The 1,153,433-nt window shown below is 43.4% G+C and overlaps 5 protein-coding genes across 15 annotated transcripts; 2 read left to right on the top strand and 3 right to left on the bottom strand.

Annotated features, from left to right (window-relative positions):
- The first annotated feature begins 309,803 nt into the window (after positions 1-309,803).
- FBXL7 (F-box and leucine rich repeat protein 7) lies at positions 309,804-709,064 on the top strand. 6 transcript variants are annotated; one of them, XR_008844092.1, is made up of 7 exons: positions 309,804-310,076; positions 387,947-388,036; positions 594,779-595,390; positions 608,786-610,821; positions 610,964-611,553; positions 691,100-691,227; positions 708,931-709,064. XR_008844092.1 is itself a non-coding variant. In XM_056520938.1 (4 exons), the coding sequence occupies exons 1-4, from the start codon at positions 310,043-310,045 to the stop codon at positions 609,520-609,522; spliced, it is 1,473 nt and encodes a 490-aa protein (XP_056376913.1). In that variant the 5' UTR covers positions 309,804-310,042; the 3' UTR covers positions 609,523-610,869. The 6 variants fall into 6 exon arrangements, 1 of the variants encoding a protein (XP_056376913.1); XR_008844093.1 differs by lacking the exon at positions 691,100-691,227 and having other exon boundaries at positions 708,931-709,056; XR_008844091.1 differs by lacking the exon at positions 708,931-709,064 and having other exon boundaries at positions 691,100-691,520.
- On the top strand, positions 657,825-682,889 carry LOC130274550 (uncharacterized). The gene is made up of 5 exons (XM_056522990.1): positions 657,825-658,727; positions 662,769-662,836; positions 679,595-679,798; positions 680,880-681,314; positions 682,878-682,889. Exons 1-5 carry the CDS (start codon positions 657,851-657,853, stop codon positions 682,887-682,889), a joined length of 1,596 nt encoding a protein of 531 aa, XP_056378965.1. The 5' UTR covers positions 657,825-657,850.
- Positions 703,810-826,837, bottom strand: MARCHF11 (membrane associated ring-CH-type finger 11). Of its 4 annotated transcripts, none has more exons than XM_056520945.1 (5): positions 826,655-826,837; positions 826,082-826,371; positions 733,660-733,815; positions 725,098-725,290; positions 703,810-704,160 (listed from the first exon to the last, which is right to left on the bottom strand). In XM_056520945.1, the coding sequence occupies exons 2-5, from the start codon at positions 826,256-826,258 to the stop codon at positions 703,835-703,837; spliced, it is 852 nt and encodes a 283-aa protein (XP_056376920.1). In that variant the 5' UTR covers positions 826,259-826,371; positions 826,655-826,837; the 3' UTR covers positions 703,810-703,834. The 4 variants fall into 4 exon arrangements, with proteins under 4 accessions (XP_056376920.1, XP_056376921.1, XP_056376922.1 ...); XM_056520946.1 differs by having other exon boundaries at positions 826,082-826,368; XM_056520947.1 differs by lacking the exon at positions 826,655-826,837 and adding an exon at positions 826,505-826,648 and having other exon boundaries at positions 826,082-826,368.
- An 89,750-nt stretch (positions 826,838-916,587) lies between these two features.
- Positions 916,588-938,218, bottom strand: ZNF622 (zinc finger protein 622). Its single transcript, XM_056520942.1, has 7 exons — positions 938,079-938,218; positions 933,634-934,250; positions 932,383-932,649; positions 927,042-927,204; positions 926,037-926,146; positions 919,472-919,615; positions 916,588-917,238 (listed from the first exon to the last, which is right to left on the bottom strand). The coding sequence occupies exons 2-7, from the start codon at positions 934,229-934,231 to the stop codon at positions 917,114-917,116; spliced, it is 1,407 nt and encodes a 468-aa protein (XP_056376917.1). The 5' UTR covers positions 934,232-934,250; positions 938,079-938,218; the 3' UTR covers positions 916,588-917,113.
- Positions 938,219-947,346: 9,128 nt separating this feature from the next.
- RETREG1 (reticulophagy regulator 1) lies at positions 947,347-1,120,568 on the bottom strand. Of its 3 annotated transcripts, XM_056520939.1 has the most exons (10): positions 1,120,176-1,120,568; positions 1,091,775-1,091,881; positions 1,071,300-1,071,330; positions 1,026,436-1,026,549; positions 983,891-984,017; positions 975,897-975,981; positions 973,708-973,845; positions 963,714-963,781; positions 957,314-957,440; positions 947,347-955,670 (listed from the first exon to the last, which is right to left on the bottom strand). In XM_056520939.1, the coding sequence occupies exons 1-10, from the start codon at positions 1,120,337-1,120,339 to the stop codon at positions 955,192-955,194; spliced, it is 1,440 nt and encodes a 479-aa protein (XP_056376914.1). In that variant the 5' UTR covers positions 1,120,340-1,120,568; the 3' UTR covers positions 947,347-955,191. The 3 variants fall into 3 exon arrangements, with proteins under 3 accessions (XP_056376914.1, XP_056376915.1, XP_056376916.1); XM_056520940.1 differs by lacking the exon at positions 1,026,436-1,026,549 and having other exon boundaries at positions 1,120,176-1,120,566; XM_056520941.1 differs by lacking the exons at positions 1,026,436-1,026,549; positions 1,071,300-1,071,330; positions 1,091,775-1,091,881; positions 1,120,176-1,120,568 and adding an exon at positions 998,214-998,372.
- Positions 1,120,569-1,153,433: the final 32,865 nt, after the last annotated feature.

The following is a 1,153,433-nucleotide window of genomic DNA, read 5'->3' as shown; positions in this document are numbered from 1 at the left end:
GTGCCAACTTAAATATGTAGGTTCCACCTCCAGGAAACTTAGGGTTAAAGCGCTGGAACATCTCAATGCCATTTATGCAAATTCGCATATTAGTGTATTGTTTTTAGCATTTTGTACTTTTACTGACATCCCTCCCATGTTTTGTATTAGTATTTTCCTCTGTACCGTAGTCAGCGGTTTCAGTGTAGTGTAATTGGTGGCTAATTCTCCACCCACTACCTGTCCGGTATTTAACTGACACCTGTGCAGATGGATGACATCACTGAGGAAGGGCGCATGTGCCTGAAATGCGTCTGATCTGCTGGTTGCTTGTACTGCTTTTACTGTGAGTTCTAATAACGTCTGGATTTCTACTGACCCACGCTGGATCATTTCTTCTTCTTGTTTGGGCTGAAAGTTCACCTTCCAACAAAACAATTACCCTAAGCACACAGCTAAGACAACACATGGGTGGCTTAGGGACAAATCTGTAAATGGCACAGGCCCCACTAGAAGGGGTGTGGGGTCGGGCCCAAAAGTCCATCTATCAGGCTTGCCATCTCATGGCTCCCTATAAGCAGAGGCTGGCTTGGCAGAGGGCATACGTTCCCAGGACCTGTCCACATGTAGGTTGGCAGGGCCAGACTGTGGACTGCTCTTCTAGGTCGAAGTTACACAACACCTACAAATTACAATACTGGAGCAGACAAAAGGTTTTTATGAAAATACAAAGCCTTTATTATTCTATGGCATAAATACAAATAAAATACATTAAAACAGAGATGTTATTAATGATTTTAATGTATTTTATGTGTATTTATGCCATGGAATAATAAAGGCTTTGTATTTTTATAAAAACCTTTTGTCTCCTGCAGTATTGTAATTTGTAGGTGTTTAGAGAACCCGGGAATGGACAGAATGGAAATGAAAGGGTGCATGACAGGGGGCATTTCAGTAGCACGTAGGGAGAAGGGTCAAGTACAGGTCAGTAGAGGGGGAGGGGATGGGGTTAAGTTAGTTTATAAAATGGTCAGCTAGGAGGGGAGGGGGATCAGTTGTGAGGAGAACCCAGTCAGGAAAGTTGCCCGCCCGCCCTGTACTTAAAGGGTTGAGTGGTTGGAAATTTTGGGAGGGAAATAGTTGGTCACTTGTCGCAATGGCAGGAGCTAGAGGGGGACTTGGAGTCAGGTGGAGAGAAGTTGGCGGAAATGGAATGGTGAGGCTGGGGGCGGAACCCAGCCTCGGGTGGTGAACCCCTGTGGGAGAGGCCCAAAGGGGTGGGTCTCTGAAGGTGCCCTGGGGTTAGGTGGGGGAAGGCTCAGGGCAAAGTAGGAGACCCCATGAGAATCAGTAAGCCTCCAAGTCCCTCTCCGGCTAGGTGGGGAGAGTTACATTGGGAGTTAAAGAAGAAGTTATTGCACTATTTTGATAAATGTTGTAAATGGTTGTGTGGTGTCCCGGTACCGTATCTTATACGGTACCTATGTATGTGTGGGTCCCCATAGCCAGAGTCCCTAGGACGTAGGGATCCCTGTTGTGTAGCCTACCCCTTGTTGCCTCTATTCCAACTAATAGCCTAGTAATTTTTGTAAAGGTGATGTAAATATAGTAATATATGTAAATAAATGGTTAATTACCGGTTCCGTAGCGTTGCAGGACCTGCGGGGAAGCTGATTTCATTTTAGGCATGAATATTATGAGGCACTGTTTTGATGATATTGTCTGTGCACTGCATGCATCTCTCCCTCACATGTCACCCCCAGGCCGGCAAGCTGCACAACACCACCTCAAAATCCTCCAAGCAGAACAGAAGTTCGTAAATCATCAAGTAGAAATCTGTCGAGTAAGGATTCAAGATATTCGAGCCGTTAGTCTACAGCCACAGACAGAGACAGTTATTTGGTGCCGTGCCCTACCCAGGGTGAAAAATCAAGATTACCAAGCACTTTTGGAACCCCTTTTACTGGAAGATTGTCCCTTGGTGCGAGCTGCTAGAAGTCTGGTAACCATATGGAATGGGAAGGTCCCAGTGAGACTTATAAATCTCTCTCAAGTTGCGGTCCAACTACCCAAGTATACCCCAGTGGCTACTCTACACCATCTAGACGTCCGAGATGTAGTCTCGAAGTCAAAGGTGGTCCAACGAGGACCTGACCAGAATCCTGCGGAACCTTGGTGGAGCCAACTACAGATAGGAGACGAAGATACCCCCAAGGAACAGGTGGAATGAGTCATCCAGGTGGCTAAGAAACATCAAGAAACTTTCAGCAAATTCCCCTCAGACTTTGGCAGGACCACCATGATCAAACATAGGATTCTCACCGGAGATAATCCACCCATTAAAGAGAGACATCGTCCTGTGGCTCCTGGGATGTATAAGACCATAAAGAAAATGCTCGTGGAGATGAAAGAGGCCGATGTCATCCAGGAAAGCCAGAGTCCGTGGGCTGCACCTTTGGTCCTGGTGAAGAAAAAAGATGGAACTATCCGCTATTGCGTGGATTACCGGAAATTTTACAACATAACTCATAAGGATGCCTATCCTCTCCCACGCATCGAAGAATCCTTGACTGCGTTGGGGGTCTGCCGCCTACTTTTCCACACTGGATCTGACGAGCGGCTACTGGCAGGTGCCATTGGCATAAGAGGACAGAGAGAAGACTGCATTTGTGACCCCATGGGTCTCTTCGAGTTTAAAAGTATGCCCTTTGGACTGTGCAATGCACCAGCTACTTTCCAACGCCTAATGGAGCGATACTTGGGGCACCTTAACTTCCAGAGTCTTTTGTTGCCAGGGCGTGGTTTGCCTATGTAACCACCCGAAGGTAATCCCGTTAGACCTAGGTCAGGGAGGGGTAAATAATAGTCCAAGGCCAGGTAAAGGTTAACGGTAGCTTTACAGAAGTTGAACAGATATAACAGTCTTTACAGGGCAGTAAGGTTCCCAGAGAGGTGACCAGTAACACGAGGGACCTCGCAGCTTGCAGGGACTTCCAGTGACTTGACAGACTCAAGCACAGCCACACTGACTATAACTGACTTGACTTGACCTAAGATAGTGACAGCAGACAAAGATGATGACTTACAGATCTGTGGCTGCAATTTAGGCTTGAGGCCTCCAGATGTATTGGTCACTGGCACTGAGACATCTGGATTGGACTTGACCTCAGCAGAAAGTGAAGCACAAGAGCAAAAGAGGCGGATTGCAGCACCTCCCTTCCTTATCAATGGGGGCAGAGCAAGGAGCCCATAGGCTAGCTGTGGGTCATCTGGTCACCTGGTGCTCTCTGGGTAACAAAACATATGACTTAAACATGTGACAACCCTTATCATGTGATTAACAATCATGTGACCATATCAAAGGTCCTATACACTTAATATACAATTTATACACATTATGGGGAAACACTGCAGGTGAGCCCTAAGGACGTACAGGGACTCAACCAGATAGGACTGTAGGCACATATCCCGTACTGGTATATCACACTGTTGTTTCCCCTTTTGAGCGAGCCAGTCAAAATGTATAAAAGTAGTCTAGATCGAGACTTAGGGAATGCAGCTGGAAAGAGATTCAGAAGATATGTTTCTGGTCGTAAGAGTATGAAAAGTCCAACGACCTTCCTAATTAAGGATTGCACTTCTAGCCAGAAGTGTCTTATGGATGGGCAATCCCAAAGAATGTGGGTGAGGGAGCCTGCATCCATGCCAAACCTCCAGTAATTGGGTGGCACATGAGGGAGAAAACGATGTAGGATTTCGGATGTGTAATACCAATGCATTAGTATTTTATATTTGTTTTCTCTATAAGTTATGCATAAGGAGGATTTCAAAGCTTATGCCCAAATAGTCCTCCACTAGAGGGGGGTTAGTTTCCTACCAAGATAGGACTCCCATTTCCCCATATATGGATGTTTATGTGTAAAAGTCTTTGTTGACGACGTAAGAATATCATAGATTCTTGATATCAGACCTTTACTGGATAAATTGCCCTTAAACAGTAATTCAAAGGGAGTTGGCTGGCAAAGTCTCATGGGGATAAGTTTTTGGAGATTTTTGGTGGGGTTTGAGGCCAAATAAGGGAACTTGGGTGGGCAGGGGCTATCCATATTTTCTCCAACTCAGTGCACTTAGTTTAGGCTAGGAATGATAAGCCTGATTTTATAAGCCATGATTTCTATAAAAAGAAAAGAACATTTTATGAAGTATATTAGAAAGGTTAACTTACATCATATAAACATTTTTGTATCTGACAGTGCCCATTTAACAGTGTTTTTTTTATTGAAGGGAACATTTTAAAAATGTATTACATACCGTATTTATCGGGGTATACCACGCACCGGCCTATAACACGCACCCTCATTTTACCAAGGATATTTGGGTAAAAAAAGTTTTTTACCCAAATATCCATGGTAAAATGAGGGTGCGTGTGTGCGCGTGTATACCCCGATACACCCCCAGGAAAGGCAGGGGGAGAGAGGCCGTCGCTGCCCGCTTCTCTCCCCCTGCCTTTCCTGGGGTCTAGAGCCCTGCTGCCGGCCCTTCTCACCCCCTGGCTATCGGCGCCGCTGCCTGTTCTGTCCCCCTGACTATCGGTGCCGGCGCCCCACTGCCGGCGCCGATAGCCAGGGGGAGAGAAGCGGCGCCGACAGCCAGGGGGAGAGAAGGGGCAGCGGCACCCATTGCCGGCGCCGCTGCCCCGTTGCCTCCCCCCATCCCCGGTGGCATAATTACCTGAGTCGGGTCCGCGCTGCTGCAGGCCTCCGGCGTACATCCCCTGCGTCGTTGCTATGCACGGCGCGGCGTACTGACGTCATGCGCTGCGCCGTGCAGCACATAGCAACGACAAAGGGAACGCACGCCGGAGGCCTGCAGCAGCGCGGACCCGACTCAGGTAATTATGCCACCGGGGATGGGGGGAGGCAACGGGGCAGCGGCGCCGGCAATGGGTGCCGCTGCCCCTTCTCTCCCCCTGGCAGTGGGGCGCCGGTACCGATAGTCAGGGGGACAGAACGGGCAGCGGCGCCGATAGCCAGGGGGTGAGAAGGGCCGGCAGCAGGCCTCTAGACCCCAGGAAAGGCAGGGGGAGAGAAGCGGGCAGCGACGGCCTCTCTCCCCCTGCCTTTCCTGGGGATGTATCGGGGTATAACACGCACATAGACTTTAGGCTAAAAAATTTAGCCTAAAAAGTGCGTGTTATACGCCGATAAATACGGTACATTATTTTACCAATTTTAATTTTATGAATCATTGCTATTTCCAGAAGATAGATACATAGATAAATATACAGTGAATGTATTCCCCCCCCCCCCCCCCCCAATATTCCATTTGGTTGTTTACATTTATAATTCATGGCTTATTGTCTTGTATTACTGTGTTGTTCCTTGCAAACTCCAAAAATACAGTATACTGCTGAGCTAACAGGCTTCCTATAAAATTGTCCCTGACATAGGAAGAATAGGTTCTGAGACCCACTGGGGACAAGGGCTGATGTGAATGGAGTCACTGCTGCTATAGAAACTACTGTGAATAAAAGGTTCTGTTACTATTCATTACTATACAGTAAATTATTTAATACTTCATTTGTGCCATCTAGTGGTTAATCGATGTATAATATTTTATTTGGTAAAGATAGTGAAACTAGAGGAGAATGTACATTTTTAGCAATTTTGCACCTTGACGGCATCAAGTTTTTTTTGTCCTTTTTAAGAAATCACTGAAACCTTTTATACAACTTTGATTAAAAGATTGTTTTTGTGTTGAATAAGTTTTTTTGCTAACACAGTGTTAAAATGGGAAGAAAAAAAAAATTCCATTTGGACGATTCGCTGAATTTTCCCCCAAAATTTGGTTTGATCCGAATTTATTTGCGGCGAATCGCTATGAAAAATGGCTATTTCTGGCCTACAGAGAGCCTCAATAGGGGTGTGGAACACTTTGCCTTGCTTTAACACGCATAAGGTGTGTGCTGGGTCAGTGAAATAATGCTGTTATTCAGTATGACATGCAGATCAGAGGCGTCGCTAATAGAATCACTGTCACAGAGCGGCACAATGACAGAGCCTGGATGTGACATCAGTACGAGGAGACCATATAGTGGCTGAATGACACAGCGTGCAGGTGGTGGCAGCATGAGGAGACCATATAGTGGCTGAATGACACAGCTTGAAGTTGGCGGCAGCATATAGTCGCTGAATGACATAGCGTGGAGTTTGCGGCAGCATGAGGAGAACATATAGTGGCTGAATGACACAGCCTGGAGGTGGCTGAAGCATGAGGAGACCACATAGTGGCTGAATGACACAGCGTGGAGGTGGCAGCAGCATGAGGAGACTATATATTGGTTGAACGACACAGCCTGGAGGTGGCGGAAGCATGAGGAGACAATATAGTGGCTTAATGACACAGCATGGAGGTGGCGGCAGCATGAGGAGAACATATAGTGGCTGAATGACACAGCCTGGAGGTGGCAGCAGCATGAGGAGACCATATGGTAGCAGTATGAGACAGCTTGGAGCTGGCATCAGCATGAAGAGAACATATGGTGGCAGAATGAGACAGCCTGGAGCTGGCATCAGCATGAGGAGAACATATTGTCGCAGAATGAGACAGCCTGGAGGTGGCATCAGCATGAGGATAACATATGGTGGCTGAATGAGACAGCCTGGCGGTGGCAGCACCAGCATCAGGAGTCCTAAAAATGACCAGGTGACAGAGTGGTGCGGTGGGTTGCAATACCAGTACCCGGTGACGAAGGTGGGTGAAAAAAGGAGAACTTGGCATATCATATGTGTGGCATCAGGTGGGTGGCAGGATCAGAATAGTAGCTGAGGCAGGTAGGCAAAAGAAAATGGTCTCCTTTGTAGAAATGTTAGTGTGCTCAAGTAAGTATAGAGGATATGCATTACATAAAACTTAACTTTTAATAATATGCTTAGGATAAAATATATGGACCAATTTTTTTTTTAAATCAAACAAAAGAAAAGGTGTGCAAAAAACACCATGTACCACCTACACCACCAAGTATTGATGTGATGCAAAGACCTCTAAAAGGTGGAAGGGAACAGCTTATGGTCCATTGTAACCAGTGGGGGTAAAAACTTCCCCTGTACAGCCCTACTCTCGCATTACTAATTCCCTTCTTGTCAAGTTTTACGCGCCCTAAAAAGGGCGGCCCCACACAGATACCTCTCCTTGTTTCCACCTAAAAACACTGCCATTTCCCTGGGTTTTTAGGTGGAAATAGGGATTGGTTCCTGTGTGGGGCCGCCTTTTTTAAGACGAGTAAAACTTTCCTCGAAAAGGTGGAATTGAACAACATATTGTCCATTGTAGCAGGTAGGGGTAAAAACTTCCCCTGTAAGGCCCTACTCTCGCCCTATTAATTCCCTTCTTGGCAAGTGTTCCTCACCCTTAAAAAGGGCAGCCCCACACAGGAAACTCTATTTCCACCTTAAAACACTGGGAAATGGCATTGTCTGTGTCACGGTGAGCGCTCTGGACCAGCGCTCCGATAGTGAGCGCCCACCGTTCCGTTCCCCCGGCTGGATCACGATTCGCATTGCGGGACGTGCCCACATGCAAATTGTGGCCTGCTCCTTACCTGCTTCTTCCCGGCCCTCTGGTTCCTGGAGTGCGCGCCCCCACCTCCTAGCGCCGGCTTCTCTAGATTTAAAGGGCCAACGCACCGCTGCTTGGTGCCTGTTCCTTCCCTTATGTTATTTAAGGCAGCTCCTCCCCCTCTACCCTGCCGGATCTTCAGTGCCCATTGCCTGAGTTTAAGCGTACTTTTGTCTGTTTGCCTTGCCCGTGTTCCAGACCCTACTGCTACGTTTTTTACTACACACGCTTGCCGCCTGCCTTGACCTTTCTTGCCATCGTATCTTCAAGAGTTTGCTGATGTCTTCAGTGAGAAACAAGCTGAAGTTTTACCACCTCATCGTCCATATGATTGTCCTATAGAATTTCCTATAGAATGTCCTATAGAAGGCAGAATTTACCCTTTGTCTATTCCCGATACTCAGGCCATGTCTAAATACATCCAGGAAAATCTTCGAAAAGGCTTTATCAGGAAGTCTTCTTCCCCTGTCGGAGCCGGATTCTTCTTTGTAGAAAAAATAGACGGTTCTTTGCGACCTTGCATTGACTATCGCGGCCTGAATAAGATCACTATCAAGAATCGTTATCCACTTCCGTTGATCTCGGAATTATTTGATCGCCTGTGTGAAGCTAGGATCTTCTCCAAACTAGACCTTCATGGCGCCGATAACTTGATTCACATACGAGAAGGTGACGAATGGAAGACTGCGTTTAATACTTGTAATTGACAATTTGAGTATCTTGTGATGCCGTTCGGACTCTGTAATGCTCCTGCAGTCTTCCAGGAGTTTGTCAATGATATTTTTCCTGATCTATGTCCTGATCGCCAAATTTTCCCGGAAAGTTTGTTTCGATCCAAATTTGTTTGCGGCGAATCGATATTAAAAAAGGCTATTTCTAGCCTACATACAGCCTCTATAGGGGTATAGAACACTTTGCTGTGTCCTAAAACGCATATGGAGTGTGCTGGGGTAGTGAAATAATACTGTTATTCAGAATAGCATGCAGATTACCGCCATCGCTCTTAGAATCACTGCCGCACAGCAGCACAATGACAGAGCCTGGTGGTGGCATCAGTGTCAGGAGACCATATAGTGACTGTATGACATAGCGTGGAGGTGTTGGCAGCATGAGGACACCATATAGTGGCTGAATGGCACAGTGTGGAGGTGTTGGCAGCATGGCGACACCATATAGTGGCTGAATGGCACAGCGTGGAGGTGTTGGCAGCATGAGGACACCATATAGTGGCTGAATGGCACAGCATGGAGGTGTTGGCAGCATGAGGACACCATATAGTGGCTGAATGGCACAGCGTGGAGGTGTTGGCAGCATGAGGACATCATATAATGGCTGAATGGCACAGCGTGGAGGTGTTAGCAGCATGAGAACACCATATAGTGGCTGAATGGCACAGCATTGAGGTGTTGGCAGCATCAAGACACCATGTAATGGCTAAATGGCACAGCGTGGAGGTGTTGGCAGCATGAGGACACCATATAGTGGCTGAGTGGCACAGCGTGGAGGTGTTGGCAGCATGAGGACACCATATAGTGGCTGAATGACACAGCGTGGACATGTTGGCAGCAAGAGGAGACCATTTAGTGGCTGAATGGCACAGCATGGAGTTGGCTGATGCACTAGTACACTACACACCAGGGCTTCACAATATATGACATTTTTGACAAAGATTTCTCATAGGTAGCACCCGCTATCCAAAAATGAGAAATTTCCAGACCCAGGCCCCACCTCTGCGGCATCAGGAACCCATATATTGCCTGAAGGACACAGCCTGGAGTTGGCTGATGCACCAGTACACACCCGGGCTTCACAATCCCCTCAAAAAAACAACATTATAGAAATTTTTTAAAGAAATACCTTTGTGTAAGAACAAGCGCGTATCCAACAGTTCACAAGACTCTATAATGCAGGACGGTGGACCACCCAAAGACATTCTTCTCAAAAATAATAAACCACACAATGTTTGAATTTTTTTTACAAAAACTAATTCAATATGTGTGTAAGCGCATCTGTCTCCAAAAGATCAGATCACCAAAGGACTTTTTTCGCCCAAAATGATGAAGCAAATAATGAAGTCCCTGCCCTTTGTACACACCGCCCGTCGCTATAAGCGATTGGATTAGTTAGTGAGTTGGTTAGTGAGGTCCTCGGATCGGCCCAGGCAGGGTAGAAGGCCCTGGCAGAGCGCCGAGAATTCTACGATCATTGTTGAAATTTGCATTAAGCATGTATTTAGCTACTGCTAAACATCCAAAAATTTAAGGCCTAAGGCCAGAGGCACCAGGGAGGCAAGTAGTTCCTGAAAGACACAGAATGAGTCTGGATCATGCATTTGCAGTACCCAAGAGGTTTTCATATCCCCTTACATTTAAAGATCAATGTTGACATTTGCATTGAGCATGTATTTAGCTACTGCTAAACTTCAAAAAATTATAGGCCCAAGGCCTGAGGCACCACATATGCAAGTAGTTTGTGAAAGACACAGAATGAGTCTGGAGCAGTCATTCGCAGTACCCAAGAGGGTTTCATAACCCCTTACATTTAAAGATCAATGTTGACATTTGCATTAAGCATGTATTTAGCTACTGCTAAACTTCAAAAAATTATAGGCCCAAGGCCAGAAGCATCAGTTTTCCCCATATTAGAAGCATAGATGTCCCCCAGATTAGGCAGCATAGATGTCACCCAGATTAGGCAGCATACATGTCCCCCAGATTAGGAGCATAGTTGTCCCCCAGATAAGGAGCATAGTTGTCCCCCAGATTAGGCAGCATAGATGTCCCCCAGATTAGGAGCATACTTGTCCCCCAGAGTAGGCAGCATAGATGACCACCAGATCAGGAGTTTAGTTGTCCCCCAGATTAGGAGCATAGTTGTCCCCCAGATAAGGAGCATAGTTGTCCCCCAGATTAGGCAGCATAGATGTCATCCAGATCAGGCAGCATAGATGTCCCCCAGATTAGGCAGCATAGATGTCCCCCAGATTAGGCAGCATAGATGTCCCCCAGATTAGGAGCATAGTTGTCTCCCAGATTAGGCAGCATAGATGTCACCCAGATTAGGCAGCATAGATGTCCCCCAGATTAGGAGCATACTTGTCCCCCAGAGTAGGCAGCATAGATGTCCCCCAGATTAGGAGCATACTTGTCCCCCAGATTAGGCATCATAGATGTCCACCAGATTAGGATCTTAGTTGTCCCCCAGATTAGGAGCATAGTTGTCCCCCAGATAAGGAGCATAGTTGTGCCCCAGATTAGGCAGCGTAGATGTCACCCAGATTAGGCAGCATAGATGTCACCCAGATTAGGCAGCATAGATGTCCCCCAGATTAGGCAGCATAGATGTCCCCCAGATTAGGAGCATAGTTGTCCCCCAGATTAGGCAGCATAGTTGTCCCCCAATCAGCACGGGACAGTCAGAGTAAATCAAAGGGCCGTATGTGGCAAGCGGGCCGTACAATGCCCAGGTCTGCCCCAGAGGGTTTCATAACCAACCACAATAGAGAAAATGTTGTTGTAGGAGCATGGTCAATCAACTCAGACCCATCTGTCATTGGTGGCTGGAAATCCTGGCTGATCCACCCCTGATTCATCTTGACAAACGTCAGTCTCTCCCCATTTTTAGTGGACAGACGAGTTCGCCTTGGGGTGACTATGGCCCCGGCCGCGGCCCCGGCCGCACTAAACACCCGCTCTGATGGCACACTACTGGCCGGGCAGGACAGCTTTTCCAGGGCAAACTCCGCTAGTTGCGGCCATAAATCGAGTTTGGCTGCCCAGAAGTCGAGCGGATCTTCAACGGTTGTTGGCAGGGTCATGTCGAGGTAAGCCACCACCTGCTGGTTCAGGTCCTGCTCCATGTCCACCTGCTGCTGATGGGTAGCTTCACTATGCGGATGAAGGAAGCTACTCATCAGCGACTGTAGACTCAGGCTGCTGCTGATTGAGCCGGTACTGCTCCTGCCACCCCTCCCCTCCCCAGCAGTCGTGGCAGTGGAAGGTGAGCGCAGAGGGCCCCCCAAGTCAGACTTGCGAGTGGATGGACCATGTGGCCGATAGGCATCGGACAACCGACTATGTAGAAGCTCCCTGAAGTAGGTGAGTTTGTCCTCCCTCTCAGTGGGTGTAAAAAAGGCCCCCATTCTGGGCCGGTAGCGAGGGTCTAATAAGGTGGAGATCCAGAAGTCATCGCGCTGACGAATTTTGACAATTCGGGGGTCACTAAACAAGCAACTCAGCATGCATCGTGCCATTTGTGACAGTGACTCGCTGGGACTACCTGCCTCCATCTCCACTGCATACTGCCACGGTGTGTCTGGGTCCTCTGTCTCGCCTCCCTCGTAATAACCCTCCAGCTCCTCTGGCTGCTCCTGCTCCTCCTCTCCTGTCCAATGACCAGAAACATCGGCCATCTCATCCACCGTAAACTGCTCCGCTCTGCCCCTCATCATCCTCCTCCAGTTCATCCCCCACAGGACTCATGCAGCCTTCTGATGTAGGCGCAACGTCTCCATTGCCGTGACCAGCCATGTTTTCATTCATTTTTTGGAGTAAATGTAGGAGTGGAATTACGTCGTTCATGGCATAATTCGAGCGACTAACAAAAAATGTGGCTTCCTCAAAGGGCCTCAGCAAACGGCAGGTGTCACGTAAGAGCTGCCACTCATTCACTTTGAAGTTACACAGGGGAGTACTCCTATCTGCTTGTATCATCGAAAAATCCGTGATGGCTTTTCTTTGTTCGTATAGTCTGTCCAACATATGGAGGGTGGAATTCCAACGTGTGGCAACGTCACAAATGAGACTATGTTGTGGGATACCGTTCTGACGCTGCAGCTCAAGCAAAGTGTGCTTGGCGGTGTACGAGTGGCTGAAGTGCATGCACAGTTTCCTTGCCATTGTCAGGACGTCTTGCAAATGGGGTGAAGACTTGATGAACTTCTTGACAACCAGATTCAACACGTGTGTCATGTAGGGCGAATGGTTCACACTTCCTTGTCGCAGCGCGGCCACAATGTTCTTCTCATTGTCGGTCACCATGGTTCCCATTTCCAGATTTTGTGGAGTAAGCCATACTCGGATTTCTTCCCTAATTAACTTTAGCAGTTCCTCCCCTGTGTGACTCCGTTCGCCAAGGCACGATGAAAGGCCACCGAGATTTGGACGTGCAGTGGAGGCCGAGGACACAGGGGAGGGGGAGGAGGAGGCGCACACTGTAAAAGGACCAACTGCCTGGGAGCGAGAGCGTGGAGGAGGAAGCGGTGTGACCTGTCCAAGTTGTTGTTGTGGCTGTGCAGGAACAACATTTACCCAGTGGACCGTAAAAGACATGTATTGTCCCTGCCCGTAGTTACAGCTCCACACGTCGGCCCTGCAGTGCACTTTTGAACACACCAACAAGCTCAAGGACTGGCCCACCTTCTCTTGTACAAACTTATGCAGGGCTGGTACTGCCTTCTTCGCAAATAAATGACGGCTTGGGGCTCTCCACCTCGGCTCGGCACAAGCCATCAATTCCCTCAAAGCTGCAGAGTCCACCAGTTGGAAAGGGAGGGACTGCAACACCAGCAACTTGGACAGGAGCATATTCAACTTCTGCGCAGTTGGCTGAGTGGGCGCATACTGTTGTCTCTTGGACATGGCTTCGCCGATCGATTGTTGGCGGAATGGCTGACTACGAGCAGAAGAAGCAGGAGCGCAAGAAGGAGGGTTTGACACAATGTTCCCTTCGGCTGAGGTGGTGGAGCCTTGGCTGGATGTCGGAGGGAGCGAATGGCCACTGGGTGATGTGGCAGGCTGGACCACTACATCGGAACCACGGTTATCCCAGGCCGCTTTATGGTGGCGAATCATATGTTGATGCAGGGCCGTGGTGCCGAGATTGGAGATTGGGACCTTGGCCACGCTTCACTTTCTGCCGACAGATTTTGCATGTGACTACGCTAAGGTCCTCCTGATTCTTTATGAAGAACAACCACACCGCAGAGTAGCTGATTTTCCCACCCGCAGTCCGCACTATTTCACTGCTATTGGCGCCGTCTCCAGGAACCCCTGTTCCACTACCTCCCTGAATGGTAGCTTGCCGTGAAGCAGGTGGTCTCCCCCTGGCATGTTTGGCTCATGAATTTCCACTACTGCCACCACCACGCTGATTGCCAACCGTGCTACCGCCTTGCTGCCTCATATACAAAGAGCAAATCTCTTCTCCTGATGATGATGAAGCCCCGGCTTCTGCACTCGGCTCCCAATTGCGATCGGCATCATCATCAAAAGATGTGTGCACGTCACTGATGTCCTCCTCGTGTTCCACAACAGTGTCTGCCTCAGGACCCTGAGCAATTGAAACACCGCCTCCCACGTCACTCTCCGCATCACTACTTGCCCGCCTTGCGGAGCAAGCGATGCATGTCTCCTCACATTCTTGGCTGCCCATTAGCTGCTGACTGTCCTCTATTGGACCGTCCTCAGTAAATAGTGGAGCTGAACCCAAAGCATGAGATACTTCTTTAGGAGAGGGAACCGCATAGGACAAAGGCAATGGGATTACAGTCCCGGGCCATGCCAACTGAGGGTTGTGTCTGAGGAACCCACCGACTCTTGACTGGGGTTGTCACATGTCGCTTGTGATGATGGGGATGAGTGTGCAAACCAATTGACGAGGAGAGATGGGTCGACGACACGACCGATGGGTGTTAACGGGAGCTCAGGCCTATTGCTGCGACTCCTGCTGCCACTCGCCCCAAGTCTGCTGCCAACTCTGCCTGACATATGTAGGCCTCTGCCCCTTCTCTGTGCACGTCCTGGCACTTCCCTGCCTGACATACTTAGTGCGTTTATGAGGGTATAGAACAGCAGGCTGTCCTTTCAAAGTATATAGGCCCTAGACAGAATAACAGCTACTAAATTGTACACTCCTTTGTTGTATGTATGCCCTTTGCAATGATGAGCGCACTGGTATGCGTATTTCTACGCAGAAAAAACACTTTTTTTTTTAAATACACCAGCAGCTGTATACTAATGTGTGGAATAGCACTGAATTTAGCACAGAGACAGAATAACAGGTAGTAAATAGTACACTACTTGGTTCTATGTATGCCCTTTGCAATGATGAGCGCACTGCTAAGCGTATTTGTACGCAGGAAAAACTTTATTTTTTCTTTAATACAGTGGCAGGTGTATAACGTGTGGTATAACGCTGAATTTAGCACAGAGACAGAAAAAAGGTAGTATATGGCAGGCTATTTGCTTGTATGTAGGCCCTTTGCACGATAAGGCCACTGTTAAGCATATTTGTACGCAGGAAAAACTTTTTTTTTCTTTAATACACCGGCAGGTGTATAACATGTGGTATAACACTAAATTTAGCACAGAGACAGAAAAAAAGGTGGTATATGGTACGCTATTTGCTTGTATGTAGGCCCTTTGCAATGATAAGGCCACTGAAAAAGCATATTTGTACGCAGGAAAAACTTTTTTTTTCTTTAATACACCGGCAGGTGTATAACATGTGGTATAACACTGAATTTAGCACAGAGACAGAAAAAAGGTGGTATATGGTACGCTATTTGCTTGTATGTAGGCCCTTTGCAATGAAAAGGGCACTATTAAGCGTATTTGTACGCAGGAAAAACTTTTTTTTTCTTTAATACACCGGCAGGTGTATAACATGTGGTATAACACTGAATTTAGGACAGAGACGGAAAAAAAGGTGGTATATGGTACGCTATTTGCTTGTATGTAGGCCCTTTGCAATGAAAAGGGCACTATTAAGCGTATTTGTACGCAAGAAAAACTTTTTTTTTCTTTAATACACCGGCAGGTGTATAACGTGTGGTATAACACTGAATTTAGCACAGAGACAGAAAAAAAGGTGGTATATGGTACGCTATTTGCTTGTATGTAGGCCCTTTGCAATGATAAGGCCACTGTTAAGTGTATTTGTACGCAGGAAAAACGTTTTTTTTCTTTAATACACCAGCAGGTGTATAACGTGTGGTATAACACTGAATTTAGCTCAGAGACAGAAAAAAAGGTGGTATATGGTACGCTATTTGCTTGTATGTAGGCCCTTTGCAATGAAAAGGGCACTATTAAGCGTATTTGTACGCAGGAAAAAAAAAATTTTCTTTAATACACCGGCAGGTGTATAACGTGTGGTATAACACTGAATTTAGCACAGAGACAGAAAAAAAGGTAGTATATGGTACGCTATTTGCTTGTATGTAGGCCCTTTGCAATGATAAGGCCACTGTTAAGTGTATTTGTACACAGGAAAAACTTTTTTTTTCTTTAATACACCAGCAGGTGTATAACGTGTGGTATGACACTTAATTTAGCACAGAGAAAGAAAAAAAAGGTGGTATATGGTACGCTATTTGCTTGTGTGTAGGCCCTTTGAAATGATAAGGGCACTGTTAAGCGTATTTTTTTTTTTTCTTTCATACACCGGCAGGTGTATAAAGTGTGGTATAACACTGAATTTAGCACAGAGACAGAGTAACAGGTGAAAAATGGTAAAAAGGCACTAAAGTCCACACTAATATGACTTATTTCTGAACAGCAGCAGGACCCAACAGTGCAGCACAACCAAAAAAAAAATCCAGGGATTAAACCCTAAATTGCACTCTGTCACACAATTCTGAGCAGCAGAAGATTTGTTGAGCAAATAAAATTAAACTCAATTGGGCTGAAAAATGAGGAGATAAGATGCTTCAGAAAGTTCAGGCAGCTTGGAGATCTGTATGAGGCAGCTGACAGCTATCTGCCCCTCTCTGCTGCAATGCTCAATAACGTGAATAGGAGGTTTAGCAATCAATGATCCTTCTCAGTGTAGCAGCACAGCACTCTGCACTCCTGCCTTTTCCTAATGCTGAATTGACTAGCAGTTGCAGTGTAACGCTGTGGTATGAGCTATTCACACACACGCAGTCCCGTCCTCTCCATCTGAGTGCATAGATGAAATGAAGAGAGGCAATATGGCCACCGATTATATAGGGGCTGTGACATCACAGGGGTCAGTGAACACTGATAGGCTGCATCTCACATGTGATTCAGGGTCAGCCTGCCTACCTTCATTCCCGCCGCTGTTTCCCGCCCTCCCATAATCCCCTGCCCCATGTACTCACATGTGAATCCACCATCTTAGGTCTCCAATAGCCTGGAACACTGTAAAATGGAGTTTAATGAAGCGATTAGCGCGATAGAATCGCGGCGATATTCGTATTTGTTGCAAATCGAATTTTTCATGAAATTCGTAACGAATTCGGGTTCGTCAACTTCGATTCGCTCATCTCTAGTTATATTGTAACGAGTCAAGGTCTACAAATGGATCCTAACAAGTTGCTTGCCGTACTGGACTGGCCTCGACCTTCCAGCTTAAGAGCTATTCAATGCTTTCTCGTCTTTGCCAATTAATATCGGCAATTTATTCCTCATTACTTACCTTGGTAGCACCCATTGTTTCTCTGACCAATAAGACTTCTAATCCCAAGGTCTGGACTCCTGAGGCTGAAGAAGCTTTCAAACAGTCTGCCTTCGCTTTGGCTCCGGTTTTGTCTAGACCTGACCTAGGTAAGCCTTTTCTTTTGGAGGTGGATGCTGCTTCAGTCGGAGCTGGTGCTGTCCCAATGCAAATGTCTTCTAAAGGCAGAATTCTTACCTGCATTTTTTTCTCTAAAACCTTCTCTCCTGCGGAGAAAAATTATACTATTGGAGATTGCAAACTTTTGGCTTGAGAAGAATGGCGTCATCTCTTGGAGGGTTCTGTACATTCATTACTGACCTTCTCCCGGTGGCAATACAGTCATCTGGGTTGTAGTGGACCGATTTTCTAACATAGCTCATTTTGTGCCGCTGCCTGGACTTCCATCTGCACCGCAGCTTGCTAAGCTTTTCCTCTGCCACATCTTCCGTTTACATGGATTGCCTTCTCATATTGTATCTGACTGTGGAGTCCAATTTGTCTCTAAGTTCTGGTGAGCCTTCTGCTCATGTCTCCAAGTTAAGCTGTTTTTTCTTCTTCAGCATACCACCCTCATTCCAATGGACAGGTTGAAAGGGTGAATCAGATCTTAGGAGACTATCTGCGTCATTTCACTTTGGCTTGTCAAGACGACTGGGTCGATTTACTTCCTTGGGCAGAATTCTCATACAATCATAAGGATTCTGAATCTACCGGAACTCTGCCTTTCTTTGTGTTTTATGGACTTCATCCTCGTCCACCTGTTCCCTTATCTTCTTCCTCCGGAGTTCCTGCGGTTGATGAACAAGTGCGGAATTTTTCCACCATCTGGCAGAAGACACATTGCTCTCTTTTGCATGCCACATCTCGTATGAAGTTTCAAGCGGACAAGAAAAGGGGCCTCCTCCCGAGTTCTCTCCTGGTGACAAAGTCTAGTTATCTACCAAATATATCCACTTCAAAGTACCCAGTTGTAAACTGTGTCCTCGCTATCTGGGTCCCTATAAAATCAAGAAACATATAAATCCTGTGGCCTATTCTCTCCATCTGCCGTCCTCTCTCCGGATCCCAAATTCCTTCCATGTCTCCCACATGAAACATGTCATTCACAATCGTTTTTCTAAAAAAAACATCTCACCTACTCCCATCTCTGGTACCTCTGATGTTTATCCAAATATATCAGAGGGTTGGGAAGGATTCGGTCCGGAGGAGAGGTCTTGGGAGCCGCAGGACAACATCTTGGACCATAGCATCATTCTGAAATTTTTGTCCTCCAAAAAGAGGGGGAGACCAAAAGGGGGAGGGGGTACTGTAACGGCGCTCTGACTGTGAGCGCTCACTGCCCCGTTCCCCGGTAGGACCGCGTTTCGCATTGCAGGGCGTACCCGCATGCGAATTGCGGCCCGCTCCTTACCTACTTCAGCCTGGCTCTCTGGCTCCCGGCACACGCGCCCCTGCCTCCTGGGGCGCGCGCGCGCTGGCTTCTCTAGATTTAAAGGGCCAGCGCACTGCGGATTGCTGCCTGATCCTTCCCTTATGTTATTTAAGGTAGCTCCTCCCCCTCTTCCCTGCCATATTTTCAGTGCCCATTGGCTGAGATTAAGCATCTTTTGTCTGTTTGCCTTGGCCGTGTTCCAGACCCTTCCGCTACGTTTTTTGACTACGCACCCTTGCCGCCTGCCTTGATCTTTCCGCTAAGTCCGACTACACGTTTGCCTCATCCTTCTGTACCTCGCCTTGCCCAGCTACCAGTGTGGTCGAGGCAAATCGGGGGTAGTGACCTGGGTGTCACCTTCCGCAGCAAGCCCATCTTGCCTTGAGGTGGGCTCTGGTGAAGACCAGCGGCACCTTAGACTCCGTTCCCCGATACGGCCACACAAGTCAGTGAATCCACATCCAGTACTGTTACAGCTTGTAGGGGGAAATAGGGAGAGGTTCCTGTGTAAGGCTGCCCTCTTTAGGGCAAGTAACACTTGCCACTAAGGGAATTAATAATGCGAGAGTAGGGTCTTCCATGGGAAGTGTTTACCCCTACCGGTTACAATGTACCTTCCACCTTTTAGAGGTCTTTGCATAACATCAATAATTGGTGGTGTAGGTGGCACATGGTGTTTTTTGCACACCTTTTCTTTTGTTTGATTTAAAAAACAACATTGAGGTACATATATTTAATCCTAAGAAAAGTTAAATTTCAGCTAATGTGGTCTGATGCCGAGGAATGTCTGTAACTGGGGAGCAGCACCTTAAATATGTTAAGCACTATCCATATTTGTGAAGTGTTGGTGTTTCACCATGGTCAATTCACACTGATGCATCAGGCATTGGTGGGTGGAAATCGTGGCTGATACATTTTTCGTGGACAGACGAGTTCTCCAGGGGGTTACTATGGCCCCTGCCACACTAAACACCCACTCTGATGGCACACTACTGGCTGGGCAGGACAGCTTTTCAGTGCAAACTCTGCTAGTTGTGGCCACAAATCAAGTTTGGCTGCCCAGAAGTTCAGCAGATCTTCATGGTGTTACGTCAAGGTATACCACCACCTCCTGGTTCAGGTCCTGCTCCAGGTCTACCTGCTGCTGATGAGTTGCTTCACTATGCGGGTGAAGAAAGCTACTCATCAGCAACTATAAACTCAGGCTGCTGCTGATGGAGCTGGTACTGCTCCAGCCACCCCACCCCTCCCCAGCAGCCATGGCAGTGGAACATGAGCACAGAGGCCCCCCTGTGTCAGACCTGCGAGAGGATGGACGATGGCGCAGATAGACATCGGCCAACTGACTATGTAGGATATCTCTGTAGTAGGTTAGTTTGTCCTCCCTCTCAGTGGGTATAAAAAAGGCCCCCATTTTGGTCCGGTAACGAGGGTCCAATAAGGTGGAGAGCCAGAAGTCATCTCGCTGCCCAATAGTGATGGCAGTCACTACGCAAGCAAGTGAGCATGCATCCTGACATTTGTGCAAGTGACTCAGAGGGATTCCATGCCTCCATCTCCACTGCATACTGCCACGGTATGTCTGGGTCCTCTGTCTCGCCTTCCTCATAACCCTCTAGCTCCTCTAGCTGCTCCTGCTCCTCCTCTCCTGTCAGATGACTAATCTCGCAAAACATAAACTGTGCTCCACTGTTCCCCCTCCTCCCCCTCCTCCTCCAGTTCAGCCCCCACAGGGCTCATGTTGCTGTGAGTTGTTGGTGCCATGTCTCCAATGCCCTGACCAGCCATCATTTCCAACACGGGTTGTAGTAGATGAAGTAGTGGAATGATATTGTTCATCCCGTAATCCTGGCGACTGACTAATAACGTGGCTTCCTCAAAGGGCCTGAGCAAACGGCAGGTGTCACATATGAGCTCCCACTGGTTGACATTGAAGTTACACAGGGGAGTCCCCCTATCTGCTTGGATCATCAAGAAATCGGTGACGGCTTTTCTCTGTTTGTATGCTGCAGCTCAAGGAGGGTGTACACTGCGGTGTACGAGTGGCTGAAGTGCATGCAAAGTTTCCTTCCCATTGTTAGGATTTCCTGCAAATGGGGGGAACACTTCAGGAACCACTTGACAACAAGATTGAACATATGTACCATAAAGGGCGCATGTCTCAGCCTTCCTTGTCGCAGCGCAGACAAGATGTTCTTCCCATTGTCAGTCACTGTGGTTCCAATTTCCAGTTTTTGGGGAGTAAGCCATGATTCGATTCCTTGATGAGCAGTTCCTCCCCTGTGTGACTCCGTTTGCCAAGGCAAACCATGTGAAGAACAGCGTGACACCGCCGTGCCCTGCACACATGGTATGCTGGAGGGGCACTGAAACTTGTACGTGCAGTGGAGGCTAAGGACACGGTGGAGGATGAGGAGGCGGAGTTGCACACTGTCACAGGACCAATGGCCTGAGAGCGTGGAGGCAGAAGCGGCGTGAAGTTGCTGTTGTGGCGGTGCAGGAACCACATTCACCCAGTGGCCCGTAAAGGATATGTATTGTCCCTGACCATAGTTACAGATCCAGATGTCGGCGCTGCCGTGCCATTTGGTACACACCGACAGGCTCAAGGACTGGCCCACCGTCTCTTCCACAAAATTGTGCAGGGCTGGTACTGCCTTTTTCGCAAAGAAATGACGGCTTGGGACTCTGCACCTTGGCTCGGCACAAGCCATCAGTTCTCTGAAAGGTGCAGAGTCCACCACTTGAAATGGGAGAGATTGCAACACCAGCAACTTGGAACGGAGCACATTCAGCTTCTGCACCGTTGGATGAATGGCCTTATACTGTTGTCTCTTGGACAAGGCTTCACCGATGGATTGCTGGCAGAATGATTGACTCGAAGTCGGAGGAGCAGGAGAATCTGGAGCGACAGAAGATGGGTATGACACACAGCTTTCTTTGGCTGAGGTGGTGGAGCCTTGGCTAGCTAAAACAGGAAGCGGCGTGCCACTGGGTAATGCAGCAGGTTGGATCACCACATGGGAGCCACGGTTCTCCCAGGTTGCTTTATGGTGAGGCTGCATATGTTGACGCAGGGCCATGGTGCCAAAATTGGGGTCCTGGCCAAGCTTCACCTTCTGCCGACATATCTTGCATGTGGCCAGGTTAACATCCTCCGGATGCTTGATGAAAAACTGCCACACCGCCAAGTAGCTGATTTTCCCACCAACAGTCCGCACTGATTGAATGCTACTGCGGCCAACTCCAGCAACCCCTGTTCCACTACCTCCCAGAAAGGTAGACTGCCGCAAAGCAGGTGGTTTACCCAGGGCACGTTTGGCTCCAGACTTTTCACTTCTGCTACCATGCTGACTGCCAACCATGCTATCACCTTGCTGGCTCAGCTGCTGCCTCATGGACAACCTGAAACCCTTCTCCCTTCTGCACCCGGCTCCCAAGTGTGATCAGCTTCATCATCATCGAGTTGTGTCTGCACGTTACTGATGTCCTCCTCAGGGTTCCTCAACAGTTTCTGCTTCAGGAGCCTGAACGCTCGCAACACCACCTACCACACCACTCTCCTCATCACTACTTGCCCACCTAGCGGAGGTAGATCGTCCTCACTAAATAGTGGAGCTGAACCCACAGCATAGGACAGAGGCAAGGGGAGGACAGGGACTTCTCCTGCCCCATGCCAACTGAGGGTTGGGTCTGAGGAACCCACCGACTGTTGACTGTCGGTGTCAGATGTCACTTATGATGAAGTGGATGTGCGTGTTAAACAATTGATGACAGCAGATGGGTTACTGGTCGAGACACGACTGCTAGCTGATACCGGGAGCTCAGGCCTCTTGCTGCGACTCCTGCTGCCACTTGCCTCAAGTCTTCTGCGACCTCTGCCTGATGAATTTAGGCCTCTGTCACTCCTCTGTGCACGTCCTGGCACTTCTCTGCCTTACATACTTAGTGCGTATATGAGGGGAGGACAATGCGCTCAACTATACTTAAAACAGTATTTGTCTACAACACCAGCAGGTGTGTACTTTTGGCTGGTCTTTCACAGTATCTAGGCCCTTAAGACTTTAACAGGAATAAAATAGTATACCGCTTAGATTTACGTATGTGGTATGTACTTATGAGGGGAGTACAATGAGCTCCAGTACGTTTAAAAATGTATTTGTCTACAACACCAGCAGGTGTGTACTTTTGGCTAGCCTTCCACAGTATCTAGGCCCGTAAAGGAAAACTGTCTGATATTTTCTCCCGCACTATCCACACTACTGGTGAATAGTGCGGGAGACGCTGATTAAAACGAGCCCTACCTTACCCAGATCCGCCCTGCCGTTCGCCCGCAATTGTAGTTTTAATCTATGTGTATATCTTGCTGTAACTGGCACGGGCGGGGTTTCTGCAGGTTAACTGGCACTGACATCAGCGCCGCTTATGAATATTCATCCCCCCTCCCTCCAGTTCTCCCTCTTCGCCGCTCCTAACTGAAGGGAGGGTGGATGAATATTCATAAGCGGCGCTGATGTCAGTGCCAGTTAACCTGCAGAAGCCCCGCCCTTGTCAGTTACACCAAGATATACACATAGAATAAAACTACAATTCCGGCCGAACGTACGGGCAGATCCGGACAAGGTAGGGCTCGTTTTAATCAACGTCTCCCGCATTATCAATCAGTAGTGTGGATAGTGCGAGAGAAAATATCTGACAGTTTTCCTTTAAGACTTTAACAGGAACAAAATAGTACACCACTTAGATGTTTTCAGGTTTCTCTGATTAGTTGCCAATGCTGAAAGTTACACTGGCTCCAAATATTGTCTGCTGCATTAGGAAGTCTGCCACCACTTTGTGCTTCTGATACAGGCGGTCCAACATGTGTAATGTTGAGTTCCTCCACATTAGAATGAGGTGATGTTGAAGAAGACCCTTTAGTGCTATAGATCAAGGAGGGCAAATTTAAAAGCATGAGAATGGCTAACCTGAATGCTAACTTTCCTGCATATGGCCAACACATCCATGAGACCGCCACACTTTCTGCCGAAATGTTTGACGACAAGATTTAGCACGTGCCATACAGGGAAAGTGAATCATGCAGCACTTTTATGATTTTTAAGTCAGCAACAGTGATACTTTTCCCAATATCAGATTATGAATAGAGAGCCAGTGTGAAACTTCCTGTTGCAGACAGGGCAGCAACATCTCAGCTGTGTGACTTTGCCTGCCCAGGCTTAGCAGATGTAATACAGCATGGTAGCACTTAACTTTGCACCCATGAAAGGAGGGGCAAGGAGGAGGAGAGTAAGCTACGCTCTTCCCTGTGGGGGAAATGCAAGATATTCTTGAAGGAAGGCAAAGGATAGGTGGCAGATGGCAGAGGTTGAACTCAATTGGCCCAACCGTGAAGGTGTCACTAGTATTTTCTGGCCTGGGTTGTGCTGGAGCCTCGTTCTGCAACATGCTGACCCAGTGGACAGTAAAAGACATGTAATGGCCCTGGCCGTAGCTGTTACTCCAGGTATCTGCATGCACTGTGCTACACACCAACAACTGCATGGCGTGGCCCACCCTCTCCACAACATGATTGTAGAAAGTGGAGATGGCTTTTTTTTTTTGTGCAAAATTATGGCGACTAGGTATGTGCCACCTGGACTGGGCACACCCCATTAGTTGCCTAAAGCTGTAGGGTCAACATTGTAGCAAAAAGTGCATTACTGTATATGCTGTATAAGGACCAAATATACCCTGATAATTTTGCTCTTCATTTACCATGTCATATAATACAACATTTTAGGTCTCCAAATTTCACGTAATGTGTGCGAAAAAACAGAAGCTAGTGAAGGTCAGTATAAGCTATGGTCAGTAGAGGGAGCCAGAGGATTTTCAATTGAGCAGAAACCATTTTAACATTATGTGTGATTTATATTTTTTATTGTATGCCACATTCAACAGATTTATTATGCATACAAAATAAGAAGATAGTCCCATAACTTTCAGTACTGTTACTGGGAGCAATATTAATGTTGCTTCATAGAACAGTATTGCTAATACCCTTCTCTTCAAGAATCTCTAGTTTTTATTTTATTTTCTCAGTGTACAGTAAACTATTCAGACCATTGTTTTCTTAACTAGCTTCTATTAGCCATGTGCCACAATATTCGTTTTGTGCTAATATGACTAATAATCCAAATTTGATGGCAGTGTAAAGATGGTGGGTGCACACTTCTCCAACCCTGACTTCAGTGTGAAGTCAAAACGTAGCTACCGCATATGGGTGAATAATTATAATATTCGTTTATATAGCCCCAATGACATCTGCAGCACTTTACAGATCTGGTGGTACAAATAACGACGAATATCAGACATTTCACACTTAATATCCAGACTAGAGAATTAGGGCCCTGCTTGCCAGAGCTTAAAGGGGTATTCCAGGAAAAAAAAAAAAAAAAAAAAAAAATATATATATATATATATATATATATATATATATATTAACTGGCTCCAGAAAGTTAAACAGATTTGTAAATTACTTCTATTAAAAAATCTTAATCCTTCCAATAATTATCAGCTGCTGAAGTTGAGTTGTTCTTTTCTGTCTGGTAACAGTGCTCCCTGCTGACATCTCTGCTTGTCTCGGGAACTGCACAGAGTAGAAGAGGTTTTCTATGGGGATTTGCTTCTTCTTTGGACAGTTCCCGAGACAGGTGTCATCAGAGAGCACTTGAATCATCAAGAAATCGGTGATGGCTTTTCTCTGAAAAGAACAACTCAACTTCAGCAGCTCATAAGTACTGAAAGGATTAACATTTTTTAATAGAAGTAATTTACAAATCTGTTTAACTTTCTGGAGCCAGCTTGCCGATAAGCCGATAATGCCCCGCCCCCGCACCGCCCCCACCGCACCACGACCGCCCCCCCCACCCGCCGCACCGCACCGCGACCGCCCCCCCGCCCACCGCACCGTGTCGCACCCCCCACCGTAGTGCTGGGCGGTATAACGGTATGGATTTTTGCCCATACCGCTATACCGGTCGGGCCCCTCCCCCACCCTCCGAGTCAATAAAAAAAATTAAACTTACCCGTAATGGGGGTGGTCCGGGCCATCCATCCTTCCTGTAGTGTCCAGCGGCATTCCGGGTGGAGGGTGAACCCGTCCAGGCTGTCCTCTCCGGGGGTCATCTTCTGCTCCTGCCTAGTACGGTGCATAGACGCCGCTACGCTGTGACGTCAGGTGCATTGCTGTGCACGGGCATCACTGCGCAGCAGCGTTTATGCTGCGTTACTAGGCTGGAGCCTGCCTGGAGTGGAGAAGATGACCCCCGGAGATGGACAGCCCGGACCGGTTCACCCTCCACCCGGAATGCCGCCGGACACTACAGGAAGGAAGGATGGCCCGGACCACCCTGACAGGTAGGGGGAGAGAAGCGGGTGGTGGCGGCGGCGGCCTATGGCACCGCAAAAGCCACTGCAGTGCATTGATTTAAAGCGCCCGCTTTAAATCAATGATCTGCAGCTGTGTCGCGGGGGGATAAATAGCCGATAACTTATACCGGAATATCGGTATAAGTTATCGGCTATCGGCCCTAAACTCCACTGATTATCGGTATCGGCCCTAAAAAACCCATATCGGTCGATCCCTAAAGGAGAGTGAACCAGTCACTAGCAATCTCTGAATGTTTAAAGTTCATAAAGTGTAGCGGGATGCTGCTGAATGATAGTGGGAGGACATATTGATAGTAGGGGATGACATAAGCCTGCTTATAGAGATGTGTCCTAAGAGCACGTTAAAAACTGTGGATGTTGGGTAAAGGTCTGAGTGTTCAGGGTATTAAATAAACATTATGGTAATTGGATTAACTTGAAGATCATCTTCTATCTTCGGTTATCACATGATCTGAGGACAGTAGGTTTATCTCTTTACAATGTAATCCATTAACAGAGCAGTATAGTCTGATCAAGGATCTACTATAATTAAAAAAATAATAAAAAAAATTCCCCCAGAAATGAATAAGAAGAGAATCTGTTAACATTCATTACAAGTTTTCTTTATTCAAGGAAGTGGTGCGTTCCACAGAGTACGTTAAGGGAGCAACAACGTTTTGCGCTAACCGCTTCTTCCGGGACGATTTTTTCCCTCTATTGTAAGCACTAAATGTATGGGAAAATTTCTCACGTAATTTGTATGACAAATTAAAACTGTTAAAAATGTTAAAACTGACAACATTTTTAGGAGTGAATGTCCACTTTGTGTTATTCCAATACCCATCATTCCTTTGTCACGCATATGGTATATCGATTCATGACCCCACAGTCCCAACCAATCTCAATGGCAACGCCACAGTGCTCACTAGCAAATTACACTATGGGGGAGATTTATCAAAACCTGTCCAGAGAAAAGTTGCTGAGTTGCCCATAGCAACCAATCAGATCGCTTCTTTCATATTTAACAAGGCCTCTGGAAAATGAAAGAAGCAATCTGATTGGTTGCTATGGGCAACTCAGCAACTTCTCCTCTGGACAGGTTTTGATAAATCTCCCCCTATGAGTATATTCTACAAACCCTTAATTATAAGAGCTAAAACTATACACTGTACAGTTGTGGCAAAATGTTTTGAGACCGGCGCAATTTTGATTGTCACAAAGTTTTCTGCTTTAATATTTTTAGATCTTTTAGTCAGCTGTTTCTATGATATACTGAATTACAATTACCATATTTATCGGCATATAACACGCACTTTTTAGGCTACAATTTTTAGCCTAAAGTCTATGTGCGTGTTATACGCCGATAAGCCGCTGCAGTTCAATGATTTAAAGCGGGCGCTTTAAATCAATGAACTGCAGCGGCTTTGCAGGTGCAGAGACCTGCCGTTGCTGCCGACTTCTCTCCCCCTGCCTGTCCTGGGGTCCAGAGCCCTGCTGCCGGCGCCGGTGCCGCTGCCCCATTGCCGGCGCTGATAGCCAGGGGGAGAGAAGCGGCACCGGCAATGGGGCAGCGGCGCCGACAGACAGGGGGAGAGAAGGGGCAGCGGCACCCATTGCCGGCGCTGCTGCCCCGTTGCCTCCCCCATCCCCGGTTGTATAATTACCTGTTGCCGGGGTCGGGTCCGCGCTGCTTCAGGCCACCGGTGTGCGTCCCCTGCGTCGTTGCTATGCGCTGCGAGACGCATGCACTCGTCATTGTGCCACGCCGTGCAGCGCATAGCAGCGATGCAGGGGACGCACACTGGATGCCTGAAGCAGCGCGGACCCGACCCGGCAACAGGTAATTAGACAACCGGGGATGGGGGAGGCAACGGGGCAGCGGCGCCGGCAATGGGTGCCGCTGCCCCTTCTGTCCCCCTGGCTATCGGCACCGGCAATGGGGCAGCGGCACCGATAGCCAGGGGGAGAGAACAGGCAGCGGTGCAGAAAGCCAGAGGGAGAGAAGCGGCGGCAGCAGGGCTCTAGACTCCAGGGAAGGCAGGGGGAGAGAAGCGGGCAGCGACGCCCTCTCTCCCCCTGCCTTTCCTGGGGGCTTCTGCGGGGTCAGAAACAGTGTATCGGGGTATACACATGCACACACACGCACCCTCAAAAACTTTTTTTACCCAAATATCCTTGGTAAAATGAGGGTGCATGTTATAGGCCGGTGCGTGGTATACCCCGATAAATACGGTATAGTTATACAAAAGTACTATTAAAGTTTAAAAACGTATGAAATGCATATATTTGTATTTCAGTACAAAATAAAAACTTAACTAAAACATCTAAGCACACTAAAGCAGCCAACTATGTGAAAATATAAATTTGTGTCAGTATCAAATCTTTTGGTCACAACTGTACTTCATGATAACTAAATCTATTCGGTACTAGTGTTGCTCGCGAATATTCGAAATTTTATTCGCGAATATTGCATATTTGCGAATATTCACGAATATAGTACTAAATATTCGCAATTACAAATATTCGTTTTTGTTTTTTTTCACAGTACACATCACAGTGATCATCCCTCTCTGCTTCCAGCTTGTGTGGTGTAAAGAAGGCTCTAATACTACTCTGTGAAACTGGCGTGCAAATTTTCGCATATACGAAAATGTGCATATGCAAATTTTCACATATACGAATTTTCGCATATGCTAATTTTTGTATATGCTAATTTTCACATACGCGAATTTTCGTATATGCAAAAATAATACGCGAATATGCGAATTTAGGGAATATATGACGAATATTTGTCCATATATTTGCGAAATATCGCAAATTCGAATATGGCCTATACCGCTCAACACTGTTCGGTACACACAAGCCTGTTTCTCAGTTTACTGCATAGGCTATGTTCACATCGGTTAGGGAGCTCCGGGACTGGGACAGAGATTGTGACATCGGGCTTAAAAGAAACCTGACATGCAGGGTCTAGATTGATCAACCTGTCTGAAATCAAAATTGGTTTTGCCAATAACAACACATTATAGCTCAGCTTTCATTATACCAGAGCTTGTTAAGATATGAAAGCTGTGCTGTGATTGGTTGCTATGGGCAAAACCAATTTTGGTTTTAGGCAGAGTAATAAATTGTGTCATTGTGTTTGTGTGGTCATCCAGTGATCAGGATGTAAATGAAACCTTGGTGTGTTGAATTAGTTAAATTATCATTGGTTTAATTAAAAAAAAAGATTCTACAAGCCTCTGGGAGTAAAATAATCTTTATACAGTGACCCCCCAACCTACGATGGCCCCAACATACCATAATTTCAACATGCGATGGCCTCTCAGAGGCAGTGGCGGATCCAGGGGGGGGGGGCAACGGGGCAATTGCCCCCCCCAAGATTTCTGCCCCCGATTTCTAACATGGTGGAGCTGGAGCTGTCACTCCCGCTCCACCATTCACTTATTAATTTACCTTTCTCGCCGCTGGCGATCAACGGCAGGCCGGCGCGATGACGTCACATTATCGCGACGGCGCCTGAAGATCCCGTCGCCGCGGCTCGCCACTCACCAGTCTGCACAGTCTGTGCAAGTAAGAAGAGAGCTGCTCAGCGCGGGAACGTAATATAAGTGTATGTATTTTTTTTAATTATTTTTTTTTACTGGTTGGCACATCTATATGGCACTGGGTGGGCTCAGGGGGCAATTAAAAAAAGTAGGGGGCACAAAAAAGGATACATTTGATGTGAGGTGCCCTTGACAGGGGGGCATTATATATGAAGAGAACATGACAGGGGGTCCCCTGTCATGTGCTCTTCACATATAATGCCCCCTGTGCTGTGCCCCTCACATATAATGCCCCCATCATCATCATGTGCCCTTCAGATATAATGCTCCAGTCATGTGCTCCTCACATATGATGCCCCCTGTGGGGCAGGACAGGGGGCATCATATGTGAGGGGCACGTCACATGGGCATTATATGTGAGGGGCACGTCACAGGGGGCATTATATGTTAGGGGCACAGGACAGGGGGCATTATATGTGAGGGGCACAGGACAGAGGACAGTATATGTGAGGGGCACATGAGAGCATTATATGAGGGACATAGCACAGGGGGCATTAAATGTTAGGGGAGCATGACGGGGGTATTATATTTAAGGGACACAGCACAGGGGGCATTATATGTAAGGGGCACAAGACAGGAGGCATTATATGTGAGGGGCACAGGACAGAGGGCATTTTTATTATGTGGGGGGGGGACAGGACGGACATTATTAATATGTGGGGGGCGCAGGAGGGGCCATAATTATTATATGTGGGGGCACAGGATGGGGCATTATTACTATATGTGAAGGCACAGAGTGTTTTGCATTTTAGAGGTATGGGGGGAGATTTATCAAAACCTGTGCAGAGGAAAAGTTACCCAGTTGCCCATAGCAACCAATCAGATCGCTGATTGAAAGCAGTGAGATGATTGGTTGCTATGGGCAACTGGGCAACTTTTCTTCTGGACAGGTTTTGATAAATCTCCCCCATGGTGTATATTATAAAGGAATTTCAGGGTTGGTACGATTTTTATGGGCCACAATACATTACAGTATTGTATTCAGAGGGTGCACTGCATGGCAAGGTTATATTCAGATTGTACAGTATGTGGTAGTATTATAGTCAGAGAACGCAGTATGTGGCAGTATTATATTCAGGGAGCGCAGTATGTGGTAGTATTATATTCAGAGAGTGCAGTGTGGTAGTATTATATTCAGAGAGTGCAGTGTGGTAGTATTATATTCAGAGAGTGCAGTGTGGTAGTATTATATTCAGATGGTGTAGTGTGTGGTAGTATTATATTCAGAGAGCGCAGTGTGGTAGTATTATATTCAGAGAGCGCAGTGTGGTAGTATTATATTCAGATGGTGCAGTGTGTGGTAGTATTATATTCAGAGAGCGCAGTGTGGTAGTATTATATTCAGAGAGTGCAGTGTGTGGTAGTATTATATTCAGAGAGTGCAGTGTGTGGTAGTATTATATTCAGAGAGCGCAGTATGTGGCAGTATTATATTCAGAGGGTACAGTGTGTGATAGTATTATATTCAGAGAGCGCAGTATGTGGCAGTATTATATTCAGAGAGCGCAGTATGTGGCAGTATTATATTCAGAGAGCGCAGTATGTGGTAGTATTATATTCAAAGAGCGCAGTATGTGGTAGTATTATATTCAGAGAGCGCAGTTTGTGGTAGTATTATATTCAGAGAGCGCAGTATGTGGCAGTATTATATTCAGAGAGTGCAGTATGTGGCAGTATTATATTCAGAGAGCGCAGTATGTGGTAGTATTATATTCAAAGAGCGCAGTATGTGGTAGTATTATATTCAGAGAGCGCAGTATGTGGCAGTATTATATTCAGAGAGCGCAGTATGTGGCAGTATTATATTCAGAGAGCGCAGTGTGGTAGTATTATATTCAGAGAGCGCAGTGTGAGGTAGTTTTATATTCAGAGAGTGCAGTGTGTGGTAGTATTATATTCAGAGAGCGCAGTATGTGGCAGTATTATATTCAGAGAGCGCAGTATGTGGCAGTATTATATTCAGAGAGCACAGTATGTGGTAGTATTATATTCAAAGAGCGCAGTATGTGGTAGTATTATATTCAGTGAGCGCAGTATGTGGTAGTATTATATTCAGAGAGCGCATTATGTGGTAGTATTATATTCAAAGAGTGCAGTATGTGGTAGTATTATATTCAGAGAGCGCAGTTTGTCGTAGTATTATATTCAGAGAGCGCAGTATGTGGCAGTATTATATTCAGAGAGTGCAGTATGTGGCAGTATTATATTCAGAGAGCGCAGTATGTGGTAGTATTATATTCAAAGAGCGCAGTATGTGGTAGTATTATAATCAGAGAGCGCAGTATGTGGTAGTATTATATTCAGAGAGCGCAGTATGTGGCAGTATTATATTCAGAGAGCGCAGTGTGGTAGTATTATATTCAGAGAGCGCAGTGTGTGGTAGTTTTATATTCAGAGAGTGCAGTGTGTGGTAGTATTATATTCAGAGAGCGCAGTATGTGGCAGTATTATATTCAGAGAGCACAGTATGTGGCAGTATTATATTCAGAGAGCACAGTATGTGGTAGTATTATATTCAAAGAGCACAGTATGTGGTAGTATTATATTCAGTGAGCGCAGTATGTGGTAGTATTATATTCAGAGAGCGCAGTATGTGGCAGTATTATATTCAGAGAGCGCAGTATGTGGCAGTATTATATTCAGAGAGCGCAGTATGTGGTAGTATTATATTCAAAGAGCGCAGTATGTGGTAGTATTATATTCAGAGAGCGCAGTATGGGGTAGTATTATATTCAGAGAGCGCAGTATGTGGCAGTATTATATTCAGAGAGCGCAGTATGTGGCAGTATTATATTCAGAGAGTGCAGTGTGGTAGTATTATATTCAGAGAGCGCAGTGTGTGGTAGTTTTATATTCAGAGAGTGCAGTGTGTGGTAGTATTATATTCAGAGAGCGCAGTGTGTGTGGTAGTATTATATTCAGAGGGTACAGTGTGTGGTAGTATTATATTTAGAGGGTGCAGTGTGGGGTATTCAGAGGATATGGTGTTTAGCAATATTATAATAATTATTGTTTTCATATAGAGGATCAGAATCCGCTGACAAATTAAGGAGCCATCTGGGTGTCATTTTCTGCAGAGAGAAGATTTAGCTGACAAAGTCACAGCGGTATGTACCATCAAAGCTGTCACCTGTAGTCACTGATATCATTGTGTATTCTCCTCACTATAGAGAAGATGTCACCTGTAATCACTGATATCATTGTGTACTCTCCTCACTATAGAGAAAATGTCACCTGTAATCACTGATATCATTGTGTATTCTCCTCACTATAGAGAAGATGTCACCTGTAATCACTGATATCATTGTGTATTCTCCTCACTATAGAGAAGACGTCACCTGTAGTCACTGATATCATTTTGTATTCTCCTCACTATAGAGAAGACGTCACCCGTAGTCACTGATATCATTGTGTATTCTCCTCACTATAGAGAAGACGTCACCTGTAATCACTGATATCATTGTGCATTCTCCTCACTATGTCCCTTCAGAGCTGTAGTCACTTTTAAGTTTTGCAGTTTTCATGGGTGAAACAACAACTCCCAGCATCCCCTTACCACTACTTAGGTCATACTGGGAGCTGTAGTTTTAAATGGTAAAAACTTATTTAGCACTTTCCCATTCTGTGACAATTGGTATATTTGATTAATATGCTGGAAATTATTTTCTGCAACCTGCTACACTGTGGGCATCACAACTATACTGCCAACCTAATGTGGGGGAACTACAACCTAAAGTGCCTAATGTGGGGGGAACTATACTGCCAACCTAATGTGGGGGAACTATACTGCAAACTAAATGTGGGGGAACTATACTGCCAACCTAATGTAGGAGGACTATACTGCCAACCTAATGGGGGGGGGGGGGGACTACAACCTAATGTGGGGGAACTACAACCTAATGTGGGGGAACTATACTGCCAACCTAATGTGGGGGAACTACAACCTAATGTGGGGGAACTATACTGCCAACCTAATGTGGGGGAACTATACTGCAAACTAAATGCAAACTGACGATCACTTACCTGTCCTCGGGGCTCCGGCGTGTCCTCTTCGGGATCCCCTGCATCATCGGCGCTCTCCATCGTCGTCATCACGTCGTTATCCAATAGAAGCGGCATGCGTAGCGAAGTGATGGCGGCCATGGAGAGCAAGGATCCTGGGGAAGCAGAGGCCTTGCCGGAGCGGCGGGGACACCCCAGGGACGCGGCAACAGTGATGGAAGGCGACATCCAGGGCAGCAGTGATGGTCCAGAGCGGCGGGGACACGTGAGTATAACCTTCAATATCAGTGGTCTTCAACCTGCGGACCTCCAGATGTGGCAAAACTACAACTCCCAGCATGCCCGGACAGCCAACGGGTATTGTAGTTTTGCTACATCTGGAGGTCCGCAGGTTGTAGACCACTGTCCTATACTTTGCATTGCATGGTACCCCTTAACATACGATGATTTCAACAAACAATGGTCCATTTGGAACAGATTACCATCGTATGTTGAGGGACCACTGTATTCACCTCTCCCAGAACAGCACCTCCACTCCACTCCACTCTGCTTTGGGGCATCTGTTTACCTCCCCTGGTGATGCACTCTCCCTGCTCTGCTAATGATGTTCTGAACCCACTGCAGCCTCAGTGAGTTTTCTCCTGTTTGGTAGATTCCATTCCTTCTAAATGCCATAATTTTGAGTGTTTTTAACAGGTTAACGTCCATGGACATGTATACACGTCCAGGGAGGATGACAGTTCCCGCACCTGGACATGTGTACTGGTCCATGGCCCTTTTTGGTACTGCCCCGTGTATTACACAGCCGGGAACCTGCCACCCTGGCAGTTTAACCCTTACAACCACGGTCAGATGCAACTGCAATCTGTAAGTGGTTCGACATGACAAAGGGAGGGAGCTCCCTCTCTCTCACCAGCAGTACCCCGTAACGCAATTGCGGCATGCTGTGTCTGATCTCCGGGAGATGGAGGCCTGCCGCACTGCCGGGACCAAAGTAAAAAAAAATAATAATTAAATAAAGAAAGTGTAAACAAATACAGTGTAAAAAAAGTGTAAAAATAATAAATTTTTAGTAAATTTTTTTACACTTTTTATTATTTTTACTTATTTATATATTTAATAAATAAATATATTTTATTTTTACACTTTTTTCAAAATGTAAAAAAACGTAAAAAGTGTATATATATATATATATATATATATATATATATATATATATACACATAAAAAGAGAAGGCCTGACTCACTGACTCATCAACGCCCAGCCTAAACCCTTGGATCTAGAAAGCTGAATTTTTTCACAGGTTTTGTTTTTAAGACGTAGACGAGGAATAAGAAAGGATTTTTTGAAATTCAATCCTTAAAGGGGGTGAAAAAGGGAATTTTTATGATTGGCAAAACATTAACAGAGTTATTTTCTAATAAAGTCATACATCCTTGATTTGAAAAAAAAACATGCTTGGTCTTAAAGGGGCATACATGCTTAATAGTATTGGTCCTTACGGGGTTGAAGACATTGTCTGTTTCCTATGTCATAATTATTTGAGTGTCAACATCAACAGTCTTGTGATCAGCTGTCTGAAATTTATTCTGCTACTAGCTGAGTACCCGGCGTTGCCCAGTTTTTCTTTCCTTATCCTTGTTGTGGAGGAAAATCAACGGAAGCTTTTTTTTTTTTTTGAATCAGGTGTTTTTATTAAACTTTTACAGTTTTTTAACAAACATAAAAAAGTAACAACTTACATGCACACAGCCCACCACCCCTCCTCCCACCCCTCAAACCAACAAACAGTCCGCCTCCCTCTCCCACCCACACAGCATAGACTAACACATAAATGTAGGTCGTGCCAGGCCCCCCCCCAGAGCAGGAATCAGGTAATCAAGTAAAAGACAGAATACGGGACAGCACAAAGAACAGCAGCACATAACCATCATTCAATCCATCCTGAACCAGACCAAGACATTAGCCACAAAAGCCCACCCGTTTCACACTCCCACACACCTCCAGAAGGTACCAGAACCGTCTATCACTGCTCATCATTAGGGGGGTTGAAGTGTCTCACCCACGGGCCCCACACTCCATCAAACTTCCTTTCCACTTGCCTTTTTAGGTAGATCCCTTTTTCCAAGCGAACAATATAATGAACTCTAGCTATCAGGTCCGCCACTACAGGAGGAGTCGGTCTAATCCAGAACTGCGCAATAATTTTCCTAGCCTGATATAAGACATGTAATATCCCCGTCTCAATCAGTGATGGTTCCTGGTCGCACCCTATCAGACCCAGCACACATACTTTAGGAAGGAAGTCAAGGGTCACACCATATGCCGTTCGGATTAGACCGAGAACCTCTCTCCAGTATATTTCCAACTGAGGACATTCCCAAATCATATGCAACAAGTGTGCCTCCAGTGCACCACACCGTGGGCACGTGGAGTCAGGTCTCACCCCTATCTTGTGAAGGAAAACTGGAGTTTTATAAACTCTATGTAAGAGAAAAAGCTGAGAAAGCCTATTATATTCAGACAAAGATATACAAGGGGTAAGCGCCAGAACAGTAGACCACTCTTCGTCTGTCAACTCCCCAAGATCTCTCTCCCACCTACCTCGAACAGTCAGGGGAAAGTGTTCAAGATGAAAGCTTAACAATTCACTATATATCCAGGAAATGACCTCAGCCGAATCTCTTTTCAAAACAACCGAGTCTAAGACATTATTAGAGTGAATCACCATGGAGCGGGATCTACCTTGTGTTTCATAGACATGTCTGAGTAGTAGATACCTATAAAATGCAGAGTGCGGCAAAGAAAACTCCTCCTGTAGGTCCCCAAAAGATCTAACCCCTTCCTGAGTAACCAAATGGTCCAGACTACACAATCCCTTCCTCTCCCAAAAACTGGCGTCCGAAAAAGAGAAAAATACAGACAAGCCAGGGTTATGCCACAACGGGGTATATTTAGTGCATCCAGTAATGCCAAGCAATTTACGCGTGCAGCCCCAAAGCTTGCACAATAAGACAGTAGTGGGAGAGGAGTCAGGAGGTCTAGTCAGGGCTCCAATCTCCAGCAAATGTATAGGAACTCGCCCCCCATGTTTGGCCATAAATAGTCGCCCAGTAGGTCCCAGCGAATCCAAACCCGCCCATCCCCTAATTTGATGCAATTGAGAAGCTATACAACCACGGATTAGGCAGAGCCAATCCACCTGAAGTTTTACCTCTCTGTAGTGTCTCCAGCCTAATCCTAGCCGAACTCCCTCCCCACACTAGCCGCCTAAATAATCTCTGAATACGTATGAAGTATGACATCGGAATCCACACGGGGGAGTTTTGCAAAATATAAAGTAACTGCGGCATCAGTATCATCTTAGCCAGATTAGTTCTACCGACCACTGAAACCGGTAACTTACACCAAATGGTTACCTTCTGAGAGCTCCTGTCCAGAATAGGGATCAGGTTCCTAGGAATATAATCATGCAGAAACGGAGTAATATATATACCAAGATATTTTAAACTAGTCACTACCTGCAACTGAGAGATAGATATCTGCGGGATATCCGGCAAAGGGTCCAGGGGCATTAAGACAGATTTATCCCAATTAATTAGCAAACCCGAGTGAGAGCCAAATTGAGAAATAATAGACATAACCGGGGCCAATGATGGGGCAGTATCACCCAAAAATAGCAACATGTCATCCGCATACAAGGCTATCTGCTCCTTCATAGAGCCATACCTAAATCCATTCACATTTGATGCAGTTCGGATGAGACAAACTAAGGGCTCGATAGCCAATGCAAGGAGCAGTGGCGACAAGGGGCACCCCTGTCGCGTACCCCGCTGCAGTGGGAAGGAGTCAGACAAGTGACCATTGACTCTCAATCTAGCAACTGGACATCAATATAACAATTTAACATAAGACAGGAATCTTGGACCAAATCCCATCCTCTCCATGACTGTCCACAAGTAATCCCATTTCACACTGTCAAATGCTTTGGCAGCGTCCAATGAGACCAGTGACCTAGCCCCAGTCCCCTACTGCGTCATCTGTAGATTAAGGTAGAACCGTCGTATATTATCCACAGTAGACTTACCCAGCATGAAGCCCGTCTGATCCCCGTGTATTAGTGATAAAACCACCCCAGCCAATCTGTTAGCAAGCACCCGGGCCAGCAGTTTCACATCAGTACATAAAAGAGATATAGGTCTATAAGACCCGGCATTCAATAGGTCCTTTCCAGGTTTAGGAAAGAGCACAACAATTGCCTCCATCATGGAGCTGGGCAAAGCACCCTCCTCCACCGCTGACTCGAATACCCGCAACAGCTGAGGTAGAAGTGCACCCTGGAAATGTTTGTACACCTCACTCGGCAGACCATCAGGGCCCGGGGATTTCTCATTAGCCGCATCTTTCAATGCGAGTTCCAGTTCCTCCAGAGAGAGGGGCGAATCTAATCCGTCCCTCTGCTCCGGAGAAAGTGAGGGCAGTCGTACCTGGCTAACATATTCCCCCAAGGCCATCGCGGAGCAAGTAGTCCTGGACGAATATGCATCCTTATAAAAATCCACCATTACCCGCAATATGTCCCTATCTTCCGTGACCTCCCTCCCCCGACCGTCTCTCAGGCATCCAATAAATGTAGCACCTTGCTGCGCACGAGCTATAGATGCCAGCAGTTTACCTGTTCCCTCACCACATTCAAAGTACCTCTGTTTAGTAAAGAATCTTTTATGCTCTGCAGTCTCCACTAAATAGTCATTGTAAGCAGTCTGAGCCTGTAACCAATCCTCCTGAAGTTCCAGAGTAGGGGTCAAGATATAAGGAGCTTCGGCAGTAACAACCGTTGCACCCAACTTATTTCCCTTATCTCTAGTAAAGTACTTGTGAGTACTAATATCTCTGATAAAAAGCCCCCGTAAGAACGCCTTAAGGGAGTCCCATACTATGGAGACCGCGGCCGTTCCGGAATTGAGTTCAATAAAACTCCATAATTCTGCACATATAATCTCCTCCGTAGTTAACACTTGTAACCAGAAAGGATTCAGCCTCCACAGTGGGCGCTCACCTTCCAACCCTCCATGCATCAGTAATTGTAATCTAATAGGAGAATGATCCGACAAACCCCTCGCCAGGTATTCCACCTCTCCCACCATACCCACTATGTCCTCACTGCCAATAGCCATATCTATTCTAGAAAGAGTCCCGTGGGTAGCTGAATAACAAGAGTACTGGTGAACACTAGGATTCCGATGCCTCCACAAATCTAACAGGGAAACTTCACTTAGCATTCTAGCTAGACTAGTTGGCCTAGACTGAGGGGAAGGACTCGCACCCCAAAATCTGTCTAAGGAGACATCCATTACTTGATTAAAATCCCCACACATCAATATGGAGGCCACAGGGAACCCTGACACTATTGATAAAATACGCTGCAAAACAGCACCATCATACGGTGGGGGAATATATACACATACTATAATTAACATGTGATGGGACATCTCACAAACCAAACATACAAACCGCCCATCCGGATCCACAACTGATGAAACCTCCCGGAAGGGAAGCGATCTGTGAATCAGAACACTGACCCCCCTAGCATGGGAAGAATATGTAGAATGCAGAGAGTGACCGACCCAAGCTCTATGGAGGACCGCAGTAGTGCCTGTAGTCAGATGGGTCTCAGTAAGGCACAATATGGCAGGCTGAAACCGTCTCACTGTATTGAAAACAGCACACCTTTTAGTCACATCACCAAGGCCACGTACATTCCAACATATAACATTAACCACAGCCATCACATCAGAAACAGAATATCAGAACATAGGGAATCAAAAAGGCCCAGAGGAGGCCGACACACACCCATCACAAAGTAAAGTAAAAAATGCAGCAAATGGGAAGAAGAGACGGACAACAAACAAAACAAACACCCAGAACCATACAACAAAACAGCGCAAACACACACAACACCGCGGCATGCGGCATCAGGGGGCGCTAATACATCCACTCCAGTCGGCAACACACTCCCGACCACGCCACAGCAACTCACAACCCATGGTACACTGACATCATGTATACAGACTAGAGTGAGAATATACAGCAAGAAAGCCAACTGCCCGCCAAACATAACCCAGTAACAGTGGGAGCAATCCTGCAATAAAACAGTAAAAAGACAATCTTAATATAAGCAACAGGGGGTTGAACCCCCCAAGGATAACAGGTACCCCCCCACCCCCCAATGTAATAGCACCCATATTAGGAAGAACAAGCATCATAACCCACATAACCCACAGTTCAGTGCTCTACCTAAATAGAAAAATTAAGTATCAAATTTGCAAATAGAACAATGAACAATCAACAGTGATCCAATTCAGGTAGGAAAGAACAGTTCAGAGGAGGTCATGCAGTTCAATCAGGAGCAGGCCCCGGTGAGCCTCTACTGGCCCGTTAGTGCAACTGTGACTCATGGGAGTCGAGCCAGCGAACAGCCATCTCCACACTCTCAAAGAAATGGGTGGAGCCCATATCCACCACTCGTAGCCTTGCCGGATACAGCATAGAGTATTGAACATCCAACACACGCAGCCGTTTTTTAACATCTAGAAAGGAGGCACGCTGTTTTTGCACCTCCGCTGAGAAGTCGGGAAAAAATGAGATGACACATCCATCCACAGTGATAGGTTGCCTTTCCCTGGCAAGTCTCAAGATAATGTCACGGTCTCTATAATGTAGCAGCTTCACCAGCATAGATCTAGGCGGACCTCCCGGCGGGAAGGGTCTAGTAGGAACTCGGTGGGCACGTTCCACTGCAAACAGCGGGGTCAAACCATCTGCCCCAAAAACTTCCTTTAGCCAAGATTCCACATACTCAGTAGGAGAACGGCCCTCACATTTTTCAGGAAGTCCCACAATTCTCACGTTATTTCTGCACAGCCTATTCTCCAAGTCATCAGTCTTAGCTTTTAGAAATGTAATGTCCTGATCATGTCTAGTGGAGTCTCGCACTAAGGGGACCACCGCATCCTCCACATCACTTACACGGCCCTCCACTGCGGAAGTGTGATCCGCCACCTTCTGCAAATCATGACGGATGAGTGAAATGTCCGATTGTACCATTCCCACCTGTGTAGTTAACTTGACCAGCGTTAAATTGCACCTTTGAATCTCAGCCAGAACAACAGCCAGAGTAGGCTCAGCAGGGGGAGTAGGCGAAGCGGCAGCCGCCGCAACTGTCAGGGCAGGGGGAGTCCGGGGCAAGGAAACCCGCAAGGCCGGCCCAGAGTTATGTAAAAGAGCATCATAGTCCTCCAGGTGATCTGAGGGGGTCCCCATCACTTCCATGGGGAGTGGAGAACTCCTCTTGTCAGGAGAATCAGGCGAGGGAGGCCGCAGTGCGAATTTCTCTAATTTAGCCGCTACTTCCTGCTTTAGTGCCAAGTTATTCCTTTGGCCGACAGACACTTTGGGTCCCTGCTGAGAAGGGCCAGACCCGTCTTTATATTTACTTTTCCATTTATTAGTAGCCATGTGTTCCAGTAGACAGGGAGCCCAACAGAATATGGTGAATAGAAGAAAGTATGCAGCCACACAGTCCCACAGTATCTAGCAGGGTATGAAGTCAAATATGCTCAGTCCATACAGCCTGGTATGAGGTTTATAGCAGGCACACAGCAGATGTAATAGGATTCACACAGGAGGTCCCACAGAGGTAGTCAGCAGAGGGTTAATGTTCCCCAGCCACAGTGCAGGCAAGGCTCCAGCAAGTTAGGGAAGTTTCAAAGCCAGGGGCCCCAGGAACAAGCAATCTCCCCAGGCACCTCTTATTCCCCAGCAGTCTCCTCAACGGCAAGGACCACCCACAACCAGGCACTCCAGGTGGGGACAGCACAGTACCGTTTCAAGGCAGCCTCCGTTACCCCCGTACCGCGGCTCACTCTCACCGCCACTCCAGCTCCCTCATGCACCGGCGGTCAGACAGGATCGTGTCCCAGGCGTCCCGCGACACGCCAACTGCTCAACGCCCCACAGAGAGGTGGAACACAGGCTCCGTGCGCTCAAGATGGCGGACGCACACTACAGGCCACAGCAGCTATGTTCTCCGCGCCACACTGCTGCAACACGGGCGGGCGGCGTAGTCCTCACCACCAGCGGCGGTATGCAGGGATCCGGTCCTCCAGCAGCGTCCTTCAGCAACAGACCTCCAGCAGCGTCCACGGATCTCCTCCCCCGGTCAGCAGCAGCCAGGTAAGCATGCGGCCTTGCGGCCTACTCCCCGCAGGATCCACTACCCTCTATTTGCAGAGAGGGGAGGAAAGGATGCTCCCGTCAGGTGTCCCCAGGTGCAGGGGGGTGCGAGAGAGGGGCCAGATCCCCTATTGCAGCAGGATATTGAAGAAATTTAAGGATATTAATCCAGGATGGCAGGAGCTCCCTCAAGGCATGTCCGCTCAGGCAGCCATGCAGACCACGCCCCTCCAGAGGAAGCTTTTGACTTCATATCCCGTCCTCATATATTGTTGTCATATCCCAAACCCATATCCCGTCCTCATATCCTGTCCTCCTATCCCGACCTCCTATCCTGTCCTCCTATCCCGACCTCCTATCCCGTCCTCCTATCTCGACCTCCTATCCCGTCCTATCTCGACCTCCTATCTCGACCTCCTATCCTGTCCTCCTATCCCATCCTCCTATCCCGTCCTCCTATCTTGACCTCCTATGCCGTCCTCCGTTCCCGTCCTCACATCTCGACCTCCTATCTCGACCTCCTATCTTGACCTCCTATCCCGACCTCCTATCTCAACCTCCTATCCCGTCCTCTTATCTCGCCTCATATCCCGTCCTCATATCCCGTCCTCCTATCCCGTCCTCCTATCTCGACCTCCTATCCAGTCCTTCTATTCCATCCTCATATCCCATCCTCATATCTCGTCCTCCTATCCCGTCCTCATATCTCGACCTCCTATCCCGACCTCCTATCTTGACCTCCTATCCCAACCTCCTATCCCAACCTCATATCCCGTACTCCTATCTCGACCTCCTATCCGACCTCCTATTCTGACCTCCTATCCCGTCCTCATATCCCGACCCCTAATATGTGTACCAGGTATTGAAATATCTCCAGCCGTACGGAAGTTATGTGGGAACATACATTTCCCATTGATTTGCATGGGACTTTAAACAAAAACCCCGACCCTCACAAATGGGGATAGTTAAGGGTTAAATTAACTATCCTATATTTTAAGTGGACATATAAGTAACATGTGACCAAGTATTATCGAAATATCTCCAGCCGTTTGGAAGTTATGCAGTAACATATATTTCCCATAGACTTGTATGGGACTGACAAATCGGGGTGGGTAAGGGTTAAATCACCTATCATATGTTTGTTGTTGACATATAAGTAACATGTGTGCCAAGTTTCATGTTAATATCTTTAGCCGTTTGGACATGATGCTGGAACATACACACACATTGGGGGACATTTACTAATCTAGTCTATTCTGGGTATGCTTATAGACCAGCATATGTGGTAGTCTCCTGTCTATTGTGCTCCTAATTTATCAAAGGTCTCACAGCCCTTGATAAATTCTGTGCTCAGACTTCAGGGTCTACAGCTTAAACTGCATTTAGACCTGCTCCAACATGGTCTGACATTTCAGTGTATTTTGGGAAGATGCGACTTGTCGCACAAAAGTCGCACTTGATAAATTCAGCACCAATGCATTTTCCAATGCATTTCCGTCTAAAATAGACTTGCATGCATCATGTTCTAAAAATCCTCTACAGCAAAAGTCACAGGAAAAACCAGTCTAAATCCTTTGATAAATCTCCCCCATTGAGTTTTATATATGTAGATTCAGAAAGAAGCTAAGGTTAAAATCACAGCTTATACATTTTATGACCCTATTTCAGCCCAAACATAGATGAAGGAATATCTAAAACATAAAAGGGAATTTCAGGGCATGGTCCTAAGATCTTAAAACTGTGTCCGCGTCTGGGTAATTTATATATATATATATATATATATATATATATATATATATATATATAGTTTCCAAATAAAAGCAGCACATCCAGTAAGAAAAGGCAAAAATGTTGGGGTGCCAGCCTGTCCGGGACCTTAGTCCTCCGGTCCCACAGTCCAAATACAGCAAAATAGATGCAGCACACCTCATCATAGAATAAACAGTGGATTTATTCCAAAATGTAAAAAAACCATAGACTCCTATCTGACTCCAGTCAGCGCATTTAAATAAATGACATTCAACGCTTCTCCGGCTGGGATATGGTAGCAGCCGGTTTTGAAATTTCCCAGCCGGATCCGGCAGCTGGATCTTGGAAACATGGTGTGAATGCACCCTTACCCTTTCTATAAAGATCTCAGAATAGCAATTGGGACCCCTTGATAAAGGTTAACACCGACGCCACGTTGGGGTGGTGTCACGCTGGTCCCTGGCTCCCGCAGGTCTTATTCCTTCAAGCTTTATTGTGTATGTACTTAGCTTATTGTATATCCATGGATGTTGATCCCCATATGTAGCATGCATATTGTGTGCACTTTGCCAATAGCTTGTAGTTTACATTGTATTGCATTTTTGCACATTCTTTACTTAGTCTGTGCGGCATTAAGCCAGGGTTCCATGTGACACCTATTGCTTCTCTTTCCTCCCCCATTTTTGTTGCATCCCCCTATTTGTGTTTTTAAATATTGTGTATTAATAAAGCATCTCATTCAATTTTAAGTAAATGACTCCAAATTTCTATGTTTTTTGAGTATTAGGTGGGAGGTCATGTCAGCATTTATTTGATTTATTTGGGTTGAATTTTTTGTATAATGATATATATATACTTTTAGGATTATTATCCTTTATATTTAAGTAAAAGAATATACGTTTTCTCAAAATACAACCCTGAACGTGTCTGAAATTTATGTTATTCCAAAATGTGCAGACTACATTCCACCAGTCTCACACTGACTTTCCCACTTGAGAAAGCCAGTGTTAGACTGGTGAAACGTAGCCTGCACATTTTGGAATAAATCCACTGTTTATTCTATCCTGTGGTGTGCTGCATCTATTTTGCTGTATATATATATATATATATATATATATATATATATATAGCAACAAAAATGTTCCAGCCAAAGGTATCTCAAAATGAATCAAATGTTGTGAAATTGTCCAAAATGAGAAACTTCTCGATCAGGGGTAGTTTTTAGATCTAATCACTTGAGTGTGATTTTCCCCCCTAATCTTGTAGTTTGTGTCTTGATATGAGTTGATTGTTTTGGACTATGATATCATAAAGAATGTTGCTATTCTGAGATCTTTATAGAAATGGTAAGGGTGCATTCACACCATGTTTCCAAGATCCAGCTGCCAGATCCGGCTGGGAAATTTCAAAACCGGCTGCTACCATATCCCAGCCGGAGAAGCGTTGAATGTCATTTATTTAAATGCACTAACTGGAGTCAGATAGTGACTCTGGTCGGCTCAGTTTTGCCCCATATCCAGTTTTGTGGCCGGACTGAAAAGCGTGGCATGCCATGGTTTCCAGTCCTGCCACAAAACCGGATATGGGGCAAAAATAAGCCAAGCGGAATCAATATCTGACTCCGGTTGGCACATTTAAATGAATGAGATACGGCAGCGGACGGTTTTGCAATTTCCCCGCCGCATCCGGCAGCCAGATCTCGGAAACATGGTGTGCATGCACCCTAAGGTAGGTTATCCTGTAAGAGGCTCCTATGACTTTGGATTACTATAAATGTACCTTCTACTTGAAAGGGGACCTCATGTCTTATTAATTGTATTGTATGGTAGATTATTTATTATATGAACAAATTAGTTACTGTCCAAACTTAAAGGACATGTCCGGTGCTCACTTTTCTTATTGTATCTGTTCCGGGCTGCAAAAAAAAGAAAATAAGCTTTCTCTTGTCTGCCTACGCTCCCCCGGTGCTCCAGTACAGGCGTTCGGTCCCCGGGCTGTATTCTTCTTACTTCCTGTTAGCCCGACACGTCACACGGAGCTTCAGCCTATCACTGGCCAAGGCGGGACATCGCTGCGGCCGGTGATAGGTTGAAGCTCCGTGTGACGTGCCGGGCTAACAGGAAGTAAGAAGAATACAGCCCGGGGACTGAACACCTGTACTGAAGCACCAGGGGAGCCTAGGCAGGTAAGAGAAAATTTGTTTTCTTTTATTTTTCAGCCCGGAATGGATAAAATAAGAAAAGTGAGCACTGGACATCTCCTTTAAAATAAGTTGTTATAATAATGTGTCTTCTATCTCTTTCTCTGCGATGCCCAGGATACTGGTTGGGCTGGTGGAGGGGGATGGCAAACATATATTCATATACATATGGTTTTCATTTGTTTTAAATCTCCCTATTTAAAACACCTGTTTGTGTGTGATGCTGTGCTTGGGAGATATCTTGTGGTTCGGAACAGTTGAGTAATGATAGCAGTCTTGATGTTTGGGGCATACTAGCTTACAGCAGCAAGAAAAGGACAACACTCTATATTTCACCTACTATAATGATTAATGTTGGAAATTAACATGAGAGGGAAAGTGTTACTTAGAGATAAGCTGGGTGCTTTATCAAGAACAGGATAGTGTGACTCACTCCTACTCCAACTATGACGTTTACAACAAAAATAACATTGGAAGTGCCTGGGAAATTAGGAAGCTTAGAAATACAAAGACTTTACATAGGAATAACCTGAAATGGAGCCTTTCTCCACTGGTTCACTGGCATCAGTTAAACTATATAGAAATGTGAACATATAGCTAAGTATAAATTCTAATGGCCCAATGCATGTAATAAATCCTGACTTTATTTAATTTGGAGAATATAGACTTTATGGTCCATTAAAGTATGGCTTCAAAATACACTTGAATAAACTAATGAATGAATTAAATTAGCTCTGTTGCTCTGCGACCATACTATAGCCAGATAAAATATACTATAAGTGTAATATTGAGGTCCTGTCTCAATAAAGGATAAAACCAGTACATTTTAATCCACCATGACTTGTCTTTCTCTGCCAAGTACTTACAACTTTTATTCATCCAACACATACGTTTCTCGATGACTGAATGATAAACCTGCCTAGTTGTGCAGCAGTGCATTCTCACTCATAATCAAACAAATGTCATGTTCAGTACTTAAAGGGGTAATCCAGGAAAAAGCTTTTCTTATATATATATATATATATATATATATATATATATATATATATATACACAGCAACAGGAGAATACAGCAGCACACTGCTAGCACAAATATATAGATAAAACATGAGTATATAGATGAAACATGAGTATATAGATAAAACATGAAAAGCTATACAGCTGAAGTGCAAGAAATGAAAATATGAAATTATGAAATTATGAAACAGTGAGGTACTTAGCTTGCAAATTTGGTGTCCATATAGCTTGGACCGTCCCACCACGGTAAGGTGACCTCATTTTGGGACGGACCCTACACTATGAATATGCCTCTGTGTGAACAGTTCAGCAGGCATTGCAGGATCTGAAACATCCAAGGCACCTTATATACACCTGATAGAGGTGGGTGGGGTGCAAGAGCCAACATGGAGGTAGCCACTCCCCCGTATGTGTAATACAACCAAAGAATAAGTTGGCAAGCACTATTGATTCCAAACTATTATATGGACCTGGCTTACAGGTGCAAGCTGCTGGGCTAAATATACAGCAACAGGAGAATACAGCAGCACACTGCTAGCACAAAGATATAGATAAAACATGAGTATATAGATGAAACATGAGTATATAGATAAAACATGAAAAGCTATACAGCTGTAGTGCAACAAATGAAAATATGAAAGGCTATTTGGCCGCCAAATTTGCAAGCTAAGTACCTCACTGTTTCATAATTTCATATTTTCATTTATTGCACTACAGCTGTATAGCTTTTCATGTTTTATCTATATACTCATGTTTCATCTATATACTCATGTTTTATCTATATCTTTGTGCTAGCAGTGTGCTGCTGTATTTTCCTGTTGCTGTATATTTAGCCCAGCAGCCTGCACCTGTAAGCCAGGTCCATATAATTATTTGTATATATTATATATATATATATATATATATATATATATATATATATATATATATATATAATATATAATATATATCAACTAGCTCCAGATGCTTACAGATTTGTAAATTACTTCTATTAATAAATCTTAATCCTTTCAGTACTTATGAGTTGCTGAAGTTGAGTTGTTCTTTCCCATCTAAGTGCTTTCTGATGACACCAGTCTCGGCAACTGTCCAGAGTAGAAGCAAATCCCCATAGAAAACCTCTTCTACTCTGTGCAGCTCGCAAGACAAGCAGAGATGTCAGCAGAGAGCTCTGTTACCAGACAGAAAAGAAGAACTCAACTTCAGGAGCTGATAATTATTGGAAGGATTAAGATTTTGCAATAGAAGTAATTTTTTTCCTGGAATACCCCTTTAAAGACAGTCATATAAAAAGTGGAGTGGAGAATATAATGGTGAGAAATTGACTCAGAGGACATCAGTCATCAAATAAAACTAAAACAATCTATTGTGCTTAATTTTAAATGTAGGGGGAAATATTTTTATTTTTTTATTAACACTTTTAGAAAACATTAGAAAGACAGGTCGTAGTCTGACGACTCCAGAACATAGGTGAAATATTATATGCAGAGAGTTGAATTCTGAAAAAGGAATACATAAAGATACAGTATAAGTGAGAATTCAAGCCAAGAGAATAGGGAAAAGGAAGAAAAGAGTTTGAAAAGATGGAGAAGAGGGGGAGAGAAAAAAAAAAAAGAAAAACCCAGCCCATCCAATAAGAGGTAAAGACCAGTCCCCCATCCACTACAACAGTGGATACAGAAACCCAGATAACCCTATTAAGAACATCAACTTGTACGAAACAGGTGGCCAGTGCAAGGCCATCTTTAAAATCACACCATCCTGCCCATGTCCCATAAGCCCTTGGGCCACCAAAACATAAGTTCCAACGGGTTTCGGCCTATGATTGTCCATGATTAAGGCCTTAGCATAGGCCCAAATGCTGTGGACTTACGTTTTTATCTGCATTGTCTTGATTGAGTTATTGCACAATAGCAATAACAAGAAGCAACTTATTTTTACTAACCAGCTGCTGGAGATCACTGTTTTTTGCAAACAACAAGCCCTCATATGGGTCTGTAAATAGAAAAAATGGAACCGCAAAAATGTAATTGGCTGTGTCTTTAAAGGGGTTCTCCGGTGCTTAAACATCTTATCCCCTATCTGAAGGATAGGGGATAAGATGCCTGATCGCGGGAGTTCCGCAGCTATCACGCCCCCTCCCGTAGGCTTGCATTGAGGGGCGGAGCGTGATGTCGCACGTGGGCGCAGGCGTGACGTCACACCCCGCCCGCCCTGTGGTCGCCGGTAATCAGTCCCGGAGCGAATACGCCACCGGGAATGATTACAAACGCGGTGCCGTGTGCATGATCCTGGGGGTCCCCAATCAGGCATCTTATCCCCTATCCTTTGGATAGGGGATAAGATGTTTAAGCACCGGAGTACCCCTTTAAGGCTGAAATGGGCTGTGTCCTACATGGGCTAAATAGGAGAGAGATTTTGTATACTGGAATATATCTTTAAATAGGGGGCTGCTTATCATCATTGTGGTAAACAGGCTGAGCTTTTGATTTGCCAGTCAACTCATCATGTCCTACGTAGCAAGTCAGAACAATCCTTGACTTTTGTCTGACTAACTGTATCCAGAGGTTAATGTCTATAGATCTGTGTCTTTCGTTAATTTATCCAGTTTCAAGTCTCTTATGTAACCTACCTCAGTACAATATGTGCTACTAGTAAAGAAGATGATATCAAACAAAAACTAAGCATTATGGACTAAAAAGTGTCAGACACTCATTACTACTCAACTGGTGATCAGGAAATAGACAGGATTTAGTTCCTGATAGCTTTGGCCCTGACTACTTCCTAACTAAGCACTGGTCATAAGAATGAACGTGGCATTGCATTCCATATTTTATATACAATGCACATTTTATTGTGGTTGGCAATATATCTGACAGTTGTCAAAAAATCCCATTAAACTTTTATAAATATTGTCATGAAAGGAGGACAGGGAGAAGTTAGCCCTAAGATGTCCCTAAGACCACATTCCCTGCCTACTTTATTTTTTGGGAATCGTTATTAAAAACAGCTATTTCCAGGCTACAGAGAGCCTCAGTAGGGGTGTAGAACACTTTGCCTTGTCGTAACATGCATAGGGAGTGTGCTGTGTTAGTGAAATAATACTTTGATTTGCCATAGCCATATGATTATGGCTTTTAGTGCTCACCCTAACTGGCCTCTATTTGCTTTAGAGTTGTAGAACACCCCAGTGCAGCAGTACAGAGTTGCTGTGTAGTACAGCCCAGTACAGTATTATTAGGCACTAAAAGCAGGGGACTATGGCTTTTAGTGCTCACTCTAACTGTTAGTGTGCTGTGTTAGTGAAATAATACTGTTATTTGCCATAGCCATATGACTATGGCTTTAAGTGCTCACCCTAACTGGCCTCTATTAGCTTTAGAGTTGTTGTACACCCCAGTGCAGCAGTACAGTGTTGCTGTGTAGTACACCCAAAAGTGTACTTTCTCTCTCTCTCCCTTCCCTATCACTGCTTTTCTGCAGTGATTTGAGCTTGTGGTGAATCGCTTCTGTAAAACAGTTTTTCTGTGGAACACACACACACACTACTCTCTCTCTCTGTAATAAAATGCTTAAATGACTTGCTGCAGCAATGGCAATGATTATATAGGGCTTTGACATCACAGGGCTGGCTGGCTGCTGACAGGCGCCATGCTGCATGTGATTCAGGGTGATCCCGCCTATCCGCCTTCCCAGAGTTCCTTGCCCCATGTCTTCACGCATGGAGCTGCCATTTTTGATGCCCTGGAGCCTGGACTGCAGTAAATGGAATTTAATGAAGCAATTGTTTTATCAAATTGCGGCGATATTCGGATTCCTTACTAATCAAATTTTTCGTAATGAATTTGGATTCGTCATATTCGATTCGCTCATCTCTAATAATAAGAGCATATATACAGATGTGTCCTTTCTCAATTTATTTCTAAACTCAACTCACTCTGCGATGTTTGGTTTGAGATTAACAGCTTTACACCAGCTTTTCACAAAAAGACACAGTTTTGTGGGATCTATACAAAAAAAATAAAAGGTTTACAGTGGATTCATCTGTAGGTCTGCTCAGCCGGAAAGTGCTGTACAGCATCACTATGAAACTTTATCATCAGTAGCTGATGAGCGTGAAACTGTTTGATAGTATTTGCTAAAGAGCAACTTCACAAGTACCGTATTTATCGGCGTATAACACGCACTTTTTAGGCTAAAATTTTTTGCCTAAAGTCTGTGTGCGTGTTATACGCCGATACACCCCCAGGAAAGGCAGGGGGAGAGAGGCCGTCGCTGCCCGCTTCTCTCCCCCTGCCTTTCCTGGGGTCTAGAGCGCTGCTGTCGGCCCTTCTCACCCCCTGGCTATCGGCACCGCTGCCCGTTCTGTCCCCCTGACTATCGGTGCCGGCGCCAATAGCCAGGGGGAGAGAAGCGGCGCCGACAGCCAGGGGGAGAGAAGGGGCAGCGGCACCCATTGCCGGCGCCGCTGCCCCGTTGCCTCCCCCCATTCCCGGTGGCATAATTACCTGAGTCGGGTCCGCGCTGCTGCAGGCCTCCGGCGTGCGTCCCCGGCGTCGTTGCTATGCGCTGAACGGCCGCTGCGCCGACACCGATAGTCAGGGGGACAGAACGGGCAGCGGCGCCGATAGCCAGGGGGTGAGAAGGGCCGACAGCAGCGCTCTAGACCCCAGGAAAGGCAGGGGGAGAGAAGCGGGCAGCGACGGCCTCTCTCCCCCTGCCTTTCGTGGGGGTATATCGGGGTATACACGTGCACACACGCGCACACACGCACCCTCATTTTACCATGGATATTTGGGTAAAAACTTTTTTTTGCGTGTTATAGGCGGGTGCGTGGTATACCCCGATAAATACGGTACTTAAAAAAGAAAAGTATTCTTATCATGATAAAAAAAAATAGTAGCTTGGACATAAGAGTAAACAAAAGTAGCAAACACTTCAGGAATATCAGTTCCACTGTTATGAAATTTGGCAATCAGTTTAGTTTAAGGAACACTTTACCTTAAAAAAAACAAAACGTACATACTAAGTGTCCTATACTTAGTATGTACGTTTTTTTTATTTATTTATTTATTTTTTTTTTTAGCCTTATCTTGGCTCTAGCTGCTGTATATTATGTTAAGTCAGCTATCATATTTCTTCTCAATGCAAATTATATGGGATAGTTTACTTTCTACTGTAAATTCTAAGATGGTTAGAAGTCTCAGAGGAGTGTCATGAGTATGTGAAATCTAAAGCTTGTGTAATTTTATGCAATTCACAGAACTCAGAGTTGATTATAGAATATGAATGGTATTCATGTTATCAGCGCTCATGCTGTAAACAAAGGTAGGCATGACTCTTAACCTATTAAGGACAAAGGGCGTACAGGTACACCCTGACTCCTTAAAGGGGTTCTCCGGTGCTTACACATCTTTAACCCTATGCAAAGGATAGGGGATAAGATGCCTGATCGCGGGAGTCCCGCCGCTGGGGACCCCCAGGATCATGCACGCGGCACCCTGTTTGTAATCAGTCCTCAGAGCGTGTTCGCTCCGGGACTGATTACAGGCGACCACCAGACCAGAGGCGTGTGACATCACGCCTCCGCCCCCGTGTGACATCACGCTCCGCCACTCAATGCAAGCCTATAGGAGGGGGCGTGATAGTGAGTGTCGGCTTCTATCCCGCCACTACCTGGCATTTAACCCTTTAGAAGCCATGATCAATGTCAATAATGGCATCTAAAGTGAAAGATGTTGGCAGCTCAGTGGAGCTCACGGAATCCCCGCAACATGATTGCGGGGGTTCTGTGAGCCAAAATGGCGGAGGAGGGTCCCCTTACCCACCTCCTGCTGCCCGTTTGTTGATCTTGATCCAATAATGTAGTCCGGTTTAGCCAGGCTATATCAGTGGATTGCCGATCTTACTGTGTAATACTATGCCAAACACCAGTCCGCCACACTTGCTTCTGCTACTACTAGCCAGGCCTACACATTCAGAACCCATGATCCCAAAAAAGGAAACATATTTTTTTTTGCTGGCTTTCATATATAAGCAATTTATTCTTCACCATTTTATTACTCTTGCAACTATTGTAAAGGTTTAATTTTGGACAACCCGTAAAAAGGAATACTTTTTTTTTTGGCTTTTCATCCAAAAGATATTTCTTCTTCACCAATTCGGGACACCAATCCTGTTGCAATTCTTAAAAGGGAGATTTTTTTTTTTTTTAAATGCTTAGAAATAGGCCATTGCATCTTCTTCACTTGCCAGCCACAAAACCTGTTACTACTACCAAGAGAGGAAATTTTACCCATTTTTTTTGACTTTTCAATATTTACAAAAGCTTTTTCTTTATCTACAAGTTTTTCACTATTTTGAGGCACCATCATTAATTCTGTTGCAACTCCCAAAAAGGGAGAACCCTTTAAGGACCGGGTTTTTTCCATTTTTGCATTATCATTTTTTGCTCCTTGCCTTTAAAAAATCATAACTCTTTCAATTTTGCACCTAAAAATCCATATGATTGCTTATTTTTTGCGCCACCAATTCTACTTTGTAATGACGTCAGTCATTTTGCCCAAAAATCGACGGTGAAATGGAAAATAATAATCATTGGGAGAAAAAAAAAACGCTGTTTTGTAAATTTTGGGGGCTTCCGTTTCTACGTAGTACATTTTTCGATAAAAATGACACCTTATCTTTATTCTGTAGGTTCATATGATTAAAATGATACCCTACTTATATAGTTTAGATTTTGTCGTATTTCTGGAAAAAATCATAACTTCATGCAGGAAAATTAATATGTTTAAAATTGTCATTTCTGACCCCTATAACTGTTTTATTTCTCTGCGTATGGGGCGGTATGAGGGCAAATTTTTTGCGCCGTGATCTGAAGTTTTTAACGGTACCATTTTTGCATTGATAGGACTTATTGATCGCTTTTTATTCATTTGTTTATTTTATTAAAAAGTTACCAAAAATTCACTATTTTGGTCTTTGGAATTTTTTTGCGCGTACGCCATTGACCGTACGGTTTAATTAACGATATATTTTTATAATTCAGACATTTCCGCACGTGGCGATACCATATATGTTTATTTTTATTTACACTGTGTTTTTTTTTTATGGGAAAAGGGGGGTGATTCAAACTTTTAATAGGGGAGGGGTTAAATGATCTTTATAAACTTTTTTTTTTTTTGCAGTGTTATAGCTCCCATAGGGACCTATAACACTGCACACACTGATCTTTTACATTGATCACTGGTTTCTCATAAGAAACCAGTGATCGATGATTCTGCCGCTTGACTGCTCATGCCTGGATCTCAGGCACTGAGCATTCATTCGGCGATCGGATGCCGAGGAGGCAGGTAGGGGCCCTCCCGCTGTCCTGTAAGCTGTTCGGGATGCCGCGATTTCACCGCGGCTATCCCAAACAGCCCACTGAGCTAACCGGCATGGTTTCAGTTTCACTTTAGATGCAGCGTTCAACTTTGAACGCTGCGTCTAAAGGGTTAATAGCGCGCGGCACCGTGATCAATGCCTTGCACTATTAGCCCGACCTGCCGTGGCCCCGCGTTATAGATCGGGTGTGGACACATGACGTTCCAGTACGCCATGTGTCCTTAAGGGGTTAAAAAGCTGTTTGTTACCAAGGGTTACTGCATGTCACCATAGCTTTTACATTAGCTTAGCCTTAAAACTACTTTAAAACTTAAAAACATTCCTAGGTGACCCTAGAAGTGTTATACAGAACTTAAGAGATTTTACACAGCGTTATACATGTGTTTTACAGCTTATTTAATTGACTTTTAGTTTAGAATCTGTTCAATGTGAACCAAACTTTTTCAAAAAGTTAGGCAACCCTGCCGAGCCGAACTTTTGAAAAGTTCGCTCAACTCTACTTAGGACCTAGGAAAGGAAACTGCTGAAGGTGAAGTCTGGTTCTGCAGTCTAGAAACCAGTCAGCTTTGTTACACTACCTCAAGGAAGAGTAAAACAAATAATAATGTTTTTAAAGTTCTCTAAAGAAAAATTTTAATCACCCCCTTTTCCCATTTCTAATTTAAAAACTTAAAGAGTGTCTGTCATGATCTTGTAAACTTTTATAATCCTCCCTCCCAGTTCACTGCCCCCATCATGATAACCCCCCCCCCCTGCCTTTATTTTTATTATTTTTTAGTTTTCTACCTTGATATTGCTCTGTATTTTCTGCTCAGTCTCAGTCAGATTCACAGACTGGGAAGGGGCGTTCCCCAGCAAGTGTGACATCATCTGAAGCCATACAGGGGAGAACTTCCTCCCTCACTCTGCTACACACAGCCCAGAGCAGTTCAGTGTGAGGTGAGCTATGATTGGCTAAGGCTGCACTCCAGCATGTTTTTCCTGATTTTGGACTTCTGCCAGGCCAGCAGGAGTCCAAAGTCTGTGCAAGAGATGGGGGGAAAATGTGCTCTGGACAAGTAGGGAGACAAGAAGTGGCAGCTTTTGTAAACACAAATAACATAGAAAACTTCATTTTTTAAATCTATTTCATCATTCTATCATTATGTCCAATATCCTCTGGAGTACTCTCCTATATACAGTACATCATGGCCCAGATGTATAACTGTGTGAGAGAAAAAGTGGAGTGATTTTCCCACAACAACCAATCACAGTTCAGCTTTCACTTTACCAGAGCTCATTAGCTGAGCAGTGATTGGTCGCTGTGGGAAAATCACTAAATTTTTTTTCTCTCACACAGTTTGATAAATCTGGGCCTATATACCTAAAAGAAAACCATAGAACTACATAACTCCAATTAAAATATAAATGAGGAAGGAGCGAAAAAGCATCTGTTGGGGTACCAGAGTAGGATGGGACCTACCTATTACAATGGGTGAGATTATTAAAAAATAATTTGCAGTGTATGCGGAAGAGTGTTGGTGGTATACCTAGTGTTACAAGTGGCACCTCCTATTGTATGCATTTTGGGTTCCATTATGGGAATCAGAAGATAACTTTAAATAATGAATTAGGTGCTGTATTCACACAATTTACTGAGACATCACAGTATTATGCAAATGTGCATGTAATATTATTTTAAATCATGGATAACGTTCTGTTTGATAACGTTCTGTCCTACCCTGTGTTCATGCTGGAACACTTGTTTGATATACCTTACATAAATAGTTTTTATTGAAGAATATTAATAAAAATGTACACCGTATTTATTTGCATATAATACGCATTGGTGTAGAACATGCAACTTTATTTTATATTTATTTTTTCCCCCTCAAATTTCCCTTTGAAAATGAATGACTTGGAAGCTCTGCACTATATGCCTCATCATCCCCCCAACTTTGATTCCCCATGCTCCTCAGTCTAGTCAACCCCCAATACCACATCATTCCTCCCCTTTTATGAGCCCCTGTGCCACATTTACACAAACACACCCCTAATCCCCTGTGTGCCCCCTTTCCTCTGTGATTTCCCTTGCCTAATCATTCCCTTTGCTTAATAGTTCCCCCTGCTCGTTATCCCCCCCCCCCCCCCGCTCATCATTTCCCCCTGCTCGTTATCCCCCCTCTGCTCATCATTTCCCCCTGCTCGTTATCCTCACGGCTTATTATGCCCCCCTCTGCTCGTTATCCCCCTGCTCATTATGCCTCCCCCCTGCTTGTTATCCTCTCTCTGCTCGTTATCCCCCCCCCCTTACTTTTAATATTTTTTATACTCCACTACCTGGCCGCGCTCCGGCAGAATCTGGTCAGCGGTTGCTCTTGCGAGGCTGTGCGGCAGGTATGTTGAGCACGAGTGACGCCTCCTGCTGGCTCCTCTGCATGGCTTCAGGGACATCACTCCTCATTCGCTGCATTCACCGCTGGTCAGTGTGGCCGCAGCGTTAGCTGCTTGTTAACCCCTTAAGGACGCAAGGTTTTTCCGTATTTGCATTTTCATTTTTTCCTCATCACCTTCTAAAAATCATAACACTTTCAATTTTGCTAATAAAATTCCATATGATGACTTATTTTTTGTGCCACCAATTCTAATTTGTAGTGACATTAGTCATTTTACCACAAAATCCACAGCGAAACAGAAAAAAATTCATTGTGCGACAAAATTGAAGAAATAATGTCATTTTGTAACTTTTGGGGGCTTTCCTTTTTTTCGCAGTGCATTTTTCGGTAAAAATAACACCTTATCTTTATTCTGTAGGTCCATACAGTTAAAATGATACCCTACTTATATAGGTTTGATTTTGTTGTACTTCTGAAATGCAAGAAAATTTATACGTTAGAAATTCTCACCTTCTGACCCCTATAACTTTTTTATTTTTCCGCATATGGGCCTTAATCTGAAGTTTTTATCTGTACCATTTTTGTATTGATCTGACTTTTTGGTCGCTTTTCATAAATTTTTTCATGATATAAAAAGTGATCAAAAATATGCTATTTTGGACTTTGAAAGTTTTTTTGCGCATACGTCATTGACCATGCGGTTTAATTAATGATATATTTTTATAATTCGGACATTTTTGCACACGGCAATACCACATATGTTTATTTTTACTTACACTGTTTGTTTGTTTTTATGGGAAAAGGGGGGGGGGGATTCCAACTTTTATTAGGGAAGGGGTTAAATGACCTTTATTAACTTTTTTTTTCACTTTTTTTTGCAGTGTTATAGCTCCCATAGGTGGCTATAACACTGCACACACTGATCTTTTACACTGATCCCTGCAATGCCATAGCATGGATCAGTGTTATAGGTGGTCGATTGCTTAAGCTTGAATCTCAGGCTTGGAGCAATCAAACGCTGATCGAACGCGACAGAGCAAGGTAAGGGGACCTCCGCTCTTTTATCGCGATAGCCCCGATCAGCCCGACGGAGGTGCCTGGAATCTTTCACTTTCATTTTAGATGCGGCGATCAACTTTGATCGCCGCGTCTAAAGGGTTAATAGCGCAGCACAATGATCGGTGCAGCACGCTATTAGCCCAGGGTCCCCGCTATCATTGGCCGCTGGGACCGACCCGGTATGACGCGGGGTCACGGCGTGACCCGCTCTAAATACCGGGACCGGGCGCAGGAAGTACAGGTACACCCTACGTCCTTAAGAAGTTAAAGTTCAGCAGCCCGGCCACGGCCAAGTTAGAACAGCCGCCAGCGGCGGCTGCAGGGAATGAGACTGGATCAGACTGAAAATAAATTAAAAAAGAAAAGAACTTCCTCTGTATTATACAGCAGCTGATAAGTATTGGAAGGATTAAGGTTTTTTAATAGAGGTAATTTAGAAATCTGTTTAAAGGGGTACTCCGGCGCTAAGACATCTTATCCCCTATCCAAAGGATAGGGCATAAGATGCCTGATTGTGGGGGTCCTTCCGATGGGGACCCCGGGATCTTCCACGCCGCACCCCGTTAGAATCAGCCCCCGAGCGCGCAGGACCTCCGCGATCAGGCATCTTATCCCCTATCCTTTGGATAGGGGATAAGATCTGTTAGTGCGAGAGTACCCCTTTAACTTTCTGGCACCAGTTGATTAAAAAGTTGATTAAAAAAAAAAAAAAGTAAGGTGTGTGTGCCTGCATTCACTATTCTGCATTTTACACAATGTCTTATACTTCAGTCATCCTCAAAGCTCCACTACCTATTCTGCAGTTACACCATGTCTTATCCTCCTGTTACCTCAAAAGCTACACTCCCTATTTTGCTGTTACACCAAGTCTTATCCTCCAGCCACCTCCAGAGCTGCACTCAGTGTTCTGCTATTACACCATGCCTTATCCTCCTATCACCTCCAGAGCTTCAGCCACTATTCTGCTCTTACACAATGTCTTATCCTCCAGCCACCTCCAGAGCTGCAGCCACCAATCTGCTGTTATAGCATGCCTTATCCTTCAGTCACCCACAGAGCTGCACTCACTGTTCTGCTGTTACATCATGCCTGATCCTCCTGTCATCTCGAGAGCTGCAGCCTCAATACTACTGTTACATCATGTCTTATTCTTTAGTCAAGTCCAGTGCTGCACTCCCTATTCTGCTCTTGCATCATATCTTAAAGGGGTACTCCGGTGAAAAACTTTTTTTTTTTTTTAATCAACTGGTGCCAGAAAGTTAAACATATTTGTAAATTACTTCTATGAAAAAATCTTAATTCCTGCTGTACGTATTACCTGCTGAATACTACAGTGGAAATTCTTTTCTTTTTGAAACACCGAGCTGTCTGCTGACATCACGGGAACAGTGCTCTCTGCTGACATCTCTGTCCATTTTAGGAACTGTCCAGAACAGCATATGTTTGCTATTTCCTTTTACTCTGGACAGTTCCTAAAATGGACAGAGATGTCAGCAGAGAACACTGTGCTCATGATGTCAGCAGACAGCTCTGTGTTTCAAACGGAAAGAATTTCCACTGTAGTATTCAGCAGCTAATAAGTACAGGAAGGATTAAGATTTTTTAATAGAAGTAATTTGCAAATCTGTTTAACTTTCTGTCACCAGTTCGTTTTAAAAAAAAAGTTTTTCACCGGAGTACCCCTTTAACCTCTTCAGGACATAGGGCGTATGGATACGCCCTGAATCCCGAGTCCTTAAGGACCGAGGGCATATCCATACGCCCGTGGGAATTCCGGCCCCCACCGCTAGCCGGTTGGGGACCGGAGCCGGATGCCTGCTGAAATCGTTCAGCAGGCATCCCAGCATATCGCCCAGGGGGGTCATTATGCCCCCCCATGTTGGCGATCGCCACAGATCGCTGGACAATTCAGTCCAGCGATCTGCGGCGATTCCGGGTCAGTCGGGTCTCCAGTGACCCGATGACCCGGAATTACTGGCTGTTCGGGGCCGTCTCTGACGGCCCCGAACAGCCAGAGCCTGCAGGGGTGAGGTGGCACTGGTGCCACCTCACGATCGCCCTGATTCGTCGGCCGGATTACCGGCCGACCAATCAGGGCGCCTGCTGCGGGTGTCACTCCCGCACCCGCTCCGCCCCTCTTCTGGAGGACGTGAGCGGGTGCGGGACGTGCACCCCGGGTGCTGGGGACCCCGATCCCCGGCGCCCCTGTTGGGATCGGGGCCCCAGGAGCAGCTGCGGCGGCGGGACTGACCTGCAGCGTCTGGATCGTTGGAGGTGAGTGACAGCCTCCTGCTGTTGCTTAGCAACAGCTCCCAGCATGCAAAAAGGGCATGCTGAGAGCTGTAGTTATGCAACAGCAGGAGGCAGACCACCACAACTCCCAGCATTCCCTTATGGGCATGCTGGGACTTATGGTTTTGCAACAGCTGGAGGCACATTCTTTCTATGGAAAAGTGTACCTTCAGCTGTTGTATAACTACAACTCCCAGCTTGCACAAACAGCTAAAGTGCATGCTGGGAGTTGTAGTGGTGCATCTGCTGGTTGCATAACTACAACTCCCAGCATGCCCGTTGGCTGTCGGTGACTGCTGAGAGTTGTAGTTTTGCAACAGCTGAAGGCACACTGGTTGTGAAACTCAGAGTTTTTTTTTACCTAACTCAGTGTTTCACGACCGGTGTGCCTCCAGCTGTTGCAAACTACAACTCTCAGCAGTCACCGTACACCATGCACCGTACATGCTGGGAGTTGTAGTTTTGCAACAGCTGGAGGCACACTGGTTGTGAAACACTGAGTTAGGTCACAAACTCAGTGATACATAACCAGTGTGCCTACAGTTGTTGCAAAACTGCAACTCTCAGCAGTCACCGACAGCCAACGGGCATGCTGGGAGTTGTAGTTATGCAACAGCTGGATGTCCCCCCCAATGTGAACGTACAGGGTACACTCACATGGGCGGAGGATTACAGTAAGTATCTGGCTGCAAATTTGAGCTGCTGCAAACTTTCTGCTGCAGCTCAAATTGCCAGCGAGAAACTACTGTGAACCCCCGCCCGTGCGACTGTACCCTAAAAACACTACACTACACTAACAAAAAATAAAATAAAAAGTAAAAAACACTACACATACACATACCCCTACACAGCCCCCCTCCTTCCCCAATAAAAATGAAAAACGTCTGGTACGCCACTGTTTCCAGAACGGAGCCTCCAACTGTTGCAAAACAACTCCCAGTATTGTCGGACAGCCGTTGACTGTCCAGGCATGCTGGGAGTTTTGCAACAGCTGGAGGCACCCTGTTTGGGAATCACTGGCGTAGAATACCCCTATGTCCACCCCTATGCAATCCCTAATTTAGGCCTCAAATGCGCATGGCGCTCTCACTTTGGAGCCCTGTCGTATTTCAAGGCAACAGTTTAGGGTCACATATGGGGTATCGCCGTACTCGGGAGAAATTGTGTTACAAATTTTGGGGGGTATTTTCTGCTTTTACCCTTTTTAAAAATGTAACATTTTTGGGAAAACAAGCATTTTAGGTAAAAAAAAAATTTTTTTTTTTACATATGCAAAAGTCGTGAAACACCTGTGGGGTATAAAGGTTCACTTAACCCCTTGTTACGTTCCCCGAGGGGTCTAGTTTCCAAAATGGTATGCCATGTGGTTTTTTTTTTTTGCTGTCCTGGCACCATAGGGGCTTCCTAAATGCGGCATGCCCCCAGAGCAAAATTTGCGTTCAAAAAGCCAAATGTGACTCCTTCCCTTCCGAGACCTGTAGTGCGCCAGCAGAGCACTTTTCACCCCCATATGGGGTGTTTTCTGAATCGGGAGAAATTGGGCTTCAAATTTTTAGGGGTATTTTCTGCTATTACCCTTTTTAAAAATAAAAAATTTTTTGGGAAAACAAGCATTTTAGGTAAAATGTTTTTTTTTTTTTTTTTTACATTTGCAAAAGTCGTGAAACACCTGTGGGGTATTAAGGTTCACTTTATCCCATGTTACATTCCCCGAGGGGTCTAGTTTCCAAAATGGTATGCCATGTGTTTTTTTTCTGTTCTGGCACCATAAGGGCTTCCTAAAGGTAACATGCCCCCCAAAAACCCTTTCAGAAAAACTCACTCTCCAAAATCCCCTTGTCGCTTCTTCCCTTCTGAGCCCTCTACTGCGCTCGCCGAACACTTTACATAGACATATGAGGTATGTGCTTACTCAAGAGAAATTGGGCTACAAAAACAAGTAAAAATTTTGTCCTTTTACCCCTTGTAAAAATTCAAAAATTGGGTCTACAAGAACATGCGAGTGTAAAAAATGAAGATTGTGAATTTTCTCCTTCACTTTGCTGCTATTCGTGTGAAACACCTAAAGGGTTAAAACACTGACTGAATGTCATTTTGAATACTTTGGGGGGTGTAGTTTTTATAATGGGGTCATTTATGGGGTATTTCTAATATGAAGACCCTTCAAATCCACTTCAAACCTGAACTGGTCCCTGAAAAATACTGAGTTTGAAAATTTTGTGAAAAATCGGAAAATTGCTGCTGACCGTTGAAGCCCTCTGGTGTCTTCCAAAAGTAAAAACACGTCAATTTTATGATGCAAACATAAAGTAGACATATTGTATATGTGAACAAAAAAAAATGTATTCGTAATATCCATTTTCCTTACAAGCAGAGAGCTTCAAAGTTAGAAAAATGCTAAATTTTCAAATTTTTCATCATATTTACGGAATTTTCACCAAGAAAGGATGCAAGTATCGACAAAAATTTACCACTATGTTAAAGTAGAATATGTCACGAAAAAACAATCTCGGAATCAGAATGATAACTAAAAGCATTCCAGAGTTATTAATGTTTAAAGTGACAGTGGTCAGATGTGCAAAAAACGCTCCGGTCCTTAAGGCCAAAATGGGCTCCGTCCTGAAGGGGTTAAACTCTAGTCACCTTCAGAGCTGAACTTACTATTCTGCTGCTTTATGTTGCAATTACCTCCAGAACTGCATCAGCTATCTGGGGGTGATAGGAGTGTGGTTGCTGTAATCCCACTCCTATAACTCTCAGGCCGGGCTGTCCACGCCGATGTACACTTACATCCTGTACTCACTGCTGTGCTGCCTACACTTACTGGGGGAAGCCTGCCTCTCTAGTGCCTGAAGCCTGGCTGCGCTGACTCCACCTTCCCCATTAGTGTACGTCGGTGAGGCAGTGTCAGCATTGCAACTCCCTTCTGGCTGTCAAATTTCGGAGCGATGATTCTATCCCAACGGGAACATGGTGGTCACATTCCAGTCACTGTGAGATCTCAGCATGTACAGGCTTCCTAAGAGTGACGGGAGTGTGATGGACGGGAGATGGTTCTGTAAAAGAAAAAAAAAAACATCAAGCAGCTTTATCCTAAGGGTGCGTTCACACGGAGTAATTCAAGAGGAATTTACACGAGTAATTCCTCTTGAATTCTCCGCTCCAAATTAATGCACATCTCCTCTGCCCATTGACTTTAATGTTTTTTCCGCTGTCCTGTTCACACTGCGGAAATTCTGCTAGTGGAATTCCGACGCTGAATTCCGTGCCGCTTGAAGAAAGAACATGTTTATTCTTCAAGCGGAATCCGCGAGCAGAAATCAATATGTCAATGGTAAAAAAAAATTCCACCCGACATCATTTTCGCGCAGAATTCGCACGCAATTTGCGCGGAAATGGCTGAAAAACTCTTCACTTCTTTTTCCACCATGTCTGCGTGCAATTCCGTGTGCAATTCCACACGAATTGCGTGCAAATTTCCTGCGAATTTTGCGCAAAAATTAAATAATTTTTTCAGCGTGAATTACTCTTTATTTATTCCGTGTGAACACACCCTTAATGAAAATGTTATGGTCTTCAAAGGCAAAGAGGAAAAAAAGAAAATCAGCCAATCTTTAAGGGATTAAACATCATTTTTCATTATGTAAAATATTATTGTGATACACTTGTTCTTACAAACCAAATATGGTTGTCCTCTGACCCTACATTTATTATTATCAGCTTATAACTCATAACTATAATTTATAGCTCATAACTATTTATATTTATAGATGCCTATTATCTTATAACATATCTAATTTACAAGTACAGTTTATTTTTCTATTCATTTTTTTAATTTTACAGTAAAAGTCTACCTTTTAACATGTAGATTTGGTACAGTAGCAATTTTTTTTAGAGCCGCAATGTAGGACAAAAGGCTTTGGCTCAAATACAATGTTCTGGATTGAATTTAAAATTACAAAATGACAGTACTTGCATTATTGTGCATAACCAGCACTTCTATATTCTCTATGGTCTGTCTGAAAAATTCCAAATGTGCTTTAGGCAGGTGTTTACTTTGAACAGTGCATTATATGAGCTTCAGTGATTCGAGTAGTCAGTGATTTTACATGTGACACAATCCTGGCAAATTGGCAATTATGTGAGCTTGCTTTGCTTGATTTCCCATTGCCATCAATGGGAATAACAGAAAAATGATGTTTCACAGTAACATGATTTTGGTGAGTGTGTTATCTGAGGATTGCTACCTTTTTCATGAGTGACCTTTTATTTTGCCTATCTATAAAAATGGTTTTAATCCCTTCCCGACCCATGACAAACCGTTACATCATGGGTTGGTTGTGCATGTATGGCACAAGCTCAGAAGTTGACACCCACCGTTAATGACCGGTATAGAGAAAGCTGTACTCAACTTTTTTAGGCAGCTCCATAAAGGATGAAATCCTGTGGATAGCGGATAAGTTTACATTAAGTTTTAAATATATTTAATATATATATAGATGTCACAATCAATAGTGATCACAGCATCTATTTAGCAATAGGCTGCATCATTAGTGGTTCAGGAGGTCTGATTGACACCCTGCAATGCAATCAACTGTCATGGCAGCCAGAGGTCTTTTTTAGGCTTCCATGCCTGCAGTGACAAACCGGCTAGTACAGCATTCCATACTACCTGCCACTACTGGCAACAGCACTGATCTGATGATTCAATATCACTACTGGCAGAGCACTGATCTGATGATTCAATGCCACTACTGGCAGAGCACTGATCTGATGATTCAATATCACTACTGGCAGAGCACTGATCTGATGATTCAATGCCACTACTGGCAACAGCACTGATCTGATGATTCAATATAACTACTGGCAGAGCACTGATCTGATGATTCAATATCACTACTGACAGAGCACTGATCTGATGATTCAATATCACTACTGGCAACAGCACTGATCTGATGATTCAATGCCACTACTGGCAGAGCACTGATCTGATGATTCAATATCACTACTGGCAGAGCACTGATCTGATGATTCAATGCCACTACTGGCAGAGCACTGATCTGATGATTCAATGCCACTACTGGCAGAGCACTGATCTGATGATTCAATGCCACTACTGGCAGAGCACTGATCTGATGATTCAATATCACTACTGGCAACAGCACTGATCTGATGATTCAATGCCACTACTGGCAGAGCACTGATCTGATGATTCAATATCACTACTGGCAGAGCACTGATTTGATGATTCAATATCACTACTGGCAACAGCACTGATCTGATGATTCAATATCACTACTGGCAGAGCACTGATCTGATGATTCAATATCACTACTGGCAGAGCACTGATCTGATGATTCAATATCACTACTGGCAGAGCACTGATCTGATGATTCAATGCCACTACTGGCAGAGCACTGATCTGATGATTCAATATCACTACTGGCAGAGCACTGATCTGATGATTCAATGCCACTACTGGCAGAGCACTGATCTGATGATTCAATATCACTACTGGCAACAGCACTCATCTGATGATTCAATGCCACTACTGGCAGAGCACTGATCTGATGATTCAATATCACTACTGGCAGAGCACTGATTTGATGATTCAATATCACTACTGGCAACAGCACTGATCTGATGATTCAATATCACTACTGGCAGAGCACTGATCTGATGATTCAATATCACTACTGGCAGAGCACTGATCTGATGATTCAATATCACTACTGGCAGAGCACTGATCTGATGATTCAATGCCACTACTGGCAAATCACTGATCTGATGATTCAATATCACTACTGGCAGAGCACTGATCTGATGATTCAATATCACTACTGGCAGAGCACTGATCTGATGATTCAATGCCACTACTGGCAGAGCACTGATCTGATGATTCAATATCACTACTGGCAACAGCACTGATCTGATGATTCAATGCCACTACTGGCAGAGCACTGATCTGATGATTCAATATCACTACTGGCAACAGCACTGATCTGATGATTCAATATCACTACTGGCAACAGCACTGATCTGATGATTCAATGCCACTACTGGCAGAGCACTGATCTGATGATTCAATATCACTACTGGCAGAGCACTGATCTGATGATTCAATATCACTACTGGCAACAGCACTGATCTGATGATTCAATGCCACTACTGGCAGAGCACTGATCTGATGATTCAATATCACTACTGGCAGAGCACTGATCTGATGATTCAATATCACTACTGGCAACAGCACTGATCTGATGATTCAATGCCACTACTGGCAGAGCACTGATCTGATGATTCAATATCACTACTGGCAGAGCACTGATCTGATGATTCAATATCACTACTGGCAGAGCACTGATCTGATGATTCAATATCACTACTGGCAGAGCACTGATCTGATGATTCAATGCCACTACTGGCAGAGCACTGATCTGATGATTCAATGCCACTACTGGCAGAGCACTGATCTGATGATTCAATATCACTACTGGCAGAGCACTGATCTGATGATTCAATGTAATTAAACTGAATGATTGCTTAGGAAAGTGCCCTAGGAGGAGTTAAAAAGTGTAGTAAAAAGAGGAAAACTCAAATCAGCCCCCCTTGTCCCTTTTCAATTAAAAAGGTATAAGGGTTAAAGGTATGTATGAGATAGGAAAACAAGGGCAGCTATTTTATTTTCCAGAACTAATGGTACTCTTGGGCTGTGTCTGAAATTGCTGCGCTACAATACTAAGCAAACCCAGAGGATAAGAGAGTCACTGGGGGATATTTATCAAAGCTGTCTATGTCCCGCATCAATATAGACCAAACTGCAGAGGGTTAGGCTCGTCTATTGTGCGCCTAATTTATCAAAAGGCGCATGGCTCTTGACCAATTCTGTGCACAGACTTCGGGATCTATGCTTTAGACTGTATTTAAACCTGCTCCAGCATAGTCTGACATTTCAGCGTACTTTCAGCCGATGCGACTTGTCGCTGAAAAGTCGCTTTTGATAAATTCAGAACCAATGCATTTTCCAATGCATTTTTCTGTCTAAAATAGACTTGCATGCATCATGTTCTAAAAATCCTCTAGAGCAAAAGTCGCAAAAAAGTAGCACATGTTTAGACTGCGACAAATTTAGACAAAACTGTCTAAATCCTTTGATAAATATCCCCCACTGTGTATGGAGAAAAAGCTATCTTTTTCTTTTTTTTAAATCTCTTATAATCTCAAGATGCAGGAAAAGATAAACATAGATAAGGTTGGTGTAATGAAATATATTACAAAAATCTGTTTTTATCCTTAACTTTACATATATTTTAAAGGGGTATTCCATGAACTGACTCCAGAAAGAGATTAGTAAATTACTTCTATTAAAAAATCTTAATCCAGTACTACTAGTACTTATCAGCTGCTGAAGTTGAGTTGTCCTTTTTTGTCTGACAACAGTGCTCTCTGCTGACACCTCTGTCTGTCTCAGGAACTGTCAAGAGCAGGAGAGGTTTGCTATGGGGATTTACTGCTACTCTGGACAGTTTCTGAGACAAACAGGTGTCAGCAGAGAGCACTGTTGTTAGACAGAAAAGAACAACTTTCTGGAGCCAGTTAATATGAAAAAAATAGTTTTTACTTGAATACCCCTTTAGGGTCTATTCACGCATACAGTATTCTGCGCAGATTTGATGCACAGGATTTCAAGTCATTCAGTTTACATTGAAATCTGCAGCAGAAAATCCTGCGCATCAATCAAATCTGCGCAGGATCCTGTACGTGTGAATAGACCCTTAAGGATTCATAGAAAGTGCCATGTCTACCAATGTTAAATGATTTGTGGTTAAAATGGGTTCATGGGTATAAACTATATTTAATAAAATGAATATCATTGTCACTATATAAATGGTAGACTATTTGTCTGCCTTAATTTTGATCAAGTTTCATTCCTGATTTTTTTCGTTAGTAGTCAGTCATTTCATCACGTTCTTTTCTTTTGTTTAGAAATTCATTTTTGGTTTTTGATTGCTTTAGCATTGGGCCAAATTAGCTGTGATGAAGCTTTGCCAAAACTTAATGCATGCACCCTAGTTCCAGAAAGCAATAAAGGACCTTACGAGTTTTATTGCTTGACTCGTTGTCTTTGGGTAGCTTCCAAACTCAGGAAGTTTTTCTGTAAACTATTAGGGGTTCCTGGTGTTAGATTGTTTACTCTGGACCAACCAAAAGAGTCCATCCAGTGCCAAACCTGAAGTATCATACAGGTTTATTGTCAAACATCGATGATTGACCCGGCAAGTGTGGTCTTAATACTACATAAATTCTTAGTCTATTTTTTATGTATAATTTCTTTGTCTGGGATCCATTTCAAAACTGTAATTTATAAGATCAAAAAACTCTAAAGACAGCATGAACATCTGGGTTCTAAGTCTGGAGCTTTTAATGTCATGGACCTCATTTGGAAAACACTCTCAGTGTTAAAGTAGTTTTTCGTTGCATACAAGTATTAGTGTGGTTTTTGTTGTTTTTTTTTTTTAAACCAAATCTAACTAGTGTATACCACACACAGATAGTAATTGTGTTTGAAGTTTGACCTGTTCATTTATAAAAATAATTCATACAAATACAATCTTTCCTTAAAAAAATATGTGCAACGTGTCTTCAATACAGTGTTGTGCAAAAGTTTAGGCACCCCTGACAATATCCATGATTTTTATGCATAAATAATTGGGTGTTTGGATTAGCAATTGAATTTTGAGCTACTAAATATCTGAAAGACACAGTAATATTTTAGTAGTGAAATTAGGTTTATTAGATTAACAGAAAATGTGCAATCTGCATCAAAGCAAAAGTAGACAGGTACATCATTTTGGGCACCCCAAGAAATATCACATTAATATTTAGTTGAGCCTCCTTTAGCAGAAATAACGGCCTCTTGATGCTTCCTATAGCCTGTAATAAGTGTCTGGATTCTGGGTGAATGTATTTTTTGAGTAGATTTTTAGCAGTGTTTTGGATCGTTGCCTCTTTGAAATATCCAGCCCTGGTGTAATTTCAACATTGTGACTGATTCCTCTACATTATTCTCAAGTATCTGATGATATTGAGCTGAATCCATGCGAACCTCAACTTTAACAAGAATCCCACTAGCCACACAGCCCCACAGCATGATGGAACGTCCACCAAATTCTACTAAGGGTACCAAGTGTTCGTCTTGAAACGCTGTGTTCATAACACCACTTGTTGTGACCAAATAACTCCAACTTTGTTTTATCAGTCCACGGCTCCTTCTTTAAAAATGACACTGGCTTGTCCAAATGTTCCATTGCATTCCTCAAGCTACTCTGTTTGCGGGGGGTGTGGCTTCTTCTGCATCGCAGCCCTATACAGCTTTTCCTTGTGCAAAGTGCGCTGAATTGTTGAAGGATACACAGTGACACCATCTGTCTTTGGAGGTGGTCTGTGGGCTACTTTTAACCATTCTCACCATCCTTCGCCTTTGTCTCACCAATATGGTACTTGGCCTGCCACTTCTGGCATAACAAGAACTGTGTCTGTGATCTTCCATTTCCTCATTATGTTCCTCACAGTGGACACTGACATCTGAAATCTCTGCGATAGCTTTTATGTAGCCATCCTCTAAACCATAATGTTTAACAATCTTTGTTTTCAGGTCATTTGAGAATTGTTTTGAGGCCCCCATTTTGCCACTCCTCATAGGAGACTCAGAGAGAACAACAACTTGCAATTGGCCACCTTAAATCCCTTTTCTCATGATTGGATGGACCTGTCTATGAAGTTCAAGGCTTCATGAGCCACCAAACTAATTGTCTGTTCCAAGGAATCAGTGCTCAGTAGTTACAGGTATAAACATCAACAAAATGACAAGGGGGCTCAAATGTATGCTGCTGTCTACTTTCCTTTTAATGCATGTTGCACATTTTCTGTTGATCCAGTAAACTTCATTTCACTACTGAAATATTACTGTGTATCAGATATTTTACAGATTAAAATTTAATTGCTGATCCAAACACCCAATTATTTATAAATGAGAATCATGAAAATTGTCAGGGAAGCCTAAACTTTTACGACTGTATCTTTAAGTTTATAAATCAGCTTTTAAAGACTATAAAATATGTATTTATGTCATACAAGCTACATATGTGTGGTGTCCCGGTACCGTATTTCATACGTTACCTTGTGGTGAGGTCCCCAAAGTCAGAGTGCCTAGGAACAGTGGGGGTCCTCTACCTTGGCTAGCCCCTCGTCAGCCCTTAATTAGTTAATATTTATGTAAATAAACATGTAAATATGTCTATTAAAGTTTCTTACCTTGCTCGCATCGCAGGACCTGCGGGTCATGTGACCGAGTTGCAGAACTCTATGGTTTGCTGAAGGACCTTTGGTGGTTCTCATGACATGTGATCACCCACAATCCATGACAGCTGATTGGACCAATCCAAAACGGCCAGCCCCTGCCCATATAAGAGAGCTGCGAAACGCTGTTGATTCCAGAGTCAGCAACCCAAGAGAGTGATCAAGATGGCGCAGTTCCCTTATATGGGCAGGGGCTGGCCATTTTGGATTGGTCCAATCAGCGTTGCATCTAATAAATCCATTGATTTTACCTTGCCTCCTGATGGTTCCTCTCTGAGCCGGACTAACTCCTGAATTTACGGTCACCCTATCCTGGTTCTACTTCTATTAAGGAGGGCTGCAGTGGACCACCACATATTTATCCTATGCTTTACCTTGTTGTTTGTGGGGGCGCACAACCAACTTTGGTAAGCGGTTTGGGAATTACTTTCCCCTTCCCCCACTAACAAGACCTGCTGATCCCGCACATGAGGCGCCTTCCTCCCTCTATCTAGATGCTACCTCAGCAAGATCTCTGGACCTAATCAAACACCTAAATCCGGCAGATCTATGCAAATACAATCCTCTAAAGCTAAAGAGAACTTTCTGGTCCTAAGCATCTGTCAATCACTGCTGTGCTGTTTTAATAGACTCTGTTATCTGGACTGTTGCCGTTATTGCAAATACAGAAAATCTTCAATAAAGATTCCGCAAGTTTTAAGTTCAGCACTGCTGTGGACAATCTATTTATTTCGCACTTACCTATCGCTCTTGGGAAGGGTGGCGATAGGCCCAGCATCAATACAGAGTTTTAACCCTCACCCTGGCGTCACGAGTGACAAGGGTTAACAGCGCCCTTTCAGTATCTAGAACAGCAACACCCCAACTAACCTACACCCCACAAGGCTTTTCCACACAGTTCCTCACCACATATGCATAATAGGGAATGCTCTAGCAATGTTTTATAGCATAAAACATTGCTAGGTCGTTCCCTATTATGCATATGTAGCTTGTATGATATGAAAACATATTTTATAATGAGATTTAATGTTATGACAGTCCCTCTCTCTAGCAGTCCCTCTCTATAATGATGTCCACAATCTGAATTGGTTGGATTTAAACCCAGGACACCAGTACTAGAAAGTGACAGTGTTAGTCTTTAAACCATCATGTTGCCCATGCTAAGAATAATCTCATATGTATTCCACATTTTTTTTAAACTGCACAGTAGGTATATGTAAATGTATGTAAAAAAATAAAATATATATATATATATATATATATATATATGTTTGTTTCTGCAAGATCAGCTATACCTACTGCAAATGAGGCATATATAACCCACACTCCTGTAAGGGGCCCGTAGCTTCTTCAGAATGCTGAAGCGCGCCTCTGCAGTGGCCAGTGGGAGGTCAGACCCCCTTGCGCCATATCGCTCGCCCACTGCTCCTACCCGGCTTCCCCCCGGCGCCGTTCTGAGCTGTACGCATGCACGTATACAGTTCAGAGCAGGCCGTGACCTCTGCCCCGACACAAGTACCGATTACGTCACTCATCAGCGCCTGCCCTGTGGAGAAGATAGGACGTCACCCAGCTGTTGAAGATCACTGCATGGGACATGGTATTTTTTTTGTTATATTTTTTACGCGGGCGCAGGGTGTGTGTGTGTGTGTGTATGTATGTATAGGAAAAACAGACATCATGTTACACCAGTGTATACAAACCAGTGTGACTCCAGCTGTTGTAAAACTACAACTCTCAGCATGCCCTGACAGCCTTTGGACATGCTGGGAGTCAGCTGGAGGCACCCTTGTTGAGAAAAACTGTATTACCCATGCTACTTTCTGAAAGTTTTATTCCACCACCTGCTGCCTACCTAAATGACTGTATTCCCAACTCTGTATCTACCTGTCTTCCTGTCTACCAGCCTTACTGTCTTCCTCCCTAGCTACCTACCTGAGTGCATTCCCACCTATGTAGCTACCGAACTGTCTCACTGTCTTCCTACCTAGCTACCTACCTACCTTGCAAACTAGTATGCTAACTGGCTACCTACCTAGCTGGCAACCTAGCTACCTACCTACATGTCTTCATACCTACCTGGCAATCTATCTACCTACCTGGCTATACCTTCTTCTTTTCATACCTGAACACCTTCCTGGCAATCAAACCTAGCTATCTACCTATTTGGCTACCTGGCAACCTAACTGCGTACGTAACTGTCTGTCTTCCTTCCTACCTACCTTACTGGCTAGCTACCTGCCAAGCTACCAAGCTACCCAGGGAAATTTTTTGCATTGGGGCCCTGTGATTTCAAGCTATGCCCCTGGGGAGCAACATGAAGGGGATAACATAGAAAGGGGAGCAATATCAGGGGGTAATATAGAAAGGGGAGCAATATGAGCAGCATAATATACAATGGGGACAAAATGAGAGGGGATAATATACAATGGGAAATATGAGGGGATAATATACAATTGGGGGCAATGTAAGAGGCATAATATACTATGGGGCAATGTGAGGGGCATAATGTACTATGTGGGCAATGTTTCTGGCATAATACCCTATGGGGGCAATGTTTGGGCTTGCTAATCTATAGGTAAAATGTTGGGGCCTAATACTATACAGCTGCACAGAGGGATCTAATACTTTATGCGGCAGAGTAATACATATAGGGGGTTTTGCTCTAGCGAGAAGCCTAAAATATTTGTCTGGCAGATTCGGTTCTGTCTCAGCATCGGTTGTACCTGCCACAAGCTTCTTGTAGACCCAGTCTGTAAGGATGTGTGCAGCAGGTTGAATGATCACTTTAACAGATAGCTTACTCAATGAATAAAGACTCCAGAGGTGTTTTCCAATGCTTCTTCATGCTTCAAGTTGGCAAAGGCATAAACAAAATTCTGATTGCACCTTCTGTGTAGTGTCTTCCTTGATGTCTGACTCTCTCATGGTAATGCCAGATAATCAATGTTCCCAAATTGTGGTTTCTTGGTACTATCAAGGGGTTCTGTTCTTTTCCTAGCAGGTTTGACTTACTTAGCCGTCCACTGACACGAAGCATGCCCTGATTGTTGATTATTGGCTTCAGTTTAAATAGTGGGCTACACTTTGAGACTGGTCTATTGCCTCTTCTGCAAAGACTTCTTTTTGCACAAGACGTATGATGAATAACTTTGCCTTCTCATACTCTAACGCATTGGGTGACTCCTTGCAGGTGTGCCATCCATGACAAGACGAAGTATGATTGGACTTGTGGAAAGTCTGTACAATATGACTCAATCTTGCTATAGTCTTCACCAACCCTTTCCAAGAAGAGAAATGTTCAAAACGCCTCACCTCCAAGTTCCTTCTTGAGCAGATGTTGGAACTCAATGCTACGACTTTAGGCTGGATTTCCGGATCAGTATCTTGATCCTCCAGGTGAAAATTGATATCTTCTTCTGAGTTTGTAGAAGACTGGTCCGTAAAAACTTGGGTCCTGAAAACCAAAGGGTTTGTGTGAGGACATCTGCTGGCACTGACCTTGTGGCAATGTTTGCGGGATTCAAACCAGTCGGGACATAGTTCCATTGTTCAGGTCTACTGATTTTCCTTATTCGTTCTACTCTGTTAGCCACATTATACATAGAACCTTCTCACACTGTTGCATATATAACCAAGCACGACCTTGCTGTCAGTGTAGTACTTAATCTGATTGATTTCAATGTCCATTTCATTTTGCAGGAATTCTGTGATTTCAACAGCTAGGGTTGCGCCACACAATTCTAATCTTGGGATAGTGTGAGCAGGTTTTGGAGCTAACTTGGCTCTTCCTAGTAAAAACTCGACATGGGGTCTCCCGGAGGGATCTATGATCTTGAGATAAGCCACAGCCACTATGGCTTTGGTAGATGCATCACAAAAGATGTGAATCTCTTTCCTCAGACTTCTTGAAACTGAAGTGGGTGAATAGCAACGTGGGATATTAAGTTCTTCCAGTAACTTCAAGGAGTTTCTCCATTTCTCCCATTTAGGCAGTAGGTCTACTGGCAGAGGGGCTTCCCAATCAGTCACTCTCTTAGCAACCTGACAAAGTATGGATCTCCCTTGGACGGTAACTGGAGTCACAAAGCCTAGGGGATCGTAAAGGCTATTAACAGTTGACAAGACTGCATGTCTGGTGAATTTTTTTTTCAGCATCAGAGACCTGAAAGGTGAATGCGTCTGAAGTTACGTTCCAGAGAAGACGGAGACTTCTTTGCATGGGTACGGAATCTACTCCCAAGTCCAAATCCTTAGCATGATCTTCTGGATTGAAAGCCCTCATTACTTCGCTGCTATTAGGTGCAATCTTATGAAGCCTCAAGTTAACAGTCAACAAGAGCTGTTGGGTTCTTTTTATCAGATTGACGGCTTCTTCAGGTGTTGAGAAGGATTTCAGGCCATCGTCTACATAACAATCTCTCTCAATAAATTTCCTGGTGTCAGATCCGAATTCCTTTTCCCCTTCCTGTGCTGTTCTTCTCAGTCCATAAGTTGCCACGGCAGGAGATGGACTATTTCCAAAGACATGGACTCTCATGCGATAATCCATCACCTGATCATTAATGTCATTGTTGCGGTGCCACAAGAATATGAGATAATTTCTGTGACTATGAAACAGTGGTACATCTGTTGGACATCAGCTGTCACAGCAATGGACTCCTCCCTGAACCGCGTTAACACTCCTACAAGGTTGTTTGTTACATTTGGACCAGTTAGAAGAACATTGTTTAAAGAGGTTCCCTTGAACTGAGTGCTTTAGTCAAAGACGAATCTGATTTGCCCTGGTTTAAGGGGATGGTAGACTCCAAAAGATGGAAAGTACCAGCATTCTACACCTTCCTTAAGGTCAGGAGCTGGCTCAGCATGATGGTTATCTAGAATCTTCTGCATGAATACTATAAAGTGCTCTTGCATCTCAGGTTTGTTACGAAGAGTTCTCCTAAGTGCAGCAAATCTGGTTAAGGCTTGTTCTCGATTGTTAGGGAGAGTAAGCCTTGGTACTCGGAAGGGTAATGGAGCTACCCAACTGTTGGAATTGTCCTTGAAGAACTCTTCATCCATAATCTTGATGAACTCCTTGTCTTCGACTGAAGGGGCAATTTTGTTGTGATCACAAGTAATCTGGCACGCTGAATAACCAAGGTCCTTCTGAGAAGTGAGCTTGCAGTTAATACCTTGGAGTGCTGGATATGGAACTTCGTTTTTAAAATCAAGTCTTTCCTTCACATAATAGTGCAATGGACATTTCATTGATCGATGATTACCTGATGCCTCCACACTAGTTTTGTAGGAAGCTACATCCAAGAGCTTGTGAGATTGCTCTAAACAGACTTCTCCTATTATCACCCATCCAAGATCAAGTTTCTGGGCTTGAGGAGCATCATCTGGACCATTACATAACTCTCTTGTATTATGAACTCTAGGAATGTCTCTCCCTAGAAGAATCAAGATCTTTGCATCCTTGTTAAGTGGCGGAATCTAGTCAGCAATGTGGCTCAAATGAGGGTGATGACAAGCAACCTCAGGTGAGGGGATTTATTTTCTGTTGTTCGGTAGCTGATCACATTTGATTAGAGTTGGAAGAGGAAACTCTATGTTCTCATATTCTGATGCCACTATGAAGCCATAGGCTCTTCTTCCAGATGTACTGACCTTACCTGAGCATGTCTGAAAGGTATAGGACCAGGTCTCTCCATGAATGTTGAATAAGTCAAAGAATTCTGTACTTGCCAAGAGCGATTGCTCTGATCGTCGAGTATGGCATATATTTTTATGGCATTTTGTGGACATCCTTCAGGAAAAACTCTTACAAGACATATCTTGCTACAAGACTTGCTATGAAACCCTTCTCCACACACCTCTGTACACCTTGTAGTTACAGGGTTGATATATTGCTCAGTTCTCTCCCCGCCATCATCTGATGTAATTTTGGGGTTGCTACAGGGTAAGGGTTTCCTTTTGAACAGGTCTGAAAGAAGAGCGTCCACATGCTTGGCACTGTTACACAGTGAACATCTGGTGGCAAGCTTTCAGTCTCTAGCTAAATTATTGGAGGATGCGCAACACTTGAAATAGATATTATGTTCCTTGAGAAATGTCTTGCGTTCCTCGATAGACTGGCCCTTAAATGCACGACATTTGGAGAGAGAATTATGAATGGGACATTGTTGATCAAAATTACTTGCCTTGGTAACTTGTAATTCAACCATCTAGCCAGAAACAGCAGGGGTGCAATGATGATACCAATAACATAGCATAACATGTAATAACAACTGCTAGACAGTTAAAGCTGAGTGGCAGCACAGATTCGGTGAAGAAAAGTGGTGGTCGGGAGAAATGCTCATGATGACCCAGCACAGATGGAGAGAAAAGTGAACGACTGATCAGAGAAGATGACCCGTGAGTATGTAACTATAATGACTGTTATGGTCTGCAGCACCTGTGTACAGCTCAAATCTACTTCTGTATAGGGGTTATTGATCTTTTGTATAGTGGTTTTATTCACTAACAATATAGGAGTATTAGTCAGTGGCAATGGTAGTGGTCATAATGTGTCCCTTGTATTGTGGTGTTATTAGTGATACTGGTCAGTGTATAGTGGCTTTTCCTTACAGTATGGTGGTATTATTTAGTCACTGCAGAATTAATATGGACTAGCGATATTATTTTATGTTTCTAAGCCTGATACTATGATAAAATTTAGCGTGTGCCACAGTGAGGAGTGGGGCCCAGACTACAAGCTGTGTAAGGGGCCCCAAAATTCCCTGTTAAAGCCACAACAGTCTTTTTCTCTGTTACTGATAAAATGTAGTCTACAGGTGACTTCATTTGGTACTCTTTCTGATCCTCTGTACATTTGGAAACAGACTAAGGATCCATTCACACGGGCGGAATCGGTGTGGAATTTGTGCGGAAATTCTGCATGAAGAAATTCAGAAGTGTGGTATCCCATAGAAGTCTATTGGACTTTCATTTGAGGCTGAACTCTACAAGTGGTATTCCGCAATCTGAAATTCTGCCGTATTAATAGACCCTAAATGTTGTCACTTATCGACTTAAATTGGTCCGTTAAAGAGTACCTCTAAAAATGTTATAATCCTCCCAGTTCACTGCCTCATCATAATAAACCACCACCTGCCTTTATTTTTATAATTTTTTAGTTTTCTACCTAGTTATTGCTCTGTATTTTCTGCTCAGTCAGATTCACAGACTGGGACGGGGTGTTACCAAGCAGGTGTGACATAATCTGAAGCCATACAGGGGAGAACTTCCTCCCTCGTTCTGCTACACACAGCCCAGAGCAGTTCAGTGTGTGAGATGAGCTTTAATTGGATAAGGCTGCATACACCCCCTCAGCATTTTCTTATTTTGGACATCTGCCAGGCCAGAAGGAGTCCAAAATTTTGTGCAAAAGATAGGGGAAAAAATGTCCTCTGGACAAGTAGGGATACACTTAGTGGCCGATTTTTTAAACACAAATAAAACAGAAAACTTCAGAAAGATTTTTTATTTACCATAAGTGCAATAGCAAAAAATTGTTTTAATGAGAGTGCCCATTTAAAGTACTGCAGGTATGCTGCAGTACGTGTTAGCATACATATCTGCCTGTATCCCAACATACTGTATGCCACAGCCATACTCCACATTTTTAGTTTGAATGTGAATACAGCCTTACTTTGTGCAATACTTTGTGGTATACATTGCACTTGTTCATGACAAAGGGATTATTTAAAAAAAGGAAAAAACGCCCCAATTGATGAATTCCAGTACTGATGCATTTACCCATAGTGTTAAAATGATATATACTTTCCTCTCCATTATCACAAAATAAAAATAATAATAAAGTGTATTCATTTTAATTTACATATGATAAAAAAAAGTTTTACAGCTACAGTATAAGTGAACAAATTAACTTATTTTCAGGTTTTATGTTCACACGGTAAAAAAAAAAAAACTTAAAGAGGTACTCCACCACTAGACATCTTATCTCCTTTCCAAAGGATAAAGGATAAAATGTCTGATTGCAGGGGGTCTGGCCGCTGGGACTTGTGGCTTCCGTGTTTGTGATGTCACACCACGCCCCCTCCATTCATGTCTATGGAAGGCATCATGATGGCTAGTCCACAGCCGTCACACCCCCTCCCGTAGACATGAATAGAGGGGGCATGCCGTGACATCGCAAACAAGGAAGCCCCAAGCTTCCTTGTTCAGAACACTGTGGTGCTGGCCCGGGGATAAGATGTCTAGGGGGGGAGTACCCCTTTAACCTTGTGTGGTGGTGGATTTGGGATCAAGCCTTGTGGGGGTATAGGGTAACTAGGGTGTTACTGTTCAGGATAGTTAAGGGTGCTGTTAACCCTTGTCACTCGTGACACCAGGGTGAGGGTTAAATTCTGTAATTCCTAATAGGCCTATTGCCACCCTTCCCAAGAGCAATAGGTGATGCAGAAATAAAGGATTGTCCACAACCACTTTTAACTGAAAACTTGCAGGAACTTTTACTGAAGAATTTCTGTACATGCAGCAATAGTAACATTCCAGATAACAGAGTCTCTATGCATATAGCTGAGCAGTGATTGACAGTTGGTTGGGATCAGATAAGCTCAATTTAGCTTCTTAGGGATTGTATAGCAGAGATCCGCTGGATTTAAGGGTGCGTTTAGGTCCAGTGATCTTACGGTGAGTAGCGGGGAATTGTTTAGTCTATCCGCTATGATAGAGGCCGCAAGGTTTTGGCCTAGTAAATCATCATGTAAGCTGCGGAGATCCTACCTCTTCCAGAGTCAGCAACCCAAGGGAGGGATCAAGATGGCGCAGGTCCCTTATATGGGCAGGGGCTGGCCATTTTGGATTGTTCCATAACAACTGTCACTCACCGTTACAGTGCATTGTGGGTGAACACATCATGGGAACCTCCAAAGGTCCTGTAGCAAAACCATAGAGTTCTAATCTAATCACGTGACCCGCAGGTCCTGCTATGCTTGAACAGGTAGGCAATTACATATATACATATATCTATACTTATACTTATTTGAACTTCTATATAGTAATTGATTAACTGAGGGGTGACAAGGGGATAACTACAGAAGAGGGACCCCAACGTCCTAGGGACTCTGACTATGGGGACCTCTACAAAGGTAACGTATAAAATACGGTACCGGGACACCCACTTGCATGGAAGGAAAGTTTGATTATTTCTGAAAAAAAGATTTCTTTTGTGGGTTTAATAATAAAAAAACTAATTTGTTATAAGGTAAGACATTAAACTTCCCTTCTAGAACTAAAAAGTAAAGAAAAGGTTTAAATCCCTAGGCTCTAAATTCCAAGTATTCCAGAGAATATTAAATATTCTGAAAATATTATTAAACTTTAGAGGGGTATTCCACCCCTAGAAATATTATCCCCTATCCAAGGATAGGGCATAAGATGTCTGACCGCAGGGGTCCCGCTGCTGGGACCCCCCCCCCATCTCTCCTGCAGCCCCCCGAGTCATCAGCTCTCCAGAGCTACGTTTGCTCCATGGCTGATGACTCACGATACAGGGACCGGAGGTCAGTGATGTCATGATGCCGCCCCTCATGACTGTTGCCACGCCCCCTCCCAGAGACTTGCATTAAGGGGGTGGGGCACAATGTCATGAGGGGCGGAGCCATGCTGTCCCGAACCGCCGGCCCCTGTCTTCAGCCATGGAGCAAACTTAGCTCCGGAGAGCTGATGACTTGGGGTGCTGCAGGAGAGATCGGGGGGGGGGGGAGGTCCCCAGCAGCGGGACCCCTGCGATCAGACATTTTATGCCCTATCCTTGGAGGGAAGAAGAGGAGGGAGTCTCCCACCTAGGAAGGGCCAAGGGAAGTTAGGTATCCTGAAACTGAGTGGGTGAACAGAGCTGCCCTCTGGAGGCTGAGTGACTAAGAGTCAGCAAGGAGAGTGCGACTGCGGGGACATGCGAATATAACTAGACAGGCCACTTAGTAGAGGCAATAACATCACCCTGTAGTAGATAGGTCCCTCTTGGAGGCTGAAACCCCCAGTAACACATAATAACATAATAGTAGGCGAAAGAGGCATACTTGTGAAAACACCTAATCATAAAACTAAAAGAAATATAGTAGCTAGATCTTGTGTGAACAAAAGTCAGAGCCATTATGGTCAGGGGATCCATAGGCTCAAACCTCAAAGCTCATCCTTCAAAGTAAAATTCTCATAAACACATACTAAAGCTCTGTTAAAAAGCATTATCAACACAGAAAGCCATTTTGGACTTTGCAAATACGTGCAGGAAGAAAACACATTTTTCTGAGCATAAGGTGTTTTATTGCATGCCACAGCCATACAGCCATAATAAAACAAGCCAGAACCATGAGGTTTCACTTATTAACAGACATAACTGTGTGTTAGGCACTTAGATATAGTTGGTGCTTTTAGTATTTGTAACAGTCCACATGGAATGTAGTAAAGGGAAGCTTTTTAAAGAGGAATGCTTTTCCTTTTAATAAAACGATATGTGAAAGTGTAAAGCAGATAAAGAAACATACAGTGGTCCCTCAACATACGATGGTAATTGGTTTCAAATGAACCATTGTTACTTGAATTTATTGTATGTTGAGGGATCCGTGCAATAATAAAAGACAAAGTTATACTCCCGTGTCCCCGCCGCTCCGGACCGTCACCGTTGCCCTTGATTGTCGCTCTCCATCGCCTTCATCACGTCGCCACGCACGCCACCCCTATTGGATGACGGGAAGGTGTGCGCGGTGAAGTGACGATGAGGAGAGCGACGTCCATGCAGCGGAGCATTAAGAGGACAGTCCGGAGCAGCGAGGACAGATAAGAGACACTCACAGGGGCACAAGGGGCACATTAAAAGGCTATCCGGCAGCAGCTGAAGCAGTCTGCGCCATTTATGCAATGGCCCCGACATACAAAAGCATTGTATGTTGATGCTGCCTTCAACATATGATATCCTCTGAGAAATGATCGTATGTCGGGGCATCGTAAGTTGGGGGATCACTGTACATGTGGTTTTTCATCTGTTACCATCATTGATACAGACATTTGTTTTTTAAAGGGGTGTTCCAGGAAGAAACTTTTTTTAAATATTAACTAGCTCCAGAAAATTAATAAGATTTGTAAATGACTTCTATTAAAAAATCTTAATCCTTCCAGTAGTTATAAGCTGCTGAAGTTGAGTTGTTCTTTTCTGTCTGACAACAGTGCTCTCTGCTGACATCTCTGTCTGTCTCAGGATCTGTCCAAAGTAGGAGCAAATAGGAAACCATTTCTGCTCTGGACAGTTCCCAAGACAAAAAAGTTCACACAGTATTCACACAGTATTCCATTAACAGGGTTAGCCAGACCGTACCCACATAAGAATGCCATTCAAGCAATCGCTTCCCAATAGTTCCAGTATGCCAGACACCTAGTAACCTCTAAAAAAATTGCTGGAAACAATGCCTTATATTAGTATCTATCATTAGTACCATTGTGAGCATTTAGGTTATGTTTTCACATGCTGCTAAAGTTAGACATATAGAATGGGACATTCATTGGAGTTTTTTAAATGTACAGAAAGAGCCATATGGGAAACAAGCAACAATTCCTATAATTCACATAAACTGTAAAGGAGAGAAGCAGCCACCTCTCTGACCTATAGGGAGTATGAGAAGCCTAGATCAATAAACAGGTTCACAGGCGTGATATGCCATAAATGTTTATGAAATACTCCTTTGAATTTTTCAACTTTAGCAGTAGCAAGCATAAAGAGTCACCTGAGTGTATGGGTCACACCAGGGCCTATTCTGTCCTGCTGCCTGATGCATAAACCCATAAGTAAGATTTGTTTGCATAAAATCTTCAGCATGTAACAATATCAGCAAAGTGTACCATAGACTTCTACAATGCTCAAAAAAAAGGGAACACTAAGATAGCACGTCCTAGATTTCAATGAATGAACTAATCATATGAAATACTTTCGTCTTTACATAGTTGAATGTGCTGACAACAAAATCACACAAAAATTATCAATGGAAATCAAATTTATCAACCCATGGAGGTCTGGATATGTAGTCACACTCAAAAGGGAAAACCACACTACAGGCTGATCCAACTTTGATGTAATGTCCTTAAAACAAGTCAAAATGAGGCTCAGTAGTGTGAGTGGCCTCCACGTGCCCGTATGACCTCCCTACAATGCCTGGGCATGCTCCTGATGAGGTGGTGGATGGTCTCCTGAGGGATGTCCTCCCAGACCTGGACTAAAGCATCCGCCAACTCCTGGACAGTCTGTGGCGTTGGTGGATATAGTGAGACATGATGTCCCAGATGTGTCCAATCGGATTCAGGTCTGGGGAACGGGTGGGCTAGTCCATAGCATCAATGCCTTCCTCTTGCAGGAACTGCTGACATACTTCAGCCACATGAGGTCTAGTATATGGTCTCACAAGGGGTCTGAGGATCTCATCTCGGTACCTAATGGCAGTCAGGCTAACTCTGGCAAGCACATGGAGGGCTGTGTGGCACCCCAAAGAAATGCCACCCCACACCATTACTGACCCACCACCAAATCGGTCATGCTGGAGGATGTTGCAGGCAGCAGAACATTCTCCATGGCATATCCAGACTCTGTCACATGTGCTCAGCGTGAACCTGCTTTCATCTGTGAAGAGCATAGGGCGCCAGTGGTGAATTTGCCAATCTTGGTGTTCTCTGGCAAATACCAAACATCCTGCATGGTGTTGGGCTGTAAGCACAACCCCCACCTGTGGACATCGGGCCCTCATACCACCCTCATGGAGTCTGTTTCTGACCGTTTGAGTGGACGCATGCACATTTGTGGCGTGCTGGAAGTCATTTTGAAGGGCTCTGGCAGTGCTCCTCCTGCTCCTCCTTGCACAATGGCAGAGGTAGCGGTCCTGCTGCGCGTTTGTTGCCCTCCTATGGCCTCCTCAACGTCTCCTGATGTACTGGCCTGTCTCCTGGTAGCACCGCATTGATGTGGCCTGTCTCCTCGTAGCACTGCATTGATGTGCCATCATGGATGAGCTGCACTACCCGAGCCACGTGTGTGGGTTGTAGACTCCGTATCATGCTACCACTAGAGTGAAAGCACTGCCAGCATTCAAAAGTGACCAAAACATCAGCCAGGAAGCATAGGAACTGAGAAGTGGTCTGTGGCCAACACATGCAGAATCACTCCTTTATTGGGAGTGTATTGCAAATTGCCTATAATTTCCACCTGTTGTTTGTTCCATTTGCACAACAGCATGTGAAATTGATTGTCAATCAGTTTTCCTTCCTGAGTGGACAGTGTGATTTCACAGAAGTGTGATTGACTTGGAGTTACATTGTGTTGTTTAAGTGTTCCCTTTATTTTTTTGAGGAGAGTAGTTTTTCTGTATCAGCTCCACTCTTGGTGTTGGATAAATCACAACCAAATACTGGCCAAAATACAGCATGTGAACTCAGCCTTACACTGGATCTTTTGAGGTGCATGAAATCATTTTTTCAAAGAACAGCTAGCTACATCTAGAACTGTGTCTTATTTTGTATTTTATCTGTGTCCCTGGAAACTGATGCTGTATTTCACATCTAGTTTATGGATTCAAAATAAACTTATGTGAAAACACATGTCTGCTGGAGGATACTGGCATAAAGACTGAACATTGCTGTTCTCTACACATAGAACACATGTATTACTAGTCAGTGCTTTTTCACTTTTAATGTCTTGTACAAAATACGCTGCATGATTCTGCGAAAGGACAATTTACTAAATTGCTTCCTTATGAGTACAATACAAACACTTTAGAACTGCTGACAAGGCAAAACGCCTAGCAACAGTCAAGATCAACATATCGTTCAGGAGTGGAGTAAGCACACACTGTTTTTATTTTCTTTGTTTTTTTTGGAGAGGATTATTTTTTAATTACAATTGCTTGGATTATTTAAAAAAGTTTTAATTCTTGGAATTAATAATTATAATTATTACTTACAGTATATGCTAGACATAATTAATAAACAGCAACGATCGCTTACTGTATGGATCCCCTCCCCCCTTTTATTTCTAGATATGTGTAGGTTTGGCCTACACAGAGACATTATATAGCGCTACTAATTGATTTGAACAATCAGGTGACCGCTGTAGGCCAGGGGCGTAGCAGGGTTCCCCGAAGCCCCTGTAGAACTCGGAGTATATTTGCAAAAATGGTACAGTTGCAAGTCCAGGACTGAACTGATGAGGGTCTATTTCCCATACACCATTAGGAATTTATGAGCTTGGTGATACATACAGTATATGCTTCATTGCTCACCAGGGGCACACACAGGATTTTCTCAAGGGTTGAGGGTTTAAAAAACAATAAAATAATACTTCCACACCAGGACAAAATATAACTACTGTAGAAAAGTAGAATGGAGACCAGGCCAGTGAAGAATGGCCAAAACAAGAGCCCCTCTCAGCTCAGCTGAGAAGAGAAGCATGTAAGGAGCAAGGATGCTGGGAGTTCCCAGGTGGTAAGGGTAGTCCAGTGTCCTGCACTTGAGGCCATCTTATTAAGACCCTGGGTAGGTTGAACGAGATGAGGAGATGAGAAGGATGCATAATGAGAAGAAAGGGCTATCTACTCAAGTTCTTCCCATTATGAAAGTTTGGATGAGGAAAAAAGGAGATGGCTGGAGAAACATTAAGTCTGATATGACTAGATTTGAAGCCTTTGATCTTCTCAGACACATTGATGCCATTTTCTTTTTCAGAAGACTAGGTTGTCAGATGCCTTTCTAATAAAAGCAAAGAGAGAGTTAAGGCGAGGGTCCTCACACTAGTCTTCCTGGTGGTAGTTTTGAGTTCCACCAGTTGAATGTAAATGTGTTATTGAGTAAAAAATGGGGATCTGCCTTATCTTGTATGTCCTCGTGAGGGGGCAAGAGCTCTGACTTATTAACAACTATTCCCCACAAAATAAGTGGGACATTTTGGCTCCCCACTTGATCAAGGTCTTCACTGAGTGTCTTTCCTCCAGCACTCTGCCGAGATCAATGAGGAGGTGTTCCCTGGTTCTTGTCTCGAAGGGTAAAGATCTAAATTGTTCTGAGAATAAAAAAAAAACATAGCTCTTCTCAACGGGGACAGGAAGCTTCTGGCTAAAATGCTGTTTACTAGTTTGGTGCAGTTTGCACCATGGCTCCTTTCGGAAGCTTGGCATTACTTGTTAAAAATAAATGTATGACCACATATCACTAAGTAGAAAATTAAAGACGTGAAAAAAATATTAAGGGGCTCACGCAGATCCCGATACAATTAGGAGATTCCCGTGCGGGACCGCCCTTTTTAGGGCGGCCACCCCGCCTAGGTATAGGGTTGTTAGTGTAGGGCCAACCAGGGCTATGATAGGCTCCTTAGGGCCCTGTTATTGTCCCTCCCGTTTCCCTATAGGGCCCCCCCGCTATTAATTGCCACCTCATAGAATCCATACTGATTGTTATTATAATATTCCATACTAGACCTTGGAGTCCTTTTCCCTATTTATACAATCCCTATATGTGCCGCGTGTCCTGTGGAACATCATTAGGTGCGTCTGAGGTATTGACCAACATATATCCTCAGTACTGATTACTACATTTTAATCTAATATATCCCTTTAGAGGACATGAAAAAGATCACCAATGGGATCTACCATCCATTTGTGTTCTTTTTCTCCCATACATATAACCGGTGCTTACTATATTATACTTGTTTAATACTTCTTAACTATTGGCCAGCGTTAGTATTTTGTCAGAGCTTATCTGTCAGATGACCGCGATAGCTTATTGATACTCGTTACCCCGCCCGCGTGCTGTTTGTTGTGACAGAGCGGAGAGGCAGAGCCGGGCCGTGCCTCCCAGATCGCGTCATGGGAGGTGCGGCGCTTCGCGCTGTATAAAGGCAGAGCGGGCGGACGTGACATCAGACGCAAACTCACTGCACTAGGTGAGAGATGCCGATACAGGCGTCCTGCTGACTAGCAAGACAGCGTCGTATGCTGCTGTGACACTTCAAAACCGTGAGTAGGACTGGACCTGTCTATGTACAGCTCTAGTGCTTTATTCACAGGATCAATTAGTAAATATAAACTATCTTTCTTACAGGGAGAAGACCGGAACAGAGACCATTAATAGGGATAGATTCCCCCCCCCCCCATTTTTATGGGTATGACCACATATCAGTGTGTTTTTATGAGGGATCGGTCCTGTCAAACTAACCTGAACAGCTTTTAAGAGGAGGTGAGCTCCAGACTGAACCAGAGGAATCGCTGGATGTCGTATATCTGGATTTTTCCAAAGCATTTGATACGGTGCCACATAAAAGATTCGTGCATAAAATGAGAATGCTTGGACTGGGGGAAAAATGTGTGCAAGTTGGTAAGTAACTGGCTCAGTGATAGGAAACAGAGGATGGTTATTAATGGTAATTATTCTGATTGGGTGACTGTTACTAGTGGGGTATCACAGTCAGTCTTGGGTCCTATTCCATTTAATAGATTCATTAAGGACCTTGTGGAGGGGTTGGATAGTAAAGTAGCAAGTCTTAGTTAACAGTATATTTAGCTGTAGTGACCAGTGTCGGGAAGCTGGTGCCAAGGCAAATAAAATCATGGGGTGCATCAATAGGCCATAGATGCCCACGACAAGGAAATAATTCTACCGCTGTACAAATCACTAGTCAGACCACACATAGAATACTGTGTACAGTACTGGGCACCAGTGTACAAGAAAGATATAGGGGAGCTGGGGAGGGTTCAAAGACGGGAAACCAGAGTAAAACGGGGAATGGGAGGACTACAGTACCCAGAAAGATAACCAGAATTGGGGTTATTTAGTTCATAAAAAGGAAAGCTTAGGGACGACCTAATAACTATGTATAATTATATCAGGGGACAGTACAGAGATCTCTCCCATGATCTATTTATACCCAGGACTGTATCTATAACAAGGGGGCATCCTGCACGTCTAGAGGAAAGAAGGTTTCTACACCAGCACAGACGGGAATTCTTTACTGTAAGAGCAGTGAGGAACTGTGGAACTCTCTCCTGAAGGAGGTGGTCATGGTGAACTCAGTAATAGAGTTCAAAAGGGGCCTGTATGAATTTTTGGAGAGTAATAACATAATAGGTTATGGATACTAGATTTATAGGTACAGAACGTGATCAAGGGATTTATTCTGACTGCCATATTTGGAGTCGGGAAGGAATTTTTAACTCTAGTATGAGTTTTTTTTTTATCAACTCAGTAGGGACTCATTAGGGTTATAGGTTGAACTAGATGGACTCTGGTCTTTTTTCAGTCTTATGAACTATGTTACTATGTTACTCTGTTCCAGGCTGAAGCAGTGCTTTATCAGGGAGGCAGTGGAGTGGAATAGTGTGGGTCTTTGGAAGAGGTACATGTTGTCAGTGGATCAGGCAAAAGCATTTGATCAGGTGAACCATGAGTATATTTGGTCTGTTCTTCTGAGGTATGACCTGCCAATTAGGTTTGTAGATTGTCTAAAGACCTTGTATGCTGGGGCAGAGAGTTTCCCATTGGTGAAAGGTTAGTATGGCTGCAGTGGCGTTGCTAGGGTTGGTGTCACCTGGTGCGGTAGAAAATGGTGTCACCCCCCATACCTACCCCCCCCCCCCCTCAGTAAGTTTTTAGCCTGTTGTGACAGACACCACTGTTGTAGCGCATTGTGAGAAATTCCAGTATAATAATCAGATATACCAGTTGCCACAGAATGGGAAAGTGTTAAAGAAGTTTTCACCATTTAAATATACAGCTCCCAGAATTACTTAAAGGGGTACTCCACTGGAAAACATTTACTTTTATATCAACTGGTGCCAGAAAGTTAAACAGATTTTTAAATTAGTTCTATTTAAAATCTTAATCCTTACAGTACTTATATAAGCTGTTGTATTCTCCACAGGAAGTTGTGTAGTTCTTTCCAGTCTGTCCACAGTGCTCTGTCTGTCCATGTTAGGAACTGTCCAGAGCAGGAGAGGTTTGCAATGGGGATTTGCTCCTACTATGGACAGTTCTTGACATGGACAGAGGTGTCAGCACAGAGCACTGTGGTCAGACAGAAAATAAATTAAAAAGGAAAAGAACTTCCTGTGAATCACTTATACAGCAGCTAATAAGTACTGGAAGGATTAAGATTTTTAAGTAGAAGTAATTTATAAATCTGTTTAACTTTGTAGCACCAGTTGATAAAAAAATGTTTTTTCCAGTAGAGTACCCCTTTATGCAGTGGTGAGGTTATGCTGGGAGCTGTAGTTTCACTCATCATAACTGTAGAACTGACAAGTGACTACAGCTCTGATAGGACATAGTGAGGAGAATGTACAATGACATCAGTGACTACAGGTGACGTCTTCTCTATAGTCTTCCCTTATCTAATTCAGATGGTACATACCGCCTGGTCCAGCTAAAACTTCTGTCTGTAGAATTTGACGCCCAGACGTCTCCTCACTATGTCAGCGCATTCTCATCCTCTATATGAAAACAATAATTATTAGAAACCTGCCAGACACTGTATCCTCTAAATATAATATTACTATACACTATACTCTTTGATTATAAACCTTCCATACACCATACCCACTGAATATAATACTACCACACACTGTACATTCTGAATACCAACACATACTGTACACTCTGAATATAAATCTGCCACATACGGTACCCTCTGAATATACCGCCACACACTGTACCCTCTGAATATACCGCCACACACTGTACCCTCTTAATATAAATATGCCACATACTGTACCCTCTGAATATACCGCCACACACTGTGCTCTCTGAATATAAATCTGCCACATACTGTACCCTCTGAATATAAATCTGGTGGTGTTGCTAGTTGATGATGGGGGTGCTAGTACTGGGGAGGTGTTGCTGGAGGATGATGAGGGTGCTACTGGCCATCCCCCCTGGCAGTATCACCCCCATCGTCCATCGGCAGGATCATCCTCCTGGCAGGAGCACCCCCATCATCCACCATCAGGATCTGCTGATGTAGGTGCTGCTGCTGGGGGGGGGGGGGGGGGGGTTGCTGGTGGATGATGAGGGTGCTACTGCCAGGGGGGGGGAGCATTAGGTAGGCAGCAGTTCCCCCACTTAAGGTAGGTAGCAGTTCCCCCACATTAGGTAGGTAGCAGTTCTCCACATTAGGTAGGTAGCAGTTCCCCACATTAGGTGGCATAGATTCCCCACATTTGGTACCAGTTACCCCACATTAGGTAGTAATTTCCCCACATTAAGTAGCACCCTGATGGGGTGACACCAGGTACGCCGCTGGTCCTCAGTTGCGCTGCCTGTCTCCATACTAGCAGCCCCCCACTTGCGCTGCCTCTGTAAGAGCATTCCCCCCCCCCCCCCCCGTCCTCACTTGTTGCGTCTCCGTACTAGCACCCCCCCCCCCGTCACCTGCACAGTGAACCGGCCTGCGCCACCACGTCTTCTGTTGCGCCGGTCCGACGTCCCTCCGCAGGGCCAGCGCAGGAGGACGTGACGTCACTCGCAGAGCGACCGGAGAGAAGGAGCGCTGCGCTGGATGAGTGAGTGAGTGTTTGTCTCTCTCTGTTTGTGTGTCTCTGTCTGTGTGTGTGTGTGACTGTGAGTGTGTGTCTCTCCAGTGGCGTTGCTAGGGTTGGTGTCACCTGGTGCGGTAGAAAATGGTGTCACCCCCCATACCTACCCCCCCCCCCTCAGTAAGATTCCCCACATTAGGTAGCATAGACTCCCCACATTAGGTAGCATAGACTCCGCACATTTGGTAGTAGTTTCCCCACATTAGGCCGCAGGTTCCCTTGCAGGTTCCCCACAATGGGTCAAAGTCTCCCCACAATAGATCACTGGTTATACCCCCCCCCCCCCCCACACACACAAAAAAAAAAAAAAACACATACAACACAGAGAGACAAACACACACACACACACAGTCAGAGAGACACACTCACAGTCACGCACGCACACAGAGTCGCACAAACACACACACACAGAGTCACACACACACACACACACACAGAGTCACACACACACACACACACAGAGTCACACACACACACTCAGAGAGTCACACAAACACACACAGTCACATACACACAGTCACACACAAGCATAGATAGAGACAGACAGACAGAGAGACAGACATACACACTCACCCATCCAGCGCAGCGATCCTTCTCACCGGGCGCCGTGCGAGTGACGTAACTCACGTCCTCCTGCGCGGCCATGCGGTGTGACGTCAGGCCGGCGCAGACGTGGGAGCGGAGGACAGGCACAGTGCTGGTGAAGGTGAGGGGGGGTGTGATGACGGTCGGGCGCACAGTGAAGTTGAAAAAGGGGGTTTGCTGACGGACGGACGCATTGCACACACAGCGCGGGGGGGGGGGGGGGGGGGGGGGCTTGGGTGCTGACGGATGGGAGGCCGGTCTGACACAGATTTGGGGGGGGGGGGGGGGGTGCTGCGGAGCGTCTTGGTGTCACCCCATTAGGTTGGTGTCACCCGGTGCGGGCCGCACCCCCCGCACCCGGGTCGCGACGCCACTGTATGGCTGCTCTTTTGAGGTCTGGTCTGGTGTTTGCCAAGGCTGTCATTTAAGCTGGCTGCTATGTATTTGCAATTGACCTTTTCCAATTGGGCCATTGGCGGGAGTCTGGATGAGCCTGGGGGAGTCGGAAGACATCCTGAAAGGGGAAGTACATACTGACTACATCTCCATCTGTATGTTCTAGGAGAGGAGGCAAACATAGTGATACCAGAGATGGAGCACTACTCAGAGGTATCTGGGTCCAAGATCAACCCAGATAAGTGTGAATGTCTCTTCAAAAATCTTAGGTATTACATTCGGGCAGGGTGAGTATCCCACTAAAAACTGGGATAGATGTGTGTTCATGCATATATATGTTAATGCATGTTTTGGTATGTATGTGTATGTATATTATATATGTGTTTATATATGTATTTGAAGTGTATCTTTCATGTGTAATACTATTAGGCTGGGTTCACACTGTGGAATTTCTGAGCAGAAATTCTGACGGAGATCAAGCCGGCGGCACTAGGACCATGTGAACTGCATTGCTGTCCCCATAGATGACAATGCATTTCTGAGCAGATCTCCCTATAGATCCACCCAGAAGTGCATTGCCGTCTATGGGGATAGGGGATAAGATGTCTGATCACAGGGGTCCGGCCGCTGAGACTTGGGGCTTCTGTGTTTGTGATGTCACGCCATGCCCCCTCCATTCATGTCTATGGGAGGGGGTGTGACAGCTAGTGCAGTATCTGGCATTCTGGATATTATGTTCAGAACGCTTGGTGTGGGCAGCCGTGGTCGTGACGTCACACAACGCCCCCTCTTGACGGATAGGGGATAAGATGTCTAGGGGCGGTGTAACCCTTTAAGAACTGTCATAGGAAACACAAATCATGACCCCAAAAGGATGGGGGAGTAACTGTTACGTACCTATCCAACACTGTTCCTCCTCATCTTGTTGATGTGCACAATATTGCTATAAGATCCAGAAGGGGAATTTATCAACGTGTGTGCTATGTGCATGCCTTTTGGCACTCTTTTTAGTTGCAGTGAATTTGCCGTACTTGCACCAAATTTATAAAAAAGTTACACTATGTATGATAAATTTTGGAGCATACACCAGTCCTCAGTCAACTTATGTTCGTTACCTCAGCTTCAGTGTTGTCTGCAATTATTTTATTTCTCTATTTGTAACAGTTTAAAACCCTCTAGCACTTACCCATGCCAAAAATTTTAACATAACCGGAAACAATTTCAACTAGGTAGTTAGTAAGATTAGTAAGATTTAAAACCATTTTACTTTACTGAAGGAGTACTTCAACTTACAACTTTTTTTGTTCCCTCATTCCTGGGCTGTCAGCATATAAAACAACAAACTGGACTTACCTACCGCAGATTTCTTGGTGCCCCGCTATGGCTGCTCCAGTCCTCTGGTGCTGTCTTCTTCCTGGTTGTCGGTGATTGATGCCTTACATCACTCAGCAATGCGATGCATAGAGACCTGCACCAGGAAAAAGACCAGTGCTGGGGCTCAATGCATCACACAGCTGCTCAGCCTATAGCAGGCTTAGGTGGGCCTATTTGTTAATGTGGTGGCCCAGTACAGGAGTTATACCCCTGTACCCTTGCTGCCTTGTCAGGCAGCCTCCCTGCAGTGTCCCCCCGGGCACCCAACACCTGTCCCCTTATGTAAATATATTTTCTGCTATGTGTTATACTGTAAAATGTATATAAGAGTGTTATTGCTTTAAGAAATGTTAACATGTGATCACCAGTTGTCATGTAAGTTGTCATGTGAGTGTAACCCCGTGAGGTATCAGTGACCATGTGACCTAAGGGTGACCTATGGTACCCCTCCTAGTCTCCCCCATATAAGCCCTGGGTAGAGCTAGTTCGCTCTCTTATGCTCTTGATTTCCAGTTAAGTCTTTGTTGAGGTCCAGTGCAGTCAAGTCCTAGAGTGTGTCTGGAATACATTGGAGGCCTCAAGTCCGTCCTGCCGCCACAAGCCTTTAAGTCTACAAGTAAGCTCCAGGCACAGCTTAGTCAGTCTCAAGTCAAGTCAGTTACAGTCATCTACGTATTGTCAAGTCAGAGTGGCCTGCACTAAAATTGTCCAAATCTTCTGCAAGTCCCAGCAAGCCCTTGAGGTCTCTGAAGTCACTGATTACCTCTGTGGTCCTGGCTGAACTGAATTTCAACTGTCTCTCAGTAAAGCTACCGTTGTCCATAACTTGGCGTCGGAGTCATTATTGCCCCATGCCTTTGATCCAGCGGTATACCTTCCAGTGGTAATGAGGATAAACCTCGCCCTGTCGTCACAAATACAAGGGGTTATGCCATTTGCCCCTAGGGTAATTCCATCTGCCCTGCATCACACCCTCTACCACATTAACCAAGAAGACGGCACTGGAGGACTGGAGCATTGATACCAGAGCAATGTGAGAGTGGCAGCAGGTATGTCCAGTTTGATGTTTTAAAAGAATTGCAGTTGATAAATCAATGTCCACTGCATTTACTAAAAAAGAAAGAAAACAAAAGTATAACTACAAGTAGACACAAAGGCCGGCAATTATCATTGTAGGTGTAAGTGAAGCTTTTTTCTACACCTTTTTGTGTGCTGGTAATGTGTAGGAGTGCCACATTTATTAAATGGTCACAGAGCATTTGATACATTTTGTGCAGGTCACATATTTTCACATACACCAAAAAGCTAATCTAAGTCTGGGCTGGTGTAGTTTTAGAGACTTTCAGTGGCTTTGCGCCTTTTTTGCACCTTTTCACAAAAAGGAGCAGTTCATAAAATCCTTCCATATCATGCGTATTGCCAAAATCAGTGGATTGCAACTCAAAATCTGCAGAAATGTGTAAACCAAAAGGCACAAAAAAGGTGCAAATAAACCCTGCTTGCGCCTTTTTTGAGCCTTTTCTAGACACAAAAAACTGTCTAAAGACAATGATAAATGTCAGCCAAACTGTGAAAGTGTGGAGGTTAATAAAAGTGGCACAAAAATACCTAAAACCCCACCTGTGGCAAAGCCAGTGATAAATTCGCCCCAGGTGCTTTGCTTTTGATGTGAACTACCTGAGTGTGTGGATGCCATGGCAACTGGACACAAACCAATTCTAGCTGGCTATTTAAATGGGAGAACAGGAAAAATACCTTAATCAGCAATAAGACTGGTTGCAGCCTCAATGTTTCAGACCTCAAGATTAATTTAGACAAAAGGCAAGATCTCAATTCACCAGACCAGACACCTAAATTAATTCATAACCCGGAGAGGACCACTAACATAAATCAGACCTTATACCATATCCATGAATAAATTTAAACACCAGACCCCAAATTTAATCTAGATCAGAGATCCCTTAAATGGGCACTGTCAGATCCAAAAACTTTTTCCATGTTGTCACTGATGAAAATTACCGACCTTTTGGAAAATGGTTGTTTAAAAAATTTAAAGGGGGTATTCCAGGATCTTTTTTATTTGACTATGCTGCAGGGGCTGTAAAGTTAGTGTAGTTCATGATATAGTGTCTGTACCTGTGTGTGACGGTGGTCTTACAATTCTTCTGTGATTATCACCCCAATATTTATTTTAAACAGCATACAAAATTACTCAGGTCTCTACATTTCCCAGGTTGCAGTGCGTCAAGACCTGATATTACAAGTCAGGTGATCAGAGGGAGTACTGCTTCAATGGGTGTTCTTTTTTTCTTTAATGGGAGTTCATTTTGCAACAGCTATAGGCACCCTGATCAGGAAATAGTGGTGTATTGTATTGAAGGGATCACAAGTGTGTTTAAATGGGTGAGGTGGCTGATGTGTGGAAGGGAGGAAAGTGACCTCATACTTACAAGCATGGAACTAATGAATGTGTAGTTTAGAGAACGAAATTCAACAGGAACTACCCAGTTCTGGCAGTTACATATTACTAAAATTACCTTATGGTGGATAATCCCTTTAATAAAGAAAATTGCTCTTGAAAATCCCACCACTAGGGGTCTCCATACCTACTGAGAGGATTTCTGAGAGGATTTCTAATACTGTGAGCTAATGAGGTATTTTTATTTAAAAAATAAATATATATATATTTGTGATATAGACATATAAATTAGATGTGCATGGTAAGGATAAGGTACTGAGTAACATATGATTTTTTTTTTTTTTTTTGTGGGATCTGACAGATACGCTTTAGGAAATTCACACCTCAGACAAGACTTCTAAAATATTTTAGACCCCTATACACTTATATGAACTCAGACTCCAGACCAGATCTCAAAGTGAGTTTAGACCTAGAATAAATACAAACCTAAATAAATTTAGACCCTAGACCAGATGTCTAAATTTAGATCCCCAGATCAAGAAAAACCTTCAGATCCTAGACTATAAATGCATTGTGACCACAGATCAGACTCCCATTCTTACCTCCCTTGCGCTCAGGTTCCTTTCAGCTCATAATGCTGCTGCACACAGGGGATGGGGAGGTTTATCACAACCTGTCCAGAGGAAAGGTTACTAAATTGTCCATTGAAGCCAATCAGATCGTTTTTTTCATTTTCCAAAGGCTTTTTAAAAAATGAAAGAAGCAATCTGATTGGTTGCTATGGGCAACTCAGCAATTCCGTACAGGTTTTGATAAATCTCCCCCATTATGCCCTCTACTACACAAATCTGCAAGTATTGCACTGAAGAGAAACTTTAAAGCACAGATGATAGTTGTTGCCAGTCATTTTTCAATAAGTGTTTTAGGTAATAGGCTTCTATTGCCTACCCTTCATTTACCCATCAAAGGACAATGAAATGTGTGAGAAGGTGAAGGGCATTGTGGTTGATGGGCAGTATGTGTCACCAAGGCTCCTGGCCTTGGTGAAGTAAGAGCCGATAATTATCCAGTGTCTGTGCTGCGATGCAGACTGACACTCTTGCTGTAGTATGGCTGGAAAGCCAATCCGGGATGGCTCTTACTGGAAATGGCCAAGTGTTGGGTGGGGGCCATTCCCACAATCCAGGCTGCCTTTTGTTGGCCTTAACCCCTTAAGGACCGGGCGTTTTTCAGTTTTTGCTCTTTCGTTTTTTCCTCTTTACCTTTAAAAAATCATAACTCTTCAAATTTTGGATCTAAAAATCTGTATTATGGCTTATTTTTTTGCGCTACCAATTCTACTTTGTAATTATATCAGTAATTTTACCCAAAAATCTACGGCAAAACGGGAAAAAAAATCATTGTGCGACAAAATTGAAAAAATACAGCCATTTTGTAACTTTTGGGGGCTTCCGTTTCTACGTAGTAAATTTTTCGGTATAAATGACACCTTATCTTTATTATCTAGGTACATATGGTTAAAATGATACCCTAATTGTATAGGTTTGATATTGTATTACTTCAGAAAAAAATCATAACTACATGCAGGAAAATTTATGTGTTTAAAATTGTCATCTTCTGACTCCTATAACTTTTTTATTTTTCCGTGTTCAGGGTGCTGTGAGGGTTCATTTTTTGCGCCGTGATCTGAAGTTTTTGTCGGTACCATTTTTGCATTGATCTGACTTTTTGATCGCTTTTTATTCATCTTTTCATGATATAAAAAGGACCCAAAATACGCCATTTTGGACTTTTGAATTTTTTTGCGCGTATGCCATTGACCGTGCGGTTTAATTAGCGGTATATTTTTTTCCGGACATTTCCACACGCGGTGATACCACATATGTTTATTTTTGTTTTTATTTACACAGTTTTTTTTTTATTATTGGAAAGGCCGGGTGATTCAAACTTTTATTAGGGGAAGGGATAATTCAAAGGGTTAATGATTTTTTTACACTTTTCTATTGCAATATTATAGCCCCCATAGGGGGCTATAACATTTCATTTACTGATCTTTAACAGTATTCAATGCATCTCCATAGGGATGCAATGATCAGTGTTTTCGGCGATTGATTGCTCAAGCCTGGATCTCAGGCTTGAAGGATTCAATCGGCGATCGGACTGCAGGAAGGAAGGTAAGAGACCTTCCTCCTGTAGTACAGCTGTTCGGGATGCCGCGATTATACCGCGGCGATCCCGAACAGCTCCCTGAGCTAACCGGCACTTTTTACTTTCACTTTTAGCTGCGTGGCTCAGCTTTGAGCGTGCGGCTAAAGGGTTAATAGCGCGTGGCACCGCGATCAGTGCCGCGTGCTATTAGCGGCGGGTTCCGGCTTCACTATGATGCGACCTATTGCAAAAGTGCCCCAGGCTTTTACTGGATTCTCGCCAAATGAACTGCAATACGGCAGACATCCACGGGGTCTGTTAGACATAGCTAAAGAGGCATGGCAACAACAGCCCACGCTGCACAAAAGTGTAGTTGAGTATGTCACTCAGTTGCAAGAGTGTTGACCTTGGTTAGGGAACATTTGGAGGCAGCTCAGCGAGTCCAGAGTAGAGACTATAATCACCAGGCTCGTGTTTGGAATTTTAAACTGGGGAATCGGGTTTTGGTTCTGATACCAACGGTCGACAGTAAGTTTCTGGCTAGGTGGCAAGGTCCCTACGAAGTGATCGAAAAGGTAGGGGAGGTGACGTACAGGGTACACCAGCCCGGGTGAAGGAAGCCAGAGCAAGTGTACCATGTAAACTTGTTGAAACCTTGGAAAGATAGGGAGACTAGTGTCAGGTTTGTTAGGGGTGGAGTTTCCCGTTCCTCAGCCTGGTGCGAGGGAAGCAGTTGCCACAGTGAAAATTGCTGACAGCCTTTCCTCTGCACAGACTCAGGAGGCCAGGGAGTTCGTCAGTAGGAACACCGATGTGTTCTCAGACCTTCCTGGACGTACTTCTGTCATTCGCCATTACATTGTCACTCAACCCCAGGTAAAAATACGGTTGAAACCATACCGGGTACCTGAGTCGCAGCAACAAGCGACAACAGCAGATGTTAAAATTGGATGTCATTGAGAAGTCAAAGAGTGAGTGTTCCAGTCTGATAGTCTTAATACCCAAGCCAGATGGTACATTGCGGGTCTATAACGATTTTGGCAAACTTAATGAGGTTTCCAAGTTTGATGCATATCCCATGCCCCGAGTTGATGAGCTTATTGAAAGGTTAGGACAGGCTAGGTATTTATCTATTTTGGACCTCACAAAAGGGTACTGGCAGGTACCCTTGACGGAGGCTGCCAAAGAGAAAACAGGTAAACAAAATAGAGGGCATCCGGAATTGGCCCCGACCTGTCACTACCCGACAGGTGAAGTCATTTCTAGGAATGGTTTGTTACTATATGAGATTCATCCCCCATTTTGCTACGGTGGCTGCACCCTCCTGAAGGGACGCAAGTCCGTAATGGTGCATTGGAATGAACAGGCAGAGCAGGCATTTTCCGCTTTCAAAAGGGAATTTGTGGCACAGACCAATGCCTCTGAGGTAGTTCTCAGTGCTGTACTCTCCCAGGAAGTCAACGGGAAAGAGCATACCGTTGTCTTTCTCAGCCGCAAACTGACCCTGGCCAAGACCCGGTATAGTATAGTGGAGAGAGAGTGCCTGACCATTAAGTGGGCACTCGAGTCTCTCCGCAATTATCTGTTGGGAAGGAAGTTTCGTCTCATCACGGATCATTCCCCCCTTAAGTGGATGTGCCAAGCCAAGGGAAAAAAATGCCAGGGTCACCAGTTAGTTTTTGTCCTTGCAGAATTTCAAATTTAGGGTTGAACACACGGTGGGTCATTTGCTAGGCAACGCTAATGCCCTATCCCGAGTCCTCTGTTGCACAAGTGTTCACCCACTCAGGTTTGAACAAAGAGGGGAAGGGGGGTATGTGAGGAGGTGAAGGGCATTGTGGTTGATGGTGGGTATGTGTCACCAAGGCTCCTGGCCTTGGTGAAGTAAGAGTCTATAATTGTCCAGTGTCTGTGCTGTGATGCAGACTGTTGATGTAGTATGGCTGGAAAGCCAAATCAGGACGGCTCTTACTGGGAATGGTCAAGTGTTGGGTGGGGGCCATTTCCCACAATCCAGGCCACCTTTTGTTGGCCTTAAAGCTAGGCTGCCTCACCAGCTGAGGGGGATTTGCATGTTGCAGCTCACACTGCCAGAGAGAGCTAAGTGTGGAGATCTTCCTTGTGGAGTGTGGAAGCTGGTGAGCAGAGTGCTTGGAGACTTGGAAAAGACTTGCTTGATGCCGCATGGCATGGACTCAGGTGGGAACAAACACATAAGGAACGCAGGTGGACTTTTGTTACTTTTTCCTTTGTTCTGCATTTAAGACTGTTTGCTGTTTGCCAAGTGTGAATAAAACTCTGAACTTGGATTTGAAAAGTCCTGTTTCCGTGCCTCTATACTGCAACTGCACCTGTTTACAAGAGCGAGTCATCACAAATGGTAGAATTGGAAACTGAAAACAGCCCCATTTCAAAGTATTTCTATAAAGCTCTATTTTCTTTTAGGCTTGATAAATCTGGTACATCTTACCTGTAACAGCGGCCACCACATATGAGTTATGTGTGCATGCACTATGTGCAATGTTGAACCCTGGATAACTTGAAGATGGAGTCACAGCACCCAAAAAGTTGACTAAGTGGGTTTGGGGGTTGTCCTGAATTGTTCAATGTATATGAGCCATCACGCTCCCTCCCATAGACATGAATGTCACCAGGGGGGCATGGCGTGATGTCACGTCTCCAGTCCTGGAAACAAAGAGGTTTCCAAGACTGAAGACGCAGTCCCGCATAGAATGAGGGTGCTGCACGGAAATCGCAGGGGGTCCCATGGTCACATCTTATCCGCTATTCTTTGGATAGGAAATAAGATGTATTTGGCCAGAATACCCCTTTAAGGACACAGCCCATTATGGCCTTGAGGACACAGGAAATTTCCATTTTTGCGTTTTCGCTTTTTCCTCCTCGCCTTCTAAGAGCCATAACTTTTTCCATTTTCCCCTACAGACCCATATGTGGACTGGTTTTTGCATGACCAAATGTACTTTGTAATGACTTCTTTAATTTTACCATAAAATGTACAGCAAAACCTAAATTTATAGCTTTTTATTCATTTTTTTCAGATATATGATGTGTTAAAAAATTGATATTTTTGTACGTTTACCTTGTTCACCATACGTGATCATTAACATAATATTTTAATAGATGAGACACTTCCACATGCAGTGACTTTTTTTTTTTTTGTTTCAAAAAAGAAGGGAAAAGACGTGAATTTTTATAGGGGAGGGGCTTGTTCACTTTTATTAAAACTTTTTAAACTTTTTTTTTTTTTTACACTTTCTTAGTCTCCACAAGGGACTATATATTGCAATATTTAGATTGCAGATAATGGCCAGTGATAGGTATAGCACTGATCAGTCTTATCTGTGATCTACTTCTCTGCTCTGTTCGACGGCAGACCAGAGAAGAAGATGCCATAATGGCAGGTGAGTAGACCTTTCGGCCGCCATCTTAGCTGATCTCATCCACGCAGACATGCAGCGGGCGATGAGATCACAACTGAAACCACTGCATAGCCGCAGATGCCGTGATTTATATTGATTACAGCATCTGAGGGGTTAATGGCAGACATCAGTGCGTTCGCTGTTGTCCGCCATTACCGGCAGGTCCCTGGCTGCTGATAGCAGCCTGGACCCGCGGTCTATGATGCGATCGCAGCTCCTGCACTCACTTCTCAATCATGACGGGATGCAGGAGGTACATGTCCCAGGTGCCAAGTGGTTACAGGGCCCCGAGAGGCAGAAAATGCTTTTTATATTGTTTGCTTTTTCTTAACTTTACTCCTATCAGTGTAAGGGTGCATTTACACTACGGAATTACTGCGTAATTCCACGAGTGGAATTCTGCAAGCGTAATTCCGCAGTGTGAACTTAACATTAGTGTGAACGGGTTTCTGCGAGACCTGTTCACACTGCAGGATTTCAGCGGTGGATTTCCGCCGCTGAAAATGTTCCGCCCAAAGAAAGAACATGTTAATTATTTGCGCGGATTCCGCGAGCACTGCACAGCTGTCAATGGCAGCAGCCACCAGAAGGAATACCCGCAGAATTGGGAACATACCCTAAGAGAAATTCAAACCTATAGTAAGTTAAACTGTCTAAAACATTCAGACAAAACAAGAATCCATTGGGTATTTAGTGTCTAAGTTCCAAGTAATGGTAAGAGTTAATGTGCACAGAGTTCTAGGACGTTATGCCATATTCCTCATTTTGCAGACTGATTGCGTTGGCATTATCTAACTATACATGCTGCAGATTAAATATGCCTCATTTTAATTTCATTTTAAGGCTTTTCTTGGCCAGACAAGCCGTACACGATAATTGTAATGTAAAAAGATATTGCCAGAGGTGCTTATTTTTCCCTCCCAAAGAGATGATCACTCTACTATAAAATATAGAAGGTATTATTGTGGTTTTAAAAATGTGTAGGCAGAATGGTGCCATGAAAAGAAAGTTTACATGATGGATGGAAGTTTGGTGCCTGCTAAGGAAGATTACTAAAGAAGTTAGTGGGAGAAGAATTTATGTTCAACTGAAACCAGAGCCTTGTTTTTCATTTGAAAGTGACTGCATTCATTCTGTTTCATCAGACAGTTGTTTTGTGGTTTTCTGCAGTATATCACCACAAATTATGTATGTTTCATGACATGCTATTATCATTGTTAAGATGTTTACTAATAAAAGTGATGGGCCTATATATGAAATTGAATTTACTAAAAATATTAAATCCGTATGCTGATCAGAGTCATTTCTGCCACTGTCTAGTGTATGAAACCAAGATCTTACCTTGTGGGTAATAGTCAGTTAGTCTTATAAGTGTCATTGGATATTCTTACCCATTCATTTATTACAGATGATCCACACCCAAAACAAAACATAGGAAGTGCTCTGGTGCCAGTCCGGCATAAAAAAAGTAAATTAAATAAAAATGAAAAAAAATAAATAAAAGACGACTGTCAAAGTTAAGTCATTATGGAAAAACTTCATCATTCTTTGATGAAAAGGGACTATAATGAGAAAAATAACTATATGAAAGTAACAGTCATTTTTATTTAGCTGTAGTATCTATTTGCTCATGCATACATTAAAGGGGTTATCTGGCGTTTTTCAAAAATTCCTATACTCCTAGGGCCAGGAAATAAAAAAAAACTATACTTACCAGGTCCCACCATAGCTCAATCTGGTACCCACTCTTCTATCTTTTCACTTCCTCTGTGACAAGCGCTAGGAGCAGAACCTGCCCGCTAAACCATTCACTGGCCAAGATGGGACACTGCTGCTACCAGTGATGGGCTGATGGGCAATAGTGTTGCTCGCGAATATTTGCAATGCTAATTTTATTCGCGAATATAGCACTATATATTCGTTATTACAAATATTCGTATTATTTTTTTTTTTTCACAGTACACATCACAGCGATCATCCCTCTCTGCTTCCAGCTTGTGTGGTGTAAAGAAGGCTCTAATACTACTGTGTGAGACAGGTGTGCGAATTTTCACATATGCTAATTTTTGTATGTGCAAATTTTCGCATATGTTAATTTTCGCATATGTTAATTTTCGCATATGTTAATTTTCGCATACGCGAATTTTCACATATGCGAAAATAAAATTAGAATATTACGAATATGCGAATATTCGCGAATATATGACGAATATTCGTCCATATATTCGCAAATATTCGCGAATTCGAATATGGCCTATGCCGCTCAACACTAATGGGCAAGTCCTTCACCAAACTCTTGTCTCTGACGCAGGAAAAAGACAGAAGGTCAGGGCGGGCACTGGACAGAGCCCAACAGGAGCTGTGGAGGACCAGCGGTGTATTACTACATGAACATGATGGCCAATGAAATGAATGTCTATCCATGTTAGGCCTGTTAGGCTGGGTTCACATATGTCCGGCATTCGGTGAACTCAGCCTAGATCTTGACGCAACTGATGCCGTAACTGATGACAACGTTCAGTTGTATGGCATCCAGTGTCCATTGTTTATGGATGCCAGACAGGGTAACACAGAAAGCTGCGTTCCCCTGTCTAGTGCCGTCCAACCATCCGGCACCAAAATTGAGACGCTGGATAGTTGTGAATGGTCTCATTTAAATGAATGGGATCTATTCTAGGATCAGTTTCCCTCCAGTGCACGCCAGAGGGAAACTTTGACGGATGCCTGATATATGTGAACCCAGCCAAAGGATGGAAGACACTAATACAATGTGGGACTTAAGATAACGGCTTCTATCTATGCTCAATGTCCCTGACGTGGGGCCTTCCCCGGATACTCACAGAGCCGACCTGAGAAAATCTGGACTTTACAACATCTTGACAGCCGGATCTATGCAGATTACCATATTGTAACCTGATCTTGTTTATTATTCTACGTACTTATATTTTCTTTACTGTCAAATATCTGTTTTAAAGAAAAATTCTTAAATAAAAAATAGTTGAACAATGTGGGACTTAGCCCTAAGGGCTCTCCAATATAAGCATTGATCTTCTAGGATAGCAGGGCTACATGAATGTTTGCTGGATCGTTCGTGCGACGCTCACCATTCATTGGCCACACAACTCTATTACACAAGGTGATATGCAGATGACAAATTAGGTTTCCACAGATTAAAACCATAAGGTCAGTCGATGAACAAGTATTTCCTTGTTAGTCAGCCGATTGCTAGCCCAATTAACCCCTTAAGGACCAATGCAAATAAACCTGTACGCCCCTGAAAGACCAGGCCTGTTTTTTTCAAATCGGGGATGTCTGTCTTGATTAGAGAATAACTCTGGTAACGTTTTGCCAATCACGATAATTCTGACATTGTTTTTTTGTCACAAGTTGTCCTTCATGTACATAGTAAAAGTAAGCCGATATCTGTAGTTTTTTTTTACAATGCAAAAAATCATGAAATTTTTACAAAAAATTACGATTTTTTGCTATTTTAACACTAATTGGTTGCATATATTTATACATACTGACCAAATAGTTTATGAAACTTATACTTTCAGATGTCTACTTTATTTTGACGTCATTTTTTAGTTTTTAATTAACATTTTAAATTAGTTAGAAGCCTAACAATTTAACTTGAAATTTTGAAAATTTTGAAAATTTGAAAAGTACATCTTTTTTTATGTGCTATGCAAGGTTTGCAGAAATGAAAAGGTAGTAGAACATAGGAACACCCCCCCCCCCAAATGACCCCATTTTAAAAACTAGACCCCTCAAGGTATTCGCTAGGGGGTACAGTGAGTTTTAACACCATAGTTTTTTGGCAGGAATTATTACAAAGTCAGTGTTAAAAATTCGAAAATTGCAATTTTTCACAAATGCATCATTTGGCTTTCAGGGCAGAACAGTACCCCCACCCCCACAAGTGACCCCATTTATATACCGCACCCCTACAAGTTATTGGCTGGACCAGGGACCTCTCTGATTGGTTCTTGGTCGGCTGGCAGTATAACGCGTCTGTCTGTGACAGTTAAGGCTCCTGATGGATATATCCGCCATGTTGTGGGAATAAGCACCCGCTCATGGCGAATATATCCATCACTGCTGCGGCTGGGTAGCTCAGTGTGTCCGCTCATGACTGCTGGCGGGAAATCCGCCGCTATGAGTGGACGCACAAAGCTACCCAGCCGCAGCAGCGAGCTCATTACCGTGACTGCTGCATAATGTGTTGGATCACGTGGCGGACATCCGCAGCATATTACATGCAGGGTCCCGGCTGTGTGATACAGCCGAGTCCCTGCCGCGATCTCGTGGGTGCACTGGGCAGCACCCACGAGAAGAATGGACGAGTATAGACGTCAAGGTGCGGGAACGGCCGCCAACCTGGATGTCTATACTCGTCCGTGGTCATTATCGGGTTAAACAGACAATTATTGGCTTTATTGCCTAATAATTACCCAATGTAATAAGGCCCCATTCTATAGAGGAAGGTATTGAGCAGGTGTCCCTCTTCATGATGCCTGTATGTCATAATAGCTTGAAGGCGTTATCCAGCATTAGAAAAACAGAGCTGGTTCTTTCTCCAAACATCACCACATTTGTCTGCAGGCTGTGTGTGGTTTTGCCGCTCAGTTTTATTGAAGTGAATGGAGCCAAGTTGTAATACCACACACAACCTGCAGGCAGGAGTGTTGCCATTTTAGAAATAAATTAGCTTTGTTTTTATTTTAATGGATAATCCCTTTAATAGGGCACTTTATACAAATCGGGTATTGAATAAGCCTACCTGAATATTGGTGTAGAAAATATTTTTTTTTTCTGAAACAAATATACCCATTTTTGTGCCTAGTTCTAGCATAATAACTAGACATGGGCAAAGTTTCATTTTGGATTTGGATCCAAATTCAGACATTAAAGAGCCCCTGTCAAGTGGTTTTATTGTGTAAAAATAAAAAATAAAAATAAGAAAAACAAAACCATTGACCTTCCCCTTGCCCCAAACAAGTAAAAGCAAATCAATAGACTATTGGTACCCCCCAAAATAGTACAAATAAAAACTGCAAACACATATTCAACATTCCTGCATTTAAAACAGCCCAAAGAACAAAGATAACTTTTCATTTTTAACGCATGGGCAAAGGGAAAAAAATGAAAAAATGGCAGATTTGCTGTTTTCCTTTTCTTTTTTTCACTTATGAATACATTGTACTTGCCCCAAAATGGTGTCATTGAAAATTACAGTGTTTGTTTATACAGTGTTACAAATGATATTTCGCTTTCTCCCACATGTTTAACTTATTTAATATACATTCACTCTTCAGTTCAGCTACTGACCTCATAAACCTATTTTCTATTTATATACTGAAAGCTCAGATTGTTTTAAGTTGTTACCTCATCTATCCTCCCAACCTACACTGAGAAATATAGCGCAATAGGTTTTCCTTTTGGCCTCTGGCAAAGTAAATAAATGACCGTCTCAAACTTTGGCCAGTACAACAAAAGTAAAGGCCTCAGACCATCTACGCTATTGTGATGCGAGGGTTCGGCTTCCACAGCTTGGATGAGACCTCTTCCAGTTTGCTATATCATCCTTCTATAGTTATACGGTACTGTGCACCGCGAGGCGGTCATACAGCTGGCCTGACAAATCCTTATTAACCACATGTGTTGATAATTCAGGACGAGCCAAAATACATTTTGCTGAAGCTGCTATTACTTATTCCTGTGATGGGCTAAAGAAAAAGTCTGCAGACTTCTGTCTGAGATTTTCTGTGTGCTCCATGCTGTGCATCTAACTCCCACCCAAATCTCTAATAATTGGATAAAGGAAAGAACATGTTTTCCTCTGCTCATAAGCCAAAATACTTGGTTAACCCTGTGCTTTGAGTTTTAGGTTATGTTTTCAGCCTAAAAAGGTTGTAATGAGGTGAATTACTGATAAATTTACTGCTGTTTCTAGACTTACATATACATTGTAGCAAAGAAATCTAGAGAGTAGGAAAATATGAAAGGAAATTAGACTTGGGGTTTCAAATATGTAATACTATATATCAGTCTAGTTACTTCTTAGACCACACAATATATTTAAAAATCCCATTAGGGATTACTTTTTCTGTTTATGACTTTACTATTTTTGTCTCAGGGTCATAAATTGAAAATTTCATTTATTTTCCAAACAGCACTGAAATGAAGGAAACACCATAAAAGAAATGTATGTATACTTTAGCCTTTTCTACACAAATTCTTGACCTCCAAGCATGCGTGTATGTGTGTAGCATATACATGTATAATATATTAAAAGTCAATTTAAAATAGATTTAACTCACAGTCTCTTTTCACTGATGCCCAACAAACCTTGATCAGTGATTTTAGTACAGTATGTTCATAATTCAGATGTACCATGTAAGTCTGCCAGAGTATACTGACCATAGTCTAGACCGACACTACTTAAGATTTTCCTTCTAGGGCCTCCACAGTCAAATTATAGTAAGACCAGAGACCAACGGCACTTAACATCCATGCCAAAAGAATAGCATGTAAACATGGTGTGGATAGAATGCTGTGAAAAATTCTTTAAGTCCCACAGTACAATAATAACAGTGCTCAGTTGCCCCAACTTTACTGCTCTAGTAAAAAAAGGGGAAAAAAATAGGCAGGTCCCACTGTACCAACAAAAAATGTGTGTAAATATAAATGCTTTAATAGCTATTATTGCAACAACTTGTAAAAACAGAGACCCTAGAGAGGTTTGATAATGATAAACCCTGAGCCCTATGGTAAATACACATAAAATAAAGACACATTAAAATCAATGACATGTGAAGCCATTACAGTAAAAAATTAAGACTTTGAGTTGGAAGGTATTAAAGTCAGCATCTGATGCAGATAGACAAGAAGTTCCATATCCAAGTGGGCGGGGCTTGACACAGAGGGAATATGGTTATGAGATAAAGGGTGTGGCCACCCTCTGTGCCAAACTTACTACAATTTAGTATTTAGGAATAAATTGTACTCGAAATCTACAATCAATTTCTGAGGCTGGCACATGGCAATGCACCTCTTGATAAATCCAGCATGATTGTACACTGCCGGGGGTCTACTTAAGACTAGCATGTGAAACACCGGTCTAAATGAATTCCATATATGCGAGTGTGGAAAAAAATCCAAACAAAGAAATATGTGACATTCAAGAGAAAATGGAAAGGAAACACTGGGTCATTGGGATTTTCTTATTATAAATTGGGGGCTCTTCCCCAGTGGGGACCAGTTCAGTAAATTAAGAGTTCTTATTTGGGCATCCAGAAAAACATTCTTTGTAAAAGCAAAGTTTTTACTAAGACACTATACTTCAAACTTAAAATTGAAGAAAAATATTTCAAATATACCGAATGGAGCAACATAAATGTTTTGAGGGGTACACTGAGCAGATCACAGCCCCTGAGGGATTCTATACTATGAGAGCCCTCCTACTTATTTTCCCTTGCCTTAACACCTTCCTTTCCCCATCCTTTAGAAGTCACTGGTTCGATACTAAAGACATATTCCAAGATAAGCAGGTAAAATGCGTTAACCTAATACACGTTTATTGCACTTATGCACTATATTGAATTTCCAAGACCTCTTGTTTTTTGCCTATATCGGTAGAACAATTTAATTTGGCCTATACCATTTCACCTACTGATACACTGCGAACAGTTGCACACTGTTGCAGTGTACCAGTTGGTGAAATGGGATATGCCAAATAAAAATTGTTCTACTGAAATATGTTCCAATGAACAAGATTGACAACAAGATCCAAAATATTGGTTCATTAATTGTGAAAATAATTATGTTGTCTATTATGTTCAGTGTACTATGTGCATATAATCTTGTGTAGGCTATACCCAAACAAAGTTCAGAAACATAAATCAAAACTTAAATCAACTGGTTCCAGAAAGTAAAAACAGATTTGTAAATTACTTCTATTTATAAATATTAATCCTTCCAGTACTTATCAGCTTCTGTATGCTTTAGAGGAAGTTGTATAGTTATTTTCTGTCTGACCACAGTGCTCTCTGTTGACACCTCTGTCTGTGTCAGGAACTGTCCAGAGTAGGAGCAAATCCCCATAGCAAACCTCTCCTGCTTCGTACAGTTCCTGACACAGACAGAGGTGTCAGCAGAGAGCACTGTGGTCAGACAGAAAAGAACTATACAACTTCCTGTGGAAAATACAGCAGCTGATAAGTATTGGAAGGATTAGGATTTTTTTATAGAAGTAATTTACAGATCTGTTTTACTTTCTGGCACCAGGAAATACCCCTTTAAATTCTGTAAATGTATCTTCTGTTTTCAGACATTTTCAGGTTTGTCATGGGGAAGATTTGAAGAGCTTTCATTTTTATGGATTGTAAAAGGTTAATAGACTGGTTATAGTAGGAGAATGGAGGAAAACACTCCCTAATACTGAATCTTTCTGGATCTACTGGACATGTTACAGCTAAAAGGCTTTAATTCAAGGTCTAATTTAAATCCGTATTATCAATATATTACATTTCTTCTCCAATTCCTGTTATGTCTTTTTGCATATTTTTTTTCATAGTTGTTTTTAGCTGCACGGACATCTGCTTACTTGTTAATTATGTAACAACTGTGTGATGGTGGGAGCCTGTGAGCTTATAAACCCTCTAGTTTTTTTTTTATATGTATTCAGATCATGACTAAGGGCTAATGTAGCTAGAAACGCACCAATCTCCTTCTATATCTGTCCAAGACTTCCTTTCACTATTGGACATTTTTTTAAATTTATGTTCTACAAAAAATGTGAAGTTTTACCCCACATGCTGGAGAGTACAGTGTTGGACACTGTTTCACTCTATTAGATATAGTTGAACTGTGGGCCAGCTAGAGATGCAGGACATCCAGGATATAGAAGAAAATATATTATCTAATAGTAACCATACCTAGATATAGAAAGCGCTTGTCCTTGAAAAATCTCCTATATAAAAAATATCAAAACACACAAAAAAACACTCTGGAGAGCCCTTTACATTTCATACACACACTGGAACTTATATTTGGCTGAGGTAAATGCAACAACCATAAAGACTACAAATCACTGAGCAGCAAATAAACAATTTTCTCACACAAAATGTTTATTTGATTAGGTTTTTTCTGAATTCAAGTCCTCTGTGAAGTGTAAAGATTTCCTTCTCATTGAAACCTGTAGCTAATTGAGCTGGATGGCCTCCAGCCTCTGCTTGCTTTTATCTTTACATTCACATTAATTGCTTTGGCAATGCTTGGTGTTGTGGATGCAAAGACTGCAGAGCTTCAGAGAACCTTTAAGAAGATGTCATTCTTTGATTAAAACAAAAAAGGTCTAGGAAAGGCTATTAAGGAATTACAACATAAAAGGTAGGAAAGAAGCGATCATTGATTGCAAGTTGGAATAGAAGCCTTTCAGATAAAACAAGTTTGTTTCTCACTCACATACAGTATGCATGGCATAGCACAAAGAAGCCTGCTGTATTATACATTCTGCTGTATATTATCAGGTGATATGATTATTTTATTATTCTATTTATTTTAGATTGAACAGTTGTGGCAAAATAAAGGAAGTTCTCATGATTTTTCCATCACTTGTGCAAATGTCACCTACTGTCTCTGTCGTATTTATCTGCTTAAATGACTTTCTCTTCTATTAGAAAATAGTGATAATAGTACATACGTAGATCAGTAAGGAAGGAGATGTATACATCCTTCCTTTATATTTTTTTTATTCCTTTTGAATACACTTCTAGATTTGGTTCAAAAACTGAAGTGGCAGTTAAAAAATAAATAAATACCAAGTGGAAGGCCAGCCATTGCCTTTCCTGAAACCTGACATCAGGTTTTTTTTTTTAGAAAAAATAAATAGTGGCACCCCTCTGTGAATCGCTTCTTATTTTATTTAAAAATTGCTGGAAAATACATGCAGCAGGAAGACACAACATCTGACAGCGGGAGTGATACCTTTGGCTACAGCTGTTTCATGCTTCAGCACGCACTTCTTTTTTTTCTACAGACCTTCAATGTGTGGGCTATATTGACTGTTGAGCAGCCCCACATTTGGGGATTTTTTTTTTATTTGACTATGCTGCAGGGGTTGCTCAAAATCAAAATCTAAGTGGAAAACCACACTACAGACTGAACCAACTTTGAGGTAATGTCCTTAAAACAAGTAAAATGAGGCTCAGTAGTGTGTGTGGCCTCCACGTGCCCGTATGACCTCACTACAATGCTTGGGCATGCTCCTGATACGAGACATTATGCCCCAGATGTGCTCAATCGTATTCAGGTCTGGGGAACGGGCGGGACAGTCCATAGTATCAATGTCTTCCTCTTGCAGGAACTGTTGACACACTCCAGCCACATGAGATCTAGCATTGTCTTGCATTAGGAGGAACCCAGGGCCAACCGCACCAGCATATGGTCTCACATAGGATCTGAAGATCTCATCTCGGCACCTAATGGCAGTCAGACTACCTCTGGCAAGCACATGGAGGGCTGCCCGGCCCCCCAAAAGAAATGCCACCCCACACTAATTACTGACTCACCACCAAAACGGTCATGCTGGAGGATGTTGCAGGCAGCAGAACGTTCTCCATGGCGTCTCCAGACTCTTTCATGTCTTTCACATGTGCTCAGTGTGAACCTACTTTCATCTGTGAAGAGCACAGGGTGCCAGTGGTGAATTTGCCAATCTTGGCATTCTCTGGCAAATGCCAAACATCCTGCACAGTGTTTGGCTGTAAGCACAATCCCCACCTGTGGATGTCGGGCCCTCATGGAGTCTGTTTCTGACCATTTGAGTGCACACATGCACATTTGTGGCCTGCTGGAGGTCATTTTGCAGGGCTCTGGCAGTGCTCCTCCTATTCCTCCTTGCACAAAGGCGGAGGTATCGGTTCTGCTGCGCGGTTGTTGCCCTCCTACGGCCTCCTCCACGTCTTGTGATGTACTAGCCTGTCTGCTGGTAGTGTCTCCATGCTCTGGACTCTACACTGACAGACACAACAAACCCACTTGCCACAGCTTGCATTGATGTACCATCCTGGATGAGCTGCACTACCTGAGTAACTTGTGTGGGTTGTAGACTCTGTCTCATGTTACCACTAGAGTGAAAGCACCGCCAGCATTCAAAAGTGACCAAAACATCAGCCAGGAAGCATAGGAACTGAGAAGTGGTCTGTGGTCACCACCTGCAGAACCACTCCTTTATTGGGAGTGTCTTGCTAATTACCTATAATTTCCACCTGTTGTCTGTTCCATTTGCACAACAGCTTGTGAAATTGATTGTCAATCAGTGTTGCTTCCTGAGTGGACAGTGTGATTTCACAGACGTGTGATTGACTTGGAGTTACTTTGTGTTGTTTAAGCGTTCCCTTTTATTTTTTTTGAGCAGTGTACATAATATAATAAACCTGTGTTTAATGGTGATCTCGCAATTGGTATCTGTTCTTTGCCACTATGTTTATTTTTAACAGCATACGACTGTTGTCTCGCTTCAGAACAGTGAGTGTTGGTTACCATCAGTATCCAGACACTCACTGCTTATGCTAGGCAGCGTTGATCCTGCCGCTGCCTGAAATTTAACCCTGTAGACGCAGTGATCAATGTCAATCACATTGCCTAAAAAGAAAGTAAAAATCTGCGGTAGCTCAGAGGAGTTTACTCAACCCCTGCAACGTGATCGCGAGAGGTCGGTAAGCTAAAATGGCGGAGGAGGTTCCCCTTACCTGCCTCTTGCCACGGATCACTGATTCACTGATGTAGCCTGGCATAGCCAGGCTATATCGGTAGATAGCCGATCACACTGTGTGATGCTATGCCATAGGCATAGCATTATACAGTGAATGCAGTCTAATGATTGCATAAAAAGGTCCCCCATGGGGACTTAAAAAGTGTGAAAAAGAAAAAAAAAAGTATCTAAAATTATATAAAACCCCTTCCTCTAATAAAAAAAAAATACCCTTATTTTCCCATTTTACAACAAAAAAGAAATAAAATTAACTAAAATATGTTTATGATCCTGCACAGTAAACAGTGTAAATGTAAAAAAAATATCAAACACCAAAAATACTGATTTTTAATTGTATCATTTATCAGAAAAAATTAATAAAAAAGCGATCAAAAAAGTCCCATCAAAACAAAAATATTGTACCAATAGTACCAATAAAAACTACTGATCATTGCACAAAAAATGGCCCCTATACATCCCATAAAAAAGTTATAGGAGTCAGAAAAGGACAATTTTATGCATACCAATTTGTTAACCCCTTCACTCCCCAGGACTTATGGGTATGTCCTGGGAAGGAGGGAGCAGCTAAAAAGCAACATTGTGACGTCATCCGGCTCCATACCTTGCGGCCCCCACCTGGAATCAACAGCTAGGGGCCGCAGCTAATAGCCTTCAGCTGATCGTGGGACCTTAAGCCAGCAACTCAATGTTGCCGACGGTTGGTAAGGCTGATCGGGACCCCAGTGGGGTAATCGTGGGGACCCTAAATGAGGGCCAGAAGATCTCTACCATCCTCTGTGCCGTCTGTTCTTCATTCTATGGCTCCAGCCTGCTTTGGCAGGCTAGAGCAACAGAGCACAGATAACACTGATCAATGCTGTGTAATAGCACAGCATTGATCTGTGTTAGGAATTGAAAGATTCCACGTTATAGTCTCCTATGGGGACATAAATTTTTTTTTAAAATAATGAAAAAAGTCATAAATGTGTATGCCCCTCCCCCTAATAAAAGTTGGAATCACCCCCTTTTCTCATTTTATAAATAAAACAATGTAAAAAAAAGAAAATAAACATGTGGTATCGCCACATTCATAAATCTCTGAATTATTAAAATATAGGGGGAGATTCTCAAAAAATTTTGCACCCAAAAAATCCATTTATGCTATTGGCAATTGCTTCACTTTTCCTATAAACAAGTTTTGAGGACACCCGCCCAAGTATTGTGCAAAGCAGACTTTTAGACCACACTGATATTGTAGCCCAAGGGTAGACAACCACAGAGATGTGGAGACTGTTGTAACTTTTTAGGGTCTTATAATGTGCCTGTTTATGGCTAAAACTTATGTATCCGTTTAACATAGCTGAAAAACTTTATGCGCCATATACAGTAAGCCTGTTATAGCAGCCAAAAAATAGGATTTATTAAAACGAATAATAGATTTTATGAAGCAGGGAAGGGTGGAAAGGGGGACATAACATGCAGTGTGCTGGATGCACCACAACAATTTTCTACCTATAAGCCACACCTCAAATTCTAGTCCTAAAGGGTTTACAAGATTTTGGGAAAATGTAACTCCCAGCATACCATGAAGATCTGCAGATGTAGATGTGTGCTGGAAGATTAGTTGTTGGAAACACAGAAACAGAGGGCAACAGGTACTTGAGCTAGACAGGAAACAAACAAGAGGCATTAGCTGTGTGTGACAGCGGCATACCCCTTTAAGCTTTTGAGAGTAGAGCAATCTTTCATGGGCTCCCCACAGCAATCCTGCATAGCATAAAAAAAAAAAAAAAACGAATACATTCAAAACCTGCCTCAGGAAATCTGTCTAGGAGAAAATAACTTATAATCAAATTGATTATATTAAATACAGTGACCCCTCGACCTACGATGGCCCCGACATACGATAATTTCAACATACAATGGCCTCTCAGAGGCAGCATCAACATACGATGCTTTTGTATGTCGTGGCCATTGCATAAACGGCTATCCTGCAGCGCAAACTGCTTCAACTGCCGCCTGATAGCCATTTAAGGTGCCCCGTGTGGTCCGGTGATGATCACTCACCTGTCCTCGGCGCTCCAGACCATCCACTTCAGGATCAACTGCATCGCCAGCGCTTTCCTTCGTCGTCATCATGTCGCCGCACACGCCGTCCCGCCATTCAATAGGAGGGGCGTGCGCATCAGCGTGATGACGGCGATGAAGAACGACGATCCCAGGCAGCAGACACCCCGGGGACACTCCGGGGAGATGGCAACAGTGATGGAGGGCGACATCCAGGGCAGTGGTGACGTTCCAGAGCGGCGGGGACAGGTGAGTATAACGTCCTATTCTTTTCATTGCACAGATCCCTCAACATACAATGGTTTCAACTAACGATGGTTCATTTGGAAGGAATTACCATCGTACGTTGAGGGACCACTGTATGAGGAATCCATAGTGTTTATCCCTAAGAATATGAAAGAAGTCAACCAGGTAGAGAGGGGTAGATGACCTATCCCTAGAAGCATCCATGCCTGCTTCTATAGGGAAATCTAAGTCTATTTTAATTCCAGTCTTTGCCAGAATAATTTATTGGAAAAGAGATAACTTTGGAATTATATATATAAAATTGCCATCAATTGTATACATAGACAGTTTGAGTGTGACAGAGCAAGTTCTGCATATTGTTATTAGCTCTCTATGCTGGCTCATAGTGGGGACCCTATTCTATGATAGTGATAATAAGATAGTGTATATGGCTGCATCTGGCAATCTCTGGTCAGCTGCATATTTATGACCTGTTTGTATACGAACTACATGCAAATGTATACCAATGATGCATATACAGTGTATTGATCTCAATAATGTTTTTTTCCTCATTCTTTCCTAAGGAAAATTAAAATGTTTGGATTTAAGCTGTTCTTTAATAAGTAACAGTACTCGTACATGATAGTAAACACTTTCCATGTTCCCGTAAACACCGAGGCTGAAGAGTATTTTGCTTTCATTAATGCCATAACATGAACAATTTATTGCCAGACGATTTAATTGAAGTCAGCCATTGCCATACAACATTGTTCTTTTTACATAAGAACAGTGCCAGTAAAAACACAACTCATAACAGATGCAATGTTAAACTAAAAGCCGTGGGAGGAACGATTGTATAAAAATAGCATAGACTTAATGCATATTCCAAATATAAATGTGTATAGTCTAAGGGACATTTTATTTGCAGAAACTGCCTTATGAGGAATAAGACAATTTCATAATTTACTGACTGAGAAAAGGTTCACTATTTTAATGAATGGGATCATAGAAAGTAATTTAACTCTTTCTATCCAGAAGCAGAACATCCATATTAAAAGGTTGTATGCTTTGGGCAACTTATTTTTGTTCACAATGTGTCCCAACTGGGACCTCAGCGAGCAGATGTAATCTACTAGGGACGTCTACCTAACAGCTGGAAGCAAAAAACGGGTGCAGGCAGCGTTATCCGGTGACGCTATCAATAGACACAGACTTATACAATATTACCCCAAATAGTAGCCACCTACTGGAAGCACTAGATAGGCTCAATAGACTGTATAAGTGATTAGACTGTAGTTATTTGCAGTGAGTCATGTATGGTTACAAATTCTCCTGGCCCACCCCACCATAATGACTTCATGTCAGCACTAGTGATGAGTGGCATATGCCATATTCGAATTAGCGATATTTCGTGAATATGAGGACGAATATTCGTCTCATATTCGTGGAATTCAAATATTCGTGATATTCGTGATGTTTTTTTTCCATTGCGAAATTTCACTATTGCAAAATTTCGCTCGTCTGCGCATGCGCGCTATGACATAATGCGAGAATGGAGATCATGTCCTGGATCTTTGCCAGTTGCTTTTCGCATCGCGATTTTCTGCTGCCCTGCGAAGCGAAGATGGTGGGGAATAACTTTTCACCAAGTGAGGAAAAACTGCTGATTTGTGTAAGTAATGTCACCACTGTTATTTCATTATATTTAACTGCATTTTAGACTAGTTTAAAAGTTATGATATAAGATCAGATGGCAGTGTTTCCCAAACAGTGTGTCTCCAGCTGTTCCAAAACTACAACTCCCAGCATGCACTGACAGACCATCCCTGCTGGGAGTTGTAGTTTTGCAACAGCTGAAGGCACACTGGTTGTGAAACACTGAGTTAGGTAACAAACTCTCAGTGTTTCGCAACCATTGTGCCTCCAGCTGTTGCAAAACTACAACTCCCTGCATGCAACTCGCTGAATCCCCCCCCCCTCTCCCCCAATGTGAATGTACAGGGTACATTCACATGGGCAGGGGCTTACAGTGTGTTTGTAGCTGAAGCAAATTTTGCACTGTAGCTCGAACTCTCAGGGGAAACTACTGTGAACCCCCGCGCGTGTGACTGTACCCTAAAAACACTACATTACACTACACTAACACAAAATAAAAAGTAAAAAAAACACTATATACACATACCCCTACACAGCCCCCCTCCCCAATAAAAATGAAAAATGTCTGGTACGGCACTGTTTCCTAATCGGAGCCTCCAGCTATTGCAAAACAACTCCCCAGTATTACCGGACAGGCATTGACTGTCCAGGCATGCTGGGAGTTTAGCAACAGCTGGAGGCACCCTGTTTGGGAATCACTAGCGTACAATACCCCTATGTCCACCCCTATGCAATTCCCTAATTTAGTCCTCAAATGCGCATGGCGCTCTCACTTTGGAGCACTGTGTTATCTGTGGTATTACATAGGACTGCAGGTCACATCCACTACATTATCTGTACTCAGAGAGTTATCACTGTGTTATCTGTAGTGTTACATAGGACTGCAGGTCACATCTACTACATTATCTGTACTCAGAGAGTTATCACTGTGTTATATGTGGTGTTACATAGGACTGCAGGTCACATCTACTACATTATCTGTACTCAGAGAGTTATCACTGTGTTATCTTCTTCTGTTGTGCTTCTTCTGTTTAAAAAAAAACAATTGGGTTCTCTTCTGCTTTTAAAAAAGCAATTGGTTGTCACAGGATACAAGGCACAAAGGACACAAGCAAAAACACAGAAACACTCTCCTCTCTAAACCACCATGTGAATCTGCAAAGGAATGCTGGTGGGGAGTGATGTTATATACTGGTTGTGCCAGCAAGTTTCTATTGGTTGCTTGGGACGTTGCTAAGCTCTGACAACTGTGCTTGCAGAACTCTCATTGGCTCACAGGCATAAGTAGGGCGGAATTTCAAAGAATATTCGCATTGCGAAAATTCGTATTGCGATTATTCGCAATGCGAATATTCGCATGCATAAACCCTTCGCCTCACAGTCTCATCCCTGGGTCTTTAATGATACAAGCATTGCATTTATCAGTCGAAGGAGATCCCTACAATGTGTTCAGTTTTTAAAATAGTTGGAAAAAAAGATGAATATTCGAAATTTTTGCGCAAAATTCGTAATATTTGCAAATTCGCGAATATACGATATTTGCTGCGAATATTCATGAGCAACACTAGTCAGCACTACTTTCCTGGTCATCTTATGATCCAGAGAGTAAGGGCATATAAAGTTCTGTTTAGTAGTACCGTCATCTGCAATCTGAGGAACAGACACAGCTCACACAGAGTGCAACCTGCATTGTGTGTGAGCTGTGTCTTTCATATTCCAGATGACAGGCGATGGTGCTACTGAACCGATCTCATATAAAGTAACTATAGCAGTAATACAGTTCGAATAATTCTATATTTTCAGTGCTCATATATATTAGCAAAACAGAGTGTTGCTGTAATGTCATTTTATGTGTTTTTGTATTTTTCTGTTTTGAGGTCTGTTCAGACACTACGTTTGTGTCTGAACAGTTTCTGTGCTATTCTTCCTGGTTGGGATGAGTTAATGCTCTTAGCCTATTGCAGCTCGGGTGGGGTTATTTAAACCGGACCTCTGCTGGTACCTACTGCAGGTAATTGAATTCTACTCTGACAATGTCTGGGTTATCTTGCACCTTGCTTTTGTCTGTTTATGTATTTATCCAATTTTTAACCATGGTTATGAGTCCTGTTCATTATATACATTTTATCCTGCTTGGTTTTAGTAAATTTGTCGGGTTTTAGTATTGTGTATGTTTGTTCTGCATTTTCCGTATATATCCTAGTCTGTGTTCACATTGTGCGTAATATCAGTCCTGTATAGTTCTTGTTCTCAGCCCATTGTTTAGTATTTAGTATTCCTCTTTAGTATCTAGACCCCTTTTCCTCCATGTTATGGAGTTTGGTTTTGTAGTATTCCTGTTTAGCATCTTGACCCGTATTCCTACATGTTATTGTTACGCCGAGCGCTCCGGGTCCCTGCTCCTCCCCGGAGCACTCGCGGCGTCTCTCTCTCTGCAGCACCCCGGTCAGACCCGCTGACCGGGAGCGCTGCACTGACATTGCCGGCGGGGATACGATTCGCATAGCGGGACGCGCCCGCTCGCGAATCGCATCCCAAGTCACTCACCTGTCCGTCCCCCGGCTGTCATGTCCTGGCTCGCGCGGCTCTGCTCCTTAGGGCGCGCGCGCGCCAGCTCTCTAAGATTTAAAGGGCCAGTGCACCAATGATTGGTGCCTGGCCCAATCAGCCTAATTAGCTTCCACCTGCTCCCTGGCTATATTACCTCACTTCCCCTGCACTTCCTTGCCGGATCTTGTTGCCTTGTGCCAGTGAAAGTGTTTAGTGTTGTCCAAAGCCTGTGTTTCCAGATCTTCTGCTATCCATATTGACTACGAACCTTGCCGCCTGCCCCGACCTTCTGCTACGTCTGACTTGCCTCTGCCTAGTCCTTCTGTCCCACGCCTTCTCAGCAGTCAGCGAGGTTGAGCCGTTGCCGGTGGATACGACCTGGTTGCTACCGCCGCAGCAAGACCATCCCGTTTTGCGGCGGGCTGTGGTGAATACCAGTAGCATCTTAGAACCGGTCCACCGACACGGTCCACGCCAATCCCTCGCTGACACAGAGGATCCACATCCAGCTAGCCAAATCGTGACAGTAGATCCGGCCATGGATCCCGCTGAGGTGCCGCTGCCGAGTCTCGCTGACCTCACCACGGTGGTCGCTCAGCAATCGCAGCAAATTGCCCAACAAGGACAGCAGCTGTCGCAGTTGACCGCCACGTTACAGCAACTTCTGCCACTGCTACAGCAGCAACCATCTCCTCCGCCAGCTCCTGCACCTCCTCCGCAGCGAGTGGCCGCTCCTAGCCTCCGCTTGTCCCTGCCGGACAAATTTGATGGGGACTCTAGACTCTGCCGTGGATTCTTATCTCAATGTTCCCTACATATGGAGATGTTGTCGGACCAATTTCCTACAGAACGGTCTAAGGTGGCGTTCGTAGTGAGCCTTCTTTCTGGAAAGGCCTTGTCTTGGGCCACACCACTCTGGGACCGCAATGATCCTGCCACAGCCACAGTCCAGTCCTTCTTCGCTGAAGTCCGTAGTGTCTTCGAGGAACCAGCCCGAGCTTCTTCTGCCGAGACTGCCCTGCTGAACCTGGTCCAGGGTAATTCTTCAGTAGGCGAGTATGCCATCCGATTTCGTACTCTCGCTTCCGAATTATCTTGGAATAACGAGGCTCTCTGCGCGACCTTTAAAAAAGGCCTATCCAGTAACATCAAGGATGTGCTGGCCGCACGAGAGATTCCTGCCAACCTGCAAGAACTTATCCATTTGGCCACCCGCATTGACATGCGTTTTTCTGAGAGACACCAGGAGCTCCGCCAGGAAAAAGACCTTGATCTCTGGGCACCTCTCTCACAGTATCCTCTGCAATCTACCCCTGTGCCTCCCGCCAAGGAGGCTATGCAAGTGGATCAGTCTCGCCTGACCCACGAAGAAAGGACTCGCTGTAGGGATAACAATTTATGTCTGTACTGTGCCAGTACCGATCACTTCTTGGTGGATTGCCCTATTCGCCCTCCACGTCTGGGAAACACACGCACGCACCCAGCTCACGTGGGTGTGGCGTCTCTTGGTACGAAATCTGCTTCTCCACGTCTCACTGTGCCTGTGCGGATTTCTCTTTCTGCCAACTCCTCCCTCTCAGCTGTGGCCTGCTTGGACTCTGGTGCTTCTGGAAATTTTATTCTGGACTCTTTGGTGAATAAGTTCTGCATCCCGGTGACCCGTCTCGTCAAGCCGCTCTACATTTCTTCCGTCAACGGAGTGAAGTTGGACTGTACTGTGCGTTACCGCACAGAACCTCTCTTAATGTGCATTGGACCCCATCATGAAAAGATCGAATTGTTCGTCCTTCCCAACTGTACCTCCTGAAGTCCTCCTCAGTCTGCCATGGCTCCAGCATCATTCTCCCACCCTTGACTGGACCACCGGGGAGATCAAGAATTGGGGCCCTGCTTGCCGTAAGAAATGCCTCACCTCTGCTCCCAGTCCCGTCTGTCGGGCCTCAGTGTCTCCTCCTGTGCCTGGTCTCCCCAAGGCCTATCAGGACTGTGCCGTTCCTCCTCATAGCCCCCGTCCTGGTGACACCCTGCCCCGTGCCAAGCTTCACCCTCTGCCCTCCCTCCCCATTCCCACTCCTGCTGTACTGCCTGCCTTTGAGGAAACCCTACAATCGCTCCCAGTGTCCTCGTCCCATGTGAAGCAACTACCGGACAAAAAAAGGGGGAGACCTAAGGGGGGGGGGTACTGTTACGCCGAGCGCTCCGGGTCCCTGCTCCTCCCCGGAGCGCTCGCGGCGTCTCTCTCTCTGCAGCGCCCCGGTCAGACCCGCTGACCGGGAGCGCTGCACTGACATTGCCGGCGGGGATGCGATTCGCATAGCGGGACGCGCCCGCTCGCGAATCGCATCCCAAGTCACTCACCTGTCCCGGCCCCCGGCTGTCATGTCCTGGCGCGCGCGGCTCCGCTCCTTAGGGCGCGCGCGTGCCAGCTCTCTAAGATTTAAAGGGCCAGTGCACCAATGATTGGTGCCTGGCCCAATCAGCCTAATTAGCTTCCACCTGCTCCCTGGCTATATTACCTCACTTACCCTGCACTTCCTTGCCGGATCTTGTTGCCTTGTGCCAGTGAAAGCGTTTAGTGTTGTCCAAAGCCTGTGTTTCCAGATCTTCTGCTATCCATATTGACTACGAACCTTGCCGCCTGCCCAGACCTTCTGCTACGTCTGACCTTGCCTCTGCCTAGTCCTTCTGTCCCACGCCTTCTCAGCAGTCAGCGAGGTTGAGCCGTTGCTGGTGGATACGACCTGGTTGCTACCGCGGCAGCAAGACCATCCCGCTTTGCGGCGGGCTCTAGTGAATACCAGTAGCATCTTAGAACCGGTCCACAGACACGGTCCACGCCAATCCCTCGCTGACACAGAGGATCCACATCCAGCTAGCCGAATCGTGACAGTTATGGAGTTTGGTCTTGTGGCTCCTGTATTCCTCTATGTAATTGAGTTTGGCTTTTGACATTTTTCTTGTTTCTATCTGTGAGTTCATGATTTCTGATCATAGTGTTTTTAGTACATGATCACTGATCATAGTGTACATGATTACTGATCTTGAGTGTCCTCTGTACATTACCATTACTCTATAGGGTCCTCTGTACTTTAACACTGATCTGTGTCCCCTGAACTTTTATCTGTTTGTGTAGAGTGTTCTTTGTTCTGTGTCCAGTGTGAACAGTGTTCTATATTTCCTGACCGGTTTTGTGTTCTGACATGCAGTTCATCTGTTCATCCACTACATCTCCTGGTTTTGTCTGCTGTATATTTATTCCATATCTAGTCTTGTTCATTTATTCATACTTGACGTTAATCTTGATCCCGGTTTCTGAACTGTATGTTAGTATGCTTTATCCTGCTTTGTTAGTATTTATATCCTGCCTGGTTTATCGGTTTGTTCCTGACCTGTTCCCCGACTAAGTTTTGTTTTGTTGACCTTTACGCCATTGTACTTTAGCGCAGGAAGGGACCGGCTCCAAGTTGTTGATCTGCCATATAAATACTAACAAAGCGGATGGGCAAGTAGGCAGGGAGAGATGTCTTAGGGACAGCTTAGGGCGGCACTCTCTTCCTGCCCCTCATTCATGATGAGCATTTGCTTTGCAGCCATAGCAGCTTGCATCTGTGCACATTCTGTTTGGAGGTGCTGACCATTTTTGTTAGTTTATTTTGTATTAAAAACAAGATATTATTCCATCAGTGGATAGATTTTCCAACTTTATTTTAGGCTAGTTTCATGCAAAGCTTTTTTGCACCACTCTTACATTACATAGAATTTGATAAATCTCCATTAAAGGGGTTATCCAGAAAAAAAACTTATTTTTTTTTTTATGTATCAACTGGTTCTAGAAAGTTAAACAGATTTGTAAATTATTTAAAAACATTAATCCTTTCAATACTTATGAGCTGCTGAAGTTGAGTTGTTCTTTTCTGTCTAAGTGCTCTCTGATGACACCTGTCTCGGGAACTGTCCAGAGTAGAAGCAAATCCCCATAGCAAACCTCTTCTACTCTGTGCAGTTCCGAAGACAAGCAGAGATGTCAGCAGAGAGCACTGTTTCCAGACAGAAAAGAACAACTCAACTTCAGCAGCTGATTATTATTGGAAGGATTGAGATTTTTTTTAATAGAAGTTATTCACAAATCTAACGTAAGGAGAGAGGAAGGAAGAGAGCACGCTAAAGGGTTACTGCACCTGTAATGGAGATACTGCGTGATATGGGTAGTCCGTGATAGGTCTCCTGCAGGGTGCACATACGAAATGTGTGAAGTATCAATACGAGTAAAGGAAAGGGCACATACGTGCACTCACCGCTCAATGGAGACAGCTCGGTATATAGAGGCTTCCGAGCCTCCGAGCGCCCACCTACCTGCACCGATGCTGTGACCCAGCCTTCCGTGGACCAGACTCCTATAACGAGCTGTCTCCATTGAGCGGTGAGTGCATGTACGTGCCCTTTCCTTTACTCTTATTTACAAATCTGTTTAACTTTCTTGAGCCAGTTGATCCAAAAAAAGTTTTTTCCTGGAATACCCCTTAAAGTTCTTTCCTGATATTTCCCATTTCTTTTGAATCTATTTCTGATTTCAACTCAAAAACTGAAAAACTGCCCAAAAAACTTGGTTTCACAAACAGTACATTTGCGAAAAACAGCAAATTTTTGCTTTTACATATGATTTTTTACAAGTCTAAACGATATATATATATATAATATAATTTGTTCTGTAGTCAGGAGCCTTTTACGTGTACAGGATCTGCTACAGATTTTGACACCAGATTTGATGCAGATCCTGTAGAGGTGAAAGTAGCCTTAGACCATGTTCACACGTCGGAATTTCAGTGCCGAATTCTGCATTGGAATCCGACATGAAGATTCTGCTGCAGCAGGTCCCTGTAAATTCAACAGGATTCTGCTGCACTGTGCACACAGTGGAATTCCCCTGCCGGATGTTTCCAGCAGAAAAATTTGGATTTCCGCATCCGCAGAAAGAATAAACACGTTCATTCTTTCTGCGGACGTTCATTCTTTCTGCACACGGAATGCATAGCCGAAGACACAGTGCTTTCCTGTGCAGTTCTAGTGCTGGCCTATTATGAGGACACCTGCAGACTGTGTAATGTCTACACAGAGACTTTCCATGCGGACATTCCTTTGTGTGAACATAGCCTTACAGTATAAGGAGAGTATTAACAAACTAAGAGATTGTTTTGGAACCCTTCGATATTTTGTTATTTGTGCTCGTCCTTGAAGGTGGGTGCCAGAGCACACTGAGCACAGGTAAATAGATGGACCCCCGTAAAGGAGATCGCAGGGGATCCCAGTGGTGGAACTCCCCACAATAATACACTTATCCCCTATACTGTGGATAGGGAATATGTGTCTGATAAGTTTAGATCCCTGGACTACCCCTTTAATAGGGACCAGTGCAATACTTTACAGATACTAATACTATAGCACTTAATTCAGTACAGTTTATTTTGACTACAATTACCTCACTGGATAAACATGTCTAAAATAAGAATTCAGACAATCACAGACATATTACACACAGATTAACTAGGTGTGAGTCACAGCCTAACAAACAGTAGTGGTAAGAGCCACATTGCTACATTCTCCCTGATCGAAATGTACAATAGATAAAACATCTGGAAAGGATTGTTCTAATTTTAATTTGTCCAAAAATCAAAAAGGATTTTCTCAATATTTATAGATATTTATATTTATGGAAACTACACCCCTCAATGAACCTAACAAGGGGTAAATGAAGTCATTATACCCCACAGGTGATTGATGAACTTTCGTTAAAGTCGGACGTGAAAATGAAAAATTAAATTTTTAACACTAAAATGCTGGTGTTATGCCAAACTTTTCACTTTCACAAGGAGTAATAGGAGAAATGCCCCCCAAAATTTGTAACCCCATTTTTCTCGAGTAAGGAAATAATTCATATGTGGATGTAAAGTGCTCTGCGGGTGCACTAGAGGGCTCAGAAGGGAAGGAGCAACATTTGGCTTTAGGAGAGTGAATTTTGCTGAAATGGTTTTTGGGGGGCATGTCGCATTTAGGAAGCCCCCATGATGCCAGAACAGTAAAAAAATACACATGGCAACTACACCCCTCAAGGAAGGTAACAAGGGGTAAAGTGAGCCTTAACACCCCACAGGTGATTGACAAACTTTCAATAAAATGGGACGTAAAAATAAAAAATAAAAACATTTTCAATAAAATGCTGGTGTTATCCCCAATTTTTCATTTTCACAAGGGGTAATAGGAGAAAAAGCCCCCAAAATGTGTATCCCCATTTCTTCTGAGTATGGAAATACCCCATATGTGGTTGTAAAGTGCTCTGCAGGCACACTACAATGCTAAGAAGAAAAGGAGCTTTTGAAGAGAGAATTTGGTTGGAATGGAAGTCGGGGGCTATGTGCGTTTACAAAGCCCCCCATGGTGCCAGAACAGTGGAACCCCCCACATGTGACCCCATTTTGGAAACTACACCCCTCACAGAATGTAATAAGGGGTGCAGTGAGCATTTACACCCCACTGGCGTTTGACAGATCTTTGGAACAGTGGGCTGTGCAAATGAAAAATAAAATTTTTAATTTTCACAGACCACTGTTCCAAAAATCTGTCAGACACCTGCGGGGTTTAAATGTTCACTGCACTGCTTATTAAATTACATAGGGGTGTATTTTCCAAAATGGGGTCACATGTGGGGGTGGTCCACTGTTCTGGCAGCATGGGGGCTTTGTAAACACATATGGCCTTCAATTCCAGCCTTATTCTCTCTTCAAAAGCCCAATGGTGCTCATTCTCTTCTGAGCCTTGTAGTTCACCAGCAGAGCACTTTACATCCACAATACTCCTATTACACCATGTGAAAATGAAAAATTTGGGGTAACACCAGCATTTCAGTGGAAATTTTTTTTTTTATTATTTTCACGTCCAACTTTAACGGAAATTCGTCAAACACCTGTGGGGTGTTAAAGGGGTATTCCAGGAATTTTTTTTATTTGACTATGCTTCAGGGGTTATAAAGTTAGTGTAGTTCATAATATAGTGTCTGTACCTGTGTGTGATGGTTTTCTCACAATTCACCCCACCCCACAATTTCACCCCACTATTTATTTTTAACAGCATACAAAATGACAGCTGTAGGCACCCTGATTGAAAACCACATGGCTTTTGTTTCAATGGGTGGGGTGGCTGATGTGTGGGAGGGAGGAAGATGGAATTGTGGAATTTGTAGTCAAAAAAAGAAAAGTCAAATAGGAAATACAAGTTCACAAAAAACTAGCCACAGTGTCATGGCAATCTCATAACATTTAGCCCCAAGACAAGCGCAGATCCTTCCTAAGCATGTTCATTACTACCTGCCAGGAACATACTAAAATCACCTTATGGTGGAGAACCCATTTAAGGCTCACTATACCCTTTGTTACATTTCGTGAGGGGTATAGTTTCGAAAATGGGGTCACACGTGGGTATTTTTTTTTTTGTGTTTGGCAGCCACCCCTGTGCAAATCACCAATTTAGATCTCAAGTGTACATGGCGCTCTCTCACTCCTGAGCCTTGTTGTGCGTCCGCAGAGCACTTTGCGTCCACATAAGGGGGAGAAATTGCGTTACGAATTTTGGGGGTCTTTTTCTCCTTTTACCTCTTGTGAAAATGAAAATTATGGGGAAACACCAGCATGTTAGTGTAAAAATTTCTATTTTTTACACTAACATGCTGGTGTAGCCCCTAACTTTTCCTTTTCATAAGGTGTAAAAGGAGAAGAATCTCCTCCCCCCCAAAATTGTAGCACAATTTCTCCTGAGTACGGAAATACCCCATATGTGGCCCTAAACTGTTGCCTTGAAATACGACAGGGCTCTGGAGTGATTGAGAGCCATGCACATTTGAGGCCTATATTAGGACTTTGCAATAGGGGCAGACCCGGATACAAGGATGGGGCTGGTCTCCACCAAATCCCTACAGCAGTGTTTCCCATACAGGGTGCCTCCAGCTGTTGCAAGTCTATGGCTGTCCAGCAATACTGGGAGTTGCTGTTTTGCAACAGCTGGATGCTCCCTTTAGGAAACACTCCCGTATGAGACGTTTTTCATTTTTATTGGGGGGGGGGGGGGGCGTGTAATGGGGTGTATATGTAGTGTTTTACTTTTTATTATTTGTTAGTGTACTGTAGTGTTTAGGGTACATTCACACAGGCGGGGGTTCACAGTGAGTTTTCTGCTGGAAGTTTGAGCTGCGGGGAAAATTTGCCACAGCTCAAACTTGTAGAAGGAAACCCACTGTAAACCCACCCGTGTGAATGTACCCTGTACATTCACATGGGAGGGGGGCCCCAAACCTTCAGCTGTTGCAAAACTACAACTCCCAGAATGCACTGACAGACCGTACATGCTGGGAGTTGTAGTTTTGCAACAGCTTTAGGCAAACTGGTGGGGAACCACTGAGTTAAGAAACAGACTCTAGCTCAGTGATTCCAACCCGTGTACCTCCAGCTGTTGCAAAACTACAACTCCCAGCATGTACAGTCTGTCAGTGCATTCTGGAAGTTGTAGTTTTGCAACAGCTGGAGGCACACGGGTTGGAATCATTGAGTTAGGAAACAGAGAAGCCTCTACACAACTTGGGATCACCTTCATATGTCGTGGGAAGGGATAAATGAAGCTGGGATCCGAAGGAGCTGCAGGAACAGGTGGAGAAACAGGAGCAGGTTGTGGCTGCAATTGCTGTTGTTGCTGCTGTACAGCAAGAAGCTGTTACATCAAGAAAGACAATTGATTCAGGTGTTTCACCTGATAGGCTAACTGCTGCGACTGTTAAGCAACAACGGAGGAAAGATCCGAAACTCCTGGCAGAGGTACCTCAGCGGAATCAATAAGCGGATCTTACTGTATGACTCACGGCAGTAGGCTGTAGCACTCAGGGTAGTAGTTGATCCGCTGGTAGATGACGTGGGCCGTTCCAGTGAGTGGAGTCTAAGGTGCTGGTTTTCATCAGAGCCTGCCACAAAGTGGGATGGTCTTGCTGCGACAGGAGGCACCCAGGTTGACACCCCTGGCAATACTTGACCATACAGGCGGCTGAGGAGGTATGAGGCACAGGAGGGATATGGCAAGTCGTGGTCAGGAAAGCAGTAAGTCAGGGCTGGTGGCACAGGTCAGGAACATGGCAGGAGGTCAAAAGGCAGGTGGCACAGGAGCAGGGTAAGGTCACGGAACAAAGGGGTCTGGAACACTGCAAGGCAAGGACAAAACGCTTTCGCTAAGGCACAATTGGCAAACAAAGATCCCGCAGGGGTTAGTAGGAGGTGCAGGTACTGAAAGAAAAAATCTATTTCATAATTTTGTATGTCATAATTATGGGCGCACTGGCCCTTTAACCCCTTAAGGACTCAGGGTTTTTCCGTTTTTGCACTTTCGTTTTTTCCTCCTTACCTTTTAAAAATCATAACCCTTTCAATTTTCCACCTAAAAATCCATATTATGGCTTATTTTTTGCGTCACCAATTCTACTTTGCAGTGACATCAGTCATTTTACCCAAAAATTCACGACGAAACGGAAGAAAAAATCATTGTGCGACAAAATCGAAGAAAAAACGCCATTTTGTAACTTTTGGGGGCTTCCTTTTCTACGAAGTGCATATTTGGGTAAAAATGACACCTTATCATTATTCTGTAGGTCCATACGGTTAAAATTATACCCGACTTATATAGGTTTGATTTTGTCGTACTTCTGGAAAAAATCATAACTACATGCAGGAAAATTTATATGTTTAAAAATGCCCTCTTCTGACCCCTATAACTTTTTTATTTTTCCACGTACAGCGTATGAGGGCACCGTGATCTGAAGTTTTTATCGGTACAATTTTTGTTTTGATCGGACTTTTTGATAACTTTTTATTCATTTTTTTAATGGTATAAAAGTGACCAAAATACGCTTTTTTGGACTTTGGATTTTTTTTGCGCGTACGCCATTGACCGTGCGGTTTAATTAATGATATATTTTTATAGTTCGGACATTTACGCACGCGGTGATACCACATATGTTTATTTTTATCTACACTGTTTTATTTTTTTTATGGGAAAAGGGGGGTGATTCAAACTTTTATTAGGGAAGGGGTTAAATGACCTTTATTAACACTTTTTTAAACTTTTTTTTTGCAGTGTTATAGGTCCCATAGGGACCTACAACACTGCACACACTGATCTCCTATGCTGATCACAGACGTGTATTAACACGCCTGTGATCAGCCTTATCGGCGCTTGACTGCTCCTGCCTGGATCTCAGGCACGGAGCAGTCATTCGTCGATCAGACACCGAGGAGGCAGGTAAGGGCCCTCCCGGTGTCCTGCAAGCTGTTCGGGACGCCGCGATTTCACCGCGGCAGTCCCGAACAGCCCGACTGACTAGCCGGGATACTTTCACTTTCGCTTTAGAAGCTGCGGTCAGCTTTGACCGCCGCTTCTAAAGGGTTAATACCGCACATCGCCGCGATCGGCGATGTGTGGTATTAGCCGCGGGTCCCGGCCGTTGATGGACTGACGCGATGTGATGCGGAGTTGTTAAAGGGTTAAATCTGAGAGCTACGGCACGCACACACCCTAGGAGGTGGGAGCACACGCGCTGGGGCTGCGAGAGGACGGAAGGGACCGCAGTGAGTGAAGGTGAGTGATGAGCTGGGATTCGCATGCGGGCGCATCCTGCAATGCGAAGCCAGGCCCGCTGGCTGAGAAGGGCATAGATGAAAGCGCTTGCGGCCAGCATGTCTGGCCGGAGCGCTGGACGTAACAGGCTTAGTCCCATAGCTAGATCTCTGCTTCATAGTTAGCATGGTAAAAAAAAAAAGATATACGTCTATCAAGTTCAACCAAGTAATTGAAGGAAAGGGGTACTCATTGGTTTGACAGTTTAGAGTGAACAGGATTCATAATTTTTGATTAAAGACTGGAATGATCGGTAATTTAAGGCCCCTTTCACACTATAAAGTTGCTCTGTTGAAAGACCAGCTTTAAAAATGGATGTTAAACGGCCGTTACAAAATCCCATTAAAGTCTAAGGAATTTTTTGATCTTCCGTTATGACCCGTTATAGCCCGTCATGAATAACAAACTTTATTTGTGACGGAAGAAAAAACGGCACATGCACAAATCTTTCCTCCGTCACAAGAAACGAGTAAATTAACGGCCGTTATTTTTTGAAGTCTATGGCAAACAGATGAGCCTTTATGTCAACCATTTGCACCTGGTTTATAACATCCGTTATTACTTCTGAGCATGCTCAGAAGAGGTGACATCAGCAGACTCCTGGAGTGCTGAGGGACTACTACTACTCCCATAATGGAACAGACTTTTTTCCATGATGGGAGTAGTAATTACCCAGCTGAGGCAGTCTGCCGGTGAATGGGGAAGCTACATTAGTTTTTGTACTACTGCCCCCATCATGGAACAGACTCTGTTTCATGATGGGAGTTGTAGTAGAGGGGCTGAGGGTTTCATCGCACCAGGACTCACTTCAGAGACCCAAAGCGGGCGGCATTTACTTTCATTTTTAAATTCCCCACCGGGAGCCCTGAATGGCCGGTACTGAGGAGCCATTCAGGGCTCCCAGCGGGGTTTTACAGATAGAAGCACTGCGGTGGGGAAAGATATATAGAATCGCTGGGGGGTGGGGTATATGTCAGGCCCCCCGCAGCACTTCTATATATCTTGACACCTGTTGCGCTAAATAAGTCTTGCCCCCGCAGCGCATTTATATAGGTATTGTCCCCCGCAGCACATATATATATTTCCCCCCAGCAGCGCATATATATATATTTCCTCCCCACAGTGCATATATATATTGTTCAGCGCAGCACATGTAGACCGAAGGGATCTGCGTCCCAATCTTCGGAGGAGAAATAGGCGAATGGGATCTGGGTAGGATTCTTGGCTCTGGTGACTGCAGCTGCCCATTCCCCTCCCAAGCTTTTTACTGGAGTGTATTCAACAATCTCCCCACTCTTTAGAGAATGCTTTTCTGGGGGGGGGGGAGATAGTCCCCCGTACCGCTCTCCTGTTGACTAGAAGGAACTGGGGGTAGGGGCTTCCCGGGCAAGGGAAGTAGGTGCTCCTGCATGTATCGGATGAGACTTGGCTCGTCGCCGAACAGCCACTTAGGGAGCGGTGGTGACTGCGGACGTGCTGAGGGCTGTGGGGCCTGGGGTTTTGGCTCAGGGCTGGAAGTGGAGGAGGGAGTAGAAAAATCGGCTTCAGCCGGGTACTCACATCAGACTTCTCTGTCGGGATCTCAGCCAAGGAACCCCAGCTACGGTGGTGAAGCGACAATCTCACGGGCGACGACCCTCTGGAATCTTCCGGTGTCTCCTCCGCTGGAGTTGCAGCCCATTCGCCATCATCCTCGGGTAGCGGTTCCTTCATGCAGGCGTCATCGGCCCCAAGGGACAATTGATGCAGATGCTCCAATAACTCGTGGAACATCTTCGCCGCCGCAGCAATCATCCGATCCTCCGACTCCCTCTTGGGACCCCCGGTGCACGTGGATCGCTGTGACTCTGCCATGTTACTTCTCACTGCCAGCACTTCCTGTAAACTGAAGAGGTTGGGCTCCGCTTCTCCTTTTATAATGGTCTCCGACAAGATGGCCGCCAGCCAGAAGGACATCATCAGCGGGGCCTGGGACTAAGTGAGTCAGCGGTGCATCCTCTTCATCCGCCCCCCTGGCAACAAGGGGCAGACCTTTCAGGTTCCATTTTAGGCTGGACACCATGACATGATCTCAACGTCTGGGGGCGGGACTCTGGCGGGAACCTTTGGAATGATTCTCGACCAGCAAGTTATCCCTTCGAGGTACTGTAGACATATTTGCGCGCAACATGGCCTCGGGACTGACTGATGCACATTGTGAATCCAACTTTTGCAGACTTCTTTACCACCGACAATACTGTAATTTTTACCTCCCCCTCTACTTTTTCAGCGCCAGCACAGAAACATATTTCAATGACACAGTCCTGTACACTTTGCTGGCGCACACTTTTTTGCAACGGCATGCAATTTTCACTTGGACACAGTTCAGACTTGGGAGGAAGACTTGCTGCAACTTGCATATGGCACACCCGTATCCTGTTAATGCGTGGCCTGACTTGACTTGGCTTGGTGGTTAAGGCACACACCCGTATCCTGTTCGTGACACCAAGATTGTGGTGACCCACGGTGATGGCGGGACCAGGGGGTGTAGCGCTGTAGGTGGAGGGGGCAAGATGATATTAACCCCAGGGGAAGGTGTTGTTAACCCCTAATGTTCGTGATGCCAGAGTGGTTTTTGGGTACCGGAACCACACGAACGGTGTCTTCGATATCCCAATGGCTAGGCAGTGAAAGGAGAGTCCACAACCAAGTTATGGTTTTACGGAGGCTTTACTGAGTGAAGACAGGTGTTATTATCTTCACAGCTAGGCCAGAATCCCAGAGAGTCGACCAGTAACCCTGAAAGGGCCCTGCAGCTTGCTGGGACTTGTAGTTATTGTAATAGACTTTAGTTTAGCCACGCATACTAGAATAGACTTGGTCAGTGTCTTGACTTTAGTAGAGACAGCAGACATAGATGAGATGACTTACTGACAATGTGGCTGGTGTGCAGGCTTTGTGGCCTCCAGGTGTATTGGACACAGGATCTGTGATGTCTGTGCTTTGCTGTCCTCAGCAGAAAGAGTCTGAGAGAATTGTAATGGCTGCCCCCTTATATAGAGGGGGGCTGAGCCAAAGCCCATTGGTCAAGCTGCGGGTCAAGTGTTAAACTGGTGCCCCCTGGGTAACATCATGTGACAACATAACATGTGACATTCCACAGGACCTTTACACAACTGCTGGAGTCCTTCAAAGGTCCTTTATACTGAGTATACATTAATACACTGACTATAATCCTATGACAATAAATGACACTTATAATAACAGCAGGGGAGACACTGCAGGAGAGCCCCAGGTCACTGAGGGACTCAACCTGACAGGGCCTAAGTATAGTGCATGACCATGTCCTGTACTGGGACATTACATTTGTCTTTCCTACAACCCTTCCCATTTTCATCTCTTAAGAATATGTCAATGGGCCAGAGCGAACATCCAAAGTTAAGAATGACAGCATCCTTTATCTCTACTTATTTGGCTGCGTTCACACTGTGGAATTTTTGAGCAGAATTTCTGCCAGAGATTAAGCCGGCGGCACTAGGACCGCGCGGACTGCATTGCCATCCCCATAGATGTCACCGCATTTCTGAGCAGATTTCCCAAAAGATCCACCCAGAAATGCATTGCCATCTATGGGGACAGCAATGCATTCCGTGCGGTCTTAGTGCTGCCGGATAACTCTCCGGCAGAAATTCTGGCCAGAAATTACGTAGTGTGAACCTAGCCTTAGGGTCTATTCATATGGCAGAATTCCCACTTGAAAAATTCCAGCTCAAATTAAAGCCCATAGACTTCTATGAGATTCTGCACTCCCATTCACACTACTGAATTTCTGCTTGTGGAATTCTGATAGCGGAATTCCGCAGGTGGAAATTCAGAAGTGTGAATGGAAGTACATAATTCCATAGAAGTCTATGGGCTTTAATTTAAGGCAGAATTCTGCCAGCGGAAATTCTGCTATGTGAATAGACCCTAAGGCTAGGTTCACACTACGAAATCTCCGGGCAGAAAATTTCCGCCAGGAGATTCCGAGTGTGGCCAGCGCCGGCTGAATCAGTCGACACTAGGACCACGCGGACACTGCAGTCTGCAATGGACTGCAATGTGTTCCGCGAGTATTTCCGCCTGAAGAATGAGCAACGCCATTCTTCTGGCGGAAATTTTCAAGCAGATTTTCCGTTCACAAATTCCGCTTCACAAATTCCGAAGTATGAATTTGTGAATGGAAACCCATTCACTATACGGTACATTTTAGCAAATGGAATTTCTGCCTGCAATTTCAAAGAGGAATTACATGTGGAAATTCCGTAGTGTGAACTTAACCTTAGGTTAGGTTCACACTACAGAATTTCTGGGCAGAATTTCTGCCAGAGATTGAGCCGACAGCACTAGGACCACGCGGACTGCATTACCGTCCCCATATACGACAATGCATTTTTGAGTGGATCTTTTCAGAAATCTGCTCAGAAATGCAGTGACATCTATGGGGACGGCAATGCAGTCCGTGCAGTCCTAGTCCTAGTCCGTGCAGTCCTGCCCAGAGATTCCATAGTGTGAACCCAGCCTTAGGCTTGGAAAGCTGGAATGTAAAGTAAGAAGGGTCTAAAATGTCAGCTACCAGATGGAAAGGAGACTGATAATGTTAGGATCCTGACCCTAGCACATTTTAGCAGCAGCTTTAAAGGAGACTGAAGTAAAAGATGAAACACTACAGATTACTTTAAACAGCTAGTAACAGCATTTCAGGACTTTTCTTATGAAAATGATTTATGGATAACTACTTTAATAGTATGAGAGGCCCAGAGTCACATTAAGCTCGGGTGGATGGATTGCACAAAAATACCAGAATAAATGTCCACAGAAGTATTTGAAACTTGCAGGTTAATGTACAGCTTTTATGAAGTTTTCTGATAATAACAGTGAACAGCACAAATCCAACTTCTTTTTTTTTAAATCAACTGGTGCCAGAAAGTTTTACAGATTTGTAAATGACTTCTATTTAAAAATTCTAATCCTTCCAGTACTTATTAGCTGCTATATGCTCCACAGGAAGTTATTTTCTTTTTGAATTTCCTTTTTGTCTGACCACAGTGCTCTCTGCTGACACCTCTGTCCATTTTATGAACTGTCCAGAGCAGGATAGGTTTGCTATGGGGATTTGCTCCTACTCTAAACAAAGGTGTCAGCAGAGAGCACTGTGGTCAGACAGAAAGGAAATTCAAAAAGAAAAGCACTTCCTCTGGAGCATAAATCAGTTGATAAGTACTGGAAGGATTAAGATTTTTAAATAGAAAAAATTTACAAATCTGTTTAACTTTCTAGCACCAGTTGATTTAAAAAATTTTTTTTTTCCAGTGGAGTACCCCTTTAAGCTTTGTGTTTATTCCTTAGTAACTATCTGTATGCACTATGCAGCGATGATTCACTACTGAAATGCCTTCTATAATAGATCATAGGCAGCTTCTAAGAAAGCATTACATCTAGTGAATCTGCAGCTTTGCTTAGTCAGTCACACATATTTTTGATTTTCTGAATCACTGTTTTTCCATTTTTGTTCTGATCTCATGATAGTGTTCCCTGTCTGGAATCATTTTACATAACGTTATCTTTTAGAAATTCCAACAACGTGTTTGAGGTTTTAAGTGAATATACATATGCGCTCCACTTTGTATACAATGTAACAAAGAGCTGTTTCCGTTAGCTTTATACTGTACACACCTGTTTTTATTTCTATGGGTAGATGGGGCACACAACATCTTTAATAAGCATTGCCCATATGTGTCTTTCCTACAACCTTTCCCATTTTCCTCTCTGGGGAATATGTCAATGGGCCGGTGCGGAGATCCAAAGTTAAGAAGGCCAGCATGCTTGTGGTCCAACAATAATCCCAGAAGGATGTCGGTAATCCAGGAGGACTATTTATTTTTATATAAGTTGAGCACACAACAAACTGTAGGTTATCAGAGAAGACCTGTAGGAACAAAATTTATGTGACTTTCTGGAAAATTGGGTTAAGAAGAACGTGGAAACCAATAACATATCAAAATTATTCGGAATTGAGAGAGCCCACCGTGTCCCGTTTAGAAAGCTGATTCCTGGAGCCCCGGCAAGGACTATACTAGCAAATATCCTTTTGCTCCAAAGACCGTGATACAATCCTACGCATCGCCAAGGAAAAAGGGGGAAATCTTTTGTATAATAATGTTAAAATCAGTCTTTTCCCAGACTTCTCCTGGGACACTCAGAAAGAGAGAGCTGCCTATAAGGGAGTAAAGAAAAGACTGGCTGCTGCAGAAATTAAATGTTTGCTATTGTTTCCATCTAAGTTCTGGGTAGTACACAATGACGTAGTTAGTTTTTTTTTCAACAGCAGGAGAAACATCAGCCTGATTAGATGGGAAGGGGTATTAGCTGGTAAATTAAAAAATAAGGAGGTATCTGGAGGGGTAGTGGTAGAGGGGGGAAGGAGTAGAGAGCCAGGGGAACCTGGAAGAGTCTCATGTCAAATATGGAACACGACTGAGGGAAAGGGGCTTTTTTTTTTTTTTTTTATAATGGTTAAAATTGTGATGACTGGCTCTGCCAGAACCCATAGGGTTAATGATTTCTAGCTCTGTTTGTTTTGGTTGCTGGGATGATGCCTCTGTGCTCCTGGCTGTGGTTTAGCTTGCTGAGCCAATTAGAGTCATCCTGGTTGCAGCTCAGGCATATATAAGTAGGCCCTTTTCAGTCTTTCTTTGCTTGTGATAGTTCTTAGAAACTTACCTAGCTATCTCTGTGCTCATTCTGTTTATTCTGGTTTTGTGACTTTTGGCTTGGCTTTTGACTTCCCTTTGATACTCCGTTACTGTACTTCGTGTTCTCCAGGTTAAGACTCGGCCCTCTGACTACATATTTTTGCATGTGCATGTTTAGGTTTGTTTTAGCCTTTCCCGACCTTTTGTCAGTTTTGTAGTTTGTTGTTTTGACTTTTTGACTGTCCCTCACTTATTTAGGAAGGGACTATCAGACGTGACAAAAATATTAATATGGAACATCCAGGGTCTAAAAGATAAGTCTAAACAATGTGTTGTTTTCGACTGCGTTAGGAGACACCTGCCAGCCGTTGTGTGCTTGCTTGAGACACACTTGATGGCCGACACAGTGTCTCTGATCCAGAGGAAGTGGGCCAATAAAGAATATCACTCATCTGGGTCGAATTGTTCGGCAGGTGTCTCTGTGCTTATCCATTCTGGAGTTAATCTCACATTAATAGCAAAAGAGATTGACCAAAATGGTAGGTACATATTCCTACAAGGCAACTTGGAAGGAATGCGGGTAGTTTTGTCTTTTATATACATTCCTCCACCTTTCTCAAACTCTGTGTTATTATCCCTTGTTGATTATTTTTAAAAGAAAGATAAAGATCAGTGTGCCCTCTATGTCTGTGGAGACTTTAACTGTATCATACAAAAGCATGAAGATAGAATATCAGAAAATGGTGGGAAACTGGTCATCTCCCTTGAAGAAATTTATGAATGAAATAGGATGGTTGGATGTGTGGAGAGAATTGTATGGAAAAAAAATAGTTTTTTTGGTTCTATGTAACATACCCACATTAGATCAAATTGGTAAATTCAAACATGAATCCAGAGCTATCTCTGATCATGCCCTTATGGAACTAGAGATAGCCCTGAAGGAAAAAGCGGGGACTGCGGGAACATGGAAAATAAACCCTCATTGGTTACGTGTTTTGGGAGACATGGAAAAGATAAAAACAGAGATAGATGAATTTTGGGAAAATAACAGAGGCACTGCTGAACTAGGGGTGGTATGGGACACACTAAAGCCTTTTCTAAGAGGGATTCTGTACAAGGATATTAACAGGAAAAAGAAGGAATATAGAGAAAAAGAAAATACTCTGAAAAAAGAGATTGAAGTTCTAGTAGACAGGTTGGCATAAGATCCATCGATTAGAAGGCTGGAGGAACTAGAGAAAAGGGAACATCAAAGTTTTATGGAGGATGATAAAGGATATAGGGAAATGATATAAAATGGTTATATACCAAAGGGTATCCTAATGATAAAGGATATCGCCAATGATAAAGGGAATGTATAAATATATTATACTATTCCTCCTTCCTTCCTTCCTTCCTTTTCCAAGTGTTAACAACTTACTATTGTTTCCCTTTGTAGATGTACGGTTTAAGTAATTCCCAACACAGGGTTAATAATACAAAGGTTTATTCACTAACACACTATATAACTTTAGCTAACATATATACATATCCGTATAATATCAATGTATCTCAGTGTATACAACAATGGCAACTTCAATACATTAACATTATACTAGTCACATTACAATTTAACCCAATACAATATCTTACCCACCCACCTAATTACACACCAATACACTCACACAGGCGCTCAATCCACAACAGCTTTCTGTCCCTAAGGCTATAGGAGTTAGTGATAGTAATGAGAGGGTCAGTGCTTGAACAGGGAGAGAAGAGGTTTGTGAGTCTTGGGGTAGGAAGGATAGGGTTAGACTGTGGAGGGGAGGTTACTAAGAGAGGGAAGTTGGGGCAAAGGTAGAGGAGGAAAGAGGGTGCCCAGGATTATACTTAGCAGATTATCGGAGTGTTGGGAGATGAGGCAGGACAGCAGTCTATATTTCTTGGGCCTGGATCCTCAGTGCCTCATGGAGTTGTTCCCGTGTTGGTGGCTGCCTCTCAGGATGCCTCCTTCCCTCCCATTCAGCTTGGTATATATATCTAGCGTTATACAATATCCTAAGACCCTCCTATCTGGCCAGATATCCCCAGGCACCAACACAGGTTTGGTGGGCCCATACCAGAAACAATGCCACCTGTGCTTTGGCCTCTCTATGAACTGGCCAGATATCCCAAGGCTACCATGATACATATAGGAGACAGGTTAGGCCAGAATGTTTTACAACACATCCCAAAATATGCCCCTGGTCTAATGACCATTATATTGCATTTTATGACATGCCCCAAGTCATGTAAGAAAGGTCATTTATAGGGCATAGGCTGATGTGCGATAGATTGATATAAATATGATGATATGACGCTTCCCTTCACAGAGGATAAAGTACAGAACATGTTGTTCTTTAAGAACCAAAAATAACATTGTGAGGGGGGTCGATCTAACAAACTACTAGCACAATTAATTAGGCACCAACAAAAACATAATTTTATTGAATCTATTAAAGATCAGGAGGGTATACTAAGAGACAAAGAGGAGGAGATTGAAGATAGTTTCCAATTTTCTTTTTAGAAATCTATGTAAGTCAGATACAAAAGGAATTTTTAGATAGGATAAAGTTGACGGAATTGAGTAATGGCCAAAGGGATGCTTTCAATACAGAGATTAACTACCAGGAAGTTGAAATAGCACTTAAGTCGTTTTCAGGTAATACATCGCCAGGTATGGATAGACTACCTTTTGTAGTGTACTGTGAATTGGGGCCGACACTGTTAAGAAAACTGCAATACAGGAATATGGGTGCACTACTGTGGTAGATGTATACAATGACATTGGCTATCCCTCAACACTGATGTTAAAATTGAGACATTCGCCAGTGTATCCTTATATGAAGGACACACCAGAGCCCGCACACCAACGCCAAGGTTTCTCAAGATGGTGCGAGACCTAACGCTAATCCTACCTGTGCTTGATAAGCAAAACAGGGGCCAGTGGGCAATTACGGCAGCATTCGGTCAACTCACAACTTCCTCCCAGATACCCTCCAGCGTGACTGAGCACACATGCAATGGGAGGAGGGAGGCAAGCTGCAAGTCCCACCTGAGTTGGCTAATATGGGTGCCTGGCCTCACAGGTGCTACCTTAATGCTGCCTTGAAGATATTCAAGGCGCATTAATTTTGGAGTTTACACACCTCCAAGTATAAAATTTAAACAAACAACAAGAAACGTGGTCTCAAATGGCTGGAGGTGCTCAACCCCAAATGCAGTTGTGCATTTATACTGGGGGAGCAGATCCTGCCCTTGTAGTCCGTTGCTAAGGGCGATCCCTAGCATAAAAATGCATACAATGGAGGATGCCTGCAGCGGACTACAAGTGCCACAATAGAATCCTACACCAGATAAACGGTGTGGATGTGTAACAATTAGAATAACTGTTAAGAAAACTGCACAAGGTTTTTCATGAATCCTGTAAAAAGGGGCAGCTTCCATCTTCAATGGGTGAAGCATTGATAGTTCTGATTCCCAAAAAGAACAAAGACCCAAAAGAAATAGAGTCTTATAGGCTTGCAAAATTGTTAACCCTGCAAATAAAATCTTGTATGAATAAGATAATTAAACAAGACCAGGCAGGATTCATGAAAAACAGGAAGGGCCTTGAGAATAGGTAGGGGAGGGTTCGGCCAGCTCCATCTTGTCGCTTGACACAGCAAAGGCGTTCGACAGGGTGGAGTGGACCTTCCTCTTGAAAACTATGGATCGGTTCGGGTTTGGGGAAAAGTTTATTAATCTAGTTAGGATCTTATATTGTGATCCTAAGGCGAGAATGAAAATAAATGATGGAGTAACCGAACAATTTGTGCTTACAAGGGGCATCCATCACGGCTGCCCCCTTTCTCCTTTTTTGTTCTTATTATTTATAGAACCTCTTGTGGTTTTTATCAGGGAACTGCTTAATTTTGAGGGTTTTTGACCTAACAGTCCGAGTGATAAAGTTATTCTATACGCAGACGATATTTTACTTTTTATTAATAACCCCTAGTTTCATATTCAAGAGATTATAGCAGTTATACAATCCTTTGGATCTTTCTCAGGACTGAGTATAAATTGTAACAAATACTCTCTCCTGCTACTGGACGAACAATGTAAAGGCGATTTTGGAGATTTCAAAATAATTAGATATCCAGAGATTAGAATACCTGGGGATAACGGTGAGTAGCAGGATAGAGGAAAATACTAAATTATATATTGTACTGATCTTGGAGAAATTGCGCAAGAAGATAGAAGTATGGCTTTGGTTGCCTCTGGGAATGGCAGATCGAGTAGCATTAATAAGAATGATAGTACTTCCGCAACTACTATACTTTTTGACCACATCACCAATTTTGGTAGGAGATATCTGGTTTAAAAAGATAGACAGTTTGGTAAATGAATTAATATGGTCGAAAAAGAGAGTGAGGATTAGAATGGATGTTTCACTGCACCTAATGACAAAGGGGGTATGGGGGTCCCCAATTTCAGGATCTATTATTTGGCGGCAAAAATTGCACAACTCACAGGGATAAATGGGCAACTGCTCCACAAATTTTTAAAGTTTAAATATAAATATAACACTAGACACATTTTTGAAATACTGGAGATGGGGGGCGGGGGGTGGTAACAGAAAGATAAGGGAAGAAAGGAAACAAGCATGTTTGATTTGGGGGAAGGTTAGGAGAATGTCACGATCACACCCTATCGGTTCAGCCAAGACATTAGAGAGCGTGTGATGGTGCAAAGGTTAAAGCCGCCAGACCTCTGGGTATCCACTACTAGTCCCAGCAAGTCACCAAATTAATCCTTAGATAAACGTGTTTTACCAGAGCTGCCTTCAGAAGGGTGAGCTCATATATTTAGAGATCAAAGACCAGAGCTGATTAATGAAACATTTAATCTGATAAAAGGTATCACAGTGATGACTATATAAAAATATAGAAACAAATGACATACAGTTGCAAAAATATATAAAAGAGTTTAGCAAGGCAAGTTCAGAAAACAAAAGATGAAGTTCTTACAGCATGATGATATCAGTCCATGAGTGAGTTCCAGCTGTTCTTAGGATGGTCTTTTCAGCTTGTGGCCCAGCTTTTTAACACACTGAGTCTAGCATTGTTTTTAAATATCATCTGCTTTCTTGGGAGGGAGACTCCATTCCCCCCTCCCCTCTGATCCCACCAGGGGTCTTCTCTCTTCCTGGCCCCTTATCTGTTTGATTATATGATGGGACCAGAGTGCATGACTTCAAAAGAGCCTTTGACTTCAAAGGAGAAGTAAACAAGCAGCCAGACCCCCCAATAAAATGTTATACACAAAACACAGTCTGAATGACCTCTCACCCCTGGCTTGGATAATACATCACACAGTTATAATTATAATACACATATAGGATTTTAATAATCAGACATTGGGCCTGACAGAGAATATTGGGAATATGGGCATAAATAGGTGTGTATGTTTTTCACCAATGGGGAGTAGTAAAAACTTAATAGAAGTAAATAAGATTGAAGATTATAGTTACTGGGTTACAAATGGCATTCTTTATGTGTCCCAATATTTCTCAAAAGGTACACTGAGTGGATTTAGAATTATGCAAGACACATATCAAGTGGAATTGACACAAATTTTTAGGTTTAAGCAGGTTGAGCACGCGGTGAGCTGCACTAGAGAGAAAGATGTGTTCCGGATTAACAATCACCCCCTGATGAGTCAAACTGATATAAAAAGGAAGAAGAAAATTTCATTTTTATACAAGACTATTTTACTAGAAAGGATAAATAAAATGGTGTTTATTAGTAAGGAGAAGTGGTCAAGAGATTTAGGAGGTATGGATGAATCTAAATGTAAAAAGCCCAATAGTGTAGTCGGACAATGAAAGACATAGAACATCGCAATTTATGCTAATACACAGATTATATTATGTGCCAAATAAATTGGTTAGAAGACCACATGCAAAATGCCCCAAATGTGGACTACATGGAGCAGAGCGAATACATATGGTTTGGTCCTGTGAAAAGATCAGTAGCTATTGGAGAGAATTACAGGAGAAAATGGAATCCAGGATAAATATAAGATTACATTTTCAACCTGAAACCTTCTTGTTTGGAGTGTTGATGTCACGATTCGGCTGGCTGGAGGTGGATCCTCTGTACCAGAGAGGGATTGGCGTGGACCGTGCTGGTGGACCGGTTCTAAGTTGCTACTGGTATTCACCAGAGCCCGCCGCAAAGCGGGATGGTCTTGCAGTAGCAGCGGTAGCAACCAGGTCTGGAGAGCACAGGGGCAGAAGAAAAGGCAGACTTGAGATGTTTAAATGCGTCTTCCGCTTGGGGAGACCAGGACTTGGGATTGGCATTTTTCTTGGTTAAAGCCACGATAGGAGCCACAATAGTGGAAAAGTGTGGAATAAATTGTCTGTAATAATTGGCGAACCCCAAAAAACGTTGGATAGCACGGAGTCCGGAGGGGCGTGGCCAATCTAATACAGCAGCTAGCTTATCTGGGTCCATTTGTAGTCCCTGCCAGAAACCAAGTATCCTAGGAAAGGAAGAGATTGACATTCAAAGAGACATTTCTCCATTTTGGCATAAAGTTGATTGTCTCGAAGTCTCTGAAGAACCATGCGGACATGCTGGCGGTGTTCTTCTAAGTTGGCAGAAAAAATCAGAATATCGTCCAGATAAACCACAACACAGGAATATAAGAGATCATGAAAAATTTCATTAACAAAGTCTTGGAAGACGGCAGGGGCGTTGCACAGGCCAAAGGGCATGACCAGATACTCAAAGTGTCCATCTCTGGTGTTAAATGCAGTCTTCCATTCGTCCCCCTCCCTGATGCGGATGAGATTATAAGCACCTCTTAAGTCCAGTTTGGTAAAGATGTGAGCACCTTGTAGGCGATCAAAGAGTTCCGAGATAAGAGGTAGGGGGTTATGGGGGGGAATATGGGAACCCTAGGGACAAGAGTAAAAAATTACTTTTTTTCCCCCCTCTGTCGAGCTTAGGGTGGGGGGAGTGTTGGGGTGGGTTAAAAAGAGTATTGTGTAAAAATGATTGTGTATAGGGATGTGTTTTCATATTATGTATCTTTTGTAAATGGAAAATAAAAATTATAAATAAAACTATAGGTTATTTTTGGTGTACAATAAAAACAAAGGAGTGTATTTTAGGATGTGTTCAAACAATGTAAATCTATAGAAAAAGCTTTTTCAAACAATATGTACACTGACCACATTTCTATAGACTTTCATTGTGCACATATTTAGATAAAAAAAATATATATTTTAATATAATTTAAATATGGTGCAGTTTATATTTATGTTTACAATGTTTCAAAAGTATAACATTGTCTGGAAAAAATAGACAAAGTATGATGTATAATAATCTAAATCGGGGAGGGTAAAAAGGGAAAAAAAAGCCAACTCTAGGTTGAGTTTTACAGTCACAAATGTAGTATAGCAAAATTGACATTGTTTGTCACAAGAAATATTAGTTAACAATCACTGATATTGAAGGCTTATATACCTTAAAGGGGCTATCCAGGTTTTATTAACTTTGCATTATCATGCCTATGATGTTAAGTTATGTCTTAAATGCTTTACTTGCCAAAAATGTGTGGGGTGGATAGACCCCTTTTTTTGTGATTTCTTGGCCCCCCAGGTTCAGCATTCCTCTGGACTTTGGAGGACCGCTGTCTCAAGCCTTTACCGGGATTCCATTCTGCTCGAGACAACTGATCACAGGGGCGACTGCATGTACAGATGGACCACACACACATCATTAGGGGGCTGGCTTATCAGGAAAGACAAGAAGAAGCCAAACCCTGTGATCATCTGTTGTCTCAAGCCAAACAGGATCCTGGAAAAAGCTTGAGACAATAGTCATCCAGAGTCCAGAGGAATGTTAAATCTGGGGAGACGATGAAATCGCAAAAAGGGGTTGATCCACCCCACACATGTAAGGCAGGTAAGGCATTTAAGATATAACTGGGCATTACACGGACGATAGTAAAAAGTTAATAAAACCTGACTAACCCCTTTAACCCCTTAAAGGGGTTCTCCGGTGCTTAAACATCTTATCCCCTATCCAAAGGATAGGGGATAAGATGCCTGATTGCGGGAGTCCCGCAGCTGGGGATGCCCGTGATCATGCACGCGGCAACCCGTTTATAATCAGTCCCCGGGGCGAACACGGGCGACTACAGGGCGGGCGGCGTGTGACGTCACGCCTGCGCTGGCGTGTGATGTCACGCTCCGCCCCTCAATGCAAGCCTACGGGAGGGGGCGGGATAGCTATCACGCCCCCTCCCGTAGGCTTGCATTGAGGGGCGGAGCGTGACGTCGCACGGGGGTGCAGGCGTGACGTCACACGCCGCCTGCCCTGTAGTCGCCCATAATCAGACCCGGAGCGAACACGCTCCGGGGACTGATTATAAACGGGGTGCCGCGTGTATGATCTCGGGCATCCCCAGCTGCTGGACTCCTGCACTCGATCAGGCATCTTATCCCCTATCCTTTGGATAGGGGATAAGATGTTTAAGCACCAGAGAACCCCTTTAAGGACCATATGTTTTTTTTTTTTTGCACTTTCATATTTTCAACCTCACCTTCTTAAAATCATTAAATGCTTAAAATTTTGCCCCTACAGACCCATATGAGGGCTTGTTTTTTGTGCCACCAACTGTACTTTGTAAAGACATCAATCATTTCACCACAAAATCTACGGTAAAGTTGACACCTTATTTTTATCTGTAGCTCCACACGATTACAATGATACCCAACTTATATAAGTTTTATTTTGTTTTACTTCTTTTAAAAAAGTATAACTTTTTGGATTAAAATTAGCATGTTTAAAAATGTCCTCTTCTATATAGGGGGCTGTATGAGGGCTAATTTTTCGCACTGTGATCTGATGTTTTCAATGGTGCCATTATTTTTTTTTGTTGTTACTTTTTAATGGTTTTTTTATACTTTTATTTTTACGGTATACAAAGTGACCAAAAATACTAAATTTTGGACTTTGGAATTTTTTTTACATGTACGCCCTTGACCGTGCGGTTTAATTAACATTATGCTTTTATAGTTTGGACATTTACACGCGGGACAGTACCACATATGATTATGTTTATTATTGTTTACATATTTTTTTTTTAATGGGAAAAGGGGGTGATTCAAACTTTTATTAGGGAAGGGGTTAAATCATATTTATTAACTTTTTTTAACTTTTTTACACTTTTTTAAGCCCCATAGGGGACCATTACATGCAATCCTTCGATTACATACACTGAACAATGCTATTCCATAGCGTAGCATTGATCAGTGTTATCTGTGCACAATTGCTCCAGCCTGCAGAGCCTGGATGGAGCATTCAGGGACAGATTGAATGGCAAGGAGGTAGGTAAGGGCCCTCCCGCCATCCTCTCAGCTGTTCAGGATGCCACGATTTTAATGCGATGGTCCCGAACAGTCCACTGAGCTGGCTGCGATGCGTTTTCTCCCATTTTAGACGCCATCTAAAGTGTTAATACAGGACATCAGCTTGATCAGCGATGTCCGGTATTAGCCGCAGGTGCTGGTTGCTGATAGCGACGGGGACACACCGGGTATAAAGGGCACTAAGGAGCTGAGCGCGCTTCAAATAACGGGAGCATAACATGGATATTAATATATTATATTTATGTCCATTGTCCTTAAGAGGTTAACTTCACACAATATTGAAGGTTCTATCAGAAAAAAATACAGTATTAGAAAAGAAAAACACATATTTGCTCTTCGCCCAGTGTCATGTTGACATCCAGTTATTTTCTATTTGGTAAAGTTTTCTAGGTCACTTGTCCTTGTTAAGTCTACAGGTCAGTATTTTAATGAAACATACTCAAAATGTACAGCATGAAGCATGTACTCAGGCTTCAGTAGTTTTACCACTATGTCTTTATGAAAAAAAACTAGGGGGGTATTTATCAAAGTATTTATGTGGTTTTTTTTTTCACGTAACTTTGGTGCAATACTTTGGCGCAGTGTCTTTTTGCACCAAAGTTTGGCGCATCTTCTCCACTGTCATTTTTACACCTTTTTTCAAAATCACACGGTCCTGTGTGTGATTTTAACTTTAGTCAGTAATTCATCATTTGCGTCAATCGATCTTTGGCGCAATTTTGTGCCTTTAGGGGTTTTTTTTTGGTGCAAATCACTGCCAAGAAATTTTGCACATGGAAAACACACATAGCAATGTCAGAAAATGTAAAGGTGTCAAAATACATAAAAAAAATGTTTGTGAAAGCAGCGACGCCTCCGGGGCTGCTCAATACTATCCTGCGACATAGTTGTCTCTGAGGAACCTTCACCCTCCATTGAGCCAGCATTGGACATGGCCACACAGGTTCAGGAAAGGTAAGCACTAAAGCAGTGGTCTCCAACCTGCAGACCTCCAGATGTTGCAAAACTACAACTCCCAGCATGCTGGGAATTGTAGTTTTGCAACATCTGGAGGTCCGCAGGTTGAAGACCACTGCACTAAAGTAACCAAAAATAAATAAAAATAAATACTCAAGTTGCAAATAAAATCCATTTCACATGGTGGCTATAAACCCCACAAAAGAAAATAACTCATGTCGCTTGCTGATATACTGCAGGAGGGACTCCGAAATGGCTGCTCTACAGGGTAAAATACGCGTCCTCTGTGGTGGTAAGTTCGGTGTAAACGGCGCTGTGAACAGCTGATTTCAGCATTTGAGCCAAAATAACTAACAACTTGCACCAAATGATAAATTTGGTGCATGTCCACGAAAACCAAAGTGAGAAAAAAAAGGGTAAAAAGAAACTTTCAACAGACACAATTTATAAATACCCCCCCCCCCCCCCATCCCTACATACTATATACTATATAATGTGTTCCCACTACAACCCTGAAATATGGCAGAGAAACCCTATGAACAATATATATATATGTGTATGGGCAGTGTACTGTGCATATACTGTACATGCACATTATGGTTAACCCAGCATCCTTGCTTCATATGAACTGCTCGAAGAATGTATAGATTTTATAATTAAACAGGAAAAATGGCTTTCTCAGCCAAATGACAAGGAAAATATTGACACAAATGTTCTTTAAACCAAATCATAGCATAAAACTATAAATATACATGAAGGAATTATATATCCAATAATCTACATGGACTTTGCTTTTAAAGTGGATTTTCAGCACATTAAAACACTCAACTAAAGGGAAGTGAAATTCCCTATTGCCTAGCAGCACAAACCATTCTGTCCATCATGCCTATGTTAATAAACTGCAGTTATGTATCTCATAGGAATGAACAACAAAGGAACGGATGGATTTGGCTTCAATTTACTTACTGCGCACCAAGTCTCTCTTTAATTAAAAGTAAAATTTGGAGTGGTGTGCTTTAGTCAAGTTCACCATTCACAGTGTTTCTATTGGCTCGTTACTATTACACTTTTTACTTTTTGCAATATGATTTTAAGTCACAGGATCCGAGTATTACATTATTTTAGCACCTGTTATTCTAGCTACTTTTAGTATTTCTTTTTCTATACTTTTAAAGGCACATAGTTTTAGAATGTTTTTGTTACACTATCTATATTAATAGTTAAATACCAGTGCATATTTTATGTAGGCAAAAAGTTATTGAACTCCTAATACAGAACTGCAGCCATATTTATCCATTGTCATTAAAGTGCCTCTGTGATGTTTTGTTAGCCTTGTTAAGCTAGTGACACATTTCAGTAGGTGATAACAACCTTATACCAGGCATATTTTTGGGGGTAATTTTGTTGCTGTCTATTCATAAAGAAATATTATATTTAATAACGTGACTGAGTGTCAGAAAGTTGTGAACAAGGGTCCGCTATACCCTGGGCCCTTAATGCCTCTCTCCGCTGATTAATTAAACGGATTCCTCCAAGGAACAAACCAGGATAGAGGCAGCGCACAGGACTTCAAAGGTAAAATGGTTTATTTACCCGGCATGCAATGTGTTTCGCTGGATAACCAGCTTCATCAGATGCCTGATGAAGCTGGTTATCCAGCGAAACGCGTTGCATGCCGGGTAAATAAACCATTTTACCTTTGAAGTCCTGTGCGCTGCCTCTATCCTGGTTTGTTCCTTGGAGGAATCCGTTTAATTACTTCGCCTGTGTGTCCAGGAGCAGCTGCCGTTCTTCGCCCGTTGCAGGGTCACTTCACACCTTCCCCATAGTTGTACTTGGTCACAGTACAACTATACTTGGTGAGCAAGTTTTCTTGTCTGTTTACATTATCTTTGCATTACGGTATCACACTAGGAGCGCTCTCCTTGTCTGTACATCTCTCCGCTGATGTCACATTTTGTTGATTGACCCACAGAGTTTGTCTGCCCACTACAGCCATGGGTAGTTAGCCAGCACATGTTCCCTCGATGGGTATTACAGCACATGTGCAGTGAGTCTGCCAGTGATTCTGAATTTCTCTGACTCACTTCAGAATTACTGGCAGACTCATCATGCATGCCCTGTGATACACATTGATGGTGCATGCACTGGCTTACTACACAAGCGCACCACGGGCAGACAAGCCCCATATGTCAATCAACAGTTCAGAAGGCTTCTATTCTTCCATTTTTTTGCATCAGCGGTCAGAGCCTGGATCAGAGCCCTATACAACACATAAAAAAACAAGGAAACTGAAACATTTCCATCAAGTTCAGAAAGTGAAAAAATTCTTTGAGCACCAGTTATGTGGGTGAAAATGCCTCATTTATGTCAGAGGTCAGAGGTGAATGGGCAGATTGGATTGAAATGGCAGAGAGGCAACAGTAACTCAAATAATGACTCATTACAACCAAGGTATGCAGAACACCATCTCTGAATGCACAACACAGCCAACCTTAAAGCAGATGGGCTACAGCAGCAGAAGATCACAGCAGGTGAAACACCAGTCAGCTAATTGAAGCTACAATTCGCACAGGCTCACCAATTTTGGACAATAGAAAACTGGAAGAACATAGCTTGGTCTGAGGAATCTCAATTCCAGATGCAGCATTCAGATACCAAGGGCAGAATTTGTTGTAAACACCATAAATGCATGGAACAATCCTGCCTTGTATCAACAGCTTAGGCTGGTGGTGGTGTAATTGTGTGGTGGGGCCTTTTCTTGGTGCACTTTGGGCCCCTTAGTACCAATTGAGCATGGCTTAAATGTTATAGTCTACCAAAGTATTGTTGCTTATTCATATCCCTTTATGTCCACAATGTACCAGTCTTCATATTGCAACTTCCAGCTGGATAATCCACCATGTCACAAAGTTACATCAAACTGGTTTCTTGAAAATGACAATAAATTCACTGTACTTCAATGGCCTCCATGGTCACTAGACCTCAATGTTATAGATCACTTTTGGGATGTTTTTGGAGCAGGAGATTTGCATCATGCATGTGCAGCCGACCAATCTGCAGCAACTGCGTGATGCCATCATGTCCATATGTGGCACAATCTCTTAGGAATGGTTCCAGCAGCTTGTAGGAAGCATGCTATGAAAAATGAAGGTTATTCTGAAACCAACAGGGGGTCCAAAATGATACTAGCAAGAGGTACCTAATAAAGTGGCCAGAATGTGTATGTCCATGCATAAAATGCAACATACACTGGTACAGTAATTGCAGAAGAAATCCTTTTATCCACTTACAAGTTTTGACCAATACTGTAAAAAGCACTTTTCATTTTGGTAAGTTTGGTGCTATATTTATTATAGGCTAAAACACTTAAAGGGTACTCCACTGGAAAACCTTATTTTATTTCATTTTATTTTTTTTAAATCAACCGGTGCCAGAAAGTTAAACAGATTTTTAAATTACTTCTATTACAAAATCTTAATCCTTCCAGTACTTATCAGCTGCTGTATGCTCCACAGGAAGTTCTTTTCTTTTTGAATTTTCTTTCTGTCTGACCACAGTGCGCTCTGCTGACACCTCTGTCCATTTTAGGAACTGTCCAGAGCAGGATATGTTTGCTATGGGGATTTGCTCCTTCTCTAGACAGTTCCTAAAATGGACAGAGGTGTCAGCAGAGAGCACTGTGGTCGGACAAAAAGGAAATCCCAAAAAACTTCCTCTGGAGCATACAGCAGTCGATTGAGTACTGGAAGGATTAAGATTTTTAATAGAAGTAATTTACAAATCTGTTTACCTTTCTGGCACCAGTTGATTTAAAAAAAAAAAAAAAGGCTTTTGAGTAGAGTACCCCTTTAACTCACATGTGTACGCTTTAGTGTGTATGGTTATGTCTTTTTCCATTGTACAGTATTTTCCATTGCTTTATTATTTTTTTATTTAACTCATCGTTCTTTATTTTCTTGTACCTCATTTTCTGTCCTGATATTACAATAAGAAGTGTGTCTCCTGATTTATTAACTTTAGTGTATTTATAAATATATTAAAGATTGTTTCCAGTTTTCATTCAGTTATAATTAAGATGCAAAACAAGTTAAATCTTTACGACTAATTCTTCAAGTATTATATTTTCCAGTGTCTGCGTCACTGTTGTAGTAACCGAGTGAAACATAGTTACACATACACAGTAGTAGCCTTTTATCTTAGAAAAGACTATCGCTAAGCAGCACTTTATCTTATGGAATCACATAAGCACTTAGATCCTCAGCCAGTAAAGTAATGACTTGGCACATTTAGCTCTTAAAAACCAGGATTGTATATTTCCTAAAACTTCACATGATAAGGTATCCTGCGGAGGGGGTTTCTTCTACCATTAATATAGATCTGGTATATAACTGATAACAATAGTCTCTAGTAAGGTTGAACGCCTTAATCCTTGACAAATGGTAATGTTCAGATAAAGCTGCGTTATTGCTGTGCACAAATACATATATCACATTACCTCTAGATCAATTAACAATGCCAACACACCCAGTAAGAGACACAGTTAGGCTATGTTCACACGACGGAATTTCTAAGCGGAAAAATTCCACTTGGAAATTCTGCTACAGTAGAGTCCCATTGATTTCATGGACATTCTGCATTATGCATGTGGCATCTGATGTGGAAATCCCTTTTTCAATGTTCGCAGAAACAATGAACAGGTTCATTGTTTTTGCAGATTCCACTCAAAATGCATTGCCGTCTACTGAGACGGTGCACCTCTGAGTGGTCCCAGTGTCGGCGGAACATGCAAATGTGTGGAATGTCGCCCGATGTTTTCCAGGCAGACATTCCCCACATTTTCCGCCATGTGAACATAGCCTTAGAGGGAAAATTCTAATGAGGTGTTTTTTTTTTTTGCTTTATAATACTTATAAATGATCAGTATATAATTGTAATACCAAATCAACAATACATTCTAGAAAAATACATTCAAAATAAGTTATAAATTGCATTTTACATAGTGAAATACAGTAAGTATTTGATCCCAATTAGCAAGATTTCTGGCTATCAGGTGTTTTACATACAGGTAATGAGCTAAGATCAGTGGCACTCTATTATAGGGATACTTTACCATTATACATCTTATCCCCTATCCAAATGATGTCTGATCACAGGGATCTCTGCGCAGCACCCGGTGTTCTGAACAAATGGAGGGGCGTGGCGTGACGCCATGACCACTGCCACTGGAACCCAGCATTTGTTCAGAACTCTGGGTGCTGCGCGGAGATTGTGGGGGTCCCAGCAGCAGGACCCACGTGATCAGACATCTTATCCCCTATCGTTTTGATAGGGGATATGATGCCTAGCAGTAAAGTACCCCTGTCAGGGATGAGATTGTAGATCTATACAAGGTTGGAATGGGCTACAAGACCAAGCAGCTTGTGAGAAGTTTACGCTTGTTGGTGTGATTATTTGCAAAACCAACAAAAAAAAAGGGAAAAAAAGGATGCAGTAGGGAAAAAATTTATTTAAAATTAATTTTTAATAGTGTGTGTTTACTTTTTTTTCTCTTTTTTTAAATTTTTTTTAGGTAGTATTACTACTTCCAGCATTGAACAGATTGTTTCATGATGGGAGTAGTAGTACCTGTACTAATAGACATATCGCCCAATGCGATCGTCCATAATATAGCAAAGTTAGTATGTTAAAATGTGTCCTATTCTGACACCTATAACTTTTTATTTTTCTATATACAGGGCCGTATGAGTGCTCATTTTTTGCGCGGTGATCCACAATTATTATTGGTATTGTTTTTGTTTAGATGGAACTTGTTGATATTTTATTTTATTTTATTTTTTTCAGACATATGATGTGACCATTGCATTTTTTGGCATTTATTATTTTTTTCCTCCAAAAAAAAGAAAGAAAATAAAAAAGAAACACTCCATAATGGTGCACACAAAAAAAATTATAATAATAATTCAATACTTTGTTAATTAAACATGATATAGAATACACTAAAACCCTCTAAAATCAATTAAAACATTTTATTTCTATGGCAAAAGGGGGGTGATTTTTCCCTCCACATGTATCAATGATACACAATTAGTACCAATCACCTGTTGCCCTCCCTTGCACCATTATTGATAAGTATTGGAAAGTGCTGAGACGTGCTCAAAGACATGACATTTTAAAGGGGTACTCCAGGGAACTAAACCCATAGCCCATCCTTTCCCTCTCACCAACCTATTCATTTGACTAAATATGATTCATTAGCTATATAGAGCAGTTTCCCTCTTTTAGCTGTCACTTACATGCAGGGAGTGAGAGAAAAATTTAATTTTCAGATCCTGCTTGTCTTGGTGTAAACCCCTAACTGAGATCTAGCCCCCACCCTCTCAAGACAAATACATGATTTCTGGCTTCACAGGCACACCTCCCCCTCCCTCTCCCTGTGTGCCAGCAGAGAAGCAATGTGAAGTTTCTGTCACAAATCAGCACATAACGCTGCTCTTTTCCTGTTGCAGATCGAATCACTGACTGCTGCCATTCAGAGCATGGCATGATTTATTGATGGCTAGAAGGATAGTCGAAAGAAAAGACCTGTACAGTGTGTGCTACTGACTGAAAACACAGCATTCACACAGAGAGTAAAAGCAATTGGCTGGCAGCCATTACACAGAGCTGCACTGACTTCTGGGAGTTGTAATCTGGGCTGAAAGCAAGGAAAATGAATATTAAGGAGACAACAGGGGTCACAAGAGCTGCCAAAACCACATGGATAACTGCAGGGGACAAAGAATAGGTATTGTGGTGGCTTTGGGGCATTTTTATTTTTCTTAACTTCCCCGGAGCACCCCTTTAAAGCAGTAACCCAGGAGGAGTGTAAGGTAGTCCAGTGGTATGGGCACTATCAGATACAAAAACTTTTTATATGTTGTACATCTTGGCAAAACATTAACCTTTCTAATATACTTCATAAGAAATTGTTATTTCCTTTTTATAGAAAGCATGGCTTATAAAATCGTGGCTTTATCCAAGCAGAAGCACAGACATGGACAAAGTCCAGTAAGTGAGGGTGGGCTAGCACTCGTCTGTGCTCTCCCATCAGATAGGACAGGAGAGAGCACAGAGGAATACTATCAGACAGGAGAGAGCACAGAGGAGTTCTAGCCCACCCTCACTTAAAGGAAATAACATTTTCTAATTAAGTCTATTTTAAAGGTTAATGTTTTGCCAAGATGTACAACATATAAAAAGTTTTCGTATCTGACAGTGCCCATTTAACTGAGTCATATTTTTTTCAAAGTAGTAAAATTAAATAAAACCTACATAAATTGGGCATCTTTGTAATTGTATGGGCCTAGAGAATAAAGATAAGGTGTTATTTTTACTGAAAAGTGAACTGCGTAGAAACGGAAGCCCCCAAAATTAACAAATTGGAGGTTTTTTTATATGTCTATAGGTGCAAAACTGAAACGTTATGATTTTTAGAAAGGGAGGAGAAAAAAACGAAAGTGCAAGAACGAAAATTGGGCTAGTCCTTAAAATGGACTTGGTCCTTAAAGGGGTACTATGCTGAAAACATCTTATCCCTTCTGCTGAGAATAGGGGATAAAATGTCTAATCACGGGGGGTCCGGCAGCAGTGGCATACAAAACACAGAAGCTTGGAGCTTCCGCGTTCGTGATGTCACACCACACCCCCTCCCTTCATGTCTATGGAAGGGGGCATAACAGCTAGTACGTAGCCATCACGCCTCCTCCCATAAATATGAATGGCGGGGGTGTGGCGGCTGTGTTCACCAATCATCGGCACGGAGCTTCGGATTCGTGATGTCACATAATTTCTTTGTGAAAAATTTTTACATTTCATGATAAATAAATAAATTAGCATTTTTCAAAATGTGAAACTCTCTGCTTTTAAGGAAAACAGTCATGCCCAAAAAATGACATATTGTTTCACATATACAATGGCCTTCATTTACTATTGCAAACCCGACATGTTTTGTCGGGTTGTGTACCAGATTCTGTCGCATTGCGCTAGAAATTCTGTCTGTGCCAGAATTTGCGCCAGAATTGAAAAAACCCGACTAACACTCCATTTTGCTAAAAAAAAAAAAAAAGAAAAGGGCATGGTCTCAGAAAAGGGCCGTGTTCCCGACATTTTCACAAAAACCCAACATATTTACTAAGGTTTCCACATAAAATGTGGTGGATTTGAGCTGAGGAAAACCCTACAGGTCAGAGCATGTGTAAAAAAAGCAAAGTGTAGGAAAGTGGAAAATGTAGAGTAACCTTAGTAAATACTGTGGAAAATAAATTGTAGGGAATAAAAACCCACAAAGAAACCTTCACAACACTCTTAGTAAATAAGGGCCAATATGTCTACTTTATGTTGTCATCATAAAATAGACATATTTTTACTTTTTGAAGACAATAGAGGGCTTCAAAGTTTAGCAGCAATTTTCCAAATTTTCACTAAATTGTCAAAATCTTAATTTTTCAGGGCCCAGTTCAATTTGAAGTAGATTTGAGGGGGCTATTTGTTATAAATTCCCAATAAATTGCCCCATTATAAAAACTGCACCCTAAAAGTATTCAAAAATTCAGAACGTTTGTTTACTCTTTAGGTGCTTCACAGGAATAGCAGCAAAAATTTTTTGCTCAAAAATGGTCATGTAGCCCCTAATTTGCCATCTTTACAAAGGGTTAACAGAAAAAAAAGCACCACAAAATTTGTGAACCTATTTCTCCAAATTCTGGAAATACCCCACATGTGGATGTAAAGTGCCATGCGGGTGCACTACAGGGCTCAGGAGGGAAGGAGCAACTTGGGATTTTGGAGAGAGGATTTGGCTGGAATGGAAGTCAGGGGTCATGTCACCCTTACAAAACTGCCCACATGTGACACTATTTGGGAAACTACACCCCTCCAAAAATGTAACAAAGGGTATGGTGAGGATAAACACCCCAAGGTGTTTGCAAATTTTTTGTTACAGTGCGTTGGAAAAATAAAAAATTAGAATTTTTACACTAAAATGATGGTGTAACCCCTCATTTTTCATTTTAACAATGGGTTAACAGAGAAAAGCACCACAAAATTTGTGTATCAATTTTTCCCGATTCTGAAAAATACCCCATATGTGGACGTATATTGTTGTGCAGGGGTGCACAACAGGGCTCAGGAGGGAAAAAGCAACTTTGGGATTTTGGAGAGAGGATTTGGCTGGAATGGAAGTCAGGGGGCCATGTCGCCTTTACAAAGTCCCCCAATGGTGACAGAACAGTGGATTCCCCCCCCCCCCCCCACACACATGTCACCCCATTTTGGAAACTAAACCCTTTAAGGAATGTACCAAGTGATGTAGTGAGCATTTACACCCCACAGATGTCTGACGGACTTTTGGAACATTTTTTATTTTCATGGCACACTGTTCAGAACCTCTGCAACTACCAGCCACTCCAATGCAAATCACCAACTTAGGCCTCAAATGTACATGCGCTCTCTCACTTCTGAGCGCTGTTGTCTGCCTGCAGAGCACTTCATGTCCACATATAGGGTATTGTCGTACTCGTGAGAAAATGAGTTACACCTTTTGTTTTTGGTTTTTCTCCTTTTATGAATAATTAAAATGAAAAATATTGTGCAACACCAGCATGTTAGTGTAAACAATTTAATTTCTTTCCACTAACATGCTGGTGTAGCCCCCAAGTTCTCCTTTTTATAAGTATGAAAATACCCCATATGTGGCCCTAATCTGTTGCCTTAAAATATGACAGGGCTCAAGAGGGAGAAAGCGCCATGTGCATTTGAGACAAAAAATGTGTAATTTGCACAGGGTAATTTGCACAGGGATGGCGGAAAGTTGCAGAGATTGTGAGGATTTCGCATGGAGGGGGTGTGCCGGCGGCGCGTCCTCCTTACATGTGACTTTAGGGAAGACTTGCAACACATAAAGTAGCAGAAATATACACCTCCTCTATAGGTGGTGAACATTTCTGTGACCGGTGCAAGGGCGTCCACGAAGCCACTGGACATACTTAAAAGTAAGCCCTTTTGATGGCCATTGCTTGTAAAGTATTGCCTAATATTATTTTTTTATTTTTTTTTTACTATGCCCATATACAGAACAAGCCCCCAATATGTCCTCATCTTGGCTGCATTGATGGGGGCCCATCTATTGGGTCTAGCCAAAAAAAAGCATCTGGGTGCTGGACAAACTGTGCGACGTCCTCACTGAAAAGAAAAGAAAAAGTAAAAAAAAAAAAATCCATTTCAGTGAGGACCGTGCAGTCAATTTGGATTCCTGGGGGGTTAACAAACCCAGGAATATGTGGCTCATAATCATCCAGAACTAAGGTCCAGATGAGGCACCTATATGGAGGACAGGGTCACTATTATGGGGTAAATTTGAGCAGGGGACATGGTTACTAGTATAGGTGACAGGAAAACTTGTACAGGGGGTGAAGGGTACAAGAGTCTTGATAGAATAATACAGATCTGTAATGTTGTATGATGTGTATCTTAATTCTGTAATCTTGTATGATATATCTTAATTCTGCCGTTTGTAACCGCAAGGCTCGTACCGTACTTCTCGTTTTCTCAACTGCTGATTCCTAACTGTTGTGCACGTACATCCTGTTCTTGTGTTCTGCTGACTTGTAACTATTAAGCAACATGGTATATATATATGAACGTTGGCAAATAGTAAAACAGAGCGTACTTAGACGGTATCCTGTGTGCATGTATTTTGTTCCACACCTGACAAGACGCTCTCCTGGCCAGTACAAGCCTTAAGCCAAATTGGACCTAGTACCAGGGGTACGGAAAAGACAGAGAACCAGTACCAGGGGTACTGAGTAGATTATAGAGAACCTTTCAGCTGGGGGCTCAGTCCGGGGTCGAGAGGGTCATCCTCCGGACCGGTAAGAACCATATTCTTGTGTGGTATTGTCGATCCGGGGGGCACTGGCCACCTCTCGATTCCAGTAAGTATAACAGTTACTTTAATTTCGTGTCTGGGACACAGTATTTGACTTCTGTTCAGGGAACAGGGGAAATGAGGAACTAAGAGTAATTTGACAATCCAGGGGGGTTGTCTTGTTTCAATTTGGCTTAACGCTTACAAAAACTTCTTGTATTTGTGTTTAGTTCTGTTTAGTGTTTTACTTGTAACTTCCTTTTTTCCTTTAAGCTTAAGAAGACACGTGAGTATACTAACATTGCTTTAATGTATAGAGTAAGGTGCATATAACTGTTATAATAATAATAATAATAATAGTAATAATCTGCTGGTTCTCAAAACATCTGTAAGACGCCCCACCCTCCCGGCTAGAGGAAACTTGTTGACCCGGGATGTGGTGAAAGCAAGTGACAGTTTGTTCAGAGATACCGTGCATGCTCAGTGATTGGTGCAATTAAATCAGAGAATCCCTAATCTGTTGAGAGGAATCCAAATCCAGAGATTGTGGTTTTGCACCAATTACTGAACATGGGTTCCAAATCATCTAAGTCATATCCTCCTCCCCTTCCCGGTGAAACATGTAAGGCTTATGTGGCCCGAGTTAGCCCTACAGGATGGGACTTAGTGAATCCGTGGGTAGATGATATAGTTGGTTGGTCAGAATTCATGAAGGACTCCAGCCCATTCCCAAGGGAGGGGGCCAATGATAAATACCACCTGACCCCCACTCTAACAACTACATTTGTAATCTCGAGAAGGGTAGAGAGCGTATATGGAGAGAATTAGAAGAGGAACCAAGTTTTCAAACAAAAATCATCACTGCCTATTGCTGTGGCATGCAAACAAAAAAACTAGGTGAAACTGTTACTGAATTTTTGGAAAAGGTTCACAGCATGTTGGCGTTATGATGCAGGGCTGTGTAAATTGTTTGATAGGATTAGAGATTGTTGTCAGAAATAGAGACTCAACGTTTTGGTGGAGAAGCAGGTGATTTGTGAAGGAGAAAGCATGTGAAGCAGTGTGAGGAATGTAGGATGAGCAGAGCTGACACTGCTGGAATAAATGAAGTGAAGATGAGTGTTCAATGCTATGGAATGGAGTGATGTGGTAAATCGCTAGGAAAGCCCTGTGTATGTGGTCATATGATGGCGTTTATAGGATGGTTCTTATGATATAAAGTATGTTATATATCTGTGAGGTGTATAGAATCAGGAGTGTATAGCAAATGACCAGTGAATGTTTTCCCTGTGAAGCTGTTTTTGTTGTAATGAAAATGGTGTTAAAAGAAAAATATATTCACGTGGTATTAAATTGAACTATTTGATGATATTTCATTAATTTCTTGCCTTCACAGTAACACAGGCTTGATGCCAAAAAAAATGAAATGTATCAGGAAATGCGATTAATTGTCTGATTATATTACAGGAGTAATAAGAGAAGAAATTTGGCAAAGAAGATAAAATAAATAAAAAAGTGATCACTATTTAATTGATAAACATTACTTTAGGCGTTTAAAATCAAGCTAATGGTTTACTGGATTATAAACAATGCGCATTGGAGATAATTATTTTTCAAATTTTTGAGAGAGCTGTGTACACTTTTATATCTTTGGTGAGAATGTGGGCCCTGTGTGTTGTACGATAAGTATTTGTAAATGTCGGTATTGTTACATGTTACATGTTTCTTGTATGTCTCTTGATGTAAAGTAACACTGTCAGTAACACCTGTGATAAGAGATGTTTCATGGTGACTAACCAGATTAGGGAAAGACAAGAAGCCAGACTCAAAGGGGAGGTGACTGGTGACAGAGGTTTGGGAGGAGTAAGGCGGGGTTTACAGGGAGCATGACAGTCTCTTCCTCTTCTTCGGATCTGGAGTAGTTTTGTTTTTCAGGGGATATGTATGTATGTGCATGTATATATATATGTGCGTATATATATATGTCTACTGTTTGAAATTGAGTATGTTCATAGTACCTGTATATACAATGTCCCGAGGGTGACCATTTAACCTTCTATTCCTTTCGCATCATACCTGAATGCCCTGTAAACCTCCTGAGAAGAGACCTCACATGTAAACTCAAATTACATATCACTGCATCCCCATCCAGGTTACATGTCACGTCTGACCTCGCACCCATAGTCACACCTGCAGGGTACTAACATTATCCTGTTATGTCCCCGACCCAAGTCCCACCTGAGGTAGACCCCATTGTCTGATCACATGGAGACCATGATGTGGGACACATTGACAGTACATCATACAAGGCAAGACTCAAACCAGACATTCTCCCGGTCTACCATAAACAGCACCACTTGTCACAGGAAACAAATCAAAGGTATCCGCCCTATAATCAAACATTTCCTACAAACTTGAGTTTTAGAACATACTGTCTCCAAACCCGATGGTACTGTCTGTTTTGTACAAGACCTGAGAGCCATCAACAGACTAATTGTGCCTATTGCCCCTATAGTTCCTGATGTCACCCAACTGTTGTCATCAATCCCAGCACAGGCAACTCATTTTTCTGTCCTCGATCTGAAGAATGCTTTCTTCTCGATCCCAGTGGACAAAGAGACCAGACTCCTTTTTGCTTTTTCCTTTGAGGGACTACAGTTAACCTGGTGTACAATGCCCCAGGGGTATGCTGATTCACCAGTTTTGTTCAGCATTGTCCTCCAAGCCTTTATAAAATCATGGCACGCCCCCCAGGGTTCTGTTCTCCTCCAATATGTTGATGATTTGTTAATGTGTAGTTTCTCTGAGGAGGCCTGCCTTGAGGATGGTGTTGTGAACAGGTTGAATATCTGGGTTTTGTTCTGCCAAAAGGGAAAAGGGAGTTGAGCAAGTCTAGAGTCCAGTCTGTAGCGGGCCTGGTCACCCCGCACGCCCAGAAGGAAATGCTATCTTTTCTGGGTATGATTAACTACTGCAGACAGTGGATTCCCGACTGCTCATAGAGATGCTACCCTATCAGGCAAACCAGATCTAATCAAATGGTCCTCATAAATGTACAAAGCTTTTAATGACAAGTCCAGGGCTAGGTCTCCCAGATTACAATTTGCCTTTCCACATGTATGCACGAGACAATTGTAAAACCATGGTGGGTGTGCGGATACAGTTTCATGGAGGTAAACTACGTCCTTGTGCCTTTTTTCTCAAAGGTGATGCCCGTCTCCGTACAGGGGATGCCGGCATGTCTGCGAGCTCTTGCTGCCTGTGCTAGGATTGTTGAACAAGCTATCACCCTTACTTTAGGACATGACACTACCTTGTACACTCCTCATGATGTTATCTCTCTCCTTAAAGGCCTACATACACAACACATGTAAACACAACGGCTCTCTGGAAATGAGGCAATTCTCCTCAGTAATCCATCCTTGAAAATGGTGTATGCCTCCCCTACATCTGGCCCTGCGCACTAGTTGGCCTGAAAATTCATATTGATGTGATGCCGGACATACATGACTGCTTGCAAGTCATCCACACTGACGCCTCACCCAGACCCGACCTCTCTTCAGTGCCCATACCTGATGCTCCAGAAGTCTTTGTAGATGGGTCATGTACACGCCCCAATGACAATGTTTACCATGCCAGTTATGCTATTGTCCAATTACCTGACATTGTCCTCAAGGCCCAGTCCATCCCCTATAAGTCTGCACAAGCTGCAGAACTCATCGCCCTCACAAGAGCCTGTACACTTTTTGCTAAGAAACCTGTCACCATTTACATGCATCATTCACTGCAGGACACACACACGTAGGACTGATCATATTTCAAAGGGCAATGCTCTAGCAGACCACACCGCCAAACTGGCTGCTACACAACAACCTACCTGTCTCACTGATGTTACCAGTTCTTACACCTCCTTCACTCGTAGACACACAACTTCTTCTCTCTCTTCAGTCCTCTGTTCCCAAACAAGAGGACTATGATTGGTGTTATCCGGTATTGCAGAAAAATCCTGTAACAGGATTGATCTGCAAAGAGGGGACACCATGCATACCCCAACACAGTGCCACAGTTTTATTGCTCATTTCCACGGAGTAGGCCACAGGGAGCACCTTTGAGAAGTGGAAACCAGTCCTTCCCATCATACTCTCAGAAATTAGAATGACCCCCCATAAGACTTTAAAACTCTCCCCTTTTGAGATTCTCATGGGTAGGCCTTTCCCGACTCCATGGGCCCAACGACCACTTATAACAGAAGAAGGGGACCTCGACCAGATAAGGGAACAATATGTCACAGACCTCATCCAAACCCTTGATAAAGTAGAACAAAATGTTGTCTGTAATTCTCCTTCTCTCCCACAGGAACCAACACACCAGTTCCAGGAAGGCGATACTGTCCTGGTTAAGACTCTGTCGAAAGGAAAGAAGCCCGGAGACTTCACCTTTGGACCCCCAACCACAGTTGTTGCCGTGACGAGGACGGCGGTTCTCACGGAAGACAGCCCTTCTTGGATCCACGCCTCTCGGATCAAACTCGTCCAACATCACCCAAAGGAGGTAATAACGGGGGCAGACAGCCCTGACCTTGAAAGCCTACCGAAAGATGTACTCGCTGATGCCCTGGCCTTGTTCTGGCAGATGGTTGAAGAAACTAAGTCTCATGATGTTTGCATTAATGACTTTATTGACTTTGATTCACCCCACGGTGACTCTGCAGAATGAATTAGAGAGACACCCAAACAATAAGTTCCTGAAACACCATATAATGTTAGCACAAAACCTCACTGCGAAGGATTGTTAAATATGCACCCATGCCCCTGTGTCTGCCCAAAGCATGCCCTACTTTGCTATCCCTGTGCCCTCATATGAATTATTTCAGGGAGACTGTTTTGACATGCTTGCTGACAATGAGGCACGATATGCAAAGAGCTGGAACACCTCAGTGGGAATTCCTATAGTAGGATGGGTGGGGCAGCCATGGTGGCAGGGAAACTTAAGCAGCCCAGGCCCAGGACCACACCAAATGTTGGTTTTCAAAGGGGGTTCCTGGGTAACTCGAGTAGTCACACATATACTAGACCTAGGAGCGATCCCCACGGAAGGGATAAAAGTTAGTTTCCACAGGACATCCACAAGTACTGATCTTCTTAAGCCCAGCCAGATAGAAAGGTACTTACATGACCCAAAATGGCCAAATAACACCCTCTTTACTCAGGCTACTCAAGACGTAGACTGCTATAATATAACAGGACACCAACCATGCAATGACACGTTAGAATACCAACTTACTGATCCAACATGTAATAACCCAGATGTGGGCTACTGCGGTAGATTAGGGCAGATACCTTCCTGGTGTTACTTAACAAATGCCTCTAGACTTATTGACATAGTTAATAAACTTATCAATCAACATTCCTCTTTCTGGGAGCTCCCACGAGACATCTATTGGGTATGTGGTAGGGAAGCCTACAAGTGGTTGCCGGTAGGGGTCAAAGGCACATGGACCCTAGCTAGACTTATCCCCTCCACCTTTGTCATATCCAACGACGACATTGACATGAGAGCAGCTCCTAAACATATGTTATACCGAAGAGCAGCAGATAACAAAGAAAGGGAAAACGGTAGGCCACATGTTGTACAAATGGAAATAACCAACAAGCTTTTTAGCACCATTTTTATATATCCAATGGTGATGCGAATATGGGATAAGTTAGTCGAAGCCACTAACTACCTCGACGACCAAATATATGACATTTTAGAAATTTCTTATACCTCTGTGTCCGTGCAAAATCAACTGATGATAGTGACTAACCAACACGCAATAGTCTTGGACTATCTCACAGCAGCTCAAGGAGGGATGTGTCAAATCATAGGTCCTACTTGTTGCCATTACATAGACACTTCAGGAACAATTCAGATGCACCACCAGCTTGAGAACATACAAAAATTGAGGGACAAATATGCCAAAGACAATGAAATCAACAGGGATAAGTGGTGGGGGGATACCTTTTCAATATTGAATCCCGCTACCTGGCTCAAGGGCGTAGGAGGATGGATAGGGGGCGTTCTGCAGCTCATAATACACATTACTGTCATTGCCCTTATAGTTTTCTTATGTATGAAACGCTGCAAGCCAAGACCTGCTGCAGATACTAAAATCCTCCTCTCCACCTCAACAGACACCCAAGTCCCTCTACTTCACCGTCACTTGGCAGAAGGCTATACTGCCTACATATACTGCCTACATAAAGACTTTTCAAAAGAAAATAGAATACAAGAAAAACCAAGTTGTCTAAAGTGACAACTGGTTTTAAGAGGGGATTGAAGGGTACAAGAGTCTTGATAGAATAATACAGATCTGTAATGTTGTATGATGTGTATCTTAATTCTGTAATGTTGTATGATATATCTTAATTCTGCCGTTTGTAACCGCAAGGCTCGTACCGTACTTCTCGTTTTCTCAACTGCTGATTCCTAACTGTTGTGCACGTACATCCTGTTCTTGTGTTCTGCTGACTTGTAACTATTAAGCAACATGGTATATATATATGAACGTTGGCAAATAGTAAAACAGAGCGTACTTAGACGGTATCCTGTGTGCATGTATTTTGTTCCACACCTGACAAGACGCTCTCCTGGCCAGTACAAGCCTTAAGCCAAATTGGACCTAGTACCAGGGGTACGGAAAAGACAGAGAACCAGTACCAGGGGTACTGAGTAGATTATAGAGAACCTTTCAGGGGGTCTCTTCTGGCAATGACCTGCAGCACTGCCTTACAGTGGGCTCATCATTGCTGGATAATAATGAGAGGGAGGAGGAAAAAAAGTGGGGTCTTCCTCTTCTCCCTCACTGGCTTACTCGGGGTCAGAGGCAAGCATGGCGTTTGCCGCTTTTACTGAAAATACCTTACGGCAGTGTCTCCCAAACAGGGAGCTCAAGCTGTTGCAAAACTACAAGTCCCAGCATGCCTGGACAATCAAAAGAGTTGGGAGTTGTAGTTTTGCAACAGTTGGAGGCTACCTGTTTAGGAAATGCTGCCCTATGGGCCATTTTTTTTTTTGTTGGGGGGGGGGGGAGGGGGAGAGTAACAGTGTGTGTGTGTGGGGGGGGGATGTAGTGTTTTCCTCTTTATTTACTGTAGGTATACTCTAGTGTAGTGTAGGTGTATGGCGGCCACTGGGTGTTGGTAGATGTACCTTGTTCACTTTGTGACGCCAGGGCACTGTTTATCCAATCCACGGTCCAAAGGATGGGAAGCAGTCTTCCTGGGCCAGACACGATGAGCCAATAAACACACCAACGTCAGGTTAAGGTTAACTGCTTTTACTGAGCTTGTGAAGTTGGTATATTAGAAACAGCTGGCCTCAGTGTGAGAGTGCAGTGTACCCCTTGCGAGCCTTGTTGCCATTCTGAGACTTGTGGTGCTTTTCACCGAACAGAATTGTAGAATTTGAGGTTCCGGTAGCTAGGGTCCTTCCAATGCACTGTAGACTATTCTGCAGGGGCCTGCAATCCTCCCGCGAGTGACACTTGTAGGATGACCAGTTGTGAATTGAAGTAGGCTTCTGCTTAAGACACACGACTCAGCCCACCTGAGCTTTGTTGTTGCTCGGGAGCACACAATCTGCGTGAACTAACTGTGTACAGACACCAGAGTGTACTAATTCCTCCTCTGCTCCACACTATACAGAGGGAGACTTTTGGGTTCTCATTGGCTCACATGGTCACATGGGGTTCACTGCACACAATTTTAAAGGCACAGTAACATTAAACTTTTATACATGGAACAATAACGACATTCATTTAAAGAAAATATATTACTCTTATTTTATAAAGTCCAAATAATTAATATACAAAAGAACATTAGTGGGCTCAATACTCTGTGCTGCCAGGCTGCACAAGTCAGTCCTCAACTACGAGACAGCCACTTGTGCTGGGACACCACAGGTGTAGTGCAGTGCTTTAAGAATACGGTCATGCGGCGGGATTACAGTCAGTTTCCTGCTACAAGTTCGAGCTGCAAAAAATCCACAGCAGATTCCATTTGACTTCAATGGTGTCTCCTGCGAAAAATGCGCAATAGAAAACCTAAATTGCAGCGGTGGGTTTTCTATGGCGCATTTTCCTAAAATAAATGTAACTTATTTTTCTGCATTGTTCCTAAATTTATATCAAAATAGTCTGTTTTGAAAACATATCTACTGTAGCAATACATGTATTCTGAAAATAAACCAGCAGATGTCACTACTACAGAGAAAAGCCATACAAAGAATATTTCAAGCTAAAAACATGGATTCTTAGACATAAAGGAATTTACCAGTAAAAACTTATTGGTGGCATATGCTCAGGTTATACCATCAATATCTGATCAGCGGGTGTTCGAACAACTGGCACCCCCAGCTGTCAGCTGTTCAGCAAAGCCATGGTGCCTACCTGCCTCAGGCTGGGTTCACACTACGTTTTGTCCCATACGGGAGCGCATACGGCAGGGGGGAGCTAAAAGCTCGCGCTCCCCTATGTCACCGTATGCGCTCCCGTATGTCATTCATTTCAATGAGCCGACCGGAGTGAAACGTTCGGTCCGGTCGGCTCATTTTTGCGCCGTATGCGCTTTTACAACCGGACCTAAAACTGTGGTGAACCACGGTTTTAGGTCCGGTTGTAAAAGCGCATACGGCGCAAAAATGAGCCGACTGGACCGAACGTTTCACTCCGGTCGGCTCATTGAAATGAATGACATACGGGAGCGCATACGGTGACATATGGGAGCGCGAGCTTTTGGCTCCCCCCTGCCGTATGCGCTCCCGTACGGGACAAAACGTAGTGTGAACCCAGCCTTACACAGTTAATGGATTTGGAATCAAAAGGTTCTGTACATTGTGCAGTGGCTGTTCTGGGTTACTGCAGCTCTCACTGAAATGTATTGAAGCTGAGGTGCATTAACCCTTCGCGGTCGCTACATGGTCCTGTTCACTGTAAATGCAGCAGACATGGGTTAGCCAAACACATCTTGATGTTATAATGTTTTCATTTGTAATTTTCCATTAGACTGTGTTTAAAGGGGTACTCCCATGGAAAACTTTTTTTTTTTTTTTTTTCTGTAAATCAATTGGTGCCAGAAAGTTAAACAGATTTGTAAATTATTTCTATAAAAAAAATCTTAATCCTTCCAGTACTTTTTAGGGGCTGTATACTAAAGAGAAATCCAAAAAGAAATGCATTTCCTGTGATGTCATGACCACAGTGCTCTCTGCTGACCTCTGCTGTCCATTTTAGGAACTGTCCAGAGAAGCATATGTTTGCTATGGGGATTTTCCTAAAGTGGACAGCAGAGGTCAGCAGAGAGCACTGTGGTCAGGCCATCACAGGAAATGCATTTCTTTTTTGGATTTCTCTATAGTATTCAGCCCCTAAAAAGTACTGGAAGGATTAAGATTTTTTAATAGAAGTGATTTACAAATCTGTTTAACTTTCTGGAACCAGTTGATTTAAAAAAAAAAATAAAAAAAAAAGGAGTACCCCTTTAACCCCTTAAGGACGCAGGACGTAAATGTACGTCCTGGTGAGGTGGTACTTAACGCACCAGGACGTACATTTACGTCCTAAGCATAACCGCGGGCATCGGAGCGATGCCCGTGTCATGCGCGGCTGATCCCGGCTGCTGATCGCAGCCAGGGACCCGCCGGCAATGGCCGACGCCCGCGATCTCGCGGGCGTCCGCCATTAACCCCTCAGGTGCCAGGATCAATACAGATCCCGGCATCTGCGGCAGTTCGCGATTAAAATGAACGATCGGATCGCCCGCAGCGCTGCTGCGGGGATCCGATCATTCATAACGCCGCACAGAGGTCCCCTCACCTTCCTCCGTGCGGCTCCCGGCGTCTCCTGCTCTGGTCTGTGATCGAGCAGACCAGAGCAGGAGATGACCGATAATACTGATCTGTTCTATGTCCTATACATAGAACAGATCAGTATTAGCAATCATGGTATTGCTATGAATAGTCCCCTATGGGGACTATTCAAGTGTAAAAAAAAATGTAAAAAAATGTAAAAGTAAAAGTAAAAAAAAAGTGAAAAATCCCCTCCCCCAATAAAAAAGTAAAACGTCCGTTTTTTCCTATTTTACCCCCAAAAAGCGTAAAAAACATTTTTTATAGACATATTTGGTATCGCCGCGTGCGTAAATGTCCGAACTATTAAAATAAAATGTTAATGATCCCGTACGGTGAACGGCGTGAACGAAAAAAAATTTAAAAAGTCCAAAATTCCTACTTTTTTAATACATTTTATTAAAAAAAAAATTATAAAAAATGTATTAAAAGTTTTTTATATGCAAATGTGGTATCAAAAAAAAGTACAGATCATGGCGCAAAAAATGAGCCCCCATATCGCCGCTTATACGGAAAAATAAAAAAGTTATAGGTCATCAAAATAAAGGGATTATAAACGTACTAATTTGGTTAAAAAGTTTGTGATTTTTTTTAAGCGTAACAATAATATAAAAGTATATAATAATGGGTATCATTTTAATCGTATTGACCCTCAGAATAAAGAACACACGTCATTTTTACCAGAAATTGTACGGCGTGAAAACAAAACCTTCCAAAATTAGCAAAATTGCGTTTTTCGTTTTAATTTCCCCACAAAAATAGTGTTTTTTGGTTGCGCCATACATTTTATGATATAATGAGTGATGTCATTACAAAGGACAACTGGTCGCGCAAAAAACAAGCCCTCATACTAGTCTGTGGATGAAAATATAAAAGAGTTATGATTTTTAGAAGGCGAGGAGGAAAAAATGAAAACGTAAAAATTAAATTGTCTGAGTCCTTAAGGCCAAAATGGGCTGAGTCCTTAAGGGGTTAAGCTGACTGCATTAACCTCTTCAGGACATAGGGCGTATGGATACGCCCTGCATCCCGAGTCCTTAAGGACCGAGGGCGTATCCATACGCCCGTGGGAATTCCGGCCCCCACCGCTAGCCGGTTGGGGACCGGAGCCGGATGCCTGCTGAAATCGTTCAGCAGGCATCCCGGCATATCGCCCAGGGGGGTCATTATGCCCCCCCATGTCGGCGATCGCCGCAGATCGCTGGACAATTCAGTCCAGCAATCTGCAGCGATTCCGGGTCAATCGGGTCTCCAGTGACCCGGTGACCCGCAATTACTGGCTGTTCGGGGCCGTCAGAGACAGCCAGAGCCTGCAGGGGTGAGGTGGCACTGGTGCCACCTCACGATCGCCCTGATTCGTCGGCCGGATTACCGGCCGACCAATCAGGGCGCCTGCTGCGGGTGTCACTCCCGCACCCGCTCCGCCCCTCTTCCGGAGGACGTGAGTGGGTGCGGGACGTGCACCCCGGGTGCTGGGGACCCCGATCCCCGGCGTCAATGTTGGGATCGGGGCCCCAGGAGCAGCGGCGGCGGTGACGACGAGGGACTGACTCTCCGGCGTGGATCATTGGAGGTGAGTGACAGCCTCCTGCTGTTGCTTAGCAACAGCTCCCAGCATGCAAAAAGGGCATGCTGGGAGCTGTAGTTATGCAACAGCAGGAGGCAGACCACCACAACTCCCAGCATTCCCTTATGGGCATGCTGGGACTTATGGTTTTGCAACAGCTGGAGGCACATTTTTTCTATGGAAAAGTGTACCTTCAGCTGTTGTATAACTACAACTCCCAGCTTGCACAAACAGCTAAAGTGCATGCTGGGAGTTGTAGTGGTGCATCTGCTGGTTGCATAACTACAACTCCCAGCATGCCCGTTGGCTGTCGGTGTTGGCTGTTACTGTAATCTTCCGCCCATGTGAGTGTACCCTGTACGTTCACATTGGGGGGGGGGGCATCCAGCTGTTGCATAACTACAACTCCCAGCATGCCCGTTGGCTGTCGGTGACTGCTGAGAGTTGTAGTTTTGCAACAGCTGAAGGCACACTGGTTGTGAAACTCAGAGTTTTTTTTATACCTAACTCAGTGTTTCACGACCGGTGTGCCTCCAGCTGTTGCAAACTACAACTCTCAGCAGTCACCGTACACCATGCACCGTACATGCTGGGAGTTGTAGTTTTGCAACAGCTGGAGGCACACTGGTTGTGAAACACTGAGTTAGCTCACAAACTCAGTGATACATAACCAGTGTGCCTACAGTTGTTGCAAAACTACAACTCTCAGCAGTCACCGACAGCCAACGGGCATGCTGGGAGTTGTAGTTATGCAACAGCTGGATGCCCCCCCCCAATGTGAACGTACAGGGTACACTCACATGGGCGGAGGATTACAGTAAGTATCTGGCTGCAAGTTTGAACTGCCGCAAACTTTCTGCTGCAGCTCAAACTGCCAGCGAGAAACTACTGTGAACCCCCGCCCGTGCGACTGTACCCTAAAAACACTACACTACACTAACACAAAAAATAAAATAAAAAGTAAAAAAACACTACGTATACACATACCCCTACACAGCCCCCCTCCCCTCCCCAATAAAAATGAAAAACGTCTGGTACGCCACTGTTTCCAGAACGGAGCCTCCAGCTGTTGCAAAACAACTCCCAGTATTGTCGGACAGCCGTTGACTGTCCAGGCATGCTGGGAGTTTTGCAACAGCTGGAGGCACCCTGTTTGGGAATCACTGGCGTAGAATTCCCCTATGTCCACCCCTATGCAAGTCCCTAATTTAGGCCTCAAATGCGCATGGCGCTCTCACTTTGGAGCCCTGTCGTATTTCAAGGCAACAGTTTAGGGCCACATATGGGGTATCGCCGTACTCGGGAGAAATTGTGTTACAAATTTTGGGGGGTATTTTCTGCTTTTACCCTTTTTACAAATGTAAAATATTTGGGAAAACAAGCATTTTAGGTAAAAAAAAATTTTTTTTTTTACATATGCAAAAGTCGTGAAACACCTGTGGGGTATAAAGGTTCACTTAACCCCTTGTTATGTTCCCCGAGGGGTCTAGTTTCCAAAATGATATGCCATGTGGTTTTTTTTTTGCTGTCCTGGCACCATAGGGGCTTCCTAAATGCGGCATGCCCCCAGAGCAAAATTTGCTTTCAAAAAGCCAAATGTGACTCCTTCTCTTCCGAGACCTGTAGTGCGCCAGCAGAGCACTCTTCACCCCCATATGGGGTGTTTTCTGAATCAGGAGAAATTGGGCTTCAAATTTTTAGGGGTATTTTCTGCTATTACCCTTTTAAAAAATAAAAAATTTTTGGGAAAACAAGCATTTTTTTTTAACATTTGCAAAAGTCGTGAAACACCTGTGGGGTATTAAGGTTCACTTTATCCCATGTTACATTCCCCGAGGGGTCTAGTTTCCAAAATGGTATGCCATGTGGTTTTTTTTTGCTGTTCTGGCACCATAAGGGCTTCCTAAAGGTGACATGCCCCCCAAAAACCATTTCAGAAAAACGTACTCTCCAAAATCCCCTTGTCGCTTCTTCTCTTCTGAGCCCTCCACTGCGCCCGCCGAACACTTTACATAGACATATGAGGTATGTGCTTACTCGAGAGAAATTGGGCTACAAATACAAGTAAAAATTTTGTCCTTTTACCCCTTGTAAAAATTCAAAAATTGGGTCTACAAGAACATGTAAGCACTTTGCTGCTATTCGTGTGAAACACCTAAAGGGTTAAAACACTTACTGAATGTCATTTTGAATACTTTGGGGGGTGTAGTTTTTATAATGGGGTCATTTATGGGGTATTTCTAATATGAAGACCCTTCAAATCCACTTCAAACCTGAACTGGTCCCTGAAAAATACTGAGTTTGAAAATTTTGTGAAAAATCGGAAAATTGCTGCTGAACTTTGAAGCCCTCTGGTGTCTTTCAAAAGTAAAAACTTGTCAATTTTATGATGCAAACATAAAGTAGACATATTGTATATGTGAACCAAAAAAAATGTATTCGTAATATCCATTTTCCTTACAAGCAGAGAGCTTCAAAGTTAGAAAAATGCAAAATTTTCAAATTTTTCATCAAATTTACGGATTTTTCACCAAGAAAGGATGCAAGTATCGACAAAAATTTACCACTATGTTAAAGTAGAATATGTCACGAAAAAACAATCTCGGAATCAGAATGATAACTAAAAGCATTCCAGAGTTATTAATGTTTAAAGTGACAGTGGTCAGATGTGCAAAAAACGCTCCGGTCCTTAAGGCCAAAATGGGCTCCATCCTGAAGGGGTTAAAACAAGTTGCATAGTAAATAAAGCCACAGGGTGCTCATAATTCATTTTTCACATTAAAGGGACAATGACAGCTGGTTCACCAGCACTAAACCCAATACACGGGTTTATAGTGCAGGAGAACCTGATAAAGATGATGTATAAATTACCCAGATCAGTGCCACCGTTTTGCAGATACAGGGTGTATTGTTGCGAATATCTAAATGTCATTCTTTCAGCAATGGAGGCAGGACCCAGAATACTCGGCATCCCTGCCTTCATCTGTTCAGCTCTGATATATCCGCACACCTCGTTAATATTCATGGGCCCCTTCTCCCATGTGAGCGTGAGGTGAGTGGGCATGTGGGAGCAAAAGAAGCGGAGGCAGGAAAGTTATATTCATCATTTTAATCCAGTTAATTCGCTCTATATACTTGTGTATTGGGTTTTGTAGGAGTAAATCAGCTGTCATTTCTCTTAAAAGAGTTAACCCAAAATTAAAAGTTATAACTAGGTGATAGGTGGTGGTCCAACCACTGGGGCCCGCATCGGTCATGAGATCAGTCGTAGCTGTACGTGTTGATCTTTAAAAGTCCCAGCTTCTTTTGGTGGGGGGTCCAACAATCTTCTTCTATCCTGTGGACACTTCACTTTTCACTTTTGCTTTCCATCTACTGTATCCCTATGCACTGGAAAGAACAACAGACTATGCTTTCCTCCAAAGTGAAAAAAGGTATGCCAATACATACCAGTAAGGGGTATATATAAAATAGGTCTGTAAGGTTTACCTTCTTTTTCAAAATACAGAATGGAACAGAGGCTATGGAAACCTGTAATGGAGTCAGAACACCATTGTGAACAGCTTAGCATTTCACCAAGGCAGGAGCTTTGAGGTTGATGTTGAGTATCTTCTCATTAGACTTAGTATATGCAAATATTTTTTTCTATACATACATGTAGTTCATGTAGTAATATGTAGTTTATATACTTAGATTTATAAATATTTATTACTACATACCCTGGAGCAGTGTTTTAAAGTATATTAGCATTTAATAAATTGTCAAGTCCTCTTGTGAAGCTATAAATAAAATGCTGCTATGAGCAGGGCAAAGTACAAAACAGTATATATATTGCAGGGGATCGGAGCGTGCCACCCATTCCCCTGGTTAATAGCTTATGATCTCATCAGGTCTCAGAAGTGTTACAATTATGTGCAAATTGATGAAAAAACTAAATAACTATCAATCTCCCTCTGTTGGGGGCTCCACATAACATTCTCACCTTGCAGCGTTCCAATGATCAGAGAACAGTAAGGAATCAGCCCAGAACTATATGGAAGGATCTTGTCAATCATCTCAAGGCAGCTAGGACTAAAGTCACTAAGAAAACAATTGGTAACACACTACACCATGAAGGACTGAAATCATGCAGTGCCCACAAAGTCCCCCTGCTAAAAAATAGTACATGGAGCACAAGGCCACAGAGGCCTCCAACAGACTCACAGCTGAAATGACAATTGATTGCTACCCCATAGGGGGTGTTAAAAGACATTTGCCTGCAGCATCCAGGTGGTAAATGGTTGCGATCACAGTTCTGTGATGCTGGCCACTGACAGTAGATGTCATCAGCATATAGCAGAACTAACCATTACAGCACTACCACAGACATCAGCCCCTGAAAATCCCACCACTAGGGGTCCTCATACCTACTGGGCCACTAACCAGTCCTGTAGCAGCTTTAGGCTTGTCCATGAGTCATGGACAAGAGATGACTCATGGACAAGAGCAGACACACCAATCGCCTCCCACTACCACAAGGGAGGGACACTTTCCCTTCTCCTGGGAGGATTCCTAACACTGTGAGCTAATGAAAAAGATGTATTTTTGTAATACATAGGTGATAGAGGCATAAAAATTTGACATATATGGTCAGGATTAAGTACTGAGTAACATACATATATTTTTTTGTTGCATCTGCAAGGTACTCTTTAACAACAGTGAAAACAGCAGGTCTTAACACTATTTACCCGGGTCATTACTTTTCAATCTCCGAATTTTATTAGACAAGAGAAAGAGATGGAACGTGGCAGCAGGCACTGGCTGCCAGGTTTAAACTCCCCCCTCCCCCCCTGAAATTTCCTGTATTTGCCCCTGAAGACAATGTGCTTCATTAAATTCTGAATTACTTTGTTGGCTTCTATGCAATTCATAACAAGTATTGCTGTGTTATGAAAAAAAATCTGTTTGCCAATGAAACCAAAAAAATTTAGCCTTGTTGGATATTTTAGCAATTTGGGTGGTCTATAGTTCTATCTAATAGGTCCAGTTAGTTTAACGTCAATTTATAAATGTACCCTACTTGGATTTCATCCAGGGCTATCTAGCGGAGCACACAACACTTTATAAAATTAAACTCATAGTATTCATATGTTCTCTGGAGCATAAACTATTGACTTAAGGACAAGGATACCAATAAACACACTTTCTGTGTGAGTCGCTTTTGGGTTTCTCATTTTATAGAACAGAAAAAATTGACCAATATCACCATAATTGTCTGCAAGGAGAAACTTATCATTACTATATAGATGAAGTCCACTAGTATTTATATGATACAATGACTTCACTAGGGTTTGTATTTCACCTGATGTGTAAGTAATTTATCCCTGTATAACACGAAATAACTATCTGACTACAGTAATTGAATTATACCACCATGTGATGACTGGATAGCACTGCCATACCAGGACTTAATAATAATACCATGCCATAAGTAGCACAACAAGAATACCAACATTTTTACCATACGAAGTCAGTACTATGGTCAGTACTATGGTAATATACCACACAGCAGAATATCACTACACTGCAGACAGGAGAAATGATTAACACCTTCCAAATTCAGCACATTCTAAGAACTATAAGAACCCTGAACAATAATCATTGGGAAGTGCACTATAACTGTTGTGGCAGTGTGGCAAGGAAAGGGTGTATTTCCTTGGCTCACCCTGCAGAAGCTCTCACCTGCTTCTTAAGTAATGAGGCAGGAGGGAAGGGAGGTGTATATGAGATGGAGACTCAGTCTAATGTGGGTTCTTCCTAGGAGACAGCATGTGGGCTGTAGGGAAGAGACGGAGCCTGCTGAGGAGTACACAGCCCGAGCCATGAGTGGCTCAAAGAGAGTGACATGAATTGTGAGTACAAGGTTGCAGGGGACATATGTTTAACCGGCTGATGGAAGCTCAGCGGTTGTTAGTCAGGACAAGCTGATCTGTTTAGTCAGTGACCAGACGGTCTAGGATTTTGTTTTGTTCCTGCTTTTTGTTTATTTCTTTCCCTGCAACCTGTCTAATAAAACTGGCAAGGTGCCAGATTTGCATTATAAGCGTTTGATTGCTGGGTTGTTGAGAAGAAACGCATCCTGTGGCGTGGTCCAGGACGATCCCAGAGCTAATCCCCAAGACGGATCGTCACACTGTCTAAGGAAAAGCATGCTTCATTGCACACACTGTTTCACAAATTTAAAGATTATGATAATGTACATTAAGAAATAAAAAATATTTCCGTTTTAATACTGATTTTGCAGCCATATTTTAGTTTTAATTTTATGGTGCATGAACCCAGTCCTTCATGTTGTAGTGTGTTACCAATAGTTTTTTTTAGTGACCATAGTCCCAGCTGTCTTGAGATCATCGACAAGATCCTCCCGTGTAGTTCTGGGCTGATTCTTCACCATTCTTATGATCATTGAAACTCTGTAAGTTAGAATCTTGTCTGGAGCCCCCAACCGTGGGAGATTGACAGTTATCTTGTTGCTTCCTCTATTTGCCAATGAACACACCAACTGTTGTAATTTCTTATCAAGCTGCTTAGCAATGGTCTTGTAGCCAATTCCAGCCTTGTGTAGGTCTAAAATCCTGACATCCTTTGACAGCTCTTTGGTCTTGCCCATGGTGGAGAGTTTGGAATCTTATTGATTGCTTCCATGGACAGGTGTCTTTTCTACAGGTAACAAGCTGAGAGTAGGAGCACTCACTTTAAGAGAGTGCTCCTAATCTTAGATCATTACCTTCATAAAAGACACCTGGTCAAATAGTTAAAATACAAATAAATTCTTAACTTATTTGAAATGCATTTTTCTGTGCATGAAACAGAGAGAGCGAGTGCTATCCACTGCCTATGGCCAGACCGCACTTCCTGAGTTTGGTGTCCTGCCAGTCCAGCAGGAGACCAAAGTCTGTACTTTTGAGCAGACAGAATGCGGTCTGGACCAGAAGGAAGACCCCTAGTGGCCAGATTTATAAGGCCATGAAAGTGACATAAAAAGAAATTTTTATAAATTAATAATTTTAATGACAGTGCCCCTTTAAGTATATTATCTATTTATTTACTAACCACAAGCACTAGTTTTTGGTTTATAGTGTATATAATCTCCATTGTATTGCAATAAAATAAAACTCTATAAAGAGGAATAAAACTTTAGTTATCTCATACTTTCAAATATTCTTTCTGAATCAGAATTTTGAGTTAAAATTTCTTATGACTGAATATGCATAATTAGAAGTTGGAACTAAATGTAGCTTTTCTAGCCCAAATGGTAAATCTAATCCTCATTTGCTATCAGATAGTGGAAATCTGTACAATTTTGGCACACCTGACAGTGATATTGAATCAACAAAATACTATAGTATAACTTGGCCAGGCTGCTACAAAAACTTGTTACTGACCAAAAAACAACAAATTTGTCTTAACCTCCTTACTACATATCCCAAGATCTGCTCAGGCAACTGGAAAAAGTACAATAATGCTTAATCCTAAGAATTGCTCATAAAGGTTCTAACATGGGCCTTTGTTCCCTTCATTCACTCTTTTTCCCTCTCTACTGCCTGACTGTTCTAAAGAAACTTGCATCATATTGCACTTTCCTCAACATGCATGTATTTTGAAAGGGGAGAGGGTATTAAGCTGCTGCCAGACATATCTGGTGACAATATATGTCCCCTGAACAGCAAAAATCATCACGTATGTTGAAATTCAACTCCCTGATCATTTTCTACCCTATTATCTGTAGATGGATCTTAAAATATGGTTCATATTGTTACAGTGGAATGGAATAAAAAAAAACACCCAGAAAAATAAGTTGAATGAGGCAATTAAGGGGACACATGATCTGTCACAGGATGCAGAACCACCAAGAAAGCAACTTGACCACCAAGGAGCTCTCCAACCAGCAAAGAGACAGAGATGTGGAGAAGAACATATCAGGGTTGGGTTATAAGACATATCCAAAACTTTGAACATCCAACGAAGCACCAATAGTTCCATTAAAACAACTACAAAAAAAATGGCGCAACTACAAACCTCATAGAAAAGGTAAGGAAGTCATTAATCTGAGATTCAGCAAAGACACCAATGAGACCACTATAGATCCATAGCAAAGAGAAGTATCTATCCTTAGGATGAATGTAAACCATATACTCCACAGACAGGAGCTTTATGGAAGGAGCTTTATGGAAGAGAAAAAAAAAATTGGTTAGAGAATAATATAAGAAAGCATGATTGAAGTTTGTCGAAAAGCATTTGCCAGACTGCCAAAACACATGAAACAAGGTTCCCTGGTCAAATGAGAAAAAAAAATGTTTTGGGTCATTATAGGAAACTTATGTGTGGCACAAATCTAACATTTTCCATTACCCCAAGAAATTGGTAGTTGCAGCATAATGCTGTGGGGATATACACTGCTCAAAAAATTAAGGAAACACTTAAACAACACAGTGTAACTCCAAGTCAATCACACATCTGTGAAATCACACTGTCCACTCAGGAAGCAACACTGATTGACAATCAATTTCACATGCTGTTGTACAAATAGAACAGACAACAGGTGGAAATTATAGGCAATTAGTAAGACACCACCAATGGAGTGGTTCTGCAGGTGGTCACCACAGACCACTTCTTAATTCCTATGCTTCCTGGCTGATGTTTTGGTCACTTTTGAATGTTGACAGTGCTTTCACTCTAGTGGTAGCATGAGACGGAGTCTACAACCCACACAAGTGGCTCAGGTAGTGCAGCTCATCCAGGATGGCACATCAACGCGAACTGTGGCAAGAAGGTTTGCTGTGTCTGTCAGCGTAGTGTCCAGAGCATGAAGGTGCTACCAGGAGATTTTGCCACAGCCCTGCAAAATGACCTCCAGCAGGCCACAAATGTGCATTTGTCCACTCAAGCAGTCAGAAACAGACTTCATGAGGGTGGTATGAGGGCCCGATGTCCACAGGTGAGGGTTGAGCTTACAGCCCAACACTGTGCAGGAATTGGAATTTGGAATTTGCCAGAGAACACCAAGATAGGCAAATTCGCCTCTGGCGCCCTGTGCTCTTCAAAGATGAAAGCAGGTTCACACGGAGCACATGTGACAGATGTGACAGAGTCTAGAGACGCCTTGGAGAACGTTCGGCTGCCTGCAACACATCCTCCAGCATGACCGGTTTGGCGGTGGGTCAGTAATGATGTGGGGTGGCATTTCTTTGGGGGGGCCACACAGCCCTCCATGTGCTTCCCAAAGGTAGCCTGACTGCCATAAGGTACCGAGATGAGCTCCTCAGACCCCTTGTGTGACCATATGCTGGTGCGGTTGGCCTTGGGTTCCTCCTAATGCAAGACAATGCTAGATCTCATGTGGCTGGAGTGTGTCAGCAGGAGGAAGGCATTGATGCTATGGACTGGCCCGCCCATTCCCCAGACCTGAATCCGATTTAGCACATCTGGGTCATCATGTCTCGCTCCATCCACCAACGCCACGTTGCACCACAGACTGTCCAGGAGTTGGCAGATGATTTTGTCCAGGTCTGGGAGGACATCCCTCAGGAGACCATCAGCCACCTCATCAGGAGCATGCCCAGGCATTGTAGGGAGGTCATACGGGCATGTGGAGGCCACACATACTACTGAGCCTCATTTTGACTTGTTTTAAGGAGATTACATCAAAGTTGGATCAGCCTGTAGTGTGGTTTTCCACTTTGAATTTGAGTGTGACTCCATATCCAGACCTCCATGGGTTGATAAATTTGATTTACATTGATCATTTTTGTATGATTTTGTTGTCAGCACATTCAACTATGTAAATACAAAAGTATTTCATATGATTAGTTCATTCATTCATTCAGATATAGGATGTGTTATCTCAGTGTTCCCTTTATGTTTTTGAACAGTGTATTTTGTACCGTCAAACTGTTGACATGCTGTGTAAATGAAAAGGTTCAAAATCCTCAAAAATCTATATTTTTTTCCAGGTTGTAATGTGGCAAATCAGGAAGTACACCAAGGGGGTGATAACTTTAATAAAGCATGGTATGTTTCTTGATCAACAGAGAACATTCAACAAAAGAAAGATTTCTAGCAATGGCCTAGTTTGGAGTTGTCAGTACTGTACAATTTATTTATTGATACTTTTGACCTATTTTACTACTTCACACCTTTATAAGAGTGCAGCTATTGTGGCAGTAAGAACACATGCTGAATTGAATTAAAACGAAAATAAGCTACTTTATTATTGACCAGCAAAGTACAATAAAATCATGTTTGAGGATTTAGAAATTTTCATATTTGTGCATAATATTAACCAACCCCACTTCTATAATATATATCCTTCACAGTAAAATATCTCTTATTTGCTTTCTCAAACACATTCTTACAGTAAAGGATTTAAAAGTTTTATATGGCTTTAGCCCTTAGCATTGTTTTTTCCCTGTGCTTGTTCCAAATATACTAAAAATAATAAGTACAAAAAAAAGCTACAAATAAAAAAAAAATTATAACAGAGACATGTAGCTGACTAGAGTAATGTACTACATTAATGTAGCTCAAATTATGCATTTAACCTGTTCAGGACCCAGGGCGTAATTTTACGCCCCGGCGCCCTGGTACTTAAGGACCCAGGGCGTAAACTTACGCCCTGGCGGTTTCCGGTCCCTGCCGCGCGCCGGGCAGAGATCGGAAGCGGATGCCTGCTGAAATGCTTCAGCAGGCATCCAGGGCAAACGCCGAGGGGGGCCATGTAGGCCCCCCATGTCGGTGATCGCCGCAAATCGCAAGGGAAATCACCCTTGCGATCTGCGGCGATACCGGGCTGATCGGGTCTCTGGGACCCGACCGCCCGGTAATTTCGCATGATTCCGGCTGTCACAGACAGCCAGGACCATGCTGAAGTATCGGAGCGAGCTGGCAAGCCGGTCACCTCCTCCTATTCCCTGCGATCCGTCGGTTAGTTAACCGACCAATCGCAGGGGGGGCGGTTACTTCCTCCCGCCCTGCCCGGCCCCTGAAAGTCCGGAGAGGACGGGAGGAAGACCGGAGGACGCGGCGGGGGACGGGGGAGTGCTGGGGACCGGCCCCGGTACTTACCTCGTCCCTGAAGACCCAGATCCCTGCGATAAAGATGGCGGCGGCGACAGGTGAGTAGATCTTCAGCCGCGGTCGGGCCCTTTACAGCAATGCACGTCGCCGTAAAGCGACATGCATTGCTGTAATGGGACCCTGTATACTACAACTCCCAGCATGCCCAGACAGCCCTTGGCGTCTGGGCATGCTGGGAGTTGCAGTTTTGCAACATCTGGAGGTCCACAGTTTGGAGACCACTGTGCCCTTCCAGATGTTGCAAAACTACACATCCTCAGCATGCCCTTACTGTCCAGGCATGCTGGGAGTTGTAGTTCTGTATAACATCTGGCCCTTCAGATGTTGCAGAACTACAACTCCAAGCATGCCTTGACAATTTTGGCATACTGGGAGTTGTAGTTTTGCAACATCTGGAAGGGCACAGATTGGGAACCACTGTATTAGTGGTCTGCAAACTGTAGTCCTCCAGATGTTGCAAAACTACAACTACAAGCATGCTGGGAGTTGTAGTTCGGCAACATCTGTCTCTAAAGATGTTGCCGAACTACTACTCCCAGCATGCCTGAGAATGCTGGGAGTTGTGGTTTTGCAACAACTGGAGGCACACTGGTTGGGAAACATTGTCTGTTTCCTAACTCAGTGTTTCCCAACCCGTGTGCCTCCAGCTGTTGCAAAACTATAACTACCAGCATGCACTGATAGACTGTGCATTCTGGGAGTTGTAGTTTTGCAACAGCTGGAGGTCCCCCCCTGTGAATGTACAGGATACATTCACATGGGCAGGGGGCTTACAGTGATTATCAGGCTGCAAGTTTGCGATGCAGCAAATTTTGCGCGGCAGCGGAAACTCGCTGTAATCCCCCGCCCGTGTGACTGTACCCTAAAAACACTACACTACACTAACACAAAATAAAATAAAAAGTAAAAAAACACTGCATATACACATACCCCTACACAGCCCCTCTCCCCTCCCCAATAAAAATGAAAAAAGTCTGGTACGCCACTGTTTCCAAAATGGAGCCTCCAGCTGTTGCAAAACAACAACTCCCAGTATTGCCGGACAGCCGTTGACTGTCCAAGCATGCTGGGAGTTTTGCAACAGCTGGAGGCACCCTGTTTGGGAATCACTGGCGTAGAATACCCCTATGTCCACCCCTATGCAAGTCCCTAATTCAGGCCTCAAATGCGCATGGCGCACTCTCACTTCGGAGCCCTGTCGTATTTCAAGGCAACAGTTTAGGGTCACATATGGGGTATAGCTGTACTCGGGAGAAATTGCCTAACAAATTTTGGGGGGCTTTTTCTCCTTTTACCCCTTATGAAAATGTGAAGTTGGGGTCTACACCAGCATGTTAGTGTAAAAAAATAAATTTTTTACACTAACATGCTGGTGTTGCCCTATACTTTTCATTTTGACAAGAGGTAAAAGGGAAAAAAGACCCCCAAAATTTGTAACACAATTTCTCCCGAGTACGGAGATACCCCATATGCGGGCGCAAAGTGCTCTGGGGGGCGCACAACAAGGCCCAGAAGGGAGAGTGCACCATGTACATTTGAGGGGATTTGCACAGGGGTGGCTGATTGTTACAGCGGTTTTGACAAACGCAAAAAAAAAAACCACATGTGACCCCATTTTGGAAACTACACCCCTCACGGAATGTAATGAGGGGTGCAGTGAGAATTTACACCCCACTGGTGTCTGACAGATCTTTGGAACAGTGGGCTGTGCAAATAAAACATTTTGTACAGCCCACTGTTTCAAAGATCTGACAGACACCAGTGGGTTGTACATGCTCACTGTACCCCTTGTTACGTTCCTCAAGGGGTCTAGTTTCCAAAATGGTATGCCATGTGGGGGTTATTTTTCTGTCCTGGCACCATAGGGGCTTCCTAAATGCGACATGCCCCCGAGCAAAATTTGCTCTCAAAAAGCCAAATATGACTCCTTCTCTTCTGAGCATTGTAGTTCGCCCGTAGTGCACTTCAGGTCAACTTATGGGGTACCTCCAAACTCAGAAGAGATGGGGTTACAAATTTTCGGGGGTATTTTCTGCTATTAACCCTTGCAAAAATGTGAAATTTGGGGGGGAAACACACATTTTAGTGAAAAAAATTATATATTTTTTTACATATGCAAAAGTCGTGAAACACCTGTAGGGTATTAAGGCTCACTTTATTCCTTGTTACGTTCCTCAAGGGGTCTAGTTTCCAAAATGGTATGCCATGTGGAGGGGTTTTGCTGTTCTGGCACCATAGGGGCTTCCTAAATGCAACATGCCCCCCAAAAACCATTTCAGAAAAACGTACACTCAAAATCCCCTTGTCGCTCCTTTGCTTCTGAGCCCTCTACTGCGCCCGCCGAACACTTTACATAGACATATGAGGTATGCGCTTACTCGAGAGAAATTGGGCTACAAAAATAACAATCCATTTTCTCCTTTTACCCCTTGTAAAAATTCAAAAATTTGGTCTACAAGAACATGCGAGTGTAAAAAATGAAGATTGGGAATTTTCTCCTTCACTTTGCTGCTATTCCTGTGAAACACCTAAAGGGTTAAAATGCTGACTGAATGTAATTTTGAATACTTTGGGTGGTGCAGTTTTTATAATGGGGTCATTTGTGGGGTATTTCTAAGATGAAGATCCTTCAAATCCACTTCAAACCTGAACTGGTCCCTGAAAAATTGTGATTTTGGAAATTTTGCGAAAAATTGGAAAATTGCTGCTGAACTTTGAAGCCCTCTGGTGTCTTCCAAAAGTAAAAACATATCAATTTTATGATGCAAACTTGAAGTAGACATATTGTATATGTGAATTAAAAAATATAATTATTTGGAATATCCATTTTCCTTACAAGCAGAGAGCTTCAAAGTTAGAAAAATGCTAAATTTTCTAATTTTTCATCAAATTTTGGGATTTTTCACCAAGACAGGATGCAAGTTACCACAAAATGTTACCACTATGTTAAAGTAGAATATGTCACGAAAAAACAATCTCGGAATCAGAATGATAACTAAAAGCATTCCAGAGTTATTAATGTTTAAAGTGACAGTGGTCAGATGTTCAAAAAATGGCCGGGTCCTAAGGTGTAAAATGGCTGGGTCCTTAAGGGGTTAATTTACAGTACATGGCTCCTGACTATGTACATAATTCTGTGAAATAAACATTTGCACTTTCAAATCTCCCCTATTTTTAGATTTCTCACATAAAACCTAATGTTAGATATTGGAATATGAGAATAAACTCAATAGTTTTAAAATGATTATGGTACAACATTCTACAAATACTGATTAATCACTTCCCAGGAAAATTACAGCATTTCCTCTCAGATGAAGTAGTAGCGCTGGAGTGAGCAGCAGTAAAGGATCACTTTCTTGACAGTACTGTAAGACTTTCTGCTTCCCGTTTAGGGTGGATCCTCCACATAGGTATGTACAGTGGTTGGGGAGAGCATTAATCTGCAATGATCTGCACTGATCCCTGCACTGATCACATGACACCTGCTGTATTTTATAGACTTAATAACATGCAAAACAGGCGGCTCTACTTTGCCATTGAGATGCCATGTACAATACCCCCCCCCCCCACACACACACACAGCTGGCACTAAGTAAAATCTGTTTTAAGGTGTCCCCACACAGTAAATAGTCTAATTTGCCCTAAATTAATTAAGAGAAAAAACAAACCTATCTTTCCTTGCTCCCACAATGTCCACGGCTGTAGCTGTTCCCTTTTACGCTGTAGGGCTAAAGCTGTCTGCAACCTCAACCTAGAAAGGAGAGTGCTGTCAAGTGACTCTGTCACTTGACAGCAGCACTGACCTGAGAATTTGGGGCAAGTAGCCCTGGAGTAGCCGCATGAAAAATTTTCATTTTGCTAGTTCATAGACCCTTGGGTGCCATGGACCACAGACATATGCCCTAACTGCTATATGATGTTATAATCTGCCACTCGTGGATAAACAATAGTGGATGGTGAGTTTACCACTAGCTTAAATGGGAACTCCTCTTGAAAACATTTTTTTTTAAACAACTGGTGCCAGAAAGTTAAACAGATTTGTAAATTACTTCTATTAAAAAATCGTAATCCTCCCAGTACTTATCAGCTGCTGTATGCTCCACAGGAAGTTCTTTTCTTTTTGAATTTCCTTTCTGTCTGACCATGGTGCTCTCTGCTTGACACCTCTGTCCGTGTCAGGAACTGTCCAGAGCAGGATAGGTTTGCTATGGTGATTTGCTCCTACTCTGGACAGTTCCTAAAATGGACAGAGGGGTCAGAAGAGTGCATTGTGGTCAGACAGAAAGGAAATTCAAAAAGAGAGGAACTTCCTCTGGAACATACAGCAGCTGATAAGTACTGGAAGAGTTAAGATTTTTAAATAGAAGTAATTTACAAATCCGTTTAACTTTCTGGCACCAGTTGATAAAAAAAAAATGTTTTCAAGTGGAGTATCCCTTTAAAGAGCACCTGTCACTAAATAAACTTTTCTAAACTAACTAAGGCTATGTTCCCTAACTGCTAATAACACTCCTCCCACCCTTAAAAAAAAATTCTGAGCTTTAAAAAGCTGTGTATATTACCTTTCTTTTTGCTCACATAGTGAAATCTTCCAGCAGAAGAAGATGGGTGTTTCCCAGCAGGCAAGACATCACTGAAGCCTGCTGATGGACCACTTCCGCCATCACATTGTTGCAGCGCTGTGATGAATAGAAGACCTTAATCTCTGTGCAGCAGCTTTCAATCTGTGCTTTTTTCAGTGAGGCTCTTTGCAGCTTTTAGTCTGTGCAGCTTAGGCCCCTTTCACACTACCATTATGCCCTGTCAATAACAACCATCAAACTCTTTTTTCTTTTTTTTAATTGGAGTTTGACGGCCGTCATTTTGATTGGTCGTAACTAGGGATGAGTGAATCGAATCTGTAAAGTCCGAATTTGTTGAGAATTTCAGGAAAAATTTGATTTGCAACAAATCCGAATATCGCCGTGATTCGATAGCACGAATCGCTTCATTAAACTCCATTTAGTGTGGTCCAGGCTCCAGGGCATCTAAGATGGCAGCTCCACATGTCAGGACAAGGGGCAAGGAAATCTGGGAAGGCGGCAAGCCGGGTAGGCGGGATGACCCTGGATCACATGCAGCATGCAGCCAGCCAGCCACCCCTGTCATGTCACAGCCCTATATAATGGGCAGCCAGCTTGCGGCCAGTCACTTCAGCATTTTATTGCAGAGAGCGACAGACAGAGAGCAGTGTGAGTTGCACAGAAAAGCATTTTTACAGCAGCGATTCACCTCAAGCCCAAATCCAGCGTAGAAGTACTGATAGGCAAGGGAGAGAGATTGAGAGAGAAAATGCAATTTTGGGTGTACCACACAGCGACTGTGTGCTGCAGCACCGGTGTGTACAACAACTGGAAAGCTAATAGTAGCCAGCCAGTTAGGGCGAGCAGAGCACTAAAAGCCATTATCACCTGCTATTAGTGCGTAATACAGGTTGCATAGCAGAGCGTATTGTCCTCTATTAAGTGTAACCTGTGCGTACATAGGTGGTGTACGGTCCCTGTTAAAGTCTTAAGGGCCTAGTTACTGTGAAAGGCCAGCGAAAAGTACACACCTGCTGCTATTCTAGACAAATACTGTTTTAAATGTAGTGAAGCATATTGTCCTCCCCTCATAAGTACATACCACGTATGTTCATCTACGTGGTGTACCATTTTGTTCCTGTTATAGTCCTAAGGGCCTAGTTACTGTGAAGGGCCAGCCAAAAGTACACACCTGCTGCTGCTCTAGACAAATACTGTTTTAAGTGCACTGGAGTATATTGTACTCTTTTCATAAGTGCATACCACGTACGTACATCTACGTGGTGTACCATTTTGCTCCTGTTATAGTCCTAATTGGTCTAGTTACTGTGAAAGGCCAGCCAAAAGTACACACCTGCTGCTGTTCTAGACAAATACTGTTTTAAGTGTAGTGGAGTATATTGAACTCTTTTCATAAGTGCATACCACGTACGTACATCTACGTGGTGTAGCATTTTGTTCCTGTTATAGTCCTAAGGGCCTAGTTACTGTGAAAGGCCAGCCAAAAGTACACATCTGCTGCTGTTCTAGACAAATACTGTTTTAAGCTTAGTGCAGCGTATTGTCCTCCCCTCATAAGTGCATACCACGTGTGTACATCTACCTGGTGTACCATTTTGTTGCTGTTATAGTCCTAAGGGCCTAGTTACTATGAAATTAATTTTGAAAGAGAATTAATAGGGTGAGAGTAGGGCCTTACAGGGGAAGCTTTTACCCCACCTGCTACAATGGACAATACATTGTTCCCTTCCACCTTTTCGAGGAAAGTGTTACTTGTCTTAAAAAGGGCAGCCCCAAACAGGAACCTCTCCCTATTTCCACATAAAAACCCTGGGAAATGACAGTGTTTGTAGGTGGAAATAGGGAGAGGTTCCTGTGTGGGGTCACCCTTTTAGGGCGAGTAACACTTGCCAAGTTGGGAATTAATACTGTGAGAGTAGGGCCTTACAGGGGAAGTTTTTACCCCCACCAGTTACAATGGACCATACGGTGTTCCCTTCCACCTTTTAGAGGTCTTTGCATCACATCAATACTTGGTGGTGTAGGTGGCACATGGTGTTGTTTGCACACCTTTCCTTTTGTTAAATAAATAAAAAAAATTGGGTACATATATTTTATCCTAAGAATATTATTAAAAGTTAAGTTTTATGTAATGCATATCCACAATACTTACTTGTGCACACTAACACTTTTACAAAAGAGACCAATTCTTCTGCCTACCTGCCTCAGCTACTATTCTAATCCTGCCACCCGCCTGATGCCACACATCTGATGCCAAGTTCTCCTTTTTTCACCCTCCTTCGTCACCGGGTACTGGTATTGCCACCCACCGCCCCACTCTGTCATCTGGTCACTTTCAGGACTCCTGATGCTGCTGATACCACCTCGAGGCTGTCTCATACTGCCACCATATGTTCTCATGCTGATCCCAGCTCCAGACTGTCTCATACTGCCACCATATGCTCTCTTCATGCTGATGCCAGCTCCAGGCTGTCTCATACTGCCACCATATGTTCTCCTCATGCTGATGCCAGCTCCAGGCTGTCTCATTCTGACACCATATGTTCTCCTCATGCTGATGCCAGCTCCAGGCTGTGTCATTCAGCCACTATATGGTCTCCTCTTGCTGCCGCCAACTCCAGGCTGTGTCATTCAGCCAATGTATGATCTACTCATGCTTCCGCCATCTCCAGGCTGTGTCATTCAGCCACTATATGGTCTCCTCATGCTGCCGCCAACTCCAGGCTGTGTCATTCAGCCACTATATGGTCTCCTCATGCTTCCGCCACCTTCAGGCTTAGTCGTTCTGCCACTATATGGTCTCTTCAGGCTGCTTCCACCTCCAGGCTAAGTCATTCAGCCACTATATGGTCTGCTCTTGCACCCGCCAACTCCAGGCTGTCATTCAGCCACTTTATGGTCTCCTCTGGCTGCCGCTAACTCCAGGCTGTGTAATTCAGCCACTATATGGTCTCCTCATGCTTCCGCCACCTTCAGGCTTAGTCGTTCTGCCACTATATGGTCTCTTCAGGCTGCTTCCACCTCCAGGCTAAGTCATTCAGCCACTATATGGTCTGCTCTTGCACCCGCCAACTCCAGGCTGTCATTCAGCCACTTTATGGTCTCCTCTGGCTGCCGCTAACTCCAGGCTGTGTAATTCTGCAAGATTATGGTCTCCTCATGCTGCTGCCACCTCCAGGCTGTGTCACTGTGCCGCCATGTGGTCTCCTCATGCTGCTGGCACATTCAATAAAACTTTTTAGGTTCATCAATTTGAAATCTTCAATTTAAATGTTAAAAAATATCTTTAATCTTTTCAATTGTGAGGCCCTATGGTCTTGTCAGGCTGTTACTACCTCAAAGCTGGGTCATCCAGCCACAATATGGTCTCCTTATGCTGTCGCCACCTCCACGCTGTGTCATTTAGCCACTATATGGTCCCCTCATGCTGCCGCCACCTCCATGTTGCGTCATTCAGCCACAATATGGTCTCCTCATACTGATGCCACCTCCAGACTCTGTCATTGTGCCACTCTGTGACAGTGATTCTAATAGCGATGCCTCTAATCTGCATGTCATACTGAATAACAGTATTATTTCACTAAAACAGCACACTCCCTATGCGTGCTACCGCAAGGCAAACCCCTATTGAGACTCTCTGTAGCCCAGAAATAGGCATTTTTAATAGCGATTCTCTGCAAATAAATTCGGACTGAACCAAATGTTTTCGGATTTGGCGAATCGGCTTAATCGAATTTTGAAAAAATTTGCTCATCTCTAGTTATAACGGCCAATAATGGGTCCTGATGGGCCCCATTATAGTCAATGAGGGTCCGACGGGCACCACTAATTCCAGAGAGAATAACCAGAGAAAAAGACAGTGGAAGCACTATTTTTTCTCCCGCTATTCGTGATTCGAAAATAATGGCCTTCACACTGCCAGAGACAAACAGCAGTGTGAATGTAGCCTTAGTCTGTGCAGCTTCTTTCAGTGAGGCTCTGTACAGCTGTCATTGAGACTCTTTGCAGCTGTCAATCAAGCTCAGTGCAGAGAAACACTTCCTGAGTTTGGTCTCCTGGCTTTACAAGCAGGAGACCAAAATCTGAGATTTTGACCCGACAGAATGTGTTCTGGCCAAAAAGGGAGACTCCTGGTGGCCAGAAGTATACAGCCAAAAAACTAGCATAAAACATTTTTCTTTTATGGAAGCCAATTACAAAAGTTATTTATTTGGCATAAGGAATCAGATATTAAAAATCATGTTTAATGACAGTACCCATATAAAGGGGTTATCCAGGAATAGAAAAAATAGCTACTTTCTTTCAAAAACTGCTCCACATCTGTCTCCAGGTTGGGTGTGGTTTTACAACTTGGCTCAACTTACTTTAATGGAACTCAGCTGCAGAACCACACCCAACCTGGAGACAGAAGGGAAGCATTTTTTGATAGAAAGTAGCTGTGTTTTTCTATTCCTGTTTGTTCCAAATGCTGAGCAGCGGAGTACCCCTTTAGGTAAAGAGTTTTGATGTCATAAATTTTGCCATAGTGGACTGTTAAGTTTGTTAACTGGGATTGATGTTTTGAAGGAGGTTTAACAGTACCAATGTTAAGATGTCTAAAACACTGTACATAAAACTGCAGAAAATTTTGCATGCTGAAAAACAGTTTGATCAAGTTTGTTCACTTATATTATACATTTCTAACTTTATCATTCCTACTTTAAATTCCAATGTGACAATATTTGTTGTAATTGAGAAAAATTTAATGAAAACAGAGAAATAATTAATCCATATGCTTCGAAGGCCTCTTAACTCATGCCCCTTAAAGGGGTACTCCGGCCCTAATACATCTTATCCCCTATCCAAAGGATAGGGGATAAGATGTATGATTGCAGGGGTCCTGCCGCTGGGGACCTCCCCCCACAATCTGTCATCCCGCATCCACCATTGTGAGCTCTCCGCAGCGCTGGAGGCTCCGAGTGTGAAGCGTGATGACTACGGGGCCGGAGTATCATGATGCTATGACTACGTCCCCGAGTGACATCACACCCCGCCCCCTCAATGCAAGTCTATGGGAGGGGGTAAAATGTATTAGGGCCGGAGTACCCCTTTAACTCATATAAAAAATTATTTACATTTTTTATAAATATTTTGTTATATATTATCAAGTGACAACACTAAGGAAATAACACTCTGCTACAATGTCAAGTAAGTGCACAGCCTGTATAATAATGTTAATGTTGCTGTCCCCTCAAATTTCCAAATTGGGCTTAATACAAGGTCTCAGGTGTGAATGGGGAGCAGGTTTCTTAATTTTGCTTAACGTTGCACATCATGGCAAAAAACTCTCTGAGGATCTGAAAAAAATAATCGTTGCTCTACATAAAGATTACCTAGGTTATAAGAAGATTGCCAAGACCCTGAAACTGTGCTGCAGCATGGTGGGCAATGTCATACAGTGTTTCACAGGACAAGTTTCACCCAGACCAGGCCTCCCCATGGTCAACGAAAGAAGTTGAGGGCACATGCTCAGCTTCATTTCTAGCGATTGCCTTTGTGAAATAGACATGTGAGTGCTGCCAATAGGAATAAGGGTTAAAAAAGAAGAAAATATAAACTATAAAGAATAGTGTGTATTTTATTTATAGGAGCACTTGACTGTTGTAAGCTACCATTGAGTTTTCTAAGTGACCAGAGTAAATTTTCATTTTATAATACCAAACAAAAAGTATCCATAGCCAAAAGTAGTTCAAATTCAGTTTTACCATGGTATTTCACAACATATTAGATTGCTAACAACCTAAGGGTGAAAACAGATGATCTGGTTGCATTGCATTTTCATAATAATGGAAGAATTTCATTGCGGTATCAGAAACTGCAATGCAACTGCAACACAACCTGATGGTGTGTTTTCACCCTTAGTTTTAAGCTGAAGCTTTATATGGTTAGATAATGTGTCTGCCTAGAAGCATAGTGCTCCCACTTGTTGGTCCTGGCTCAGTTTTCCATGCATCAGCACTTGGCATTTTGGTTACTCAGCCTATAGTGTTATTCTCTTCCATTTCCACAAAATTGTATCCTTGAGCTACTTCATTTTTCATTGCCTCATCAGGTAGATTTCAGCTAAAATTCAGGTTTTTATAGATTACAATTATTCTTTATTGAATGACATCGTCTGATAAATCATCCTTTCCCCCCGAGACACTCCATATAAGTTTGAAAAGTCAAGCTTAAATGTTTTCTGTTTTAACCCCTTAAAGGAGTAGTCCGGCACGCACTTTTCTTATTTTATCCGGTCCGGCCTGCAAAAAAAAAAGAAAACAAGGTCTGTATGCCCCTTAAAGGGCCTATTTTTTCAATCGGGGATGTCTGACTTTATTAGAGAATAACTCTGGTAACGTTTTGCCAATCACGATAATTCTGACATTGTTCTTTTTGTCACAAGTTGTCCTTCATGTACATAGTAAAAGTAAATTCTTTATTTGGGGATACCATTTTGGTAAGTCGCTTTTGAAATGGAGGAAATGCTGTTCATCCCAGGCTGGGCAGTACCCCCTTAAGTCCTATCTGGTTGCCTGGCTGCCCGGTAGGACCAAAAAGGAGGGGAGCCCGCTTTGGCTTTCAGGGCATAGTTATATGAATTATAGACCCTACTCCATGCCTGCAAAGGATCGGAGCTGTCAGAACAATACCGCACCCCTACAAGTGTATTGGCTACACCAGGGACCACTCTGATCGGTCCTTGGTCGGTTAGCAGTGGCGGATGGCTGTCTGTGACAGTTAAAGTTCCTGATGGATATATCCATCATGTTGTGGGAATAAGCACCCGCTAATGGCAAATATATCCATCACTGGGCATTAGAAAAGAAAAATTTGGATTTTTTTTAAATTTTGTTGGAGGGGAGTGGGGGTTGGGTGATAGTCCCCATTCATACTGTATTTCTGCAGTATTGGTGTCCGTTGGAGTCATGTCAAAAAAGGGATGCCAATGTATACTGTAACAGTCTCATTCAGAAATGAATGGAGCTGCTACAGTATACGTCAACAACACTTTTTTGACGTGATGCTGACAGATACCTCTAACATACTGCTGAAATGCAGTATGAACGGGACGCAGTGTAGGATCACATAAAGTGCATCCACAGCATATTTCACACCGCGGATGCCCCCCAGCAGTAACAAGGGTGATATCACTGCTGCAGCTGGGTAGCTCAGTATGTCCGTACATGGCTGCCGGTGAGAAATCCGCCGCTAGACGCCGCTAGAGTGGAAACACAAAGATACCGAGCCACAGCAGGGAGCTAATTACTGTGACTGCTGGCGGGCATGTGCTGTGTGATCCTACACATTATGCATTTTTATTATATTTATTTAATAAATGTATTTTTATTTAATTTCTTTACCCTTTTTTTTTTACACTTATTGTTTTTACACTTTTTTTTTTTTTAATGCTTTGGAATACTTAGTATTCCAAAGCATTGCTGTTATATGCTGCCTGCCTGTTTTACACTGGCAGGCAATATATCATGACGTGCCTCAGGCACGTCCTGACAGGTAATAACCGGGGAAGACCCGACTGCCCAGGTAACTAGCAGCACCCTGTGATCGTTGCGGGGTGCTACAGGAGAGAGACAGAGGGAGCCCCCTCCCTCTGACAAAATCCTTACAGCTCACGGTCGCTTCCGACTGTAAGGGTTAACCCCTTAATGACATTGCCTTCTTTGGCCTTTAGAGTGCAGCCCCCTTTTTGTATCTATCATGTGCCACTTTATGTAGGGAATAATTTAATAATTTAGTGAAGATTTTACTTATTTGATACTTGACTAATGACACACTACTTAATTGTGTGATCATTTTTTGGTATTTTGTGTTTAACCAGCAGAGGATGAAGGGCGTACAGGTATGTCCTTGCGTCCTGGTACTTAAGGACCGAGGGTGTACCTGTACACCCCGGTCCCTTTAACAGGGTTTAAACCATTCTCACAAGTGGAGAACGCTTTAAAACCGGTGGGTCCCGATTGCTATGGTCAGCCAGGACCCAGGGTTAATGCCGGGCACCGCCGATCGGGCCGATGCCTGACATTAAAGGGGTACTCCGACGCTAAGACATCTTATCGACAGCTGGTGCAAGGTTTTTTTCCACCCTGGGCCAAACCCCATTTTGCTGCCCATTGGCTCTGCCCTTTTGGTCCCGGCCCTTTGGTGCATCTTTTTTGCGCTATAATTACTATACAGAGATCAATATTCCCACATACAGTGACAATATATAAATCGACCGTATAAGTGCGTATGGTTACATGTAGGGACCCACAGGTGACGATTGGAGTCACTTTTCTATTTCTTCCTGGCCAAGGCATCATAAAGAGTTCTCCAGCCACGACTCCTCTTCACAGAATCTGCCGAACAAACATTTTAGACTCCTCATTCCAGCATACTTCTCACCTCCATGCAAACTATCCATGTGCATTACTCTACACAATAATAGTGCCCACTTTCTTTCCCCAGATAGCAAGCCCCCTTATATTGCCTCCATGCCCCTCCCACATTGCCCCTCTCACATTGCCCCCAGACACTGTGGGCACAGGAAGCGCTGCCTGACTGCACAGGATGGAGTCGCGAGGCTCCGCCCTGTTCCGGCAAACAGACATGATCGCCTAGGAGCCCCATCACTGCAGACTTTAGCTGGGGGCTGTTTGGAGGTGCGCAATGTTAGGATGCAGGACCTGACCTGAGTGATGCGCCTGTCTGCCTCGGAGGAAGGTAGGGGCTGCTGGGGTGAGCAATGGTGGAGTCAGTTAGTGATAATATAACTTTCTTGTGGTGTGCAGAGTGGCGCCCCATCAAGAGGGCGCTCTAGGCAACTGCCTATTTTGTCTAGCCAGCCTTGAGTAGCCAGCTCAAGGCTGGCTAGACAAAAGAAGGTACAAAAAGTTGTAACATGAAATTAAAGTTCTAAAATATTGTGGCATACAAGTCAGAACAAAAATTTGTGGAAAACTATTTTGGAAAAATTGTGAAACAAAATGCATTCTAAAATTGTGTACTAACAGTAATCTTCCTACAGAAACAAACTGGTAGTAAGTTGATTGCACACAAAAGACCTGAGAAAGAAAGCAAGAAAAAAAAAACAGTTTTCCTCGTATAAATGCTGTGACTGGTCAGTTAGCATGGACTAACAAAACAAAGTGATAGCCAGAAATAGGCTGCTCTGATCCCCCGACACAGAAGAATTTACATACTGTTATTAATGGAAGCCATCAATATGTTGTCACTCTGAACACAAATGTAAGGTATTTATGTGAAAGTTGTACTCCAGTGGAAAACATTATTTTTTAAATCAACTGGTGCCAGAAAGTTAAACAGATTTGTAAATTACTCCTATTAAAAATCTTTACCCTTCCAGTACTTTTTAGCAGCAGTATGCTACAGAGGAAATTCTTTTCTTTTTGAATTTCCTTTTTTGTCTTGTCCACAGTGCTCTCTGCTGTCCAGAGCAGGAGAAAATCCCCATAGCAAACCTATGCTGCTCTGGACAGTTCCTGACACGGAAAGAGGTGTCAGCAGAGAGCACTGTGGACAAGACAAACAAGAAATTCGAAAAGAAAATAATTTCCTCTGTAGCATGCAGCTGCTAAAAAGTACTGGAAGGGTAAATATTTTTTAATAGAAGTAATTTACAAATCTAAAGAAAAAGAATAAGTGCAGCTCACAATTAATACACTAATCCGAGGTTAAATTGGGTAGGCACCTATACCCTAGGTGCAGAAAAGAGGATTCTATAGCAAAAATATTTACCCAGAACCTCAAGGAAGGTGTATATTGAATAATAAATGGAATAGACCGTGCTTCAATTATCAGTAATATTTAATATAATATCATATCAATTATAAAAAGAGATTAAGATGATCCCCTCACAGGACCCTATGGGGGGATTGAACAAATGAAATAAAATACAGTAAAATAATTCCTGATGCTTCTGGTGTGCATTCATATAACAGATAAAATATATCTTAACAATAGATGATACTGTGTGAAAAAATGAGTATGATAAATCGTGGAGTTGGCGTGTGACGTCACTGGGAGCTCTGCTGGAACAACGGCCTCACCGGAGTAGAGGTGGAGGTGGAACAGGAGCCGCAGATGTTCGACTGCAAAGATTCTTTGCAAGGTCTATTAGGTAAAACTGCAACTGCCAGGTATAAAATTGCACACAAGGGTGGCATCTGCTTCCTATTAGGAAGCAGATGCCATCCTTGTGTGCGATTTTATACCTGGCAGTTGCAGTTTTACCTAATACACCTTGCAGAGAATCTTTGCGGTCGAACATCTGCGGCTCCTGTTCTACCTCCACCTCTACTCCGGTGAGGCCGTTGTTCCAGCAGAGCTCCCAGTGACGTCACACGCCAACTCCATGAGGCTGACTACTGGAGTACATCAGAGAACCGGCAAACAGCCTTGCCCCTGATCGGATCTCAACGTGGACTGCCTAAACATCAGATACCGGTGAGCGCATTATTTCTACCCTTAAAGCGCTTTTACAATCCTGTACATACAGACGGGCAGCTTAATACAACGGGTCCGGTGCTGTCCGGACCAGCTGCCACTACCACCGGCAATATCGCTAGTCAGCGCCTGCCAGCGCAGACCAACATCGGCATTATAGTCCACAGACTTTTTATTGAATTTAATACTGCTGGAACTTTTAACATCTGAACTTTTAAACATCTCTGCTTTTAGCGGAATTACCGCAATTCTGATATCTTTATACCAAAAGGATAACACTGCAACACCGTTCCATAATAACTGCCATTAATATTCATTACCATCCATCCTTTTTGAAAGTACAGTTTTTTGTGATTTATCATACTCATTTTTTCACAAGGTATCATCTATTGTTAAGATATATTTTATCTGTTATATGAACGCACACCAGAAGCATCAGGAATTATTTTACTGTATTTTATTTCATTTGTTCGATCCCCCCATAGGGCCCTGTGAGGGGATCATCTTAATCTCTTTTTATAATTGATATGATATTATATTAAATATTACTGATAATTGAAGCACGGTCTATTCCATTTATTATTCAATATACACCTTCCTTGAGGTTCTGGGTAAATATTTTTGCTATATAATTTACAAATCTGTTTAAAGGAGTACTCCGGCGTGCACTTTTTTCCTTTTATCCCGTCCGGGCTGCAAAATAAAAGAAAACAAACTTTCTCTTACCTGCCAACGAGCCCCCGAAGCTCCGGTACAGGTGTTCGGTCCCCGGCCTGTATTCTTCTTACTTCCTGTTAGCCCGGCACGTCACACGGAGCTTCAGCCTATCACTGGCCGAGGCGGGACATCGCTGCGGCCAGTGATAGGCTGAAGCTCCGTGTGACGTAAGGAAGTAAGAAGAATACAGCCCGGGGACCGAACACCTGTACCAGAGCTCCGGGGGCTCGTTGGCAGGTAAGAGAAAGTGTGTTTTCTTTAATTTTGCAGCCCGGACGGAATAAAAGGAAAAAAGTGTGCGCCGGAGTACTCCTTTAACTTTCTGGTATCAGTTCATTAAAAAAAAAAAAAGTTTTCCCCCGGAGTACCCCTTTAACTATAGTCCCACTGTGCTGTACAGCGCAAGGTGGGAATGGGTTAAAATTTTGTGTAAAAGTGTGAACAAATGCTATTTTCTCATCTTTGAGCAGCAAAACTGTTGACAAGTCACATGCAGAATATGTTTGTTGGCTGTGTTATACTGTATATGGGATATTTGTGTTATATATAGGATCTTTGCAATTGATAAAGGCTACTGTAACACATCTGCTCTGTAGTCACAGGACTACAAAACTGCTGTTAAAAGGGTTCTTATTTTAAAACTTGGTGGCATATTGCTGTGATACACCTTAAATTTCTGACTCCTGATCAAGCGTTGGGACCCAAAATGATCACTAGAAAGCAGTGGCAGCAGTACTAAAGATAGTGCGATGCCCCTCTATTCCTACAGGTTTTACGCCGATTGTTTTAGTTAACCACACGTATGCCCCTTACAGCTAAGAGCCATCCATACACCCACTTTAAGTAGAGTGGACCTAGCAGATGAACTGTCTCAAACCTTTCCTACTGCTGCTGCGACTTTGATCTAACAATGAACAGGGTGCACAGTGGTTGGACCGACTAACTGGACACTGGTGGAATATCTGTTATAAATGTTTGATAAGAGAAAAATCTCTTTAAAGGGGTATTCCAGGAAAAAACTGTTTTTAATATATCAACTGGCTCCAGAAAGTTAAACAGATTTGTAAATTACTTCTATTTAAAAATCTTAATCCTTTCAGTACTTATTAGCTTCTGAAGTTAAGGTTGTTCTTTTCTGTCTAAGTGCTCTCTGATGACACGTGTCTCGGGAACCGCCCAGTTTAGAAGAGGTTTGCTATGGGGATTTGCTTCTAAACTGGGTGGTTCCCAAGACATGTGTCATTAGAGAGCACTTAGACAGAAAAGAACAACCTTAACTTCAGAAGCTCATAAGTACTGAAAGGATTAAGATTTTTTAATCTGTTTAACTTTCTGGAGCCAGTTGATATATATATAAAAGTTTTTTCCTGGATAACCCCTTTAAGGTCCTGGAGACAGAACATGAGACAAAATATATGGGGTCATACCCTTTGGTTCCTTACATATTTACTCTCACACCTCCCTCCTCTTTCTATGCTAAAGCCCCAGGGAGAATCAGGGTTGCTGTCAAAAAGAATCTAAGAACAACACTGGTGATGGTTCATCAATGAGACAAATGTGTTAAAGAAGGCTGGCTAGAGGAGTCCTCACCTTCCCTCATGGTCCCGACTCCCCAATTACTAACCCTACTTGTCAATGTCAATATCAAGGACATTTTGATCATAGGAGACGAGGACTGACAAGCACATTTTATAGTTAGAACACTGATCACTGCTTTTTAAACAGTCATTCTACATCGCATTATACACTAAGAAGAAAACATTTAGGTTAAATGACACTCTAACAAGCTATAGATATTGCTAACATGGTATTTATTGCTATTGTTTGCCAAATAATTAACAAAGTACCGTAAGTCACCCATATTTACATGACCTATTTTAGTGTATGGAAGATAATACAGCAGGCCTCCAATAAGGACCATCTATATTTGCCAGTTCAGTACGTCACTGCAAAAAATAGTAGTAGCAGCCGATTGTCCCCAGCAGCCGGATTCCTTCCAATCAGTTACTATAGGGAAACCTGCTAGTTCAAAGTGGTATTCATTTTATTGTACTTCATTCCATTGTGTAAGGCCATGTTCAAACCACGGAACTTCCATGCGGAATTCCGCATTGGAATTCTGCACGGAGATTCTGCTGCAGCAAAGTCCCATTCACTTCAATGGGATTCTGCTGCACTGTGCACACATTATCTGCGCTGTGCCAAATGTTTCTGGCATGGAAATTCCCATTTCCATGTCTGCAGAAAGAATGAACATGTTCATTCTTTCTGCAGACTCCGCACGGAATACGTAGCCGTCTAATTCAACAGGATTCTGCTACGCTGTGCACACGGTGGAATTTCTGCGCCAGATGTTTCTGGAACAGAGATTCCGATTTCCATGTCTGCAGAAAGAATAAACATGCTCATGTTGTGATGGTGCATTCCCGTGTAGTCCTAGCGTGGGCATATTATGCCGGCACCCACAGGTTGCAAAATGTCCGCATGGAGATTTTCCGTGCGGACATTCTGAGGTGTGAACATAGCCTAATTGTTTACTTACTAAACAACCTTGGGGTTAGATAACACTGGATATTCAAGTAATTTGTCCAGCTGTCAATTGCTGATCACTAGTAAAGTATCATCTATATCACTTAAGGCTCCTTTCACACTATGAGTATTCATCCGTTATTAAACATCCATTTTCTGTGTAAAAGACTCCCACAGCCGAGACTACTACTACTCCCATCATGGAACATACTTGTTTCCATGATGGGAATAGTAGTTCCCCGGCTGCGGGAGTCTGCCGGGGGCTGGGGAGGCTGCATTAGTGTTTGTACTACTACCCCCATCATGGAGGTTGTAGTACAGGGGCTGAGGGATTGCTCGCACTGGATCTCACTTCTGAAGTCTGATGCGATTATAAGGTATTAAACAGGGGAGCGGGCGGTATGCTCCACTCCCCTGCGATGTACAATGTATTTTACTTTCATTTTAAATTCCCCGCTGGGAACCGGCAGGGTTTTCAAATAGAAGCACTGCGGTGAGGAAAGATACATAGAATTGCTGGTGGGGGGTATATGTCTGGCCCCCGCAGCGCTTCTATATATTTTGCCCCCCGCAACGCATTTATATATTTCCCCCTGCAGGACATTATTATATTCCCCCCTCCCCACCTGCAGCGCTATCATAAGCCCCCGAAAGTGCTTTGAATGAATGAATCCAGCTGGCCCAATGCGCTGCTGAAAGAATACTTGTTTTTCATAGCACTGCGGTGGCATATGTACATAGAAGCACTGTGGGGGCCAGATAACGCTACATGTCTGGCCCCCACAGCACTTCTATAATCATATGCCTTCGCCAGATGTGCTGTTGTTAGAATACTTTTCATTCATAGCGCTGCAGAGGCATATGATTATAGAAGCGCTGTGGGGCCAGACATATGGACATATGTCTGACCTCTGCAGCGCATCTATATACAGATGCCGCTGCAGCGCTATGAATGACAAGTATTCTTTCAGCAGCGCATCAGGCCGGCCAGATGCGCTGCTGTTAGAATACTTTTCATTCATAGCGCTGCAGAGGCATATGATTATAAAGTGCTGTGGGGGCCAGACATATAGCATTATCTGGCCCCCACAGTGCTTCTATGTACATATGCTGCCGTAGGCCTATGAAAAACAAGTATTCTTTCAGCAGCGCATCCGGCCAGCTGGCTTCCGGGCCCGATGCGCTACTAATAAAATACTTTTCATTAATAGCACTGCTGGCAGCTTATGATAGCGCTGTGGGGGGAAAATATAATATTGCACAGAAGGGGGCAAGATAGATAGAAGCGCTGCGGGGCCAGACATATACCCCCCCCCCCCCCACTAGCGATTCTATATATATTTCCCTACTGCAGTGCTTCTATTTGAAACCCTGTTTGGAGCCCAGTACTGGCCATTCAGGGCTCCTGGTGGGGAATTTAAAAATGAAAATAAAATACATCATACATCGCAGGGAAGTGGAGCATGCCACCCGCTCCCCTGTTTAATAACTTCTAAGTGGGATCCTTCAGGCCTCCGGTGTGCGTCCCCTGCGTCGTTGCTATGCACGTCATTGCGCCTCGCCGTGCAGTGCATAGCAATGACCCATGGGACGCACACCGAAGGCCTGAAGCAGCGCGGACCCGACCCCGGCAACAGGTAATTATACAACCGGGGATGGGGGAGGCAACGGGGCAGCAGCGCCGGCAATGGGTGCCGCTGCCCCTTCTCTCCCCCTGTCTGTTGGCGCCGGCAATGGGGCAGCGGCACCAATAGCCAGGGGGAGAGAACAGGCAGCGGCACCGATAGCCAGGGGGAGAGAAGGGCCGGAAGCAGGGCTCTAGACCCCAGGACAGGCAAGGGCAGAGAAGCCGGCAGCGACGGCAGGTCTCTACACCTGCAAAGCCGCTGCAGTTCATTGATTTAAAGTGCCCGCTTTAAATTATTGAACTGCAGCGGCTTATCGGCGTATAACACGCAGGTAGACTTTAGGCTAAAAATTTTAGCCTAAAAAGTGTGTGTTATACGCCGATAAATGCGGTATTTATTTATTTGTTCATTTTTTTCTGTCAGGCTGTTTGAGGTTTTATCATATGCTTCTTGATCTGTATTTTTGGTTTTGGAACCATTTTGATTTAGATGGAACTTTTTGATTACTTTTAATACATTTTTTTCCTGATATATGAAGTGGCCAAAAATCATCAATTCTGTTTTTTTTGTTTTTTTTCCGGTTTATGCTGTTCACTTTACAGAATCAATAATATATTTTAATAGGACAGACAATTCCACAATTCCGCAATACCAAAGATGTTTACTTTTCTTGTATTTTTATTTTTTTTAATACAAAAAAATGGGGAGTGTTCTTTTTTTTATTGTGGAATTTGAATTTTTATATTTAAAAAATATTGATTTTATTTCTTTATAATACTTTTAAGGTTTTAGATAGATCAACGTTCCGCTAGAGTTTGATTTTGTCTGAGGCAGATTCTATCAGGAAATTGACTCGGGACCAGCATGGAGGTATCCAGGAGGACTCCGGCTGGCATGTAAACCAATCAAATTGATGCAGGGGAGCCAATTAGGCACCCCGACCCATCATTAAGGCTCTTTAGTGCCATTAGAGGTATTGATCACAGCACTGAAGAGGTTAATGGAGAACATGAGCGCTCCCCAATGTCCGTCATTGACTGTGAGTTTCTGCTGCTGATAGCTGACAGCTCCTGCTCTTGCTTCATAGACTTGTGGTGTGCCAGCACCAAAGGCTGCCCTGTGGGCTGCGGATTTCCTCAGGCAGGTCTGCTGCTCCTGTGATGGGCCCACTGTTCCATTGTTTACTGTGCTTATGCACTTAGCTGAATTTACTGTATTCTTGTATTGTTTATGTACTGTACCCTTAAGAAGGAGATGGAGAGTGACCAGGTGACCCCTGTTAGCCAATGTTAATCCACAAATTGTCCTGTATATAATGTAGGGCGGGAGGAGTTGACCCAGTTGGCATTTGAGTTAGTAGCTGCTGTGTGCAGAGCTCCATGTGAGCTACAGTGTGGAAAGTAGTTGGAAGAATAATGAAGTGATTCCAAGGGAGACCTAAAGAAAAGCTCTTAATCAAATCAGTCCGCCATTCTGAAAGTGTTCCCCACACAGGAGTTGTTGGTGAGTCATACCCTGGCAGTGTCAGAAATTGGACCTTAGTAGAACCCTAGTCAGTGTGGGATATCTCTTAATCTCCAGGGTGATCAAGTGGGTGAAAAGCACCATAAGTCCCAGCAAGGAAACAGGGCTTCCAAGGGTTACACTGCATCCCTTCTACTCTGCTCTGTACTGTGAGTGTTGTGCCATCTCCTCCTGCCTCAGTAAAATATAGTTATCCATAATTTGGCGTTGGTGTGTTTATTGCCCCGTGCCTGGCCCAGGAGAGGCTGTCTCCACCTCGGACCGTCTATCGGCTAACGGTGCTGTAATACTCACGTTTCTGAAGAAAGGAACTCCAGTGTATGTGGATCCGCTGGACCTGTGTGGCAGATGACTCGGACCGTGCCAGGGAGAAGAGTCTAAGGTGCCGCTGGTCTTCACCAGAGCCGCAAAGCAGGATGGGCTTGCAGCTGCAGGCGACACCCAGGTCGCAACCCCCGTCAACGGCTCGACCCTACAGGCGGCTGAGGAGATGCGAAGCACAGAAGGGATGAGACAACTCGTAGTCAGGATAGCTGTAGGTCAGGGCAGGCAGCACAGTAGCGTAGTCGGGACATAGCAGAAGTTCAGTAGGCAGGCAGCAGAGAAGCAAGCTCAAGGTCACAAGAGCAGGAGATCTGGTACACGGCAAGGCAATACAAAGGAACGCTTTCTCTAGGGCACAAGGCAACAAAGATCCAGCAGAGAACTGAGGAGGGTGGTGGAATTTATCAACAAGACACAGGTGGTTACACTAATGAGCGTACTGGCCCTTTAAATCTTAAAGCTCCAGCGCACGCCCTAAGGGACGGGGACACACGTGCCGGAGAAGAGAGGCGGAGGCAGAGGCAGGGGAAACACCCGGAGAGTGACGGACTGGGGCTCGCATGCGGGTGCATCCCGCAATGCGAGTCCCAGCCCCGTCGGCAGCAGAAGGTAAGGGCACCATGCGCTCACGGCCAGCGTGTGAGGCAGGAGCGCATAGCGTAACAGTACCCCCCCCCCCCCTTTGGTCTCCCCCTCCTTTTACGAGAGAGGAAACTCCTGAGAAGGTCACGGTCCAGGATATTCTCCTCAGGTTCCCAAGATCTCTCCTCAGGACTGTTACCCTCCCAGTCGACCAAAAAAAAGTTTACCTCTCACAGTTTTTGCAGAAAGGATCTGTTTAACTTTGTAGACATCAGAGGAGCAAGAGACAAGTGTTGGAAGAGGATTCTTCTGAGAAAACCGGTTTACAACAAGAGGCTTGAGGAGAGAGATGTCGAAGGAATTGGGAATACGTAATGTAGCAGGTAGACAGAGTTTGTAGGAGACAGGATTGATCTTTTGTAGAATCTGGAAGGGACCAAAGTAGCGGACACCGAGCTTGTAACAGGGGATCATGAAGCGGATGTATTTGGATGAAAGCCACACCATGCCACCAGGAGAGAAGGACGGAGGAGGTCTTCTACCTTTATCCGCTTGCGCCTTCATGCGTGAAGAAGCCTGGGACAATGATTGTCGGGTCTGTTGCCAGATGGTGGAGAAGTCACGGACCAGCTCATCAACAGCAGGCACACCAGAGGAGACTGGGAGAGGAAAAGGAGGACAGAGATGGAGTCCGTAGACAACAAAAAAGGGAGACAACCTCGTGGACTCGGAATCCTTAACATTATATGAGAATTCAGACCAGGGGAGAAGGTCAACCCAATCATCTTGGCGAGCTGAAACAAAATGCTGAAGATAAGTCTCAAGGATTTGATTGACCCTTTCCACCTGACTGTTGGACTGAGGGTGGTAGGCCGAGGAGAAGTCCAGATTGATGTCCAGACGGTTACAAAGGGCTCGCCAGAACTTAGAAATAAACTGCACACCTCGATCCGAAACTATATGCTGTGGAAGACCATGTAAACGAAAGACATGCGACAAGAAGTACTTCGCCAGCTGCGGAGCAGAAGGAAGACCTGGTAGAGGAATGAAGTGAGCCATCTTTGAAAACCGATCTACCACGACCCAGATGATGGTGTTATTATGAGAAGGTGGCAGATCGGTGATGAAATCCATGGCGTAATGGGACCAGGGAGTCTCTGGAATGGGTAAAGGCTGTAAGAGGCCTTCAGGTCTTTGCCGAGGAGTTTTGGCATAAATTACACAGGACCGAACAAAATCAGAAACATCCCGTTCAAGATGGGGCCACCAGTAGTGCCGGGAAATAAGAAGTAGGGTCTTGCGTATTCCAGGATGTCCTGTTGTCAAAGAAGAATGACCCCATTTCAAGACCTTGAGTCTCAATCTGGTGGGCACAAAGGATTTTCCAGGAGGAACTTGCTGAATCTCGGCAGGAGCGGCAGGAATCAAACGGTCAGGAGGAATAATGTGCCTAGGCGTGGAGTCCAAACCAATGACGTCAGAGGACCTGGAGAGTGCATCAGCCCTGATGTTCTTGTCTGCAGGACGGAAGTGAATGAAGAAGTTGAAACGGGAAAAGAACAGTGATCATCTTGCCTGGCGGGGTTCAAACGCTGAACAGACTGAAGGTATAGAAGATTCTTATGATCGGAGTAGATGCTGACCGGATGAGAAGAACCTTCCAGTAAATGTCGCCATTCCTCCAAAGCTAGCTTCACCCCTTAAGGACCCAGCCCAAATATACCTTAAGGACCCGGCAATTTTTTTAACATCTGACCACTGTCACTTCAAGCATTAATAACTCTGGGATACTTTTACCTTTCATTCTGATTCCGAGAATGTTTTTTCGTGACATATTCTACTTTATGTTAGCGGTAACATTTTGTCGATACTTGTATCATTTCTTTCGAAAGTTGATGAAAAAAATGAAAATGTTGCATTTTTTTTTACTTTGAAGCTCTCTGCTTATAAGGAAAATAAATATTCCAAATAAATTATATATTGATTCACATATACAATATGTCTACTTTATGTTTGCATCATAAAGTTGACATGTTTTTACTTTTGAAAGACATCAGAGGGCTTCAAAGTTCAGCAGCAATTTTCCAATTTTTCACAAAATTTTCAAAATCGGATTTTTTCAGGGACCAGTTCTGTTTAGAAGTGGATTTGAGGGGCCTTCTTATTAGAAATACCCCATAAATGACACCATTATAAAAACTTCACCCCTCAAAGTATTCAAAATGACGTTCAAAAGGTTTGTTAACCCTTTTGGTGTTTCACAGGAATAGCCGAAAGTTGAAGGAGAAAATTCAAAATCTTCATTTTTTAAACTCGCATGTCCTTGTGAACCCAGTTTTTGCATTTTTACAAGGGGTAAAAAGAGAGAAATTTTCTTAAAATGTGTAACCCAATTTCTGTCGAGTAAGGAAATACCTCATATGTGTATGTCAAGTGTTCGGCGGGCGCAGTAGAGGGCTCATAAGGGAAGGAGCGACAGTGGGATTTTGGAGAGAGAGAGTTTTTCTGAAATGGTTTTTGGGGGGCATGTCACATTTAGGAAGCCCCTATTGTGCCAAAACAGCAAAAAAAAAAAAAAACACATGGCATACCATTTTGGAAACTAGATCCCTTGAGGAACGTAACAAGGAATAAAGTGAGCCTTAATACCGCACAGGGGTTTTACGACTTTTGCATATGTAAAAAAAAAATATATTTTTTTTTTTCACTAAAATGTGTGTTTCCCCCCAAATTTAAATTTTTTGCAAGGGTTAATAGCAGAAAATACCCCCCAAAATTTGTAACCCCATCTCTTCTGAGTATGGAGGTAACCCATAAGTTGACCTGAAGTGCACTACGGGCAAACTACAATGCTCAGAAGAGAAGGAGTCATATTTGGCTTTGTGAGAGCAAATTTTGCTCGGGGGGCATGTCGCATTTAGGAAGCCCCTATGGTGCCAGAACAGCAAGAAAAAAACACATGGCATACCATTTTGGAAACTAGACCCCTTGAGGAACGTAACAAGGAATAAAGTGAGCCTTAATACCCCACAGGGGTTTCACGACTTTTGCATATGTAAAAAAATATATATATATTTTTCACTAAAATGTGTGTTTCCCCTCCAAATTTCACATTTTTGCAAGAGTTAATAGCAGAAAATACCCCCCAAAATTTGTAACCCCATCTCTTCTGAGTATGGAGGTACCCCATAAGTTGACCTGAAGTGCACTACGGGCGAACTACAATGCTCAGAAGAGAAGGAGTCACATTTGGCTTTTTGAGAGCAAATTTTGCTCGGGGAGCATGTCGCATTTAGGAAGCCCCTATGGTGCCAGAACAGCAAAAAAAAACACATGGCATACCATTTTGGAAACTAGACTCCTTGAGGAACGTAACAAGGAATAAAGTGAGCCTTAATACCCCACAGGGGTTTCACGACTTTTGCATATGTAAAAAAAAGATATATTTTTTTCACTAAAATGTGTGTTTCCCCCAAAATTTCACATTTTTGCAAGGGTTAATAGCAGAAAATACCCCCCAAAATTTGTAACCCCATCTCTTCTGAGTATGGAGGTACCCCATAAGTGGACGTCAAATGCACTGCAGGAGCGCTACAATGCTCAGAAGAGAAGGAGTCACATTTGCTAATTTTGCTGAAATGGGGGGGGCGGCCGCATGTATGTCGCATTTACTGCCAGAAAAGCAAATAAAAATTTAATTTGTAAATACATTTCTTTGGAAAAAGGACATACCTCATATCTGGGCGTAAAACGGATCTCCGGGTGCACACTGGTCACGGAGAAACAGGAGGGCAGTCAGGGGCCTTGAGCTTCTGCCTATGGAGCCAGAACAGTGGGACCCCCCCCCCCCTCAAGGGGCATTATATGGGGTACACTAATAACTAACAAGGGGTACAGTGGGACATAAAAGGATAAAACAGGTTATGTTCCCAGAATGATGACCCAGAGCATAGCCAAAACTATAAAATATGCCCACCCCAAACCCTATTGTCACGATGCCGGCTGGCAGGTAGTGGATCCTCTGTGCCAGAGAGGGATTGGCGTGGACCGTGCTAGTGGATCGGTTCTAAGTCACTACTGGTTTTCACCAGAGCCCGCCGCAAAGAGGGATGGTCTTGCTGCGGCGGTAGTGACCAGGTCGTATCCACTAGCAACGGCTCAACCTCTCTGACTGCTGAAGATAGGCGCGGTACAAGGGAGTAGACAGAAGCAAGGTCGGACGTAGCAGAAGGTCGGGGCAGGCAGCAAGGATCGTAGTCAGGGGCAACGGCAGCAGGTCTGGAACACAGGCTAGGAACACACAAGGAAACGCTTTCACTGGCACAATGGCAACAAGATCCGGCGAGGGAGTGAAGGGGAAGTGAGGTATAAATAGGGAGTGCACAGGTGAACACACTAATTGGAACCACTGCGCCAATCAGCGGCGCAGTGGCCCTTTAAATCGCAGAGACCCGGCGCGCGCGCGCCCTAGGGAGCGGGTCCGCGCGCGACGGGACAGGACAGACGGAGAGCGAGTCAGGTACGGGAGCCGGGATGCGCATCGCGAACGGGCGCTACCCGCATCGCGAATCGCATCCCGGCTGGAGACGGTATCGCAGCGCACCGGGTCAGTGGAGCTGCCCGGAGCGCTGCGGTAGCGAGAGAGAAGCGAGCGCTCCGGGGAGGAGCGGGGACCCGGAGCGCTCGGCGTAACAGTACCCCCCCCCTTGGGTCTCCCCCTCTTCTTAGAGCCTGAGAACCTGAGGAGCAGACTTTTGTCTAGGATGTTGTCCTCAGGTTCCCAGGATCTCTCTTCAGGTCCACAGCCCTCCCAATCCACTAAAAAGAACCTTTTTCCTCTGACCGTCTTGGAGGCCAGTATCTCTTTCACTGAGAAGACGTCAGAAGAACCGGAGACAGGAGTGGGAGAAACTAATTTGGGAGAGAAACGGTTGATGATGAGTGGTTTAAGAAGAGAGACATGAAAGGCATTAGGAATACGGAGAGAAGGAGGAAGAAGAAGTTTGTAAGAGACAGGATTAATTTGGCACAAGACTTTGAAAGGACCAAGATAGCGTGGACCCAGTTTGTAACTGGGGACACGAAAGCGGACATATTTAGCGGAGAGCCATACCTTGTCTCCGGGAGCAAAAATGGGGGGAGCTCTTCTTTTCTTATCGGCAAACTTTTTCATGCGAGATGAAGCCTGTAAAAGAGAATCTTGGGTCTCTTTCCATATGGTGGAAAGATCACGAGTCACTTCATCTACAGCGGGCAAACCAGAGGGCAAGGGAGTAGGGAGGGGGGGAAGAGGGTGACGGCCGTACACCACGAAAAATGGGGATTTGGAGGAAGATTCAGAGACTCTAAAGTTATACGAGAATTCGGCCCATGGTAGAAGATCTGCCCAATCATCCTGGCGGGAGGAAACAAAATGTCGTAAATAATCACCCAAGACCTGGTTAATTCTTTCTACTTGTCCATTGGATTGAGGATGATATGCAGAAGAAAAGTTTAATTTAATCTTGAGTTGTTTACAGAGAGCCCTCCAGAATTTTGACACAAATTGGACGCCTCTATCCGAGACTATCTGTGTGGGCAACCCGTGAAGACGAAAAATGTGTACAAAAAATTGTTTAGCCAACTGAGGCGCTGAAGGAAGACCAGGAAGAGGGATGAAATGTGCCATCTTGGAGAATCGATCAACGACCACCCAAACAACAGTGTTGCCACGGGATGGGGGTAGGTCTGTAATAAAATCCATACCAATCAGAGACCAAGGCTGTTCGGGGACAGGCAGAGGATGAAGAAAACCAGCGGGCTTCTGGCGAGGAGTCTTATCCCGGGCACAGACAGTGCAGGCTCGCACAAAGTCCACGACATCCGTCTCCAGAGTCGGCCACCAATAGAAGCGAGAGATGAGTTGCACAGATTTCTTGATGCCTGCATGGCCTGCGAGATGGGAGGAGTGACCCCATTTGAGGATTCCGAGGCGTTGGCGTGGAGTGACGAAGGTCTTCCCTGGAGGAGTTTGCCTGATGGAGGCTGGAGAAGTGGAAATCAGGCAGTCAGGAGGAATGATGTGTTGCGGAGAGAGTTCAACTTCCGAGGCATCCGAGGAACGAGAGAGAGCATCGGCCCTAATGTTCTTATCGGCAGGCCGAAAGTGAATTTCAAAATTAAATCGGGCAAAGAACAGAGACCACCTGGCCTGGCGAGGATTCAGCCGTTGGGCAGACTGGAGATAGGAGAGGTTCTTGTGATCGGTGTAAATAATAACTGGAAATCTTGATCCCTCCATCAGATGCCTCCATTCCTCAAGTGCTAATTTAATGGCTAGAAGCTCTCGATCCCCGATGGAGTAGTTCCTCTCCGCCGGAGAGAAGGTCCTAGAAAAAAAACCACAAGTAACAGCATGCCCGGAAGAATTTTTTTGTAGAAGGACCGCTCCAGCTCCTACAGAGGAGGCATCAACCTCCAATAGGAAGGGTTTAGATGGGTCAGGTCTGGAGAGCACAGGAGCCGAAGAAAAGGCAGACTTGAGCCGTTTAAAGGCGTCTTCCGCTTGAGGAGGCCAAGACTTGGGATTGGCATTTTTTTTGGTTAAAGCCACGATAGGGGCCACAACGGTAGAAAAATGTGGAATAAATTGCCTGTAATAATTGGCGAACCCCAAAAAACGTTGGATAGCACGGAGTCCGGAGGGGCGTGGCCAATCTAAGACAGCAGAGAGTTTGTCTGGATCCATTTGTAGTCCCTGGCCAGAGACCAAGTATCCTAGGAAAGGAAGAGATTGGCATTCAAACAGACATTTCTCTATCTTGGCATAAAGTTGATTGTCACGAAGTCTCTGAAGAACCATACGGACATGCTGGCGGTGTTCTTCTAGATTGGCAGAAAAAATCAGGATATCGTCCAGATATACAACAACACAGGAGTATAAGAGATCACGAAAAATTTCATTAACAAAGTCTTGGAAGACGGCAGGGGCGTTGCACAGGCCAAAGGGCATGACCAGATACTCAAAGTGTCCATCTCTAGTGTTAAATGCCGTTTTCCATTCATCCCCCTCTCTGATGCGGATGAGATTATAAGCACCTCTTAAGTCCAGTTTGGTAAAGATGTGGGCACCTTGGAGGCGATCAAAGAGTTCAGAGATGAGGGGTAGGGGGTAGCGGTTCTTTACCGTGATTTTATTAAGACCGCGGTAGTCAATGCAAGGACGTAGAGAGCCATCTTTTTTGGACACAAAGAAAAATCCGGCTCCGGCAGGAGAGGAGGATTTACGGATAAAGCCTTTTTTTAAATTTTCCTGGATGTACTCCGACATAGCAAGAGTCTCTGGGGCGGACAGAGGATAGATTCTGCCCCGGGGTGGAGTAGTGCCCGGGAGGAGGTCAATAGGACAATCATAAGGCCTGTGAGGAGGTAGAGTCTCAGCTTGTTTTTTGCAAAAAACATCCGCAAAGTCCATATAGGCCTTAGGGAGACCGGTTACAGGGGGAACCACAGAGTCACGGCAAGGGGTACTGGGAACCGGTTTTAGGCAGTCCTTGAAACAAGAGGGCCCCCAACTCTTGATCTCCCCAGTGGACCAATCCAGGGTTGGGGAATGGAGTTGAAGCCAGGGTAGTCCAAGGAGGATTTCGGAAGTGCAATTGGGGAGGACCAAAAATTCAATCTTCTCGTGATGAGGTCCGATGCACATTAGAAGGGGCTCCGTGCGGAGACGTATGGTACAGTCCAATCTTTCATTGTTTACACAATTGATGTAGAGGGGTCTGGCGAGACTGGTCACTGGGATGTTGAACCTGTTGACGAGAGAGGCCAAAATAAAATTTCCTGCAGATCCGGAATCCAAGAAGGCCATAGTAGAGAAGGAGAAGGCAGAGGCAGATATCCGCACAGGCACAGTAAGACGTGGAGAAGCAGAGTAGACATCAAGGACTGTCTCACCTTTGTGCGGAGTCAGCGTACGTCTTTCCAGGCGGGGAGGACGGATAGGACAATCCTTCAGGAAGTGTTCGGTACTGGCACAGTACAAGCAGAGATTCTCCATGCGGCGTCGTGTCCTCTCTTGAGGTGTCAGGCGAGACCGGTCGACCTGCATAGCCTCCACGGCGGGAGGCACAGGAACGGATTGCAGGGGACCAGAGGAGAGAGGAGCCGGGGAGAAAAAACCCCTTGTTGCGCTATCTGTTGTGACTGCTGGGCGACCACCGTGGTGAGGTCGGCGACAACTGGCAGAGGAACTTCAGCGGGATCCATGGCCGGATCTACTGTCACGATGCCGGCTGGCAGGTAGTGGATCCTCTGTGCCAGAGAGGGATTGGCGTGGACCGTGCTAGTGGATCGGTTCTAAGTCACTACTGGTTTTCACCAGAGCCCGCCGCAAAGCGGGATGGTCTTGCTGCGGCGGTAGTGACCAGGTCGTATCCACTAGCAACGGCTCAACCTCTCTGACTGCTGAAGATAGGCGCGGTACAAGGGAGTAGACAGAAGCAAGGTCGGACGTAGCAGAAGGTCGGGGCAGGCAGCAAGGATCGTAGTCAGGGGCAACGGCAGGAGGTCTGGAACACAGGCTAGGAACACACAAGGAAACGCTTTCACTGGCACAATGGCAACAAGATCCGGCGAGGGAGTGAAGGGGAAGTGAGGTATAAATAGGGAGTGCACAGGTGAACACACTAATTGGAACCACTGCGCCAATCAGCGGCGCAGTGGCCCTTTAAATCGCAGAGACCCGGCGCGCGCGCGCCCTAGGGAGCGGGGCCGCGCGCGCCGGGACAGGACAGACGGAGAGCGAGACAGGTACGGGAGCCGGGATGCGCATCGCGAGCGGGCGCTACCCGCATCGCGAATCGCATCCCGGCTGGAGACTGTATCGCAGCGCAGCGGGTCAGTGGAGCTGCCCGGAGCGCTGCGGTAGCGAGAGAGAAGCGAGCGCTCCGGGGAGGAGCGGGGACCCGGAGCGCTCGGCGTAACACCTATGCTCTGAATCATCATTCTGGTAATGTGATGTGTGTGGCCGTCCCTAACTTGTTGCCTCAAATGCGCACCCCGCTCAGGTGGAGAGAGAGCGCTGCGCATTTGAGGCAACATAAAAAGTCCTCGATGATAGTGACTCAGTGACCCATGACCCAGAGAAAAAAAATACCCCCAGAGGTCTTATCAGTTTTATTTTTTTTTATGAGAGTTTTTTGGGCAATTTAGTGGTTTTATGGGGTTAAAACTTGGAATGTACTCTGGACTTGGTACATTGGGGTCAAATTATGGAAAATTAAAATGAAAAGGGAAAATTTAGTACTGCATGGAAGTGTGATACTCCCTGAAGCAGTTTTTAATGCAGAGGCCCGGATGATCAGGGCAAGTGTCACATTGATAGGTGGTGTCCTTCCGAATCCCCCTCCTGTTACACACTCTGCATTTTTTCTGGGATCGTCCCTTCTTTGCAGTGTGGGGGACCTCACCTGGAAAGTGTTGGCCTGGGACGATCCTGGCACCTATAACTTCAGTTCCTTGGGAAGTCCGGCCTGCTCTTTCCCGGTCAGCAAAGATCAGGACCTTTAGGACTTCTTCTTGGAACTGAAGGTATGTCCCTGTGTTGCCAGCGTTCTGGTACAGTACAAAAGAGTTGTACATGGCAACCTGTACCAAGTAGACCGCAACTTTCTTGTACCATACACGTGTTTTCCGCATGGCATTATATGGCTTCAGGATTTAATCAGAAAGATCAACTCCCCCCATATACCGATTGTAGTCCAGAATACAATCGGGCTTGAGGACCGTTGTTGTGGTACCTCGCACAGGGACAGGTGACCATGAATAGTGGTCAGCATAAGGACATCCCTCTTATCCTTATACTTGACCAGCAACAGGTTTTCATGGGTAAGGGCAGGGGACTCACCCTTGGGCATAGGTGTCTGAACAAAATTTTAAGGGAGGCCTCTCTGATTCTTCCGCACGGTCCCACAAGCGGACGTCGATCTGTCAGCAAGGGATGTGAAGAGAGGGATGCTGGTATAAAAGTTGTCCACGTACACGTGGTAACCCTTATCCAGCAATGGGTACATAAGGTCCCAAACGATTTTCCCGTTAACACCCAGAGTGGGTGAACAATCTGGGGGTTCAATACGGGAATCTCGTCCCTCATACACCCTAAACTTGAGAGTGTACCCGGAGGTACTCTCACAAAGTTTATATAGCTTCACGCCATATCGCGCCCGCTTCGAGGGAATATACTGGCGGAAGATGAGTCTCCCCTTAAAACTGATGAGAGACTCATCTACAGAGAGCTCCCTAAGCGGTACATAGGCCTCCAAAAATTTGGCCCCAAAGTGATCGATGACCGGCCTCACTTTGTAAAGCCGGTCATAGGTGGGATCATTTCGGGGTGGACATGCCGCATTATCTGCATAATGCAGGCATTTCCAAATGGCCTCGAACCGCTTCCGTGCCATGGCCGTACTGTACAGCGGGGTCTGGTATAGGACGTCCCCGCTCCAGTACTGCCTGACACTTGGCTTTTTGACCAGGCCCATGTTCAGCACGAGGCCCCAAAATGTCCTCATTTCGGCTGCACTGACGGCGTACCATTCATTGGACCTGGCCAAAAAAGAATCAAGGTGGTGGGCGATGAACTGCCTGGCGTACAGATTCGTCTGCTCCACCATGTGATTGACCAGGCTGTCACTGAAAAAATAACTGAAAAAGTCAAATTCAATGAACCCAGCCGTGTCAATCCGGATTCCAGAGTCGCCAACAAACTCCGGAATCCGTGGCTGATAACCCTCTGGGGGTCTCCAGACAGGTTCACCGGAAGGGAGCTCCGGTAAAATCGCCTGGGAGGTCGGACTCCTAGTACGAGCGGCATCACCACTCGCACTAGTGCCAGCCACTGGGGCACTTTCATGGGGGGTGCGTGGCCTCGCCTGGCGGCGTCTCCGCCACCGTGCAGGGGGCTCATCATCAGTACTAGATGATGAGGAGGACTATGAAGAACACAGGAATGTTGGATCTTCATCGTCCTCACTGACAGATTCGGAGTCGGAGGCAAGAAAAGCGTATGCCTCCCCTACCGAAAATGCCCGGCGAGCCATCGCCTTTTCTACGGTGGCAGGGGGCGGTGGCGGGGGGGAGGGGGTGTGTGTGGGGGGTGGCGGGGATGTATGTAGTGTGTGTGCTTGGTGTATACTATATATGACGGTGTGTCAGTAGAAATCACACACCGTTATATGAACCAAAATAAAAAGCTGCGGCCAAAAAAAAATGGGGGGCCAAATGCAGTGCCCTGAACCCCTAATAGGGCCCGGGTCAAGCTAAAAAATCTCAGGCAGACCCTTGGGGACCTATTAGGGGGTCAGGGGGGGGGGATTTATTTTTTTACTTTTACTTTACTGTTTTACACTATTTTTTCCTACCTTTCCCTGGGGGGGGTTCTGTCCCTGCTCTATGGGGGATCGTCGGTCCTGAGGGGGCTCCAATCCTCACAGGGGGGGTCCCTGGCACCTTCGGGCAGCTTTGCCCGCTGACTGAACTCAGCTAACGGGCAGAGCTGCAAGAAGATGCAGTTTACCCCTCCCCCGCCGGCTGCTATTGGCTGGACGATCGTCCAGCCAATTGCAGCGCTCCTGGGGGGGTGACGAAATCGCCACCTCCCCATAGATACAGTGGGTGATAGGGGGTGTATTGTACACCCCCGATCACCTTGTATCTTCGGGTCAGCGGGTCACACGTGACCCATATGACCCGAATCGCGGTAGATCGTTAGTGTGAATTCACCAACGATCTGCCGCGATCGCCGACATGGGGGGGTCTGATAACCCCCCTGGGCATTTGCGCGGGATGCCTGCTGAATGATAAATTCCCACAGGCGTATGGATACGCCCTGGGTCCTTAAGTACCAGGACGTCAATGCGTATCCATACGCCCTAGGTCCTTAAGTGGTTAATAGCGAGGAGTTCACGATCTCCAATGGAGTCATTCCTCTCAGCAGGAAAGAAAGTCTTGGAGAAGAACCCACAAGTTACACTCTTGCCCTTGGCGTTTTTCTGTGTGAGGACGACACTCGCTCCAATAGATGAGGCATCAACCTCCAACGCAAAGGGCCTCTCTGGATCAGGTCTTGTAAGCACGGGAGCAGAGGCAAACGCAGACTTTAAACGGGAGAAGGTCTCTTCAGCCTCTCTAGATCAAGACTTAGGATTGGATGCTTTTTTTTTTTTTTTTTGCAATATATTTTTATTCAACATTTTCAGAATAACACAAAAACATATCAGAAATATCACGATCCCCATCTGGGAAAATAACGGACCGCGATCCAACATACAATACAATAACTGTCTTAAAAATGACAAATACTGAGGTGCTGTAGTGAAGTGATGCAGGATTCCCTCTCTCCCCAAGGATTCAACAAGCTTAATCCTTACAGTCTAAACTGAATCAGGAAGCTGTAATGCCCCCAACGTCCCTTTCAATGATTCCGTAAGGTACCATGTGGTGTGTCTAAAAGGATATACAATGTCGGCTACCTCCCGGGGATTATAGTGTGTAATAATGAACGGTGTCCACTTTTCGAAGAAACGTGCTGTGCCAGAGTTGCAATGGCGTTCAGCATCCAATCTGTCTACCCCTAAAAAGAACTTCAATTGAGTTATCAATAATTGCAGGTCCGGTACCCGGTCCTCCAACCACCGGAGAAACAAGCATCGGAGAGCAACCAGCCAGACCACATGTATTATTTTAGGGATCCTCTGGATCCCCGTCCGATCCTCCTCCGGAGGACGAAGCTGGTGAAATATAAGGGTCTGAACCTTAAAAGGAAGACTTACCCGCCAGTGGTCTCTGATGTAGGAGCAGATCGAGCGCCAGTAGCCAGCCGAGTGAGCACAGTCCCAGATCCCGTGAAAAAGATTTGTCATAGGTGTAAGACATTTGGGGCAGTGTGTTATACGCTCAGGGAAACAAGGCGACGGTGGGATATTAAAGCCGTACAAGGCTGCGTGGGAAACTTTAAAATAGGTCTCCCTCCATCGTTCATTGATAACCTGTTTACAAACCGCTTCCCATCCCGTAAGTATAGTCTCATGAATGTCTGGGTCCCCAGTCCATCTCTCCCATGTGGTAAACAGGAGTTTTGGGTCGAATTTTAAAAGTCTCCCCCGTAAAGCTAGGTATAATTGGGAAATGGAAGTCTTCCTCGGACCATCCCCTACTATGTCATCAAAAGAGTGGATAGGGGCTTCCACTGTCAGGTTCCTAAGTCGGGTCGAACAAAAGGAGTATAATTGATTTGCATAGATCAATTGAGTTTGGGGTAAAGAGAATTTTGTTACCATCTCTGCAGGTGAAAGCCATGACCTTCGATCCTCGTCCCACAAATCACTAGCCCTCAAAACCCCCTCCCTCTCCCAAAGAGCAAGCCAGGTAGATGAAGTCCCTTGAGAGAATTCAGGGTGTCCTCTGAGTGGCATTCGCTTGGATAACAAGTGCGATAGGCCAAAAGTCTTACGGAGTTCCTTCCATGTAATAATGGTATCCCTAAGGACCTGCGAGCTCTTGACCTGCGGGGGTAGCTTAGTGTAGGAAGTATGTAGTAGGGCTGTCAATGACCACGGTGCCGCCAGCTCTCGCTCAATCAATAGGTTAGAGAAGTATGATGAATCATGCAACCAATCCATCACATTGCGGAACAAGCATACCAAGTTGTAACCCCTCACATTGGGAAGGTTGACCCCCCCTTCCATCCTACACAGCATCAACTTTTTAAGCGCAATTCTGGGTCTCTTCCTATGCCATATGAATTTAGTGAATGCTGCGTTGAGTGTCCTGACATCTACGTGCTTCAGCAATATTGGGAGTGTCTGCAGAGGGTAAAGTAGCCTGGGAAAACTTATCATCTTCACCAGATGACAACGTCCCATAAAGGACAGCGGAAGGTCTTTCCACCGTGCCAACTCGTCCACTATCTTCTTAATCACCGGGGTAAAATTCAACGCATATAGTGTATCCGCGGTTCTCCCTATCCTAATCCCCAGGTAGAGAATGGAAGAAGTGCTATAAGTGATCCCTAAATCCCCAGCCATCCGCTCCCAGTGAGGCGGGCCCTTCCCCAAAGGAAGGAGCACACTTTTGGATGCGTTCACTTTATAGCCCATGAAACCTTCCACCCCGGCTAGAAAAGACAATACCTTGGGAACATCCCGCCCTGGGTCATCCAAGAACATTAGCACATCATCTGCAAACAAGGATATTTTGAGTTCTCTGGAACCCACCGCTATACCCTTGTACGTGTCCGAAGCGAGCAAAAAGCGCGCCAAGGGTTCAATTGCTAAATCAAACAAAAGGGGCGATAGAGGACACCCCTGTCGTGTCCCTCTATGCAGTTGGATATATGGAGACAAAAAGCCCGGGGTATACACCCTGGCTGCCAGGCCAGAATAGAGGTTTTCCAGGAAACCACTGAACCTCCCTGTGATACCAAAGCGTTCTAGAACCAAATGCAACCAATCCCACCGGACATTATCGAACGCTTTTTCCGCATCTAGAGCGAGCAGTGCAGGGTGGGGCATAACCGCAGGCCTTCTGCCTACACTATCCATGACCGCTAGAACCTTCCGTATGTTCGTGACAGCTGAACGCGTTTTTACAAAACCCACTTGATGATCCCCTATCAACTCGGGCAACAGTTTCGCTAACCGGTCCGCTAATATTTTGGTAAGTAATTTAACATCCTGATTAATAAGTGATATTGGACGATAGGAGCCAGGATCCAGCGGATCCTTGCCCGGCTTGGGGAGAACCTTAATGAAGGCTAGTTTTGCTCCCGCCGACAAGTTTCCACCAGACAGGACACCATTAAAGTAAGCCGTCAGGGCAGGAGTGACCTGATCAACTAGGGGTTTATAAAATTCCCCCGGATAACCGTCCGGTCCCGGGGCCTTCCCATTGGCTAGAGATCTGATAGCCCCCCTAACCTCTTCTACTGTGATGGCTATGTTCAGCTCTCGTCGTTGGTCCTCAGACAACTTTGGGAGACTCACTTTGTCCAAAAAGTCCCGGCCCTCTGTACCTGCGTCAGGTGGAGCGGAGTACAAGTCCGCATAGTAAGCACCCAATAGAGCACTTACAGCCTTCGGGTCTCTACTAATTTGGCCCTGGGTGTCCTTCAGAGCAAGCACATACGCTGATGAATGTGGGCCCTTCGCTAGTCTAGCCAGCAAGCGACCTGCCTTGTTTCCCTGTTTAAACAGCTGGAGATCGTAATGTGAGCGATAAACTCGCTCCCTCCTGTCTAACCATAGTTCATAGTCGGCACGCGCTGTCTGCCACGCCAGTTTATTGGGGGGGGTCGAGGAAGATACAAACTTGGAATATGCTGCGGCTAAGCGAGAACTGGCGGCCGCATGTCCCTCTTGCGACTTACGCTTTAACGTGGAATGATAGGCCATTATTTTACCTCTCAGGACTACCTTGGCTGTCTCCCAGAAAAGGGCAGGGTCCCCTTCATGTTGGGCATTGTCAGTTTGAAATTCCAGCCACCACCCCCGAAGAAGATCTTGAAAAGACTCATCCTTCGCTAAATAAGAAGGGAAGCGCCACAAAAAGTCAGTCCCCTTCGGGTGTGATTGCCGAAACTCCAACACTACAGGGGAGTGGTCAGAAATGATCAGGTCAGAGATGTCCGTTACAGTCACCCTAGGGCAAAGGGAAGGACTAATCATGAGGTAATCAATTCGGGACCAGGAATTGTGTGTGTGGGAGTAGTGCGTATACTCACGACCATCGGGATGAAAATGTCTCCAGGCATCCACCAAGCCTGTACTGGACAGAAACGGTTGCAGGACCCTGTCACTCTGTCGGATGGCCACTGGCGTCGATGTCGCCCCTCTCCTGTCCACCAGAGGATCCACCACCGAGTTCAGGTCACCTCCAACCACTACCTGCAGACCTGCTGAACTAGTTAACTCATCTGTTAGGGAACGAAAGAAAGAGGCGTTATCTCCATTCGGTGCATATACATTATAAATAGCATAAGATTGCTCGCCATGTATTAAGGAAATATGGGAAAGACGTCCCGCATCATCATGTGTATGGGAGATCAAATGGTGTTGGAAAGCCTTGTGTATCAGAATCAATACACCCGCCTTTCGGTCCACCGCCGGGGAACCATACACACTACCCACCCACAACTTCCTCATTCTAGGGAAATCGGTTGCGGTCAGATGTGTCTCCTGCAAAAGAACCACATCCGGCCTCAAGCGCTTGAGATATCGAAGGATGGACATTCTCTTCTGAGGTGATCTTAGACCCTTCACATTCCACGAAACAATTCTACACATCGTGAATACAGTGAGGAAGGGTAACAGTAATGCACAGGGAGACGTAGGGACACAACACAAAAACCCACCCAAGGGAAACTCCCAGGACTATGGGCAGACAGGGGAAGAGCAGGGATCGCCAGCGCAAGTTATCGAAGTACCTCAGCACATGACAAGAGCTCGCAGAAGGGGAGCGCCACAGTAATCCTGAACCTTTCAACGTAGAGTGTGCCCCTGCCTGCGCAGCTCGTAAGAAAAAAACATTTAAATTATAAAAAAAACATGAAAAAACCATATCTGTAACTCCAACAGTGAGGGAAGCCCTGTGTGGAAAAATGGCAACCCCCTGACTGGATGTGGACTTCACTTTTTTCAGACATGAGAGGAGACAGGAACACCCCTCCCCACACCCACCCGTACACATGACCCCGCCCCACTCCCGAAACATAACCATTAACGATATACAAAGAGCCGCCATGGTCCAATCTGTAATAATGGAACAGTCCCCTCAAAATAATATGGCCAATAACTCAAAATCTCAAGTCCCAAGAGTCAAGCACGGGGGATAAGGATGAACAATACCCGTTATACAGTGCAGTCCTATATTCTCAGCCGTGGTAGAAATGAGAGTAGCTTCTATGATGTCATCCTGGATCAGCTGCTCTGCAAGACCGCATGTCCGTGTACTTTATCGGAAGCTGGGGGAAAAGAAAGAAAAAAGAGAGGGGGGGTGCGTGGAAACAATAGCCGGAAGACCGGGATTCAGTCCGGTGACGAGGATCTGCTACTACGGCTTCTGCTCCTCCGTTTTGGAGACTTCTTTCTCTTCCTTCCCTCTGCAGGTGATCGGTCCCTCCCCTCCTTACGACGGGCGGGTCTCTGTGCCAGGGGACCTTGATCTCTTGAGGGGTCCTGGCGGGCAGGTGAATGTCTTGGGTGTCTCTGGTGGTCCGCTAGCACATCTCGCAGTTCCGCCTCGGCTGCTGACGGAGTCTGGTAGGAGCGAAAAGATCCATCCGGCATGTGCACTTTTAATGTGGCTGGGTATTGCAGTTGAAAGCGGCGTTTGGCATTGTATAAGGCAGTGCAAACATTGCTGAAAGCTTTCCTTCTCTTCGCTACATCAGCCGAAAAATCTTCAAATATCAGCATCTTCTTGTTACGGAATGTCAGAGGTGTTGTGCGCTTTCGAAACGCTCTCAGGATGCTAACCTTGTCGTTGTAGTCGAGCAGTTTAAATATGACTTGACGCGGACGGCTATCTACACCCGCCTTGGAAGCAACATTACGGTCAGGCAATTTGCCTATACGGTGTGCCCTCTCCACCCTGCATTTGTGTGGCAGACCCAGCGCCTTAGGTAGATCACTCTCGCAAAAGTCTTGAAGGTCCGCAGGAAGGAGCGACTCAGTAACGCCTACCAAACGCAGATTGCTGCGCCGTGAACGGTTCTCTAAATCTTCCAGCTTTCCGCTAACATAGCATAAATCTGTGTTCATTTGGCGCAATTTAGTAGCCAGGCCGCTGTTCTCATCCTCAAGCGCAACAATTCTATGCTCCATCTCGCCAATGCGGCCCTCCTGAGCGCCCAAATCCGTGCGTATCTGCGTTAGGGTGTCACGTATGGTATTTTCTAAAGTTCTCTGTATCGTGGGGGTGATGAGAGAAACTAGCGCTGCGGCCAGTGCCTGTAGATCAGGGTGGGCCGGTAAACCCCCCACAGAGGGTCCTGCGGCCATGGCATCTGCGAGCTGGACCCCCAGACCAGGGGACTCTGCAAGTTGAGAGAACAGGAGTTGGCTACCAGTCACTTCCATTGCAGCAGAAATAGAGGCGCCGTTTGTGGTCTCGTGCTGAGGGGTAGGGGGGCGGGGGGGCCCAGAGGGCGCAGGAGATGCGTGCAATCCAGAGACCGCCGGGCCCTGAGGTCCCTTGTGGACAAATTTATCCATGACTTGGCTGTTATGTCCGTTATGTAGTCACTCCCTATAGCCAGTGTGGGAATGCCCTGTTGCAATAGCAGCTCAGCAGGGGACAGGGAAGAATAGTCAGTGGTGGCTCAGAGGGGCCAAGATGGCGCTGAGTGGCGCTGTGTAGGTAACCAGCTGAGTGCACCCGATGAGGGCCCCCTCTACCCGCCCCGGGGCTTGTCCTGACTGCGGGCACCAGTTTTTGTGCTCACCGGGTTTTCCGCAGTCTTCTTCAGGCCGCCCAGCTGTAATCCCGGCGCCCACTATCGCATTCAGCTTCCGGAACTCCGAGATCGCTGCGCTGTCCGGTAAAGCACGGGGAGTGAGATCTCCGCTGCTGGCTGGTCTCCGGAGCCCTCACGGGGGAGCAGGTCCGTGCAGGGACCGCGAGCGGGGCAAAGTCGCCCGGTACTGTGCCGTTCTGGGGTGTGGGGTACAGGAGCTCCGTCCCTCCGCTCCTCACATGGCCGCGCCGGAACCGGAAGTCGGATTGGATGCTTTTTTAGTGAGAGTCAAAAATAGGAGCAACCAAGGATGAAAAATGTGGGATAAACTGACGATAATAGTTAGCGAATCCCAGAAAGCGTTGAATTGCACGTAGACCCGAGGGACGAGGCCAATCCAAAACTGCAGATAACTTATCTGGATCCATCTGCAGGCTCTGATGAGAGACAATGTAGCCCAGAAATGGAAGGCTAGACTTTTCGAACAGGCATTTCTCCAATTTGGCGTAGAGATGATTCTTCCGTAGTCTCTGAAGAACCAGACGAACATGAGCACAATGCTCCTCTAAGTTGGAAGAGAAGATCAGGATGTCATCAAGGTATACGACAACACAGGTGTAAAGAAGATCACGAAATATCATTAACGAACTCCTGGAAAACGTCTGGAGCATTGCAGAGACCAAAAGGCATAACAAGATACTCAAAATGTCAGTCACGAGTATTGAAGGCCGTTTTCCATTCATCTCCCTTGCGGATACGAATGAGGTTATACGCACCGCGTAAGTCCAGCTTGGAGAAGACCCTGGCACCACATAAACGGTCAAAAAGTTCTGAGATAAGAGGTAGAGGATAACAGTTCTTGACCGTGATTTTGTTAAGTCCCATCTATTCAATGCATGGACGGAGTGAGCCATCCTTCTTCCCTACAAAAAAGAAACCTGCTCCAGCAGGAGAAGAGGACTTACGGATAAATCCCTTTTGGAGATTCTCCTGTATATACTCAGCCATGGCTTTGTCTCAGGAACTGAAAAAGCATATATCCTCCCACGAGGAGGAGTGGTACCAGGCAAAAGATCAATAGGGCAGTCGTAAGGACAATGTGGAGGCAGAGATTCAGCCTGTTTCTTGCAGAAGACATCCGAGAAATCTTGGTAAGGTGGCGGCAGTCCAAAAATGCTGCAGTGCTGAAGGAAGACTTGGCTGAAGCGAAGACGTGTACAGGAATAGTTAAGCGTGGAGAGGTAGTATTCACACCCAGGGATGCCTCTCCCACATACCCTAGGTGCGGACGAACGGTACAGTCCTTGAGAAAGTGCTCCGGGCTAGCACAGTACAAACAAATTTTCATTGCGTCGTCATGACCTCTCCTGCTGCGTAAGATGAGGATGATCTCCTTGTATAACCTCTTTGGCAAGAGGCGCAAGAAACAGAAGAGGAGAACGTTGGGACACAGGTGTTAGACGGGCAGATTCCCTCTCAAAGCGCAATTCCTCCTGCCTTTTGGCAAAATGCACATCAATGCGTGTGGCCAAATGGATAAGTTCAGACAAAGAAGATGGAGAATCTCGTGCTGCAAGGGCATCTTTAATCCTGCTTGAAAGTCCTTTTTTAAATGTGGCACACAAGGCCTCATCATTCCAGGCAAGTTCAGAGGCTGGAATGCGGAACTGAACCGCGTAGTCACCAACGGTAGAATCTCCTTGACATAGATTCAGCAACGCCATCTCAGCTGAAGAGGCATGTGCGGGTTCCTCAAAGACACTGCAAAATTCGGCCAAGAATGCCAACAAATTAGAGGATACTGGATCACCACGGTGCCAAAGGGGTGTAGCTCAAGCCAGGGCTTTTCCAGAAAGTAGACTAATGACAAATGCCACCTTACTACGTTCAGTCGGAAACAGTTCAGATATGAGCTCCAAATGCATGGAGCACTGTGTAACAAAGCCTCTGCATGACTTGGAATCCCCATCATACTTGGAAGGCAAAGGCAGGTGCAGCTGGGAGCCAGGAGAGACTGCAGGAGCTGGAGGAGGGCGTGGGCCAGATTGTGGTACCTGCTGCTGTTGCAAGGCCAAAAGCTGTTGCATCATGGCTGCAAGTTGAGAAAATTGCTGCGCCTGTCGGGACAACTGCTGTGAGTGACGTATCACAACAGAGGAAAGATCCGCAACTTCGGCAGGGGTTCCTCAGCGGGGAAACACCTGGAGAGTGACGGACTGGGGCTCGCATGAGGGTGCGTTCCGCAATGCAAGTCCCAGCCCGTCGGCAGCAGAAGGTAAGGGGACCATGCGTTCATGGCCAGCGTGTGCGGCAGGAGCGCATAGCGTAACAGGTGCCCTGGCGTCACAACCTGACAGATGTATCTTGCACCCTATGTCACCACAGACTTACTGCAGTGCATATCGTAAATGTTTTTCAAGGAGCACCAGGTACCTGGCGGCCATTCTGTACATTTACATCTTGAGTCTCCTATGGGTTAAGGAATGTCTACATTTCAATTTTGTGTCTGCACTTGTCCGATTCACCACTGGCATTTCAAGAACCTTAAAATATTGCATCAAGTCAATAAGTATCCTCAAACACTTTCTAAAGTGACAATACACCATATGTCTTCAGTTAACGTGTGTTTTTCTTTTAGTTTAATAATGGAAGAATTAATTGATTTGGCTTCTAGCTGTAACATCATCACAAACCAGATTGCTTCTTTATTCGTAATGCCTTTCTATTTTCTAAGGAGAAATGTATTTTCGCCAAATGCACCAGACATCACAACATAGACTAGGCTCTTTAAACTGATCTGTCTGCAGTCGCCGGAAAAGGAGATTCAGATAAATCTATTTTCTCAGTATTTTATAGTGAAAAACAACAGCAGATATAGGTATATAAATCTTACTGTATGGAAGCACGGGCCTAAGGATTGTCAGCTCTCCTCCCCTGACGTGTTTGTGTAGTCTGGCTCTGTGGTAACTGCGGAGATGGCAAGATGTCCGAAAATTCCTCACTATGCTCTTGCTTGTGGTTTTATTAGGATATGCAATACCTTCAGGAAAAAGAATTTAACAAAACACCAAAACAGATACACACCTCGGAAAAGAGTGCTATACTCATAAAAGGAAATATAGTATATTTAACCCCTTAATGACACAGCCCATTTTTGCTTAAAAGACACAGACAATTTCATTTTTGCATTTTCATTTTTTTTTTCTCCTTCAGGGTATGTTCACACTGAAGGTTTGGAGAGGAATTTCCGCGAGTAATTCTGCTCGCTTATTCCTCTCCAATTCATTCAGCAGTGAAAAACCCCATAGTATGTAATTACATTTCTGCTCCTCAGTTCACACAGAGGAATTACCCCTAGCGGAATTCTGTCACTGAATTCCGTTCCGTATGAAGAATGAACATGTTCATGAGGAATTCGCTTCCTAACCCAATAGAACTCAATGTAAAAAAAAATGTCAGTCCGCCACACTTTTGCGCGGACTTTGTGCGGAATTCACGCAGAATTTGTGCAAATTTTGTGCGGAATTCCCGCAGAATTCGTGCAACCTTTTTTTTTAATAATGTCTCCTATGCCGTGCTGAATTCCGCACTGATTTCTGTGCGGAATTCTGCACACATTCCGCGCAGATTCCGCACGGAAAAAAACGGTCATTTCTGAGCAGATTTTTTCAGTGAGAATTCCGTGCAAATATTAATCAGTGTGAACATACCCTCAGACCCATATGAGGGCTTGTTTTTTGCATGACCAATTGTACTTTGTGATGTCACCTTTCATTTTGTATGTACGGCACAAACGAAAAAAAATATTATGTGTGTGTGGGAAAATTGAAAAGAAAACTGCAACTTTCCTAATTTTGGGTTTTTTTTTTTCATGCTGTACATTTTACTGTAAAACTGACATGTTCACTATATTCTGTGGGTCAATGTGACTAACACGAAACCCATGTTTACATGCTTTTCTATTATTGTTCTGCTTTTAAAAATAGAATTAGTATGTTTAAAATTGCCCTTATCGGACCCTATAACTTTCTTACAGCCCTGTAGATAGGGGATATGTTACTTTTCACTGCATGACCCCTTTAAACTCCAACTACATTGTACATTACTGCTACTGAATATTATATCTAAGATTTTTCATTGTCTTCTAAATTTTGAATAAAGGGAATGTGTCACCATTTTTGTTTTTAAATAAAACGGTGTATTTATAGCATTTTATTACTTTTTTAGTATTTGGCTACTGTATTAACAATAATATCAGTTAATAATGTGTGCACAGGGGGCTGCGATTACCATAGCTTCTGTGTATGATGCCACTTTTCAGTGCTTACACAAATGCTTCACGGTGGGCACAGGGCATATGAGAATGAAGTTGGCTGGGGTCTGATGGATTTACATTAGTGATTATAGGCTTTGTACTGAGGATGTGCAAAACACAGCGAAAAGAAAAACTTGGGGGAGCTGGCTGCCATTTTACTGAGGTCTGGAAGCCACCACTCTGATCAGAGCAGTGGTTTCCAGGAACAGAGCAGCGAGAAAGCTAAGTTTTCACTTGTTTTTTTTTCTGGCAGTTTTTGGATATCTGCCACTGCAGTTTTTGAGCCAAAGCCAGAAGTGTATTCAGAAGGAATAGGACATATAAAGGAAGAACTTACACTTCTCCTCCCTTATGGATCCACTTCTGACTTTGGCTCAAAAACTGCAGTGGCAGATATCCAAATACTGCCAGAAAAAAAACCAAGTGGAAACAGCCTTAGGATGCACCTCACTGACTGTTTCAGGGCGGCACCCCAATGGGACCGGTATGAGAGAAGACGGGAAACAACAGCAGGCTGTAAAAAAAGGAACGGACCAAGAGAGTCCAAGGACCAAGAGGACAAAATAAAGTTGTACTAGGTTTTTTCTTTGCTGGCAGTAATTGAAGACTCTGGACCAGCATACACCCTCATCTCTGCAATGTTTATTTAACTATACAGTGGTCCCTCAACATACGATGGTAATCCGTTCCAAATGGACCATCGTTTGTTGAAACCATTGTATGTTGAGGGATCCGTGCAATGTAAAGTATAGGACAGTGGTCTACAACCTGCGGACCTCCAGATGTTGGCCGTACTCACCTGTCCCCGTCGCTCCGGACCGTCACCGCTCGTCACCGCTGCCCTGGATGTTGCCTTACATTGCTGTCACCGCGTCCCCGACGCTCCGGCAAGGCCTCTGCTTCCCCAGCATCCTCGCTCTCCGTCGCCGCTCTCCGTCGCCGCCATCACGTCGCTACGCACGCCGCTCCTATTGGATGACGGGACGGCGTACGCAGCGACGTGATGATGACGATGGAGAGTGCCGACGATGGAGGGGATCCCGAAGAGGACGCGCCGGAGCCCCGAGGACAGGTAAGTGATCATCAGCGGACCAGACGGGGCACCGTAAACGGCTATCCGGTGGCAGCTGAAGCAGTCTGCGCTGCCGGATAGCCGTTTATGCGATGGCCCCGACATACAAAAGCTTTGTATGTTGATGCTACCTTCAACATGCGATGGCCTCTGAGAGGCCATCGCATGTTGAAATTATCGTATGTCGGGGCCATCGTAGGTCGGGGGGTGACTGTACTGCTCTGCTGATTTCAAATCATATAAATGCATACAGAGCAGATTCCAGTCCACCCTGCTCTCCTTCCTGTTGGACATTACTAGCTCTTCCTTGATTTTTACACAGCCACTTCTGCAGCAAGGAGCAGGTGAGGAATCCTGGTGGTTAGGACTGCCTATAGTCAGGTGATAGTGGAGTTGCTGACAGCTGGGAGGTCGGTGCTGTGTTTATGTGGCCTCTGCTGGTGTGGAGAAGTGCATCACAGGGGGAGTTGTGTGCAGCAGTCATTGACAGTGAGTCTGTGTACACACAGGAGAAGATCTGTTGTGTAGATATAGGTCAACTTCTATGCCCCTCTGCCCACACATGCATTGCCCCCTCTGCCCACACCATGCAGTGTCCCCTCTACTCACACCATGGAGTGCCCCCTCTGCCTACACCATGCAGTGCCCTCTCCTGTTCCCCCTCTGTCCACACCAGGCAGTGCCCCCTCTACCCACACCATGCAGTGCCCCCTTTTGCTCACACCATGCAGTGCCCCTTTCTGTTGCCTGCAACCCCGGGATAACTTTCCCAACCATCAGTTCCTGTCTCCTCTTTGCCCTGGAGGGAGGAAGGAAAAGACAGACATGTGCAACACTGGGAGTTGTAGTCTGCTGAAGGGGATACTTCACTTCAAGTGGCAGTGGGATGTGTGACTGTGACACATGAAGGGAAGATGTCTATAAGGCTAGGTTTCCACTTGTTTTTTTTGTCTATACTGACAGGAGTCCCTGCTCCTAGCGGGGCTGAGCTGTGCCTACAAGTATACAGTCACTGGTACAGATCATCCTAGGCAGAGGTATACATTGTATATCTCCTGCCCAGGAAGAATATACAGTAAACCATTGATTTGTATAGATGGTTGTTTTACTGTAAGCCCCTACAGGGCTGAGCGCTGACCCAGCATTTAAAGAGTTCGGTTGAGCTGCTAAGAAGCGCTTGTTAACGCCTTGGGGGGGGGGGGGGCATACAGTATACATCCATCTGTGGTGTCCTGGTACCGTATTTCATACGTTACCTTTGTAGAGGTCCCCATAGTCAGAGTCCCTAGGAACGTCGGGGTCCCTCTCCTATAGTTATCCCCTTGTCACCCCTCAGTTAGTCTATGACTGTATAGAAGTTCTTATAAATATAAGTATAAATGTGTATATATTTAATTGCCTACCTGTTCAGCGTAGCAGGACCTGTGGGTCAAGTGATTAGGTTAAAACTCTATGGTTTTGCTACAGGACCTTTGGAGGTTCCCATGACGTGTTCACCCACAATGCCATGTAACGGTGAGTGACAGTTGTTATGGACCAATCCAAAACGGCCAGCCCCTGCCCATATAAGGAAGCTGCGCCATCTTGATCGCTCTCTTGGGTTGCTGATTCTGGAAGAGGTAGGACCTCCCCAGCTTACAAGACGATTTACTAGGCCAAAGCCTTGCGGCCTCGACCTCTAACATTGCAGATATACTAAGCAATTTCCCGCTACTCACCGCAAGATCACTGGACCTAAACCCACCCTTAAATCCAGCGGATCTATGCTACAAAATCCCTAAGAAGCTAAATTGAGCTTATCTGATCCCAACCAACTGTCAATCGCTGCTCAGCTATGTCTATAGATACTCTGTTATCTGGACTGTTACTATTGCTGCATGTACAGAAATTCTTCAGTAAAAGTTCCTGCAAGTTTTCAGATAGCAGTGGTTGTGGACAATCCTTTATTTCTGCATCACCTATTGCTCTTGGGAAGGGTGGCAATAGGCCTATCAAGATTACAGAATTTAACCCTCACCCTGGTGTCACAAGTGACAAGGGTTAACAGCGCCCTTTACTATACTGAACAGCAACACCCTAACTACCCTACACCCCACAAGGCTTTATCCCCTAATGCTACCACAATGCCTTTTTGGCATCATGAACAGGATTCGGGTGTGTGCCTACTGCCGTTGCCACTAGTGAAAGTGTACTCCCCCCAGAAAGTAACGGACTTTATTCATGTGTTGCAGACCGCATTACAGTCTACAAGAGCGGTGCGTGTGGTGCAAGTTGCAAGGGTGCCACGTGAAAAGTAAGGGGGGAGGCGAAGATTTATTTGCTGCAATGTGTAAACTGCGAAATGAATTTATGCTACGATCCTCTGGTCTGGTCGGCACAGGAAGAGTTAACCTGCTACCAGAGAAGCGCGCGAAAAAGGCCCATGCTGCGCCACATCCAGCCCCTGGGCGTGGCTATCAAGTTGCTGTGTCGCAGCCGAAAGGGAACTTGGAAACAGAGGAGTCGTTTCTGGGAGGACAGGAAGTCGGGGCTGCACCGATGACGTCCTTTCTGCCAGCCGCCATTTTGGGGAAGCCCACAATAAAAGACATCACGCACAGCGACCTCTTCATTCTGCACAGAGAGCCGTAGCGTACAGACATGGGGGAGAGCAGCGTTCCACATGGTGAAGAAAGCAAAATGGCGCCGGAATAGCGGAAAGTTGTGGCAGTTGCAGCCTGACTTTTCCAAGAAATTGCTGACCGTCTGCAGCGGTTGTCATTAGACGAAGAGGGGGCCTGCAATCTTCCCCCACTGCCTGATGATGACGACGATTGGCCAGACACACCTCCAGCAGCGAGCGCAGGGACACCTGGAGGTGCATCACCGGTGAGATTGTCCCCTCACCACAGAACTTGGGGCTCGTGGGCCGAAATCCCATCGGAGGAGTCTGTAGTGAGTACACCGCCAGAGGCAGCCTTTTCTTCCTCCCCCAGCCCTGAAGCTAAAATACCCCTATCTACTTTGCCAAGTGCACGACCGTGCTCACCAGATTTGCCCCAGTGGATCTTTAGGGACGAGCCAGGACTCATCGAGTATATGCACACGGTTCTACAACCTATACCTGGGAAGCCACTCCCACCAATTCCAGCTGCACAAAGGGAAATGGCCCGTCAAGAAGCCAAGCTGGCTGAACTGATGGATAAATAAAAGGCCCGACAAAGAGAACTGTACGCCCCTAAGCATGTGCATTTGCCTCCTGAGGAAAGAATTTGTTACCAGGAAATGGAAGAATTATTCATCCGCAAATGGGACCATCCCTGAGAAGGGGAGGAGCCTCTAGAACGACGAAGAGCAACTGTGGCCAAGTTCGACAAGTTCTGCACAGGTACCAACATATGTACCAAGGCCCTCTTCCGACGTGGAGAGTTTGCCTGCTTCCAGGGTACCGACGAAAGTGTTTTGGCCCACTCCTGGCATGGAGATGGTGTTAAAACCTTATGCACCCACTTTGATCCCGACCAGTAAGCCTCTGGTCACTTTGAGTCCTACTGTTACCCATTCTAATGAATACCAAAGTCCTAAAAAAATGCACCATACACTCCCATGTGCCCCAATGACACCCATAGGGGAGTGTGTACTAATCCTGTCAAGGACAGGGGAACTCCATAAATGAATGTATACAGAGAAATTGGAGTTATAACACCACCTTAAGTATAAACGTATAAATCTTTATTGAAAATGTTTTACATAAAAAACATATAGATGCAAAAAAGTGAAGTATTGCAATGGAAATCCAACACAGAAATATCTGGCGCAGAGTAAGAATAGTACATACAAATGAGTACATAAAAATTGTCCACACACTATATATAGTAATCTATGGAATAACACAGTTTAGCCACTATGGGCTATCCATACAAATGGTGCATAATAATGTATCAAGATTAGCTAGTAATATAGCCTAGAACTGGTGTATAGCCAGGTCTGAGAGTGCATAGTGAAATACAATGATATTGAGGACAACATATCTAAGTACTCAGTAAAAATCAATGTGTAACCTACCCATGTGGGATAGCGAACTCTGCGACCGACTCCTACGATCGTTTCGGTTTCCCTTTTTCAAGAGGTACTGACTATGTGAGTGGTGTGGTGGTTTATATGTGTTGCCATAATGATATAAATTACCAACAGCGGTGTGGAGATTCCATCGGCGCCTGCGCCATGTCCCGCCGGAACAAAGGCTGGCCCCACTTCCGGTGTCTACGTCCATCTGCGCAGGACCGAGAAACAGTGTTCCCAGGCATGCGCACCGGACTCCAGTCGCTTCGGAGGGCCGCGTCACTGGCGAAGAACACGGCGCAGGCGCACTTGACATCGCACCGCTGAGAAGAATGTCCTGAGTAATCACTGCATTCACTATACACTCGCTTACATACCTGGAGGATCATAAAAATATACAAGTGAGAAAAAGACATAAAATAACATGATCACAAAATCATATTAGTGTGACAAAATACAAAATACAAGAAAAACTGGTTATAACCAATCAAGTGCAAAAATTATATAAAAAAGATAAAAATAAAAATAAAAAATAATAAAATAAGATGTATATTATAATGTGTGATGGTGAATATTAAATGTGATACACATGAAGATCCAAACTGTGATCATATAATAATATAAGTGTCTCAACCACTAAAATATATGTAGCTGACTAATGAAAAATATACTATAATAAATAGTGAAATTAATGTGTACCGTGAATACACCAAGCTGCAAGCGAAAAAGAGAGTGAATGCAAGGAATATAATATTTTCATATCCACTGATGGTTCCTTATGGACCAAATGGGTAATACAGTATTGCCAACATCTAAACCAACCAAGCCACCATGTAGAACCATGTAAGATGGGTCCTAGAAAATAAACTCAAAAATGTTCTGTTAACAAACAAACTGTTAAAAATGGACACACATGGTAAAAGATATATTAAAAACAAATTGGAGACAGACGGATATAGTTTGCCTATATATTTAACCCCTTAAGGACCCGGGCTTTTTCCGTTTTTTCATTTTCAATTTTTCCTCCTTAACTTTAAAAAATCATAACTCTTAAAAATTTTCACCTAAAATTATATATAATGGCTTAATGTTTGCGTCACTAATTCTACTTTGTAATGACATTAGTCATTTTACCCAAAAATCTATGGTGAAACGGGAAAAAAAATCAATGTGCGACAAAATTGATGAAAAAACACTATTTTGTAAGTTTTGGGGGCTTCTATTTTTACGCAGTACATTTTTTGTCAAAAATGATACCTTATCTTTATTCTGTAGGTCCATACGATTAAAATGATACCCTACTTATATAGGTTTGAATTTGTATCACTTCCGAAAAAAATCATGAATACATGCAGGAAAATTTATATGTTTAAAATGGTCATCTTTTGACCCCTATAACTTTTTATTTTTCTGTGTTCAGGGCGCTTTGAGGACTCATTTTTTGCGCCGTCATCTGAAGTTTTTAGCGGTACCATTTTTGTTCTGATCAGACTTTTTGATCACTTTTTATTCACTTTTTTGTGGTATAAAAAGTGATCAAAAATGCGCTATTTTGGACTTTGGAATTTTTTTGCGCGTACGCCATTGAACGATCGGTTTAAAAAGCAGTATATTTTTATAAATCGGACATTTCCGCACGCGGCGATACCACATATGTTTATTTTTATTATTATTTACATAATGTTTTTTTTATTTTTGGAAATGCCGGGTGATTTAAACTTTTATTAGGGGAAGGGATAATTGAAAGGGTTAATGATTTTTTTACACTTTTCTTATGCAACATTATAGCTCCCATAAGGGGCTATAACATTGCATTTACTGATCTTTTACACTGATTGATCCATCTCCATAGGAATGGATCAATCAGTGTTTTCGGCGATTGAATGCTCAAGCCTGGATCTCAGGCTTGAAGCATTCATTCGGCGATCGGACAGCACAAGAGAAGGTAAGAAGACCTCCTCCTGTGCTACAGCTGTTCGGGATGCCGCGATTATACCGCGGCGATCCCGAACAGCTCCCTGAGCTAGCCGGGCACTTTTACTTTCGTTTTTAGCCGCGCGGCTCAGCTTTGAGCGCGCGGCTAAAGGGTTAATAGCGCGCGGCACAGCGATCAGTGCCGTGCGCTATTAGAGGCGGGTCCCGGCTTCACTATGACGCCGGGCCCGCCGCGATATGATGCGGGGTCACCGTGTGACCCCGCGTTATATCGTAGGACCGGGACCCATGACGTATGCATACGTCATGGGTCCTTAAGAGGTTAAATAAGGGACGCTGCACAATATATCCTATGCTAATATACATGACACCCCGAATATATCCTGGGGTATACAAAGTATGGAGTTGAATCAAAAAGATTAAATTAATTGAGTATACCCTATCTGGGGAATTAAATCGGCCATAAATTTACTATGACTAATAGATATGGAGGTTTTAAGCTGCAAGCCAAGAGAGTACAAACAAAACCATCTACCACTGGGAGAGAGATGCCACTATAGAGACTCTATATCTAAGAATAATAATAATGATAATCCCTATCCTATAAAAAGGGGGAAAAGCTCAATTGCTCATTGAGTCCATTAGGGACCATCGTATCCAGCATAATGATCCAGCGGCACTCCTTTTGCGCCAAAGTTTTTTTCAAATTACCACCACGAATATTACCTTGAATTTTTTCTATACCTCTAAACCCGTTTGGGTCACAATTATATTTTTCTTTAAAGTGTCTTGGTATCGTTACCCTCACCAATGTGGTGTGGGAGAGTTACATTAACTCCTCGCCTGCTGCAGATATTGGGAGGTATAGAGGATCTACAAGAGGCACAAGAAGATTCCGGAGAAATGTCTTTTGAAGGACTGTAAAGTAATGTTTATTGCTTTTCTATGCTAACCACTTTTGTTTTTCAGTAACCAAGTTCAAGACATGTGCCTCGCAGGACTGTGCTAAGATTGTTCCAGTTTCAAGTTCAGCAACGTAACCATCAAGCTTTGTGCCTGACCATCAGGTCAAGAGACTCCTAGCCAGTAGGAGATTTGTAAGTTTTGTGCATGGTTGATTTGGGGCAACCGTGAAATATAGACTCCTAGTATAGGTGGACTGCAGATCCTTACACGTCCGTTCTATGTACATAACCCTATATTTATAGGACTCTCTTGCTAAAATTTGCACTTATCAGGTGTATGGGCCTGAACCTTGTTGGAGTGTTAATAAATGTGTAAGCTTGTATAATAAAAATGTATATGGTTCCTGTACACAGAAAAATAGCTTTGTGTCTGTGTACATAAAAAGTAAGTAAAGATTGTACAAGTAAAATTGTCCGTTAGATGCACGTGTACACCAAAAACAAAAAACGTAAATAATTCTTGTATACATGTACTGTAGCATTACAGTCACCAATCGCTAGCACCTGTCTCAACAAAAATAATAGTGTAAACTACCCTTAAGGTACCAAGACTCACATTCAGTACCTGCACACATAGTGCCTTCAATAACTCACTTCAATGTACTACCTATATCTTTTCAGTACACCAAATTACTCACTTAAAGGAAAACTGTAGTGGTACCGTTTTACATATGCCCGTGCCCGGGCCTCAAAAATAAACAAAATGAACTCATGCATACCTTCTTACGAGTCCGCGTTGGTCCGGCACAGGCCTCACGGTCCGGCAGTGCTGACGTCATTCCACTTCCTGGGGACGGGGACGCCGCAGAGCCATCGGCGTACCACCAGCCGTAGCGATGTCCCGCCCTGGCTGGTGATAGGCTGAGCCGACTGTCATGTAAGGAGCTCTAGCCGGCTTCTTACATGACAGTCGGCTCAGCCTATCACCAGCCGGGCGGGACATCGCTGCGGCCAGTGATACGCCGACGGCTCTGCGGCTTCCCTGTCCCCAGGAAGTGGAATGACGTCAGCACTGCCAGATCGTGAGGCCTGTGCCGGACCAACGGGGGCTCGTAGGAAGGTATGTATGAGTTCATTTTGTTTATTTTTGAGGCCCGGGCACGGGCATATGTAAAACGATACCACAACAGTTGTCCTTTAAATGTACTACCTCAATCTTCTTCAGTACATAAACAAAAATATATCTCACATTCAAGAAACACTTAGGAATTGTAGCCTATTGATATCCAATTCCTGCCACTGTTAGGTACACTCATATTTCTCTTCTCTGTATTACGTGTGTGAGATGCTCTACCTGGCCAGTAAGTGCTCTTGCGAGCTTGACATTAAACTTGTATTTCTAAAGGTAACCTAGGTAGGTTATACTGTTGTGTTCTAGGGGTAAGTAGCATGTAGCCGATAGACCGTAGTAGCTAACCTTATTGGTAGAGAGCCTCGGGCAAGCCAAGATACCCTTCTGTGTACTCACAGGTGACTCATCGTAGCAAAAAGAAAAAATGTGGTTAGATTTCAGAAATGTTTAGTCAGCTTGAAACTAAATGTATAGAGAGCTGTACTAATGTATAGTTAGCCTCATAAATGTTATAGAGAGCTATAAAAAATTGATTGCTGTAAACAGTAATCAGAAGTCTGCATCTTCTCACCAAGCCTGACTTTTAAGATCACTGGTAGCAATGATTTAATGGGCTGTTACCATTAGATTGCTGCTACCTTTCACAGCTAACCTTTGCTGCCAAAATACAGTGAAAATGTGTGAAAAAATAAAAAAATGAAGCTGGTGTCTCTTCAAGCGTACATGTGTACCTGACTGTACTGAGTGTGTGTACCTGATTGTATTAAGCATGCATCTGTGTGTTTGTCTCTGTACTGCGCGTACGTCTGTACCTGACTGAACTGAGCATGCTTGTGTCTCTGTACTCGTGAACCTAACTGTACAGAGTGTGTGTGTGTCCCTGAAGCATGCATGTGCATGTGTCTCTGTACTGAGCATACGTGTGTGTACCTGGTTGTATTGAACATGCATGTGCATGTGTCCCTGTACTGAGCATACGTGTGTGTACCTGGTTGTTTTGAACATGCATATGCATGTGTCTCTGTACTGAGCATACGTGTGTGTACATGATTGTACTAAAAGTGCATGTACGTGTGTCTCTGTACTGAGTGTGTACGTGACTGTACTAAGCGTGCGTGTGTTTCTATACTGAATGTACGCATGTAACTTACTGGACTGAGCGTGCATGTGCTAGTGTCTCTATACTGCACATACGGGTATCGCTGACTGTATTGAGCATGCACATGCATATGTCTCTGTACTAAGCATGCATGTGTCTCTGTACTGAGCGTGCATGTGCATGTGTCTCTGTACTGAGCATACCTGACTGTACTGAGTGTACGTGTGTTCCTGACTGAACAGAGCGTATGTGAGTACCTGACTGTACTGAGTGTGCATGTGTGTCTCTCTATTGAGCATACATGTGTACTTTACCGTGCTGAGCGTGCACGAGCATGTCTCTGTACTGAGCACACATGTGCACCTGACTGTACTAAGCATGCATGTACCTTTGTACTAAGCATACATCTACTGTGTCTCTGTACTGAGCATACGTGTGTACCTGAGTGCAGTGAACATGCGTGTGTCTCTGTAATAAATCTCCCCCCAATGACCCTAGGCACACAGCCAAGACAACACAGGATTGGCTATGGGCAATTCTATGTTCTTGAGTGGGCCAGCCAGAGCCCTGACTTGAACCCCATTTAACATCTCTGGAAAAACCTGAAAATGGCTGTCCACTGAAGGTCCCCATCTGATATCATGGAGAGGATCTGCAGAGAAAAACTGCAGAAAATCCCCAAATCCAGATGTGCAATCCTTGTGGCATCATACAATAGAAGACTAGAGGCTGTAATCGCTGCCACAGGAAAGGGTCTGAATTTTAATGTAATATTTTAATAATACAATTTTTTTTTTTCAATAAATTAGCTAAGATTTTTAACATTCTGTTTGACTTTGTCTTTATGAGGTATTGACTGATGGGAAAACCTTTATTTCTTTAAATGTTTTACTTTCATCACAAAGCCGCAACATAACAAAAAAGTGAAAGGGTCTGAAGGCACCTGGGAAAGCAACAGAGAGCTGTAGGACTGCAATGGATGCCACATTGAGTGTAAACCAACAGTTACACTGATTCTTTATAGCATACACACATATAGGTACATACAAGTGTTAGGTATTCTAAATAGCCTCTTCTGCCCTGGCATTGACCACATGGGTATTGAAGTGAATGGGCACCTGGTTTTCTTGAGTTTCAGGATTTGACATTGAGCTCACACTCATGAACATAGAGAGACATCAGCCAGTCCCCAGCCAATGATGGAATAAATGATGTATATTTTTGCTTGCAATATTCTTGGTAAATATCTTAATGTAATAAATTCCATGAAGTCTTGAACTTTTATTATACTTGTTTTTCCATCTATTCTCTGTATTTTTCAATTTTTTAGCGTCCCTTTAATCAAACGATGAGTGGAAACTTGCAGGAGTTGTGCTGTCCTCCGCACCACCCTGTTTGCCAGAGTGGAAGTACCCTCTGGGGCAAACATGCATACTTATGGCATATGTTGTGGTCCTGTGTTGCAGGCATATGTCTTCCTTGATGGCATTAACCCCTTAAGGACTGGGGGGTTTTCCGTTTTTGCATTTTCGTTTTTTGCTCCTTGCCTTTAAAAAATCATAACTCTTTAAATTTTGCACCTAAAAATCCATATGATGGCTTATTTTTTGCGCCACCAATTCTACTTTGTAATGACGTCAGTCATTTTGCCCAAAAATCTACGGTGAAATGGGAAAAAAAATCATTGTGCGACAAAATTGAAAAAAAAACGCTGTTTTGTAAATTTTGGGGGCTTCCATTTCTACGTAGTACATTTTTCGGTAAAAATGACACCTGATATTTATTCTGTAGGTCCATACGATTAAAATGATACCCTCCTTATATAGGTTTGATTTTGTCGGACTTCTGGAAAAAATCATAACTACATGCAGGAAAATTTATACGTTTAAAATTGTCATCTTCTGACCCCTATAACTTTTTATTTTTCCGTGTATGGGGCGGTATGAGGGCTCATTTTTTGCGCCGTGATCTGAAGTTTTTAACGGTACCATTTTTGCATTGATAGGACTTATTGATCTTTTTATTCATTTTTAAATTATATAAAAAGTGACCAAAAATGCACTATTTTGGAATTTGGAATTTTTTTGCGCGCACGCCATTGACCGAGCGGTTTAATTAATGATATATTTTTATAATTCGGACATTTCCACACACGGTGATACCATATATGTTTATTTTTATTTTTATTTACACTGTGTTTTTTTTTTATTGGAAAAGGGGGGTGATTCAAACTTTTAATAGGGGAGGAGTTAAATGATCTTTATTCACTTTTTTTTTCCACTTTTTTTTGCAGTGTTATAGGTCCCATAGGGACCTATAACACTGCACACACTGATCTCCTATGCTGATCACTGGTTTCTCATAAGAAACCAGTGATTAGCGATTCTGCCGCATGACTGCTCATGCCTGGATCTCAGGCACTGAGCAGTCATTCGGCGATCGGACAGTGAGGAGGCAGGTAGGGGCCCTCCCGCTGTCCTGTCAGCTGTTTGGGATGCCGCGATTAGCCGCGGCTATCCCGAACAGCCCGACTGAGCTAGCCGGCAACTTTCACTTTCACTTTTAAATTAACTAAAGGGTTAATAGCGCACGGCGCACGGCGCTGCGATCGGTGCTGCGCACTATTAGAGGCGGGTCCCGGCTTCACTATGACGCCGGGCCCACCGTGATATGACGCGGGGTTACTGTGTAACCCCGTGTTATATCAGGAGAGCAGGACCAAGGACGTACCGGTACGTCCTTAATCCTTAAGGGGTTAAATTTGTCATGAGCCCCCATCTCCCAAACAAAATAAATGAAACCAAAGAACGCAAAATAAACACACAACACATTGTAATCAGGTGTCAAATCGTCACAATTTTCTTTAAAATGACATGACACTGAAAATGGCAAACCCTCGATTCATGAAGAGTCACCCTCAAGTACTTCTGTGGAGGAGGAAATCTTGAAGGAGCCATGATTGGAGAGTTGCCCCTCCCTTGGGCTTAGAGGCAGGGGCGGACATATCGCCTGTGCAGCCGGTTCAGCTGCACAGGGGCCCAGCGTGAGAGGGGGCCCGCTGCCCTCTCCAGGTCCGGCCCCAGAGGCGACCATTAGGCCACATACCACCGCATACTCCCCGACCACAGCAAGTTTGACAGCACCCGGATGGATGCTGCGTTCAACCACCCCTTAGTGGGGCCAGAGGGGGCCACGGCCCCCCCTACATCATGATTGCCCCCCCCCTTGTGCCCCCCCTAGCACCAGTAGGTCACTAGCAGCTCTCATGGCCACCAGTAAGGGGCCCGAGCCCCCGCTGCACCCCCCACCCCCCGGAGCCATCTACTCCGCCATCCTTTTTTTAAATAAACCTTCAGCCAGCTGCCCTGTCACCACGCAGGGGCCGCACTATGCAGACTGGGAAGAGCAGACAGGAAGCTCCTCCCCCTCTCTCACTCCCCTGTATACTGGACCTTGTGGAGCAGGCCCGCTGTGTGTATACAAGCCCGGACACCACCAGTATGGAAGACTTACCTGCCCAGTACCCACTGCTCATGCTGCCCTTTTAAAGTAAGTAACTTGCTTGGGTGAGAGGGGGAAAGTTGTAGGAGACAGTGGGAGGTAGTTCAGTGTTTCCCAACCAGGGGTCCTCCAGCTGTTGCAAAACTACAACTCCCAGCATTCCTTTGGCTTTATGAGCATACTGGGAGTTGTAGTTTTGCAACAGCTGGAGGCCCCCAGGTTGGGAAACACTGATCTATCTATCTATCAATCTATTATATATATATCTCCTATCTATCTATCTATCTATCTATCTATCTCATATCTATCCATCCATCCATCTATCTATATCCATCTATTTATGCATCTATCTATCTATCTTTCTCATATCTATCTATCTATCCTCATATCTATCTCATATCTATCTATCTATCTATCTCATATCTATCTATCTCATATCTATCTATCTATCTCATATCTATCTATCTCATATCTATCTATCTATCTCATATCTATCTATCTCATATCTATCTATCTTTCTCATATCTATCTATGTTTCTATCTATCTATCTATCCTCATATCTATCTCATATCTATCTATCTAATATCTATCTATCTCATATCTATCTATCTCAAATCTATCTATCTATCTATCTATCTCATATCTATCTATCTCATATCTATCTATCTATCTATCTATCTATCTATCTAACTCAGATAGATGAGAGATAGATAGATAAATAGACATGAGAGATAGATAGGTAGATGGATGATATATAGATAGATAGTTATATATATATATATATAGATAGATAGATAGATAGATAGATAGATAGATAGATAGCAAAAAGATAAAGGCAGCACCTCAGTCGTCCAGAGTAGGAGAAGAAAATGAAAAAGAAGATGGGGTGCCCGCATTCCTGGAACCTGGGTCACTTGAGAAAGCCAGTGAGAGACTGGTGAAACGTTGTCTTTGCACATGCTGGAATAAATACCACCTTATGCATAATTGTGGAGTGCTGCATCATTTTTACTTTTCTAGATAGATAGATAGATAGATAGATATGAGATAGATAGAAAGATAGATAAATAGATTGTTACGCCGAGCGCTCCGGGTCCCCGCTCCTCCCCGGAGCGCTCGCTTCTCTCTCGCTACCGCAGCGCTCCGGGCAGCTCCACTGACCCGGTGCGCTGCGATACCGTCTCCAGCCGGGATGCGATTCGCGATGCGGGTAGCGCCCGCTCGCGATGCGCATCCCGGCTCCCGTACCTGACTCGCTCTCCGTCTGTCCTGTCCCGGCGCGCGCGCCCTAGGCGCGCCGGGTCTCTGCGATTTAAAGGGCCACTGCGCCGCTGATTGGCGCAGTGGTTCCAATTAGTGTGTTCACCTGTGCACTCCCTATTTATACCTCACTTCCCCTTCACTCCCTCGCCGGATCTTGTTGCCATTGTGCCAGTGAAAGCGTTTCCTTGTGTGTTCCTAGCCTGTGTTCCAGACCTCCTGCCGTTGCCCCCGACTACGATCCTTGCTGCCTGCCCCGACCTTCTGCTACGTCCGACCTTGCTTCTGTCTACTCCCTTGTACCGCGCCTATCTTCAGCAGTCAGAGAGGTTGAGCCGTTGCTAGTGGATACGACCTGGTCACTACCGCCGCAGCAAGACCATCCCGCTTTGCGGCGGGCTCTGGTGAAAACCAGTAGTGACTTAGAACCGATCCACTAGCACGGTCCACGCCAATCCCTCTCTGGCACAGAGGATCCACTACCTGCCAGCCGGCATCGTGACAGTAGATCCGGCCATGGATCCCGCTGAAGTTCCTCTGCCAGTTGTCGCCGACCTCACCACGGTGGTCGCCCAGCAGTCACAACAGATAGCGCAACAAGGCCAACAGCTGTCTCAACTGACCGTGATGCTACAGCAGCTACTACCACAGCTTCAGCAATCATCTCCTCCGCCAGCTCCTGCACCTCCTCCGCAGCGAGTGGCCGCTTCTGGGCTACGACTATCCTTGCCGGATAAATTTGATGGGGACTCTAAATTCTGCCGTGGCTTTCTTTCCCAATGTTCCCTGCACTTGTAGATGATGTCGGACCAGTTCCCTACTGAAAGGTCTAAGGTGGCTTTCGTAGTCAGCCTTTTGTCTGGAAAAGCTCTGTCATGGGCCACACCGCTCTGGGACCGCAATGACCCCGTCACTGCCTCTATACACTCCTTCTTCTCGGAAATTCAAAGTGTCTTTGAGGAACCTGCCCGAGCCTCTTCTGCTGAGACTGCCCTGTTGAACCTGGTCCAGGGTAATTCTTCCGTTGGCGAGTACGCCGTACAATTCCGTACTCTTGCTTCCCTGGAATAATGAGGCCCTCTGCGCGACCTTTAAAAAAGGCCTATCCAGCAACATTAAAGATGTTCTGGCCGCACGAGAAATCCCTGCTAACCTACATGAACTCATCCATCTTGCCACTCGCATTGACATGCGTTTTTCCGAAAGGCGTCAGGAGCTCCGCCAGGATATGGACTTTGTTCGCACAAGGCGTTTTTTCTCCCCGGCTCCTCTCTCCTCTGGTCCCCTGCAATCCGTTCCTGTGCCTCCCGCCGTGGAGGCTATGCAGGTCGACCGGTCTCGCCTGACACCTCAAGAGAGGACACGACGCCGCATGGAGAATCTCTGCCTGTACTGTGCCAGTACCGAACACTTCCTGAAGGATTGTCCTATCCGTCCTCCCCGCCTGGAAAGACGTACGCTGACTCCGCACAAAGGTGAGACAGTCCTTGATGTCTACTCTGCTTCTCCACGTCTTACTGTGCCTGTGCGGATATCTGCCTCTGCCTTCTCCTTCTCTACTATGGCCTTCTTGGATTCCGGATCTGCAGGAAATTTTATTTTGGCCTCTCTCGTCAACAGGTTCAACATCCCAGTGACCAGTCTCGCCAGACCCCTCTACATCAATTGTGTAAACAATGAAAGATTGGACTGTACCATACGTTTCCGCACGGAGCCCCTTCTAATGTGCATCGGACCTCATCACGAGAAGATTGAATTTTTGGTCCTCCCCAATTGCACTTCCGAAATCCTCCTTGGACTACCCTGGCTTCAACTCCATTCCCCAACCCTGGATTGGTCCACTGGAGAGATCAAGAGTTGGGGGCCCTCTTGTTTCAAGGACTGCCTAAAACCGGTTCCCAGTACCCCTTGCCGTGACTCTGTGGTTCCCCCTGTAACCGGTCTCCCTAAGGCCTATATGGACTTTGCGGATGTTTTTTGCAAAAAACAAGCTGAGACTCTACCTCCTCACAGGCCTTATGATTGTCCTATTGACCTCCTCCCGGGCACTACTCCACCCCGGGGCAGAATCTATCCTCTGTCCGCCCCAGAGACTCTTGCTATGTCGGAGTACATCCAGGAAAATTTAAAAAAAAGGCTTTATCCGTAAATCCTCCTCTCCTGCCGGAGCCGGATTTTTCTTTGTGTCCAAAAAAGATGGCTCTCTACGTCCTTGCATTGACTACCGCGGTCTTAATAAAATCACGATAAAGAACCGCTACCCCCTACCCCTCATCTCTGAACTCTTTGATCGCCTCCAAGGTGCCCACATCTTTACCAAACTGGACTTAAGAGGTGCTTATAATCTCATCCGCATCAGAGAGGGGGATGAATGGAAAACGGCATTTAACACTAGAGATGGACACTTTGAGTATCTGGTCATGCCCTTTGGCCTGTGCAACGCCCCTGCCGTCTTCCAAGACTTTGTTAATGAAATTTTTCGTGATCTCTTATACTCCTGTGTTGTTGTATATCTGGACGATATCCTGATTTTTTTCTGCCAATCTAGAAGAACACCGCCAGCATGTCCGTATGGTTCTTCAGAGACTTCGTGACAATCAACTTTATGCCAAGATAGAGAAATGTCTGTTTGAATGCCAATCTCTTCCTTTCCTAGGATACTTGGTCTCTGGCCAGGGACTACAAATGGATCCAGACAAACTCTCTGCCGTCTTAGATTGGCCACGCCCCTCCGGACTCCGTGCTATCCAACGTTTTTTGGGGTTCGCCAATTATTACAGGCAATTTATTCCACATTTTTCTACCGTTGTGGCCCCTATCGTGGCTTTAACCAAAAAAAATGCCAATCCCAAGTCTTGGCCTCCTCAAGCGGAAGACGCCTTTAAACGGCTCAAGTCTGCCTTTTCTTCGGCTCCCGTGCTCTCCAGACCTGACCCATCTAAACCCTTCCTATTGGAGGTTGATGCCTCCTCTGTAGGAGCTGGAGCGGTCCTTCTACAAAAAAATTCTTCCGGGCATGCTGTTACTTGTGGTTTTTTTTCTAGGACCTTCTCTCCGGCGGAGAGGAACTACTCCATCGGGGATCGAGAGCTTCTAGCCATTAAATTAGCACTTGAGGAATGGAGGCATCTGCTGGAGGGATCAAGATTTCCTGTTATTATTTACACCGATCACAAGAACCTCTCCTATCTCCAGTCTGCCCAACGGCTGAATCCTCGCCAGGCCAGGTGGTCTCTGTTCTTTGCCCGATTTAATTTTGAAATTCACTTTCGGCCTGCCGATAAGAACATTAGGGCCGATGCTCTCTCTCGTTCCTCGGATGCCTCGGAAGTTGAACTCTCTCCGCAACACATCATTCCTCCTGACTGCCTGATTTCCACTTCTCCAGCCTCCATCAGGCAAACTCCTCCAGGAAAGACCTTCGTCTCTCCACGCCAACGCCTCGGAATCCTCAAATGGGGTCACTCCTCCCATCTCGCAGGTCATACAGGCATCAAGAAATCTGTGCAACTCATCTCTCGCTTCTATTGGTGGCCGACTCTGGAGACGGATGTCGTGGACTTTGTGCGAGCCTGCACTATCTGTGCCCGGGATAAGACTCCTCGCCAGAAGCCCGCTGGTTTTCTTCATCCTCTGCCTGTCCCCGAACAGCCTTGGTCTCTGATTGGTATGGATTTTATTACAGACCTACCCCCATCCCGTGGCAACACTGTTGTTTGGGTGGTCGTTGATCGATTCTCCAAGATGGCACATTTCATCCCTCTTCCTGGTCTTCCTTCAGCGCCTCAGTTGGCTAAACAATTTTTTGTACACATTTTTCGTCTTCACGGGTTGCCCACACAGATAGTCTCGGATAGAGGCGTCCAATTCGTGTCAAAATTCTGGAGGGCTCTCTGTAAACAACTCAAGATTAAATTAAACTTTTCTTCTGCATATCATCCTCAATCCAATGGACAAGTAGAAAGAATTAACCAGGTCTTGGGTGATTATTTACGACATTTTGTTTCCTCCCGCCAGGATGATTGGGCAGATCTTCTACCATGGGCCGAATTCTCGTATAACTTTAGAGTCTCTGAATCTTCCTCCAAATCCCCATTTTTCGTGGTGTACGGCCGTCACCCTCTTCCCCCCCTCCCTACTCCCTTGCCCTCTGGTTTGCCCGCTGTAGATGAAGTGACTCGTGATCTTTCCACCATATGGAAAGAGACCCAAGATTCTCTTTTACAGGCTTCATCTCGCATGAAAAAGTTTGCCGATAAGAAAAGAAGAGCTCCCCCCATTTTTGCTCCCGGAGACAAGGTATGGCTCTCCGCTAAATATGTCCGCTTTCGTGTCCCCAGTTACAAACTGGGTCCACGCTATCTTGGTCCCTTCAAAGTCTTGTGCCAAATTAATCCTGTCTCTTACAAACTTCTTCTTCCTCCTTCTCTCCGTATTCCTAATGCCTTTCATGTCTCTCTTCTTAAACCACTCATCATCAACCGTTTCTCTCCCAAATTAGTTTCTCCCACTCCTGTCTCCGGTTCTTCTGACGTCTTCTCAGTGAAAGAGATACTGGCCTCCAAGACGGTCAGAGGAAAAAAGTTCTTTTTGGTGGATTGGGAGGGCTGTGGACCTGAAGAGAGATCCTGGGAACCTGAGGACAACATCCTAGACAAAAGTCTGCTCCTCAGGTTCTCAGGCTCTAAGAAGAGGGGGAGACCCAAGGGGGGGGTACTGTTACGCCGAGCGCTCCGGGTCCCCGCTCCTCCCCGGAGCGCTCGCTTCTCTCTCGCTACCGCAGCGCTCCGGGCAGCTCCACTGACCCGGTGCGCTGCGATACCGTCTCCAGCCGGGATGCGATTCGCGATGCGGGTAGCGCCCGCTCGCGATGCGCATCCCGGCTCCCGTACCTGACTCGCTCTCCGTCTGTCCTGTCCCGGCGCGCGCGGCCCCGCTCCCTAGGGCGCGCGCGCGCCGGGTCTCTGCGATTTAAAGGGCCACTGCGCCGCTGATTGGCGCAGTGGTTCCAATTAGTGTGTTCACCTGTGCACTCCCTATTTATACCTCACTTCCCCTTCACTCCCTCGCCGGATCTTGTTGCCATTGTGCCAGTGAAAGCGTTTCCTTGTGTGTTCCTAGCCTGTGTTCCAGACCTCCTGCCGTTGCCCCCGACTACGATCCTTGCTGCCTGCCCCGACCTTCTGCTACGTCCGACCTTGCTTCTGTCTACTCCCTTGTACCGCGCCTATCTTCAGCAGTCAGAGAGGTTGAGCCGTTGCTAGTGGATACGACCTGGTCACTACCGCCGCAGCAAGACCATCCCGCTTTGCGGCGGGCTCTGGTGAAAACCAGTAGTGACTTAGAACCGATCCACTAGCACGGTCCACGCCAATCCCTCTCTGGCACAGAGGATCCACTACCTGCCAGCCGGCATCGTGACATAGATGATATATAGATAGAGAGATGATATATAGAAAGATACATAAATAGATGGATAGATAGATTATAGATACATAGATATGATATAGATAGATAGATGATAGATAGATATGAGATAGACAGATAGATAGATAGATAGATAGATAGATAGGAGATAGATGGATATGATATAGATAGATGGATATGATATAGATAAATGTATATGATATAGATAGATAGATCAGTTTCCCAACCAGGGGGCCTCCAGCTGTTGCAAAACTACAACTCCCAGCATTCCTTTGGCTTTATGAGCATACTGGGAGTTGTAGTTTTGCAACAGCTGGAGGCCCCCCTAGTTGGGAAACACTGATCTATATCAATCATCTATCTATTATCTATCTATCTATGCAAAAAATAAAATAAAAATCAAGAGACCAGCAGCACACAGAAAAATTAGTGCAAAAAAGGTGGAGATTTATTGCATTATCCCAGTGTACAAAAGAAGCGACGTTTCAGCAACCTCTTGTCGCCGTTCTCAAGTTCCTTGAGAACGGCGACGAGAGGTCGCTGAAACGATAGATGAAAGATAGATAGATATGAGAGATAGATAGAAAGATAGATTAATAGATGATAGATAGATAGCTGATAGATATGATATAGATAGATAGATAGATAGATAGGAGATAGATGGATAGATAGATGATTGATAGATAGATAGAGAAGTGTTTCCCAACCAGGGGGCCTCCAGCTGTTGCAAAACTACAACTCCCAGTATGCTCATAAAGCCAAAGACATGCTGGGAGTTGTCGTTTTAGAATAGCTAGAGGCCCCCTGGTTGGGATACACTGATCTATCTATCTATCTCATATCTATCTATCTATCTCATATCTATTATCTATCTATCTATATATCATCTATCTATCTACAAAACTAAAGATCCAGCGGCACTCCCAGACAAGGTGCAAAAACAAAGTGTTTTATTCCCCCATGTATGTGTGATGTTTCGATAGCATCCCGACATTTTCATCATACGTACAGTTGTACATTCTGTAGTCTCTGTGACATCACTGTGCTTCATAATAAACTGTGACATCACTGTGCTTCATAATAAACTGTGACATCACTGCGCTTCATAATAAACTGTGACATCACTGTGCTTCATAATAAACTGACATCACTGTGCTTCATAATAAACTGTGACATCACTGTGCTTCATCATAAACTGTGACATCACTGTGCTTCATAATAAACTGTGACATCACTGTGCTTCATAATAAACTGACATCACTGTGCTTCATAATAAACTGTGACATCACTGTGCTTCATAATAAACTGTGACATCACTGTGCTTCATAATAAACTGTGACATCACTGTGCTTCATAATAAACTGTGACATCACTGTGCTTCATAATAAACTGTGACATCACTGTGCTTCATAATAAACTGTGACATCACTGTGCTTCATAATAAACTGTGACATCACTGTGCTTCATAATAAACTGTGACATCACTGTGCTTCATAATAAACTGTGACATCACTGTGCTTCATAATAAACTGTGACATCACTGTGCTTCATAATAAACTGTGACATCACTGCTTCATAATAAACTGTGACATCACTTTGCTTCATAATAAACTGTGACATCACTGTGCTCCATAATAAACTGTGACATCACTGTGCTTCATAATAAACTGTGACATCACTGTGCTCCGTAATAAACTGTGACATCACTGTGCTTCATAATAAACTGTGACATCACTGTGCTTCATAATAAACTGTGACATCACTGTGCTTCATAATAAACTGTGACATCACTGTGCTTCATAATAAACTGTGACATCGCTGTGCTTCATAATAAACTGTGACATCGCTGTGTTTCATAATAAACTGTGACATCACTGTGCTTCATAATAATCTGTGACATCACTGTGCTTCATAATAAACTTTGACATCACTGTGCTTCATAATAAACTGTGACATCACTGCTTCATAATAAACTGTGACATCACTGTGCTTCATAATAAACTGTGACATCACTGTGCTTTATAATAAACTGTGACATCACTGTGCTTCATAATAAACTGTGACATCACTGTGCTTCATAATAAACTGTGACATCACTGTGCTTCATAATAAACTGTGACATCACTGTGCTCCATAATAAACTGTGACATCACTGCTTCATAATAAACTGTGACATCACTGCTTCATAATAAACTGTAACATCACTGTGCTTCATAATAAACTGTGACATCACTGTGCTTCATAATAAACTGTGACATCACTGTGCTTCATAATAAACTGTGACATCACTGTGCTTCATAATAAACTGTGACATCACTGTGCTTCATAATAAACTGTGACATCACTGTGCTCCATAATAAACTGTGACATCACTGCTTCATAATAAACTGTGACATCACTGTGCTCCATAATAAACTGTGACATCACTGTGCATCATAATAAACTGTGACATCACTGTGCTTCATAATAAACTGTGACTTCACTGTGCTTCATAATAAACTGTGACATCACTGTGCTACATAATAAACTGTGACATCACTGTGCTTCATAATAAACGGTGACATCACTGTGCTTCATAATAAACTGTGACATCACTTTGCTTCATAATAAACTGTGACATCACTGTGCTTCATAATAAACTGTGACATCACTGTGCTCCATAATAAACTGTGACATCACTGTGCTTCATAATAAACTGTGACATCACTGTGCTTCATAATAAACTGTGACATCACTGTGCTTCATAATAAACTGTGACATCACTGTGCTTCATAATAAGCTGTGACATCACTGTGCTTCATAATAAACTGTGACATCACTGTGCTTCATAATAAACTGTGACATCACTGTGCTTCATAACAAACTGTGACATCACTGTGCTCCATAATAAACTGACATCACTGTGCTTCATAATAAACTGTGACATCACTGTGCTTCATAATAAACTGTGACATCACTGTGCTTCATAATAAACTGTGACATCACTGTGCTTCATAATAAACTGTGACATCACTGTGCGTCATAATAAACTGTGACATCACTGTGCTTCATAATAAACTGTGACATCACTGTGCTTCATAATAAACTGTGACATCACTGTGCTTCATAATAAACTGTGACATCACTGTGCTCCATAATAAACTGTGACATCACTGTGCTTCATAATAAACTGTGACATCACTGTGCTTCATAATAAACTGTGACATCACTGTGCTTCATAATAAGCTGTGACATCACTGTGCTTCATAATAAACTGTGACATCACTGTGCTTCATAATAAACTGTGACATCACTGTGCTTCATAATAAACTGTGACATCACTGTGCTCCATAATAAACTGACATCACTGTGCTTCATAATAAACTGTGACATCACTGTGCTTCATAATAAACTGTGACATCACTGTGCTTCATAATAAACTGTGACATCACTGTGCTTCATAATAAACTGTGACATCACTGTGCGTCATAATAAACTGTGACATCACTGTGCTTCATAATAAACTGTGACATCACTGTGCTTCATAATAAACTGTGACATCACTGTGCTTCATAATAAACTGTGACATCACTGTGCTTCATAATAAACTGTGACATCACTGTGCTTCATAATAAACTGTGACATCACTGTGCTTCATAATAACCTGTGACATCACTGTGCTCCATAATAAACTGACATCACTGTGCTTCATAATAAACTGTGACATCACTGCTTCATCCTGTAATTTGATGTCACTGTGTATACCAACCCTGTAGTGACATCACAGTTTATTATTCTTGAATGCTGACTTCACTGTGTATATTTTCCCGGTACAATGACATCACTGTATAGTTACCCTCTACTGTGACAACACTGCATTTATTAACCCTGTAGTGGCAAAACTGTTTATTGTCCCTGTACAAAGACATTACTGTTTATATTAACTCTGAACTGTGATGTCACTGTGCATATTTACCCTGTATTGTCACTCGCAGTGCAAGGTAAATATGTACAGTGGCATTAGGGTATACAGGCTTAATATATACAGTGATGTCACAGTGCAGTGTAAGTATCAACAGTGATGTTGCAGTATAGAGATAACACACAGTGATATTATAGTTCAGAGATAATATACACAGTAATGTCACAGTACAGGGATAATACACACAGTGATGTCACAGTACAGGGATAATACACACAGTGATGTCACAGTACAGGGATAATATACACAGTGATGTCACAGTACAGGGATAATACACAGTCATGTCACAGTACAGGGATAATACACAGTGATGTCACAGTACAGGGATAATACACACAGTGATGTCACAGTACAGAGATAATACACACAATGATGTCACAGTACAGAGATAATACACACAGTGATGTCACAGTACAGGGATAATACACAGTGATGTCACAGTACAGAGATAATACACACAGTGATGTCACAGTACAGGGAGGGATAATATACACATTGATGTCATAGTACAGGGATAATACACAGTGACGTCACAGTACAGGGATAATACACAGTGATGTCACAGTACAGGGATAATACACAGTGATGTGACAGTACAAAGATAATACACACAGTGATGTCACAGTACAGGAATAATACACAGTGATGTCACAGTACAGGAAAAATACACAGTGATGTCACAGTACAGGAATAATACACAGTGATGTCACAGTACAGGGATAATATACAGAGTGATGTCACAGTACAGGGATAATATACAGAGTGATGTCACAGTACAGAGATAATACACAGTGATGTCACAGTACAGGGATAATACACACAGTGATGTCACAGTACAGAGATAACACAAAAGGGGTGTCACAGTACAGGGATAATACACACAGTGAGGTCACAGTACAGGGATAATATACACAGTGATGTCACAGTACAGGGATAATACACACAGTGATGTCACAGTACAGGGGTAATATACACAGTGATGTCACAGTACAGGGATAATACACACACTGATGTCACAGTACAGGGATAATATACACAGTGATGTCACAGTACAGGGATAATATACACAGTGATGTCACAGTACAGGGATAATACACAGTGATGTCACAGTACAGGCATAATACACAGTGATGTCACAGTACAGGGATAATACACAGTGATGTCACAGTACAGGGATAATATACACAGTGATGTTACAGTACAGGGGTAATACACAGTGATGTCACAGTACAGGGATAATACACAGTGATGTCACAGTACAGGGATAATACACACAGTGATGTTACAGTACAGAGATAATACACACAGTGATGTCACAGTACAGAGATAATACACACAGTGATGTCACAGTACAGGGATAATATACAGTGATGTCACAATACAGAGATAATACACACAGCGATGTCACAGTACAGGGATGATACACAGTGATGTCACAGTACAGAGATAATACACACAGTGATGTCACAGTACAGGGAGGGATAATATACACAGTGATGTCATAGTACAGGGATAATACACAGTGACGTCACAGTACAGGGATAATACACAGTGACGTCACAGTACAGGGATAATATACAGTGATGTCACAGTACAGAGATAATACACACAGTGATGTCACAGTACAGGAATAATACACAGTGATGTCACAGTACAGGGATAATATACAGAGTGATATCACAGTACAGGGATGATACACAGTGATGTCACAGTACAGAGATAATACACAGTGATGTCACAGTACAGGGATAATACACAGTGATGTCACAGTACAGGGATAATACACACAGTGATGTCACAGTACAGGGATAATATACACAGTGATGTCACAGTACAGGGATAATATACAGAGTGATGTCACAGTGCAGGGATAATACACAGTGATGTCACATTACAGGGATAATACACACAGTGATGTCACAGTACAGGGACAATACACAGTGATGTCACAGTACAGAGATAATACACAGTGATGTCACAGTACAGGGAAAATACACAGTGATGTCACAGTACAGGGATAATACACAGTGATGTCACAGTACAGGGATAATACACACAGTGATGTCACAGTACAGAGATAATACACACAGTGATGTCACAGTACAGGGATAATACACACAGTGAGGTCACAGTACAGGGATAATATACACAGTGATGTCACAGTACAGGGATAATACACACAGTGATGTCACAGTACAGGGATAATATACACAGTGATGTCACAGTACAGCGATAATACACACACTGATGTCACAGTACAGGGATAATATACACAGTGATGTCACAGTACAGGGATAATATACACAGTGATGTCACAGTACAGGGATAATACACAGTGATGTCACAGTACAGGCATAATACACAGTGATGTCACAGTACAGGGATAATACACAGTGATGTCACAGTACAGGGATAATATACACAGTGATGTTACAGTACAGGGGTAATACACAGTGATGTCACAGTACAGGGATAATACACAGTGATGTCACAGTACAGGGATAATACACAGTCATGTCACAGTACATGGATAATACACAGTGATGTCACAGTGCAGAGATAATACACACAGTGATGTCACAGTACAGGGATAATACACAGTGATGTCACAGTACAGAGATAATACACGCAGCGATGTCACAGTACAGGGATGATACACAGTGATGTCACAGTACAGAGATAATACACACAGTGATGTCACAGTACAGGGAGGGATAATATACACAGTGATGTCATAGTACAGGGATAATATACAGTGACGTCACAGTACAGGGATAATACACAGTGATGTCACAGTACAGGGATAATATACAGTGATGTCACAGTACAGAGATAATACACACAGTGATTTCACAGTACAGGAATAATACACAGTGATGTCACAGTACAGGAATAATACACAGTGATGTCACAGTACAGGAATAATACACAGTGATGTCACAGTACAGGGATAATATACAGAGTGATATCACAGTACAGGGATAATGCACAGTGATATCACAGTACAGAGATAATACACACTGATGTCACAGTACAGGGATAATACACAGTGATGTCACAGTACAGGGATAATACACACAGTGATGTCACAGTACAGGGATAATATACACAGTGATGTCACAGTACAGGGATAATATACAGAGTGATGTCACAGTGCAGGGATAATACACAGTGATGTCACATTACAGAGATAATACACACAGTGATGTCACAGTACAGGGACAATACACAGTGATGTCACAGTACAGAGATAATACACAGTGATGTCACAGTACAGGGATAGTACACAGTGATGTCACAGTACAGGGATAATACACACAGTGATGTCACAGTACAAGGATAATACACAGAGTGATGGCACAGTACAGAGATAATACACAGTGACGTCACAGTACAGGGATAATACACAGTGATGGCACAGTACAGAGTTAATACACAGTGATGTCACATTACAGGGATAATACACAGAGTGATGGCACAGTACAGAGATAATACAGAGTGATGTCACAGTACAGGGATAATACACACAGTGATGTCACAGTACAGGGATAATACACAGTGATGTCACAGTACAGGGATAATACACACAGTGATGTCACAGTACAGGGATAATACACAGAGTGATGGCACAGTACAGAGATAATAAACAGTGACGTCACAATACAGGGATAATACACAGTGATGGCACAGTACAGAGTTAATACACAGTGATGTCACATTACAGGGATAATACACAGAGTGATGGCACAGTACAGAGATAATACATAGTGATGTCACAGTACAGGGATAATACACAGTGATGTCACAGTATAACCATCTCACAGCCGGACCACCATGTAATTTCAGCAGAAAATAAAGCAGGGCCTCATGTTCAAGTTTCGCCTAAGGCCTCACAAAGTCTAGAGCCGCCTCTGGTCGGCCCTACCATGGGACCCGGTGGGACCATAAGTCCCAGGTGGCACTTTTCAGGGGCGGCATTTTGCTGCCCGCTTTTTTTTGTGTGCCTAGTAGGTTCATGGTAGGGTTGGCGCCGCCGCTGCTCACTGTTCTAAAGCAGCTGCGGGGTATAATAGCGCAGCGGGCACTTTAGACAGTTAGTCTACCTCCGGCCGACCGGGGTCTGATGAGGGACGTCGCACAAGTGACGTACTTCTGCAGAACCGCTCAGGAGGACGTCAGTGACGTCACTCGTCAGGCCGCTGCCGGAGAGGAGAAGCGCTGTGCAGGGCAGGTAAGTGTGTCTCTGTGTGTGTCTGTGTCTGTCTGTGTGTTTGGGGGGGGCTATGGCTACCTAATGTGAGGAATCTATGCTACCTAATGTGGGGAAACTATGTTACCTAATGTGGGGAATCTGTGCTACCTAATGTGGGGAAACTATGCTACCTAATGTGGGGAAAGTATGCTTCCTTATGTGGGGAAGCTATGCTACCTAATGTGGGGAAACTATGTTACCTAATGTGGGGAATCTGTGCTACCTAATGTGGGGAAACTATGCTACCTAATGTGGGGAAACTATGTTACCTAATGTGGGGAATCTGTGCTACCTAATGTGGGCAAACTATGCTACCTAATGTGGGGAAACTATGTTACCTAATGTGGGGAAACTATGTTACCTGATGTGGGGAATCTGTGCTACCTAATGTGGGGAACTATGCTACCTAATGTGGGGAAACTATGTTACCTAATGTGGGGAATCTGTGCTACCTAATGTGGGGAAACTATGCTACCTAATGTGGGGAAACTATGTTACCTAATGTGGGGAATCTGTGCTACCTATTGTGGGGAAACTATGCTACCTAATGTGGGCAAACTATGCTACCTAATGTGGGCAAACTATGCTACCTAATGTGGGGAAACTGCTACCTAATGTAGGGAATCTATGCTACCTAATGTGGGGAAACTATGCTACCTAATGTGAGGAAACTATGCTACCTAATGTGGGGAATCTATGCTACCTAATGTTGGGAATCTATGCTACGTAATGTGGGGGGCTTGAATGAGCTGCGGCATATGGGGGCCTTAATAAATAATTAGAAACTTATACAGCAAGTAACATATGGGGGTCCACCTGAGTAAGTGACACATGGAGGGGGGGTGCTGAACAATTGATGTTTTGGGGGGGGGCACAGAGACATTCTTTGCACAAGGGCCCTCTGCTGTCTGTGTCCGCCCCTGGGTAGAGAATAAGGGGTAAAGTGGAACATAGAACAAATGCAGTTATTTTTTTCTTAATTTTTTTTTTATGAAGTAAACGAGATAAAGGTAAGCAATGACTTTTCCTCAGTCTGAAGCGCGGTCCTCATCGGCAGGAAGCAGTGAGGAGGAGGAGGATGACGGAGGTTCTGATTCCATCTTTGCATCTTTTTCGTCCCTCTCTATATATAGGGCCGTGGCCATGAAGAAGGCCCCTCCGATGACTGCCATTATGGTGCAGGTCATGAGGGCATACTCCAGGCTGCGGTATTTCAGAAGAGGGGATTTGGCATATCCTCGTTCGTAGGTGTCAGATATCAGGCCGATGAGGTACGGGCTGCCGGCGTCACCTAGGAGGTGATAGATTGTCATCTGCACGGCCAGGGCTGAAGATCTCCTCCACGGAGTTACTACTTTTAGTATAATGTCAGATATGAGGGTGAAATTTACTGACAGAAGCGTCTCTCCGATGAAGATGAAGATGTTGGTGGCAACGAGGCTGATGTTGCCAAAAGTCAATGCCAACAGAAGAAAAGGGGCGGAGAGCATCATCGCGCATCCACACACAAGTGGGTCCGCCCGTGGGTTGGATTTGCGATATCTTTTACTTATCTCCGTCCCTGCTACAACTCCCAGAATGCCGGAAACGACTGTAACCACACCAAATATTAGGATGTCGTGATAGTCACACGGTTCAGCACGGCAAGGGTCCTTCTCTTGTAGGAGTGTTCGTGCGTGGGTCAGGTATGACGGACCCCATACACCTATGGCTCCCACTATGAAGGATACAGCCGTCGATCCCATGGTGGTTAACATGAAGCTTCGATTTTTAAATAGTTTTTTCAGATCTGTCGCCCATTTGGCAAACTTCTGGGATTTGTTGTTCTTCTTCCCGTTTGTAGTCGTTCTTGGAAGCTCCTTTGTGACCAAAATCATCAAAGCCACAGCTATGAGGCCCAGGCCAGGGGTGACCCGAAATGCCCAGTGCCAATCGCCCCTTGCTGCATCAGTCACTTTGGGCCCGATGATGTATCCTAGTCCGCAGCCTACAGGTATGACGGAGTAAAACACGTTCAGCATGCGGGTCCGCTGGTCACTTGTAAAAAGGTCTGCAATGATGGAGGGGGCGATGGTGCAGAAAGTCGCCTCTCCGGCTCCAACCAGTCCACTCATCAGCAGGAAGAGCAGGAAGTACCCGTCAGGGATGAATGACAGGGTAAGTGTCATGCTCAGCCAAACGATGACTCCTGCGCAAACAGTATATTTCTTATTACAGTGATCGCCCAAATATCCGGCAATTGGTGCGACCAGCACGTAGCTTCCAATGAACAATGTATTCAATAAGCCGGACAGACTAGCATTGGTGTCATATGCTTTCTGTATATAAGGCAGCACCCCCGCCACGCTGGAGCGATTTGCATAGATGAGCAAATTAACAAAGGCGAGGATCACTACGGTGATGATGGAACGTGCGGTGGACATCACGCTTAGAGATGGCAGGTTCTGCCTCTCAGGGATATCGCCCTTTTCTACATCCATATCACTATGGTCCTCCATTGCTTCTTCCTCCTCCTTCAGCAATGGGTCTTGTGGAGAGGCCATGGTCACAGGTCAGAGCCTGAAAACACTAGAGAGAGAGAGAGATAAGTGAACACATTAGACAACATGTCATCATTCCTGTCATTATACAAAAGATCCTTCATACAGAGCAGAAATGTCCAGCACAGAACCACAAGATAACACTAAGACCATCGCAGCCTCAGAAGAAGACGCTTCTCTACAAGTGTTTTATATGGAGACATCTTCCCTGAGGTTACCAATGTCTGATAACCCTGAACCTGTCCGGTCCTAGTAATATCTGATAACCCTAAACCTGTCCAGTCCTAGTAATATCTGATAACCCTGAACCTGTCCAGTCCTAGTAATATCTGATAACCCTGAACCTGTCCGGTCCTAGTAATATCTGATAACCCTGAACCTGTCCAGTCCTAGTAATATCTATTAACCCTGAACCTGTCCGGTCCTAGTAATATCTGATAACCCTGATCCTGTCCGGTCCTAGTAATATCTGATAACCCTGAACCTGTCCGGTCCTAGTAATATCTGATAACCCCGAACCTGTCCGGTACTAGTAATATCTGATAACCCTGAACCTGTCCGGTCCTAGTAATATCTGATAACCCTGAACCTGTCCGGTCCTAGTAATATCTGATAACCCTGAACCTGTCCGGTCCTAGTAATATCTGATAACTCTGAACCTGTCTGTTCCTAGTAATATCTGATAACCCTGAACCTGTCCGGTCCTAGTAATATCTGACAACCCTGATTCTGTCCGGTCCTAGTAATATCTGATAACCCTGAACCTGTCCGGTCCTAGTAATATCTGATAACCCTGAACCTGTCCAGTCCTAGTAATATCTGATAACCCTGAACCTGTCCAGTCCTAGTAATATCTATTAACCCTGAACCTGTCCGGTCCTAGTAATATCTGATAACCCTGATCCTGTCCGGTCCTAGTAATATCTGATAACCCTGAACCTTTCCGGTCCTAGTAATATCTGATAAACCTGAACCTGTCCGGTCCAAGTAATATCTGATAACCCTGAACTTGTCCAGTCCTAGTAATATCTGACAACCCTGAATCTGTCCTAGTAATGGCGGATTATAAGGGCTTGGCTGTATGGTCACTGGGCAATGTGAACTTCATACTGTAGATACAATTGGGCTATCCTGCTATATACATTTACTAATAATGAACCTACCCCACCTCATTGGGATCTATCCGTACCCTATATGACTTTCTGCCACTAGTCGATTTGAAAATTTTCCCTTTCGGAGTACCCAGAGTATTTCTATTGTTAGTACACACAGAATTCTATTATATAATGTTATATTTCTGCCCTAATCTTTCTGTTATTCTTTTACTACACCACCAAAACTTTCTCATAGACTTATATGTTTTAGAACTTCATGAATTAGGACTCTTTTTTTGGGGGGCTTTTTGGGGCATAATTGCATTTTAGCAGTTTTGCAAGAAAAAGCTCTGGTCATGATACTATCTGCGTTTTATTATGTTTAATGCCTAAGCCAAGTATTTTCACAATGCTATGAGGAATATAACTTTTGTTATTTCTTTTGGAAATTAATTTCTTGGTTTTTTTTGCTAAAAAAAAAAGCAACAGCAATAGAAAAAAACCCTGACAAACAAAAAGCCCTGTGTATGTATGAATAGAAGAGGCTGAGACTTACCTTGTGGTTCTCTCTTCAGACAAGGAACTGTCAAAATCTTGAATTCTCTATCGCAAATAGAAACTCTCTAACAAACACTTTGCACCACAGGTTGTGAATGCAAAACACACTGAAGAGACTGCAGCCGGCGCGCACCTCCTTGTACAGCTTACGGTGACATCATCACAAGCATGTGTGACATCACAGGGTTCTAAACCATCTTCAGGTATGTGTATATCTGTATAGTAAATTTGAGTAGCTGTATTAGTCCAGCGATGTAGATTGTAATACCTTTTTTATTGGACTAACTTAGAATTTTGTAGAGACAAACTTTTGGGATTCCTCCCTGATAATTTATAAAGTCCTTTGATCATTAGTCCTTGACTATTGGACTTAATAAAGGGAGGAATCCTGAAAGCTTGTCTCTACAAAATTCTATTAGTCCAATAAAAGAGGTATTACAAGAGACTGCAACATATTTTTTGATTTGTGTGTGTATATATATATATATATATATATATATATATATATATATACATATATATATAGTTCCAAGCGTGAGTAGGTGCCTCCAGCTAGGGTCCGTGTCCAGGATTCTGCATACGTAGTTCCAAGGAAAATGCTGTGGCACTCAAGGTATGGTGAAAAAATGAAAACTATTTATTCATCCGAAATGTACAAAGAGCAACGTTTTGATGGTCTCACACCATCATTATGAAGCCACTTTCATTTCATTTCATTCATTTTTTCGTTTTCATTTTTTCACCATACCTTGAGTGCCACAGCATTTTCCTTGGAACTACGTATGCAGGATCCTGGACCCGGATCCTAGCTGGAGGCACCTACTCACGCTTTAGGAGTGCTGCTTTCTTCTTTGACATATATATATATATATATATATATATATATATATATATATATATATATTAATATACACCTACAAATACATCAAGTACATAAAAACATCTTTTAGAAAAATATTTCTCCAGGCCTGCCGAGTATATCCCCGTACTTCACAGTGTCTTCTTAGTTTATATATTTTAATCTTTTGACCTTTTAACCCCACTAGGACCAAGGACATCCTGGGACTTAAAGGGGTATTCCAGGCCAAAACTTTTTTTTATATATATATATTAACTGGCTCCAGAAAGTTAAACAGATTTGTAAATTACTTCTATTAAAAAATCTTAATCTTTTCAGTAGTTATGACCTTCTGAAGTTAAGGTTGTTTTTTTCTGTCTAAGTGCTCTCTGATGACACCTGTCTCGGGCAACGCCCAGTTTAGAAGCAAATCCCCATAGCAAACCTCTTCTAAACTGGGCGTTTCCCGAGACAGGTGTCATCAGAGAGCACTTAGACAGAAAATAACAACCTTAACTTCAGAAGCTCATAAGTACTGAAAGGGTTAAGATTTTTTAATAGAAGTAATTTACAAATCTGTTTAACTTTCTGGAGCCAGTTGATATATATAAAAAAAAGTTTTTGCCTGGAATACCCCTTTAAGATTGAACCGATTATTATTGATATATGTCATGAATGCATCAATGGTCAGATGGTCGGACGACCAAATGATGACCACATCGTCTACATACCTCCCATACCATGCGAGGCATGTGGAAAATGGATTGGTGTCAGAAAAAATAAACTGCTCCTCCGACCAAAAAACAAAAAGGTTAGCCCGAGCTGGTGATGACTTTGCTTCCATTGAAGCACCCGTGCGCTGCAAATAAAAATTGTTACCAAACATAAAATAATTGTGTTTTAACACAAAATCTACCACCTCACCTCCGCTCGGCGCTGGTCCGGTGCTGCAGGACTGTCCGGTGGGGAGGTCTTCCGGTGGGATAGTGGTTCCGGGCTGCCATCTTCACCGGGGAGGCCTCTTCTCCGCGCTTCGGGCCCAGAATAGAGGCGTTGCCTTGACGATGACGCAGAGGGACGTTGGTAATGAAAGTACCTCTGCGTCGTCGTCAAGGCAACGTGACTACTCCGGGGCCGGTCCCGAAGCGCGGAGAAGAGGCCTCCCCGGTGAAGATGGCAGCCCGGAACCACTATCCCACCGGAAGACCTCCCCACCAGACAGTCCTGCAGCACCGGACCAGCGCCGAGCGGAGGTGAGTACAGAACTAAAGGGGGTGAGAGGGGGCTGGATGATGTCGAAGGCCGCAGTGGTCTTCAACCTGCGGACCTCCAGAGGTTTCATAACTACAACTCACAGCAAGCCCGGACAGCCGATGGCTGCCCGGGCTTGCTGGGAGTTGTAGTTTTGAAACCTCTGGAGGTCCGCAGGTTGAAGACCACTGAGCGCGGAGAGTTCACTCGAGTATAAGCCGAGGGGGGTGTTTTCAGCACGAAAAATCGTGCTGAAAAACTCGGCTTATACTCGAGTATATACGGTATACGTTTGTTAGGTAGGCAGGAAAAGCATTTGCTAGGTAGGTAATATGTTTGGTTGGTAGGTAGGCAAGTATATGTTTAGTTGGTAGGTGGGTGGCCACGTTACATTTGGTAGGGAGGCCCTTAGTCCAGTGTTTTCCAAACAGGCTTTGGCTGTTTGGGCATGCTGGGAGTTGTAGTTTTGCAACAGCTGGAGGCACTCAGGTTGGGAAACAATGGACTAAGGGCCCAACTACCCACCAAAATGCCACCTTCTGCTGCAAAACTCTAACTTCCAGCTTAAGACTGTCCGAGCATGCTGGGAGGTGTAGTTTTTCAACAGATGGAGAGACAATGTTTCGAAAACACTGCCGTAGTTAGTGTTTCCCAACCTGGGGGCCTCCAGCTGTTGCAAAACTACAACTCCCAGCATGCCCGGACAGTCTTAAGCTGGGAGTTAGAGTTTTTCAACCGCTGGAGGCACCCAGGTTGGAAAACAATGGACTAAGGACCTACCTACCAAACCTGAGTGTCTCCAGCTGTTGCAGAACTATAACTCCCAGCATGCCTGGACAGCTAAAGACTGTCAGGGGAATGCTGGGAGTTGTAGTTTTGCAACAGCTGGAAGTCCCCAGGTTGGAAAATACTGACTAAGACAGTGTTTTCAAAACAGTGTCTCTCCAGGTGGTCCAAAACTACAACTCCCAGCATTCCCGGACAGTCTCTAGCTGTCAAGGCATGCTGGAAGTTAGTTTTGCAACAGCTGGAGGCACACTTATTTGTAAACACTGGTGTAACACTGGAGGCACACTGATTTGTAAAACTGGTGCTGAAACAATGATGACACTGAGCGCACCGTGATTCACTGACCTGCAGGAAAAGCAGAAGGCGGCGAACAGAGAACGGGACACCAATATTGGTGCAACAGGGGAGCATAGACAGTTGAGTTAGTTTCTTTTGGAATAATTTTCATCCCTGGCACAGTGGATAGAACTAAAATAAAATACTGAAAAAGCCAGCAAGTAGAAGTAAAACGTCCGTCTTTATTCAGGGTTCTTCCTTAAAAACCTTCACGTGGCAGACAAACCGTGAACATATCAAAAATATGAAATATTGCACAAACAGAGGGGGGTCCCAAGCATGGCTGACGCGTTTCTCATCTATCGATCCTTACTCATAGCCTGTAGATCCTCAAATGAGGCACCCTTATATACTCCAGGGCATATTCCCCATTCCCACAGGAAGGGGAGGGACAGGTCCACATCACATGTGCGCGTGATTAAAACAAAAACATGGGACCAAACACAGATAAATTATTCGGAGACATATCAGTAATGTAATATTAAATCTGTTTTGCTATTTAGACCATGGGGTTGAATGCAATTCAAAAGATAAATACACATGATTTCCCTATTGTGGAGGGATCGAATATGGTCCCCTCCCCTCTTATTTAGGTTCACCTTCTCAATGCCTGAGAACCTGAGGGAAGTGGTGTCTGAATTATGACATATTAGAAAATGTTTAGATATGTTAGAAATGTTCGAGCTTAAAGGGCAAGCAGCATCGGCTGTCCGGGCTTGCTGGGAGTTGTAGTTTTGAAACCTCTGGAGGTCCGCAGGTTGAAGACCACTGCGGCCTTCGACATCATCCAGCCCCTCTCACCCCCTTTGGGATAGTGGTTCCGGGCTGCCATCTTCATCGGGGGGGCCTCTTCTCCGCGCTTCGGAATAGTCACGTTGCCTTGACGACGACGCAGAGGTACGTTCATTACCAACATCCCTCTGCGTCATCGTCAAGGCAACGCCTCTATTCCGGGCCCGAAGCGCGGAGAAGAGGCCCCCCGGTGAAGATGGCAGCCCGGAACCACTATCCCACCGGACGACCTCCCCACCGGACAGTCCTGCAGCACCGGCCTAGTGCCGAGCGGAGGTGAGTACAGAACTAAAGGGGGTGAGAGGGGGCTGGATGATGTCGAATGCCGCAGTGGTTTTCAACCTGCGGGCCTCCAGAGGTTTCAAAACTACAACTCCCAGCAAGCCCGGACAGCCGATGGCTGCCCGGGCTTGCTGGGAGTTGTAGTTTTGAAACATCTGGAGGTCCGCAGGTTGAAGACCACTGTATCAGACATTGACAAGCGTTGATGGTGATGACATGTGATGATGATGACAAGGGGATGATGAAGGGGGGGTGTGGGATTATGACAAGGGGATGATGAAGGGGGGGGTGTGGGATAATGACAAGGGGATGATGAAGGGGGGGGTGTGGGATTATGACAAGGGGATGATGAAGGGGGGGTGTGTGGGATGATGACAGGGGGATGATGAAGGGGGGGGTGTGTGGGATGATGACAGGGGGATGATGAAGGGGGGGTGTGGGATAATGACAAGAGGATGATGACAAGAGGATGATGAAGGGGGTGGGGATGATGACAAGGGGATAATGACAAGGGAATGATGAAGGGGGTGTGTGGGATGATGACAAGGGGATGATGAAGGGGGGTGGGGATTATGACAAGGGGATGATGAAGGGGGGGTGTGGGATGATGACAAGGGGATGATGAAGGGGGGTGGGGATGATGACAAGGGGATAATGACAAGGGGATGATGAAGGGGGTGTGTGGGATGATGACAAGGGGATGATGAAGGGGGGTGGGGATTATGACAAGGGGATGATGAAGGGGGGGTGTGGGATGATGACAAGGGGATGATGAAGGGGGGGTGTGGGATGATGAAGGGGGGATGATGACAGGCGGTGATGATGAAGGGGGGATGATGACAGGGTGATGATGATGAGGGTGTTAATGACGGGGGTCTGGATGATGACAGGGGGGGATGATGTATTTCCCACCCTAGTCTTATACTCGAGTCAATAACTTTTCCTGGGATTTTGGGGTGAAATTAGGGGCCTCGGCTTATATTCGGGTCGGCTTATACTCGAGTATATATGGTAACCTACCTACCTAGCGGCAAACCTTTTACTTACCTTCCTACCAACTGAACTTACTACCTGCCTAAATAACTTGCAAACTTACTACTACTTACCTACTTAGAGAATGTTCTACTTACCTAATTTACTACTTGCAAACGTACTACCTGCTTACCTAGCAAACATATTACCTGGGTGGGGGTGGGGGGGCAGGCATATTCTTTGCACAGGGGCCCTCTGTTGTCTGTGTCCGCCCCTGCTTAGAGGGTAATGCCAATATGTAACATAGCACAGTTTAAGAATTTGCACATTTTATACAAATTGCAGACAACAGAATAACAAAAACAGACAACATGACAAAAACAGACAACACATATACTAAACCAGATGTGAAAGAAATCTAGTTGCGATATCCCTCTCCATATGGATGGCTAGGCGGGGTTTGCTTTTCTCTCTTACGTATACAGGTACAATTCTTGAGGAAAGTATTAACTCTTTGATGTGTGGGCCTGACTATACTGAGCGTGCAGTTATTTTTGACTGTACTGAGCGTGTGTGCGCATGTGTCTCTTTACTGAGCATACGTTTGTACTGAGCGTGCATATTCATGTGTTTGTGCACTAAGCTTATGTGTGTACCTGAGTGTACTGAATGTGTATGTTTGTCTCTGTATTAAGCGTATATATGTACCTGGCTGTACTAAGCGTGCATGTTCGTGTCTTTGTACTGAGCGTACATGTGTACCTGACTGTATGTCTATCCCTAACTGGCTATAGGGGGAGATGTTTACACTAGACTGTGAACCATGGATTAGATATGTTAAATTGTCATCCACTTTGCTGGTATTGTAATATGCATTTTTTTTACCTGCAAAATCCAGATGGAAATACTACAGCAGATTTATTCCTATGTGAATATACCCATAGTCTATAGCAGCTGTACTTTACCACAGTGCAGACACCAACAAAATGGTGCTTCTGCCCCTCCTCTTGAACAGACCCAAAGGAAGGGAGGTGTGAGGTCACCAGAAGGGAGAGGGACGATGACAAATTTGCAGCTGCCAAGTGTCAAATTACTTGCTCTTCACATTCTCATTTTAGCTCCCTCTGCTGTGGGAAAAATAAAAAATGTAATAATTATTTTTCCTGACAAGTAAAAATAACATACCTTTTCCTGATTAGTGATAGTTATCTTATCTTACATAAAGAAATATATCAAAAGAAAATGAAGGGTTGGGCTACAATCATTTCACATTTTCTCCATACATTCAGGGCATACTTTGGCAACCAGCCAAAAAGGATTGCTGATGTACACCATAGCATGTTAGAAGCTGGCTCATTAAAGGAGTACTCCGAAGCAAACTTTTTTTATCCCATTGTAAAGCCAGCAATAAGTTATATAATAAACTCAATTACCTCAGTTGCCTTACCTGAAAGCATCCCTGACTTTTCCCAACTCCGGAAGTACAGGTTGTCTGCGATGATTATGAATTTCGTACCCCATGCATGCTGTGGGCCGGGGCCATCTTGGTAACGAAACGTCACCATGTTCAAGATCCTCCCCACTGTATGCCGGCCTCCCAGCCACAATTAGTTCACTCCCACTATTGCACAGCCCAGCAAAAGATGGCTGTGCAAATGCCTCACAGTGCCTCCAGCCTATCAGCGCAAGCCGAACGCGCTTGCGCAGTCCTCCTATTCCGAGATCGGACATGTGATCTGTTTAGGCCGATGATATCCCTGATAGTTACGCTGCCGTAACTACCAGGGATATTCTCAAAACCACTAAGGAAGTCTGCAAAGAAGATGTAGGTACGAGCCGTGTCCTCCACTGTCAGCTGTGTACAGAAGCGGGGAAGCGAGGCTGCGAGGGGGGTTGGGGTGGCGGGTTTATTACAATTACTATGGCGGGGAAGGGTGAGGTAGGGGAGGGGGTGAGTAGATGTGAGGCACGGAGGGACAGGAAGCTGGAGCATAGCAGCATGGGGGATGACGATTTTTACGTCATCCTCCACACCACCATAACCCGGAAGTACCGGGAACTTCATGGCCCTGCAGTTGGAAAACGGCTGGACCGATTTTTGAAAGAAGGACATGGATAGAAAGGTACAGCCGTGGGGAACATATTGGGTTAATGACATAGTGCGCCACAGTACTCCTTTAAGTTTAAATAGGTATTCTGGCAGGTACTTATGTTCAGAATTGTGCTCAGCCTGGTCGAATAAAATAAAAACATATGCTCACCTTCCTCACTCTCCTGACATACATACAATAAGTACCTGTAGCATGGTCGGAAATACCATTGGCGCAACCTATTACTCAGCTTTCTATTGTCTATTAAAATGCAGGTAAATGCCTGAGATTAGGAAATTCATAACTAGCAATGATGGGTGAGACATAAGGTGATGAATTTGATGTTGGCAAGTGATGGGCTTATATACCGTTCTTACATAGGGACCGTCAGCAGTCAGTATCCGCCTCTTCTGTACAATAAATATGGTAGAATTTAGTGTTTTTTATTTATTTTTATTTTTTTTGTTCTGACCTGATGCTATGCTATGTTTTAATCACAGTCAGTTTGGTTTATAAAATAATTTTACAAAGCTGTGTTTCAGAATACCATTTCTATTTTGTATCCCCCTGAGGCATTTGTTTCCAAGCATGTTTTCATTTTTGTGGATGAGAACTAGCCAGAGACTGCTTGTCATTCTGCTCAGCAGGGGATGTTAATTGTCTGGTTTCTCAATTCTAAGCTGAATGTCTCCTATGCTAAAAGGCTTAAATTAGCCATCGTATTATGGTCCACACTAACTGTATGTAACAATGAGACATGAAGTGTAACAAGCAGTGTAGAACCCAGATCAGGCACACATCACAAAGAGTGGCGGGACTGAATTGTCTGAGAAGTAAGGTTACAAATTATGTGGCTACTTTACATGCATTTGGCAGCTTCATTAGTACAAAATATGCTGGGTGAATTTGTATTCTGGATGCTAGTTGCTTGCTACTTTGTTACGCCACAAAGTGTTGTTTTGTCTAAGTTTTTTTTTTTTTACATTAAATTCCTTATGATAATATCATTTAACTACATATAAAAAGAATACTGGTAACGTCCATCAACCCATCTGTAATAGTAATGGAAATCCTCTCGATGTATTGTTGATAGATTTGCAGCATAACTGATATTGGATGAGCCTAATAAACCAATTACAAAAGTAGCAATTAATAAAAAGAAATGGAGGAAACTGATAAAGATTTAAATGATACTCTTCCCTCCTGTAGGCTCCACAACCACATAACTAACTTTATTTAAAATCTGTTATTGCATTATACAAAGTATGAGGTCTTTACAGGTTTGCAGACAAACAGATCTTGGAAAAGAGAGTTATATTATGTATAGTGTCATTGATACAAAGGGGGGGGGGTGTTAAGGCACACGGGGGCCAGGACAAAAGAAGGGGGGGTGGCAATTATAAAATGCTACATACTATATATGCCCCCAAGATAAAATAGTGCCACACACTGTGCCACCAGGATATTAGAAACAAAGGATGAAGCGGCACTCCAGAGGATTACAATCCAAAAAAGTGAATTTATTCACCCATCAGTACAGATGCAACGTACAGATCAGTACAGATGCAACGTTCCACAGTCAGGAACTTTCTCAAGCATGTTCCTGTGGAACGAAACGTTGCATCTGTACTGATGGGTGAATAAATTCACTTTTTTGGATTGTAATCCTCTGGAGTGCCGCTTCATCCTTTGTTTCTATTGTACGCCTGGGATTGTGAGTCGGATCCCTGAAGCTGTGCACCCACCTAGGACTTTAAGCCCTTCACTGTGCCTTACCTCACCTCTTGTGCCATCAGGATATAATAGTGAAAGGCAAATTAGAAGACGTAGGAAAAAAGCTGCACTCACCCACTCTGAGATAGATGCCAAGAATGTCTTTATTTTCAGTGTCCAAACAGCAAAGGCAGCATAAGCTGGAAGTGCGGGGAGCGAGAGCCGCAGCTCTCAGTGGTACGCTTTTTTCCTACGTCTTCTAATTTGCCTTTTGCTGTATTGCTTCTTCTAAGCTTGCACCCCCACTTTTGTCAACCGGGATTTCCTTGCTGCTGTGGTTCTCTATGGTTGCAGTGCCTCATTGCCGTCACCTGTCTTCCAATATCTTTGTCAGGATATAATAGTGCCCCACACTGTGCCTCCTAGATACAATACTGCCCCACACTGTGCCATCAGGATATAATGGTGCCACACATTGTGCCATCAGGATATAATGGTGCATCACATTGTTTTGCCAGGACATAATAGTGCCAAACACACGCATACAGTGCTGCCTGTATATAATGATGTCACACACTGTGCTTCCTAGATATAATAATGCCACACAATGTGCTGCCAGGATCAGAGGTCAGACAGAAAAGAACTATACAACTTCCACTTTAGCAGCTGATAAGTACTTTAGAAATCTATTTAACTTTCTGTCACCAGTTGACTTTGGTATTTTTTTACATGTATACCATCAAACTTTTTAATAGTATTTAATAGTTCGGGCATTTACACACGCAGCGGTACCACATATGATTATTTTTATTTTATTATTTTATTTTTTAAAAATGGGAAGGGGTGGGATTCAAACTTTTGTTAGGAAGGCGTTAAATCACTTTTATTAACTTTTTTTTTATTAATCTTTCGATTGCATATACTGATCAATGCTATGCCATAGCATAGCATTGATCAGTGTAATCGGTGATCTGCTGCTCCAGCCTGCAGATCCTGGCTGGAGCATTAGGGGACCGACTGGATGGTGAGGAAGCAGGTAAGGGCCTCCAGCCATCCTCTCAGCTGATTGGGACATTGGGGTTTCACCACCATGGTCCTGATAAGCTCCACGGAGCTGCCGGGGTACATTTACTTTTGTTTTAGATGCCGCCATCAAGTTTAATCACAGCGTCTATAGGGTTAATGCCGGGCATCGGCCTGATCAGCGGTGCCCGGCATTAACCCTGGGTCCTGGCTGCTGATAACAGTCGGGGCCCACCGGCTTAGCTCATAAGAATGCTTCAAACCCTGGTAACGGGACCAGGGAATACAGGTACGTCCATGGTCAAGTACCGGGACGCTAAGGTGTACCTGTACGACCTTGGTCCCACCTTGGTCCCCAAGAGGTTAAGGAGTGGATCAAGATTCTGAAACTGTTCATGACTAGTAGAGACTTGTACTAAGAGAAAGCTTGAAAGAGTACTGTGAATGGAGATAAAACAAAGCAAAAAGTCAAGCTCTATAAAAAAAAAGGCCCAACAAGAAAACCAGAGAAAGAGCAATGTTTCTTTCTCTGTCTCTCTCTCTCTTTCTCTCTCTCTCTCTCTCTCTCTCTCTCTCTCTAAGTAGGGAAATCCTCTATTCCTTCCTCCCCATTTAGGTAGATGCTCTCATAGACCCCCTCCCCTTTCTGTAGTTAGATAGATATTGAATTCCACCCCCCCCAAAAAAAATAGCACCCCCCAGAAAAAAATTATAAAAGTCTAACTGACCTTACCTCTGCTAAGTTATTTTGCTTCTTCAGTTGTGGGCTCTGGCGCAGGACTCTTCTTGCAAGCTGCACGCAGCAGGATGACATAGATGCGTGCAGCTTAAAGCGTAGCCCACAGATCCAACAAAAAAAAACATTTTTTTAAATATATCACTCAGTACCTAATCCTGACCATGTACATCTATTTTTTTTTTAGTCTAGAACCTTCATTTATTTTTTTTATTACACTTTTAATTTAGATCACTAGTCTGAACTCCATTCAAAGGGAGGGGGTGTGGCCTCACTGTGCAACACTCCGCCCCCTCCCTCAGTATGCTGTCTACTCACATGTCCTATAGCATTAGCAAAACAACAACTCCCAGCTTGTCCTCACTGACAGTAGCGGGACACAAACTGACAGTGGGAGGATTTTTCCTCCAGCTGTAAGCCCTGTGCTCACAGCTGTCAATCAAGGAAGTGTGTCCATGACATAGGTGATGATGCATGGACACAGCAGGACTAGTATGTGTCCAAGCAGGCAGGGGGGGCAGTTGTTTGACTGGCTATTTCAGTATGAAATACTTAAAAATTTCTAACGCAAGCAATTGTAAAACGTTTTGGCTTTGCATACCTTACAACAAATCAAAAGCTTTTGTATTTGACAGTGCCCATTTAAGCACTGCGCTTCTGTGAAAAACAGGAACAGGAATTTCTGATCTCTGCTCCTGTACAATACTGTGAGTAGGAATGTGTATGCATTACCACTCATTTCACTTTCCTAGCAGGGCACCTCTATTCCGAATCCCTTGCCAGCGGCTGGGGATCTTGATTTTTCTAAGCTTAAGTTACAATATATGTAGCTTCTTTTCTGTGTGCTTTCTTTGATAGTGAAGGGAAAGTGCAATCTGTCCCCTCAAGACCAATATAGAGGATCAGATCTAGTGGGTGCTACAGGTCTCACAATGTAGTAGTGGGGGTCAAGTGATGGGCACAGCAGGGTGTGCAAACTATTACCTGAGGGAAGAAGAGAGTCTAGTACGGCCAGGGTGAAGGAAACCGGTCCACCCAGGGCTGGTGCTACCAGAAGGCAGCTTAGGATCTGAGTCACAGAACCATCTTGGCTGTCCCGCACTACTGACTCTCATAGAGACTTCCGAGACTCACAGGCCGTGGCACGGCACTCTGAATACATCTGCACTTTCTGGCTCCTCACCTCACTCCTCACAGTACATAGACTGCGCTACCCCTAACAGCATTGAATTATTGCTGAGTGGAATTGAATATTAGTGAAATTCTTCTTGGGATGAAAGGAATGATGGAATCTATGTCCAGATGAATGTTTAAAGGGAACCAATCATCAGATTTTACCCTATATAACGCTTGGTAAAGCGTTATATAGGGTAAAATCTTTATTTTCACCATTCCTGGGGGACGCTCCTGCCCCCAGGGATGGTGAAGATATGAAGTTATAAACTAGTCACCGCTGCCGCCGTAAGTAGTCACCTGGGCGGGGAGCTCTTCTCATCTACTCCTGTTCTTCGGCCGGCAGCGACACCCCCTCCGCTTGATTGATGGGCAGCGTCATCACTCTGCTCTGTCTGTTCAGTGAGCGGAACGATGACGTGGCCCATCAATCAAGCAGAGGGGGCGTCGCTGCCGGCCGAAGAACGGGAGTAGATGAGAAGAGCTCCCCGCCCAGGTGACTACTTACGGCGGCGGCGGTGACTAGTTTATAACTTCATATCTTCACCATCCCTGGGGGCAGGAGCGTCCCCCGGGAATGGTGAAAATAAAAATTTTACCCTATATAACGCTTTGCCAAGCGTTATATAGGGTAAAATCTGATGATTGGTTCCCTTTAAGAAAGTTAAACAGGAGGTTCTTCAGATACCTGCAATTTAGGCATGCTCAGTAAAAAATCCGTTCAGGTCTTGCAACTCAAAGAGACATGAGAGGTATTTTTTAACAGTCTTTTATACAGTTGTATTAACAGAATGTCTGTCTCAATTATTTGTTCTGCAAAAGAGTTTATCAGACACCACGTTTCCTTTGCAAGATTGGTGTCAGGCTTAAAGTGAAATGTCCTAGGTGCCATCTTGCTACTGCAATTCACTTCCATATTTTCTGGATATACACTCTTTTGAAGGATTTCTGGAAGAAAGTGTTAGCTCACATCCATAACGTGTTCAGTATCCTTGTTGTTGCTAATCCGTTAGGGTGTGTTGAAGATGTTCTGGGGGACTACTATCAAAACTAGGAAGTCCATAGAAGCTCATTAATCTGGATGCTCACCCTCCTGTATTTACTGAGTTTCTGGTTGGTATGCATACCATTGTTAAACTGTAAGGTAGGCCTATAAGAAATGGAATGTCATGCTTAAAGGGGTACTCCAGTGGAAAACAATGCTTTTAAAATCAACTGGTGCCAGAAAGTTAAACAGATTTGTAAATTACTTCTATTTAAAAATCTTAACCCTTCCAGTACTTATCAGCTGCTGTATGTTGCAGAGGAATTTATTTTCTTTTTGAATTTATTTTGCGTCCCGGTACTTAAGGATGGAGGGCATACCTGTACTCCCTGAGTCCCGTTACGAAAGTTTGAAGTGCGCTCACGAGCTGAGCACACGTCAAATCCGGTGGGTCTCGACTGCTCTCAGCAGCCAGGACCCAGGGTAATGCCGGGCACCGCTGATCGGACCAATACCCGGCATTAACCCCTTAGACGCCTTGATCAAAGTTGATTGCGGCCTCTAAAAACAAAAGTAATATGTCCCTGCAGCTCAGCGGAGCTGATCAGGACTATCGCGACAAAATTGTGATATCTTGGTCAGCTGAGAGGACAGCGGGAGGGTACTCACATGCCTCCTCGCTGTCCAATCGGTGTTCTGCTGCTCCATGCCTTCTCAGCAGGCTGGAGCAGCAGAGCAATGAAAACACTGATCAGTGCTATGCTATGGCATAGCATTGATCAGTATATGCAATCAACAGATTGTATGTTGTAGCCCCCTATGGGGGCTAAAAAATAAAGTGTTCAAAAAGTTCATAAAAGTTAATTAACCCCTTCCTAATAAAAGTTTCAATCCCGTTTACCCCAGCTAATTACTAACAATTGTACGGGGTCTCAGGAGTGAGACCCAGTGCAATCAACAACGTTTGACATGTCAAACGTTGTTTTTAATGGCAGTAACACTTTAAGTACAGGGCAAGTGTGGAGGTGTGTCCAAGAATTCCCATAGCGTACAGGAGGTGGTAGACAGAAGGTTAACCTCTATTATCTGACAGCTCCCAAAGTAAATTACGTGGTACTGTCAATTGGGAGACCTTATTTATAAATCTTTAAAGGGGTACTCCAGTGGAAAACATTTTATTTTTTTTTTTAAATCAACTGGCACCAGAAAGTTAAACAGATTTGTAAATGACTTATATATAAAAATCACAATCCTTCCAGTACTTATCAGCTGCTGTATGCTACAGAGGAAGTTCTTTTCTTTTTTAATTTCTTTTCTGTCTGACCACAGTGCTCTCTGTTGACACCCCTGTCCATGTCAGGAACTGTCCAGAGCAGGAGAGGTTTGCTATGGGATTTGCTCCTGTTCTGGGCAGTTCCTGACATGGACAGAGGTGTCAGCAGAGAGCATTGTGGTCAGACAGAAAATAAATTCAAAAAGAAAAGAACTTCCTGTGGAGCATACAGTAGCTGATAAGTACTGAAAGGATAAAAGGGGTACTCCAGTGGAGAACAATGTTTTTGTTTTTGTTTTTTTTAAATAAACTGGCTCCAGAAAGTTAAACAGATTTGTAAATTACTTTTATTAAAAAATCTTAACCCTTCCAGTACTTATCAGCTGCTGTATACTACTGAGGAAGTTGTATAGTTATTTTCTGTCTGATCACAATGCTTTCTGCTAACACCTCTGTCTGTGTCAGGAACTGTCCAGAGTAGGCACAAATCCCCATAGCAAACTTCTCCTGTTCCGGATAGTTCCTGATACAGATAGAGGTGTCAGCAGGAAGCACTGGGGTCAGACAGACAAGAAATTCAAAAAGAAAAGAACTTCCTCTGGAGCATACAGCAGCTGATAAGTACTGGAAGGGTTAAGATTTTTTTGTAGAAATAATTTACAAATCTGCTTAACTTTCTGGCAACAGTTGATTTGAAAAAAATTGTTTTCCACCAGAGTACCCCTTTAAGATTTTTAATGGTCCATATAGTGCTATGCATTCTGACAAATAGTGTAGTGGTGCACAATAATATAGATAGATAGATAGATAGATAGATAGATAGACACACACATATAGCCTTAAAACACAGAGGGATCCCATTTTGGTAGATTCAATGGTAGTAAGCATGGCAATTTCTTTTATGAAAAGAGGCCGTATTTCAGAATAGGATTAGTCAAATTTATGGTGGATTTTGTTCTATAGGTTTAGAAGAAAAATAGCTGTAATTGAAATTGTGTATTTCTTGGGTGACATTACGGCAATATTTGTTAAGGCGGTTGCATAGGTCCTGAATGGTTCTGCTTATATTTGTATTTTATAATCCACAGGTACAGTCTAATAGATAGACTACATTATTAGAATTGCAATCCAAATGAGGAAATGTGAAATAACTCATTGGTGACACTGATTTGAAAGTTTTTTGTTTCATTGGCAATACTGTCACAGCACAGATTTTTTGGATGGCACTTGTAAGCACCATCTTTCATAGTAGTGATATGAATAAATCTGTGTCATTCCTTTTGGCCTTTTTCAATGTGCTGGGTGCATGGATGATCTTTAGAGAGCAGGCCGACTGTAGGTAATGGAAGGTTTGCAAGAGATGTGGGGTAGAACACAAGGATCCTGACAGAGAAAATTCCATTATCTTTCCATGTGTGGTGTGCCTCTGTGGTAAGTGTCAGTGCCACGGGTGCTGCGGTGAGAGTGGTGGGATCAGATGTTATTAACCCCCGGGTCGGATGGTATTAACCCCTATGTGTTCGTGACACCAGTGTGGTTTTCGGGTTCCAGAACACCACACGCCCAGATTCTCCGATATCCCATGGGCTAGTAGTGAACAAAGAGTCCACAACCAGTTATGGATAAACGGAGGCTTTACTGAGTAGAAGACAGGTGTAATTATCTTTACAGCTATTGCCAGAATTCCCAGAGATGTGACTAGTACCCAGAGGACCTCGCTGCTTGCTGGACCAATGCTTGTAATAAACTTGACTTTGACTTGTAATTTAGACTTGACTTGTACTATGTGCGGGACATGACTAACTTCAGTGACAGTAGTTATAGACTTGTAGACTTACTGGAGAGTTGCAGCTTTGTGGAACTCCAGATGCTGAACACTTGTCCTGAGATTCTCTGGTAGCTGCTTATGCAAAGACTTAGATGTTGTAGCTATGAGCACTTACCGTAACTCAAAGAGACAGAATTAAGATGTCTGCCCCATTATATAGTGGGGGGCTAGACTAAAGCCCATTTGTCAAGCTGTGGGTCATAGGTTAAAGCTGGTGCTCTCTGGGAGTACATGTTGTAACAAATCATATAACTGAATAACATAACATGTGACAGAATTACTCACACAGGTCCTTGAGTTCTCCAAAGGTCCTGTATACTATCTAGACACAAGGATCCTGTCTATGCTCTTAAAGATACACACACCACATTTAATGAATTAACAAGAGAACAAGGGGAGTCCCTGCAGGGGAGCCCCCAGGTCACTGAGGGACTCAACCTGACAGGGCCTACAGGTAGTATAGGAACGTGTACCTGTACTGGGAGATCACACATGATGGTTTTGACTTTTTATGGGAAGCATTGTACTGTATGTAGTGATAAAATTATGGCAGTAAATGGGGTTATTGGTGGAGTTTGCTCTGGCCTGTTTGCGAAGAATGGCAGGGTAAGACGTGAGATCTTTTTGAAAAGCGGTTTTAATGATGTTCTTAACATATCCTTTTTTCTTAATCTTTTTTAGGTACTTTGCTGAATGTTGTTTAAAACTTTTCACAATTTCTTCATTGGTGTTTGAATTGCCCATAGGGAATGTTCAATTTCCATTTAAGTTAGTAAGAACCTTTCGAAGTCCAGCAACCTACTGCTGTCAATGGACTTAAAGTATGTATTAGTAAGGATTTTACTACCACCAGAAGACAGAATTAGGTTGAGGTATTCAATTTCTTTATCCAAGATCTTGCTGGAGAAGGGCAAATTCCAGAGGTTATTATTAATTTGCAGGGAGAGTGCAAGGATTTTGTCTACATAGGTAAAAGTGCATTTTGGCACCATTAACAGCTCTGGTTGGAGCCAAGGTGTCTCAGCATAGCCTGGGTTGGCAGAACTCAGAATTGTTCTCTTTCCTTTTGTTATCTATCTTGCTAAGACCATCATGAAGTCTTCTTTCAATCTTGACTCGTCTCCACAGAGTCTGCCAGAAAAACATGTTAGGCTCCCCACTTTTCCAGAACATTTCCTACCTTTTCCCACCCATAGTGCCCCAAATAATGCCTCTTTTGGTGCTTTGCAGTATGAAGGTGTAGGTAAGTGTGTTGCGGGGAAGGGTAGGGGATTTCCTGATGGGTAGGTAATTCCTCCCTCTAGATTTCCCCAGTAAGTAAGTAATTTAACCCATATTAGGTAGATACTCCTAGTAAGTAGGGAATCCCCCCAGTGGCTAGGCGGGTAGATAACTCTCCCCCCACTTGATAGAGGCCCCCAAGTAGTTAGATTGGTAGGCAATCCCTCAGGAAAAATACGTAGGGAATTGCTCAGGTAAATAGGTAACAAATGTCTCATGTAGATAGGTAGATAAGTAGGAAATCTCCCAGTAGGTAGGTAGATGATATGTAGGGAACCTCCACAGTAGGTAGATAATTCTCCCACCACTTGGTAGATGCCCCCAGTAGTTAGATTAGTAGGCAGTACCTCTGGTAGATAGGAAGGCAATTGCTATGTTAAATAGGGGGTAATTCCTCTTTTAGATGGATAGGGAATACCCCAGGTAGATAGGTAAGGCAACCCCCCCCCCCAACTTGTAGGTAAGGATGCCCTTAGATAGGAGGGGAATCCTCTATCTAGATAGGGAAGCCTCCCAGTGTACACAATGTGACTATTTATTCATTTAACAGTTTCAAGAGGGGCATGGATGCCTTTCTTGAAAAATAGAATATTACAATTGGCTTTGGCCACATAAGGTTTTTGCTTTAGGCATCAGGCAGCGGGAACGCAGGGTCAATCAGGAATGGCATGGAGCTGGCCTTCTATGCTGTATGACAAAGCCAAATATAAATGGTAGCTGCTGGCCACAGTTGTCCATGATTGAAGTTGTATGCTGTCAATAGCCCCACTAAAGTTCTACTGCTGTTTGCCTAGATTCTGACATGCCTGTTTCCCTAACTCCTGCCTTTGTATTCTAATTTGAACTAGACAAAACCTCTGACCTGGCTTGTTTTCTGTGTTGGATTAAGACTTGGCACATGTGTAACTTAAGACTCATATGCACCAGGGCAAAATATGTTCCAGGGCCCCCACCTGCCATGTGCCTGTTTTAAGACAATAATTTTCTTATGTGGCAGATATCTTTTGGGCCACTTAGGATCATGTGCTCAGGTACAACTGCTACCTTTTAACCCCATCAAGTTACGCCCCTGTGACTTAGTTCTGACCCCTAGGTAGTTTCTGTTGTCAACTCTGGACTTTGATTCTGACAAAGGCATGCTCGCTTGGTTTTGACCCAGTCCGTTTGACTACACTTTATAGTTTCTGCGCTGTGCACTTAATGTAGCGACTAGTTCCCAGTTGGGGGCCGCCTGATATGGAAGGTCATCCAAGTAGGTTGAGGCAGTTGGTTGGCTTTAGCTCAGGCATACACTGCCCCCTCCCCCCCTCTACTTATAGCAAGAATATGAAAAGGTTACAAAATAACAGAGATTGATTTTTCTAGACAATTTTTATTTTTGGTTAAAGTCTCTTTAGTATTCAACACCTAAAACATTCTTATTATTTAATACTTTAGACTTCTTTTGCTTTTCTTAGGGACAAAATGTCATAAACATAAATATCCCTTACATGGAATCTCTAAATGATGTTAGTGTGTGCCTCCTAAAATGTTTTACAATCTGATATTATATTTTCCGATTATTAAAGATTTAATTTCCAGTTGAACGCGAAGATACTACTATGCCAAGTTTTCTTAAGACCACTAGTAATTTGAGAAATGCTGGCACAGTGAGAGGCCTATAGGAAAAGTACAAGCTGAAGGATCACAATAATCTGCGCCATTTCTATCATAGTAGTAGCCTGCTACTAACAACCTCACTAGGGTAACAGGAAGCGGCTGATTAATTATAGCAATTAATTCAGAAAAGAATATTTTGGCCATAAATTTCCTTGTGCTTCAACTGCTAATGTGGTCAGAGAGACATTGTACATTTGTTCACCATGAATATACCCTTTTATTAAATTACAGTAATTTTTCACTACTTTGTACTAATCGTGTTTAAAAGAATAGCTGGGCAATGCTGAAAGTGAATGAATGTAGCCAGAGTACAGTAGGATTTTTAATGCTAAAAGTTATATATATGTGACACAAAAACATTATTGAATGAAAGACAAATATGGCTAAACAGAAGGAATGCACAACACCTATATATCTGTTCACTATGTAGGTTACGTTGCTGGTATATGTAGTGACTCACATGTGGTGTTTTCTTTTAATCAGAGTCATTCACTTTCCCTTTTCTTCTCCAACTGACCAAGACCGTCATGACGATTTCTTGCCCTTTATAGGTAGTTTTCCCCTTTAGGTAGGTAGTTTGTCATTGAAAAATCTCTCCCAATGCCTCCAGACTCCACCCCCAATACATGCAATACCTCCAGGCTCCCCTCCACACACACACACACACACACACAATAGCTCCAGACTCACTAAATGCCTCGAGACCCCCCACAAATGTCTCCAGCTTCCCACAAATGCCTCCAACATCCCCATCTCCACAAATGCCTTCAGAGTCCCATAAATTCCTCAAGTCTGAATGCTGTAGGGTCTTGGGGTGTGGGGGGATGAATGCTGCAGGGGTCTTGGGGTGTGGGGGGGATGAATGCTGCAGGGGTCTTGGGGTGGGGGGAAGATGAATGCGTCAGGGGTATTGGGGTAGGGGAGATGAATGCTGCAGGGGTCTTGGGGTGGGGGAGTTGAATGCTGCAGAGGTCTTGGGGTGGGGGAGATGAATGCTACAGGGGTCTTGGGGTGGGGGGAGATGAATGCTGCAGGGATCTTGGGGTGGGGGGAGATGAATGCTGCAGGGATCTTTGGGTGCGGGAAATGAATGCTGCAGGGGTATTGGGGTAGGGGGGAGATGAATGCTGCAGGGGTCTTGGGGTGGGGGGAAATGAATGCTGTAGGGGTCTTGGGGTGGGGGGAGATTAATGCTGCAGAGGTCTTGTGATGGGGGAAATGAATGCTACAGGGGTCTTGGGGTGGGGGAGATGAATGCTGCAGGGGTCTTGGGGTGGGGGGGAAATGAATGCTGCAGGGGTCTTGGGGTGGAGGGGGAGATGAATGCTGCAGGCGTCTTGGGGTGGGGGTAGATGAATGCTGCAGGGGTCTTGGGGTGGGGGGGATGAATGCTGCAGGGGTCTTGGGGTGAGGGGGAAATGAATGCTGCAGGGGTCTTCGGGTGGGGGAGATGAATGCTGCAGTGGTATTGGGGTGGGGGGAAGATGAATGATGCAGGGGTCTTGGGTGGGAGATGAATGATGCAAGGGTTTTGTGGGGGAGATGAATGATGCAGGGGTCTTGGGGAGGGGGAGATGAATGATGCAGGGGTCTTGGGGCGGGATGAATGATGCAGGGGTCTGGTCTTGGGGGGGAATTAATGATGCAGGGATCTGGCCTTGTGGGGAGATGAATGATGCAGGGGTCTTGGGGGGGGAGAAGATGAATGATGCAGGGGTCTTGGGGGAGATGAATGATGCGGGCGGGGAGTGTTAAGGCAGAAGGGGACAGAGGGGTCTAGGGGAGAAAGAAAATTGTAAAGATAAATGCTGCAGGGGTCTTGGGGGGCAGAGAAGTCTGCAGGACCACTACGAGGGCCCATCTACATTGAGGACATTCCTCCGGCGGAAATCTGCTTACAGCAGTCCAATTGTTTTTAATGGTTTTCTGCTGCTCTGTGCACATTTTGGAATCACCACAGTGAAATTCCCCCAGCAGAATGGACGTACACCCAAAGAACGAACATGTTCGTTCTTTAGGTGGACGTCCATTTAGCAGGTGGAATTCCACCGGACTGCATTGTCATCTATAGAGATGGCGCGCATCCGTGCAGTCCTACCGCCAATGGCTTCGGTGGCGCCTGCAGCAAGCAGACATTCTTCCAACCAAATGTCCACAGTATGAAGAAGCCCTTAGTGGTCTGCAGGAGGAGGGGAAAATGGGTATGGGGGGGGAGTACAGGGGTGGGATTCTGACAAACAGAGGAAACAGTATCTGGCAGTATTATTTTTAGGGGTCATGTCTTGCCGGGTTATAATGATTATTGTTGTCATACAGAAGATGAGGATCTACTAACAAAGTAACCAATGATGTTCGGGTGTCAGACTCTGCAAAGAAGATGGAGCTGAAAGAAGACAATGACCAGATGAAGAAAAAAAAGTAAAGACAACAGAGAAGACGTCTCCTGTGAGTCATTATACAATTGTGTATTCTCCTGACGGTCCCTTCATTGTAATTTCTTGTAATTTCTGCAGTGATGATGGGTGACACTGTACCCCAATCTGTGGCTGTCCAACTGTTACAAAACAACAACTCCCATAATGCCTGAATCTTTGCATGCATGATGGGAGTTGTAGCTTTGTAACAGCTGGAGAGCCACTTAAACCAAGGTGATTCTACAGTATGCAGCCCATTTTATTTTAATGGGTGTCTGACTGCTGCGACCCCCACTGTAAAAAAAATGGGCTGCATATTCTAATATCCCCGGGCCCATTTTTGCTCCCAGTCTGGAAGTGTTTTACAGGTATTTCCCAACCTTTAACACTACAGTTGTTTCACAACTACAGCTCCCCCCATACTCTTCTGTATGGGAGTTGTAGTTGGGAGTTGTAGTTTTGCAACAGCTGGAGAGTTCACATGGGGGGCAGGCATAGTGGCATAGTTTATATGGGGGGCAGGCATAGTGGCATGGTTTATATGCGAGGGCAGGCATCCTGGCACAAGTTCATATGGGGGAAGAAGGCATTTTAGCACAGTTCATCTAGGGGGCTGGCTTAAATGGCAGTATTATACTCAGAAACAGGGTGTATGGCAGTGTTATATCAGAGGCATGGTGTTATTATATTTAGGTACACAGCATGTGGTAGTATTATATTCAGGGGCACAGTGTGTGACCGTATTATACCAGGGGCACAGTGTGTGGCAGTTGGAGAATGATTATGACTTAATAAATAATGTTTTACTATAGACAGCACCTATTTCTGGCATGGCACTGTGGCCACTAGGTGTGAACCAGGTCTTAGCATTTAGCTCGGACCTTCACCGAATGGCAGACCTGGATAAGCGGACCCCTACTAAAAGTAGTTGAGTACCCCTGCTCTAGAGCATATAGCAGCTAATAATTACTGGAAGGATTAAGATTTTTACATTTCCGAATCCAAAATCTTAACTTTTTGGCACCAGTTGATTTAAAAAAAAAAAATTCCACCAGGGTACCACTTTAACCCCTTAAGGACTCAGCCCATTTTGGCCTTAAGGACTCAGACAATAAAATTTTTACGTTTTCATTTTTTCCTCCTCGCCTTCTAAAAATCATAACTCTTTTATATTTTCATCCACAGACTAGTATGAGGGCTTGTTTTTTGCGCGACCAGTTGTCCTTTGTAATGACATAACTCAATATATCATAAAATGTATGGCGCAACCAAAAAACACTATTTTTGTGGGGAAATTAAAAAGAAAAACGCAATTTTGCTAATTTTGGAAGGTTTCATTTTCACACCGTACAATTTATGGTAAAAATGATGTGTGTTCTTTATTCTGAGGGTCAATACGATTAAAATGATACCCACTATTACATATTTTATATTATTGTTGTGCTTAAAAAAAATCACAAACTTTTTAACCAAATTAGTACGTTTATAATCCCTTTATTTTGATGACCTATAACTTTTTTATTTTTCCGTATAAGCGGCGGTGTGAGGGCTCATTTTTTGCGCCATGATCTGCACTTTTTTTTGATACCACATTTGCATATAAAAAACTTTTAATACATTTTTTATAATTTTTTTTTATAAAATGTATTAAAAAGTAGCAATTTTGGACTTTTTTTTTACGTTCACGCCGTTCACCGTACGGGATCATTAACATTTTATTTTAATAGTTCGGACATTTACACATGCGGCGATACCAAATATGTCTATAAAATTTATTTTTTACGCTTTTTGGGGGTAAAATAGGAAAAACGGACGTTTTACTTTTTTATTGGGGGAGGGGATTTTTCACATTTTTTTTTACTTTTACATTTTTTTTTACACTTGAATAGTCCCCATAGGGGACTATTCATAGCAATACCATGATTGCTAATACTGATCTGTTCTATGTATAGGACATAGAACAGATCAGTATTATCGGTCATCTTCTGCTCTGGTCTGCTCGATCACAGAACAGAGCAGGAGACGCCAGGAGCCGGACGGAGGAAGGTGAGGGGACCTCCGTGCGGCGTTCTGAATGATCGGATCCCCGCAGCAGCGCTGCAGGCGATCCGATCGTTCATTTAAATCGCGCACTGCCGCAGATGCCGGGATCTGTATTGATCCCGGCACCTGAGGGGTTAATTCGGCCATTGCCGGCGCGTCCCTGGATGCGATCAGCAGCCGGGATCAGTCGCGCATGACAAGGGCATCGCTCCGATGCCCGCGGTTATGCACAGGACGTAAATGTACGTCCTGGTGCGTTAAGTACCACCACACCAGGACGTCCTGCGTCCTTAAGGGGTTAAGGATAATTATACACTTTCCTTCTGGGTATAAAGTTTATGTTCCCAAAGTTTCATGTGTACAGCTACAAGATTTTGACTAGAAGGCAGAGGGTAAAATCTCAGGCAGAGGTAAAATTGCAGCTGATATGAAAGACAGAAAAGAACTTCTTGTTATTTACTTCTTGGGGAAAAGTATGCATAAGTCCAGAGTACAAATGTATGAGCTTTTAATAGAAACAGTAGCCCATCACTGCCTATAAGCACTGTGAACGTTAAAAAAAAAAAAAGTCCAAAATAGCTGTTTTTTTATAACATTTTATTCCCAAAAAATTAATAAAAAATGGATTAAAAGTTTTATATAAGCAAATATGGTATCTATAAAAAGTACAGATCATGGCGCAAAAAATGAGCCCTCATACCGCCACTTATACGAAAAATTAAAAAGTTATAGGTCTCCAAAATAGGGGGATTTTACTACTTGGTTAATTTGGTTAAAAAGTATGTGTTTTTTTTAAGCACAACAGTAATAGAAAAGTATGTTATCATGGGTGTCATTTTTATCGTATTGACCCAAATAATAAAGAACACATGTCATTTTTACCATAAATTGTACGGCGTGAAAACGAAACCTTCCAAAATTAGCAAAATTGCGGTTTTCATTTTAATTTCCCCACACAAATAGTATTTTTTTGGTGGCTCCATACATTTTATGGTAAAGTGAGTGATGGCATTACAACGGACAACTGGTCGCGCAAAAAAACAGCTCTCATACTAGTCTGTGGATGAAAATATAAAAGAGTCCTTAAGGCCCAAATGGGCTGAGTCCTTAAGGGGTTAAATACAGACATAATTGTGGATAGCAGAGTTTAAGTGTAAGGCTAGGATTGCACTCCAACTATTTGATTACTTGATTGGTTGTAACTATTGAGTGGCAGCTGCAGTCCATAATATTGCTCTTGCACCCGCCCTTGCAAACGTAAAGTGAACAGCAATGCATACAGTACAAAGAGCTGGGGTATATGATTTTTGTTTGTATTTTTTGTTAATCTTGGCAATGGGAACCTACCTAAGGGTCTATCTACAGAGGATAATTACCTTCTGGAGTGAGACCTTAAGGGGTCAATAATTAACTTTATTTATTGGAAAAAAAGCTATTTGGATTTTAAATCATGTTTTGAATTCCCTATACATTGCCAAAGTCTGTTACAAGCAGATACAAAATGTGAAAGTTGTGTAATGTCTAAACAAACACTTTATTCAATACTTTGTTTAATTTTTTATTCTTTTTTTTTTTTTTTTTTGTTAGAAACAAAGTCAAAGGGTCAGAAATATTTTGAAAACTAACACTGCAATTTCTTAAGGTTCAGAATGAAAGTAGAGATACAAATATATAATTTGACTTTAATTTGATGGATGAAATAAAATATCACAGAATTATAATAATGGCATAGGCACTCGCTTTAATTACAGCATGTACATGCATGAAACACAACCTTTTATTATAGATAAATAGATTCCTAGACCCTAACCTAAAATTATACAGAGCAATATTGTATGTTAGTAAACCTTTTCATTTAACTGTAAACCTCAATGTATTATTTCAATTTCTGTCCAGAGCATGTCAACCCTCTAATGATTTCCTGTTTGGGTTTTTTCCTTAAAGTTTTTAGCCAGATCATGAACTAATAACTTACTAAATACTGTTTTTAATATAACCGAAGTCAAAAGGACAAATATGTAAAATAGGCCTTGTTTTTCGAATACTGTAAATAACAACACTTTTCATCTTATTGTTTTGTGTGTGTTAAATTTGGTGCTGCCTCGCTAGAAAATAGTTTTGGACTTAGACTTCTTGCAGACTACTACTGAAAAGCATCACCACAGCATCATGCTTTCATTGTCATTTCTGAATATGTGTATTTTTTGGCTAATATTAACATTTTATAGTTTAGGGACCCTAAATATGCTTTGCTCTTAGGTACTGATCAAGCCCTAAAATGACAAATGTATTGCCACCACAAAGGAATCAGATAGAGCACCCCCATAGTAATGCCAACAAAAGTTTTCCCATCAATATTGTTAGCCAATGTCCCCATGGCCCTAAATAGAACCTTCAAGGTATATATGAGCCAAACATAAAATTGCAAAACACAGAAACCAGTAAAGTCCATATATATATATAGATTTTGTATGTTCTACTTTGGGTCCTGTTCAGACATTAGGTTTGTGTTTGAATACTAATTCTCCCTGGGATGGGAAGCATTAACCTTCCTGACTTCAGCATTGGGAGGCTATTCAATATATTTAATGCCTCTTCAGATGCTGTTCTTTGCTGGTTATTAGATCTATTAGATATGTTGCTCTGACCATGTTTGCTATGTCGATCTGAGCACATATCCTGAGTTTTAACCATTGTTATCTGTCCTGTTGATATATAGATTTTAGCAGGCCTTGTTTTAGTACATTTGTCAGGTTTTAGTATTCTGGTATTGTTCGTTCTGCATATGCTTTGTGCTGCCAGGTCCTTATTCACACTGTGTGTTTGTCAGTCCTGTTTTGACCTGGTTTGATCCTGAATCTCCTAAAAAAGAATCTTGTTCTGAGCCTTGTGCTAATCTGTCTATCTAGGAGTGAGTTAGTCTTGTGTCTGTACCAGTGTTTGCTATTTAGGATTTTTGTTTCCTCCTAGGCTAGTATTCTTATCACTCGGTGGAGAGTGCCAGCTAGTTAGGAGCTTATTTGGCTTTGGTATTGATGTCCCTCCGTGGTTGGAGTGGGGTGTCTAGTGTGTTCCTTGTTCAGAGTCCATTGTGAACAGTGTTCTTGATTTCCTCTTCTGACATTCCGTTAACCTGGTCATCCCCTGCATTTCCTGTTTTGAACAAAAGAAATCCTTTTGACCAAAGGAGGAAACCAGCACTGGAGCCAATGCTTGAAAAATGAAGTTCAGTTTGGTCATAATTTTTGGCCATAACCAGGAGTGGGTCCAAAACACAGAAAATGTGTCTCTATAGTTTTTCTCTTGGTCAGTTCCACACACTGTTTTGGCTAAAATATGGAATAAAATGAACTGCGAAGTGAGGGCCAAGTACTGACCAAAATACTATGTGTGATTCCAGCATACAAGTGCCAGGAAACATACCCTCACTAATGTCAGTCAACAGTTTAAATTAAAACAACACTATTGTCTCCTAGGTAGTCATATGTGGACAGCCAGAGATCATTTCTGGATCATGCTTTTGAACTTTTTGACGCACACTAATGGGGCTGCACTTCCTGTTCTCAGGTTCGCAAATATGGTTGGCACAACAAAACAGGAAACTGCCAAAAATGCAGTGATTTCTGATAAAATATCTGTAAAAATAAAAATAAAAGATTTGTTCTACTGTTACATAGTTAGTACGGTCGAAGAAAGACATATGTCCATCAAGTTCAACCAGGGAATTGAAGGGTAGGGGTGTGGCGCGATATTGGGAAAGGGATGGGATTTTATATTTCTTCATAAGCATTAATGTTATTTTGTTCCAGGAATGTATCTAATCCTGTTTTAAAGCTGTTAATTTTTCCTGCTGTGACCAGTTCCTGAGGTAGACTGTTCCATAAGTTCACAGTTCTCATGGTAAAGAAGGCGTGTCGCCCCTTGAGACTAAACTTTTTCTTCTCCAGACGGAGGGAGGGGCCCCTCGTCCTTTGGGGGGGGGTTTAACCTGGAACAGTTTTTCTCCATATTTTTTGTATGGGCCATTTATATACTTATATACGTTTATCATATCCCCCTTAAACGTCTCTTCTCAAGACTAAATAATTGTAACTCCTTTAATCGCTCCTCATAGCTAAGATGTTCCATGCCCCATATTAGTTTAGTCGCGCGTCTCTGCACCCTTTCCAGCTCCACAGTGTCCCTTTTATGGACAGGTGACCAAAACTGAACAGCATATTCCAGGTGAGGCCGTACCAATGCTTTATAAAGGGGGAGTATGATGTCCCTGTCCCTTGAGTCCATGCCTCTTTTGATACATGACAATATCATGCTGGCTTTGGAAACAGCAGCCTGACATTGCATGCTATTCTGTAGTCTGTGATCCACAGGTACACCCAGATCCTTCTCTACCAGTGACTCTGCCAGTTTAATCCCCCCTAAGACATACGACGCATGCAGGTTATTAGTACCCAGATGCATAACTTTACATTTATCCACATTGAACCTCATTTGCCAAGTGGATGCCTAGACACTTAGTCTATCCAAGTCATCTTGTAACTTATGCACATCCTCTATAGACTGTACCGTGCTACAAAGCTTGGTGTCATCTGCAAAGATAGAAACAGAGCTGTTAATACCATCCTCTATATCATTGATAAATAAATTAAACAACAGCGGGCCCAGTACTGAACCTTGGGGTACACCACTAATAACCGGGAACCAATCAGAGTACGAATCATTGACCACCACTCTCTGGGTACGATTCATGAGCCAGTGTTCAATCCAGTTACAAACTAAAATTTCCAAACCCAAAGACCTTAACTTACCTGTCAGATGTCTATGAGGGACAGTATCAAATGCTTTAGCAAAATCCAGAAACACTATGAGGGGCATTTACTAAGGAATTAAGTCATTTTTTTCTGACTTTTTTTGGCGCAAAATTGTCGCAATTGCGCCTACCCTATTTTTTGTGCGACTTTCTCTAGCAAGAGCTAGAAAGTGAAATTTTTTCCCCCGCTTAATTTACGCAAGTTTTCAGTTTTTACTTGCAGTGGTCAGGTATTTATTAACTGAGACAGTCGCAGTTGCGCAATAAACTGTCACAACGGCCATAAAAATTGACTAAATTTACTCCAGCTCCAACATGAAGCAGGAAAAGCTACTGCCGCCCGGGCTCCGACATACTTTCTCCGCGCTACCTTCACTGCGCTACCGGGACACTGCAGTGATTTACATCCCCCCCCCCCCCCTCTCACCTGCCAGCGCCACACAACTCCCATCTGTCTGCTGTTGCAAGACTACAAGTCCCAGCATGCCCTTACAGTGAGGACATGCTGGGAGTTGTAGTCTTGTAGCAGCGGGAGCTGAGCGGCATGGGCGGGAGACAAGGGGGGGTAGCGGGGAGGCCGTATGAGGAGCCCGGGCGGCTGCACTGTAATGTCAGCCCGGGCTCCTGCCCTGAGAGCCAAAAGCTTTGGCTGTCAGGGCATGCTGTGTGTTGTAATTTTGCAACAGCTGGAGGGCCACAGTTTGCAGACCACTGGTTTGTGGTCTGTAAACTGTAGTCCTCCAGCTGTTGCAAAACTAAACAGCTGAAGGGGACCGGCGAAGACGTTCACTTACCCTTCCGAGGCTCCAGCGACGATCGGTGACGGAGATCTTCGGGCGGCACTGTCGCGCGGCAGTGTCGTGCAGCGCTGGATCCTACGGAAGCCGGTAAGTTGCCCAAGCCCTAAAACTGTTTCCCAACCAGGGTGCCTCCAGATGTTGCAAGACTACAACTCCCAGCATGCCTGGACACCCTTTGGCTGTCCAGGCATGCTGGGAGTTGTAGTTTTGCAACATCTGGAGGCACCCTTGTTGGGAAACACTGGCCTAAAACAGTTTTTCCCAACCAGGGTGCCTCCAGATGTTGCAAGACTACAACTCCCAGCATGCCTGGACAGCCTTTGGCTGTCCAGGCATGCTGGGAGTTGTAGTTTTGCAACAGCTGGAGGGCCACAATTTGCAGACCACTGGTTTGTGGTCTGTAAACTGTAGTCCTCCAGCTGTTGCAAAACCAAACAGCTGAAGGGGACCGGCGAAGACGTTCACTTACCCTTCCGAGGCTCCAGCGACGATCGGTGACGGAGATCGTCGGGGTGCACTGTCGCGCAGCACTGTCATGCGGCGCTGGATCCTACGGAAGCCGGTAAGTTGCCCAAGCTTCCCAACCAGGGTGCCTCCAGATTTTGCAAGACTACAACGTCCAGGCATGCTGGGAGTTGTAGTTTTGCAACATCTGGAGGCACCCTGGTTGGGAAACACTGTTTTATGCCAGTGTTTCCCAACCAGGGTGCCTCCAGATGTTGCAAGACTACAACTCCCAGCATGCCTAGACAGCCTTTGGCTATCCAGGCATGCTGGGAGTTGTAGTTTTGCAACATCTGGAGGCACCCTGGTTGGGAAACACTGGCCTAAAACAGTGTTTCCCAACCAGGGTGCCTACAGATGTTGCAAGACTACAACTCCCAGCATGCCTAGACAGCCTTTGGCTGTCCAGGCATGCTCAGAGTTGTAGTTTTGCAACATCTGGAGGCACCCTGGTTGGGAAACACTGTTTTTGGCCAGTGTTTCCCAACCAGGGTGCCTCCAGATGTTGCAAGACTACAACTCCCAGCATGTCTAGACAACCTTTGGCTGTCCAGGCATGCTGGGAGTTGTAGTTTTGCAACATCTGGAGGCACCCTGGTTGGGAAACACTGGCCTAAAACAGTGTTTCCCAACCAGGGTGCCTCCAGATGTTGCAAAACTACAAGTCACAGGTTGGGAAACACTGTGCCCGGCCTCCGCCCCACCTTACTGTAAGGGCATGTTGGGAGTTGTAGTCCTGCAGCTGGGGGCCGGGGACAAGCTTGTCACTTGCCCACACATCTTCTGCACCACACAACTACAACTCCCAGCATGTCCTTATTGTAAGGGCATGCTGGCAGTTGTAGTCGTGCGGGGCGGGAGATGTGTGAGCAGGTGATAATAAATGTACTAACCCATTTTAATTTTTTTTCTTCTCATTTCAGATCCGTGTATCCTGTGGACTCCTTCGGATTCGGTAGACTACTTCGATGACCAGCGTTTTTCTTTGTTTGATTTTAATAAAATGGTTAACGAGGGCTTGTGGGGGAGTGTTTTTTGTAATGAAAAATTTTTTAAAACCTGTTGTGTTTTTTCCTTACTTTACTAGACAGGCTTAGTAGTGGAAGCTGTCTTATAGACGGAGTCCATTACTAAGCTGGGCTTAGCGTTAGCCACAAAAACAGCTAGCGCTAACCCCCCATTATTACCCCGGTACCCAACGCCACAGGAGTGCCGGGAAGAGCCGGTACCAACAGGCCTGGAGCATCAAAAATGGCGTTCCTGGGCCTAGGCGGTAACAGGCTGGCGTTATTTAGGCTGGGGAGGGCCAGTGCCAATGGTCCTCGCCCACCCTGGTAACGTCAGGCTGTTACTGTTTGGTTGGTATTTGGCTGAGAATGAAAATAGGGGGGACCCTATGCGTTTTTTTTTTTTAAATAAATAATTAAATATTTTATAAAAACACATAGGGTCCCCCCTATTTTTATTCTCAGCCAAATACCAACCAAACAGTAACAGCCTGACGTTACCAAGGTGGGCGAGGACCATTGTTCCTGGCCCTCCACAGCCTAAATAATGCAAGCCTGTTACCGCCTAGGCCCAGGAGCGCCTTTTTTGACGCTCCGGGCCTGTTGGTACCGGCTCTTCCCGGCACCCCTGTGGTGTTGGGTACCGGGGTAATAATTGGGGGTTATCGCTAGCTGTTTTTGTGGCTAACGCTAAGCCCGGCTTAGTAATGGACTCCGTCTATAAGACAGCTTCCACTACTAAGCCTGTCTAGTAAAGTAAAAAAAAAAAAAAACACAACAGGTTAAAAAAAAAAGTTATTCCAAAAAAACACTCCCCCACAAGCCCTCGTTAACCATTTTAATAACATCAAGCAAAGAAAAACGCTGGTCGTTGAAGTAGTCCACAGAATCCGACGGAGTCCACAGGATACACGGATCTGTAGAAGAAGTAACAAAAAAAAAGTGTAAGTACATTTAGGGAGAAAAAAACTGTGTTAAAAAAATGTAATAAACACACACACACACACACACACACATACTAAACACCGTTTACCACTATTCTGAGCCATGACTACAATTTAGTTATTGAATTATTTAGATGTGGTGAAAAAGCTAAAAAAAAAAAACTCAAAAACAAAAGATCCAGAAGGAAACCTAGCAGCCAAACCTATTCAGGCAGCAGGAAAGAGGAACAGACTATTTTTTCTACTACATGAAGTAAATTTCCCACTTTTGCCTATGTGTGCCAAATTTATTAATGCCGTGCAACAATTTAGCAAATTTGTCGCACATAGTCAAAAATGAAGTAGAAAAAAACAGAGTAAAAACCAGACTACATAGTAAAAGATTTGTAAATGCCCCTCTATATCCACAGCCATTCCTCTGTCAAGGCTTCTACTCACCTCTTCATAAAAGCTAATTAGATTGGTTTGACAACTTCTATCCTTAGTAAACCCATGCTGGCTATCACTTATAATACAATTATCCCCTATGTATTCCTGTATGTAATCCCTTATAAGTCCTTCAAACAATTTACCCACAATGCACGTTAAACTTACCGGTCTATAGTTTCCTGGGGAAGACCTAGAGCCCTTTTTGAAGATTGGCACCACATTCGCCTTGCGCCAGTCCCTTGGCACAATACGACACCAGTGAATCTCTAAATATCATGAACAGGGGTACAGATATTACTGAACTTACCTCTCTAAGAACTCTTGGGTGCAATCCATCTGGCCCTGGAGATTTGCTTACATTTATATCACTTAACTTACCTTGTACCATCTCTACATTAAGCCAGTTCAGTACATTACATGATGTGTTACCAGCACTGACCTGGCCAATGTCAGCTCCTTTTTCCATAGTATATACAGACCTAAAGAACCCATTCAGTAGCTCCGCCTTCTCTTTATCGCCTGTGACAACCTCCCCTTTATCATTATTAAGGGGTCCTACATGCTCTGTCCTTGTTTTTTTTTCGTTTATATATCTAAAAATATATTTAGGATTAGTTTTGCTTTCTTTGGCCACCTGTCTCTCATTTAGAATTTTTGCTGTTTTTATTACATTTTTACAGATTTTATTAAGCTCCTTGTACTGTTTAAATATTATAGCTGACCCATCAGATTTGTATTTTTTGAAGGCTATTTTTTTGTTGTTTATTGCTCTTTTAACATCATTTGTCTGCCATGTAGGATTTAGTTTTAATCGTTTATATTTGTTCCCCTTTGGTATATATTTAGCTGTATAGTTATTTAGAGTTGATTTAAAGATGTCCCATTTACCTTCTGTATCAGTATCTGAGAACATCTCCCCTCAGTCTATGTCCTGTAGTGCAGCCCTCAGCCCAGGGAAGTGTGCCTTTTTAACCCCTTAACGACGCAGGACGTATATTTACGTCCTGCGCCGCAATCCCGCATCATATCGCGTCGGTCCCGGCGCTAATCAACGGCCGGGACCCGCGGCTAATACCACACATCGCCGATCGCGGCGATGTGCAGTATTAACCCTTTAGAAGCGGCGGTCAAAGCTGACCGCCGCATCTAAAGTGAAACTTAAAGTATCCCGGCTGCTCAGTCGGGCTGTTCGGGACCGCCGCGGTGAAATCGCGGCGTCCCGAACAGCTGATCGAACACCGGGAGGGCTCTTACCTGCCTCCTCGGTGTCCGATCGACGAATGACTGCTCTGTGCCTGAGATCCAGGCAGGAGCAGTCAAGCGCCGATAATGCTGATCACAGGCGTGTTAATACACGCCTGTGATCAGGATGAGAGATCAGTGTGTGCAGTGTTATAGGTCCCTATGGGACCTATAAAACTGCAAAAAAAAAGTAAAAAAAAAGTGTTAATAAAGGTCATTTAACCCCTTCCCTAATAAAAGTTTGAATCACCCCCCTTTTCCCATAAAAAAAAATAAAACAGTGTAAAAAAAATAAAAATAAACATATGTGGTATCGCCGCGTGCGTAAATGTCCAAACTATAAAAATATAAAAATATATAACTAATTAAGCCGTACGGTCAATGGCGTACGCGCAAAAAAATTTCAAAGTCCAAAAAAGTGTATTTTGGTAACTTTTTATAACATTAAAAAATGAATAAAAAGTGATCAAAAAGTCAGATCAAAACAAAAATCAAACCGATTAAAACTTCAGATCACGGCGCAAAAAATAAGTCCTCATACCGTCCCGTACGTGGAAAAATAAAAAAAGTTATAGGGGTCAGAAGATGACATTTTTAAACGTATAAATTTTCCTGTATGTAGTTATGATTTTTTCCAGAAGTACGACAAAATCAAACCTATATAAGTAGGGTATCATTTTAACCGTATGGACCTACAGAATAATGATAAGGTGTAATTTTTACCGAAATATGCACTGCGTAGAAACGGAAGCCCCCAAAAGTTACAAAATGGCGTTTTTTCTTCGATTTTGTCGCACAAGGATTTTTTTGTCCGTTTCGCTGTGCATTTTTGGGTAAAATGACTAATGTCACTGCAAAGTAGAATTGGCGATGCAAAAAATAAGCCATAATATGGATTTTTAGGTGGAAAATTGAAAGGGTTATGATTTTTAAAAGATGAGGAGGAAAAAATGAAAGTGCAAAAACGGAAAAACCCTGAGTCCTTAAGGGGTTAAAGTTATATGTTTTTGCCTTCCCCGCCTGTCTTTGTTTTCTACATTTTAAATCAAAAGTAACTATATTGTGATCGCTATTACCAAGGTTTTCCCGCACAGTTACATTACCAACCAGCTCTGCGTTGTTGGAAATGATCAGATCCAACAAGGCATCACTTCTTGTTGGGTCCTCCACAAACTGGCCCATGAAATAATCCTGCAATAAATTTAGGAATTGTCGCCTTTGTAGTTTTAGCCAACCCCGGACCCGAAACTATATCTGGATAGTTAAAATCTCCCATTATTACCACTGTACCTGCCCGGGCGGCCCTCTATATTTGTTTATGCAGCCGAACTTCTATCTCTTCAGTGATATTAGGGGGTCTGTAGATTACACCAAATATTATTTTTTCAGTATTTCCCTCCTTTTGTAATTCTACCCACAGTGATTCCACATCCTCAGAATCATCACACACTATGGCATCGTTCACACTGACTTTCATACCACTTCTAACATACAGACAGACTCCACCACCTTTTCTGTTCATTCTATCCTTGCGAAACAATGTAAACCCCTGCAGATTGACAGCCCAGTCATGCGAGGAGTCCAGCCATGTCTCAGTGACCCTAACTATATCAATATGTTCCTCCAGTATCAAGGCCTCAAGCTCCCCCATTTTATTTGCTAGGCTTCTGGCATTTGTGAACATACACTTTACATTTCCATCCTTTATGTTATTGGGGTTAATGGGATTCAAGGGTGTAAGTTTTATTTTCCTATGAAGCTTATTCCTATTAACTATTCTAACCCCTCCCTCCGCTCCACCCCCAGGTACATTTATAATTCCCACCTCTCTATCTACACTATCTTCCCCCTCTTTGCTGTAGGTTCCCTCCCCCCAAGTCCCTAGTTTAAACACTCCTCCACCCTTCTAGCCATCTTCTCCCCAAGCACAGCTGCACCCTCCCCATTGAGGTGCAGCCCGTCCCTACGGTAGAGCCGGTAGCCGACAGTGAAGTCAGCCCAGTTCTCCATGAACTCAAACCCTTCCTTCCTACACCAGCTTCTGAGCCACTTGTTTACCTCCCTGATCTCCCGCTGCCTCTCTGGTGTGGCTCGTGGTACTGGTAGTATTTCAGAAAATACTACCTTGGAGGTCCTTGCCTTAAGCTTGCGGCCTAAGTCCCTGAAATCATTTTTAAGGACACTCCACCTACCTCTTACTTTGTCATTGGTGCCAATATGTACCATGACTGCTGGATCCTCTTCAGCCCCACCCAGCAACCTGTCAACCCAATCCGCGATGTGCAGAACTCGTGCGCCAGGAAGACAACGCACTGTTCGGCGATCCCGGTCTTTGTGACAGATCGCCCTGTCTGTCCCCCTAATAATTGAGTCCCCCACCACTAGTACCTGTCTGGCCTGCCCTGTACTCCTCCCTCCCTCCTTACTGGAGCAGACACCCCCCTGGCGATCAGAGGCAGTATCCTGCTGCAGTTCTGCTAGCTCTGTAATGGCATCCCCCTCATCTGCCAAGCGGGCAAACTTGTTGGGGTGTGTCATTTCAGGACTAGCCTCCCTGACACTTTTTCCCCTACCCCGCTTTCTAACTGTAACCCAGTTAACTGCCTGACTGTCCTGCAACTCCGTCCCACTGTCCTCCCCCACCTCTACTCCCGAGAGTGCCTGCTCAGTGAGCAGGAGACTCCTCTCCATGTTGTTAATGCTTCTTATTGTTGCCAGTCGCCCCTCTAGATGCAGGATCTGGGCTTCCAAACGGACAACTAGCACACATCTCGCACAACAATATGCACCCTCAAACTGTTGTTCAAGGATTGCATACATTGAACAGGATGCACATTGGACTGCTCTTTCCAACATGGAGGCCATCTAGTTATGGGGATTTCACAAATGTATAGGCAAAAACAGACAGTCAAAATTACACTTCAAATTTTTTGCAGACCTTGTGGGTTCAGAAATTAACACTCATAGCGATCTCAATCTCCTGCTTTCAAACTCCTGTTTTTGAAACTCCTCTTTCATGCCCCCTCTTACACAGCAACACTCAGAAGAGCAAGCTCTCAATAAGAGTCCCAAGCTAAGATTTGTTAATACATACTTATAAGTTGTGCACTGTACATACCTAGATGCATTGACCTTGCTGGTGTCATTTGTAATTTCATTTTTAGTCCCACATCATAGTTCTAGTGTAAGTAATAAAGTATCTTGAGATTAGCAAGAATCTGTGCTTTATAATCACGTCAGATAAATCTCACAGCAATCTTACTAATCTGTCTGCAATCTGTCAGAAATTGTCTGATAAGCTTATTTACTGTGCAGAATTGTCTGTCAAACATAGTCTCTTCCTGCGCACTTCGGTTATTAACCCCTTAACGACCACGGACATATATTTACGTCCGTGGCCAGCTCCCGTAATGTGAAGCGTGCTTAGAAGCTGAGCGCGCTCCGTATCTGGTGGGTCCCACAGCAACCAGGACCCACGGCTAATTCCGGACATCACCGATCGGGCTAATGTCCGCTATTAACCATTTAGATGCCACAATCAAAGTTGATCGCAGCATCTAAAACGAAGCTGTTCGGAACCGGCGTGGTGACATTGCGGTGTCCCGAACAGCTGAGAGAACAGCTTTCTCCTGCTGTCTGATCAACACTTGATTGCTCCAAGCCTGAGATCCAGACAGGAGCAATGGAGCGCTGATAACACTGATCAATGCAATGCAATAAAAAAGTTAGAGGACAATTTTAAACATACAAATTTTGGTGCATGTAGTTAAAATACTTTTTAAGTGGTAAAACAAAGAAAAACCTATATAAATTGGGTATCATTGTAATTGTATGGACCTACAGAAAAAATATATTGTCATTTTTACTGAAAAGTGCACTCTTTAGAATCGGAAACCCCCACAATTTACAAAATGGTGGGTTTTTTTCCAATTTTTTCCCCCCCAAAATTTTTTTCTGGGTTTGCCGTAAATTTTGTGGTAAACTGATTGATGTAATTCAAAAGTACAATTGGTGGCGTAAAAAAATAAGCCATTATAAGATTTTGTAGGTGCAAAATTGAAAGCGTTATGATTTTTAGAAGGTGAGGAGAAAAAAACGAAATTACAAAAATGGAAAAACATGTGGTCCTTAAAGGGTTAAAAATCAAACATATACCTTCCTGACTTTGCAGGCACTAGGCCTATTTGAAGGGCATTCCTGGCAAATACTTGACCTGCAAAACCTGGTAACAGCATTTTTTTTTTGTTGCCGATTACCTCTTAATTATAGTAAATCTTTATTAGTATTCCTTCCCTTCTGTAAACTCTCCCCACTCCATAATATCCTAAATGTCAGACTCATCTTCCCCTCTCCAGTCCATTCTAAAAGCCAAAAAAAGATAAAAAATCACTGGATAGGTCCCTCAGGGACTAATTCCCTTGAAACTTAGGGACCCCCCTTAAAACTTCACTTCATTTATACTATTAAAATTAATCTCAAGGTGCTCCAAAAATAATGGTGAATTAATATTACAAGTGGGTTCAATATGAGGAACTAATGAGCAACAATTTCTCTCTTTTTCGTTGGGATCTCTCTAGCCTCCACTGTTAAGGTATAATCTTATATATGATGCCACAGTACTTCCAAGTAGTATATTATTAGGTCTGTCCTTGATAAAGCCGGTCTATCTGGGTTTACGGCGGGGAGATTTACTAGTCATATATACAGTGGGGATCAAAAGTTTGGGCACCCCAGGTAAAAATTTGTATTAATGTGCATAAAGAAGCCAAGGAAAGATGGAAAAATCTCCAAAAGGCATCAAATTACAGATTAGACATTCTTATAATATGTCAACAAAAGTTAGATTTTATTTCCATCATTTACACTTTTAAATTAACAGAAAGCAAAATAATGGCATCTGTAAAAGTTTGGGCACCCTGCAGAATTTATAGCATGCACTGCCCCCTTTGCAAAGCTGAGACCTGCCAGTGTCATGGATTGTTCTCAATCATCATCTGGGAAGACCACGTGATGTCAATCTCAAAGGTTTTAAATGCCCAGACTCATCTGACCTTGCCCAACAATCAGCACCATGGGTTCTTCTAAGCAGTTGTTTCGAAATCTGAAACAGAAAATAGTTGACGCTCACAAAGCTGGAGAAGGCTATAAGAAGATAGCAAAACGTTTTCAGATGTCAATATCCTCTGTTCGGAATGTAATTAAGAAATGGCAGTCATCAGGAACAGTGGAAGTTAAAGCAAGATCTGGAAGACCAAGAAAAATATCAGACAGAACAGCTCGCAGGATTGTGAGAAAAACTATTCAAAACCCACATTTGACTGCACAATCCCTCCAGAAAGATCTGGCAGACACTGGAGTTGTGGTACACTATTCCACTATAAAGAGATACTTGTACAAATATGGTCTTCATGGAAGAGTCATCAGAAGAAAACCTCTTCTACGTCCTCACCACAAAAAATCTGCATTTAAACTTTGCAAATGAACAAATAGACAAGCCTGATGCATATTGGAAACAAGTTCTGTGGACCGATGATGTTAAAATTAACCCCTTAAGGACCCAGGATTTTTCCATTTTTTCATTTTCAATTTTTCCTCCTAAACTTTAAAAAATCATAACTCTTTAATATTTTCACCTAAAATTCTATATGATGGCTTATTTTTTGCGTAACTAATTCTACTTTGTAATGACATTAGTAATTTTACCCAAAAATCTACGGTGAAAGGGGAAAAAAATCAATGTGCGACAAAGTTGATGAAAAAACACTATTTTGTAAGTTTTGGGGGCTTCCGTTTTCACGCAGTAAATTTTTCGGAAAAAATGACACCTTATCTTTATTCTGTAGGTCCATACGGTTATAATGATACCCTACTTGTATAGGTTTGATTTTGTATCACTTCATAAAAAAAATCATGAATACATGCAGGAAAATGTATACGTTTAAAATGGTCATCTTCTGACCCCTATAAATTTTTATTTTTCTGTGTTCAGGGGGCTATGAGGACTCATTTTTTGCACCGTGATCTGAAGTTTTTATCGGTACCATTTTTGTTCTGATCAGACTTTTTGATCACTTTTTATTCACTTTTTTGTGGTAGAAAAAGTGATCAAAAATGCGCTATTTTGGACTTTGGAATTCATTTGCGCTTACGTCATTGAACATGCAGTTTAAAAAGCAGTATATTTTTATAATTCGGACATTTCCGCATGCGGCGATAACACATATGTTTTTTTTAATTTACACAGTTTTTTTTATTCTTGGAAATGCCGGGTGATTCAAACTTTTATTAGGGGAAGGGATAATTCAATGGGTTAATGATTTTTTACACTTTTCTTATGCAATATTATAGCTCCTATAGGGGGCTATAACATTGCATTAACTGATCTTTAACACTGATTGATGCATCTCCATAGGAATGGAGCATCTCCATAGGAATGGATCAATCAGTGTTTTCGGCGATTGATTTCTCAAGCCTGGATCTCAGGCTTGAAACATTCATTCGGCGATCGGACAGCGCAGGAGAAGGTACAGCTGTTTGGGATTCCGCGATTATGCCGCGGCGATCCCAAACAGCTCCCTAAGCTAGACGCACTAGAAAGGCACTTTCACTTTCGTTTTTTGCCGCGCAGCTCAGCTTTGAGCGCGCGGCTAAAGGGTTAATAGCACGCAGCACAGCGATTGGTGCCGCGCACTATTAGCGGCGGGTCCCGGCTTCACTATGACGCTGGGCCCGCCACGATATGATGCGGGGTCACCGTGTGACCCCGCGTTATATCGCAGGACCGGGACTCATGACGTACGCGTACGTCATGGGTCCTTAAGGGGTTAAACTTTTTGCCCGGAATGAGCAAAGGTACGTTTGGAAAAAAAAGGGGAACAGAATTTAATGAAAAGAACCTCTGTCCAACTGTTAAGCATGGGGGTGGATCAATCATGCTTTGGGGTTGTATTACAGCCAGTGGCACAGGGAACATCTCACGAGTAGAAGGAAAAATGGATTCAATAAAATTTCAGCAAATTTTGGATGCTAATTTGATGCCATCTGTGAAAAAGCTGAAGTTAAAGAGAAGATGGCGTCTACAAATGGATAAGGATCCTAAACACACCTCAAAATCCACGGGGGATTACATCAAGAGGCGTAAACTGAAGGTTTTGCCATGGCCTTCACAATCTCTTCACCTCAACATAATTGAAAAACCCCTTAAGGACCAGGCCCATTTTGGCCTTAAGGACAAGACCAATTTTATTTTAGCATTTTAGTTTTTTTCCTCCTCGCCTTCTAAAAATCATAACTCTTATATTTCCATTCACAGATCCAGCTTTTTTTTTGCGTCACCAATTGTACTTTGTAATTACATCACTTATTTTACCATAAAATGTACGGCGCAACCAAACAAATATTATTTATGTGGGAAAATTGAAAAGAAAACCGCAATTTAGCAAATTTTGGAAGGTTTTGTTTTCACGCTGTACACTTTCCGGTAAAAATGTATTCTGTGGGTCAATCCGATTAAAATAATACCCATGATTATATGCTTTTCTATAATTGTACCGCTTAAAAAAAAATCTCAAACCATTTTAACTAAATTAGTATGTTTGAAATTGCCCTATTTTGACCACCTATAACTTTCTCATTTTTCCGTATATGGAGCGATATGAGGGCTCATTTTTTGCGCCATGATCTGTAGTTTTTCACAGTACCACTGTTGCTTAGGTTTTACTTTTTAATAATTTTTTATAAACATTTTTTTGGGAATAAAATGTGACAAAAAAGAAGCAATTTTGGACTATTTTTTATTTTTTTACGTTTACGCCGTTCACCGAACGGGATAATTAACAATATTTTTTAATACTCCAGACTTTTATGCACACGGCGATACCAAATATGTGTATTAATTATTTTTTTTACGCTTTTTCGGGGATAAAATGGGAAAAACGGACGTTTTACTTTTTTATTGAGGGAGGGCATTTTTCACATTTTTTTACTTTTTTATTTTACATTTTTTCACTTTTTTTTTTTACACTTTTTATGTCCCCATACGGGACTATTCATAGCAATCAGTTGATTGCTAATACTGTTCAGTGCTATGTATAGGACACAGCACTGCTCAGTATTATCGGTCATCTTCTGCTCTGGTCTGCTCGATCTCAGACCAGAGTAGAAGACCCCGGGAGACGGCCGGAGCAAGGTGAGGGGACCTCCGGCCGCCATGCTGGACGATTGGATCGCCGCGGCAGCGCTGCGGGCGATCCGATCATCTATTCAAAGTCCCGCACTGCTGCAGATGCCGTGATCTGTATTGATCACGGCATCTGAGGGGTTAATGGCGGACATCCTCGCGATCGCGGATGTCCGCCATTACCGGCGGGTCACTGGCTGCTCGCGATCATGGAGGCGCGTAAATGTACGTCATGGTGCGCTAAGTACCACGTCACCATGATGTACATTTACGTCCATTGTCGTTAAGTAGTTAAAAGAGCAGTGCCTGACAGACAGCCCAGAAATCTCATAGAAATGGAAGACTTTTTTAAGGAAGAATGGGCAAAGCGTTTACAAGCTGTGATACTTGCCAAAGGGGACAGTACAAGATTTTAACTCTGCAGGGTGCCCAAACTTTTGCAGACGCCATTTTTTTGTTTTCTGTTATTTTGAAAGTGTAAATGATGGAAATAAAATCTAACTTTTGTTGACATATTATAAGAATGTCTAGTCTGTAATTTGATGCCTTTTGGAGACTTTTCCATCTTTCCTTGGCTTCTTTATGCACATTAATACACATTTTTAGCTGGGGTGACCAAACTTTTGATCCCCACTGTAAGATTGTTCCTTCATAGTGGAGGCTACAGAGTTCCCAACCAAAATTAGAAAAATGGTTTCTCACTATTGCCTAATTTGAACCCACTTGTAATTTTAAGGGGGGGGGGGCTAAGTTTAAAGGGAATTAGGAAGCAAGCCCTGAAGGGGTTTGTGAATTAGTTTTTTCATCCTAAAAGCCAGACTCATTTTTCTGTTACATTAATGCCTCCTCGCTGTGCCAGTCACTACACTGGATACCCATTCAGTCCAAAATAAAGCACAAAATCCTTACACTGACTCTCCACAGTGCTGCACCTCCCTACATCTACTCCCTCATCTTGGACTACCATCCTATACATGCTGTCCCCTCTGCTAAGGATCTAATACTAACAACTTTTATTTTATATATATATATATATATATATATATATATATATATCACTCCCTTGTTTGCTTGTGCTGCACCGCTTCTCTAGAATATGATACCCCAAATCATTAGACTTACACCTAACATCCACAGATTTAAACATTACCTAAATACCCACCTTTTTAAGAAGGCCTATAACTTCCCCTAATTTGTCTCCCCTACTATCACTTTGCCCCATTTTGAGATCCCTGGGTCTTAATGACATCAAAAGTATCATAATGAAGCAGTCTCCCCCTACAATCTCTGTACCTTAGACATTCAGAAATTATTATTCTTTTAAATGTAATTTAAACAATAACCAACCCCTCAAGACTAGTATCAGTTGCCTGATACATAGATGAACAATAATATATATATAGTATTTGATGACTGAAACGTGCTTCAATTATAAGATACAATTTTATTTAAAAAGTATAAAAATATCACATATGCAAAGTTTCCTCATAGCACAGGGCCCTTGTGCTGAGGAAAACAGATATAAGTAATTATAACATAGTAATATAATAAGACTTAACACTGATATCTAACATTAGTAAGTAAATATATAAAATTGATGTCTCTTTCGGTAATCCAGCAACTGATAGTCCAGAAATAATCTAAAGTTCTGTAGATGATATGGGATCTTGCTATATGGATGTAAAATAGATAGATTATAGTTAACAGCCTGCTGCAAGTCCCAATGTATCGTCACTTTAAGGATAGATGTTTAGGTCTGTAAATCTAGGGTGGTGAAAGATGCTGGCATGGGCCACTGCGGCGGTCTGCCTGCCACAGACCAAATTGAATGGAAGCCGCTCACGACATCCTCGCTGTAGATGGAATCAAGCGATGAGCAAATGTAGACCTCGTGGTATCCTGATGGCGTGTCACGTCACAGGCGCTCGGCAATGCTGCCTGGAAATTGGACTCAAATAAGCTGCTGGTTAAGCACAAGGTATTCCAGATTGGACAGAATCCTCAAATAGGTACGTGGTTAGATATCAGTGGTGTAAGGATAGCTTATGTAAACCTAGACGCGTTTCAGGGCTCTTATATGTAAAACACGGCCCTTTCCTCAGTAGGCATGCCTACGCGGTGGGGATATGTGCGGAGAAACTGTGTCCCTATCCCTGTGAGAGAGGGTAGTGGGGATGGAGTAATAGGTAGCCGGGATGCTGATCATTGTGTCTTGCTATAAAGAAGAAAACTGTGGGGGAGATTTTTCAAAACCTGTGCAAAGGAAAAGTTGCCCAGTTGTCCATAGAAACCCATCAGATCGCTTCTTTCATTTTGCAGAGGCCTTGTTAAGAATGAAAGAAGCAAGCTGATTGGTTGCTATGGGCAACTTTTCCTCTGGACAGGTTTTGACAAATCTTCCCCTGTGTCCCTGCACGTGCCTTAGCCAATCATTGCATGGGTCAGTTTTTTTTGGATCACCTGGTTTTTGGATCACCACTGTTCCATTCAAGGCCCAAAAATATAAGCCCGCAACGTACATCAACGGATCCCATTGACTTAAATGGGGTCTGTCGGGTTTCCATTTATTTAGCAGGATTTAACCGGATAAAAAAAATTGTGCTTTTTTTTATTTATTTTTTTATCTGTGACAAATTTGGGGGAGATTAATCAAGACTTGTGGTGAGGAAAAGCTGACCAGTTGCCCATAGCAACCAATCAGATCACTTCTTTTATTATTCAGAGGACTTTTCAAAAATGAAAGAAGCAATCTGATTGGTTGCTATGGGCAACTGGTCAACTTTTCCTTAGCACAGGTCTTGATGAATCTCCCACAAAGTTCCCAGAAAGGAGTTTCAATACCGACATGAATTTAGCCCTATAAGTCAGAAGGGCTCCTCCTCAGTCAGGTTTATAAATGTTGTTTTTTCTGGGGAAACATAACTGACAACCAGTATAGCACCCACCACAGCTCCCACAGGAAATCTTATGGGACTTTCCCAGTGTCCTGAAAAGCAAAACTCTGCGCTAACACCTTGTTCCCTACTGCTAGAAGTTGTGTGTTGTATTCCTTTGAGTGTCCCAATGGCTGACACCGTGCTGTATATACACTGCTCCACTGCTGCAGACTTGTGTGTATGAGGCTGTGGACGGGTGAGGGGCTGTGTGGGGAGCACTCATCTTCTGCCATGACTGATGTGTGCTGTCCTAAGGAGCTCCTGAGGGTAGACTGGGGTGAGGTAATGTGCACGCCTGACGTGAGGCACGGAGGAGCGGGGGGAGGACTGCAGCCTCCTGGTCCTCCCACATTGGGTATGGATGCTGGGACGGACTGAGGGCTCACTGAGGGATAGTTGCCGACATTGTAGAAATACACAGGCCGGCATTTATCATTGTAGGCGTAAGTGAAGCATTTTTCTACACCTTTGTGTGTGCTGGCAATGTGTAGGAGCGCCACATTTATGAAATGGTCACAGAGCATGGCGCTCTCTCACTCCAGAGCCCTGTCTTATTTTAAGGCAACAGTTTAGTGCCACATATGGGGTACTTCCGTACTCAGGAGAAATTGTGATACACATTTTGTGGGTCTTTTTCTCCTTTATTATTTACTTATATTTTTTTTACATTACCATGCTGATGTAGACCCCAACTTTTCCTTATCATAAGAGATAAAGGGAGGAAAAAGCCCCCCAAATGTGGCACTTAACTGTTGCCTTAAAATATGACAGGGCTTCGGAGTGAGACAGCTCCAGGGGCATTTGAGGCCTAAATTAGGGATTTGCATACTCTATGGCAGTGTTTCCCAAACAGGGTGCCTCCAGCTGTTGCAAAACTACAACTCCCAGCATGGCTGGACAGTCAATGGCTGTGAGAGCATGCTAAAAGTTGTTACTTTGCAACAGCTGGAGGATCTTTTTAGTAAACATTGCTGTACAAGACATTTTTCATTTTATGGGGGTGGGGTGTGTGTATACTGTATGTAGTGTTTTACTCTTTGTTTTGTGTTAGGTTTACAATGGGTTACCCGCTACAAGGTTGAGCCACGGTGGATTTTCTGCAACTCAAACTTGGAGCGGGAAACATTGTAAACCCTCCTTTGTGCTCTAACTGTTGTATAACTACAACTCCCAGCATGCACAGACAACCAAAGGGCATGCTTGGAGTTGTAGGTTTGTGCCTCCGGCTGTTCCACAACTACAACTCCCAGCATGCCTTTTGACTGTCCGTGCTTGCTGGGAGTTGTAGTTATGCAACTGCTAGAGGCACATCACTGTAACTCCCAGCATGCTCTTTGGCTGTCCATGCATGCCGGGAGTTATAGTTAAGAAACAGCTGGAAGGAATAGGTGCCACCAGCTGTTGCATAAATACAATTCCCAGCATGCATGGGCAGCCAAATGGCATGTATGCTGTCCATTTTAGGACATCGTCAGTCGTCAGACGTACCTCCATCATCAGGTGAAACGGCCTCCCGCCTCCTCCCTCGTACCAATCTCTGTCAGGCGTCAGCTACAACTCCCTCCTTTGTCATCCTAAAGTCTCTCATCCAAAACTCTGTCATCCCTCAGACGAAAACCTTCCTGCCGTGTAGCAGAGCCGAGTCAGTGTTGGCTCTCTGCTATACGGGTTCTGCTGTACAAGCTACTCAAAGTCGGCTATACAGTGCTGTGCAGCGTCGGCTTTGCTATGCGGCAGGAAGTTGCGTCTGAGGGAGAATCGTCTGAGGCATGATGGTGTTTTGGATGAGGGACTTTCGGATGAGGGAGTTGTTGCTGAAGGATGACAGCGATTGGTGTGAGGGAGGAGGCGGGACGCCGTTTCGCCTGACGGAGGACGGAGTTTCGGCTGACCACTGACGGCCATTGGTCCAAGGGAGGAGGCAGGACGCTGTTTTGCCTGACAGAGGACAGAGTTGCGGCTGACGACTGGTGGCGATTGGTCCGAAGGAGGAGGCGTGACGCTTTTTTGCCTGACGGAGGACAGAGTTGCGGCTGACGACTGATGGCGATTGGTCCGAGGGAGGAGGCGGGATGCTGTTTTGCCTGACGGAGCACAGAGTTGCGGTTGACAACTGATGGCGATTGGTCCGAGGGAGGAGGTGGGACGCTGTTTCACGTGAGGGAGGACGGAGTTGCAGCTGACGACTGATGGCGATTGGTCCGAGGGAGGAGGCGGGACGCTGTTTTGCCTGAGGGAGGACGGAGTTGTGGCTGACGACGATTGTTCCAAGAGAGGAGGCAGGGCGCTGTTTCACCCGAGGGAGGACGGAGTTGCGGCTGACGACTGACGGCGATTGGTCCGAGGGAGGAGGCAGGGCGCTGTTTCACCTTATGGAGGACGGAGTTACAACTGACAAATGTCCTCAAATGGACACCGTAGACATGCTGGGAGTTGTAGACATGAACACCACTGTATGAACACTCTGTACGTACACTGCTGTATGAACACTGTGCATTTCTATGCCCTGTACACAAGGACATGAACACCACTGTATGAACACTGTACATTTCTATGTCCTCTCTAGGTTGCTGTACAGAACGGTAAATACTGTACATTGTGGCCCTCTTTTACTATTGCAAACCCGACATGTTTTGTCGGGTTATACGCCACAAATTCTGTCTGCGCCAGAATTTGTGTCAGAATTGAAAAAAAAAATCAGATTAACTCTCCATTTCGCTAAGAAAACCCCCAAAAAAGGCGTGGTCATCGGGGAAAGGGGCATGTTCCCGACATTTTCACAAAAAAACCAACATATTTACTAAGGTTTACACAGAGAATGTGGTGGATTTGAGCTGAGGAAAACCAGACAGAGCATGTGTAAAAAAAAAAAGCAAAATATAGGGAAAGTGGAAAATGTAGGGAAACCTTAGTAAATACCGTGGAAAATAAATTGTAGAGAACTAAAACCTACAAAGAAACCTACACAACATTCAGTAAATAAGGGACAGTGGCCCTCATTTACTATTCTAAACCCGACTTCTTTTGTCAGGTTTTTTGGCGCATCTTTGTCTGCGACATGTCGCAGACATCGTGCGCCAGTCTGAGACACGATGCGACTTTTTTTCCCGACGGACCCGATGTGGATTCTCCCAAACTTGAAAAAGGCGCGTAACCCGACATTTCTGAGCTTTCCCACATATTTCAACCCGAATTTGTTGAATTGTTGTGGATTTTTTCCCGACAGCTCAGAGGAGTTGGAAACTAAAACCAACAAAACCCACGTGCGACAAACAGGATGCGACATAATAATAATAAATATCAGGGGGAAAAAGCAGTCGGGTAAGAAAGCAAGATAGACTTACAACCCGATTTTCTAAGTAAATGAGGGCCAATGTGTATTTCTACACAATACATTTACACTTTATATTACTCCACTATACATTTACACTGTGTATTACTACACTATACATTTACACTGTGTATTACTACACTATACATTTACACTGTGTATTACTACACTATACATTTACACTTTATATTACTACACTATACATTTACACTGTGTATTACTACACTATACATTTACACTGTGTATTACTACACTATACATTTACACTGTGTATTACTCCACTATACATTTACACTGTGTATTACTACACTATACATTTACACTGTGTATTACTACACTATACATTTACACTGTATATTACTACACTATACATTTACACTGTGTATTACTACACTATACATTTACACTGTGTATTACTACACTATACATTTACACTGTGTATTACTACACTATACATTTACACTGTGTATTACTACACTATACATTTACACTGTATATTACTACACTATACATTTACACTGTGTATTACTACACTATACAGTTACACTGTGTATTACTACACTATACCTTTACACTGTATATTACTACACTATACATTTACACTGTGTATTACTACACTATACATTTACACTGTGTATTACTACACTATACATTTACACTGTGTATTACTACACTATACATTTACACTGTGTATTACTACACTATACATTTACACTGTGTATTACTACACTATACATTTACACTGTGTATTACTACACTATACATTTACACTTTATATTACTCCACTATACATTTACACTGTGTATTACTACACTATACATTTACACTGTGTATTACTACACTACACATTTACACTGTGTATTACTACACTATACATTTACACTGTGTATTACTCCACTATACATTTACACTGTGTATTACTACACTATACATTTACACTGTGTATTACTCCGCTATACAGTTACACTGTGTATTACTCCACTATACATTTACACTGTGTATTACTCCGCTATACAGTTACACTGTGTATTACTCCGCTATACAGTTACACTGTGTATTACTACACTATACATTTACACTGTGTATTACTACACTATACATTTACACTGTGTATTTCTACACTATACATTTACAATGTGTATTTCTACACAATACAGTTACACTGTGTATTACTCCGCTATACAGTTACACTGTGTATTACTACACTATACATTTACACTGTGTATTACTCCGCTATACAGTTACACTGTGTATTACTACACTATACATTTACTCTGTGTATTACTCCGCTATACAGTTACACTGTGTATTACTACACTATACATTTACACTGTGTATTACTACACTATACATTTACACTGTGTATTACTACGCTATACATTTACACTGTGTATTACTCCGCTATACAGTTACACTGTGTATTACTACACTATACATTTACACTGTGTATTACTCCGCTATACAGTTACACTGTGTATTACTACACTATACATTTACACTGTGTATTACTCCGCTATACAGTTACACTGTGTATTACTACGCTATACATTTACACTGTGTATTACTCCGCTATACAGTTACACTGTGTATTACTACACTATACATTTACACTGTGTATTACTACACTATACATTTACACTGTGTATTACTACGCTATACATTTACACTGTGTATTACTCCGCTATACAGTTACACTGTGTATTACTACACTATACATTTACACTGTGTATTACTACACTATACATTTACACTGTGTATTACTCCGCTATACAGTTACACTGTGTATTACTACACTATACATTTACACTGTGTATTACTACGCTATACATTTACACTGTGTATTACTCCGCTATACAGTTACACTGTGTATTACTACACTATACATTTACACTGTGTATTACTACACTATACATTTACACTGTGTATTACTCCGCTATACAGTTACACTGTGTATTACTCCGCTATACAGTTACACTGTGTATTACTCCGCTATACAGTTACACTGTGTATTACTACACTATACAGTTACACTGTGTATTACTCCGCTATACATTTACACTGTGTATTACTCCGCTATACAGTTACACTGTGTATTACTCCGCTATACAGTTACACTGTGTATTACTACACTATACAGTTACACTGTGTATTACTACACTATACATTTACACTGTGTATTACTCCGCTATACAGTTACACTGTGTATTACTACACTATACAGTTACACTGTGTATTACTCCGCTATACAGTTACACTGTGTATTACTATACTATACATTTACACTGTGTATTACTACACTATACATTTACACTGTGTATTACTCCGCTATACAGTTACACTGTGTATTACTCCACTATACAGTTACACTGTGTATTACTACATTATACATTTACAATGTGTATTTCTACACAATACAGTTATACTGTGTATTACTACACTATACATTTACACTGTGTATTACTCCGCTATACAGTTACACTGTGTATTACTACACTATACATTTACACTGTGTATTACTCCGCTATACAGTTACACTGTGTATTACTCCACTATACATTTACACTGTGTATTACTCCGCTATACAGTTACACTGTGTATTACTACACTATACATTTACACTGTGTATTACTACACTATACATTTACACTGTGTATTACTCCACTATACAGTTACACTGTGTATTACTCCACTATACATTTACACTGTGTATTACTCCGCTATACAGTTACACTGTGTATTACTACACTATACATTTACACTGTGTATTACTCCGCTATACAGTTACACTGTGTATTACTCCACTATACATTTACACTGTGTATTACTCCGCTATACAGTTACACTGTGTATTACTCCGCTATACAGTTACACTGTGTATTACTACACTATACATTTACACTGTCTATTACTCCGCTATACAGTTACACTGTGTATTACTCCGCTATACAGTTACACTGTGTATTACTCCGCTATACAGTTACACTGTGTATTACTACACTATACAGTTACACTGTGTATTACTCCGCTATACATTTACACTGTGTATTACTACACTATACATTTACACTGTGTATTACTCCGCTATACATTTACACTGTGTATTACTACACTATACATTTACACTGTGTATTACTACACTATACATTTACACTGTGTATTACTACACTATACATTTACACTGTGTATTACTACACTATACATTTACACTGTGTATTACTACACTATACATTTACACTGTGTATTACTACACTATACATTTACACTGTGTATTACTCCGCTATACAGTTACACTGTGTATTACTACACTATACATTTACAATGTGTATTTCTACACAATACAGTTACACTATGTATTACTACACTATACATTTACAATGTGTATTTCTACACAATACAGTTACACTGTGTATTACTCCGCTATACAGTTACACTGTGTATTACTCCGCTATACAGTTACACTGTGTATTACTACACTATTCATTTACAATGTGTATTTCTACACAATACATTTACACTGTGTATTACTCCGCTATACAGTTACACTGTGTATTACTACGCTATACATTTACACTGTGTATTACTCCGCTATACAGTTACACTGTGTATTACTCCGCTATACAGTTGCACTGTGTATTACTACACTATACATTTACACTGTGTATTACTACACTATACATTTACACTGTGTATTACCCCGCTATACAGTTACACTGTGTATTACTACGCTATACATTTACACTGTGTATGACTCCGCTATACAGTTACACTGTGTATTACTACACTATACATTTACACTGTGTATTACTCCGCTATACAGTTACACTGTGTATTACTCCGCTATACAGTTACACTGTGTATTACTACACTATACATTTACACTGTGTATTACTACACTATACATTTACACTGTGTATTACCCCGCTATACAGTTACACTGTGTATTACTACACTATACATTTACACTGTGTATTACTCCGCTATACAGTTACACTGTGTATTACTCCGCTATACAGTTACACTGTGTATTACTCCGCTATACAGTTACACTGTGTATTACTCCGCTATACAGTTACACTGTGTATTACTCCGCTATACAGTTACACTGTGTATTACTACACTATACATTTACACTGTGTATTACTACACTATACAGTTACACTGTGTATTACTCCGCTATACAGTTACACTGTGTATTACTACACTATACAGTTACACTGTGTATTACTCCGCTATACAGTTACACTGTGTATTACTCCGCTATACAGTTACACTGTGTATTACTACACTATACATTTACACTGTGTATTACTACACTATACAGTTACACTGTGTATTACCCCGCTATACAGTTACACTGTGTATTACTACACCAGTGCTGAGGCGCTCCAAGCTGAGGGCGGGAGCGGAGCTGAGGGAGGTGTGTACCGTGTACCGTACGTCCTCTCTGCCCTGTTCTTCAGCAATCTTCGGAGAGCCATGGGGAGGAGCCAACGCAGACTTGCATAGGACGCAAGTTTGCACCTCACCCCGGCATCACTGAGCCTCAGGGACGAGCAACAAGTCCGGGCTGTGCTGGATGGGGAATCCTGGAGGAGCTGCGCCGTCCTGACTGTGGATTACTACATGAGCTTTGTCTCCTCAGCCTGCACGTATCACTGGCCCTGCCTGTGGAGGGCGCCACTGTGCACACATGGAAATGCTAAGTGTCTGGGGGATGAGAGCATGAAGTCTACAGGATGGGAGCGAACAATGGCAAGTACGGCAGTGAGGGTGAGTGACAATCCCAGGGCAGACGTGAGGAAGGGGCGGGGGGCTTCCTGCTGCACCATTGTTCTGTGCAGGGACTGTGTGAACTTCAGCCTATTGTTACAGGTCCCCAGGAAGGGCAGGTTCTATGGGGGGCTACGGGCAGCCCCCACAACACTATCATCAGTGTAAGTGACAGGCAGCCGGCTATCTGCTGTCACCTGGAGCTTGTGACAGCTCAGGGCATTGTCTGTGGTACCCCCACAGCTGGGCTCAGTGCTCCCCTCACCCCCAAACAATGCCCAGGGACTAGTGAGGGAGACCCCTCCTGAAGGAGAACAAAAGGGGTTCAACAAATACATGAGCATGGATGCCAGCCTAGCCCAACTTCATTGCCTTTTATTCTGTATACATGAGAAAACTTGGGGCTGGAGAGATGGGGTGATTGAGTCTGAGGGTAGGAGGGAAAGTAGGACAGGGTTAAATGCCAATGTATGGGGAGGGAATGGGGCATGGAGGTCTAATATTTGCGTAGGGACACAGATGTGGAAGTCATCTTTCCTGATACCCTGCAGGGTAGGCAGCTTTACACTGAGAAGTTTTACACTCTCAGATACACACACTGGATGTTCTAGTGCAGTGGTCTCCAACCTGCGGACCTCCAGATGTTGCAAAACTACAACTCCCAGCATGCCCGGACAGCCAAAGGCTGTCCGGGCATGCTGGGAGTTGTAGTTTTGCAACATCTGGAGGTGCGCAGGTTGGAGACCACTGTTCTAGTGAAATGTTTTCCAAACAGAGTGTCTCCAGCTGTTGCAAAACTACAGCTCCCAGCATGCTGGGAGCTGTAGTTTTGCAACAGCTGGAGACACACTGTCCTTGTAGATATTGCTATATATCCCATACATATATCATATCTGTATATGAACTGTATCTATACCTGCAGAGATGGTCCTATAGAAAGCAAAAAATAAGTGTATAAGCTGGAGGTGATGTATGCTGTATACTTTACACAGGATTTTTTTTTTATTGTAGCTAAAAGCCACCAGGGGGCACACACGTGCGAAAAAAATCTTTTTTTTTTCTTCTTTTTTGTTTGTAACAAAGTAAAAGGATCTTACTTTGCTACACTGTTCTAAATAAAAGAGGAAAAAAATAAATAAAAGCATAAAGTAAAGTTCTTTCTCTCTTTCTTTCACACATCTGTATCCATCTTTATTTTATTGAATACCTTATACCAGTGGTCTTCAATCTGCGGACCTCCAGATGTTTCAAAACTACAACTCCCAGCACGATGGCTGTCCGGGCATGCTGGGAGTTGTAGTTTTGCAACATCTGGAGGTCCCCAGGTTGAAGACCACTGCCTTATACTGTTTGAGAGCTGTGTTTTTAGGTTGCGTTCCCTAGTAATCCCGTTCTGTTACATGCAGTGTCTTTGCTGTGTAGGACATGTGTAATAGGAATATAGTAAGGGATGAAGTATATAGCTCTGTCTACAGTTATTACGTTATCAGCGCCGCCGCTGTCCTCGTAGGTGACAGATGGGACTGGCCTTGCTTTCAGTAGATGGTGTTTGCATGGAGTCTCCATAGACCAGTCACGTTCTTTCATACCAAGCTTTGCAAATGTGTTTTTTAATGGATCTTGCTTTTTGCACAGGGACATTGAGGGACATTTGTTTTGCCCAAACTGCTGCTGTACCATAGGAACTAAATAGTTGTCATCGTAAGCTGTAACATTAAAGGGGTTATCCAGGAAAAAACTTTCTATATATATCAACTGGCTCCAGAAAGTTAAACAGATTTGTAAATGACTTCTATTAAAAAAATCTTAATCCTTTCAGTACTTATGAGCTGCTGAAGTTGAGTTGTTCTTTTCTGTCTAAGTGCTCTCTGATGACACGTGTCTCGGGAACCGCCCAGTTTAGGCACAAATCCCCATAGCAAACCTCTTCTACTCTGTGCAGTTCCCGAGACAAGCAGAGATGTCGGTAGAGAGCACTATTGTCAGACAGAAAACAACAACTCAACTTCAGCAGCTGATAATTATTGAAAGGATTAAGATTTTTTAATAGGTAATTTAAAAATCTGGTTAACTTTCTGGAGCCAGTTCATTTAAAAGAAAGACGTTTTTTTCCTGGAACACCCCTTTTAAATAAAGGGGTATTCTAGTAAAAAAAAAACAAAAAAAAACTTTTTTTTTTTTCATATCAACTGGCTCCTGAACGTATCCCCTATATGAAGGATAGGGGATAAGTTATAGATCACGGGGGTCCAAGCGCTAGGGTCTCCCGCGATCTCCTGTTCGGGGCCGCGGCAATGTGCAGGAAAGGGGGCGTTCCATCCCTGCATGACGCGGCAGCCGGCACGCCCCTCCATGAATCCCATAGAGATACATGGAGGGGCGTGCCGACTGCCGCGTCATGTGGGGATGGAACACCCCTTTCCTGTGCATTGCCGTGGCCCCGTACAGGAGATCGCGGGGGGCCCCAGCGCTCAGACCCCCCACGATCTATAAGTTCAGAGCACTACAGATCTCCTTTATTCAGATTTGTAAATTACTTCTATTAAAAATCTTAATCCTGACAGTACTTATCAGCTGCTGAAGTTGAGTTGTTCTTTTCTTCTCTGACAACAGTGCTCTCTCCTGACACCTCTGTCTGTCTCAGGAACTGTCCAGAGCAGGAGAGATTTGCTATGGGGATTTGCTCCCACTCTGGACAGTTCCTGAGACAGACAGAGGTGTCAGCAGAGAGCACTATTGTCAGACATAAAAGAACTACTCAACTTCAGCAGCTGATTAGTACTGAAAGGATTAAGATTTTTTTAATAGAATAAATATACAAATCTGTTTAACTTTCTGGAGCCAGTTGATAGGAAAAAAAATGGTTTTCACTGGAGTACCCCTTTAATATTTCTTTGCTCTGGAACTTTCACCGCCCTGCCCAAACCATGAAAGACAGTTCCAGACCATTAATCCACCTCCATCAAAATCTATACTTGGCAATATGCAATTGGAATTGAAACGTTCTTCTAGCAGGAACCAAACCCAGATTCATCCATCAGACTTGTAGGTGGGAAGTGTCCAATGGCGGTGTGCTTTGCGGAACTTCAGACAAGACTTGGCATTGCACTTCACTTGTCTTTGCACAACGACTTGTCATGAAAACCTAATCCAAGAAGATCCTGGCAAAGGGTTCTTTGCCGACATTATTTCCAGAGGCATTTTGGAACTCCTAGTGAGTGTGGCAAGTAAGGCCAGACAGTTTCCATACACCACAAGCTGTAACACTATCCTACCGTGTTCTGTAAGCTTGAAGCCACAACTGGATGTTCAGCTGACCAGGACCACTCCAGAATAGCAGAAATTGGACATACAGACATGTTGGAAAGGTTTAATCCTATTCAAGGCTAAGAGTGATGACTTTAGTACACAGCATTCTGATGCTACTTCTTGTCCTTGAGGCCGGCATTTATATCTACCGTATATCAACCTACCTAGCCACTTTTTATTTATTTATTATCATTAAAATTCCCTTTGGTGCCATTGCTGTTGCACATTATCCAGTGATCTTGTTGATGGATAAGCTTGGATTTTGAGAGGTGATCTCTATCGCTGTGTTTACACTGCATTTTTGTTGCATTTTTTGTTTTGATAAGTTTTTTTTTGATTTTTGGGAGTTTATGTTAAAAATGCAACAAAAATGCACAGTGTGAGCTTAGCCTGTGGTGTCCAACATTAACAACCTGAGTGCAGCTTTAAAGTAAAACTCTAGCATTGTGCCCCTGTTTAAAGTAAAATAAAAAAACTTTAACTCACCTTCTGTCGCTCCCTCGTTGCGCCTATATATCTCTTCTGTCCTCCGGTCGCCCTCTTTTTACTGCTTCCTATGCCTGGAACGTCACACTGCGATCAGCCTATCACTGACCACGGCAATGTCACGCCTCGGCCAGTGATACGCTGAGCGCAGTGTCATGTAACGAGCCTGGGCCCCACCTTCTCCCTGCCGCCCGGGCCTCTTTCATAACGCTGCATTTAGCATATCACCACCTGAAGAAGGACACCACTGCGGCAGGCAATAAGCTGATCGAAGTGTGACCTTACGTGCACAGGAAGCAGGAAGAAGACTGGGACTGGAGGACAGAAGAGCTTAACCCCTTAAGGACCAGGTCATTTTACACCTTAGGACCAGAGCGTTTTTTGCAATTCTGACCACTGTCACTTTAAACATTAATAACTCTGGGATGCATTTACTTATCATTCTGATTCTGAGACAGTTTTTTCGTGACATATTCTTTTTTAACATGGTGATAACATTTTGTGGCAACTTGCATCCTTTCTTGGTGAAAAATCCCCAAATTTGATGAAAAAAAATGAAAATTTTGCATTTGAAGCTCTCTGCTTGTAAGGAAAATGGATCTTCCAAATACATTTTTTTTGGATCACATATACAATATGTCTACTTTATCTTTGCATCATAAAAGTGACGAGTTTTTATTTTTGGAAGACATCAGAGGGCTTCAAAGTTCAGCAGCAATTTTCCAATTTTTCACAAAATTTTCAAACTCACTATTTTTCAGGGACCAGTTCAGTTTTGAAGTGGATTTGAAGGGTCTTCATATTAGAAATACCCCATAAATGACCCCATTATAAAAACTGCACCCCCCAAAGTATTCAAAATTACATTCAGTCAGCGTTTTAACCCTTTAGGTGTTCCACAGGAAAAGCAGCAAAGTGAAGGAGAAAATTCACAATCTTCATTTTTTACACTCACATGTTCTTGTAGACCCAATTTTTTTTAATTTTTAAAAGGGGTAAAAGGAGAAAATATATATTTGTAGCCCAATTTCTCTTGAGTAAGGACATACCTCATATGTCTATATAAAGTGTTCGGCGGGCGCAGTAGAGGGCTCAGAAGCGAAGGAGCGACAAGGGGATTTTGGAGAGTACGTTTTTCAGAAATGGTTTTTGGGGGGCATGTTGCATTTAGGAAGCCCCTATGGTGCCAGAACAGCAAAAAAAAACACATGGCATACCATTTTGGAAACTAGACCCCTTGAGGAACGTAACAAGGAATTAAGTGAGCCTTAATACCCCACAGGTGTTTCATATGGCTTTTGCATATGTAAAATGTGTGTTTCCCCCCCAAATTTCACATTTTTGCAAGGGTTAATAGCAGAAAAGACCCCCCAAAATTTGTAACCCCATCTCTTCTGAGTATGGAGGTATCCCATAAGTTGACCTGAAGTGCACTGCGGGTGATCTAAAATGCTGTCCTGGCACCAAAGGGGCTTCCTAAATGCGACATGTCCCCCCCATTTCAGCAAAGTTTGCAAATGTAACTCCTTCTCTTCTGAGCATTGTGGCGCCCCTGCAGTGCACTTGACGTCCACTTATGGGTTACCTCCATACTCAGAAGAGATGGGGTTACAAATTTTGGGGGGTCTTTTCTGCTATTAACCCTTGCAAAAATGTGAAATTTGGGGGGAAACACACATTTTAGTGAAAAAAAAAAAGTTGTTTTTTTTACATATGCCAAAGTCGTGAAACCCCTGTGGGGTATTAAGGTTCACTTTACCCCTTGTTACGTTCCTCAAGGGGTCTAGTTTCCAAAATGTGATGCCATGTGGTTTATTTTTTTGCTGTCTTGGCACCACAGGGGCTTCCTAAATGCGACATGCCCCCTGAGCAAAATTTGCTCTCAAAAAGCCAAATATGACTCCTTCTCTTCTGAGACCTGTAGTGCGCCAGCAGAGCACTTTTCACCCCCATATGGGGTGTTTTCTGAATCGGGAGAAATTGGGCTTCAAATTTTGGGGGGGTAATTTCTGCTTTAACCCTTTGTAAAAATGTAAAATTTTTGGGAAACCAAGCATTTTCGGTAATTTTTTTTTTTTTTTTTTACATATGCCATTCACAGGGGGGGGGGGGGGGGGACCTCCAGCTGTTGCAAAACTACAACTCCCAGCATGCACAGTCTATCAGTGCATGCTGGTAGTTATAGTTTTGCAACAGCTGGAGGCACACGGGTTGGGAAACACTGAGTTAGGAAACAGACCATGTTTCCCAACCAGTGTGCCTCCACTACTCCTAAACATTCTCAGGCATGCTGGAAGTAGTAGTTCGGCAGCATCTTTAGAGCCAGATGTTGCCGAACTACAACTCCCAGCATGCTTGGAGTTGTAGTTTTGCAACATCTGGAGGACTACAGTTTGCAGACCACTAATACAGTGGTTCCCAATCTGTGCCCTTCCAGATGTTGCAAAACTACAACTCCCAGTATGCCAAAACTGTCCAGGCATGCTGGGAGTTGTAGTTCTGCAACATCTGAAGGGCCAAATGTTACAGAACTACAACTCCCAGCATGCCTGGACAGTAAGGGCATGCTGAGGATGTGTAGTTTTGCAACATCTGGAAGGGCACAGTGGTCCCAAAACTGCGGACCTACAGATGTTGCGAAACTGCAACTCCCAGCATGCCCTGTCTGGGCATGCTGGGAGTTGTAGTATACAGGGTCCCATTACAGCAATGCATGTCGCTTTACGGCGACGTGCATTGCTGTAAAGGGCCCGACCGCGGCTGAAGAGGAACTCGCCTGTCGCCGCCACCGCCGCCGTCTTCATCGCCGGGATCCGGGTCTTCTGGGACGAGATAAGTACCGGGGCCGGGCCCCAGCACTAACCCCCCCCCCCCCCCCCCATCCCCTGTCCCCCGCCGCGTCCTCCGGTCTTCCTCCCGTCCTCTCCGAACTTCCAGGGGCTGGGCAGGGCGAGAGGAAGTAACCGCCCCCCCCTGCGATTGGTTGGTTAGCTAACCGATGGATCGCAGGGGATAGGAGGAGGTGGCAGGCCCCCATGTTGCGCCGATTAAAGGGGTTATCCAGGAAAAAACTTTTTTTTTTATATATCAACTGGCTCCAGAAAGTTTTACAGATATGTAAATTACTTCTATTAAAAAAATCTTAATCCTTTCAGTACTTATGAGCTTCTGAAGTTAAGGTTGTTCTGTCTAAGTTCTCTCTGATTACACCTGTCTCGGGAACCGCCCAGTTTAGAAGCAAATCCCCATAGCAAACCTCTTCTAAACTGAGCGGTTCCAGAGACACTTGTCATCAGAGAGCACTTAGACAGAAAAGAACAACTCAACTTCAGAAGCTCATAAGTACTGAAAGGATTAAGATTTTTTTTAATAGAAGTAATTTACAAATCTGTTTAACTTTCTGGATCCAGTTGATATATAAAAAAAAGTTTTTTCCTGGATAACCCCTTTAATCGGCGCAACATGGGAGCGACGGAGGGTGAGTTAAAGTTTATTTTACTTTCTACAGCTCGGGCACAATGGGATAATAAGAAAATGTGGTAGAGTACTCCATTAATGGCTGCTTTGTAGTAGCTGTGTTCTTAGGTGGAGATGTTTTTTACTTGCTACTGCCTAGTTTCACTATTGCATGAAATGATTACACATTTTTGTGGTGTTATGGTTATTCTTCAAGGTGTTGTTTGGATAGAGAATGTAATGGCTACACCTTTGCCCTTCCGTTGATCTTGGGGTTTCCTGCGGGTAGGCATAAGGCCTATCCTGAAAAACTGGTCATCAAGTGTAATTTCCAGAAACCCCTTCTAAGGGTATGTTCACACAAGCGGACCCACAGCATATTTTACGCTGCGGATCCGCCGCTGAAGGACCCCTGCATGGTGGCTTTACATGTGCCTGCTCGGCGCAGCAATATGTCGCTATGAGCAGACACACTGCGATGAGAAAGTCGCAGTGCACATGCTCAGTATACTCGCACATCCCGGCAGCTCTCGGCCTAGCTCATGGAGCAGGGGGAGCAGCCACGGCTACTCGCACATCCCTTCAGTGTGTCTGCTCGTAGCGGCGTATTACTGCTCCAAGCAGGCACATGTAAAGCCATGCAGCGCTCCTTCAGCGGCAGATCCGCAGCATAAAATATGCTGTGGGTCCGTTCGTGTGAACTTACCTTATGATCCACTGAAAAGTAAACATTTTTGTTTTTCCCTCCAGACATTAGCATGGCAAGGGTTAAAGGCAGCCATGCTTCCCTTATTGATCAGTTTTGTTACCCCGACTCAATGACAGTTCTGGTGTGGTATTATATCAGGGAAACAAAGCCACCCAGTAAGGCCTCATTCACATTAGCATTATGAGCTCCATTAGGGAGGTTGGTCACTGATTCCATGACTGGATTTTGGCATAAAAAGAAATCCTGCATGTCATTTTTTTTCTCTGCTTTTTTTCTTGTGCAAAATAAGCTTCATTCACACCATGTTTTCACTGTACGGGTGCCAGATCCGGCTGGGGGAGGGGAAAACCGTGTGCTCCCGTACCCCAGCCAGACCAGCGCTGAAATCCATTTACTTTAATGAGCCGACCGGAGTCAAATTGTGACTCCGGTCAGCTCATTTTTGACCCATATCTGGTTTACTGACTGGACCAAGCACTGTAGTATACTACGGTTTTTGGTCCAGTCTCAAAACCGGATACAGGTCAAAAATTAGCCGACTGTAGTCACCGTTTGACTCCGGTTGGCTCATTAAAGTAAAAGGATTTCAGCGCTGGTCTGGCTGGGGTAAGCCTGTTTTCCCCTCCCCCAGCCGGATCTGGCACCCATACAGTGAAAACGAGGTGTGAATGCAGCCTAACAGACATTTTTACGGAAAACCTAAAGGTCCCCATTAAAAGTCAATGAGACCTGTCAGGACCTATCTGTTGATGTTGGATGTGACACACTCTGCCCGGCTTCGTCATCAATGCTCTTGGAGCTCCGTAACGCTGATGTGAACATATCCTAAGAAGGGGAGTAGAGCTGCTGTTTGGCCTCACCATGCTAATGCCAGGAGTAAAAAATAAAAAAAAATTCCTGGAGTGGTAAAAATGGACGTTATGATGGTAGCTAAATTGGAGCCTAAGGTTAAAAACAACCTGGGTCTATGTGCCGTCATCAGCGGTCTTATAGCAATAACCTGTAATAGTATTAATACCTAGTCAGGAGATCTCCTATGTCCAGTAACACTGGATTCCACCAGTTTAATTTATTTACTGCCCGAACCCTTCCCTGCTCTGCTATTACCAGTGACTGCTGGTGCCCTATCTTTCTATTCCATTTTACTTATGACCAACAATAGATAAAGTGTCACTGACAGAGAACACAATGCAGGGTTATTTACTAATGTGTTTCTGATTATATCTTTGTCAGGCTTGCAGATGAATTTAGGCGCATATCATGTGTGCCAAAATTTGCGCCCAAAAAAACCTTCTAACCTGACCATAACTCCTTTTTTTCCCAAGAACTGTTGTAAAAAAAAATTAGGAAAACAAATTGTAAATACTGTGGAAAAATACCTGTCGGGTTAAAAAAAAAAAGCTCACACAGAAAATGACACTCCACTCTAAGTAAATGAACCCCAATGTGTGTTACACGTACTAGGTCCTATGGAAATGGACCATGGTGTATGAAGGAAGAGAGCTGTAGCACAGGACTATGGGAATGTACATTGTATTGTACCTTGGCTAGTATCTCCATACTCCTCTATATTCATTTCATATACCATATTTGGAGTGAGGTATTTTAGAGGTCTAGTAAGAGAATAAAAGCATAACCTTGCCAAAAAGAGTTTCTGAGGTGATTATGTATCCCACCATTCCTAAATATAATGCACAGATCCTGACTGCATTCCTTCCAGGCAGCGATAGACAAAACCCCTGGAGAGAGAGGGTGGAAGTAATGTTTTCCAGCTGCTTTGTGTAAGCACTACCAATGTCCTCTCTGCTCACTTTAGGCATACATTTTTGGGGGATCAAATGCACATTTCACTTTCTAGGAGAAGTGATTTGTAAAATCTGCATAAATTAAATGTCTGAATTTTCTTCCACTTCCATTCTACATAAATCAGATCTATGTGTATTCACTTATGTTTAGTTTTACTTTACTGAGGCAAAAATACTAATTTTCCTTTTGGCACATTTATTTTATTCAGGATTTCTATACTGTTCCTTAACCTAAGCATTTGTAAATACTCTGTGTCACAGAACAGTAATAACATGATGGTGCACAGATGAATGGAGTAGTGTACAGTAATACACTGGAGCACAAACTGACACAAATGGAAGAACGGATTTAAAGGATAACACCGGGATGTAACAATTTATCCCCTATACTAAGGATAGGGGATAATTGTTAGATCGCGGGAGGTCCGACCGCTGGCCCCCCCGTGATCTCCCGAGTGACGCCCCGACTCCCTGCATGAAATGAGCATTTTTGACCACAGCACGAAGCTGCGACCAACACGCCCCCTCCATGCAGCTCTATGAGAGAGCCAGAGCACTGCTTTCAGCAATGTCCGGCTCTGCCATAGAACGGCATGGAGGTGGCGTGTCGGCCGCAGCTTCGTGCTGTGGTCAAAAATGCTAGTTTCATGCAGGGAGCCCGCGTGCCATTCGGGAGATCACTGGGGGCCCCAGCGGTTGGACCTCCCGCAATCTAACACTTATCCCCTATACTAAGGATAGGGGATAAGTTGTTACATGCCGGAGTTATCCTTTAATATTGTACTTCTTTATGTCTAATTGTAAAAAAAAAAAAAAACTGATGAGGTTTGTAGTTTGCCACTGTGGGTGACAGTCTTACATTTGGCCAGTAAGTATCTGTTTTTCATTAACAGAGCTTTGTCGATTTTACTTCATATATGGGTAAAGGGAGCCTACAAAACTACATGCATAGTATTTGGCTGTTTTCACTTAATTTTAAAGTTTTGTCAATGTTCCCATCTTGTTTTCCTAATTCTCATCAGAAGCAATGGAAACTTGACCGAGCAGACATGGCACCAGCGTCGTCAGTGTCATACCTGTGTACCTTTTTCTGCTTCTCTCTGGTGTATTCTTTAGGATGTTTTAAAGCCAACTTGAATAAGAAAATTTTTTGGAGGCATTAAAGGGGTTATCCACCATAAAGTGATTTTAGCAGTGCGTACCTGCCAGAACTGGGTAATTCCTTTTGAATTTCATTCTCTAAACTACATATCCCATAGTTCTATAGTTTGTATGATGTCACTTTCCTCCCTTCCATCAGCAACCACACCCATTGAAATACACCTGCGATCCCTTCAAAGCAATAAACCAGTGTTTTCTAATCAGGGTGCCTACAGCTGTTGCAAAATTATCTCTCTTCCACCCAGTGGTCGCTCCACCCATTGAATCAGGAAAGACTACCTCATCACCTGACTAGTGATGTCAGGTCTCGACGCACTGCAACCTGGGAAATCCCAAGACATCAGTAATTTTGTATGCTGATAAAAATAAATATTGGGGGGAAAATCACAGAAGAATTGTGAGAAAACCGTCACACACATAACACTATATTATAAACTACACCAACTTTACAGCCCCTGTAGCATTGGAGTCCAGAAAAAGGTGCAAGCCTCATTGTGTGCCAAAATTTGTTACTTTTGGCCTTTTTGCGTCTTGTTTTTTTTTTTTTGTTTCATAAAGAGTAGTTTGAATTTACTGAGAGAACATGTTCCCCCACAGCCTCACATTTACTATACTTCATTTCAGGAATTGAAGGAAATTATGGCTGACATCTACGGCAGCTCACAGCTGGTGTAGACTTAAGTCTGATGGCTCACAGACAGCCATAGATGGGCCAAATGTATTACCAGGGTACATCTGGTGCATCTTATGCCAGCCTTCTTTTACTTATGATCAGCATGTGAAATGCTGAACAACATCAGAATGCTTTTTCCTGACCTGTCAGGTTCTGAGGCTGGCGTTTAAAGGGGTACTCCGCCCCTAGATATCTTATCCCCTATCCAAAGGATAGGGGATAAGATGTCAGATTGCCGGGGTCCCGCCGCTGGGACCCCCGCAATATATTGGGGAACTAATCATATGCGACCCGTGGGCGCTGCTCTGCTTCTCCCCCCCCCCTTTCCCAAAAGCGAAGTTCCCGCTGACAGTGCGTCCGTGGGGGAATCATGATAGCGCTGCGGATGACATGTTACCAATTCCCCCGCCATGGGGACCGTGCACCCACGCGTGGGAGAATCATGATAGCCAATTCCCCCCCACGGGCGCACGACCCCCATGGCGGGGAAGGGGGTTACATGACAGCCGCATCACCGATACAGGGTGTTCAGTACACAGTGAGGCAAAGTATACTAATGAGCAGGGCGGGGAAAGGACGTGCTAAAGGGGGGGGGGAAGGCCGGCCACAAACAGGGCTGGGCGGCAACGCAAAACAAGCTGGGCACGGCACTGAGAGAGGAGACCGGCTACGAGGCATGCTGGGAGCTGTAGTTTCTAAAACAAAGGCAAAATGGAAATAGATGCTACACTACATGAACACACTTGTGCAAGGAAAGGAAAAGAAAAACAAAGAACAAGCACAAGACCAGAGAGAACAAGCAGGGGTGTGGAAATTTTATAAAAAACTACTTGTCCACGGGACTACAATGGAGCAAAATCTACTTGTTCCTCATGACGATTCACTTTTCCGGGCCAATTTTCACTTTTACGTTCAGATCCCCCCCCCCCCCCCCCTATAATAGCCATAACTACCTACTATAATGATACCTTTAAATTTTTCAATAACCTATTCTCTGAACCAAAATATATATTATATATATATATATATATTAGGTGAAGTGATATTGAAATAGTAAATATAATTTTGCAGATTTGGTGGTTTTCTTTTCTACGCCATTTACCTTGTGGTTGAGATAACATGTTATTTTGATACTTTAGGTCGCCTGATTACAGCAATACCAGATTTGTATAGTTTACGTCATGCCAATTTAAAAAAAATTCAGAACTTTTTTGAATTTTTTTGAATTGCCATTTTTTTTTTTTACCCCTGTAGCTTTTTTTTCCGCATACCAGGTTGTATGAGGGCTAATTTTTTGCACCATAATCTGTTTTTTGTATCGGTACCATTTTGGTATTGATCTGACTTTTTAAATCGCTTTTTAACTTTTTTTTCTGGAATATTATAAAAATTACAATTCTGTGTTTGTTTGTTCGTTATTTTTTTTTTTACATTTACCGTATGGGATACATAATGTTATATTTTAATAGGTCGTACAATTACGCACGCAGCGATACTAAATATGTTTATTTTTATTATGTTTACATGTTTTTATATAGGAAAAGGGGGGGATTTGACCTTTTAACATGGAAGGGGTTAATGTGTGTCTTTTAAACTTTCATTAAAATGTTTTTATTTTTTACACTTTATTAGACTTTTAAGAAGAATCATTAGATTCCTCATACAGATCAATAGAGTTCTATTGAACTCAACTGATCTGTGTACTCTGTGATCCATTGATAGAGCCTAGTCTAGCCAGGCTCTATCAATGACAGAGCCACAGGACACCAGGGAACAGAGGTAAGCCCTCCGGTTACCTCTGTAGTGGATCTCCCCCTCGCGATCGCGCTGAGGGGGGGGGCGTACCACCCCACTAGCCCACCAGGCAGCATTCACATGTCCTTTTTGATCTAAAGGGTTAATAGCCAGCCGCGGCGATCGCCACATGCTGGCTACTGAAAACAGCCGAGGGCTGCAGAGTATGGAGCGGGCAGGAGTCCGGAGCCTGCTCCATACAGACTGCTGAGCGCCGCATGCTGGCTATTAGTGGCGTGTGAGGTGGAATCTTGCGTCCGCTCCTCCCTTCAGCTCTCCGAAGCTTAGAACTGTGTGGAGCAAAGGCAGAGGATGCAGGTCTGCACGGGGAGAAAGAAGCCACGCCCCCTTATCTCCCCTTTCGGAGGACGCTAGTTTCCACAGCCGGGGCTGCAGAGTATGGAGCAGACAGGAGTCCGAAGCCCGCTCCATACAGACCACTGAGCGCCGCCGCACTTGTCAGGTCAGGCCCTGCTTCCCCGAAGCCGGGCTAAGGGACTGAAAAATTCCCCTGCCCGGTGCCCTGAAATGCATGCCCTGGGTGTTGGGCGATAGGAATTCCACATCCCTGACAAGAAAACTCAACTGCAAGGGTAAGTAGAAACTGAAAAAGCACATTGGCCACCAGAGTACCCCTTTAAAGATGTGGCCTTTGTTAACCTGCCTGTTTTAGTAAATGCTTGTATTCCCCATTAAAGAACAATTCAGGAGCCAAAACCCACCTGGTAACACCTAGTTGGCAATTTAGTCATACATTTTCAGTACCATAACAGAGAAATGGCACAGAGATATATAAAGCTATAAGAAAAGGCCATGTTGCATTCTTAACTGGACTGTTAGCTAGATAAATGAAGATTGCTTTACTGGGTGAGTGCCAGTGTCATTTCTTCATCGCGATTGTTACTGGATGCCGATAAGCTAGGATAGAGCACCACCTGAGAAGCGAGTCCAGAGCAGTGCGGCCTGTGCGTTTTTCTTCGTTTAAACGCAGAAATTTAACTACTAGCAAGAACTAGGTAGACTTTTATAATAGTCCTTCATGGATGGTGGGTGGCATAAATGGGGCTTGAAATACAGATAACATTGGATGTTCACATCATTCCTAAACTGACACCCTTTCATGTTTAACCTTTCAAGCAGTGTTTTTATGTTCCAGAGTTGTAGCTCAATATGTGGCACATAAAACGAAAATGTCAGTGGAAAAACCAAACTGTTGATTCTTTGTTTGCGTTAACCTCACTGATAATTGAGAGTTAATTAGGGATTCCTGTTCTTTGAATTCCATGCCCTAGATACGTGGTCTGACTTTTAAATAGCTGGCATTTTTTGCCACTTTGTGGACTGGGTTAAGAAAAGCTTTCTAAGCTATGTATTCATTTTCCTTTATTTTACTAATATATGTACCGGTATGTTTAGAATAAAGCTATGCATTCATTTATTATTTCTATAGTGGTGATGAAATGTAGGATTCTCTTGATGGTTTTTTTAAGCCTTTGCAAACTTGTCTGATCAAGTAGCCATGCTGTCAGATGGTGAGGGCATATATGAGCAAATTTGTGGTCTATTGGTTGAGGAAATAACAGGGGAAAAGCTTCTGATGTAGTGGTGGCATGAGGTGGTAAAAGCTATTATGTGTGGTTTCAAAGACAGGATGGAATTGAAGGCTATCTTAAAGGAAGAATCCAGCCAAATGAAATTACCTTTAATCCCTTATCGACCAAGGACGTAAATGTACATCCTGGTGCGGCAGTACTTTGCGCACCAGGACGTACACTTACGTCCTGTGAGCATCAGAGCGATGCTCGCATCATGTGCAGCAGCCAGGAACCCGCCGGTAATGGCTGACATTTGCGATCGCATGGATCTCTGCTATTTTATGTTGATCTGATTGCCCGCGGCACGGCCGCGGGGATCAGATCAGCTTATATGTCGGCCGGAGTTCCCCTCACCTGCCTCCACCACCTTCCTGGCTTCTTCTGCTCTGGTCTCAGATTGAGCAGATGAGAGCAGAAGATTGCCGATAACACCATAGCACTGAACAGTATTATAAAAATGTAAAATGTCCCTTTTTCACATTTTACCCCCCCCCCCCCCCCAAAAAAAAGTGTAAAAAAAAATAAATATTTAATTAATAAACATATTTGGTAACGCCGCATGCGTAAATGTCCAAACTATTAAAATCAGCTGGTGCCAGAAAGTTAAACAGATTTGTAAATTACTTCTATTAAAAAATCTTAATCCTTCCAGTACTTTTTAGGGGCTGTATACTACAGAGGAAATGCTTATCTTTTTAGATTTCTCTGATGTCATGACCACAGTGTTCTCTGCTGACCTCTGCTGTCCATTTTAAGAACTGTTCAGAGCAGGAGAAAATCCTCACAGCAAACATACGCTGATCTGGACAGTTCCTAAAATGGACAGCAGAGAGCACTGTGGTCATTACATCAAAGAAATCTAAAAAGATAAGCATTTCCTCTGTAGTTTATAGCACCTAAAAAGTACTGGAAGGATTAAAGGGGTATTCCAGGCAAAAACTTTTTTTTATATATTAACTGGCTCCAGAAAGTTAAACAGATTTGTAAATTACTTCTATTAAAAAATCTTAATCCTTTCAGTACTTATGAGCTTCTGAAGTTGAGTTGTTCTTTTCTGTCTAAGTCCTCTCTGATGACACCTGTCTCGGGAAACGCCCAGTTTAGAAGAGGTTTCCTATGGGGATTTGCTTCTAAACTGGGCGTTTCCCGAGACAGGTGTCATCAGAAAGGACTTAGACAAAAAAGAACAACCTTAACTTCAGAAACTCATAAGTACTGAAAGGATTAAGATTTTTTTAATAGAAGTAATTTACAAATCTGTTTAACTTTCTGGAGCCAGTTGATATATATATATAAAAAAGTTTTTGCCTGGAATACTCCTTTAAGATTTTTAAATAGAAGTCATTTACAAATCTGTTTAACTTTCTGGCACCAGTTGATAAAAAAAAAAAAAAAAAAAGTTTTCCATGGGAGTACCCCTTTACTGATCCATACGGTGAACGGCATGAACATAAAATAAAAAAGTCCAAAATTGCTGCTTTTTTGTTACATTTTTTTTTTTTTTTAAATTATAAAAAAATGAATAAAAGTTTTATATACACAAATGTGGTATCAATAAAAAGTACAGATCACTGCGCAAAAAATAAGTCCTCCTACTGCGGCTTATACGGAAAAATGAAAAAGAGGGATTTTAAATGTACTAATTTGGTTACAAAGTTTGCGATTTTTTTTTTTTTTATAAGCGCAACAATAATAGAAAAGTATGTAATCATGGGTATCATTTTAATGGGATTGACCCACATGAAAACGAAACCTTCCAAAATTTGCAAAATTGCGGTTGTCTTTTTATTTTCCCCACACAAATAGTATTTTTTTGGTTGTGCCATACATTTTATGTTAAAATGAGAGATGTCATTACAAAGGACAACTGGTCGCGCAAAAAACAAGCCCTCATACTAGTCTGTGGATGAAAATATAAATGATTTACGATTTTTAGAAGACGAGAAGGAAAAAACTAAAATGCGAAAATAAAATTGGCCTGGTCCTTAAGGTGAAAATGGGCTTGGTCCTTAAAGCGTACCTGTCATAGTGCAAAAAAAAAAGAAAAAAAGTGATATGTTACTTAGGACCCAATCCTGATCATGTGCATATAATTATGTGTCTCGGACCTATATATCCAGAGATATAAGCATTTATCTGCTGGTGAGTTACTTTTTCATTGTGCAGGCTGGAGGGGGCGTGTCAGTCTGTCTCCCTCACAAGAGCAAGCCTGTGCAGTCAGCCAATCAGTACTCTTTACTCTGTAACCCTTTCCTCTCTGGTTTTATGCTGTGTCATGTGTCGGAGGAAGATACTTGGAGCTTGCCTGCAGTAATCAGAAGACATTATGGTGAATTCATAACAGGATAAAATGTATAAATATAAGAATAGATCTTTATAAAATTAGTGCAAGGATTTTTTAGATAAAAGTACAGCATTTTTATGAATACATGTTCTATCTGTTTTATCTTCTCCTAGTAAAGCTGGATGCTAATCAACATAGCTGTCACTATGTGTGTCATTCATCTTTCACAGACTCCTGAATGTCTGATCAACTTCTTTGTCATTCAGGAGTCCGAGAAAGCTTTGACTATTTCAGCATGCTGGGAGTTGTAGTTTAGTAACAACTGAAGCTGCAATGTTTGTTAATAACTGTGTTAGAGCAGTGTTGCCTCCAGCTGTTTTAAAACTACAGCTCCCAGCATGTCCACACATCCTTTATCTGTAGTTTTGCATACACTATAGAAATCTCCTATACTGGATACCGTTATGCTTTACGGCCGGAATCCAGCATGCTGTAAAATCTAGACTAGTCTGTCTGGCTAAAAGACAGGCGACCCCTAGTGGTGGCTATTTTGAGCTTGAATTTCAGGTTAAAATTAAAACATTTTTTAACAGGTGTATATTGTGAAATGTCATATTATAATGAGTCCTGCAATATATGAAAAGTTTTTAACAATGACAGTGCCACTTTAAGGGGTTAAATAGCTACATATGTGAAAGTTATAGAACTTTGCAATGTACAAGTGTAATCTTTGTTGAGCACATACCATGTTTCTCTCGGCTTTTCCTTTAGGCAGTAAGTCCAGTAGTTCTTATCACACACATGATGACTGTAGGGCACCAGTTTGCTGGGCCTGACACTTCACTTTGTAAGGTCACACTCTCTTCTTCTCAGCTCAGAAAGCTATGCTATAGTGTGCCATGTGTGTTTGTCTCAAATTGGCACCTCCCTCATCTATATTCACTGCTTCTCTAACCATATGACCTCCTTTGCTTTCTGAAGGCACACTTTCCTCCAGCTCATATAGGAAACAAGTGCTGGGACTTATGGTCTTTGATGTCTTTTGCAGCTTTCAGCTGGATTTTCAAAGGCTGTTCATGGGGGCTAGGGGGGTCCGATTTTTAAACAAATCAACTTGGATGCCTTGTGGAGTTATATCTGAGCATTGGCTATTGCACTCATATGATGTGTCATTACTTTAAATCATGCCCTTTTGCTAAATGATAAACAGAAACCATTGGTGCAGGGAAATTGAAAGAATAAGAGAAGTATAATGTAAAACCTTTTTTTTTTTCACTAATTTGTGGAACTATAAACCTATTAATATACCCAAAAAGATTCCCTTAAAATATAATAGACTCAAATGTAGGTTTTAACCATTGTAGCTGTTTTTGCAGGAAGTATTAAATATTGTAGGCATGATATTTGGTTATATTGAGTTGAATTTGACATGATTATGTATAAAGCAGAATTAATTAAACAAATCCTGTGTGTGCAGTTTTGTGAAAATTGTTTAATAAAAATGTAAAAATGAACCCCAGTAGGGAGCATTTGAACTTTTTTTTGTGAATCTGTCTGGAGTTTCAATGGGCACTATCAGATCCAAAAACTTTTAATATGTTGTTACAGATGAAAATTAAAGACCTTTTGTAATATGGTTGTTTAAAAATGTTTGAATATTTAATAAAGAAAATGGCTCCTGAAAATCCCACCACTAGGGGTCCCCATACCGTCAGGGTCACAAACCAGTCCTACAGCAGCATCAGTCTTGTCCATGAGTCATGGACAAGAGATGATTCATGGACAAGGCTGCATGAGCAGACACACCAATCACCTCCCATCACCACAAGAAAGGGACACGCCTCCTTCCCCTGAGAGGATTTCTAACACTGTGAACTAATGAAAAGAAGTATTCTAATAGTAAATATAGGTGATAGAGGCATAAAAAAAATAGATGTACATGGTCGGGATTATCATTTTTTTTTTTGTTGTTGTTGTGGGATCTGACAGGTACGCTTTAATGGGTCTCTGAGTCATTGGCATCATCCTCTTTTCTCCTCCTCTCTTTGGCTTGATTGATAGGTCGGCTAGAGTGGAGGATCAGCATGAAATACCAGACAGGTTCATTTAAAATGTAATCTGAATTAATGATTGCCTAGGTATGTAAAATTGTAAAGTATCCAGCGATCAGTTTACGAATGAATAAACACTTGTTAATTAGCTGATTCATGCGGACCTTAAAATCATTGCAAGTCAGCCATACATCTTCCCATGTAAATAGGGTGTGCAGGGATAATGAACACAATTTTTATTTATTTGTTTTAAATTGATAAAAGATGTGAATACAGCAGGAGGAACAAAGCAATGAGGTTCTCATTCACTCTGCTTTGTCACCAGTTGTGCTAAGCTAAAACAAAGCCTAAATAAACAGGAAACTTTTTCTCCTACACATGATTAAGCCAGGAAATAGTTGCAAAAATTTGACTTGGATATCATATTTGTGTGACATTCTTCATCCCTAGGGTTTGTAGAAAGCACTTCATGCTGGCCAATGTGGGAGATCTGGAGAAAGATCAAGATTCTTTCTTTGTTTTCTAGTTAAGAGGATGAAGTATTGAATACAATGTATTCAGATAGTTTAGAGACCCTTTCACGTATTACATTATTAAAATTAAAAACATCATACTACATTCATAATACTTCATAATCACAAAGTAAAAACAGAATTTTAGACATTTATGCATAGGGCATAGCACTGATCAGTGTTATCGGTCATCTTCCGCTCTGGTCTGCTCGATCTCAGACTATAGCAGAAGACCCGTGGAGACGGCCCGAGGCAGGTGAGCTGAGCTCCAGCCGTCATGCTGAATGATTGGCAGCGCTGCGGGTGATCCGATCATTAATTTTAGTGATTGCACTGCCGCAGATGCCGTGATCTGTATTCATCACGGCATCTGAGGGGTTAATGAAACACAATCAGCACAATCGTTAATACACGCCTGTGATCTATGTAAAAGATCAGTATGTGCAGTGTTATAGGTCCCTATGCGACCTATAACACTGCAAAAAATTTAAAAAAAAAAGTGTTAATAAAGGTCATTTAACCCCTTCCCTATTAAAAGTTTGAATCACCCCCCTTTACCCATAAAAAAAATATAATAAATAAACATATGTGGTATCGCCGCGTGCGTAAATGTCCAAACTATAAAAATATATCATTAATTAAACCGCACGGTCAATTGCGTACTCGCAAAAAAATTCCAAAGTCAAAAAAAGCGCATTTTTGGTCACTTTTTATATCATTAAAAAATGAATAAAAAGTTATCAAAAAGTCAGATCAAAACAAAAATCATGGCACAAAAAATGAGTCCTCATACCGCCCTGTATGTGGAAAAATAACAAGTTATAGGGGTCAGAAGATGACATTTTTAAACGTATAAATTTTCCTGCATGTAGTTATGATTTTTTCCAGAAGTACGACAAAATCAAACCTATATAAGTAGGGTATCATTTTAACCATATGGACCTACAGAATAATGATAAGGTGTAATTTTTACCGAAATATGCACTGCGTAGAAACGGAAGCCTCCAAAATTTACAAAATGGCGTTTTTTCTTCGATTTTGTCGCACAATGATTTTTTTTCCGTTTCGCCGTGCATTTTTGGGTAAAATGACTAATGTCACTGCAAAGTAGAATTGGTGATGCAAAAAATAAGCCATAATATGGATTATTAGGTGAAAAACGAAAGTGGAAAAACGGAAAAACCCTGAGTCCTTAAGGGGTTAAAGTGTACCTTTCGTAAAAAAAAACAAAAAACTTTTATATAATGTTGGTTAAAAAAATTTCTCATATTTTTGGGTGAAAAATGCTGTCTCTGCAGCAAGTGCATGTGTGTCTCTATGAGGGTCCAAAAACAGGAAGTGAGGGCAGGAGAAACAGGACTCTGTGCAGACTCCTGGCTTGTCAATCATCCTGATGTATGAGCCAGGAGCATGTTATAGAGCCTCACTGCACACTGTCCTGCTTTTTCTTGCACAGAACCCTGCTTGTCCACCATCACTCCCTGTATTTGGACTCCTCATAGAGACACATTTTTTTGACCAATGTATATTTCATATATAAATATAATGGTATTATCTACATTATATAAAAAGTTTTAGTTGACGACAGGTACACTTTAACCTGTTAAGGACCCAGGGCGTACCTGTACGTCCTGAGTCCGCTCCCGTTCTATAACTGGGGGCCACAGCGTCATAGCGGGTCGGGCCCGGGCTAATAGCGTGCGGCAAGGCTGCGTCTAAAATGAAAGTGAAACCATGCTGGTTAGCTCAGGGAGCTGTTCGGGATCTCCGTGGCGAAATTGCGGCATCCCGAACAGCTTAAAAGACAGCTGGAGGATCCCTACCTGTCTCCTCGCTGTCCGATCGGCGAATGACTGCTCAGTGCCTGAGATCCAGGCATGAGCAGTCAAGTAGCAGAATCATCGATCAGTGGTTTCTTATGAGAAACCACTGATCAATGTAAAAGATCAGTGTGTGCAGTGTTATAGCCCCCTATGGGAGCTATAGCACTGCAAAAAAAAGGTGAATAAAGTTCATTTAACCCCTTCCCTAATAAAAGTTTGAATCACCCCCCTTTTCCCATAAAAAAACTGTGTAAATAAAAATAAACATGTGGTATCGCCGCGTGCGGAAATGTCCGAATTATAAAAGTATATAGTTAATTAAACCTCATGGTCAATGGCGTACGTGAAAAAAAAATTCCAAAGTCTAAAATAGTGCATTTTTGGTCCCTTTTTATATCATGAAAAAATGAATAAAAAGCGATCAATAAGTCCTATCAATGCAAAAATGGAACCACTAAAAACTTCAGATCACGGCACAAAAATGAGCTCTCATACCGCCCCATATGCGGAAGATTAAAAAAGTTATAGGGGTCAGAATATGACAATTTTAAACATATACATTTTCCTGCATGTAGTTTCGATTTTTTCCAGAAGTACGACAAAATCAAACCTACATAAGTAGGGTATAATTTTAACCGTATGGACCTACAGAATAAAGAGAAGGTGTCATTTTTTCTGAAAAATGTACTACGTAGAAACGGAAGCCCTCAAATTTACAAAATGGCAATTTTTTTTTCTATTTTGTCTCACAATGACTTTTTTTCCGTTTCGCCATTTATTTTTGGGTAAAATGAATTACGTCATTACAAAGTAGAATTGGTGGCGCAAAAAATAAGCCATCATATGGATTTTTAGGTGAAAAATGTAATGATTTTTTTTAAAGGTAAGGAGGAAAAAACAAAAATGCAAGAACTGAAAAAACCCAGGTCCTTAAGGGGTTAAGGACAACTCTGTAAACATCCTTAAATGGGCACTGTCAGATACAAAAACCTTTGATATGTTGTAAAGCATGCAAAACCAATAGGTTTTGCAATTGCTTTCATTAGAAAATTTTCAGTATTTCATACTGAAAAAGCCAGTCAAACATCTGCCCCCCTGCCTGCTTGGACACATACTAGTCTTGCTGTGTCCATGTGTCATCACCTATGTCATGGACACACTTTCTTGATTGACAGCTGTGAGCGCAGGGCTCACAGCTGGAGGAAAAATCTTCCCACTGTTAGTTTGTGTCCCGCTACTGTCAGTGAGGACAAGCTGGGAGTTGTAGTTTTGCTAATTCTAGGGGGGATGTGAGCAGACAGCGTACAGACGGAGGGGGCGGATACCTACACAGTTAGGCCACACACCCTCCCTTTGAGAGGAATTCAGACTAGTGAGGTAAATTAAAAGTGTAATAAAAAAATAAAGGTGCAAGACACAAAAAAATAGATGTACATGGTCAGGATTAGGTAATGAGTGATATATATAAAAAAAAAATGTAGTTGGATCTGACGGGTACGCTTTAAGTTAGCTTTCTAGAGCTCCGACTGGAACCCAGTTGAACATCTCTCGAGACAACAAAAAATGGCTGTTCACCAACAGTTCCTATCCAGTTTGGCACAGCTGGAGAGGATTTGCAGAAATGAATGACAGAAAACCCCAAAATCCAGTTTTGAAAACCTTGTGACATCATACCCAAGAACGCTGGAAACTGTAATCACTGCCAAATGTGCTTTAACTACAGAGTTAAGGGTCTGAATAATTTGTCAATTCAGAATTTTATTTTTTATTTTTGTAACACCCACAGGTGTGAAGCCACTCTGCCACAAGAGGCAGCTGTCCAGGCAGGCAGAAGGAGGAAACTGACACTATAGCGTCAGATGCAGCAGAGCTGACTAGGTGTTTGTTAGCAGAGCAGATGCTGTGAGGACAGCTAGAAAGATGGCTACAGGTGCAGGGTGGATGGAACAAGCCTTGTTGTCTAAGGCTGCAGTACTCCTTTAACCCTTAAGGACCAAGGGCGTAAACTTACGCCCTTGGTCCCGCTCCCGTGATATAACGCGGGATTACATGGTAACCCCGCATCATATCACGGCGGGCCCGGCGTCATAGTGAAGCCTGGACCCGCCGCTAATAGCGCGTGGCACTGATCACGGCGCCGCGCGCTATTATCCCTTTAGCCGTGCGCTCAAAGCTGAGCCGCGCGGCTAAAAGTGAAAGTAAAATGTGCCGGTTAGCTCAGGGAGCTGTTCGGGATCGCTGCGGTAAAATCGCGGCATCCCGAACAGCTATACTTCAGGAGGAAGGTCTCTTACCTTGCTTCCTGAAGTCTGATCGCCTGAGATCCAGGATTGATGCATTCCTAAGGAGATTCATCAATCATTGTTAAAGATCCTAGGGGCTATAATATTGCATAAGAAAAGTGTAAAAAAAATGACTAACCCATTTAATGATCCCTTCCCCTAATAAAAGTTTGAATCACCCGGCATTTCCAAGAAAAGAAAAAAACAGTGTAAATAAAAATAAACATATGTGGTATCGCCGCGTGCGGAAATGTCCATATTATAAAAATATACTGCTTTTTAAACCGCACGTTCAATGGCATACGCACAAAAAAATTCCAAAGTCCAAAATAGCGTATTTTTGGTCACTTTTTATATCATGAAAAGATTAATGAAAAGCGATCCAAAAGTACGATCAATGCAAAAATGGTACCGACAAAAACTTAAGATCACGGCGCAAAAATGAGCCCTCATAGCCCCCTGAACATGGAAAAATAAAAAAGTTATAGGGGTCAGAAAATGACAATTTTAAACGTATTAATTTTCCTGCATGTAATTATGATTTTTTTTTAGTAGTAATACAAAATCAAACCTATATAAGTAGGGTATCATTTTAACAGTCAAACCATGAGTCTTTTATTGAAAAGAGCTGGTAGCAATATACAGGATGTAAATGGTAGGTATGGATGCCCATATGGGCGTTGTAGAAGTAGGGTATCATTTTAACCGTATGGACCTAGAGAATAAAGATAAGGTGTCAATTTTACCGAAAAATGTACTGCGTAGAAACAGAAGCCCCTAAAATTTACAAAATTGCATTTTTTTCAATTTTGTCGCACAATGATTTTTTTTCCTGTTTCGCCGTAGATTTTTGGGTAAAATGACTGATGTCATTACAAAGTAGAATTGGTGGCGCAAAAAATAAGCCATCATATATAATTTTAGGTGAAAATTTTAAAGAGTTATGATTTTTTAAAGTTAAGGAGGGAAAATTGAAAATGAAAAACGGAAAAAGCCCCGGTCCTTAAGGGGTTAATGCTGTCTAAAATGTAGACAGTACTAATAACTCTGTCATAACTAAGCCCCATTGTCTGTTTGTTTGTGTTTACATAATGATGTGATCATGTATAATAAACAATAAAGACTGTAATACTTCTATCAGTTTATGCTGTTCAATGAATAGAAGCCAAATCTATTAGATTACACACTAATGTTTTGAAAATAAGTATATACCGTATATACTCGAGTATAAGCCGAGTTTTTCAGCACGATTTTTCGTGCTGAAAACACCCCCCTCGGCTTATACTCGAGTGAACTCCCCCACCCGCAGTGGTCTTCAACCTGCGGACTTCCAGAGGTTTCAAAACTACATCTCCCAGCAAGCCCGGGCAGCCATCGGCTGTCCGGGCTTGCTGGGAGTTGTAGTTTTGAAACCTCTGGAGGTCCGCAGGTTGAAGACCACTGCGGCCTTCAACATCATCCAGCCCCCTCTCACCCCCTTTAGTTCTGAGTACTCACCTCCGCTCGGCGCTGGTCCGGTCCTGCAGGACTGTCCGGAGAGGAGGTGGTCCGGTGGGATACTGGTTCCGGGCTGTTATCTTCACCGGGGAGGCCTCTTCCAAGCGCTTCGGGCCCGGCCTCAGAATAGTCACGTTGCCGTGACAACGACGCAGAGGTGCGTTCATTGCCAACGTACTTCTGCGTCATTGTCAAGGCAACGCCTCTATTCCGGGCCGGAAGCGCAGAGAAGAGGCGCCCCCGGTGAAGATAGCAGCCCGGAACCACTATCCCACCGGACCACCTCCTCTCCGGACCACCTCCTCTCCGGACAGCCCTGCAGGACCGGACCAGCGCCGAGCGGAGGTGAGTACTCAGAACTAAAGGGGGTGAGAGGGGGCTGGATGATGTTGAAGGCCGCAGTGGTCTTCAACCTGCGGACCTCCGGAGGTTTCAAAACTACAACTCCCAGCAAGCCCGGACAGCCGATGGCTGCCCGGGCTTGCTGGGAGTTGTAGTTTTGAAACCTCTTGAGGTCCGCAGGTTGAAGACCACTGAGGGCGAATGATGAGAAGAGGATGATGAAGGGGGGGGTGTGTGGGGATGATGAAGGGGGGGTGTGGGATGATTACAAGGGGATGATGAAGGGGGGATGTGTGGGATGATAAGGGGATGATGAAGGGGGGATGTGCGGGATGATAAGGGGATGATGAAGGGGGGATGTGTGGGATGATAAGGGGATGATGAAGGGGGGATGTCCGGGATGATAAGGGGATGATGAAGGGGGGATGTGTGGGATGATGACAAGGAGATGATGAAGGGGGGATGTGTGGGATGATAAGGGGATGATGAAGGGGGGATGTGTGGGATGATGACAAGGGGATGATGATGAGGATGTTAATGACGGGTCTGGATGATGACAGGGGGGGATGAGGTATTTCCCACTCTAGGCTTATACTCGAGTCAATAACTTTTCCTGGGATTTTGGGTTGAAATTAGGGGTCTCGGCTTATACTCGGGTCGGCTTATACTCGAGTATATACGGTAGTTAAAATAAAACAGCAAATATTTGCCAATTTCAGATACTTGATGTAAATGTTATTTTAAATGCCATGATCTATAAGTTCAGATGTCATAAATTCCACTCTTACATAGTAAAAGCCAAAAGGATTGTCAGAGTTTTACATCTTTAAGGAGTACCTCTCTTTACTTGCCAGTTGGCCAGCAGCACAAACAGAAACCTGGATTTTCATAGGGTCAGAGAAGAAAACCCAAAAAATCTAATTACAATCAGTCAATCCAATCATTTTATATTCCATCAATGTAGAATATGACTGCAATGTTTCTATGATATAGTTCTTGGACTTTATCCAGAATATCTATTTGGATTATTGTTTAGTGGGCTACAATATACATACCTTAACCCTTTCCACAGAATGAAGGATTTAGACTGGTTTTTCCTGTCTAAAATTGTTGCACAGGAAGTCGCAGTCTAAATATGTGCGACTTTATCATGACTTTTGCTTTAGAGGATTTTTAGAACATGATGCATTCTAGTATATTTTAGATGGGAAAAATGCATTGGTTCTGAATTAATCAAAAGCGACTTTTCGGCGACAAGTCGCATCGGCTGAAAGTACGCTGAAATGTCAGACTATGCTGGAGCAGGTTTAAATACAATCTAAACCATAGATCCCGAAGTCTGTGCGCAGAATTTATCAAGAGCCGTGCGCCTTTTTATAAATTAGGCGCACAATAGACCGGCCTAACCCTCTGTAGTTTGGTTTATATTGATGCGGGACATAGACAGCTTTGATAAACATCCCCCATTGTGTTGTGCTGACAAGATAAAAGTTTTCTAAAGCATACATCGTAACACTTTTGTGTGTAATGTGTGTGTGTGTGTAATGTGTGTGTGTGTGTGTGTGTGTGTGTATATTCTGTCATGAAGGAATATATACATACATGGCAAAAATTATAGCATAAGGACTACACCCTATAATGTTAGGTTCTAAAGGATAATTCGGGTGGTTACTGATCACATAGGAATTGTAAGCTCTGATTTTAGGTTCTGTGAATAATTGGGGGGTATTCTAGTGAAGAAAGATTTTATAAAACAGAGTAGGGTTCTTAAAAAAAAGTGTGTGTCTGAACTCTTGTCGCTGCCATTGCTACGGCCACAGATTCCTTCTGTTTCCGCTGACATGTCAATACAGCAGGAAATGCCCACCCAGTTCACAGCAGTCACTGACTAGCTAAGCTTGCATTTTTTGCTGTGCTGACACTTCACAGGGGGCAGCAGAAACCCAGTGCTTTCAGAATAGTAGCTGTGGGGGAGCTTCGGTCCCGAAATGTTTGGGGTCAGCATGTGCCTATAAATCAATTAGCGGGTGCAGCAGTGTCCAATCTCAGCTACTGATCAGCCGAATGGGCAACTGCTCATGCTGACCTTGAACAGAGGAATTGCTGCACATCAGGACTGGAGTTCCATGACAGTGGGGGAGCAGGGAAGGTAAATATAGGTGTTTTTTATTTTTATTTTTTTACCACTTCCCTGAACAACCCCATTAATGCTGATTACTTGTAGAATAAGCATTCTTGGATTTTGTAGGATAATTCAGGCTACTATTGAACAGTAGTGTTGCTCGCGAATATTCGCAATGCGTGAATTTGTGAATATTCGCGAATATAGCACTATATATTCACAATTCCGAATATTCGTTTTTTTTTGTTGTTTGTTTGTTTTTTCACAGTACACATCACAGTGATCACCCCTCTCTGCTCTCCGCTCAACACTATTGAACAGTTGAGGTGGTAAATTAGCGACATAGTTCTCCCCAAATTAAATCAATGCCACCACAGTGCCCCCTCTCTTACTTTGCTAGTGTCCTTCTCACTAGATGATATGCTTTTTCCACAAACTGGCACGTAGAAATAGGGGCTGCCCACTGTAAAGGAGATATGTTCAACTGTTCTTTGCTCTGGTTAATAGAGGGGTTTCTGATCAGAGGACCCACTCAATTAAACACATGTGCCTTAGTTGGTTATACAGACAGGCACTTTCCTAGATAAACAACCTTTTTTTTTCTATTAGAGTTGCATCCTTAAAAATGTTCTTAATTCCTGGACACAGGTTGTTTTCTAGAGATTCTGGGATGGCACATGATGTAGAATCTTGATGATGCGAGTTGGAACACCTATGGTCTGAGAGGTCTCTTATTTTTATGATGCTATATACTGACAAGTATAATAGTAGTTACTTTCCTCTCTTGTGTGTAAGTAGATGTCCTTATTCTTTAGTAATCATTATTTTCTTGCTTTGCTATGATTCTGTTAAATTGTTAGTCTTTCGGTCCCTTTATACATTGAAATGATACCAGCTTTTAGCAGGTAAGCTTTTGAGGGGAAGTGAAGCATTATAGCCTAATAGTAAGAGCAAAATAGCTTGCAGAGTCAATTATAATCCTTTTTGCATTATAAAAAATGCCATACATAAAGAGCTGGTACAACTGCTAGCAATTTATACCATTAATATTTACCTCTAACATTTATTCAAAAAAAATGTCATATATCCCAGTCTCCACATATATTTTCTTTCAAATTTTTCAGGTGTTTTTAATATTCGTAAATGGGAAGGTTATAGGGAATGTATCGCTGAGATATTTTTTTATTTTTTTTTTACTGATTAGAGCCAGATACTAAAATATGTAATTTGTTTCTGATCTGTTTCTACTTTCTGGTTGTAACTTTCACTTTTTTGTGCATTATTATGGGGGAAGCCATCTTGCCTGTGCACTATTTAACAGCATTCAGAGATATGATTTACAGCAGGACCCATGGCCAAAGGCAACAGTAGACAGGGTCTGTCCCATTTTACATGAATTAGAAATGTTACTGTGTGTGCTCATTGACCTTTTCAGAGGTCATTCTACAAGGGTAGGGATGCTGATCTGTAAGCAACAGCTATAGTTTATACCACTGGTATCTATACTCTGGTGTCACCTTTCACTGTAATCCTATATGTTATGATGAGAAGGGCATTGATGGAAAGTGATCTGTATAGAACATGACGTTTAAGCTTAGTTTTAGTCCTAGTGACCAGAATGGAAACTGCAAGATTTCAGGATTATTTTTAAATATAGTTGGTAAAATGGAAAATTTGAAAATATTTTTACAAAATATGGTTACCATAAAAACTTGATTTAGTTAGTTAGTTAGTTAGCCCCTTAACATGCAAAACCTTTACATAAAAGTTTGCACAAAATAGGAAGTAAACATTTAAATGAACTGTATTTAGAATTATAAATCTCTTGGTGGGCTTCAGATATTTTTTTTGCATATCTGGCATTTATTTTGCATATCAAGCATCAACATCATATAACTTTTTTTTGTTTTTTTTTTCAAAAATTTCAAGAAACCATCTGATTCCTAAAACAGAAAACATCGAGTCCAAAGAGAGAAAAAAGCATCAGACCGTTTATGTAATGATGCTTAATTCCACCATTCTCTTAGTCTCATCCACCTTATGAAGCCAGTGAAACAATGTGGACCAAAAGGATGACTACCAGTGGACCAGGTTAGAAGACTGGGCACCATTAATCAGGTCTTTAAGGGTGCGTTCACACGCTAGTAGCTAGCAGCGAGTTTCCCACTGTGGGAAACCCGCTGCGAGTTATGCTACCATTGATTTAAATGGGTCCGCGGACAGTCCGCAAATCTGACACTATTGCGGACTGTCTGTGGACCCATTCAAATCAATGGTAGCATATCTCGCAGCAGGTTTCCCACAGCGTGAAACCCGCTGCTAGTAATAGCATGTGAACGCACCCTTAGGGTCTTTTCACATGTACAGTATTCTGCGCAGATTTGATGCGCAGGATTTCAAGCTTTGTTCAGTTTACATTGAAATCTACAGCAGAAAATCCTGCACGTCAAATCTGCACAGAATACTGTACGTGTGAATAGACCATAAAGGGGTACTTCGGTGGAACACAATTTTTATTTTTATTTTTTAATCAACTGGTGCCAGAAAGTTAAACAGGTTTGTAAGTTACTTCTATTTTAAAAATCTTATTTTAAAAATCTTAATCCTTCCAGTACTTATCAGCTGCTGTATGCCCCACAGAAAGTTGTATTTCTTTCTGGTGTTCTTTTCAGTCTGGCCGCAGTGCTCTCTGCTGAAACCTCTGTTGGTATCAGGAACTGTCCAGAGCAGAGTAGGAGCAAATCCCCATAGCAAACCTATTCTGCTCTGGACAGTTCCTGATACCAACAGAGGTGACAGTTCCTGACATGGGTAAAGGTGTCAACAGAGAGCACTGTGGTCAGACTGAAAAGAATTCCAGAAAGAAATAGAACTTTCTGTGGAGCATACAACAGCTAAGTACTGGATGGATTAAGATTTTTAAATGGAAGTAATTTACAAATCTGTTTAACTTTCTTGCACCAGTTGATTAAAAATAATAATAATAATGTTTTCCACCGGAGTACCCCTTTTATAAACTTTTGACAGAGATGTCAGATAAGTGCAAGAGGAAAAAGGCTGATGTATCAGGAATATGCATAGATGCAATCTTCAGAATAGTATCCAGAACCCTCGCAGTACTATTTATGCAGAATATTTTCCTCATCAGGACCACACCTTCAACAAAGAGGGGAAGAGTGAAGAAAGATTCTATGAGCTTTGGAGGGGACAAAGTAATCGCACATCAGCAACTTGTAACCTGCCTCCTGTAATTTGCTTGTAAAATCCACCTTCTCATCCAACTTCTCATCAAAGGGCTGAGGCCTATGTGCTCAAGTACAGCGAAAAGGAGAGACCAGACTACTCGGTCAAATAAGAAAAGGCAGAGAGAGATACAATGAAGACAGAAGTAGTAAGATACTTTCAGCACATTAATAGTGTTATCCTGGGCTTTATAAGCTGGAATAAAGGCCACTTGGTCATCGTAAATAATGTCAGCTAAAGAGGTAGCTAACTTTGTTGCCAGTTGCCAGAATTTAAGAGAAGATCTTCAGGTCAACATTTAAAAATAACAATAGGACGGTAGCTTTGGATCTTTAAATCCCCGATTCCTAGAGCGCACATGTGCCCTACGAATTGGGGATGTGCACGCTGGCAGTGAGAGCACAGTGGAGCCAGGAACGTGGCGGGGAGTGCGCCGGCCGGGAGGCTGCAGACAGGGACAGGTAAGGAGGCAGCAGTGCCGCCCGTGCCAGAGAAAGGACGGGCACGGGGTAGAAGTGCGTCCGTGGCCAGCATGTCTGGCCGTGGGGCCACTTGTAACAAAACTAAGTGTAGTTTATTCACTTAGTGTCATATTGATGTATCGGCTGCGATCTTTCAGCCTTTCTCAAGAACATTGACATTGGTTAAATAAACTACACTAAGTTTTTCACTTATATCTGAGTGCTGCTGGATTTCTTTGGTGTGGATATCCTGTGTGACCTGTGACCTGGGTCGATTATCCGCTTTCACCAGCCATCTTTTTCTATATTGGGTTTGTGCTGCACCTATATGAGTTGTGTAAATGCCCACCTAACTCATTTGATCGCACACAGAGGTTCAGGATTGGAACCACGGTTGTGCTACTGCTCCTCCCCAAACACGCTCTATGCGCAAAGAGAGAAATAGCCACCAACACTTCCTCTGGGAAAATGGACACTGCCCTAAATATTCACAGAACATCCATAAAATAAAATATAAATTTAGTTTTTTATTAAAAACACAATGCATTTGAATGCCGGTCCAACTTCTTCTGGTACCTGAAGAAGAAACCTTACAGGCATTGAAAGAGGATGAAGTGTTGGTGGCTACTACTAACATGTTTATCATGGCATTTAACTGAATGGCTTTGATTTACTAAAAATGGAGTGTAGTTTTCTTTGTAGGTTTTGATTCCTGACAAGTATTTTTCCACAGTATTTACTAATGTTTCCCTACATTTAGCACTTTTCTTTACGTTTTGCTTTTTTTTTTTACAACTGCTCTGAACTGTGGGGTTTTCCAGAGCCCAAATCCGCCACATTTTCTGTGGAAACCTTAAATATGTTTGTTGAAAATGACACTCCCCTTTTCCACAGTCAAGCTTCCCTTTTCCCCATGGCCACGACACTTTTTTCGGGTTGTCTAAGTAAAATGGAGAGTAGGTTGGGTTTTTTAATTTTTTGGTGCAAATTCTAGCACTGACACAATTTGCTGCACACAACCCGACATAAGGTTTACAATAGTAAATCAGGGCCAATATGTCAAACCACATTAACCTCTTAAGGACCCATGACGTACTGGTACGTCATGAGTTCGCTCCTGATCTATAACGCGGGGCCACGTTGTGGCCCCGCATCATAGCGGGTCGGGCCCGGCCTCTAACAACGGTCCGATCAATGCAGCGTACTATTAACCCTTTAGACGCTGCATTCAAATTTGAACGCTGCATCTAAAGTGAAAGTAAAACCATGCCAGTTAGCTCAAGGGGTTGTTCGGGATCGCCGCGACTAAATTGCGGCATCACGAACAGCTTACATGACAGCCGGAGGATCCCTATCTGCCTCCATGCTGTCCGATCGCTGAATGACTGCTCAGTGCCTCAGATCCAGGCATAAGCAGTCAAGCGACAGATTCATTGATCAGTGGTTTCTTATGAGAAACCACTGATCAATGTAAAAGATCAGTGTGTGCAGTGTTATAGGTCCCTATGGGGGCTATAACATTGTAAAAAAAAAAAGTTTAAAAAAAAGTGGATAAAGATCATTTAACACCTCCCCTAATAAAAGTTTGAATCACCCCTCTTTTCCCATAAAAAAAAGTGTAAATAAAAAAAAACATATGTGGTATGTCCGAATAATAAAAATATATTGTTAATTAAACAGCACGGTCAATGGCGTACGCGCAAAAAAATTCCAAAGTCCAAAATAGTGCATTTTTGGTCACTTTTTATATAATGAAAAAATGAATAAAAAGCCATCAATAAGTCCTATCAATGCAAAATGCTAAAAACATCAGATCATGGCGCAAAAAATGAGCCCTCATACCGCGCCATATGCAGAAAAATAAAGGGTCAGAAGATGACAATTTTAAACGTATTAATTTTCCTGCATGAAGTTATGATTTTTTCCAGAAGAATGACAAAATCAAGCCTATATAAGTAGGGTATCATTTTAACCGTATGGACCTACAGAATAAAGATAAGGTGTAATTTTTACCGAAAAATTTACTGTGTAGAAATGATAGCCCCCCAAAAAATTACAAAATGCATTTTTTTTTTCATTTTTATCTCACAATGATTTTTTTCCCCCTTTCACTGTAGATTTTTGGGTAAAATGACTGACGTCATTAGAAAGTAGAATTGGTGGCGCAAAAAATAAGCCATCATTTGGATTTTTAGGTGCAAAATTGAAAGAGTTATGATTTTTTAAAGGTAAGGAGGAAAAAACGAAAATGCAAAAACGGAAAAACCCCGGGTCCTTGATAACCAAAGCAAATACATTTTCCATCTTAGGAAAAAGATTCTTCATGCAAGTTTGAAGCATAGATGTCTCAATAATAAATCTGTGCATCAGTGAATCCAGCAAAGTTCACCCATAGCAATGAATATTGAATAGTTGCAGGTTGTAACCCACGATCTTCTTGCAGTATTCTGTGCTGGGTGCTGCTCTCGAGATGTGACATCAGGCAACACTCCCTACATTCATGTCTATGGGGGTCCAAGACATCAATGGAGGGGGCATGACGTGACCTCATGTCTCGGGAGCAGCACCCGGCACAGAATTCCGGAGGCTGCAAGGAGATCGCGAGGTCCCAGCAGCGGGACCCCTGCGATCAGACATCTTATCCCCTGTCCTTCAGATAGTTAGATATTTAGGTCTGCTCTAAACAAATTTTAGAGCAGACTTTTTTTTTTTGTCTTTGTGTTTCTCTTATTTCTTAGGATACACTGTGATTAAAATTTTTTGAGCTATTCCTAAGTATTTTGGTATTTTAATATATTTTTATGAGAATTTTTTGGCAGATGTGTATCAGACTGAGCTTAAATAGAATAGCTATGTAAAGTGGCGGGGAATGAGATTTTACACACTGTATTCAGGATTTTCTTGCCAGTATTTCTGGATGTTAAATTGAGATTACTAGGATTACAGGCTGTGCTGTACAATTCAGTAGTGCAAGAATGAGCTGAAATATAGACAAACAGATTGCTTCTTTTACAGTGATCCCTGAACTTACAACGGCCTCAACATACAATATTTTCAACAATGGTCTTTTCTGGACCATTGTGACTTGAAACCAGATTCAACATACAATTCTACAGACAGTTTAGATCTGTGAAATGTGCCAATACCTAAAAGATCTGACCAATCAGAATGGGCATGTTACTGTTAAAACACCTGTATTACTGAAGTGCATGCACTGACTGGTGTCTGGTAGCGCCCTCCTACAGTACAGGGTGTTACTACATGTTCTGGACTACTCTTTACCTGTGCCACAGTTAGCTGCTCCTTTGGACACCAGACAAGGGCGGCTCCATTTTACTTTTTTTTAGGACATTGTGTGTTATGTACAGGACCCTGAAGAAGCTCCTGTCCTCTTTATAGACAGTGATTTACAGCTTCCAGTAGCTCTTTCTTACTTTTGTATGTAAGGACTTGCTTTATCTATATTAGTTATCTACTTATTTTGGTTTAATCCTCATTTTTCCTATTTTTGGATGACATTTTGGTGGCTTCAGAACCAATTAACAGGTTTCCATAGAGTTATGGTCTCAACATACAATGGTTTCAAAATACAATGGCCATCCTGGAACAAATTAATATTGTAACTTGAGGGACCATTGTATTTTTCTGAGACCTTTTCTGGTGTATCCACACGTACATTATTCTGCACAGATTTGATGCGCAGGATTTTATGCTGCAGAGTTCAATTTAAACGAAATGACTGAATAGAGCTTAAAATCCTGCACATCAAATCTGTGCAGAATACTGTACATTTGAATAGATTCTTCAAAATTAAAAGAAGCAATACAGTTGGTTGCTATGGGCAACTTGGCAGCTTTTTTCTTCACAGGTTTTGATAAATCTCCCCCATTATTCTTTCTACATGTATGAAGAATCTGTAATGTCTCTACTGTACTTGCGTAAACTATGGGCATCAAAACTGTATCATGGAAAAATGTTGCCCATAACAGTCACACTGCAGTATTTGAGCTGTCATTTTCCATTGTGCCATTGCCATCAAAGTGGAAAACTACAGGCTGATCCAACTTTGATGTAATGTCCTTAAAACAAGTCAAAATGAGGCTCAGTAGTGTGTGTGGCCTCCATGTGCCCGTATGACCTCCCTACAATGCCTGGGCATGCTCCTGATGAGGTGGCGGATTGTCTCCTCAGGGATGTCCTCCCAGACCTGGACTAAAGCATGGAGCAAGACATGATGTCCCATACGTGCTCAATCGGATTCAGGTCTGTGGAACGGGTGGGCCAGTCCATAGCATCAATGTCTTCCTCTTGCAGGAACTGCTGACATACTCCAGCCACACGAGGTCTGAGGATCTCATCTCAGTATACCTAATGGCAGTCAGGCTACCTCTGTGCTGCTCCCCAAAGAATGCCACCCCACACCATTCCAAAGGCAGAGGCAGTGGTCCTACTGCTGGGTTGTTGCCCTCCTACGGCCTTCTCCATGTCTCCTGATGTACTGGCCTGTCTCCTGGTAACGCCTCCATGCTCTGGACACTACGCTAACAGACAGAGCAAACCTTCTTGCCACAGCTCACATTGATGTGCCATCCTGGATGAGCTGCACTACCTGAGACACTTGTGTGGGTTGTAGATTCCATCTCATGCTACCACTAGAGTGAAAGCACTGCCAGCATTCAAAAGTGACCAAATCATCAGCCAGGAAGCATAGGAACTGAGAAGTGGTCTGTGGTCACCACCTGCAGAACCACTCCTTTATTGGGGTGTCTTGCTAATTGCCTATAATTTCCACCTGTTGTCTGTTCCATTTGCACAACAGCATGTGAAATTGATTGTCAATCAGTGATTTCACAGAAGTGTGATTGACTTGGAGTTACATTGTGTTACATTTAAGTGTTCCCTTTATTTTTGAGCAGTGTATATGGAAACCCCAACAGAAACCTGACAGCGCGTTAGCAGGATTTACTGCTATTTTCAAACCTGGCATAGCTATTATAGTTCAGTTATGAACAGAGGACATAAAAAAAGGTGGTTCAGGCCTTCAAAACTGATGGCCTATTCTGAGGAGAAGTTAATAATATTTTATCAGTTAAAGGGGTATTCTAGACAAGATGTCAGATCGATGGGGTCCCGGCCCTGGGGACCCCCAGGATCTCGGCTGCGGCGCTCCGCTATCATTACTGCACAGAGCGAGTTCGCTCTGTGCGTAATGACGGGCGATACAGGGGCCTGAGCATCATCACGGCTCCGCCCCTCATAACGTCACGGCCCTGCCCCTTAATACAAGTCTGAGGGGGTGTGGTGGTGTGAGTGAACTCGCTCTGTGTAGTAATGATAGCGCGGTGCCGCAGTGGCGATCCCGGGGGTCCCCAGCAGCGGGACCCCTGCGATCTGACATCTTATCCCCTATCCTTTGCATAGGGGATAAGATGTCTAGGGTCGGAGTACCCCTTTAAGTTACCTGAGGTTTCAGAATACTTTTGACATGTTGTGAGTTTTGATTAGTCATGGTTTGATCAGTGGGATTGACTACTGCTTCTCCCCACTCAAATGTTTCAAGAGAGCCCCATGAAGTAAAAGTACATTATGAGGCTGTCTCAATTATGTGGCACAGATCGGTCTTCTTCCGACTTGGTCAAGTGAACTGTTAGGGTCTGAACACTTAGACCCTGACTTATCAAAAATTTTAAACTTTTGATATGTTCCTTGGACATGTACTCCAGTGGAAACTATTTTTTTCAAATCAACTGGTGCTGGAAAGTTAAACAGATTTGTAAATTACTTCCATTTAAGAATCTTAATCCTTCCAGTACTTATCAGCTGCTGTATGCTTCAGAGGAAGTTGAGTTGTTCTTTTCAGTCTGACCACAAATCTGTTTAACTTTCTGGAGCCATTTGATATGGAAAAAAAAAATGCTTTTCGAACGGAGTACCCCTTTTGTGACAATCCAGTGATCCTTTAGGTGTGACTTCATTCACATGTTTACATGTGCTAAAATAAACACGGCATAAACACACTGAATTCACAGGTTTCATCTGTATCCTGTCATTGATTTGTATGATTACAGCTGTTGATTTCATCTGCATTTTTCAGATGACAGATTAGTATCCTGAGCATATTTGATGTACAGGATTTTATACTTCTGAGTTCACTGTAAACGAAATGACTGAACACAGCTTCAAATCCTGCACATCAAATATGTGCAGGATACCGTATATACTCGAGTATAAGCCGACCCGAATATAAGCCGAGGCCCCTAATTTTACCCCAAAAACCCAGGAAAAAGTTATTGACTTGACTATAAGCCTAGGGTGGGAAATACATCATCCCCCCATGTAATCATCCAGACCCCCGTCATCATCCCCCCCTTCATCATCACCGCCACGGCGGCCTTCGTCATCATCCCCCCCCCTTCATCATCACCGCCTGTCAATCCCTTCATCAGTGGTATTGAACCTGTGGACATTCAGAGGTTTCAAAACTACAACTCCCAGCATGCCCGGACAGCCATCGGCTGTCCGGGCATGCTGGGTGTTGTAGTTTTGAAACCTCTGGAGGTCCGCAGGTATAAGACCACTGCGGCCTTCATCATCATCCGCCCCCCCCCCCCCCTTTTGTTTTGTATTCACCTTCCCTCGGCGGGTAGTTAGGGTGAGCTGGTCCAGGCCATCTATGCTGCAGGGACCGTCCGGTGGGGATGGTTAGTTGTTGCAGGCTGTCCATTTTCACCGGGGGGGGGGGCCTCTTCTCCGCGCTTCGGGCCCGGACTAGTGACGTTGCCTTGACAACGACACACAGGGACGTTGCGCATGAACGTCCCTGTGCGTCGTCGTCAAGGCAACGTAACCACTCCGGGGCCGGACCCGAAGTGGAGAAAAGGCCCCCCCGGTGAAAATGGACAGCCCGCAACGACTAACCATCCCCACCGGACGGTCCCTGCAGCATAGATGGCCCGGACCAACTCACCCTAACTTCCCGCTTCCCAGCCGATGGCTGTCCGGGCATGCTGGGAGTTGTAGTTTTGCAACATCTGAAGGTCCGTAGGTTGAAGACCACTGATGAAGGGATTGACAGGCGGAGAGTTCACTCGAGTATAAGCCGAGGGGGGGCGTTTTCAGCACAAAAATTGTGCTGAAAAACTCTGCTTATACTCGAGTATATGGTAGTATACGCGTGAATACACCCTAAGGGAGGAAATTGGAATTGTTACAGAAGTTTCCCTGCAATCAGATTCTGAAGATGTACATTCAGATAACATCAGTTTTTTTGTATTAATTATCTATCTACAGTATATATTTCTCATATCTCTATATCTATAAGTTATATAGAGTGATGTGTATACACAGTAATTCATTTTTGCATAAATGGCTAGCCTCAGCAATACATACAGTAACAATTCTATTTGCCTTGGGTCTTTCTGCAGATGTTTTGCATGTGTTATTTTAGATTTTTAGAATGACATAAGTTTCCAAGACCTCAAATCTGGGCTCTTAGACAACCTTTTAGCGCCAGGTATCTAGAGGCCTCTGATAGTTAAACTGTATGATTTATCATATATTTCAGGCTTACCCAAGGTCACACAATATGAAACATAAGTTAAAAATAGATTATATTATATTTTTCCAGGGTTTATGGTGAACACAATGTTGCAGAGCATTATGAATGTACTATTGTCTAATTCTTACTGCTAATTTTCGATCTTTAAATGGTGCAAAACTCAATTTTTTTCTGTTTCCCAGTGGATTACTCACACCGACCTACTGTGTTGTAAACTCTAAACCTTAGAAAATCAGTTAACTGTTGGCTGAAGTATTTAGTTAGTTGTTTACATTTATGTTCCATTAATACAGTGGAAAATGTAGAAAGCCTCTGTTAAATGAATTGCCCTTCGAGATCTTTATGTCATTTTGGGTAACATCCACCAGAACCCCCAAGTTAACTGATGGCGGCTGAAATATTTATGATTTTTTAATATAGCAACAGAAGTTAGAGCATAACATTATTATATTACATATATAAAAGGATATAAAATCTTCAACGTGTCAGACACAGAGAACAATGTTTGAGTGACTATGTATGGCTCATTTATGCACACAGCAAAGCATCTGCACAATAGTTTTCAGGGCACATGGCAGCCCTATGGCTTTGTAATATCAAGTAGGTGAACCTTCAAGTCAGTACCTTTCTATCTTACTATTGTCTACCTGCAAAGTCCTCGCACAGAGATTCTGCAGCAGCAGCAGAGTCCCATTGATTTCAAAGGGATTCTGCTGTGCTGTTCACATAGCAGAATTTTTGTGCCGGAAACATCTGGCGTGGAAATTCAAATTCCGTTGTCCCCAGAAAGAATATACATGTCTATTCTTTTTTCGACTCTGCACGGAAATGCATTGCCGTCTATCACGCTGTTCTGCCATGTTCGCCATGTTCTGCCGGCGCTCTGCTGTCAGGGGAATTTACACACAGAGATTTTCCATGCGGACTTTCCCCCCTGTGAACATAGCCTTACCAAGATTAGTAAGCGAAACGGAAGACTAAGAAACTGTTCCTTCATAGCTGTCCTGTCTGGGAAATGTTGTAGCTACATATAAATCTAAAAAAATTAAAGACCCTTGTCCAGCCTTATGACAATACATAATTTATCATTTGTCTCTACATGCCTGACTTGACCTGTCAAGTAATCTCATACACTGTTAAATAAAGGTGATAATGACTGAACAAGTCTGCAATGTCCCTCTCCTTGTCTCACTGCCTTGCAAAGCAGAGCTTGGACTGAGTGACATCTTAAAGAGACATAGGTTGGCCTTTGGTATGTACAATTATTTAAAGGGGTTCTCAAGTGCCCTGTCTTCCAGAGCTCCGCTCGCAACATCCAAAAGTTTATTACTCCGAACGCTGTGTGCAGGCCCGCCCCCCCGTGAGGTCACGCCCGCCCCCTCGTGACGTCACGCCCGCCCCCTCAATGAAAGTCTATGGGAAGGGGGCGCAACCGCTGTCACGCCCCCTTCCCATAGACTTTTGTTGAGGGGGCGGGCGTGACGTCATGAGGGGTGGCCTCAAACACGGAAGCCCGCACACAGCGTTCGGAATAATAAACTTCCGGATGCTGCGAGTGGAGCTCCGGAAGACAGGGCAGTGGAGAACCCCTTTAACCCCTTCATGACCCAGCCCATTTTCACCTTCATGACCTGGGCATTTTTTGAAAATCTGACCCCTGTCACTTTAAACATTAATAACTCTGGAATGCTTTTACTTATCATTCTGATTCCGAGACAGTTTTTTCGTGACATATTCTACTTTATGTTATTGGTAAAATTTCACAGATATTTGCATCCTTTCTTGGTAAAAAATCTAAAAATTTCATGACAATTTTGAAAATTTAGCATTTTTCTAACTTTGAAAGTCTCTGCTTAAAAGGAAAATGGATATTCCAAATAAATTATATATTGATTCACATATACAATATGTCTACTTTGTGTTTGCATAAAAAAATTGACAAGTTTTTACTTTTGGAAGACACCAGAGGGCTTCAAAGTTCAGCAGCAATTTTCCAATTTTTCTCAAGATTTTCAAAATCGTAATTTTTCAGGGCCCAGTTCAGGTTGGAAGTGGATTTTAAGGGTCTTCATATTAGAAATACCCCATAAATGACCCCATTATAAAAACTGCACCCCCCAAAGTATTCAAAATGACATTCAGTAAGTGTTTTAACCCTTTAGGTGTTTCACAGGAATAGCAGCAAAGTAAAGGAGAAAATTCTAAATCTTCATTTTTTACACTCGCATTTTCTTGTAGACCCAATTTTTTTATTTTTACAAGGGGTAAAAGGAGAGAAATCACCCTAAAATTTGTAACCCAATTTCTCTTGAGTAAGGAAATACCTCATATGCGTATGTAAAGTGTTTGGCGGGCGCAGTAGAGGGCTCAGAAGGGAAGGAGCGACAATGGGATTTTGGAGAGTGAGTTTTTCTGAAAGGGTTTTTGGGGGGCATGTCCCATTTAGGAAGCCCCTATGGTGCCAGAACAGTGGACCCCCCCCCCCCACATGTGACCCCATTTTGGAAACTATACCCCTCATGGAAATTAATAAGGGGTGCAGTGAGCATTTACACCCCACTGGCGTTTGACAGATATTTGAAACAGTGGACTGTGCAAATCAAAAATTTTATTTTTCATTTTCACAGACCACTGTTCCAAAAATCTGTCATACATCAGTGGGGTGTAAATGCTCACTGCACCCCTTATTGCATTCCGTGAGGGGTGTAGTTTCCAAAATGGGGTCACATATGGATATTTATTGTTTTGCGTTTATGTCAGAACTGCTGTAACAATCAGCCACGCCTGTGCAAATCGCCTCAAATGTACATGGTGCACTCTCCCTTCTGGGCCTTGTTGTGCGCCCCCAGAGCACTTTGCGCCCACATATGGGGTATCTCCGTACTCGGGAGAAATTGCGTTACAAATTTAGATGGTCTTTTTTCCCTTTTACCTCTTGTGAAAATGAAAAGTATAGGGCAACACCAGCATGTCAGTGTAAAAAATTAATTTTTTTACACTAACATGCTGGTGTAGACCCCAACTTCACCTTTTCATAAGGGGTTAAAGAAGAAAAAGCCCCCCAAAATTTGTAAGGCAATTTCTCCCGAGTACGGCGATACCCCATATGTGTCCCAAAACTGTTGCCCTGAAATACGACAGGGCTCCAAAGTGAGAGAGCGCCATGCGCATTTGAGGCCTGAATTAGGGATTTGCATAGGGGTGGACATAGGGGTATTCTATGCCAATGATTCCCAAACAGGGTGCCTCCAGCTGTTGCAAAACTCCCAGCATGCCTGGACAGTCAATGGCTGTCCGGTAATACTGGGAGTTATTATTTTGCAACAGCTGGAGGCTCCGTTTTGGAAACAGTAGCGTACCAGACGTTTTTCATTTTTTGGGGGAGGGGGGGCTGTGTAGGGGTATGTGTATATGTAGTGTTTTTTACTTTTTATTTTAGGTTAGTGTTAGTGTAGTGTAGTGTTTTTAGGGTACAGTCACATGGGCAGAGGTTCACAGCAAGTTTGCCGCCGGAAGTTTGAGCTGCAGCGCAAAATTTGCGCCATCTCAAACTTGCAGCACTCACTGTAAACCTCCGCCCATGTGAGTGTACCCTGTACATTCACATTGGGGGGAGGGGGCAAACATCCAGCTGTTGCAAACTCCGAGCATGCCCTTTGGCTGTCCGTGCATGCTGGGAGTTGTAGTTTTGCAACAGCTGGAGGAACACTGGTTTGGAAACACTAAGTTAAGTAATAAACTTTCAAGTGTTTTGCAACCAAACTTAGTGTTTCCAAACCAGTGTGCCTCCAGCTGTTGCAAAACTACAACTCCCAGCATGCATGGTCTGTCAGTGCATGCTGGGAGTTATAGTTTTGCAACAATTGCAACAGCTGGAGGCACTGAGGTAGGAAACGGACAATGTTTCCCAACTAGTGTGCCTCCAGTTGTTGCAAAACTACAACTCCCAGCATGCCCAGGCATGCTGGAAGTTGTAGTTCGGCAATATCTGAAGGATCAGATGTTGCCGAACTACAACTTCCAGCATGCTTGGGCAGTCTGGGCATGCTGGGAGTTGTAGTTTTGCAACATCTGGAGGTCCACAGTTTGGAGACCACTGTATAATGGTCTCCAATCTGTGCTCTTCCAGATGTTAGAGAACTACAACTCCCAGCATGCCTGGACAGACTGAGCATGCTGAGATTTGTAGTTTTGCAACATCTGGAAGAGCACAGATACAGTGGTCTCCAAACTGTGGGCCTCCAGATGTTGCAAAACTACAACTCCCAGCATGCCCAGAGAGCCAAAGGCTGTCTGGGCATGCTGGGAGTTGCAGTTTTGAAACTCTCAGAGGCAGCAGTGAGATCGCTTTACGGCGATCTCACTGCTGCCAATTAAGATGCCGCCCTGCTGCTGCAAACTCACCTCCGGGACACAGCGCAGCCGGGGCCGCATGGAGGACGCCGGGACCGCTCGGGACGCCGCATGGACGGGTAAGTGACGCCGGGGGACAGGTCAGGGACACTTAGCAGAGCGGTGTGTGTCCCGATCCCCGTGATCGGGACTCACACACCGCGCTGCTAAGTATTTTCATAGCGAAACGCTGCTATCAGCTAGTCAGATTTGACCAGCTGATAGCAGCGATCGCTGTGGGGGGGTGGGGGATGAAACCCCCCGTGGTCGCACGGTAAGATGGCTGGCTATCAGTGATAGCCACCATCTTTCCGGGCACTGCGGGATGCCGCGAGTAGCGGCAGTAATGTTTATGACGTACCTGTATGTCATGGGTCGAGAACACCTTGCCACCCATGACGTACAGGTATGTCATAGGTCGGGAAGGGGTTAAAGGGGTTATCCAGGAAAAAACTTTTTTATATATATCAACTGGCTCCAGAAAGTTAAACAGATTTGTAAATTACTTCTATTAAAAAATCTTAATCCTTTCAGTAATTATGAGCTTCTGAAGTTAAGGTTGTTCTTTTCTGTCTAAGTTCTCTTTGATGACACGTTTCTCGGGAACCGCCCAATTCAGAAGAGGTTTGCTATGGGGATTTGCTTCTAAACTGGGCGGTTCCCGAGACACGTGTCATCAGAGAGCACTTAGACAGAAAAGAACAACCTTAACTTTAGCAGCTCATAAGTACTGAAAGGATTACAATTTTTTAATAGAAGTAATTTACAAATCTGTTTAACTTTCTGGAGCCAGTTGATATATAAAAAAAAGTGTTTTCCTGGATAACCCCTTTAAGCTTGCCCATAAGTGCACTTTTCCAGAGCAGCAAATGTATATCTGTGTGGGAAGTTGGGATGGTAGAAATGTTCTGGTGTGTATGATCAGTTTTAAATATATTTGTACCAAGTTTACATCTCTGCATAAACAGTGCGGATAATATTCTACTAGACAGACTGTCAGTATTAATTATTTCTAAACCAGTGATGGAAAAACTTTATCCCATGTTATGAAAACTATTCATATTATTTGGGCAAAAGGAAGTGTAACTATTTTATTAATCAGCTTTCATCTGATAAGGTACAATACACATTTTCATTATATTGACTTATAACATTGATAACATCATTGTCGAGGAGTACGTCAGTACATGTAGACAGCTGTCTAAAGAAGATACATTATGCTTATGTAGCTGCATGATGCTACCAAATGCTGTAAGTTTTTCTGGCGCCAGAGTTAAACATACAAGACGTGAGCAATAGTCTTGAAAAAGAAGATTATAAGAAACTTCTATGAAACAGATTTCCACTCATAAATTATAGAAATGGCATAGTACCTCTAGGCAACTCAGATCTATGTACAGATGCCTAAACAGTTCCCCTTTCATGTCACTAACACATGTACCTTTCAGGTTTCCTATTATACGTATGAACATACAAGATAGCATTGTTATTGTGTATTTCAGAATTTGACTTTTATGATAAATGTAATGTCTTTGCGCTAAACATAAATACAACTGAGACACAAGTAAATAATTTACTATTCTTGTCTGCCTGAGATCTTGAAGTAACATAACTATTTACACAATGGCTGGGAATGGAGTTACACAATTAGTGAATTTAGGTTATGTTCCCCGTTTGAGCAAATAACAGGAGGGAAATGTTAGTGGAATGTACAGTCATGGACGTAAATGTTGGCACCCCTGAAATTTTTCAAGAAAATGAAGTATTTCTCACAGAAAAGGATTGCAATGACCTATGTTTTGCTATAAACATGTTTTTCCCCTTTGTGTGTATTGGAACTAAAACAAAAAAGGGAGGAAAAAAAGCAAATTGGACATAATGTCACACCAAACTCCAAAAATGGTCTGGACAAAATTATTGGCACCCTTAACTTAATATTTGGTTGCACACCCTTTGGAAAAAATTACTGAAATCAGTGGCTTCCTATAACCATCAATAAGCTTCTTACACCTCTCAGCCGGAATGTTGGACCACTCTTTATTTGCAAACTGCTCCAGATCTCTCTTATATGAAGGGCGCCTTTTCCCAACAGCAATTTTAAGATCTCTCCACAGGTGTTCAATAAGATTTAGATCTGAACTCATTTCTGGCCACTTCAGAACTCTCCAGCGCTTTCTTGCCATCCATTTCTGGTGCTTTCTGACATATGTTTGGGGTCATTGTCCTCCTGGAAGACCCAAGATCTTGGGCGCAAACCCAGCTTTCTGAAACTGGGCTGTACAGTGCAACCCAAAATCAGTTGGTAATCCTCAGATTTCATGATGCCTTGCTCACATTCAAGGCACCCAGTGCCAGAGGCAGCAAAACAACCCCAAAACATCATTGAACCTCCACCATATTTCACTGTAGGTATTGTGTTCTTTTCTTTGTAGGCCTCATTCCACTTTACCAAAAAGCTCTATCTTGGTCTCATCTGTCCACAAGACGTTTTCCCAGAAGGATTTTGGCTAACTCAAGTTCAATTCTGCAAAATGTAGGATTGCTTTTTTATATGTCTGTGTCACCAGTGGGGTCCTCCTGGGTCTCCTGCCCTAGCGTCCCCTGCAGGCTCACGGAGCATCAGTTGGAACTGATGCTCCCTGAGCCTGCAGGACATCTTGAATATCTTTGGAACTTGTTTGGGGCTGCTTATCCACCATCTGGACGATCCTGCGTTGACACCTTTTCATCAATTTTTCTCTTCTGTCCATGCCCAGGGAGATTAGCTACAGTGCTATGGGTTGCAAACTTCTTGATAATGTTGCACACTGTGGACAAAGGCAAATCTAGATCTCTGGTGATGGACTTGTAACCTTGAGATTGTTGATATTTTTCCACACTTTTGGTTCTGAAGTCCTCAGACAGTTCTCTTTCTGTTGTCCATGCTTAGTGTGGCATACACAGACACACAATGCAAACACTAAGTGAACTTCTCTCCTTATTATCTGCTTACAGGTGTGATTTTTATATTGCCCACACCTGTAACTTGCCCCAGGTGAGTTTAAAGGAGCATCACATGCTTGAAACAATCTTATTTTTCCACAATTTTGAAAGGGTGCCAATAATTTTGTCCAGCCCATTTTTGGAGTTTGGTGTGACATTATGTCCAATTTGCTTTTTTCCCTCCCTTTTTTGTTTAGTTCCAATACACACAAAGGGAATAAACGTGTATAGCAAAACATGTGTTACTGCAATCCTTTTCTGTGAGAAATACTTCATTTTCTAGAAAAATTTCAGGGGTGCCAACATTTACGGCCATGACTGTATTTAATCAGACGGGACCATGTGTGGCGAATGTTATTGTCTGTAGTTCCAAGGTATTAATGATAAGTTCTGAAGGCTGGAGATGTAGAATCTATAGCTGTGTTATACTTTATAACATTATGAGGAGGTTCTTAAAGCTTCTTAAAAGTCAAGAAATAGAAACCTTGCCATTTTTTCAGTTTTCTTGTCTGCTGTGTAACATTATACTAGCTCTTCATATATGCCAGTCCCGGAGGAATTCTCCTGACTTCACTGTTGTACAGCACTGAAGATAATTGAAATAATATGCCACGCGGTAAAACGAAACATGATCTAAAATGGTAGAACAGTGGTACAAGGTATTGTACTGAAATAGAAGCATTTATCAATTCTCCAAATTATCTGCAGCAAATGATTCTAAGAACTACATACTATAGTAACCATGCAATAGGAGCTATAAGTATTTGTGTAGAGGTGGAAATGTATACTAGGTTGGATCCAGATTTCCTTGACAGAGTTGCACTAATTTTCCCTTTTAAGCATGTTTGGCAGTGGATAGGGATTAGTATGGGAGCACTGACCTGTCTGTAGCTGCACAGCACAATTAACATGCTGCGATACACTGGGCGCTAGGCAGCTGTGGGTGCTAGGTGATACACTGTGGGTGCTAGGAGCTGGCAAAAAGTTGCATATTGTTTTAGTAAACGCCTGTTTGGGGGAAAGATTTTTGACATCTGCTGCACTCTTCCAGTGGGTGGGGCTTCATACAAAGGGGGTGTGGTTTTACGTGAAAGGGGCATTGTCACCCAGCGTGATGAATTTGCTACAGTTTTTATACCTGCTAGCAAATGTAAACTGTAGTTGAAATATACGCCAGCTTAGAGCTGACTTAAAGGGGTACTCCGGTGAAAAACTTATTTTTTTTAAATCAACTGGTGCCAGAAAGTTAAACAGATTTGTAAATTACTTCTATTAAAAAATCTTAATCCTTCCTGTACTTATTAGCTGCTGAATACTACAGCAGAAATTCTTTTCTTTTTGAAACACAGAGCTGTCTGCTGACATCATGAGCACAGTGCTCTCTGCTGACATCTCTGTCCATTTTAGGAACTGTCCAGAGTAGAAGAAAATCTCCATAGCAAACATATGCTGTTCTGGACAGTTCCTAAAATGGACAGAGATGTCAGCAGAGAGCACTGTGCTCGTGATGTCAACAGACAGCTCTGTGTTTCAAACGGAAAATAATTTCCACTGTAGTAATAAGTACAGGGAGGATTAAGATTTTTTAATAGAAGTAATTTACAAATCTGTTTAACTTTCTGGCACCAGTTGATTTAAAAAAAAAAAGGTTTTCAGCAAAGTACCCCTTTAAATAGAGTTCAATAAGGGTGCACAGATAGCCTATACTCTGCATAAATCCAACATTCCCACTGGTGGTGAATTCATATAGACTGGCGTGTGAGATGCCAGCCTTGATAAATCACAACTGTGTGTCTTGATATTGTTCTTTGACTTTTTTGGCAACTTATGCAACATTAGCTGTTCTGTGGGATCATACCACACAGCCTAGCCTTCAGTGAGCAATCAGTGAGCCAATAGACTCCTATGACCCTTTCTCCAGTTGTCTTTACTCACACCACTTTTGGTAACTATTACCACTGAATACTGAAAACACCCAACAAGACCTGCTGTTTTGCAGATGTTCTCACCCAGATGCCAAGCCATCAGAATTTGTCTCTTAGCCTCTTCCCGCCCTATCTAAATGAAATTGCCCATTAAATGTTATCATATTAATTTTTACCACAAATTATATATTTTTTTATCATTGTAACATACATTTTATGATAAAACAAAATTTGTCATCAAAGTACAATTTATCACACAAAAAACAAGCTCTCATATTGGCCAATAGATAAATATGAGTTATTTCACTTTAAAGGTAGGGTTATACGTTGCGTATTTTGCTGCATATTTGCTGCTGCACATTTTTCTACCCATTGAAGTCAATGGGTAGCAAAATCAGTCGCATATTTTTCTACCCATTGACTTCAATGGGTATAAAAATATGCCACAGTAAATATGCAGCAGCACATACAGCATGTGTGATGCTACCCTAAAGGCGATTAGGAACAAATCTAAATGCAAATTTGATAATAGGCCCAGTCATTAAGGCCAAAACAGGCTGCGTCATTAAGGGTTAAGGATTTGGTCATAGTCATTTAAATCCTTATTCCTTATAGCTAGCTGTCCATCTGCTTCCTTATGTATCCCACCCCTTGACAAGCATAAACAAGACAATCAATGTTATCACTAGTGATGTCGCGAACATAAAATTTTCGGTTCACGAACGCGAACTTCCGCAAATATTCGCGAACCGGGCAAACCGCCATTGACTTCAATGGGCAGGCGAATTTTAAAACCTACAGGGACTCTTTCTGGCCACAATAGTGATTTAAAAGTTGTTTCAAGGGTACTAATACCTGGACTGTGGCGTGCCGGAGGGGTATCCATGGCAAAACTTCCATGGAAAGTTACATAGTTGATGCAGAGTCTGGTTTTAATCCATAAAGGGCATAAATCACCTATTATTCCTAAATTCTTTGGAATAACGTGCTTTAGCCCCCTTTAGGCAGCACATAGAGCCCCCCTTTAGGCATCACATAGTTAGATCCCCCCTTTAGGAAGCACATAGATTTCCCCATATTAGGCAGCACATAGTTAGAGCCCCCCTTTAGGCAGCACATAGGTAGAGCCTCCCTTTAGGCAGCACATGGAGCCCCCATTAGGCATCACATAGTTAGATCCCCCCTTTAGGCATCACATAGTTAGATCCCCCCTTTAGGCAGCACATAGATTCCCCCATGTTAGGCAGCACATAGTTAGAGCTCCCCTTTAGGCAGCACATTGAGCCCCCTTTAGGCAGCACATATTTAGATCCCCCCTTTAGGCAGCACATAGATTCCCCCATATTAGGCAGCACATAGTTAGAGCCTCCCTTTAGGCAGCACATAGAGCCCCCTTTAGGCAGCACATATTTAGATCCCCCCTTTAGGCAGCACATAGATTCCCCCATATTAGGCAGCACATAGTTAGAGCCTCCCTTTAGGCAGCACATAGAGCCCCCTTTAGGCAGCACATATTTAGATCCCCCCTTTAGGCAGCACATAGATTCCCCCACATTAGGCAGCACATAGTTAGAGCCCGCCTTTAGGCAGCATTGGTTTTATTTCACAGCCAAAAAAGTTTATTTATTTTTTTATTTGAACAACTGTCACGCCAAATGTGATTTGCACTAGTGTGACAATGAGCAAAAAAGGTTGCCAGCGGAGTTCCCATTTTAAGCAGAGGTCCCCAACCAGGGTGCCTCCAGCAGTTGCAAGACACACGGACTGAACTTATAGCCCTTTTAATACTGTAGTTAGTTGTTTGAAGGAAATTAAGTTTTACACTGGAGTACCCCTTTTAACCAGTGGTTCCCTCCCAACCAGGGTGCCTCTAGCTGTTGCAAGACACACGGACTGAACTTATAGCCCTTTTAATACTGTAGTTAGTTGCTTGAAGGAAATTAGGTTTTACACTGGAGCACCCCTTTTAACCAGCGGTTCCCTCCCAACCAGGGTTCCTCCAACTGTTGCAAGACAAACGGACTGATATTTGAGCCCTAAAAATGGCTTTTTTGGGTGCTGTCCTTAAAGGAGTAGTCCAGTGGTGATTCAGTGGTGAGCAACTTATCCCCTATCCTAAGGATAGGGGATAAGTTGCAGATCGCGGGGGGTCCGACCGTTGGGGCCCCCCGAGATCTCCTGTATGGAGCCCCGACAGCCGGCGGGAAGGGGGCGTGTCGACCTCCGCACGAGGCAGCGGCCGACACGCCCCCTCAATACAACTCTATGGCAGAGCCGAAGAGCTGCCTTCGGCAATCTCCGGCTCTGCCATAGAGATGTATTGAGGGGGCGTGTCGGCCGCCGCTTCGTGCGGGGGTCGACACCCGCTATCTCGGCGGAGAGCCGGGGCCCCGTACAGAGAGATCGCAGGGGGCCCCAGCGGTCGGACCCCCCGCGATCTCAAACTTATCCCCTATCCTTAGGATAGGGGATAAGTTTTTCACCACTGGACTACCCCTTTAAAGCAGATGTTAGACTAGTGCTTTAGGAGTAAAGTGGACCCTGAATACACAACCTAGCTATCGCTTTCCCTATTACAGCAGGAGCAGCTTCTCTGTCCCTCCACTTTCCAAGCCTGTAGCATGCCGAATGAAGGTAAAATGGCATCCGTGCAGGAGGTAGGAGGGTCTGGAAGGGAGGGACTGCTGCTGATTGGCTGTAATGTGTCTGCTGACTCTGACTCACAGGGTCAAAGTTTACCGCAATGTTAAAGTATAGGGGGCGAATCGAACTTCACATATGTTCGCCCGGCGATGCGAACGCTAACATGCTAAGTTCGCCAGGAACTGTTCGCCGGCGAACAATTCGCGACATCTCTAGTTATCACCTTTAATTTTATGGCTGATGTGTATACTGTTATATATCTATATACATGCAGTAATAGCCGTAAATGTTGGCACCCCTGAAATTTTTCAAGAAAATTGAGTATTTCTCACAGAAAAGGATTGCAGTAACACATGTTTTGCTATACACGTGTTTATTCCCTTTGTGTGTATTGGAACTAAACCAAAAAAGGGAGGAAAAAAAGCAAATTAGAAATAATTAGAAAAAAATATTGGCACCCTTTCAAAATTGTGGAAAAATATGATTGTTTCAAGCATGTGACGCTCCATTAAACTCACCTAGGGCAAGTAACAGGTGTGGGCAATATAAAAATCACACCTGAAAACAGATAAAAAGGAGAGAAGTACATTTAGTCTTTGCATTGTGCGTATTGGCACCCTTAAAGGAGTACTATGATAAGCAAATAAATATCACCATAGAATAGGGTTCGTAAATATCTTTAAATAGAGGTGGTGATCTCCAGGATCGTTCCAGCGGTTCTCCCGCTACAGCCCCCAGTAATTTCGCATACTTCCGGGTACTGTACGTCTGAAACTGACGTCATAATTGACGTTACCCATCATTCCTAGCGCATATGATTCCGGTCACAAGCCCTCCCTCAGTCTTTCTCCCCACCCCTAATATTATTCTTCACAACGCCCCTCACTGCCTCGTATTTGCCTCCCCCTGTCTCTAGCCACCACCCAGAGCCACTACGCCATCTCCTCCCCCCCTGCGTCCTCCAATCATGCTGAGATCTCGCTGCATATTGGCGTGGGTTGCTTTGTGAATATAACAGCTAGTTACGGCAGCATAACTATCTGTTATATTACTGGTGGAACAAGATCACATGTCTGGTCCTTGTATGCTGGCGAGTGCACATGCGCGCGACTCGCCGGATGATAGGAGGGAGGTTATAGAGGCGTTTACTCAGCCCAGTGAATGCCGGCTGAGTAAACGTACAGCGTTATGAATATTCAACTTGGGGCGTGACATGGACGCACTGTCTGGGGAGGGCTAACAGAGGGGAGGAACGAAGAAACAATGACGTGTCGTTGCAGACATGGCCGCTGACACGCACATACTGAGGAACGACAGTCATAATGCTGTGAGGGAGGCTGCACTTCCAGATTTGCTGTAAAACAACGATGCGTACACAGAAGGCAATGGAGGTAATTGGAAGTATTATATAACTTTGTAAATCAGAGCTAATGATGTTAAAAAGATTTAGTTTAGAGTACTCCTTTAACTTAATATTTGGTTGCACACCCTTTGGAAAAAATAACTGAAATCAGTCGCTTCCTATAACCATCAATAAGCTTCTTACACCTCTCAGCCGGAATGTTGGACCACTCTTTTTTTGAATACTACTCCAGCTCTCTCTTTTATTGGAAGGGCACCTTTTCCCAACAGCAATTTTAAGATCTCTCTGCATGTGTTCAATGGGATTTAGATCTGAACTCATTGTTGACCACTTCAGAACTCTCCAGCGCTTTGTTGCCATCCATTTCTGGATGCTTTTTGACATATGCTTGGGGTCATTGTATTGCTGGAAGACCCAAGATCTCAGATGCAAACTTAGCTTTCTGAAACTGGGCTGTACAGTGCGACCCAAAATTATTGGTAATCCTCAGAATTCATGATGCCTTGCCTACATTCAAGGCACCCAGTGCCAGAGGCAGCAAAACAACCACAAAACATCATTGAACCTCCACCATATTTCACTGTAGGTACTGTGTTCTTTTATTTGTAGGCTTATTCCGTTTTTGGTAAAAGGTAGAATGATGTGCTTTACAAAAAACCTTGGTCTCATCTGCCCATAAGACGTTTTCCCAGAAGGATTTTGGCTTACTCAAGTTCATTTTGGGAAAACTTATTCTTGCTTTTTTATGTCTCTGTGTCAGCAGTGGGGTCCTCCTGGGTCTCCTGCCACAGCGTTTTATTTCATTTAAATGTCGATGGATAGTTTGCACTGACACTGATGCTCCCTGAGCCTGCAGGACAGCTTTAATATCTTTGGAACTTGTTTGGGGCTGCTTATCCACCATCCGGACTATCCTGCGTTGACACCTTTCATCAATTTTTCTCTTCCTTCCACGCCCAGGGAGATTAGCTACAGTGCCACGGGTCGCAAACTTCTTGATAATGGTGTGCACTGTGGACAAAGGCAAATCTAGGTCTCTGGAGATGGACTTAACCTTGAGATTGTTGATATTTTTCAACAATTTTGGTTCCAAGTCCACAGACAGTTCTCTTCTCCTCTTTCTGCTGACTATTCTTAGTGTGGCACACACAGACACACAATGCAAAGACTAAGTGAACTTCTCTCCTTTTTATCTGCTTTCAGGTGTGATTTTTATATTGCCCACACTTGTTACTTGCTCCAGGTGAGTTTAAAGGAGCATCACATGCTTGATGCTCATAGTCATGAGCAATCTTATTTTTCCACAATTTTGAAAGGGTGCCAATAATTTTGTCCAGTTGCAGCTTGGTGTGACATTATGTCCAGTTCCTTTTTTTTTCCTCCCTTTTTTAGTTTAGTTCCAATACACACAAAGGGAATAAACATGTGTATAGCAAAACATGTGTCATTGCAATCCTTTTCTGTGAGAAATACTTCATTTTCTTGAAACATTTCAGGGGTGCCAACATTTACGACCATGACTGTATATAGAAAGCGGGTAAAATAAGTATCGAACACGTCACCATTTTTCTCACTAATATATACCGTAGTTACTTGACTATCCCTAATTTAGGCCAGTGCTAATTATACCCCTATAAAGACCTCAGATTCCATTATTGTTTACCCTGTGGTGCTTGTATATTTAGCAAAGGGACATACGGTATTTTGGTGCGTCCCTTTGCTGAAGAGTATCCTGATTTCAAGCATTTTGGTGATTGGTGAATAATCTTTGCCTCTATTAACACATTAGGCTTAACATCTTTACTACAGTTTAATCTGAACATTTTAATATCTGACTGGAATTGCCCATTAAATGTTATGATAATTTTCACTTTTACCATGATAGTGATAAGCACCATTGTTAGATGGAATAATAAAATAAAAGAAATACAATTCCAGGAAAGTGATAAAGCATGTCTTAGGAATCAAATGATGAATCAAATTAAAATGTAAGTACTCCGGTCATTCTATCTGTAGTATTTGCCAGCTGCCCATATAGGACATGCTACATCACTTTGCTTTTTGTAGAATGGACACCACATGATTGACACCCACTTTTATGGAAACATTTTATTAAAACAAATGTCTTAGTTTTCTTTGAAAAATGATATATTTGTAGCATTTAGGTAGGGAAGCCGGTAAGGGAGAATTTGTGCCATACATCCTGTCTTGGGCTCGGAGGAAACACCTGTTCCTCACAGTTACGGTATATAATTCAGAGAGCAGGAGATAGGAGGAAGTTCCATATTTTCACATATCCAGTTTAGCTCATACTTTGAAATCTTATGTTGGTAATGTAGGACACATTGAGATATTTACTTAACCCCTTAAGGACCAGGCCCATTTTGGCCTTAAGGACAAAAATAGAAATTCCAAATAAATTATATTTTGATTCACAAATACAATATGTCTACTTTATGTTTGCATCATAAAGTTGACATGTTTTTACTTTTGGAAGACATCAGAGGGCTTCAAAAGTATAGCAGCAATTTTCATAGTTTTCACAAAATTTTCAAAATCTGAATTTTTCATGGACCAGTCCAGGTTTGAAGACGATTTGAAGGGCATTTGTATTAGAAATACTCCATAAATGACCCCATTATAAAAACTGCACCCCTCAAAATATTTAAAATTACTTTCAGTAAGTGTGTTAACCCCCTAGGTGTTTCACAGGAATAGCAGCAATGTGAAAGAGAAAATTCAAACTCTTAATTTTTTACATTCGCATGTTCTTGTAGACCCAGTTTTAGAATTTTTACAAGGGGTAAAAGGAGAAAAATCATCTCAAAATGTGTAGCCCAATTTCTCTAGAGTAAGGAAATACCTCATATGTGTATGTCAAGTGCTCGGCGGGCGCAGTAGAGGGCTCAGAAGGGAAGGAGCGACAATGGGATTTTGGAGAGTGTTTTTCTGAAATGGTTTTTGAGGGGCATGTCACATTTAGGAAGCCCCTATGGTGCCAGAACAGCAGAAACCCCCCCCCCCACATGGCATACCATTTTGAAAACGACACCCCTCAAGGCCCGTAACAAGGGGTCCAGTGAGCCTTGTTGTGCATCCGCAGAGCCTTTTACACCCACATATGGGGTATTTCCGTACTCAGGAGAAATTGCATTACAAATTTTGGGGGTCTTTTTTTCCTTTTTCCTCTTGTGAAAATTAAAAGTATGGGGCAACACCAGCATGTTAGTGTAAAAAAATTTTACACTAACAGGCTGGTGTAGCCCCCAACTTTTCCTTTTCATAAGGGGTAAAAGGAGAAAAAGCCCCCAAAATTTGTAGTGCAATTTTTCCCGAGTACGGAGATACCCCATATGTGGCCCTAAACTGTTTCCTTGAAATGCGACAGGGCTCCGAAGTGAGAGTGCGCCATGCGCATCTGAGGACTAAATTAGGGATTGCATATGGGTGAACATAGGGGTATTCTACGCCAGTGATTCCCAAACAGGGTGCCTCCAGCTATTGCTTAACTCCCAGCATGCCTGGACAGTCAGTTGCAACAGCTGGAGGCTCTGTTTTGGAAACACTGCCATACAATACGTTTTTAATTTTTATTGGGGGGGGGGGGGCAGTGTAAGGGGGTGTATATGTAGTGTTTTACCCTTTATTATGTGTTAATGTAGTGTAGTGTTTTTAGGGTACATTCGCACTGGCTGCTTACAGTGAGTTTCCCGCTAGGAGCTTGCTCTGCGGCGAAAAGTTTGACGCAGCTCTAACTTCAAGCAGGAAACTTACTGTAATCCCGCCCGTGTGAATGTACCCTGTACATTCACATGGGGGGCAAACCTCCAGCTGTTTCAAAACTACAACTCGCAGCATGTACTGACAGACCGTGCATGCTGGGAGTTGTACTTTTGCAACAGCTGGAGACACACTGGTTGGAAAACCTTCAGTTAGGTTCTGTTACCTAACTCAGTATTTTACCAACCAATGTGCCTCCAGCTGTTGCAGAACTACAACTCCCAGCATGTACTGATCGCCGAAGGGCATGCTTGGAGATGTAGTTATACCACAGCTGGAGGTACGCAACTACAACTCCCAGCATGCCGAGACAGCTGTTTTCTGTTTGGGAATGCTGGGATTTGCAGTTTTGCAACATCTGGAGGGCTACAGTTTAGAGACCACTGTATAGTGGTCTCAAACTGTAGCCCTCCAGATGTTGCTAGGCAACTCACCCGCTTCCGTAGGATCCAGGGAGCCGCGTAGCCGTCCTCTTCTGCCGCCGATCGTAGCCTGCTGCCACATCCGATGTGTAAGTGGACTCCGGTGCCGGTCTCTGTCGGTCTTCCCGTTCTGCCCCGCCTATTGTGGGTGGGCAGAACGGGGAAACCGAAAGTTACTCCCCCCCCCCCCCGCCCCCGATCTGCTACTGGTTGTCGCTTCTAGACAACCAATAGCAGGGATAGGAGGGGTGGCACCCCTGCCACCTCACTCCTATCCCTTCAGGGGGATTGTAGGTGTCTTGGACAACCACGATCCCCCTTATTTTCCGGGTCACCGGGTCACCATAGACCCGTATGACCCGGAATCGCAGGTGTGAATTCACCTGCGATTTTCGGCAATCGCCGACATGGGGGGGGGGGTCTGAGGACCCCCCTGGGCATATGTACGGAGTGCCTGCTGATCGATATCAGCAGTCACCCCGGTCCAGTCCTCGCCCAGCGCGGCAGGGACCGAAATTCCCCATGACGTACGCGTATGTCCTTGGTCCTTAACCCTTTAACGACGCAGGACGTATATTTACGTCCTGCGCCGGCTCCCGCGATATGAAGCGGGGTCGCGCTGCGACCCCGCATCACATCGTGTCGGTCCCGGCGCTCATCAACGGTCGGGACCCGCGGCTAATACCACACATCGCAGATAGCGGCGATGTGCGGTATTAACCCTTTAGAAGTGGTGGTCAAAGCTGACCGCCGCTTCTGAAGCGAAAGTGAAAGTATCTCCGCTAGTCAGTCGGGACACCGGGAGGGCCCTTACCTGCCTCCTCGGTGTCCGATCGACGAATGACTGCTCCGTGCCTGAGATCCAGGCAGGAGCAGTCAAGCGCCGATAACACTGATCAATTGAAAGGGTTATGATTTTTAAAAGGTAAGGAGGAAAAAATGAAAGTGCAAAAACGGAAAAACCCTTAAGGGGTTAAAGGGGTTCTCCGCCGCTAGACCCAAAGGATAGGGGATAAGATGTCAGATCGCCACGGTCCCGCTGCTGGGGACCCCCGGGATCGCCGCTGTGGCACCGCGCCATAATTACTGCACAGAGCGAGTTCACTCTGTGCGTAATGACGGGCGATACAGGGGACGGAGCCGCGTGACGTCATGGCTCCACCACTCGTGACATCACGGCCCGCCCCCTTAATGCAAGTCTATGGCAGGGGCATGATGACCGCCACGCCCCCTCCCATAGACTCGTATTGAGTGGGCGTGCCGTGACGTCACAAGGGGCGGGGCCGTGACGTAATGATGCTCCGTCCCCTGTATTGCCAGTCATTACGTGTAGAGCGATCTCGCTGTGTGTAGTAATGACAGCGGGGTGCCGCAGCAGCGATCCCGGGGGGTCCCCAGCAGCGGGACCGCGGCGATCTGACATCTTATCCCCTATTCTTTGGATAGGGGATAAGATGTCTAGAGGCTGAGTATCCCTTAAAGTACCTGGGAGCTAGGACGTACGCTTATGTCCTTGGTCCGTATGGGGTTAAAATCTAACAGTAAAGCTGGGTTTACACTACATTCTGTGCACAGCAGCGCCGAGTGAGTGGATCCAACAAAAGAACAATCCTGTTCATTCCTTTGGCCAATGTTGAATTTCTGCAACATAAATTCAGCAGTGTGAAGGGTGCAGCGGAATCCAGTTGAAAACAATGGGAGGCGCTGCACCAGAATTCCTCTTGGAAATTCTGTAGTGTGGACCCAGCCTAACTTCAATGAGTATAGGAAACCTGGTATTATATCTGTCTATTATATCTTTGCAGCTGTCTGCCAGAGCATCTTCAAAGCTTAGAAACATAACTTAAACATGCTTGAAAGGGAATCTGTCATTAGTTTCATGCTTTCCAACCTAAAGGCAGTGTAAAACATTGACAGGTTTACTCTGTATATTGGTGTAGGATTCACTCTAAAACACTAAGCTGTTTCAGGGTATGCAAAATTCTAACACTGGCAGGGAATGGAGCATTGGGGAACTCCCCCCTGGCCCTGGTTGATAGATATTTCTCTATACCCAAATCGGAAGAGATCAATAAAGTCTGATGAGACTACCCCAGTGACTCTGAGCCCCATTCCAGGCCAATGTTGTTATAACTGATTCCTCTGAAAAGTTAATTGTATAGCCTGGTTTGAGCAGTAGTACAATGATAACAGTTTCCTTTTAAAGGATTAAAATGGCTAATTCACACTGCTGGAGATCCCACAGGTGGCGATAGGACTGTGCAGACTGCATTACTGTCCTCAAAAATGGAAATGCAGTTTTGAGCGGATCCGGTCAGAAATGTATTGCCGTTTATGTTGCTTTCCAAATTTAGAAGTGAATCACATTTTTAGTACAATATTATGAGGGCAGCTAGAAAGCTCAGACAATATGCCTGCCCCCTAATAATTCTGCAATAGACTTGAGGTAATTTTCTATATTGAATTCTATGGTGAAATTTTCTAGCCATGCTTTGCAACCTGTGCAGAAGTTCTTTTGCTTTGAGGGAGAGGCTGGGCTCTGACCATCACCTATTGTGAATGGTGGATCCTATATGATCTTCAATGCATTTTGAAAGTTTTTAGACCCTTGCACTTTTTCACATTTTATGTTGTGGCTTTGTCCTAAAGTAAAACAAAATCAAATTTTCCACCATCAATGTACACTAACCCAAAATGACAAAGTGAAAATACAATTTTCAAACAGGTTGCTAATTTATTAAACCCTTAAGGACAGATACAAAACTTTTGATATGTTGCAAAACCAATAGGTTTTGCAATTGCTTTCATTAAGAAATTTTCAGTATGTCATACTGAAAAAGCCAGTCAAACAACTGCCCCCCCTTCTTGGACACATACTAGTCCTGTTGTGTCCATTCGTCATGGACACACTTCCTTGATTGACAGCTGTGAGCACAGGGCTCACAGCTGGAGGAAAAATCCTACCACTGTCAGCTTGTGTCCCACTACTGTCAGTGAGGATATGCTGGGAGTTGTAGTTTGGTAATGCTAGGGGAGATGTGAGCAGACAGCATACTGAGGGAGGGGGCGGAGACCTGCACAGTGAGGCCACACCCCCTCCCTTTTAGAGGAATTCAGACTAGTGAGCTAAATTAAAAGTGTAATAAAAAAATAAATAAAGGTGCTAGACACATACAAATTAGATGTACATGGTCAGCATTAGGTGCTGAGTGATATATATTTAAAAAAAAATGTTGTTGGATCTGACGGGTATGCTTTAAAGGAGTACTGCAGCCTTACACAACTTATCTTCTATCTGCAGGATAGGGGATGTGTCTGATTGCAGGGGTTCCGAACTCTAACATTGCTTTCCCCATGCAGGAAGCTTGTTGGCCGCAGCATGATGCCTATCCAACCTGACAAAAATTTGAGGGATCCGCAAAAAACAATGGTACACAATCCTCAAATCAAGAGGTTCAAACCTTGTAGCATTATATCCAAGTAGACTGAAAATAGGGGGAACCACACATGTTTTTTTATTTATTTAATTTAAAAAAACTCATGGGGCTCCCCTCTTTTCAGTATCAGCCAGATACCAACCAAGCAGCAACAGCCTGATGTTACCAGGGTTGGCGAGAACCATTGTTACTGGCCCTCCCCAGCCTAAATAATGCCAGCCTGTTACCGCCTAGACCTTGTGAATCTCTGGGCCTGTTGGTACTGGCTCTTCCCAGCACCCCTGTGGCGGTGGGTACCAGGGTAATAATTGGGGGTTAGCGCCAGCTGTTTTTGGGGTTAAAGCTAAGCCCCGGCTTAGTAATGGATGCAGAGTCTGTCCCATGATGGGAGTAGTTGTAGTACCCCAGCACATCCACCTGCTGTACGACTCTTTTTGGACAGTTAGGACTACTACTCCCATCATAGACAGACTCCGTCCATAATGGGAGTTATAGTCCAGGGGCTGAGGGGCAGATCGCAGTCATTCTGCTGAGACCCATTGCAATCCTCATTTAAGTTAACAAGGTGACGGCACATGCTCCAGACAGGGAATTCTGTATACGCTGTTATAATTCATAATCCCCGCTGCCGGGAGACTGGAGCTCTGATTGGTAAATAGCTGTTCACCAATCAGAGCTCCCTTCTCCCGGCGGTGGGGATCATGAATGATGACAGCTGTAAACAGGAGCCGGCGGGGAGCGCAGTGGAGCCGCAAGTGCCGCCGGCTTGTTAACTTAATAAATGTGGATCACAGCAGGTCTCTTGAGAATGACCTGCTGCGATCTGCCCCTCAGCCCCTGGACTATAACTCCCATCATGGACTAAGTTTGTCCATGATGGGATTAGTAGCCCTAAAAGAGTCCCGCAGCCGGGGGATGTGCAAGTGCCATCCCTCAGCGATGCGGTGCTACAACTACTCCCATCATGGGGCAGACTCTGTCCATAATGGGAGTTCTCGTCCAGAGGCTGAGGGGCAGATTGCAGTAGGTCATTCTCCAGAGACCTGCTGCGATCCGCATTTATTAACTGTACAAGCCAGCAGCACATGCGGCTCCACTGCGCTCCGTGCCCGATCCTGTATATAGGCTCTCACATTTCATAATCCCTGCAGCCAAGAGACGGGAGCTCTGATTGGTGAATAGCTATTCACCAATCAGAGCTCCCGTCTACCGGCAGTGGGGATTATGAATTGTTAGAGCTGTATATAGTAGCCTGGAGCCATCAGGGAGCACAGTGGAGCCGCATGTGCCGCTGGCTTGTACAGTTAATAAATACGGATCACAGCGGGTCTCTGGAGAAGGACCTGCTGCAAACTGCCCCTCAGCCCCTGGACTATAACTCCCATCATGGGCAGAGTCTGTCCATGATGGGAGTAGTACTCCTATCTGTCCCAAAAGAGCCCCGAAGCGGGGGGATGTGCAAGTGCCGTCCCTCAGCCGTGCGGTACTACAACTACTCCCATCATGGGACAGACTCTGTCCCATGATGGGAGTAGTTGTAGTTTTACAGTGCAAAAAAAAAATGTTAGCGGAAAAAAGCATCTAAACAAAAAAAATGCACATAAGTTAAGTTAGTATCCACTGCAAAATGGATTCCATAACACCCAAAAAATAGACTACTTGCTTTTTGCTCTATCAAAAAAAGACGCACAAAAAAGACGCAAAATAACTCACTACGCAAAATTTTGTGTTACATATAGAAAATAAAAAGCTTCTACTACTAATGATATATTCCCCACAAAGAGTGCAGAATATTGGGGGAAACTTGATTTTTTATTTTATTTTAGCACAAGACCACAACATAACAAAATGTAAATAAAAAGTGAAAGGGTCTTAAAGGGGTACTCCAGTTGAAAACATTTTTTTTTTTAAATCAACTAGTGCCAGAAAGTTAAACAGATTTGTAAATTACTTCTATAAAAAAAAATCTTAATCCTTCCAGTACTTATCAGTTGCTGTATAATACAGAGAAAGTTCATTTATTTTTGTATTTCTTTTCTGTCTGTCCACAGTCTGTCCACAGTGCTCTCTACTGACTCCTCTGTCCATTTCAGGAACAATTCCCCATAGCAAACCTATCCTGCTCTAGACAGTTCCTGACATGAACAGAGGTGTCAGCAGAGAGCAATGTGGACAGACAGAAAAGAAATTCAAAAAGAAAAGAATTTCCTTGTATTATACAGCGGCTGATAAGTACTGTATAATACTACTGGAAAGATTAAGATTTTTTAATAGAAGTAATTTACAAATTAAAAGTAATTTTTTTTTTACATCAACTGGTGCCACGTTAAACAGATTTGTAAATTACTTCTATTAAAAAATCTTAAATGTGGCACCAGTTGATGTAACAAAAAAATTACTTTTAATTTGTAAATTACTTCTATTAAAAAATCTTAATCAGCTGATCTTATGATACACAGGAAGTTCTTTTCTTATTGAATTTCCTTTCTGTCTGACCACAGTGCTTTCTGCTGACACCTCTGTCCATTTTAGGAACACTCCAGAGCAGGATAGGTTTTCTATGGGGATTTGCTCCTATTCTACATGGTTCCTAAAACCGACAGAGGTGTCAGCAGAGAGCACTGTGGTCAGGCAAAAGGAAATTAAAAAAGAAAAGAACTACCTGTGGATCATACAGCAGCTGATAAGTACTGGAAGGATTGATTTTTTAATAGAAGTAATTTACAAATGTGTTTAATTTTCTGGCACCAGTTGATTTAAAAAAAAAAAAATAATAATAATTTTCCAGTAGAGAACCTCATTAAAATTTTTTTTTTTTTCCACAAAGCAAATTTGGTTAATCAGTTGTGTACTGTATATGTAAAGGAATCCAAATGTGGTGTGTTTAAGTCAAATAACTTACATCCCTGTACAATCCCCCCCCCCCCCCCTGTTGATCTCATCACTTTGTGGTTTCCTCTCTGAACCTGACCCTTCTATTGCCAGGCAGTTTCCCACAACCTACCTTGCTTAAAGGAATACTCTAGGATCTGAAAATCTATCCCCTTTCCTAAGCATAGGGGATCATTGGGACCCTCCGCAATCTCCGGTATGAGGCCCGGGCAGTCTTCAGAAAGGGAGCGTGTCGATCACCGCACAAAGCGGTGTCCGCCCCCCCCCATCAATGCAGCGCTATGGCAGAGCCGGAGATTGCCGAATGCAGTGCTGCGGCTCTCCCATAAAGTTGTATTGAGGTTTTTGTGCTTTATCTGTTTTTTAGCTGATGTGTCAGGTATGTTTTTTTTGCTATACTGAATCCAACTGAACCACTGAATTGATTATCTAATGCTGCCTTAATTTCCCATGAATCCTCTGGCTTTACAGATAGAGGGAATGGAGTCTAATCTATGCAGGTCCCCTTATGAGATCACCTGGTGACACTCCAACAGACTAAACTGCTTTCACAACTGATTGGCTTAAAGGGGTACTCCGGCGCTTAGACATCTTATCCCCTATCCGAAGGCTGGGGTGCCGCCGCTGGGGACCCCCGTGATCTTGCATGCAGCACCCCAGTTAAAATCAGTCCCCGGAGCATGTTCACTCCGGGTCTGATTACCGGCGACCATGGGGCAGGCGGCGCGTGACGTCACGCCTCCGCCCCCGTGTGACGTTATGCTCCGCCTTTCAATGCAAGCCTATGGGAGGGGGCGTGACAGCTGTCACACCCCCTCCCATAGGCTTGCATTGAGGGGCGTGATGTCACACGGGGGCGGAGGCGTGACATCACGCGCCGCCTGCCCCATGGTCGCCGGTAATCAGACTGATTTTAATTGGGGTGCTGTGTGCAAGATCACAGGGGTTCCCAGTGGCAGGACCCCCGCGATCAGGCATCTTTTCCCCTATCCTTTGGATAGGGGATAAGATGTCTAAGCACCGGATTACCCCTTTAAAGTCAGATCACATTATGTGCAGTTTTGATGCATTTTCTTATTTAAAGTGCATTTTGTAGAGATTCACAATTTCCGATATTGCAACCTGTATACCAATTACTGTGTTTTATAAAGGTTTGAAGTCATCAGGCTAGGTTCACATGTTGCATTTTTACCACATTTTTGCAAAGTTTTCATTGTGTATTGGCCATTATTTTGCTGTGAGTTTCCAAAATTGCTGTAAAAACATACATTTATGCAGCAATTTGTGCAATTGGAGTAAAATAGTGCCACGTTCCTGGGATTTCAGGAAAATCAGCAGAAACACTGTATATACTGATAAATGTTGTTTTTTTCAATCTGTTTTTATTTTCTGCTTTACAAACAAAAGACAGGACCTGTCCCATTCAGATGAATTGGAGATAGCACTAAGCATTCTCTGTGACCTTTTCAGGGGGCATTCTACAGGGGCAGATTCCTGCTGTGAATGGTGGTGGATCCTGTGTTATCTCTCTACTGGTGTCACCATTCACTGTACTCCTGAGAAGAATTACTGAGAAGTGATCTGTACAGAACATGAAGTCTCAGCTTAGTTTTAGTCCTAGTGGTCAGAATGGAAACAGCACAATTTCAGGATTATTATTTAATGAAGATAGCAAAAACTATAAATAAAATCACCAAAAATCCTTAAAAAAATATGACATGAAAACCTGATTTAAACAAAGGGGGGGGGGGGGGGGGGGATTTATCAAACTGTGTGAGAGAAAAAGGGGAGTGATTTCCTCACAGTAACCAATCACAATTCAGCTAACAAGCTCTGGTAAAGTGAAAGCTGAACTGTGATTGGTTACTGTGGGGAAATCACTCCACTTTTTCTCTCACACAGTTTGATAAATCTCCCCCTAGATCATTTTCAGATAACACATTCCCTTTAACAAGCCTATGTAAAATGAAAGCTAAACTGTGAGTACTTGCTTACGGCAATACCAGCTATTTTTTGTCTCAGATTGTTAGACCTGGGCCATTAATTTAAGTCGAGGTCAAGCAATGTCAAAATGACCCAATCCCAAAAAAACAAGGGGTGGTTTTAACCGGCCAGAATAAAAACAAAATTGCCAGTAAGAATTTGCTATAGAGGTTTTCATCTATTTCTTTCAAACTTTTGGATGGTTAATTTTGGATTGCTATTTTCTCCTATATTGCTACTAGACAGATCTGTAGGGGCTATTATGGCTGCAATTTCCTGTTGTCATCTTTGGAAAACACAAAAGGAGGGGAGGTTAAACAGAACAGAAATAAAACATCAGGAAAGCGAACCCCTTATCAATATATTTATTTTTTACTAGTCACTTTTTAATTTTGGCGTTGGTGTTTCATTCCCATTTCTACTTTGTCTTCCATACATAGTGACCCGTAATACATCAAGTAAAGTGGAGTCACAACTGGTTCTAGTAGAAAACTACTTAGGTGCATGGCATACATGTTTTTAATTATCTTGTGAATTATAATTCATGGTCCTAGTGCCATGCACTGCAATACGATCATCCATTGTGAATATCCACACATATGCTTGTCATTTACAGTGAACCGTGGGCCAGATCTGATCTGCATACTGAAATATTTTTTTTTGAGACCATGTGACCTAAATGCTTCTTAGTCTTTTTAGCATAAATGCTAATCTGTTTTTTGCTTTCCTTACTGTAATTTCTTCTGCTACTATTGTTAAAAATGACTTGTTATGACATATAATAGCAGCAAGCTGTATAGAGAAGTGCTTTATGGGACACATAGCTTTAGTTGACAGGAATAAATAAATAAAAAATGTGTGAATAGACCACTTTAAATAGGTTACATATACAGCTATACAACCCTTCTTAGAGCAATCTTATGTACCGTATTTGCTTCATTGTCATATATTTACTAAACTATCCCAGTTTGTAGAAAGCTTAAATGGGTACTCCGGTGGAAAACTTTTTTTTTTTTTTTTAAATCAACTGATGCCAGAAAGTTAAACAGATTTGTAAATGAAGCATGCAAGTACAGAAACTGGCCAGTTGAAGCACTATGTAGTGCGAAACAGCGTTGTCGCCTCTCTGTGGTACCCCCCTGCGTGTCCATCTCAGTCTTCTCCCTGGGCAACACTGTTGTGAATATGTGCAATAAAGAACTTTGCTGAACAGAAGAGTGGTGAGTCGCCGACTATTTCTTTTCTCTACTTGCATGCTTGATGGACTTTCCCTTTGTCAGTCTGAGCACCACCAGCTTCCTACAATTTAACCGCTACAGAGCTACAGTAGTCCCGAGGATCAGAAGTAAGCTGTGCCGATTGTTCTCTTGTCTCTTTGAGATTTGTAAATGACTTCTATTGAAAAATCGTAATCCTTCCAGTCATTCCGGCTGTATACTACAGAGGAAATTCTTTTCTTTTTGGATTTCTTTTCTGTCTGACCACTGTGTTCTCTGCTGACACCTCAGTCCTTGTCAGGAACTGTCTAGAGCAGGAGAAAATCCCCATAGCATACATATGCTGCTCTGAGCAGTTCCTGACATGGACAGAGGTGTCATCATAGAGCAGCGTGATCATTACAGAAAAGAAATCCAAAAATAAAAGAATTTCCTCTGTAGTATACAGCAGCTGATAAGTACTGGAAGGATAAAGATTTTTTAATAGAAGTAATATATAGATAGAAGAGCTGTAATGTATTGGAAATGTTACTACCACATGTCAAGGGATAACTGATCATTTAACTTCTATCATATTATGATATCATATATTAGATTTTAAATGATCAATAGCTTTTCAACAAGTCTTGCATTAATGAATAGTACAAGAACATATAACAGACTTTCTGTTATATCCGATCACAAATAAATGCATATTTCAAAACTCATCACCTCCTCCTCCTAAACTCTTAATTTTCTCTTAAAAAAACAAAAAAACTGCCATATATATATATATATATATATGTATATATATATATATAAAGAGAGAGACTGATTAAGAGACTGTTTGGAAATGTCCGGAGACCTGAGGGGAAGAGTGGACGCAAGTTTGTCTGGGGTGCATAGAACTCCATCACACCACCCTCACCACCCTAGGATCAGGCGCAATGGTGGTGGTGCCCTCTGCCACAAAGAGCAGTGGCTGCTTGTAGTGGTGATGGGTAGCAGGCATGTCGTGTCATACCACGCACTGGTTCAGAACCTCAATATTACAATGCCAACAAGTTGGGGGCATCTGTTTCTACACAGTGCACCTTTCGGTAAAAATTACACACTATCTCTATTTTGTAGGTCCATACGGTTACAACAATACCCAATTCATATAGGTTTTTCTTTTTTACTACTTTAGTTTTTGTACAAAAATGAGTATGCTTAAAATTGTACTATTCTGATCCCTATAACTCTTTTATTTTTCTGTATATGGGGATGTATGTAATTTTTTGCACTGTGATTTGTTGTTTTTATCTGTACCATTTTTGTTTTGATAGGAGAAAAAAGAGCAACAGGAGGTGTGCTCCTAGTGAGGACCATTTTGTAAATGAATAAAGATAAAGATAAGTCCTTACCCTTAGGTGTTGCGCTTAGAGCACAACACCTACAGTAGCATTTCGAACAAGGGAGAGGCCGGACCGCTGCCACTAGGAACTTCCCGGGGTGACGTCAGTCTATCCAGTGGAAGTGCAATGCAGAAATATTGAAAAAGGATTCCTCTCAATAAAGGTGCTGGTCCACAAGTATAGTATAAAGATTTTATTTAGCAACACATTTCGATCCCGGATGGGGGATCTTCGTCAGGCATTAGATGAAGATCCTCGTCCAGGATGGAAATGCGTTGCTAAATAAAATCTTTATACTATTCTTGGGGACCAGCACCTTTATTGAGAGGAATCCTTTTCCAATATTTCAGCATTTTTGTTTTGATGGGACTTTTCAATTGCTTTTTAGATATTTTTTATGGTATTTGAAGTGACCAAAAATGTGCAAATCTGGTTAGTGCACTATTATGACTTTTGGGGTGCCTCTTTTGATTTTGTCCAGGGCCACGTTATGCCTAAAACTTGCCCTGGCTCCAACTAAACTAAAACTGCTAGCGTCAGATGTAGCTGTGGGACTGCTCTACATGTAAATTGGATCCCGAAAGTACCGTAATTTCACTATTATATTCAGATTCTTTTTCCTTTATTAACTGGGGCTTTATTCTGTGGCTTTTGATGGTGAACTGATGAATTGATATATTACAGTAGATAATAATATATACTTACTGGGCACTTTATTAGGTAAACCTGTTCAATTGCTTTTGAACTTTGCACACTTTGGGCCCCTTAGTACTAACTGAGCATTGTTTAAAGGGGTACTCCACTGGAAAACATTTTCTTTTAAATCAACTGGTGTCAGAAAGTTAAACAGATTTGTAAATTACTTCTATTAAAAAAATCCCAATCCTTCCAGTACTTATCAGCTGTATACTACAGAGGAAGTTCTTTTCTTTTTCAACTTCCTCTGTGGTATACGGCAGCTTATAAGTACTGGAAGGATTGGGATTTTTTTAATAGAAGTAATTTACACATTTGTTTCACTTTCTTACACCAATTGATTTAAAAGAAAATATTTTCCAGTGAGTACCCCTTTAAACACAACAGCCTACCTAAATATGGTTGCTGACCATGTCCATCCCTTTATGATCACAGTGTACCCATTGTCTGATGGCTACTGCTCCATGTCACAAAGCTCACACCATCCTAAACTGGTTTCCTGAACATGACAATGAGGTCACTGTACTCCAATGGCCTCCATGGTCACCAGATCTCAATCCAAAAGAGCACCTTTGGGACGTGGTAGAACGGGAGATTCCCCTTGTGGATGTGCAGCCAACAATTCTGCAGCAGCTGAATGAAGCCTTCATATCTATATGGACCAAAATCTTTGAGGAATGTTTCTGGCACCTTTGTAGAAAGTATGTCACAGAGAACGAAGGCAGTTCTGAAGACAAAAGGAAGTCCAACACGGTACTAGCAAGATGTACCTATAAAAGTGGCCAGTGAGTGTATACCTAAACCCATTGTTTTATACTAGTAATTCAAGTATTATTGTACATAATAAAAAAGCCATAGTAAAAAAGTTGGACATATGTGTACGTTTCTATTATATATGTCCCCCAAATTTTAAGCATGAAGAAAGCTTATGGCAAGTAAGTTATGGGTATCACTTAGGGCTGGGCGGTATACCGATTCATACCGAATACCGAAATTTTTGTGCTGCACGATATAAATTTTTCCCATTCCGCAATACCGGTTTGGCCCCTCCCCCTTGGGAATGAATTATCAGCCCAGCGCTGCGCTGTCCCAACATCGGGGAACTAATCCTATGTGACCCGCTAGCGCTGTTCTGCCTCCCCCCAAATCATGTTACCCACCAGCGCTGTTCTGCTCCCCCCCCCCAATTAATTATCAGCCCAGCGGGGTACTACTCGCATATGTCACCCGCAAGCACTGCCCTCCTCCTCTTTGTTGCGGGCTGCCTGCGCTGGAACTCTATACTTTACGCCAGTTGTCTCCAACCTGCGGACCTCCAGATGTTGCAAAACTACAACTCCCAGCATGCTGGGAGTTGTAGTTTTGCAACAGCTGGAGGTCCGCAGGTTGGAGACCACTGCTGTACGCTGTATCCCTATGCCCAGGCTGCAAAAAATAAACTAAATAAACTTTAACTTACCTACGTCGGCCTTACGCTGAGGACGGGAGCGTCTGAGAGCCGTCAGCCTATCACCAGCCGCAGCGATGTCCCGCCCTGGCAAGTGATAGGCTGAGCCTACTGTCATGTAAGAAGCCGGCCAGAGCTCCTTACATGACAGTGGGCTCAGCCTATCACTGGCTGGGGCGGGACATCGCTGCGGCCGGTGAAGGGCTGACGGCTCTCAGACGCTCCCGTCCCCAGCGTAAGGCCGACGTAGGTAAGTTAAAGTTTATTTTCTTTATCTTTTGCAGCCCGGGCATAGGGATACAGCCTACAGCAGTGGTCTCCAACCGTGGACCTCCAGCTGTTGCAAAACTACAACTCCCGGCATGCCCGGACAGCAATTGGCTGTCCGGGCATGCTGGCAGTTGTAGTTTTGCAACAGCTGGAGGTCCGCAGGTTGGAGACCACTGGCTTACAGTATAGAGTTCCAGCGCAGGCGGCCCGCAACAAAGAGTAGGAGGGCAGTGCTTGCGGGTGACATATGTGAGTAGTACCCCGCTGGGCTGATAATTAATTGGGGGGGAGCAGAACAGTTCTGGGGGGTAACATGATTTGGGGGGGGGGGTGAAAGAAATACCGTTATATACCGTGGAACCGCCATAAGTTACAAAAACACCGTGATACACATATTTGGTCATACCGCCCAGCTCTAGTATCACTCTAAAAATGGCGTAACCAATTAGAGAAAAGGCAGAATACTATGTGAATAGAATCAGTGAAGTTCTGTATTGTACAGATTGTATTAGATACCCAGAGAGGAGTGTTTCCATGTCAGCCTCCAGTAAAATCTATAAAAGCATGATTAGAACAATGTTTTTGGTCATTATCGGAATGAGACATAGCAGACAGACCACAAAGAATGTATGATTGGAAAAGCAGGCCAGGAAGTCTCCACTGAGCATTCCTCTGATTACAGACTTGTTCAAGTCACCAAATATTTCACCATTTTATTATGACGATTATATAACAAGCAACAAAACAATTACACTATTTCTTCCTAATTCTTTTAAGATTGTATGAGATTTTCTTACTGACCTTCATAGCAAAAACACACGTTCTGCTATATACTTCATAAACTCTCTTATGGACTGTGTTTTCAATGTTATATTAAATATTGGAGGAAATTTAAAGCTCTGCCTTTGGGAAAGTTAGACTGGTTCACTGTTACACTATATGCGGATCTTTATAGAAAAATATCTCTATACCAATTTGCTTATTCTTCAGCCATTTTTCACGCATCAAAATTTATTGGATGAATGATAGTTTGTACATACAAAACCTTACTCATGTAATGGTTTTCACTAGAGATGAGCAAACTTACAGTAAATTCGATTCGTCACGAACTTCTCGGCTCGGCAGTCCATGACTTTTCCTGCATAAATTAGTTCAGCCTTCAGGTGCTCCGGTGGGCTGGAAAAGGTGGATACATTCCTAGGAAAGAGTCTCCTAGGACTGTATCCACCTTTTCCAGCCCACGGGAGCACCTGAAAGCTGAACTAATTTATGCAGGAAAAGACATCAACTGCCGAGCCGAGAAGTTCGTGACGAATCTAACTTACTGTAAGTTCGCTCATCTCTAGTTTTCATGTCAAAACCATGCAGAAGAAGTTGTTTAGCAATATATACATTCTGCAACATTTCAGCTCGCTATTGAAAAACCTTCCACTTTAGTTTGATGTGAACAACTAGAAAGAATACATTCCTTTACTTACTTTGTAATGCCCCTGATTATATATCCTTCTTAGCCTGGGATGGTTTTTATAGAATTCCCTGCTTGCCCAGGGTCTGCATCAAGTTTGCCCCCGTGACTTGCATTTTGACAAGTGTAGTCTTACGTGTAACGCTATATAATAATTTGATAAAGGAAACAATGACTATCCCAAAAGGAGATAGGAGATTTCTCATTCTTTTCAAACATATGGCTTTTATATGACAATTTTTTTAAAGGACATCTGCAGCGTTACAAACACTTATCCCCTATCCTCAAGATAGGGGATAAGTGTTTGATCGCGGGGGGGTCCGAACGCTGGGGCCCCCGGTGATCTCCTGTATGGGGTTGCGGCTCTCCCGTGCAGGGGGCGTGCCAGCCGCAGCATGACGTTGCGGCCGGCACGCCTCCTCCATACATCTCTATGGGAGAGACGGGGAGGCAGCATTCGTGCCTCCCCGCATCCCCCATAGAACTGTATGGGGACGGGGAGGAGACGGGGCGTCACCGTCGACCTCTAGGTCGACGCTACACGCCTTAGCGCTCACGATGAGCGCTTATGGCGGCGCTTCTTTAGGGAGATCGGGGGGATCCCAGCGGTCGGACCCCACGCGATAAAACAGTTATCCCCTATCCTGTGGATAGGGGATAAGTGTAATGCCTCTGCAGTTGTCCTTTAACTTACTTTTGCTTACATGCGCATGACCTTGATAAATAAATCGCACATAAGCAAAACCCGGGAAACCCACTTACAAAAGCATTTTTTTAAGCAGAAAAGTTTTCCCTTATGTTAATATCCAAAGTTCTTTATCTACCCTTTATTACCAGTAGCGTTGATAGAGAGGGACAGGGAGGGAGGGCGTACCGCATCGGGTGACACCCTGACTGGCCTGCCTGGCACTAAATAGCTACACTCCTATCCCACAACAACCCATCCATCCTCCTCAGAAATTAAAAAATATTAAAAACATACTATGCCGCACCATGAATATTCGTACTCTGGACGCTGTTTAATTTTCTGCCCGCATTTTGTGATGTTGGTGGGCAGAGTCTTGCATCGCTGCGCTGAAGCCGGAGTTTATGTCAGGAAGGAAGACAACGCAGCACCAACAGGCACATAAACAATAGTGATGCCACACAAAAAAAAAAATGCTCGGTACATTACCCACCCCAAAATGTGCATGAAGCTATGTTACCATGGATGTTTCTTTTTTTTTTTTTTTTTTTTTTTTTAAGAAAACATTTCAGTGCCATGTTTTAGAGTGTTGTTTATGTAGTCTCAAAAAATTCTTACACAATTATTTTGGGCCTTATTCTATTTTAACACAACATTAATTTACATATTTAGTGGGTACGCCAGCATGTACATGTCCTAAAATTAACAAGGTGTGCCGTATGTATTTTCAACCTTAAAAGTAATGGAGTTATTAGTTATATAATTAATTTTTTCTATCATTTACATTAACATTAATGTAGTAGCTTTGCATCATGATGCAGAACAAGAACAGTTGTTAAAGTGGGTGTTAATGTCCTTTTCTGCAGACGTATGCACTTTCTGTAAGCCAGGTTGGACCTGGAATTCATATGCGACTTTTAAATGGAGATGCAACTTTCTTCATAAATAGCGACTATCGCATTGGATAAATACATGATCACTGCAAAGTAAAAAAAAAAAAATTACTACGTGAGCAGATTTCAGAAATGTGCTTTGGAATAAGCAAAAATCAAAAAAAAAAAAAACTAGTACAGAGCTTGATAAATCTCCTTCATAGACCACAACTGAGGGTTCTTTTATACAACAGGCAGCTGCCCAGTATGATCACTGATCAACGATTACTGGATTATTTATGCAGCCATTCACTTCCATTATTGTGAGCAGCACATCCCTTGTCTAAACAGAGAAATGTGTTGCCGACTAACAATGACTTTATCCATTTCAACATCTAAACATTCCCTTTATGGAGACAGACTGACCGCTTTACATAGTTATGCATTGTAATAGAGATTTGTTTAAAGGGGTACTCCTCTCCTTGACATCTTATCCCCTGACCAAAGGATAGGGGCACCCCTGCAATCTCCTTACTGCACCCAGCGTTCGTTTAGAGCGTCGGGTGCAGCACCGGAGGCTTGTGATTCACGGCCATGCCCCGCTCATGACGTTACTGTCAAGCCCCCTCAATGCTAGTCTATGGGAGCGCCCCCTCCCATAGACTTGCATTGAGGGGCCGTGACATCACGAGTGGGCGTGACCGTGACGTCACAAGCCTGCACCCCGCATCGCCAGTCATCCAGCGCGCGATCAGACATCTTATCCCCTATCCTTTGGATAGGGAATAAGATGTCTATGGCAGAGTACCCCTTTTAATGTAAAGAATTAAGGAAATGTAAAGAATCTAAAGAAACAAAGGGATCATTGTTAACAAAAAATGACAACTTCTTCATACTAGGGAAGTTGTGAAATTCGTAAATGAATTCACAATCTTCAAGAGGTACATAAATATTTGTAGCGTGATGTCTGTGCGGTCTATTCACAGAGGAATTTCAGTAATTTTTACTCAGCACCTTGGTGTTCTCCCAGATTTATGTTCCACACATGGTTATTTTTGTTGCATCATTAACTGACTAAATGGTCCATTGCACCTAGGAATATATATGGCTCCTTAATAAACAGACTCTCTGACCAGTCCGCTCACCAGGAGATAAGCGCTAAGAATGTGACCGCTTGCTTTTATGGACACCATTGCTTAGTCTGTATTTTATCTTGTATCTCTAAAGTTTGCCATAGGTCATACATATTGTATAGCTCTGTAATATGGTAGGAATACATAAGGGTCATTTTTTTAAAGGGAATCTTTTAAGGGGTATTCCAGGTATTTATTTTTATTTGATTATGCTACAGGGGCTGTAAAGTTAGTGTAGTTCATAATATATAGTGTTTGTACCTGTCTCTGATGGCTGGTCTCACATTCTTATGTGATCTTTGCTCTGGATGTTCATTTTTAACAGCATATGAAATGACTCCTGTCTCAGATATTCCCAGGATGCAGTGCGGCTGAGACCATACATCATTAGTCAGGTGATGACAGAGAGACTGTTCTGCTTCAATGGGTGGAGCGACCATAGGGAATTTGCAACAGCTGGAGGCACTCTGGTTAGAAAACATTGGTCTTTTGCATGGAATTTAGCTCGTTTGTAGTTTAATGGGTGTGGTGGCTGATGTGTGGGAGGTAGAAAGGGGAAATTATGGAATTTGTAGTAAAAGAGAAAACTCCAACAGGAAAAAGCCAGTTAACAAAAAGAAAGCCACAGTTTTATGGTAATCTCACAACATAGCCATTTAACCCAAAGACAAACGCGGATCTTCCTAAGCATGTCCATTACTGTCTGGCAGGTAACTGTTAAAATCCCCTTATGGTAGATAACCCCTTTAAGCTGTATTTGCTGCAAAAAGATTCAGAAACCATTGCAAACTGTACCTTTCCTGGAGATGATGGCAATTGGCAAACTTCGAAAATCACCTTTTTTTTTCTAAGCCAAGTGTCAGGAAGGTGGTGTTGATCTGCTTAAAGGGGTATTCCAGGAATGTTTTATTTATTTATTTGACTATACTACAGGGGTTGTAAGGTTAGTGTAGTTCATAATATAGTGTGTGATAGTGGTCTCGCAATTTTTCTGTGATTTTCGCCCCAATATTAATTTTTAACATCATACAAAATTACTCATGTCTCTCAGGTTTTCTCAGGTTGCAGTATAGCATGCCATGATATCACTAGTCAGGTGTGCAATGGAGCCAGTCCTGCTTCAATGGGTGGAGCGACCGCTGGGTGGGAGAGAGATCATTTACAACAGCTGTAAGCACCCTGGTTAGAAAACACTGATCTTTTGAATGACATGCTGCTCATTTGTGTTTCAATGGGTGGGGTGGCTGATGTGTGGGAGGTAGGAAATTGACCTCACACGTACAAACAAGGAACTATGGGATTTGTAATTTGAGGGAACTAATTCCAACAGGAAATACCCAGTTTACAAAAAGCTAGCTACATAATTATGGTAATCTCACAACATAGCCATTTAGCCGCAAGACAAGCACAGATCCTTCCTAAGCATGTCCATTACTGTCTGCCAGGTACATACTAAAATAACCTTATGGTGGATAACCCCTTTAACTTCCACATCGAGTTACACCTCCCCACATACAGGGTTCTGTACGTCAATCACTGAGGTGCTGGTAGGTGAGAGCAAGCAAGGAGATGTGCCAGGCACTTGACCAGATTGCCACTGCCTCCTTGACTCTTGACTGACAAAATAAACATACAATCTCATAACCTGTAAACTATCCAATGGTGTCTGCAGCTCTTAGCAGCAAATACAGCTGATCTAGCACTAAATTAAACCAAAAGGTATTTAATCCTTTAAAAATAACTAGCCTGGGGGTCTATTCTGGTGGTCCGAGATAATTCTAATTGAGCTCATGTGGCTTATAGTTGTAGTCCAGTAAATCACATACACTGAAACGTGTTAGACCTAGGGACTATCGGGCTATATATTTTAATGGAATAAATACAGTTTAATATGTTTCAACTTGGTATTAGATACCCTTTTCAACCTCTGAATACTCCAAGCTGCATTTCTGAGTCAGCCACCTTGTACCTGATACCCTGAGCATTGTTCTCGTCAGACCACAGTTTCATGTGGTTCAGTAAGCTGTACTGAACTTTATCTTTTTTTTTTTGTTATGGATTGAATATAATATCTTATCTTATGCAGTTAAAATATAAAAATCATTATAGTTTATAATCCTATTAGATTTACTCTCAATGTAAAAAAAAAAAAAAAAAAAAAAAAACTATGAATACAGTACAAAATGAACAACAGTTTTGTAATAGATACTATCCTGTAAAAGCATTCTTATATGGATGTTGCTAACACCACAGTGGACCAAAATCAGTAAAAACTGACTGTTATTATTAGTGGTCTAGTACATGTTCCAAGCGAGACTGGAAACTTTGCCTGGAGGAGTGCTGCAACAGTCCTCTAACCATTGCCAATAGTATGTGCCTGGAGCAAGTGTGTTAAAATAACCAGATATGTTAAAAGTTGTATATAGTTAAGTATATATGTATAATTACAATTAATTAGCACAAGCAACACCCACGATGTACACTTGTATCCATCAGTCTCCTGGATAGTATTCCTATGTCATGGTACAATTTCACTGAGAATCCACTGTTAACCCCAGAAGTGGCTTTCGATTTTTGGGATGTAGCAGAGCACTGCTCAGTACGCCTTTTTTGTTTATTTATGCCCAAAATGTATAACTTTTTAATTAGTTGTTTATTTTGGCTGTAGCCTAGACTGGGCCTTACCTAATTATATGGACTGTGTATGTTATTATACAGCTGAAATTTACTTGCCATTCTATAGATTAATAATCCACCTCAATAAAGTTTAAAGAAAAATAACTATACACACAAATACTGTATATTTGTTATGTATATCTGTTACTGCTATGTTAGTTTTATGAGCAGGACTTTTCTGTGAAGCTTTAGTCAAGCTTGACATGCATTAAAATTCCTCTTATTTCAGCACTCAGTAGTCTGTTAAGCCATCCATAAAACATAGTATGAACATTGTGATGCAGAAACCCAAATGGTAGAAGCTGACAGCATGGAGTCTGCTGGAATCGCTCTCCTATTCTCCGGTCCTGGTCTTCTTCCTGCTTCTGGTGCCAGACACACCGCACTGGGCTCAGCTAATCGCTGACTGCTGCAGTGTCCCCCGTTGGCCGGTGATAGGCAGAGTGGCAGTGTGGTGTAACAGGCACGGCCTTCATTCTAGTGCCTGTGCCCATTAAATCACACTGCCACTCAGCCTATTACCAGCCGAGGTGGGACATTGCTGCGGCCAGCGATTAGCTTACCACAGTGGTACATGTCAGGCACTAATATACAGTAAGCATGTATGACATTGCAGTTGTGCCTTTCTGCAGTTCTCTGACTGTAGTTATTTTGAAATACTGTATATCTAGCTTACCAACACCCACTGGCGTTCACAAGGCACTTGGACTAGTGTGTGCCAACGCCAACTTTCTTGTAGACAACCAAAATGAAGTCTAGCGTCCAAAGCGGGAGCAAAAACTTTAATCAAATAATAAAATACCAATAGCACAGAAAAAAAATTGTCTTCTTCGCATATTTCAAGCTTTAAAATCATCTTGAAATTAAAAGCAACAAATTCTAATTAATAGGATAAATTCATTCACAGTTTACCATTAACTAAAATATTATTACTAATTTTATAGTGTGATGTAAAGTATGATTTACTGTGAAAAAATGCAACTGTATACCTTATGTTTTATGATTCTTCATTAACTCCTGCAATGCTTATTTTACATCTTCTTTATTGTAGGCAAAGGCAGCTCAAGCATCTCATCCGACGTGAGTTCAAGTACAGATCACACGCCGACTAGAGCCCTGAAGAATGTGGCTACTAGTGAAGGTACACATCTGGTCCTCATAATTATTTGCTCCGGCAGTCAGGCCTCGCTGTCTGTATTGGCAGTGTGTGGCTATTATATTCATAGAGCTGAATGGCTAAATATTTTATTTTGACTGAGTGCTTTAACAACAAAAATTGGACTTTATTGTTTCACTTTTTATTAATATATTTCATTGTAATATCTTGAGAAACTTTTAACATTTATGTTCAATTTGATTGGCTTCTAAAAGACAACTCAATGCAAGTTCTTTTTTTGTGGAGAAGCCAGCAACCCATACTATATACTATGGGAAAGACGGTTGTGTTGTACTGTGGGGCATATTGTCACTATAGCAGGAGCTACTGTGTGTACTATCTTAATTGCTTAATGTTATGGGTGAATCTGTATAATGGAATAGTGGATACAATGGCATGGGCAGATCTGTGTGGATGTTGTTACTTTGCTGTTGCTATTATCTGACCTGTACTACTGTCCGGGCATAATCGGTCTAAGGTTAAGTTTCCACTTGTTTTTTTCTGGCAGTTTTTGGATATCTGCCACTGCAGTTTTTGAGCCAAAGTCAGAAGTGGATCCATTAGGGAGAAGAAGTGTAAGTCCTTCCTTTATATGTCCCATTCCTTTGGAATACACTTCTGGCTTTGGCTCAAAAACTGCAGTGGCAGATATCCAAAAACTGCCAGAAAAAAACCAAGTGGAAACTTAGCCTAAGTGTGAACAGTCCATGATCATTGTTGGCATCACTAAAGCCTGATCATATGTAACACTGAGTGAGAAATTACAGAAGGTTGTAGCTTGCACTGTATTCTCTGATATGAAACTTGTCTATTCAGGGTTATGGTGTACATTGCTAAGCTATGGTAGGTTGTACCTGGCCTAGTTCACCTGCACTTTTCTGACTACATACAAAAATGGATCCTTGAAACCATATTATGTGATGTCTTTCTATTTTAGGGCCCTGTTACAGGGGGTGATTATAGGCCAATAATCTCCCTGTGTCATAGGTCCAGTGATCACTTTGCTCGTTCATCAGCTAATCACACGGTTTTGCCCTGTCAAATAATCTTCATTCATCGGCAGCACATCATCCTGTGTAGTAGGAGATCCAGCAGTCGTTTATGCAGCCCGGCCTGCAGGATGTAATAGGCTTGCTGATCTACATGATCAGCGCTCGCATTGAGCAATAGTTTGCCTCTATCACTGCACACATGTGCAGAGCTGTGCTTGCAGAGACATCTTGGGCACGTCAAAGTAGAAGATGGATGGTGCATATGCGTAGGCCCTGTGTGTCAATCACACAGCGACCAAGCTTTGCCGTAGGGGCCCCAGACATTGCAGACCCCTGGTATCGCCTCTCTGATTGTTCCTGACTATGGACAAAAGTCATTTATCAGCACATAAAGTGACCAATTAAACAGCCAAATGTGTGGTTGCTTTACACAGCAACACAGCCTGTACATACTGGGCTTATGTATAGGGGGTATTTGCAAGTGACAGGTGTACTCCAGTGGAAAACTTATTTTTTTTGATCAATTGGTGCTAAAAAGTTAAACAGATTTGTGAATGACTTCTATTTAATACTCCCACTCTATTATGTGTCACCAAATTGTGGATTTCATCAGGTCACTACCGCATTAAAGGGGTACTCCGGTGGAATTTTGGTGGCAGAAAGTTTAACAGATTTGTAATTTACTTCTATTAAAAGATCTTAATCCTTCCAGTACTTATCAGCTGCTATATACTACAGAGGAAGTTGTATAGTTCTTTTCTGTCTGACCACAGTGCTCTCTGCTGACACCTCTGTCCGTGTCAGGAACTGTCCAGAGTAGGAGCAAATCCTCATAGCAAACCTCTCCTGCTCCGGACAGTTCCTGACACGGACAGAGGTGTCAGCAGAGAGCACTGTGGTCAGACTGAAAAGAACTATACAACTTCCTGTGGAGCATACAGCAGCTGATAAGTACTGGAAGGATTAAGATTTTTTAATCAAAGAAATTTACAAATCTGTTAAACTTTCTGCCACCAGTTGATAAAAAAAAAATTCCACCGGAGTACCCCTTTTAATGCTGTAGTGACCGGATGAAGTCAACAATTGGATAAATACATTTATAAATAATATTAAAGGATACTAAGCTTAAAAGCGAGCACTAGCTTTATAGCCACAATTACATGTAGACACACATAAAAAGTGTGAGACAAGACTCTCCTAGGACTGTATCCACCTTTTCCAGCCCAATGGAGCACCTGAAAGCTGAACTCATTTATGCAGACTAAAGTCAGCAAATGCTGAGCCGAGAAGTTCGTGACAAATCGAATCACTGTAACTTCACTCATCTATAATTCTGACCCTGCTTTCCTATGTAAATTCCAGCCACAGTGAAAATGAACTGTAATTTTTTCCATTTGTTCTTTTTTTCCCTTAGTTATAAAAGAAAGCCTATTCCTTGCCATCATAGACATAGTGACCCAGGGCTGCTACGCTCCACATTTTAACTACGGTATAAACTTTATCCAGTAAGAAAGCAATAAAGAAGAACGTATGCCAATCACCACTTCCATAAAAACACTTTATTCAGATAACTTCTAACATGAGCGTGATAGATGATTCACTGACAATGACCCTCTGCTCATGCTATTCTGGCCTTGATCTTACTGCAGCAGGTTCTGCCTAATCATCACTAACTGGTTAAAAAGAAAGAAATGTATGCTTGGTTGAAGTTGAGATGGTGTGCATGAGGGTCTCAGCACCCAGACCCCCACTAATGAAAACCTTATACTTGTTGCGTCTATGACTTGTATTTAAAGGGGTTATCCAGTATAAGAAAAACAGAGCTGATTTCTTCAAAAATCTGCAACACATTTGTCTGCAAGTTGGTGGTGATTTTGCAGCTAAGTTCCATTGAAGTGAATGGAACCAAGTTGGTGCTGTTTATGAAAGAAATTAGCTCTGCTTTTCTATTGCTCTGTTTTTCTCTTGTGCAATTTACTTCTTTTTGGGGAGATAAGCAGGGACACTGGAGGCCACAGCTGGTATTTCCCTTTTATACTAACAGTTATCATCCTGATCAAATGAAACCTATAGCCATGGCTGATTTTGAGGATAATTTTCAAGAATTAAAGGGAACCTGTCACTAACTTTTACCTTATATAACAAGTGGTGACACATAATAGAGTTTAATATCATATATCATACCATGCCCGGATGTCTGCTGACCTGTCTGTAAATGGGGAGAAAACCACTTTTCTAAATGTTCTGCACAGTATGTACATGAGGACCAAGTAGTCATTTGGGGGTGCAGTTTGCTGAACTAGTCACAGAGCCTGTAATCACTACTATTCAGGTGTGATTTACAGCCTAGGTACAGCTTGATGACAGGTCTTACGCTTTTCTATTGTGGTGCTGTCCTAAGGCATCATTGAATATTCCTCTTAACCAGGCATGGTCTTTAGATCTTTATATTTTTATCAGGTCAGAGAGGTGTTGGGATAGTAGAGGTAGACAGAATAGATTTATTCTCTCCTACCAGTATTGTTCAGGGTTATGTTAAAATCTTGAGATTCGAAAGTTAAATATCTTGTCCAAAACATTAACTATAGATCATTGAACGGGACAAGTGAATACACCTTTATTTTTTTATTTTTTTTAGCCCTGCCTGACACCATTTCCATGTAGAAGTAAGACTCTAGAGAACCGCTTTAGGTAACATACACACTAAGGATTTTCCCCACATGGAATTTTGCTCAGGAATTCTGCTGTGCAAACCTTAAAGGGCTACTCCACCCCTAAACATCTTATCCAAAGTATAGGTGATAAGATGTCGGATCAGGGGGTCCCACCACTGGGAACCCCCACGATCTCTCATGCAGCACCCCCTGCCATCTGGTGCACTGAGCGAACTTCGCTCCGTGCCTGATGAATGTTGATGCAGGGGCCAGAGACTCGTGACACCATGGCCCCACCCCCTTGTGATGTCACACCATGCCCCCTCAATGCAAGTCTATGGGAGGGGGCGTGGGGGCCGTCACACCCATTCCCATAGACTTGCATTGAGGGGGTGGGGTGTGACATCACGAGTCTCTGGCACCTGCGTCGCCAGTCATAAGGCACGGAGCAAAGTTCGCTCCGTGCACCAGATAACGGGGTGCTGCAGGAGAGATCGCAGGGGTTCCCAGCGGCAGGACCCCCGCGATCAGACCTCTTATCCCCTATCCTTTGGATAGAGGATAAGATGCCTAGGGGCACAGTACACCCTTAAAATTGGTGGGAATGGGCCTTCCGCAGACCCATTCATACTACTACGAAACTTCAGCTGCAGAGAATTCCACCCCTGATATTAGATCCACCCAAAAAAATTGAACATGTCTTTCTGCGGAATTATGTGTGCACTGCATTGTCATCAATGGTGATGGCTCAGGTCCGTTTGGTCCTCCAACTAAAAGATTTCTATAGCGGCCCCCAGACAGAATTTCTAAGTAGAATTCCTTATTGGAATTCCGCGAGCAAAGATTCCATAATGTGAACATACCCTAAGGGTACGTTCCCACAGGCACGTTGCTCGTGAGTTTCTCACAGTTGATTTTCCACTGCAGATCTCATTGAGGTCAATGTAATCTGCTGTGGATTTTCTACTGTGGAAATTTTGGCGTAGAAATTCCCAACCATGTGAACGTACCCTTAAACAGTATTGTACTTGACACTTCATATACTGACATAAGGAACAGGTGTGACCATTTTTTTGTTTTTAATTACTAAGTAATGATTACAAATAATCTGTGTTTGGGCAGTATGATCAAGGCCATGATGAAGAGCACATGGTGTAAAACAGCAGTCAGTTATCCTTGATCAAATCTACTCATCTGATATTTTAAAATGTTGTCTGGAGAATTATGTTTATACTAGCAGAGTGTAAGGTGTTGCCAAGTTTTTCCTACCATGGCTTTGTGGGAATGGGCATGACTTGCAAGCAGGACCAATGCATGAGAAAGGTAGAAAATAAATAGAGTGTGGCTAAGATGGTGGATGTGGCTTTGTGAGATGGGGCGTGGCATGTGGGGAGGGTGTGGCTTGCAAGCCAGATTGACGCACTGTGCAGGAGATGCAGAGCGGAACTTGTGGAGTAATGTACTGGAAGTCCCATATACTTGCATGGAACTTGAGACAAAAACCCCATCCTTCATGTAATGGGGTAGGTTAGGGTTATTTTAACTATCTTATATTTTCTTTCAACATGCAAGTAACATGTGTATCAAATATTATTGAAATATCCAGCCATTTGGAAGTTATGCTGGAACATACATTTCTCATAGACTTGCATAGGACTTTAAACAAAAACCCAGTTCCTTGCAAATGGGGGTGGTGGATAAGGGTTACTTTATCCTATAAAAATAGTAGAAAAAGATAAGTGCACTCACCACGTAAAATGCTTAATCTGTGTAGTTTATTTGGAATCATACAGAGACAAAGGTGCAGAGGGACGATAGAGAAGGGAGATGTTCTTGGGCTACAGAACCGTCTCGCGTTACATGTGCTTCATTAGGCCCCTACTACGTAACAGGTAAGAAGGTGCGTTTAAAAGGGACCCAAACGGATATGTATCCTAGGTAACATGTACACAAAAGACTTTCACAATACATCAAGTGAGTGATAAACAAAAAACAATCACCGTGCAAAAAACCTTCATAAAAACAACACTCTACTAACTGAAAAGACATAGGAGATAAGAAGGAGGAATAATAAAAATACGCTCATCTCATTACGGTCATTCAGATTGAGTGGACCCGTAGTGTTCAATTGCATGATCCAAAGAGCTTCCTTCTGTAACAGTTTTAGATCCTTATCTCCGAACCTGATTGCCAAAGAGCTTCCTTCTGTAACAGTTGTAGATCCTTATCTCCGAACCTATGGAACCGTCTTCATTGCAAGACGGTTCCGTAGCTCAAGTACACCTCCCTTCTCTGTCGTCCCCCTGCATGTTCGTCTCTGTATCTGGATGATAAACTACACAGATGAAGCATTTTACGTGGTGAGTGCGCTTGTCTTTTTCTACTATGTTTCTATGAACACTGTGCTTTTTGTCCATACAAGTTTTGCACCACGACCACCTGTGAATTACAGAGCAACTGCCAATAGTGTTGCATGAGAAGGTCACCATTCAGGATACCGCCACGCAGCAGTGCCAGGTAGCTTTTCTTCTCACTGGATGCATTAATTTATCCTATGTTTGTAGTTGACATATATGTAACATGTGTACCAAGTTTTTAAAATATTTTCAGCCATTTGGAAGTTTTTACTATTGTTAACCCATGTTTTTCGGGTTGTGCGCCAGATTTCTGTCTGCGCCAACCCGATTCTGCCTGTGCCAGAATTGAAAAGAAAACAGATTAACTCTCCATTTTACTGAGAACCCGGTAAAGGGGCATGGCCATCGGGGAACAGTGGGTGTGGTCGTCAAAAAGGGGGCATTTCCCCAACATTTTCAGAAAAATCCAAACATATTTACTAAGGTTTCCACAGAAAATGTGGTGGATTTGAGCTGAGGAAAACCAGACAGATCAGAGCATGTGTAAAAAAATAAAGCAAAATGTAGGGAAAGTGCAAAATGTAGGGAAACCTTAGTAAATACCTTGGAAAATAAATTGTAGGGAATTAAAACCCACAAAGAAAACTACACAACACTCTTAGTAAATCAGGGCTTAAGAGATTTAGATAGATAGAAATGTGGTCAGGGTGGGATGAAATACAAATAAAACATACTCTCCTGTAGGGCTGCGACTAACAATTGTTTTTATAATTAGTTAGTTGGCCAATTATTGTTTCGATTAATTGACTAATGTGATAAAAATAACCATGGTGGAGAAGAAGATAATTTGTGAGTTATATTAGGGAGGGAGTTAATGAGGGGAGGGGATCGGACTGAAGTCTTCTGTGTGTTTTAGGTTAGAGATGCATTTGTGGGGTCAGCTAGATGCTATGTTTTGTGGAAGCTGAGAGGAGGAGCTTTTTATTTAATTTAAATATGTATAATAATTATTTTCATTAAAAAAATGTTTTTCCTTGTAAGGGCTATACTCCCTCCCTGTTTCTTACCTGTGGCCAGATAGGAAGGGCAGCACATTCCCTGGTTTTCCATCCTACTTGCCTCCAGCAGCCTATTTAGTGAAGAAGGGGCCAGCACAAATAATTTTCCACTGCAACTATTGCGAGTCTGGCCTTTAGCACAGAGCCTGACAAGCGGGGACTCATGATAGCTGGAAGCAGAAGATCATGTGTGCTGGGCCCCCTCTTTACTAAACAGGCTGCTGAGGACCACAGTTACATATACATAGTGATAATCGGTAAGTGTATGTAAACTTAAAAAATTGGGTGGCCAACTAATCGACAAACTGATTAATCGATTATGTTGTCAACTATTTTCCTAATCGGTTAGTTGTTTCAGCCCTATTCTCCAGCCAATGCCATTTTACCAGTGCCTTCCCCAATGCTAAGCTCCTCATACTTGCGTCTAGATACATAGGAAATGTCGATTAGCAGTCAGTCAGATCAGAGGCTGGATGTAACCTTCTTTTCATATTACCCTGACCAAATGTATATATTTAAACATTTCTACAGACAAATCCTTTAAGCTACATGAATAAAGAAGTGGTGAATGCCACAAAAGAGACTGTCTGCTGCTATTGCTCAGCACCACTTTTTGCCTGGATTGCACCACATGGTGCAGTGTGTTTTTCCGCATTTGTATACCATTGATCTTTCTAGTGATCCTTTTCTTTTCCTATCTTTTTAGAGCAACAAAGTGCATTGTAAGACACTATGTCCCATCTTGATACTTTAGGAATGTGGAAAAATAGCAGTGTGGAATGGGTCCAGATGTGTGCTCATTGGCTGAATCATAGTGGCGTCCAGCCAGCCTCGCACTAAAACATTTCAAGGATGTTATTTATTTAATTTTTTTTTCAGTACTATCTCCTCCCTTCTCTGTTAGTGCTGTGCTGGCATACAAAGGGATGAAATCATTTTATACTGACCTTATGAATACCTCAACTAACAAGCCAAAACCCACATAGTGAATTACTGGCTGCGTTGTTGTCACAGTCGGATGTATTTACAGTTTGGTTAATTGCATCTAATGTTGGTGTAACCTGAGACTATGAGCGCTACATCAGTTAACAGATATTAAGGCAAACAACATAATGCACTCTGGTTTAGGACAGGGATTATTATACATTCTTTTCTGATTTATGCTGCCTTAAAAATCTGTACATCATAGCGCTCAAAATACCTCCTAAGTATCTTAAGGACCTGCATATAAATTTAGCCTGCGTGGAAAATATATTAAAGTCCTAATAATCAAAATGACACATGAAGCTTGGCATCGGGCACTCACCATTACGTATCCTCGTGAATTGGCGACACAACTGTGTTTAGGAAAGCACTCCTGATATGCGCAGTGATCTTATTGAAGATAAACCAGCGGGTCACCTGTACCCTCCATCTGTAGAGGTATTTCTAATATACCTTGTTACTTGAAATGGGTGATTAGATGTATTTTGAGTAGCCACATTCTGGACTTATAACCCCATTGTAAATGTGGCAACAGTCAATACCCCCTGGGATGAAGACCAAAATAAAAAAAAAACTTTTCTCAATCCCAACCATAAAACTTAGATTTTATTGTTAGCAAAGGTATGACATGTATTAGTAGTGCATACAACCTCAAAGAATGGTTGAAAACGCTGCTGTGATGTTTCGCTGTAGATGGAAAAATCCCCTATAGCTATGCTTTGGGGCAGCTCAACCATTTATGACAAAAGTGAATGGAGCCTGCAAAGGACCTTTTCTGACACACTACAACTCTTATTGAAAATTAGCATTAGCAAATTAGCATGCCCCACCTAATGTGCTTGCTGTGACAACAGCGCCTTCAGGAGTCTAGACAGCCATTGCCTTAAAGGGGTACTCCAGTGGAAAAAAACATTTTTGTGGGGGTAATTGAAAGAAAACAGCATTTTTGCAAATTTTGAAGGGCTTTGTTTTACACTGTGTATGTTTTCTTTATTCTGTGGGTCTATATGAGGCTAGATTTCCACTTGGTTGTTTTTCTGGCAGTTTTTGGAAAACTGCCACTGCAGTTTTTGAGCCAAAGCCAGAAGTGTATTCAAAAGGAATAGGACATATAAAGGAAAGACTCATACTTCTCCTCCCTTATGGATCCACTTCTGACTTTGGCTCAAAAACTGCAGTGGCAGTTTTCCAAAAATTGCCAGAAAGCCAGAAAAAAACGAGTGGAAATCTAGCCTCATGCTTCCAAACTAAAACTTAAAAAAAATAAAAAAGAATGTTCAAAATTGCCCCATTTTAACCCTTATAACTTTGAATTTTTATAAATGCAGACTGTATGATGTCTTATTTTTTGCACCCTGATCTGTATTTTTTATCGGTACCACTTTTGCGGATATGTGACTTTGAAATCACTTTTATTTATAAAAAAAAAAATTATGGAATGTAATGTGACCAAAAATCTGCAATCTATGTTAGGGTAAAATGGAAAAAGGGGGTGATGTAAATTTTTGTAGGGGAGGGGCTTATTCACATAAAATAATACAAATTGTACTATTTATTCTACATTTTAAAGTCCCTATAGGGTACTATTTACAGCTATCTTCGGATTGCTATTACTGTTCAGTGCTATGCATTGGCTTAGCACCAATCAGTAATATTAGCGTTCTACTTGTATAGCTTGCCCCAGAGGTAAGGAGACCACTGGCCGCTAGCTTCACTCATCAGGCCCCCACAATCACACTGTGGGTGGCCCAATGAGTGTATCCAAGTACTGAAACCACCTTAGATGCTGTAATCAGTATTCATCATGACCTCTTTAAAGGTAAATGGCAGGCATTAGCATAATTACTGATTTCCCCGTAACTGGTGAGGCAGCAGCAGGACCTGCTACAAAGCAAGCAAAACAGCATAGTCGGAATGCTGCTAAGGACTTAAATAGGGGCTGTCATGCACTTATCAACTGATCCCCTATCCACAGGATATGAGATAAGTGTAAGTACCCCCATCACAACCGTTGACATCATGGGGGACATTATAGAGCAGTGCTGAGCAATGTAAACCGAATAAAAAACTGGGGTGAGATCTATTAGATCTTTTATCTAAGTCTCTGAGTCTGTTTGTATGTTACTTTCTCTCGGCATCCCCCCCCCCCACCACCACCACCACCATATCAGTAGACTTTAATGACACTTATAACCTGATACCTCAGTGAGCCAATCAGTCTTTTGAAACATTTGACCTGTTGTTTCGGAAGAAAGTTTAGAGTGAGGAGCAGGAAGGTAGCCAGATAAGTAGCAGGCAGAGGTATTTTCTCTGTTAAGATATATTGTATTACAAAGTTTGTTTTCTCCATTCAGATTGTACTATTGATTTATGCTGAATGTATTGAATGTATTGTATTCAATGTGTGTAGTTAAATTAAGGATTCTAGAAGTCTGTAACAAATCTGTTGCTATAGATGCGCACACAGCCTTTTATCCCTAATACTGTATTAGTTTCAATCCTAATGTAAGCCTGCATTACTAATCAGATTTTTTGCAAAAAGAAAATGCAGAACCTCAGTAAGAACCATCACATGCCTAATATTAGTGGGTAAGAATTTCATATAAATGCCCATCAGCTAAGCAGACAAATCTATATTTCTCTAAGCACATTATTGGCTGTATGTGCCAGGAGAAAAAACAACTTGTTAGATTTTTCTTTGTGATTTTATTTGAAGTTGTGGCCTGTTTAACCGATTGTAGCTGAGTTGACAGACATCATGTTACATTCTGCACACCGTCCAGCTTTAACAACAGACCAAAAGCTTTAAAGCAAACACCAGGGAAGGAAATCAAAATCTAATTAATCCTTTCCCAAGACGCGTATATTAATGCAGCAGTGCTCTTATTTTTCTTGTCTAGAAGAGAGGATACGTTTTCAGTACACTTTCGCCGTGCAGATTTTCTAAATCACTACCAGGAAAGATAGCAAGACAAAAGCTTGACATTACGTATGCAGAAGCAGATATAGGATGTTTATTCTGGGTATAGTGTAACTAAAATTGAATTGCAAGGACTTGGGTGGATTTATAGGTGTTTCTTTAAAGGGGTACTCCGGTGGAAAACTTTTTCATTTTTATCAACTGGCGCCAGAAAGTTAAACAGATTTGTAAATGACTTCTATAAAAAAAAATCTTTACCCTTCTAGTACTTTTTAGCAGATGTATGCTATAAAGGAAATTCTTTTCTTTTTGAATTTCTTTTTTGTCTTGTCCACAGTGTTCTCTGCTGACACCTGATGCCTGTATCAGTAAATGTCCAGAGCAGAAGAAAATTCTCATAGCAAACCTATTCTGCTCTGGACAGTTCCTGACATGGACAGAGGTGTCAGCAGAGAGCACTTCCTGTAGTCCTGAGCAGTTTGGTGTGCAGCTCATTCGGGTGTGTCTCTTTGTGTGCTCCAGAGACTTCCAGCAGACCAGAGCAGGTGTTTCATCAGCCTCCCCAGGAGTGTGGCAGCCTCCTCGGGAGAGCCTCCCTGCATGGCGTCCCTGGCCTCCACCTCCCGTTCTTCAAGGCTGGCGGGGGGTGGAGAGCAAACAGCAACAGCCATTCCGGCCCGGGGTAGAAGATCTGGCAGAGTCTGCAGCAATGCAGGCTCTGCTCCCCTGGCAACAGGTACCAGCCAGAGATCTGGTGGACAAAAGGCGAGGAGGAGAAGTGTGGAGTTGTGGGTAGAGCGAGGGCCCAAGGAGTCCAGTGCCAACTACTGCTCCCGCCTGGCCGCGAGGTTTGCTGAGTATGATCGGTGCGGCAAGGATCTGAAGTTGGCCAGAGAAGATCTGCGAGGCGCTCAGAATCTGGTGAACACTGCACCAAAAAAGAACAGGCCAGAGTTAAGGAAAAAGATCGCAGCACTGAAAGCTGAGATTGTGCAGCTGGAGGAGAGGAGAGCAGAGATCTTGGAGGGGAGCGGTCTCTTTAAGGAAAAGCTTGAGAACGACAGCCGGTTTGCCGCCACGAAATCCCCAGGTAAGGTGGAGGTGGATGTTGGGGAGAGTAGTGGCGGTGAAGATAGCGAGGATGGTGGTGAAGCTGTAAAGGAGGAGGAGAAGGTGGAAGAAAGTGCACAAGTTGTGGAGATGGATGCTGTTCCTGTGGCTACTCCCTATGACACCAAAACACAGGACAGCTACATTGAGCCAGCACAGGTGGCACTACCAGCAAGCGATAGTGAGGAGGATGTGGAAAGTGAGGCTGGGGGATTGTTGAGGGCGATCATAATGCAGGAGTCCCCAGCCCACCTCCAGAATTTTACCTTTGGAGAAGATCAGTGTGAGGATGTGGTGGTGAAGCGAAAAGCTAAGAAACAAAAGATTCAGGAAACAGTACAATACGTGTTTGTTCCCTTCCAGCAGTCTGGGCCAGCTGCAAAGCTGGTTCAGGCTGCTGGGCCCCCCAGACTGCCAGACCCCGTTTCTGTGGTGGAACGGAGCCAGCATGGGGGGTACAGCATGGCGTCAGAAAAGGCAAAGGGCGCAATAGATGTGAAGCCCACCCATCTTGCCGGTAGGGAGGGGCAGGATGGGCTGATGGTGGGCAGTGGCGAGGCAAGCTATGCTGCCGTGTGCTCGGGGGGCGGTTCCCCGAGTGCTATGGGCATTACCGGCACTGCGGGGCACTCCCCTGTGAGGGGGGGGAGTGTCCGGGTGCCGGTGGAAGAGAGTGGTAGGTCTGTGTGCTCGGGGGGCGGTCCTCCGAGTACTGTGTATTCTGTGGGCGCTGCGGGGCACTCCTCTGTGAGGGGGGGGGAGTGTCCGGGCGCCGGCATCATCCACAGAACCCGTGTGGTTGGGAAAAGTAGGTGCTGGCACTGTGGGAGGAGCTGGGGTGCGCCCGGAGGGGCAGCCCCAGACTCCGGAAGTGACTTCAGCTATGGAGCAGGAACTATCAGCATCGACCCCGGCAGCTAAGCCAGAAAAAAAGAGTGTAATAAAACCTGCAACACTACAAGTCCCAGCCAGCCCAGAAAATGTTAGTCAGGATAAGAGTGCTGGATGTGAGAATGCTGAGTGTGGAAGTGTTGTGGATGAGAGGAGTGTATGTGGGAGAGTCAGTGGAGTGAATGATGGTGGGAGTAGTAGTGATATGAATGGGAAGAAAGATGATGAGAGGAGTGGTGTGAATGGTGTTATTAGTGGTTCTGGGTTTGGTTCTGGGTCTGGTCCGGCTGCCCCCCCGGTAGTGACTGCTCCTAGGAGCTATGCCAATGTCGCTGCCGGGGGTTCAGGGGGGTCCCCGTCTCCGTCCGGCTCTGGAGGCCTCTTGCAACAGCGCCTCCTGGAGGCTCTACGCAGGGGTGACAGGTCGATCCAGGTAGAGGGAAGGGGTGAGGTCGACCTGTCTTTCTGGATAGAGAGGCACAGTTTGGGGGCTTTTCGAGAGAGGAATGGGGAGGTGGTCTGGTCCCTCCCGACATCCGGGCAGGACAATAACCGTAGGAATGTGGTCCGTCTGATTTGGAGGGGCGAGGATGCGTGCCCACCTCGCGCAAAAGTGGTTGAGCTCCTCCTTCAGATGGAATTCAGGGCGAGCGACATCTTTGCCCTGATTCACCCCTATGGTTCGTCTGAGTTTGACGTCAGTTTCGTTCGGCCGGAGGGTCTTGAACTCTTCTGGTCGAACTACGAAGTGGCGAAGAACGAGCCCGGCTGGCGGGATTTCGCCGTAAAGGCGATTTCCCGTCAGAACTCTGTCAAGAAAGTGACCGTTTTGACCCGTAACGAGTCGCTTTCTTGTTGTGACATCATGACCTGGCTCGGACGGTATGGGGATGTGACGGACATGCCCAAGAAAAACTTTGATGAGCACGGGATCTGGTCTGGGGCCTGGACGTTTTCCGTCAAACTCAAGCGTTCAGGGAGTACAGTTGCCCACATTCCGTCAGCCGCCTTCCTTGGACGTGATAGGATCCAGGTCTTCTACCAGGGGCAGCCTAAGGTCTGTCACAGGTGTGGCAGCCCCACCCACTTTAGCGCAGCCTGTACTGTGCAGGTCTGCGCTTTGTGTGGTGGGGTGGGTCATCTGGCCGCATCCTGTAGGCAGATCCGGTGCCACCTGTGTGGTGTCCTCGGGCACCCTTTCAGCCGTTGTCCTAGCGCCTTCGCCCGTGCAGCGGCCGCTCCGGCTGAGGAGAGCTGTGAAGTTGCCTCGGCTGGGGAGGGCACGGGCAGGGATGGGGGCGCAACAGGGCTAGTGAGGAGGAAAAAGGGCCCCACCAAACTAAGGCGGGACGAAAATCGGAGGAGGAGTAGGGAGCTGGAGAGTGCCCAGGTGGCGGGGGTAGCTCCGGCCCCTGCTCCTGAAGCTGGCCCTGTAACCGCTGAAGCCCAGGAGGAGGACGTGCTGGATGAGGAGGTCAGGATGCTGCGCAAAGAGGAGGGCAATATGGCCGACACTTCCGATTCCTCCCACTATGAAAGTGTGGATGAGGAGAGTGGAGAGAGGCCTAAAAAGAAAGACAAGGGCAAAAGAAAAGGGAGAAAGAAGAGGTCAGAGCCCTCTGTTCCCTGTACTACGGGCCAGGTCCAAAACGGAAGCCTGATTGCCCCCCCTCTGATTGACCTGTCAAACCGGTACCTCGTCCTCGATACTATCTCCTCCCCCTCCTTGAAGGGGGAAGGTGAGGGCCAGGTGCCTAGGAAGAAGGAGCCTCCAGGGGGAACTGGGCCCTGTCCTATTGAGGCTCCTTCCTTGGAGGGCAGGGCTAGACCGGGGCCGGACGTAGATGGGGATCAAATGGACCAAACTGAATCAAAAAAAAGAACTAAGAGTGGTCCTGCCCTCTCATCTTCTTCGGGGGATGAGGGGGCTAAAAAGAAGGGAAAGAAAAAGTAAAGGGTGTGGCCGTCTAATTTAATCACCCTGTATGGCGGCACTCACCCCATTGACGCTGGCATCTATTAACTGTGCCAGCATAAAGTCAGATACGGCTAGATTCGCAGCCTTTGATTTTCTCGGCCGCGTTGAAGCTGACATTTTCTTTTTACAGGAGACCAGGTTGCCAGATCTAGCCTCTCTGGTAAGAGCCAGAAGAGAGTGGAGGCGTGGTCCCTCCCACTGGTCTCTTGCGGCTGAGCCGTATAGTGGGGTGGCGGTCCTTTTTACCGCTCCTGTTGAATGCCGACGGGTTATTGAATTAGAAATGGGGAGGTGCCTGATCTTAGATGTCTTCATGAAGGGACAAGAGCTTCGGCTCATTAACATCTACGCCCCGCAAACTAAGCGGGGCCGTAAAGATCTCTTTATGAGGATTAAGCCCTTTCTTTTTACGAGTCGGCAAGTGATCTTTGGAGGGGACTTCAATAATGTCACGAGGTCCCAAGATCGGAGAGGCTCCAATGGTCCGCTGACTTGCGATAGTGTGGCACTGATTAGCATAGCTAGAGAAGCTCGCCTAGAGGACGCCCACATCCGGAGCCCCTCGGGCCACGCGGGTTTCACCTATCATCAAGGTAGTCGCAGGTCTAGGATAGATAGGTTTTATTTAAAGGAGGAAGCCGTCTCTTCCGCAGTGTCCGTGGTTGAGGTGGAGTTCTCCGATCACTGTATGATTTTGTTTTCCCTGAATGTTTCAGAGACCCCCCGGATGGGTAAAGGTTATTGGAAGCTGAATTCGTCCCTCCTGGAGGAAGCAGAGGTGAGACAGTCCTTTGAGGATTTTCTTCAGAGTCAGGTACCTTTACTGGGCCTCTGTAGTAATAAGCTGGAGTGGTGGAAGATATTCAAGAAGCGGGTTGCGGGGTTCTTCCGCCAGCTCTCGAGCCTCAGGTCCCTGAACAGGTATCGCTTGTATCAGGGTCTGAGGAGGAAACTCGAGCTTCTTGTCTCGACTGGAGGTAGCCGAGAGGATATCTCCAGAGTGAAGTCCTTGCTGATGAGGTGTCAGTACGATAGGCACGCATCTTTGGTTTTTGAGAGGGATTTCGGGAAGTACCGCTCGCCCGACCCTTACAGGAACTGCAAGATGTCAGTGAGTAGTAAAGTCATTTCAGGACTGATTGATAGTACAGGATCTCTGAATCGGTCCAGATCAGGGATCTTGGAGGTCGTCAGATCCTTCTACTCGCACCTCTTGGGGAGGAAGGATCTAGATCGAGACAGGATGTCGGTTTTCCTGACTGAAACCATTCCTGAGCCAGGGGTAGACCCCTCTCTTGATGTTTTGGCAGAAGAAATAGGGGAAGAGGAAGTGAGACTGGCGATCGAGGGGCTCGCCCCCAAGAAGTCGCCAGGCCCGGATGGCTTAACATCTGAGTGGTACAGGACCTTTAAGGAGTCTTTAGCTCCCCTCTTGACTGAGGTATTTAATGAGTGTCTCTCCTCGGGCACTCTGCCGAAGTCAATGAGGAGGTCAGCCCTGATTCTTCTGTCAAAGGGTAAAGATCCTAGCCGTGTTGAGAATTGGAGGCCCATAGCTCTTCTCAATACGGACAGGAAGCTTCTGGCCAAGATATTGTTTAATCGGCTGGTGAAGTTTGCACCCCGGCTCCTTTCGGGGGCTCAGCACTGCTCTGTTCCAGGCCGAAGCACCTTAAGTGCTGTCCTTAGTGTCAGGGAGGCAGTGGAGCGGAGTAGTGCAGGTCTCTGGAAGGGGTACTTGCTGTCCTTGGATCAGGCCAAAGCATTTGATCGGGTGAACCACGAGTACCTCTGGTCCGTCCTCCTGAGATATGGCTTACCAACTACTTTTGTTAATTGGCTTAAGATCTTGTATGCAGGGGCAGAGAGTTTCCCGCTTGTGAACGGGTGGTCTGGCCGCTCTTTTGAGGTGGGGTCCGGAGTCCGTCAGGGTTGTCCTTTGAGCCCGCTTTTATACGTGTTCGCAATCGATCCCTTCGTCCGGAGGGTAGATTGTGGGCCGTTGGCGGGAGTCGGGATGAGTCTGGCGCAGCCGGCTGTCACCCAGAGAGTGGTGGCGTACGCTGATGATGTCACTATTTTCGTCTCCTCGAGAGAGGAGGTCGATGTGGTGATGTCGGAGGTGGAACGCTACTCGGAGGCATCCGGGTCTAAGATCAACCGGGATAAGTGTGAGAGTCTCTGGCTGGGAGGGGGGGATCCCACGTTTGATCTCCCGGACACCCTTCCAGGGCCCCAAGAATCAGCAAAAGTCTTAGGCATCACATTCGGCCAGGATGATTATCCCACCAAAAACTGGGATGGTAAGCTCCAGGATGCCACTCGAAGGTGAACCAGTGGAAGGGTTGGTCTATGACCCTCAGGGAAAGGGTACACCTGATCAAATCGTACCTGCTCCCCTTGTTTATCTATCTGGGCAGCGTATGTATCTTGCCAGAGGCTTACTATACTAGGATCTACAGCCTGTTTTTCCAACTGTTATGGGGGAACAGGATGAACCTAGTCAAGAGGGAGGTTACGTACCGCACGAGGAGACTAGGGGGTTTATCTATGGTAAACCCTGTGGTGTTCTTTACGAACACCTTCTTGAAAGCCAACATCGCAAACCTCTGGTCAGAGAGGGCTCCTCCGTGGGTACTCTCCTGCAGGGAATGGTTTCGGCCTTTATTCCAGGAATGGGAGACAGGAGGGCAAGTGAAGGACCTCCGTACGCCCCATGGATATCTTCCGGCTTACGCTACCCCGACTCTGAAGGCGATACGTCGGTGGGGTCTGGGAGTGTGGGAGATCAGGACCCAGTCAAGGCAGTTCCTTGACAAACGGGTTCTGTTGACCCACTTTCAGAAGCCTCTGGCGCTCAGGGACTGCCCAGGTCGGGATCTGAGGGTGGGGTTGTATCTTTTGAACATGAAAAGGATCCCCCAGAAGTTTTGGGACTTGGCCTGGCGCTGCTTTCAGGGGAAGCTATATGTAAGGGACAACCTGAAGTGTAGGAACTCTGATGACCGGGGATGTCCCCGAGAAGAGTGCGGGGACACGCTGGAAAGCATGGACCACTTCCTGCTTCATTGTCCCTTTAATATAGGGGTTTACAACCGGGTGGGCGCTTCCATCGGCTGGAGTCAACTTGCCGGCCTTACCTATCCGGAGTGGGCTTATGGGGCATTCAGGTCCCTGGGTGGCCGAGACCGGGGCACTTTATTCTTAGTTAGCTTAGTGGTTAGGTACTACACGTGGAGTGCACGGTGTTTAGTGTCGACCCAACAGAAAATCCTCTCCGAGGTGGAGGTCTGTAGGAATATCACCGGTGACCTTGGGAAGATCAGGTCTTTGGAGTATGGCAGTCTTGGTACCAGTAGGGCTTCTCTCCTATGGAGAGGTTTTTCTTTTGATGTGCCCTAGGTACTAGGCCCTTAAGGTGAAGTACCTTATTTTGGCCAGGGATAGTGTATATATCTTAGGGTGAGTATAGGGTCAGTTTCATGAAGGGATAGTGATAGGGTTAGAGGTTGATAGGGAGAGGAATTTAAATTTAATTTTATCAGGATTGCCATCCTTCTTCCTGGTGGGGGGGCTATGCATGTCACCTTAGCCTTTTGTTTTGTTTTCTATGGAAAAGATTGTAAAGGGCTTGCAGGCAACCAAACTTGAGCCTTGTGGTTTTGGTGTATTGTACTGTTAATATTGCTTGTTGTAGAGTATGTAAATATTGTTTTGTATATATATTGTTCTGTTTACATTAGGTGGGTAGGGGTGTATTTTAGGTTGGGTGGGGGGTTTTCGGGGGGTGGTGGTGGTGGTCTGTACCCAGGACTGGACTGTTGCAGTGGGTACTATTTTGGGGGTCTGGTATGGGTCAGTTGTGGACAAAAACTGTGACCTATGGACTCTGACCCATGTCCAGAAGGGGTGGTGGGTGATGGGATAGTTTAGTATAGGTTGTTTTTCTGTGTTATTGAGTTGTTTGTTATGTATAATCTGTATAGTTTTATGTATACACCTTATTTTTATTTTATTTTTTTTGTAATATTTTCTATTTTATTTTACATTTAAATTTTTTATTTTTTATTTTTTTTTTATTTTATTTGTACAATGTTATAATTATTTGGGAGAGAAAGGCAGTCGGACCAGTTTTCAGTTATTATAGTATAGTGTTAAGAGTACACTATATTTATGTTTGTGTTTATGTTTGTGTCCCAGTGTGGATTCGTTTTTGTTTGTGGGTATATGTATGTGTGTGTGTGGTGGGGGTAGGGGAGGTTAAAAAAAAAAAAAAAAAGGGTGTATGTATATATGTATGTATATATATATATATATGTATGTATATATATGTGTGTGTGTGTATGTATATGTGTATGTATGTGTATATGTGTATGTATGTGTATGTGTATACATATATATATATATGTGTGTGTGTATGTGTATGTGTATGTATATGTGTATGTATATATATATATATATATATATATATATATGTATAGAAAAAAAAAAAGAAAAAAAAAAGAAAAAAGGAAAAAAAAAAAAAAAGTGTATTTGTATATGTGTATATATATGTGTGTATATGTGTATATATGTATGTATGTATGTGTATGTATGTATATGTATATGTATGTATATGTGTATGTGTATATATATATATATATATATATATGTGTTACGCTGAGCGCTCCGGGTCCCCGCTCCTCCCCGGAGCGCTCGCTACACTCTTCCCGCTGCAGCGCTCCGGTCAGATCCACTGACCCGGGGCGCTGCGATTCCGCTTCCAGCCGGGGTGCGATTCGCGATGCGGGTAGCGTCCGCTCGCGATGCGCACCCCGGCTCCCGTACCTGACTCGCTCTCCCTCGGTCCTGTCCCGGCGCGCGCGGCCCCGCTCCCTAGGGCGCGCGCGCGCCGGGTCTTTGCGATTTAAAGGGCCACTGCGCCGCTGATTGGCGCAGTGATTCCAATTAGTGTCTTCACCTGTGCACTTCCCTATATCACCTCACTTCCCCTGCACTTCCTTGCCGGATCTTGTTGCCATTGTGCCAGTGAAAGCGTTCCTTGTGTGTTCCTAGCCTGTGTTCCAGACCTCCTGCCGTTGCCCCTGACTACGATCCTTGCTGCCTGCCCCGACCTTCTGCTACGTCCGACCTTGCTTCTGTCTACTCCCTTGTACCGCGCCTATCTTCAGCAGCCAGAGAGGTGAGCCGTTGCTAGTGGATACGACCTGGTCACTACCGCCGCAGCAAGACCATCCCGCTTTGCGGCGGGCTCTGGTGAAAACCAGTAGTGGCTTAGAACCGATCCACTAGCACGGTCCACGCCAATCCCTCTCTGGCACAGAGGATCCACTACCTGCCAGCCGGCATCGTGACAGTAGATCCGGCCATGGATCCCGCTGAAGTTCCTCTGCCAGTTGTCGCTGACCTTACCACGGTGGTCGCCCAGCAGTCACAACAGATAGCGCAACAAGGCCAACAGCTGTCTCAACTGACCGTTATGCTACAGCAGTTACTACCACAGCTTCAGCAGTCATCTCCTCCGCCAGCTCCTGCACCTCCTCCGCAGCGAGTGGCCGCTCCTGGTCTACGCCTATCCTTGCCGGATAAATTTGATGGGGACTCTAAGTTTTGCCGTGGCTTTCTTTCCCAATGTTCCCTGCATCTGGAGATGATGTCGGACCTGTTTCCCACTGAAAGGTCTAAGGTGGCTTTCGTAGTCAGCCTTCTCTCTGGAAAAGCCCTGTCTTGGGCCACACCGCTCTGGGACCGCAATGACCCCGTCACTGCCTCTGTACACTCCTTCTTCTCGGAAATCCGAAGTGTCTTTGAGGAACCTGCCCGAGCCTCTTCTGCTGAGACTGCCCTGTTGAACCTGGTCCAGGGTAATTCTTCCGTTGGCGAGTATGCCGTACAATTCCGTACTCTTGCTTCAGAATTATCCTGGAATAATGAGGCCCTCTGCGCGACCTTTAAAAAAGGCCTATCCAGCAACATTAAAGATGTTCTGGCCGCACGAGAAATTCCTGCTAATCTACATGAACTTATTCACCTAGCCACTCGCATTGACATGCGTTTTTCCGAAAGGCGTCAGGAGCTCCGCCAAGATATGGACTCTGTTCGCACGAGGCGTTTCTTCTCCTCGGCTCCTCTCTCCTCTGGTCCCCTGCAATCTGTTCCTGTGCCTCCCGCCGTGGAGGCTATGCAGGTCGACCGGTCTCGCCTGACACCTCAAGAGAGGACACGACGCCGCATGGAGAACCTCTGCCTGTACTGTGCTAGTACCGAACACTTCCTGAGGGATTGTCCTATCCGTCCTCCCCGCCTGGAAAAACGTACGCTGACTCCGCACAAAGGTGAGACAGTCCTTGATGTCTACTCTGCTTCTCCACGTCTTACTGTGCCTGTGCGGATGTCTGCCTCTGCCTTCTCCTTCTCTACTGTGGCCTTCTTGGACTCTGGATCTGCAGGAAATTTTATTTTGGCCTCTCTCGTCAACAGGTTCAACATCCCAGTGACCAATCTCGCCAGACCCCTTTACATCAATTGTGTAAACAATGAAAGATTGGACTGTACCATACGTTTCCGCACGGAGCCCCTTCTTATGAGCATCGGATCTCATCACGAGAGGATTGAACTTTTGGTCCTCCCCAATTGTACCTCGGAAATTCTCCTTGGACTTCCCTGGCTTCAACTTCATTCCCCAACCCTGGATTGGTCCACTGGGGAGATCAAGAGTTGGGGGCCCTCTTGTTCCAAGGACTGTCTAAAACCGGTTCCCAGTAACCCTTGCCGTGACTCTGTGGTTCCTCCAGTAACCGGTCTCCCTAAGGCCTATATGGACTTCGCGGATGTTTTCTGCAAAAAACAAGCTGAGACTCTACCTCCTCACAGGCCTTATGATTGTCCTATCGACCTCCTCCCGGGCACTACTCCACCCCGGGGCAGAATTTATCCTCTCTCTGCCCCAGAGACTCTTGCCATGTCGGAATACGTCCAGGAAAATTTAAAAAGGGGCTTTATCCGTAAATCCTCCTCTCCTGCCGGAGCCGGATTTTTCTTTGTGTCCAAAAAAGATGGCTCCCTACGTCCTTGCATTGACTACCGCGGTCTTAATAAAATCACGGTTAAGAACCGCTACCCCCTACCCCTCATCTCTGAACTCTTTGATCGCCTCCAAGGTGCCCGCATCTTTACTAAATTGGACTTAAGAGGCGCCTATAACCTCATCCGCATCAGAGAGGGGGATGAGTGGAAAACGGCATTTAACACCAGGGATGGACACTTTGAGTATCTGGTCATGCCCTTTGGCCTGTGCAACGCCCCTGCTGTCTTCCAAGACTTTGTTAATGAAATTTTTCGTGATCTGTTATACTCCTGTGTTGTTGTATATCTGGACGATATCCTAATTTTTTCTGCCAATCTAGAAGAACACCGCCAGCATGTCCGTATGGTTCTTCAGAGACTTCGTGACAATCAACTCTATGCCAAAATTGAGAAATGTCTGTTTGAATGCCAATCTCTTCCTTTTCTAGGATATTTGGTCTCTGGCCAGGGACTACAAATGGATCCAGACAAACTCTCTGCCGTCTTAGATTGGCCACGCCCCTCTGGACTCCGTGCTATCCAACGCTTTTTGGGGTTCGCCAATTATTACAGGCAATTTATTCCACATTTTTCTACCGTTGTGGCTCCTATCGTGGCTTTAACCAAAAAAAATGCCGATCCCAAGTCTTGGCCTCCTCAAGCGGAAGACGCCTTTAAACGACTCAAGTCTGCCTTTTCTTCGGCTCCCGTGCTCTCCAGACCTGACCCATCTAAGCCCTTCCTATTGGAGGTTGATGCCTCCTCAGTGGGAGCTGGAGCTGTTCTTCTACAAAAAAATTCTTCCGGGCATGCTGTCACTTGTGGTTTTTTTTCTAGGACCTTCTCTCCGGCGGAGAGGAACTACTCCATCGGGGATCGAGAGCTTCTAGCCATTAAATTAGCACTTGAGGAATGGAGGCATCTGCTGGAGGGATCAAGATTTCCAGTTATTATTTACACCGACCACAAGAACCTCTCATACCTCCAGTCTGCCCAACGGCTGAATCCTCGCCAGGCCCGGTGGTCTCTGTTCTTTGCCCGATTAAATTTTGAGATTCACTTTCGTCCTGCCGATAAGAACATTAGGGCCGATGCTCTCTCTCGTTCCTCGGATGCCTCAGAAGTTGAACTCTCTCCGCAACACATCATTCCACCTGACTGCCTGATCTCCACTTCTCCTGCCTCCATCAGACAAACTCCTCCAGGAAAGACCTTTGTTTCTCCACGCCAACGCCTCGGAATCCTCAAATGGGGTCACTCCTCCCATCTCGCAGGTCATGTGGGCATCAAGAAATCTGTGCAACTCATCTCCCGCTTCTATTGGTGGCCGACTCTGGAGACGGATGTTGTGGACTTTGTGCGAGCCTGCACTATCTGTGCCCGGGATAAGACTCCTCGCCAGAAGCCCGCTGGTTTTCTTCATCCCCTGCCTGTCCCCGAACAGCCTTGGTCTCTGATTGGTATGGATTTTATTACTGATTTACCCCCTTCCCGTGGCAACACTGTTATTTGGGTGGTCGTTGATCGATTCTCCAAAATGGCACATTTCATCCCTCTTCCTGGTCTTCCTTCAGCGCCTCAGTTGGCTAAACAATTTTTTGTACACATTTTTCGTCTTCACGGGTTGCCTACGCAGATCGTCTCGGATAGAGGCGTCCAATTCGTGTCTAAATTCTGGAGGGCTCTCTGTAAACAACTCAAGATTAAATTAAATTTTTCTTCTGCATATCATCCCCAGTCCAATGGACAAGTAGAAAGAATTAACCAGGTCTTGGGTGATTATTTGCGACATTTTGTTTCCTCCCGCCAGGATGACTGGGCAGATCTCCTTCCATGGGCCGAATTCTCGTACAACTTCAGAGTCTCTGAATCTTCCTCCAAATCCCCATTTTTCGTGGTGTACGGCCGTCACCCTCTTCCCCCCCTCCCTACCCCCTTGCCCTCTGGTCTGCCCGCTGTGGATGAAATTTCTCGTGACCTTTCCACCATATGGAGAGAGACCCAAAATTCTCTCTTACAGGCTTCATCACGCATGAAGAAGTTCGCGGATAAGAAAAGAAGAGCTCCTCCCGTTTTTTCCCCTTGAGACAAGGTATGGCTCTCCGCTAAATATGTCCGCTTCCGTGTCCCTAGCTACAAGTTGGGACCACGCTATCTTGGTCCTTTCAAAATTTTGTGTCAAATTAATCCTGTCTCTTACAAACTTCTTCTTCCTCCTTCTCTTCGTATCCCTAATGCCTTTCACGTCTCTCTTCTTAAACCACTCATCCTCAACCGTTTTTCTCCCAAATCTGTTCCTCCCACTCCTGTTTCCGGCTCCTCGGACATCTTCTCCGTCAAAGAGATTCTGGCTTCTAAAAAGGTCAGAGGGAAAACTTTTTTTTTAGTGGACTGGGAGGGTTGTGGTCCTGAAGAGAGATCCTGGGAACCTGAGGACAACATCCTAGACAAAAGTCTGCTCCTCAGGTTCTCAGGCTCTAAGAAGAGGGGGAGACCCAAGGGGGGGGGTACTGTTACGCTGAGCGCTCCGGGTCCCCGCTCCTCCCCGGAGCGCTCGCTACACTCTTCCCGCTGCAGCGCTCCGGTCAGATCCACTGACCCGGGGCGCTGCGATTCCGCTTCCAGCCGGGGTGCGATTCGCGATGCGGGTAGCGTCCGCTCGCGATGCGCACCCCGGCTCCCGTACCTGACTCGCTCTCCCTCGGTCCTGTCCCGGCGCGCGCGGCCCCGCTCCCTAGGGCGCGCGCGCGCCGGGTCTTTGCGATTTAAAGGGCCACTGCGCCGCTGATTGGCGCAGTGATTCCAATTAGTGTCTTCACCTGTGCACTTCCCTATATCACCTCACTTCCCCTGCACTTCCTTGCCGGATCTTGTTGCCATTGTGCCAGTGAAAGCGTTCCTTGTGTGTTCCTAGCCTGTGTTCCAGACCTCCTGCCGTTGCCCCTGACTACGATCCTTGCTGCCTGCCCCGACCTTCTGCTACGTCCGACCTTGCTTCTGTCTACTCCCTTGTACCGCGCCTATCTTCAGCAGCCAGAGAGGTGAGCCGTTGCTAGTGGATACGACCTGGTCACTACCGCCGCAGCAAGACCATCCCGCTTTGCGGCGGGCTCTGGTGAAAACCAGTAGTGGCTTAGAACCGATCCACTAGCACGGTCCACGCCAATCCCTCTCTGGCACAGAGGATCCACTACCTGCCAGCCGGCATCGTGACAATATGTATATATATGTATATATTTTGTTATCCAAGTTGGATTATTTTTGTTACGGCAGCTAGCCATATTTTTGTTTTGTTATTGGGGGGAGGAGCAGTGTGGTTATGTTTCCTAGTTTGGATATTTTTAGTTTTTGATCCCAGCGTGGAAAGCTTTATTTATGTTCATTAGGTATGTGTGTGTGTGTGTGTGTTGGACTATAGTAGGTAATGATTTATTTATTCATTTATTTTTGGTTTATCTGGGCTGGCCAGTTAGGAAGGTTTAAGTTGTTATTTTGAGACGGATAGTTTGTTTTTATGTTCAGTTTTGTTAATTTTGTTACAGTGAAATGAACTTGTTTTATGTTTTGTAAAGTTTTGTACTTTTATAATAAAAAAGAGTGTTAGCAGAGAGCACTGTGGACAAGACAAAAAAGAAATTTGAAAATAATTTCTTCTGTAGCATACAGCTGCTAAAAAGTACTGGAAGGGTAAAGATTTTCTAATAGAAGTCATTTACAAATCTGTTTAACTTTTGGGCACCAGTTGATTTAAAACATTTTTTTACACCGAAGTACCCCTTTACCTTTGGCATGAGGGAGCACACATACTGTGGCACAAGTGGCTTTGCAAGTAGATCACAATTATGAGAAACTATGTGCACCCATGTTATTTCTTTCTTTACTGTTGTAATTTTTAATGGTATGTCTAATGCTGGTCATACATATAAGATTGGCTTACCCCCTCCTCATAAACATGCAAGCTTAGTCCAGCTGAGCATGGATGCTTATGTCAATGGAGAGAGGAGAGATAAGTTTTACCAGATACGGCTGCCAGATGCTTATAATTCCAATCTAACGTCCTTATTCATCCTGACTGCAGATATCAGGGACATTGTGTAAGACCAGCTTTACTCAAAGGTCTTAGTAATAGGATTTTTAGTGGGCTCATACTTCATACTGGAGAGCTGGTGAAGTGGGCAACAGGGCAGCTTTTCCTTTTCACAGGTTTCGATAAATCTCCCCCAATGTCTTTAGAATAGAAGCTTGGAAGAACTAAGGGCTCGTTCACATTGACGTCTGTCCCTGTTTATTCGTACCAGTTATTAAATAAGTTCTGGCCTTTTGCAAACAGGTCACAAACGGTTGTAAATGGATCCCATTGATGTCAGTGGGATTGTTTTACAATCCTTTCTCTTCCTTTTGCATCCGTTTGGTTTCTATTCTGTTTTTTTTTTTTTTAACAGGAAAAAAAAAACAGTGCATGCAGTATTTTTTCCCCCGTCAAAAAAACAGGAAGAGAAACGGATATCATAAAATTAACATTGAAGTCAATGGAAAATGGATGAGCCTTTAATGTCATCCGTTTGCATCAGTTTTTTCCAATCCCTTTTTGATCAGTTATTACTTCTGAGCATGCTCAGAAGAGATGTGAGAAAGAAAGAAAAAACTGACACAAATCTATCTATATATATATATATATATATATATATATATATATATATATATAAAGAGAAGGCCTGACTCATCAACACCCAGCCTAAACCCTTGGACCTAGAAAGCTGATTTTTTTCACAGGTGTTGTTTTTAAGATGTAGACGAGGAATAAGGGTGCATTCACACGCTAGTAACTAACAGCGGATTTTCCGCTGCGGGAAATCCACTGCGAGTTACGCTACCTTTCATTTGAATGGGTCCGCGGACAGTCCGCAAATCTGACACTATTGCGGACTGTCTGTGGACTCATTTAAATCAATGGTAGCATAACTCGCAGCGGATTTCCCACTGCTAGTTACTAGCGTGTGAACGCACCATGAGAAAGGATTTTTTGAAATTCAACCCTTAACTCCTTGGGGACGAAGGGCGTATGCATACGCCCTCGCGTCCCGTCACTTAAGGACGGAGGGCGTATCCATACGCCCTCGGCATTTCCGATCACTGCCGCTCACCGGGGGGTGATCAGACTGGGATGACTGCTGATATCTATCAGCAGGGATCCCGTGGCAATGCCCAGTGGGGTCCCCCCCCCCCATGTCTGCGATCGCAGCAAATCGCAGGTCAATTCAGGCCTGCGATTTGCCGCGATCCGGGCAAATAGGGTCACTGGTGACCCGATCGCCCGGAAAATAAGACTGATCGGAACTGTCCGAGCCAGCTCCGACCAGCCTAAAGGATGGGAGCGAGGTGGCATTGGTCAGGCTGACCACCAATGGCAGGAGGGGGGCGGGGGGGTTAGAGTTCATTTCCCCCACTCTGACCACCGATCGGAAGTCGGTACAGAGCAGGGGAACACGGGCGGAGAGGGGGGAGCATGGTCCGGCTTACCCGGACCTTCGGAGGCGGCATCGGCGGCATCCATGGAGCAGCGGCTGCAGCAGGAAGAGCGGCGGCTGGAAAGTGCGGCGGAGAAGGCTGCAGTGAAGATCGCGATAAGTGATCTTCACTGTGGCCTTCTAAAAGCTGCAAAACTACAACTTCCAGCATGCCCAGACAGCCAAAGGGGGTCTGGACATGCTGGGAGTTGTAGTTTTGCAACATCTGGAGGGTCACAGTTTGGAGACCACTGTGTAGTGGTCTCTAAACTGTGGTCCTCCAGATGTTGCAAAACTACAACTTTCAGCATGTACTGACTGTCTGGCTGGGCGTGTAGTTCTGCAATATCTGGCCCTTCAGATGTTGCAAAACTACAACTCCCAGCATGCCTGGACCGTCTGGGCATGCTTGGAGTTGTAGTTTTGCAACATCTGGAGGGCTACAGTTTGGAGGCCACTGCTTAGCGGTCTCCAAACTGTTCTTCCCCAGTTGTCGCATAACTACAACTCCTAGCATGCCCAGACTGTCCACGCATTCTGGGAGTTGTAGTTCTGCAACATCTGAAGGGCCTGATATTGCAGAACTACACGCCCAGCATCCCTGACTGTCTGGCCGTGCTGGGAATTGTAGTTTTGCAACAGCTGTAGGCACACTGGTTGGGAAACACTGATCTAGAGTCTGTTTCCTAACTCAGTGATTCCAACCCGTGTGCCTTCAGCTGTTGCAAAACTACAACTCCCAGAGTGCACTGACAGACCGTACATGCTGGGAGTTGTAGTCTTGCAACAGCTGGAGGCACATGGGTTGGAATCACTGAGCTAGAGTCTGTTTTCTAACTCAGTGGTTCCCCACCAGTGTGCCTACAGCTGTTGTAAAACTACAACTCCCAGCATGTACGGTCTGTCAGTGCATTCTGGGAGTTGTCATTTTGCCACAGCTGAGGGTTTGGGGCGCCCCCCCCCCCCATGTGAATGTACAGGGTACATTCACACGGGCGGGTTTATAGTGGGTTTCCTTCAAGGAAACTTACCTTGAACCCCTGACTGTGTGAATGTACCCGAAAAACACTACACTACACTAACAAATAATAAAAAGTAAAAGACTACACATCCACCCCCTACACGTCGCCCCCCCCCCCCCCCCAATAAAAATGAAAAACGTCTCATACGGCAGTGTTTCCTAAACGGCGCCTCCAGCTGTTGCAAAACCACAACTCCCAGTGTTGCCGGACAGCCATAGACTGTCCTGGCAGGCTGGGAGTCTTGCAACAGCTGGAGGCACCCTGTTTGGGAAACACTGCTGTAGGGTTTTGGTGGAGACAAGCCCCATCCTTGTATCCGGGTCAACCCCTACTGCAAATTCCTTATTCAGGCCTCAAATGCGCATGGAGCTCTCTCACTTCAGAGCCGTGTCGTATTTCAAGGCAACAGTTTAGGGCCACATATGGGGTATCTCCGTACTCGGGAGAAATTGCGTTACAAATTTTGGGGGGATTTTTCTCCCATTACTGTTTGTAGAAATGGTAAATTTGGGGAAAAAACAGCACTTTAGTGAAATTTTTTTTTTTTCATTTACACATCCGAATTTAACGAAAAGTCGTCAAACACATGTGGGGTGTTAAGGCTCACGGGACCCTTTGTTACGTGCCTTGAGGGGTGTAGTTTCCAAAATAGTATGCCATGTGTTTTTTTTTTTTTTTTTGCTGTTCTGGCACCATAGGGGCTTCCTAAATGTGACATGTCCCCAAAAACCATTTCAGCAAAATTCACTCTCCAAAATCCCATTGTCGCTCCTTCCCTTCTGAGCCCTCTACTGCGCCCGCCGAACACTTGACATACACATATGAGGTATTTCCTTACTCGAGAGAAATTGGGTTACAGATTGTGGGGGTCTTTTTCTCCTATTACCCCTTGTAAAATTTCAAAAACTGGGTCTTCAATAACATGCGAGTGTAAAAAATGGAGATTTTGAGTTTTCTCCTTCACTTTTCTGCTATTCCTTTGAAACACCTAAAGGGTTAACAAACTTACTGAACGTCATTTTGAATACTTTGAGGGGTGCAGTTTTTATAATGGGGTCCTTTATGGGGCATTTCTTATATGAAGGCCCTTCAAATCCACTTCAAAACTGAACTGGCCCCTGAAAAATTCCAATTTTGAAAATTTTGAGAAAAATTGGAAAATTGCTTCTGAACTTTTAAGCCCTCTGATGTTTTACAAAAGTTAAAACATGTCAACTTTATGATGCAAATATAAAGTAGACATGTTGTGTATGTGAATCAATATATTATTTATTTGGAATGTCTGTTTTCCTTACAAGCAGAGAGCTTCAAAGTTAGAAAAATGCAAAATTTTCAATTTTTTCATCAAATTTGGGAATTTTCCACCAAGAAATGATGCAAGTATCGACAAAAATTTACCACTAACATGAAGTAGAATATGTCACGAAAAAACAGTCTCGGAATCAGAATGAAAAGTAAAAGCATCCCAGAGTTATTAATGTTTAAAGTGACAGTGGTCAGAATTGCAAAAAATGCTCCCATCCTTAGGGTTATAATGGGCTCCGTCCCCAAGGAGTTAAGGGGGGGAAAAAGGTGTTGAAATTTGTATGGAAGTCCGTCATTTTTGAAGCTATAAGCTGTATGTGTGTATGTTCCAGCATCACGTCCAAATGGCTAAAGATATTAACATGAATCATGGCACACATGTTACTTGTATGTCAACAACAAACATAGGATAGGTAATTTAACCCTTACTCACTCCCATTTGTGAGGATTTTTGTTTAAAGTCCCATGCAAATCAATGGGAAATGTATGTTCCCACATAACTTCCGTACGGCTGGAGATATTTCAATACCTGGTACACATATTACAGGTCGTGATAGGAGGACGGGATAGGAGGACGGGATAGGAGGACGGGATAGGAGGACGGGATAGGAGGACTGGATAGGAGGACTGGAAAGGTGGACTGGAAAGGTGGACTGGAAAGGAGGACAGGATAGGAGGTTTGGATAGGAGGACGGGAAAGGAGGTCGGGATATGACAACAATATATGAGGACGGGATATGAAGTCAAAAGCTTCCTCCTTTGTTGATTTTCCTCCCCAACAAGGATTAGGAAGGAAAAACTGGGCAACGCCAGGTACTCAGTTAGTGGACAATAAAGAATATACATGGATGCAAACTGATGCAACTGGATGCCACATGTCCTTTTTTTGTTTTGTTTTGTTTTAACTAGCCTATTAAAATAACAGATAAATGGCTCCTTGTTGCATCAGTTTGCATCCGTTTGTTAGTATGGTCCATTTAGCAGCAATAATGGGAGAATATCAGGATGAGAGAGACTGGCTGTGTGAACGTAGCCTAAATTGTCAATCTTTGATGACCCCTGGTAATCTTTAGGACCGACCACACATTTGCTACAGATTTTCTGCACAAAATTTCCACACAAAAAATCTAAAACTTTTAGGGCTTATCCACACAGTGGACATTTCGCCAGCAGAAATTCGTTGTAGAAATCCGCTTGCAGCAGAATCCTATTGTTTTTAATGGGAATCTGCTACTCTGTTAAGACTGTGGAATCACACAGCGGAATTCTGCCTGCAGAAAGTAAGTCCACCCAAAGAATGCATAGGCATCTATAGGGATGGCCCACATCCACACAATCCTACCTGCCAAAGTATTTGGCAACACCTGCTGCAAGCCAAATTCGTCCAGCCAATACTGCTGACTGAATGTCCATAGTGTAGTTAAGCCCTTATACTACTAAACATGTAAAAATTTTACCCCTCACTGTGTGCCCAGGAAATGTGGCATCAAAAATGTATGACATGCCCCATGTGCACGTATTTTTCTGGGCTGCAGCTCAATGAGAACTTCAGAGAGGAACTGCTTGGAAAGAAAAGTCGTGTCAATTCCTTTTCATGTGGTTCACTTTCTCCCATTAACGTCTTCCCACAGAATCACTTACTGTTTATAAACGTCAAGTTATGTAGGTTGTTCGCGCATCTTGACGTTTATAGAAGTCATTCAGTTAAAGGGGTATTCCAGGCAAAAACTTTTTTTTATATATCAACTGGCTCCGGAAAGTTAAACAGATTTGTAAATTACTTCTACTAAAAAATCTTAATCCTTCCAATAGTTATTAGCTTCTGAAGTTTTCTGTCTAACTGCTCACTGATGATGTCACGTCCCGGGAGCTGTGCATGGTGGGAAAATATCCCCATAGGAGCTGCACAGCTCCTGGGACGTGAGTCATCAGAAAGCAGTTAGACAGAAAACAGCAACTCAACTTCAGAAGCTAATAACTATTTTAAGGATTAAGATTTTTTAATAGAAGTAATTTACAAATCTGTTTAACTTTCCGGAGCCAGTTGATATATAAAAAAAAAAAAGTTTTGGCCTGGAATTCCACTTTAACCCAGCGATGCGCAGCATTGCACGGGTTAACAGGCAGAACTCTCGCTGTTACAGGCAGAAGACAACTTCTGCAAGCCCCCCCTAGGGTCATCTGTGAATGGTCCTGGTCAGCGATCACTGTGATTGGTCCCTGCTCTACCTCTAGAAGTCCGGGCAGAGCAGGAGAAGAGGACTCTGAGAACTGCGGGTGACAATGTGGCGGGGGGACCGGCGGCAGGCAAGTGTTGGCATCAGAGGCAGCAGTGAAGATCGCTGTAAAGTGATCTTCACTGCTGCTTCAAGGAGTTTAAAAACTACAACTATCAGCATGCTCAGACAGCCTTTGGCTGACCAGTCATGCTGGGAGTTGTAGTTTTGCAACATCTGGAGGGCCACAGTTTGGAGACCACTGTGCAGTGGTCTCCAATCTGTGCTCTTCCAGATGTTGCAAAACTACAACTCTCCAGACAACAGTCCAGTCATGCTGGGAGTTGTAGTTCTGTAACATCTGGCCCTTCAGATTTTGCCGAACTGCAACTCCAAACATGGCTGTACTGTCTGGGCATGCTTGGAGTGGTCTCCAAACTGTTCTCCTCCAGTTGTTGCAAAACTACAACTCCCAGCATGCCCTTCGGCCGTCTGGGCATGCTTGGAGTTGTAGATTTGCAACAACTGGAAGCACAAGGGTTGGGAAACACTGAATTAAGCAACAAACTCTGTGTTTTGCAACCAATGTGCCTCCAGCTGTTGCATAACTACAAGTCCCACCATGCCCTTCTGCTGTCACTGCATGCTGAGAGTTGTAATTTTGCAGCAGCTCGAGGTTTAACCTCCACCCCCCAATGTGAATGTACCCTGTGCGGGGGTTTACAGTGAGTTGCATACTGCAAGTTTGAGATGCAGCAAATGTTCCACCGTAACTCAAACTCCCAGTGGTAAACTCGCTGTGAACCCCGCCTGTGTAAATGTACCCTAAAAACACTACACTACACAAAATAAAAAGTAAAACACTACATATACACATACCCCTATGCAGCCCCCCCCCCCCTTCCCCAATAAAAATTAAAACATCTGGTACGACACTGTTTCCAAAACGGAGCCTCCAGCTGTTGCAAAACAACAACTCCCAGTATTGCCGGACAGCCATTGACTGTCCAGGCATGCTAGGAGTTTTGCAAATGTTGGAGGCACCCTGTTTGGGAATCACAGGCGTAGAATACCCCTATGTCCACCCCTATGCAAATCCCTAATTTAGGCCTCAAATGTGCATGGCGCTCTCTCAATTTTGAGCCCTGACGTTTTTCAAGGTAACAGTTTAAGGACACATATGGGGTATTTCTGTACCTTATGAAAAGGTTGGGGTCTACTCCAGCATGTTATTGTAAAAAATATTTATTTTTTACACTAACTTGCTGGCGTTGCCCCATACTTTTTATTTTCACAAGAGGAAAAATAGAGCCCGAAAATTTGTAACACAGTTTCTCCTGAGTGGGCGCACAACAAGGCTCAGGAGTGAGAGCATCATGTACATTTGAGGTGATTTGCACAGGGGTGGCTGATAGTTACAGCAGTTCTGACATAAACACAAATAAAAAAAAAAACACCCACATGTGACCCGCATTTTCGAAACTACACACCTCATGGAACGTAACAAGGGGTATAGTGAGCCTTAACAACACACAAGGAGTGCCATTGGGCTTTTTGAGAGAGAATTTGGCTGGAATTGAAGGCCATGTGTGTTTACAAAGCCCCCATTAGGCCAGAACAGTGGAACCTTCCCCCCCCCAATGTAACCCCATTGTGGAAACTACACCCCTCCCGGAATGTAATAAGGGGTGCAGTGAGCATTTACACCCCACTGGTGTCTGACAGATTTTTGGAACAGTGGTCCATGAAAATTACAAGTTTAATTTGCACAGCCAACTGTTCCAAATGTTTGTCAAACGCCAGTAGGGTGTAAATGCTCAATGCACCCCTTATTACATTCTGTGAGGGGTGTAGTTTCCAAAATAGGGTCACATGTGGGGGGGGTCCACTGTTCTGGTAGCATGGGGGCTTTGTAAACACACATGGCCTTGAATTCCAGCCAAATTCTCTCTGCTCTGCAGGTGAACTACAATGCTCACTTAACATCCACACATGGGGTATTTCCGTATTCAGAAGATATGGGGTTACAAATTTTGGGGGGCATTTTCTCCTATAACCCCTTGTAAAAATAGTAAATTTGTGAAAAAACTGCATTTTAGTGAAAAATTTTTTTTTTACTTACACATCCGACTTTAACGAAAAGCTGGCAAACACCTGTGAGGTGTTAAGGCTCACTGTACCCCTTGTTACGTGCCTTAAGGGGTCTAGTTTCCAAAATGGTATGCCATGTGTTTTTTTTATTTTATTTTATTTTTTTTTTTTTGCTGTTTTGGAAATGTGACGTCCCCCAAAAACCATTTCAGCTAAATTTTCTTTCCCAATAAATCAAATGTGACTCCTTCTCTTCTGAGCATTGTAGTGCGCCAGCAGAGCACTTGATGTCCACATATGGGATATTTCCATACTCAGAAGAAATGGGGTTATATATTTTGGGGGTGCATTTTCTCCTACTATCTCTTGTAAAAATTGAAAATTTGAAGAAAAAATGCATTTTAGTGAAAGAAAAAAAAATGTCATTTACTTTAAGGAAAAGTCATCAAACACCTGTGGAGTGTTAATGCCCACTGTACTCCTTGTTACGTGCCTTGAGGGGTGTAGTTTCCAAAATAGAATGTCATGTGTTTTTTTTTTTTTTTTTGTTTTTTTTTTGCTGTTATGGCACCATAGTGGCTTCCTAAATGTGACATGCCCCCCAAAAAACATTTCAGCAAAATTCACTCTCCAAAATCCCATTATTGCTCCTTCGCTTCTGAGCCCTCTAGTGCACCCACAGAGCACTTTACGTTCACATATGAGGTATTTCCTTACTGGAGAGAAATTGGGTTACACATTTTGGGGGGCATTTTCTCCTTTTACTCCTTGTAAAAATTCAAAAACTGGTTCTACAAGAACATGTTAGTGTAAAAATTGGAGATTTTGAATTTTCTCCTTCCCTAAAGGGTTAACAAACATTCTGAATATAATTTCGTATATTTTGAGGGGTCATTTATGGGGTATTTCTAATATGAAGACCCCTCAAATCCACTTCAAAACTGAACTGGTCCCTGAAAACTTTTAATTTTGAAAATGTTGTGAAAAATGTGAAAATTGCTGCTGAACTTTGAAGCCTTCTGATGTCTTCCAAAAGTAAAAACATGTCAACTTTATGATGCAAACATAAAGTAGATATATTGTATATGTGAATCAATATATAATTTATTTGGTATGTATATTTTCCTCACAAGCAGAGAGCTTCAAAGTTAGAAAAATGCTAAATTTTCAAATATTTCATGAAATGGAATTTTTCACCAAGAACTTGTGCAAGTATCGACGAAAATTTAGCACTATGATAAAGTAGAATGTGTCATGAAAAAACAAACTCGGAATCAAATTCGTAGGTAAAGTCATCCCAGAGTTATTTAATGCGGTCAGATGTTGAAAAAATGCTCTGGTCCTTAAAGGGGTATTCCGGGCAAAAAACATTTTATCCCCTATCGAAAGGATAATATGTCTGATCACGAGGGGCCCACCGCTGGGACCCCACGCAATCTCCCTGTAGCACCTGCATTCTATGCGGGAGCTGAGTCTCCAGTTTCGTAAACATCCGGGTTTCCGGTACTGGGGACGTGAGGTCACGCCGCGCCCCCTCCATTCATGTCTATGAGAGGGGGCACGATCAGACATCTTATTCCCTATCCTTTGGATAGGGGATAAAATGTTTTTGCCCGGAATACCCCTTTAACTCCTTAAGGATGTAGGGAGTACCTGAATGCCCTACACCCGATCCCGGTGTTTAAAACGGGGTCACGCCGTGACCCCGCATCACACCGGGTTGGTCCCGGCTGCCAATCATAGCCGGGACCCTGGGCTAACAGTTCGCGGCATCGATCGTTGTGCCGCGCTGTTAACCCTTCAGACGCGCAAAATCAAAGTTGACCGCCGTGTCTGAAAACGAAAGTAAACGCTTCCCGGCAGTTCAGTCGGGCTGATCGGAACATCGCGATGTTCCGATCAGCTGGGACGCAGGCGGAGGTCTCCTTACCTGACTCCGCGGCGTCCAATCGTCGATTGATTGCTCCAAGCCTGAACCATAGGCTTGAGCAATCGAGCCCCTATCTCACTGATCCCTGCAAAGCTATGGCTTTGCAGGGATCAGCATAGGAGTTCAGTGTGCAGTGCTATAGCTCCCTGGAAAAAAAAGTTAACAAAGGTCATTTAACCCCTTCCCTAATAAAAGTTTGAATCACCCCCCTTTTCCCATAAAAAAAATAAACTGTGTAAATAAAAATAAACATATGTGGTATCGCCGCGTCCGAACTATAAAAATATATTGTTAATTAAATCGCATGGTCAATGGCGTGCGCGCAAAAAAATTCCAAAGTCCAAAATAGTGTACCGTATTTTTGGTCACTTTTGATATCATGAAAAAATTAATAAAAAGCGATCAAAAAGTCTGATCAATACAAAAATGTTACCGATAAAAACTTCAGAACACAGCGCAAAAAATTATACCTCATACCGGCCCGTACGCAGAAAAATAAAAAAGTTATAGGGGTTTGAAGATGAGAATTTTTTACATATAAATTTTCATGCATGTAGTTATGATTTTTTTCCGAAGTACGACAATACCCAACCTGTATAAGTAGGGTATCATTTTAACCGTATGGACCTACAGAATAAAGATAATGTGTTATTTTTACCAGAAAATGCACTGCGTAGAAATGGAAGCCCCCAAAAGTTACAAAATGAAATTTTTTCTTCAATTTTGTCGCACAATTAATTTTTTTCCATTTCGCTGTGGATTTTTGGGTAAAATGACTAATGTCAGTGTAAAGTAGAATTGGTGGCGCAAATTATAAGCCATCAAATAGAATTTTATGTGCAAAATTGAAAGTGTTATGATTTTTAGAAGGTGATGAGGAAAAAATGAAAATGCAAAAACCCTGCATCGTTAAGGCCAAAATGGGCTTGGCCCTTAAAGGGTTAAAGTCAATGAGGGATTTCTCAACAAAAATGCAAATACACTGCTCAAATAAAATGAAGGGAATACTAAGATAACACATCCTAGATCTGAATGAATGAACTAATCATGTAAAATACTTTCGTCTTTACATAGTTGAATGTGCTGACAACAAAATCACACAAAAATGATCAATGCAAATCAAATTTATCAACCCATGGAGGTCTGGATTTGGAGTCACACTCAAAATCAAAGTGGAAAACCACACTACAGGCTGATCCAACTTTGATGCTCAGTAGTGTGCGTTGCCTCCACATGCCCGTATGATCTCCCTACAATGCCTGGGCATTCTCCTGATGAGGTGGCGGATGGTCTCCTGAGGGATGTCCTCCCAGACCTAGACTAAAGCATCCACCAACTCCTGGACAGTCTGTGGTGCAACGTTGCGTTGGTTGATGGAGCGAGACATGATGTCCCAGATGTGCTCAATCGGTTTCAGGTCTGGGGAACGGGTGGGCCAGTCCATAGCATCAATGCCTTCCTCTTGCAGAAACTGCTGACACACTCCAGCCACATAAGGTATAGCATTATCTTGCATTAGGAGAAACCCAGGGCCAATCGCACCAGCATATGGTCTCACAAGGGGTCTGAGGCTCTCATCACTGTACCTAATGGCAGTCAGGCTACCTCTGGCAAGCACATGGAGGACTGTGCGGCACCCCAAAGAAATGCCACCCCACACCATTACTCAGGGGTGTACCTGGAGCATTTGACACCTGGGCGGGAACCTTTGTTTGGACCCCACCCCCACCTGGGGCAGACTCTGTGTTTGTCCCCATCCCCCCCAACCCCAAAAAGTAAGAAAACACGCACAAATTTTTTCAATGTTTTCAATAATAATTATTGCACAAATGCAGGGGTTTTGCAGAAGGGGGCCAGGACAGGGGTTTCCCCATAGGTATGTGCGTTTATCGCACATACCAGAGAAGGCAGCGCTGTCCGCTCCGCTGTGGATCTGGGACGAGTGTCCTGGATCCTCAGTAGCGGCAGCGGGCCCTTAACCAGGCCGGGCCCTCAGACGATGTCCGATTGGACTGGCCGGTCAGTCCGCCCCTGGATGGAGGGGTGACTCAGTCATGGCACCCCCTTGTAAGTGGCACCCGGGGCGGGCCACCCTCCCCCTTGGTACGCCCCTGCCATTACTGAACCACTACCAAAACGGTCATGCTGGAGGATTTTTCAGGCAGCAGAACGTTCTCTACGGCGTCTGTCATGTCTGTCACATGTGCTCAGCGTGAACCTGCTTTCATCTATGAAGAGCACAGGGCACCAGTGGCAAATTCGCCAATCTTGGTGTTCTCTGGCAAATGCCAAACGTCCTGCACAACGTTGGAGTGTAAGTACAACCCCCACCTGTGGACGTCGGGCCCTCCCTCATGGAGTCGGTTTCTGACCATTTGAGTGGACACATGCACATTTGTGCAGTGCTCCTCCTTGCACAAAGGTGGAGTTAGCGGTCCTGCTGCTGGGTTGTTGCCCTCCCACGGCCTCCTCCATGTCTCCTGATGTACTGGCCTGTCTCCTGGTAGCGCCTCCATGCTCTGGACACTACACTGACAGACACAGCAAACCTTCTTGCCACAGCTCGTATTGATGTGCCATCCTGGATGAGTTGCATTACCTGAGCCACTTGTATGGGTTGAAGACTCTGTCTCATACTACCACTAGAGTGAAAGCACCGCCAGCATTCAAAAGTGACCAAAACTTCAGCCAGGAAGCATAAAAACGGAGAAGTGGTCTGAAGAACCACTCCTTTATTGAGGTGTCTTGCTAATTACCTATAATTTCCACCTGTTGTCTGTTCCATTTGCACAACAGCATGTGAATTTAATTGTCAATCAGTGTTGCTTCCTGAGTGGACAGTGTGATTTCACAGAAGTGTGATTGACTTGGAGTTACATTGTGTTGTTTAAGTGTTCCCTTTATTTTTTTGAGCAGTGTATATTATATTATGTTAATATTGGGGACATGGTCATCACTAAACCGCTTCCTGCACAATGGGGGAGATTTATCAAAACTTGTACAGAGGAAAAGTTGACCAGTTGCTCATAGCAACCAATCAGATTGCTTCTTTCATTTTAAATGGACTTCTGAAAATAAAAGAAGCCGTCAAAATGGTTGCTATGGGCAACTGGTCAACTTTTCCTCTGAACAGGTTTTGGTAAGTCTCCCTCAATGATTCTGGCAAGATGGCTGTCCAGTAATGATATGCAAAATAAAAAATAAAAAAATACTTGAAAAAAATAAAAAAGAGTTGAAAAGAAACTATATGTAGTAGTATCTGATGGGGACATAGTAACTGTACTATGCAGCCATTTTCTAGCCAGTACTTATGCTTGAACTAGTTAATTCCTGCTACAATAGACTTTAAGGTTTTATACTTCCCAAACTAAAGTGAAGAAATAGTAGACTAATAAATAAGTACATTTACACATATCATGGCTGTGGATCATTGAATAAATGTTGATATGCATTTTGTATTCAACGTTTCTCAGCATGTTTTTTTATCCAGCTTACGTAATATTATTTTACCTACAAACTACAAGTTGTACATTTTCTCAAACCTTGACAGTTCCGGATGACATGTGCAAGTACACTCGGGCAGGAGGCCGAAGTCTGCTATAATTAATCTCACTTTACTTAACCGAAGGGAGCCAGATGGTCTAGTGCTGTACTTGACCTCTCGACTACACACTAGTTCTAATCACTAGTTTACTATTGTTAATGCTCTTATCATCCCTGTTCTTCCCAAGGACCCATTAACTAAATTAAAGAGAGCCCTTAATAGAAGAGTATGGTGTGATTTGTGTTTCAGCACCACCACGTGAATATCCGACCACCCCATAGACTTTTCAGGATAAGTAGGTATTTTATGGGATTAATTAACAATTGGTTATTATTTCGTACACTTCTGAAGTAACTAATAAGGGTGAATGGTTTCATATTATCCTTTCCATCAATGGAGGTACAGAAATTGAAACCGCACCAACAGTTAGAATGTAGTCGCCATATTCAGCAGGAAACCCCAAACTGTTTGCTCATCTACAGAGTTTAAGGGTGGGTGCACACTACGATTTTACTGTACGGGACTTGTCCTGTATCTAATTCATTTCAATGAGCCGACTGGAGTCAAAATTGTTACTCCGGTCGGCTCATTTTTGCCCGTATCCAGTTTTGTGACCGGATACAAGACAAAAATCAGCTGAGTGAAAAAGGCGCATTGAAATGAATTATATACGGGCCGGGTCCAGCTGGGTCAGATCGCTCCCCCCCAGCCGGATCCGATTTCCGTACAGTAAAATCGTAGTGTGAACCCAGCTTAACTGTATAACACTTCCGTAGAAATGCTGAGTCAGAGGTTTCAGTTAGGATATATCGCCTAGGTCTCCATTGTGGACCTCGAGATGTTGCAAAACTACAACTCTCAGCATGCCTGAACAGCCAACGGTAGTTTGGATACATCTGTCCACAGTTTGGAAAAAACAGATGTATCACCTTGGTCTCCCCTAATATATCGCCTTGCAACATCTGGATGTCCACAGTTATATCACCTAGGTCTCCAAACTTTGGACCTCCAGATGCAAAACTTCAACTCCCAGCATGCCTGGACAGCCAGTGACTCCTTATACCAGATCTAATATGTGAATGTTTCTTGGAGTTTCAGGACTGAACATGTATGATAATGTATGGACTCCCTGTTAGTAATCATACATTTTGGAGGCTTCCGTTTCTACCCAGTACATTTTTCGGTAAAAATGACACCTTTATTCTGTAGGTCTATACGATTAAAATGATACCCTACTTATATAGGTATGATTTTGTCGTACTTGGACATAATGGAAGAAATCATAACTACATAACATAAAAAAATTTCCTCTTCTGACCCCTATAACTTTTTTTATTGTTCTGCGTACGGGGAGGTATAAGGGCTCATATTTTCCGCCGTGATCTGAAATTTTTCCCCGTACCCAAAATCGTAGCCCACCACAATTTTTTGTCCAGGTGAAAAACCGCATTGAAACCGTATACGGTTCCTTTACAATGGGAGTCAGTGAGAACCGTAGAGAACCGTATGTGCATACAGTTCCATCCGGTTTGCACAATACGGTTTTTGAGTTTGCACATGCACAGTGCACACTGAATGGAATGAAAAGTTAAAAACGTATATATAAAAAAAAAAAAAACAGATGCAACCGGACGTCATTTTTCAAACTGTATACGGTTTTCAACCAATATAAAAGGGCTTAAAATTTGTACACATATTTTCATACAGTTTAGTCCAGTTTTGAGGAATCTGTTTTTCATCAAAAACCTGATGCGGGAACTGTATTGCAAAAATGTGATGTGAATATTTAAAGTCAATGGGGGCATTTATGTTGGTGTGAGGTAGATTTTACCCCTATTTGCTTGGTGTATTTTTCATGCAGTTTCTCAAAATTTACCAAAATATTGCACAGACCTGATAAATTCTGCACTATTATAGAAACCAGTGAGCTGCAGAGCTAGGTTTATGTTTTGTGCTTTGTCATCTGACACATTTGTACGTGTTTTATTAGGTGGTATAGGTTTGCGCAAAAAAAAAAAAACACTTCTAAATTTAATTTCCATAAATAATAAATACAGCTCCATTGCAAAAAGTGTTGTACAGTGCACGAAACAGTAGATAACAATGAAAGATGTTCTACCGAAAATTGCGCAAAAAAAAATGCACAAAAAATGCAATTTTGCTATTTATGCAAAATGCTAAGCCAATGATAATTGTCCCCCAAACCCCTATGTCAGACAAGCCTTGCACTAGGTGTGATATACTGCATCCGTTTTGTTTCATTCCATCTTTTTGTACGCCATCTTTTTTATCCAAATTACAGAAACACCAGATTGCTAATAAAAGTCTATGGTAAAATGTTTTGAGTATGGATTTTTCTTTTCCATATGGTTATATATAGGGCAGGAAAATCATGCAGGAAAAAGCTGTATGGGAAGGAGACCAAAAACAGTCAAATAACAAATATGCATCTTTGAATTGTGTTGCAAATTAATGTTGCAGCCAGTTAGGTAAAACTATAAATACTCTTAAAGAAATGGCAACCAGCCAATAAGTAGTCCCGTCTCTTTCCCAATACCATTGGTTGTTTGTTCTGGGCACTGGTTGGGGTCCCAGCTCTCATCCACTCAATAACATTATATTCCGATGTGTCCTTATATTATAAAGGTTGATTTATCCTTTACAGAAATCCTGTCTGTCAGTGGCATAATGGCACTGGTTTGTGTTTTCCATGGTGATAATTTGGGGTTGTACTCGACATAATTTGAGGTTTTACAGATTTCATGCACAAGTTATTGCAAAAATAGAAAATGGCATATTGTTGCCTGTGGGGACAATGCACTCCTCAGCTGGCGCTTTATGGAAAAGACTTTCATGTTCCTGGACATCTATTGCTCCAGAGGAATTATTCAGCCACAGTTACCCAATTGTATAGAAGTAATTTATGTTGCTTAGGTTCTTCAGAGACGTCTCCCAGTGAAGTTGTGCTATGTAAATAACCTGAGTGAATTATGATTCTGAGCTAAAAAAAAGTGGATGTCAGCTCCCCAGTGGTTATCAGGTCATTTTCATAGTCTTCTGCCATAAATCGAGAGCCATTCATTCTAGTGGACTGCAGAGGGCCATAGAAGGGGCTGCTCATAGGTCATAAAATACCAGCTACCATACCCCTGTTGATTTAAGAGGCACAGTAAATATAGGGTGAGAGTGGCACTTAGGGCATTCATCAGTCCTGGCGGATTTATTTCAGCCAATGTGTGGGACAATATGGCAGTTGTGAATGAATCTGATCTGAAATGAGAGCGTAAATACCATCCATAGATTAATACCAGGCCAGTGTAATTGATGTGCATGCCTAATACGCCAGACGGGCAGACTGAAGTAGCAGAATACTTTATGAGAGCTGACATGCTATAACAGACTATTCATTGTTGTATTCATTTAATATAAAGCTGATCTGTGTTATATTCTTAGGTAAACATACACGGATCAATGACATTGAAATGCCATACTGTAAAATTAGCAAATGAAGATACACTTTGAAAAAAACTGTAAAATATTATGTAATGAATTTGTATTAGGGGTTGAACATGAGTAGTGGTCATTTAACCTGTTGGGGATGAAGGGCGTATGCATACGCCCTTGCGTCCTGGTACTTAAGGACGAAGGGCGTATCCATACGCCCGTCGGAATTTCGGCCCCCGCCGCGCGCCGGGCGGGGACCGGGCCGGGGTGACTGCTGATATCTATCAGCAGGCACCCCGTGCAAATGCCCAGGGGGGTCGTTAGACCCCCCCCCCCCATGTCGGTGATCGGCGCAAATCGCAAGTGAATTCACACTTGCGATTTGCGCCGATTCCGGGTCATTACGGGTCTATGGTGACCCGGTGACCCGGAATAGAAGGGGGATCGGGGGTGTCTAAGACACCCACGATCCCCCTAAAGCGATAGGAGTGAGGTGGCAGAGTTGCCACCCCTCCTATCTCTGCTATTGGTGGTCTAGACGCGACCACCAATAGCAGATCAGGGGCGGAGGGGTTTACTTTCGTTTTCCCCGTCCTGCCCTCCCACAGGCGGGGCAGAACGTGGAAAACGAAGAGGAGCGGCGCCGGAGTCCACTTACCCCTCCAGAGGCAGCGGAGCGACGGGGATCGGCGGGCGGCGGCGGAGATCTGCGGCGGCGTGCGGCAGAAGAGGACGGCTCCCGGATGCGACGGAAGCCGGTGAGTAGTTGCCTAGCAACATCTAGAGGGCTACAGTCTCAGACCACTATAGTGGTCTCTAGACTGTAGCCCTCCAGATGTTGCAAAACTACAACTCCCAGCATGCCCAGACAGCTGTTTGCTGTGTGGGCATGCTGGAATTTGTAGTTTTGCAACAGCTGGAGGTCTGCAGTTTAGAGACCACTGCAAAAGTGATCTCTATACTGCCCTCTAGATCTTGCAAAACTACAACTCCTAGCATGCCCACACAGGCTGTTTGCTGTCTGGGCATGCTGGGAGTTGTAGTTTTGCAACATCTGGAGGTCCACAGTTTGGAGATCACTGTTCAGTGGTCTCTAAATTGTAGCACTCCAGATGTTGCAAAACTACAAATTCCAGCATGCCCACATAGAAAACAGCTGTCTCGGCATGCTGGGAGTTGTAGTTGCGTACCTCCAGCTGTTGCATAACTACATCTCCCAGCATGCCCTTCTGTGATCAGACATGCTGGGAATTGTAGTTTTGCAACAGCTGGAGGCACACTGGTTGGAAAATACTGAGTTAGGTAACAGAACCCAACTCGGTATTTTCCAACCAGTGTGCCTCCAGCTGTTTTAAAACTACAACTCCCAGCATGTACTGACAGACCGTGCATGCTGGGAATTGTAGTTTTGCAACAGCTAGAGGCTCACTGGTTGGAAAATACTGAGTTAGGTAACAGAACCTAACTGAAGGTTTTCCAACCAGTGTGCCTCCAGCTGTTGCAAAACTACAACTCCCAGCAGGTACTGACAGACCGTGCATGCTGGGAGTTGTAGTTTTGCAACAGCTGGAGGCTCACTGGTTGGAAAATACTGAGTTAGGTAATAGAACCTAACTGAAGGTTTTCCAACCAGTGTGCCTCCAGCTGTTGCAAAACTACAACTCCCAGCATGTACTGACAGACCGTGCATGCTGGGAGTTGTAGTTTTGAAACAGCTGGAGGTTTGCCCTCCCCATGTGAACGTACAGGGTACATTCACACGGGCGGGTTTACAGCAAGTTTCCTGCTTCAAGTATGAGCTGCGGCAAATTTTTCGCCGCAGCGCAAATTCCTAGTGGGGAAACTCATCGTAACCCGCCAGTGTGAATGTACCCTAAAAACACTACACTAACACCTAATAAAGAGTAAAACACTACATAAACACCCCCTTACACTGTCCCCCCCCCCCCCCCAATAAAAATGAAAAACGTATTGTACAGCAGTGTTTCCAAAACGGAGCCTTCAGCTGTTGCAAAACAACAACTCCCAGCATTTCCGGACAGCCACTGACTGTCCAGGCATGCTGGGAGTTTAGCAACAGCTGGAGGCACCCTGTTTGGGAATCACTGGCGTAGAATACCCCTATGTCCACCCCTATGCAATCCCTAATTTAGTCCTCAAATGCGCATGGTGCTCTCTCACTTTGGAGCCCTGTCGTATTTCAAGGAAACAGTTTAGGGCCACATATGGGGTATTTCCGTACTCGGGAGAAATTGCACTACAAATTTTGGGGGGCTTTTTCTCCTTTTACCCCTTATGAAAAGGAAAAGTTGGGGTCTACACCAGCCTGTTAGTGTAAAAAAAAAAATTTTTTACACTAACATGCTGGTGTTGCCCTTTACTTTTTATTTTCACAAGAGGTAAAAGGAAAAAAAGACCCCCAAAATTTGTAACGCAATTTCTCCTGAGTACGGAAATACCCCATATGTGGGCGTAAAATGCTCTGCGGGCGCACAACAAGGCTCAGGAGTGAGAGCGCACATGTACATTTGAGGCCGAAATTGGCGATTTGCACAGGGGTGGCTGATTTTACAGCGGTTCTGACATAAATGCAAAAAAATAAATACCCACATGTGACCCCATTTTGGAAACTACACCCCTCACGGAATGTAATAAGGGGTACAGTGAGCATTTACGCCCCACAGGGGTCTGACAGATTTTTGGAACAGTGGTCAGTGAAAATGAAAAATTTTATTTTTTGGTTTGCACAGCCTACTGTTCCAAAGATCTGTCAAACGCCAGTGGGGTGTAAATGCTCACTGTACCCCTTATTACATTCCGTGAGGGGTGTAGTTTCCAAAATGGGGTCACATGTGGGGGGGGACCACTGTTCTGGCACCACGGGGGGCTTTGTAAATGCACATGGCCCCCGACTTCCATTCCAAACAAATTATCTCTCTAAAAGCTCAATTGCGCTCCTTCTCTTCTGAGCATTGAAGTTCGCTCGCAGTGCACTTGACGTCCAAACATGGGGTATTTCCATACTCAGAAGAAATGGGGTTACAAATTTTGAGGGGCATTTTCTCCTATTACCCTTTGTAAAAAAGTAAAATTTGGGGAAAAACCAGCATTTTAGTGGAAAAATATTTTTTTTCCATTTACACATCCGACTTTAACAAAAAGTTGTCAAACACCTGTGAGGTGTTAAGGCTCACCGTACCCCTTGTTACGTTCCTTGAGGGGTGTCGTTTCCATAATAGTGTGCAATGTGTTTTTTTTTTGCTGTCCTGGCACCATAGGGGCTTCCTAAATGGGACATGCCCCCCAAAAACCATTTCAGAAAAACTCACTCTCCTAAATCCCATTGTTGCTCCTTCGCTTCTGAGCCCTCTAGTGCACCCGCATATGAGGTATTTTCTTACTCGAGAGAAATTGGGTTACAAATTTTAAGAGGATTTTTTTCCTTTTACCCCTTGTAAAAATTCAAAAACTGGGTCTACAAGAACATGCCAGTGTAAAAAATGAAGATTTTGAATTTTCTCCTTCACTTTGCTGCTATTCCTGTGAAACACCTAAAGGGTTAAAACGCTGACTGAATGTCATTTTGAATACTTTGAGGGGTTCAGTTTTTATAGTGGGGTCATTTATGGGGTATTTCTAACCAGAAGACCCTTCAAATCCACTTCAAACCTGAACTGGTCCCTGAAAAATTCCGATTTTGAAAATTTTGCGAAAAATTGGAAAAGTTTTGCTGGACTTTGAAGCCCTCTGGTGTCTTCCAAAAGTAAAAACTCATCAATGTTATGATGCAAACATAAAGTTGACATATTGTATATGTGAATCAATATATAATTTATTTGGAATATCCATATTCCTTATAAGCAGAGAGCTTCAAAGTGAGAAAAATGCAAAATTTTCAAATTTTTCATGAAATTTTTGAATTTTTCACCAAGAAAGGATGCAAGTATCGCCGAAAATTTACCACTAACATAAAGTAGAATATGTCACGAAAAAACATTCTCGGAATCAAATTTATAAGTAAAAGCATTCCAGAGTTATTAATGCTTAAAGTGACAGTGGTCAGATTTGCAAAAAATGCTCCCGTCCTTAGGGTCATAATGGGCTCCGTCCCCAAGGGGTTAATCCACCCCTTGTACACTAAAATGACCTTTTACAGGCTGGTGGTGACTACCCTGCAGTGGAGTCCTTTATCTGCAAATTCTGGAACACTTTACTCAGATGAAGAACCTTCAGGTGGTTACACGAAACATGCATAGAAGTTCTCAATGCTTGGCTCTTATGTAGAGGCACATACTTGAATAAGGTTGAATTCACATCACGTTTTTGCAATACAGTTCCCGTATCAGGTTTTTGATGAAAAACGGATTCCTCAAAACCGGACTAAACTGTATCAAATCATGTGTACAAATTTTAACCTTATACGGTTTGAAAAATGATGTCCGGTTGTATCCGTTTTATAAGAAAAAACTGTATACGTTTTTAACTTTTCACTCCATTATGAATAAAGTTTCACTTGTTTGATTAGAAAAAAACACTGTGCGAAGTCAAAAACTGTATGGTGAAAACCAGATGGAACGTATGCTCATACAGTTCTATACGGTTCCCATTTTACACCAAAACCCGTTGTAGGCTATGGATTTGGGTTCGGAAAAAAACTGACAAAACTGAACAAAACGCAAAACGGATACAACCGGCTGCATCGTTTGGCATATGGTCTTCAATGGATAGTCAATGCATACGGTTTTCAATACGGTTCCATAAGGTTTTCAAATCGAAAACATATACGGGAACTGTATTGCAAAAACGTGGTGTGAATGCAGCCTGCTGGTTGCAGTTCTCTGTCCCTGAGGTGCTGGCACAGTCCCTTCACTGACCTTTGTGCCAAGGGATCAATATGGCAGTTTTGGCACTCACCAATAACAATTAAACTTCAACATCCATTTTATTGTGAGCAAAGCAGTAGTGCAGAGGCTGAACAGACGATGTCTGTTTCACGGGTGTGTTCCACTTTGGCTAGGTTTACACACTGGCCAAAGCCAGAAGTGTATTTAAAAGGAATGAAAAATATAAAAGATGAATTTATTCTTCTCCTTCCTACTGGATCCACTTCTGACTTTAGCTCGAAAACTTCAGTGGCCAGAAAAAACCTGTGTAGAAACTTAGCCTTATTCTGGCTCATAAGTGGTTTTGCAGTCAAGGTGTGTTAGGCACTTGTGACTCTAAAAATCCAAGATGCCTTTAATACATAGTTGGACCCAGATCTTCCTTTTACGTTGACATATTAGGTGTGAAATAATAAAACAAGATATACAGAAAAAAAATCTGGGCTACAGAAGTGAATGTTACTGGCACAGAGATAGAAGGATTACCTGGAAGAGAGATCTTTCCTTTGTTCAGTTATTTGGAGTCACAGGTGTGATTTGTTATCCAAGGAGTAACAATAGGAAAACATATCCCAGTGCTACAATGTGATCTCAAGCACTTCATTAATTCAGTAGTGTAGAAAATATATTGGTACAGTGACATCCCTGCAGTCGCATTTAGGTGAGCATGTTCCAAAAAAAAATCCTTAAAATAAAAAAGCTTTGTGTCTCACACCATGGAGTGTTCTAGGAAATTGGATCAGAAATATGGAAGCCAAATAGCTTGAAAAAGAATTTATTAAACAGAGAGTTAGAATTAAAGAGTCTGCTATAAAATTTGACATCATCCTACACAGAAGTGTCATTATTTTTTTTTTTGAATAGCTTTTGGGTGGTTCGCACAATAAAAGGCTTGCATGCGATGAGATGTCTGCTCTTTCCACATAAACAGCGCCATTCTGGTTTTTTGGTGCTGCCATTTAAGCCTGTTGATTCTGAGTATGTTTATTTACCACACCGAACATTTTTTCACGGCATAGGTATTTCCTCACCCCTGGGCCCTAAAGATACCGTAGTCACTATACTCTGTGGGGCTAATTTGTCTAACTCTAGTTTAAACAATGGGGCAGATTTACTTTAGCAGATATGTTTAAATTGTTAAGTGTATGACTTACCATATTTTTCGCCATATAAGACGCTCCGGCACATAAGACGCACCCAATTTTAAAGGGTGAAAATCTAGGAAAAAAAAGATTCTGAACCAAATACAATGTAAAGCATAGGACAGTGATCTTCAACCTGCGGACCTCCAGATGTTGCAAAACTACAACTCCCAGCATGCCCGGACAGCCAACGGCTGTCCGGGCATGCTGGGAGTTGTAGTTTTGCAACAACTGGAGGTCTGCAGGTTGAAGACCACTGGTATAGGAGGTAATACTCAAGTGTCCCCGCCGCTCCAGACCCGTCACCGCTGCCCTGGATGTCGCCCTCCGTTGCTGTGTCCCCGTCGCTCTGGAACATCTCTGCTGCCCGGTATCCTCGCTCTCTGTCGCGGCCATCATGTCGCTACGCACGTCGCTATGCACACCGCTCCTATTGGATGATGGGACGATGTGATGACTACGGCCATGCAGGGGATCCCGGCACGGAGCAGACACCGAAGAGGCAGGTAAGGTCCCTCCTGTAAGCTGTTCGAGACGCCGCGATTTCACCGCGGCGGTCCCGAACAGCCCGACTGAGCAGCCGGGTTAGTGTCACTTTTGCTTCAGATGCGGCGCTCAGCTTTGATCGCCGCGTCTGAAGGGTTAAAACAGGGCATCACCGCGATCAGTGATGACCTGTATTAGCCGTGGGTCCCGGCCGTTGATGGCCGCAGGGACCGCCGCGATATTTGCCGTATAAGACGCACCAACTTTTCCCCCTAGTTTTGGGGAAGAAAAAGTGCATCTTATACGGTGAAAAATCCGGTAAATACTGTTAATGTCTGGTCTGAATGGCCTAGAAAAGGGGGCACAGTTTGTAAAGAGGGTTGGCCAGTGAGTGAATATTGATGAGGCAGGGGAAAAATTGCTGATGTGCCCCTTTAAAGAACATAAACAAATGGTTAAATCTAAGAGGGATATTTCTGTGCAGCTAGTCAATATTTAGGAAATTGAGGCATTTTTAGGATCAAATATTTCCAGTGACAACATTTTTCTTTTTGTTAATTTGGTGGAAAGTATGGCCAGCTGGTGACTATACAGTGCCAATGTATGAAAATCATTAATACAAAAAATGTGTGGATGAAGAAAAAAATATTTCTGCAAAAATGTCCCTGTGTTTGTGTTGGAGCAGTAATATTAGGTTACACGTCCGTCTATATGCTATGTAAAAAGATCTATTTCTTTATAGTAAAATATGAAATCGTGTCTTGATATTGGTAAAGGAAATGTAAACTATTTAATGCAATCCCCTTTATGTACAGTTCCCATCTCTTGGCATCACTTTGGTTGTCTGTAAATAAAAATGTTTGGACCTATGTAAAGAAACAATTAAGCGCCCGCATCTGGAAAGCATTGTTTGGTTATACCATTTTCTGCTAATGTTTCATTAGCCAAACTTGTATTGCTTCATCAAAAGGAATTTGCATCCTTCAACTTCATGTCTAGTCCAATTATTATAATCACCATTATTACTTCCAGTAAATCCCTTGCTATCTAGCATCCTAGCCGACTCCATTTTTTTCTGCTTCTGAACTCCAGCCAGTCTCTCACTAATTGTTCTAGCAGATGGTTGGGTTTTTTAGCTGGATTTTGTTTTAAACATATGTATTTCTCTTCAGTCCCTCGAGGAACTGCCTGAACAGCTGAGATTGAAAAACGTGTTCAGTAACCTAAGAACGTATTGCTGACCTAACACCTTCACACCATCCAACATACCAGGCCTTTAGCTCTCCACCTATTTTGGTATTCAATAGTCACTGTACTATTTCGCTGTATGCTATACCAGTTCTTCAAACTTTTTGCCACTTTTTGTTTTTCTGAATGTTGGTTTGAAGAATTAATACATGTATATAGGATTTAAACTGATCTTAGTAAAAATAAGATTTGATAGATCATCATGATCATGATCATCAACACAAATAATTGTATATGTTGTGTATATAAAAAGAAGAATTAATTTGATAAGAAAGTTCTACCACATTAGACATCACTAGTCAGAACACGTGGAATAATATGTACAGTTTTGGACGCCTATGAAAATGGTTACCAAAGTTATAAATTGGATGGGTGGACCAAATGTGATCAAACTTAGACTGGGTTTTTTTTTTTTTTTTCTTAAATGCCACAAATGCCAACACTCAATTTTTCTTGGTAAAAAAAACACTGCAGCCAGATGTTACCTTCAAATCAATATGGATTTATGGAATGCCATACCCAGTTGGCGGTTTTGTCTTTTTTTATATATATTTTTTTTACTCCTCCTTTTATAGTGTTTTTGGGCTCAGCGTACGTCGTTTAAAATTGCAGCATGTTGAGACTATGGCATTTTTTTACTGATATCTTGGCATTTCTCTTTCATAGAGGTCCATAGAAAAGACAAACTGCCATTATAAAACACAATGTGGCTTTTACATTGGCGTTATTTCTGGCATTTTTCCATCTCCTCTGCGCTCCTAGGATCTGTTTATACCTAAGTATATATATATATATATCTACCAAGCTGGCATCCTTTGTGACTAGAGGAAAGGTTTTTACAATTACATATGAGGTGGGTTCTTCGGTGTAAGAGCAGTGAGACTGTGGAATTCTCTGTCAAAGAAAGTGGTCATGGTGAACTCAATAAAAGATTTCAAAAGCGGCTTCAATGCATTTCTGGAGTGTAATAATACATTCATACTTAAAAGTTTGAATACCCTTGGAGAATTGCTAATTTATGTACAATTTTTTAGATATAACGTGAGTAATCAGGCAAAACAAATTTCTTTTATTTCTTATGGGATTCATATATAGGTTATAAAGGTCATTTAACCCCTTCCCTAATAAAAGTTTGAATCACCCCCCTTTTCCCATGAAAAAAAATAAAACAGTGTAAATAAAAATAAACATATGTGGTATCGCCACGTGCATAAATGTCCGAACTATAAAAATATATCGTTAATTAAACCGCACGGTCAAAAAAATTCCAAAGTCCCAAAATACGTATTTTGGTAACTTTTTATACCATTAAAAAATGAATAAAAGGTGATCAAAAAGTCCGATCAAAACAAAGATCGTACCGATAAAAACTTCAGATCACGGCACAAAAAATGAGTCCTCATACCGCCCTGTATGTGGAAAAATAAAAAAGTTATAGGGGTCAGAAGATGACATTTTTAAACGTATAAATTTTCCTGCATGTAGTTATGATTTTTTCCAGAAGTACGACAAAATCCAACCTATATAAGTAGGGTATCATTTTAACCGTATGGACCTACAGAATAATGATAAGGTGTCATTTTTACCGAAATGTGCACTGCGTGGAAACGGAAGCCCCCAAAAGTTACAAAATGGCGTTTTTTCTTCAATTTTGTCGCACAATGATTTTTTTCCGTTTCGCCGGGAATTTTTGGGTAAAATGACTAATGTTACTGCAAAGCAGAATTGGTGACGCAAAAAAATAGCCATAATATGGATTTTTAGGTGAATAATTGAAAGGGTTATGATTTTTAAAAGGTAAGGAGGAAAAACGAAAGTGCAAAAACGGAGAAACCCTGAGTCCTTAAGGGGTTAAACAGTACTGACTGGCATTTTCAAGGCTTTCAATATCTTTTTGTAGCCTTTTCAGTCTTTATGAAATTCCATTACTTTGTTCAGGGTCAGATTAAGGCTGCCTGGAAGACAGAGCACTTCATTATGTTCCCCCCCGACAGTTCCCCCACATTAGGTGCTGTATAGTTCCCCCACATTAGGTGCAGTACAGTTCCCCCAACTTAGGTGCAGTACAGTTTCCCCACATTGGGTGCAGTACAGTTCCCCCACATTAGGTGCAGTATAGTTCCCCCACATTAGGTGCAGTATAGTTCTCCACATTAGGTTGGCAGTATAGTTCCCCACATTAGGTGCAGTATAGTTCCTCACATTAGGTGCAGTATAGTTCCCACACATTAGGTCTAGTATAGTTCCCCCACATTAGGTGCAGTATAGTTCCCCACATTAGGTGCAGTACAGTTCCCCAACATTAAGTACAGTATAGTTCTCCCACATTAGGTGCAGTATGGTTCCCCACATTAGGTGCAGTACAGTTCCCCCACATTAGGTGCAGTACAGTTCCCCCACATTAGGTGCAGTATAGTTTCCCCCACATTAGGTGCAGTATAGTTCCCCCACATTAGGTTGGCAGTATAGTTTCCCCACATTAGGTTGGCAGTATAGTTCCCCCACATTAGGTGCAGTATAGTTCTCCACATTAGGTGAAGTATAGTTCCCCACATTAGGTTGGCAGTATAGTTCCCCACATTAGGTACAGTATAGCTCCCCACATGAGGTGCAATATATCTCCCCATATTAGGTAGGCAGTATAGTTCCCCACATGAGGTGCAGTATAGTACCCCACATTAGGTTGGCAGTATAGTTCAATACATTAGGTGCAGTATAGTTCCCCACATTAGGTGCAGTATAGTTCCCCCCACATTAGGTGCAGTACAGTTCCCCCACAGACATACAGCCTTCAGCCATATACAGTGTATGGCTGGAGGCTGTATGTCTGTGTACTGCCCCACTTCAGTGTTCCGACCACCACCCCTCCGGTCCGGGGACCCTGGGGACTGTGGGCCATAGGAGTAGGTCCCGGGAGCGGAGGTTGGAACACTGAAGATGACGTGCTGCTGGTAACTTACCATGCGCGCGCGTCCTCCTCGATGCTCCGCTCTGCTCTTCTATGAGCGCACGCACGGGACGTAGGTGATGTCCCTGCATGTGCTACCTCCCGGTGGCCCCTGCTTTTTTACAGTTAAGAAAGGTAACCACCGGGACATCCTTGTGTGCTGAAAAGATTTTTCTGGACACAGGGATGTCCCGAGTGTGATGATCTGGTCCTGTTACGTCAGTCTTAAGACAGTTCTTTTCTTCTCCCGTGGCTCAGTATCTAGCCTGCTCAGTGCATCTATTTGAGAGCTAACAAACCCATTGACTATTTATACACAGACATTATTTGCAATTTAAAAAGCCACAGGTATGAATATTAACCTTTAATTGCAATTTTAACCTGTGCCCCTTGTGTGTCTATAACATGTGCAAACATTCAAGGGTATGTAAACTTCTGATCAGGTCCATTTGAGTGATTTCTGCCAGAATATGCAAACTGTTAATCACAACTGTATTACCTATTTATGTACAACACAAATAGAGGGACATAGCCGCACATCCCCCATTTGTATTTTAATCTACTTGCTTCTCAGCATAATTTCAAAAACGAACAGGTTGTTAGTATAAATTTTGATCAAAAAGTACAAGCCCACTCGCAACGTCAAGGCCACCTGGTTAGAGTGGGTCCCTAACATGACACTGGCGTAGTGCTCCGAGACACCATGCCCACAGGGGGAGCGACCCAGCAGCCAGGCAGCCCCACTGCTGCCAAACCAAGCCCCTGGCTTTGGGCAGCACCACCCCACAGACAAAGCATCACATAAACAATGGCAGCCACATAGAGAACCACACCAATGTGAACACCTACCATGTGCTCAATACCAGAGGGCTGGGAGAATGTTAGGAGGAAACCCTTATGCAGTCTCCTGCTAATTAAAAACGCCTGGGCCGAATGGGTGGAATGGAGTGCTGGAAATGGAAGAAGGGAGAGACTACAAATGTACAACACAAATAGAGAAACATAGCCGCACATCCACCATTTCTATTTTGATCTACTTGCTTCTCAGCATAAATTCAACTTAAAAGCTGAGAAGCAAGTAGATCAAAATACAAATGGTGGATGTTCGTTATATGCGGTATGACCAAAAATGTGTATCACAGTATTTTTCAAACTTCTGGTGGTTCCACTGTATTTGACGGTATATTTTTTTCACTCATTTCCCCCTTACCACCATACTCCCCCCTCGAATGAATTATCAGGCTCAATGTGATGGGGAACTAATCTTATAGGACCCACGGGCGCTGTGCTGCTTTTCCTCCCTCCCCCCCCCCCCTCCGAATGAATGAACTAACAGCCGCAGCACTGTTCCCACATTGGGGGACTAATCATATTACCCGCAGGCGCTGATCTCCTTTTCCTCCTGTGAGCCGCGGCGCTGGAAATGAATGAGTTGTGAGCCGCCGGTGCAGGATGGAGAATGGAAGCTGTCACCTCCCTCTCCAAGCGCTGAAAGCCAGTGGGCCGCGGGCACTGCAGAACTTCAGAAGTCCGCGGGTCATATATGATTATTTCCCAAGCGCACTGCAGCTGATAATTCATTCATTCGAGGGGGTAGGAGCCCGACCGGTGTTGCGGTATAGGGAAAAATTCATACCGTGCTGCTGGCATATCATCACCGATGCCTCTGTAAAATAGTGGGTTCTCTCTACATGAGCTTCAAGATTCATTGTTGTAATGGAGTTTCATTTTATTGCATAAGGGTAGAGTCACACGTACCGTATTTTGCTGTATATCTTCCTATCCATTGAAGTCAATTAGTAGCGAAATCAGACGCAGAAAATATGCAGCGAAATCCAGTACCGTACTTGTGACCCTAACCTTACTGGGTAAAGATTATGTAGGTTAATATCCAAATAAAAATAATAAGGAACATCTTCTGCTTAAATAAACTGTGTCAAAATGCATAATATCACTGCTAAATGACAAAACTGATGCCTACTAGACCTGTATGATGTTATGACTGACTTGTAAGGCCTGGTTCACATCACGATTTTACCATCCGATTAACAGACTGTAAAATCGGACAAAATCGGATTACCTGAAATTAATTTTAAAAAATTGTTTGGTATCCGATTTGAAATTGTATAAAAAAAAATCGTACAGCTGAAAATGTAATCAGATTTTTCACAAAAAATAAGATCATGTTTGGAAAATTATATGTACAATACAGATCAAAAGTTTGGACACACCTTCTCATTCTCATTTGTAGATTCACACTGAAGGCATCAAAACTATGAATTAACACATGTGGAATTATAGACATAACAGTGTGAAACAACTGAAAATACGTCATATTCTAGGTGGAAAGTGTCCCCAAGTGCAGTCACAAAAACCATCAACAGCTACAAAGAAACTGGCTCACATGCGGACCGAATTCGCAGGTTAACAACAGCTCAGATTAGAGACCAGGTCAATGCCACACAGAGTTCTAGCAGCAGACACATCTCTAGAACAACTGTTAAGAGGAGACTGTGTGAATCAGGCCTTCATGGTAGAATATCTTTTGGGAAACAACTGCTAAGGACAGGCAACAAGCAGAAGAGACTTGTTTGAGCTAAAGAACACAAGGAATGGACATTAGACCAGTGGAAATCTGTGCTTTGGTCTGATGAGTCCAAATTTGAGATCTTTGGTTCCAAACGCTGTGTCTTTGTGCAATGCAGAAAAGGTGAACGGATGGACTCTACATGCCTGGTTCCCACCGTGAAGCATGGAGGAGGAGGTGTGTTGTTGTGGGGGTGCCTTGCTGGTGACACTGTTGGGGATTTATTCAAAATTGAAGGCATACTGAACCAGCATGGCTACCACAGCATCTTGCAGCGGTATGCTATTCCATCCGGTCTGCGTTTAGTTGGTCCATCATTTATTTTTCAACAGGACAATGACCCCAAACACCCCTCCAGGCTGTGTAAGGGCTATTTGACCAAGAAGGAGAGTGATGGGGTGCTGCACCAGGTGACCGGGCCTCCACAATCACCGGACCTGAACCCAATGAAGGCAAACGTGCCAACAAGTGCTAAGCATCTCTGGAAACTCCTTCAAGACTGTTGGAAGATAATTTCAGGTGACTACCTCTTGAAGCTCATCAAGAGAATGCCAAGAGTGTGAAAAGCAGGAATCAAAGCAAAAGGGGGCTACTTTGAAGAACCTAGAATATGACATATTTTCACACTTTTTTGTTATGTATATAATTCCACATGTGTTACTTCATAGTTTTCATGCCTTCAGTGTGAATCTACAATTTTCATAGTCATGAAAATAAAGAAAACTCTTTGAATGAGAAGGTGTGTCCAAACTTTTGGTCTGTACTGTATGTCAAGGGCAATAAAGTTTATTTAAAGACTCTACTGCGCATGTGTAAAAAGAAATTGTGTGCGATAAATTTGATGAAATCGTACAGTCACACAATTCAATACGATTTACATAGGCCATAATGATAAAAATAAAAAAATCGGACATGATTTCGATCCGATTTTGAATCCGGGCGAAAAATCGTGGTCAAATACGATTTTACCCCCGATCTTAAATTGTGCAAATTCGGATGCGGATCAAAACTGATGCGTGTGTTTGAAGTCAATGGATGCAACTTGGTATGCAGATTTGTACGATTTGAAGGTAAAAGAGCGTGAGAAAAAGTAGGATGGTAAAATCGTGATGTGAATGCACCCTTACTCAAACCAGCAGTTTTTTAATCATAGAATATAATATTATAGGTTATTGGTAATACTTAATAAGGGTGGGTTCGCACTATTTTCACTATTTATTCCCTGGTTGAACTTGATGGACCTATGTCTTTTTTCAACCGTACTAACTATGTAACTATGATACAAATATATAATAAGCCTGATTATTGCTATCATAACAGATTTATTATTGGTTAATGGTAATAGTAACATATCACTTGTCTGCTGTGTCATTACACAGAACTACATACATTATTAGGGTGCATGCACACCACGATTTTGCTATACAATTTCTGTATATGGTTTCAAGTTAAAAACCGTACAAAACCGTACCAAACATTGTAAACCGTAAGTCAAACGCATCATCCGGTTTAGTCCGTTTTGCGTCTTATACGGTTTTGTCCATTTTTTTTACCCGTGCCTAAAACCGTAGTGTACAAAGTTTTTTGGTCCCGGGGAAAAACCGTATTAAACCGTATACGTTTTTTTTTTAAACATGGGAGTCAATGGAGAACCGTATGTGCGTATGGTTCCATCTGGTTTTCACTATACGGTTTTTTACTTTGCACAGTTTTTTTTCTTGGAATTTCAATCAAACAAGTAAAACTTTATTCAAAATGGAGTGAAAAGTTAAAAACGTATGTTTTTTTCTTAAAAACGGATACAACCGGACATCATTTTTCAAACCGTATACGGTTTTTAACCTTATACAGGTTGATGTTTGTACACACGTTTTGATACAGTTTAGTCAGGTTTTGAGGAATCCGTTTTTCATCAAAAACCTCATACGGGTACTGTATTGCAAAAACGTGGTGTTCACCCTTAGGCTATATGTATGTAGGATATGCAGACCAAATCTGATAACAATACATGAAGTTAGGTACACACATGAAGTAAGAAAAATGGCATGGAAATTCTAGATTCGGCTCTCATTCATTACTTGTACATCTACAAAAATAAAGATGAAGCAGTCTGTGCAAAAAATGAAAACTTCTGGCTGGACTCTGCGGCCATAAATGGTAAAAACCAAGTCTGGTTCCCTGCCAGCAGCTTCAGCTAAGGGAATACGGTTTTCATTTACAGGAACAGAAGAGCAAGGTTCGAGTAGCAAGTTTCAGAACTGCTATATGATTGTGATTATCGAAGGATTTAACAAAGGGATGGTAGCAACCTAAAACAATATGTAATAGAATGACTGTAATTTAAGTTTTTGGACACCTTTAAAATGTTCTAGTACTTTTGCAAAGGCTGTGTACAAAGGACTATGAAACAAAAAGTTACATTGATGACGGCTGGTATTAGTAACTTTGGTCGTTTTATGCAGTTTGGTAAAAATGTTATACACAAAGGCCCAGATTTATCAAATTGTGTGAGAGAAAAAAATAGTGATTTCCTCACAGCAACCAATCACAGCTCAGCTTTCACTGTACCAGAGCTCATTAGATTAGCTGAGCAGTGATTGGTCACTGTGGGAAAAACACTCTATATTTTCTCTCGCACAGTTTGATAAATCTGGGCCAAAGCGTTGTAGTAATATGTGAATACCTTGCCCTCGGGTACTGATACCTTACAAGGGGCATCACCAGACTGTTGTGCTGACCTTATGTCACTCCAGAATGTCTGCCGCTCTTGTATCTATATCCTTCATGCATGTGCCTAGTCTGCTCTTGAATTACTTCAGTGGCATTAGACTATACTCTGTATTTTTTTAATATCACTGCTTTACCAGTGCACACAGAATTAGCCAGCACCAAGTGGTTGTAAATTCTTCATTTAGTTACTAAAGATTCTATCATGCTGTATTAACGCCTTAAAAGAGCAGTCCCATGTAGTAAAATGTATCCCTGCCCGGGGTAACGCGACGCTCTGGCAATTTTTTTTATTTTCATTTTTTTAAATCTCCCGCTCCGGCCTGCGCGCCTGTGAATCACGGCGACGCGGGGGTGGTAGCATTGCCTACATGCACATTGCGTGTACGTGTACGTTTTACCCTTGTCCCCTTTCCTGTCATTCATGTCCACCTTGTCTGCCCCTGTCACTAACGTTCACCACCCCTCTGTCCCTTTGTCACCTTCGTCCACCCCTCTGTTACCTCCTTGTCATTCCTGTCCACCCCTCTTTCACCCTCTACGCCCCGTCACCCATGTTCACTCTTCTACACCCATCTGTCACCCATGTGCACCCCTCAACACCCCTCTGTCACCCATGTACTCTCCTCTATACTCCCCACACCCCTGTCACCCATGTACACCCCTCTGTCAGCCCCTATGCCCCCCTGTCACCCATGTACACTTTTCTAGACCCATGTACACCCCTCTGTCATCCCCTATGCCCCCGTCACCCATGTTCACTCTTCTACACCCCTATGTCACCCATGTACACTCCTCTACACCCCTCTGTCACCCATGTGCACTCATCAACACCCGAACACCCCTGTTACCCATGTACACCCCTATCCCCTGCTATTGGTTGGTTAGGACTGACTGACCAATGGCAGATGGGGGAGTTAACAGTTAATCTCCCGCTCTGCCCGGACTACCAAAGGTGGGCAAAGCGGGGGGGGGGGGGGGGGATTTGTGGGCAGCAGGCAGAGGTTATCGGGCGGCAATCGGCAGGCGCAGGTGGTGGTTACCGGGCGGCGATCCTGTGCAGCAGGAGGCAGAGGGCTCCTGTATGGCGGCTCCTGTCTGGCGGTGATCACTGTGAGTTTGCTGCTGGGGTATGCAAAACTACAACTCCCAGCCAGGCCAGACAGCCAAAGACTGTCTGGGCATGCTGGGAGTTGTAGTTTTGCAAAATCTGGAGGGCCACAGTTTTGAAACCACAGGGGTCTCCAAACTGTGCTCTTCCAGATGTTGCAAAACTACAACTGACAGCATGCCCAGACAGTCCAGGCATGCTGGGAGTTGTAGTTCTGCAACATCTGGCCCTTTAGATGTTGCAGAACTACAACTATCAGCATGCCTAGACAGTCTCAGCATGCTGGGAGTTGTAGTTTTGCCACATCTGGAAGAGCTTAGTTTAGAGACCACTAAAGCTGTAAACCTCCAGATGTTGCAAAACTTCCAACTGCAAGCATGCCCAGACTGCCCAGGCATGCTGGGAGTTGCAGTTCTGCTACATCTGGCCCTTCAGATGTTGCCGAACTACTACTTCCAGCATGCCTGGGCAGTCTAGGCATGCTTGCAGTTGAAGTTTCTCAACATCTGAAAGGCCACAGTTTGGACACCACTACACAGTGGTCTCCAAACTGTTCTCCAGTTGTTGCATAACTACAACTCCCAGCATGCCCTTTAGCTGTCCGGGCATGCTGGAAGTTGTAGTTTTGCAACAACTTGAAGGACACTGTTTGGGAAACACTGTCTGTTTCCTAACTTAGTGTTATCCCAACCCGTGTGCATTCAGCTGTAGCAAAACTACAACTCCCAGCATGCACTTACAAACCATGTATGCTGGGAGTTGCATTTTTGCAACAGCTGGAGGTACACGGAGCCAGAAACACTGCAGTGGTCTGTTACTTAACTCGGTGTTTCCCAACCAGTGTGCCTACAGCTGTTGCATAACTATGACTCCCAGCATAACTATGTCAGCGCATGCTGGGAGTTGTAGTTTTGCAACAGCTGGAGGTTTGCGTCCGTCCCCCCCCCCCCCATGTGAATGTACAGGGTACATTCACACGGGCGGGGGTTTACAGCGAGTTTCCTGCTTTAAGTTCGAGCTGCGGCAAAAAAAACGTCTCGTGCGGCACTGTTTCCAAAACTGAGCCTCCAGCTATTGCAAAATAACTACTTCCAGTATTGCCGGACAGCCATTGACTGTCCAGGCATGTTGGGAGGTTTGCAACAGCTGGAGGCACCCTGTTTGGGGAACACTGCCATAGGGTATTTTTGGTGGAGGGTCCACCCCTATGAAAATCCCTAATTTAGGCCTCAAATTCGCATTATGCTCTCTCACTCTGTAGGCCCGGCGTATTTCAAGGCAACAGTTTAGGGCCACATATGGGGTATTTCCGTACTCGGGAGAAATTGCGCTACAAATTTTGGGGGGGCTTTTTCTCCTTTTACCCCTTATGAAAAGGTAAAGTTGGGGTCTACACCAGCATGTTAGTGTAAAAAAATAAAATTTTTATCATAAGAGGTAAAAGGAAAAAAAGACCCCCAAAATTTGTAACGCAATTTCTCCCAAGTTCGGAAATACCCCATATGGGGATGTAAAATGCTCTGCGGGCACACAAAAGGGCTCAGGAGTTAGAGCGCACTATGAACATTTGACCACCAAAAAGATAGCAGGCTCAACCTTAAAATAACCACATGGGTGCTACCAATGCCTTAATACAACATATGAAAATCAACCAAGAAAAATGGCAAGGCAAGAAAGGGGTTGCATACCAAATATATTACAAATAATGTTTTATTAATGTCACAAATAATAGCCTCACACAATTAAAACCACTTAAAGAGAGGGCTCAAAAAAAAAACAAAAAAAAACACACACATGGACCACCCTGTTTTTTTTTTTGGGCCCTCTCTTTTTTAAGTGGTTTTAATTGTGTGAGGCTACTATTTGTGCCATTAATAAAACATTATTTGTAATATATTTGGTGTGCAACCCCTTTCTTGCCTTGCTATTTTTCTTGTTTGGTTTTCCTATGTACATTTGAGGCCTAAATTGGTGATTTGCACAGGGGTGGCTGCTGGTTACAGCGTTTCTGACATAAACAAAAAAACACCCACATATGACCCATTTTGAAAACTACACCCCTCACGGAACGTAACAAGGGGTATAGTGAGCCTTAACACCCCACAGATGTTTGAGAAATTTTCGTTTAAGTTGGACATGAAAAATGTGATTTTTTTTTCAATAAAATGCTGGTGTTACCCAAAAGTTTTCATTTTCACAAGGGGTAATAGGAAAAAAGTCCCCCAGAATTTGTAACCCCATTTTTTCTGAGTAAGGAAATACCCCATATGTGCATGTAAAGTGCTCGTCCGGCACGCTACAGGGCCCAGAAGAGAATGAGTGCCATTGGGCTCTTGGAGAGAGAATTTGGCTGGAATTGAAGGCCATGGAATTTGGCTGGAATGTTCGTTTACAAAGCCCCCATGGTGCAAGAACAGTGGACCCCCCCCCTCACATGTAACCCCATTTCGGAAACCACACCCCTCACTTAATGTAACAAAGGGCGCAGTGAGCATTTACACCCCAGAGGTGTCTGACAGATTTTTGGAACAGTGGTCCGTGAAAATGAAAAATAAAATTTTCATTTGCACAGCCCACTGTTCCAAAGATCTGTCAAACACAAGTGGGGTGTAAATGCTCACTGCACCCTTTATTACATTCTGTGAGGGGTGTAGTTTCCAAAATGGGGTCACATGTGGGGGGTCCACTGTTCTGGTACCATGGGGGCTTTGTAAACGCACATGGCCCCCTGAAATTTTGGGGGGCTTGTTCTCCTATTATCCATTGTAAAAATGAAAAATTTGGGGTAACACCAGCATTTTTGTGAAAAAAAATAAAATTTTTCATTTTCACGTCCAACTTTAGTGAAAATGCGTCAAAGACCTGTTAAGGCTCACTGTACCACTTATTACATTCCTTGAAGGGTGTAGTTTCCTATAAAAGTATGCCATGTGTTTTTTTTTTTTTTTTTTGCTGTTCTGGCACCATAGGGGCTTCCTAAATGAGACATGCCCCCAAAAATCATTTCAGCAAGATTCGCTTTCTGTTGCTCCTTCCCTTCCACATCCACATATGAGGTATTTCCATACTTGAGAGAAATTGGGTTACAAATTTTGGGGGGCTTTTTCTCCTTTTACCCCTTGTAAAAATAAAAAATATGGGTCTACAAGAACATGTTAGTGTATTGAAAAAAATGAATATTTTGAATTTTCACTTCCATTTTGCTGCTATTCCTGTGAAACACTTAAAGGGTTAACAAACTTCCTGAATGTCATTTTGAATACTTTGAGGCGTGCAGTTTCTGTAATGGGGTCATCTATGGGGGATTTGAAAATCCAGAAAAGCCCCTCAAATCCACTTCAAACTTAACTGGCCCCTGAAAAATTCAGATTTTGAAATTTTTATGAAAATTTGTAAAATTGCTGCTATACTTTGAAGTCCCCTAATGGGTTCAAAAAGTAAGAACATGTCAACTTTATGATGTAAACATAAAGTAGACATATTGTATAAATGAGTCAATATATAATTTATTTGGCATGTCCCTTTTCCTTACAAATAGAGAGTTTCACAGTTCGAAAAATGTAAAATTTTCAAATTTTCAAATGATGCAAGTATCCATGAAAATTTACCATTAATATAAGGTAGAATATGTCACGAAAAATCAATCTCAGAATCAAATTCAAAAGTTAAAGCATCCCAGAGTTATTAATGCTTAACGTGACAGTGGTCAGATTTGCAAATAACGGCTGCGTCCTTAAGGTCGTTATTAGAGATGAGCGAACTTACAGTAAATTCGATTCGTCACAAACTTCTCGGCTCGGCAGTTGATGACTTCTCGTCTCGGCAGGTGGATACATTCCTAGGAAAGAGTCTCCTAGGACTGTATCCACCTTTTCCAGCCCACCGGAGCACCTGAAAGCTGAACTAATTTATGCTGGAAAAGTCATCAACTGCTGAGCCGAGAAGTTCGTGACGAATCGAATTTACTGTAAGTTCGCTCATCTCTAGTCGTTATCCAGTGATATTTATTATTTTTCAATTGACAGCTTTCACTCCCCCTCCCATAGACTTGCATTGAGGGGGCAGGTGTGACGTCACACGGGGACGGAGTCGTGACGTCACGATCTTACGTCCCCATGGTCGGGATGGTATTAGCCTGAGGGCCTCCAGCGGTTCCGGAAGCTGTTACAGGTGGGTGCCGCATGGTAGAATGCGGGGGTCTAATAATCACCAACTGACCAACACCAGTGAATAGAGGTGGCTTAAAACATCACTTTTAATATATACTCAATAAAAGTAGAAAGTACAATCAGTGCCGTTCCGTGCATGTACTCAATAGTCTTTAATCCAAACTATAACTGCTAAAAGCAAATATAATTATATCCAAGCTAGGAGTGCTATACTGTAATACAAGCACATCCAACCATGAACAAAATGTGCTACATCAAGGCACAATCTAGCTGATGTGACAAATCACTTGGGGTCACCCAGCAAATAGTTACTCCTTCAGTCATCCAATAATGGCGACTGAGTCTCCATTATTGGATGACTGAAGGAGTAACTATTTGCTGGGTGACCCCAAGTGATTTGTCACATCAGCTAGATTGTGCCTTGATGTAGCACATTTTGTTCATGGTTGGATGTGCTTGTATTACAGTATAGCACTCCTAGCTTGGATATAATTATATTTGCTTTTAGCAGTTATAGTTTGGATTAAAGACTATTGAGTACATGCACGGAACGGCACTGATTGTACTTTCTACTTTTATTGAGTATATATTAAAAGTGATGTTTTAAGCCACCTCTATTCACTGGTGTTGGTCAGTTGGTGATTATTAGTTACATTGATACTTGGCTAAGAGGTTTATTAAATCGGTCGTGTACAGGACCTTATTGGTGTGCAATTTATGTCATACTAGAATGCGGGGGTCCCCAGCAGCGGGACCCCTGCGATCAGACATCTAGGGGTGGAGTACCCCTTTAAAGAAGAGGACCAATAATGAAAATGTCTCCCAGAAAAAGAAGTGGCCTTTTGGGGAAGTTTCAATAGAGATGTCCCAAACTGTGTTTTGTGGCATCTACAGTTATTCTGTATGGCCACCATTTGGCATGGTCCAGGCAAGCAAGTGCGTTTGATCATTTTCTATGGATAAACTTATACAAAATAATTTTCTAAAAATAATATCACCACAGAGATCCTTTTCTGAAGACTACGCACATTGATGACTATATAGCTGAGAGGACACATATGGATGGAATTGTCATTTACAGATAATAAATAAGATAACGCCAAGAGGGAGCGGGTATCACACCATTACTTCATAAACAGTAAGGGCACTGGTGCTAAACAGTAGGCTCTAAATGGGTACTAGAAATCTATTCTTCTGGATTTTTGCCCTTTTAGAATTATTTACTCAAGTGAAAAGTCGGCACCTTGGTGAGTTACCTAATTGTGTCAGTGAGGAAATGGTGCCGCCTTTGAACAATAGTAGGAAAATTCTATGAAAATAAAGCTAAGCTTTGGCTAATCCAGCTTGTCTTAAGTGCACTAGGCTCTTCCAGATGTTGTAAAAGAAATGTATTATTCAAATTATTTATCACAGACTATTCGGATTGTCTGTCCTACAGTTAAGCACTTGGCCTTGCAATGATGCTTTTGGAAAACCTGCACAAAAGAACTTGTGTCAAGTGGAGAAATGTGAGAAGAACAAGATCAATACCTGGCAGCAAATGACTCTTATGATGGAGTGCAGTCATACAGAAGAGACCACATTTTATTGTTCATGCTTAATGCTGTTTTAAGTTTGGGATAAGAAAGACTAAAGGAGCGTTTCACTGCCTATATAAATCATTTATTGAGCAGTGCAGCAATATCTATTTGATATTTGGATCAGATGTACTGTCAATTATTAATCCAATTCTACCGGACCAACAAACCTAGAAAGACACCTGAAAAATGTTTCATTACAAATACTGTATCTAAGTCAATCTCTGGGTACACAGTAACCTTCACTTGATGCCTGAAGATTAGCTGAACCCATATAAGTGCCTGACGCCTTTTTGAGTAGTATGTATTCTAATGGAAATATCCATTTTCAGTAAATGTTGCTAAGGTATGAATGAGTCTGAGTGGTTTGCATGAATACCGAGCTGCCCCCTGCAGTGGCCTTGAGTCCAAATCTGTGCACTTATTTGCATATCAATAAAACTGATATTAAGATAAATGGTACATTGGTTACTGTAAGAACTGGCAGTAGGTCCGAGAGGTTAAAGGAGAGCTCTGAGATAGAACAATCATTATTATTTCTCTCCCTATGACAAAGTTATATAACATTGCAATGCACTTACGTGGTCCCTATTATAGCGCTTGTCTGTTCCCCTGCAGCTTTTCATCTCAACCACCATTATTTCCTATGGCGGCAGCCATCTTGTGGTCAAATGCTTAGCTTACCCGGCATGATCTGGGACTTTTCTCTCCCTGCCATCCCCGATTTCAGGCACTTCCACCTCTTACATATCCATCAGGGCTCAGCTGTGATTGGCTGAGCACACCTCGCTCCCCTCTTGCTATGAAGGCAAATTGTGCTGCCCCTACAGTGCCTCCGCAGTAGAGTCACTGCTTTTAAAGGAGAAATGCAGCACAAAACTTTTAACTTCCTATGTGCCCGGGCTGAAAAAACTGAAAAAAATAGCTTTAACTGAACTCCCTACATTCCCCCGTTGCGGCTCCCTACTTCTTAGGCTTGGAATATCACACTGCAGTCAGCGTATCACCGGCTGCAGTGATGTCCCGCCTCGGCCGGTGATAGGCTAAGTGCACTGTCATGTAAGGAGCTTGGGCAGCAGGAAGAATGACCGTGCGCTCAGCCTATCACTGGCCGAGTCGGGACATCGCTGCAGCCAGCAATGCGCTGACTGCAGTGTGACATTCCGAGCCTAAGAAGGAAGGAGCTGAGCAGCGCCAGAGGAACGGGACGCCAATATCGGCACAACGGGGTAACATAGTAAAGGGAGTTAAAGTTTTTTAGTTTTTTTTTGCAGCCTGGGCACCTAGGAAGCTAAAAGTTTTGCGCTGCACTTCTCCTTTAAATCAGAGCAAGAGGGCGGTGAGCATAGTTCATCAGGAAGCTGAAGTGGGGGTTTATGGGAGTTAGAGTTCATGAACCCGATAGTATCGGAATCATTCGGCATCGATTGTGGGAGAATGACTGGACCAATTCTCCTCTAACAAAGTGTCATCGTCGTGTTTCATCTGATACAGTAACCCCCCGACCTACGATGGCCCCGACATATGATAAAATCGACATACGATGGCCTCTCAGAGGCCATCGCATGTCGATGTCAGCATCGACATACGATGCTTTTATATGTCGGGGCCATCGCATTAACTGCTATCCGACAGCGCAAAATGCTTAAGCTGCTGTCGGATAGCAGTTTAAGCATCCCTGGCAGGTTCGCTTACCTATCCCCGCTGCTTCGGGTCCACTTCGCGATCCTCCGGTGTCTTGCGCATCTTCTCCAGGGTCCGGGCCTTGCTTTCCGGCATCGTTATTACGTCACTACGCACACCGCGCCGGCGCAGCAGCGTAATTACGTCACCAGAAAGCGAGGCCCGGACCCTGCAGAAGATGCGGAAAAAGCCGGAGGATCGCGAAGAAGACACCGGAGCAGCGGGACAGCATCGGGAGCCCCTGGGACAGCATCGGGAGCGGTGAGGACCTGGTCCGTAGCGACGGGGACAGGTGAGTACAGCTTCCTATACTTTACATTGCACGGATCCCTCAACATACGATGGATTCGACAAACGATGGGTCGTTTGGAACGAATTACCATGGTATGTTGAGGAACCACTGTACATGAAAGAAACTTGTTTTTTAACTTTTCCATTCCGAAGGTCTCCTTTAACCTCTTAAAGCCCCGCAATATATCGGGTCGGTCCCGGCGGCTAACGGTAGCCGGGACCTGTGGCTAATAGCGGACATCACCGATCGCTGTGATGCCCGGTATTAACCCTTTAGACGGCAATCAAAGTTGAAAAAAAGATTCCCTGCAGCTCAGTCAGGCTGATCGGGACCACCACGGTGAAACCACGCTGTCCTGATCAGCTGTGTGGACGAGAGGAGTGACCCTACCTTTCTCCTTGGCGTCCGATTGTCGTTTGATTGCTCCATGCCTGAGATCCAGGCTGGAGCAATCGAGCACCGAAAGAAATGCTGATTAATGCAATGCTATGGCATAGCATTGATCAGTGTCTGCAATCAGACTATTGCATATTATAGTACCCTATGGAGGCTATAACTTATAAATGTGATTTAAACCCTTCCCTAATAAAAGTTTGAATTACTCCCCTTTCCCCATAAAAAAATCTATGTAATTAAAAATAAATATCAACATATGAGGTATCAGCGCGTGCGTAAATGTCCGAACTATAAAAATGTATTGTTAATTAAACCACACGGTCAATGGCGTACATGTAAAAAAATTACAAAGTCAAAAATAGCGTATTTTGGTCACTTTTTATACCATAAAAAATGAATAAAAAGCGTTGAAATTGAAAGGGTTATGATTTGTAAAAGGGAAGGAGGAAAAAATGAAAGTGCAAAAATGGAAAAACGCTCAGTCCTTAATGGGTTAAGGTATTTGTGAGAGTAAGTGACCTTTTATGTCGCAATGTAATAGGGCATAGTCCAAAGAAATGCTCTTTAATTCATACTGTTATGTTTTTACCAGAAAAATCCTGAAAAATTTGATCCATGTCTGTATTTTACCCTTCCATTTAGTCAATGCTGATTGTTATGGCCATCCATCTGCAATCATTAGGGATGTGCTACGCAGATTCCTCTCAGATTGGGTTCAGGGGGAGGAAACTCCTGACATTTAGGATGCCCCTGGTTTGGCAATTATTGACAGTTCAGATGATATATCTCTAGGAAGAGCATCGAGAACAGGAAGGAAAGTAGTGGAAGACATCACAAAACTCTAAAGCTGCATTAAAAACTTCCAATAAAAAAGGATACATTAAGGGGGAAAGGTAAACATTGCTTTGTGGGTGAGAGTGAAGAGTTTGTATTTAATCTTTGAATGGGTACCCAAAGTAGCGACTGGCACAGGGAGGAAGCATCTTTTGTTTTTTTTTAACCAAAATCTTTCTTTGTCCAATTTATTTTCTCTGGTAGTACAAAAGGAGCTCTCCCTTGGATGATGTGTACTGAGACGATATGAGCAACCTTCCTTCATTAGTATGTTTTTATGTTATTTTGTGATTTGCTTGAGTTTCTGCCCCATTCTACTGATGTACTATATAAATAAACAACAAAAAACGTGGTCTATATAAATAGTCGCACAGAATATACAGTATATGAGATATTTTACTAGTCACGAGGCCCATTATTTTATAGCTCTGTTTTCTCAGTTGGTGTGAAAATGTTTTTTGTTTGTTTTTGGCTTTTGTTTTTTTATGTTCTTTTTTTCTTACATTCTTTGCACTGCAGACATGTGGGGAAAAAAACCTGCATTCAAAATCACATCATGCCTCTCTGATCGAATGTAGTTTTTGTATTTCAAATCTTTAATGTTGGGTGCTTTTCAACATATTCCGAGGGTTCTTTGGAATATAGGGGCCAAGAGGTGGATCGTGTTTTTATATATGTACATTTCTTTTGATTATGTTTTTAATTAAAAACAAGGCATAACTAAAATCTGTAATAAAATATATCTCATTTGGAGATGTTCCTTCACTTGTTTTTTTTTATTGAGTCACTTAATGTTCCCTGTGTTACCTTAATCCAAGCGCTTTCCACAGCATTTCTGTCATGATTGTGTTGTAAAAAGCAGTTATTTTATAATTTGTGTGCAGGCTTTTTTTTTTTTTAATATACTCTATCTGTCCCTTTAGTGTATTTTCTATCTGAGGTCTGTGACGACAAGTTAAGAAATCAATGTAGCTAATACAGTTAGGATATTTAAAGTAGTTGCATGTCCAGGGCTGAGGACATAAATTTTGTGTGGTTTGTAGTTCTTCTGATGTCATTGGATGGTGGAACTTTAGGTGGAGGTGTGTTAGTGTGTGCTTTACTATTAGGGGGTTATACATATGTAAGGGCTGAGTGCGTGTTCAGCGCTGGCCATGCTCATAGACCCATCCTATAAATACCCACGCTCCATCCACTTCCCTCATTAACCCCTACAGACCCCTTTGCTGCTATCCATACAATTCATGTTTGTTGTTTCATATTGTAGATACTGTTGTGGTGTCCCAGCACCAAGGGCTGTCCTGTGGCCTGCGGATATCCTCGGGCATGCCTGTTGCTCTTATGTTGGGCCCACTGTTATACTGTGTATTATGTTCATGCACTTTATGATGTTCACTGTGTTTACTGCATTTTATGTTATTTATGTACTGTACCTTTAAGTAAGAGATGCAGTGATAATCAGGTGACCCTGTCTGCCCAATGAGAACCCCTAAATTCTCATGTATATAGTGATGTGGCCATCACGCCCCCTCCCATAGACTTGCATTGAGAGGGTGGGACATGACATCACATGGGGCGGAGTCGTGATGTCACGATACTCCGGCCCCGTGGTCATCACGCTACACATTTGGAGCCTCCAGCGCTGCGGAGAGCTCTCAAAGGTGGGTGCACAATGACAGATTGTGGGGTTCCCCAGCGGCGGGACCCCCGCGACCAGACATCTTATCCCCTATCCTTTGGATAGGGGATAAGATGTATTAGGGCCGTAGTACCCCTTTAATGCTGAGTACAGTGTGAAAAGGTGATGGAAGACGTGTGTGGAGAATCCTAAGTGAAGCCTAAAGAAAATATCTTCTCAAGTCAATCCCTGACAGTGTTAGTAATTGGAACTTTTCAGAACCCTAGTCACCATGGGAAATCTTCAAGTCTCAAATCTCAATTCTATATATTTTAAGTGATTGAAAGCACCATAAGTCCCAACAAGGCCACAGGGCTCCCAAGGATTACACTGCATCCCTTCTACACGGCTCCATACTGTGTGTGTAAAACCATCTGCACCTGCTCAGTAAAAGACAGTTATCCATAAACCAATGTCGGTGTGTTTCTTCCCCCCCCCCCCCCCCCCCGTGTCTGGCCCAGGAGAAGCTGTCTTCACCTCGACCGTGTATAGGCTAACGGTGCCCTGGCGTCACAAAGTGATAAGAATTCCTTGCACCCCCGTGTCACCACACTGTTGTTTTTAAAAATGTATGTAGGAATATTAGTGTTGTATGATATATATCGTACTTAGCCTGTGCTGTATTTTGTGCTGTCATGCTATGTATGGTGAATATATTTTTCTAAAGTTATTTTTAATTTAAAAAAAATCTAATGTCATAATGTTTGGCGCAGTTGCTCCCGGTATAGGTATCTCTGCATGTTTTTCAGCGTAGTGCGGTCCCCTGCAGTGTCAGACCTGCCTTTATTCCTCCCCTTCTCGGCGCTGTGCGGCTCTTCTGCACGCATAGGACCCTCCTATGTTCAGTTCACGGAATCAGCATGCTTCTGGCCTGTACGTGAGGAGGCAAAAGAGCAGAGAGAAGCTGCACAACACTGAAGAGGGGTGCTGTGCGACATACTGTAAAAAGGTGTGTCATTATTCCCCCGAAGCTTTCTGTAGATGCCAAAAACTCAAGATTTTCGAGTTGACTAGTGATCCTCTCTATAGTTATTTGTGACATTAATCATGTATTTATTTAGAGAATTTTTATATTATTTAAAGCATTACTGTCACTTAAAAAACTGCCAATTTTAAAGAAGTGCTCTTTAAAATTGAGTTTTATATTATATTAAACTTTCATGTTCTGTCTATAATGTATTTTCTTTATTATGAGTTTTTTTATACATATGCAGTAAAAACCTTTTTCAAATATGATATCTACATTGTTGTGAATCTGTTTAAAAGTTAGTATTTATGACATTTTGCAGTTTCATATGTGATAAGATGCTTTTTTAAAAACTTTAGCCAGGAATAACATGACTCCTAGACAATATTCCTAGGTCAAAAACAAACATATCTATCTGGAACACATTTCCTTACTTAATAGGATGATATATTAACTGATGGAAAAAGTCTGTTTTTTATCAGTAATGCATTCAGATCCATTCTTAAAAGATCTTGTGCTGCAGATAAGGACATGGTTTCATTTACTTCCTTTATGATTCCTATGTATAGATAGTTATGAGCAGAAATAAATGGCCTCAAATTCTACAAAAAGGAAACCACACACACATAAAGGCAGCTGTAGATTACACTTATACATACCTATATGTATACTGCTTTGTCCACTATATGGCTAAGTTCACACATTGTTAAATGAAAACAAAAAATAAAGGTAAAAAGCTGCAGTGCTTTCAATCTAATAATGTGTTCCAATAACGTTTATGGAAAAAGAGCCATCAGCGCACATATTGGGGTTTATTTACTAACGTGATCCCGACTCTTTTTTGTTGGGTTTTGCGCCCAAATTGTGTCGCACGTCCCTTGCGACACAATTTGCAACCAAAAAAACAAAATCCTCCATTTTACAAGAAAACCCAGAAAAGGGGGCGTGGTCAAGGGGTAAAGTGGGCGTGGTCCCAACAAAAGGAGCGTGGTCCCAGTTTTGAAAAATCCCAACATATTTACTATGGTTTCCACAGAAAATGTGGTGGATTTGAGCTGAGGAAAAACCGACAGATCAGAACAGTTGTAAAAAAAAGCAAAATGTAGGGAAAAGTGCAAATGGTAGGGAAACCTTAGTAAATACCTTTAGAAAATACCAGTCGGAAATCAAAACCCACAAAGAAAACTACACTTCACTCTTAGTAAATAGACCCCATTGTTTTTATTTTGAAATGTGTGAACTTTTCCTATTAGTTAGCTTTGTAAAACAGCATTGCATTTTTTAGTAACCCCTCGTTAGTAACCTTACAGAATCCTCCTTAATAAGAGCCCATTTACACTATAGGCTTAAATTTCTTCTGCTGTTGGCGCTTCCTGAATCATTCAGCACTAGGACTGCCAGGACATGTGCGGCCTAAATAGATGATGTAGCATTTCCAAGCAGATTCTGCTGAAATAATTCATTGTTCATTCTTACTGCAGATTTGGAGTCCAGAAATTCCACAGTGTGAATGGTGCAAAAAAAATCCAATTGAAATCAATCAATTGATGCAGGTGCAATTAGGTGCAGTACAGTTCCCCACATTAGGTGCAGTATAGTTCCCCCCACATTAGGTGCAGTACAGTTCCCCACATTAGGTGCAGTACAGTTCCCCACATTAGGTTCAGTATAATTCCCCCACATTAGGTGCAGTACAGTTCCCCCACATTAGGTCTAGTATAGTTCCCCCACATTAGGTGCAGTATAGTTCCCTACATTATGTGCAGTATAGTTCCCCACATTAGGTGCAGTACAGTTCCCCACATTAGGTGCAGTACAGTTCCCCACATTAGGTGCAGTACAGTTCCCCCGCATTAGGTGCAGTACAGTTCCCCCGCATTAGGTGCAGTACAGTTCCCCACATTAGGTGCAGTATAGTTCCCCCACATTAGGTGCAGTACAATGCCCCCACATTAGGTGCAGTACAGTTCCCCCACATTAGGTGCAGTATAGTTCCCCCACATTAGGTGCAGTATAGTTCCCTACATTAGGTGCAGTACAGTTCCCCACATTAGGTGCAGCACAGTTCCCCACATTAGGTGCAGCACAGTTCCCCACATTAGGTGCAGTACAGTTCCCCACATTAGGTGCGGTACAGTTCCTCCGCATTAGGTGCAGTATAGTTCCCCCACATTAGGTGCAGTACAGTTCCCCCACATTAGGTCTAGTATAGTTCCCCCACATTAGGTGCAGTATAGTTCCCTACATTATGTGCAGTATAGTTCCCCACATTAGGTGCAGTACAGTTCCCCACATTAGGTGCAGTACAGTTCCCCACATTAGGTGCAGTACAGTTCCCCACATTAGGTGCAGTACAGTTCCCCTGCATTAGGTGCAGTACAGTTCCCCACATTAGGTGCAGTATAGTTCCCCCACATTAGGTGCAGTACAGTTCCCCCACATTAGGTCTAGTATAGTTCCCCCACATTAGGTGCAGTATAGTTCCCTACATTATGTGCAGTATAGTTCCCCACATTAGGTGCAGTACAGTTCCCCACATTAGGTGCAGTACAGTTCCCCACATTAGGTGCAGTACAGTTCCCCACATTAGGTGCAGTACAGTTCCCCACATTAGGTGCAGTATAGTTCCCCCGCATTAGGTGCAGTACAGTTCCCCACATTAGGTGCAGTATAGTTCCCCCACATTAGGTGCAGTACAGTTCCCTCACAGACATACAGCCTTCCGCCATATACAGTGTATGGCTGGAGGCTGTATGCCTGTTTACTGCCCCAGTGTTCCGACCACCACTCCTCCGGTCCGGGGTCACGATCTACTGCTATGGCTAATGGGCCATAGCAGTATGTCCCGGGACCGGAGAGGAGCGGTGGTCGGAACACTGAAGATGATGTGCTGGTGAGTGGTGACTTACCATATGCGCTACCTCCTCATTGCTCTGCTCCGCTCTGTTCTTCAATGGGCACACGCACGGGACGTCAGTTACGTCCCTGCGTGCGCTACCTTCTGGCGACCCCTGCATTTTTAAAGTTAACACGGGGCCGCAGAGAGGTAACAGGGACATCCTTGTGTCCTGAAAAGATTTTTCGGGCCACAGGGATGTCCTGAATGTGACGGGGGGCCCAGAGCAGGCGCTCCATGAGCGCCAATGATGATCCGGCCCTGGTGATGACACAAAGATATGTAACAGGGTTGATGTTCCTGGAGGGATACGCCAAATGGAAAAGGATTTAGGCAAACTAGAAGAATGGTCAGCACTCTGGCAACTGAAATTTAATGTGGATAAGTGCAAGATAATGCACCTGGGGCGTAAAAACCCTTGGGCAGAATATAGAATATTTGACACAGTCCTGACCTCAGTATCTGAGGAAAGGGATTTAGGAGTAATTATTTCAGAAGACTTAGAGGTAGGAAGATAATGTAATAAAGCAGCAGGAAACGCTAGCAGAATGCTTGGATGTATAGGGAGAGGTATAAGCAGTGGAAAGAGAGAAGTGCTCATGCCGCTGTACAGAACACTGGCGAAACCTCACTTGGAGTATTGTGCGTAGTACTGGAGGCCGTATCCCCAGAAGGATATAGATACTCTAGAGAGAGTTCAGAGAAGAGCTGCTAAACTAGTACATGGATTGCAGGATAAAACTTACCAGGAAAGGTTTAAAGGAGAACTCCGGAATATAAAAAATGTCGCCCATACTGCCGGCAGTAAAAAAATAAAGATGTACATACCTTCCTCCGCTCCCCCGGGGCCTCCGCCACAATCCACTTCCTGGTTGCCGGTGGTCGGATGAATCAGCCAATCACCAGCCGCAGCGCAGTCCGACTCGGTTGGCCATAGGCTGAGCGGCAGTGTGAAAACGCTTCAGGACACAAAATTCTTCACTACACCGGCACCGAAAACGTCACACTGCCGCTCAGCCTATCGCCGGCCGAGTCGGACTGCGCTGCGGCTGGTGATTGGCTGATTCATCCGACCACCGGCAACCAGGAAGTGGATTGCGTCGGAGACCGGAGCCGGTTACCGTAGGCCCCGGGGGAGCGGAGGAAGGTATGTACATGTTTATTTTTTTACTGCCGGCACTATGGGGGACAATTTTTAAGTTCTGGAATTCTCCTTTAAGGACCTTAACAGGTATAACTTGGAAGAAAGAAGAGACAGAGGGGATATTTAAAAGAATAAAAACTACCACAAGAGGACATAGTTTTAAATTAGAGGGGCAAAGGTTTAAAAGTAAAATCAGGAAGTATTACTTTACTGAGAGAGTAGTGGATGTATGGAATAGCCTTCCTGCAGAAGTGGTCGCTGCAAATACAATGGGGGAGATTTATCAAAACCTGTCCAGAGGTAAAGTTGCTGAGTTGCCCATAGCAACCAATCAGATCGCTTCTTTCACTTTTGAAGAGGCCTGTGAAAAATGAAAGAAGCTATCTGATTGGTTGCTATGGGCAACTCAGCAACTTTACCTCTGGACAGGTTTTGATAAATCTCCCCCCCCCCCCCATGAGATTAAACATGCATGGGATAGGCATTAGGCTAGCCTTCATATAAGATAGGGCCAGGGACTATGGATAGGATTCAGATTACTGGGCAGACTAGATGGGCCAAATGGTTCTCATCTGCCGACACATTCTGTGTTTCTATGTGTGTGTCTCAGACTCCATGTAAGAACTGTAGCAAAGCTTTAGTCATAGATCACAGCTCTACCCTAGGGGAGCTTAGCAAAAATAACAGCTAAGCCGAGAATAAATATAAATATAATGCTGTTTACATACTGATTTATCATTTTTTAGCTACTGGTCAGAAACTTTGTCATTATTTTATAAATAATAAACTTATAAAACGCAAAGGGGTATTCCAGGGCAAAACTTTTTTTATATATGAACTGGCCCCAGAAAGTTAAACAGATTTGTAAATTACTTCTATTAAAAAATCTTAATCCTTCCAATAGTTATTAGCTTCTGAAGTTTTCTGTCTAACTGCTCAATGATGATGTCACGTCCCGGGAGCTGTGCATGATGGGAAAATATCCCCATAGGAGCTGCACAGCTCCTGGGACGTGAATCATCAGAAAGCAGTTAGACAGAAAACAGCAACTCAACTTCAGAAGCTAATAACTATTGGAAGGATTAAGATTTTTTAATAGAAGTAATTTACAAATCTGTTTAACTTTCCGGAGCCAGTTGATATATAAAAAAAGTTTTGGCCTGGAATACCCCTTTAAGGCCAGGTTCGCATCTGCATCAGATTTTCTGTTTGAAGCGTTCATCGCAGATCCTGACAAAAAATGCCACAACAGTGCAGTATCCAGAATTCTTTTGTGTCACTAATTGCCTGACACTTTGACGGAAACCCAACAAACTATTAATGTCAGTGGGATCTGTCAGGTGCCATTACTGTCTAACATGCAGGGAATAGGGCACCAGAATTATTTTATTTGTTTATTTCCTATTTTTATTTCATGATGAAGCTGACGAATGTAAAATACAACAGGCTTCAACCCGGCTTTGTATACCTTGTTTCAATTCCTCACCATTTTCAAGATATTAGTTTGCTCTAAGTAAACTGTTAACATTCAAAAGCTGCATAAAATTATTCCTGCTCCCAGAACAGAAGTGGATACAATTGTATCCAGTCTGGGAAAAGGACCTCAGCTGTCTACAGATAATAAACTAACAATAACTTTAACCCAATTCCCTTTTATTTTTATTTTCCCATGCAAATTTTTTTTTAGTAAACTTTTTATTATATCATTCTATTTTTTATAAAGCTGTGTTAAAGATCGTCACAGCTCCTTCCACAGACCTTATTGTATTATGACATAATGGGCCTCATTTACTAAGCTGAAACCAACCAGTTTTTGTCGGGTTTGCTGAGCCAGTGTGCAACAGTTTGCGACAGGAAAATCTGTAAAACCTGACATTGCACTGTGAAAAGCAGAAAGGGGGGAGGTCTTTTGCAAGGGGCATGGCCGACCAAAAATGGGCGTGGTTTCACAACCCGACCAATTTACCATTGAATTCACAGAAAATCCTGTGGATAAATGGCTGGAAATTTCCACCTTGAAAAGGCTGGTTAGAAAATGTTCCCAACTTGTTAATCTGTGATCCCCATAGTAAATAAAGTGGAATCCTGCATATCTGAAACAACATTACCCACTAGTAAAAACCCGACACTCTTAGTAAATGAGGCCCAATATCTATTCCCACTCGATTCTTGTACCTTGTCTGAGAATTTAAAGATTCCTAGAAAAGAGAGACCAGTACCTACTATAATACCAGTTACATTTTATTATTCATTTGATTAAAATAAAGTAACAATCGGCATCTGCACTTGTTACACAGACATCGGTACTGAAACAAAAAATAAATAAAAAATAAGAAAGACAAACCCATGCACACGTCCTTGACATAGTGGTAAGATAGAGAGGGAGAAGTTCAAAGAGTTTGTCAAACCAACAGCTAGGAATCTCATGTGGAGCCTACTGAGGCTAATGTAATGGCTATTTAAGGCAGAGTAGGGTTTAAGCGACTGATCAAGGAAAGCAGGGTCCCCATACCTTATCAAACTTGGTTGAGCACCTCCTGTTTTTATAAACAACTTGGGAGAAAGGACTAATAGAGTTGACCAAGGTTTTCTATTTAGTGAGGGTCGGAGGTATCGGGTCCATCCATCTAAGAGCTATTTCCTTTCTGACCAAAAAAATAAATAACTCCCCAAGGAAAGTGTGCACATGTTGTGGCCAAATTTCCTCAGACACAGGGGCGTACCTAGAGCATTTGGCACCCCCCCCCACCACCACACACATACACCCCTCTTTCCCATAGGTATATGCAAAGTTACACCCCCCTCTTTCCAATAGGTATATGCAGAGTTACACCCCCTCTCTTTCCCATAGGTATATGCAGAGCTACACTACACCCCCCTCTTTCCCATAGGTATATTCAGAGTTACACCCCCCCCTCTTTCCCATAGGTATATGCATAGTTACACTCCCCCTCTTTCCCATAGGTATATGCAGAGCTTCACCCCCCCTCTTTCCCATAGATATATGCAGAGCTACCCCCCTCTTTCCCATATGTATATGTGGAGCTACACCCCCCTTCCCCATAGGTATATGCAGAGATACACCCCCCTCTTTCCCATAGGTATATGCAGAGCTACACCCCACCCTCTTTCCCATAGGTATATGCAGAGCTACATCCCCCCTTCCCCATAGGTATATGCAGAGCTACACCCCCCTCTTCCCCATAGGTATATGCAGAGCTACCCCCCCCTTTCCCTTAGGTATATGCAGAGCTACACCCCCCTTCCCCATAGGTATATGCAGAGCTACACCCCCCCTTCCCCATAGGTATATGCAGAGCTACACCCCCCCTCTTCCCCATAGGTATATGCAGAGCTACACCCCCCTTCCCCATAGGTATATGCAGAGCTACACCCCCCCCTTCCCCATAGGTATATGCAGAGCTACACCCCCCCTCTTCCCCATAGGTATATGCAGAGCTACACCCCCCCCCCTCTTTCCCATAGGTATATGCAGAGCTACACCCCCCTCTTCCCCATAGGTATATGCAGAGCACCCCTCTCCCCCTTCCCTATAGGTATATGCAGAGCACGCCCCCTCCCCCCCTTCCCTATAGGTATATGCAGAGCACCCCCTCTCCCCCCTTCCCTATAGGTATATGCAGAGCACCCCGCCCTCTCTCCCCCTTCGCCATAGGTATATGCAGAGCACCCCACCCTCTCCCCCCTTCCCTATAGGTATATGCAGAGCACCCCGCCCTCTCTCCCCCTTCGCCATAGGTATATGCAGAGCACCCCACCCTCTCCCCCTTCCCTATAGGTATATGCAGAGCACCCCCCCTCTCCCCCCTTTCCCTATAGGTATATGCAGAGCACCCCCCCTCTCCCCCCTTACCTATAAGTATATGCAGAGCACCCCCCCCCTTGCCTATAGGTATATGCAGGGTTAAAAAAATAAAATAAAAAAAGGATGCCCCCCCGATATCCAACGAAGCGATCTCCTCAGCAAGGGCCCGCGTCTTCTCCCCTCCACAGTACAGGCGCCGGATGAGTGACGTCATCGGCGCCTGTACTGCGTGCTTCGTGGGGGCCGAGATCACGTCTCCTCTGTGTAGCTGCAGATGCGGCTCACAGAGGGGACGCCTTCTCCTGTATGTGTGTGTATCGCGCATACAGGAGAATGTAGCGCTGTCTGCTGGGGATCTGGGACGAGCAGCGGCGGCAGAAGTCAGTCCGCCCCTGGCACCCCCCTTGAGAGTGGCACCCGGGGAGGGCCACCCCCCCCCCCCCCCTTGGTATGCCACTGCTCAGACATAATCCCAAATAGGCAGACTAGAGGATCTAATGGAATGGAAGGGTCCACTGTGGTAGACACAAGTTGTTGAACATCAGTCCAGAATGAACAATATAGGGGCAAGCCCAAATGAGATGCCAAAAATCCACCTATGTGCATAACACCTATGGCAGGAATCTAAGGCAGAGCACCCCATTCTGTCCAATCTTATAGGCATAATATAACTGTAGTGAATCATATACAATTAGATTAGTGTTTAACCTGCTGCAAACAATGAACTAATGTGAGAGGACAAGATATCTTCCCAGTCCTCTCCAGGGAGAGACGGGATGTATGAACTCCAGTATTGTTCTGCTGGTACCAGTTACATTTGAAGTGTACCTGCCACCAAGGAAAAACCCCTTTAATCGGAGTCTATTCCTGAAGCATGGTGTCCATCTTGCAGTGTTATGGCTTCTGTAAGTTAAAATCAACATTGTAATAAATGTTGAAAATCATATGATTCAGTAAGTGAGAAAAGTAGGGATCATATAATTGTATCCGTATGAGCATTGTTTAGTTCTTATTGTTCATGTGAGTCTTTGATGTAGCACTTGAGTGATTGTTAATTACGGCCTTTTATCATATTGTAGAGCATAGTACAGGAAATATTTGTATAGTTTATACTTGTTCACAACTAGAGACAGACCACATTTATTGTACACAAAAATGAACTTCATAATATTATTATAAATTGTAGGTCCTATCTCATTAAACATTTGTACTAACAGAAAGCACCAATCAGCTGAAATTAGTTGTATAAGCAAAGAAGCTTCCTGAACAATGCCTTCCATTTAGCCAGTAAGGCATGGCAAATTATTTTAGCAAAAAGTAGTACGAATCACATTGTCTTTAATTGAAGTCAGGAAACGTGTAATTATTGTTCAGTGACTCACTCCATAAGCAGGGTCAGATACTTCTAATGGAGTAACCATCAATGCGGGAGCTTACAATTTATGATTGGACTTCAACCGTAGCGCTGGTCTACAGTAGCAATTAGAAGCGGGGTAGAAGCAGGGCCACCGAATTAAGTCGCTTTGTTGTTCTAAGCAGTATTTATGGTATCATTATTTTGTCATTAAACAAAAAAAAATGGACATATAATTCTTAATTTGCACTATTCATTTTACTTTTTTCTGTTATTTTGATTTACAATTCTATTTCCACTAGAGGTAACTGAATGGCAAGCGCTAATAGATAGATGGGCCCACATATCTTAATTTCTTCTATTCTCTGACATTAGCCTAGTTTTATAGTATATCTTAACTTATGTTTTACAATATTTGAGGGAGGCTGTTACTTGAAAATGCAGCTCAATGCAGCTTCCTTAAATACTAAGGATCCAGTGGCACGTCTCCAGATAAAACATAACATTTTATTACCACCATTATAACCTGGCATATCAAAAATACAAAGGTTCTCCATGATTCACCAATATGTTGTGATAACTTGTCATTTATTCATAGTCTCTGCTTATTCTGGGCTACATTTTTGAACTTTTCCCACAACATGTATAATAATCTACTCAACTCCTCCAAGTCTATAACATGATAAGAAAAGAGAATTTGACTTAGACAAGAATTCTATACTAAGCTTAGGCAACACAACATTTATGAGTGTATGTTCTATGTATTGTTAATGTGATGCCTAATGCCAATTATTAGTTTGTCTTTATTCCCTGGTTGCCCTAATTTATGAACTGAACAGTACTTACATAGGTTTCCAAAGGGGATTTGTCATGATAACAGACCCCTTATAGGTTAGAACAGTAATACACATCAGGAAATGGTTTTGCATTTGAAAAATAGTTCACCAAACTCCCAGGGCCACTAGAGACTGCATGTGTTTTGTAAATTACAGGTGCCTCTTGGCCTGGCTGAGCAATAGATATCATGTGATTGTATCGACCTTCATAGTGGAAAGTTAACCCTCATCTGTCAGTCGCAACAGCTCCAGAGACATATGACACGTTTGAGCTGTGGGACTGGTCTTAGGGAGCAAGGTTTAGGGCTCTATTACAAATAGGCCCAGAGATCAGCCAAGGAACGAGCAAATATTCATTCTGCGGCTGGTTTATGGGATGGTTTTGTCAGATTCAAAAATCCTCAATAATTCTACGCAAATTGCACTAATGGGGATGTGCAGTATAGGATCACATTATTGCCTAGCTGTGTAATAGGCTCATAAAAAGGACACCTATTTAGTTGATTGGCAATTGCATTGGGCAGTGCTCTGCCAGTCTTAGGGTGCATGTACACCACGTTTTCACTATACTGGTGCTAGATCCTGCTGGGGGAAGGGAAAACCATGTGCTCCCGTACCCCAGCTGGAGTGGCGCTGAAATCCATTGATTTTAATGAGCCAACTGGAGTCCCTGTTTTACTCTGGTCGGCTCATTTTTGACCCGTATCAGGTTTTCTGACCGGATACGTTTTGAGAGCCGGATTTTTGACCCGGATACGGGTCAAAAATGTGCCGACCGGAGTGAAACGGTGACTCCGGTCGGCTCATTAAAGTCAATGGATTAGGGCGTCGGTCCGACTGGGGTACGGGAGCGCACGGTTTTCCCCTCCCCCAGCCGGATCTGGCACCCGTACAGTGGAAATGTGGTGTACATGCACCCTAAAACCAAAACTAGACTCTTAGTGTTATTTTGCCAAATATTTGACAAAGATATCTACAAGACAGGTACAGGATAACCTAAGTTGTGTCCCTTTTCCCACACTCTGGGCCGTTCACATTAACACATTTTTGAGCAGAGAAATTCTGCTTGGGAATTTCAATGCTGCAGCATTGTTGCCAATTGAATGAAATTCTAATTTCGGACATGTTCATTCTTTTGTCGGAATCCGCTTGGAAATGCATAGTCATCAAAGGAGAGGGCGCATTTCTATGTGGTTCTAGTGCCAGCTGATGTGCCGGCTTTAAGTGTCTTGATGCCTTGAAAATATCAAAAGCCATATTCACCTGCCTTGATTGCTGTTCCAATGGCCTCTGGTCCCCACTGCTCTTGGATGCTTCCTGTTTCCTGTGATGTGTTGTCTCTGCAGGAAATGCCAACTTAAACACTGGCTTTTCTCACAACAGAGTATATGGTATATAAACAGACATCGCCTGCCATCACAATTCACTACAAAAGCTAGAAAACACTTCAATAGAAAGAAATCTTTTTTATAATAAATGCTATATTTGTGTAAGGCAAATGTAGTACAGTGGTCCCTCAAGTTACAATATTAATTGGTTCCAGGACAACCATTGTATGTTGAAACCATTGTATGTTGAAACCATACATCTTTGGAAGGAAACCTGGTAATTTGTACTGAAGCCACAAAATGCCATCCAAAAATAGGAAAAAGTGAGGATTAAAGAAAAATAAGTAGATAAAGCGTATAAAAGTAAGAAAGATCTGCTGGGAGCTGTAAATCACTGTCTATGTCAGTGTTTCCCAACCAGGGTGCCTCCAGCTGTTGCAAAACTACAACTCCCAGCATGCCCGAACAGCCAACGGCTGTCCGGGCATGCTGGGAGTTGTAGTTTTGCAACAGCTGAAGGCACCCTGGTTGGGAAACAATGGTTTATATAGAGGACAGGAGCTTCTTCAGGGTCCTATACAGTACACACACAAATGGAGCATCCCTTACCTGGTGTCCAAAGGAGCAGGTAACCCTGGCACAGGTAAAGAGTACAGAACTTGTAGTTCCTCCCTGTACTGTAGAGGGCGCTGCCAGACATCCAGTCAGTGCATTGCACTTCAATAACACAGGTGGTTTACCAGTAAAATGCCCATTCTGATTGGTCAGTTCCTCCAGTTGTGACACATTTCACAGATCTGGACTGTCTGTACATTGTATGTTGAGTCCGGTTTCAAGTTACAATGGTCCAGAAAATTTTTTTGTATGTTGAAACTATTGTATGTTGAGGGAATCACTGTATTTACATAACACAGTGTACAATATGTCTATGTTTACTGGAAATGTATTGCAGTCTGCTATTTCATACATAAATAATGGCAATCCTGAGGTATACCACCGGAGGCTGAAAGGACAATCATGGCCTCCGTCCAGCTTGACGTACGCTTTCCTGGCACATATGCTACATGGCTCAATAAAACGTAGTGTAAAGACTGTAAAAGATAGGCAACTACTAATAAGGCATTTTCCAGCAGTTTTTCTTTTAGAATGAAATGTTGTTAAAATGCAGTTGTCCTTTGAGGACTGCTATTTTACTTTTAAAGTAATTTCACCTCATTAAGTAAATGAAATGAAAATCAAACATTGTAATTTTTGTAGGAATATAGTTTAGATACTGAAATATATTAAGATCTTCCAATAGTATAAATAAGGGAACCTGATCTTGGAAAAAACATTTTGTGTCGAAATTATTCCGTATCATTTAAATGTTGGAATAAAATGTAAAGACTTCTCTGTTGATTAGTTTGAGGCTTGAATGGTCTCCTCCCTAGTTTTCTGTTACAGGAAAAGTATACAGAGTGCCATATTTACCAATATGTCCTTTCGTCAGTCCCTATTGGCCCACTTGTGGCTTGGCTTTCCTTATTAACCAGCTGCTTTATTGCATTTCCAGCTGACCAGAAGTCTAAATGAATTTACCTAAATAAGTTGCTATACTGCTATAAAAAATATTTCCAAATAATGTTATGGCCAAATCTAAAATGTTTTCTTGAGATAATAGTATTGTCCCACAGCATTGGCAAGCAGACCTGTGTGGTCTATCCCCATCTTTATGAACAGGTAACAATCCTAGATGACATCTGTCGTCAGTGGCCAGCATTGGAGATCAGTCCAGTATGAGCCGTTTAATTCCCTAAATGCCACAGATAACTGAGAAATTCTGGTCCTTTTATGGTTCTGATCACCGCCCCCCACAACACTATGGTGGGAATGCCATAGAGTTGTGCAAATGGAACAGACACCTGGTGGAAATTATACGCAATTGGCAAGCCACCCCCAATAAAGGAGTTGTTCTGCAGGTGGTGACCACAGACCACTTCTCGGTTTTTATGCTTCCTGGCTGATGTTTTAGTCACTTTTGAATGCTGGCGGTGCTTTCACTCTAGTGGTAGCATGAGACGGAGTCTACAACCCACACAAGTGGCTCAGGTAGTGCAGCTCATCCAGGATGGCACATCAATGCGAGCTGGTGCGGTTGGCACTGGGTTCCTTTTAATGCAAGACAATGCTAGACCTCATGTGGCTGGAGTGTGTCAGCAGTTCCTGCAAGAGGAAGGCATTGATGCTATGGACTGGCCCGCCCGTTCCCAAGACCTGAATCCGATTAAGCACATCTGGGACATCATGTCTCACTATATCCACCAATGCCATGTTGCACCACAGACTGTCCAGGAGTTGGCAGATGCTTTAGTCCAGGTCTGGGAGGACATCCCTCAGGAGGCAATCCGCCACCTCATCAGGAGCATGCCCAGGCATTGTAGGGAGGTCATACAGGCACATGAAGGCCACACACACTACTGAGCCTCATTTAGACTTGTTTTAAGGACATTACATCAAAGTTGGATCAGCCTGTAGTGTGAGCAGTGTACTAAGCACTAAATTGCTATTGTTTTTGATGACAAGCTAAAGGTAGGGAGTAAATATACCACAGCACTGTGGCCATACATCAGAAGATACTCTGGTATTTACACAAGGTACAGCTGCCCTGAGATTTATGGGTGAGAAGAAAGCCTTGATTTACTTTTGAGGAACAGTGTGGATAATCTTGAGTGGAAAGATTGGCTTTACTTTCAGCTACTCAGCAGCAGGATCATAGCTTTCTGAGACTTTGTGTCTCCTTCACAGAGCATAAACTAAACCAGACCCCCATTGTTGCTAGAGATAGATTTCTCCTGACAACACAGGCAGTGGACAGAAGAGTGCAGAGAAGTGGAGACCCTAGTGGCCAAGAATTTAGAGCAGTTTTACATATTTGTAAAAGTGATTTACATATATTTTAGGAATCACATAGGCTATCAAATGGAGGCAAGTTGTTTGAAATGACAGTGCCCATGCTCTGATAATCCAAACTTAAAAACTGTGGCCTGCTGCTGAAATTCCAGAGAAGTTAAGTGTTCTCAGGTCAGAAATTTTAATCTTTCTAAATGTGTCACCACATCAGACAATGTAACTAAAATGTGGAATGATAGGGTTAAAGATGGCCGACTTATTGTTTACTTTATTTTGAAAACAAATACAAATCTTCCTACAGCATTTGGAACCTGTTTCAAGACTCCTCTTGACTAGATGGAAAAGTGACCTTCCCTTTTGTAAATTCACCAGGATTGTGTCAGTTATTGGTTACAGTGATTGCTGTAATAGCAGACAATAATAGACATTTCCTGTACAACTTCTCTCCACGGAACATTCTTCCATCCCGTTGATCAGTTTATGGTTCAGGATACTGCATAAGGAAAGGGGAACTTGTCTTGATTATCTTATTGAAGCTACTGTGAAAATTCAGCAGAAATAAGAAACGATGTCAAAGTATATAGAAATAATTCATGGCACTCACCAACTGTGTCAGTAAAAGTAAGTAGTTTATTTCAGCTTGATTAAAAATCCATAAAGTGCAATACAGACAGGACGATTCGGTGCGGGCGTTCACTGAACGCCCGCACTGAATCGTCCTGTCTGTATTGCACTTCATGGATTTTTAATCAAGCTGAAATAAACTACTTACTTTTACTGACACAGTGGGTGAGTGCCATGAATTATTTCTATATACTTTGATGTTTGAAGTTTCTATGGCTATTCCTATGTCTTACCACGGCTTTTGTATACCGTAGTGCCTGCTTATTCTTATTTGCTTCTTTGAGAAAATATGTATTTCAACTTTTTTCTTAACTTTTTTTTATAGAAGTTTGGAAGTGAAAATGGTAATTTATTGTTTGAGATTTTGAAATATAAGTTGAAATGTCCTATGAGAACATATTCTGTGATATAACTCCAAGCACTGCTCCCCAAAGCTTTCATGCAACCAGCAGCTCAGGCCTCTGGGTGAGCAAGCTGACAGCATACAAACTATGCATATAGGTTAGAAACACACGTTCTAGATACTATTTGTGAGCCACCATTTTAATGTGGAAAACAGCAGTGAAGATGACAGACACTATATCAGAACCAGCTGAAACACTTGGAAATTGAGTTAAAGTCTTCCTTAGACTATTGAAGGTCAAGTTTCAGGTACATGAATAAATCTCCAGTTTTAGTTTCAAAGTAAACTCAGTGGCCCTGATTTACTAACATGATCCCTACTCTTTTTATCGGGTTATGCAACACAATTTGTGTCGCACGTCCTCTGTGACACATTGGGCCTCATTTACTAAGCTGAAACCGACCAGTTTTTGTCTGGTTATTTTGTCTGAGACAAGTCTGAGACATGTCTGCGCCAGTGTGCGCCTGAAAAATCAGACAAGCCCGAAAAGGGGCGTGGTCTGTCACAAAAAGGGGCGTGGTTTTACAACCCGACCGATTTACTATGGAATTCACAGAAAATCCTGTGGGTAAATGGCTGGAAATATCGACCTAGATAAAGCTGGTCAGAAAATTTTCCCGACTTTTCCCAATAGTGAATAGAGCGGAATTCTCCATGTCTGAAACAACTTTTCCCACTAGTAAAAACCCGAAACTTAGTAATTGAGGCCCACTGTGTGACACATTTTACTGGTAAAAACCTGACGGTTTTCGAATTACTCTGAGTATTTTTCGTTAACCCAACTAATGTTAACCTGACTAAAGGGGCGTGTTTTGCATAATTAGGGGCATGTTCCCAACATTTTCCTGAAAACCTGACAGTTGTATTTAACCCCTTAAGGACCGGGGTTTTTTCCGTTTTTGCATTTTCATTTTTTGCTCCATGCCTTTAAAAAATCATAACTCTTTCAATTTTGCACCTAAAAATCCATATGATGGCTTATTTTTAGCGACACCAATTCTACTTTGTAATGACATCAGTCATTGTGCCCAAAAATCTACAGTGAAACGGAAAAAAAAATAATTGTGCGACAAAATTGAAAAAAAACCCGCCATTTTGTAACTTTTTGGGGCTTCCGTCTCTACGTAGTACATTTCTCAGTAGAAATGACACCTGATATTTATTCTGTAGGTCCATATGGTTAACATGATTCCCTACTCATACAGGTTTGATTTTGTCGTACTTCCGGAAAAAATCATAACTTCATGCAGGAAAATTAATACGTTTAAAATTGCCATTTCTGACCCCTATAACTTTTTTATTTTTCCGTGTATGGGGCGGTATGAGCGCTCATTTTTTGCGCCGTGATCTGAAGTTTTTAATGGTACCATTCTTGCATTGATAGGACTTATTGATCGCTTTTTATTCATTTTATAAAAAGTGACCAAAAATGCACTATTTTGGACTTTGGAATTTTTTTGCGCGCACGCCATTGACCGTGCGGTTTAATTAACGATATATTTTTATAATTCGGACATTTCCGCACGCGGCGATACCATATATGTTTATTTTTATTTACACTGTGTTTTTTTTTATGGGAAAAGGGGGGTGATTCAAACTTTTAATAGGGAAGGGGTTAAATGATATTTATTCACTTTTTTTCACTTTTTTTTTGCAGTGTTATAGCTCCCATAGGGACCTATAACACTGCACACACTGATCTTTATCATTGATCACTGGTATCTCATAAGAAACCAGTGATCGATGATTCTGCCGCTTGACTGCTCATGCCTGAATCTCAGGCACTGAGCAGTCATTCGGCGATCGGACAGCGAGGAGGCAGGTAGGGACCCTCCCGCTGTCCTGTATGTTGTTCGGGATGCCGCGATTTCGCCGCGGCTATCCCCAACAGCCCACTGAGCTAACCGGCATGGTTTCAGTTTCACTTTAGATGCGGCGTTCAACTTTGAACGCTGCGTCTAAAGGGTCAATAGCGCGCGGCACAGCGATTAATGCCACGCGCTATTAGCCACGGGTCCCGGCCGTTGTTAGGGGCCCGACCGGCTATGACGCCGTCCTTAAGGGGTTAAAAAAAAACACCAGAAAAATAGTGAAATACTGAACTTGAAAATTCGACTGCCTTGAGGTGTGGGGAATCTGTTAAAAAGTGTGTTTTTTTGCAAAATCCTGTTACTTTGTCCTCTTAGTAGCTTTTTATATTACATTTTTTAGTTTATTTTAAATTTTTTGGGAATTTCTCTTTTTTTTATCTTGGCTTTCATTTCTTTAACTTTTTGTTTTTTAACCTATTAACGACCATGAATGTTAAGTTACGTCCTGGTGCAGAGTTACTTTGCTTTATTTGCTTTTATTTTTCCTGTGACACTTTCTTTCCCCATGGAACATAATTTAATATCATGCGACAGAATTTTCCCGACATGTGCGAAGCATTGATAAATGCGTGTGAGAAAATATACTCAGGGGAAAAAAACGCACTGAAAATAACCCGACAGTCTTAGTAAATCAGGGCCAGTTTGTTACATCATTACATTTACATGATTTTTTGTAGAATTTATAGATTTTTTAGGGTTACCTTCAAACTATTTCTGATTTCCAAAAGCTATTGCTTTATGTGTTTTCAAAGTTTGGTATTTATAATACTGTATTTTGAAGTAAATGTTAAAGGGGTACTCCGGAGGGAAAAAAATTATTTTAAAACAACTGGTGCCAGAAAGTTATGCAGATTTGTAAATTACTTCTATTAAAAAAAAAATCTTAATCCTCCCATTACTTATCAGCTGCTGTATACTACAGAGGAAGTTCTTTTCTTTTTGAATTTATTTTCTGTCTGTCCACAGTGTTCTTTGCTGACACCTCTGTCCATGTCAGGAACTTTCCAGAGCAGGAATAATTCCCCATAGCAAGCCTATCTAGCTTTGGACAGTTCCTGACATGGACAGATATGTCAGCAGAGAGCACTGTGGACAGACAGAAAATAAATTCAAAAAGAAAAGAACTTTCTCTGTAGTAAACAGCAGCTGATAAGTACTGGAAGGATTAAGATTTTTTAATAGAAGTAATTTACAATTCTGTTTAACTTTCTGGCACCAGTTGATTTAAAATAAATTGTTTTCCACCGGAGTACCCCTATAAGGTTCTGTTGATATCTCTGTCCTGGTTTCTGTTCATAACAAGAGACATAACTCTGGCCCAGATTTACTAAGGCAGTTTTATTTTTAGACCAACTAAACTTAGACAGAGAGTTTTTAAATGTGCCACATCTATCACAGTGTATCATGCTGATTGATAAATCTGAATACTGTCTATTTTATACCAACTATTAGTTTGTTTCAACTGCACCAGAATTCGGCACAAATTTTTGGTGCATCTAAAACCACAACCCTTTTGCTGAAGCTACAGCCCCTTTTGCCGAGGTCATGCCCCATTTTCAGGCTTAGTAAAAAGTGTCATCAAAAGTGTTGAAAATGCATATTAAAGTTTTCAAAAGTCATATAAAATGGTTTTTGGCACATATTTTGCCAAAATCCTGGCACATTTTCAATTGTTAATCTGGACTACTGTTCCCCAATGTATTGTACAAAAGATGTCAATGGACCACAATGATGAAAATATGGTCTGTCAAGGGCTCTGTTGGTACTGACTTCGGCTAGGTTGATACATTGATTTGGCCGTATGTGTGTCGTAGTGTATCTCTGTTAGTTTGTGTGTCTCCAGCTGTTCTCTGACTCCTACTGTTTTTGCATTTTATTATTTTGACAACGCTGCCCCAGCACTTAGCATTGAGGGTTTGTCATCGTGGTTGTCAATCTGTCACTTAGGGCGGATAAGCAATAGGTAGGGGCAGCGGCTGTGGGTGAGTTAGGGCTTCCCTGTTCTCTGCCCATATGTGACAATAGGTTCACAAGGACTGCTTTTTATGTGTTTTTTTATTCATTTATTTTTTGCCATACAGAATAGCATAGTCGACTATGTTTTTGTATACAGCAAAATGAAACCTACTGTGAATGAGACAAAAACACAGTGTGAACTCACTAATAAGGTTACTGGTATTCGATTGTTAAAGGTATGACATATGAGACCTAATTTGATCATTGCCATGGCCCTTGTATTGATTGTAGGGTGTCAGTGATGCCATCAATAGGTGCTGCTGGCCTTCAACATGTGCGGCCTACCTCTAGCACCAAGACCGCGGCCTGGATTGCAGTCCAGAAGCTGGCACCAGCATCATCAGTGAGCGCCAAGTGTGTCATACTGCCACTTAGCCAATCACTGGCCACATTGATGTCCAGCTAAGCCAGTGATTGAATGAGCAGCAGTAGGACACACTGGGCCCTGACCTCACTCCAGGCCCAAGCACCACGCTGCATCTCAGGAATAGGATAGCAGGACATCAGATGCACCATAGGTGCACAGAAGATGAGTAGAGGTTTATTCTTTTATATACTGTAGAATGAGCATTATTATAAAAAAAAAAAAAAAATCTCCTGCTGGATAATTGCTTTAACTCTTGCCTGGTCCTCTAACCCAATTTTTTTTGTTTTGCTTTTAAATCCGTTTAATTGAATTAAAATTAAGCCAACCAATCAATTATGACAATAATTGTTATTTGTAGCCCTGAGTGATTGTATAATCAGCGCATGTCATCCATTGGGCTGATCTGCAGTACTAGGCACATTCACAAGTTAAGACAGTCCTCAAGAGGCTGCGGAGCTCCAGCAGGCATTGCACCCCTCTCTCTAGGAATTAGACCACTAAAGCATACTGTTGAATTGGCATATCCAGTGATTTTTGTAGCCCTCTTGTTTGGTAGGTTGACCCAGGGTGTAAATCTTCACTGATCAAAAATCTTCACTGAGCTAAAATGCAAAAACCCGTCTTCTAAATTCCACAAACACTTTTCCCGAGTTACATATTTGTATACTAAAAGTAAGAAGTGTCAGGACCATTAGCTGTAAGAAAGTCATGTAATTCTGTTACAGAATCAATTCTTGATTTTTGTTATTACCTCATGAAGTTTTAAGTACATATGCAGGAAGGAGATAAGTGTGTTTGTACATAATAAGAGCTTTATCTCCCTTCAATCTCTCCGGCATCCCTGCTTTATTATATTGTCGTTTCAGGATTCAGATGAATGCAAACAAAAGCAGAGAGCTACGGTACTTCACATGAGCATTTACAGGAAAATGTTGGGAAAATGTATAGATTGAAATCTGTATCTTTGGTCTTCATATAATTGTTAATTTAGTGAAGTGCATAAGGGACAGCTTAAAGGGGTTATTATGTCCATAGGATATGTCATAAAGACCCTTTAGATGTAGGTCCCACCTCTAGGACCTGCGCCTATCTTGAAACAAATGGCTCCCCAGCCCTCTCGACCTGCTTTTGGCTGCAGAAAATGGTAGGGAAGCTGAAAAAAGTTGAGTGAGCTCTTTTGACTTTAATGGGAATTGCATAAAGAGCGGACTATTGTGAGCTACACTGTTTATGTAACTCTGAGTCTTATGGAAACATCCAAACTTGTGTTGCCAGCTCAGCAGTTTTTGGCTTTGTCGTAAAGGCCTAAGGGGTCCTTATTCCAAGATTGAAATACTCCTTCAGTTATACTACATTCTTAGATAGCTATGGCAAAAGTTCTAGTGTCCTCATACCGTTTTTATGACTCAAGTTCATTTTAAAATGTATTTTTGGTAACATGACAGCAGCTGTTTTGATCCTATTTGGGGACAAGGCCTACATAAAGTGGGTTTCCTGTCTCCCAGGGGAAATGTAGCTACCAGGTGGGGTGCCTCAGCAGTACACTTACCCTTGTGTATGTGTTATCTAAATGTAACATTGCCTTTCAAGTAAATTCTCAGGATAAGCTGTTGTGTGTGTATAAATGGGCAGCACTATTTCTGGCCAACATGTATGTAAGGCTGCTTTCACACTATAAAATTCATCCGTTTTAAAGATCCGTTTGATGTTCTGTTATGAAAACCCTGAAAATTGGCCATTAAATGGCCGTTAGAAAATCCCATATGTCCGTTAGAAAATCCCATTATAGTCTATGGGATTTTTACATTATTCGTTTTAATCCGTTATGAATAACGGACGTTATTTTGTGACGGAAGATAGTAACGGGAGAAATAATGCATTCACTATTTCTTCCGTTCATTCTCCCATCACAAAATAACGTCCGTTATTCATAACGGACTATAACGAATTAAAATGGATAATGTAAAAATCCCATAGACTATAATGGGATTTTCTAATGGACATTTAATGGCCGATTTTCAGGGTTTTCATAACGGAACATCAAACGGATCGTTAAAACGGATGAATTTTATAGAGTGAAAGCAGCCTAACATGTTTTACCAGTTTTCCATTCTGAAGGCTTTATCTATAATTTTCAGTTGCCCCTGAGCCAGTGGGTAGAAGCTAGCCTCTATGGTGGCTCCCATATGCTGAACATACAGAAAAGTGAGGATTCTGCGGCCCTGTATCTCCATGGCAACATGGCGCAATGGCGAGCAGTCTGAACTGTCAGGTTTAGAGAGAAGATATAACACTTACTAGAGCTTTCAGCAGTGTCTTTGTGTGTTTCTCTCTGCCTTTGTCTTATTCTTCACCTCCACCCTTTTCTCTCCATTGGAGGGAGAAAGTAGGAGGAACTCAAAAGTAGAGGAAGAAGCTTTTTTCCTCTGAGATATTACACTGTTTTTTACATTTGCTTGTACTATTGATTTTTGCTAAGTTTGTTCAAGGTTATTAAATAGAAGAAAGTGATGTCTAATTTAATTTATTATAGACTGTGCAGTTACTACCCCATATACCTGCGGCTGAGCACAACAATTTGTCACTCTCTGCAGTAGTAACGCTTGAAATGGACAATGTGCTGGAAACACTTCCAAGACCTATGCCATATGCATCATGATCTGCAAAGTCAGAAACTCTAGAAGGAGCTTGAGTGAAGGTTAGGGAATAAGAGGCAAAGGAAGGAGAAAAGACTAGCACGCATAGGCTTTGTGTTTCGTAAGGAAGAGTCCTTCTGGGATTAGGTTGACTGGACTTGTTCACTACTGCTGGTTTTGTAAGTTGCATACTAGGTTGTAAATGTCGTTTTTTTATGGATCCTGCCAAAACTTAGTTCTTTTGATATAAAGAGAGCACTGATAAGCATTCTAGTCTTGCCAGCTTTTCTTGTGAAAACATATCACATTTCTTACTAACTACAGGTGACTATTAATACTGACTAAAGTATTATAACCTAATAAGAAAATGATATATGTTGCGTATATAAATTGGAGAATCAGCAAAAAGGTGTGTTCCCATTTATACCACACCAGATGAATAGACAAATCTTTGTGTATATCTGACTACATTCAGCCTGCATTCACAGCATGCATGTCATTTGTGGGACAGAATAGTGTAAAACATGAAAAACATGCTACTCCATCCTACATATAAACTGTATACTGCAATGTAGCAGATTGGAAATTATGGCTGACACTTCTAGGCTATACAAAAAATGTATACAAGTATGTATTCCATAAACATGACATATTTTCAGATACATCTGGTCCATGTAACCATTTTAAATAAAATGTGATTGTCACAATATTGGATATTCCGATAAAAATTAATGAAGAAATATAATACAATAATCTCAATATAGAGAAACATCTAATTGATCTTCTATGATGCACTTAGTTATAAAATTCACAGAACTACTAGCCTTTCATAAGCATTGCAGGTTTTTAATGTTTTAATTTCTTTACTGCAAAATAACCCAATCGCATATATATATACCCTAGAGAAAAATGGAAGATCCAGCACAGGGTAACGTGCAAATAAAATCGAATTTATTTCAAAATCAAGCCGCAGGACACAAGGTTACGCGTTTCAGCCGGAAAAACCAGTCTTACTCATACTCATACTTTTTTCCGGCTGAAACGCGTAACCTTGTGTCCTGCTGTCCTGTGGCTTGATTTTGAAATAAATTCGATTTTATTTGCACGTTACCCTGTGCTGGATCTTCCATTTTTCTCTACATTACCGTGGTGCTGGTTCACACAGTTCCGTGCGGCAGGGGTTTGGCTTGCAAGGTGAGCTGGATATCCTTCATTTCTCTATATATATACCCTACAATGGAAACCTAATATACAGTTGGGTTGTATCCCTTGGATAATGGATGTTATGAATAATATATTAGTATTAAGTTTGGTCCTGGATCCATGACATAACTTCTAAATAATTGCAGAGAGTTCCATTATATAAAACCCACTACAATTATTTGTTTAACTGCTAAAATGTTTCCACACTTTCAAGAATCCTTTCAAGATCAGGGCAGTTACACTCACACAATTCCATTAAAATCATACTACAAGGCTCAGCAGAAATCCCGCTCTTTAGCACTCATGCGCAGACAGATCAAGTTGACACTTATATGGGCTTTGCGGTCTTGCAAATAACCATAGCGCCCCATGAGGCTGGAGCACAATATTGCTATACCAGGCCTGTGAGTTTATTCAAACCCACACACATACCATATCCGGGAAGAATGTGAGTAAGTTAACCATCTGCTACCATTGCAATATTATGAATGATAAATCTAATAAAAAAAAACATTGTTCCTCATTTACTATTGTAAATCCGACATGTTTTGTTGGGTTGTGCGCCAGGTTCTGCGGACAGTCCAGATCAGCAAATTGTGTCGATGACTGGAAGAAATGATCAATCAGAATGGGCATTTCACTGGTAAAACACTTGTATTACAGAACTGCATGCACTGACTGGCTGTCTGGTAGTGCCTCCCTACTGTACAGGACCCTAAAGAACTTTTTGTCCTCTACATAGACAGTGGTCTACAGCTCCCAGCAGCTTTTTCTTACTTTGTATATGTAAGGAATTGCTTTATTTGTATTAGTTTTCTAGCTTTTTAGAACCAATTACTAGGGTTTCATAGAGTTATGGTCTCAACATACAGAGGTCTCAACATACAATGGTCATCCTGGAACCAATAATATTGTTACTCGAGAGACCACTGTGCTTAAACAAACTCTAGTTGCCTAGCCTAACATTGTCAGCCATAATTTCTATTTGTCTTGTTTGAGTAAGTTTAAGTAAACGTTACACGGCCAGTACACTCGGCTTGACCAGTAGTAAAACAACAATTTTTCTATTTTACTAATATAGCAAATTGAACATAGTCATCCCTTTAGTGGGAGTATTAAGGTTCACATACATTTTGGTTATATTCTTTTTCCTTACCAAGTAAGATTCCATCTAGAATTTTCATAGGGGCCCTATCTTATCTTACATAGTTACATAGTTAGTATGGTTGAAAAAAGGCATACGTCCATCAAGTCCAACCAGGGGATTGAAGGGAAGGATGTAAGGGGATAAGGGAAAGGGATGTAGTTTTATAATTCTGCATAAGCATTAATGTTATTTTGTTCCAGGAATGTATCTAACCCTGCTTTAAAGCTGTTAATTGTTCCTGCTGTGACCAGTTCCTGAGGTAGACCGTTCCATAAATTCACAGTCCTCACGGTAAAGAAGGCGTGCCGCCCCTTTAGACTAAACCTTTTCTTCTCCAGACGGAGGGAGTGCCCCCTCGTCCTTTGGGGGGGTTTAACCTGGAACAGTTTTTCTCCATATTTTTTGTATGGGCCATTAATATACTTATATACGTTTATCATATCCCCCCTTAAACGTCTCTTCTCAAGACTAAACAATTGTAACTCCTTTAATCGCTCCTCATAGCTAAGATGTTCCATGCCCCATATTAGTTTAGTTGCGCGTCTCTGCACCCTTTCCAACTCCGCAGTGTCCCTTTTATGAACAGGCGACCAAAACTGAACAGCATATTCCAGGTGAGGCCGTACCAATGCTTTATAAAGGGGGAGTATTATGTCCCTGTCCCTTGAGTCCATGCCTCTTTTGATACATGACAATATCCTGCCGGCTTTGGAAGCAGCAGCCTGACATTGCATGCTATTCTGTAGTCTGTGATCTACAAGTACACCCAGATCCTTCTCTACCAGTGACTCTGCCAGTTTAATCCCCCCTAAGACATACGACGCATGCAGGTTATTAGTACCCAGATGCATAACTTTACATTTATCCACATTGAACCTCATTTGCCAAGTGGATGCCCAGACACTTAGTCTATCCAAGTCATCTTGTAACTTATGCACATCCTCTATAGACTGTACCGTGCTACAAAGCTTGGTGTCATCTGCAAAGATAGAAACAGAGCTGTTAATACCATCCTCTATATCATTGATAAATAAATTAAACAGCAGTGGGCCCAGTACTGAACCTTGGGGTACACCACTAATAACCGGGGACCAATCAGAGTACGAATCATTTACCACCACTCTCTGGGTACGATCCATGAGCCAGTGTTCAATCCAGTTACAAACTAAAGTTTCCAAGCCCAAGGACCTTAACTTACCTGTCAGATGTCTGTGAGGGACAGTATCAAACGCTTTGGCAAAATCCAGAAACACTATATCCACAGCCATTCCTCTGTCAAGGCTTCTACTCACCTCTTCATAAAAGCAAATTAGATTGGTTTGACAACTTCTATCCTTAGTAAACCCATGCTGGCTATCACTTATAATACTATTATCCCCTATGTATTCCTGTATGTAATCCCTTATAAGTCCTTCAAACAATTTACCCACAATGCACGTTAGACTTACCGGTCTATAATTGCCTGGCGAAGACCTAGAGCCCTTCTTGAAGATTGGTACCACATTAGCCTTGCGCCAGTCCCTTGGCACAATACCAGACACCAGAGAATCTCTAAATATCATGAACAAGGGTACAGATATTACTGAACTTACCTCTCTAAGAACTCTTGGGTGTAGTCCATCCGGCCCTGGAGATTTGCTTACATTTACTTTACTTAACTTACCTTGTACCATCTCTACATTAAGCCAGTTCAATACATTATATGATGTGTTACCAGCACTGACCTGGCCAATGTCAGCTCCTTCTTCCATAGTATATACCGAACTAAAGAACCCATTCAGTAGCTCCGCCTTCTCTTGATCGCCCGTGACAACCTCCCCATTATCATTATTAAGGGGTCCTACATGCTCTGTCCTTGGTTTTTTTTGTATTTATATATCTAAAAAAATATTTAGGATTAGTTTTGCTTTCTTCGGCCACCTGTCTCTCATTTTGAATTTTTGCTGTTTTTATTACATTTTTACAGATTTTATTAAGCTCCTTCTACTGTTTAAATGTTATAGCTGACCCACCAGATTTGTATTTTTTGAAGGCTATTTTTTTGTTGTTTATTGCTCTTTTAACCTCATTTGTCAGCCATGTAGGATTTAGTTTTAATTGTTTATATTTGTTCCCCTTAAAGGGAACCTGTCTCCAGATCTCACTTTATATAACTTTTGTCAACACATTATATAGGGTAAAATAAAGTTTCTTACCAGGTGCCAAAAATGAAGTTTAAAAAAGTCCTGCCCCATATGGTAATCGGTCACAAGTATTCATGGGGGGAATGCGGCATCTTCAAGGCACTCCACCCTGTAATCACTTTCACTTCAGCGTGAATGACAGTCCGTGCACCACTGACATCACCACTCTCCTCCCTCTGCACACTGAAATCTTGCATAGACTCCTTTATCCATAGGCATGAAGCATCTTCTGGGTTAAAGCGAGACCTCATTGTGCAGAGGGATGAGAGCAGTGATGTCAGCTGGAGTAGGAGTGATCATAGCCCAGGGCTCCATGACTGCAGGGACATGTGGCATGCAAAGATGACTACTTGTGGCTAATGATCATACAGCATGTTTGACATTTCCTTTTCAGCACTTTAGAGGAACCTCAGGAGGACATCGGGACCTGGTAAGAAACCTTATTTTACCCTATATAATGTGTTGACAACAGTTATATAGGGTAAAATCTAGTAACAAGTTTCCTGTACAGGGGTTATCCCACCAATCAAATTTATGTAAAAATGTAAAAAGACTGAAAAAAACTATTAAACTTCTTTTTTTAATTACTATGAACATTGCTCCAAAATAAATAAATAAAAGTTTTTTCTGTCTCTATTCCGCCTCTTGCATCTACTTGATAATGTCTTATTCCCGCTAATTAACATCTGCATCATTTAGTCTCCTTCTCCTTAACCATAAGTATATTCATAGGCAAGTTCACCATTTAGTCTCTTTCCCCTCTGGCAACCATAAATATAGTTTCCAGTAAGTATCCTAGACAGCCTCTTTCCCCTTCTGGCTAAGTGACTTTCCCCAGTCACTCAGTTCACTGTAAATACTGTATAGACAGTGTGTAGTCAATTTAGTTTTTACTTTCATAAGATTACTGTACAGCATTGACATTAAAGGGGTTGTCCAGGATTATTTATTTTTTTATTTCACTATAGGGGCTGTAAAGTTTGTGTAGTTTATAATATAGTGCATGTACCTCTTTTTGGTGTTGGTTTCGCAATTCTTCTGTGATTTTTGCCCCAATGTTCATTTTTAACAACATACAAGATGTCATCTTAGGTTTTCCCAGGTTGAAGTATGGCCCGAGACATTACATCACTAGTCAGGTGATGAAAGAGAGCCTGTCTTTGCTTCAGTAGGGGAAAAGACCACTGGGTGGAAGGGAGATCATTCTGCATTCTGGTTAAAAAACACTGGTCTATTGCATGGATGGGATCACATGTGTGTTTCAGTGGGTGGGGTGGCTGATGTGTGGGAGAGAGAAAAGTGACCCCACACGGAATCATGGTACTTGTAGTTGGAGGGAGGGAACTCCAACAATAAATAGCCATTTCACAAAAAGCCACTGCATTATGATAGTCTCACAACATAGCCATTCATCCCCAAGACAAGCAGGGATCCTTTCTAAACATGTCCATTACTGTCTGGCAGGTACGTGCTAAAATCACCTTATGGTGATTTTAGTAAAACTACTCTCAGTTAAACAATCAAGGCAAAAATAGCTGTGTGTGAAAAGATAAGGTAGCCTGTCCTAAAACAATGCCATTTCATGGCTAAAGTCACTAGGGAGTGAAAATCCATCCATTTAAGACTACTCAGATTGCATATTATTAGAGGAAGCTCTGTGCAGACGTTAGGGGTGGATTTAATATTGTATTTACACAGATTTTTCTGAACTTTTGTCACAATGTTTTTGCGCAAAACAGAGTTACACAAATATTTTAGCAACTTTTTTGCATTCACTACTTAAGTTATATTATCAAAACTCCTTCAAGAAAATTTTGCTTTAAAAGGGTACTCCGGCCCTAGACAATGGATAGGGGATAAGATGTCTGATCGCGGGGGTCCCACCGCTGGGGACCCCTGTGATCTCCCTGCTGCACCCATTTGTCATCAGCCTCATGGAGCAAAGATCACTCCGTGTCTGATGACTCGCGATACAGGGGCCGGAGTATTGTGACATCACGGCTCTGCCCCCTCATGATGTCATGCCCTGCCCCATCAATGAAAGTCTATGGGAGGGGGCGTGGTGTCAGTCACCAGCGGCAGGACCCCCGCGATCAGGCATCTTATCCCCTATCCTTTGGATAGGGGATAAGATGTCTAGGGCCGGAGTACCCCTTTAACTTTGACTTTGTTGCAAATGTTTGCACCATCTCACAAATTTTTGAGCAATCTCACCCAGCCAGTACCGCACTTTGAAACTTACTTGGATCTAAACTTGTTAGCTAATTATAAAGAATGTGCACTGTTATGAGAAATTTGGCACAAGTACACATGATATACGCACAGGCAAAAAAGGTGGGCAATAAATGATTTACACATACAATGATAAATTCCCCCATTGTGCCAACAAAGAGTACTGAGAGACTTTAGCTCAGTAGCCAATAGCCAATCATTATAGGTATTCATAATATAGCCTGCCATTCAGGGTCAATACAAAATAAGTAATGCAGTGGAAGAGAGAGACTCTTGTGAGCCAAAAATGTCCATCATATTTTTCATTTCAGACACTTTTTAGAAACTTTTGTTCTGGTCTAATAAGGGCGAGTGACTTAATAGGAAGTGGGCATGGATTTTGTAAAAGAGGCGTTGTTTGTGCCCATTTTTGCCATAAAAGTAGGTTAACTAGAAATGGTCTAAACTTAAAATAGACAATCTTAAGATGCACTATTTTTTTTTAAACAGAAATAAATCTAGTTAATTGTCTATTCTAAGTTTACTCTATTAATTAGACAGTTATTTATCTACGCCAAGTTTGTATATAGATTAATCCTATAAACGATTTATTCTGTCAACTGTAAAATGATATTTAATTGTAAATAACCATTTATCAGAACATATTGTATAGCCAACAATGATATCTTTATTATTGTATATACACAATGAAATAACATGTGATGGCTTTCCACTCCCTTGTGACTTTAGCCATGAAATGACATTGTTTTAGGACAGATTACCTTATCTTTTCACACACAGCTATTTTTGCCTTGATTGTTTAACCGAGAGTAGTTTTAGGGAATTATTGTTTGCTACTGCATTGGATTATTTCTCACACTATTGTTTCTATTGCTCTAGTGACCTTGGATTACAACAGAAAGGCCTTTGTCACGACCACAATCTTGGTATAAAAATGTTTGTAAGGAGGAAGCTACTTGGCTTAAAACCAAGCTCGTAGATACATCTAAGGCTATTGTCTATTCACACAAGTGTTGCCTCTGTTGAGTTACCAAGAATACGATTCATTGTTTATATTTGCATGGAATCAGCTCTGCAGTGGTTTACCCCCTACAGTAAGACACATCTGTATATAAGAATGTGCATTCTAATGTTAAGTCTGCCCTGTTGCTATAAAGGATTGTTGAGGTCATCATGTAGTTGCATGAACACATATAAACATGAGGATGCACAATGAACAGCTGCCAATTTTGGAATGTTATGTTCTGCCAAAAGGAAAAAACAAAACATAAGCAGCAAAGTACTAGTTCCTTTAAAAATGTCTATTAAAGGGGTTCTCCACAGACCAGCGTTCAGAACATTTTGTTCCGAACGCTGTGTGCGTGCTGCGGGGGTCTGCCACGCCCCCTCATGATGTCATATCATGCCCCCTCAATGCAAGTCTATGGGAGGGGGCGTGGTGGCTGCCACACCCCCTCCCATAGGCTTGCATTGAGGGGCATGAGCTGACATCACGAGGGGCCGTGGCCTACCCCCGCAGCACGCACACAGCGTTCGGAACAAAATGTTCTGAATGCTGGCCAGTGAGGTACCCCTTTAAAGGGGCTATCTGGACACAAACAAATTCTTTTATTTTGGCTTTTTTTTTTTTTTTTTACCACTAAAGCCCCTCCCACATACCAGCTAGGTGCTTACCAAAGTGTGATTATTTGCAGATCTCGGCGACACCTGCTGCTTCCTCGATTTACATAACCTTACTGCTTGTCCTTCTTGGTGTTGCAATTTCATTGTTAAAGGGGTACTCTGACTCTGGACATGTTATCTCCTATCCAGAGGATAGGGTATAACATGTCTGATCACGGGGGTCTCCGCCGCTGCACCCCAGTCATCCGGTTAACGGAGCGAACTCTGCAGGATGACTGGCGATCACAGCCGCCATGCCCCCTCCATTAATGTCTATTCACGTGACCCCAGGCTTCTGTGACTGTAATAGTGCAGTTCCGGGTTGGAGATCGTGGGGTGGTCCCAGCGGCCTGGCCCATCCCCCCTTCCCCGTGTTCAGACATGTTGTCCCCTATCCTTTGGATAGAGGATAACATGTCTAGGGGCTGAGTACCCCTTTAAGGAGTGTATATGCAGTTAGAGTATTTATGGAAGTAAAATAGAATAAATATATCAAGTCTTAGTGTAGACTCAATAAAACTTGTGTAGAGAAACAGTGGAGCAGTTGTCCATAGCAACCAGTCATATTCAACTTTCATTTTTCAAAGGCCTGTGTAAAAATTTTTTTTTTAAATGTGATCAGTTGCAATGGGCAAGCGCCCCACTGTTCCTCAGCATATTTTAATGCATTTCCTCTTAGTTTCTGCTGTTCAGCATTGTTCAGACTTTATATTAGAAAGCACTTTCATAGTCCATCAATCTTGTTCCAGTGACTTAACGTTACCTTCCATATGTTAATTTTTGGCTTTATACATACTTGAAGGTTAATATTTTTGAAGCAAGAATTATACACCTTTCTTTATCCTGTAAGAGATCTAATTGCTTTTCCAGCAGCACAGGCAGGTTACCTGACGCTAGCTAGCTTTACACACTTGACATGTGGCATCTCTGATTTGTAGTTTTGGGAACAAAACCAATCAGATTTTATTTAGACATAGAGAAAGACATTACATGCTAGAAAAGAAGCGGCATCAGTCATTGAATTTCCTTTCTATTTTCTGGTGGATTTGGCACTGGACAATACATTGTTCGATTATACCACTTCATTTGCAGACTTAGTCATCTACTGCTGTTGTAATTGAAAGAAGCTAATGGTAAGGAAAGGCTGTTTTATGACATAATTATATTAACGTCTATTGGAAATGAAAAGGTAGAGACTTTAATGCAGAAACATTTGTTTTCTTTCAACTTTAGGAGGTTACTCTTGAACAGACTATCATGGTGCCTGTATGTCTAGATTTATAGGACTATTTTGTTAGCAAACAGTTTTATCATCTGGCATTTATAACCATTATACCTGGGTTAATACTTACATGAGAATGAAGAAGATTCTGTTAATATGATCAACAGATTCCTTTATATTGCAAGGTATTCTATTAAAATGCTTGTATCGAGTAAGTGCTGGTATATACAGTGCAGTGCACAATCTCCATAGATATACTTTAAAGCTGTCTTTTCATTTTGTATTTCTCACCCACCACATTCGATTGCCCTGAATGTTAGGCTTGAAACGTGTTTTACATTTTACAGGAAATGCACGTTTACCTGCATAATCGTATTACTTCTGTTTGCTTAGTGGATAATATCCAATTTAGCAAAATTACAACTTTAAGAAATTAATTGTTGCATAACCCCTTAAAGAAAATCTGTAATCAGTGTCACCCATGCTAACCTGTCATACAGATTTGTAGTGCGGGTGACACTGATCAGAATGTTACTTACCTCATCCCGATCCGTTGCTGCGTTCTGCCGTAATTCATCTTTTTCGGTTTATGCAAATTAGTTGCTTGGGGCATGGACAGAGCTATGGTGGCTGCTCTGGGCACTGTGACATCATCCCCCACCGGGTGGGCGCGTCACCTCGTTCATCCATATTCATAATCCCCCTTCCTGCTCACTTTATGCTACAGTACGGTGCATGTTCCGCTTTCTGGGTACACCTGAAAGCGGTGTTCGGCTGAGCTATTCATAATCCCCCTTCCTGCTCACTTTATGCTACAGTACGGTGCATGTTCCGCTTCCTGGGTACACCTGAAAGCGGTGTTCGGCTGAGCTTCATTCCTGTGCCCATCTTGGACGAGTTAGGAGGATCCATGCATCCTCACGGTCTGTTATCTCCTGTCATGTCTGCCGCAGGAATGAAGCTTAGCCGAATGCCGCTACCAGGTGTACCAAGGAAGCGGTGCATGCGCCATACCGTAGCATAGAACGAGCGAGCAGGGTGGGTGATTATGAATTATGAGTGGGACGTTACTGCGTTCTGCCGTAATTCATCTTTTTCGGTTCATGCAAATTAGTTGCTTGGGGCATGGACAGAGCTATGGTGGCTGCTCTGGGCACTGTGACATCATCCCCCACCGGGTGGGCGCGTCGCCTCGTTCATCCATATTCATAATCCCCCTTCCTGCTCACTTTATGCTACAGTACGGTGCATGTTCCGCTTCCTGGGTACAGGAATGAAGCTTAGCCGAATGCCCGGTGTACCCAGGAAGCGGTGCATGCGCCATACCATAGCATAGAACGAGCGAGCAGGGAGGGGGATTATGAATTATGAGTGGGACAGAGCGCCCACCTGGCGGGGATAACGTCACAGTGCCTGATGCAGTGACCATAGCTCCGCCCATGCCCCAAGAAACTTATTTGCATACACCAAAAAAGATGAGTTATGGAGGTATGCAGCGACGGACCGGGACAAGGTGAGTATCAAGAGAGAGAGAGAATACTCTTAAAAATTAGGATTATGCAAGATTCAGTTGCTCAGAACTTTAGGGGTGGTATGTGATAATAGGGAAGCCTTGATTTACCTTTCAGACACAGCAGTGACCCTTTGAAGGAGAAAGACAAAGTTAGGGTGCATGCACACCACGTTTTCACTGTATGGGTGCCGGTTCCGGCTGGGGGAGTGGAAAACAGTGCGCTCCCATACTCCAGCCGGACCGGTTGGCTAATTTGTGACCCATATCTGGTTTTCTGACCGGACCCATAAACGTAGTATACTGTGGTTTTAGGTCCGGTCAGAAACCAGACAGTGAAAAAGTGGTGTGCATGCACCCTAAGTCTGTATGTATACAGTCCAAACTCTCCCCTAGATAGCCACTCCCCACTGCCAGTGTCCATCTTGTGCTGCTAGAAATTGAATTTCTATAGCAATACACAATCAGCAGCAATTTGCAGGGAAGTGAGACCCTAGTGACCAAGACTTTAGAGCTTTTTGTAAGAGGCAAGCTGTCAGTTTTTCAACTGACCTGATATAAAATAGTGTGGTTCGTCAACTTACAATGGCTTCAGATTACAATATTTTCAACATACAGTAGCATATTCGGGACCATTGGAACTTGAAACCATACTCAACATAGAATGCTACGGACAGTCCAGATACATATAAATAGTTAAAAGAACAAACCAATTAGAATGGGCTTTTCACTGACTGGCAGTATGGTAGCACCTTCCTACAGTACAGGAAGGTACAACATGTTCTGTACTACTCTTTACCTGTGCGAGGGTTAGCTGCTCCTTTGGACACTAGGTGAGTTCAACTCCATTTAATTTAAAGGCTAAGGAAGTGCTTTACATGCACGAATCGGTCTGTTCATGTTGCCTCCGCCTCACACCGCCATACCCACCTGTGCCCGTTATGCTTCATTGGACTAAATAAAGCAACTATCTGGCTGGAGAGTGCCATCTTCTAGTCTTCTTTTTGTTTGCATCAATTGCAGACTGACTCTCACCTATATTTAAAACCTATTAATAAGCAGTCTTCACCACCTGTGCTGATCTGGGTTAGTATTAAAATCTAGAGTGGCCCAGGAATGGGATGAAAGGCCCCACTACCAAATCTGCCTTTCATCCAATAAAAATCCAGAACTTACCAGATTCCCCGGCAAGCTAAGTCTTACCAAGGATTTTAACTATTTCTGTATTTCTTATATCTCCCCCAAGTGTTCCCTCAATGAGATATTCAATTCCTAAAACTTAGTTTCAACACAGTCCGGTGCAAATTTACTATGCAAAAATGTTGATGGAAAATCTACTTCTATCCCAAAACATGCTTCTGGAGCAAATATCTAGAATATATTTGATTGAAAATTAATCTCTGGCAAACTGAGCGAGTAAAGCTTAGGCAAATATGTGTTTTTTTTTTTTTTTTTTATAATCTTATTAAGATAATTTAGGACTAAAACTAATTAACTGTTTAGTCTTAATTAAGTTATTTTAATTAAAGTACCTGTAAAAATGCAATTAAATATTCACAATTAAGTATAATACAAATGCTCTAGGCTGTTTTCCTGGAGTTGCACATTTATATTCTGTTTGTGCAAAAAATACATATTTTATTCTTTAAAAACATGCCATGTATGTAAGTTGCATGCATAAGAACTACGAGGTACTTCATTTAGAAGACTGTATTGCAGCACATGGAGTAGATACAGGGGAGTATTATGCAGCCATAACCACTTTGTGTGCCACTATGTGGTGCCACCATAAGGAACTATAGTCTACCTTTAAGGGCTTTAAGGGTATGTTCACATGGAGTAATTTGAAAGGACGTCACGTGACGTCATGATCACGACCACCCGAACTCAGCGTTCTCAACATAAATCTTCAGAACGCTGAGGAACCGGCCCAGAGATCGTGGGGAGTCCCAGCAGCTGGACCCCTGCTATCAGACATCTTATCCCCTATCTTTGGATAGGGGTTAAAATGTCCAGGAGCAGAGCATCCCTTTAACCTCTAAACAACCAGGCCAATTTTGGCCATAATAACTTACAAGTGTGACAAATGTCTCTATATGGGGTAATAACTTTGGAATGCTTTTACTTATCCAAGTGATTCTGAGATTTTTTTTTTTATTGTGATTCATTGTACTTTGTCAGTCATACATTTTGGTCACTACATTCAGAATGTTTGATGGGAAAAATAATATTTATAAATTTTTTTTACTTTCATTTTTCTAAATTAGAAAATCTCTGCTTGTAAGCAAGATAGTTATGCCTGATAAATTAGTTATCAATACACATTTTAAGTATGAGCACTTTATGTACTGTATATACTTGAGTATAAGCCGACCCGAATATAAGCCGAGGCCCCTAATTTCACCCCAAAAACCCAGGAAGTTATTGACTCGACTATAAGCCTAGGGAGGGAAATACATCATCCCCCCCCATGTCATCATCCAGACCCCCGTCATCATCCCCCCCCTTCATCATTACCGCCTGTCAATCCCTTCATCAGTGGTCTTCAACCTGCAGACCTCCAGATGTTGCAAAACTACAACTCCCAGCATGCCCAGACAGCCATCAGCCTTCGTCATCATCCAGACCCCCGTCATCATTCCCCCCCCCCCCCCTCTTCATCATCAGATCAAACAGATCTTATAGAAAATAGTTCAGTTCTGAAGTAATTTGGGGGCTTGTGTGTTAGAAAACCGCATAATTAACCCTGTTTTGAAAACTGAACCCTTTAAGATATTTAGAATGCCAATAGGGAAGTTTATTAACCATTTGTGTTTATCACAGAAATGAAAGCAAAGGGTAGGTGGATATTCAATTTTTATAATTTTTTTTCTGTAACACAGCAGGTGCTTATAGAGAAAAGCAACTTAATATTTTTTCCACTAATTCAAATTTTTTTGAAATATGCCTATGTGGCCCTAGAGCACTAAGTGACTCCCTCACAGGCTTTAAACATTAAGAAGCTCCTAGTGAATTTTGGGACCTCCTCTTATTCAGGATGTTTTGTTGATATTATATCAAGTTGCAGAACTCCTGAGAGACAAAGACCAAAGTGTGGATGAACAGGAGATCAACGAGGGGTCACTTACTTAAATATGTCCAGTAGGTCCTGAGATATGTCCCCCAGAAGATCCTCTGCTAAATTCTGTTAATCGCGGGCAGCAGGCAGGGCTTCGCCCGCTCAGTTTACATATTCATTGTCTATGACTTCATTATGTAAATTGAGTGGGCGCGATTAACAGAATTTAGCAGAGAATCTTCTGGGGGATATATCTCAGGACCTACTGGACATATTTAAGTAAGTGACCCCCTCGTTGAACTCCTGTTCACCCACTTTATAACCCAGTGTATTGGGTTTTGTGTGCATGAACAGGCTGTCAGTTTTCCTTTAATTAATTTGTGTTTGAATCTCTTTGTAACACTATTTGCTTTTTTAGGCTTAGTAACGTTGAGGAATTATTGGGGACATTTATCAAAGTGTTTAAAAGAAAAACTGTCTTAGTTGCCCATAGCAACCAAAGGGCATCTTTAAATTTTAACATGTTTATAATGAATTACCTGCACAATTCTTTGCTTCAGCCATTCCAGCAGTGCGGAGCTATTTGTGGTCGTCTCTCTACACACAAAAAATGTATGTGGGGTCACCAATGTGGCCAGTAATTCAAGGATATGGGCACCATTGAAACAGCAGTGGTGTGGGATTGGGCAGGTAAGTATCCTATCATTTATTTTTGAGACACCTTGACTCCTTTTACAACATTTTCCTTTCACTGGACAACCCCTTTGGCATCATATTGGCCCTCTGTTTCAGATAATTCTAATATCAGTTATGTTCCACAAAGGAATATAGATCATCACAATTTAGTGTTTCCAGTAATGTGATGTACAGTAAAGTATCATTCAGTTTAGCAAAAAAATGTAAAACAAAAAACATTATGATTAGTCCCTTGTAGTGGACAATGAGAATACAATGTCCTTTCAGCCACCTCCATTTGTTTGAATTGCCTCTCTTTATTGAGTATATAGATATATAGTACTTTCCTGGGCACATTCTTCCTCTCCTGACACTCCATTATAAGTACAGTATTTGGATGAATCCTAATATAAAGTGGTTCACAATAGAAGTGGTGCGGCACTGCTGGTGGTGTCCTGGGGTGTAAGACGGCAGATGGATGCTAGTGTAGCTGTGTTGCTGGAGGCGGTGCTCAGATATGGCAAGCAATGTACAGATCAGTCCATAAGAAACAGAAAATATTGGCACTCACCAATTCAGCTTGCAAGTCTTCTTTATTGAAGCATACTTACAAAAAGGGTACAGAAGAGAAGGGTAGTGGGAGGACAGTGGATGGCGACTGAGCTCCTGTTTCGCACGCTTGGCGTGCTTCGTCCGGCCGGACGAAGCACGGCAAGCATGCGAAACAGGAGCTCGGTCGCCATCCACTGTCCCCCCACTACCCTTCTCTTCTGTACCCTTTTTGTAAGTATGCTTCAATAAAGAAGACTTGCAAGCTGAATTGGTGAGTGCCGATATTTTCTGTTTCTTATGGACTGATCTAATATAAAGTGGGCTTATGATGTTGCTGTTTCATTTTATACCATTCCCTGAGAAATTCCAGGGAGTTTGCATTGGCTATAGATGCTTGTTTTTTTAGGCATGCATTTATAGTTGTTTTTATAACAACATTTATCCTAATTCTACAGTCTCAGCACTGGCCTCTAAAAGTTGGCTTTCGCCATTACAACGTCTTTATGCTGTGTTCAGGACTGTAAACTTTTCTTAATTCATAAAAGCAAGTGTGATATTTGGCCATGAGCAAAATCTCCAGCTTTATATCTCTAAAATGGTAGTGGTAATTTACATAGGACCTGATTCTTTTCTCCAAACAGCTCTCTCTCAGCCTGAAAATACCTGTGTGTTGTGTGCCAAAGAGTGACAGTCTTGGCAATGCCTCTGCTTTGTTTATGCATTACCCGCTTTATTGTTCAGCTCATCTCAAGTATAAGGGTAGAGTAGAGGTTTTACAGTTCTCAGGCCATCTTATATTAAAAATGGCAAGGACTGGATCCAAACTTCTGGTGCAATTACTATTCCTTGCTATGGTTTTCATGGTTGACTTCTGTGGAAGATTAGCTCTGTAGATCCAGTCAAATAGCAGGTAGAAACAGGGTCATGGAAGTAATGTTTTAATAGATCTTCTGTTTTTGTTTTTAAATAACAAAACAAATACAACCTTCACACTAAAAAAAAACCTAAAATAAATCCTTCTTTATGAGAGTTAACTATACAAAATCTTCCTTCTCTTTACAAGTGGCTTAATTTTTAGGCAGTACACCTAAAGACTGCAACTCTCATCAGAGTTTCTGTAAAGCTTCACTGACAGACTAACTCAAGCATAGTTGTAAGCCCCACTTGCGCTGACCTTAGCGAGTCTGAAAAACTGGAGTGGCACAGAAAGTGGATGGAAGGCCCCACTTCCAAACCTGCCTTTCATACCATAAAATTCAGGCTAGATAACAGGACTTACCTAGTCCCTGGGAAGTCTCTCCAGAGATGTTAACTATTCCTAGATTCTCAATATCTCATCCAGCTTTCCCTAGATGGGATATGCGTTTACTGAAACCTGGTTGTCACGATTCGGCTGGCAGGAGGTGGATCCTTTGTGCCAGAGAGGGATTGGCGTGGACCGTGCTGGTGGACCGGTTCTAAGTTGCTACTGGTATTCACCAGAGCCCGCCGCAAAGCGGGATGGTCTTGCAGCGGCGGTAGCAACCAGGTCGTATCCACCAGCAACGGCTCAACCTCTCTGACTGCTGAAGATAGGCGCGGTACAAGGGAGTAGACAAGAGCAAAGTCGGACGTAGCAGAAGGTCAGGGCAGGCAGCAAGGATCGTAGTCAGGGGCAACGGCAGGAGGTCTGGAACACAGGCTAGGAACACACAAGGGAACGCTTTCACTGGCACAATGGCAACAAGATCCGGCCAGGGAGTGCAGGGGAAGTGAGGTATAAGTAGGGAGTGCACAGGTGAGAATACTGATTAGGCCTGCTGCGCCAATCAGTGGCGCAGCGGCCCTTTAAATGGCAGAGACCCGGCGAGCGTGCGCCCTAAGGAGCGGGGCCGCGCGCGCCGGGACAACACAGACGGGGAACGGGTCAGGTATGGGAGCCGAGATGCGCATCGCGAGCGGGCGCGTCCCGCATCGCGAATCGCATCCCGGCTGGGAGTAATATCGCAGCGCACCCGGTCAGCAGGTCTGACCGGGGCGCTGCGAATGAGAGAACGCTGCGAGCGCTCCGGGGAGGAGCGGGGACCCGGAGCGCTCGGCGTAACAGTACCCCCCCCCCTTGGGTCTCCCCCTCTTTTTGGAGCCTGAGAACCTGAGGATAAGACTTTTGTCCAGGATGTTGTCCTCAGGTTCCCAGGATCTCTCCTCAGGGCCGCAATTCTCCCAGTCGACCAAGAAGAATCTTTTACCTCTGACCGTCTTGGATGCTAGAATCTCCTTCACAGAAAAGACGTCAGAAGATCCGGAAACTGGAGTGGGAGAAACAACTTTGGGAGAGAAGCGGTTAAGGATGAGTGGTTTAAGGAGAGAGACATGGAAGGCATTGGGAATACGGAGAGAAGGACGAAGAAGGAGTTTGTAAGAGACAGGGTTGATCTGGCACTTGATTTTGAAAGGACCAAGATAGCGTGGTCCCAGTTTGTAACTGGGGACACGAAAGCGGACATATTTAGCGGAGAGCCATACCTTGTCTCCGGGAGCAAAAATGGGGGGAGTTCTTCTTTTTTTATCAGCAAATCTTTTCATCCGGGATGAAGCCTGTAAAAGAGAATTTTGGGTCTCTTTCCATATGGTGGAAAGATCACAAGTCACTTCATCCACAGCGGGCAAACCAGAGGGCAAGGGAGTAGGGAGGGGAGGAAGAGGGTGACGGCCATACACCACGAAAAATGGGGATTTAGCAGAAGATTCGGAGACTCTGAAGTTGTATGAGAATTCGGCCCATGGTAGAAGATCTGCCCAGTCATCCTGGCGGGAGGAAACAAAATGCCGTAAATAGTCACCCAGGACCTGATTAACTCTTTCTACTTGCCCATTGGATTGGGGATGATAAGAAGAAGAGAAGTTTAATTTGATCTTGAGCTGTTTACAGAGGGCCCTCCAGAATTTAGACACGAATTGGACGCCTCTATCTGAGACGATATGCGTGGGCAAACCGTGAAGGCGAAAAATGTGTACAAAAAATTGCTTTGCCAACTGAGGCGCTGAAGGAAGACCAGGAAGAGGAATAAAATGTGCCATCTTGGAAAATCGACCAACGACCACCCAAACAACTGTGTTGCCACGGGATGAGGGCAAGTCCGTAATAAAGTCCATACCAATCTGTGACCAAGGCTGTTCAGGAACAGGCAGAGGATGAAGGAGACCAGCAGGCTTCTGGCGAGGAGTCTTATCCCGGGCACAGACAGTACAGGCCCGCACGAAATCAATAACATCAGTCTCCAGAGTCGGCCACCAATAAAATCGAGAGATGAGTTGCAAGGATTTTTTGATGCCCACATGGCCTGCGAGGTGGGAGGAGTGTCCCCATTTGAGAATCCCGAGACGCTGGCGTGGAGAAACGAAGGTCTTCCCTGGAGCAGTTTGCCTGATGGAAGCTGGAGAAGTGGAGATCAGACAGTCCGGAGGAATGATGTGATGCGGAGAGACCTCTACTTCAGAGGCATCAGAAGAACGAGAGAGGGCATCGGCCCTAATGTTCTTGTCAGCAGGGCGAAAATGGATTTCAAAGTTAAAACGGGCAAAGAACAACGACCACCTAGCCTGGCGAGGGTTCAGTCGTTGGGCAGACTGGAGGTAGGAGAGATTCTTGTGATCAGTGTATATGATAACTGGAAATTTTGATCCCTCCAGCAGGTGCCTCCATTCCTCAAGCGCCAATTTAATGGCCAGTAGTTCTCCATCCCCGATGGAATAGTTTCTCTCGAGAAGGTCCTAGAAAAAAAAACACAAGTCACAGCATGCCCGGAAGAATTTTTTTGTAGAAGGACAGCTCCAGCTCCCACTGAGGAGGCATCTACCTCCAATAGGAAGGGTTTAGATGGGTCAGGTCTGGAGAGCACGGGAGCGGAAGAAAAGGCGGACTTGAGATGTTTAAATGCGTCTTCCGCTTGGGGGGACCAGGACTTGGGATTGGCATTTTTCTTGGTTAAAGCCACGATAGGAGCCACAATAGTGGAAAAGTGTGGAATAAACTGTCTGTAATAATTGGCGAACCCCAAAAAACGTTGGATAGCACGGAGTCCGGAGGGGCGTGGCCAATCTAAGACGGCAGAGAGTTTATCTGGGTCCATTTGTAGTCCCTGGCCAGAGACCAAGTATCCTAGGAAAGGAAGAGATTGACATTCAAAGAGACATTTCTCCATTTTGGCATAAAGTTGATTGTCACGAAGTCTCTGAAGAACCATGCGGACATGCTGGCGGTGTTCTTCTAAGTTGGCAGAAAAAATCAGAATATCGTCCAGATAAACCACAACACAGGAATATAGGAGATCACGAAAAATTTCATTAACAAAGTCTTGGAAGACGGCAGGGGCGTTGCATAGGCCAAAGGGCATGACCAGATACTCAAAGTGTCCATCTCTGGTGTTAAATGCGGTCTTCCATTCGTCCCCCTCCCTGATGCGGATAAGTCCAGTTTGGTAAAGATGTGGGCACCTTGTAAGCGATCAAAGAGTTCCGAGATAAGAGGTAAGGGGTAGCGTTTTTTTACCGTGATTTTATTAAGTCCGCTGTAATCAATACAAGGACGTAGGGAGCCATCTTTTTTGGACACAAAAAAAAATCCAGCTCCGGCAGGAGAGGAGGACTTGCGGATAAACCCCTTTTTTAAATTCTCCTGGATGTACTCCGACATGGCAAGAGTCTCTGGAGCAGACAGAGGATAGATTCTGCCCCGGGGTGGGGTAGTACCCGGGAGGAGGTCAATAGGACAGTCATAAGGCCTGTGAGGAGGCAAAGTCTCAGCTTGCTTTTTGCAAAAAACGTCAGAATAGTCCATATAAGCCTTAGGAAGACCGGATACAGGGGGAACCACAGGGTCACGGCAAGGAGTACTGGGAACCGATTTAAGACAGTCCTTGTGACAAGAAGTACCCCAGTTCTTGATTTCTCCTGTGGACCAATCAAGGGTTGGGGAATGGCGTTGAAGCCACGGTAATCCAAGAAGAATTTCAGAAGTGCAGTTGGAGAGGACCAAAAATTCAATTTTTTCGTGATGAGGTCCGATGCACATTAGGATAGGTTCCGTGCGGTAACGCACGGTACAGTCCAATCTTTCATTGTTAACAGAATTGATGTAGAGGGGTCTGGCGAGACTGGTCACCGGGATGTTGAACCTGTTGATGAGAGAGGCCAAAATAAAATTTCCTGCAGATCCGGAATCCAAGAAGGCCGTAGCAGAGAAGGAGAAGGTAGAGGAAGATATCCGCACAGGCACAGTAAGGCGTGGAGAAGCAGAGTAGACATCAAGAACTGTCTCATCTTTGTGCGGAGTCAGCATACGTCTTTCCAGGCGGGGAGGACGGATAGGACAATCTTTCAAGAAGTGTTCGGTACCGGCACAGTACAGGCATAGGTTCTCCATGCGGCGTCGTGTCCTCTCTTGAGGTGTCAAGCGAGACCGGTCAACTTGCATAGCCTCCACGGCGGGAGGCACAGGAACGGATTGCAGAGGACCAGAGGAGAGAGGAGCCGGGGAGAGAAACCGCCTCGTGCGAACAAAGTCCATATCCTGGCGGAGCTCCTGACGCCTTTCGGAAAAACGCATGTCAATGCGGGTGGCAAGATGAATAAGTTCATGCAGGTTAGCAGGAATTTCTCGTGCGGCCAGCACATCTTTAATGTTGCTGGATAGGCCTTTTTTAAAGGTCGCGCAGAGGGCCTCATTATTCCAGGATAATTCGGAGGCAAGAGTACGGAATTGGATGGCGTACTCGCCAACAGAAGAATTACCCTGGACCAGGTTCAGCAGGGCAGTCTCAGCAGAAGAGGCTCGGGCAGGTTCCTCAAAGACACTTCAGATCTCCGTGAAGAAGGAGTGTACAGAGGCAGTGACAGGGTCATTGCGGTCCAAGAGCGGTGTGGCCCATGACAGAGCTTTCCCAGACAGAAGGCTAACTACGAAAGCCACCTTAGACCTTTCAGTTGGAAACTGGTCCGACATCATCTCCAAGTGCAGGGAACATTGCGAAAGAAAGCCACGGCAAAACTTAGAGTCCCCATCAATTTTATCCGGCAAGGATAATCGTAAGCCGGAAGCGGCCACTCGCTGCGGAGGAGGTGCAGGAGCTGGCGGAGGAGATTGTTGCTGGAGCTGTGGTAATAGCTGCTGTAGCATCACGGTCAGTTGAGACAGCTGGTGACCTTGTTGCGCTATCTGTTGCGACTGCTGGGCGACAACCGTGGTGAGGTCGGCGACAACTGGCAGTGGGACTTCAGCGGGATCCATGGCCGGATCTACTGTCACGATTCGGCTGGCAGGAGGTGGATCCTCTGTGCCAGAGAGGGATTGGCGTGGACCGTGCTGGTAGACCGGTTCTAAGTTGCTACTGGTATTCACCAGAGCCCGCCGCAAAGCGGGATGGTCTTGCAGCGGCGGTAGCAACCAGGTCGTATCCACCAGCAACGGCTCAACCTCTCTGACTGCTGAAGATAGGCGCGGTACAAGGGAGTAGACAAGAGCAAAGTCGGACGTAGCAGAAGGTCAGGGCAGGCAGCAAGGATCGTAGTCAGGGGCAACGGCAGGAGGTCTGGAACACAGGCTAGGAACACACAAGGGAACGCTTTCACTGGCACAATGGCAACAAGATCCGGCGAGGGAGTGCAGGGGAAGTGAGGTATAAGTAGGGAGTGCACAGGTGAGAATACTGATTAGGCCTGCTGCGCCAATCAGTGGCGCAGGGGCCCTTTAAATGGCAGAGACCCGGCACGCGCGCGCCCTAAGGAGCGGGGCCGCGCGCGCCGGGACAACACAGACGGGGAACGGGTCAGGTACGGGAGCCGAGATGCGCATCGCGAGCGGGCGCGTCCCGCATCGCGAATCGCATCCCGGCTGGGAGTAATATCGCAGCGCACCCGGTCAGCAGGTCTGACCGGGGCGCTGCGAATGAGAGAACGCTGCGAGCGCTCCGGGGAGGAGCGGGGACCCGGAGCGCTCGGCGTAACACTGGTATTCACAAACAGGTACCTTGGGAAAATATAGCAGTCCTTCATGATCATTTTTGTCCCTGTCTCACACTTCATATAGATTATTCACGCTATATGTATCCATAACTTTGTTACAAATGATGATCTGCCATTATGAAAAGTACTGTATTAAAAAAAAAAAAAAAAAAAAAACGACGCCTTTGGGAAGAAATACAAATATATAATTTTGCAAAGGCAGAGGATAGTGCATCCTGTATAGAGTATTAGCTTGTTTTCTTTTTATATTTTTATATTAAAGGCCTTTATTAAATCTTCAAGTATAATATTAACAATTTTGTTCCCTAACCACCCCTTGCTCAGTGGCTTGCCCTAACAGTTCTGAGATATGAGCATATGCACTGAGAACAGATTTCATTGAAGACATATCCTAACTATGGAACAGTGTCAATTTGGATGGTATAACACCATCTATTTTACACCTAGGCATTTTACCATGACAAGTGGTCAAGTTTTACAACTAAAGGAAAGAGTGTTCCTTTGTAGATAGAGATTCTTTACTATAAGAATAATAATTTTATGAAACTCTCTACCGAGAGCTGTTGTGATTGTCGATTCACTGAACAAGGTCAAGGGGGCCTGATATGCACACGTAATAGCAGTTGATCCTCTGTTCCTGTAATCCAGTAGCACTGAGTAGAACAGACAAGGAGTCTAAGGGATTATTCAGACCTCACCTTTGAACTTTCTTTTGGAAGACAGTCCAAAGGTTGTCAGTAGTTATCAGAGACCTGAAATGCAACCTGTCACCAAGTGTAAAGCTATGTTCACACACCATTTTTTCAGTCATAATTTTACTTGTAAACAAAAAAAAAACTCAGCAACCAAAATTACAAATGTTTTTGGTTGTTTTTGCATCTGTTTCTCAGCCATATTCCTACCCATATTTTGAACTATAGCAGGAAACATCTATTTTCATTTGCAAGGTATTTTGGACTATAAATAACACAAAAAATGAACCTATGGAGATAATTTTACAACTATAATTTTGTGTTTATGTGTGCATGAACAACCATGTTACTTTTAGTCCAGTAGCACAAATACAAAAAAAAAAAAAGAAGCAGCCCATGACCTTTGAACATTGGCCACATCAGCACAGAGTGTTTAGCTGGAGTCTGGGGAAACAGGTTTTTTGGTAGAGTTTAGTGATCGACAGATATTGGTTTTTTTAGGGCCGATACTGATAATCGGTCACGTTTCAGGACGATAACCGATAACTTATACCGATATTCCGGTATAAGTTATCGGCTATTTCAAGGCCCCCCCCAGGTGGGGCAGAAACTGTTACAGATGAATGATTTAAAGCGGGCACTTTAAATCAATGAACTACAGCGGCTTTTGCGGTGCCAGAGACCGCCGCCGCTGCCCGCTTCTCTCCCCCTGCCTGTCCTGAGTCTAACCACCACAGTTGCCCGATCGCCTCCCCCCCCATCCTCTGCCCACATACCGCCGCCGATGCCCCATTGCCTCCCCCATTCTCTGGCTACATGCCGCTGCCCCATCGCCTCCCCCCCATCCTCTGCCCACATACCGCCATCGCTGCCCCATCGCCTCCCCCCCATCCTCTGCCCACATACCACCGCTGCCCCATCGCCTCCCCCCATCCCCGGTGTTATAATTACCAGTTCCCGGGGGTCCGCAATCCTTCTGGCTCCGTCAGCGTCCTGCGCTGTCACTGTGCGTACTGACGGTGATGTCGTGGTGCGACGTCACTCGTGATTACGCAGCACAGCAACAGCGCAGGAGCCAGAAGGATCGCGGACCCCCGGGAACAGGTAATTATAAGACCGGGGATGGGGGGAGGCGATGGTGGGGGCAGCAGCGGCGATGGGTGGGGGGCGTAGCATTATCGGCATATCGGCAAGGTAATTGTCAATACCGATAATGTCCAAAATCGCGATTATCGGCCGATAATATCGGCCAAACCGATAATAGGTCGATCCCTAGTAGAGTTAGCCTGGATCCAAGATTTATGCCAAACAGAGCCTGGATGCCTTTCTTAGGCTAAGTTTCCTCACAGTTTTTACTGGGATTTTTTTTTTTTTTTTTTTTTTTTAATAAAACAAAACTGCAGTTATTGAGCAAAAGTCAGAAGTGGATCCAGTAGGAAGGAGAAGTACAAGTCCTTCCTTTTTTACTTTTCATTCCTTTTGAATATGTTGCTTTCTGATAACACAGGGACACTAAATCAATTCTTATTTTATAGCATAACATCCTAAAACCAATTTAGTGTCTATTTTTCAGACTGTAAAGGGCATTTCCAGTACCTCTCTTGGATTTCAGCATCGTTTCTCATTAGGATGGATATAAAGCTCTTTTATGGCATGCTTTACTCCAGTTACATTTTGCTGATCCCTCTCTAATTACCTTTAGAATTCCAAATTCTTGCAGATAAGCGTAGGGCAAAATTGGTTAACCAAAAATTTTCTATTAACTTAACGCTACCTATAAATCAGAACAAATTCTCCTGTCAGCAATAATGTGGCGCCTTAGTACAGTCTAGAGGATCACGTTGGGAGGTAATCTCATGAAAATATTTCAAGACATAATAATGGGAATTGACAAGTCAGTTTTATAGTGCTCCACATCCATATACAGAAGGTCTAACGTGAGATGTTGAGTATATCAAACTCCCTTTACCACAATGTTTCTTTTTTTATTTTCCCTTTAATGTGATGACTACTTTAGTCCTAAATCAGTATGACGACAGTAAAGATTGGGGTAGGAAGTTTCATTATATTTCAGAAAATCACTATCATTTTTAGTCACACAATATTAGTCTAATATATGAAAGTACGACTTGTTGAGAAAAAGACAGACAGCTTTCTAAGGCAGACTCATTAAAATCTTTTAATATTGAAATACTATTTTCCTGGGTAAGACATGCATATAAACTTAGAAGTTTTTCCACAAGAGAAAGTTACATTTATTGGATGGATAAGCCTCAGACGCTTGTACCTTTAATATTTTAATTAATATATGTGTCATGTACTAGATTTATTTTATGTTGTAAACATAAACATTATACCTGTCACTGTGTAGGTTTTAATTTCATTGAAATCAAAATAATATGAGCCAAAAACAATTGTCTCAACGTCTTTGATGTCTAAAGAAATTGCTATTCACATCTAAGGCATTTCCAAGATACTGTGGCACAACATATTGAAAAGCCCTGAATGAGTGCTGAGTCGGGTTAGCACCACCGCCTCCACCAACGGGTTCAGCAGGGTCTTATCCTGCCTACTAGACTGGGCCTTTACACACCGGGGGGGGGGGGGGGGAGTCGGTACAGCGCATCCCTTACCCCGCCGTTACCCAGCCCAGTCAGCACACACAGAAATCATGGACCCCAGTGACTCAGCTCCGGATTCCTGGGAACAGGCGGACATTGACGCCTGGAGGCCCAGCTCAACTCATCCATGGCCCGGATCAACGTCAACACCAAACCCTTTGTCCCCAAACATCCACGCCACCGAGTTCATGCTGTTACGCCGAGCGCTCCGGGTCCCTGCTCCTCCCCGAAGCGCTCGCGGCGTTTCTCTCCCTGCAGCGCCCCGGTCAGACCCGCTGACCGGGAGCGCTGCACTGACATTGCCAGCGGGGATGCGAATCGCATCCCAAGTCACTTACCTGTCCCGGTCCCCGGCTGTCATGCTCTGGCGCGCGCGCCAGCTCTCTGAGATTTAAAGGGCCAGTGCACCAATGATGGTGCCTGGCCCAATCACCCTAATTAGTTTCCACCTGCTCCCTGGCTATATGATCTCACTTCCCCTGCACTTCCTTGCCGGATCTTGTTGCCTTGTGCCTAGAGAAAGCTACTCTGTGTTTACCACTACTGTGTTCCTGACCATCTGCTATCACCATTGACTACGAACCTAGCCGCCTGCCCCGACCTTCTGCTACGTCTGACCTTGCTCTTGTCTACTCCCTTGTACCGCGCTTATCTCAGCAGTCAGAGAGGTTGAGCCGTTGCCAGTGGATACGACCTGGTTGCTACCGCCGCTGCAAGACCATCCCGCTTTGCGGCGGGCTCTGGTGAATACCAGTAGCAACTTAGAACCGGTCCACCGACACAGTCCACGCCAATCCCTCTCTGGCACAGAGGATCCACCTCCAGCCTGCCGAATCGTGACACATGCCTTCCTTCCTAATGAAGGACAGCAGCGCAATTGCAGGCGGGCAGGAAGAGGATACAACAGATAATTCTGCAAAAGAAGAAAATTCTAAGTCTTCAAAAGGTTCCAATGCTGTTGTCGGCATGGATAATTCTGAACCTGTTGTAGAAAATGGAGAGACTGAGGTGTCATCTGAAGAGTCCTGGGACCACAAAGATGAGCCGAGCGAAGCAGAGCCAGGAGGCGGCTTTTTGTGAGATGGTGCCTCTTTTGAAGAAGTTGCTCAAGAAATGATGGAGTTAGATGAGAAATTCCAAAACCTAAAACTGTTGTTGCACCACCCGATGCACCGAAAAAAGTAGTAAATGTTATTGTAGTGTTCCTGCCCATGGTACATTGGGTTACCATTTGTTCCATATCTTGATAACTTTCCAAACTTCAACAGATCATATGATGGACCTGTCTGACTTCCGATTGTGGATAAATACAAGGACATGGGAACGGTGGTTCTCGGAAAACTAGAATCTGGATCAATATGCAAAGGACAGCAGCTTGTCGTGATGCCAAACAAGCACACCATTGAAGTTCTTATCTAGTTCTAAGTATATACTGAGCTTTTAGCACCTGGTGAAAATCTGAAGCTTAGGCTTAAAGGGGTACTCCACTGGAAAACATTTTCTTTTAAATTAACTGGTGCCAGAAAGTTAAAGGGGTACTCCGGCCCTAATACATCTTATCCAAAGGATAGGGGATAAGATGTCTGATCGCGGGGGTCCCGCCGCTGGCGACCCTCACAATCTGTCATTCAACACCCACCTTTGCAAGCTCTCCGCAGCACTGGATGCTCTGAGTGTGCATCGTGACGACCACGGGGCCAGAGTATCGTGACGTCACATCCCCACCCCCTCAATGCAAGTCTGCAGAGAGCTCGCAAAGGTGGGTGCTGAATGACAGATTGAGGAGGTCCGCAGCGGCGGGGGGGGCCCCTGCAATCAGACATCTTATCCCCTATCCTTTGGATAGGGGATAAGATATATTAGGGCTGGAGTACCCCTTTAAACAGATTTGTAAATTACTTCTATTAAAAAATCCCAATCCTTCCAGTACTTTTTAGATGATGTATACTACAGAGGAAGGTTCTTTTCTTTTTGAATTTCCTTTCTGTCTGACAAGATGCTCTCTGCTGACACCTCTGTCCATTTTAGGAATTGTCCAGAGCAAGAGAGGTTTACAATGGGGATTTGCTCCAACTCTGGACAGTTCCTAAAATGGACAGAAGTGTCAGCGGAGAGCACTGTGTTGAGATTCAGCAGAGACCTCTGTGTTCCAAAAAGAAAATAATTTCCTCTGTAGTATTCAGCAGTTAATAAGTACTGGAAGGATTAAGATTTTTTAATAGAATGAATTTCCAAATCTGTTTAACTTTCTGGCACCAGTTGATTAAAAAAAAAAAAAAAAAGTTTTCCACCGGAGTACCCATTTAAGCTTTCCTCTTCAGCCTGCACAATACCGTGTGGATGCCCAGTCGCCCATAGCAACCAATCAGACCGCTTCTTTCATTATTTACAAGTCCTCTGATTGGTTTCTATGGACAACTCAGCAACTTTTCCTTTACACAGATTTTGGTAAATCTCTACTTCACATTGCCTTCTTATTTTCAGCCCATTGACAAACTCTATCCCTTTTAAAACAAAAAAAAGCAGAATACAACAAGTCCACATATACAGCTTTCTCATATTGAGAGCTCTGCTATGCCGCTGTTAAATTCCCTCCTGCCAAATTTTTTTTATTCCCTATTAAAGAGGTACTCCGCCCCTAGACATCTTATCCCCTATCCAAAGGATAGGGGATAAGATGTCAGATCGCCGTGGTCCCGCTGCTGGGGACCCCCGGAATTGCCGCTGCGGCACCCCGCTGTCATTACTGCACAGAGCGAGTTCGCTCTGCACGTAATGACGGGCAGTACAGGGGCCGGAGCATCGTTACATCACGGCTCCGCCCCTCGTGACGTCACGGCCTGTTTTTACCTGAATGTAACACCTGCTGCATAATTGTTTTAAATTTCCAAGTATTTTATTATTTTATTGGCTTAGAATTTTTTTCCGTATTCGTGAAGTCAGTGGCCCATCAAGTCATCAGCAATTTCAAAAAGCACCCATCTCTAAGAAACCAAACTGCCCTTTAACTGAAGGAGGTGATATTTAAGCAAACTTGATACTGCTTTAATTGTAATAGTTTTGATGGCAGATGATCCTACTATAACTTTGCTCTGTATGTATTGAAAACAAGTGGAAATTGTTCTGGGATATCTATTAATTCTAGAATTTTAAGGGAGTGAATGGCTTTTCGAAATTCAGACTTCGGTTTTGCAAGGAAGACCTAGGTAGCTGTGGATTTTCCATTCATTTCACAAATGAGACTACATTGTACGACCAGAGAAAGCTATTGTCCTTCCGTTTCAAATAATTACTGCCGTAATACATGAAATGGAAATAAATTTTATTATGTCAGCAAAAAAAAAATAAAAATAAAAACAACCCTGAACTAGTGCTGTGTTTCCTCATGGCTCATCTACTGGGGAGGAGACGGGATAGAATAAGAGATTTAGAGTGAATACCAAAACCTACTTAGACTATACAAACCCAAAACTACCCTGCTCTACTAATGCAATCCTGACAGTCAATCTCTTGTTAAGCGTTTGCTTCCTATTACACTGTTAAGTCTGAATACTGTCTTTGTTCACTTCTCCTGTCTTCACTTGTAAATAATATTGGCTTTCCTCCACATTGAGTCCAAAAAGGGCTCATACATCTTCAATAGGTGTTGGCTGAAAGTATATATGGCCGACGGCTATCTCTCCCATTCACCCCTTACACATGACCGAACATTATGTTAATGGAAAGAAGGAAGGTAAGCCCCTGCCAGACAGCTTTGGGGACAGCTTATCTCCCTGAAAACAAAAGAGTTTGGCAGTTAAAATCCAACATACCCAACCCTTCTCTCCCCCACCACATCTGTCGGGTAAAGTGAAGAGGCCCCCATACACATTACAAAGTTGGATGGTCCCACTAAAATTGGCAGGGTTGACAAAATTTTTACAAAAATGTATGGAAACCTTAAAGGGGTTATCCAGGGAAAAACTTTTTTTTTTTTTTTTATATATCAACAGGCTCCAGAAAGTTAAACAGATTTGTAAATTATTTCTATAAAAAAAATCTTAATCATTTCAGTACTTATGAGCTGCTGAAGTTGAGTTGTTCTTTTCTGTCTAAGTGCTTTCTGATGACACTTGTCTCGGGAACCGTCCAGTTTAGAAGCAAATCCACATAGCAAACCTCTTCTCCTCTGTGCAGTTCCAGAGACAAGCAGAGATGTCAGCAGAGAGCACTGTTGCCAGACAGAAAACAACAACTCAACTTCAGCAGCTGATAATTATTGAAATGATTAAGATTTTTTAATAGAAGTAATTTACAAATCTGTTTAACTTTCTGGAGCCAGTTGATATAAGAAAAAACTTTTTTTTCCTGGCATACCCCTTTATTCTCTTTATTAGGCTGGGTTCGCACTGCATTTTTCCTCTTCATTTAATGTGTATGTTATGAAAGTTACCCATTGTATAGGTGGTTCTTCATGGGGGGGTCCGTGAGACATATGGAGAAAAAAAAAGAGTGCCCTTTTATCTTTAGACTGGCAGGAATACATCAATATACTGCAACAATGAAGTATGAAGTAGCATAGTAAATACAATACAATACTATGAAGTATTGTTATGCCGAGCGCTCTGGTTCCCTGCTCCTCCTCGGAGCGCTCGCGGTGTTTCTCTCTGCAGCGCCCCGGTCAGACCCGCTGACCGGGAGCGCTGCACTGACACTGCCGGCGGGGATGCGATTCGCATAGCGGGACACGCCCGCTCGCGAATCGCATCCCAAGTCACTCACCTGTCCCGCTCCCTGGCTGTCACGTCCTGGCGCGCACGGCTCCATAGGGTGCACGCGCGCCAGCTCTCTAAGATTTAAAGGGCCAGTGCACCAATGATTGGTGCCTGGCCCAATCAGTCAATTAGCTTCCACCTGTGCACTTCCCTATATAACCTCACTTCCCATTCCCTTCCTGGATCTTGTTGCCCTTGTGCCTAGAGAAAGCGTTTACAGTGTTTGCCTTACCAGTGTTCCTGACCTCTTGCTATCTCCATTGACTACGAACCTTGCCGCCTGCCCCGACCTTCTGCTACGTCTGACCTTGCCTCTGTCTAGTCCTTCTGTCCCACGCCTTCTCAGCAGTCAGCGAGGTTGAGCCGTTGCCGGTGGATACGACCTGGTTGCTACCGCCGCAGCAAGACTATCCCGCTTTGCGGCGGGCTCTGGTGAATACCAGTAGCAACCTAGAACCGGTCCACCGACACGGTCCACGCCAATCCCTCGCTGACACAGAGGATCCACATCCAGCCTGCCGAATACTAACAGTAGATCCGGCCATGGATCCCGCTGAGGTCCCGCTGCCAGTTGTCGCTGACCTTACCATGGTGGTCGCCCAACAGCAGTCTCAACAGATAGAGCAACTAGGACAACAGTTCGCCCAACAAGGACAGCAGCTGTCTCAGTTGACCGCCATGCTACAGCAACTTCTGCCACAGCTACAGCAGCAACCATCTCCTCCGCCAGCTCCTGCACCTCCTCCGCAGCGAGTGCCCGCTCCTGGTCTCCGCTTGTCCCTGCCGGACAAATTTGATGGGGACTCTAGACTCTGCCGTGGTTTCCTGTCACAATGTTCCCTACATTTGGAGATGTTGTCGGACCAATTTCCTACAGAACGGTTGAAGGTGGCTTTCGTGGTTAGTCTCCTGTCTGAGAAGGCCCTTTCATGGGCCACACCGCTCTGGGACCGCAATGATCATGTCACTGCCACTGTACAGTCCTTCTTCGCTGAGGTTCGTAGTGCCTTCGAGGAACCAGCCCGAGCTTCTTCTGCCGAAACCGCCTTGCTGAACCTGGTCCAGGGAAATTCTTCTGTAGGCGAATACGCCATCCAATTTCGTACTCTCGCCTCTGAATTATCTTGGAACAACGAGGCCCTCTGCGCAACCTTTAAAAAAGGCCTATCCAGTAACATCAAGGATGTGCTGGCCGCACGAGAAATTCCTGCCAACCTGCATGAACTTATCCATTTGGCCATCCGCATTGACATGCATGTTTCTGAAAGACACCAGGAGCTCCACCAGGAAAAAGACCTTGATCTCTGGGCACCTCTCTCACAGTATCCTTTGCAATCTACCCCTGTGCCTCCCGCTGAGGAGGCTATGCAAGTGGATCGGTCTCGCCTGACCCATGAAGAGAGGACTCGCCGCAGAGATAAAAATTTATGTCTGTACTGTGCTAGTACCGAACATTTCTTGGTGGATTGCCCTATTCGTCCTCCACATCTGGGAAACGCACGCACGCACCCAGCTCACGTGGGAGTGGCGTCTCTTGGTATGAAGTCTGCTTCTCCACGTCTCACTGTGCCCGTGCGGATTTCTCCTTCTGCCAACTCCTCCTTCTAAGCTGTGGCCTTCTTGGACTCTGGTTCTGCGGGAAATTTCATTTTGGCCTTTTTTGTTAATAAGTTCAACATCCCTGTGACCCGTCTCGTCAAGCCGCTCTACATTTCCTCGGTCAACGGAGTAAAATTAGACTGCACTGTGCGTTACCGCACAGAACCCCTGCTCATGAGCATTGGACTGCATCACGAATAAATTGAATTTTTTGTTTTGCCCAACTGCACCTCTGAAGTCCTCCTCGGTCTGCCATGGCTCCAACGCCACTCTCCTACCCTTGACTGGACCACCGGGGAGATCAAGAGCTGGGGTGCTTCTTGCCACAAAAAATGCCTCACGTCTGCTCCCAGTCGCGTCAGTCAAACCTCAGTTTCTCCTCCTATACCTTGTCTCCCCAAGGCCTATCAGGACTATCCCGAGGTTTTTTGCAATTAAACGAGCAGAGATTTTGCCTCCTCATAGCCCCCGTCCTGGTAACACTCTGCCCCGTGCCAAGCTTCACCCTCTGCCCCCTCCCCATTCCCACTCCTTCTGGACTGCCTACCTTTGATGAGTTTACCCAGGACTTCTCTGTCTTCCAGAAGGAAACTCTAGAATCGCTCCCAATGTCCTCGTCCCATGTGAAGCGACAACCGGACAAAAAGAGGGGGAGACCTAAGGGGAGGGGTACTGTTACGCCGAGCGCTCCGGGTCCCTGCTCCTCCCAGGAGCGCTCGTGGCGTTCCTCTCTCTGCAGCGCCCCGGTCAGACCCGCTGACCGGGAGCGCTGCACTGACACTGCCGGCGGGCATGCGATTCGCATAGCGGGACGCGCCCGCTCGCGAGTCGCGTCCCAAGTCACTCACCTGTCCCGGTCCCCGGCTGTCACGTCCTGGTGCGCGCGGCTCCGCTCCTTAGGGCGCGTGCGCGCCAGCTCTCTAAGATTTAAAGGGCCAGTGCACCAATGATTGGTGCCTGGCCCAATCAGTCAATTAGCTTCCACCTGTGCACTTCCCTATATAACCTCACTTCCCCTTCCCTTCCTTGTCGGATCTTGTTGCCCTTGTGCCTAGAGAAAGTGTTTACAGTGTTTGCCTTACCAGTGTTCCTGACCTCTTGCTATCTCCATTGACTACGAACCTTGCCGCCTGCCCCGACCTTCTGCTACGTCTGACCTTGCCTCTGTCTAGTCCTTCTGTCCCACGCCTTCTCAGCAGTCAGCGAGGTTGAGCCGTTGCCGGTGGATACGACCTGGTTGCTACCGCCGCAGCAAGACCATCTCGCTTTGCGGCGGGCTCTGGTGAATACCAGTAGCAACCTAGAACCGGTCCACCGACACGGTACACGCCAATCCCTCGCTGACACAGAGGATCCACATCCAGCCTACCGAATACTAACAAGTATGAAGTAGCTACTATGAAGTATGAAGTAGCATTGTAAATACAATACAATACAGTGAAGTATGAAGTAGCATAGTAAATACAATACTATGAAGTATGAAGTAGCATAGTAAATACAATACAATACAATGAAGTATGAAGTAGCATTGTAAATACAATACTATGAAGTATGAAGTAGCATAGTAAATACAATACAATACTATGAAGTATGAAGTAGCATTGTAAATACAATACTATTAAGTATGAAGTAGCATGGTAAATACAATACAATACTATGAAGTAGCATTGTAAATACAATACAATACTATGAAGTAGCATAGTAAATACAATACAATACAGTGAAGTATGAAGTAGCATAGTAAATACAATACAATACTATGAAGTATGAAGTAGCATTGTAAATACAATACAATACAGTGAAGTATGAAGTAGCATAGTAAATACAATACAATACTATGAAGTATGAAGTAGCATAGTAAATACAATACAATACAATGAAGTATGAAGTAGCATTGTAAATACAATACTATGAAGTATGAAGTAGCATAGTAAATACAATACAATACTATGAAGTATGAAGTAGCATAGTAAATACAATACAATACAATTAAGTATGAAGTAGCATTGTAAATACAATATTATGAAGTATGAAGTAGCATAGTAAATACAACACAATACTATGAAGTATGAAGTAGCATTGTAAATACAATACAATACTATGAAGTATGAAGTAGCATTGTAAATACAATACTATGAAGTATGAAGTAGCATAGTAAATACAATACAATACTATGAAGTAGCATTGTAAATACAATACAATACTAAGAAGTATGAAGTAGCATAGTAAATACAATACAATACAGTGAAGTATGAAGTAGCATAGTAAATACAATACAATACTATGAAGTATGAAGTAGCATTGTAAATACAATACAATACAGTGAAGTATGAAGTAGCATAGTAAATACATTACAATACTATGAAGTATGAAGTAGCATAGTAAATACAATACAATACTATGAAGTATGAAGTAGCATAGTAAATACAATACAATACAATGAAGTATGAAGTAGCATTGTAAATACAATACTATGAAGTATGAAGTAGCATAGTAAATACAATACAATACTATGAAGTATGAAGTAGCATTGTAAATACAATACTATGAAGTATGAAGTAGCATAGTAAATACAATACAATACTATGAAGTAGCATTGTAAATACAATACAATACTATGAAGTATGAAGTAGCATAGTAAATACAATACAATACAGTGAAGTATGAAGTAGCATAGTAAATACAATACAATACTATGAAGTATGAAGTAGCATAGTAAATAGAATACAATACAATGAAGTATGAAGTAGCATTGTAAATACAATACTATGAAGTATGAAGTAGCATAATAAATACAATACAATACTATCAAGTATGAAGTAGCATTGTAAATACAATACAATACAGTGAAGTATGACGTAGCATAGTAAATACAATACAATACTATGAAGTATGAAGTAGCATAGTAAATACAATACAATACAATGAAGTATGAAGTAGCATTGTAAATACAATACTATGAAGTATGAAGTAGCATAGTAAATACAATACAAATCTATGAAGTATGAAGTAGCATTGTAAATACAATACTATGAAGTAGCATAGTAAATACAATACAATACTATGAAGTATGAAGTAGCATAGTAAATACAATACAATACTATGAAGTATGAAGTAGCATAGTAAATACAATACAATACTATGAAGTATGAAGTAGCATAGTAAATACAATACAATACAGTGAAGTATGAAGTAGCATAGTAAATACAATACAATACTATGAAGTATGAAGTAGCATAGTAAATACAATACAATACTATGAAGTAGCATTGTAAATACAATACAATACTATGAAGTATGAAGTAGCATTGTAAATACAATACTATGAAGTATGAAGTAGCATTGTAAATACAATACAATACTATGAAGTATGAAGTAGCATAGTAAATACAATACAATACTATGAAGTGGCATTGTAAATACAATACAATACTATGAAGTATGAAGTAGCATAGTAAATACAATACAATACAGTGAAGTATGAAGTAGCATAGTAAATACAATACAATACAGTGAAGTATGAAGTAGCATAGTAAATACAATACAATACTATGAAGTATGAAGTAGCATAGTAAATACAATACAATACTATGAAGTAGTATTGTAAATACAATACAATACTATGAAGTATGAAGTAGCATAGTAAATACAATACAATACAGTGAAGTATGAAGTAGCATAGTAAATACAATACAATACTATGAAGTATGAAGTAGCATAGTAAATAGAATACAATACAATGAAGTAGCATTGTAAATACAATACTATGAAGTATGAAGTAGCATAATAAATACAATACAATACTATCAAGTATGAAGTAGCATTGTAAATACAATACAATACAGTGAAGTATGAAGTAGCATAGTAAATACAATACAATACTATGAAGTATGAAGTAGCATAGTAAATACAATACAATACAATGAAGTATGAAGTAGCATTGTAAATACAATACTATGAAGTATGAAGTAGCATAGTAAATACAATACAAATCTATGAAGTATGAAGTAGCATTGTAAATACAATACTATGAAGTAGCATAGTAAATACAATACAATACTATGAAGTATGAAGTAGCATAGTAAATACAATACAATACTATGAAGTATGAAGTAGCATAGTAAATACAATACAATACTATGAAGTATGAAGTAGCATAGTAAATACAATACAATACAGTGAAGTATGAAGTAGCATAGTAAATACAATACAATACTATGAAGTATGAAGTAGCATAGTAAATACAATACAATACTATGAAGTAGCATTGTAAATACAATACAATACTATGAAGTATGAAGTAGCATTGTAAATACAATACTATGAAGTATGAAGTAGCATTGCAAATACAATACAATACTATGAAGTATGAAGTAGCATAGTAAATACAATACAATACTATGAAGTAGCATAGTAAATACAATACAATACTATGAAGTATGAAGTAGCATAGTAAATACAATACAATACAGTGAAGTATGAAGTAGCATAGTAAATACAATACAATACAGTGAAGTATGAAGTAGCATAGTAAATACAATACAATACTATGAAGTATGAAGTAGCATAGTAAATACAATACAATACTATGAAGTAGCATTGTAAATACAATACAATACTATGAAGTATGAAGTAGCATAGTAAATACAATACAATACAGTGAAGTATGAAGTAGCATAGTAAATACAATACAATACAGTGAAGTATGAAGTAGCATAGTAAATACAATACAATACATAGCAATACAATTTCCTTAGGCCTTAGGGCCATATTCACATGGCGGAATATCCACAGGAATATGCTGCACAGACATTCGGCTGCAGCAGAGTCCTATTGATCTTAATTGGATTCTGCTACACTGTTCACACAGTGGAATTTCCATGGCAGATGTGTTTTTCATCTATGAGTGCATTTCGAGTGGTCCTAGCAACTGCCATAACTTTTTTTAGATGTGCAAAAAATCCGCCCTATTTTCCGGGTGGACATCTGCACATTTTCAGGCATGTGAACATGGCCTTAGAGTAGCATCTCTACATTGGCTGCTAGTCGGCATTTAAGTTCAAATATGGATAGAAATCCACCGCTTCAGACTTTATATGTCAGGTTATTGTAACGTTTATAATTTACCTCATGGACTAAAATGCCAAGTTGCTCCATGGACAAACTGTGCATAAAAACTTTGTTTAATAAATGTATGTTACTCTATAAGTAAGACATTGAAAAGCACTCATCTCAAGAAATCCTGACTGATGCTGTAAAAGCAACTACTGGTTGGAGGTGGCATTGCTGGAAGCACTTCAGCAGTGGTTTTGGAGGTTGCGAGTAACAGGATATCCAATACTTGGGTTGCAAGTATTAATCTGACTGTAGAAGTGGTGTGTCCTGTGTGATAGGCTTACCTGGTAGATAAATACAGCTGCAGCCGGCACTGTCACCAGGTGTAGGCCATATAACCCTGGCCTGTGGTTTGCCATCATCCAAGTCGTAGCTTAGCCCATGCTGATCTAATCACGCTGACAGGAGTTTATTATTAGTATTTCAATGTAATCTCAGGAACTCAGTTTCACATTAAAAATGACTTTTTCTTTTAAGAGAACACTTGCCAGCAAACCTCTTTGGCTCTGATTATTTTGTTTACTGATCCCGTCTGCCAAGGCATTATTTTCTCCTTTGCTATGACTAAAGAGTGAGGTTATTTAAAAACGTAAGTGAAATGAGAGCACATGTGTTCTGCCAAAAATGTCACAGAGAAAAGAATGCAGACTAGACAGAAATCTATTTATTTTATTCTGTTCTGCTATCCAGGATCAGCGTTTTGCAAGTGTTACTCTTTTCTGCCTAACCAGCACTATTTAGTAAATAACGCAGGTGCAGGTATTTTGCAAATAGGAAGAACATTTAATCCTTGGTTTGTGCGGTGCTTACACCTGTCCTCTCAATAGCACTTTCTACTCCATATACACTGCTCAAAAAATAAAGGGAACACTAAGTGACAAATCCTAGATCTGAATGAATGAACTCATCGTATGAAATACTTTCGTCTTTACATAGTTGAATGTGCTGACAACAAAATCACACAAAAATTATCAGTGGAAATCAACCCATGGAGGTCTGGATATGGAGTCACACTCAAAATCAAAGTGGAAAATCACACTACAGGCTGATCCAACTTTGATGTAATGTCCTTAAAACAAGTCAAAATGAGTCTCAGTAGTGTGTGTGGCCTCCACGTGCCCGTATGACCTCCCTACAATGCCTGGGCATGCTCCTGATGAGGTCCAACTCCTGGACAGTCTGTGGTTCAACGTGGCATTGGTGGATGGAGCGAGACATGATGTTCCAGATGTACTCAATCGGATTCAGGTCTGGGGAACGGGCGGGCCAGTCCATGGCATCAATGCCTTCCTCCTGCAGGAACTGCTAACACACTCCAGCCACATGAGGTCTAGCATTGTCTTGCATTAGGAGGAACCCAGGGCCAACTGGACCAGCATATGGTCTCACAAGGGGTCTGAGGATCTCATCTCGGTACCTGATGGCAGTCAGGCTACCTCTGGCAAGCACATGGAGGGCTGTGCGCCCCCACCCCCCCAAAAAAATGCCACCCCACACCATTACTGACACACCGCCAAACCGGTCATGCTATAGGATGTTGCAGGCAGCAGAACGTTCTCTACGGCATCTCCAGACTCTGTAACATGTGCTCAGTGTGAACCTGCTTTCATCTGTGAAGAGTACAGGGTGCCAATGGCGAATTTGCCAATCGTTGTGTTCTCTGGCAAATGCCAAACGTCCTGCACGGTGTTTGGCTGTAAGCACAGACCTCCACCTGTTGACGTTGGACCCTCATGGAGTCTGTTTCTGACCATTTGAGTGGACACATTCACATTTGTGGCCTGCTGGAGGTCATTTTGCAGGGCTCTGGCAGTGCTCCTCCTGCTTCTCCTTGCACAAAGGTGAGGGTAGCGGTCCTGTTGCTGTGTTTTTGCCCTCCTACAGCCTCCTTCATGTCTTCTGATGTTCTGGCCTGTCTCCTGGTAGTGCCTCCATGCTCTGGACACTACGCTGACAGACACATCAAACCTTCTTGCCACAGCTCGCATTGATGTGCCATCCTGGATGAGCTGCACTACCTGAGTCACTTGTGTGGGTTGTAGACTCCGTCTCATGCTACCATTAGAGTGAAAGCACTGCCAGCATTCAAAAGTGACCAAAACATCAGCCAGGAAGCATAGGAACTGAGAAGTGGTCTGTGGTCACCACCTTCAGAATCACTCCTTTTTTGGGAGTTTCTTGCTAATTGCCTATAATTTCCACCTGTTGTCTGTTCCATTTGCACAACAGCATGTGAAATTGATTGTCAATCAGTGTTGCTTCCTGAATGGACAGTGTGATTTCACAGAAGTGTGATTGACTTGGAGTTACATTGTGTTATTTAAGTGTTCACTTTGTTTTTTGAGCAGTGTAGTATGTGTTTATATGACCTTTTATCGACCTTTTATGTGCTAACCCTCTGAGACATAATGTGAGAAAGTCCTATTCCTGGCCACACCCCGTAGTTTCTGCTATGGTGTTACTGAATATATTACAATCTGATCCCTTCCAAGATTTTTTCATTAGATTAAATATTTATTAATTCCAAGTTATATTATAAACATTGAGAAAACCAGCATGGGCAAGCTTTGTAAGCACCTTATTCACAAAAAGCAGATTATCCCTTATTTCTGGGTTCTGGTGTATAAGGTTACGGACAGCACAATTTTGTTTGCCCTTTTTTTGGCCTAAAAAAATACTACAAAAAAACTGCCCATGGTGCTGTGTTTTTATTTTATTTCTAAAAATAGTTTGTATTAGTATAGGCATTTTTATGTGGCGTTTTTTCCCCACTGCATTCTTTCTCATTAAAAGTCATTTGATGCTTATATCATGCGATTCAAAGATTTCTACAAAAATTTTTCTAAAATATTGGGAAATAGAATTACATAACAAATGCCCACATACATGTATCCCTGTGTGTTTTTCTGGTATTTTTTAACCTATAGAGGTCAATGGAAAAAAAAATAAAGGCAACAATTTAAAAAAAATAAAATAAACTATTCAGAGCATGCAATAATTTAAGAAAAAAAAAAGCCACAACTAAAACCTGTCATTGACCCCCAAAAACGCCACTAAAGGGTGAAAAAGCACCAAAAAATAGAAAAAGCCATGTAGGATTTCCAACTTACATCTGCCTACAACATTTTTGACCCCCAAGAAAACTTAATCTGGAAAGAGAGGAGTTTTTTGGAAATTTTTTGACCAACAACGCTGTGTCTGTTTCCAGCCTAACTAAGAAAATATAATGGGGGAGATAATAAAAAATTGCTTATTTCTTATACAGAATAAGCTTAGGCCGCTAGACTAAGAATGAACCATATTTTTAACAATTGTTCAGGCTGCTTGAAAATCTGACACATTTTCTATTAGGTGACTTAGTTTGTAAGCAGAAATTTGCACCAAAAATTTTGGATTTTCCTAGTATATGATGGAAAATATAGATTTTATAAAGACAGGAGGCGAGTATCAATTGCATATTCTTTCTTTACTATGCCCAATAGCAGAAAAAACAAATGTAACATGAGTCTAAAATGGAAGAAAAAAGATGCAGGTCACTTAGCAACCTGACTGCACCCCTTCCAACATCTCCACCAATCCCCTCCGGGCTTGCTTCATAAAAGACAGTGTTGACTCCACCTCCTCCTCTTTCTTGATGCCGAAATCCACAGACTGTAACCAACACTCAAGAGCGAACCTGAGAACCGTAGTCGCCTCTGAACGGTGAAGAAACAACTGAACGTTATGCGAACCAACTTGACCGCGATCTCCAAACGAACGCCGGATAATTCAACCGAGCAAACTGATGATGATGACCCATATCTCGTAGGCTTGACGGACAATCTTCTCAGTATCCTAAAAAAGAATACACATACCATAACAGGGAGGGCACAAAACCCCGGGTGGGATGATACTCGCCTCCTGTCTTTATAAAATCTATATTTTCCGTCATATACTAGGAAAATCCTAAATTTTATGGCAGACAGGAGGCTCGTATCAATTGCAAGTTTAAAGTAAAACAACAGAATATTCACGGCAAAAACATTTACAATACTGACATAGTAACATGAGATTCAGGTCTAAAATAATAATTGCGGAAAGTCTCCTCCGAGGACCAATCCGCCGCTTTCAAAATATCATACAAAGAACCTCCTGCCTGAGCTACTTTAGTAGCCATGGCCCCTCTGGCAGAATGTGCCCGGAAGAGAGACACATCCACACCTGCCATATCCATCGTCTGTTTCACCCAACGCGCCAGAGTCGGGGAGGAAACCGGAAAATATGGTGAACAAAAAGGAAGCAACAATTGAGAGAACCGCGGAGAATGAAATGACTCCGTCCTGCTCTCATATTCCCTCAAACACCGAACTACACATAGTTTGGGATGAGAAGGAAACAATGGATAAAACACAGTGCGCAAATTCGTCTTCGTACGTCTAGCAATAGAAAAATTCACCCCATGAGGGGTAAATTGCCTCCTGGAGATGTCCAAAGCACATACATCTGAAACACGCTTAATAGACACCAGGCACAACAGCATAGTCATTTTATATGACAATAGCTTGAGTGACAACACATCGTTATCTTCCCAAGCAGAAAACATGCGAAGCACCATCGACACATCCCACGTGGCTAAATAACGTGGAGCCGGAGGACGTTTAAACCTAATTCCCTTCAGAAGGCGGCAAACCAGTGGATGCTGCCCCATCGGCACACCGTCCATCGGGATGTGCTGCGCTGAAATCGCAGACCTATAGACATTAATGCTACTACTCCTACAATTGTCACCATGAAATAATCACCAATAGTACAAAATTCATGAAAAAATTTGTATAAACTTTATTAGATAAACAATTACAAACTTATGGACAGACAACCCCACCCCTAAAAAACATATACCCCAGAATAGCACTAGTGACCTGGTCCTGATTGTCAAGATGGTAAATATAAGGAACACTGCACAAGTTAAGTTAATGAATCCCTCTAATTATCAGTACGGTAGTGTGTACCTCAATACAAAATCACCGCTAATACAAAAATGATAAATATCCATAAAACACTACCTGTAGTAGGCATGTTCCCACAGGCCATCCAGGGAAACAGTGCACCCAGATTATTAGATAAACAAATTTTATACTAATTTTTTCATGAATTTTGTACTATTGGTCATTATTTCATGGTGACAATTGTAGGAGTAGTACCATAGGTGGTTTTTGTTGCCATTTCTATTGGTTTAACATTTCAGAGGAAGAGTGTAGGTTATACTATAGACATTAATGGTAATGTAACACTCCGTACACAGGGGCTTGAACGGGATCCATTTGCCGTTGTGAGCACCAATGAACCCATAATCCCCAGGCCGATCGGTAAGCCGATCTGGTACCTGGAGCCCAAGCCTCGCACATGAGGTCTCTAGTTGACCGTGATAATCAACTCCTGGTGACCTGAAATCAACCAAGCCACTAAAGGCAACTGACCCGACAACACTAGCGGATGCAGGTCCCCTGTTGGATTGTGAAGAAGCTCGGGGAACAGAGGACAAACCCTCGGACAATCTATGGTCATCCCCAATATCTGAGGAAACCATGATTGGGTCGGCCACCATGGGGTGATCAACACCAACGTCGCCCTCTGCGCCCCCGCCTGCCATAATACTCTGGGTATCATAGCGAACGGCGGAAACGCATACAGAGTGTCCTGAGGCCAAACCTGCCTGAACGCATCCGTCGCCAGCGCCTCCGGATCCGGTCTCCAACTGAAGAACCTGGGAACTTTGCAATTGAGTCGGGACGCAAATAAATCCAGACTCAAAGTACCCCATAACTCCCGGACGGCATGTAAAACGGTGAGATGCCGTCCACCAAATGTCTGGAGTTCCAATCCGCCATAGAATTAAACACTCCTGGTAGGTACTCTGCCTGAAGAACTATATTCTTCCTCAGGCAAAACAGCCAGAGTTCCTTCGCAATGTCTGCCAACCTCTGGGATTTCGTGCCCCCTAAACGGTTGACGTACTGCACCGCTGTGATGCTGTCCATGCGTAACAATACGCAACAATCCGTCCTGTGAGACACAGCTCTTGAGAGCAAATGAACCAGCGGGCAGTTCCAAGCAGTTTATGTGCAACTGAGATTCTGCTGGAGACCACTTGCCCCCTGTAGCCGAGGACCCGCACCGGGCACCCCATCCGCTCATGCTGGCGTCCGACTCTAAGATAATGTCCGGTTTGGAGTTGAAGATCGTTCTTCCATTCCAGTCCTGGACATGTCGGAGCCACCACAACAGCTCCTCGCGAGCTTCCTGCGACAGTGGAACCTGATCTGCGTACGCCAGGCCTCCCGCCAAGTGACTGATCTTCAGCCTCTGCAGCGCCCTGTAATGCAGAGGCGCCGGAAATATCGCTTGAACTGAGGAGGACAGCAGTCCCACAATGCGGGCCACCGCCCGAAGAGACACCAATTGTTTGCAGAGCAACAATCTGATCTCCTTGCGCAACACCATGAGTTTCTTGTTCGGCAAGCTCAAAGTTGCCGATTGGGTGTCCACTTGAAACCCCAAAAACTCCATCACTTGCGCTGGTCTGAACACCAACTTCTTTTCTTTGACAAGGAACCCCAGTGCTGCAAGAAGAGTAATTGTCCACTCTACATGCAACAGGGCCTGATGCACTGACCCGGCCATAATCAATATATCGTCTAGATATATGATAAGTCGAACCCCTCGGCTTCTTAAAGCTGACACAACCGATCTCATGAGCTTGGTGAAGCACCAAGGGGCTGACGACAGTCCAAATTAAGGCAAGTAAACACCCATTTCTGACCTTCCCACAGAAACTGGAGAAAGTGTCGGGAAGAAGGGTGAACCGGTACCGTAAGGTACGCGTCTTTCAAATCTATCTTCGCCAGCCAATCGTTCGGGAACAACAGGTCCCTCAGGAGGTGAATACCCTCCATCTTGAAATGGCGATACAAAACGCACTTGTTTAAGCCCTTTAGGTAAGCCACCGGACAAATAACGTTTTTGGCATAGAGATCTGCTATCTCTGTCGGAGTTTGAGAATTGAATGCTTCTTGGCCAACGCCTTTGAAGCGGAGGTGTCATTAATTCTATTACATAACCCCTCACCGTTTGAAAAACCCACGGGTCTGACGTAATCAGGGACCAAGCGTGGGTAAAATATCCCAGTCTGCCCCCCACAGGAACATTCAGTAACGGAATGTCGATTCGGCCTACCTGTGGATCTTCCTCTGGGGAAACCTCGAGAACCTCCTCGAGCCCTCCAGGGCCGGCTTCTGGATGGAAAGAAGGGAGTAGTGGGAACTGTGGCGGCGACCGCTTGCATCTGTGGCCTCTCTTGTACGTAATGCACTGGACCCCTATTGTGGGGTCTGAAATAGGCTCCTCGGCCGGAAGGGCGACCCCTACCCCTTCCAGCCTTCCCGAAAACCTTGGTGGACTTCTTTAATGATGATTGTGCCTTGTCCAGGCTTGAAAAGAGGCCCACAAACTTGTTAAGTTTTTTGATGAGCGAATCTCCGAAGAGAAGGCCCTCCGCAGATGGGCCTGGTTCCTCTGTCGCAAGATGGGTCAACTGAGGATCCAATCTCATCAAGACAGAGCGGCGTCTCTCAGATGACATGGCTGTGTTGGCATTACCGAGAAGGCATGTGGCTCTGAGAGCCCAACCTCTCAACACCTCCGCGTCCACTTGCGTACCCGTGGCTACCGCCTGCTCCGCCATGTTTAGGATCTTTGTCAACGGACCTAATAAATCGAGCAGTTTATCTTGCACCGATTTAAACGACCTATCCATCCCCTTACTAGGGTTTTTGCCCGATTTAAGCAGGTATTTCACCAAGATCAGGTCGAGCTCCGGGGTCACCGCCACTTTATTGGTGGCCGATGAACGGGGACACTCAGACCTGAGCTTGTTCCTGTTACCCCTATCCAGGGGTTTTCTCAGCCATGCCTCGATGTATTTAGCGACCTGAGGGATCGGGGTCCATTCTCCTTACCGCGGATGCTTGATAGCCTCTGGGTCGAAGAAAGGGACTCCCTGAGAGTCCAAAACGGCATTGAAAGAAAAGTCCTCTGTGTGGGAAGAACCAGAGGGTTGAACCTCATCCTCGTCACAACCGTCATCCTCTTCGCTATCAAAAGCGGAATGATCAGAACCATCCGAAACCGCTTCGGACTTGGAGTCAGACCTATCCACATAGGAATCGGGCTTAATCCGCTTAGCGGATCGCTTAACCCAGCCAGTATCAACTTCCTCCCGGGCGGAGGGTCTTTTGCCTGTAAACGGGGTGCTGCCCTCAGGCAAGGGGTCAGCTGAAAGAGTTTGGCCACCTCCCAACGGGAGTGGCAATACAGCAGAGGTCGCTGCGTCAGTACAATGGTGACTCTTCCGGGCCGACTTCCCGGGTCTCAATGAGCAGGAAGGGTGAGCCTGCTCTGAGGGACCTGCCAGCACTAAAGTTGGAGGGACAGTTGCGTCTTGGCGCGATTGAGATATAGCCATAGACACAGATCGGGTTATGGTGTCATTCACTGTGGTCATAGCGGCTGCAAGGGCGGTATGTACCGACCTGTGGCCAGTTGCTGAATTTGATCAGCGGACATGCGATCCTGGTCATGTGAGCCGTTGGGGCCATCCCCCATGGTCAAATCTAGCTTTCCGTCTGCCATAGTAAGTAGCGAACACACAAGGGAAACTATAGCAAAACACGGGGCTGTGGAGACAAAATATATGAATACAATAAGTATAACCTTTAATACAGTATAAATAAACAAGAGAGCTCAGCATATATATATATATATAAGTATACGGACACACACATATATATATATATATATATAAATATGTATATATATATACCCCTATATGGCCAACAGTAGCAGCAGAGAGGGAATCTGGACAGTTCCCTAATCAGGAAAGAGGGGGGGGGGCACAGTAATCGAAACAGGCCACTGGGGGATACAAGAGTGGAACCCCACTGGTGGTACAGACCCAACAAGGATCCCCTACAAATGCACACTAAGAAGTCCCCTTTTTCTCTGCCAAATCCGGCACTGATATGCCGGGCAGCAGCAGAGGAAAAGGAGAACGGTACAGACAGGCCGACGCGACCGCCGGCCTCTAGGGGGCGTGGTCTCCTTCCGCCCGATATCTCGTGATACCAGCCGCGCTCCTGAGAGATGAGAGCGCCCGCTGGTAGCAGAGAAGAGGGGCAGGCACACCAGCCGGAGAAGACGGGTGACGTCACCGGTGATGGCGGCCGCTCGCCGGAGTCCAGGTAACTGCCAGGACAGCCGATCGCAGGGACGTGACCGTGGGGACAAGCAGTAGTGCGGGGCAGAGAGTACCCCAAACTAAACAGGGGAAAGGACAGGGGATGCGGGCGTATGCAGTATCTACGCCAGCACCCAGTGATAGATAAATATATATATAGAATAGAGAAAAACAATAGTATAAAGAAAAACAGGTAGAGAGGGAATAGGAGAGAGTGGGGGAAACCCACTAGAGATTCCCAAGATAGAAATATACAGAAAAATACGAATAATGAAAAACTAAATGCACAATTAGAAAATGGTACTTATCTGTCTATTGAGCAGAAAGAAAGAGGAGGAGGTGGAGTCAACACTGTCTTTTATGAAGCAAGCCCGGAGGAGATTGGTGGAGATGTTGGAAGGGGTGCGGTCAGGTTGCTAAGCGACCTGCATCTTTTTTCTTCCATTTTAGGTTTAGTTTTTTCTGCTATTGGGCATATTAAAGAAAGAATATGCAATTGATACGAGCCTCCTGTCTGCCATAAAATTGGCACTGTTTGAGCACATTTTAAGCCATGCCTCATTGGCCAAAGCCACACCCACCTCTAGTAAGCATTGTCACCTTGCCCAGTTTGTCACAAAAGTGTCCAAAACAAATTAAATATGCAAACCTAATAAGCCAGTATGTTGTTGCAAATTGCACCAAATTTTTGGCACAGGCAGTTTTGATGATCTCCACCACTGTTGTTGATAATTGGTGATCCAGTAGAAGTGATCACGTGTGGGATGAATCTTACATACATCAGATAAAAGGGTATTTTTAATAATTGATAAATGTATGATACATTTCCCAAAGTTTGCCAGATTGCTTTGGATAATATATGATCTTTTTCTGTAGCTGCATGAACCTGAGTCAGTCTGTGCAGATTTGCATGTTCAGCTCCAATGAAGGTCAAATGGCAAAATCATAGGTTTTAAGCAGGGAATCTGCAACAAGCATAAATATGTTGGACATTAGGAAATCTATAGAGCATTCATACATCCAGACAGAATCCTAAACGTGGCCTACAAATATGTGAGAATGTTTGACAAATGAACAGCTAGTTTAAAATTTAGATACAAATTCCCAGTTGGGTTGAGGTCTGTTTTTCCATCCCAGTTACTCCATTAACATTGCTCTTTGAATCCATTATGTAGTTTTTAATTTTGGGGGGAAAAAAATCTTCTCCCAGGTTGCTGTTCTCCTGCAGAATGCAGCTAATTTTTCTCTAGAACTTCACTGTATTTTCCAGTATTGATATAACCTTCCCGTTACAAGTCCTCAAGGCCACAGCAAGATGGTATTACACTAATTGTAGTGTGGATGGTAAATGTTCAGTGGCTTGTGTAGTTTGGTAGTTTGCCTTCCTTTCCAGTGTTGTTATATACGAAAATGATTGTAGAAAATTGCTTTTATATAATTTTTTTTTATTATTATAAATTTTCGTTGATCAGTGTTAAATAGCCATACTTTCCTTAACCCCCAACGTAATATGCCCACAGTGTTACACAAAATCTAAACTGGTTGTGCACATTAGAGATTAATAATAGTAAGTAGGAAAAAATGACACACATCCCGCACTCACCACTCGGTATTGAACTCAACGCTCTTACATGGAGACAACCGGAGGACCAGGCTTTAGAAGGTATGTGGGCGCTCTGAGCACCCACGTACCTTCTGAAGCTTGGTCCTCCGGTTGTCTCCATGTAGTAGCGTTGAGTTCAATACTGAGCGGTGAGTGCAGGATGCTTATCATTTTTTACTACTAACTAGTTATTGTAGCCTGTCCTTAATTACTTCCTAGCACCTCTGTAGAACTCTATGTTGTTGTCGACACCACATGTCCGATTAAAGAGTGTGCATCGGTCCCGGGCTGGTTTACTGAGAAGTGTAGTGGTGCCATCTTTTCGTTTCTTGTGGACACGCACATTAGAGTAATGTTGGCCAAATCTGCCAATATTGGTGGGACTGGACTATAATCTAATGTGGATGGGGGCCTCACGACTCTACCCAGACTGGAGAAGTTTAAGGAGAGAATTGTTTTTAGTGGATATAAGCTGTCATCAAAGGAGTCTGGCAGTGGCTTACTGTTTTTTTCTCATTCAGAAGGCCAAGTTGTTTTTTAGGTTGTAGAATGAGACCCTTCAAACAGTAGGAAACAGACTCAAACAGACAGGTGTCACAGTTCAGTAGTCTCAGGTTTATTGTAATAATTCACATACAGCAATAAGTTTCACTTTGCTATTCTTTGGTTATTGGTATTATACCACAGAAGCAGAATATTTTTAGGGATCATTCATAACATGATTGTGCCCAACACTTCACACATACATCAGAAACCTGTCAAAAAGCATGCACTGACATGGGTCTCTTTGACTTTAAAGTGTAATAGTCATTTTTCTAGTTGACATGTATTTCAAATTCGGGAATCTAAATCCCAGAACGGGTCGTGATCCCCCCCTGCCGCATACCATGATTCATATGAGATGGACCTTACCATTTTGTCTCTATAGCAGCTGTCTCCACTATAAGACCCATCCTGTGCTATTCTACAGTGATTGGTCTCATGCTGAAGACAGCTTCTTTAGAAACAAACGGAAAGTTGTCTCATAATGCAGGAAGAGAGAGCGGCATCCTGTTCCGGCATTTATGCACCAAATATGAAAAAAAAATTTGCACCATGATCTGAAGTTTTTATCAGTACCATTTTTGTTTTGATGGACTCTTTGATCGCTTTTTATACATTTTTTTATGGTATACAAAGTGACCAAAAATATGCAATTTTGGACTTTGGAATTTTTTTTTTTTACGAGTACGCCATTGACCATGCGGTTTAATCAACATTATATTTTTATATTTCAGACATTTACGCATGCGACAATACCACACATGTTTATATTTATTTTTGTTTACATTTTTTTTTTTTTATGGGAAAATGGGGGTGATTCAAACTTTTATTAGGGAAAGGGTTAAATCACATTTATTAACTTTTTTTTACACATTTATAGCTCCCATAGGGGGTTATAACATGCATCTTCTGATTGCATACACTGATCAGTGTTATCGGCACTCCATTGCTCCAGCCTGGATCTCAGGCATGGAGCAACGATCGAGCACCGAGGAGGAAGGTAGGGACGCTCCTTGTGTTTCCTCAGCTGATCAGGACACCACGGTTTTGCCGCAGTGATCCCAATCAGCCTGACTGAGCTGCCGGCAAGCATTTTTTACATTTTAGATGCGGCAATCACCGTGTCTAAAGAGTTAATGCAGATATTGGCCTGAACGGCGATATCCGGCACTAGCCACGGGTCCTGGCTGCTGATTGCATCCGGGACCGTGCGGGTATGACGCGAATCTAACAGGCTGTCCACCCGCACTAAACCCAATATACAGGGTTATAGCAGAGGTGAACAGCTTAAAAACAAAGGAGGGCATTTATCAATGTTTGCTTATGTATTCCTTTTTTTAGTAAAATTTTTTTTACAATTTTTTTGCTTATGTGCAACTTATTTATCAACTGGTTTTAGCCTGTTGATAATTTTCTTTCACGTAACCAAGTTTTCTTTTTTTACTTTGGTAGTGGCTTGTTCTGCTCCATGTGTGAGCTGGAGTAAATTTTGTAGCTTTTTTCATGTGATGCGACTTTTTTGCGACTTTCGCTCTTGATACATTTCTGACCACTGCAAGTCATTGTCTTTTTTCTACTAAAAAAAAGGAGGGAAAGAAAATTAGCTTTTTTCGCTGTCTGTAAAAAAAAAGTTGCACGAAAAATCGCACAGGCGCAACTGCGACAAACTTAGCAGAAAAAACATGACTAAAGACGTTGATAAATGCCCCCCAAAGTTGTTACTTATATCCGTGCAATATTTATGCCCATTCGTTCTTTTCTTCATTTTGCGCTGCCACGGACCGCCCCCATAATGAATATTTAAACATCTGCTTGGGGTGAGTGCTCTGCTGTCCGAGCAGAGCACTACACCGCTGCCTCCAGCAATGTCCACCTAATTATTACAGACAGGATTACAGTGACACCCGTGGATAAATAGTAATAGTATAGAGAACACAGGATCTACCATTTACTATAGCTGATGCTCAGAGCTCAGCTTCCCCCTCCCTTGCCTATGTTCGTGGGGCTTGCTGTAAAGCATATCTCTAAATTTTGGTAAGAATAGTTTAGAGCAAGATAGCCATACCCATAATAAAATTTTAATAAATAGATTTTAATAAAATAGAAACAATTAAAAACAACATTTTTGGAAGCTACTTTAGCTCTTATAGGTAAAATCTAGGTGATACATACATTTCAGTATACTAGTGACTACGACCAAATAATTTTCCACATATATCAGTTTATTAAGCTGGACTCAAAAGCATAGCACATCCCACTTTATTGTCCCGCAAAATAAATGTATACATGCAAGAAATGACCAAAAAATAGTCTCTATCTGCTTATGTTCGGGCCATTATAGTCAATGTATCCTGTGCCTGTAGGTGCACCTATACATTGCCATCCCATTTTGACAGGTTGTCGACTTGTAAGTAAAGTATAGGGCACAAAGGCGAAGTAAATAAGCCCTGAAAATAGTAATAGTACACAATTAGGGCCCGGGTGACAGTGTGCATCAGAGTATGTTCAGACATGCCTGTGGCTGAAGTTTTACTATTTCTTTTTGTTTTGTCTAGTTTGTTGGGATATGTCCAAGGTGAAAAGTGTATCTGTGCAGACTGAGGATGGTATAGATTCCAGATCTTTTTGATTGAAGCAGACCTATTTCATTATTTTTTGTATAATTTACTTTTTAATCACCCTCCTTCCTGTTCTCATCCATTCCTCATGACCTTTGCAGCTTATCTGAAGGTCTGAACTTGGTCAATTTATCTTTCTGTTTGCTGGCTATAGTTTGCTGTCTGTTGCATGTGCCAAAGTAATACATATTGCATCATAATTTGTGCTATTATTCACATTATACAGAACTATAACTGGGCATGATGTCAATATATTCTTGTTGAAAACTGCTTTCCCCCCAAAAAAATATAGCACTAAAGAGATGGCCTCTTCTGGGAAGACTTCTCACTAACAAAAATCAGTAGGTGATCGGACACTGATTTTGGGAGATCAAGTTTGATTTGATCTAATTTGCTCAATCGCACAAATCGTGGACAAGGACTCTATGCAGGTCAGCGGGGTTCTTGTATATCAAATCCCCATTTTTTGGACTTTGTGCACACACTGCATTCAGAAAGTCGTCAGACACACTTTTTCACATCTCTTGTGATAAAATAAAATAAAAATCAAGCTTTCTCCATTAAAGGGGTACTCCAGTGGAAAACATAATTTTTTTTTTTTTTAAATCAACTGGTGCCAGAAAGTTAAACAGATTTTCTTTTTTGTATTGTCCACAGTGCTCTCTGCTGACACCTGATGCCCGTATCAGGAAATGTCCAGAGCAGGAGAAAATCCCCATTGCAAACCTATGCTGCTCTGGACAGTTCCTGACACAGACAGAGGACACAAGACAAAAAAGAAATTCAAAAAGAAAATAATTTCCTCTGTAGCATACCGCTGCTAAAAAGTACTGGAAGGGTAAGTATTTTTTAATAGAAGTTATTTACAAATTTGTTTAACTTTCTGGCACCAGTTGATTTAAAAAAAAAATTCCCACCGGAGTACCCCTTTAAGTCAACTGAGTAAAGGGTCTGAATACTTATGTCAATGCAATATGTTACTTTTAATGTGTAATAAATTAGCAAAGATTTCTAACATTCTGCTTTCCTATTGTCATTATAGGATATTGGATGCAGAATAATGTTAAAGCGCAGCTGTCATGAGACTTTAGCCCCCCCAGACTACTACAATGTTGTTACAGATGTCCATAACATGAGTGTAACCATACCTTTTCCTCCTTCTTTTATAACTTATAAAGTACATTTATCCAGCGGTCAGGCACAGTCGGATAGACGTGGCTTGGGGTTGCAAAGCCCCAGCGCCGCCACGCCTATCCTCTCCTTTAAGAACTGGGATCGCTGTGTAATAAGACACAGCGCATGCGCCCCTCCTAACGTGCGTGCGCCACCCACTGCCTATGCACTCACTGAGCAGGTCCAGTACCATAGGAAGGGGGGGGGAGCATGCGCTGCATCTTGCTACACAGCGGTCCCAGCGCTGAAAGGAGAGGATAGGCGTGGCGGTGGTGGGTCTTTACGAACCCCAAGCCACGCCTATACGACTGCGCCTGACAGCTGGATAAATGTATTTTAAGTTATAAAAGGTAGAAAAGCGATAAAAGGTATGGTAGCACTCATGTTATGGACATCTGTAACAACATTGTAATAGTCTAGGGGGCTAAAAACTCATGACAGTTGCGCTTTAAAGTTTTTTTTTTACAAGGCCTCAGCATAACAAATTGTAAAAAAAAAGTGAGAATCTGAAGACTTTCCAAATGCATTGTACGGATCCCTCAACATACGATGGTAATTAGTTTCAAATGAACTATCGTTAGTTGAAACCATGGTATGTTGAGGGATCCGTTATACTTGCCTGTCACCGCTGCCCTGGATGTCACCCTCCATTGCTGTCGCCACGTCCCTGGGGGGTCCCCGCCGCTCTGGACCATCACTGCAGCCCGGGATCGTCGCTCTTCATCGCAGTCATCAAGTCGCTGCGCACGCCGCTCCTATTCAATGACGGGACGGCATGCGCTGCAACGTGATGAGGACGAAGGAGAGCGACGGCCATTGAGGAGATCCTGAAGAGGACAGTCCGGAGCGCCGTGGACAGGTGAGTGATCATCACCGCAACACATGGGGCACCTTAAACGGCTATCCAGTGGCAGCTGAAGCAGTCTTTGCTGCCGGATAGCCATTTATGCGATGGCCCCGAAGCAAAAGCATCGTATGTTGATGCTGCCTCTGAGAGGCCATCTTATGTTGACATTATCGTATGTCGGGGCCATCGTAGGTCGGGAGGTCACTGTATATATATTTATTTATCCAAAATGTTTATATAAATTTTCTAGCAGGTATACCAACATTTTACTAGTTTATGTTAGAATTAAGTCTACCAATATGTGGTTATTAATGTTATTTTAACACAAGTCTTCAGCTCTCCTTTATTTTCTTTCTAACTCAGGTGGTACCTTTTCTGTGCCTTCGTGCTTTTTATTTTTATTTTTTTTAAATCAACAGTAATAAAATTGTAGGTGCGAGGGCAGGTCTGCAATGGGCTTATGTTGCTCATGCTACGTTTAAGGTGAAATATACACTATGCTAGAATTCACAACATGCATTGATATACTTCTCAGAGTGTTTTCTGTAAAGTCAGTAGTTTATTTCAGGATTAGTTCATGAATTGAAACCCCCCCATACAACCTTTTAAAATGTCAAAGAAAGGCTTTTTTTTAGCCATCATCCATCAGCTGTTAGCATTCTGCCTTTAACACATAAGGGCCCTGATTCTCTATTGTAAACCCAACGGGGGAGATTCTTAAAGAATTTAGCACCCAAAAAAATCTATTTCTCGCCCAAATTTTGGCGCAAAAAGTATCTAGCAGATTTTCAAAGAGCTTTGTGCCGCGGTTTACACTGTTCACATCAGTTTTGTAAAAGTGGGCGTGTCCATGTATATTGTCTGCTTTACAGGATATTTTCAAAGGGGTGGGAGTCCAGTTTACATAAAAAATTTCACACCAGCTTTTTGGTAGTGTAGAAATCACAGAAATGGTTTTAGTTTTATAGTTTTTTTTTTTTTTTTTTTGGGGGGGGGGGGAGAAGGGTGTTATTTAAGTAATTATTAAAAAAAAAATTATTGTTGAAAAATGTTATTTACCCCTTAAGGACATAGCGTTTTCCGTTTTTGCACTTTCGTTTTTTCCTCCTTACATTTAAAAAATCATAACCCTTTCAATTTTGCACCTAAAAATCCATATGATGGCTTAGTTTTTGCACCACCAATTCTACTTTGTAAAGACATCAGTCATTTTACCCAAAAATCTATGGCGAAACGGAAAAAAAAATCATTGTACGACAAAATGGAAGAAAAAACGTCATTTTGTATATTTTGGGGGCTTCCGTTTCTACGCAGTATATTTTTTGGTAAAAATAACACATTCTCTTTATTCTGTAGGTCCATATGATTAAAATGATACCCTACTTATATAGGTTTGATTTTGTTGTACTTCTGAAAAACTTATAACTACATGTAGGAAAATGTATACATTTAAAATTGTCATCTTCTGACCCCTATAACTTTTTAATTTTTCCACGTATGGGGCGGTATGGGTACTCATTTTTTGCGCCGTGATCTGAAGTTTTTATCGCTATCATTTTTGTTTTGATCAGACTTTTTGATTGCTTTTTATTCAATTTTTTATGGTATAAAAAGTGACCAAAAAGACGCTATTTGGGACTTTGTTTTTTTTTTGCGTGTACACCATTGACTGTGCGGTTTAACTAACAATATTTTTTTATAGTTCGGACATTTAGTCATGCGGCGATACTACATATTTTTATTTACACAGTTATTTTTATTATGGGAAAAGGGGGGTGATTCAAACTTTTATTAGGGAAGGGGTTAAATCATCTTTATTAACTTTTTTTTTCCACTATTTTTTTTTGCAATGTTATAGCCTCCATAGGACACTATAACATGCAGTACATTTATTCAATACACTGAACAATGGCTTTGCATTGCAATTCATTGATCAGTGTTATCGGCGGTTGATTGCTCAAGCCTAGATTTCAGGTGTGGACTAATCAATCGCCGATCGGACACGCAGGAGGAAGGTAAGGTACCCTCCTGCTGCGTCCTAGCTGATTGGGACATCGCGATTTTACTGCGATGGTCCCGATCAGCCAGACTGAGCAGCTGGGAAGCTTTCACTTTCACTTTAGACCCGCCGATCAACTTTGATCGCCTTGTCTAAAGAGGTAATGCCGAACATGTGCCGGGATGGCCATGTCCGGCATTAGTCAAGGGTCCTGGCTGCTGGGACCATGTGGGTATGATGCGAGCTCAGCTCCTGAGCTCGCTTCATAACCCTCCCATGCCGCAGCGCCGTATAAACCCGGCGTTTTTCGGCAAGGGGTTAAAAAAAAATTTTTTTCTTGGTCACTGCACCTGCACTCACATTGAAGCTCAGAAATGTTTTATCTATACAGTGATCGCTTGTCTGGACACTAGTCACCATGGAATATTTCGTGAGATGTTTACGGCAGAATTTTCTGGTATGTAAAATTTTGCACAAAAATCTGCAATTTTTGCACAAAAATCTGCAATTTTTGCACAAAAATCTGCAATTTTTGCACAAACTCTGCAATTTTGGCGTGAAAAAATCCAATATAGAGCAGCACAAAAGACCTCTGAAAATGTGAGGAGAAAAAATATGTGTGAATAATATCGCTGGAACAGAAATTACAGTAGTTTTCGAGTATCTCCCCCAACCTGTTTTGTAGGGTTGCCAGAATTTGCATCAGAATTCAAAAAACCCAACTAACTCTCTATTTTACTTAGAAGACATGAAAAGGGGCGTGGCCTTAAAAAGGGGTGTTCCTGACATTTTAATGAATCCCAACATATTTACTTATGTTTCTACAGAAAATGTGGTGGATTTGAGCTGAGGAAAACTCCACAGATCAGAGCATGTGTAAAAAAGCAAAACATAGGAAAAAACTGCAAAACATAGGGAAACCTTATTAAATACCGTGGAAAAAATACCTGTTGGGAATAAAAACCCACAAAGAAAACTACACAACACTCTTAGTACATTAGAGCCAATATCTGTAAGAACGTCATCATTGTAAGAACAAAAAAAGTCTAGCACCACATATGTTATTTACTGTTAGGACCACCTAGGATAGATACCGTATATACTCGAGTATAAGCCGAGTTTTTCAGCACGATTTTTTGTGCTGAAAACACCCTCCTCGGCTTATACTCGAGTGAACTCTCCGCTCTCAGTGGTCTTCAACCTGCGGACCTCCAGAGGTTTCAAAACTACAACTCCCAGCAAGCCCGGGCAGCCATCGGCTGTCAGGGCTGCCTGGGAGTTGTAGTTTTGAAACCTCTGGAGGTCCGCAGGTTGAAGACCACTGCGGCCTTCGACATCATCCAGCCCCATCTCACCCCCTTTAGTTCTGTACTAACCTCCGCTCGGCGCTGGTCCGGTGCTGCAGGACTGTCCGGTGGGGAGGTCGTCCGGTGGGATAGTGGTTCCGGGCTGCTATCTTCACCGGGGGGGGGCCTCTTCTCCGCGCTTCGGGCCTAGCCCCAGAATAGTCACGTTGCCTTGACGACGACACAGAGTTACGTTCATTACCAACGTCCTTCTGCGTCATCGTCAAGGCAACGCCTCTATTCCGGGCCCGAAGCGTGGAGAAGAGGCGCCCCCGGTGAAGATAGCAGCCCGGAACTACTATCCCACCGGATGACCTCCCCACCGGACAGTCCTGCAGCACCGGACCAGCGCCGAGCAGAGGTGAGTACAGAACTAAAGGGGGTGAGAGGGGGCTGGATGATGTCGAAGGCCGCAGTGGTCTTCAACCTGCGGACCTCCAGAGGTTTCAAAACTACAACTCCCAGCAAGCCCGGACAGCCGATGGCTGCCCGGGCTTGCTGGGAGTTGTAGTTTTGAAACCTCTGGAGGTCCGCAGGTTGAAGACCACTGAGGGCGGAGAGTTCACAAGAGGATGATGACAAGAAGATGATGACAAGGGGATGATGAAGGGGGGTGGGGATGATAAGGGGATGATGACAAGGGGATGATGAAGGGGGAGTGTGGGATGATGACAAGGGGATGATGAAGGGGGGGTGTGGGATGATGACAAGGGGATGATGACAAGGGGATGATGAAGGGGGAGTGTGGGATGATGACAAGGGGATGATGAATGGGGGGTGTGGGATGATGACAGGCGGTGATGATGAAGGGGGGATGATGACAGGCGGTGATGATGGAGGATGATGACAGGGTGATGATGATGAGGGTCTGGATGATGACAGGGGGAATGATGTATTTCCCACCCTAGGCTTATACTCGAGTCAATAACTTTTCCTGGGATTTTGGGGTGAAATTAGGGGCCTCGGCTTATATTCGGGTCGGCTTATACTCGAGTATATAAGGTATTCTTAAATGGTTATTGTTATTTCAAACAACTAACATATTTGTAAAACACTTTATAAAAAATTACTCCCTACCCCCCCAAAAAATCTCCTAAGTCTTGGCCACTAGGTGTCTCACTTCCATGTAATTTGTATCCCCTTGTCTGTTATCAGTCTTAGTCTGTCTTTGGCAGAGACACTAGGAAGAAACATGGGAAGTTGCGGAAGGGTTTAAAAGGGTACTTCCCTATATGGGAGGGGTATGTTCTTGAACGCTGCAGCACCGGCCCAGAGATCCTGGGGGTTCCAAATCCCGTCCGGAACCAAAACCCTCCCCCCACGCACGATCATACATGTTATCCCCTATGTTTTGAATAGAGGATGACATCTCTAGGGGCGGAGTACCCCTATAACTACTGCAATGTGCAGAAAAGAGGGATCCCTAAGAGTCTAGGCTAAGTATTCAATCTGTGAGTCTTTCTGCCTCCTCTAGAGAGTCCACCCTGTGCCTGAGAGGTGTATCAAGGCTTCCCTCTTATCTCTGACCACTCATAAAATTCTTAGAAGCAGTTCCTTTTGTAAATAAAAGCTTTTCTACTACTGTCTTGCATAGTACAGCCTCCTGAGTGTAATCTTCCTCTAAAACTAAACCTTCCTTTAGTCTGCAGGCTTGTGTTGATGCTGTTTTTCTGCTGTTTCTTTCTGCTCACATTGCACCATACAAACCCAGTGCATTAAAGGGGTATTCCAGGAAAAAACTTACTTTTTATATCAACTGGCTCCAGAAAGTTAAACAGATTTGTAAATTACTACTATTAAGCAATCTTAATCCTTCCAATAATCAGCTGCTGAAGTTGAGTTGTTATTTTCTGTCTGGCAACAGTGCTCTCTGCTGACATCTTTGCTTGTCTCGGGAACTGCACAGAGTAGAAGAGGTTTGCTATGGGGATTTGCTTCTTCTCTGGACAGTTCCCGAGACAGGTGTCATCAGAGAGCACTTAGATAGAAAAGAACAACTCAACTTCAGCAGCTCATAAGTACTGAAAGGATTAAAAAAAAATTAATAGAATTAATTTACAAATCTGTTTAACTTTCTGGAGCCAGTTGATATATAAAAAAAAGTTTTTTCCTGGATAACCCCTTTAACCCCTTAAGGACGAAGGACGTACCGAAGGACGTACCGCCGCGCGATATTAACCCTTTAGCCGCGCGCTCAGAGCTGAGCCGCGCGGCTAAAAGTGAAAGTTCCCGGCTAGCTCAGTCGGGCTGTTCGGGATAGCCGCGGCTAATCGCGGCATCCCGAACAGCTGACAGGACAGCGGGAGGGCCCCTACCTGCCTCCTCGCTCTCCGATCGCCGAATGACTGCTCAGTGCCTGAGATCCAGGCATGAGCAGTCATGCGGCAGAATCGTTGATCACTGGTTTCTTATGAGAAACCAGTGATCAACATAGAAGATCAGTGTGTGCAGTGTTATAGGTCCCTGTGGGACCTATAACACTGCAAAAAAAAAAGTGAATAAAGATCATTTAACTCCTCCCCTATTAAAAGTTTGAATCACCCCCCTTTTCCAATAAAAAAAAAAACACAGTGTAAATAAAAATAAACATATATGGTATCACCGCGTGCAGAAATGTCCGAATTATAAAAATATATCATTAATTAAACCACTCGGTCAATGGCGTGCGCGCAAAAAAATTCCAAAGTCCAAAATAGTGCATTTTTGGTCACTTTTTATATCAAAAATGAATATTAAATATTATATTAAAAATAAATAAAAAGCGATCAATAAGTCCTATCAATGCAAAAATGGTACCGTTAAAAACTTCAGATCACGGCGCAAAAAATGAGCCCTCATACCGCCCCATATATGGAAAAATAAAAAAGTTATAGGGGTCAGAAGATGACAATTTTAAACGTATTAATTTTCCTGTTATGGTTATGATTTTTTAAAGGCAAGGAGCAAAAAACGAAAATGCAAAAACGGAAAACCTCCCGGTCCTTAAGGGGTTAATAACCTTCTTCTCCCCCCGAATTGCAAACTATAATGTACTGTGTAAATCATCTCCTCGCTCAGAGTCTGCTTGTTCAGTTTAGTGCACTTTCATCATCATTATGTCGTCATAGCAGAAAGAAGTAGGTGCTGTCCTGGGCCCATGATTTTTAATTCTCTGTTAGACTTCTGAAGAAATTGTACTATCCAATGAATTCCTGCCAATTATTTTCATGTGTTAAAGGGGTACTCCCGTGGAAAACTTTTTTATTTTTTTTTTTAAATCAACTGGTGCCAGAAAGTTAAACAGATTTGTAAATTACTTCTATTAAAAAATCTTAATCCTTCCAGTACTTATTAGCTGCTGAATACTACAGCTCCTGAATAATACAGGAAATGGTTTTCTTTTTGGAACACAGAGCTCTTTGCTGACATCATGACCACAGTGCTCTCTGCTGACATCTCTGTCCATTTTAAGAACTGTCCAGAGTAGGAGAAAATCCCCATAGCAAACATATGCTGCTCTGGACAGTTCCTAAAATGGACAGAGATGTCAGCAGAGAGCACCGTGGTCATGATGTCAGCAAAGAGCACCGTGTTCCAAAAGGAATTTCCTCTGTAGTATACGAACCCTAAAAGGTACAGGAAGGATTAAGATTTTTTAATAGAAGTACTTTACAAATCCGTTTAACTTTCTGGCACCAGTTGATTTAAAAAAAAAGTTTTACACAGGAGTACCCCTTTAAACGATATAGCATTACTGTTGCTTTTCAAAAACAAAAATAACATAACAAAATATTAAAGGGGTACTCCGACACTTAGACATCTTATCCCCTATCCAAAGGATAGGTGATAAGATGCCTGATCGCGGGAGTCCCGCCACTGGGGACCCCCGTGATCTTGCACGCCGCACCCCATTATAATCAGTCCCCGGAGCGTGTTCGCTCTGGGTCTGATTACTGTCGATCACAGGGACAGAGCGTTGTGACGTCACGGCTCCGTGACAGCTGCCACCCCCCCTCCCAAAGGTTTGTATTGAGGGGCGGAGCCGTGACTTCACACGGGGCAGAGCCGTGACGTCACAACGCTCCGTCCCCATGATCGACAGTAATCAGACCCGGAGTGAACACGCTCCGGGGACTGATAATAATGGGGTGTGGCGTGTAAGATCACGGGGGTCAACATCGGCGGGACCCCCGCTATCAGGCATCTTATCCCCTATCCTTTTGATAGGGGATAAGATGTCTAAGCGTAAGCGCCAGAGCACCCCTTTAACTTTGTGTTTCTGCTTTTATTGTGCAGTCAAACTAAGTGAATATACAATGTACAAGGCAGCAGTCAGAGTCTGTGATCTGTCCATAGCTGGCTGGTAAATTAAGCTGGCATATTAGACATGTCTTGGTAAAATCCAACAATTTTGGCTGTACTAACAAACCATCTAATGTGTATGATGGCCTTTCCTACTCATCTTTACCTACAGATGATGTTGGGAGAAAAGAATGATATGGCATATTACATTTCAACTGCCTAAGGCCTCTTTCACATTGCTGTCGGGCTCCACTGTGTGTAGCTTCATAGGCAATTCCATCAATTAAAAAAAAATACTGCATGCACAATTTTTTTCCCCTGGTAAACTACCGGATCTCCGATGGACCCCATTCAAGTCAATGGGATCCATCGTGACACAGTGGAGTCTGTTCTGCTTCAACTTGTTTTTTGGGGCTGATCAGCAAAAAATAAAGAAAAGAAAACTAATGGACCCTTAACAATGGCTATGGGAACTTAGCCTAAACATTTTTTTTTTTATAACAAAAAGACAAGTTTTTTTGGTTTTTTTTTTATGGCATGCAGTCTTTTTAATAGCATTCTGATCTCCTACTGAATAAATATACACTACTTGCAATGTTTTTGGTGAGAGCAGCTCCATATAAGCAGTTTGAAGAGTGCTTCTTGAAGTAACCTTCAAAATAGTTCTCAACTGCATTCCAAGAAAAACAAAATGCATGCAGAGCAGGAAGCTTAAAAAATGTAAGCTATGTATTGCTGCTCTATAAATACGCTGGTCCTAATCATATGTTTTCTCTGAATACATTACGTATTGACTACATTTTTATTATTGCCTTATGTTATCAATGTAGAACATTACAAACAAAAAAAAATCATTTTAGATAAATCCCAAAATTTTCTAAAAATGTTTAAAATAAAAAGTCTATTGTAAAAATTTTTTTTTATTTATTATAAGGAATAACCCTATATTGGACGCATTACTCCATATTTACTGCTCTATTAGGATTATGTCATTTGTAAGTCAATGCCCTGTAGCAGAAACCACAGCCTCCATACATTTCTGCTATCAAGATGATAGTCTGTGTAGTGTTATTTTAGGTTATACAACATACTGGCAATAAATAGATTCTTGCCTGTGGAGAGCCAGTGGTTGTTCTGGTACCTTTGTAGAGATTCTGCTGACTTCACAGACTTGTAAAGCAAAAGGATCATTTTGCTTTTCTTTGGAATCGAAAGTTCATGTGTTTGTGTTATGCCACCTGTTAAGCCAAAGACCTGCTTTAAACCATGGATTAGGAGAGGTAAACATGCCATTTATTCATATGTCAGTGGGTAAACCTGCTGCAGGAATTTTTGGCTGTGTGACATGTGACAACAATCTCCCCTATACTTCATATGCAGGGCTGGCCCTACTATGGGATCCGGTGGGACCATTGGTCCCAGGCGGCACTTTTCAGGGGCAGCACTTTCTTTTTTTTTTTTGCCTAGTAGGTTCATGGTAGGGCCAGCCCTGCTGCTGCGCCGCCACTGCTCACTGTTCTAAAGCGGCCATGGGGCATAATAACGCAGTGGGCACTTTAGGCAGTGAGTCTGCAGCAGGCCAACCCAGGTCTGACGAGGGACGTTGCGCAAGTGACGGACCTCCGTAGACCCGCGCAGGAGGAGGTGAGTGACATCACTTTTCAGGCCACTGCCGGAGAGGAGAAGTGCTGCGCAGGCCAGGTAAGTGTGTCTATGTGTGTGTCTGTGTGTGTGTCTGTCTTAGTGTTGGTGGGGGGGGAGGGTGTTACCTAATGTGGGGAAACTATGCTACCTAATGTGGGGAATCTAGGCAACCTAATGTGGGAAAACTATGCTACCTAATAGGGGGAACTGCTGACTACCTAGTGCTGCAGATTAATGTGAGTTGCAGTGCAATTTAATGGCATTGGGGTGGGGGTGGGGGGGTATGGGGTAGCCTGGCAAGACGGAAGCCTTCCTTCTCTTACAAAGACAAACATTCAAACCTGGCTAAAGTTTGCAAAAGGACATTGAAAAATGTGTTATGGTCTGATGAAACCAAGGTTGAACTTTTTTAGTTATAATCCCAAAAACAACACTACACATCACATAATGAACACCATACCCAAAGTGAAGCATTGTGGTTGCAGCATCATGCTTTGGGGCTGTTTTTCTTCAACTGGAATTAGAGCCTTAGCCAGGCTGGAGAGAATTCTGAACAGTCCCAAAGTTTGAACCAAAACCTTCAGGCATTTATTATGAAGCTGAAGATGAAGAGGAAGTTTCAGCACTACAATGACCCAAAGCACACATCCAAATCCGAAAAAGCATATTTTCACCAGAAGAAAATTAACATTTTGGGGTGGCCTGGCCAAAGCCCAGACTTTAGTCCAATTGAACATCTGTGGGGTGATCTAAAGAGGGCTGTGCACAGAAGGTGCCCTAGCAATCTGACATATTTGGAGTGCTTTTGCAAGAAATAGTAGGCAAATATTGACATGTCAAGATGTACCATGCTAATAGACTCCTATCCAAAAAGACTGATTGCTGTTATAAAAACAAAAAAAGCTTCAATAAAATATTATTATAACCAGGCTATTGTATAATCTTTCTTCCCCCTCAAAGTTTTTAGTTTGTTTTGCAACTGAATTGTTCATATTCTAGGTCACGTTAAAGGTGGAAACAGTTCTGACATGATTTATATTTGTCTCAATCTTTAACATCACAAGAAACATTTTAACAGGGGTGTTTAGACTTTTTATATTCACTGTATGTATATTACATTAAAATGTCAGTTCTTATTGTTGAGGTAAAGATCCGGTAGTATTAAGAAGGATTTTGTTCACATCTTGGCTAACAGGTTTTGGAGTCTGATTTAATGTATGTTGTCTATTATGAACACTGTGGATAAAATTTCCAAAGTTCTGGTGGTCTTGACAGATATTAGATATACACCTATTTTTTTTCCAATGGCCAACCCAACAGTATAGTCCAAAATCATTAAAAAGAGAAACAATGTGATGGACCATTGAAAAAATGAGCCATTGTGGTAGTTAGCTCTGTGGCTGCTGCTGGCCTCTGGCTAAACAGATTAATCGCATGATCTACTTTATTTGTTGTCAGCACAATGCCTGTCAGCTGGCTCTTGTCTGACAGTCTGGCTTACTAGGGTTGTCAGGCAACCTGTCAGTGACCACTATGTTTCAGTGACCACTATGTCTGAAAGTTTCATTCGAAAGCAAGAGATACAGTTCTCCCTTGGGCTGTGGACCTAGTCATATTTTTAATATGTCTGTAAGAAAAGATGCAGTATTACTTACAGTGGGGCATACAAGTATTTAGTCATCCACCAATTGTGCAAGTTCTCCCACTTAAAAAGATGAAAGAGGCCTGTAATTTTCATCATTAGTATACCTCAACTATGAGAGACATAATGAGAAAAAAAATCCATAAAATCACATTGTCTGATTTTTAAAGAATTTATTTGCAAATTATGGTGGAAAATAAGTATTTGGTCACCTACAAACAAGCAAGATTTCTGGCTCTCACAGACCTTTAACTTCTTCTTTAAGAGTCTTCTCTGTCATCCACTCGTTACCTGTATTAATGGCATCTGTTTGAACTTATCAGTATAAAAGACACCTGTCCACAACCTCAGTCACATTTCAAATTCCTCTATAGCCAAGACCAAAGAGCTGTTGAAGGACACCAGAAACAAAATTGTAGACCTGCACCAGGCTGGGAAGACTGAATCTGCAGTAGGCAAGCAGCTTGGTGTGAAAAAATCAACTGTGGGAGCAATTATTAGAAAATGGAATACATACAATAATAAGACTACTAATAATCTCCCTTGATCTGGGGCTCCAAGCAAGATCTCACCCCATGGTGTCAAAATTATCACAAGAACGGTGAGCAAAAATCCCAGAACCACATGGGAGGACCTAGTGGATGACCTGCAGAGAGCTGGGATCAAAGTAACAAAGGCTACCATCAGTAACATACTACACCGCCAGGGACTCATCATGCAGTGCCAGACGTGTCCCCCTGCTTAAGCCAGTACATGTCCAGGTCCGTCTGAAGTTTGCTAGAGAGCATTTGGATGATCCAGAAGAGTAATGGGAGAATGTCATATGGTCAGATGAAACCAAAGTAGAACTTTTTGGTAAAAACTCAATTCATGTTTGGAGGAGAAAGAATGCTGAATTGCATCCAAAGAACACCATACCTATGGTGAAGCTTGGGAGTAGAAACATCATGCTTTTGGGCTGTTTTTCAGCTAAGGGACCAGGACGACTGATCTGTGTAAAGGAAAGAATGAATGGGGCTATGTATCGTGAGATTTTGAGTGAAAACCTCCTTCCACCAGCAAGGGCATTGAAAATTAAATGTGGCTGGGTCTTTCAGCATGACAATGATCCCAAACACACTGCCCTGCAATGAAGGAGGGTTTTTGTAAGAAGCATTTAAAGGTCCTGGAGGGGCCTAGCCAGTCTCCAGATCTCAAACCCATTGAAAACCTTTGGAAGGAGTTGAAAGTCCATGTTGCCCAGTGACATCCCCAAAACATAACTGCTCTAGAGGAGATCTGCATGGAGGAATGGGCCAAAATACTAGCAACCGTGTGTGAAAACCTTGTTAAGACTTACAAAAAATGTTTGACCTCTGTTAATTGCCAACAAAGGGTATATAACAAAGTATTGAGATGAACTTTTGTTCTTTACCAAATACTTATTTTCCACCATAATTTGTAAATATATTCTTCAATGTGATTTCATGGATTTTTCCTCATTATAACTATAACTATATAAATAGCAAAAAGGTTAAAAATGTAAGTGTTGGCCCTTTAAAAAACAATAAAGAAGAAATTATAAACGGGGATCAGGAAAAATCAAATATATTAAATAAATTCTTCTCCACTGTATTCAACAAGGAAAATGAAATGCCAGGTGAAATACAGCGAAATAAAGTAAACACCCCAATGCAGGTCACCTTTCTAACTTAGGAAGAAGTACAGTGCCACCTACAAAAAATCTAAATAGACAAATCACCAGGTCCAGATGGCATTCACCCCCGTGTTCTTAAAGGAATTAAGTAATATAAGAGACAGACCCCTATTTGGTGCCAATATTTAAAAAAGGGTTCAAAAGATGACCCTGGGAATTGTAGGCCTGTTAGTTTAACCTCAGTTGTATGTAAATTGATTGAGGGTTTTCTAAGGGATGCTATTTTGGAGTATCTTGATAAAAATAAATGTATGACTCCATATCAGCATGGCTTTATGAGGGATTGGTCCTGTCAAACTAACCTGATCAGCTTTTATGAGGAGGTGAGCTCCAGACTGGACCAAGGGGAAATCGCTGGAGGTCATATATCTGTATTTTTACAAAGCATTTGATACAGTGCCACATAAAAGGTTGGTGCATAAAATGAGAATGCTTGGACTGGGGGAAAATGCACAAGTGGGTAAGTACCTGGCTCAGTGATAGGAAACAGAGGGTGGTTATTAATGATACTTATTCTGATTGAGTGACTGTTACTAGTGGGGTACCACAAGGGTCAGTCTTGGGTCCTGTTCTATTTAATATATTTATTAATGACCTTGTAGAGGGGTTGAATAGTAAAGTAGCTGTCACGATTCGGCTTAAAGGTAGTGGATCCTCTGTGTCAGCGAGGGATTGGCGTGGACCGTGCTGGTGGACCGGGTCTAAGAGGCTACTGGTGTTCACCAGAGCCCGCCGCAAAGCGGGATGGTCTTGCTGCGGCAGTAGCAACCAGGTCGTATCCACTAGCAACGGCTCAACCTCGCTGACTGCTGAGAAGGCGTGGGACAGAAGGACTAGGCAGAGGCAAGGTCAGACGTAGCAGAAGGTCGGGGCAGGCGGCAAGGTTCGTAGTCAAGATGGATAGCAGGAGTTCAGGTAACACAGGCTTTGGACAACACTAAACGCTTTCACTGGCACAAGGCAACAAGATCCGGCAAGGGAGTGCAGGGGAAGTGATGTGATATAGCCAGGGAGCAGGTGGAAGCCAATTAAGCTAATTGGGCCAGGCACCAATAATTGGTGCACTGGCCCTTTAAGTCTCAGAGAGCCGGCGCGCGCGCGCCCTAGAGAGCGGAGCCGCGCGCGCCAGCACATGACAGCAGGGGACCGGGACGGGTAAGTGACTTGGGACGCGATTCGCGAGCGGGTGCGTCCCGCTGTGCGAATCGCATCCCCGACGGCCATGTCAGTGCAGCGCTCCCGGTCAGCGGGACCGACCGGGGCGCTGCAGGGAGAGAGACGCCGTGAGCGCTCCGGGGAGGAGCAGGGACCCGGAGCGCTCGGCGTAACAGTACCCCCCCCTTAGGTCTCCCCCTTTTTTTGTCCGACAACTGCTTTACCTGGGACGAGGACACCGGGAGTGAATGGAGGGTTTCCTCAAAGGCAGGCAGTACAGCAGGAGTGGGAATGGGGAGGGAGGGCAGAGGGCGAAGCCTGGCACGGGGCAGTGTGTCACCAGGACGGGGGCCATGAGGAGGCACTGAGGCTTGCCTGACGGGACTGGGAGGGGGGGAGAGGCACTTCCTATGGCAAGCAGAGTCCCAGTTCTTGATCTCCCCGGTGGTCCAGTCAAGGGTGGGAGAATGAAGCCGGAGCCATGGCAGACCGAGGAGGACCTCAGAGGTACAGTTGGGAAGGACGAAGAACTCAATCACTTCGTGATGGGGTCCAATACACATCAAGAGGGGTTCTGTGCGGTAACGCACGGTGCAATCCAATCTGACTCCGTTGACCGCGGAAATGTAGAGCGGCTTGACGAGACGGGTCACCGGGATGCAGAATTTATTCACCAAAGACTCCAAAATGAAATTCCCAGAGGCACCAGAGTCCAAGCAGGCCACGGCTGAGAGGGAGGAGTTGGCTGAAGGAGAAATCCGCACGGGCACCGTGAGACGTGGAGAAGCAGACTTTGAACCAAGAGACGCCACACCCACGTGAGCTGGGTGCGTGCGTGCGTTTCCCAGACGTGGAGGACGAATAGGGCAATCCACCAAGAAATGCTCGGTACTGGCACAGTACAGACAAAGATTTTCTTCCCTACGGCGATTCCTCTCTTCCTGGGTCAGGCGAGACCGATCCACTTGCATGGCCTCCTCGGCGGGAGGCCCAGGCGTAGACTGCAAAGGATGCTGTGGGAGAGGTGCCCAGAGATCTAAGTCTTTTTCCTGGCGGAGCTCCTGATGTCTCTCAGAAAAACGCATGTCAATGCGGGTGGCCAAATGGATAAGTTCTTGCAGGTTGGCAGGAATCTCTCGTGCGGCCAGCACATCCTTGATGCTACTGGATAGGCCTTTTTTAAAGGTCGCGCAGAGAGCCTCGTTATTCCATGATAATTCGGAAGCAAGAGTACGAAATTGGATGGCGTACTCGCCTACTGAAGAATTACCCTGGACCAGGTTCAGCAGGGCAGTCTCGGCAGAAGAAGCTCAGGCTGGTTCCTCGAAGACACTACGGACTTCAGCGAAGAAGGACTGGACTGTGGCTGTGGCAGGATCATTGCGGTCCCAGAGCGGTGTGGCCCAAGACAAGGCCTTTCCTGAAAGAAGGCTCACTACGAACGCCACCTTAGACCGTTCTGTAGGAAACAAGTCCGACAACATCTCCATATGCAGGGAACATTGAGACAGAAATCCACGGCAGAGTCTAGAGTCCCCATCAAATTTGTCCGGCAGGGACAAGCGGAGGCTAGGAGCGGCCACTCGCTGCGGAGGAGGTGCAGGAGCTGGCGGAGGAGATGGTTGCTGCTGTAGCAGAGGCAGAAGTTGCTGTAACATGGCGGTCAACTGCGACAGCTGCTGTCCTTGTTGGGCAATCTGCTGCGATTGCTGAGCGACCACCGTGGTAAGGTCAGCGAGACTTGGCAGCGGCACCTCAGCGGGATCCATGGCCGGATCTACTGTCACGATTCGGCTTAAAGGTAGTGGATCCTCTGTGTCAGCGAGGGATTGGCGTGGACCGTGCTGGTGGACCGGGTCTAAGAGGCTACTGGTGTTCACCAGAGCCCGCCGCAAAGCGGGATGGTCTTGCTGCGGCAGTAGCAACCAGGTCGTATCCACTAGCAACGGCTCAACCTCGCTGACTGCTGAGAAGGCGTGGGACAGAAGGACTAGGCAGAGGCAAGGTCAGACGTAGCAGAAGGTCGGGGCAGGCGGCAAGGTTCGTAGTCAAGATGGATAGCAGGAGTTCAGGTAACACAGGCTTTGGACAACACTAAACGCTTTCACTGGCACAAGGCAACAAGATCCGGCAAGGGAGTGCAGGGGAAGTGATGTGATATAGCCAGGGAGCAGGTGGAAGCCAATTAAGCTAATTGGGCCAGGCACCAATAATTGGTGCACTGGCCCTTTAAGTCTCAGAGAGCCGGCGCGCGCGCGCCCTAGAGAGCGGAGCCGCGCGCGCCAGCACATGACAGCAGGGGACCGGGACGGGTAAGTGACTTGGGATGCGATTCGCGAGCGGGTGCGTCCCGCTGTGCGAATCGCATCCCCGACGGCCATGTCAGTGCAGCGCTCCCGGTCAGCGGGACCGACCGGGGCGCTGCAGGGAGAGAGACGCCGTGAGCGCTCCGGGGAGGAGCAGGGACCCGGAGCGCTCGGCGTAACAGTAGCAATCTTTGCAGATGATACTATACTCTTTAAAGCGGTAAACACTATAGAGGACAATGCACTGTTACAAATGGATCTGGATAAGTTGGAGGTTTGGGCTGGGAAGTGGTAGATGAAGTTTAACACTGATAAATGTAAGCTTATGCACATGGGGAAGAAAAATCCGGACTGAGATTATGTATTAAATGGAGTAAAACTTTGGATAACTGACTTGGAAAAGGACTTGGTAGTCTTAGTTAACAGTAAATGTAGCTGTAGTGACCAGTGTCGGGCAGCTGCTGCCAAGGCAAATAAAATCATGGGGTGCATCAATAGGGGCTTAGATGCTCATGACGAGAAAATAATTCTACCGCTGTACAAATAACTAGTCAGACCACACATAGAATACTGTGTACAGTACTGGGCACCAGTGTACAAGAAAGATATAGTGAAGCTGGAGACGGTTCAAAGACGGGCAACCAGGGTAATACGGGGAATGGGAGGACTACAGTATCCAGAAAGATTATCAGAATTAGGGTTATTTAGTTTAGAAAAATGAAGGCTTAGGGGAGACCTAATAGCTATGTATAAATATATCAGGGGACCGTACAGAGATCTCTCCCATGATCTATTTGTACCCAGGACCGTATCTATAACAAGGGGGCATCCTCTAAGTTTAGAGGAACAAAGGTTTCTACACCAGCACAGACGGGGGTTCTTTACTGTAACAGCAGTGAGACTATGGAACTGTCTGCCAGAGGAGGTGGTCATGGTTAACTCAGTAAAATAATTTAAAAGGGGTCTGGATGCATTTTTGGAGAATAATAACATTACAGGTTATGGATTCTAGATCTATTGGGACAGATGGTTGATCCAGGTCCATATTTGGAGTCGGGAAGGAATTTTTACCTCAAGAAGAGTTTTTTTTTTTGCCTTCCTCTGGATCAACTCAGTAGGGACTCATTAGGCTTATAGGTTGAACGTGATGGACTCTGGTCTTTTATCAACGTTATGAACTATGTTATGAACTATATTATGTCTCTCATAGTTGAGGTATACCTATAATGAAAATTACAGGCCTCTCTCATCTTTTTAAGTGGGAGAACTTGCACTTTTTTTGCCCCACTCTATATATTATTCATGAAAATATCTGCTCATTTTAAACATAGAAGTCCAGTGGGTGGTGCTAATGAGTGATTGACAGATATCACTGTATGGATTTTCTAACATGGAAGCCTGTCAGTCATTGATCAGACCACCCAGTGCCCAGAATGAGTAGAGCTGTCAGTCAATATGTTAGATGTTATACAGAGTCTTTTCTCACAAAACTATATATCAATCTGCTCAGTATCTCCTGCTCTGTAACAGGATGTGAAAAGACACCATGTTTAACAAGACATGTTCCTTTGAGTTGACCTCAGACATTTCAGATTGGCTTGTCAGTGCTCGACTTCAAATCAATGGCTTGTCCTGGAAACATTAGTGTTTCCTTAAAGGGGTTCAAGTATTTTTTTCTGGAGTGTGATTATTTCAAAAATTCCAGTGGGACCTTAATGGATCCTTTTATAACCCCATGAGGTCTGTCATGATATATTTACAGGGTAATTTGGTGGAAAACTATTTTTTTTCTCATCAACTGGTGGCAGAAGCTTAAACAGATTTGTAAATGACTTCTATGTAAAAATCTTAATCCTTCTAGTACTTATCAGCTGCTGTATACTACAGAGGAAGTTGTATAGTTATTTTCTGTCTGACCACAGTGCTCTCTGCTGACACCTTTGTCTGTTTTTGGAACTGTCCAGAGCAGGAGAGGTTTACTATGGGGATTTCCTCCTACTCTGGACAGTTCCTGACACAGACAGGTGTCAGCAGAGAGCCCTGTGGTAAGGCAGAAAAGAACTATACAACTTTCTCTGTAGCATACAGCAGCTAATAAGTACTGGAAGGATTAAGATTTTTAAATAGAAGCAATTTATAAATCTGTCTAACTTTATGGCACCAGTTGATTTAAAAAAAATTTTTTCTACTGGAGTACCCCTTTAAAGACAGATCTTTCATAGGGGTCTTGGCTCTGTTATGAACAAAAGCCATAGCCTCAATGGGAATAAAGCCTTAAACACCTGTTTTTATCAAATTTTAAATGCTTTTCAAGCTTCCAACTGCTTTTATTTTTGTTTGCATACCTCACTAGCTATGAGGTTTGTCTGGCAATTTATTTTTATGCTTAAATGTGCTGGAATAAAAAAAAAAAAAAAAAAAAAAAGAATGCCAAAGTCCTGCTGCAATCCCTCACCAATGTAGATGGATCCTCGCTGCTTACCACTTCTTGTTCTCTGTCTTGACACAAGGAAGTGCCTGCTCAGTCGATTACTGATTGAATTGTGTGACCACTGTCGCCAGTGATTGGCTAAGCTGGCACCTTCTTGTTTTGAGACCAGGCACTGTTGTTACAGTAGAGAGTATGGACTTCTGTTTTAGCCCAGTATGAACACTTTTGCAAAAACAAAAAAATAATAGACAAACCCTCTAATCCAATTACCTTTATTAGATACTACAGAAACATGTAAATTCACCCATGCAGAGGACGTATCATGTGCAAATATTATTCTCACCACATGTATTTCTCTTAACATGAGAGAATTTTAGTCTTACCACATGTTTCTCTTAACATGAGTGTTCTACATTCACCACTAATCAGTCAAAAGAAAGGTCAGTTATATACGGTACATTGCAAATCTCTTGCTCCTATTACTATTTTACTATATATAGTTATGGGGATTCTCTTTTTTTTTTAGTAGATAAGAGAACATCCAAGGGTTGGCAGCGATGTGTTTTCCTTGAAATGACGTCTCAAAACACTGAGTCCATACAGTTAGATTACATTCTGGGCAATTATAATCCCAAGGATACTTTTGATTTACAAGTTCTCAGCGGTGAAGAAAATGGAGTTGACAGTTCATGTGTTTGTGTTATTCCACCTGTTAAGCCAATGACCTGCTTTACACCATAGATCAGGAGCGGTAAATGTGTTGTTTATTCAGGTTAATCCTGAGCGGGGACCCCTTTCTGTTTATCTAGTATCCCAATGTGTTATTTAGAGAGACAATAAAAAATTTCAATCACTAAGTAATATCTAAGGTACAATTGTTATTATATAAGCTCTTATGTTTAAAGACATAACAGTATTAAGTATAGTTCTATACCACTAATCTGTAAGGACAGTTTAAGTAAATTGACAATCCCAGATACAGCAGCAAAGCCTCAAGGGGTCAATTAGCTTAACCCAGCTTAATGTAGATAAATGTAAACTAACACATTATGGCCGTATATACATTTAATTCCAAGCATCAGTGCCAGTGCAAAGTAAGCAATCTCCAGTCACACTAGCAGGCCACCCACCAGTAATCTCTGTCTCAGGCCTAATGGAGTGTGTCTGTAAGCAACACAGCCACTGCCATAAACTAATTGAGCTGTGGCTGTAAACAGAGATATAGGATTGCAAACAACTATGGAAAAGCCACTTGCCAAACATATACTGGATTTGCTCATATTTATTAAATTAATTTTCCTAATCATTTTTTTATTTACTGTGTTTCTGTAATTTTTTATTTAATTTTAGTTAGTTTTTTTTAAGTCCTTGGATTTGTTATGTAGAATAAGACTGTCTACATCTTTACTCTGTTTAGGATTACTCTGTGTACTCTGTTTAGGATTACTCTGTGTACTCTGTTTAGGATGCACAACATTACTTACTGCACAATACAAAATTATACCCCATTTACATAACTTTCTATAGAAAGACAACTTTTTTCTTGCAGAGCTCATTATATAGTAGAAGACATGTACATTATCATCTGTATGAAGCAATATTTTTATGCTTACTGTATAGTCCAAGAGTGCACACCATGTACATCATACTTATTCAAGTTCTCTGTAGTCAGGGCCAGTGCTGCCACTAGACAAACTAGGCAGCCGCCTAGAGCGCACTCCCACCCCAAACCAAGGGAATCCAATTAAGAAGCTTGTGCTGTGTGCATGCTTTTAAAATGCATATGAGTGCCGTTAATAACAGAGCTCATTTGCAGTTTTAAAGCATCCGCTTGCCGCGGCAAGTCCTGGCTGCCCTGACTCTCTTTGGGGCAGAGAAGCTGGCAGCCATACTGCATAGTGTCCCCCTGCTGAGCTTCTGTGCAGGTTGAGCACCCATCAAGACCTCAGCGAACAGCACATGAAGCCGTGCGTGATGATATAATCTCATCGCACACTGCTTGTGTGAAAAGTTCTGAGCTGGAGCACAGACCAGAAGAAGAGGGTGCAGAGGCATCAGCGTTGGAACAGAAAGAAGGTGAGTAGGATTTAATTTATTTTTTCCTTGGAGGCATCGATTGGGGGTATTTACCTATCAACCTACTTTGAGGGGGGGGGTCTGGGTTACATACAGGGAAATACTTACCGTTCTATCTATATACCCACAGGGTGATCACCTGTCTAACTACCTATCTACATAACTACAAGGGAATTGCCTGCCTACCTTCCTATCTATCTGTATACCTACAAGGGGTTTACCTGCCTAACTACATACCCACAGGGGGATTACCTGCCTAACTACCTATCTACTTATCTACATACCTACAGGGGGATTACCTACTCTACCTATCTATATACCTACAGGGGGGTTACCTCCCTAACCATCTACATACCTAAAGGGGAATTCCCTACCTACCTACATAACTACAGGGGATTACCTACCTATCTACATACCTACTGGGAACATCTAATTGGGTGGGTGGGAATTACCTACCTACTGGGGGCATCTACCTAACTGGGGGGGGGAATAACATACCTACTGGGGATCTACCTAATTGGGCGGGGGTTACCTACCTACTGGGGGCATCTACCAAATAGGGGGGGATTTCCTACCTATTTACGTATTAGCCAGAGACATCTACCCTAAACCGTATAATCTTTTGTAAGGAGCTAATAATATATCCTCCCTCCTATGGGTGCAACAAAATAAGTTTTGCCTAGGGTGCAAAATAGCCTAGCACCGGCACTGTCTGTAGTGAAACTGTCATGCAAAGATGTATGCACTCGATAAAATACTATCCTGTGAAACAATAGGGAAGATTTTTAAAAATGTATTAAATCTAACTTAAGCTAGGCTGTCTAAGATTACCCCAGATTTTTAATAGTGAAAATCTGGCACATCTTACTCTCTCTGTCTACTCAAAGTCTGCACCTCCTATTAGGTGGCTTAGTTAACGCCAAATCATTTTTTATGCAGATTATATTTAGGAGGGTGTGAATTTTAAGCCCTGTCCCTTTCCCCTTTTGCCTCTTTTATAACATTTGCAAACATGAGGTAAACAAGTTGAAAATCATTTTAAAATGTGCGATTTGAATTACACAAACAAATGTTTAAAATACTTTTAAAATCTCCCTCCCCAATATCTTTCTGTAGAGCTTACTTTATAGTCCAATATTGTAACTAGTGTACATCATACATCTGATAACAACAACTATTTTAGTGAATCTGTCTAAGTCCTCTCTGATGACACCTGTTTCGGGAAACGCCCAGTTGAGAAGCAAATCCCCATAACAAACCTCTTCTAAACTGGGCGTTTCCCGAGACAGGTGTCATCACAGAGCACTTAGACAGAAAAGAACAACCTTAACTTCAGAAGCTCATAAGTACTGAAAGGATTAACATTTTTTAATAGAAGTAATTTACAAATCTGTTTAACTTTCTGGAGCCAGTTGATATATATAAAAAAGTTTTTTCCTGGAATACCCCTTTAAATCCATCACAGACTAAAATGTGACTTTATATAGATGTTTTATACTTTGAAGGATTATATTTATATTAACAAGATATACTTTACTCATTGCAATTGTGTTGTGACACCTGCCTGTGAAGATTTTGGTGCTTATGAAGAAGAGAGCCGTGTACAGGTTGACAATAGGAAGTTGTGGTTTACAGTTCCTCTAGCTTTAAAAGTAATAACTTTTCTGATCCAGAAATGACTACAAAAGGGTCTTTTATTATAAAAGGAGTACTACAGCTTAGAACTTTTTTGTGCCATCATCCTTGGGCTACCAGCATATAAAACAACAAATGGACTTACCTGCCGCCACTCCCTCGGGGCCCTAGTATTGCAGCTCTATTCTTCTGGCACAGTCTTCTTCCTGGTTGCTTGTGGTCCAGATATCACACTGCTTATCAGCCAATCAGTGGTGCAGCGATGTCCCGCCTCAGCCGGCAATAAGATACAGTGTAATGCACCACTGCTTTGCCGGGGCTCAATCCATCACACTGCTGCTCAGCCTATCATTATGGGACATTGCTGTGCCCGGCGATAATCTGATCAGCAGTATAATGTGTTGACCACATGTAATCAGGAAGAAGACCAGAGGACTAGAGCTGCGATACCGCAGAACCCACCGAACACCAGCATGTAAGTCCAGTTTGTTGTTTTATATGCAGGCAGCCTGGGGATGATGGCACAAAAAAGTTTAAAGCTGGAGTACTCTTATAACCACCCTCATCTTCCTGGCTATTCATAGAATATTAGCAGTAACAAAGAGTCTAAGAGGGAAAAGGTAATTGAATGTCTTTTGTCCATTCTATGGTAATGTAAATGTAAAAAAGTAGAGCAAAACCAATACACACTTGGGAAATGTAAGCAGTCTAGGACTATAGCTTGTAACGGTGAGGTAAATATTTATTAAGGTGACCTTTTAAGTATGTTTAATGGTAAGTCTAGAAGAGCAAATATATTATTTACTCCCAAAAAGCCCTTTTAGATAACTTCAGTAGAAGACCAACACAATCATTATGTCAGTCATTTTTCCTAAGAGGCTTTGTTACTTGAGCATTATATGTTAAATGAATGCTTGCGACATTTCCTATGAATCATCTGTGATTTCCTATTACACGAGCCAACATCAAGCACTGAGGCTTTAGGCAGTAACTGTGATTAATTCCTGTAATATCCTGTGATTAAAACTACAATGGGTTTAGGACTACTGAGCAGTTGAAGGGCACGCTCTACATGCTCCGAATTTGTTGGTGTACGCAGTTAGGGAATAGGAGAATTCTCATAAGAGCAAATAGTCACTCGCTATAACACAAGGCCGGTGTCATTTTAGTCTTAGTTGGACTAGAAACATCACGCTTGAGCATAGCGTTCCAAGACAAATAGCTATTCCATGTCTGGTTCCCTCCTGTGATAAAACACTGAATGTTTTACAACATAAATATGGAAGAAATAAATAAATGTTCAGTTTTAACGGAAACAAACGTTTTCCCTGGGTTCAGCATTCTGACACCAGAAGAGTCACATAAGACCTGCTGACCAAATCTATCTTCATATTCCTCACTTTACGGAGCACACAATGTTCTTGTCTGTACAGATGTCCATGTCAAAGTGACCCTGCTGCAGTTTCTAAAATCTAGAGCAAGCCCCATCCTACTTACTTTGAGTTATTGTTCTAAGAGCTAACACTTTCTACAGGGCCAGACTATGGTTGGAAGGTATCCATGTGCAAGATTATTTACAGAGCTGTATATACGCAAACACAAAAGAAGGAAATCAATTTATCCCCTTAAGGACACTGCACATTTTGGCTTTGAGGACACAGCCAATATTCATATTTGCATTTTAATTTTTTTACTCTGTTTTTTCAATCCACAGAACCATATGAGGGTTTGTTTTTTGCAGAACCAATTGTCCTTCATTTTACCATAACCTGTATATTGAAACAAAAAATAAATATTTTTTTGGGGGTGGTGGTGGATGGAATTAGGGAAAAAACTAATTTTTAATCTTGTAATGTAATCTTTATTCTGTGGGCCAACACAATAACTTGGATACCCATGTTTGCATGCTTTTCTATTGTTGTACTACTTTTAAAAACAGTCACATTTTTTTCTCTTCAAAATAAATATGTTAAAAATTGGCCTATTCTGACTCCCTATAGATTTTATTTTCCGTATGCGAGGCTGTACGAGGGCTCATTTTAAAAAAATAGTTTTTATCAGTATAATTTTTTTTTTTATGGAACTATTATTATTATTATTATTTATCAATGATATAGAGGATGGTATTAACAGCTCTGTTTCTATCTTTGCAGTGACACCAAGCTTTGTAGCACAGTACAGTCTATAGAGGATGTGCATAAGTTACAAGATGACTTGGATAGACTAAGTGTCTGGGCATCCACTTGGCAAATGAGGTTCAATGTGGATAAATGTAAAGTTATGCATCTGGGTACTAATATCCTGCATGCGTCGTATGTCTTAGGGGGGATTAAACTGTCAGAGTCACTGGTAGAGAAGGATCTGGGTGTACTTGTAGATCACAGACTACAGAATAGCATGCAATGTCAGGCTGCTGCTTCCAAAGCCGGCAGGATTTTGTCATGTATCAAAAGAGGCATGGACTCAAGGGACAGGGACATAATACTCCCCCTTTATAAAGCATTGGTACGGCCTCACCTGGAATATGCTGTTCAGTTTTGGTCGCCTGTTCATAAAAGGGACACTGCGGAGTTGGAAAGGGTGCAGAGACGTGCGACTAAACTAATATGGGGCATGGAACATTTTAGCTATGAGGAGCGATTAAAGGAGTTACAATTATTTAGTCTTGAGAAGAGACGTTTAAGGGGGGATATGATAAACGTATATAAGTATCTTAATGGCCCATACAAAAAGTATGGAGAAAAACTGTTCCAGGTTAAACCCCCCCCAAAGGACGAGGGGGCACTCCCTCCGTCTGGAGAAGAAAAAGTTTAGTCTCAAGGGGCGACACGCCTTCTTTACCATGAGAACTGTGAATTTATGGAACGGTCTACCTCAGGAACTGATCACAGCAGGAAAAATTAACAGCTTTAAAACAGGATTAGATATATTCCTGGAACAAAATAACATTAATGCTTATGAAGAAATATAAAATCCCATCCCTTCCCGAATATCGCGCCACACCCCTACCCCTTAATTCCCTGGTTGAACTTGATGGACATATGTCTTTTTTCAACTGTACTAACTATGTAACTATTCGATTGCTATTTATACATTTTATCCTGACACATGATTTTACCAAAAAGCAATTCTGGTGTTCAGTATTTTTTTTATGTTCACACCGTTCACTGTGCGGGATCATAAACATATTTGAATAGTTCGGACATTTCTACATGTGGTGATACTTAATATGTTGTGGGTTTTCTTTTTTTTTTATGGGAAAAGGAGTGATTTATATATATTTTTTTATATTGATTGGGGCTTTTGTATATTTTAAAAAAATGTTTTTAACCCCTTAAGGACCAGGGTTTTTTTAGTTTTTGCTCGTTCATTTTTCCTCCTTACCTTTAAAAAATCATAACTCTATCAATATGGCGCCTAAAAATCCATATGATGGCTTATTTTTTGCGGCACCAATTCTACTTTGTAATGATATCAGTCATTTTACCCAAAAATCTACGATGAAACGGGAAAAAAATCATTTTGTGACAAAATTGAAGAAAAAACAAAATTTTGTAACTTTTGGGGGCTTCCGTTTCTACGCAGTAAATTTTTCGGTAAAAATGACATCTTATCTATATTCTATAGGTCCATAAGATTAAAATATTAACCTACTTATATAGGTTTGATTTTGTCGTACTTTTATTATTTTCACGTACGGGGCGGTATGAGGGCTCATTTTTTGCGCCATGATGTGAAGTTTTTAGCGGTACCATTTTTGTATTGATTTGACTTTTTGATCGCTTTTTATTCATTTTTTCATTATATAAAAAGTGACCAAAACTTTGGACTTTGGAATTTTTTTGCACGTAAGCCATTGACCGTGCGGTTTAATTACCACATATGTTTATTTTTACTTACACTGGGTTTTTTTTAAATGGGAAAAGGGGAGTGATTCAAACTTTTATTAGGGAAGGGGTTAAATGATCTTTATTAACTTTTTTTTTTTTTTTCACTTTTTTTGTTGTTACAATGTTACAGCTCCCATAGGGGGCTATAACACTGCAAACACTGATCTTTTACATTGATCAATGATTTCTCATAGGAAACCATTGATCAATGATTCTGCCGCTTGACTGCTCATGCCTGGATCTCAGGCACTGAGCAGTCATTCAGCGATTGGACAAAAGGAGGCAGGTAAGGGGACCCTCCTGCTGTCCTACAGCTGTTCAGGACACCGATTTCACCGCGGCGATCCCGAACAGCTCCCTGAGCTAACCGGAATTGGTTTACTTTCACTTTAGATGCAGTGTTCAACTTTGAAGGCCGCATCTAAAGGGTTAATAGCGTGCGGCACCGCGATCAGTGCCGCTCGCTATTAGCCACGGGTCCTGGCCGTTGTTAGAGGCCTGGCCCGACCCGCTATGATGGCCAGCGTTATAGAAAGGGAAAGGACCCAGGACATACCGGTACGTCCTTGGTCCTTAAGGGATTAATATTTATTTTAGACTTTTTAAGTCCCCATAGGGTACTATTAAGGCCAATCATTAGATAGCTATGTACTGTGTAGCACAATGTGATTTCATGGTACTGATCAGTACTATCTGTGATCTTTTTGTACAGCTTGGCTGTGCATGCTGCACAAGAATATCGGCCATCCTGCACGCCGGAGGAGGGTAGGAGACCTCCAGTGGCCATTTTTCGGTCCTGACGCTTTCTTTTTTTCTTTTTAATGTTAGCGAGTCAGTGAGTGACAGTCACTCACTGACCGCTTGGACCGTCACACTATACACTGATTTACTGACTGTATAGTCAGTCAGTCCCCACACTGCGCCGCTTGTACCTCTGAGGTGCGGGAGACCGCTATCTCTTTTAAACAGCACTGACGGGAGGTACACGTGCTACGCTATGCACGCCGATTCCAGCCTGACGTCACCTAGCGCTGGGGCGTCCGGTCGCAGCCTGGAGGAGCCGAGCACAGCAGAAAGAGGCAGTCTGTTGGCTGCAGAAGAGGAGAGCAGCATCACAAACGAAGAGCCTGGACAGAGGAGGACACTGGACATAGGTTACTGTTACAATGCAAAAATTAAAAAAATATGACTGGGGACCCGAGGCAGAAATTGCAGTGGCAGGCAGATGGGAGAGGTGCCTACACCACCTTTATGGGGGCAACTATTAACAGAGGGGCCCCATAGTTTGGGTAGGCCTCTCTGTTAATAGTTGCCCCCATATAGTTTGGGTAGGCCTCTTTGTTAATAGTTACCCGTATAGTTTGGGTATGCCGTCTGTCAATAGCTGCCCCTAATAACAGAAGGGCCTAACCAAACTATATAAAGCGATACCTGAGCAATAGCTGAGTATGCTTTATACCTGGTGGGTCTTGTCTGCTTTGAGCAGCCAGGACCCACTGCTAATGCCGTACATCACCGATCAAACAGATGTCTGGCATGAACCCTTTAGATGCTGTGATCAAAGTTGATCACAGCATCTAAATGTAGGAAATGGTAACAAATGTGAAAATGCCCCTTCCCTAATGAAAGTGCAAATCACCCCCCTTTTTAAAAAAAAATTTGTAAACAAAAATAAATATATGCATATGTGTTATCGACGTCTGCATAAATGATTAAACAATTTAAATATTACTTTAATTAAACCACGCGGTCAATGGTGTATTTTTGATCACCATAAAAAAATGTATAAAAGTAATACAAAAGAGGCCCATCAAAACAAAAATGGTACCAATAAAAACTAAAGATCACAGTGAAAAATTAGCCCTAATACATCCCTGTATACTGAAAAATAAAAAAGTTTTAAGTTTGTACAAAAAAGGTATGATTGGATTTAGTATACAGAATTGATCAGTAACAGTATGATGGTAATGTATGGTGATAATATCCCTCCTTGTATACTGGTAATATGAATGATGGCAATATTTCCCCCTTATATGCTGGTGCAATAACACTGCATGGCAGGCCCTGGGGAAGATTTGGGAGCGGGCCACTGAGGACCCAAGTCTTAAAGGAGATCTGTAGTGCAATATAACTTCTCCCCTAGGGGATAAGTTATAGATCGGGGGGGGGTCGGAGCGCTGGGGCCCCCCCAGGATCTCCTGGACAGGGCCGCAGCAGTATGCTGGAAAGGGGGCATTCCGTCCCAGCATGACGCGGCGGCCGACACGCCCCCTCCATGTACCCCATAGAGATACATGGAGGGGGCGTGTCTGCCGCGGATTTCTGCTGGGGACGAAACTTCACTTCCTGCAGACTGTCGCGGCCCCGTCCAGGAGATCCGGGAGGCCCCGGGGCTCAGACCACCCGCGATCTATAACTTATCCCCTATCCTTTGGATAGGGTATACATTATTTTGCACTGGAATACTCCTTTAAGCTGTGTAAGGGGCCTTACAATTTCTGATAGTAGCCCTGAATGAGCCTACCCAAACCCACCGGCTTTTCACTACGGTTGCTGTGAATGGCATTGATTATGGCATCTACATGTCTGTAAGGGGAAAAAAGGTTGTGTCCAACTTCACAACCATTTTTTTTTTACCACCCTCCTTTCCAAAATATAATCTTACTGTGCACTCTCTGTCTGGCACCCAGATCAAATATCCTCTTAAGATGGCTCTCCACCTAATGTGTTTGGAGGTATCCTGTACCACAACATGCCTGAATCTTTATCTGGCAAGTATCTGGCAGTGGCTTATTCCCCGCATCCTTTTGAGAATACATGCATACTCTACTTAGCCTAACATGTATGTTTAATGTGCAGTTGGGAGGAATAGCTGTCATACAAAAATTTTTGGTTAGCAGTTGACAGTGGTTTTTAAAGGTGTACTCTGCCAAAAAAAAACATCTTATCCCCTATCCAAAGGATAGGGGATAAGATGTCCAATTGCGCTGGGGACCCCCGCAAATTCTGGCACGGCACCTCAGTCATCTGTGCACGCCCCATACACATAAAGGGAGGGGGCATGGCGTCACGTCACGAACGTGAATGCTCAAAGCTTCCGTGTTTACGGTATTCCGGATGCCGCCGCAGCCAGCCCGGAGTTCGTAGGGGCCCCCAGCAGCGAGACCCCCGTGATCAGATTGGGGATAAGATGTTTTTCGTCAGAGTACCCTTTTAAGCATCATATTTACCTCCCTCCTTCCAGGTATCACTCCCCTCCCTCCTTCCAAGTATCACCCCTTTTAAGGTCTCACCTTGTCCCCTCTGCAGATATAATAAATCCTGCAGGAATCATCCTACTCCCCTCCCCAGGAATAATCTCTACTGCCTCTCCCCATCCCCTAGGTCCGCTTTTTTCAAACTCCCAACTCTCCTCCAGAAGATGATGTTGGTGGAGAGAAGGGTAAGGTGTGTTGGATTCTTACTGCCCGACCCTATTGTTTTGGGAGAGATAAGCCAGCATTAGAGCTTTATGGCTGTGGCATATCCCTCCTCTCCCCGTAGAAGAGCGAGGGGAGGGATATGCTACAGTTGTGTCAAACATTCATGTGCATGAGAGATAACTAGAGATGAGCGAATTTACAGTGAATTCGATTTGTCACAAACTTCTCGGCTCGGCAGTTGATGACTTATCCTGCATAAATTAGTTCAGCTTTCAGGTGCTCCCGTGGGCTGGAAAAGGTGGATACAGTCCTAGGAGACTCTTTCCTAGGACTGTATCCACCTTTTCCAGCCCACCGGAGCACCGGAAAGCTGAACAAATTTATGCAGGAAAAGTCAGCAACCGCCGAGCTGAGAAGTTCGTGACGAATCGAATTTACTGTAAATTCGCTCATCTCTAGAGATAACCATTGGCTGAATGAACATTCTGGTAAATATTATTGAAAGTGAATGGCCACCTTTATAGCTGTTTTGCAGTTGGCTGGTCCTAGATGTACCAAAACAGCGAATACATGTACGTATATAATGTATATGTATAAACATTAGTCCATTATTTCCACAAAACTTAAAAATTGTGTTATTGGGATTACAGTGCAGGCATGTAGATAAGATATCATAAAGCTCCTCTTCATGTTACAAAATTGTTCCCCTTAGAAATTGACCTGCAGCTTGAATTTGAAAATCCACAGTATGGGTACGTTCACACCTACTATATATGTTGGAGATATTCTGGTGCAGGATTTCTGCTGCAGGTTTTATAATTGATTTAACAGTAGAAAGTCTGCACCAGAAAAGCCGTAGCATAAATAGTGTGTGTGTGTGTGAACAAATACCAAGTCAGATTTTATGGTGGTTTTTCCTTGTAGATTTCGCCCCCTTTTATTGTAGTTGTATAGTGTTGAAATGTGAAACGAATGTATAATAAAATCCACATATGCTAATTCACCAGGGAGTTGCAATAGAAATCCATGTTGAATTTTCACCAAAAAAATCCACCACAGATGGCCCTCATTGTTGTTTTTTTTATTTTTTTTTGTATGTTAAACAGTTAAACATAACATTTAATAGAATGTTCAGATTAAAAGTAAGGTGTAAAAATAAAGGAAGGAATTCAAATGAAACACGTGCCATAGCAAGAATAAAAAAGAAGTGTGGATATTGGTGGTGGGTATAATGAAAGGTAACACCTAATCATGTTAAGGTGAAGTTCACACTGGTACTTTTTTTTATTTTCCATTAAACTTGATTCAGTAAGCAGATTCTTATGCATTGGTTACGCAATAAATCAAGGAAGGATGGATTCAGGCATGTAGTTACAAAGGCCCACCCATAGTATCCCTTGAAGTGATATTCCTGATATTCTTACATTGGCTGATTCAGTACTAAAGGAAGGTACTGTACTTAAATGGGTACCCCCACCCTAGACATCTTATCCCCTATCCAAAGGATAGGGGATAAGATGTCTGATCGTGGGGGACCCCCGCAATATTGCATGCATGTTTCTTGTCCGGAAGCACTGGAGGGTCTGGGTCGCGACCACGGGAACTGATGTCCGTGATGTCATGACTCCGCCCCCGTGTGACATCACGCCCCGTCCCCTCAATGCAAGTCTACGGGAGGGGGCGTGACGGTGTCACGCCCCCTCCCATAGACTTGCATTGAGGGGACGAGGCGTGACGTCACACGGGGGCGGACCCCCACGATCAGACATCTTATCCCCTATCCTTTAGATAGGGGATAAGATGTCTAGGGTGGGAGTACCCCTTTAAAAAAAAGTGTTTTTTTTCTGCAAATGATTGCACAATTATATGAATGTTAGTCTACATTAAAATAGCAACTGTATTATACTGGAAAAGTATATAAAAATATATTTTTTACCCCAAATCAGCCCTGAATTCATTAAAGGGGTTTTATCACAAAGATTAATTGGTCTAAACTGATACATTATGTTAAATTTAACATGTTTCCAGTGTACAAGCATTTCTAAAAATGTACTGTTTGAAAGATATATATGAGATGATCAGGCATGCTCAGTTCAATTGCATATTGCTCTCAGAGTTGTTTAGGTATATTTGTCAAAAAGAGAATATGTGGTCCTCACTAGGTGTCAAATATGTTAAAGGGAAACTCCAGAAAATGCTGTAATTGCAACAGATTATAATTTCTTGTAAGTCTTATAGACAGGGTGGACAGACATGGTCTATGAAATTATTTTGGTGCTGTCACTTACATTTCTAAGTATTCTTATATTTGTTTGCTTATATATTGCAGCATAGTATAAGAAAATATTGTAGAGTTTCTTGTATATGACTTTTTCTTACCTCCTTTTGCTGATGTAGCAGGCATGGGATAAGCTCCATCTTGGTTTACAAATGCTCAGTGTTGGGTTGTGTAGCCTACATTTCCCATGAATCCTCTGGCTTTGGGTGTGGTGTTTGATTATTGCAGCTGGTCATATCTTCCGGCTATTAGTGCTGGATATCACCCAGATGAACTCATTAGACTCATAATTGGGTTGGTGTTAGTACACACTGTGCAGTTCTGGTGCAATTTTATACTCAAAGTGCATTTTTTAGGTGTTTTATGAAGATCTAGAATGACCTGATTCAGAATATAGTAAAAAGGAGAAAACAGGTGGAGCACCTCATAGTGTGATAATGTAAAAAAAAAAAAAAAAGATAACCTTTGCGCAAATAGCAAAAGAGGTGCTCACCAGGGAGGGTTGTGTGGGGGCTACAACACCTATAAAGGCAAATCCATCCCACTCCAGGGAGAAAGGTGCCCAGAAACTAGTTGCAATGAGTGGGATGTATACACCCGTACTACAGGTGTCCATCCAGGAATGTAAAAAGCAGAAAATGCGTAACCTAAACTGCGCTATTGTTACAAAGGAACCAATGAGATTTGACATTTTAATTGTCCAAAGCATAAACCCGTTTTCTCATTCCTCAGATAGGTCATCACATGTCCTTCTATCTGAGGAATGAGACAGTTATCTCAGAAAATACTTTTATGCGTTGGACAGATTCAATTTCCCCATTATCATTTTCTGACCATCTCATCAGTTCCTTTGTAACATTAGCACAGTTTAAGTTACACATTTTTTATTTTCTGCTTTATACATATCCTGATCCCATAGAGATAGCAGATGGAGCTGGGAGGGGTGGGGAATACCCCTATGTCAGTCATTGCACGTCAAAGAGTAAAAATAAATCATTATGGCACTTGGAATGCAGTAAGGCACAAATCGCATCCCAGGTGCCAAAATTAGCTGCGTTCTTAAGGTATTAATGGTCCAGTATTGGAGGGGTACGTTCAGGGGTTGGACACATGACTTTGTTTCTCCCTAAGCTTTCCCTGCATTTTTTTCTGCTCAATATTAAATTGATTTAAAGTTCCAAGAAAATGTAGTTCCATTACAGGTGAGTACTGGTCTGTAGCGAACATCAGTGACAGATCCAAGTGGATTTATGAGCTGAAGTCTTTATAGTGATGTAGCATGACTAGCAATGGTCTGGAATGATGATTGCTAACACTTGTATAAACTGTTATACTAAGAATAGGTGCTTTATTTTGTGTAGGCTACCTCCATCATTTGGGGGTTTGTGGGGAGTATACATTTCAAAGACTTATATTTGATGGTAACTTAATAAAACAACTAGCCTGGCTGTTATGTTGAAATGTCAGGTTTTATGTAAGAAACAGGTGCATGAAGTATAAGAGAATGTGCATAGTAGAATGTAAACCCCTTTTAGGGCCACTATCAAAGGTTCTGTTAGTAACTTTATGAAATACCCAGTCATTTCTGTCCCCTCTTACCACCAGAAGGGAGGTAAAATGTAAAAAAAAGGCCACAAAACTTTAACTTGTGGCACATAAAGCTATACCTATCCTCATGCCTTACCGTAGCTTTTTAGGTAAAGGGTTTTTATGGAAATAGTGACCGGGCTGGGCTGAAAAAGTAAAAAAAAAGCAAGAAAAAAAAAGCAGTACTGCCCAACTGTTATGCTCGGTCATTGCCACTACCATGGTGCCCAGTCCCTGCTGTACTGCCCTACTCTGCTAATTACTGGCTGTAGTAGTGACCAGTGACCCTAGTGATTGCTTGAGCAGCCACTTCCATGTGATGAGATAGAAATCAGGAAGCGGTGAGCAGCAGGGATTGGGCACCATTGCTGTGACCACTATTAAAAATGAAAACAAAGATAAGTACAGAACAATGTTTAGTATTGTGCTAGAGACAAACCTCTTCGATTCTATGCAAGCATGACCTAAACACTCTTGTACCTGAAGGGCTTTATACATTTAGCTAGCCAATTGAGACAGAGTAAGTGCTGTCCGACTATCCAATACAAAGTCAATTGTTCTGTTGTATATCCTGGGAATGTTTGCCAAGTTTACATTCTGGAAAGGCATTTTACTCTTTGTGTTTATTCCTGTTGAGAAGAGAGAAGCTCTAGGGATTTCCTGCAGGCAAGCCAAAATAGCAGACATCATTACCTAGGGAAGAAAATGAGGAAGACATGATATGTTTCAAATGATATGTACAAGCATTGTTGTTATAGAGAACATATGGTCACCAGCATTGCAATTCTAAATGTTATTGAAGAGGCAGCCAAACATATAATAAAAATAATACAAATCTATCCAAAGGAAATATAATGGTGTATTTGCTCACTAGTCTTGAAATCTGATAACACTTGGAATATATTCTTGCTACCCAGGTTGGATATTTTGGTTAGTCATATTCACTAGACCAGTTACACTTAGTGTCTTAAAGGGATACTCCGCCCCTAGACATCTTATCCCCTATTCAAAGGATAGGGGATAAGAAGTCTGATTCCGGGGGTCCCTGGCGTTCGTTTAGAGCGTCAGGTGCAGCGCCGGAGGCTTGTGATGTCACGGCCACACCCCACTCATGATGTCCCAGCCACGCCCCCTCAATGCAAGTCTATGGAAGGGGGCATGACGGCCGTCATGCCCCCTCCCATAGACTTGCATTGAGGGGGCGTTGCCGTGAAATCATGAGCTTCCGACCTGCATTGCCAGTCATCTGGCACGGAGCAAAGTTTGCTCCGTGCACCGGATGTTTGTGGTGCTGCAGCCGAGTCCTGCAGCTGGGGACCCCCGCGATCAGACATTTTATCCCCTATCCAAAGGATAAAATGTCTAGGGGCGGAGTACCCTTTTAATGTTCAGTTGGGTTTGTCTCTAATACTTTGCATATACATACAGCCTGATGAATTTTTTTAGCCAGTACTATTTGGAAACTGAATGTTATATTTTTGCATTAAAATCTTAAACATGTGATTGAGAAAACTTAGCCCTACTTACTACAGTTACTGCCCTGATATGCAAAACACTCCTCAGCCTTTACCTGAAAAAACATGCCCCAAAAAATGCTGTGTCATTTTGCACTCCTAAGATGCAGTGATGCTTTTAGCAAAAGTGGAAATTTGGCCTAAAAACTTTATGGAGACTTCTTGGCAGTTCATCAGCTTGACTCTGCTCTCTCCTTCTCAGTGTGATGCAGACCTGACCCGTAATGTCATATATGGATTCAGAAATTATGTGCTGTTCTTTGTGAAACTTTATGCAAATTGAAAAAATATTGTTAAAAAAATGCATTTCATGCATTTTATTCTGCAGTAAAATTAGCAGGCACCAAATGTACATTGTTTTTTTTGTTTTGTTTTTCAAAAATGTATTTATTGAACATTTTACAAACATTATATCAGTCAAGGGTGGGGAAACAGGTGAAGGAAGGGTCTGGTCTGGTAGGACAATACAGCGGAGAGGGTAGAGGGATTACCAAAGCTGGTTATTGGAGGCAGAGTCTGGCCTCCATTACTGCTGTCACTCTAGACCCAAACGGGGAGGAAGAAAAAAAAAACATGCAATACAACTGTCTGTGGTGACCCATGGGTGTGTGGCGGGACCACGGGTGTAGCGGTGTAAGTGGTGGGATCAGATGGTATTAACCCCGGGGGCAAGATGTTGTTAACCCCTAGTGTTTGTGATGCCAGTGTGGTTTAACCCCTTAAGGACTCAGCCCATTTTGGCCTTAAGGACTCAGACAATTTAATTTTTACGTTTTCATTTTTTCCTCCTCGCCTTCTAAAAATCATAACTCTTTTATATTTTCATCCACAGACTAGTATGAGGGCTTGTTTTTTGCGCGACCAGTTGTCCTTTGTAATGACATAACTCATTATATCATAAAATGTATGGCGCAACCAAAAAACACTATTTTTGTGGGGAAATTAAAACGAAAAACGCAATTTTGCTAATTTTGGAATGTTTCGTTTTCACGCCGTACAATTTATGGTAAAAATGACGTGTTCTTTATTCTGAGGGTCAATACGATTAAAATGATACCCATTATTACATACTTTTATATTATTGTTGCGCTTAAAAAAAATCACAAACTTTTTAACCAAATTAGTACTTTTATAATCCCTTTATTTTGATGACCTATAACTTTTTTATTTTTCCGTATAAGCGGCGGTATGGGGGCTAATTTTTTGCGCCATGATCTGTACTTTTTTTTGATACCACATTTGCATATAAGAAACTTTGAATACATTTTTTATAATTTTTTTTTTAATCAAATGTATTAAAAAAGTAGGAATTTGGAACTTTTATAATTTTTTTTCGTTCACGCCGTTAACCGTACGGGATCATAACATTTTATTTTAATAGTTCGGACATTTACGCACGCGGCGATACCAAATATGTGTATAAAAAATTTTTGTTTACGCTTTTTGGGGGTAAAATAGGAAAAAACGGACGTTTTACTTTTTTATTGGGGGAGGGGATTTTTCACTTTTTTTTTACTTTTACTTTTACATTTTTTTACATTTTTTTTTACACTTGAATAGTCCCCATAGGGGACTATTCATAGCAATACCATGATTGCTAATACTGATCTGTTCTATGTATAGGACATAGAACAGATCAGTGTTTTCGGTCATCTCCTGCTCTGGTCTGCTCGATCACAGACCAGAGCAGGAGATGCCGGGAGCCGCACGGAGGAAGGAGAGGGGACCTCCGTGCGGCGTTATGAATGATCGGATCCCCGCAGCAGCGCTGGGGGCGATCCGATCATTCATTCAAATCGCGCACTGCCGCAGATGCCGGGATCTATATTGATCCTGGCACCTGAGGGGTTAATGGCGGACGCCCGCGAGATCGCGGGCGTCGGCCATTGCCGGCGGTTCCCTGGCTGCGATCAGCAGCCGGGATCAGCCGCGCATGACACGGGCATCGCTCCGATGCCCGCGGTTATGCTTAGGACGTAAATGTACGTCCTGGTGCGTTAAGTACCACCGCACCAGGACGTACATTTACGTCCTGCGTCCTTAAGGGGTTAAGGGTTCCAGAACACCACACGCCCAGTTCCTCCGCTATCCCAGTTGCTTGTAGTGAAATAAGAGTCCACAACCAGTTAAGGTCATACGGAGGCTTTACTGAGTATAAGACTGATGGAATTATCTTCGCAGCTAAGGCCAGATTTCCCAGAGAGGTGGCCAAGACCCAGAAGGACCTTGCAGCTTGCTGGACCAATACTAGTAATTAACTTGACTTGAGATTGGACTTGACTATGTGCAGGACTTGACTAGTTTCAGTGACAGCAGACATAGACCTGAGACTTACTGGAATGACTGTAGCTTTTGTGGTCTTCCAGATGCTGATCACTTGCACTGAGATCTCTGGTGTTTTCTGTGCTCAGTAAGGTAGCATAAGAGCTAAGAGAAGAGAGTGGATCGTAATGGCCACCCCTTTATATAGTGGGGGGCTGGACTAAAGCCCATTGGTCAAGCTGCGGTCATAGGTTAAGCTGGTGCTCTCTGGGAGAACATGTGACAACAAATCATGTGACTGCATAACATGTGACAGACTTACACAGATCCTTTGTACTACCTATACATAAGGATACTGTCTAGGCATTAAAGTGATATACACAACATTCTGGAAACAACAGGGGGAGAGCTTGCAGGGGAGCCCCCCAGGTGACTGAGGGTGTCAACTGCACAGAGCCTAAGAGTAGTACAGGACCATGTACTGTACTGGGACATCACAAACCCCCCTACTTAACAAGTCGTCCTGCCAGATGCAGTCCTGAGGCATTTAGTACACAAACGTCCATTTCAGGCTGGTGAAATAATGGATAACATTAGAGTTTTTGTATAAATTTTCCATACACGCTCTGATTTGTGGTTGAACAGGATTAGAGATGACTTTCAACTTGTGCATATAAGTTTACTTTACTTGGAAGAAACTTTCACTATGCTTTTACTGACTTGCATAACTTTTACTAGACATGACATTTTGACTTTGTATATGATATACTGTACATGACTTGACTATATACTAGACATTGTATTTACGACTAGACTTATGACTATGAATTACACATTGTCGGATTGGGTTGCCTGAGGCTCTCTGCCCAATGCCTTGGCTACCAGGGTCCCTTGGCATTTAAAACACATCTCCCCAGAACACTATTTTCAGTTTATTCTAGACTTATTTATGCTAGACAACTGTTACAGATAACATTTGACATTTCTGTCACCTTGTATGTGCATGACATTGACTATGTGCATGAGTTTAGTCTCAGGAGTACTTTCTGGCCAGGAAAGTATCCTGCGCACGAACGTAATGATATATGACATTAGATACATTTGACATACGACAACATGTAGGCTGTGAAATGTTGAGTGCTACAGTACTACTGTATGTGACTGAGTTATACAATACTTATGTGTACTTTATGTAGACTGGTTATGTGTACTTTAGTCTTTGTATCTAGCCGGTATCTGCCCTTGCGTGGACCATTGGGACCTACGCAGCACCATCTCTTGGGACTCAGGAACAGCAACCTCTTCAGGAGCTCTTGACTCAGCCGAAATAGGTCTTAACTCTGGACTGACAGGACTTGAACTTGGAGGTTCGACCATGGGTGAGGCAGGTGATCTGGAGACTAGTGACTGGTGATCAGAAGTGATCAACCAATAGCAGATCGGGGAGGGGGGGGAGGGATAAAGTTCGGTTCCCCCCCGCTCTGCCCAACCACTGTAGTCAGGGCAGAGCTGGGTAACCATCGGTGACCGACACCGGAGGATGCTTACCATCAGCAGCGGGTGGCGATGAAAGGCAGCTCTCTGATGCGGCAATGACGTGAAGACTACGGAAGCCGGTGAGTTGCCTAGCAACATCTGGAGGGCTACAGCTCTAAACTGTAGCCCTCCAGATGTTGCAAAAGTACAACTCCCAGCATACCCAGACAGCTGTTTGCTGTTTGGGCATGCTCGGATTTGTAGTTTTGCAACAGCTGGAGAGCTACAGTTTGGAGATCACTGTGCAGTGGTCTCTAAACTGTGGCCCTCCAGTTCTTGCAAAACTACAACTCCCAGCATGCACACAGAGCAGTTTGCTGTCTGGGCATGCTGGGATTTGTAGTTTTGCAGCATCTGGAGGGCCACAGTTTGGAGATCACTGAGCAGTGGTTTCTAAACTGTGACCCTTCAGATATAGCAAAACTACAACTCCCAGCATGCCCAAACAGCAAACAGCTGTCTTGGCATGCTGGGAGTTGTAGTTACTTACCTCCAACTGTTGCATAACTACATTTCCCAGCATACCCTTTGGCGATCAGTACATGCTGGGAGTTGTAGTTTTGCAACAGCTGGAGGAACACAGGTTCTGTTACCTTACTCTGTATTTTCCAACCAGTGTTCCTCCAGCTGTTGCAAAACTACAACTCCCAGCATGTACGGTCTGTCAGTGCATGCTGGGAGTTGTAATTTTGGTACAGCTGGAGGTTTGCCCCCCATGTGAATGTACAGAGTACATTCACACGGGCGGGTTTACAGTAAGTTTCCTGCGGCAAATTTTCCACCGCAGTGCAAATTCCTAGCGGGAAACTCACCGTAAACCCCCGCCAGTGCGAATGTACCCTAAAAACACTACGCCACACTACACTAACACATAATAAAGGGTAAAACACTACATATACACCCCCTTACACTGCCCCCCCCCCAATAAAAATGAAAACGAATCGTACAGCAGTGTTTCCAAAATGGAGCCTTCAGCTGTTGCAAAACAACAACTACCAGCATTTCCGGACAGCCACTGGCTTTCCAGGCATGCTGGGAGTTTAGCAACAGCAGGAGGCACCCTGTTTGGGAATCAGTGGCATAGAATACCCCTATGTCCACCCCTATGCAATCCCTAATTTAGTCCTCAAATGCGCATGGCGCTCTCTCATTTTGGAGCCCTGTCATATTTCAAGGAAACAGTTTAGGGCCACATATGGGGTATTTCCGTACTCGGGAGAAATTTCACTACAGATTTTGGGGGGCTTTTTCTCCTTTTACCCCTTATGAAAAGGAAAAGTTGGGGGCTACACCAGCCTGTTAGTGTAATTTTTTTTATTTTTTACACTAACATTCTGGTGTGGCCCCATACTTTTTATTTTCACAAGAGGTAAAAAGAAGAAAAGACCCCCAAAATTTGTAACGCAATTTCTCCTGAGTAGGGAAATACCCCATATGTGGGCGTAAAATGCTCTGCGGACGCACAACAAGGCTCAGGAGTGAGAGCGCACTATGTACATGTGAGGCCTAAATTGGTGATTTGCACAGGGTTGGACGATTTTATAGCGGTTCTGATATAACGGCAAAAAAATAAATACCCACGTGTGACACCATTTTGGAAACTACACCCCTCACGGAATGTAACAAGGGGTATGTGAGCCTTAACACCCCACAGGTGTTTGACGAATTTTCGTTAAAGTTGGATGGGAAAATGAAGAAAAACTTATTTTTTCACTAAAATGCTGGTGTTACCCTAAATTTTTCATTTTCACAAGGGAAAATAGGAAAAAAGCCTCCCAAAATTTATAACCCCATTTCTTCTGAGTAAGAACATACCCAATATGTGGATGTAAAGTGCTCTGCGGGTGCACTTCAATACTCAGAAGAGAAAGAGCGCCATTGGTATTTTGAAGAGAAAATTTGTCCAGAATTGAAGGCCACGTGTGTTTACAAAGCCCCCATAGTGCCAGAACAATGCCCCCCCCCCCCATGTGACCCCATTTTGGAAACTACACCCCTCACGGAATGTAATAAGGGGTGCAGTGAGCATTTACGCCCCACAGGTGTCTGACAGATTTTTGGAACAGTGGTCTGTGAAAATGAAACATGTAATTTTTCATTTGCACAGCCCACTGTTCCAAAGATCTGTCAAATGCCAGGGGGAAGTAAATGCACACTGCACCCCTTATTAAATTCTGTGAGGGGTCATATGTGGGGGCGGGGTCCACTGTTCTGGCACCACGGAGGCCTTTGTAAACGCACATGGCCCCTAACTTCCATTCCAAATTCTCTCTCCAAAAGCGCAAAGGCGCTCCTCCTCTTCTGAGCATTGTAGTGTGCCAGCAGAGCACTTGAAGTCCACACATGGGGTATTTCCATACTCAGAAGAAATGGGGTTACAAATTTTGGGGGGCATTTTCTCCTATTACCCCTTGTAAAAATGTTAAATTTGGGTAAAAACCAGCATTTTAGTGAAAAAAAATGTTTTTTTCATTAACACATCCGACATCCGAGGAGTGTAGTTTCCAAAATAGTAGGCCATGTGTTTTTTTTTTTTTATGGTGTTCTGGCACCATATGGGCTTCCTAAATGTGACATGCCCCCCAAAAACCATTTCAGCAAAATTTGCTTTCTAAAAGCCAAATGTTACTCCTTCTCTTCTGAGCATTTTAGTTCGCCCACAGTGCATTTTACGTCCTAACATGGGGTATTTCCATATTCAGAAGAGATGGGGTTACAAATTTTGGGGGGCATTTTCTCCCATTACCCTTTGTAAAAATGGTAAATTTTGGAAAGAAACTAATAATAATGTTTTCATTTACACATCAGACTTTAACGAAAAGTCGTCAAACACCTGTGGGGTGTTAAGGCTCACTGTACCCCTTGTTACGTGCCTTGAGGGGTGTAGTTTACAAAATAGTATGCCTTGTGCTTTTTTTTTTTTTTTTTTTTTTTTTGCTATTCTGGCACCATAGGGGCTTCCTAAATGTGACATGCCCCTCAAAAACCATTTCAGAAAAACTCACTCTACAAAATCCCATTGTGGCTCCTTCCCTTCTGAGCCCTCTACTGCGCTCGCCGAGCACTTCACATACACATATGAGGTATTTCCTTACTCGAGAGAAATTGGGTTACAAATTTTGGGGTGCTTTTTCTCCTATTACCCCTTGTAAAAATTCAAAAACTGGGTTTACAAGAACATGCGAGTGTAAAAAAATAAAGATTTTGAATTTTCTCCTTCACTTTGCTACTATTCCTGTGAAACACCTAAAGGGTTAATAAACTTTCTGAATGTCATTTTGAATACTTTGAGGGGTGTAGTTTTTATAATGGGGTCGTTTATGGGGTATTTCTAATATGAAGGCCATTCAAATCCACTTCAAACCTGAACTGGTCCCTGAAAAATTCCGATTGTGAAAATTTTGTGAAAATTAGAAAATTGCTACTGAACTTTGAAGCCCTCTGATGTCTTCCAAAAGTAAAAACATGTCAACTTTATGATTCAAATATAAAGTAGACATATTGTGTATGTGAATCAATATATAATTTATTTGGAATGTCTATTTTCCTTACAAGCAGAGAGCTTCAAAGTTAGAAAAATGCTAAATTTTCAATTTTTTCATAAAATTTTTGAATTTTTCACCAAGAAATGATGCAAGTATCGACATAAAGTAGAATATGTCACGAAAAAACTATCTCGGAATCAAATTTATAAGTAAAAGCTTCCCAGAGTTATTAATGCATAAAGTAATAGAGGTCAGATTTGAAAGAAATGCTCCCGTCCTTAGGGTCATAATGGATTCCGTCCCTAAGGGGTTAATGTATATGGTTTTTGTAATTTTAACTACTTAAAAAAAAAAAAGATTATTATTTTACATCACCATTTTTTGACCTCTGTGACATTTTATTTTTTTCATCTACAAAGCTGTGTGCAGTTTTTGTGGGGTGAACAGTAATTTTTATTGACACAATTCTGGGTAAATGAGACTTACAGGGGTTCTCCACCCCTAGACATCTTTTCCCTTATCCAAAGGATAGAGAAAAAGATGTCTGATTGCTGGGGGTCCAGCCACTGGGGACCCCCCAAGATCTCTCCTGCAACACCGCCTGTTGTCTGGTGCACAGAGCGAACTTTGCTCCGTGCCTGACGACTGGCGATGAAGGCTCGTGACGAAGTTTGCTCTGTGCACCAGATGACAGGGGGCTGCAGGAGAGATTGCGGGGGTCCCCAGTGGCGGGACCCCTGCGATCAGACATCTTATCCCCTATCCTTTGGATAGGGGAAATTATGTCTAGGGGTGAAGTACCCCTTTAAGTTTTGTAAGGTTGTGCAAAGATTAGATTATAATCCTGTGACTCTGGATGTACAACCTTTACTTGCTGGGAATCATACATCAGGAGTTGCTATGAAGCCAGGGCTTGGGGAAATGCTTTTATTTAAAAAATAAAAATTTACCATTTTGACTGGCAAAGTGTACAGTGCAGTCTTAGCCTACTGGCAGTGTGACTATTATAAAATAACGTAATATGTACCTAACTTTGGTTACCAATAATATATACTAAACCCGTAAACAAGTTTATTACATTACAGTTCATGAATAGCAAGACAAATAACGTCATATTTCCTTTGCAGCATACCACAGGAAAGCAACTGAAATGCTACCTTGTAATGCAAAGGTTCCTCCTATCAAATTATTTAAGAAAATAAACATTTGAGCGGATAAATGTTTATACATAGTATTTTATTCCTTCCAAAAATTTTGTTTTTACTGGCGGAGTTTACATATCAGAAAATGTCAAAGGCAAAGGCCTGGTTACTCCTTTATCTTGACTTTGCCAGGTGGCAAATGTAGAGCATAGATTTGACATGCTGAGAGTTATTTATGAGCAGATAGGGAAAAAATCAGAAGACAAGGAATGAAACAGATGGCAGGGTGAAATGCTACATTTACTTGTCTTGCAGCACCATTGAATGTTGGGAAGAGTCCTGTCATGTCTGCCTTTCTGTCCTGTCTTCTATATTTATGTGTTAGTCAGGCTCATTTACTGACAAAAATAGCAATGAGAAATAAGGCACTTGTGTTCATTCCTACCTTGTATAAGGAAACTTAAAAAAATACCTCATGACAGTATATTATTTGGGTACGTTCAGACGTACAGGATCTGGTGCACCTTTTCTGCTGCTGATTTTGCTACCCATTGACTATAATAAGTAGCAAAAGCAGATGATGAAAATAGGCAACAAAATATGACAACAATATATGAAGATGGGATGTGAAGTCAAAAGCTTCCTCCTTTGTTGTTTTTCCTTCCCAATCTTGTCCTCCTATCCCGACCTCATATCCCCTCCTTATGAGGATGAATGCCATCTGGATCTGGCGATTTGTCTATTTAGATTTTTTGTAGGCGGCACTGTACTTCTTCCTGGGTTAGACAGGTGACCTGTACTGGGGAGTTTACCTTATCTTGCTGTATTTCACCTGGCATTTCATTGTCCTCGGTGAATGCAGTCAAGAAGAATTTGTTTAACATACTTTACTTTTTCCTGATCCCTGTTTATAATTTCTTCTTTATCGTTTTTAACTTTTTTGCTATTTATATAGTTAAAGAACATTTTGGGGTTAGTTTTACTCTCTTTGGCAATGAGTCTTTCTGCCTTTACTTTTGCAGCTTTTATCCTTTTTTTTACATATTGTACATTTTTCTCTGTAGCTTTTTAATGCTCATTCACTGCCATCCTGTTTTAGTAGTATAAATGCTTTATTTTTGTCATTTATTGCCCCCTTACCGTTCGTATTCATCCATATTGGTTTTCTTTTATTTCTGACCCTTTTATTCCCATAAGGTACCGTATTTATCGACGTATAACACGCACTTTTTAGGCTAAAATTTTTAGCCTAAAGTCTGTGTGCGTGTTATACGCCGATACACCCCCAGGAAAGGCAGGGGGAGAGAGGCCGTCGCTGCCCGCTTCTCTCCCCCTGCCTTTCCTGGGGTCTAGAGCGCTGCTGTCGGCCCTTTTCACCCCCTGGTTATCGGCTCCGCTGCCCGTTCTGTCCCCCTGACTATCGGTGCCGGCGCCGATAGCCAGGGAGAGAGAAGCGGCGCCGACAGCCAGGGGGAGAGAAGGGGCAGCGGCACCCATTGCCGGCGCCGCTGCCCCGTTGCCTCCCCCCATCCCCGGTGGCATAATTACCTGAGTCGGGTCCGCGCTGCTCCAGGCCTCCGTTGTGCGTCCCCAGCGTCGTTGCTATGCACGGCGCGGCGCTCTGACGTCATGCGCCGCGCCGTTCAGCGCATAGCAATGACGCCGGGGACGCACGACGGAGGCCTGGAGCAGCGCGGACCCGACTCAGGTAATTATGCCACCGGTGATGGGGGGGAGGCAACGGGGCAGCGGCGCCGGCAATGGGTGCCGCTGCCCCTTCTCTCCCCCTGGCTGTCGGCGATAACCAGGGGGTGAAAAGGGCCGACAGCAGCGCTCTAGACCCCAGGAAAGGCAGGGGGAGAGAAGCGGGCAGCGACGGCCTCTCTCCCCCTGCCTTTCCTGGGGGTATATCGGGGTATACACGCGCACACACGCACCCTCATTTTATCATGGATATTTGGGTAAAAAATTTTTTTTACATAAATATCCTTGGTAAAATGAGGGTGCGTGTTATAGGCCGGTGCGTGGTATACCCCGATAAATACGGTATATACATCTTACAGTGAGAATTTAAGATATTTTTTAAAGTCTCCTATTTAGTGTCAGTATTCTTGTTTTTGAGGACATTATCCCAATTTATTTTGTTAAGGTCTTCTCTGAGTTGATCAAACTTTGCCCTCCTAAAGTTCATTGTTTTTGTGTCCCCTAAAGAGATTCCCTTATTGAAGAACAAGTTATAATGTATTATATTATGATCACTATTTCCTAGGTGTCCTTCTACCTGCACATTAGTTACTTTGTCAGGTCTGTTGGTTAATATTAAGTCGAGAATGGTGCCGTCTCTGGTTGGGCCCTGCACCGTTTGGGACAGATAATTGTCTTTAGCTATAGTCAGAAACCTGTGTCCTTTATGAGATTCACAGGTCTCAGTCCCCCAGTTTATATCAGGATAAAGTCCCCCATTATTATCACCTCATTCTGATTTGCTGCCTTGTTTATTTGCCTCAGTAATTGATCTTCTGGCTCTTCCATTATGTTTGGTGGCTTTTAGCAAACCACTATCAGAATTTTTTTATTTTTTACTCCATATATTTCTACCCATAATGACTCCACATTATCGTTTCCCTACCGTATATCCTCCCGCAGTGCAGCCTTCAGACTCGATTTCACATAAAGACAAACTACTCCCCCTTTCCGTTTTGGCCGATCCTTCCTGAATAGACTATAACCCTGTATGTTGACCGCCCAGTCACAGCTATCATCCAACCAAGTCTCTGTTATACCTGCTTTGTCATAATTTTCCTCAGACATCAACCACTCCAGTTCCTTTGTTTTATTGGACAGACTTCTGGCATTAGTCAACATGCAATTCAAAGGTGTATGTTTTTTCTTCGTACGAAGCCTATCCCTATTAACTATTCTATACCCCTCTATAACTATACCTCTCCCTCCGCTCCACCCCCAGGTACATTAATAAGTCCCCCCTCTCTATCTACACTATCTTCCCCCTCTACATTGTAGGTTCCCTTCCCCCCAGTCCCTAGTTTAAACACTCCTCCACCCTTCTAACCATCTTTTCCCCAAGCACAGCTGCACCCTACCCATTGAGGTGCATTCCGTCCCTATGGTAGAGCCGGTATCCGACAGCGAGGTCAGCCCAGTTCTTCATGAACCCAAACCCCTCCTTCCCACACCAGCTTCTGAGACACTTGTTTACCTCCCTAATCTCCCGCTGCCTCTCTGGTGTGGCTCGTGGTACAGAAAATATTACCTTGGAGGTCCTTGCCTTAAGCTTGCGGCCTAAGTTCCTGAAATAATTTTTAAGGAGACTCCATATTGGTGCCAATATGTACAACGACTGCTGGGTCCTCTCCAGCCCCACCCAGCAACCTGTCAACCCGATCCTCGATGTGCCGAACTCAAGCGCCAGGAAGACAACACACTGTTCGGCGATCTGTCTGTCCCCCTAATAATTGAGTTCCCCACTACCAGTACCTGTCTGGCCTGCCCTGTACTCCTCCCTCCCTCCTTATTGGAGCAGACACCACCCTGGCGGTCAGAGGTAGAGTCCTGCTGCAGTACTGCTAGCTCTGAAATGGCATCCCCCTCATCTGCCAACCGGGCAAACTTGTTGGGGTGTGCCAGATCAGGACTATCCTCCCTGAACTTTTCCCTCTACCCCATTTTTTAACTGTGACCCAGCTAGCTGCCTGACTGTCCTGCACCTCCGTCCCACTATCCTCCTCCACCTCTACCCCAGAGAGTACTTGCTCAGTGAGCAGGAGACTCCTCTCCAAGTTGTCAATGCGTCTCAGTGTTGCCAGTTGCTCCTCTAGATCCAGGATCTGGGCTTCCAAATGAACAACTTGCACACATCTCGCACAACAATATGCACCCTCAAACTGCTGTTCAAGGATTGCATACATTGTGCAAGATGCATACTGACTGCCTTTTCCAACATATGCAGCAGATTTTGCCACCATTGACTACAATGGATCAGCAGAAAATTTGCAATAGAGGTAGATTTGCAGATTTTCCTTTTGAAGTCAATGGTAGAAAAATCAACTGCGGATTTTCCACAGCAACTACGCAGGTAATCCGCCCATGTGAACATACCCTTACTCTTTATAAAGTACTAAAAAACAGGTCCTTAGCAAATCCAAATTCTTTATTAGAGATACAATAAACCACAGGTAGATGGTACTTACCATAGTTAAAGATCAGACTGCATATATGTTCTTAGAAGTAGTGGACCCATTTGAGCCACCCTGCCATAGCATTCCTGGACATCTTCATAACAACCAGTGAATCATGTCACATTTATGCAGTTTTTATTTTTCGGTGAAAGTAAGCTTTATTCTCTTTTGCTGCTATATATGCACCATGTCTGTTTTTAACTGTAAAAAAGTAGTAAAGAAATGCACTGAATCATTCCATAGCTATGGTTTTTACCTTGACCAAGGCAGGGAACATAGACCATTCTGAAATAATAAGCAATTGCTTAAACAAATGTGATTCCTCTTTTCCGGAAAGCTGGCTATACGTATTGGATAAATGTCGACCAAACCCACTGATTTTCTTTGGACTACAGCCAGTTATCTAATGTGTCTTGGGGCCTCTCTACTGTCCCTTGGTGTTAGGGCAGATAACGGTTGTACAGTTGGATTTTATCTTCCTGATGCTTTTGTTGTTGGTAAGAAAAATGGCCACTGAGAAGTCTGACAGAACTCCCTCCTCTAAACACAGATAGTAAATGTGTATGAGGAATCGGGAGAGAGCGGGCTGCTTCGGCTTTTTAACGTGGATGGCCAGCTTAACTTTTTAAGTCATATAGGAACCCCGAGGTCTAGCGAGATTCGGGGACTCCCTGATACAGAAATACCTTGTGATAGAATATGTTTAAATGATCAACTAAAAGATTTTTATGTTTTTTAGAAAAAAAATGACCTCTGGTATAACATTCCAGGTATAGAACGTCTTTTATTTCTGCATTCTGTCAGAATACGCATTGGAATTCAGTGTACTGGGAATATTACAAAGCCATTTTTTAACATTCCTCCTTAACATCACAAAGTAAACTAATGTGAGTGCCTGCAGGAAAGGTGCTGACAGGTTATAAAGCAGTATGATTTCTCTGCACCCCACTAGGTGAGGATAGTGTTCTGCTCAGCCACTTCACAGAGATGCTCTTAGCAGATGTCTTTGATTTGTTCATCTGCTGAACAGAGTATTTGTGATTTGTGTGTTTACACCGCCACCTTATTCACAACCTGAAGGTTTGGAGATGCTCCTTGTGAGAATCGGGGAAAAAATACTCATCTTAATGCCTAAACTGGATTAAGTCAGTGTGTGCTTTAATTCTCCTGAGATAAATGATGTCAGATCAGTTCATCATTCAGGGTGTGTTTCTTTATGCTGTTAGACGTGATTTGTACTATAGATGCTTCTGAAGATTCATAGGTACTCACATGTATGCACAACACATTTGGACTAAATATTTAAAGAAGAGGTTTTCACAGATCGAATCCCAATGAACTATGATTGTGAATGGCTGAATAAAAGCTCATGATCACCATATGGTTATTTACATGCCACCTCCTTTTTTGTGTTTTATCAGTAAAAGTTATAAGAAGGAAGGGGGATAAGTGGGGCCACTATTTGAGCATTATACATGTTAGGACTTTTAGGGGCCTAGGGATTTACCTGATACTTTGCAGTCATGCTACAGAAAAATTTCCCTTTTTTTCCAGTTGTAGTTGTAGCTGTTATTTTAAACTAGTTTATCTAAATACAGCTGCAGCTTTAGAGCTTTTTTCTGTAAATGGCCTAAATAAAGCACAAGCGACTTACTTTTACTTCTGTAAAAATTATGGCCATAAAATAGTGTTAACAAACACCCTATCGACTATTGAGATCAATAGAAATCAACAGGAAAAAGGGCAATTTTATTACCCATTTTTGAGCTGTAAAACATGTTTTTTTGTGCTAAAAATGGGCAAAAACCTGTGTGTGAACATAGCCTTACAGAGCTCACCAATCTCTCTCTTCCTTCATGTGCCCTCTGATCGTTGAACAGATGCAGAATTCATGGGGAGTGTGTATATTAGAGCCAAACCCCCAACTCATTGCTCCCACTGGGGCACCATTTCATCCTAATACAGCACACTGGTATTAATAATTTGGTAGCCCAGGCAGTTTTTCATGCACAGTCTACACTTGTTAAAGGGGGTACTCCACTGGAAAAAAATTTTTTTTAATTAACTGGTGCCAGAATGTTAAACATATTTGTAAATTACTTCTATTAAAAAAATCTTAATCCTTTCTCTACTTGTCAACTGTTGTATGCTACATAGAAAGTTATTTTCTTTTCGAATTTCCTTTCTGTCTGTCCAGAGCAGAATAGGTTTTCTATGGGGATTTGCTCCTACTCTGGACAGTTCCTAACATGGACAGAGGTTTCAGCAGAGAGCACTGTGGTCAGACAGAAAGGAAATTAAAAAAGAAAATAACTTCCTGTGGAGCATACTGCCGCTGATAATTACTGGAAAGATTGCTTTTTTAATAGAAGTAATTTACAAATCTGTTTAACTTTCTGGCACCAATTGATTAAAAAAATAAATATTTTCCAGTGGAGTACCCCTTTAAGCTGCTGTACTGAGCCCTGGTATCTCTGGTTGGGCTGAATATTCACCAAATGCTTTAATTGAATTTACACCTTGTGGTTTTTGTCAAACCATATAAAAACTAGATACAGCAATTATAAACAGTAACTAAAATAAGGAAAAGAAGCAAATTTTCCATGTCAAACATTACTTCTTTAGCAGTTGTTAAATATATGATTCTGTTCCTTCCACGGCTCAGAAAGATTAGGTTGAAAAAAATGTGGCATGCTTTGATACTCCGCAGATAGATACTTGAACTGTCTCGATGTCACATGTTTACAATATATTCTGAGAACTACTCCGAATGTCAACAGGGCTCATGATAATATTTATCATGCATCTTTTTTACCAAATCCTTACTGGAGCCTAATATATTTGTGAAAAGACATTACTGATCTTGATTTACATTAGCTTGGGAAAAAGTGTCTTTGTGAATTTGTTCCAATGCTGTCTTGCAAATAAAAATATGTCTTGGAATGTTACTACCTAACAGAATGTTACTACCCAACAGAATTAACAAATACACAACAGAGTGCTGTAGTATAAAAAATCTGAGATCTGAGACTTGTGCCCATAATAGGACGTGGGGCCTCTTCTGTACCTCCACATGTCTCCAATTTTATATGGAGACAAATGGATGTTTTTGCACACAAAAAAAGTGCCATAAGCTATTAGGCTCAGTATGTACAGAGGTATTCACCCCTAGAAGCATATGTTCATTTTTCGGGAGAATTTGCATGATATTTTCAGGGTACAATATTTTTTTTTTTTTTGCTTTGAGTTTAACACAAATGAAAAGTATATGGCAAGCAGACCAAACATACACTAGTAGACCTTTTGTCCATTAAAGTCAAAGGGCTTGCTGTGGATATGATGTGATATATGCCAGAATATTTTTGGCCAACATATACCTATAAAGTAAGGGGTACTCCGGCCCTAATACATCTTATCATGATGCCTCTCCCCCTTGTGATGTCACACCACGCCCCTTCAATGAAAGTTTATGGGAGGGCGCATGACGGCTGTCACGCCCCCTCCCATAGACTTGCATTGAGGGGGCAGGGCTTGATTTCACACGGGCGCTGAGTTATGACGTCCAACCCTGTGGTCGTCATGATGCACACTCGGAGCCTCCAGTGCTGCAGAGAGCTCGAAAAGGTGGGTGCTGAATAACAGATTGCGAGGGTCCCCAGCGGTGGGACTCCCTCAATCAGACATCTTATCCCCCTAGCCTTTGGATAGGGGCAGGGTTGTGGAAATTTTATAATTTAGCAAATTTGGTGGTTTTCTTTTCTACGCCATTTACCTTGTGGTTGAACTAATGTTATTTTGATACTTTAGGTCGCTTGATTACAGCGATACCAGATTTGTATAGTTTCCGTCATGTTTTACTAGTTTAAAAAGAATTCAGAACTTTTTCAAATTTTTTTAATTGCCATTTTTTTACCCCTGTAGTCTTAAAAAAAAAAAGAAAATTCACATACCAGGCTGTATGAGGGCAAATATTTTGCACCATAATCTGTTTTTTGTATCGGTACCATTGTGGTATTGATTTGACTTTTTAATCACTTTTTAACTTTTTTTTCCTGGGATATTATAAAAATTGCAATTCTGTGGTTTACGTCATTTACCATATGGGATACAAAATGTTATATTTTAATGGTTCATACAATTACGCACGCAGCGATACTAAATATATTTATTTTTACTATGTTTATTATATAGGAAAAGGGGGTGATTTCAACTTTTAACATGGAAGGGGTTAATGTGTGTCTTAAACTTTTATAAAAAAATTTTTTTTTACACTTTATTAGACTTTTAGGAGGAATCACTAGATTCCTCATACAGATCAATAGAGTTCTATTCAACTCCATTGATCTATGTGCTCTGCGATCCATTGATAGAGCCTAGTCCAGCCGGGCTCTATCAACGACAGAGCCACAGACACCAGGGAAGCAGAGGTAAGCCCTCCGGCTACCTCTATAGTGGATCTCCCCCCTGTGATCACGCTGCGGGGGGGCAATCCACCCCACTAGCCCACCAGGGAGCATTCACATGTCGGCTTTGACAGCAGCGATCTAAAGGGTTAATAGCCAGCCATGGCGTCACTGTGCATGCTGGCTATTAGTGGTGGCCCCCAGCTACTGAGGACAGCCGGGGGGCTGCAGAGTATGGAGAGGCAGGAGTCTGGAGCCCGCTTCATACAGACTGCTGAGCGCCGCCGCGCTAGTCAGGTCCGGCCCTGCTTGCCCAAAGTAGGGCTAAGGGCTGGAAGAATTCACCTGCCCGGCGCCAAGAAATGCGTGTCCAGGGCATAGGGCGATAGGAATTCCACATCCCTGAAAGATGTGTTAGGGCCGAAGTACCCCTTTAAAACATTATGTAAATTGGGCCTTGCCTGCTCATCTGGCGCATTTAAATCAGCTAAATTTTAGAATGAATATTTAACTTTGTAAATACTAATATAGTAAATACTTTTATTCCCCATTAAATAACAATTCTGTCACATCTTTTCTTAGAACTTTATATTGTTATGTACCTCTGTTGCCAACTAGGTGTTCCTGTCCCCCTGTCAATAGACTGTGTTCCCACAGCGTTGGGTCACCAGAGTGCACACATTTATTATCTATCCTGTAGGTAGGTAAGAAAAATAATTGGTGAGAAAACCACTTAAAACCTGTTATGATAAAATGCAGGATCATTTGTAGGCATCAGGATATAGAACAGGAAGAGCCAAGTAGACTGATAACATTTTGGGGCACAATTTTCAGTACAACTCCAGTACATTTATTCATGTAATATTTTGCTCATTCTCGGCGTAGTAATTAAATGAGCAGCCTTACTGAGTGACTGCCAGCTCTCTCTATATACACATTTATACAAAGATAAGTCAGTCACTGAGTATGGCCGCCAACTTGACTACTAAGCATAGAAAAAGCAGAGAATTACATCAATAAATGACACGTCACCCTGAAACTTTTTCCACAAAACCTATATAGCAGTCTGCTTAGCTCCTCCAGTTCTATAGCACGATGGCTGTAGACTGGCCAGCACATTCAGTATGGCAGGTTCCCTTTTAATGCTTTCTCCTTTTTTTAATATTTAGATGACATTAAAGGGGTACTCCGGTGCTTAGACATCGTATCCCCTATCCAAAGGATAGGGGATAAGATGCCTGATCGTGGGAGTCCCGCCGCTGGGGACCCCTGTGATCTTGCACGCGGCACCCCGCTCATAATCAGTCCCCGGAGCGTGTTCGCTCCGGGTCTGATTACCGGCGACCACAGGGCCGACGGCATGTGAGGTCACACCTCCGCCCCGTGTGATGCTCCGCCCCTCAATGCAAGCCTATGGGAGGGGGCGCGACAGCTATCACACGGGTGCGGAGGCGTGATGTCACATGCCGTCGGCCCTGTGGTCGCTGGTAATCAGCGAACACGCTCCGGGTACTGATTACAAACGGGGTGCCGCGAGCAAGATCACGGGGATAGAGGATAAGGGGATAGGATAGGGGATAAGATGTCTAAGCACCGGAGTACCCCTTTAAATTTAATGAATAGAAGCTAGTATTTTTAAGTGGCAACAGAACAAAACTACTTTAAACTGTTATTGTCATTTCTTAAAACTTTTAACGTCATGTCAAAAGTTTAGATAGGACTAGGTCTCCATTCTGAGACCCACTGCGACCACGTGTTACATGCCGGTGAAGTGCATGGTGGGTTGTGCTTGACTCCTCAGCTGATAATCAAATCCAAAGTCAGAATCAGAACCAGCCGGGAAGTGAGGAGTGCACTGGCTTATAACTCGGGTTTGCGGTGGGTCTCAGGACTGAAATCTGGTACCATCTACATTTTTTACATGTCTGGACAACATGTCAAAAGTTTTTCAAATGACAGTAAGGTTGTAAAAAAAAAGTTTTATTTACTTTCCTTGATTGATACCAGAAGACAAATAAAATATAGAGTTAAGAGAACAATAGTATGTGGGAAGACTTGCATTTCATTAATTCACAGTTTTCTTAGAATTGAAAAAGAATGTGACTAGTATGTAGTTTCAGCTATATTAAAATTATCATCTACAAATTATCATCCAAAACAGCTTTCTGGAGTCTAAGTATTATTGCCGAGATTACTCCGATAAACTATTTACAGCATGTCTGCTGTTGACAATCTATTTGTCTGGCTTCATCGCTTTATGGAAAACTGTGGTTTCAAACATTAATGCACTTGTAAATCAGTTAAGTCGTAAAATGTAGCTTTTTACCTTAAATGGCTTCTGGGATCTTACACTAATATATCATTATCATATGTTTTAGCCAGGCCCTTGTTTTAGGGCACTTTTCTTGTCCTTATCCTTAATTTGTACGAACCATATTATAGTTATTAAATCTTTCATTTATAGCATTTTCCAATAAATTATTAGGAACGTATGCAGAATATTAATTTGCAATAAAGTAATTAATTTGTAATAAAGTATGTATGCTGGAGCTATGTGGACAGAGCGTGCATGATGACACATTGAGCCCCCACAGCTCTGTACTATGCATGGCACTGCATGATGCCATCTTGTAGCACTATAAAACAGGTAGTAGCAATGCATCTAGGGGAGAAAACCTCTGTAATCAGGCATAAGATGGAACCATATTAACCCCTTAAGTACAACAGACATAAATGTACATCCTGATGTGCTGGGACTTAGCGCACCATCGGAACGTTGCTCGCATCATGCACAGTAGGTCCCGGCTGCTATCAGCAACCAGGGATCTGCCGGTAATAGCGGACATCAGCGATCATGCTGATGCCTGCCATTAACCACTCTCAGATGCCATGATCAATACAGATCACAGCATCGGTGGCAATGGGGCACTGTGAATGAATGATCAGATCGCCCTCGGCACTGCTGTGGGGATCCGATCATTAAACATAGCAGCCAGAGGTCCCTTCACCTGCTCTGGCCCTCATCCCAAGGTCTACACGGGGTAAAAATGAATAAATAAATACATATATATATATATATATATATATGTGTGTGAAAAATCCCCTCCCCCACTAAAAATGTAAATTGCTCCTTGTTCCCATTTTAACCCCAAAAAGCGTAAAAATTAATTATTAATAAACATGTTTGGTATTGCCACGTGCGTAAATGTCTGAACTATCAAAATATAATGTACATGATTATGTATGATGAACGGCGTAAACGTAAAAAAAAAATGAATGTCCAAAATTGCTGCGTTTTGGTCATATCACATTTAAAAAAATTTAATAAAATAAAATTCTCAGATATAAGCAAAAATGGGACAAAAAAAACTAGAGATCACGGCGCAAAAAATGAGCCCTCATACAGCGCCGTATATGGAAAAATTTGGAAATTATAGATGGTCAAAATATACTTGTGTGAAAAAAGTTAGTATTTTTAAAAGCATTACAATAATAGAAAAGTCTGTAATCATGGGAATCATTTAATTCCTATTGACCCACAGAATAAAGAAAACAGGTAATTTTTACCGTAAAGTGTACAGCGTAAAAACAAAACCCTCCAAAATGTGCAAAATGTCAGTTTTCTTTTCAATTTCAAGTGAGTGATGTCATTACAAAGTAAAAAAAACAAGCTCTCACATGGGTCAGTGGATGAACATAAAAGTTATGATTTTTAGAAGCCGAGGAGGAAAAAATAAAAACGCAAAAATAAAATTGGCCCGATCGTTAAAACGTACCTGTCAGATCCCACAAAAAAATGTAACTGTATATGTTACTCAGTACCATATACTTGAACGCCGCGTCTAAAGTCAAAGTAAACCAATGCCAGTTAGCTAAGGGAGCTGTTCGGGATTGCCGCAGTGAAATCGCGGCATCCCGAACAGCTGTAGGACAGCAGGAGAGTCCCCTTACCTGCCTCCTGTTGTCCGATCGCCAAATGACTGCTCAGTGCCTGAGATCCAGGCATGAGCAGTCAAGCGGCAGAATCATTTTCCTATTTAACAAAAAAAACTGTTTAAATAAAATAAACATATGTGGTATCGCCGCGTGTGGAAATGTTATTGTTAATTAAACCGCACGGTCAATGGCATATGTGCAAAAAAATTCAAAAGTCCAAAATAGTGTATTTTTGGTCACTTTTTATATCATGAAAAAATGAATAAAAAGTGATCAAAAAGTCCAATCAATACAAAAATGGTACCGCTAAAAACTTCAGATCACGGCAAAAAAATTGAGCCCTCATACCGCCCCGTATGCGAAAAAATAAAAAAGTTATAGGGGTCAGAAAATGACAATTTTAAATGTATAAATTTTTCTGCATGTAGTTATGATTTTTTCCAGAAGTACGACAAAATCAAACCTATATAAGTAGGGTATCATTTTAATTCTATGGACCTATGGAATAAAGATAAGGTGTCATCTTTACTAAAAAAATTTACTGTGTAGAAACGGAAGCCCACAAAAGTTACAAAATGGGTTTTTTTCTTCAATTTTGTTGCACAATGATTTTTTTTTTTCCCATTTCGTCGTAGATTTTTGGGTAAAATGATCATCTTCCTAAATTAGTGCAAAGGTATAGTGCTAAAAGTACAGTCAGGGATGTGGAAATCCTATTGCCCGATGCCCGGGACATGCAGTTCCTGGCATAGGGCAGGTAAATATTTCAGGCCTTTAGCCCTGCTTAGGGCAAGCAGGGCTGGACCTGAAATCCCCCGACAAGTACGGCAGCACTCAGGCTGTATGGAGCAGGCTCCTGACTCGAGCCCGCTCCATACCTGATGTCCCCCAGCTGATTTCAGTTGCTGGGGGCCGCCTCTAATAGCTGACAATGGCATCTAAAGAGACATGTAAATGCTCCCTGTGGTCTAGTGGGGTGGATTGTCCCCCAGCAGCGCAATCGCATGGGGGGGGGGTGTATGCAATCCACTGTAGAGGTAGCTGGAGGGCTTACCTCTGCTTCCCTAGGGACCATGGTTCTGTTATTGGTAGAACCTGGCTGGACCAGCCATTATCAATGGAGCACAAATCACACAGATTAATGAAGTTCAAAAGAACTGCATTGATCTGTAATGAGGAATCTAATGATTCCTCCTAAAAGTCCCCTAAGGGACTAATAAAGTAAAAAACTAAAAACAGTTTAATAAAAGTTTAACAGACACACGTACTTTTCCCTTATGAAAAAAAACATGTAAACATAATAAAAATAAACATATTTTGTATCGCTGTGTGTGTACTTGTCCAAACTATTAAAATATACCATTATATATCCTGTACTGTAAATGACATAAATGTTAAAAAATAGCAAACCCTAGAATTGTTTATAGCATCATATCTCAGAAAAAAGAAACTAATAAGCAATTAAAAAGTCAAATCAATACCAAAATGATACCAATACTAGCAACAGATTACGATGAAAAAAATAAGCCATCATGCAGCCTCGTACACGAAAAAAATAAAAAAAAGTTGCAGGGGTCAAAAAATGGCAATTAAATAAAAAATTCTAAAAAGTTTAGATTTTTTTATTCATTAGTAAAACGTGAAGTAAACTATTTTCTTCCGTACTATCTCCCGTTACAAAATAACGTTTGTTATCAATAACGGGCTATAATGGATTAAAACGGATATTAGAAAAATCCCATAGACTATAATGGGATTTTCTAACGGATGTATAGGATTTGGTTACTGCCGGTGACAGCTGATTTTAGGACGGATCTTGCTAAATGGAGTAATTTGCTAGTGGGAAACAAGCCTTAGTTTGGTCCCCTACCAGCCTGGCAGGTGACCAAACTCAGGATTGAAGCTGGTGCAGGTGCAGCAGAGAAAATAAGATGTCCGGACAGTTAAAATAACAAACATTTATTAGACATAAATAGTGCATGGACTACGCGTTTCGAGGGGCGGGACCCCCTCTTCATCAGGTCCAAATTCAGGAAGTGCTTGCCGTGCATGGTGAGGCATAGCTGTTGCTGGCTTCAGTGATGTCGTGCCTGCTGGGGAATGCCCACTTTCTCCTGCCAGGAGCTCACACAGTGGGAACAAGGAGAAAGGTATGGAGGGGTGTAAGGAGGAGTTAGGAAATATAATCAGAGTTTGTTAAGAAAATATGGTTTGATGACAGGTACTCTAACATTTACTGAATTACTAAAAGTCTTCAACTACAGTTTCTAGAATAGAAAACCAGGGATCAGCAGAAAATAAAGATATCCTGAGATCTCTAAACGTCCCTTTTGTAACGTATTTATTTTAACCCCTTCTTTTTATTCTATCTTTGATTTACAATCCCTGCACCATAGTTCCTAGATCCCAATAGTTTTGCGTTTGTTCTCTGAACCCCTTTGGCATATACATTTTGAATAACAAAACAACAACTTTGACCAGATTTAGCTCCATCCTGCATCGGAGTGACCCCAAGTGTTCAAAGAGCTACAGGTTCATTTATGTGTTTATTTTTTTTAATGATTTTCCTGATCCATGTATAAGTTATTGTTCTATTTTCTATTCTAACTGTAAAAAGACGTGTGAATCTGACCTTCCCCGGCTGGTACTTTATCCTTTTAAAACATATACTGCATTTTTCAGACTATAAATGTATCGAGATAATTACATATACTTTGGCTATTGTTTTCTTTGTAAGTAGCAATCGCTAATATATTGCCTTGTCCTTTTACTAAAGAAATGTCCATGAAGTGCAATCCAGGAATGATATATTTGCTATGTACTAGTTACTGCCCCAAGCCATTCACATGTGAATATGTGCAGATGTGCCTGCCTTTAGCAGTAATTCAGAAACCTCTGAACCAGAGGCAGGCCACCCAGGAGGGGATCCTGACAGGTCAGAGTTATTGGGAAGTAACTGAGATGATGACTCCAAAAGCTTAGCCCCATTTCTACACATAATCTTCATGTTATCTTTCCAGTTCCACTCTTGGAGAAACTCCTCAGTTTACTGACAGTAGCTGTCACAAAGATCATAAAGCAGCTGGCACCATGATTTACCTTTTCACTGACGGTTTGACAAGAGGAGCACTGTTAGGGATTGCTCAAGATTTGTTTAACATTTGAGTTTATTTTCTTGTTTTACTGTTTTACAGTACGGTAGATGAATATGTACTAAAGACGTCAGTTACAGTCTATTGACGGCATATGCGGATTTACTATACATTTATAGCTTGTTGTTATTTTAGTCTCCCCTATTCAGAGAAGATTCATAATTCTGATTTATATCCACATATAGTGGAAGAAATGTTACATTGTAAAATCGATGTACCGACCAGGCACCAACTAGGTAACATACTAACATATTTTTGAGTAGGGGCCATGCCATAATTTAAGGCCTATGTTAATATCGAAGTGGTAATTATAATTACAGGATGTCAGAATCATAATTCTGTTTTTATTTTCACATCATCTATTTGTCTAATACACTTGAGACTGAAGTATACGTTTGCCATTTCAGATTAAATGTTTAATATACTTTGTTCTCTTTTTCTTTCAGATTCTGACCTGAGCATGCGGACGCTCAGCACTCCAAGTCCTGCACTAATATGCCCTCAGAATCTGCATAGCTTCCAAAATGGGAGAGGATCATCTACTTCATCATCATCCATTACAGGAGAGACTGTTGCTATAGTCCATTCACCACCTCCTACACGTCTCACTCATCCACTCATACGCCTTGCATCAAAGCATCAAAAAGAACAGGCAAACACTGACCGATTGCCGGATCAATGTATAATCCAGATTTTCTCATATCTACCCACAAACCAACTTTGTCGATGTGCTCGAGTCTGCCGGCGCTGGTATAACCTAGCCTGGGACCCTCGATTATGGAGGACTATTCGACTGACTGGTGAAACATTAAGTGTGGACAGAGCTTTAAAAGTGTTGACACGTAGACTTTGTCAGGATACCCCCAACGTCTGTCTCATGTTGGAGACAGTAATTGTTAGTGGCTGCAGGCGGCTCACCGATAGAGGGCTTTACACTATTGCTCAGTGCTGTCCAGAACTTAGGAGACTTGAAGTTTCCAATTGTTATAACATCTCTAATGAGGCCGTTTTTGACGTGGTATCATTATGCCCAAACCTGGAGCATCTGGATGTGTCAGGTACTGTTCTTACAAATACAAGAATTGTGAATTATAAAACTAACCACACTCTTGGCGCTATGGATTAAAAGAATGTCCCGCAGCAGCTATATATGCCAACCTAATGGGTCCCTGTTTGACCATTAAAAGTAATAGAAAAGACAAAATGTGTGGGAACGCAGATAGTACGTGCGCACCCTTTCCAATGTAACACAAATCACTATATATGTCCCACGGAGCATGTATTAAGATAAAACAGGAAGGTATTATCTTTCAGAAATATGTATTCATATTCTGGTCCTGTTCCTCCGATATGCGTGGTTCCTTGTGGGTAATACGGGTGTATGCAAATGTCTGTGCATTCGCAGGGAGATCTGCCCTGGCCGGCAGCGTCTCTACCTTCGTGCTGCAAAGTGAAAGGAGTTTGAGTCCCGTAGCTGGGAGCGACGTCACTACGGAGAGCTGGTAGGGCCAGAAAGGTTACTCCAACGGCGTTTCAGAAAATAGCATTTTCCTTCCTCAGGGATCTCTGAGGGCTGACAACAGTGCTCTCTGCTGACACCTCTGTCAAGAGCAGGAGCAAATCCCCAAACCTATCGTGCTCTTGACTGCTGAAAAGTACCGGAAGGATTAAGATTTTAAAATAGAAGAATTTTATAAATCTGTTTGATTTATTGGTACCAGGTGATTTAAAAAAAAAAGTTATTTTTCACCAGAGTACCCCTTTAACCCAACAGGTGCCAGACAGTTATACAGCTTTCTAACTTACTTCTATTTAAAAATGTTAAAGAGTACCTGTCATCAAACCATATTTTCTAAACTAACTCAGATTATATTCCTTAACTACTTCTAACACCCCTCCTGCCCTTAATTTTTTTTTCCAAGCTTTAAAAAGCTCTGTTTCATACCTTTCCCTTGCTCACATTGTGTAAGCTCCTGGCAGGAGAAAGTGGGCGTTCCCCAGCTGACACAATGTCACTGGAGCCGGCAAGAGCTGTGCCTCGCCATGCCCCGCACTTACTGAGTTTAGTCCCCTGCCAGGCCCAAAGGAGACCAGACTAACTGTTTGACTTGTGCATGGGACAGAACAGAACAACCTAGTGGGCATTTTTTTCAATTACATTAAAAACATATAAGGGTTAGTTCACATGATCGGATTTATTTGCGGGTTTCCCGCTGCGTATTTGAAAGGGGGCTGAACCTCCGTGGCTGTCCGCAGCAGATTTTACGCTGTGTAAAATCTGCCGCAGACCCTACTGACTTCAATGGGGCTTGCGGCAGATTTTCCGCTGTGGAAAATCTGCTGCGGACAGCCATGGAGAGCCCGCCCCCTTTCAAATACGCAGCGGGAAACCTGTAAATAAATCCGCTTATGTGAACGAGCCCTAAAGGTTGAGAATTTAAACAGCAAGTAAATAGCAAAGTGTCTTATAACTAAATAAGGACCAATATAATAACAGTTTAGTTTGGTGACAAGTACTCTTTAAGCCTTCAAGTACCTAGCTGCTGTATGCTCCAGAGAAAGTTATGTAGTTCTTTTCAGTCTGACCACAATGCTCTCTACTGACACCTCTGTCCGTGTCAGGAACTGTCACGAGCATGAGCAGATCTTCATAGCGAACCTCTCCATCTCCGGACAATTCCTGACTCGGACAGAGGTGTCAGCAGAGAGCATTGTGGTCAGATTGGAAAGAACTACACAACTTTCTCTGTAGTATACAGCAGCTGATAAGTACTAGAAGGCTTACAATATTCAAATAGAAGTAATTTACTAATCTGTATAATTTTCTGGCACCAGTTAATTTGAAAAAAAAAAAATATTTCTCCAGAGTACCCATATAAACGCTTCTACACCTGACTTGATATTTTTGGATAAATACTTTTAACAAGTGTTGGTTGGCCAGGGGCCTTGTGCTGAGACACCACCGATTGTTAGCTATAAAGATAATCTTTACTACCTGACTTACCAATGGATCTGAATCATTGCAGTAGACAGGCCATAGATTTACAAATGAGCCTGTATCCTGCAACAAGTCACATAAAGCAACTGCTAAGTGCTTCTCCCGGCTATACCTAGCAAAAGTGACCGTAAGGCTTCAAAGAAGTTTTCCACCCAAAATGTAAAAGGGCCAGTCAGTATGTAAAGCAAAAGTGACAGTGGAAGTGCCCGAATTTTGATTGCCAACCTTGAATTATTTTTTGATAAAACTGATAGTAAATAGTCATTCTAGCAGAATGGATCATCAGTAATAATCCAAAAATATTACCTTCAGTTGCCGAGAAGCCAATTCAAACACAAATATATCTGCATTTTATATTCTGTTGTCGCTTATGCAAAAAAGGAAAAATGTATATCTATTTAAGTAATTAAAACAGAATGAACATTTGGCATCTGCACTCACTGCTGATTTACTAATATATAGGCTTTTTTTGTGGTAATCCTCTTTTAATGCTACTGGGCCTATTATGTAAGAGAATGTTGAAACCAGAGTAACAAGTATAATTACTCTCATTAAATAAGATTATAGCTAATACAGACTTTAATAAATCAAAAGCTTATTTAATGAAAAGTATAGCAGATACACAGGGTTCTTAAAGAGATTGTCCAGCATCAGAATAATGGTCTGCTTTTTTCCAGAAACAGTGCCAAGTGCAATGCATTTGGAAAGTTAATAGAGCCTTTCACTTTTCACATTTTGTTATTTTGCAGCCTTGTACTAAAAGAATGAAAAGAAACAGGTTCCCCCTATTATTCCACACACAATACAACATAATGAGAAAGCAAAAACAGAATTTTAGAAATTTCTGCAAATTTATTAAAAAGGAATGGGACCTCCCAATTCTCTTCATCACCGCTGAGATGTTTCTACACTTTGAGTGAAGTCACCTGTGGTAAATTTAGATGAGAGGATAAATTTGAAAATATACACCCCTGTCTATGTAAGGTCTAACAGCTAACAATACATATAAAGAAAAAAACGTGCTAAGAGGTAGAAAGAACTGCCTGTAGAGCTCAGAGGCAAAATTGTGTGCAGGCACAGATCTGGAGAAGAGTATAAAAAAAAATTCTGCACTGAAAGTTCCCCAGAGCACAATTGCTTCCTTAATTTTAAATGGAATATTTGAAACAACCAGGACACTTCTTGGAGTTTCAAACAGCGGGCATACCTCCGGGAAAAGTGCAGGATAAATGTGCGCTGAGACTGGGTGAGTTACTAATGTCATTTATTTTCCAACAATGCAACGTGTTTCATGGGTGGGGCAGCTTCCTCAGTTGCCTGAGGGAGCGGTCCCTCCTGTGAAACGCGTTGCATTTTGGGAAAATTTTCATTAGTAACCAGTCTCAGCGCCCGTTTATCTTGGGTTTTTCCTGGAGGTATATCCCCTGTTTGATGCTGCTTACCTAGCGCAGAGTGGATGCAGAGGCATTGTCTTCCTTCACACGTTACCCCATGGTTGTACTTGGATTGGAGTACAACCACTCGTGGTAAGCGCAATCCACACTGAGCGTTACCATATACTGAGGGTAATACACCATGGAGTGCATCCTGTTCTTTTGGTTTTAAACTTCTTAGAGCTGGCCCTCTAACCAAACTAATCAGGGGAGAAGGGCCTTGGTAAGAGAGGTGACCAAGAACCCAATGGTTAGTCTGTCTGAGCTCTAAATATCTTGTGTGCAGATAGGGGAAACTTTCAGAAGGTCAACCATCACTGCAACACTCCACCAATCTGGGCGTTATGGCAGAGTAGTCAGAGAGAAGCTCCTGCTCGGGAAAATACAGATGAAAGTCTGCCTAGAGTTTGCAAAAAAAAAGCACCTAAAGGACTCAAGACCCAAGATTCTCTGGTCTGATGAAACCAAAATTTAATTTTCAGCCACAGTTTAATGCATCATGTCTGGAGGAAACCAGGACTGCTCATCACCTGCCTAATACCATCCCTACAGTTAAGCATGGCGGTGTCAGCGTCATGCTGTGGGATTTTTTTTCATCAGCTGGGGCAGGATAACTTGTCAGGGTTGAGGGAAAGTTGAATGAAGCAAAATACAGAAAGATTCTTAATGAAAACCTAATTTAGAGTGTTTGGGACCTCAGACGTTCCCACAAAACAATGACCCTAAGCACACACCCAGGCAACACAGGAGTGACTTAGGGACAACTCTGTGTTTTTGAATGGCCCAGCCAGAGCCTTGAACATCTCTGAAGTGACCTGAAAGGAGCTGTCCCCAGATGTTTCCCATCACACCTGACAGGGTTTGAAAGGATTAAGAAGAATGGCAGTAAATCCCCAAATCCAGATGTACCAACCTTGTGCTTCCATCCCCAAGAAGGCTGTAATCACTGCTGAAGGTGCTTCAACTAAGTACTAAGTAAAGGGTCTGAATACTTTTGTCAATACAATATTTTAGTTTTTTCTATTTTAATACATTTTCCAAAATTTCCAAAATTCTGTTTTCACTTAGTCATTCTGTTTACTTTTTGATGGGAGAAAACTTGATTATTATTTTTTTATTTAAGCACAATGTTGTAAAAGAACAAAATGTGAAAAATTGAAAGGGTCTGAAAACTTCCTAAATGCATTGTACATCAAATGTTTAGTAACTTTGCAAACATATTGATTTACTCATTTGTAGGGAACGCCTTTGGACGTTCTTATTCGCTGCTGTATTCACAAATCTAGAGTTTTTTTTTTTCCATTTAAATATTTACAATCCCAGCAGGACACAATGCACATTAGGATGGAGGAACTGCTTTTTCTTAGGGACTAGAAATGTAGGTCTAGGTTATAATTCAGGCTGTTGCTAAAGACCAATATAAGATAACTAATGTATTTACAATGTTAAGCTACTTGCCGTGTGCACTAGGAAAACTGTCAAACATATCCCTAGGCTCTCACCTGCATGATCGAATGTCCTTTTGGCTTCTTACAGGCCAGCATACACCAAGGATACAATGGGTTGGTTTTTTTTTCCAGTTTTTAATTTTTGCTGTATGGAAAAGTTTAGCAGTCTGTGTTATTCCATACAGAGGCATCTAGTAAAACAAACCTGTATATCATGATGTATATGTTTTCTTAACCTAGGGGTTATATACATATGTATTGCATTGATCTGTGCATCACACACTATATCCAATTGTTTCTCATTGTATATTGAATTATAAAGCACTGATGAATAGTGAGATATATTAAAACTTCACTTTTATTTCGTTCAGGTAAAAAACATATTAGTAAAAATATCAAAAATGATGTGCAAAACTATTCGGCCGCCACCTTATTGCTGATAATAGAGTTCATAAAATAACGGCTGTCAACACTTTCATTCGTTTGGCTGAGCAAACCCATAATGTACTGCTGTTATATGTCTCTGTGCTCACCAGCCTTTAGTGTTCAGCGGATTATTTTAACTTTTTCCTGAATCGCTGCTTAGCATGTGCATTCTTGACATGTCATGCATAGGTTATAACTTTACAGATAGCAGTAATTCATATGCACAAAAGTCCGTACACATATATAGTGCACATGGACTATAATATCATCTGTGAGCCTTAAAGGGGTATTCCAGATTTTTTTTTTATTTGACTATGCTATAGGGGGTGTAAAGTTAGTGTAGTTCATAATATAGTGTCTGTACCTGTGTGTGATGGTTTTCTCACAATTCTTATGTGATTTTCACCCCACTATTTATTTTTAACAGCATACAAAATGACTGCTGTCTCGGATTTTTCCCAGCTTGCAATGTGATCGAGACCTGACTCACTAGTCTATTTAATTCCAATAGATACCCATTTGGGAATAAAAAAAAAAACTAATTTCCCATATACCCATTTATATTAAAACTCCCATAAACTTCATTGAATACTACACACTTTTTAAAATCGAATAGTGAGTTTCCTCTATTTGCTATTTTGATAAGATGATTTCCTTGTGCAGAATTCTCTGCTGCTTAAATACTGCTTTGTTTATGATGAAACAACCATGTATGCCTGCAGGTCACACACGGTTAAGTGCAAAGAGCAGCAGCGCTATAGCAATTTAAAATATCCACTCTGCCCCCCTCAACATGTTTCACTACGACGTAGCGTTATCAAGCTCACTAGTCAGCTGATGACTGGGAGCCTGTCTGCTTCAATGGGTGGAGAGAGCAATCTGAAACTAATGCAACAGCTGGAGGCACGCTGATTGAAAACCACAGGTCTGCAGCTCATTTATGTTTCAATAGGTGGGGTAGCTGATGTGTGGGAAGGAGGAAAATGGAATCATGGGATTTGTAGACAAACAAGAAAACTGAAAACAGGAAATACAAGTTCACAAAAAGCTAGCCACAGTGTTCTGGTAATCTCATAGCATAGCCATTTAGCCCAAGACAAGCGCAGATCCTTCCTAAGCATGTCCATTACTGTCTTCCAGGTACGTACTAAAATCACCTTATGGTGGATAACCCCTTTAACAACTGCAGCACTATATATGTGTACACACTTTTGTGCATATGAATTACTGCTGTCTGCAAAGTTATAACCTATGCATGAAACGTCAAGAATGCACAAGCTAAGCAGCGATTCAGGAAAAAGTTAAAAGAATCTGCTGAACACTAAAGGCTGGTGTGCACAGAGACATATAACAGCAGTGCATTTATGGGTTTGCTCAGCCAAACGAATGAAAGTGTTCACAGTCAAAGTGTTGGCGGACAAACATTTTTGCACATCATTTTTTATATTTTCACTAATATGTTTTTTACCTGAACGAAATAAAAGGGAGTTTTAATATATCTCACTATTCATCAGTGCTTTATAATGTTGTATACATATGTATGCTCAGATTGTTCATATATTTTTATTGAGGATATGGGAATAAGCCACTGCCAGACACCTCTCTTGGAAGTTTACCACACATGAGAACAATGGACTGGGCATGTTAAAAATGTAAATGCCCCATCTTTACCTTACATCAGCCTTTGGGTAAATGGGGACACCTACAAACACATAAGACATCCATCCCATTTGTATGGGAACATTTGGTATCTGCTGTTGTAACCATTGATTTATTTAAGTAAGTTCTTCTTGAGTATTAGGGCACGTGCAGGATGAACTATTAAAAAAGTGAAATATCTAAATGAAAATGGATTTTATTGTAGTAGTTATCTGGCTAAAAAGACTTTGTAATGGTCAGAAACTGTGAGCTAAATTTGAGACATTTAGCTACAATACTCCATAATCCCATCCTTAGTAACATGGTCACAGCTATACAGAACTGCCTGGATCTGCTCTACAGCAATCTGTCATTTGTATACTGAGTGTTACAAGGGAGCTGAGGTTTTGGTACATTTTTCTTTTTGCTATTTTAGGAATACTTGCTGCCACAGAATCTGTTTTCACAGCTCTCCCAGAATGTTCAGTAATTAGTATTTAAAGTGGATACTGTACTTGAAAGTTAAGTTATTCTAAAAACATGTAGATATGTTCCTTAGAAATACTTAGACTTCAGTATACTTATAAATGTTGTTTCTGTTAAATTCAACTTATATCAGTGGCAGTTTCTGCCTTGTATTTGAGCATTTGCATATTATGGTTTGGTGTGACTTTTTAATTTTGTGTGACTGAACACTTAAGAGCCCCCTCCATGTTGCACTGCTATTTCTCATTTCTCTGGAGAAGGTAGACATGCTCACAGATTGCGAGTACATAGCCCAGGCTTGCTTTCTTTCTCTCACTCACTCTAAACTGTCTCTTTCATGTGTCTCTCTTATCTGTCTCTCCATTATCTTTGTTTCTTTTCCGGTGTCCCATCTTGGTGTCTCTGTTACTAGAGATCGACTGAGCCTAACAACAGGCAGTGGACAGCAAGGAAGTGAAACACCTAGTGGCCAATACTTTAGAGTATCTTACTGGGGTAAAGACTGATTTTTGGTAAATGAAGTAAACACTGCTCAAAAAAATTTTAATAAAGGGAACAACAACACAATGTAACTCCAGGTCAATCACACTTTTGTGAAATCACACTGTCCACTCAGGAAGCAACACTAATTGACATGCTGTTGTGCAAATGGAACAGACAACAGGGTGAAATTATAGGCAATTAGCAATATACCCCCAATAAAGGAGTGATTCTGCAGGGGGTGACCAGAGACCACTTCTCAATTCTATGCTTCCTGTTTTGGTCACTTTGAATGCTGGCAATGCTTACACTCTAGTGGTAGCATGAGACTGAGTCTAAAACCCACACAAGTGGCCCAGGTAGTGCAGCTCATCCAGGATAGCACATCAATGCGAGCTGTGGCAAGAAGGTTTGCTGTGCCTGTCAGCGTAGTGTCCAGAGCATGGACACAAATTTGATTTCCATTGATAATTTTTATCAACCCATGAATGTCTGGATATGGAGTCACACTCAAAATCAAAGTGGAAAACCACTCTACAAGCTGATCCAACAAAAAGCTCCATTTTGGCTTACTCAAGTTAATTTTAGCAAACTGTAGTCTTGCTTTTTTATGTCAGCAGTGGGGTCAGCAGTGGGGTCCTGCTGGGTCTCCTGCCATAGCGTTTCATTTCATTTAAATGTCGATGGATAGTTTGTGTTGACACTAATGATCCCTGAGCCTGCAGGACAACTTGACTATCTTTGGAACTTGTTTGGGGCTTCTTATACACCATCCGGACTATCCTGCGTTGACACCTTTCATCAATTTTTCTCTTCCGTCCATGCCCAGGGAGACTTGCTACAGTGCCATAGGTTGCAAACTTCTTGATAAGGCATGGAGCATGGAGGCGCTACCAGGAGACAGGCCAGTACATCAGGAGATGTGGAGAAGCCGTAGGAGGACAACAACCCAGCGGCAGGACCGCTATCTCTGCCTTTGTGCAAGGAAGATCAGGAGGAACACTTCTAGAGCCCTGCTAAATGAACTCCAGCAGGCCACAAATGTGCATGTGTCCACTCAAACGGTCAGAAACAGACACCATGAGGGTGGTATGAGGGCCCGACATGCACAGGTGGGGGTTGTGCTTACAGCCCAACACCGTGCAGGACGTTTGGCATTTGCCAGAGAACAACAATATTGGCAAATTCACCACTGGTGCCCTGTGCTCTTCATAGATGAAAGCAGGTTTACACTGAGCACAAGTGACAGATGTGACGCCGTGGAGAACGTTCCGGAGATGCCGTGGAGAACGTTCTGCTGCCTGCAACATGCGTCAGCATGCCCGGTTTGGCGGTGGGTAAGTAATGGTGTGTGTGGCATTTCTTTGGGGGGCTGCACAGCCCTCCACGTGCTTGCCAGAAGTAATCTGACTGCCATTAGGTATCGAGATGAGATCCTCAGACGCCTTGTGAGACCATATGCTGGTGCGGTTGGCCCTGGGGTCCTCCTAATGCAAGACAATGCTAGAACTCATGTGGCTGGAGTGTGTCAGCAGTTCCTGCAAGAGGAAGGCATTGATGCTATGGACTGGCCCGCCCGTTCCCCAGACCTGAATCCAATTGAGCATATCTGGGACCACAGACTGCCCAGGAGTTGTGCGGATGCTTTAGTCCAGGTCTGGGAGGACATCCCTCAGAAGACCATCAATGGGAGCATGCCTAGGCGTTGTAGGGAGGTCATACGGGCACGTGGAGGCCCCACACCCTACTAAGCCTCATTTTGACTTGTTTTAAGGACATTACATTAAAGTTGGATCAACCTGTAGTGTGGTTTTCCACTTTGATTTTGAGTGTGACTCCATATCCAGACCTCCATGGGTTGATAAATTTGATTTCCATTGATAACTTTTGTGTGATTTTTGTTGTCAGCACATTCAACTATGTAAAGACGAAAGTATTTCATATGATTACCGTATATACTCGAGTATTAGCCGACCCGAATATAAGCCGAGGCCCCTAATTTCACCCCAAAAACCCAGGAAAACCTAATGACTCGAGTATAAGCCTAGGGTGGGAAATACATCATCCCCCCCCATGTCATCATCCCGCCTCCTCTGTCATCATCCCGACTCCCACTGTCATCATCCAGAGCCCCCCTCATCCCTCCTGTCATCATCCAGACCCCCCTCATCAGCCATCATACAGATCCCCCTTGCCACCCCTATCATTATCCAGACCCCCATCATACCCCCCTGTCATCATCCAGACCCCCTCATTCCTCCTGTCATCATCCATACCCCCCTATCCCCCCATCATACAGATCCCCCTTGCCCCCCTTATCATTATCCAGACCCCCCTCATACCCCCCCTGTCATCATGGAGATCCCCCTCTCTTGTTCTCTACTCACCTCCCCAGTTGCAGCTCTGTCGGTCCTTCCCTAGCAGCCATCCAACGTCGCTGCAGGGACCGTCCGACTTCCAGTGGGGAGGGTGAGCCGGTCCGGGCCGTCCATCTTGACCGAGAGGCCCTCTTTTCCACTGTGGGCTGGCCCCGGACTAGGGACGCTGCATTGACACCGCTGCGTAGGGACGCCCCTGACATCACGGACATCTGCTGCGCACAGACATCCCTGCATGGCGGCGTCAATGCAGCGTCACTAGTCCAGGGCCGGCACAGAGCTGAGAAGAGGGCCTCTCGGTCAAGATGGATGGCCCGAACCGGCTCACCCTCCCCACTGGAAGTTGGAAGGTCCCTGCAGCATAGTTGGGCGACAATGGACGGCCTAGCCCATCCCCGCGCCACCCCCACCAGTATGCCTGCGATTTTTTTTTTCCCAATCACTCGAGTATAAGCCGAGGGGGACGTTTTCGGCACCAAAAATGGTGTTGAAAAACTCAGCTTGTACTCGAGTATATACTGTAGTTCATTCATTCAGATGAAGAATGTGTTATCTTAGTGTTCCCTTTATTTTTTTGAGCAGTGTATAAAAAATTTCATAAATCACATAAGTTATTAGATGAAGCTAAGGTGTTAAGGAGGACCTATTTAAAATGTAGTTAGTTATATAGTTTATAGCCTTTGATGCCCATTGTATACTGCTCAAAAAAATAAAGGGAGCACTAAGATAACACATGCTCGATGAGACCTCCTATCCCGACCTCCTATCCTGACCTCCTATCCCGTCCTCCTATCCCGACCTCCTATCCCGTCCTCATATCCCGACCTCATATCCCTTCCTCCTAACCTGTCCTCCTATTTTGACCTCCTATCCCGACCTCCTATCCTGACCTCCTATCCCGATCTCCTATCCCGACCTCCTATCCCGACCTCCTATCCCGACCTCCTATCCCATCCTTCTATCCCAACCTCCTATCCCGACCTCCTATCCCGACCCGTAATATGTGTACCAGGTATTGAATATATGTCCAGCCATACGGAAGTAATATAGGAACATACATTTCCCATTGATTTGCATGGAACTTTAAACAAAAACCCTGACCCACACAAATGGGGCAGTTAAGGGTTAAATTAAATATCCTATATTTTAAGTGGACATATAAGTAACATGTGACCAAGTATTATCGAAATATCTCCAGCCCTTTGGAAGTTATGCAGTAACATATATTTCCTATAGACTTGTATGGGACTTTAAACAAAAACCCCGACCCAGGCAAATGGGGAGTGAGTAAGGGTTAATTTACCTACCCTATGTTTGTTGTTGACATATAAGCAACATGTGTGCCAAATTTCATGTTCATATCTGTAGCGGTTTGGACGTGATGCTGGAACATACACACACACACATCGAGTTTTATATATATAGATATAGCGCAGTGGGGGGCAAGACTTATAGCAGCGCTGCGGGGAGGGTAAGACATAGCCCCCCCCCCCCAGTGCATTTATATATCTTGCCCCTGCTGCACTTCTATATAGATATGGCCCCTGCAGCGCTATTTGACTTTAAAAACCCAGCTAGGAGCCCTGAATGGCCAATTGGTGCTGGCCATTCAGGGCTCCCAGCGGGGTATTTAAAAATGAAAGAAAAGTATACTCTAGACATCGTAGGGGAGCAGAGCATGCTGCCCGCTACCCTGCTTAGTAACCTCTGATCGCATTGAGTCTCAGAAGTGAGACCCCATGTGATCAATCCCTCAGCCCCTTTACTACAACCCCCATCATGGAACAGACTCTGTTCCATGATGGGGGTAGTAGTACAAGCACTAATGTAGTCTCCCCAGCAGCCCGCAGACTCCAGCAGCCAGGAACTACTCCCATCATGGAAACAAGTTTGTTCCACGATGGTAGTAGTAGTAGTCGCAGCTGTGGGAGTCTGTAGGTGGCTGAATTTTTATACTAACGGATAAAAAAAACTGATGCAAAATGATGCCACAGAATGGCATCCTTTTGCATCAGTTTGCACCCATTAGTAGTATGGTCCGTTTAGGAGGCAGTGACAATGACCGTGTGAACGTAGTAAGTAAATCCAGGATTTCCCCAGGGGTGACGAGAAACTCTGTTAAGTTATGGTCAAGCTTAGCTATTTTAATGTGTAGCCATTCTAATAGAAACCTCTGACATGTCCTACGGAGTGCATTCAGACCACCATCAGTAAAAACGAGCGGGTGGGGGGGTGGCGTTTGGGAGATCTATGTTGCTACAGGTTTCTCCGCTTGCTCTGTGTCTATATCAGTCTGTTCAGGTCACGTGACACGAAGCCAGGAGAGAACCTGCTAAGCATTCACTTCTCCCGCTCGATCTACTGATTGGAGGTCAGAACACTCAGATCCTGACCGATGAAAACTCTGATATGACTTTACCATGACTATGACTATACAACTTTCACTATAAATGTGTCAGGCAAAATCTTTGTGTCAGGCTTTACCCCCTAAGGCAATGCACAACTAGCATCAGTTTGCCTCAAATATTCATTTAGACTATTAACATCATTAATACAGTACACATCCCAGAAGTCCAAATGTAAAGATAATGTCAAGATATCTTTTTGTCCATCATTTTTAAGATTTAAAGGGGGACTCCACAGGCCAGCGTTCGGAAGTAAATGTTCCGAATGCTGTTTTTGCCACTCCCCTTGTGACATCACGGCCATGCTCCCATCCCATTGACTTGCATTGAGGGGGCGTGACCATGATGTCACAAGGGCGTTGCCAACCCCTGCAGCGTTTGGAACATTTACTTCCGAACACTGGCCAGTGGAGTCCACCTTTTAAATGTGAAAGTACAATTATGTGTCCAGGTTTGGGTCAGCACTGACACACTCTGAGAACATCAAAACTCCATTAGAATATGTAGACAGATTACAACAAATTTACTGTAAAACATTATGCATGAATGACTTTTCTATGGATTATGTCAAATCTGTTTTGTTAGGATATATGGCAGAAAAAAAACCAAGATATTAAATAGCTTTGACTATATGGATGAATTTTGAGTGGTACATATTCGTCTTTTTGCCTCTTGTATTGGTTTGGTGATCTCAAATTTTTATGTGAAAAATACTGTATAATATAAAAGATAATATATATGTTTTTTTTTTTTTTTTGCAGGGTGCTCTAAAGTGACTTGTATCAGCTTGACTCGAGAAGCTTCTATAAAACTCTCTCCAATGCATGGCAAACAGATATCCATTCGTTTTTTGGACATGACAGACTGTTTTGTGCTTGAAGACGAGGGACTCCATACAATTGCAGCTCACTGCACTCAGCTTACCCACCTGTACCTGCGCCGCTGCATCCGCATCACTGATGAAGGCCTGCGATATATTATGATATACTGTACATCCATCAAAGAATTAAGTGTTAGCGACTGCCGCTTTGTGAGTGACTTTGGCATGCGAGAGATTGCCAAACTGGAGTCTCGTCTGCGGTACCTAAGCATAGCCCACTGTGGGAGGATAACCGATGTAGGCATCCGTTACATTGCCAAGTACTGCAGTAAGCTCCGCTACCTCAACGCTCGAGGTTGTGAAGGGATCACAGATCATGGAGTGGAGTATTTAGCAAAGAATTGCACAAAACTGAAATCTTTGGATATTGGGAAATGCCCTTTAGTTTCAGACATTGGTCTGGAGTTTTTAGCCCTGAACTGCTTTAACCTAAAGCGCCTGAGCCTGAAGTCTTGTGAGAGCATCACAGGTCAAGGGCTACAGATAGTTGCTGCCAATTGCTTTGACCTGCAGATGTTAAATGTTCAGGACTGTGAAGTGTCAGTAGATGCTCTACGCTTTGTCAAACGCCACTGTAAAAGATGCATTATTGAACACACGAACCCTGCATTCTTCTGAGAAACCAGCTAATGCATACAACATCTTATTTCCAGTATTAAAACCACGTATCAAAAGAAGAAAAACTTGCACATTCCTCAAATTATCTATTCAAGATTCTGCTCGTTTTGTTGTACTAAGAGATTATTTTTGTAATGTCTGTAATTCATATGATCATGCATTAGGAGATGAATGCATAATATGTGTACATGTCTGCTTTATACCATTGTAGTTAAGGGGATCAAGTATATTCTATTCAGTGTCATTGTATGACAAGGGAAACCTTCCTGAGCATTATGGCAAGAAGCAATGTGATATGTCAAGAAATAAGACAAGTTATAGCCTGGATGATCATGTATAAGTGGAAGACATCATTTACCCACCACATCTACGATCTAATGTTGTATAGGTAGGAGCTTCCTCCTTATTTCTTCATAAATTCTATGGATAACGCTGAAACAAATCACACAGTATAGAGTGAAATTGCTAAAAATGTTTATCTTGTTAGGGATTTGTTATAGAGAAGGGAAGTTTTCATTGCACATCATATGCCTAAGAAAGAAGCCACATTCAATTCCTCAAGTGTAACGCATCTTATGTTGGTGATGGTAAAGAATCTTGGTAAAGAATCTTATCTTGGTGTTGGTAAAGAATTGCAAGGTCAACAGAAACTTTTGGGTAAACATTGGGTCTATATGTTGAGAGAATTTTCCGATGTACACGACTAATATACCAATAGAGATTTATAAGCCAGAATATGCCAAACAAGTATCCCGTCGTCATGTCTTTGGCCAGTAAACAAGGCTACACCATTTCTCCAACTAGTAAACAGTGCAGTCAGCTAATATATATTATATATATACAGTGACCCCCCGACCTACGATGGCCCCGACATACGATCATTTCAACATGCGATGGCCTCTCAGAGGCAGCATCAACATACGATGCTTTTGTATGTCGGGGCCATCGCATAAATGGCTATCTGGCAGCGCAGACTGCTTCAGCTGCCACCGGAAAGCCGTTTACGGTGCCCCGTGTGCTCCGCTGATGATCACTTACCTGTCCTCGGGGCTCTGGCGCTTCCTCTTCAGGATCCCCTGCATCGTCTGTGCTCTCCATCATCGTCATCACGCCGCTGCGCACGCCGTCCCGTCATCCAATAGGAGCGGCGTGCGTAACGACGTGATGGCGGCAACGGAGAGCGAGGATGCCGGGGAAGCAGAGACCTTGCCGGAGCATTGGGGACACCTCGGGGACGCGGCGACAGCGATGGAGGGCGACATCCAGGGCAGTGGTGACGGTCCGAAGCGGCGGGGACAGGTGAGTACAACCTCCAATACAGTGGTCTTCAACCTGCGGACCTCCAGATGTTGCAAAACTACAACTCCCAGCATGCCCGGACAGCCGTTGGCTGTCCGGGCATGCTGGGTGTTGTAGTTTTGCAACATCTGGAGGTCCGCAGGTTGTAGACCACTGTCCTATACTTTACATTGCACGGATCCCTCAAAATACGATGGTTTCAACAAACAATGGTTCATTTGGAACGGATTACCATCGTATGTTGAGGGACCACTGTGTGTGTATATATATATATATATATATATATATATATATATATATATATATATTCATTTTTTTTCAAGGGACTGAATGACAGACATTACAACTATACATGCCTACAGTTACATATAGGTATAAATCATATATATGAATCATATGTTCAGCTAACCTATTCCCCACATGTGGTGTACACTTAGCCCAATCTAGAATCTTACTAAAAGGAAACGTGTAATGAACAGTCCCATACATTAGTAATGGTTTACTGCTTACAAATAGCAGGTGAAAGGATGCTATTCTGCGCTGATCTTTTCCTGCTTGTGTAGCTGCAGTCTGTTACATTGTATAGTCTTGTTGACACTATTCTTGGCATCAAAGATACAGGAAAATCCAAAGGGAGCCAATAACTCCAGTATTAGAAGATCAAGCAAGGATACGAATAGGAGAGAGATTCTTCAGCTCCTGTTTTCAGCTGATCATTGTTAGCAAGACCAGGTCAGGACTATTTTTTCAGCTTATATATGTTCTATAAATATAAGTTCCATTCTGTGACCGCAAGCAGAGATCTTAAAAAAGACAATGAAATATAAAGTTTAGGAGAACTTTTTTATACAGTGCTAAAATGTAATTTACATTACACCAGAAAACCCCTTTAAATTCTAGATCTGTCTTATAGATTAAATTCTAGATCTGTTTTATAGACTAAATTCTAGATGTGTTTTATAGATTAAATTCTAGATGTGTCCTGTAATCCAAGGCTTTAATCAGCTACATGCCAGTTTCACCTTTTAGGCTCTGTTCACATTCTGTTTGTGAATTAGATTTAGCTCTCAGTGTACAAACTTACTGTGTCCATTGGGTAAGATTAGCCAGACAGAAGTGTGTTCTTTTGTATACATCAGTTTACTTTAAAAAAAATGTTTGGAATGGCGTAGACAACACTACCCCATACAACAGTATACAGGTGAAACTCGAAAAATTAGAATATCGTGCAAAGTTCATTTCTTTCAGTAATGCAACTTAAAAGGTAAAACTAATATATATGAGAGAGACTCATTATATGCAAAGCAAGATAGTTCAAGCCGTGATTTGTCATACCGTATTTTTCGCCGTATAAGACGCACTTTTTCTTCCCCAAAACTGGGGGGGGGGGGAAGTTGGTGCGTCTTATACGGCAAATACACATTAAAACCCTGTCCTATCGCAGCGGTCCCTGCGGCCATTAATGTCCGGGACCCTGTATTAACCCTTCTTTAACCTGTATTAACCCTTCAGACGCGGCGATCAAAGCTGATGGCCACGTCTGAAGCGAAAGTGACACTAACCCGGCTGCTCAGTCGGGCTGTTCGGGACTGCCGCTGTGAAATCGCGGCGTCCCGAACAGCTTACAGGACATCGGGAGGGACCTTACCTGTCTCGTTGGTGTCTGCTCCGTGCCGGGATCCCCTGCATGTCCGCGCTCTCCTTTATCGTCATCACGTCGTTGCGCACACAGTCACATCATCCAATAGGAGCGGCATGCGTAGCGACGTGATGGCGGGCAGCAGAGACGTTCCAGAGCGACGGGGACGCGGCAATAGCGATGGAGGGCGACATCCAGGGCAGCGGTAACGGGTCCGGAGCGGCGGGGACACGTCGGTATTACCTCCTCCAGTGGTCTTCAACCTGCGGACCTCCAGATGTTGCAAAACTACAACTCACAGCATGCCCGGACAGCCAACGGCTGTCCGGGCATGCTGGGAGTTGTAGTTTTGCAACATCTGGAGGTCCGCAGGTTGAAGATCACTGTCCTATACTTTACATTGTATTTGGTTTAGAATCTTTTTTTTCTAGATTTTCATCCATTAAAATTGGGTGCGTCTTATATGCCGGAACGTCTTTTATGGCAAAAAATACGGTAATTGTGATGATTATGGCTTACAGCTCATGAAAACCCCAAATCGCAATATATTATATAATTTGGGGAGCCATGTCATCTGCTGGTGTTGGTCCACTGTGCTTCATTAAGTCCAGGGTCAACGCATCCGTCTACAAGGAGATTTTGGAGAACTTTATGCTTCTTTTCATTTTAAGATGCATTAATGAAATACAATGGACTTTTGCACAATATTCTAATGTTTCGAGTTTCACCTGTCCAGTAAAAACGTATTCCTTCAATGTTTACTTTTTCACTTAGTTAACTACAATTTTAATACTGTGAAATAAAGTGAGGTATGACAATTTAAACTGGCCAAGCATATACCAAGAGGACAATTTGGCTAATGATAGTATGTCTGCAAATCCAGATAGAAGTCAGGAAGTCCACCTTACATATCAAGTACACATCACGGGTATCATGCCAACACAACACAGCCGTATAAGCCAAGTTTGTTGACAGACAGAACAAGTTCACCGTGTTCCCAGCTTTGTAGATTTTGTATCTTCTGACCTACTATTGATCTTCTTGCTGTCCATTACGTTTCCCAAAATTCAAATATACAATAGATAGTATTTCATTTTATATACAGTGGAGGAGATTTATTTGTAGTTTTGCAGGATGCATTTACTCACCAGTCGGTGAAAAATATATAAAATGCCCCAAATGTACCAAAATGGTGCATATGGTATCTGAAGACCCCAACCGAGGACACCTGTAAAATGGAAAGAACTAGATATGTAAAAAAAGTGTCTTAAAGGGGTACTCCCACCCTAGACATCTTATCCCCTATCCACAGGATAAGGGATAAGATGTCTGATCGTGGGGGTCCCGCCGCTGGGGACCCCCGCAATATTGCATGCGGCACCCACCTGTTTCTTGTCCGGAAGCGCTGGAGGGTCTGGGTCACAACCACAGGAACGGAAGTCCGTGATGTCAGGACTCCGCCCCTGTGTGACGTCACGCCCCTCAATGCAAGTCTATGGGAGGGGGCATGTCATGTCTAGAAGTATACAACCAGCATTATGCCTATGAGGTCCATCACCTCTGTGTATGATCCAGCTCTGTGCCAAACGTAAAGTGCCTTAAGTAGATTCAATGAATCCTGTAATCATCCCCATGTATCCTCATGCATGTAAGGATGGAAAGAAATATGTTTTACAGTACTACTGTATTGTCATCAAACACAGAGTTAATTCTATTATTACTGTTCATATGAGATTACCTTTTATGAACTCCATGTCAAATAACTTACTATTGTCTATATTGTGTGTAAGTCCTATTAGAGAAAATAAATTACATTGTTTGTAACTAGAATAATTGCATTGAATGAAGTTGAAGTGGGATTCCCATTTGAGACATTTATGGTTTATCCTTAGAATATGCCATTATTGTGGGGCATAAGGGTGGGACCTGCACTTATAAAACATTTATGTCCTGTGGATATGCCCTAAATGTCTGAGATGGGAATCGCCCTTTAACAATTGGTATAAAACAACACCTTGTTACAGTAATGTTATTTGTTGTCTGTATTTTTTTTATGGAGAAGATGACCATATCCTGACACCTTCATACATTGGAAAAAATATATTTATTACATAGTTTATTCAGGAAAACCTGAAAGATAATTTTAGTTGAGCAATGCGTATTACTTTCTCTAAAACTCCAATCAAACATTTGATGCTGTTATACTTGTAGTGATATAGTCTAAAGGGACCATATCAGTTAGTAAGACATTCTGAAAACTAGCATTGTAAATGTTTTATAGAAGTGGGTTTGCCATTGACAAAGAGCAGATATTATGATGGCTGCAAAGTTTACAAGGTTGACCATTCATGTTATGTTATATTACATTTCCTATTTCCAGCTATTGCTGTAAGTGTTATTAATGACAATCCACTCCATCCAATTTATAAAATAGTGAGGTCAGAGGAGTGAGGAAGAGACTGCTCACTGTATTCCGTCTGCAATTCGGTGCTTGCGGGGGAGCTGTAGTACCAAGGAAGGCACAGATGACGGTCAGGTAAAACCAATAGGTTTATTTCCAAGGCATAGATAAAACAAGTAGGCAGACAACGCGTTTCGCGTTGTCTGCCTACTTGTTTTATCTATGTCTTGGAAATAAACCTATTGGTTTTACCTGGCTGTCATCCGTGCCTTCCTTGGTACTACAGCTCCCCCGCAAGCACCTAATTACAGTCGAATTATAGAGAGTAGTCTCTTCCTCACTCCTCTGACCTCATTAATTGCACCGCCATCGTTGATGACCGGGAACCGATGCAAGGCTGCCACGGGGATATCACTGAGTATTGACTCATATGCGCTTAACAGTGTTGTGCCTGCAGCGCAACACTGATAGGTGAGTGTACCGTCTCACTATTTTTTCCTCCATTGTTGAAACCGATAGATCCTAAACAGAGCATCTATTTTATTGGTTTAACGGCACTTAGATAGTGCCTATATCTCTGTTCTCTCTCTCTGCATACTATAAATTGATAAAATAAGCACATTGGCCCCAACCAGTGGCCCCAGATGTGTCATGCAATAGGATCTCTCAGTTAATGATTGACAGCATGCAATAACATTATTAAATAAGGAATTCATTATGATTAATGAAGGCACCAGCTGCCATTCAATCCCACATCCCCGATGCCATGTGTGGGACATCATCTAGTAATGTCCATCTGAGGGATACCATAGGAGAATTTCCCAATTTATACATCTATTGTATGCCTGTGACAGATTAGGCTTTGTGGCTTTCATTATACATAGGCTTCAATAGTAGGAATAAAAAAGTATATACCATGTTTTCTTTTTACTATACACTGATTCATGGAATAACACAGCAGACTGTACTAGTCAATAGAGAAAATAAACATACACCTCAATAAACCACCAGCTGTTAGGGTATAAAAGCGCACTGGCCCAGATTTATTAAGGCTGCCCCAGGCGCACCTTGCCAAGTCTGCACTCTGCTCACCAAGCGTGGCAATGCACCAATTGACTTCATACAGGCATAAATTGTAGTGAAAATCTATGGCAGTTTGGATCTGATGTAGATTTCTGAGGCTATTGCTTGGGATTTACACGCTCCAGGAAAGGTACAGTCTACTTTATACTTTACAGTTTACTATATAACCTAATAACTATCCAACAATGTCTGCAACTCTTACCAGCAAATACAGCCAACATATTGGTGGGAATTTAACATTAAGACTGTGGTGCATGAGTGCCACAGTCATCTTTGCTGTATGTGCGGCCATGCACCAAACTTATCAAAAGTTGGCGGCCGCTAATAACCTTGGCACAACCCCTCATGGCTTGCACAAACTCATGTACCACAGTCAAGATTGTAGTGAGAGCAAAGTGGCTCTGGTAAAGTTCTGTGCAGTCTGGAGCTCACTTCAATACGCAGTGGGCTCTCTTCTCTTGCGACCGCTCCACCAGGATGCTGATTGGCTGGGTGGCGCAATGCTGGGTTGCTGAATTCACCAGTCTCCTCACTATATCATGCTAAGCCTGCCCTTTAATTAAATATTCATAGGTTTACTCTCACTTCCTAATGACGTGAGAGCTGGTGGGTCACGTGAGCGCTCTGCTATTGTGGCGAGGAGAGCGCTTACGTGACTGCTTCACACCATTTGTGAACCTGTGCCCAGTCATTTTTGTAAGTACGGCCCCTGTCTGCCGTTGATTTTTGTCCAAAAAACGTACATGCGACTTTTGTCTGAAAAAGTTGCTATGATAAATCTCTGACCACTGCATCCATGCATTCTGATTTCACTGAATCACTTAGTTAGCTGTGAGGTAAAAAGTCGCAGAGAAGTCACACATTCGCCTTTTGTGAGCTTTGGGTTGCTTGATTTTTCATCTCTTAAAGGGGTATTCCAGGATCTTTTTTTATTTGACTATGCTACAGGGGCTGTAAAGTTAGTGTAGTTCATAATACAGTGTCTGTACCTGTGTGTTATGGTTTTCTCACAATTCTTCTGTGAATATTGCCCCAATATTTATTTTTGACAGCATACAAAATTACTCATGTCTCGGGATTTCCCAGGTTGCAGTGCTTTGAGACCTGACATCACTAGTCAGGTGATCAGAGGGAGCCTGTCCTGCTTCAGTTTTGCAACAGCTATAGGCCCTCTGGTTAGAAAACACTGTGTTTCAATGGGTGTGGTGGCTGATGTGTGGGAGGAAGGAAAGTGATCTCAAACTTTCGAGCATGGAACTGTGGGATGTGTAGTTTAGAGAACAAAATCCAACAGGAAATACCCAGTTCTGGCAGGTAAGTACTAAAATCGCCTTATGGTGGATAACCCCCTTTAATAAATCAGACAGTGCAGTAACTGGCTGAGAGCTGTACTTTGGAAATCTATGCATAATATACAGCATATTTCATGCGTTAAATGTGTCTTCAGAGATTTCTCAATATGTTATTCAGTTGTGTTAGCACTGTCGTCTATTTGTTCATATCCCTCTTACTGAATAAAACAATAGAAAAAATTTGAAAATATGAGCCCCATTTTTCCAGACTTCCTAATAGAAAACCTGTTCACGTTGCCCTTAGCCACCACTCAGAGCTCCGCTTGAAAAATAAAACCTGATCTCTGATAAGTTGCTCTGGGAAAGAAAATCATTAATAAACAACCTAAATAAGACCCATATGTGACCCAGTCTTAGCCATGTAGCCTTTCAGTGCCAGATAACCAAGATGTCCTAGGAATGTTTAAGTAAAAGGGAAAGCTGTAATATGGTGTATTATTGTGTACATGTAAAAAGGCAGTTTGAAAAATTGGCAAATCTAAAATGCACAAATGTCATTTACTAACAATCCTCTCCTTAGCATGACTTCAGCAATGAAATGGTTCTATTTGGTGGGCAAAACTGACACAAAATGGTAAATCACGTCGATCGATTATATAAAGATGTACATAGAGGAAACCTGATTATTTCACAATGCATATAGGAAATCTAAATGTAAAAAGTATTTAATTTTTCATCTTTTAGTTATGTTAATGAATCAATATCCTGTCTTGACTATACAACATGTTTAACTGTTACGCTGTGTTAATGACATGTGATGTTCTTACGAAACTGCACAAATACATTTTAAATGCTTCATTTCAGATTTTATGGTTTGTTTTTCTTATTGTGGTTTTATGAATTTCATGTATTGTTGGAAGCATAATATGTTAGTTCCCGAAAAGAAGAAAATCCAGGCTATATATATTTACATAGGCATGGTCCGCTCACTTAGATAAATGCGTACAGAAACAGCCATTTATTCCATCAGATGTATTTGGAAATGCAATGTGGCATAGTAAAAATAAAAAAGTGACCGTTTCAGATTACTTATGGTTTTACCTAACAGATCTCTACACATTGCCCTATTATACATGTAACATTATTTCTGGACTCGATCCTTCTGTAGTCAAAAGTACTATTTTGTTATCTGCCCTTGCTATAGGTGGCAAATGATCGGATACAATTGAAAAGCACTCATGTAAATGTTTAAATTCCAGGTGCCATTTTTTTAGACTCTTCTCAAATTCCTAGGATACCATGTGAAGACTTGCAAAACTCTTCTCTTAAAAATGCTTATATGTATTGTATATAGAAATAGCCATGTTTCAATGGCAAATAAGGTAGCTGGCTAACATGCTGCATTGACTTCACTGGTGTCAGTGGCTACATGGCTTACATGCAGGAAGACATCCCTGGGACCAGTGACTGACTGCAGTGTCACATGATCAAAGCAGGTTAAATCAATGTAGCACTTTCCCAGTACACCAGAGTGGTATATTCAGGCTCAATCTAGTACATTTTTTCTCTTTCTACTATGGTTCCAGCATCTAGTAACTTTTTAAAACTATTAGAAAAATCCTAGCATTCAAACCCCTTCCAGGCAAGCTGATCCTGGTCTCTGACACTGTAGTTATCACCTGTCCTGTTAACCCCTTAAGGACCAAGACCATTTTAACCTTAAGGACCAGGCCAATTTTATTTTTGAGTTTTTGTTATTTCCTCATCGGTTTCTAAAATCCATAACTCTTTTATACTTTCATCAACAGACCCATGTTAGGGCTTGTTTTTTGCATGACCAATTGTACTTTGTAATGAAACCTCTCATTTTACCATAAAATGTACTGCGAACCCCAAAAATTATTTTTTTTTAGTGAGGAAATTTAAATGAAAACAATAATTTTGCAAATTTTGGAGGGTTTTGTTTTTAGGCTGTACATTTTATAGTAAAAATTACATGTTTTCTTTATTCTGTGGGTCGAGCAGATTAAAATGATACCCATGGCTAGATACGTTTCTATTATTGTAATGCTTTAAAAAAAATCTCAAACTTTTTAACCAAATTAGTACGTTTAAAATCCCTCTATTTTGACAACCTATAATTTTTTCATTTTTCTGTATAAGCGGCGGTATGAGGGCTCATTTTTTGCACCGTGATTGTACTTTTTATTGATACCACATTTGCGTATATAAAACTTTTAATAAATGTTTTAAAACATTTTTTGGGAATATGATGTGCCAAAAAAAGCAGCAATTTTGGACTTTTTACGCCGTTCACCGCACGGGATCATTAACATTAGCACCCTGCAGATCATCTCCCCCAGACATAAAGTGCACACAGCATCCTGCAGATCATCTCACCAGACATAACGTGCACTTAGCATCCTGCAGATCATCTCTTCAGGCATAAGGTTCACCTAGCATCCTGCAGATCAGCCTGCAGACATTTGGGTCTCAGCCTCTTGTTCTGGGGGAACCCTGCTCCTGCTGGGCTCTGTGGTAGCTGGCCTGCTGGACCTGGCAGCGGCATAGGAGAACACACAGCAGAACACTAGAGGCCCTGGTGTACTGGTGGTGCTATTCGTGATTGGTCACTGAACGATCATGTGACCTTCCTCCCTTCGATCATGTGACCTGCCTCCCCTTCTCTGTGAGTAACATGTTGTGGCTCTTTGCAGTAGCTTCTGAATTAAACTTCCCGGCTCTGCAGTGTTTGCTTGTAGGGCCAAAAAGTTTAATTCAGAAGCAGGACATGTGGGGGCCGTTCCCGGACAGCGGGACATGACCCCACAACCGGGAATGTCCCACCAGATCCACGATGGTTGGAAGGTATGTAACATGCCATATCATGAAGGTATTGCCTCTTAGAAGCATTGCTTCTGTCAGAGACTGCAGTGTCTTTCAGAGGTACCATGTACTGTTTTGATAAGCTGCCATATGTGTTGCACTAATTCTGGCCATTATGGAGGAGATTTATCAAGACCTTCAAAGAGAGAAAAGTTGCTGAGGTGCCCATAGCAACCAAACTCACTTTTTTTATTTTGAGGACTTTTAAAAAAAAGAAGCTATCTGATTGGTTGCTCTGGACACCTGACAACGCCCCCTCAATATAGCCCTATGGGAAAGCTGTTCAGCCATCTTAGGCTCTCCCATAGAGGTATATGGAGGGGGGTGGCGCCCCCCGCTTCGGGCGGGAGTCATGACGCGCCGCTGTGCAGGAGAGCAGGGGCTCCGTAGAGGAGATGGCGGAGGGCCTCAGAGCTCAGAAACTTTGATCTATACTCGTTTTTTTCCACGACACTTCTATGTTAACTTTTCCTCTGCACAGGTTTTGATAAATCTCCACCTACATAACTTGTATATGGGATTTTCATCAGTCCTGTCAGGAATCGGCAGACTGAAGGTGGATCCTCTGTGTCAGAGAGGGATTGGCGTGGACCGTGCCGGCGGACCAGTTCTAAGTTGCTACTGGTTTTCACTAGAGCCCACCGCAAAGCGGGATGGTATTGCAGCGGCGGTAGCAACCAGGTCGTATCCACCGGCAACGGCTCAACCTCTCTGATTGCTGAGATAAGCGCGGTACAAGGGATTAGGCAAGAGCAAGGTCGGACGTAGCAGAAGGTCAGGGCAGGCAGCGAGGATCGTAGTCAGGGGCAACAGCAAGAGGTCTGGAACACTGGCTTGGGATACACAAGGAACGCTTTCACTGGCACAATGGCAACAAGATCCGGCAAGGAAGTGAAGGGGAAGTGAGGTAATATAGGGAAGTGCACAGGTGAACACACTAATTAAAACCATGCGCCAATCAGTGGCGCACTGGCCCTTTAAATCGCATAGAGCCGGCGCGTGCGCGCCCTAGGGAGCGGGGCCGTGTGCGCCGGGACAGCACAGACGGGGAACGAGTCTGGTAAGCAGGTCGGGATGCGCACCGCGAGCGGGCGCGTCCCGCATCGCGAATCGCATCCCGGCTAGGGACATTATCGCAGCGCTCCCAGTCAGCGGGTCTGACCGGGGCGCTGCAAACAGGAGAACGCTGCGAGCGCTCCAGGGAGGAGCGGGGACCGAGAGCGCTCGGCGTAACAGTACCCTTCCCTTGGGTCTCCCCCTCTTTTTTGAACCTGAAAATTTGAGAATAAGGTCCTTGTCGAGAATGTTATCCTCGGTTCCCATGACCTCTCCTCAGGGCCGCAATTCTCCCAATGTACAAGAATTTTTTTTTTTACCTCTGACCGTCTTGGATGCGAGAATTTCTTTAACTGAGAAGACATCTGAGGACCCGGAGACAGGAGTAGGAGCAACAACCTTAAGAGAGAAGCGGTTAAGGATAAGCGGTTTAAGGAGAGAGAGATGAAAAGCATTGGGAATACGGAGAGAAGGGGGAAGAAGGAGTTTGTAGGAGACAGGATTGATTTGGCACCTGATTTTAAAGGGTCCAAGATAACTTGGTCCCAGTTTATAACTGGAACAAAGTACGGTATGAAGAAACAGGAAAAAACCCTTTTCGTCGGCGCTGCTCGGATGGTGCAAAAAATGTGGATGGTACCCAGAGTATTATGTAACAATATTTTATTGAAACACATACAATAGGGGGTACAGACAGGACAAGACGCGTTTCGGGAGTGAGCCCTCCCTTTCTCAATTGTGGACATATGCAGTCTGATGTGACAGGGGATATGGTACATATAAATACATTTACAATCTGGCGCCAAAAACATTCCGGCACAGGTCAAAGGTTGAACATAAGAAAAAAGTGATGCTGCATAATCATTTCTAATAAAAATGGTTATATTTAGAAAACAATATAGAGAATATTGTGTTTGGTACTTGTAAATTATTGGAATTTACTTAAAACATTGCAAATCCACTTTACATAGTCTAACAGTTACGTACTAGTCATAGTAGCCACGGACTCAGAATGAGGCTTGGGTTGGCTAGTGTTGATAGTGAGGCATGGTCACAATGGCCGTGGTTAAGGCTTGCCGCTGTTTGTCTATGTGCAAAGGGCGGCCAATTGGAGTATAGATACGCGATGACGTACTATATCGTCCTTACGGGTAAGTCGGGATTTGTACGTGCCGTTTATTTCAATGTAGAGTCGGCAACCAATCAGATTGTGAGATTGGGGTGACGTATTGTGTTGATGTTGAGAGCGCTTCTCTTTGTTTATATAGTCACGTGGTGTGCATTTCCAACCAATGGGAGGTAAAGTTGGCCAGCTGTTCAGCCAATCAATGAGCTGAAGGGTAGTTGTATGGCGGTAAACATAGGTATTATGAATGTGAGAGACCATATGATTCAAGTCAATCATCGGTTTCTTAAGTGACGAGGGTGGGTGGTTGGACCAATCATATTACTGCCTATTTGATAATGTAAGGTCTATGAAAAAGAAAATGCTGCGGGATGGGAGGTTTCTGATAGGTGGACGTTTGGACGAATGAGGGCGTCGCCTAATCCGTCTTGGATTAGCAGTAGAAGGCGGGTGTATTCATAATTCCTGATAGACGCTTTAGCCAATCCGAGAGTCGCCTACTTCATCGTGTATTTCCACTTGGGGGATACAGGGCATGATCAGGAATCCCTGGTCGGTAGGTAGTAGATGCTCGCCCAGCCACTCACTCCGGCATCCAGAGAAGAGCGGATGGACAGCAAAAAAATAGCCTTCAAAAAATACAAATCTGATGGGTCAGCGATAACATTTAAACAGTACAAGGAGCTTAATAACATCTGTAAAAATGTAATAAAAACAGCAAAAATTCAAAATGAGAGACAGGTGGCCAAAGAAAGCAAAACTAATCCTAAATATTTTTTTAGATATATAAATGCAAAAAAACCAAGGACAGAGCATGTAGGACCCCTTAATAATGATAATGGGGAGGTTGTCACAGGCGATCAAGAGAAGGCGGAGCTACTGAATGGGTTCTTTAGTTCTGTATACACTATGGAAGAAGGAGCTGACATTGGCCAGGTCAGTGCTGGTAACACATCATGTAATGTACTGAACTGGCTTAATGTAGAGATGGTACAAGGTAAGTTAAGTGATATAAATGTAAGCAAATCCCCAGGACAGGATGGACTACACCCAAGAGTTCTTAGAGAGGTAAGTTCAGTAATATCTGTACCCCTGTTCATGATATTTAGAGATTCTCTGGTGTCTGGTATTGTGCCAAGGGACTGGCGCAAGGCGAATGTGGTGCCAATCTTCAAAAAGGGCTCTAGGTCTTCCCCAGGAAACTATAGACCGGTAAGTTTAACGTGCATTGTGGGTAAATTGTTTGAAGGACTTATAAGGGATTACATACAGGAATACATAGGGGATAATTGTATTATAAGTGATAGCCAGCATGGGTTTACTAAGGATAGAAGTTGTCAAACCAATCTAATTTGCTTTTATGAAGAGGTGAGTAGAAGCCTTGACAGAGGAATGGCTGTGGATATAGTGTTTCTGGATTTTGCTAAAGCATTTGATACTGTCCCTCATAGACGTCTGACAGGTAAGTTAAGGTCTTTGGGTTTGGAAATTTTAGTTTGTAACTGGATTGAACACTGGCTCATGGATCGTACCCAGAGAGTGGTGGTCAATGATTCGTACTCTGATTGGTCCCCGGTTATTAGTGGTGTACCCCAAGGTTCAGTACTGGGACCGCTGTTGTTTAATTTATTTATCAATGATATAGAGGATGGTATTAACAGCTCTGTTTCTATCTTTGCAGATGACACCAAGCTTTGTAGCACGGTACAGTCTATAGAGGATGTGCATAAGTTACAAGATGACTTGGATAGACTAAGTGTCTGGGCATCCACTTGGCAAATGAGGTTCAATGTGGATAAATGTAAAGTTATGCATCTGGGTACTAATAACCTGCATGCATCGTATGTCTTAGGGGGGATTAAACTGGCAGAGTCACTGGTAGAGAAGGATCTGGGTGTACTTGTAGATCAAAGACTACAGAATAGCATGCAATGTCAGGCTGCTGCTTCCAAAGCCGGCAGGATATTGTCATGTATCAAAAGAGGCATGGACTCAAGGGACAGGGACATAATACTCCCCCTTTATAAAGCATTGGTACGGCCTCACCTGGAATATGCTGTTCAGTTTTGGTCACCTGTCCATAAAAGGGACACTGCGGAGTTGGAAAGGGTGCAGAGACGCGCGACTAAACTAATATGGGGCTTGGAACATCTTAGCTATGAGGAGCGATTAAAGGAGTTACAATTGTTTAGTCTTGAGAAGAGACGTTTAAGGGGGGATATGATAAACGTATATAAGTATATTAATGGCCCATACAAAAAATATGGAGAAAAACTGTTCCAGGTTAAACCCCCCCCCCAAAGGACGAGGGGGCACTCCCTCCGTCTGGAGAAAAAAAAGTTTAGTCTCAAGGGGCGACACGCCTTCTTTACCGTGAGGACTGTGAATTTATGGAACGGTCTACCTCAGGAACTGGTCACAGCAGGAACAATTAACAGCTTTAAAACAGGATTAGATACATTCCTGGAACAAAATAAGATTAATGCTTATGAAGAAATATAAAATCTCATCCCTTCCCCAATATCGCGCCACACCCCTACCCCTTAATTCCCTGGTTGAACTTGATGGACATATGTCTTTTTTCGACCGTACTAACTATGTAACTATGTAACTATGTAACTATGTAACACAATGACATCGGCAAGGTGAGTGAATATATCCTGATAATGAATATATTGAAAATCCAACATAAATTAAGTCCCTGAGGGATAAGGGTTTTTAGCTTGAAAATCCAGTAGTTCTCCCTCCTGCATAGTTGAGTATAACGTCGGTGACAAGTGATTGGTATCTGCTCGATCGGGGTGACAGAAAAATGTGAAAAATCGCAGTTGTGCATTAGTGAGGCATGGCGTGATACGCTGTGCAGTTGGTACCCAGTTTTTACATTAAACCGGTGTTTGTTCAATCTGGCATTAAGACACTGGATTGTCCGGCCTATATATTGGCTTTTGCAAGTGCATTCCAGTAGATAGACAACAAAGGATGATTTACATGTTAATATGGTCTTAATTGGGAAAGTTTCGCCTGTGGTGTTCGAAGTGAAGGATTTCTTGCGATGCGTAATGCTTGTGCAGCATTTGCATGCTGATGTCCCACATTTGTAGGAACCCTCTAGTCCTTCTTTCAGAAAGGTGGTTTTTGTAGGTTCCTTTAGTTTGCTTGGTGCCAGTATGTTTTTAAGTGACTTATTCTTTCTGAAGGTCACCTGTGGTTTTGAAGGAATAATGTCTTTCAGAAAAGGGTCCAGTAAAAGAGTAGCCCAGTGTTTTTCCAAAATCTTCTTTATATTTTTGTGGTCTGTTGAGTATGTAGTAAGGAAGTTGTAGGCGTAGGATTTCTCCAAACTTTCTGTGGTGGTAAGGTTTTTACATTTTGGTTGAAGACAAGTGTTCTGATCGGTCTTCATAGCTTTTTGTTTGCTATTCTGAATCAGGGATCTAGGGTATCCCTTTGCTTTAAATCTTTTGTTCAAGATTTCACTTTGTGTAAAAAAGTCTTTGTCCGATGTGCAGTTGCGCCGAATTCTCTTAAATTGGCCGTATGGAATGTTTTGGATCCATTTCTGATAGTGGCAGCTAGAATAATCCAAATAACTATTCCCGTCAACTGCTTTGAAAAAGGTTTTGGTGGTGATCTTTTTTCTTTATTGTGTGACACCATGACGTCTAGAAATTCTGCATTGTTATCATACTGGTGGTGGGTGAACTGAATGTTCCACGTGTTGTTGTTTAGTGATGTGATGAAATCCTTGGGATTCGTGATGGTGTTATCCCAGACAATAAAGATATCGTCTATATACCTCTGGTATCAGATACAGTTACAAAACAGGGGGTCTTGGTACAGGATTTGTTCCTCAAACGCTCCCATGAATAGATTCGCAAAACTTGGTGCGAAACGGGTCCCCATCGCAGTCCCACAGGGCTGTCGATATGTTTTTCCGTTAAATTTGATAAAATTGTGTTCAAGGATAAATTGAATAGCTTTCAGGAGGAATTCCCGCTGGGGTATGGGCATGGTAGCGTCTTGTTCGAGAAAGTATGAGACTGCGGTTAGACCGAGATTGTGTTTGATGATAGTGTAAAGAGATGTGATATCCATGGTTAGAAATGTGTAGTTTTCTTTCCAGGTAAGTTTGCTTATAGTGGATATGAAGTCGCTGGTATCACGGGTAAAGGACGGTAATGTGGTGACGTATTTCTGTAAATGGTGATCAATATATTGGGAGAGGTTGGAGGTAAGTGAATTTATTCCAGAAATAATTGGTCGCCCAGGTGGTTGTGTGGGATGTTTATGGATCTTTGGTAGATGATAGAATAGTGGGGTATCGGGTTCGGAAATCTTGATGAAGTTGTATTCTTGTTTATTGAGGACTCCTTCTTCCCGATGAAAAGGGTTTTTTCCTGTTTCTTCATACCGTACTTTGTTCCAAGACTTCTGCCGATCCCTGCGAGGACATCGGCCGCAACCTGCAGGCTGCAGCTCCGGACTACCGCTCACTACCCCAACACGGACAGTGTTTTTTCCAATTTATTTGACATTTTACTCTAAGTGGTATGGATCTAAAAACCACACGTCTAACCAAGAGAGACTGCAACTTTAAATACTTGGTCCACAACCAGAAAAATTCGGTACTAACATCGATACCGGATCAAGGTAACACACACAACTATCAAAATGACTTTAAGAAAATGAGGGAACTTTTCTTTGAACTAGAAGCCCTCTCCAAAACCGAAATACAACATCAATTGGATGCCTTTTTTCTCAGTGTGTATCTGTCTGAAAAAATCCTCCCTAGGGGGTTAAGAATAAGGACTGCCCCCGCTTTCCTTGACGACGCTGAGGTCATGGAAAAATGGGATACAGCGCTACATAACTGTTCTTGTATTCTTATTAACATACAAGAACTGCACATTTCTAACCATGGATATCACATCTCTTTACACTATCATCAAACACGATCTCGGTCTAACCGCAGTCTCATACTTTCTCGAACAAGACGCTACCATGCCCATACCCCAGCGGGAATTCCTCCTGAAAGCTATTCAATTTATCCTTGAACACAATTTTTTCAAATTTAACGGAAAAACATATCGACAGCAGGGACTGCGATGGGGACCCGTTTCACACCAAGTTTTGCGAATCTATTCATGGGAGCGTTTGAGGAACAAATCCTGTAACTGTATCTGATACCAGAGGTATATAGACGATATCTTTATTGTCTGGGATAACACCATCACGAATCCCAAGGATTTCATCACATCACTAAACAACAACACGTGGAACATTCAGTTCACCCACCACCAGTATGATAACAATGCAGAATTTCTAGACGTCATGGTGTCACACAATAAAGAAAAAAAGATCACCACCAAAACCTTTTTCAAAGCAGTTGACGGGAATAGTTATTTGGATTATTCTAGCTGCCACTATCAGAAATGGATCCAAAACATTCCATACGGCCAATTTAAGAGAATTCGGCGCAACTGCACATCGGACAAAGACTTTTTTACACAAAGTGAAATCTTGAACAAAAGATTTAAAGCAAAGGGATACCCTAGATCCCTGATTCAGAATAGCAAACAAAAAGCTATGAAGACCGATCAGAACACTTGTCTTCAACCAAAATGTAAAAACCTTACCACCACAGAAAGTTTGGAGAAATCCTACGCCTACAACTTCCTTACTACATACTCAACAGACCACAAAAATATAAAGAAGATTTTGGAAAAACACTGGGCTACTCTTTTACTGGACCCTTTTCTGAAAGACATTATTCCTTCAAAACCACAGGTGACCTTCAGAAAGAATAAGTCACTTAAAAACATACTGGCACCAAGCAAACTAAAGGAACCTACAAAAACCACCTTTCTGAAAGAAGGACTAGAGGGTTCCTACAAATGTGGGACATCAGCATGCAAATGCTGCACAAGCATTACGCATCGCAAGAAATCCTTCACTTCGAACACCACAGGCGAAACTTTCCCAATTAAGACCATATTAACATGTAAATCATCCTTTGTTGTCTATCTACTGGAATGCACTTGCAAAAGCCAATATATAGGCCGGACAATCCAGTGTCTTAATGCCAGATTGAACAAACACCAGTTTAATGTAAAAACTGAGTACCAACTGCACAGCGTATCACGCCATGCCTCACTAATGCACAACTGCGATTTTTCACATTTTTCTGTCACCCCGATCGAGCAGATACCAATCACTTGTCACCGACGTTATACTCAACTATGCAGGAGGGAGAACTACTGGATTTTCAAGCTAAAAACCCTTATCCCTCAGGGACTTAATGAATATATTGAAAATCCAACATAAATTATCAGGATATATTCACTCATCTTGCCGATGTCATTGTGTCCATCCGCTCTTCTCTGGATGCCGGAGTGAGTGGCTGGGCGAGCATCTACTACCTACCGACCAGGGATTCCTGATCATGCCCTGTATCCCCCAAGTTGAAATACACGATGAAGTAGGCAACTCTCGGATTGGCTAAAGCGTCTATCAGGAATTCTGAATACACCCGCCTTCTACTGCTAATCCAAGACGGATTAGGCGACGCCCTCATTCGTCCAAACGTCCACCTATCAGAAACCTCCCATCCCGCAGCATTTTCTTTTTCATAGACCTTACATTATCAAATAGGCAGTAATATGATTGGTCCAACCACCCACCCTCGTCACTTAAGAAACCTATGATTGACTTGAATCATATGGTCTCTCACATTCATAATACCTATGTTTACCGCCATACAACTACCCTTCAGCTCATTGATTGGCTGAACAGCTGGCCAACTTTACCTCCCATTGGTTGGAAATGCACACCACGTGACTATATAAACAAAGAGAAGCGCTCTCAACATCAACACAATACGTCACCCCAATCTCACAATCTGATTGGTTGCCGACTCTACATTGAAATAAACGGCACGTACAAATCCCGACTTACCCATAAGGACGATATAGTACGTCATCGCGTTACTATACTCCAATTGGCCGCCATTTGCACATAGACAAACAGCGGCAAGCCTTAACCACGGCCATTGTGACCATGCCTCACTATCAACACTAGCCAACCCAAGCCTCGTTCTGAGTCCGTGGCTACTATGACTAGTACGTAACTGTTAGACTATGTAAAGTGGAATTGCAATGTTTTAAGTAGATTCTAATAATTTACAAGTACCAAACACAATATTCTCTATATTGTTTTCTAAATATAACCATTTTTATTCGAAATGATTATGCAGCATCACTTTTTTCTTATGTTCAACCTTTGACCTGTGCCGGAATGTTTTTGGCGCCAGATTGTAAATGTATTTATATGTACCACATCCCCTGTCACATCAGACTGCATATGTCCACAATTGAGAAAGGGAGGGCTCACTCCCGAAACACGTCTTGTCCTGTCTGTACCCCCTATTGTATGTGTTTCAATAAAATATTGTTACATAATACTCTGGGTACCATCCACATTTTTTGCACCATCCGAGCAGCGCCGACGAAAAGGGTTTTTTCCTGTTTCTTCATACCGTACTTTGTTCCAAGACTTCTGCCGATCCCTGCGAGGACATCGGCCGCAACCCGCAGGCTGCAGATCTGGACTACTGCTCACTACCCCAACACGGAGGGGTTACATGCATGAACCCAAGGTTCACTCAAGGTGAGCATACTACTTAATCCTTCGCTTTAATACATACCATCGGAATTACACGAGGCGCTGTCCTCCATTTTTTGCTTTTCTATTTTACACAGTGATTCTGGGTCGGATTGTACCGATTCCAGCAACTGATCATCCCAAGGGGTTATCGACGGAGCCGAGCGACAGTGTTTTTTCCAATTTATTTGACATTTTACTCTAAGTGGTATGGATCTAAAAACCACACGTCTAACCAAGAGAGACTGCAACTTTAAATACTTGGTCCACAACCAGAAAAATTCGGTACTAACATCGATACCGGATGAAGGTAACACACACAACTATCAAAATGACTTTAAGAAAATGAGGGAACTTTTCTTTGAACTAGAAGCCCTCTCCAAAACCGAAATACAACATCAATTGGATGCCTTTTTTCTCAGTGTGTATCTGTCTGAAAAAATCCTCCCTAGGGGGTTAAGAATAAGGACTGCCCCCTCTTTCCTTGACGACGCTGAGGTCATGGAAAAATGGGATACAGCGCTACATAACTGTTCTTGTATTCTTATTAACATACTTATTGACAAACGTAACAATTTAGTTGATAAGGTTTCGGATAAAATAGACGAATGTATTTATGCACTGTCTGACTTGAAACATGTAAAAGATTACCCTGGGTGGGACAAAAGTACTAATAACAAAATCTCAAAATATGAAAAAGAAACAGCTGAACTCAAACTTAAAAAACTAAATAGAGATCGCTTAGACTACAAAAATGCAAATATCAAATATTGGTTGAAAGAAAACAATAAACAAAAAACATCCCAAAAACCCTTTCTTAAACATGCAAGAAAACAATACTCCCAACAACCATCACACCACTCCCTTAAAACACCAAAATCACTCAATACGAATGTTCCTATACCAGCCCCTAGGAAACATTTCCCACTGGCAAAAACCCTGAAGAAAACTCCGATCAAATCCAGACCTTTATTCCACAAAACACCCCTCAAAACACCCTTCAAAACAATACCCATCGCCGGGAACCCCACATCCAAAGAAATCCCAGAAAAACTACTGGAATTTATCAAAGATGCCAAATCAGATCTGCCCTCAGGACGATTCCAAACACCGACCATACCAGAGGACGATATTTTTGACGATTCACTCATCACTACGCATGGAAGTCTCACACCACCAACAATAAATCAAACCAATGCAGACATTTCGACTAATCAATTTTTCACACCGTGCAACCCATCCTCACACCGGTTAGAATCTAAAGAAGACTCCACTCTACCCTCCAACCATACACTTTTATCGGAATCTTTTTTAGGGCTTCCTACAGCCCTGACCTGCACACCGGATCCACCACTTTCAACCATAGAAACAATCCACATAGCAGCGCCAATCAGACCAAAAACAACAAAAAGAAAAGAAAGAGAGGAAGAAGAGGAGGAAGAAAGAGAAGCAAACAAGAAACTGTACAACAAGAAGAGAAACCCGAAAAATTATTAATGGAAGATGTCCGTAGTCCTGGACAAAATGAAATTACTCTAGACACCATCAAAATTTTCAACCTGTCCAAAAAGATTTTAAATCCAATAGAACTAAGTGTCCTAGCGAAAGGCCTGTCATTCTGCCCCTCAAAAACATCAAATGATTTTGATCTATTCCTAGATCTGAACAACTTCATTCGGAAAATGACTCTGAAGAGATTCTTCAACTTACCAAAAATGAACCACAATACACAGACTAAATCCAGCAAGTCTGAATATGCCCTAATATTGGATCCCCCTCCAATAGATACCGGTCTTAAACCCAGATCGATTTTCTACCCGACTCAACATCGAGGGAATTTCATAGAGACATTTATGGCCGAAGTATCAGCAGATTTTGAGAGTCTAAACACCATCAATAAAGACAAGAGACCAAACAATAGAGACAATCTGAACAGAGCTCAGAGAAAAGCAATAAAAACCTTGACAGATGATGAATCGATTATAATAAAATCAGCAGACAAAGGAGGAGGTATTGTGATTCTCGACCGTGAAAACTACATCATGGAATCAAACCGCCTATTATCCGATAAATCATTTTACGAAGTTCTACAGCAAAATCCAGCAAAATCGTATGAGAAAGAACTTACGGATTTTTTATCCAGAAGTCTGGAAGAAGGAGTCCTCAATAAACAAGAATACAACTTCATCAAGATTTCCGAACCCGATACCCCACTATTCTATCATCTACCAAAGATCCATAAACATCCCACACAACCACCTGGGCGACCAATTATTTCTGGAATAAATTCACTTACCTCCAACCTCTCCCAATATATTGATCACCATTTTTCAGAAATACGTCACCACATTACCGTCCTTTACCCTTGATACCAGCGACTTCATATCCACTATAAGCAAACTTACCTGGAAAGAAAACTACACATTTCTAACCATGGATATCACATCTCTTTACACTATCATCAAACACGATCTCGGTCTAACCGCAGTCTCATACTTTCTCGAACAAGATGCTACCATGCCCATACCCCAGCGGGAATTCCTCCAGAAAGCTATTCAATTTATCCTTGAACACAATTTTTTCAAATTTAACGGAAAAACATATCGACAGCACTGTGGGACTGCGATGGGGACCCGTTTCGCACCAAGTTTTGCGAATCTATTCATGGGAGCGTTTGAGGAACAAATCCTGTACCAAGACCCCCTGTTTTGTAACTGTATCTCATACCAGAGGTATATAGACGATATCTTTATTGTCTGGGATAACACCATCACGAATCCCAAGGATTTCATCACATCACTAAACAACAACACGTGGAACATTCAGTTCACCCACCACCAGTATGATAACAATGCAGAGTTTCTAGACGTCATGGTGTCACACAATAAAGAAAAAAAGATCACCACCAAAACCTTTTTCAAAGCAGTTGACGGGAATAGTTATTTGCATTATTCTAGCTGCCACTATCAGAAATGGATCCAAAACATTCCATACGGCCAATTTAAGAGAATTCGGCACAACTGCACATCGGACAAAGACTTTTTTACACAAAGTGAAATCTTGAACAAAAGATTTAAAGCAAAGGGATACCCTAGATCCCTGATTCAGAATAGCAAACAAAAAGCTATGAAGACCGATCAGAACACTTGTCTTCAACCAAAATGTAAAAACCTTACCACCACAGAAAGTTTGGAGAAATCCTACGCCTACAACTTCCTTACTACATACTCAACAGACCACAAAAATATAAAGAAGATTTTGGAAAAACACTGGGCTACTCTTTTACTGGACTCTTTTCTGAAAGACATTATTCCTTCAAAACCACAGGTGACCTTCAGAAAGAATAAGTCACTTAAAAACATACTGGCACCAAGCAAACTAAAGGAACCTACAAAAACCACCTTTCTGAAAGAAGGACTAGAGGGTTCCTACAAATGTGGGACATCAGCATGCAAATGCTGCACAAGCATTACGCATCGCAAGAAATCCTTCACTTCGAACACCACAGGCGAAACTTTCCCAATTAAGACCATATTAACATGTAAATCATCCTTTGTTGTTTATCTACTGGAATGCACTTGCAAAAGCCAATATATAGGCCGGACAATCCAGTGTCTTAATGCCAGATTGAACAAACACCGGTTTAATGTAAAAACTGGGTACCAACTGCACAGCGTATCACGCCATGCCTCACTAATGCACAACTGCGATTTTTCACATTTTTCTGTCACCCCGATCGAGCAGATACCAATCACTTGTCACCGACGTTATACTCAACTATGCAGGAGGGAGAACTACTGGATTTTCAAGCTAAAAACCCTTATCCCTCAGGGACTTAATGAATATATTGAAAATCCAACATAAATTATCAGGATAAATTCACTCACCTTGCCGATGTCATTGTGTCCATCCGCTCTTCTCTGGATGCCGGAGTGAGTGGCTGGGCGAGCATCTACTACCTACCGACCAGGGATTCCTGATCATGCCCTGTATCCCCCAAGTGGAAATACACGATGAAGTAGGCGACTCTCGGATTGGCTAAAGCGTCTATCAGGAATTCTGAATACACCCGCCTTCTACTGCTAATCCAATACGGATTAGGCGACGCCCTCATTCGTCCAAACGTCCACCTATCAGAAACCTCCCATCCCGCAGCATTTTCTTTTTCTTTTTCATAGACCTTACATTATCAAATAGGCAGTAATATGATTGGTCCAACCACCCACCCTCGTCACTTAAGAAACCTATGATTGACTTGAATCATATGGTCTCTCACATTCATAATACCTATGTTTACCGCCATACAACTACCCTTCAGCTCATTGATTGGCTGAACAGCTGGCCAACTTTACCTCCCATTGGTTGGAAATGCACACCACGTGACTATATAAACAAAGAGAAGCGCTCTCAACATCAACATAATACGTCACCCCAATCTCACAATCTGATTGGTTGCCGACTCTACATTGAAATAAACGGCACGTACAAATCCCGACTAACCCGTAAGGACGATATAGTACGTCATCGCGTATCTATACTCCAATTGGCCGCCCTTTGCACATAGACAAACAGCGGCAAGCCTTAACCACGGCCATTGTGACCATGCCTCACTATCAACACTAGCCAACCCAAGCCTCGTTCTGAGTCCGTGGCTACTATGACTAGTACGTAACTGTTAGACTATGTAAAGTGGATTTGCAATGTTTTAAGTAAATTCCAATAATTTACAAGTACCAAACACAATATTCTCTATATTGTTTTCTAAATATAACCATTTTTATTCGAAATGATTATGCAGCATCACTTTTTTCTTAAGTTCAACCTTTGACCTGTGCCGGAATGTTTTTGGCGCCAGATTGTAAATGTATTTATATGTACCACATCCCCTGTCACATCAGACTGCATATGTCCACAATTGAGAAAGGGAGGGCTCACTCCCGAAACGCGTCTTGTCCTGTCTGTACCCCCTATTGTATGTGTTTCAATAAAATATTGTTACATAATACTCTGGGTACCATCCACATTTTTTGCACCATCCGAGCAGCGCCGATGAAAAGGGTTTTTTCGACACAATTTCGACACAAATTGAACGCCTCTATCCGAGACGATATGTGTGGGAAGCCCGTGAAGGCGAAAAATGTGCACAAAAAATTGTTTCACCAACTGTGGCGCAGAAGGAAGACCTGGAAGTGGAATAAAATGTGCCATCTTGGAGAAACGATCAACGACCACCCAAATGACTGTGTTGCCATGGGATAAAGGCAGGTCTGTTATAAAGTCCATAGCAATTTGAGACCATGGTAGCTCAGGAACAGGCAGAGGATGAAGGAGGCCGGCAGGCTTCTGACGAGGAGTTTTGTCCCGGGCACAGACTGTACAAGCCCGAACAAAATCAGTAACATCTGCTTCCAGGGTAGGCCACCAATAAAAACGAGAGATGAGCTGGATGGACTTTTTGACGCCAGCATGGCCGGCGAGATGTGAGGAGTGTCCCCACCTGAGGATCCTGAGGCGCTGGCGTGGAGGGACAAAGGACTTTCCAGGAGGAGTTTGTCTGATGGAAGCTGGGGAAGCGGAGATCAGACACTCAGGAGGAATAATGTGTTGCAGGGAGGCTTCCATTTCAGAGGCATCCGAGGAGCGAGAGAGGGCGTCAGCCCTGATGTTCTTGTCAGCAGGGCGAAAATGAATCTCAAAGTTAAAACGGGCAAAAAACAACGACCACCTAGCCTGGCGTGGGTTCAGCCGTTGGGCAGACTGAAGATGAGAGATTCTTGTGATCAGTGTATATAATAATTGGGTATTTGGACCCCTCCAGCAGGTGCCTCCATTCCTCGAGGGCCAGTTTTATGGCCAGTAGTTCTCGATCACCAATGGAGTAATTTTTCTCCGCCGGAGAGAAGGTCCTAGAAAAGAAACCACAAGTAACGTTATGTCCAGAAGAGTTTTTTTGTAGGAGTACAGCTCCGGCTCCCACCGAGGAGGCGTCTACCTCTAGTGAGAAGGGTTTAGATGGATCAGGTCTGGAGAGTACGGGAGCAGAAGAAAAGGCAGTTTTGAGACGGTTAAACGCCTTATCCGCTTGAGGAGGCCAGGACTTAGCGTTGGCGTTTTTCTTGGTTAGGGCCACAATTGGGGCCACAATGGTGGAAAATGTGGAATAAATTGTCTGTAGTAATTGGCAAACCCCAAGAAACGTTGGATAGCTCGGAGTCCGGAGGGGTGTGGCCAATCCAACACGGCCGACAGTTTGTCCGGGTCCATTTGAAGTCCCTGGTCAGAGACTAAATATCCTAGGAAGGGAAGAGATTGGCATTCAAAGAGACATTTCTCCATCTTGGCATATAACTGATTGTCCCGGAGTCTCTGAAGAACCAGGCGGACATGACGGCGGTGTTCTTCGAGGTTAGAAGAGAAAATCAAAATGTCATCCAAGTAGACCACAACACAGGTATATAATAAATCACAAAAAATTTCATTTACAAAGTCCTGGAAGACGGCAGGGGCGTTGCAAAGCCCTAAGGGCTTAACCAGATATTCAAAGTGTCCGTCTCTGGTGTTAAATGCGGTCTTCCACTCGTCCCCTTCCCTGATGCGGATGAGATTATATGCACCTCTTAAATCCAATTTGGTAAAGATGTTGGCGCCACGTAGGCGGTCAAAGAGTTCCTAGATAAGAGGCAGGGGATAGCGTTTTTTTATAGTGATTTTATTAAGACCGCAGTAATCAATGCATGGTCGTAAGGAACAGTCTTTTTTGGAGACAAAGAAGAACCCTGCTCCGGCAGGGGAGGAAGACTTGCGGATAAATCCCCTTTTTAAATTTTCATGGATGTACTCCGTCATGGCTTGTGTTTCAGGAGCAGACAGGGGATAGATTCTGCCCCAGGGTGGAGTAGTACCAGGGAGGAGATCAATAGGACAGTCATAAGGCCTGTGAGGAGGCAAAGTCTCTGCTTGTTTTTTGCAAAAAACATCAGCATAGTCCAGATAGGCCTTGGTGAGACCTGGTATTGGAGGAGCCATAGGGTTTTGACTGGCAGGACTGGGAGCAGACATAAGGCATTTTTTGTAGCAAGAAGTACCCCAGTTCTTGATTTCCCCGGTGGTCCAGTCAAGGGTAGGGGAATGGCGTTGAAGCCAAGGTAGTCCGAGAAGAATTTCAAAAGTGAAGTTAGAAAGTACCAGAAATTCAATCTTTTCGTGATGGGGTCCAATGCACATTAAGAGGGGTTCTGTGCGGTAACGCACAGTACAGTCCAATCTTTCACCATTAACTGAGGCGATGTAGAGAGGTCTGGCGAGACTGGTCACTGGGATGTTGAACCTGGTAATGAAAGAGGCCAAAATAAAATTTCCTGCAGATCCAGAATCCAAGAAGGCCACAGCTGAGAAGGAGGAGTTAGAAGAAGAAATCCGCACAGGCACAGTAAGACGTGGAGAAGCAGAGTTCACACCTAGGGCTGTCTCACCTTTGTGCGGAATCGGAGTGCGTCTTTCCTGACATGGAGGACGGAAAGGACAATCCTTCAAGAAGTGTTCGGTACTGGCACAGTACAGGCATAGGTTCTCATTGCGGCAGCGTGTCCTCTCTTGTGGTGTCAGGCGAGACCGGTCTACTTGCATAGCCTCCACGGCGGAAGGCACAGGAACAGATTGCAGCGGACCAGAGAAGAGAGGAGCCGGGGAGAGAAACCGCCTAGTGCGAACAAAGTCCATATCCTGGCGGAGCTCCTGGCGTCTTTCGGAAAAACGCATGTCAATGCGGGTGGCCAAATGAATAAGTTCATGCAGGTTGGCAGGGATTTCTCGTGCGGCCAGCACATCTTTGATGTCACTGGATAGGCCTTTTTTGAAGGTCGCGCAGAGGGCCTCGTTATTCCAAGATAATTCGGAGGCGAGAGTACGGAATTGGATGGCGTACTCGCCTACTGAAGAATTACCCTGGACCAGGTTCAGCAGGGCAGTCTCGGCAGAAGAGGCTCGGGCTGGTTCCTCGAAGACACTTCGAATCTCCGCGAAGAAAGAGTGTACGGAGGCAGTGACAGGATCATTGCGGTCCCAGAGCGGTGTGGCCCAAGACAGGGCCTTCCCAGACAGGAGACTAACCACGAAAGCCACGTTTGACCATTCAGTTGGGAATTGGTCCGACATCATCTCCAAATGCAGGGAACATTGCAAGAGAAAACCACGGCAAAGTCTAGAGTCCCCATCCAACTTGTCCGGCAATGATAAACGGAGGCTGGATGCGGCCACTCGCTGCGGAGGAGGTGCAGGAGCTGGCGGAGGAAATGGTTGCTGAAGCTGTGGTAGAAGCTGCTGTAGCATAACAGTCAGTTGAGACAGCTGATGGCCTTGTTGCGCTATCTGTTACGACTGCTGGGCCACCACTGTGGTAAGGTCAGCGACAACTGGCAGCGGGACCTCAGCGGGATCCATGGCTGGATCTACTGTCAGGATTCGGCAGGCATGAGGTGGATCCTCTGTGTCAGAGAGGGATTGGCGTGGACCGTGCCGGTGGACCGGTTCTAAGTTGCTACTGATTTTCTCCAGAGCCCGCCGCAAAGCGGGATGGTCTTGCAGCGGCGGTAGCAACCAGGTCGTATCCACCGGCAACGGCTCAACCTCTCTGACTGCTGAGATAAGCGCGGTACAAGGGATTAGGTAAGAGCAAGGTCGGACGTAGCAGAAGGTCATGGCAGGCAGCAAGGATCGTAGTCAGGGGCAACGGCAAGAGGTCTGGAACACTGGCTTGGGATACACAAGGAACGCTTTCACTGGCACAATGGCAACAAGATCCGGCAAGGAAGTGAAGGGGAAGTGAGGTAATATAGGGAAGTGCACAGGTGAACACACTAATTAAAACCATGCGCCAATCAGTGGCGCACTGGCCCTTTAAATCGCAGAGAGCCGGCGCGCGCGCCCTAGGGAGCGGGGCCGCGCGCGCCGGGACAGCACAGACAGGGAACAAGTCTAGTAAGCGGGTCGGGATGCGCACTGCGAGCGGGCGCATCCCGCATCGCGAATCGCAACCCGGCTAGGGACATTATCGCAGCGCTCCCAGACAGCGGGTCTGGAGGAGAACGCTGCGAGCGCTCCGGGTAGGAGCGGGGACCCAGAGTGCTCGGCGTAACAAGTCCTTTGCAGGCTCCAACTCAAAATTTGTTATCCTTGAACTTGTAAGTGAAGATTAGCTGTTATGATGTCACCCATACACTGTACACACAGATAAGAGTAACCTCCCCTATATCTCTATAGCACACCATAAAAAGCAGCAGCAGCATAGAGGACAAAGGGCAGTGCTGAGCAATGTGGCCTTCAGTTAAAGGGGTACTCCGCCCCTAGACATCTTATCCCCTATCCAAAGGATAGGGGATAAGATGTCAGATTGCCGGGGTCGCTGCTGCGGCACCCCGCTATCATTACTTCACAGAGCGAGTTCGCTCTGTGCGTAATGACAGCAATACAGGGGCGGGAACATCGTTTTGTCATGGCTCCGCCCCTCGTGACATCACGGCCCACCCCCTCAATACAAGTCTATGGGAGGGGGCGTGGCGGTCAGCACGCCCCCTTCCATAGACTTGCATTAAGGGGGTGGGCCGTGATGTCACGAGGGGTGGAGCCATGACATCACGCTGCTCCATCCCCTGTATCACCCTTCATTACGCACAGAGCGAACTCGCTCTGTGCAGTAATGATTGCGGGGTGCCGCAGCAGAGATCCCGGGGGTTCCCAGCAGCGGGACCCTGACGATCTGACATCTTATCCCCTATCCTTTGGATAGGGGATAAGATGTCTATGGGCGGAATACCCCTTTAAGCATTGTGGTAATATATAATAGATCTAGATCTTTTAGTTGCTTATCTGTGTCGATTTTTTTCCAGTGTCTTAACATGAAGCTAAACCCTCCTTCCCCTCTTCATAGACCTTATTCAATGATATTTTAGGGAAAAGGAGCCTTAAAAGTAGACAGAGAGGAATTTTTCTCTAATAAGTGATATTACAAAGTTTCTTATACCTGTTGTATTGCTGATTTATGAACATTTTGCTGAAGGGTTAATCACCATTTATAATTAGGTAGCCAAATAAGTTCAATTAAACTCATAATCTAGACTTATAACAGTATAGGTTTTTAGATGACACTTAAGATTCTGGGACTTCTCAAAACCCATTTAGCATTGTTAGGAAACATCTGCAAGATTGCTCATAATTTGACAAACCTTTGTTCTAAAAACAACAGAACATTTATAGAAACTTAAACATAAATGTAATCCAAAATATCTCTAGAGCTGCCAAGCTTCATCCAAATCTAAGTAGTTTTCCAAGCCACCGATAAACACATTCTAACCTTGAATTCTCTGTGGATCATGGCTATGTCTCGTATTGCCATCCTAGACAAAACAAAAGTGCGATAATGCTTACTGTCAAGAAGACAATTTTAATAATATAACACATTCTATGGTCTCTCTGCACTGGAATATACAGAGAAAAGCCTTTATTCTCACATTCATCTCTACTTTTTGTAGAAATTATATTTTTGCATAATTTTTTCCATTCTCTGGTTTTTCTTCTCACATGCCTTTTTACATTAAACAGGACACAGGGCTTTTCATATTTTTTTTTTTAGACATGTAGAAGAACATATGTGTTTTCCCCACATATAGTCTTATCTGCAATATGGTTTTCTGTATGTGCTTTTGTTTTGCCAAATGCCACGCTATAGCGTTTTACCACAAACATTTAAAAAGCTAAACATTTTAACCACAAATAAATTGCTTTTTGTTTTATTTTCCTTACTCAGTTTACTAAATGAGGTTAAAATTCTGTGGGTGAAGAAAGAGGAGCTCTCTGGTCTTTTTCAACTGCAAATGACTTTAACTGTTTTAAATTATCAGCTACTTATTGAATACTTACTTATATATTATACAGAGTAGCTACATGGTGTGGATACTGTAATAACACTGGCAAGATACTAGGATGTAGAACTAGGCTTCATCTTTAGCAGTCACCTTAGGCCGAGTTCACATTGCCATCGGACTCCGATATTCGGAGTTCTGTCGGCAAGCCGGCCAGGAGGACGGGAGTTTAGAGGAGAAAAAAATTGTGCAAGCTCTATTTTTTCTTGTGACCCGACAGTAGGCGTTTGCATCCAACCCATTTCAGGGTCCGATCGGCTGAACGCACCCTTAACGGGCAGATGCAAACGGTCGTGTGAACCTAGCCTTACCTGGGTCCTAACTGTGACTTGTAGTGCACGGGTACTCCCAGGACTTAAAGTAGAGCAAGCAGCTTTTACAAAAAATGAGCACATATCCTTATCAGAATGTAACAAGAACATTATCGAAACTCACTATTTCATGACTGGAACTAAAAATTATGGTTTGGATAATGATACAAATTAATTATACAGATGGCAGCCAGTAATAAAACCGAAAAATCACAAAACAAAGCCAAATCAAGAAAAGGCATTAAAACACTCTCCCATAATCTTTCCCCAAGACTTCCCTCAAACTGAACTAACAGAGGAAACTATACCTCACTGCTACTGTAATATCCCTACCACACCTACTATAGCCCGAGACTAAAGTAAGCCAAAAGAAACAACCATATAGCACTAAGACTCAGAAAAACACAAAATGATCAGTCTGATAAATCAGGGATTAGCTGATCCACTGTAATTACTCTGGAATTGGGCTATGAGACAGATGCCTAACTGCCTCATGAGGAAAATGTCACAAAATTGACATTTACTAACAGGATAGGATTTTGATTTTATAGGAGGGAGTTTTATGTATGTAATTTTTCCTACGTTCAATGTTTGTGGCGCATGGTGATAAAAATAGCACAAAAATTGCCTTTCCCCTTATTCAGAATCTAGCAACCCAAAACAAATTGAATAAATAAATAAATCATTAAACTTTCAAAAATGTATATTTCTACACACATTTTAAATAGAGAATGTTTTTACAATGAGTGGTTAAGTTGCTGTTTGTGTTTTCTTTTCTGACTATTTATTGGTCTTATAATTTCCCTACAGTAAGGTCATTATTTTGTCAGAAAAGTTAATAAATATGGTGGATAGTAGATTTGTATGCTAATTTAAACCACGCTCCATTGGTGGGGTTTCTGGTGGTTTTTTCAGGACGTTCAGAGATTTCAGGTCCACCATGATGCACAAGGTTGCATCAAGGTAGCAATAATGTTGCACTAAGCATGTGCAAAAGTAGGCATAAAAACAGGTCTAAAACAAGTTTAGACTTTTTATATAATAAATGGGAACGGGGTTGTTTTGATTTTCTTTTAAATTGGGTTTAAAATACATTTTTAAAAATGTAGCTTTTGTATGCAGTATTATCATACGGCCTATCTTCTATTACACCCTTGCTCTGGCTATTATGGCAGATCTGGAGCCTTCAGTAGGTCTCAGGCTGCCATGATATCTCAATGGCACCCCATGTTTTATTACGTATTACAGGAGGGAGATGGAAGGGAGGGGATTAAACAGCTGGGATCAGACTTATCTCAGATCCATCTGCGGCTGGTGGCTGAAAGCTGTATTTAAGTACGACCCACCATATACTGTATATAGCTGTCTTAGCTCCTAAATCTATGTTGTATTTCCCAAACATACATCTGTGGTAAATGCTACCATATGGCAGATGCCACTAAGGAGTTAAACTTGATAACCCTAATAATTATTACAGGGACTCCTCTGGAGAGGCTAGGCACACACAAGTCATATTCCAGGTAACACCAATTTTGCTTCATTAACCACATATCAAATAAAAGGTGAGTTTCTTGGAAGAAGACAGTTCCCAGCAGATGTGTCCTACTAAAGCTAAACATAGCAAATCTCTTAAGCTTGTCTGCTAAACCCCTTTAATGTACATACAGAAAAAAACATGTCTTCTTTATTAAAAGTTTGTGATGGGAAGGGAGCTGTCTGATCCTATGCAGTAACTGTGATAAAAGTTTGTGTCCCTCCTGTGAAGAGCCTGTGTGGTACAATCCATACAGTATCATCAGGAAGAAAGTTTTGGTGACTAAATAAGTGACTAAATATCCAAAGACTCCACACTACTGTCAGAGGTTCCTTCATACAGTCTCCATCAGCAGTTCTATTAGATTTAATGGGAAAAACAGCATTATTATCAACACCATGTACACCACAACGGTACCTCACTGGACCCCATTATCAGTCAGTAAAAAAGTTTACTGTGTGATAGATCTGGCACCGCTATGAAAAAAGCAAAGAAAGCTAGCAACAAGATAATGATGTACACCCAAAAAAATTAAAATAATACAAATACTGTATATTTTATTAGACACAAACATAAGTACACAGACAATTAAAACCATTAAAATATACAAATAAAGTGGAGGAATGTAATCCTACAACACTCAACCCTGTGCTAGGTAAAATAACCAAAGAGGAGAGAGTCCCAATGCAATACAATAATAAATAACAGCTGCACTCACAGAAGTAAAAAATCCTATGATGATACTATATTAATATATGTAAACCATACAAAGTGCAAATAACAATAAACACACATATGAATAATAAAGTGTCTGTGTATACCAAAAGTGCTATATGCACGAAATTATGTGTGATGAGAACAAAGCTGCTGGGGTGCTCTCAAGCGGAACAATGAGTACAAAAAACTACCGGGACTCCATGACCCAAACACAAGGAATAGCAAGCTCCACGCATTCCGCCACCAGCTATGGCAGCTTCCTCAGGAGTCAGATCTGGCACTGCTGTCATTGTTTGTGTTATTACAGAAACCATGATGGCAGAGGGAACAGAATCTAAAAAAGGGTGTAATTGAAGCTCCTTCAGATTATTGATATTTTAAAATAGAAGCAATAAGAAAGAGAACAGGTAAAAGACTGACACACTGAATTCCTTAACGGAACACTTAAAGGAGTACTCCGGAGCGCTGGTACTTTAAAAAAAAAGTTTACCTCATCTGATAGCTCTTTCAAAGACCTTTCCAACGATACCTCATTTGTCAAATTTGGCCCAGCCATTCTCTTGTAATTGCCACCTGTAGCAGTAAGCAGCCATGTCATAAAGACTACATTTCCCATGACTCCCTGCGCCAGCTTCCTGTTAGCTGCTGCTCTCTCCCCCTCCCCAGGAAATTAAAATAAATTATAATAAAGTGACGCCCACAGCTCCTTCCCTTGTGGTTATCTCCTCCCATTATCCCCCTCCCAGCTCATCAGCCCTCTCCATGTGCCCACTAGCCCACTGATCCACCCATTCATGTGCCCACTAGCCCACTGATCAATGTGCCCACTAGCCCACTGATCCACCCATCCATGTGCCCACTAGCCCACTGATCCATGTGTCCACTAGCGCAGTGTTTCCCAACCAGGGTGCCCCCAGCTGTTGCAAAACTACAACTCCCAGCATGCCCGGACAGCCGAAGGCTGGAGGCATCCTGTTTGGGAAACACTGCACTAGCGGTGTCACAAGAATGCCGCAGCACTACGCAAATAGCGTAGGGCTAACGTAGGCAGCGATAGGAGCCTAGCGTTAGCCCTGCGCTATTTGCGTAGTACTGCGCATGCACAGAATAAATTAACTTTGGGGAAGTAGCCGACTCCGGGCTGGAGGCACCCTGGTTGGGAAACACTGCACTAGCGGTGTCACAAGAATGCCGCAGCACTACGCAAATAGCGTAGGCCTAACGTAGGCAGCGATAGGAGCCTAGCGTTAGCCCTACGCTATTTGCAAAGTACTGCGCATGCGCAGAATAAATTAACTTTGGGGGAGTAGCCGACTCCGGGCTGGGAGGCCGGCACAGCCCGCAGTGACTCATGGGAGCGATGAGTCACCGGGCGAAGATGGCGGCGGATCAAGAAGAAATACAGGTCGAGCGTCATCAGAAGACCCAGCTTCCGGCCGGAGAGGAAAGCGAGGAGAAGACCGGGAAGAAGACCATATGGAAAACGGGAGTATATTAGAATGTTATATAACTTTGCCTCATGCTCCAATTCCCCCATAAAAGGTTAGCTCCGGAGTAATCCTTTAAGAAACTTTAGTTTTGGCAAAAAATGCCTTTTACTGTCTCAGGTCCTGGTATATTACCCATATGCCACTGTAAAAGTATCTGATATTTTCTTTAAACACATATTATGGAATCACCACACTTAAGGGATGTCCCAAGCTTTTTATTTTACAAATAACAGACATGACACAAAACAATGTTGGGTTAATTACTAAACATTTAAATTAATGACATATGTTCTTCCAGATTAAGTAGAGAGAAAAATGATGAAACTATTAAATGCTGAGATACAAATATGGAATTATCAACACAAATCACACTTTGTACCCCTTCAGGCTGTTAAGGAGCCTGGATTCTTTAAAGGGGTACTCCACTGCTCAGCATTTGGAACAAACTGTTCCGAATGCTGGAGTCGGGAGCGCGTGACATCATAGCCCCGCCCCCTCAATGAAAGACTATGGCTTTCATGCCCCCTCCCACAGACTTGCATTGAGGGGGCGGGGATTGATGTCATGAGGGGGCGGGGCTATTATGCTACAAGCTCCCGGGGCCGGCTCCAGCGTTTGGAACAGTTTGTTCCAAATGCTGAGCAGCGGAGTACCCCTTTAAGGCAATGATAACAAAGGCCAACATTTCTATGTTCACCTGTGCATTGACTCCTGAGGTAATGATCAGTATCTCCCTTGGCTCTTTACCGGACATTGAACCTTCTATTATGAATGGAGAAATATTACTGTTTTCTTCAGGCAGTCATTGTTAGGGTGGAACCACATGATTACTGCCAGTTGCTATTTAGCAGTTATGGTGTATGTAGATTATTTATATGGGACTTTCTCATGAGATTAAATTTGCTGTTTTTGCGTCTCCTTGAATGGCGCTTCAGCTGCACACAGCTCAGCAGAAACAATTATAATGCGGTCAAGATCTGCATGTAGATGCACTCAAAAAACATGCAGCCAACCACAGAATCAACAGCACAGATGCTGAAGCCCACCAATAGTACAGCCATGAAACTATCGCAGTCATCTCCTTGGTCCATTCATCACTGAACATCACTTTCATTCAATCCTTCACACTGTGATTTCTGTTTTCTATATGTACTGTATATCCCATTTCATCCAGTCGATTCTTACAGTTGCATCACAAACATTGACTCTTTTTTCCACCAATATGTTTTTTGGATCACTTTCTGTTTTCAAAGCTTACTGGGTCTATATATTATTTACTTGATTATATAGTGTAGGACCTTCTTATTTGGTGCTGGCTAAACCAAGGTGCGGAATCTAAGGAACCCTCTGGTAATCACACTGGCTGGTAACGGCTGCATGAAGGAGTGGACTTTACTGTAAAGGAGTCCTCATGTTGTGGTCTCTGGAACAGTCTTCAATTGGTGACAGGGTTCATCAACAGAAATGTACTTAAACATAGGTAAGAAAAGAGTTGAAAACAGAGGTGAGGTTGGTAATCTGTAGAAAATGACAATAGAAACCAGGGATGAAACAAAGAGGAAGGTCAGGAACAAACTATGGACAAAATGAGATCCGAAGAACACAACAAGAATCCTCTAACAGAATCAGGAAAGATGCACTCACTGGCAGTGAGGAGTTAACATTATGAACCTTGCAAGCAACTCTGGAACAGCAAAATAGCAACAAATCTCAAAACCATAAAGAATTTACCATTTTCCTTGGAGAGGTATACAGCTGAGGCAAGGCAGGAACTAACAACAGCAGGCATTGGCACTTTTTTTTCCCTGAAGTGCCCTGGACTACATCTTGTAGCACCTCTTGCTTCTGCTTCTTGCTACTGGGAGAAAGAAACATTGAAGAAAAAGGTGGGGGGGAGGTGCTACTTACACCAGCCGGGAGCCATGGCAGGGTGGTGCAGCTAAATGGATTTAGGGGATTGAGTTTAGGTCCAGCAGTCACGCAGATTTTAGCGGGGAGTTGTATTGTAACTCACGATTTGGTAAGTTGCGGTATTATCAGGCTTCGGCCTGGTCTTGTCTTTGAAAGTTGCACGGATCTCTCCTCTCTGCTAGTCCGGAACCCAAGAGAGTGAGGATTGGCTGGCAGCTCCCTTATATGGGCAGGGGCTGGCCTTGAGCTCATTGGTCCATACCTTCTGTCATTCACTTTACACAAGGAATTATGGTCTAGACATGTGACCACACATGTGACCTAGGAAGGTCCTTTAACATACCCTTAGAGAATAAACATTAGTCACAGGACTTAAGGTCCTGCAACACTATATACACAATTAAATATACAATTAAATATACATGCAAACATCACAAAATTTAAGAAGGAAGAGGTGACAAGGAGGACCCTACTGGAATGAAGTAACTCTGACTTTGGGGACCACCATACAAGGTACGGTATACTATATGGTACCGGGACACCACAAAATCACCACTCTAGATGAAGATTAGGTCATCAATGTAACATTTATAATAGCGGATGTACTTCTGAAATAGAAAGAATTGTATCATGTGAAGGGACTCAAACTGTCCCATGAACTGATTTACATAACTTAGTGCCAAAGTCCCTATGGTCCTTTTGGTCTGTCTAAACATTTTGTCCTCAAATGTGAAGATATTGTGACTTATAAATTCAAGGCCCCTCACAATGAATTTGATTTGAGTGTCTTAAAAAGGTACCTGCGGCTTTCAAGCTTTCTTCTATAGCTTGGAGGCCCAAATTATGCTGGATATACAAGTACAAAGATGACACATCAAGGATCACCAGGGTCCTCTTGCACTTAGGGGATAAGATGTCTGATCGCAGGGGTCCCGCTGCTGGGGACCCCCGTGATCTCTCCTGCAGCCCACTGAGTCATCAGCTCTCCGGAGCTAAGTTTGCTCCGTGGCTGATGACTCACAATACAGGGACAGGCGGTTTGTGACGGCATGGCTCCCTCCCTCATGATGTCATGCCTTAATGCAAGTCTACGGGAGGGGGTGTGACTGTTACCACGCCTCCACCCATAGACTTGCATTAAGGGGGCAGGGTGTGACATCCTGAGGGGTGGAGCCATGCCGTCATGAACCGCAGGCACCGGTCATCAGCCACGGAGCAAACTTCGCTCCGGAGAGCTGATAACTCGGGGCGCTGCATGAGAGATCACGGGGGTCCCCAGCAGCGGGACCCCTGCGATCAGACATCTTATCCCCTATCCAAGATGTCTCGGGGCAGAGTACCTCTTTAAGGATTGCGGAAAATGATAAATTTGAAAAGGAGAGAAAAATAAGTTAGGGGCCAAGAGTAAAGTCCTGGTGAGAAAAGAAAGCCTCATATATAATGGGGAACATCAGGGAAAGTCCTGGGTGTGGGGAAAGTTAGGGACATGTATAGTAAAGAAATGTGTGAAAATAAGTAAAGGATTACAGTGGGCAGACCAGGGCTCTCATCCAGCTGCTTTATTTATCAATTTTTTTTTTATGTTTAAGTAGACACTCCAGGCAGTACCCACCTCGTGGTTATATCACATATTATAGGTCAGTTACTGCAACTATGCTAGGTAGTCCTTCTTTATGACATAGGGGAAAGAAGGAGAGAGCAGATCAGCCTCATTCACTAGTCTATAGTCATTTACTATTCCTACAGTGACCAGACACAGGCAGAATTCTTAGCAGTTATATATTGTCTCTATAAGAGTAAACTCTTAGGCTGAGAATGATCAGTAAACGAACAATAAATGTAAAAAGTGACTTCATATAATCTACAGAACAAAAGAAGGTGAAAGAAACCACCCTAACAAAGGTTTGTTTATAAATATTTTGGATACAGTGCCATCTACTGGCAGAAATGGAGAACTGAATGGTCCTGAACTTTGAAAAACATGAGGCCATTTTATCAATATGTTTAATGCTGCAGATTTTAAGCTGTGTTTAGTCATTTAGTTTACATTGAAATCTGCAGCTTCATAAATGCTCAGGAGACTGTACGTGTGAATAGATCCATAAAGGATTAAAAAACTTTGTAGCTCACTTAGCGTTAATAAATATACCCGAGGTGAACTGGTGTTACCTTCACCCAAAGGTCTAACAAATATTAAATAGTGAAGTTGAAAAATCAACTAGGAACCAGTCCTCAGGGTATATTAGATATAAATAGACAGAAGAGAGATGGAAAAAGGAGTGATCCTGATATAAAAAAATATTTATTTTATGTTACTTGATCACTGATACTCTCTGTCCTTGCTGGGCCCTAGCATGGGACACAGAAGTCAGCGAAAATAGAAATTCAATTAAAAATTAAAAATTACATTAATAAAAATGAGATAAAACTTGCAACTAAATAGGTGATGTATGGAATATTCAATATTGCGCTAAAAATAGCAGAGTGCTGTATTATTCAATAACTGGAAAGTTCCAAATTCAACAGTCTTTGTGATTCCAATAGTTAGATAGTAACACAGTTCAACAGAGTTCCGATGTATCAATCTTAGTAATAGTCATTTGTGATACAATGTAGCAAGTTGTCACTGCAGAACACTTAGTATACTGAGTGGATACGAGGTCTGGTGCACAGCACCACTCACCGCTCCTGACACCGTCTATGGTAGCTGGCTGGACGGGCTGATGTGGAGTTGTCAACCTCCGGCGATGCCCGATGTCTGTGCGGATCTCCTTCTCCTTTGGTCCTCGGCTGGCACGGATGGCACCGGCCTTTCAGGTGTGCCGTGGATCGTGAGTTGGTCCGGGGAGACAGCGGTGGTGGCAGAAAATAGAAGTGGAGCAGCAGCGGTGGCGATGTAGTGGAAGCGGTGAGGGTAGGTGCGGCGTGCCTCGTGTGAACTGAGCGCTGTGCGCGCGTAGTGTAGCGTGGTCCCAAAACTAGGGACTTCCAGCAGTTGCAAGAAAATTATTCAATAGTGCTGTATTGAAGATGGATTCAGATTAATTAGATATATGCAAGTTAAATTCTAGACGCGTTTCAATGCCTCGGGCATTTTCCTCAGTTCCTCGCCGGAGGTTGACAACTCAACATCAGCCCGTCCAGCCAGCTACCATAGACGGTGTCAGGAGCGGTGAGTGGTGCTGTGCACCAGACCTCGTATCCACTCAGTATACTAAGTGTTCTGAAGTGACAACTTGCTACATTGTATCACCAATGACTATTACTAAGATTGATACATCGGAACTCTGTTGAACTGTGTTACTATCTAACTATTGGAATCACAAAGACTGTTGAATTTGGAACTTTCCAGTTATTGAATAATACAGCACTCTGCTATTTTTAGCGCAATATTGAATATTCCATACATCACCTATTTAGTTGCAAGTTTTATCTCATTTTTATTAATGTATGGTAATTTTTAATTGAATTTCAATTTTCGCTGACTTCTGTGTCCCATGCTAGGGCCCAGCAGGGACAGAGAGTATCAGTGATCAAGTAACATAAAATAAATATTTTTTTATATCAGGATCACTCCTTTTTCCATCTCTCTTCTGTCTATTTATATCTAATATACCCTGAGGACTGGTTCCTAGTTGATTTTTCAACTTCACTATTTAAGATCCATAAAGGCCTCTGAAAAATTAAAGAAGCAATCTGATTGCTTGCTTTGGGCAACTGCATCACTTTACCTCTACACAGATTTTGATTCATCTCCATAATACTTGTGTAAATCCCTCACTGAGCCTGCAAACATACACCAACCCAGACCTGGCTTTTTTTAAAAAGCCAAAAAAGTCAATTTTTGCACAGCAGGTAAAACAGTCCCAGAACCATTCAAGGTGGTGTACTAAAGTGTTACTTCAAAAGATGTGTACTAGCATCATATTAATCACGTCATGCTGCCATTTTATACATTTGGTGCACATACACATTGCCATAAAACAAAAAAGGCAGGAAAAAAAGAGTTCCCCCTCACCAACCTTGCTAAACTCCCCTCAAGGTGTGTATTTAAACAAGTTGACACATTATATGTCATATTGCTGCTTAGTCCTATTCACTTCAGTGCAGTCCAATCCAAGACATTAGCAATAACATGGCTGTCCCGTTTCAAAAGGCCATGAGTACATGAAGTACCCTGTCAAAAGTGCAGATTTAATAGTTGAGGCACCTGATCAGGATCCTTTTCTTTTGACCACAGTGGATAGTGGGTACAAAGACTACCTCCCTTATACAGACAGCCTATTGATTTTATCGGATACTACGTAATGCTCAATTTCCCCTATAGAGGTGGTGCAGTTCTCTAAAACATTTTTTTTACTTAAATATTTATTTTTCTTTATGAATAAGGAGGCCATAAGTAGCAGTCACCCAATTAACAATCCAGTGATACATAGATGTAGAAACATGCAACTGTAATAAATATGAGCAATAAACCAGGCAACCTGAAGCAACTCGTAAAACTCTAAAATGATCCATTATAAAGATTGGATGGAACCCTCTGAAGAGTGAAAAAAGTGAAAGGGACTACTGCAGTACAAAGTCGACTAATGGTACCAGTTGGTATAGAATGAGTTGGAATTCTGTACATAAGTTAGATCCTCCGTGAGCTTAACGTCTAATTGTCATTATAAACAACTTTGCATAGATAAACATAGTCTGACAGCTGGACATCATTGTTTGCTCACTTTGTCAGCAGAGCCTCATCCTCTATGACACCAATAATCATTATAAGGCTGCCAGACATCATGCCCACCAAAAATATTACTTTTGGTAATAATATTACTATTGCTTCTTCTGTTTGGCAGAATTCCAACCCCCCCCCCCCCCTTGTGCTGTCCTCCCCCATACCCCTTAGTCCCCCCACATACATTTTTCCCCTCCTCCTGCAGACCCCTTAGAGTTTCTCCACACTTAGACACTCCAGCTGGCGGAATGTCCACTTGCAGCAGGGGCCGCTTAAGCCACTGGCAGTAAGACCACACTGATGCGTGCCGTCTCTATAGATGACAATGCAGTCCAGCGGAATTCTGCCAGCTGAATGGAAGTCCACCAAAAAAACTAACATGTTTGTTCTTTGGGTGGACGTCCTCAAAGTGGATGGGCCCTGAGTCCCCCCAGACCCCTTAGTCCCCCAGTCATCCTCCTTCACACTTCTGTGCCCCTCACGACCCCTTCTGAGAAGGGGGCCTTGCCCCTGGGGGGATGGGTAGGGGTGTGGCAGATAAAGCTGCAAGGGCCTGAGCAGAAAAGAAGACAGACTTTCAGCTTCAATTAGAGATCAGTTACACTGCCCATAGAAATCCTTGGAGGAGGAGGGAAGGAGAGATGAATGGGGAGAGAGCTAGAAACAGACAGAGACACTTTCTCACACACTATCTCACTCCTCCTGTCACAGCTTAAACTGTCCAGTTCTACTCTATAATGTCCTCCATTCTATTGCTATTTCTAATGGTTTGCTACAGAGTGGTAGAGAAACAGGACCTCATGTGTTGAGTTTATGGAGAAGATCTTAGCAGCTAGTCTCTATCCACTCTGAAGCTGTGCTCAGGGAAAGCTATCATCTAAACATAAAGCCTGCAGAGGGGTAAGTTGTTGATAAATGCTGTATACAAGTTATATGCAGGTCAACAGTGCTAAATATTGCTTCTGTTCATGTAAATACAAGCAACTATTTATCCTGAAATAACAGTTACACTTAAATATCATTTAGCTTGGGAAATCAAGGGGAGAGAAAAAAAAAGGGTACCATCATTTCCTAAGAGAGGGATGTAGGTGCATGTAGTCATAACCAAATGTTAAAGGAAAAACATCTTTATATTTTGCACTGGAATCATATAATAGTAGAAAATAAAAAGGATGGCATCCAAGGGATGGTGATCCACCTAATAACATAGTACTACAATCCTTTACCACATTGTCAGTACGTATTTGGAAAAGGAGGATAGTATTTAAAGCATACCAGTCTTATCAAAGAAAAGAATAATGCTTATATATGTTACTCACTAGGTCATGCAGATGCTTTACATGTCTTTTAGGGATCGACCGATTATCGGTATGGCCGATATTATCGGCCGATAATCATGATTTTGGGCATTATCGGTATCGGCAGTTACCTTGCCGATAAGCCGATAATGCCCCGCCCCCCGCACCACCCCCACCGCACCACGACCGGGGACAAACTACAGGGTGGGCCATTTATATGGATACACCTTAATAAAATGGGAATGGTTGGTGATATTAACTTCCTGTTTGTGGCACATTAGTATATGTGAGGGGGGAAACTTTCAAGATGGGTGGTGACTTTTTGAAGTCGGACATTTTGAATCCAACTTTTGTTTTTTCAATAGGAAGAGGGTCATGTGACAAATCAAACTTATTGGGAATTTCACAAGGAAAACACTGGTGTGCTTAGTTTTAACGTAACTTTACTCTTTCATGAGTTATTTACAAGTTTCTCTTTGTTAACAGCCATTGACATGTCGTCGAGGTTAACATGTGAGGAGCGGATAGAAATTGTGTTGATGTCTGGTGAACGCAGTTACCGGGTCATTGCAGCAGATTTCAGTGCATGACACCCTACAAGACCACCCATCTCCCATGCTACAGTTAGCAAACTGCTTGCTAAGTTTCGTGAAACTGGTTCAGTGTTGGATTTGCCAAAATGTGGATGCATGAAATCTGTCACTAATGAAGAAACATCAGTGGCTGTCCTAGCTTCATTCAGCAAGAGCCCACCGCGTAGCACTCACCGCATGTCACTGGAGAGTGGCATTAATCAAACATCCCTTCGGCAGATATTAGCTACTCACAAATGGCCCCCTTACAAACTCCAGCTACTGCAGCATCTCAATGAGGATGACCCAGATCAGCGCACTGAATTTGAAGAATGGGCAAAACAAAAATTGGAACAGGACCCTCAGTTTACGCAGAAGATTTTGTTCAGTGATGAGGAAAACTTTTATGTGAATGGTGAAGTTAACAAACAAAACCACCGCTATTGGTCTGACACTAACCCACATTGGATAGATCCCTCCAAGACTGTTAGAACACAAAAATTGATGGTATGGTGTGGTATATGGGGTACAAAGATAGTGGGGCCATTCTTCATCAATGGAAACCTCAAGGCCACTGGATATGCTGTGACAGTGTGGCAAGGAAAGGGTGCATTTCCCACACTGATCCTGCAGAAATCTCCACCTGTGGACTAATCAATGAGGCAGCAGAAAGGGGAAGGGTCCTTAAAAGGAAGAGAAACAGAATAATCTGGGCTCTCCCCTAGACAGAAGTGGCTGTTAGAGGGGGGAGACACCGTGTCCAGTGCCAGGCGGGCATAGCAAGGGCTGCTGAGGACACAAGCGTGGACTCCCGGAGTGAGAGACGCGGCTCCTGTAACATATAGCAAGGTGGCTGTACGAATGGGACTTTATGTTCAAATGTGAACTGTGTCTTATAAGGCTGCAGGACTTATTGTGTTTAAACTGACAGGGAAAAGCCCATCAGTTATTAGTCAGGGCATGCTACATGTGTAGTGAGTGGCTAGACGGCCTAGGAGTTATTTTTATGTTTTGTTTATCCTGCATCCCGGTTAATAAACCTGGCGAGGAGCCAGAATTGCAGAAAGGACTCATTGTTTGCCGGTTTATTGAGAAGAAACGCATCCTGTGGCGTGGTCCAGGACGATCCCAGAGCTAATCCCCAAGACGGATCGTCACAATTGGTGGAGGATGCGGGCACACGTTGCTAGGAGCAACCAGTGGTCAAGTTGCAGTGGAGTTGTTACCGGGAGCAACCAACTGTGCATGTTACAAGTGGAGCAGGACTGAGCCTGTGGTGAAGGCGTTGCTAGGGGCAACGGATCGCAACACGTTGGAATTGTTGCTAGGGGCAAAGATCCTGCCGACAAGTGACTGTTGGTGCAGCAGGAGTGTCTGACAAGTGTGTCAAAGCAGCGGTGATCTGTGCAAGATTTTGTGCAAAGATGGGTCGACGTCGCAAGGCCGTTGCTATGAGCAACCGACAAGGATGGCATCCGGATATCGCCAAGAGGCATGGAGTGGTGAGCACCTTAAAGAGATCAGCGGCAGCTCAGCAAGAAGATGTCTTCACACCTGATAAGTCTCTGGCCAGGAGGTCAGAAAAGATGGACGTGAGGACTCGTGAGATGATAGTCGGTGGTATCCCGCTGTTTGTGGAACTGGATTGTCGCCAGGCTGTATCCAGAGTCATGCCGGACATACTACCCTTTTTGAAGACCCGACTAGAGACTGGTAAGACTGTTCTGATTGACTTTGAAACTTGTTATGGGACAGTAAGCCATGTTATGGAGGTGTGTGCAGAGCTTAATGTGGAGTTTATATTGGGCAGAGACTTCCCCTATTTTTGGCCTTTGTGGAATGGGGAGAATGTGCCAGAGAAATCGCACACAAAGGTTCCTGAGGTAAAGGTTGGCGTTGTCTCGCTAGATGACTGTGTGAACTCTGTCCAAGATGTCTCCAACCTGTGTCTAAGTGCAAAATCATGTGAGGGTGGGGCGCCCCTCATGAAGGCTGATGGGACTGTTCACACTCTGCAGGTTGGACTAAAAAAGTCTAGTGAACAGAAAAGGTTGAATGCAGGACTGGGAGAAAATATTACAAAAGGCAATTTGCATGAGTTTGGTCATGTAGATATGAACTGTCCTGTCAATTCTGAACATGTGCAGTGTGATATTGTATTGTGTGAAACATGCATGCCTATGTCTTCTGATGTAATGTGTACTGCTACCAACTCTGACAGGACAAAAGAAAACTTGTGTGAGTTGGTTGTAGATGGTAAAAAGATGGCGGCTATTCTAGACCCAAGATTGGCAATAAGTCTAGTAAAGACCAGTAGCAGAAAGCCAGATCCTGACATAGTGTCTATACAGGCTGATTTTTGGGGTTATAAAACTGTTGATGTCTGTTTTTCTACTCCCTATGGTACAGTGAGTCACAAGGTTGCAATAGCGCCCTCCTTGGAGAATGATGTAGTACTAGGGACAAATTTTCAATTTTTCCAGCAATTATGGGAAGACTGTCAGGTGACTAGAGCAGGTACACCTGATAGGCCCACAACACTTGACTTGCATCACACACTAGGTGAGAGTCACTCAGCAGAGGCTAAGGACAGGGAGTATCAGCAGTCACTAGACACATGTCAGGTAGGGGTCTGCCAGATTGCTGGGAGAGCTGAAGAACAGACTGTGAGTCAAGTCCAAGAGGATCCGGAGACTCAAGTGAAGAGTGTGCCTCTGACTGAAACAGAGTCTTCAGTAAAACCAGAAACGGAGCAGGTTCTGGAACATAGGTTCCATCCTCAAGTTAAAGATGAGTCAAAAGGGGGGCTGAAATTGCATGGTCATCTAGAAGGGAAGATGGTGGCCGAAAAGGAAGCTACAGTGATGGCTGTGGATAAAGCAAAAGTGCTGAAGAAAGTACATGTGGAGCCGGGTGCTGCGCTTACTGTCACTGACAGAGTCCTGAGTGAAGGAAATGTGACATCTGAACCAGAGATGGATCCTAACTGGGAAGGTAGAACCATTAAACCAGATGTTGTTGCAGACCCCAAGGCCCTTGATGTCTCTGCTGGACAGCAGAGAGATAATGTTGAAGTGAAAGAGAAGTCTGCGAGTGAGCAGAGAGACAGCGAGAAACTGTCCAGGAACTACCCTAAGGCCCATGGGACCAAGTCCTTTGCAAACGGGAAGACAACTCCTAAAGGAGGAGAAGAGCTGGATCAAGTTGGCTCAAAGGAAGAGACAGGCCAAGAACAGGTGACGGTCAGAAGACAAGAGAATGTCTCAAGTTCCTGCAGCGAGAGTGAAGAGACCACTGTAAGTAAGAGATCTCGGAAAAACCGAGCTGGACTTTGTAAGAAAAGAGAGCAGATCCAGAATCTTGAAGAAACCTTACAGATGATTTCTTCAAAATTGGCACAAAAAGAAGAAGAGGTATATTACCTGATGGAGGACAAAGAAAAATCGCTTGTAGACTTGAAGAAAGAGAAAGAAGTGAAGCTTCAGATGCAGAAAGATATGGAGATCCACCAAAGTGAGCTTGTGGCTCTGCAGGATGAGCTGTTCCGCTCCCAGGGTCATGTGACCAGCAAGGAGAGCGAATTGGAGAGGCTGGTCCAGCAGTTGTCACTCAAGGAGGAAGAAGTGAATGTTCTGTCTGAGGCATATCGGGCTCTACAAAGTGATCACCAGGCTAGGTTGGTAGCCATGGAAGAGCTTGAGAATGAGAAAGTGGTAATGGCTCATAAGGTGCAGAGCCTGGAGGCGCAGAACGAAATGCACATCAAGTCTCATGCAGCTACCTTGGATTCGCTGGGAAGGCAGACCTCCAAACAAGAGGCTCAGCTAAAAGTCTATGAGCAGAAAGTGTCCGAGATGGAGCTACTGAGTAAAGACAATGAGCAGATGAGACAACAACTGCTGTCCCTGGAAGATACTGTCAATAACTTGACAGAATTGCTAGAAAGAGAGAAGGTGAACTCCTCTAAACTCAAGAGTGAGCAGCAGAAAAACTTAAAGCTGGAAGGGGACATGAAGGTCCTAAAAGAAAACAGTGACCAGGCTGCAGCAGAACTGCACAAAGAGAAACTTGCCGTTGGGAGACTTGAAGCGCAAATTGCTCAGTTGTATGAAGAACTCAGAATGAAAACCGAGAGTCTGCAGAAGAAGCTGCTGGAGATAAAGATGCCTCCTCTAAAAGTGTCAGAGTCTGAGCGAAGGGCTCAAGAAACAAAGCAGCTGAAGCAAGTCTCACAAGAAGCTCCGGAGTCTGGATGCAGAGTCCGTGATCAGAAAAATAAAGGCGGTACAGACATGGATGGTCGGGGCCAGAGAAGCTCACACTACAGTCCAGCCTTTGGTGAGAGAAGGCAGAGGCCTGAAAGGACTACCTTGTTTGCAGCCAGTGTCCAGGGCGTTGCCGTGAGCAACATGAAGAATGTAGGAGGCTCCAAGGAAGTCTTTGGAACACCAGTTGTGAAGAACAGTTTCTATAAAGTGAAGCTGAAAGTTCCTGAAGACTTGCAGCAGATGTGCGTAAAGGAATCGGCTCATAAAGACTTTTCAAAGGCAGTGGAAGCCTTTTCGGTGTCTTATGACTCAGAGAATGCCCAGCTGGTCATCTTGTCTGACAATGAAGTTACCATTCAGAGGGTGAACATGTTGGGTACCATCCATTTCCGAAGTCTTCGGACAAAATTGTCTGTGATATCGAGAATCAAAGAAGCCAGAAAGAATCTGGAAAGCTTATGTCTGTCAGTGTCTAGATTCCATGTGCAGTTTGATGTACGAAAAGACTTGATGCGCTCAGTAATCGGCACTCATGGCACAAATATACAACAAGCAAGGAGAATCCCTGGGGTGACTGCTGTTATTCTTGATAAAGATACATGTACGTGTCATGTGTATGGTGAGAACCAAGATGCTGTGAAGAAGGCAAGAAGTTACCTGGAGTTGGCTGAGGTGGAAATGTGGGTTCCCCGAAACTTGGTGGGAAAAGTCATTGGGAAGAAAGGAAGGCACATTCAGAAGGTTGTCGACCAGTCAGCGGTTGTCAGAGTGAGAGTTGAGAGTAATAAGAAGAGCTCCCAAGACGAGGGAATGGTCCCCTTTGTATTCCTGGGCACAAAGGACAGTGTTACTAAAGCAACCATTCTACTGGACTACCACCTCAAAAGGTTGAAGAAAGTGGACCAACTTCAGCTAACTCGACCAAAGAGAAGGACAGATGCATGGTCGTGTGTGCACTGTCTTTTGAAGACAAGTGCTCATCCCCAGTGGTCTGAGCAGAGAAGGGGGATATGTGACAGTGTGGCAAGGAAAGGGTGCATTTCCCACACTGATCCTGCAGAAATCTCCACCTGTGGACTAATCAATGAGGCAGCAGAAAGGGGAAGGGTCCTTAAAAGGAAGAGAAACAGAATAATCTGGGCTCTCCCCTAGACAGAAGTGGCTGTTAGAGGGGGGAGACACCGTGTCCAGTGCCAGGCGGGCATAGCAAGGGCTGCTGAGGACACAAGCGTGGACTCCCGGAGTGAGAGACGCGGCTCCTGTAACATATAGCAAGGTGGCTGTACGAATGGGACTTTATGTTCAAATGTGAACTGTGTCTTATAAGGCTGCAGGACTTATTGTGTTTAAACTGACAGGGAAAAGCCCATCAGTTATTAGTCAGGGCATGCTACATGTGTAGTGAGTGGCTAGACGGCCTAGGAGTTATTTTTATGTTTTGTTTATCCTGCATCCCGGTTAATAAACCTGGCGAGGAGCCAGAATTGCAGAAAGGACTCATTGTTTGCCGGTTTATTGAGAAGAAACGCATCCTGTGGCGTGGTCCAGGACGATCCCAGAGCTAATCCCCAAGACGGATCGTCACAATGCAAAATTGCTACATGATGATGTGTTTCCCTCTTTATGCACTGAAGCTGGCACGTTCCCGGAGTTTTTCCAGCAAGATGGTGCACCACCACATTATGGGTGTCAGGTCCGAGCATTCCTAGATGAACAGTTTCCTGGAAAATGGATCGGTCGTCGTGGGCCAGTTGAATGGCCCCCAAGGTCTCCCCAACTGACCCCCTTAGACTTTTATCTTTGGGGTCATCTGAAGGCAATTGTCTATGCTGTGAAGATACGAGATTTGCAGCACCTGAAACTACGGATACTGGAAGCCTGTGCTAGCATTTCTCCTGTGGTGTTGCTATCAGTGTGTGAAGAGTGGGAGAAGAGGGTTGCATTGACAATCCAACACAATGGGCAGAACATTGAACACATTTTATAAGTGGTCAGAAACTTGTAAAAAACTAATGAAAGAATAAAGTTACGTTAAAACCAAGCACATGATTGTTTTTCTTGTGAAATTCCCAATAAATTTGATGTGTCACATGACCCTCTTCCTATTGAAAAAACAAAAGTTGGATTCAAAATGTTCGACTTCAAAATGGCCGCCATGCTCGCCACCCATCTTGAAAAGTTTCCCCCCCTACCATATACTAATGTGCCACAAACAGGAAGTTAATATCACCAACCATTCCCATTTTATTAAGGTGTATCCATATAAATGGCCCACCCTGTATAATGTAAAGATTTTTCACTGGCCCAACATACATGGAACTCATGGGTATGAAAAGTAAGAAGAATATGAGAGGACAGACATTTTGTTCAGTCACCAAAGTTGCAAGCACAAGATGTTTTAGCTCACAAGCATAAGTGAACAGTCATTGTTATTGTGAGGTCAGAGCATCAGTCTACTCAAGTTCAGAGTCTAACCATGGGGGTTGGTCAGAGGGACTGTAGCAAAGCTCTACTTCACCAAGATCCGAAGGTTGTAGGTGGAGTTATGGAATAAGACATTATATGCTCTTCATGTAGTGAAAAATAAGGTATTTAATTTATGCCGCCGGGCGCTGTGTCAATTTATTGAGCTCAGCTGAGCTGCACAGCCGAGCGTCCCTGAAGCCGACCAGGGACCAATCGCAGTGGTCCGGCGGCCGGTGCTATTGGTCTGTCAGTACAGATGGACCAATAGCGGTGATATTGTGGGGGTCTCCTCCTTCCCTCTCTCCTCCATTGCTTCACACAGTGAAGCGATTGGAGTAGAGGGGGGCCCGTCAGAGGAGGCCACCCGCAGCACTCAGGATCGGAGCTGCGCTACGATCCTGAGTTAACCCTGTAGACGCTGCGGTCACTGTGACCGCAGCGTCTATTAGGTTTACAGAGGGAGGAAGCTCCCTCAGTTCCAGATCAGCGCTCTGCAAAGTGAAAGATGGTTGCCATGGCAAATGGAGGATATGGTTGCTATGGCAACTGGAGGATAGAAAGATGGTTGCTATGGCAACTGGAGGCCTGAAAATGGCCTCCGTTGTCATGGCAACAGAAGATGAGTGTAAAACTAACAGACATAGGCATAATTCAGTGGGGGTACAAATGTGTACTATACGTTTCAAATGAACCATCGTTTGTTGAAACCATCGTATGTTGAGGGATCCGTGCAATGTTAAATATAGGACGTTATACTCACCTGTCCCTGCCGTCACCGCTGCCCTGGATATCGCCGTCCATCGCTGTCGCCGCATCCCCAGGGTGTCCCCGCCGCTCTGGAACGTCTCTGTCGGCTGGGGTCGTCATTCCTGATGACGACGATGGAGAGCGACTGCGATGCAGGGGATCCCGAAGAGGACATTCCCAAGCGCCGCGGACATGTAAGTAGCTATCATCGGAGCTCCCGGGGCACCGTAAGCGGCTATCCGGCGGCAGCTGAAGCAGTCTGCGCTGCCGGATAGCCGTTTATGCCATGGCCCCGACATACAAAAGCATCGTACGTTGATGCTGCCTTCAACATGCGATGGCCTCTGAGAGGCCATCGCATGTTGAAATTATCGTATGTCGGGGACATCGTAGGTCGGGGGGGGTCACTGTATACCCAAAAATAGCCCCCCCCCCCAAAAAAAAATCATCAACACATCCCGCAAAAAAAGAGTCCTCACACAATTGCGTCAGTGAAAAAATAAATGTTATGGCTTACAGAATACGGCGACTTACAAACATGATTTTGTTTTAGAAAAAAAGTTTTTATGCTATAAATGTACTAAAATATAAAAAAATATATATATAAATGAATTTGGTATCGCCATAATCGTATCAACCTGCAGAGTGAAGTTAACATGTCATTTATATCTACAGAATGAAGTTAACATGTCATTTATAACTACCATAACGACCTAAAAAAATTATAAAAAAATGCAGAATAGATTTTTATTTATACCACCTCATAAAAAAATTTAAATGATCAGTGTCACATGTACCCCAGAATGGTACCAATGAAAGCGTCAACTTGTCTCCCCAAAATATTTTTGCACCCCAAGGCCTCTGTAACTTTATATGATGCCAACAAAATATCGTAAACTAAAAGGAGGCCCCAAAATCCGCACAGCACGCCTTCATGTCTGAAACCTGTGTGTGAGTCACAAAGCGCACAATGGCCACATGGGAAATTTCTAAATATGTCAGAATTTGGGGGATAAATCTTGAGTTATATTTCTGTCTCAACACCTACTGTGTTACAGAAAAAAATAGATTAAAATGAAAAATCTGCAAAAAAAAAGTTTTACAATTCCACCTCCACTTTGCTTTAATTTCTGTGAAATGCCTAAAGGCTTAATAAACTTCTTTAACCCCTTCAGGACCAGGCATATTTGGGCCTTAACCCCTTAAGGACTCAGCCCATTTTGGCCTGACAGTTGTCTCCTTGATAAAGCCCTGTGAGGGGCGAAACACGTCGGGGTAACAGCAGTTTATTTTAAACTTGCACCTCATCGTGTGAATATAGTTACATACAGTGAATACAATGAACCATTGATTAATTTCACGATCTCTGCACTTCTATCCAGCCCACACCCGCAGTGCACAGCGTGGTGTGGGGCTGGCTTATCCCTATAACTAGCCAGCATTGACACACATTGCTGGAGACTGTGTCTACTTGAGTCTATATTGGTCTCCAGCCACCCCAATAGCCAGTGGTGGTTGGATATCAACCAAGGATATATTTAATATCAATACCCTTTTACTGATACATGTCTAGTGGAGGCCTTTAATAATGTGCCCCATACTCTATAAAGGGCCAATATAGTACAGTCCCTTGTGGTAGCTGGGATCACTAGTAGTGCATTGAGCGAGCAGTGATCATAAGAATTTAAGTACGGAATATTCACACTGTATGAGTTGTGTTTTTAAACGTTATGTTCTCATGTACATTTTATAAGCACACATTAAAAGTTAAGTATTATCCATTACTTGTCAACACGCTTATAAGAGGGTTTTCTTTTTTAACCCCTATGAGTTAATTCTTTGTTAGGAGCCCTAGGAGATGGGGACACGCGCTCTGGAGCTGAGAGGCAGAAAAAGAGGAAGCAGGGGACCAAGGTGAGTGACGGGCTGGGATTCACATGCGGGCGCATCCTGCGATGCAAACCCCAGCCCCTCCGGAAGCAGGGGAGAGCAGGGAAATGCGCACACGGCCAGCACTGGCGGCTGGAGCGCAAACCGTAACAGACATTTTGTAAATAACCCCTTTAGGTGTTTCACAGAAATTAACACAAAGTAAAAGTGGAATTCAAAAATTATATTACATTTTTTGCAAATATAATATTTTGCTCTATTTTTTCTGCAACACAGCGGCTGCTGACAGGGAAATACAACTCAATATTTATTCCCCTAATTCTGACATATTTAGAAATATCCCATATGTGGCCCTTGTGCACAACATGAGTCACACACAGGCCTCAGACATGACGGAAAACCTTGTCGATTTTGGGTTTTCCTTTTATTTAAGATATTTTGTAAACACCTTATCAAGATGCAGGGGCCTTTGGGTTCTAAAATATTTTAGCAAGAAAAAATGATGTTATCATGGGTACCATTTTGAGGTACATGTGACACTGATCCCTTTTTATTCCATATTTTATGAGGTGATACGAAAAAAAAAATCGGTTCTGCCATTGTTTTTTATTACATTTTTGACTGTCATTTTTCATGCATTAAAAATAACATTTTATTTTTGGTCTGCCGTTCGGTACGATAATGGCGATACCTAATTTATATAAGTTTTTATTGTTTATCTCATTTATATCACAAAATTGAGTAAACATTTTTTTGGGGGAGTGTCAGAAAACCCACCTCAGAAAACCCACCATTGCTCAAACATGCAGCAAGAAACTCCCTTGCAATCTGCCTGTGTGAACTTACCCTATTAGTGAAAAAAAGAGTACCTGTCAGCAAATAGAACTTTTAATATAGTGTTCCTTGTGTTATTAGCAGACACGTTCCCGTTCTCATAAATATGTTTAAAATGTAATAGAAAAAAATGGCCACTATGTGGTTCTGTTCTGTTCCCTGCCACAATTAATACAGTGAGTTTGGTCACCTCCCGGCCTGGCAGGAGACCAAACTCAGGAAGTGTTTCTCTGCACTGAGCTTGATTGACAGCTGCATGGAGCCTCACTAAAAGCTGCAAAGAGTGGGGTAACATTCGAGGATGAAATGTGAAAACTGGTGTGCCCCTCAGAGGGAAGGCGTGCTGGCCTTACCGAATTTTAAGTAGTATTTTCTGGCTAAGATTATCAGGATCTTTGCCCAAGGTAGGAAATCTATAGTGGGCCCTCATTGTATTCAGCAAGGGATGGAAAGCATGGCATTGCCAGAGGCATTAGAATCAAACCAAATTGTAGTATCCGCCTTGTATGGCCAAATGGTGAGTAAGGGGTGGGACTATTTTAAGAAGTTGTTTAATATCAAGGGAAGCCCTATTTTCACTCCTATATGGAATAACATAAAATTATCAGAATTTGGCACCGTACCAGACGTATTTGGTGGATTTCTCACGGTATAACATATGTTTCACAAATAGTAAATGAGGGTAACATTCACAGTATTGAAACTATGCAAAGGTTGCATGGGATTAATAAAAATCTATATTTTAGGTATTATCAAGTTGCACATGCATTTAAGAACACTCAGAATAAAGATTATTTACACATACAGGATCCCTTTATGATAGATATGATTCAAAAAGGGATAACAGGGAAAAAATTGATGTTGAATGTATATAGATGTTTAATACAGGAGGACTTAGCAAGATATTTGGGTAATCTTAGATGTCATTGGTAACGGGATGTAGGGGATATTAATTAAGTTAAATGGAACGAAACACTGAGGAATGCCAGAAATTGCTCAGTAAACAGTAATGTAACACTCACGTTTCAGAAGACAGGAACCCCGGTGGATGTGGATCCGCTGGACCTGTGTGAAAGATGACTCTGACTGTACCAGGAAGCAGAGTCTAAGGTGCTGCTGGTTTTCACCAGAGCCCGCCGCAAAGCAGGATGGACTTGCTGCGACAGGCGGCACCCAGGTCGCCACCCCTGGCACGGCTCGACCACACGCTGAGAAGATGCGAGGCACAGGAGGGACAAGGCAGCTCGTAGTCTGGATAGCAGAAGGTCAGGGCAGGCGGCACGGTTGAGTAGTCAGGACATAGCAGGATGTCAATAGGCAGGCGGCAGAGAAGTAAGGTCGGGTCACAAAGCGAAGGATCAGATACATGGCAAGGCATAAACAGGAATGCTTTCTCTCAGGCTCAAGGCAACAAAGATCTGGCAGGGGAGTGAGGAGGGTGGAGGAATATATAAATGAGCCACAAGTGAATCACACTAATGAGCGCACTGGCCCTTTAAATCTTAAAGCTTCATCACACGCGTACCCTAGGGGACAGGGAAACGCGCACCGGAGCAGTGAGGCAGAGGCTGGGGCAGGAGAAGCACCAGGTGAGTGATGGACTGGGGCTCGCCTGCGGGCGCATCCCGCGATGCAAGTCCCGGCGGCAGCAGCAGGTAATGGGACCATGCACTCACGGCCAGCGTGTGCGGCCAGAGCGCATAACGTAACAAGTAATTACCAGTTAATACAGCTTAAAATTATTTATAGGATATATCTCTCCCCAAGCAGCTCAAATTGTATGGATATAAGGAAGAGGATAAGTGCCCCAGGTGTAGGGTTGAAAAATCGGATTCTATGCATATAATTTGGGGTTGTAAAATAATAAAAAAATACTGGGAAGAAGTGTTGTATACGATAAACGAGGTCAGAAGCGGCGTGTGAAGCGGTTTTGGGAATAACGGGGGACTTTGGAAGACATAAGATCTTAATGTCTAAGCTGCTTTTTTTTTGGCACGGTTGCTTATTCTCCGGGTATGGTTGTCGAAGGAATGCTCCAATATCCAGGAATGATGAAATTTAATCAGAAAATTTAGAAAATATGAATTTTTACGTGCCGGCTCATCCCTCAGAAGGAGGGAAAAGTTAACTATATATGGAAGGATTGGGAGATGTAGTTCAGTATTTGGGGATCTGGGGATTATAATATATATATATATATATATATATTTATATATATATATATTTTTTTTTTCTCCTGCTCTGCTGAGAGGAGGGTAGGATTGGGTGCTACTTTCCTTATTTGTATAGGACATGTATATATCACATGTATTGTTTAGATATAAATAAAACATTCTAAATGAAAAAAACTAATCTGCAAAGAGCCTCATTTAAAGCTGCAAATAGACTCACTGAAACATGCATAGATCCTCACTGAAAGCTGCACAGAGCTTGAAGACTTCTATTCATCACAACAGTGCAACCATATGAGGGCGGAAGTGGTCCCCCAGCAGGCTTCAGTAATGTCATACCTGCTAGAAAACGCAGACTTTCTCCTGCTAGGAGATTTCACTATGTGAGCAAGAATAAAGGTAAGATACAGACCTTTTTTTTAAAGGGTGGTGGTGGTGGTGGTGGTGGGGGGGGGGGGTGTTATGAGTAGTTGGGGATCATAGCCTGAGTTAGTTTAGAAAGGTTTATTTGGTGACAGATACTTTTGAAAGTTTACTGCCTTTACATGTTGTATACTTTGAAATACATTTTTTAATAATCTAAAATATCTGATATTTTGGCACCTATTTGATCTTGCTGTTGTTAGAATACTTGAATTTTACAGTATTTTATTTATAGATAAATAAATCAGGGACAATTTATTTTTTTTAAACATTGTAAAAAGTGAATGTGACTATGTGACTTATTTATTCCTTCTACTCCAGGTCCAATATTTATTATAGTTTTTAGCCTACATTAGACTTAACAAGAGGCAGTGCGCCCATTAGGTGAATATGGCATATGCCGTACTGAGAGAGAGACTGGTACACTGCTGATACAGTTGGTTCTCTTCTTGGTCTTTGCTTTATATATTTTTTTTAATACATGTAGGACTGTGGTGTGCTGTGCCACTGGGCTTATACAGAATGTTGGCGACTGTAGTATGAAAAGAAATAAGCACTAAACCTAACAACCATCCAGAACATACAGGGTTACAAAAACTTGGACTATTCAAAGGGACCTTGGCAAAAGTGCAGAATGGAGGAATATAAACCTAGAGAGAACTTGTGAATGATGATTTCATCATTTCTGAGCACTTGTTTTATCTATGGAATCTACGTTAATTGCTCATGAAATGGAGTTCCTCTGGTAAGGGTGCCACATTCTCATGGCATCATCTCCGCATAATTAGACTTCACAGCCTGAACATACAGGCTTCCAAAAAATGTCCTAAAGATGGGAAACATTCAGCATGGAAGATGAGTTTATCTTTATAGAAAGTTATTTTATTCAAAACCCCTAAAAAATCTAACTGTGCTGAAGTAGGCTGATGTGTGATCACTAGATAGAGGGGAAAAATAGAGGAACTAGTTCCAGAAATAACGCTCACACATTTATCAATACTGTGTTAAAAACAAACACACTAAAGAATGTAGAAATTGTAAACATTAAAGGGGGTCTTACAGAATGACAACCCCTGCCAATTTGCATTTTGTCATAAATCAGGACCCCCCTCTGTAACTCAAAATGAAGAGCCTTTACATTACATGGATGCCTATTTATTTGAGTGTGCAGACATGTCTTCCTATTTAGGTGATAACAGGGATTAAAGAAGCCAGATCTGGGTTCTTATAAACCCCTTAAGGACCAAGCCCATTTTCACCTTGAAGGAGATATCCAGTGGTGAAAAACGTATCCCCTATCCTAAGGATAGGGGATAAGTTTCAGATCGCGGGGGGTCCGACCGCTGGGGCCCCCCGCGATCTCCTGTACGGAGCCCCGACAGCCCGCGGGTAGGGGGCGAGTTGACCACCTCTGCCTTTGGCAATCTCCGGCTTTGCCATAGAGTTGTATTGACAGCGGTGGTCAACACGCGCTATCTGGCCAGCGAGCCGGGGCCCCGTACAGAGAGATCGTGGGGGGGCCCCAGCGGTCGGACCCCTAGGATAGGGGATACGTTTTTCACCACTGGACTACCCCTTTAAGGACCAGAGCATTTTTTGCACATCTGTCACCACTGTCACTTTAAGCATTAATAACTCTGGGATGCTTTTACTTATGAATTTGATTCCGAGAAAGTTTTTTCGTGACATATTTTACTTTAACATAGTGGTAAATTTTTGTTAATACTTGCATCATTTCTTGGGGAAAAATTCAAAAATTTCATGAAAAATTTGCATTTTTCTAATTTGAAGCACTCTGCTTGTAAGGAAAATAGACATTCCAAATAAATTATATATTGATTCCCATATACAATATGTCTACTTTATATTTTCATCATAAAGTTGACATGTTTTTACTTTTGGAAGACATCAGAAGCCTTCAAAGTTCAGCAGCAATTTTTTTATTTTTTACAACATTTTCAAAATCGGAATTTTTCAGGGACCAGTTAAGTTTTGAAGTGGATTTGAAGGGCCTTCATATTAGAAATACCCCATAAATGATCCCATTATAGAAACTGCTCCTCTCAAAGTATTCAAAATGACATTCAGTAAGTGTGTTAACCCTTTAGGCGTTTCACAGGAATAGCAGCAAAGTGAAGGAGAAAGTTCAAAATCTTCATTTTTTACACTTGCATATTCTTGTAGACTCAGTTTTTGAATTTTCACAAGGGGTAATGGGAGAAACCCAATTTCTCTCAAGTAAGTAAAATACCTCAAATGTGGATGTAAAGTGCTCTGTGGTTGCACTAGAGGGCTCAGAAGGGATGGAGCGACAATGGGATTTTGGAATTTTGCTGAAATGTTTTTTTGGAGGGGCATGTCACATTTAGGAAGCCCCTATGGTGCCAGAACAATAAAAAATAACCCACATGGCATACTATTTTGGAAACTATACCCCTCAAGGCACGTAACAAGGGGTCCAGTGACCCTTAACACCGCATAGGTGTTTGACGACTTTTTGTTTAAGTCGGATGGGTAAATTACATTTTTTTTCCACTAAAGTGCAGTTATTTCCCCAAATTTACCATTTTTACAAAGGGTGATGGTAGAAAATGCCCTAAAAATTTGTAACCCCATTTCTTCGGAGTATGGAAATACCCCATGTTGGTGCCAGAACAGTAAAAAATAACCCACATGGCATACTATTTTGGAAACTATACCCCTCAAGGCACGTAACAAGGGGTCCAGTGACCCTTAACACCGCACAGGTGTTTGACGACTTTTTGTTTACGTCGGATGGGTAAATGAAATTTTTTTTTCCACTAAAGTGCAGTTATTTTCCCAAATTTACCCTTTTTACAAAGGGTAATGGTAGCAAATGCCCTAAAAATTTGTAACCCCATTTCTTCGGAGTATGGAAATACCCCATGTTAGGACGTAAAATGATCTGCGGGCGAACTACAATGCTCAGAAGAGAAGGAGTCACATTTGGCTTTTGAAAAGCAAATTTTGCTGAAATGGTTTTTGGGGGGGCATGTCGCATTTAGGAAGCCCCTATGGTACCAGAACAGCAAAAAAAAAAAAAAAACACATGGCATTCTATTTTGGAAACTACACCCCTCAAAGAACGTAACAAGGGCCTTAAAACCCCACAGGTGTTTGAAGACTTTTCATTAAAGTCGGATGTGTACATGAAAAAACTAAATTTTTCACAAAAATGCAGTTTTTTCCCCCCAAATGTTACATTTTTTACAAGGGGTAATAGGAGAAAATGCCCCCCCAAATTTGTAGCACCATTCCTTCTGAGTAAGGAAATACCCCATGTGTGGACGTCAAGTGCTCTGCTGGCGCACTACAATGCTCAGAAATGAAGGAGCGCCATTGAGCTTTTGGAGAGAGAATTTGTTTGGAATGGAAGTCGGGGGCCATGTGCGTTTACAAAGCCCCCCATGGTGCCAGAACAGTGGACCCTTCCCACATGTGATCCTATTTTGGAAACTACACCCCAGTCACAGTCACACCACAGTTCCCCCGTTCTGCCCTGACTACCGTGGGTGGGCAGAATGGGGGAACCAAACTTTAACCTCCCTGTCCCCAATCTGCTATTGGTCGGTCACTTCTAACCGACCAATAGCAGGGATTGGAGGGGTGGCACCCCTGCCACCTCCCTCCTATCCCTCCAGGGGGATCGGAGGTATCTTGGACAGCCCCGATCCCCTTTATTTTCCGGGTCACCGGAGACCTGTATGATCCGGAATCGACGCAGATCGTTATTCTGAATTGACCCCGCCAGGGGTTTGCTAGGGGTGCCTGCTGAAACATTTGCCCAGTGAGCGGCGGGGACCGGAATTCCCACGGCCATACAGGTATGCACCTTGGTCCTTAAGTACCAGGGAGCCAGGGCATGCCTGTACGCCCTTGGTCCTTGAGTGGTTAAAATGTTTTGTCCTTGTGACAAATGTCCCTTTAAGACAAATGTTTAGAAATAATACATCATATATTACATTTCTAGCATAGAATTTTATTTGAAATATCTTATTTCCTCTACAGCAGAAACATGAAGTGATCATAGGACAAGATCAATGATAAACAACCAGTAAAAATATTCTTATTGATGCGTAGGAACATCTACATTTACAATAACTGTCTTTATTGAGCCATGGCTAGAGTGCAAGCATCTTCCTGATGGAAATGAACATTTGTTATTTTCCAATGATTTCTCAAAACATCTATCAAATGAAATATCATTGCATTTAAATAGGCCTTTTGAGATGCAATGTCTTAACTAGCTTGAAGAATTTTGCTTGACTTTTTGAGGCTGGATTCACGTATGTTCGGCATAGTTTCCCTACGGCGTGCAACGGAGGGAAACTGATGCTAGAACTGATCCCGATCATTTGAATGAGACAGTTCACAATCATCCAGCGTCTCAATTTTGACTTATCAAAACCTGTGCAAGGGAAAAGTTGTCCAGTTGCTCATAGCAACCAATCAGCGCGCTTCTTTCATTTTTCAGAAGCCTTGTCAAAAATTAAAGAAGCGAGCTGGTTTGTTGCTATGGGCAACTGGGCAACTTTTCCTCTGCACAGTTTTTGATAAATCTCCTGAAACAGACCTGAAAGGCTCCTGAAACAAACACCATTGAGGAACTGGAGAATGACATCAGTGACATGCAGACACAACTCGATGAGCACTTGGGAGCCGGGTGCGGAAGGAGCTTCATCATCAGGAGAAGAGGGTGGCAGGTTGCCCGTAAGGCAGCAGCTAAGCCGGTAAGTAGGTAGCATGGTTGGGAGTCAGCAGGGTGACAGCAGTGGGAAGTCTGGAGCCAAACGTGCCCGGCATAGACCATCTGCTTCACGGCAGCCTACCTAGCCAGGGTCAAATGTTGAGAAGAAAAGAAGGGGAAAAAAATGGAAAGGGCGCTCCTAGTGCAATACGTTTAGGAATTGATGTGATCCCCAGCTTACCAGACTGTGTTGTGCTGAGGGCACAACACCTGGATGTGCGTGTAGACTCGCTCATTGTTGGGAAACCTCTTGCCGGTATAGAGGTGGCAGCTTCCACGTAGATCAGGTCCTCAGCAGGGGCGCCGGTAAGGTTACTTGAAACAATCAGTAATGTATCCCAAAAGGAAATAAAGAAACGTGGTTGGACTTGATCCGCTGGTTGGACTTGATGGACGTATGTCTTTTTTCAACCATACTAACTATGTGGATTCTTAGCGCCGTCCTCATAAAAATTCTTAGACCAGTTGGTTCACGAATAAACCCTATTCCTGAACCAACTGGTCTAAAAAAAAAATGATGAGGACGGCGCTAAGAATCCACATTTTTATTTTTTTTATTTTGGAATACAACACTGATTGTTTCTCCTGCTATTTACAAGGGTCCCAATGTTGGCACCACGGCCCTGCGTCAACATATGCAGCGTCACCATGAAGCAGTCTGGGAGAACCGTGGTTCCGAAGTGGTGGTCCAGCATGCTGCAGCAACCACTGTATCAACCAGTGACATGCCGCTCCCTGTTTCAGCCAGCCAAGGCTCCACCACCTCAGCCAAAGGGAGCTGTCTGTCATTCCCATCTTCTGTTGGTCCAGATGCTCCTGCTCCTCCTACTTCTCGTCAGTCATTCCGGCAGCAAATCATCACCAAAGCGATTTCCAAGACAGAGCAGTATGTGCCCACTCATCCAACAGCGCAGAAGCTGAATGTGCTCCTGTCCAAGTTGCTTGTGCTGCAGTCCCTCCCTTTTCAAGTGGTGGACTCTGCACCTTTCAGAGAACTGATGGCTTGTGTTTCAAGCCGTAATTCATTTTCTTGAGCCATTCGGTGTGTACCAAATTGCACGGCAGCGCTGACGTGTGGAGTTGGTCAGAGACATTACATGTCAGGGACATTACATGTCCTTTACAGCCCACTGGGGGATTGTGGTTCCTGCACAGCCGCACTAGCAACTTGGCCAGGTAACGCCGCTTCTGCCTCTACACTCTCACGCCATTGGTCCTGCGACAATGTCCGACTCTGCCTCCTCATCCTCCAACATGTCCTCAGCCTCCACTGCACGGACAAGTTACAGTGCCCCTCCAGCATACCAAGTTTGCAGGGCACGGCAGTGTCATGCTGTTCTTCATCTGGTTTGCTTTGGCGAACGGAGTCACACAGGGGAGGAACTGCTCAAAATGATTCGTCAAGAAAACAAATGATGGCTTTCTCCGCGACAACTGAAAATGGGAACCATGGTGATCGACAACGGGAAGAACATCTTGTCAAGGAAGCCTGAGCCATGTGCCCTGCATGACACACGTGTTCAATCTGGTTGTCAAGCGGTTCCTAAAGCGTTCCATCCATCTGCAAGACATTCACTGGTACACTGCAAAGCACACCCTCCTTGAGCTGCAGCATCAGAACGGCATCCTCCAACATAGTCTGATATGCGACGTTTCCACCCGTTGGAATTCCACCCTCCATATATTGGACCGACTATAAGAACACAGAAAGGCCATCAACAATTACTTGATGATCCAAGCGGATAGGGGTACTCCCCTGTGTAACTTCGATGTCAACAAGTGTTAGTTCATATGTGACACCTGTCGTTTGCTCAGGCCCTTTGAGGAGGCCACATTATTTGTTAGTCGCCAGGATTACGGGATGAACGCCATTATTCCACTGCTTCATTTTCTACAACAGATGGTAGTACCAATGGCTGGTCAGGGCATTGGAGACGTGGCGCCTACATCTCACGGCCACATGAGCCCTGTGGGGCTGAACTGGAAGAGGAGGGGGAAGGGGACAGTGGAGCACAGGCAATGTGTAGCAAAATGGGTGGTTTTTATACTCAGCTGACAGGAGAGGAGGAGCAGGAGCAGCTAGAGGAGCTATTAAGGTGATGAGGAAGACAAAACAGAGGACCTAGACACACCTTGGCAGTATGCAGTGGAGATGGAGGCAGGGAGTCCCTCCAAGTAACTTGCACAAATGGCACGATGCATGCTCACATGCTTGTATAGTGACTGCACAAAATGGGGGCCTTTTTTTACACCCACTGAGAGGGAGAACAAACTGACTTACTACAGAGACATCCAGTTGGCCGATGCCTATCTGTGCCATCGTTCATCCTCTCGCAGGTCTGACTGGGGGGCCCTCTGCACTCACTTTCCACTGCCATGGCTGTTGGGGAGGGGTGGGGTGGCAGGAGCAGTACTAGCTCCATCAGCAGCAGCCTGAGTCTACAGTCGCTGATCAGTAGTTTTCTTCACCCGCAACAGCAACTAGTCAGCAGCAGCAGGTAGACCTTGAGCAGAACCTGAACCAGCAGGTGGTGGCATACTTGGATATGACCCTGCCAAACCACATTGAAGATTTGCTGAACTTCTGGACAGCCAAACTGGATTTGTGGCCCCAACTAGCAAAGTTTGCCCTGGAAAAGCTGTCTTGCCCGGCCAGTAGTGTGGCATCAGAGAGGAGGTTTAATGCAACGGGGGCCATAGTTAACCCCAAGGAGAACTCGCCTGTCCACCAAAAATGTGGAGTGACTGATCTTTGTCAAGATGAATCAGGCTTGGATCAGCCAGGTTTTCCACTTACCAATGCCTGATACATCAGACTAGATTATCCATGGTGCCACACCAACACTTTGACAAAAGTGACCGGTTTCTTCTGTCTACCTGCTTCAGCTACTATTCTGATCCTGCCACCTGCCTAATGCCACACATCTGATGCCAAGTGTTCCTTCTTTTACCCACCTTCGTCAGCGGGTACTGGTATTGCCACCCCCCACCCCACCCGTCACTGAGTCACTTTAAGGACTCCTGATGCTGCTGCCACCTCCAGGCTCTGTCATTGTGCCGTCCTATGGTCTCGTCATGCTGCTGTCATCTCCAGGCTCTGTCATTATGTCACTCTGCAGACTACATAGGCTGCCGCCACCTCCAGGCTGTGTCATTGTGCCGCCATGTGATCTCCTCATGCTGCTGGCACATTAAACTTGTTAATCTCTTCAAAATCGTCAATTGACATTTAAAAAATCTCTTTAATCTCAATTGTGAGGCCCTATGGTCTCATCAGGCTGCTGCCACAGCCAGGCTCCAAGGAGCGATAAAAATAAACTGTAACATGGCACATATGTTCAATCTGGTTGGTAAGCAGTTCCTTAAGTCTTCCACCCATCTGCAAGACATCCTAAAAATGGCCAGGAGAGGGAGGACAAACTGACACACTAGACATTGTGCCGGTCTGTCGCTTACATAGGCTGACGCCACCTCCAGACTGTGTCATTGTGCCGCCATATGATCTCATGCTGCTGGTGGCACATTAAACTAGTTAATCTCTTTAAACTCTTCAACTGACATCTCAAAAATATCTTTAATCTCTTCAATTGTGACGCCATATGGTCTCCTGACCCTGCTGCCACATCCAGACTGCTGCAGTGATTCTACTAGTGACTGTAATCTGCATGTCATACTGAATAACAGTATTATTTCACTACCCCAGCACACTCCCTATGCGTGTTACGGCAAGGCAAAGTGTTCTACACCCCTACTGAGGCTCTCTGTATCCCGGAAATAGCTGTTTTTAATAGCAATTTGGCGTGAATATATTCGAATTGAACCAAATTTTTTCGGAAAATTTGGCGAATAGGTCGAATTAAATTTTAGAAAAATGTGACCATCTCTAGCGATTATCATTGCTACTCTGATCCTTTGCCAAGTGTGATTTCTTAAAACAAACAGTGCTTTTCAAACAGTGTATTCATCCCTTAGTGTTTTCCTGCTGTGTTGCATTACAACCTGGAATCAAATTAAAATGGATTTTGTGCCATTTGATTTACACAATGTTACTACCACTTTGAAGGTGCAAAATATTTTTTTACTGTGACAAAAAAAGTAAGACAGGTATCTCATCCTCCCCCCCCCCCACTGAAAGTAAATACTTTGTAGGGTTATATGGTGCAATTACAGATGGGGTATGTCTTTATTAGCTTAGCACACTAGGATTATTGCCATTTTTCCAGGCAAAACTGCCTTCAAGTTAGATTGGTTGTCACATTGTACAGAAGTCTTCATATCATGCCACATCAACTGTATCCTCAATTAAATTGAGGTCAGGTTTTTGAGTAGGCGATGTCCGAGACATTGAAATGTTTCCCAATAACCACTCCAGTTAAGCTTTAGAAGTATGTTTCGGATCATTGTCATGCTGGAAGGTGTATCTCCATCCCAGTGTAAAATTTCTAGCAGACAGAAATATGTTTTTCTCAAAAATGTCCCTGTTTTATCAACATCCATCTTTCCTTCAGTCCTGGACAGTTTTCTCTCTCTGATAATAAAAATCATCCATAAAACATGATTCTGCCACTACTTCAGAGTGTTGTACATAACTCCAGGTATGATGCTTTTCAGAGCCCTTGGGAGTTGTGGTCCAAGCTGGTTACAAATATCAGCTATAAAGCAGCTTTCTCTCTTTAAAATTAAAGTGTACCTATCTTTATAAAATATTGTTTTAGAAAGCTGCCTGGTTTTATTAGATAAACCCTCCAAAGTAAGCTCTCTTACATGTCAGTTACACGGAGTTACTTCTTTCATTACTTCTCTTACCACTCACAGTACAATACATCACATATCTCTCTTTGCTATGTCGTGACATAGTGCTGGTGAAAGTACACTGAACAGGTTGGAACTGTGCTAGTCTGATGATTTACACAGCATACTACTATAGATGCTATGTAAAGGGAAAATGGGTTACTAATGCACTGGTCGAGTTTTTGCAAGGTACCATGTGAGCATAAATGAATGAAACAGCAGGACAGCAAGGAAAGGATTAAACTAAGCAAGGATAATGTATACACTGATGTTACAGGTAATGAACACAGTGGGGGACATTTATCAATGTTGGTGTAAGGTAGTAAAAATTATACCCATTTGCTTGGTGTATTGTTTGCACAGTTGGTCAAAATTTACTAAAAAGGCACACAGGACTTGATAATTTTTGCTCAATTATAGAAACCAGTGGGTGTCAGAGATTGATTTAAGAATTGTGCGCTAGCATCTGACACTTTTGTAGGTGTGTTATTAGGTGGTGTAGATTTGCGCAAAAAAAAAGTAGGCTTTGCGAGAGAAAAAAATTCGAAATTTAATTTGCGCAAATAATAAATACAGCTCCACTGCAACAAGTGGCGTACAGTGCACCCAACAGTAGACAATTTTGAAATACACAGCCATCATGTTAATAAAACAAGATTGGCGTGGTGGGTTTTACATCAGAAGAATGTCTAGGGCTGAATCCAGGAAAATATTTGAATTTGAATCACTGATCCCTAAAGGTCTGAATTCAGACATAGAATTGTTTGGTTTTTTAGAACCTTCTGACTAGGGGATGGGTTCTTCCTGACAACCGGTCGGGGGCAGGCTGTACTACCAGAGCTCCGACGGGCCCTCAGGTTGAACCTATCTCCTACATCTACTATCAATACCCCATGGTCCATAGTCTTCCCCTCTGGTATGCTCACTTTCATCATTTTTCTTTTTATTTCCATTACTATGTTCACTCTTTTGTTTAGTATTATTCTGTATTTTCATTTTTTTCCCTCAGTTAAATGAATATATGAAAAATCCAAACATAAATATATTTATTTTACCCCTTTTCATTTAATTCCATATTTTAGCAATTTTCATATTTATTCCATATATCCCACATGCACCATGTCTCTTACATTCCAACTTATTTCTATTTTTATTTTATTTTTATTTTTGTTCTATAACAGGGATGTATTCCTATTTTTACCTTTCTGTCATTTCATATTATTTTATTTATATCAATAGTCTTCCTTTAACGCCAGGACAGTGAAATATCATGTTCCTTTTTTCCACTATCATTATTTTTAAATGACTTGCTGCTGTTGAAATTACTTGCTAAGGTGGGCCTGAAAACGCATCCAGCCACATCCAGTCAGGGGTCGGAACATTAAGGCAGCACTACGAAGTTGCTGCTAGAAGGAAGCCAGTGTACAGTAACACTATCTCCGGACTACTAACATCAAGGGAGGTGCAGCACACCAGTCTATGTTACCTTACATTGATCTGTTCAATTGCAGAGGAGCAAGTATCCTTTTATAAGTGGAGAATTACTTTTTTTGTTCCACATAAAGCCTAGAGCATACACTGTCACCAGACATGCCAGATAGATATTGCAAAAAGCCCTTTGCTCACAATTCAACCAAAATAATGCAAGGTCTTAATCGCACCAATGTGTTTAGTAGATATACTGAACATCACGTCAACACGCATAATTGAAAAGTGCAAGTAAACAAATCAGTAGACTCACATTTGATGTCTTCTATCTTCCTTTTCACGTACCCTTACGGATATACAGGTTAATATAAACAAAAAGTATGACTGGACTTGTGCCATCCATTGTGCTATGATATACTGTAATGTCTGACCTTATGTAAGTCATTTTGGTGATATACAGAAAAGTTAGGAACCACATAGGCTATCAAATAAATGGAAGTTGTTTGAAATGACAGTTCTTATTAAAACAACTACCATCCTAAACCTTGTTTAACCTTTTAATAAATTTATCTCCACTTGTATATGACAAAGTACTATTGTGGAGTACCCTGCACAAAATGGCTTACCTATTCGGCTCTAAACATCTCAATAAGGCAACTTTCTGGATATGGACTTCACTCAGCTATGGGCTGCAGACAGAGTTAGGAGCATGGAGAAAGGTGCCTCACTGAGGTATTGATATACCGAATTGAAAACAAAGATATTGGAATATAGAATAGGGTTGTGCAGCTCAACAGCGATAAATGTGCGAGGTTAACTGCAAACTCTCAATCAAAGAGAGGTGTGGAAATAGTTTAATTGTCATAAAAGGGAATATTCAGTCCTCAGCCCACCACCTATTGCAAAATAGCTGCATGTTGGATGTTTGTTTTTTCTAGAGAAAATGATTTACACAAAAAATCATAAAACTAACCAATTTAATCTAAAATATATAACGTAAAAACAATTGTGTATACACAAACCGCAGGGCCCTACGGTTGTGTCTGTATAAATCGTTTTTTATTTCATTTTAGGATTTCGTCCATTGTATTATTTGTAGGACTGTATAATTTGCAGGACCTTGCTGGTCAAAGGACTAACAGAACACTTGTTGCTCAACCAGCGTATGGTCTAGTATATTCTCTGCTATTTCTTGGATTTATTATCATCCTTTACATATGCCAGTGAATGTAAGACAAATTAGAAGATACCTCGTGTCTATGGAGATATCAAGTGATATTTAGGAATAATTGAGCTGTTTTATACAGACACAATGTAGGGCCCTGCGGTTTGTGTATACACAATTGTTTTTACACTATATATTTTAGATTAAATTGGTTAGTTTTATGATATTTCTGTGTGAATCATTTTCTCTAGAAAAAACAAACATCCAACATACAGCTATTTTGCAATAGGTGGTGGGCTGAGGACTGAATAATCCCTTTTATGACAATTAAACTATTTCCACACCTCTCTTTGGGTGAGAGTTTTCAGTTAACCTCGCACAACCCTATTCTATATTCCAATAAATTTTTACCCAATTTGTGAAGTGCTCCAGTGAGATGATGGCTGTTCGGACTCATTTAGAAAAAAAGAAATTATCTATAGAAACCTATGTATTTGAACAAGATCAGCAGGGTACTCCTGTACCAACCACTAATCTGATTCATATACATAAAAAATTAGAGAACATCCTGTCCAAAAGGCTTAGAAATGGGAAGTAAAAATGGTTAAACTATAACAAAAACTCCAGCTGGAGATCTGGATGGTATTGATTTTAACCAGAAATGGGTAACCACACTTAGAGAACAATCCAAAGAACTAGTGAAACTCATTATAGCCAGGAGACAAGAGCTTATTCGAGAACTAAGTAATGAAATAGAGGAAATAAAAAAGGATTTGGATAAATGTCAGAGAGATAATGAATTTCAGAAACAACAGGAAATAATTTGTATAAAGTTAGACAAACTAGAATCAGAGATTATGAATAGGAAAACAAAAAAACTGTTATGGCAGACAGCTAAGAATCCAATCAAACCTGTCAAAAATATGGAAAATAAAGATATCATCCCATTACAGAATAGGTTTGCCCCCTTGACGGAAGATTTTTGAGGGGATGGCCAAACACACAGGGCCCCACCATGATACAATCATTCCCACAGTCAGCACGAGGGAGAAGGGAAGTCATCACACCATGTATAGAATGTCACATCAAAACCACGGTTATCAACCAAATGATCAGAATTACAAATATAATGAAAATACACACCAGAATCAAATACATCAGTATTCACCACGCACATATTAACGGAATCAAACTCAACACAGGTTGCCACGTCCACATCATCACCGCTATCACTCTCCATTGTCACACACTATGACAACACAGGATTCAGCACACAAATATCACAGTCAGAATCAAGCACAACAAATGCACAACCATACTTCACAGTTGACAGTGACACAATTGAGAATCCAAATGGACTCACTACATCCGACAACATCATATCCTACAACACCCAAAAAAAGAGGGTAAGTAGAAGAACAGGAAGAAAGGGATTACAGAATACAACCTCCACAAAAAATGGGAAAGACACACTAGCAGTTACTGAAAGCACTATAATAAATCTCAGTGATCATAAACTTACTGTAGAACAGGAATCCATTTTAAACAAGGGTTTAATATTTGCACCAGACCATTCTTTGAACAATATCAATGTATAGATTGGGGTAGAAAAGTATGTTCGTAATTTATGTTTTAAAAAAAATACTTTCAGAGAAATCCTTTGGAGCAAATCAAATCCACACCCAAATACATACATACAAATTGCAAACCAAAATCATGGTTTTACCCACAGACTGAAATGGGTCCAGATTTGATATCCTTCAAAAAAAATCAGTGAAAAGTGATTTAAGATCACTTAAACATTCAAAATCCAAGAATTACAATATCAGTATAAAAGAAAAAAGAGCTATACAAGAGCTCCAATCACTGGTGGACATCAAAATCCGCCCTGCCGATAAAGGAGGGGCGGTCGTGATATTGAATACCAAAGACTATAATGAAGAATGTCTGAGACAGTTGCCTTACTCCTCCACTTCAAAAATGTTAGATCCCACCACATACTATAGTATAGAATTACACAATCTATGTAAGAATGCACTGGAAAATGAGATTATCACAGAGAATGAATCTAAATTCATACTGGACACCCCTGAGCGTTTACCTGTGTTTTATTGTTTGCCAAAAACACATAAAAAATATTTTCACCCTCCCGGTAGTCTCTGGTATTGGGTCATTAACAGCTAATTTATCACAATACATTGACCATTTCCTTCAGCCATTCGTCCATCAAACTGGTTATTATTTAAAATGCACAACACAGATTATCAGTTTATTAGAACAATTCACATGGACATCAGAATATATTCTAGCCACTCTGGATGTAAATTCATTATACACCATTATAGACCATAAATTAGGGATTTCAGCATTCACAAGATTTTTGAGAAAGGCAATATCAAACCAGAACAAGTTAATTACATTACAGCAGCAATAGAATTTATATTGACACACAATTATTTTTACTTTGACGGCAATTATTATTTACAGCAATCAGGAATGGCTATGGGCACCAGGTTCGCCCCGAGCTACACCAAGTTATTCATGGCGGCATGGGAGGAAGACATAATTACCCCTGTACTCGGCGTGAACCTGGTGCTCTGGAGATGTTACATCGATTGCATTATTTTAATTTGGCGGGGTGCCCAGTGTGAGTTGGAGAGCTTTATTCTCGGCTTAAACACTAATAGCTATAGTCTCAAATTCACTTCCACCATCAGTAAAACCAAAATAGAATTTCTAGATTTAGAGATATTTTCTTCTGACACCCAACTCCAGTGCAAGACCTTTACCAAACCAACTGCGAAAAACAGCTTTATCAAGTTTGACAGCTGCCATCTACCTAAATGGTTGATAAATGTCCCTAAAGGAAAATACAGAAGGCTGAAACGCAACTGTACCTCAGACATTCATTTTCAAGAAGAAGTAAAGAATTTACTCAATTTTTGGAAAAACAATACCCTCCACAAATTTTAGAAAAATCTTTGAATGAAATCAATAAATTAGATAGGGCAACCATTTTTGAAGTACGGGAAAAGAGTCCAGAGACAACTGAACAAAAACCAAAATCATACTTCCATTTAATAAAGATTATAAAAAAGTAGAACAAATCATTTATAAACATTGGCATCTAGCTCAGAGAGATAAAATTATTGGGAGTTATTACCATCAAAATCACAGATAGTCTATACAAGGGTCCCCAATCTGGAGATTACCATAGTGCCATCAATTAAAATACCGGCTGTACAGAACAAATCACAAACATGGATGACCACCAAGGTTTTTTTTCCGTTGCAGTATTTGTTCCAATTGTCATCTGTCAGGAGGCCAAAGAAAGATACAGGAGGTACATTCCACAGTGAACTCATTCCAATGGAAAATTTCTAATTTAATAACAACAAAGAGGTGATCTACCTTCTACAGTGCAGTTACAACAAGCAATACATTGGCAGAACCAAAAGGCCCTTCAAAGTCAGAATCTCTGAACACGTATATAACATCAAAAAAGGTTGCCCGAAACACCCCCTCTCTAACTATTTTGCGCAATTTCATAATAAAGATCCCTCAGGACTGTTCTTTGTAGGTATTCAAGTTATAAGAAAGGCTTTAAAAACAATGTTTTTTCACCGGAGTACCCCTTTAACACAATGTGGAGGAAGTTAAAGGGGTACTCCGGTGAAATAAATTTTTTTTAAATCAACTGGTGCCAAAAAGTTAAACAGATTTGTAAATTACTTCGATTAAAAAATCTTAATCCTTCCAGTACTTATTAGATGCTGAATACTACAGAGGAAATTATTTTCTTTATGGATTTCTTTTCTGTCTGACTACAGTGCTCTCTGCTGACACCTCTGTCCATTTTAAGAACTGTCCAGAGCAGCATATGCTTGCTCCGGACAATTCCTGACATTGACAGAGGTGTCAGCAGAGATCACTGTGGTCGTGACAGAAAAGAAATCCCAAAAGAAAATAATTTCCTCTGTAGTATACAGCCGCTAATAAGTAATGGAAGGATTAAGGTTTTTTTAATAGAAATAATCAACATATCTATTTAACTTTCTGGCACCAGTTGATTTTAAAAAAAAAGTTTTCCACCGAAGTACCCCTTAAAGGATGTCCAAGGCTGAGAGTCAGAAAATATTTGAATTTGAGAGTTTAGAACCAAGGGGCCTCAATTCAAATTTGGAATTATTCAGATTTCTGTGAAGGAATGGACTTCGCACTGGGGCTCACCCTGTGAAATACCAACCGGACGATCCCCAGTACGGCCTCCATCCCAGACACCCTACTTCTGTGACCTCGGAACTGCACTGCTGTCTGTCATTTTTATTTCTTTTTCCTTTCTATTTCCTTTTTATTTTAAATTGTATCCCCATTTTACTTTTATCTTTATTGCCATTTTCATTTACATTTTATCTTTTTATTTCCTATTCTACACTTCTACAATATATATTTATCTCTATTTCTATGTTTGTTCTCCCCTTTTAGGAAAACATATGATGAACAATGTCTCCTTTATTGGATATACATTTTTATTAAGATATGTATCAACTATATTTACTTTTTGGGTAGAGGATTTAATGTCTATTGGAGGAGTAATCAGCAGCTCTACCTGATCCATTCCGAATTTTGGGAGAGATCGGGGAGCAATCCACTCCTTGTTTTGTATAAATTACAGATAAGAATCAGGTGGGAGACTCCCAAACCATATAAAAAGCTAGCCTTTTGTCATTATATCATATACCACTGAAGAAGGGGTACAGAATTACTTAATACACCCCGAAACGCGTTTGTTTATATTTGTTGAAACCAGCACTTGAACCCTATTCACACTGAGGATATTAGCATTGATGCATCTTCCTGCCATTTGAAGCATACAGGAAAGCTCTGCATTACATTGCAAAGGGAAACAAAAACCTGAAACTTAAGCCTGCACAAGTTTGCCAGCATAACTATTACTTCTATTCATATTCAAGCAAAGAACTTTTAAAACAACACAGAGCGCGCGCTCTACACCGCCTGGTCAGCTGACCTGCAATCAGCTGACTGCCTATGTCACATGCCACCGGGTGCTCGCTGGAGAGAGCAGTCGCACACAGTGCGAATCCATTACCACCTCCAGCTAGAGCTGAGGAACAACGTTACCGGAATGACGGGGAGCAGTGAGTGGCCTGCTGTGCCAAAACTATTCATTCACAGGAATCTATTCATCCTTGCTGGGGACACAGCACTAATACATAACACAACTGTGATACTGTCTGTGCAGGACTTCGCTACATGTTTCCCTTTTGCACGACTCACAGGATTCACTGCGAAACCCGTCATCATTTTTCTCCTATAGGTCTGGCAACACTCAAATCTACATGATCACTGTATGACATATTGAATCGTTTTTTATTTCATTTAAATGGGCACTGTCACCAAATTGTTTTTCGATATGTTGTACTACTTATGTACTACAACATATCTCTAATATACTTTTATTTATTTTTTTTTCATTAAAATTTTTAATTTACATTTAAAAACCGGCCACTAGGGGTCTTCCTCCTAGTGGCCAGCTGCAGCCTGACGTGACGTCACGCTTGAATTAGGACTGATCCCAGCCGGGCATCGGTCCTAATTCAGTCAGGCTGCGCTCGCTCCCTGCCTGTCAATCAGACAGGCGGGAGCAAGCGCTTTGTAGGAAGTGGATGCGCGCAGGCTCCCGGGGACCAGGCCCGGCACTTCCATAAGGCAGACCAAGCGGTCGCTTAAGGGCGCACGGACCAGAGGGCGGAAAAATCAAGGAATTTTTTTTTTTTTTAAGTTGCGCCCCGCCGCCCGCTGGGCTGTTTTGTTTGTGCCGTGTGTGTTGCTCGCTCATAGAGCGGCACCCACGGCAGCAGAACAGTTACTCTCCTGGGCATCATGAACAGGCTTCACTGCTACTTCACTTGCTCCTAGTGCAACCTCACACCTCCCCCCGGGACCGCAGATAAATCAAAGCTGCCCTGTGCAGCCGGTGCGCCGCTGCTCACTGTTCTTAAGTACCCGCTGCGCTATTATGCGCCGCGGGAACTTTAGACCAATTGAATTTCCCTTCTGGCGGAAGCGTCAGCGTCATGTGCTGAATGCTTCCACCAGTGAGGATCCTGCGCCCGGGCAGCAATAACATGAGGGACGCTTCCTGCAGACAGAACGCCGCACAGGTGAGGGTGGGGAGCGGGAATTTTTAATGCAAATGGGAGGGAGGGTTGAATAGAAGGGGTAATTAATAGAAGTGCGGGTGTTAATGGAAGCAAGGGCAGGAGGGGTGAATATAAGAAGGGGGGGGGTTAATGGAAGCAGAGGAGACAGTGGAAGCAGAGGGGGGGGTTAATGGAAGCAGGGGGGATGGATAACGGAAGCAGAGCAGGGGGGATGGATGATGGAAGAAGGAGCAAGGGGGGTTAATGGAGACAGGGGTGGATAATGAAAGCAGGAGGGCATAATGGAAGGAGTGGGGGGTGGGTTAATGGAAGCAGTGGGGGATAATGGAAGAAGGAGCAGGGGGGATGGATAATGGAAGCAGGGGGGTAATGGAAGCAGGGGGGTAATGGAAACGGGGGATGGATAATGGAAGCGGGGGGATGGATAATGGAAGCGGGGGGTGGATAATGGAAGCGGGGGGTGGATAATGGAAGCGGGGGGATGGATAATGGAAGCAGGGGGATGGATAATGCAAGCGGGGGGGATGAATAATGGAAGTGGGGGATAGATAATGGAAGCGGGGGGGATGGATAAGTCTACTACCACACTCCACCACCTGCCACCAGAACTTCCACACGCAAGTACATATAATGTAGTAGATGTGACCTGCAGTCCTATGTAACACCAGATAACACAGTGACAACCCTCTGAGTACAGCTAATGTAGTAGATGTGACCTGCAGTCCTATGTAACATCAGAGATAACACAGTGATAACCCTCTGAGTACAGATAATGTAGTAGATGTGGCCTGCAGTCCAATGTAACACCACATATAACACAGTGATAACCCTCAGAGTACAGATAATGTAGTAGCTGCTACCTGTGTTATCTGTGGTGTTACATAGGACTGCAGGACACATCTACTACATTATCTGTACTAAGAGGGTTATCACTCTGTTATCTCTGATGTTACATAGGACTGCAGGTAGCATCTACTACATTATCTGTACTCAGAGCGTTATCACTGTGTTATCTGTGGTGTTACATAGGACTGCAGGTAACATCTACTATATTATATGTACTTGCGTGTGGGAGTTCTGGTAGCTGGTAGTCTGGTATGCCGGGGGGGTTGCGTGTTTCCCCACTACAACTCCCAGCATGCCCTGACAGCCAAAAGATGTTGGGGCAAGCTGGGAGTTGCAGTGGGGAAACAGCTGGAGGCACCCTGTATAGGTGAACTATGGACGGAAGTGTCGGCCCCAGCAGGCATCAGTGACGTGGCAGTCTGGCAGGCAGACAAAAGGCATTTTTTATATGTAAAAAAAAAAAAATTAAAGGCAGGGAGGGGGTTAGGGATAGATGGGCAATAGGCAGGGACAGAAAAAAGAAAAAAAAGTGATGGTGGGAGCTACCCTTTAAGGATTTCGTCCATTGTATTATTTGTAGGACTGTATAATTTGCAGGACCTTGCTGGTTATAGGGCTAACAGAACACTTGTTGCTCAACCAGTGGATGGTCTAGAATATTCTCTGCTATTTCTTGGATTTATTATCATCCTTTATATATGCCAGTGAATGTAAGACAAATTAGAAGACACCTCGTGTCAAGATATCAAGTGATATTTAGGAATAAATTAAATAAATAAATACCAGCGCTATGGGGATAGTACTTAAGGTTAAAGGGCGAGGCAACTGCAATAAAAGTAAAAAATTTAAAAAAAGGATGAGACTCAACCTAAATCAGGGCGAGAGTTTGTAGATAAAAAGGATCTGTATTTACATACCTATTTGGAAGACTGTTATTATTCAAAAGCTGCCCCTACTGAAGTGGCTGTGTGCAGAGAAAAGTGTAGTAGTGCAAACCTGTATGGGTAAATAATCACAGTTTGCAAGATTAAAGGGGTACTCCAGCCCTGAGACATTTTATTCCCTATCCAAAGGAAAGGGGATAAGATGTCTCACCGCGGGGGTCCCCCGAAATCTTGTATTCGCCACCCACCTGTTTGAGCTGCACGCCGCGGTGCCAGCTCACAAACAGCCGGGTGGCGACCACAGGGCCGGAGTATCGTGATGTCTTGACTCCGCCCCCGTGTGACATCACCCCCCGCCCCCGCTATGCAAGTCTATGGGAGGGGGCGTGACGGCCATCACGCCCCCTCCCATGGACTTGCATAGCGGGGGCGGGGGTGACGTCACATCCCCTATCCTTTGGACATCTTATCCCCTATCCTTTGGATAGGGGATAAGATGTCTCAGGGCCGGAGTACCCCTTTAAGTACGTTTACCATATAATGGTAACTGTGCAAAAAACATGAGAAAAATAAATGCTGGTATTTGTACGCTTGTTTCGTACCGATTTGTTGTCAAAAGATGAGGGATAGGACACCAAGAAGGTGCGGGTTCATCAGATTGCCAGTATTAATACAGGTGTTTGGTGATATTTTTCTATAATTGGTACAACATTTTTTAATTTTTTGTAATTTTTATGATGATGGAGGAAATACTGTAAATCTCACCATTATAGATACACGTACTGGTAATATTACAGGTATCTTGTTTGTCCGCTGTTAGTTCTTAGTGCGTGGGGAACTTCATGTATATGCATTCCATTATTCTTAGATGATATGTGATAGATGGCTGAGGTTTCGTCTTTGGAGTTTTTGTCTTAGTAGGGATACACAGAAAAAATATATGAATTAAAATTCCTATTAAAAAATATGTGAATTAAAATTCCTATTGAAAAGCAGCAATGTCCTCTGCTGTATATGGGGTTTATACTGAGCACGCCGTGTGGTTGCTATGGACGCTAGCGGCTCCGTATGCTGAGCAAACTGCTCAGCTGGTTGTAATGAGAAGAGGTGCAATAGTCTGCAGTCACACCACGATATTCATGCAGTGATTATTGGAAATGTTTGCAGATCCCTGTTCTTTTTTACATGTAGGTCCTGGGTGGTGATACACAATTTGGAAAAAGTAAGAGAAAACAGGAAACTAACTATTATGTGGATAGGGAGCAGATGTGTGAGTGCAACGCTCTGTCGCTGCACTCACATTCCTAGAAGGGAGCGAGAGTCCTGGGGACATTTGTGCATATAGATATGGGGTACCTTATCCTGAATCACGGGTCCTCCTAGGTCCTCTGCGGTGTTCCGATCCGAGGTCTGGGAGAAAGCCCCGGCAGGTGCCGTCTCTACCTAGACCCGTTGCTGCTGCACAATGCAAGTTGGTAATCCGAGATTCGCGTTACTAGTGACGTCACTATGGATGCGAGTTAGGACCAAAAAAGCTCTGACGAGTTTCAAAAACCCACTGTTTCCTTCGTCATTGAGACAAATCTCATTTTATACCTTTTTATCTAACTCTCAATAAAGACAAAAGTACTATCCCCATAGCGCTGGTATTTAATTATTTCATTTTTTAGTTTTATACTTCCTCTTCAGGGATCCATAAAAAAATATCCGACAGCTTAATATTTAGATCCTACTGGAAGCGCTGATATAATTATATAGATATTTAGGAATAATTGAGCTGTTTTATACAGACACAACCGTAGGGCCCTGCGGTTTGTGTACACACATTTGTTTTTACACTATATATTTTAGATTAAATTGGTTAGTTTTATGATATTTGTGTGTGAATCATTTTTTCTAGAAAGACCAAACATCCAACATACAGCTATTTTGCAATAGGTGGTGTTCTGAGGACTGAATAATCCCTTTTTTGAAAACAAAGATAATTTAGAATGATTTAGGGTTCAGCAGTCATTCATCATATACAAGTGGACTTACACTTTAAATGTTCTGATCATGCCCCCTCTTCTTTCTTCCAGATTATACAGATTCAGTTCTTTCACAGTTAATTACTAATTATGGCCCAAAATAAGAAAAAATGAAACAGAGAAGTGTAGGAGAGTAAATGCCTTTCAGCAACCTAAAGATCACTCTATAATTTGCTAATGGAACGAAGCCTAATGGAACGAAGCCTATGGATTGTTCTCTGGCTTCCTTGGTCTATTTGGAGAATATTCACTTAATAATTTCTGTAAAATACTCACTTATTGCCGCTCTATAGAGGGTTACACATAATTTGTATTCTATAAGAATACCATGTTCTTCACCTATTATTTGTGGTAACTTAAGGACTCACACCAGGAACGTGCACAGACATTTTGAAGGGCAGGGGCTCAAGTAAAAAAAGAGGGCACTTTTCATAATTTAAAAAACGTCTGCCAGACTTAATGGGCAGATGCGCTGCGGCCCAGGGACACAGTGGACTCCCGCCAGTTGGTGTTTTTGTAAAATCGAGTCAAGAACAGTTTCTCCGAGGTCCGCCATGTGTATATACACTTTGTCTGTGCTGTCAGTCTTATTTACAGAAAACATGTGACAGCTGCACTATAATATACTGTATTATAGAGGAGATTTATACAAAGCCTGTGCAGAGAAAGAGCGGTGCAGTTGCCCATAGCAACCAATCAGATCGTTTTGCAGAAGGCTTTTCCTCTGCAAAGGTTTTAATAAATCTCCCCCTATATGCCCCCCCCTGAGCGCTATATGACGGAACCCATCACCAATCACCCAGCACCCATCACCAATCACCCATCACCCATCCCCAATCACCCAACACCAATCACCCAACACCAATCACCCATCCCCAATCACCCAGCACCCATCACCCACCTTATGCAGGAATCTCCACACAGCCCTGGTTCTTACACTGAAGAAATGGGCACCACACAAATATATGCTTACATTCTACAATATACTAGAGCTGGCAAAAAAAAAGAATTATAAATATACAAAGACGGCCGGGCATAGCACAGCATACAGGATGGAGGCAGGGAAGCTCCGCCTCCATTGCGCACAGAACAGGTACAGAACATCAAGCAGAGGTTTTGGTTCGATCCCTCAATCAAAACACTTGGGGGTTAGAGTTCACCCTTAATTTTTCCCCCTCCATTATTCATTTTTTTAGACTTAGAAATTGTTAATAATACGGGTTATATTCACACAAAAACACATTTCAAATCTGTGGACGTAAATAGTTTTCTTGAATATACTAGTGCTCATTACCCTAGCTGGCTCCGCGGAGTCCCATATAGACAATACCTCAGAATCTGCAAAAACTGTACCAATGATAAAGATTTTTCCATACAATCTCAAATTTAAAAAAATCGTTTTCTTTCCAAAGGTTATCCTGCATCTTTACTTACACAAGCTTACCACAAAGTGAAAAATAAAAAACAAACTGACCTCATTTCTTTCAATCCACAACAAAATGCTTCACAGAAAAGGGATAAAAATCCATTTAAATTTAATTTTGTTACAAATTACAATAGAGCTGCTTCGCTCATACATAATATTTTTAAACAAAATTGGCACATTATCCGTAACGACCCAAAACTCAAGGACATAGTCCCCACCAAACCAGGGATCACATACAGAAGATCCAAAAATTTGCAAAATTTGCTAGCCCACAATAGATTCAAAAATGACACAGTATTCACCAATACACCCAACAATGGGTTAACTATAGGTTGATCGCCTTGCAACAAGGTTCGCTGCTTATGTTGTAATATGATGGATTCATTTAGCAATAATTTCACGTCTTTTCATACTAAAAAATATTTAATATTAATCAGAATTTAAGTTGCAATTCTCAATATGCAATTTCTTTTATTATCTTGTAGTTGCGACCTACAATATGTAGGTCGCACAATTTAGACAGTTCGCTGTCGCATGTCTAAACACCGTTCGAACATCAAGAATAAGTTCACACTACATAGCGTTTCACGCCACTTTACTTCTGTGCATAATAGTGATGTATCCTCTCTACATCTAGTTATTTTAGAGTCTGTCCCCCCAGACAGACCAAACCAGTTCCAACATCTGATCAATCGTGAGTCCTTTTGGATTTTCACCTTGTCCACGCTAATGCCGCATGGTCTGAATGAGACCATAGAGAACGAACGCTAATATGCTGGGTTCGCTCTGGTCTCGTTCAGACCATGTTATTACACATATATAACATTTTTTTTATTCTATTTCTATTTCTATGCTCGTTTGTATTTTTTATTATTGTTTATTCCTGCCTACTCTGTGCCTTTATTCTTTATTTTTTTATTTTTTGGATCTCTCTTTCTTTTTCAGAAATGTCTCTGTTCAGACACAATATACATATAATGATATTTTAATATATTTACTGCCTGATACACAATACGAAGAAGGGTAAATGAGAAATAATTATTTTTATCTTCCTAGCAGCATTTTATTTGTATCATGTTGCATATATATAGATTGCAATTTTTATTATTACAGAAAGTCATTTTTAATTGATTCACCTGTGAAGTGTAACTCTCTTGTTGTCTTGGATTGGTTTGCCGGGGACCAGCCCCCTGACACACCATTCCAAATTCCCATATAAATTCATGGTTCATGTGTCTCTAACTATGCCTGATGAAGCCGCTATTGCAGTGAAACGCGATGCATGATGAGAGAATAAACTATCTGCTTTTATCCATTCGTGGGCATCATTTGTGTCCAGCGCCATATCAAGACCGGTGTTCCTCTTTGAAGCTACCTATTTGATCGCTATACCTGACCGGCCGGCTGCGGACAATACCACTACATGTGCTCACCATTGTTGTGTATGTGGAAACACAACCTCTATAGGTGAGCATTCAATTTATATCTTATACGCCTCACAGGTTTATCTTTTAATGTACCATGGAGCGCTGTACCCTATTTTATCTGTTTTATCCATTGCGCACAAGACTGACTTCGCATACTAGCAATGTGGGGCAATACCTAGAAAATGGAAAGACCAATTTTTGTTTACACGCACTGTAACCTAGTGTATTGGGTTTAGTGCGAGTAAACAGCCGTTCAGTTTCCCTTTAATTATATACCTTACCCCCCTTAATGAACTATATACTGTGCCACCATTCATCTATTAATTCCCTATATACTGTGCCACCATTAATGAACTATATACTGTGCCACTATTATTTAACTATACTGTGCAACCACTAAGGGTGCGTTCACACGTGCGTATTTTCTGCTGCAGATCTGCTGCAGATTTGCTTTAGCAGATTTCTCTTCCCATTGTCAATGGGAAGCAAAATCTGCAGCAGATCTGTAGCAAAAATAGGCACATGTGAACGCACCCTAAGGATCTATACACAGTGCCAGCATACATAAAAAATATAATGTTCCAACATAATGAAATATATACTGTGCTTCCATAAATTCTCTATATACTGTGCTTACATTCCTCCAATAATTCCCTAATAATGTGCTTCATACAATAAATGCAAGCACATAACATAAAGGCACATACAGTACATAGGTAATATACACACATACAAAGAGACACTTTGACACATACATACAGGTACAAATATACATTAAGAAACATAAATACACAGACACACATCTAACATGGAATATATACTTAAAGATATAGCCAATAAGCACATCATACATACAGGTACACACATACAATCACTCACAGATATATACACACACATACATAGATTCACTTGCTCATATATATATATATACACACACACATACATACATACATAGATGCACTTGCTCATATATATATATATATATATATACACATATACATAGATTCACTTGCTCATATATATATATATATATATATATATATACACACACACACACACACACACACACACACACACATACATACACACATACATAGATTCACTTGCTCATATATAATATTTATATATATATAAACATATACATAGATTCACTTGCTCATATAAATATATATATATATATATATACACATACAGATTCACTTGCTCATATATATATATATATATATATATATATATACACACACACATATACATAGATTCACTTGCTCATATATATACACACACACACACATGCATACATACATACATACACACATATATAGATTCACTTGCTCATATATATTTACACACATACATACATACACACACACATACATACATAGTTTCACTTGCTCACATATATAGGCACATACATAGAGATAGACACACACACAAACACACATATATACACCTCACACTGACATACAGTCACTCAATATATACACAGTCACTTACACTAAGGCCCCAGCCATCCCTCTCTGCACAGTCACATACATAGAGATACACACTCACATATATACATACACACACACTGACATACAATCACTCACATATATTTACAGTTACTTACAGTAAGGGCTGCATAGACTGAAGTTTCTGGCCGGGACATGCTGTGGGCGGGGCTTCTCTCTGCCTCCTCTGCTCCTGTCTCCTCCGTGTGGAGAAAAGCAGAGAAATGGCAGATGATGACAGGGTTAAGTGGCGCCCCCTTGCTGCAGGGAGGGCACAGCACCCTCCATTAAACCACATACAAATGTCCCCAGCAATGGATCCTTTTTACTGAACCTGTCACCCTGAGTCTGCAGCTCCTTTTGTGAGGGCACTAGAGGGGCAGGTGAGGAAAAGGGCAGGGGCTCCAGCCCCCTTTCACTCCTATGTGTGCACGTCCCTGACTCACACATTAAATAGAATATCCAGAGATATGTGATGGATTTTTGCCCATACCGCTATACCGGTCGGGCCCCTCCCCCACCCTCCGAGTCAATAAAAAAATTAAACTTACCCGTAATGGGGGTGGTCCGGGACATCCATCCTTCCTTCCTGTAGTGTCCGGGGGCGTTCCGGGTGAAGAGTGAACCGGTCCGGGCTGTCCTTCTTCTCCGGCGGTCATCTTCTCCACTCCGGGCAGGCTCCGGCCTAGTACACTGCATAGACGCTGCTACGCAGTGACGTCAGGTGCGTCGCTGCGCACGGGCGTCACTGCGCAGCGGCGTCTATGCAGCGTACTAGGCCGGAGCCTGCCCGGAGTGGAGAAGATGACCGCCGGAGAAGAAAGACAGCCCGGACCGGACCACCCTCCACCCGGAACGCCCCCGGACACTACATGAACGATGGATGGATGGCCCGGACCACCCTGACAGGTAGGGGAGAGAAGCGGGTGGTGGCGGCGGCGGCCTATGGCCCCGAAAAAGCCACTGCAGATCATTGATTTAAAGCGCCCGCTTTAAATCAATGATCTGCAGCGGTGTCGCAGGGGGTTAAATAGGCGATAACTTATACCGGAATATCGGTATAAGTTATCGGCTATCGGCCCTAACCTGCACCGATTATCGGTATCGGCCCTAAAAAAACGATATCGGTCGATCCCTAATACAGGCCTGTGGAGTTGAAGCCTGTGTGGCTAGAAATTTGAAGAAATAAAAAGGTATAATATCCAGCTCCAAAAGGAAAAATAGTTAAAAAGCGAGGCTTTAATTATATCACGTTAAAAGCAAAAAAGAAACCCCTTTGACATGTCAAAGGGGGTTTCTTTTATGCCTTTAATATGATATAATTAAAGTTTCACTTTTTAACTATTTTTCCTTTTGGAGCTGGATATTATACCTTTTTATTTCTTCCTATGATATACGGGATCTGACTTGCTGCTTCTCCATGCTCCATTCTAAGACTGCACTCTCTATATTGGACCGTGTTCACAAGGGTGGTGAGCTATCTTGCATATTTTTGCAGCTACAAATGTACAGATTTCAAAATAAAAACATAAAATATATTATTTTTGTTAACAACAAAGGAAAAAAATAGAATCCAAAATGACACCTTTTACTATATACTGCCTTCATGACTCCATAGTGTCTGAACCGATCCTATACCTTAAAGCAAGAACTCCACTACTAATAATATACACTATTCATTACCACCTTCTCAAGGGTCTACTGCAGCAGCAGACCCTTGAGAAAGTGATAACGAAACGGCGTAGGGGTACAGAGAAATATCTAGATGGGTAATCACACAGTCAACTTACATGCACTTTCTATTATGTAGCAGCATTGGCACATAAAGGGGTACTCCGCCCCTAGACATCTTATCCCGGAGGTCCCCCCGAGATCTCGGCTGCAGCACCCCAGGCATCCGGTGCACAGAGTGAACTTCGCTCCGTGCCGGATGACTGGCGATGCGGGGCGGAGGCTCGTGATGTTGCGGTCACGCCCTCTCGTGACGTCATGGCCTCGTCGCCTCAATAGTCTATAGACTTGCATTGAGGGGATGTGACCGTGACTTCATGAGTGGGGCGTGGCCATGATACCATGAGCCTCCTGTGCTGCACCTGACGCTCTAAATGAATGCCAGGTGCAGCATAAATGCCAGGGTCAACAGCGGCTTGACTCCCTTGATCAGACATCTTATCCCTTATCCTTTAGATAGGGGATAAGATATTTAGGCATGGAGTACCCATTTAAAGAGATACATTTTCCTTTGGATAGGCACACCAAAGATATTGTATTATTCTGCCGTCTTTAATATATTTATTGTTCAAGAGACTTAAAGGGGTACTCTGGTGGAAAACTTTTTTTTTTTTTTAAATCAACTGGTGCCAGAAAGTTAAACAGATTTATAAATTACTATTTTCTTTTTGGAGCACAGTGCTCTCTGCTGACATCACGAGCACAGTTCTCTGTGCTGACATCTCTGTCCATTTTAGGAATTGTCCAAAGCAGCATATGTCTGCTATGGGGATTTTCTCCTACTCTGGACAGTTCTTAAAATGGATAGAGATGTCAGCAGAGAGCACTGTGCTAGTGATGTCAGCAGAGAGCTCTGTGCTCCAAAAAGAAAATAGTAATTTATAAATCTGTTCCAAAAATAAAAGAATTTCCTCTGTAGTATTCAGCAGCTAATAAGTACTGGAAGGATTAAGATTTTTTAATAGAAGTAAATTACAAATCTGTTTAACTTTCTGGCACCAGTTTATTTAAATAAATAAAAAAAAAGTTTTCCACCGGAGTACCCCTTTAACCCCTTAAGGACGCAACCCATTTTGGCCTTAAGGACTCAAAAATCATAACTCTTTTATATTTTCATCGCCAAACTAGTATGAGGGCTTGTTTTTTGCGCGACCAGTTGTCCTTTGCAATGACATAACTCAATATATCATAAAATGTATGGCGCAACCAAAAAACACTATTTTTGTGGGGAAATTAAAAAGAAAAACGCAATTTTGCTAATTTTGGAAGGTTTCGTTTTCACGCCGTACAATTTATGGTAAAAATGACGTGTGTTCTTTATTCTGAGGGTCAATACGACTAAAATGATACCCATTATTACATACTTTTATATTATTGTTGTGCTTAAAAAAAAACACAAACTTTTAAACCAAATTAGTACGTTTATAATCCCTTTATTTTGATGACCTCTAACTTTTTTATTTTTCCGTATAAGCGGTCGTATGAGGGCTCATTTTTTGCGCCATGATCTGTACTTTTTTTTGATACTACATTTGCATATAAAAAACTTTTAATACATTTTTTATAACTTTTTTTTTTTATAAAATGTATTAAAAAAGTAGCAATTTTGGACTTTTTTTTTACGTTCACGACGTTCACCGTACGGGATCATTAACATTTTATTTTAATAGTTCGGACATTTACGCACGCGGCGATACCAAATATGTCTATTAAATGTATTTTTTACGCTATTTGGGGGTAAAATAGGAAAAAAACTGACATTTAACTTTTTTATTGGGGGAGGGGACTTTTCACTTTTTTTTTACTTTTACTTTTACATTTTTTTAAATTTTTTTTTACACTTGAATAGTCCCCATAGGGGACTATTCATAGCAATACCATGATTGCTAATACTGATCTGTTCTATGTATAGGACATAGAACAGATCAGTGTTATCGGTCATCTTCTGCTCTGGTCTGCTCGATCTCAGACCAGAGCAGAAGATGCCGGGAGCCGGAAGGAGGCAGGTGAGGGGACCTCCGTGCGGCGTTCTGAATGATCGGATCCCCGCAGCAGCGCTGCGGGCGAGCCGATCATTCATTGAAATCGCGTACTGCCGCAAATGCCGGGATCTGTATTGATCCCGGCACCTGAGGGGTTAATGGCAGACGCCCGCGAGATCGCGGGCGTCGGCCATTGCCGGCGGGTCCCTGGCTGCGATCAGCAGCCGGGATCAGCCGCGCATGACACAGGCATCGCTCCGATACCCGCGGTTATGCACAGGACGTAAATGTACGTCCTGGTGCGTTAAGTACCACCGCACCAGGACGCACATTTACGTCCTGCGTCCTTAAGGGGTTAATATTTCTAAACATCAGTTACAGGGAAGGCTAAAAGGTAGCCAAGCCATATAGTGCTTGATACAGATAAAAGTGCTCCCAGCATATAATTATTAAGATTGTAATCACTACTCCGACATTGCTCGGACTTCATCTGAAGTTTATACTGGTCCAGATTTTGAGAGCTGTTTTTATTATATTTTTTCAATAAAGTACATCTTTTACATATATCTTATATAAGCAGTGTTGCTTAAACTCAGTTTTTTCTTGTGTATACTATATTATTATTGTTGTATAATTTATAAATTAAATTCATAGCTTGCTGAATATTTACTTTTATAGGAGATGAAAAGGCTGATGTTACCATTTCACCATACTTTATTATACATGTATAAAGTAGTTAGTGTACAATTGGATGTTCAATTTACTAAATTTGCACAGAGACTAGGTTCACACAGTAGTGTATTCTCCGCCATATTTCATTGTAAAAAATGTGTCAGCATTTTTAGCATTAATATGCTCTAGAATTTGATTATAGGACATTTGAACATGGCGTATTTAACCCTTAACCCCTTAAGGACCCAGCCCAAATATACCTTAAGGACCCGGCCATTTTTTGAACATCTGACCACTGTCACTTTAAGCATTAATAACTCTGGGATGCTTTCACCTTTCATTCTGATTCCGAGATTGTTTTTTCGTGACATATTCTACTTTATGTTAGTGGTAAAAACTTTGAAGCTCACTGCTTGTAAGGAAAATGGATATTCCAAATAAATTATACATTGATTCACATATGCAATATGTCTACTTTATGTTTGCATCATAAAATTGACGTGTTTTTACTTTTGGAAGACACCAGAGGGCTTCAAAGTTCAGCAGCAATTTTCCAATTTTTCACAAAATTTTCAAAATCGGAATTTTTCAGGGACCAGTTCAGTTTTGAAGTGGATTTGAAGGGCCTTCATATTAGAAATACCCCACAAATGACCCCATTATAAAAACTGCACCCCTCAAAGTATTCAAAATGACATTCAGTAAGTGTGTTAACCCTTTAGGTGTTTCACAGGAATAGCAGCAAAGTGAAGGAGAAAATTCAAAATCTTCATTTTTTACACTCGCATGTTCTTGTAGACCCAGTTTTTGAATTTTTACAAGGGGTAATAGATGAAAAATTGCCCCAAAATTTGTAACCCAATTTCGCTCGAGTAAGGAAATACCTCATATGTGTATGTCAAGTGTTCGGCGGGTGCACTAGAGGGCTCAGAAGGGAAGGAGCGACAATAGGATTTTGGAGAGGAAATTTTGCTGAAATGGTTTTTGGGGGGCATGTCACATTTAGGAAGCCCCTATGGTGCCAGAACAGCAGAAAACCCCAACATGGCATACCATTTTGGAAACTAGACCCCTCAAGGCACGTAACAAGGGGTCCAGTGAGCCTTAACACCCCACAGGTGTTTGACGACTTTTCGTTAAAGTCGGATGTGTAAATGAAAAAAAAAAATTTTTCACTAAAGTGCAGTTTTTCCCCAAAATTTACCATTTTTACAAAGGGTAATGGGAGAAAATGCCCCCCCAAATGTGTAACCCCATCTCTTCTGAGTATGGAAATAACCCATGTTAGGATGTAAAATGCTTTGCGGGCAAACTACAATGCTCAGAAGAGAAGGAGTCACATTTGGCTTTTTGAAAGCAACTTTTGCTGAAATGGTTTTTTGGGGGCATGTCGCATTTAGGAAGCCCCTGTGGTGCCAGAACAGCAAAAAATACCCACATGGCATACTATTTTGGAAACTACACCCCTCAAGGAACGTAACAAGGGGTCCGCTGAGCCTTAACACCCCACAGGTGTTTGACGACTTTTCGTTAAAGTTGGATGTGTAAATGAAATTTTTTTTTTTTTTTACTAAAATGCAGTTTTTCCCCAAAATTTTACATTTTTACAAGGGGTAATAGGAGAAAATGACCCCCAAAATGTGTAACCCCATTTCTTCTGAGCATGGAAATACCCCATGTTAGGACGTAAAATGCTCTGCTGGCGAACTACAATGCTCAGAAGAGGAGGAGCGCCATTGAGCTTTTGGAAAGAGAATTAGTTTGGAATGGTAGTCAGGGGCCATGTGCGTTTACAAAGCCCCCCGTGGTGCCAGAACAGTGGAACCCCCCACATGTGACCCCATTTTGGAAACTACACCCCTCACAGAATTTAATAAGGGGTGCAGTGAGTATTTACACCCCACAGAACTTTGGAACAGTGGGCTGTGCAAATGAAAAAGTTTATTTTTCATTTTTACGGACCACTGTTCCAAAAATCTGTCAGACATCTGTGGGGCGTAAATTCTCAATGTACTCCTTATTACATTACGTGAGGGTTGTAGTTTCCAAAATGGGGTCACATGTGTCGGGGGTCAATTGTTCTGGCACTATGAGGGCTTTGTAAACACATGTGGCCTTCAATTCCGGACAAATTTTCTCTACAAAATCCCAATGGCGCTCCTTCTCTTCTGAGCATTGTAGTTCGCCCGCAGAGCACTTTAAATTCACATATGGGGTATGTTCTTACTCAGAAGAGATGGGTTTACAAATTTGGGGGGGCTTTTTTCCTATTTCCCGATGTGAAAATGAAAAATTTAGGGTAACACCAGCATTTTAGTGAAAAAATATAATTTTTTTCATTTTCCCATCCAACTTTAATGAAAATTCGTCAAACACCTGTGGGGTGTTCAGGCTCACTATACCCCTTGTCACGTTCGGTGAGGGGTGTAGTTTCCAAAATGGGGTCACATGTGGGTATTTATTTTTTTTTTTGCGTTTGTCAGAACCGCTGTAAAATCAGCCACCCCTGTGCAAATCACCAATTTAGGCCTCAAATGTACATGGTGCACTCTCACTCCTGAGCCTTGTTGTGCGCCCGCAGAGCATTTTACGCCCACATCTGGGGTATTTCTGTACTCAGGAGAAATTGCGTTACAAATTTTGGGGGTCTTTTTTTCCTTTTACCGCTTGTGGAAATAAAAAGTATGGGGCAACACCAGCATGTTAGTGTAAAAAATAAAAAAAAAATTACACTAACAGGCTAGTGTAGCCCCCAACTTTTCCTTTTCACAAGCGGTAAAAGGAAAAAAAGCCCCCCAAAATTTGTAGTGTAATTTCTCCCGAGTACGGAGATACCCCATATGTGGCCCTAAACTGTTTCCTTGAAATACGACAGGGCTCCGAAGTAAGAGAGCACCATGCACATTTGAGGACTAAATTAGGGATTGCACAGGGGTGGACATAGGGGTATTCTACGCCAGTGATTCCCAAACAGGGTGCTTCCAGCTGTTGCTAAACTCCCAGCATGCCTGGACAGTCAGTGGCTGTCCAGAAATGCTGGAAGTTGTTGTTTTGCAACAGCTGGAGGCTCCGTTTTGGAAACCCTGCCGTACAAGACGTTTTAAATTGTTTATTGGGGGGGGGGGGGGGACAGTGTAAGGGGTGTATATGTAGTGTTTTACCCTTTATTAGGTGTTAGTGTAGTGTAGTGTTTTTAGGGTATGTTCACACTGGCGGGTTACGGTGAATTTCCCGCTAGGAGTTTGCACTGCGGCAAAAAATTTGCCGCAGCCCAAACTTGAAGCAGGAAATTTACTGTAAACCCGCCTATGTGAATGTACCCTGTACGTTCACATGGGGGGGCAAACCTCCAGCTGTTTCAAAACTACAACTCCCAGCATGTACTGACAGACCGTGCATGCTGGGAGTTGTAGTTTTGCAACAGCTGGAAGCACACTGGTTGGAAAACCTTCAGTTAGGTTCTGTTACCTAACTCAATATTTTCCAACAAGTGTGCCTCCAGCTGTTACAAAACTACAACACCCAGCATGTACTAATCACAGAAGGGCATGCTGGGAGATGTAGTTATGCAATAGCTGGAGGTACCCAACTACAACTCCCAGCATGCCGAGACAGCTGTTTGCTTTCTGGGCATGCTGGGAATTGCAGTTTTGCAACATCTGGAGAGCTACAGTTTTTAGACCACTGCACAGTGATCTCCAAACTGTGGACCTCCAGATGTTGCAAAACTACAACTCCCAGCATGTCCAGACAACAAACAGCTATGTGGGCATGCTAGGAGTTGTAGTTTTGCAACATCTGGAGGGATATAGTTTAGAGACCACTGTATAGTGGTCTCAAACTGCAGCCCTCCAGCTGTTGCAAAACTACATATTCCAGCATGCCCAAACAGCTGTCTGGGCATGCTGGGAGTTGTAGTTTTGCAACATCTGGAGGGCTACAGTTAGAGACCACGGTCTCAGACTGTAGCCCTCCAGATCTACTTACCGGCTTCCGTAGGATCCCAGCAGCCGTCCTCTTCAGACGCACGTGATGCCGCCCGCCGATCAACGTCGCCGCAGCCTCCGGACGGGTAAGTGGACGTCGGCGCCCGGTCCCCTTTGGTTCCCCGTTCTGCCCCGCCTATTGGGAGGGCAGGACGGGGAAAACGAAAGTTAACCCCCCCGCCCCCGGTCTGCCATTGGTCATCGCCTCTGACGATCAATAGCAGACCAATAGCAGGGATAGGAGGGGTGGCAACCCTGCCACCTCACTCCTATGCCTACAGGGGGATCGTGGGTGTCTTAGACAACCGCGATCCCCCTTCTATTCCGGGTCACCGGGTCACAATAGACCCGTATGACCCGGAATCGGCGCAAATCGCAAGTGTGAATTCACTTGCGATTTGCGCCGATCGCCGACGGGGGGGGTCTGATGACCCCCCTGGGCATTTGCACGGGGTGCCTGCTGATTGATATCAGCAGTCACCCCGGCCCGGTCCCCGCCCGGCGCGCGGCGGGGACCGAAATTCCCACGGGCGTATGGATACGCCCTGGGTCCTTAAGTACCAGGACGTCAAGGCGTATCCATACGCCCTAGGTCCTTAAGTGGTTAAAGGACACAGTCCATTTAAACCTTGAGAACACAGCCAAGTTTAATTTATGTGTTTACATTTTTCTTCGCCTTTAAAGAAATATAATTTTTTTATTTTCACACTTACAAAGTATAAAATGTATTTAAAAAAAAGTATAAAATATAATGTGTGTGTGTGGGGGGGGGGGATGATGAAAAAAGGCAATTTTGCTAAATTTGGTGGGTTTTGTTTTTACGCAGTAAACTTTACAGTAAAACTGACATGTTTTCTTCATTCTGTGGGTCATTACAATTGAAACTATAGCCATCTTTACATGTTTGTCTTTTTCTGTATTATTTTTATTGAAAACTTTTTGTAAGAAAATTTGTAAGGTTAAAATGACCCTATTCTGGCACCTATAACTTTCAAATTTTTCTGTATCTGTGGCATATATATACCCTGGCCCTTTTTACCTTACTAACTTACATAACAGGACATACTGAATGGGGTGATTCGAACCCCATGTACTATTAAACTTCTTAATAAAACACAAAAAAAAATTTAATGTGAGAGTATTAATAAATCAAAGATACATAGTTATATCTTTAAAAAACAGCATAGCTATTGCATTCAACCAGGGGATGAGAGAAGTGGATAAAGAGAAGGACCATTGGTACATTTTAGAATTTTTTACCCTAATGATACAGAGGAAGATAAAGAAACATCAAAAAACATAAAGCAGTAGCCAAAATCCCCTTAAAAGGGAAAACAATTATTCTGGATCCCAAGTGACAACCAGACTGGATCGACATTCTCACAAGGATTCCATGTTTACTTAAGCAATTATGTGTCTTTTTTAAAGCCCTCAACTATTTCATCTATTTACTACACATTCAAAGGTTAAACCATTTTTTTCACCAGATGAAGGCAGTGCCACCTGGTGTGTTGAGGGAATTTTACACGAAGCAGGTTTTTCAGCATATTTTTTTGCCATTAATATACTTTATACCTTTTAAACTTTTTTTCAGGGCATCCTTTCTCTAAACCGGTGCCCAGAACTAAACAGCTAAATTCTAGACGAGGCTGCACCAATGTGTTGTTGTACTATTATGTCTCTGTCCCAAGTATCCATGCTCCTTGTAACACACCACAATATCATGCTGGCCTAAGAAGCATCTTATTAACAATGCATGCTATTCTGTAGTCTACCTACATTTTACTCCCCACAAACATGCAGATTTTTAGTGTCCAGATGCATAACTTTATATGTTTCCACATTGAATATAATTTGACAAGTAGATGCCCCCCAAACACTCAATTTACTGAATTCAAGCTGACATGTAATTTATGAACATCTTCCATAGACTGTATTATGCTATAAAGTATTATATTATACTATAAAGCTACAAGTGTCATCTGCCAAAAAAATTAACAAAGCTATTATTATCATATATAAATAATGACAATAATAGCAGACTTAGCACTGATCCTTGGGGTATACCACTCATACCCAGGGACCATCCTACGTAAGAAGTGATGGCCGCAACTTTTAGACCTTTACCATTAGACCTTACATTACATTTTACCTACAAGAAGTCTATATAGTACAACGTCAAATGTATTTGCAAAGTCCCAAATGCTCTACAGCTGCCCCTCTATCCAGGCTTTTACTCACCTCTTCATAAATACAAATCAGGTTGGTTTGACAACTTCTGTAACAGAATATATTTGGTCTAAAGGCCAATACTGTAGTTTCTCTTGAAAGGTCCAAGTTATTGTGCTCCTAATAATGTCATTACACTGTAATGTCCATTCCAGCTGTTCCTCTCTCTTAATCCCTACATGAATACATTCTGTGAGGTTATCACAACAGAAAGGCTTATAAGTGACTTTTCCATATTTCCTAGGATCCCTGGGTAATGTCAAGAGGAAAGTAGCAAATATTTAATTGTAACAAAAATACTATAATTGATGAATCATACTTCAATCTCATTTATAAAAAAAAACAAAACATTACAAATAGCCAAATAATGCAAAAATATGTTGTTTCGGAAAACTGTATTTTTAATATAACAGCTTCTATAAAAAAAGAAATAAGTTAGAAAATGTTTAATATATATTTTTATATTTTTGAATACTTTAAAAGTGCTTTGGGTTCATTGCACTAACATTCAAAAACACTGTCCACAGCTAAGGAATGTTTGTGGTCATCCCAACTCCTTATACAGAGGTCACTCTCATTACAACCTCACCAGACGTACTGTCCTCTATGGAGTCTTCTGGAGGAGTTCTCATTCTGTTAAACAAATGTAGTAATACATATCCACACTGCAATCTGGGAGAGCTTAATCGTGTAGAATGAACCAAGGTCCTAGGTCGGAATGCAGTTAATGGTAGCCACAATGTCCTGCTGGTTGAAGGCACTGCACGGCTGCTTTCTTCTATGTCTGTTGCTTTGTCGTAATTTAACACATCCCAATGCAAGTTGACAGCTCTCCATCTCCTGAAGACCTTATAAACAGCTGCTCCTTCGTGGATAATTAAACCTGGAATCAAACATTTACATATTAATAACTTCTGTTCATTCATTTAAATAAACAACAAACGAGCAATTACAACTGATGGATGTTGATGTTGTGTTGACGTGCTTTTCGTATGGCTGGGATTTTGGCGAAACTGTGAAAAATGGCAATATATTATCGCAATTGTGCAAGTCACCGTAAAATTGTGCCATTATTGCTTCGATTTAAAATCATGGTAAAAATGCGAAAAAATGCACTGTGAACATAGCCTTGAGAAAAAACACAAATCATATAAAGCCAATAATAAACTGCAGCCTGACAGAGTACACAATGCACAAACACTACATAAGGCATAGAGAATGTAAGTGTATACTGAATGGACATTAACATTTGACTTGATAAAGGAGGTCCCTGTTTGCCTTGCATGTCAGATAACTGGTATAATGCATCTTATTTCACAAAATATAACTCCCTAGTGACGTTTAGAAGCAATGCTTGGATGCCATGTTGGCATAGCTGCACAGGTTTCAGCTGAGCTAAATCTCCAGAATTTTGGGCTGTTAACATAATTTTATGTTTACTATGTATGCTGGGAAAAGCTCCTGACGTATATGTTAAACAGAGGCTGTGATGGGTGCCTAACAGAGACATGCGTCACCAATAAACTATTTAACATTTACCTACACACATAAGAAAAAGAAATTGCGGAGCAGCTCACCAGTTCCAAGGGATCAGGTCTGTGACATCACGGTCAGGCGACAGAAGGACGGGGAGGCTGAGATGTAACGGGGGGAATCAGACGTGAGGGCCACAGCCATATCGCACCCTTTGGTGCTTCGTCAGGCCCCTGTGATAGTCACAGGGGCCTGACGAAGCACCAAAGGGTGCGATGTCACAGACCTGATCCCTTGGAACTGGTGATCTGCTCCGCAATTTCTTTTTCTTATGTGTGTAGATATTTACCTGTCTTTTCTCAGCGTGAAGCACCACCCGTATTGATCTATGGACTTTCAGGGTTCAGCTAACAGCACACATTGGGTTAATATTACATATTTATGGAAGGAATTATAACAGTGGCAGATTTTTTTCTGTTTTTCTTCTGTGGAGTGGCATATTTAACATTTACATCTTATGCTTTTTAATAGCTTTTCATGTGACAAGAGGATGCCATTGTACTAAATCAGTCACTCACGCACTGTAATTACATCGGTTTATGACATATATTTTTGATCGATGCATGTGATGAATGCTATACAGGTTTTTTTGTGTCTTTTTTTTATGTTTTAAGCTTCTGTATTGGCTCACAAATCCTTCTGTTCTGCTGCCCACTTATTTTGACATCCACTGCTCAGGAAGGGGCACCATGCATTCACTTCTTTCCTGTTGTGATGTCTGCTGTGATGTGCTGGGTTTCTTCATGCAACCACTGCAGGCTTCTCTGTAACCCCCTCATCTCTGTTTTCATGATGCACATGTTACAGAGAGGAGGTTTATTAGAGCGTGCCTGCATTTTACAATGAGTGGTGAGTCTTCATTAGGGGGAGGTGTGTAAAAGTAAAAATAGAGCTTTAACACTCTATTTATAGGTGTAGTTACAGTACTGTATATACACAATGTTCATATCTTATGCATACATATTTGTTGTTATATTGTATTTTAATGTTATATATCTATATACAAACTTCCAGTGGGGAACTTCAGGAAAACGAAACAGGTCTCATTTTTGTTGCCAAGCCTTAGACATTAATGGCTGTGTGTTGAGTTTTTTTGAGGGGAAACAACATTAAACTCTGTTGTACAGGCTGTGCACTCACTACTTTACATTGTAGCAGAGTGTAATTTCTTCAGTGTTGGCACATGAAAGGATATAATAAAATATTGAAAAAAATGTGAGGAGTATATGCGCTTATGTGATATATACTGCTCAAAAATATAAAGGGAACACTAAGATAACACATCCTAGATCTGAATGAATTAACTAATCGTATGATTAGTTCTTTGGAAGAGAGGCACTTGAAAGAGAGCTATAAAACAGAGAATTTGAAAGCAGGAGTTTGAAATCGCTGTGAGTGTTACTTTCCTTACACTGTAGAGACTTTAACTCAAAAGATCTACTTAGAATTTAATTCTAATATTTACTGTCTGTTTTTGGCTGTTAATCTGTGAAATTCCCATAATTAGATGGCTTCCATGTTGCAAAACACAGACCAGTGCACATTTTGCGCAATGTATGGAATCCTTGAACAGCAGTTTGAGGGTGCATATTGTTGTGTGAGATGTGTGCGAGTTGTTCATTTGGAAGCCCAGATCCTGGAGCAACTGGCAACAATGAGAAGCATTGACAACTTGGAGAAGAGTCTCCTGCTCACTGAGCAAGTACTCTCTCTGTAGTAGAGGTGGGGGAGGATAGTGGGACGGAGGTGCAGGACAATCAGGCAGTTAGCTGGGTTACAGTCAGAAAACGGGGTAGAGGGAAAATATCAGGGAGGATAGTCCTGAACTGACACACCCCAACAAGTTTGCCCGGTTGGCAGATGAGGGGAAAGCCATTTCAGAGCTAGCAGTACTGCAGCAGGACTCTGCCTCTGACCGCCGGGGGGGGGGGGGGTGTCTGCTCCAAAAAGGAGGGAAGGAAGAGTGCAGGGCAGGCCAGACAGGTACTGGTAGATTCAATTATTAGGGGGACAGACAGGGCGATCTGTCACAAAGACTGGGATCGCCGAACAGTGTGTTGTCTTCCTGGCGCTCGAGTTCGGCACATCGAGGATCGGGTCAATAGGTTGCTGGCTCGGGCTGTAGAGGACCCAGTAGTCATGGTACATATTGGCACCAATGACACAGTAAGAGGTAGGTGGAGTGTCCTTAAAAATTATTTCAGGGACTTAGGCCGCAAGCTTAAGGCAAGGACCTCCAAGATAATATTTTCTGAAATATTACCTGTACCAGGAGCCACACTAGAGAGGCAGCGGGAGATTAGGGAGGTAAACAAGTGGCTCAGAAGCTGGTGTAGGAAGGAAGGGTTTGGGTTCATGGAGAACTAGGCCGACTTCGCTGTTGGATACCGGCTCTACCGTAGGTACGGGCTGCACCTCAATGGGGAGTGTGCAGCTGTGCTTGGGGAGCAGATGGTTAGAAGGGTGGAGGAGTGTTTAAACTAGGGACTGGGGGGGGGGGGGGGAGGGTACCTACAACATAGAGGGGGAAGATAGTGTAGATACAGAGTGGAGTGGGGACTTATTAATTTACCTGGGGGTGGAGCGGAGGGAGGGGTTAGAATAGTTAATAGGGATAAGCTTCATAGGAAAAAAAAACATACACCATTGAATTGCATGTTAATGCCAAAAGTCTGTCCAATAAAACTGACGAACGGGAGTGGTTGATGTCTGAGGAGAATTATGACATAGTGAATATAACAGAGACTTGGTTGGACGATAGCTATTACTAGGCGGTCAACATACAGGGTTATAGTCTATTTAGGAAGGATTGGGCAAAATGGAAAGGGGGAGGAGTTTGTCTTTATGTAAAATCCAGTATGAAGGATGCATTGCGGGAGGATATACGGGAGGGAAGCGATAAAAATAAAAAAATTCTGATAGGGGTTTTCTATAAGCCACCAAACATAATGGAAGAGGCAGAAGATCAATTACTGAGGCAAATAAACAAGGCAGCAAATCAGAATGATGTTATAATAACAGGGGACTTTAACTATCCTGATATAAACTGGGAGACTGAGTCCTGTGAATGTCATAAAAGGAAACAGGTTTCTGACTATAGCTAAAGACAATTATCTGTCCCAAATGGTGCAGGGCCCGACCAGAGGGGGTGCCATGCTAGACTTAATATTAACCAATAGACCGGACAGAGTAACTAATGTGCAGGTAAAAGGACACCTAGGAAATAGTGATCATAATATAATACATTATAACTTGTTCTTCAATAAGGGAATCTCTTGAGGGGCCACAAAAACAATGAACGAAGCAAAGTTTGACCAACTCTGAGAAGCCCTTAACAATATAAAATGGAATAATGTCCTCAAAAACAAGAATACTGACATTAAATGGGAGACTTTTAAAAATATCTTAAATTCTCACTAAAAGATGTATATAGCTTATGGGAATAAAAGGATCAGGAATAAAAGAAAACCAATATGGATGAATAAAAATGTTAAGGGGGCAATAAATGACAAAAATAAAGCATTTAAACTACTAAAACAGGATGGCAGTGAAGAAGCATTAAAAAGCTATAGAGAAAAATGTAAAATATGTAAAAAACAGATAAAAGCAGCAAAAATAGAGACAGAAAGACTCTCCAGAAAGACTGTCCTAAAGGAATTAAGTAATGTTATAGACAGACCCCTATTTTCAATATTCAGGGACTTTATAGTGACAGGGACTGTTCCCCAGGACTGGCGCATGGCAAATGTGTTGCCAATATTTAAAAAGGGGTCAAAAGGTGACCCCGGGAATTATAGACCTGTTAGTTTAACCTCGGTTGTAAGTAAATTGTTTGAGGGTTCCTAGGGTTTACATGTTAAAGGGGTACTCCCATGGAAAACTTTTTTTTTTTAAATAAACTGGTGCCAGAAAGTTAAACAGATTTGTAAATTACTTCTATTAAAAAATCTTAATCCTTCCAGTACTTTTTAGGGACTATATACTACAGAGGAAATGCTTAACTGTTTAGATTTCTCTGATGTCATGACCACAGTGAACTCTGCACTAATCCTTATTAGCGTAATAGATTTCTTTGAATATAGGTTATTAGGATTAATTTTTGTTTTTGGTCTTGTTACAGGTTCTATATAAAAGAAGGAATGAGGAGGAGGACTCGCCGCCCGCTCTGTTAACATTCATCATGTCGTCGGGGATCTTTTTTGCACATTTTTTTAAATTTAGTGCAATGTTTGATTTAATAAAATATTGTTTAACCTCCCTGGCGGTATGATTCTGTCTGGAAATGTGTACCAAAAGCGGTACAATTTCCCCCGTCACATTCCCCTCTCCCTTGTCACATCCCCCGTCACATGCTCCCCCCTCCTTGTGACATTCTCCCCCCTCCTTGTCACATTCTCCCCCTTGTCACATCCCCCCTTGTCACATCCCCCCTTCATGTCACATTCCCCCCCCAGTCACATTCCCCCCTTGTCACATTCCCCCCTCTGTCACATACCCCCCCTGTCACATTCCCCCCTTTCCCCCTCTTTTCCTGCAGCAAATACACTAGGTTTGCCGGCAGATTTCAAACCTAGTGTATTTGCTGCAGAACAAGCCCTTTCCCCTTCAGCCAATCACAGGCTTTACACCACTGCGGCCTGTGATTGGCTAAAAAGTGAAAGGTCCAAGAAGATGAATAGTGAAGAGAGGACACCCCGGACCGCACGGAGGGGAACGGCATCTGCAGGGATCGGGACTAGGTGAGCAAAAGGTTTTTTTATTTTACTACTTCTTCCTTTTACACTTATCTCAGTGTTTTTCTACCAGGGGGCCTCCAGCTGTTGTGAAACTACTACTCCCAGCATGCCCGGACAGCCTTTGGCTGTTCGGGCATGCTGAGAGTTGTAGTTTTGCAACAGCTGGAGGCCCCCTGGTAGGGAAACACTGACTTTTAGTATTTTTCTTTACCTGCTCTGGCCGGCCCCCGCAACGGGAGCCAACCAGAGCAGATAATGGCATGTTTTCCCGGGGGCCGTATCGCTATATCGCATTGCTTTTGCGATATATCGTGCAGCCCGGCCGGGAACTCTGCAATTCTACCCCGAGCGTGACTCGGGGTTACCGATCCTGGCAGGGAAAATTAACCCCGAGTCACGCTCGGGAATACCGCTCAGGAGGTTAAAAAAAAATATTTTTCACTTTTATTTATTGATTATTATGTTTATTTATATTTTTTGAGATTTTCTTTATTTTTATAAAAAAACAAAATTTTGTTTTGTTGGTAACATGGTCCAGGTATATATATGTGTATATATATATATATATATATATATATATATATATATATATATATATATATATATAATTTGGTTGGTAAACCCAGAAAAGCAGGCGCACTCCTGATTCCTGTGAGGGGGTTGACTGTGGTATGGAGGGGCTTAACGGCCCCAAGTATCACAGTCCCCCAATGACGATGGTCTCTTGAATTATCTTGTGGATGTGGAGGGTCCTGAGTCCCACAGATAAAAGGGGAGATAAGACTCATGCATAACTGTTTGGTACAATGTGATGGACCCTCTATGCATTTAGATTTTGTATCAATTTTTTTTATTTGGTTTGAATTACTAGGGTGCTCCTATGCCTCTCCCCAGCCTACTGTTAGTCTTCTGCTACTAATGCTTCAGCCGGCTCTGACAGTTAGTCAGCATCGGCAGTAGCTATGGAGATCTATTATGTGATCTTCTCTCCGATCATGTGACCATAGTAGGATCATGTGATCCCCCGAGTGTGGGTCTGAACCGCAAGCACATAGCCAACATAATGCGGCGTGTGGGCGTGTCGAGGCCCGCATGATGGATTGGATCACATGACCAGGATCACATGCCCGAAAAACTGTAGTTTCTGTTTGTGCAGACGCAGTTAGCTTTCACCCCACACCGACGGCGCCATGCTGGATTACAAAGGCCGGGTGAGCGTGTTTTTCCTGTATATATGAATCATGTGAAATATATTGTAATCATGTAGTTAACCTCTTGGGGATGCAGGGCGTATGCATACGCCCTGAGCCCGGTGTTTAAAACGGGGTCACGCCGTGACCCTGCATCACACCGGGTCGGTACCGGCAGCTATTCATAGCCGGGACCCTGGGCTAACAGTGTGCGGCACCGATCGTTGTGCCGCGCGCTATTAACCCTTCAGACGCGGCAGTCAAAGTCCCGGCAGCTCAGTCGAGCTTATCAGGACATCGCGATAAAATCACTCACTGATCCGTGCAAAGCTATGGCTTTGCAGGGAACAGCATAAGAGATCAGTGTGTGCAGTGTTATAGGTCCCTATGGGAGCTATAGCACTGCAAAAAAAAAGTGAAAAAAAAAAGTTAACAAAGGTCATTTAACCCCTTCCCTAATAAAAGTTTGAATCACCCCCCTTTTCCAATAAAAAAAAAACAGTGTAAATAAAAATAAACATATGTGGTATCGCCGCGTGCGGAAATGTCCGAACTATTAAAATATATCGTTAATTAAATTGCAAGGTCAATGGCGTACGCGCAAAAAAATTCCAAAGTCCAAAATAGCGTATTTTTGGTCACTTTATATAATGAAAAAATGAATAAAAAGCTATCAAAAAGTCCGATCAATACAATAATGGTACCGATAAAAACTTCAGAACACGGCGCATAAAATGAGCTCTCATACCGGCCCGTATGCAGAAAAATAAAAAAGTTATAGGGGTTAGAATCTGAAAATTTTTAACATACATAGAAATTTTCCTGCATGTAGTTATGATTTTTTCGAAGTACGACAATATCCAACCTATATAAGTAGGGTATCATTTTAACCATATGGACTTACAGAATAAAGATAAGGTGTCATTTTTACTGAAAAATGCACTGCGTAGAAACGGAAGACCCCAAAATTACAAAATTACATTTTTTCTTCAATTTTGTCGCACAATGAATTTTTTTTCCATTTCGCCGTGAATTTTTGGGTAAAATGACTAATGTCACTGCAAAGTAGAATTGGTGGCGCAAAAAATAAGCCATCATATGGAATTTTATGTGCAAAATTGAAAGCGTTAGGATTTTTAGGTGATGAGGAAAAAATTAAAATGCAAAAACAGAAAAACGCTGAGTCCTTAAGGTGAAAATAGGTCCCTAAGGGGTTAAAGGGTTATTCCAGGAATTTTTTTTTATTTGACTATGCTATAGGGGCTGTAAAGTTAGTGTAGTTCATAGTGTCTGTACCTGTGTGTGATGGTTTTCTCACAATTCTTCTGTGATTTTCACCCCACTATTTATTTTTTACAGCATACAAAATGACTGTTGTCTCAGATTTTTTCCAGCTTGCAATGCGTTCGAGACCTGACTCACTAGTCAGCTGATGACAGGGAGCCTGTCTGCTTCAATGGGTGGAGCGATCGTTTGGTGGGAGAGAGAGCAACTGCAACTAATGCCACAGCTGTAGGCACCCTGATTGAAAACCACAGGTCTTTTGTTTCAATGGGTCGGGTGGCTGATGTGTGGGAGGGAGGAAAATGGAATTGTGGTATTTGTAGTAAAAAAAAGAAAAGTCAAACAGGAAATACAAGTTCACAAAAAGCTAGCCACAGTGTTATGGTAATCTCATGACATAGCCATTTAGCCCCAAGACAAGTGCAGATCCTTCCTAAGCATGTCCATTACTGCCTGCCAGGTAAGCACTAAGATCACCTTATGGTGGATAACCCCTTTAATGCACCTATATTATAATTAATTATGGAGGGCATGTTTTTATTATATTATTGCACTGATTGTACTTTTATAAGCACTTTGACTGGGCACAATGTATTATGTACCACAGTAATATCTTTTATATATACTTTTTTACAAGTTTTTTATGAATTATTGTATGAAATGTGTTTAATTGGATTGTAATTACTTTTGATTGTTAATAACACTTGACTGGGTATAAAAACCCCTTAAAATGCGTGTCACTAGGCTTGAAAATGGCTCCATAGGAGCAGAAACGTTGCTGTGCTTTTTTGACATGAGAAATTAAAATATCACTTTTTTGGAGTGCTGCACCATTTTGTTTTTTTATATATATTGTTAGGCTAATTAGCCAAATTTGTGGGAGGGACACCTTCCCCACATAAATACGTCAGGCTCACGCTTACCACTGACGTCCTTTGTTATTTCTGGTTGCGGGACGTTCGGTCAGTACTCACCTGGCGGCGTGCAGCTCTGCTGCACACATCGTGGCCTCCAGGTTCATGGTCTCCAGGTCCTGCAGTGCCGGCGCACAGCTGATTCCTCGCTTCCCACTAACACCAGAAGCATGCTCGTTCACAGGCTCACAGCGCGCCCCTGGCTGCACACAGCACTGATGAGCAACATGTCCCTTCTCGCGGCCCTAGATCCGGCGGCACTGCATCTCCACCACTTCACTAAGTAAGGTAGGGGCTATGGGAGGGATGGGACAGTAAGTATGGAGTTCACATTGATTTCTTACACATGCTGCACATACAGCTTCGGCACCCTTTTGGCACAGACGGCATGTTAGTTACCAAGTTGTTACGCCGAGCGCTCCGGGTCCCCGCTCCTCCCCGGAGCGCTCGCTACACTCTCGCTACTGCAGCGCTCCGGTCAGATCCACTGACCCGGTGCACTGCGATACCGCCTCCAGCCGGGATGCGATTCGCGATGCGGGTGGCGCCCGCTCGCGATGCGCACCCCGGCTCCCGTACCTGACTCGCTCTCCGTCGGTCCTGTCCCGGCGCGCGCGCGCCGGGTCTCTGCGATTTAAAGGGCCACTGCGCCGCTGATTGGCGCAGTGGTTCTAATTAGTGTGTTCACCTGTGCACTCCCTATTTATACCTCACTTCCCCTGCACTCCCTCGCCGGATCTTGTTGCCATTGTGCCAGTGAAAGCGTTTCCTTGTGCGTTCCTAGCCTGTGTTCCAGACCTCCTGCCGTTGCCCCTGACTACGATCCTTGCTGCCTGCCCCGACCTTCTGCTACGTCCGACCTTGCTTCTGTCTACTCCCTTGTACCGCGCCTATCTTCAGCAGTCAGAGAGGTTGAACCGTTGCTAGTGGATACGACCTGGTCACTACCGCCGCAGCAAGACCATCCCGCTTTGCGGCGGGCTCTGGTGAAAACCAGTAGTGACTTAGAACCGGTCCACTAGCACGGTCCACGCCAATCCCTCTCTGGCACAGAGGATCCACCTCCTGCCAGCCGGCATCGTGACAGTAGATCCGGCCATGGATCCCGCTGAAGTTCCTCTGCCAGTTGTCGCCGACCTCACCACGGTGGTCGCCCAGCAGTCACAACAGATAGCGCAACAAGGCCACCAGCTGTCTCAACTGACCGTGATGCTACAGCAGCTACTACCACAGCTTCAGCAATCATCTCCTCCGCCAGCTCCTGCACCTCCTCCGCAGCGAGTGGCCGCTTCAGGCCTACGACTATCCTTGCCGGATAAATTTGATGGGGACTCTAAATTTTGCCGTGGCTTTCTTTCTCAATGTTCCCTGCACTTGGAGATGATGTCGGACCAGTTTCCTACTGAAAGGTCTAAGGTGGCTTTCGTAGTCAGCCTTCTGTCTGGAAAAGCTCTGTCATGGGCCACACCGCTCTGGGACCGCAATGACCCCGTCACTGCCTCTGTACACTCCTTCTTCTCGGAAATTCGAAGTGTCTTTGAGGAACCTGCCCGAGCCTCTTCTGCTGAGACTGCCCTGTTGAACCTGGTCCAGGGTAATTCTTCCGTTGGCGAGTACGCCGTACAATTCCGCACTCTTGCTTCAGAACTATCCTGGAATAATGAGGCCCTCTGCGCGACCTTTAAAAAAGGCCTATCCAGCAACATTAAAGATGTTCTGGCCGCACGAGAAATCCCTGCTAACCTACATGAACTCATTCATCTAGCCACTCGCATTGACATGCGTTTTTCCGAAAGGCGTCAGGAGCTCCGCCAGGATATGGACTTTGTTCGCACGAGGCGTTTTTTCTCCCCGGCTCCTCTCTCCTCTGGTCCCCTGCAATCCGTTCCTGTGCCTCCCGCCGTGGAGGCTATGCAGGTCGACCGGTCTCGCCTGACACCTCAAGAGAGGACACGACGCCGCATGGAGAATCTCTGCCTGTACTGTGCCGGTACCGAACACTTCCTGAAGGATTGTCCTATCCGTCCTCCCCGCCTGAAAAGACGTACGCTGACTCCGCACAAAGGTGAGACAGTCCTTGATGTCAACTCGGCTTCTCCACGTCTTACTGTGCCTGTGCGGATATCTGCCTCTACCTTCTCCTTCTCTACTATGGCCTTCTTGGATTCCGGATCTGCAGGAAATTTTATTTTGGCCTCTCTCGTCAACAGGTTCAACATCCCGGTGACCAGTCTCGCCAGACCCCTCTACATCAATTGTGTTAACAATGATAGATTGGACTGTACCATACGTTTCCGCACGGAGCCCCTCCTAATGTGCATCGGACCTCATCACGAGAAAATTGAGTTTTTGGTCCTCCCCAATTGCACTTCCGAAATTCTCCTTGGACTACCCTGGCTTCAACACCATTCCCCAACCCTGGATTGGTCCACTGGGGAGATCAAGAGTTGGGGCCCCTCTTGTTTCAAGGACTGCCTTAAACCGGTTCCCAGTACTCCTTGCCGTGACCCTGTGGTTCCCCCTGTAACCGGTCTCCCTAAGGCCTATATGGACTTTGCGGATGTTTTTTGCAAAAAACAAGCTGAGACTCTACCTCCTCACAGGCCTTATGACTGTCCTATTGACCTCCTCCCGGGCACTACTCCACCCCGGGGCAGAATTTATCCTCTCTCTGCCCCAGAGACTCTTGCTATGTCTGAGTACATCCAGGAAAATTTAAAAAAGGGCTTTATCCGCAAATCCTCCTCTCCTGCCGGAGCCGGATTTTTCTTTGTGTCCAAAAAAGATGGCTCCCTACGTCCTTGCATTGACTACCGCGGTCTTAATAAAATCACGGTAAAGAACCGCTACCCCCTACCTCTCATCTCTGAACTCTTTGATCGCCTCCAAGGTGCCCACATCTTTACCAAACTGGACTTAAGAGGTGCTTATAATCTCATCCGCATCAGAGAGGGGGATGAATGGAAAACGGCATTTAACACTAGAGATGGACACTTTGAGTATCTGGTCATGCCCTTTGGCCTGTGCAACGCCCCTGCCGTCTTCCAAGACTTTGTTAATGAAATTTTTCGTGATCTCTTATATTCCTGTGTTGTTGTATATCTGGACGATATCCTGATTTTTTCTGCCAATCTAGAAGAACACCGCCGGCATGTCCGCATGGTTCTTCAGAGACTTCGTGACAATCAACTTTATGCCAAAATGGAGAAATTTCTGTTTGAATGTCAATCTCTTCCTTTCCTAGGATACTTGGTCTCTGGCCAGGGACTACAAATGGATCCAAACAAACTCTCTGCCGTCTTAGATTGGCCACGCCCCTCCGGACTCCGTGCTATCCAACGTTTTTTGGGGTTCGCCAATTATTTCAGACAATTTATTCCACATTTTTCCACCATTGTGGCTCCTATCGTGGCTTTAACCAAAAAGAATGCCAATCCTAAGTCATGGCCTCCTCAAGCGGAAGACGCCTTTAAACAGCTCAAGTCTGCCTTTTCTTCGGCTCCCGTGCTCTCCAGACCTGACCCATCTAAACCCTTCCTATTGGAGGTTGATGCCTCCTCAGTAGGAGCTGGAGCGGTCCTTCTACAAAAAAATTCTTCCGGGCATGCTGTTACTTGTGGTTTTTTTTCTAGGACCTTCTCTCCGGCGGAGAGGAACTACTCCATCGGGGATCGAGAGCTTCTAGCCATTAAATTAGCACTTGAGGAATGGAGGCATCTGCTGGAGGGATCAAGATTTCCAGTTATTATTTACACCGATCACAAGAACCTCTCCTATCTCCAGTCTGCCCAACGGCTGAATCCTCGCCAGGCCAGGTGGTCTCTGTTCTTTGCCCGATTTAATTTTGAAATTCACTTTCGGCCTGCCGATAAGAACATTAGGGCCGATGCTCTCTCTCGTTCCTCGGATGCCTCGGAAGTAGAGCTCTCTCCGCAACACATCATTCCTCCTGACTGCCTGATCTCCACTTCTCCAGCCTCCATCAGGCAAACTCCTCCAGGGAAGACCTTCGTCTCTCCACGCCAACGCCTCGGAATCCTCAAATGGGGTCACTCCTCCCATCTCGCAGGTCATGCGGGCATCAAGAAATCCGTGCAACTCATCTCTCGTTTCTATTGGTGGCCGACTCTGGAGACGGATGTTGTGGATTTTGTGCGAGCCTGCACTGTCTGTGCCCGGGATAAGACTCCTCGCCAGAAGCCCGCTGGTCTTCTTCATCCTCTGCCTGTCCCTGAACAGCCTTGGTCTCTGATTGGTATGGACTTTATTACGGACTTACCCCCATCCCGTGGCAACACTGTTGTTTGGGTGGTCGTTGATCGATTCTCCAAGATGGCACATTTCATCCCTCTTCCTGGTCTTCCTTCAGCGCCTCAGTTGGCAAAACAATTTTTTGTACACATTTTTCGTCTTCACGGGTTGCCCACGCAGATCGTCTCGGATAGAGGCGTCCAATTCGTGTCAAAATTCTGGAGGGCTCTCTGTAAACAACTCAAGATTAAATTAAACTTTTCTTCTGCATATCATCCTCAATCCAATGGGCAAGTAGAAAGAATTAACCAGGTCCTGGGTGATTATTTACGGCATTTTGTTTCCTCCCGCCAGGATGACTGGGCAGATCTTCTACCATGGGCCGAATTCTCGTATAACTTCAGAGTCTCTGAATCTTCCTCCAAATCCCCATTTTTCGTGGTGTACGGCCGTCACCCTCTTCCCCCCCTCCCTACTCCCTTGCCCTCTGGTTTGCCCGCTGTGGATGAAATATCTCGTGATCTTTCCACCATATGGAAAGAGACCCAAAATTCTCTCTTACAGGCTTCATCACGCATGAAGAAGTTTGCTGATAAGAAAAGGAGAGCTCCCCCCATTTTTTCTCCTGGAGACAAGGTATGGCTCTCCGCTAAATATGTCCGCTTCCGTGTCCCTAGCTACAAATTGGGACCACGCTATCTTGGTCCTTTCAAAATTTTGTGCCAGATTAATCCTGTCTCTTACAAACTTCTTCTTCCTACTTCTCTTCGTATTCCTAATGCCTTTCACGTTTCTCTTCTTAAACCACTCATCATCAACCGTTTCTCTCCCAAACTTGTTTCTCCCACTCCTGTTTCCGGCTCCTCAGACATCTTCTCTGTAAAGGAGATACTGGCCTCCAAGAAGGTCAGAGGGAAAAATTTTTTTTTGGTCGATTGGGAGGGTTGTGGTCCTGAAGAGAGATCCTGGGAACCTGAGGACAATATCCTAGACAAAAGTCTGCTCCTCAGGTTCTCAGGCTCTAAGAAGAGGGGGAGACCCAAGGGGGGGGGGTACTGTTACGCCGAGCGCTCCGGGTCCCCGCTCCTCCCCGGAGCGCTCGCTACACTCTCGCTACTGCAGCGCTCCGGTCAGATCCACTGACCCGGTGCGCTGCGATACCGCCTCCAGCCGGGATGCGATTCGCGATGCGGGTGGCGCCCGCTCGCGATGCGCACCCCGGCTCCCGTACCTGACTCGCTCTCCGTCGGTCCTGTCCCGGCGCGCGCGGCCCCGCTCCCTAGGGCACGCGCGCGCCGGGTCTCTGCGATTTAAAGGGCCACTGCGCCGCTGATTGGCGCAGTGGTTCTAATTAGTGTGTTCACCTGTGCACTCCCTATTTATACCTCACTTCCCCTGCACTCCCTCGCCGGATCTTGTTGCCATTGTGCCAGTGAAAGCGTTTCCTTGTGTGTTCCTAGCCTGTGTTCCAGACCTCCTGCTGTTGCCCCTGACTACGATCCTTGCTGCCTGCCCCGACCTTCTGCTACGTCCGACCTTGCTTCTGTCTACTCCCTTGTACCGCGCCTATCTTCAGCAGTCAGAGAGGTTGAGCCGTTGCTAGTGGATACGACCTGGTCACTACCGCCGCAGCAAGACCATCCCGCTTTGCGGCGGGCTCTGGTGAAAACCAGTAGTGACTTAGAACCGGTCCACTAGCACGGTCCACGCCAATCCCTCTCTGGCACAGAGGATCCACCTCCTGCCAGCCGGCATCGTGACACAAGTCTATGGGGCACATTCTGTTCATGCATGTTTCTCAGCTACGCAAAGAGTTGATACGTTTAATACATATGTTAACAAGCATGTCTGTTTCAGGTGCACTGACAAGTATCATTCTAAGTTTCCGTTATCATCAGTGCTGTCTGTTTGTCTAAACTGCCATACGATATCTATTACAGGCAGGTTAGCTTTGATATGTTCCTATGTTTTACACTGCTGTGTTGGGGTAGCACTCATGTGTGTATTTTCTTCTAGGTTTCGTGAGTTTCTGTGCTAAGGAAGTTGTGGCTTGCAGCTTTAGCATTTCTGTCGGACTAATTGTCTGCCTGGACTCGGTATATTCGTTAATATCTTAGGTATGTGGGGGTCGGTTGCCTTATCGTTTTCTTTGGCACACGTAGTGACCCCCCTTTTTTCTTCTGTTCTTGAGGTGTAACCGTCTCAGGTAATAAAAAAGAAAAAAAAGCGGGGGGAGGGGGTTGAATGTATGCAGGTACACGTGTGTACATGTTTGCGTGTGTGCATGTATATATGTATGTGTATATATATATATATATATGTGTGTGTATATGAACAGTACTCTTACGTTGTTTTAGTGGCTTGCTTTGTGTCCTTTTCAGAGGGTTCTCTTCGGTCCAGAGGGTGTTTAGGGCTATGGGATCAGTCTGTGTGTATTCTTCGCAACAGCCGTCTTACAGCATGGTAATTACTGTCTCATGTAACACATTACTTATGCGTGCAACAGTTCATAGCTTGCAAGCATTCTAGTTCTCATTTCGTTGTGCTTATTTTCAGAAAGTCGTGCCATTTTTCTACTGTCCAGTAGTTCTTGGTGGGGCCTATTGCGTCTTGGATTGGTCCTTGCTTCTTGGGGTGAATATAAGTTTAATTATGAAATTTTTGTCATTTTCCACTATATGCCACTACAAATTTCTCTTGTCTATTTAAGTCTGGTCCGTTTTGGGGTTCATTTTTCAGTTCCTGTGCTACTAGCCTTGTTGTTTACTACCATGGTAGGTTCTATTTTTATGTTTACACCTAGTGCATCACTTAGCATGCTCCTTCTGGTGATTGGGTAGTTTAGATGTGGTGATTCTAGGTTCCTGGTGGTGGTTGTCCTTACTTAGCAGTCGGGGGTGGATTAGTTACCTGGAGCACAGTGGTTACAGATAATACACGTCACGAATATAGGCACGTGGGTTACGCTATACCTCTCACGCATACTGGAAAGATGGTTACACCACATGTTGTCACACCGCCAGATGTCACGTTTATGCAATACCTGTCACAACTACAGGCATGATTAATCATGTTATACCTGTCACGACTACAAGCACAAATAATTACGTTATACCTGTCACGAATACAGGCACGATTAATTACGTTATACTTGTCACGACTACAGGCACGATTATTACGTTATGCCTCTCATAATTATAGGCACAACGGTTACGTTATACGTTGTCACATTTATAGGCATGCACGTTACGTAATAACTGTCACGACCACAGCTGTTATGTTTTGCAGTTCTTGTCACGGTTACAGGCTCGATGGTTATGCAATACTTGTCACTTGTTAGGCACGCCTTAGGCACTTACTCACTGCCACTCCAGCACGTCACATGAGTGTACGGCATGAGATACCTCAGTCGGTCCTAATTGTTGTGTAACTCTTTTCTTAAAGATGTCACGCGGCTCAGATATAGAGGAGACTGCTTCTCTGCTGGACAACTTTGATCAGCACTCAGACCATGAGAGCATACCATCACTCAGAGCCTGGACAATCCCCAAGCTGACAGCTGAGCTACTGAGGAGACACATACAATTTCCAGCTATGGCTAGGAAGGCAGAATTATTTTGCCTCTTGTCATTTGAGGGCGCTGGTCTCAGTCAAGAGTCTGCTTCCATGAACTCTATTCAGACTTTGCTGTCACAATTGCATACCATGTTTATTACCATGACTTCATCTATCTCTAACTTACATGCTAGAATGGAGTCTTTTGAGAGTAGGGACAGGCCTTCTACTTAAGCCTCTCAGTTCACTGCTACTCATAACACTCTGCAGGCTAGTTCACCAGGTGGGTCAGTTTCATTCCCCAATGTGGCACCTTCTCATTTCATTCCACCCAACATAAAAAGAAATATATCATAGAAGGCAAGGACGTAAACTTTATTAGTGTTGTCAATAAAACTATAGCTTGTGGCAAAGTGTCCATCAATCTAAAATCTAAAGATGTCAGATTGAATCGCAAGTTATCAATCCCAGAGTTCATCCTTGCCTTCTTCAGTCTTTACTGAGACATTATTTGTTCTAGTAACCCTCTCAAACGTCCCCCCTCTCCCCCACTGCCTCCAAACAAGCACTAAGGTTAGTTCCTAATTCAGCCCCTGCAGAGCATTGAGAGGCCTTACCTTGCATGTTGCGGAGAACACAATCCAAATATGTCAGGAGGCTGCTGCGGGCACAATTAAAAATATGCGGGCATTCGGGAGGCTGCTGCTGCGGGCAGGCGGTCAGGCGCTATGCCTGTGGGTCCTGCGAGTGCCGCAAAATCTTGCAGCAGCCTCCACTGTGTGAACTCCTAAATGTCTCCTCGTATTTTGTGGAGCCGGCCCTGGAGGATCTTCACTGCTGCATCCCCGGCCCCTGCTGTGTCCCTGTCCCCTGCCCCGTTCCCTGCCCCTGCTGCATCCCCAGCTGGGTCTGTAAGTGACTGCGTCTTAGCTATCCTCCCAGCCAGGGCCTCTGCACATGGGGCTACGTGCACTGCAGTACATTGCACACTAGTGTCTTCCACAGATCCAAGGGTGCAATGCTCTGCAGTCTGCACATAACCCCCCCATGTGTCTAGCAGTGTGTGTATGTACATTCCTATACAGGTGAGGGTATGTGCAGAGCATTGCACCCTAGTCTGTACTACAGACAAGGGTGTAATGCTCTGAACATACCCCCACCTGTATAGGAATGTACATACACACACTGCTAGACAAATGGGGGGGTATGTGCAGACTACAGAGCTTTGCACCCTAGTGTCTTCTACAGTCTGCACATACCCTATGGGAGCTATAACAAAAAGTAAAAAGTGTAAAAATTACTAATAATAATTAACCCCTTCCCTAAATAAAAAATGTAATCCCCCTCCGCCTTTCCCATTTTTAAAAATAAACTGTTATAACACTGTTATACACATGGAGGGTATGTGCAGACAGCAGAGCATTGCACCCTAGGGTCTTCTACAGACTGCTCCGCAGTCTGCACATCCTGCCCATGTGTATAGCAGTGTGTGTATGTACATTCCTATACAGGTGGGGGTATGTGTAGACTGCAGAGCATTGCACCCCAGAGTCTGTAGAAGACCCTAGAGTGCAATGCTCTGCAGTCTGCACATACCCCCCCATGTGTATAACAGTGTGTGTGCGTATGTACATTCCTATACAGGTGGGGATATGTGCAGAGCATTGCACCCTTGTCTATAGTACAGACTATGGTGCAATACTCTGCACATACCCACACTTGTATAGGAATGTTCATATGCACACACACTGTTATACACATGGGGGGATGTGCAGACTGCAGAGAATTTCACCCTAGGGTATTCTACAGACTAGGGTGCAATACTCATACCGTATCACACACACATCCACGCCCAGGGAGATTAGCTACAGTGCCATGGGTTGCAAACTTCTTGATAATGTTGTGCACTGTGGACAAAGGCCATCTAGATCTCTGGAGATGGACTTGTAACCTTGAGAATGTTGATATTTTTCCAAAATTTTGGTTCTCAAGTCCTCAGACAGTTCTCTTCTCCTCTTTCTGTTGTCCATGCTTAGTGTGGCACCCACAGACACACAATGCAAAGCCTAAGTGAACTTCTCTCCTTTTTATCTGCTTTTAGGTGTTATTTTTATATTGCCCACACTTTTTTCTTGCCCCAGGTCAGTTTAAAGGAGCATCACATGCTTGAAACAATCTTATTTTTCCACAATTTTGAAAGGGTGCCAATAATTTTGTCCAGCCCATTTTTGGAGTTTGGTGTGACATTATGTCCAATTTGCTTTTTTTTTTACTCTCTTTTTTTGGTTTAGTTCCAATACACACAAAGGGAATAAACAAGTGAATAGCAAACATATGCTACTGCAATCCTTTTCTGTGAGAATTACTTCATTTCCTAAAAAAAATTTCAGGGGTGCCAACATTGACGGCCATGACGGTACATATATATATATATATATATATATATATATATATATATATATATATATATATAGTTACCATTAGAATGGTGCTTTATTATAAAGGCAATGTTAGTGTTTTTTCATTATTCACATTATCTATGGCTGTATAAATATGAGCCATTACGTGAATGGCCTGCAGTAATCCATGCCCTTCTCATGATGCTTTTTTTGGTCAGCTTGCCTTGTAGTTACTAACAATAATAATTTAATGATGCATTCGCTGCCTGGAAATGTCAATAAATGTCACATTGTCTTTGCAGCCTTTGCTCTAATTAATTGTATGCATCTACAGTGAAGTGCACGGCCTGGCATAAATCTCAGTGGGTTTGTATCAGCACTTCTAAATATTATGTGGCAAGTAAGCCAACTAAGAGCAAATCAACCATTCCTTCATGTACTTGAAGACTTGGAAGGATAAAGAATTTTAAATAGAAGTAATTTACAATTCTGTTTAACTTTCTGACACCAGTTGATTAAAAAAAAAAATGTGTTCTACGGGAGTATCCCTTTAAGATTGTACTTACTGTCATAACATTTGCAAGTGTTAGTCATGTTTAACAGAATAAGTACTAAGGCTGTCACATGTATCAACACCAAGTAATTTTTTACTGTTTCACCAAGGTAATTGCCATTTCATCCTGGCAATTACCTTTTTGCAAGACAAATTGTATTTTTATTGGCACTCTATAATATATGGCAAAACTAGAAAAAAATTGTGAAGCAAAATGAAAAAACAAACAAACACACAATTGTGCAATATTTAGGTGTAGATGTGTCTGTTTGATAGCTTTTTAGTCCTTTTTTCTGGGATGTGATTTAATAAAAAACAAACCACAAATCAGGCATTTGGTATTTTTTTTTCCATATATGGAGTTAATTGAGCAGGATAAGTAATTTTATATGTTAATATGTTTCAACATTAAAACTTATCAGAAGGGGATTTTTTTTATATCTATAAAAACATCTTTCTTAATGTTTCCACACTATTTAGAAGACTTTTATAAATTGAATTTCTAGACTTCAATGCAATCCTATTGCATTGCATTAACCTGTTAAATCAGCAATCTACTATGACAGACTTGGTAGCCTGCAACTGCAGCCCAGAGATGCCAATCGGAAAAACAGACACGGCACCTAGTGAGTTAAATTAACGTAATCAGACAAATTTTTAATGCCAGTCATTAACAATAAATGTCGGCTGCTGATAGCAACTTGCACCCCCTGTGTATTAAGTGGGCTAAGCTCCTGAGCCTGCTCTATTCTATCCCACATGACTGATGAAGTAAATGTACGTCATGGGTCAGGAAGGAGTTAGAAACTGTGAACTGACTATACAAAGTCTTAATTAAAAATTTGCTGCCATTTTGTGTCTACAGCTTCAGTGCAGACCTATGTGTTTCCAGACTAGAAATAAACCTAATCCTGCAGTCATACTGCCTTCTATCTTCCAACTTACATTTTGTAGATTATCAAGAGATAGGGGACATATGTAAAGGAGTATATTTGCAGTATCAGGCTATAGAGTATTTGTTTGCAGTTTTACCATGAAAATACAGTATACAGGTTTGCATAAGAGTTGTAGATGAAAAATGGTAGCAAATTTCTAATCTATTAAAATTGTTTTATTTTTATTTTTGCTGCTTTGACATAAAAATGGTTGAGAAGTTGGACGTAAAATTAATAATGGTATAAACACACTGGGAAAAAAATATCCGGTTTCAAAGATGTTAGATGCTAAGCCTTGTATCCTCTAAATCAAGCCTTGACAGCTGGCCTCCCATGGCTACTGCCAAGATTAGAGATAACTCCTCAGCCGTTCTAAATGTTCTAAAACGATATTCAACTCAAACTGGTAACATAAATTTCAATGACAGGACACAATAGACACTTTATTTTAAATAGTTCTAGAAACTTACCTATACATACCAGGTCCATAAAACCATACATGCCATAGCAGATTTGAAAAAGGATATCCCTTCTTTGCCATACGGCATAAGGGCTAAAGGCTGACCACAGAAGCCACGTCACACTCGACACTAGGAATAATGATCCAAGAATGACTGCGATCATTTGAACCTTTTCCACCAGTGTAACCGTAATGCGCTGCCACTAAAACACAAATAAGGAGATTTTTTATGCTTACCGTAAAATCTCTTTCTCGAAGGATCCATTGGGGGACACAGACCATGGGTGTATGCTGCTGTCACTAGGAGGTTCGACACTATGGCAACAAGAGAAGTCGGCTCCTCCCAGCAGGGTATACCCGCCCACAGGCACCTGAGGTAATCAGTTTTAGTCCCAGAGCAATAGGAGAAGACCGACATGTTAAGAGAAAACCACAAACTGTCCGAGCAATCAGAAGAAAAGGCAACTGAACACACCTTAGGACAGATAACTGAAATAGAAACACCAGAAAAAAGGGGGAGGGGAGCTGTGTCCCCCAATGGATCCGTCGAGAAAGAGATTTTACGGTAAGCATAAAAAATCTCCTTTTCTCTATCGGCTCCATTGGGGGACACAGACCATGGGACATACCAAAGCCGTCCCTTGGGTGGGTAAGGAATCAGACAGGTGGACGGTTGGACCACCGCTGTCTGCAACATCTTACAGCCCAGAGTAGCATCAACCGATGCGAAGGCATGAATCTGGTAGCACCTTGAGAAAGTGTACAAAGACGACCACGCGGTAGCCTTACAGAACTGCAAGGCCAAAGCCACTTAGCGGAGGGCCCAGGATGCCCCGAAAAACAGGTGGAATGAGCCAAACCCCTGAAGGGTGGGATCTTCCCCTTGCAGCGGTAAGCTCCCAAAAAGAGCAGACCGGATCCACCGAAAAATGGAGGTCGTAGAAGCAGGTTGTCCTATACAACCACATTCCGTAAAAACAAAAAAGGGGGTCACATTGCCGAAAGGAAAGAGTGACTGAGAGATAAGTCCGAACAGCCCACACCCCAACCAGGTTGTGGAACAAACGCTTCCAGGAATGAGAAGGGGCTGGACAAGAGGACGGTAGGACGATGTTCTCATTGAGATGAAAAATTCAAAAAAACATCTCAGGTAAGAAGGACGGAAAACAACTTCCACCAGGAAGGGAGAACGGCAGGAGAGAGCTACCAGCTCTGACACCCTCCTAACAGAGGTAAGAGCAATAAGGAACGTCACCTTCCGGGGAAGGAGGTGAAAAGAAATGTTCCTGAGAGGGTCAAAAGGGGCGTCCTGCAGAGCACTTAAGACCAAGTGTAAGTCCCAAGGGAAAAAAGGAGACTGATAAGGAGAGGCAGCTTGTGCCACTCCCTGAACTAGGTTCGGACATGATAATTGAACGCCAAAGAACGTTGAAAAAGAATGGAAACGGCCGAAAGCCCACCACGACCAGAGAAAAAGGCTGAGTTTCACACCAACAGAAATAAGACCGCCAGGTATGGTGGTAAACCTTTGCAGAGGAAGGCTTGTGAGCCCTCAGCATGGTGTGAACCACTTGGGAAGAAAAATCGCGGGTCCTCAGAACCGCTGTCTCAAACGCCACGCCGTCGAAAGCAGAGACGGTAAATAGGGGTGGCACAGGAGACCTGATATAGGAGGTCTGGATGATAGGGAAGGTGCAGAGGTAAGTAGTACAGGAGCCTGACCATGACGACGTACCACGCCCACCGGGGCCAGTCTGGGCCACGAGAATGGCAGGAACGCCCTCTTCTGTGAGTTTCCTCAGGACCCCGAAAAGAGAGGAAGGGGAGGAAACAGATAAGGTAGGGCAAAGCCCGACCAATAAACAGATAAGGTAGAGCAAAGCCCGACCAAGAAAGAGGAACGCTTGGTTGTGGCGGGACGTGCAGAGGTCCACGCCTGGAGCGCCCCAGAGGTACAGATCACTGCAAACACCTCCGGATGTAGGAACCACTCGCCTTGGATGGCTGAGGACCGGCTGAGAAAGACCACATCCCAGAAACGCCTGGAATGAAAAGCGCTGAGATGGCCGGAAACCTGAGTTCCGCCCAGAAGGGAATTTCCCAAGAAGCAAGCAAAGAAAGGATTGCCCTAGGCCCCAACATGTTGAAGGGGGAAAAGGGCTTCTCGAGGGACCAAGGCCCCAGACCGGCCGGTCCTTGAAAACACCTCCCCAGCCCGACAGACTGGCAGGGAGGGGCAGGAAGGAGTGCCCCCGAAAAAGCAGGGGGAAACTAAGCCACCATAGAAGGGACCGACAAGACTGTCGAGTGAAAATGGAGACCTGTCCCACCGGAAGAGACTCACCAATTGAAGAGGTCGGTGATGAAACTGGGCAAATGGCACAGCCTTCACGTCCGCCGCTAACCGACCCAGGACATCCATGCAAAAGCAAATGGAAACTGGAGCAGGATGCTGAAGTCATCGGACTCTTGATAAGAGAGTCAGCCGATTGGTTGGCAGAGTTGAAAGCGGGCAGAGGCCGCGTCGAACTGGAGCCCCAGGAAAGCGGTTGGACTTGTCCCGAATGACCATCCAACCGAAGATAGACAAGGTCTGGAGGTTGAGACCAAGACTCTTCAGGATCTGGGCCCTGGCTGGAACTCTGATCAGAAGGTCGTCCAAGTAAGGAATCACGGAAACAACTGTTGTCTGTAAAAGGGGCTATCACAGGCGCCGGGACTTTGTTAAAGGTCCGCGGAGAAGTGGCTAGACCGAAATGGAGAGCCACAATAGAAAATGACCGTCCGGAACTGCAAAGCGGAGGTACCGCTGATGACCGGAACAATGAGATGTGGAGGCAGGCATCCTTGATGTCCACCGAGGAACGAAAATTCCCCATGAACCAGGGATGCCAGCACCGAATGGAGAGACTCCATTCGAGATGGGAAGCAGAAGATGCTGGCTGAGATACTCGAGAACCAAGATTGGGCGAACAGAAACGCCTTTCTTGGGGACCACAAAGAGGTTGGAATAAACCTCGAAAACGTTCCCCTGAAGGAACCGGGACAATGAATGTGCGTAGTCCAGGCATCCCGGAAGAGTAAGAGGAGACCAACAACCTGAGAAAGGTCGGTGGGTGGGGGCGACCCATCAGATCGAGGAAGGCCTACGGGTGCCCGATGGGGCCGCAAAATGGCCTGAACGGATAGCCGACCTCCGGGAGAGACAGGTCCGGAAGGAGGAAGCCCTCTTCCCGTGAAGGCGCCTGGCTAGACCCCTTGTTGGTACCCTGTGTGGCACCAAAGGTCCGCAGAACCCGAAGGAAGACTTACGACGGAAAGCGGTTCTGTGAGCCGTATCCAGAGGTAACAAAGAACTCTTTTCTGCCTGACGCCTCACTTCCTGAAGGCGGCGTCCACATTCCAGGCTTTAAGCAACATGGAGGGACGGTGGCTACCAGGTAGCTTGTGGCAAAGGCAGCACAGTGGCTGCGCATGGAACAGAAAATCTCCAGCTGCGTAGCATCGGGCTAGATTAAAGAAATCCTCCAGAGGGATCTTGAAGACTACCCTAGCGGAGTTGGGAGACCACACTGAAAGGGCCCTTGACTCCCAGGCCGAAGCAAAATCAGGAAGATCCTGCTGTCTCAAGCCAAAGTTTGCCAAAGTCTCCACCTTCATGTCGGCTGGATTTTGAATGCAGCCGCATCAGCCAAAGGCCCGGTAGGCGCCTTAGAGAGGCGGGAGACCGGCAGATCCACAGTTGGAGAGGAGGTCCACTGAGCAAAGAGGTCCTTGGCGAAGGCATACCGAGCTTGAACCTTCTAAGTTTCCTGAAACTTCTTGTCAGGGTGCCTCCAGGCGGATACCAGCAGGGCGTAAAAAAGAACTGAAGGTCTTGGGTGCCGGTAGGGCACGAAGAAAAGGAGACTTCTGGAGCCACGTCCGAAGTTCCTGGGTCCTTTAGATGGAAGGTGTATCTTATGGCCGAAACCAATGAGTACACCACATCAGGCATCCGTGCGTTCCTTTAAGTCGTAGGCTGAATCAGAAACCTCATCCACAAGTTCTCCAGGTGAATGGGAAAGAGGTGAGGCAGCCCTGGAAGAGATCGGGCACGATGAGAGGAAACTTCCGGTCCACGTCCGAAGTTCCTGGGTCCTTAGCTGGAAGGTCTCTCTTATGGCCGAAACCAATGAGTACACCACATATGGCATATCCGTGTGGTCCTCTGAGTCGGAGGCCGAATCAGAAACCTCATCCACAAGTTCTCCGGGAGTATGGGAACGAGGTGAGGCAGCCCTGGAGGTTGGGCACGATTAAAGGAAACTTCTGGAGCCACGTCCGAAGTTCCTGGGTCCTCTAGATGGAAGGTGTCTCTTGTGGCCGAGACCAATGAGTGCACCATGTCCAACATATCCGTGTGGTCCTCTGAATCAGAGGCCGAATCGGAACTGCATCCACAAGTTCTCCAGGTGAATGGGAACGTGTGAGGTGGCCCTGGAAGAGGGGGAGACTGACCAGGTACGCAGGTCAGGAGAGCCCGAGCAGCGACCACGGGAGATAGCTTTTACAGATGTAATGAGTGGCTAACACTCCAGTTAACTGTTTAGATGGGAGCAAATGGGTTCAGCAGAACCAGGCATTTTGGAATTACAGCTTTTACAGACAAAATGATGAACTAACGCTCCAGTTGTCTGTGCTGCCCAAGTCTGTGACCCCAGTGCAGCTGCTGTGATGAGAACTCCATTCTAGTATAGATAGAGAAGGGAGAAATGCCGGCCAATAGCAAAAGAGGGGCGGGCCAGGAGCAGGGGCACGGCTGATTGGCCCCTGCCTCTCACAACGCGCGCACAGCGCTGATTGGATGCTAATTCGCGCCTCTTAGAAGCCCCGACAACAGAGGGGGTGGAGCTATAGCACCTCAGCTTCTGACAAGGTCAGTAATGGCGCCCGCTCCTCTCCACGAGCGCACATGTCATTCGCATATGCGCTTGCGGGGAAGCGAGCGAGCGAGACGCCACCGGCAGCCGACTGCTGCCGAAAGCGAAAGTAAGCCGGCGCTTCATGCGCCCGCACAGTAAAAATGCCGTGGCTGACAGCCGCTTAAAGAAACACACTCACCACACACACATATCGTTCAGGAAAGTGAAAAGTATAGTGCCCTCTGAATAAAGCTGTGCCCCAGTCCAAAAATGCTCCTGCTCACCCCAGTTTTTTCAATAAATATAGAAAAACTCTCTGTCCAGGCCAGCCCCTGAGAAAAGGTGGGCAAAAAGTGAGGGTCTCCAGAGGTTGCAAGGCTGTACCTAGGAGAAAGGGAATATACTCACCTCAGTCAGAAGAACTTACCTCATGAAGTCTTCCTATGAAGTCTTCAGTCAGCTTTCTGTCACCTGCATCACGCCGAGCTACAATGTGCGAGCGAGGCGAGCAGGAAAATAGGGGGACCCGGACCCATGAGGTACAACCCCAGGCGCTGACCGTTGGCGAGAGGGGGTTAACAGCGCATTTACACAATGTCTGTGCCCCCTCAAACGCAATGGGGAGACAGTGAGCCGCAGTTCCTGAATCCCCACCTCAAAACATGAAAGAAAAAGGAATAAAAAACTAACACATCCCTAACTAGGAAAATAATAACACAGAAGACCTGGTCTGGAGAAATCCAGACAATGTCCACCTCCTTCAGACACTAAGCTAAAACTGATTACCTCAGGTGCCTGTGGGCGGGTATACCCTGTGGGAGAAGCCGACTTCTCTTGTTGCCATAGTGTCAAACCTCCTAGTGACAGCAGCATACACCCATGGTCTGTGTCCCCCAATGGAGCCGATAGAGAAAGATATCTCATACAATTAAAAAGGTTGTTATTGTTCCATGGTAGTAAAATAATTCTATTAAAAAGTTTGCAGAAGATGGCAACACAAACAGGTCGATTCTGCCACCATTACAAATATTCAGCTAATAGTTTTCAAAGTGAACACTGTTGAATGTACACCCTAGGAATACACTTATTTTCAACACAAAGTATTTTAGACCTTTGTTGAAATTATTTTATATAACCAAATCTATTTTTGTAGTCAAGGTGACTTTCATCACAACAAGATCTCTCTCAATTATTGTTCTTATACACCGACCAGCCATAACATTATATATTGGGCAAGCCCCAATTGTACTACTGTTGTGGCAGCAGTGCAAGGTACTGCAGTCTTGTCCAAGGCCTTTCATACAGATAATCAGCAGGAGTCAGACCCCTGCTGATCCTAATACTTATGGCCTATCCTGATGACAGGTCATCAATTCTGTAATGCCAGGTAAACCCTTTAATAATTAATAGGCTGTAAAACAGTGCGACATCTGTATGTATTCATATACGATTCACCTGGACATCTACAGCAGATGCTGTATATATGGTGTGAACAATTATTCAGATGAATTCCTAACATTGCAGTCTGAAACCTAAGGGCTGCTTGAATTATTAAAGTGTAAGTCCAAAGGTGCTCTCCTACCCATTCTGAACAGATTGGAACAGAGGTGCAGCTGATGCTCCAATTGTGCAATGCCCAGCAAGTTCGTGCACGAGACATTCATCAGAAAGGGGCAAGTGCAAAGAACTTGCTGGGCATGGTACAGTGGCCGCCTCATCTGTACTGCCCAGCTTTAGCTGCATTTCTCCACACTGATTTGTGCAGATCAGGCAGGAGAGCAGCTTTGAAGAGCAAATTCATAAAAAATGGTCACTGTCTATTCAAACAACACTCCTCCATGTAGTAGCCTATTTGATTCATAACATTTTTGTAAACCCTTTACCAAAAATGACTCCTGAGAAAATCAGGAGAAAATTCTCTAAATTTTGGCCACTAGGTGTTCCCTAGATTCTCTCGTTTACTACCGGTTGTTAGGTTGGAAACATCTCTAATAACAGCCTCAACAAGACTGATTACAGGAAGTGGGGCAGGGCTAAGGAAGAATCAAAGGATCTGCACTGTCCATGCTAGGTAAATCAAAGCTTCCCTCTCATCTCAAGAGCAGCAGTTTCAGTGCTTAAGGGGGTACTCCTGTGGAAAACTTTTATATATATATATATATATATATATATATATATATATATATATATATATATCTATCAACTGGTGCCAGAAAGTGAAACAGATTTGTAAATTTCTTCTATTAAAAAATCTTAATCTTTCCAGTACTTTTTAGGGTCGGTTTACTACAGAGGAAATGGTTTTCTTTTTGGAACACCGAGCTCTCTGCTGACATCATGATCACAGTGTTCTCTGCTGACACCTGCTGTCCATTTTAGGAACTGTCCAGAGGAGCATATGTTTGCTATGGGGATTTTCTCCTACTCTGAACAGTTCTTAAAATGGACAGAGATGTCAGCAGAGAGCACTGTGGTCATGATGTCAGCAAAGAGCTCTGTGTTCCAAAAAGAAAACCATTTCCTCTGTAGTATTCAGCAGCTAATAAGCACTGGAAGGATTAAGATTTTTTAATAGAAGTAATTTACAAATCTGTTTAACTTTCTGGCACCAGTTGATTTAAAAAAAAAGTTTTCCATGGGAGTACCCCTTTAATGTAATTTTTTGCAAATCTCTTGGTTGCTCAAACATGTGTGACTTTTGTCATCAATACACTCTGCATGGATGCCTTTAAGATGGTTTCACATCGTTTCGCAGGATTTGGCTCACTAGTTAGCCTCAATATTTGTAAGCCAAAAACCTCTTGCGTCTTTTGGGCCCACTCCTGGTTTTGCATATACTGATGCAAAATACTGAGCCAAATACTGCTGTTTGAAAGCAACCTTATGCAAGACTGAAGAAATGTGCCTTTTAAAAGGAGCAATTTTTGGTACAAGTTAACTGCAACCATGAGTATACTTAGAAGCTAACATAGCAGTAAACCATGTAAAGCAATCACTGTACACATCTGACAGTCATTTTAGATTGAAATGTGTTATATATTTTACACTACTTTTATAGAATAAGGTGTATATAAGCAAGCCATGAACAGTTCTTATCTGTAATAAGAACAGAGCATACTCATATACACAAAGTGAAAAGGAGAAAACACGAGGGTACTCACGGTACTTCGTTCACAGCAGGCTTCTTCATTCAAGTAGCGGCTGAACACATGTTCAGGCGGGGTGCCAGGAGTGAGCGTGTGGGACGATAGCTATTTCGTGCCGGTCCCGGCACTTCCTCAGGTCACCTGAGGAAGTGCCGGGATCGGCACGAAATAGCTATCGTTGCACACGCTCGCTCCTGGCGCCCCGCGAGAACATGTGTTCAGGCGCTACCTGAATAAAGAGGCCTGCTGTGAAAGAAGTACCGTGAGTACCCTCGTGTTTTCTCCTTTTCCCTTCATTGAGATTGCCGTATCTCTATACATGGGTTGTGCACCAGGTGAAGTCTATCACTGCAGGAGTTGCTGTTCTACCGCTGCACCAGTCAAGTACCTTTTCATTCACTACTAACGATATTTACCAGTGCCAGCATCTGTATCCTTTTCAATGCTCATATACACAAATCCTGCCAATATTTCTACTGGCCATTAGATAATGTAGATTGGTACATTGTAAAGGTCTCCTACCTGACAAGGTTTCTTCATTTTAATAGCTATGACATGATATCTATAGCAGCATAGTTCACAGGTCCACGCTCCTCTCTCACTAATCCATTTTAATAAGCAAAGCTGATGTGTATATCTCACAGATCCATCACAGCGGCAAGGATTGAGTAACTCACCCTGGAATGAGAATTAGCAAGAAATCAATATGGCTCTTTGTTCAATATCTGAGCAAATATGAAAGAAGTAACAATGTTTCAAAAAGGCAAATAAAGCTATTGTGATTAAAATGACATGTTCCCAGCACATGTAAAAGTGGTTTTCCCGCTATTAACTTTTATGGCATGTCAATAAGATATAGATGAGTGATTATAGGGGTCAAACCCATCTGTAGAACAAGAAGAGACTGTTCCCAGTTTTTTATGAGGAAGCTGTTCTCATATATGGACACTCTTCACTTAAAGTAAACATATAACCTAGATTTTTTTCTTACTGATTAAAGCCAGATGCTGAAACATATTCTTTTATAAAAAAAAAAATATTGGGCAGTATTACCATGGCAGCCATATTGCCTGAACTTTCTGTACAGCATTTAGAGATATGCTACTGGTGTAACCTGTCTGTGATGATAATGAAGAGACTTCTAAAATGAATCTGTAGAGAAAAGGAAGTGTCAGATTATTATCAGGCTTTGTGGCCAAAATAAAAACTGAAAGATTTCAGGGTTATTTTAGAATATACAAAAAAATCTTTAAAATATGTTTTAACATAAAAAAAATTACTTGAGAGTTAAAAAGACTCTTCAGTGCTCAGTATTTGTAAAAGGTATTTGGCACCAGTAAACTGGACACGAGTTAAAAAAATCCTCTGTGGTAAATATATATTTATATACTAGCTGAGTACCCGGCGTTGCCCGGTTTTTCCTTCCTAATCCTTGTTGGGGAGGAAAATAAACAAAGGAGGAAGCTTTTGACTTCATATCCCGTCATCATGTATTGTTGTCATATCCCAACCCCATATCCTGTCCTCATATCCTGACCTTCTATCCCAACCTCATATCCTATCCTCACATCTCGTCCTCATATCCCGACCTCCTATCCCGAACTCTTATCCCAACCTCCTATCCCGTCCTCCTATCCCATCCTCCTATCCCATCCTCCTCTTGACCTCCTATCTCAACCTCCTATCCTGACCTCCTATCCCGTCCTCCTATCCCGTCCTCCTATCTCGACCTCCTATCCCGACCTCCTATCCCGACCTCCTATCCCGACCGCCTATCCCGTCCGCCTATCTCCACCTTCTATCCCATCCTCCTATCTCGACCTCCTATCTCGACCTCCTATCCCGACCTCCTATCTCGACCTCCTATCTCCACCTCCTATCCCCTCCTCCTATCCCGACCTCCTTTCTCGACCTCTTATCCCGTCCTCCTATCCTGTCCTCCTATCTCCACCTCATGTTCGGTCCTCATATCCCAACGTCCTAACTCTATCTCCTATCCCGACCATCCCGTCCTCCTATCTTGACCTCCTATCTCGACCTCCCATCCCGTCCTCATATTCCGACCTGTAATATGTGTACCAGGTATTGAAATATCTCCAGCCGTACTGAAGTTATGTGGGAACATACATTTCCCATTGATTTGCATGGGACTTTAAACAAAACCCCCGACCCTCACAAATGGGGGTAGTTAAGGGTTAAATTAACTATCCTATATTTTAAGTGGACATATAAGTAACATGTGACCAAGTATTATCGAAATATCTCCAGCCATTTGGAAGTTATGCGGTAACATGTATTTTCCATAGATTTGTATGGGACTTTAAACATAAACCCCGCCCCTGGCAAATGGGGGTAAGTAAGGGTTAAATCACCTAGCCTATGTTTGTTGTTGACATATAAGTAACATGTGTGCCAAGTTTCATGTTAATATCTTTAACCGTTTGGAAGTATTTGTGGAACATACATACACACACAAACACACGTTGAGTTTTATATATATATATATATATATATATATATATATATATATATATATATATATATATAGATAGATATATGCCTGGGGTGGAATACTCACCTGTACTGAAACTGTCTAAGGCTAAGTTTCCACTTGGTTATTTTTTTTGAAAAACGCAGAGGAACTAAAAATGTAGCCGACAAAATAAAAATGTAGAAAGGGACCATTTAAATGTAAAAATAATATATTTGTTATAATTAATTTCGTTAAACTTTTTATTAGTAATGTATTTTAATTTAATAATGTGTTGAATAAAGTATGTGTGTGTTTTTAACTTTTTTGCCTTTTTTTTATTTTTTAGGTAGTACTAATACTCCCAGCATGGAACAGTGTGTTCCATGCTGGGAGTATTAGTACTATCTAAAAAATAAAAAAAAGGCAAAAAAGTTAAAAACACACACATACTTTATTCAACACATTATTAAATTGATGGGAGTAGTAGTTCCTGTACTAATTGACAGATGGCAACGGGTGTCAGAAGTGACACCTGTTACGATCTGTGTATTAATGCAGGTACTACAGCTCCCAGCATCCACAGACTAGTATGAGGGCTTGTTTTTTGCACGACCAGTTGTCTGTTGTAATGCCATCACTCACTTTACCATAGAATGTATGGCGCAACCAAAAAAATACTATTTGTGTGGGGAAATTAAAAAGAAAACCGCAATTTTGCAAATTTGGGAAGGTTTTGTTTTCACGCCCTACAATTTATGCTAAAAATGACATGTTTTTTATTCTCTGGGTCAATACGATTAAAATAATACCCATGATTATACACTTTTCTATTATTGTTGCGCTTAAAAAAATCGCAAACTTTTTAACCAAATTAGTATGTTTAAAATCCCCCTATTTTGAAGACCTATAACTTTTTAATTTTTCCGTATAAGCGGTGGTATGAGGGCTCATTTTTTGCGCCGTGATCTGTACTTTTTATTAATACCATATTTGCTTATACAAAACTTTTATTACATTTATTATTAATAAATTTTTTGGGAATAAAATGTTATAAAAAAGCAGCTATTTTTGACTTTTTTTTACGCTCACGCCGTTCACCGTACGGGATCATTTACATTTTATTTTAATAGTTCGGATATTTACGCACGCGGCAATACCAAATATGTATATAAAATAATTTTTTAAACACTTTTTGGGGGTAAAATAGGGAAAATGGGACAATTTACGTTTTTATTGGGGGAGGGTTTTTCACATTTTTTTTACATTTATTTTTTACTTTTATTTTTACACTCTTATAGTCCCAACAGGGGACTATTTTTAGCAACCATTCGATTTCTAATGCTGTTCAGTGCTATGTATAGGACACAGCACTGATCAGCATTATCGGTCATCTTCTGCTCTGGTCTGCGGGAAGGCAGATCAGAGCAGAAGACTCCCGGAAGGCAGCGGAGCCAGGTGAGGGGACCTCCGTCTGCCGTGCAGGATGATCGGATCGCCGCGGCAGCACTGCGGCCGATCCAATCATCCTGTTAAGTGACCGCAATGCTGCAGATGCCGTGATCTGTATTGATCACGGCATCTGAGGGGTTAATGGTGGACATCCGCGGGATCGCGGGTGTCCGCCATTACCGGCAGGTCCCTGGCTGCGGTCCACAGCCGGGACCTGCCGCGCATGATGAGGTATTTAAAGAACTGTACAGTACTGTATGCGATGTCACACATCACATACAATACATATACACACACTATACACCCCATACATCAATGTTTCCCTATCAGTGTGCCTCCAGCTGTTGCAAAACTATAACTCTCAGCATGCCCAGACATTCAATGGCTGTACATGCATGCTGGGAGTTGTAGTTGTGCAACAGCTGGAGGCACCCTGGTTTGTTAAACACTCCCCATACACTCCACATACAATGGTCATCCCAGAACCAATTAGCAGTTTCCCATAGAGATATGTATTCAACATACAATGGTTCCGAGGCCCCAGAACCAATTACCATTTTTACATAGACATGTGTACTCGACATATGATGGTTTCAACATATGATGGTTCTCCTGGAACCAATTAATATCATATGTTGAGGGACCACTGTATTTTGGACTTTGGAATTTTTTCGCACACGCCATTGACCGTGCAATTTAATTAACAATATATTTTTATAGTTCGGACATTTTCGCACGCGGCGATACCACATATGTTTTTTTTATTTAGACAGTTTTTTTTTTTTTATGGGAAAAGGGGGGTGATTCAAACTTTTAATAGGGAAGGGGTTAAATTACCTTTGTTAACTTTTTTTTTTTTCACTTTTTTTTTGCGGTGCTATAGCTCCCATAGGGAGCTATAGCACTGCACACACTGATCTCCTATGCTGATCCCTGCAAAGCCATAGCTTTGCAGGGATCAGTCAGATAGGCGGTCGATTGCTCAAGCCTGTAGCTCAGGCTTGGAGCAATCAATCGACGATTGGACGCCGCGGAGAGAGGTAAGGAGACCTCCGCCTGTGTCCCAGCTGACCGGAACATCACGATTTTATCGCAATGTCCCGATCAGCCCGACTGAGCTGCCGGGAACGGTTTACTTTTGTTTTCAGACGCGGCGATCAACTTTGATAGCCGCGTCTGAAGGGTTAATAGCGCGCCGCACTGCGATCAGTGCCGCACGCTATTAGCCACGGGTCCCGGCTGTTGTTAGAGGCCGGGTCGACCCGCTATGACGCGGGGCCACGCCGTGGCCCTGCGTTATAGATCGGGAGCGGACTCATGACGTAGCAGTACGTGATGAGTCCTTAACCCCTTAAGGACGAGGCCATTTTACACCTTAGGACCAGAGCGTTTTTTGAACATCTGACCACTGTCACTTTAAACATTAATAACTCTGGAATGCTTTTAGTTATCATTCTGATTCCGAGCTTGTTTTTTCGTGACATATTCTACTTTAACAAAGTGGTAACATTTTGTGGTAACTCTCAACCTTTCTTGGTGAAAAATCCCAAAATTTGATGAAAAATTAGAAAATTTTGCATTTTTTTTTTTACTTTGAAGCTCTCTGCTTGTAAGGAAAATGGATATTCCAAATAATTTTTTTTTAATTCACATATACAATATGTCTACTTTATGTTTGCATCATAAAATTGATGAGTTTTTACTTTTGGAAGACATCAGAGGACTTCAAAGTTCAGCAGCAATTTTCCAGTTTTTCACAACATTTTCAAACTCACTATTTTTCAGGGACCAGTTCAGGTTTGAAGAGGATTTGAAGGGTCTTCATCTTAGAACTACCCCACAAATGACCCCATTATTAAAACTGCACCCCCCAAAGTATTCAAAATGACATTCAGTCAGCGTTTTAACCCTTTAAGTGTTTGGCAGTAATAGCAGCAAAGTGAAGGAGAAAATTTACAATCTTCATTTTTTACACTCGCATTTTCTTGTAGACCCAATTTTTGAATTTTTACAAGGGGTAAAAGGAGAAAATGTATACTTATATTTGTAGTCCAATTTCTCTTGAGTAAGTACATACCTCATATGTCTATGTAAATTGTTCGGCAGGGGTAGTAGAGGGCTCAGAAGGGAAGGAGCAACAAGGGGATTTTGGAGAGTACGTTTTTCTGAAATGGTTTTTGGGGGGCATGTTGCATTTAGGAAGCCCCTATGGTGCCAGAACAGCAAAAAAAAAACACATGCCATACCATTTTGGAAACTAGACCCCTTGAGGAATGTAACAAGGAATTAAGTGAGCCTTAATTACCCACAGGTGTTTCAAGACTTTTGCATATGTAAAAAAAAAAAAATAATTCACTGAAATGTGTGTTTCCCCCCCAAATTTCACATTTTTGCAAGGGTTAATAGCAGAAAATACCCCCCAAAATTTGTAACCCCATCTCTTCTGAGTATGGAGGTACCCCATAAGTGGACCTGAAGTGCACTACGGGCGAACTACAATGCTCAGAAGAGAAGGAGTCATATTTGGCTTTTTGGGGCATGTCGCATTTAGGAAGCCCCTTTGGTGCCAGTACAGCAAAATAACCCCCACATGGCATACCATTTTGGAAACTAGACCCCCTGAGGAATGTAAGAAGGGGTACAGTGAGCATTTACCCCCCACTGGTGTCTGTCAGATCTTTGGAACAGTGGGCTGTACAAAATTTTTAATTTGCACAGCCCACTGTTCCAAAGATCCGTCAGACACCGTGGGGTGTAAATTCTCACTGCACCCCTCATTACATTCCATGAGGGGTGTAGTTTCCGAAATGGGGTCACATGTGTGGGTTTTTTTTTTTGCGTCTGTCAAAACCGCTGTAACAATCAGCCACCCCTGTGCAAATCACCTCAAATGTACATGGTGCACTCTCCCTTCTGGGCCTTGTTGTGCGCCCCCAGAGCACTTTGCGCCCACATATGGGGTATCTCCATTGTCGGGAGAAACTGCATTACAAATTTTGGGGGGCTTTTTTCCCTTTTACCTATTGTCAAAATGAAAAGTATAGGGCAACACCAGCATGTTAGTGTAAAAAATTGTTTTTTTTACACTAACATGCTGGTGACGACCCCAACTTCACCTTTTCATAAGGGGTGAAAGGAGAAAAAGCCCCCCAATATTTGTTAGGGAATTTCTCCCGAGTACGGGGATACCCCATATGTGGCCCTAAACTGTTTCCTTGAAATACGACAGGGCTCCGAAGTGAGAGAGCGCCATGCGCATTTGAGGCCTGAATTAGGGATTTGCATAGGGGTGGACAAAGGGGTATTCTACGCCAGTGATTCCCAAACAGGGTGCCTCCAGCTGTTGCAAAACTCCCAGCATGCTTGGACAGTCAACGGCTGTCTGGCAATATTGGGAGTTGTTGTTTTGCAACAGCTGGAGGCTCCATTTTGGGGAGGGGAGGGGGGCTGTGTAGGGGTTTGTGTGTATGTAGTGTTTTTTACTTTTTATTTTATTTTGTGTTAGTGTAGTGTTTTTAGGGTACAGTCACACGGGCAGGGGATTACAGCGAGTTTCCCGCAAACTTGCAGCCTGATACTCACTGTAAGCCCCCTGCCCATGTGAATGTACCCTGTTCATTCACAGGGGGGGCCTCCAGCTGTTGCAAAACTACAACTCCCAGCATGCACAGTCTATCAGTGCATGCTGGTAGTTATAGTTTTGCAACAGCTGGAGGCACACGGGTTGGGAAACACTGAGTTAGGAAACAGACAATGTTTCCCAACCAGTGTGCCTAAAGTTGTTGCAAAAACACTACTCCCAAACATTCTCAGGCATGCTGGAAGTAGTAGTTCGGCAACATCTTTAGAGCCAGATGTTGCCGAACTACAACTCCCAGCATGCTTGTGTCACGTACCGGCAGGATAGGTAGTGGATCCTCTGGACCAGAGAGGCGATGGCACGGGTTGTACTGGAGGAATGGTTCTAAGCAGTTACTGGTTTTCACCAGAGCCCGCCGCAAGGCGGGGTGGACTTGCTGCAGCGGTAACTTCCAGGTCGTATCCCCCAGTAACAACTCGACCTCTCTGGCAGCTGATAAAGCGTGTGATACAGGGAGCAGGCAAGAGCGTAGTCGGACGTAGTAGAGGTCAGGGCAGGCAGCAAGGGTTCACAGGCGAGAATACGGTAGCAAAGGGTTCGGCAACTGGCAAGGCAATATCACAGTAGGGAACGCTTTCTCAAAGGCACTAGGCACAAAGATCCGGCAAGGGCAGGAAGGGGCAGGTGCCTTTTATTGGGAAGGGCCAGTGGGAGGTGAGGAACCAGCACACCAATTACCGGTGCGCTGGCCCTTTAAATTTACTGAAGCCGGCGTGCGCGCGCCCTAGAGAGCGGGGCCGCGCGCACCGGGATCCAGGAGAACAGAGCGCCGCGCGGGGAGCAGGTAAGTCGAACAGGGACGCGGCGCGTGAGCGGGGACCAGCCGCCACGCTAGACACGTCCCTGCCACTGTGAGACCCGCGCTCCCGGTCAGTACGTCTGACCGGGAGACGCCGGGGCCCCGGAGCAGAGGACAGAGGCAGCGGGCGCTCCGGTCCGGAGGTGAAGACCGGAGTGCTCGCTGTGACAGCTTGGAGTTGTAGTTTTGCAACATCGGGAGGACTACAGTTTGCAGACCAAAATGGACAGCAGAGGTCAGCAGAGAGCACTGCAGTCAGGACATCACAGGAAATGCATTTCTTTTTGGATTTCTCTTTAGTATACAGCCCCTAAAAAGTACTGGAAGGATTAAGATTTTTTAATAGAAGTGATTTACAAATCTGTTTAACTTTCTGGCACCAGTTGATTTAAAAAAAAAAAAAAAAAAAAAGTTTTCCACGGTAGTACCCCTTTAAATCAGTAATAAACGTATGTGCACTTAGCATGGTCATAGCATTTTGGCAGTATAATTAAGTTACACATAGGCTGGCATTTATCTTTCTGTGTACACCTTTTTTTCTATCTACATTTGGAGCTATTTCTTTACACATTTCTGCTGATTTTGAGTAACAATCCATTGATTTCGAGTCTACACATGATATTGACGGGTTTAATCAACTGCGCCTTTTGGCAAATGGCGCAGAACAGGCACAAAGCCACCGAAAAGTCTCTAAGTGTACACCAGCTAAGACTTAGCTTAGTTTTTTGGTGTATGTCAAGAATTAAATTTCAGTAAATGTGACCTGCACAAAATGTATCAAATGCCCTGCGACCATTTAATAAATCTGGTGCTCCTACAAATTATTAGCACACACAAAAGTAGAAAAATGCTTCACTTACATCTACAATGGAGAGAGAGAGGAGAGAGAGGAGAGAGAGAGGGGAGAGAGAGAGGGGAGAGAGAGAGAGGGGAGAGAGGAGAGAGAGAGGGGAGAGGGGAGAGAGAGAGGGGAGAGAGGGGAGAGAGGGGAGAGAGGGGAGAGAGGGGAGAGAGGGGAGAGAGGGGAGAGAGGGGAGAGAGAGAGAGAGAGAGAGAGAGAGAGCTGCCTGTTAGTGAGTACTGAAAGGGTTAGGAGAGGGCTTTCTGGGTAACAGAAAAAGCAGCCAGGTACAAGCTAAAATGGCTGACAACACTTTTACAGCGAGGAAGGCACAGAGTGACAAAGCAAAGGTATGGCAACAGTATACCAGTGATCAACTTGTAGGCTGTGGTTACATTTTATCTACTCAGATTTATTTGACTGTTGCACTTTAAGGAACAAGGCAAGGTTACCATTATGGTCAAACACCTATAATGGTCAACACACTTAAATAGTACAAGCAAATGGAAACCCAGGCTCCTTTACTACTACTACCATCTAAACTAATCATTCAAAAAAATGCTAAAATCCATCTCAAAAGACGAAAAGGACTGAGCTCACTGAGGGATAAGAGTACATTATGCCCATAGAAATTTATAGAGTAGGGTAGAAAGAGTTGGGCTTCTTTCACACTGCTGTTAGGATACGGGGAGCCCAGGGGAATAGCTTGCTTGCTCTTCTGAGTGTTGCTGTGTAATAGGGGGCGTGAAAGAGGAGTTTCAAAAACTGTGATTATCTGTTGTGCGGAGTGAATCTGGATTGGGTGCGACTGCCTATAGTCCACATTCATATTTTGGGTAAGTCTTTCTCTCTTGCACATAGTGGGATAACTGTTAGAGTTTAAACACCCTTTTTCATTTTTTTTTCTCTGTTCCACCTCTAGGGGGAGGAGGAGTAGATTGGGCACAGGTGTATAAATCTTAGCTTGGGACTCTTATTGAGAGCTTGCTCTTCTGAGTGTTGCTGTGTAAGGGGGGGCATGAAAGAGGAGTTTCAAAAACAGGAGTTTGAAAGCAGGAGGTTGAGATCACTGTGAGTGTTCATTTCTGAACCCACAAGGTCTACAAAAAATTTGAAATGTAATTTTGACTGTCTGTTTTTGCCTATACATTTGTGAAATCCCCATAACTAGATGGCCTCCATGTTGGAAAATGCAGTCCAATGTACATCCTGTTCAATGTATGCAATCCTTGAACAACAGTTTGAGGGTGCATATTGTTGTGCGAGATGTGTGCTAGTTGTCCGTTTGAAAGCCCAGATCCTGCATCTAGAGGGGCGACTGGCAACAATGAGAAGCATTAACAACATGGAGAGGAGTCTCCTGCTCACTGAGCAGGCACTCTCGGGAGTAGAGGTGGGGGAGGACAGTGGGACGGAGTTGCAGGACAGTCAGGCAGTTAGCTGGGTTACAGTTAGAAAGCGGGGTAGGGGAAAAAGTGTCAGGGAGGCTAGTCCTAAACTGACATACCCCAACAAGTTTGCCTGCTTGGCAGATGTGGGGGATGCCATTACAGAGCTAGCAGAACTGCAGCAGGATACTGCCTCTGACTGCCAGGGGGGGGGGTCTGCTCCAGTAAGGAGGGAGGGAGGAGTACAGGGCAGGCCAGAGAGGTACTAGTGGTGGGGGACTCAATTATTAGGGGGAGAGACAGGGCGATCTGTCACAAAGACCGGGATCGCCGAACAGTGTGTTGTCTGCCTGGCGCACGAGTTCGGCACATCGCGGATCGGGTTGACAGGTTGCTGGGTGGGGCTGGAGAGGACCCAGCAGTCATGGTACATATTGGCACCAATGACAAAGTAAGAGGTAGGTGGAGTGTCCTTAAAAATGATTTCAGGGACTTAGGCCGCAAGCTTAAGGCAAGGACCTCCAAGGTAGTATTTTCTGAAATACTACCAGTACCACGAGCCGCACCAGAGAGGAAGCGGGAGATCAGGGAGGTAAACAAGTGGCTCAGAAGCTGGTGTAGAAAAGAAGGGTTTGGGTTCATGGAGAACTGGGCTGACTTCGCTGTCGGTTACCGGCTCTACCGTAGGGACAGGCTGCACCTCAATGGGGAGGGTGCAGCTGTGCTTGGGGAGAAGATGGCTAGAAGGGTGAGGAGTGTTTAACCCATTTATGCAAAATCAGGTACATGTACCTGATGATTAGGGATGACTTCCCGCATCATCAGGTACATGTACCTGATGAGAATAAACGGCCACAGCACCACCTGGTGCTGTGACAGTTTATTGAGCTTGGCTGTGCTGCACAGCCATGCCTTCCTGAAGCCGGCCAGGGACCAATATCAGCGGTCCCCGTTAGGCAATTGCTGCTATTGGTCTGTTATTACAGACTGACCAATCGCAGGGATCTGGTGGGGGTCTTCTCCTTCCCCCTCTCTTCCTTCACTTCGCTGAATGGTACCAATGAAAGCATCAACTTGTCTCCCAAAAATATTTTAGCACCCCAAGGCCTCTGCAACTTTATATGATCCCAACAAAATATAAACTAAAAGGAGGCATCAAAATCCACACAGCACGCCTTCATGTCTGAGGCCTGTGTGTAAGACATGTAGCCCACAAAGACCACATATGGGATATTTCTAAATACGTCAGAATTTGGGGAATAAATCTTGAGTTGTATTTCTTTGTCAACACCTACTATGTTACAGAAAAAAAAATTATTAAATTTGGTGCAGTATGACTGTTTATCGTACAAGCAGAAAATGTAAAATCTAGAAAAATAAAATTTTTTCAGGTTTTTTTTGCTGAATTTTGGAGTAAAGGGATTAAAGATATGCTTTACAGCAAGCCCCATAGACACAGGCAACAATAGATAGGAGCTGCCCCATTGACATGAATAGGAGTTTTCTTCTCAGCTCTGTGACCTTTACAGAGGTCATTCCAAACGGATGGTGAGGCTGAGCTAGGAACATGATCTATTGTCTTGTCTATATACAGGTGTCAACTTTCACTGTATTACTGTCTGTGATGATAAGTAGAAGACTATTGGAATGCAATCTTTACAGAACAGAAAGTCTCGACCTAGTTAGGATTGGTGGGGAGAATGAAAACTGTAAGGTTTTAGGATTAATACACTATTTCATTATAGACAGTAAATTGGAAAATCAGAAAAAACATCACCAGAAATTCTTACAAAATATGTGTAACATAAAAACTTAATTTAAGCAATAGGTAATTTTCTGATTACACATTCCTTGTAGGTGGCATGTAGACTTGAGGGAGTAGTCTAGTTTGAAAGTTGGGACCTCAGTATAGCATCTGTTAGAAAGTTATATAGCATGGTATTTTAACAGGAGGTACATTTACAACTGATCTAAAAGTACTCAAGCAATAGAGCTGTAAGGACTCCGTTTACATATTGTGGAATACTCAAACAGTTAACCTGGCTCAATCATAAAAGGAATTGTTACTTCCACCCAGGCCCGGACTGGCCTATCGGGACACCGGGAAATTTTTCCGGTGGGCCGCCAGCCCTGGGGCCGCTTTGAGATGTGGCTGCGTGCATTTTTTTTCCCCCTCCAGCGGCCGCCAGGGCCGGATCATCATTGGCGCTGACGTCCCATGCGTGCGACCATGGTAACAGCAGAGCGGTGAGGAGGATGCGCGCGCATGGTAAGTGACCAGCGGCGCGTCATCTTCAGTATTCCAACCACCACTCCGGGGTTACGATCTACTGCTATGGCCTATGGGCCATAGCAGTAGGCTACTGCTATGGCCCATAGGCCATAGAAGTAGATCGTGACCTTGAAGCGGTGGTCGGAATACTGAAGTGGGGCAGTAAACAGGCATACAGCCTCCAGCCATACACTGTATAGGCTGAAGGCAGTATGTCTGTGGGGGAACTGTACTGCACCTAATGTGGGGGACTATACTGCATCTAATGTGGGGGACTATACTGCACTAGAGTGGCAGTTTAAATCCGCGACTTGCTGCTTCATTCGTAACAAAGACCCGGGCCCCCTCTGATCTAACACTTCTTTATCATGTAGATGGAGATAACCACTTTAACAAAAACTACCTTAAAGAGACATTTTACAGTCAGGAAAAAGAATAATATTTACTCCCCTTCCTCCTTACTGTGTTGAGCCTCCATCAGCAAAGGCTGTTGAAGGCAACATTATTCTTTTAGTACAAGCCTTAGGGTATGTTCACACTGTGGAATTCCCGCGGAATTCCGTGAGCGAAATTCGCGAGTGGAATTCTGTGCAGTGAACATACCCTAAGGGTTGTACTAAAAGAATAATGTTGCCTTCAACAGCCTTTGCTTTGCTGAAAAATTCCTTTGGCAGAGAATTACACCACTGTAATTGTTCCGAACAGAGAATGAACATGTTCATTCTTTGTGCGGAATTCCGCGAGCACTGCATAGCCGTCAATAGTGATGGTGCAGTGCCACACAATCCTACCACCGAAGTATTTTCGTCGGCACCCATCAGACGGAATCTCCGCTTGCGGAATTCTGTGAGCTAAGATTCTGCAGTGTGAACATACCCTTAAGGTTATGCAAATTGAGAAAGTAGCAAGTGTTGCAAAGGTATACAAATCAACAAAGTCTGAACAAATGAGCAAATCTGAGGCATGTGAGAGGAGCTTCAATAGTATAAAAGCCAGATCAAAAGCTATTTTTTTTCAGCCACATAAAATTCCTCAGAAATGAGATCAAGTCAGTACTGTATGATGCCTCTTGTTTGTCCACAAGCCAGTTATTGCTACTTGTCGCAAACAGAGACAGAATCCTTGAGTTGGAAAATGTCAGATGTCAGCACTGTTTAACCCCTTAAGGACGCAGGACGTACTCAAACGGCCCCTTTTTTGAGTCCTTAAGGACTCAGGACGTTTGAGTACTTCCTGTCAAATCCCGGCCCCCCCGCCGCTAGCTGGAGGGGAGCCGGTGCCCGATGCCTGCTGAAATCGTTCAGCAGGCATCGGGGCATATCGCCCAGGGGGGTCATTATGCCCCCCCATGACGGCGATGGCCGCAGATCGCTGGACAATTCAGTTCAGCGATCTGCGGCAGATTCCGGGTCAATCGGGTCTCCAGTGACCCGGAATTACAGGCTGTTCGGGGCCGTCTCCGACGGCCCCGAACAGCCAGAGCCTGCAGGGGTGAGGTGGCACTGGTGCCACCTCACGATCGCCCTGATTCGTCGGCCGGTTTCCCGGCCGAACAATCAGGGCGCCTGCTGCGGGTGTCACTCCCGCAACCCGCTCCGCCCCTCTTCCGGAGGACGTGAGCGGGTGCGGGACGTCCACCCCAGGTGCTGGGGACCCCGATCCCCGGCGTCCCTGTTGGGATCGGGGCCCCAGGAGCGACGGCCGCGGCGGCGACGACGAGGGACTGACCTCATGCGGCTGGATCGTTGGAGGTGAGTGACAGCCTCCTGCTGTTGCTTAGCAACAGCTCCCAGCATGCAAAAAGGGCATACTGGGAGCTGTAGTTATGCAACAGCAGGAGGCAGACCACCTCAACTCCCAGCATGCCCTTATGGGCATGCTGGGACTTGTAGTTTTGCAACAGCTGGAGGCACATTTTTTCTATGGAAAAGTGTACCTTCAGCTGTTGTGTAACTACAACTCCCAGCTTGCACAAACAGCTAAAGTGCATGCTGGGAGTTGTAGTAGTGCATCTGCTGGTTGCATAACTACAACTCCCAGCATGCCAGTTGGCTGTCGGTGAATGCTGGGAGTTGTAGTTTTGCAACAGCTGAAGGCACACTGAGTTATGTAGCAAACCAGTGTGTCTCCAGCTGTTGCATAACTACAGTCCCCAGCATCCCCAGCCAAAGTAGTATGCCTCCAGCTGTTGCATAACTACAAGACCCAGCATGCCCTTCTGTTGTCCGTACATGCTGGGGGTTGTAGCTTTTGCAACAGCTGAAGGTACACTGGTTGCAAAACACTGAGTTTGTTACCAAACTCGGTGTTTCACAACCAGTGTGCCTCCAGCTGTTGGAAAACTACAACTCCCAGCATGCACTGATAGACCGTACATGCTGGGAGTTGTAGTTTTGCAACAGCTGGATGTTTCTCCCCCCCCCCCCCCCCCCCAATGTGAATGTACAGGGTACACTCACATGGGCGGAGGATTACAGTAAGTATCCGGCTGCAAGTTAGAGCTGCAGCAAATTTTCTGCCGCAGCTCAAACTGCCAGCGAGAAACTACTGTGAACCCCCCGCCCATGCGACTGTACCCTAAAAACACTACACTAACACACAATAAAAAGTAAAAAACACTACATATACACATACCCCTATACAACCCCCCTCCCCTCCCCAATAAAAAACGTCTGGTACGCCACTGTTTCCAAAACGGAGCCTCCAGCGGTTGCAAAACTACAACTCCCAGCATGCACTGATAGACCGTACATTCTGGGAGTTGTAGTTTTGCAACAGCTGGATGTTCCACCCCCCCCCCCCCAATGTGAACGTACAGGGTACACTCACATGGGCGGAGGATTACAGTAAGTATCCGGCTGCAAGTTTGAGCTGCAGCTAATTTTCTGCCGCAGCTCAAACTGCCAGCGAGAAACTACTGTGAACCCCCGCCCGTGCTACTGTACCCTAAAAACAGTACACTACACTAACATAAAATAAAAAGTAAAAAACACTACATATACACATACCCCTACACAGCCCCCCTCCCCAATAAAAATGAAAAATGTCTGGTACGCCACTTTTTCCAAAACGGAGCCTCCAGCTGTTGCAAAACAACTACTCCCAGTATTGCCAGATAGCCACGGACTGTCTAGGCATGCTGGGAGTTTTACAACAGCTGGAGGCACCCTGTTTGGGAATCACTGAAGTAGAATACCCCTATGTCCACCCCTATGCAAGTCCCTAATTTAGGCCTCAAATGCGCATGGCGCTCTCACTGTGGAGCCCTGTCGTATTTCAAGGCAACAGTTACTCGGGAGAAATTGTGTTACAAATTATGGGGGGGTATTTTCTGCTTTTACCCTTTTTAAAAATGTAAAATTTTTGGGAAAAGAGGCATTTTAGGTAAAAAAATAATTTTTTTTTTTACATATGCAAAAGTCGTGAAACACCTGTGGGGTATTAAGGTTCACTTAACCCCTTGTTACGTTCCCCGAGGGGTCTAGTTTCCAAAATGGTATGCCATGTGTTTTTTTTTTTTGCTGTTCTGGCACCATGGGGGCTTCCTAAATGCGGCATGCCCCCAGAGCAAAATTTGTTTTCAAAAATGCCAAATGTGACTCCTTCTCTTCTGAGACCTGTAGTGCGCCAGCAGAGCACTTTTCACCCCCATATGGGGTGTTTTCTGAATCGGGAGAAATTGGGCTTCAAATTTTGGGGGGTATTTTCTGCTATTACCCTTTTTAAAAATGTAAAACTTTTGGGAAACCAAGCATTTTAGGGAATTTTTTTTTTTTACATATGCAAAAGTCGGGAATCACCTGTAGGGTATTAAGGTTCACTTTACCCCTTGTTATGTTCCCCGAGGGGTCTAGTTTCCAAAATGGTATGCCATGTGTTTTTTTTTTTGCTGTTCTGGCACCATAGGGGCTTCCTAAATGTGACATGCCCCCCAAAAACCATTTGTCGCTCCTTCCCTTCTGAGCCCTCTACTGCGCCCGCCGAACAATTAACATAGACATATGAGGTATGTGCTTACTCGAGAGAAATTGGGTTTCAAATACAAGTAAAAATTTTCTCCTTTTTACCCCTTGCAAAAATTCTAAAATTGGGTCTACAAAAACATGCGAGTGTAAAAAATTAAGATTGTGAATTTTCTCCTTCACTTTGCTGCTATTCCTGTGAAACACCTAAAGGGTTAAAACGCTGACTGAATGTCATTTTGAATACTTTGGGGGGTGAAGTTTTTATAATGGGGTCTTTTATGGGGTATTTCTAATATGAAGACCCTTCAAATCCACTTCAAACCTGAACTGGTCCCTGAAAAAAAGCGAGTTTCAAAATTTTGTGAAAAATTGGAAAATTGCTGCTGAATTTTGAAGCCCTCTGGTGTCTTCCAAAAGTAAAAACTCATAAGTTTTATGATGCAAACATAAAGTAGACATATTGTATATGTGAATGAAAAAAAAATAATTGGAATATCCATTTTCCTTACAAGCAGAGAGGTTCAAAGTTAGAAAAAAGCAAAATTTTCAAATTTTTCAGCAAATTTGGGGATTTTTCACCAAGAAAGGATGCAAGTTACCAACAAATTTTACCACTATGTTAAAGTAGAATATGTCACAAAAAAACAATCTCGGAAGCAGATTGATAACTAAAAGCATTCCAGAGTTATTAATGTTTAAAGTGACAGTGGTCAGAATTGCAAAAAATGAGTCCTTAAGGTGAAAAAGGGCTCAGTCCATAAGGGGTTAAACTAGGGACTTGGGGGGAGGGAACCTACAGCAAAGAGGGGGAAGATAGTGTCGATAGAGAGGTGGGAATTATAAATGTACCTGGGGGTGGAGCGGAGGGAGGGGTTAGAATAGTTAATAGGAATAGGCTTCATAGGAAAATAAAACTTTCACCCTTGAATCCCATTAACCCCAATAACATAAAGGATGGAAATGTAAAGTGTATGTTCACAAATGCTAGAAGCCTAGCAAATAAAATGGGGGAGCTTGAGGCCTTGATACTGGAGGAACATATTGATATAGTTAGGGTCACTGAGACATGGCTGGACTCCTCGCATGACTGGGCTGTCAATCTGCAGGGGGTTACATTGTTTCGCAAAGATAGAATGAACAGAAAAGGTGGTGGAGTCTGTCTGTATGTTAGAAGTGGTATGAAAGTCAGTGTGAACGATGCCATAGTGTGTGATGATTCTGAGGATGTGGAATCACTGTGGGTAGAATTACAAAAGGAGGTAAATACTGAAAAAATTATACTTGGTGTAATCTACAGACCCCCTAATATCACTGAAGAGATAGAAGGTCGGCCACCCGGGGAAGGTACAGTGGTAATAATGGGAGATTTTAACTATCCAGATATAGATTGGGGTCGGGGGCTGGCTAAAACTACAAAGGGGAGAAAATTCCTAAATTTATTGCAGGATAATTTTATGGGCCAGTTTGTGGAGGACCCAACAAGAAGTGATGCCTTGTTGGATCTGATCATTTCCAACAACGCAGAGCTGGTTGGTAATGTAACTGTGCGGGAAAACCTTGGTAATAGCGAACACAATATAGTTACTTTTGACTTAAAATGTAGAAAACAAAGACAGGCGGGGAAGGCAAAAACATATAACTTTAAAAAGGCAAATTTCCCTGGGCTGAGATCTGCACTACAGGACATAGACTGAGGGGAGGTGTTCTCAAATACTGATACAAAAAGGTAAATGGGACATCTTTAAATCAACTCTAAATAACTATACAGCTAAATATATACCAAATGGGGAACAAATATAAACGATTAAAACTAAATCCTACATGGCAGACAAATGATGTTAAAAGAGCAATTAACAACAAAAAAATAGCCTTCAAAAAATACAAATCTGATGGGTCAGCTACAACATTTAAACAGTACAAGGAGCTTAATAAAATCTGTAAAAATGTAATAAAAACAGCAAAAATTAAAAACGAGAGACAGGTGGCCAAAGAAAGCAAAACTAATCCTAAATATTTTTTTAGATATATAAATGCAAAAAAAAAACAAGGACAGAGCATGTAGGAACCCTTAATAATGATAATGGGGAGGTTGTCACAGGCGATATAGAGAAGGCAGAGCTACTGAATGGGTTCTTTAGTTCTGTATATACTAGGGAAGAAGGAGGAGCTGACATTGGACAGGTCAGTGCTGGTAACACATCATGTAATGTACTGAACTGGCTTAATGTAGAGATGGTACAAGGTAAGTTAAGTGATATAAATGTAAGCAAATCTCCAGGGCCAGATGGATTGCACCCAAGAGTTCTTAGAGAACTAAGGTCAGTAATATCTGTACCCCTGTTCATGATATTTATAGATTCACTGGTGTCTGGTATTGTGCCAAGGGACTGGCGCAAGGCGAATGTGGTGCCAATTTTCAAAAAGGGCACTAGGTCTTCCCCAGGAAACTATAGACCGGTAAGTTTAACGTGCATTGTGGGTAAATTGTTTGAAGGAATTATAAGGGATTTCATACAGGAATACATAGGGGATAATTGTATTATAAGTGATAACCAGCATGGGTTTACTAAGGATAGAAGTTGTCAAACCAATCTAATTTGCTTTTATGAAGAGGTGAGTAGAAGCCTTGACAGAGGAATGGCTGTGGATATAGTGTTTCTGGATTTTGCTAAAGCATTTGATACTGTCCCTCATAGACATCTGACAGGTAAGTTAAGGTCTTTGGGTTTGGAAATTTTAGTTTGTAACTGGATTGAACACTGGCTCATGGATCGTACCCAGAGAGTGGTGGTCAATGATTCGTACTCTGATTGGTCCCCGGTAATTAGTGGTGTACCCCAAGGTTCAGTACTGGGCCCGCTGTTGTTTAATTTATTTGTGATCGGGTCTCCATACGTGTACTAGTGACAGGAAAGATTGCCTACATAACTATACAAGATCTTACCCTAGCATAGCGGTCTGAGTTGTGCCATAACCGCGCAATGAGGGCACGCCTATAGAGGGCAAAAAGCAACCATGCTAGGATGAATACAATTCCTGAAATAAAACATCCTACATCCAGCATCAATCTTCACATACCCAAAGTAGACTATACCTAGTATGCTTAAAGAGTAGCCCTGACCAACTAGTGACTACTAGAGGTGGTAACCATACCTTTGAAACCGTGGTAGTAACGTCCATCTGTAAAGAATCAACCTGAGAATAACCTTCCCTGCCAAATATACTAACTGAACTATACCTATTACCATCCCTACTTGTGACATTACTTCAAATGGACACGGAAAAGCTAACTTCATGGCAGGTCTGACAAGCACCAATCCCTTGCTATTTAAGAGGCAAAAACTAAACTGACAGGTAAATGACAAGAAATACCTATCTACCTGATAGACCGTGTGGGTAATGTCGCCTAACAAGTTTCACGAAGGCACCTTACCTGATTGAGACTGTAACAACAGACATACCCAACTAGCCACTGTACTGACCCAACTGGACTTGGAAGTGATGAACCATTGCAGATGACAGCTCCCTGCGAGAGCAACGTATCTGTAGATGTGACCAGTGTTTAGGTGAACCCTCATGTCTGTAGACCTGACAGGTCTTTGTGACACAGTCGTGCCTGAACCAGTCACAGGTCCCCGCGGAACCATCGAGCCTGTAGACATGACAGGTCTTTGTGAAATCATTGTGCTTGTAAACGTCACAGGTCTTTGTAAACCACTTTTTTTTTTTTTCTCAAATACGTAAGTGTGAAATGCCATATTGAGATTGTATGCTATCTGAAACGTGTCAGATTACCTACATAACCATGTCAAATCAATTGCTCTGAAATGAGACAGCAGCAACCACGATTCAATCCCCGATCCTAAAGAAATGAGTCATGAAACTGTGTATTAAATGCACAATATATCTGCAACTGAATGCTGGCCCTCCTTAAAAGAGAACGTGCAATTATGCCGGATAGTTGAATCTGTGTACTATAACGAAATGATAACGTCATCGAGAAATACAACAGACAAGGTTGTATCTGACCTGAAAACGTGTCAGGTCATAACAAATATAACACACGACAAAATTGCTCTGAAAACGAGTCAGTAGCAACTGGCATTACCCCTTTTAACCTAAAGAGGAGTCAGGCAACAGGGTAACATCATGAGTATTCATGACAAGATACCTGTATGAAGCTGGCGTGTTGTTCTGAAGACGTGTCAGTAACAAAAATGACCAATTGTGTCCAATACCCTAAGCAAATGATCTACCTCCCCTGTGTGCACCGCATGAAACATGTTAACCGTATGTACGGCATAACCTGCTAACAGTATACCCAACTACAAGTCTCTACTCAATATGTTATTGCTCTGAGACATGTCTGTAACAATAACCTATGTGGTGCATCCCCCCCTGCAGACGTAGGAGGTTTAAGAATATGTGCTCGATATATCTGCAGTGAATGTAAGCACCATATGAATACTGTAATCGTGTATTGTAAATATATGTACAGCCAGAGGTGCAACTGCTATTCAACACTAGGAACGAATGCACATAACCTACCCGCATACAACTATGGTAGTATGCAACCAAAAGCTGTGTACTGGTGCATGTATCATACACAAGCTGGGAGCGTAAGTACCGTGAAAACGTAAGAAACGTTATGAATTTATGCTCTAACACCATTATGAGTACCTCATACATGCCTAGAAAATAAAGTGTAAACATACATCTAAAAAGATAGACAACGTGCAACTATGCCGGATTGTTGAATATGTCTACTATAAGTAACTGATAACGTGGTCATGAAATACCACGGAGGAGGCTGTATCTGTCCTGAGAACGTCTCAGGTCATGACAATGAACCACAATGCAATTGCTCTGAAAATTTGTCGGTAGCAAACGACATTAACCCCTTAAGCTGAAGGAGTCAGGCAAATAGGGCAACATTCTAACAAAGCTGTATAAGCTTTCCGTATAAACACTATGCACGAATATGCAGTATGAAAGCTATGAGCATGAGTACAGTAAAGCTACGGGAGCATATGTGTAGTGTAGACTAACTATTACCCATGTGCAGTACAACAAAATAAAACTATGAACGTAACCAGACTATGAGTGTAACGTGCAACTATGCCAGAGAGTTGAATCTGTGTACTATAACGAAATAACGTAATCGAGAAATACAACAGACGAGGTTGTATCTGACCTGAAAACGTGTCAGGTCATAACAAATACACCAACGACAAAATTGCTCTGAATACGAGTCAGTAGCAACCGACATTACCCCTTAACCTGAAGAGGAGTCAGGCAACAGGTTAACATTGTGAGTATTCCTGAAATTGGTTGCTCTGAATGTGAGTCAGTAACAACCGCGATTCAACCCCTGAAGGAACGAGTCAGGTGACCGGGTATTGAACAGCCGATTAGTGCCACTAAAATGATGACCACCCTTTGAACGAGTACCTGTGCCGGAGAGTTGAATATGTGTACTATAACTAACTGATAACGTAGTCGTGAAATACAACAGAGGAGGTTGTATCTGACCTGAGAACTTGCAGGTCATGACAATAAACAACAATGCGATTGCTCTGAACGAGTCAGTAGCAACCGACATTGACCCCTTAACCTGAAGAGGAGTCAGGCAATAGGGCTACATCCTGACAAACCTCAGTGAACTTTCCGTATAAAAGACTATGCACGAATACACAGAATGAATGCTATAAACATACGTACAGTAAAATGATACTTTGAGCGTATGAACCAGTGATAATTACGAGGTGTTTGATTGCCATGAACGTAACATGGTAGAAAGAATGTAAGACCGTGAACATGCCAAGAATATGTGAACAGCATAAATGCCAAGTTTGTGGACCGTGTAAAACATCAGTGAGTGAGAGAATAACCATGAGGTGAACAGCATAAATGAGTTTGCCCAGTATAAATGCTGTGAATGTATCGTCAGTGAGTATATGTACCGTATATAATGATATTAGCACATGAAACTGTATACATACTATGCGCGTACGAGCAGTGTGCCATAAGCGTATGAATTAACCATGAGAGTACAGACAATAAGAAACTCATGGAGTTATCAAACCGTGAAGATGCTCTACTCGTGTGCACCTTGTACCAGTAATGCATGTATGCCCATAATAAACCAAGCGTATGAACCGTATGGATACCATGATCGTGCAAATAACGAGTATTACACTGTGTATACTATGATTTAATTGGATGTAGCCTATGTTATATCTCTACAGAGCATTGCACCCTACTGTATACTATATTGAAACAAGACAGTCTGCAGAGCACTGCATCACCACACACAGCATATGCTACCCTGCAACGTGATCCTCTGCAGAGTATTGCACCACACCAAACAGTAAATGCCACCCTGTGTTGCAATGAGACCCTTCGTAGAGCACTGCACCACACTGGACATGCTAACTGTAACGACCCTCTGCAGAGCATTGCACTATGCCCATATAATATGTTGTATTGAAACCATCCCATCTGCAGAGCATTGCACTTCCTGTATAAAGTTTGTTTATAATGAGACCATCTGCAGAGTATAGCACTATACTGTATATAGTATATATTATATTGTAACAAGACCATCTGCAGAGCATTGCACCTTAACTATATATCATGTATACTATATTGTAACGAGACCATCTGCAGAGCACTGCACTATACCGTTATACAGTACATGTTATATTGTAACGAGACCCTTTGCAGAGCATTGCACTGTACCGTATACTGCAAGGGCACCGTATACCCCGCAGAGCACCGCAGCCCACAGCAAAAGTTATATTGAAACAACTCTTTGCAGAGCATTGCACCACACTGTATACAGCAAACGTTATATTGAAACAACCATCTGCAGAGCATTGCACCTTAACTATATATCATGTATACTATATTGTAACAAGACAATCTGCAGAGCATAACGCCATAGCTGTATATCATGTATACTATATTGTAACAAGACCATCTGCAGATTATTGCACCATAACTGTATATCATGTATACTATATTGTAACGAGACCATCTGCAGAGCACTGCACTATACCGTTATACAGTACATGTTATATTGTAACGAGACCCTTTGCAGAGCATTACACTGTACCGTATACTGCAAGGGCACCGTATACCCCGCAGAGCACCGCAGCCCACAGCAAAAGTTATATTGAAACAACTCTTTGCAGAGCATTGCACCACACTGTATACAGCAAACGTTATATTGAAACAACCCTCTGCAGAGCATTACACTATACTTTAGATTAACGATAGCAGACAAGCTGACAGGACCGCCTAACGAGGACTGGGCAGCTGCCGCAACCTGTCCCAAGAGCATAGACAATTGTATCTGTGTGGGTGGCGGGCGGTCCACATGTCGCCATGAGGCAGCTAGCGGGCTGCGCGAAATGCTGAGGCCGCACCACCCCCAGCACAGATTTAACTCACCTGCTTGCCGCTCCTGGCCCCCACTACCGCTGCGGGCAGAGCCAGCCAGAACCATACCTGCCCAATATTACCTTATAATCAGAGTGAGACAGCATCCCCAGATAAGACAGCCAGCGGAGCTGCCAGGATGCCGCGCCTGCACCCCCCAGACTCATGATCAGTGAGGCCTCCGCACCGTGAGCAGCAGCTCTGAAGATTTTTGTGGGAGATTCAAACACCAGCCTGCCACAGGAAGCAGAGATTCCACAAACGTCACGTGCTCCGCCCCTGTAGGAGAGGGGGAAGTTATATACACACGCCCCCACCTGTTCCCAATAAGCCCCACCTGGAAGTGCAGGGAGCGATAATTACTTCTGCCCCTCGCACAAATACAGCCCATCAGGCTTTATACTTATCAATGATATAGAGGATGGTATTAACAGCTCTGTTTCTATCTTTGCAGATGACACCAAGCTTTGTAGCACGGTACAGTCTATAGAGGAGGTGCATAAGTTACAAGATGGCTTGGATAGACTAAGTGTCTGGGCATCCACTTGGGAAATGAGGTTCCATGTGGATAAATGTAAAGTTATGCATCTGGGTACTAACAACCTGCATGCGTCGTATGTCTTAGGGGGGATTAAACTGGCAGAGTCACTGGTAGAGAAGGATCTGGGTGTACTTGTAGATCACAGACTACAGAATAGCATGCAATGTCAGGCTGCTGCTTCCAAAGCCAGCAGGATATTGTCATGAATCAAAAGAGGCATGGACTCAAGGGACAGGGACATAACACTCCCCCTTTATAAAGCATTTGTACGGCCTCACCTGGAATATGTTGTCCAGTTTTGGTCACCTGTCCATAAAAGGGACACTGTGGAGCTGGAAAGGGTGCAGAGACACGCGACTAAACTAATATGGGGCATGGAACATCTTAGCTATGAGGAGCGATTAAAGGAGTTACAATTGTTTAGTCTTGAGAAGAGACGTTTAAGGGGGGATATGATAAACGTATATAAGTATATTAATGGCCCATACAAAAAATATGGAGAAAAACTGTTCCAGGTTAAACCCCCCCAAAGGACGAGGGGGCACTCCCTCCGTCTGGAGAAGAAAAAGTTTAGTCTCAATGGGCGACACGCCTTCTTTACCATGAGAACTGTGAACTTATGGAACAGTCTACCTCAGGAACTGGTCACAGCAGGAAAAATTAACAGCTTTAAAACAGGATTAGATACACTCCTGGAACAAAATAACATTAATGCTTATGAAGAAATATAAAATCCCATCCCTTCCCCAATATTGCGCCACACCCCTACCCTTCAATTCCCTGGTTGAACTTGATGGACATATGTCTTTTTTCAACCGTACTAACTATGTAAAGACTGCTTGCGCCATCTTTTTCTCCCGCTACTCCAGCTACAAAATAATGGCACCAGAAGGATCCCATTATAGTAAACAGGGTGCATTGGGACCCATTATTGCCCATTGTGCCCCATCCTGATAACGGACGTTAAAGGCTGAAAAAAGAGGCTAACGGCTGTTTAAGGACGGGGCACGTCAGCAGTGTGAAAGTAGCCTTAGTTGCAGATTAAGACAGAAGTAGGGAAAGACACATAGAAGGCAGCATGAATTAAATGTTACATTTCACCCAGTGCTGATCACAGCTTACACTGCTCCATACTGTTCTATAATGCCCTCCATGCAGCTGCTTCTGAGGGTGTGCTATAGAGAGGAGTAAGATCTCTTCTTCTGTGTAGTGTATTATAGCCACTATATAGGTTTATTCATCCATTAGCATAGAGACAACTGAAAATTATAGATGGAGACGGCAAAGCAGAAAAACATGCCATTTATAAGTAATGTGATGGCCAGAAATGGCCTGAAAAAGCGATACTTCTCCTGTACACATGCAAGAAAAGCAAACATTTGTTTCCTAAAAAGTCTGTTGCAGGGTTGGTGACCATTTAAGTAACCACACGCTAGAAAAATATCCTGTGATCCTACACTGAACACAAACTTGTTTTATATTTTAATTTCCCAAACCTGCTGTCAGCTTTGATATATGCAAACATCCATTCAGTCCTAGTGATCTGAACTGTGGAAGGACCATTAGAAAGCCAATGATTTCATGTAGAAAACAACAGGTAGTGAAATACAATAGCTGTAAAAACTAGAGGTGCACCGAAATGGAAATTTCAGAACCGAAACCGAAATAAAAAAAAAATGTCCGGCCGAAACCGATACCAAAAATGACTTCTCCCCGTCTTCTGGTAAAATGCAGTGCTCCGCTCTCCATCCTCCGGGAGGGGGGATGAGGGGGCGTGGCTTCAACTCGGGCTCTGCCCTCGCTCCTCCCCGCTCTCTCTTCGGCAATTTTCACCCATCACCGCCTCTACTATTTAACTAAGGTAAGATCGTACTGCAGTCATTGAAAACAATAGCAAACCTGCTATTGGCTATTTCAAAATGCAATAGCCAATCGCAGGTTGGCTATTGGACCCGCCCACTATCTGCAGAGGAGCGGACCTGAAGGAAAACTTACTCCTTCAGCAGGCAGAGGGCGGGTCCAAAAGCCAACCTGCGATTGGCTATTGCATTTTGAAATAGCCAATAGCAGGTTTTTTGATTTGGTAAATCGTATACGGGAAGCGGAGCTTGCAGAGGCCCCGGAGCGGATCGGCCAGCGGGAGATGGTGAGTTGGGATGGTCTTGGGAATGGGGTGGTGTGGGGAAGCGGAGTTACCTCTGCAGTGCCTCAGACATCCAGGCTGGAATCAAGTCAAAAGACAGCTGCCGGCCGCAAGATTATGCCACCGGGAGCTGATTGTAAGCACGGGAAATAAATGGATTAGAGGTGCGGGGCGGGCCTGAAGGTATTTAGCTGTGCCGATCCCCCCCCACTCCCTCCTTCATTTTCAATGTGGCCATCTATACCTGCACTGTACAGGAGAATTTTCGCCGCTCGCACAGAAGGTCAGTCTGAGTGCGGTCTTGGCAGAGTGACAGCAAGTGGTGGGCACTGGCAGGGGAGGTGGGTCATTATCGGCAAATTTTTTGTTGTTTCGGCATTTCCCTAAAATAGCTATTTTCGGCCGATATGTATCGGCTGCCGATATATCGGTGCATCCCTAGTAAAAACCCATAGCAACTTAGACAGAAATGTAACAACAATTACTGTCACCTTGGCATGGAAATTGCCATGCTGCTTCATATTTGCTGGTCCTAACAAATAAAATAGCCACCAGCCATCACGCCTGTACTTAAAATTCCACTATCAATCAAAACCTATTATATATACATATTGGGGGAGATTTATCAAAACCTGTGCAGAGGAAAACTTGCCCAGTTGCCCATAGCAACCTATCAGATTGCCTCTTTCATTTTTCACAGGCCTCCTTAAAAATGAAAGAGGAGATCTGATAGGTTGCTATGGGCAACTAGGCGAGTTTCCCTCTGCATAGGTCTTGAAAAATCTCCCCCATTGTCTCTATGGAATAATAGCTGCACAGTAGCTATTAGAACAGAAAAACAGTAGCTATTCAGAACAGAAAAATTGTTCCACTATATATTAAAAATTAAAGCAATGCTTTAAACCAGTCTTTCCCAACCAGTGTGCCTCCAGCTGTTGCAAAACTACAACTCCCAGCATGCCCGGACAGCCAAAGGCTGTCCGGGCATGCTGGAAGTTGTAGTTTTGCAACAGCTGGAGGCACACTGGTTGGGAAAGACTGCTTTAAACAATGCAGTATGTACAGATACGAACAACTTTAGACATATATCAGACTCTTCATGAGCTAAGCTTACTCAGGATAAGTGAAACACATTGGGGAAGATTTATCATGTGTGTCTAATTTAAGTCTGTGTTTAGAGCAGTGCATGTGTTAGACATCGGTCTAATTTGCGCCAAATTTACCAAAAGTCGCACGGACTTTGTTAAATTTGTCGCAAGATCTTCCCTCCTCCTTCCCTGGTCTATATTAGACAGAGCATATATCACTCACACCCTCTCCAACTTCAGAGGCTGCCTTGTTAGTTGAACTCAGGTAGGTACTCCTTATATAGGGAATTTGGCTGTTCCCCCTTGCTTCCTTAATCCTGTACTCTTCAGCTAATCAAACTATGTGCATTTCCATTTTATCGCACCTTTTTGAAAGCAGGTGTTTGCTGTCTTGCCTCATGGAGCCCTCTGTAACCCCCTCACCTGATGACTCTCTTCCACTGGCTCCCCTTTCTGGCCAGGGGGAATCTGTTATTGGCAGCAGAAAGCGTAAACTCAAGTCCAAAAATTTCTCCCAGCGTGAAACGGAAATTTTAGCAGAAGAGGTTTGTTTTTTCGCATTATTTTTTTATTTACTTTTCATTTTTTTTTTTTTTTGTCATTCGTACGTTCTGATTGCCTAGGAATGTGGGTGGGGGGATGGGGAATGTCTTTAACTTTTTCCTTTTTTTTTTTTTTTGTGCGAACTTGGGAAAAAGCTAAGTTGCCCCTAGCAAACAATCAGATCACTTAGTTCATTTTCAACAGGCCTTTTGTAAAAGGAACTAAGTGATCTGATTGGTTGCTATGGGCAACTCCGCAACTTTTGGTAGAGACAGGTTTAAATAAATCTCCCCAGATGCCCGTATAAAGAAGTGGCCATGAACAAACAAAATACCCATGCCAACCTAGGGTGCTGTGGACAGTTCCTAATATGGGCAACAGATGTCAGCAGACAACAATGTGGTAAAAATGTGAACAACGCAAATCTTGAAAAGCAAAAGGAAAGGTTTTACTCTGTATTATCCATCTGCTCTAAATTCCTAGAAGGGTTAATTTATTAACGAAAACTAGATTTACCAATATGTTTGACTTACTGGGAACATTTGATTTTCAATTTTATAAAAGTTCACACCAGAGTAACCCTTTAACATTCCATTGACAATTAAAAAGTAAATGGACAATGTTAAAAATAAAAAAGAAAATGTGGTTGCAGAGACAATACAGAATATATGCATGCATTTTTCGCTTATCTCCTTTGTGTTGCACTGTCAAACAGCTTGTAGGACCTACAAAATTATACTTGGGAAGACATTTCCGCCAGGTTTGGCTTGGTCTGAAGTTTCCACGTATATAGGTGATTTGTCACATACGAGGTTTGCGAATGTCGCACATGATGAATACATGACTATGAACAAAGTCAGTCTATTTTAGACATTTATGCTTTCGAGGAACAGAAAAGTTCTAAACCATTTGTCTCAGAAAAGTCGCAAAAAAATAGACTGCGACAAACCATGCGACAAATTTAGACGAGATAAAAGAGTCTAAACAGCTTAGTAAATCTCCCCCATTAAGGGAGATTTTTCAAAACCTGTCCGGATGAAAAGTTGCCAAGTTGCCCATAGCAACCAATGAGATCGCTTCTTTCATTTTTGAAAAGACCTGTGAAAAATGAAAGAAGCAATTTGATTGGTTGCTATGGGAAACTCAGCAACTTTTCCTCTGGACAGGTTTTGATAAATCTCCCCCATTATCTTTTTTTTCTGTTTCATTACTAATGGAATTTCCAGGACTACAAACCTTACGATAGCAAATTTGGAGGGGGGGTCCCCAACTCTTCATGACTGAAGTCGCAATTGTGCACCATACTCTTCATTCTGTCCCCCTCATTAGTACTACGGAGTAAGACCCTCATCAATCTGATACAGATAGTCTAGGCTAAAAATAGGCCATCGATTTTGCAGTCCTGGTAAACACATTACTGTAAACTGGTGATAAAGTTATCATCCATCTAGGTATCTTCACTTTAAAGTTCAAAATATAAAAACATGTTGAAAACATGATGGATTTTTTTTCCGATCAATTCAAAGAGTTTCTATTTGTAATAGTCTATCGTTTATACACCACAGATACAGTTTTATAATGTGTATAAATGTGTTGATAAAAATAAATAAAATGAATAATAAAAATATTGTCCTAATAGGTATGTGTTTATTTCTATGATGCTGAAGCAAAGGACAATATTAAAAGTGAGAATCTGAATATATGTATAGCTGGGTAGTAGTCACAGGATAAAATGTTTTTTTTAAACAAAATATAGAGATTTTATGCACAAAAAAAAAAAAAAAAACAGACACTGTTTATAACCACAAATTAAAACCGATCACACAAACAGTGGATATGTTCTATACATAAGTGTATTTTCTGGCTCTGTATGACCCTTGGGAAATTAAACACGTCCAGAGTACTCTAAAAGCCATTAACTGGTTGGTACGGTACACTCTCTGGCCATCTGCTCCTTAACATGAATAGGAAATGCTGTGTTAGATAAAAGAAGCTAAGAAACAGGCATGTAAACAACAGTATATAAAGATAATGGTAAATCATCATTAAACAGATGTAGAAAACAAATGTGTGCTCATTGAAGGAATTGTTTAGTTATAGGACTGTTTAAAAAAACCTGCATTACCTTGGAGAGGATGACCCAATACAAATACCTGGCTACAAAATTGACAGATATAGATGGAAGGGACGAAAGCATTGATGGGTTAAAAATATTGCCCCAACAACAGTCATACCAACTGACCTCCAGTGATAAGAAAAAGCAGAACAAAGAAGAAAAACAGAGCCCTGATAAGCCACGTCATGTGACGTCAGGTTGCGCAACATGCGGCACTCAAGCACCATCTACAGCATTGGAAAATAACATGGTATAATTTGTACTATGTTTTTATTTATGTTTTGTTATTGAAATAATCATACAAAATTATTGGTGCAGATGGTGATGTAAGGAAAACAATTAAGTAAAATACTTTTAGACTAGGTTCACATCAGCATTAGGAGCTCTTTTTGGGAGCTCAGTTTGCTGATTTTGTAAAATTGACAGGATTTTATAATGACAGTCCAGCAGGTCATGGTTTTGTTTCTCAACTAAAATCATGAAAAATAACAGACACCTAATGGAACCCTGACAGACTCTATTCAAAGTGAATGGGACCTGTTTGGGTAGGTTGGTGTCCGGTGTCACAACCACCATCTAGCCCTGTTATCAACATCTTTAACAGGGTTCCCGAATGGAGCTCTGAAATGCTGAGGTGAACATAGCCTTATGTGAAATTATTTTTGAAAAACAGCATCACTTTATATGGACTATAACCATCTATGGACTGTAAATACAGTAGAATTGCAGCTCTGCCTATATACTTAGGCTATGTACACACAGCGGAATGTTCCCCTGACAGCAGAGCACTGGCTGAACATGCCGATGCTAGGACCGCTCGGAAATGCGCCGTCGTCTCATAGATGGCAATGCATTTCTGTGCGGAGTCTGCAGAAACATTGAACATGTTCAATGTTTTTTGTGGATGCCGGAATCAGGATTTCCATATGTTTCTGGCTCAGAAATGCTGCTGAGTGCACAGTGCAGAAGATTCCATTGAAATCAAATTCTGCCGTGTGACCATACCCTTATATGAATCACAGAAAAAACTAGGTCAAATCTGTAACAAAGCTGCATTCCAAAAATACATAGATTTTGCCTTGAGTGAAAAGAATTCTATAATCATATTGACCTCCACATCTAGATTCATACAGGGGCAAAACTACAAAAATGGGAGTAAGCTTGAATGTCTATTCCAGAGAGGTCGCCCCTTGGCCCTATGTCCTGATGGGGGTCACTGCATGCTCTGCTATAAAATGAAACAACATTATTAGTTCTCTATACTGTGACACATTACATTGTCCCTGTGTTGGGACATACCTTGGTGCATTATCTTTTAGCTATCTCTCCATACTGATTAACCCCATGTTGGGTGAAAGTATTATTTATAACTGTACTGTGAAGTCACTGTGTTCATTACCTGTGTACTGTGACGTCTTACATTATCCTTGTATTATGATGCTTGATGATTAGCCCTGTAAAGTGACATCACAGTGATCTTTAGACATAAGCTGTGACCTCATTACATTTATAATCCCTGTTCTATGACATTACCTCTGTGTTAATCTCTGCCTCCGTCATTCCCAAATTGTGACACCATTTACAAAAAGCCTTTCCTATGACTTTATAGTGTTTAATACGGTTCTACTTTGATATCACTGTTCGATTTTAAAAAAATTTTTGTGGACGGTGCTTGTACAATCGTCTCTGCACTGTGACATTGCTGTGCTGTTACCTTTGGTTATTTCTACTGTTCTTGTTGTCACACTCACCGAACTCACTGGCTCTACTCCTGATCACCATGCACGGTGATTTGCCTGCTACTGCTTTGGTCTTTACCCATGTACTATGACATCATCACCTGTTATGCCCATGCAGATATAGAACTGCTTATGCATCTACAGCAGTGTTTCCCAACCAAGGTGCCTCCAGCTGCTGCAAAACAACAACTCCCAGCATGTCCGGACAGCCTTTGGCTGTCCGGGCATGCTGAGAGTTGTAGTTTTGCAAGAGCTGGAGGCACCCTGGTTGAAAAACACTGATCTAGAGACTGCTCGGTGCTACCTGATACCTCTGGATTCCTTTAAATAGCTATTTGAACCCAGCCTAAAAGTTTCCTTTCTTAGTTTGGTTTCCTAAATAAATTATTCATTATAACATTGCCCAGGTGAAAAAAACAACTTCCTCTACTTGTGTGTATTGACTCTCAGAACAGTAATAGTTGCAATAGAAATGTGTTAAATAATACCCAATTAAACATAAATAACCTGAAAAATATTATGCTATTGCATCACTGTCTAACATTTACATCTGACCACTGGAACCCTCGCAATCTCCTGCACGGCGCTCCTACTCTCTTCGTGCACAAAACGGCAGTCCACATGTGCCCTCCATGCACCTCTATGGGAGAGTCGAAAAGCTGTTTTGTGTGGTGGACGACACAGCTCCTTGCATGGGGATACCCCTTTAAGGAGTTTTCCCATTAAGCTAAATAGGTCTAAACTGACGCATTATGTAAAATAAAACATATTCCAAATGTATTTGCATTTGAGAGGTATCTATACAACAAAGTGCTCCTTTTGCTTCAATAACAGGTTGCCCTTGGCTACAACTAAGTTGCCCAGTTCCACTGCAATATTGAAATTTCGGCCGTTAATCTCCACTGTGTGTTACGCCGAGCGCTCCGGGTCCCCGCTCCTCCCCGGAGCGCTCGCTACACTCTCGCTACTGCAGCGCTCCGGTCAGATCCACTGACCCGGTGCGCTGCGATACCGCCTCCAGCCGGGATGCGATTCGCGATGCGGGTGGCGCCCGCTCGCGATGCGCACCCCGGCTCCCGTACCTGACTCGCTCTCCGTCGGTCCTGTCCCGGCGCGCGCGGCCCCGCTCCCTAGGGCGCGCGCGCGCCGGGTCTCTGCGATTTAAAGGGCCACTGCGCCGCTGATTGGCGCAGTGGTTCTAATTAGTGTGTTCACCTGTGCACTCCCTATTTATACCTCACTTCCCCTGCACTCCCTCGCCGGATCTTGTTGCCATTGTGCCAGTGAAAGCGTTTCCTTGTGTGTTCCTAGCCTGTGTTCCAGACCTCCTGCCGTTGCCCCTGACTACGATCCTTGCTGCCTGCCCCGACCTTCTGCTACGTCCGACCTTGCTTCTGTCTACTCCCTTGTACCGCGCCTATCTTCAGCAGTCAGAGAGGTTGAGCCGTTGCTAGTGGATACGACCTGGTCACTACCGCCGCAGCAAGACCATCCCGCTTTGCGGCGGGCTCTGGTGAATACCAGTAGTGACTTAGAACCGATCCACTAGCACGGTCCACGCCAATCCCTCTCTGGCACAGAGGATCCACCTCCTGCCAGCCGGCATCGTGACACTGTGCATGAAAACCAAGGGGATTGTGGGAAATGATGTGCTGTGTTGAACATCAGGGTCACAGTTTTGAGAGGAAACCAGCAAGTGATAAGATCCATGGGGGAAAAGAACAGTATATGGATGTAATAAGCCTCTTTCCTACGTGTCTGGGCTCATTTGAAATGCCAAGATCTTTCCGGTGACTACTATGGGCAGCCTATGATCAATGGACTACCATTATCCATACAATATAAAAAGGGACAAATCTTTCATGTTAGTTTTGAGACTTCTAGTATTTTAGAGCATTAACAGTGTTTCATATCTGTACTATGACATCACTTTCCACATCATTTCCATACTCTGACATCACTGCACGCAAATAGCTTTTCCTTTGCAGTTATAGTGCTTATTATTGTGACATCCACCATTTTTGTTTTTGCTATTTAGTGATACCGCTTTGTGTTTTATACGTGTGTAATACTACTATACTGTAAGATCCCTGTGACTATTATACTTGATCAGTGACATTGCTGGCTTTATTATTCATGTGCAGAGATATCAGTGTCTATACCCTGTGTAATGTGACAATAATGAGTGCATTATGCTTGTACTATAGTCCTGTGATTATTATGCCTGCTCTGTGACTTCACAAGGATTACTCGCCTGACTCCCACAGATGCTGTCTGACCAGTGAACCACCATTCTTAATACAGGCAGAGATTAATCCCTTAAAGGGGTACTCTGCCCCTAGACATCTTATCCCCTATCCAAAGGAAATACCCCATATGTGGACGTCAAGTGGACTGCGGGCACACTACAATGCTCAGAAGGGAAGGAGTCACATTTAGCTTTTGGAAAGCAAATTTGGGGGGCATGTCGCATTTAGGAAGCCCCTATGGTGCCAGAACAGAAAAAAAGCTACACCCCTCAAGGAACCTAACAATGTGTACAGTGAGCCTTAACACCCCACAGGTATTTGATGTCTTTCCATTAAAATCATTAAAATCATGTGGAAATGATTTTTTTTTTTTTTTACACTAAAATGCATTTCCCCCCCCAATTTTATTACAAGGGGTAATAGGAGAAAATGCCCCCCCCCCCAAATTTTAACCCCATTTCTTGGAAATACCCCATGTGTGGATGTAAAGTGCTCTGCAAATGCACTACAATGCTCAGAAGAGAAGGAGCCCCATTTGGCATTTGGATTGGAACGTAATAAGCTGTACAGTAAGCCTTAGCATACCAAAGGTGTTTGATAATGTTCATTAAAGTGGGATGTGAAAAGGAAAATTTTTATTTTTTACACTAAAATGCTGAGGTTACCCCAAATTTTTCATTTTCACAAGTGGTAATAAGAGAAAATGTTCCCGTAAATTTGTAAATACATTTCTTCGGAGTAAGGACATACCTCATATTTGGACGTAAACTGCTCTGCGGGTGCACCCCAGGTCTCAGAAGAGCAGGAGCGCCATTTGGCTTTTGGAGAATTTTGCCAAGGGCCCTGAGCGTTTACAGAGATACCATGGAGCCAGAACAGCAGGAACCCCCCTCAAGTGCCATCATTTTGGAAACTACACCCCTCAAGGAACGTAACAAGGGGTATGGTGAGTATTTACACTTACACTTAAAAAATTACAAAATAGGGTTTTTTCACTAAAATGCCATTGTTATCCCAAATTTTTCATTTGCACAAGGGGTAATAGGAGAAAATGCCACCCCCCCCCCCCCCCCAAATTTTGTAAATCCATTGTTTCTGGGTATGGAAATACCCCATATGTGGACATAACATGTGTGGGCACACTACAGGGCTCAAGAATAATGTTTGCCTATGGCGGTTACATACATTCAGCGTTAAATAAAAGAAAGGAACACCCACATGTGACCCTATTCCATACAGTACACCCCCTGAGGAAGGTGTATAGGGGGGGGGGGACTGGACATTTGGAACGGACGAGTGTTCTCTAAATTTATTTTCCAGGAATGGATGAAGTGTACTATGGGAGGGGGAATGAAAATCGCAATTTTACTACTGATATGCCAATTATGTTCCCAAATTGATGACCCAGAGCATAGCCAAAACAAAAAAATATGCCCGCCCCAAACCCTATGCTCTGAATCATCATTCTGGGAATGTGATGTGTGTGGCCGTCCCTAACCTGTTGCCTCAAATGCGCACCCCGCTCAGGTAGAAAGGGAGCGCTGCGCAATTTTTTAAATACCCCCAGAGGTCTTATCAGGTTGTTTATTTTTTTATGAAAGGATTTTTTTTGGCAATTTAGTGGTTTACAGGGTTACAATTTAGATTGTACTCTGGACTTGGTACATTGGGGTCAAATTATGGGAAATGAAAATGAAAAGGACTAAAAATGTAGTACTCCGTGGAAGTGTGATCCTCCCTGAAGCAATCTCTAATGCACAAGCCCGGATGATCGGGAAAGTGTCACATTGAGTGGCGGTGTCCTTCTGTATCCCCCTCTTGTGACACACTCTGCATTTTTTCTTGGATCGTCCCTTCTTTCCAGTGTGGGGGACCTCACCTGGAAAGTGCTGGCCTGGGACCATTCTGGCCAGCACCCATTCTGGCACAGTGAGCAATGTCACTGTGTTGCCAGTGTACTGGGACAGTAAAAAAGAGTTTTACATGGCAACCTGTACCATGTAGACTGCAACTTTTTTTGTACCATACCCGTGTTTTACGCATGGCCATGTATGGCTGAAGGACTTGATCAGAGAGATCAACTCCCCCCCCCCCCCCCCCCCATATACCGATTGTAGTCCAGAATACAATCGGGCTTGAGGACTGTTGTTGTGGTACCTCGCACAGGGACAGGTGAACTGCCGTTACCATAAATTGAGGACAGCATGAAAACATCCCTCTTAATCCTTATACCTGACCAGCAACAGGTTTTCATGGGTAAGGGCATGGGACTGACCCTTGGGCATAGGTGTCTGGATAAAATTTAGAGGGAGGCCTCTCTGGGCCTTCCGCACGGTCATACAAGGGGACGTGGATCTGGCGGCGAGGGATGTGAACAGAGGGATACTGGATAAAAGTTGTCCACATACACTTGGTAACCTTATCCAGCAGTGGGTGCACAAGGCCCCACACAAGTTTCCCGCTAACACTCAGAGTGGGGGGACATTCTGGGGGTTCAATACGGGAATCCCATCCCTCATATACTCTAAACTTGCAAGTGTACCCTGAGGTACTCTCACAAAGTTTGTAGGGTTTCACGCTATACCGCGCCCGCTTCGAGGGAATATACTGGAGGAAGATGAGCCTTCCCTTAAAACCGATAAGAGACTCATCAATAGAGAGCTCCTTAAAGGACATCTGCAGCGCTCATACATAAAAAAAATTTGGCCCAGCCATTCTCTTGTAATTGCCACCTGTAGCAGTAAGCAGCCATGTCATAAAGGCTACATTTCCCATGACTCCCTGCGCCAGCTTTCTGTTAGCTGCTGCTCCCTCCCCCTCCTCTCTCCCCCCCCCCCCGAGGAAATTATAATAAATTATAATAAAGTGACGCCCACAGCTCCTTCCCTTGTGGTTATCTCCTTCCATCCTCCCCCTCCCAGCTCATCAGCCCTCTCCACCCTCACCACATGTACTGATAGGCTGCGGCCCCTAGTGCTGGGCGGTATACCAGTGAGAACCGGATACCGGTTTTCTTTTTCTCCCATGGTATGGATTTTTGCCCATACCGCTATACCGGTCGGGCCCCTCCCCCACCCTCCGGATGAATTGCAGAGCCCAGGGCGGCGCCCTCACTTGTCCTGGTGTGCTCCTGTGGCCCAATAGAAGCTAATCCATTTACTGTGTCCCCCCCCCCGCTGCGCCTGTCAGCCAGTGTCCCCGTGAGCACGATCAATCCCCACTGCTAGCGGGATCCATGTGCCCACTAGCGGTGTCACAAGAATGCCTCCCGCGAGCGCTACCATCACCGCTAGCGGGGTCCCTGTGCCCACTAGCGGTGTCACAAGAATACCTCCCGCGAGCGCGAGCGCTACCATCACTGCTAGCGGGGTCCCTGTGCCCACTAGCGGTGTCACAAGAATGCCTCCCGCGAGCGCGATCACTACCATCACCGCTAGCGGGGTCCCTGTGCCCACTAGCGGTGTCACAATAATGCCAAGCGCGGCTCTGTTCCCCGTCCCTGTCAGCTCTCAGGGTACGGGAACAGATTTAAAAACCTCGCGCGCGGCTACTGTAGTACTGCGCAGGCGCAGCACTACGCAAATGGCGTAGGGCTAACGTAGGCAGCGCTAGGAGCCTAGCGTTAGCCCTACGCTATTTGCATAGTACTGCGCATGCGCAGTACTACGTTAGCTGTGCGCAAGGCTTTTAAATCTGAGAGCTGACAGATACGGGGAACAGAGCCGCGCTCGGCATTCTTGTGACACCGCTAGAGGGCACAGGGACCCCGCTAGCGGTGATGGTAGCGATCGCGCTCGCGGGAGGCATTCTTGTGACACCGCTAGTGGGCACAGGGACCCCGCTAGTGGTGATGGTAGCGCTCACGGGAGGCATTCTTGTGACACCGCTAGTGGGCACAGGGACCCCGCTAGCGGTGATGGTAGCGATTGCGCTCGCGGGAGGCATTCTTGTGACACCGCTAGTGGGCACAGGGACCCCGCTAGCGGTGATGGTAGCGATCGTGCTCGCAGGGGGCACATTTGACACCGCCCAGCACTAGCGGCCCTTACTGTGCGCTCAGCCAATCAGGGCTGAGTGCATAATAACATTAGGAATATTTATAAGATGGGAGGAGCGGGGCCGGCATGACGAGCGGCAGGGGGAGTGAAGCAATCCCCCGGCGCATTATGGGCATTTGTGACGTAGCGTCGACCAAGATGGCGGCTCCATAGAGAATAATAGGTCGCCGCTACGCGCGTTAGGGGACCAGGAGATGACTTCCGGTGGCGGCATAGCGGAGAAACGGGACCAGCCAGGTAATGGATCCCATTTAGAAACTTATATAACTTGATATTATTACATTTGGGCCCTAATTTGCTAGCGCTGCAGTTGTCCTTTAAGGGGTACATAGGCCTCCGAAAATTTGGCACCAAAGTGATCTATGACCGGCCTTACTTTGTAAAGCTGGTCATAGGCAGGATCACTTCGGGGGGACATGCCGCATTATCAACGTAATGCTGGCATTTCCGTATGGCCTTGAACCGTCCCCGTGTCATGGCCATACTGTAAGGCGGGGTCTGGTAGAGGACGTCCCCACTCCAGTACTGCCTGACACTGGGTTTTTTGACTAGGCCCATAGGTAGCACAAGCCCCAAAATGTCCTCATTTTGGCTGCATTGATGGCGTGCCATCCATTGAGCCTAGCCAAAAACTAATCTGGTTGGTGGGTGATAAACTGTTGGGCGTACAAGATCGTTTGCTCCACCATTAGATTTACAAAGTTTTCACTGAAATAATAATTTAAAAAGTCAATTTCAGTGTATCCGACTGTGTCAATCTGGATTCCTGAGTTGCCAACAAACTCAGGAATACGTGGCCGATATCCCTCTGAGGGTCTCCAGACAGGTTCACCGGAAGAGAGCTACGGTACGCTTGTCTGGAGGGTTGGATTCCTATTACGAGCGGCATGGACGCACTGGGTTGGGCACTGGGTCACTATCATGGGGGGGGGGTGTATGGCCTCACCTGGTTGCGTCTCTGCCGCCTTGCAGGGGGATCATCATCAGAACTAGATGATGAGGATGACAAGGAAGAACACAGAAAAGTAGGATCTTCCTCGCCCTCACTGGCAGATTCGGTGTCGGAGGCAAGTAAAGCATATGCCTCCTCCACCGAATATTCCCAGCGGGTCATCACCTTTTTTCTTCTACGGTGGCAGGAGGGGCGGTGGCAGAGGGGGTGTGTTTGGAGCGCGGGGGTGGGGAAGTGTGTATGTATGCATGTGTTATAAAAAAAAAAAAAAAAGCGATGCAGCCAAAAAAAAAGGTGGCCAGATGCAGCGCCCTGAAGGCCTAATAGGGCCCGGGTCACGCTGCAAAATGTGCGTCGGACCTTTGAGGACCTATTAGGGATCGAGCAATTATTTTTTTCCACTTTATTTTTTTATTTTTTCCCTCCTACCTTTACCTTACACACAAACTCTCCCTGAACTAAAGGTGGCACAGATCTGGTCAATAGCAGCTCATCTGGGGAGGTGACATCACCGCCACCTCCCCCTAGCAACAGGAGGTGATTGGCAGTGTATAGTACATCACCGATCACCTTCTGATTCCAGGTCACCGGCGCTCTGCGGCGATTTCTGACATGGGGGGGGGGGGGGGGGGGGTATTTCCCCAGGCATCCCAGTCCGGTCCCCACCCGGTGAGCGACAGGGACCGGAATTCCCACGGGCTTAGGGGTACGTCCTGTGTCCTTAAATACCAGGATGTCAGGGCATTCCTGTACACCCTGTGTCCTGAAGGGGTTAAAGTAAGCAGAAAACATGCAGCAATATATGAAGCTGTGCCTACATGTGTGAACTTACCCTTAGGGTGCGTTCCCACAAGCAAATTTTGTTTCAAGCTTGTAGCGGATTTCCCTCTGTGAGTTTGAAAGGGACGGACTCTCCGTAACAGATTTTCAGCAGCGGAACCTCCTGTGGACAGCCCACCCCGCTGTGAGTTTAAAACAAAATCTGCTTGTGTGAACGCACCCTTAATGGGGTTTTACCATGATCCACTTTCCACAGCAAATATATTTTTTTTGTTAGGCTGCATAAAATTAAATGTCTGCCTCTGAAAAATAAGGATCTTATTCCCTTGTCTCTTGCCTTCTTTTTATCCTCTTCCTTTTCATGTGAAAATCTGTGTGGTGTGTGGAGCTTCTGACTCCTCACACAGCACAGTGTTATTATAGGGAATAATATCCTTCTCCATTCCCGTCCTGCCAAGACTGTAATATACTGTAGACAGGTATAGCAGTACATAATGTATATTTACCTTATCCTAGCAGTACATAATGTATATTTACCTTATCCTATTTACAGCATAAGCAGTGAATATTCAGCCAGGCAAGCAGACTCCCTCATAAATAAGTGAACTGTACGCAGCGTAGCAGCTGTATATGCTTCCACCTATTTGGCTGTATATTTACTGTGTGTGAGGAGAACTGAACAACTAAGTATGTAACCTATACTCTTCCTGGGAAAATATCAGTGCTGCAATCTTGCAATAAAAAACCAAAGACAACCAAAAAAGAAGAGACAACAAAGAATATTGCTCAAAATATAAATAGCAAAAATATTCTCAAATGTTTTATGCAGAAGACCAAATGGTGAAATAAAAATAAAAATTTATGTACCAGCCTTTTATGTGGCATTTGATACAGTGCCATATGAAAGGCTGGTACATAAAATCATAATGCTTGGACTGGGGGGACAATGTGGGTAAGTAACTGGCTCAGTGATAGGAAACGTATGGTAGTTATTAATGGTACATACTCTGATAGGGTGACTGTTGCTAGTGGGGTACCACAGGGTTAGTTTTGGGTCCTATTCTTTTTAATATATTTATTAATGACCTTGTAGAAGGTATATATAGTAAAGTGTCAAACTTTGCAGATGATACTAAGCTCTGCAAAGAGGTTAGCACAATAGAGGACAGTGCACTGTTAGAAATGGATTTTGATAGGTTGGAGGTTTGGGCTGAGACGTGGCAGATGAGGTTCAACACTGATAAATGTAAATAAATGTAATTTTATGCAAATGGAGAGGAAAAATCCAGGGTGGGATTATGTAACCCTTTTTGTGTCCGCTACGAGCAGACACAATGAAGCAATGTGCAAGTCACCGCGCATGTGCGGTATTGTTCCTACCCTAAAAAGTGTGTGTAAAGCAGGTTTGGGGGGTCCACATCTCAGTCGTTTCTGATTAGATTTTTTCAAAGCTGAAGCAAAATACCCATAACTTTGCTGTGATTTTGTGATAGTCGCAATCTTACTTCATCCCAAGTGCACTGACCCACAAAGCAGTGTGGGATATGCTAAAACTGTCTTAACAAGATGCGAACACTATCAAAAACTTTTCCTGAAGAGATTAAGGTAATTTTCAATCTAGAAAGTGTTAAAAAAAAGGCTCAGGAATTCCAAGTTCGTCACAGCCCCAAGATATAATGGGTTGGCAAAGGAGCCAGGAGTCAGACCCCTGCTGGTCTAACATTGATGACCTATCCTGAGGATAGGCCATCAGTTTTATAAAGCTGCATAATCCCTTTGAGGCAGACAACTCATGTAATTTCGAAAACAAACAGCCACAATCCTAAAACTAGCAATGATCTGTATGCTTTGTGTATGGTATTTGCAGCAGATGAAGTGTGCCAAAATTCATCTTACATAGAAAAGCTCAGTTTCTTGTTTTATCCATTAACGTTCTCGAGTGGCAAACATCTCAACCTTACCCATACAAGCAGCAAAAATGCCCAGTCATTCTGATTGTCTTCACCAAAGACAATGGGATTCACTCCAGAGTACAAATCTAATTTTCTAAGAATAAATCTTAGCAGACTGCAAAATGCATTAAGCTAATGCCTGGTCATTCCCAGGGTTTCAGTCTTCGACTTTATATTACCTTATTAGTGAGCTAAGAATCTATTTGGCCCGTCTTTCTAAAACAAACTTTACCTGTAAAGATCACAGTGATGTAACAGCCTGGGGTGCGAAGATCACACAAACTACTGACAACCTCAGCTTCTTATCAAGCCTTTCTTTAGATACAAGCCATATTCTTTATCATCAATGCTGGTTTCCATGTCAGTAGCAAATCATTTTCTTCCATATTACAGTTTAGTCACATTTTTACACATTACAGCATAGAACACTTGTGGATATTTTTGGCTTATTTTTTGTATCTAAACATAAATATGGGATAAATAGAAACTCTTAAAGAGAACCTGTTAGGCGGTAAAACATTATAAAATCACAAGGAAAATAATATAATTTTATGTAATAATATAATATCAGGGGTGTGGAAATTTCATAAAAAACTACTTGTGGTCAGGGCTACATGATGCGAGCGTTGTGTCCTAACCCTAATACATACTTAGCAACTACAATAAACACCCTAGCAACTACAATTACAAACTCTAAGCACCAACAACCTAACAAAGCAGCCTGAGGTGTGCCATAACTGCTGCGTGAGGGAACCCCTAAAGAGGGCCTACCCTAATTGAGAGTAAAGGAAATGATAATTGGAGTGAACAGAAAAAAGGGAGGGTGGGAAGGTGTGACAACAGACGTAACATTGCAGCCGTAGCCAACATTGAGTCTTTTATGTACACTCCGCCCCTCTTACAAACAGGCTAAAAAGTCAGCCTTAATACTTGTGGTAAGGGCTACATGATGCGACCGTCGTGTCCTAACCGTAATACCTAGTTAGCAACTACAATAAACACCCGAGCAACTACAATTACAAACCCTAAGCACCAACAACCTAAGCAGCCTGAGGTGTGCCATAACTGCTGCGTGAGGGTACACCTAAAGAGGGCCAAAACTCAGAGATTTAGAACATAACCACATAGACAGAACAACAAGCTCCTTGCTAAGTGGCCTCCTAAATGATTTGATACTAAACATAAGACCTACCAGACATGAGCTAACATGAAACTGCCCTATTAGTCATGGCAAGTAAGCACAGCAACCATACCGAATTAATGAATACCTCAGCAAAGCGGCCTGAAAATGATACCATAAGGCAAAACCGCAACGTGACCTAGCCTGAGTCCGGCAAGGATTAAAAGCTTCAACCTCAAACATAGCTCCTCAAAGAGATGCTGGAACCCCATGATTTTGAAATACTGAGGTAATAATAATAGACTAATGAAGTACTGAATTGCTTCCTCGACATGTGGCTAGGTAGGTATTTCCAGCAACCCTTGATTTACATGCTTGTACGACTATTGGTTTCATCTGAAACAAATTAAGGACGTACTGGAAAAATCTGTACATTTTAATGAAAGGCCGTTCATTAGGTACACCCCACCATTCCTCTAGCACATCTACTGAAGATCTGACTACCCGGATAGAACCGGGTAATCTCACACCAACAACATCTGCATCAAACGCACCTTATGCCATAATAATGCACCCTGGTGAACCAAGATACTATCCGCCTTGACATCATCTGACTATAGTCAAAGTTTAAGAGGCCGAAACTCATTTGTGCAAAAAGGCACCAGGATGGACTGAACAAACCCGGACACCCCTGTACACTGATTCAACCGACCTAGCCACTTCAGTAATGAAATCCCCTGATTCCTGTAAATGAAAAGTGTCAACCTAAAGATAATGAATAACATTCCTAACAGAAAAAGCAAGACCAAAGGTAACAAACAAATCCAGGAAAATAAATGATGTCATTGCTGACCTGAATATGTGCCAGGTCTAACAAAAGCGAGCGACTTCCACAAACACAACCTTGTAAAAGACAAGAATGCACAAAAAGCAGAATCACTGCCAATTTGAGCCATAACCGATTATAACCGTAATCAACCTGTAGTCATAAGAGGTTTTGCAAAAGCAATCCATCCATGCCTTGAACATTACACTGAAATCCAACCACTGTCCATAACTAAAACATTGCCGACAACCTGCAGCCATGTCATGTTGCAACCGTAATTGACCTGTAGATGTGACAGGCCTAGCTGATACAATGCAACATGTCCAGTAATCATGACTATTAAACCCAACATATATATGTAACTAATAAATATTGTTGCTAACGTTGCTTGTGGACATGACAAGTCTCAACGGAAACCACGCTATATCCCTGTATGCACAATCCAATACCAAACAGCATACTGATTCACCCAAACAAATACTGAAATGCCAAAGCGACATGCTATTACGTGTGTCCAGACTAAATGCTACAAATGTATGCAAAGAATAACATTAACACCTGCATCGGACGTGTGCATAGGATAATGACCTCCCCGTGTATGTACACGGTGTACAGTATGAGCACCATAAAAGGCCTGCACAGTAAAACACTAAAAATGCATAGCAAAACACAAAAAGAAGAAAAATAGCCAGCACCACCACACAACACACGGGCGCACGCAGCAGCGGCAAATGCAAAGCACCACACCAAAAAATGTATGTACCGTGTGAAATATGAATGTATTACCATATAAACATGATAAACAAATAGCATGCATAAATTGCTAGGTACGTACGCAGAGCGTAGTGATATGAACATGTACCATGAACGAACATGATAACCGTATGCACCGCACCAACAACATAACCGCATGCCCAGAAAAAAATACAACCGTAACCACAACACAGCTATATGAGCGTATGCCCAAAACAAACAATATAAGCGTATGCGCAGAACAAACTATAAGCGTATGAAACTGTAAACTTATAAACTAGAAGCATGTGAAACTATGAGAGCAAATGCACGGAACCAACTATATGAGTGTATGCCCAGAACAGCCATAAGGGTGTGATTAGTACAAACTACATAGGAATACACGAAAAGTAGAATCAACGCCAATTTGAACCATGACCGGATATAACCGAAGTAAACCTGTAGTCATGACAGGTCTTGCCAACCAAACTACCCATGCCTTAAATATTACACTGAGATCCAACTAGTGTCCATAGCTAAAACATTGTCGCCAACCTGAAGCCGTGTCAGGTTGTAACTGTAATTAATCTGTAGACGTGACAGGCCTAGGCCAAAACAAAGCAACATATCCAGCACTCATGACTATTAGACCCAACAAATATATTTATATATATTATATATATATATATATGTTGCTAACAATATCGTTATCAACCTGAAGCCGTGACAGGTTGTAATCATGACTGACTTGTAGACGTGACAAGTCTCAATGGAAACCAAGCTATATCCCTGTATACGCAACCCAATGCTAAAACAACGTGCTAACTCACCAAATTAGACGTTAAAACGCCCAGACTAAATGCTATTAAGTGTGTCCAGACTAAAAGTGCTACATACATATGCCCAGGATAATGCTAACGCATGCACCAGACAGCAAATGTATGCACAGAATAAATATTATTCCCGTTAACGCAGACTAAAAGAATGCCATGAGACGCATTTGTAATGCCGACCATGAATGTACAGTATGAACACCATAAATGGTATGCACAGAAAAAATACTACGAAGAATAATTTACCGTATAAAGATATGAATGTGTAGCAAGTATAAACGTAATGAACGAATAAATAGCATGGACTCCCAGACACGTATGCAGAGCATAACGATATGAAGGTGTGCTCAAAGCGTCCGACATACACAAATGTAAAGATAACCATATGAACATCATACATACTTGTGAATGGCAAAACTCTTACGAAACAAAACACTATAGTAAACCACACGCTATGGTAAGCAACTAAGTAAACAAAATGATATGGTAACAAATGCTATGGAAACAAACACTATGGTGATAAGACACTATACTTCCATATGCGAGGTAACAAAGCTGTAGTAAAGCGCCAAATGACAATGCGATAGTAACAAAACGCTATCATTACAAAAAAACACTACAGTGACCAAACTGTAGTTGGATGAGTAATAACCAAAACCTGATGTAAGAAAGCTTGGTTAAAAAACGAATTGAACAATGAATAGTAAGACTTCAAAGCAATAATGCTGTAGGCCCTGCGGAAGCAGTGCTAACCTGTGAATATTAATAAAATCATGGTAATATATGCGTGAAAAGAAATGTTATAGCAACAAAGCAATAGTAACACGCTTACCAAAGCTATAGTGACTTATGCGCAACTAATAATGCTACATTGACAAGTGCGGTGACAATGCTATGGCAACGTAAGTGTAGTCCCAATGCCATAGAAACATCTGCACAGCAAGACTGCTATATCAGCAAAAGTGCAGTAAATACTACCATAACACAAACATAGTAATACTACCACCGTAAAATATATCACAAAGCCAAAGAAACTTATACTCAACACTGTATGAATAACATAAGTGTGTTATATTATAACGTGACATATGCGCATTACACTGTATGGGAACATGAGCATGTTTTACCATATGAAAAACATAAGTGTGTTACACTGTAAGAAACATAAGCGTGTTATCTCTCATGGAAAACATAGCATGTTATATACCATATGGAAAACATAATCGTGTTATACCATAAGGAAAGCGTGTTACACCGCATGGAAAACATAAGTGTTGTTATACCATATTTTTATTACCGTATTAGGCTGGGTTCACATCACGAATTTGCCATACTGTTTTCAATCTGTTTTTCTAAAGCAAACCGTATGACAAAAAAACGGATGGAACAGTATGGGAAAAAGTAAACCGTATGCGTTTTTAAACTGTATACTGTTTTTAAAGTGGTACAGTTCCGTCCGTTTTTATAAAAATAAAAAAACATACGTTTTTGATAATTTTGTCCATTTTTAATGGGAGGGGTGTTGGGTGGGGGACTTTAGGATGCAAATGCGCATGTGCAAAGTAAAAACCGTAAACGGTTTCCTGTATGGAACTGTATACATGTGCGTTTTCCATTGACATCCATGTTAAAAAAAAACGTATGCGGTTGCAGTACGGTTTTTAAACCGGAAACAAAAACATGGTCAACCACAGTTTTGACTCCGGATTAAAAACCGTACTGCAACCGCATACGTTTTTTTTAATGTGGACGTCAATGGGAAACGCACATGTATACAGTTCCATATGGGAAACCGTATACGGTTTTTACTTTGCACATGCGCATTTGCATCCTAAAGTCCCCACCCAACACCCCTCCCATTAAAAATGGACAAAATTATCAAAAACTTATGGGTTTTTTTTGTTTTTTTTTTTAAATAACAACTGACGGAACTGTGTGCACTTTTAAAAACAGAATACAGTTTAAAAACGCATACGGTTTACTTTTTCCCATATTGTTCCATCTGTTTTTTTGCCATACGGTTTTCTTTAGAAAAACGGATTGAAAACAGTATGGCAAAAACGTGATGTGAACCCAGCCTTATTCAGTATGGAAAACAACTATGGAAAACATAAGCATGTTGTACTGTATGGAAACATAAGCGTGTTGTACCGTTTGGAAACATAAATGTGTTGAACCGCATAGAAAACATAAGTGAATGATTCTGTACGGAGCATGTTATACTGTATGGAAGTCTTAATTTGTTATACTGAATGGAAAAATTTATAAATGAGTTACCCTGTATGGAAAACATACTCGTATTAAACCGTATAAAGCATAAGAATGTTATACTGAACGGAAAACATGAGCGTGTTGTACTAAATGGGAACATAGGCATGCAATACTGAAAGAAAAACTTAAGCGTGTTATACTGAATGGGAAACATGAGCTTGTTATACTGTACGGAGAACATGAGCGTGTTATGCTGTGCGGGAAAACATGAGCGTATTATACTGTGCGGGAAAATATGAGCGTGTTGTACTGAACGAGAAACATAAGCGTGTTATAACGTACGGGAACCATATAAGGGAAACATAAGCGTGTTACTGTACGGGAAAACATTAGCGTGTTAATTTGTATGGAAGACCTAATCATGTTAAATTGTATGAAAAACTTAAGCATGCTATACTGCACAGAAACCTGAAAACATTAACGTATGCCTACAGATAAAACCCGCGTGGAACAACTGTATGATCATACGCATGCAACAACTGCTTGGAATTAATGGGCATAGCAACACAGGAACATGCAAATAGAACATGTAATCACATATAACAGCGGAGATGGGTTCAGGAGTGCTATTGTATACCGGAGGGTGGTACAAAAGGGGCGAAACAAGGTACCTTACCGCTAACTTAGTGCGACTAAGAGATACCACTGTGGGCCAGACCTGAACCCAACTGTCTCTAAAGGGAGGATCGAGTCACAGCACCTCGAGAATGGGTGCTGTAGCATGATACTGCTACCCGGCCTCTCTCTTCCCCCTACGCCTGCAGAACTCGGCCTACGAACCCTGTCCCTGTGTAATGCTATGCCAAAAATCAATAGCTACTAATCCGAATGGGCAGCTGCACAAACCATCTGCTGGGGAGAACAGCCGCCAAGTTCTGAAAGTGATAGGAACTAAATGCCTAGTACCGGACATGCTGCACAACGTGAACCTGCTGAGCGCCTGCGGTAGACAGAGGAGCCAAGCCAGGAACCCTGCATCATTTGGCCGTCCACATGACTTCTGGTGTTCCGTTCTTGCCTGAACAATACCACAATGATCACCGCTGCAGTCCCGGCACTAGCTCCCCAATCCCCAGACACCTTATCATACTTTAGGCGGCCAAGCATCCCACCACGATGCAGCCTGCAGGGCTACAAGGGATGTCAAGCCTGCATGACCAGACTCAGGCTCCGGAACAGCAAGCTTGAGCTGCCGGAGTTCCGAAAATGGCGGGAGATTCGAACGGCTACCGTTCCCCACTTCCTCAACTGTCACGTACAGCGTGACAACAGACGTAACGTTGCAGCCGTAGCCAACATTGAGGCTTTTATGTACACTCCGCCCCTCCCACAAACACAGGTTAACAAGTTAGCCTTAATACTTGTCCACGGGACTAAAACAGAGCAAAATCTATTTGGCCCTCATGACGATCCACTTGTCTGGGCCAAATTTTGCTTTTTACACTCTAGTTTTTTCCTCCTCGCCCTATAAAAGTCATAACTAACTACTCTAATGATACTTTTTTATTTTTCCATAACATATGCTCCGAAACAACAAAAATATATATATATTGGTGAAGTGAAATTGAAATAGTAAAAGATAATTCAGCAAATCTGGTGGTTTTCTTTTCTACGCCATTTACCTTGTGGTTGAGCTAACATGTTATTTTGATACTTTAGGCCGCCTGATTACAGCAATACAGATATGTATAGTTTCTGTCATCTAACTTAAAAAAAAAAAATCAGAACTTTTTCAAATTTGTTTTTAATTGCCATTTTTCTGCACCCTGTATCTTTTTATTTTATTTTTTTCGCATACAAGGCTGTATGAGAGCTATTTTTTTTGCGCCATAATCTGTTCTTTGTATCGGTACCATTTCGGTATTGATCTGACTTTTTTATCGCTTTTAACATTTTTTCTGGGATATTATAAAAATTGCAATTCTGTGGTTTGGTATTTTTTTTTAAATTTTCGTCATTTACTGTACAGGATACATAATATTTTATTTTAATAGTTAAAATTACAATTACGCACACAGCAATACCAAATATGTTTATTTTCATTATGTTTACATGTTTTTTTTATAGGATAAGGGGTGATTTGAACTTTTAATATGGAAGGGGTTAAACTTTTAATAAAACCTTTTTTTTTACACACACTTTATTAGTCCCTTAGGGGACTTTTAGGAGGAATCATAAAATTTCTCATACAGATCAATAGAGTTCTATTGAACTCTATTGATCTGTGTGCCCTGTGATCCATTGATAGAGCCTAGTCCAGCCAGGTTCTATCAATGACAGAGCCACGGAAACCAGGGAAGCAGAGGTAAGCCAACCGAGTGGGGGTGTGGGGCGATCCACCCCACTAGTCCAGCAGGGAGCATTCACATGTCCCTTTAGACGCCGCTGTCAGCTTTGACAGCGTCAATCTAAAGGGTTAATAGCCATGCTGGCTATTAGCGGCTGCCACCAGCTACTCAAAACAGCCGGAGGCTGCAGAGTACGGAGCAGGCTCGAGTCCGGAGCCCGCTCCATACACCCCTCTGAGCGCCACCGTGCTTGTCGGGGGCTTTCAGGTCCAACCCTCCTTGCCCGAAGCAGGGCTAAGGGCCTGAAAAATTCACGTGCCCAGAACTGCATGTCCCGGGCGTCGGGCGATAGGAATTCCACATCCCTGAATATAATGTACTACAGCTTATGATACTATAACCTAATATGTGTTGGTGAGTACGGCCTGAAGTCAATATGTTAGGAAAATTTACTTTAACACTGGTGCACACTATATTCTAATGACTTGTAAGTAGTCATCAGGTTGGCTTAGGATCCGTGGTACAGTAACTGGCCCCACAGTTGGCCAAACAATATGTCTCTTTCGCAGGAAATAGGACAAAATAATATACCAAAAGGAAGGTGCTCTAAAACATAACCTTTAACCTCTTAAGGACCCATGACGTATGCATACGTCATCACACCCTGGGTCTTAAGGACCCATGACGTATGCATACGTCATGTCTTTTCCTGGTCTCCGCCGCTCACCCGGCGGAGATCAGAAGCGGATCCCTGCTGAAATCCTTCAGCAGGGATCCAGGGCAAACGCAGAGGGGGGCCATGTAGGCCCCCCATGTCGGCGATCGCCGAAAATCGCAAGGGAAATCGCCCTTGCGATCTGCGGCGATACCGGGCTGATCGGGTCTCTGGGACCCGACCGCCCGGTAATTTTGCATGATCCCGGCTGTCACAGACAGCCAGGACCATGCTGAAGTATAGGAGCGAGGTGGCAAGCCTGCCACCTCCTCCGATCCCCTGCGATCCGTCAGTTAGTTAACTGACCAATCGCAGGTAGGGGGGGGGGGGGGCGGTTACTTCCTCCCGCCCTGTCTGGCCCCTGGAAGTCCGGAGAGGACGGAAGGAAGACCGGAGGACGCGGCGGGGGACGGGGGAGTGCTGGGGACCGGCCCCGGTACTTACCTCGTCCCTGAAGACCCGGATCCCGGTGAGGAAGATGGCGGCGGTGGCGACAGGTAAGTGGATCTTCAGCCGCGGTCGGGCCCTTTACAGCAATGCACGTCGCCGTAAAGCGACATGCATTGCTGTATTGGGACCCTGTATACTACAACTCCCAGCATGCCCAGACAGCCCTTGGCATCTGGGCATGCTGGGAGTTGCAGTTTTGCAACATCTGGAGGTCCGCAGTTTTGGGACCACTGTGCCCTTCCAGATGTTGCAAAACTACACATCCTCAGCGTGCCCTTACTGTCCAGACATGCTGGGAGTTGTAGTTCTGTAACATCTGGCACTTCAGATGTTGCAGAACTACAACTCCCAGCATGCCTGGACAGTTTTGACATACTGGGAGTTGTAGTTTTGCAACATCTGGAAGGGCACAGATTGGGAACCACTGTATTAGTGGTCTGCAAACTGTAGTACTCCAGATGTTGCAAACTACAACTCCAAGCATGCTGGGAGTTGTAGTTCGGCAACATCCTGCTCTAAAGATGTTGCCGAACTACTACTTCCAGCATGCCTGAGAATGTTTGGGAGTAGTGGTTTTGCAACAACAGGAGGCACACTGGTTGGGAAACATTGTCTGTTTCCTAACTAAGTGTTTCCCAACCCGTGTGCCTCCAGCTGTTGCAAAACTATAACTACCAGCATGCACTGATAGACTGTGCATGCTGGGAGTTGTAGTTTTGCAACAGCTGGAGGTCCCCCCCCCTGTGAATGTACAGGGTACATTCACATGGGCAGGGGCTTACAGTGAGTATCAGGTTGCAAGTTTGCGATGCAGCAAATTTTGCGCGGCAGCTCAAACTCGCAGCGGGAAAATCGCTGTAACCCCCCCTGCCCGTGTGACTGTACCCTAAAAACACTACACTACACTAACACAAAATAAAATAAAAAGTAAAAAACACTACATATACACATACCCCTACACAGCCCCCCTCCCCTCCCCAATAAAAATGAAAAACGTCTGGTACGCCACTGTTTTCAAAATGGAGCCTCCAGCTGTTGCAAAACAACAACTCCCAGTATTGCCGGACAGCGGTCGACTGTCCAAGCATGCTGGGAGTTTTGCAACAGCTGGAGGCACCCTGTTTGGGAATCACTGGCGTAGAATACCCCTATGTCCACCCCTATGCAAATCCCTAAATCAGGCCTCAAATGCGCATGGTGCTCTCACTTTGGAGCCCTGTCGTATTTCAAGGCAACAGTTTAGGGCCACATATGGGGTATCGCCGTACTCGGGAGAAATTGCCTAACAAATTTTGGGGGGCTTTTTCTCCTTTCACCCCTTATGAAAAGGGGAAGTTGGGGTCTACACCAGCATGTTAGTGTAAAAAAATAAATTTTTTACACTAACATTCTGGTGTTGCCCTATACTTTTCATTTTAACAAGAGGTAAAAGGAAAAAAAGCCCCCCAAAATTTGTAATGCAATTTCTCCCGACTACGGAGATACCCCATATGTGGGCGCAAAGTGCTCTGGGGGCGCACAACAAGGCCCAGAAGGGAGAGTGCACCATGTACATTTGAGGTGATTTGCACAGGGGTGGCTGATTGTTACAGCGGTTTTGACAAACGCAAAAAAAACAAAACCCCACATGTGACCCCATTTCGGAAACTACACCCCTCACGGAATGTAATGAGGGGTGCAGTGAGAATTTACACCCCACTGGTGTCTGACAGATCTTTGGAACAGTGGGCTGCGCAAATTAAAAATGTTGTACAGCCCACTGTTCCAAAGATCTGACAGACACCAGTGGGGGGTAAATGCTCACTGTACCCCTTGTTACGTTTTTTTTTTTTTACGTATGCAAAAGTCGTGAAACCCCTGTGGGGTATTAAGGCTCACTTTATTCCTTGTTACGTTCCTCAAGGGGTCTAGTTTCCAAAATGGTATGGCATGTGGGTATTTTTTGCTGTCCTGGCACCATAGGGGCTTCCTAAATGCGACATGCCCCCGAGCAAAATTTGCTCTCAAAAAGCCAAATATGACTCCTTCTCTTCTGAGGATTGTAATTCGCCCGTAGTGCACTTCAGGTCAACTTATGGGGTACCTCCATACTCAGAAGAGATGGGGTTACAAATTTTGGGGGGTATTTTCTGCTATTAACCCTTGCAAAAATGTGAAATTTGGGGGGAAACACACATTTTATTGAATTTTTTTTAAAAAATGTTTACATATGCAAAAGTCGTGAAACACCTGTGGGGTATTAAGGCTCACTTTATTCCTTGTTACGTTCCTTAAGGGGTATAGTTTCCAAAATGGTATGCCATGTGTTTTTTTTTTCCTGTTCTGGCACCATAGGGGCTTCCTAAATGCAACATGCCCCCTAAAAACCATTTCAGAAAAACGTACGCTCCAAAATCCTCTTGTCACTCCTTCCCTTCTGAGCCTTCTACTGTGCCCGCCGAACACTTTACATAGACATATTAGGTATGTGCTTACTCGAGAGCAATTGGGCTACAAATATAAGTATACATTTTCTCCTTTTACCCCTTGTAAAAATTCAAAAATTGGGTCTACAAGAACATGCGAGTGTAAAAAATGAAGATTGTGAATTTTCTCCTTCACGTTGCTGCTATTCCTGTGAAACACCTAAAGGGTTAAAATGCTGACTGAATGTCATTTTGAATACTTTGGGGGGTGCAGTTTTTATAACGGAGTAATTTGTAGGGTATTTCTAAGATGAAGACCCTTCAAATCCACTTCAAACCTGAACTGGTCCCTGAAAAATTGTGATTTTGGAAATTTTGTGAAAAATTGGAAAATTGCTGCTGAACTTTGAAGCCCTCTGGTGTCTTCCAAAAGTAAAAACTCGTCAATTTTATGATGCAAATATAAAGTAGACATATTGTATATTTGAATAAAAAAAAATTATATTTGGAATATACATTTTCATTACAAGCAGAGAGCTTCAAAGTTAGAAAAATGCAAAATTTTCTAATTTTTCATAAAATTTTGGGATTTTTCACCAAGAAAGGATGCAAGTTACCAAAAAATTTTACCACTAAGTTAAAGTAGAATATGTCACAAAAAAACAATCTCGGAATCAGAATGATAACTAAAAGCATTCCAGAGTTATTAATGTTTAAAGTGACAGTGGTCAGATGTGCAAAAAATGGCCGGGTCCTAAGGTGTAAAATGGCTGGGTCCTTAAGGGGTTAATCTGGATGCTTAAAAACACCAAAATAGTGACCCCAATAAAATCAAATGTTGGATAGTACCAATTGTACCATACTAAGAAACAACCCAACATGTTTCCGCTGCATATAGCAGCTTCCTCAGGGGGACAAAACAGTGGCAAATTTATATCAAATATCTACTTGGCTCAGTGTCTCAAAAGGCCAAATGCATATGAGATACATGAATACAAATATGGGTCCGCAACGACTCTCTACTAAAGTGTCCGATGGTTCGGAACACACATATGGACACAACCATAGAGTACATGTTGTGGATGTCAAAGTTGAACAATAGACTATGGGGGAGATTTATCATTGCTTTTAGAGCATTTTTTTTGTCTATGTTTTGGCGCAGTTCAGGCGCAAGCAGCATATTTAGCGAATTTTATGCGTCTTTTGATATAGACAATTTCACTATTTTTGCCTACCTGTAGAACTTTTTCTTTTTGACCATGGAGTGGTCACATATTTATCATTTGCGACTTTTGTCAAAAATCGCTATTTTGTGTAGGGATCGACCGATTATCGGTATGGCCGATATTATCAGCTGATAATCACGATTTTGGGCATTATCGGTATCGGCAATTACCTTGCCGATAAGCCGATAATGCCCCGCCCCCCGCACCGCCCCCACCGCACCGCAGCACCGCCACCCCCGACCCACCGCACCGCGACGCCCCCCCCCCCCCCCTGTAGTACTGGGTGGTATACCGGTATGGATTTTTGCCCATACCGCTATACCGGTCGGGCCCCTCCCCCACCCTCCGAGTCAATAAAAAAATAAACTTACCCGTAATGGGGGTGGTCCGGCCCATCCATCCTTCCTGTAGTGTCCGGGGGAGTTCCGGGTGAAGAGTGAACCGGTCCGGGCTGTCCTTCTTCTCCGGCGGTCATCTTCTCCACTCCGGGCAGGCTCCGGCCTAGTACACTGCATAGACGCCGCTACGCTGTGACGTCAGATGCGTCACTGCGCACGGGCGTCACTGCGCAGCGGCGTCTATGCAGCGTACTAGGCCGGAGCCTGCCCGGAGTGGAGAAGATGACCGCCGGAGAAGAAGGACAGCCCGGACCGGTTCACTCTTCACCGGGAATGCCCCCGGACACTACAGGAAGGAAGGATGGATGGCCCGGACCACCCTGACAGGTAGGGGGAGAGAAGCGGGTGGCGGCGGCGGTCTATGGCCCCACAAAAGCCACTGCAGATCATTGATTTAAAGCGCCCGCTTTAAATCAATGATCTGCAGCGGTGTCGCAGGGGGTTAAATAGCCGATAACTTATACCGGAATATCGGTATAAGTTATCGGCTATCGGCCCTAACCTGCACCGATTATCGGTATCGGCCCTAAAAAAACTATATCGGTCGATCCCTAATTTTGTGCGCAAAGGTACTTATTTAGGCGCAAAGCTGCACCATCTACCAGTAGGCGTGGGAATCACTTCTACCTTCCGCAATTTAACCTTTAACCTCTTGTGGACGACAGTGTCCCACTCCCCTTCTATGACACGCGCTCAGGAGCTGAGCGTGGGTCATAGCTGGGTGGTCCTGGCGGCTATCTGCCACCAGGTCCCATATCTATCATTACCAATCACAGTGATCCCTGGTTTTAACCCCTTAGACACCGCAATCAAATTTGATTGTAGCGTCTAAAATGCAAGTAAAAATGTCCCGGCAGCTCTGTGAAATTAAGTAAAAACATCTAACCTTCCAAATTCAGGACCCGGGAAAGTGTCTTCTTCCCTCCCCCACAAGTCTCTAGAAAAAGTGTATGTGGTAGAGCTTTTCCCACCACAGCAGAGCTGCTCAAAATTCATCATCCTGCTGCACCTTCTTGATAAATAAGAGACATGCTAGTCAAACCCACCACCCAAATAAACGTGGGAAAATAGCTCTACCGTAGACATTCTTTGATAAATCTGGGCCTATAAGCATGAGTTCAGTATTATTAAAGGGGTATTCGAGGAATTTTTTTTATTTTACTATGCTACAGGGGCTTTAAAGTTAGTGTAGTTCATAATATATATGGACATTTATCAACGGGTTTAGTCAGGTTTTCTTTACTATAATTGTCGCAAAATTGTCGCAACTGCGACTACGCGATTTTTCGTGCGACATTTTGACTGGAAAGCGAGAAAAGCAAGTTTTCCAAAGATTTACTACGTTGTAATAATTTTAAAATGGACTACGGGTAGTCAGGTATTTATTAACTGCGACAGTCGCAACTGCGCACTAAGAAGTCGCAACAGGGTTAAAAATTTACTAAATTTACTCCAGCTCAAACATGGAGCAGAAAAAGCTACTACCAAAGTAAAAAAGGAAAAATTGCTCACGTGAAAGAAAATTATCAACAGGCTGAAACCAGTTGATAAATAAGTCGCACATAAGCAAAAAAAAAAAGTAAGGTAAAAATTACTAAAAAAAAGAATACATAAGCAAACATTGATAAATGTCCCTCATACTGTCTTTACCTGTGTGTGACGGTTTTCTCACAATTCTTATGTTATTTTCACCCCAATATTTATTTTTAACAGCATACAAAATGACTGCTTTCTCGGATTTTTCCCAGCTTGCAATGCGGTCGAGACCTGACTCACTAGTCAGCTGATGACAGGGAGCCTGTCTGCTTCAATGGGTGGAGAGAGCAATCTGCAATCTGCAACTAATGCAACAGCTGGAGGCACCCTGATTGAAAACCACAGGTCTGTAGCTCATTTATGTTTCAATGGGTGGGGTGGCTGATGTGTGGGCAGGAGGAAAATGGAATCATGGGATTTGTAGGCAAACAAGAAAACTGAAAACAGGAAATACAAGTTCACAAAAAGCTAGCCACAGTGTTCTGGTAATCTCACAGCATAGCCATTTAGCCCAAGACAAGCGCAGATCCTTCCTAAGCATGTCCATTACTGTCTGCCAGGTACGTACTAAAATCACCTTATGCTGGATAACCCCTTTAAAGGAGTACTCTGAATCAAAACTTTTACCCACCATTAGCAAGCTTTACCCGAGATATATAACTTAGTAAATTACCTCAGTAGCGTTACAAGCAGCCATCCATGTTTTATAGCGATTCCGGAAGTGCAGCCTGTCTTTACCAATTATGACACTCGTTCCACGCTCTCCGGCCACCCGCGACCATCTTTTGAACGAATCGTCATCATGGTGTTGTTCCTCCCCGAGTTATGCCAGCCCCCACTAGTGCCGCTCGTTCACTCCCACCTCTGAATATTCATAAACCCCCTGGTTTACTCAGCAGCTATTCGCTCTGCTGAGTAAACTCCTCTCCCTCTATCCTATCAGCATGCGTGAGGCGCGCCTGCGCACTCAGCAGCCTGACCGTACCGGACATGTGATATCTCCCGTCCAATAATATAACTTAGAGTTACGCCGCAGTAACTCTAAGTTATATTCACATAGTTAGTTACGCTAGCAATCGGAGTAAAGGGAGTAAAGGGAGATTGAAGCGCGCATGCATAATTTGTGGGGTTGGGAACCGGAGTGAGGGAGGGGTTGGGAGTGGAAGAAGAGAAGTAAGCATGCTGGGAAAACGTCATTCATGATGTCACGGCCATGCTTACAGTACCCGGAAGTATGCTAAAATACCGGGGATGATTGCAGGAGAACGGCTGGACCGATTTCGGCAAGCAGGACCTCTAATGAAAGGTAATCAAGTACACTTCGCTATGGTGCCATATTTTTTTTAGATCAGAGTACTCTTTAAGCATAAATCCGATGACCCAATATAAGTTGGTGTAACTAAAGAGAGATATACATATACAGAACTACTTGGTTTCCTGGAGATGACTGTGGTCCTCCAAGGATACAGTTAGATGTATAGCAGATACACTGTGGGCCTGAGCACTACCTACAATGGTTACAGTTATACAGTATGAGCCAGTTTAAGGGTAGGGTCACACGGAGTGAATACACTGCGTATTTGATGCATGTGTATTTGATGCATGCGTATTCATGTGCTAGAAAAGTCTATGGGAGTAATAATAAACACCCATAAATTTTGAAAGCACTGAAATATGAATGCATCAAATATGCAGCGTAAACGATATGTGTGACCCTACCTTAAAAGTTACTTTTTCTAACATATCAGCATTAGGCGAGCTTTCTGATAAACAGTATACGCAGTATGATAAGATGCATTATATGATCCTGGTGGTTTTAAAACATTACTCCTCCTGACATGTTTTCCTTCAAGCCAGAAAGCAAGGAATGAACAAATTTGTTTTTAGTGGAATAAATAAATATTTAGCCCCAATATTACAAGAAACTAGAGAACAAACAGAAACAAAATTGCAAACCACTGAATGTAGTTCTCTTGAAACTGAAGAATGATCACTAGAACAAGAAATGCTACTTCTCTGGTAATACCATTTATCATACAGTTACATCCGCTAGCTATTTTTCACTTACCTGATAGCATCTAATTCATCATGGCTCCCGTGAAACACTTGGACTTTAAGAAGGAGGGGATATGGGATGCTTTGAAATGTAACCAGTAAAACATAGGGAGATGGGGAAATCATCTGCAAAAAGGCAGGGCAACACAAGGACAGAATGGGCAAACTACAGACAATTTACCATCAAAACAACCCTGGCAATATGGCCTACCAGAACATATAGACACAGGAGGCTGAAGAGTCACTTTAAAGAGCAGCTTTTGAAATTAATACTCTCAAGTAATGCCTTTAAATTTAATAATGATTGTTACACCCAATTAGGGGGTGTGGCCATGGGGACCCCGGAGGCCTGCACCCTAGCAAACCTTTATGTGGCCATACTAGAAAAAAAAGTTCATCTTCGCTGAGAGAAACAAATTTATCGGATTCATAGCCTGTTATTACAGATTCGTTGATTACATTTTCATCGCTTGGACAGGCATGGAGTCCACCTTTGTGGACTTTGAGACTGCCCTGAACGAAGAAAATGATCTAAATCTAAAATTCACATGGAAAATTGGAGGGTCGCAGCTCCAATTTTTAGATGTCTCAGGGTGAATTTATAACTCAGGGGTATCGGAAACCCATGGCCTGCAACTCTATCCTGCACTACAAGAGCTATCATCTGATGCATGTGAAAAAAGCGGTCCCCTATGGACAACTGCTCAGGCTTAAGAGGATTAACAGCTGAGAGGAAGATTTTGTTGTGCAGGCTAGAGAGTTGCAGGACAGACTAAAACAGAGGGGATACCCCGAAAAAGTCTTGAATGAAGCTTACCTTAGAGCATACAATTGTGATAGGAATGATTTGCTCAGAAACAAAAAGTTCCGAAAAAAACATCAAAATCATGAAAAGAGAGATAAAACAAACTTTTTCATTTGTTTATAGCCCAGTAGCCAAGAAGATCAGAAAAGCCATTAGCAATTGATTCCTTTTGCAAAATGACCCAGATTTAAAGCAATGGTCTTTGAATCATCCCCTAATAACATTTAGGAAATCTAAAAATCTTAAAAATGTTCTGGTAAAAAGTGGCCTGAGAACCACATCAGAAAAAAGTTGGTTGTCGAAACATCAGTTAAAGGGGACTTTTAAATGTGGCAGTTGTAATTGGTGCGATTATTGTTGCCAAATTTGTCTCCTTAGGAGGTATAGAAGTTCCACAAAGGGACTTTGTATGTTGCCGAACTAAAAACGTTGTCTACGCCATTCGCTGCAAATGTCATAGATTTTACATCGGGTGTACTACCCGTGCTCTAAATGTAAGATTTCGGGAACATGTAAATTCCCTTAAAACAGGAAAAGGTTCTCCGAGGTTTATACAGCATGTCAGGGAAGCACACAATAGCGATCCAAAAACGCTGCACTTCCTAGGAGTAGAAAGAGTTAATGCAGGACACACGTACTAACTTACTGAAGAGAGAAGGGATCTGGATCCTCAAGACTAATGCGCTGGGTAATCCAGGACTTAATGATAGACTAGAAATGAACATTTTCATTTGACTTTTTTTTTTTATCACCGAGAAGAAATGTTTGTTACATGTTTTTATGTATTAAGTGTCTTTTCACTATATGTCTAGCATCTAATGGTTATTGCAAACTGAGCTTGTAACACCCTCTTCTGTGACATGAGCGAGGGAGGTGTATTTACCTGCGCCCTGGTGTCCGGAGAGGTTGGTCTGAAGAAGCACTGTTTGATCAGTGCGAAAACAGCTGTTAACCAATCCGTCCGCGGGTCCATGGCGTCCCACTGTCTGAAGTTTATGCACCGCACCGTTTAAAGAATAAAGCTACCACCTGCAAGTTTCCCAAACCGTGAGTGCTCCCTCCATTCACTCTGTGATTCAGTGAAAGTCTATAGTACTTTTTACAAATCTGAATACTACTGACTTGGTTATTGCATCTAACAAGAAACAAGTCAGAATTTTGTAGAAAGGTACATTTTAAAGCAGTTGATGTGACAACCCCTCTAAAAGCAAGTAGAAATTAGACTTAGTGGGAAACATTGAACTATACTGAGTTGTCATAAGGCTTGAATAGAGGAATTTATGCTGGTGACAATTATACTCCATTACTATGATATTTTAGTAATGTGGCAAATTCAGCTTCGATCAGAAACACAATCAATCACATTGTGGAGAGTGTACATATACCCTTTAAGAGCACTGTAGAGGGTACAGATAAAATCCTGAAGGAAATGGCAAGGAAACGTAAGGGCCAACAGTTGCATGTATTGCCATAGTTCATTTTACTGCATTTTCTAAAGTAATAACTTAACTCAGTATTACAGTCACCTGAGAACTCAGATTTACATCAGATAAATACAGTGAAACTTCTCCAAAAGACCACCTTGTTGGGAACACCACTCCCTTTTTCAAATTTTGTGTGACCGATTTTTCATACACATACATTTGGCATAGGCCCATCTCTATCTATTATCTATCTATCAATCTATCTAATATCTATCATCTATCCATCTCATATCTATCATCTATCCATCTCATATCTATCATCTATCCATCTCATATCTATCATCTATCCATCTCGTATCTATCTATCTATCTATCCATCTCATATCTATCATCTATCCATCTCATATCTATCATCTATCCATCTCGTATCTATCTATCTATCCATCTCATATCTATCATCTATCCATCTCATATCTATCATCTATCCATCTCGTATTTATCTATCTATCTATCTATCTCATATCTATCATCTATCCATCTCATATCTATCTATCTATCTCATATCTATCATCTATCCATCTCATATCTATCTATCTATCTATCTATCTCATATCTATCATCTATCCATCTCATATCTATCTATCTATCCATCTCATATCTATCTATTATCTATCTCTTATCTATCTATTATCTATCTATTATCTATCTCATATCTATCATCTATCTAAAATGTATCTCATATCTATCTATCTATCTATCTATCTCCTATGTATCTATCTATCTAATATCTATCTATCTATCTCCTATCTATCTCTATCTCTCTCATATCTATCTATTTCTCTCTCTCATATCTATCTCTCATATCTAGCTATCTATCTCATATCTATCTCATATCTATCTATCTCTCTTTCTCATATCTATCTATCTATTTATCTCATATCTATCTATTATCTATCTCTTATCTATCTATTATCTATCTCATATCTATCATATATCTAATATCTATCTCATATCTATCTATCTCATATCTATCTCATATCTATCTATCTATCTATCTATCTCCTATCTATCTATCTATCTATCTATCTATCTATCTATCTTATATCTATCTATCTATCTCATATCTATCTCTTTCTCTCTCATATCTATCTATCTCATATCTAGCTATCTATCTCATATCTATCTATCTCTCTCATATCTATCTATCTATCTATCTCATATCTATCTATCTATCTCTCTCATATCTATCTATCTATCTCTCTCATATCTATCTCATATATATCTCTCTCTCATATCTAACTATCTATCTAGTATATCCCAAGAGGACCTCACTCCAGTGAGTCTTGAGCGGGTGCGGGTGCAAGCTGGGTCAGGGGCCCCCACCGATAACCAGTCAAATAGAAGCAGCAGCACACCGATGTAGATGAATATGTGTCAGGCTTTATTCATCAGATGCAGCGACGTTTCGACTGTCTCACACAGTCATTGTCAAGCATCGGCTTGACTTCTGATGAATAAAGCCTGACACATTCATCTACATAGGTGTGCTGCTGCTTCTATTTGACTGGTTATGTATCTATCTAACTATCATCTATCTATATATCTGTCCATCTAGAGGAACTATGAACTCCAACTCTACAAAAGAAATTATGGAACACAACCTCTCAAAATAAAGCACTGACAATACTACTTCATGAACTAGAAAAGTGTTTCCCGAACAGGGAGCCTCAAACTGTTGCAAAACTACAACTCTGGCTGGAGTTGTAGTTTTGCAACAGCTGGAGGTTCCCTGTTTCAGAAACGCTGACCTAAACAATATTGAGTCGGCACACACATAACGTCCATTGAGAAACAGATGTTAGTGCAGGAAATAATATCAGCAGAGGGTTTTAGTGTGACAATGTAAAATGACTAAGGCCTCTTTCACTATCTTCATCAAGATACATGACTGCCAGTCATAGTCTAAACCAGAGCTTGGGGGGAAGGTCTAACCAGTAAGACCCTCTTCAGGCTGCTCAGATGCAACTGGAGAGGTAGTTCTGAAGAAGGGATCATAAACTGCACAAGCCTCAATTCGGAGGCAGCAGTCTCTGGTTTACCAACTCGGTTTCATTCTTATTTTAATGTTATTGAGCTTTTCAGGAGGCAAAAGTGAGCAATATTTTTAATATGGTAACAGCGTGGACTTCAACCACTTGTAGAAGCTCTGGTCTATACAATTGTGGAGACTCCTTGCAAACATGTCCATTATTGGTACACTAATCCGTGCTGTGAAATGCATACATAATGTATACAGGTTACAAGCAAGGTCTAGGCACACAGGGCATAAACACCTCATGTGTCATCTATTAATAAATATGTGATAGAAGGAACTGTAAAGAAATGTATCAAGACATAACCAAAGAGGTGCAAAAAAAAAAACAGATTGTTGATATCGGAGAGCTGACATGTTTATACTGCATCAGTATATGTGATGTTTTGACTGGTAAACCTTCTGAATTATGTTCAAGAAGATGTCCAGCAGTAAGATATATTTATATAAATGTCTGATCACGGGGGGTGTCTGACCACTGGGACTCTCCCCCCGTGATCTCTGGCATGGGGCCCCGGCTCTTCTCAAGGAACTTATGTTTCGCACCCAGCTTATCTGCTGGTGGAAACACAGCCCCTTCATTCATCTCTATGGGAGAGGCGGAGACACAGCGTTCACATGACTCCGCCTCTCCCATAGAGATGAATGGAGGGGCATGTTTCCACCAGCTGATGTGCTGGCTACGAAACGCGCTCTAGCAGAGCAGAGCCGGGGCCCCGTATGGGCGATCGCAGGGGTCGTAACTGGGGTCCCCTTATCCGCAGGATAGGGGATACATTTCTTACCGTTGGACATCTTCTTCTTCTAAAGGTGTTATTGGCTATACGGGGATTACTGGGGGGATTCCTGCTTGGGGACCCTTCCCCTCTATGGGCCAGAGCAGAGCACAGAGAAGCTTACATAATACATTTAAACATAAATGGCTTCAGGAAGTGACGGCGGCATGAGCTAGGGCCGCGCACTACGGGGCTCTGGCCCCGCCCCCTGAGCCCTCGGGACGGAGGTGGAGTGGATGCCGACCTCGCGATGCCAGGATACTCACGGCTTAACGCCGACAGTGGGGCTCTCCTGCCCGGACGCCCTGTGAAGAGCCGGGGGCGCTGGATTCTGCCGTCGGAGGAGGGAGGAGCGAGACGGTGGTGGCGCAACCCGTCGTCGGATAGGACGGGAGGCGCTGTGGAAGGGGATGCCGGAGAGGAGGTGAGAGAGGGGGGTGTGTGGTCTTGCTTCGGCCAGCTATTGAGAGGAGCTTCGGGCTTGTGCCGGAGGCCTATATATGGTGGCACCTGCCTCACGTAGGCCACAGCGACGCGGAGGTGTTGAGGGGCATGTGTGGAACTCCGCTACTCCTTGCTGGGATTTGGATAGACTGGCCCAGACCCTTTCTTGTGGATGGAGAGTGGAGCTGAGTAAAACGATCAGATGCTACATGTGATGAATATCTAACAGTGCAGAAGACGGTGAGTTATTTGCTCCCTTTTGGGGGGCAGATTTTCTTATTCAGCAGTCTCCCTGCATGGATGTGTTTTACATGAGGACAAACTGCCATGAAACCTACTCACGGATTCCCTCCAACTAGGTGAAACCATTGATTAATACCCCGGCAATATTCTGAACAGCAGCAGCCCCCTGCACTGGCCCCATGTGGAATGGACAATATTGGATGCCTGACTCCCTGCCTGGTCACTCCTCCTAGCGATTTGGTGAGTGGCAGCTGCGGCAATGCATCTGTCCGGGTCTCCCCCCTCTTCCCCCTGTGATGGTTGGTAACTGTGGAGTACCCATTGAGTTCACTAAATTTCCTTATGAGGCAGACACGTATATTATTAGCTTGGGGTGCTGTTTGGCTGCTGCACATGAGGAAGGAGCTACAGTGTGCCTAATTACAGTGATAGAGATGCTCCTGCCCTGCCCGCTTAGGCCGAGCCCTAATGGACAATTGACGCCTCGGGGAACTGAGCCAACTGAGCAATGTGGGACTGGCGCCCCCCCTCCCTCCTCTCTTTAGGCATCCTTTACTTTTAGTCATGGAGACTCTCTGCCCATAATGAAAGCTGTGTGGACCTTGAGGAGTATGGATGGTATAATTATGGTCACGTAGATGTACCTATGGCTTGCCATGCTGTAAAAATCAATGTTTTTGGAGGATTTACCCCCCCCCCCCCCCCACCTCTCTCTCTTATACAGGAGAAACCTGGACTCATGGACTAAATTGAACAACCTGGACCCAATAAGATCAGTGACTCTGGGGGGTGATTGCACTGTCTACCAGGGGGAGCGTGAATACGCTAATGATTCCGTAGTTGCATATTAGTATGCTATATTTGGTGGTGGATACTTCTGGATGAGGGTGTGACACCCTAGGCTTTAAGCGCTCCCCAGAGCCATATGGGACTGTGAATCCTTACTTTTGTATGCTGTAAATAACGGGATTTAAATTCTCGAATGGGAGGGGCCTATGGTGTATAAAGTTGCTAAGTTGGTCCGTGATATCCCCGTAGTGATACATATACCCCACAAATATAAAGTGAAGAGAAATAGTGGGTGAAATGGCCCCTAAGGTGAACCCCAGAAGATCAGGGGGTAGCTCGTCACAAAAAGACAAGGGGGCTATGGGTAAATTGGATAAAATATGGAAGTCTCCAGCTGTGGGTATAAAAACTAGAACCCAGAAGGATCTCTCCCCTAGTAAAACAGGCTCTAGGTACTCGGTCTTGGAGGTGGAAGAAACTGAGGAAGGGCAGTCTGTGCCCCCTATGGGAACTCAGATGTTGGAGGAGATCTTGGGAGGGGTGAAAAAATCTAATTGTGCAATTGAGGAGATAAATAAACAACTGGGGGTGGTATCTAACGAGGTATCTCTGATAAGACACGATATGACTAAAATGAGAGATAGGATTTCCAGACTGGAGGAAAAAGCCCCTAAAACAGAAAATAGGATTAAGGTTTTGGAGGAGGAGGTTAATGACTTGAAAAAGGAGAGGACATCTGTTAAAGATAAGCTCACTGACCTTGAGGATAGATCCAGACGTTGTAATATAAGGATGGTGGGGTTTCCTGAGGGGGTGGAGGGGGGGGACTCTGCCATACAGTTTCTTAGTAGGTGATTGAAGGAGGGGATAGGGGAAGGGCATCTTACCCCAATGTTTGGGATTGAACGAGCTCATCGGGTACCAAGGCGTATTCCCCCTCCGGGGGGTCCCCCTAGGACAATCCTAATTAAGTTATATACCTCCCAGGACAGGGATACTATCCTTAGGAGGGCAAGAGAGATGAGGGACAGAATATTTTTCTATATCCGGATTTCTCCTGGGAGACCCAGAGGAGAAGGGCATCCTTTCGGGAGATAAAAAGGCGGCTAAAGAACGCAGGGGTGCCCTTCTCTCTGTTGTTTCCAACGAGACTCCGGGTTGAGCATAAGGGAAAGGTAACAATATTTGGAACCCCACAAGAAGTCTCAGATTGGATGGATAAAGAAGGCATCTAATATAAGGCACTACTGTGGCATTAGGAGTTGGCAGTATTAGTTGAGTAATAATGTCATATTGAACCCTTAGCGGCTTGGATAAGAGATAATGATGTTTATGAGGGATTTGGAGTAAATGGAGAGAAGAGTAAGATCTTGTTATTTGCAGATGATATCCTCCTTTTTGTAACTAACCCACAAGAAAAAATACATCGTATCAATAAGATGTTAGAGGCATTTGCCCCTCTATCTGGGTTGGAGATAAATTGGTGTAAATCTACTATGCTCCCCCTGGATGAAGATATGGGGGAGACGGTGGGAAGACTATCCGTGTTAAAATAAAATGAATGTTTCCTTTATCTGGGAGTAAAAATAGCAGCCACGAATGATAGGTTTGTGATTAACAATATACGGCCCCTTTTGAATAGTTTAGTGAAGAGAGTAGAAGTATGGATTAAAATGCCCTTCTCTATGTCAGAAAGGATGGCGATAATAAAAATGGTGGTCCTCCCACAGATCCTTTTTTTTCTTAGTGCCTCGCCAGTGTGGGTCGGCAAATGCTGGTTCCGGAAGATAGAAGTGATACTGGGTAGATTGCTATGGGGAAGAAAAAGGGTTCGTCTGAAGTACAGATATTTTATGGCCCCTGGAGATAGGGGGGGATTGGATATGCCCAATTTTTTTGTTTATTACATGGCCGCGCAGTTGGTACGAATCGTGAATTGGAGAAATTCTAGATATCTGGAGAAGATTGTAGTAGATAAGGAGAAAGTGAACATATATGATGTGTTGGAATTAGATGATTATGAGGAGAGTGGGTTAAATAACACGATGTTATTGTATAAATATAGGAAAGTATGGGAAAGATTAAAGGGAGAATTACATGTAGGAAATAGGGATGTTGATTAGATATACTCTTAGATGTAAACAAGTATGGCTATTTGGCTTTTATGGCTTTTGCTTTTCTCCCGATTGGTGATGTTGTTTTATCGGATTTGTACAAATGTATTTTTGTAACTGTTTAATATTAAAATAAAAATATATTAAAAAAAAAAAAAAAAAAAAAACATAAATGGCTTATAGCAACCATTCAAAGCTCAGTTGGGTTTTCTTTTTATCCCCTTAAGGACACAGCCCGTTTTGGCCTTAAGGACACAGGAATTTATTTTTTTTTGCGTTTCAGTTTTTTCCTCCTCACCAAGAGCCATAACTCTTATTTTTTCAGCTACAGACAAATATGATGACTTGATTTTTGAGTGACTAATTGTTCTTTGTAAGACACCTGGTAAGACACCTGGTACCACTTTCGCACATTTGTGACTTTTTGATCACTTTTTATTATTTCTTTTCTGGGATGTGACCAAAAATCAGCAACTTGGGACTTTGGCATTTTTTTTACCTTTACACTGTTCACCGTACAGGGCTATTAACATAATATTTTAATAGAGCATTTCCACATGCGAAAATACAAAGTATTATTTATTTTTTACTCTTTTTATGTTAAATAGCAAAAGAGGGGTATTACATTTTTTTAATGGGGGAGGGGCTTATTCACTTTAATTAAAACTTTTTTTTACACTTCTTAGTCCCCCCAGGTGATTATTTATTGCAATCTTTAGATTGCAAATACTGATCGATGTTATGCATAGAACTGATCAGTGTTATCGGCGATCTATTTCTCTGGTCTGCTAGAAGGCAGATCAGAGAAGAAGACCCCGGGATGATGGTAAGAGGCAGGTGAGGAGACCTTTGTCTGCCATCTTGGCTAATCTGATCCCTGCGGTGATGCTGCAGGCGATCATATCAGCCATCACAAATGCTACATTGCCACAGATGCAGTGATCGATACTGATCACGGCATTCAAGGGGTTAATGGCGGACATCAGTGCAATCGCTGATGACCACCATTACTAGCAGGTCCCTGGCAGCTGATAGCAGCCGTGACATGTTGTCTATGACGCGAGTGATTCTCTTTTAAACAGTCTCAAATTCATAAAACTCGCCCTCTTACTCTATCTCCAGCTTGGAATTTGACTTCTTTGGATAAGAATTAATATTAATGTTTAATGTAGAAAAATGTCCCTGTATGTCCACGTGCACACAGTGAGGAAAAACAAGTACAACAAGATAATCCACCCCATATGTCTCTGCAAAGCCATATAAGAAGATAAATAGGAATAAAGATGGCAGACAAGCCATCCATCCACATCAAGTAAAATAGGTATACACAGGGCATATGCGAGAACCTATACTTTATAACTTAATAACCTATTGTCTGAACTAATATATAACATTATTGATCCCACACGGCGAGTGGCATAAATGAAAAAAACACAAAATAACACCAGAAGTGCACTTAAAAAAAAAATATATATATATATATATTTGAAAAAAAAGCAAACTAAAGTAAATTAATCCAAAGCCCTGTAGCTTTATCCAATGGGTGGTAGAAAGGCCTGATGTATTACAATATAACAAAAAAAAGGTTGTTCATAGGGACTACCCATTCATATGAGATCACTGGGCACCAACAATACAGTGTCCAAAATGTTGGAAGTTCTCTATTTTCAAGTTCTCTTTTCTTATTTTTTTTAACCATCCCACAAAACATGAATTACCCAAGTTTGGTATCTCTAGAATCCTACTGGCCCAAAGAATAACGTTAGCATGTTGTATTCTGGACCCTGAAAAAAATTACTGCTCCTCAAAATTGCGCAAGCCCTTTTTTATTTTTTTTCAATTTTGCCCTACATTTGATTTTTTTCTGGCTTTGTAATACATTATATGATAAAATAAAGTACGACAATAAAAAGTACAACTAAGACAAATTAGTCAGTGAAAAACATTTAAAGGGTACCTCTCATCAAATAAACGTTTGATATATTTTAGATTAATGAATGTTGAATAACTTTCCAGCATGTTAATGAAAAATATGCTTCTTTCTATTGTATTTTTCCCGATCAGTCCTGTCAAGCAAGCATTTCTGACTCATGCTGGAGTCCTAAACACTCAGAGCTGCCAGCCTGCTTTGTTCACAGCCAAACTGGCTGTGAACAAAGCAGGCTGGCAGCTCTGAGTGTTCTCCTTTGTGAACAAAGCAGACTGGCAGCTCGTAGTGATTAGGACTCCAGCATGAGTCTGAAATGCTTGCTGCCAGGACTGGTAGGGAGACCCCTAGTGGTCATTTCTTCAAAGTGGAAAATTAAATAGAAAGAAGCATATTTTTTAATAACTTGCAATTGTAAAGTTATTCTGCATACATTAATCTATAATATATCAAAAGTTTTTTTGATCAGAGGTACCCTTTAAAAAGTAATGGGTTTTAGAAGATGAGAAGACAATGTGTTGTGAAGGAGCTAATAATAATTACATTGTTATATTATTCCTCCCTGTAGAGTGTCAGACCATGTGTATATGTGATATATTACTCCTGCGTAGGGTGTCAGCTCCTGTGTTTATATGGTATATTACCCCTTTATGTCAGCTCCTGTGTACAGTACATGTGATATATTACCACTCTATAGAGTGTCAGCTCCTGTGTACAGTACAAGTGGTATATTACCCCTCTGTAGAGTGTCAGCTCCTGTGTACAATACATGTGATATATTATCCCTCTGTAGAGTGTCAGCTTCTGTGTACAGTACAAGTGGTATATTTATTCTCTGTAGTGTCAACTCCTGTGTACAGTACATGTGGTATATTACCCCTCTATAGAGTGTCAGCTCCTGTGTACAGTACATGTGGTATATTACCCCTCTATAGAGTGTCAGCTCCTGTGTACAGTACATGTGGTATATTATTTCTCTATAGTGTGTCAGCTCCTGTGTACAGTATATGTGGTATATTATTTCTCTGTAGAGTGTCAGCTCCTGTGTACAGTATATGTGGTATATTATTTCTCTGTAGAGTGTCAGCTCCTGTGTACAGTACATGTGGTATATTATCCCTCTGTAGAGTGTCAGCTCCTGTGTACAGTACATGTGGTATATTATTTCTCTGTAGAGTGTCAACTCCTGTGTACAGTACATGTGGTATATTACCCCTCTATAGAGTGTCAGCTCCCATGTACAGTACATCTGGTATATTACCCATCTATAGAGTGTCAGCTCCTGTGTACAGTACATGTGATATATTACCACTCTATAGAGTGTCAGCTCCTGTGTACAGTACATGTGATATATTACCACTCTATAGAGTGTCAGCTCCTGTGTACAGTACATGTGGTATATTGTCACTCAGTACTGTAGTGTCACTTCCTGTGTACAGTACATGTGGTATATTGTCACTCAGTAGAGTGTCACTTCCTGTGTACAATACATGTGGTATATTATTTCTCTGTAGAGTGTCGGCTCTTGTATACAGTATTTGTGGTATATTACCCCTCTATAGAGTGTCAGCTCCTGTGTACAGAACATGTGGTATATTATTTCTCTGTAGAGTGTCAGCTCCTGTGTACAGTACATGTGGTATATTATTTCTCTATAGAGTGTCAGCTCCTGTGTACAGTACATGTGGTATATTACCCCTCAGTAGAGTGTCAGCTCCTGTGTACAGTACATGTGGTATATTATTTCTCTGTAGAGTGTCAGCTCCTGTGTACAGTACATGTGGTATATTATTTCTCTATAGAGTGTCAGTTCCTGTGTACAGAACATGTGATATATTACCCCTCTGCAGAGTGTCAGCTTCTGTGTACAGTACATGTGGTATATTATTTCTCTATAGAGTGTCAGCTCCTGTGTACAGAACATGTGAAATATTACCCCTCTGTAGAGTGTCAGCTCCTGTGTACAGTACATGTGGTATATTGTTTCTCTATAGAGTGTCAGCTCCTGTGTACAGTACATGTGGTATATAATTTCTCTATAGTGTGTCAGCTCCTGTGTACAGTATATGTGGTATATTACCCCTCTGCAGAGTGTCAGCTCCTGTGTACAGTACATGTGGTATATTATTTCTCTATAGAGTATCAGCTCCTGTGTACAGATTATGTGAAATATTACCCCTCTGTAGAGTGTCAGCTCCTGTGTACAGTTCTTGTGGTATATTATTTCTCTGTAGAGTGTCAGCTCCTGTGTACAGTACATGTGGTAAATTACCCCTCTATTGAGTGTCAGCTCCTGTGTACAGTACATGTGGTATATTATTTATCTGTAGAGTGTCAGCTCCTGTGTACAGTACATGTGATATATTACCCCTCTATAGAGTGTCAGCTCCTGTGTACAGTACAAGTGGTATTTTATTTCTCTGTAAAGTGTCAGCTCCTGTGTACAGTACATGTGGTATATTATTTCTCTGTAGAGTGTCAGCTCCTGTGTACAGTACATGTGGTATATTATTTCTCTATAGAGTGTCAGCTCCTGTGTACAGTACATGTGGTATATTACCCCTCTATAGAGTGTCAGCTCCTGTGTACAGTACATGTGATATATTATCCCTCTGTAGAGTGTCAGCTCCTGTGTACAGTACATGTGGTATATTACCCCCTCTATAGAGTGTCAGCTCCTGTGTACAGTGCATATGGTATATTATTTCTCTGTAGAGTGTCAGCTCCTGTGTACAGTACATGTGGTATATTACCCCTCTGTAGAGTGTCAGCTCCTGTGTACAGTACATGTGGTATATTATTTCTCTATAGAGTGTCAGCTCCTGTGTACAGTACATGTGATATATTATCCCTCTGTAGAGTGTCAGCTCCTGTGTACAGAACATGTGATATATTACCCCTCTGTAGAGTGTCAGCTCCTGTGTACAGTACATGTGGTATATTATTTCTCTGTAGAGTGTCAGCTCCTGTGTGCAATACATGTGGTATATTATTTCTCTATAGAGTGGCAGCTCCTGTGTAAAGTACATGTGATATATTACCCCTCTGTAGAGTGTCAGCTCCTGTGTACAGTACATGTGGTATATTGTCACTCAGTAGAGTGTCACTTCCTGTGTACAATACATGTGGTATATTATTTCTCTGTAGAGTGTCAGCTCCTGTGTGCAATACATGTGGTATATTATTTCTCTATAGAGTGGCAGCTCCTGTGTACAGAACATGTGAAATATTACCCCTCTGTAGAGTGTCAGCTCCTGTGTACAGTACATGTGGTATATTGTTTCTCTATAGAGTGTCAGCTCCTGTGTACAGTATATGTGGTATATTACCCATCTATAGAGTGTCAGCTCCTGTGTACAGTACTTGTGGTATATTATTTCTCTATAGAGTGTCAGCTCCTGTGTACAGAACATGTGAAATATTACCCCTCTGTAGAGAGTCAGCTCCTGTGTACAGAACATGTGATATATTACCTCTCTGCAGAGTGTCAGCTCCTGTGTACAGTACCTGTGGTATATTATTTCTCTATAGAGTGTCAGCTCCTGTGTACAGAACATGTGATATATTACCCCTCTGTAGAGTGTCAGCTCCTGTGTACAGTACATGTGGTATATTATTTCTCTGTAGAGTGTCAGCTCCTGTGTGCAATACATGTGGTATATTATTTCTCTATAGAGTGGCAGCTCCTGTGTAAAGTACATGTGATATATTACCCCTCTGTAGAGTGTCAGCTCCTGTGTACAGTACATGTGGTATATTATTTCTCTATAGAGTGTCAGCTCCTGTGTACAGAACATGTGAAATATTACCCCTCTGTAGAGTGTCAGCTCCTGTGTACAGTACTTGTGGTATATTATTTCTCTGTAGAGTGTCAACTCCTGTGTACAGTACATGTGGTATATTATTTCTCTGTAGAGTGTCGGCTCTTGTATACAGTATGTGTGGTATATTACCCCTCTATAGAGTGTCAGCTCCTGTGTACAGAACATGTGGTATATTATTTCTCTGTAGAGTGTCAGCTCCTGTGTACAGTACATGTGGTATATTATTTCTCTATAGAGTGTCAGCTCCTGTGTACAGTACATGTGGTATATTACCCCTCAGTAGAGTGTCAGCTCCTGTGTACAGTACATGTGGTATATTATTTCTCTGTAGAGTGTCAGCTCCTGTGTACAGTACATGTGGTATATTATTTCTCTATAGAGTGTCAGTTCCTGTGTACAGAACATGTGATATATTACCCCTCTGCAGAGTGTCAGCTTCTGTGTACAGTACATGTGGTATATTATTTCTCTATAGAGTGTCAGCTCCTGTGTACAGAACATGTGAAATATTACCCCTCTGTAGAGTGTCAGCTCCTGTGTACAGTACATGTAGTATATTGTTTCTCTATAGAGTGTCAGCTCCTGTGTACAGTATATGTGGTATATTACCCATCTATAGAGTGTCAGCTCCTGTGTACAGTACTTGTGGTATATTATTTCTCTATAGAGTGTCAGCTCCTGTGTACAGAACATGTGAAATATTACCCCTCTGTAGAGAGTCAGCTCCTGTGTACAGAACATGTGATATATTACCTCTCTGCAGAGTGTCAGCTCCTGTGTACAGTACATGTGGTATATTATTTCTCTATAGAGTGTCAGCTCCTGTGTACAGAACATGTGAAATATTACCCCTCTGTAGAGTGTCAGCTCCTGTGTACAGTACTTGTGGTATATTATTTCTCTGTAGAGTGTCAACTCCTGTGTACAGTACATGTGGTATATTATTTCTCTATAGAGTGTCAGTTCCTGTGTACAGAACATGTGATATATTACCCTCTGTACAGTGTCAGCTCCTGTGTACAGTACATGTGGTATATTACCCCTCTATAGAGTGTCAGCTCCTGTGTACAGTACATGTGGTATATTATTTCTCTATAGAGTGTCAGCTCCTGTGTACAGAACATATGAAATATTACCCCTCTGTAGAGTGTCAGCTCCTGTGTACAGTACATGTGGTATATTATTTCTCTATAGAGTGTCAGCTCCTGTGTACAGTACATGTGGTATATTACCCCTCTATAGAGTGTCAGCTCCTGTGTACAGTACATGTGATATATTATCCCTCTGTAGAGTGTCAGCTCCTGTGTACAGTACATGTGGTATATTACCCCCTCTATAGAGTGTCAGCTCCTGTGTACAGTGCATATGGTATATTATTTCTCTGTAGAGTGTCAGCTCCTGTGTACCGTACATGTGGTATATTACCCCTCTGTAGAGTGTCAGCTCCTGTGTACAGTACATGTGGTATATTATTTCTCTATAGAGTGTCAGCTCCTGTGTACAGTACATGTGATATATTATCCCTCTGTAGAGTGTCAGCTCCTGTGTACAGAACATGTGATATATTACCCCTCTGTAGAGTGTCAGCTCCTGTGTACAGTACATGTGGTATATTATTTCTCTGTAGAGTGTCAGCTCCTGTGTGCAATACATGTGGTATATTATTTCTCTATAGAGTGGCAGCTCCTGTGTAAAGTACATGTGATATATTACCCCTCTGTAGAGTGTCAGCTCCTGTGTACAGTACATGTGGTATATTGTCACTCAGTAGAGTGTCACTTCCTGTGTACAATACATGTGGTATATTATTTCTCTGTAGAGTGTCGGATCTTGTATACAGTATGTGTGGTATATTACCCCTCTATAGAGTGTCAGCTCCTGTGTACAGAACATGTGGTATATTATTTCTCTGTAGAGTGTCAGCTCCTGTGTACAGTACATGTGGTATATTATTTCTCTATAGAGTGTCAGCTCCTGTGTACAGTACATGTGGTATATTACCCCTCAGTAGAGTGTCAGCTCCTGTGTACAGTACATGTGGTATATTATTTCTCTGTAGAGTGTCAGCTCCTGTGTACAGTACATGTGGTATATTATTTCTCTATAGAGTGTCAGCTCCTGTGTACAGAACATGTGAAATATTACCCCTCTGTAGAGTGTCAGCTCCTGTGTACAGTACTTGTGGTATATTATTTCTCTGTAGAGTGTCAACTCCTGTGTACAGTACATGTGGTATATTATTTCTCTATAGAGTGTCAGTTCCTGTGTACAGAACATGTGATATATTACCCTCTGTACAGTGTCAGCTCCTGTGTACAGTACATGTGGTATATTACCCCTCTATAGAGTGTCAGCTCCTGTGTACAGTACATGTGGTATATTATTTCTCTATAGAGTGTCAGCTCCTGTGTACAGAACATATGAAATATTACCCCTCTGTAGAGTGTCAGCTCCTGTGTACAGTACATGTGGTATATTATTTCTCTATAGAGTGTCAGCTCCTGTGTACAGTACATGTGGTATATTACCCCTCTATAGAGTGTCAGCTCCTGTGTACAGTACATGTGATATATTATCCCTCTGTAGAGTGTCAGCTCCTGTGTACAGTACATGTGGTATATTACCCCCTCTATAGAGTGTCAGCTCCTGTGTACAGTGCATATGGTATATTATTTCTCTGTAGAGTGTCAGCTCCTTTGTACAGTACATGTGGTATATTACCCCTCTGTAGAGTGTCAGCTCCTGTGTACAGTACATGTGGTATATTATTTCTCTATAGAGTGTCAGCTCCTGTGTACAGTATATGTGATATATTATCCCTCTGTAGAGTGTCAGCTCCTGTGTACAGAACATGTGATATATTACCCCTCTGTAGAGTGTCAGCTCCTGTGTACAGTACATGTGGTATATTATTTCTCTGTAGAGTGTCAGCTCCTGTGTGCAATACATGTGGTATATTATTTCTCTATAGAGTGGCAGCTCCTGTGTAAAGTACATGTGATATATTACCCCTCTGTAGAGTGTCAGCTCCTGTGAACAGTACATGTGGTATATTGTCACTCAGTAGAGTGTCACTTCCTGTGTACAATACATGTGGTATATTATTTCTCTGTAGAGTGTCGGCTCTTGTATACAGTATGTGTGGTATATTACCCCTCTATAGAGTGTCAGCTCCTGTGTACAGAACATGTGGTATATTATTTCTCTGTAGAGTGTCAGCTCCTGTGTACAGTACATGTGGTATATTATTTCTCTATAGAGTGTCAGCTCCTGTGTACAGTACATGTGGTATATTACCCCTCAGTAGAGTGTCAGCTCCTGTGTACAGTACATGTGGTATATTATTTCTCTGTAGAGTGTCAGCTCCTGTGTACAGTACATGTGGTATATTATTTCTCTATAGAGTGTCAGTTCCTGTGTACAGAACATGTGATATATTACCCCTCTGCAGAGTGTCAGCTTCTGTGTACAGTACATGTGGTATATTATTTCTCTATAGAGTGTCAGCTCCTGTGTACAGAACATGTGAAATATTACCCCTCTGTAGAGTGTCAGCTCCTGTGTACAGTACATGTGGTATATTGTTTCTCTATAGAGTGTCAGCTCCTGTGTACAGTATATGTGGTATATTACCCATCTATAGAGTGTCAGCTCCTGTGTACAGTACTTGTGGTATATTATTTCTCTATAGAGTGTCAGCTCCTGTGTACAGAACATGTGAAATATTACCCCTCTGTAGAGAGTCAGCTCCTGTGTACAGAACATGTGATATATTACCCCTCTGCAGAGTGTCAGCTCCTGTGTACAGTACATGTGGTATATTATTTCTCTATAGAGTGTCAGCTCCTGTGTACAGAACATGTGAAATATTACCCCTCTGTAGAGTGTCAGCTCCTGTGTACAGTACTTGTGGTATATTATTTCTCTGTAGAGTGTCAACTCCTGTGTACAGTACATGTGGTATATTATTTCTCTATAGAGTGTCAGTTCCTGTGTACAGAACATGTGATATATTACCCTCTGTACAGTGTCAGCTCCTGTGTACAGTACATGTGGTATATTACCCCTCTATAGAGTGTCAGCTCCTGTGTACAGTACATGTGGTATATTATTTCTCTATAGAGTGTCAGCTCCTGTGTACAGAACATATGAAATATTACCCCTCTGTAGAGTGTCAGCTCCTGTGTACAGTACATGTGGTATATTGTTTCTCTATAGAGTGTCAGCTCCTGTGTACAGTACATGTGGTATATTACCCTTCTGTAGAGTGTCAGCTCCTGTGTACAGTGCATGTGGTATATTATTTCTCTATAGAGTGTCAGCTCCTATGTACAGTACATGTGATATATTACTCCTCTGTAGAGTGTCAGCTCCTGTGTACAGTACATGTGATACATTATCCCTCTGTAGAGTGTCAGCTCCTGTGTACAGTACATGTGATACATTATCCCTCTGTAGAGTGTCAGCTCCTGTGTACAGTACATGTGGTATATTATTTCTCTATGGAGTGTCAGCTCCTGTGTACAGTACATGTGGTATATTATTTCTCTGTAGAGTGTCAGCTCCTGTGTACAGTACATGTGGTATATTATTTCTCTATAGAGTGTCAGTTCCTGTGTACAGAACATGTGATATATTACCCCTCTGCAGAGTGTCAGCTTCTGTGTACAGTACATGTGGTATATTATTTCTCTATAGAGTGTCAGCTCCTGTGTACAGAACATGTGAAATATTACCCCTCTGTAGAGTGTCAGCTCCTGTGTACAGTACATGTGGTATATTGTTTCTCTATAGAGTGTCAGCTCCTGTGTACAGTATATGTGGTATATTACCCATCTATAGAGTGTCAGCTCCTGTGTACAGTACTTGTGGTATATTATTTCTCTATAGAGTGTCAGCTCCTGTGTACAGAACATGTGAAATATTACCCCTCTGTAGAGAGTCAGCTCCTGTGTACAGAACATGTGATATATTACCCCTCTGCAGAGTGTCAGCTCCTGTGTACAGTACATGTGGTATATTATTTCTCTATAGAGTGTCAGCTCCTGTGTACAGAACATGTGAAATATTACCCCTCTGTAGAGTGTCAGCTCCTGTGTACAGTACTTGTGGTATATTATTTCTCTGTAGAGTGTCAACTCCTGTGTACAGTACATGTGGTATATTATTTCTCTATAGAGTGTCAGTTCCTGTGTACAGAACATGTGATATATTACCCTCTGTACAGTGTCAGCTCCTGTGTACAGTACATGTGGTATATTACCCCTCTATAGAGTGTCAGCTCCTGTGTACAGTACATGTGGTATATTACCCCTCTATAGAGTGTCAGCTCCTGTGTACAGTACATGTGGTATATTATTTCTCTATAGAGTGTCAGCTCCTGTGTACAGAACATATGAAATATTACCCCTCTGTAGAGTGTCAGCTCCTGTGTACAGTACATGTGGTATATTGTTTCTCTATAGAGTGTCAGCTCCTGTGTACAGTACATGTGGTATATTACCCTTCTATAGAGTGTCAGCTCCTGTGTACAGTGCATGTGGTATATTATTTCTCTATAGAGTGTCAGCTCCTATGTACAGTACATGTGATATATTACTCCTCTGTAGAGTGTCAGCTCCTGTGTACAGTACATGTGATACATTATCCCTCTGTAGAGTGTCAGCTCCTGTGTACAGTACATGTGATACATTATCCCTCTGTAGAGTGTCAGCTCCTGTATACAGTACATGTGGTATATTATTTCTCTATGGAGTGTCAGCTCCTGTGTACAGTACATGTGGTATATTATTTCTCTGTAGAGTGTCAGCTCCTGTGTACAGTACATGTGGTATATTACCCCTCTGTAGAGTGTCAGCTCCTGTTTACAGTACATGTGGTATATTACCCCTCTGTAGAGTGTCAGCTCCTGTGTACAGTACATGTGGTATATTACCCCTCTGTAGAGTGTCAGCTCCTGTGTACAGTACATGTGGTATATTGTCACTCATTAGAGTGTCACTTCCTGTGTACAATACATGTGGTATATTATTTCTCTGTAGAGTGTCAGCTCCTGTGTACAGTACATGTAGTATATTATTTATCTGTAGAGTGTAATCTCATGTGTAGAGTACATGTTAGGGATCGACCGATTATCGGTATGGCCGATATTATCGGCCGATAATCACGATTTTGGGCATTATCGGTATCGGTAATTACCTTGACGATAAGCCGTTAATGCCCCGCCCCCCGCACCGCCCCCACCACACCGCGACCGCCCCCCTGACCCACAGCGTCGCACCCCCCACCGTAGTGCTGGGCGGTATACCGGTATGGATTTTTGCCCATACGGCTATACCAGTCGGGCCCCTCCTCCACCCTCCGAGTCAATAAAAAAATAAATAAATAAACGTACCCGTTATGGGGGTGGTCCGGGCCATCCATCCTTCCTTCCTGTAGTGTCCGACGCCATTCCGGGTGGAGGGTGCACCGGTACAGGCTGTCCTTCTCCGGGGGTCCTCTTCTCCACTCCGGGCAGGCTCCGGCCTAGTACGCTGCATAGACGCCGCTACGCCGTGACGTCAGGTGCGTCGATGCGCACGGGCGTCACTGTGCAGCGGCGTCTATGCTGCGCTACTAGGCCGGAGCCTGCCAGGAGTGGAGAAGATGACCCCCGAAGAAGAAGGACAGCCCGGACCGGTGCACCCTCCACCCGGAATGCCGCCGGACACTACAGGAAGGAAGAATGGATGGCCCGGACCACCCTGACAGGTAGGGGAGAGAAGCGGGTGGTGGCGGCGGTGGCCTATGGCACCGCAAAAGCCACTGCAGTGCATTGATTTAAAGCGCCCGCTTTAAATCAATCACCTGCAGCGATGTCGAGGGGGGATAAATAGCCGATAACTTATACCGGAATATCGGTATAAGTTATCGGCTATCGGCCCTTACCTCCACCGATTATCGGTATCGGCCCTAAAAAAACGATATTGGTCGATCCCTAGTACGTGTGTTATATTACCCCTCTATAGAGTTTCAGCTCCTGTGTACAGTACATGTGGTATATTACCCCTCAGTAGAGTGTCAGCTCCTGTGTATAGTACATGTGGTATATTATTTCTCTGTAGATTGTCAGCTCATGTGTACAGTACATGTGCTATATTACCCCTCTATAGAGTGTCAGCTCCTGTGTACAGTACATGTGGTATATTACCCCTCTATAGAGTGTCAGCTCCTGTGTAAAGTACATGTTATATATTATTAATCCGTAGAGTGTCAGATCCTGTGTACATGTGGTATATTATTTCTCTGTAAAGTGTCAGCTCCTGTGTACAGTACATGTGGTATATTATTTCTCTGTAAAGTGTCAGCTCCTGTGTACAGTACATGTGGTATATTATTTCTCTGTAGATTGTCAGCTCATGTGCATAGTATATGTGATTTATTACCCCTCTAAAGAGTGTCAGCTCCTGTGTACAGTACATGGGATATATTATCCCTCTGTAGATTGTTAGCTCCTGTGTACAATACATGTGATATATTACCCCTTTGTAAAGTGTCGGCTCCTGTCTACAGTACATGTGGTATATTATTTATCTGTAGAGTGTCAGCTCCTGTGTACAGTACATGTGGTATATTATTTCTCTATAGTGTGTCAGCTCCTGTGTACAGTATATGTGGTATATTATTTCTCTGTAGAGTGTCAGCTCCTGTGTACAGTACATGTGGTATATTATTTCTCTGTAGAGTGTCAGCTCCTGTGTACAGTACATGTGGTATATTATGTCTCTGTAAAGTGTCAGCTCCTGTGTACAGTACATGTGGTATATTATTTCTCTGTAGAGTGTCAGCTCCTGTGTACAGTACAAATGGTATATTATTTCTCTGTAGAGTGTCAGCTCCTGTGTACAGTACTTGTGATATATTATCCCTCTATAGAGTGTCAGCTCCTGTGTACAGTACATGTGGTAGATTACCCCTTTTTAAAGTGTCAGCTCCTGTGTACAGTACATGTGGTATATTACCCCTCAGTAGAGTGTCAACTCATGTGTACAGTACATGTGGTATATTATTTCTCTGTAGAGTGTCAGCTCCTGTGTACAGTACATGTGTTATATTACCCCTCTATAGAGTGTCAGCTCCAGTGTACAGTACATGTGGTATATTATTTCTCTATAGAGTGTCAGCTCCTGTGTACAGTACATGTGGTATATTACCCCTCTATAGAGTGTCAGCTCCTGTGTACAGTACATGGGATATATGATCCCTCTGTAGAGTGTCAGCTTCTGTGTACAGTACATGTTGTATATTACCCCTCAGTAGAGTGTCAGCTCCTGTGTACAGTACATGTGGTATATTACCCCTCAGTAGAGTGTCACTTCCTGTGTACAGTACATGTGGTATATTATTTCTCTGTAGAGTATCAGCTCCTGTGTACAGTACATGTGGTATATTATTTCTCTGTCAGCTCCTGTGTACAGTATATGTGGTATATTACCCCTCTATAGAGTGTCAGCTCCAGTGTACAGTACATGTGGTATATTACCCCTCAATAGAGTGTCAGCTCCTGTGTACAGTGCATGTGGTATATTTTCACTCAGTAGAGTGTCACTTCCTGTGTACAGTACATGTGGTATATTACCCCTCTATAGAGTGTCAGCTCCTGTGTACAGTACATGTGGTATATTATTTCTCTGTAGAGTATCAGCTCCTGTGTACAGTATATATGGTATATTACCCCTCTATAGAGTGTCAGCTCCTGTGTACAGTACATGGGATATATTACCCCTCTGTAGAGTGTCAGCTCCTGTGTACAGTACATGTGGTATATTATTTCTCTGTAGAGTATCAGCTCCTGTATACAGTATATATGGTATATTACCCCTCTATAGAGTGTCAGCTCCTGTGTACAGTACATGGGATATATTACCCCTCTGTAGAGTGTCAGCTCCTGTGTACAGTAGATGTGATTTATTATCCCTCTATAGAGTGTTAGCTCCTGTGTACAGTACATGTGGTATATTACCCCTTTGTAAAGTGTCAGCTCCTGTGTACAGTACATGTGATATATTACCCCTCTATAGTGTCAGCTCCAGTGTACAGTACATGGGATATATGATCCCTCTGTAGAGTGTCAGCTCCTGTGTACAGTACATGTTGTATATTACCCCTCAGTAGAGTGTCAGCTCCTGTGTACAGTATATGTGGTATATTATTTCTCTGTAGAGTGTCAGCTCCTGTGTACAGTACATGTGTTATATTATTTCTCTGTAGAGTATCAGCTCCTGTGTACAGTATATGTGGAATATTACCCCTCTATAAAGTGTAAGCTCCTGTGTACAGTACATGTGGTATATTATTTCTCTGACAGCTCCTGTGTACAGTATATGTGGTATATTACCCCTATATAGAGAGTCAGCTCCTGTGTACAGTACATGGGATATATTACCCCTTTGTAGAGTGTCAGCTCCTGTGTACAGTACATGTGGTATATTATTTCTCTGTAGAGTATCAGCTCCTGTGTACAGTATATATGGTATATTACCCCTCTATAGAGTGTCAGCTCCTGTGTACAGTACATGGGATATATTACCCCTTTGTTGAGTGTCAGATCCTGTGTACAGTATATGTGGTATATTATTTCTCTGTACAGTGTCAGCTCCTGTGTACAGTACATGTGGTATATTATTTCTCTGTACAGTGTCAGCTCCTGTGTACAGTACATGTGGTATATTATTTCTCTGTACAGTGTCAGCTCCTGTGTACAGTATATGTGGTATATTATTTCTCTGTACAGTGTTAGCTCCTGTGTACAGTACATGTGGTATATTATTTTTCTGTCAGCTCCAGTGTACAGTACATGTGGTATATTACCCCTCTATAGAGTGTTAGCTCCTGTGTACAGTACATGGGATATATTATCCATCTGTAGATTGTTAGCTCCTGTGTACAGTACATGTGGTATATTATTTCTCTGTAAAGTGTCAGCTCCTGTGTACAGTACATGTGGTATATTATTTCTCTGTAGAGTGTCAGCTCCTGTGTACAGTACATGTGGTATATTATCCCTCTATAGAGTGTTAGCTCCTGTGTACAGTACATGTGGTATATTACCCCTTTGTAAAGTGTCAGCTCCTGTGTACAGTCCATGTGATATATTACCCCTCTATAGAGTGTCAGCTCCAGTGTACAGTACATGGGATATATGATCCCTCTGTAGAGTGTCAGCTCCTGTGTACAGTACATGTTGTATATTACCCCTCAGTAGAGTGTCAGCTCCAGTGTACAGTACATGTGGTATATTACCCCTCAGTAGAGTGTCAGCTCCTGTGTACAGTACATGTGGTATATTATTTCTCTATAGAGTGTCAGCTCCTGTGTACAGTACATGTGGTATATTACCCCTCAGTAGAGTGTCAGCTCCAGTGTACAGTACATGTGGTATATTACCCCTCAGTAGAGTGTCAGCTCCTGTGTACAGTACATGTGGTATATTATTTCTCTGTAGAGTGTCAGCTCCTGTGTACAGTACATGTGGTATATTATTTCTCTGTAGAGTATCAGCTCCTGTGTACAGTATATGTGGAATATTACCCCTCTATAAAGTGTAAGCTCCTGTGTACAGTACATGTGGTATATTATTTCTCTGACAGCTCCTGTGTACAGTATATGTGGTATATTACCCCTATATAGAGAGTCAGCTCCTGTGTACAGTACATGTGGTATATTATTTCTCTGTAGAGTATCAGCTCCTGTGTACAGTATATATGGTATATTACCCCTCTATAGAGTGTCAGCTCCTGTGTACAGTACATGGGATATATTACCCCTTTGTAGAGTGTCAGATCCTGTGTACAGTATATGTGGTATATTATTTCTCTGTACAGTGTCAGCTCCTGTGTACAGTACATGTGGTATATTATTTCTCTGTACAGTGTCAGCTCCTGTGTACAGTATATGTGGTATATTATTTCTCTGTACAGTGTTAGCTCCTGTGTACAGTACATGTGGTATATTATTTTTCTGTCAGCTCCAGTGTACAGTACATGTGGTATATTACCCCTCTATAGAGTGTTAGCTCCTGTGTACAGTACATGTGGTATATTACCCCTCTATAGAGTGTCAGCTCCTGTGTACAGCACATGTGATATATTACCCTTCTATACAGTGTCAGCTCCTGTGTACAGTACATGTGGTATATTATTTCTCTGTAGAGTATCAGCTCCTGTGTACAGTATATATGGTATATTACCCCTCTATAGAGTGTCAGCTCCTGTGTACAGTACATGGCATATATTACCCCTTTGTAGAGTGTCAGCTCCTGTGTACAGTACATGTGGTATATTACCCCTCTATAGAGTGTCAGCTCCTGTGTACAGTACATGTGATATATTACCCTTCTATATAGTGTCAGCTACTGTGTACAGTACATGTGGTATATTATTTCTCTGTAGAGTATCAGCTCCTGTGTACAGTATATATGGTATATTACCCCTCTATAGAGTGTCAGCTCCTGTGTACAGTACATGGGATATATTACCCCTCTGTAGAGTGTCAGATCCTGTGTACAGTACATGTGATATATTATGCCGATATATTATGCCTCTGTAGAGTGTCAGCTCCTGTGTACAGTACATGGGATATATTACCCCTCTGTAGAGTGTCAGCTCCTGTGTACAGTACATGGGATATATTACCCCTCTGTAGAGTGTCAGCTTTTGTGTACAGTACATGGGATACATTACCCCTCTGTAAAGTGTCAGCTACTGTGTACAGTACATGTGATATATTATGCCGATATATTATGCCTCTGTAGAGTGTCAGCTCCTGTGTACAGTACATGTGGTATATTATTTCTCTACAGAGTGTCAGCTCCTGTGCACAGTACATGTGGTATATTATTTCTCTATAGAGTGTCAGCTCCTGTGTACAGTACATGTGGTATATTACCCCTCAGTAGAGTGTCAGCTCCTGTGTACAGTACATGTGGTATATTGTCACTCAGTAGAGTGTCACTTCCTGTGTACAGTACATGTGGTATATTACCCCTCTATAGAGTGTCAGCTCCTGTGTACAGTACATGTGGTATATTATTTATCTGTAGAGTGTCAGCTCCTGTGTACAGTACATGTGATATATTACCCTTCTATACAGTGTCAGCTTCTGTGTACAGTACATGTGGTATATTATTTCTCTGTAGAGTATCAGCTCCTGTGTACAGTATATATGGTATATTACCCCTCTATAGAGTGTCAGCTCCTGTGTACAGTACATGGGATATATTACCCCTCTGTAGAGTGTCAGATCCTGTGTACAGTACATGTGATATATTATGCCGATATATTATGCCTCTGTAGAGTGTCAGCTCCTGTGTACAGTACATGGGATATATTACCCCTCTGTAGAGTGTCAGCTCCTGTGTACAGTACATGGGATATATTACCCCTCTGTAGAGTGTCAGCTCCTGTGTACAGTACATGGGATATATTACCCCTCTGTAGAGTGTCAGCTTTTGTGTACAGTACATGGGATACATTACCCCTCTGTAAAGTGTCAGCTACTGTGTACAGTACATGTGATATATTATGCCGATATATTATGCCTCTGTAGAGTGTCAGCTCCTGTGTACAGTACATGTGGTATATTATTTCTCTACAGAGTGTCAGCTCCTGTGCACAGTACATGTGGTATATTATTTCTCTATAGAGTGTCAGCTCCTGTGTACAGTACATGTGGTATATTACCCCTCAGTAGAGTGTCAGCTCCTGTGTACAGTACATGTGGTATATTGTCACTCAGTAGAGTGTCACTTCCTGTGTACAGTACATGTGGTATATTACCCCTCTATAGAGTGTCAGCTCCTGTGTACAGTACATGTGGTATATTATTTCTCTATAGAGTGTCAGCTCCTGTGTACAGTACATGTGGTATATTACCCCTCTATAGAGTGTCAGCTCCTGTGTACAGTACATGTGGTATATTATTTATTTGTAGAGTGTCAGCTCCTGTGTACAGTACATGTGATATATTACCCTTCTATACAGTGTCAGCTTCTGTGTACAGTACATGTGGTATATTATTTCTCTGTAGAGTATCAGCTCCTGTGTACAGTATATATGGTATATTACCCCTCTATAGAGTGTCAGCTCCTGTGTACAGTACATGGGATATATTACCCCTCTGTAGAGTGTCAGCTCCTGTGTACAGTAGATGTGATTTATTATCCCTCTATAGAGTGTTGGCTCCTGTGTACAGTACATGGGATATCTTATCCATCTGTAGATTGTTAGCTCCTGTGTACAGTACATGTGGTATATTATTTCTCTGTAAAGTGTCAGCTCCTGTGTACAGTACATGTGGTATATTATTTCTCTGTAGAGTGTCAGCTCCTGTGTACAGTACCTGTGATATATTATCCCTCTATAGAGTGTTAGCTCCTGTGTACAGTACATGTGGTATATTACCCCTTTGTAAAGTGTCAGCTCCTGTGTACAGTACATGTGATATATTACCCCTCTATAGTGTCAGCTCCAGTGTACAGTACATGGGATATATGATCCCTCTGTAGAGTGTCAGCTTCTGTGTACAGTACATGTTGTATATTACCCCTCAGTAGAGTGTCAGCTCCTGTGTACAGTACATGTGGTATATTATTTCTCTGTAGAGTGTCAGCTCCTGTGTACAGTACATGTGGTATATTATTTCTCTGTAGAGTATCAGCTCCTGTGTACAGTATATGTGGAATATTACCCCTCTATAAAGTGTAAGCTCCTGTGTACAGTACATGTGGTATATTATTTCTCTGACAGCTCCTGTGTACAGTATATGTGGTATATTACCCCTATATAGAGAGTCAGCTCCTGTGTACAGTACATGGGATATATTACCCCTTTGTAGAGTGTCAGCTCCTGTGTACAGTACATGTGGTATATTATTTCTCTGTAGAGTATCAGCTCCTGTGTACAGTATATATGGTATATTACCCCTCTATAGAGTGTCAGCTCCTGTGTACAGTACATGGGATATATTACCCCTTTGTAGAGTGTCAGATCCTGTGTACAGTATATGTGGTATATTATTTCTCTGTACAGTGTCAGCTCCTGTGTACAGTACATGTGGTATATTATTTCTCTGTACAGTGTCAGCTCCTGTGTACAGTACATGTGGTATATTATTTCTCTGTAGAGTGTCAGCTCCTGTGTACAGTACATGTGGTATATTATTTCTCTGTAGAGTATCAGCTCCTGTGTACAGTATATGTGGAATATTATTTCTCTATAGAGTGTCAGCTCCTGTGTACAGTACATGTGATATATTACCCCTCTATAAAGTGTAAGCTCCTGTGTACAGTACATGTGGTATATTATTTCTCTGACAGCTCCTGTGTACAGTATATGTGGTATATTACCCCTATATAGAGAGTCAGCTCCTGTGTACAGTACATGGGATATATTACCCCTTTGTAGAGTGTCAGCTCCTGTGTACAGTACATGTGGTATATTATTTCTCTGTAGAGTATCAGCTCCTGTGTACAGTATATATGGTATATTACCCCTCTATAGAGTGTCAGCTCCTGTGTACAGTACATGGGATATATTACCCCTTTGTAGAGTGTCAGATCCTGTGTACAGTATATGTGGTATATTATTTCTCTGTACAGTGTCAGCTCCTGTGTACAGTACATGTGGTATATTATTTCTCTGTACAGTGTCAGCTCCTGTGTACAGTACATGTGGTATATTATTTCTCTGTACAGTGTCAGCTCCTGTGTACAGTATATGTGGTATATTATTTCTCTGTACAGTGTTAGCTCCTGTGTACAGTACATGTGGTATATTACCCCTCTATAGAGTGTTAGCTCCTGTGTACAGTACATGGGATATATTATCCATCTGTAGATTGTTAGCTCCTGTGTACAGTACATGTGGTATATTATTTCTCTGTAAAGTGTCAGCTCCTGTGTACAGTACATGTGGTATATTATTTCTCTGTAGAGTGTCAGCTCCTGTGTACAGTACCTGTGATATATTATCCCTCTATAGAGTGTCAGCTCCTGTGTACAGTACATGTGGTATATTACCCATCTATAGAGTGTCAGCTCCTGTGTACAGTACATGTGGTATATTACCCCTCTATAGAGTGTCAGCTCCAGTGTACAGTACATGGGATATATGATCCCTCTGTAGAGTGTCAGCTCCTGTGTACAGTACATGTTGTATATTACCCCTCAGTAGAGTGTCAGCTCCTGTGTACAGTACATGTGGTATATTACCCCTCAGTAGAGTGTCAGCTCCTGTGTACAGTACATGTGGTATATTATTTCTCTGTAGAGTGTCAGCTCCTGTGTACAGTACATGTGGTATATTATTTCTCTGTAGAGTATCAGCTCCTGTGTACAGTATATGTGGAATATTACCCCTCTATAAAGTGTAAGCTCCTGTGTACAGTACATGTGGTATATTATTTCTCTGACAGCTCCTGTGTACAGTATATGTGGTATATTACCCCTATATAGAGAGTCAGCTCCTGTGTACAGTACATGTGGTATATTATTTCTCTGTAGAGTGTCAGCTCCTGTGTACAGTATATGTGGTATATTACCCATCTATAGAGTGTCGGCTTCTGTGTACAGTACTTGTGGTATATTACCCCTCTATAGCGTGTCAGCTCCTGTGTACAGTACATGTGGTATATTACCCCTCTATAGAGTGTCAGCTCCTGTGTACAGTACATGTGATATATTATCCCTCTATAGAGTGTCAGCTCCTGTGTACAATACTTGTGGTATATTACCCCTCTATAGAGTGTCAGCTCCTGTGTATAGTACATGTGGTATATTACCCCTCTATAGAGTGTCAGCTCCTGTGTACAGTACATGTGGTATATTACCCCTCTATAGAGTGTCGGCTTCTGTGTACAGTACTTGTGGTATATTACCCCTCTATAGCGTGTCGGCTTTTGTGTACAGTACTTGTGGTATATTATTTCTCTGTAGAGTGTCAGCTCCTGTGTACAGTACATGTGATATATTACCCCTATATAGAGTGTCAGCTCCTGTGTACAGTACATGTGGTATATTACCCATCTATAGAGTGTCAGCTCCTGTGTACAGTACTTGTGGTATATTATCCCTCTATAGCGTGTCGGCTTCTGTGTACAGTACTTGTGGTATATTATTTCTCTGTAGAGTGTCAGCTCCTGTGTACAGTACTTGTGGTATATTATTTCTCTGTAGAGTGTCAGCTCCTGTGTACAGTATATGTGGTATATTACCCATCTATAGAGTGTCGGCTTCTGTGTACAGTACTTGTGGTATATTACCCCTCTATAGCGTGTCAGCTCCTGTGTACAGTACATGTGGTATATTACCCCTCTATAGAGTGTCAGCTCCTGTGTACAGTACATGTGATATATTATCCCTCTATAGAGTGTCAGCTCCTGTGTACAATACTTGTGGTATATTACCCCTCTATAGAGTGTCAGCTCCTGTGTATAGTACATGTGGTATATTACCCCTCTATAGAGTGTCAGCTCCTGTGTACAGTACATGTGGTATATTACCCCTCTATAGAGTGTCGGCTTCTGTGTACAGTACTTGTGGTATATTACCCCTCTATAGCGTGTCGGCTTTTGTGTACAGTACTTGTGGTATATTATTTCTCTGTAGAGTGTCAGCTCCTGTGTACAGTACATGTGATATATTACCCCTATATAGAGTGTCAGCTCCTGTGTACAGTACATGTGGTATATTACCCATCTATAGAGTGTCAGCTCCTGTGTACAGTACTTGTGGTATATTATCCCTCTATAGCGTGTCGGCTTCTGTGTACAGTACTTGTGGTATATTATTTCTCTGTAGAGTGTCAGCTCCTGTGTACAGTACTTGTGGTATATTATTTCTCTGTAGAGTGTCAGCTCCTGTGTACAGTATATGTGGTATATTACCCCTATATAGAGTGTCAGCTCCTGTGTACAGTATATGTGGTATATTACCCATCTATAGAGTGTCAGCTCCTGTGTACAGTACTTGTGGTATATTACCCCTCTATAGAGTGTCAGCTCCTGTGTACAGTACATGTGGTATATTACCCCTCTGTAGAGTGTCAGCTCCTGTGTACAGTACATGTGGTATATTACCCCTCTATAGCGTGTCGGCTTTTGTGTACAGTACTTGTGGTATATTATTTCTCTGTAGAGTGTCAGCTCCTGTGTACAGTACATGTGATATATTACCCCTATATAGAGTGTCAGCTCCTGTGTACAGTACATGTGGTATATTACCCATCTATAGAGTGTCAGCTCCTGTGTACAGTACTTGTGGTATATTATCCCTCTATAGCGTGTCGGCTTCTGTGTACAGTACTTGTGGTATATTATTTCTCTGTAGAGTGTCAGCTCCTGTGTACAGTACTTGTGGTATATTATTTCTCTGTAGAGTGTCAGCTCCTGTGTACAGTATATGTGGTATATTACCCATCTATAGAGTGTCGGCTTCTGTGTACAGTACTTGTGGTATATTACCCCTCTATAGCGTGTCAGCTCCTGTGTACAGTACATGTGGTATATTACCCCTCTATAGAGTGTCAGCTCCTGTGTACAGTACATGTGATATATTATCCCTCTATAGAGTGTCAGCTCCTGTGTACAATACTTGTGGTATATTACCCCTCTATAGAGTGTCAGCTCCTGTGTATAGTACATGTGGTATATTACCCCTCTATAGAGTGTCAGCTCCTGTGTACAGTACATGTGGTATATTACCCCTCTATAGAGTGTCGGCTTCTGTGTACAGTACTTGTGGTATATTACCCCTCTATAGCGTGTCGGCTTTTGTGTACAGTACTTGTGGTATATTATTTCTCTGTAGAGTGTCAGCTCCTGTGTACAGTACATGTGATATATTACCCCTATATAGAGTGTCAGCTCCTGTGTACAGTACATGTGGTATATTACCCATCTATAGAGTGTCAGCTCCTGTGTACAGTACTTGTGGTATATTATCCCTCTATAGCGTGTCGGCTTCTGTGTACAGTACTTGTGGTATATTATTTCTCTGTAGAGTGTCAGCTCCTGTGTACAGTACTTGTGGTATATTATTTCTCTGTAGAGTGTCAGCTCCTGTGTACAGTATATGTGGTATATTACCCCTATATAGAGTGTCAGCTCCTGTGTACAGTATATGTGGTATATTACCCATCTATAGAGTGTCAGCTCCTGTGTACAGTACTTGTGGTATATTACCCCTCTATAGAGTGTCAGCTCCTGTGTACAGTACATGTGGTATATTACCCCTCTGTAGAGTGTCAGCTCCTGTGTACAGTACATGTGGTATATTATTTCTCTATAGAGTGTCAGCTCCTGTGTACAGTACATGTGGTATATTACCCATCTATAGAGTGTCAGCTCCTGTGTACAGTATATGTGGTATATTATTTCTCTATAGAGTGTCAGCTCCTGTGTACAGTATATGTGGTATATTATTTCTCTATAGAGTGTCAGCTCCTGTGTACAGTACATGTGGTATATTACCCCTCTATAGAGTGTCAGCTCCTGTGTACAGTACATGTGGTATATTACCCCTCTATAGTGTCAGCTCCTGTGTACAGTACATGTGGTATATTACCCATCTATAGAGTGTCAGCTCCTGTGTACAGTACATGTGGTATATTATTTCTCTATAGAGTGTCAGCTCCTGTGTACAGTACATGTGGTATATTACCCCTCTATAGAGTGTCAGCTCCTGTGTACAGTACATGTGGTATATTACCCCTCTATAGCGTGTCTGCTCCTGTGTACAGTACATGTGAAATATTACCCCTCTATAGAGTGTCAGCTCCTGTATACAGTACATGTGGTATATTACCCCTCTATAGAGTGTCAGCTCCTGTATACAGTACATGTGGTATATTACCCCTCTATATAGTGTTAGCTCCTGTGTACAGTACATGTGGTATATTACCCCTCTATAGCGTGTCTGCTCCTGTGTACAGTACATGTGGTATATTATTTCTCTGTAAAGTGTCCAGAGAGGTATATCCCCCCTGAGCACTGTGTGCTGATGGGTCCCTGGTGTGTGTACATATCCCATATGATGTGGCATATGATGTGGCAGCAGGTGCAGGGCACGTCCATCACAGTGTATGGCAGTCAGTATCTCTCCGGTCCCGGCAGCAATGACAGAGCAGAGCTGATGGAGCATGATGGAGCAGCTCTGCCAGTCCCTACCATGCACTGGGCTCCATTACCTGCTCGGGCCCCTGGAAGCAGATCTTGCAGGTCGGCGGGCTCGGGGTATCACCGCTTTCCACACTGTCCGAGTCCGTCCTGGTGTCTGGGTGAGCGGCTGTGCCCTCCTCCCCCGGCTCTTGTTTACCATCCCCCGGCTCGTCCTCAGGCTTGTCAGCCGCCCGCTCCTCCTGCATCCCGACCTCAGGTGCCCGGTATGGGTGTGCGGCAGATGTGTGCGGGCACCAGGGAGCGGTGAAGGGTCACTGTGTGTCCGGCTCCATCACTGGCGGAGGCTGCAGCTCATCTGCTGGAGACATGAGGAGGAGGAGACTGACGCTCGGCAAGAACACCGCTCACTATGGAGCTCACACCAGCCGCTCTATACGTGGAGCCCTATATACAGTACAGTCTACAGTATATGTTACCGCTATACCCGTCACCTAGAAGAGGAGCCCCGGTCTCATAGAAAGCACGTAGAGGACTCCCGCCATCAGCATGCTGCCAGACACACACTGCATTTCTAGTACAATAGTACAACCCCTTATCTGTGCCGTATATATGGGGGTATCAGCATTATGAAGTCTACATACCTGGGAGGTACTGGTGTGTACCGCGGGGGCGTGCCTCTTACTAACTGTCGCACTGACGTCATCAACTGCTCACCTGACTGCACCATCAGTACGTCTGTGCGTGATCTACTACAGGACCTCCTAGTTATCTTACATATCCCAACCTTATCTACCTCATTGTAATGTCTCCTATGTATAACCTTCACAGATGCTGAATAGCTTTTTGTTTCCCCAACTTTAAATGGTTAAAGGGTTTAACAAGACTTAGTTATTGATCGTCTGTCTACAACAGTGTTTTCAAACCAGTGTGTCTCCAGCTGTTGCAAAACTTCAACTCCAAGCATTTGGTCTGCTGGAAGTTGTAGTTTTTAAACACCTGGAGTCACACTTGTTGGAAAACACTGATACACAGGAGAGGCTATAAAAAATTTTTTGTTGCAGCCATATTGGATTTTTTTTTGGAGCCAAAATTGCAGATTTTTGCGCCAAATTTTGCATCCAAGAAAATTCTGGCGGAAACATCTCACAAAATATTCCATGGTGACTAGTGCCCAGACAAGCGATAACTGTATAGATAAAACATTTCTGAGCTTAAATGTGAGTGCAGGTGCAGTGACCAAGAAAAAAGAATATATATATATTTTTAAATAACATTTTTAATAATAATTATTTCTTTTTTTTTTATAATTACTTATATAAGACCTTTTCCCAAATAAAAACACAAAGAAAATAAAACTAAAACCATTTCTGTGATTTTTACACTATCAAAAGCTGGTGTGAAATTTTTGATGTAAACTAGACTCTCACCCCTTTGAAAATATCATGCAAACCAGACAATATACGTGGACACGCCCACTTTTACAAAAACTGACGTGAACCGCGGCACAAAGCTCTTTGAAAATGTGGTCGATACTTTTTGCGCCAAAATTTTGGAGCGAAATTGATTTTTTGGGGCGCAAAATTCTGAGAATCTCCCCCAATGTGTTTCAGCTGCGCTGTATCAGGATTTAAGATATATGTATACGTTATATGTTAAAGTTATGTATACATTAGGGTTAAACGTATACTTTAAGCAGATGATAAAAACTGTGACTGCTATATGTCATACAGTAGAACTTGTTTTTCATTGACTCACATTAAAGGGAAAATACATGTATATTTTTTTTTGTTTTTTGGGGGGGCTGTATACAATAGCGTAGGCAATTGCACTTTTGTATGCAGCAAAACTAAACCTAATGAAATAGGAATAGTGAAGTATTAACACACAACACAGTGTGAACACAGCCTTACTGCAGCCCAGCTCTCTTTCACTTCAACCAGGGAGGGTGCCACGTGTTAGGATATGTTCAAACTGCAGAATGTCCGTGCGGAATTCTGCATCAATATTCCGCATGGACATTCAACTGCAGCAGAGTCCCATTGATTTCAGTGGGATTCTGCTGCACTGTGCACATGGCGGAATTTTCATGGCAGAAATCCTGATTCCGTAGTCTGCAGAAATCATGTTTTGCCGGAGTTCCACTGTTGGTGGAAAGTACGCGTGGAAATTTCCTGTGTGGGCATTCCACCATGTGAACATAGCCTCGGTCCTGCACAGATCAGATTTCTATGGTCCATCCTGAGGGTCCAGCCATCATTGAAAAATCCTCGAAAGAACTCTTAGATTTGACAAAAGCCTCTAATCCAGTTTAAGGGTAGATTCAGACGAGCGGATCCACAGCGTATTTTACGCTGCATATCAGCCGCTGAAGGACTACTACAGGGTGCCTTTAGATGTGCCTGTTCGGAGCGGCAATACACCGCTACGAGCAGACACACTGCTGCGATGTACGAGTTGCCGCGCATGCGCAGTGTACTCGCACACATCGGGTCCGCTCCCCCTGCTCCCTGAGCTAGGCCAAGAGCAGCCGCGATGTGCGAGTATACTGCACATGCACGCGGCGACTCGCACATCACTGTGTGTCTGCTCGTAGCGGCGGATTGCCGCTCCGAGCAGGCACCTGGAGAGGCAGCATACAGCGGTCCTTCAGAAAGCAGATCTGCGGCGTAATACGTGCTGGGGATCCGCTCGTGTGAACGTACCCTTAAAGGGGTACTCCGGTGGAAAACTTTTTTTTTTAAATCAACTGGTGCCAGAAAGTTAAACAGATTTGTAAATTACAATGTAGCCCGGACCTTCTAGGTGAGTGAATAAAAATGGATATACGTGGATCGTGCTTCAATAATATTATCATTTATTATAAAATATAGATAAGATTTCGACACTTCTCACAGGGCCCTTGTGAGAAGAACATACATATTAAAAGGCAACCTAACAATGTATTTAGGCAATAGTAATTAAAACTATAGACCTGGCATAGGATAATAAAATAGCAGAGTAAGATCTGTACCATACAAATATATTAAAGAGTTGCTCTTCTGGGTATTTAGGGTAGATATGTCCCTTTTAGATACAGTAGCAAACAGTCTGAAATATTAGAAATTGTTACCGGTCTGTAAATGGTAACTTACCGCAATGGCTGAGTGTCCGTGGTGTGCACAGTTCTCTGTGCGGTGCTTCCAATTGTGAGCCTGTGCCAGTAGGATCTGAGCGCGGTGGCAGTCGCTGTCGGCTGAGGCGCTGGCAGGTGCCGAAGATCGCAGTGGTGTCCGGGGACTGCTGGCGCTGGCGTGCGCTGGAGTTGGTATTCCTCACCGCTTTGCTAGTTGGTAGACAGGACCATGTACTGGATGGCTGAAAGTTCACCTCGTGGTGCCGGCGTCTGAGCCGGGATGGCTGCACCAGGATGGTTACACCGGAATGGATCTGAACTGCTGAATCGGGTAGGTAGCAGAGTAAGAGCGCTAATAATGGTACAGTTCATAAAAGGTAACTGGCCATAAAGTTTAGGCACAGTTCGAGTACTACTATGCCAGTAGATAACGACTAGACGCGTTTCAGGGTTGTATAATGTAACCCTTTCCTCAGTAACTTCCAGCCCTCCAGTACATGGTCCTGTCTACCAACTAGCAAAGCGGTGAGGAATACCAACTCCAGCGCACGCCAGCGCCAGCAGTCCCCGGACACCACTGCGATCTTCGGCACCTGCCAGCGCCTCAGCCGACAGCGACTGCCACCGCGCTCAGATTCTACTGGACCAGGCTCACAATTGGAAGCACCGCACAGAGAACTGTGCACACCACGGACACTCAGCCATTGCGGGAGCAATATCCATCGCCTGAGTTACCATTTACAGACCGGTAACAATTTCTAATATTTCAGACTGTTTGCTACTGTATCTAAAAGGGACATATCTACCCTAAATATCTAGAAGAGCAACTCTTTAATATATTTGTATGGTACAGATCTTACTCTGCTATTTTATTATCCTATGCCAGGTCTATAGTTTTAATTACTATTGCCTAAATACATTGTTAGGTTGCCTTTTAATATGTATGTTCTTCTCACAAGGGCCCTGTGAGAAGTGTCGAAATCTTATCTATATTTTCTAATAAATGATAATATTATTGAAGCACGATCCACGTATATCCATTTTTATTCACTCACCTAGAAGGTCCGGGCTACACTTTTTTTGGTTTTTCCCTTTCTAGCAATTAAGGTATAGTTGCTTGCCCAGTTTGACCTCGGTGCGTAATAGTTGTGAGCTGCACACACCTATATAGTTTTTTCTTCTTAGATTTGTAAATGACTTCTATTAAAAAAAATCTTAATCCTTCTAGTACTTATTAGTTGCTGAATACTACAGGGGAAATTATTTTCTTTTTGGAACACAGAGCTCTCTGCTGACATCATGAGCACAGTGCTCTCTGCTGACATTTCTGTCCATTTTAAGAACTGTCCAGAGTAGGAGAAAATCCCCATAGCAAACATATGCTGCTCTGGTCAGTTCCTAAAATGGACAGAGATGTCAGCAGAGAGCTCTGTGTTCCAAAAAGAAAATAATTTCCTCTGTAGTATTCAGCAGCTAATAAGTACTGGAAGAATTACGATTTTTTAATACAAGTAATTTACACATCTGTTTAACTTTCTGGCACCAGTTGATTTAAAAAAAAAAAAAAAAAAGTCTTCCACCAGATACCCCTTTAAGCTTGTGCTCACCACAAGCAAAGCTATAGGGGGGGGAGAGGTCACAGCTTTGGTCCAGTAGTGTGTCCACCCCACCGCCTGGACCTTATGTAGTGCTATGCTGTCAGTGACCTCCTTTTACTAATGGTCCTGATGCTGGAGAGCAAATAACATATGACAGGAAGCAATAACTGCTTCCTCCCTCATGTCATTATCTGTGAGGCCCCGGATCTTTCAGAGCCATCACTGAAGAGTGGCTGAGAGGTTCTTTACATCTACTCTAAAAGACAAATGCATTTGTGTGTCTGTCTGTATATGTCTGAGTGAGCGTATGGCTGATTGGGTCAGTTAGAGGGTCTGTGAGTAGATGTGTGAGTGGGTTATTCATATAGGTGCATGGACCTGATCTCGTGTGTCTGAATGAGTGAATTACACCTGGTTTAGGATGTGTGGGTGACAGAGGAAGCACCTGATCCTTATTGAGGATGCAGACACTAAAGCATGGGTCTCAAATTGGTGGCCCTCCAGATGTTGCAAAACTTCAACTTCCAGCATTCCCAGACAGCCGTAGGCTGTCTGGGCATGCTGGTAGTTGAAGTTTTGCAACATCTGGAGGGCCACCAGTTTGGGACCCCTGCACTAAAGCTACATTCACCTACGGACTCTCTGCGGAGAATATCTGAAATCCATCGGTGCTAGCACATATTTATTCTTGCCCTACTCTCGCACTATTAATTACCTTTTTGGGAAGTGTTACTCGCCCTAAAAATGGTGGCCACACACAGCAACCTCTCCCTATTTCCACCTACAAACACTGGGAAATGGCAGTGTTTTAGGTGGAAATAGTGAGAGGTTCATGTGTGGGGCTTCCCTTTTTAGGGTAATTAACAATTGCCAAGAAGAGAATTAATAGTGCGAGAGTAGGGCCTTTCAGGGGAAGTTTTTACCCCCACCTGTTACAATGGACCATACGTTGTTCCCTTCCACCTTTTAGAGGTCTTTGCATTACATCAATACTTGGTGGTGTAGGTGGCACATGGTGTTTTTTTGCACACCTTTCCTTTTCTTAGATATGAAAAAAAAATTGGGGTCCATATATTTTATCCTAAGAAAAGTTAAGTTTGTGGTCGAGGCTACAACGTGACCAGCTGCCTACCTAATCACTACAATAACAATAACACACAATAACGGTAATAACGATGAACCGCAATAACGATACAGTGATAATGAGAACGGTTATAACGATAACCACAGTAATGATAACAGTAATAACGGCAACCATAATAATGATGGCAGTAATAAGAATGACTGTAATAATAACAGTAATAATGATACCAGTAATGACGATGATAATAATAATAATATTCATAACAATAACACAATAAATGACACCAATAATAATAATATCAATACCATAACAATAATAACAGGAATAATGATCACATACTTACAGTGCCCAGAAATGTGCCCGAAACTGTGACTGTGGACACGCCTATAGAGGGCCAAAAAACCTGGCAGTAATCAGAAAACCAGTTATCACTTACCTCGTCCAAACACTCGACCTTGAAGAATAGTACAGAATACCGTGTTGAGATGTCAGAGGGGTACAAAAGCCTGTGTAACATCTGTTCGATGGGCTGTAAATATTGGATCTGCACCTGTACAATTGATGATACTTAACATGATAGTTAGACGTAACTATAACTTCTTGCAGGGCCCTGCCCATAAAGGGACAAAAAAAAAAACAATGTCTATTGACACCCTACCATCACCTACCCATGATTTTATTGCTCTGAATATGTGTCAGTAACAATATTTACGCAGTGCGACCCTGCAGATGTGGCAGGCATAACAGGTATGCTACCTCCTATGAGGATATTATTACTCTGAAGATGTGTCAGTAACAATCATTACACTGTACATCCCCCGGCAGATGTGGCAAGCACTGGTGGGTGGAAATCCTGGCTGATCCATGCCTGATTCATCTTCACAAAGGACAGTCTCGCCACATTTTTCATGGACAGATGAGTTCTCCTTGGGGTTACTATTGCCCCCGTCGCACTAAACACCCGCTCTGATGGCACCCTACTGACCGGGCAGGACAGCTTTTCCAGGCCAAACTCTGCTAGTTGCGGCCACAAATTTGGCTGCCCAGAAGTCCAGCGGAACTTCAAGGTGTGTTGGCATGGTCATGTCAAGGTATACCACCACCTGCTGGTTCAGGTCCTGCTCTGATGAGTTGCTTCACTGTGCACGTGAGGAAAGCTTCTCATCAGAGACTGTAGACTCAGGTTGCTGCTGATGGAGCTGGTTCTGCTCCTGCCACCCCACCCCTCCCAGGCAGCCATGGAGGTGGAAGGTGAGCGCAGAGGGCCCCCCAAGTCAGACCTGCAAGAGGAAGGACGATGGCGAAGATAGGCATCAGCCAACTAACTATGTAGGATGTCCTTGTAGTAGGTCAGTTTGTCCTCCCTCTCCGTGGGTGTAAAAAAGGCCCCCATTTTGTTCCGGTAGCTAGGGTCCAATAAGGTGGAAAGCCCGAAGTCATCACGCTGCCAAATGGTGACAATTCGGCAGTCACTATGCAAGCAAGTAAGCATGCACTGTGCCATTTGTGCAAGTGACTTGGAGGGACTCCCTGCCTCCATCTCCACTGCATACTGCCATGGTGTGTCAGGGTCCTCTGTCTCTTCTTCCTCATAACCCTCTATCTCCTCTGGCTGCTCCTGATCCTCCTTTCCTGTCAGATTACTATAAAAACCGCCCATTTCGTGAAACCTAAACTGTGCTCTCCTGTCCCCCTCCCGTTGCTCCACCTCTTCCAGTTCAGCCCCCACAGGGCTCATGTGGCAGTGAGATATAAAAAGTGACCAAAAATACACTATTTTGGAGTTTGGAATACGCCATTCACTGTGGGGTTTAATAAACTATATATTTTTATAGTTCGGACATTTACGCACGCGGCAATACCACATATGTTTATTTTTATTTTTTGTTACACAGGTTTTTTTTTATGGAAAAAGGGGGCTGATTCAAACTTTTATTAGGGAAGGGGTAAAATCATCTTTATTAACTTATTTTTTCCCCTTTTTTTTTTTTTTTTTGCAATGTTAGCGCCCCGATAGGGGACTATAACATGCAGTACATTGATTAAATACACTGATCAATGCCATTGCATTGCAATACATTGATCAGTGTTATCGGCGGTTGATTGCTCAAGTCTGGATTTCAGGCTTGGAGCAATCAATCGCCGATCGGACGTGCAGGAGGCAGGTAAGGCACCCTACTGCTGCGTCGTAGCTGATCGGGACATCGCGATTTTACCACAATGGTCCCGATCAGCCCGACTGAGCTGCCGGGAAGCTTTCACTTTAGATGCGGTGATCAACTTTGATCGCCGCGTCTAAAGAGTTAATGCCAGATGTCTGCCTGAACTGTGATGTCCGGCATTATCCACGGGTCCTGGCTGCCCAGTGGTCACCGGTAATCAGACCCAGAGCGAACACGCTCCGGGGACAGATTACAAACGGAGGGCCGCGTGCACGATCACGGGGGTCCCCAGTGGCGGGACTCCGGCGATCAGGCATCTTATCCCCTATCCTTTGGATAGGGGATAAGATGTCTGAACACCGGAGAACCCCTTTAATGTCTGGCCAATGATGTGTTGATGAGTGATCACCTGACCCCACTTGTAAGAGCCTTATAAACTGTAGCACCTTATTACACATCTAATTATTCTACCATGGTCATTGCCTAACTGATACTCATGTAATGCAGTACAGGGCTGTTTGTGGTAAACGTGATAAAATCTGCTAATCCTACACAGTGTATGAAGTGTAGTTACAAAATGACTAACCCAGCTGATACTATATAAAGATATTGGGCAATTACACCAGCCAAAGTGTGTGTAGACGTGTATGTTATGTAAACTACTGCCTGCAAATGGAGAAGGCATTAACAACTGTAAAAGTCACTATTTCTAGCAATAGTATGGGGAAAAAAATTATAAATGTCAAATCTGCTGTATTGTAGATAGTAAGGAAACTGTATTATTTGTTCTGCCTTATTATTTTGCATTTCAATTTCAATTTAGCAAATGGAGTAGAAATGCAGAAAGAATTCTCAGTTCACTGAACCTCTCTTTATGCAGCACTAGGACACAATGTTAACTCATGTTTGTGTGAAATCAATACATTACAGCATACAGTAAGGCTAGTAGATCAAGATCAATGGTTTATTAAAGTTGCAACTTAGAATATGGGAAGCTGACACAAAAATGTCAGGATGCATTGAGCAGCTTGCAAACAAGTGGTAATAAGCAAACAGATCTGAATCATTCCCGATCTTTTTAGGTTATGTTTCAAAGGAGAACCCTGTCTCATGGACTTTAAGTGCACTCTAAAGTGTATTATAGATAAATAGGATCTGTATGAAGAATACATCGTATGAAGAATAAGTTGCAATTACAATGAGTAAATCTGTCTCCCCCAAATAGTTCTGTTTTGTCATCAGTATAAACAACCTGTTGGATAATGTAGATGGATTGTAAGTAGTAGCGTATTAGTTATTATTACTCATTTGAAAGGGCTATTATCCTGGCTAAGCTACGTCTATCTTGCTATATGCAGTGATGGCGAACCTTTCTGAGCCCGAGTGCCAAAACCGTAATGCGCGCCAACTTTTTTTTCCCTCAAAGTGCCAGCACAGCAATTACATCAGAATACTGAGGTTTACGTTTAAAAAAAACAACTTAGGTAGGCAGTATGTTCCCCCACATTAGGTAGGCAGCATAGTTCCCCCACATTAGGTAGGCAGTATAGTTCCCCCACATTAGGCTGTAGTTCCCTCACATTAGGTTGGAAGTATAGTTCCCCCATGTTAGGTAGTAGTTCCCCCCACAGTAGGTTGGCAGTATAGTTTGCCCACATTAGGCTGGAGTTCCCCCCACATTAGGTTGGCAGTATAGTTCCCCCACATTAGGTTGTAGTTCCCCCACATAAGGTTGGCAGTATGTTTCCCACATTAGGTTGTAGTTCCCCCACATTAGGTTGCAGTTCCCCCACATTAGGTTGCAGCTCCCCCCACATTAGGTAGGCAGTATAGTTCCCCCACATTAGGTTGTAGTTCCCTCATATTAGGTTGGAAGTATAGTTCCCCCACATTAGGTTGTAGTTCCCCCATATTAGGTAGGCAGTTTAGTTCCCCCACATTAAGTTGGCAGTGTGTTCCCCCACATTAGGTTGCAGTTCCCCCACATTAGGTGGGCAGTATAGTTCCACCACATTAGGTTGTAGTTCCCCCACATTAGGTTGTAGTTCCTCCACATTAGGTTGTAGCTCCTCCACATTAGGTTGGCAGTATAGTTCCCCCACATTAGGTTGTAGTTCGCCCACATTAGGTTGGCAGTATGTTCCCCCACATTAGGTTGTAGTTCCCCCACATTAGGTTGCAGTTCCCCCACATTAGGTTGCAGTTCCCCCACATTAGGTTGGCAGTTCCCCCACATTAGGTTGGCAGTATGTTCCACCACATTAGGTTGGCAGTATGTTCCCACACATTAGGTTGTAGTCCCCCCACATTAGGTGCAGTATAGTTTCCCCACAGACATACAGCCTTCAGCCATATACAGTGTATGGCTGGAGGCTGTATGTCTGTGTACTGCCTCACAGTGCTCCGTCCACCGCTCCTCCTATAGGCCATAGCAGTAGGTCCCGGGACCGGAGGAGCGGTGGTCGGAGCATCGAAGCTGACATGTAGCTGGTAACTTACCATGCAGGCCAGCGCGAGTCCTCCTCCTCGATGCTCCACTCCTCTGTTCTTATGGGCACACACACGGGACGTCAGTGACGTCCCTGCGTGCGCTAACTCCCAAAAAGATCTTTCGGGACACAGGAATGTCCCGGTTTGCCCCGCCTGGCGAACTATAGCTGCATGCCCACAGAGGGTGCCATAGGTTCGCCATCACTGCTATAGGGGTTTACAATTATAGTGACTGTACAGGGTGGGCCATTTATATGGATACACCTTAATAAAATGGGAATGGTTGGTGATATTAATTTCCTGTTTTTGGCACATTAGTATATGTGAGGGGGGAAACTTTTCAAGATGGGTGGTGACCATGGTGGCCATTTTGAAGTCAGTCATTTTGAATCCAACTTTTGTTTTTTCAGTAGGAAGAGGGTCATGTGACACATCAAACTTATTGGAAATTTCACAAGAAAAGCAATTATATGCTTGGTTTTAACGTAACTTTATTCTTTCATGAGTTATTTACAAGTTTCTGACCACTTATAAAATGTGTTCAATGTGCTGCCCATTGTGTTGTATTGTCAATGCAACCCTCTTCTCCCACTCTTCACACACTGATAGCAACACCGCAGGAGAAATGCTAGCACAGGCTTCCAGTATCCGTAGTTTCAGGTGCTACAGAATGGGCAAAACAAAAATTGGAACAGGACCCTCAGTTTACACAGAAGATTTTGTTCAGTGATGAGACAAACTTTTATGTGAATGGTGAAGTTAACAAACAAAACCACCGCTATTGGTCTGATGCTAACCCACATTGGATAGATCCCTCCAAGACTGTTGGAACACAAAAATTGATGGTATGGTGTGGTATAGGGGGTACAAAGATAGTGGGGCCATTCTTCATCAATGGAAACCTCAAGGCCACTGGAAATGCAAAATTGCTACATAATGATGTGTTTCCCTCTTTATGCACTGAAGCTGGCATGTTTCCTGAGTTTTTCCAGCAAGATGGTGCACCACCACATTATCAGTGTCAGGTCCAAGCATTCCTAGATGAACAGTTTCCTGGAAAGTGGATTGGTCGTCGTGGGCCAGTTGAATGGCCCCCAAGGTCTCCCGATCTGACCCCCTTAGACTTTTATCTTTGGGGTCATCTGAAGGCATTTGTCTATGCTGTGAAGATACGAGATGTGCAGCACCTGAAACTACGGATACTGGAAGCCTGTGCTAGCATTTCTCCTGCAGTGTTGCTATCAGTGTGTGAAGAGTGAAAGAAGAGGGTTGCATTGACAATCCAACACAATGGGCAGCACATTGAACACATTTTATAAGTGGACAGAAAAGTGTAAATAGCTCATGAAAGAATAAAGTTACGTTAAAACCAAGCACATCATTGTTTTTCTTGTGAAATTCCCAATAAGTTTGATGTGTCACATGACATGAAAAAACTAAAGTTGGATTCAAAATGGCCAACTTCAAAATGGCCGCCATGGTCACCACCCATCTTGAAAAGTTTCCCCCCTCACATATACTAATGTGCCACAAACAGGAAGTTAAAATCACCAACCATTCCCATTTTTATTAAGGTGTATCCATATAAATGACCCACGCTGTACTTTATTATCACAAGTACATTTATAGGAGGCACTGCCATGTCAAGTGTAAATGGCATATCCATAGCCAACAGCCATTTTTTGCGATTGCTCCAATGGAGAACCCATCATGGGCACCTCTCTATTGAAGCAGATGCACCCGTCCTTAGGGGACTCCTATTTTCCATAGGGGAAAACCAATTTAAAAAGAATATATCATCAGTAAATTACCCATTGTTTAAATCAAGTTTTTGTATTAATTTTGTTTTTCTTTTACTCTAATATCTTTCAGTTTTCAGTCTAAATACTAAGCATTATAAAAAGCTGACACTTCCTGTTTTGCAGAGATCACTTTTCTTAGTTAAAGGGGTACTCCACTGGAAAACATTTTTTTTTATCAACTGGTGCCAGAAAGTTTTTGCTAGATAGAAGAAACTATCAGTATCTGGTCTTAATTAGTAAAAAGTATAGGTAACAAATTCCCTTCATATGCTCACACTTTGCAATAGGGAAGTTAAAATGATGCCATTAAATTAGCATTAAGTTAATTGTAGATGAGAGCGGCTACTAACTGTAGCTGGAACCTCACTGATAATGACAGGCATCAGCGATCCTGCTGCTGCCGTCATAATTCCTTTAGACCCTGTGATCAATATCGATCACAGCATCTAAAGTGAAAGTAAAAGTTTCAGGTTAGCTCAGTGGAGCTCATCGGACCCCTGTGACATGATTGAGCGGTCCAATGAGCTAAAATATTTTTATTTTTCCAAAGCATTTGATACTATGCCACAAAAAAAGGTTGGTACATAAAATTAGACTGAGGATTAAAATGAAGGTAAGTGGGTAAGTATCTTGCTCAGTGATAGGAAACAGAGGGTGGTTATTAAAGGTACATACTCTGAGTTGGTGACTGTTTTGGGTCCTATTCTTTTTAATACATTTATTAATGTCCTTGTCAAGGGATTATAGTGAAGTATCAATCTTTGCAGGTGATACTAAGCTCTGCAAAGGGGCTAACACTATAGAAGTGCACTGTGTATAGTAGATACCACAATAGAGCACAGTGCACTGTTACAAATGGATCTGGATAGGTTGGATGTTTGGACTGAGAAGTGGCAGATAAGGTTCAGCACTACTAAATGTAAGGTAATGCACATGGGGGAATATGTATTAAATGGGAAACACTGGGAAAGATGGACATGGAAAAGGACTAAGGAGCTTTAGTCAATAATAAATTAAACTTTAGCAACCACTGTCAAGCAGCTGCTACCAAGGCAAATAAAAGCATGGGGTACATCAAAAGGAGCATAGATGCCCACAAAATGGAAGTAATTCTACCGTTAAAAAAAAAGTCCTATTCTGACCACTATAACTTTTTTTTTCTGTATTAGGGGCTATATAAGGGCTGATTTTTTTGCACCAAGATCTGTAGTTTTAATCCACCATCTTGTTTAAGCAATAGAAGAACAGGAACCAGCACTTAAATATCTTCAGATTTATTGGAGGTAAAATCACAGGAGTAGATATAAATTTGGTAACATTTTTATCGCATTGACCTACAGAATAAATAAAATGTAATTTTTTTTTTTACCATAATCTATACTGTGTTAAAATGAAACCCCCCAAAAGTTACAAAAGTGTAGTTTTGTGAGTTACACGTGCACATGAAACAATTTAAGTATAATAATGTGATAATTCATCTGTTTATTATCCTTTGAAAATCGTCAATATTTTGTCGCTGTAGCAATCAACCTGCTTTCTCTATGAACTAATCCAATTACATCTTCATTGCATTCTGCAAAGTGCCTGTGACTAATATATGTAATGCTAAATCTGTCACTGTTCTCTGTTGTGCATGTAAAGCTGCTGACATCAGTGAAGGGACATGTGGGGTTTTAATAAAATAATACTCAAAATAAAATAATAATAATTTTTCCATTAGCAATCTTTGTGCAATATATATATATATATATATATATATATATATATATATATATATATACAACCAAAGGATAAACTGGCCAGCACTATTGATCCAAACTATTGTAAAAACCTGGCCTGCAGGTGCAAGCTGCTGGGCTAAATATACAGCAACAGGAAAATACAGCAGCACACTGCTAGCACAAAGATATAGATGAAACATGAGTATATAGATAAAACATGAGTATATAGATAGAACATGAAAAAGCTATACAGCTGTAATGCAATAAATGAAAATATGAAACTATGAAAATATGAGGTACTTAGCTTGCAAATTTGGCGCCAAATAGCCTGGACCGTCCCACCACGGTAAGGTAACCTCATTCTGGGACGGACCCTACAATGGCGCACGGACGTTGATGAATACCCACTGTACTGCTCTGATTAAAACGTTGCAGAGCAGTGGCGGGCCATGCGACAATTGTATTAAAAGTGGTACATGATAAATTAATGACAACTGCACAAAATGATCTAAATCAGATCACTTCGTGGTAATGAAAATTAAACAGTGTAAATGAAATGTCGCAGGAAAAGTCGCACAGGTCCAGCCTGCAACAAAAAAGCCATCTAAATTGTTTGATAAATTCCCCTCAGTGTTCTTGCTGTGGAAAAAGTGCAGGAACTCTGTTCCCATGTGTTTCTGCAAGACTTGAGCCCTAACTACCTTGCTAAAGATGCTGAGATTTCCACTTAGGGAGGTACTCACTTTTGTTGCCAAGGTTTAAACATTAATGGCTGTGTGTTGAGTTATTTTGAGGGTAAGTAATATCAAACACTGTTATACAGGCTGTGCACTCACTCCTTTACATTGTAACAGAGTGTCATTTCTTCAGTGTTGTCACATGAAAAAAATATATCAAAATATTTAGGAAGATTTGGTTGGTGTACTCTCTTATGGGAGATACTGTATGTCTCAGATATGTAAATGATTACAGGAGTGATCTAAATTAGTCACTTGGTCTTGCCACAAGACGGCATATAAGTGCTTCTCCTGCTGCCCTATAAAAAGCCTCTCTAAAAGACAGATTTTTAAAGGGGTAATTTCACTGGACTGAGGGAAACATGATGGTTGTGACAAATTGCCTGCCATCTAGGCTGTTCTGATGAAGCTGTAAGGAGGTGGTGGGAGCAGTGGTCACTTGAGGGCATACACACATGGTAAGCAGGCTCCGGATGGCCCAGACAGACCACCGGTAGAGAGGATCATTTGATCTGCTGACAAGAACAAGCAGCTGCCACAGTTTTCTCATGCATTATTCAGACACAGGTGACACAATCATTACATGTCATTACAATTACATGTCCTGCCTTTGACATTCAGCCATCATTGTCTTTGTTTGCAGTGGTGGATTGGAACCAAATTTATCTTTAACCCCTTAAGGACTTAGGACGTACCAGTACGTCCTGAGCCCGCTCCCGGTGTTAAAAACGGGGTCACGCCGTGACCCCGCATAACACCGGGTCGGTCCCGGCTGCTAATCAAAGCCGGGACCCTGGGCTAACAGCGCGCAGCACCGATCGTTGTGCCGCGCGCTGTTAACCCTTCAGACGCGGCGATCAAAGTTGACTGCCGCATCTGAAAACGAAAGTAAACGCTTCCCGGCAGCTCAGTCAGGCTGACCGGGACATCGCGATAAAATCGCGATGTTCCGATCAGCTGGGACGCAGGCGGAGGTCTCCTTACCTGTGTCCGTGGCGTACGATCGGGGTTTGATTGCTCCAAGCCTGAACTACAGGCTTGAGCAATTGAGCCCCTATCTCGCTGATCCGTGCAGAGCTATGGCTCTGCAGGGATCAGCATAGGAGATCAGTGTGTGCAGTGCTATAGCTCCCTATGGGAGCTATAACACTGCAAAAAAAAAGTGGAAAAAAAAAAGTTAACAAAGGTCATTTAACCCCCTCCCTAATAAAAGTTCAAATCACCCCCCTTTTCCCATAAAAAAATAAACATATGTGGTATCGCCGCATGGGTAAATGTCCGAACTATAAAAATATATCATTAATTAAACCGCATGGTCAATGGCGTACGCGCAAAAAATTCCAAAGTCCAAAATAACATATTTTTGGTCGCTTTTTATATCATGAAAAAATGAATAAAAAGCGATCAAAAAGTCCGATCAATATAAAAATTGCACCGCTAAAAATGTCAGATCACACCACAAAAAATGAGTCCTCAAACCGCCCCATATGCAGAAAAATAAAAAAGTTATAGGGGTCAGAAGATGACAATTTTAAACGTATAAATTTCCGTGCATGTAGTTATGATTTTTTCCAGAAGTACGACAAAATCAAACCTATATAAGTAGGGTTTCATTTTAATCGTATGGACCTACAGAATAAAGATCAGGTGTCATTTTTACTGAAAAATGTACTACATAGAAACGGAAGCCCCCAAAAGTTACAAAATGGCGTTTATTCTTCAATTTCGTTGCACAATTATTATTTTTTTCCGTTTCGCTGTAGATTTTTGGTTAAAATGACTGATGTCACTGCAAAGTAGAATTGTTGGCGCAATTTAGGTGCAAAATTGAAAGGGTTATGATTTTTGAAAGGTGAGGAGGAAAAAACGAAAGTGCAAAAACCGAAAACCCCTCAGTCCTTAAAGGAAATCTGTCATCAGAATCACCCACACTAAACCTGTTACACAGGCTTGTAGTGCGGGTGATCCTGATTAAAACGCTTCCTACCTCATTAAAAACTGTGCAGCGGTTCGCCAGATATCTTCATTTTTAGTTATATGGTATTCCCAGGCTTGGAACTCAGTGGGAGGTCCGCAGCATCAGCACGGACTCACTTATGTCATTTTCGCCTGGCGGAGTGGCTGCCCGGCTCATGAATATTCATGGCTGCCTCATCGCAGTCTTCCTCCTGGTGTAGGTCACGTGGGTAGCGCCGCGCATGCGCCGCGCGCCGTACACCCGGAAGCGGCATTCTCCTGCATATCTATCTATGCAGGAGAACGCCGCTTCCGGGTGTACGGCACGTGGCGCATGCGCGGCGCTACCCACGTGAACTACACCAGGAGGAAGACTGCGATGAGGCAGCCATGAATATTCATGAGCAGGGCAGCCGCTCCGCCCGGCGAAAATGAGGTAAGCGAGTCCGTGCTGATGCTGTGGACCTCCCACTGAGTCCCAAGCCTGGGAATACCATATAACTTAAAATGAAGATATCTGGCGAACCGCTGCGGAGTTTTTAATGAGGTAAGAAGCGTTTTAATCAGGATCACCCGCACTACACGCCTGTGTAACAGGTTTAGTGCAGGTGATTCTAATCACAGATTTCCTTTAAGGGGTTAAAGACAAATTCAAGCTCCCGCTGCCACATGTGTTATTTCTCATGAAAGGTCTTCCAGTTGGCATTTTTCAGCAGGGTAATGCTTACCAACCCAGCAATGGTTTCCCAGGCATGTTTCCACTAGATTGCAACTCTTCCTTGGCCTGCTTGGTTGCCAAATTCATTGCCAATTGAGCACCTGCTGAGACACCGGCTTTGGCAACCTAAAAGAGTGCATTATCAATAAACTCAGCTGCAATATCTGTGGATAAATATGCTGCAGGATGCCATATATAATCTGTATGCCTCCATGCCTAACTGTATCTATTTTATCCACGTTAAAGGCAGCCCAACAGAGTAAACAACGGTGGTTAGGTGTGTGTATAGAGACCTCGTGATCACATTGCTGGTGTGAATACCTTGGGAGCCATTGCATACAACGACCTCCTTTCCATAGTACAGTTTTCCCTAATAAACGTCAATAAACATCATATTTACATTCACACATATAAAGGTTCATTTAATTCCAGCAGTTCCTTGTGGTGTTTTTTTTTTTTGTCAATTAGTGGATGAAGATATAGATGATGTAGATAGATATAATAATCATTTGATCATTGAATGCATGTTAAAGGAAGACATCACACTTTGGCTTTTAGATAATATGAGCCTTTACTGACATCACACTCACTAACCTGCTTATACAGTTTAATCGTGCAGGCAGTGATGAATTAACCGCTTTTTACCTGGTAAACATCTGTGGAGCCGTTCCTGAGTAATCTTTATATTTCCTAATTTGCAGCAGTGCTTAGCAGCTTGACCAAAACTATTCCTGTCCCTTCTGTCCAGAAATCCCCTGTCACTTTATCAACATGCATATCAACGTCACTTTCACGTCTGCATGACATGAGAGCCATTGCCCACATGACCATCCTGCTTGTAATGTAAAGCGCAGGCGCTGGTACATACTAGGTACAACTGGAAATTAAGTGGAATACACTACCTGTGCTCTGCTTTGAAAGAAATGGACTCACTCAACCCAATTGAAGATTATTTTACTCCCTCTCTTTGTATTTCTTCTCTGACATTTATAGTAATATGCCTTTAAAGCATGTTTAGTGATAAAGGAAGTTGCTTTAGAAGAAGAATTCCTTAGTTTAAAAAAATTAATAAAAATCAGCTAGAGAAAGATGCATTTAATACAAATTCTGATTAATATTAATGACAACAGACAGACATTATTTCATGGTAATTTTACTTATCTGGAAAGATTAGACTTAATTAAAACACTGTCAGGTAATCCACTATCCCCTAGTTGGGACTTATTAAATATTCCTCAGCTTGTAATATCTTCTTTCCTACCTTTTTCTGTTGCTTAAAACGTTACTACCATTTAGAAAATATTTTGCCATGTCATGCAGACATGTCAAAAGTTTTGATCACTCGGGATCCCCACTCATCTCTAGATACAGCCATGTCACTCCCCGGATCAGCACTACCTCCACCTTTTTGCAGGATGCAGGCTCCATAGACTAGAGTAGAGCCTGTCTCCTGCAATGAGTTAAATGAGTGGCCATGTCAAAACTTTTGACATGGATACATGACATTTTATGCTTCAGATAAAATCATCACTACTCTAAATCTGTGCCAAAATGCCTATCCCCTTAAATACATAGAAGCAGCTGTGTTACTCCTCAAATAGCTATATGGGATCAAGCTAGGCTCACAGCTTGAAGTGGGGGAAAGTATTTAGCCAGTCACCAATTGTGCAAGTTCTCCAACTTAAAAAGATGAGAGAGAAAAAGTAAAGATGAGCGAACTTACAGTAATTCATTTTGTCACAAACTTCTCAGCTCGGCGGTTGCTTACTTTAGCCTGCATAAATTAGTCCAGCTTTCAGGTGCTCTGGTGGGCTGGAAAAGGTGGATACCGTCCTAAGAGAGAGTCTTCTAGTCTAGTCTTCTGTCGGACTCAGGGAATACCCAAAGACCTCATTACAAAAGGAAAAACAAACCTTATAGGTCTAGACAATCCCAGGCCAAGCGTCCCACCACGCAAACTACGGGTCAAGTAGTGACACCACAGAACTTGGGTCAACCATGCTTACCTTTGACTCAGGGTGGACCCCAAGGAGCCCGTCAGCATTTAGGTACTATTGGGCAGCCATCTTCATCTCCCTTCTTACCTACATCACAAGGTGGGGGTATAGCGCAAACAAACATGCAGATGACCAACAATGGGTCAGTCCCTCTGGCTCCGGGTACCCCGTTTCCGAGAGGCCTACCATCTATAGCTCCATCAACCTCACAAGCGATCGGGACTACAGCCCAACATTTTTTAGGGGTACCGGGGATGCAATTTCCCCCACCGACTATGTTTTAATAGAAGGAGAGGAACAGAAGGACCATGTTAATTCTGGGGATGCACTAAAGATTTATAAGCTCTCAAAATATGTACTCAATGATGTGGAGACATCTGTGTTAAAGAGAGGTCTGTCCTTCACCCCAGGGCCAAAATTCGATCTATTTACCTGGGTGAAGGACATTCATTTGTTCGCGCGTAAGCTGGCTCTCCACAAGTGGCACCTGGAGAGAGCCAGCGATGCGAGAACACAATTGCAACAAGATGAAATAGTGCGTAACCAGTTATATGAGTTATTAATGGAAAGTGAGGGAGCCCCGGCATACCTTGAAGTACCTCTGACAGATATGAAGCCAAAATCAAAAGTAACACCATGCTTTACACTATATCCTAATATTGAGATATTTGTGGATATAGTGACTCAGGAGTTGGGTAGCATTCGACCAAAGAGGGAATTAGTCAATTCCAATCTGACTCAACAAGAACAGCAACCACTGACAATACTTAAAAACAATGATAATATAATAATCAAGCCTAGTGACAAAGGCGGTAATGTCGTGCTTATGGATAGGGAGGCCTATATAGAAATGGTAATGGCACTACTGTTGGATCCCACCAAATATGAAGTTCTATCCTCTGACCCTACAGGCATCTATCTGAACGAGTACAAAACATTGCTGCTTTCGGCTACGGAGAAAGGTCTGATATCAAATGATGAGTTTAAAGCCATGTTTAACCCCCGCCCCACAACATCAACTTTTTATGCACTTCCCAAAGTACACAAAAACACTAATCCTATTAGGGGTCGACCTATTGTTTCGGGGAATAACTGTCTCACACAAGGGGGTAGCGTTTATCTTGATCACATATTATTTCCGTTTGTCATAGCACTTCCTTCCTATTTACGAGACACAAAAGATACGGTGTTGAAATTGAATAATATCACGGTCACAGACTCCCCAATACTTACCAGTTTGGATGTGGAAAGCCTCTACAGTAACATACGGGAGTGGAGGCGGTCTCGAAATGTTTAGGCACTAAGAGCACAATGTATCACGAACACAACACTTTTGTTTTATCCCTACTCACCTTTATTCTGACACATAATTATTTCATCTTCAATGGCACTTTCTATCACCAAACACAGGGCACCGCTTTGGGCGCTTCTTGTGCACCGAATTATGCTAATCTTTTTTTGGGGTGGTGGGAGAGCACGTTTGTTTTTGCGGATGATTTGAGTTGTTTCACTGAGCACATTTTATTTTATGGACGATACATCGATGACGTCCTGATGTTGTGGGACGGGTCGGTTACATTATATCAAGAATTTGTGAACAGATTAAATGACAATGACATTGCCATGACCTTTACCTCAGAGATCGGGGGGAGATCTATTCACTTCCTAGATCTGAATATTTACATAGATGCACAAAATCGGATACAAACAGACATTTTCCGGAAGCCAACCTCGACAAATTCACTCCTCCACTGGGGTAGCTGGCATCCGGGATCTCTTAAAAAGATTATCCCGGTTGGCCAGTACCTCAGGGCGAGGAGGAATTGTTCAGAGGAAGCCAACTTTCAAAAGGAGAGTAAAAACCTCTACGAGAGATTTAGACAGAGGGGTTATCCCAGGTGACACCTGAAGAAGGCCTATCAGAGAGCTTGTAGTGCAGACAGGGACACCCTATTAACTACTACCAGAAATGTAGATACCTCAAAGAAAGTTAGGTGCATAGGGATGTATGATGGACAGACAGACCAGGTGATGGCAATACTTAGGAGGCATTGGCACCTACTCACACGCGACCAAGATCTTGCACAGGTGACAGGAAAGTTTCCTAGTGTCACCTTTAGGAGAGGCTCCAGTATTAAGGATCAAATAGTACATAGCCATCTAATGCCTGAAGGAAGAAAAGAATGTTGGTTGAGGAATACAACAGTAGGATGCTATCCCTGTGGCCACTGTAGTTTCTGCCCCAAGTGGTATGTGGGTAAGACCACACAAGAATTTCGAAAGAGGATCTCACAACATCTGAGCTCTATTCGAACGGGACGTGATTCACCGGTTTCTAGACACATGAGGGCACTGCATGGTGGTTGTGTGCAAGATCTACAATTTATTGGTCTATGCCAAATGAAACTGGGCCCACGTAAGGGGGATATTGATAATCGCCTCCTTCGTGAGGAGGCGAAATGGATCTGGAGGTTACGGAGTGAAACTCCGATAGGACTGAATGAAAGCTTCTCATTTGCAGCATTTCTCTTATATAATCGTAGATTTCTATAGTTTTGCATTTCCCAGTATAGTGAAGACATCTCTTTATGGCGGTTTTTGAGGGTCCTCAATATAATACCAATGAGATTTATTTGTGAAATCCATGAATTATTATTATTTAGTTATTATTATTATTATCATTATTATCTTATTTTTTTCTGCTCCTTACTATTTATGTTCTCTCCCCCCTCTCTCCCCTTTAATACCACATATCACAGTGATTTGGGAATCTATTATGCACTATGACACATTTTATTATGTTTGTTCACATATCAGCAGAGGTTATTTCATTATTATTACTTATTTTTTTAATTATATTACTATATTTAATACAGGGGCATTGGGTATTAATTTGAGCACCTGCAACTAGTTTTTTATTGCTTTCTTAAATTGGGGATAGTCTTGGTCAATTTTTTTGATTATTTGTGGAGGTTATGAGACAGGATATATGCCTTATAATGAGTGTGTCCTATAGTATACTAATTATGGCTAATAGGTACTTATTATGGAGTATCCTTGTGCTATTGTAGTTATGATGTTATCATCTCTACAATAAAGTTGTTGGACCATTGCCATAGCATATACCATAGGTTCTTAGACTTATTAGTTGGTTGCAGAATGGAGAAGATGCAGTGGAATTAGAGTCTCAACGCAGGCGCATTGCAGTCTGTGAGCCGGGACAGAGACGAAGTGGCCACGCAGGCGCAGTATAATCCCCGAGATCCAACGAGAGAATAAGTCCGGGCGCATGCGCGAGATGCAGAGAGGACGGAGAAGGAATGGAAGATCTCTGCGCCTGTGCAGAGCATCCGAGGACCGTGATGCGAGTTAGAAGTTTACCATCGGCGGAGGTGCGCATGTGTCGCGCTGGCCGATGATGTAAGAAGAAGATAGGACACACAGTCATTACGGGGTGAGACGTAATCAAGAGGGTGCAGGTATGTAAACAACAGGGAAGGATGTTCATTGGCTAGGAGGATCCGTTTGACACAGGAAGTAAAGATAGAGACGGATATCTGATAGGAGTATATGTAATCAATAATCGGATAGGTGGAGGAACAGGTCCATGAGTGATGATGTCAGGGGGACATCTATAAATAGCCCCTTCCGCCATTTTGAGTTGTTGTTGCCACTGTTTGCCTCTTGAGAACGCCGTGGAGACAGCGAAACATGTAGAGGCGGCAATATAGTGTTTTTTAATTGTGGTGTTCACAGGGATATTGGGTTTCTGCAGAACCCTTTAGCTTGGAAGCTCCTGGGCTCCATTTACATAGATATAATCCCTGTTGACACTGACTTTTAAAGTTTTCTCTGGGATCGATTACATTTTAATAATAAGAATAAAAGTACATTTTTAGAGGGGTTAGGTAATAGGGGTGTCTTGAGGGGGTCATTTTGATTTATTTCCAGGACTGTATCCACCTTTTCCAGCCCACCGGAGCACCTGAAAGCTGAACTTATTTATGGAAGCTATAGTCAGCAACTGCCAAGCCGAGAAGTTTGTGAAAAATGGAATCACTGTAAGTTCGCTCATCTCTGCTTATAGGTATACCTCAACTATGAGAGACATAATGAGAAAAAAATCCATAAAATCAGATTGTCTGATTTCTAAAGAATTTATTTGCAGAATATGGTGGAAAATAAGTATTTGGTCATCTACAAACAAGCAAGATTTCTGGCTCTCACAGACCTGTCATTTCTTCTTTAAGAGTCTCCTCTGTCCTCCACTCGTTACCTCTATTAATGTCACCTGTTTGAACTTATTATGAGTATAAAAGAAACCTTTCCACAACCTCAAACAGTCACACTACATACTCCACTATGGCCAAGACCAAAGGGCTGTCAAAGGACACTGGAAACAAAATTGTAGACCATCTGTCCTGGATCGGCAGGGTGCAGACTGTGAAGATGGTGGTCTTACCTAGGTTGCTGTACCTGTTCCGTACCCTGCCGATTCCTGTCTTGATGGCGGACATTAGGTCCCTACATACAGATGTGTTTCGGTTTGTCTGGGGTTCCAAGCCTCACTGTATTGCACGATCGGTCATGTACTACCACAAACGGTTGGGCGGCCTATCGGTCCCCAATTTCCAGAAATATTATTATGCCGCCAGACTAAGCCAACTAGCATGGTTTATGGCCGAGGGCGACGTCCCGATATGGGTCCAACTAGAGTCTTCCCTTTTGACACCACACTCCTTCCCCTCCCTGATGTGGTCAACGCTTCCAGTTGCAAAACATGTCCCATACTCTGCATTGCTTACCCTTTATTTTCTCTCCCTGTGGCGACTGGTCCGCTTCCGCTTTTCTTTGCAATCTAGCTCTTCTCCTCTCACCCCTATCCTTGGCAACCCTTTTTTTTCTACCTGGGGTGGACCGGTTGAGCTTCTCATGGTGGACGGATCATAATCTCACTGTTGCTAATAAATCCCATGTCCGGGGTAGGATGCTGTACTTACCGGAATTTGGGGAACTGTATCGCCCCCCACCTGCAGAACATCTTCGGACCCTCCAGGTATTCTCATACCTACGCTCTACATTCCCCAACCGCACTGTCCCTATTCTCACCAGGTTTGAACGCCTTCTATTTTACACCCCGACCCGGAGGGGTTTGCTTTCCATTATCTATGGCATGTTGAACGCTCCCCCGCCTGACTCTAAATTGCCTTTCATGTTGAAGTGGGAGGCTGATTTCCGGATGGAGCTCTCTATAGCTGCCTGGCAAGCTTGCTGTGACACTTTGAGCAGGGGAAGCTGGCAGGTTTCCCTTAGGGAGACCTCATTGAAAATCCTTCACAGGGCCTACTATGTTCCGGCACGTCTACACGCCATATACCCCTCATCCTCACCTAACTGTTTTCGGGGATGTGACTCCCTGGGTGACATGCTACACTACTGGTGGACATGCAGGGTTGTTAAATCCTTTTGGTCTTCTGTCCTAGCTATCCTTCATTCTGTCCTTACCTTTCGCTGTCCTCTCCACCCCACGTTTTGTCTTCTAAGCAGGCGGGCGTGCGGGATGCCCAACGGCCAGTTCTGTTTGACACAATTCATCTTACTAGCAGCTCGTGTCCACATAGCCTCGAGTTGGAAGACCCTGATGCTGTCTATAGATAGGGTTGTAGAGAGGGTCAACTCCATGATGGTTCTAGAGAAAATTAACGCTATGAGATCAGATACCGTCGACAGCTATAATCATGTGTGGTCCCCCTGGCAGTCCTCCTCATATTGCCCTGATGTGCGATACATATAGTTACATAGTTACATAGTTAGTACGGTCGAAAAAAGACATATGTCCATCAAGTTCAACCAGGGATACTCGTTGTCCTTATCATAGCCTTGCTACCATACTGTGTCTTTGACTTACTCGTCCTTATTGCTCTGCAGCTGGGAACTTATACATTGCTTAATGACCCATGACTGTTCTAGTTTGTATGTATTTTACTTTTGATGTTCTTATTTGACCTTTACCTGCTTCGGGTTGCAAAAGTTTTTTATGCTTTAAGCTCATGTGCTTCTTGCTTCCTTAATAAACTTGATATGTTTGACACCAAAATTGTAGACCTGCACCAGGCTGGGAAGACTGAATCTGCAATAGGCAAGCAGCTTGGTGTGAGGAAATCAACTGTGGGAGCAATTATTAGAAAATGGAAGACATACAAGACCACTGATAATCTCCCTCGATCTGGGGCTCCACGCAAGATGTCACCATGTGGTGTCAAAATGATCACAAGAACGGTGAGCAAAAATCCCAGAACCACACGGGGGGACCTAGTGAATGACCTGCAGAGAGTTGGGACCAAAGTATTAAGGCTACCAATAGTAGCACACTACGCCGCCAGGGACTCAAATCATGCAGTGCCAGACGTGTCCCTTTGCTTAAGCCAGTAGATGTACGGGCCCATCTGAAGTTTGCTAGAGAGCATTTGGATGATCCAGAAGAGTATTGGGAGAATGTCATATGGTCAGATGAAACCAAAGTAGAACTTTTTGGTAAAAAATCAACTCGTCGTGTTTGGAGGAGAAAGAAAGAGTTGCATCCAAAGAACACCCTCTACAGGAGTGACTTCGTAAGAAGCATTTCAAGGTCCTGGGTTGGCCTAGCCAGTCTCCAGATCTCAACCCCATAGAAAACCTTTGTAGGGAGTTGAAACTTCGTGTTGCCTAGTGACAGCCCCAAAACATCACTGCTCTGGAGGAGATCTGCATGGAGGAATGGGCCAAAATACAAGCAACAGTGTGTGAAAACCTTGTGAAGACTTACAGAAAACGCAGTATTGATATGAACTTTTGTTATTGACCAAATACTTATTTTCCACCATAATTTGCAAATAAATTCTTTAAAAACCAGACAATATGATTTTCTGGATTTTTTTTCTCATTATGTCTCTTATAGGTGAGGTATAGCTATGATGAATTACAGGCCTCTCATCTTTTTAAGTAGGAGAACTTGCACAATTGGTGGCTGATGAAATACTTTTTTGCCCCACTGTACATAAACAGCAGGAAGGGGAAACTGGCTACTGGGGAGACACCAAGCTACCTAATGGGGAAGCTGGCTACTGGAGTGCACCTGGCTACCTAATGGGTGAAATAACTACTTGGGCAACTTTCTGTCTAATGGGGAAACTGGCTACTGACAAGCACCTGTCTACCTAATGGGTGAAAGTAGCTACTGGAGGATCTAATTGGGGAAACTGGCTATTGTGAGGCACCTAATGAGTCTGCCTAATGATGAAACTACAGTAGTTACTGAGGTGCACCTGTCTAATGGGGGAAAATAAGATCAAATATTGAGTGGTTTCTCTTGGTTACCCAACTTGTCAGACTATATGGGCCAGAATTATTTCAGACAATCATACTGTGTGGTGTCCATTTTAAATTGTTCAAGCCAAAAACGCCATGTTGTGTAAAGTTGATTCTTAGTCTTAAATTTCACATCGTGTCTGCAAGTGTGAAATATCCCTTTGTCTGTGTTTATGTAAACCATTTTATGGCTTTGATAAGGGCATTGGAATTCAGGTCACTTTCAGCTCTGGAGTATATATGTATGTGTATATATATATATATATATATATATATATATATATTTATATTTATAGGAAAATACTTTTCCTTATATTCTTGATAGTAGTTAGATATGCATTATCTATCATAATTATTATGATTATTATTAGTAGCATGTTTATGTTTATGTTATGTGGTCAGTATACCAGTTGTAACCTATTTAGTTTTCCTGTATCTATAAGTTAGCTTGTATGTAATCTGGTGGTTTGATTTCATCCCATGAATAGAGTCTACAGTTATGTCTTATCTAACAGATTTATAATTGTCTAGACCAAAACTGAGAATCTATTCATTAGTTAAACTCAGGAGGGACCATTAACCTGTTAAGGACCCATGACGTCATGAGTCCACTCCCGTTCTATATCGCGGGGCCATGGGACCCATGGCTAATAGCGTGCGGCACTGATCACGGTGCAGCGCACTATTAACCCTTTAGACGCGGGATTCAAAGTTGAACGCCGCGTCTAAAGTGAAAGTAAATCATTGCTGGTTAGCTCAGGGGGCTGTTCGGGATGTCCACGGCAAAATTGCGGAATCCCGAACAGCTGTGAGACAGCAGGAGGGTCCCTTACCTTGCCTCCTGGTGTCCGATTGCTGAATGACTGCTCAGTGCCTGAGCTCCAGGCATGAGCAGTCAAGCGGCAGAATCATTGCTCAATGGTTTCCTATGAGAAACCATTGATCAATGTAAAAGATCAGTGTGTGCAGTGTTATAGCCCCCTATGGGAGCTATAACATTGCCAAAAAAAAGTGAATAAAGATCATTTAACCCCTTCCCTAATAAAAGTTTGAATCACCCCCCTTTTCCTATTTAAAAAAAAAAAAACTGTGTAAATAAAAATAAGCATATGTGGTATCCCTGCATGCGGAAATGTCAGAATTATAAAAATAAATCGTTAATTAAACCGCACGGTCAATGGTGTACGCGTAAAAAAATTCCTATCAATACAAAAATGGTACCGCTAAAAACTTTAGATCATGGCGCAAAAAATGAGCCCTCATCCCGCCCCATACGCGGAAAAATAAAAAAGTTATAGGGGTCAGAAGATGACAATTTTTAGTAGGGTATCATTTTAATCGTATGAACCTACAGAATAAAGAGAAGGCATAATTTTTACCGAAAAATGTACTGTGTAGAAACGGAAGTTACAAAATGGCGTTTTTTTCAATTTTGTCTTACAATGATTTTTTTTCTGTTTCGCTGTAGATTTTTGGATAAAATGACTTACGTCATTAAAAAGTAGGTCTGGTGGCGCAAAAAATAAGCCATCATATGGATTTTTTGGTGCAAAATTGAAAGAGCTATGATTTTTTAAAGGTAAGGAGGAAAAAACGAAAATGCAAAAACGGAAAAACCCCGGGTCTTTAAGGGGTTAATGTCAGATTCAGATTGAAGACTTGGGAAAATCCCAAAATGTCTGCTATGTGTGTATGCTAGATGTCAAAATCTAATCCAGCGAACTATATTTATTGACCATTAGTTGGAGAGATGCCTTGACATGACATATCTATATCTTAGGTAATGGCTGCTAATTTTTAAGAAAATATGTTAGCAACTCATGGACAAGAGTGCCCTCTCTGGTCAGTGAAATAGTTACATCTGGGCGAGACAAGGGTCTAGCACGTTTTTGTTCTAGAGACATGATTGGTTAGTTTCTTATCTGATCAAGATAAGGGAACCTTGTTTTAAACTGTAATGGTGAGGCGAGTGGATCATCATCTTTTGTTCCTTCTTTGGAGAGCATTCCGGATTATCTTTCTGTGACTACTGGGTGAACAGGCTGATCCCATCCAACTTGCTTGACCCACTGGCCTTTCTACTTTGTGGTAACTATAAAAGAACTTTAATATCTTTTGATTATTGTTGGCTATTCTATAGCAGGGAGAGTTTGTACTTAAGGTAATTTATATTTTCCTACCCATAACTTGTGGATGAATTTATAGATCTCTGTCCAGGTATAACTTTAGTGAATCTGCAGACACTGACATCTATCTGAACAGAACAACTTTAAGTGTACTTGTGATTCATATTTTCCAAAATAAATAGCCCCAAATTATAGAATTAGTAAGGGACATTCCCATCTGCATAGCCATCAATAATTTATATGTTATCATTTATCAAGACAAAGTTTCATTCATAGTATCTCTAAGCGGGAAAATCAGTGTTGCATGTATTAACATATGTCGTATTTAATATACTAATTTATTATGTATACCAATTGCATATATGCTTACCAATTGCATATATGCTATATACCGTTGATATCTATGCTGCCATCTTGTGGTCAATTTTTAATACCATTGTGAACTAGGGCAGTATACTCCCATCAAGTGGGCAAATTTAGATATTACTGTGACTTAGTATGGTATAAAGACACCATATTGATCCGCATATTCCATCGTATTTAATTTTTTATATTTCTATATTTTAATTAATAAATTGTATATCTATGTTTACATATTTTATTGTTTATTTGTGCAAAGATATTCCTATCTTCCAAATATTAACGAATAATAGAGGTATTTATTGTGTCGGCCTCTGAGGATCTTACTTGTTTAAATTTTTTTTTTCCGCGGTCCTCATATTTTTATTTTTGAGAGATAACGTTTATTACTTTATCTTCCTCGCATATAAATTATACGACAAACTGGCGGAAAATAGCTACTTAGGGACCTGGTTAACTAATTGGGGAAACTACCTACAGGACCTAATTACCTAGTGAATGAAACTGGGTACTGGGCAATCTGTCTACCTGATAAGGCAACCTGATATATTGTGTTTAGTTTAGTAGCAGTATAGATTTAGTATATAGTTAAGGACGAAGGGCATACAATACTTGCATCCTGGTACTTACTGTAAGTACCAATGGTGTACCTGTATGCCCTGAATCCTTAAGTGGCCTTGAAGTGAGTGCAGGAGCTGTGCTTGCTTCAGAACAGTGAGTGTTGGCTACTGAATGGTGATATATCAGCAAAAATGTTATATAATAACTATATTTTTGGGGGTAGGGTTGTGCCTTGTGGCTTGTGTACCTGATCCATAAACACCCTAGTAACACCCCTGTATAGTTTTCCCTGGCACTACAGCTCAGCCCAGTTCAAGGGACAAGGAGTATACACTGATGATTTATTGTTAGTTAAGTGAAAGTACTGTGCCTTATCCGTGTTCCCATACATTCTCAGCCAATCAATGGCTTAGCTGAGTAGGCATTTCCTGTGAGTCAAGACAGGATCAGGAAGTTGACATAAACAGTGACATGCTAAGTATTAGAACAGTAAAGGATTGGGGAGGGGAGAAATGCTTTTTTTTCTTTCGAAAGCTCATTCTGACCCTTTTTGGATGACAATCCTTTTAATGCAGGGACATGCACACATAGGGTAGGAAGGGGGCTTAAGCCCAGGCCATTTTGATGCCCCTCTGTTAGGTGCCCTTTTACTGCAGGTGTGAAGAACAATGACCTGATGGTGCACAGGGACAGGAGTGTATGGAGGCATGGCTGGTACAGATGATGGAAGGGGACAAGAAGACAGGGCAGATACAAGTGTGAGGAGGTAACATCGGTAATTTTCATACAGGCATTCTCCTCTGCACACTGTCTCCCTCCCCAGGTCCTGGTGCTGACGGCCCCTGCTCCTCTCTCCTCTGTCTGGAGGTAAGGAAAGGAAGAGATGGAGTGATATAAGATCAGCTGGAGCTGCAGTGAAGGGACATAGAAGAACCAGCAGCAGCAGTGACAGTGAGTGATCATCAGCAGTTTACATTGAGTGATCATCAACAGTGACAGTGAGTGCTCATCAGCAGTGACAGTGAGTGCTCATCAGCAGTGACAGTGAGTGCTCATTAGCAGTGACAGTGAGTGCTCATTAGCAGTGACAGTGAGTGCTCATTAGCAGTGACAGTGAGTGATCATCAGCAGTGACAGTGAGTGATCATCAACAGTGACAGTGAGTGCTCATCAGCAATGACAGTAAGTGCTCATCAGCAGTGACAGTGAGTGCTCATTAGCAGTGACAGTGAGTGCTCATTAGCAGTGACAGTGAGTGCTCATTAGCAGTGACAGTGAGTGCTCATCAGCAGTGACAGTGAGTGATCATCAACAGTGACAGTGAGTGCTCATCAGCAGTGACAGTGAGTGCTCATTAGCAGTGACAGTGAGTGCTCATTAGCAGTGACAGTGAGTGCTCATAAGCAGTGACAGTGAGTGATCATCAGCAGTGTCAGTGAGTGATCATCAACAGTGACAGTGAGTGCTCATCAGCAGTGACAGTGAGTGCTCATTAGCAATGACAGTGAGTGCTCATTAGCAGTGACAGTGAGTGCTCATTAGCAGTGACAGTGAGTGCTCATCAGCAGTGACAGTGAGTGATCATCAGCAGTGTCAGTGAGTGATCATCAACAATGACAGTGAGTGCTCATCAGCAGTGACAGTGAGTGCTCATCAACAGGGTCAGGCTGCCGAGTAGTTTTTTTTACTTATTTATTATGCTATACACATCGGGGGAGATGTAATAAAACCTGTGCAGAGGAAGAGTGGTGCAGTTGCCCATAGCAACCAATCAGAATGCATCTTTCATTTTTAAAGAGGCCTGGGAAAAATGAAAGAAGCAATCTGATTGGCTGCTATAGCCAACTGCACCACTCTTCCTCTACACAGGTTCTGATAAATCTCCCCAATGTGTCTCCCCACCTACTGTACCTGAAAAGCTCAATCCAGGATAGTTGTTCTTTCCCTCCCTATAAACCAATAGTGTTACCCACTTGTGCCCCCATAATGCATTCCAATGTCTGTATCATCCCTGGCTCTCTTCCCCACATTATCAGTCCCTACAATATTTGTCTACAACCGTCACACCCCCACACCCCCATTGGAATTTACAAGACAATCACTTCATGAGGTATTTGGAGGCTAAATTGGTATTGCTTCTGCACAATAGTCATTTCTGTTGTCCATGCTTAGTGTGGCACACACAGACATACAATGCAAAGACTAAGTGAACATCTCTCCTTTTTATCTGCTTTCAGGTGTGATTTTTATATTGCCCACACCTGTTACTTGCCCAGATGAAACAATCTAATTTTTCCACAATTTTGAAAAGGTGCCAATAATTTTGTCCAGCCCATTTTTGGAGTTTGCTGTGACATTATATCCAATCTGCTTTTTTTCCTCCCTTTTTTGGTTTAGTTCCAATACACACAAAGGGAATAAACATGCGTATAGCAAAACATGTGTTACTGCAGTCCTTTTCTGTGAGAAATACTTAATTTTCTTGAAAAATTTCATGGGTGACAACATTTACGGCCATGACTGTGTATGTATATATATATATATATATATATATATGTATATATATATATATATATATATATATATATGCATATTGCCCAGTGGCAGCCCCAATGCTGCCCGACCAAGCCCCAGGCTCTGGTGTGGTGCCTTCCCACAGACACGGTGACACGTCATCGACGGACGTGGCTTAGCACAGCACCAGTGTAAACAGATGACAAAACACACTTACCATGCGCTCTTAATCAAAAGTGCAGGTCCCTCTCTCTCTCTCTACAGCAACCCTGCCAACCGAAATTCTTTGTTAAATAAATACTACTAGACAGCTAGTATTATTTATGGAGGATTTGGGAAACCATAATGAATCATAGAAACTTAAAGTATACAAGACAATACTAATATAAAATCTTTATCAGCATTTACTGTGAGCTGTAAAATGATAATAATTAATGCAGCCCAGGCCTCACACTGCTGTTCGACTTCAAAGGGACAGTAATTCTGTGGAAAATGCACTGAAAACACTTGACAAGCTTCAATAGTTCCTTTGCCCTTCATGACCTTTCTAATTTAGTAATGCAATGAAGAGACACTGAGAACACGGCTGTGAATTGACAGTCCTGTGCCAAGATGAAGTAATAGCAAAACTCTTAGATCTCCCCAATCAGCAGAACAGCACCTGACCTGTCTCATTGAATGCAAAATGGTTGGGAAGTGTAGCTATATACATTGGCGTGCGCACGGGGTATGCCGGGTATGCCTGGGCACACCCTAATCAAGCCTCAAACTTGAGGCTTTATCCCCTCGGTGCAGCACTGCCTTGCCGTGCATTTATTCAGGCCCGTCGCTACAGGACAGGCAAACCAAGCAATTGCTTGGAGCCCCGAGCAGAGCCGGTGCTTGTTGTGCCAGGCCGACCTCCTGCCCCTATCCCGGTATGGCAGCTCGCCCTGTCAGCCAGCCGGGCCAGCAGTGCGAGAGCCTGGAGCGGGAGGCAGAGACTAAAGCCGCTCGGCCTCCGGCTCCTATTTTTGTGCTCGGCTCACCTGTAGTTGCAGGAACTCAGGATGTTTCCGCCTCCAGTTAAGTTCCGTAAAGCTACACGCGTCGGCCTGATATTGACATTCACTCATGTCACGCCATACTCCCAGAATTCAAGGGCCGGCGTTACTACGTCCTGACGCCAGTCCTAGGTATTCTGAGAGCGTGACGTGCGCGAACATCATTACCGCGCATTAAGCGTAGCTGTGCAAGCCCTTATCTGGGGACTGCGGAAGGTTCTGCCCTGAATTCCCGGCAACTGCAGCAGCAGAGGTACCAGCTGGGGGGTCAAATCTAGGGGTACTACCTGCCTACTGGGGGGAGGGGGTTAATCTGGGGGTACTACCTTCCTACTGGGGGGAGGGGGTTAATCTGGGGGTACTCTATATATTTTTCCGATTTTTTTCTCCCCCCAGCCATGTACACTAAGAGTATATTTCTTCTTCCTTCATGCTGCATTTTTCAGCGTTCAGCCTCAGTCAGACCCATCTGTGTCACATATTGAAGGGGCAAATGGCTACCTACTGATAGTTTAGATTCAAATACAGATTGTTATGATTTATTGTTTTAAACTTGCATGATACTACATATTGTTCACACAGAGCACCTGACCTGGGCTGTTTACTGAGTGCAATTCACATAGAAATCATGTTTTTTTTTTGCTGCACTAACTAAATAAGAGACTGTAGCCATCCATCTATAAAATAAGGAAGAAAATCAGCTATACATGATCCTATACAAACTATACCTATAACAGAAACGTTACTGCACAAACTACCTTCACCATTTCATAGGAATCAATGTTTGTTAGATTTCTGACATAAAAGCACCAAGGCATTTTGATGCCATAGTAAAATCTTTCAGCCAGTGTTTCATGCTATACATTTTCTTCAAACTATTTGTAATATCTATTCATTTTTATTGAAAACAGCAGTATATTCCGATACTATGTTTTCCTAAATGCTCTCTGAATACGTTTCCATCTGCTATATCTTTGTGTCCCTATGGTCTCTGCAGGTTCGCCTTCCACATTGCTTTATTACTGAAGGACAAACACTGCATGCACAATAAATGTTACAATGAAAAATCCATTCTCAGATTTTGTTTTTCCATAAATGTAACATCCAAGATCTATTTGGTTTGGAATCCACAGAGGCAATTACAAGTGACAAAAATAAGCACCTTTCATAAAGAGTAGAGTGGAGGGGCTGAATACATCTCCCAATATTATTCCAGCACAGTACAAATTAACAGAAAACTATTAAAGTGTTCCCTAAAGACATAAACAGTGCACAACTATTGTCCTAGCTGACATTAGGAGAGGAAGCTGTATGCAAAAGAAAATCCTAATAAGACTTGCTGAGCGTATAATGAAACAGAATGAAAAATAGGAAGAAAAGAAGCTTAGATATCCTTTAGATGCTGTAACAATATTCGGCAAATTACCAGGAACAAGTATGTTGTTTCTTTTCTCATTAATTAATTCTGACTCTCATTTCTTAATCTCAGTTTTATTATGAATTTCAATGACCTTCATTAGTGTCTCCCTCACATGAACGTGTCTGTTATAAACATCCCTAATGTAATGATAATTTGATCTAGAAGAGACTAAAGTAGGACAGGTTGGTTCCTTAAAGTCCAAACAGTTTGACAGTACCAAGTAAAAAAAAAAAATAATAATAATAATAATTATAATAAGCTCAGTGGTTCTATCATAACAAAAAATATATATATATATTTGTATAAAACAAAGTGTATAGTTGTTTGCCCAACTGGACTTAAAGGGGTACTCCGGTGAAAACCTTTTTTTCTTTTAAATCAACTGGTGGCAGAAAGTTAAATTTGTAAATTACTTCTATAAAAAAATCTTAATCCTTTCAGTACTTCTTAGCTGCTGAATGCTACAGAGGAAATTCCTTTCTTTTTGGAACACTGATGACATCATGAACACAGTGCTCTCTGCTGACATCTCTGTCCATTTTAGCAACCGTACATAGCAGCTGTATGCTAAGGGCAGCATGGTGGCTCAGTGGTTAGCACTGCTGACTTGCAGTGCTGGGGACTTGGGTTCAAATCCCACTAAGGACAACAATAATTAAAGCGTTATTTTTATTATTATAATAATGTCAGCAGAGAGAACTGTGCTCGTGATGTCATCAGAGAGCATTCCAAAAAGAAAACAATTTCCTCTGAAGTATTCAGCAGCTAATAAGTACAGGAAGGATTAAGATTTTTTAATAGAAGTCATTTACAAATATGTTTAACTTTCTGCCACCAGTTGATTTAAAAGAAAAAAGGTTTTCACCAGAGTACCCCTTTAACCCCTTAAGGACGCAGGACGTAAATGTACGTCCTGGTGAGGTGGTACTTAACGCACCAGGACGTACATTTACGTCCTAAGCATAACCGCGGGCATCGGAGCGATGCCCGTGTCATGTGCGGCTGATCCCGGCTGCTGATCGCAGCCAGGGACCCGCCGGCAATGGCCGACGCCCGCGATCTCGCGGGCGTCCACCATTAACCCCTCAGGTGCCGGGATCAATACAGATCCCGGCATCTGCGGCGGTTCGCGATTTAAATGAACGATCGGATCGCCCGCAGCGCTGCTGCGGGGATCCGATCATTCATAACGCCGCACGGAGGTCCCCTCTCCTTCCTCCGTGCGGCTCCCGCCGTCTCCTGCTCTGGTCTGTGATCGAGCAGACCAGAGCAGGAGATGACCGATAATACTGATCTGTTCTATGTCCTATACATAGAACAGATCAGTATTAGCAATCATGGTATTGCTATGAATAGTCCCCTATGGGGACTATTCAAGTGTAAAAAAAAATGTAAAAAAATGTAAAAGTAAAAGTAAAAAAAAAGTGAAAAATCCCCTCCCCCAATAAAAAAGTAAAACGTCCGTTTTTTCCTATTTTACCCCCAAAAAGCGTAAAAAACATTTTTTATAGACATATTTGGTATCGCCGCGTGCGTAAATGTCCGAACTATTAAAATAAAATGTTAATGATCCCGTACGGTGAACGGCATGAACGAAAAAAAATAAAAAAAAGTCCAAAATTCCTACTTTTTTAATACATTTTATTAAAAAAAAAATTATAAAAAATGTATTAAAAGTTTTTTATATGCAAATGTGGTATCAAAAAAAATTACAGATCATGGCGCAAAAAATTAGCCCCCATACCGCCGCTTATACGGAAAAATAAAAAAGTTAGAGGTCATCAAAATAAAGGGATTATAAACGTACTAATTTGGTTAAAAAGTTTGTGATTTTTTTTAAGCGCAACAATAATATAAAAGTATATAATAATGGGTATCATTTTAATCGTATTGACCCTCAGAATTAAGAACACACGTCACTTTTACCATAAATTGTACGGCGTGAAAACAAAACCTTCCAAAATTAGCAAAATTGCGTTTTTAGTTTTAATTTCCCCACAAAAATAGTGTTTTTTTGTTGGGCCATACATTTTATGATATAATGAGTGATGTCATTACAAAGGACAACTGGTCGCGCAAAAAACAAGCCCTCATACTAGTCTGTGGATGAAAATATAAAAGAGTTATGATTTTTAGAAGGCGAGGAGGAAAAAATGAAAACGTAAAAATTAAATTGTCTGAGTCCTTAAGGCCAAAATGGGCTGAGTCCTTAAGGGGTTAAATGGGTTGTCTGGCCCCCAAAAATATTTAAAAATCTGGTCAGGTGGTGGGTGAAATAAAAAAAAAAAAACAAAATACACTTTCTTACCTTACTCGCTACCACAACGTCACCGATATAACAGAGCTTGGTTCCCCACAGTCCAGCACTTGTGGGTTTGGGGACAGGATGTCACATGCTACACATCCAATCAGAGTCTGCAGCGGTGTCCTGCTTAGCCACTGAATGGTTACAATACATACATTTATACACTACGGTAGGCTGCTAACCCTAGTAGCAGTTTCCAGGTGAACATTGCATACAGTATCTCAATATTTCTGAGACAGTCATACTCTCCAAAGAGAAGGCAAAGATAGTTTATTACTGTCTCTACCTACCTAATACATAAATATCTCCTGTAGAAAAATGACCTCAATAGAAAGGGGCACACTTGTACCCTAAAATGGTACATGTAAATAAAATGCAACAAATATTTGATATTGAAAAATCATACAAATGGACCAAAAGGGAAAAAAAACGGCAATTTTTTTTTAGCGATTTGCGACTTTCTTTCTGCGGCGAGTCCTCTCTTCAGGGGTCAGGCGAGACCGATCCACTTGCATAGCCTCCTCGGCGGGAGGCACAGGGGTAGATTGCAAAGGATACTGTGAGAGAGGTGCTCCGAGCGGTGTGGCCCATGGCAGGGCCTTGCCAGGCAGGAGACCACGGCAGAGTCTAGAGTCCCCATCAAATTTGTCCGGCAGGGACAAGCGGGGGTTAGGAGCGGCCGCTCGCTGCGGAGGCGTTGCAGGAGCCGTGGGCCGTGGAGGAGATGGTTGTTGCTGTTGCAGCTGCTGTGTCTGTTACTGAAGTTGCTGTATCTGCGGTAGCAGCTGCTGTATCTGTGACTGAAGTTGCTGTGTCACGGTGGTCAAGTATGACAGCTGGTGATTTCGTTGGGTGATCAGTCGGGATTGCTGGGCGATCACCGTGGAAATGTCGGCAAGACTTGACAGCGGCACCTCAGCGGAACCCATGGCCGGATCTACTGTCACTATTCGGCAGGCTGGAGGTGGATCCTCTGTGTCAGAGAGGGATTGGCGTGGACCGTGTCGGTGGACCGGTTCTAAGTTGCTACTGGTTTTAACCAGAGCCCCCGCAAAGCGGGATGGTCTTGCAGCGGCGGTAGCAACCAGGTCGTATCCATCGGCAACGGCTCAACCACTCTGACTGCTGAGATAGGCATGGTACAAGGGATAAGGCAAGAGCAAGGTCGGACGTAGCAGAAGGTCAGGGCAGGCAGCAAGGATCGTAGTCAGGGGCAACGGCAGGAGGTCTGGAACACAGGCTAGGAACACTCAAGGAAAGGCTTTCTCTGGCACAAGGGCAACAAGATCCGGCCAGGGAGTGCAGGGGAAGTGAGGTATAAGTAGGTAGTGCACAGGTGATGACACTGATTAGGCCTGCTGCGCCAATCAGTGGCCCTTTAAATTGCAGAGACCCGGCGCGCGCGCGCCCTAAGGAGCGGGGCCGCGCGCACAGGGACAACACAGATGGGGAACGGGACAGGTGAGAGACTTGGGATGCGATTCGCGAGCGGGCGCGTCCCGCTATGCGAATCGCATCCCCGCCGGCTCTGACCGGGGCGCTGCAGAGAGAGGGAAGCCGCGAGCGCTCCGGGGAGGAGCAGGGACCCGGAGTGCTCGGCGTAACACATGTGTATTTTGCTGTGTATTTTTTGCTGCTTATTTTCTGTTGCTGAATTTTTATTGACATAACATAAGAAAATCTGCATTAGAAAATGCACAGCAAAATACGCACGTGTGAACGTACTCTAAAAAAATATAATAATTTATGGTGATCAGTTTATAGGATAAAACAAAATAAATAAAAACTGAAGCAGCTTTGCTATTCTTAAAATTTTTGCTAAAATAAGCAAAAACAGAAATGTAACACTGTACATAGTATACTTTACTGTATATGCACTTAAAGGAAATCTGTCACCATTGTCACCTGCACTAACCTGTCGGTAGTGACAGGTAAAGCAGGTGATATTGATGACAATGGTACTTACCATGTCCCATTCCTCGCAGTCGTTCTTTGGTAATCTTCTCCGATAGCTTCAGCTCTGGTCCAGGCTTGGGGAATGGGTGGAGCTTAGTGACATCACCGCTGCTGTTCGCTAGCAGCGGGACCCAGAAGAGAGTAGCAGCGATGACGTCACTAAACTCCGCCCATGCCCCAAGCCCGGTCCGAAGCGGAAGCTACGGGAGTAGATTACCAAAGAACGATTGCACGGAACGGGACAAGGTAAGTACCGTTGTCATCAGTGTCATCTGCACTAACTGTCGGTACCGACACAGCAGGTGACACTGGTGACATATTTCCTTTAAAAATGCTATATATATATATCAATCAAAAAATAAAAAAGCTATTAATTCTGAAATTCAAAGTGGAAAAAAAAAATTCTGGCCCCCCTAAGGTCAAACTTGCATAGGTCCTTGAGGGGTTAATTGGGTTTTTATTGATTTTTTTTTTTTTTTACATTTTATGATGTATACTGTAGTTCAAAAGACATTCAGGCAGGCATGATGTGAGTTATATACTGGATTTGTTACAATATACACACTAGTTTTTATGTTCCCAAATCTATTTTATTGCAGTGTTTGGTAAGTTGTACTTGTATTTATGTATTTTTCTATACATTTTTGCCACACCTTTTTTTGTAAGCTTCATTGTTTGTGAGAAAGGCTTGTACCAGGTCACTTGTAGACTTATCATAAATACATAGATTCATAAGCAACATTTCTGAATGCTATTACTTTGAAATTTTGTTATGTTGCTGTGTAAAATCACAGGCAGGGAATCCACACAAATGTACCTACTATTGGAATGTTTAAATTACTGCGTATTTTTTCTTTTTCTATTTTCAGGCACATTGTCACATTCAGATTTAGGGATTATTTCAGGCATGTGTTTTTCCCTGCTATGCCAGTTTGTTTACAGCATTTTGGTAACAACCTTTTCATTTATAAATAGTGAACATGCTATTTATGGTTTATTATGCCCTTTTTATCCTTTGTTCAAAAATGGAGCAAGGACTCCAAAACAGGGCTGTCTACGGAGTTGTGGGGGATTATAAAAATCGCTATTGACCATCCTAGCTGGATGTTTGCAAGTAAATTGTAAGAGCTAGAACTGTTATAAGGTTTTGGTCCATGCACATTTAACAACTGTTGTTCCTCATATACACATGAACACTAGACTGAGATGAGCATTCATGTCTTCTAAATGGAAAGAGGAGGTGTTTTTTACATGCCTGATGAAGCCGCGCAAGCGCGGTGAAACGCGTTGCATTGTTTTAATAAAATCCTTTTTACCTGACATGCCTGTCCCTGGTCAGCGCCGTGGTAACCCACCAGCCTCTGGAAGTCGATATCTACTGCTACTCAAATGGTTGGGAGGCTGCAGATCGGGCCTTATCACAAAACTACCTGGGGTAAGAGGCGCTAACAAATTTATGCCACTTTCACCCAGGTGGTTTTACACTATGGAGCGCTCTCTTCTTTTACAATCCATCATCTGTCAGGGAAGAGTCAGGAGGCCCATACACATTATACAGTCAGCAAATCCTGCAAAAATCTATAGTTTTGGTCGACTTAACCTAAATCTAAATGATATCTCAGCATAATACCTATTGGCCCTGATTTACTAAAACCTGAGTGTATAATGTGGAGTGTTTTTCTTTTTACTCTGTTTTTTTTTTTCACCCTGATTTACTAATCTGTCTCACGTCTCTGGTTTTTGTGTTGCACGGGTTTAAATCTGTCACAGGAAATGTATTCTTCCCTGACAGACAGTATTGCCAAGATGATTTCAGAAACATCCAATTAAATATAGGAAATTGAGAAGCAAACACACAGAAAAAATTAAGATATATGGGTCAAAAAGAATTTTAAAAAGTTGTACAATGTAACATGTTGAAAGACTGCATTCACACAGCCGTCTGTCTCTGTAAATTCAGACTACATTAGTGCTTGTACTACTACCCCATCATGGAACAAGGTCTGTTCCATGCTGAGGGCATTAGTACAGGGGCTGAGGGATTGATCGCACCATGTCTCACTTCTGAGACCCGATCAGAAGTTATTAAGCAGGGGAGCGGGCGGCATGCTCCTCCCCAGCGATGTACAGTGTACTTTTACTTTCATTTTTAAAATCCCCCTGGGAGCCCTGAATGGCCGGTACTGAGGCAGGGTTTTCAAATAGAAGCGCTGCGGTGGGGAAAGATATATAGAATCGCTGGAGGGGGGGGTATATGTCTGGCCCCCGCAGTGCTTCTATATATCTTGCCCCCTGCTGCGCTATATAAGTCTTGCCCCTCGCAGTGCATTTATATAGGTAATGTCCCACGCAGAGCATGTGTATATCTTTTCACCCCCGCAGCGCTATCATAAGCCCCCGGCAGTGCTATGAATGGAAAGTATTCTATCAGCAGCGCATCATTACATGATTGGGTATGATTCACTCGGTTTTGAGTAATTTACTGACAGCTCAGAGCTATCACGTTTTGGTGAAACAAAATTCACACGTTTTCCTGTGAATTTTTCATCTTACTCGGAGTGTTTTTTCTTTTTTGTCTCACCACACCCATTTTGACAGGTTTAAAAACACTTCTGGTATTTTGTGTCAGGAAATTGAGCTATGCGACACAAATTTGGTCGCACAACCCGAGAAAAAGGGTCAGGTTGACATTAGTGAATCAGGGCCATTATCTTTTAACCAACAACATTTTATATAGCGAGCACAGTATATGGCACAGAATGAATCCTCAAATGTAGGAAAAGATGACTTCAAGGCAAAAATGAAGAATTTATGTAAAAAGGGTAGCAGAGAACTAAGGAGGGAAAGAGTGAAAAAATCCAGGTCCAGTAGGATGAAGGAAGTACTAATAATGGAATAAAAATTATATATATATATATATATATATATATATATATATATATATATATATATATATATATATACTTTTTGTGCATATTTAACCCCTTAAGGACTCGTTTTTGCATTTTTGTTTTTTCCTCTTTCCTTTCTAAAAATCATAACGCTTTCAATTTTGCACCTACAGACCCATGTTTTTTGCGTCACCAATTGTACTTTGCAGTGACATCCCTTATTTTAGAATATAACCTGCGGTCAAGCAAAAAAAAATTATTTGTGGGGTGAAATAAAAAAATAAAACGCCATTTTGTAACTTTTGGGGGCTCCCGTTTCCGTCTATTTGGTAAAAATGACACCTTATCTTTATTCTGTAGGTCCATATGGTTACAAGGATACCCAATGTATGTAGGTTTTATTTTATTTTAATACTTAAAAAAATTATAAACTACATGCACCAAAATTAGTATGTTTAAAATTGGCATCTTATGACCCATATAACTTTTTATTTTTTCATGTAGGGGGATATATGAGGGCTCATTTTTTGCGTCATCATCTGTAGTTTTTATAGGTACCATTTTGTTTTGATGGGACTTTTTGATCTCTTTTTATTAATATTTTTATAGTATACGAACTGACCAAAAATGTACAATTTTTTTTACATGTACGCGATCGACCGTGTGGTTTAGCTAACCTAATATTTTAATAGTTTGGACATTTATGTTGGCGGTGCTTTCACTCTAGTGGTATCATGAGATGGAGTCTACAACCCACACAAGTGGCTCAGGTAGTGCAGCTCATTCATGATTGCACATCAGTGCGAGCTGTGGCAAAAAGGTTTGGTGTGTCTGTCAGTGTAGTGTCCAAAGCATGGAGGTGCTACCAAGAGACAGGCCAGTACATCAGGAGATGTGGAGGAGGCCGTAGGAGGGAAACAACCCAGCAGCAGGACCGCTACCTCCATCTTTGTGCAAGGAGGAGCATGAGGAGCATTTCCAGAGCCCTGCAAAATGACCTCCACCAGGCCACAAATGTGCATGTGTCCACTCAAACGGTCAGAAACAGACTCCATGAAGATGTATGAGTGCCCGACCTCCACAGGTGGGGTTGTGCTTACAGCCCAACACCGTGCAGGACGTTTGGCATTTGCCAGAGAACACCAAGATTGGCAAATTTGCCACTGGCGCCCTGTGCTCTTCACAGATGAAAGCAGGTTCACACTGAGCACATGTGACAGACGTTGGAGATGCCGTGGGGAACGTTCTGCTGCCTGCTACATCCTCCAGCATAACCCCAAGGAGAACTCATCTGTCCACAAAAAATGTGGAGATATCCTGGCATGGATCAGCCAGGATTTCCACCCACCAATGCCTGATGCATCAGAGTAGATTGACCATGGTGCCACACCAACATGTCCCAAATATGGATAGTGCAAAACATATTTAAGGTGCTGCTCCCCAGTTACAGACATTCCTCGGCATCAGACCACAAGTAAGTATTGAGGATGTGCATTAGCTAAAACTTAACTTTACTTAGGATAAAATATATGTACCCAATTTTTTTTTTAATCAAACAAAAGGAAAGGTGGGTAAAAAACACCATGTGCCACCTACACCACCAAGTATTGATGTGATGCAAAGACCTCTAAAAGGTGGAAGCAATGTTTGGTCCATTGCAACTGGCGGGGTAAAAACTTCCCCTGTAAGGCCCTACTCTCGCATTATTAATTCCCCTTCTTTGCAAGTGTTACTCGCCCTAAAAAGGACGGCCCCACACAGGAACCTCTCCCTATTTCCACCTACAAACACTGCCATTTCCCAGGGTTTTTAGGTGTAAATAGGGAGAGTTTCCTGTGTGGGGCTGCCCTTTTTATGGTGAGTAACACTTGCCAAGAAGGGAATTAATAATGCAAGAGTACGGCCTTACAGAGGAAGTTTTTACCCCCACCGGTTACAATGAACCATACGTTGCTCTCTTCCACCTTTTAGAGGTCTTTGCATCACATCAATACTTGGTGGTGTAGGTGGCACATGGTGTTTTTTGCACACCTTTCCTTTTGTTTGATTTCCAAAAATGTTTGGGTACATATATTTTATCCTAAGAATATTATTAAAAGTTAAGTTTTTTAATGTATAGCCTCAATACTTACTTGTGCACACTAACACTTTTACAAAAGAAACTGTTTCCTTCTGCCTACCGGCCTCAGCTACTATTCTGATAATGCCACCCATCTGATGCCACACATTTGATGCCAAGTCCCTCCTTTTTCCACCCATCTTCGTCACCGGGTACTGGTATTGCCACCCACCGCCCTACTATGTCACTGGGTCACTTTCAGGACTCCTAATGCTGCTGATGTCACCTTCAGGCTGTCTCATTCTGCCACCATATGTTCTCCTCATGCTGATGCCACCTCCAGGCTGTCTCATTCTGCCACCATATTTTCTCCTCAAGCTGCTGCCAACTCCCGGCTGTTTCATTCTGCCAATTTATGGTCTCCTCATGCTTCCGCCACCTCCAGGCTGTGTCATTCAGCCACTATATGGTCTCCTCATGCTGCCGCCCACTCCAGGCTTTGTCATTCAGCCACCATATGGTCTTCTCATGCTGCCGCCAACTCCAGGCTGCGTCATTCAGCCACTATATGGTCTCCTCTTGCTGCCGCCAACTCCAGGCTGTGCCATTCAGCCACTATATGGTCTCCTCATGATTCCGCCACCTCCAGGCTGTGTCATTCAGCCACTATATGGTCTCCTCTTGCTGCTGCCAACTCCAGGCTGTGTCATTCAGCCATTATATGGTCTCCTCTTGCTGCCACCAACTACAGGCTGTGCCATTCAGCCACTATATGTTCTCCTCATGATTCCTCCACCTCCAGGCTGTGTCATTCAGCCACTATATGGTCTCTTCTTACTACCGCCAAATCCAGGTTGTGCCATTCAGCCACTATATGGTCTATTCATGCTTCTGCCACCTCCAGGCTTGTCATTCAGCCACTATGTGGTCTCCTCATGATTCCTCCACCTCCAGGCTGTGTCATTCAGTCACTCTATGGTCTCTTCTTGCTACCACCAACTCCAGGTTGTCTCATTCAGCCACTATATGGTCTCCTCAGGCTTCCGCCTCCTCCAGGTTGTGTCACTGTACCACCATGTGGTCTCCTCATGCTGCTGGCACATTAAATAAAACTTTTTAGTTTCATGTATTTTAAATCTTCAATTTATATCTTTAATCTTTTCAATTGTGAGGCCCTATAGTCTCGTCAGGCTGTTGCCACCTCCAGGCTGGGTCATTCAGCCACTATATGGTCTCATCATGCTGCCACCACCTCCACGTTGTGTCATTCAGCCACTATATGGTCTCCTCATGATGCCGCCACGTCCATGCTGAGTCATTCAGCCATATTATGGTCTCCTCATGCTGCCGCCACCTCCACGCTGTGTCATTCAGCCACTATATGGTCTCCTCATACTGATGCCACCTCCAGGCTCTGTCATTGTGCCACTCTGCGACAGTGATTCTATTAGCAATTCCTCTAATCTGCATGTCATACTGAATAACAGTATTATTTCTCTAACCCAGCACACACCCTATGCATGTTACAGCAAGGCAAAGTGTTCTACACCCCTGTTGAGGCTCTCTGTAGGCCAGAAATAGCTGTTTTAATAGAGATTCAAAGCAAATAAATTAGGAACAAACCAAATTCTTTCGGAAAATTCGGTGAATCGGACTAATTGAATTTCTTAAAAATGTGCTCATCTCTAAAAATGATCAATATTAAGAAAGTATAGCATTATTGCCTAAGATATCTAATAAGGGCCAGTTATCGAGTGTTCAAGGCAATGGCGTACTACCATAGTGGAAGACCATGCCACTTGGAGAGAGGCCCTGTCCTGGTTAGTCCCATTCCTTTTTTAGATTGGTGAGAAACTGTGCAGAATTCCTCTCTCCAGGGAATTCAGCAAATAAAGTGCCTCAATTGGAGGCCCATTTTGTTATTTGCTATGAGACCTTCTTTATACTGTGTATTGTCTGTCTAGAGTTCCTATACATCATTATATCATCATCTCAGTACCTATCTACACATCATTCCAAAGAAGAAAATGTATTTTCTCAATAAAAACATAAAAATCTGTGTTTTCAGTGTTCTAAGGATGAACTTATATGCTGTGCTTTATTGTACTTATTATCTTATCAAATAACAGCCTGTTAATAGACAAAACCTATTGATGTTGGACAGTTTTATGAAAAAAAAATATCTGAATACCCATAATTTACAACATCTCTAGAGGCTTATTAAAACAGCCTTTTTTTGAAAGGCTATACAATTACCATGCATCTGCCAAGAAACAAAAAGAGTATCATCATTATTCAGATTTTCTTTTATTTGTCTCCATAGAAGGAGACTTATTACGCACTACATGAGAATTTTTCTTCTCCACCACCAATTGCAGTGTGGGTTTAAAATACCATGAGATAAAGATGTTTGCGTTGAATAATCACAGGACCTCATTTTACTATAATGGTGCGTCTCTAGAAAGCTGGATAAACTTGAAGTACTACTAGCCCGCCAACACTATGTGTCCCTCAGACAACAGAGAAATCCAGCTAGAGATACAGAGGTTGGCCCAAGGGAGAAGAAAGAAAGGGGTATGAACAGAAAAGACCAAAATGTAGAAACGGAGAAGAGAGGTAGTAGGAACATGAAAATAATAAAGGAAGGTATATGTCATGTTTGTGGAACTTTTATTTGAGCCCCATTTTAGAAAAAGAAAAATAGTGCAACAAAGGTTGCACTGACACCCTATGTAGTGGTGTACTTTGTAACTCATCCGCCAAACCCATTGATAGCCTTTTTACCTTTTTAAAGCATGGTCACCCCCCTCATTCTTGCATATAGGGCTTTGTATACCCTGTCAGAGGGGTGGTGTGTTTAGTGATGGGGGAGGGGGATATTTAATATTCAGGGACATGTATTCAGCTCTCGATGTGCACAGTGAACAGGATCTCGTGAGATGACCAAGATTTGGTGAGATCCTGTTGACTGACTGATGTCACCATGTAAGGAAGATCAGACACTGGCAGGGGGGGGATGCTTACTGGACATGTAAGTAGCACCCAACCCAAGGGGAGCACCAGCTACAAGAAGATTTAGGGTCTATTTACACAACAGAATTTCCACACATCTGCACCCATTCCGCTTCTACATTCATTTGGGTGGTTTCTGGCCTGTGTGGATTTTGTGTGGAATTGGTGCGGAACCCGCATGCGGAAATTCAGAAATGTAAATGGGAGTGCAGAATTTCATAGAAGTCTATTGGGCTTTAACTTGAGGTGGAATCCACATGCGGAATCTGTGCAAAATTCCACATGCAGGAACTCTGCCGTGTGAATAGACCCTTAAAGTAGCAGAGGCTGCTAGAACACAGGTATTTTTACTGACAGCAGTAACCAGCAATATCACACAGCATGTCAGAAAAATTTACTGACGCAAGTTGCGAGTCTCCCACCTCTCTTATTGTTGAGCATGCATGTGTATGGGGGCGTTGGTAAGAATAGCACTCAGCTGAATGAGTGTTCCTCGACACCTATTGAAAGTATATGGGCACATTAATGCTTGACCTTGTTAAACACATAAATGTCTGTAAGCACATTTGCTTCAGGGCCACTATGTAGCAGCATAACTACACATACATGATATCTACCTCTAGACAATGACTTTTAAATGTGTTTTTGGCGTTCAGTACTATGCAGTTCTTACAATGGTTTGTATCCAAGCACAGCATTTCCAATAAAATCTAAAACAGTTTTGAATTCCCAATTCTTAACAAACATCAGGCTAAATGTCATTATTTAATAGAGAAAGCCTCCAATTAGCCTCAGGAAGCTGTTTACATTGTGACTTCATGGCGTAAACCTTAAGGGGCACATTGGCACAAGAATGCTCAAGCGCAGAGTTTTATTTGAGTGAAAATAATATTGTTTTGATGCTTTTCTATAAAACGGCTTCCAGAGCCGTAATTAAACTTTTCATTATTCATATTTTTTTGTGCCTGTAATCAGATCCAAGTAAATCCCCTGCCAAAACCTGAAGTATACTTAAACTTGGCCTGATATTCTTGGACTGAAATAGCTCCTAACAGAAAATTCAGTGTAAAGACAGGCAGACAAAAGAAACATTAAGCATAAAAAATCATGGAAAGATGTGTATCATCACATGAACATATCGGTTTTGTACATCTCAGGGACTGTCTCCCTGGTTCAGACGGGGCAGTCTGAAACTTTGGATCTGCAGCTGATGAAAGATGACTGCTCAGGGAGCAAAGGAGAAAGCCGCAGTTTAGTTACCATTTCAGTATGAAGAAAGAAAACATGTTTACTATATACGTGTGACATTTCTAATCTGATGTTAATCCAATTTTAAGATGTATAGCATACGCTGAAAAATGTTTTCTCTCATACTGACAAAATGTTTCCTAAACGAGAATGACATTTTTCGGTGGTATTCTAGAAGTATTCTGCAAGCGAAATATCTTAAAGTTAAAGAGTACCTGTCACCAAATAATACTTTTAATATAGTGTTCAGTGTGTAATTAGCGGATACTTTCCCATTCACTTGCTTGTAAAATGATTAACAAAAATATGTTTAAAATGTAATATAACAAATGGCCACTAGGTTCTGTTCTGTTCCCTGCCACAATTAATACAGAGAGTTCGGTCTCCTCCCGGCCTGGCAGGAGTCTGAACTCAGGAAGTGTTTCTCTGCACTGAGCTTGATTGACAGCTGCACAGAAAGTGAAAGCTCCACAGATTCTCACAGAAAGCTGCACAGACTGACAGCTAAAGGAGAGCCTGACTGAAGTCTGCACAGACTGAAACATGTACAGAGCTTCAGCATGACAATGATCCCAAACACACCACCCAGGCAACAAAGAAGTGGCTTCATAAGAAATATTTCAAGGTCCTGGAGTGGCCTAGCCAGTCTCCAGATCTCAAGCCCATAGAAAACCTTTGGAGGGAGTTGAAAGTCCGTGTTGCCCAGCAACAGCCTCAAAACATCACTGCTCTAGAGGAGATCTGCATGGAGGAATGGGCCAAAATACCAGCAACAGTGTGTGAAAACCTTGTGAAGAATTACAGAAAACTTTTGATCTATGTCATTGCCAACAAAGGGTATATAACAAAGTATTGAGATTAACTTTTGTTATTGACCAAATACTTATTTTCCTCCACAATTTGCAAATACATTCTTAAAAAATCAGACAATATGATTTTATGGATTATTTTTCTCATTATGTCTCTCATAGTTGAGGTATACCTATGATGGAAATTACAGGCCTCTCTCATCTTTTAAAGTGGGAGAACTTGCACAATTGGTGGCTGACTGAATACTTTTTTGCCCCACTGTATTTGGTGACAGGAACTTTTTAAATGGGCACTGTCAGATCCAAAAAACCTTTTATATGTTGTTACTGATGAAAATTAAAGAACTTTTGTAATATGGTCTTGAAAACAGCCCCTGAAAATCCCATCACTAGGGGTTCCCATACCTATTGGGACACTAACCGTTCTTGTAGTCATGGACAAGAGATGACTCATTGCATGAGTAGACAAACCAATCACCTGAGAGCATTTCTAACATTGTGAGCTTATGAAAAGAGATATTGTATAATAAATATGAGTGACAGAGGCATACAAATTAGATGTACATGGTCAGGATTATGTGCTGCCTGCTTTGGTCTTTAAGTAAGTACAGTAGGCTGCACTTTTGCATTCCTTGAAGGTTGGTTTGTATGTTTTATCATGGATACCTATGGGAACAGATCAAACTGTTTTGTTTATATACAGTTTTGTCATTTATTGTATTCATTCTTAGTCTCAGAAAGATTTATAAACATCTTCAGGATATAGAAAAAGCCTTTATGTTTTATTGTTTCTTAATTCTTATACATAATTAAAATATGTAACCTGCAGTGTGAGGAACTTTGTAGAAAATATATAAAGGAACTAATGTTGCCCGTATCTGAATGATTTACTGCATCCCTCTGAGTAAAATACTACACAAAGGGGCACAGTATTAGGGTGTCTATTTTATTGTACATTATGTGTTTTGGGTGGCTCCACTTGAACACTGACCACTTTATAAGGGGTTTTCCAGCATTTTATTTTAAATTCTATTCTGGCTCCTGACAGAAAAATGACAGCCTTCAACTTACCTTCCGCCGCTCCCCCGATGTGCTAATATTGCTCTCCCGTCCTTTGGCCTGGTCTTCTTCCCCATTCTGGGGCCCAACACGTCACACTGCACTGATCTTTTGCCGACAGCAATGAAGTCCTGATTCTTAAAGTTGGACCTCAGACTGTGCAAAAGGTTCACCATCAAAAAAGTGTACAGCCAAGACAACACAGGAGTGGTTTAGGGACAACTCTGTGAACGTCCTTGAGGGTTCCAGCCAGAGCCCTTATTTGAACCTAATGGGACATCTCTGGCTGTCCAATGAAGGTCCCCATCCAACCTGAGAAATGTTAACTAGCAAAGATGTCTAACAGTCGTTTTTCATGTTATCATTATGATGAGGGAAAGGGTCAGAAAACGTTCTGAATGCACTGGATGTAGCACAGCGATACATTATCAAAACAGAATAAGGTATTTAAATTCATTAATCACTTTTGTTTGTTGACACTGGACCTTACTTATTTTTCTAAGATAGTAAGATAATATCATAGTGGGTTACAGGGGTAGATCAGGGCAGGGGTCACCCTCTCTAGGACGTGGGCCATAACGGACCTCATGCAAGAAAAGATTACCTCACCACACAGACCTTTTGGGTTGTATAGTGGACATTGGAGGAGGTTGTATGTACTTAGCCCAACCTCACTTTCTTGAATAGAATTCTTAGAGTACTCTCATCAGTCAAGTTTCTTATCTCGCTGCAAGCAAAACCTGCAAGATTGTGTGATAACTCCCTCTTTATTTTCTTCTTGTTAATTGTTTATTGTAATTAGGTGGTACATCCATTTCACCATTACATTATATCTCAGGGAATTTGGTGTGTATTTATCCAGTGTTGTACACACAGGGGTAATTTTTGACCTTAGAATGTGGACAAGACCTTTAGTGCAAGACATCCTAACCTCTGTGTGGATATAACACTTTGCACTGTATGTTTGTGGGGTTATTTTTTAATGGATGGATTAAAAGTTATGTTTAAGGCCTGTACACCCCCTATGTGAAAGAATTATTTAGCTACAGTGTACGTGTCATCTATGTGTTTACTTGGTGAAGTCCTGTTATAGCAGTTAGAGTTCTATTTTATTGACTCAGAGCTTTCGTGGAAGGAGAAAATAGAGATAAGTTAGAACATTATTAATATTAAGAAAATATTCAGCTAGGTTACTGGACATCTGTTACAAGAAAACATTTTCCCCCAGATTTATCAAACTGTGTGAGAGAAAAACATAGAGAGATTTTCCCCCAGCAACCAATCACAGCTCAGCTAACGAGCTTTGGTAAAGGGAAACCTGAACTGTGATTGGGTGCTGGGGGAAAGTCTCTTTATTTTTTTTTCCTCACACAGTTTGATAAATCTGGGCAATAGTTGTTTTACAGTTGTGGGTGTTTCCAGTCTACACATTATACAATTGCCTTTCATAACATTTACAATTATTTTTGTAAAGTTTCTAGTAGTTTTTGACGTCTAATATCTCCAAAGTGGACTCAGCTTCGGGAATTGTATTGTGATTCTCAAAGGGCCCCATCCTTTTTCTTTTGTTTCACAGCTAAACATTTAACAGATGTCTTGGCATGGTTCCTATTTGAAGGCATTTAGAAGACGAGGTCCTCCTTATTCTGAAACCTCTGGCAAGTTTCATTACCCCTGTGGATCTGGTATATCTCTACTTGGCAGTGGTACCGATAGCATCAGAGGTAAATTAAAGTTGTGGAGTATTTTAGATCATTGCTTCAAAAATAACATGTCTTGGTTATTTATAGAGCGTTTTTTACTAAGCCATTTTTGCATCATGGCTGGAACCAATGGCTTTGTAGCCTTACTCCTTGTCCTGGAGTGATGGATATGCAGCAGAGCAGAGCTTTGGGTAGAGCTTAGAACATAAGCAAAGCTACTGATTATTTCTCAATTGGTTTGGCACAAAAGCTGAAAATGTCTCTCATAGGTCCCCCTTTGTATATCCTGGAAGCATCTGGTTCTTCAATTCAAAAATTGTACATATGTATTTCCTTCTCTGCTTTTTACTTCTGAGGACTTTTTTTTTTTAAACTAGCTTGTCATAGCCTCAATGCTTTCGAGTATCCAAGAAGTGAGCCAGGCATCGCTTTACATGTTTAATTGGAAGCTGCAACGACTAAATCTGTCAGTACTATATTTTAAGAAATTTATACCGATGAATTAAAAACAGCTGCCTTCCTGCATTAGTCACTGGTGTCAATTCAATTAGAAATGAAGGAGTGTATATTTTTTTTAGCTGTAAGCACATTTTTGTTACTTGTATAGATTTAATATTTCTATTTCCATACCTTCACAGGGGTGTCATTTTGCTCCCCTGATGACCTTAAAAGTTGATAATCGTGGTGTCTGGTGGAAATATCACTCTATGTTGAGATACTTTGTGGCTCAGATGAAATCTTGTCAAATTTTTCCAGATCCCCATTTTCTTGAAGCCACAACAGAATACTGCATAGGTCATGACATTACTCGGCCACCCATGAACATTTTATAGTTTCATATATTCCAGATGTTAGTGATGTCTTGTAGCTAAGAAGAGGTCCACATGTGTGTATCTTGGCTCAAATTTACCTACTGTATATGGGATAGTGCAATGTGAAAATAATTCTGCTCCTAGTAAACCTCCATATAGAACAAGAAACTTTCTTACAGATGGCTACTTGACTTTTATCCTAATCTCTGTAATATGTTTCATATATATAGGGGAGCAAAACATTCTGTTCTCTTCTGTAGTATATCAGATTTGACCTGATTTAGTCACAATCTTGACAGCATACTTTGGTTTGTGATGTGGACAGCAAGTTGAGCTGTTTTTTTTTATTGGTATTGTACATATTATGAACATATCCATTAGCATATAACATTTACTGAATTACAAAAATATTTTCATGACATTGGCCTAGGTCCTTATATAAGAACATTACACAATTTATAAAAGCACCAAATTCTGGTATTTTCTTGCTATTAATTGAAATGTGAGAGCTTCATAATTGAGCTCTGTTTTAACATGTTGACAGTGAAGAGGCTAAAGGGGTATTTCAATTTGTTTTATTTTATTTAACTCTTGCCGGAAAGTTAAACAAAAAGTTGTAAATTCATTTAATAAAAATTCAATTTTGGCACTCCATGTCATGCACTGTCCACGGATCTGCAGAGTGAGAACCACTGTTGACCAGGAGTCTCTGAGTGAAAGAGTGGCAGACACTTGATGCACCAACACTCCAACAATGCACCCTAGAAAACCATAAGGGTCAAGTGCAGTGGCATTATACCTTCTCACTCAGGGACCGTTAGGGTAACTGTCCCGAAAAGGGCAACCCCTGGCCCAATCTACCTCTTGGACTATCCCTGGTCCCCCCTCAAATTTTAATCCTACGCATTTTTTTCCTGTGGATTCGTCTGGGGTTGTTAAGTTGGAGTGAGGATAAGAATGTCAAAGAAATAAAGTTAGGGTATAAAGTTGGGGTAAGTCTGAAAGTGGGGTATAAAGTCCAAAATATCAGAGCAGTAATTCCCAGAACCACAGTGGTGGGTCAGGGCGCCTGTGGTCCACATTGGTAGACAACAGAGGTAGCATGCATTTATCACTCTATCCACTGCTCTGGACTCTTCTAATCAGGCTTGGTCAGAGCATTATGATGCAGGCAGCGCTAATGGTGGAAGCGCTAGTGGGGAGGGATCCTAAGGTTTCTTACTCCTGACAGTGCTTAGTTATTCAATTGTATCTGCATCTAAAAGATATTTATACAACTCATAGGACTGCAGGGAAGCTCTTGCTGGTTATTCAAACTGGATGAAGGTGGTGGAGGCCCTGTTAGTTCCTAATGTGGCAGAGGGCCCTTGGGCCTATGGGGCCTGATCGCAGTTGTAACTGTTGCAGTCCCTTTAGGTATGCAACTGTGTCTGGTGCCTTCCTGCCCATTATATCCCATAAGCTATACAATTTATACAGTACAGTAAAATATACTGGCCATGTTGCCCTCCAGTAATCCACCCTTGACCGAGAGAATATTATTGTTAATAGTGTTTTCACGTGAAAAAAGCTGCCACTGTCTAATATACTTTTGTTTCAATTCCTCATCATTTTCCGGATATTTTATGTCAATGAGAACACTATTTACATTCACAGGCTGCAAACTTGTACAGCCTGCATCCAGGACGTAGTTATCTCATAACTATTCATTTATACAGTGATTAAGCATTATTTACATAAAACTGATAATGCACCGTACATTGTCTATTCATGTATTTTACTGCTGAAAAGATAAAAGGACAAGTGAACTTTTTGTTCTCAGCAACACCTTATAAGATTAAATTCTGAGCATCAGCCTTCTCACTCTGCCCTTTGCACTATGTATGCAACTATGTATTAATAGAGAACCTGTTTATAGGTGTTTTTATAAGAATACAGTAAAAGTCATGTTTTAACCCAATTAAAATAATGTTTTAACCCAATTAAAATAAACCCAATTAAAATGGTATCAGTTGGGCCATACATTATAGGCAGGGGTGGACACAGACAGCAGAGGGCCCCTGTGCAAAGAATGTGCCTGGGCCCCCCTCCCAGCACTGTGCCCCCTCATGTACCTAGACCCCACCGGAGGGCCTCCACTTACCCCGCGGAGTGTACATGGGTGGCAGAGGGGTATAAAGGGGTGTACATGGGTGACAGAGGGGTGTAGAGGTGTATAGGTATAGAGGAGTGTACATGGGTGGCAGAGGGGTGTACATGGGTGACAGAGGGGTGTAGAGGAGTGTACATGGGTGGCAGAGGGGTGTACATGGGTGGCAGAGGGGTGTAGAGGAGTGTACATGGGTGACAGGGGACGCCAGGGGTGACAGGGGTGGACAGGAGTGACAAGGTGGTAACAGGGGGGACAGAGGGGTGTACATGGTGGCAGAGGGGTGTAAAGGGGTGTACATGTGTGATAGAGGAGTGTACATGGTGACAGAGGGGTGTAGAGGAGTGCACATGGGTGATAGAGGAGTGTACATGGGTGACAAGGGGGCGTACATGGGTGACAGGGGGGTGTAGAGGAGTGCACATGAGTGATAGAGGAGTGTACATGGGTCATAGAGGAATGTACATGGATGACAGAGGGGTGTAGAGGAGTGCACATGGTTGACAGGGGGTGTAGAGGAGTGCACATGGGTGACAGGGGGTGTAGAGGAGTGCACATGGGTGACAGGGGGTGTACATAGGTGACAGAGGGGTGTAGAGGAGTGTACATGGGTGACAGAGGGGTGTAGAGGAGTGTACATGGGTGACAGAGGGGTGATCATGGGTGACAGAGGGGTGTAGAAGACTGTACATGAGTGACAGGGGGGCGTCAGGGGTGGACAGGAGTGACATGGTGGTAACAGGGATGACAAAGGGAAAGAGGGGTGTACATGAGTGACAAGTATGTGGTCAGAGGAGTGGACAATGGGGGGGTGAACATGGGTGACACGAGGATGGACAGGGATGACAGAGGGGTGGACAAGGGTGACAAAGAAGGGTGGACTGGGGTGAAAGAGGGGTGAATGGGGGGGTGGACATAGGTGACAGGTGTAGACTGGGGGGTGGTCAGAGGAATGGAGAGGGGGGGGTGAACATGGGTGAAAGGGGGATGGACAGGGGTGACAGAGGGTTGGCCAAGGTGGACATGGATGACAGGAGGGTGGACACGGGAGATATGGGGGTAAACAGGGATGGCAGAAGGGTGGGCAAGGATGACAAGGGGGATAAAAGAGGGGGGGTGGACATGAGTGACGGGGTAGACTGGGGGGTGAACATGGGTGACAGGGATGGACAGGGGGTGGACAAAGTGGATAATGAATGACAGGAGGATGGACATGGGTGAGGGGGGAGGATGGGCATGGGTGAGGGGGGAGGGACATGGGTGAGGGGGGAGGGACATGGGTGAGGGGGGATGGACATGGGTGAGGGGGGATGGACATGGGTGAGGGGGGATGGACATGGGTGAGGGGGGATGGACATGGGTGAGGGGGGATGGACATGAGTGAGGGGGGTATGGACATGGGTGAGGGGGGATGGACATGGGTGAGGGGGGGATGGACATGGGTGAGGGGGGATGGACATGGGTGAGGGAGGGGGGATAGACATGGGTGAGGGAGGGGGGATAGAGATGGGTGAGGGGGGGATGGACATGGGTGAGGGGGGATGGACATGGGTGAGGGGGGGATGGACATGGGTGAGGGGGGATGGACATGGGTGAGGGGGGATGGACGGGTGAGGGGGATGGACATGGGTGAGGGGGATGGACATGGGTGAGGCGGGGATGGACATGGGTGAGGGGGGGATGGACATGGGTGAGGGGGGATTGACATGGGTGAGGGGGGTGGACATGGGTGAGGGGGTTATGGACATGGGTGAGGGGGAGATGGACATGGGTGAGGGAGGGATGGATGGACATGGGTGAGGGGGGGATGGACATGGGTGAGGGGGGCATGGACATGGGTGAAGGGGGGCATGGACATGGGTGAGGGGGGGCATGGACATGGGTGAGGGGGGCATGGACATGGGTGAGGGGGGATGGACATGGGTGGGGGGGATGGACATGGGTGAGGGGGGATGAACATGGGTGAGGGAGGGGGGAAGGAAATGGGTGAGGGAGGGGGGATGGATATGGGTGAGGGAGGGGAGGATGGACATGGGTGAGGGGGGGTGGACATGGGTGAGGGGGGGTGGACATGGGTGAGGGAGGGGGGGATGGACATGGGTGAGGGAGGGGAATGGACATGAGTGAGGGAGGGGGGATGGACATGGGTGAGGGAGGGGGGGATGGACATGGGTGAGGGAGGGGGGATTGACATGGGTGAGGGAGGGGGGGATGGACATGGGTGAGGGAGGGGGGATGGACATGAGTGAGGGAGGGGGGATGGACATGGGTGAGGGAGGGGGGATGGACATGGGTGAGGGAGGGGGGATTGACATGGGTGAGGGAAGGGGGAGGGGGTGATGGACATGGGTGAGGGGGGATGGACATGGGTGAGGGGGGATGGACATGGGTGAGGGGGGATGGACATGGGTGAGGGGGGATGGACATGGGTGAGGGGGGATGGACATGGGTGAGGGGGGTATGGACATGGGTGAGGGGGGATGGACATGGGTGAGGGGGGGATGGACATGGGTGAGGGGGGATGGACATGGGTGAGGGAGGGGGGATAGACATGGGTGAGGGAGGGGGGATAGAGATGGGTGAGGGGGGATGGACATGGGTGAGGGGGGATGGACATGGGTGAGGGGGGGATGGACATGGGTGAGGGGGGATGGACATGGGTGAGGGGGATGGACATGGGTGAGGGGGATGGACATGGGTGAGGGGGGATGGACATGGGTGAGGGGGATGGACATGGGTGAGGGGGATGGACATGGGTGAGGCGGGGATGGACATGGGTGAGGGGGGGATGGACATGGGTGAGGGGGGGATGGACATGGGTGAGGGGGGATTGACATGGGTGAGGGGGGTGGACATGGGTGAGGGGGTTATGGACATGGGTGAGGGGGAGATGGACATGGGTGAGGGAGGGATGGATGGACATGGGTGAGGGGGGGATGGACATGGGTGAGGGGGGCATGGACATGGGTGAAGGGGGGCATGGACATGGGTGAGGGGGGGCATGGACATGGGTGAGGGGGGCATGGACATGGGTGAGGGGGGATGGACATGGGTGGGGGGGATGGACATGGGTGAGGGGGGATGAACATGGGTGAGGGAGGGGGGAAGGAAATGGGTGAGGGAGGGGGGATGGATATGGGTGAGGGAGGGGAGGATGGACATGGGTGAGGGGGGGTGGACATGGGTGAGGGAGGGGGGGATGGACATGGGTGAGGGAGGGGAATGGACATGAGTGAGGGAGGGGGGATGGACATGGGTGAGGGAGGGGGGGATGGACATGGGTGAGGGAGGGGGGATTGACATGGGTGAGGGAGGGGGGGATGGACATGGGTGAGGGAGGGGGGATGGACATGAGTGAGGGAGGGGGGATGGACATGGGTGAGGGAGGGGGGGATGGACATGGGTGAGGGAGGGGGGATTGACATGGGTGAGGGAGGGGGAGGGGGTGATGGACATGGGTGGGGGAGGGGGGATGGAAATGGCACAGTACATTAAGAAAGCTATTTTTCTTCTCCGTTCTTCCCCTCTCCAGCAAGGCACCAACTCAGGGCTCCGGCAGGGCAATCATTCACGGCGCCGCAGGGGGAGGGGAATGCTGGGGCACGGGTCACTACACCGGCCCAGCGCAGCTTCCGCATACTTCACCCTCTCTGGGCCGCAGGGGGAGGGGGAAGCTAAGGGCGCAGGGGGCCGTATGGGTTACACTGAGGCCTAGAACAGCAGCCCCTGATCATGTGACTCCGACTCCTCCATGTGACTGATCACATGACGGTGACATCATCGCAGGTCCTGTTAGCCTCACAGCGCACACAAACTTCCCTCCCCCCTGCGGCGTCGGGGAGGGAAATTAAAAAAATATATAAAAATCAGGGTTGGGAATCACTGCGCTCTGGATGCGCAGGTACTGGGTTGAGTGGTGGGGCTGGGAGCCTACAGCTCATAGTTCCGCCTCTCTGTGGCCGCTTCACACAAGGTCCTGACTTAGTGTCAGCACCTCGTGTGAGCGAGCAGCCACTGTGTGGCCGCACACGGGCCGGTGTAGTGCAGAAAACCAGCCCCTGCCGGCCCACTGTGCGGTCGGCCCACCAGGAATTTTCCCGGTATCCCGCTAGGCCAGTCCGCCCTGATGGCAGGTTAAGACCTAGTCCAGTACCATTCCAGTAGACAGCAGGGTATTTGGACTGATCTGCATTGCAGCACTGTGTACTGCAGTCATTTTCAATATTACACCTATGGTCAAATAAGCACATAAATACCTCAGTAAAGCACCGTTGTCTCTTTTTTCATAAAACTTTGTAGTTACGGTTTAAGGCTGATCAGTGTATGTTCAGGTTCACGATGAGTTTTTCGGCACATATCTTTTATAGTGCAGAATGGTGTGCCTTTTGTTTTAAATGGGAATATGTCTCATGTGAATTGTGGTGAACATTTTTTTATATGTCCATTCGTTACATGTCCCTTTACCAAAGCAAATATCCAAAATGCATGTTGAAGATGCTGGATACTGATTAACCCTATTAAATAAGGGAAATCAACATTCATGCCCATGATTAATATTGTGGTCTAAAGTGTCAAAATACAGGGCAGAATTTCAGTCATGTACAGCCCGGCATATGTGAACATTGCCTATACCCTGAATGAACTTTTATTCATTAGAAGATAGAATAAGAAAACCCAAAAAGGTACCAGAGGGAACTGCGCACAGAGCCTTATATGTGTAGTAGAATATCATGCCTATCTAGTTTCTGGCACATATTTGTATTTTTATTATTAAAGTTGCTATATGAAATATATAATTTACTGATAGATAGAAGTCTGTTATATTGCTGGTTTACCAACCTGTCCTCCGTTCTGACCTTTAAGGTTATAATGTTTGCTGTCCTCCTCTGTTAAATGTGAACATCAATATAAATGACATAATTTTTTTATTGCACAGCAGTAACATTATGTATGAGTTCTCTGACCTATGTACTGGCTGATGAAAAGTTTGTCCTGTTTCTGTCTGTCCTTGTTGCTTACATAATGGATGCATGCAGAAAAACATTGAAATGATAACAATGCTTGCATTATGCTATATTGCACATTCTTATGGCTAAAAACTAGTGACATTGTACATGAAAAATCACCCAATGTTGGCACCCCTGAATTTTTTCTAGAAAATGAAGTATTTCTTACAGAAAAGGATTGCAGTAACACATGTTTTGCTATACACATGTTTATTTCCTTTGTGTATATTGGACCTAAACCAAAAAAGGGAGGAAAGAAGCAAATTGGACATAATGTCACACCAAACTCCAAAAATGGGCTGGACAAAATTATTGGCACCCTTTCAAAATTGTGGATAAATAAGATTGTTTCAAGCATGTGATGCTCCTTTAAACTCACCTGGAGCAAGTAACAGGTGTGGCCAATAAAAAGGAGAGAAGTTCACTTAGTATTTGCATAGTGTGTCTGTGTGTGCCACACTAAGCATGGACAACAGAAAAAGGAGAAGAGAACTTTCTGAGGACTTGAGAACCAAAATTGTGGAAAAATATCAACAATCTCAAAGTTAAAATTCCATCTCCAGAGATCTAGATTTGCCTTTGTCCACATTATCAAGAAGTTTGCAACCCATGGCACTGTAGCTAATCTCCCTGGGCATGGACGGAAGAGAAAAATTGATGAAAGGTGTCAACGCAGGATAGTCCGGGTGGTGGATAAGCAGCCCCAAACAAGTTCTAAAGATAGTCAAGCTGTCCTACAGGCTCAGGGAGCATCAGTGTCAGCACGGACTATCCGTCGACATTTACATGAAATTAAACGCTATGGCAGGAGACCCAGGAGGACCCCACTGCTGATAAAGAGACATAAAAAAGCAAGACTAGATTTAGCCAAAATGAACTTGAATAAGCCAGAACCCTTCTGGGAAAATGTCTTGTGGATAGATGAGACCAAGATAGAGCTTTTTGGTAAAGCACATCATTCTACTGTTTACCAAAAATGGAATGAGGCCAACAAAGAAAAGAACACAGTACCTACAATGAAATATGGTGGAGGTCCAATAAGGTTTTGGGGTTGTTTTGCTGCCTCTGGCACTGGGTGCCTTGAATGTGTGCAAGGCATCATAAAATCTAAGGATTACCAACAGATTTTGGGTTGCACTGTACAGCCCAATGTCAGAAAGCTGGGTTTGTGATCTTGAGATCTTGGGTCTTCCAGCAGGACAATGACCCCAAACATATGTCAGAAAGTACCCTGAAATGGATGGCAACAAAGCGCTGGAGGGTTCTGAAGTGGCCAGTTATGAGTCTAGATCTTAATCCCATTGAACACCTGTGGAGAAACCTTAAAATTGCTGTTGGGAAAAGGCGCCCTTCAAATAAGAGAGACCTGGAGCAGTTTGCAAAGGAAGAGTGGTCCAACATTCCGGCTGAGAGGTGTAAGAAGCTTATTGATGGTTATAGGAAGCGACTGATTTCAGTTATTTTTTCCAAAGCGTGTACAACCAAATATTAAGTTAAGGGTGCCAATAATTTTGTTCAGCCCATTTTTGGAGTTTGGTATGATATTACGTCCAATTTGCTTTATTTCTCTCCCTTTTTTTGGTTAAGTTCCAATACACACAAAGGAAATAACATGTGTATAGCAAAACATGTGTTACTGCAATCATTTTCTGCGAGAAACACCTCATTTCTTGAAAAATATCTGGGGTGCCAACATTTACGGCCATGACTGTATACTGTGAATACATTGTATTGTACTATATATAATGCATGCATATTTCTGTAATAAAACTTCCTGACTTTTTTTTGACTATATGATTATGCTTTAATTATGTCAATCAAGTAAAGCAAATATTCCCTATTAGAGTGCTGTGCTGTGCCGAAAGTGCATGACCTTGGTATCATTGGTATCATGGAACAAATATGTTATTTTTACCATAAAGTGAAAACAAAACCTTCCACAATTTGCAAAATTGCGGCTTTCATTTCAATTGTGCCATATATTTAAAGGAAAAATGATTGACATCATTACGAAGGACAATTGGTCGCACAAAAAACAAGCCCTCCTATGGGTCTGTGGATGAAAACATAAGAGAGTTATTATTTTTAGAAGGCTACGAGAAAAAAAATGCAAAAAATAAAAATATAAAATTTGTCTGTGTCCTTAAAGAGGCACTGTCATTATGAAAAACTTTTTATATTTTGCAGTACTACTGATAAGATGACTTTTTTAAATATACATTTATTTAAACAAAAAAATTTATTTTACAAAAAAAATAAAAAATGTAAATAGCCGCCACTAGGGGTCATCTATCTTTATGCAGACAGACTATTCTGTATTTTGCAGCATGTTGGTATCCAGTATAGGAGATCACTGCTGCACCACTACAGCCTTCAGCTGTTCCTAAACTACAACTCCCATGAGGGGATTTGTGGTTTTGCAACAGCTAAAGGCAACACTGCTCTAACACAGTACTCAGGGCAAAAGGGGCAGCTGCCCTGGGCCCTGTCATTTCTGGGGGCCAAAAGCAGCTAGCCCTTTAGCCCCACGCTAAAGCAGCTAACCATCGCCGCTGTTCCAGGCAGGGCGGGCCCTGCCACTGCACTTTGGCTCACTTTTCTAAAGCGGTGCAGCAGCCTTTAAAACAGTGAGCCTGCGGCCGGGACTGACAGGGGATGTCACGCAAGTGACGTTCCTCCACAGACCCGCGCAGGAGGACTTCAGCAACGTCACATGCCAGTCCCAGCCGCCGCAGGAAAGAAGAAACCATGGACGGCCAGGTGAGTGTGTATGTAAGTGTATGTCTGTAGTGTGTGTCTGTAAGTAAATCTGTCTGTAGTGTGTGTCTGTGTATCAGTCTGTAGTGTGTGTCTGTAAGTAAATCTGTCTGTAGTGTGCGTCTGTAAGTGTATCTGTCTGTAGTGTGTCTGTAAGTGTATGTCTATAGTGTGTATCTCTCTGTACTGCGTGTCTGTAAGTGTATGTCTGTAGTATGTGTCTGTAAGTGTATGTATGTAGTGTGTGTCTGTAAGTGTTTCTGTCTGTAGTGTGTGTCTGTTAGTGTATCTGTCTGTAGTGTGCGTCTGTGTAAGCGTATCTGTCTGTAGTGTGCGTCTGTGTAAGTGTATCTGTCTGTAGTGTGTATCTTTCTGTACTGTGTGTCTGTAAGTGTATGTCTGTAGTGTGTGTCTGTAAGTGTATGTCTGTAGTGTGTGTATGTAAGTGTATCTGTCTGTAGTGTGTATCTCTCTGTACTGTGTGTCTGTTAAGTGTATGTCTGTAGTGTGTCTGTAGTGCATGTCTGTAGTGTGTGTCTGTAAGTGTATGTCTGTAGTGCGTGTCTGTAAGTGTATCTGTCTGTAGTGCATGTATGTAAGTGTATCTGTCTGTAGTGCGTGTCTGTAGGTGTATCTGTCTGTAGTGCGTGTCTGTAGGTGTATCTGTCTGTAGTGTGTGTCCTTAAGTGTATCTGTCTGTAGTGTGTGTCTGTAAGTGTATCTGTCTGTAGTGCGTGTATTCATCTAATTCCCGAAAGAAAGTTACAGATTCAGGACACAGCCAGGTCTCTCTTAGTTCCCAAGCAGGTAACTCTCCGCTATCTAATGAAAATGTTGGGACTAATGTCTGCAACCGCGGAAGCGGTAGTTTGGGCTTTATGGCACCTACGTCCGCTTCAGTCAGAAGTATTAGCCAAGTGAGATCACAGTCCGGAGGGACTAAATTCTGTGCACTCCCTGTCTCCTTAAGTCCGGTCCTCTCTGTGATGGTGGGTTCACCTTCAGGACGGCAAATCTCTGATCCAACCGGTTTGGATCATTTGTACCACAGACACATCCCCATCTTCTGGACAAAACAGTCCAAGGGACTTGGTCTCCCCAGGAGAAGACATTATCCTTGAATCTTCTAGTGATTCGGGCTATCAGATTGGCCCTGTTTAACTTTGCCCCTCATATTCAGGGCAAAGCTGTGAGAGTGCAGTCAGACAGCATGACAGCTGTTTTATACATCAACAAACAGGGAGGCACTAGAGAGAGAGAAAGAGAGAGAGAGAGAGAGAGATAGGTGTGATTCTGTATTGGGCAGAGTTGCACCCCACCCACTTATCAGCCATTCATATCGCAATATAATAGCAGACCGCCCGAGCAGAGGCCTTCCAACGGGAGAGTGGTCTCTCCATCCTGACATGTTCAATCAGATCAAGTGGGGCATGCCAGAGATTGATCTCATGGCAACGAGGTTCAACGCCAAGGTGGAGAGATTCTGTTCCCTTTACAGGGAGGATAATCCCTTGGTGGTAGATGCTCTGTCAATCCCATGGAGGTTAAGGCTGGCCTACATCTTCCCTCCTATTTCCTTGATTCCGAGGGTATTGATGAAAATCAGGCAGGACCAAGCCTTTGTGATAGCCCTCATTCCATATTGGCCCAAAAGAGCTTGGTTCACCCAATTCATTCAGATGAGTCAGGGTCAGTTTTGGAGGCTTCCCCCAGAGCAAGCAATAGCGCAGGGGACACTCACAGCTGCTCCAACATTCAGATGTTCAACCTGACAGCCTGGAGGTTGATCAGTCCCTTCCAATTGTAGAAGGGCTCTCAGGGTCAGTCTTGAGAACTTTGTCGCACTCCAGATCTGAATCTACAACAAGATCACATGGAAGAATATGGGACATTTTCTCATCTTGGTGTCAACTACGCCAACTATCTTTGAAGAATCCTACTACTCCTGCTATTCTGCAATTCCTGCAAGATGGATTGGACAAGGGTTTATCTCCTTCCACCCTAAGAGTGCAAGTATCCGCTATCTCAGCTTTCATTAAAGGGTACCTCTCATCAAAAAAACTTTTGATATATTATAGATTAATGTATGTAGAATAACTTTACAATTGCATGTTATTAAAAAATATGCTTCTTTCTATTTAATTTTCCACTTTGAAGAAATGACCACTAGGGGTCTCCCTACCAGTCCTGTCAGCAAGCATTTCAGACTCATGCTGGAGTCCTAAACACTACGAGCTGCCAGTCTGCTTTTTTCACAAAGGAGAACACTCAGCTGCCAGCCAGCTTTGTTCACAGCCTGTTTGGCTGTGAACAAAGCAGGCTGGCAGCTCTGAGTGTTTAGGACTCCAGCATGAGTCAGAAATGCTTGCTGACAAGACTGATCGGGAAAAATACAATAGAAAGAAGCATATTTTTCATTCACATGCTATTGGAAAGTTATTCAACATTCATTAATCTAAAATATATCAAAAGTTTATTTGATGAGAGGTACCCTTTAATAAATCTCTTTCTCAAGACCCCATAATCAGAAGGTTCCTAAAGGAAGCCTCTAGAATTAAACCGACAATCATTCGACCTATCCCTGCTTGGGATCTGTCGTGCTAAGGAGGTTATCATCTCCCCCCTTCGAGCCTTTAGAGGAGGTGCATTTAAGATTCCTTACTCTCAAGGTTACCTTTTTGTTGGCCATCACTTCTGCAAAACGAGTCGAAGAGCTCCAAGCCTTTCCTGCCTTTGAGCCTTATTATATTCAGTTCCTCTCGGACAGGGTTTTTCTTAATTTTTTTCCCTACTTTTATTCCCAAAGTGCCAACTTTTACTAACATCAACCAGGTTATTTCTCTTCCTGTGTTAGCTCCGCTCCCCTCCTCGGAAGATGTGAAAGGCCTTCGTACCCTCGACCTATCGAGATGTCTCAGGATTTACCTGGATCGATAAGGATGAAAATCTTCTTATCCTTTTTTCTAGTGTCCGGAAGGGACACAAGGCTTCCAAGCCAACTATTAGTCGCTGGATCAAGGAAGCTATTCGGGAGTCTCATGTTTCTCAGGGTCTGGAGCCCCCTGAATTTGTTAAAGCTCATTCTATTAGAGCAGTAGCTACTTCATTTGCAGAAGGAAGCTCAATTCCTCTGAAACTCATCTGTAAGTCAGTTTCTTTGAGTTCTCACTCCACTTTCATTTTACACTATAGAGTGGATTCTAGAATAGCTACCTATTCCTCATTTGGGCGGTCGGCACTATCCTCCGCCAGGCGTGAGTGCCCTCCCATGGGGGTATCTGCTTGCTAAATCCCCATCTGTGCCACTGGTTAGGACGTAAGGGAATCGTTAATTTCTAACAATAATTTTTTCCCCTTAGTCCTAACATTTCCTCCCTTTATTTTCTCTTCTTAATTAAGGAATATATATGGGGGAAATTTATAGGAAAAAAAATTTCTGTTTATCCGTAGTAGTGAATCAGAGCTCAGCTTACATTTCTTAGGATGCATTCACACCATTTTTTCTAGCCTTTGGAGGCCAGATCCAGAGAAAACATTTCAAAACTGCATGCTGTATTATCCCTGCCAGAACTGGGCCTTATCCCATTTAATTGAATGAGCAAAAAAGAGTCAGCTAGTGTCTCCGGGCAGGTCATTTTCTAACTGGACAATGCATTTCAGTCCAAGCCAAAAGCCAGATATGGCTGGAAAATCAGCCAACTGGAGTCACTTACTTACTCTATTCAGCTCAGTGAATTGAATGAGGTACAGCAGGGTTCCGCCAGGGATAGGCAACAGGTGGTTTTAAAATGGATTTATTAAAACCTGTGTAGAGGAAGTGATGCAGTTGCCCATAGCAACCAATCAGATTCCTTCTTTCATTTTTAAAGAGGCCTCTGAACAATGAAAGAAGCAATCTGATTGGTTCTTCTAAGCAACTGCCCCACTATTCCTTTACACAGGTTTTGATAAATCCCCCCCATGTGCCAGAATATGTGGTGAAACCTATAATAAATGTATTAGGAATGCAGAAAATATGGAGGCCATAACACTTTTTAGGGATTTGGAACAGTAATATCTGGGTAGGTACAAAATCAAGCACAAAACAATAAAAACCCTTTGATAAATCTGTCGAGAAAGATGTGAACATGCTTGAACAGTTAAAAAAAAAATGACAAGAAACTTGTTCTTTAAATTATTAAATCTTGGCCAATATGTCATTTTACAAAGTTTATGAAATGACTTTTGTAGTGATGTGTGTACACTGGGGGTAGAGTAATAGCAATATTAACCAGGAATATTATACCAATAATAAATACTGCGACAACCTACAGAGGATATAATTAGAAAAGCAAATCCAGTGGCTCGGTTTGTTGCAGACATTGACACATCGGCCTGAGGCATCCTTATATAACCCCGCTGCCTTATATTGGTAACCAGGACATAAACCTCTAGCAGAATCTGCTAAGTGATCTGAGTGTGTGCAGCATGTATCTATTAAGATCATTACAGCACAAACTGAATGGCTGAACAACGTTAAAAAAAAAAGTATGAAATATGTTTCCGCCATCCGTCTGAGAGCAGCGCAATCTGTTGGACTTATTGCGAATTCTTACATGTGATGGTTCTGACCTTTTTATTGCTGTGTCCCGCTTTTCACTTTGCCAACACATTATAAAATATTGACAGCAACACTTTGCATCTCTTTTCTTTTAATTGCCAATTTATCTCAACTATGAAACATCTGTCTTCATATTATTGAAGGGCTGTTTTTCATTACATATATAGCACCAGCCTGCTTGTCCTTGTCAATGGCTGCCAGCACTTCATGCAGATTAATGTCGGAGAGTCTGGCATTTCTACTCTATTTTTCTAATGAAAAAACGTGATTTTACTCTGGACATTGTAGATACTTGAAAGATTAGGTAAGTACCGTATATACTCGAGTATAAGCCGACCCAATATAAGCCGAGGCCCCTAATTTTTCCCCAAAAAAACAGGAAGAGTTATTGACTCGACTATAAGCCTAGGGTGGGAAAGCGTATGAACGTCCCTGTGCGTCGTCGTCAAGGCAACGTCACTACTTCGGGGCCGGGGCCGAAGCGCGGAGAAGAGGCACCCCTCCCCGGTGAAAATGGACAGCCCGCAACGACTAACCATCCCCACCGGACGGTCCCTGCAGCATAGATTGTCCGCACCAGCTCACCCTAACGTCCCGCCGAGGGGAGGTGAGTACAAAACAAAGGGGGGGGGGGGGGGCTGGATGATGACGAAGGCCGCAGTGGTCTTCAAACTGCGGCCCTCCAGAGGTTTCAAAACTACAACACCCAGCATGCCCGGACAGCCGATGGATGTCCGGGCTTGCTGGGAGTTGTAGTTTTGCAACATCTGGAGGTCCGCAGGTTGAAGACCTATGATGAAGGGATTGACAGGCGGAGAGTTCACTCGCATATAAGCCGAGGGGCGTTTTCAGCATGAAATATGTGCTGAAAAACTCGACTTATACTCGAGTATATACGGTATTAGGTATTGGAATGATGGCCATGGTCATGTCATGTATTCTACTGGCTAAAGCTATAAACCATGCATGATCAGGCTTTGATGCCTTACACCCTACACTGAAAGAAATATGAATAGTTTACTCACATTTCATGATGCTTTGAATGATGTTTGAATTTTTCGACCACTATCATCCATTAACCCCTTATGCAGGATATTGGCTAACTCTTTAGAGATGCACTTCATGTATTTTTTTGTCCAAATCATGTACACTGACCATCACTAGTCCTGAAGTGCCATTTAAAAAAAAAATTAAAGCACAGCTGCATCCATGCAGTTTATTACTATAACTTGGTCATGTGATCGTCAGTCTGACCCAAAGAAAATGACAGGGCTTAATGTGTGGCAGTGGAGGGCTATGTTCACACGGTGGAATGGAAAATTTTGGTGGCGACATACCACAGACAGCTGTATGCCGGTAGACCATGCCGGCACTAGGACCGCTCAGAAATGCAACGTCTCATAGACTGCAATGCATTTCCAAGCGGAATCCGCAAAAAATATTGAACAGGTTAAATGTTTTTGCGGATGCCGAATGTCAGTGTGGAATATTCATGCAGAATTCTGCATGGATATTCTGTTGTGTGAACATACCCAAACAGCTGACTACCTGTGAACTACAGGATGATATTAATCCCGCATGAATTTACGCGCGAGGGGTACCCACAGACATAATTTCACCCTTTGAGGTACATTAGCGAAAAAGGTTGAGAACCACTGGTATAGACAGTCTAAGAAAGCACCAGATTTTGGACAGCGGCTTAGGCTGTTTCATAAATTTGGATTAGACCACCTATAGTTTGTCTTAATTTGTACAGAATGTGGCTTAATTTGCACCAGAAATAATAGTGAATCTTCAACCACATACATTTCCCTTAAACCAAGCCCCTTTACAACTAAGGCACACCCCTTTGTCGAGCAAGGTTTACAAAGTGTCAAAAACACAGTAAATGTAGTGAAAGAAATGTACACCAGTTCTATGGCACAAATTGTTTCAGAATTGTAGTGCATTTGTGATTGCAAATCTGCCCTATTGTTCTAGGAGACAATGGGGGAGATTTATCATTGTTTGGTTGTGCATATGTGGTATCCCGGTGCGGAACACACCTATCTACCTGCCCTGTCAGGTGGATGTCACTTTGCCATGTCTGCTGCGGGCCCACAGCTCAGGTTACTTGTATTGTGAATTATAATGTGTTTCAATGCAGTGTCTTATATTCAATGACTTTCTATGTAAAAGTTTATTTTGTCTGTGCACAGAGAACCACATGAGCACTGTAGCCACCTTGCCCTGCTCCACCCAGGTCTGGCTAGATGGGGAGGAAGGATTACATGAGAGAAATCCTCAGGCAACTTTGGTGCCATTAGGTCCAGTCTGGCGGTGAGCCCTAACCCTGGGAACCCAGTGTGTACAAAGTGTAGGCCGATGGCAGCCATCTCTTCAGTCTCTCATCTGTCTTCAATCAAGCTTCTCTAAGTCACGATCAGTCCAGTCAAGTTCAGACCAGTCTCAACTAAATCTAAATTTCAAGATAATCTGCAAGGACTACAAGTCCCATAGTGCCCAGATGCAAGGGTGGTTCCTTGTGTATCCTTCAGTGAACATTGCATTAAAGGGGTACTCCGGTGAAAAACTTTTTTTTTTTTTTAATCAACTGGTGCCAGAAAGTTAAAAAGATTTGTAAATTACTTCTATTAAAAAATCTTAATCCTTCCTGTACTTATTAGCTGCTGAATACTACAGCGGAAATACTTTTCTTTTTGAAACACAGAACTGTCTGCTGACATCATGAGCACAGTGCTCTCTGCTGACATCTCTGTCCATTTTAGGAACTGCCCAGAACAGCATATGTTTGCTATGGGGATTTCCTTTTACCCTGGACAGTTCCTAAAAATGGACAGAGATGTCAGCAGAGAGCACTGTGCTCGTGATTCAGCAGACAGCTCTGTGTTTCAAACGGAAAAGAATTTCCACTGTAGTATTCAGCAACTAATAAGTACAGGAAGGATTAAGATTTTTTAATAGAAGTAATTTACAAATCTTTTTAACTTTCTGGCACCAGTTGATTAAAAAAAAAAGGTTTTCATCGGAGTACCCCTTTAACAATTGAACTGTTCCTGTTTATCCTGCAAGTTCCTGAAAGTAAAGTATAAATGGTTTTCCTAACCTGGCATTTAAGGTGTTTATTGCCCGGCACCTGGCAAAGGCAACCCCTTATCCTTGGTAGTGTGGTAGTTAAAACTCTTGGTGTCACAAACTCTAACCTCAGTCACAACAACCCATAAGTACATCATACACGACACCCTTTTGCTTTGATTTTGAAGGTCTTGTGGCAAATTTATCAAAAAGGTGCAAGTCCTTTAAAAAAAATTTGGTGCAAATTGAAATCACCCCAGAACAAACTGATAGCAACAATTTCTCACAGACAAAAATTCCCTTGGTCTGTAAAATGCTTGTTTTAGTAGTTAAAAATTCAATTGCAGTGTTTTAAAAGTGGCTGCAGGACAGGGGTAATTATTATTTATTTGTCTGGAAACTATTAACTACAGTAAACTATGTCAGAGGAAAGTATGTCTGCTGCTGAGGTAACTTTCATGGTTACTATTTCTCCGGAATATGTGGTTGAAGAGTGTGAACGCGGTTTTCATGGAAAACAGAAAAATTTAAAGGGAAACTGTAACAGCAGGATCACCAGCACTAAACGCAATAAAAGGGGTTATAGTGTGGGTGAAGCAGATTAGAACGAGGTATCACTTAACAGGAGAATAACCATTGTATTAGCCTGCCATTAGCAACGGAGACTGATACAACAGGTATCACTGTTACCAAACCGCAGATCCTGGTAAGTGATACCTCGCTGTAATCTGATTTACCCGCTCTATAACACAGTGAACCAGGGGCGTAGCTAGAAACCCCAGGGCCCTGGTGCGAAAAATTGCCTTGGGCCCCCCTACCACCTGACGACCCGCTTCCCCAATCCCGGACGACCCCTTACTCAGCCACACAAAGATATCAGTGACTACAGCACTGATGGGACACAGTGAGGAGAATACACAACAATATAAGTGTCTAACAGGCAGGGCCAGACAGAAAACAGACATTGAAGAGTAAGCAGTCCCAACTGTTGGGACCCCCACCAATCACCTTGGTTCCAGTTACTCTCAGGCTGTTGTAAAGCTATAACTCCCATCATGTCTGGAGAACCTCAGGCATTATAAGAGTTGTAGTTTTGCAAAAGATGGAGAGCCACAGATTAGGGTATAGCGTCATCCATCATCACTGCGGAACTTACAAGTGATTACAGCTCTGATGGGACTGTCAGGAGAAAACACAATGATATCAGTGACCTGAGTGACGTCTTCTCTGTTGTCTTTTCTTTTCTTCTCCATCTGGTACAGACGTCAGGACATCTTCCAACTCCATCTTCTCTGCAGAGTCTGACGCCCGGACATCATAGGTTCTCACTTTGTCAGTAGATCCTCATCCTCTGTATAAAGACAATAATGATTATTATTCTGCAAAATACTGTACCCCCTAAATATAATACTGCCACACACTGTACCCCCTGAATATAATACTGCCTCCTACTGTACCCCCTGAATATAATACTGCCACCCACTGTACCCCTGAATATAATACTGCCACCTACTGTACGCCCTGAATATAATAATACCACCTACTGTACCCCTGAATATAATACTGTCACCTACTGTACCCCCTGAATATAATACTGCCACCCACTGTACCCCCTGAATATAATACTGCCAACTACTGTACCCCTGAATATAATACTGCCTCCTACTGTACCCCCTCAATATAATACTGCCACCTACTGTACCCCCTCAATATAATACTGCCACATACAGTACATACACACACATCATTCATACATACATAGAGTAAATACACACACATATCATACATACACATATCATACATGCACCCACCACCTCCAGATCCCCCCCCAGAATACATCTCCACACATCATACATACATCTTGTTTACACACATCTATCATTCATACACACACATCATTCATACATCATACATGCACACACATCAGCAAAATCTGCTGAAGCAAATCTGCAGCAAAAATACGCACACATGAATGCACCCTTAGGGCAGGGTCACATGTAACAGATCACTAGCGTATGTTACTCTGCTGATCCGTCAATGACCTGACCCTACAGTGTGCCTCCAGCTGTTTTCTCCCATGTCCTGCTTGCAGCAGCAATCTGCCGCTACACGATGTCTCAGAGTACACTGCATGTGCTCACGGTGACTCGCAGGTCCCTGTGTGGCTGCTTGTCAGTGGCAGATTGCTGTTGTGAGCAACACACATGGGGAAAACAGCAGGAGGCACTCTATAGAGTCAAGTCATCAGCGGATCTGCAACGTAAAATACATTACATGTAACCCTACCCTAATGTTAATCTGTACAGGATAATTTATGATAAGAGAGGTTTCCACAATTTTTCCCATAATTTTTTCTCTCTAACTTAAAGGAGTACTCCAGGATGCAAACATTTTCATTCAGACTGCCGGCAGTAAAATAATAAATGCGGTATACATACCTGCTGTCACTCCCCTGGTGCCTCCAGGGGAGCGGCCTCCGCCGCAATCCTTTTCCTGGTTGCCGGTGGTCGGTGATTCACACTGCCGCTCAGCCTATCGCCGGCCGAGGCAGAACTTCGCTGCGGCCGGTGATTGTCAGTATGCCTCACCAACCACCGGCATCAAAGAAAAGGATTGCGACGGAGGCCGCTCCCGTGGAGGCACCAGGGGAGTGAAAGGAGGTATGTATGTTTATTATTAATGCCGGCAGTCTGAATGAAAATTTTTGCATCCTGGAGTACTCCTTTAAGATATTTACTGTAAGCCAGTGTTTTCCAACCATGGCACCTCCAGCTGTTGCAAAACTACAACTCCCAGCATGCCCAGACAAACTTTGGCTGTCCGGGCATGCTGAGAGTTGTAGTTTTACAACAGCTGGAGGCACCATGGTTGGAAAAAATTGGCTTATGAGGTCAGAGGATGTCACTATGCGCAACTACTATGAAGTGAGCGCAGGAGTTCCTGCGCTAACTTCATAGCCATGCCGTAAATGAACGGCGCTTCATGCCCCTTTTCCAACACCCTCCCCTTCTCCATGTTCCTTTTTCAGGAGGGTATTGGAAAAGGAGGTCAGAGGGGGTCTTATTCATGCTCCTCCCCCCCCCCCTGTTCTCCTCCATGTTCCTTTTCCAATCCCCCCACCCCAATCTGTCCTCCATGTTCCTTTCCCCCCCCCCCCCCGTCATACTCCATGCTAGTGTTTCCCAAACAGGGTGCCTCCAGCTGTGGCCAAACTACAACTCCCAACATGCCCAGACAGCCTTTGGCTGTCCAGGCATGCTGGGAGTTGTAGTTTGGCCACAGCTGAAGGTACCCTGGTTGGGAAGCACTGCTCCATGCTATTCTAGCCAGCAAACCCTCCACCGCCACTCTCACCTCTGACCCTCTGTCATTCTTTTCCAGCCTCGTCCACCTCCTCGCCTTGCAGGGAGGATGCACCATCTCTAGGCGGCGGCAGGATGTCCTCGTCCTCCTGCGCAGCTGGGGCAGGGACCGTGACGTCAGGTTCGTGCTTCCAACGTCTGCTGCCCTTCCCCCAGCCGATTTTACTTGGGGACGGGGGGCCAGACTAAATGAAGCCCCCCTTCAGCGCCACCAGAGAAGGGGGTCTCCCGGGGAGCAGAACTGCCATGGCGACCGTTGCAACCTCTATAGCTATGCCACTGCAGTGAACTGGGTTAAGTGTGGGAGAACCCCCTGTTAGTTTCTCTTTAAGTTTTCTAATTTGTAATAGCTAATTTGTAATAGCAACAAATTTGATTATTTATTTGATGTTTTTTTTTCCATGTTTTCAAAGGCCGACAATGAAAGCTTTCTGCTATATCAATGTTTATTCTTGAAAACTGCAACCAGTCTATTTTTTTTATACTAGCATTTGTTTCACTTGAAAATGGGGTTTGTATAATCAAAATAACTACAATCAGAATATATATATATATATATATATATATATATATATATATTCACGTTTGTCTGTATATATGTATATTTTTAGATTTGTATTTATGTACAGTGGGGATCAAAAGTTTTGGGCACCCCAGGTAAAAATTTGTATTAATGTGCATAAATCTCTATAAATCTCCAAAAGGCATCAAACTACAGATTAGACATTCTTATAATATGTCAATAAAAGTAAGATTTTATTTCCATCATTTACACTTTCAAAATAACAGAAAACAAAAAAATGGCATCTGCAAAAGTTTGGACACCCTGCAGAATTTATAGCATGCACTGCCCCCTTTGCAAAGATGAGACCTGCCAGTGTCATGGATTGTTCTCAATCATCATCTGGGAAGACCAGGTGATGTCAATCTCAAAGGTTTTAAATGCCCAGACTCATCTGACCTTGTCCCAACAATCAGCACCATGGGTTCTTCTAAGCAGTTGTCTAGAAATCTGAAACTGAAAATAGTTGACGCTCACAGAGCTGAAGAAGGCTATAAGAAGATAGCAAAACGTTTTCAGATGTCAATATCCTCTGTTCGGAATGTAATTAAGAAATGTCAGTCATAAGGAACAGTGGAAGTTAAAGCAAGACCTTTAAGACCAAGAAAAATATCAGACAGAACAGCTCGCAGGATTGTGAAAAAAACAATTCAAAACCCACGTTTGACTGCACAATCCCTCCAGAAAGATCTGGCAGACACTGGAGTTGTGGTACACTATTCCATTATATAGAGATACTTGTACAAATATGGTCTTCATGGAAGAGTCATCAGAAGAAAACCTCTTCTACGTCCTCACCACAAAAATCAGCGTTTGAACTTTGCAAACGAACATATAGACAAGCCTGATGCATTTTGGAAACAAGTTCTGTGGACCGATGAGGTTAAAATTGAACTTTTTGACCGGAATGAGCAAGAAGAAGGGGAACAGAATTTAATGAAAAGAACCTCTGTCCAACTGTTAAGCATGGGGGTGGATCAATCATGCTTTGGGGTTGTATTGCAGCCAGTGGCACAGGGAACATCTCACGAGTAGAAAGAAAAATGGATTCAATAAAATGTCAGCAAATTTTGGACGCCTAATTGATGCCATCTGTGAAAAAGCTGAAGTTAAAGGGATGATGACTTCTACAAATGGATAATGATCCTAAATACACCTCGAAATCCACGGGGGTTACATCAAGAGGTGTAAACTGAAGGATTTGCCATGGACTTCACAATCTTCTGACCTAAACATAATTGAAAATCAATGGATAGATCTTAAAAGAGCAGTGCATGACAGACAGCCCAGAAATCTCAAAGAACTGGAAGACTTTTGTAAGGAAGAATGGGCAAAGATACCTCAAACAAGAATTGAAAGACTCTTGGCTGGCTACAAAAAGCGTTTACAAGCTGTGATACTTGCCAAAGGGGGCAGTACAAGATATTAACTCTGCAGGGTGCCAAAACTTTTGCAGATGCCATGTTTTCTGTTATTTTGAAAGTGTAAATGATGGAAATAAAATCTAACTTTTGTTGACATATTATAAGAATGTCTAATCTGTAATTTGATGTCTTTTGGAGATTTTTCCATCTTTCCTTGGCTTCTTTGTGCACATTAATACAAATTTTTACCTGGGGTGCCCGAACATTTGATCCCCTCTGTAGCTATATATATGTATGTTCCTACTAAATGGTCAGATTTTGACAATTAGAATTATAGTTGAGTTAAATTCTTCCTACCCTACCCTTTAGGCGACAGTTGGGGTTCTTATGAGAATCCCATAGCCAGATAAGCAGTGAGATTTTCAAAAGACAGATTTGCACTGTACCACATTTCTTTGAAGAAGCCACCCAGAGTCAGCTACTGTCGTTTGTTGGATAATTTTCAGACCGTATGATTTAGAAATCAGACATAAAACCATAGTGTGCTGTGCTTTTAAATAATTTCCAAAAACGGCCTGGAATAGAGCCAACGAAAGACACTACCAAAAGGTGGTCGGCTTCTTTAGATCAATGGAGTTGGGAGACGATCCAGCTGGGATCCAGCAGGAGGCGTTTTACAACTTTGTGAACCATACTCAGTGGTCAGCGGCTTTTATTGTACAAATATCCAATTAATATACTATTATATAATATAATATAATACACTATTTAAAGGCTATTAAGCAAATGATTGGTTACCTCCACCTATGAAAGAAAAAATTGCTGGGGTTTGTGGCCTTTTTGCACCTTTTTCAAATAGATAAATTTAATGGTAAATATCTTTCACTGAAATGTCAGGAATGAATCACTGGATTTCATAGTCAGATTTTGTTAAAATTTCTAAGGGAAAATATGCAAATTTTTTGCACAGTAAAACACTGCACTAAATTACAAAAAACTGCTGGAAATCCAATGATAAAACTCCCCAATACTTCTGTAATTCAGTCCTGTATAATGCAGTCTGTAGTGCCCTCTTTCACTCCTCCCTGCAAAGGAAGTAGCCTTCAGTGGAAACAGCATGGGTAAATGAATGAAGAGGAAAATGACTTTAAAGGACAAGTATCATGTAAAAAACATATCGCCTATCCGAAGGATAGGGGATAAGTTTTAGATTGAAAGGGTCCAAGGGCTGGGGCCCCCTGCAATCTCCTGTTTAGAGCCCCGGCTCTCCTATACAGCGCCGCTGTCAGGATTCGGACTGGTATGCAGGGAGGACACAGGTAGAGGATCCTCTGTGTCAGTGAGGTGATGGCGTGGGTCATACCAGGGGAACGGAATCTAAGGGGTTACAGGTTTTCACCAGAGCCTGCCACAAAGCGGGATGGACTTGCTGCGGCAGGTAACCCCCAGGTCGTTTCACCCGATAGCAACTCAACCTCACTGACAGCTGAGACAGGCGCGGTACACAAGGAGTAGGCAAGGCAAGGTCAGACATAGCAGAAGGTCAAGGCAGGCGGCAAGGTTCGTAGTCAGGGGCAACGGCAAGGGGTCTGGAAACACTGGCTTGGAAACACACAGAAACGCTTTCTCAGGGCACAAGGCAACAAGATCCGGCAGGGACAGGAAGGGTAAGTGGGTTAATATAGTGTAGGGAGGTGATTGCACTGATTGGGCCAGGCACCAATTAGTGGTGCACTGGCCCTTTAAACTTCACAGAGCCGGCAGAGAGAGGGGCCGCGCGCGCCAGGACGGGACAGAAGGAGGATGGGGCAGGTGAGTGACATGGGGCGCGATTCGAGAGTGGGCACGTCCCGTGCCTCGGATCGCGTCCCCTCCGGTGACATGGGAGCAGCGCTCGCGGTCAGCGGTGCCGACTGGAGCGCTGCATACAGAGGCACGCCGCGAGCGCTCCGGGGAGGCAGCGGGACCCGGAGCGCTCGGCGTGACACGCCCCCTCTATATAGTTCTATGGGAGAGCCGAAGACTGGTGAACAGGTCTCCCATAGAGCTATATGGAGGAGGCGTGGCGGCAACCCCCTTTTCAGATTGTAATGAATTCTACTGTGCTCAGCAGGGTTAAATAGGTAAATTGGGTGCAATGGGTGTTATAGAAAGATTTTTTTTTAAATTACACATATATATATATATATATATATATATATATACATATGCACTTTACAATGACAGGATTGTGTTGGCACTGCTGCCAGAAGCCAAACTCCACCTTTTACATAGCACACCCTTCTTATGTATGCAATGTCTCAATCAACATCTAGTGGTGCTCACTGTTGAATCGAAGTTATGCATATAATAATAAATAGGATATGGATGTAAAACATATACCAGGTGATATATTGTGGTGAAGCAGCATGTATCAATTAAAAAAAAAGTATGCAACCGGCTCATATGAATACAAATAGATAGATATTCATAAAAAATACAAATAGCTGGGAACTCATGAAGATAGGTATGCAAAGAGATTATGTATTAATATAAGAATATGGAGTGGTGATATAAAGACTCTTTGTATTACTGCAGTCATCAACAACTTGTTTTGATGCAAAAAAGTAGCAGTACATATAATAAAATGCATACGATAAAAACATACCACAAAGTATCATAAGGAGCTCTCCATCATTTCATTCAGACCAGAGGGTAAGTGTGTTTGGAACTTATAGATACAAACATTTTCCCTGATAAAACACTGAGGGTTATCCTCAGAAATACTTTCTATGGGGGTTACTCGCTAAATGTGGAAATGGGCTATATGTCTGGAGACACGGTGTGACATAAAACTGAGAGTGGTGTTACTTCTGTATCATAAAACTGTCTCTCAGACATTGGGTAGTGCTCCCCACGTATTGAAATCCACAGGGGCACTCCAAACGGTAGATGATGCATTGTGAACTACAGTGATCTCTCAACTTACAATGGCCTCAACATACAATATTTTCAACATACAATGGTCTTTTCTGGACCATTTTTACTTCAAACCAGACTCAACATACAATGTACAGACAGTCCAGATTTGTGAAATGTGTCAATACCCAGAAGAACTGACCAATTAGAATGGACATTTCACTGGTAAAACCCCTGTATTACTGAAGTGTTTGCACTGACTGGTGTCTGGTAGCACCCCCTACAGTACAGGGAGGTATTACATGTTCTGTACTACTCTTTACCTGTGCCAGGGATAGCTGCTCCAGATGAGGGCGGCTCCATATTACTTTTTTAGGACATTGCGTGTACTGTACAGGACCCTGAAGAAGCTCCTGTCCTCTTTATAGACAGTGATTTACAGCTCCCAGCAGATCTTTCTTACTTTTATATGTAAGGATTTGCTTTATCTATATTAGTTATCTACTTATTTTTATTTAATCCTCGCTCTTTCCTATTTTTGGATGACATTTTGGTAGCTTCAGACCCACTTACCAGGTTTCCATAGTTATGGTCTCAAAATACAATGGTTTAAACATACAATGGTTGTCCTGGAACCAATTAATATTGTAACTTGAGGGACCACTATACAGTTATTAAACAACTTTATAGGAAAGGTCTCTTTAGTGACTGTAGAGGTGAAATGCTTAGGCCGGTTATTCATATTGTTACAGCATGTATACCTACAGTGAATACATTTATAGCTCCCAACAGTAGACTCCAAAAAAGTAGATTTATGCACTTTTATGGTTTTGAGTCTGCTGGTTGCTACCATGTTTCTAAGTGTGCAACTTCTCAGATAAGTAAGGCCAGATTTACATGAAAGGAGTATTCCAATTATTTATGCATATACTTTTGTCTGTATATAGTGTTGTTCATTTTATTTAGTTTGATTCATAAAATATATTGTTTTAATTAAAGCAGTGAATTCATTTTTCTGTGTAAAATAATGAAGATCAGTGCAGGTGGTGCAATTGAGCCTAATATGCTTGAACTGGCTATAGGGAATGTTCATAAGCCACTTTCTGTAGTTTGTACTGGTGTCCAAAAAAGCTATTGCTAACAACTGTTTAAAAAACTTTTTCCAAGACAGTTGGATTTGTCATAATACACAAAAACATCCAAAAATTCTGCATTATTCTAAAAAACAGTTTGTATGAACTGGAGTTCCCAGTCATTTTTGTTTGAAAAGGATAAAAGGTTATTAAAGGGGTACTCACCCCTAGACATTTTATCCCTTATCGCAGTGTTCCCTAACCAGGGTGCCTCCAGATGTTGCAAAACTACAACTCCCAGCATGCCTGGACAGCCTTTGGCTGTCCAAGCATTCTGGGAGTTGTAGTTTTGCAACACCTGGAGACACCCAGGTTGGGAAACCCTGCCCTATCCAAATGTCTGGTCGCGGGGGTCCCGCAACTGGGACCCTCGTAATCTCTGTGTAGTACCCGGCGTTCTTTTAGAATGCTGGATGCGGGGGTCATGATGTCACGGCCACTCCCCTCATGATGTCACGTCATACCCCCTCAATGCAAGTCTATGGGAGGGGGTATGACTTGCATAGACTTGCATTGAGGAGGCGTGATGTGACGTCATGAGGTGTGTGGTCGGGCCGTCACGACCCCGACCACCTGCTCCAAGCTTTGGGCAGCGGAGTACCCCTTTAAACTCCAAAAGGCCACCACTCCAAATAGTATATATAATCAATATGCCATTTGTAATAGATACAGTTTTTAAAAAGTGGGTGTGGATAAACCAGACCTTTCTCAAACAACCCAAGGACTAGGTTGACAAAACTTGGCACCACTTTTGTGCCCATAGCTGTACCCGTGTGTTGAGAGTATAATTTGTTGAAACAAAGTAATTATGGGTAAGGATAACTCTAATCCGATTTAAAACAATAAAATCTGTTGACCGGTTTCCTATAAAGGGAATCTGTCAGCAGCAATTGACGTTCCACAATTCTGACACCTAGATATCTGTTAGGGCGAGAAGGCACATGTTACATTTTATAGATCTGTTTGTGTTTCCATAATATAATTTTTTTTTTTTTACTCCCCTGAGCCAAGTGTCGGAGGTATTCCCAAGCCCTTGAAGTGCTGAGGTCTGGAATGCCTCCTTACTCCCCCTCCTATCCCTGCTGGATTAACAGTCAGCTGGATGCTAAACCCTGTCAGTCAGTCAAGCAGGGACAGGGATATGAGGAGGCATTCCAACACTCAGCACTTCAGGGGCTTGGGAATGCCTCTTTGACACTTGGCACAGGAGAATAAAAGCATTTTTAATGTTATGGAAGCACAGAGAGATATTTGAAAGGTATAATGTGCCTCCTCACCCTAGCAGCTATTTAATAGTGTCAGTAACGTGGAATGTAAATTGCAGCTGACAGATTCCCTTCTTGATTTCACATCTAACTTTAGCTAAAAAAAAAAAAAAAAAAGACAAAAAACGTATGTGCGATTCCAACTGCTGGGTTGCCCTGACATTGTAGTCAGTGTAGTATCCTCAACAACTTAGCACTGTGGATAGGGGATGTGTCTGATCGTGGGGGGGTCCGACCTCTGGGACTCCTCTCATCTCCAGAACAGGGCCCCGAATCTCCCTGCTGCATGGAGCACATATTCAGCAAACACTACATGCAAACTCTACGGGAGCGCCCGAGAGACATAAGCAAACACTGCACTCCATGCAACGGGGGGGGGGGGGGGGGGAAGGGAAGATTGTGGGTTCCAGAGGATGAACCCCACTGCAAATATAGTCAACAGATTATAACAAAATGCAGATAAGAACCTGCTTTCACATAAGATGATGATTCTTTGACCTTGTTGGTAAGCTAGTGTTGTAATACAAGATTCATTGCAGTAAGATATATTCATTACACTTGCAACTGCTGCAGCCATTAAATATTAAACAGAATTGTTTAACTTCTCCATTAAATGTAGATAAACTTAAATTTTTAAATGCGGTTTATATTCATTTCTATAAATGATTCAGGTCCTTGTTAAGAATTGTGCAGAAAGAAGTTCATAGCATCTATGGTAAAAGACAGAAACCAGTGGCGTCACTAGGGTTGGTGTCACCCGGCCCAGCAAGTAAGAGTAAGAACTACAAGATTTTGGCTTCAAGCATTGCAGCTCCCTCAAAGGTCTCTACTTCCCTGCTGGCAGCTACATCATCATTCTATGCACATTAGGGGAGATTTATCAAAACTAGTGCAAAGGAAAAGTTGCCCAGAGCAACCAATCAGATTGCTTCTGTCATTTTGCTGAGGCCTTGTTAAAAATGAAAGAAGGGATCTGATTGGTTGCTATGGGCAAAGCAGCAACTTTTCCTCAAGACAGGTTTTGATAAATCTCCCCCATTGCGTAGAGAGCTTCTGTTTCTTGCTCTCCACCGCCATTTTTCATTTCTAACCAGCAAGCAAGGTGTCGGGTGGGGTGACACCATCTCAGGTTGATTACTTCCCGCAAAAGTTCAACTTGGGCCCACATGTAACTTCACCATGACTGATCATAATATTTAGCTGCACTGCTATGTAATATACCTTTAAATAATGCAGATACCAGTAAAGAGTTCAGATATATTTGGTGACTCTTCTCTTATTTCACTATATTTACATACAGTGAGAAAGTCTACCAACCAAACCTATCAGGGTGGGATGAGTCGCTGGGTACTGCCTTAATGATTCAATGTTCCATTTCCAACCTTTTTTAGCCCTGGTCTGTGTGACCCATCAGTGCAGTTACAGCTGTATATACTGTATAGTCTAAGGGTAAGGGGGACCTCTACATCACGGCTTCCTGCTGGGTGGTGTCACACGGTGTGGACCCCCCTAGCAATGCCACTGATTGACACTAAAACAAAAAATGCAAAAAGCATGCTTACTAGTACTGACCAAAGGAACCCAATATGAAGGTTTGGACAGAAGCTCAAACACTCAGCAGCAGAGCCCATTTTACATAGTTTGTATGGTCCTTTCAGTACAGAGATGTGTAGCCTCTACTGGACTCTGAGAAATTCTCTATAAACAATGCAATGTACAAATGGAGTCCAATAGAGAGAAAAAAAACTGTGGGGGAGATTTATCAAAACCTGTGTAATGTAAGAGTCGCGCAGTTGCCCATGGCAACCAGATTGCTTCTTTCATTTTTAAATTGCCCTGTCAAAAATGAGAGGCAATCTAATTTGTTGCTATGGGCAACTGCACCACTCCTCCTCCACACAGGTTTTGATAAATCTCCCCCTGTATGCTTCAATATGAAAGTTGAATATGCAGTACAGTTACACTAGCAATTGCACCCCTAGGGCAGTTCTGCTACAGCTCAAATTATAAGGCTAAAATAATATTTGGTTTAAAGATAAAACAAATCCGGGCACATCAACAGTTATAGATTTCATTTACTTGCCATGCAAACAATTTTATGCAGCTTTTTATTGATTTGGTCATGGTAGAAGTTGCTTTTCTGTTTGTGGGAGAGTCTGCTGGTGCGTATGCCTATTTCTACCTCCAGAGTGCTCAGTAAAAGCTGTAATGTAAAATTACGGCATCCATTTTAGGAGATCGTCAGTTGTCAGACATAACTCTGTCCTCCGTCAGGTGAAACGGCGTCCCGCCTCCTCCCTTGGACCAATCGCCTGCAGCTGCAACTCCGTCCTCCGTCACACCAATCACCATCCTCACTAATCCAAAACTCCGTCATGCCTGAGACGATTCTCCCTCAGACGCAACTTCCTGCCGTATAGCAGAGTTGAAACTGTGAAACTTGCACGTGTGTACTACATACACTACATGTGCTACAGAGTCTGTATAGCAGAGCCGACATTGAATAGCATGGTACAGCAGAGAGCCGACACTGACTCGGCTCTGCTACACAGCAGGAAAGTTTTTCGTCTGAGGGATGACGGATTTTCAGATGAGAGACTGTAAGATGACAAAGGAGGGAGTTGCGGCTGACACCTGACAGAGATAGGCCCGAGGGAGGAGGCGGGACGCCGTTTCACCTGACGGAGGACGGAGTTGAGTCTGACGACTGACGATGTCCTGAAATGGATACCGCATAAAATGACCAGGATCACTTCTCCAGTCTTCACAGGGAAGAATAAGGACAGCAGCATTCAAGACCTCATGAAGTAATACATGATGTGGGATTTTAAGAAAATCAACATCACAAGTGATCCCTTCTTCCCATGTGTGTGCCTGTGTGTTGTGGGCACATGCCCACATTGTTGATTTTTAACCTGCTAAGTGTTTTATAAGATACCTATATTGATAGTGCTGACGCATTAAAGGCGTACTCTGGTGGAAAACTTTTTTTTATTTTTTTTTTATTATTTTTTTTAAATCCACTGATGCCAGAAAGTTAAAAAAGAGTTGTAAATTACTTCTATTAAAAAAATCTTAATCCTTCAAGTACTAATTAGCGGCTGTATACTACAGAGGAAATTCTTTTCTTTTTGGGTTTCTTTTCTGTCACGACCACCATGCTCCCTGCTGACACCTCTGTCCATGTCAGTAACTGTCCAGAGCCTGAGAAAATCCCCATAGCAAACATATGCTGCTCTAGACAGTTCCTAAAGTGGACAGAGGTGTCAGCAGAGAGCACTGTGGTCGTGACAGAAAAGAAATCCAAACAGAAAATAATTTCCTCTATAGTATACAGCCACTAATAAGTACTGGAAGGATTAAGAATTTTTAATGGAAGTAATTTACAAATCTGTTTTACTTTCAGGTAACAGATGATTTAAAAAAATTTTTTAAAAAAGTTTGCCACCGGAGTACCCCTTTAAAAATAGCAATTGTCATATTCAGATTAATCCCATACTGAAAACACAGTATGATGGCGTGTTTTCATTTTGTACCCGTCCATTATATGCCAAGTGTGATGTGATGAAGCTACCAGTTAGTTAAAGATTGGGTGTTAGGCTTTGGGCCCTACAGTGAGCCAGGTTTGGAGTACAGATGGACCCTAAATGTAGTATTTTGGTCAGTTATATATGGCATAATTTAGTGAAAAATAACTCTTAAGTTTGACTTCCCATGCTACTCTAACTCCACAATACCCTTTCAGTCTCAATTTCCATACAAACACATGACTGCTCGATCCCTGTTTAGCAAGTATGGCACATGGCTTGTATGGCATGTTTTAACATTTTTCCAATACCCACCACTTAACAATGCTCCCCCAAAGCTCTGATCCTAAACTGTGCTGCTTATTAAAGGGGTTCTCCCTCGTTTATACTGTTTTTTTTGTTATTATGTTTGTGTGTTATGCGTGTATAAGTATGTGTTTTTTTCTGTGTGTTGTGATTATGTATATATGTATTTTCTTACCTTTTGTGAAGATCCGGAAGCTGGCCCCTTTTTCTTCCAGCGGCTTGCTGTGTAACCTCGGCCTCCACCATGTTGTGTTCGGTAAGTGGGATGTTGGGGGTGTGTTCTTGCTTCTGTCCTTCCTATCTTCTGACGTCCGAGGCGAATCTTTTCTTCCTGTTTCTTCCGTGGCTCAGTGACGAATCTGCAACCTCTTCAGACGCATGCGCAGGTAGTTTGTTTTTTTTACCAATAAAGTTTGTCTGCGAATGCGCGAGTACGCAAGTGCTACGCTAACAGCGTGGCGTACGTTAGGTCTACGCTAATAGCGTAGCTTCGCGCAAGCGCAGACAGTTTGTCAATTAGACAAAAAAAACTTTATTGGTAAAAAAAAAAAATACCTGCGCATGCGCCGGAAGAGGCCGCAGATTCGTCGCTGAGCCACGGAAGAAACAGGAAGAAAAGATTCGCCTCGGACGTCAGAAGATAGAAAGGACAGAAGCAAGAACACCCCCCCCCCCCCCCCGACAATCCCACTTACCGAACACAACATGGCGGAGGCCGAGGTTACACTGCAAGCCGCTGGAAGAAAAAGGGGCCAGCTTCCGGATCTTCACAAAAGGTAAGAAAATACATATATACATAATCACAACACACATAAAAAAACACATACCTATACGCACAACACACAAACATAATAACAAAAAACAGTATAAACAAGGGAGAACCCCTTTAAACACAGAATAAGCACATACCTCCTAGAGACAAAGCATTCACCCCCTGGAGTACACAAACCACAGGATGAGAAACATGGCTCTACACAATGTAAATTAAAACTGATGGGGGGCATTAAAAGAGATGGTGCTGAAGCAAGGGTTTAGAAGGAAAATATGATAAATCCCCTTTAAAATGTGTGTCCAGTGTTTCTTACTTGCCTAGTAATAATACCAGTTGCAAGACCAGTATATGGAAGGTTATCTCACTTACATATACCTATAGATAACACTTTTGGGTGACAAAAGGTAGCAAGCACAAGTTAAATGCTGTGCTTAGGATTTTAAAACCACCTATTGTGATAGGGGAAGGTGTGTGCTGGGGAACCAATGATATCACACACTGACTGATTACACCAATCCGCTAACTATCCAAGATGACATACAGACTGCTTGTCCAATCATAAGAGAGACACTCTTCATTGGAACATCTTTAGGTGATGTAGGTGCGTGTTGCCCAATGAGCGTGTACTTTGTCTTTCATCTCAATACTGGAGATGACAAGCTTTAACCACTTAGGGACCACGGGCGTACAGGTACACCCTGGCTCCCTGGTACTTAAGGACCAATAGCATGCCTGTACGCCGTGTGGCGGGGACCGGACCAGGATGACTGCTGATATCTATCAGCAGGCATTCCGTGTCAATGCCCAGGGGGGTCCTGACACTGGGTATTTGCAGCGATTCATATGGGCCTCCGGTGCCCTGGTAAATAAGGGGGGATCGGGGCTGTCCAAGACACCCAAGGCACCCCTGAAGGGATAGGATTGAGGTGGGAGGGGTGCCACCCCACCTATCCCTGCTATTGGTCTGTCAGAAGCGACCGACCAATAGCAGAACGGTGATGCGGGGGGGGGGGGCAGTTAAAGTTCGGTTCCCCCGCTCAGCCGCCCACCCACTGTAGTCCGGGCAGAGCAGGGTAACTAACGGTGACCAGCGCCGGAGGTCCACTTACCATCGGCGGCGGGCAGCAAAGGGCGGCCATGTGGCTCCCTGCTGTGGCGATCCTACGGAAGTCGGTGAGTTGTTGCCTAGCAACAACTGGAGGGCCACAGTTTGGAGTGGTCTCTAAACTGTAGCCCTCCAGATGTTGCAAAACTACAAATCCCAGCATGACCAGACAGCTGTTTGGGCAAGCTGGGATTTGCAGTTTTGCAACAGCTGGAGGGCTACAGTTTGGAGATCACTGTGCAGTGGTCTCTAAACTGTGGCCCTTCAGATCTTGCAAAACTACAACTCCCAGCATGCCCAAACAGCTGTCTCGGCATGCTGGGAGTTGTAGTTGCGTACCTCCAGCTGTTGCATACATACATCTCCCAGCATGCCCTTCGGCAATCAGTACATGATGGGAGTTGTAGTTTTGCAACAGCTGAAGGCACACTGGTAGGAAAATACTGAGTTAGGTAACAGAACCTAACTGAAGGTTTTCTAACCAGTGTGCCTCCAGCTGTTGCAAAAGTACAACTCCCAGCATGTTTGTCTGTACATGCTGGGAGTTGTAGTTTTGAAACAGCTGAAGGTTTACACCCCCCCCCCCCCCCCCCCCGCCATGTGAATGTACGGGGTACAGTCACACAGGCGGGTTTACAGTGAGTTTCCTGCTTCAAGTTTGAGCTGTGGCAAATTTTCCGCCGCAACGCAAACTCCTAGTGGGGAACTCACCATAATCCCCCATCAGTGTAGTGTTTTTAGGGTACATTCACACGAACACAAAATAAAGGGTAAAACATTACATGTAGATCTCCTTACACTGTCTCTCCCCCCCCCCCCCCCAATAAAAAACTTATCATACGGCAGTGTTTCCGAAATGGAGCCTCCAGCTGTTGCAAAACAACAACTCCCAGCATTTTCGGAGAGCCACTGACTGTCCAAGCATGCTGGGAGTTTAGCAACAGCTGGAGGCTCCCTGTCTGGGAATCACTGGCGTAGAATACCCCTATGTCCACCCCTATGCAATCCCTAATTTAGTCCTCAAATGTGCATGGCGCCCTCTCACTTCAGAGCCCTGTCGTATTTCAAGGAAACAGTTTAGGGCCACATATGGGGTATTTCTGTACTTGGGAGCAATTGCACTACAAATTTTGGGGGGCTCTTGCTCCTTTTTACACTAACATCCTGGTCTTGCTAGGGCTGGGCAGTATGACCAAATATGTGTATCGCGGTATTTTTGTAACTTATGGCGGTTCCACTGTATATAACGGCATCCCCCCCCCCAAAATTAATTATTAGCCCAGTACTGCGCTGTCCCCATTGGGGTAAATACTCACGTCACCCGCAAGCGCTGCTCTCCTCATCCTCCTGTTTGTTGCGGCTGCCGGTGCTGACACTCTATACTGTGCGGTATCCCTATGCCCAGGCTTCAAAAGGTAAACAAAAATAAACTTTAACGCATGTTCCGACATTGGCCTTACGCTCTTCTGGGGATGTGAACGTCGGACAGCCGGCATCTTACATGACAGTGTGCTCAACCTATCACCGGCCGAGGCGGAACATCGCTGCGGCCGGTGATAGGCCAACGGCTTTCCGACGTTCCATTCACTAGGAAGCTGGTCCGGACCGACGGGGAAGACTAGTTAAAGTTTATTTTGTTTACCTTTTGCAGCCCGGGCATAGGGATACAGTATAGAGCAGTGGTCTTCAACCTGCGGACCTCCAGATGTTGCAAAACTACAACTCACAGCATGCTGGGAGTTATAGTTTTGCAACATCTGGAGATTGAAGACCACTGGTATAGAGTGTCAGCACCGGCGGACGCAACAAACAGGAGGACGAGGAGGGCAGCGCTTGCGGGTGATATGCGAGTAGTACCCCGATGGGGACAGCGCAGCACTGGGCTGATAATTAATTGGAGGGCAGAATAGCGTTCACGGGTCACATATGATTAGTTCCCCAATGTGGAGACAGCGCGCTGCGGCTGATCATTCATTCCCGAGGGGGAGGGGCCAAACCGGCATTGCAGTATGGGTTAAAATTCATATCGTGCAGGAAAAAAAAATTCGGTATTCGGTATGAACCGGTATACCGCCCAGCCCTAGGTGTTGCCCCATACTTTTTATTTCCACAAGAAGGAAAAAAAGACCCCCAAAATTTGTAACACAATTTCTCCTGAGTACAGAAATACCCCATATGTGGGCATAAAATGCTCTGCAGACGCACAACAAGGCTCAGGAGTGAGAGCGCACTATGTACATTTCAGGCCTAAATTGGTGATTTGCACAGGGGTGGCTGATTTTACAGCGGTTCTGACATAAAACGCAAAAAAAGTAATACCCACGTGTGACCCCATTTTGGAAACTACACCCCTCACGGAACATGGCACTCCTTTTCTTCTGAGCATTGTAGTGCACCCGCAGAGCACTTTACATCCATATATGTTCGGGAACAATGGGGTCTTCCTAAATGCGACATGCCCCCCCCCCCCAAACAATTTTAGCAAAATTCACTCTCCAAAATCCCTTTGTCGCTCCTTCCCTTCTGAGCCCTCTACTGTGCCTGCTGAACACTTCACATACATATTTCCTTAAGGGGTATTCCCTTACTCAAGAGAAATTGGATTACAATTTTTGGGGGGCCTTTTCTCCTATTACCCCTTGTAAAAATTCAAAAACTGGGTGTACAAGAACATGTGAGTGTAAAAAAATGAAGATTTAGAATTTTTTCTTTCTCTTTGCTGTTATTCCTGTGAAACACCTAAAGGGTTAAACTTTCTGAATTTCATTGTGAATACTTTGAGGGGTGCAGTTTATATAATGGGGTCATTTATTGGGTATTTCTAATATGAAGGCCTTTCAAATCCACTTCAAAACTGAACTGGTCCCTGAAAAATTCTGATTTTGAAAATAATGCGAAAAATTAGAAAATTGCTGCGGAACTTTGAAGCCCTCTTATGTCTTCCAAAAGGAAAAACATGTCAACTTTATGATGCAAACATAAAGTAGACATATTGTATATGTGAATCAATATAATTTGAAATGTCTATTTTCCTTACAAGCTTCAAAGTTAGAAAAACTTGAATTATGCAAGTATCGACGAAAATTTACCACTATGTTGAAGTTCATAAGTAAAAGCATCCCAGAGTTATTAATGCTTAAAAATGCAAAAAATGCTCCAGTCCTTAAGGTGAAAATGGGATTGGTCCTTAAGGGGTTAACTTGCTATGCGGAAGATCAGAAGAGCGTGTCTGTGTGGTATGTCATCTTGGATAGTTAATCGGTCTGGCTTCAAGGAGAACGCCGGCTCCATGTGACGCAGGATACAAAATGAATGGAGATCAGATAAAATGGAGGTAATTTATTTCCCAAGATGCAACGGGAAAGCAGCTTCATCAGGCATCATGCCCTCCTACGGCCTCCTCCACATCTCCTGATGTACTGGCCTTTCTCCTGGTAGCGCCTCCATGCTCTGGACACTACGCTGACCGACACAGCAAACCCTCTTGCCATGGCTCGCATGGATATGCCATCCTGGATGAGCTGCGCTACCTGAGCCACTTGTGTGGGTTGTAAACTCCGTCTCATGCTACCACTAGAGTGAAAGCACTGCCAGCATTCAAAAGTGACCAAAACATCAGCCAGAAAGCATAGGAACTGAGAAGTAGTCTGTGGTCAGTGCCTGCAGAACCACTCCTTTATTGGGGGTGTCTTGCTAATTGCCTATAATTTCCACCTGTTGTCTGTTCCATTTGCACAACAGCATGCACAATTGATTGTCAATCAGTGTTGTTTCCTGAATGTACAGTGTGATTTCACAGAAGTGTCATTGACTTGGAGTTACATTGTGTTGTTTAAGTCTTCCCTTTATTTTTTTGAGCAGTGTATATCTCAGCACAACCCATACACATAAAATTGTCAGCTGACAGGTTCAGCCAAGCTGTGCTCTAACAGATATGTGAAACCTCCTCCTTTTTTGTCATGTGGTACAACAGTCCACATGACGGCATGGCAGTGAGCTCACAACTCTTAGAAATCTTGTTGTAAAGATAAAAACGTGTTTGCAGTCACATGACATACCTATCCTCTGCAAGCACAGATTTCATATGTATAATAATGATACTAATAATTTTTTATTGCAATAGTTTTATTTAGATTAACAGTATCTTAAACATTCATTAAGTTTTTTTTGTTTGTTTTTTTTAAGGCCAGAAGTTCAGCTACTTCAAGACTTCCAGTAAAACATAATGAAAACCTTTAAGGTTTTCTTTCATCAATACAACAAAGCCTTGAAGCTAAAATCTACATCTGTACATACGTATGTAGTTTCTATTTCTTTGTCTTTTAAACTTTCTTACCATCATGTATACAATATACCAGGTAATTTTAGGATTTGCAGTTTATGCCTTATACAATCTGTTAACATAAGTCAGCTGTCACATGTTCGTGTATAAGGACACCCACTCCTGAAGAGGTCTTACAAGGGAGGTCCTATATATACACCACCTTTTTTTTTACTTCTGTAACATCTCTGATACATCAGCCACAAGACAAAGCATATTCAAGTAGGACTGTAGACCACAACCTGGCTGAATTATCCGATGTCCATTCATCTCTGTTAACCAAACATATTAAGGCCTCAAAATAGAACTTGGGGCCTATAGTGCATCTGCTTTGTAGAATTATTGCTCATTCCTGTTTTTAGCATCCATTTGGACTTCATCTTCTGCACATACCGCATGTCACCGCCACGCTGAAGGCCACCTTTGAGAAAAAACAAATATTGAAAGTGTTACTGTCTATAGAAAAATAAATATATATATATATATTATTTACTTAATACTGATTTAAAAATATGCATTTTCTTTAGTAAAAACTATTTGTATGCTAAAGTGAAAAACTAGGGGGTCTCTGTTTCCTTAAAGGGGTTATCCGGTGGGTGGGAGGTTTACAAAGCTATGCCTTTTGTGTGATATATAACAAAAGAAACCTTTACTTACCTCCAGTGCTACTGCTGTGCCTCCGGTGTCCTGCTCCTGATCTGATTGTCTTTCCCAAGTATCAGTATTACACACTGGGCCAGACATTCACACTGCAGCTCAGAAAGACTATCCCTGTGAGAGACCGGAGCAAGACAAAGGCACTGCAGCAGCACTGGAGGTAAGTAAAGTTTAATTTTGTTATATCCCACACAAGGGGAATAGCTTTGAAAAACCCCTCCCACACAGTGAATAACCCCTTTAATAAGGTCTTCAGAACCTGGTCTCCCAGTCTGGTTGGGATTATCTCCCTGCTCTGCTCACTCCCGGCCTCCCTGAACTCAGCAGTGGTAGCTAAACCATGTAAGAAGGGTGACCAAACATTTGCAGCATTAACAGAGGAGAACAGCGATTTCCAGGAACATCACTGAATTGTTTATATGCACACATATGTTTCACTATGGGCAAAAAATTTATGAATTTCTTGTGGACTTGCAGCCTATACAGTGCACAAGGTACACTGCAAAGCAGGCCATGTGACAAGGGAGAGGGAGAGAAAGGAACAAGTTGTCATGTTCCTAAAGTGACGTCCCCAGCAAAAGTGCAGGGACAGCGGGCCGCCCTATAGAGAAGAAAATAAGGTATTTCACATATATGCATATTACTGTGTAGAATAGTCTTCAGGTTCATTACTACACCAGCTGGAGCATTTTTGGAGGTTTTAAATCTAATGACAGTAACACTTTAAAGAATTAATAAATAATTACAACATACTATGAAAATATTAAAAATGACAATACAAAACTGCCAAGCATTATATTAGGTAAGTATTACATTGAGAAATGGGTGTCACTAATTAGGTACCATATATTTATTAATTTTAAAGGCTCACAAGAGGCACAGAGGATGATGTGTTCCCATTCCAAACCCCAGTCAACCTTGTGTGACAGAAGTAAGTTTATATAGAACACGTTATTGCTATAATGCATTCATATCATGCAGAATTTATGCTGTTCTAAGTATATGAAATTATTTCTACCAATATAGTATCCTGAGGCCCCTTCATGATAAAAATGTCAGCTCAAGGGTCTATTGCAGACATTTCAAGGCAACGCATTTGGTATCACTATATGTGGGAGAAGATTATTTTATTTTGTATTAAAGAGTTACTGCCAGAAAGACACAGTGGTACAGTACCATTTTCATGTGATGAAAATATATTTAGTTTATTGAAAGCTGAACAGCTAAGGAAGGCATAAGCCCCACGTAACAATCAGACTGTCTGTACAAACAGCAGTATTGTGTACAATGGCGCCAAGGTGCATATGCTCTTAACTTAAAACTACCTATGTTTTGCAATGCAGTTTTTAGCTCAAAGTTTAGTTATTTGCAAAATACTCAAAGTAAGCAGCCCAACCTTCTGGGCTTAAAGAATACATGAACCTGAAGAAAGAATCTCTGATCCCAGATAATCTACAGCCTCACAGTACAGCATTGTGATAACACAGCATGCTGTGTGCCATCTAGACAAGAGGACATGCGCAGCCATGTATACAGTACTTTATGTACTGCTGCTGATCACTTAATACATTCACTGGGCCCCTTTTTCTCAACTGGCCCAACAGTGATTGGCAAAACTGTATGCATTACCAAGATACATTTGACCCAGCACATGTAAAGTGAGCGACGATGCATACAGTGCTGTAAGCATCACTGCTCAGCATACATCAAAAGTAAGTCTGGCCTTTGACCGGAGTCCCTGCTCCTGTATCTACATTCAGTAGCTTGCTACACCTATCGTGTAGTGTGCAACGTGAAGAGTAGTGTGATGCCCATCATGTTGGTGGCAGCTACATCTTTATAAGCAGTACAAGTGCTAACATGATTTACAGATGTATATAAGCTCACCTAAGTTATATGATACCTGTGTCTGCTTGGTTCATTTCCACTGCTTTACTCCATTACAAAACAAACCAGTCACCTGTTTCTTAAAAAATAAAAAAATAAAATAAACTTACCAGTCCCTCCAGTCCAGCCTAAGGCTTTGTACTGCTGTAAGACCCTGCCGACAGCTCTTTGGTTTTTGGATACAACCACAGCTCTGGACACACCAAATTTCTGTTTGTAGTACTTCATTAGTGACCGATGACCAATACTGGCACCTGGAATAAAAGCATAGACGCTTAATGGCCAGAAGCAATCAAAGACCTTTAGAAACGGGACAAACGGTTCACACACTGCCTGGAAATAAGGAGCATAGAAGTGAAAAAAAAATGAGCCACAAAAAATGTTCAAATATAATCCCCACCTGTTATTACCAACACAGCCAAACCCAAGCCTGAATGCAATCTTAGCACAAAACAAGATGTCAAAAACGATTTCCCACACATAAAATCATTGGCACAGTAATGCCTATAACTTTGTGCTGACCATTAAATGAGCACATTGTGGTGTCCATTGTAATAGCATTGCCCATGCAAACCCAGTGTAACATGTCCAACATGGTCCAGCACTATTAATGGTCACAATGTCAAAGAGTCAGCAGCCACACATAAGCTACTCGACTATGAAGCCACAATGGAGGCACTCTGGTTATAATGCAAAGAATGAATCAATGGTAGGTGTTTTACCGACAGTTGTGGTGGCATTGGACAATCCTTTGCCTACATCAAAAATCTCACATCTTGCCAATGTTGCATAACTATTTTTTTTTATTATTGGTTTCATTGCATAAAGGTTTTATGATGTGATGGAAAGCCCTGATGTGCTGTTACTAGTCACACTAACAAAGTGGCAGATTGCTAAAAGGCTCCTGACAGATTAACACACTGTTAGTAAAACAGTAATATATTTCAGATGGCAGTAGACAGAACACCGCTAGTAATAACTCAGCTTACATAGCCGCACTGGCTGCATGGAATTTTACATTCGGCTTTTCATATCCTTTAGCAGATCAATATACTTTCAAATTCTAATCTCCAGCAGGGATAATACCAAGCCTCAAAGACAGACAGCCAGACATTTAAAGGGCAACCAAACCTAAAGAGGGCGGCTTATAAAAGAGCAGCTTATAGAACGTGCTGGCAATATCACTCACACAGATGGATGTAAATATTTCTGGGGGATGTCAGGACTGATAACGCAGGGATCATAGGGGGCAGATATTTTCAGACTTTCTGTAGGAAACCTTATTGTAAATCCCTGTGGTCAGCTCAGCCTCTCAGCAAACCTAAAGTGGCTGAGAATAGGGAGCAATGAACTGGTCCTCTAAAATATTCCGTTAACAGATTTGTAGTTTTATTGTTTTTTCTTATATACAATCTGTTGAGATTTCTCATTGCTCTTCTGGGGTTTTCTCTGTATATCCCCACATGAAGGCTTTATTCAACCTGAAATCAATAGCTCAAGCTTCAGCTCTGCTAAAATTAACCCTGCATTATTTCCTCCTGGTATTGAATTTTAAATCAATAGATGCAGCTTTTAAAAAAAAACATTTTAAAACCTTGTCCGCCCATCCCCTCGCTTGTCTGGACAATAAGTACAGCACATATAAAAGGGACCAAAGCCTCAGCTTTATCACCTGGCATCATCTAACAGAGCCTGAGCGAATTACTTGTGGGGTTAGTGTTCTTATTAACATGTATGGAATTATTTTATACACTTCTGACCAACAATATACAGTGGTCCCTCAACATATGACGGTAATCCGTTCCAAATGAACCATCGTTTGTTGACATCATCGTATGTTGAGGGATCCGTGCAATGTAAAGTATAGGACAGTGGTCTACAACCTGCGGACCTCCAGATGTTGCAAAACTACAACACCCAGCATGCCCGGACAGCCGTTGGCTGTCCGGGCATGCTGGGAGTTATAGTTTTGCAACATCTGGAGGTCCGCAGGTTGTAGACCACTGGTATTGGAGGTTATACTCATGTGTCCCCGCCGCTCCGGACCATCACCACTGCCCTGGATGTCGCCTTCCATCGCTGTCGCCGCGTCCCCGACGCTTTGGCAAGGCCTCTGCTTCCCCGGCATCCTCATTCTCACGTCGCCGCCATCACGTCGCTACACACGCCGCTCCTATTGGATGATGGGACGGGACGTGACGGCGACAATGGAGAGCGCCGACGATGCAGGGGATCCCGAAGAGGACGTGCCGGAGCCCCGAAGACAGGTAAGTGATCGTCAGCGGACCACACGGGGCACAGTAAACGGCTATCCGGTGGCAGCTGAAGCAGTCAGCGCTGCCGGATAGCAGTTTATGCGATGGCCCCGACATACAAAAGCATCGTATGTTGATGCTGCCTTCAACATGCGATGGCCTCCGAGAGGCCATCGCATGTTGAAATTATCGTATGTCGGGGCCATCGTAGGTCGGGGGTCACTGTATAATATTAATATTCTAAATGTAACGTGTTTCTAATGCTCTGGAGTACAACATTCACACTTTTGACACAAAAAACTGAATTCTAAAACACACACACACACACATTTTCTAAAAGCACACACCAGGCACATTGTAAAATACGACCCTGCAGCTTACTCGTGAGTGCCTTCATGTAACTTTACATTAAAGGGGTTTTACAGGACATAATATTTGATGGTTTATCCATAGGCCTTTTCTCCTGACATTCAGGCCTTATTTTTGTCAAATATCTCTTTAAAATGACACATTTGGAGACTGTTTTATTGCATTTTATATATAATTTTGGTGGTAAACATGCTGAATTAGGATAATGTAAGGAAAGCAGAGAGAAGGCAAAACATTGAACTGCCAGGGAGTTTGTCTTTGACCAACTGGGCACTTAGGGGGAGATTTATCGAAATCGGTGCAGGGGGAAGAGCGGTGCAGTTGCCCATAGCAACCAATCGGCTCGTTGCATTTTTAAAGAGGCCTGTGAAAAATGAAAGAAGCGATCTGATTGGTTGCTATGGGCAACTGGACAACTTTTCCTCTGCACAGGTTTTGATAAATCTCCTCCCCCTTAGTGTCTAGCATCTGGCATTTTAAGGCAGAAGACAAATGGCCCAAAATTTTTATGAAAACTAATTGTAAATATGTTTTTGTTTAATAAAATACAAAAAGTGCAATAAAAAAGGTCTGCAAACTGATCCACAGGATTTAAAGGGGTTTTCCTCCTTATTGCCTGACTGCCATACCTAAAGCTGTATTTACAGAAGCCTAAACATAGCGTTATGTGCTCTACTGATACGTGCAGCTTTATGAAGGAATCAAGGATGAGCTAACATCAAATGTTAGAGAAAAGGGCCACTTTAGACAAAGCGAAAGGGCAAGCTGTACATATCTACAAATAACTGCTGTGTAATGAACAGGAAAAAGTCATTATAAATCCACAACTGGAAAATAAGACTTTCCTCTTTAGGACACATTACTTGACTACCTGATTTGTCATCTTTATTTGACAGGATTATTCTGACAGCTGTGTGATGCCTCTGAAAAAGCTAGACACACGGGGGAGATCAAAACCTGTGCAGAGGAAAAGTTGCTCAGTTGCCCATAGCAACCAATCAGCTTGCTTCTTTCATTTTTAACAAGGCCTCAGCAAAGTGAAAGAAGCAATCTGATTGGTTATGATATGGGCTACTTTTCCTTTGCACAGGTTTTGATAAATATCCCCCAGAGTGGTCTACAGAGTACAGGTCAAACATGACGGTGATAAATGAGAAATAACTACACATTTCCAGGTTACATCCAGTGTTAGAAAACTAATCTAACCAAATTCAATCTGCATTGATGTGTGTAAATGGTCTATTGATCTGGCTTAAATTTTATGTATTTGACCTGAATAAAATTTCTGCCCAACAATGACCATTATTGGCCTTAGTTGTGGAGTGTAAACTGTGATCTAAAACCCTATTGTGGGGTATGAGAGTCATTTTAGGTTTATATTTAAAGCATAACTATAACTATTAGTATCAATTTTTTTATTTGTTATAGTGTAGTCATTAGCACAATCAGCATTTCTGTAAATGGAATGCTTTACCTTTTCTGAATTGCCATTTTCCCTGATCCCAGCAAATGGTGGAGCGGGCTGTGTGCAGGAGCCTACCTAGCAGAAAACCCAGAGGCAGAACATTTCTACTGCTCTGGATCCCAGGCTAGGTATGGCTACTTAGGAGACCAGCGCAAGACTCCGGCACACAGCCCGTTCTACCATTTGTGGGACCAGGGGAATTGGAGGCTCAGAAAAGGTATTTACGGGGCAAAATTTTAATGCAAATTTTGATCCTGCTCATGGCTGAACAACAGTAAAGAAAATTAAAAAAACATTGATACTAATGATTACAGTTACACTTAAAGGAGTTCTGTAATGAAACATAACTTATCCCATATCCAAAGAGGGTAGGTCGGACCCCCGCGATCTCCTGAACGGGGCCCCGGCAGTCTCGTGGAAGGGGGTGAGCAGACCCCCATACACCCCCCCCCTCCATGTATCCCATAGAGATAGGCTTTCTGTGGGGGTCAGAATGACCACTTCCGACATACTGGAAGGATAGGGGATAAGTTATAGATCACAAGGGCCACACCCACCACAGGATTTCTAACACTGTGAGCTAATGAAAAGAGGTATTTATATAGTAACATGCTAACTTTTTTTATTTACATTTTTTGTGCAATTTGACAGTTACGCTTTAACCCCTTAAGGATGCAGGACGTTTGCCATTTTTTGCACTTTAGTTTTTTCCTCATCACTTTCTAAAAATCTTAACATATCAATTTTGCACATACAGACCACCTTTTTTGCACCACCAATTGTACTTTATAATGACATCACTTCACCACAAAATTTACGGCGAAACCAGAAAAAATAAAATTGTGGGGCAAAATTGGAAAAAATAATAAAAAATGCCATTTGTAAATTTTGGGGGCTTCAAATTCTATGCAGTGCACTTTTCGGTAAAAATGACACCATATCTTTATTCTGTAGGTCCATACGGTTTCAAGGATACCTAATTTATATAGGTTTAATTTTACTACATGCACCAAAATTAGTATGTGTAAAATTGTCCATTTCTGACCCCTATAAAACTTTAACATTTTTCCGTATACGGGGATATATGAGGGCTAATTTTTTGCGCCGTGATCTTAAGTTTCTATCAGTACCATTTTTGTTTTGATGGAACTTTTTGATTGCTTTTTATACATTTTTTTAGGGTATACAAAGTGACCAAAAATACACAATTTTGGACTTTTGATTTTTTTTTTACGTGTACGCCATTGACCGCGCGGTTTAATTAAAATTTTTATAGTTCGGACATATACACAGGTGGTGATACCACATAGGTTTATTTTTATTATGTTTACATATCTTTTATATGGAATTTGGGAAAAGGGGGGTGATTCAAACTTTTAATATGGAAGGTGTTAATCGGTGTTTTTATTAAAACTTTTTATTTGACTTAGATTATAATTTTTTTTTTCTTTTTTACACTTTTGGGGACTTTTAGGAGGAATCTGTAGATTCCTCATACAGATCAATTGATAAAGCATAGTTCAGCCAGGCTCTATTAATTACAGAGTCGGGACAGCTGCAGCAAAAGAGGTAAGCCCTCTGGCTACCTAAGCAGTGGATTCATTCACCCCACTGGTTTAAATGTACCTTTAGTCGCCGCTGTCAACTTTAACAGCAGCGATCTAAAGGGTTAATAGCCGCCCGCGGCAATCACTGCATATCGGCTATTAACGCCGGATGATATGGCGCAGGCTCGAGTCAGGAGCCGCCCGTGCCATACACAGCTTGCTGTGTCAGGAGTAGTCTACTGAAAGGTATGACCAATCTGTTGTGCCCGGGCTCCCAAAAAAAAAATAAAAAAACGCAGTGTGACTATCTGTGTACACAGAAGAGGGAAGAAGACTGAACCAGAGGACCAAACAGCTGTAGTGGCGTTATGTGGGAATGGAGGAAGGGGAGTTAAAGTTTGTTTTCTTTTCCGAATTGGCACTATAGCTCAGGATGCAGTCTTTATACCACAGGCCAATGCTGTCAAATTAAAGGAAAAAAGTCATCAGTGTCACCACTCTAACACGCTGCTACAGGCAGATAGTGCGGGTGACACGGACGACAGCCATACTTACGTGTCTGCGATCCGTGCTCCGGTTGTTCCAATATCTTAATCTGTTTCCTCCCTTCAGCCAGCGGGCTTGGGACACGGGCAGAACTCCGTGACGTCACCACTTCTGTTTCCCTAGGCCTGCTCGCAGCAGGGCCCTGCAGAGAAACAGAAGCAGCGACGTCACAAAGTTCCGCCCGTACCCCAAGCCTGCCAGCTAAATGGAGGGATCAGATGAAAATAATGGGACAACGGGACCACGGATCGCGGACATATAAGTATGGTTGTTGTCTCAGCGTCACCCACACTACCTGCCTGTTGCAGCATGTTAGAGCGGTGACACTGATGACCATTTTCCTTTAAGTACACATACATGGACTAGATTTAAACAAATTTTAGCTTAGCTTAGTGCTGTACATGTAAAGATAACTGCAGACTGGAAAAACTTATAGCAGTCTCAAGATGTGAGGTTAGGAAGCTGTAAAACAAATACTTTTGCCATTACCTACCAGATGGCAGGACCAATTCCATAGTTTCCTCATTGTATTCGAAAGCTTTGTCTCGTGGCAGTTCTTGGTCAGTCATTTCTACATCGTCTTTGTGATCTGGATAACTGGGTCTATTTATTGCACAAGAAAGCAAACAGTTAAAGAGAAGATCCTTTCAGAAAAATCCAAGTTGTTTACGTTAGATAGTAACATTACAGTCAATATGACAATAAGCCTGTTTAGAGGCAAATAAAATATACATAAAAAAAGAAAAAAAAAAGAAAATGTCAACAGTATAAAAAATATGGGTGAAATTATTTATTAAACGAGAGGCAAAGCCTATGTTTAGGATTGTGCAATTCAAACTTCTACACAAAAGCACTGAGATAATTTGTATGAATAAAAGGGACAGTCTTCCAAAAGACAGACTAGGGTATATACTCTCATAAAAGGGTTGTCCCACAATAATCAATTTATCCCTTATCCTCAGGATAAGTGATATGCGTCTGATCATGAATCAACAACTGGACCCCCCCACGATTTTAAGATCCCTTTACAGCATATTGACATCAGAAAGGGCATTCCCTTTTAGTCCTTGTACTCTATAAGCCAGAATGGTGATCCGTTCTAGTGCACTAGCCCATGAATGTTACACTGACAGCACCACCGTTACATAGACAGCAATTTATCTGGAAAAATAAAAAGGCCATGTCACTTAGCAAGTTTGGAGAGTTAAAGTTTGAAAAAAATGATAATATTGAGTTTTACATAGACCCAAAACATTCTGTAGTGCGTTACAATTGGATTTTAGTAAGGATTTACTTTACACAAGCAACACAAACTAGTGGTAACTGGGGCATGAGCTGTGAGTTTTCCAGGAAATTTCCTGCAAGATGCGAACAACATGTATACAAGGGAAAGTGGCACAGATCCCTATATGTGTATATTAAATTAAAGCTGCTTAAGAAGAAGAATTTTTAAACACTGTATTGAGATGCAGTGAACCTATTTATTCTTGATTCGTACCTGAAATCATAGAAGTCTGCAAACTCCAGAGCAGCATCTCCATCTGTGAAGAGCTTGCAGTGTCCCTTGTCATTCATGTGAGCTTGCACCGACTCTGTGGTGTAGAAGGATTTTCCCTTTTCATTACACCACAGACATATCTTCCCAAAACCGACTTTCTCACCTACAAAAATAAAAATTAGCAGGTAAATATAAGGGTTTCAAAGATGTTTATATCTGCTGCTCACTTTAGCTACAAAGTGAACATGAAATCAATTAGTAGAAGAGTAAGGCCAGGCCTACTAGTCATCTATGGTTAAAGAGTACCTGTCATCAAACCATATTTTCTAAACTAACTCATATTATATTCCTTAACTACTCCTTACACCCCTCCATCAATTAAAAAAAAAAAATTCTGAGCTTTAAAAAGCTCTGTATCATATCTTTCCCCTTGCTCACATTGCGAGAGCTCCTGGAGAAAGAAACGAGGCGTTCCCCAGCAGGCACGAAGTCACTGAAGCCTGCGAGAGCTGTGCCTCACCATGCCCTGTATGCACTTCTTAAATTTGGTCTGCTGCCAGGCCAGGAGGAGACCAAACTAACTGACTTACAGCAGGAAAATGAACAGAGCCACATAGTTGCCTTTTTTTCCAATCACATTAAAAACATATAAAGATTGATCATTACATAAGGAACAATATATTAAAAGTTTAGTTTGGTGACAGGTACTCTTTAAGCAATTATAACTTCCATAGAAAAGCACAGAGATATATAATTTGTATGATGTAAAGGGATTGTCCGGGATTATTTTTTTTAATAAATGCCCCAGCTGCATGCAAAATAAACCCCTGCACTTACCCCCCTCTATTTTTGCTGTGCCTGATCTCCACCACACTCCACTTCCATGTGCTGTGGTCAATGCGTCACTTTGCCGCTCAGCCATTCACTGGTCATAGCGGTGTCCCGCTGGCAATGTGAAGTGTTGACCACAACACTAGGAAGTAGAGCATAACGTAATTCCAAATCTGTGTCTTGCCGCTGGAGACAACGTCTATGAGGTCACCAGGGGAAGGTCTGCCTCATACTGCACAGCGATAGAGAGCTCACAGTAGTGGAAAACGGGGAGAAAAGTGCCCATTCAGGCATTGAGCAGCCGATTTGTAATGTATTGCATTTAGACAATTGATTATCATGCACATTGCTGCAGTATAGCCATTTGTAAAAAAACAAACAAAAAACACTAGAGTTATGCTTTAACCAGATTTTATTTTTGCATTATTACCGTATATACTCGAGTATAAGCTGACGCGAATATAAGCCGAGGCCCCTAATTTCACCCCAAAATCCCAGGAAAAGTTATTGACTCGAGTATAAGCCTAGGGTAGGAAATACATCATCCCCCCCTGTCATTAACACCCTCATCATCACCCCCCTTCATCATCCCCTTGTCATCATCCCACACCCCCCCTTAATCATCCCCTTGTCGTCATCATCCCACACACCCCCTCTTCATCATCCCCTTGTCATCATCCCACACCCCCCCTTCATCATCCCCTTGTCATCATCCCCTTATCCCCACACCCCCCCTTATCATCCCACACCCCCCCCCCTTCATCATCCCCTTGTCGTCATCATCATCCCACACCCCCCACCCTTCATCATCCCCTTGTCGTCATCATCCCACCCCCCCCCCCCCTTCATCATCATCCCCTTGTCGTCATCATCCCACACCCCCCCCTTCATCATCCCCTTGTCGTCATCATCCCACACACCCCCCTTCATCATCCCCTTGTCGTCATCATCCCACACCCCCCCCCTTCATCATCCCCTTGTCGTCATCATCCCACACACCCCCCTTCATCATCCCCTTGTCGTCATCATCCCACAACCCCCCCTTCATCATCCCCTTGTCGTCATCATCATCCCACACCCCCCACCCTTCATCATCCCCTTGTCGTCATCATCCCACACCCCCCCCCTTCATCATCCCCTTGTCGTCATCATCCCACACCCCCCCCCCCCTTCATCATCCCCTTGTCGTCATCATCCCACACACCCCCCTTCATCATCCCCTTGTCGTCATCATCCCACACACCCCCCTTCATCATCCCCTTGTCGTCATCATCCCACACCCCCCCCCTTCATCATCCCCTTGTCGTCATCATCCCACACCCCCCCCCTTCATCATCCCCTTGTCGTCATCATCCCACACCCCCCCCCCTTCATCATCCCCTTGTCGTCATCATCCCACACACCCCCCTTCATCATCCCCTTGTCGTCATCATCCCACACCCCCCCTTCATCATCCCCTTGTCGTCATCATCCCACACCCCCCCCTTCATCATCCCCTTGTCGTCATCATCCCACACCCCCCCTTCATCATCCCCTTGTCGTCATCATCATCATCCCACACCCCCCACCCTTCATCATCCCCTTGTCGTCATCATCCCACACCCCCCCCCCTTCATCATCCCCTTGTCGTCATCATCCCACACACCCCCCCTTCATCATCCCCTTGTCGTCATCATCCCACACACCCCCCTTCATCATCCCCTTGTCGTCATCATCCCACACACCCCCCTTCATCATCCCCTTGTCGTCATCATCCCACACCCCCCCCTTCATCATCCCCTTGTCGTCATCATCCCACACCCCCCCCCCTTCATCATCCCCTTGTCGTCATCATCCCACACCCCCCCCCCTTCATCATCCCCTTGTCGTCATCATCCCACACCCCCCCTTCATCATCCCCTTGTCGTCATCATCCCCTTGTCGTCATCATCCCACACCCCCCCCCTTCATCATCCCCTTGTCGTCATCATCCCACCCCCCCCCCCCTTCATCATCCCCTTGTCGTCATCATCCCACACCCCCCCCCCCCTTCATCATCCCCTTGTCGTCATCATCCCACACCCCCCCCCCCCTTCATCATCCCCTTGTCGTCATCATCCCACCCCCCCCCCCCCTTCATCATCCCCTTGTCGTCATCATCCCACCCCCCCCCCCCCCTTCATCATCCCCTTGTCGTCATCATCCCACCCCCCCCCCCCCTTCATCATCATCATCCCCCCCCCCCCCCCCTTCATCATCCCCTTGTCGTCATCACCACGTCATCAGCCGCCCACTGCTTGTCAATGTCGGCCATCGGCTGTCCGGGCTTGCTGGGAGTTGTAGTTTTGAAACATCTGGTGGTCCGCAGGTTGAAGAACACTGTGGCCTTCGACATCATCCAGACCCCCCCACCCCCTTTAATTTTGTACTCACCTCCGCTCGGCGGGATGTTAGGGTGCGCTGGTCCGGTGCTGCAGGACTGTCCGGTGGGATAGTCGTTCCGGGCTGTCCATCTTCACCCGGGGGGGGGCTCTGCTGCGCGCTTCGGGCCCGGCCCCAGAATAGTCACGCTGCCTTGACGACCACGCACAGGGACGTTTATTAGCAAGGTCCCTCTGCGTCGTCAAGGCAACGCCTCTATTCCGGGCCCGAAGCGTGGAGAAGAGGCCCCCCGGTGAAGATGGACAGCCCGGAACGACTATCCCACCGGTCGACCTCCCCACCGGACAGTCCTGCAGCACCGGACCAGCACACCCTAACGTCCCGCCGAGCGGAGGAGAGTACAAAACTAAAGGTGGTGGGGTGGTCTGGATGATGTCGAAGGCCGCAGTGGTCTTCAACCTGCGGACCTCCAGAGGTTTCAAAACTACAACTCCCAGCAAGCCCGGACAGCCGATGGCTGCCCGGGCTTGCTGGGAGTTGTAGTTTTGAAACATCTGGAGGTCCGCAGGTTGAAGACCACTGAGGGCGAAGAGTTCACTCGAGTATAAGCAGAGGGGGGTGTTTTCACTCGAGTATAAACTCGGCTTATACTCGAGTATATACAGTATTTCTTCCTCCTTGCCTTTTAAGAGCTATAACTTTAGTTTTTCCATCTACAGACCCGTATGAGGGATTGCTTTGCGCGCGACAAATTATATTTTGTAATAACATCACTCATTTTACCATAAAATGTATGGCGAAACTGAAAAAAATATTCATGTGGGGAAATTGCAAAGAAAAACGCAACTTTTTAACTTTTGGATGGTTTCGTTTTCCCGCTGTACACTTGTTTTTCATTATGTGGGTCAATACAATTAAAACGATGCCCATGGTCTTCAATTATTGTACTGTTTTAAAAAAAAAAACAAAAAAAAAAAAACTTATTTTGTAAAAAAAAAAAAAATTATGTTTAAAATTGCCCTATTCTGACCGCCTATAACTTTCTCATTTTTCCATATGCAGGGCTGTATGAGGGCAAATTTGTTTGCACCATGATCTACCTACCACCTTTGTGTATAAATTACTTTGTAATCGCTTTTTATAAAATTATTTTGAAATGTGTTGTTACAAAAAAGCAGCAATTTTGGCTTTTTTTTTTTTTTTTTTTAAACGTGCTTATTAATTTGTTATACATTATTTTGGTTGGTGGGGGGGGGGGGGGGGGAATGGAAAAAGGAGCAATCTAAATTTTTCACTTTTCAAATTTTTTTTTATGTCCCCTTTACATGCTAATACTGTTTAGTGTTATGCATAGGCATAGCACTGATTAGTATTATTGGTGATCTTCTCCAGTCTGCAAGAAGGCAGACCAGAGAAGACGACCCCGTGATGATGGCAGGAGGCAGGTAAGGAGACCTCCGTCCGCCATCTTGGCTGATTGGATCTCTGCTTTTGTGCCGCGGGTGATCCGATCAGTCATTACAAGTGCAGCAAAGCTGTGATCAGTATTGATCACAGCATCTGAGGGGTTAATGGTGGACATCAGCATTACAGAGGTGTTTGCAAGCTCCTGAAGTGCAGAGGGCTGCAATGCCTCCTAGTTTCCTCTCCCATCCATGTCCCCGCTTGAATGACAGTCAGCTGATTGCAGAGCCCTGTGTAAAAATCTTGTTTCTGCTCTGTCCACACAAATTCTGCAGATATGGACATGCAGTGAGGAGGCATTACAGCCCTCAGCATTTCAGGAGCTTGGAAACACCTCTTAGAAAATTGCTTTCTTTCCTTGGTGCAAAGTTTTAATGTTCTGAAAACACAGATATAAACAGTATATGAAAAGGTACCAAGGTGTCAGCAGTTTGGAATGTGAATTGCAGCTGACAGATTCCCTTTAAAGGGAACGTCTCACTTACCAGAGAGCAATAGATGCCTGGAAATCTATGGAAATGCATTGTTATAGTCATTTTAGAAATACAGGCATATCGTCATGCTCGCACACACTGTTTCAGTATAACGCAAACAGATTCACTTATGCTGGATGTGAAGTGACCATATATCCCTGGGTCTATTAAAGGCTGTTTAATTACACAACTTATTCCATAAGTCCACCTACCTAAGTAGTGAATGAGACCCTCGAGATCCTGGAGGTATTCAAGATCTGGAATAAAGAAGCCATGGACTTGAGTCATATGGGCGACATTCTTCACTAAAGAACAAGAATGATGTAGGCAAAACAAGCAGTCCGTGATAGGAATAGATCCAGTGGGAGAAGTTGTGCTCTCATCTGCTGGTGCACAAGCGGCTTCATCAGCTCCATCATCATCCTCCATCTCCTCATCGATATCTTCTTCATCCCCATCTGAATCCATGTCTTCCCAATCTACAAACATAAAAATGCATATCATTGAAATGTTATGATGCCCACATTCAGAATGCCATCTTCAGTAATACGTAGGGCTTTACTACATTACTACAGCCAAAGATTTGGCAAGTGGGATCAAAGGAATGAACATTACGGAGATGTCCGTTTTGGACAAGTTCACTTTTGTTAGTAGAATCCCCAGAGATAAAAATACACAATAGTATAACCCAAATGGCCAGCACTCGCAAACTTTTATCCACATTAAGTAGCTAGCATTGGAGAAATGCATGCCACAGCAGGAGAATACAAACAGATAGGGGGAGATTTATCAAAAACTGTTCAGAGGAAGAGTCGACCAGTTGCCCATAGCAACCATTTAGTTTTTTTTAACAAGGCCTCAGGGAAAGAAAAAAGAAGCAATCTGATTAGTTGCTATGAGCAACTGGTCAACTTTTCTTCTGAAAATTTTTGATAAATCTCCCCCATAGTGCTTAGCTCCAAAGAAAGTCACTATCACAGAGACAAGTGAATGAGAGGCACACTCACAAAATTCATGAAATCCACAAGTCTCTCTTTATTGTCGATATATTATTAGTGAGCCCAGTTAACCTCTGTACCACAGACCATGTGTCATCTACAATAAAGAGATTGTCTCTATGATTGTGAGTGCCCACAGACAAGCAGATCACAGAGTGTCCACCGTACCTATTCCATTCCCATGCAGTACCATGTCAGAGGGAGGGAAGCATTACATCTTTCCAATTGAAATCAATAGCCTGTCCATGCCCAATAAATAAACAGTTCATTGCTCACTGCTCTGGCTAATAGATACGGCTCCATCCTATTATCTACACCACAGACATAGCTTCCTAGCCCCAACCTTCTTCCTATAGGTTTAGAAAATAAGACGGTATATAAGGGTGTTAACATACAGTGAAACCTTCTACCAAGGTTTCTTCAACTTGTGTTAAAGCAAACCAAGACATATGTCCTGTGTATTACCTTCCTCCTCTTCCACAGACTCTTCTTCATCCTCCAGAGCTGACAGTTTCTTGGCTTGCTGTTCATACCATTGCATTCTGGGGGGCTTGTCTGGTCTTATTTTGGTCTGTTCTTGTTTGCCAGGAATAGCTGTGTCTCCTTCTTGATTAATGCTGGCTTTCTTTTTGGGAGATGAAGATGGCTGTGCTTTCACAGCCTGCTGGATTGCGGTATTCAAGGCATCTTTATCTACATTTTCTGCCCTTATGCCTTTCTCCAGGTTCTTCTCATTCAACATCTCAACCTTCTTTGCAATTGCTTCAGCTGCCTTCTTCTCTAGGTCCAGGTGCTTTTTGGACTTCAGGTGGTTTTCATAGGTACTGTATGTGGAAAACCTCTTGCAGCAGGCGGTACAGTAGGTGGCCGTTTCTTTGCTCTGTTCCTCTACAACAGCTCTCTGGGCTAGAACACGTTCTTGGAAATTCTCTGCTGTTACTGAGGGCATGTCTGCCACCTTCCTCTTTAGGTTGTATCTGTGCCAGTCAGTCTTATAGTGAGCTCTCTGAATTTCAGGGTCAGCAAAAGCTACTCGGCATGTGATGCAAGTGTAAGAAGCCATTTTACTTTATTCTTGACAACTGGAAAACAAAATTTTAATAATTTTTATCTGTGTTTTATCATAGCAGAAAACAAGCATGAAAAACATAAAACTACATACATAGTAAAATTTTATACCTAATTCACAAAACAATATCAGTGGTCTCCAACCTATGACTCGTTACCTATCACAAAGCTACATACCCTTTATGACATTATTGCTTTGGTTCCTGCATCCTTGGATTGTGCTTCCATGATGAAACTGATTTGTTCAATGTTGTTATAGGAATTCTATTAGAATCTATTTCAATCCCGAATTTCCCCAAAAAATTGAAATTGTCCAAACCCCCCCCCCCCCCCCCCTTTTTTTTTTTTTTTAAGATTGGTTTTCATTTAATCCACTTTTGCAGGAGAAGCAAGTCATACATTGTATACCTTGTTAAGATACGATTATAGTGCAGCAATGTGCAATATATTTGTCTGCATTACTTTCAGTTCAGATACTAGCTGCACAAATGGTGGTCAGCTGCATATATCTATTCATTAGAGGACAAGCATCCTGCTCTGTCTCATGTCTACTGTAGCATCATCCTGACAGAAGACAGCTCCTAAGTAGTAAATAGCCTTGTGCTTTGCATTGCCATTTACTGTATGGCCTAGTCAGGAGCATGTATTGTATATGGGGCCTTCCGGTATAACTGGACAAAAGGCAGTTGTGGTCCTGACAGCTAGGTGCCAAATAAGTCTGTAAGTGCTGTATTTGGAAAAAGATTATTGCTTCAAAACTGGGCTCAGGGATGTGGAAATTGTATCATCCAACGCATGGGATATGCAGTTCTGGGTGCCAGGCGGGTGAATTCTTCAGGCATTTAGCCCGGCTTCAGACAAGCAGGGCTAAATGCCTAAAGAATTCACATATAACGGGGCAATCGGTTTTGCCCTGTAACTAAACTCCTATAGACTGCAGCTGTGCGCCTCATCGCACGCCCCTCTGTCCGGACCGAGGATGCGGTCCAGCAACAACAGTTACCGCTGAGCTCCTGAGTGTGCCGGAGAACAGGTAGCAGGGGATAAGAGAGGAGGGGAGGTTTGGTAAATAATGTGGTACAGGAGAGGAGGGTTGGGCTGAAATATAATGACACGAGGGGCATCAGAGAAGGGGGGGGGGGGATATAATGACACAGGGGTCATCAGGGGGATATAACGACATGGGGCACGGGGGGGTGGGAAATTATAATGGCGCAGGGGCATCAGAGGGGGAGGGGGGATATAGTGGCGCAGGGGGCATCGGGGGGTGAATATAATGACACAGGGGTGATCGAGGGGGATATAATGGCGCAAGGAGCGTCAGAGAGGGGGGAATATAATGGCACAGGGAGCATCAGAGAGGGAAGGGATATAATGGCGCAGGGCTCATCAGAGGGGGGGGAGAATATGATGACACAAGAAGCATCAGAGGAGGGGTAATATAATCGCACAGGGGGCATCAGAGAGGGGGGGGGAGAATATGATGACACAAGGAGCATCAGAGGGAGGGGGGGGGGGGGTAACAAAATGGCGCTGGGGGCCTTACTTGATCCCTACCTGATAAAGGGACATACCTACCTGAAGGGGGGCTACCTACTTAAAGGAATACTGTAGTGCAAAATAACTTATCCCCATAAGTGATAGATCGCGGGGTCTGACCGCTGGGACAACCCCCCCCCCCCCATCTCTTGTATGAGGCCCCAGCAGACGGCATCAAGGGAATGTTCTGTCCCTGCATGACACGGCTGCTGAAATGCCCCCTCCATGTATCTATGGGATAATTTGGGGGGGGGGGGGGGGGGGGGGGGACGGGACGTGTAGGCCTCTGCATCATGCGAACAAGCCCCCATTACTGCCGGGGCCCCTCAGAAGAGATCGAGGGGGAGGTGTTTCCCAGCAGTCAGGATAAGTTATTTAGCACTGCAGTACTCCATTAATGGGGCAGACTTACTTATCAGGTACAGATCCACCTAATGGGGTCCCATACTGGTCTTGTCAAGTTTTTATTAATAAAAGAACTTATTTACGGACTATTTGGGTTAAAATTATTTTGTACCAGGACAATTGGATTGTTATGAGGGACAAGTAGATTCTGCTCCGTTTTAGTCCCTTGGACAAGTAGTTTAAAAAAAAAAAAAAAATTCCACACCCTAGTGGGCTTCGATGATGGTAACAGCTGCCTATTGTTAATAGATGCTTTTTACTACAGGAGGTACTTCTACTGACATTAAAAGGGAACTTTCACCTTATCCATACTGGCTGTCTAAAGCCCCTTATCAGGGCCCGTTCTATAGGCAGGTGCACTGGAATTGTCCTTGTATTGCATGGATAGTATTTAGAAAATAAGCCATATTCAATCCCCTGGCACTGGTGTCTTAATGGTGCCCAGGTCCTCACTGCTTGTTGCTTTCTATGAAGTGCTGACATGCAGAAAATACCCACTCAGCCGATCACACAAGCGATGCAGCCCCCTTAAAGGAGTAGTCCAGTCCTGTCTGGGGCCCCCCATGTGGTCTCCTGTACAGGGCCCCGGCAGCCAATGGGTAGGGGGCATGTTGACTACTGCATGAAGCAGCGGCGGCGGCTGACACCCCCCCTCAATATAGCGCTATGGCAGAGCCGGAGATTGCCAAAGGCAGCCCTCCGGCCTTGCCATTGAGTTGTATTGAGGGGGGTGTGTCAGACGCCGCTTGGTGCGGTGGTCAACACGCCCCCTTCCCGCGGGCTGCCGGGGCCCCCAGCGGTCAGACCCCCCCCCCCCCCCCCCCCCCACGATCTGAAACTTATCCCCTATCCTTAGGATAGGAATACATTTTTCAGAACTGGACTACTCCTTTAAACACCTGATCAGGGGGTTACTGAGAGTCAAACCCTCCCCAATCTGATATTAATGATTAATGAGTTGAACAAGTCTAAATTTTATTACACACTAGATTTCCTTTCCAAATGTTTTCCAAATCCCCAGAGGAGTCTGGTACAACTTTTCGAGGGAATCGGAACACTTGGAAAGCTAAATTACTTTCACAAAATAAAATGGGTGCATCAAAATATTCAGTTTGCTTAATCATATTGTAGATTGGCTCAGCTCTATTGATTGTCTATCCTGAACAACCTTGTATATGCAGGGGATCTGGAACTCCGTATCAGTAAAACATTTATGAATGTGCAGGAAAACACAATTGTTTGGATTTGCCCATAGCAACCAATCACAGCTCAGCTTTCATTTGGGCTACTGTCACTTTAAAAACTTTAGACAAGTTAGAGAGACATGTCAAAAGTTTTGATCAGTCGGGGTCTGAGTGTTCACACTCCAACCAATCTAAGCTTACAATGTAGGTCAATGGGATTGTCTTTAGACAGTTGCACTTTTTTTTATTATTAAATGATAGGCATGAAAGCTGAGCTGTGATTGGTTGTTATGGACAACACGAGGCATTTTCTGTTTTAGGCAGATTAATAAATCTGGGCCATTGCCTGGACGTGATAAGGTTATAACAGTGGTCTTCAAGCTGCGGACCTCCAGATGTTGCAAAACTACAACTCCCAGCATGCACGGACAGCCAACGGCTGTCCGTGCATGCTGGGAGTTGTAGTTTTGCAACATCTGGAGGTCCGCAGGTTGAAGACAACTGGGTTATAGTAAGAAATAAAGAGCTCAGAATGCTGGATGTGTTCAAGCTTCCCTGGCGCTATATAAAAGGTAATTGCCTATAATAGGTGATATACGGCAGACACCTAGTCACATTATAATGAGGTTCACACGGTGCGTTAGTGCTACCATGGTCGGGAGTCTACAGGTGACCATTACAGAAAGAGTACATATATGGTAAATGTCTACTCACGCCACCGCTCAGTCACGTCTTCTGCTCTTCACTTCCTTCTTCCGGTCACGCTACTGCGCTGTGTTTAGAGTTCAAGGGGAAAATGTGACGTCACTGCCGGTCACGTGACAATCACGTACTTGTGGCCTGCTTGTATGTGCTCTGAACCTGTTGTTCGGTCGCGTTCTGCCAACTGCTGGTCGCTTCAGAGAATGCAGCCTGACAAGTGAAGTACCCAGTACAGATATCACGTGATATGTTTCCTGGACAAAGTAATATTTCTGTACATTTGCCACAAGTTGACTATGGATTTGGATCTGTAAAATCAGGAATTTTGTCTATTTTGAGATTTGTGCTCTTGTTTTCTCTGATATCCTGTATGAATCTCTTGGTTCTTCAGAGTGGCCGACGCCTTATAGCAGCCAATGGTCACGGTCTAAATCAGGGTGCCTCCAGCTGTTGCAAAATTGTACCTCAAAGGCTGTCTGGACGTTGTAGTTTTGCAACAGCTGGAGGCACCCTGGTTGGAAAACACTCATCTAAACCAATGAAAACCAAGAGTGGGCTGTGCATGAAATAATTTCTGTCATACCGCTGGACATTATTTTTACTGTATCACAATTGGTAATATGTATACAAAGAAGAAGCTTGCAGCAGCACTCTTGGAGGTTCTTAGCGCACTTTTTGATCAAAACGTGTCCCCCATCCACCACGCAGTGGTGGCCTCATTTCGGTTGGGACCCTAACATGGGGTGCACGGTTAGAGAGGGTGCCACTCCCCCTTAATTGCACAGCAAAAACAAAAAGAAACATAGCCAGCACAACTACCTAATACACGGGTGCACGCTGCTGTGGCAAATACTAAGTGTACAAAAATAAGAGTTTTAGGGATTGTTCAGATTTTCTGAGCGGAATTCTGCTTGGAAACTACGGTGAAGCAGCCTCCCATTTTTCTCAGCGGGATCCTGTACTATTCACACTGTGTAATTTCCGCAGTGGACGTTCCGCCCTGGATATTCTGTACCTCAGAAAGAATGAACATGTTTTCTCTGAAATGCATTGCTGTCTATCGAGACCATACATCTCAGAGCTGTCCTAGTGCCAGCTTGTTTTGTTGGCTCTGCTACAATGGTTGGATTCTGTTGTGTGAATGAGCCCTTATTGTTAATCTTGTTTGTTAACTCCTTAAGGACACAGCCTATTTTGGCCTTAAAGGGGTACTCTGCCCCTAGACATCTTATCCCCAAAGGATAAGGGATAAGATTTCTGATCGTGGGGGTTCAGACGCTGGGACCCCACGCGATCTCCCTGCAGCCCCCGGTGTTCGTTTAGAATGCCGGCTGCGGCACCAGAGGTTTGTGACGTCACGGCCACACCCCCTCAATGCAAGTCTATGGGAGGGGGTGTGGAGGCTGCCACGCCTCCTCCCATAGACTTGCATTGAGAAGGAGGGTGTGACATCACGATGGGGGAGTGGCGGTGAAGTCAGCGTCGCATTGCTAGTCATCAGGCACAGAGCGAATTTCACTCTCTGCACTGATGACTGAGGTGCCGCAGCAGAGATCGTGGGGTTCCCAAGGGATAAGATGTCTAGGGGCGGAGTACCCCTTTAAAGACACAGCCAATTTTCTTTTTTTGAGTTTTTGTTTTTTTCCCTCCTCTCCTTTCAAGAGGCAGAGACATTATTTTTTCATCCACAAACCCATATAAGGGCTTGTTTGTGACCAATTGTACATTGTGATGACACCTTTAAATTTACTATAAAATGTAGTGCAAAACCCCAAAAATTATTTGTGGGTAGAAGTTTATAAGAAAACTGCAATTTTGCAACTTTTGGGAGGTTTGGTTTTTACGAAGTGCCTGTAATAATGTGTTTTACTCAGGGCTGGTGCAAGGGTTTTTGCCACCCTAGTCGAAAGCTAATTTTGCTGCCCCTTGACCCCGCCCATTGGCTCCACCCTTTGACACTCTCCACCTTACTACTGTGGTGACACATTGTAACAAACCTTCTCCTCATGGGGCAGATGTATGAAGGTGTGTGCGATGTCAGGATGCTGGACGGACCTGATCTGTCTGGCCTTGGAGGTGGCACTGCGCTCCTCCCGCAGAATGAAGAATGCAGATTATTATGGTATTGGGGAGAGGTGCGATAATGGTGCATGGCGGGTAGGTGATTCGGTTGAGTGACGGGTGCTTTGAATGCTGGATACTAACTTTCTTGCAGCAGGCAGAGGACCGCTGCCTATTTTGACTATAGGCAAAACCGGCCCTGGTTTTACTGTAGTCAATGTAAAATTGGTCATTATGTGCACAGTATATCCAGCTATTAAAAATGTCTGATTTTTATTACCTGTTTATGCATAAATATCAGCTGAAAATATTGCCCAAAAAACTGTGTTTGAACTTGAGCTAAGACAGTGTTTTTACTTTTTTTTTTGTGAAGGTTTTAACCCCTTAGGGACTCACCTTAAAGGGGTACTCTGGCCCTAAGACATCTTATTCCCTATCCAATGGATAGGGGATAAGATGTCTGATCGCAGGGGTCCCGCCGCTGGGGACCCCAACAATCTTGCATGCAGCACCCACCTGTTTCCGCTGCACAGAGCTCCCTCCCATAGATTTGCATTGAGGGGACGGGGCGTGAGATCACATGGTGCAGAGTCGTGACGTCACGATACTTCGGCCCCGTAGTCGTGACCCTTCAGACACGTATCAATCAATCACAGGTGGGTGCTGCATGGGAGATCGCGAGGTCCCCAGCAACGGGACCCCCCCGATCAGACATCTTATCTCCTATCCTTTGGATAGGGGATAAGATGTCTTAGGGCCGGAATACCCCTTTAAAGGGTTATCCACCCTAAGGTGATTTTGGTACTTACCTGACAGAACTAGGCATTTTCTCTTGCATTTTGTTCTCTAAACTACACATCCCACAGTTCCATGCTTGCAAGTATGAGGTCACTTTCCTTCCTCCCACACATCAGCCACCTCACCCATTGAAACACAGTGTTTTTCTAACCAGGGGGCTGTTGCAAAATTGACACAGGATGGACTCCCTCTGATCACCTGACTAGTGATCTCAAGTCTAGATGCACTGCAACCTGGGAAATCCCGAGACATGAGTAATTTTGTATGTTGTTAAAAATAAATATTGGGGTGATAATCACAGAAGAATTGTGAGAAAACCGTCACACACAGGTACAGACACTATATTATGAACTACACTAACTTTACAGCCCCTGTAGCATAGTCAAATAAAGGAAAAAAATAGTGGAATACCCCTTTAAGGACTTGTTTTTGCATTTTCGTTTTTTTCCTCCTTCCCTTCTAAAAATCATAACGCTTTCAATTTTGCACCTACAGACCTATATAGGGTCTTGTTTTTTTGCATCACCAATTGTACTTTGTAATGATATCACTTATTTTATAATATAATCTGAGGTGAAACAAAAAAAAAATATATTTGTGGGGTGAAATAAAATTTAAAAAAAATGCAATTTTGTAACTTTTGGGGGCTCCCGTTTCTATGCAGTGCACTTTTCAGTAAAAATTAAACCTTATCTTTATTCTGTAGACCCATATGGTTACAAGGATGCCCGAATTATGTGGGTTTTATTTTATTTTAATACTTTGAAAAAATTATAAACTGCATGCACCAAAATTAGTATGTTTAAAATTGTCATCTTCTGACCCCTATAAGTTTTTTTGTATTTTTCTACATACGGGGCTATATGAGGGCTATACATTTTTTGAACCATCGTCTTTAGATTTTATCGGTACCATATTTGTTTTGATGGGAATTTTTTATCACTTTTTATTAATATTCTTATGGTATATGAAGTGATCAAAAATGCACAATTTTGGACTTTGCTGTTTTTTTACGTGTACGTCATAGACCATGCGGTTTCACTAACCTTATATTTTAATAGATCGAACATTTACGCACGTGGCAATACCACATATGATTATTTTTATTCTTTATTACATTATTTTCTTAAAGAAATGGGAAAAGGGGGAGGGTGATTTAAACATTTAATAGGGAAGGGGTTAATGAACTTTTATTAACTTTTTTTTTTTTTTACACTTTTTTTTTTTAGCCTTCTGATTGCATACACTGATCAATGCTATGCCATAGTATAGTATTGATCAGTTGTCTCGGCACTCTGCTGCTCTAGCCTGCTAAGCAGGCATGGAGCAGTAGATCGCCGATTGGACGACGGAGAGGCAGGTGAGCACCCTCTCGTCGTCTGGTAAGCTAATAGAGACACTGCGATTCTGTCGCGATAGTCCAGATCAGCTCTGCTGCCGGGATTCTTAACCCACTGGGTTTAACCCATTTTCCGCTTGTGAGAACGGTTTAAACCCGATAAATGGGACCAGGGCATACATGTACGCCAAGTCCTTAAGGACTCGGGATGCAGAGCGTACTTGCACACCCTGCGTCCCCAAGAGGTTAAATTGCCTAAAATGTCAACAAACTTGCAAAATGAATCAACGATTACCATAGTCTGTGTATGATCTAAAGCTATTGCCTTTCAATCCGGGTGAAATGCAAAATTAATTGGTGGGAATGCTATCAGAAAATACACAGACAAAGCAATAGTTAATTTCTATTGATACCGTATTTATCGGCATATAACACGCACTGGCGTATAACACGCACCCCCATTTTAACAGGGAAATTTAAGTAAAAAAAATAAAATGTAAAATAAATGACTTGGACTAAATGCCACATCATCCCCCCAACTTCGTTTTCTTCTGCACCTCAGTTTGGTCCCGTCCCCTCCAGTGCCACATCATTCCTTCCCTTTTATCAGTCCCTGTGCCACATTTACCCCTCTCATCGCCACCCCCCATGTCTCATAATTTCCCCCTGTCATAGACCACCACTAGCCATACAGACATTAAGCATTTAGTGCCTCCCCACCATCATTTCCCCCTGTCTCATCATCCCCCCACCCTGTCTCATCATGTCCCCCATCATCATCCCCCCACCCTGTCTCATCATCCCCCCCTCATTCCCCCCCCCCCATCATTTCCCCCTGTCTCATCCCCTGTCTCATCCCCCCATCATCCCCCCCCCTCATCATTTCCCCGTCTCATCATCCCCCCATCATGTTCCTCCTATGGCATCCAGGGGTCTTCAACCTGCAGACCTCCAGATGTTGCAAAACTACAACTCCCAGCATGCTGGGAGTTGTAGTTTTGCAACATCTGGAAGTCCGCAGGTTGAAGACCACTCTTCCCCTTTCCTTACTTGTCTGCGCTTCTGCTGTCTTGCGGGCTGCGGGGTCAGTGAAGCAGATGAGTTATGTCCTCTTCCGGCTTCTCTGGGTTTCACGGATGTCACTTTTTGGCGGCGTAAGTGATGCCGCACAGAGAAGCCGGTAGAGGACGTCACTCATCTGCTTCACTGCCCGCAAGACCCTCCGTCTGACCTGACCTGCCGAAGTGCTGACAGGTAAGGAAAATAAACAAAACTATAAAAAGCAGGAAAATGGGAATGATGAGGGAGGGGGAGGGAGGGAAAATGAAAAGTAAAACTCACTTGTTTTCTCCCGCACTATCCACAGGTACTGGTGGATTGTGCGGGAGACGCTGATTAAAAAGTAGCACAAATCCGGACAAGGTAGTCTCCCGCACTATCCACCAGTACCTGTGGATAGTGCGGGAGAAAACAAGTGACAGTGCGGGGAGGAGACAGTGCGGCTGCTTTAAATCAGTGACCAGAAGATTTATCGGCTTATAACACGCAGGCAGACTTTTTGCCTTAAATTTAAGTTTTAAAAGTGTGTGTTATACGCCGATAAATACGGTAATTTGTTTTCCCAGCAGCACAGATGGGGTATTCTACCCCCTTGAGCTGGTAGGATGGCAGAATTTTTTTAAACAAAAATTTACACAACAAAAGCAAAAATTAATAACCCACTAATTAGACTACCTTTAAGTGAGAGATCACCCTCAGTACACTGTGTGTTATTGCAAGCAAAAAAATAAAGTAGGGAGGGATATCTGTGTGCTGTTGTTAGGACCAAGGGAAAACAAATTATCGATAGAAATTAACGATTCCCTTACATCCTACCAGAAGCACAGATGGGGATTTAACAAGCAAAATAATACCTCAAGCAATCCTAGAAACCTATTCAGAATTCAGAAGACTAAATGGCTGCACCACAAATTAAATCTAGAGGTTAAAACAGCCCTAGTAGTGTGGGGTTTGACAAAATCAGGAGGGTCTGACCCCTGACACACAAAAGATTCTCTGAGTGCCTCTCTAATCCATCTACTGATGGTAGGTTTAGAAGCTTTGCGACTTCTATGGGAACTGGCAAACAATCTAAGCAGTTTCTCATCTAACCTGAAATTCTTAGATCTATCCACATAGATCTGGAGTCATCTTGTCGCATTAAGAAAATGGAGCTACAGAAGAGGCGGGATGAGGAGCCAAGACCAGAAGAGAGATTACTAGATTCACTTTTTTGAATGACGGCACTTTAAGAGAAAGTAAGTAAAAATCTCCTGGGCACTTGATCCTGTAGGAATTTTGTATACAGCTCCAAGGCAGAGAAGTTACTGCCAAAAGAAAGGTAGTCTTCCTGGCTAGATACTTAAATTTGGTCTCTCCAAGGGGGAAGATGTCAAACCCTGAGCACAATTGTTAGATCCCATTCCGGAATGGATTGCACAATGATAGGCTTTAGTATAGTGGCTTCCTTAAGAAATGTTTTAATGAGAGGGGCTTAAGCCATAGGCTTGCTTAGAGATGCAGATATGGCAGCCATTTGTACCTTGAGAGTAGATGAAGGTAATCCCTTGTCCAGAATTGACAGAGCATCTATCGCCACTGGGTTGTCCTTCATTTATAAGGAGCAACACCTCTTCACTTAGGCCTTGAATCTCGTAGCCATAAGATCTATCTCTAGCATGCCCAGAATTGTTGAGTGATCTGATAGAAGCTCTCAGTATGTAGAGCACACTCTAATGTGTGAAATCCCTGACTCAAGAGGTCCGCTATCACATTGAGAGTACCATAGATATGAACTGCCGAAAGGTTGGGGAGGTTTAGCTCCGTCTAATCCAGGATCATCTCCATCCCTGCTGGTTGATGTACAGAATAGATGTCATGTTCTCATAAGAAATCACTGATCAATGATTCTGCCGCTTGACTGCTCATGCCTGGATCTCAGGAACTGAGCAGTCATTCAGCGATCGGACAGCGAGGAGGCAGGTAGGGATGCTCCGGCTGTCATGTAATCTGTTCGGGATGCCGCGATTTCTCCACGGCGATCCCGAACAGCTCCCTGAGCTAACCGGCATGGTTTCACTTTAGACGCGGCATTTAACTTTCTACACCGCGATCAATGCCGCGCGCTATTAGCCACGGGTCCCGATTGTTAGAGGCCGGGCCGTGGCCGTGGCCCCGCGTTGTAGATCGGGAGCGGACTCATGACATACACGTACGTCATGGGTCCTTAAGAGGTTAAAAGCAGCATGCATGGTGCAACATAATACCAATGAATATAATGGGAGGCTGCTGCACCCTAATTTCTGCTCAGAAATTCTGTAGTGTGAACGCACCCTAAGGTAAAAACATTTCACGTATATATGTGTCCATTTGTCCAGTACAATATGCTTCACACATTTATGACATGTGACTAATAATAGCTGGAATAAAAAAAGCAGTGTTATATGTTTGTAACCTTTTATTGATTGAATTGTAATTGTTAAGTTCTCAATCATTGAATATATTCAACCTTATGCTTGTTGTACACTGAGCAATCCGAATCAGTAAAATATCAAAGTGCATGGTTTATTGTCATGTTACGAGCATCTTCAGCAAATGATACAATAAATACATCTGTAAAAACAAATCAACATACAGTACACATACGCAGGCTCTATGGCGCTCTATGACTGCTGTTCAGGAACAGATTCCACAAACTACAAGTAATCATGAAAAGAAAACTGAATTGCTCCTTTTTTCTTTTAAATAATAAAGTGCATTTTTAGAAATCACTGTTTTCTCTGTTAAGAGTCAGTTTTTTATTATGTGGAAAGGGGACAGGAATTTGTGCATGAATTTTGAATGGGGCTAAAGTGATCTTTCTTTTGTTATACTATTATTTTGCTGCTACCCTAGCCATGCACTTAAATGCTATCTTTTATTTATTTTTGGTTTTGGTACTGTTGCTATTGTTTATTAGGAAATTAAAGATAAAATGCTGGTATGGCAATAGATACAAACCTTTAAGCTAATGGCAAGCAATCTTAGTAAGGCTCTTTGAAGACGTGAGAAATCCCATCACATTTGAGGACAAAAATAGTGCAGTATGTTCTTGTCATCAAAGCAATGCAAGCTTTAATGGCCCCAACAGCCCCCCCCCACATTATTAGTCAATTAGGTCATCACTTGAATTATTGGTTTTTCGCTTGATTCTGTCATTATAGATCAGAAACAGATCAAAACTTCAATTATAAATAAAAGCCATGATGCCAGTGTGAAGAAAACTTAAGCTGCTAATGTTTTAAAGATTTGAAATGTTCCCATTTATACTGGGAATTCCAGAAATTGACATAAAATTGTATGTTGTTTGGGGCCTTGGAAAAATAGAGAAAAAAAACATACTTAACTAACTCCGGGAGCTGCAGGGCACTGAGGGTAGGTAAGTATAGCTTTTTTTTTTTTTTTAAGGCCTCAGAAACATATGAATTTTTGTCAAATGACGGCATACCCCTTTAATGATGAAATTTCACTTTTGCAGTATACATATGCCTTACAAGAGCAATACAATAAGTTCTGTTATACACAGTAGGGTTTTAGGTTAAAGGGGTACTCCGGTGAAAACCTTTTTTCTTTTAAATCAACTGGTGCCAGAAAGTTAAACATATTTGTAAATTACTTCTATTAAAAAAAATCTTAATCCTTCCAGTACTTATTAGCTGCTGAATGCTACAGAGGAAATTCCTTTCTTTTTGGAACACTGATGACATCACGAGCACAGTGCTCTCTGCTGACATCTCTGTCTATTTTAGCAACCGTGCATAGCAGATGTATGCTAAGGGCAGCATGGTGGCTTAGTGGTTAGCACTGCTGCCTTGCAGTGCTGGGGCCTTGGGTTCAAATCCGACTAAGGACAACAATAAATAAAAACGTATTATTATCATAATAACGTCAGCAGAGAGCACTGTGCTCGTGATGTCATCAGAGAGCATTCCAAAAAGAAAAGAATTTCCTCTGTAGTATTCAGCAGCTAATAAGAAGAGGAAGGATTAAGATTTTTTAATAGAAGTAATTTACAAATCTGTTTAACTTTCCGGAGCCAGTTGATTTAAAAGAAAAAAGGTTTTCACTGGAGTACCCCTTTAAACTTGATGGACTCTTGTCTTTTTTCAACCTTACAAACTATGTTACTATGTAGTTCTATTATATCATGTATTTAGATTATTTCTGTAAAAGGTAACCTTAAACTTTTTGTTCTTTAGGATAAACAAGTTTCTATAAGTCAAGCAGAAATCTATTTTATCAGTAGAGAACATCAGCATTCTCTTCTAGATCTACTGGACAACTACATGGCCTCATCTGCTAGTATACAGTGCTGACCATATATACTAAGTACTAGATTGTCACCTCTTTATACTGAAGACAATGCAGAAGCATGCTGTTATAACTGACATCACAAAAGTAATATAGTAGCCTACCTATAAGGTGAAGCATAACTTTAAAGGTGGTCATATACCCTTAAGAGCTGTCAGCCAAATCTCCCACTATCTCACCACACACATGAACATTTGACATGGCCCAACATTCATGTGTTCTAAATGGAAAGGCGCAATTGAAATCAAACATCAAAAAGGAAGTGTGGGGTTAAATAGACACAGGACCAGACAAGCACCAATCAATGGTGCGCTGTCCCTTTTACATCTGAGGAAGCTTGCGCACGTGCCCTAGGAGGTGGTGGCGCACGTGCCGACAGCAGGGAACAGTGGAGGGGACAGAGATGCGGAGAGGAGTGAGAGCCCGGCGTTCGCATGCGGGCGCGTCCCGCGATGCGAACGGCAGCAGGAGCAGCACGAGAGGACGGGACCGGAGCACGCTTGCAGCCAGCATGTCTGGCTGCAGCGCTACTTGTGACAGTACCCCCCCTTAGGTCTCCCCCTCTTTTTGGGCCTTAAAAAGTTTTGGACCAGGTTGTGGTCCAAGATATTCTCCTCCGGCTCCCAGGACCTTTCCTCTGGACAATGGTCCCAGGAATCGAGGGCCCAATTTGTAACTGTGAACCCTGAAACAGATGTATGTAGACTAGAGCCAGACCTTGTTGCCAGGAGAGAAAGTCGGAGGAGGCCTTCTCTTCTTATCCGCCTGAGATTTCATACAGGAGGAGGCATGAAGCAAAGAACGCTGGGTCCCCTGCCAGATGAACATGAAATCTCAAACTTGTTCATCAACAGCTGGCACACCAGAAGAGGTAGAGGAGGATTAGGAAGATGACCATAGACTACAAAGAATGGAGACGTCTTCGTGGACTCAGTCCTGGTTGTAGGAGAACTCTGCCCAGGGTAAGAGATCGACCCAATCGTCCTGTCGGGCTGAGACAAAATGACAAAGATAATTTCCCAGGATTTGATTTACTCTTTCTACCTGGCCGTTGGTCTGGTGATGATAAGCAGAGGAAAAGTCCAGCTTGATTTTTAGACGTGAACAGAGGCCCGCCAAAACTTGGAAACAAAATGCACACCTCGATCCGAAACGATGTGAGTAGGGAGGCCATGTAAGCGATTGATATGTTGAAGAAAGTGTTTCACCAGCTGAGGAGCAGATTGGAGACCAGGTAAGGGAATGAAATTAGCCATCTTAGAGAACTGATCAACAACTACCCAGATGACCGTATTGTTACAGGAAGGTGGCAGATCGGTGATAAAGTCTATAGCAATGTGAGACCAGGGAGTTTCCGGAATAGGCAAAGGCTGTAGGAGTCCTGCAGGTCTCTGCCGTGGAGTATTGTCACGAGCACAGATAACACAGGAACAGACAAAATCTGCCAAGAGATTAACTGGAAGGACTTCTGTACTCCTGAATGTTCAGCCAGTAAAGTAGAATGTCCCCAGTTCAAAACTTTACACCTCAGTTGAGGTGGCACGAAAGATCTCCCAGGTGGAACCTGCTGGAGGTCAACTGGAGCAGCAGAAATCAAATGCTCAGGTGGTACAATATGCCGTGGAGTGGAATCCAGCCCAACCACATCGGAGGACCTAGAGAGGGCATCAGCTCGGACATTCTTATCCGCCGGACGGAAATTAATAAAGAAGTTAAATCTGGAAAAGAAAATAGACCATCTAGCCTGCTGAGGCGCTGAGCAGACTGAAGATATGAGATTCTTATGATCCGTATAGATGCTGACTGGATGACAAGAACCCTCCAATAGATGTCGCCACTCTTCTAAGGCAATCTTAATAGCGAGGAGTTCCCGATCTCAGATAGTGTAGTTCCTTTTTGCAGGCAAAAAAGTCTTGGAGAAAAAAACACAGGTAATAGTTTTGCCCTTGGACGTTTTTTGAATCAAGACAGCTCCAGCTCCTACGGCTGAAGCATCTATCTCCAAAAAGAAGGGTTTCTCAGGATCAGGTCTTGAGAGGACAAGAGCCGATGCAAATGCAGATTTTAAATGAGAGAAGGCCTCTTCGGCTTCAGGAGACCAAGACTTGGGATTACAGTTCTTTTTCGTGAGAGACACAATCGGGGCGACTAAGGAAGAAAAATGTGGAAGGAAGTGACTATAATAATTGGCAAAGCCCAAAAAGCATTGTATAGCTCGAAGGCCAGAAGGTCGAGGCCAGTCCAAAACTGCAGACAACTTTTCAGGGTCCATCTGCAAACCTTGGTTGGAGACAATGTAACCAAGAAATTGAAGACTTGATCTATCGAATAGGCATTTCTCGAGCTTGGCATTGAGAAAATTATCCCTGAGGCACTGAAGAACGTGTCGGACATGAGAGCGATGCTTCTCCAAATTGGATGCGAAAATCTGAATATCATCAAGATACACCACTACACATGTATAAAGTAAATTGCAGAAGATGTCATTAACAAATTCCTGGAAGACTACAGGAGCGTTAGAAAGGCCAAAAGGCATCACGAGATACTCAAAGTGTACATCATGGGTATTAAAGGCCGTCTTCCATTTGTCTCTTTCACGTATTCGAATGAGATTGTATGCTCCCCACAAATCCAATTTGGAAAAAATCTTGGCACCCCGTAGACAAAGAGTTCAGAGATCAAAGGTAGAGGATAGTGATTCTTGATTGTGATTTTGTTTAATCCCTGGTAATCTATTTAAGGATGGAGAGAACCATCCTTCTCGACAAAGAAGAATCCAGCACCGGCAAGGGAGGAGGACTTTCGGATTAAACCCTTTTTTTCAAGGTTCTCCTGGATATATTTAGCCATAGCTTGTGTTTCTGGGACTGACAAAGGATAAATTCTTCCCCGGGGGGGGGGGGGGGGGGGGGCATAGTCCCAGGCTGTAGATCAATAGGACAGTCATAAGAACGATGTGGTGGAAGAGACTCTGCCTGCTTTTCGCAGAACACATCTGAATAATCCTGATAAGGAGGAGGCAGGCTCGGCATAGAAGGAGGTGAAGAGGCCGTCTTAGGCTGGGTAGACTCAAGACAGTAGTTTTGGCAAAAAGGTCCCCAACGAGTGAGCTCACCAGATTTCCAGTCAAGCCGCGGAGTGTGACGTTGACGGCAAGTAAGACCAAGAAGAATCTCCGGAGTACACTGAGGAAGAACGTAGAACTCAATCCTCTCCTTATGTAAGATGCCTACTTGCATGATGAGAGGTTCAGTGCGGAAAAGCACTGTACAATTAAGGTGGTCAACATTGACAGAAGAGATATACAAAGGCTTAGCAAGACGAGTCACTAGGAGACAATGTTTATGGACCAAGGAAGCAGCAATAAAATCTCCTGCGGAACCTGAGTCCAAAAAGGCTGAGGTGAAGAAAGATGTCTTAGAAGAGCTATAGGCTTGGACCAGCATGGTCAAACGAGGAGAGGTAGTATTCACACCCAGGGACGCCTCTCCTACATGCCCTAGGTGCGAGCATTTCCTGGACACTGTGGACGTGAAGAACAGTCTTTGAGAAGGTGCTCCGGACTGGCACAATAAAGGCATAAATTCTCACTGCGTCGACGGATTCTTTCCTGCTGTGTTAGCTGAGTTCGATCCACCTACATAGCCTTTTAAGCAGAAGGCAATGGAGACGATAAAGTAGGACGTTGGAACACGGGTGCCAGACGGGGAAATCGCCGTGTACGGACAGGTTCCCTCTCCAAACGAAGTTCTTCCTGCCTCTCGGCAAAACGCACATCAGTTCGAGTGGCCAAAAGGATTAGTACACTTAGGGTAGACGGAGGATCTCGTGCAGCGAAAGCATCCTTGATTCTACTAGAAAGTCCTTTTTTTTAATGTAGCACACAAGGCCTCCTCATTCCAGGCTAATTCGGAAGCTTAGGTGCGGAATTGAACCGCAAAATCGACAACTGAAGAGTCCCCTTGTCGGAGGTTCAGTAAAGCAGTCTCGGCAGAGGAAACCCGTGCAGGTTCTTCAAAGACATTGTGGAATTCAGAAAGAAAGGCTTGCATGTTAGAAGACACCAGATCATTACGATCCCAAAGAGGAGTAGCCCAGGCCAGGGCTTTTCCAGACTGCAGGCTGACCACAAAACCTACTTTGGCACGCTCCGTCGGGAACTGATATGTCATGAGTTCCAAATGCATAGAGCACTGGGTCACAAAACCTCTACACAACTTGTGATCTCCTTCATACTTCGTAGGCAAGGATAAACGAAGCTTAGATCTGGAAGAAACTGCAGGGAGTGAAGGAGCCTCTGGAACAGGTTGCGGCGGCTGCTGCTGTTGTTGCTAATGAACAAAAAGAAGCTGTTGCATCATAGCAGACAACTGATTCAGCTGTTGTGCCTGATGAGCGAACTGTTGCGACTGTTGAGCCACGAAGGGAGCAGAGTCTAAGGTACCGCTGGTTTTCACCAGAGCCCGCCGCAAAGCAGGATGGACTTGCAGCGGCAGGCGGCACCCAGGTCGCTACCCCCTAATACGACTTGTCCACACAGGCTGCTGAGGTGTTACGTGGTACAGGTAGGATGAGGCAAACTCATAATCTGGACAGGCAAGAGGTCAGGACAGGCAGCACAGGAGCATGGTCAGGAACTAAGCTAGGAGGTCAGAGGGCAGGCGGCATCATCATCAGAAAATCTGCAGCAATATATGCATGTGTGAACATACCCTTAGGGTACAATTACACGTGTACTTTGCTGCATGTTTTCTACAGCTGATTTTGCTACCCATTGACTTTAATGGGTCTGCTACATATATAAATATGGTAAAGCACAGATGCTGCTATTGACCTGTGTGAACTAGATGAATTTTTAATAAGCTTGACAGGAGATGTTGCTTTCTTTGTACTGAAATTGTTATTTTTCTAAAAAAGACTGCTACTTTTGGCTTCAGAATGGTTGTGCACTATCTTTTTAGCTCTTCCATATCTATCCTTCAAAGTTCTGTGCTGGGTGATAAGTAGACTAAGGCACATCATTACTGAACATATTTTCACTCTACTCAGTAGAGGGCAACAAGTGACAAGAATAACATGGAACACAGAGTTTATGACAGCAACATTGAGCTTTGTTGATTGCAGTGACAGTACGGCACTTCAGAAATTTACCTAAAGACAACCAAAATCTGAAATTCTGCAATAATAAAGCCCAGTAAATTCTCCTTCAGTAATAATGGATCACAATCAACTACAGTCTTTGGGCCCTATTAGATGGCCTGATGCTCGTTGTTAAGAGCGCTGATCTCATCGATCGGTTCTCATTTACAGATTCCATTACAGAGCTCAAGCATTGCGAAGAAAAGGGCCACAAGACCAATCACTAGATTGTTCGCATGGCCCTTTGCTACCACTTGTTGGCAGTACATCCCCTATTACATGCAGAGATGTATGGCCACACATCTCTCCATGTAATAGGGGATGATGGGCAATGATTTCTTCAAGGGTTTGACGACAAAATTACACGCTCGGTCAACAAACAGGCCTTTGCTAATATTACACAGGGAGATGTCAGCCTGTTTGACCAATGATCACCCATGTAATAGGGCCCTATAGTCCTCTATTAAATGAAGGGTGCAGATGTCTCACACTGCATGGAGTTGAGCAGAGCAGCTATCCTGTAGTAGAAGTGCTAGGCAAGCTGATGACTAAGCCACTTGACCACAAATCCATGTATGCATGTGGGCATACAGAAATTTGTATTTATTAGGCGTATTAGACTCTGTTCACATGAACATAATGGCTATATTAAACAGTACCATAAGCAGTATGCTGTCTAATAATAATGTTTAATGGTGCTCAACCTTACTCCTAACTTGGTAACTTAGAAACAATGGAATTACAGAGAGCATGAGGACATGTTTAGTTTCGTATCAAGACTTACATTGAGGAGGCAGGAAAAAACGGATTGACAGGAGGCTTTGCAGGTCACATGATATACTAAACACAGTCATCTGCCTCTTGTACATATTGACATCAACCAACACATAGAATTGCTTAACACATGTTATACAGTGATAATCCCAAAGTTTGTCAACTAAATCTTTTATCTTGAAGGATAATTATGAATCTACTACATAATGTAAAAGCCAAGTTTTGTTTCTAACTGTATGTTAGTGCACTGGTGGAAGCAATATATAAAATCATCACAGCAAAATAAACCATTGTGTTTCTTCTCCAGCATAGGATCTTCTCGGTCATCCTGTGCTGTGATTTATAAGCAGGTCAGATGAAATTTCCCCAACAGAAATAAATCATTTTGTTCACATAAACGTTATACTGATTACTGGTCATTTTGGTCAGGACCTTAGTAAATGTGGTAGTAAAAGTTTGTTAGTTCACGTTGTAAGCACTTTGGTTGTACCAGCATGGCTTCATATGTGATCAGTAATTCAAAGAGAATAGTATAATATAATGTAATTACCATCCTCCCTGTCGATGCTCACCTCTTCTAATACACAGGGCACCAGGATCACTGACTCCTCAACAAGCTTGTTTCATGGGAAACATTTATGTTCTAAGGTTTTTTTTTTACACGTATTGTATTTGCTGTAGATTTTAAACTGTGTAAATCAATATAAATAGCTGAACACAGCATAAAATCTGCAGCATCAAATTAATAGCAAAAAATCTTCAGCAAATACAGCACATGTAAACTATTTTAGAAATTCCAAGAGACATCTACCAAAACAGAGTTCAGAATAACTAAAATATTCTGGTATAGTTGATGAATGATCATGTGCCTCTACTATTACTTTGTTTGAACGGGCGATTCCATGCGTCATTTAATGTGTTAAAAGCACTGTGCCCAGGTGAGCAGACTATGATTTGTTATATTCTGTTTGAGAATTCAAAGGAAAGATATAATAACTTTAAAATGTCTTCTTACCATGGGTCTTATGACCTTTCTAATTTATTAGAGTGCAAAGATAAGCAAACCAAGTCCCTCGGCACAACTGTTAAAAGTTGCATATGATTCTTTATGGCTGTTTAGGAAGAGTTGGCATTGGCAAGTAACCAGAAAAATCCATATATGTATACTGATCAACAATGGAGTTTTTAATCTTTGAAACATTCTACTATTACTATCTCTAGTCAGACGGACTTCACTGATCAAAAGAACGTAAAGTCTTCTGATTGTAAACCCCGTAAAACACGTGAAAAGATAAAAATACCCCATCAGTAGCTTCTTTCCCTTTAACATAAAAGGACTATGGCTCATACTTGCCACGTATACATACACAACTCCATGCGACAAATCAAGACGCAGTAAGGATACGGCCTGTGGAACAGCTGATGTTTTTTGCAATAGTCCATTTGGGGCTAAAGTGACAACACATTCTATGAGGAGCAATACTTAAATCTACAGCGTTTACAATTTTCCTACTTAATCTTGTTACTTTTCTATTTTACTTTCTTGTACTCTTTTGATTCTGTCTGTGAGGTTTTCAGTTGTTTTCCCTCACAATCTATCATATAAGGAGTGAAAATTGTTAAATGTTAATGACTCCCAAGTAGACTGGAGAGAAATCCTGAAGATGGCTTCTTGCCCTCTGAGTCTGGACTCGATGAATGTCCCACCTCATTGTCTATATCCTCCAGCTCTGACTGGTCCAAAAGTTCAAAGTCATCAACTTCCTCTGTGTCAGTATCCTCAGCGAGGCCGGCAGCTGGAGGTTGTGCACAGAGCAAGGCGGACTGTAACTGGTCAGTGATAGCTGCGGTGACGGCAGCCGTGATTGCCTCACCAGCAGCACCAGTGACCAGGTTATATGGCTGCTCAGTACCCAAAAGAATGGACAGTGCTGATGCTGAATGCTGTTCAGCACTGGATTTATGACTTTTCTCATGCTTTCTCTTTACAGCTGAAGGTATGCCTATACTGGAGTCTTCATCATTGGATCCTGATCCATTCTCTGGAGAGGGGAATTCAGTGAGGTCTCTGGAAAATACCTCCTCTTCACTTGGTCGATCAAGATCTGAATGAAAGAGTAATGGTTATGAGAAAGTATATATTATAATAGCACTGTATGTATTTAATAAGGAAACAGTAAAACAAAAAAAAAAATTCAGTACTTCAGTGTGTTAGTACAATTCTGTGAAGAAGTATTTCCCCTTTAAAAGCATTTTGCTTTGTTTTTTAATATTAAAGGAGAACTCCATCCAAATCTAACTTATCCCCTATCCACAGGATGGGTGATAAGTAGCTGATTGTGGGGGGGTCCGACTGCTGGGACTGGACTGGAGCCCCACTGGAACTGAACCCCAGCTCTTTAGTGCTCCCATAGAAAAGAATGGAGCATGTGCCGTCCTCACTGAGAGTGCACTCCTCACTGAGAGTCCGGTTCCGTTCCGGAGATTGTGGGGGGTCCTCCTTTGAACGCTTATTCTTAAGACAACCCATCAATATTTAGTTTGAAAAGGTCATACTTTGCACACTCTGCCAATATTCATTTCCTACCCATGCTGGGATTCGGGCCCTTGCAGATCATATACAGAATGCTTCAACAAAGGATGGTGCAAAATTATAGCCTAATTTTTATAACCCAAAGAACATAACAAAAAATTATTAACATGTAAAGAAACGCTATCTATCCTAGTTCTATCTATACACAACAAGTGTTCAAAGTGATTTCCATTGGTGACATGGCAAACGTCTTGGTGGTGGTCAATATCTGTCCAGACACGTGACAGCATAGCCTTGGATATGGACTCTATTGTTTAAGTGATGAATTGTCTCAGGTGGTTCAGAACATGGGGGGGGGGGGGGCTGGAGATACACTGAATCATTGCTGAAGCCTCACGAAAAGAAGTTGCAGAGTATTAGATCTGGCAATCGTAAAGGCCGATGGAACATTTGTGCATCGTTTCCAGTGCGGCCGACCTAACGTTTACTTTTGTACCATCCTTGATGGCCTACGGATAGACCATCAATATAAAATTCCTGCAAACCTCTTTTAGCATAAGGCCATGTGCAGTTAATTTTTTACAGCGAATCTATTGTGAATTTCTGCCCAAAATTCACAGATAATGTGCCTTTTGATGCAGACTCACCACAGATTTCACTCTTATACACTACAGTTGTGGAATCCAAGGTGAAATTCCACAACAGAAATTGAAATTATGCCGATTTTAGTACATTCAAACAGAGAAGTAAACAGAGATCTTGAAAACCGTGAAGAACGCCTTGTGGTAGATGCAAAAATAAAGTGGAGTAGATCCCATAATAACCAGTGAGACCTATAATTTTACAGAGGACCTTTAGAAAATTTTGAAAGCAGTTTCCTGACTGAATGGACAACTATTCTACTTGTTTTCATGGACCAAAGTATATTCGCAACGTACATAATATATTTACATAAAAAAACAAAAAAAATACATGAAACACTATTCAACTAATACATTTTAATAATGTATTTTAAAAGTAGGTGTAATATTTTGGTAAATTGTATTGTATTGGGAAACGGCATGCAAGGATTGTTGGGCTTGGTTAGAAATGGAATTAGGAAGATTTAGTTTAGCATAGGATTACATTAGTGAGACATTTCCTAGTTTTGTTATTTGACAATATTAGAATAGCAATGATAGTTTTTTTCCAATAGTGCTACATGTGTGCTCATACCATCTGACGTATCGGTCTGTGGAGTGTACCCTTCTGAGAGGTTGAATGTTCCGTTCTCTGTCCAGGATAAGTCAGAGGGTTCTGATCCAGAAACTGATAGTTCTTTAGCTAGTGTTTCTGCATTGATCTACCAAACAAGAATGATATATGGATAAGGATATATGACCGTATCATCTCATTCTATCTTAGACTATTTCAGTACCAGCTTTTTTGTCTAGTGCAGTGATCTCCAAACTGTGGATCTCCAGCTGTTGCAACACTACAACTTTCAGCATGCTGGAAGTTGTAATTTTGCAGTAACCGGAGGTCCACATTTTGAGACCACTGGTCTAGTGTTACAAAAGTAGAACTAGAAGAAACAAACTGCCTAACTTTAATATGATAAAAGAAGGATAGCAACCATTTGTGCCCCGTCTTTCTGCATCTCATACATGAATATTCAGATGTCTCCATACACAGTGATTACAATAAAGTATAAGCCTTATGTTCCACTATAAAAAGTTCCGGTCACTTCCTCGTATATGCAGTGTGGACCACATGTCTTAAATACAGAACCCATATACAGTATCAGACACATACCCCTTAAGTGCCAGCTACATGCCTCCATAAATGCCTGCAACATACCCCTCTTACCCTCACAGAAAGCTTCTGGGACTAAGTGAGATGGGACAACAGAGAGAAATGAGATTGTTGAGTAACTTATAATAATACTGTGGTACTGCTAGATATCCTATTGTGGTGTGTACATTATGGCTTTGTCATCTGTTTTCTCCTTGAAAAAACTTGATCTCTCCAATTTTGTTATTAAAATGCCATCACAGGAACATTACAGACAAAACTAATTCACTGTGTTATGTCTATGTGAGGGGTAAGTGTGTCTCATTCGGCTGGAATAGGGAGTCTTCTATTCCAGGCAATTCTAAAAATATGCAAGTACCTCTTGTCACAGCAAAGCGACCTTCAATAGGTGGCACTAAAGAGCCAGCTTAAGTGTTATGTTAAGTGCAAGGCTGGAGAGGCAGTGCATGACACAGGGATTTTCCTTTTTGGTGTTTTTTTAAATTCCTATAAAATGGAGTGCCCCATTCAGGTCCAGCAGTTGGGATAGTTTCTTTAACCCCTTAAGGACCAGGGGTTTTTCCGTTTTTTGCACTTTCATTTTTTCCTCCTTACCTTTTAAAAAATCATAATCTTTAAATTTTGCACCTAAAAATCCATATGATTGCTTATTTTTTTCACCACCAAGTCTACTTTGCAATGAAATCAGTCATTTTACCCAAATATCTACGACAAGACGGAAAAGAAAAATCATTGTGCAACAAAATTGAAGAAAAAACACAATATTGTAACTTTTGGGGGGCTTCCGTTTCTACGCAGTACATTTTTCGGTAAAAATGACACCTTATCTTTATTCTGTAGGTCCATCCAATAAAAATGATACCCTACTTATATAGGTTTGTGTCAGGATCCGGGCTGGTATGCAGGAAGGGCACTGGAGTGGATGCTCTGTGTCAGTGAGGCGATGGCGTGAGCCTTACCAGGGGAACGGAATCTAAGAGGTTACTGGTTTTCACCAGAGCCCGCCGCAAAGCGGGATGGACTTGCTGCGGCAGGTAACCCCCAGATCGTTCCCCCCGATAGCGACTCAACCTCACTGACAGCTGAGACAGGCGTGGTACACAAGGACAAGGCAAGGCGAGGTCAGACGTAGCAGAAGGTCAAGTCAGGCAGCAAGGTTCGTAGTCAGGGGCAACGGCAAGGGGTCTGGATACACAGGCTAGGGAACACACAGAAACGCTTTCTCAGGGCACAAGGCAACAAGATCCGACAAGGACAGGAAGGGGAAGTGGGATTATATAGTGTGGGGAGTGATTGGAACTTATTGGGCCAGGCACCAATTAATGGTGCACTGGCCCTTTAAATCTGAGAGACCCGGCACGCGCGCGCCCTAGAGAGCGGGGCCGCGCGTGCCGGGACTGAGCAGGAGGACGGGGCAGGTGAGTGGAACGGGATGCGACCCGCGGGCAGGCACATCCCGCCGCGCGGATCGCATCCCCGCCGGGGGACACAGAGCAGCGCTCCCGGTCAGCGAGTCTGACCGGGCGCTGCAAGCAAGATCAGAATGGCTTGAGCGCTCCGGCGGAGGAGCGAGACCCGGAGCGCTCGGCGTTACAGTTTGATTTTGTCACACTTCTGGAAAAAATCATAACTGCATGCAGAAAAATGTATACGTTTAAAATTGTCATCTTCTGCCCCTATAACTTTTTTTTTTGTGTACGGGGCGGTATGAGGGCTAATTTTTTGCGCCCTGATCTAAAGTTTTTAGGGGTACCATTTTTGTATTGATCTGACTTTTTGATCGCTTTTTATTAATTTTTTCATTATATAAAAAGTGACAAAAAATTGGCTATTTTGGACTTTGGAATTTGTTTGCGCATACACCATTGACCGTGCGGTTAAATTAACAATATATTTTTATAATTCGGACATTTCCGCATGCAGCGATACCACATATGTTTATTTTTATTTACACTTTTTATTTTAACCTCTTAAGGACCCATGACGTACGCGTACGTCATGAGTCCACTCCCGATCTATAACGCGTGGCCCTGCGTCATAGCGGGTCGGGCCCGGCCTCTAACAACGGCCGTTACCTAATAGCGCACGGCATTGATCGCGGTGCCGCACGCCACTAACCCTTTAGACGCGGCCTTCAAAGTTGAATGCCGCATCTAAAGTGAAAGTGAAACCATGCCGGTTACCTCAGGGAGCTGTTCGGGCATCCCGAACAGCTTACATGACAGCCTGAGGACCCCTACCTGCCTCTTCGCTGTCCGTTCGCCGAATGACTGCTCAGTGCCTGAGACCCAGGCATGAGCAGTCAAGCGGCAGAATCATCAATCAGTGGTTTCTTATAAGAAACCACTGATCAATGTAATAGATCAGTGTGTGCAGTGTTATAGGTCCCTATGGGAGCTATAGCACTGCAAAAAAAAAAGTGAATAAATATCATTTAACACCTCCCCTAATAAAAGTTTGAATCACCCCCCTTTTCCCATAAAAAAAACTGTGTTAATAAAAATAAACATGTGATATTGTCGCATGCGGAAATGTCCGAATTATTAAAATATATCGTTAATTAAACCGCGGGGTCAATGGCGTACACGCAAAAAAAATTCCAAAGTGCAAAATAGTGCATTTTTGGTCACTTTTTATAAAATGAATAAAAAGTGATCAATAAGTCCTATCAATGCAAAAATGGTACCACTAAAAACTTCAGCTCACGGCGCAAAAAATGAGCCCTCATAAAAAAGTTATAGGGGTCAGAAGATGACAATTTTAAACGTATACATTTTCCTGCATGTAGTTATAATTTTTTTCCAGAAGTACGACAAAATGAAACCTATATAAGTAGGGTATCATTTTAATTGTATGGACCTACAGAATAAAGATAAGGTTTCTTTTTTACCAAAAAATGTACTGCGTAGAAACGGAAGCCCCCAAAAGTTACAATGTTGTGTTTTTTCTTCAATTTTGTCGCACAATGATTTTTCTTTTCCGTCTCGTCGTAGATATTTGGGTAAAATGACTGATGTCATTGCAAAGTAGACTTGCTGGCGCAAAAAATAAGCAATCATATGGAATTTTAGGTGCAAAATTGAAAGAGTTATGATTTTTTAAAGGTAAGGAGGAAAAAATGAAAATGCAAAAACGGAAAAACCCCGGGTCCTTAAGGGGTTAATGGGAAAAGGGGGGTGACTCAAACTTTTATTAGGGAAGGGGTTAAATGATCTTTCTTAACTTTAAACTTTTTTTTTGCAATGTTATAGCTCCCATAGGGGGCTATAACACTGCACACACTGATCTTTTACATTGATCAATGGTTTCTCATAGGAAACCATTGATCGATGATTCTGCCGCTTGACTGCTCATGCCTGGATCTCAGGCACTGAGCAGTCATTCGGCGATCGAACACCAGGAGGCAGGTAAGGGGACCCTCCTCGTGTCCTACAGCTGTTCAGGACGGCGTGTTTTCACCGCGGCAGTCCCGAACAGCCCACTGAGCTAGCCGGGGGTAGTTTGGTTTCACTTTAGAAGCGGCAATCAACTTTGAACAGAGCATCTAAAGAGTTAATAGCGCGGCACCGCGATCAGTGCCATGCGCTAATAGCCACGGGTCCCGACAGCCGTGGTCCTGCGGAAAGGACCCAGGACGTACAGGTACGCCCTTGGTCCTTAACAGGTTAACCCCTTAAGGACTCAGGGTTTTTCCGTTTTTGCACTTTCGTTTTTTCCTCCTTACCTTTTAAAAATCATAACCCTTTCAATTTTCCACCTAAAAATCCATATTATGGCTTATTTTTTGCGTCGCCAATTCTACTTTGCAGTGACATTAGTCATTTTACCCAAAAATGCACGGCGAAACGGAAAAAAAAATCATTGTGCGACAAAATCGAAAAAAAAAACGCCATTTTGTAACTTTTGGGGGCTTCCGTTTCTACTCAGTGCATATTTCGGTAAAAATTACACCTTATCATTATTCTGTAGGTCCATACGGTTAAAATGATACCCTACTTATATAGGTTTGATTTTGTCGCACTTCTGGAAAAAATCATAACTACATGCAGGAAAATTTATACGTTTAAAAATGTCATCTTCTGACCCCTATAACTTTTTTATTTTTCCATGTACGGGGCGGTATGAGGACTCATTTTTTGCGCCGTGATCTGAAGTTTTTATCGGTATGATTTTTGTTTTGATCGGACTTTTTAATCACTTTTAATTCATTTTTTAATGTTACCAAAATACGCTTTTTTGGACTTTGGAATTTTTTTGCGCGTACGCCATTGACCGTACGGCTTAATTAATGATATATTTTTATAGTTCGGACATTTACGCACGCGGCGATACCACATATGTTTATTTATTTATTTTTTTACACCGTTTTATTTTTTTTATGGGAAAAGGGGGGTGATTCAAACTTTTATTAGGGAAGGGGTTAAATGACCTTTATTAACACTTTTTTAACTTTTTTTTTGCAGTGTTATAGGTCCCATAGGGACCTATAACACTGCACACACTGATCTCTCATCCTGATCACAGGCGTGTATTAACACGCCTGTGATCAGCATTATCGGCGCTTGACTGCTCCTGCCTGGATCTCAGGCACGGAGCAGTCATTCGTAGATCGGACACCGAGGAGGCAGGTAAGAGCCCTCCCGGTGTCCGATCAGCTGTTCGGGACGCCGCGATTTCACCGCGGCGGTCCCGAACAGCCCGACTGAGCAGTCGGGATACTTTAAGTTTCACTTTAGAAGCGGCGGTCAGCTTTGACCGCCGCTTCTAAAGGGTTAATACCGCACATCGCCGCGATCGGCGATGTGTGGTATTAGCCGCGGGTCCCGGCCGTTGATTAGCGCCGGGACCGACGCGATATGATGCGGGATCGCGGCGCGATCCCGCTTCATATCGCGGGGGACGGCGCAGGACGTAAATATACGTCCTGCGTCGTTAAGGGGTTAAATGGGCACTGTTAGATTCAAAAACTTTTTATATGTTGTTACTGATGAAAATTAAAGAACCTTTGTAATATGGTTGTTTAATTTTTTTTTGAATATTTAACCCTTTAAGGACGCAGGGTTTATCAATTTTTGCATTTCCGTTTTTTCCTCATCACCTTCTAAAAATCATAACACTTTCAATTTTGCACCTACAGACCCATATGAGGGCTTATTTTTTTGCACCACCAATTGTACTTAATAATGACATCAATCATTTCACCAAAACATTTATGGCAAAATCAGAAAAAAAATATTTGTGGTGCAAAATTTAAAAAAACAACAACGCCATTTGTAAATTTTGGGGGCTTCCAATTCTATGCAGTAAATTTTTTGGTAGAAATGACACCATATCTTTATTCTGTAGGTCCATACGGTTACAAGGATACCTAATTTATATAGGTTTTATTTTACTACTTAAAAAAATTATAGCTACATGCACCAAAATTAGTATGTGTAACATTGTGATCTTCTGACCCATATAACTGTTTTCCCCCCGTATACGTGGATATATATGGGGGTTATTTTTTGCGTCTTGATCTGAAGTTTTTCTGTACCATTTTTGTTTTGATGGAACTTTTTGATCACCTTTTATACATTTTTTTAGGGTGTACAGAGTTACCAAAAATACGCAATTTTGGACTTATATTTTCATAGTTCGGACATAGTTTTACCACATGTTCATACAAGTATATTTCTGGATACAAATCCAGAATTCTAACCTAGATCTTACCAAACAGGCACTTATTTACTGACTATAAAGTGCCAGCCAATTGAAATGTAGCTACATGCATACTTTATAGTCTCCTCCATATTATAAAGATTCACAGGGTAATAGTCACCTGAGGGCACAATGAGGAAAGCTCCAATTCACTGTCATCTGCTGCTGAAATTGTTTCTACTTCTTTTTCTGTAGAAATGAATATATATATATTTTAATTGCTTATTTTAAATTCTAAGTATTTAGTCATTTGCAATTCTTTGATTTGTAGTCACATTTGTGCATATGATACAATACAATCTAGTAAACAGCCTGTTAATATGGAAGAAAAAAGAGACCAATGCAAGGGTGCCTAGTGTATTATCGCTAAGAAATTTTGGTGTATAAGAGCAGAGGGCATAGGGAGCCCTTAGGTAATGGCCACTCAGCTTGGAGCAAGTAAAAACTTGGGCATCAACCCACGTAATGGGTTACAATGTATGCCGGAACAACTGCTGTGCCTGAGGTCGCAGGAAGTGGAGAACCCGTCCTGAATGGAACAATACAGAGATGCAGAAAAAAACCTGGAAAAGGCACTGCTATTGCCAGAAGATGTAAAATAAACCAGAACCAGAGATTTCAAAACATGAGTTACGTGTTTCGGGGGAGCCACCCCCTTCTTCAGATCAGTATACATGACAGATACAAACAGGTTATATATAGGTATGAAAATGGTGCCCAAAATTAAGTGGGAGGGGCTTTACACAATCACAGTGCATTCTGAATATATTGGTAGTCATTAAAAACACATATTTAAGAAGTCATACATATAAACCTAGTAAAATCAAGCATATGATGTGCATATAATAGTAAAGCACACTGTCATAATGATAAGAACGAACATAGGTTAGTGTATAGAGATTCTTCATATCCGGTCTCCAGCTGTAAACATCCAGAGTATATCCTGACACCAGGCATGGTGGAGGAGTTGGGGTGCTTCTAGCCCCACAATGCACTTTTCAAGTCATCCCCCCCATTACCCTCACTCACATTTCCCTCTTTTGAGATCCACACCCTCAGGCTCTTCCGCCCATTGTCTCTCAGAGTGGCGGTCATCTATCGTCCTCCTGGTTCTCCCCAAATGTTCCTGGATCATTTTGCCACCTGGCTCCCTCACTTTCTTTCCTCAGAAACACCTACACTCATCATGGGTGATTTTAATATCCCCATTGATACCCCAATCTCCTCTTCTCCCTCTTGGCTTCTGTCTCTAACCTTCTCCTTTGCCCTTTCACAGCTTACTGACTCTCCCACACATAAGGATGGGAATACACTGGACTTGATCTTCTCTAGACTTTGCCCTGTCTCTAAATTCACTAATTCTCCTTTTGAGCTCTCTGACCACAACCTTCTCTCTTTCTCTATCAGTAACTCCTATGCTCTTCCAGACACTCCAACCTTGTACACATACAGAAACCTGCGTGCCATAAACACCAGTCAATTTTTAGACATTCTGCAATCTTCACTATCACCAATCTCTTCTCTCTCCTGTCCTAATCTAGCAGCCAAGCAGTACCATGACACCCTAAAGTCTACCCTGGATCAAATGGCACCCTCTAAAACACGAACCTCCTGACATAGACGGCAGTAACCCTGGCACATGCTAACAACCCGCTTTCTCAGGCGATGCTCTAGGTGTGCTGAACGTCTGTGGAGGAAAACTAAGACTTCTTCAGACTATCTGCACTATAAATTCATGCTTAAATCCTATTACTCCGCTCTTCATCTCGCCAAACAAACATATTTTACCTCCCTCATCTCCTTTCTGTCTAACAACCCAAAACGCCTTTTTGACACGTTCAACTCTCTCCTTCGGCCTAAAGTACAGACCCCAATCACTGATCTCTGTGCTGAAGACCTGGCCAAATACTTCAATGACATTCTTGATGAAATCCTCTCCCAGACCCCTAAAAGTTCTGATCCAATTCCCAGCCACGTCTCCTCTTCATCACTCTCAGTTTTTGAGCCTGTAACGGAGGATGAGGTTTCCAGGCTCCTCTCCCCCGCCCGCCCCACTACCTGCTCTAGTGACGCCATGCCTTCACACCTCATCCAGTCTCTCTCTCCTGCGATCAGCTGTCACCTAACTAAAATCTTTAACTTCTCACTCTCTTCTAAGGGTCTTTCCCTCCTCCTTCAAACACTTTATCATAACCCCACTATTGAAAAAACCATCTCTGGACCCGTCCTGTGCAGCCAACTATCGACCAGTCTCAAATCTCCCCTTTATCTCCAAACTCCTGGACCGCTTGGTCTACTCCCGCCTTATCCGCTATCTCTCCGAGAACTCTCTCCTTGACCCCTTACAGTCTGGTTTCCGCTCCCTTCACTCCACAGAAACGGCCCTAACCAAAGTCACTAACGATATTCTGACGGCCAAATCAAATGGCAATTTCTCTTTACTGATTCTCTTGGACCTGTCTGCGGCTTTTGACACTGTGGATCACCAACTCCTCCTCAGTAGTCTCCGCTCCATCGGTCTCAAGGACTCTGATCTCGCCTGGTTTTCCTCCTATCTCTCTGGCCGCTCCTTTAGCATCTCGTTTTCTGGCTCTACTTCTTCTCCTCTTCCCCTTGCTGTCGGGGTTCCCCAGGGATCGGTCCTGGGTCCTCTACTCTTTTCACTCTACACATCCCCCATTGGAAAAACAATCAGTAGATTTGGTTTCCAGTACCACCTCTATGCTGATGACACCCAACTCTATACCTCTTCCTCCAACATCACCCCTGCACTCCTACAGAATACCAGTGACTGTCTCTCTGCCGTCTCAGACATCATGTCCTCTTTATATCTGAAACTAAATCTTTCTAAAACAGAACTTCTTGTTTTTTATCCATCAACTGATACTGTACCTACCCTGACATTTCCATCTCGGTATGTGGTACTACCATAACTCCCAGGCAGCAGGCTCGCTGTCTTGGAGTAATACTTGACTCTGATCTGTCTTTCACTCCCCATATTCAGTCTCTTTCACGTTCTTATCACCTGCATCTCAAAAACATTTCCAGAATCCGCTCACTACTGAAACTGCTAAAACTCTCATTATTGCTTTTATTCACTCCCGCCTCGACTACTGTAACTCTTTACTAATAGGCCTTCCTTTCTCCAAACTCTCTCCTCTCCAGTCCATCCTTAATGCCGCAGCCAGACTCATCTTCCTCTCCAGCCGCTACACAGACGCCTCCTCCCTGTGCCAGTCACTACACTGGTTACCAATTCAGTCCAGAATACAGTACAAAATCCTCAGTCTCATACACAAAGCTCTCCACAATGCTGCACCTCCCTACATCTCCTCTCTCACCTCTGTCTACCATCCTACACGTTCTCTCCGGTCTGCTAATGATCTCACACTAACATCTTCTATTATCCGAACTTCTCACTCCCGTCTCCAAGACTTCACTCGTGCTGCACCGGTTCTCTGGAATGCTATCCCTCAATCCCTCAGACTCAACAACAACATCCATAGTTTCAAATGTGGCCTAAAAATACATCTCTTCAGACAGGCCTATAACATTCTTTAATTGGCCTCAACATATCCTCAACATATCCCCAAACCTCTTGTTTGAATAGTTATTGTGTAATGTAATGTCTGATACTTGTCTTTGTTTGTACCCCATAATTGTAAGCGCTGCGGAATCTGTAGGCGCTATATAAATAAATAAAACAAAAGAGTACAGCTGTCAGTTGTGAACAGCGGTGCGCTGCAATAGCAATGAGTCTGGGTCGTGTGCCACTGTGTAGTGTGGTTGCTAAAGACGCATCACCAGGGGGCGAGGACCGCATGACCTGTAGTGGCCAATCAGCCCGGGACCTGCTCCGTGTATAGAAAAACAGCGCTTGTTGGTAAGTTAGCGGGACAACGGAGGTTAAGGCATGTTTGGCAGTGCTGGAGATACACAGTGGGCTAATATACATATTGGGCAGCGTTGGAGATACATAGAGGGCAAATTAGCATATTAGGCAACACTGGAGACACAAAGTGGGCTGTTTGACATATTTGGCAGCGCTGAAGAACCACAGTGGGCATTTATATTCTATGAGTAATTATATAGTCCTGAAGTTATACAGAAACTTAAAAAATATATAAAAAAAAAATACATGATGCATTATATGCATCATTTATGGATGCTATATACAGGATACCCATAATAATTACATATACCTATAGGGGGAGATTTATCAAAACCTGTCCAGAGGAAAAGTTGCTGAGTTGCCCATAGCAACCAATCAGCGCGCTTCTTTCATTTCTGAAAAGGCCTATGAAAAATGAAAGAAGCGATCTGATTGGTTACTATGGGCAACTCAGCAACTTTTCCTCTGGACAGGTTTTGATAAATCTCCCCCATAGAACATATACAGACCTATACGGTAACGGTAAAAGGTGCGCAAAGGATAATAATAATTAAATAAAGGAACATGATAAAAATCTGCATTAGAATATAATAATAATAATAACAATAATAATAGTAAAACGGGTTTACAAGTAGGGGAGCGAGTTGGAACACATGCGGGGGTATACAAGCTGGCGACGGACCGTTCTCGCGCCGGAGCGCTTCGTCAGGCCGGCCTGACGAAGCGCTCCGGCGCAAGAATGGTCCGTCGCCAGCTTGTATGTGTTCCAACTCCCCTGCTTGTAAACCCGTTTTCACCATTCCAGTGAATTAAAGAAGTCCCTGTTTCAAGAACCTGGTGAGTGCTCCCCCTCTGTTCTTCCAATAATATATGACTGTACCACATTGCACAGCGTGTATAGCACCAGACGGGCTACAGGTGTGACTTCCAGGGATAACATTCGACCTCCGGTGAAGTATCATGGTTTGAACAGCAGCAGGTAGCTGGTGCCAGGACCACTCCTCTTTCCACGTAATAATAGTATAGGGCTGAAACTGGATGAGTGGATAGATCCAAGTTAGCCCGTATATTACAGCGTTGTTAAATATGTAAATTAGCCCACTGTGTATCTCCAGCGCTGCTAAACATGCCTTACCCTCCGTTGTCCCACTAGCTTACCAGCAAACGCTGTCTTTCTATGCACGGAGCAGGTCCCGGGCTGATTGGCCACCACAGGTCACGCGGTCCTCGCCCCCTGGTGACGCATCCTTAGCAACCACACGCTACACAGTGGCACGCGATCCAGTCACACTGCGATCGCAGCGCACCGCTGTTCACACCTGACAGCTGTAATCCGGATGTTTACATACATTTGAAGAATCACTATACACCAACCTATGTTTGTTCTTATCATTATGACAGTGTGCTTTACTATTATATGCACATCATATGCTTGATTTTACTATGTTTATATGTATGACATATTAAATATGTGTTTTTAATGACTACCAATATATTCAGAATGCACTGTGATTGTGTAAGGCCCCTTTCACTTCATTTTGGGCGCCATTTTCATACCTATATATAACCTGTTTGTATCTATGTCATGTATACTGATCTGAAGAAGGGGGTGGCTCCCCCGAAACGCATAATCCATGTTTTTTGTTTTATTACAATAAACCTCCAGTGTTTTGTACTACTTCATCTCTGGTTTTGGTTTATTCTACATCTTTTGGCAACAGCAGCGCCTTTTCCAGGTCTTTTTTCTGCCTCTCTGCATGAATCTAGTAAACAAGATCTTTTTCGAGTGTGACCTGGACATTTATGACTTCTTGCTGATATTATGTGCTCTGCCTGAAATGTTTATCTTCTGTTTACTTTCCAGAGAATCGCCTCTGCTCACAATATAATATATATTGGTATTTATTACAGTTAAGATGATGTTTTAATTCCAAGAAATGTCTATATAAAATCCCTGACACTTTTACTGCTTACCCTGATTCAAGAAATGTGGCAGAAGCATGTGATGTCCTGGTTATTTAGATTTCACATGAGGAATTTCCAATGAAAAGATTATTCAACAACCAATTTGTACTAACAAAGCAATTGCCTCACAGACTAGTAATCTCCACACTGTTCTTATGATGACCTTACAAGGTTCAAACTTTTGGTGGGGTTTGGTCTCTGTATATAACCAGCTTAAAGAGGATCTGTCAGCTCTATTTGCTTCTATAAGTTGCAGATACCATTGGATAGCTCCTAGGGTATAAAAGCAAACTGTACCTTTTATGTGGCCAAGTGTCAAGGAGGCAGGTGTGAGCTATACAAGTGCCACAACCTGTCACATTACCTCGCTCACCCTCACACCCCAGCCCCAGGCTGTCTCTTATCAGCAACTCACCAATGATGAGAAATAAAAAGGCAATTTTATAAGTTTGGCTACCACCACTGTCTCCAGAAAAGGTACACAGCAGAAAAAAATTGCAACTCACCACTAGCAGAGGTAATATTTGTATGTTGGACCCGTGTTGAAAGTATGGGGGGAGCATGGAACTTGACCGTAACTGCAAACTTGAAAAGATCATAGGATAGTTTCCAGCTCTCCCAGATTCAAAGTGTAGGATAACACTTTACATTTAATGGTTATGCATTAAAAGAACAAAATCAACATAACGTAAACAAAATAAAAAAAAAAAACGTCAACACGTTTCAAGCTAAAAACATAGCCCTTAATCATGACAATGTGTACAGGGCAAGTGCCCATTTATATGAGAGAATGAGCAAACCAGCAGAGAATTGACCCGAAAGGAACCGCCCCTAATGGCATCAATTAACCTTAGATATAACGGAACAATGCAATAACGGGGTAAAGCGGTTACAAACGGTTTCAAATAGTTGAAGTTACAAACTGTTACAAACGGGACATAACAGACTGCAATCCAAACGGTGGTACAACTGATCATAAGTGCAAAATGACTGGCATCAGCAATAGAAGTACTATGAAGTATAATGTCAATAGAAGTATAATGTCAATATGTGCAAGTAGCGGGTACGTAATTGTAGTAAACCCATAATGATAAAAAGCAATGGAAAACTTATAATAGATGTATAAATACAGTAAATAATAATTATTACAAAACCGCATACTATGAACATATATCAATAAAGTGGTGATCACCAGTTTTGGATCACTAAGAGCCCAATGTCAAAATATAACTGTGCTAGAATATCTAACACAACTCCTGATTATCAGACCCACGGTAATAGCAGTAAGTTTATACCAATTATTCTATCCTATGGTCTTTTCACGTTTCCAGGAAAGGTAGTTTGCTTTTATACTCTAACAGCTATCTAAAAGTGTCTGCAGCTCTCAGTGTCGAATACAGCTGACAGGTTCCTTTTAAAATGACAGGGGTATTTCATTTTTTTTTTTTTAAATATGCTCAGCCTGGAAGAAAACATGTATTTAACTTCCTCACTTCCGCTGCTGCATTTGCTGTGATTGGGGCTGCCATGTGCACTGTACCATCATGAGATGAGGCAGGACACTGGTACAGCTGCTGATTGGTTAAGCAGGTAGTACATGCGCCAACCCCAAAGACAGCAAGCGCTGGGCAACAGGACTAGCTTTGGGAGAACAGCAGTGACATTGGGATATATAGTTTTGTAAGAAATGTTCCAAAATAACTTGTCCTTAATTCATGTAAATCTCTGCTCATTTTGAGCTGCATAGTCATGTGGGCAGTACTATTCAGTAATTGACAGCTTTCTCTATAAACATATTTATACACAGATAGCCCTCAGTCACTGAATAGGACTGCCCACAAGACTACTAAGCCCAGAATGAGCAGAGATATACATAAATAAAGGACAAGCTATCCTGGAATTTTTCTGACAAAACTATATACAGTGGGGATCAAAAGTTTGGGCACCCCAGGTAAAAATTTGTATTAATGTGCATAAAGAAGCCAAGGAAAGATGGAAAAATCTCCAAAAGGCATCAAATTAAAGATTAGACATTCTTATAATATGTCAACAAAAGTAAGATTTTATTTCCATCATTTACACTTTCAAAATAACAGAAAACAAAAAAAATGGCGTCTGCAAAAGTTTGGGCACCCTGCAGAATTTATAGCATGCACTGCCCCCTTTGCAAATCTGAGACCTGCCAGTGTCATGGATTGTTCTCAATCATCATCTGGGAAGACCAGGTGATGTCAATCTCAAAGGTTATAAATGCCCAGACTCATCTGACCTTGCCCAACAATCAGCACCATGGGTTCTTCTAAGCAGTTGTTTAGAAATCTGAAACTGAAAATAGTTGACGCTCACAAAGCTGGAGAAGGCTATAGGAAGAGAGCAAAACGTTTTCAGATGTCAATATCCTCTGTTCGGAATGTAATTAATAAATGGCGGTCATCAGGAACAGTGGAAGTTAAAGCAAGATCTGGAAGAAAAATATCAGACAGAACAACTCGCAGGATTGTGAGAGATGCAATTCAAAACCCACGTTTGACTGCACAATCTCTCCAGAAAGATCTGGCAGACACTGGAGTTGTGGTACACTATTCCACTATAAAGAGATACTTGTACAAATATGGTCTTCATGGAAGAGTCATCAGAAGAAAACCTCTTCTACGTCCTCACCACAAAAATCAGCATTTGAACTTTGCAAATGAACATATAGACAAGCCTCATGCATTTTGCAAACAAGTTCTGTGGATCGATGAGGTTAAAATTGAACTTTTTGGCCAGAATGAGCAAAGGTACGATTGGAGAAGAAGGGGAACAAAATTTAATGAAAAGAACCTCTGTCCAACTGTTAAGCATGGGGGTGGATCAATCATGCTTTGGGGTTGTATTGCAGCCAGTGGCACAGGGAACATCTCACGAGTAGAAGTAAAAATGGATTCAATAAAATTTCAGCAAATTTTGGGTGCTAACTTGATGCCATCTGTAAAAAAGCTGAAGTTAAAGAGAGGATGGCTTCTACAAATGGATAATGATCCTAAACACACCTCTAAATCCACGGTTAATTACATCAAGAGGCGTAAACTGAAGGTTTTCCCATGGCCTTCACAATCTCCTGACCTCAACATAATCGAAACATAATATACCTTAAAAGAGCAGTGCGTGACAGACAGCCCAGAAATCTCAAAGAACTGGAAGACTTTTGTAAGGAAGAATGGGCAAAGATACCTCAAACAAGAATTGAAAGACTCTTGGCTGGCTACAAAAAGCATTTACAAGCTGTGATACTTGCCAAAGGGGGCCGTACAAGATATTAACTCTGCAGGGTGCCCAAACTTTTGCAGACGCCATTTTTGTTTTCTGTTATTTTGAAAGTGTAAACTTTTGTTGACATATAAGAATGTCTAATCTGTAATTTGATGCCTTTTGGAGATTTTTCCATCTTTCATTGGCTTCTTTATGCACATTAATACAATTTTTTACCTGGGGTGCCCAAACTTTTGATCCCCACTGTATATCAATCTATGCAGCTTCTTCTGCTCTATAACACAGTGCCTACAGATTGGATTGCATTGATTCAATGTCACAAACTCCCTTTAAAGAAAAATAAATCTCAGAATAATCCTTTAATAGTCACATTTTAGCTACTGTTGAAAATATATTGACTGCTATAATCACTACTTTTACAAGTACAATTCTTTTGTGGCTGTTTGTGGCATGTACAAGACCCTTAGCTCACCGCAGGAAATCTAGACAGCTGATGACAGCATGATGGTGCTGCTCTAACCCAATGTCTTTCTGCTTGTAAAGGTTAATATGCAGGTAATATCTGTGTATTTTAGGGAAATGATGACTATTTGGTTTACCTCTAACAAAACAACAGTACCTGCACATGGAGTGGTAATTACCGCACCTAAACCATCACTTGAGGGAGATTACCTAATACTGTAGTATTAGGCTAAGTTTCCGCTTGGTTTTTTTCTGGCAGTTTTTGGATATCTGCCACTGCAGTTTTTGAGCCAAAGCCAGAAGTGTATTCAAAAGGAATAGGACATATAAAGGAAGGACTTACACTTCTCCTCCCTTATGGATCCACTTCTGACTTTGGCTCAAAAACTGCAGTGGCAGTATTCCAAAAACTGCCAGAAAAAAAACGTGGAAACCTAGCCTTATTGTGGTTAGTGCAGAATAGTATGCACTATCCTCTAAGTTCAGAATGTTTCTCTGTGTAGTTCTGGGCTATTTGTTGATTTATAAAACACAGTACACTTACTGGATTTGGCTTTCATCAACAGGCTCACAAATAACTGCAATCCAAGCTCCAGTTTCTGCAGAACTGGCTTCAGCTTGCTGTACATTTTCTGTCCAATTTCATTGCATTTTAATAATGGACACAAGAAGGCACACACCACTGCATATAAAACATAAAAGGTATTTTTCAATGATGTTCTGGATCTTTTCAAAATCAGTTTTCATTCCCTAACAGCAAGCAACGATCTTGAAAAACATACAAACTAACTAAATTAAAAACTTTTTGTACACAATAATGTAGACTTACACAGGAAATCCCTCTAACATTTAACAGATAAAAACATCCCTCTTGCATATCATAAAATAAATATGGTATATACAGTCATGGCCGTAAATGTTGGCACCCCTGAATTTTTTCAAGAAAATGAAGTATTTCTCACAGAAAAGGATTGCAGTGACACATATTTTGCTATACGCATGTTTATTCCCTTTGTGTGTATTGGAACTAAACCAAAAAAGGGAGGAAAAAAAGCTAATTGGACATAATGTCACATCAAACTACAAAAATGGCACCCTTTCAAAATTGTGGAAAAATAAGATTGTTTCAAGCATGTGATGCTCCTTTAAACTCACCTGGGGCAAGTAACAGGTGTGGGCAATATAAAAATCACCTGAAAGCAAATAAAAAGGAGAGAAGTTCAATGAGTCTTGTGTGTCTGTGTGTGCCATACTAAGCATGGACAACAGAAAGAGGAGAAGAGAACTGTCTGAGGACTTGAGGACCAAAATTGTGGAAACATATCAACAATCTCAAGGTTAAAAGTCCATCACCAGAGATCTTGATTTGCCTTTGTCCACAGTGTGCAACATTATCAATACGTTTGCAACCCATGGCACTGTAGCTAATCTCCCTGGGCGTGGACAGAAGAGAAAAATGTATGAAAGGTGTCAACGCAGGATAGTCTGGATGGTGGATAAGCAGCCCCAAACAAGTTCCAAAGATATTCAAGCTCTCCTGCAGGCTCAGGGAGCATCAGTGTCAGCGTAAACTATCTGTCAACATTTAAATGAAATGAAACGCTATGGCAGGAGACCCAGGAGGGCCCCACTGCTAACAAAGATACATAAAAAAGCAAGACTACATTTTGCCAAAATGAACTTGAGTAGGCCAAAATTCTTCTGGGAAAACATCTTGTGGACAGATAAGACCAAGATAGCGCTTTTTGGTAAAGCAGATTATTCTGCTGTTTACCGAAAATGGAATGAGGCCTACAAAGAAAAGAACACAGTACCTACAGTGAAATATGGTGGAGGTTCAATGATGTTTTGGGGCTGTTTTGCTGCCTCTGGCACTGGGTGCCTTGAATGTGTGCACGGCATCATGAAATATGAGGATTACCAATGGATTTTGGGTCGCACTGTACAGCCCACTGTCAGAAAGCTGAGTCTGCGTCCGAGATCTTGGGTCTTTCAGCAGGACAATGACCCCAAACAAACATCAAAAAGCCCCCAGAAATGGATATCAACAAAGCACTGGAGAGTTCTGAAGTGGCCAGCAATGAGTCCAGATCTAAATCCCATTGAAGACCTGTGGAGTGTCCTTAAAATTTTTGTTGGGAAAAGCCGCCCTTCCAATAAGAGAGACCTGGAGCTGTATGCAAAGAAAGAGTGGTCCAACATTCTGGCGTAAGAAGTGAGAGGTGTAAGAAGCTTATTGATGGTTATAGGAAGCGACTGATTTCAGTTATTTTTTCCAAAGGGTGTACAACCACTTAAGATAAGGGTGCCAATAATTTTGTCCAGTTGGAGCTTGGTGTGACATTATGTCCAATTTGTTTGTTTTTTACTCCCTTTTTTGGTTTAGTTCCAATATACACAAAGGGAATAAACATGTGTACAGCAAAACATGTGTTACTGCAATCCTTTTCTGTGAGGAATACTTCATTTTCTAGAAAAATTTCAGGGGTGCCAACATTTACGGCCATGGCTGTAAAATACTTCAATGAGAACCTGTTCCAATGCAGAGTTCCATCAATGCCATTATTACAAAATTTGATTTAGTAAAGAAAAGGGAGGAGGCAGCAGCAAATGTATCTGGATCACAATATTACAAATGGTGACCTTGTTACTACATTGTCATACAAACATGTACTAAATAGCTCTATAGTATTCAATATGCAGGCTACTTATGTGCATACTGTAGATACTTACATATGAAATAGGAGAGGACAACTCCAGGAATGTAGCTTCCCAATAGAATGAAAAATGTGCATACACTGCAGACCAAGAGGCAAAACTGCAAAAATACAAACAAGATATGACTATGATAAAGGTTATCTTGTTACCACATAAGGCTGGGATCACACCTCAATTGTGCCTTCTGTGGCATGTATACATTGGCAAACTGTCAAAATGGGAGCATGGACAGGACAGGCACAGGCCCCTAATGACCCGAATGTAAAGTTTCACTCTTTAGTCTGAATACAAGAGAAATATAGGAGGAAACAGATTTATTTATTTTTTTTCCTGGATGACAACCACCAATTAGAATTTCCCTTTTTTTTTTGCGTGAAATTTCCACGCAAATTACGCACAAAAACGTGTTTTGACCCAAAATTTTTTTTACATTGCGGTTAAAAAAAAAATTACATTGCGTATGAACTAGGGATCGACCGATTATCGGTATGGCCGATATTATCGGCCGATAATCACGATTTTGGGCATTATCAGTATCGGCAATTACCTTGCCGATAAGCCCATAATGTCCCGTCCCCCGCACCGCCCCCACCGCACCGCGACCGCCCCCGACCCACCGCACCGCGACCGCCCCCCCGACCCACCGCACCGCGTCGCACCCCCCACCGTAGTGCTGGGCGGTATACCGGTATGGATTTTTGCCCATACCGCTATACCGGTCGGGCCCCTCCCCCACCCTCCGAGTCAATAAAAAAAATTAAACTTACCCGTAATGGGGGTGGTCCGGGCCATCCTTCCTTCCTGTAGTGTCCGACGGCATTCCGGGTGGAGGGTGAACCGGTCCGGGCTGTCCTTCTCCGGGGGTGCTCTTCTCCACTCCGGGCAGGCTCCGGCCTAGTACGCTGCATAGACGCAGCTACGCCGTGTCGTCAGGTGCGTCGCTGCGCACGGGCGTCACTGCGCAGCGGTGTCTATGCAGTGTACTAGGCCAGAGCCTGCCCGGAGTCGAGAAGATGACCCCCGGAGAAGAAGGACAGCCCGGACCGGTTCACCCTCCCCCTGGAATGCCGCCGGACGCTACAGGAAGGAAGGATGGCCCGGACCACCCTGACAGGTAGGGGGAGAGAAGCGGGTGGTGGCGGCGGCCTATGGCCCCGCAAAAGCCACTGCAGTGCATTGATTTAAAGCGCCCACTTTAAATCAATGATCTGCAGCGGTGTCGAGGGGGGATAAATAGCCGATAACTTATACCGGAATATGGTTATAAGTTATCGGCTATCGGCCCTAACCTCCACCGATTATCAGTATCGGTATCGGCCCTAAAAAAACGATATCGGTCAATCCCTAGTATGAACATGTTCATTCTTCATGCGGAACGGATTTCTGCATCAGAATTTCGCATGCAGAAATTCCTCAGTGTAAACCAAGGAGCGGAATTCGATTCAAATCAATGGGGTTTGGCACTGCTGAATGACTTGGAGAGGAATAAGCGAGCGGAATTAGTCATGGAAATTCCTCTCCAATCCCTCATTGTGAACATACCCTAAATGCTTAAATTGTCAATAAACTTGTTCCCATATGATGGTCAATATAACATTTATTAGAATATCAATTTACTTTATTTACCAAAAATTACGCTTAAGTGCAGGCAACTAATGCAGAAGAGACACAAACAGGGATTACAGGGGAGGGAACTAAACAGTTTTTTTTTCTTTATTTTACAGATTTCAATATTATTTTTTGTTTAACTTTTATGTTCGTTGGTCCTTTAACTGTACACAGCATACATTCTGTACATGTCCCAAACTAATAAGATCACTAAGTGGATAATATATGAAGCTACTTTTCTCTGCTGATATAAGCTGACTCATCAGCGTGCTCACCTTATAATTACAACTATTACATACATTTGTTTAGTCATGCAGTGCGCTACATTACTATGAACTATGTAAGTGTTAAAGGGGTACTCCGACATCAGGTAAAATAAAGCTAACAATGCTGCAGAAGCATACAGTATTCCTTACCTGTCTGCCCTAGATCTGAAACCACCAAAAAATAAATAAAAAAATCTATTTGTTAGTTAGAAACGCTATCTCCTGGTTGAGCAGTTGCTCAGTACTACAATTCCCAGAATGTAATGCTTTCCCTCATCTCTTCACTACAGTTCTCCCACTTTGCCTACTCCTTTTCCACAGCACTCCTATCAGTTTCCCACCCAGAGCTGCTGCAGAACATTGCTCTACAGAGCAGGACAGTCTGATTATTCCCTACCTGCCTGTGGCACTGTTCAAGGCACGAGGCATCATTCTGTATACACACTTTGGGGGAGATTTATCAAAACCTGTCCAGAGGAAAAGATTCTGAGTTGCCCATAGCAACCAATCAGATCGCTTCTTTCATTTTTGAAAAAAGACCTCTGAAAAATGAAAGAAGTGATCTGATTGGTTGGTATGGGCAACTCAGCAACTTTTACTCTCGGACAGGTTTTGATAAATCTCCCCTTTATTCTTTCTAAAATGTCTCAATAAAGATAAATATGTTTGTGACAGAAAGATGGTCATATATACGCTGGAGGGGCTGACCTTAGAGACAAGATTCAGCCTAGCCTGCTGAGAGGGCAAAGGAAGATTTACCATTTCAGGAGGGAGGGAGGAGCTGGAGAGCAGAGACAACATCACACTTACAATAAAATAACTACACAACTTCTTGTTAGGGGTATTTCAAGCAAAATAATGCTGAAGCCAGTACAATTTGTGAAAACAATAAAGTATAGTACAGTGGAGTCAAAAAATATTTAGTCAGCCACCAATTGTGCAAGTTCTCCCACTTAAAAAGATGAGAGAGGCCTGTAATTTCCATCATAGGTATACCTCAACTATGAGAAACATAATGAGAAAAAGAAAATCCATAAATCACATTGTCTGATTTTTAAAGAATGTATTTGCAAATTTTGGGGTAAAATAAGTATTTGGTCAATAACAAAAGTTCATCTCAGTACTTTGTTATATACCCTTTGTTGGCAATGACAGAGGTCAAACATTTTTTGTAAGTATTCACAAGGTTTTCACAAACTGTTACTGGTATTTTGGCCCATTCCTCCAGGCAGATCTCCTCTAGAGCAGTGATGTTTTGGGGCTTTTGCTGGGCAACACAGACTTTCAACTCCCTCCAAAGGTTTTCTTTGGGGTTGAGATCTGGAGACTGGCTATGCCACTCCAGGACCTTGAAATGCTTCTTACAAAGCCACTCCTTTGTTGCCCAGGCGGTGTGTTTGGTATCATTGTCATGCTGAAAGACCCAGCCACGTTTCATCTTCAATACCCTTGCTGATGGAAGGAAGTTTCCACTCAAAATCAAAATCTTCCGATTCATTTTTTCCTTTACAAAGATCAGTCGTCCTGGTCCCTTAGCAGAAAAACAGACCCAAAGCATGATGTTTCCACCCCCATGCATCACAGTAGGTATGGTGTTCTTTGGATGCAACTTACCATTCTTTCTCCTCCAAACACGACGAGTTGTGTTTTTACCAAAAAGTTCTACTTTGGTTTCATCTGACCATATGACATTTTCCAAATACTCTTCTGGGTCATCCAAATGCTCTCTAGCAAACTTCAGACGGGCCCGGACATGTACTGGCTTAAGCAGGGAGACAAGTCTGGCACTGCATGATTTGAGTCCCTGGCGGCGTAGTGTATTACTGATGGTAGCCTTTGTTACTTTGGTCCCAGCTCTCTGCAGGTCCCCCATGTGTGGTTCTTGGATTTTTGCTCACCGTTCTTGTGAACATTTTGACACCACGGGTTGAGATTTTGCGTAGAGCCCCAGATTGAGAGAGATTATCAGTGGTCTTGTATGTCTTCCATTTTCTAATAGTTGCTCCCACAGTTGATTTCTTCACACCAAGCTGCTTGCCTATTGCAGATTCAGTCTTCCCAGCTTGGTGCTCATGTTTCTGGTGTCCTTTGACAGCTCTTTGGTCTTGGCCATAGTGGAGTTTGGAGTGTGACTGTTTGAGGTTGTGGACAGGTGTCTTTTATACTGATAACAAGTTCAAACAGGTACCATTAATACAGGAAATGAGTGGACGACCGAGGAGAATCTTAAAGAATTTATTACAGGTCTGTGAGAGCCAAAAATCTTGCTTGTTTGTAGGTGACCAAATACTTATTTTCCACCATAATTTTCAAATAAATTCTTTAGAAATCAGAAAATTTGATTTTATGGATTTTTTTCTCATTATGTCTCTCATGGTTGAGGTATAACTATGATGAAAATTACAGGCCTCTTTCATCTTTTTAAGTGGGAGAACTTGCACAGTTGGTGGCTGACTGTTACGCCGAGCGCTCCGGGTCCCCGTTCCTCCCCGGAGCGCCCGCCTCATCTTCGTTGTTGCAGCGCCCCGGTCAGATCCACTGACCGGGTGCGCTGCGGTCCCGCCTTCAGCCGGGATGCGATTCGCGATGCGGATAGCGCCCGCTCGCGATGCGCACCCCGGCCCCCGTACCTGACTCGCTCTCCCTCGGTCCTGTCCCGGCGCGCGCGGCCCCGCTCCCTAGGGCGCGCGCGCGCCGGGTCTCTGCGATTTAAAGGGCCAGTGCACCAATGATGGTGCCTGGTCCAATCTTCCCAATTAGCTTAATTGGTAATCACCTGTGCACTTCCCTATATTACCTCACTTCCCTTGCACTCCCTTGCCGGATCTTGTTGCACTTGTGCCTAGTGAAAGCGTTCCCTTGTCTGTTCCTAGTCCGTGTTCCTGACCTCCTGCCGTTGCCCCTGACTACGATCCTTGCCGCCTGCCCCCGACCTTCTGCTACGTCCGACCTTGCTACTGCCTACTCCCTTGTACCTCGCCTATCTTCAGCATCTTCAGCAGCCAGAGAGGTGAGCCGTTGCTAGTGGATACGACCTGGTCACTACCGCCGCAGCAAGACCATCCCGCTTTGCGGCGGGCTCTGGTGAAAACCTGTAGTGGCTTAGAACCGGTCCACTAGCGCGGTCCTCGCCATCCCTCTCTGGCACAGAGGATCCACTACCTGCCAGCCGGCATCGTGACAGTAGATCCGGCCATGGATCCCGCTGAAGTTCCTCTGCCAGTTGTCGCTGACCTCCCTACGCTGGTCGCCCAGCAAGCTCGTCAGATCGCCCAGCAGTCGCAACAGATAGCGCAACGAGATCAACAGCTGGCATACTTGACCTCCGAGGCACTGCGTATTCAGTCACAGATACAGCAGCTGCAGCCGCAGATACAGCAACAGCTCCAGCTGCAACTACCATCTCCTCCGCCGGCTCCTGCAACTCCTCCGCAGCAACCGGTCCTTCCTAACCCCTGCTTGTCCCTGCCGGACAAATTTGGCGTAAAGATCGCCCAACGAGATCAACAGCTGGCATACTTGATCTCCGAGACACAGCGTCTTCAGTCACAGTTACAGCAGCTGCTGCCGCAGATACAGCAACTTCAGTCACAGCAGCTGCTGCCGCAGATACAGCAACTTCAGTCACAGCTACAGCTGCAACAACCATCTCCTCCGCCGGCTCCTGCAACTCCTCCGCAGCAACCAGCCGTTCTTAACCCCTGCTTGTCCCTGCCGGACAAGTTTGATGGGGACCGCAGTGATTCTGCCACAGCCACAGTCCAGTCCTTCTTCGCTGAGGTCCGTGGTGTCTTCGAGGAGCCTGCCCGAGCTTCTTCTGCCGAGATTGCCCTGCTGAACCTGGAACAGGGTGTTTCTTCCGTTGGCGAGTACGCCATTCAGTTCCGTGCTCTTGCTTACGAGTTGTCCTGGAATAGTGAGGTTCTCTGCGCGACCTTTAAAAAAGGCCTATCCAGCAACATTAGGGATGTTCTGGCCGCACGAGAGACTCCTGCTGACCTACATGAACTCATTCGTCTTGCCACTCGCATTGACATGCGTTCTTCCGGATGGCGTCTGGAGCTCCGCCTGGATATGGACTTTGTTCGCACGAGGCGTTTTTTCTCCCCGGCTCCTCTCTCCTCTGGTCCTCTGCGATCCGTTCCTGTGCTTCCCGCCGCGGAGGCTATGCAGGTTGACCGGTCTCGCTTGACACCTCTAGAGAGGACGCGACGCCGCATGGAGATTCTTTGCCTGTGCTGTGCCGGTACCGAACACTTCCTGAAGGATTGTCCTATCCGTCCTCCCTGCCTGGAAAGACGTACGCTGACTCCGCACGGGGGTGACACAGTTCTTGATGTCAACTCTGCTTCTCCACGCCTTACTGTGCCTGTGCGGATATCTGCCTCTACCTTCTCCTTCTCTACTATGCTCTTCTTGGACTCCGGATCTGCAGGAAAATTTTTTTTGGCCTCTCTCATCAACAGGTTCTACGTTCCTGTGACCAGTCTCGCCAGACCCCTCTACATCTATTGTTTTTACAATAAAAGATTGGACTGTCTCGTACGTTTCCACACAGAACCCCTCCTAATTTGCATCGGACCTCATCACGGAAAAATTGAGTTTGTTTTCCTCAGGTTCTTTGGCCCCAAGAAGAGGGGGAGACCCAAGGGGGGGGGTACTGTTACGCCGAGCGCTCCGGGTCCCCGTTCCTCCCCGGAGCGCCCGCCTCATCTTCGTTGTTGCAGCGCCCCGGTCAGATCCACTGACCGGGTGCGCTGCGGTCCCGCCTTCAGCCGGGATGCGATTCGCGATGCGGATAGCGCCCGCTCGCGATGCGCACCCCGGCCCCCGTACCTGACTCGCTCTCCCTCGGTCCTGTCCCGGCGCGCGCGGCCCCGCTCCCTAGGGCGCGCGCGCGCCGGGTCTCTGCGATTTAAAGGGCCAGTGCACCAATGATGGTGCCTGGTCCAATCTTCCCAATTAGCTTAATTGGTAATCACCTGTGCACTTCCCTATATTACCTCACTTCCCTTGCACTCCCTTGCCGGATCTTGTTGCACTTGTGCCTAGTGAAAGCGTTCCCTTGTCTGTTCCTAGTCCGTGTTCCTGACCTCCTGCCGTTGCCCCTGACTACGATCCTTGCCGCCTGCCCCCGACCTTCTGCTACGTCCGACCTTGCTACTGCCTACTCCCTTGTACCTCGCCTATCTTCAGCATCTTCAGCAGCCAGAGAGGTGAGCCGTTGCTAGTGGATACGACCTGGTCACTACCGCCGCAGCAAGACCATCCCGCTTTGCGGCGGGCTCTGGTGAAAACCTGTAGTGGCTTAGAACCGGTCCACTAGCGCGGTCCTCGCCATCCCTCTCTGGCACAGAGGATCCACTACCTGCCAGCCGGCATCGTGACACTGACTAAATATTATATGTCAGAATATATCTTGGAGTGATAGTTTCATTTAGATACATTTTTCTGATACTAGAGTACCCCTTTAATGCGAATGGTATGATGGAATGCTTAACAAATATGGCAGACTGTGCCTCAGTCCACCATGTACAATGGAAAGGGCTGTGCTAATAAAATAATTGTTCACAGAGATTAAATAAATTGTATATTACTACATGTGCAGGTTCATCAACCTTCCAATGTAGTTAATGCCTCAACCAAGATCCATTTCTTACTCTAAAGTGATATTACAGTGACAAGATTGCATTTATGACCAACAATACCATTAAAAACAACAACATTCATGTGGTTGCTTTAATGGTATATTTTATGTCCTGACTGTAACATCAAATTATCAGTCTGACTCCAGTTTTATGGCTAATAAACATGCTAGTAAATGATAGGCATGTAACTCAGAGGTGATATCCACCCAAAGCCATTTATAAAGAAAGACACATGGTTCTCCAATGGAGCTCACAACCCCCACGTTTGTCCTCTACTGACTTGCTCATAATCTTAAGGTTATTCTGTGCTAGTTTATTCAAGGTATGAAAATCGTAGGGCTCAGGACACTGAAAAGTATCATATTCCATCCTGTCATCTGTAAGGATGAATACGGGAGTTGTTATTATAGGATTCATCAGAATATACCCCATTGGTATACCCTATTTTCTCAAATGAACATGAAGTCAAAACAGATACTATTCATACCTTGCCTGGATTTTGCTGTTTAAAATGAGACAATTCATGTAGAAATACTGTGTAGCTTGACCAGGATTCTGCAATGCACTGGCTGAGTCGAGGTTTGCATTCTGAATTAGCACTGATCACCTCCCACCTAAGAAAAATAAATCGACAGATTAAAAATAATCTAATTATTAAAGCACACGAACAAATTAATAATACATAAATAAATAATACATTTATCATAGTGATACATATATGTACATCCTCTGGCACAAATTATGGATCACTAGCTTTTTACTTCATAGGAAAAACACAAGACAATGTTTGTTTAACAGCTGAACATTATGGCTTCATGAAACATATTGTTACGCCGAGCGCTCTGGGTCCCTGCTCCTCCCCAGAGCGCTCGCGGCGTTCTCCTCTCTGCAGCGCCCCCGTCAGACCCGCTGACCGGGAGTGCTGCACTGTCACTGCCGGCGGGGATGCTATCCGTGTAGCGGGACGCGCCCGCCCGTGGGTCGCATCCCAATCTACTCACCTGTCCCGTTCCCCGGCTGTCACGTCCCGGCGCGCGCGGCCCTGCTCTCTAGGGCGCGCATGCGCCGGCTCTCTAAGATTTAAAGGGCCAGTGCACCACTAATTGGTGCCTGGTCCAATCAGTGTTAATTAGCTTCCCTGCTCCTTGTGTATAAAAACCCACTTCCCCTTCCTGTCCTGGCCGGATCTTGTTGCCTTGTGCCTAGTGAAAGCATTTTGTGAGAGCCTTTACCAGTGTTTCCAGACCTTCTGCCGTTGCCCTTGACTACGAACCTTGCCGCCTGCCCTGACCTTCTGCTACGTCCGACCTCGCCTCTGTCTAGTCCTCCTGTACCACGCCAGTCTCAGCAGTCAGTGAGGTTGAGCCACTACCAGTGGACACGACCTGGTTGCTACCGCCGCAGCAAGACCATCCCGCTTTTCGGCGGGCTCTGGTGAAAACCAGTAGCAACTTAGAACCAGTAGCAACTTAGAACGGTCCACGCCAATCCCTCTCTGACACAGAGGATCCACCACCAGTGTCCTCGCTGCATACCAGTCCAGATCCTGACACATATTTTGTCATATTGCTTTCTAGATCCAGATGACTTTTGTTGCTCCTCTGCAGGCTTTTCTGAAACCTGAATTCTTTAAGGTCTGGGCTTTATTTATGATAAACAATATTCTGCATGAGGCTGGCTCCAACTCTCTCAAAGAGCTGGGACAAATCAGCTTTACAGAATGGGGACTGGACATTGGCCATTTTTTTCAATTTCCCCCATAAATATTTATTCATATTGCAACCTGGATTGTTTACGGACTATGGGGGACATTTAACAAAGCATTTAGTAGGTTTTTTTTTGCTTCAAACTGTCGCAAAAAAGTCGCACGTGCGACTTCGCTCTTTTTTCTGCGACTTTTTGCATGTTCAGTGTTCTAAGCAAAAAAATTAAAATCTTGCTTACCAAAGCAAAAAGTGATTTTTGACTTGCAGTGGTCAGAGATTTATCAAGTGCGAAAGTCGCAAAAAAGTCGTATTGCATGAAAAAACCTACTAAATTTACTCCAGCTCAGACATGGAGCAGAAAAAGCCACTACCAAAGCAAAAAAAGAAAACTTAAGTGAAAGAAATTTATCAACAAGCTGAAACCAGTTGATAAATAAGTCGCACAGAAGCAAAAAAAAAAAAAATAACTAAAAAAAGGAACACATAAGCAAACATTGATAAATGTCTCCCTATGATATTAAATGTATAAGTCGTCCTTAGCACTCTTTGCTTCAAAATTGTCCAACATTTTTTTGTATTGACTTGTAATGACTTCCATCTCCCTGGTTGCTTATATGCCATGCAACCTCATATCAAAAAGAAGTGAGGGAAAGTGACAGTAGGTGACAGTAGGTGTCATCTTTATATGTTTTATTAGAACACCAATGCACCAGCCAAAAGTTGCAGCATCATCTCCATGGCCAATGCCGACTGTTGATTCATCACTGAATACTACTTTCATCCAATCCTTCACACTCCATGTTTGCTTCTCTTTAGCTCATTGTAATCTTGGTTCCTACTGTGTAGGTGTTAGTGCTGGTTTTAATTTGGCTCTTTTATATATAAATTCATTTTCATTATACCAATTTCTTACAGTTCTGTCACAACATTGACTCCTATTTCCACCCATGTGTTTCTCATTTGTTTAGGTGGATATTTTGAATTTTAAATGCCTATTTCTTTGAGCTTTAATGTCTTCCTTGGTCTACACATGTTTTTCTTTTTACAATATTCCCATTTTGTTTATACTTGCACCAGAACAACCAACATCTTGTACCTTTTAGAGCTTCATACCATCTGCTACTATTGAATTTCTCTCTGTAATCCCTCTACAAGAATAGAAGGAAACATACTGAAAAGAAAAAGACACAATTCTAACTGCTGTGGTACCCCACAATTAACTGTGACCCAGAGTATGTCCTATCAATAACTACCCTCTGTGTCCTATCGCTAAGCCAATTGCTAAACCACTCACACATTTTTTTTAATTGGGATATCTTAAAAACTCTTGTAGGTGTAATGTGTAGTATACTTTTGTCCATATTTTTTGTCAGCTGTCTATACATTTATGGTCAATCAGAGAAAACCAGGTACCAAGTACATGAGTTGGTGCCTTCTGTTGATAAAGGCAATATCATGACATGAATGTGCTGTCAGTATCTATATCTGTATAGTTCTGGAAGTGTCAGGCAGGGTCTAGCATTCTTACTTACAGTGGGTATGTGATGGCAGATCTTTACAGGGGGCACTGTGTCCGGCACTATTGTTTTTGTTGCCATTACTATATTTAGGGGGCACAATGTGTGAAATAATTAGGGTCAAAGAAATGTTGGGCAATCTGGATTTTAACATGTGTAGCTCTTTGTTCTCACCAGAAAAAAAACTCTTCCAGAGGCATCTTGCAGTTGCTTACTTCTCTCTTCCCATTAGCGGAGTACTCCAGCAATTTCTTTAATTATTTCATATTGCCTGGGCTGCCACAATTAAAATAATAAACATTGACTTACCTCCTGCTGTGATTGGCTGAGCAGAAGTGTGACATATTGGGCTCGGGCACCAGGAAGAAGGCCGAGCCAGGGCTCTATACAAACTTTGGCTCAGCCTATCACCGGCCCTAGGAGGGACATCGCTGCGGACGGGGAATACCTAAGCTGCAGTGTTACATGTCGAACCCCAAAAGCAGGAATATGAATGCACTGGAGGATGGGGTGGTGATACTGGCAGCAGCGGGGTGGTGGTAGGTAAGTCAACGTTTATTATTTCAATTGTGGCAGCCCGGGCATAATAAAAGTATACACATTTCACCAGAAAACCCCCTTAAGAAGTACATGCTTACTTTGCATAGCCAAACATGTACATGTACGTGGAAGTTGAGAGGAACAGCTTTCAGCTAAACTTGCAAGGCAAACAAAAATATAAGATGTCAGGCCTGAAGTTAATTCATGCTAGTAACCCCAGTTGGACAGCTATGACGGCAGCATTTTTTGACTTTGCCTCCTTCCAATGGTGGCAGTCTGCCAAGCTACTGAAACAGACTCAATTTAAGCACAGACTTGGAAACAAACACAGAGCAGTCACCCGTCAGCTGCAACACACAGCTGCCTCTCTTTATCACTGTCATTTGTATCTTATGATTTCCCTGCATGCATAGTGAGGCAACCCTATGATGTGAACATAGCTAGTGACCAGCCTCCAGACCCACCTCCTAAAGGTCACATTCTCAGGTTGCACATTTCCAAATCTGCAACTTTAAACTACTGGAACAATCTAATCATGTGAGTAAATAGTAAATACCATTAAGAAAGTATTCCAGTAAACCACTGAGAACTACAAGATAAATGCTAAAAACAGCACAGTGAGGAGAACACCACAGCAGGAGAAATACCAGGTCGATCGAACAGATTATCATCATATAGATAGCAATTTACAGTTATTACTTAGAGGAATGAAAATATCAGACTTTTGCTGTAGGCAACACTACTGTTTTATTGTTAGTGTTGGAAAATATAATTTATTGAATTGATGATAATAGTCACAGTTAAAGGGGTACTCCAGTGGAAAAAAAATTCTTCAAAACAATTGGTGCCAGAAAGTTACACAGATTTGTATATTACTTCTATTTAAAAAACGTAATCCATCCAGTACTTATCAGAAGCTGTATACTACAGAGGACGTTGTATAGTTTTTTTCTGTCTGACCACAGTGCTCTCTGCTGACACTTCTGTCCATTTCAGGAATTGTCCAGAGCAGGAGAGATTTGCTTTGGCGATCTGTTTCTGACATGGACAGTTCCTGACATGGGCAGAGGTGTCAACAGAGAGCATGGCGGTCAGACAGAAAAGAACTATACAACTTCCTCTGTAGTATACAACAGCTGATAAGTACCAGAAGGGCAAATATTTTTAAATAGATTAAATGTACAAATCTATTTAACTTTCTGGAGCCAGTTGATTTGAAAACAGTTGTTTTCCACTAGGGTAACTATACCTTTGTAACCATTTCTTTTTATTGCTCCAATACATTTAAGAATACAAAATACAAAGCTATTCTGCAAATAGTCTGTTTAAAAAATATTCTACAATGTTGTGTATCCAGCACCTATGTAGAACTATGTGTCTCTATTGTTACACACTAGATACTTTGTCTGTTCCTGCAGTTATACTCCTTCCCTCTCCTGCTTCTTCAGATTTAGACAAGGTTTTGGCCATTGGTTAGGGCCCTATTACATGGGACGATGGGCTGCTAACAGCAAGCGCCAATCTCAGTGTTCAGCGTATGTTTGCCGTGCCTTCCCAAGACCGGAGTAAACGAGCGACCAGGCCGCATGAACAATGGCTGGATAGTTTGTGCAGCCCTTTAAATTCCTCACTATCGGCCGCACATCACCTGTTTACACAAAAATGGCTGCACAAAAGATTTAATCATCTAGGAACAAGCATTTGTTTGTTAGTCAGCTTATGACATGTTCTTTTAAAATCAAAGCCATTTGGCTACTTTCGTGGCCACCACATTCTGACCAATATTTCCACTTTGGCTACATCTGAGATGGAAATACCCCCTAAAATTTTTATTCCTTCTTTATGGAATAAATTCTGCTGTAGCGGGATATACAGTATTATAGTATTATCCCTTCCAATGGTGTGGGGGAAGGCTGAGTTTAAACCTTTTACTGTGAAACGCACCAAGGAAGGCATTACTGTATTACCATATGAAGCACTATGGAACGATAAAGTGCAGAGCCTAAGATTTTTGTCTGAAAGAGTCTGCTGAGATAAACTGTGACTGTAGGAAGTCTTCATGGTGTCTGAACCAGATAGAGAAGAAAAGAAAAAGAGAACAGTTCCAATCAGAGTAAGCTCCCCCTGTAGTCACTGGATGTAACTATACGTAAATCACTTATATAGTCTGCATAGTGCCTGATCGGGTACTTGTTTTTGGACAGTTACTGGACATAGTTAGAGGCACGGCAAAACAAAAAATGCGGGATGCTTACTGTGTCCCTCTTTTCCATTACCTAAAATGTTGGAAGGTATGGTGTATATAATGGTGACAATAAACAACAGGTGATAAACCTAAGTTAGTAGTCCCTAAAATAAATCTTCCAACAAAAGCCAATGTTCAAGTAAACAGAAAACAGATTTCTTGGAGATAGCATGCTTGACGATAACTTGAGCTTGTCTCTGGACTCTCACCAACATTCCCCAGACATCACTTTGTCATGACTAGGAACATTAGCTTATATATACTGCTAAAATATATGTCCCCAACGCTGGCCATACACATAACATATAAGAAACACAATATAGAAGAATCCTATTCATCCGGCACTACTGATCCCCTGAGAAGTGCAAGGGAAGGAGGCAGGTGTTCCGGATCCCCACTGGACAGCTAAGTAATGCTCAGAGTAAGGCGTAAATATGATAAGTAAAACAAAACAGAAGAAAAGACTTGGCAACTTACCACTGCTGTAAGACTCGTGGACTTTATTCCATGTAGCAGATCATGATACAGTCCATGTTGGGGGAAGGGAGGTAGAGGAGGCAGGGGGTACAGGTGGGACAGCGCAATTTTGTGCCGACTGGGCACTTCCTCAAGCCACACGAACGCTCACTCCACCTATTCACCTGCCTAATAAGCCAGGTCAGTAGAAGGGCTGAGGTGAGGAGAAAGGGGAGGGACAAAACCTCATACATAGTAGAATACAGCAAAGACGAGCAATCGATAAAGTACAACAAAGCGTAACACTAATGCACAAAGATTCACAAAAGTTCACAAAAAGACACTCAGATCTTGTCATTGAGACCGGCCGGTCCCAGGGCATTTAATTTCAATATCCAGCGAGACTCTTTTTACAATAATAAGCGATGTCTATCTCCTCCTTGTTTTGGGACTTTAACTGTTTCTAGTCCGGCAAATTTTTTACAACGGCCATTGCTCCTATGGGCTTCCTGCATGTGACAAGTAAATTTGGGGGCACCATGTCCCATAACAAGGGGACGAATGTGTTCTCTTATTCTGATAAAGATTTCTTTTTGTTTTCCTTATATAAAATAGTCCACAGGGGCAAATAAGGGCATATATGACATATGTCATATATGCCCTTATTTGCCCCTGTGGACTATTTGCCGTTCTAGAAGCAGTTAAAGTCCCAAAACAAGGAGGAGATAGATATAATTTATTATTGCAAAAAGAGCCTTGCTGGATTATGAAATTGAATGGGACCCTGGGACCGGCCGGTCTCAATGACAGGCAAGATCTGAGTGTCTTTTTGTGAACTTTTGTGAATTAGTGTTTCCCTTTATTGTACTTTATCAATTGCTCATCTTTGCTGTATTCTACTATGTATGAGGTTTTGTCCCTCCCCTCCCCTTTCTCCTCACCTCAGCCCTTCCGCTCACCTGGCTTATTAGTCAGGTGAATAGGTGGAGTGAGCGTTCGTGTGGCTTGAGAAAGTGCCCAGTCGGCACGAAGCTGTGCTGTCCCACCTGTACCTTTGCCTCCTCTAACTCCATTCCCCAACATGGATTGTGTCATGATCCGCTACATGGAATAAAGTCCACGCTTCTTACAGCAGTGGTGAGTTGCAAAGTCTTTTCTTCAGTTTTGTTTTACAAAACATATAAGTCAGCCTAACATGCAAAATTCTGCAAGATTTACCAAAGATATTAGTGAAAGTGGTCCTAGAGTCGTCCCAGAAGGCAGATATTTTGTGAAGGAGGGATCCGGCATGTTATAAGTTGTGCCAAATATATTATGCAGAACTAGGGCAGACAAAAATTCAAGGTGTTTAAAGAAGCAAAGAAACTGATCCGTGTGTACGCCTTCTAATGAGAGCTGGAATCTTATTAGGTAACACTGGCAACTCTGGCAATTCCTCCCCTATTAGTCTGCATTAGATTTTATGTAGGACAATTATGCAGTATGTCCAACTAATTCCAATGGGAACTTTCTGGTGGCTATGTACAAGATCTAGTGCAGACACAACCAACATTGAGAAGTCAATAGTAACTAATCATAGCTTCAAAAGCTGTGAGGCACTGCAATTGTCTATGCTGTGAAGATACGAGATGTGCAGCACCTGAAACTACGGATACTGGAAGCCTGTGCAAGCATTTCTCCTGCGGTGTTGCTATCAGTGTGTGAAGAGTGGGAGAAGAGGGTTGCATTGACAATCCAACACAATGGGCAGCACATTGTTAAAACCAAGCACATCATTGTTTTTCTTGTGAAATTCCCAATAAGTTTGATGTGTCACATGACCCTCTTCCTATTGAAAAAACTAAAGTAGGATTCAAAATGGCTGACTTCAAAATGGCCACCATGGTCACCACCCATCTTGAAAAGTTTCCCCCCTCACATATACTAATGTGCCACAAACAGGAAGTTAATATCACCAACCACTCCCATTTTATTAAGGTGTATCCATATATATGGCCCACCCTTCATAATGGCTGTGCTGAGTTTCTGCAGCTCAACTCCAATCTAGTGTAAAACAGTCTGTGCTGAGCTTCCTCCCTCTCCACCCCTCCAATGCATGACTAATTTATGTACAGGGCTTGTCTTCCAGCTCTGAGCCCTGTACATCTATCATTCAAGGCAGGGAGGAAGGAGGCTCAGCACAGCCTCTTTGACACAAGTTCTGAGCATGTTCTACAGATGAAAGATTGACTTTAAAGATAACAAACCTCAGTCCCAGTAAGGCCATGTTCATATGCTGAATTTTTCGAGTAGATCCATTGCCAGTTTTAAAGATGAAGGCCTATAGATCTCTTATATGGATTTGCAGTTTCATGCAAATGATTATAGCACCATTCAGTTGACTTTTCCACATCTGGTTACCCAATGAAGTTGTGTGTAATTTGTGTATTGACATCTCCCATGTTTTTCTCTGCAATGTAGGGGCAAGGCTAAGGCACAGATTATCAGTGATATTAATGGAACATCGCAAAATCTGTGTTAAATATCTACCATGTGAGCTGGACATAAAAGTAGCTGTTCACTAACAGTCCCATGGTACCTGAGCAGTCTTGAATATTTTGTCTGAATTGTCTAATCCTGAGAGAAAGACTGTACTGGCCACTAAATATCTACTAAACATCATATTTAAAAGGGGGTATGTAGTTATGCATTCAGTTATTGTGTATTAAATAACAGGAATGACTGTAAATTAGTGCACAGTTGGGGTGGGTCACGTTGTGTAGAACTTAGAAGTCAACTGGAATTACTTTGTCAAACTAGCCAGACATAAAAGACTTCCAAAGACATGAACAGAGAAGAGCCCGAACATTTCCAAAATGTAGCTGCATAAAAAGGTATTGTGATTTGCTGAATACTCAAAGGACATGCTACTTGTCCTAAACTAAAGACCAGAGCTTACTCATCACGCCCGTTCTAGTGCCAGCACCCCAGTTCACCCTGGTCGCTCTGTTTACTTCCATTGATGATGCGCTCTCCATGCCCTCCGGATGACATTTTAAACCCACCGAGGCCAAATAGTGAGGCAGCGTTGCGTTTGGAAAATCATCAGGAGGGCAGGGAAAGTGCATCATCAGGGTAAGTAAACAAGAAAAGCTCTGATTTGTTCTTTTAGACAAGTAGCATGCTGTACATGGTATACAATATATTGGATCCATCAGGTTTCAATCCAATTTCCATTTTTTTGTTACCTTGGCTCAGTATGAACAAATCCTGATAACTAAATACCCTAACAGTGCTTAGGAAGTAGGTAAATAGAAAAAAACCTTTAGTTAGGTGTCACCTTAGCTACTGACTGGCTGAACAGAAAAGTCCTTGTGCTGACAATGACACAAACAAACTTATTGCAGTGAAGACCAACAAACAGCCCTGGTGGAAGGGGGAGGGGGGGTATAGGAGGTTAAATATAGGCTTTTCTTTAATTTAATTTAACCAATGTAACCGCACCATGAGCACAGTTAGAAAATACTGGAATACCCCTTTAAACCACCTTTGTGTGCCATACTCCTTCACAATATAGTTCAGACAAGATCCATGAATGCTCAGTGTGGCTACTTCTGGGGCCTATGTCAAGAGGTAATACTTATAATGTTTAATTTCAGGACATTTTCTATTACCTACAAGTACCACATTTCTTGACATAGTTCAGCCACTGCAAAGTGGAATCTGCTTATATGCTTTAAAACATAGGCAGGACAAGAACTCACTTTATTAGATGTGCTGAAGAGAAGCCATTACATTTCTCCCTGATACAAAGGTTATCAAATGAAGGAGATTCAACTTGTCAATTTTAACTTTTCCAGTAACGAATGAGTTTACTGTATTTCCTAAGCTAATGTTCCACATTACAGTCTTAACTTGTTAGTCATTGGGCAAACAATTCAATGTAAGTATTTGTTAATTCTCACATGATATTTACTAAACTGCCAACCACTTATAGAACACAAAACATGGGTGCTGTGTCTGTATTAGGGGCATTTTGACTGGCTTAGGGGGTATTGTGTCTGGCATGTGGTTTGGTGTGTCCCATGGGGCAGCCTTGAGGCTGTCATAAGGACATTGTGGCAATTATTGGAGCTTTTAAAATGACACATGGGACAAAACAGATGCCTTAAATGGGGTTTAACACAAATAGAGAAACAGAAACATAGCCGCACATCCACCATTTGGATTTTGATCTACTTGCTTCTCAGCATAATTTAAAAAACTAACAGGTTGTCAGTATACATTTTGATCTAAAAGTACAAGCCCACTCGCCACATCAAGGCCACCTAGTCAGAGTGGGTCCCTAACCTAACACTGGCATAGCGCCAGGGCGGCAACCACTGCCTCCGAGACACCGTGCCCACAGGGAGAACGACCCAGTGGCCAGGCAGCCCCACTGCTGCCCGACCCCTGGCTTTGTGCCGCACCACCCCACAGACAAAGCATCACAGAAACAATGGCCGCCACAGAGAACCACACCAATGTGAACACCTACCATGTACTCACTGCCAGAGGGCTAGGAGAATGTTAGGAGGAAACTCTTATGCAGTCTCCTGCTAATTAAAAACGCCTGGGCCGAATGGGTGGAGTGGAGTGCTGGAAATGGAAGAAGGGAGAGACTACAAATGTACAACACAAATAGAGAAACACAGTCGCACATCCACCATTTGTATTTTGTACTTTTTGATCAAAATGTATACTAACAACCTGTTAGTTTTTGAATTTATGCTGAGACGCAAGTAGATCAGAATACAAATTGTGGATGTGCGGCTGTGTTTCTTTATCACTTTGTGTTTCACAATTGTAGTCTCTCCCCTCTTTCATAGCCAACACTCTGCTCCACCCATTTGACCCAGGCATTTTTAATCAGCAAGAGACTGCATATGGGTTTCCTCCTAACATTCTCCCACTGGGTCTTTCCCTTTGTGGGCATTGTGTCGTGGGGGCGGGTGTCGCCGCCCGGCACTACGCCAGTGTTAGGTTAGGGACCCACTCTAAATAGGTGGCCTTGATGTGGCGAGTGGGCTTGTACTTTTTTTTAATCAAAATGTATACTAACTAGGGGTGTGAATCGCCAAGAATTTGCCGATTCGATTCGAATCGCGATACCAGTGTGGCGATTCGATATATCCCGATATATCGCGATACCGTCTAGGTGATGATACATCGCGATATATCCCCATTCTGTCTAAAAAACACTGTCTTTTACACTTTTATTAAAACTTTATTTTTATTTTATTTTTTTTTGTACACTTTATTATTCTTTTAGGAATCATTAGATTCCTCAGGCAGATGAATAGATTCTATTGAACTCCATTTATCTGCGATCCATTGATAGAGCCTGGTCCAGCCAGGATCTATCAATGACAGAGCCACGGAGAGCATACACATCTCCCTTTAGACGCCGCTGTCAGCTTTGACAGCGGCGATCTAAAGGGTTAATAGCCAGCCGCGGCGATCGCCGCATGCTGGCTATTAGCGGCGGCCCCCGGCTACTGAGAACAGCCGGGGGCTGCAGAGTATGGAGCGGGCAGGAGTCGGAGCCCGCTCCGTACACCCAGAGCGCCGCCGCGTCAGATCCGGCTGACAAAATGTGGAACTTGTATCTCCTGATGCCCGGGACATGCTGTTCCGGGCATCAGGAGATACAAATTCCACATCCCTAAAAGAATCGATTCAAAAATATTTTGAATCGATTCAGTATCGGCAAATGAAAAATCGCTATAATCGTGGGAATCGATTTTTTCTTACATCCCTAATACTAACAACCTGTTAGTTTTTGAATTCATGCTGAAAAGCAAGTAGATCAAAATACAAACTGTGCGGCTGTGTTTCTTTTTCTCTTTGTGTTTCTTAAATGGGGTTTAGCTATCATGGGGAATGGGCAATCTGGTGCTATAATAGCTGAGTTAGCTAAGAGGTACATCATAGCCGAAAAAATATTAGTAACTATCAAATAATCATCATAAACATGTATTGGCTTACATTAGCATTAAAGGGGTACTCCGCCCCTGGCATCTTATCCCCTATCCAAAGGATAGGGGATAAGATGTTAGATCGCTGCGGTCCCGCTGCTGGGGACCCCGGGGATCGCCGCTGCGGCACCCCGCCATCATTACTGCGCAGAGCGAGTTCGCTCTGTGCGTAATGACGGGCGATACAGGGGCCGGAGCAGCGTGACGTCATGGCTCTGCCCCTCATGACATCACGGCCCGTCCCCTTAATGTAAGTCTAGGGCAGGGGGCGTGACGACCGCCATGCCCCCTCCCATAGACTTGTATTGACGGGGGCATGCCGTGACATCACGAGGGGCGGAGCCGTGACGTAATGATGCTCCGGCCCCTGTATTGCCCGTCATTACGTGCAGAGCGATCTCGCTCTGCGCAGTAATGATAGCGGGGTGCTGCAGCAGCGTTCCCCGGGGTCCCCAGCAGCGGGACCCCGGCGATCTGACATCTTATCCCCTATCCTTTGGATAGGGGATAAGATGTTTGGTGCGGAGTACCCCTTTAAAGGGGTAGTCCGCTGGAAAACATTTTTTCTTAAATCAACTGGTGCCAGAAAGTTAAACAGATTTGTAAATGACTTCTATTTACTAATCTTAATCCTTCCAGTACTTATCAGCTGTTATATGCTCCACAGGAAGTTCTTTTCTTTTTGAATTTCCTCTCCGCCTGACCACAGTGCTCTCTGCTGACACCTCTGTCCATTTTAGGAACCCTCCAGAGTAGAAGCAAATCCCCAGGTGTCAGCAGAGAGCACTGTGGTCAGACAGAAAGGAAATTAAATAAGAAAAGAACTTCCTGTGGAGCATATAGCAGCAGATAAGTACTGGAAGGATTAAGATTTTTAAATAGAAGTAATTTACAAATCTGTGGCACCAGTTGATTTAAAAAAATGTGTTTTTCACCAGAGCACCCCTTTAAATTGGCCGACCACTTTAACTTTCCCTAACATCCTTATGCCAGTAATTTTATTGCCTAAGGTGGCCCAGGTATTTTTATATTTTGCACACATTGCCTTAAAATCTAATAAACTTTGTAAGCTGTACAGAACATGTTCCGCCTCTTTTCACCCGGAGGTAAAGAACCCTAGGTGAAACTCGCCATTATTCACTGGTGTAGGCAACATTCCCCTACATCTGTACTATACACATTATACTGCTTCCCTAGATGGTTGAACCATGTGTTTTTCACACGTGTCCCATGGTATGTGTGTCTAGCTTCTATCATATGCATAGGGTAAAGTAGGGCACAATTCCACCATCGGTGTAACAGATACATTCATGACTGGGTGGTGATATCACTCCATCAACTCAATGGGCTAGCCATATGTTAAACTTGTTATTTGGATTATGTGACTGTTTATTCATACCTTACATGAATTTACGAAATTTACAGTTTAAACTTTAAGACAATCCAATGCTTTTACAATGAGCTGATTCTTCCATGGTTAAAATGATGAGAGATGATGTTTCTCTGAACAATAAAATGGATAATTCTAAAAATGTATCTTAGAAAGTGTTGTACATTATGACTAACCTATAGGCAACTCCCATGAGGAAACAATTTGCACCAGTTTTGTTACTTCTAAATTACATTAAGCATACCCTGACCCCCTCCTCTTCAGTGTGAATACCAGTGTAAGTAATGTATCTTATCATGTAGAATGAATGCTAATACCCAGCATGACCTATAAAGTTAGTTAAACATTCTTCAGAGATATGCTCCATACATAATAAGGCATTATGTACATTTAATTACATCCTTGCTGTTGTGTGACGCCAGCAAAAGATTTCTTAACTACTTGTTATGAAAACTTCCATTTTATGATGGATGAGTAAGAACAAGCAGTAACTACAGTATTTATGTATCCTAGTCACGATAGTATATACAGATCCCCCCGGATATACTTCTTATAGAAGGCCTAAATTTGACTCCAGCAATGCGGTGGGTTATTGGATAATTACACAGATATAACATACGATACCTTCTTTACGGCTTCTTGTACACATCTATATTGTGGATTTGTGTTTTGTGAATCTATACTGTATCTGCTTATGTCTTCAATATCACCTGGAGTCAGATAAAAGCTTTTCTCACAATTTCATATGATATAAGTGAATGCTCCATTGCATATTGTGAAAAGTATGGTATAGTGCGCCTCATGAGGGCATCATAAAGCAGCGCACAGAGTGCCTAGGGGTCTGTAAATAGGAGAGGGTAGTAAGATCGATTTAATGCACTCCATGAAAGGGCAGAACAAAGATTGACTGTCTATCTAACACATTGCCATCAAACCTGGAATAAAATAACAATACAATACCTTTCATCAAGTTCAAAGTCTTCTCCTTCAGGCATTTCTGCCTTTTTGTTTAAAAGATGTCTGTGCCAGTCAGTTTAATCCAGGTATAGACGTGTTTTGTTCTACTTAACCTTCACCAGGTTTGCCCAAGTCCTGTAAGCTCGGTGCTGCGAAGTGTGTTTACAAACCTCCTGTGTGTCCCTAGTCTTGAATGAAGCTCTCTGTGAGCGTGCAGGGATTGGCTGTTATAAATAGTGTGAACACACACTCAGGTCTCATGAGCTGCCTTGCCTCTCCAGCCTGCTGGCATCTTATCCACTGCTCTAACCAGGCAACACCCCTGCTGTATTTTTATTGTGACACTTCCTGCTAGTGGACATATGTCAGGGTATTACCCAAAGACTAAGTGTTAATTATTTGTTGGCTTGGACTCTGCCTCTTGCCAATAAAGCTCAGTTATTACAGTTATACAGATGGCATTGAATGTAAAGCATTTATAAGCAAACAAGGAATTCAGTGGATGTTTTCATGTTTTCTTATAGTGAAATAAGTAAACAGGATGTATGCATCTCAACATCATACTGAAGAAGGACTCAACCCCCCCCCCCATACACTTCTATGTCCGCTTCAAAATCCATACAGGTCTTACACAGTAGGAAAGACAACTAGAACCAACTGGCTACTCCGTATCTCCTGAGATGCCTACCATCCTCGACCCATGTGTGTACAGTGATCCCTCAACTTGCAATGGCCTCAACAAACAATAGTTTCAACATACAATGGTCCTTTCTGGACCATTGTAAGTTGAAACCAGACTCAACATACAATGCTACGGACAGTCCAGATCTGTGAAACATGTCAATGGCCGGAAGAACTGATCAATCAGAATGGGTATTCACTGGTAAAACACCTGTATTACTGAAGCGTATGCACTGACAGATGTCTGGTAGCGCCCCCTACAGTACAGGGAGGTATTACATGTTCTATACTCTTTACCTGTACCAGGGTTACCTGCTCCTTTGGACACCAGGTAAGGGTGGCTCCATGTTACTTTTTTTAGGACATTGCGTATACTCTACAGGACCCCGAAGAAGGTCCTGTCCTCTACATAGACCAGTGTTTCCCAAGCAGGGTGCCCCCAGCTGTTGCAAAACTACAACTCCCAGCATGCCCGGACAGCCTTTGGCTGTCCGGGCATGCTGGGAGTTGTAGTTTTGCAACAGCTGGAGGCTCCCTGCTTGGGAAACACTGACATAGACAGTGATTTACAGCTCCCAGCAGATATTTCTTACTTTTATATGTAAGGACTTGCTTTATCTATATTAGTTATCTATTTATTTTTCTTTAATCCTCCCTTTTTCCTATTTTTGGATGACATTTTGGTGGATTCAGAACCAATGACCAGGCTTCCATAGAGTTCTGGTCTCAACATACAATGGTTTCAACATACAATGGTCGTCCCAGAACCAATTAATATTGTAACTTGAGGGACCACTGTACTTTGCTCAAAGGTGGACAGACAATGAAAAAGCCAGGATAACAAAGCAGAACTAATGCCAATAAAGCTTTCACTGTTGTACTTTATGTCTGCTCTATACTTTATGTATGCCCTGTGCCCTTTGCCTACATATAGCAGAGAGTAGATATGGCTCTTTAGCACTTCTGTGTGCCACCAAAGACTCTATTGTGTAATGTACTGTACATACAGAGATGTTCTGCATACATGACATTTAATAACACATGGCACTTTTTTTTGTTACATTTATAAAGACGGTGATTAAAAAAACTCCCTATACCGCAATTGGAAATTAAAGTAATACAGAGACATTGTAAGGGCACTTATATACCCTGTTTCCCCGAAAATAAACCCTACCCCAAAAGTAAGCCCTAGCAGGATTATCAGGGTGGGCTGCAATATAAGCCCTACCCCAAAAATAAGACCTAGGCCAGGGGTAATCAACTGGCAGACCGCGGTCCAGATCCGGACCACGGCTGCCAGTAATGCCCGTAGACCACTATCCACCCCACCCCCCCTTGGCTGGTCCCGCGGCAAGTTACCGTAATTGAGCCGGGGGGATGGAATGTGTGCCCTACCTGGGGGGCACTGTAGGAGTGTGGAGAATGATGGGGAAGGGGAGGATGGGGGGCTGTAGGAGTGTGGAGGATAGAGGGCTGTAGGAGTGTGGAGGATGCGGGGCTGCAGGAGTGTGGAGGATGGGGGGTTGTAGCAGTGTGGAAGATGGGGGGGGGGGTGCGGCATCCTCCACACTGCTACAGCCCCCCATCCTCCACACTGCTACAGCCCCCCATGTTGTTCAAGGTACATACTGTACATAAATAAATAAGCCCTACCCTGAAAATAAGCCCTAGTGTGTTTTTTGTGACTAAAATTAATATAAGACCCGGTCTTATTTTCGGAGAAACACGGTAGGTGCACGTTACACGAGCCTTTAGTCTTAAACTATAAATGGCAATAACATTTATATGATTATATACATATTTTTTTACGTGAGATCATGCTTTAGCTATTAGCTAGTTCACCTACTGTATATAATTCCAAACATCATGCTAATGTAAATTTTCCACAAGATATACTGTATGTGTCACTAGAACCATAAGTAAATCTCTTTGTCTCTCATGACTGTAATGAAATGTCAATATGATAAACCCTGGAATTGCATTTTATCTGTAAATGATCAAAGGCATCCCTAGTAAGCTGTGATGATCAGCGATACAGCTTATCACTACAATATCACTTGACTCCTGAATCCTGCTCTTCCTCTCCCTATACAAGGTTGGAAGATGTGGAAAGTACCTATCTGTCCATTTATTGGTACAGGGCATTTAGAAAGTTTTCAACCTTCTTTTTACATTTTGTTTTGTTGTGTCTTGTGGTAACAAAAAAAAGAAAATCAAGGTTTCTCCCATCATTTAATATCCCATAATGACAAAGTGAAAACAGAATGATAGAAATCTTTGCTAATTTATTGAAAAGGAAAAACTTAAATATTCAATTGACATAAGTGGAGGGTGGAGGTTCTAGGTCCAGCGGTTGGACCAGCTTTGATCAGATACTTATTTTCTATCCCGTGGATAGGGGATAAGACAGTTTTCTGGACAACCCCTTTAAGAATATCTCTGTACTTTTCTCCACTCAGCTTTACCTCAACCCTGACCAGACTCCCTGTCCCAGCTGATGAAAAACACTCAACAGCATGATTCTTCCACCAATATGCCTCACAGTTGGGATGAAGCAGTGCCTGGTTTCCTCCAGACAGGACACTTAAAGGGGTACACTGGTGCTGATCATTCAGAACAAATTGTTATAACGGCCCTGCCCCCTCATGATGTCATGCCCGCCCCCTCAATGTAAGTCTATGGGAGTGGGGGGTGGTGACCATCACGACCTCTCGCATAGACTTGCATTGAGGGGGCGGGACATGACATAATGAGGGGCAGAGCTGTGACATCACGAGCCCCGATGTCGACTCTAAGCATTTGGAACAATTTGTTCAGAACACTCAGCACCGGAGTACCCCTTTAAGACAAAAAGTTTAATAAACAGAATATTTTTCTCCATTATTTTATGTCCTTTATGTTTTGTTGTTTTTTTTTTTTTTTTTTTGCAAACTTCAAGTGGGCTTTCTTTTACTGTGGAAAGGCTTCTTTCTGACCACTCTGCCATAAATTCCAGATTGATGGAATTGTTGTAGTGATGACTGACCTTCTGGAAGTTTCTTTCTTCTGCACACAGGTGTGTATTTTTGTGTTTGTGCTTCCACACAATCATGTATCTGAGCTCTACAGGCAGTTCTTTCCACCTGGCTTGGTATTTGCTCTGATATGCATTGTCAGCTGTGAGACCTTATATAGACAGGGCTGTGTCTTTCCAAATCCTGTCCAATCAACTGAACTTCCCACGGGGGACTCCAGTCAAGGTGTAGAAACATCTCAGAGATGATCAAGAGAAATGGGAGGAGCCAGAGCTAAATTTAATTAAAGTCAAAGTGTCAGAGAGGACATTGGCCTGGTTAGACTTTTCCATGCTTGGAAACGACCCCTGGGCACCTGAGCCCTTTTCAAATAATAACTTAAAGGCTTTTATCTCGCCTATTAAGAGGACAATTAAAATAAAAAAAGGTATGACCAAAATCATGGTGACTAGCCCTTTCTATACATGCAGTAGTGGGTAGAAGAAAATGACCATTGAGAAGGCGCTACTAGCTCCAATTGGGTTACAAACCAGACCAGAGATGCAGGTTATACAAAACACTGGAATGGTTTATTAGTAGTAAAAACAATAAACATGGATGACGCATTTTGAGGAAGCCACCCCCTTACTGATCTGAGGAAGGGGGTGGCTCCCCCAAAACGGGTCATCCATGTTTATTGTTTTTTACTACTAATAAACTGTTCCAGCGCCTCATCAAGGGTCATTTTCTTCTACAAACTATTGCTTTGCATCAGGATTTGTTTGGTTCCCACGCTCGTGGACTGCTACGCAAGTTTTATATTCACCCAAGGTGAGCAGCCACTACCTATGGGTTTGTTGCGGCCTGAGGGGGAGATTTATCAAAATCTGTCCAGATGAAAAGTTGCTAAGTTGCCCATAGCGACTAATCAGATTGCTTCTTCAATCAGATTGCTTCTTTAATTTTTTAGAGGCCTTTTCAAAAGGGAAAGAAGCAATCTGATTGGTTGCTACGGGTAACTCAGCAACTTTTCCTCTGGACAGGTTTTGATAATCTCCCCCTGAGTTTTTTACTTATATCCCAAGGGTCTAAGTGGTTATATACGAGGTGCCTGTGTGTCAGTCTCTCTCTTTTTCCTTTACCAACAGGTCCTTTCTAGACATGGGCTTATTAATACCCCTATTTTCCAGCTGACAGGTCTGCTTTAACTAAATTTGTGTCCCCCTATAAAAGAAATAATAAATATATCTATAAATATATACTTGCAGGATGGACTAGTTACAGGATGAATTAACAGAAATTAAAAGTGGTGCTTCATCTCTATATGATACAAACGTTCCTCATGCATGAGCACACTAAATAAAAGATTTTATGTTGCTGGGGGTGGCATTCATATAAAAAAAAACACATGCCCACCCTTATCCCCCGGGGCTCCTGTTGTGACATCATCTGGCAGTTTGCACAAAAAATCTGCATTGTCTTTGCTGCTCTGCACCTTCCTTGCCAAGAAATGACATAACATCTGCCATTACAATTGCATGTGAACTACAAATAAATATACAGTATCTCACTTAAGTGAGTATATCACTCACATTTTTGTAAATATTTTATTCTATCTTTTTTATGTGACAACACTGAATAAATGACACTCTGCTACTATGTAAAGTAGTGAGTGTGCATCTATTTCTCATTAACAACCTCTGGATATGATGCTGAGCATGTGCACTCAACTTCTTTGGTCGACCATGATGAGGCTGAATCTTAGTGAAACCTGTCCTGTGAAATTACTGTATGGCCTTGCCCACCGTGCTGCTGCTCAGTTTCAGTGCCACGGCAATCTTCTTATAGCCCAGGCCTTTTGTATGCTTTTTTTCAGATCCTCAGAGAATTCTTCTCCATGAGGTACCATGGTGCACTTTCAGTGACCAGTGTTATACAGTGTAAGAGCAATGAAACAACATTTAAGACACCTGCTCCCCATTCACATCTGAGACCATGTAACCCTAACAAGTCACATGATACCGGGAAGGAAAATGGCTATTTTAAATTTTATTGTTGTGGTCTCCTCCTTCAAAGTTCAACTTGCTGTGCATTTAAGGATGGTATTCTGCATGTAACAAGTTACTAAGATTGAGTTACTGTTACATTTTTTGTCATCTTGAACCAGTCTATTCATTCAACAATGCCAAGTTCAAAGTCACTTACCCCTTAAGGACTCAGCCCTTTTTCACCTAAAAGGGGTACTCTGCCCCTAGACATCTTATCTAAGATGTCAGATCGCCGGGGTCCCGCTGCTGAGTTCGCTCTGTGTATAATGACGGGCGATACAGGGGATGTAGCAGCGTGACATCACGGCTCCGCCCCTCGTGACATCACGGCCCGCCCTCTTAATGCAAGTCTATGGCAGGGGCGTGACGACCACCGCGCCCCCTCCCATAGACTCGTATTGAGGGGGCGGGCCGCGACGTCACGAGGGGCGGAGCCGTGACGTAACGATGCTCCTGCCCCTATATTGCCCGTCTTTACGTGCAGAGCGAACTCGCTCTGTGCAGTAATGATAGTGTAGTGCCGCAGTGGTGATCCCCGGGGTCCCCAGCAGCGGGACCGCAGCGATCTGACATCTTATCCCCTATCCTTTGAATAGGGGATAAGATGTCTAGGGGCAGAGTACCCCTTTAAGCACTGAGCCCTTTTTTGTAATTCTGACTACTGTCACTTTATGCATTAATAACTCTGGGATGCTTTTACCGATTATTCTGATTCTGAGATTTTTTTTTTTCGTGACATATTCTACTTTAACATAGTGGTAAATTTTCATTCTTACTTGCATGCTTTCATGGTGAAAAATCCCAAAATTTCATGTAAAATAATGAAAATTTAGCATTTTTCTAACTTTGAAACTCTCTGCTTGTAAGGAAATAGACATTCCAAATAAATTATATATTGATTCACAAATACAATTTGTCTACTTTATACTTGCATCATAAAGTTGACATGTTTTTATTTGGAAGACATCAGAGGGCTTCAAAGTTCAGCAGCAATTTTCCAATTTTTCACAAAATTTTCAAAATCGGAATTTTTCAGGGAGCAGTTCAGTTTTGAAGTGGATTCGAGAGGTCTTCATATTAGAAATACCCCATAAATGACCCCATTATAAAAACTGCACCCCCCAAAGTATTCAAAATGACATTCAGAAAGTGTGTTAACCCTTTAGGTGTTTCACAGGAATAAGGAACAGGAATAAGGTAAAGCAGAAAATTCAAAATCTTCATTTTTTACACTCGCATGTTCTTGTACACCCAGTTTTTGAAATTTTACAAGGGGTAAAAGGAAAAAAAAAAAAAAAAAAAAAAATTTGTAACCAAATTTCTCTTGAGTAAGGAAATACCTCATATGTGCACTCAGTGCATGCTGGGAGTTGTATTTTTGCAACAGCTGGAGGCACACTGGTTGCAAAACACTGAGTTAGGTAACAAACTCGGTTTCACAACCAATGTGTCTCCAGCTGTTGGAAAACTGCAACAATCAGCATGCATTGACAGTCGAAGGGCATGCTGAGAGTTGTAGTTTTGCAACAGCTGGTGGCACACTGCTACAACTCCCAGCATGCCCTTTGGTAGTCTGTTCATGTTGGGAGTTGTAGTTATGCAACAGATGGATGCATACTTTTTCATAGAAAAAATGTGCCTCCAGCTGTTGCATAACTACAACCCCCAGCATGCACAGACTACCAAAGGGCATGCTGGGAGTTGTAGTTGGAACTCCAGCTGTTGCAAAACTACAACTCCCAGCATGCCCTTTGGCTTTGCATGCTGCGAGTTGTTGCTAAGCAACAGCAGGAGGTGAACAGGCCTCACTTCCTGCTGTACCCTGCCGCCTGCTCCGCCGGGACCATCGCCTCTGCTGCCACCGTTCCTGCCGCCGGAACCGCCGCCACCGATCCTGAGGGAACCCCTGCCGGACCAGGGGAAGGGAGGAGACCCCCGCCGGCCCCGATCACCGCCCAGCAGGGTCGTGATTGGTCGGTCATTCCGATCGATCGATCACGTGATCGTGAGGCGGCACCCGTGCCACCTCACTCCTGCTGGGTAAGGGTGAATGGGGCTGTCTCGGACAGCCCCATTCACCCTTTTTTCCGGGTCACCGGGTCACCAGAGACCCGTTTGACCCGGAAGAGCTGCAAATCGCAGGTCTGAATTGACCTACGATTTGCGGCGATAACCGACATGGGGGGGTCTCAGCACCCCCCCAGGTGTTTGCATGGGGTGCCTGCTGATAGCCAGCGAATAAGAGTAGGGCATGCTGCGGCCCAAAAGTGGCCACACATGCAATCCAACAACAGATAGAAATCCATGCAGGATAGACTTCTAGGCAAGGTTGCAGTCACTTGCAGGTTGCAACATAACCCCATTCACTTGATGTTGATGCAATACAACATCATGACAGTGTTCTTCGACTTTCTGACATGTATCATGGGCAAGACAACACGAGTAGTTGATAACTGGTACTCTAGGACCAGAATGATAAGGGTATCCCTTGGTGAACAATTGTAAAATATATAGAAAGAGAAAATCACCAATAAGGCCTAAATAATCAAAATATAAATTGACTTCAATATAAAACTTGTACAAAGTGTTGACCCAAAAAATTAGGGAGGGAAGTGAGGATACAGGTGAGTGCCTACACTGGAAGTCCTACCTATCTAGATAAGGCTCCTCAATCTAAGTGTGGATAGGGATGGGAAATAATTAGACAATACTGCATATACAAATAGGTGAGCCTCTCTTGCCAACGCGTTTCGCCTTTATGGATGCACAGGCTCATCAGGGAAGGAGAGGATATCACATATGTACACAAAACAGACGTTAGTATAATACACAAACAAACCAACACTTAAATAACAAAAGATGTAAGGATACACGATAAGTAGATATTATAGATTAAGTCACTGGGTAAGTATGCGTCTCAGCTAATCCGATAGAATGTTAGTCACAATAGTATATGTCTTAGCTATACAGACAGGATGTTCATCTCAGTCAGTGTGGTGTCAGTCTATATAGGCAAAGTATGATACAGTATACAGGCCATATAGATAACATAATTGTTCCTCAGAAGAGCAACTTGTTATAAATATATATATCTCTGATTCCACTTCATAGAGGATATAGTCCATACACTCGCTTACAATCAAGTTATGCCAAAACTTAGTAATAGTAGTTTCTTACCATGCTCAATAGCACTATGGTGGATTGAATGATAAGTGAGTCCACTATGTTGCATAAATGGATCAGAGGAACATAGAGACGCCTGCAAAAATTAGTTGAAATATACTGAATTTGTATTCAAGTATAAATAATGCAGACTTTCAAAGCATAAGAACAGAAATATATAGAAGGCCTACCCTTAGGAGACCAAAGCCAGGGGTACTGACGAACTGAACCACCACACTGTGATAGGTCACTCAGGACAAATGTTTATGCTGCAAGTTGAATGGTATGGAGAATGTAGTGATGGTAAATTTAGACGAGGCTTCCTAGAGAAAACAGTATGATATAAATAGTTTGGAATTCCGGATAGAGAAAAACACTGACCTGATACAGTTGAACGGTGTTTCAACTGATAAGAGCCCGCATGTAAAAGGATGAATAAAGATATGAGGGTAGAGGCAGCCCAGAATAAGCCCTAGATAGCTGGGGCATAGAAACGGTCAAAATTACCGTCACATGTACTGACACAATTGTGCAAATGCTAGCAAGTGATGGTAAAGCTAGATGCCATCATAGCATACCCTATTCAGTGTTGGAGTGATGTCTGCTGCCACGTTACCATTGCCGGTAAGCCCCGAGACGCCGCTACTCTGAGCGATGCGTCCAGCGCTTAAATGTGTATCCGAAGGCGCAAGTAGTGACGCTGCTTCCACTGGATGGAACGCAGCGAGACGTCACTTCCGGTTGCGATGGTCCGCAAACATCGTGGCATGTGTCTAATACAGACACATGGCGTGACGCTGCTTCCCGGTGGTTGAAGCACATGGAAGTTCCGGTCGGCTGGAACGCAAAGGAAAGCAGTACTACTATACTGCTTCTAAAGGTAAGTGGAACGCAAGCGCAATGGCTTCTTGTCCCAATGGAACGCATAATAGCGTAATGTCTATCATAGGATAGATAGTAAAATGTTGTAAATTGAATAGGGATATAATTCATAGTAAACAATAATGGGAAACACTAACAATAGTAGATAAAATCCAAACTATATATAGGGCCTGATGGCATGGTCTCTATTGTAAGGCATTAAAGCATGATATGTCTCTTGGGGCCTGATGAAATGTCCCAAGAAGATCAGAGACAAAGAAAAGAGCAAATAAAGATATAAAAGGAAGCAAATAACATTCTCTTCAGAACTGGGACAGCATACCTCCCATACATATTGATGATACTTAGATAAGGAACAGTATTATAACAATGACAGCAAATATCATGGTATTCTCTATACCAAGTAATATTAGTGTTAAATTGGTTGGAAAAATGGACACTGAGGAACAAAGTTAATAAGGACCCTTAGATAAATGACGCAAATGAAATTGCATAATTCAATCCAAAAGGGATATGCGTTTTTAGCTGGTATATTCATTTGGTCTCCATCTGTATGAGTTTTTTGTCCAAATCACTACCTCTGCTATCAAATCCAACAGTTGCTATACTCTGGAAGGTTAGTTTAAAGAGAGAATTTGCATGATAGAGATACATTTGATTGGCCAATGTCTTGTCCCTTTTATTTTTAATATCTCCTATATGCTCCAAAATACGCCGTCTAAACTGTCTACTTGTTTTTCCGACGTATCCCTTTGGGCACGAACAGGAGGCTAGATAGATAACGCCCATAGTTTTACTGTTAGCATAATTTCGGTTTGTAAATTCATAGCCATCTGTATACCTTATGAAGGATTTTGAGACTCTGACAAAGTTGCAAGCTTTGCAACTGCCGCATCTGTATGTACCCTTAATATTTTGTAGACATGTGCAATTCGGTTCGGCACGAATGTCTAATTGACCGAATGTTACCGTTTTCGGGCATTCGGACCGATCTGAATGCACGAAAACATATTTTGAACATTCTCGAATAGCCACGATAATACGAATAGTAAAATAACGAATGCATTTGTTATTTACCGAATGCATGCAGTAAATAACGAATGCATTCGTTTTCCGTAAACGACCGTACAGAATTCATTCTAATAACAAAAAAATAATAAAAAAGATACAGTAGTGATGGAGAAAATTGTATCTAACGAAATGTATCTTTTTTATTATGACATGTTTATTAATTTTTAAACAGGGATCAATTGATGTGAGCGGGTAAAGCACTAAAAATGTAGCTGACAATAAAAATGTGGTGTGTGCGTGTTTTTCACTTTTTTTTTAAAACATTTTTTAGGTAGTACTACTAGTCCCAGCATGGAACACACTCTTCCATGATAGGAGTAGTAGTTAACTGTACTAATTGACAGATCGCCGGGGTCCCTGCGATCCTCTTGTATAATGTATAGATGCGGCGGCTGCTCTTCTATGGTCCCCTGCACTCACGTATATATACACATATTCATATTTCCCGCAGAGCTGTGATTGGCCAGATGGTTCCAGCCAATCACAGCTCTCTGTGAGAAATAGGAATATGTGTATATATACGGCCGTGCAGGGGACCATAGGAGAGCTGCCGCCGCATCCATACATTATACAGGAGCATCACAGCGGGCGTCAGGAGTGATACCCGCAGTGATCTTTCCTTTACTACAAGTACTACTACTCCCAACATGGAGTACACTCTCATCCATGCTGGGAGCTGTAGTACCTGCATTAATAGACAGATCGCAGCGGGTGTCAGAAGTTACACTCGCTGCGATATGTCTATTAACCCCTTAAGGACCGGAGGTTTTTCCGTTTTTGCATTTTCGTTTTTTGCTCCTTGCCTTTAAAAAATCATAACTCTTTCAAATTTACACCTAAAAATCCATATGATGGCTTATTTTTTGCGCCACCAATTCTACTTTGTAATGACGTCAGTCATTTTGCCCAAAAATCTATGGTGAAGCGGGAAAAAAAATCATTGTGCGACAAAATTGAAAAAAAAAACGCAGTTTTGTAACTTTTGGGGGCTTCCGTTTCTACGTAGTACATTTTTCGGTAAAAATGACACCTGATATGTATTCTGTAGGTCCATACGATTAAAATGATACCCTACTTATATAGGTTTGATTTTGTCGGACTTCTGGAAAAAATCATAACTACATGCAGGAAAATTAATACGTTTAAAATTGTCATCTTCTGACCCCTATAACTTTTTTATTTTTCCGTGTATGGGGCGGTATGAGGGCTCATTTTTTGCGCCGTGATCTGAAGTTTTTAACGGTACCATTTTTGCATTGATAGGACTTATTGATCACTTTTTATTCATTTTTAAATGATATAAAAAGTGACCAAAAATGCACTATTTTGGACTTTGGAATTTTTTTGCGCGCACGCCATTGACCGAGCGGTTTAATTAATGATATATTTTTATAATTCGGACATTTCCGCACGCGGTGATACCACATATGTTTATTTTTATTTTTATTTACACTGTGTTTTTTTTTTTATTGGAAAAGGGGGGTGATTCAAACTTTTAATAGGGGAGGAGTTAAATGATCTTTATTCACTTTTTTTTTTCACTTTTTTTTTGCAGTGTTATAGGTCCCATAGGGACCTATAACACTGCACACACTGATCTTCTATGTTGATCACTGGTTTCTCATAAGAAACCAGTGATCAACGATTCTGCCGCATGACTGCTCAGGCCTGGATCTCAGGCACTGAGCAGTCATTCGGCGATCGGACAGCGAGGAGGCAGGTAGGGGCCCTCCCGCTGTCCTGTCAGCTGTTCGGGATGCCGCGATTTCACCGCGGCTATCCCGAACAGCCCACTGAGCTAGCCGGGATGCTTTCGGTTTCACTTTAGACGCGGCGTTCAACTTTGAACGCCGCGTCTAAAGGGTTAATAGCGCGCGGCACAGCGATCAATGCCGCGCGCTATTAGCCACGGGTCCCGGCCGTTGTTAGAGGCCGGGCCCGCCGTGGCCCCGCGTTATAGATCGGGAGTGGACACATGACGTTCCAGTACGTCATGTGTCCTTAAGGGGTTAATGCATGTACTACAGCTCCCAGCATGGAGCAGAGTGTGCTCCATGTTGGGAGTATTAGTACCTGCAGTAAGGGACAGATCCCAGCGGATGTCACTCCTCCTGACACCCACTGCGATCGTCCTTATGTGAATGTCGGGATCAGCTGTTCTCAGGGCTACAGAGCCGGGAGAACAGCTGGCGCTGAGCCATAGGTATACATCGTGTACCTACTGCCCAGCAAGAACTTACAGTGAGCCTGCAATGTGTATACAGTATACACATTGCTGGCTCACTTAACCCCTTGCTGAGCTGTGCGCAAGCCCAGCAAGGAAAGAGTTAACTTACACTGCTGGACAGTGTAGGTTAACCCTTTGGGCGGTATACACTATATACAGCTATCGATAGATAGCTGTATATAGTGTATACAGAAGATGAAGTCCGCTTACTTCCCTCGAGCAGGTCCATTTAGCTCCGCCCCTAGTGATGACGTCATCAAGGGCGGAGCTACAGAAGGGAACAAGGCTAGTTAATCTGAAGCTCTGTTCACATTGTCCGTTTTGTATAATGTGAACAGACCCTTCTGGCAGTGTCTACCCAGACAGGGAGACTCCAGCTGTTGCTAAACTACAACTCCCAGCATGCCCAGACAGCGAAAGGCTGTCTGGGCATGCTGGGAGTTGTAGTTTTGCACCAATTGGTGGCTCCCTGTTTCGGTAGACATTGCATTATGGGTGCTCTCCCCAGCGGACAGCGCCAAAAATGTCATAACCAATATTTTGTGTTTTTTTTCTTCTCGTTTCAGATTTGTGTATGCAGAGGATTACTGCGGATTCGATGGATTACGGCGGATTATTTTTTTTTCTTTTAATAAAATGGTTAACGAGGGCTGTGGGGGAGTGTTTTTTTAAATAAAATAATTTTTCCAATGTGTTGTGTTTTTTTTTTACTGAATTTTCAGGCTTTCTGGTCTTATTGACTGAATCCATTACTAAGCCAGGGCTTAGTGCTAGCCCCAAAAACAACTAGCGCTAACCCCCAATTATTATCCCTGTACCCACCGCCACAGGGGTGCCGGGAAGAGCCGGTACCAACAGGCCCGGAGCGTCAAAAATGGCACTCCTGGGCCTAGGCGGTAACAGGCTGGCGTTATTTAGGCTGGGGAGGGCCAGTAACAATGGTCCTCGCCCACCCTGGTAACGTCAGGCTGTTGCTGTTTGGTTGGTATTGTGCTGAGAATGAAAATACGGGGAACCCTATGCAATTTTTTTTCATTTATTTAAATAAAAAAAATGAAAAAAATGTATAGGGTTCCCCGTATTTTCATTTGGCTGTCTGGGCATGCTGTAAGTTGTAGTTTAGCAACAGCTGGAGTCTCCCTGTCTGGGTAGACACTGCCAGAAGGGTCTGTTCACATTATTCAAAACGGACAATGTAAACAGAGCTTCAGATTAACTAGCCTAGTTCCCTTCTGTAGCTCCGCCCCCTAATGACGTCGTCACAAGGGGGCGGAGCTACACGGACCTGCCCGGGACTCGAGGGAAGTAAGCGGACTTTGTCTTCTGTATACACTATATACAGCTATCTATAGATAGCTGTATATAGTGTATACCGCCCAAAGGGTTAACCTACACTGTCCAGCAGTGTAAGTTAACTCTTTCCTTGCTGGGCTTGCGCATAGCGCACAGCTCAGCAAGGGGTTAAGTGAGCCAGAAATGTGTATACTGTATACACATTGCAGGCTCACTGTAAGTTCTTGCTGGGCAGTATATATACGATGTATACCTACGGCTCAGCGTCAGCTGTTCTCCCGGCTCTGTAGCGGTGAGAACAGCTGATCCCGACATTCACATAAGGACGATCGCAGCTGGTGTCAGGAGAAGTGACATCCGCTGGGATCTGTCCCTTACTGCAGGTACTAATACTCCCAACATGGAGCACACTCTGCTCCATGCTGGGAGCTGTAGTACCTGCATTAATAGACATATCGCAGCGAGTCTAACTTCTGACACCCGCTGCCATCTGTCTATTAATGCAGGTACTACAGCTCCCAGCATGGAGCAGAGTGTACTCCATGTTGGGAGTAGTAGTACTTGTAGTAAAGGAAAGATCACTGCGGGTATCACTCCTGACGCCCGCTGTGATGCTCCTGTATAATGTATGGATGCGGCGGCCGCTCTCCTATGGTCCCCTGCACGGCCGTATATATACACATATTCCTATTTCTCACAGAGCTGTGATTGGCTGGAACCATCTGGCCAATCACAGCTCTGCGTGAAATATGAATATGTGTATATATACGTCAGTGCAGGGACCATAGAAGAGCTGCCGCCGCATCTACACATTATGCAAGAGGATCGCAAGGGACCGCGGCGATCTGTCAATTAGAACAGGTAACTACTACTCCCATCATGGAACAGTGTGTTCTATGCTGGGAGTAGTAGTACTACCTAAAAATTGTTTTAAAAAAAAGTGAATATCACGCACACAATACATTTTTATTATTGTCGGCTACATTTTTAGTGCTTTACCCGCTCACATAAATTGATCCCTGTTTAAAAATTAATAAACATTTCATAATAAAAAAGATACATTTCGCTAGATACAATTTTTTCAATCACTACTGTATCTTTTTTATTATTATTTTTTATGGTACACTACGAAATTTTTATAAAAAAGGTATCTCCATAATTTCTTAGGATCGCTAAAGTCCAAAAAAGAATAAAAAGATTTACCGAATGTACCCGAATACCGAATGTATCCGAAAAAAAATCAAACCGAACACCCGAATACCGAATGTATCCGAAAAATCTAAACCGGAAAATATTGCCGAACCGAAAAATGTTTCCAAAACGAAAAAACGAAGCGAAACGAAAATTTTTCTAGTGCACAAGTCTAATATTTTGGTTCAGCCAGGTAGTCTTGTTTGGAATCGAAAAATGGCTGTGCACCAAAAGGTCATGTAGGTTTCTTGACCTTCTGTAGGTTACTACAGCTCTGTTCTCAATCAATTGGCCCACAAGTGGATCAGATTTTAGTATTGGCCAATAGTGATCGATAATCTGTCTAATATCTGCCGCTGCAGCATCAAAGGTAGCTAGGAACCGTGGAGGAGTGATGTCTTCTTCAATCATGTCTTTAGGTTGTAAGAGACTCTCTCTTTACTTTTGATGTGCATTTTGGTAGGCTTGTCTGAGAATTTTATCCGGGTAGCCCCTCTTTTAAAAGCGTGACCTGAGTTCTGTGGCTTCCATTTTAAATGCCCTTTCAGATGAACAATTTCATCTAATACGATAATATTGGCCTTTAGGGATGCCTATTTTGAGAGGTAGGGGGTGATGGCTCTCCCACCTAAGTAGATTATTCCCTGCTGTTGGATTTCTAAAAACTCTGGTATTAATGCCACCATTTTCATTACGTTCTAATGTGATATCCAAAAAATTTAGGGAATTTTTACTTATCTTAGGCCTTAGGTAAATCTTAGGCCTATGTTGTTCAAATTGAGTGCACCCACAAATTGTTCAGAGTTCCAGACCAAATAATCACTATATCATCGATATAACGTGCCCATAAAACTATGGAGTCATGATAGAGCAAGTAATGGTCACTAAATACGACAGTCTCCTCCCACCAACCCAGGAGCATATTGGCATAGGTGGGGGCCACTGGGGACCCCATAGCCGTGCCCCTGAGATGGTGGTAGACTTTGCGGTTGAAAAGAAAGAAATTATGCGTTAAGATAAATGACAAAAGTGTCATGACAAGTTTGTTATGTGGTACCAAATGGATACTTCTACTCTTAAGATAGAATTCAACAGTTTCCAAGCCTGATGTATGGGGAATTGAGCTGTAAAGAGCTTCAACATCAATGGCACAAAGCCAATGATGCTGTTCCAAAGAAATACCATCTAGCTTCAACAACAGATCAGTTGTGTTTCTTATGTAAGAGGGCAAGCTTAAAACAAAGGGTCGTAATATTTTATCAAGATATACTCACATTTTGTGTGTGATTGTCAATTCCAGAGACAATTGGACGACATTTAAGGGGCGAGAGCCCTTTGTGTACCTGAGGTAAACCATAAAAGGTAGACATCCGTGGGTGAAGAGGCAGTAAGAAAGAGAATTCTTTATCATCAATTAACTTGGAAGATTTTGCTTCCAAGAGAATTGATTTGAGTTCACTCTAATATCTAGATATGATATCTGATATCTAGACATTGGATTCGAGTCCAGAATTTGGTAAGTAGTGGTATCATTGAGAATATTAAGACACATATTTACATATTGTTCCTGATTCAATAGTACTAAATTTCCCCCTTTATCAGAGGGTTTTATGATGATATTAGTGTCATTTCTGAGGGATTCCAGTGCCTGAGACTCAGACCTAGATAGGTTATAATTTGGAATCTGAAAGTTAGAAAGCACACTTTTGATATTTTGACAGACTATATCGACAAAACTGTCGGTACAGTCATGATCACCCACCGGTGGGGAGTGTGTACTTTTCAGTTTGAGATTTGTAAATGGTCCATCCCCTAGAGTCCTATCATTTTCTGATAGTACTGAACTAAGTGTAGTCACTCCTTCTAGGTCCGATGGAGATATGCCTATAGTGGTACAGACACGTGTGTCCTGCATTTTAAAGATTTTTTTCCATTTAAGTCTGCGGCCAAATAGTTGGATATCTTTTATCCATTCAAAGGTTTTAGGTATCTCAGTAGGTACAAATGATAAACCTTTATTAAGAACCGCTCGCTCACAGTCCGTTCGATTATGGGAGGAAAGATTAATGATTTGATTATCTGTCGTTTCCTCTAGTTCCGTGGTGGTAGTCCCTGATCCAAAAAAGAGGGTTGTGATTGACTTATCGTGGATGGTTGTGAAGAAGAAGATGGTACATAAGAACCTGATCCAGATGGCATTGACGATCTTCTTCCTCGAGTATTCTGGCCCTACCACGTGGGCTGTAATGCCATCTCTGTCCCCTATATCTAGTTTTATAAGGTGAACGATAATTTGGATTTCTAGATCTGTCAGAATCCGATAGTTCTGCCTCTGAAGAAGAGATGTCACTATCAATAATTCTATTGGACTCTTGTCCAATAAAAGTATAGGCCCGATTATCTCTAAATTCTATAAGATCTTTCTTGAACTGTTAATGTTTCCTTTCTTTTAGCACAAATTTATATTTTTCTATGTTATTTTGTAACTCCCCTTCTTTTTTTTTTTTTTAGCAAATTCTGAATCACTTCTCAGGGTATTGGCAGTCTTGATTAAATCCTGTAGTTTGTTGGTAACTGTTTCCAAGTTAGTTTTTTTATTTCTCAAGAAGTAGTTGCATAAATTTAATGGATGAATTTGTGGCCTCTTTTTCCCACCTTGTCATAAGTTGCGGGGTCCTCGAACGTGCTGCTGGTTTTTCCGATCGATCAATCACGTGATCGTGAGGCGGCACCCGTGCCACCTCACTCCTGCTGGGTAAGGGTGAATGGGGCTGTCTCGGACAGCCCCATTCACCCTTTTTTTCCGGGTCACCAGAGACCCGATTGACCCGGAAGAGCCGCAAATCGCAGGTATGAATTGACCTACGATTTGCAGCGATCGCCGACATGGGGGGGTCTCTGGACCCCTCCAGGGGTTTACACGAGGTGCCTGCTGATAGATATCAGCAGTCACCCCTGTCCTGTCCCCGCTAGTGGCGGGGACCGGAATTCCCACGAGCATATGGATACACCCTGCGTCCTTAAGGACTCAGGATGCAGGGTGTATGCATACGCCCTGCGTCCTTAAGAGGTTAAAGCTCTTTCTTCCCCATTCTGATGTTCGGTTTCAACTTCAGCATGTTTTCTTGACCACATGTGCTGTCAAGTGATTGGCTGATTAGCTATTTGTGTTAACAAGCAAGCTGTATGAGTGTATGCCGCAGCCATCCAGCTCATTCCCAAAATATACCTCTAGTGGAAAGCAAAAATGAAATGTGAACAGACTCCAAGAAAGCATGGCGCCTGAATTGTGCTGCATCTCAGAGAGAGAATGAGAATGGGGAATGCTGAGGCCCAAAAGTTGCCACACATGCAATCCAACAACAGATAGAAATCCACGCAGGATAGACTTCTAGGCAAGGTTGCAGTCACTTGCAGGTTGCAACTTAACCCCATTCTCTTGATGTTGATGCAATACAACATCATGACAGTGTTCTTTGACTTCCTCACATGTATCATGGGCAAAGTCGCCATGTAGGCCTAGCCTAGGAACTTAGCCTTAGAAGAGAGTTTTACCAGTACAGAGTAAAATTAATAAAATGAGCCTGTTTAGTACACTGCTACCACTACTTTTACTATGACCAAGCAAAGTTTCACGGAACCCACATGAATGTATCTGTGATATTCATTTTTAAAGGTAGTTTTGTTCTGCACACTCATTTACTGTACATTCTCTTCTACTAGTAGGAACCTATGACTTTGTTCCTATATTAGGTGTTTATCATGTGATAAGTATTTTATTCTGCCAGGTGTGGCAGAATACTGAGACTGAGACCTGATACAGGATTTATAGGATTGTCAAGAGACTTTTCTTTTATGAAAATGATATCAGACTTATGGAAGGCATTTGGTTTATATCAATAGCATAAGCCTACCACCAGACAAGACTTAAACAGATTTAGGCACTAAGGCTACTCCTGGGCAGAGAGTCCCATAATGAGCTTTTAACAGGAACACAGTGCATGTCTCCTGAACTGGCAACAGCTGTTTTGTTCATTCCTTTTAACAGTATATCATGTGAGTGAGCGGCAGTCTCCAAAAGCCACATGATCAACAGGTTCAGATTATGTAAAGAACTACTTCTTCCATACAACCTGATAACATTTCATAGCCTGTGTAGGGAGATGATAAACAACATTATATAGCAGTATCAAACCTTCTGGAGATGTTAGGGAAGGAATTGACATCCTGTGCTCTGGTTCTGTTTAGTACATTTAGGGAACGAGGGAATGTATCACCTAGACTTTATATGTGATCAGAGCCAGCTACTAAAACATGTTCTTTTATTTTACAATTTCCTTCTTTCTTAATAATTTCATGCTTTTTGATTGTAGTTTGTTTTTATTTAAAGTACATAATTATGGGGGCAGCCATCTTACTATGCTTTATGTGTTTATAAGCTTGTATGTATTGGCTACCAAGATATATATATATATATATATATATATATACATATATATATATATATATATATATATATATATATATATATATATTTATGTAAAAAGAGTTTCCTAGACATGTCCTGTGACCTGTGCAAAAGGCCACTGTGCAGGCAGGGGAGGAGTCCAGCTGTATCCATCGCCTATGGTGAATGCCTGAGCCAATGTTGTCTATACACTTGTGGCACCTTTTACTTTAAAGGGGTATTCCAGGAAAAAACTGTTTCATATATATCAACTGGCTCCAGAAAGTTAAACAAATTTGTAAATTACTTCTAAAATTACTTGTAAAAAATCTTAATCCTTTCAGTACTTATGAGCTTCTGAAGTTAAGGTTGTTCTTTTCTGTCTAAATCCTCTCTGATGACACCTGTCTCGGGAAACTCCCAGTTTAGAAGAGGTTTGCTATGGGGATTTGCTTCTAAACTGTGCGTTTCCTGACACAGGTGTCATCAGAGAGGATTTAGACAGAAAAGAACAACCTTAACTTCAGAAGATCATAAGTACTGAAAGAATTAAGATTTTTTAATAGAAGTAATTTACAAATCTGTTTAACTTTCTGAAGCCAGTTGATAGATAAAAAAAAGTTTTTGCCTGGAATACCCCTTTAACCCCTTAAGGACCAAGGGCGTACAGGTACGCCTTTGCTCCCTGGTACTTAAGGACCAAGGGCGTACCTGTACGCCCGTGGGAATTTCGGTCCCCGCCGCGCGCCGGGCGGGGATCGGGTCGGGTGACTGCTGATATCTATCAGCAGGCACCCCGCGTAAATGCCCAGGGGGGTCATTAGACCCCCCCATGTCGGCGATCGGCGCAAATCGCAAGTGAATTCACACTTGCGATTTGCGCCGATTCCGGGTCATACGGGTCTATGGTGACCCGGAATAGAAGGGGGATCGCGGGTGTCCTAGACACCCACGATCCCCCTGTAGCGATAGGAATGAGGTGGCAGGGTTGCCACCCCTCCTATCTCTGCTATTGGTGGTCTAGACGCGACCGCCAATAGCAGATCGGGGGCGGAGGGGTTTACTTTCGGTTTCCCCGTCCTGCCCACCGACAATAAGCGGGGCAGGACGGGGAAAGCGACAGGGACCGGCGCCGAAGATCCACTTACCCATCGGGACGGCAGCGGGCGACGATCAGCGGCGGCAGCGGGCGACGATCGGCGGAAGAAGAGGACCGCGACGCAGCTCCCTGGATCCAACGGAAGCCGGTGAGTTACTTAGCAACATCTGGAGGGCTACAGTCTGAGACCACTATAGTGGTCTCTAAACTGTAACCCTCCAGATGTTGCAAAACTACAACTCCCAGCATGCCCAGAGAGCTGTTTAGGCTTGCTGGGAGTTGCAGTTTTGCAACAGCTGGAGGTCTACAGTTTGAGACCACTGCAAAGTGATCTCTATACTGTGCACCTCCAGATCTTGCAAAACTACAACTCCCAGCATGCCCAGACAGCAGTTTGCTGTCTGGGCATGCTGGGAGTTGTAGTTTTGCAACATCTGGAGGTCCACAGTTTGGAGACCACTGTGCAGTGGTCTCTAAACTATAGCTCTCCAAATGTTGCAAAACTGCAACTCCCAGCATGCCTAAACAGCAAACAGCTGTCTCTGCATGCTGGGAGTTGTAGTTGCGATCCCTCCAGCTGTTGCATAACTACATCTCCCAGCATGCCCTTCGGCGATCAGTACATGCTGGGAGTTGAAGTTTTGCAACAGCTGGAGGCACACTGGTTGGAAAATACTGAGTTAGGTAGCAGAACCTAACTGAAGGTTTTCCAACCAGTGTGCCTCCAACTGTTGCAAAAGTACAACTCCCAGCATGCACGGTCTGTCAGTACATGCTGGGAGTTGTAGTTTTGAAACAGCTGGAGGTTTGCCCCCCCATGTGAACGTACAGGGTACATTCACACTGGCGGGTTTACAGTAAGTTTTCTGCTTCAAGTATGAGCTGTGGCAAATTTTTCACCGCAGCGCAAACTCCTAGCGGTAAATTCACTGTAAATCCACCAGTGTGAACGTACCCTTACTACACTACACTTACACATAATAAAGAGTAAAACACTACATATACACCCCCTTACACTGTCCCCCCCCCCCTAATAAAAAATAAAAAATGTATTGTACGGCAGTGTTTCCAAAACAGAGCCTCCAGCTGTTGCAAAACAACAACTCCCAGCATTTTCGGACAGACACTAACTGTCCAGGCATGCTGGGAGTTTAGCAACAGCTGGAGGCACCCTGTTTGAGAATCACTGGCGTAGAATACCCCTATGTCCACCCCTGTGCAATCCCTAATTTAGTCCTCAAATGCGCATGGCGCTCTCTCACTTCGGAGCCCTGTCGTATTTCAAGGAAATAGTTTAGTGCCACATATGGGGTATCTCCGTACTCTGGAGAAATTGCACTACTAATTTTGGGGGCTTTTTTTCCTTTTACCCCTTATGAAAAAGAAAAGTTGGGGTCTACACCAGCTGTTAGTGTAAAAAAAAAATTTTTTTTACACTAACATGCTGGTGTTGTCCTTTACTTTTTATTTTCACGGGAGGTAAAAGGAAAAAAAGACCCCCGAAATTTGTAACGCAATTTCTCCTGAGTACGGAGATACCCCATATGTGGGCGTAAAATGCTCTGCGGACGCACAACAAGGCTCAGGAGTGAGAGCGCACCATGTACATTTGAGGCCTAAATTGGTGATTTGCACAGGGGTGGCTGATTTTACAGCGGTTCTGACATAAACCCCAAAAAATAAATACCCACATGTGACCCCATTTTGGAAATGACACCCCTCACGGAACGTAACAAGGGGTATAGTGAGCCTGAACACCCCACAGGTGTTTGACAAATTTTCATTAAAGTTGGATGGGAAAATGAAAAAAAAAATTTTTTTCACTAAAATGCTGGTGTCACCCAAAATTTGTAACCCAATTTCTTCTGAGTAAGAGCATACCCCATATGTGGATGTAAAGTGCTCTATGGGTGCACTACAATGTTCAGAAGAGAAGGAGAGCCATTGGGATTTTGAAGAGAAAATTTGTCCGGAATTGAAGGCCACTTGTGTTTACAAAGCCCCCATAGTACCAGAACAATGGACCCCCCCATATGTGACCCCATTTTGGAAACTACACCCCTCATGTAATGTAATAAGGGGTACAGTGAGCATTTACGCCCCACAGGTGTCTGACAGATTTTTGGAACAGTGATCCGTGAAAATGAAAAATTTAATTTTCCATTTGCACAGCCCACTGTTCCAAAGATCTGTCAAACGCCAGTGGGGTGTAAATGCTCACTGCACCACTTATTAAATTCTGTGAGGGGTGTAGTTTCCAAAATGGTGTCACATGTGGGGGGGGGGGGGTCCACTGTTCTGGCACCACGGGGGTCTTTGTAAATGCACATGGCCCCTGACTACCATTCCAAACGAATTCTCTTTCCAAAAGCTCAATGGTGCTCCTCCTCTTCTGAGCATTGTAGTTCGCCCGTAGTGCACTTCAGGTCCACTTATGGGGTACCTCCATACTCAGAAGAGATGGGGTTACAAATTTTGGGGGGTATTTTCTGCTATTAGCCCTTGCAAAAATGTGAAATTTGGGGGGAAACACACATTTTAGTGAAAAAAAATATATATTTTTTTTTACATATGCAAAAGTCGTGAAACCCGTGTGGGGTATTAAGGCTCACTTTATTCCTTGTTACGTTCCTCAAGGGGTCTAGTTTCCAAAATGGTATGCCATGTGGGTATTTTTTGCTGTTGTGGCAACATAGGGGCTTCCTAAATGCGACATGCCCCCCGAGCAAAATTTGCTCTCAAAAATTCAAATATCACTCCTTCTCTTCGGAGCATTGTAGTTCGCCCGTAATGCACTTCATGCCAACTTATGGGGTGCCCCCATACTCAGAAGAGATGGGGTTACAAATTTTGGGGGGTATTTTCTGCCATTAACCCTTGCAAAAATGTGAAATTTGGGGGGAAACACACATTTTAGTGAATTTTTTTAAATTTTTTTTTACATATGCAAAAGTCGTGAAACACCTGTGGGGTATTAAGGCTCACTTTATTCCTTGTTACCTTCCCCAAGGGGTCTAGTTTCCAAAATGGTATGCCATGTGGGTTATTTTTGCTGTTCTGGCACAATAGGGGCTTCCTAAATGCAACATACCCCCCAAAAACCATTTCTGAAAAACGTACTCTCCAAAATCCCCTTTTAGCTCCTTCGCTTCTGAGCTCTCTACTGCGCCCGCCGAACAATTTACATAGACATATGAGGTATGTACTTAATCAAGAGAAATTGGGCTACAAATATAAGTATACATTTTCTCCTTTTACCCCTTGTAAAAATTCTAAAATTGGGTTTACAAGAACATGCAAGTGTAAAAAATAAAGATTGTGAATTTTCTCCTTCACTTTGCTGCTATTCCTGTGAAACACCTAAAGGGTTAAAACACTTACTGATTGTCATTTTAAATACTTTGGGGGGTGTAGTTTTTATAATGGGGTCATTTGTGGGGTATTTCTAATCAGAAGACCCTTCAAATCCACTTCAAACCTGAACTGGTCTCTGAAAAAAAGCGAGGTTCAAAATTTTGTGAAAAATTGGAAAATTGCTGCTGAACTTTGAAGCCGTCTGGTGTCTTCCAAAAGTAAAAACTCGTCAATTTTATGATGAAAACATAAAGTAGACATATTGGAAATGTGAATTAAAAAAAAATATTTTGAATATCCATTTTCCTTACAAGCAGAAAGCTTCAAAGTTAGAAAAATGCAAAACTTTCTAATTTTTCATCAAATTTTGGGATTTTTCACCAAGAAAGGATGCAAGTTACCACAAAATTTTACCACTATGTTAAAGTAGAATATGTCACGAAAAAACTATCTCGGAATCAGATTGATAACTAAAAGCATTCCAGAGTTATTAATGTTTAAAGTGACAGTGGTCAGATGTGCAAAAAATGCTCTGGTCCTAAGGTGTAAAATGGCCTGGTCCTTAAGGGGTTAATCCTGCCTGTGATAATAGTAGGAAGACTGCTGAAAAGTGGCCTGTACAGAACAGGAAGTGTCAGCTTAATATTAGGCACTGTGCCCAAAAAGCATATGGCAACATTTCGGATTATTTCAAAATATAGATCCTAAAATCTAACATTTAAAAAAAAACATTGCAAATAAATGCTTTAAACATATGTTTAACATTAAAACTTGAATTCATTTGTTTTTGGGCCCAGTGTGAGATTTTCAAAATTGCAGCATGTTGAGACTATGGCCTTTTATGCATAGAAATCTATGGATATGCAAAATAGGCATTAAAAATGCAATGTGGGTTTTGCATTGGCATTTTTATTAGAAAAAAAAAAACCCTGGCAAAAAAACAAGTGCAAACCTAGCCTTAGAATTATATTTTTCTCTTTACAGTTAATCTCTAGGCAAAATTAAAAGGTCATGCTTTCCCAATGACTGGAATTGTCCCATTGCTTTGTCCCAAAACCATTCCTTCTCTACCCTTTATATTAAACCATGGTTTTATCCATATAATATCACTACTGTTAAATGTTTAAAAACCTGTCTTGAATACACAGCCCTAGAAATTAACATGGTCCACCTTTCAGCAGGCTAGGATCACAAGGCCCTAACGCCTTGTTGGAATTCTGCCTGAGATTCCGGAGCAGCAGAGTCCCATTGAATTCAACAGGGATATGCTGCGCTGTGCATACGGCAAAGTTTCCGTGCCAGATGTTTCTGGCTTGGAAATTCAGTTTTCCGTGTCTGCAGAAATAATGAATCTATTCATTCTTTCTGCGGACTCTGCACACAATGCATAGCCACCTATGAGATGGCACATTCTTGTGCAGTATTAGCGCTGGCATATTATGCCAGCACCCACAGTCTCTGGAATGTCCACAAGGAGACTTAACATGCAGACATTTTTGATGTGTAAACGTAGCCTTAGGGCAGGCATAGGCAACCTTCGGCACTGCAGATGTTTTGGACTACATCTGCTCTTATATCCAAAATGCTGACAAAGCATCATGGGAGATGTAGTCCAAAACATATGCAGTGCCGAAGGTTGCCTATGCCTGCCTTAGGGTCTGATCTCCGAGCAAGTCTACATGTACATTTAGCAGTTACAATCTGAGCGCAACCATATCTGGCAAACGCAAATTATTCTGATTGCTATCCATATTGCTATGTGGTGTCAGAAGCCATACTAGACCTAGATTAGACTCTACATTTACTTTAAATGAGAAGCAACCCCTTTGTATTGGAGATCGATAACCTGCTTCCAGGAACCAATAGCTTGCTTGTCATCCACAGATCTGGTTGACCTCCCTTTAGCCTAAAAACATGAACGAAAAAAACTCACTCAATGTTTTTTTTTGTTTTGTTTTTTAAAGTAGATGCCGTCATATGATGGCTTTTGATCTTTTTAGGACAATACTCACTCCTTTACTGTACTACAACACACCTGGGGCCATCCACAGCGAATGCCTACAGTCGCCTACGTAAAACACTGCAACTCAAACTGTCATTTTTCCCTTTGGCCTACAGCAACAAACATTTATGGTTAAATACACTACACACCTCGAGGACAAGTGCAGTACAGTTATACAGCATTGCACAGAAACTAGTGCATTGTACCGTACCTGAACTGAATACAGACATACATTTGTTATCATCCTGGGCAGTTTCTGACATGGACAGAGGTGCCAGCAGTGAGCACCATGTCTAAATGGAAAAACTACATAACTTCCTCCAGACATACAGCAGCTAAAAAGAACCGAAAAGCTTGATTTTCTTAAACAGTAATCATTTACAATCTTTGTAACTTTCTGGCACCAGTTTATTGTTATTATTATAAATATTTTGTTTCTTTAGAATACCCCTTAAATGTCCCTTTAGACTCCAATGAAACTTCATATCTCGGACAATCACCAGTTGCTTACAGACAAATTTGTAGACCCCTCTCCACCTATCAGAACTATTTTACTCATTCTTTATCGACTTACATAAAATGCACTTATGCATTCACTACTTCCTTCTCCACCATTCTCAAGGCTCAAGAGTTCACCATTTTGGCACCATTTTTTGTATGCACAAAGTTTTGGCATGGATAAATAATTTCTGCAATGAAGTGCTTTCACTTTTGCTACATTTTTGGGATTTAAAACTGAAGGGGTACTCCGCTGCTCAGCATTTGGAACCAACTGTTCTGAATGCTGGAGCTGGCGCCGGGAGCTTGTGATGTCACACCCCACCCCCTCGATGCAAGTCTATGGGAGGGGGCGTGACGGCCGTCACGCCCCCTCCCATAGACTTACATTGAGGGGGCGGGGTGGGGCGTGACGTCATGAGGGGCTGTAACATCACGAGCTCCCAGCGCCGGCTCCAGCACCCCTTTAAAGTCAACAGAAGACACTAGATTTCTGTGGATCAAAAAATAATCTAATGGGAGCAGACCAACAGTGTCCCAATGGCAACTTATGCTTTAGATAGATGATGTCTCCTATACGCAGAAAAGGAAATCCTGCTTCTCTATCTTACTGCCACACAACACAGATGTAGCCGCATTTTATACGGCAGCAAGAAGTAATGCTCTCTCTTTACTTAGTTTTAGTAAAACTTATAAAAAAGAAAGTTAAGGTACAAATCTTTATAGATCTTCTTTATATTACATTTTTTTGTCTGTTAGGTTGTTTTAAATGTGCCAATTTTTAAGACAAATGCACTTTTTAATTATTGGGTGAAAGTCATTCCTGCTACCTCCGTTACTTAAGGCTTACTGGCTTAAGATACACCAGCATTGGATAAATATTAAATATATTAAATGCTAATTTAACTGAAGAGAATTTTCTACATACAATACTATGGATATGTTAGGATCACTACAATATGTCAAAATATTACTGGGATTTATGGATTGCCAGATGTTTTAACAGAGGCAGTATATGGCACCAATGACACAGCAAGAGAGACAGCTTTGTTTTCTGCTCTTCCTCAATTAACTTCCCATTTGATGTCACTTTCTACTTTGAGTAAAGAGCTGGGAACACAAACAGTTTCTAGGAACAGAAGAACACAGTGTCAGTGACATGCTTGCAACATATTACACAGAAGGCTGGCTTGTGTATTATGAAACTGATTACATGTGGTGGGGATCTATAGATAGATAGCTAAAAGCAAAAAGAAACTACAAAACTCCATGTTCACCTGGAATGCTGTGTCTTTTTTCTGCTTTTGCTAAAGTCTGGTCCTGGATCAAGACCCTTGGCTGCGCACATCCATTCTTCATCTGTAGGTTTCATATGCTGTGCTGCTTCTTTCCTTGGGATAGATAGATGGGAGATGACCACAGCACATTTTTATAAAGTGCATAAAACTGAAGGTTTATTAAACAGTTTTCAATGGTTGTCATTTAAAAAACACAGTTTTTAATACACCTTCAGTTTGATGCACTTTACAACAGTGTGCTGTGGTCACCTCTGCTGGACCTGTGACCAAACTTCATATGCTGCCTGCACCAACATGCTATTGATTTTTTCTTCTTTGGGAAGTGCTGTTCTCCTGGGATTATATATATATATATATATATATATATATATACACATACATATTGTAAGGATTCCTCCCTGGGGATAGCTCTGGGATGGTCCTTGACACCACCATGGGAAACGTTTCCTCACAATAAACCGGCAAACAACAGTACTGTATGCAAGTCTGGCTCCTCGCCAGCTTTATTAGACAGGTTGCAGGATAAATAAAACAGGAACAAACAAAACCCTAGACCGTCTAGTCGCTAACTAAACAAACCAGCATGCCCTGACTAACAACTGGTAGGCTTTTCCCAGCCAGTTAAACTTATGCCTCCTGCAACCTTCTACTCACTGTTCACACACAGCATTTGCAACCTCTTGCTGTGTGTCTTGTCCACACCACTCTTTGGGGCCCCTTACAGCTTGGGCTGTGTGTTTCTCAGCAGGACCCCTGCCTCTCCCCTACAGCCAGCTTGCTGTCTTCTAGGGAGAGCCCAACTATTCTGTTTCCTTTCTTTTTAAACACACTTCCCCCTTTCTGCTACCTCATTAATTAGGCCACAGGTGGAGGTTTCTCCAGGGTTAGCTAGGGAAATACACCTTCCCCTTGCCACAGTGTCACTATATATATATATATATATATATATATATATATGGAGAGAGAGATAGAGAGAGAGAGAGAGCGTACACCTCTTAGCAGATTTGGGGCACCTTGTGGGCCAATGGACTGAAATCTGCACCACCTATAAGCTGTTGTAGATTTGTGCCATAATTTTCACCTATTTCTGGATTAAACTATAGTAAACCTACAAGACTGCTGTTGGTCACACCATGTCACGATTAGCCCAACCTGTATTTTTTAAAAGTGGTGAATACAGCAAAAAAGCAGGGCTGTGGAGTCGGAGTCGGACGAAATTTTGGGTACCTGGAGTCGGAGTCGGCAAACAATGCACCGACTCCGACTCCTACTAAATTTAGATTGGAATAAAAAAAAAAAAAAGCAAGTTTAAATGTCCCAATTCACAAAAAGTTATAATTAATGACTTCTCTACTTTAAGAATAAAGACCAATGCATGCAGTGCCTCACGTAACCGCAAAACGAACACGTTAAGTGACTGTGAAGAAGCATGCTTCTCATGTGCTTTACTATATGGCACAAAACGCACACAAGGAGCGGCAATACTTATACTTTCCATAGTGTTGTGTTCTGCTGTTACAGGGAACCCATGGGTAACCTAGCCTCTCACTGATAAGGGGTTAAGGAAATATGTTTTTTGCAGGACTAGAGACACTTGTATAAGTGAAGTGAATGGAGGGGCAATAGTTCAAGACTGAAGCTGTAAACCATTGGAAAAACTGCTGCCATTCAGCTAAGGCTATAAAAACTTGTAAACTCGATTGTTAGCTTAAAGGGGTACTCCGCACCTAGACATCTTATCCCCTATCCAAAGGATAGGGGATAAAATGTCAGATCGCCGGGGTCCTGCTGCTGGGGACCCCCGGGATTGCCGCTGCGGCACCGAGCTATCATTACTGCACAGAGTGAGTTCGCTCTGTGCGTAATGATGGGCGATACAGGGGTTGAAGCACCGTTACATCATGGCTCTGCCCCTCGTGATGTCACGGCCAGCCCCCTCAATACAAGTCTATGGGAAGGGGCGTGGCGGTCTTCACGCCCCCTGCCATAGACTTGCATTAAGAGGGCGGGCAGTGATGTCACGAGAGGCGGAGCTATGACATTACACTGCTCCGTCCACTGTATCGCTCTGTATCCGTCCCCAGAACTCGCTCTGTGTAGTAATGAAAGCACGGTGCCGCATCGGAGATCCCGGGGGTTGCCAGCAGCGGGACCCCGAGGATAAGATGTCTAGGGGTGGAGTACCCCTTTAAACTTTAAACATGACTATGGGATTCTACTAGGGAAATCATGTTTTATAATAAATGCCCCTTCCTTGATCCTCCCACTGCCCTATCTTTTGCAGCAGATCAGCACACAAACTGTTCAATACAGTAGACTGTTGGCTTCCCAGCCAGTAGTCCTGTGGTAATGACAGGTATGTTACCTTTCTTTCCTTCAAGGAATGTATAAAATACATTCACATATTTATACAGAGGAGTCGGAGTCGGGGAGTCGGAAGTACAGAAAACTCCGGAGTTGGAACATTTATCTACCGACTCCACAGCCCTGCAAAAAAGGTCAATAGTTTCACAGTTATGCTTAAAATGAGTCTTGTGTAAAATTCGACCACTTTTGTATGCCAGTACAAGACTCGAGAAATGTCTTTGTATTTAATAGGTCTTAGGTGTCAGATGATTGCCTTGGCACCTTTTGGATCTAGCATACAATGGGGGAGATTTATCAAAGGATTTAGACTGGTTTTTCCTGTCTAAATTTGTTGCACAGAAAGTCACAGCCTAAATATGTGCAATTTTTTGCGACTTTTGCTTTAGAGGATTTTTAGAACATGATGCATTCTAGTCTATTTTAGACGGAAAAATGCATTGGTGCTGAATTTATCAAAAGCGACTTTTCAGTGACAAGTCGCATCGGTTGAAAGTACGCTGAAATGTCAGACCAGGTTTAAATACAGTCTAAAGCATAGATCCCGAAGTCTGTGCACAGAATTCATCAAGAGCCATGCGCCTTTTGATAAATTAGGCGCACAACAGACCAGCCTAACCCTCTGTAGTTTGGTTTATATTGATGTGGGACATGGACAGTTTTGAAAAATCTCCCCCAATGTGTCTTGTCTCACCTTATCAGATCAGGCTGGAGAGTACACCGTGACAACCCCTTTAACCCCTTAACGACGCAGGACATAAATGTACGTCCTGGTGAGGTGGTACTTAACGCACCAGAACGTACATTTATGTCCTATACATGACCCCAGCATCGCTGCAGGTCATGCGCAGCAGGTCCCGGCTGCTGATAGCAGCTAGTAAAAAAAAGTTAAAAAAAAAGTAAAAAAAAATTTGAAAAACCCCCTCCCCAATAAAAATTGTCCCATTTTCCCTATTTCACCCCCCAAAAAGTGTAAAAAAAAAAAAATCATTTTATATACCGTATATACTCGAGTATAGGCCGAGTTTTTCAGCACGATTTTTCGTGCTGAAAACACCCCCCTCGGCTTATACTCGAGTGAACTCCCCCACCCGCAGTGGTCTTCAACCTGCGGACCTCCAGAGGTTTCAAAACTACAACTCCCAGCAAGCCCGGGCAGCCATCGGCTGTCCGGGCTTGCTGGGAGTTGTAGTTTTGAAACCTCCGGAGGTCCGCAGGTTGAAGACCACTGCGGCCTTCAACATCATCCAGCCCCCTCTCACCCCCTTTAGTTCTGAGTACTCACCTCCGCTCGGCGCTGGTCCGGTCCTGCAGGGCTGTCCGGTAAGGAGGTGGTCCGGTGAGGAGGTGGTCCGGGCTGCTATCTTCACCGGGGGCGCCTCTTCTCCGCGCTTCCGGCCCGGCCTCAGAATAGTCACGTTGCCTTGACAACGACGCAGATACGTCATTGTCAAGGCAACGGCTCTATTCCGGGCCGGAAGCGCGGAGAAGAGGCGCCCCCGGTGAAGATAGCAGCCCGGACCACCTCCTCACCGGACCACCTCCTTACCGGACAGCCCTGCAGGACCGGACCAGCGCCGAGCGGAGGTGAGTACTCAGAACTAAAGGGGGTGAGAGGGGGCTGGATGATGTTGAAGGCCGCAGTGGTCTTCAACATGCGGACCTCCGGAGGTTTCAAAACTACAACTCCCAGCAAGCCCGGACAGCCGATGGCTGCCCGGGCTTGCTGGGAGTTGTAGTTTTGAAACCTCTGGAGGTCCGCATGTTGAAGGCCGCAGTGGTCTTCAACCTGCGGACCTCCGGAGGTTTCAAAACTACAACTCCCAGCAAGCCCGGACAGCCGATGGCTGCCCGGGCTTGCTGGGAGTTGTAGTTTTGAAACCTCTGGAGGTCCGCATGTTGAAGGCCGCAGTGGTCTTCAACCTGCGGACCTCAGGAGGTTTCAAAACTACAACTCCCAGCAAGCCCGGACAGCCGATGGCTGCCCGGGCTTGCTGGGAGTTGTAGTTTTGAAACCTCTGGAGGTCCGCAGGTTGAAGACCACTGAGGGCGAATGATGAGAAGAGGATGATGAAGGGGGGGGGTGTGGGGATGATGAAGGGGGGTGGGGATGATGAAGGGGGGTGGGGATGATGAAGGGGGGGGTGTGGGATGATTACAAGGGGATGATGAAGGGGGGATGTGTGGGATGATAAGGGGATGTGTGGGATGATGACAAGGGGATGATGAAGGGGGGATGTGTGGGATGATGACAAGGGGATGATGAAGGGGGGATGTGTGGGATGATAAGGGGATGTGTGGGATGATGACAAGGGGATGATGAAGGGGGGATGTGTGGGATGATAAGGGGATGTGTGGGATGATGACAAGGGGATGATGAAGGGGGGATGTGTGGGATGATGACAAGGGGATGATGAGGATGTTAATGACGGGTCTGGATGATGACAGGGGGGGATGAGGTATTTCCCACCCTAGGCTTATACTCGAGTCAATAACTTTTCCTGGGATTTTGGGTTGAAATTAGGGGTCTCGGCTTATACTCGGGTCGGCTTATACTCGAGTATATACGGTACATACTTAGCATCGCAGCATGCGTAAATATCTGAACTAGTAAAATGTAATGTTAATGATACCGTACGGTGAACGGCGTGAACGGAAAAAAAGAAAAAAGTCAAAACTTTCTGCTTTTTTTTAATAACATTTTATAAAAAAAAATTGATAAAAAATGTATTAAAGTTTTATATAAGCAAATATGGTATCAATAAAAATTACAGATCACGGTGCAAAAAATGAGCCCCCATACCGCCGCTTATACGGAAATCGTTATAGGTCTTCAAAATACCGTATATACTCGAGTATAAGCCGAGTTTTTCAGCACGATTTTTCGTGCTGAAAACACCCCCCTCGGCTTATACTCGAGTGAACTCCCCCACCCGCAGTGGTCTTCAACCTGCGGACTTCCAGAGGTTTCAAAACTACAACTCCCAGCAAGCCAGGGCAGCCATCGGCTGTCCGGGCTTGCTGGGAGTTGTAGTTTTGAAACCTCCGGAGGTCCGCAGGTTGAAGACCACTGCGGCCTTCAACATCATCCAGCCCCCTCTCACCCCCTTTAGTTCTGAGTACTCACCTCCGCTCGGCGCTGGTCCGGTCCTGCAGGGCTGTCCGGTAAGGAGGTGGTCCGGTGAGGAGGTGGTCCGGGCTGCTATCTTCACCGGGGAGGCCTCTTCTAAGCGCTTCGGGCCCGGCCTCAGAATAGTCACGTTGCCTTGACAACGACGCAGATACGTCGTTGTCAAGGCAACGGCTCTATTCCGGGCCGGAAGCGCGGAGAAGAGGCGCCCCCGGTGAAGATAGCAGCCCGGACCACCTCCTCACCGGACCACCTCCTTACCGGACAGCCCTGCAGGACCGGACCAGCGCCGAGCGGAGGTGAGTACTCAGAACTAAAGGGGGTGAGAGGGGGCTGGATGATGTTGAAGGCCGCAGTGGTCTTCAACCTGCGGACCTCCGGAGGTTTCAAAACTACAACTCCCAGCAAGCCCGGACAGCCGATGGCTGCCCGGGCTTGCTGGGAGTTGTAGTTTTGAAACCTCTGGAGGTCCGCATGTTGAAGGCCGCAGTGGTCTTCAACCTGCGGACCTCCGGAGGTTTCAAAACTACAACTCCCAGCAAGCCCGGACAGCCGATGGCTGCCCGGGCTTGCTGGGAGTTGTAGTTTTGAAACCTCTGGAGGTCCGCAGGTTGAAGACCACTGAGGGCGAATGATGAGAAGAGGATGATGAAGGGGGGGGGGGGTGTGGGGATGATGAAGGGGGGTGGGGATGATGAAGGGGGGGGGTGTGGGATGATTACAAGGGGATGATGAAGGGGGGATGTGTGGGATGATAAGGGGATGTGTGGGATGATGACAAGGGGATGATGAAGGGGGGATGTGTGGGATGATGACAAGGGGATGATGAAGGGGGGATGTGTGGGATAAGGGGATGTGTGGGATGATGACAAGGGGATGATGAAGGGGGGATGTGTGGGATAAGGGGATGTGTGGGATGATGACAAGGGGATGATGAAGGGGGGATGTGTGGGATGATGACAAGGGGATGATGAAGGGGGGATGTGTGGGATGATAAGGGGATGTGTGGGATGATGACAAGGGGATGATGAAGGGGGGATGTGTGGGATGATAAGGGGATGTGTGGGATGATGACAAGGGGATGATGAAGGGGGGATGTGTGGGATGATGACAAGGGGATGATGAGGATGTTAATGACGGGTCTGGATGATGACAGGGGGGGATGAGGTATTTCCCACCCTAGGCTTATACTCGAGTCAATAACTTTTCCTGGGATTTTGGGTTGAAATTAGGGGTCTCGGCTTATACTCGGGTCGGCTTATACTCGAGTATATACGGTAGGGGGATTTTAAATGTACTAATTTGGTTAAAAAGTTAGCAATTTTTTTTTTAAGCGCAACAGTAATATGTTATAATTTTAATCGGATTGACCTAAAGAATCAAGAACACATGTTATTCTTACCGTAAATTGTACGGCATGAAAACGAAACCTTCCAAAATTTGCAAAATTGTGGTTTTCTTTTTAATTTCCCTACACAAATAGTATTTTTTTGGTTGCGCCATACATTTTATGGTAAAGTGAGTGATGGCATTACAACGGACCACTGGTCGTGCAAAAAAACAAGCCTTCATACTAGTCTGTGGATGAAAATATAAAAGAGTTATGATTTTTTGAAGGCGAGAAGGAAAAAACGAAAATGTAATAATAAAATTGTCTGAGTCCTTAAAGGGGTACTCCGCCGGAAGACATCTTATCTTCTATCCAAAGGATAGGGGATAAGATGTCAGATCGATGCTGTGGCACCGCGCTATCATTACTGACCAGAGCCAGTTCGCTCTGTGCGTAATGACGGGCGATACAGGGGACGGAGCAGCGTGACGTCATGGCTCCGCCCTTCGTGACATCACGGCCCACCTCCTTAATGCATGTCTATCACAGGGGGCGTGACAACTGCCACGCCCCCTCCCATAGACTTGTATTGAGGGGGCGGGCCGTGACATCACGAGGGGCGGAGCCGGGACGTAACGATGCTCCGGCCCCTGTATTACCCGTCATTACGCGCAGAGCGAACTCGCTGTGTGCAGTAATGATAGCGCGGTGCTGCAGCAGCGATCCCGGGGGTCCCCAGCAGCGGGAACCCGGCGATCTGACATCTAGGGACGTCAGATCGTCTAGATGTCTAGGGACTGAGTACCCCTTTAAGGCTCAAATGGGCTGAGTCCTTAAGGGGTTAATAGAAAGATTTCTTGAAACTGCAGATAACTTCTAGATATCGCTTCTGTGTGGGAGTAAGAATAGTTTTCAAGCTGTAATCCACCGCATTTGTTACTGTGTTACACAAGGAGCTAGTACACTGACTGTACCTTGGCTCAGTCTTTAAACTTGGAAATAAACATGTTATTGTGCTGCCTTGCACACAGACGTTTAAGGGGCAGTCTCAGCCGTGTTCTATTAAGCCAATAGTATACGGAGCTAGGAACACACCCTCAAAACTTTGCAAACAAAATACAAGGATATGCCAGCACTTAAACACTGCTGTATCAGTCTGCAAGGAAGAACATGGTACACAATGAACAGCAGAAGAAAAAAATGTAGGTCGGGGGCTCACACTATATAGGATATATATATCAAGATATATATATATATATATATATATATATATATATATATATATATATATATATATATGGATATAATTATGATTATATAAAAATATATAAAAAATATATACAAACAGAAATAAATATATAATAAATAATTTTAAAAAAATGGAAATTGAGGCTCAGGGTCAATGAATATTGGATGATGATATGTTTATTATGATAAAATATATATGATAGTTAAAGTGTGTGTCGAACCTCACAGGGCCCTTGTGGGTCAGCAAATACACAATAAAAATTCACAATAGACATACAAATATAATACGGCAATTGTAACTAATATCAACAGGTAATTAGTAAAATTCATAAAATTGTAAAATAAATTAAAAAAATATAAGAGTGTCCACAGTATCCAATAAAACAGCCAAAATTATCCACAGTATCCGATAAATCAGTCAAAATTATCCAGTGTCCGATAAGCCAGCCGAAAAAATAGGGATATTCTTGAGAAATTTATCTAATAGTTCAGATGGTGGGTACCATGAAAATAAAGTACATATTAACCCCTTAAGGACCAAGCCATTTTACACCTTAAAGGGGTATTCCAGGCCCAAACTTTTTTTTTATATATCAACTGGCTCCGGAAAGTTAAACAGATTTGTAAATTACTTCTCTGATGACTCATCCCGGGAGCTGTGCAGTTCCTATGGGGATATTCTCCCATCATGCACAGCTCCCGGGACGTGACATCATCATTGAGCAGTTAGACAGAAAACTTCAGAAGCTAATAACTATTGGAAGGATTAAGATTTTTTAATAGAAGTAATTTACAAATCTGTTTAACTTTCCGGAGCCAGTTGATATATATAAAAAAAGGTTTTGCCTGGAATACCCCTTTAACCCCTTAACGACGCAGGACGTATATTTACTTCCTGCTCCGGCTCCCGCGACATGAAGCGGGATCGCGCCGCGATCCCACATCATATCGCGTGGGTCCCGGCGCTAATCAACGGCCGGGACCCGCGGCTAATACCACACATCGCCGATCGCGGCGATGTGCGGTATTAACCCTTTAGAAGCGGCGGTCAAAGCTGACCGCCGCTTCTAAAGTGAAACTGAAAGTATCCCGGCTGCTCAGTCGGGCTGTTCGGGACCGCCGCGGTGAAATGGCGGCGTCCCGAACAGCTGATCGGACACCGGGAGGGCTCTTACCTGCCTCCTCGGTGTCCGATCGACGAATGACTGCTCCGTGCCTGAGATCCAGGCAGGAGCAGTCAAGCGTCGATAATGCTGATCACAGGCGTGTTAATACACGCCTGTGATCAGGATGAGAGATCAGTGTGTGCAGTGTTATAGGTCCCTATGGGACCTATAACACTGCAAAAAAAAAGTAAAAAAAAAGTGTTAATAAAGGTCATTTAACCCCTTCCCTAATAAAAGTTTGAATCACCCCCCTTTTCCCATAAGAAAAATAAAACAGTGTAAAAAAAAATAAAAATAAACATATGTGGTATCGCCGCGTGCGTAAATGTCCGAACTATAAAAATATATCATTAATTAAGCCGTACGGTCAATGGCGTACGCGCAAAAAAATTCCAAAGTCCAAAAAAGCGTATTTTGGTAACTTTTTATAACATTAAAAATGAATAAAAAGTGATCAAAAAGTCAGATCAAAACAAAAATCATACCAATAAAAACTTCAGATCACGGCGCAAAAAATGATTCCTCATACCGCCCCGTACGTGGAAAAATAAAAAAGTTATAGGGGTCAGAAGATGACATTTTTTAAACGTATAAATTTTCCTGCATGTAGTTATGATTTTTTCCAGAAGTGCGACAAAATCAAACCTATATAAGTAGGGTATCATTTTAACCGTATGGACCTACAGAATAATGATAAGGTGTAATTTTTACCGAAATATGCACTGCGTAGAAACGGAAGCCCCCAAAAGTTACAAAATGGCGGGTTTTTTCGATTTTGTCGCACAATGATTTTTTTTTCCGTTTCGCCGTGCATTTTTGGGTAAAATGACTAATGTCACTGCAAAGTAGAATTGGCGACGCAAAAAATAAGCCATAATATGGATTTTTAGGTGGAAAATTGAAAGGGTTATGATTTTTTAAAGGTAAGGAGGAAAAAACGAAAGTGCAAAAACGGAAAAACCCTGAGTCCTTAAGGGGTTAAGTACCAGAGCATTTTTTGCAATTCTGACCACTGTCACTTTAAACATTAATAACTCTGGGATGCTTTTACTTATCATTCTGATTCTGAGATTGTTTTTTCGTGACATATTCTACTTTAACATAGTGGTAAATTTTCGTGGTACCTTGCATCCTTTCTTGGTGAAAAATCCCCAAATTTTATGAAAAAAATGAACGGACGGGCTGGGATTTGCCCCGCCGGTTGGAGTGGGCAGTATAAGAAAACACTCGTGGCCAGCATGTCTGGCCAGAGCGCAGGACATAACAGTCGCCTTTTTCCAGTGCTTCATGATCCAGTTCTAAAGCCCACATGCTTGTTGAAGGCATGCTTAACAATGCACAATTCAGTTGTCTGATCTAGCCCCATATTTAACTCCACTGAGAAGGGGTAATGGCTATTTCCCCCCCCCCCCCCCCCCCACACACACACACATTAAATACCAGCTGAACATGATCTGCCACTACCTTTTCATGGCTAGGCTCCTTGAGATCTCTAGATGGTGAAAGCTCCTGGTCAACTGAATTTCCTGGTATAATTAAAGGGGTACTCCGGTGAAAACCTTTTTTCTTTTAAATCAACCGGTGCCAGAAAGTTAAACATATTTGTAAATTACTTCTATTAAAAAATCTTAATCCTTCCAGTACTTATTAGCTGCTGAATGCTGCAGAGGAAATTCCTTTCTTTTTGGAACACTGATGGCATCACGACCACAGTGCTCTCTGCTGACATCTCTGTTCATTTTAGCAACCAGCAGATGTATGCTAAGGGCAGCATGGTGGCTCAGTGGTCAGCACTGCTACCTTGCAGTGCTGGGGACTTGGGTTCAAATCTCACTAAGGACAACAATAAATACAGCATTATTATTTTAATAATAACGTCAGCAGAGAGAACTATGGTCATGATGTCATCAGAGAGCATTCCAAAAAGAAAACAATTTTCTCTGTAGTATTCAGCAGCTAATAAGTACAGGAAGGATTAAGATTTTTTAATAGAAGTAATTTACAAATATGTTAAACTTTCTGCCACCAGTTGATTTAAAAGAAAAAAGGTTTTCACTGGAGTACCCCTTTAAAGTCTGTCTGTTCACAGCAAGACCTTACAGTAAGCATGATTTAGACCTCCCATTAAGCTCCCGTTCTGACGTGGCTGTGGACATTACTAGAAGTAAATCTATTAATCTTCAACCAGTTTCTCTACTTTCTAGCATTTAACTTTGTGTTTCCTGAATACTTAGAGTAAAAATAAACTTTATGAAATCCATCCAATTCAGCAGTACAGTGCTAATGCCTTGTAACTTTCCAGCTGCTCCAAAACAATCATCTGTAGCCAAGACAAAAAACGGGGCAACAAGAAAATATATGACAGATCTCCCAACAATATGAACGCAAAAGTGGTATGTCAAGTATCTACTTGTACTCATGGTCTATCACCAGCAGAGTGCTACTCCGACTAAAAGGTCAGCCTGGTGCCCGCTTTAATTAACTTTGCAGAAATAGGTAAGCATACTGTGCCAAGCAGCCTTCTGTTGCCAGGGCAGGTTCCCCTGACACTAAAGGAATGTCCACTCATGGCTCATGTCTCTGAGTGAATCATTCAGCTCCCGGTTAAAATGTGACTTTGAGGAGACCATGACTCAGGGAAATAAATGTTCAACATGTGTGTCTTCACCTTTCCACCATTACTATTACTATTAATATATTATTTTAAGAGATAGGGCCTAATGTATCAAAGCTATCCCAGAGGAAACAAGTGCCATTATAGTCCATGACAACAAGAGTAAACTATCTTTACAGAACAGTTTAGGAATTAAGTCACAATTTGATCAGCTGAAGGAAAATACTGGAAGAAAAGTTCATATTGGGAGGGGAAAAAATCTAGAAAATAAACCAAATAAAGAAATTGAAAATACAACTAAACAAGATTTACCTACTTTCAGCACTCCATACAGCATACAATTCACTGAAAGAAGAAATATCATACTTCATCATTTACCTTTACTTCACTATGAGGAAAAACTAATTATCCATGCATCCATGTAATTATACATGCAATAGTACTCGATGCAACATCTGTAAATATAGGAATATTTCATTTGAATTCAAATCCACATTCAACAAAACAACCTATGAAATGAAATCATTTATCAACTGTCATACCTCTCATGTTGTCTACTCGGCTGTCTGTCAAACCTGCAACCTACAATATATAGGCTGTACCTCCCGCAAACTGAAAACAAGAACTTCAGAACACCTCTATATCCCGCATGATCCGAACAGGGTCCAACGCTCCATGTCGGGACTGACTAGACACTTTTTTGAGGAACATGGAGGTGATTTGTCCAGTTTAAAGATACAGGGCATCGAAAGGGTTAAGCGCCCGAATAGAGGTGGTGACTGGGGGAAAATGGTATTCAGACGGGAGGCGTTTTGGATCCTCCGACTGGATGCCAGATTCCCCCGAGGACTCAACAACAATAATGACTTAATGTATACCCTTTGATGTCTAACTTTGTTACTGCTGTGATTTTTTCATATATATATATTTTTTTTATTTTTATTTTTTTTTAAATACTTTCTTGTGCTTTTTTACCTAAATTTTCATTCAGTTGCAAATTTACTTACCTTGATGAATGAATCCTCCCCCCACCTTCCAGGTGGGTGGACCGTGGATACTTCACCATACCTACTTCATTTACTACAGGTATAAAGGGAAGAGGAGTTCCTCACATATAACTATGGCTATGATTAAGGTTTATTAATAAACCGAAATGCGTCAGCGTTTCATTTGGTTTTTACGTGGTTACCTTTATGTTTTTTGCACATTTTTAAAGGACTTAAATAAAAATTTATATTTTTTATGGAAACTGGAGACCTATCTTTTTCTCTGTATATCTGGGACCCGGCTCAGCAACATCAACATCAACCATGCTTCCACCACAAGCTGTCCTGCATCTATCTCCCACTATTGGAAGGGTGAGCTGACTCCAACTTTTTTCTTTTTTGTACTAAGCCCTCCCAGGTTAACAAATCCATACACTAGACACAGTTAATCTGACCCTGGGCATAAACTGCTGTAAGGTAAGGCTATATACCGTATTTATCGGCGTATAACACGCACTTTTTAGGCTAAAATTTTTAGCCTAAAGTCTGTGTGCGTGTTATACGCCGATACACCCCCAGGAAAGGCAGGGGGAGAGAGGCCGTCGCTGCCCGCTTCTCTCCCCCTGCCTTTCCTGGGGTCTAGAGCGCTGCTGTCGGCCCTTTTCACCCCCTGGTTATCGGCTCCGCTGCCCGTTCTGTCCCCCTGACTATCGGTGCCGGCGCCGATAGCCAGGGGGAGAGAAGCGGCGCCGACAGCCAGGAGGAGAGAAGGGGCAGCGGCACCCATTGCCGGCGCCGCTGCCCCGTTGCCTCCCCCCATCCCCGGTGGCATAATTACCTGAGTCGGGTCCGCGCTGCTCCGCTGCTCCAGGCCTCCGTCGTTGCCCCAGCGTCGTTGCTATGCACGGCGCGGCGCTCTGACGTCATGCACCGCGCCGTTCAGCGCATAGCAACAACGGAGGCCTGGAGCAGCGGAGCAGCGCGGACCCGAGCAGCACGGACCCGACTCAGGTAATTATGCCACCGGGGATGGGGGGAGGCAACGGGGCAGCGGCGCCGGCAATGGGTGCCGCTGCCCCTTCTCTCCCCCTGGCTGTCGGCGCCGCTTCTCTCCCCCTGGCTATCGGCGCCGGCACCGATAGTCAGGGGGACAGAACGGGCAGCGGCGCCGATAACCAGGGGGTGAAAAGGGCCGACAGCAGCGCTCTAGACCCCAGGAAAGGCAGGGGGAGAGAAGCGGGCAGCGACGGCCTCTCTCCCCCTGCCTTTCCTGGGGGTATATCGGGGTATACACGCGCACACACGCACCCTCATTTTATCATGGATATTTGGGTAAAAAACTTTTTTTACCCAAATATCCTTGGTAAAATGAGGGTGCGTGTTATAGGCCGGTGCGTGGTATACCCCGATAAATACGGTAAATGGGCAGGGCATAGGGACATGGTCCCTTCTCAAAATTTTGCATTTTGCAGGTATAAATTGAGCAGTATGCATCACTATGGTTCATTAACCCCTTAAGGACCAGGCCATTTTACACCTTAAGGACCAGAGCATTTTTTGCAATTCTGACCACTGTCACTTTAAACATTAATAACTCTGTGATGCTTTTACTTATCATTCTGATTCTGAGATTGTTTTTTCGTGACATATTCTACTTTAACTTAGTGGTAAAATTTTCGTGGTACCTTGCATCCTTTCTTGGTGAAAAATCCCCAAATTTGATGAAAAAAATGAAACTTTTGCATTTTTCTAACTTTGAAGCTCTCTGCTTGTAAGGAAAAATGGATATTCAAAATAAAAAATTTTTGGGTTCACAAATACAATATGTCTACTTTATGTTTGCATCATAAAATTGATGACTTTTTACTTTTGGAAGACAACAGAGGGCTTCAAAGTTCAGCAGCAATTTTCAAATTTTTCACAAAGTTTTCAAACTCACTATTTTTCAGGGACCAGTTCAGTTTTGAAGTGGATTTGAAGGGTCTTCATATTAGAAATACCCCACAAATGACCCCATTATAAAAACTGTACCCCCCAAAGTATTCAAAATGACATTCAGTCAGCGTTTTAACCCTTTAGGTGTTTCACAGGAATAGCAGCAAAGTGGAGGAGAAAATTCAAAATCTTCATTTTTTACACTCGCATGTTCTTGTAGACCCAATTTTTAAATTTTTACAAGGGGTAAAAAGGAGAACATTTTTACTTGTATTTGAAACCCAATTTCTCTCGAGTAAGCACATACCTCATATGTCTATGTAAATTGTTCAGCGGGCGCAGTAGAGGGCTCAGAAGGGAAGGAGCGACAAATGGTTTTTGGGGGGCATGTCATCTTTAGGAAGCCCCTATGGTGCCAGAACAGCAAAAAAAAACACATGTCATACCATTTTGGAAACTAGACCCCTCGGGGAACATAACAAGAGGTAAAGTGAACCTTAATACCCCACAGGTGATTCACGACTTTTGCATATGTAAAAAAAAAATTTTTTTTAGCTAAAATGCTTGGTTTCCCCAAAATTTTACATTTTTAAAAAGGGTTATAGCAGAAAATACCCCCCAAAATTTGAAGCCCAATTTCTCCCAATTCAGAAAACAGCCCATATGGGGGTGAAAAGTGCTCTGCTGGCGCACTACAGGTCTCAGAAGAGAAGGAGTCACATTTGGCTTTTTGAAAGCAAATTTTGCTCTGGGGGCATGCCGCATTTAGGAAGCCCCTATGGTGCCAGAACAGCAAAAAAAAACACATGGCATACCATTTTGGAAACTAGACCCCTCGGGGAACGTAACAAGGGGTAATGTGAACCTTAATATCCCACAGGTGTTTCACGACTTTTGCATATGTAAAAAAAAAAATTTTTTTTACCTAAAATGCTTGGTTTCCCAAAAATGTTACATTTTTAAAAAGGGTAATAGCAGAAAATACCCCCCAAAATGTGTAACACAATTTCTCCCGAGTACGGCGATACTCCATATGTGACCCTTAACTGTTGCCTTGAAATACGACAGGGCTCCAAGTGAGAGCGCCATGCGCATTTGAGGCCTAAATTAGGGACTTGCATAGGGGTGGACATAGGGGTATTCTATGCCAGTGATTCCCAAACAGGGTGCCTCCAGCTGTTGTGAAATTCCCAGCATGCCTGGACAGTCAGTGGCTATCTGGCAATACTGGGAGTAGTTGTTTTGCAACAGCTGGAGGCTCCGTTTTGGAAACAGTGGCGTAGAAAATTTGGCGCAGCTCAAACTTGCAGTCGGATACTTACTGTAAACCTCCGCCCATGTGAGTGTACCCTGCACATTCACATTGGGGGGGGGGGGGGGAGAAACATCCAGCTGTTGCAAAACTACAAATCCCAGCATGTACGGTCTATCAGTGCATGCTGGGAGTTGTAGTTTTGCAACAGCTGGAGGCACACTGGTTGTGAAACACTGAGTTTGGTAACAAACTCAGTGCTTTGCAACCAGTGTGCCTTCAGCTGTTGCAAAAGCTACAACCCCCAGCATGTACAGATAGTGGAAGGGCATGCTGGGACTTTGGCTGGGGATTATAGTTATGCAACAGCTGGAGACACACTGGTTTGCTACTTAACGCAGTGTTTCACAACCAGTGTGCCTTCAGCTGTTGCAAAACTACAACTCTCAGCAGTCACCGACAGCCAACGGGCATGCTGGGAGTTGTAGTTATGCAACCAGCAGATGCACCACTGCAACTCCCAGCATGCACTTTAGCTGATTGTGCAAGCTGGAAGTTGTAGTTATACAACAGCTGAAGGTACACTTTTCCATAGAAAAAATGTGCCTCCAGCTGTTGCAAAACTATAAGTCCCAGCATGCCCATAAGGGAATGCTGGGAGTTGTGGTGGTCTGCCTCCTGCTGTTGCATAACTACAGCTCCCAGCATGCCCTTTTTGCATGCTGGGAGCTGTTGCTAAGCAACAGCAGGAGGCTGTCATTCACCCAACTGCTGATCCACGCTGAAGGTCAGTTCCTCTCCGCGGCCGCTTCTGGGGCCCCGATCCCAACAGGGTCCTCTTCCCGCACCCGATCACGTCCTCCGGAAGAGGGGCGGATCGGGTTGCGGGAGTGACACCTGCAGCAGGTGCCCTGATTGGTCGGCCGGCAAACCGGCCGACGAATCAGGGCGATCGTGAGGTGGCAGCAGTGCCACCTCACCCCTGCTGGCTATGGCTGTTTGGGGCCGTCAGAGATGGCCCCGATCAGCCAGTAATTCCGGGTCACCGGGTCACTGGAGACCCGACTGACCCGGAATTGCCGCAGATCGCTGGGCTGAATTGTCCAGCGATCTGCGGGCATCGCCGACATGGGGGGGTCATCATGACCCCCCTGGGCGATATGCCGCGATGCCTGCTGATCGATATCAGCAGGCATCGGGCACCGGCTCCCCTCCGGCTAGCGGCGGGGGGCCGGGAATGGACAGGACGTACTCCTACGTCCTCGGTCCTTAAGGACTCGGAAACGGGGGCGTAGGAGTACGTCCATTGTCCTTAAGGGGTTAAACTAAGTTTTACTATGTTTAATTTCTTTCAAAAGAGTTTATGATGTAAGGGCTCTAGATATATCACAAAGACAATTTACCCTCAAGGAGTAATTTTTCATATTAATAGATGCACTAAAACAGGTCTTCAACAAATCTTTTATCCAGCTTTTCCCCAATAGGAGAATTTATGTGTAGTCCGTTGCTTAAAAACATACGAACGTAAAAATGAATCTCTTAGAAATATTTATTTTCCATAATTACTGATATCTTTCTGTAAGCCCCATCACCCAGTATCCTCCCCTACTTTAGCTAGATGGGTCAGACAAACCATGGCCTTAGCAGTTATAGATGTCTCACCATTTGGAGATCATTCTACTAGAGGAGCAATGGCTACTAAAGTAAGACAAGAAGGAAGATCTCTGACATTATGAAAGCAGCGGATTGGTCGTCAAAATCTACTCTTAAGACCTTCTATTTTCGTCCGGATTCTCATGTCTCTATGACTATAATTTAGAATCCTATATATTTTATAGTAAATTCTTGTTAAGCTTTGAACATGCAATAATGTGAAGTCTCCAGTCTTGCAATAAAATTGGGGACTTTCCTAGTCTTGATGACGGAAAATATAGACTTTATTAAAGACAGGAGACGAACATTATCCCTCTCTATTAACCCTACCCTACATGTTTTTTCTTATACTCTAAGGATTTTCTACGAAGGAAGCACATCTTCGACATTTCATCTTTTCTTCTCTTCAGTTCAACAATGTTATTCCAGAAGTTCTAACCTCCAGTTCACAATCGGCTCTTATCCAATTATTTTCTTCATTTTACCGTTTATAGGACGATTTGTTTGTCTATTCCATAAGCTTCATCATCAAAGAAAGAGGACCTTATGCAACTGTTCTCACCTTTTATGACTAGTGTTGTAAGCTGATTGGCTAGGTTCATACACTGAATTTGCATATTCAAGTTTTTTTCTGTACATCTGTTTCATTAACTCTTGCTGCTATGCGAAGTAGTAAAGAAAGAAAATGCAATAATGATCGTCTCCTGTCTTTAATAAAATCTATATTTTCCATGATCAATTTTGTGAAATTTGTCTTTTGAAATCTGTTGAACCTGAACCCAAGTAATGGAATATGTGGTAAACAAGCAGAAAACAAGCTATACCAACACACAAACATCCTTATAAGAACCAACAAGAGTTAAGTGAGCAGTAATGCCATCTGCACACCATCTGTAAAACTGCAGTGGGTGGAGGTTGTAGGATACTGTAACCAAAGCTGGATTTTCTAGTTAACTGTTATACTGGGGCTGTAAGATTCTGAGATGCAAGCACAAGCCACATGTAAATGAACATGATGTGTAAAGTAGCAACATTTCTATGCAATTTAGACATGATATATTAACTTTTATACGCGCATCGTTTGCAACATTATTGTGAGAGATACATACAAGATTTATCATAGGCTGTGTAGAGAATGACTGGTGCAGTTGCCCATAGCAACCAATCAGATTGCTTCTTTCATGAGGCCTTTTCTTTTATGAAAGAAGCAATCTGATGCAACTTGCATCTGGGCAACTTTACCACTCTTCCTCTACCCCACTGTGTCTTGCATAAGTATTCACCCCTTGGACTTTTCAACATTATGTCATGGTATAACTACGGACAAAACAGTCTACCATTTGGAAGTGGGGGGGGGGGGAGAATTATCACAGTATTTATAAATACAAATCTGAAATTGTTATGTAAGGAACTGAAGGGTTAACTTGCACTGAAAGCTTTTATTTGGTCTTGTTGCTTTGGTTACGCCTGTCTGCTGAGACTGGTCAGCTGACCTTGATTGAAAACCTGGTCTGGACCTATTTAAGCTGGCAGTCTACTCCCAGGCTTTGCCTGCTAAACAGCTCGTTTTTATTCTCCTAGTTAGCTTTCTACTGTTTCTGTTATATCTGGCATTTTGACCCTTTGGCTCCGTTCTCTGACTCTTCTCTCTGGTATTAGCGATTTTTGTACTCCTGGCTTTTGACACAGATAGTGGACTTGGACTTGTGTGAGTGTGTTAGTTTTGTTTTGTTAGTCTGTCTGTTCCCTACGGTTCCTTGACCTGAGTCTGTGTTATTGTATTTTATTATTTTGACAATTACGTCCCTCACTTGTCTAGGGAGGGACTATCACCGTGGTTACAGACCTGTCGCCTAGGGCAGGTACATAAGTAGGTAGGGATAGGGGAGCGGGCGAGAATAGTGTTCACTTCTTCCCTGCCCATACGTGACATTTTAGCAGGCCATATATACTGCATTTGCCTTGTTCCTGCATTATGGAAGCAATGTCTGCTTTGGTGGAGCAAATGCAGGGTTTGACTCATCTTGTCCATGATTTAGCTGAAGGACTTCAGCAATATGAGTCATCTCAGTCTCAGTCAGCATTAGTTCAGACCTAGGTTGCAAGATCAGGAGTAGTTAGTTCAGAGCTTGCATGCCAGAATTCAGAAGCTGGAGTCCGCTTGAACTCAGGTGTCATCTGTTCCTGCTTCAGCTCCTTTGGAGCCACAAGTTAGTCTCCCTGACCGATTTTCTGGTAACCGCAAAATGTTCAAAACCTTTTGTGAGAGCTGCAAATTGTACTTCAGGTTAAGGCCTTACCCACTCTTTGGGCCTCAGTACCAGATGTGTATCATTATGTCTCTTTTGCAAGGGGGTCCCCAGGAATGGGTAATTTCCCTTGGTTCTGATGCTCCGGAGTTGTCCTCAGTGGACCCCTTATTTGTGTGACTGGGTCTTTTGTGCGCTGAACCTGTGTACGCTGAGTCAACTGCTTCATTAAAGCAAGGTCGTAGACCAGTAGTGGGGTACTGTGCAGATTTTAGAAAGTGGTGCGTGGCCTCCAATGGAATACTCCAGCCTTGATTTGTCAGTACAGACTAGGGTTATCTGACACCTTAAAGGACATGCTTGTTACTTATGCCTCTCCTGACACCCTTGACCAAGCCATGACTTAAGCTGTGCATTTGGATAGATGTTTGTGAGAATGCAAACGGGAGTGTTCTTCATCCTCTGTCTCTCCTGTCCTGCTTGATTCCTCTCCTGTGTCTAAATCTGTCCCTGAGGATGAACCTATACAGATAGGGTCCAATCATATCCTGGAAGAACGCAACTCTATGGCTTATGAGACGACACTCATTTCATCACCTCCTGTGTCAAGCGTCCTAGTGGAAATAGTCGTGGCCACTTGGGCGCACAGGTATGTCATGCCTCTCAGAGAGCTACGCCTGGTAGGGTTCTTCTGGGGGGCATGGTTCCTACTATTGTATTGTGAAGCCTGTTTTGCATCAGCCTCTGGTAATATCGGCGTCTTGTGACATCATGGGTAATAAGAGTGTGGAGAGCACTCCAGTTGTTTTGCGGTCAGTGGGTAGTAATGAGGATCTGGAGGATGACTGTGAGGACACCAATGAGTGGTGTGATTTGGAGGATGAGGATACAGATAAGGACACTGATGGTCCATCTGTATCCAAGTCAAGACCTTTATACTCTCAGGTGCTTATGGGGTCCAGTGGCCCCTCTTAAAAGGGGGGGGGGGGGTACTGTAAGGAACTGAAGGGTTAACTTGCACTGAGAGCTTTTGTTTGGTCTTGTTGCTTTGGTTGCGCCTATCTGCTGAGACTGGTCAGCTGACCTTGATTGAACACCTGGTCCGGACCTATTTAAGCTGGCAGTCTACTCCCAAGCTTTGCCTGCTAAAGAGCTCAGTTTTGTTCTCCTAGCTAGCTTTCTACTGCATCTGTTATATCTGGCATTTTGACTCTTTGGCTCCGCTCTCTGACTCTTCTCTCTGGTATTAGCGATTTTTGTACTCCTGGCTTTTGACGCAGATAATGGACTTGGACTTATTGTGTGAGTGTGTTAGTTTTGCTTTGTTAGTCTGTCTGTTCCCTACTGTTCCTTGACCTGAGTCTGTATTATTGTATTTTATTATTTTGACAATTACGTCCCTCACTTGTCTAGGGAGAGATTGTCAACGTGGTTACGGACCGGTCGCCTAGGGCAGGTACGTAAGTAGGCAGGGATAAGGGAGTAGGCGAGAATAGTGTGCACTCCTTCCCTGCCCATACGTGACATGTTAAGTGCATATGTATTCACCCACTTTACTGTGAAACCCTTAGCAAAGATCTAGTGCGACTCATTGACTTCACACATCACATTTGCAAGTCACATAATTAGTAAATAGGGTTCACCTGTCTGCAATTTAATCTCAGTACAAATACACTGGCTCTGTAAAAGCCTCAGAGTTTGTTAGAGAGCATTACTGAACAAACAGCAGCATGAAGACCAAGGAGCTCACCAAACAGTTTAATAATGAACATGATGTGTAAAGTATCAACATTTTAATGCAATTTAGATGTGATATATTAACTGTGGCTGATAGTTCATTCATTCAGTGGGGGGGGGGGAGCAGGACAGTGGTAAGGGGGAAATGAGTGGGAAAAAAATACCGTCAAATACCGTGGAACTGCCATAAGTTTGAAAAATACAGTGATACACATTTTTGGTCATACCTCCCAGCACTACCCTGTGTACAAAATGCTACCACCACAACAGTAAAACATGGTGGTGGGAACATCATGCTATTATGACTCTCTTCAGCAGGTGCAGGGAAACTGGTCAAAATTGATGGAAAGATGGATGGAGCCAAATACAGGGCAATTCTTGAAGGAAATCTGATGCAGTCTGCAAAAGACTTGAGACTGGAATGAATGTTCATCTTTCAGCAGGACAATGGGGGTAATCTAGCATCTTATGTAGACTATATTTATGTTCTAAATTTGTTACAGTAACTTTTTGTGATTTTTCAAGTAGACGCTTTTCTCATGGTGTTGTAGGTGTGTCAAAATCAAGTTGTTTTTCTGCAGTGGTCATGAATTTATCAGGTGTGACAAACTGTCACAAAGCCCTCAATTTGTTGCAAATCTACACCAACCTAGACTTGGCTTACAAAACTGTCTGTGGACAGCATTTAAAAAAAGTGAAATAAAAAAATAAAAAAGAATGTTTACTAGCACCATATTTATCACATGTTGTGTTGGTCAAATAGTAAAAGTCTATGGGGGAGAATTATTAAAACCTGGCCAGAGGAAATGTTGCCCATAGCAACCAATCAAATAGCTTTTGCTTTTTTCAGTGGTCTTTTCAAAAATGAAAGAAGCTATCTGATTTGGGCAAATTAGCAACTTTTACTCTGGACAGATTTTCATAAATCTCCCTCTATTTGAATTCAAGTTTGTAACAAGCCAGGGGGTGAATACTTATGCAATGCCCTGTATAACCGTGAAACTAAGTTGGCCCGGGTTTATTTCATCCTTCAATAAATGGGAATAAAATGTGTGGAGGCGGATATGGCGCTCTATTTGTGCTGTATCACTTGTGCAGTGACAGGTAGAGAAAACACAAGGACAAGGAGGCACAGGGGTTGAGAAACACTGAGTTAGGAAACAGACAATGTTTCCCAACCAGGGTGCCTCCAGTTGTTGCAAAACTACTACTCCCAGTAAGCCCAGACAGCCGAAGGGCATGTTGGGAGTTGTAGTTATGCAACAACTGGAGGAGAACAGTTAGTTTGGAGACCACTGTGTAGTGGTCTCCAAACTGTAGCCCTCCAGATGTTGCAAAACTTTAACTCCAAGCATGCCCAGGCATGCTGTGAGTTGTAGTTCGGCAACATCTGAAGGGCCAGATGTTGCCGATCTACAACTCCCATCATGCCCAGACAGTCTTGGCATGCTTTAAATTGACATCTGGAGGACTAAGGTTTGGACAAACAGTGCCCTTCCAGATGTTGCAAAACTACAACTCCCAGAATGCTGAGACTGTCCAGGCATGCTGGGAGTTGTAGTTCTGCAACATCTGAAGAGCCAGATGTTACAGAACTACAATTCCCAGCATGCCTGGACAGTCAGTGGCTGCCCGGAAATGCCGGGAGTTGTTTTGCAACAGCCGGAGGATCCGTTTTGGAAACACTGCCGTACGATATGTTTTCATTCTTATTGGGGGGGGGGGGGGGCAGTGTAAGGGGGTGTATATGTAGTGTTTTACCCTTTATTATGTGTTAGTGTAGTGTAGTGTTTTTAGGGTACATTCTCACACAGGCAGGGGATTACAGTGAGTTTCCCGCTAGAAGTTTGGGCTGCGGCGGAAAATTTGTCGCAGTTCAAACTTGAAGCAGGAATCTCACTGTAAGCCCCCCGTGTGAATGTATCATGTACATTCACATGGGGGGGGGGGGGGGGAAACGACCTCCAGATGTTGTCTGGGCTTGCTGGGAGTTGTAGTTTTGCAACATCTGCAGGGCTACAGTTTAGAGACGAATGGCTCCCCTGCTCTGCCCGGACTACAGTGGGTGGGCAGAGCGGGGGAACTGAACTTTAACCCCCCCCCCCTGATCTGCTATTGGTCGGTCTGATTGACCAATAGCAGGGATAGGAGGGGTGGCACCCCTGCCACCTAACTCCTATCCATTCAGGGGGACTGGGGATGTCTTGGACAACCCCGATCCCCCTTATTTTCCGGGTCACCGGAGACCCGTATGACCCGGAATCACTGCAAATCGCCGGTGCGAATTCACCGGCGATTTGCGGCAATCGCTGACATGGGGGGTCTCAAGACCCTCCTGGGCATTGGTATGGGATGCCTGCTGATAGATATCAGCAATCATCCCGGTCCGGTCCCCACCCGGCACGCGGCGGGGACTGAAATTTCCATGGGCGTACAGGTATGCCCTTGGTCCTTAAGTATCAGGGCGCAAGGGCGTACCCATATGCCCTTGGTCCCCAACAGGTTAAAAGGAAGTTTTTGCTACAGTCTCTCAAAGCACTGTTCAGAAGCCCACCCTGGAATAGTGAACCCCATCAGGATCTGCCCTATAGACTTTATCCCAGACCACATTCCTAACAGATTTGAAGTACTTAAGAAGCGCAAAATGTATTGGATTTTTTCGCCTCACAACGCTTCAGCCAGATGGGCTCAACAAAGCTACAGAACTGATCTGCTAAAACTCCCCCAATACCCTACCCCCCTTAACTCCCCTAGGACTTGTGCGCCCCACCAAACACTAACCACAGAGCTATAATTTGCCAAACTTTATGCTTACTTCATCGGCTATACCCTGTTGCATATGTATAACCACAGAAGAACCTTTTATGCGTGAATACACTTCTATTCACTTTTTCGGTTTAGTTGTATATATGAATGTTTATATATTTGTATATATATATGTGTGAATATAAGTATCACGCAGTGGTGACCCTCCCCTCCCCCACCCCCAACACTGCTCTACTCTTTCCTCACATGCTTAATTCTTGTTGATGGATTATGTGGTATATGTTTAGCCTCAAAGACATGCCTTAATGTATCTAATGTTGTTTTTTCTTGTTCAGCTGTTATTTATACCCCTGCTAATGCATCCCCTCGAGACCACAACCTCCCAAACCCGTTTCTACTATCCTTAGACCCTCCTACATAATTTACGTCCATCACCGTTCCTACCCTCATTAAAATACTATATCAATTACCATGTTCATTTACACATAGTCATTGCGAGTTCCCATCCAAAACCCAACCATCACACTTTTATATAGCAGAACACCAGCACCACACTGCCTTGCTCATAGGCCACCATAGCCCATTGACTCCTAAGGGCTGAAACTACCTTAGTTACACCTGGTCCATACATGGCCGGCCAATCCCAGGAGGTGCATATCACAGCTGATTATAAGTCCGCCCCCTCCCCTACCACCACTTTTGTTAACAAGTACACACTGGCCCTCATTTACTATTGCAAACCCGACATGTTTTGTCGGGTCGTGTGCCAGATTCTGTCACATTGCGCCAGAAATTCTGTCTGCGCCAGATTGTGCGCCACAATTTGCGCCAGAATTGAAAAAACCCGACTAACTCTCCATGTTACTAAGAAAACCCCAAAAAGGGGCGTGGAAGCTAGGGGAAGGGGGCGTGGTCTCGGATAAGGGAGATGTTACCGACATTTTCACAAAAACCCAACATATTTACTAAGGTTTCCACATAAAATGTAGTGCATTTGAGCTGAGGAAAACCAGACAGATCAGAGCATGTGTAAAAAAAAAGCAAAGTGTAGGGAAAGTGGAAAATGTAGGGAAACCTTAGTAAATACCGTGGAAAATAAATTGTAGGGAATTAAAACCAACAAAGAAACCTACACAACACTCTTAGTAAATAAGGGCCACTGTATATAAACCTGTCACTTTGTATCACTGTCATGGACCTGAGGAAAAAAGGGGCTTACCTTTCGAAACGCGTTGTCCTATTGTATCCTGTTTGCTGAACCTTTTTGGATGCTGTTCTTTAGAAAGTTCTGTTCTGTAGTTTTGCAACATCTGGAGGCCCACAGTTTGGAGACCACTGTGCAGTGGTGTCCAAACTGTGCTCTTACAGATGTTGCAAAACTACAACTCCCAGCATGCCCAGACAGTCCAGGCATGCTGGGAGTTGTAGTTCTGTAACATGTGGCCCTTCAGATTTTGCAGCACTACAACTCCCAGCATGCCTGGACAGTCTGGGCACGCTTGGAGTTGAAGTTTTGCAACATTTGGAGGGCTACAGCTTGGACACCACTGCACAGTGGTCACCAAACTGTGACCCTCCAGATGTTGCAAAACTAACTCCCAACATGTCTTTCGGCGGTCTGGGCATGCTGGGAGTTGTAGTTTTGCAACAGCTGGAGGCCCCCTTTTTGGGAAACAATGAGGTAAGTAATAAACTCAGTGTTTTGCAACCAGTGTGCCTCCAGCTGTTGCATAACTACAACCCCCAACATGCACAGACAGCCAGAGGGCATGCTGGGAGTGTTAGTAGTATGCCTCCAGCTGTTGCATAACTACAAGTCCCAGCATGCCCTCAGTTGTCACTGCATGCTGAGAGTTGTAGTTTTTGCAACGGCTGAAGGATCACTGGTTGCGAAGTTTGTTACCTAACTCAGTGTTTCGCCATCAATGTGTCTCCAGCTGTTTCAAACTACAACTCCCAGCATGCACTGATAGACTGTACATGCAGGGAGTTGTAGTTCTGCAACAGCTGGAGGCACACTGGTTGCGAAACACTGAGTTAAGTAACAAACTGTGTTTTGCAACCAGTGTGCCTTCAGCTGTTGCATAACTTCAACCCCCAGCATGCACGGACAGCCAAAGGGCATGCTGGTTGTGGTAGTTTTGCAACAGCTGGAGGTTTGACACCCCCCTACAGCGAACTTCATGATACAAGTTTGAGATGCAGCGAGTTTTCCGCCTTCCGCTGCAGCTCAAACTCTCAGCGGAAAGCTCGCTGTAGACCCCGGTCGTGTGAGTGTACCCTAAAAACACTACACTATAGTACATTACACAAAATAAAAAGTAAAACACTACATATACACATACCCCTACACAGCCCCCCTTAACCCCCCCCCCCTCCAAATAAGAATAAAACATTTCTCGAATGACACTGTTTCCAAAACGGAGAATCCAGCTGTTGCAAGACAACTCGCAGTATTGCCGGACAGCGATTGACTTTCCAGGCATGCTGGAAGTTTTGCTACAGCTGGAGGCACCCTGTTTGGGAAACCCTGCCATAGGGTATTTTTGGTATCGGAGGCAAGTGTAATTCTTGCATCCGATTCTGTCCTCATGCAAATCCCTTATTTAGTCCTCAAATGCGCATGGCGCTCTCTCACTTCGGAGCCCTGTCGTATTTCAAGGAAACAGTTTAGGGCCACATATGGGGTATTTTCGTACTCAGGAGAAATTGCCTAACAAATTTTGGGGGGCTTTTTCTCCTTTTACCCCTTATGAAAAGGTGAAGTTGGGGTCTATACCAGCTGTCATTGTAAAAATGTTTTTACATTTTTTACACTAACATGCTGGGGTTGCCCCATACTTTTCATTTTCACAAGAGGCAAAAGGAAAAAAAGCCCCTCAAAATTTGTAACGCAATTTCTCCTGAGTATGGAAATACCCCATATGTGGACATAAAATGCACTGCAGGTGCATAACAAGGCTCAGGAGTGAGAGCGCCATGTACATTTGAGGTGATTTACACAGGGGTGGCTGATCATAACAGCCCACTGTTCCAAAGATCTGTCAAAGGCCAGTGGGGTGTAAATGCTCACTGCACCCCTTATTACATTCCTTGAAGGGTGTAGTTTCCGAAATAGGGTCACACCTTCATTCCAAACAAATTATCTCTACAAAATCCCAAATGGCGCTCCTTCTCTTCTGAGCATTGTAGTTCGCCCACAGAGCACTTTACATCCACATATGGGTTATTTCCATACACAGAAGAAATGGGGTAACACATTTTGGGGGGCATTGTCTCCTATTACCTCTTGTAAAAATGGTACGTTTGGGGAAAAAAACTGCATTTCAGTGAAAAAATTTTTTTTTCATTTACACATCCGACTTTAACGAAAAGTCGTCAAACACCTGTGGGGTGTTAATGCTCACTGGACCCCTTGTTACGTTCCTTGAGGGGTGTACTTTCCAAAATGGTATGCCATGTGAGGTTTTTTGCTGTTCTGGCAGCATAGGGGCTTTCTAAATGTGACATGCCCCCCAAAAACCATTTCAGAAAAATTCACTCTCCAAAATCCCATAGTCGCTCCTTCCATTCTGAGCCCTCTACTGCGCCTGCCGAACACTTGACATACACATATAAGGTATTTCCTTACTCGGGAGAAATTGGGTTACACATTTTGGGGGGATTTCTCTACTTTTACCCCTTATAAAGATTCAAAAACTGGGTCTACAAGAACATACGACTGTAAAAAATGCAGATTTTGAATTTTCTCCTTCACTTTGCTGCTATTCCTGTGAAATACCTAAAGGGTTAACACACTTACTGATTGTCATTTTGAATACGTTGAGGGGTGCAGTTTTTATAATGGGGTAATTTATGGGGTATTTCTAATAGGAAGGCCCTTCAAATCCACGTCAAAACTGAACTGGTCCCTGAAAAATTTGAAAATTGCTGCTATACTTTGAAGCCCTCTGATGTCTTCCAAAAGTAAAAACATGTCAACTTTATGAAGCAAACATAAAGTAGACATATTGTATATGCGAATCAAAATATCATTTATTTGGAATGCATATTTTCCTTACAAGCAGAGAGCTTCAAAGTTCAAAAATTGCAAAATTGCAAAATTTCTCATGAAATTTTGGAATTTTCCACCAAGAAAGGATGCGAGTATCGACGAAATTTTACCGCTATGTTAAAGTAGAATATGTAAAAAAAAAAAAACAATCTCAGAATCAAATTCATGAGTAAAAGCATCCCAGAGTTATTAATGCTTAAAGTGACAGTGGTCAGATGTGCAAAAAACGCTCTGGTCCTTAAGGTGAAAATGGGCTTGGTCCTTAAGGGGTTAAACTCACAAGGTCTACTGAGAATCTAATAGTAATATTTACAGTCTGTTTTTGGCTGTTAATCTGTCAAATCACCATAACAAGATGCCTCCAAGTTGGAAAATGCAGTCCGGTGTACATCTTGCGTGATGTACGCAATCCTTGAACAGCAGTTTGAGGGTGCATATTGTTGTGCGAGATGTGTGCAAGTTGTTCATTTGGAAGCCCAGATCCTGGATCTAGAGGAGCAACTGACAACACTGAGACGCATTGACAACTTGGAGAGGGGTCTCCTGCTTACTGAGCAAGTACTCTCTGGGGTAGAGGTGGGGAGGATAGTGGGACGGATGTGCAGGACAGTCAGGCAGCTAGCTGGCTTACAGTTAGAAAACGGGCTAGAGGGAAAAGGGTCAGGGAGGCTAGTCCTGAACTGGCACACCCCAACAAGTTTGCCTGGTTGGCAGATGAGGGGGGATGCTCCAGTAAGGAGGGAAGGAGGAGTGCAGGGCAGGACAGATAGGTACTAGTAGTGGGGGACTCTATTATTAGGGGGACAGACAGGGCGATCTGTCACAAAGACCGGGATCGCCGAAAAGTGTCTTGTCTACCTGGGGCTCGAGTTTGGCACATCACGGATCGGGTTGACAGGTTGCTGGGTGGGGCTGGAGAGGACCCAGCAGTCATGGTACATATTGGCACCAATGACAAAGTAAGAGGTAGGTGGAGTGTCCTTAAAAATTATTTCAGGGACTTAGGCACAAGCTTAAGGCAAGGACCTCAAAGGTAATATCTTCTGAAATATTATCTGCACCACGAGCCGCACCAGAGAGGAAGCGGGAGATCAGGGAGGTAAACAAGTGGCTGTTCTTGGGGAGAAGATGGCTAGAAGGGTGGAGGAGTGTTTAAACTAGGGCACTGGGGGGAAGGAACCTACAACATAGAGAGGGAAGATAGTGTAGATAGAGAGGGGGGACTTATTAATGTACCTGGGGGTGGAGCAGAGGGAGGGGTTAGAATAGTTAATAGGGATAGGCTTCATACGAAGAAAAAACTTACAACTTTGAATTGCATGTTGACTAATGCCATAAGTCTGACCAATAAAACTGACGAACTCGAGTTCATAATGTCTGAGGAGAATTATGAAATAGTGGGTATATCAGAGACTTGTTTGGATAATAGCTATGACTGGGTGGTCAACATACAGGGTTATAGTCTATTCAGGAAGGATTGTACAAAACGGAAAGGGGGAGGAGTTTGTCTTTTTGTAAAGAATGTAAAGTATATAAATGTCAAGTCCAGTCTGAAGGCCGCAATGCGGGAGGATATATGGAAGGGAAACGATAATGTGGAGTCATTATGGGTAAAAATATATGGAGAAAAAATAAAAAATATTCTGATAGGGGTTTGCAATAAGCGACCAAACATAATGGAAGAGGCAGAATATCAATTACTGAGGCAAATAAACAAGGCAGCAAATCAGAATGATGTTATAATAACAGGGGACTTTAACCATCCTGATATAAACTGGGAGACTGAGACCTGTGAATCTCATAAAGGAAACTGTCTATAGCTAAAGACAATTATCTGTCCCAAATGGTGCAGGGCCCGACCAGAGGGGGCACCATACTAGACTTAATATTAGCCAACAGACCTGACAGAGTAACTAATGTGCAGGTAGAAGGATACCTAGAAATAATCATATCATACATTATAACTTGTTCTTCAATAAGGGAACCTCGCAAGGGGCCACAAAGACAATGGGGGAGATTTATCAAAGGATTTAGACTGGTTTTTCCTGTCTAAATTTGTCGCACAGAAAGTCGCAGTCTAAATATGTGCGACTTTTCTGCGACTTTTGCTGTAGAGGATTTTTAGAACATGATGCATGCAAGTCTATTTTAGACGGAAATGCATTGGAAAATGCATTGGTGCTGAATTTATCAAGTGCGACTTTTGTCGCATCTGCCCAAAATACGCTGAAATGTCAGACCATGTTGGAGCAGGTCTAAATGCAGTTTAAGCTGCAGACCCTGAAGTCTGTGCACAGAATTTATCAAGGGGTGTGACCTTTGATAAATTAGGAGCACAATAGACAGGAGACTACCATATACGCTGGTCTATAAGCATACCCAGAATAGACTAGATTAGTAAATGTCCCCCAATGAACTTTAGGAAGGCAAAGTTTGATCAACTCTGAGAATCCCTTAACAATATAAAATGGGACAAGAATACTGACACTAAATGGGAGACTTTTAAGAATATTTTAAAGGAAATCTGTCATCAAAATCACCCGCACTAAACCTGTTACACAGGCTTGTAGTGCGGGTGATCCTGATTAAAACGCTCCTTACCTGGTTAAAAATGGTTGAGCGCTTCTTAAGATATCTATATTTTTAGTTTTCTGTTATTCCCTGGCTTGGGACTCAGTGGGAGGTGTTATCATCTGGGATTCGGCCACATGTCATTATAGCTGGGCGGAGCTGCCGCCCGGCTCATGAATATTCATGAACTTATCCTCGTAGTCTAACTCCTTTTTCTAGGTCTGGTGGGGAGGGCCGCGAGGATAAGTTCATGAATATTCATGAGCCGGGTGGCAGCTTCGCCCAGCTAGAATGACGTGTGGCCGAGTCCCAGATGATAACACCTCCCACTGAGTCCCAAGCCAGGGAATAACAGAAAACTAAAATTATAGATATCTTAAGAAGCGCTCAACCATTTTTAACCAGGTAAGGAGTGTTTTAATCAGGATCACCCGCACTACAAGCCTGTGTAACAGGTTTAGTGCGGGTGATTTTGATGACAGATTTCCTTTAAAATCTCACTGTAAGATGTATATACCTTATGAGAATAAAAGGGTCAGGAATAAAAAAAAAATTATGTGGATGAATAAAAATGTTAAGGGGGCAATATATGACAAAAAGAAAGCATTTAAATGACTAAAACAGGACGGCAGTGAAGAAGCATCAAAAAGCTATAGAGAAATATGTAAATTATGTTAAAAAAAAACAGATAAAAGCCGCAAAAATAGAGACAGAAAGACTCATTGCCAAAGAGAGTAAAACTACCGTATATACTCAAGTATAAGCCGAGTTTTTCAGCACGATTTTTCGTGCTGAAAACACCCCCCTCGGCTTATACTCGAGTGAACTCTCCACCCGCAGTGGTCTTCAACCTGTGGACCTCCAGAGGTTTCAAAACTACAACTCCCAGCAAGCCCGGGCAGCCATCGGCTGTCCGGGCTTGCTGGGAGTTGTAGTTTTGAAACCTCCGGAGGTCCGCAGGTTGAAGACCACTGCGGCCTTCGACATCATCCAGCCCCCTCTCACCCCCTTTAGTTCTGTACAGTACTCACCTCCGCTCGGCGCTGGTCCGGTGCCGCAGGACTGTCCGGAGAGGAGGTGGTCTGGTGGGATAGTGGTTCCGGGCTGCTATCTTCACCGGGGAGGCCTCTTCTAAGCGCTTCGGGCCCGGCCCCAGAATAGTCACGTTGCCTTGACAACGGCAAATGTGGTGCCAATATTTAACCAGTTAAAGGAGAACTCGAGAACATAAAAATTGTCCCCCACAGTACCGGCAGTAAAAAAAATAAAGATGTACATACCTTCCTCTGCTCCCCCGGGGCATCCGGTAACCGACTCCGGTCTCCGCCGCAATCCACTTCCTGGTTGCCGGTGGTCGGTTGAATCAGCCAATCACCAGCTGCAGTGCAGTCCGACTCAGCCGGTGATAGGCTGAGCGGCAGTGTGACGTTTTCGGCCCTGGCCGCAGGTGCCGGTGTAGTGAAGAGTTTTGTGTCCTGAAGTGTTTTCACACTGCCGCTAAGCCTATCACCGGCCGAGTTGGACTGTGCTACGGCTGGTGATTGGCTGATTCATCTGACCACCAGCAACCAGGAAGTGGATCGCGGCGGAGACCGGAGCCGGTTACCGGAGGGCCTGGGGGAGCAGAGGAAGGTATGTACATCTTTTTTTTTTTTTTACTGCCGGCAGTAAAGGCGACAATTTTTATATTCCGGAGTTCTCCTTTAAGGAGCCAAGGCATACGGGTGCATACGGGTACGTTCTGACACCATGGTACTTAAGGACCCAGGTTGTGGAATTTCGGTCCCCGTGGAGGGGAATTTCGGTCCCCGTCGTGTGCCGGGTGGGGACCGGCCCAGGGTGACTGCTGATATCGATCAGCAGGCACCCCGCGTAAATGCCCAGGGGGGTCATAAGACCCCCCCATGTCGGAGATCGCCACACATCGCAATTCACACCGGCAATTTGCCGTGATTCCGGGTCACACGGGTCTACAGTGACCCAGTGACCCGGAAAATAAGGGGGATCGGAGTTGTCCTTGAACGCATAGGAGTGAGGTGGCAGGGGTGCCACCTCTCCTAGCCCTGCTATGGGTCGTCTAGAAGCGACGACCAATAGCAGATCGGGGCAGGGGGTTAACTTTCGGTTTCCCCGTTCTGCCCACTTACAGTAGGCTGGGCAGAACTGGGAAACCAACAGGAACCGGCGCCGAAATCCACTAACCCATCGGCGGCGGCAGCAGGCGGTGATCGGTGGCGGTGATCGGCGGCAGAAGAGGACGGTGATGCGGCTCCCGGGATCCTACGGAAGCCGGTTAGTTGCCTAGCAACATCTGGAGGACTACAGTTTGAGACCACTATACAGTGGTCTCTAAATTGTAGCACTCCAGATGTTGCAAAACTGCAACTGCCAGCATGCCCAAACAGCAAACAGCTGTCTCAGCATGCTGGGAGTTGTAGTTGCGTACCTCCAGCTGTTGCATAACTACATCTCCCAGCATGCCCTTCGGCGATCAGTACATGCTGGGAGTTGTAGTTTTGCAACAGCTGGAGGCTCACTGGATGGAACATACTGAGTTAGGTAACAGAACCTAACTGAAGGTTTTCCAACCAGTGTGCCTCCAGCTGTTGCAAAAGTACAACTCTTAGCATGCATGGTCTGTCAGTACATGCTGGGAGTTGTAGTTTTGAAACAGCTGCAGGTTTGCCCCCCAGGTGAATGTACAGGGTACATTCACACGGGCAGGTTTACAGCGGGCGGGGGGTTTACAGTGAGTTTCCTGCTTCAAGTCTGAGCTGCGGCAGAAACTCAACGTAACCCGCCAGTGCAAATGTACCCTAAAAACACTACATTACACTAACACATAATAAAGAGTAAAACACTACATATACACCCCTTACACTGTCCCCCCCCCAATAAAATTGAAAAACATATCGTACAGCAGTGTTTCCAAAACGGAGCCTCCAGCTGTTGCAAACCAACAACTCCCAGCATTTACGGACAGCCACTGACTTCGAGGCATGCTGGGAGTTTAGCAACAGCTGGAGGCACCCTGTTCGGGAATCACTGGCATAAAATACCCCATGTAAACCAATAGTATATGGCCATAGACAAACAAGGTACTAACCAGTGTTCAGCGCCAAATAATACTAAGATACCTATCAAGATGCACCAAACTGACACAATATATAATGAATAAGTATAAATCTTTATTGTTACCAAATAGAATAAAACATGATAAAAATCAGCAGCAGTCAGACAGAAAGACTCAAGACAAAAAATCAAGTATTGTCCAATAAGTACATAGGATAACTTAAAGATATGAACATATAATATTCAGTACAAGGTGGACTAAAATAGAACCACACTACATATGTATAATAATACACCTATAAAAATCTCAGTAAACCCAGTGCACTAATGTAAACAAGAAGGACATATACAAAAGCATAGCATGTAAAGTGTCATTTGACTAGTGCTATTGGCAGTATAAATACAGGGAGACAAGGATGTTTACCATACAAGTCTGAGAGGAAAGAAACCACCTCAATAAGAGTTGGAACATTGGTTGTCCCTGCAACAGAAATAATCACATGGGACTGTCCATGCAACTAGCCATCTGACACCCAGCTATACTTACAACGGTCAGGAGCCTACCCCTACGTCGTTTCGCTCACTCGCTTCCCCTATGTCCACCCCTATGCAATCCTTAATTTAGTCCACAAATGCGCATGGCGCTTTCTCACTTCGGAGCCCTGTCGTATTTCAAGGAAACAGTTTAGGGCCACATATGGGGAATTTTCGTACTCGGGAGAAATTGCACTACACATTTTGGGGGGCTTTTTCTCCTTTTACCCCTTATGAAAAGGAAGAGTTGGGGGTTACACCAGCCTGTTAGTGTAAAAACCTAAAAATGTTACACTAACATGCTGGTGTTGCCCTATACTTTTTATTTTCACAAGCAGTAAAAGGAAAAAAAATTTGTAACGCAATTTCTCCTGAGTACGGAAATACCCCATATGTGGGCATAAAATTCTCTGCGGACGCACAACAAGGCTCAGGAGTGAGAGCGCACGATGTACATTTGAGGCCTAAATTGGTGATTTGTACAGGGGTGGCTGATTTTACAGCGGTTCTGACATAAACGCAAAAAAAAAAAATACCCACATGTGACCCGATTTTGGAAACTACACCCCTCACGGAACGTAACAAGGGGTATACTGAGTCTTAACACCCCACAGGTGTTTGACGAATTTTCGTTACATTTGGATGGGAAAATGAAAAAAAAAATTTCACTAAAATGCTGTTACCCAAAATTTTTCATTTTCACAAGGAAAATTGGAAAAAAGCCCCCAAAAATTTGTAACCCCATTTCTTTTCAGTAAGATCATACCCTATATTTGGATGTAAAGTGCTCTGCGGGTGCACTACAATGCTCAGAAGAGAAGGAGCTACATTGGGCTTTTGAAGAGAAAATTTTTCCGGAATTGAAGGCCACGTGTGTTACAAAGCCCCCATAGTGCCAAAACAATGGACCCCCCACATGTGACCCCATTTTGGAAACTAGACCCCTCACGTAATGTAATAATGGGTACAGTTAGCATTTATGCCCCACAGGTGTCTGACAGATTTTTGGAACAGTGGTCCGTGAAAATGAAAAATTAAATTTTTCATTTGCACAGCCCACTGTTCCAAAGATCTGTCAAACGCCAGTGGGGTGTAAATGTCCACTGCACCCCTTATTACATTCTATGAGGGGTGTAGTTTCCAAAATGGGGTCACATGTGGGGGGTCCACTGTTCTGGCACCCAGGGGGGGCTTTGTAAATGCACATGGCCCCTGACTTCCATTCCAAACAAATTCTCTCTCCAAAAGCTCAATGGCGCTCCTCCTCTTCTGAGCATTGTAGTGCGCCAGCAGAGCACTTGACGTCCACACATGGGGTATTTTCATACTCAGAAGAAATGGGGTTACTAATTTTGGGGGACATTTTCTCCTATTACCCCTTGTAAAAATGTAAAATTTGGGGAAGAAACAGCATTTTAGTGAAAAAATTTTTTTTTTTCATTTACACATTCAACTTTAACAAAAAGTCGTGAAACACCTGTGAGGTGTTAAGGCTCACTCTACTCCTTATTACATTCCTTGAGGGGTGTTGTTTCCAAAATAGTATGCCATGTGTTTTTTTTTTTTTTTTTTGCTGTTTTGGCACCATAGGGGATTCCTAAATGCACACCAAAAACCATTTCAGCAAAATTTGCTTTCCAAAAGCCAAATGTGACTCCTTCTCTTCTGAGCATTGAAGCTCGCCCGCAGAGCAATTTATGTCCTAACATGGGGTATTTCCATACTCAGAAGAGATCGGGTTACAAATTTTGGGGGGCATTTTCTCCCATTACTTTTTGTAAAAATTGTAAATTTTGGAAAAAAGAATGCATTTTGGTGATCACATTTTTTTTTTTCATTTACACATCCAATTTTAACAAAAAGTCGGCAAACACCTGTGGGGTGTTAAGGCTCACTGGACCCCTTGTTACGTGCTTTGAGGGGTGTAGTTTCCAAAATGGTATGCCATGTGGGGGGTTTTCTGCTGTTCTGGCACCATAGGGGCTTTGCGAAATGCACCCCAAAAACCATTTCAGCAAAATACACTCTCCAAAATCCCATTGTTGCTCCTTCCCTTCTGAGCCCTCTACTGCGCCCACCGAACACTTGACATACAGATATGAGGTATTTCCTTACTCTAGAGAAATTGGGTTACAAATTTTGGGGGACTTTTTCTCCTATTTCTCTACAAGAACATGCGAGTGTAAAAAATGAAGATTTTGAATTCTCTCCTTCACTTTGCTGCTATTCCTGTGAAACACCTAAAGGGTTAACACACTTACTGAAAGTCCTTTTGAATACTTTGAGGGGTGCAGTTTTTATAATGGGGTCATTTGTGGAGTATTTCTAATATGAAGGCCCTTCAAATCCACTTCAAAACTGAACTGGTCCCTGAAAAATTCCGATTTTGCTAATTTTGTGAAAAATTTGAAAATTGCTGTTGAACTTTGAAGCCCTCTGATGTTTTCCAAAAGTAAAAACATGTCAACTTTATGATGCAAACATAAATATATTGTATATGTGAATCAATATATAATTTATTTGGAATATAATTTTTCCTTATAAGCAGAGAGCTGCAAAATGCAAAATTTCATTTTTTTCACAAAATTTTAGAATTTTTCACCAAGAAATGATGCAAGTATCAACAAAATGTTGCCACTAACATAAAGTAGAATATGTCACAAAAAAAACAATCTTGGAATCAGAATGAAAGGTAAAAGCATCCCAGAGTTATTAATGCTTAAATTGACAGTGGTCAGATGTGCAAAAATGGCCGGGTCCCACTATGAAAATTGGCTGGGTCCATAAAGGGGTACTCCGGTGCTTACACATCTTATAAGATGCCTGATCACAGGAGTCCGGCAGCTGGGGATGCCCAGGACCATGCACGGGGCACCCCGTTTGTAATCAGTCCCCGGAGCGTGTTCGCTCCGGGTGTGATTACCGGCGACCGCAGGGCCGGCGGCGTGTGACATCACGCCTCCGCCCCTGTTTGACGTCACGCTCCGCCCCTCAATGCAAGCCTACGGGAGGGGGAGTGATAGCTATCACGCCCCCTCCCGTAAGCTTACATTGAGGGGCGGAGCGTGACGTCACACGGGGCGGAGGCATGACGTCACACGCCGCCGGCCGTGCGGTCGACCGTAATCAGACCCGGAGCGAACACGCTCCGGGGACTGATTACAAACGGGGTGCCCCGTGCATGATCCCGGGCGTCCTCAGCTGCTGGACTCCCGCGATCAGGTATCTTATCCCCTATCCTTTGGATAGGGGATAAGATGCGTAAGCACCAGAGTACCCCTTTTAGGGATTAAAAAGGGGGTCAAAAGATGACCCCGGGAATTATAGGCCTGTTAGTTTAACCTCGGTTGTATGTAAATTGTTTGAGGGTTTTCTAAGAGATGCTATTTTGGAGCATCTTGTCAGCATCAATTTATGAGGGATCAGCTTTTATGAGGAGGTCAGCTCCAGACTGGACCAGGGGGAATCGCTGGATGTCGTATATCTGGATTTTTCCAAAGCATTTCATATGGTGCATAAAAGATTGGTACATAAAATGAGAAGGATTGGGCTGGGGAAGAATGTGTGTAAGTGGGTAAGTAACTGGCTCAGTGATAGGAAACAGAGGGTGGTTATTAATGGTACTTATTCTGATTTGGGTGACTGTTACCATTGGGGTACCACAGGGGTCAGTCTTGGGTCCTGTTCTATTTAATATATTCATTATAGACCTTGTAGTGGGGTTGAATAGTAAAGTAGCATTCTTTGCAGATGATACTAAACTCTGTAAAGCGGTAAACACTATAGAGGACAGTGCACTGTTACAAATGGATCTGGATAGGTTGGAGGTTTGGGCTGAGAAGTGGCAGATGAGGCTCAACACTGATAAATGTAAGGTAATGCACATATGAAGAAAAATCCGTGCTGGGATTATGTATTAAATGGGAGAACACTTGGAACGACTGACATGGAAAAGGATTTAGGAGTCTTAGTTAACAGTAAACTTAGCTGTAGTGACCAGTGTCGGGCAGCTGCTGCCAAGGCAAATAAAATAATGGGGTGCATCAATAGGGGCATAGATGCCCACGACAAGGAAATAATTCTACCGCTGTACAAATCCCTAGTCAGACCACACATGGAACAATGGTTCAAAGACAGGCAACCAGGGTAATACAGGGAATGGAAGGACTACAGTACCCAGAAAGATGATCAGAATTGGGGTTATTTAGTTTAGAAGAAAGAAGGCTTAGGGGCGACCTAATTACTATGTATAAATATATCAGGGGACCGCACAGAGATCTCTCCCATGATCTATTTATACCCAGGACTGTATTCCTAACAAGGGGGCATCCTCTAAATCTTGAGGAAAGAGGGTTTCTGCACCAGCACAGACAGGAGTTCTTTACTGTAAGAGCAGTGAGACTATGGTATTCTATATCAGAGGGGGTGGTCATGGTGAACTCTGTAAAAGATTTCAAAAGGGGTCTGGATGCATTTTTGGATAGTAATAACATTGCTGGTTATGTATACTAGATTTTATAGGGACAGAACATTGATCCAGGGATTTATTCTGACTGCCATATATGGAGTTGGGAAGGAATTTTTACCTCTAGTATGAGGGTTTTTTGCCTTCCTCTGGATCAACTCAGTAGGGACTCGTTAGGGATATAGGTTGAACTTCGTGGACCCTGGACTTTTTTCAAACTTATGAACTATGTTACTATGTTACAAAGGAACTCCATTCCATTCAAATGCTGTGAAGTTGACTGCTGGAAGAAACGTTTGCCTGAAAGAAAGTTGGGGTCTTCTTGGGCGCTCACTGATGGTGACGGGGAGTAACCGGGGGCATCGTGTTATAAAATAACAAAGGGATTTTATTCACAGACAACGCGATTCGGAACTTCAAGCCCCCTTTTTTAAGTCCATCTAAAATGAAAAATTGTGCATGTAGAAAATGTTTTTACCTTGAAAACTGCATGGAAACAATTACATAAAAGAGATTTATTATGACCTGCACTAAGTTGTATTCCTATAGTTAGGGCTCCTAGCAAACAGCTGGGTAAATTACATAAATGTAAATGTATACACGTCAATAGTTGTTAAGTGGTTAACCACCTAAAATTATTAATGCCGTACTTGTTCTTGGTCCAGACCACAAGTGGTGGCACTATAAATAGCAACAACATTTATTAAAGAGTCCTACTCATTGGCTGGTCAGGCCTGTGACATCATGTCCCTGGTCCTGCAAGCCCATGACAGCAAGCAAACCATTACTTATTTATATATTTTTAGGACCAACAGATTTGTTTATCCTGTAGAAAGGGTACTGTTTTGTTTTCAATATTAGAAAAAGATGCCCTTAACACCTTAACAACACAGGGTGTACATGTGCACCCTGTTTGCAGTCTGCGTGTAAGAAGCTCAGTTCTGACCTAAGCGCACTTAATACCTGGTAAGTAACGGCTAATATCAGCAGCAGCAGTGGGTTAAAATGGCAGCCAGAGGGCTTCAGCTTACCTATTGGTACAGAGACTGTATGGGATGGCAGGAAATGGCATGTATTGGCGACGTGATGAAGATCCGAAGATGAATATTTATGAAGGGGGCATATTGCATACCTGCAATGTTTAATCTTGTGTGAATTTCACATGATAATTTCAACAACTGTCTTGGCTTGTGCGCTAACTGCATGAAACTTGCACATGAATCTCATTTTCTGCATGTTTCCATTGAAATGTCCTATTATGGTTGGAAACATCTTATGAAGGTTTTTTTTTGTGCATGCATCTCAATGGACTTCTATGGCTTGCAAATTTTGAACAAGTGCTATGATGACTAATGTCCCTCAATAAGTACCAGCCATACAATATGAGGGATATTCAGATAAGACTAGCCCACCAAAGTACTGTAGGATCCTCTGGTGGGCTGAGGCTCCCAATCTATATATATATAGGATCTTAAAGATCCAGCAAAAGACAACCACATTTGGGTCTGACTTTGGAGTTAATCCCTGTGCCACTATGGGCTATGTCTTGGGAGATTACTATGCACATTTACTGTGTATATATAGAGGATGAAAACTAAGAATTACTTGGTGCATCCTGGGAGCCCCTGTCCAATGCTGGCGGGCCCTCAGAATCATTTCCTCTAGTGGAAAAAAAGAATTGATTCCGCCAGTGGAGATAGGTTTATAATAGATGATCTTCAATAATATTATGCATTTATTTCTACTAAACAATTCAGGAAAATGTTCTTAAATAATATTTTCAATAGAAAACATTATTTCTATAGCAAAATTGAAATAGTACACAGCAATAAAATAAAATAAATGGTCAATATTGCATCAACATCATCATTAGAATCACATAGATTTTATTTATTTTAATGAAAGGGGATGACAGAAAAGTACATTCTTAAACATTTACTGAAAAGAAGTCTATGAAAAGTTCTGATTTAAAAAAAAAAGATTCTGTCTCACATAATAACACACACATACAGTCTTATTTAGCTGGTATAATAGTTTTTAGCTATAAAAATAGTCCAAAGCTTGCAAAGAGGTTCTCAGAACTAAAGTACGTAGAAGAGTATTTCTAGTGAACATCAATAGTGGAATTTACTCCACACATGCACGTCCAGAAGGTAGAAGACTTATTGGCAGGTGTTGGTATGGGGTGGTGTGAGGATACTCTGCTAGGAATATGCAGATAAAATGTGCAGTCCTGCAGTGAACTTTATGATTGATGTTCTTGGACAGTGAAGGAGGATAGGCAAAGTAATTTATAAAGGTTGGGATAGTGTAACACCATGCGGCTGAACGTAGACAGGTTCCTGTTTAGTCCCTTACAGCAGACAGCTGTCAGACTGTTTGGCTTTACTATCTAAGTACTAAGAACAGGTTATGTCAACTAGCAAATGACACTTGTGTTCCACCTCTATGTTTAAAATTCAGTAAACATAGCAAATCCCTCTTGCCTGTGACAGGTTAAGACAGCAGTACATACAGTAAACTACAGTTGTGGCCAACATTATCCGCACCCCAACATACCATGTGAAATATTTTCCTAAAATAAGGTGTTTAGTAGTGTTGCTCGCGAATATTCGCAATTCGAATATTATTCGCGAATATCGCATATTCGCGAATTCGCGAATTTCGCGAATATAGCGCTATATATTCGTAATTACGAATATTCGTTTTTTTTTTTTACATTTTTTTTTTCTTCACAGTACACATCACAGTGATCACCCCTCTCTGCTTCCAGCTTGTGTGGTGTAAAGAAGGCTCTAATACTACTGTGTGAGACTGGCGTGCGAAAATTCGCATGCGAATTTTTTATATACTAATTTTCACATATGTTAATTTTCGCGTACGTGAATATTCGCATATGCGAAAATAAAACGAGAATATAACGAATATGCGAATATTCGCGAATATATGACGACTATTCGTCCATATATTCGTGAATATTCGCGAATTCGAATATGGCCTATGCCGCTCAACACTAGTGTTTAGGGAATTTGCTTAGATATACAGATTATAAACTCATATGGGGACATTTCTCATCGTTGCTTTGGTAAGCGAGTTCTGTAGGCATTTTTTTCTTGCTTTTGGTTTTGCTTATGTGTGGCCTATTTATTATACTATCACAGGGGGTTGAAAAATTTGGCTTACATAAGCAAAAAACAATAAATCGCTTTTGAATACCATTTATATAGCACACATAAGCAAAATACCATAAATGACTTCAGAACAACACTGTAACACTACCTCCTCTCCTCAGTGACTTTTCTGCTCTAAAATCACAGTTATGAAAAAAAATGTGGGAAACAAAAAAAAATTTTAACCCCTTTATTTTTGCACTTTTGTTTTTTTTCTCCTCATCTTCTAAAAATCATAACGCTTTCAATTTTCCACCTTACATATAAGGCAAACAAAAAAAAATTTGTTCGACAAAATTGGGGGGAAAAAAATGCCATTTTGTAACTTTTAGGACCTTCAGTTTCTACTCAGTGCACTTTTCTGTAAAATGACATTCTATGTATTCTGTAGGTCCATACAATTGAAATTATATCCAACTTAGGCTTCTTTCACACTGCCGTTGTGACATGGCAGTGTGATGTCCATCGGGGAACCCGGGGAGAATAGCAGGAGGAAAGATACGTCATATAACGTTTTTTTTTAACTCCCGCTACTCCCGTCAAAAAACAAGATTGCTCAACAGACCCCATAATAGTAAATGGCACCTGTTGTTTCCTGTTGAGTCCGGTCAAAAATAACGTCCGTTAAGGCACACAAAAAAAGTGCCTGTCGGACGTTTGTGGCAGTGTGAAAGGGGCCTTATATAGGTTTGATTTTGTTTTGCTTTTTTCAAAAAATTATAACTATTTATATGAAAATTAGCATGTTTAAAATTGTCCTCTTCTGACCCCTCTTTTTTATTTTCCTGTATACGGGGATGTGTGAGGGCTCATTTTTTTCATCACGGGAGTTGTAGTTTAGCAACAGCTGGACGCACCCAATTTCTAAACTACAACTCCCATCATAACAACAGCTGGAGGCATCCCATTCCTTAACTAAAACTCCTGTCACGGAAGTTGTAGTTTAGCAACAGCTGGAGGCCCCCCATTCATAAACTACAACTCCTGTCCTGGAAGTTGTAGTTTAGCAACAGCTGGAGGCACCCCAATTCTAAACTAAAACTCCCATCAGGGAAGTTGTAGTTTAGCAACAGCTGGAGGCACCAGCTGCTCCACAGACACCCACCCGCTAGCTGCTACAAGACTACAACTCCCAGCATGCCCTAACAGTGAGGAAATGCTGGGAGTTGTAGTTGCAACGGCTGGTAGTTGCTGGCGGTTGGGCGGGGAGCGGACCTCCCCCCGCCAATTGCCAACACGCCCCCTGCCAATTGCCAACACGCCCCCTGCCAATTGCCAACACGCCCCCTGCCAATTGCCAACACGCCCCCTGCCAATTGCCAACACCCCCCCTGCCAATTGCCAACACCCCCCCTGCCAATTGCGAACACCCCCCCTGCAAATTGCCAACACCCCCCATGTCAATTGCCAACACCTCCCCTGCCAATTGCCAAAGCCCCCACTCCGGCTGCTCTCCTCCCGTGTGTGTAACGTCTCCCTCACCGCCGCCTATCTTTGCCTTGCTGCAGCAATGAGGTGTACTGACTTATGTGAGATACTGTACAATATATGTTATTCAGTACCATATAGGTGTGGTCACAGTATACTTTTAAAGGGAATGTGTCATCGGAAATTAACCACTGCCTGTTTTGTAGAAAAAACATTTTAGTAGTCACAGGAATGATTACAGTGGAAGTTGACACCAGCAGATAGTTAAGACTGGATCCAGTCATTCTCAATAAGTGATCGTCCCAGCTCACCACCTCCCTTGCCTGCATAATGGCCTGTGCAGAGGTTAGAATACATGAATAGAATAAGGCTGACCACACAATAATAATCTACAAAAAAAAAATGAAATAAAAAAAATTACAATCATGAAAAAAAAAAAAACAGATAAGAAAAAAACGTTTCAGTATCTGGCTCTAATACATTCACTTTAAACCCTAAGCAGCATCTGCCATACAAATATGGCAAAAGGCATGGGGACATGTGACACTGTTTTACAAAGCTGACAATTTGCTAAAGTGTAGCCTGAACACAATAAACATTACATAATAAAACATACATCATGAAAGGTATTATTTCACCCTATACAGTGGTAAAGTTAATTCTTTTAGCATGAACTCATCTCCATTGCTTAGCCCATAATACTGTACAACTTGGGCCTGCTTTTTTTTTTATGACAAATTACAAGTTTCAGTCAGTCTCTTATTATTGTTACTATGACACAATCATACAATGTAATCTGCTGCTTAAATGGTTCATATTACCAGAAACGTGCTATTTTCACATGACACAATTAAAGAGGTTATCCAGGAATAGAAAAACACAGCTACTTTCTTTCAAAAACCACTCCCTGTCTGTTTCCAGGTTGGGTGTGGTTCTGCAGCTCAGTTCCATTGAAGAGAATGGAGCCAAGTTGTAAAACCATACACAACCTGGAGGCAGACTGGAAGCAGTTTTTGAAAGAAATTAGCTGTGTTTTTCTATTCCTGGATAACTCCTTTAACTATTATTAGGACACTTTATGTAAGATACATGACAATAGTGTCAAAATGTCGGCCATACCTTTTGACAATACCTCTCCACAGCTTTGCACCTGCAAAATTAAAGTATAAAGCAGAAGTCAGAAATGATGTCATATTAAAAGAAAAAAAAACAGCTGAATATCTCTTTATAGCCTAGGTGGGCTAAATGGAGATCTACTTAGTAGATCTGACAAGTCTTGGGTGGATCACAGCTGACCTATTAGTGTAGGCACTACAGTCCACAGGGTGAATTTATCAAGGGTGGGGTAGTTGTACAATTTTTCTACCTTCAATTTGTGTGGTGGTAATGTGTATGTGCACCAAATTTAATAAATATTGCAGGCATGGTCACCTGCTGTTCCAATACATCAAATAATCAACATTTCCATATTGATACTCATTTCTATTTTGTCAAATAACTCTAAAAGAGACTTTATATTTGTGTTTCAAATTTTTTGAGAGACAGCAAAAAACATACAAACAAAAAAACTTTCTGGATTTTTTGATGCCATTTATTGTGTGGCTTAAAGAAGACCTGTGGCCAAGCCCTTACTATCATAGCTTAAATACCTTAGGGAGTCCTGATCAAACATCTTTTTACAGTTCTTTTATATTCCTTTCCGTTCCTGAGATATGTGAATTTTTAATACAAATAGTTTTTATATTTTATATAAGTTTTTTAACACAAGTAGAAATAACATAAATCTGAAAATAATGTGTATGTTATATGGTAGTTTAGATGATCACAGTAATTACATAACATTATAACATGATAGCCTCTCTTATGTGAGTTTTTAGTTTTTCTGACAACTCAGGAAATCAGTCGGATAGGCGTGAACTTACTTTAATAATGGGAGTGATGGATAGGATTATACCGTCAGGGGGTGTGAATGTTTTACAAAGAGGGGCATGTATGCTTTGTACATGCCCCCGGACTGTATAATTTCGCTTATCATCTGCTATCACTATCATTATAATTAAGTTCACGTCCATTTGACTGATTCTCTGGACTGTCAGACAAACAATGAACCCATATATCTCAGAAACAAAAGGGCATATCAAGAAACTGTAAACAGGTGTGTAATCGGGCACTTTAATACATTTTAAGGGTTCTTCCGGCCATAGACATCTTATCCCCTATCCCAAGGATAGGGGATAAGATGTCTGATTGCAGGGGTCGTCACACCACCTACCATAGACATGAATGGAGGGAGCGCGGCGTGACGTCATGTCTACAATCCCATAAACCAGCGTTTCCGAGACTGGAGCAGGATCTGGCAGAATGCTGGGAGCTGCATGATGGGACCCCCGCAATCTCCCCCCCTATCCTTGGGATAAAGCAATAACTCACTACCTTTCTCAGTCTATACTTACCCCTATATTACAAGTTTTGTCAACAGAGGAGGTGCAAGGATTTTTGTCTACACATTTTGGTGCCCCCCCTAAAAAAAAAAAAATCACGGATGAGAGGTTGCAGCGTAGCGTTAGTAGGAAGCACCTGGGGCTATGCAGAATATTGTGCATCCCAGGGACATAGCTAGAAACCACAGGGCCCCAGTGCTAACTATTGCCTTGGGCCCCCCTACCACCTCTATGCAAGGCCTGGACTGGGACCACCAAAAATAGGCCCAGCATTTTAGAATAAGCAGCCAATTTGGGGTCCGACTGCTGGGACACCCACCAATCACCTCGGTTCAAGTGGCTCTCCAGCTGTTGCAAAGCTACAAGTCCCATCATGTCTGGAGAGTATCAGGCATTATGGGAGTTGTAGTTTTGCAACAGCTGGAGAGCCACAGATCGGGATACATTGTCACCCATCATCACTGCAGAACTTAAAAGTGAATACAGGTCTGCTAAGAACAATCAGGAGAATACACAATGATATCAGTGACTTGAGTAATGTCCTCTCTTTTGTCTGTCCTTTTCTTCCTCATCTGATCCAGAGGCCAGGACTTCTTCCAGCTAAATCTTCCCTGCATCATTGGTTCCTCACATCCTCATCCTTTATGAAGACAATAATCATTATAACCCTGCCAAATAATGTGCCCCCTGGATAATACTGCCATGTATTGCACCCACTGAATATATTACTGCCACACACTGTACCCTCTAAATATAATGCCGCCAAACACTGTGCCCAAAATGATTTTGTCACACATTGTTTCTTCTTGAGCTTAATCCCACCCCTGCACTGTCCTCTTCAGACCCCTGTGTCCTCCTCCTCCAGGCTCCTCTGCCTGCCTCCTCCTCCTCCATGTAAATGCATGATAGATGTGTTATCTATGATATGTATACACATCTATCATACACATTTATCGTACACATATCTATCATACACACACATCCATCACAAATACGTCTATCATACTTACACACATCCATCATACATATACACATCTGTCATACATACATACACACACATCTATCATGCATACATACACACATCTATCATACATATACATACACATTTTCATACATACACATCATACATATACACACCCATTATTATACATATACACTAGGGATGCACTGAAGCACGTTTTGATGAATCTCCCCCTTATATGTTCTTATGTTCTTTTCTGACCCCTATAACTTTCTTATTTTTTCATATACGGTGTTGTATAGGGGCAAATTTTTTGCGCTGTGATCTGTATTTTTTATCTGTATCATTTTTATTTTGATGGAACTTTTTGCATGACTTTTTTTTATTTTCTGCTACATAAAGTGAACAAAAAGCAGGAATTCTGGCTGTTGGTATATTTTTACATTATGCCATTGACTGTGCGGTTTTATTAACATTATATTTTAAAGGGGTACTCCGCCCCTAGACATCTTATCCCCTATCCAAAGGATAGGGGATAAGATGTCAGATCGCCGCGGTCCCGTTTCTGGGGAGCCCCGGGATCCCCGCTGCGGCACCATGCTATCATTACAGCACAGAGCGAGTTCGCTCTGTGCGTAATGACGGGCGATATGGGGGACGGAGCAGCGTGATCATGGCGCCGCCCCTCGTGACATCACGGCCCGTCCCCTTAATGCAAGTCTATGGGAGGGGGCGTGACGACCGCCACGCCCCCTTCCATAGACTTGTATTGAAAGGGGCGGGCCGTGACATCACGAGGGGCAGAGCCGTGACGTAATGATGCTCCGGCCCCTGTACTGCCCATCATTACGTGCAGAGCGAACTCGCAGAGCCGTGACGTAATGATGCTCCGGCCCTGTACTGCCAATCATTACGTGCAGAGCGAACAGAGCGATCCCAGGGGTCCCCAGCAGCGGGACCGCGGCGATCTGACATCTTATCCCCTATCCTTTGGATAGGGGATAAGATGTCTAGGGGCGGAATACCCCTTTAATAGTTTGGACATTTATGCAAATATGTTTATTTTTGTTAACTTTATTTTATTTAAAAAGGGAGGGGCTGATTTAAACTTTTATTCAGGGGAGGGGCTTTTTCACATTTATTGCCTTTTTATTTTTATACAAATTTATTTTCACAATATTTTTTTGTCCCCGTAGGGCAGTGTTTTCCACAGTGTGCCTCCAGTTGCAAAACTACAACTCACAGCATGCCCAGACAGCTAAGGGCTGTAGGGCATGCTGGGAGGTATAGTTTCTTAACAGCCGGAGTCACACAGATTAAATTTTGTACTTCTAGATACTGATCAATGCTATGCTATGCTATAGGAGCCTATAGCACAGCACTGATCAGTGTTATTGGCGCTCCATTACCACAGGCTGCTAAGGCCTGCCTAATAGGAGTGCCGATCAGATAGGACGGAGGAAGGGGGGGATGTACTGCCGACTTCCCGATGTACTGTACAGAACTGGGACACATGGTAGAAGAAGACAGTGATGCGCCCTAAGCCAGTGACATGCCGGTGTGCAGTTCTGCACCTCACTGGAGTCTATACAAGTTGGAAGCCATGCCCATATTTAGGCCACGCCCATCGAAATTATCGGCAGGAAATTCCCTTAGCTGAAAAGGCCGAAAGGGGCATTTTTGGCCGATAATTTTCGGCAGATGAAATTTCAGTGAATTCCTAGCATACACATCTATCATCATAGACATGCACACACATCATACATACATACATATACACCCCCCCCCCTCTTATCTTTGTTCTCTTCATTACCCCCGCACCCCATTCTTGGTCTTCTCGATCACATTTCCCCTCCCTTCTCAGTTCACTGCTGCACCCTATTCTTGGTATCCTCGATCGCAGCCGTACCCCCCCGTCAGTTCACTCACCGGTGTGAGGCGGCATGAGCAATGCTGCTCCTGCCACTGCTTCTGCACAGGGGACTTCTGCCGGAGATTGTGCGGGGACGGAGGAAGGGACAGGTCAGGTGATTAGAGCAGACACACGTCCCTGCGCGGGACACGTCTACTCCCATCAGCCCCTGGCCTGTTTCCTGTTTCAGTGCAGTTCTGAGTGGCAATGCGTACTCATTTCACCTTCTTGAGGGGGTACTGCAAGTGATCCGAATCCCCTGCCAGTGGCTGAGGATACTGGTTTTTCCGTTACCCCCTCCCTCACACACACACCACCGCCAGCACCCTAAGGCAGCTGCCTTAGCAGCCTTAGGCTAGAACCGGCCCTGTTTGTCAGTCACAGACAAAACAGGTGCCCATATATTATACAGCTTTCTTCACTGAGATCTATGGGAGCTTACTTGGCTCTTTTTATAATTCCCATAGACTTATAGAAGAGAGTCATATATACAGACTTAACCCACAGAGACTACAAATCCCAGCTTGCCCTAAAAAGTATTGTTCAAGCTGTATCACACAAAAGGCAGCTACCGTTCTAGGGCTAGTTATATTCTAGATCCCAGCTCATTCTAAACAAAGTAGATATATACTAGCAGCATTTTATATATTCTTATTGTTTTATGATTGTATTTTATACAAATTATTATGTGTATTGATTGTGAGTCACAAGGGCCCTGTGACTACAATGCCTAGTTAACCAATATCTTAATAAATGTATTTATATTGCATCTATTTATGTTACTTATTTGCACAGAATAACATCCAATTTACTCACTATATACCATTACCTATATACCTGGTTCCTAATATCACAATTTATTTTTACACTTATTTTTCTCCACTCATTTCACTCGTATAACCTAGAGGACTGTGATATGTTTTGTTTTCTCACTTTGTCTATACACTCATGGGGTGTGGGAGTTCATCTCAGTAACCTCGGTTATATTTAGATTAAGTGAGCTGCACCCACCCCATACCTACCTTTCCACATTTTGTTGTGTTGCGGCCTTTGCTGAAATAAAATATAAACCAAGTTTCCTCTCATCATTCTGCACTCAATACCCCATAATGACAATGTGAAAACAGAATGTTAGAAATCTTTGCTTATTTATTGAAAAGGAAAAACTAAAATATTGCATTCCCTGTCTTCCTAATCAGCAGCACAAGTGGGGTGTTTCTGCCCCTGTGAAGCTGGCAGGACAGTGGAATTTTTAAGTAATTAAAATAAATTACAATCCCTATATAAGGCCCCCTCCTTAGGGCCATGTTGATTTTTTTTTCTGTCTTGTGCAGACAGCAGGACGGCGCAGGCTCTTTCCATGCATGGAATACTTCCCTTGTTAGGGTTGGTGGTCTAGTGTGGAACTGGGGTGAGTCCTGATAACTGTATGAGTCTGTTGCTACATCTCCTTTCATTTATTCTGCTCAAGATTGTGTTTGCAAAGTAGCAAGCCTTCTCTCCTGGATGCACTACTGCACTTTATCTTAACTCAAGCCGTGCTGGTTTTTCCTGTACCACTTCTTGGGAGCTGTTTGGACCTTTAAAAGGAGTGCATACTCAGATCTTACTATAGCACCTTATGCTTTCTGCATTGGACTGCTGTTTTACCTTGTAGCCTCACTTATTGAACAGACATACAGTTGACCACTATATCAGGACTTTCATCCCAGTATCCCTGTGTATATACATGTATTTTCTCCATTATTTTTGTGATCCCTCATATATGTTTTTAATGTTTTTTGTATGCTAATAAAGATTTAATGATTAATTCTATACTTACCTTGTTTCTTTTTTTTTTTTTTTGGTGCACAACTGTAGGTGTATACATTGTATTTTATAATTAACCTTCATTACATGTACTAATTATCGGAGCCTAAATAGGAGAAGGGTCCCATAGGTTAACTTTCATGGCAAAGGTAGAGGAGGAAAGTACCAGGGCTCTTCCAGATCTCAATCCAATCCAATCAGAAACGTGGTGGTGGACGCGGCCGTGGTAAAGATCGCAAATCCGAGCTATGACTCTTCTCAAAGTCCCACTAATGTTTCCCCTCTCCCTTTCCTTCCAAAATTTCAGGTAGAGAAGTTATCTACCAATCCCCCTCGTTTAAGTTTATTTCTAACAACTTTGATGCAAGAAATCCAGGATCCTTGGGTTCTAGATGTTGTCCAGTCGGGGAACAAGATAGATTTAATTTTCCCTCCGCCAAGGAAATTTGTTTTGACCAAGCTACTTACTCAGCCAAAACAGTCTATTCTAGAGGACTCTGTTCTCCAGCATGCTGCACTAGAAGATGTTCCCCCCCGATCTGAGGGGATTGGGAGTCTACTCCCCAATCTTTCTAGTGCCGAAACCATCGATCATAGATCTTCACTTCCTAAACCGTTTTATAAGGAAAAGAAGGCTCAGAATGGAAACCATTCGATCAGTCATTAGCATCCTGAACCCTCAAGATCTAATGTTCACGACTTGTATCGACTTAAAGGATGCCTACCTTCATGTCCCTATCTATCCTGCGCACAAGAGGTTCTTAAGGGTTGTGCAAAAATAGCCCAAACCTCAGGGATAGTAATAAAAAATAAAAAAAGACTGTGCTTCAATTAAACAGATATTTTATTAGATGTATAAGATTTTAATTGCGTATATTCCTCACACAGGGCCCTTATGGTAGGAAAAATAAATATGCAGTGATAAAATCAATGCAAAAAATTGACCGTACAAAACATACAGTGAATTACTAAATTCAGCTATGTCCAGATTCTAAACAGTCTGTGTATGGTGAAATAATGTTGGTTGAATGTCCATAAAAGTTATTGCAGCAGTGATTAAATATTATCCGTTCCTGGTGATGGTATCGTGCAGTGATGTTTAAGTCCATGCCATGCTCCCGCTGGTTAGTAAGTGCTGGCAGGCGCTGAATGTGGCTGGTCCTGACTGCGCTGGACCCAATGTTTTGCCACACAGTAACACTCCTTGTGGCAGCGGCATCTGACGTCAGCCAGGGAGGTGATAAAATATTAAGGGTTGCTGTCACCATAAAAGGTATGGTAAGGCACCTTCAGTTTGCTGTCTTGCCCTTTGGGATCACTTCCGCTCTCCACACTGTCACAAAGGTGGTGGCTCCGGTTGTTGCTGCTCTCAGACTAAAAGGTCTAGAGATCATTCCCTTTCTAGACGACTGGCTTCTAAAAGCTGCTACTCTAGATGTTCTACAATCTCATCTTCATCTGGCTCTGGACTTTCTCAAGCGTTTGGGCTGGATTATAAATTGGGAGAAGTCTAAGATCCTCCCTTCCAAATTCCTGGGCTTTGTAGTCAACTCCTCTCAGATGACTGCCTCTAACTCCGGAGAGAAGGAATCGTGTTATAAGAGCTGCCGAGCTTTTGATGGTTCCTCTGAGGGTTTCCATCAGAACTCAGATGAAGATGTTGGGTCATATGTCAGCGTCTGCAGAGGCAGTTCCATGGGCCCTATGGCATCTCTGACCACTTCAAGATCAGGTCTTGAGTGTCTGGAATTGCAACCCCAGAGGGTTGGACAGCAAGTGCTCTCTGTCTGCCCTCTCTCAGATGGTGGACGAATCTGACAGATGGGAAGTCCTTGATTCAACCTTGTAGGCTGAGGAGCCCATCTAGAGGAAATTCCTGTACAAGGAACTTGGACTCCTCAGGAGGGATTTCTCTCTTCCAACATGAGAGAGCTGAGAGCAGTTCGTCTAGCTCTCAAGCATTTTGCAACTCTTATTCTGGGGAAAGCGGTAAGAATGCGTTCAGACAACACGACTGTGGTATCTTACATCAACAGACAGGGAGGCACAAAGTCTCAGGTTCTCCTCAAGGAGACCGGACTAATTCTCTCTTGGGCAGAGACCAACCTAACCCACCTTTCAGCAGTCCATATCAAGGGAAACCTCAACATAGTTGTAGATTGTCTGAGTCACAGCCTTCCAGTCCAAGGCGAATAGTCCCTGAACTAAGACATATTCAAGAAAATAACTCTACGGTGGGGTGTGCCAGAGATATATCTCATGGCAACTCGTCTAAATGCCAAGGTGAGCAGGTTTTGCTCTCTATACAGAGAGGACAATCCTGTGGCGATAGACGATCTGTCCATTCTATGGAGGTTCAGGCCCACCTATATATTCCCTCCACTTTCCATGATACCGAAGGTCTCAGTGATTGCCATCATGCCATTTTGGCCAAAGTGGTCCTGGTTCACCCAGCTCATGCGGATGAGTCAAGGGTGTTATTGGAGGCTTCCTCCCATGCAGAACCTTGTGTCTCACAACACAGGCTCCTGCCTAGATCTGAGGAGACTCAATCTGACAACCTGGAGATTGGCAGGACCCTACTAGGTAGTGGGCATTCTTCGGAGGTCTTGAGAACTGTTGCACACTCTAGAGCAGAGTCAACTAACAAAGCCTCTAAACCCTATCTGAGTAGATGATTCAAAGAGGCAATCCGGGGGGCTTTTGTAGCCCAGGATTTAACTCCTCCTTTCTTTGTGACTGCCCATTCTACTCGGGCAGTTGCTACCTCTTTTGCTGAGAGAAAAGCAGTTCCTCTGGAACAAATTTGCGCTGCTGCCTCCTGGAGCACGCATAATAAGTTTATTAATCATTACAGGGTTAATGCCAGATGTTCGGAAGAGTTGGCCTTTGGGCAATCCATCCTAAGTGCCGCTTTCCTTAGTCCCTCCTTTTTGTACTTGTTCCTTGCTAAGTCCCCACTTGTGCTGCTGGTTAGGACGACAGGGAAACATTAATTTTTAACATAAATTTGTTTTCCCTTAGTTCTAACAGCAGCACACAATTTCCCTCCCTTATTTATTTATTTTCTTCTTGTTATTAAGCAACATGGCCTTAGGGAGGGGGCCTTATATAGGGGGTGTAATTTATTTTAATTACTTGGGCTAGGTAAAACAAGTAGGGAAAACAAATTTATAAGTATTCAGACTCTTTACTCAGCTCTTAGTTGAAGCCCCTTTGGCAGCAATTACAGCCTCCAGTCTTCTTGGGTATGATGTTGGGCTACACGATATGGGAAAAATGTGTGATTGCAATTATGGAGGAAAATATTGCGATTTTGATTTGTAATTTTGATATAATAAACAGATGGTGTAATCCTCACATTTCATATCCAATACTCTTATTTCATATAGCCAAGCCCTCCTTAATTTCATGTTCATTGATTGAACATAAAATGGAGGAATAGGATATGAATTTGGGAGAAATTCGCTTAATTTCTCCTCCGCGTTTCATGTGCATGGTATAGTCTAGTCTGCCCACTCTCCGGCACTGTTGCATTTCTCTATGGTGCAGCACAGCCGCATTGGAGGGAGCACTGGGAGTAAGTGACCTCCTTTAAAGGGGTACTCCACTGGCCATCGTAACATTTAGTTCCAAATGCTGTGTGTGCTGCGAGGGTCTGCCACGACCCCTCATGATGTTAAGCCCACCCCCTTAATGAAAGTCTATGGGAGGGGGTGTGACGGACTCAACTTTTGGGGCGGGGGTTAATTCTACAAAGTGATATAAAAAAATTCAATATGCTTAAATTTTCCTCCTCTGACCCCTAGCGAATCGAATCTGATGAATCCGAATTCATTACGAATTTCAGGAAAAATACCCTTGTGATATCACAGCCCTATATAATTGGCAGCCATCTTGCAGCCAGTCACTGCAGCGTTCTAATGCAGAGAGAGAGGGACAGAGCAGTATGTGTTGCACAGAAAAACATTTTTACAGCAGCGATTCACCTAAAGCCCAAATCCATCCTAGAAGCACTGATAGATAGGGAAGGGAGAGAGATTGAGAGAGAGAGTGCAATTTTGGGTGTATTACAGCAGTGATTCACCTCAAGGCCAAATCCAGCCTAGCAGCACTGATAGGGAAGGGAGAGAGATTGAGAGAAAGTGCAATTTTGGGTGTAGTACACAGCGACTGTGTGCTGCAGCACTGGTGTGTACAACAACTAAAAAGCTAATAGTAGCCAGCCAGTTAGGGTGATCAGAGCACTAAAAGCCATTTTCACCTGCTATTAGTGCATAATACAGGTTGCGTAGCGGAGCATATTGTCCTCTATTAAGTGTAACCTGTGCGTACATAGGTGGTGTTCCATTTTGTTTCTGTTAAAGTCTTAAGGGCCTAGTTACTGTGAAAGGCCAGCCAAAAGTACACACCTGCTGCTGTTCTAGACAAATACTGTTTTAAGCATAGTGGAGCAAATTGTACTCCCCTCATAAGTGCATACCACGTACGTACATCTACGTGGTGTACCAATTTGTTCCTGTTATATTCCTAAAGACCTAATTACTGTGAAAGGCCAGCCAAAAGTACACACCTGCTGCTGTTCTAGATAAATACTGTTTTAAGTGTAGTGGAGCGTATTGTACTCCCCTCATAAGTGCATACCTAATACATACATCTAAGTGGTTTACCATTTTGTTCCTGTTATAGTCCAAAGGGCCTAGTTACTGGGAAAGGCCAGCCAAAAGTACACACCTGCTGGTGTTCTAGACAAATACTGTTTTAAGCATAGGGGAATGTATTGTACTCCCCTCATAAGTGCATACCACTAACGTACATTTAAGTGGTGTACCATTTTGTTCCTGTTAAAGTCTTAAGGGCCTAGCTACTGTGAAAGGCCAGCCAAAAGTACACACCTGCTGGTATTGTAGACAAATACTGTTTTAAGCGTAGTGGAGGGTATTGTCCATCCCTCATATACGCACTAAGTATGTCAGGCAGAGAAGTGTCAGGACGTGCACAGAGTAGTGGCAGAGGCCTAAATTCACCAGGCCCAGGCAGAGGTCGCAGCAGACTAGGGGCGAGTGGCAGCAGGAGTCACAGCGAGAGGCCTGAACTCCCGGTATCAGCTGGCAGTCGTGTCTCGACCAGCAACCCATCTGCCGTCATTGATTGGTTAACACGGTCATTCACTTCATCCCAAGTGACATCTGACACCCCCAATCAACAGTCGGTGGGTTCCTCAAACACAGACGCTTACAATGGACCATACATTGTTCCCTTCCACCTTTTAGAGGTCTTTGCATCACATCAATACTTGGTGGTGTAGGTTGCACATGGTGTTTGTTGCACACCTTTCCTTTTGTTTGATTTCCCCACAATTTTGTGTACATTTATTTTATCCTAAGAATTTTATTAAAGGGTACCTCTCATCAAATAAACTTTTGATATATTATAGATTAATGTATGCAGAATAACTTTACAATTGCATGTTATTAAAAAATAAGTTTCTTTCTATTTAATTTTCCACTTTGAAGAAATGACCACTAGGGGTCTCCCTACCAGCCTGTTTGGCTGTGAACAAAGCAGGCTGGCAGCTCTGAGTGTTTAGGACTCCAGCATGAGTCAGAAATGCTTGCTGACAGGACTGATCGGGAAAAATACAATAGAAAGAAGCATATTTTTCATTAACATGCTATTGGAAAGTTATTCAACATTCAATAATCTAAAATATATGTTGAATAACTTTCCAATAGCATGTTAATGAAAAATATGCTTCTTTCTATTGTATTTTTCCCGATCAGTCCTGTCAGCAAGCATTTCTGACTCATGCTGGAGTCCTAAACACTCAGAGCTGCCAGCCTGCTTTGTTCACAGCCTGTTTTTCAAAAAGTTTTTTTGATGAGAGGTACCCTTTAAAAGTTTAGTTTTACGAAATCCATATCCTCAATACTTCCTTGTGCACACTAACACTTTTACAAAAGTGCTTACCTGCCTCAGCTATTATTCTGATCCTGCCACCCGCCTGATGTCACACATCTGATGCCAAGTTTTCCTTTTTTCATCTCCTTTTTTTACACTAACATTGCATGTTCATGTAGCCCCGTTTTTTTTCATTACTACAAGGGTATAGTGAGAAAAAGCCCCCCCCCCCCCAAAAAAAAAATTGTAGCCCAATTTTTCTCGCATATGGAAATACCTCAAATGTTGACATAAAGTGCTCTGCAGGCTCACAATATGGGTCAAGAGGGAAAGAGCAACTGTGGGATTTTGGAAAGCAAATTTTGCTGTCATGGTTTTTGTGGGACACATTTAATTTAGGAAGCCCCCATGGTGCCAGAGCAGCAAAAAAAAAAAAAAAAAAAAATCCACATGGCACACTATTTGGGAAACTACACCCCTCAGGGAACGTAACAAGGGGTACAGTGAGCCTTAACAACTCACAGGTGTTTGAGGGGTTTGCATTGAACTTGGACGAGAAAATGAAACATTTGATTTTCACACTAAAATGATGGTGCTACTCCAAATTTTTTCTTTTTCACATGGTGTAATAGGAGAAAATGGACCCCAAAAATTTAAGCCCAATATCCGATTAAGAAAACGCCCCATATGTGGACGTAAATTGCTCTGCTGGCGCACTACAGGTCTCAGAACAGAAGGAGTGCCATTGGACATTTGAAGAGAGAATTTACACTTACAAATGTGCACTTACAAATCTCCCATGGTGCCAGAACAGCAGAAACCCACCACATGTGACATCATTTTGGAAACTACATCCCTTAAGGAACATAACAAGGGTTACAGTGAGTACTTAAACCTCACAGGTTTTTTGAACAGTGGGCCGTAAAAGTGAAGATTTTTATTTTTAACACTAAAATGATGGTGTTAATCCAAATTTTTCATTTTCACATGGTGTAATAGGAGAAAATGGACACCAAAATTTGAAGCCCAATTTCTCCAGATTAAGAAAACGCCCCATATGTGGACGTAAAGTGCTCTGCTGGCGCACTACAGGTCTCAGAATAGAAGGAGCGCCATTGGACTTTTGGAGAGAGAATTTAGCTGGAATTGAAGTCAAGGGAAATGTGTGTTTACAAACCTCCCATGGTGCCAGAACAGCAAAAACTCCCCCACATGTGACACCATTTTTGAAACTACACCCCTCAAGGGTTACAGTACTTACACCTTACATGTTTTTTGAACAGTGGGCCGTAAAAGTGAAAAATTTGATTTTTCACACTATATTGATAGTGTTACCCCAAATGTTTTATTTTCACATGGGGTATTAGGGGAAAAGGCCCCCAAAATTTGTAGTGCAATTTCGTCTGAGAAAGAAAATACCCCATATGTGGATGTAAAGTGCTCTGCGGGTGCACTGCAATGCTCAGAATAGAAGGAGCACCATTGGGCTTTTGGAGTTAAAAGTTTGTTGGAATTGAAGTCGGAGGCCATGTACGTTTACACTGCAATGGTCGAGGATCTAGCATAAAATCTAAAAAAAAAAACCTGGCAAGCGACCACAATTTTGAAACTACACCTCTCAAAGAAGGTAACAAGGGGGATAGTGAGTACTTACACCTCACAGGTTTTTTTGAACAGTGGACCGTAAATTGAAAAATGTGATATTTTTACACTAAAATGCTGGGGTTACCCAATTTCTAACATTTTCTCAAGTGGTAATGGGAGAAATTGGGTTACAAATTTTGGAGGGCTTTTATCCCTGACTATGGAAATACATCCACATATGGGGTAACGTGCTGGGCGGGCGCTCAACAAGGCTCAGAAGACATAGAGGTCTGTTTGCATTTGACGCCTATGGCATATCAGTAGCTGACGGTTACATACATTCAGAGGAAGATGCAAAAAAGAAACACCCACATGTGACACCATTACAGAAATAGGGCTAAAGAGGACATTTTGAATGCACAGGTGTTTCCTAAATTTATTTTCCAGGAATGGATGAAGGGTAGCTTTTGAAAATTGCAATTTTTAGCTTGTGCGCTGCTTCATCATTCTGTGAACAACCAACATGTGACTCCGAATTGGTTGCCTGGAAATAAGACATAGCTCATGAGGGAGAACTCTTCGCATTTGAGGCCAATGTTTCTTACTGACCTAACTAACAGTTACATACATTCAGAGGAAAATTCAAGAAAGGAACACCCACATGTGAGCCTATTACAAACAGTACATCCCGTAGGGAAGGTGTATAGGGGGGAAATGGACATTTGGAACAGACGGGTGTTCCCTAAATTTATTTTGCAGGAATGGATGATGTAGTTTGGGGAAAATGAAAATGGCAATTTTTCCAAAATGATGACCCAGAGTATAGCCAACAGTAAAAATGATGCCCACCCCGGGGGGATAGGTGTGTGGAGGGGATAGGTCGGGAGGCCTCTTTGATTTTTCCGGACTGTCCCACAAGCGACCGTGGATCTGGCGGCGAGGGATTTGAACAGATGGATACTATTATAAAAGTAATCCACGTAAAGGTGGTAACCCTTTTCTAGCAATGGGTGCAAAAGGCCCCAACCGATTTTCCTGCTAACACCCAGAGTGGGGGGACATTCTGGGTGTTTAATATGGGAATCTCATCCCTCATACACCATAAACTTGCAAGTGTACTCTGAGGTACTCTCGTAAAGTTTATACATCTTCACGCCATACCTCGCCCGCTTGGATGGGATGTATTGCCGGAAGCTGAGTATCCCCTTAAAGCTGATGAGAGATTCATCAATAGAGACCTCCCTTACAGGGACATAGGCCTCCTAAATTTGGCCCCGAAGTGATTGATGACAGGCTTGATTTTATACAAGCGGTAATATGCAGGATCACTTTGGGGGGGGGGGGGGACATGCCGCATTATCAGCATAATGCAAACATTTCTGAATGGCCTTGAACCGGAGACGGGTCATGGCCATTCTGTAGAGTGGGGTCCGGTAGAGGACATCCCCACTCCAGTACTGCCTGACCTTGTTTTTTTTAACTAGGCCCATATGCAGCACGAGGCCCCAAAATGTCCTCATTTCGGCAGCATGGACGGCATGCCATTCATTGGGTCTAGCTAAAATGAAGCCTGGGTCTGTGGCGACGAACTGTTGGGTGTACAGATTCGTCTGGTCAACCCTTGGATTCACAAAGTCGTCACTAAAAACAAAACTAAGTCCATTTCTGTGAACCTGTCACAGACAAGTTCTCTGGTAGGGGGTACCAGTGAACTTTGCTGGGGGGGGGGGGTTGACTAGTACAAACGCCAGGGGGACTCGTACTAGCATGGGGCACAGGGTCAGAAGCAGAGGAGGTTTGCGGCCTCGCATGGCGGCATCTCCGCCGCCTTGGTGGCTCATCATCACTAGATGATGAGGAGGACTAGGAAGAAATAAGGAAGGTGGGGTCTTCCTCACCCTCACTGGCATTTTCAGTGTCGGAGGAAAGTAAGGCATATGCCTCCTCCGTTGATAACGCCCTGTGGGCCATTTCCCTACTCTAATGGGGGCAGGTGTATGTGTGTGTGTGGGAGGGAAAACTTTATTAGTGTGTGTGGTGTGTGCTTTACTTCTTGCCCTACCCTAACCCACACCCTCCACCTAACTAAACAAAAATATAAAAATATAAAATAAAAAACTATACTAAAAAAAGAAAAAGACCCCAGTACAAAAAACCCACGGAAAATAAAATAAAAAATCACTAAAACGAAAAAGAAAAACCCGCCTGAACCCCCCCCCCCCCCAAAAAAAAAAAGCTGATCAGTGATAAATGGGTGGGGCAGGCCACACAAAGGTATGGTCCATCCACACAGCAATGGCCTACTTCTGGGGGCACGGACCGCCTATAGGTGCTTATAATCCCCGAAAAAGCGCCTGCACCACAAAAAAAAATGCTGATCAGTACTAGGGGACTGATCAGCGGTGGGTGGGCGATTAGCTAATGGTGGCGGGCCGCTCTTTTATACGGCCACACTATGCAAAAAAAAAAGGTCTGCGCCCAGAAAAAGGCTGGGGGCAGACCGCAGCGACACTGTAGGGCCCAGGTCCCGCAGCTAAAAGTGCTGCGGACCTGCAGTGATGGTACGCCGCAAAAAAAAAAATGATATATATTTTTTTTACCACCTAAAGCTTTCCCTGCCTAACTAAAGCTTTCCCTAATCGCTAATGTGCCAGACGGCACAAAAAGGGTGCCAGATAGCACTTTTTCTCTCTGAGGGGGGAAGATTGCAGCACAGGGCTCCGTCCTGCTCACCAGATCACAGAAGTGTGGTGGGCAGAACGGAGCAACATGCTCCTACACCCTCCTCCCCCTCTCCATAGTGCTGAGATTGGTGCAGTCAATACGACCGGCCAATCACAGCTGTCTTGGGGGATGGCAACACTGCCACCTCCCAGTAAAGTACGGAGGGTGATTGGTGGTGTTGCCGCAGATCGCTGGTCTGAATTGGCTGGCGATTTGCGGCGATTGCCGATATGAAGGGGGGGGGGGGGGTCTAGTCGGTTCTACGCTCAGGAACAGGCTGTCAAGGCATTCTGGGAGTTGTAGTTTTGCAACAGCTGGAGACACATTGGGGACTATCACTTGCAATCTTGTGACTGCAGACACTGATAAGTGCTGTGCCATAGGAGCCCATAGTACAGCATTGATCAGTGTTATCGGCACTCCATTACTACAGGCTGCTGAGGCTGCCTGCATTATTGGAGCGCTGATCAGATGAATCGCAGGCAGGAAGGAAACCTCTACCCATCCTCTCAGCTGACTGGGACCCTGCGGGTTTTGCTGGGGGTGTCCTGATCAGCTTCACTGAGCTTACCAGCATGTGTTTTTGGCATTTTAGACGCCGTAATCAATTTTGATTGTGGTGTCTAAAGGGTTAATGCCGGCCATTACATGGATTGGTGATGTTTAGCATTAGCCAGCATAAACCGAGATCAGCTCCTCAGCTTGCTTCATAGACCCGCCACATGGCTGCGCCATATATAAAAGGCGGCAAGCTGTGGTGGGGTTAAGTCACCTCCTCCCAGCACTAGGAAATGCTGGGAGGAGAAACAGTAAAACTCATGCTGGAGGTGCCGCGCTAAACGGAGGCTTAGCATACAGCCGCCGTCGGGACCGGAGGCAGGATCAGCTGCTCCAGTGTTTCACCTGAAAGTCAGCTCCTGTGCTGTAGGTCTCACTGTTTCACCTCAAAGTAGTAACTAAATAATCACAAAATTTAGCGAAGGGGCAAAATCACTACATATCGCAAAACACAATTCCAGGGATTTGATTGTGATATATTGTGCAGACCTAGTATGATGCCATAAGGTTTGCACACCTTGATTTGTGGAATTTCTGTCATTCTTCACTGAAGAGCCTCTCAAGATCTGTCAGGTTAGATGGGGAACGTCGGGCAACAGCCATTTTCAGGTCTCTCCAGAGATGTTCGATTGTGTTCTAGTCAGGGCTCTAGCTGGGCTATTCAAAGACATTCACAGAGCTGTCCTTAAACCACTCCTGTGTTGTCTTGGCTATGTGCCTAAGGTCATTAAGAGGTCCAGAGCACTCTGGATTCGGTTTTTATTAAAGAAGCATTCTTGGATTTTTATTTATCTTAGACTAGCTGAGTACCCGGCGTTGCCCGGTTTTTCCTTCCTAATCCCTGTTGGGGAGGAAAATCAACAAAGGAGGAAGCTTTTGACTTCATATCCCGTCCTCATATATTGTTGTCATATCCTGACCTCCTATCCCGACCTCCTATCCCGACCTCCTATCCTGTCCTCCTATCCCGTCCTCCTATCCTGTCCTCCTTTCCCGTCCTCATATCTTGACCTCCTTTCCCGTCCTCCTATCTCGACCTCCTTTCCCGTCCTCCTATCTCGAGCTCCTTTCCCGTCCTCCTATCTCGACCTCCTTTCCCGTCCTCCTATCCTGTCCTCCTATCCCGTCCTCCTATCCCGTCCTCCTATCCCGTCCTCCTATCCTGTCCTCCTTTCTCGTCCTCCTATCCCGTCCTCCTAGCACGTCCTCCTATCCCGTCCTTCTATCCCATCCTCCTTTCCCGTCCTCATATCTCGACCTCCTTTCCCGTCCTCCTTTCCCGTCCTCCTACCCCGTCCTCCTATCCAGTCCATCTATCCTGTCCTCCTATCCCGACCTCCTGAATATTCATAAGCGGCGCTGAGGTCAGGGCAGAAGCCCCGCCCGTGCCAGTTACAGCAATATATACACATAGAATAAAACTACAATTGCGGGCGAACGGCCGGGGCGGATCCGGGTAAGGTAGGGCTTGTTTTAATCAGCGTCTCCCGCACTATCCACCAGTACTGTGGATAGTACGGGAGAAAATATCTGACATTTTTCCTTTAAGCCCCCCCCCCTCCCCCACACCACACACACACACACACTTCATAATAATTACAGAGTCCAGTGCAAATAGGTAACAAGTCGCAAATTGCAGAACATTCTTTATACATTCTTTATACATTAAGGTGGCATGGCCCACCAAATTTACTATAATGTATGAGACAAACTGATGTAACTACAGCTAAAATTTATGTCAGCTCATAGCTAAGGCTGGGTTCACACTACGTTTTCTCCCATACGGGAGCGCATACGGCAGGGGGGAGCTAAAAGCTCGCGCTCCCGTATGTCACCGTATGTGCTCCCGTATGTCATTCATTTCAATGAGCCGACCGGAGTGAAACGTTCGGTCCGGTCGGCTCATTTTTGCGCCGTATGCGCTTTTACAACCGGACCTAAAACCGTGGTTGACCACAGTTTTAGGTCCGGTTGTAAAAGCGCATACGGCGCAAAAATGAGCCGACTGGACCGAACGTTTCACTCCGGTCGGCTCATTGAAATTAATGACATACGGGAGCGCATACGGTGACATACGGGAGCGCGAGCTTTTAGCTCCCCCCTGCCGTATGCGCTCCCGTATGGAAGAAAACGTAGTGTGAACCCAGCCTAACACAGATTTCAAGAACTGTCCCCATGGCAATGTTATCTAATCTATAGGCATCACGATATAAAGCAGGAAGAACTAATAGGCTTAAATTGTGGTAAATTTGGCATGCCGGGGTAATCCCGCCTGCTTTGTGTTAAACCTATGTGGTAAGCACTACTCATTGGGGAAGCATAGCATAGATCAGTAAAAAGTAGCAAAATCTCAACGCAAACCAGGTCTTTTTGTCAGGCACATAGACAAACTATGCCTGACAATACCGTCCCCATATAAAAATAGGTCTTTAATCCAATGCACAACTTCATCCTTATAATTCCGGACTGAACACCTTGTCTACCAGTAACATAAACCATTTCTCCATGTTTACATGTATGCTGAAACCCTTGCATGTTGAGTCCATAACTCTATGAAAAACTTTTAATTGGCTGCAAAGCCCCAGAAATGACAGCCCAAACTATGATAACTTAAAAATAAAGAAAAACAAACATACAAACAGTACAAATAAACCATGTACTGTTTAAAGCTGATTAAAGGGGTATTTCCGCATTTTAAAACGTATCCCAAATCCACAGAATAGTACAGCACTCTGACCCGGCGCTCCATACAGTAAAGAGATTTGGGGCTCTGTTATAGAGATAGCAAAGTTCAGACCTCTGGTATCAGACACTTGAAACGCTGGAATATCCCTTTAATCAATTTCTGAGAGTACGGGGGGAAGGAGGGGTCAAAGTCACATCATCATTTTAGGCAACACATTGGCCAAGTACACAGGTTAATGTGCAGTCGATAATGATAAACTATTATATTAATGCCTACATAAAAGATATGATCAGCCAATTAACTAACATTTACCTATTCATTGGTTGATCTCTGAGTCTGTTACACAGTCTATAAGGAAGGACTGCTTCCCAGCTGTAAGGAAACTACATTGAAGGTCTGCAGCTGTCAGAAAAATACTGGAACATGTTCCCAATACAGGGAAAGAAGAAAGCAGTATGGAATGTACTGAATGTATGTGATGTGTGTTAATACACAGTACAGTACCTGTTTTGTACATGGTCTTGGTCTGGGTGGGACACAGGCATCAGACTGTATCACACAAGGACTTCTAGTGACTGAAAATTCTCACTGGAAAGTGGGTGGGCAGCTCTGTGGGATGAACAGTGATTGGATGCCTTCAGCAAGAAGCTGCAGGTTGATTGGCAAGTACTGTGCATCACTCCAAATGAGGATGGGGGGCCCAGGGAGGGGACACAGGCCCGCTTCTATGCAACATGTTTGAAGTACCGGAATTTCAACTGAGAAACAGTGAGTAACTGTCACTCACTGTGTCGGCGGTGGCATGCAACAACTAAAGCAGCTGGCTGTAGTAATGGAACAGCTGCTTCAGTACAGTGATGACACCTGACGTATGGTAGCCAGCGCATCATAAGTTGATGCTGAACTCAACTTCTGAGAAGCCATCGTAAGTTATAACAATCATACGTCGAGGCCATGGTAAGTCGTGGGACCACTGTATTGCTGTATATAGTATTTTACTATTTATAAAACTGCTTACCTCGACTTCTCGACAATAAAAAATGTTTGATAATCTGAACCAAAACAAGTCCAATTAAAATGAGCGATAACAAATGATATATTCTCCATGGAGTAACAGCAAGGTACCTGAAAAAAAGAAAAGATGATGACAACATCAAAATTTGCTCCTTTATATTGTATTGCATGCACACACCATGACCCATGACATCAGGAATAGTGGCAGTATCTGAGCTGCTCTGATAGAACACTCCTTATACTGTAGTAACAAATCCAAGCATCATCGTTATACCAGATTTTAATGTATGGACCTCAATAACACAATTACATAATAAAAAAAAACAACAATATAACAGTGTATAGTGATATACCGTATTTATCGGGGTATACCATGCACCGGCCTATAACACGCACCCTCGTTTTACCAAGGATATTTGGGTAAAAAAAGTTTTTTACCCAAGTATCCTTGGTAAAATGAGGTTGCATGTGTGCATGTGTATACCCCGATACACTGTTTCTGACCCCGCAGAAGCCCCCAGGAAAGGCAGGGGGAGAGAGGGCGTCTAGAGCCCTGCTGCCGCCGCTTCTCTCCCCCTTGCTATCGGCGCCGCTGCCCCATTGCCGGGGTTGGGTCCGCGCTGCTTCTGGCTCCGGTGTGGCATCTCCTGTGTCGTTGCTATGCGCTGCGAGACGCAATGACGAGTGACGTCTTCAACGCGACGTCACTCGTCATTGCGCAGCGCATAGCAACGACGCAGGATACGTCACACCGGAGCCAGAAGCAGCGCGGACCCGACCCCGGCAACAGGTAATGGGACAGCGGCGCCGATAGCCAGGGGGAGAGAAGCGGCGACAGCAGGGCTCCAGACCCCAGGAAAGGCAGGGGGAGAGAAGCGGGCAGCAACGGCCCTTCTCCCCCTGCCTTTCCTGGGGGCTTCTGCGGGGTCAGAAAAACCGGGGATAGGGAAGGCAATGGGGCAGCGGCGCCAGCAGTCTCTGGTCCCCAGGATAGGCAGGGGCAGAGAATCGGGCAGCGGCGCCAGCAGTCTCTGGTCCCCAGGATAGGCAGGGGCAGAGAATCGGGCAGCGACGGCAGGTCTCTGGACCTGCAAAAGCCGCTGCAGTTCATTGATTTAAATCGCCCACTTTAAATCATTGAACTGCAGCGGCTTATCGGCGTATAACACGCAGATAGACTTTAGGCTAAAAATTTTAGCCTAAAAAATGTGTGTTAAACGCCGATAAATATGGTATATATATTAGGGATCGATTGATATCGTTTTTTTAGGGCCGATACCAATAATCTGTGGAGGTTAGGGCCGATAGCCGATAACTTATACCGATATTCCGGTATAAGTTATCGGCTATTTACCCCCCCCCCCCCCCCCCACCGCTGCAGATCATTGATTTAAAGCGGGCGCTTTAAATCAATGAACTGCAGCAGCTTTTGCGGTGCCATAGACCGCCGCCGCCACCCGCTTCTCTCCCCCTGCCTGTCCGGGGGTCCTGAGTCCTATCACTGCCACCGCCCCCGCTCCGCGCCCCCTACCGCTGCACCGCGTCGTACCCCCCACTGCACCGCCCCGGCCCCATTGCCTCCCCCATCCCCGGTTTTATAATTACCTGTTCCCGGGGCCCGGGGTCCACTCTACATCTGGCTCCGAGTGCGTCCTCCTGAGCTGTCACTGTGCGCACTGACGGTGACGTCACGTCGCGTCACTCGTCATTGCACACAGCGTAACGCAGGACGCAGCAGGAGCCAGAAGTAACGTTGACGCCGGGCCCTGGGAACAGGTAATTATAAAACCAGGGATGGGGAGGCAATGGGGCCGGGGCGGTGGGGGGTGCGACGCGGTGCGGCAGGTCGGTGGGGGGGGGGGTCGGTCGCGGTGCAGCGGGTCGGTGGATGGGGGGCGGTCACGGTGCGGGCGGTGCGGGGCATTATCGGCATGGTAATTGTCGATACCGATAATGTCCAAAATCGTGATTATCGGCCGATAATGTCGGCCAAACCGATAATGGGTCGATCCCTAATATATATATATATATATATATATACATATGGAAAAAATAGGTATGAATTGCGCACAGTGTAGAGAACTTATAAGTCCGTGGTTGCCAGTCCGCAGAGCCTGACCAAGGTTATGATCCACAAAAAAGGAAAAAGACAGAAGACGGCATTCCAATGGTAAATGTCCAAAGTAACATTTATTGGCCCAGCAACATAAAAGGATGCAAAGTCTCGACCTTACAATAGGGGCTTTATCAATCATACTTAGGCCCTTATTGTAAGATCAATACGTCGAAACGTTGCATCCATGTATGTTGATGGGCCAATAAACTTTACATTTCTGTGGACAATTACCATTGGAGTGCCGTCTTCCATCTTTTTCCTTTTTTTTTTTTAATAAAATATATACACTGCTCAAAAAAAGGGAACACTTGAACAACACAATGTAACTCCAAGTCAATCACACTTCTGTGAAATCACACTGTCCAAGACACCCCCAATAAAGAACTGGTTCTGCAGGTGGTGACCACTTCTCAGTTCCTATGCTTCCTGGCTGATGTTTTGGTCACTTTTGAATGCTGGCGGTGCTTTCACTTTAGTGGTAGCATGAGACGGAGTCTACAACCCACACAAGTGGCTCAGGTAGTGCAGCTGATCCAGGATGGCACATCAATGCGAGCTGTGGCAAGAAGGTTTGCTGTATCTGTAAGCATAGTGTCCAGAGCATGGAGGCGCTACCAGGATACAGGCCAATACATCAGGAGACGTGGAGGAGTCCATAGGAGGGCAACAACCCAGCAGCAGGACAGCTACCACTGCCTTTGTGCAAGGAGGAGCAGGAGGAGCACTGCCAGAGCCCTGCAAAATGACCTCCAATTAGTTAATTCATGTGCATGTGTCCACTCAAACGGTCAGAAACAGACTTCATGAGGGTGATAAGAGGGCCCGATGTCCACAGGTGAGGGTTGTTTTTACAGCCCAACACCCTGCAGGATGTTTGGCATTTGCCAGAAGACACCAAGATTGGTAAATTTGCCGCTGTCGCCCTGTGCTCTTCACAGATGAAAGCAGGTTCACACTGAGCACATGTGACAGATGTGACAGAGTCTGGAGCGGTGGGTCAGTAATGGTGTGGGTTGCATTTCTTTGGGGGGCCGCACAGCCCTCCATGTGCTTGCCAGAGGTAGCCTGACTGCCATTAGGTACCGAGAGGTGATTCTCAGACCCCTTGTGAGACCATATGCTGGTGCAGTTGGCCCTGGGTTCCTCCTAATGCAAGACAATGCTAGACCTCATGTGGCTGGAGTGTGTCAGCAGTTCCTGCAAGAGGAAGGCTGATGCTATGGACTGGCCCGCCCGTTCCCCAGACCTGAATCCAATTGAGCACATCTGGGACATCATGTCTCGCTCAATCCACCAACACCACGTTGCACCACAGACTGTCCAGGAGCATGCCCAGGCATTGTAGGGAGGTCATAAGGGCACGTGGAGGCCACACACAATATTGAGCCTCATTTTGACTTCTTTTAAGGACATTACATCAAAGTTGGATCAGTCTGTAGTGAGGTTTTCCACTTTGATTTTGAGAGTGACTCCATATCCAGACCTCCATGAGTTGATAAATTTGATTTCCATTGATCATTTTTGTGTGATTTTGTTGTCAGCACATTCAACTATTCGGACTATGTGAAAATGGTAATAGACCTCTTTTCAGATAAAGACAAGTATGAAGTATTATCTTCTGACCCCACTATTGAGTACCTGGGGGTTTTCAAAAAATTGTTGATAAAAGTAAAGGACCAGCAACTAATTTCTTTTGATGAATAAAAGTACCTTTATAATCCACATCCGACCATAGCGACATTTTGCGCTTTGCCTAAGACTCACAAAACTGTCAACCCCATACGAGGACGGCCAATATTTTCTGGCAACGATTGTCAAGGTGCCAGTGTCTATGTAGATAAGGTCCTGGCTCCTTTCGTAATTTCTTTACCATCGTATCTTAAAGATACAAAGGATACTGTCCTAAAACTCCAAGACATTTCCATGAACAACACAACAATACTCGCCAGTCTTGATGTCGAGAGTTTATATAGTAATATTAGGCACATTTTCTTAATGCACGCAGCACTTTTATTTCTGCACATAACTCATTTGTTCTTGAACTTCTCAACTTCCTCTTAATGCAATTTTTTTTTTCATTAAATGACACTTTTTGCCATCAAACACAAGACATGGCTATGGCATCTTCTTGTGCACCTAATTACCCTAATCTTTTTCTTGGATCGTGGGAGGACACGTGTGTTTTTTCAGAGGATTTGAGTTTTTTCACTAATCACATCACTTTTTGGGGATGCTATATCGATGATGTCCTGATTTTTTGGACGGAGATGCTTCACTTTTTCTTTCTTTTGTTGATCTTTTGAATTCTAATGACCTAGGTATGTTATTTTCCTCAGAGGTGGGTGGTAGGTCCATAAATTTTCTAGATCTTCACATTTATATTGATGACCATTACAGGATAAAAGCCCAGATTTTCAGAAAACCAACTTCTGCCAATGCTTTACTTCATTGGCAAAGTTGGCATCCGGAATTGCTAAAGAAAAGAATTCCAATACTTTCGTTTGGCGCAATTGTTCGTTTGAATCAGTATTCATAAGTGATGACCTGTTCCAAAGATTCCGACAACGGGGATATCCCCAGAGGCATTTAAAACAAGCCTTCCATAGAGCTAAGATTAGTGACAGACGTATCCTGTTAGGAGAGTCTCATAAGAGGGATCAGGTTGAAAAAATTCAGCACTTATGATGGCTATACTGATAAAATAATGAGTATTTTGAGAAAGAATTGGCATCTTCTAACATCCGATACATATCTGGCTCCATTGATCGGAAGTAAGACTAGTGTAACATTTAGTAGAGGTCCTAATCTGAAAAACCAATTAGTCCAAATTCATCTTGACATTGGCCAAAAAGTTAGCTTTTGGTTAACTAGTAGAACTGTTGGCTCATTCCCTTGCGGGCATTGTTCCTTCTGCCCTTACATTAAAAAATCGAGAGTATTTACTAAACCTATTGATTCACGGATGTATGAAATCCGGCAGTTTATCAACTGCAGCAGTAAGAACTTGATTTATGTGGCCATATGTACTTGCCCAAGCATCTATGTGGGCAAGACCACGCAGGAGCTGAGACTGAGAATTTCTCAGCATCTCAGCACTATCCGAACTCAAAAAGACACTACTTTATCCCGCCATGTCCATTTGAAGCATGGTGGGAATTTGAAAGTTTATAGGTTTGTGTCAATTACGTGTGGGACCTAGACAGGGCAATATTGATTCCAATCTTGTTAAAGAAGAGGCAAGATGGATACATAGGCTCAAATATATGGCTCCATCGGGTCTAAATGAAGGTTTTTCTTTTTCAGCTTTCTTGTGAATATATTTGTTTTCTATGGTATTCAATGGGCATTTAGGTGACAAATTTACCCTCCAATTAAATGACGAATTAGTTGTATTTATTGTGATAGCCCTCGTATCTGCTATGATAACAAAATGTGTCTGTCAATATAATATAAAGATCTTTATGCTATTATATGTTGTAACACTGGAAGAATTGACTATATTTGTAGTCACATAGGTTAAGGCACATATCACTTGGCAACTATTATGTCCTAGGATAGTTATTAGACTTACAGAACATTAACCTACTATTGAAATGAATATAATAGCTTTAATACTATACTTACCTGGTAACTATCACTCTAATCACTCATAATTATAATCACTTCATATGGATTTATCCTCCAAGTTATTGGGGATAATGAGGGAATATGTTATTATTTGTTCTTTGAAGCAATAAAAACAATTTGTGAATCCTAATATTTGAGTGGCTGAAGAGGTTAATAATCATTATTTTAGTGTTGCCTGTTAATTTTGTCTGTAAGCGATTAAGTTCACTGTAATAGTATTCAATGCGTCTATATTAGCCACTGCCCGGTATCACAGAAGATCTGAGCAGTGCGGCTGCGTGTACCTTAACCCCTTAAGGACATAGGGAGCACAGGTACGCCCTGACATCCTGGTACTTAAGGACACAGGGCGTACCTGTACACCCATGGGAATTTTGGTCCCCAGCGCGCGTCGAGCGGGGACCGGACTGGGATGAGTGCTGATATCTATCAGCAGGCATCCCGTGCCAAGGCCCAGGGGGGTCCTGAGACTCCCCATCTCGCCGCAAATCGCCGGGGAATTCAAATCGCCGGCGGTCATATGGTTCTCCGGTGACCTGGAAAAAATCGGAGATTGGGGTTGTCCAAGACACCCACGATCCCCCTGAATGGATAGGAGTGAGGTGGCAGGGGTACCACCCCTCCTATCCCTGCTATATGTCGGTCAGAAGCGACCGACCAATAGCAGTTCGGGGATGGGGGGTTAAAGTTCGGTTCCCCCATTCTGCCCACCCACAGCAGTCCGGGCAGAACAGGGGAACCGACGGTGACTGGCGCTGGAGGTCCACTTACCATCAGCGATCAGTGGCGGGCGGCAAAGGACGGCGATGCAGCTCCCTGGTGCGGCGATCCTACAGAAGCCGGTGAGTAATTGCCTAGCAACATCTGGAGGGCTACAGTTTTGAGACCACTATACAGTGGTCTATAAACTGTAGTCCTGCAGATGTTGCAAAACTACAACTCCCAGCATGCCCAGACAGCTGTTTTCTGTTTGTGCATGCTGGGATTTGCAGTTTTGCAACAGCTGGAGGGCTACAGTTTGGAAATCACTTTGCAGTGGTCTCTAAACTGTGGCCCTTTAGATCTTGCAAACCTCCAACTCCCAGCATGCCCAAACAGCAAACAGCTGTCTCGGCATGCTGGGAGTTGTAGTTGCGTACCTCCAGCTGTTGCACAACTACCCAGCATGCCCTTCGGCGAGCAGTACATGCTGGGAGTGGTAGTTTTTCAACAGCTGGAGGCACACTGGTTGGAAAATACTGAGTTAGGTAACAGAACCTAACTGAAGGTTTTCCAACCAGTGGGCCTCCAGCTGTTGCAAAAGTACAACTCCCAGTATGCACAGTCTGTCAGTGCATGCTGGGAGTCGTAGTTTTGCAACAGCTGGAGGTTTGCCACCCACCCCCTCCCCATCTGAATGTACAGGGTGCATTCACACATTAAAGGGAACCAATCATCAGATTTTACCCTATATAACGCTTGGCAAAGCGTTTTATAGGGTAAAATCTTTATTTTTGCCATTCCCGGGGGATGCTGCTGCCCCCAGGGATGGTGAAGATATGAAGTTATAAACTAGTCACCGCCACCGCTGTAAGTAGTCACCTGGGCTGGGAGCTCTTCTCATCTACTCCCGTTCTTCGGCCGGCAGCGACGCCCCCTCTGCTTGATTGATGGGCCGCGTCATCGTTCCGCTCACTGAACAGACGGAGCAGAGTGATGACGCGGCCAGTCAATCAAGCGGAGGAGGCGTCGCTCCCGGCCGAAGAACAGGAGTAGGGGAGAAGAGCTCCCCGCCCAGGTGACTACTTACGGAGGCGGCAGTGACTAGTTTATAACTTCATATCTTCACCATCCCTGGGGGCAGGAGCATCCCCCGGGAATGGTGAAAATACAGATTTTACCCTATATAACGCTTTACCAAGCGTTATATAGGGTAAAATCTGATGATTGGTTCCCTTTAAACATTAAAAACTCAGATATTGCCCCCCTCTACATGTTTAAGTGCATGAGCACCGTCATCAGGAGGAACATGAAGCAAACATGTTTTCATTTTTATTGGGGGGACAGTGTAAGGGGGTGTATATGTAGTGTTTTACCCTTTATTATGTATGTAAAGTGCTCTGTGGGTGCACAACAATGCTCAAAATGCTCAAGAGTACTGCAGAATCAATTGTGATAGACTATATACTATGATATGGAACATTTCAATCCTTGAAAGTGAAATATAGCAAAGCACAGTGACATTATTCTTTTAATCTTTTGTTTGGTCACCTATTATATTTTTAAGAGATAAGTAATAAAAGCTAAGTCTAATAAGGGAATTTAGTGTCCCAGGCTTTGTGCTCTGGGTTTTTGTAAATTGTTCTAAATTGGAATTCCTGCCTCCCCTTATTGTGGGGGTTTGTGTTGATATCCTTAGCAGCTTGTCCCATCCCTGCTGGAAATTATATACATGTATAAGGCAAATGTGAAAGCATTCAACAACTATGACAGTGTTTACTTATACTGTCTTAAAGGGGTACTCCCATGGAAAACTTTTTTTTTTTTTTTAAATCAACTGGTGCCAGAAAGTTAAACAGATTTGTAAATTACTTCTATTAAAAAATCTTAATTCTTCCAGTACTTTTTAGGGGCTGTATACTACAGAGGAAATGCTTTTCTTTTGGGATTTCTCTGATGTCACGAACACAGTGCTCTCTGCTGACCTCTGCTGTCCATTTTTGGAACAGTCCAGAGCAGGACAAAATCCTCGTAGCAAACATATGCTGCTCCGGACAGTTCCTAAAATGGAAAGCAGATATCAGCAGAGAGCACTGTGGTCATGACATCAGAGAAATCCAAAAAGAAAAGCATTTCCTCTATAGTATACAGCTCATAAAATGTATTGGAAGGATTAAGATTTTTTAATAGAAGTAATTAACAAATCTGTTTAACTTTCTGGCACCAGTTGATTTAAAAAAAAAAGTTTCCACGGGAGTACCCCTTTAATACTGTCTAACAGCCAGTCAGTGCAGACATAAAAGGGGAATTTTAATAAAGTCTGTGCCTGACGCAGATGGTCAAAAAATTGCAAAATTTTCTAGTACTACAATTTACACCTGCTTGCAGCTCTGAGCTGATGTAGATTTCTAAGGGTGTCGCATGGGGCAAAATAAATCCAATACGATTGTACAATGGTAAATTCCTCCCTTGGACATAACATTCTAAAATGCACCAGATTTATAACAATGCTCAGACTATTGAAGAAATATCCGTACATCCGTCTAGTCTAAGGTTAGTCCAAATATTTGTTGGCTAATTATGGAGGCATTTTTGACACAAGCCACATTTCTTCCAAATCCACCATAAACATACACACGCAGCTGATATTACATCTTTGCACAATATGGAGAAGGAACTAAGCCGCTTCCAGACACTTTTGACAGTAGTTTATTTCCTACAGGATCAAAGGTAAGGGAATGGGAACATGGCTAATGTTTATGGGACTCTGCTGATAGCAGTTGCACGTCTGGTTCCATCTAATGTGTACTTTTATGCAATGAATATACAGCAAGCGGGCTGTCAGACATGACTTTTCTGTTTAGCTTACAGTTGTAATGACAGTGGGCTCCTATCCAAGAAGTGAAAAGCAGGTTGGAGTAAGTCAATCCATGTGGTGAGGGATAGCACTCAGTAGAGCTTTTAGCAGCTTCTTTTTTTCTCTCTATGCTTCTCACTCTACAGATAACTCCTTTCCCCATTCTATAGGCAGCATGTAACCTGATCCCTCTTTCAAAATGGAATTTTATCTGTTTTTTAGAGTTAATTATGTGTTATGGGGTGAAGGGGTAAGAAAGGAGACCGATAGTTTTCTTTTTCTCCAATAACATATTACAAAGTTTCCTATATTCGCTTTTACTATTCAGTTATGCAAAGTTAGTTAATCACTGCTGATTATTTACATGCATAATGTCTGTCTAAAGTACTAGGATGTCTCCTATCCTTCATTTATAGTCCTAATGACAAACAGGAACAAAACATTATTGTGAAAGGTCCATAAAGACTATTATGGAAAGCTACTTTTTATCAGGTTATAGATTGTACAGCAAGTCATACAGAGTTATTGACGCATCATAGCAAGGCCATGTAAGGTAGAGGCAATTTATTACTATTTATCATACCACAGGTATCTAGCAGCAAGACGCCTATTGTAAAAGAGGCCTGAATAAATCATAGCCAAGTCTAAAAGGCATCCCCATAGGTTAGAAGCCAGTAACAATACAAAGTAAGTACCCCTTCTCTAACAGCAAGGATACGCTTTGAATACATTAGAAGTGATTTTGGTGCAGTTTTGTCCCAGCATTATTAAAACATTATGCTATATCGTCCTGACTCACTAACATGGCAGGACTGGCAGGCCCCATAGATGACGCTGTTGCTACTGACCATGACATCTAAGTTGGAAAATGGCTTGGATCTAGCTTCAATCCTGGCCACTGCAGCAGAATGCTAGCATGCATATCCTCCCGACTTTAAAAATACTTTTCAGTTAAGTAATATGAACATTGGGGGAGATTTATTAAAGCCTGTGAAGAGGAAGAGTGGTGCAATTGCTAATAGCAACCAATCTGATTGTTTCTTTCATTTTTAACCCCTTAAGGACCATGGACGTACTCCTACGCCCCCGTTTCCGAGTCCTTAAGGACCGAGGACGTAGGAGTACGTCCTGTCCATTCCCGGCCCCCCGCCGCTAGCCGGAGGGGAGCCGGTGCCCGATGCCTGCTGAAATCATTCAGCAGGCATCGCGGCATATCGCCCAGGGGGGTCATTATGCCTCCCCATGTCGGCGATGGCCGCAGATCGCTGGACAATTCAGTCCAGCGATCTGCGGCGATTCTGGGTCAATCGGGTCACTGGAGACGGCCCCGAACAGCCTTAGCCAGCAGGGGCGAGGTGGCACTGGTGCCACCTCACGATTGCCCTGATTCGTCGGCCGGTTTTCCCGCAACCCGCTCCGCCCTAAAGTGCATGCTGGGAATTGTAGTGGTGCATCTGCTGGTTGCATAACTACAACTCCCAGCATGCCCGTTGGCTGTCGGTGACTGCTGAGAGTTGTAGTTTTGCAACAGCTGAAGGCACACTGAGATAAGTAGCAAACCAGTGTGTCTCCAGCTGTTGCATAACTACAATCCCCAGCATCCCCAGCCAAATTAGTATGCCTCCAGCTGTTGCATAACTACAAGACCCAGCATGCCCTTCCGCTGTCCGTACATGCTGGGGGTTGTAGCTTTTGCAACAGCTGAAGGCACACTGGTTGCAAAACACTGAGTTTGTTACCAAACTCGGTGTTTCACAACCAGTATGCCTCCAGCTGTTGCAAAACTACAACTCCCAGCATGCACTGATAGACCGTACATGCTGGGAGTTGTAGTTTTGCAACAGCTGGATGTTTCTCCCCCCCCCCCCCAATGTAAATGTACAGGGTACACTCACATGGGCGGAGGTTTACAGTAAGTATCCGGCTGCAAGTTTGAGCTGCGGCAAATGTTCTGCCGCAGCTCAAACTACCAGCGAGAAACTACTGTGAACCCCTGCCCGTGCGATTGTACCCTAAAAACACTATATTACCAAAAAATAAAATAAAAAGTAAAAAACACTACATATACACATACCCCTACACAGCCCCCTCCCCAATAAAAATGAAAAACGTCTGGTACGCCACTGTTTCCAAAACGGAGCCTCCAGCTGTTGCAAAACAACTACTCCCAGTATTGCCAGATAGCCACTGACTGTCTAGGCATGCTGGGAGTTTTACAACAGCTGGAGGCACCCTGTTTGGGAATCACTGGCGTAGAATACCCCTATGTCCACCCCTATGCAAGTCCCTAATTTAGGCCTCAAATGTGCATGGCGCTCTCACTTTGGAGCCCTGTCTTCTTTCAAGGCAACGGTTTAGGGTATCGCCGTACTCGGGAGAAATTGTGTTACAAATTTTGGGGGGTATTTGCTGCTATTACCCTTTTAAAAAATGTAAAATTTTGGGCAAAACAAGCATTTTAGGTAAAAAAAAAAATTTTTTTTTACATATGCAAAAGTCGTGAAACACCTGTGGGGTATAAAGGTTCACATTACCCCTTGTTACGTTCCCCGAGGGGTCTAGTTTCCAAAATGGTATGCCATGTGTTTTTTTTTTTTTTTTTGCTGTTCTGGCACCATAGAGGCTTCCTAAATGCGGCATGCCCCCAGAGCAAAATTTGCTTTCAAAAAGCCAAATGTGACTCCTTCGCTTCTGAGACCTGTCGTGCGCCAGCAGAGCACTTTTCACCCGCATATGGGGTGTTTCTGAATCGGGAGAAATTGGGCTTCAAATTTTGGGGGGTATTTTCTGCTATTACCCTTTTTAAAAATGTAAAATTTTTGGGAAACCAAGCATTTTAGGTAAAAATAATTTTGTTTTTTTACATATGCAAAAGTCGTGAATCACCTGTGGGGTATTAAGGTTTACTTTACCCCTTGTTACGTTCCCTGAGGGGTCTAGTTTCCAAAATGGTATGCCATGTGTTTTTTTTTTTTTGCTTTCCTGGCACCATAGGGGCTTCCTAAAGGTGACATGCCCCCCAAAAACCATTTGTCGCTCCTTCCCTTCTGAGCCCTCTACTGCGCCCACCGAACACTTTACATAGACATATGAGGTATGTGCTTACTCAAGAGAAATTGGGTTTCAAATACAAGTAAAAATTTTCTCCTTTTTACCCCTTGCAAAAATTCAAAAATTGGGTCTACAAGAATTAAAAAAATGTGTAAAAAATGAAGATTTTGAATTTTCTCCTTCACTTTGCTGCTATTCCTGTGAAACACCTAAAGGGTTAATACACTTACTGAATGTCATTTTGAATACTTTGGGGGGTGTAGTTTTTATAATGGGGTCTTTTATGGGGTATTTCTAATATGAAGACCCTTCAAATCCACTTCAAAACTGAACTGGTCCCTGAAAAATAGTGAGTTTGAAAATTTTGTGAAAAATTTCAAAATTGCTGCTGAACTTTGAAGCCCTTTGGTGTCTTCCAAAAGTAAAAACTCATAAATGTTATGATGCAAACATAAAGTAGACATATTGTATATGTGAACCAAAATTTTTTTTATTTTGAATATCCATTTTCCTTACAAGCAGAGTGCTTCAAAGTTAGAAAAATGTTAAATTTTCATTTTTTTCATCAAATTTGGGGATTTTTCACCAAGAAAGGATGCAAGTTACCATAAAATTTTACCACTTAGTTAAAGTAGAATATGTCACGAAAAAACAATCTCAGAATCAGAATGATAACTAAAAGCATTCCAGAGTTATTAATGTTTAAAGTGACAGTGGTCAGATTTGCAAAAAACAATCTGGTCCTTAAGGTGTAAAATGGCCTGGTCCTTAAGGGGTTAAAAAGGCCTCTGAAAAGTGAAAGAAGTGACCTGATTGGTTGCTATGGACAACTGTACCCCTTTTCCCCTACACAGGTTTTGAAATATCTCCTCACAATTGGGGAGATTTAGCAAAACCTGTCCAGAGGAAAAGTTGCTGAGTTGTCCATAGCAACCAATCAGATCGCTTCTTTCACTTTGAAAAGGCCTCTAAAAAATGAAAGAAGTGATGTGATTGGTTGCTATGGGCAACTCAGCAACTTTTCCTCTGGACAGGTTTTGATAAATCTCCCCCATTGAGCATACATACTAAAACTGTCCTAGTGTACGTTCTCATGTGTTTATTTTGCTGCTGATTTGGCTGTGAATTTTCTGCAGCTGGTTATGCTAGCCATTACCTGTAATGGGTAGAAAAAGCTGCAGCAAAATGTGCACGTGTGAATGTACCCTAATGCTTAGTAGTGTAAACTCAACAAAGCAGTCTAAGAGTATGTTCACACTACAGAATTCCTGTGGAGAGAGAACGTTACCACCAGTGTGAATGGGTCTTCCGCAGACCCATTCACACTGAGGAATTTCATTGGTGGACAACTCCGCCGCTGAAATTGTTCACCGCAAAATTCTTTGCGCAGAAGTCTTCCAGCACTGCATAGCTGTCAATGGTGACGGCACAGTGCCGCGCAGTCCTAATATTTTCAGTGGTGGCCGCCAGACGGAATCCTTGCTCACGGAATTCTGCGAGCGGAGATTCCGCAGTGTGAACGTACCCAAAGAATGTGGCCGATTTATAACAGTGTCTCTCATGCTGTTTGATGAATCTGGTGGATCTTTAGACACTTTTTGTCCAACTTTACAAAAACATATCAGTTGGCCTAATATCTGCCAGAACGTTGTGCCAATTTTGGCACATTTCAGTCCCCCTTTATGTGAAGCCAAACGTCACATAGCAAATGCGGTGCAAGGCATATACCCGTTAATTTATATTTCCAAAATGTACAGATGTAACTAAGTCTATAGGAGTAGCAATGTATACACCAGTATTTCCCAAACAATGTGCCTCCAGCTGTTGCAAAACTACAACTTTGGCTGTTGGGCATTGTTGTAGTTTTGCAACAGATGGAGGCTGCATACACTGTACTGTGTGGTTTGCCAATACATTTGCCAGGTTACTCTTGCACCCAGCAAACGTGTGCATTACTATTCACTTTCTAATAAACACAAAGAACAATAGCATGCACTCACCACGCCTATGGTGTCTATACGTCCGGAGATCCTGGGCACCGGGAGGACATCGGGCTGGAAGCGAAGCGCTCAGAGGCTACGCCGGTCGTTTCACGCGTCTATGCACGCTTCTTCCGGCCTCTCCGGCTGGAAGAAGCGCACATAGACACGTGAAACGACCGGCATAGCCTCTGAACGCTTCGCTTCCAGCCCGATGTTCTACCGATGCCCCCAATCTCCGGATGTATAGACAATATAGGCGTGGTGATTGCATGCTATTGTTTTTGTGTTTATTACATTGTTACTACAGCTTTATTGCATGCACCCCGCAGGTGTCAAGTATCTAACAGGATTCCTAGCCACCTCCGCTTATGTATCCTTTCAGCGTTAGTAGCATATGACGCCGTGCTCTCCTCTTCATTTCCCTTCTTCGTTGAGCATAACTATTCACTTTCTATTGTATGGTGGCACAGAGCAGCGCCACTAACTCTCTACATTCATTGGGCGGGGTACTGTGCACTTGGCCCCGCGCATGTTAGGTGACCAGTATTCACCCTTTGAGAGGAGTTCATGTTAAATCATGTTTACTGACAGATACATCTGTAAATATAAGATGGATGTGCTTACAATTCCCTAATGTAAATATATGGGATGTATACATTACTTTGCTGAATTCCATTTACTTACATTTAATAACAATTTGAACAATTTCTTACTAATATACAGTACCTCCATCCTTAATAATATAAATCCATATTTTATGTTTACTCTATAGCAGCCAGGCCTAGTATGGGTAGTTATGTGAGCTACACTACACTAAAAGCCTTTCAATAAAATATAAAGTCTGACTGCACTGCAGGACTGCCTTCATTCTACATTGGAGCTATGTTATAAAATGCTTCTTCACTACTGGCCTCTTCTGGCTGCCTGGAAAGCCTGGTGCCATTAATCATTTGTCACAGAGACATGGTGACTCACCTCTATGGAACATAATTCACTGCATCACATAAAGGCACAGACTGAAGCACTAAAAATGGAGCCTTCTTATTTATATGCTGTTATAAGGTATCAACGCTATATAGGCTGAAGGCCTTAAGGACCAGGCCATTTTACACCTTAGGACCAGAGCGTTTTTTGAACATCTGACCACTGTCACTTTAAACATTAAAGGAAATCTGTAATCAGAATCACCCGCACTAAACATGTTACACAGGCTTGTAGTGCGGGTGATCCTGATTAAAACGCTCCTTACCTGGTTAAAAATGGTTCAGTTCTTCTTAAGATATCTATATTTTTAGTTTTCTGTTATTCCCTGACTTGGGACTCAGTGGGAGGTGTTATCATCTGGGACTCGGCCACATGTCATTGTAGCTGGGCGGAGCTGCCGCCCGGCTCATGAATATTCATGAACTTATCCTCCTGGTCTAATTCTTCTTTCTCGGTCTGTTTGTGAATAAATACACCCTCCGTCCCTCCCTTCCTCCCACCCCCGGCTTTTCACGCATGCAGCCCGTCTTCTTACTTGTATAGGGCCGCAGCTTGAGTGAAGCCGGGGGGAGAACGCCGCTTCCGGGTGTACGGAACGCGGCGCATGCGCGGCCCTCCACACCAGACCGAGAAAGAAGAATTAGACCAGGAGGATAAGTTCATGAATATTCATGAGCCGGGCAGCAGCTCCGCCCAGCTAGAATGACGTGTGGCCGAGTCCCAGATGATAACACCTCCCACTGAGTCCCAAGCCAGGGAATAACAGAAAACTAAAAATATAGCTATCTTAAGAACCACTGAACCATTTTTAACCAGGTAAGAAGTGTCTTAATCAGGATCACCCGCACTACAAGCCTGTGTAACAGGTTTAGTGCGGGTGATTCTGATGACAGATTTCCTTTAATAACTCTGGAATGCTTTTAGTTATCATTCTGATTCCGAGACTGTTTTTTCGTGACATATTCTTCTTTAACATAGTGGTAACATTTTGTGGTAACTTGCATCCTTTCATGGTGAAAAATCCCCAAATTTGATGAAAAAAAAGAAAATTTTGCATTTTTCTAACTTTGAAGCTCTCTGCTTGTAAGGAAAATGGATATTCAAAATAAAAAAAATTTTGGATCACATATACAATATGTCTACTTTATGTTTGCATCATAAAATTTATGAGTTTTTACTTTTGAAAGTCACCAGAGGGCTTCAAAGTTCAGCAGCAATTTTTAAAATTTTCACAAAATTTTTAAACTCACTATTTTTCAGGGACCAGTTCAGTTTTGAAGTGGATTTGAAGGGTCTTCATATTAGAAATACCCCATAAATTACCCCATTATAAAAACTACACCACCCAAAGTATTCAAAATGACATTCAGTCAGTGTTTTAACCCTTTAGTTGTTTCACAGGAATAGCAGCAAAGTGAAGGAGAAAATTCAAAATCTTCATTTTTTACACTCGCATGTTCTTGTAGACCCAATTTTTTTATTTTTGCAAGGGGTAAAAGGAGAAAATTTTTACTGGTATTTGTAGCCCAATTTCTCTCGAGTAAGCACATACCTCATATGTCTATGTAAAGTGTTCGGCGGGCGCAGTAGAGGGCTCAGAAGGGAAGGAGCGACAAGGGGATTTTGGAGAGAACATTTTTCTGAAATGGCTTTTGTCACCTTTAGGAAGCCCCCAGGGTGCCAAAACAGCAACAACAAAAAAAAACACATGGCATTCCATTTTGGAAACTAGACCCCTCGGGGAATGTAACAAGGAATTAAGTGAGCCTTAATACCCCACAGGTGTTTCATGACTTTTGCACATGTAAAAAAAAAAAAGTATTTTTTTTACATAAAATGCTTGTTTTCCCCCAAAATTTTACATTTTTAAAAAGGGTAATAGCAGAAAATACCCCCCAAAATTTGAAGCTCAATTTCTCCCGATTCAGAAAACACCTCATATGATGGTGAAAACTGCTCTACTGGCGCACTACAGGTCTCAGAAGAGGAGTAGTCACATTTGGGTTTTTGGAAGCAAATTTTGCTCTGGGGGCATGCCGCATTTAGGAAGCCCCTATGGTGCCAGAACAGCAAAAAAAAAAAAAAAACACATGGCATTATATTTTGGAAACTAGACCCCTTGGGGAACATAACAAGGGGTAAAGTGAACCTTAATACCCCACAGGGGTTTCACGACTTTTGCATATGTAAAAAAAATAATAATTTTACCGAAAATGCTTGGCAGGTGATTGGCGGTGAATTGTACACCGCCGATCACCATTTATTACCGGGTCATCGGGTCACAAGTGACCCGAATTACCCGAATCACCGAACATTGCCGATGCACTTGTCTGGGGGGCCGGACTCCTATAACGAGCGGCATTGCCATTCGTACTAGTGTCGGCCACTGGGTCACTCTCATGGGGGGTGCGTGGCCTCGCCTGGCGGCGTCTCCGCCGCCGTACAGGGGACTCATCATCACTACTAGATGATGAGGAGGGCGAGGAAGAACACAAAAATGTAGGATCTCCCTCGTCCTCACTGGCAGATTCGGAGTCGGAGGCTAAAAAAGCGTAAGCCTCCGCTGCCGAAAATGCCCGGCGGGCCATCACCTTTTTTCTACGGTGGCGGGGGGGGGCAGTGGTGGGGGGGGAAGGGGGTGTATGCGGGGGGGGGGGGCGGGGAAGTATGTAGTGTGTGGTGCTTGGTGTTTAGAAAAAAAAAAAAAGCTGCGGCCCAAAAAAAAAGGGGTGGCAAACGCAACTCCCTGAACCCCTAATAGGACCTGGGGTCAGGGATCAGACCCTAATAGGACCCTTGGGGACCTATTAGGTGGTCGGGGGGATGACTTTTTTTTTACTTTTTTTACTTTATTAAATCCTACCTGTCCCTGCAATCCGCTGTTCCTATTCTAAGGCTCCTGAGGGGGCTCCGGAGCTCTGAGGGGGGATCCACGGTCTTCTCCTCACTGCTGCACCCGCTGACTGAACACAGAGAGCTGGTGCAGCAGCGGGAAGGGACCGTTAACCCCTCCTCTGCCGCACTGCTATTGGCTGGACGCTCGCCGGCCAATAGCAGCGTTGCTGGGGCGGTGACAATACTGTCACCGCTCCCCAGCAACGGCAGGTGATTGGCGGTGAATTGTACACCGCCGATCACCATTTATTACCGGGTCATCGGGTCACAAGTGACCCGAATCGCCGAAGATCGCTTGCGTGATTTTGCAAGTGATCTCCGGCGATCGTCGACATGCGGGGGTCCCTGGACCCCCCTCGGCATTTGCACGGCATGCCTGCTGAACGATTACAGAAGACATGCCGTTCCGATCTCTGCCCAGTGCGCGGTAGAGACCGGAGAAACACCAGGACATTCTGGAACGTCCTGGGTCCTTAAAGCCCAGGGTGCGGGGACGTTCCAGAACGTCCTTGGTCCTTAAGAGGTTAAAGGGGTACTCCAGTGGAAAACTTTTTTTTTTTAAAGCAACTGGTGCCAGAAAGTTAAACAGATTTGTAAATTACTTCTATTACAAAATCTTAATCCTTCCCGTACTTATTAGCTGCTGAATACTACAGAGGAAATTCTTTTCTTTTTGGAATACAGTGCTCTCTGCTGACATCACGAGCACAGTGCTCTCTGCTGACATCTCTGTCCATTTTAGGAACTGTCCAGAGCAGCATATGCTTTCTAAGGGGATTTTCGCCCACTCTGGACAATTCTTAAAATGGACAGAGGTGTCAGCAGAGAGCACTGTGGTCATGATGTCAGCAGAGAGCTCTGTGTTCCAAAAAGAAAATAATTACCTCTGTAGTATTCAGCAGCTAATAAGTACTGGAATGATTAAGATTTATTAATAGAAGTAATTTACAAATCTCAATTTGCAAGAAAACAGGCAGGCAGCACTGCTATGCACTATTGTGGTAATGTAGAACCTCTCACAGCTACTCACAACCAGTCCAGTAATACTGCTTACTACGTGGTGCTCAATCGGAAAACCAAAGTCCAAAACAATTTGCAAAGAAATAGATGGCACTCACGATATTGCAGTTCCTTGTGTTTTATTGTAGTCAGGTCGGTAACAGGTTGGCCAACGGGCTGTTTCTCGCTAACAACAGCACTTTCTCAAGACCATGATTATCATGGTCTTAAGAAAGCGCTGTTGTTATCGAGAAACGGCCCGTTGGCCAACCTGTTACCGACCTGACTACAATAAAACACAAGGAACTGCAATATCGTGAGTGCCATCTATTGCTTTGCAAATTAATTTACAAATCTGTTTAACTTTCTGGCAACAGTTAATTAAAAAAAAAAGTTTTCCACCGGGGTACCCCTTTAACGCTGATCAAGGCAGGATATCTGTTTAAAGGAGTACTCTAGTGCCCACTATTCCTCCTCCATTGTGCCCGGCTGAAAAAAAATAATGAAAATAAACTTTCACTCACCTTCCTGCGTTCCCCGGAGCGCTGCTACAGCTGATCAGTCCTCTGGTCCCATCTTCACCTTCTTCCTGTGCACAGATCGTCACACGGCAATCAGCCTAACACCGGCAGAGGTGGCACATCGCTGCGGCCAGTGTTATGCTGAGTGTTACGCCGTGTGACGATCCGTGCACAGGAAGAAGGCAGAAGACGGGACCGGAGGACACAGGAAGGTGAGTGAAAGTTTAGTTTCATTTTTTTTTTCAGCCCGGGCACAATGGAGGAGGAATAGCCAGCACTAGGCTACTCCTTTAAATCTCTTTATTTATTAAAAGCAACTTTGTAGCCTGAGACTACAGCATTCAGGAAACGGATGAAAGTCTTTTGGACTTTAAACAAATCTGTATCCTGATCTGGCCTGTGCTAGAAGTCATGTGTACCAGAGGTTAGATGCCCAAGTAGTAGTTAGATCAGGTCTAGCAAAGGCTGCAAAGAAGTTCCCCTTGGGGGTTTTAAAAAGTTTAATTATAGCCCCTACCCCAGAGAGTGTACTTTTGTATCCTTGTGGCCTTGAGAACTGTTAATAGTTTTTCTGCCCTCCTAAGTAACTACTGGCTAACCAAAGTGTCCAATAAACTCCTCCTGAAACAACACTCTAGGTACTGCACCTCAGTAAGAAATATAAGGTCAGCAGAAGTTTAACCTAAGGGGTAGGTGCAGGAGAAAGCATCTAAACTTTCCACAATAGTCTTTAAAGGGAATCTGTGGCTGCTTCTCACTGTGTCTGTTAGTAAATATTAGTGGCACACCGAAATGAACATTTTGGTCTGAAACCAAAAATGTAAGATGTGCTTGACCAAACACTTGCCCCCACCCCCTGTGTTTGTATAATTGTATTATCTCAGAATTTTGCACAGCCTAAGGCACTGCAGCTGAACCAAGCCAAGACTACAACTTCCAGTCTGTTGCACTAAAAAGATATAGTGCAGCATGCTGGGAGTTGTAGTTTTTGTTTGGGTCAGCTGCAGAGCCATAGGGGGTGTTAGGGCATGGTGGGAGTTATAGTTCTATACAAAAGCCACAGGTTGCTGATCAATGCTGCATGGATTCCCATTGCTCAGTTTTTTTTTTAAATAACTGGCAGTTACATAGAGGGGAGTTTCACACAAGAAAAAAAGAGAAAAAAAGGGCAATTTGCGCCGCTAGTGAAGGCTGTATTATAAGTGATAAGATACGTACAAGGGGATACACTTACAAAGTAGGGTTGCGCTCAGAGCACAACACCTAATCTTGCATTATCAAAGACTCCAGATCTGCAGCCACGGTCCTCTGGAAGCAGGCTCGCTCCTAGTATGAAGCAATAATAGGAAAGTAGAAAACTTGACCGTTCCTGGCGCTGGTTCTCTGGACAGGAATAGATTAAGACATCTGGTATATTCCTTTAAAGCTGGTTTATTGAGCAAATACACAGGCAACGCGTTTCTGGTCCGTACGGACCCTTCTTCAGGAAGTGTATACAACAAGACAGACAAGTTATTTAAAATACAATCAGCTGCTCAATAAACCAGCTTTAAAGGAATATACCAGATGTCTTAATCTATTACTGTCCAGAGAACCAGCGCCAGGAACAGTCAAGTTTTCTACTTTCCTATTATAGAGGGGAGTTTGGGATGCATGCTGGTCTGTGGGTGCGGGTATAGAAGGTTCTGGCTGGGCTCTGCGGGAATCACAGGGAAATCAAAGGGCTCCAATGCAAATAATTGCCCTCTCTCCCCCCCAACACACACACACACTATAGGGGTGTTCACAGAGTAGGGGGGACATTATAAGGATTTCAAAGAGGAGGGAACACTATAGGGGGTACAAAGAGGAGGAGGCACTATAGGGAGGTACACAGAGGAGGGGACACACTATGAGAGGGGTACACAGAGAAGGAAACACTCTAGGTGGTACACAAAGGGGACAATATTGGGGTGGCAACAGAAGAGGACACACTGTAGAGGGTACACAAAGCAGGGGACACAATATAGGAAGGGCACACAGAGAAGGGGACACACTATAGGTGGTACACATTATTCTCCCTTCCAGTATGACATCACAGCTGCACGGCACTGGTTATGACATGTACATACTGTATTACACTCTCTCCTGTGAAGTGGGAGTTGTACACATTGCAGGCGTAGAGAGGAAGTGAAGCAGACACATGAAGAGCATGTTTAAAAGGATGTAGAAAACTTTATAACCCACCCCCTACTGTAAACCGCACCCACTCCCATTTTTGCACTAATTTTCCTTTTTGCAAAATGTCCACAGCCACATTTTCGGCCGATAATTTTTGCTTGCCAAAATTTTGATGCCTCCCTAGTAAATATTTGTATTCCCCATGAAATAACCATTCTGAGACATACTTTCTTGTGGCATGCGGTGTGATGCAGGGCAGATGGAATTACCGTATATACTCGAGTATAAGCCGACCCGAGTATAAGCCGAGACCCCTAATTTCAACCCAAAATCCCAGGAAAAGTTATTGACTCGAGTATAAGCCTAGGGTGGGAAATACCTCATCCCCCCCTGTCATCATCCAGACCCGTCATTAACATCCTCATCATCCCCTTGTCATCATCCCACACATCCCCCCTTCATCATCCCCTTGTCATCATCCCACACATCCCCTTATCATCCCACACATCCCCCCTTCATCATCCCCTTGTCATCATCCCACACATCCCCTTATCATCCCACACATCCCCCCTTCATCATCCCCTTGTCATCATCCCACACATCCCCCCTTCATCATCCCCTTGTCATCATCCCACACATCCCCCCTTCATCATCCCCTTGTCATCATCCCACACATCCCCTTATCATCCCACACATCCCCCCTTCATCATCCCCTTGTAATCATCCCACACCCCCCCCTTCATCATCCCCACCCCCCTTCATCATCCCCACACCCCCCCCCTTCATCATCCTCTTCTCATCATTCGCCCTCAGTGGTCTTCAACCTGCGGACCTCCAGAGGTTTCAAAACTACAACTCCCAGCAAGCCCGGGCAGCCATCGGCTGTCCGGGCTTGCTGGGAGTTGTAGTTTTGAAACCTCCGGAGGTCCGCAGGTTGAAGACCACTGCGGCCTTCAACATGCGGACCTCCAGAGGTTTCAAAACTACAACTCCCAGCAAGCCCGGGCAGCCATCGGCTGTCCGGGCTTGCTGGGAGTTGTAGTTTTGAAACCTCCGGAGGTCCGCAGGTTGAAGACCACTGCGGCCTTCAACATGCGGACCTCCAGAGGTTTCAAAACTACAACTCCCAGCAAGCCCGGGCAGCCATCGGCTGTCCGGGCTTGCTGGGAGTTGTAGTTTTGAAACCTCCGGAGGTCCGCAGGTTGAAGACCACTGCGGCCTTCAACATCATCCAGCCCCCTCTCACCCCCTTTAGTTCTGAGTACTCACCTCCGCTCGGCGCTGGTCCGGTCCTGCAGGGCTGTCCGGTAAGGAGGTGGTCCGGTGAGGAGGTGGTCCGGGCTGCTATCTTCAACGGGGGCGCCTCTTCTCCGCGCTTCCGGCCCGGAATAGAGCCGTTGCCTTGACAACGACGTATCTGCGTCGTTGTCAAGGCAACGTGACTATTCTGAGGCCGGGCCCGAAGCGCTTAGAAGAGGCCTCCCCGGTGAAGATAGCAGCCCGGACCACCTCCTCACCGGACCACCTCCTCACCGGACAGCCCTGCAGGACCGGACCAGCGCCGAGCGGAGGTGAGTACTCAGAACTAAAGGGGGTGAGAGGGGGCTGGATGATGTTGAAGGCCGCAGTGGTCTTCAACCTGCGGACCTCCGGAGGTTTCAAAACTACAACTCCCAGCAAGCCCGGACAGCCGATGGCTGCCCGGGCTTGCTGGGAGTTGTAGTTTTGAAACCTCTGGAGGTCCGCAGGTTGAAGACCACTGCGGGTGGGGGAGTTCACTCGAGTATAAGCCGAGGGGGGTGTTTTCAGCACGAAAAATCGTGCTGAAAAACTCGGCCTATACTCGAGTATATACGGTACCCTATGGGCAGATGGCATTAACCCCTTGTATTCGTGACACCAGGGCGTGGTTTATCCTCAATACCACCCGAAGGTATACCGCTGAATCCTGGGCTAGACATGGGGGCAATATTGACTCCGACGCCACGTTACGGACAAGGGTAGCTTTACTAAGTGACAGACGGTACAGTCTATACAGTGTAGCCAGGCCCACGGAGATGACCAGTGACTTCAGAGACCTTAAGGGCTTGCTGGGACTTAAAGTGGTTTTGGACAATTTAGTGCAGGCAACGTTGACTTGACAATAGATGACAGTGACTGACTTGACTTGACTGGAGACAGACTAAGCTGTGACTTTAGCTTACTTGTAGACTTGTACCTTGTGGCTGCAAACTTGACTTGATCCCTCCTATGAATCCAGATACAATCTTAGGCTTGACTACACCTCAGCAAAGACTCAGGAACTAAGAGAGAGAAGAGACTCCTCCCAGGGCTTTTATGGGGAAGACTCTGGTGGGGTCCCATCGGTCACCCTTAAGTCACCTGGTCACTGATACCTTCTGGGTAACAATCGCATGACAACTCACATGATCACATGTTAACCTTTCTTAACCTCTTAAGGACCAGGCCCATTTTGGCCTTAAGGACCAGACCAATTTTATTTTTGCATTTTCGTTTTTTCCTCCTCGCCTTCTAAAAATCATAACTCTCTTATATTTCCATCCACAAACCCATATGAGGGCTTGTTTATTGAATCACCAATTGTACTTTGTAATTACATCACTGATTTTACCATAAAATGTACGGCGCAACCAAACAAATATTATTTATGTGCAAATTTTGGAAGGTTTTGTTTTCACGCTGTACACTTTCCGGTAAAAATTACATGTTTTCTTTATTCTGTGGGTCAATACGATTAAAATGATACCCATGATTTTTCTGTATATGGGGCGGCATGGGGCTAATTTTTTTGCGCCATGATCTGTAGTTTTTGTCGGTACCACTTTTGCTTAGGTTTTACTTTTTATGAATTTTTTATAAATTTTTTCAGAATAAAATGTGACAAAAAAGCAGCAATTTGGGATATTTTTTATTTTTTTACGTTTACGTCGTTCACCATACAGGATAATTAACAATATATTTTAATGTTTCAGACTTTTACGTACGCGGTGATACCAAATATGTATATTAATTTTTTTTTTTAACGCTTTTTAGGGGGGTAAAATGGGAAAAACTTACGTTTTACCTTTTTATTGGGGGAGGGGATTTTTCAAATTTTTTTACTTTTTAATTTTACATTTTTTACTTTTTTTTTTTTACACTTTAAAGGAAAACTGTCACATGTTTTCTCCCGCACTATCCACAGATACTGATGGATAGTGTGGGAGATGCTGATTCCAATGAGCCCTTTCTTGCCCGGATCCACCCGGCCGTTCGCCCTCAATTGTAGTTTTATTATATGTGGAAATCTTCCTGTAACTGGCACAGGCGGGGCTTCTGCAGCTAACTGGCACTGACGCCAGCGCCGCTTATGAATATTCATCACCCCTCCCTCCAATTAGGAGCGGCGAAGAGAGGGAGAACTGGAGGGAGGGGGGATGAATATTCATAAACGGCGCTGACGTCAGTGCCAGTTAGCTGCAGAAGCCCCGCCCGTGCCAGTTACAGCAAGATTTCCACATAGAATAAAACTACGATTGCGGGCGAACGGCCGGACGGATCCGGGCAAGATAGGGCTCATTGGAATCAGCCTCTCTCACACTATCCATCAGTAACTGTGGATAGTGCGTGAGAAAACATGTGACAGTTTTCCTTTAACAGTCCCCATAGGAGACTATTTATAACAATCATTTGATTGCTAATACTGTTCAGTGCTATGCATAGGGCATAGCACTGAACAGTGTTATCGGTGATCTTCTGCTTTGGTCTGCTCGATCTCGGACCAGAGCAGAAGACCCCTGGAGACAGCCGGAGACAGGTCAGGGGACCTCCGGCTGCCATGCTGGATGATCGGATCCCCGCAGCAGCGCTGCGGACGATCTGATCATCCATTTAAAGTACGGCACTGCCACAGATGCCATGATCTGTATTGATCACGGCATCTGAAAAGTTAATGGTGGACATCCGCGCGATCGCGGATGTCCGCCATTACCGGCGGGTCCCTGGCTGCTGATAGCAGCCGGGACCTGCCGCACATGACGCGAGCACCGGTCTGGTGCTCGCGGACACGGCGGAGTGTAAATGTATGTCATGGTGTGTTAAGTACCACGGCACCCTGACGTACATTTACGTCCATTGTCGTTATGGGGTTAAAGATAAAAAATTCTTATATACATAACATAGGGGATAATATACAATTACAGTAGAACAGATGCAGGGGGGGGGGGCCAGGGGACACTGCAGGGAGGCTGCTTGACAGGGCAGCAAGGGTACGGGGTAACAACTCCCGTACTGGGCCACAACAAACTCCCCCTCTTAAACACAGCCAGGTCCCCACTGATGGCTAAGCAGCCACTACTACTTACATACATCTGCAGCATGTGTATCAAATCAGTCCCTGGCTCCTATCAAACATAACAATGCCATTCCCTACCTCTCATACACACGCTATGGACCATCTCATACAAAACCCAAATGTGATAAACCCATACAAGAATGGTGCTCACACAACCTTCATGAAAAGGCCTCATAAGCCACACATAAGAGTGCAGTGCTTCTGTAATCCAATGTTTTTTTTTCTGATATTATTGCCTCTAGGTGACAGTGTGCACATAACATAAATACAGTGACCCCCCCCCCCCCCCCCGACCTACGATGGCCCTGACATACGATAATTTCAACATACGATGGCCTCTCAGAGGCCATCGCATGTTGAAGGCAGCATCAAAATACGATGCTTTTGTATGTCGGGGCCATCGCATAAACAGCTATCGGGCATCGTAGCCGTTTAAGGTGGCCCGTGTGGTCCGGTGATGATCACTCACCTGTCCCTGGCGCTCTGGACAGGTGAGTGATCAGGATCCCCTGCATCGCCATCACTCTCCTTCGTCATCATCATGTCGCCGCACACGCCGTCCCGTCATCCAATAGGAGCAGCGTGCGCAGTGACGTTATGACGGCGAAGGAGAGTGACGATCCCAGGCAGCAGAGACGGTCCGGAGCGGCGGGGACACCCCGGGGACGCGGCGACAGCGATGGAGGGCGACATCCAGGGCAGCGGTGATGTTCCGGAGCGGCGGGGACAGGCGAGTATAACTTCCTATTCTTTTCATTGCACGGATCCCTCAACATACAATGGTTTCAACTAACGATGGTTCATTTGGACTGAATTACCATCGTATGTTGAGGGACCCCTGTATATGATCAATGAAAAGATATGCATCCCCTAACTGGCTTGTTGTTTCACTGTAGTAACACAAGATTCTATAAGTTTTCACCTCTAATAAATATTTGAACATTTATTCAACATATACAGTGGGTGTTCTGCCTATTCCCAGGGCTTCTCCCCATATACCGACACTACATGGGATTATTTATAGAGCTGTGGAGGATGAGATCACAGGGGCTGGAGGAAAACAATGCAGCAGCACTGCACATGGCCTGGAGGATGACAGTGCACTGCAGCCCTGGGTCCACACACTGCACCCATGTTATCTAGCTCATAACTGTCTATCTATATGCCATCTACATATCTTATATGTATCATATATTACCCATCTATATCTCTATCTGTTATATGTGATCTATCTATCTCATATGTATCTATGGATCTCATATCTCATATCTATCTATCATCTATCTCATATCTATCTATCTCATATCTATCTATCTATCTATCTCATATTTATCTATCTCATATCTATCTATCATCTGTCTCATATCTATCTATCTCATATTTATCTATCTCATATCTATCTATCTATCTCATATCTATCTGTCATCTATCTCATATCTATCATCTATCTCATATCTATCTATCTCATATCTATCATCTATCTCATATCTATCTATCTCATATCTATCTATCTCATCTATCTATCCTCATATCTATCTATCCTCATATCTATCATCTATCTCATATCTATCTATCTCATATCTATCATCTATCTCATATCTATCTATCTCATATCTATCTATCTCATATCTATCTATCTAGCTCATATTTATCTATCTCATATCTATCTATCTATCTACCTATCTCATATCTATCTGTCATCTATCTCATATCTATCATCTATCTCATATCTATCTATCTCATATCTATCTATCTATCTCATATCTATCTATCTCATATCTATCTATCTCATATCTATCTATCTCATATCTATCTATCTAGCTCATATTTATCTATCTCATATCTATCTATCTATCTACCTATCTCATATCTATCTGTCATCTATCTCATATCTATCATCTATCTCATATCTATCTATCTCATATCTATCTATCTATCTAGCTCATATCTATTTACTGTATTTATCTATCTAATATCTATTATCTACCTATCTACAGTATCTATCTATTTGATATCTCTATCTATCTGGTATTTATCTATTTATATATCTATAGCCTGTCTATCCATCTATCTATAATGAATCAAATATCCATCATATCTCCCTAGTTCTCTGTGTATTATAGTGCCCGGTGCCAGCTGTGCCCCCTGGCCATCACCTACCAGAAGAGGAAGTTGCAGCAGATGAATACTGCCAGGGTGTACAGGGGCCTCTGCCAGGTCAGGGTGCCCATCAGCCGCTCCAGCGTCTTCCCCCATAGCAGCTGCCCAGGCTCCCGCCCCGGTGCCCAGTCCACGGTGTCACCGTCCGTTGCTGTGCCGGCCATGCTGGGTGTGTTTGGCCCAGCTATGGCTTCCCTCCCGCCTCCACCGAGAGTGACGATGAAAAGAGACGGTGCCCCATGGAGGACCGGCAGGTGGGATCTCCTCCGCCCACCTATTCGCCTCCCTTCACGTCACAGTGGGCACAACACTGCTGCCCGCGGCTCTCTGTGGCCCTCAGTCCGGTACAGCCAAGTGTGTCTGTGTCATAGTGACTGCATCCCTGCGTCTCCCACCCCCCATTATCCCTGGACCAGACCCCCAGGCATACAGACCCCCCAACCCTGGCTTCAGGTCCGTCTTAGTGCGCTCCAGAGAATGTAACCCTTTACATAACAAGTGCTCTGTAGAGGAATATAGTAAGAAAGTCAGTGGAGTCCGGTTGTGAATCGCAGCTAGTCAGTCTTTATGTGAGGTGACAACCAGTATGGCAGCCATACAGCGCTACTTTTCACACAGACCCCATTATAAGGAGCAGAACAATGGGAAAAGGTGGCAGCACATTCCTTAGGGTCTGTCAAGTTTCCATTATGGTGTCTGACATTTTTCTGTAAAAAAATAAATAAAAAAAGACTGTGGCCAGGGATGGACTGGGACCAAAAATAGTCCTGTGGTGCTATTGACGCAACCTGTGATGCAGGTGTGAACCTAGCCTAAGTTATTGGGGTCCAATGGTGCCCATTGTGAGGTGGATGTGGCACAGCATTGTGGACAGTGCCATAAACAGAGGCCACCACAAAGATGTGGAGAGCCTAACCCATTGCTCCACATAGGTGGGGACTTTCATCTACTCCTTCCTTCCCACACTTGGGCACTGAGGCCATGCTGGATGTATGTAGAGGCGTAAATATAGGGTGTTCGGGCACTGGCAGGGGATACATTTAAACCAGGGTGTGAGAAGTCAGTCTTGATAAATCCCCCTGAAATGATGTTACAGGTCAGGGATAATATACACAATGATGCCTTAGTACTGTAAAAATGCACAATGACGTCACAGTGCATGGAAATGCATATGGTGGTGTTACAGTACAGGGATAATGCACACAGTGATGTCATAATATAGAGAAAAGTGCACTAGGTGATGTCAGTGCAGTGTAACGCACACAGTTATGTCATAGTACAGATATAGTACACACAGAGATGTCACAAAACAGATGCACACAGTAGTGTCACAGTACAGATTTAGTGCAAACAGTGATGTCACAAATCTAAATATGCACTCTGTAATGCCACAGTACAGGTATAGTGCACACAGTGATGTCACTAAACAGGTAGGATTGTCACAGTACAGGTTTAGTTCACACAGTGTTGTCACTAAACAGGTAAGATTGTCACAGTACAGGTTTAGTGCACACAGTGATGTCAAAAAACAGAGGATGCACACAGTGAAGGGGCACTTGGAATCCCACTGTGCCAATTATGCTTGCAGATATTGATCAGAGGTAGTTAGTTGCCCTGTTACAGAGTCTGAGACAAACACTTACTGTAAGTGACTTCCATTGTCACATCTGACAGTGTAGTGCCCCTGTACTCATTGCTGTGTTTCTGCCTTTAATGTCAGGCACTCGGTTGCACATCGCTGTCCATGACTCCACCCTGTCTTAAGTGTATGTTGATGTTGTGCTGCGTTGGTGAGGCATCGTCATTATTTCCAGCATTCTGGCGCCAGAGCAGTAATGCATGCGGGGTCTCTAAAGTCTGCCATCCTACGGACTTACTAAAGAGTACCTCTCATGGTCTTGTTACATTTTATAACCCATTCACCCCCCCCCCCCCCCCCCCCCGCCTTTATTTTTATTATTTATTAGTTTTCTACCTTGAAATTGCTCTGTATTTTCTGCTCAGTCAGGTTCACAGACTGGGAAGGGGTGTATCCCAGCAGCATGACATCATCTGAAGCCATACAGGGGAGAACTGCCTCCCTCAATCTGCTACACACAGCCCAGAGCAGTTCAGTGTGTGAGATGAGCTATGATTGGAAAAGGCTGCACACCCTGCTCAGCATTTCCTGATTTTGGACTTCTGCTAGGCAAGCAGGAGTCAAAAGTCTGTTCAAGAGATGGGGGTAAATGGGCTCTGGACAAGTAGGGAGACACCTAGTGGCAGCTTTTTTCAACACATATAAAACATGGAAAACTTCATTTTTTTATTTACCATAAGAAGTGCAATAGCAAAAATTTGTTTTAATGAGAGTGCCCATTCAAGGATGGGTCTAGGAAAAGCTTAACTCAAGATACACGGGATAAGGTCACCATCTGAAGCCATGTAACTTCTCATTAGTAATAACTCCTTACAAGGTCATGAATAATTACAGGGTCTGTAGTATACTATTATTCTAAACTGCGGGCCCGCAATAAAGGGGTTAATTAAAAAAAATAACGTTAAAAGGCTGACAGTTTCTGAAAGATGCTGATACTGCTTTCCCAGGTGCCTAAATGGCACACCTGCTTAGTACTGCAACCACATGGCCAACATTACTAGCCCCAGTGCCATTACAGTGACTGCTTTGTGAGTGCTGAAGTATGCCTGTGAATAAAGTTATACAACTACTCGGAGCATGTGCGTAAAGGGTTAACCATTTGAAGTGACCTGTCTACCTACTTAAGCAACCTAGCTGCTTAATGTGGGGGATCTTTCCCAATCCACTTATCTACTCACTCTACTGTGTGGGACATCAAGGGGGTTAACATTACTGTTTGGAGCGCTATAGGTGCTAGAAAAGTGCAGAGCCTAAAATGTTTGTCTGGCAGGATTCTGTGGAGACAAATCGTGGCTGGAAGAAATCATCATGACGGTCTAGGCTGGATAGAAAAGAAATGGGAAAAGGAGTTAAGGTCACCAGTGAGACACCCAATGTAACTGTACTGTAATCAGTTTTATGGTCTGTAGAGCTGATATCTACCACTATATGGTGACTGTATGGTGATAATATTTCTTTCTTGTATACTGGTATTAATGCTTGTGAGCATTGGTTAGTGGTGGCCGAATAGAAGGTTTATGCACAGTTGCATGACTTTGGAGGACTCCACACCCCTGTCCGTGGGACTCCAGAGGCACCAGCAGCTTCAAACATCAGTTTGTTGCTATGTAATGGCATTTTAGCAGCTGATGCATGATCTGGCAGAAATCTTCCTCAATATGCCTTTATCTGCACAAACCCATCTGTGCTCTGAAAATGGTGCTCTGCTTAATAATGTGGAACACCCACCTTTAGTAGTTTTTCCTACTTGGCAATCTAATTATAACAGGTGTCCGAGATTGTTTTCAGTGATCAAAAGACCCCTGAGACACAATGCCATCCACGAGTTAAACTGAAAAACTAAATATTTAATCTTTGTGACACCTAAATAATTTTGAACAGGGTATATGTTCTCCTCATGCTGCCACCACCTCCACGCTGTGTCATTCAGCCACTATATGGTCTCCTCATACTGATGCCACCTCCAGGCTGTCATTGTGCCGCTCTGCGACAGTGATTCTGATAGAGACGCCTCTGATCTGCATGTCATACTGAATAACAGTATTATTTCACTAACCCAGCACGCACCCTATGCATGTTACAGCAAGGAAAAGTGTTCTACACCCCTATTGAGGCTCTCTGTAGGCCAGAAATAGCCGTTCTTAATAGCTATTTGCCGCAAATAAATTCAGACAAAAACAAATTTGGCGAATCGAACAAATCACATTTTTCAAAAATTCGCTCATTTCTACTGTGGTAGCAACATTCCAACAACCATAACTTTATTTTTCATTCGGTTGCATTGTTTGAGGCCTTATTTTTTTGCGGCACAAATTCTACTTTATTTTATTATATAATGCATTGGCACAAGTTCTACTTTATTTTATTATATAATACATTATGAAGCCAGAAAAAAAACATTATATGTACGGCAAAATATGAAATTGCGCAATTTTGCGGGGGGGGGTTATATATTTTTGAAATCTTTTTTTTTTTTTACCTGGCTGGTTACCAAATCGAGACGTGATCTCATGGATTTTTTTGCTTTTTTAACTCCTTATGGACATACGCCATAAATATACACTGTTGCAGCGAGTAAGTTCGCATACAGCACCATACATTTACAGCGCCTATGACTCCCCAGCTGTTGTAAAACTACAACCCCCAGTATGTAGTGACTGTCAGGGTATGCTAGAAATTGTAGTTTTGTTAATGCTAGCAGGCAGAAGGGAGATGAGCAGCAGAGAGATGTACAGCGTGGGGGCAATGTGAGCAGTGGGTGATGTGCAGTACCGGGGTGACAGGGAGATGTGTGGCAGGCTGATGTGAGTGGCAGGAGTTAAGCAGCGCAGATGGGAGGGAGCAAGTTCCTTTTGCCTGCACTCCACAGTCGATCTGTGGAGGTGAGATGCTGTGCTCCCTCTCTCCACGCCAAACCTTAAAGTCTGATATATTCTGAGACTGCTGCTAGGTGCGGAGAGCAACAAGAGAGAGGGCTGACAACCGACAATTGCGTCTGGTGTGACTCTGCCCAGCATGTCACCATGTAACCTTAAAGCTACCGCTGTCTTAAAGCGGCGGGAGCAATAATAAAAAAAAAAATAAAAACACAGAGGCAGCCTGAGACTTGGGGCTATGGGCCTGAGACCCGGGGCTCCAGCCCCGTTAGCCCCCCCCCCCCAGTAATGACCTTGATAGTCCTCCTTATATACTGGTGTTATTTTATAACTCTATGGTTTATTTAGACATACATGTGTTTATCATAGTATTTTGTCTTACTTACTTACTGTCTTATTAATGTTTATACACACGCGTGTGTGTGTGTGTATATATATATATATATATATATATATGAACTGTGTCAAATAGATTCGAGAAATGCACTCACCACACCTAGAGGTTTGCTGTATAACGCTGGTCTCTTTATTGAAGTCCCGGCTTGATACGTATACAACTTCAGCTGCTAGATAAGGATACAGCGGGGAGGACGGGAGTGAGTGCAGTCCCCGCTGTATCCTTATCTAGCAGCTGAAGTTGTATACGTATCAAGCCGGGACTTCAATAAAGAGACCAGCGTTATACAGCAAACCTCTAGGTGTGGTGAGTGCATTTCTCGAATCTATTTGACACAGTTCATATTCATGATTGTTTGTTAAAAGAAGTTGCACCCCACACAGAAGCTAGCAAGACCTACCCTAGACATCCTGGACTACACAAACAGCTTGCAGTGCCTAGTGCCCTTCACTTCTACTCGATATTTCAGATATATATATATATATATATATATATATATTTTTTTTTTTTTTCTGCCTCTCATGTACAAACCCATTCTGGCACATAAATTAACAGCCTGAAGTGCTATTGACAGGATCAGCTGATTCTGTACTATGAGAGGGACCTGTCACAGTGTTATTTTGTGCCCTAGATTCACAAATGTGAGAAGACGATCCCAGGAGTACAGCAGCCTTTTCAGTCTCATTGATTATCATGTCTCCTACTATTTGCATATAAGAAAATAAAAATAAAATAGAAAAAACTTTTTTGGGAGCGTTCTCCAATGCACCCCCAGAAAAATCAAACAGGGACAAACAAAAAAACAAAAGCTACAACTTACACTTGGTTAGTGGTCAAGAACAACCACTCACAATCAAAAATCGCATCTAATAATAGATCTCAATGTGTATCCTCCTTTTTTGGCCGCTACCATCCACTCCAGCAGGTGCTCGTCCCGCCCGAAAAAAGACAAGAAAACAGAAGTATAATGAGAAAAAAATTGGGAAATACTACAACATGATCCTTTTCTAAAATAAGCATTGGGATAATATATATATAAACCAAAATGTATTTACCAGAGGGCTAAGACATTGGTGCACTATATTGCCCCTCCCTATCCCAGTCTTAGTAAAAATTAAAAAAATCTATATTGGTAAAGAGAGGCCAAAGGGTGTAATCAAAAGATGTGTGGTACGTGTTCACACATTCAGGATGGTACTGGGTGTGTTATCAGTGCATCCACAGATGAAAAGGTTAACATTAAAACACATATAAATTGTGTATTACCTACAAGCCCAAAAGGCTAATTAGAATCAAAAGAACCTACATAAATTATCCAAAATTTCATCTTTATTAATGTATACAAACAGGTAGAAAAACACCCATAAAATAACCCACCCTTAAAATTCCCCCCAACAAAAGCTAAGCATATAAATTGTGGTAGTGACTATGAAGGATATTTATCAAGCTCCGTAGTAGATTTTTTTTTGCGCACATACGATTTTTCTTTACATGCTGTGACTTTTAGATTTTTGCTTATTCCAATGCACATTTCTGAAATCTGCTCACGTAGCAATTTTTTTTTTTAACTTTGCAGTGGTCATGTATTTATCAAATGCGTTAGTCACTATTTATGTAGAAAAAAAAGTTGCATCTCCGTTTAAAAGTCACATATGTATTCAAAAAATTGTCATATAAAAGCCATACGTTTGAAAAGAATGCTAAATCTCCTTCTATGTGACTTATATTCTTGAGTGTCCGTGCGGCATCCAATATGTTGTTAGGAGCATGCAGACACTCAGGAAACGCGTAAATTCAACATTAAACATAATCACATCATTTTGCTCAGTTTCATGACGGTAACCTGGAACTACTTCGAGTGACTCCAGTGAAGCAGGTAGGAAAGGGTTTATGGAGGTTCACCACATTGTGTAGGAGTGAGAGTTATTGGGTTTTTAAACTTAGAACACTTGTTCCTACTGGTTTAAATGAGGTTACAGACTGAACATGATGACATTTGGGGATCTGCTTTGTATATATATTTATTTTTAGTCATTTATGGGTCAGAGGACAGATGGCAGTCTATTTAGTTAGGAGTGTTATACTAGTTGTTTAAATATCCCTGAGGAAGATCAGGATTTTATTGTTTTTACATGAATTATATATTATTTGAATAAAAGTACCATTTGTATACCAAGACTTAAGGAAGGTGTATGGTGAATCAGGGGATCAGGTGATTACAAGCTACTTGGAAAGAGGAACGCCCTCATCTTCTATGTGGAAACTAGAAGACAGTATTGAGAAAAAATGTCAAGTTTGCCGGCCTGGGGGAAGCAGTGGATAATGGTACTCCTCCCAGTGAAATAAGTGCCTATGTGTCATAGTGCAGTTACCTTTGGTGTCAGTGATACATTGGTCCCCTCTCCGATTTAGTTTTTTTTCTGTTTTCTTGACTATTTGCATATAGAAAGCCTGACAGGGGCAGAGAGAACCCACTGGTGACCACCCCAGTGACTCAAAGCCCTGTACCTGTACATTTAAAGGGTTATCCAGGATTTAAAAAAAAAATCCAGAAAAATCACCAATAGTGTCCTTTGTGATATCGCAGCTCTTTGATATTGTGATATTGGAGCTGAGCTGTAATACCACACAACAAAACGACAGATGTGACAAGGTTTTTTTTTTTTAATCCTTATGAACCCCTTTTTAAATGATTCTTCTGAAATGTAGCATTCAGAGTAAAAGATAATCATTTCTTTATATAGTGCCAAAATATGTAAACATACATAGTTTGTAAGGGTACGTTCACACGGAGTAAATGAAGAGTAATTCACGCAGAAAAATTTACGGGCAGAATTTTTTTTTTTTTGCGGGAAATTCGCGCGGAATTGCGCGCGGACATGGGGGAGAAAGAAGTGAAGGGTTTTTCAGCCATTTCCACGCGAATTCCGCGCAAATTGCACGCGAATTCCGCGCAAAAACGATGTTGGGCGGAATTTTTTTTTACCATTGACTTCAATTGATTTCTGCTAGTGGATTCTGCTTGAAGAATGAACATGTTCTTTCTTCAAGCGGAACGGAATTCAGCGTCGGAATTCTGATAGCAGAATTTCCGCAGTGTGAACAGGACAGCAGAAATAACATTAAAGTCAATGGGCAGAGGAGATGTGCATTAATTTGGAGCGGAGAATTCAAGAGGAATTACTCGAGTAAATTCCTCTTGAATTACTCCGTGTGAACGCACCCTAAGGCTGCAAAAAGACATGTCTTTGCACTATAGTGTTGATCCAGATGAAGGCATAAAATCATGAGGTAGAAGTCAATTTTCCTAATTTTAAAGCAGAAAAATTCCTTTCTGACTCCAAATCAGAATAAGGGTCTATTCACACAGCAGAATTTCTGCTTGCAGAATTCCGCATCAAATTAAAGCCCATAGACTTCTATAGGATTACGCACTCCCATTCATCACACTTCTGAATTTCTGCAAGCGGAAATTCAGAAGTGTTAATGAGAGTGCGGAATCCCATAGAAGTCTATGGGCTTTAATTTAAGGCGGAATTCCGCAAGTGGAAATGTTGCCGTGTGAATTGACCCTAAATCCCTGGATAGCTTGTCTAAAATCTAATGACTGTAACCTGTAATTCCTATTCTTACTCTTCTCAAATGTGTCCAGGCCCCTTTTGAAGTTTTTTATTCAGTTCACCATGACAACTTCCTCTGGGAGAGTGTTCCCTAATCTCATTGCTCCTACAGTAAATAATTCCTGTCTGTGATTATGTAAAAACCTTCTTTCCTCCAGATGTAGGGGATTCCCCCTTGTTAGGCTAGCTTCGGACTATAGAATCTCCAGACAGAAAATTATCATCTAGAGACTCCGACTGCGGCCAGCGCCGAATTAATCAGTCGGCGCTAGTACCGAGCGGACATTGCAGTCTCCAATAGACTGCAATGTGTTCCGCGAGGATATCCGCCTGAAGAAAGAGCAACGCCATTCTTCAGGCGGATATTTTAAAGCAGATTTTCCGTTCACCAATTCCGCTTCCAAAATTCCGAAGTGTGAATTGGTGAACAGAAAACCCATTCACTAGCTTGTACATTTTAGCAAGCAGAATTTCTGCCTTCAAGTGGAATTACAGGCAGAAATTCTGTAGTCTGAACCTAGCCTTATAGATACAGTCCTGGGTATCAATAGATCATGCAACAGAACTCTGTTCTTCCCCGATATATTTATACAGTGTAATGAAATCGCCCTTAAGCCATTTTTTTCCAAGCTAAATAACCCTAATTTTGGCTGCTCATCTTTGAACCTTCTTCCCCATGTGCTCATCTGCTCATCTTTTTCTTCCCCATGTGCATTAGGCTGGGTTCACACTACGTTTTTCAACTACGGTTCCCGCCTACGTTTTCTATCAAAAACCGTATGGGAAAAAAACGGATGGAACAGTATGGAAAAAAGTAAACCGTATGCGTTTTTAAACAGTATACTGTTTTTAAAAGTGCATACTGTTCCGTCCGTTTTTATTTTTTTTAAAACATACGTTTTTGAAAATTCTGTCTATTTTTAATGGGAGGGGTCTTGGGTGGGGACTTAAGGATGCAAATGCGCATGTGCAAAGAAAAAACGCATACAGTTTTGCCGTATGGAACCGTATACATGTGCGTTTCCCATTGACGTCCATGTTAAAAAAATATATGCGGTATGCGGTTGCAATACGGTTTTAAAACTGGAGTCAAAACCGTGGCCAAACACGGTTTGGAGTACTGTTTAAAAACGTATTGCAAGCAAACCGTATGCAACCGTATGCATCAGGTTGCATACGGTTTGCAATGCTTTGTCTATGTATACGGTTTTCAATACCGTTCCATATGTTTTCACTAATGAAAACGTATGCAGGGAACCATAGTAGAAAATCGTAGTGTGAACCCAGCCTTACCTTACATTTATCAGTGTTGTACCTCATCTGCTAATCTCTCTACTATATAAACTGATCCCTGTGATACCCCACTAGTAACAGTCACCCATTAATAACCACCCTCTCTTTCCTATCCCTGGGCCAGTTACTTACCCTATTACACACGTTTTCCCCCAAACAAAGCATTCTAATCTTAGATAACAGTCTCAGAGTATTAACCCCTTAAGGACGCAGCCCATTTGGGCCTTAAGGATGCAGACAATTACATTTTTACATTTTTGTTTTTTCCTCCTTGCCTTAAAAAAATCATAACTCTTTTATATTTTCATCCACAGACTAGTATGAGTGCTTGTTTTTTGCACGACCAGTTGTCCGTTGTAATGCCATCACTCACTTCTCCATTAAATGTATGGCGCAACCAAAAAAATACTATTTGTGTTGTGAAATTGAAAAGAAAACCGCAATTTTGCAAATTTTGGAAGGTTTTGTTTTCACGCCGTACAATTTACGGTAAAAATGACATGTGATCTTTATTCTTTGGGTCAATATGATTAAAATGATACCCATGATAACTTACTTTCTATTACTGTTGCGCTTAAAAAAAATCGCAAACTTTTTAACCAAATTAGTATGTTTAAAATCCCCCTATTTTGAAGACCTATAACTTTTTCATTTTTCCGTATAAGCGGCGGTATGAGGGCTCATTTTTTGCGCTGTGATCTTTACTTTTTACTGATACCATATTTGCTTATATAGAACTTTTAATCCATTTTTTATAAAAAAAAATTTGGGAATAAAATGTTATAAAAAAGCATCTATTTTGGACTTTTTTTATTTTTCCGTTCACGCCGTTCACCATACGGTATCATTAACATTTTATTTTAATAGTTCAGATATTTACACACGCGCCAATACCAAATATGTATATAAAATATTTTTTTTACAATTTTTGGGGTGAAATAGGGAAAATGGGACAATTTACGTTTTTATTAGGGGAGGGGGTTTTTCACTTTTTTTTACTTTTACTTTTATTTTTACACTTTAATAGTCCCCATAGGGGACTATTTATAGCAATCATTTGATTGCTAATCCTGTTCAGTGCTATGTATAGGACATAGCACTGATCAGTGTTATCGGTGATCTTCTGCTCTGGTCTGCCGGAAGGCAGATCAGAGCAGAAGACTCCCGGAAGACAGCGGAGCCAGGTGAGGGGACCTCCGTCTGCCGTGCTGGATGATCGGATCGCCGCGGCAGTACTGCGGGGATCCGATCATCCATTTTAGTGACCGCAATGCTGCAGATGCCGTGATCTGTATAGATCACGGCATCTGAGAGGTTAATGGCGGACATCCGCGGGATCGCGGGTTGTGTCCGCCATTACGGGCAGGTCCCTGGCTGCGATCAGCAGCGGGGACCTGCCGCACATGATCCGTGAATGGCTCGCGGTTATGCTTAGGACGTAAGTGTACGTCCTGGTGCGTTAAGTACCACCTCACCAGGACGTACATTTACGGCGCTCGTCGTTAAGGGGTTAAATACTTTGTAAAAATCCATATATACGAGATTCAGCAATTCACCCCAGTCCTGTCTTGAGCTCTTTTGTAATAAAAGCTGGTCAGGTTGGGTTGACAGGACAGATTCTTCATAAACCCATGTTGATATGGAGTCATACATTTATTTACATTTAGATACTCAAATATAGCATCTCTTGGAACTGAAACACAACAGAGGTTTAACTAACAGGACTATGATTCCAGAGGTCAATAATTGAACCCTTTTTAAATATTGGCACCACATTTTCTATGTGCGCCAGTCCTGGGGAACACTATAGAGTCGTTAAAGACCCTGTCACTATAGAGTCGTTAAAGGACTACTCTGCTGCTATACATCTTATCCTATCCAAAGGGTAGGGGATAAGATGTCTGATCACTGGGGTACCGCTGATGGGGGACAAACGCTGGGTTCCTGCGGCAGTGGTCGTGACATCATGGCCACACCCCTTGTGACATTGTTGCCACACCTCCTTAATTCATGTCTATGGGAGGGGGCGTGTCAGCCAACACGCCCCCTCCCATAGACATGAATGGAGGGGGTGTGGCGTGACATCACAAATCCTGCCGCAGGAACCCAACGTTTGTCCCCCAGCAGCGGGACCCCAGCGATCAGACATCTTATCCCCTACCCTTTGGATCACTGTCTGCAGCTCAGAATGCTGAAACACTGCAGTACCCCTTTAAATGTTAGAAATAGTGGTCTGGACCTGGTAATTTGTCTATTTTCTTCCTGGGTTAGACAGGTGCCATGTAAGAGAAGTTTACCTTATCCCACTGCATTTTACCTGGCTTCTCATTTTCCTCTGTGCAATCAGTGGAGAAAAATATGTCTAATATATTTGTCTCATAAACCTCTATAATTCTTCCATCATTACCTTTTAAAGGGTTAACACTTCCAGTTTCAACTTTTTTTTTTTTTACTATGGCTTGTCGTTTACAGAGCTTGTCATCACTCTAATTGGTCCATATTCCAATTGAGGCACACAATTTAAAGGGGTTATCCAGGAAAAAACTTTTTTTTTTATATCAACTGGCTCCAGAAAGTTAAACAGATTTGAAAATTACTTCTATTAAAAAATCTTAATCTTTTCAGTACTTATGAGCTGCTGAAGTTGAGTTGTTCTTTTCTGTCTAAGTGCTTTCTGATGAAGTGCGTCCAGAGTAGAAGCAAATCCCCATAGCAAATCTCTTCTACTACAGTTCCTGAGACAAGCAGAGATGTCAGCAGAGAGCACTGTTGCCAGACAGAAAAGAACAACTCAACTTCAGCAGCTGGTAATTATTGGAAGGATTAGGATTTTTTAATAGACGTAATTTACATATCTGTTTAACTTTCTGGAGCCAATTGATATATATATATATATATATATATATATATATATACATACACATGTATATATATATATATATATATATATATATATATATATAGGAATATGCAAAGCAGCTCATTACATCACCTTTTCAGGTAATGTTCCCTGGTATCAGCTTAGCTCCTGTTAAGGAATATAAAAAGCTGATCGGGATTTTACGCCAAGCCAGACTACTCCCCAAAAGGGAAGTTTCTACCCATCTGCAGACAGCTGTTTCGTGGTTTATTGAAAGAGCTTTATTGTCCGTTCAATCATTACAAGTCATACAATAAATTACAATCACACAAAGCATGACAGTACAATACACAGCAAAGGTTCCCTAAGCTATACATCGCACAACATGCTACTCTAACACTCCGCTCAATCCTGTAATAAATACAAAGGAATGGGATGGAGTAATAAGTGGATAAAAATATGACTTTATTAATAATTCATTACATATTAAAAACAAGAAAAGATATCATACAGAGGGAGAAAACAACTTGTAGTGGAAAAGAGGGCGTCACTCCAGAAAGTCCACAATGTAAACTATAGTATTAAATACATTTCATACGTTGTACTACTGCTCATTCTATTGCACAATCCCATAGAGGAAATACCTCAACAACTATAAAGTGCCTAGAGACAGTATACATACCAATAAATAGAATCAAAGTGCAAATACAAGAGGGACCGCTGGAGAGACGCCACCCCAACGTACGTTTAGGGTTGTCCTTCGTCCTGAGGGTTATATCAATCCTGTAATAGAAAAGCACAAGAGATCGAACAACAAAACAATACAATCTGTGATCGGGGTAGGGGCGTGGGCTGCGGGGCGGGGGCGTGGGGGGTATGGGCGACTGTGGGGGTGGGGAGGGGGCGGATCACAGGGCCAAACTGCTGGGCTGTATCTTCAAGGAGACATGGGAGAAGGAGAGGGGTCTTCACTCCTCTTCTTTCTCATCGACTGCCGGGCTGTCCAAGATGGAATAGTCTCTAAGCAGGCTCTTGATGAACCTGCGGCAGTCCCGGACGGACATGTTCTCCCTGTTGATCACGAGGAGGTTCCTGGCAAGCCACACTGCGTCCTTAAAACAGTTCATAAGCCACCAGCCCTCCTGGATGGCCTCCACGTCGTGGGTCCCAGGGAACAGACCGTAAAGCACCGAATGGTACAATAGGCAGTTCCTGGGTACAGAGTCTCTGAGTTCATGTTCCAGGGCGTCCAACAGACCCTGTGCAAAGGGGCACTGCCAAAACACGTGCAAAGATGTTTCCTCCACATAGGGGCACCGGGGGCAGTACCGGGTTGTGCACAGGTTGCGGGCATGCATGAACGACCTGAGAGAGAGTCCTCCCTTGACGGCCATCCACGACAAGTCCAAACTGTCTCTGCAGTGGCTGCGGGGTGTCCCGGAACAGGCTCAGTCAAGTCCTTAGCTCGGATGAGCTTGTAGATTATCTTCGGCTTCCATAGGTCAGGTTTCAGTACTTCCAGCTGGTGCTCCCTCAAAAACCGGACAACATCCCAATAGAACCAGGGAGCGTTCCAGTTGTAAGGGATGGAGCTGTCCCACCTATCCCAGCCCAGCTGTCTCCAGAGGGGCATGAGAAACAAGCGAGACATGGACCTGCCCGCTGAGCCAGTCTTTTCAACAAGAGTCCGCTGCACGCTGACACATGCAAAGGAGGCCCTCAGCAGAGTGGGGGATATCGGGTATTCCCTTCCCACCCTTGCGGGGCTCCTTGTACATCACAGTCCTCTTGACTCTGTCCATTTTGCCCCAGATGAAGCGAAACACAGTCCGGGTGATGGCCTTGCAAACGGTGGTATGGGGAGGCCAGGCCTGTGCCGTGGACTGGAGAACAGGCAAAACTTCACTCCGCAGGACAAGTGCTTTCCCTTCAATAGAGAGCTTTCTGGAGCTCCACAGTACGATCTTGGAGTTAATCTTTCCTAGTCGCTCCTTCCTTCCCGAACCAGACTTAACAATAAAGCGGAAGGGGGCGGAAGAAGCCAGGTGCCATTCCCCAAAGAGCATGGCTTCCGACTTCCCACAGTTGACTTTTGCCCCCGAAGCTCTGCCGAAGTCCTTGCAGATCTGGACGAGTGCAGTCACTGAACACTGGTCAGCGCAGAAGACGGTCACGTCGTCCATGTAGAGCGAGTACTTGACCTCGTAGCGATCTGGTCCTGGTGCGGTGATACCTCTGATCTCTCCATTCTGCCGGATAGCCTCAGCGAAGAGCTCTATAACACAAACAAAAAGAAGAGGTGAAAGAGGGCAGCCTTGTCTAACCCCTGAAAGGATGGAAAAGGGGTTAGTCTTCCAGCCGTTCACCAACACCGTGCTGTAAATATCAAAATACATGACGTTAACAAAAGAGCAAAACATCTTCCCCAGACCTAGCCTGCGCAAAGCCCTGCCCATGAATGCGTGGCAGACACGGTCAAACGCCTTCTCCTGATCCAAACTGACCAGGGCGGCGTGGCCACGACGGTCCTGGATGTAATAGACCATGTCTCTCACAAGGGCAATGTTGTGAGCAATCCTGCGACCAGGAATGCCGCAGGTCTGGTCCGGATGGACGATCTGCCCGATAACAGATTTCAGCCTGTTGGCCAGCACCTTGGCGAGGATCTTGTAGTCCACGTTCAGGAGAGAGATGGGACGCCAGTTTTTCAGGTCACATCTCTCCCCCTTCCGCTTATAGAAGATCGTGATCATCCCTTCCTTCAACGACGGAGGCATTCTGCCCCCCATCACCATCTCCTCGTACACCTCCAACAGGTCTGGACAGATCAGGTCACCCAGCGCTACATAGAGCTCGGCCGGGAGACCATCACTGCCCGAAAGGATTTAGCGGCAGAGAGCAGCTCCCCCACCGTCAAGGGATCGTCCATAGCCGCCGCACCTGGGGGATCAACAACGTTAGTGATACCTGACAGGAACCTCTCGGCGGCTTCGGGGTCGGAGGACTTGGGGGCGTAGGGGTTGCTGTAGAAGTCGGAGACGACCCCCACCACCTCCTTCTTGCCCCTCCTCATGTGTCCGGTCTCATCTCGTAGCTCAGTCAGGGGCGTGTGGCCAGCATGGAGCTTCCTGAAAAAGAAAGAGTTACACTTCTCACCCTTCTCCAGGTTCTCTACCTTGGAACGAAAGATGATTCACTTGGATTCCTCCTCAAAGTTCCTTTTCAAGCTCTTTTTGGTCTCCTCCAGCTCCTCCCTGACGTACCAGCCAACCAGGAGCAGGTCCTGCAGGGACCACAGCTCGCGCTGCAGTTTCCTGAAGTCCCACTTCTTCGCACATGCCTGTTGTCTGCCTTTTGCCTGAAAGAAACAACGGAACTCGACTTTAACATATTCCCACCAATCGCTGATGCAGTTAAACAGACATTTGTCATTACGCCATACAAGGTATGCATCCCTAACTTCCTCCATGACCTCCCTATGCTCTAACAGGGCACAATTCACCTTCCAGGAGCCTGGGCCCGGTGGGAATCCATGGCCCAGAGTCCCCTGAAATCAAATGGCCCTGTGGTCAGAGAAGAAATAGGGAACCATAGGGTAAGACACCTTTCTGACTGCTCTCGAAGTGAAGATGAAGTCTATCCGAGAACGGAGCAAGCCATCGGGGCGGCTCCACGTATAGTTTACGGAGCTGTTCCCGATGGACCCAACAACGTCCTGCAAGGATGCCTCTGTCACCATCTCAATCAGCAGCTTAGACGTCACGTCCAGGTTGGCGGATGTGCCAGAACTGCGCCTGTCCACCTCAATGGGGCAGTTGAAGTCACCACCCAACACTACTGCCCTAGTGGTGGCGAGCTGAGCCCGCAGGGCCTGGAGAACGTCCAGTTGGACATTCTTCTCAGGGGAGGCACACACATTGATGAGCCGCACGTGCTCACCCACCCAGGAACCGTCTGCGACGAGAAGTCTGCCACAGACGAGCTCCCGGACGGAATCAAGTGCAAAGTTACCTCCCCTGATCAGGATGGCCACCCCCGCAGACCTACTGTCACCCCCACCAGACCAGTAGGAAGGGTTGTGAGACCACCGCCTGGCCAGATGGTTGTAAGACCTAGAAGCAGACAAAGCGCATTCCTGCAGCATGTAAACATCACACCTCTGAGAATCTAAGAATGTAAGGACAGTCTGAAATCTAAACCTAGCTCTTATACTCCTCACATTAATGCAGAAGGGGTGGGGTACGGGGGCAGGGGTGGGATGGGGCGTGAGGGGCCGGGGATGGGGCGAGAGGGGATGGGGCATGAGGGGATGGGGCATGAGGGGCGGGGCAGGGTTGGTGGCTTTCACCTTCTTACCCTCCTTGGTCGGCTTGGCCATCCGTGCTGCTGGCTCCGGAGCTGGGTCTGGCTTCGGTGCTCTCGCTGCCACAGATGCCCATGTTCTCTCCCTCTGGGGGCAGTCTTTGTAGCTGTGGGCCGCCAATCCGCAGAGGTTGCAGGTCTTACTCTTGGGGCAATCCTTGGTCGAGTGACCAGTCACACGGCAAAACCTGCAGGCATCCTCTTTACAGTCCTTGCCCTCGTGGCCCATCTTGCCACATCTCCTGCAGGTCTGCGGCATGTCCGGGTAGAAGATAAGTCCTGTTAAGTTGCCCAAGGAGAATGTCGGTGGCAGATGCTGTAGTCCATCTGGAGAAGCAGGGTTCTTGTTCAGTCTGACAACCACAGACCACTTGCAGGTCCAGTATCCGAGGGAGTTCGGGATGCGGGTGGGCTCCCTCACCACGGTGCAGAAGCGCTTCAGGAAGGTCGAGATGTCCGTGCCTGGGGTGTGTGGGTTCCGCATTGAGACAGTCACCCGCCTCTCCTCTCTTTGAATAGGGCAGTTGCCCACAAAACGAGAGAAAGGGGATTCGGGACTCGCCGCTTTCACCACCTCCCAGTATCTTCTACAGGTTCCAATGGTGGCAAAGGTGATGTAGAAGATTCCGGACAGAAAAGTTGCAATTCCGAGGGTGTCAGCCGTGGAGAAGCCATGATCCGCCAGCATCTTCTTGCAGAACACGTCGTGGGACATGTCCGGCACTCTTCCGTTCACAGGTTTCAGCTTCAAGGCAACAGTCTGCCTCATCCAGGGCTCCAGCTTCCAGGTTGGGGATTCTGCCGCCCTTCTGCCTTGCTGTGGTGGAGGTTGTAGCTTGCTGTGGTTGGGGCTGGACCTCCAGGCCTTGCCCTGCAGCCTCCTGGGTGGACTTGCTGGTTGAGGCCATGGCTTCTTCCAGCAGGCTCTTTTCCGCTTACTTGCTTGTGGAGATTCTTCGCAAAGTCTTCTTTCCCGGGTGGGAGGAGCTATGCAGATCCGGTCCCGGTGGGAGGAGCTATGTAAATCTTCTCCAGAGGCAGCGAGTTTCTTCAAAAGGATTCTGCGCCGTCTTCGCCGAAGTTCCGGAATTCGCCGATTCCCTTCTTCCAAGTTCTTCGTCTGCTTCTTCCGGAGCTGCAGTCTTCAAGATCTTCTCCTTCTTCAGATGTTCCGAGGCAGGAGATGATCTTCAGGTGGTATGCTCTCGAGAACTGCGGTTCTAATAAGAACGAAAAGTACTGCAATCGTACTACGCAAAATCTCTACCACAATGCTGGGAGTTCTTCAGATCGCCTGTTTCGTGGTTTTTGCCACTCGTCAGTACAGAGCAGGGTGATCTGGCTTGGCTGGGGTTAAAAGCCTGAGAGTCGGATGTCCGGGCAGTATATATCTCTCCTATCGGAGAAGGGCTTGCGATAGACCGCATCCTTTGTGCACGTTTTTTTTTAGTGTAACACGTTTGCACTTTTTCTTTTTTTTTTTAAAGCCGAGGAACGTGCTCTCGATTCACCCAAAGTGCAAGAAAAAGTGCACAAAGGATGCGGTCTATCGCAAGCCCTTCTCCGATAGGAGAGAGGCCCCCCAACAAACCTTACCCTTCGCCTCCGGACCAAAAGGTACCTGCGAGGTTCCAGGTTCGATGTCCCTTTTCGCCGAAGCTACTAGGGGACCACATATGCTCCCGGCATCCCCCTTGGCGTTAGCCAAGGTATCTGCCCGCAGAGCCTATAACGGTAGGTACCCTGCCTAAGCAGGAGTACCCGGGGTGTTTGCAGGGAGGTGCCGAACCTAATGGCCACACACACCTCCCCTAGACCGCCAGGAGGGACACCCAGAAGGGCTACCGCATCCTGACAAATCCTGTGAACACACAACACGCAAAAAGTGACACAGTGAGACAAAAAAGAACTAAATAAGTGAATGTGTGCAGATATACTGCCCGGACATCCGGCCGGATCTATAAAAATGTCTCTGATCCTAGCCAGAAGGCCGGGAATCAAGAGGTGAGTGCCACAAGGTGAAGAGATTATGGTGCCCATGCTTCCACTCAGTGAGCCGATTCTCCCAGTGAGTTTCGGCACCTCGAGGTCACCACTCCCCGAGGCACAAAAGTACCTCAGCTCTAGACCCTCTCAGCCTCATGGCGAGACCTGGAGGGAACAGGTCACATCGGGGCAGCCATTGAGCTGATTCCTCAGAACCAGCCCCGGAAAGCCCTGGTACACCTGCATCCTCCATGCAGCACCCATCCCCACCAGCCCCATACCGGCGTTACCATACACCGGCATAAAAAAAACTGATAAGAACAGATACTACAACTGATAAGAACAGATACAAAAGGCCGAGAAACGTTTGCACTTTTTCTTTTTTGATTGAAAGAGCTTTATTTTCCGTTCAGTCATTACAAGTCGTACAATAAATTACAGTCACACAAAGCATGATAGTACAATACACAGCAAAGGTTCCCTAAGCTATACATCGCACACCATGCTACTCTAACATTCAGCTCAATCCTGCATTAGAAAGGCACAAGAGATCAAACAAAAACCAAATAATACAATCTGTGATCGGGGTAGGGGTGTGGGCGACTATGTGGGGGTAGGGAGGGGGCGGATCACAGGGCCAAACTGTTGGGCTGTATCTTCAGGGAGACATGGGAGAAGGAGAGGGGTCTTCACTCCTCTTCTTCCTCATCAACGGCCGAGCTGTCCAAGATGGAATAGTCTCTAAGCAGGTTCTTGATGAACCTGCGGCAGTCCCGGACGGACATGTTTTCCCTGTTGATCACGAGGCGGTTCCTGGCAAGCCACACTGCGTCCTTAAAACAGTTCATAAGGCGCCAGGCCTCCTGGATGGCCTCCACGTCGTGGGTCCCAGGGAACAGGCCGTAAAGCACCGAATGGTACGATAGGCAGCTCCTGGGCACTGAGTCTCTGAGTTCATGTTCTAGGGCGTCCAACAGACCCTGTGCAAAGGGGCACTGCCAAAACACGTGGAAAGATGTTTCCTCCACGTAGGGGCAACGGGGGCAGTACCGGGTCTTGCACAGGTTGCGGGCATGCATGAATGACCTGAGAGAGAGACCTCCCATGACGGCCATCCACGACAAGTCCTTGTGTCCATTGGTAAGCCGCTTTGAGGCCACATTGTTCCAAACTGTCTCTGCAGTGGCTGCGGGGAGTCCCGGAACCAGCTCGGTCAAGTCCTTAGCTCGGATGAGCTTGTGGATTGTCTTCGGCTTCCATAGGTCGGGTTTCAGTCCTTCCAGCTGGTGCTCCCTCACAAACCGGACAACATCCCCATAGAACCAGGGAGTGTTCCAGTTGTAAGGGATGGAGCTGTCCCACTTGTCCCAGCCCAGCTGTCTCCAGAGGGGCATGAGAAGCAAGCGAGACATGGACCTGCCCGCTGAGCCAGTCTTTTCAACAAGAGTCCGCTGCACCGTGACACATGCAAAGGAGGCCCTCAGCAGAGCGGGGATGTCGGGTATTCCCTTCCCACCCTTGCGGGGTTCCTTGTACATCACGGTCCTCTTGACTCTGTCCATTTTGCCCCAGACGAAGCCAAACACTGTCCGGGTGATGGCCTTGCAAACTGTGGTATGGGGAGGCCAGGCCTGTGCGGTATATTGTAGCACAGGCAAAACTTCACTCCGCAGGACAAGTGCCTTGCCTTCCATCGTGAGCTTTCTGGAGCTCCACAGTCCGATCTTCGAGTTTATCCTTCCTAGTCGGTCTTGCCAAGACTTAAGGGCCGCTCCTTCCTTCCCGAACCAGACTCCAAGAATTTGAATGAAGTCCGGCTTAACCGTAAAGGGGAAGGGGGCGGAAGAAGCCAGGTGCCACTCCCCGAAGAGCATGGCCTCCGACTTCCCGCAGTTGACTTTTGCCCCCGAAGCTCTGCCGAAGTCCTCGCAGGTCTGGACGAGTGCAGTCACCGAACGCTGGTCAGCGCAGAAGACGGTCACGTCGTCCATGTAGAGCGAGCACTTGACCTCGTGGCGATCTGGTCCTGGTGCGGTGATCCCTCTGATCTCTCCATTCTGCCGGATAGTCTCAGCGAAGAGCTCTATAACACAAACAAAAAGGAGAGGTGAAAGAGGGCAGCCTTGTCTAACCCCTGAAAGAATAGAAAAGGGGTCAGTCTTCCAGCCGTTCACCAACACCGTGCTGTAAATGTCAAAATACATAACGTTAACAAAAGAGCAAAACATCTTCCCCAGACCCAGCCTGCGCAAAACCCTGTCCATGAATGCGTGGGAGACACGGTCGAACGCCCTCTCCTGATCTAAGCTGACCAGGGCGGCGCGGCCCCCGCGGTCCTGGATGTAATGGACCTTGTCTCTCACAAGGGCAAGACTGTCAGCAATCCTGCGGCCAGGAATGCTGCAGGTCTTGGACGGATGGACGATCTGCCCCATGACAGGTTTCAGCCTGTTGGCCAGCACCTTGGCAAGGATCTTGTAGTCCACGTTCAGGAGAGAGATGGGACGCCAGTTTTTCAGGTCACATCTCTCCCCCTTCCGCTTATACAAGATCGTGATCATCCCTTCCCTCAACGACGGAGGCATTCTGCCCCCCACCACCATCTCCTTGTACACCTCCAACAGGTCCGGACAGATCAGGTCACCCAGCGCTACGTAGAGCTCGGCCGGGAGACCGTCACTGCCCGGGGTCCTGCCGGGCTTAAAGGATTTAGCGGCAGAGAGCAGCTCCCCCACCGTCAAGGGATCGTCCATAGCCGCCGCACCTGCGGGATCAACAACGTTAGTGACACCTGACAGGAACCTCTCGGCGGCTTCGGGGTCGGATGACTTGGGGGCGTAGAGGTTGCTGTAGAAGTCGTGGACGACCCCCATCACTTCCTCCTTGCCGCTCCTCATGTGTCCGGTCTCATCTCGTAGTTCAGTCAGGGGCGTGTGGCCGGCATGGAGCTTCCTGAAAAAGAAAGAGTTACATTTCTCACCCTTCTCCAGGTTCTCCACCTTGGAACGAAAGACGATTCGCTTGGATTCCTCCTCAAAGTGCCTTTTCAAGCTCTTTTTGGTCTCCTCCAGCTCCTCCCCGACGTCCCAGCCACACTGGAGCAGGTCCTGCAGGGACCGCAGCTCGCGCTGCAGTTTCCTCAAGTCCCACTTCTTCGCACACGCCTGTTGTCTGCCTTTTGCCTGAAAGAAACAACGGAGTTCGACTTTAACATATTCCCACCAATCGCTGATGCACTTGAACAGACATTTGTCATTTCACCATACAAGGTACGCATCCCTAAGTTCCTCCATGACCTCCCTCTGCTCCAACAGGGCACAATTCAACTTCCAGGAGCCTGGGCCAGGTGGGAATCCATGGCCCAGAGTCCCCCGGAATCGAATGGCCCTGTGGTCAGAGAAGAAGCAGGGGACCATAGAGTACGACACCTTTCTGACTGCTCTCGAAGTGAAGATGAAGTCTATCCGAGAACGGAGCGAGCCATCGGGGCGGCTCCACGTACAGTTTACGGAGCCGTTCCCGACGGACCCAACAACGTCCTGCAAGGATGCCTCCGTCACCATCTCAATCAGCAGTTTAGACGTCACGTCCAGGTTGGCGGATGTGCCAGAACTGCGCCCGTCCACCTCAATGGGGCAGTTGAAGTCACCACCCAACACTACTGCCCTAGTGGTGGGACATCCCTCTCAGGGGAGGCATACACGTTGATGAGCCGCACGGGCTCACCCGCCCAGGAACCGTCTGCGACAAGAAGTCTGCCACAGACGAGCTCCCGGACGGAATCAAGTGCAAAGTTACCTCCCCTGATCAGGATGGCCACCCACGCAGACCTATTGTCGCCCCCACCAGACCAGTAGGAAGGGCCGTGAGGCCACTGCCTGGCCAGATGGTTGTAAGACCTAGAAGCAGACAAAGCACATTCCTGCAACATGTAAACATCACACCTCTGGGAATCTAAGAACGTAAGAACAGTCTGAAATCTAAACCAAGCTCTAATACTCCTCACATTAATGCAGAAGATGTTGAGATCAGCCATGGGAATAAAAAAGAGAGGTTAGTTCTGATACTAGTTACCAGTCTGGTCGGACGGGTCCTCTTCTCTGGCGCCTGTCGGCTCGTGTGGCTTCTCGTAGCGCCCTTCCAAGAACTCGTCGTAGACCGTGTTGGACGGAGTGTCCAGGATTTTCTTGACCTCTGGGTCCTGCAGCAGGGGATGGGGCGGGAGGGGCGGGAGGGGCAGGGGAGGGACGGGGCAGGGGTGGTGGCTTTCGCCTTCTTACCCTCCTTGGTCGGCTTGGCCATCCGTGGTGTTGGCTCCGGAGCTGGGGCTGGCTTCGGTGCTCTTGCTGCCACAGATGCCCATGTTCTCTCCCTCTGGGGGCAGTCCTTGTAGTTGTGGGCTGTCAGTCCGCAGAGGTTGCAGGTCTTGCTCTTGGGGCAGTCCTTGGTCGTGTGACCCGTCACACGGCAATACCTGCAGGCATCCTCCGTACAGTCCTTGCCCTCGTGGCCCATCTTGCCACATCTCCTGCAGGTCTGCGGCATGTCCGGGTAGAAGATAAGTCCTGTGGAGTTGCCCAAGGAAAATGTCGTTGGCAGGTGCTGTAGTCCGTCTGGAGAAGCAGGGTTCTTGTTGAGTCTGACGACCACAGACCACTTGCAGGTCCAGTATCCGAGTGAGTTCAGGATGCGGGTGGGCTCCTTCACCACGGTGCAGAAGCGCTTCAGGAAGGTCGAGATGTCCATGCCTGGGGTGTGTGGGTTCCGCATTGAGACCGTCACCCGCCTCTCCTCTCTTTGAATAAGGCAGTTGCCCACAAAGCGAGAGAAAGGGGATTCGGGACTCGCCGCTTTCACCACCTCCCAGTATCTTCTACAGGTCCCAATGGTGGCAAAGGTGATGTAGAAGATTCCCGAAAAGAAGGTTGCTATTCCCAGGGTGTCAGCCGTGGGGAAGCCTTGATCCGCCAGCATCTTCTTGCAGAACACGTCGTGGGACATGTCCGGCACCCTTCCATCCACGGGCTTGAGCTTCAAGGCAACAGTCTGCCTCATCCAGGGCTCCAGGGTTGGAGCTTCCAGGTTAGGAATTCTGCCGCCTTTCTGCCTTGCCGTGGTGGAGATTGAAGCTTGCTGTGGTTGGGGCTGGACCTCCAGGCCTGGCCTGGCCTTGCCTTGCCCTGCAGCCTCCTGGGTGGACTTGCTGGTTGAGGCCATGGCTTCTTCCAGCAGGCTCTTTTCCGCTTCCTTGCTTGCTTGTGGAGAGAGGCTTTGCAAAGTCTTCTTTCCCGGGTGGGAGGAGCTATGCAGATCCAGTCCCGGTGGGAGGAGCTATGCAAATCCTTCTCCAGAGGCAGCGAGTTTCTTCGAAAAGATTCTGCGCCGCCTTCCTCTTTGCCGCTGTTCCGGAATTCACCGCCGATTCCCTTCTTCCAGGTTCTTCGTCGGCTTCTTCCGGAGCTGCAGTCTTCAAGATCTTCTCCTTCTTCAGATGTTCCGAGGCAGGCAGGAGACGATCTTCAGGTGGTATGCTCTAGAGAAATGCGGTTCTAATAAGAACGAAAAGTACTGCAATCGTACTACGCAAAATCTCTACCACAATGCTTGGAGTTCTTCAGACCGTAGCGATCATGGTATCTCCCCTGCCACGTTTGCACTTTTTCTTGCACTTTGGGTGAATCGAGAGCACGTTCCTCGGCTTTAAAAAAAAAAAAAAAAAAAAGAGGCCTGAGAGCAGCTAAAGGGGATGAGTATTTACCTCAGGCCGAGGCCACCACTCCTGGTGTAAGGGAGCTTCAGAAGGCCATTAAGCACTCCGAGGGCATTCTGGGTAGGAGAATATGCAAAGCAGCTCATTACATCACCTTTTCAGGTAATGTTCCCTGGTATCAGCTTAGCTCCTGTTAAGGAATATAAAAAGCTGATCAGGATTTTATGCCAAGCCAGACTACTCCCCAAAAGGGAAGTTTCTACTCTCAGGCCTCTTACCCCAGCCAAGCCAGATCACCCTGCTCTGTACTGACGAGTTGCAAAAACCACGAAACAGCTGTCTGCAGATGGGTAGAAACTTCCCTTTAGGGGAGTAGTCTGGCTTGGCATAAAATCCTGATCAGCTTTTTATTTTCCTTAACAGGAGCTAAGCTGATACCAGGGAACATTACCTGAAAAGGTGATGTAATGAGCTGCTTTGCATATTCCCCTACCCAGAATGCCTGCGGAGTGCTTAATGGCCTTCTAAAGCTCGGTTACACCAGGAGTGGTGGCCTTGTCCTGATGTAAATACTCATCCCCTTTATATATATCTCAAGTTTTTTCCTGGAATACCCCTTTAAATGCCAAATTCACATATCAGTATGTTTCTAGAGTGTGGGAGGAAACCTACAAAAATACAGGGAGAATATAATAATGCCTTACATATTTTTATAACCCCTTCCCTCTATAGGACGTATGCATACGTCCCAGCATCCGACATGTTCGTGCACTGGGACGTATGCATACATCCTAGCGATCTCCTGCACTGCTGCAGGCAGTGCAGGAGATCGGCGGAGGGACCCAGCAGCATTAACCCCATAGATGCCGTGATCAATCCTGATCACGGCATCTATGGTGTTGACTGGGGGAGCACGCTCCCCCTGTTCACCAATGGCAGTGCCACGATACCACAGGCTGTAGTATCTGCTGCAGATCAGGTTATACTATGCTGACATACAAATGTATTGCAGCATAGTATAACCTGTAAAAAGAGAAAAATGAAGTAATAAAAGGTGGTTCAATACATGAATGAAGTGTAAAAAAAAAAAAAAAAAATGCCCCTTTCCCAATAAAACCCTGCATTGTCATCAAAAAAGATCAAAAACACAAATCATATACATATAAAACTATAATGTAAATTATCCTGCACAGTGAACACCGTAAAAAAACATAAGAAAGAAAGAAAAACAACAAAATAAAGCACCAATTTTGGTACAAATAGCGGAATAAAAAAGATCAAAAGGTAGCAGGTATCACAAAAATGATACCAATAAAAAGTACAGCTTGTCCTGCAAAAAAAGCCCTCAATCAATGGCGTTGGATGAAAAATAAAAAAGTTATGGCTTTTGGAAAATGAATGGCAGAAAAATAATTTTGCTCAGAAAAGGAAAAAGAACATAGATGCTATATAAAATGGGTATCGCCATAATCGTAATATCCTACAGAATAAATATAACATCACTTTAACTGCACAGTGTACACTATGAAAAAAAAGAATTTAAATGCCAGGAATTTTTTAGTTTTCACAAAAAATGCTGCATATGTCAACCCTCTGTACTGACGAACTCTGTATCTGAAGAACTCCCAGCATTGTGGTAGAGATTTTGCGTAGTACGATTGCAGTACTTTTCGTTCTTATTAGAACCACAATTCTCGAGAGCATACCACCTGAAGATCATCTCCTGCCTGCCTCGGAACATCTGAAGAAGGAGAAGATCTTGAAGACTGCAGCTCCGGAAGAAGACGACGAAGAACTTGGAAGAAGGGAATCGCGGTGAATTCTGGAAACTTCGGCGAAGACGAAGGCGGCGCAGAATCCTTTTGAAGAAACTCGCTGCCTCTGGAGAAGATTTACATAGCTCCTCCCACCAGGACCGGATCTGCATAGCTCCTCCCACCTGGGAAAGAAGACTTTGCGAAGAATCTCCACAAGCAAGAAAGCAGAAAAGAGCCTGCTGGAAGAAGCCATGGCCTCAACCAGCAAGTCCACCCAGGAGGCTGCAGGGCAAGGCCTAGAGGTCCAGCCCCAACCTGGAAGCTCCAACCCTGGAGCCCTGGATGAGGCAGACTGTTGCCTTGAAGCTGAAGCCTGTGGACGGAAGAGTGCCGGACATGTCCAACGACGTGTTCTGCAAGAAGATGCTGGCGGATCAAGGCTTCTCCACGGCTGACACCCTGGGAATTGCAACTTTTCTGTCCGGAATCTTCTACATCACCTTTGCCACCATTGGAACCTGTAGAAGATACTGGGAGGCGGTGAAAGCAGCGAGTCCCGAATCCCCTTTCTCTCGCTTTGTGGGCAACTGCCCTATTCAAAGAGAGGAGAGGCGGGTGACAGTCTCAATGCGGAACCCACACACCCCAGGCACGGACATCTCGACCTTCCTGAAGCGCTTCAGCACCGTGGTGAGGGAGCCCACCCGCATCCTTAACTCCCTCAGATACTGGACCTGCAAGTGGTCTGTGGTCGTCAGACTGAACAAGAACCTTGCTTCTCCAGATGGACTACAGCACCTGCCACCGACATTCTCCTTGGGCAACTCCACAGGACTTATCTTCTACCCGGACATGCCGCAGACCTGCAGGAGATGTGGCAAGATGGGCCACAAGGGCAAGGACTGTAAAGAGGATGCCTGCAGGTTTTTCCGTGTGACTGGTCACATGACCAAGGATTGCCCCAAGAGCAAGACCTGCAACCTCTGCGGATTGGCGGCCCACAGCTACAAAGACTGCCCCCAGAGGGAGAGAACATGGGCATCTGTGGCAGCGAGAGCACCAAAGCCAGACCCAGCTCCGGAGCCAGCAGCATGGATGGCCAAGCCGACCAAGGAGGGTAAGAAGGTGAAACCCACCACCCCTGCCCCCTCCCGCCCCATCCCCAGCCCCTCCCACGCCACGTCGTCCCACCCCTGCCCCACGTACTCCAACCCAGCCCACCCCTGCCCCGTCTTCCCCTGCCCGGACAATCTCTCCTGCCGCCCGCACCACCCGGCCTCCTTTCTCTCCTGGCCCAGCAGCACCTAACCCAACTCCAGCTGCTGGTGCCCGCTCTTCAGAGGATTTTCCTGTGCTTCCTCCCCCAGGTACCATACAGAGGAAAAGGAAAGGAAGGGACAATGCATCAGCTGAGTCCCACAAGAAAAAGGTCATCGAGACCTGCGAGACTCCTCAAGCTTCAGACGAAGAGGAGGAGATGGAGCAGGCCCAAGCAGAGCAGGTCTGCGAGACCCCCCAAGCTCCAGATGGAGAGGAGGAGATGGAGCAGGCCCAAGTGGAGCTCAGTCTATGGAGGAGCTGCTGCAGTACCCAGAGGTCAAAGAAATCCTAGATGCACCGGCCAACCCGGTCTACGACGAGTTCTTGGAAGGGCGCTATGAGAAGCCACAGGAGCTGACAGGCGCCAGAGAAGAGGACCCGCCCGACCGGAGTGGTAACTAGTATCTGAATTAACCTCTCTTTTTATTCCCATGGCTGATCTCAACATCTTCTGCATTAATGTGAGGAGTATAAGAGCTAGGTTTAGATTTCAGACTGTCCTTACATTCTTAGATTCTCAGAGGTGTGATGTTTACATGCTGCAGGAATGTGCTTTGTCTGCTTCAAGGTCTTACAACCATCTGGCCAGGCGGTGGTCTCACGGCCCTTCCTACTGGTCTGGTGGGGGTGACAGTAGGTCTGCGGGGGTGGACATCCTGATCAGGGGAGGTAACTTTGCACTTGATTCCGTCCGGGAGCTCGTCTGTGGCAGACTTCTCGTCGCAGACGGTTCCTGGGCGGGTGAGCACGTGCGGCTCATCAACGTGTATGCCTCCCCTGAGAAGAATGTCTGACTGGAGGTTCTCCAGGCCCTGCGGGCTCAGCTCGCCACCACTAGGGTAGTAGTGTTGGGTGGTGACTTCAACTGCCCCATTGAGGTGGACGGGCGCAGTTCTGGCACATCCACCAACCTGGACATGACGACTAAGCTGCTGATTGAGATGGTGACAGAGGCATCCTTGCAGGACTTTGTTGGGTCCATCGGGAATGGCTCCGTAAACTATACGTGGAGCCGCCCCGATGGCTCTCTCCGATAGACTTCATCTTCACTTCGAGAGCAGTGAGAAAGGTGTCGTACTCTATGGTCCCCTGCTTCTTCTCTGACCACAGGGCCATTCGATTTTGGGGGACTCTGGGCCATGGATTCCCACCTGGCCCAGGCTCCTGGAAGTTGAATTGTGCCCTGTTGGAGCAGAGGGAAGTCATGGAGGAACTCAGGGATGCGTACCTTGTATGGCGTAATGACAAATGTCTGTTTAACTGCATCAGCGATTGGTGGGAATATGTTAAAGTCCAGTTCCGTTGTTTCTTTCAGGCAAAAGGCAGACAACAGGCGTGTGCGAAGAAGTGGGACTTCAGGAAACTGCAGCCCGAGCTGCGGTCCCTGCAGGACCTGCTCCAGTGTGGCTGGGACGTCAGGGAGGAGCTGGAGGAGACCAAAAAGAGCTTGAAAAGGAACTTTGAGGAGGAATCCAAGTGAATCGTCTTTCGTTCCAAGGTAGAGAACCTGGAGAAGGGTGAGAAGTGTAACTCTTTCTTTTTCAGGAAGCTCCATGCTGGCCACACGCCCCTGACTGAGCTACGAGATGAGACCGGACACATGAGGAGGGGCAAGGAGGAGGTGGTGGGGGTCGTCTCCGACTTCTACAGCAACCTCTACGCCCCCAAGTCATCCGACCCCGAAGCCGCCGAGAGGTTCCTGTCAGGTATCATTAACGTTGTTGATCCCGCAGGTGCGGCGGCTATGGACGATCCCTTGACGGTGGGGGAGCTGCTCTCTGCTGCTAAATCCTTTAAGCCCGGCAGGACTCCGGGCAGTGACGGTCTCCCGGCCGAGCTCTATGTAGCGCTGGGTGACCTGATCTGCCCAGACCTGTTGGAGGTGTACGAGGAGATGGTGGTGGGGGGCAGAATGCCTCCGTCGTTGAGTTTGTTGCATAGTTTGTCCCGACACTTCACTCTTCACCATCAAAAAAATACCGAAACGTTGAAATTAATTATTCTAGAAACTATCCCCATTCATTTACCTAACAGAATTCAAAGATTAAATAATCGTGAATCCTTCTGGATTCACAAACTACATACTTTGCACCCTCGAGGTTTTAATGAATGTATCGATACAGTTAAATAATCTGATAAATTAGGGTTTAAATTTTTTCCAATGGATTAATCTCCAAAATATTATATCTTGATCTGTTTTTTTCGTTGTTCCTTCTGTGCTGTTCACCCTGGAGCGCCCCACTGTGTATTTATTATTCCTAATGTTTTATTATCCAAGTTCCGTTTTTTGTTTTTCCTTCCTTTCTGCATACAGAAACTTCTGTATTTTTTTATTTATTTATTTATTTATTTATTTATTTATTTAATGTTTGTAAATTTGGATCCTTTTACGAATATTCACACCTTGCGTTTTCGCCGGGTGCTGTATTCGATACCGCACTAGTTATTCCAGTTCATTTTCCTCACCTTTTCTAAGTAGTGTTCATACATCACCCTCTGGTCAGTTGCGATTTGTTTTACCGCACTGTTTATTTTTTATTTATACTATCATTATCCATTTAATAATGCAGCGATATACAAATCAATTTTTTACTCTTTGAACTAACATACATAGCACCTTATAGGTCCATACCTTTTTATATTATATATATTTTTTGAAATAATATCCAACTTGCGTTGTTGAATGCCGCACCGGTGACTAAGCGGTGTGATTGTTTGAGTCGCTTGTGGTGGTATATTCACACCACATGCGATAATTATATTATATATATATATGTTTATATGATTCCATTGTGCTTTTACATTATTGTTTCATTATTATTTTTTTTTACTTTTGTCTGTCTATTTATATTTATTTATATCTATTTATATATACATTTTTCATACATTGTCACATTTCTATGTGGATATGAAATTTTATGTAACAACTCTTAAAAGTACTCTAATGGTTAATTTCTGGAGGTATATATATCTGTTACCAGCCTTCTCTTGTCATGCCTGATGAAGCTGCGCATGCGCAGCGAAACGCGTTGCATCTAATAAATCCATATAATAAATCCTCTCTGCGCCAGACAAACTCCTGACTCCCTGGTCATTCGGTTTTGATTTTACTCTTACCCAGGAGGGCTGCAGTGGACCTCCTTCTATATCTCTTCTGCACTTTACCTTGTTGTGTGTGGGCGCACAACCAACTTTGGTAAGCGGCTTGGGAATTACCGTCCCCTACCCCCACCAACAAGATCTACTGATCCCGCACATGAGGCGCCTTCCTCACTCTCTCCGTCGTTGAGGGAAGGGATGATCACAATCTTGTATAAGCGGAAGGGGGAGAGATGTGACCTGAAAAACTGGCGTCCCATCTCTCTTCTGAATGTGGACTACAAGATCCTCGCCAAGGTGCTGGCCAACAGGCTGAAATCTGTCATCTGCGGCATTCCTGGTCGCAGGATTGCTGACAGCCTTGCCCTTGTGAGAGATACGGTCCATTACATCCAGGACCGTCGTGGCCACGCCACCCTGGTCAGTTTGGATCAGGAGAAGGCGTTTGATTGTGTCTCCCACGCATTCATGGGCGGGGCTTTGCGCAAGCTAGGTATGGGGAAGATGTTTTGCTCTTTTGTTAACGTCATGTATTTTGATATTTACAGCACGGTGTTGGTGAACGGCTGGAAGACTGACCCCTTTTCCATCCTTTCAGGGGTTAGACAAGGCTGCCCTCTTTCACCTCTTCTTTTTGTTTGTGTTATTGAGCTCTTCGCTGAGACTATCCGGCAGAATGGAGAGATCAGAGGGATCACCGCACCAGGACCAGATCGCTACGAGGTCAAGTGCTCGCTCTACATGGACGACGTGTCAGTCTTCTGGCTGACCAGCGTTCAGTGACTGCACTCGTCCAGACCTGCGAGGACTTCGGCAGAGCTTCGGGGGCAAAAGTCAACTGCGGGAAGTCGGAAGCCATGCTCTTCGGGGAATGGCACCTGGCTTCTGGTTCGGGAAGGAAGGAAGGAGCGGCCCTTAAGTCTTGGCAAGACCGACTAGGAAAGATGAACTCTAAGATCGGACTGTGGAGCTCCAGAAAGCTCTCTATTGAAGGCAAGGCACTTGTCCTGCGGAGTGAAGTTTTGCCTGTGCTCCAGTATACTGCACAGGCCTGGCCTCCACATACCACCGTTTGCAAGGCCATCACCCGGACAGTGTTTCGCTTCATCTGGGGCAAAATGGACAGAGTCAAGAGGACTGTGATGTACACGGAGCCCCGCAAGGGTGGGAAGGGAATACCCGATATCCCCACTCTGCTGAGGGCCTCCTTTGCATGTGTCAGCGTGCAGCGGACTCTTGTTGAAAAGACTGGCTCAGCGGGCAGGTCCATGTCTCGCTTGTTTCTCATGCCCCTCTGGAGACAGCTGGGCTGGGACAGCTCCATCCCTTACAACTGGAACGCTCCCTGGTTCTATGGGGATGTTGTCCGGTTTGTGAGGGAGCACCACCTGGAAGGACTGAAACCTGACCTATGGAAGCCGAAGACAATCTACAAGTTCATCCGAGCTAAGGACTTGACTGAGCTGGTTCCGGGACTCCCCGCAGCCACTGCAGAGACAGTTTGGACTAATGTGTCCTCAAAGCGGCTTCCCAATGGACACAAGGACTTGTCATGGATGGCCGTCAAGGGAGGACTCTCTCTCAGGTCGTTCATGCATGCCCGCAACCTGTGCACAACCCGGTACTGCCCCTGGTGCCCCTATGTGGAGGAAACATCTTTGCACATGTTTTGGCAGTGCCCCTTTGCACAGGGTCTGTTGGATGCCCTGGAACATGAACTCAGAGACTCTGTACCCTGGAACTGCCTATCGTAGCATTTGGTCTGTTCCCTGGGACCCACGACGTGGAGGCCATCCAGGAGGCCTGGCGCCTTATGAACTGTTTTAAGGACGCAGTGTGGCTTGCCAGGAATCGCCTCGTGATCAACAGGGAGAACATGTCTGTCCGGGACTGCCGCAGGTTCATCAAGAGCATCAAGAGCCTGCTTAGAGACTATTCCATCTTGGACAGCCCGGCCGTCGATGAGGAAGAAGAGGAGTGAAGACCCCTCTCCTTCTCCCATGTCTCCTTGAAGATACAGCCCAGCAGTTTGGCCCTGTGATCCGCCCCCTCCCCACCCCCACATAGTCCCCACGCCCCCACATACCCCCCACGCCCCCGCCCCACAGCCCACGCCCCTACCCCGATCACAGATTGTATTGTTTTGTTATTCGATCTCTTGTGCTTTTCTATTACAGGATTGAGCGAAGTGTTAGAGTAGCATGGTGTGCGATGTATAGCTTAGGTAACCTTTGCTGTGTATTGTACTGTCATGCTTTGTGTGATTGTAATTTATTGTATGACTTGTATTGATTGAACGGACAATAACGCTCTTTCAATAAACCATGAAACAGCTGTCT

This window comes from Hyla sarda, chromosome 5, assembly GCF_029499605.1.
Source record: "Hyla sarda isolate aHylSar1 chromosome 5, aHylSar1.hap1, whole genome shotgun sequence".
In the NCBI taxonomy this organism is placed as follows: domain Eukaryota; kingdom Metazoa; phylum Chordata; class Amphibia; order Anura; family Hylidae; genus Hyla; species Hyla sarda.
This window is presented reverse-complemented; position numbering and strand designations above follow the sequence as displayed.

Excerpts from the sequence above, each read along its gene's own strand:
- FBXL7 (XM_056520938.1), top strand. The coding sequence starts at position 310,043 with ATGGGAGCGAACAATGGCAAGTACGGCAGTGAGG. Across the intron at positions 310,077-387,946 it reads TGGCAAGTACGGCAGTGAGG|GCAAAGGCAGCTCAAGCATC; the intron begins GTGAGTGACAAT and ends TCTTTATTGTAG. Across the intron at positions 388,037-594,778 it reads GAATGTGGCTACTAGTGAAG|ATTCTGACCTGAGCATGCGG; the intron begins GTACACATCTGG and ends TTTTTCTTTCAG.
- LOC130274550 (XM_056522990.1), top strand. The coding sequence starts at position 657,851 with ATGAAGAATGTAGGAGGCTCCAAGGAAGTCTTTGGAACACCAGTTGTG. Across the intron at positions 658,728-662,768 it reads GAGAAGGGGGATATGTGACA|GAGCCCTAGGAGATGGGGAC; the intron begins GTGTGGCAAGGA and ends ATTCTTTGTTAG. Across the intron at positions 662,837-679,594 it reads AGAGGAAGCAGGGGACCAAG|GTTGCCACGTCCACATCATC; the intron begins GTGAGTGACGGG and ends AACTCAACACAG.
- MARCHF11 (XM_056520945.1), bottom strand. The coding sequence starts at position 826,258 with ATGCAGGAGGAGCGGGCGGCTGACAAGCCTGAGGACGAGCCGGGGGAT. Across the intron at positions 733,816-826,081 it reads GCTTCCAGGGGCCCGAGCAG|GGTGAGTTACTCAATCCTTG; the intron begins GTAATGGAGCCC and ends TTCTCATTCCAG. Across the intron at positions 704,161-725,097 it reads TATGGACCTGGTATGTATAG|GTTTAATTATCCACGAAGGA; the intron begins GTAAGTTTCTAG and ends GTTTGATTCCAG.
- ZNF622 (XM_056520942.1), bottom strand. The coding sequence starts at position 934,231 with ATGGCTTCTTACACTTGCATCACATGCCGAGTAGCTTTTGCTGACCCT. Across the intron at positions 927,205-932,382 it reads GGGTCTCATTCACTACTTAG|GTGAGAAAGTCGGTTTTGGG; the intron begins GTAGGTGGACTT and ends TTATTTTTGTAG. Across the intron at positions 919,616-926,036 it reads GGAATTGGTCCTGCCATCTG|GTGCCAGTATTGGTCATCGG; the intron begins GTAGGTAATGGC and ends CTTTTATTCCAG.
- RETREG1 (XM_056520939.1), bottom strand. The coding sequence starts at position 1,120,339 with ATGGCCGGCACAGCAACGGACGGTGACACCGTGGACTGGGCACCGGGG. Across the intron at positions 963,782-973,707 it reads GTTGATGAAAGCCAAATCCA|AAAAAGAAGTAGAAACAATT; the intron begins GTAAGTGTACTG and ends TCATTTCTACAG. Across the intron at positions 955,671-957,313 it reads ACAGACCGATACGTCAGATG|ATCTTGATCGACCAAGTGAA; the intron begins GTATGAGCACAC and ends TCTTTCATTCAG.